Below are 1010253 nucleotides of genomic sequence, written 5' to 3'. Positions count from 1 at the left end.
TGCGGGGAGGCCTTGGACACGTAGTAAGTCTTTAGCGAGTGTTGGTCAATCACTTAGGAGGGGGGCGGGGGGGCCGGGGCTGCAGCCCTTCCACCCTGTTCTCCAGCTACCTGCCAGCTAGACACAAACCCATCGTGAAGTTCAAACACTGGGTTCTGAGTTGGAGAGATGGAGGTGGAGCGGACTTCTTAGAGAAGACAAGGAGCCCTCAGTTAGATTGTCCTAAATTAATGGGGCTTTTGAGCATCGTCACCAGTCCTGGCTCATTCATTTCTACAAAATCCAGCTACCATGCTCTTCCACAAATAGAAGATTTCAGCCATCAAACAGCACGGGCTACAGATACAGTGGTAATATGCACAAATCCGAGTAAGTGTTGATACTCCTGGAATTTGAAGCGAACGCTTATTTAAGAACTGAGCGCCTGCTTTGTACAGACACCAGCTAGGCACAGTATGAAAGGCCGGGAGCATAAACAGGGACGATTCCTAGCCTCAGTGGGTGTCCTGCATAAACCACAGGGTCACAACTAAAGAATGTAATCACAGACTGATAAGTAATGGGGGGGGGGGGGGCTGCTTCTGAAGGAATCCATGGCAAAGGAATCAGGCCCAAACAGGTTGGTGATGGCAGACATCCCTGGGAAAGTAACAAGAGTTGAGATTCTGGAGGAGGAAGAGTTAACTTTAAGTAGGCAAGTGGGCGAGGTACTGCTCCCAGGTAGCCCCATATGCCCCTGGCAGGCCACAAGGCAAAGCTGCCTTGAATAGCAAATCAGAGCTAGAGGTCTGGGTTGACACCAGATACCTGCCTTTCATTCATTCACAAACCAAATGTGGACTCTTGCTCCCTACTTTCAGAGCCTCTTCAAAGATTCCACGTGGGAAAGGGAGAATGGAGTGGTAGCATTTGCTTAGCATCCTCCTCTTTATTACCCAACCATGGAATTGTGACTCAGATCATACAGACAAGGGAGCTAAGAAAGCGCACTCCTGGCTTCCACTCCTCGATCTTCAGTAATGCTCAGAGACACAACGTTTTTCTCCGCAAGTCCTCCTTCAAACACAAAATAGATTGCATTTGTTGTATCTGGGAGGCAGTTCTTCACCACTGTTGTAGGTATTTGTATTTACTAATTCACCCTGCATGGCTTTGTAACTAAACTGAATAGGACACAGAATTCTCTACGGAAAAATAGCCATCTTTCAGAAGAATGATAACAAATAATTTAATCTGGCAAATGCACTCAAGATCTACTTTGGTTCATCATGGCCATGCCTGTACATAATTTCTTTGGGCCCAATTTGAAAGGAGGAGGGAGCTGTTCTCGCAGCTATCTCAACCCTATCAGACCCATCAACCCCTTTTTGAAACTAGTATTTTTAACACTCCCCTTACTGTCTTGAAATGAAATTCATAGACGATATTAATTACCTATGCAAATTGCCCAAGACATCAGTATAATGTCCTAATTATAAATAAAGGAAAATAACTTGTAATTAATTTCATATTAGAAGGCAAAGTAAATAGTAAGATGCTTATACCTGTATGTAGAACCATTGCAAATGAGAGAACTATAAGTGTAGACCAATATAAGTGTGTTATATTCGCAACCCAAATATCAACATGGGCGTTGTCAGACGTGGCATGATTTTGTGAAAGGCTGAACAGTTTTTGGTCAAGTTCCAAACAAAATAAAGAGCAAGGGGGTGGGCTAGAATTATTGACGTGGGTGCATTTACCATAAAGCCTGGATTTAATGTGTTAGTTCATACACTGAAAGTGACTCTGGTGGTTTGTTGAATTGGTTAGCTAAAACTCAGACCCATTGGTGGTCTATATTCAATGAGACTGAGATGCTAAAATGTCCCTGATATAATGTAGAGGAAGAAATCCAAAGGTTCATGGAGCTGGCAATGCTGGAGTGATTTTATGTATAATGTATATACCCAACCCTAAACTATATACCGCTAGCGGCCCAGATGACCATGTCTACACTAAGGCACTGAAAAAGACTTTAGTGAGAGGAACACCAGAAAAGCTCTGTAGTAGCTGAATTTGATCGCAGAATAGGCCTTCATTGAAATTGCTCCCTCATTTCCATGAGAGTGGAATCACGGGATCGCAATGGCAAAGTGACAGCGCTTAACTTTCAGGGACAGAGTGGACAGACACATTTACTGCACCAGGCAGCAGGGGCAACATAGGACTCAAAGGTCTTCACCTATGGGGATGTTTAGTAATGCTCTGGGTGGCCCAAGGAATGCTATAGATGGACAGAGTTCTGAAATATTCCTTGATCTCTATAACAGGTTCACTGCCTGAAACTTGACTTGAGCCATCAAAATTAAAAGTCATCCTTCTCAACCAATTTTCAGACCTCAGTCAGTTCAGAGACCCTTTGGTTGAAAGGGAGGCTGATCCCCTTAAGGATAGAAAACCAAAAGCAATACCAAATCCCTGGAGAGATGTAAAAATTAGTACCAGCATTAAAGATGTGGATGATACTGTCGCTTCTCCCATTCAACTCGCCTGTTTGGCCTATGAATCTGAGAGAATTATTATGAATTGTTGTAAACTTAATCAGATGGTAAAGCCAGTTGCAACCGCAGTTCTATATGTGCCATCTTCACTGCAGCAAATCAACACAATCCTAAGTACCCGGTATACATCTACTGATAGGGCAAGTGCTTTCTATCTTCCAATTTGCGCCAAAAGCTGTTCTCTTCTCTATGGCAAGGCCAACAGTTCACCTTCATAGTCTTTATGGGATGTAAACTCTCCTGCTCTCTGCCATCATCTGGTCTGCAGAGAATTTGATCACTGTATTAAAGACATCAAGGGTCAATCCTGAGAGCCACTGTACTCTAGTGATAATAGCCTATGATTTCAGTAAATCTGCCCAATTTACTATATCACATTTCACTGTGGTTTTATTTACTTGATTTATGCTTTTTAAATTTCCGTAAGTATAAATACACATGAAATGTATATGTATGTCTATATATTCATGAGTGTGTGTATATATGCATATACCTATGTGTATACATATGTGTCTCTGTGTATGTTAACGTGCAAACATGGTGCTGTGATGTCCCACCTGGTTCCCACCCTCAAGACCAAAAAGCCCTTATTCCTCCACAGCTGGGAGCATTGCCTGCTGACAGCTTGAGGTTGAGTCTTCCCCTAGGAATTTCCCTCAGCCAAAAATAACCACCTTGACCAAGGTTACAACCCCTCCCTGGAGATCATACATATGCAATGAGTGCAAGAATACAAAGGCGTTTGGGGTGTTCCTAAAAGCATGCAAATCTCCATCTCAGAAACCAGTTCCTGAGGAACCCCACCCAATATAATCATGTATTTTGACTTTACACTGATATTTTACATAGTTCATCCCCTGTTTGTAAATAAATCAAAACCACCTTCCTGGCCCAGCTGAAAACCTCAGGCAGGGGTATGTAAATGCTTGCTGAATGAGGTGAAATTTTGGATAAGGTTACCTCGCTATCTCAACGTGGAGACTCCTGTTTTGAAACTCCTGTGGTCTTTGACTGAATGGTTAAGCTACAGGGGATCCAAGGGTGTCTTGGGGCTAGCAAGTGATCCTCAACTGTCACATCCTCTAGGCTGAGAGAACATTTCATCAATACAATTTTTATGTTTTTTTAATATATATGTACACTATTTATCTCCACACATACCATACTTCCTGGGCCCTAAAGAGCCATGGAATTTCAGTTTGCACCAATTGTTTAAGAGAACCTAATGGGGAGAAGATGAAATATTTCCACCCTATTAAATGATCCATATTCAACATGTCAACACATTTAAAGCACTTTATAACAATACTTGGTACAAAGATGAGTGTTAACTATTATATCTATTGTATTAAAATATGGAAAGATGCCATCCTAGAAATGAAGAAATAAGGTAAGTTTTTAAAGATATATGTATTATAAAGTTATTTTTGGTGTTGATTTAAAGTTATGTACTTTATTTTTTTGATTTTTTATTTAAATTCAATTTAGTTAACATATAGTGTATTATTAGTTTCAGGGGTAGAATTTAGTGACAAATTTATGCACTGTAAAACAGGAAATGCCTTCTTTGGCTCTTGTCTTTACTATCCTTGACCATCTAACACATATATAACCAATAGCATTCAGTTAAGTAATACTTTTATTTGCCTTTATTCATTTATTATACATATAATTTACTTTTTTTTTTTTAAAGATTTTACTTATTTATTCATGAGACACAGAGAGAGAGGCAGAGACAGAGGCAGAGGGAGAAGCAGGCTCCCTGCAGGGAGCACAGTGGGGGACTCTATCCCAGGACCCCGGGATCACCACCTGAGCCGAAGACAGACGCTCAACCACTGAGCCACCCAGGCATCATAATTTAATCCTTCATAATTTAATGAAGGATAGTCTAAAGAAAGGCAGGGACAAGCGCCCCCCTCCCTGCCCTGCCGTCCTAAGAGGAAAACTACCCTTAAAAAGAAGGAGAACCCCATCCTGTTATTTTAGGTTTTACTCAGTGCCCCAGCTTTAAGTAAGTCTTCCTACTAGGACTGACAACTTGTTTGTGACAGAAAGGAAGGGAATGGCCTGGGGCATCCTACCCCAGATTGGGCGGGGAGGGATGTGGCCAGCTCAACAGCCAGTGGAATATTTAAACAAGGAGCTTGATCTAGTGGCCTGAGGCTGGCCACCATGCTTTAAGGCAGTGGTGGCTGCTGCCCCATTGGTCCCCAAGGCTTGGAAACACCAGCCTGGAAGGAGCCCTCCACCTTGTCCCACGGAAACAACTACCTGATAGGTAGATGAGCACGGGGACAAAAACCTGATTGGGTGACAGGCGCATGGAGGGTTAATCAGATTCAAACAACCTGCCGACAAGTCCACAAAACCCCCTAGACTTAGAAACTCTGGTGGCAACCCTCTCCTGTCCCATCCCTCTTTGGGAGCTTTGTGTTATTGCTCAACAAGCTTCGCTACCCACCACTCTTCATCTGCTCTACCTCTTCATTCTTGGAAGCCATAACCAAGAACCACAAGCACTGAAGGAAAAACCCTACAACATACAGTCTTATAAGCATCAGTCTTCTAAATTTTATTATATTTTATTTTGCATATGTGTTGTTTCCCTCATATTAGAAACTTCTAGTGGATACTAGGCATGCCTTATCCTTCGCTGGTGCCCCCTGTAGTGCTAGCTACTAAGTATAAATTCAATAAATAATTGCAAACTATCTGATCTTAAAAGCATGCAAGTGGAGGGAGTATTAGTTGGGAAGAAAGTAATTCTACTCAATATATGATAATATTTTTTTTTAAATACTTACCCGAAATCCCACTTTCCTACCCAAGGTGTAAAGAATTTTCCAGAAGTAGAACAAGTCAAAAGAGCTAAGTTATTACAATAATTTGGCAATAAAGAATCTAAATTTTTCCTGTGAGGGATTGCTAAAATGAATATTGAATTTGCTGTGGAGGGATCCCTGGGTGGCGCAGCGGTTTAGCGCCTGCCTTTGGCCCAGGGCGCGATCCTGGAGACCCGGGATCGAATCCCACGTCGGACTCCCGGTGCACGGAGCCTGCTTCTCCCTCTGCCTATGTCTCTGCCTCTCTCTCTCTCTCTCTCTCTCTCTCTCTGTGTGACTATCATAAATAAATTTTTAAAAAATATTAAAAAAAAACATTAGAGAGTGAGAAGGTGAGCTTCATATGAGAAGATGAAGGAATGAGGGATAGGGATGAGAAGCTGCTTAGAAAATCCGAAGAGGTGGTCAATGGGAGCTTCATGCTCCACTAAGAGAGGAAAACCCCCAGATGGAGCATTTTAATGTTGTAATGGTGGCCCTTCAACTGCTCCTCTCTCTTCACAGCCAAACTTGTCATCAAAAAAAAGTTGTCTCTTTTTTTTTCTTATCATCTCCAACTCCCCTGAAAACACAGCCACTCTGAGCAACTCCACTCCACTACAAGCTGACAACATTCTGGTTTGGGCCTAAAATGCATTTCGTGTCTTAAGCCAACCATGTTTATCCTGATCTCCAGACCCACCCAACCGCCTACTTCTCATTTAGATGCTTCAAAATCACCTCACACTCAGCATGTCCAGACAGGAAGTAATAATCTTCCCCTGAACTCAGTCCTCCTCCAGTATTCCCCATATCAGTACATGATACCACCATGGACCTAGTTTGGTCTAAGAACAAAAACTGAGGCTTATCCAAGTCTGATCAATTCTGTTTTCATCATCGCTCTTAAATCTATGGCTTTTTCTGATCCCAATTTCCAGGACCTCGTTTCAGACCATTCTCAATGTCTTAACCTGCCTTATTGGAACAGCCTCCTAGCTGGTTTCCCTGGATCCATTCTCCACCGCAGTGGCAGTACAGTCCTTCTAAAATGCCAGGCTGATCAAGTCACTGCCCTTCAGTGGCTTTCCACTGCCTGCAGGCTATTCACAAACATTTTAACATGTTTGGTTTTCAAGATCTCCTTTCTCCCCACCCATCATTCTTCTCCCAGGGAAGCCACTTGGCTTAACTTGGGAAGGCGCCATTCACATCTTGGTCTACGTGACTGGTGACTGCTGGGGTAGTGAAGTATACAACCTGTGAGACTAAACATGGCAGCCTTGCCTCTTTATCATACTTCATACACTGCTAATGGCGCCTTTTCTGATGCATCATATTTCTTCTCACTCTGAGCCTTTGTATACTTTGGTTTCCTGCCTATAATTTCATCCACCCCAGTGGTATCTTCATCTAGCTACTTCTACCCACCCTTGAGATCTCAGTTTAGATATCACTTATCCCATGAAGCCCTCCCTTACTCCACCTCGTAGGTTTAGATGAAGAGCTTCTCTCAAGTTCATGTTTGGTGCCCTCTACTTAACCTCTATTATTGTACTTACCCTTTGATCCTATAATTGCCTGTTTACTTTCCTAACTCCTCCTTTAGACTGTTGTTATAATCACCTTTGTGTCTCCAGTTCATAGTATAGTGTCTGGCACATGGTACATGCAAAGTAAGTACTTTTGAATGAATGCAACTTTGAGTAAATAATTTAACCTAGCTACGTTTTCATTATCACTAGTCAAATAGAGCTAAAGATATGTGGTCTGTCCTCAATAACTTATAGAATGATATGACAAAACATATATAAAATTGCATTGAGAAGTGGAAAAAAATAAATAGATAAGAAAAAGAACAATTGGTATGGCATTATCATAAAGAAAAAGTGACAAGGAATGGGATGATTTTAAAGAAAGTCATGAGAGATATCTTTCTACTCTATCATGTATAAGACCTTCATGCTCGCACTATCGAGCACAGATTCTGTGTCACATCTGTGAGTGAGTAAGTAGAATGTTTTGAAAGATAGAACAAGTTAGAAATGAGAAATGTAGCAATGAACCATGGTTTCAATGCATTAACTGGCCACACAATCTGTGCTCTAAGATATACGTATATTATTTCTTTCTCTGAGCCCTTGGTACAACAATGGTGTACCAAGGGCTCAGGAATTCGCAGGATAAACACAGCTTTTCTTCCTCGAGCATCGATTTCACTTAGTGATTGAGGGAGTTAAATCATTTAACTTGGTAAGTAACTTGAAGCGGTATTTTCACAACTACATCAACAAACAGATATATGATAGTTTGGGCTGTAGCATTTGCATACATTTTGTAAATAAATCTGAGACTTCATTTTGTGCTTGCAGTGGATTGCTCCACACTATCCCCTTCTACGACGCCCATCAAACCTTCATACTCCCAAGCCCTAAGAATGAGTTTATACCCACCTATGCTCTTGGGGTGCCTAGGAAAAGTTTAATAAGTACTGCTTTTAGAAGTTTGATAGGTTTCCACGCTGCTGAAGTGAGATGAAGACAGAAGAAACTTCAGCAAATGTGGCTGGTGTACACTAACATCAGGGGCCAAGTTTATAGCTGAGTATTGATTTGTAGGTCTGTTCTTTGTTTCTAGCTTGCCTACTGCATTGGGAAACAATTTTGTAAAACTGGCCACTAGTCCCCAAAAGAATTAAAAATATTTTAATGTAAAAAAAAATTTAATGCAGAGGAATCAATGCTAACTTATCACTCCACAAGGAAAAATATCTAAATCCATATCCCCTTGATATTTGTCCAGTGGCATCATAATCTTTGCCTACAAAGGTCAGCAGATCAGATATAAGGGCAGAGGAGAGGGAGAAGGGAGCTAACATTTACTGAGCCTCTACTATGTGCCAGGCACAGCTGCAGGTGCTAAACATTCCCTCACCACACCAGGCACAATTAATCCCGCCCTCCTTTGTATGATATCTGTACATTGTACAGGCTCTTACTATGGGACATGACACTTTAAATATTGAGGATGTGTTTGTCTGTCACTCTACTATAAGCTCCTTGAGGGCAGGGCCCATTTCAAATTCATCTTTGTGTCCCAAGCGTTCTTGGTGCCTGGTCACATTATCCACCTCCATTAAATCTTTATTAACTCAACTAAAATGATCTCTTCTAATGATTAGGAAACTGTTAAGAAGCTAATTCCTTCATACTCCAAAAATTCTTTCTCTAAATCATCATGCACAGTTTCATCATCCACTAAAGAAATATACAGCATAGCAATTATGTCAGCTTTTTGTTATCTGTTCAGATCCTGGAATATTTCCAAGTCTCCCTCCTGACCCCCAACCCATGCACCTGCCAGAAAGATAGGATCAGTCCGTATAACATGTATCATATACACTTGTTGATTATCTTTGCAAAGCTCTCTTTTCAATAATATATTAAATATTCTATGAACTATATCTTTAAAATGAATCATTAAGTGTAAATGTCCCCATTTCAGCAACTTCAACAAGTGACAAAAAAACAGAACCAGAGTCACACTGCTCATAGATTAAATATGCATTCTGAATTTCCAAGTCTACAGCCTCAGGGTTGTTTCTCTTCCCTCCCCAAATTCAATGTAATCAAAATATAGAAAATTCTTCTCATCACTTCACTTTAAAACGCATACAAGGTAGGCACTGTATAAACACACACACACACACACACACACAGGCACAGAAGAGGAAAAATAATTAGATACAAGGGCATTCATCAATGCCCTGATTTAGAACTAGTCAAATTTATGAATTCAAAGTTTTAAACTTAATCCAACTTCTCTCAAGTTAAAATTACTTGACATTTATTATATTGTGACTTCCTGTTATTGTAGAAAAGCAGTTTCAAAAATGGTTCAGTTAGCTCTGTGGACAACATCTAACTCCTGCAATTCAAGCTTTGGAACATTTAGTGGTAAATGAATAGAGAACATATGCAATACATTTCTTAAGATGTGCATATTTTCAAACACTTGGGGGAAAAAGTGGTTGGCCAAGTCTATCTGTGGTTTCATTGAATACTTAAAAATTAGTTAATGACATTCAGAGACACAGAGATACAGTTGGGTTTTCCCGTCCAGTCTGAAGAATACATAGCTATCAACCAACAACAATAGAACCCATAGGAAAGTACCCTCAGTTTTTGTAGAAACAGGAAAGAACTAAGATTTGGTGTCTGGAACTATGGTGGTTGGATGCATCATTAAAAGAAAATCAAGAACAAAAGCAAAAGCAAAAGAATCTAAAAATATGCTTACATGTTTACATTTACTATTTCTCTGCTGTGTAATTGCTAATGCATGGCCTATGGTGAAAAAATAGGCTGGCAAATATCCATCGAAGAGCTCACTGGCAAGTCTTTTTTTTCTTTATTTATCTATTTTTTAAGTAACCTCTATACCCAATAGAGGCTTGAACTCACAACCCTGAGACCATGAGCCCCATGTTCTACTGACTGAGTCACCCAAGCACTCCTCACTGGCAAGTCTTTGGGAGACCTGGTGAAAGACTACAACAGCTTATTAATATACAAAAACTTTTATCCCCTACTTCTGCTTCAGACCCTACGTGACTCTGGGAAGTCCCAAGGGTGTCTCACAAGTGTTCAGGAGTATATCAACTCACACTAGGTGTTGCTGTTCTCTCTCAGGGCTTTGCTGGGTCCCCACTAAATCTGCTGAGGTTCTACAATTTTCTGCCAGCCCTATGACTTTGCTAATGTTCTGCTGAAGATCAGAGAGAAAATATCTTGCCCAGGTTTACACTCTCTTCCCATTAACCTCCAATGTGGCAAGTGCCATTGCTTCCTCCTCAGGCCACAATCTGCCAACACCATTCTCTTTTCTATGCAGAAATGCAGATAGCATGGCTCTTTCCAGAAAGTTCACATCTACTGCATAGGTGTGGGGGGAAGAGGGAGTGGAGAAGAAGCAGTGCGCTGGACTTTCACTCCTTCTACCCCCACTTTCATATTTGGTTCTAGGAAACCATTACAGAATTTCCTGTGGTGGAATGTGAATTGACACCACTTAACCAATCTCAGCTCAGATACAGCTGGAAGCATCCATTGCAGTTGTTGCCAAGAGGTTCACTTTAATTTGATAACTTTGTGTGGTTGGACAGAATTGAGTCTCATTGTTGAAGACTATAAAGAAAAGGAAATTAGAAAACATGAAGAAAAATACAAATAAATTGTATTGTATCATTGTAATGATTCCTTAGACTATAATACACAATGGTCAAATAATCAAAAGAAAAGCACATGATCAATAAGTATTCAATAGGGATCCCTGGGTGGTGCAGCGGTTTGGTGCCTGCCTTTGGCCCGGGGCGCGATCCTGGAGACCCGGGATCGAATCCCACGTCGGGCTCCCTGCATGGAGCCTGCTTCTCCCTCTGCCTGTGTCTCTGCCTCTCTGTCTCTCTCTGTGTGACTATCATGAATAAATAAATAAAATCTTTAAAAAAAAAATAAGTATTCAATAGATATAGAAAACACATTTGGTAAATCAGTGCCCAATGATGATTACAAAACAACTCTTAAAGCTAAAAGTGGAAAAGTAGAAGAAAATTTCCTTACAGTCACAAAAAATTGAAAGCAAACTTGTTTATTTAATGGTAAAAGATTAGAAGTATCTTATTTAAAGCCAAGAACAAAGCCAAGAGGCCAGCTATCACTGTTTCTATTCAATATTTTTCAAGAGAAACAAAAGGAAAAAAATAAAATCGTCATTAATAATCGATGATATGGCAGTTTACAGAAACCATCTAAGAGAATTAACATAAAAATCATTAGAACTAATAGGAGAGTTCAGCTATGATGCTGGATATAAAATACACCAAAAAAATCAAAACTATTCCTATAAATTAGGAGTGAGCAATTTTTTTTCTATAAAAAGCCAATAGTAAACATTTTAGATTTTAAAGGTTATGTGGTGTCTATTCTAACTAATCAAATCTGCCATTGTAGTGCAAAAGCAGCCACAGACAGGTCCACAAATGGACACAGCTATGTTCTTCTTTACAAAACAAGGTTATAAGCCGAATTTGACCCACAGGCCATAGCTTACAACTCATGTCAGACACCACTGATGAGGCTAGAAAACATTATTGAAAAAGAAAAAATACCAGGGGTGCCTGGCTGGCTCAGTCAGTAGAGCATGACTCTTGATCTTGGGGTTGTAAGTTTGAGCCTCCTGTTGAGTGTAGAGACTACTTTAAAAAAATAAAATCTTGAGATGCCTGGGTGGCTCAGTAGTTGAGCATCTGCCTTTGGCTCAGGTCATGATCCTGGGGTCCTGGGATGGAGTCCCACATCGGGCTCCCCACAGGGAGCCTGCTTCTCCCTCTGCCTATGTCTCTGCCTCTCTCTCTCTCTGTGCCTCTCATGAATAAATAAATAAAATCTTTTTTAAAAAAAGAATAAAATAAGGACCCCAGAAACAGACACACTCATATGTAGAACATGATATTTGACAGAAGTACCATTGCGGATCAGTGGGGTAGAGATTGAGTATCCAATTAATGGTGCTGGAATAATAATTTATTGTATGGTAAAAACCAAAGTTATATCCTTACCACCATCATACACAAGAATCAATTCCAGGATGATTAAATATCTAAGTAGAAAGTCAAAGCTTTAAGACAAATTAGAGAGCAATATAGAAGAATATCTTTAATACTGGGAGAAAAGGAAAAAATTCTAAAACAAGACACAAAAAGTCCAAAACATAAAGGAAAAAAAATAAAATATTTAACTACATTGAAATAGAAAATATAAGTACATCAAAATATGAATAATATTAAAAGACAAGCTATACTAGTACAGGAATTTACAAAGCATATAACTAAAAAAGGCTTAGTATCCAAAATAAAATAGAAAAATAATCCAATAAAATAGTGTGTATTGGACCCATCAGTGTCTTGAATTCCATTTTGTGAGTTGTAGACTAGTATTCAATAATATAAAATAGAGGAACGCTTGGGTGGCTCAGTGGTTGAGCGTCTACCTTCAACTCAGGACGTGATCCCAGGATCCTGGGATCCCAGGATCCCACATTGGGCTCTCCACAGGGAGCCTGCTTCTCCCTCTCCCTATGTCTCTGCCTCTCACTGTGTCTCTCATGAATAAATAAATAAAATCTTTTTTAAAAATTTTTGTTTCAGTTAATATCTGTATATGTATATATATGCGTGTGAACATAGTGGATCACAATTTAAAATAAAGTTCGTAAAGTAGGTGACAGTTTTAAGCACACTAAAATAGAAAATTAATAATATATATAGGTCGTACAACAGTGTGAATGTGCTTAAAACTACTAAATAGTATGTAAAAGTGGTTTAAATGGTAACAATGGTTTTGTTATGTATGTTTTACAACAATTAAAAATACATATACAAATAGGTAATTCACAAAAGAGGAAATCTTGAATGGCCAATAAACAAAAAAGATGCTTGATCTCACTAGTCAATAGAGAAATCTCAATGAGTCAGTCATCAGATGAACAAATAATTTAAAAGTCTGACAATGCCTCCAAAAGTAGACAAATGTATAAGGAAGATGTGGCATGCACACACACACACACACACACACACACACACTATGGAATATTATGCAGCCAAAAAACAGATGAGATCACACCATTTGAGACAACATAGATGGACCTAGAGGATATTATGCTAAGTGAAATAAGTCAGAATGAGAAAGACAAATGCCATGTAATTCCCCTCATGTAGAATTAATAAAGAAACAAAAAGTAGAATCAGGCCTATAAATACAGAAAACAAACTGATGTTTGCCAGAGGGAATGGAGGTTAAGGGATTGGTAAAATGGGTGAAAGAGAGAGGGAGACTCAGGCTTCCAGTCCTGGAACAAATAAGTCATAAGTATAAAAGGCATAGCATAGGGACTAGAGTCAACAATATTGTATCAGTCATGTATTGACACAGATGTTCACACAGATGTGTGGTGGGTGAACTTAGCATAATATATAAACTTGTCAAATCACTAAGTTGTACACCTGAAAGTAAGGTAACATTGTGTGTCAATTATACTCAAATATAAACAAACAAATAAATAAAGTCTGATAATTCAAATGTTGGTAAGAATGTAAAGCAACAAGAATTGTCCTATCTGCACCTGAGATTATAAACATTTATAATTTGGTAACATTTAGTAAAGTCACCAGCAATTCTACTTCCCCATGTAAGCAAGGAGAAATGCTCATTGCAGTATGTTTATAATAGTGAAAAAAAATGAATACAATCTATATGTTCACCAACAAGAGAATGGATAAACAACAATTAAATACTGTACAACAGTGATAGTGAATGAACTAGTCTCATGCATCAACATGGATAAGTCCCCAAAACACACATTATGCCAACAAACCTGTCAAAGTATACGATAGTATATTTCATTGAAGTTTGAAAAATTCAGAATACTCTGTAGTAGTAGAAATATAAATGTATTCATTAAAATGATAAATATCAATAAAATAAAATAAAATAAAATAAAATAAAATAAAATAAAATAAAATAAAATAAAATGATAAATATCAGGGGAACCTGGGTGGCTCAGTGGGTTAAGTGTCTGACTCTTGATTTCCATTCAGGTTATGATCTCAGGGCCATGAGATCCAGTCAGACTCCATGCTGGGTGTGGAGCTTGCTTAAGATTCTCTCTCCCCTCTCCCTCTGCCCCCTGCCCTCCCCTCTCGCTCCCTCTCTAAAAAACAAACAAAAATAAAAAACAGAATGGTAAATATAAAATTGAGGACAATGACTGCTTTTGGGAAAGGAAAGGAAGGGAGAGAGATGGCGTCATGAAGAGTATACAGAGGCTTGAATTTTATCTCCAAAATTTTATTTACTGAGCTGGGTCTTTGGTACACAGATCACTATTTATTCCTTAGTCTCTTTTTTTTTTTTTTTTGCTTGCATGTTTGAAATATTTCATTAATTAAAAAAGAATTAGTCCACAAGAGATCTTTGACAAGCTAATTCTATGCCCAGCACGGTGCTAGGCAATGAGACATATAATTCCAAGATAATAGAATGCCCAATGACAGGCACTCAATAAACATTGAATTCATTCATGAAATGAATGACTATAAGATAAGACACAGTCAATTCCTAATTGCAGGAACTAGAATAATAGGCATGAACTGAATAGAGAAATGCGCCTGATTCTCACTGGTCACTAGGAGAGCAATTTGGAAAAAGAGGTAGGTTTTGGGAATGGAGATGATGAGCTCAAACTGAGTGCCTGTGGGACATCTGAGCCAGGAAATACATAGATAGAGTTGGATAGGTGGGAGGAGATTCAGATTTGAGATTTATCAGCACATGGTTGATAAGGAAAGCCATGGGAGCAAATGAGAAAATAAAGGGAACAGAAAAAGAATGACAAGAAAGGAGGCCCTGAGGACAACTCACAGTAAGAATGAGAAACAAGCTGGAAAAAGGAGGCTGTCAATATATCAACTTCTTGAAAAAGAATACCAAGGTAAAACATCCTAAATGCTGCCAAAGGACATAAACTTTTTATATGCTTTGACTTTTTTTTTTTTTTTTTTTGGTGCAAAAAGGTGGTTTATTAAAGCACAGGGACAGGACTCATGGGCAGAAAGAGCTGCCTTAACTTTTTGTTATATGTGAATTTTAAACAAATACTAAAATAGAGGGAATGGCAACATGAATTCCCACTTACCCATCACCTGGTTTCAACAATTATCAATTCATGGATACTTTGATTTCTCCCATACCCCCATCCATTATGTCACCTTTATTCTGAAGGAACCCCAGACATCCTATCATTCCATCCACAAACATTTCAGTATGGTTCCCTAAAAGATAATGACTCTTTCTAAACATAATCACAATACCATTATCATAACTTAAAAAAATCAAGTCATTTTTAATGTCATCAAATATTCGGTAGTTGTTATAATTTCCAACCATTTCATAAGGGTCATACATTTATTTTACAGTTTGATTAAAGCTTATGCTTTTAGGTGATAACGTCTTCAAAACTGCAAGTACTCCAACCTCCACCTCCTCATATTTTCTTTTCTTGCTATTTTAAAGTCCAATTGAAATAGGTCAGGACAATAAAGAGGTCACCTCCATATTCCCTGGAGAGCCATTTTGGTGGAAGATGCTTCAATGGGGTGGCCAAGTTCATTCTTGAACTGAAATGAGAACTCAGACTTACTTAGACTGTGATTACACACAGCACCATTTTGCACTAAATCAAAAGCTTTAATATTGTTAGACTATCATGAACAATCCAAAAGTGCTGTAGGATAACTTTTACCACTACAGTTATTTCTTCTGACAAATTAAGAACCAATCATTATCCCATCTTTAAAGAACAGAACAGATTGGCTTTTGAAGTATCCCTTTTATACTGACAGACTTCCTGAGGATTTATGTTTCCTAAATAAAGCAACCACAAGTTGATTTGTCTTTAATGTAGACAGTTGGGCTCAGTAAAAACCATTAACCTAACAATAAACTCAGAATCACTTTGAATTATTTACTAAAACTGTGGATAGCAATCCAGCCCCACATAGTAGTTCTTAGCACATACTTGATAGTCTTGGCTTTTAAGGCAATAACGGAATTTTACTTTTAGTATTTTGTAGCTTTTTAAAAAAAATGCTTAAACATATGTTCATTTTAGCAAGTTTCCAAGAGTACTTAGAAATTCTTACCACACAACTACCATGGAGTGCCTCACTTAATCTGAATTCTGGTTTTCTATATAAGAAGTCAGTATCTTTAAAATTCTTGTTTAGTTTAAAATTGAATTTCTGTGTAATGCATTGGTTTGGTAATAAATTGTAAAATTTTTCTTCTTGTGGCTCTGAGAGTTTTCGATGCTTTTACATATTGAACCCATTTTACCTTCTTATCCATGGCAGCTGCTTTGCATTTGTAATGGTATCTAAACTGAGATGATACAATAGAGTGGTCAGTCTTTGTGCAGAGCCCTGGCAGCTCAGACTTATAAGCAGAAAACATCACCTAGAGACTGGACCTGAAGAATGTGAGCGACCTTGTCAGGACCATACATACACACATGAGACACTGAGAGAAATAACTGAGAGGCCCTGAGGTACGAACCTAAATGGACCCAAGGTCCTATGATGAGGAGATGGGTGTAATAAGCTATCAGTACCCAAAAATCATTGAGGCCTGGACCTTGAATTTACAGGTCCTCTAATGATCAGGACTTCCTCAGTTGCAAGTCCAAGTGACAAGAACCAAACTCATAGGAAATGTATAAAGAACTTATCAGGGGCACCTGGGTGGCTCAGTAGTTGAGCATTTGCCTTCAGCTCAGGTCATGGTCCTGGGGTCCTGGGATGGAGTCCCACACCAGGCTCCCCACGGGGAGCCTGCTTCTCCCTCTGCCTATGTCTCTGCCTCTCTCTCTATGTCTGTCATGAATAAATAAGTAAAATATTAAAAAAAAAAACTTATCAAACTCAAACACCCAAAAACAAATAAACCAGTTAAGAAATGGGCAGAGAAAAAAAAAAATGGGCAGGGGACACCTGGGTGGCTCAGTGGTTGAGCATCTGCCTTTGGCTCAGGTCGTGATCCCAGGGTCCCGGATCAAGTCCCACATCAGGCTCCCTGCCTGTGTCTCTGCCTCTCTCTGTGTCTCTCATGTATAAATAAAATAAAATCTTTAAAAAAATTATAAAATTATAAAAAAGGAAGGAAGGAAGGAAGGAAGGAAGGAAGGAAGGAAGGAAGGAAGGGAGGGAGGGAGGGAGGGAGGGAGGGAGGGAGGGAGGGAGGGAGGGAGGGAGGGAAATTAAGAGGCAGAAGACATGAATAGACATTTTTCCAAGATGGCCAACTGACATGTGAAAAGATGCTCAACATCACTCACTATCAGGGAAGTCCAAATCAAAACTAGGATGAGATATCACCTCACACCAGTCAGAATGGCTAAAATTAACAACACGGAAAACAACAGATGTTGGCGAGGATGTGGAGAAAGGGGAACCATCCTGCACTGTTGGTGGGAATGCAAACTGGTGCAGCCACTCGGGAAAACAGTGTGGAGGTTCCTCAGAAAGTTAAAAACAGAACTACCCTATGATTCACCAGCAATTGCACTACTAGGTATTTACCAAAAGGATACAAAAATACAAATTTAAAGGGGTATATGCACCACAAGGTTTATAGCAGCAGCATCAACAATAGCCAAACTGTGGAAAGAGCCCAAAGGTCCATCAACTGATGAATGGATAAAGAAGATGTGGTTTGTTTGTTTATTTAACAGAATATCACTCAGCCATCAAAAATAATGAAATCTTGCCATTTGCAATGACATGGATGGAGCTAGATGACATGATAGAGCTATCATGCTAAGCAAAATAAGTCAGTCAGAGAAAGACAAATGCCATATGATTTCACTCATATGTAGAATTTAAGAAACAAAACAGATGAACACACGGAAAGGGGGGAAGAGAGAGGGTAACAAATCATAAGAGACTCAGCAATAGAGAACAACTCAGGATTTGGTGGAGTGAGGTGGGCAGAGGATGAAGCTAAATGGATGAAGTGTATTAAGGAGGGCACTTGTTGTGATGAGCACCGGATGTTACATGTAAGTGATGAATCACTAAATTCTACTCCTGAAACTAGTATTATGCTATATGTTAACTAACTAGAATTTAAATAAAAATTTGAATAAAGTTTAAAAAAAAAAAGGAACTAAACTCAAACTGGTGTAAGAAAAACAAAAAAAGGGAAATCATTGGTCACTTGATAGAAAAGTCCAGGAGCTCAAACAATGTCATCAGGCCTGATTTTTTTTCTTTCTCCATTGCTTGGTTGATATTTTCCTGTTTTGATTTCTCCTTAGCTCAACTTTCTACAGGCCCCAGAAGGTCCAGGCTCACATCAACCTGACTCTGGCAATCTCAGCAAAAAAGCATAAATTTCTTTCCACTCAGGTAAAATAAAGGTCCCAGAATTAGAGCTCATTGACTCAAATTGTGTTCCTGCTCATGCACGAACCAATCAATGATGGTTAGAAGAATGGAAGAGCAGCCAAGCCATGAACACAAAGGAACTGAAAGTAAAGTAGAGGCAGCTCCTCCTAGGAAATCAAGACACATCTGCCAGGAAGAGGTGAGAATAAGTGATGAGTAGACAAAACAGCACAGGTGCACAATAGCGATGATGTGTAAAATTTGTGTTGTTTTTAAGCTCTTAACAAGTGTCAGGTAGGATACAGAGTGAGAGTGGAAGACAGTGTCTCCCCAGGGGGAGATGGGCCCAGTGTAACCATGGTTTAAAGGTAGAAGGAGAAATGTAGGGACACTTGGGTGTCTCAGCTGGTTAAGCAGCTGCCTTGGGCCAGGTCACAATCCCAGGGTCCTAGGATCAAGTCCCACATTGGGCTCTCTGGTCAGCAAGGAGTCTGCTTCTCCCTCTCCCTTTGCCTGCCGCTCCCCTGCTTGTGCACCCTCTCTCTCTCTCTCTCTCTCTCTCTGTCAAATAAATAAATAAAATCTTAAAAAAAAAAAAGAAGGAAGAATGTACAGGAGATCAGAGAACTAGAAAAGGTGAGATCTGGAGATAGTAACTAGGCTGCCCAGACATTCTAAGTGGAAAGATTGTCAACCAGATATGGGTTGTATGATACCAAGCTGAAGGAGGCAAAGGCAGATTCAAAAAATATATCAGTTAATGTGCTTTGGTTTCATGTGACAGGAAGCATGAATGATAACATTCTATTATTCCATTAGGCAATTCCAGAGTTGGGTGGTGCAATGACATAATTTTGGGTCTCTGGGATGGCTTTTGTGGGATTCTCCTCCCTTTTTTTTTTTTTTTTCCTCCTCCCTTTCCCCTCAAGGTTGCAAGATGACTGCCACAGCTCCAAACACTGCATCCTCACAATCAGTGTTCAAGGACAGGAAGAAAGTGAAGGCATGGGCTGTCTTCCTGCTTGTCTCTCTTTTATCCAACACACACACACACACACACACACACACACACACACACAAATCTTTTCTAGATACGCAGCAGGTTTCCTTCTGTATTTTAGGGCAAGTTTGAATCTATGTCCAGATTCTAAATTGCAAGGGAGACTGTAAAGTCAAATGATATTTAGCCCTTTTGGTGGGTAGAAGGCTATGCCAACAAGTTGCTGATCAACTAAACAAAAATGAGGGTCAGAGCCCATGGATCAGCTGGGACGCTGCGCAGTATAGGAGGCAGGACTCCATCTAACCAAGAGGTGTTGCCACCACTGTTCTTTACCTCCCTCCATCTTCTGTGGTCCTCACACCCAGGGTCATTCGTGAGAGCAACTGGCTCTGTTGTCCTAAATTATCACGTAATTGCTTATAAGTGATATATATTTTTTCACACACTGAAATACCTAGGAATAGGAATATTTTTATTAAAAATTTGCACGGTGGGGATCCCTGGGTGGCGCAGCGGTTTAGCGCCTGCCTTTGGCCCAGGGTATGATCCTGAAGACCTGGGATCGAGTCCCACGTCGGGCTCCCTGCATGGAGCCTGCTTCTCCCTCTGCCTGTGTCTCTGCCTCTCTCTCTCTCTCTCTCTGTGACTATCATAAATAAATAAAATTTTAAAAAAAATTTGCACGGTATAATTTTTAATGCAAATCCAAGTTGAAGAGCTACATATATTTGCATAATTGCAGAAACATGTTATGTTTTTAGACTTAAAAATGAATACTCTAGATGTCTCCCGAGGCAAGGGAAACAATAGCAAAAATAAACTATTGGGACTCCATCAAAATAAAAACTTCCTCACAGCAAAGGAAACAACCAACAAAACTAAAAGACAACCTCCTGAAACGGGGAAGATATTTACAAATGACAAAGGATTAGAATCCAGGGAAGCCTGGGTGGCTCAGTAGTTGAGTAGAGTCTGCCTTTGGCTCAGGGCATGATCCTGGATATGGGAATCGAGTCCCGCTTTGGGCTCCCTGTGAGGAGCCTGCTTCTCCCTCTGTCTATATCTCCACCTCTCTCTGTGTCTCTCATGAATGAATGAATGAATGAATAAATAAATAAATAAATAAATAAATAAATAAATAAATAAATATCTTTTTTAAAAAAAGAAGGACTATAATCCAAAATATATAAAGAAATTATAGAACTCAACAACAAAAAAATCCTCAAATAATCCAATTTAAAAATGGACAGAGGACATGAACAGACAATTCTCCAAAGAATCCATACATATGGCTGCCAGACACATAAAAAAAAGGTGCTTGACATCACTCACCATCACGGAAATGCAAATCAAAACCACAACAAGGTATCATCTCAGTCCTGTCAGAATGGCTAAAATCAAAAACTAAGGAAACAACAAGTGTTGGCAAGGATGTGAAGAAAAAGGAACTCCTGTGCACCTGTTGGTGGAAATGTAAACTGCTGCAGCCACTGTGGAAAACAGTATGGAGGTTCCTCAAAAAATTAAAAATAGACAGGGCTCCTGGGTAGCACAATTGGTTGAGTGTCTGACTCCTGGTTTCAGCTCAGGGGGTGATCTCAGGGTCATGGGATCAAGCCCTGCACTGGGCTCTGCACTAAACATGGAATCTGCTTGGCACTCTCCCTCTCCCTCTCTCTCTCCCTCGCCCCCTAAAATAAATAAATCTTTTTTAAAAAGTTTTTTTAATTAAAAATAGAGCTACCCTGTTATCCAGTAATCTCATTACTAGGTATTTACTCAAGGAATACCAAACACTAATTTGAAGGAATATATATACCCCTAAGTTTATTGCAGCATTATTTATTATATATATAATTTATTATATTATAATATATAATTTATTATATATTTATTATATATAATGTGTAATTGAATATTATTCAGCCATAAAAAATAATGAAATGTTGCCATTTGCAACAACATGGATGAATCTATAGAGAATATAAGGCTAAGCAAAGTAAGCCAGTCAGAGAAAAATACATACCATATGATTTTACTCGTATGTGGAATTTAAGAAAACAAATGAACGTAGCGGGGGGGAGTAGGGGGGAAGAGAGAGGTAAACCAAGAAACAGACTCTTAACCATGGAGAACAAACTGATGGTTACCGGAGAGGAGGTGGGTGGGGTGATGGGTGAAATAGGTGAACGGGGTTAAGGAGTGCACTTGTCAAGATGAGCACTAAGTAATGTATAGAATCGTTGGATCACTATACTGTGCACCTGAAGCTAATAAAGCCCCAAATGTAGAGGGATCCTGTGTTGGGCACAGATGGCCTGGCCAAGACGCCTGCCATGCTCGGTCATTGGCTGGTTGCTGCAGAGTGGTCTCCACTCAGAGGCTGTGGCAGGTCCTGAGGGCGTTGCTGCTAGAAAGCCAGCTCATGGAGTCCCTCACTGCTGAAAGGTGAGTTCCTTCTCAAAGCAAAGTTCCTTCTCAAGCAGAGTCTCCATGGCTGCTACACTAATGATGTAAGATTCCTATTTTCAAAAGCTATTTCTTAAAAAAAAAAAAAAATTTGTAGACAACTCATAAAGGCAAAAAAGCAGAGCTGCTTTATTTCCTGTTGAATTTAAGAGCTATGAAAGAAAACACAAACTCAAATGCCTAATGCTTTCTGTATCTCCAAAAGAAACAATAAATAGAGTTAAGAACAAGCAACCAAGCTGGGGAAAATATTTGAAATAAATAGGACAGGCAAATTAACAGTCTTTTGTTGGAAAAAATTCACACAAACTTATTTTTTAAGTTGATTAGATCCCAATAAGGATAATAGGTAAAAAGACATAACTAGAAAATTAACAAAAAAAGAAGATATAAAACAGGAGTACCTGGGTGGCTTGGTTGGTTGAGTGTCTGATTCTTCATCTCAGCTCAGGTCTTAATCTCAGGGTTGTGAGTTCAGGCCCTGCATTGGAGTCCACACTGGGTATGGAACCTACTTAAAAAAAAAAAAAAAAGATATAAAACAAATAGAATTGGAATATTTTCCACCTTACAGGTAATTAAAAATAAGCAATTTTAAACAAGATTTTTTTTAATCTAAGAAACAAATAAGGGTTTTAAAAAATTGTATTAGTATTTGTAAGAGTATGATGAGTTATCTTTATACATTTCTGGGGATGGTATAAATTGGTAATAATTTTGGACCTATTCTTTCCCTTAAAAGAATATGTATTGAAAAAATAATTTAGAGTAGAAAAAAAGCACAAAGATGTTATTTTAGTTAAGACTCTTGTGAGAAAAACTCAAGTGTAGTTTAAGCCAAAAGGGGAAATTACATGTTCATATAAACAAACCATCAAGCCATGTAAAGTAGGGTTTAAAACAGGCCTCAGAGTAGACTGGATACAGGAACTCGACAGCATTAAGTTACTCTCTCTCTCTCTCTTTCTCAGCTTCTCTCTCTCAGTTTCTCTCTCTCCTAGTTTCTCTCTCTTAGTCTCTCTCTCTCAGTTTCTCTCTCTCTCTCTGTCACACACACGCAAACACACACACACACACACACACACACACACCCCATACCCCTTGTTCTCCAAGCTCTGAGAGAAAAACAAAATGAGAACAATGGCAATGGTGTACATTAACTGTTAGGTATTGAAAAATGCTCTTTCCCAGCAATAATCAAAGTGTTTAAAAGGAGCGCATGTACAGTCCCTCCACGTGGTGGAGGACAAGGTAAGCACTAACTTTAGGATCACAGCTTTACAGCTTGTGGTTCCAAGAGAATGAGACTGCTCTCTCAGCCTGGGTCACAAGCCCATCACTGCACCCATTCATGGCCAAGTTTCCTTGTTCCAGCTCTCTTTCAGTAACCCCCACCTGTCACAGTCTTATTTTAGATCTTCTTATTCTCTCACCTAGACTGTATTATCTCCTAAAAGGTCTTCCGATTTCCATAACAACCAGCACCCTTCCCCTCACATGCTACACACACCCCATTAATCCATCCTGTACACTGTGACTGATGTTTGCTTTTTTTCCCCCTAAAACCGATTGAGTTCACTCTTTTGCATTAACATTTCACTGGCTCCCTCTTGCTTTCAGAATAAGGTCCATAAGACTGCACAATCGCCTTCCACATCCTTTTCTCCCTCTGCTCTCCTTGACATACACCATCCAGACAGACACACTGCCATTTCCCAGAAATCTCTGCTCTTCAACATGCTCTGTTTTACATGCCAGTGTTGGGGCAACCGGCTCTCAGCAAGTACCGTCTAAGGCCATCTGGTTTCTGTGCCACACTAGAAGCCTTTTGCTTTATGCCTTGCGGCTGCTCTAACCTCACAAGGTAGCACATCCCTGAGACCCTGCCCTTAATTAGACAAGGAGGCCATTAGGCTGAATGGCTCTAATGCCCCGGCAGCTTGGTATGCAAACCAAAATCTAAACTGTATGTAAATGCTCAAGGTTAAGAAATGGAAACCGAAGGACAACCAATCACAAATAGCCAACTAGGCTTTAAGCTTTAGTCAAACAAATATTTCCTTGCTTTGCATCCACATCTTCTATAAACATCTTTCCCATGGTGCCTGGCAACAGAACACCCCTAACAGCTTCTGGTTTGGGGCTGCCTAACTGGAACCAATTTTTGCTCAAATAAACTCTTAAAAGCTTTAATGTGCCTCAGTTTATCTTTTAACACTGCTCAACTGTCAGACGTACACAAGCCAAAAAGCCCAGAACAATGAAAGCCTCTGAGGCCACCCTTGACCATTAGAAGACTGGAGCCAATGAATAAATGCTTTCCCCTTTTTTGTTCCCTAAGAGGACAATTTTTTTAAAAAAAAAGATTGTATTTATTTATTCATGAAAGACCCACAGAGAGAGGCAGAGACACAGGTAGAAGAAGCAGATGCCCTGCAGGGAACCTAATGTGGGACTGGATCCCTGGACCCCGGGATCACAACTGGAGCCCAAAGCAGACTCAACCACTGAGCCACCAGGCGTCCCTCTAAGAGGACAATTTTGAGAAACATTTCATGAAGCTCCTCAGAAGCTTCCAAAGGATTAAAGAGCAGTCACACATATCAGCACCAGCCCCAGTGGCCACATTCTGCCCAATTCTTCCCTGCTTCACTTCCTCTGGAAGCACAATCCCAAATAATCTACCAAAACTCAAATCTTTGCCTCAGGATCCACTTTGGGAGGACCCAGGCTAACACAGTAGGCTACCTCCAGCCAACAACTTCCTGGAAGATCGTAATCAGGATGGAAGCTACAAAGCCTGAGGCAAGAAGAAAGACTATGGGGAGACAACTACCTTGGTCCAATATCAGACCCAAACTCAGAACTGGGGTTCCAACAAGCCCAATCTCAGAGCAGTCTGCCACTCAGAGAAACAGTTTAGCAACCATACTGATGTAAGTAAAATCATTACTATCATGTCTTTCAAAAAGCAACAAGGATACGAAAGTATATTTTTGATACAAAACAAAATCATCTCTCACTGCTATACTTTCTCGGGCCCGAAAGAGGCTGTGGACACCCAACTTTGGTACATTTATTCCTAGTCACCCTATACCTTAGCTAAATACAGAGGTAAGTGCATCTCAAGGTTCCTCGTTCCTCTACAAGGAAAAGAGTAAGGATGAGTGAAGCAAACGGTCTTTAAAGATTGAAGGTAAACCAGGAATTAGCATGGTCCGTGTGCAATCTACCTACCTAGACTTTTGGGTTATGCACTAAATATTTTTTATGTTCATTAAATCACTCAATATATCTCTGTGCCTGAAAAAAAAATTGTCTGGTAATTCAGATAGTCCCAGAATTGCTGGAAGTAGGGACTATCTTATGCTGCAATATTCCCATATTCCCATAACGCTAAATAGGAGGTGGGGTGATTAATAGAAGATGACCTGGCTCACTGCGCTGCCAACACTAGAAGTCAGATTATAATCACGTGCTATCTGGAGAACTCAAATGCAGAGCCATGTGACCATCATGGAGCCATGATCACTGGACACTTCCAGCTCATCTCTAAGGGCTTGACCTTCCATACAAGTGAGATGAGTGTCCAAGGTCAAGGTGTATGCTGTGCAGGGCAGAACTTGCCAGGGTCTACCTCCCTAATTCTTCTTTTCCAAGGCTTGTAAATCTCTTTCTACTTGGCTCTTTCTTTGGATAGATGAATACCGTTAGTCAGGCCTGTCCTATCAAGGGATGGGTGTAGCCGGGAGGGGATGTGGCTCAGACATTGCTTTCCCAAAGGGCCTCAACTGGAGGAGGCTATTCAGACAGCCAAGAAATACTGGGGCTGAAGAAAGACGTCCATTATTATATGCCTTTAAGCTTGAACACCAATACCATTCCACACTGCTTGAGTACACCATGAAGGAATAATTTAATAAATCCTATAATTATCTTGTGAGTAGAAAATTATATTGTATTATGTGTTAAAGTGTTAATTGTCTCAATGTAAACATTTAAAAGAGCATAATGTTTCTAAGTCTGTTTTGCATATCTTTGTTTCTTTTAATGAGTGGGAGTAACTTAGGCCTCTCAAATTCCAAGCAGTTTTGGGTCTGGACATTATGTCTTTCAAGATGGACTTTGAGGCGCTTGGGTGGCTCAGTGGTTGAGACCCTGCCTCCAGTTCAGGGCGTGATCCTGGGGTCCTGGGAACGAGTCCCTCAGCAGGCTCCCTGCATGGAGCCTGCTTCTCCCTCTGCCTATGTCTCTGCCTCTCTCTGTGGGTCTCTCATGAATAAATAAATAAAATCTTTAAAAAAATAAAGATGGACTTTGTAGATCTCTACACTGTTCAGCTATATGTTAACTAATTAGCAAATGAGAGAAATTAAACAATTATTACCTGAGTGCGTACTCTTTGTGAGACGGTGGGCCAAAATGTAAAAGTAAAGGAGTTAGTTCCTGTCCTCAAAAAGTTTACATTCCAGAAAGAGAGATAGACACTAATCATGGAATCACATAATAATGTAAAATTACATTCATGGTAAGTTATCATAGGGGAATTTGATCTTTGGTGGGAATCAGAAAATTATTCATAAAGCAAAGGACAGATACCTGAGAGGAGAATAGAAATAAAGTAGGAAGCCCTTCCTCACTGCCCTCCAAATCCCGCTGCACCCATTGCCGCAACCACGATGCCCAAACGAAAGAAGCAGAATCAGCAGCAGCCGCCGCCACCGCAACAGACTGGAGACGAGGAGGATGGGAGTCCCATCGGACCACCCAGCCTCTGGGCCCTCCCCCCATGGCCAATGGAAAGCCTGGTGATCCCAAGTCAGCCCCAAACTGGAATCCAGCCACATGTCCACCATCAGTAGAATGGATAAACAAGTTGTTGTGTGTGCATGCAACGGGATACTACACTGCAATGAAAATGAACGAACTCCTGCTACAGGCAACCTGGATGAATCTCACAAACACGGTGTTGAGCCAAAGGAGCCAGACAGAAAAGAATGCAGACTCTCTTCACAGAGGTCCTCCAGGATCAAGGGGACCAATGATTCCACCACTGCTGAGCCTCCCACCTCCTCCCAGGGGCAGAGGCCCAATCCGGGGAGGCCTGGGCCCCAGGTGCGGCCCATATGGTCGTGGCTGGTGGGGGGCCAATACTGAACCTCCTTTTCCTGGACCAGGCCATGGGGGTCCTTCCAGAGGAGGCTTTCACAAAGAGCAGAGAAATCCCCGAAGGCTCAAAAGTTGGTCTCTTATCAAAAATACCTGCCCGCCCAACGATGGCCCCCAAGTTATGGAAGACAAACCCAACCGCCCCGTCTGCCGACACTTTGGCAAAAAGCGCTGCTGTTGATATGAGGACCTCTGTGCCTTCTACCACCCAGGGGTCAATGGACCTCCTCTGTGAGACTGTGCCTTCCCATCCAGGCTGGAAGGAGCCCTCTGACCTAGGGGCCATACATTTCCTGTGGCCCTGTGACGGCTACTGTGAGGCTGTTCCACCCACCCCCATCTCTCACCTCCCCCATTTGGGGTCCAGAGTTTTGTTTCATCACTGGTGCCCAGCGTGTGGGCTTTCTTCCAATTCAGCCTCCAGAGACTCGCCTTCAGGACCCCACCTTTGCTCTCTTAAACTGCCTCCTGGATCCTCTTCCCCTTCGCCGATTGACTGCTGAACAGGAAAGCTCTTTGGTGCTGTTTCTTGTGCATCTATGTGTCCACCCAGCCCTCGGCACTGCCCTCGATTCCTAAGAGCCCTGGAGCAGTTTCCTGCCATTCCCTTCTTCTAGCTGCTTGTTTTAAGTCCTTTTTATGTGACAAACCCTACCCCCAAAGTTGCCAGTTGCTCTGTGAAACTCACCAGGTTGACCTGGGGTCAAGTACGGATGACTGGTGCAGAGTTATTCCCTGCAAGGCCACTCTCCCTGCTTTTGGATTTTGTAGATCCTGCGTCAGTAGCATGATCCCCACCACTCGTCTGTGATCACTGTGCTTTGTGAAACTGTGCATCCCCTCGTACGTAGCCTTTCTCAGTGTCCGTGGCATCATTGTGACTTCCCAACACTAGAGTAAGTTTTTCTGCCAAAATGAGTGAGGCTCTTGATGCCCTCTAGACTTTCCACACCTCCCAACATGGGAGAATTGTGAAACTTTCTGCAAGACTGCCTCCCTGGTCTCCCCATTCTCCTGGTGTCGGTTTTTTGGGGTTTGACACAAGCCCATGAGATGTCCTCTAAAGCCTCTTACAGGCTATCCTATCTCCTCTCCAGCCCACTTTAGTTAGAGTACGTCATTGTGAGGCCACCAGCCCTTTCGTCTGAATTCTGTGAATCTCCACCTGGCCTACCCTTGGGTGGAACCTGGACGGTACTGTTGCCCTCATCTAACCTTCTTCCCTACATCCCTGGCACTGGTTGTTTTCTGTGAAAACGGCAGTGAACAGGTTCGGTTTTGCACTGGCCCTGAGGAAATGGGTCAGGAGTTGTGTGGGCAAGAGGGAAGGATGAGAGCTGTTGGAGAACTAAGAATGAATTTTTTTTTCTTTTTAACATTTTTTATATTAGTAATAAATGCAGTGGAAAGAAAGAAAGAAAGAAAGAAAGAAAGAAAGAAAGAAAGAAAGAAAGAAAGAAAGAAAGAAAAAGAGAGAGAGAAAGAAAGAAAGAAAGAAAGAAGAAAGAAAGAAAGAAAGAAAGAAAGAAAGAAAGAAAGAAAGAAAGAAAGAAAGAAAGAAAGAAAGAAAGAAAGAAAGAAAGAAAGAAAGAAAGAAGGAAAAGTGGCAAGGAAGAGGAAGAGCTACCAGGGAAAGGAAGAACATGGTCAAAGGCCCTGGGGTAAGAGTGAGCAGGACAGATTTGAGACGTTGAAAGGTGATCTGAGCCACTGGAACAGAGAGCCAAAGAGAATAGAGTCTAGATGAGGCTCTTTGAGGGATGTTACTTTGAATATCCAGGTTTTTAATAGGGATGAGTCATCTCACTGTTGTCCACACATACCACCTTCAAAGCCTTACCCAGAAAACCACTGCTCCAAATCCTAATCATCTTTCGGAGCTCAACTTGAGCCTGAGCTTTCCAGAATAAATCAAACTAATCACTTGAAAGTCCTGAAGCAGGACTTTATCCCTGCACTTCCGGTTTTGAACATCAGTAAAACTGAGAGGTAATGTAATTGGGGAAAGTATTGTCCAAAGGAAGAGAATTCAAACAATATTAAATAGGTTTACAAAAGCAGGAAATACACCCACACAGGAAATTTTTAAAAAGTTTTTCCAGTTAAGGGGACTTTTCATTCATTCAGAGCAACTGGTTTGAGTCAAGAGGGGAGTTTTCATGTATAAATATTGCAATTCATGCCAAGGGATATGGTATAAAGATGGATCATAAAAAAGCTAAAGTAGAGGATCAACAAAGCCAAAATTTGTCTCTTCAAGAAGACATGTTTTAAAAATAGACAAAACTATGGAAAATTGGTAAAGAAAGAAAGCATAAATTGGCGATATTAGGAATAAGAAGGGAACATTACCATAAATATAAGGATTTTTTTTAAGATTTTTATTTATTTAGAGAGAGACTGAGTGAGAGAGAGAGAGAGAATGAGCATGAAAAGGGGAGGAGCAGAGGGAGAGGGAGAGGGAGAGGCAGACTCCCCAGTGAGCAGGGAGCCTGATGTGGGGCTTGATCCCAGGATTCTGAGATCATGACCTGAGCCCAAGGCAGACGCTCACCCAGCTGAGTCATCCAGGCACCCCTAAATATAAGGATTTTTAAAGATAACACTAAGAACATCTTTCTGGCAATAAACCTGAAAACAGATTAAGTGGATAACTGACTAGGAAAAAATACAATTCTTCAAAATTAATTCGATAAAAAATTAAGTTAGGTAGAGAATATATAACTGGAATTGGGCAGAGAAAGTAGACTTGACCTCAAATAATACAGTGCCAGTGTAGCACAAATGACAGAAAAGGCATTCAAGAATTCCTTTAAGTAGGAACATGGGTCTTCTCCCCCATGCCTATCCGTAGTGTATAGAGAGAAGACTTAGTAACTAGGATTATCAATGACTGAGGCAGACTTTTTTCTCACATTAATATCTTGTTGGCTTGCAAATTTCCAGAAATTTCCACTAATAACATTACCTTTGAGGTCCTCTATTTTAAGCGGGAGTGTGCATTGTCAGTGGCCTAAAGCATTTCGGTGGCATTCTGAAACTTTTTGGTCTGCAGGACATTTCTGAATACCAGTGGCACACTTGAAAAAAGAGTCTCAGACAATACCAGACAAATTGGTAATAACTACAATACAGTTGTATTGTACTACTACTACTCTAGCGTAACAACGTCATGTGACCATCAAAGCAGCCACAGTTTTAAATGTCACCCTTCAGCCCTGTGTTACTATTTGAACAAACCCTTTTACTGCCTAACCAGGCTCTGTTACATATTTTTAAGGCAATGACCTTATGTCACACATCCAAGCAACAGAAGAGCTTTCTCTGGCACTCACTTGTGTTTTTTTTACACCTGTCTCACCCATGGCAAGCTCTATGCCATTATACGTTGTGTCACACAACCCCCTCAGTCCCCTCCAGTTGACAGATGTCAATGTCAATATATATAAATATATGTATAATGAATCCCAGGAAGAATTACCAGCACACATTAGTCAAAGTGTGACAATGCCATCCACCCCTTTTAGGACAATACCTTACACCTTATACAGTAGTTGAGAACTGCCAGGAGCTACTGGCAAGCCAACCTGCAACAGATTTTTGTTTCCCAAAGCATGGCATACACCTTATTGGGGGTCAATGAGATGCCTGTAGACAGAATTTTCCCCATTTTAGTAGTTATAAATTTACCTTTAAAATGTATTAGGAAGAAATGTAACCAGCACCTCACATTTGGATTTTCAGAGATATTAACTCAATAGAAACAGCATAGCAGAAAATGGAAACAGCAGTAGAATGTGAATTTGTTATTAAAGATGCAAACTCTTAGGAGGAATGACGACAGTTACATATTTTTAGCAAAGCAGTAAACCAAGCACAGCCTTTCCAGAACCCAGGAAAGAAAGATCCATACAAGCAGATGACTTTGTGTTACATTTTGCAGAAGGACTGCCCATCACGGCACCCAAAAGCAGGGGAAATTGCCAAATCCTCCTGAATAGTTGAAAGAAACTTCAAAGGAAAGAGATACTGGTGGGACCGACCCCTGATGGCGCAGCACTATCACCTGTCACGGGTCTTTCCTTCTTCCTGGTCCCTAAAGCAATGGTGAGCCTCATGATGCCTAAGATTTAATAAAATTCTCCCAAATTCCAAATGCCACAGGCACACGTGGCCGTGCCGGGAGCTGCCAGTGTGGAGCAGCCTGGGAGGAGGTGATGCCACCAGGAAAGAGAGGCGGTTCGGAAAGGCCTGGCCCCATGCCACTGGCCCTGGTGACAGCAGAGAGCCGACACTGGAGCTGGCTTAAGACTGATGTGGAAGGAGACCTCCAGGCATAACCTAGAGTAGCTGGAGATGGAAGACAACAGCGGGGCCGGGGCGGCTAAGGTTGTGAACCAATAAATAAATCTTTAAAAAAAAGAAAGAAAGAAAGAAAAGAAATAGAATAAAGCTGTAAATCCCAGACCGAGCAGCCCTGCAGCGGCCCTATGCACGCTCACAGGTGTTTCTTGTCCTCAGGGATGATAAGCAGAGGGTTGATAATCCTCACACTGCCCAAAAGAAGGCCCTGGAAGAAGGGCTGCTGGGGTGCCCTGCTAGGCCAGGTATGGCCCCTCTCACACCCCTTGCTCAAGGCAGGGTCCTGGGCCCCAGAGAATAGCACCGGGGAGAAAGGGAGAGACTAAGGGCAACAATATTTACCAATTAGTGTGGAAATATTTTAACATTTAGAAAATCACTGTGGCCACACTGTGTTCACTAATCGAATACACCCCTGCTAAGACCCCTTCTTCCACGTTCTCTCCTTCCCTGTACACCGCAGAGAGACTGCTCCACAGCGTGGAAAGAGCGAGCCAGGCCGTGGGCTCTGCGGGGGCCCGAACCCCTGCTGGATGAGCTTGAGCAAACCATTAACTTCTCGTTTATGTAATGGAGAAAGCACTTGATTCCATGGGGTTCTGAGAGTTAAATAAGATAAGGTGGATATAATGCTTAAGCATGGTGCCCAACACATGGAAAGTTCTCCACAACCTGAAGCTACTGGCATAGTTATCTGTTCCTCATGCTCCAGGAACCAGGCACCTTGCCCGGGCGTTGGTGGGGGACTCACCTTCGCGGGGCCTCATTGAAGACGTGGGCTTTCGGGCTGGACTGCTGATAGCCATTAAACACAATCACGATGAGAACATCTGGTTTCCATTGAAATTCTAGTCCCCGTGTCCTGTGAATCAGTTTAGGGTTTCTTTATTCCCCCTCCAAAACAATCGAAAGCTTTGTACTAAATTTACCATTTCTAAGTGGGCTAAAATATGTTCTTTATTTAAAAACAAATAGGCCCCAGGACAGTATGGGAGAGAGCTATCACGTTGGCAAGCTGCCTTCCCATTAAGTGCATATTACGCAGTCAACTCACCATGCTAAAGCAGTTGAGACGTTTCTCACTGACCTTTCTGGCCCCAATTATCTAATGCTCAGCAGAGCTTTTATGGAAAATATCATCACAATTTATAGCTAATGGGTGAGCTGGGCACTGTCTGTGTCTCTAAAATATCCCTACTCATCCTATATTAATGCTCAGTACTATTTTTTACTATTACACATGCTATGACAGTGAGCATGCTTAAGGTTATGTCTTTGTGCCTTAGTCTAATTATTTCCTTAGACATTCTTAGAAATAGGACGCCTAGGATGAATGGTATACAGATTTTTTTAATTGAGCATATACTGCCTTCCACAAAGTTTTTACCAATCTACACTTTTAGCAATAATATAGGAGAGAATCTTTCCTCGTGCTTTCATCAACATTTAAATCTTGGGGTACCCGTGTGGCTCAGTCAGGTAAGCATCTGCCTTTGGCTCAGGTCATGATCCCAGGGTCCTGGGACCCAGCCTCACATCGGGCTTTCTGCTCAGTGGGAGCCTGCTTCTCCCTCTCCCTCTGCCTTCTGCTTCACCTGGTTGTGATCTCTCTCTCTGTCAAATAAGTTTTTAAAATCTTAAAAAAAACAACAACAAAAACTTAAATCTTTACCAAGCTGGTAGGTGAAAATATCACCTTACTGCTTCAATTTGTATTTCTTCAGTTACTCTCATTAGTTAAGCATCTTTGTGCCTGCTTATTAACCACATGGATTACCTACTCTGAGTCCTTTGCTTATTTTTCAATAGACACTGACATTTTTATTGTTATAAACATTTTTTAAAAGATTCTATTTATTCATGAGAGACATGGAGGGAGAGAGGCAGAGACACAGGCAGAGGGAGAAGCAGGCTCCATGCAGGGAGCCCGACGTGGGACTCGATTCCGGGTCTCCAGGATCACGTCCCGGGCCGAAGGCAGACGCTCAACCTCTGAGCTACCGGGGCATCCCATTCTAAACATGTAAAAATATAAATATAATAAATATAGATAAATATTATTTATATAGATTTAAAAAATGAAGAACTCATATAATCATATAGAGAATTTTAAGGTTTCAGCTATTATAATCTTGCTTGATAGAAATTAGAGTCATTCTTACATTTTAATTTCAAATATTTTGTTTATAGCAAAGAATATATATTTATTGTTTATATATATATAAATATGTGTGTGTGTGTGTGTAAATGCAAGGTAATTTTGTACTGGTCAACAGACCTTGCTGATATTTCTCTCCTTATAATTGATGAGAAGATAAAATTAGTGACTATTATTCCATGGCATGAGATCCTTTTTTTTCTTTTTTCAGGTGAAAAATACATCTTTTTCTTTTTTTATTGGAGTTCAATTTGCCAACATATAGCATAATACCCAGAATGGCATGAGATCCTTCAGTACTTTTACTGGGGGTACATAGTGGCACTCGTCCACCACCTGCTTTTTATCTTGAGTGAGAATGAGCAGGTAAGGCTAGGAGGAGATATATGACAGGGTACACAATAAATACTCAAATATTCATATCTACATACCACACAGCCTTCTTACATAAAAGAATTTTTAAACATTAAATAAGACCTTGTAAATTAAATATTTTACTGCTGAACTATCATTTGGTTTCCAGGTCTACAAAATAGGAAGAAAGAAGAGAGACCACAAAGGAAGCCAAAGAGAAAACAAGGTATTCTTTCTAGGTCACAAAATGTTATAATTAGAAGGAGTTATAAAAATGAATAAAAGGAGGAGCACCTGGGTGGCTCCGGAGACTCTTGATCTCAGGGTTGTTGAGCCCCATATTGGATATAGAGATTACTTAAAAATAAAAAAAAATAAAATTAATGAGGATACCTCATTCAGAATGGAGTCGAGAGGCTAGAAGGGGGAGCTCTCATACCCCACCACTCATCATTTGCAAATCCAACAGGAAGACAAAGATCTTGCACAGGGATACAACCTTACTCTCCTAGCAGGAAGGACAGATTTTCTCCTCCCCCAGCAACAGCCCAGCCAATGAGAGATTGTGACAACTCAGCCAATCAGAGCCACCATACTCCAACTCCCAGTATATTCCAATAGATTTCTTGTTTACAAGGGCCAGCACCCCACCTCCTCCTTTCCTGTATAAAAGAGTGTTTCCCTGTTTTGCTCTGTAGACTTGCTGTGGTGTTGCTGCAGTTTGCTTGTTTGGGGTTGCAAACCTCTGCTACCCTGAATAAATCCATTTTGCTGGTAAAATAACTGGCAGTTTTATTTTTATTTTTTTAAGATTATTTATTTCAGAGAGAGAGAGAGAGAGAGAGAGCAAGTGAGCAGGGGGAGGGGCAGAGGGCGAGAGAAAATCTTAAAGCAGACTTCCTGCAGAGCATAGAGCCCAATCCCACGACCTTGAGATCATGACATAAACCAAAACCAGAAGTTGGCTGCTTAATCACCTGAGCCACCCAGGCTGGCAGTTTTATTTTTAAGGTGAATGAAGTCTTTGGTATCATTCATACCTTTATTTATTTGTATGGAATCTGGATTATGTTGGCTTCCTCTAAAGGTATCGATTTTTTTCTGGCAAGTGGTTACATTACTGCCGATTCTTCTTGGTCAGGTCAGATTTAAATTTTTTAGGTGGTGTTAGGGTTAGATTGTTTTGGTGTTTTTGTCCTGAATCGACTGTGAGTCTTATTCCTATGCGTGGCATTTCTGGGGTCCTCACTGAATCCCTGAGGTTTTCGAAGTCTCTCCACTCCCTGGCTTAGCTAAAGCTTCAGCATCTCCAGGTCCTGCACTGCCTACGTCCAGTCAGTTCTGCTTTCTCCCCCTTCCCCCCCAGAATCCTCTCTCTCCCTCCACCAGGTGCTGTGGAGCCTGTGGAGCCCGGCCAGGGGGACAGCCCATGCTAGCTGAAGGGTCCTAGGAGGATGCTCCTGCAGACCCCAGGGCCCTCTTCTGTGTCCAGCTCCCTCTTCTTCAGTTTTCTGCTGCACAAAGTGGACACTGATCTCTGCCTTCACAACTCGCCAGCATGCCACTCAGCGAGACAGCTAGGCTGCTCAGGCTGCCTGGGCCACACCGTCCAGAACATGCTCTCAGGCAGAAAGCTGGGGTGACTGGGGACTCAGCTTCTGTGTTTCTCTTAGAGATCACAGTCCTGCACGCTCTGAAGTGTAACCCAATGACCGAAAACAGCTGTTTCATGTATTTTATCCAGTTTTATCAATGTTTTTTTGGGGGGAAATAAACCCATTATCTAACACTTTTATTTTCCTGAAGAGGAAGATGAAACCCAGACAAAAAAGAATCACTCTTTTCTTTTTCTTTTTTAAAAAATAAGATGGTAGGTATTGTTTTATAGTACCTTTTTATTTCCCCACTTATACAACATAAGCTGTTCCCCAGGTCATCATATACTCCTCCGTGGCATCATTTTTAATGGCTATGGTATTTTACTGTAGGAATATGCCACAATTTATTTCACCAATCGTGGGAAAGCATTTTTAACAAACAATAGAAATATTACCGATTCTAAATAATAAACTATAAATCATGAAAAAATTCTTTTCAAGAAAATGAGTATTTTGTTGCCTTGATATAAAGACTTAAACTAGGTCCAGCAGTGTTTCCTCGCAGAGGCCACAGGAACTTTGCTTTTATAGCAAATGATCAGTATGTAGAAGATGACTATCTGTGCATAGAAGAAAATCATGAATCCCCCCCGCCCCCAGTTTTGTTTTGCCTTCTCTCAGTCCCTCCACAATCTCATTCATTCCTGCAGCTTGGTTTACCCTTAAAAAATTACCCTAAAAGGGGGCACCTGGGTGACTCAGTTAAGCATCTGACTCTTGGTTTCAGCTCAGGTCACGAGATCCAGCCCTGTGTTGGGCTCCATGCTCAGCACAGAGTCTGCCTGAAATTCTCTTGCTCCCCCTCTGCCCCTCCCTTGCTAGCCTCCCTGCTCTCTCTCTAAAATAAATTTTTAAAAATCTTTTTAAAAAAATTACCCGAGAAGTAACAGCGAATACCCATTTGCTAATATTGGTATTACGTAAGTGCTTTCTTCACCTGGCTGGCCCACCTCTCACGCACACCTGTCCCCTCACCTACCCTCCCAAGTCCTGCACTCCAGCTCCTGTGACCTTCCCAACACCCCCACTTATTCTCTAGATCACTTTGTACATGTTGACCACTTTGCAGGCAAGCCTATCCCCCCAAACCTCACAAGCCTGTCTTTCAAAACTCAGTTCACATATTTCTTCGCCTGAGGCCTTCTGTGGCATCACACGAACCCCCCACCTGCAGGGGAGCCACCCACACCCAACCCTGTTCTGCACCCTATGCAGCCTGTGCTTTCTCTCACCCACGGAATTATAATGTTTCCTTGTCTTTCTCACCTATTTAATTGTAAATACTTCTGGGTACAGGGGTTCTCAGCATCTTGGGCATGCCTCATGTGGAATAAAGAACTCAGTAAATGTTTAGTGAATGAAATGGAAACTGCTCTTTTAAATTTCTCACATCATTTCATTCTTTAGCTACTTACTGCACTGAGTGCAAACACCCCTACCTGGTTTTCTATGTCAATGGGTCCATCCAATAATCATCTTCCCCTCCACTCCCAGCATGCATCCTCCCTCAACTGGACAGTCTGCTTATCATCCCCGATCCCCACACACCTCATTCCCACCTCAGCTGCTCTCCAGCCTGGTTTGTTCTCATAGCCAACATTCAAGGGCAAACTCAAGATCTTCCTCCTACTTCAGGTTTTCCATGATTCTTTAAAATTTGCTTAAAGATCATACAGACTTTCTTTTTCTGATACAGTCTGGTTTCAATTACTTGGTTAGTAATTTTTGTTTTATGTTCTGATACTTTGTATGTAAACCATGCTTTTGCTGTACTCCCTTAGCCCACCTTTTTACTGAGTTTTCCTGACCATTAGCACATTGTTTTCTAATTTCACTCTACTTTGTAAACATACAAGATACAAATAAACATAACTTCTAGTTCACTTATTGCCTCATGGATTTATCAGCTTTTCCCATATGACCTTTGATTACTCCTGGGAGAATGTGTTTTCCTTCTACATTCTGTTCTTCCAATTTATGATCGTGAAATATCTTTCCATTTATTTGTGTCTTTTTTTATTTATTTTATTAATTTCTTACAGTTTTCAGTGTACAGATATTTCACTTCCTTGGTTAAATTTATTCTTAGGTATTTTATTCTTTTTAATGCATCTACATTCTGTTACTGCTCCATGAAAGTTCGAGAACAGTGCTATACATAATCAATAATAAATTATCTGGATTGGTTCTATGTAGTTAAAACCTAAAATAGTCCCAAAATGTTTTAGAAAGCAGTTTATAAAATGTTATAAAATAATAACATTATAAAATGTTATTAAGGAAAAATTATTCCACTCCACCAGGGTTTAAACAGGATTTAAACTCTAAGTCAATGAAGGCCAAAATAATGGGTTTATATTTTATTTCACAATATCAGAGTCTTATGCCAGGAAGAGAACTCCTTAATCCAACACACCCACTCGATAGTTAGATCCCCTCCTGCAGCTCCATCAGGAAGCTTTGCAGCAAAACATCTAGTGACGGGGAGACCCCACTGTCCCAAGGCAGCTCAGTTAGAAAGGGCTTCCTTACGCTGGTACAAAATCTATTTCCCTGCAACGTCCTCTCACCTGTCCTGGTCCTACTCTTTTGTGACAAGTCTAATTCTTCTGCATGGCAGCACTTCTAGTATTTGGGATCAAGGTGGGCTCCCTCATCCTTCCTCTGCCCCATCTTCTCTAGTCTAAATCTCCAAATTCCTCATATGATGGCACTGTTTCTCTTCTTTTGCCATCTTTGTTGTTTTTTTTCCTGAGTATGATCCAACTTGCCCACATTCCTCAAAGGGTGGACTCACAATATGCATGAATAGGCGTTGCAAATTTAGACACTTCCAGAGGTCAGATCCCAACTAAAGGTAAACAGGTGGCAATGGTGCAGTGTAAAGATGGGAGTAGTAGAAGCTAGACTTAAGCTCTGACTTCAGGCTTTCATTATACAAAATTTTAAACCTATGTGTTGGCCAAATAACATGGAGGCCTGTGAGCCAGTGTTGCTCTTCTGAGCCAGCAGTCATCTAAGATAAAGCTCCTCAAGACGAAAGAGGCCACTGACATTACACTACACTAGCTGTTACGTGTGTGTGCATATAATATGTATGTATATGTTATATACATATCTTATATGTAACAGCTATATATTATAATTAAAATTGGTACACTATGCATTCTATAATTTATACATTATATAAATGTTGAATTGTACCCAAGCCCTGTGATTCTGGAAAACAATGAAGGTCAGGAAACCTCCTTCTTTGTGTTCTGGAGAATAATTTAATACAAAGAACCATTTTTCCCCATAGGATTTTGATAAGACTCATGGATGCTCCCTTGTTTACAAGACCAAACACAGACTCTCAAAATTCCCTTTGCCTCCTAAATGATTAACTAAACTGCTCTTCCCAACCACACTTTGGTTCTCTCCTTCCTCCAGGCCCCTGAACTTCTACCCATCTCCACCTGAGTCAGCATACCACCCCTCCTGAGAATGGACTGGCCTCAGGGGAGAACATTTTCTGCTCCACTTCCCACCATATCACTCTTCTATCTCACTTCCCCCACACCTGGCTCTTTGTTTACTCCTGTGTGTAAAACAAAACTCTTTTCATTGGACTCTGGAAGTGGTTGCCAGTGCCAGTCTTACAGTCAGAGCATTCTCCCTATTGCAGCAATGGTCTCCCTCCCCTTACTGCAATTGTCTCTTTTCCCCTCCTTACAATGATCCTTTCCAATAAAGTGTCCCCTTACTAAGTCTGGATTTGTTTTTTTATTTGACCATGTCATGAAAATATATTAGCTATTAATAATATAGTAGTATTATTATTAGATTAGCCTAAGTCCACTTTCATCTTAGTAATAAACATACTATTGAGTCACAGTGATTGTAATTCTAAATCTTTCCCAATATGTTACCAATCAACCTCAGTTCCCCTCTTGGAGCATGTCTTCTTACCAAATGACTTTTTTTCTCTTTGGTGGGATATCTCATTACTTCAGGCTGGTCAAGGCATTTTAGGATCCTGAGTCTGTAATAGTACTGAGTTAAGTGGTTCCCTATCTACTAAATTGGTCAAAGAGCTTCCTATAGCTTCATTCATGTCATCAATAAAACATGTTTATGAAACGGGGCCAAAAATTGAGTCCTAAGGAATGTTTAGAGACCTTTCTCCTGGTCCCTTTTATTAATAGTTAATGTAGAGTTAAAGTCTATGGGGAAATCTAGCTATCACACATTAAATATGAAAAATCATTGGCACCTCCTTAAGGCAGAGGCACTTCATAAATATTTGTTAAATAAATGGTTTAAGAAAGACCATATTTCAATGAAATATTGTTTGACTTGAGAATTTTTATTGTTTTATTCTTATAAATTAAATAAAGTACCAGTGTACTCAGGTGATAAAAATAAATAAGCAAACAACTGCCCAGCTAGCTCTGATCCACTTACTAGTCTTCTGAATAGTTGATAGGTTGAACCAGTTCTTTAAAACTCCTATTCCGGGATCCCTGGGTGGCGCAGCGGTTTGGCGCCTGCCTTTGGCCCAGGGGTGCGATCCTGGAGACCCGGGATCGAATCCCATATCAGGCTCCCGGTGCATGGAGCCTGCTTCTCCCTCTGCCTGTGTCTCTGCCTCTCTCTCTCTCTGTGACTATCATAAGTAAATAAATAAAAATTTAAAAAAAAAACTCCTATTCCTTCATCCAACAAATATTTATTAATATTTATTGTATAGCTACTGAAGCCAGACACCCAGACAACATTCTAGGCACCAAGGATAAAGAAGTTCCTGGAAAAAAAAAAAAAGAAGTTCCTGCCCTTGCTGAGTTCATATTCTAGCAGGGAACACATAATAAACAAGTCAACCAATAAATATAGAATATAATGTCAGCTTCAAACAAAAGCCTTGTAAAAAAATAATAAAGCAGGTTAGAGAGGACAGAGAATGATACTTTACACAGCCAGCAGAGAGGTAGCAAGAGAGGAACCTAAGGAAAACAAGGAAAGTAGAGTGCCACCTATGCCACCTGGAAAAACTCACTGAGAAGGTGACATGTGAGCAAAGACCTGAATAATGGTAGGAGCAAGACACAAAAATAGCTGAGAACAAAGAATCCCAGGCCAAAAGAAAGGCAAGGGCAAAGGCCTGAGATGAAAACATGGTCGGCTTATTTAAGGGACATAAGAGAGGGTCAGTGTGGCCACAGCAGAGTGAGGAGGGATATAGAAAAATGTAAGAGACAGGCAGGGTCCGGGTCACATAGGGCCCAGAAAGCCATTGAAAGGAGGATGACTAGAAGCCCCCAAGGACGGAGAACATAAGCATGACCTAGTCTCCTTTTTGTTTTGAAGAATCGCTTTAGCCGTTGTATAGAAGCTACACTGATTATACTGAGAGGGACAAGAGAAGACATGATTTTTGTTTTCTTTGTACCTTTCTTATATCTCTTTTACAACTCTGGAAAGGACCCTTTTGGAATTTTTAAATATTTTAAGCATCAATGAAATGGATGGGATTAGCCAAGAGTCCAATCAAAGATGTATGAGCTTTTAGAATAGTTGTGCTTCAAAAGTGATTGTGAAGTTCACCCATCCATGAAATGTGAAATGCTTAGATTGAAAATTACTTCCAGCTGTTCATGAAGATATATCATGTACCAGGAAACTAATGTGGTTCTGACAAGCACATGTCAGAACCCTGGAGGCAAACATCTGGGGTTGGTCTTAACAATGCTTTCTTTTTTTTAAGTAAGGTCTATGCCCAGTGTGGGGTTTGAACTCACATCCCTGAGATCAGGAGTCACGTGCTCTACTGACTGAGTCAGCCAGGGCTCCATTAACAACACTTCTTTTAAGAAAGTAGGTGCCAGCGGCCATTTCAAAGAAAACTGTACAGAAACTATAAGGCTCTCAAGACAGAGGTAAAGAAGCAAGGGGAAATAATGTAAAAATCTCTGTATTTAAATATATAATGCTAACTGTAACAATCACACTTGTAAATGTGTGAAATTGGAACTCCATTGTGTGATACAAAGCAAAGAGAGACTGCATCTCTCATGAATAAATAAAGAAAATATTTTTTTAAAAAGAAAGAGTTGGTCTCAGCTGGCCTCCTCTTATCCCCCTTCCTCCTGTCTTCTATTTAGGTATGTTGGTTACTGTTTGATGTAGTGCAACTATAAGGGCAAGGCCTAGAGATTTACCAGATGCTGGCTACTACCTCTAGCTACTAAACCACCATCATCAAACTCCTACTTCAGACTTCTAGATAAGTAAGAAATTGAAACACATGTATTTAAGCTTCTGTAAATGCAGTTTTCTGTTATGTGTGACCAAACAGATTTTTTAAAGATTTTTTTTAAGGTTTTATTTATTTGAGAAAGAGAGAGAGAGAACAAGCACAGAGGAAGAGGGAGAAGCAGACTCCCCATTGAGGAGAGAGCCTGACATAGGCCTTGACCCCAGGACCCTGGAATCATGACCTGAGCTGAAGGCAGATGCTTAACAGACTGAACCACCGAGGTGCCCAGACCAAACAGGTTTTTAATTGAGACACGTGAAATCACCAATATTCTGGGGGAAATAAAACATCCACCCTTATTGCTTAGAATCCAAAATGAATAAAATATATCTGTCCATGTTCACTAATAACTGAAAAATCTCTCGTACTAACTAAATCTCTTCAGAATATCATCAAAGAATATCTGTCCTGGGGGCTCCTGGGTGGCTCAGTCGGTTAAGCATCTGCTTTAGGCTCAGGTCATGATCTTGAGCTCCTGGATAGAGCCCCACATTGGGCTCCCTGCTCAGTGGGGAGTCTGCTTCTCCCTCCCCCTCTGCTTGCCACTCCTCCTGCTTGTGCTCTCTCTCTCTCTCTCTAATAAATAAATAAAATCTTTAAAAGATTAAAAAAAGAGAGAATATCTATCCTGATCTTCCAGGCTTCTCTTAGATTTGTTCTGGCTTAATTTTTTAAAAATGCCTAGTGGGCTCTCTAAAAATAAATCAGTAAATATTTTTTTAAAAAACCAAAGGGGTGCCTGGGTGGCTCAGTCTGTTGAGCATCTGACTCTTGGTTTTTGGCTCAGACCATGATCTCAAGGACGTAAATTCGAGCCCCAGATCAGGTTCCATGTTCAGCATGAAGTCTGCTTAAGATTCTCTCTCCCTCTCCTTCTGCCCCTCCATTTCCAAATATATAAATAAATCTTCTTTTGACAAGATCCCTAGTGGGAAAGGCAGCTAACTATAGGGGGAGTTTGCTGCCAAGCTGAATAGGTAGTGGGTACCGTGTAAAGAGATGGCCAATCCCAAGAATGGTCTTTCATCTGCTCTGACTAGCTTGACAAGTTCAAGTCCTACTCCTTTGACAGCAACTAATCACACACCAGCCCCTCTCTGTGCTTGGGATTCTGAGTCTGATTCTAGATTTATGAAGAAAGAACCTACAAAAACATCCACTTTGATTAGCTCAGAACTACGAGGAAGAGGTGCAGTAGTCTTTTGAATACAAGGCATATGTCACGTATACTCTACTATCACTTGTGCCAAGTGAATAAACATTCGAGAAGGATTCTAGTGGACATATTGTTTATTAGCATTTGATTTTTTTACCTGGTTGATATGGAAGGTAGAAAGGTATACCCTGATTCCAAGACTGCCTTTTCCTCTGTTTTCTTTTTTCTCTTTCTTTTCTTTTCTCTTTTCGTCCTTCCTTCCTTCCTTCCTTTCTTCCTTCCTTCCTTCCTTCCTTCCTTTTTTTTGGTGGCATCTGTAAAGCATTTCACTTTCTAATTGTGGATCACACAGTGTGTTTCATGGCTCATGTTACTGTCTTTCAACTTCCAGTCCCTCCCCCCACTCTTAAATGAGAAATGAAATAAAATGAAAAAGGAGGCCAGTTGGAATTTATTTTCCTCCCTCTGTAGCAGATGTTAAATGCAAACTTTTTAAATGAGAGAATATTTAAAAAGCCTTCTTTTTATCCCAGAGCAACTGCCCTTCATCCTAAGTCCCAGGCTCAGGAGGAAACCTCATTGATCTTTTTATCCAGGGTGCAGACAGAGGACACTAGAGCTCAAAGCTGGCTCATGGAGGGCCTTGGGCAAGACTTTGAATCTCTCTGGGTCTCAGTTTACTCATGGCGGGGGGGGGGGGGGGGGGGGGGGGGGGGGGGGGCGGGGGGGGGCGTTGGATGAAAAAATCTTTGAAGTTATTCCAGCTCCTAGGAGTCAATGAATTGTCTCCAAATTCAATTGTAAAACTACTGACCATTTTTTATGAGAAAAATCACTTTCCCTCTTCTCCCCCAGTTCCTTTTCTCAATAACCAGGGATCATCTCATTAATTTGGTTTTATGAGGGATTTGTGGCTAATCTCAGTCACTTGGGTAAAAGCTCTCTGTTAAAGTAGATGTTTGAGAAGCTGCTTCTTTAATTCAGATACATGGTTTAAATCTGTTTAGAGAGCTTCACATGACAAATACCACTACATCTCTGATCTGCTTCAATCCTTTTGGTGTGAGAGCTATGTATTGTTTATATTTGCCCAAAGCACCTGTATGTTATTAAATTCTACCCCACACTCCCCACATACACCCACATATTTGTATGGTACTTCTAGCCAACTCCACTTTCCAAGCTGAGGTCAAGAGTCTTTTGACTTCCTTCCTGCCTCGCAGCTACACCTGACTCATAAGTATCCTCCTGTTTTCTTCATTCACACTCTGATAAATGCCATTACCTTACAGTCCTCGGACAACAGATCCATATGGATGGGACCTCTTGAGTGTGCCTTTCTAGATATCCTAGCTGGATCCTTCCTGCAATGGTGGGTTCATGAGGAAATGAAAGGTTAAAAAAGGAACTTTCTTTGCTCTTGATCTTTAAAAATTACAATTATAAGTATGCGCACTTTTGCATACGGTCATGGCCACCATAGCAGAAGATAGTAAAAAAAAGAAACAACACAACAACAACAACAACAAAAAACAAGATCCTAGTTTCTGCAGTTTTTCTTTTTTTTTTTTTAAGATTTTATTTATTTATTCATAGAGATGCAGAGAGAGAGAGAGAGAGAGAGGCAGAGACACAGGCAGAGGGAGAAGCAGGCTCCATGCAGAGAGCCCAACGTGGGACTCGATCCAGGGTCTCCAGGATCACGCCCTGGGCTGCAGGCGGCACCAAACCGCTGTGCCACCAGGGCTGCCCTGCAGTTCTTCTTTTTAATCCAGAAAATGCCTGAGTCCAATTCACTTAAGACTTATGTAAATTTTATAACTCTTTTTTACTACAGCATCCTGAGCCTCTGATTCTGCCCAATTTTGTCACATTTCAACAAACGAAATGTGATTTTGCTGTTAAGCTCCCTAAAGAACAGAAACATTGCTCAAGAGAAATACAAGAAGTCAGGGAATGTAGGCTTGGTTCGTATTTCTCATCATCATCACCCAAGAACATCTAGCATATTTTCTTCTTCCTTGTGGGGGAAGTTTAAAGCTTCAAGGCCCAACTCATAGCCACATGGTTTTCATTTCCTGGCCTCCTCTCTCAGCCGCCGCAGTACCCGCAGCACACACAAAGGCCTCATCCTCTATTTGCAGATTCAAGATACCGTCACTTGTACATTTTTCACGGAAGCAAATGAGGCATAAAAAGTCAATATTCTGCATACATATCAGCCCAAATAATAAATAGCTGCCTGCTGGCTCCATTTGTTCCCTTGATTTGTACTAACCTTTACATTTGTTCAGACCTTTAGAGCCTACAAAGCACTTTTACATTCATTAATCTCACAGAGTCCTCACCCTAAACCTCAGAGAGGACACCCATCTCCTCACGTTATAGATGCAAATGGCTACGTGGAGAGGTGTGATGACTGGCCAAGACTGCACAAGTCAGGAGCAGACCTAGGACTCAAACCTCAGCCTCTGACTCTGAGTCCAGCCCTCATTTTTCTCCCCTGCCACCATAAACTGTGCAATGTTCTTCCTTGTTGCATTGGAGACATAGATGAACAGGGCCTGACTGGGCAATGTTAGTGTCCAGGAAAGTTGTCTTGGGAAATGCAGTAGAAGGGGTGCTAAGAACCTAGACTGCAGGCCAAGCAGCCTAGGTGTGAATCTGGACTCTGCCTCATAAGAGCCACGTGACATTGCAACACTCCAGGGACTTCACGTGAGTGGTGTCCTTGGAGGTCTTTGGAGCAGCTAGCCTAGGGGTTGCTTGATTGCCCTGTGATTCAGTGGTCCCATCTGAGGAATGGAAGTCATGATACCTACTGCCAAGGCTGTGGTGGCAACTGGAGAACATAAAACACATAATCCTGGCCCAGTAAATAACACCCCCAAATGTTCTGTGCCTCTGGAAGGCTGTTCCCCTGATCTCTACCTTCTTGAACATGTCTCTACCCACATCCCTTTCTGTGAATGTCCTCTGTGCTCTCCACTAATCCCATGGCTGAGCCCCCCATGGTATCCTGCCAATATTGAAGGCAGCACTAAGCCGGGCACTGTGCTAAGCTCAAACATGCACACCTTCCCTTGACCCCATATTTCAGCATCTCTCCCACACTCCTGCTAAGCCAGGCCCCGCTGATGAGTGAGCAGCATGAGCTGCTGCAGAGGAGTCTGGATAAGGGTTTTCTCATCCCAGTTCTACCATTAACGATCTAGGTGAACAACAGGCCCAGATCATCCCCTCTCTGAGTCTCATCTAACTCATCTGCTAGGAGAGACTTTTTAATACCTGTCCTGTTCCTTAAGAGAATCACTGTCTCTACAAAGAGGATGAATCATATGAAGCTGCTAAGCAAATGAAAAACAAAACAAAGATGAAGTCAGTGTAAGAGGCTCTGAGTGATTATTAGAAGAAATTGGTCAGGCTCTTATTAATTGACAAAAACCTAGTTTTGAAATCTTCCTCTGAAAATTATGGAGAGAACCTAACAGACAGGGATGGGGGACAAAGGTCTAACCATTAACATAATAAAAAGATGGAAAGCCCTGTGTAACAAAGATACTGCACCAATGCTGGAAAGAGGGAGAGAAGAAAACTAGAACTGATTTCTAGACTGAGAGGGAGAAGGACACCAGAGGACTTTAGGATACCTCGCTAATTTCATTTGTACTCCTGATTTCAGGCTGACTGCGTGCCTGTGGGACAAATTTCTGCCAACTAGAAACCAGCTCACCTGCACATCTCTTATCTGTGCAAACCCAACAGGCAACCACATGGAATCTTGCCCCTTTTCTATCCCCTGCTCATCTTCACATCATTTAAAATAATGACATATTGGGGCACCTGGCTGGCTCACTCAATAGAGCATGTGATTCTTGACCTCGGGGTTGTGAGTTTGAGCCCCATGTTGGGCATAGAGATTACTGGAAGGAAGGAAGGAAGGAAGGAAGGAAGGAAGGAAGGAAGGAAGGAAGGCAGGCATGCACATTAACAGAGTCCCTAAAGTTAGACCTGGGATAGTATATGCCTACAGAGATCATGTTTCTGAGTGCAAATTCCTCAACCGTATGTATTTATGGGACAACTAAATGTGATATACAACTCAAGAACTCCCCTGGAGAAGTTGCATATTTATGATCAGGCCAGAGTGTTTGTTCAACTTCACAAATTTGCTGAGCACCTGCCTGCCACATGCCAGGCCATGCATTGGTTACTATACAGAAAGGTGTGAGAGGCATGGGACCAACACCAAAAGAGTCACATAATGGGCAGAGGAGGGACAATTTAGGCTCTGGCTATTTACTGTAGTTATCTCAATTGCTTTCATTATGTTGTGTTTTCTTATTTATGTCTTTTTTTTTTTTATCATCCCCAGGGTGGGGTGAGAGGAGGATTAGCCCCAGCATGTGTTAATACTTTACACATCTTGATAGTCTCCCTAATACCAATTGGAAATATCTCATGTCTTAGCATCATTTTATAAGTCACTGGCAAAAAAAATAGGCACCTTTTTTAAGACTTTATAATTGTGGGGGAAAAGAAGTACATAGGCCACTGCCCCTTGTTCCTGGCATAGAGCTCCTAAAACTCTAGTAATATCCTAAGTGAAAAGAGCACTAGGAATGTCTTTTGCTGTAATATTTGGTCTTTGACCCCAGTTCTTAACAGAGTTCCTATATCCCTTAGCATTTAGTGGGTGATGGGAGCACCTTTTGTTCTAAGGAGGCAATGTTTGTTGGGCTCCTAGATGACGGTTGGTCATCAGAAAGACCAAGTCATGACTAGATGCTTAGAACTTTCAGCCCCATGCCCTATCTTCAGGAAGGGGAGAGGGGTTGGAAAAGGAGTTAACGATGGATCACGATACATGATGAAGCCTCCATAAAAATCCCAAAGATACAGGCCTTGGGGAGCTTCTAGGTTGGTGAACATGTAGAGGTTCTGGGAGAGTAGTGCTCTGGGAGAGGGTATAGAAGCTCTGGGCCCCTTCCCACATTCCTTGTCCCATGCATCTCTTCCACCTGGATGTTCATCTGTATCCTTTATCACATCCTTTTATAATAAACCAGTAGGCAGCCCCGGTGTCACAGCGGTTTAGCACTGCCTGCAGCCCAGGGCGTGATCCTGGAGACCCTGGATCGAGTCCCACGTCAGGTTCTCTGCATGGAGCCTGCTTCTCCCTCTGCCTGTGTCTCTGCCTCTCTCTCTCAGCATCTCTATGAATAAATAAATAAAATCTTTAAAATAATAATAATAATAATAATAATAATAATAATAAAGCATCCAGTAAATGTAAGTAAGCATTTCCCTGAATTCTGCATGCCATTCTAGCAAATTACTGATCCCAAAGAGCGGTTTGTGGGAACCCCAATTTCCAGTCAGTAGGTCAGAATACAGTAACAATCGGGGACTTAAATCTGGCATGTGAAGTGCGTGTGTGTGTGTGGCGGGGGGGTCTTGTGGGACTGAATCCTGAATCTATGGGATCCAAGGAAAAAGAGTGAGTTTTTCCTACCCAGCAAAAAGAGAGGGAGATGGTTATTTGCATTAAGACAATAATAAACCAGGCAGCCCGGGTGGCTTAGCAGTTTAGCGCCACCTTCAGCCCAGGCCTGATCCTGGAGACCCGGGATCGAGTCCCACGTCGGGCTCCCTGCATGGAGCCTGCTTCTGCCTGTGTCTCTGCCTCTCTCTCTCTCTCTCTCTTTCTGTATCTCATGAATAAATAAATAAAATATTTTTAAAAATAAAACAATAATAAACCATTATTCCTTAAAACAAAACAAAACAGTAGGGACTCCTGGGTGGCTCCGCGGTTGAGCATCTGCCTTCGGCTCACAAGATCCAGAATTGAGTACCACGGTCGGGCTCCCTGTGGGAAGTCTGCTTTTCCCTCTGCCTATGTCTCTGCCTCTCTCTCTGTGTCTCTCATGAATAAATAAATTAATTTTTTAAAAAAACAGTAAATTATTTGTAGTGCCTTCAAAGAATATTGAATTAATAAAAGCTAGCCTTTACCTTAAAGTCTTTATTCCACAGTGAGGTTTGTCAGATATCAAGAGCTGGTTTCTGCTGAAAATTAAAGGCCTCATTCCAACTGCAAACCACCAGTTAAAAGCAGCCAACTTTAGTTTTCATGGGCTCTGCTGCCCCCTGTCAGAAGCCTAGAAGATTGTAGGAAATAGAATTTCTTGAACAAAGCTTTTTCACAGAACAGAGATTTCTATGAATTCCTCAATTTCATGATGACATTGGATACTTTCACAGCTTGTCAACTAATACCAAAGAATTATTTGCTTAGAAATGTGCCTGCCTCATGATGTGATGAGCACTGGGTGTCATACTATATGTTGGCAAATTGAATTTAAACTAAAAAGAAATTTAGACTAAAGAAATAAAGGGAGGAAAAAAAGAAGAAGAAAAATATATGCGCCTGCTTGCTTTACTGCTTAGAAGTGCTTGCACGACTGTCTGAGACAATTCAGGAGGGCCGTCACTCACTGAGCCCCTCGGCACACATGCACCAAGCAACACACAGGTCTTGGGCCCCATCCATGGGCTCACGCCTTTCCAAGGCCACTCAGGAAGACACATGAGTGAATGGGCAACTTCAACACAAATGGGGAAGAGGCGAGTGCGTGCCAGGTGCTGGGAGAGCATCATCAATGCAGCGCCTAACCATTGGCTTCCAAAAGAACTAAAAAGAACACATTCCCAAAGACAAAGCAGGAGCCAGCCAAGGGAAGGAGGAAATAAAGGGCTTCACCAGATAACAGCACCTGACTGTGCCAGGGCAGGGAGGCCCAGAAGAGAGCAAGCGGGGAGCAAGAAGCATTCCACTTATATCCACAAAAAGTAAAATATTTTGCTAACTAACCTAGGACACTATCGTAAGATCTGAATGGGGAAAGGGAGTCATTAAATAGTCAATAAAGATTTGCACATCATCAAATCTACTGCTCACAAGACCACAGAAAGAAATTCCAAGGGGATCACCCATGGTATATGAAAACAACCTATGGGAGATTCTTAAAATTTAGTGCTCATTACTTCCCCTCAGTGCTGGGCGTATTGCTTCACCTCATGAAAGCAGTTTTGTCTTTGTCAGAATACACATGCACCAAGGCATTAATCATTTACAGGTTTCCATTATTATCTCATTTCCATAGAGTGCTTCATCTGTCAATAAGTCATATGTTTTCCCTGCGAACAGCCTTTTGGCGAGAGTTTTCCATTCTTTTTTTCTGTCCTTTTAGTTCACTCTCTATCAAACATTAAAAATACATATTTATTTCTATATGCTAAGGTTTTCCATTCTCCTGGTCTCCTGTTGACTTTTTTACTTTATCAGGCCTAAAGGATTTTGGTAAGAACATAACACCTATCAAAAAAAAAAAAAAAAAAAGACATATTTCTCATTAGTCCAGAACAACAGGGTTGAAACTAATTTCAATGGTTAACATAGTTTATTGGGTGTTTTTTAGATTTTATTTATTTATGCATGAGAGATACAGAGAGAGGCAGGGACAGAGGCAGAGGGAGAAGCAGGCTCCCTGTGGAGAGCTGGATATGGGACTTGATCCCCTCCCCTGGGATCACGACCTGAGCCAAATGTAGATGCTCAACTACTGAGTCACCCAGGTGCCCCAAATAGTTAAAAATAGTTTAAAAAATAACACTGAATAGATGCATCAATGGAAAGAGCATCAGCTTGGAGTCAGATCAGCCATGGTTCAAATGATGGCATTGCCACCTAACCTCACCGAGCCTTAATTTTCTCCTCTGTACAACAGCATAATAAATGTCTACCTCATAAGTTTGTTGTGAGGAACAAACAAGCAAGTAGATGCTAACGTGTTTCAGAAATTATAAAGCACTAATCAAATGTAAGGCATGTTGTTAAATTGTTCATTGAATGAATGTAGATTTCATAATTTTTCCTTTTGAACACCAAGGTTCTAATCATGACAACACTCTTTATTTGCCCATACCTCACAGTTTTAGGATCTTGCCAAAATCAGGGATGATTCTCTTCTCTCTGCTATACTCCTGTTAATTAAGTGATTATTGTTAAAACTAGCAAGACATTAATTTCAGCACACAATAAAACAGCATTGCATTCAAACAGGGTTTTCCTTCATGCTCTTTTACTTTTTACCCAAGATAATATCAAGTCATAATCAGCTAGCATCCATCCCTTTTCAGCCCACTTTTTCCCCCCTAGAAATTCCAAATCATTTGAAACCTTGAAGGGAGGGATTGATCCCAGGTATGCTATGGTAAACCTCCAAGGACTGAATTCAGTAACTGCATCAAAGGGACTAGACAGCTTGACCCTCTTTAATAATAGCCTTTTTTTTTTTTTTATGATAGTCACACAGAGAGAGAGAGAGGCAGAGACACAGGCAGAGGGAGAAGCAGGCTCCATGCCGGGAGCCTGACGTGGGATTCGATACCGGGTCTCCAGGATCGCGCCCTGGTCCAAAGGCAGGCGCTAAACCGCTGCGCCACCCAGGGATCCCAATAATAGCCTTTTTTGAACAGAGATAAATGACAACATTAGCATCTAATTACCAACTTCCTTATTAGAGCAAAAAGAGGATTTTTTTTCCTGTAAGAGAAATATTAAAAGTTGGATCCATATATAATTGAGTGGAGACAGAAATATCATTAAAATTTGCAGAGCATTAACAGCTTCTGTTTCCTTACCTTATTATGAAATGCATACTTGATCTTTTGGGGTGACTGGCCAGAGAGCTATAGTGCCACACTCTAAAAACAACACTGACAGCTCATCCATCCCAAATCTTCATGTGGAAAATGTCCAGGAAGCTCCTCAGACTGCAAGTCAAATTAGCCATGCTCTTTGGAAGTTTTGCTAAACCATTTCCTCCTGAAAATTACAGAATATTCTAGATCCTTTTGTGATATTAAAAAAAAATGTTAAGACTTTTTAGGGAAAGAAGCAAACAAGTAAGTAATTTAAAGAACACAAAACCAGCTTCATATCAATTCCTCCCATAATTGGCCCATATCCTGGAGTGGTGGGCTAGTGTGGCAGCAATGACCAACAAAGGGACCACAGTGTCACAGTTGAAGGAGTTGAGAGAAGTGTGTTGGGTGGGGGCTATGATTTAATCAATTGGAGTATCTTCTCTGAACTAATTCTGCTCTGAGAACACTTGCTGGATAAATTCTTTATATAAATCAATGCTTTGGACCAAAGAAATGAACCTAAGGATATTAATCTCCCTTTAAAGACTTCTTCAATAAATACCTGTTGAATAAATGAATGCTGAATTGTTAGTAGTTACTCATTGCCTATAAAGTTTAAAGAATGGCCTTGGAAGATTTCCATAAACTGAAGCCAATGAGATATATCTCATTCATTCGTTTAGTAAAGATGGATTGGGGATCTAGGAAGGAAGGAAGTTTTCTTGATGGAGGAGATTCAGATATGAATAGATATCTGACATACTTGGACATAACTTCTTGGGGCTACATCTGATCTTCCACTATTCATTACCACTGGGCCTACCCACCCACCCACACTTTCTTAGACACAACCCAAGTTTCTGCTACCTTGCCAAAGTTCTTTAACTTTCCTTTGTAGCACCATATGGGCAATTCTAACTCTTCCTCAAAAATTAAGTTCAAGTATAAGTTTGCCTTCTTCCTCAAGCTCGCTCCTAACCACACTCTCTCCTCCTTCTTTGACGTGAAGGAAGCTCTGTCCTCTGAACTCACCAAGAACTTGACTTGCAGCTTTGTTTTGGCATTATCTCCTCTATTACTGTTACCTCAATATTTTCTCCTCTATCTTTCAGGGAAGGACCTTTTCAACTGTACTTACAGCAGCTAGCCTAGTAATCGTTATTGAAATAAATGTCAAATAAACAGATGAACTAATGAAGTCCTTGTGACTTAAGTTGTAGATACTCTGCACAGTTGAGACTACATTTCTCAAATCCCCTTAAAAGTATGATTTCATCAATGCAAAAGCCAAATGGGTCATTTGTTCAAGATTATTCAATGCAATGAAAATGTAAAAATGCCCATAAGAAAATAAAAATGTGTTGGACTGCATATCTCATTAAAGTTTTTGAGGCAGAATCATGCACTGTCTTCAGAGAAATAAAATTTAGAGTGTGCTTCTAACCCAAGTGACACCAGTTCTTTCTAAAGTGATCTGAAGATTTGAACAGCAAATCTGTACTTTCAAGACTTCAACTGCACTCAATCCCCTAATCCTCTCGCTTCTTCGGTTGTGTACCTGCAGATCAATCCAACTGAACACCTTCTCCATCTACAGGGTCTGTGGAACTATGAGAGACTATTCTGCAATCCTATGGGACTATCAGGCCATCTTAAATGGCCCTGAGGAGTTCCTTCTCTTATTCCCTCAAAAGTTGTTTCCAAACTTCTTCTCAAGCCACCTACTAATCTCCATCCCCTCCGATTTCAGCCAGGACAACAGAGCTCTCCACCCTCATGATGATAAAAATAATAAACTATATCAACAGCATTTGCTTAACACTATACTTAGGCACTTTACCTTGGAGGAATGCTCTCAGTTAATCTTCACCAGGAGCACCACTTACTGAAGTAGGCACTATTATCCCCATTCTACCAATGAGGAAACCAAAGCAGACAGAGATCAAACTACTTGATGAAGGTCACAAAATCATCAAGTGTAATACTGAGGTTATGAATTCAGGACTTGGATTTATAACCTGGATAGGACAAACTCTAAAGCCAACTGGTAAACCTATACTATGTTGACTCCCTGTTCTCCTCTTCCCTTGGGACATGGTAAAGGCAGGGAGAGGATTTTTAATAGGCTGTGTGGCTCTGTTCAGTCCACAGTTCTACAACCAGGGTCAACTAGTCTGTAGGAGAGGCGACGTGGGTATACATCTCTGAGCTTTATTAATTGCATTGACCTAACCAGCCTTAGTTCAGGTTGCCATAGCAGAATATGACACCATAGGCTGGGTGACTCAAACATTTACTCCGTACAGCTTTGGAGGTTGAGAAGTCTAAGATCAAAGTGCCAGTAAAACCCAGTGTCCGGTGAAGGTGGGCCTACCTGCTTCCTGGTTTACAGGCGACCATCTTTTCCTGACAAGGCAGAGAGTAGAAAGGGTCAGCTCTCATGTATCTTCTTATAAGGGTACTAACCCCATTTACAGGGGCTCCATCCTCGGACCTAATCACTTCCCAAAGGCTCTGTCTCCCAATACCATCATATGTTAGGAATTAGTTTCAACATAAGTTTTGGGGGATACAAGCATTTAGTCCCTAGCACAGCCTTACTGGAAAAAGGCCATTGGTTTTATACAAAAGCAAAAGAAAAGCTTCCTTCCTTTTTTCCCTTCCTCTTGATTTCCCCCAGGTTTCAGTAAATAAAGTACCATCCTAGGGGTAATTACTTCTTGCCTGTGTCATTGGCCCTCTTACTTCTATACCTCAGTAAGTACTTCCATCCCTCTTATGAGCCATGTGAGTTCCCTTACCACATTGGGAATGGAGTGGTGCCCTAGACGGTCATTTCTCAAACTTGAATACATACATAAATCACCTGAAGATCTTACTAAAACGTAGATCCTCAGGCAGTAGGTCTGGGGCGAAATCCAGCATCTGCATTTCTAAGAAACTCCAAGTGACACCCATGCTGCTGATCTCCAGCCCACAATTTTGAGTAGCAATAGCCTAGATACCTGGCACATCAACAGTTCTTCCTTGGTGATTCTGTTAGCGCTAAGTGATTTTCTTCCCCGTGTAAATGACATTCTGCTCTCGTGATCAAAACTATGCAGAGTACACAGGTGCATATTACATATTGTACATATTACACACAATGGATACCAGTTGTTAAACTTCATCAGGTTTTAAACTTTTTTGAATTTTTTGTACGTTTGATTTTCCCCATTTATGTATACCTGTTCCTGAAGTAGCAGTAAAACCGTTTCTGTATTTACTCTCGGATAGGTCATGGGCAACTTTACATACCTACACCTTACCACACTGGCTTCCTAAGGATTCAGGGAAAGAGGTTTCTCTTCCTGTAAAGAAAATCCATGTGTCCTGACTTCCACTTCTCTACACCTCACAAGAAACTCATTTACCTGCTTTCTCTTGCTCGCCAGCATCGTTTTATATAGTCTCAAATTTCTTCTGCAGTAATACTGATAGAAAACTTTCACAAAAAGTTTTAAAAAGTATGGAGGACAATTTAGCAGAATTTTAATTGCTGAATTTAGGTAGAGGATACACAGTTCATTGTACGATTCTTCCAACTTTTCTCAATATTTGAAAAAATTTTAAAGTTTAGAGTGTAAACATAGGAACAATTAACAATTTTTCCTATTTGTTTCTTCCCCGGACATATTCCAGTATATGACTTCAGATTACAACTCCTCCAGAGCTTCTTATTCACTAACTTGTTACAAACCTCCTTCCAAAAAAATGTATTAGGCCATTTTTAAAAAGTCTGTGTCCAATATGATATGCAAGCATGTCCTTTCATAGTCTTTTTAGATTATAAAATAATAAATTAAGAATTCTGAAACTTTTTCTAGCATGAACCCTAGAAATGTCCCTGACCTACACTCTCTAGTTTACTTACTCCCTCCTGCCTATAAACCTTGACTGCCTTGCAAACCTAAATTCTCCTATCAGATCACCTTAAATTCTATGGCTTCCTATCCTTTTTTTTTTTTTTTTTAAAGGGGGGAATCTGCATGCCCTGGCTGCCCTCTTATTCCTGCCAGATCACATACCTCACCTCCTACAGATAACAACCAAGGGTTGAAACAACTGCATTCCAAGTGGAACAATGAGCCACTGGCACTCTCCCCGTACTACACACGGGACTCCAGCTGGCCCACAAGATTCTGAGGACCAGAGAAATCAGTCAGCATCTTCTATGCTTTCAGCTTGCTTTCCCCAAGACTGATGTGGCACTTTCTCAAGGTAGGTGTTTAAGTATTTGTGAAATAGTATTTCTAGTTACTTCCTAGGCAAATGCTGCCTAAAATGAAATGCTTTTTATTTTATCAGACAGAAGTCCTGCCTAAACAAGTCTCAATGGTTATCAACCTAGGGAAATTTTGCCCTCCAAAGGATATGAGGCACAATCTAGACATTTTGGTCACAACTGGGGTGTGTGCTGCTGGCATCTAGTGGGTTGAAGTCAGGGATGCTGCTCAGCACCCTACAATGCTCACGACATTGTTGCACAACAAAAAGGTTATCTAACCCTAAATATCAATAATGCCAAGGTTGAAGACCCTGTAATAGCTATAGTTTCTACTTCTTTTACCCTATAGGATTTAAGGGGCACTAAGAAACCAAAAAATTAAACAATTAAACCTATATGGCTGCCAGCTGCCTTTTCTAGTTGATTTAAAGTTCTTTGGTTTTTCAGTATTAAATTTGTCTGGAAAACCACCCAAAGAGCTCATTATTTAAATAGCACAACTACAACAATGTAGTACAATAACAATACAGTCAACTAATATTAAAAACTGGTCTAAGACTTTAGATATAATAAGTTTTATTCATCTGGTGGTACTTGATGCTCACAGGGCACCGTACAACAAATTTTAAAAATACAATATGAAAAAATTGAACAGCCAAAGAGATCAATTCCATTAGAGGGCCCACGGAAAAACCAACAAAAGCCCACAGAAAACCCACCCATTGTCACCCCTTAAGAACATTTTCTTCCTGCTTAAGTTTGGCTTTAAGAAACACCAAAAGAAAGTGCGAAAGAAAAAGTCTTTTGAAAGATAGTTAAAACTTCACATAGCGTCTTTCACACGGGTATGTCACAAAATGCTTTCCTGATTCAATAATAAGCATATAAGATTATTCATATGTCTATGAACCTCTATTTGGTCCCATCCTTTAAGGTCATAGCCTTATTTCCCTAACCTGTCTTCAAATTATTTGTTCAGTAAAAGTCATGTAAGGCAGTCTCCTTTGCTCCACATTGCCACTACAAAGCAGATATATTTTCCATAAATAGCCAGGGCCCAAGCAAACTGAAGTTACCCAAGTACTTGAAGGAAAAATACAACTAGTTTTTCCAAGACTGGTTTAAAACTAAATTTTGGCTCTGAAACCTGTTTTCAATTTTCATGATTAGAAATTACTGAAGGTCATTTGACATTACAGGGAACAGCAAGATGTAGTTACATGGGGATTATTACAAAAACTTCAAGAATAAAAAGATGATTTGGGAAATTTTAGTATACATTGACATGTTGTCACAAAGTTTTGTTACACAAGGAACAATAAAGAGTTACAAATTCTGCCTAAAGTTAGCTAATATTAGCTCAGTATTAATTTTGTAAAAGCCAATTACAAAGGTTGTCACGTAAGCCTCCAAAACAGGAAGCCTTAAGTGTTAACAGTTGGAGGAACAAACCTCCTCGTCCCAGTGGAACAATTTTACTTACGCTGGCAGAGTCATCCCATGCTGACCCTGCTGCAGAATCTCATTTCCCATTAGAGTTCACCAAAGTACTTACTGAAGGAGACAAAACTGCTATGAGTAGTAAAAGGACTAAAACGAAGACATTTTTGGTCAGAAAATTAGGAAAAACTGAAAATATATTTAAGGTCATTGCCAAAACATAGTTAAGTACTGCCTTAATGCTTGGTTCCTCTAGAATTAAAGTTTCAATGTATGCTTGACACCTATAGATTTAAGCAAACCCAGACATTTTAGCTGCTGCCATTGTGTAATAACACAGTACATAAGTAATATTTAACTGGATACATCTCCTCTTTTCCATTATACTGCATTTCTTAAGGGCAAGGGGCAGGTCAAAAGCACCTTTGCATCCCCTACACTAAGCACAGTGGCTGGTATACAGTAGGTGTTCAACAAGTATTTACTGAATACATTGTTGAGTAGTGGCTTATGACATGGGAAAGAGCCCAAAGATTGTCTTATTCTATTAGCAATACTTAGGTAGAAAGCAGTTTTAAAGTAGAAACCTTCCCCAGTTTTTAAACACAGATTCAAGAGTTAGAATTTGAATCACTTCTCTTAAACATGTTCATAAAGCATTTTGAGAAATCAAGAGATGAAAGGCGCTATGTAAGTACAAAATAGTATATTATGCAAGACAGATTAGCAAAGGTGCTATATTTTCTATGGTGATGGAACGGTTGTACTAGTTTGAGGTGAATACCCCAAAGCTACTCTTCTTAATGTCATTATCAACAAACAATGGAATTTGACAAAGATGCCATCACTTTATATAGTTTATATTCTGCTAACTACTTTCTATAAACCAGGTAACAAAATAAAATTAAGCCACTTATTCTACACAAACCAATACTTTATCAAAGTTCCGCATTTTACAAGTCATGTTCAAAAAACACACACAAGTTAGCATTTTGTACACAAATGTTTATTTCTCAATTAAACATTCCCTTTAAACACAAGGAATGAATTCTAAATTTTCATAAAGATGAATTAAAAATGAAATCCCTCCAGTATAGTGTGTGTAATCACTGTGTTCTTGGTCACTACTGGCGTTTACTGTTTAACATCAAAAACAAAGACAGGTTATTTAAAAATCATGCTACTGATTTCTAGCTCTTCTTCTATGACCAGTTCTACACTGATCTGCAATGTTTAAAAGTTTACATCACCAAATCGAAGCAAGTTTAAGGTGAAACAGCTGTGCATTAAACACAAAATAAACAATAAAGTTATAAGATATAGTCAAGTTCGTAACGAATATAGGTGTTCTTATCATCATTGTAGATTCTTGGGTAATGTGCTATGAGCGCATCCTGTGAACCAATGTAGATGGAGTTGTAAATTTTCCAATACACGTCTCTGACTTTCCGGGCCGGGTGAAACAAACCCTAAAATAATTAAAAACTATATATTATTTCAATTTTCAATAACATACAGAACCTTAGCACAACCCACAAAAAGCCCACAAAGGTATGATTCCAAACATTTTCCCTTAAGAGAAAAAAAAAAAACAAAACAAAACCCTAAAAAATGTACAAAACTGCCACAAGCAAAGACAAATGTAATCTCTCCTCCCCCTATAACTGTTTTCCTATATGGTACAAAATACTCTACTGATAATTAGGAACAGTGACTTAATTCAACTGAATTTTTTTTTTCCCCCACTGAGTAACCCTTTAAAAATCTTAACCTTACCTGTAAACAATACTGCAACATTCTACAGGGTCCAATAGCAACTCTCAGGCCCTCCAGGGCTCCCATAACTGCCTGAATTACATGGGGAGATGTCTCAAACACATTGGGCCATACATAGTTCAACAAGTGATTCAGTGAATCTTCACAACCAAATCCATAAACCCCAAGTGACATGTGTTGCACCACCGCACTAGCCGTCTGCCTGTGTACAAGATCCCTATAATGGGGTGGGGAAAAAAAGCTCTATGTTAAGATATAGTCTTAGTTTTACAAATATTTGCCTGCCCTAATTAGAAACTAAATTACAAATTCAGCGCAGTCACCTCATACTTCATGTATCCGATATAGAATGCCTTTAGAATGACAGGATTCTAACGAGAACGTTAATGACTCAAACCTCACTGTGGTTCCAAGATAAACCGTATTTCCTAATTAACCTTTGAAAGAAATTTGAGCAAGAGAGCCATGTGCAGCATACATTTTAGTATGCTACTAAAGAGAAAATACATGACTCTTCAATATGAATAACAGTCATATCTCATTTTAAATTCTATAATTTAATAGATTTGAAAGTAATTCAATACTGGTATATAAGAGGTAACTAAAATTAAATCCTTTCCCTTAAAAATTTTAAGTTTCATCCAAAAATGCAATTTGGAGAGAAGGACCAAAAATTTTTTCAAACATACATAGTAAGAATTTTATCATCTACCACGTTGACCGAACTTATGACAGATCACGGAGTTATTTATTCTACAATTACTTAACTGAGTACAAGCATCAGATAACAAGTTTATGGTGGGTATAAGAACAAGTTCACACTCTTTGACTTCAAAGGTAGTAACAATACCTTAAAGGTTTAAGAAAAAAAACACTGAACTTACTAGTATCTTTATTTCTTCTCATTTTCACTATAATAATGCTTCATCTATTAGACCTCATTGCAAAGCAGTATTCCTCATTAATAAATTTCCCAAATATTCTTTTCATTTAGTAATTTTCGATGAGTCGACATCAACTTAGTAGTACACAGAATATAATTTTTAACTTCAGGTCACATACTTCAAAGGCTACACTATGATGTTTGGGCACACCTCACTAAGGAATCAGAACAATTTCCTGATATACTGGGCCCCATGTGGCCAGTTTTTACAGAGAATGATTCTTGTTCTGTGCCTTGGACTTATACCTTGTGGTAACTTGCTGAGTCCTATTAAGTCTCCCTTTTGGAAGGTCATGAATGAGTAACTTTAATCTGTACACAAAAGTAAATGAACTGGCTCTAATTTGAATAGTTTATCTTTCCTGAAAAATAAAGAACCCAAACAGTCATTTCCATTACTACTTGGACCTTGACCTTTCGTACATTCTTAATTACTTTTGTGTTTAAAGCTCTATGTCAGTCTAGACGGTTAGAGGCACCAGGAATCTGACAAACAATTCAAGCAGTAGTACTGCGTCAGTAACCACGGTCTCCACAACTGGGGGCCTAAACTGGGAACAGCGTGGCTATGTTCAGTAGTTCAAAGGACTACTGGAAATCTTTGCTTCGCATCCAATAAATAACACAAAGCTAAAAAGATCAGGTCTCTTTGCCACACCAATAAGCTCATGCTCATCACTTCCTCTAATTTTATTTATATCTGACTTTAATTTTTAAAACAAAAGTTTATCGATTACTGCTTTTCAAAATGTATTTGGTCTAAAGATATGAAAGAATAAGGGTTAAAAAGGGGAGGGGGCACTTGGATGAGAAAATGTGGGGAACCGCAATAACATTTAGATTATTTAAAAAATAATCATACTCAGTTTTCATAAAAATCCAGGCTAGTATTCCCCTTAACTGCACCATAATAAGTAGGTCATATAATAATTATTCCAATAAGTGCTAACATAAAGGAAGAATGAAAACTACTTTCTTGCATTGAATTTGGGTCACTTACCTATCCATTAAAGCATCTTCAAGTAATGGTGTTACAGCATATATGTAGTCCTTTCCCATTTCACCAATATATTCAAACAAGAAGGAAAGTGATTTTAACACTCCATTTTGAACATTCAGCTCAGGAACTCTGTATTCATTCATTAAGGCAGGTAGTACCGTGAAGGGTGAACATGTTTCGGCGACAATAGCTATTGCTACAGTGGTACAAACTCTGTTCTGCCTTTCCTGAACTTTGAGGTTGTTTAAAAGTGTAGCCAATACATCATGAGGGCTGAAAAAAAGCAGTATGTCAGCAAACTGTCAGATTAAGTATCAAATCTTTTTTTGGAAAGAAAAAAAAAAACGCAAAGGAAAAACTGTACATTAAACAATTACTGGGAACTTTGTAATTTTATGATAAAATATAATACTCTAAAGTAATTTGGCACTGGCATTTGTTTCTACTGAAGAACGTCATTTATTTTTTTTAAGATTTTATTTATTTATTCATGAGAGACAGAGAGAGAGAGAGGCAGAGACAGGCAGAGGGAGGAGAAGCAGGCTCCATGCAAGGAGCCTGATGAGGGACTCGATCTCAGGAATCCAGGATCAGGCCCTGAGCCAAAGGCAGACGCTCAACCACTAAGCCACCCAGGCATCCCAATAATTTCATTTAAATTAAAAAATCTTTTGAAAAAAATTTAATGGGTTCATATTTTTTAAATGTGTTTTACTTAAGATTTGAGAGAGAGAGAGAGAGAGAGAGACAGAGAGAGAAAGAGAGCGCACGCACAGATTGGGGGGAGAGGGGGAAACAAGGAGAAGCAGGTTCCCGCTGAGCTCCCAGCTGAGCCAAGAGCCTGATGTGCGGGTCAATTCCAAGACCCTGAGATCATGACCTGAGCCAAAGCAGATGCTTAACCGACTAAGCCACCCAGGCGCCCGTGGATTCAGTCTTTAATGAACTTCCTAATATAAAGAAGCTTAATTAAATGTTTAGACTGAACAATTCTAGAATGGTCAAAACATGGCCAGTAGAGCTAGGCAATATCCAAACTGTGGTCTCTCATGCCCCAACACACAAGATCTACTTTCCTTATCTTCTCTCCCATATACCTTATTACATACGTATACTTCTTCCAGAATTTATTTTACCACAAACTTGGAAAGACACGGGAGCTAAAAAAAAAACATAAAAGCTACTCACTGCAAATGTCTTGAATATATCACTGCTGAAATAATTACTGCTACCAAAAAGAGGGTGAAGGGGTGAGGACTCTAATTAAGCTGACTTTTATTATGTTTTACCGCTTGAAAATATTTTGTCAAAAAAAAAGAAAGAAAAAGAAAATATTTTGTCATTAAGCCCCATGTATACATGGTATCTCATTTTCTAAAATGACTATTTTTTTCTAGTTTGGTTCTGAGGAAGTGGAAGTAAATAACCATAGATTATCTAACAGTTACAATTTCAGTTGTTGGTGGATTCATCTTAGATAAATATTTTTAAAACACAAAGTATTGGGGTGTCTGGGTGGCTCGGTCTGTTAAGTGTCTGCCTTTGGCCCTGGTCATGCTCTCAGGATCCCAGAATCAAGCCCTGCATTGGGCTCATTGCTCACTGGGGAATCTGCTCCCTGCTCCCCCACCCACCCCCGCCCTTCCCCCAACCTCATGCTTGCACTCTCTCAGATAAAATCTGAAAACAAAATAAAACAAACACACACAAAGCATGAACATGAAACTTAAATTATGCTATTTTATTAAGAACTGGCCATAACATTTTTAAAAAATATCCTGAAAAAGACCAACAAAAATTTGGAATGATTCTAAAGATGGTACCATTTTCCTTTCTGAAAATATCTGCGGTGTGATTAAATTAAAATATAAGACTCTCCATCTAGGGGTGCCTGGGTGGCTCAGTCAATTAAGCGTCTGACTCTTGATCTCAGCTCAGGTCATGATCTCAGGGACATGAGATTGAGCCCCAAATTTGCTTAGGACTCTCTCTCCCCCTCTGCCACTCCCCACCATGCTTACTCTCTAAAAATAAATAAATAAATAAATATATATATATATATACTTTTTTTAAAAACCTAAAGCTCTCCTATTTTAATTCAATTTGAAATTTAAGAAAACATCTCAAATATTGAAGGTCATCGGTTAAATGTGCTTTTTCTCAATTGCATTACTCATACCATGCCCTTTAGAGATTACTTAAGAAACAAGTTTTTCAACACAATGGGTTTATTACAAAGTTAAAAACATATGTATAAAAGTAAGTAATACTCACCCAATGGCCTTTGCAATGTAGCCAAATGTGTTGACTGTGGCTCTACGAATAGCTTTTTTGTGAGCTTTTAAGAGCTCCAGAAGTTCAAAGCAAATCCTCATCCATTCTCTTGCAGACACATACTCAGCTCCCCTATTTAAAAAGAAAAAAGTTAATTTGTTCCATAACAAGAAATTTTAGAAGGTAATCTTACAAAAATTCAATTCTCAAAACATGATTACCTACTCAGTTTAAGCATTAAATAAAAAAATGTTACTCTTCAGAAAGGATGGTTTAATCTTAAAACTATATTGCCACCTCTTCATTACCATCTAAATTGAAATTTCACTGAAAATTTCACTGGGTAGTCTTATCATATATACTTCTATTAACAACATTAAAGAAATGTGCAGTGAATAAAAAGTGGCTAACTGTTAAAACCAAAAGCTCACAACCAACCAAACAGCTCATAAAAATGTTTAGGTAATCTACTTACCTGTCAGCAATACGTCCAACAAGATCAATACAATTTTCTTGTACTTTTTCATGCCTGTTCTTTAAGATGGGGGTGAGTCTAGGCAGGAGATCTTTAATTGGTGGGGTCATCTTATGCATACCTATTTAATAGAAGTCAACACACTATCAATAAACTCTTGAACAATACCCTTTGTTCATTTTACCTTTTACTTAGCAATGTAATACACATGACTAGGCATATATATAAACTTACAGCTGCCTATGGAAAGAAAAAGCCCCAGATTCTGACCAGACTCAGTATTGTTTTTAACTTTTTATTAAAACTTCTGATTATGCATAGAAATGAAAGAAATTAGTGAAGTGATTTAAAGAATGATGGGATACTCAACAACAAAAAAAAGTTTTATCTGGTTCTGAAATGTATTTGTACACTCACATTTAAATATGGGGACAGTTTATGTTCCGGCCATACACAACAATATAAGCCAGAGGTAGACATGTAAATTAAAGCAAAATTTTCCAGGAAGGGCCCCCTTACCCTTTAACTGCAAAACAAACAGATCTCCAGTCTCCCTGCAATGCAGGGCATACTTGGATGGTATTTACACCTATGAAGAGAGAAAAAAGGAGGCAGCTGGCAGGGGCTCTTGCTCTAACTAGAATTGCTTGTTCTGATTCTCTCTCCATTGCTTTTCCCATGTTTCCCTGATCAACAATATGGTTTACAACTCCCTGAAAACCAGAGCCCCACAAGTGGCCAAGTAACTGATTTTTGGCAAATCAAGTATAGAAGAAGGGCTAGATTGGGGGTTATGTGTAAATGCAATGGTTCAAAGATCTCCTACATTGCATAAAAACCCCTTACTAAATAAAATGAGAAAAAGTGGCTCTCACAGCCAGCTATTCTGACCTCCTGCTAGGTTATTTTGGCTCCTCTGAACCAAAGAGAAGTTACTTTCCCAACAGTCATGTTCAATTGCAATGAAAGATTAAACACAAGAGACCATTTGTTTGCTTCATCATGATGTCCTTAAATAATAAAATCTTCGCTCTCCATACCCAAGAGCATTTGTAATATACTCCTATCTTTACTTTGGGTTTGAAAACTGAATGGATAAAGAATTAGATATAAAAATGAGACCACAACTTGAAAAATTCACTTTCTCCCTGGTTATGTTACTGGAACATAATAGCCAACAGAAAAACCTGCCATAATCATTTACTAATTCAAGGTTAAATATATATTTTGTCCTAAAACTAAACTAAAACTTCAGCATTGTCTCCTCCCACCCTACCCCCCAAATACATTTCAGGTGAGAAACTATTTTTATTAGGATTCTCTATTCCATTGGACTTCAAAGTTTTTTGAGTTGTAACTATTCCCACTTCTCTTACAGTCCTAAACTTGCCCTCTTTTCTCGTTTTAAAGTACATAAATGAGTTTTAGGAAACAAGACTATTGTGACATCCTGACTTTACTCTAATTTTAAAGTGCTTAAAAAACAAAATCTCAGAAATCACTCAACTCCTAAATATAATTCTATATTTTACTTTCAACAAAAAAGTTTAAAAAACAAAACAAAAAAATTCTTACATGACCAGCAATTTCCATACCTATTACATTTACAATGGCCTTCAGTGCTCCCAGAATGCTGCCCAATACTTCAGGGTACTCTTCACCCAAATATTCATACAAAACAACACCCAAGTGCCCCATCAACTTTTCCTGTAATAATAAAAAAAAAACATGTTAAAATGTTACCATTTACATGAAACTATATGGTGAGGAAATAAGAACCTCATACAAAAGTTTACCTCTTGACAAGTCTTCATGACAACAGCAGTTCGAGAGATCAAGTCAGCTGCCTGTTGCCTGACTTTTGCTGATTTGTTATTTAAACGCCACAAAACTGTACCACAGATCTGAGGCAAGTAAGGTTTGACTCGTTTGCCAAGAGCATTGACCACTGTGCCGAAGCCATTCAACATTACTGAGTCCTAAAAAAAAAAAAAAAAAAAAAAAGGCTGAGTTAAATTTTTAAACTACATTCACTGAGAACTAGATAATTCCGTTTGTGATTGAGTAGTTTAAAAATACTAATATAACAAAATGTAATCTAAAAACTTAAGTAAGCGTATTTCCTCAGACAACTGGAATGAGAACATGAACATTTAAAACATTTTAAATCCAATTACATTTTAGTAATTACTTGCTTGAAAAGTAATGTGTTTTACAAATATGAAAGTCAGCAGCAATTTGCCAAAATAATTAGTATCCTTACCTCTGTAGTCTGTTCTTGGAAAGCATAAAGAATACCATCAATCAGCTGTTCTTCAAGTTTATGATCAATATCTGCTGCTCCCAAGTTGCCCATAATTTTCTCAATTGTCTCCATCACCATTTTTCTGTACTGTTCAGCTTCATCTTTCAGATCATCCACAATTCTGGATATAATTTCTGCCGCACCTACTTTGTTTGCCAACTCCACAGTAGTATCAACTAACTAAAAAGAGAAGGAAAAAAACCCTTTAGATATATTCAGGTCTGCAAAAATGCTGAGAAGAGTTAACTCCGGTTTTAAAACCCTTAAGAGAAAGGTGACCAAAAAACATAAATGTGAGTAGAAGTCAAAGTGATTTAAGGTTAGACTGTAATCATGTATTCCTAGCCAGATTAAGCATTTCATTTAACTGACAAAGACATTAATTCATAGTTGGGTATTTATCCTAGGATGCAAAATCAAAACGAAGTTAAATGGTTGACTAAAATCAATTTCCTTTCACAATCAGGCACATACTATGAGGTAACCAGGAAAAAAATAATACGTTAACATTTATTCACTCTGACTGAAGAATTAGTTGAAAGCATTTTTTAAAAATATTTTTTAGGGACGCCTGGGTGGCTCAGCGGTTGAGCATCTGCCTTTGGCTCGGGACGTGATCCTGGGATCCTGGGGTCCGGGATCCAGTCCTGCATCAGGCACCCTGCATAGAGTCTGCTTCTCCCTCTGCCTGTGTGTGTGTGTCTCTCATGAATAAAGAAATCTTTAAATAAATAAATAAATAAATAAATAAATACATACATACATACATACATACATACATACCCTTTTTAAAAAGTGGGGTCCATGACCAATGTGGGACTTGAACTCACAACTCTGAGATCAAGAGTCACATGCTCTACTCACTGAACCAGCCAGGCACCCCTTGAAAATATTTTTTACAATAAAAGTTTACCTGTCGGTAATTTCTTCTGTCCAAAGCCATTCTGTGTTGCCAGAAGTGTTTAAAAAAAGGAGGAAGAATCTCTGTTTTAATGTAGTTTGCTTCTACACCATCTGTTCCACAACACTGCTTCACCACCTAAAAGGTTAAAAAATAATAGTAAAATTGGCCTTGTAACACACAATAGTTGTTTTAACATTAACATTCTCTTTGAACCATGAAACACACCCAATTTACAGAAACAAATACGGGACAAAAATTTGAAACAATTACCTTCAGCACAATTTTCTTCATTTCTTCATCAGGAGATTGAAATTCTCGAATAAGGATTAACATCACTTCTCTAGTATAGTAGTTGGCATATTCTGCATCCATAAGAGGAATAAGATACCCAATAGCCTTTAAGAAAGCAGCCAAACCCTATTTTAAAATAAAAAATACATATAATTAATAAATTAGATTTAAGTTGCCTTAACTTCAGTGAAGAAAAATCAAAAGAAAAATAAAATCTATTTAGTTAACCAACCTTTCCTCTGTGTTGGCGGATACCCTTCCACAGAGGCTTTAACACAGAATCAAAAGATTCGATACCATATGGAGTTGCTGCTTCAGCCAAGGCAGCAATGGCCAAAGCGCTAATGGTCCGAACTTTCTGTTGCTCATCCACAAGACCTAGAAAACCAAACAAGGGTTGTAACTATTAAGTGATAACATTTCGTAATTTCCACAACCTCATCATTTAATCAAACTGCAGAATCTGTTCACATTAGTCAAAATGAGGCAAAAGCCAGTGTGAATCACAGCCTCTAATTTGGATGTTACAAATCCCATCATAAACTATGTGTTGATGTAGTTGAAGCCCTTCCATTTATCTCTACAAATCAGTAGCCCAAATTTCTGGATACCTGTCTTATAAAAAGATAGACAAAGTTGTATTACAACTTACCATGTTCGATGATTTCAACTAAACTTCTGAGATGTGGCAAGATGGCACAGCCCATAAGAATAGCTATCTGCTGTACAATCTTAATACCAGTGTGTCTCGCTTGCCAGGACTTCTTGCTTTTACACACAGCTTTTAAGAAGGGCAACAATGAAGGAATGCCCAGGGCAGAGGCTACAACAGCAAAAGCTCTAGCTGTCGTGTTACGGACATACTCATCCATGTTATCTATATCAGGTCTCATGGTAGAAATCATAGTAGCCAGACCAGCAGCCTAAAAAGTCAAAAAAAAGAACAGTCATCAGTTGATAACATTAACTCTGAATTCTTTCTTTCTATACCCAAACAATCCCATTGTTGGATATAAAAGTTTCTTCTCTAGAAATATAATGTAATGTAAATACCTTTGCCAAATTAGAAATAATCTCTCGACCTTCCACTCTAGCATAGTAATCTTCATCAATCAACAATGGTTCAATGACCACAAGGATCTGAAAAAGAAAAAGAGCTACATTTTCACATCAATTACTAATGGCATACTCGTAACAAAATTAAATATAGAAAAAAATTACAGGGCATTTATGTTACTTAACACACAAGCATACAAAACATATTTTTACCAGGAAATTTATAATTACCAGGGTACTTTGTTAATCAAGGGACAAATTAAAAATTTTAATGATGCAATCTCAAGATATATAAAAACTGGGGAGAACTATTAATCATATAGGCTAACAGTCAACATTTTAAAAGATAGTAACTGTAATACATCAACCTTCATTTTACAATTCTAAACCATTATTACCACCAGCAAAAAGATGGGTCCTTAACAATAAATGGTATGCTTCAGATACACATCTTTTCTCATCCTAGTGTAATACCAATAAAAAGAAATGAAAGAAAAAATGATTAATATGATCCCATTAAGGTAAAGATGACATAAAGTTCCTTCTACATATACATTTGTATATGTATGATGTATGTTTGTGCAAAGAAAAGGGTCTAAGACGACATGTAAATTTAGTTTTGGTTAACTCAGTGTCTTGCAGGACGGTGAAATTTCCCTTTTTACTGTGAATGCATACATCAGCTATTACTTTTGCAGAATTTTTAAAATTTCACAAATAAGCTGGTTTTAAAAATCCATGAATTCCTTTTATGTTATAAAATATTCAACCAGTAATAACACTATTTGAGGAAAACAACCAACCTTGTGCACATATGGTCGAACTAAGTCATCAAGTTTGTATAATATTCGATCAATAACTTTCACAAGTAAATGACGCTCTTGATCCTCCAGTGTAGGAGACATCAGGAGTGGAAGAATCTGATTAAACAAAGGACCAGCTCCAAATTCACGAGCTTTATCAGTAATCTGACGCAATGCAGCCTGGGGGATAAAAAGAGTAAGAGGTGTTCCTTTAGAATTAAAAGCATTCTGAACAAGCAAATTACTCCATGATTTTCTATGACTTAATTTTTTAGTGTAAGTTTCACAGACATCATACACATAGTAGCATGAGTACATTCCCATCAAATTACTCTGAAGTTTGAACTCCTGTGACTGAAGTTCGATGTTTTCAGTTAATTCATAAAAAGGATAATTTGGTAAAGAATAGAGCCACAGGTTACAATAAAAAACTCCTTAACGTCTGCTAAAGAACTGCCCATCTTCAAATTACATGTATTAATGTAATTCCTCACATAATTCCACTAATTACCTTAGTGTCTTCAGCATGTTTTAAAGGTCCTGAGAACAAAAAGGAGAATCTCATTTTTCAACATCCTTATTAGCATATAATTGATCAAAAAGCTAAATCTCTCATACCACATGCCTTTCTTTCTCTTATACTATGACCTTGATAAAGATGAAGAGGTTAATTTTAAATTTCTAAACATAAAATTATAGTGAACCTAATGATTTAGTGAACTGGTACTTACCTTTCTCATTGGAGGTGTTCCATTCTTAATTTTTAAAAGCAGCTTCATTATTTTTCTCTCTTTTTGCTCTTCTGGACTAAGTGTTGATTCATCAACATCAACCTAATAGTGAAAAGAAAGAAAATGCGAAGGTAGATTAAGATCTTGCGATTTGTAAGTCCTAAATAAAAAGTAGTATTTTAATTCTATTACACTTACCAAAAGCTTATCAAAGTACTGAATATCATCAGGTTTTAAAAATGGGAGATTTCCGGATGGTTGGTCATTAACACTTTTCATAGTTCTATCTTCAGTTTGCATGTGGAAACCGGTCATGCCACCCAAAGGTGTTGGAGTTGCTGTCAGCTTTCGAGCTGGAGTTCTAATAGGAACATAACCAGCTGGAGGAGGAAGTACCTAATACAGGTAAAAGATAGTTTAGGATTGTCTTGACTTTATAAAGTAGTAACATAATGAATAGTACTTGCACTTAAAACATCTTACAGTTTATTAGCTAGAAGCTTTTTGCTTGGAAACAAGAATTAATATTGATCCCATCTTTCTACCTTGTATTTAAAATCTGTATGACACCATTCATATTTCTCATCCGCTAATTAAATATATTAGGAATGTGGGAAAATGAGGATACCTGAGGCAGGCTTATAAAATTCTAATCACTTTCAAACATTAACCCATATAAACATGTTGGTGAGCCAGTATATCATAAACGAAGTAAACTCACAAAATGCAAATAAAGGGTTAATTTTAATAAAATGAAAAACCATTCACATTAATCTCTGCACTTTTATAAAAAGCAAAAAATCGTAATATTTAAGTTGCTTGACAAAAATGAGTTAAATGCATAAAACTAAATGCATAAAAACCAAAAGTAAAATATTTACCAAAGCCCTATAAAATATGACATTTGATTAAACCAAAAACTTCACCTAAGATTCACTTGGACTTTTCTCTCCTATTGATATTAAGGAAATCAATGACTGCAATTGAGAAGACACTCAGTCAACAGTAAGTTGTAGAGTGTCTATACCCACATTTTATGGAGGCTATAAGTTTATAGCAGAAATTCATGCATACTTAAAACATTCTGATATAAACCTAATAAGGAGAAAATCATATATATACAAACTCAAAAAAGCAGCAGACACTGGCAGGCAACATAAGGCTCTGTAAAGGCCATCTAGACGTCATAGGTTCCAGCCCTATGACCACAGGCTACCTTTAGATCAGCAAATGGTTCCTGAGTCCCAGGTAGAAAATTGAAAACCAACTTCAACTTGCTATCATTGAGAGTATTTTCTGTGTTCATTTGCAACCCATGAACTTAAGTATACAAAATCTTGTGAGGCACAAAGTAATGATGATCTAATGTGAGCTTAATCCTGGGACTGTTGATAAACTAAAGCAGCGAGCTATTCCATACCACCAAGGCAGCAGTTCTTAAAGTATGGTCCCAGAAGTCCTTGAAATTTCTCACTTTCCAAAAGTGATAAAAGCTTCATATCATTCATTTTTTTTCATCTCTTACTTTTTGGAACTGAAATATACTTGGAAACAGCTAAAAGAATGGAATAGCTGTAGTAAATTTGGGCAAGGCCAATATGAACTTGACCAAATAACTTTTTCAAAAAACATTTAAATAAAATTCACATCCTAAATATCACCACCCTGATATTCATTATTACCTTATATCCTTCTGGGAACATAGCATCTAATTCTTCATCAGAAAGGGGGCGGTTTCTCTCATCAATTTCTCTTTCCCACCGCCACGCCTGAAGCTGTTCAGGAGTCATACTCATTATGTGACCTACCAAAAGAGGAAATTTCTGTAAAAATCCATAGTGCAAATCTTTATCATTACATAGGTCCTTGGGATATAAAATAGTTAACATCAATTATAATGGCTTTGTATTATAAATGCAAATCAAAGCTTTTTATAATCCATCATTCTTGCTAAAAATTGTTGTTAATAGCACACAGAATACCAGAGAGAAAAAAGAAACCAAAATATTTCTAGGAAAAGAATTCTTTCTAATGGGAGATTTCCTACCTGGAGTAGGGGTAGCCATGTTCATGGCTGGTGTGCCAATTGGTGTCTTTCCAGGGGTCAGAACAGGTGTGCTTCCACCCATCTGACTAGCTGGTGTTTCATCCCAACGTGACTTTCTTTTACTGGCTCCCGGAGTTGGTGTTTCACCAATTGAGTCTCCACCTCGGTCTGTTCGAGGAGTCTCAGCCCATCCGCTTCCATGCCCAGGAGTATCTTAAAAAAAAAAAAAAAAAAAAAGTAAAGAAATATAAAACTTTAACCACGGTCAAAAAAATTACTGCTTATTCTCAAAGAGCTAACGTGTTAAAACTGGTCAAGTTCAAGAACAGGATATTCTTAAAATGGAGACCCATTTAAAGAGTTAACCTTCATTTCATATTTATCCTGGTTTTTTCTTTCTTTCCCGCTGACTACAAAAACGTAGTAACCACTAAGGAATAGGAAAACAGTATTTTTTAACCAGGCATAATCTCACAACCCAGAGAGAGCCACTTCATGTGTCTTGAGCTACTTCTGATTTCTCGGTATAGTCAAGATTATTCTGCATGTACAACTCTAAACTGCTTCTTTCATCCACATGTTAAGCACTCTCTCATATCATTAAAAATTCTTTTTAAAATTTTAATATAACACATGTACTATGAAGTCTTAACTTGTCACAACTAATCTCATAAAGAATTAACAAAAAGTAGCTTTAAATAGTTTACACAAAAAAATAAAGAGATTCAGGCAAATTTATACCAAAAAACAGAGATTACGAGGGGCTAGGAGGAAGAGGAAATGGGGAGTTGTTTAATGGATACAGTTTCTGTTCAGGATGATGAAAAGTTCTAGAAATGATTAGTGGTAATGGTGAATGTACTTAACACTGTGAATGTATTACACCACTGAACTGTACAGTTAAGATGGTTAAAATAGTAAATTTTATGTTTTCAAGAAGGCAAAAGAATTAGGTATATGGTCTCCTTAGTTCTTTATCCCCAAAGTGGCTGATAATTTACCCTTCTACCCAGGACTAGAGCTGTGAACAGATTTCCTCTATAAACATACCACTCATCAAATCAATATTTTACCCCAACACACACGAAGATTCCCCTAGATGTACCTCTTTCTGTTTTGGGGGTCTCATCCCATCTGTTTTTACGAGCACTGGAAGTTGCGCCTCCGTGGCCTGGTGTTGCATGGCCTGGTGTATCCCCACGTCCAGGAGTAGCAGCTCCCGCTGGTGTGTGACTAGGTGTAGGATCCCATATTTTTGAGCCTGGGGTTGCTCCAGGAGTCTCACTTCCCTTTGCACGACCTGGTGTCTCATCCCATCTTAAGGAAGGGGTATGTCCAGGGGTCTTAACAAAGCAAAAAGAACTTTATTTCACATACCCACATAAAAAAACTAGAAAATTTCTAACAAAAAAATTGTAAACAAATGTTTTAGTCTTACTCTATACAAATGAGAGTAAATTACTCTGCTTAAGAGATACCTGCTTTATAGCAAGTATGTTTGGCTAAAAACAATGTAAAGTTTTAAAAAGCCCTAGCTTAAAAAAAAAAATACACACAATGTATTTTTAATGCGAGTCTTGGATACACCACTATTTTTGAGAAAAATCACTAAGCCTTCTCTGTCTAGATCTACAATCAAAAAATTTCAGCTTTATTTTTTTTTTTCAGCTTTAATTATATCAATACTTCCCAAACTGGGCTTAGAGACATCTATCTATGAGTTCTAAGAAACACTATTTTTGTGGTTTTATTCAATTTTGTGTGCATATTTAACTAATGTAAGTATATTTTGGATCACCTGGGAAATTATAGCTAGATACTGCCACATGATTTCAATCCCCGAAATTTGCAATCACATTTGAAATACTATTCTAACTGATGCTGACAAGATTAATGAAGAAAGGATTAGAGGTAGAGTAATCACAGCTTCCATTTTAGTTCAGAGACCAGGAAAATCACCTCAAGGAGTAGGTGATTCAAGGCATTAGATAGCCCATGATAGAAGAACCTGCATAGTGCAAGACACTATACTATCAAAGTAATAGGTGCTTTAGCATAAGCCAAAACAAAATTTGTATTTAAGATGTGTAAGTATTCCATATGTTTTGTAATATACTTTTATATATTTAAAGTTGGATGCTCTATCCAACCTAAGAATTTACACTTGTAGATGTGCATAAATACCATAACAAATTAAGGCTAAAAGTACTTTTCTCCTTTAAAAAAATTCTATGTGTCACTCAGGGTTGAGAAATTGTCCATTAGGTGAGTAAAGCACATAAATCACTCAAAACTTCATTTTTGGCAACTGCTCCTCCTGCTGATTAGGTAGAAAATAAACTCTTTCTACTATCCACTGTAATTCCCATAGTACTGATTAGGATGGAACTGTGTTAAGTGACCAGAATGAAAGAAAACATCATCTGATTCTATACAGTTTTTATAAGACACACAATCAATTCTTGTGTCTAGTTTTCAGGGATCCCTGGGTGGCGCAGCGGTTTGGCGCCTGCCTTTGGCCCAGGGCGCGATCCTGGAGACCCGGGATCGAATCCCACATCAGGCTCCCGGTGCATGGAGCCTGCTTCTCCCTCTGCCTGTGTCTCTGCCACTCTCTCTCTCTCTGTGACTATCATAAATAAATTAAAAAAAAATAAAAAAAAATAAAAAATAAAAAATTGTTTTCATGAGCACGCAATTAAACAGAGAGGTTTCTCTTTCCTGGTTTTTAAAATTAGCATTATTAACTACAGAATTAAATTTAATGATTTTTAAAAATATTTTATTTATTTATTCACAAGAAACACAAGAGAGACAGAGACATTGGCAGAGGGAGAAGCAGCCTTCCTACAAGGACCCTGAGATCACACCCTGAACGAAAGGCAGATGCTCAATCGCTGAGTCACCCAGGTGTCCCAAATTTAGTAATAATTTATATTCTATAGAACCAAATCCTCTCATAGATCAGCAAGCATATGGGAACTCCTCAGGCTCTATCTTAAACTGAAGTCTTCGGAAATTATTAGGTTTACTATAACCCACTTCAGGGTTTGGGAAAATACTGCCATGGTCTGTAAATAAAACTACAGTAGTCTATGCTAGAATACTGACTTAGGAGGTACCTGGCTGGCTCAGTCAAAAGAGCATGCAACTCTTGATCCTGAGGTCATGAGTTTGAGCCCAGTGTAGAGATTACTAAAATAAATAAATACACTTAAAAAAATAGTGATTTAGACTAGAGTGGTAGAGACTGAGGCCATGAAAAGTGGTTAGATCCTGAATATATTTAAAGGTGGGGCCAAGAAAATTTATGGATAAGATTTGGGATAAGAGACTAAGATGGGATAAGAGAATGGATGACACTGCTAGGACTCTTTAAGAATCTGGCTTGAGCCGACAGACATGGGAAAAGACTGGAAGGGGTGAGTGGATAGAGAAAATCAGTTAATTTTATTTTAGAAAAATCTGTTTTGAAATGCCTATTAAACATCCAAGTAAGGGGATCCCTGGGTGGCTCAGTGGTTTGGCACCTGCCTTCACCCCAGAGCGTGATCCTGGAGACCCGGGATCGAGTCCCACATCGGGCTCCCTCCATGGAGCCTGCTTCTCCCTCTGCCTGTGTCTCTGCCTCTCTCTGTGTGTCTCTCATGAATAAATAAATAAAATATTTAAAAAAAAAAAATCCAAGTAAAATTGTCAGGCCTGAGAACAGAAGAGATGTAGGGGACAGACTTCTATATCTGGGAGCAGTCTTATAGAGATGGTATATGAAGACAAGAATGAGATCCTAAGGAGTGCATTTAGATGGAAAAGAAGTCCAGGGATTGAACACTAGAAAACCCCAAAGTTAAAGGAAGCTGAGGAAGATCCAGCAAATAAGACTGAGGAACAAGAGTCAGTGAGGAGAGTTTTAGGAGAATCAGGAGAGACTGAAGTCCAGAACCTAAAAAGGAAATCAAGTAAGGGCAAATGCCACTGATACGTATATATAAAAAATAGGATGTATGATAGGATGATACAGGATATGAGGATTGAGACTTGACCTTTGGATTTACCAAAAGGAGGTCAAGTGACCTTATTAAGAGATGGTTTCGTGGAGTGACAGAAGCAAAAGATTAGATAAGTAGAGACTGCAGGTCTCTACAATTCATGAATTATAATTCATGAATTCTACAATTCATTCAAAGCATTTTGCAGTGAAGAGAAAGAAGTGGAATGGTAGCTAGAAGGGGCTGTGAGGATCAAGGGATGGCTTCCTGCAGTTTTTTGTTTTTTAAAGAGGAAAATGGGTACATTGTGTTTGCTAATAATAACCTTGATACAGAGAAAAAGTTGACATTACACAAGTCTCTGAGGAGAAACAAGGGATGAAAAATAGTATATTAGCAGAAGTTGTTCACCTGTATGGACAAGTCAGAAAGAAACAAGTAAAGGAGAATAAACAGGCATACTGGTAGATTTCATAGTAGGAATACAGATTATTATTTTTATTGTTTCTACTTTGGAAAGGAAAAACAGGAAACAAAGTCACCAACTAAAAAGCTGTTAAGGAGATATTCCTTTGTTTTTGTTTTGTTTTGTTTTTTTCTGGTTTTTTTAGGGGGTATTCATTTAAAATTTTCTCTGGAGGGGGACAGAGAATTAACTGCTTATAGTCTGCTCAAGGTAATGAAAAAGTTTTGAAATTAGTAGAGATAGCTGTACAACATTGTAAAATTAATGTCACTAAATCGTACACTTAAAATGGTTATGGGGCAAATTTTATTACTAATATCACAATATTTTAAAATTTTAATCAAACAAATGAAACAATAAAAACCCCCAAGTATGTTCTCTAGGAAAACAAACTGACCAAGGAAATGTGGTAGCACTGCCCATGTGACACCAGTGGTCAGATACTTAAATTATCCATCTAGAAAATGAAGATCACTATATTGTACTTAATCTCCACAATATGACAATACTGAAGTATCTATTTTAATATTCCAAAAAGGATATTCCTTTATTCCAGGTTATGGACTGAACTGTGTCTTCCCAAAAAAAAAAACTTCTGTTGAAACCCTAACTACCAATGTACCGGTATTTAGATCAGGCCTTTAGTGAGGTAATTAGGTTAAATGAAGTCGAAAGGTTAGGGCCATCCATAAACTGATAGTACTGGTGTCCCCAGAAGAGACACCAGAGCTCACTTGCCCTCTCTAGGCACACACAGAGAAAAGGCCATGTGAGAACACAGCAAGAAGGCAACCTTCTGCAAGCCACAATGAGAACTTTCACCAGACAGCAACTTGATACCGGACTTCAAGCCTTCAAAACTGTGAGAAAAATGTCTATTGGTTGAGCCACCCCGCTCTGTGTTAACTTAGGTCAATAAGAGTAGGCTAATACACTCCATGTTAGAGAGAAAATCTAAAAATCATCATCATCATCATTAAAAATAAAAATAAATATAAAAATAAATAAAAATAAATTACCTCTGCTTGATCCCAACTTGACAGCTTTTTGGGAGTGGCACCAGGAGTCTGATCGGCCGTTTGATCCCAACGCCGTTTTCGTTTTGAGGGAGGTTGGGATGCTGCTGCTCCATTGACAACTTTTAGTTCTCCAGCTTTAGCTTTTTCTGCTAGCTGTTGCCTAATTTCTCTCTAAAAATATTTCAATAAGCACTGAGTACCTCTAAAACCTTTTCAACGTATTTTCATATCATCAGCACAGTCATTTCAATTTAATGTCATTGTCTTCTTCACTCATTCTACTTTCTATGCTACTGGGAGTCTCATTTTTATTTCCTTTTCTGTATTTCTAGTTTTTATACAATGTCTTTCTGCACAAGAGATGAGCAAGTACAGAATTCGTGACACAGAGTACGCTATTTAAAAAGTCAATGAAGTAAAATCTTTAACACTGGAAAACCAAAATGCTTTCATTCAAAAACTCACAAAAAATAGCAATTCAGACTATGTAATAAGAGAAAAATGGCAAAAAGTAGAAACAAAAATTTTTAACTATGCAAGTACTATATATAATGTAGTCATAACGAATGCACATTTAATTTACCCTATGATTTTAAAGTAAAGTTCTATTACCTCACTTATTCCATATAACAAATTATGCATTCATAATAAAGTTATGGAGGCTTACTGTTGAAACTAGCAATCAGTAAAGGCTGGTAGGAGTCTTTCAGAATTCTCCACCCATATCCAAACTGAATCTTATGGGGGAGATTTATAGGTTTTTCAAGGAATGATTTAACTATTTGACTTTTCCCTTAGCCATTTGTTTCAGACGAACACCAACAATGCTCCCCACAGGTATATCCACCATAAGATACAGGTCTGTGTGTGTATGTGTGTACAAACACACACGCGCGCATGCATACACACCCAGATAACCAAAGGGCCAAGGGCTAGAAGATACAGAAATATGAAAAGTTTAATTTGGGAGGAGGCAGAACTTTGGATAAGGTTTCCTTCTCAACTTAATTTTTATTAATACTATAAAAATACTACTTGTGTGTGCAGCAGATAAAAGTCTCTCAATTTGAACTCTCTTTACATTCTTTCACAACCACCGAAATAAAAACCAGGTTCACATACCTCTTCTTTAGTTAAATGCTGTTCTCGCATTACATCCATGTAAGTCCTAGCATTCATTTTAGGATCAGGGGTCTTCCCTCCTGCAGAAAAGAACAGCAACAGGACAAGAGTACAATAAATAAAAGATAATTAGGTTAAACTGATTTAACTGCCCTGCTCTAATATTACGTTATTCCATAATCATTTAATTTATTTTTTGATGAAAAACTTTAATAATTATACATCTTACTTTTTATTGAGTTTGCTGATCAATTTAACCTGTTTGAACACAAACATATCTACAGCAGTTTAAAACAAATATTTTAATGCATATAAAAACAAAATGACAGCACAGTTTAGTCTTCAGAAGTGATGGGTTCCTGGGTTGCTAATCCGGAATACGTACACTTTCGTGCCTTTGTCTCCATCAGCAGTTCTGACTTCAAGCAGCAGAATAGAAGCCTAGAAAATTATCTCTTTACCATTAGTAACACTTTGGAAAGATATTTATATTCAAAACATTACCTGTTGCAAGCTGTTAAAATCCTGACTACAAGTAACTATAACTAGATAAGTTCTCCATACAATGTTCTAAAAACAGTTATAGTTTAGAAAAGCTGACTTTTTAAAAATACACCTACAATCTTACTCTGATGTCATGTTACTAAAAAGGGCTTCATTCTTTTTAAGTTTTGTTGACCCAAAAACATTTTTATTTTCTTAGAAAGTATAAATTACAACTGGAAACATATTACTTGAAATATATTACTTCTACCAGTTCTTATGTTGCACACAGAAGAAAAGTGGTGTACAAAGAGATGTGTTAGTTCTCTTGGTTGAAGTTTCAGTATTTGCTTTCAAACTTCAAAATATCTTAAAGAAGCCCAAACAGTACATAACAAGATTCACAGAGGCACACTACGTTTTAGAAATGTGATAATTAGCTATACAAGTAGTATAGCATCACAATTTAGGAAAAAATAATAAAATTCTAAGACATTTCCTATGCTGAAGATCATGCCCAATTGATAGTGTCATTCTTTCTGACACTAGCTCTGATAAGACTTCCTTTGGAATACTTTTTCACCATAATCTAGAGAGGATGTGTTGAACTGCACCCTTAAGAATGCAGACAGGACTGGCATATAGCAGTACTGCTGTAGGAAAGAAATTAAGGACAGTTAGTATGGGCCTGTGAATTCTGACATACATGTTTAAATCAATTACAATTATGCAAGTAAAAAAGAATATCCCTACTAATTCATGCAGGCTGAAAGTCTAATTTGTAAACCTGCAGCAGAATCTAATTCTAAGAAACAGGCACCTAATTTTGATTTTGAAACTCACCTGAGGAAAGCTTCCATCAGGCTCACTATGCCCCTTGTGCTGACCTGCACACTAAAATTAGCAAAACAGACTCCAACTATTAAAAATATCAAAGTCTTTGTATACATACTTTTGTTTTAACTTTAAGTATGCTTAGAGCAAAGTAGGTGCATTTACTAAACTATATTTAGAGCAATATGGGGGGAGCTCTAATGTGAGAAACAGTTTCTCAAAAGTAACAAGCCCAAAAGTCTAGGATTTGGAATGAAAACTTTCAATAGTTTGAAAGTATTTTGAACAGAAAAACACATTTGTTCAAAGTATAGAAAGCGTACCCAAAACAAAAGTAAAAGAAAAACCTTTAACCCTTTGCGTTTCTATGGCATTGGCTCATTATTTTCTTGTCCTTCTACCTGGAAAGAAAACTTGCATTATAAAGATGAAGAATATGGCATCTGTGACTTCAACCAAATCTATACAAATCTATAATAAGGGGGATTTTAAAAAAGAAAAGCAAATTCATAAGCATGCCAAAAAAAATCAAAGGGCTAAAGACAACTTAAGACAAATAAATTCCTGAAAACTTATAGAAAAGTGGGAAAGAATTACCATCTGCAAAAGGATCAAGACGCTCTGGGGATATTATCATGGTCCGCCTGTGCTTTTTGTATTCATCCTCCCGGTCAGCAATCTTTGGAGGTCGGTGCTCAGCGAATGGATCATACTGAAAAGAGGTATGTCTCATTTAATACCCACCTTATTAAATAACCAAATAGAATATTATATATAAAACCCAGAACCCTCGGCAGCCCAGGTAGCTCAGTGGTTTAGCGCCACCTTCAGCCCAGGGCCTGATGATCCTGGGACCTGGGATGGAGTCCCATATCGGCCTCCCTGCATGGAGCCTGCTTCTCCCTCTGCCTAGGTCTCTGCCTCTCTCTCTGTGTCTCTTATGAATAAATAAACAAAATCTTAAAAAAAAAAAAAAACCCAGAACATTATTAAACATGTAAAACTGTTTAATAAATGCTTACTCATAAAAAAAATCTTGTATCATTTTATGGATGAATGTTAACATGAAAAAAATAAGAAAGAAATGAGACAATAAACATGTCCACATTTCCATAGTTCAATTCTTCATGAAACCATTACCTTGACAAAATAATTATTTCTGTACCTCCCAAATCAACTCTCAAGACATTCTAATAAAGTGATTTCCAAAATATGTGGGCTTCCATAGGAATTGAGATATTCAGTTTTCCTAGCCGAATAAACTTTGGTTTTAATTTTTAAAAAGGGGTGGAAGGAGAGAAGAAAAAGAGTCACCTGTTCTGTTGATTGTGGTATATCATTAAGCAATGCCACAGGGGCATGATATCCTGGCTTCTTCTGACCAAGCAAACTTGTAGATGATGAGTAGTCATCGTCATCCTGCAATGAAATGCACCACAAATAAAATGTCAGAACTTAAAAATTAGAAAGAACAAATAGATTCAACATATCAAAGACTTACTGACAAAAGTGGCGTCCAAACTTTTGTTCATAAAATTTGTAAACAGGTTTTCTTCGACTCAAACTTTAAAAAAAAAAAATTAAATTTAGGGGGCACCTGGGTGGCTTAGCAGTTGACTGCCTCCAGCTCAGGTTGTGATCCCGGGGTCCTGGGATCGAGTCCCACATTAGGCTCCCCACAGGGACCCTGCCTCTCCCTCTGCTCATCTCTCTCTCATAAACAAAATCTTAAAAAAAAAAAAAATTAATTAAGTCAAAAATAAAATCTTTAAAAAATTAATTAAATTTAGCTCTCTTTTCCTTTAAAAGCATTAAACAAGGAATGCTTTCTATAGAAGTTAATTAAAATAAAGTATAGACTAGAGGCACGCCTGGGTGGCTCAGCAGTTGAGCGTCTGCCTTTGGCTCAGGGCGTGTTCCAAGTCCCGGGATGGAGTCCCGCATCAGGTTCCCTGTGGGGACCCTGCTTCTCCCTCTGCCTGTCTCTCTCATGAGTAAATAAATAAAATCTTAAAAAATATATATATAGACTAGAAAAGCCTGAGGATTTTGTTTTCTCACACAAAGCATAGTGACATTTGTTTTTCAAATCTGGAAACTGCAAACAAGCTTATTTAGAACTCTCCAGTTTCCTTGCCTGAAAGATCTTATTTTTAAGTAACCTCTATACCTAATATGGGGCATGAACTCACAATGCCAGGAGTCTCCGGCAGCCAGACAACCCTCCTTGTTTTCTAACTCATGGTGTTTTAAACATGATGTAATGACACCAATAAAATATAATTAATTTTAATACATTTGTTTCCCTAGTAGTATATTTAAACAGAGCAGTGTTATATTGTTACTTTACTACTTTAAGTAGTACAACAATAGGTTAACTACCAAGATCTTAACACCACTTTTATCCAAAAACAAAACCACAATTTCCCCCTTAGCTTCTGGAAATTGTACCTCTGGAACTTTAAAATTTTTCTTAAAAATAAAGTGCCAACTATAAAATAAAGTGTGGCTTGAATTTCATACAAGCCTAAGTTTGATAAAATCTATATACATAAAATATTTGTTATTGAATCACGCAAAAATGAACAGCAACTTCACCAAATTTGGATGTTTGGAACGGTCTGACAAAACAAGCTATGTGGAGTATATAAAAACACTTTGAGGGATGCCCTTCAAAAGAGAGGTGGTCATCCTCCAGAGTCACTGAAAAAGGCCACTGGCAACAGTAACAAGAAACATTCCATTCAGGATCCCTGCGTGGCTCAGCGGTTTGGCGCCAGCCTTCAGCCTAGGGCGTGATCCTGGAGTCCCACGTCGGGCTCCCTGCATGGAGGCTGCTTCTCCCTTTGCCTCTGTGTTTCTCATGAATAAATAAATTTTAAAAATCTTAAAAAAAAAAAAAAAAGAAAGAAAGAAACAATCCATTCATATTAAAATGCCAAGGGAAAAACACACACAGTATCAAACACAAGTCAGAAATCAAAAGCGGTGGGCAGCCTGGGTTGCTCAGCGGTTTAGCGCTGCCTTTGGCCCAGGGCATGATCCTGGAGACCAGGGATCGAGTCCCATGTCAGACTCCCTGCAGAGAGCCTGTGAGCCTCCCTCTGCCTGTGTCTCTCATGAATAAATAAAATCTTTAAAAAAAAAAAAAAAAGAAAAAAAATCAAAAGTGGCAAGGACAGATTTACAATAAAGTCAGACCTCACATGGCTACTCCAGATAGAGCTCAATAGGTAACAATAGGGCTTTATTTTACAATAGTTAATGATTTCCAGGTTCTTTCCTGGATAAACTAGTTTTAACTTAAAGATTCAGAATTCATCACTTCCTGAAGTTTCTGGACCTTAGAGAGGAAGAAGAACACCTTCAACAGCTTTATCCTCCAAAAGAAAGATCTCCCAACCACCCAAATCTTCTCAAATTAAAGAGGATAACTAAAATGGAAAATTCCTTTATACTTTTGTTCATCAAAAAAATGTCTGACTCTTGTATACAGTAACTCACATCTTCAAGTTCAGTTGCAGCAATTGATGTCACGTATCCAGCAAATCGGCTGTCACTTCCACCATAAATTTCCTGGTCATAATAACCTGTAGAATCAAGGCCCACTCCTTGAGCTTCATCAAGAGCTGCCTTCTTGCCTTGAATTTCTCGAATCTGTGCTTCAATATCTGTAAGAAAGTTAATATAGACTTTAATTTTCCAAAGAGACCCAACACAATGCACTTCTCTGGTAGGAATTATCAAACTACACTTCTAAATACGTGAACTTTAAAATGTAATACAAAAGGGTTTAGAACTATATCTAGTACTGATTTTTAATATACTTAATAAAGGAGTGCCTCGGTGGGTTCAGTGGTTGAGTGTTTGCCTTTGGCTCATGTGTGATCCCGGGGTCCTGTGATCAAGTCCTGCATTGGGGTCCCTTGGGGAGCCTACTTCTCCCTCTGCTTGTGTCTCTGCTTCTCTCTCCGTCTCTTATGAATAAATATTTTTTAAAAATACACTTAATACATCTCTACCTCAACAGATAAGGCTTGTATACAGAAGAGATGCTTAGCATTTCATCAACTACAAATTACTCTTAAGAATGGGTTACCAAAGTTTAAATTATTGTTGAATTCCAAACCTTTCCCCAAATGAAAAAAATACTGTCAATGTTGATTAAGGACCAAGAACAAAACTCAAAATCAGTTAAACCAATACCAGAAACAGAAAAACAGTACTATGGAGAGTGGTTCTCGGGCAGCCCCAGTGGCGTGGCGGTTTAGCGCCGCCTGCAGCCCAGAGTGTGATCCTGGAGACCAGGGATCGACGTCAGGCCCCCTGCATGGAGCCTGCTTCTCCCTCTGCCTGTGTCTCTGCCTCTCTCTCTCCCTCTCTCTCTGTCTCTATGAATAAATAAATAAAATCTTAAAAAAAAGGGGGGGGAGAGTGGTTCTCAAATTAGAATGTGCAGGGACACCTGGGTGGCTCAGAGGCTGAGCATCTGCCTTTGGCTCAGGGCATGATCCCATGATCCCAAAATCGAGTCCCACATTAGGTTCCCTGCATGGAGCCTGCTTCTCCCTCTCTCTGGCTGTGTCTCCAACGCCACCCCTCGTGTCTCTCATGAATAAATAAATAAAACCTTAAAAATAAAACAAATAAATAAATAGATTAGTCTTCCAACCTTCCTGATACAGGTACTTTAAATTACAAACTAATGTTTCATTGCTATAACCTGAATATACAGATGTATAAGAAACAAAAGAGTTTCTATAGCTCCTGATTTCTGTGGCCCAACAAATAGATGTTTCAGTTCTTGCCAGCTCCTTATCTTCAACTGAATTAAAAACCTTTGATGAAAAGCTCATTTACTAGTTTGCAAGGACCAAAAGGAAAAAGATTCAAATGACACAACGCAAATGCCCAAACCACACCCTCAGCAAAGGGAGAAAGCTCTACAGTTCAATATGGGTGCAGTTTAAAGCAGAAAATGTATTATGTATCCCAGCTGGACCAGATTTCCCCAATAAGAGTGGGAGCAAGTCTCAGAAGCTCAAAATAACAGAACAAGTTTAAGTGAACTTGAGCAGCTCCAATGTGGAACTCAAAATTCTTATCCTGTATCCAAGGTACCACTATCTCCACAGTTATGTTTTCCAGCATCTCTCCCCTCCAAGCTGTCACAGTAGCCCAGCCAGTCAGGGGTCCCCACCAGGATCAATCACAAACAGAAATATCCTCATGTGAGCTTGTGGTTTATTTTATTCTATTTTTGTTTCTGTTCAAACTATGTTTTTTTAAAAGTTTTAAATACACATTTGCTCCCCTCCCTCACCCCCAGAATTATTTGTCCTGAAATACAGAAGAAACCTCAGTGGTTAGCAAGACTGGTTAAGGGAGGAGTTAAGATTAAGCTATTTTTTTCTTTCTGAACATTTGCATTCCTAAAATGTGTGAGGCCAAAGCAAAACAAAACAAAACCCACCAGATGCATGGATCACTTTTAAGTAAACAGGTTCCTCTACCAGACCACCAATGCTACTGCCATCAGGATCGAGACAAGACACACAAAGGGTAAATCAGGCCAGTTAAATAATCTGCAATCTCCCCTCTACAGAATCAGTGTAGCCTACTAACAACCTACACTGAATCACCAGGGGCCCTTGTTCCAGGCCTCATATACGTTAAGTTGGAACCTCCAACCGAAGAGCCCAGGTTTCTACATCAGTAACAAACACTCCAGGAAACTCATACGTGGCCCTCTCCACTTCTAGCCCTGGCCGACTCTTACCAAAATTTCCAATTTAGGACATGTTACACTTTTTTCTAGCTCATATACAACAACAAATGGGAAAGGAGTGTTGATTTAAAGAAAAAAACAAACCAAAAAAACCCTGCATCTTAACTATACACATTGTGCAGCTTGTTCTCCCTCTCCACACACTAATACATCACAGTTTTTATTTTCCTTTGAAAGGATTTTTCCAGTCCAAGCAGCTAGTCCTTTATTTGGATAATACATTTACTCAGGAACTACTTTCATCTATTGAATCTTACCTGATGATTTTGCGTAAGCATTAGCAACAGAGTTTTCTAATTACAAAAGTACTCAAAATCTCAAATTTAGGTTTGTATAAAGTTTATGCATATCTGACTGGATTCCTATTAAATAAAATTCAGCAAAAAAATTACCTAGGGACTATGCAGCTCTTTGTTGTTAATTCTAAAGGGAGTTCATTACTAAATTTCTACAAGTTGTATAGTTCAATGTTTATGTGCAAACCAGTACTACGTGTGTACCCGATTGAAACTATGGATAAGGGACCCCTGGGTGGCTCAGCGGTTTAGCACCTGCCTTCAGCCCAGGGCATCATCCTGGAGTCCCAGGACTGAGTCCCACTTCGGGCTCTCTGCATGGAGCCTGCTTCTCTCTTTGCTTTTCTCGCTGCTTGTGTCTCTGCTTCTGTGTCTCTAATGAATAAATAACATCTTAAAAAAAAAAAAAAAAAAAAACTATGGATAAAAGTCTAAAAGCTTGTGGGTTTTGTTTATGCACTGTAAACTGCAGCATATTTACACAAACATCAAACTACCCACAAAACTGAGATAACAGCCTCCACAACACTCAGCAGTTACGCAAAGGACAATTAAAAAGTAGAAAACTCAGCAATTATCTAATAAACTATGTGCCAAAACAAAACATAATAAACTCAAATATTAAAAAAAAAACTCAAATATTTATGCAAACAAATGTATTGTTACATTTATAAACAAGGTAACTGTGATATCTTGTTTACAAAATAAATAAAATTTGTGGCACAAATATGGCAAAATATTAAGAACTAGTAAACCTGAGCAATGGATTACATTGGGTTCATTATATTTTTTCCTGTACGTTTCTGAATGATTACACTATTTCATAATTAAAAGGTAACTTTCAATCTGTAGAAGTCATTAAAAGCAATTTTTCCAATTCTATAAACATTTTGCATCTCTGGGAAAGATAAAGTTGTCTCTAACTTCTTATTTCCCTTTTTTTTAAAAAGATCTATCTATCTATCTATCTATCTATCTATCTATCTATCTATCTATCTATTTATTTATGAGACACAGAGAGAGAGAGACAGAAACATATACAGAGGGAGAAGCAGGCTCCCTGCAAGGGAGCCTGACACGGGACTCATCACAGAGATTCCAGGATCACGACCTGAGCCAAAGGCAGATGCTCAACCACTGAGCCACCCAGGCGTCCCTCTATTTAATTTCTTATTTTCAAAGGTATCTCACACAAAATTTTTTTTTTAATTTTTTATTTATTTATGATAGTCACAGAGAGAGAGAGAGAGAGTGAGAGAGGCAGAGACACAGGCAGAAGGAGAAGCAGGCTCCATGCACCGGGAGCCCGACGTGGGATTCGATCCCGGGTCTCCAGGATTGCGCCCTGGGCCAAAGGCGGGCGCCAAACCGCTGCGCCACCCAGGGATCCCAGTATCTCACACAAAATTATAGCTACTGTTACGCAGGTATTCCTGTACTTTCTTAAATATTAACTAAAGACAAGCAAATAGACAATTTCTGACAACAAATGCGTAAGATTTGCTAGCAACAATAGAAAAAAAAATGAGGGAACATACCAAAAAAAAAAAAAAAAAAAAAAGAAATCAAAGGCCCAAATATTAAAGACTTGAGAGGAGAAAGGAGGAAATGTTTATGCTCATCTCTTCCTACTTTAATTATAACCAACATGAATAAATCCTCTGTTCCAGCCTAATCCCTTTCCAGTTCAGACTCCCTGCAGTTGAAACATTCTGATGTGAAGATAAAGAAAAATGGATACTGTCTGCTAGTGACTAGAGGAGAAACTTCCTGGCCACGCATGACTACCAAGAGCTAGCACTCTAATCCATGTGAACCCATAAATTTTCCAGTCTTCCTGACACATGTCAATATTTCTCATAATCAAGTAGTATTCCAGGGTACTACAGCATCCAGGTTGCCTGCAGTTTGTAAAAACTACAAATAAGGCTGCTATAGAACATTCACATAGGTTTTTATGTAAATATTGGATTTAATAGCAGTTGGGTAAATACCTAGTCTTATATAGGTAAATATCTTATATGGATTTTAAAGTAGTATATGTTTAATTTTATAAAAAGCTTACAAAGTCCTTTTGGTGTGTTTATGCAAGTTTGAGAACAGAAGTTGCATTATTCTGTATAAAAGAGGAAGAATCATTTTGAGAGATGAAATGGAAGAAATTAAGTAAAATGAAAAGCTGGGAGCTGGGATAAGTGAGATTAGTAAAATTCAAGCTTAATGGTGTTAAGAATGGGGAGGGGCATCAGGAGACAGATATATCTAATGTGGATTTCTAAATTACCTTATTTTTCTTGGGGTACCTGGGTGGCTCAGTCGGGTAAGCGTCTGCCTTTGGCTCAGGTCATGATCCCAGGGTCCTGGGATGGAGCCCCATGTCTGGTTCCCTGCTCAGCGGGGAGCCTGCTTCTCCCTTTACCCCTCCCCATGCATGCCCTCTTTCAAATAAATAAGTAAAACCTTTTACCAATTAAATAATCTGATTTCCCAGATGAAAGCTTCACTTTTGTTCCCCACCCAACCCTCCCTCATTTTCAGCAAAATCTATGGAGTGGGAGGAAGGAGGCGGAGCATATACAGTAGGACTCTTGGTTACTGATGCGTAAAACTTAAAAACAAAGTAGGGAATTCCTACTTTGAGGAATTCCCTATCTTGAAAGCAAATTTGGAATCTTAAAATTGAAGTTATGGGTTGTCCTTCAAATCCTGAGTTGGCAATCTAGTAGTGATTAAAAAAAAAAGATGTCTTAGACATCAAAGTACTAGTTAAGTATTAGGCCTGTACTTAGGGGCGCCTGTCGGTTAACCCTCCAACTCTTGGTTTCCAGTGGGCTCAAGATCAAGATCATGGCATTGAGTCCCATGTAGGGCACATTCAGCATAGTCTGCTTAAGACTCTCTCTCCCTCTGCTCCCCCGCACTCCCCCTTGCAGCACTAGTGCATGTCAGTGTGTGTGCTTAAAAAAAAAAAAAAAAACACGTCCGGCAGCCCGGGTGGCTCAGAGGTTTAGCGCTGCCTTCGGCCCAGGGTGTGATCCTGGAGAACAAGGATCGAGTCCCACGTCTGGCTCCCTGCATGGAGCCTGCTTCTCCCTCTGCCTGTGTCTCTGCCTCTGTGTCTCTCACGAATTAAAAAAAAAAAGGGGGGGCGGGGGATCCCTGGGTGGCGCAGAGGTTTGGCGCCTGCCTTTGGCCCAGGGCGTGATCCTGGAGACCCGGGATCGAATCCCACGTCGGGCTCCCGGTGCATGGAGCCTGCTTCTCCCTCTGCCTGTGTCTCTGCCCACCCCCCCCCCCCCGCTCTGTTGTGTGACTATCATAAAAAAATTAAAAAAAAAAAAAAAAAAAAAAAAAAGTAGCAGACCAGAGTCTGCAAGAGCCTCACTAAAGGAGAAGCCTTAAAGGCAAACTGTTGAGAATGAGGTTTTTCTTAAATTGGTATTCCTATTTTGAGGTATGAACAGCACAGGGTTACTCAAGCAAAACTATTTCAGATAGGGACCCCTGAGTGGTTCAGTGGTTGAGCGTCTGCCTTTGGTTTAGGTCGTGATCCTGGGACCTTAGGATGGAGTCTCACGTGGAGCTCCCGCGGGGAGCCTATTTCTCCCTCTGCCTATGTCTCTGCGTCTCTCATGAATAAGTAAATAAAAATCTTAAAAAAAAACCACAACTATTTCAGATAGAAATAACTGTAAGAAAAACTGTGAGTACCTTCATTGCCATTAAAATCATAGTGGGAGGGGCAGCTGATGGTGCAAATCCCTTGTTAGATTTCCTTGCCATGGATGGTCCAACTTAACCCTAAAGTATGATTTCAGAACTATGTTCATTCCAAAAGCCAGCAATTTTCTTGGCACTTCCCTTGCCGTGGGAATCCAGACATCTTAATTGTAGCAGTAGTGGTGAGAATCTAAAAATTTAAGACTAACTGATGTATGGATTTTTTTTGGAACCTGATTCAAATGAACTGGAAAAAATTTTTGAATAAACTTTTTATAAAGCAACCAAAAAAATTGATGGGAAGGGTGGAAGGGACCAGAGTACAGATTAAACAAAAGTGAGCCCATGTTTGTGCTAGGTGATGGGTGCAGCATGGGTTCAATTCACTAGTCTATGTTCTTATGTTTGCAGTTTACAATAGAAAGTTAAAGAAAATTTAAGCATGGTTCTCTTAAATTTTGCCCTTTTTTCTCCTTCTTGGTTCTCCTAGCCCCTTGAAATCAAGGCCTAGGGACACCTCAGTGGCTCAGCTGTTGAGCATCTGTCTGCCTTCAGCTCAGGGTGGGATCCTGGAGTCCCCAGATCGAGTCCCACATTGGGCTCCTTGCATGGAGCCTGCGTCTCCCTCTGCCTGTGTCTCTGCCTCTTTCTGTGTCTCTCATGAATAAGTAAACAAAATATTAAAAAAAAAAAAAAAAAAAAGAAGAAGAAGAAGAAGAAACCAAGGCCTATTACCCCATGCAACAGAAAAATAAAAGCTCTCTCTTCTTTGAAATGGAGTCCTCTGCTGGATATAAACAGAATTTTTTTAGCTCTTTTATGTAAGATCTTCAATCTTAAAAGTCTCCATTCTTCTCAATCTCTCATTTCTTTTCCTTCACTGGTTTTATTTTGCTAGTTGATGGTAACATAAAATCTTAATAAATGTTAAGATATAAACATAAATTTCAAAACTAAATTTGCTCCTATGACCTACAGAAAATAAATGCCATTATTCGATTGACGCTTTCTTCTTTTTGGAGGGGATTTCTGATCCTAGGAATGCTTTAAACTATCAGAGAACAAATCCTTTCCTAAAAGACAGATATTAACTAACAGTGTGAATTAGTGAAATCTGGGAGCTAGTCCACTTGGTATCTTAATTCATTCAAAAATGATTTCCATTTCTCATTTTCTTAAAAATTACATTACTTTTATAATCAGAAAAATGGTAATTGTTAAAATTACAAACTTTTGACAAATACATCAAATGTTTTAGTAGGAAGTTGAATGTGACTTCAAAGAATACTGCAGAACTGAGGTCTTTTAAAAGATGGGCAACATGGGCAGCCCTGGTGGCGCAGCGGTTTGGTGCCGCCTGCAGCCCAGGGTGTGATCCTGGAGACCCAGGATCAAGTCCCACATCGGGCTCCCTGCATGGAGCCTGCTTCCCCCTCTCCCTGTGTCTCTGCCTCTCTCTCTCTCTGTGTCTATGAATAAATAAAATCTTTAAAAAAAAAAAAAAAAGATGGGCAACATCTAACCTACTGTTTATAATTTAAACTAAGACCTAAATATCAAACTGAGATAAACCATCACTGGTCACATCTGATGCAACTGTTTAACTGCTCCCCAATTCTGTCTCTACTGGTTTCCCATTTTGTGCCTTCTTTTTTCTATGTCCCAGATATTGCTAAATCCAACTTGCAGCATATTCTCCTCAATGTGTCTTTTTATTCCTCATTTTTAATTTAGATTGTTTTCAATGTTCTAATCACTGTTCATTACATGTTACAGAGGCACAGCCTTCTCATGTTACTCATTGACACCTTAGTCTGGTCCATTTCTGCAAGTAGTGAGCAAGGATTTCCCACATATAACACCTCTAAAAGTCATCCAGAAAATACCAAGTGGGGTTCTGTATCCCAACTTTCATCCTTTTCCTTAAACAGAACTCCAACCAGAAAATTAACTATAGTGGTAAATTATTTTACTGAACACTAAAGGTATCAATTCCTAAGTGATTAATCCCTAATTAGCATTACTTAAATCTAGTATTAAATAATCAGAAAAGAAAAACCTTTTAAAAAATCTTTAAGCGGGGCAGCCTGGGCGGCTCAGCGGTTTAGCGCCGCCTTCAGCCCAGGGCGTGATCCTGGAGACCTGGGACTGAGGCCCACGTCAGGCTCCCTGATGGAACCTGCTTCTCCTTCTGCCTGTGCCTCTGCTTCTCTCTCTCTCATGAATAAATAAAATCTTTAAAAAATAAATCTTTAAACAATTGCTTTCCTTTTTATTTTTACTAACAACATGCACACTGGAAGTCTACAAAACCAAACAGTAAGTATTCTGAACACAGAAAAATAAAAATCTCAGAAAATGAATACCATGACTATTCCCAGACAAAGCAAAATTAAGGGAAATAAACTTTTCAGCTTTGTGATGCTCTCCAAAAATCCATTCAAGAGGCACTGGCAGGGCAGCCCCAGTGGCTCAGCGGTTTAGCGCTGCCTTCGGCCCAGGTTGTGATCAAGTCCCACATGGACTCCCAGCATGGAGCCTGTTTCTCCCTCTGCCTGTGTCTCTGCCTCTCTCTCTGATGAATAAATAAATAAAATCTTAAAAAAAAAAAAAAAAAAAAGGCACTGGCAGAACAAGCCGTTAAATTTAGGGATAATTCATTTTTCCCTTCCCCTTCGCAAGAGAAAAAAAGAGTGTGCTCCTTGTCTGTCAAAGTCAACAACATGTGAACTGCTGAACAGCAAGATTATGCACAGTAGTAACTGTATATTTTGACACAACTAAACATGCCAAAAGGTTCAAAAGATTTTATTGATGTGAACCCGTCCAGTTCTTTTTATTTTATTTTATTTTTTATTTTTTATTTATGATAGTCACAGAGAGAGAGAGAGAGAGAGAGAGGCAGAGACATAGGAAGAGGGAGAAGCAGGCTCCAAGCACCGGGAGCCCGACGTGGGATTCGATCCCGGGTCTCCAGGATCACGCCCTGGACCAAAGGCAGGTGCCAAACCGCTGTGCCACCCAGGGATCCCCTTTTTATCTTTCAATACTGGAAAATGTGACCCACCAGGGTAAAAAACAATCAGGTTGCTTAAAAAAGGATATTAAGGGCTGATCGTAACAGAAATATTAAAAAGGACTATGACAGCATAAAAACAAAAACAAGTTATCAGTTTGGCTCAATGATACTTAACTAATAACCTGTGAAAACAACATATAGGAAGGTACAATTACCTATATCACTTTGAATACAATATTAATTTACAAAATTCAAGTAAAAATTACTGATGCAGCAATTACTCTAAAACTAAATTACAGGGATCCCTGGGGGGCTCAGCGGTAGAGCATCTGCCTTTGGCTCAGGGCATAATCCTGGAGTTACGGGATCAAGTCCCACATCAGGCTCCCTTCAGGGAGCCTGCTTCTCTCTCTGCCTGCGTCTCTGCCTTCTCTGTCTCTCACGAATAACCAAAATCTTTTTTAAAAATACAACAAAGAAAAAAATACAACAAAGAAAACTCCTTACTAGCAATATTACTTAGGATAAAAAGATTATATAATCTTCTTAAAAAAGCAACAAGATGGGGTGCCTGGGTGGCTCAGTCAGTTGAGCGTCAGCCTTCAGCTCAGGTCATAATTTTGGGGTTGAGCCCACATTACAGCTTCCTGTTCAGTGGGGAGTCTGCTTCTCCCTTATCCTCTGCTTCTCCCCGTTTGTGCAGTTTGTGCTCCCTCTGTCTCTTATTCCCTTTCTCAAATAAAATCTTAAAAAAAAAAAAAAAAAAAAGACCATAGCTTAAAAAAACCACACACACACCACATGATGATGGACAACTCTAAAACAAAAATCAAAGAATATACATTTTTAAAGTTACTACAGTGAGGTTCAAACTCAAGCCTAGCTTAAGAATTGCTGCTCTTACTGCCACTCTTCAACACTGCAACTAAAGACTTTCCCAAAATGCAGAAATAACTTGTCACCTGGGAGAAGTAGGTACTTTATTCTGTAGTCACTGGAAAGCCAAGTCAAGCCTAACTTAGAGCTCAAAGCTTTCTTTAATTTGATGCAAACCTTTCTTCCTCTCAGCGCAGAAGGTTCCCAATACATTAACAAGTCCTACTTCCCACCTACCTCAGCCAAACAATGTATCCAAACCTACCCAATCATTCAAAAGTGAGTTTAAGCGGCCCCTTTCTGTGAAACTTTTAATATTTCCAATATAATCTCTCAATAAATGTTAATACTCAGTACTCATTAGGCATTAGGTACTGGGGATACCAAGAAATAGTTCCTGTACACATCAGTCTCAACGTGGATAAGAAAACCTTGGGCAGCCCGGGTGGCTCAGCAGTTTGGCGCCGCCTTCTGCCCAGTGCGTGATCCTGGAGACCCGGGATCGAGTCCCACGTCAGGCTCCCTGCATGGAGCCTGCTTCTCCCTCTGCCTGTGTCTCTGCCTCTCTCTCTATCTCTCATGAATAAATATTTTTTAAAAAACCTTAACACAATAGAATATTCTAGTATAATAAAGAGCTACAGTAGCACCTAGGTAAATAAATAAATAAATAAACCCACCAAGAAATCTGCTCCAGGCTATCAGAGATGACTTATTAAGGGAAAAGAGAAGAGATGCACCATGAACCATTCCAGATCTTTAGGAAAGTATCTCTATGTAAATATTATGCATATTTCCACTAAACATTGATCATCCTTTACCAAAAACTCACAGTGACAGACTGTCTTATACACAGTGCTGTTGTTAACTGAATACTGCTATACTTTCTTTATAGCATCAGTTAATTCATCCTGTAGCAAGATTCCAAATAAAAAAGCAAACTTGGCCAATCAACTTCAATCTTCTATAGACCAAAGCTTTTAATTGAGTCTCAAAAAAGCAGGAAACCTGATCCAAACCTTGATTTCCCTGTCCAAAAGTATCTTTATGATTAAAAATATCAACAAACAAGTGATCAAAGCCACAAACTGCCCCCAATGAACAGCCTACTCCTGAATAAACAAGAGCAACATCTTCAGTTTCTAATTATTTTGCAAAAGGTTACATCCGGATTAGTCTAAAGACAGAAGAGTAAGTGCCTAAACAACCTTCAGGGCTAAAACAGTGTTTAAATCCTAAATACCGGGCAGCCCGGGTGGCTCGGCGGCTTGGTGCCTGCCTTTGGCCCTGGGCGTGATCCTGGGGTTCCGGGATCGAGTCCCGCATCAGGCTCCCTGTGGGGGAGCCTGCCTCTCCCTCTGCCTGTGTCTCTGCCTCTCTTTCTCTGTGTCTCTCATGAATAAATAAATAAAATAAAATATATATCTCATATAAAATAAAAAATATCTTATGAATAAATAAAAAAATATAAAAAATAATAATAAAATAAATAAATAAATCCTAAATACCTACCCCCACAACGAGAAGAGTATTAAAGTCACTGCCCATTAATTAGCATGTCGCAGAGAGCTGGACTTCAGTTCTGGCGGGGAACACAATTATTCCAGGGCATTCACATCCTGGTCCCAACCAACCTTTCCAGATTCGCCTACACTTTCCCTCCCTGCAGCGCCACAGTCCACTACTCAAACACACTTTTCAGGACTCCTTGCCTCGTTACAAGATGTCCTCTCAGGCTCAAATGTCCTCCCCTAATTTAAAACGGATTGATCCGTTTAGGCCAGGGACACGTCACCTCCTCTATGGAAGAGTCCTACCTAGGCAGGAATTAATCACTCCGTTACCCAGAATCCCAGAACATGCGGCCTGTATTTCTATTTAAGCGTTAATTTGCCTCATGAAAGAATGAAAACGTATACACACACACACACCTGTCTCCCCAGGAGCCTGTAAAACTTTGCACGGCCTTACTCTTTGTTACTTCGGACTCACACGGAGCCAGCACCTGGAAACGACCCGTGAAAATACAAATGACTCCTGGAAGCCTCCCGTTCGACGAACGCTTCAGATTCCAGGTCAGAAAAAAAAAAAAAAAAAAAAAATTCCTAAGGAACGCGCCTCCCAATGCCCATGCCTCATCTTCTCTGAAGTGACCCTATTTCCTGTCATTTCTGGAAACTGGATACTCCCTCAAGAACTCCGGCTTATTCTCAGCATTTTCCTAAATTCCGTGTTCTCCGAATTCCACAAAACGATCAGGTACCTCGAAAGCTTTGACCGCTGGGAATAATAACGTGCCTTTCCCTCTTCCACCAATCATCAGTCTCCAAAGGGGGGGGGGGGGAACAAACACCAATATACAAGTGATCACGGGCAGAAAAAACTACCAGATTTTATGTCCAAATCACTTCATACAAAAAAAAAAAAGTATTTTAGATGCCTGATTAGCCGAGACGAAGAGGAACGGGCCTCAAGCAGGCTACGCTCGAGTTGGCGCTGCCGAAAAGCGGCTGCCGTGTTCCCGGGCTCCCCCGACTCCCCCGGGCACGAACTGCGCCCGCCACAGTTCCGTGAGGCGAGGGCGACTCCCGGCTTTCACGCCCGTTTCCCCGATTCGCGGCCCTGGCCTCCCCCCCGGCGAGCCGTCTGAACGAGGCCTTCCGCTCGGAAAAGAGAAGCAACTCTGAAGAAACAGGACCCAAACGCGGAACAAAGCGCCTGCCCGCGGTGGAGGAGTAGGACGCCATTACGTGGGGCAGTGGCCTGCGCCGCTAGCGCCGAGGAGCCGACCAGGGCCCCCACGCGCGGGCGCGGCACCCCACCAACGAAACCACAGGCCGAGGCAAAAACCGAGTAAAATCGAGTCTTGGCAGGCTGGCAGCAGAGAAGACGCGGGAGCACGGGAAGACGCCTTACCTTCGTGGGTCTTGGCGATCTTCGCCATTTTGTCCACTCGAACACACAGACGGAACTGGCGCTCCCCAGCACTTCCGCTCGCCGCCGCTGCCACGGAGAAAAATAGCTGGGGAATGCTCTCTGCGCGTGCGCCAAGCGGGGGCGCGCGCCGCCGCGCGACACGTGACGGAGCAGCCGCCTAGAGGGAACAGAGCGATGCATTGTGGGGGAGGGGGAGGAGCCAGGGCCCGGCGCGGAGGCGGTTTTCGCGGTGGCGGGAGGAGGAGGGCTAAGCGAGTCCTAACGCGGGGGCGGGGGCGGGGGCGACGGCGACTGCTCTGGAGGGAAGTGGGTTGTGCGAGGACCCGCTGATAGTCACTGCGAGAGACGCTGGATTTCAGGCCCGTCCGAAGCCTCAGGCCGTCAGTTCTCGTCCTCCACGTCGAGCGGAGGTGTGTCGGTGCCAGGCGAGAGCTCCTGTGGCGTCTCTCAGCGGCTGCAGTGGGTAGTTGTGGAGACACACACCAGTCACGTCCTTCGCGCTGAAATTCAAGGCCATTTTTCTTTCTTCTTAAAGAATTACTTGCCATTTGGGTAGGAGTTTCGTGCACAACATTATTATTTCCAGACACTGTTGTACCTCACAAACAACCCAGGAAAGTGGGCGAGTTGTTGCTAATCCCATTTAAGAAAGGAGAGGAAAACTAGGGCGGGGGTGTAAATAAAATATGCAAGGTCACACCCTTACTGAATTACCCGGGAGGAACTGTGCCGTCCTTTTTTAAAGCCTTTTAATTTCATAGGTTCTTAGAAAACCACTGGCTGTCAGCATTAACACTGATGGAATGCCTCTCTTTTTTTTTTTAATTTTTATTTATTTATTTATGATAGACACACAGTGAGAAAGAGAGAGAGGCAGAGACACAGGCAGAGGGAGAAGCAGGCTCCATGCAGGGAGCCCGACGTGGGATTCGATCCCGGGTCTCCAGGATCGCGCCCTGGGCCAAAGGCAGGCGCCAAACCGCTGCGCCACCCAGGGATCCCTGGAATGCCTCTCTTAATCCTAAATGTCACTCTTGAATCAGGAATTTTTAAAAGCTCCAAATATGGCTTTTCTTTTTTATTTTTTTTTTTTGCCTACTCCTCAATTACAAAAGCATAATTTTGAACTGCCACACTGGCCTTGGACTTTAGGATTAAAAAAGAACATAACTTTGAGGGGAAGTTGGTACAGGAAGCAGCCTAAGGAAACAGGTAAGGATTAAGGTTAGAGCTATCACCAAAAACGTTTGCCTGGCTGTGTAACAGGATCACAACATGAGTATTTAGTAGAAACTTTAGTAACAAAAATGGGACTTAGTATCAATGAAAAAAATCAATTTGATGAGAGAAAATTTTCAATTTTCAATTGTTTTAATTTAGGTTAAACAATAGTTGAGGGAGGAAAGGGTTAAGAGAACATGTAGATTGTTTTTTTAAAAAAAGATTTTATTCATGAGAGATAGACACAGGCAGAGGGAGAAGTAGGCCCCCTGCAGGGAGTCTGACATGGGACTGGATCCCAGGGACCACAGGGGTCACGACCTGAGCTGAAGGCAGACACTCAACCCCTGAGCCATGCAGGCGTCCCAAGAACATGTAATTTTATGAATTATTGGTAAACTCTAGTTGTTGAATTGGCAGAGTGCCCACAGATATTCCTTACATAGTTTATAACCTACACATAGATTGCACATATTCTTTTATATATATAAAATAGCATGTTTTAAAATAATGAAAAAAGGATGAATGGGAAATAAAGAATTACAGAAGGGTGTTATGATCCATCAATAATCAACAATCTAAAAAAATCCATGTTGACAAAAAGAATCACAAGGACATGGCATTTCTTGGCTCTTATTTAAAAATAGGAAGAAAAAAAAGAAAAAAGAAGAAAGGTAAATTTGTATATACAAGACAATCACTGTCCTGTCAAAATATATGCAAAGGAAATTCACCAAAGTGTTAATAGTGGATGCCTATGACTGGTGAAATTATGAACTTTAAAAATAATTTTTAGTATTTTCCAGATACTTTGCTATAAGCACATTTTTATAATACACAAAAGGAATATATTAAAAGATGGAATGCCTGGCCAGCTCAGTTGAAAGAACATGCGACTCTTAATCTCACAGTGGTAAATTTGAGCCCCACATTGGGTGTACAGATTTCTAGAAATAAACTATATTTAAAAAAAAAAAATGAAAAGCATGTGCAAAGGTGTCACATGTCCTTTTCATTCTAAGATAGAAGCTGCATCTGCTGGCCACTTTGTATTATTACATGCATATTTCTCTAGGTTACTAGGTATTAAGTTAACTTTTGTAAGTTTTTTTTTTTTAATTTATTTATTCAGAGAGAGAGAGAGAGAGAGACCAAGAGGCAGAGACACAGGCAGAGGGAGAAGCAGGCTCCATGCAGGGAGCCCGACACGGGACTCGATTCCGGGTCTCCAGGATCAGACCCCGGGCTGAAGGCGGCGCTAAACCGCTGTGCCACCGGGGGTGCCCTTAAGTTAACTTTTGTAAGGCAAAGGCCCTATGGAATAGTGAGGAAAGAGAAAATTTGCCAAAGGAGATTCCCTTCTTTTAGTCTTCTAAAGACTAATTTATCTTTAATAAAACAATGACTTGGACATTCAGACAGGAAGTAAGTTTTTCAACAAGTACCTTTTACTTTCCACTTTCAATATTAATAAATAATACTCAGATATCATTTAAAATACATTTCCTGCCCTTTTCTGGTGAAACTTTTTGTTTCAAAAATTAGAAAAGGTGATCTGGTCTTTTGTAATCTAGACAATTAACAGTGATGTCATCCAATGTCTTTTTTTTTTTTTTTTTTTTTTTTAATTTACTCACGGAAGACAGAGAGAGAGGCAGGCGCCATGCAGGGAGCCCAACGTGGAACTCCATCCCAGGTCTCCAGGATCATACCCTGGGCTGAAGGCGGCGCTAAACCACTGAGCCACCAGAGCTGCCCTGTCATCCAATTTCTAAGGAAAATCCATTCCTTTTGAAGTAAGCTCTACATCCAATATGGGACTTGAACTCATGACCTTGAGATCAAGAGTTGCATGCCCTACTGACTAAGCCAACCAGGCACCACCATTCTTTTACTTATCAGGGGTACTTGGAGGCTGGCTTTTCTGAGTCTCAAAAAAATATTACAAAGTAGCAAGCATACATAATTTTTCTGGGCAAAAAAGCAAGATATAATAATTTTGCAGAATGTTAAACATATAACTTGTTCAATTTACCTTTGGGAAATGAAACTATAAAGGCCTTAAAGTTCTGTGCTATGGGAAAGCCACTGACAGTTTATCAAGACATCTTTTCTGAGGTAAAAGGAGGACTGTTATGGATAAATGGCCCACAATCTTGATGTGTAATGTTTCCTAGCAGTCTCCGGTATCAAAAGAATATCAGACTCTACCTACCCAAGGCCTAAATCCAAAACTTTCTGTTTCCCTTTCAGTTATGCCTGAAGTTTGAAAAGTAGTCTTATTTTTGAAAATTTAATGCATTACTCAATTAAATAAAAGATAACCTTGAGACGATATTCTAAATAAGTCAGTGTGCCTGTCATGCCTGACTTTTCCTTTTAGCTTCAACTTACCTCACCAAAGTCTCTGCTCAGGGAAACAGAACTGGGTTGTTCTCCTGGAAGAAAGAGGCACCTGGCCAGCCACATAGAACCTGGTTTGGAATACAGGACATTCTACCCTTAAAAATAGAAGTTATTGGCTAAGCCAAAATTCCTTCTCTTGGAAATTTGAACTGGAAGTATGAAAGGAACTTGCTGGTTGCTATTGAAACAGAAAGAATCAAAGGAGAATGTCACTTTAATGACATAAGACAGGAATCACAAATTCCTGCTGCTCAAATCCCCACGGCTACCCTAAATCCAGAACCATCTCCAGCCCCAAACTAATGGCCCATTCTTTAAATAGTACTGCTTTTCTTGAACTAACTTGGATAGATTTCTCTTCCTTCCAGCTATGCCAGGCCTAACTAGAACAGCAGTATATTAACATCTCAGCATGAATTCGTTAACTAGCCTCTTTTTCTAGTTGAAAGTCAACTGAGAGCTCTCCCTGATTCATAATGGTGAAATATCTAGATTCAGAACACATATAAATCAAGTCTGAATAGGTATCCCAGACAACTAAGGGATTGTGACACAGAAAGAAGCATTAGGTGCCTTGAACACTGTGATGTCTTTTAATGTGTCAACTTGGCTAAGCTACAGCCCCTGGTTATTCAATTTTTTTTAAATTTTTATTTATTTATGATAGTCACAGAGAGAGAGAGAGAGAGGCAGAGACACAGGCAGAGGGAGAAGCAGGCTCCATGCACCGGGAGCCCGACGTGGGATTCAATCCCGGGTCTCCAGGATCGCGCCCTGGGCCAAAGGCAGGCGCTAAACCGCTGTGCCACCCAGGGATCCCGCCCCTGGTTATTCAAATACCAACCTAGGTGTTGCTATGAAGGCTTTAATAGATGCGCTGTAAGTCCATAATAATTGACTTTAAGTAAAGGAAATTGTTCTAGATAAGCTGGGTGGATCTAATCCAATCAGTTGAAAAGCTTTTACAGCAGAACTTAGGCTTCCCTGATGCAGAAGAAATTCTACTTGTGGACAGCAACTTCATCTTATGCTGGAGAATTCCAGCCTGCCCTTACTGATGGTCTGTCCTTCAGATTTTGGACTTTCTTAGCCAATGTCCACAATGCATAAACCAATTCCCTGTTAGAAATCTCTTAATATGTATCTCCTACCAATCTGTTTCTCCAGTTAAAACCTGATTGACATAAATACCAAAGGTAAGGATGCCTCTATCAGTCAGCTAAGTGTCTGCCTTTGGCTCAGGTCATGATACCAGGGTTTTGGGACAGAGCCCCATGTCAGACACCCTACACAGTGGGGAGTCTGCTTCTCCCTCTCCCTCTGCTTCTGCCCTCACTTGCTCTCTCTCTGTTTCTCTCAAATGAATAAAAAATATTTTAAAAAATAAATGACAAAGGAAAATCTCACCATTCATTCAAAAAATATTGAGAACCTATTAATACATATTTAATGAATACCTATTGTACACCAGTTTTTAAGTTAGGGAGCACATTGTATACACACTATGTATACATTGTATATGTGCGTTACAATTTACCATGCAGCTGCTACCCAAGAACCTTATTAATTAGCCTTTTGTGTGCTGATTCCAATGTGCCTTGCCTCAATTAGAGCTCTACCAGTCATACTGGAAATAGCCACTGTTTTGAATTTTGTGTTAATTATTCCCTCATAGTTTTTTATACTTTTACTGCCTATGTATGTAATCATCAAGTATGTAGTTTTATTTTGCTTGTTTTTTAAACTTTTATGTAAATAGAATCATCCTAGTTATAGTCCTCTATAACTTGTGTATAGCTATCACTTTTTTTTTTTTTCAAGTATAATTAACGTACAGGGTCATATTAGTTTCAGGTCCACAATACACTGATTCAACAATCTATGCATTACTCAGTGCTCTTCAGGGTAAGTGTACTCTTAATCCCTTTACCCATTTCACCAGTCACCCACTCACCTTCCCTTTGATAACCACCAGTTCTCTGTATTTAAGAGCCTGATTTTTTTGTTCATTTTTTCTTCGTTCATTTGTTTCTTAAATTCCACATGTGAGTGAAATCATGGCATTTGTCTTTTTCTGACTGACTTGTTTCACTTAGCATTATACCTTCTAGATCCATGTTGCTGCAGATGGCAATGTTTAATCCTTTTTATGGCTCAGTAATATTCCATGGTATATATACACCAGATCTTCTTTATCCATTCATCTATTGATAGACACTTGGATTGCTTCCATATTTTGGCTATTGTAAATAATGCTGCAGTGAACATAGGGCTGCATATATTTTTTTTTAGAATTAGTGTTTTCATACTCTTTGGGTAAATACCCAGTAGTAGAATTAGCAGACATTATTTTAGATTCTGGGAATACAATGGTGAACAAGACACTGTCCTCATGGAGCTTAGATTCTTTGAGGGAGAGAAATTAAGAACTATGTGTGTATATAGTTTCAGATACTGTCAAATACTATGAAGAAAAAATATAAAAAACGGAGAGCGGGCAGGATGGAAGGATAGGTGGAACAGAAAAGGTGAGATCTCCAAGGGAATGACATTTCAACAGATACTAAAATGAAATACGGGGGCAGCCTGGGTGGCTCAGCGGTTTAGCGCCTGTCTTTGGCCCAGGACCTGATCCTGGAGACCCAGGATCAAATCCCACGTCGGTCTCCCTGCATGGAGCCTGCTTGTCCCTCTGCCTGTGTCTCTGCCTCTCCCTCCCTCTCTCTCTCTCTCTCTCTCTCTCTGTCTCTCATGAATGGATAAATAAAATCTTAAGTAAATAAATATTTTTTTTAAATGAAGTAAGGGAATGAGGACTGGGGGAAAAGAGTATTTCAGACATAGTAAGTGCATATGTGCCACAGTGGGAATGAGCTTGAGGTCTATATATGTGTCCAGAGTAAAGTAAGGAGTGAGGGAAAACAGCATGAGGCAGGATAGTACCACAGGTACTGGCAGTACTACTACAATGTTGAGTGAATGAATGAATGAATGAATGAATGTTAAATGAAGCTATCTTCCAAACTTTCTTGCTCTGTATTGCCTCTGTTAGCTAATACAAGGGTATCAGCCACATAAGTTTTGCTGTTGGATTCTCCATGGTAGATGTACATAAAAGCAGGAAACATTGTCATTATTGATTCACCTTAGGCTACCTGCTGTCACTAGCTGAACTAAGAAATTGGTAGGAAGTAGAGGAACGGGGTATATGAGGACCAGAGAAACAATATAATTTGTGAAGGATCGCTGAGAATGTTGGGTCAAGACTAGGATTCTTAGGTCAGTGACAGGTGCTCTGTTGTCAGCAGGTACCAGAGTCAACAAGTTGGCAATAATAGTAACAGCTACAGTACAAAGCCAGCAATTTTTGTTGGCACCAGAACCCAAAGAGACTAAGCGTAGTGCTTCCTTCTTAATGATAGGAGATAGAGGATGCAATAATTTGTCCTTTGCTTTGTCCTCCTATCCTGGAGGGGATATCCAGGCATCCCCCAGGCCACTATGCTCCTAAAACAGTGGTTCTCAGCTAGAAATGATTTGGTCTTCTAGGGATTCCCTGAAAGTCTAGAGACATTTTTGGTTGTCACAACTCTATCCTCTGCCTAGAGGTCCTCCTCCCTATTTCCACCCCCATTTTCTCTTCCGTCTTTCACTTGGCTAACTTCTCATCCTGTCAGAATGGCCCAGTGTCACCCTACCCAGGAACCTAACCCTAGGAGTGAGATCTGGATTACATGCTTTGATATTTCTGTGCCATGCTCCTAAAATGCCACAGACTTCTAAGTAATTACTTTGTATTATCATTGTTTCTATGTGTCTGTCTCCCTAAACTGGACTGTAAATACATAGAGCAACTTAAAGGGAGAAATTGCTGGCATCTAGGGGTCAGGGATACTACTCAGCATCCTATGTTGTACAGGAAACTCCCCCAAACTAGAAATTTTCTGGCACAGGATGTCAATAGCGCCACAGTTGAGAAATCCTGCCCTAAAAATACCACTGATGGAGCAGACCTTCTATTTTCTTTGGGTTTACTTTCCACACTCTGGAGAAAATGTCTTTCCGAGGTTTCCCAAGTAATTACCATTTCCTGGTCATCTAGTCTTATTAACAGGATTAACACAGTGCATCAATAATGTTTTGCTGTATGTCCAGATGTCCATATTGCTTAAGATTATATGATAGAATTGGGGCACCTAGGTGGCTCAGTCAGTTAAGCATCTGACTTCAGCTCAGGTCATGATCTCAGGGTCCTGGGATAGAGCCCTACATTGGGCTTCCTGCTCAGTGGAGAGTCTGCTTGTCCGTTTTCCCCTACCTCTGCCCCTCCTCCCTGCTCATGCTCACTCTATTTAAAAAAAAAAAAAAAAAAAAAAAGACTAGGGGCACATGGGTGGCTCAGTTGGTTAAATGTCTGCCTTTGGCTCTGGTCATAATTTCAGGGTCCTGAGATCGAGCCCCACATCAGGTTCCCTGCTCAGTGGGGAGTCTGCTTCTCTCTCTCCCTCTGCTCCTCCACCTTACTTTTGCATGCCCTTGCTTGCTCTCTCTCTCTCTCAATTTTTTTTTTTTTAAAGATTATGGTAGGGGCAGCCTGGGTGGCTCAGCAGTTTAACGCCGCCTTCAGCCCAGCACGTGATCCTGAGGTCCCAGGATCCAGTCCCCCATCGGGCTTCCTGCATGAAGCCTGCTTCTCCCTCTCCCTGTGTCTCTGCCTCTCTCTGTGTGTGTGTCTCTCATGAATAAATAAATAAAATATTTTAAAAATAAAAAAATATATATATTATGGTAGTTATTATGATAGATTATATTGTAGGGGAGTTAACATAATTCAGGGGTAAAACTTAAAATGTGTACCTCTGTCCAGTACAGGAGAATCACACTTTTAAATCCTCCTCATTGTTAGGGATGGAAAACAATCTTTTTTTAAAATATGTATTTATTTGAGGGGCACCTGAGTGGCTCAGCTGGTTGAGCGTTACTGGTATACTATGTACTTGAGGTCATGTTAATTGGTTAATCTGCTCTAGATACCATGTTTGGCACAGCAACTGCAACTGAAGCTACTACTTGGTTGAATGTGATAACTCACCATTGTCCTCTAGGATCTGTGTAGCCTTTGTAAGGACTACAATATGGATCACCATCATTGCATGCTGTAGGTCTTTAAGGCACTAATCTCTGCTATATTACCTAGAATATAATAATATTTTTTATTTACAATCTTGGAAGGCTATGGGGGAGCTATTCAGTAGCCTTCCCCACTATGTTCTTATTCTATAGGCTATGGAACCTATATGGGAGTTTGGCCAACTTCTAAGTATGTTCGTTACAATTATACATTTAAGAATTTGGGAAATGACACTTGGTACTATGAGCCAGATGTGGGCCAGGACTCCATTTATGACCCCATCCACCACCACTCTAATAAGCCACTGTGATACTTTGGGTATCAATGTCCACTTGGACATGTGTTCATGGCCCTCAAAATATTAGATTATTCCACTCTTCCCAATGTATAGTTACCCGAGCAAATGATAGGTGCCTTTGGAGAAGTACTAGGAGATTCATTAACACATACTTTTGTGTTATATCCTTCCTGGGGACCTAGTTTCCCTTTCAAATGGTCTGAAATCAAATCATTCTAAGTTGAAAACTAGCTCAGGTTTGAAAACTAAAGAACCACTTTTTTTTCCCCCAATAGCTGCCTTCAGCCTCCTGAACATCAATCCTTGATTTCTCCTGGTTCTAATAGACTGAACAACACCATTGTATAGCTCATCAATTTCTTTCTTTCTTTTTTTTTTTTTAGCTCATCAATTTCTTTTTTTTTTTTTTTTAAGATTTATTTATTTATGATAGACACAGAGAGAGAGAGGCAGAGACACAGGCAGAGGGAGAAGCAGGCTCCATGCTGGGAGCCCGATGCGGGACTCGATCCCGGGACTCCAGGATCGCACCCTGGGCCAAAGGCAGGCGCCGAACCGCTGAGCCACCCAGGGATCCCCAGCTCATCAATTTCTAAGGAAATCCTACTGTATTAACCATCTATATATCACTCAGATTAGGACTCCCCAGGTAGCCATTCCAGCTCTGTGCTAATTATAATTGTGCTCACCTTGCTTCTGATGGTTCAGCATTACTACTTGGCCTCTGTTTTGGGATCCCATCATTCCCATTGTTACCATAGAGCTCAGCTCTGTAACTTTCTGTTACTATTACCTGAGGCCTTTTAGAGACAGCCACCATAATTAACAGTGCTTTCCCTGGCCATATTGGAGTCGGAGACAAAGGAAAAATCAGTTATATTGATCCTGTATTTAAGATTTTGGTATCTTGTTCATATGGATTTTATGCATTAATTTTGATTTTTTAAAATATATCAAAGATCATATTGGTTACTAAGCTTTTTGGTACCCTCTTAAATTTTGCACCTAAGGCAAGTACCTCATTCACTTCACCCTAGTTTCAGTCCTGTTCGGTGATGTTGGTGCCTCTCTCACATTCCTTATTGCTTTAGGAAACAGTAACCTCTAAGCCTTCCCATGGGACATAATTATCTGCTAAGTTTTTTGGCTTTCACATTGAATTTCTACTCTAGCATAGCCACTTTTTTGACTCTTTTAGTCATCCCCTCTTCTACCATCTTCCACCGTAGTCCTGCCATTCCTGCCACTCAATGTGGGCCTTTACTTTCTCTGAGTTTCTAAGAGCCACCCTAGCAGCGTTAGTACTGCCTTCCCAGATCCTTGTCAGGGTACTTCATATCGTGGAATAGTGCTTTCATAGTGATAAGTCCTTCCTAACCAATGTTGTTCTGCTACCTACCCCTCTCCCCTGATCTAGGACTCTCAGATTTTAGTTCCTTATGCCACTTTTCAATTCCTAATAGTGCCCGGGTCCTTCAGCTCCTTTGAGATGTTCCTTTCCTCCCTTAGCAGATCCAGCATTTTCTTGGCTAGGTGAAGTATGATTTAACCCCAGTTATTGGTCTAGTGTCCAGCAGGGAACATATAGAAAGTTCCTGAGTGGGACACCTGTTGTCTTATAAGTCAAAAGTCTTGTATGTCCTTCAAGCTTTTTAACAAGGACAATTAGGCCACTTCTGTAGGCCTAGAGGATTCAGAGAAATCTAGGATTTCAAGATTCTTGAGTGCACTGACCCAGATGTCCTTGCCCTATTTCTTAGGATTGCAGTCTTTCCCAATCAGGGCCCTTACTTTATCTAAGAGATATGCTAAAGCTGAAAATTCTATCAAGTTTTGGAGATCTGCTACTCTTAATATTAAACCCTAAACTGTTGACTATCAGCTTTTTTTTTAAAGCTTTTATTCATTTATTCGAGACCGAGAGAACACAAGTGGGGAAAAGGGGCAGAGAGAAAGGGAGAAGGAGACTCTGCCAAGCAGAGAGCCTAATGCAGGGCTTGATCCCAGGACCTTGAGATCATGACCCAACCTAGAGGCAGACACCTAACCGACTAAGCCACCCAGTGCCTTTTTTTGCTAATTCCAACCAGTGAGACTCTTTACTGCCAAGAATGCCCTCCAGCTTTTACACTTAACCTTTAATAAGTGATTAGTCACTCTTAACCTTTCAGTGGCGTCCCCCTCTTCCAGCCCCCTTTGGCTCAGGGCATGATCCCGGTTCAAGGATGGAGTCCCACATCAGGCTCACCTTGCCTGTGTCTCTGCGCCTCTCTCTATATCTCTCATGAATAAATAAAATCTTAAAAAAAAAAAAAAACCTGTTTGAGTCTTTGCTTTAAATAATTATTTTGGGTATATCTATACCTAGGAGTTGGATTGCTGAGTAATATGATAATTCTATGTTTAGCTTTTTGAGGAATTGCCAAACTGTTTTCCACAGCAGCTACCCCATTTTACATTCCCATTAGCAATGCATGAGGAATCCAATCCCTCCATATCCTCACCAACACTTATTTTCTGTGCCTACATTTTTCATAACCATCCTAGTAGGTATGAAGTGGTGTTTCATTGTAATTTCGATTTGCATTTCCCTACTGGCTAAGGATGTTAAGCATCTTTTCATATACCTATATTAGCCATTCGTACATCTTTTAGAGAAATGTCTAAGTGTTTGCCTATTTTCTTTCTTCTTCTTTTTTTTTTTTTTTTTTAAGACTTTGCCTAAATCTCTGCAGCCAGTGTGGGGCTCGAACTCAACCTGGAGATCAAGAGTCACATGCTCTATCAACTGAGCCAGCTATATGCCCCTTTTTACCCATTTTTAAATTGAGGTGGGTTTTGTTTGTTCTTGTTAAATTCTAGGATATCTTATATATCCTGAAACTTAATTCCTTCTCAGATACATGATTTGCAAATATCTTCTTTCACTCTCTATGTGAGATAATAGAACAATTGTACATTGGTCTGTGTCTCCAGTTCCTAACACAGATCTCCTGAAATTCTTGTAAATTCCTAAGTGATAAGAGCAGTAGGAATATCTCTTGTTCTAATATTTGTTCTTTGACCCCATCCTGGACACATGGCTCCTAAAACCCTTGAGAACTCCTAAGTGATGAGAACAATATGAGCCTCTTTTGTTCATTGAGGAGACTCTGATGGGCTCCTAGACAGAGAGGCTGGTCACCAGAAAGATCAAGCCATAATTAGAAGCTTGGAATTTTCAGCCCCACTCCCCCAACCTGTCCAAAGAGGGAGAGAGACAGAAATGGAGTTAATAATTGATCATGCCTGTGTCTGTAAACTCCATCAAATCCCAATAGTACAGAGTTCAGGGAGTTTCCCTCCCTGAAACATCCACACTGAGAAGATAACACACCCCAACTCCACAGGAGAGAAGCTCCTGTACTTGGGACACTCCCAGACTTGCTCTATGTATCTCTTTATCTGGCTGTTCATCTGTATCCTTTATCATATCCTTTAAGAAACTGGTAAACCTCAAACTCAAGAGGGTTGTAGAACCTCTGATTTCTAGCCAAATGAGACAGAGTTGTGGGTAACTGGCATCTGAAGTCAGATGGGAACAGTCTTGAGGGACTAAGCCCTTGACCTGTGGGATCTGACACTATCTCCAGGTACAGGTAGTGTTGGAATTGACTTAAATGGTAATAACACCCAGCTGGTATTGCACAGAATTACTTGGTTTAGGAAAAACTTCCACACATTTGGCAAACAGCAGTGAAGTGTTTTGTGTGGGTAGTAAAGGAGACACACACAAGAGTTTCTCTAACTCACTAGGGATTGACTTCTCACTTGATTGACAGTATCCTTTCATGCACAAAATGTTTAATTTTAACGAAGTAAAATTTTTTCTTTTGTTGTTTGTGCACTTGATATCCTATTCAACAAATCATTGACAAGTCCAATGTCATGGGTAATTTAGTTTTGCTTCCAAAAAAGTATGTTACCAATTATTCAGAAGTATCACCCCACCCAGGGGCACCTGGGTAGCTCAGTCAGTTAAGTGTCTGCCTTCGGCTCAGGTCGTGATCCCAGGGTCCTGGGATTGAGTCCCACATCAGGCTCCCCACCCAGCAAGGAGCCTGTTTCTCCCTATCCCTCTGCCCCTGCTCATGTGCTCTCTCTTGCTCACTGTCTCTCTCAAATAAATCTTTTTTAAAAAGTATCCCTCCAAAGATATTAAGTGAAAAGTAAAAATCTTTCCTCACTTGTCTTATTCCTCAAGGGTTGAGTGTTTTATGTATTTATTAATACATATATATATAAACATATTCAGTATACATATTTTCTATTACACCAGAGATTCTTAAAGGGAAGACTATTTAAGAAGGTGGGTGTTGGCAAAAATTACACACTATAATAATTACAAATATTCAAGCATAAAGATGCTAATATGAATAAATAAGCTTCCTGGTAAAATTAGGCTTTAGCAAAAAGGACAAAATATGAAAGGAGGCCTACATAGAATAAATAAATAAATAAATCAGGAGAACCTCTGGGTTAGTAAACATATGGCCACTAGGAAAAGTGGCACACTCAGAGAGTGGAAGCTCTGATTCCCCTTCCCACACAACTTGCCCTATGCATTTCTTGCATCTGGATGTTCCTAAGATAACCTTTTATAATGTACTGGTAATCTAAGGATGTACTGAGTAAAGATGCTGAGGAATTTGCAATATGCCTTGAAGAACTGCAGCAGGGCAATATTACAGCATGACAGCCTTATCTATATATATATATAGTTTATTTATATATCATAAAGGCTGCACTGATGGTTTAAGATAAACAGATCTTGCCCTGAGCACCCTTTAGATTAAGCATCAGATTCCTCTTTTATAGGTTTTCTTGTTTTTTGAAGATGCCTGAAAAAGTAAGAGGATATGAAGATCTGTACTCGAGAAACAAAAGTAAAAATGAAGACATACTCAGCCAGAAATCTGATTTCTCTAAGATTCAGTAATATAGAGATGGACAATCATACAGAACTCAGTAACATGCATTTTAAAAACATTTGAGGATTTAGAAAAATCTGTACATCCCTTGATAGTCATCTACATAGGTAATACTGATAAACATTTTGTATTCAGATGCCAACATTAACTGACTGAAACGTTCATTTATTATTAAGTTCCCTAAAGCTATGCAACTAGTTGTGTTTTGACTCATTTTTTAGTTTGGAATCTATTTTCCCCAACATGATGTTTCTGCAGTCATCTCTTCTTAAATTGAAAACCACCACAATTCTTTACTTTTTTTTTTTTTTTAAGATTTTTTATTTATTCATTTGAGACAGAGAAGATACCATGGGAGAGAACCTGAGAGGGGGAGGGCAGAGGGACAGGGAGAAGCAGGCTTCCCGCTGAACAAGGAGTCTTGTCTTGGGGCTCCCAGGACCCTGGGATCAAGACATGAGCTGAAGGCAGATGCTTAACCATCTGAGCCATCCAGGCGCCCCCAAATAATTTACTTCTTATACATTAAAGTCCTAAATGTGAAACTAAGTAATTAAACAGTAAAACATTCTCTGAATGTAGATCATAATCTCAAGTTTTTATTTTTTCCTCTATGAGTGGAAAATAGACTTCTACATAAGAAAGTTAAAATGTTAATTTTTTAAAGTAAAGACATGGGGGATCCCTGGGTGGCTCAGCAGTTTAGCGCCTGCCTTTGGCCCAGGGTGTGATCCTGGAGTCCCGGGATCGAGTCCCCACATCGGGCTCCCTTCATGGAGCCTGCTTCTCCCTCTGCCTGTGTCTCTGCCTCTCTTTCTCTGTCTCTCATGAATACATACACAAAAATCTTTATAAAAAAATAAAGACATAACAATATCAGAATGCAGCCCAAAGAGTCAATCAAGTTATGTTAATTATTTATTATTATTATATTATTATTTAGTATTTATTATTATAATTATAATTAAATCTAAGATTATCTAATAATTGCAATTTGTTAATTATTTCTGCTTAAAACTGCTAAACAGTTAATCAGAAACGAATCATTTTGTAGCTATATAACTTTTTTGAAGTATGCAACTTTAAAAAAAATACGAATTACCAATTTTAAGTACTGCCAGCTACAATAATTTTGTTTTGACTGATTATTTTTGTTTTTTCTTTTCATATAATTATTTTATTGTGCTTTGGACAGGCCGTTTTCCCACATTTGAGTAAAATGTTTAGCACATTGTAAACTTAATAACTTATAAAAATGAGATTTTGAGTAGGAAAAAGGTAGAAGAATTTTAAAATGGCAAAAATCTAGAAAAATAGTATGAGAGAGGCTAAACTCTCAGTGAGCTGACGCTTATGATGAAATGCTAAGGAAAATACAAAGGCTTTCTGTCTGAAGCAACAATAATAAAAGTTCTGTTACCTGAGGTAGACAGCTCAGTGTAACTGAAGACAAAGTACACTCTCCAACTCATTTGTTTCTTTTCTGTGAAGAAAAATAATCTCAAAAGTAAAAGGAAAAAATATAAAAGGGAAATAGGCTTAATTGAAATGAAGTGAGGTATCAGTAAGAGAGTAACTGATAGCTCTAAGTGACAGCAGTTGTTCTGGCCTAAACCAACTGCATCCGGTTGGCCATGGTTGGCCACATCCCAGTGCAAACAGAACTTGCTAATGTAACCAAAGCACCTTTAAAAGCAATCTCAAGGGAATCTCTGGATGGCCCAGGGCGTGATCTTGGAGTCCTGGATCCTGGAGTCCTGCATCGGGCTCCCTCCATGGAGCCTACTTCTCCCTCTGCTTGTGTCTCTGTGTTTCTCATAAATAAATCTTTAAAAAATAATAATAAAAAGTAATCTCAACAAAATGTACTACTTGTGGAGAACCCAAGAGTTTAAAGATCTGAAACCTATATGCTATACTATATGCTAAACCGACTAAAGAAGTAACATTTCAGGCAGCCCCGGTGGCCCAGCGGTTTGGCGCTGCCTTTCGCCCAGGGTGGGATCCTGGAGACCCGGGATGAAGTCCCATGTCGGGCTCCCTGCAGGGAGCCTGCTTCTCCCTCTGTGTGTGTGTGTCTCTGCCTCTCTCCCTCTCTCTCTCTCTACGTCTCTCATGAATAATAAATTTTAAAAATCTTAAAAAAAAAAAAAAAGAAAGAAAGAACATTTCATACCAAAAAGACAGGAGAATAGAAACCATGTCTCAGATTTTTTGAATGGTAATCCTAATATAAAACATGTTGCCTGCTGTTTTCATATATTATAGAAATACCACAGAAACCCTAGTATTTCAGCTGCTTTATAGTGTTTCAGCTGCTTTATAGTCCAATGCTGGGAGAAAGATACATAGAAATAATTATAATACAAAGTGGTTGGAATAGTTAGATGTATTTGTGGGATTTGGGGACTCTACAGAAATATCAAACCATGCTATCTATAGCTATATATAATTCCTAGGGTGAGGTATTTCTGGATGGGGTGACACTGGATCAGTTAGTTTCATAGGCTGAAGGAGGAATTAGCCAGGTGAAAGGGGGTAAGGGAAATAGGATATGAAGGAGAACCCTCTAGGAAAAGAGGACAGTTTAGGCAACAAACATGATAGCGTCTGTAGAATCTAGAAGCAATTCTGTGACTAGATGCCACAGTGTGTGGCAGAGAGTAGCAAAAGGGGAATTCTAGGATTGGATGAGAAGCTGCTTATAAATTCCAAATGCCCTAAAAATTTCTGAATCTGGAAAGCTGAGAAGAGCCCCTAAACTATATTGTTATGCTTTGTGACCCTTCCTGGGTAGTCAATTATCCTCTTTTCTCTTGGTCACATTTCTGGTTTGAATCACTAGCTCAAATAATGAGTTTTGACTCCCTCTAATTGAGCTGTTTTTAAAAACAGTTCTAATATTTTAGTATTACAAAGTTGCTGTTTCATCTTTCAAGGAGTCATAGAATACAAAGCAGCATTCTAACACAAGGTCACAAGGCAACTGTTCCAGTTGCTGACTGTGTTGCTTTCTAGTTTGTGCAAGTTACTTATTTTTAAACCTGTTTTCTATGTTCTTAGGGAGTGAAGGACTGGATCAAATGGTCTTTGTTGCACCCCCTCAGATGCACCAATATCAACCAATGCTTCCTCCTCAGCTCAATCCCAGCTCTGTGAGGTTTGGGAGTAGGGGATGTGTTACCTTTATGCTTTTCAGGCACTAGTATCAGCTAAACAGTGGACTCCGCTCAGAAATCTGAGTCCCATCATTTTGGGATCCCTCCACTAAGTTTCTAAATTCTGATAACCCCAAGTTCTTCCTTGTTCCCTTCCAGAAGGGCAGCGTGCAGAAAAGTCAGGCCTGCCTGCTATTCTTTAAAGACTTGTTTACAAGGTTGGTCTTTGGCATTTGAAAACCTGTATGTCAGGTAAGTTTTCACCATTCCCAGAACTGATACTTGCTGTTCCTGAACTGTGCAAGCAATATGGTTTACGCTGAACATCAGCTTTCCTTGTGGAGTCTGGAATTTGGAAACATGACAGGTAGAGAAGGCTTATGTGATCAGCCCTCAATAAAGACCCTGAACACTGAGTCTCTAATGGGCTTAGCTAGTTGGCAGCATTTCACACATGTGGTCAGAATTGTCAGAAGAATTAAGCATGTCATGTATGATTCTACTTCACAGGTTAAAGGACCCTTGGAAGTTTCACCCAGTTCCCACATGCTCCTTTTCCCTTTACTCATTTTGCTTTATATCCTTTGCTGTAATAAATTATAGCTTGAGTACAACTATATGTTGAGTCCATGAGTCTTCTCAGCAGACCATCAAACCTCCAGTGGTCCTGGGGACAAGAGGTGGTACCTACTTCTTGGAGTTACCAGTATGCACTTTTTATCACCATGGTTCTGCAATCCTTGTTTAACAATGTCCTTATATTAAATTTGCTGTTTAGGGCAGCCCAGGTGGCTCAGTGGTTTAGTGCCACCTTCAGACCAGGGAGTGATCCTGGAGACCTGGGATCGATTCCCACATCAGGCTCCCTCCGTGGAGCCTTCTTCTCCCTCTGCCTGTGTTCTCTGCCTCTCTGTTTCTGTGTCTCTCATGAATAAATAAAATCTTTAAAAAATAATAAAAAATAAAAAAATAAATTTGCTGTTTAAAATAACTGGTGTAATTTTCCTGACTAGTCCCTGACTGATATAGCCAGTCAGTAAGGGCAGATTGTCTAGTTAATCTTCTGTAGTCCAGCTTCATCAGCAACTAATCTTTTATAACACCATAAGAAATTAGAGCACTAATCTCTTATAACTCAGTTCCTCATTCAGTCAAGGAAGGTGTTCTTTCAACCGAACAATTCATGAAGATAATCCCTGTATGAAATTATTTAGCACACTAGAAATATTATTTTACTGATCAAAAAGGTACCAGTAAGGGATGCCTGGGTGGCTGAGCAGTTGAGTGTCTGCCTTTGGTTCAGGGCGTGATCCTGGGATCCGAGATCAAGTCCCACATCGGGGTCCCTGTGGGGACCCTGCTTCTCCCTCTGCCTATGTCTCTGCCTCCCTCTCTGTGTCTCTCCTGAATGAATGAATGAATGAATGAATAAATAAATAAATAAATCTTTTTTAAAAAGTACCAGTAATGAGATTAATTTTTAAAATCTGCTTTATTTCAGTAAAAAAATATAAGTAATGTTTAGGTAAAGGTTTTTCTCTGTGGTTAAAATTCATCCAATATTCATTTTGACTGGAGGATTGATGATGAATAGTAGCACAATGTCATAGCCATCTCTATTTACCTGAAGCCTTTCTAGTTCTGTTCAGTCTATAGTCTGAAATAAGCAAAAGGTCAAAGTGAGATTCTAAGTGGAAGTCAATAAGGAGGATTTCATTTGGAAAGATTACATGAAAAGTATAAATTAAATATGTCTGGATGTGCATATATATGCACACATATATAATTTTATTATGGAAAATTTCAGATATTCGTGAACATTAAATATTATAAACTCATTTACCTATCATCCCGATCAATACTTATCAACAAATGACCAACTTTGTTTTATCCACTCTATTTCTTCACTCTCGATTGGATTTTTTTTTAAAGATTTATTTATTTATTCATGATAGATCTATAGAGAGAAAGGCAGAGACACAGGAGGAGGGAGAAGCAGGCTCCATGCAGGGAGCCCAACGTGGGACTCGATCCCCGGACTCCAGGATCATGCCCTGGTCCAAAGGCAGGCGCCAAACCGCTGAGCCACCCAGGGATCCCCTCAACTGGATTATTTTAAAGCATATCACAAACGTCATTATTCAGTTGTAACAGCTTCAGTATGAATCTTTACTGAAGTAGAGATTTCACTTGAATTTTGTAGTCTTGTATATGTCTTTTTATATTTAGTTTGTTCAAAACAAAATCCCAAAAATCTCTTAAATCTCTTAAATCTAATCAGTATGGATGGTAGCTACACTTACTATGAACATAGCATAATGTATAAATTTATCCAATCACTGTGCTGTACAGCTGAAACTAACATAACATTGTGTATCAATAATACTGAAAGGAAAAAGAAAATAGGGGCCCTTGGGTGGCTTGGTCTGATAAGCCTCTGAGACTCTTGATTTCTGCTCAGGTCATGATCTCAGGGTTGTGAGCCTGCATGGGGCTCTGCACTGGGCAGGGAGTCTTCTTAAGATTCTCTTTCCCTCTACCCCTCCTCCCTCTTAAAAAAAAAAAAAATCTACCACAGTCCCCTGCCTTCTTTTTCTTCCCTTTTTTTTTTTTCTTTTCTTTTCTTTCTTTTTTTTTTTTTTGAAAGGGAGAGAGAGAGCATCAGCAAGGAGGAGGGGGTGAGGCAGAGCAAATTCTCTCTGGAGAGAGAATCCCAAGCAGGCTCCATGCTCAGCCTGTAGCCCAATGCAGAGCTTGATCCCATGACCATGATCCAAGCCAAAATCAAGAAGTAGACACCCAACTGACTGGGCCTTCCAGGCACCCCATCCTTCCTCCTTCTGTTTTAGACATTTGTTGAAGAAATTGGGTGATTTGTCCTATACAATTTCCCATATAATTTGGCAGATTGCATCTCCTTGGTGTCATTTAACTTGTTCTTCTATCCCCTGTATAAACTGGCTTATCTAAAAGCTTGAGCAGATTCAGAATCAATTATTTTGCAAGAATGTTTAATATGTGGTATTATGTCAAATGTATTTTTAACAGCACAGTTGGTTTGGCCTCCAAGAGACTGCTTCTCACAGATATCTTATGATTTTTTTATTTACTACCAATATTTTTATGTTGATAGACCTTTAACCCCCAATTTATGGAAGCACTGTCACCTACTGAAACTGAACCAGAGTTTATTATCACCTTTAACCTTATAACTTTTATTTCCTTTGCTGAGAAGTCAAATGAGTACCATGTACTGTCATCTATTACAAAGATTTTTTGGGGGGATCCCTGGGTGGCTCAGCGGTTTAGCGCCTGCCTTTGGCCCAGGGCATGATCCTGGAGACCCGGGATCGAGTCCCATGTTGGGCTCCCGGTGCATGGAGCCTGCTTCTCCCTCTGCCTGTGTCTCTGCCTCCCTCTGTGTGTGTGTGTGTGACTATCATAAATTAAAAAAAAAAAATTAAAAAATAAAAAAAAGATTTTTTTATCTGCCTTAAACTTTTTTATTGGGAAATTATATTCAATTAGATGACCTAATTCAGTAAGTATTTTCATATGTCTGGGAAGAGTTGAATGCGAAAATATTTGGCATATTTAATAAATGAAGGCCTTATGTTAAGTATATAAGCACATCATATATTATTGTACTGAAAAATTATGTTGAACAGGCCTAGTTAACAATACCAATAGTTCGGAATAGAACTTAGTAGGAGGTGGCGGTGTAATGCTTATATTTTCGAGACATCAGGTAACAACTGGTTTTTGAGCAGAGAGTGATATTATAAAAATGTGTTTTAAGGAAGACATTACTGGAAATAATTTAAGTCAGGAAGTGCACGGAGTCTACAGCTGAAGGTAATTTAATTAATGGAATTTAATTAAATTCCATTTAATAGAATTAATGGTGCAGCTACAGAACCACCTCAATGAACATATTCTGTATTGTACTGATAAGGACAAAGTTTGTAGCCGGTGATTTCAACTCCATAAAGCATGACTGCAATGAACAAAGAGTAGAAAATAATAAAAAAATATTAAGGCCCTATGTCATTATTTATGTCACCACCACCCCCAAATAATCATACATACACACAGCAGCTGCAATATGTGTGAACATAAATTAGATCAAGTCACTATTCTGACCTCTGAACTTGCAGGAGTTCCCTTCATACTTAGAATAAAATCCAAAGTTGGTACCCTGGCCTCCCACTACCTCTAACCTCATTTCCCAGCATTCTCCTCCTCACTCACTGTGATTTAAGGACCTCGCTCTTCATAAAACAGGGTAAGATGCTTTCTGTTTGGGGCCTTTGCCCTTGGTATTCCACCTGAAGTTGCTTTCCTCCCAAATACTCACATGGTTCCTCACTTCCTTCAGTACCCTCCTCAGAGGCCCGCGAGACCAAACGACCATCCTGTATAGAATAGCACCCTACCTTACCCCTCTCCACCTGATTTATCTTTTTTTTTTTTCTATGACAAGTGCCCAGTATTTGTCGGCTACATTTAGTGAACCATCTCATTCATTCCCTTAAAGCCGCATTCAGTAAGTAGTTCTGCTATCCAGCTTACAGGAAAGGCACAAAGTTAAGCGAGGACCTGGGAACAAACGGAGGAGAAAACAATGTCAGGATCTGATGCCCTGATTCCTGAAACGGGGTAAATTAAAGCAAAGTTGTCTGGCTTGTCCGGACTACGGGAACCCCACACTATGCACGAACACCCATTAGAACGCTGGCCACCCGAGAGCAGGGCGAACAGAAGTGAGTCGGGTCCCCAAGGACACGGCCTTGTCCTCGCAACCACCTCCTGGCGTCAGCACGGCCGGCACCGTGTCAGACAATCATTAAGCAGCCAGACTCCGACGCCAGACCTCGCGGCCAGGAGCGACGGCACTCACCGGTCTGGACAGTTACGCAAGTCACACCCAGAAGCTCGGGCTTCCTCCCACCCCGGGGCTGGGCTCACGCGCCGTGCCTCGCGACCGCCCGCAGCCAGGAGGACCGCGGCCGCGGCGACTCAGGGGAGGAGCCCCAGGCGCGGGGGCGGGGGCGGGGCAGGCCGTCACCGCGAGTCCCAAGTCGGCGCCCCGGGGCGCGCGGCGGCCGGCGGAGAGGGGTGGGTCCGGGCGGCCCCGCGCCCTCTGATTGGCCGGCGGGGTGACGCGAGCGTGTACGGAGGGCCTGACGTCAGTGGGGGCTGACGTCAGCTCCGCGCTTTCGGGGTGGGAGGAGGGGGCGTGTCTGGCGGCCCAAGAGACCCGCCGATTGGCTGGAAGGCGCCGGAGCCGGTCGGCGGGGAGGGCGGCGCCGTCCGCCTGGTCCCGGAGGCGGCCGCCGGCTTCGGCGAAACGATCATGGCAGCTCGGTCCGGTCAGAGGGCGCTAAGAAAGCTAGTTTCGGGATGCCGCCCGACGGCAGCGGCAGCGGCAGCGGCCGGAACCCCGGCTCCGGCGCAGGGGCCTGCGCGGCACGTCAGGTAATAACGGGGGGTGCGGCGACGGGTGGGACCGCGGACTTAGGGGCGGAGCGGCCCGGCCCGGCCGGATGCCTTTCCGCGTCTCTGAAGGGAGAAGGTCCCCGGCGATGGGCGTGGGGGGGCCGCGGCGACAGGTAGGCCGTCCTGGGCCGAGCCACCTCAGCCGCCGCAGCAGCGGCTGATAGAGCAGCTCGGCGACGGGGAGTCGGGGCTCTTCCGGGCTCCCCTACGGCCCGCTGCCGGGCGGGGTCGTCTGTGGGCGGCGCGCAGCCCCCCGAGCTTCCTCCGCGCCCGGCGGCCCGACCTGCTTCCGGCGGGGGCCTGGGACCGCGCCCCGAGCTCGCGCGAGACTAACGTGGCCCCCCGCCCCCACCCCCGTCCCCCGAATGTAACTTAGAGCCGCTGTAACCTTGAACCAGCCCTCGGTTTTCCCGGTTGGTTCCCTTCTGCTGGGCGGAGGCGGAGATAGGAATGATTCCATACTTTTTTTTTTTTTTTTCCCCGCTTAGTTTTTTTTTTTTTCTTCTTACTAATGACTTTGTAATGAATTATGCCCGAAAATTATATAGTGTTTAAAATGTCCTCGGTTGTAAACAGTACGAGAGGAAGGGAAGAAAGCACCAACGTTGGAACTCCAGGAATTTAGATTTAGTGAGGAATTTCTCAAACACCAAACCCCAGCCAACTCTAGGTGCTTTTAGACAAATGTTGGTTGAGATTGAAATAAAATAGTGTCTCATATCGTTTAGTCCTGCTTAAGGAAACAGCCTGAGATTTAAAAAAGAGAAGGAAGGAAGGAGAGAAGAAAGAAAGAGAAAGAAAAAAGAAAGAGAAAGAAAAGAAACCTGAGAAAGTAATTCTAAGCAGCATATAGCCTATCAGGCTTTGGATCTGCTTGTGTTACTCTTGTAAAATGCTGGCTGGCAAATAAAACTGTTACTTTTAGGGGAAAAAAATGTGATTGTTTTAATGATCAAGTTAAGAAAAAATTTAAAAAGATCAAATTAAGGCTTAAATTCCAAGACACACATTTACTGTTTGTAATGATGAAGAGAGAGGGAGTTTATGAGCTCATTTTTAGGCGGAAATGTATTAACATAGGTTAACATAGGTTCTGGCCTTTATTCTAGTGGAGTGTTTGGGATGTAGTATTGGAAGGTTAGTGACAAAAAGCTGTCCTTCATCTGATTCAGTTTTAATTTAATGGTTTAATGATACACATGACTGTATGGCTCCTCACTGCAATTGAAGAAATTACTCTTGATAATGTGTGAAAATGGATGTACTATCCGGGGCTTATAACCATAGTATGGAAATTCATTGGGAAAACTATTAGCTTGCTCTAAACACAGGTGTTTCCTTTATGATTGTAATCAGATTGTGTAAGGTTTTTTGTGGGTTTTTTGGGTCAGGGAGAAGGGGAGTCCTTGGAGCGATGGTACTATATAAACTTGGTACAAAATTCAAAACTGTGTACAGTGAAAAGTAGGCTTCCTAGACCACCAGTTCACCTCTTCAGAGGCAACAGCCTTATCTTTTTAAAATAAAGGTTTATTTCAGAGATGCTGCCTTTTCTGATGCTGATTTATCAGAAAATTAAGTGTGCTTAATCGCTGTCACATAGTTGCTTCCAATAACAGGTAACAAGGTATCTATGCAAAAAGTGGGGGCAATAGGTATAAAAATGTTACAACAAAGTCATCTAAAGAATGTCTTTTTTTTTTTTTTTTTTTTTAAAGATTTATTTATTTATTTATTCAGAGAGAGCGAAAGAGAGGCGGAGACACAGGCAGAGAGAGAAGCAGGCTGTACGCAGGGAGCCTGACGTGGGACTCGATCCGGGGTCTCCAGGATCACACCCCGGGCTGCAGGCGGCGCTAAGCCGCTGCGCCACCGGGGCTGCCCTAAAGAATGTCTTAAAAGGGAAATGTGATTAGGTATTTTGTATACCAGATTTGGTTTTTGTAATCAATACAACCTCAGAACTCAATCCCAGGACCCTGGGATCATGCCCTGAGCTGAAGGCAGACACTCAACCACTGAGCCACCCAGGCGTCCCATAAATCATATTTTTAAAGATTTTTGGGAACACTAACACTTTTAATCTCTCTAGGAGATGAATCTATCTAAAATGGGAACATAGGACAGCCCAGGTGGCTCGCCGCCTTCAACCCAGGGTCTAACCCTGGAGACCTGGGATCAAGTCCCATGTCGGGCTCCCTGCATGGAGCCTGCTTCTCCCTCTGCTTGTGTCTCTGCCTCTCTCTTTGTGTCTCTCATGAATAAATAAATCTTTAAAAATATATATGCTGTTACCATCATTATAAAATCAAATACTACTTGTGATGTCCTAGGAAACCTAGAATTCACAAAACTGTCCTGTTTTACTGTATTTTCTCAATTCATTTTTTTGCAATTTTATTTACAGCTGGATATATAAGAATCCTAGTCTTAAAAGGCACCAATAAGTTCATCCATATAGTTAATATGTTTTATTCGTTTCCATTATATTTTAATTAATAGTTGTGCAGCATTTAGCTTAACCATTTTCATTGACTTCTATTTCATTGCCTCTGGAATAAGCCCATCTAATTTTTATAAAGAGTGTTAATTGTTCAAAAGCTCTTTCTTGTTGTTATGGACCCCAAATTTCTTTCCATCCAATTGGACTTTTGTTTTACATTTTGGTCCATATCCTCAGGTATCCTCTCTATCTTCTGGCTGAATATTCCCAATTTCTTCAACCATTCTTTGTTTAATTTGATTGACACTTCCTCCTCAGGGGAATTGTAGGGAGTTTATGTCCTTAAAGAACCTTTACTTATAAGTAAGTCCTACTTTAAAAGGCAAATGATACATATGATGACATAGGAGCTTTCACCAGACCATCTATTCCCTGTTTTAAAAATAATTTGGGTCCACTAAGGAGTGTGTAACAATTTACCTGCCAAATCAACTAGCCCTGAAAGCGAATGGAGCTAGAATGTCAGGTCCATACCCGGACGTTGGCAGTGTCCTGGGAGAGGCACATGGAAAGGGGGTTTGGGTGCCTCGGTTCTTTCCCAACCTCCACTCCATTTAAAAAATAATAATAAATACTTAAAAAAAAATTGGAGGCACCTGGGTGGCTCAGTTGATTGAGTGGCCAACTCTTAATTTTGGCTCAGGTTCTGCTCTCAGGATCCTGGGATCAAGCACCACCTTGAGCTCTACACTGAGCATGGAGTCTGCTTCAGGAATCTCTCACTCAAAAAAAAAAAAAAAAAAAAGGATTCTCTCACTCCCTCTCCTTCTGCCACTCCAGCACACACACTCTCTCTTTAAAATAAATCTCTTAAAAATACTGTTTGAAATAATAATTTGAAGATTTCATTTAATGAAATAACACTCTTAGAATTCTTCAACAGCTTCGCATTGAGGATAAATTGCTTTTTAAAAAAAAAAAAAAATTTATTGGGACACCTGGGTGGCTCAGTGGTTGATCGCCTGCCTTTGGCTCAGGGCGTGATCATGGAGTCCCGGGTTTGAGTCCCACATCGGGCTCCCTGTATGCAGCCTGCTTCTCCCTCTGCCTCTCTATCTCTCTCTCTGTATCTCTCATGAATAAAAAAGTGGAATCTTTAAAAAATAAAATAATAAAAAATTGTATTTTATTGATCCTTGGACCTGGGATCATGCCCTGAGCCAAAGGCAGATGCTCAACCGCTAAGCCACCTAGGCATCCCAAGGATAAATTCCAAATTACTTTATTCCAGCTGATAATTCCCAGCATGATCCAGCTCCAACCCATCTATCATTATTTCATGGTACTCCCCTGGCTTGCTTTACTGCTGCTACACTTAGTCTTTTTCAGTCTTTGGCTACTGCCAGGCTTTTCCCCTACTACTTGGAATGCCCCCTACTTCTCCTATGTGTACACACACACTTTATGTACATACATACCTGTTTCTCTCTTTACATGGTTAACTTCTTCCATTATGTTTCAGATGAAATATAACCTCAGAGGACTTCCTAGACTGTCCTATCTAAAGGAGCTCTCAATGACATGTTCCCACCATTTCTTTCTTAGCACTTTTTAATCCTCAACTGCATAGTAATCCTCAAAGTTAATTTTTATTTTTGCTATTGTATCTCTAGTGCCTAGCACAGAACAAGAGCTCAATAACTATGTAAACTAATACATGAATAGTAGTATAAAATAGTTATGCAATAATCTCATTAGGGAAAATAAAAGATATTCATTTGAAAAAAAAATATGTATCCAGCATCTATATTTAGAAGTACCCAAGACAGGGAACATTCTAATTTCCTTGACATGTGTTTTTACATATATGCAATTGAAATGGAGTTTGGAAGGTAAAGGAGAACAGAGCAACAGTTCCAACAGGACCATGAGATCTCCAATCTCAAATCTTAGAGTAGATCAAGAATTAAGAAACCTGGGATCCCTGGGAGGCAGCGGTTTAGTGCCTGCCTTTGTCCCAGGACGTGATCCTGGAGTCCCAGAATCGAGTCCCACGTCGGCCTCCCTGCATGGAGCCTGCTTCTCCCTCTGCCTGTGTCTCTGCCTCTCTCTGTCTCTCATGAATAAATAAACAAAATCTTAAAAAAAAAAAAAAAGATTTAAGAAATCTCTGTGGATCTAGCTGGGAAGACAGCCTGGAGAGATGAGTTGGAAGATGGATGATGAGGGGCTCCTGGCTGGCTTATTAGAGCATGTGACTCTTGGTCTCAGGGTTATGAGTTCAAGCCCCACATTGGGTATAGAGTTTACTTAAAAAAAAAAAATAGGTGATCAATATTCTAGCAAATGTACGGGGAGAATATGTTGAAATATGTGACTGTAGACTGAAAGCCAACTTTCTGGGAAAGATACCATTTGTGCCAGAAACTTCTAACACTGAGATACTATTTTTAGTTTTCTTTGTGGTACTCAAGAAAATTATTTTTTTCTGTGTGCTTATGCATGCATGTGTGCACAACTGTGTGTGTGTGTGTGTGTGTGTGTGTGTGTTTTTCAGGAATATTCTAATGTTGTGAAGCCCTCTGAAAGTGTGATAGTTACTGAGATGCCAGTCTGCCTCAGTTGGTGGAGCATGTGACTCTTTATCTTGGGATCATGAGTTCAAGCCCCATGTTGAATGTAGAAATTACTTTAAAAAAAAAAAAGTGTGATAGTATTTTACATTTGTAATTTGTGTTTCCTCTTAATTTTCAGTGCTGCTTTAAATGAGGTAATTTTTGTCTTTTTAGATATTTAGCTTCCTGTGGTATATTGATGACCAGAACTCTTCCACTACATACCTCAATTTTGCCTAAGGAGATATATGCAAGAACTTTCTTCAAAATCGCTGCACCATTAATAAACAAAAGAAAAGAATATTCAGAAAGGAGAATTATAGGGTTTGTATATGATTTCTGCTAAACGTATGTTCACAATTTTCTGTAGAACATCATGACTTTTTTTTTTCTGGATTTTCTTCTTATAGAATAAGCTTTGGTTTTTCTAGATTGGCCTTGCTGTAGCTTTTGCTGTTTTATAAATATTTGTTGAATGAGCATAGTTACATGGTAACTTTATAGGATAGATTTAAGCCTTGACATGTAAAGGAAATAATTGAACTGTGTATTATGACTTGCATTTTTGTACAGTCTGTTTCTATAGAGGCAACATTAGTGGTATGTTGGGCTCAATGTTTATATAGCTGCCTCATGTATAGACATACATAGATAAATAACATGCTAATGTCCTAAGAGGCTCCTACCACCTAGAAAATAGGTTGGCAAAGGACCAGATAGTAAATATGGGAATACCTGGGTGGCTCAGACTCAGTCAGTTGAGTGTCTGCCTTTGGCTCAGGCCATGATTCCAGGGTACTGGGATCCAGCCCTGTGCCAGGCTCCTTGCTCAGGAGGGAGCTGAATGTTCCTCTGCCTGCTGCTCCCCCTGCTTGTGCATGCTCTCGCACTCTCTCTCTCTCCTCTCTCTCTCTCTCTCTCCTCTCTCTCTCAAATAAATACATACAGTGTTTTTAAAATAAATAAATAAAGGACCAGAGAATAAATCTGTTAGGTTTTGTGGACCATACTGTCTCTGTAGCAACTACTCTGTCATTGTAGTTGTAGCCCAAAAGACATATTGCTGTAGATAATATGTAATAAATGGATGGGTGTGGGTTTGTGCTAATAAAACTTTATTTGCAAAACCAGGCAATGGGCCAGGTTTGGCCCCTGATCTAAGAGTATATACAAAAGAGAATGGGGAGACAGCAGTTCTGATAAACCAGAAATACAGCATCTATTCATATGAGAATTTCTACAAGGGGGTCTTAATTCTCAACAAGCCATTAAATATTACATGAATTCTTGTAAAAGTGCATTTCATTTTTTTTCAGTTGGTTTTTCCTTCTGACTTTTCTGTAGTAAAGAACTTTGAGCAGACTCAGCTTTTGTCACTAAAACTACCTTTATTACTGGCTAAGTCACTGTATTGGTTCAGCTGATACTAGCAGTTGTACAGGTAAAACCCCAAAATTTCTTTCTTTCTTTGCATAAGAAAGTTCAAGTGGGTATTCCCCATCCATGGGCAGCAGTTTAGGAACCTAGGCTCCATCTAATTTGTGCCTTTTGTAATTCCTTAATCCTCAGAGTCGCTTAAAAAGATATACCTGATTCTAAACCTTATTGGTCTGGAAGGGATTATTGGCAAGAATAGTCATGTAATCCCAACTAAATGTAAGAAAGGGACTGGGAATAGTAGCCTCCAGTAACAATACCATGTAAAGTGAGCCTGCATTATTGGATAGATAGATGTCTTTGCCAGAGCTGGTATCTGTGAAAAGAAGAAATGGCAACAAAAAGATAGTGAATTGGTCTGCTTTACTTTTGAATCACTATTAGTATCTTCTTTTTACTATGTATCTTTCATTTGACAGGTATTGCTGTGTGTTTTATATTTACTGTTTTATTAATTCTCACAGTAGGGGATCCTTGGGTGGCTCAGCGGTTTAGCGCCTGCCTTTGGCCCAGGGCGCCATCCTGGAGTCCCGGGATCGAGTCCCACGTCAGGCTCCCGGCATGGAGCCTGCTTCTCCCTCCTCCTGTGTCTCTGCCTCTCTCTCTCTCTCTCTCTGTCTCTCTGTCTATGATAAATAAATAAATAAATAAATACATAAATAAATAAATAAATAAATCTTTAATAAATAATTCTAACAATAGCCATGTAAACTAGATGTTGTTATCCTGTTTTATTTTATTTTTAAGATATTTATTTATATGAGAGAGAGCATGACCCAGGGAGAGGAGCAGAGGGAGGGAGAAGCAGATTCCCGCCGAGCAGAGAGCCCCATGCCCGGGCTTGATCCCAGGATCCTGGGATCATGCCCGGAGCCAAAGACAGACAGTTAACCAACTGAGCCACCAACTGATAACCAAATGTTATTCCATTTTAGAGATAGGAAACTGAAGCTTATGGAGATAATGCACATTAAGTGTCAGGATTCCTAAGATTATTTTCCCCACCATATTTATTTATTGTTACTTCCTTAGTCTTTCTTATGCTGAAGTTCTTTTTTTTTTAATTACAAATTGATCTTATCCAGTCATCATCTTTTTTCCCTGTATTTGACATAAACACATAATATTAGCTACTCTTTATTAAGTACTTTACTTAAAGATTTTGTTTATTTGAGGGGGGGTGCATGCCTGCATGAGCAGGGGAGAAGCAGAGGGACAAGCAGACTCTCTGCTGAGTGGGGAGCCCAGTGCAGGGCTCCATCCCAGGACCTTGAGATCATGACCTGAGCTGAAGTCCTATGTTTAACCAACTGAGGGATCCCTGGGTGGCGCAGCGGTTTGGCGCCTGCCTTTGGCCCAGGGCGCGATCCTGGAGACCCGGGATCGAATCCCACGTCGGGCTCCCGGTGCATGGAGCCTGCTTCTCCCTCTGCCTGTGTCTCTGCCTCCCTCTCTCTCTCTCTCTCTCTCTCTCTCTCTCTCTATGTGACTATCATAAATAAAAAAAAAAAAAAAAAAAAAAAAAAAAAAAAAAATTTAAAAAAAATTTAACCAACTGAGCCACGCAGGCACCCCTTTATTAAATGCTTATTAATCACTGTGCACTATGCTAAAACTATTTCACTTAACCCTCAAAAGAACCCTGTGGAAATACTTTTCAGTTACGGATGAAGAAAATAAAACTGAGCTGTTAACCTACACAGGGTCATGTGGCTTTTTATGTTTTAGGGTTGGTATTTGAGCACAGTCCTTTCTGACTACAAAGTCTATCCCCTTGACCCCTATGCTGTACTGCTTGCTTGCTTGCTTGCTTTTTTTTTTTTTTTTTTTTTTTCTTCTGTACTGCTTTCTTAGTTGCTGTAGACTACTTCTAGAACAACCAGCTTTCAGGCTGCAAGGTTTCATACTTCTTCATGGGACTTATTTTAGTATTTATTTTCAAAGTCACTAAAAACTTAGGAGGTAGGGTTTTTTCCCTTTCCTCTGCTGCGGGCCTCATTTCATGATCATAAAGATTAATTTAAATATACGTAAAGACTCATTTTCTCTTACTCCAAAGCTTCCCTTTTGTAATTTAGATTGTGATTGTTTAAATTACTGTATATACATATTTTTCCCTTTTCACATTTTATTGGCGACTGGGAGGAGGTGTCTTCCCTGCCACTAGAGGTGCTCACAGTTTCTTCAGCCACTCCAAGCTTGGGCCCAGGGGGATTCTGGGGGCGGTTGGGTACCTTGACCATGTTCCTGTCATTTGGAAGGTGTACGGGGTAGTTGTAGGGCATGGCCTGGTTGATGCTGACCATGTACTTGTTAAAGGGGGGACAGAGGTATAACTGGGTGGCTCAGCGGTTGAACGACTACCTGAACCAGAGGTGTGATCCTGGGATCTAGGATCGAGTCCTGCAGGGAGCCTGCTTCTCCCTCTCTCTATGCCTCTCTGTATCTCTCATGAATGAATAAATAAGTCTTTAAAAAAGAGCAGGGGAGACAGAATTATAGACCTGCCATGTTGGTCTGTCCATAGTGGTGGTCTAAAATACCATATCATCATTTTGAGATGAATTCTGTTTTAACAGTGTTGAGTCTTTATAAGAATAATACGTATCAAAAAATTAAAAAAAAAAAGAATAATATGTGTCTTTAATACGTATTATCTAATACGCTATCATTATTCACTCTTCTTTAACATGTAGCCGTAGACTGTTGTTTCTGTTTGTTTTCCATTTAGGCTCTGAAGTTTTTTTGTTGAATTTATTTGTAGTGATTTTACATTTCTATGCTACTGTTTTCTATCTGGTTCTTATTAGTATAAGAAAGACATTAATTTTTAAAGTTCTGTGACAGATTATTTTACTGAATTCTGAATTCTCTTCTCAACTGATTGACCTGCCAATTGATAATTTCACCTAATTCTTTTCCACATGTATGCCTCATATTTCATGCTCTGATTTATTTATTTTTTTTAAAAGATTTTATTTATTTATTCATGATAGTCACACACACACAGAGAGAGGCAGAGACACAGGCAGAGGGAGAAGCAGGCTCCAGGCAGGGAGCCCGACATGGGATTCGATCCCGGGTCTCCAGGATCGCGCCCTGGGCCAAAGGCAGGCACCAAACCGCTGCGCCACCCAGGGATCCCTCATGCTCTGATTTAATTACATCGACTGATATTTTCAGAACAATGTTACGTAACAATGACAACTAGCATCTTTGTCTTATTTCTAACTCTAATGTGAATGAATGATTTTGGTATGTGACCATTTATGGAGGGAATTACACAGTTTTTCTTTTTTCTTCTTTTGGCTAATATGGTTGTAATAATATAATTCTTAGTATTAAGCCATCCATGCATCTTTAAAAGAGTTACATTTGATTGTTAATGGCTTTTTTTTATATGTATTTCTGGATTTTATTTGCTGATATTTAGAATTGTTGCCTCAGTAATCACAGGTGATGTTGATCTATAGATTTTATTTTTTCTGTTCTTTGTTCAGGTTTGTAGGGTGTTATGCTGGCTTATAAAAAGAACCAAAGGGGGCAGGTGAATGGGTGACGGGCACTGAGGGGTGCACTTGACGGGATGAGCACTGGGTGTTATTCTGTATGTTGGTAAATTGAACACCAATAAAAAATAAATTTATTAAAAAAAAAACTAAAAAGAAAGAGAACCAAAAGTTTCCTTTTTTTGTGTTCTAGAATAGTATCTTTCTTTTTTAATTACAGAAATATTACATGCTTGTATAAAAACCTAACAATATACTATCTTTACTCCTACTTCTTTTTTCTTTCTTTTTTTTTTTTTTTTTTTAAATTTTTATTTATTTATGATAGTCACAGAGAGAGAGAGAGAGAGGCAGAGACATAGGCAGAGGGAGAAGCAGGCTCCATGCACCGGGAGCCCGATGTGGGATTCGATCCCGGGTCTCCAGAATCGCGCCCTGGGCCAAAGGCAGGCGCCAAACCGCTGCGCCACCCAGGGATCCCCTTTTTTCTTGAATTAAAAATTGTTAATTGTTTAATCTCGGTCCTTCTAGGGCTTTAATTTTTTTTTTTTTTTTTTTTTTTTTAAATTTATGATAGTCTCACAGAGAGAGAGAGAGGCAGAGACACAGGCAGAGGGAGAAGCAGGCTCCATGCACCGGGAGCCCGATGTGGGATTCGATCCCGGGTCTCCAGGATCGCGCCCTGGGCCAAAGGCAGGCGCCAAACCGCTGCGCCACCCAGGGATCCCCCTTCTAGGGCTTTAAAAATAGTTTTTCATTATAGATATTCTGTTAACATGTTTCAGGAAAAATAAACATCAAATGATTAAAAGTGGGAAATACAGTATTATAATTTTTCTTAAATGGGTACTAGAACCATCCATATCCTGTCTGCTTTGTAATATGTTTTTATTTCACATAACAATAGATGATAAATCTCTTTGTTCTAATGTGTATATTTGATCTTTAAAAAAATAAACTTTAGGGCAGCCCGGGTGGCTCAGCGGTTTAGCACCGCCTTTAGCCCAGGACGTGATCCTGGAGTCCCGGGATCAAGTCCCATGTCAGGTTTCCTGCATGGAGCCTGCCTCTCCCTCTGCTTGTGTCTCTGCCTCTCTCACTCTGTGTGTCTTTCACGAATAAATAAATAAAACCCTTTAAAAAATAAAATAAATAAAATAAACTTTAGGGGCACCTGAGTGGCTCAATGCTTGAGCATCTGCCTTTGGCTCAGGTTGTGATCCCGGGATCCTGGGATTGAGTCCCGCATTGGGCTCCCCTCTCCGTGGGGAGCCTACTTCTCTCTCTTCCTGTGTCTCTGCCTCTCTCTCTCTGTTTCTCATGAATAAATAAGTAAAATCTTTAATAAATAAATAAGTAAACTTTAAAAACAAAGAGAGGGTGCCTGGCTAAGTCAGAAGAGCATGCAACTCTTGATCACAGGGTCATGAGTTTGAGCCCTATGTTGGGTGTTGAGATTACTAAAAGTAAATAAGTAGAAATGAACTTTAAAGTATATATTGAAAAAAATATATATAAAGTATATATTGGATCCTAATTCTTTCAAATAACTGGTACAGAGTTCCACAGTATGGATATACCATAATTTATTAATCATTTATTATTAAGCGTTTATTAATGTCTATCAACGGATAAATATTTAAGTTGCTTCTAGTTGTTGTTTTGTTCAAACCCTCAATTTTTAAATGCCACTAATTAAAATTTCAAAAGCCACATCTGTAAGCCAGAGTCAACCTGTGGTATGCCAGATTATGACCTCTGCTTAATACAAATATTTAGCTACCTTTTATTTTTTCGTATTGCTTTGAAGTCCTTCGTTTCGGTGTGTGGGTTAGCATGTATGCCAAATGATTTATTGCTCATGCATACACCCGAAGTTTTGTTCGTATACAATTTAAAGTATACATATGTCATATAACTAGGTGCAGCTAACACTTCTCTCTCTCTATTTTTTTAAAAAGATATTCTATGCAGGAAATGTATGATGTGGTATCAGGAATGGAGGATTACAAACATTTTGTTCCTTGGTGCAAAAAATCAGATGTAATATCAAAGAGAACCGGATACTGCAAAACACGATTAGAAATTGGGTTTCCACCTGTTTTGGAGCGCTATACATCAGTAGTAACCTTGGTGAAACCACATTTGGTAAAGGTAATAGTTTTGGTTTTGTTGTATTTAAGTATTTCCCAAATGTTGATTCTATCAAATGCCAGGTGTTGTTACATGTATTATATTGATCATCTTGACCCTTGTCAGAAGAGGAGCCATTGAATTGAAATGGTACCCAGGTTTAAACACACAAAAAGACAGAATTCCATAGAGTTCTTTTGAATTCCTAGAGTTTGGTGGCCAAAGACTTAAAGCTTAGTTGTCTTTTATGCCCACAGAATATCATTTCTTAGTAATTGGCCAGAGCTAAGTGCCTTTGTCAGCTCCTTGTTAGGCGTTGAAGGAGGTGGCAACTCTTATACCAGAGAGAGTCTATTATCCAGTGAAGCTTAAAGTCTACCCTTGTCTTACTCTCAAACTTGAACTCCACTTAAAAGGCTGTGCTCCACTGGGACTCTACCATGCTGAATGTTTCTACCTGTTTTTCTCATAGTTTTGGAGTTCTTCTGCACTGCCTCTCATCCAGTAGCTAACATTTATCAAGTTCTTTGTAGTGCTTGCTTGAATTAATTCACTTAATCTTCATAACAGCCCTTCCAGATTCAAATGTTACTGTTCTCCATCTTAACAGTTGAGCAAATTAAGGCTTAGAAGAATTAAACAACTTGCCCAAAGTTACAGAGCCAAGACTGGCTGTCTTTCTGACACCAGTGAATATCTCATAAAATGTTTTTCTATTTCCTGACTTCAATCTCTTATAACTTAAATCTTCATATGTTATGCTGCATCTAAGTAAAAGAACTCTTGTGGGGGGGGAAGAAAACTTCAATTTTCTCCTCCTGATTTTTTTTCTTCCCTTTGCTGGCCCTTTTTTTTTTTTTTTTTTTTTTTTTTTAAGTAGACACACCTTCCCTTGCTTCTTAACACATACAAGATTGTCTTCTGCTTTATTATCACTCCCACCCCTTCCCCAACACATACAAAAAAAACTACACTTAATGTTTAGGCAGTACTTTCTATCTTCAGTTTCCATGAATGCACTATACAGCACTTACTGCACAGCCTTGTGTCTGCATATTCCTCACTCCTCCCTGTAGTGACCTTATGTCTCTGCCTAGTAATCCTTCAAATTTGCCTGGTATTTCTTTCCCCCCTTTCCTTATATAATCAGTCCTGCTCTGGCGATTCCTCTGGGCTTTGTACATGCTTTCTCTTACCATTTTATAAGAAAATTTACTTCTTCATCTGGATTTCTGCTTGACAAAGTTGAGCTACTTGAGTGAACGGGAGCGCCTCATTTACATCTTTGTGTATCCTCAGCGCCAGTACTACAATGATGGGAGTCATGAGTCTATGCTTATGAGCGTCTCACTGCTTTGTTCTTGGGTTATTGCAGATCCGGCGATGTTCCTCATAATCTTGGCAGCTTTCAGCACTGCCAACGAGAAAGGAGAAACTATCAGGAAAAAAAAAATCTTCTGGGGCACTTGGGTGGTGCAGTCGGTTGAGCATCCGACTCTTGCTTTTGGCTCAGGTTGTGATCCTCGGGGTCGTGGGATTGAGTCTTACTTGAGGCTGTGCGTTCAGCATGGAGTCGGCTTGGAATTTCTCTCTCTTTCCCTCTGTCCCTCTGTGTGCACACTCTCTCCCCCAAATGAATAAATATTTTTAAAAAATCCTCATAGTAACATCTATTAAATGATCATTGGTATCTCAATTTTATGAGGCTTAGAGAAATTAAGAACCTTATGCAAATTTACATTATACATGTCAGATTCCAAAGCTATTTTTCCATTAAAATAAGCTACCTCGCTAAATGTGCTAATTTATTGAAGATATGTTTCTTTTTTTTTTTTTTAATTTTATGTATTTATTCATCAGAGATGAGAGAGGCAGAGACACAGGCAGAGGGAGAAACAGGCTCCATGCTGGGACCCTGACGTGGGACTCGATCCCAGGTCTCCAGGATCACGCCCTGGGCTGAAGGCGGCGCTAAACCACTGAGCCACCAGGGCTGCCCTTGAAGATATGTTTGAGAGTAACCACACACCTACGTGTGTTCATCCTTCAGTTGTCCCTGGGTTCACGTTTTAGATTTTAATACCTAATACATGCATGTGGCATAGAATACATATCATTATAACCATGGGAGCAGCAGAAACCATGTGACTTTTTCTGCAAATTATAAGTTGCCCCAAAAATGCTTGTGATATGTTAGTAATTCTAGTGCACATAAATCTGTAATGACCAGAAACTCTTGAAGGTTTTCAGCAGATTTAATAAAGGCAATGGTTCAGTGAATATTACTGCCTGGGTCACAGTATAAACATTTTACCTGTCATAGTTTTTATGGTCTGGGTCAGTTCAGTCAGAACAACCAGTCATTGGTCATCCTCATAACACCTCCTATTGTGGTTAGTATCTTTGCTGTTAGTAATGAAACCTTTAGCAATATCTAAAAAAAAAAAAAAAAAAAAAAAAACACACTAAAAATCTGTGGGTCCAGGACACCTGCGTGGCTCAATGGTTGAGCATCTGCCTTTGTCTTAGGGCATGATCCCGGGTCTGATGATTGAGTCCTGCATCGAGCTCCCTGTGAGGAGCCCACTTCTCCCTTTTTTTAAGATTTTATTTATTCATACAGACAGAGAGAGAGAGAGAGGGAGAAGCAGGCTCCATGCAGGGAGCCCGACTAGGGACTCGATCCTGGGTCTCCAGGATCACACCCCAGGCTGTAGGCGGCGCTAAACCGCTGAGCCACCAAGGGCTGCCCCTTGGGCTAGATTATTGATATGAATACAGCACTGTCGCATTTTGTGAAAAAGTAGTTAGAAGAAGTGAGTATATTGCAGTGAGCATTCCCAATAGCTATTTCTCCTTCATTGTTAAATTTCCTATAAGCAAAAATAAAAATAAAAAATTTCCTATAAGCTGCTTTTTTTTTTTTTTTTTTTTTTTTTTTTTTTTTTTTTTTAAGAGAGAATCCCAAGCAGGCTCTATGCTCAGTGCAGAGCCTGACATGGGGCTTGATCTCATGACCCTGAGATCATGACTGAGCTAAAATCAAGAGTCAGATGCTGGGCAGCCGAGGTGGCTCAGCAGTTTAGCGCTGTCTTCGGCCCAGGGTGTGATCCTGGAGACCCGGGATTGAGTCCCACGTTGGGCTCCCTGCATGGAGCCTGCTTCTCCCTCTGCCTGTGTGTGTGTGTGTGTGTGTGTGTGTGTGTGTGTCTCTTTCTGTATCTCTCATGAATAAATTAAAAAGAAAAAAAGTCAGATGCTTAGCTGACTGAGTCACCCAGGCACACCTCCTATAAGCTTCTTACGTGATTGTGAAGAAGAGAGGAATATATTGCCTTAAAGTTGGGTAACTGAAATAAGATTTTGTAATAGATTTTTGAAGCTTTTACAAATTAGATGGTCAGGGCAGCCCCAGGAGCTCAGCGGTTTAGCGCCACCTTCAGCCCAGGGCGTGATCCTGGTGACCCAGGATCAAGTACCATGTCGGGCTCCCTGCATGGAGCCTGCTTCTCCCTCTGCCTGTGTCTCTGCCTCTCTCTCTCTCTCTCTCTCTGTGTGTCTCTCATAAATAAATAAATAAATAAAATCTTTAAAAAAAAATTAGACGGTCATTATTGAACTACATATAAAACTGAACCCTTTGAAAAAAATTTTCACTTTTCTCCAGTAACTTAGCATAATGTGAGTAAAGTTAGCTATTAGCATTTGAAAAAAAAAAGATTTTATTTTTTTTATTTGATAGAGCACAAGCAGGGGGAGCAACAGAGAGAGAAGAGCAGACTCCCTGCTGAGCAGGGAGCCCAATGTGGGACTCAGTCCTCAGACCTGGGATCATGACCTGAGCTGAAGGCAGATGCTTAATCAACTGAGCCACCCAGGCGCCCCATTAGCATTTTGATGACTTATTTTATCATGTCTAAATAAATTTTAAAACATTCATTGATTTCTATTTTAACAATTAAAATATTTTCTTTTATGAGTGTAAAAATAGAGCATGTCTTTGTGTTTTTTTGTTTTTGTTTTTAGAGCATGTCTGTGTAAATGCTTTTTAGTATGAATGCAGTTAATTTTCTTTATAATGATTCTACCTTGTTTTCATCTGATAATTGACTCAAAAGAGTTTAGTTGCAGGAGAAGTGAGGAATAAACTGTAAATATATTTTAAGCTCTTTGGCTTCCAGTTTAAACTATCTGGAGAGATCCAGATACAGTCAGAATTAATCCTGCATTTTGTGTTTAGGGAGGCGATAGCTAGGGAAGAATAAGTACACTCTGGGGGGAAAGAGTTTACTGATAGATGCAAGTCCTTTTTGCTAATCTGTAGTGCATAGGCTCAGGGGAGGGACAGTAGAAACTGTTGAGGGAAAGAAGTTATCAAAGAAAAAGGGTAGGGGCACCTGGCTTCTCTCTCTGCCCTCCCTCCCCCCACCCCTTGCTCGCGAGTGCACTCCCTCTCTCACTCTCTTTCTCAAGAAAAAGAAGAATGGGTAGAGAGGCTTGATGATTTATTGGCCCTGGAATATGCCAAAAGAGCTGAAAACTTAAAGCTTAATTGGGGATGGCGGTGTTGACTTTGAAACAAGGTTCTAAAAGATGGTTTGCTGCTGAGGAAGGTGATAGATACTCTTGAGGTCAGTTGTCTACTAGTATTAAGGCCCAGATAGCGTCTTGGAATGGTAAGTAGAGAAGCTAAACTTCATTCAAAGTCATAACCAGTCCTAACAATCTGCCAGTGACTGTGAATCTGGCCACCATTTTTCACGCTGCAGGAGGCAACTCTTGGTGGGTCCCAACCAGCCTCTTTTTAATAATACCGAAAAAGAAATATCAAGATGCACTGCCATATAACATCACTGAGTATCATGTTTCAGTGTGTACATACACATAGAAAATAAACATGAGCATTGAAGAGATTACAGCTTAGAAATCAATGGATTAGGGACATGGGTCAGGGCCAGACTTTCAGGAAAACTGGAACCGTGAATCCCCTTAGAAATAGAGAATAATGACTAAAGGAAAGACTAAATGTGACTGAGGAGAGAAAAATCTTTGGGTAGGAAAGGAGAATTCTAGAATCATGCTTGGGATCTGTGCCAGATATCTTATAAATATTTTAGCTATATCATAATGATTGGTATAAAATAGGTATTATATTTCTTTTATAGATAAAAGATAATATGATACAGAGAATTAACTTGTTCAGGATTACTTATAAGTGGCAAGACTGGAAATAAACTTCCAGAAAAATCACTGCCTGTTTTGCTGCTGGAGGAGAAATTTCTAAGCACAGCAGTGAAGGGGGGAACTGAAAATATTGGGGATCCCAGGACAAAAGAAAATGACCTATATTTGCAGGTCACTTCCTAGTACCAAGCTGAAAATAAGATCATATTTAACACCTGTGATTTGACCTACAAATATATTTTTAAAAAGCAATCCTCCCTGGAGCATCTGGGTAGTGCAGTTGATTAAGCAGCTAACTCTCATTTTCAGCTCAGGTCATGATCTCAGGGTCATGAGGTCAAGCCCTGTGTAGCTACACTCAGCACAGAATCTGCTTAAGAGACTCTCCCTCTCCCTTTGCTCCTCACTGCCCCCCACCCTAAGCGCGCTCTCTCACTCTCTAAAAAAATTAAATCTTTAAAAATTAAAAAAAAAAAAAATCATCCTCAGTTGTAGATTCTGGACGGTCTAAGTGTATTTTACTGCAGTTATATTTTTTCATTTTGTTCTAGGCATCCTGTACGGATGGGAAGCTTTTCAATCATTTGGAGACTGTTTGGCGTTTTAGTCCTGGTCTTCCTGGCTACCCAAGAACTTGTACCTTGGATTTTTCAGTAAGTCTCATACAGCCCTTGGTTTGGTCCAAGTATCAGGTGAAGCTGGTAAAGAAGGTATAATCCATTGATTAGAACCCAGCTGCTGTAATTAATATTATGTGCATAGTGATTACTAAAAGATGCTTTCAGAAAATCCCAGTTTTCTGAATACTGAATGCCTTTTTTTACACCAACTTTATAAGAAAGAATACTAATGAATCTTTTTTTTTTTTTTCTTGAAAACCTTGAATAGCTATTCCTTCTCTATTTTCTAATTTTTACAGGTCCATAGATTATATGACACATATTATGATTTCAGTAAGAGCTTAATAACTGTTTATTAACCCCAAATGAAATCTACATATTGATTTATGATGCAGAAATAAAGTGCAAAGGGGGAAAATACATTTTTTTAAATTCTTATTTATTTATGATAGTCACACACACAGAGAGAGAGAGAGGCAGAGACATAGGCAGAGGGAGAAGCCGGCTCCATGCAGGGAGCCCGACGTGGGATTCGATCCCGGGTCTCCAGGATCACGCCCTGGGCCAAAGGCAGGTGCCAAACCGCTGCGCCACCCAGGGATCCCGAAAATACATTTTTCAAATCTAGGGTCTGGAAAATATGTTTTTAAAATACAGGGTTTTCTTGTTCACATCACCTTAGCTCTAGAAAACCTAAAGGCACTTAAGGCTTTTTTTGAACAGATAAGACATGAGTTGGTAGCTGTATTTGCAACTCAGGCATTGCATTTCAAGAAATAGTCATAATTTTGATTAAATTACTATGTGCTACTGTTGTCAGCTCTGGAGTTTTGTTTTTGTTTTCCTGAGTTGTCTTCATTAAAACATTAAAAAATTAGTGGACATTAATGGGACAGTTGGGGAAATTTGTTTAAGGTCTGTGTAGGTTTTTTTTTTTTTAAGATTTTATTTATTTATTCATGAGAGAGACAGAGAGAGAGAGAGAGGGGCAGAGACACAGGCAGAGGGAGAAGCAGGCTCCACGCAGGGAGCCCGACAGGGGACTCAATCCCGGGTCTCCAGGATCACACCCTGGACTAAAGGCTGTGCTAAACCACTGAGCCACCCAGGCTGCCCAAGGCCTGTGTAGATTATATATTAGTGTTATTATCTAGTAGCATTAACTCTCTCTTAACTTCCTGGCTTTAATAATTGCACTGTGTGGGCAGTCCCGGTGGCACAGTGGTTTAGAGCCACCTGCAGCCCGGGGTGTGATCCTGGAGACCCGGGATCGAGTCCCACATCAGGCTCCCTGCGTGGAGCCTGCTTCTCCCTCTGCCTGTGACACACGCTCTCTCTCTCTCTCTCTCTCTCTCTCTCTGAATAAATAAACAAAATCTTTAAAAAAAAAATAATAAGTGCACTGTGGTTATATAAGACATTAAAAAGGGGAAATCTGGGTGATGAGTATGAGAGACATCTTTGTACTATTTTTGCAACTTTTTTATAAATTTGAAATTACTTAAATGAAAAATTACCCCCAAAAATGAAAAATTAAAGCAGTTTTAAAATTTAGTGGATATTTGGCCCAAAAATACTGTTTCTCAAACCACCTGCCTTGACTTATGTCTTGAGGAGATACAAATGAAGTTCTAAATCATTGTCGACTTTAAGGTTGTATCACTTACCCCATCTGTTTAGTGGATCAATCTCCTCTTCCTGCTGCTACTTCTCATAGGAATAACTGTCAGAAGGATTAGTTCCCTCTTTTATAGGCGAAGTAGGATAGATCTAAAAGGAGCACATTAAAAAGAAGCCAGAGTCATATGGTATTTATTCAGCTTTTTTGCAGTTTTCTTTAACTTAATAAAAGCAGATTATGTCTTGAAATGAAACTCATTGGCCTTGTTTACTTAAGCTTATTGCCAGTAGTAGTTTTGCTCATTGTGGAAAGTAAATCTCCATCTTCTGAGGAATGTTAAAAAATCTCAGCTAGCTACACCTGTATTACAGCTGTGTGGTAGATACTGGCCAAGCAGGCCATTTCACAATGTGAGTACCACCACCCTAAGTAGAGATTGAGTAAAAGATCTTCCTAAAATAATCAACATTTTCCTACAGATTTCTTTCGAATTTCGCTCCCTTCTACACTCTCAGCTTGCCACACTGTTTTTCGATGAAGTTGTAAAGCAGATGGTAGCTGCCTTTGAAAGAAGAGCATGTAAGCTGTATGGTCCAGAAACAAATATACCTCGGGAATTAATGCTTCATGAAGTTCATCACACGTAAAAGGAAAAAGAACTGGTCACCTACTTGTAACTTTAGTGTATTCACTTTTAGGAAGTGCTTTCATTTGCTTTCAGAAGTCAGAGAGCATTTGTTAAACACAGCTTTGATTATAAACCTGCACCGTTGAGAATTTGCACTTGGAATATGGAACCACATGTATATAGAATTTAATCAAGTGTAATTCAAAGTAATGTATATATTAGCATATTTACAATAATGGGATGTCATTCCTATTGCTAGAATATGGACATCACTCTTAGCAGAAATTGAAACTAAATTTAAACCCTTTAATTATCACCTTATTTGAAAGAGTTTAGTTGAGATGTTCACATAGTATGTATTATATTAACCGTATCACCTTTAAGTTATTAAATTCAGACTATTTATAACTTATTGTCATAGGACTTGCCTCTTGGTTTAGGATATTTGAGTAATCATCAGATATTTAAAGTAAACTTTGACTTAAAAATACTGTTAATGAAGGTTCCCTGGCACTTTCTTATTTTAAATTGTTCTTAATGGGTAATAGGTAATTCAGTGCCATGTGTAGTGACATTAACTCCTAGATAAACAGTGAATATTTTTTTTGGTGAGTGGTCCAGAGCTTTAAGCTACTTACTTCTCTTGTAGTTTGCAGCCCTCTTCCAGATACTCTGACTACTCTTTCAGTAATGCTAATTGTATGTCAAATTTTGACTACAGCAGTGGGCGACGGATGAAGATAAGTTGGTCGATAGGTCTCTAGCACCATACATCCCAATTTTCTATTTATTGTGTGTACTCACTTTCAGTAATGTATTTCAAACTGATATTTTTGTAAACAAATCAATGTCTAAAGGACTGAAGTGGTAACTTAATAAAGTAAATTTGTTTATTTTTTGTACAGTTATTTTGGTTATTGAAATCCTCCTGTATTGTTTCAATGTGTATTTTATATAGACAGTAAAGTTTCACTGTAGCACTTCATGAAACAAATCTGGGCAAAATTCAGTCTTCCTTTAATTAATAGTGATCCTCCCTCTTTTCAATCCATACCCAACAACCCTCTTGCATTACCTTTCCGGTCAGAGTGCTGTTTGTTTCTTCACATCAACAAGAAACCTCAATAATTCGCTCTCTACATAAAAGCACGTTTGCATCAATTTTTCCAATCAATCTGTTTTGAGTGCATGCTGTGTGCCAGTTGCTGGTTATACAGTGGTGAAGGACTCCTACAGTCTGCTCACATCAGGCAAAGGGAGAAGCAGGGTCCCCACAGGGAACCTGACGTGGGATGATCCTAGGACCCCTGGATCATGACCTGAGCCAAAGGCAGACGCTCAACCACTGAGCCACCCAGGCATCCCACAAAAGATTTTTTTAATGGCAGACCTAGGACCCAGATAATTTTTTATCCCCGTATATATTACTTTTCTTTTGATGGATATAAGAACCTGTATTTTACTACTACTCTTATAAATGCTATAAACTTTCAGGTTCAGAATCTAACTTAGTGGTTGGGATCTAACTCACTATTATGAAAGTATGTAGATGGTATTTTGGTGAGGGAGCCCAGAAAAATACAAATATTGCCTTGATCCTAGCCATCCATCTAACCCTTGATGTTCCCTAACTGTGGTCAGAACAGGCAGGATACAATATACCCAGGCATTCTGGCTCCAGTATCTATCCTCTTTGCTTTATCTAGTGCAACACTCTGTAGGCCCTGAGCCTGTGGACCACTGAGCCACCAGGTGCCCTGGCCTCCTATTTTTAATTTACTTTAAAAATGCAGGGGAAATCCTTTAGTGATTTCTTGAGAGAAGTCAAGTGGTAGCTAAATTTTTAGAATCCCTGAGTGTCTGAATATATCACTGTTTTATATACAATACTTGAGTACAGGGACCCCTGGGTGGTTCATTGTCTGCCTTTGGCCCAGGGCGTGATCTGGAGTCCTGGGATCAAGTCCCACATCCGGCTCCCTGCATGGAGCCTGCTTCTCCCTCTGCCTTTGTCTCTGCCTCTCTCTCTCTGTGTCTCTCATGAATAAATAAAATCTTTAAAAACAAAAAACAGTACTTGACCTTAGAACTCTACATTAGTTAATATCCTCCCTCCTCTCATCCCAGTTTGAAGCTCTGATTTCATTGTATCCTGGTGTCACATGCTATTCTTGAAAAACCTTACACCGTTGTTAATCCCAGGGTTTTGTGTAGCGTCCATTTTTTGGTCTCTGGAAGCTTTTATTTTTTTTTTAAGATTTTATTTATTTATTCATGAGGGACACAGAAAGGCAGAGACACAGGCAGAGGGAGAAGCAGGCTCCATGCAGGAAGCCCGATGTAGGACTCGATCCCAGGGCCTGGGATCACGCCCTGAGCTGAAGGCAGCCGCTCAACTGCTGAGCCACCCAGGCATCCCTCTGGAAGCTTTTAAAATCGACTCTTTACCTATCCTGGGTAGTCTGAAATTGCATGCTCCTATGCCCCTTGCCTGGTCCTAATTATGGGCCTTTCTTTTAGACTCAGTTACTTGAACCCTGAGGAATCTCCTCTCCGTATTCTCTGGGTCCATCATTCAGGTATTCCTAACTAGACATTCGACCTCCCTCATATTAAATCTAGTTTTTCCTATTTTCCATGTTTTTGTTCCACCTTTTTTTTTTTTATGGTGAAAAAATTTATATTTAGATTTATAGCTGGCTGGACTCCGTTTAGATGATCCCAATTTTGTTGGCAACATCCAAAGCATCATAGTCAGGAGCCAGTCGAACATACGCTTTCTTCTCTCCATCAGGCCTGATCAAGGTGTTGACCTTGGCCACATCAATGTCATAGAGCTTCTTCACAGCCTGTTTGATCTGGTGCTTATTGGCCTTGACATCCACGATGAACGCAAGTGTGCTGTTGTCTTCTATTTTCTTCATGGCTGACTCAGTAGTTAAGGGGAACTTGATGATGGCAGAGTGATCAAGCTGGTTTCTCCTGGGGGCGCTCTTTCGAGGATATTTGGGCCGCCTTCCGAGACGCAGGGTCTTTGGTCGTCGGAATGTAGGTGACGTGCGGATCCTCTTTTTTTTTGTGACTGTGCACGCCTTTCAGCACCGCTTTCTTAGCTTTCAAAGCCTTTGCTTTGGCTTCGGCTTTGGGAGGGGCAGGGGCTTCCTTCTTCGCCTTCGGCGCCATCTTCGTGAAAGGCCTGTTCCACCTGTTAGATTTCAGTTCTATTTTCCAGGTCCTTTGTCATAGTTTTAATTTCCAATAATGTTTTCTAATTGTTCCTTTTTGTTAGCTTCCTTGGTTTATGGCAGCAGGATCTCATCTTTAAGATACTATGATTTAGGGATGCCTGGGTGGCTTAGTGGTTGAGTGTCTGCCTTTGGCCCAGGGCATGAGATCCCAGAGTCCTGGGATTGAGTCCCGCATCGGGCTCCCTGCAGGGAGCCTGCTTCTCCCTCTCCCTGTGTCCCTACCTTTCTCTCGGTGTCTCTCATGAATGAATAAAATCTCTAAAAAAAGAAGTTTCTCCTAGATCCCTTTTGGTTTTGCTATTCTTCATGTTGAGGCTTGTTTAATGGTGGTTTGTCCATGAATATTTGAAAGCAAGGGACGAGTGTATTGGCTGCGGAATTTCACTGTACAGCGATCGGGTGAGCCACCCTTTTCATCGGAGGGACTCTCAGAATCAGAAGTCTTTGTTTTACTACATGATTCTCTCTAGTCCTAGAGAAATACGGGAGTAGAAATGCTGGCTAGCTACCGGCATTCTGGAAGGTAAGTGATGGATAGAAGATAGAGTTGGGTTCCTAATGTATGGACGTCTCTGGCTACCGCTTTCAAGGGGGTTTACGACTGCCTAGATCCTGGCTTAGGGTTTCATTCCAGCCTGGCTCTTTGGTCTAAGAACGTAAGCTCTTCATACCCAGCTCCCATCGGAGGTTTACCACCTAATAGCTCGGAGACTTTGTATAAGCTACTTAACCTTTCAGCCTATTTACTTCGTGTGGCATAGGTTTAGTAAGGAGTCCCTAATCCAAGGTTCCGGACTTAAACCAAGTATTTAGTTCAGTGTCTAGCACAGAACACTAATTTTTTCCTCTGCTCGTGTCTTTAGGCTGGCCGTGCTCTAATCTTTTAAAGTCCAGGTGTTTTTCATCTCTTACCTTTTCTTATAATCACTTAGCTTGGCCTTTAAGGTAATTAACTATATAAACCCTTTCTCTAACGTTTGATATTGCTTTGCCTTTTGCTACTTCTACAGGCAAAACTATATTCTAGGCATGTCTTGCTTACTTAAAATGCCTTTTATTTAGTCCCCTTTAATCTGTTGTCATTCTGTTTCTAACCTGGGCAAAGCACAGGTAGTTCTAGGTGCAAATTTCAAGTGACTGGCTTTTGATCTGTGATTATTTTTCCTTTTGTCTGAGCTTTGCATACCAAGGGCATTTGCCTTAAACCGTAGCTTATCCCAGTCTCTAAAACGGCAGCCCCAAGGCCAAACTGAGCAGCAGACTAGGTCCTTTGGCACAGGTGAAAGCAAGAATGTAGATGTTAAACATGATCTTGTGCTTTCAGTTTATAATGTAGCAAATCTAGAAAACAAAGTTATGTTTTAAAACTCATTTTGCCCCAAACATGCATTCAGCCAGTTTTAAAAATAAGCCACACACACAAAAAAATTTTAAAAAGCCACATTTCCATCGATCCGGGGTCTCCAGGATCAAGCGCTGGGCTGAAGGCGGCGCTAAACCGCTGAGCCACCCGGGCTGCCCCTGCCTTAAATTCTTAATAAAGGTAAAGATACTGGATCAGGCCAGGCCTATCAAGTAAGGATGCCCTTCCCCACTACTAATGATGCTTGAAAGGCACACCTCTCTCCTTTCCACTTAGTACACTCCTACTACAAACTCTTCCCTTCTCACCTAACAGGAACCCATTTTTTTTCTTATAATCTCTACATGCAGTGTGGGGTTCAAACTCACAAACCCAAGATCAAGTCCCATGCTCTTCCAACTGAGCCAGACAGGTGTTCCAGGAACCCATTTCTTATTATGTGGAGGCTTTGAAGCAGGAATTATAACCTCCATAAGAAGGGACAAATTGCCCCTTTATGACAAGACCTCAACACACAAAATACTGTCCCCACAGGAACTTCCCATTACCTATGTTGTAATATAATCGTCTTTAGCAAAGAGAAACAGGAGACTACTCCAGGTAGAATAATGTTTTACACACTTGTGCCAAACTCTACCCCCCTCCATCCACTGGCTTTCATTTATATTCTAGATCATGGAAAGGCTAACACAATTAACTTTAAACAAATTTTTATTACACAAAGGTTGTCACATAATTGGATATTTTTCTACTTTGTACACAATTATTCTTACTCTCCACAGAAAGGCTGCTTAACTTTTCATCTGGTGATGGCAAACACTAAAATCCTGATTTTAACAGAATAGTAGTAAAAATGCCTCAGTGATTTAAGTTGAAAGCAGTACATTGGTACATGGCTCTTGCACTCAGTTATCAGGAATGTACAAATGTCTTTTTATTCAAAAATACAAAATAAATTATCTGTAGGCATGGACAATGACAGCAGTAAACCATTATATGTTGTCAACTGAAACCAGTAACTGATGGTTATAGCGATTTTCTTAAACATCAGCCAGCCTTTTCTTCAGTCATTTCCTTGAACTGACTTCTCTGAAGTTATGGTTGAGGAACACAGCCTTGAGCTTCCTCTCACAGTTCATTAAGAATGGTAAAGCACTATTCTAGGAATCAGAACATGCCGCCTCCCATACCACCTCCCATTCCACCCATTCCACCCATTCCTGGGTCCTTCTCTTCTTTAGGAATTTCGGTGACTACAACTTCTGCCGTGGTTAACAGAGAGGCCACTCCAGCAGCATCCAATAAAGCAGTTCTTACCACCTAAGAAAGAAGTTTGATAAATATATTACCTTTTTCCTTAGTGAAAAATGAACAAGACTTTTAGAAAATGATCAACTATTTACCTTAGTTGGATCAATGATTCCTTTTTCCACCATATTCACAAAATCTCCAAGCATAGCATCATAACCAACTTCTGAGGAACTCTGCATAATTTTCTCAACTATCAATGATCCTTCAACACCTGCATTCTTAGCAATGGTCATTGCAGGAATTTTGAGTGTTCTCTTAATAATTTCGATACCTAAAGATAAAGTTTAGCAAATTATAGTTTCTTTTTTTCTTTTTTTTAAGATTTTACTTATTCATGAGAGACAAAGGCAGAAACACAGGCAGAGGGAGATGCAGGCCTCCTGCAGGGAGTCCCATGCGCAACTGGATCCCCAGTCGACCTGGATCACACCCTGACCCAAAGGCAGATGCCCAACCGCTGAGCCTCCCCAGGCATCCCCAGTTTCATTCTTTTGTAAAAATTAAAATTCTATTTGTCCACAGGTCAAATCATTCCCCCTGGACATGACTGCATCTTTCATTTATTTTCTAATTATCAGTGCTCTTCTAATGTTATTCTGGAATCTTTGTGGTTTATTGTTCTATTTAATGGGCAACTGCATTCTGAAAGACTAAAATCAGGTTGCAAATCAACTCATGAAAGGCAATTTTACCAATTCTTTGATCTTCATTAGCTGGAGTTATTGAATCCAAGGCTGGAATGCACCGAAGCAGGGCACAACCTCCTCCCAGAACAATGCCTTCTTCAACAGCAGCTCTTGTGGCATTGAGGGCATCTGTAACTCGGTCTTTCTTTTCATTCACTTCAACATCACTTGTCCCACCAACCTAATGATTAAAAGAATTCCAGTTAGTATGGGTTTTGCCCATTCAAGATGCTGACTGGCAAGAGTCACTGAAAAGCACGGAGTTCACTTAAAAACATGTAAAAAAAGGTCGCCTATTTGTTAAAAGTGACTGCATGATTAAAGAGCTAATAGGGTCAGTGCACTGTCTCACATCAGTCCAACACACTATCATTAACAAAACACCTTTTTCCTTAGCAATACCAAGTTCACTTCTGGCTTTAAGGGGAGTATTCCAAAAAAATTTTATATAATATATATCTCCATGACAAAGTTATTTCCCAAAACCTTTTGGTTACACGGCACTATTGGAGAATACCACAGAAACAAAATCATTCTTGGGTTCAGAACCCAAGAAACTCATTTACAACAATGAATCTTACCTTCAACACAGCTACTCCATCTGAGAGTTTTGCCAGACGCTCATTCAGCTTTTCCTTTTCGTATTCACTAGTTGTGATATCTAACTGCTCAATGATTTCTTGAATACGTTTTTCAATTTGAGCCTTGTCACCTTTTCCTTTTAAAAGCATGGCATCATCTTTGGTCACAATGACCTCTCCAACTTTTCCTAAGTCATGAGGCTGAACATCTTCGAGATTTAGAGTCAACCCTTCTTCCCCAAACACCTACAAAAATATTTAAAAATGAACCCGTTGCAGCTTGGTTTTTCATTATACCAAGTTTATCAGTAATACATCAGGTGGGTTTTTTGAGGAGATAAACATCTTAGAATACTGTATTTCTTTGAAATGTGAAATTTCAACACAACGTCTAGTCCAGAGAAGACTTGATCAAGTTTTTCACTGCATTTCCCACTTCTCACTTAATCCTCAATCAGAATTAATTAGCTTTATTTCAGAAAAGTATAAACTCAATTCCCCTGAGGTCACACTTTTGGTGGAACCAGGACTAGACCTTAGACCTAAACAATTAAGTCCTATGTCTTTTCTATTGTATTGAACACAGATTAGTCAAATAATCCTATTCTTGGGCTAGACTCATAGCAAGTTAGAGAAGGGACCTGGGCACATTTAATCAAACCTTTACCTCGAAAACATCCAACAGAAACAAAAATGAATAGTTAATAATAAATGATTGTGAAAAACCTAAAATCTACCTATAAATTTTAGGCCTGGAAGTATGTAACATTCAGTAAACCAACATCACATATATTTTACTTACTGCACCACCAGTAGCAATAGCCATATCTTTAAGCTGGTTCTTTCTATTGTCACCAAAACCTGGAGCTTTGACTGCCACAACCTGAAGACCGACTTTTAGCCTGTTAAGAACAATAAGAATGAGATTTAAAGTTAATTAAAGTTCTTAGTACTAAGATTACTTAGGAAACCACACTTTTTTTAAAAAAGGTTTTATTTATTTGAAAGAGTGATGGGACGCCTGGGTGGCTCGGTGGCTCATGGTGTGATCCCGGGGTCCTGGGATTGAGTCCCACATCAGGCTCCTTGCAAGGAGCCTGCTTCCCCTCTCTGCCTATGTCTCTGCCTCTCTCTCTCATGAATAAATAAATCAAATCTCTTTAAAAAAAGAAAGCGAGCACATGAATGGGGGTGGGGGGGTGAGGCACCCAACATGGGGCTCAATCCCAGGACCCCCGAGGACCGTGATCTGAGCTGAAAGCAGACATATAACTGACTAAGCCTCCCAGGCACCCCTGGAAACCACACTTTACAATTTTTTGCTTCCTACCAACTTTTAGTCAAATTAAGACATGAAAGAGCAACTTTCCATTCATCCATATTTGCCATTACCTTTGTCAAAAATTGTTGACCTTACGGTTAAACTGAACCCAGGAAATAAATGCTAACATAAACAAAAAACTTTTAAGTTAACTACAGTGATAACTATACCCTATTTGTTCTATTTAGTAATGGATCAAGTTACTACTGAAGTTTGAGCAGTGTTTTTAATTCAGTTCCTTTACATATATAAGTGTTGCTGATAAATAGCATTAAGTTCACCTGCGATTTTATCATGTAATGAATATCTGGAATATATAATCAAAGGAATGTCCACTTGAGACCACACTGTGTGAAAAAGGAGTATTTAAACTGTTAAAGACAGAGTTGGTCTATTTTATTAAAGGGCCAAATAAAAATCTGAGGGACAGATAAACATAGTATGCCAAATCAATCAGCCATCCAAAGCTACAGACACCAGTAGATGGCTCAATGAAACTCTGGAGGTCTATTTTTTTTTTTTTATTTATTTTGACTTAAAATCCCACAATCTCATAAAGCTTTTCATAACCCAAAAAGCAAATCCAAGCTAACAAACATTCAAGGATAAGTCAACTCATTCGGAGCTTTTGTGTCAAGGTATGCACTCTCCCATATAACTATTTCATTTGTCCATTTCCATTACAATTGGAAAATTATTACTTCTAGAGCAGCCCAGGGGGCTCAGCGGTTTAGTGCTGCCTTCAGCCCAGGGCGTGATCCTGGAGTCCTGGAGTACCGAGATCAAGTCCCACATCGGGCTCCCTGCATGGAGCCTGCTTCTCCCTCTGCCTGTGTCTCTCCTGAATAAATATAATCTTCAAAAAAAATTATTACTTCTAATATACCTCAATTCTAGGAATAGGAAGAATATGTATTTTAAAAACGTTCTAATATTCTTTCTTAAAATTTAATCTCCACACCCATGTGGGACTCGAACTCACAATCAAATCAAGATCAAGAGTCACATGCTCTTCTGACGGAGACAGCCATGCACCACAGTAAGGCCCTAACACTTTTATAGCAGGAACTACTAGTCGTAAAGTAAAAAATCATATATTATAGTTTAAAAAATTAAGCGAAGAGACTTTATCTTAGATTGAATGTCAAATTCTCTATTTCAGACCATTAATTAAAATTTCCTTTGATGGGATGTCTGGGTGGCTCAGCAGCTGAGCGCCTACCTTCAGCCCAGGGCTGATCCTGTGGTCCCAGGATCGAGTCCCACATCGGGCTCCCTGCATGGAGCCTACTTCTCCCTCTCTCTGTGCCTCATGAATAAATAAATAAACTCTTAAAAAAAAAAAAAAAGTTTTGGGATCCCTGGGTGGCGCAGTGGTTCAGCGCCTGCCTTTGGCTCAGGGCGCAATCCTGGAGACCCGGGATCGAATCCTATGTCGAGCTCCCAGTGCACAGAGCCTGCTTCTCCCTCTGCCTATGTCTCTGCCTCTCTCTCTCTCTCTCTGTGTGACTATCGTAAATTAAAAAAAAAAAAAAAAAACCTTAAAAAAAAAATTTTGAGATTTGCTTTATTCATGAGACACACAGAGGCAGAGACCCTCTCCCTCTCAGCAGAGGGAGAAGCAGGCTCCCTGTGGGGAGCCTGATGCAGGATTTGATCTCAGGACCTCGGGATCACAGTCTGAGCCAAAGACAGTCAACCATTGAGCCACCCTTAAAATTTTAACAGATTATGTAACTAAATACGTTTTGACCTAAAATTGAAAAAAACCAATAGTTATAATTAAAAAATAGGTATCACATTCAAAATTAGGCTGTCTTATGAAAAACTTGCACAAAATATTAAGGACTTTCAAACAGAACTCATTCAAAAAGAACAAACCATTTTAACAGAGCTCACAAAGCATACCTGTATATATGCTAACACAAGTGGTGCAATGTGGGGGTACAAAAAGAGGATTTCAAACACCAATATAAAAAAACTTCCTTTCATCTGGAAATGTAAACCAAATACGAAAGCCTATTACCTATTTAAAACAAGTGTACTCAGAGCTTCTCCATCAACATCTTCAGCAATTATGACCAAGGGCTTACGGTGAGCATTGGCAATTTCAAGAGCAGGTACAATGGACTGGACACTAGAAATCTTCTTTTCACTCAATAGAACATAGGCATCTTGGAATTCACATTTCTGACCTGCAAAAATAAACATTTCAAACCAATTTAAGACATTATAACAATATCCTGAAAATAACTGCAATTTAGTTAAGTGAAAAAACTAGAAACCAAAGTTTTAGTACATCTCAAGTGACTATGTTCATGTTTTCCCCTTCATTTCTCATTTACAATAACTTTTGGGATACCTAAGTTTATCTTTTAGAAGTATGACCTGATTAATGCTTACAGTGTGACCCATGGCAACCTGTATATTTTTTTAAATTTCATTTACTGACTTGTTCTTACCTTTCGACGTATTAATAAAGTATGGAGAAATATAGCCTCGATCAAACTTCATGCCTTCAATAATTTCCAATTCATCATTCAGTGTTTTTCCATCCTATAAAAATCAATTAGCTGTATAAATTTCATTACAGAAACACAAAAAGTTGTAATTATAGACCAGATTAGGAGACCGCACTGATCACAAGGGATCCAGGCGTGTAAGTATGCAAATACCCTAGGGGATCAAACTGCAATTTTGCAAAAATTTCAAAAATGCATTTTTAAATTTTTACATCTAGAAGAATAGTATTATTTAAGTTACAACGGATTCCTCCCTCACAGGGAAGGCTAAAAAATTCACACACAATTCAGGAAATACCCTAGTCTACGTGAATGCTAAAACATGCATAAAGGAATCAAGCATGAAACACATCAATTTTTCTATTTGAAAACTGTTTTGATCAGACAACTCATCTCAAGCTATCATTAAAAACACTTACCTTTACTGTGATGACACCCTTTCTTCCAACCTTTTTCATTGCATCAGAAATGATGTTGCCAATTTCTTTGTCTCCATTCGCAGAAATCGTAGCAACCTAAAACAATCAAGTTACTCTTCCAAGTTACAAAGATAAGGCCAGCATCCTCAGTCAGCTCCCCTCCCTTTTCCTAGTAACTTCAAAACTGATATATTGGGGCAGGGGGAACCTATGGACAAGCAGATGTGTTCTAAGAGATCTAACAATTATTTTTAAACTTACCATTTGGCTACATTATTTTTAAAAGAAATAAAATAAACATATAATTCTTTTTTTTAAAAAAGGGAGAATATCCCCCCTTCTTGGAAAAAGTGGCAATATTCTAACATGACAAAAATTATGCACCTTTTGACAAATGGCTGAAGAACATCTTCCACACAAATGAGTTTTACTCACAGCCATGTAAAATTAAAGTGACCACTAAGACTCTAGTTATGGTCACTGCATTATTTTCAGATGTTTTTTAAGCAGGAAGAAGAAATGCTTTCCATGTCAAGTGACTGGGTGATATCATTATTCTGACACTGGTATAGGATTATGGAATAAAATCACATTTATCATAAAATATGAAAAATCCTTACCTGTGCAATTTCTTCAGGGGTTGTCACGGGTTTAGACTGCTTCTTAAGTTCAGCAATTACAGCATCAACAGCTAACATCACACCTTATTCAAGAATAAATGCCATTACAAAGCTTATTCTCTCAGGGCTCCACACCAAGTAAAAATTTCAATCCGTGTTAAATGTTTTAATGTTAATGGCCTATATAATGCATCTATGCCAGCACTTTTCCTAATTGCATGGAGTTGAATGGCACGCACCAAAACAGGAACGTTAGTAAGTGAAGACTCACAAGCCAAAATTATTTTGAAAACTGGACTAAAGGAAAAATACCAAGAGCATAATTTCAAGAATTTCACCATTCAACTCATTCTATGTAAGCTATTGACAATCCATCATGTTGCATGTTTCCAACAGGGTCACCTAACACTTCCCTCAACTCTATGACAGGGTTATGCCCCTACAGCTTTTAATTATCCAAAATTTTCTCATTTAATATATAATCAAAAAATTTGCTTTAACAGTCAATAGGATCACAACATGGATTTATGAGAACCCAATTTTGTTCAACGAGTAGGATTAGTTCTGGCTCTTCCCTTTATTTTGAGAAATATAACTTAAAGAAAAAATCCAGGGACGCCTGGGTGGCTCAATGGTTGAGCATCTGCCTTCAGCCCAGGGTGTGATCCTGGAGTCCCAGGATCGAGTCCCACATCAGGCTCCCTTGCAGGGAGACTGCTTCTCCCTCTGCCTGTGTCTCTGTCCCTCATGAATAAATAAATCTTAAAAAAAAAAAACCAAAAAACTAGCATAGTACCCATCGCATAAGGCAGGCATCTAATTGCTATTTGCCAAAGGAAAACTCAACTTAAGACTTTTTTTTTGAGAGAGGAGAAACAAGACTTAACTTAAGACACTTCAAAACACTGGCAACAATGAAGAGACTTTCCTACCTCTCCTGATTTCCACAGGATTAGCACCTTTGCTAATCTTCTCGAAGCCTTCCTTGGCAATAGAGCGTGCCAAGACAGTAGCAGTAGTGGTGCCATCCCCAGCCTCTTCGTTTGTGTTATTGGCAACATCTTGAACAAGTTTAGCGCCAATATTTTTATATTTGTCTTTTAAGTCAATTGACTTTGCCACGGTCACACCATCCTTTGTTACTTTGGGACTTCCCCAACTCTGCTCAATAATCACTGTTCTTCCCTATAATTAGAGGAAAAAAAGTGACAGAATCACATACCTGAGTGCATTTAGCTTGAAACACAATGAACAGTTTTTAATTACTTGAAAGCCTCAACACAAGTTGTCGCTTTTATTAAATGTGCAAGAATCTCAAAGGCAAATCCATCAGTGTTCTTAGCTTACTAACAAAATGACTTTTTCTGTTGCCAAATGCATAACCATGCATTGAGGGTTTTATGGAAGATAAAAATCCCAGAGACTAAAATTGTCATCTCATTAAAACATACACACACACAGAAAACCAAACAACCTGGTAGCTCATAATGAAATTTCAGAATATCCTTCACATGATTCATAATTAAGTTTTGTCCAGTGCCTGCTATCTATGAAAATAATAAGAAAAGAGGCTTCAAAATTTAGCTACTAAATAAAATACCAAAAGCAAGGCAAGTACAGTTCACTCTTCCAGGGGCTGATTCAATGTTAAATCTCAAATCATGGTGCAAACAGTATTGGCAGCTTCTGGATCTGAACCAAAGCTGCTACTTGGGAGGCATGCAAATGCCACATTTTATACAATATGTATCAATACTCTGATATTGGATCTGTCAACCTGCAATCAAGCATCACTCCATTTGTGCATCACCTTCAAAGGTCTCCTCAAAACGGGTTACCCTTTCACTCAATACCCTCTTCATATTAAATGAGACAAATCTTCATTACAGTACTTCCACCAATGGTATGAACTGCCAGGGAAAAATCCAAACCTTAAGTAGGCAGGCAAGATTAATTCTACCTCCCATTTTCAAATCCACTTTGAGCTGTGAGTTACCAGTCCATTACATCAGACGTTGTAGGAAAGAGTTTCGCAAATTTTAAAGAAACGGTTTTAAGACCGTTGTTATCTACGTAAAAGAAAAGAGTAAGCAGGGATCCCTGGGTGGCGCAGCGGTTTGGCGCCTGCCTTTGGCCCGGGGCGCGATCCTGGAGACCTGGGATCGAATCCCACATCGGGCTCCCTGCGTGGAGCCTGCTTCTCCCTCTGCCTGTGTCTCTGCCTCTCTGTGTCTCTCTGTGTGACTATCATGAATAAATAAATAAATAAATCTTAAAAAAAAAAAAAAAAAAAAAAAAAAAAAAAGAGTAAGCAGTAATTGGGAACTCTTATGTATTTATTGGAGTTTTTTTTTTTTTTTTTTTTTTAATGTTAAGGACAACTTTATTGCTTCCAGAGGCTTTTATCGTCAGTACGCGGTTCTGATTGCAATACCTTCCTCAGACTGCACGAGGAGCCCAGGATCCATAAGTCATTAGGACAAATACAGGTAGGGCAATTTTCATCAAGAAAATACTAGTAGCTTAGCCTAAATCTAGGTTCCTGAATTTATTACATGTTACAGACCCGAATCAGAGAGCTGTCCCAGTATCTAGATAAGTCCTACCGATTATAAATGAGTGAACAACGGACACGCAAGTACTTACTGCTCAACAGCTCGGTGGGACTCTCTGACATAATTACATTTCTACTCCTGAACTCACGATACTGTCAATTCCAACAAAACAAAAAACACTGATACCTTTGGCCCCATAGTAACGGCTACGGCATCGGCTAGGAGATCTACACCTTGAAGCATTAAGGCTCGGGCATCGGCACCGAATTTTACATCCTTGGCATAGGCCCGAGTGAGATGAGGAGCCAGGGCTCTGGACACTGGCCTGACGTGGCGGAGCACTGCGGGTAATCGAAGCATTTCTGCGGAGGGACGGAAAGCACCAGGTCAGCAGTACTCCCACAGCAGCGGCACCCCGGGTCGCCGCACGGCCTGCCCCCGGGGAACAGCGGGCACCTGCGCCGGCGCCACGTGAGGCCGAGCGCGCGCCACCCCGCCGACGCGCAGAGCACGCCCATCGCCTTCCCCGCGGCCGCGAGAACCGAGTGAACCTTTTACCGCTTCAACAGCGTACAGAGAACGCGCTCCCGAAAACCCAAGTCTGCAGCAAAGGCATGGGCGCTCGAGGGAGGAGGAAAAAAAAAAAAAAAACCCGTTCCTGAAGGTACAAAAATGTGCTCAGTAAGATGCGGCTCCGGGCGACGGCTCCGGGCCTGCCACGCTGGGGGCCCGGCCCACGTGTCTTCCCCTCAGGACGCCCTCCGCAAGGTCACGGTGTGCGCGGGGCCCGCGGCGGCGGCGGCGCTGGCGGCGGCGGCGACCACCCAGCAGCGCGGCGCCCTGCGGGCGGCCCGTGGGGGCGGCGGGGGCGGCAGGGGCGGGCCCGCCGAGCACGCTCCCGACCCCCACCCCGGGGCCAGCCCGCCCGCGGCGCCCTGCCCGGGAGCAGTGCGGGCCGCACGTGACGGCAGCGCCGGACCCCGTGAGGCCTGGCCCGGCGGCGGGGGCTGCGCGCCCCGGGAGCCCCGGCCCTCGCCCGCCCGCCCGCCGCCCTCTCAGACCGCGGGGGGGGGGGCGCTCCGGGGCGCGGGCGCGGGTACCTGCGGGTCGGCGGCGGAGCGTGCGGGCGGCGAGGCAGGCCGGCGGCGGCGACTGAGGGGCAGAGCGCGCGGCGCGCACGGCAAAGAGCCAGTGTCCCCTCCCTCCGCCGCCCTCCCCCCGCCCCGCGGCCCCGCGCGCGCCGGCGCCTCCCAGCCCTGCCCGCCCGCCCGGGCCCGGCAATCGGCACGCGCCCCGCGCCAGCCCCGCCCCTCGCTACCCGCGGCAGGGCCGGGCCGGCGGGCTCAGCCCCCTCCGGCCGGCTTAGGCTAGTTCCCGGGCTGCGCTGGGTTCCAGAACGTTCCGGGAAGCGCGGCGCTCTCTGGGGGGGTCAAGGTTCACGGCGCGTCATTTCCGGGAGAGGGGCGAGGAGGTAGTACTTTCACCTCCGCGGGCGGCCTGGAAAGGCCTAGAAAGAAGTCCCCTTTCCTTCCGCCTGGGCGTCCCCGCGTCAGCGGCCGGCGCGCGGGGCCGGGGGCCAATCGCAGCGCGCGCTGGCGCGGCCACCCTCTCCTGCGGGGAGGGGCGGGGCGCGGGAGCGAGCGCGCATGCGCGCCGGGCGGCCTTTTCCCACGTTCACGTGGCCTGGGGGTCGGACTGCGGGTCTCCTGGCGGCGGCGGCGGCGGCGGCTCCAGAGCGACTGGGACTGCGGCGGCCGGAGGCATGGTGAGGCCCGCGGGGGCTGGCGGCCGGCCCTCCCCGAAGCGCGGGGGCAGCCGTGCGGGGAGGGGAGGGGGCCCCAAGGGGCTCAGCTGCAGGGGCCGCGCGGAGGCCGGGCCCACCGCCCCTCGCCGGCGCCTGGGCCCTGCACGCGGGAGCCCCGCACGCGGGAGCCCGGCTCGCCTGCAGCCCGGGCCGGGGACGGACGCGCGCCTCCCGCGGGGCCTCTGCCCGCGCAGCAGCTGCGGAAGCCCGGCTGCAGGCGCGCGTCTTGATGGCTTTTGCAGAAATGTCCCGGAGAAACCCAAGGAAGGAAAATCTTTGACCTTGAAGTCAACCAAGGTTGCCCTTAAAGCGCGTCCGAGGGCTGAGCACAGCAGCAGCAACCACCCCTAACGGCTGTAGAACGGGAAATTAGACTCATGGGAGCAAAACACTCAAGTGGCGTGTTGTTTTTTTTTTTTTCCTTTAAGCGAATCTGAGCCTTGGCGTTAACTTTGAAAGCCACGCACGTGCTTTTTTGACGAGTAACGCTGAGAATGTAATCGAATAACTACTGCTGTTTCAAATTTGATGTCACATTTCCTCTCTTACAGGCAGGGCAGGCGTTTAGGAAGTTTCTTCCCCTCTTTGACCGGGTTTTAGTCGAAAGGAGTGCAGCTGAAACTGTAACCAAAGGAGGTATCATGCTACCAGAAAAATCTCAAGGGAAAGTGTTGCAAGCAACAGTAGTGGCTGTTGGATCGGGTTCCAAAGGAAAGGTAAGTGGGGCTAACGTTGAACCGTTTTTATGTGGAGTGGAGGGGGAAAAAAAGGAAATCTCGATTATTAAAAGTAGTTAACCATTTGGTGGCCGAGTATGATCGGCCTTTTCTTCAAATTCTAAGTCTTTGATAAACCAAAAAACCGTATTTAAGATGATCCGTGGGTGCTTTTACAAGTTGGGGAAAATTTAAACTCTAGGTTTGACCTCTAACATCGTAATTGCCCTAATCTTTTAACTCTTTTTGGCCTTAGTGGGTGTGCTTATGAAAGGAACAGGTTGGACCTAGCTTTACAGGCATTCTCCAGTTGATTGCTTAGACCTCAGACCTCCCAAGTCGGACACGATACACAAATGCCTTGGGGTCAGATAGATTAATTGTATTGTTCTAGTTGTCTGTAAGAAAGAAAGTTCCAGCAAGGAGGTGTATCCTGGAGTCAGGACCAGGAAGGTTTTGGGGCAGGGGTGCTATGCTGCAGTCTCTTAAATCTATACTTTTTTTTTTTTTTTTTTTTTTTTTTTTTTCATTTATTCGTGAGACAGAGAGAAAGGCAGAGGGAGAAGCAGGCTCCATGCTGGGAGCCCGACATGGGCCTCGATCCTGGGACCCCAGGATCATGCCCTGGGCTGAAGGCGGCACTAAACCCGCTGAGCTACCTGGGCTGCCCAAATCTGTACTTTGATGGAAAGGAAATTGAATCATAAAATAAGTATATGTTCCAAATTCTGGCAATACTTCTTGAATTTTTGTGTATTGGAAGAAGTTAAACATGACCACCACATATGCAGTTTCAAAAACAGATCTTGTGTAGTCTGGAGGTTATGTTAATATTTAACCAAAAAGTTAGCTTACCTTAGCTTTTCCAATAGAATTCTTTAAACTGTACTCTGAAGTTAGGTTTTAGTTTAAGCATCCCTGTATGCCTTGTTTCGAAGTGTAATTATAACAGTGCTGTTCTTGAGCAAAGAACTACAGTAAAAGGATAAAGGTGTCCCTTGGCCACCAAATCCTTTTTTTAGCAGTTGATTTGAGTGAGCATGTTTAATTAAGAAAAGGTGTGAATATTTGGTGAACTAAGTTCTACTAATAAACATCCTTATTTTCTTAAGGGTGGAGAGATTCAACCAGTTAGTGTGAAAGTTGGAGATAAAGTTCTTCTCCCAGAATATGGAGGCACCAAAGTAGTCCTAGATGACAAGGTGTGTAAATTTCATATTTATTTTTTCTTAAAAGTTAAGTATTTGTTACTAATTTTCTTAAGTAATGGTTTTCTCTGTCTGCAGGATTATTTCTTATTTAGAGATGGTGACATTCTCGGAAAGTATGTGGACTGAAATCATTCTTTCTTAAAACGGCATGAAGCGAAGCTGCCCATTCCAGTGAAGTTGTGAAATCTTGCATCATGTAAATAATTTTCATGTCTCTCTTTTATAATAAACTAATGGTATCCAAACTAATGATATCCAGTGTCTCTAAAATTTAGTTTTAGTGTACTGATACAGAAATGAGCAAATAAAAATACATAAATGAGTGGTTAATCTTTATTTGGTGATTTAAGATGGTTTAGGGTTTTCCAGTGTTTTAAGTAACCTGCAGAGAATTCTGGGCAACGGGCTTTCCAATTTTCACATTGTATTTAGCTTTATTTAGTAAATTATTGATGCTGATACAAAGTCATGGACTTCTCTTATTTTTAAAAGTAGAAATATTTTAGGGATGCCTGGGTGGCTCAGTGGTTGGGCGTCTGCCTTTGGTTCAGGGCGTGATCCTGGAGTCCCGGAATCAAGTCCCACGTCGGGCTCCCACATGGAGCCTGCTTCTCCCTCTGCCTGTGTCTCTGCCTCTCTCTGTGTGTCTCTCATGAATAAATAACTGAAATCTTTAAAAACAGATATTTTAGGGGATCCCTGGGTGGCTCAGCGGTTTAGCGCCTGCCTTCTTCGGCCCAGGGCGTGATCCTGGAATCTCAGGATCGAGTCCCGCATCAGGCTCCCCGCATGGAGCCTGCCTCTCCCTCTGCCTGTGTCTCTGCCTTTCTCTCTGTGTCTCTCGTGAATGAATAAATAAAATCTTTTAAAAAACAAAGTAAAATAAAAAACATTTTAACTTCATGTATAACCAGCTTATGTTGAAGTATGGTTTCTCACTTAAGGAATCCAGTGTTAAATGTTTCTTCATAAGTATTGTATTCATAAGAACTTAATGTAAGTTTTCCCATTTTTAGTACTTGGTACTACTACATAACTTACTTTGCAAAAAGTCCATGGAAGGTTTACTAGCCTTGAATGCCTTTCATGTGCCAGGTGTTGCGTGATAGTGACTGCAGCTAATACTTCAGGAGCATTTTCTACTGCCTGGCTACTGTTGTAGGTACTTGGTGTACATCACTCGTCTTGATCTTTCAACAATCCTCTAGGGTAGTTATTCTCATCTTGCCAAGGAGGAAGGTCAGAGACACACATGCACAGGTTGAGTAATAACCAAGCACACACTCAGGAGGTGGCAAAGCCAGGATTTGGACATAAGGCATTCCACCTCCAGGTGCTTCGTCTGTGGCTACTAGGTCATAATTCTAAGGACTCCATGCACATTTCAATCCTGGTTGATTATGGACATCTACATCTAGTTCATAATTTGTTGAACTTAACAAATAGGGAATGGAGTTGGAGCTTGATTTAGCTATAGTAGCTAGGGAGAGAAGATTTGAACCCAAACAGTCCCATACCAGACTTGAAGAATTATGCCCTATATTTGTCTTGTGGAATTGAAACCTAATTGAAATTGTAAGCAGCATAGAATTTAACAGCCTCAACTTTTGGTGTTGTCCTTAAAGTATGTACATATTTATGTAAATCACGTGTTAGTGCCTTATGGTATACTAAGGCTTAATTTTTGTCATCCTCAGTACAAGAATTATGATTAAAAGTTCAATTTATAGAACCCTAATGAGTCATCAGTTTCCTATTGTTCCTGAGGCACAGCTAGATAGTCTTGCTATAAAGAGCTTTTGCTCTTTATAACCTTGTTAAGCAGGATTTCCCTGTTTTACCAATGAGAAAACTGACTCAGAAGAGATCGGAAACTTCAAGGTTCCGTGGCTGGTAGATTGTAGAATTAGGCATATGTTCCCCAATTCTGTTTTTCGAACACCCAAGCAAATGAATTTTGAGATTAAAAGCAATAGTTTATAAACCTTGGTTCATCCTTAGAATTACCTGGTGTTTTTAAAACTTCAGAACTCCATTTTATAATCTCCTAAATTAAAAGGATGGGAGAATTTTTTTTTGTCATATTAGTAGTCCATAATGCTTGTCTAGCAGAATTGCTAAAGAAATAATTTTAGATTATGAGGTCATACTAGAAATTAATAGAGAAAATAATTTTGGCATGAGAAATTTAAGCCAAAAATAAGGGTGCCGAGGGTGTTGAACCACATTTTTTTACAACAGGATGCTGTTTGCCTTTTGGCCAACAAATAAGGTAAAATTCCAACTGGAACTTTAATGATTATACTACCATTTTTGAGCATTTGCCACATTGTTCTAGGCACTTAACAGACCAAAATAACGAAATCACAGGAACTTGGTGAGGCAGTTACTCCTTGCTTTCTAGCTGAACGAATAACTTGCTTAAGGTAACATCACTTTTAAGTCATAGTTTGGGATTGAGCTCAGGTTAGTCTGACTTCAAAGTGTGCTTAAGGGGCTTTTGGGTGGCTCAGTTGGTTAAGCATCCAACTCCTGATTGGGATTCTGGTCATGATCCCAGGGTTGTGAGGGTTCCATACCTGGTGGGGAGTCAGATTATCTCCCTCTGCCCCCCTTACCATGACATCCATATATCTCAATGAATAAATCTTTTTTATTTTTTTCTTTTATGATAGAGAGAGAGGCAGAGACATAGGCAGAGGGAGAAGCAGGATCCATGCACCGGGAGCCCGATGTGGGATTCGATCCCGTGTCTCCAGGATCGCGCCCTGGGCCAAAGGCAGGCCCAATGGGATCCCTCAATGAATAAATCTTAAAAGTGCCTTGGGACGCCTGGGTGGCTTGGCAGTTGAGGGTCTGCCCAAGGCTCAGGGCATGATTCCTTTCTGAGATGGGGTTCCTGCATGGATGGAGCCTGCTGCTCCTGCCTGTGCCTTTCTCTGTGTGTCTCTTGAGTAAATAAAATCTTTAATCTTAAAAACAAAAAAAAAAAAAAAAAAAAAGTGCCTTAAACTTGTACACAAAAAATCTGGGAAATTGAGAATAAAATGATCAGAAAGCTATTGTGTTATATGAGTATTACCTTTAATATTTTTCCTCCTTTTTTTTTTTTTTGTTTTAATATTTTTCCTCCTATTCCAGAAAATGTTGGCTTTACAAAAACTTTAAAAGTTAGGAATTATAAGATTTCATTTTTACTTTACAATAACACAACATGTAAAAAAAAAAAAACAATAACACAACATGTGATTTAAAATCTCTTAACAGGGCAGCCCTGGTGGCGCAGCGGTTTAGCGCTGCCTGCAGCTCACGGCATGATCCTGGAGACCCCGGGATCGAGTCCCATGTCGGGCTCCCTGCATGGAGCCTACTTCTCTCTCTCTCTCTGTCTCACTCTATAAATAAAATCTTAAAAAATAAAATAAAATAAAACCTCTTAACAGATTGTTAAGTGTACAATACAGTTTTGTTATTATAGGCACATTGTTGTACATCACATCTCTAGAACATTTTCATCTTGCTTATCTGGAACATTAGGTCTTGATTAGCAGCTCCCCATTTTCCCCTTTCCTTAGTCCCTGGCATCTACCCTTCTACTCGTGGATTTTATAGCCTTGTTCCCACTAATTATTCTACCACATTGTATTCAATATAAATATAAACTTTTTTTTTTAAGATTTTATTTATTCATGAGAGAGACAAAGCAGGGAGCTCAATGTGGGACTCGATCATCGGACCTCGGAATCACGCCCTGAGCCAAAGACAGACACTGAACACTGAACCACCCAGGTGTCCCTAAATATAAACTTTTATTTATTTAAAAAAATTGTTTTTAAGTATTTTACGGATTTATTCATGAGAGACACACAGGGAAAAGCAGGCTCCATGCAGGGAGCCCGATGTGGGACTCGATGGCGAGACTCCAGGATCACGACCCGGGCCGAAGGCAGGTGCTAAACCACTGAGCCACCCAGGTATCCCCTAAATATAAACTTTTATATTTAAGTTTGAGATCTGACAAGGCAAGTCTTCCCATGCACTTGCCTGGTCATAAACACTTTTAACCTTGATAAAGGCTGCCAGATTGTTCTCCTGAATGATACCAAGTCTTAACGTGTCTCTTCCAGCAAGTTATTTGTTGTTTTTACCGCAACCACACCAAAATGGAGTTTTGAACTTTTGGTTTATTTATGTGAAGAGTATTTACATGGTTTTCTTTTCTTTTCTTTTTTAAGATTTTATTTATTCATGGGAGACACACAGAGAGAGGCAGAGACAGGCAGAGGCGAAAGCAGGCTCCATGCAGGGGGCCTGATGTGGGACTTGATTCCACAACTCCAGGATCACGCCCTGAGCCAAAGGCAGCCGCCCAATCGCTGAGCCACCCAGGCGTTCCTTACGTGGTTTTCTTTACCCTTAAGTAACCTTGTATAGAAAGCCCAATCAAATCTAAGCTCTGATCCTGTGTTGCTTACATACCAGTTACGTGACATGGACAAACTAACTCCTCTCGGTTTAAGAATTAACTAAAAGGAGGACACTAGATGTCCCTTAACATTTTGAGTCAAGCCTGTTATTTTTTTCCTTAAACTTTGATTTTCTTTAAAAATGGGTAAGATTCACTTAGTTAAAAATTGAAAAGGATATATACTATAAAACACATTGAAAAATATCCTTCCATTCCCTATCCCCCAGCCACTGTTTTATACTTAGAAGCAACTAGTGTTACATTTTATATTTTTAGGGGTATCTTAGTATACACTTTGTGTGTGTCTGTGCGTGCGCTCAAGGGCATGTATATATATATATGGATCTTATATTGTGAAATACATATATATTCATTTTTTTCTTTTTTAAAAAAATAACATTCCAGACATGCCATTTGGCACCCTTTTTTCTTTTTGTATTAAATTGCCTTTGGGGGATCCCTGGGTGGCGCAGTGGTTTGGTGCCTGCCTTTGGCCCAGGGCGCGATCCTGGAGACTTGGGATCGAATCCCACTTCGGGCTCCCGGTGCATGGAGCCTGCTTCTCCCTCTGCCTCTCTCTCTCTCTCTCTCTGTGACTATCATGAATAAATAAATAAAATCTTCAAAAAATAAATAAATAAATAAATAAATAAATAAATAAATAAATTGCCTTTGGAATGAATCTATGAAGAATATAAAGAGCTTTTTAAATTTTCATTATAGCTGTGTAATGTTCTATTAGATGAGTGAACCATAATTTAAGCATTTTCCACTGATGAATATTTATAGTCTTTTTTAATATTTATTTATGAGAGACGGAGAGAGAGGCAGAGGCACACAGGCAGAGGGAGAAGCGGGCTCCATGCAGGGAGCTTGACGTGGGACTCTATCCCAGGTCTCCAGGATCAGGCCCTGAGCCAAAGGCAGGCACTAAACCACTGAGCCACCCGGCTGCCCGAATATTTATAGTCTTATGCTATTAGCAACACTTCTTCAGTGAATAGAATTTTTGCATAAATTATTTTTCTCAGGTGAACAAGTATATCTGTAAGAAATTCATAGACACGTCATTGCTTTGACAAAGGTTATGTGGATTTTAGTCATGTGTATATATAACTGGAGGGTATTATGCTGAGTGAAATAACTCAATCGGAGAAGGACAAACATTATATGGTCTCATTCATTTGGGGAATATAAAAAATAGTGAAAGGAAATAAAGGGGAAAGGAGAAAAAATGTGTGGGGAATATCAGAAAGGGAGACAGACTCTTAGGAAGTCTGGGAGTCAGGGACTGGGAAACGAACGAGGAGTGGTGGAAGGGGAGGTGAGCAGGGGGTGGGAGTGACTGGATGACAGGCACTGAGGTGTGCGCTTGACGGGATGAGCACTGGGTATTACTCTATGTTGGCAAATTGAACACCAATAAAAAATACATTTATAAGAAAAAATATATGTGTATATATACACACACACACACATCTCCATGTTACCCTTTATAGAAGTTCTATCAATTAACAGTCCTAACAGCAATGTATGAGACTAATTTCTTCCCAGCCTCAATAATAGAGAATGTTATAAAGGTTTTTAATTTTATGATTTTACTCTTACTATGAGAATTAGCATCTCGTATTGACAGTCACTTCTGGTTCCTTTACTGTTAACTGACTATTCCTATTGACTGTGAATAATCTTTGCCTCTTTCTTTCTACTGGACAAATGGCCTTTTATGATTTGTGTGTTATCTTTATTTATTTATTTTTAAAGATTTAATTTACTTATTCATGAGAGACACACAGAGAGAGGCAGAGACACAGGCAGAGGGAGAAGCAGGCTCCATGCAGGGAGCCTGACATGGGACTTGATACCGGGTCTCCAGGATTACGGATCATGCCCCTGGCCGAAGGTGGTGCTAAACCGCTGAGCCACCGGGCTGCCGGATATCTTTATTAGAGAAATTGGTTCTTTGTGATTAGTTTTTGCCTCCAGTTTATCATTTTGGCTTTGATTCTGTTTATACTTAGAACTTGCAGGAAGTCATTTTGGTATAGCTGAATTAATATTTTCCATTTATGGCTTGTGGGTATTATATCAAACTGAAAAGTCTTCTCCAATACTTAAAAGTTCTTCCATGGTTTCTATAGGTGTTTTTATAGTTGTTGTTGGTTTTTTATTTCAGTCTTGGCTTTACCTGGAGATTTTCCTGTTATAAGACATACAGAATGGATCCATCCCCTTTCCCTCTAAGAGATTAAGTCTAGTTCTTTAAGACATGTTAAATTTTAGCCCAAGTCTTGCAAAATGGTCTTTCAGTAGCATTTAGCCTGGAGACTTGACTTGGAAAAAGATCATTGGGTAGTTATTTGAGTGTCGGTTCAAAAAGGCCTTTGAAGTCATTCATTTTTATTTTGAACATGTGCCAGGCACTGCTTGGAGATACCAGAATGAATAAAGTTGAGGAGGGAGAAATAACTAAATCAAAAGCACGATTTTATTTTATTTATTTTTATTTATTTTTTAAGTAAACTCTAATCTTCAACATGGGGCTCAAACTCAAAACTCCCAAGATCCAGAGCCACATGCTCTACCAAATGAGCCAGTCAGGTTCCCCAGCACAATTTTTGGTAGAGATTAGGGTCATCGAGAAAATCTAGAAAGTGCTGCTAACTTTATGAAAGACAATAGGTGCTCTACTGAAAACAGGAAATGATAGTAGTCTGTTGTGACTGGTCTCTTCTGATCACATTTTCTCTTCCTGAAGGTTCAGGAACCACTGTATTAATTATCTATTGTTACATAACAAATGACCCCAAATGTAGTGCCTTAACAATGAACATCTCACATTGTATCTGTAGGTCAGAAATTTAGGAGCATCTTATTGGGGTGGCTCTGGGTGGTGGTAGTGAGGTCTCTGCCATCATCCAAAGACTTATCTGGGGCTGGAGGTTATACTTCCAAGATGGTTCAGGCACATGCTGGCAAGTTGCTGCTTGATTTTGGTGGGAGCCTCAGTTCCTCACCAGGAACCTTCATAAGGCTACTTGAGTATCGTCACACATGATAGCTTTCTCACCCAGGGCAGGTGAGCTAAGAAAACAAGGCAAAAGCCACAATGTCTTTTTTTTTTTTTTTTTTTTAAGATTTTATTTGAGCAAGAGTGAGCAAAAGAGTGCACAAGTGGGTTGGAGGGACAGAAGGAGAGGGAGAAGCAGGCTCCCCACTCCCCACTGAGCAGGGAGCTGGATGGGGTGCTCAGTGGTGCTCAATCTCAGGACCCCAGGATCATGAACTGAGCTGAAGACACATGCTTAACCAACCAATGTCTTTTATGACCTAACACCAGAAGTCACAACAGAATTTTTATAATATTCTATTATACAGGTCAGCCTAATTTAGTATGAAAGAGAACCACACAGATATGTACATAACAGAGAGGCACCTGGCTGACTCCATCATCAGAAAAGCATGCAATTTTAGACCTCAGGGTCATGAGTTTGAACCCCACATTTGATGTAGAGGTAACTACAAAAATAATTTTTAAAAAATGCACATACCAGGATAATCTTTGGGGGCCATCTTGGCAGCTGGCTACTACAATCACCAATTTGGTCAAATATTCTATCATTATAGAGAGAAAAGTGAAGTGCCATGGGGTTTGGTATCTTACTCATCTATAGTCAAAGTTGTCTAAGTTTGAACTCTATTTTTTTAAAAAGAAATTTTATTTTTTTAGATTTTATTTATTATGAGAGACACATGCAGAGAGAGGCAGAGACACAAGTAGAGGGAGAAGCAGGCTCCAGGCAAGGAGCCCGATGTGGGACTTGACCCAGGGTCTCCAGGATCACGCCCTGGGCAGAAGGCAGGCACTAAACCACTGAGCCACCCAGGAATCCCACAGATATCCTTTTATATATTTCTTTATCCTAAAATGGAGTTGGATGCTTACCCTTTACCTAAACCTTGGCTTAGGACTTAAACCTCAGCTAGAGTTGGGTTTATGCCTCTGTGATCATATAAGGAGAGGTGAATACTGAGCAAGATCAAAGAAGATCTGTGAAGGGGAACAGACAGCAAGTAAGAGATTTAAGACATTTTGCTTTTTTTTTTTTTTTTTTAACTAGGCTCCACACCCAGCATGGATTCCAATACAGGACTTAAACTCATGACCCTGAAATTAAGGCCTGAGCTGAGATCAAGAGTCGGACGCTCAGCTGACTGAGCCACCCAGAGTACCCCAACATTTTGCTTTGTAGTATAATAAGCTAAATATCACCCTTCCCATTCATTTGAAGTTCTTTGAGAAAAGCAGCTTATATGTCTTATTCATATTTCTCAGCATTTACTTGTTGTCCTACACACAATGGGCATTCACTATTGTACTTGGATTTTGACATTCCCCAAAGAGAATTTCATATGGGATAGATATTTTGGAAATTACTTATATTTTAGATTTATAAAACATTTTCTTCTAAAACTTTAATAGAAGACAAGTAATATTTAGTTTAAAAAAAAGATTTTATTTTTAAGTAATCTGTATACCCAATTTGGGGTTTTAACTCATCCCAGGAATATTTACTTTTATACTTGCTATCACCCTCTATGAGGTAGAGAAAAAGAAGTGCACTATTTTCATTACAAATAAAGAAACTTTTATTTGGTAGTTCATTTAAAGTCTTACAGTCAACAGGCAAAAGAATCTAGATTTTCTGAATCCCAACCCAGTCTTTTCCATTTGTCCGTATTACCTTTAAAAAGACTATCCCTTCTTTAACCAAAATATCCAAGTAACCCATTTTATATATAATTGTTACTACTGCTCATGCTCTCTTTCTTCTTCCCTCTCCTCTCTCACCTCCCAAATTAACGCTGGTTAGAAAACTGTTTTTGTTTGGAGGTCATAATCTGCAGAAGGACAGAGGAATTAAAATGTGAAGGTTACAAACTAGAACATTTCAACCCTAAAGAACAAGGTTGTTCCTGTGAACAAGGCCAGAGTTGACATCACAATGCAACTTTATCAGACTTCAGAGATAAATATGCCTATTCTGTTCTTGAATTTATAATTTTTAAAAGATTTTATTTATTTATTCATGAGAAAGGCAGAGATATAGGCAGAGGGAGAAGCTGGCTCCTGGAAGGGAGCTCGATGGGGGACTTGATCCCCAGACCTGGATCATACCCTGAGCCCAAGGCAGACAGATGCTCAACTGCTGAGCCACCCAGGCATCCCTCTGTTCCTGAATTTAATATCTACTTACTAACTTTTTCTCTTGTTCTTTTCAAATGAGGTGAAATCATATAACAAATCTGGATTTAAGAGAACATTAAGATGAGCCCCTTCAATTAGAGGTAACTGATATTTGCAAATCAGGGACATTACCACATAATCTGGGAAATTTTAACTTAATCCTTGGAGTGAGGTAGAGTTGTTCACAGACTTAGAGGCCTACCTAGGACTCTGCTCTTCCCAGACCCACTGCACATCTCCCAGGGAGGCAACATTGGGGTGCCAGTTGTTCTAGGTTCTTACAATATTTAGCAAGAAAATTGGTGATTATCCATCTGTCTCCACAGCTAGACTCTAAGCAATTTATAGATAAAGATTGGGCCTTTTCATACTTGTATCTCAGTGCGGAACACATAGTGGGGGCTTAGTAAATTAAATATCTGTTGAATGAATAAATCTTTTAATATAGTAGGAGGTAGTGATGGAATTAAATTCCTTGCTTTGGAAAAGTTACCACTCTCTACGTCTTCGAGAAAGAAGGAATCTTACTTAAAGGCAGTCCAACTTGTCTAACCCCTTCGAGCAGAGTTCTCAGTCACTGACAATTACTCAGTTTTGCACTCACCCAATTCAACCAGCCTTTCTTTGATTCCTCCCTTCATTTTTGGAGACCGTCTGTGATAGGATTCTCAGCATTCTCAATACACCTTCAGGTGGCTTTGATGGGATATCTGGTGTTTTCCTATGGAAATCACGCTAGGATATGCAGGGTTTGTGTGTGTGTGTGTGTGTGTGTGTGTGTGTGTGTGTGTACATTTTTTTTCCCTTTGAGCTGACATCCCACCATGGCCTCCCCCACCCCAGATCAAAGATTTAACGTTTCTCAACAGGAAGCAAGAAGTCTGCCCAAACCCAAATGATCTCATAATGTCGAGAACACTTAAAACTTGCAACAAAGGAGATTTAGAATCCTGTAAAGATGTACAACTCCCACCCTCCGTTACGGGGGCATTCGTTATCTCCTCCTGCTTCTGACTTGCAAAAGAGACCAGCTAGTTTGGTCTGCCCAGCGCACAGGGGCCCTGTCCGCGCTCCCTCCGCGTTCGCCTCGGGGTTTTTTATCTACACAAGCTTGTCCTTGAAAACGTCCTTGGCTTTGAAGTCAGTGGCTGGCGGAAGCATCGGGCAATCTAAGCCCCAGTGTCTTTATTTTTTTATTAAAAAAATTTTTTGTGTGTGTGTGTGTGTCTTCTTTTATAAAGATTCATTCATTTATTAGAGAGAGACAGAGAGAGAGAGAGAGGCAGAGACAGAGGGAGAAGCAGGCTCCACGCAGGGAGCCGGACGTGGGCCTCGATCCCGGGTCTCCGGGGTCACGCCCCGGGCGGAAGGCGGCGCTAACCCGCTGAGCGCCCCCGGGCTGCCCCAGTCTCTTCCGAGATTGGGTCAGTTTCACGCGGGGTCTGTGGAGCGTTCCCAGGCGGCCGGCCTGTTTCCCACGTCGCCCGTCTCTGCGGATTTGGACACAGGGTGACGCTCCTCCGGGCACCTGCCCGCCAGCGGGTTACCGACCGGGTCACCGTCGCGCAGGCTCGGTCCTCTCCGCGCCCCTCCCTTCAGCCCGAGGACACGCGCCCCGCGAGGCCCCCCCCCCGCGCACGTCGCGGCCGCCAGTCGCCGCTGTTCCTCCTCGCGCGCCCCTCCCTCCGCCGGCGCGTCCTTCCGGGCCTCCTCCGGGTGCTCCCGCCCTGCCCCGCGCGGGCTCCGGCTGATCCGTCAGCGGGCGCCGCTCCTCCCCCCGCGGCCCTGCGCAGGCCGCCTTCCCCTACATCCGGGTACCGACTCGAGCCGCCCAGACTCTGGCACTATGGTCATGGCGGAGGGGACGGCAGTGCTGAGGCGGAACAGGCCGGGCACCAAGGCGCAGGTACCGTGTCTGCGTGTTGCCTGCGGGGGGCCGCTCGGCGGCGAAGCTGGCCGCGGCTGGGAGAAGGGAGGGCCGGCTCGGGAAGCCGGCGGCAGGGGCACCGGTGCCCGGCCTGCTCTTCCGGAGCCGCCGCCGCTGCGTCGGGCTGAGGCGGCGGCGGCGGCGGCGGCCCCGAGGCCTGCGGAGCCCGGGCTGAGGGGCCTGCGGGGGCCTGTCAGAGCGACGGCGTGTGGGCGCCGCGGCGGACGGTGGCCGGAGGGGCGCGGCGGGCCGGGAGACAGCCGCGGCTCTCGTGAGGGTCGAGGCGGCCGCGGCGGGAGGGGCGCAGAGCCCGCCAACCGCCTCCGGCTTCCGGCTCCTGCGGCGTGTGGGGCGCGCCTGCGGGGCGGCGGGGGCCGGGGCGGCAGCGTCCCCTCCGCTCCCCTCGCGGCGGCCGTTCCCTGCCCTGCGGGTTTTCGTCGCCCGGTTGCTCTCGTCAGACGTCGTTCCTTGTGGTTCTGGGAGGCACAGCCCCGGAATTAACTGACCAGGATTTTATCGACTCTCAGTAGGGCGGTATCTGGGGTGAGTCGGTGTTCGCCTAGGGATTGACGCTGGGGGTTTTCAAAAGACGGGATGCCTCACATTCTAAAAAAAAAAAAAGAAAAAAGAAACAGGCGTTCGGGTTTGATGCGGTTAATGCACCCGCTGAAGTGGATTGCGGTTGAATATATGCTCTAAAATCGGAAGAGATGGGCCGAAGTGTAATTTTAAAGAAAAAGTGATGTGTGTGTGTGTGGGGAGGGGGGGGACAGGAAAAAGCCATGGAGCTCTGACCATATCCCGGAGAATAGATTTTAATGTCCTGCATGGAATTTTGGGAAGGGAGTTCTTTCAGAGTGTCCTTCGGGTCCAGACACCTCCCTAGATCCGTGTTACGGGGCCGGAGACCGAAGCCCGGAGAATCGACGGCATTTGCTTCAGGTTACATAGTCTCTGGGTTCTGAGTTCGCTTTCTCTCTCTCTCTCTCTCTTTTTAATAAAGATTTTATTTATTTATTCATACGAGACGCGCAGAGGGAGGAGCAGGCTCCACGCAGGGCGCCCCACCCGGGACTCGATCCGGTGACCCCGGGGTCATGCCCTAGGCCCAAGGCAGGCGCTAAACCGCTGAGCCACCCAGGTGTCCCCCACCTTTTCTATTTAACAAGTTTTTTTAGTACTGGATTTTAGACAACTTAGCTTAAATGTATTATAGAGGCACATTTATCAGTTACTTATGGCTATTTTGTGAACATGTTGCTGGGAATTTATATATTTATGGTTTCTTTTTACCTTTTCCAGACTTTCTTTGTAGAAGCTCTTTTTCTTAGATAACTTTACTTCTTATTTCGTGGAAACATTTTTTTCTTTTAAGTGATCCGCTTTTATGTTTTTATATTCAGAGGTTAACTTATACCTGACATTCTGAGAATTACCATCCATTTTTATTTATTCAGGTCTTAATTTTGAAAAAAATATTTTAAGTCACTATTGTAACACATCTGTTTCCTATGTTATAAGTCACATCTAAGAAACCGTTGCGTTTTTCCACATTGTCCTATATCAAGGTTGTTAAATAAAATGTCACAGGAAAGGTCAGTATTTAAAAAAAAAAAAACCTGCTTAAGCAGCATTCTTTATTATTCCTTGTCTGTCACGCTACTTTCCTTCAGTGAAACAGGTCTATTCTAAATGCTTTATTTAGAACTATAATAGAAAGTGGAGTATCTTCCTACTTTATTTTCTTACTTATTTTTTCTAATAGATTGGGATATAGGCACATAGTTGGTTTTCAATGAGTGTTTATTACCTGAGGTAGATGAGAATGTTCATTAAGCAGATTTGTGGTTTTGTGTTTTAAGTATATGACAATTATGATGAGACAAAACATTTGATTACCAGTTACCAGTTTTGTGGATATTCCTATATGTGTTTTCTAATATTTTTAAATAGAAATATTTTACAAACTAATTTCTTTAAAGGGAAGAATAATCAAAGCATATTGATAGAAACAAGTTTCAGTATAAATTACATAGGAAGAATTTAAAAAACTAGTCTTCAATAATATTTGGATGATATCTAGCGAAAGACATCCTGGAACAATTTCCAGAAAGTTGTTTTTATTTCTTGACAATATTAGAGTTCATTTTCATTGATACAGGGAAACTATAAAAAAGAAAAATATGAAAAGTTTAAGACACTTAAGAAGGTATACCCATCACCTACGTTTGTAACTAAGACATTACTAATATAGATAGATTTATCACATTCTTCTGTCTTCTCACTCCTCCCAACCAATAATGGTGATTATCATTACTTTTCTCCATGCGTTTACTATCTATACATTATATCTATAAGTATGCCTTAGATTTCTTAAACTTTTATTCATGTGGTATCATACACTGACTTCTTCAGTCTTCTCCAGTTTTTGCTTAAGGTGTTTTGGAGACTACCCCATGTTGATTGCAATGTACAAGGTTATAGATCATTGTTTCACTAGTACTGTTTCCCCCCAGTTTCACCTCAGAGACATTTATCAAACATCTACTTTGTGTCAGGCATTGTGCTGCCTGCTAAGGATACATAGGTAGACTTCCCTGAAAAAAATCAGGAAGGTTTGTAATCACTTAGGGGAATGTCTGTGAACTGGACTATCTATAGAGGAATTCAGAAGCAGTGCAAGGTGATCCAGAAAAGTATCCATTGCCCTCAAAACGAGGCTGGATGACTACTTTTTCAAAAAAAAAAAATATTATTTATTTATTTATTTATTTACTTATTTATTTATTTATTCATAGAGACAGAGAGAGAGAGAGAGAGAGAGAGAGAGGCAGAGACACAGGCAGAGGGAGAAGCAGGCACCATGCAGAGAGCCTGACGTGGGACTCATCCAGGGTCTCCAGGATCACGCCCCTGGCTGAAGGCGGCACTAAACTACTGCACCACCAAGGCTGCCCCTGGATGACTACTTTTTGATGGAGCTCATATTTTGATTTAGAAATTTAAAAAATCTTTTGGAATTTGGAATAATAATTTATAATGTCTGTCTAAAATAATACTTATGGAACAATGACTACCCCTTTCCACCACCACCACCACCACAAACTATTCTCTTTTGGTAAACTGAATCAGTGCTTGGAGATTCTGTTTTAGCTTAACTTTTTGAGATATTTAACAACCATGAACACAACAAAATGATAGATTTATCTCCTCAGGTAATACATGAAAAGTTTATAGGAGCCCTGTTTGAGGGATTTGTGGGTTGAAAAAAATGTGACTTGTAGTTCACCTAAGTAAAATCTTGGTGTTTATTTAAAAACATTGAGTAAGTTTCCCTTATTCACTGATAATTGTGTTCTTTACAGTATGAAGAGCTTTCTTCTCTAGTGTAACTTTGGATCTTTATTAAGAATTGTTGTTAATCACAATAATGTTGCTTCTTTGTGACTTTGTGCTTTAACAATGAATTTTTTTTATAGGATTTCTATAATTGGCCTGATGAATCTTTTGATGAAATGGACAGTACACTGGCTGTTCAGCAGGTAATAACAGTAGTTTCTTTTTTTTTTTTTTTTTTTAATTTTTTATTTATTTATGATAGTCACACAGAGAAAGAGAGAGGCAGAGACACAGGCAGAGGGAGAAGCAGGCTCCATGCACCGGGAGCCCGACGTGGGATTCGATCCCGGGTCTCCAGGATCGCACCCTGGGCCAAAGGCAGGCGCCAAACCGCTGCGCCACCCAGGGATCCCCAGTAGTTTCTTTTGTAACTCAATAACCTAAGAATTTAACCTGCCTGGCATAGATATTCCTGTATCTTTAACTCAAGTCAGAATCCATGGAAATAACAGAATGCCTGTTTAAAGCTTTTATCAACCTCCATTTTAAGATAGTATAGTAAACTATAATGAAGTTTAAGTACATTTTGATATCTTTACCAAAATAGGGTACCAAATTTGATTTTAGAATGAATTTAATTCAAAGTTAATTGAATGCTAAATTAGAATAACATAATTAGGAAAAAAGTGTACTTAGTTGGTGACTGAACACTTGAGAACATGTATCTAAATTTACTAAAAGTTACCATTAGTTCTTAATATTTGTGCCTCTCTAATATATTTGAGGGCTAAGATGTCTCCCTTTAGGTTGTTGCCACTGTCAAGTAGCTCCTAAGGCAATGGTTTATCAAGAGGGTGGGCTTCTAATAGCACATTTGGTTTGAAAAGCCCCTGAAGAGATTCTTGAGCATTCTTATTTGAGAATCAAACATTATGTACTCATTGGGTTTTGGTATTTTTTTCAAAAGGTTTTATCTATTTGAGAGAGAGAGGGAGGGCAAGCAAGCACAAGCAGGGTGGAGGGGCAGAGGGAAAAGGAGAAGCAGACTCCCTGTTGAGCAGGAAACCCCCCCCCCCCCCCCTTGGGGCTCTGTCCCAGGACCCTCAGATCATGACCGGAGCTGAAGGCAGATGCTTAACTTGCTGAGTCACCCAGGAGCCCCACTCAATTAGATTTTTTAAAAAATGTAGCAGTTCTTCCAAAAGGAATAAAATTTATAATCTGAGGAAAAATAGTTTCTATAGCTAATTATAAAAAGTTACCTTAAGAGGCATATGGGTGATAGTCCATTAAATGTCTGCCTTGGGCTCAGGTCATGATCCCAGGGCCCTGGGACTGAACCCTGCATCAGGCTCCCTACTCAGTGGGGAGCCTGCTTCTCCCTCTCCTACTCCACCTGCTTGTGTGTGCGCGCTCCTCTCTCTCTCTCTTTCTCTCTCTCTCTGTCAAAAATAAATAAATAAAATTTTGGGATCCTTGGTGGTTCAGTGGTTTAGTGCCTGCCTTTGGTCCAGGGCATGATCCTGGAATCCTGGGATTGAGTCCCACATCAGGCATCCTGCCTGGAGTCTGCTTCTCCCTCTGCCTGTGTCTCTGTATCTCTCATGAATAAATAAAATTAAAAATAAAATAAAATCTTTATAAAAAAGGTTGTTTTGAGGGATTAAAAGGATGACTTAAAATTAGGGTAGACTAGTATGTTGGACTAGGCATTGATTACCATATTTAAAGAAAAAATATGCAAGAAAGAGTGGCTTTTTGGCTTTATCTTGATGGCTAAGATAATAGATGTAGAGAGCTATTTGGATTTATTGTGTTGTTTGGAGACCCTGGGAAATGAAATAGAAATACAGTTGAATTCTTTGAACATAAAAAACAATTCATGATATTAACAAATACCTTTAGAATGGACTCAGTATAATATTTAGATACTTAGCACAGGAAATGGAAGAGCATACATGTATGAATGGCTGTTTGTTCTTTGCCTTTCAAGAATGTATTGTTCAATCAGGAGATATTTATTGGGCAATGAGATAGGCCTTATTGAGGATACAAAAATATAAACCTAGAGCTTTATGCCTGCAAATTGGGAAAAATGTACAGATACTCCTTTTAAACGTAGAGGTTGGGGACGCCTGGTGGTTCAGTGGTTGAGCAGCTGACTTTGGCTCAGGGCGCGGACCCAGAGTCCCTGGATGGAGTCCCACATCGGCCTCCCTGCATGGAGCCTGCGTCTCCCTCTGCCTGTGTCTCTGCTTCTCTGTGTGTGTGTGTCTCTCATGAATAAATAAATAAAATCTTTAAAAAAAAAAAAAAAGTAGAGGTTGTGTGCTGGTACTTTGTTGAATTTATTAGTTCAAACAGTTTTTTTGTGAACTCTTGAGAGTTTTCTACATTATTGAGAGCATGTCCTCTGCAAACAGCTAATTTTACTCTTTCATTTCTAATCTGAATGCCTTTTATTCTATTTCTTACCTAATTCTTTGGCTAGAACTTCCAGTATTACTTTGAACAGAAGTAGCAAGAAGAGGCATCTTAACTTGTTCTTGATCTGAGAGGAAAGCTTTCAGTCTTTCACACTGAATATGAGATGCATTGGGGATTTTTCCTATATGACCTTTGTTGAGTTATTATGTTACTGGTTTCCTTCTATTTCTAGTTTGTTGACTATTTTTATCCTAAAAAGCTGATGAATTTTGTCAAATGCACCAGTTGAGATGAACATGTGGGTTCCCCCTTTCATTTTGTTAATGTGATGTATTGATAATTTTCCCATGTTGAACCATCTTTGCATTCAAGGAAAAAATCCCACTTGATCGTAGTGTATAATGTTTTTAATTTGCTGATGAATTCAACTTGCTAGGATTTTTGTATCAATGTTTGTAAGGAGTATTGGTTTCTAGTTTTCCTCAAGTGTCTTTCTTTGGCTTTGGTATCAGGCAATGCTGGCATCATAGAATGAGTTAGGAAGTATGCCCTCTTCTTTGAGTTTTTGCAAGAGTTTGAGGATTGGTGTCCTTCAGATGTTTGGTAAAATTCACCAGTGGAGCCATTGGGTCCAGGACTTTTCTTTGGTTGCACATTATGAATGTAATTAATGGCACTAAACTGTACACTTAAAAATGGTTAAAATGACTATCCCATTGAATGATTTTGGCACCCTGATAAAAAATTATTTGACTATATGTTTATCTCTAGGTGCTCATTCAATCCCATTGGTCTATATGTCTGTCCTTATACTGATACTGCACTGTTTTGATTACTGGAGATTTGTAGTGAATTTTGAAATTGAGAAGTAGGAGTCCTTCAACTTTGAATTTTATGATTTTCAAGATTAGTTTGGCTACTTGGTACCCCCACAATTCCATATAAATTTGAGAATAGGCTTTTCCATTTATGCAAAAAGACTGTTGGAATTTTGATAGAGAGTGCTAGAATCTATAGATGGTTTTGAGTGGTATTGACGTCTTAATATTGTCTCCCTGCCTGTGACACAAGATGTCTTTTTTGTCTTTTCTAATTACTTTTACCAACACTTTGAATTTTGTAGTTTTCAGTATTTAACCTCCTTAAATTTATTCCTAGGTATTCTATTTTTTCAAATACTGTTGTAGATTTTATCCTTTTTTTTTTTTTTTTTTCTCTTTTTGAGAGAAAGAACATGAGCAGAAGGAGAGGCAGTCCCTTCTGAGTGGGGAGTTAGTCGTAGGGCTTGCTCCCAGGACCCTGAGATCATCACTTGAGCCAAAGTCAAATGCTTAACTGACTGAGCCACCCAGGCATTCCTAGAATTGCTTTTCTTTTTTTTCTTTTAAGATTTTATTTATTCATGAGAGACACACACACATGCAGAGGCAGAGGCAGAGACACAGGCAGAGGGAGAAGGAGGCTTCATGCAGGGAGCCTGATGTGGGAGTTGATCCTAGGACTCTGGGATCACGCCCTGAGTCAAAGGCAGATGCTTAACCGCTGAGCCACCCAGGTATCCCTAGAATTGCTTTCTTAATTTCCTTTTTGGCTTATTCATTGAGGGTGTATAGAAACACAACTGATTTTAAATTTTTTATTCATTTACTTTTAAAAATACTTGATTTATTTATTCATGAGAGACAGAGAGAGAAAGAGAGGCAGAGATAAAGGCCGAAGGAGAAGCAGACTCCCTGCAAGGAGCCTGATGTGGGACTCCATCCCAGATACCAGGATCACACCCTTGGCCAAAGGCAGATGCTCAACTGCTGAGCCACCCAGGCATCCCACAACTGATTTTTTAATATTGATCTTGTATCCTACTACTTTACTAAGTTTCTTTATTAGCTTCATTAGCTTTCCTGTGGATTCTTTGATATTTATATATATAGGATTATGTCATCTGCAAATATAGTCTTTTTTTTTTTTTAAGATTTTATTTAAGAGAGAGTGCACAAGTGGGGGCAGGAGAAGAGCAACAGAGGGAGAAGGAGAAGCAGGCTCCCCGTGGGGAGCCCAATATGGGACTTGATCCTAGCACCCCAGGATCATGCCCTGAGCCACTGAGCCAGCCACCCAAGTGCCCCAATATTTTTGTTTTAGCAGGCATTTGACCTAGTTAGATATAGGCTGCAAGTTCCAAACCGATTGAGGTTCCAGTGTTGGCTCAGTTTTCAAAGCTTTTGTGCTACTCCTTGAATATGTTCTGTGTGTACCAACTCATGGTCAGCCTGGATGGAGGTATATCATTAGCTCAGTTCTCAGTCTGTCATATGCTATTTATGATCAGATTGATGCATGTAGGCATGCAGAGATTAGGGTTGAGCCCAGGAGTTCATAAGCACCTTTATGGGGTCACTTTTCTGAGCTTTACTCTGTCTAATATCTGATACGTTTTGATTCCCTGGGGCTCTCACCTTTCTGGTCCTCCAGCCAGAAACCACCTAGTAGAATTGTGCTACAGTTGTGGGAAGGTGAAGAGAGTAAAAGAAATAAGGTTTGATCCCACCACTATAGAATGGAAAAGTTCTCTTCCTGATAATTTTGTCTCTTGCATTTTTCTGTTGCCAGCTGCTTTTACTGCCACTGGAATGGTCTCAGATATAGACTATGAAAATGGAGAAAAAGCAGAGGGCAAATCCCGGGAGCTTTCTTCCACTCTTTTTCAGTTTTAGGAGTGCTGTTTTCCACTCCTTGAGACAGAACTATGTAATTTTTCCTGTATCTGTCAGCACCAGCAGTGCTCATTTTTGGGTTTTATCCTGCATTGAGTTTAGGCTAGAGGATACCAGAGGGGAGAAGAAACAAAACAAACTCCCTGCCAGTTCAGTGATACTTTGAATTCTGGTGTTTTTTTCCGCTCCTCTTTCTGGTACTTGCTTTTCAGAGGCCTCAAATTGCTGCACTGTGAGTTCTGTCCAGATTTTGTGGTATTGTTCAGTGGGAGAGGAAAGTTGATATGTGTTTACTCCATCTTACACAGAAATGGAAGCAATAAAATGCTTTTCCATGGTAATTTACTCTTCCCAAATGATTTCTAAAAACTGCTTTGGGGGAAAAAAGTTTTATGTAAAATACAATAACAGATCATTGTAATTATTAATAATAATAGCCCACAGGAAAAAATGACTAGAAAAATATATTTGTCTTTTTCATAACAAATGGAAGAAGAATTTCACGTTTTCTTTTTGACTTAAAGATTTTATTCATGAGAGACACAAAAAGAGGCAGAGACACAAAGAAAGACAGACAGAGGGGCAGAGACACTACACTCTATCTGTTTTGAGTGCCTGCTGTGTGCCAGTTGCTGGTTATACAGTGGTGAAGGACTCCTACAGTCTACTCACATCAGGCAGAGAGAGAAGCAGGTTCCACACAGGGAGCCCGATGTGGTACTTGATCCCAGGACCCCAGGATCACGCCCTGAGCTGAAGGCAGACGCTCAACTGCTGTGCCAGCCAGGCGTCCCTTTTTGACTTTGTTTAAAATCTGGTATAGTATATTCCTGTACTGAAGAGACTTGAAAGGCTTGGGAAGTGAGTATATACTGAGAGCATCTGAAATGCTAGTGAGCTTGATCAAGGGGACAGTATCACATAGAAGTGGTTAAGCCTTTGGAAGTTAACTGAGAAAGATTCTTTTCAAGAAATTGTAGTAAGGATTTTAAAGTTCTTATAGGCATAAAGAACATATTTTTTTGTAGATTTGCTTAACAATCACAAAGTTAGTTTTTAAAATAATAGCTGTAGAGTTTACTCAGTTTCAAAAACTATTAGCATTAAAATTCAGAAGCAGAAGTTTTAAGTAGTAATGGTAAATGCTCTTCCGTTTAGCTGAATTATTAAACAACATAATGTTGAAAAGGTACTAAAAAATATTCCAGCTTTTCATGATAGAGTTAAATCTTTTTTTCCTATTTTGTTTGTCTATCTTGTGATGCACATGAAAAAATTAATCCTAGTTTAGATTTACATCACATGATATGTGACAGGATAGAGAAACATGTTACAGTTTGTAAATCCTTCGTTTTCAGATGTTTTAGAGGGTGATAAAAATAATTTTCCAGAATAAACAGAAATTTCTGATATTACTAACTCAGAAACAACGTAAAGAGTTTCCTAAGGTAAAAGTTAAATTCTGTGAACGTTAAGACAGTTAATTTTCTTAGGTCATTTTAATATTTATTTATTTATTTTTAATTTTTATTTATTTATGATAGTCACAGAGAGAGAGAGAGAGAGAGAGAGAGGCAGAGACATAGGCAGAGGGAGAAGCAGGCTCCATGCACCTGGAGCCCGATGTGGGATTCGATCCCGGGTCTCCAGGATCGTGCCCTGGGCCAAAGGCAGGCGCCAAACCGCTGCGCCACCCAGGGATTCCTCTTAGGTCATTTTAAAGGATAGCTGTCTCTATTTGCATAAAAGTATGGAGGATTCACTTCAGAAAACAATGACATTTTTGCTTTCTTTCAAAGTTAAGGATTTTTTCTGTTCTTTTAAATGTTTTATGTAAATCATCATTAATAAAAGAATTCCAGATTCCCTAAAGATGACAGCTTTTAAATCTACTTAAAAAATATAATTATAAGTAAATCCAATTATTAAATATGTGGTTAAAAAATTAATATTGATTATGGACAAATCATATTGCAGAGAATATATTTTTGTGTGCCTAACTAATAAACTTTTTGGGGTCACCAAAGAATACTAAAGAATCAGGGTCTATACTCCATTTTTGGTAAATTTTTTCATTCCTAATCCATGGCTTCAGGTAATTACATATTTTTATCCTTGACTTCAAGTAATATAGTTTAGGAAAAGACAGTAAAAATTTGTTTAAAACCTCATGTACCAGATGCTAATAAAATTTAAAATAAAGCTAAGTCTCCGCATTTTTATCTGAGGGAGACACTTGAAAATAAGTAAGTGGTATTTATTAAATAAGTGCTTGTAAGGGTTCTTTTTTGGGGGGGGGGGATGGAGGGAAGCCTGGGTGGCTCAGCGGTTGAGTATCTGTCTTCGGCATTCTGTCTTCTTGATCCCAGAATCCCAGGGTCGAGTCCCACATTGGGCTCCCTGTGTGGAGCCTACTTCTCCTTCTGCCTGTTTCTGCCTCTCTCTTTCTCTCTCTCTCTCTCTCTCTGTGTGTGTGTCTCTCATGAAGAAATAAATAAAATCTTGTAAGAGTTCTATAGGAGGTATAATGGGAGCAGGAAAAGTAAGAGTGCATAGACAAATTGCTAATTGAGACTATATAGAGATAAATGTAGGAAATCAGAGGGAGTTCTGTGAGTACTAGAATAATAAGGAAAGATTTTGAGTGTGCTGGAGGAGAGGGAACTTGGAAAGGATTGTATGGAATTTGAGGTGGCCAGTGGAAAGGTAAAGAATTTGGTTCTATCTGCTTGAGGAGATAGAGAATCAGTTTCATGCAGAACTTTGGAACTTAGGATGGGGTTAGAAAATCAGGAAGAGTGATTTTTAAATAGGCTATAGGGAGTCATTGAAATCTTTTGAGCAAGCTTTTTTTTTTTTTTAATTTTATTTATTTATGATAGTCACACAGAGAGAGAGAGAGAGAGAGAGAGAGAGAGGCAGAGACACAGGCAGAGGGAGAAGCAGGCTCCATGCACCGGGAGCCCGACGTGGGACTCGATCCCGGGTCTCCAGGATCGCACCCTGGGCCAAAGGCAGGCGCCAAACCGCTGCGCCACCCAGGGATCCTTGAGCAAGCTTTTGACATGAGAGTAATAGTCAAGAAATGTTGACTGAAAAATGGACATAATAGGTAGGTGTAACAAGGCCCTGTAGTTATTTGGTTTCTGTAATCAGGCATTTAAGTGTAATTTAGCCAATTCAAATTTCAGAGTATTTAAATCAGAGATTGAATAAAACATTAGATCTGAAATTTAAAGTTTTATTTTGTTTTTATTTTTTAAAGATTTTATTTATTTGACAGAGAGAGTGTGTATAGGGAGAAGCAGGCTCCCCTGAGCAGAGAGCCCAATGCAGGACTTGATCCCAGAACCCTGGGATCATGATCTAAGTGGAAGGCAGATGCCCAACCGTCCTACTGACTGAGCCACCCAGGCACCCGTACTTTATTTTACATAAATTAAAAGTGAATGTTCATGCCTTTTTTCTCTTAACTTAGTTTTTCCTGCTAGTCATTTTTTAAAAACTTTATTGGCCACCACATATTGTATAAATCAACCATTTAAAATATACATATGTGGTTTTTAATATATTCACAGGGTTATACACCATGACCACAATCTAATTTTAAAACATCTTTTTATTCCCCACCCGAAGGATATCTCATTCACATTAATTAGCTACCTCTCTTCTCCTTTATCTCCTCTTCTTTCTCTAGTCCTAAACAACTACTATTTTTTTTGTCTCTATAGATTTGCCTGTTTTAGATAATTCATATTAATGGAATCCTATATTATATATACCATGGTTGTTTTTATATTGTCTAGATTTTATGTTCTTATGAAAATTACAGTTTACTGTTTTGATCCCACATCCAGGCCTGGTAAGTACCACATCTGCGTTTATGTGGTAGATCTTATCCCAAAGAAGTTGAATTGGAGAAAGCATAGGTAAGGGTTGCCTCCTTTCTTCTGTATTAGTGACAATGATTTTGTACTTGGTTTCCTATTTTGTGTATAACCCAAAAAAGTTGAAACATAACAGCAGTCATGTATTCAAGTGTAATTAACTATGAGAACTTTTTTGTTTATAGTATATTCAGCAAAATATAAGAGCAGATTGTTCCAATATTGACAAAATTCTTGAACCACCTGAAGGCCAAGATGAAGGTGTATGGAAATACGAACATTTAAGGTAAATCTTCATGATACATCAAAATAATTATAGTAGTTCCATTTGTAAAAATAACCTTTAATATTTATGATTGTGATTACGTAATGATTCATAGACTGAAAAATCACATTTTAAAGCTTTTGTGTTTTCATGTTATAAAGTTTTATTTATATATTTTTTAAAGATTGTCTCTATTCATGGGAGACACACAGAGAGAGGCAGAGACACAGGCACGAGGGAGAAGCAGGCTCCTTGCAGGGAGCTGGATGTGAGACTGAATCCCAGGACCCCGGGATTATGCCCCAAGCCAAAGACAAGACAGATGCTCAACCACTGAGCCACTCAGGCGTCCCTTAACTTTGTTATTTACTGATTATTTTCTTCATTTATGGATATAGGCATTATTACCTATTTATACAGCTTTTCATTCATTTGTTTTTTTCTCTCCCTTTCCCTTTTCTCCCCTCCACCTCCCGCTTTCTCCTTCCCTCCCTCCTTTCCTTTCTCTCTCTTAAAAATATAATCTTAAAAAAACAAAATGAAAACCCCTAGATCAAGTTGTCAAGTGATTTGTCCAAGAAACTGGCAGAGTACAAAGAAGCCTTAGCATCCTGATATTGCTGAACTGTTATGACAGGATAGTTTGATAGAGCATTCGAGTGAGTGGATGGATGAGCGTAGGAGGGAGGGCAGACTGAGAAGCCCATCTCTACACCTAATGTGGGCCTTGAACTTAAAACCCAGGATCAAGATTTGTACACTCGGGTAGCCCAGGTGGCTCAGCGGTTTAGTGCTTCCTTCAGCCCAGGGCGTGATCCTGGAGACCCGGGATCGAGTACCATGTCGGGCTACCTACATGGAGCTTGCTTCTCCCTCTGCCTGTGTCTCTGCCTCTCTCTCTCTGTCTCTCATGAATAAATAAATAAAATCTTAAAAAAAAAAAAAGATTTATACGCTCTATGTACTGAGCCAGCCAGGCACCTGTATGTAGTTTTTCTTAACCACAAATGAATTATTTCTGTTTGTCCCCTCAATAAACTTTATTCCTCTGTAGAGGATCACAAGAAGGTCCTAGTCTAGGCTTCATATTTGATGACGCCTCTGTGAATCTCTAGGCTTCCCTGTGGTAAATATTAATTATAATTCTGGGGGGCCTGGGTGGCTCAGTAGGTTAAGCATCTGACTCTTGATTTTTGCTGAAGTCAGGATCTTGGGGTCATAAAATTAAGCACCCCTTCCCCCAGGCTCTGTGCTCAGTGGGTAGTCCCCTGAAGGTTCTCTCTGTCCTGCCCCTCCCCCTGGTTTGTAAGTGTATGTGTGCATGTGTGCACGCTAGCACTCTCAAATCTTAAATCTTTAAAGATTGTAATTCTCAAGTAAGGAGTTTGGGCACTTTTCATGATGCTCTTTGAATGAGGGAATTGATTGGTAAATGACTAGAGTTAACTTTAAAAGCAGCTAGATCCTGGGGTACCCAGGTGGCTCAGTGGTTTAAGTGACTGCCTTTGGCTGGGGTGATGATCCGGGGGTCCTGGGATTGAGTCCCACATCAGACTCCCTGCTAGCAGGAAGCTGGCTTCTCCCTCTGCCCCTCCCTCTTGTTCATCCACTCACTGGCATGCTCTCTCTCTCTCACTTACTATCAAAATAAATATGTAAAAAAAAAAAAAAAAAAAAAACAGCTTAAATCCTGACGTTACTAAGTTGTTTTTTGAATTTACAAACTTCCCACTATAAATGGGAGCGGAGATAAGTTAATAGGTAAATATAAAGAATGTAGCATGAGATACATATTTATCACAGTGTGTTATTTTTGAGTTGATTTTTAAGTAGTAAGTGGAGTAGAAATAGGACTTTCCCTAAATAAATTAGACCACATTTCCTGCTAGACATTGCTAAGACATAATGTCATAACACATTACAGTTCAGCAATATCAGGATGCTGAGACTTCTTTGTACTCTGCCAGTTTCTTGGACAAATCACTTGACAACTTGATCTAGGGGTTTTGTTTTGGTTTTTTGTTTTTTTAAGATTTTATTTTTAAGTAATCTCTGTAACCCAACCTGGGGCTCAAATACACAACTCCCATATTAACAGTTGAGCCAGCCAGTCACCCCTGATTTATTTAAAAAAAAAATTATTTATTTTGAGAGACATAGAGAGAGAGGCAGAGACATAGGCAGAGGGGAAGCAGACTCCCTGTGGGGAGCCCAATGCAGGACTTCATCCGAGGACCCCGGGATCACGACCTGAGCCAAAGGCAGATGCTCAACCACTGAGCCACCCAGGTGCCCCTGATTTAGTTTTTTGAAACCACTTCTCAAAAAAAATAAAACCACTTCTCAATGCATGATAATTGAAAGTATGAATATGTAGATATTTTCTCATTTTTAAAAATAGAGATAGCACTTTAGTGTTTATTCTCTGCCTTACTCTCATCAGCTTTGAAAATGACTTCTTACTTACCTGTTGGGATTAATGATAAAAATAAATGAGGAGGGGATCCCTGGGTGGCTCAGCGGTTTAGCTGCCTGCCTTTGGCCCAGGGCATGATCCTGGAGTCCCAGGATCGAGTCCCGCATAGGGCTCCGTGCATGGCGCCTGCTTCTCCCTCTGCCTGTGTCTCTGCCTCTCTCTCTCTGTGCCTCTCATGAATAAATAAATAAAATCTTAAAAAAAAAAAATAATAATAAATGAGGATTTTTTTTTTCCACTAAAAGCATAATTCCAAACAAGTAAGGGCTGACTTGAGAGTTCACAAAATTTTTTTCTTTTTCTTTGTAAAACTCTATGCCCAATGTGGGGATTGAAATTGAACTCATGACCCTGATATTGAGAGTCACATGCTTTACAGACTGAGCCAGATAGTTACCCCCAAGGGCTGATTTTAGTTATATAGGATCTTTTTTTTTTTTTTTAAGATTTTTATTTATTCATGAGAGAGACAGAGAGAGAGGCAGAGACACAAGCAGAGGGAGAAGCAGGCTCCATGCAGGAAGCCCAACGTGGGTCTTGATCCTGGGTCTCCAGGATCAGGCCCCAGACTGAAGGCAGATGCTCAACTGCTGAGCCACCCAAGCGTCCCTGTTACATAGGATCTTAATATCAGATCTAAAAAAACTCTTTTCCTCCCTATTTAACTTATACTATAAAATATGCAATATACAAAACTTAAAAAAATTTTTTTCCTATTCCTCTGTCCTCATGCTGTTTACTTTTTTTTTTTTTTTAATTTTTTTTCTTAATTTTTATTTATTTATGATAGTCACACAGAGAGAGAGAGAGAGAGGCAGAGACACAGGCAGAGGGAGAAGCAGGCTCCATGCACCGGGAACCCGATGTGGGATTCGATCCCGGGTCTCCGGGATCGCGCCCTGGGCCAAAGGCAGGCGCCAAACCGCTGCGCCACCCAGGGATCCCTGTTTACTTTTTTTTCCCTGAATAATAGCCACTTTTATTTTGGTTTTGTATTTGTTTTATGCATCACATTTTTCTATATATTCTTTTGTGTCTCTATCATAGTGTATACATCTTTATAGTTCACCAAAAAGAGTTTCAAAAGTAGCTTTTTGTTTTTTTACATGTACTTGGTATACGTGGTTTGAGGCTTAATACTTGCTCTCATTGTTTAATATAGTTGATAATATTAAGATGTTAATGGGCCTTATTTCAAGTCTCCCACTAGCCCATATAGAATCTTTGTAATTAGGAAAAGATCCGCCTTCTTTGGAGCGAGTGCAGTCCTATGCCAGGATGCATGATTTAGAGATGATGGTGTAGGCTGGATTTCAGCTCCAGCCTCTCTAGCTGCACAACTATATCTGTTAGCCTTATACTGAGATTAACTTGAAGCTGTTATATTTGCACTATTTGTCACAAACTGTACTCGTAACACTGCCAAATCAGTTAGCTTAATTTTGCTATGGGCTATAAGTGAGTTAAACTAGGTAAGTCACTTACTTTTCACGACATGTCTTTATTACCACTTAGTGGAAAAAAAACTCAAAACTTATAACATGCAGCCTACAGATATGTGGCAATAGAGGGTAATGTGGTAATTCAGAAATAAAGGTGCCCCTAGTCTTTTTTCCTCTCTCTATATATACACGTGTATATGTATGTTTGTGTGTATATATGTAGATACACACATAATTTTTTATATAACTGGAATCTTTTTTTTTTTTTTTCAAAGATTTCATTTATTTATTCATGAGAGAGACAGAGAGAGAGAGAGGCAGAGACACAGGCAGGGAGAGAAGCAGGCTCCATGCAGGGAAGCCTGACATGGGACTCGATCCCAGGTCTCCAGGATCACGCCCTGGGCTGAAGGTGGCACTAAACCACTGAGCCACCCAGGCTGCCCGAATAACTGGAATATTTTTTTTTTAAGATTTTTAAAATTTATTCATGAGAGACACAAATAGAGACAGAGAGAGGCAGAGACATAGGCAGAGGGAGAAGCAGGCTCCATGCAGGGAGCCTGACGTGGGACTTGATCCCGGGTCTCCAGGATCACGCTCTGGGCTGAAGGTGGCACTAAACCGCTGAGCCACCTGGGCTGCTCCAATAACTGGACTCTTATTGTGAATATAGACACATATCCTTTATTTATGTTTTTACCAAACATTTTACTACCTGCAATTGCTGATTATTTGGCATGTCTCAAAAAAAAAATTTTTTTTTTAAAGATTTTATTTATTTATTCATGAGAGAGAGAGACAGAGACACAGGCAGAGGGAGACGCAGGCTTCATGCAGGAAGCCCGATGCAGGACTCGATCCCAGGTCTCCGGGATCATGCCCGGGGCCAAGGCAGACGCTCAACCGCTGAGCCACCCAGGCATCCCTCAAGAAAATTTTTATGTGTATTTTCTGTGAATGTCTTTGTACATATATCTGCATGGAACTCTGATTATTTTATCAGAATAGATTCTTAGAAGAATGACTTAGTAAAAAAATATACATTCCCTAAGGGTCTTAGTAAATATTTCCAGTTACTTCTCAGAAAAATTGTGTGAATTTCCAGTGTATAAGTATGATCAATTCACTGAACTGAATAATGATACTGAACATTATTAGGGTTGTTAGTTTTGGGTTTTGCTTACTAATCTCTATGTCTTTGTAAGAAATGTGCCATGTAAATTTAGATGATATTGAGAATTGTGATGAGAGAGGAAGGATGATACTAATGGGATTCTGTTTTTATAATTAATATTCTAAAAATAATATGGAACATGGATAAGACTTTTCATTTATATATTTGCATTTTTAGGCAATTCTGTCTTGAACTAAATGGACTTGCTGTCAAACTTCAGGTAATATTTTCTTTAAGTTAAAGCTATAATTGGAAGTTGTGATTTTTTTCTGTTTTTGTAACTTAAGGTGTTTACAAAGACTTATCCAATATTTCTTATTATTTTAGAATTTTACATGGTAATGTAGTAACCCAAAGGATAAACTTCTTCATTGTTTTCCATATTAAGAAATATAACTCTTTTCTAACAGAGTGAATGCCATCCAGATACATGCACTCAGATGACAGCAACTGAACAATGGATTTTTCTTTGTGCAGCTCATAAAACTCCAAAAGAGGTACAAAATTATGAAATAGAATGACTAATAAAATCATCATCAACCTAAATCTTTCCAAGAGAGTGGTAGATAAGTTTTTTTAGTATTTAAGTTCACTGTTTATTTTGCCATTTGGTTTAGAGATCTTTGTTGCAAGTTTATTGCCATAGTGCTATTTTAGTTTTTTTTATGATGAGTATCATTTTTGTAACTGGGCAGTATTGGGTTAGAACTCACTTAATGATTCACTGGTTATCACAGAATAGCATCTATCGTATCATGCTGATACCTAATGTATAATGGATGAGATACACATGTTCAGTTATTTGGTTCAGTCATCATTTCTTTTTTTTTTTAGTCATAATTTCTTTTGATAGGAGTAACTGTTGGTGATTACTAGTTGATGCTTAATCTGTTAATGAAATGTTGCTTTTGAGCTTTTTAACTTTATAGGTCAAAACTTTTTACTCTACATTTTATTAATAGTTCTTGCTATTTGAAACCCACCATAATGATTTTCTTCTCCATAATTGGTCCTACATTGAAAAGTTATTCATGTTTTTTCCTCCTTTAGTTTTTGTCGAGGTGAGAGTATAGGAAGTAGCAATTGTTCATGGAACATTTTTAGTTACAAATAATTCCTTATTATCTAATAGGCAGTACATAATTCAGTTTTCCTTAGTTATCTAAAAAATTACAGCTTGTTTGTTTAAATTATGCATTGCATTTCTCTTGATCTGCATTCCCTTTTAATCTGTAGTACTTTTTACTTGACACTTAAACTTACTGAAAATATTTAGGTTAGGACAGTTTGATAGAATTATAGACCTTTAGATGATCATTTTATTGCTGAAAGTCTAAGGCTTGAAGACAGGTGACTTTCCAGTTGAAAAATGAACATCTGATGTTCTTTTATTTGAGAATGTAAATTCTCCAAAATAGAGTGTCTGGTACCTGTCTAAGCAAATAGTACTTATTTGGAAGAATGATTTCATTCAGGGTGTTACTTTTTCTGTGTTAGTTAATGGAAGCAGTGTTAAGATTGTGTATCATTTTACATCTGGGAAAATCCATATAGCAGTTTATTGATAATTTACTGAAATTTGGCTGCATAGTAAGTATCATGAATTATGTGATAATTGCAATTAAGAAACTGAATCAAGAAGTCTAGTTTCATTTTGACAAATAGTATACCTTATTCTCATATGCAGAGTAGAAAAGATACCCAATTTGTGATGTGTTGTGAAATTTATATATACTCTTATTGTCACATCTGCTTTTTTCTTGCTTAATATTAAATGTAAGATAGGATGATCATCAGAATTAGGTCTTGTGAATGAGTCTCAAAATTGCAACATTGTCTGCTGAAGACCAACTCCACTGGATTGTCCATGTGTCAAGGAAGGATGATGGTAAAATTCTCAAGTGATAGTTGTCTGGAAAGAGATTTTTGTAAAAATACAAACAAAAAATCATGAAAGGACATTTTCTGAAGACTTGGAATAATTGTGCAGGCAGGAAGTAATAGCAACTATAGATTAGTAGCTAAGAAAATTGCTCTTATGATTAAAAGAATGGGGAAGATTCTGAAGTGGAAGAGTCAGGGTCTTCCACACCAGTAATGATTTTTACTCAATGTTCTTTTTTTTTTTTTTTTTTTTTTAGAATAACAAAAAATATTTTACTAAAACATAAGATTTACAGAAGTTTCCAGACAAGCCATACAAAAAGGTCACAAGCTTTTTCTTGAAGGAAGGATTCTACACTTGACAGCAAAGTCACAATGTTATTAGTGAGGGCTCTGATGTTTGTTTAATGTTTCCATTTTGGTTCAAACAATCAAGCTTGTCCATCTACAGTGTCTAGACTTGGCTAGAGAGCATATTCTAAAGAACTGGTTAGCTGCTTTTAACCAATGCAATTAGATCACCATACAAAGGGGGAAAGGAGCCCATAAAATTAAAATAAAACTACCTCTCCCCATCAAAAATAATAATAAAGAAAAACACCCACACCTCTGCAGCTAACGCTGACAACTATCTTCATTCACAGTGCTTTATACTTAAACCATGATGGGGGAAATGAATAAAAGCAGAGAGGGGCCACTGCTTTTAAACGTTTCACAACAATCCAGATGGTACTTCTAGCCTCTGTTTATGCTTTACAACAGTGAATCAGGACACGACATAGATTTGCTGATGTGCATTTAATCACTAAAGGACTGAAGATGTCTGGGCTTTTATTCTGTAATGTTTCTTAAGTCTGTGTCCGTTAAATGCAAACAAAAGAAGAAGTCCTGGCAGAACAGGAGAAGTGATCACACTTGATGATCAGATTGATTTTAAATATTATTCATGGCATATAGCCTAGTCCATGCTCTAGCTGTTTCTATGGCTTGGGCTTCGTTGGTCTGCTGCTGCTCCGCTACATCATTTGCTAACAGATCATCTGGATTGGGAGCACTTAACAAAGCCTGGATCGATAGCAGAACTGTGCAGATCTGCAGTGCTGGGGACCACTTATCTTTCAAAATATCTAAACATAATCTTCCCAACTTGTCTACATTAGGATGATAAATTTTGGTCATGAAACGTACTTTAGGGGCTGCCATCGGGTATTCTTTTGAAAGGAATAGTTCAAGTTTAAAAGTTCCTCCCTCAAAGGGGGGGGAATCCATTGCAGAGCCAGCAATGACCACATGAAAATAACGGGTGTTGCTCTCATCTGGTTCTGCTTTAATGCCAGGAACTGGTTCTGCCAGCAAACGCTGGGTTTCCTTGATAGTCCTGCGGGGCAGCCCAGCCATCTTGTCAGGTCCCGAGTTCAGCCTCTGTTCTCGACACTGGCCACTCAGTGTTCTTAAGAACTAAAGAGACTCATTGGGATCCCTGGGTGGCGCAGCGGTTTAGCGCCTGCCTTTGGCCCAGGGCGTGATCCTGGAGACCCGGGATCGAATCCCATATCGGGCTCCCGGTGCATGGAGCCTGCTTCTCCCTCTGCCTATGTCTCTGCCTCTCTCTCTCTGTCTATCATAAATAAATAAAAAATTAAAAAAAAAAAAAACTAAAGAGACTCATTGCAGCAAAGAGTGTTAATTGTACACAGTGATAAGTGACACTTATTGTAAGTGACAGAGGTTGTCACTTGTTATCATCTGGTAGCCCTTTCAGTCATATGCATACTGCAGTAGCATTATACATATATACTTGGCAAAACAATTTATAAAAGCTTATGAACACATTACCATTTTGTAACCTGTATTTTGCCAACTTTTTGCTGTTAAAAATGATACAAAGTAGGAGAGTTAACTGAGAATTAATTGGGGAGAAGTGGAGGGAAGCAGCTAAAACAAGGTAAAACTTTTACCCCCACTCCAAAACATTTTTTTTCAGAAACCAATTGATTTAAAGTTATGCTGATATGGGACATCTGAGTGGCTCAGCGGTTGAACGTCTGCCTTTAACTCAGGACGTGATCCCAGAGTTCCGGGATCAAGTCCCACATTGGGCTCCCTGCATGGAGACTGCTTCTCCCTCTGCTTGTGTGTCTGCCTCTCTCTCTGTGTCTCTCATGAATAAATAAATAAAATCTTTAAAAAAAATAATAAAGTTATGTTGGTGCAACAATAGCCATGAACCACATGTGGCTACGTAGCATTTAATGCTGGTAGTCCAAACTGAGATGTGCTCTAAGTGTAAAATAAAGTACTAATTTTGAAGACTTAGTACAAATTTGGCCCTGAATCAAGGCCAACAGTTTGCTGAAGCTGTTGGTTTCAAGCAGGAGCCTAAAGAAATGTCTTTCTATGGTCTGTTGGCCATTTCAGAACTTTGGAAATGTAATGGTCAATTCATTAGAAAGAAACATCTGTGTCATTAGAGATAGGGGTGGGCTAATATTTACTTGTAGTAGATTAATACTGGGATTCCAAAATATAGAGATCCCTGATAGAACTTGTTCATTGGACATGCAATACTGTTAAATCCAGTTATCACACACACACAAATTACTATGGGTTTCCCACCAAAAAACAATAGGTTCTGAACTGACCTTTCTTTGACAATTATCCTTTGTATGGTTAGAGCCCTAATTTGTATATTTAGACTTTATTCAAATCGGAAACTTACTATTTCCAAAAACAGAATGATTCCATTTCCCACCCTCCCAGTTAGTTTGCCTTTAAACCATCATAGTATCTCTTGATTCTGCTATCAGACTACATTTATTGTCAGGTAATAAGACTTTCTGAGTTGTTAAAAAAAAATAATTCGTATAAAAAGATCATGTCAAATATCTCATTAGGAGATAACTGGATATCTGCATACAAAAAATTGAAGTTAGACGTTTACCTCCCATCTTATACAAAAATTAGCTCAAAATGGATCAAAGACCCAAATAATAACAACTAGACTTAAAATTTAACTCTTAGAAAAAAACGTGTAAATATTCGTGACCTTGGACTAGGCACTGATTTATTAGATAGGATGCCAAAAGCACAAAGAATAGAAGAAAATATAGATCAGGTTTTATCAAAATTAAAAATATTTTTGACTTGGGATCCCTGGGTGGCTCAGCGGTTTGGCGCCTGCCTTTGGCCCAGGGTGCGATCCTGGAGTCCCGGGATCGAGTCCTGCATCAGGCTCCTGGCATGGAGCCTGCGTCTCCCTCTGCCTGTGTCTCTGCCTCTCTCTCTCTCTCTCTCTCTCTCTCTCTCTCTCTCTATCAGGAATAAATAAATAAAACCTTAAAAAAAATTTTTTTGACTCCAAAGACACTGTCAAGAAAGTGAGAAAACAATCTACAGAATGGGAAAAAATATTTTTATAGGGACGCCTGAATGGCTCAGGGTGTGACTCTGGGATACAGGATTGAGTCCCTCATTGGGCTTCCTGTGGGGAGATACACCCATAATGACATACACTTCATCCACTAGAATGATTAAAATACATAAGATAATTAAAAATGTTGGCCAGGATGTCAAGAGAGTAATTACTGTTCATGATACCCAGACATAGAAACAACTAAGTTCAGTAACTGATGGTGAGTAAACAAAATGTAGTATATGCACACAGTGGAATATTATTCAGCTATAAAAGGAATGAAGTCTATGGGATTACAGCATTTTTGTGTATATTAAAAACATTAAAGTCTAAAGCAATTTTGAATAAAAGAAAAAGTAATGAAGTACTCATTCATGCTTCAGTATGGACTGAACATTCTAAGTGACACCAAAGGCCACATACACATACTTTTTTTTTTTGAGAGAGTGCATGAGTGTGGGTGTGCAAGGGTGGGGAAGGGGGAGGGCAGAAAGAGAGGGAGTGAGAATCTTAAAGCAAAATTCACATCCAGCAGAGAGCCCAGTGCGAGCTCAGCCTCACAACAGATCATGACCTGAGCCAAAATCAGGAGCCTGACACTTAACTGACTGAACCACCCAGGCATCCCCGTATTCCATTTTTAGGAAATACCTAGAATAGGCAATCTATGGCAGACAGAAAGATTCTTGCTTCAAGTTAGGGGGAGGAGAGAATGAGAAGTGACTGCTAATTTTTTTCTTTTTTAAGATTATATTATTCATGAGAGAGACAGAGAAGCAGGCTCCATGCAGGGAGCCTGACGTGGGACTTGATCCGTGGTCTCTCCAGGGTCACGCCCTGGGCTCAAGGCAGTACTAAACCGGCTGAGCCACTGGGGCTGCCCAGCTACTGGGTTTCTTTTGGGGGTGATTAAAATGTTCAGGAATGTAGTTGGTGATTTTTGCATAAATTTGTAAATATACTGAGTTGTACATTTTAAGGGACGTGTTATGGTATGTGAATTACATCTTACGTTTTAGATACTACAGAGAAGCTCATTGACAATTTTTATATACATTATATGTTGACATAATTTTGGCTATATAGAATTAAAATATATCGTTAAAATTAATTTCACCTGTTTTTTACTTTTTTAATATGTTGTAACTGAATTTTACAGTCATTCTGATATTGTAAGAGAACTTTTTTCAAACATGCTCAGGTTTTTGGAATAAGACAAGTATATAATAAACAGACCTCACGTAAGAGGTATGACACATGTTTTATATCCTTTCTTTTATAGTGTCCTGCAATAGACTATACTAGACATACACTTGACGGTGCTGCATGTCTTCTGAATAGCAATAAATATTTTCCCAGCAGGTAAATAAAACTTAAGTGTTAAACTTTTTGGATTTAATTAAAGATTGATATTTGTATTGAAACAAACTGGATTGCTATTAATCCATTATATTCTTTGAACTTTTTTTTTTAAGCTGTTGTATATTTAGCTAGTTTAAAATTACTCAAATTTCAAAATTAGGGTTTGTAGTTAAACTAAAAGCAGCAGGACTTGGCTCCCAAAGCTCACAAGCCAGTTTAGTCAAAGGTAGGCACTGCTGCTGTGTGTCATTCTCCAGGGCTCTCATGCGTTAGAGTCCACACTTACTTGGATCTCTGTGATAAAGCTAATCTCCTTTTACACAGCATGGCTGAAGAGCAGAATTTCCTAAGTTGGACTGCTTCTTTTGGGAGGATTCTTTATCTTTGCCTACAGGTTTTTAAGATTTGGGAAGAAGTTTCTATATATAATTGGCAAGATTTGTTGACTGGCCTTTTATCGTATTATCTGGTGGATAGATTTGGAGATTTCCCCCCTCACAATAGCTCCAAAGAGAGATAAAATATGTTTAAAAATATTATTTTTTTGCTTCAGTGTCCTCTATACCTTCTTTTAAAAATATATTATTTTTTTAGTGATCTCTATATCTGACACGGGCTTGAACTCACAAACCCGAGATCAACAGTCACATGCTCCACCAACTGAGCCAGTCACCCCCATTTTTTTTTATTGTTGAATATATTTAGGCATTTATTTTTAAAAAATCAAGTTGTATAGGATAAAACAGTAAATTCCCTTTAGTAGTTTTAATCATCTGTAGTGGACATAGTGTTGTCAATATTAGTTTTAGTAAATTTTGATTTTTTAATTGCATTGAACTTTAACAAAGTTTCAAAACTTGCAATGCTGAATTTCTTAGGCACTGTGATTAGATAGAAAGAGCGCTGGCCCAAGAGTAAAGAACAGGGGTCCTAGCCCCGTTCTTGCCACCTGCTAGCACTGTGACCTTGCAGTGGTCACTTTTTTTTCTCTAGCTGTAAGTTTCTACCTTTGTGAATTGAAGATTAGACTATATTGTTCCTAAGATCTGTCCAGCTCTATGAATCTGATTTCTTTCCTATTTCTAGGGTTAGCATAAAGGAATCATCTGTAGCAAAACTAGGCTCAGTATGCCGTAGGATTTACAGAATATTTTCACATGCTTATTTTCATCATCGGCAAATATTTGATGAATATGAAGTAAGTATATTTCACTAATTATCTGATGTATTCTTATCAGAGTGACAATAATACATGTTGATGTTATGTCTAGTTTTTTTGGTTTTGAGTAGTAAATTAAAATAATTTTTTTTCTTCCTCTCTATAGAATGAAACATTTTTGTGTCACCGGTTTACTAAATTTGTGATGAAATACAATTTGATGTCCAAGGATAACCTGATTGTACCAATTTTAGAAGAGGAAGTTCAGAATTCAGTTTCTGGAGAAAGTGAAGCATGAAGGGAATCATCTAGAAAAAATGTACTGATCACATAATTAACAATGATTATGTACTGTATATATATCATTTTAGACACATCAATCATGTATTCATATTATAGCTTCTTTGTTTAGTATAGGTTTTTGTATGCTGAGTGTTACCTTTTAAAATGGGAAATACTTTTTAAGTTATTCATGAGCTGTATATGCACCAGTGTGGCACTCATGGTTTTTAAATAAGATTAGTATTATCTGTTTATAATGCCTGTTAATAAAAGAATTTACAGTTTGGTAAAATTGCTGCTAAACAATCATTGGATCACAATCCTCATCAAATAAACCCATCTATAAAAAGATGAGTGAGCTTGAGGTTTCACACAAGCCATTTACTAAAGAAATAGTAATGTTTTCCTTTGGTTTTACCCCTTGTTTAGATATTCTAGAAAATTCTGTAGTACATAATTCAGTCTTACTGTTAACTTTTCAAAAATGAGATGAAAATGTTTTAAAATTCCATTCATAGTTTTTGATACACATGATTATGTGTATAATCCAAATATAAATGCAAATGAGGTATTAGTAAGTACTAAAATAATCGTACTGTGCTCCATAAAGTGTATTCTAGACCAGCATACTTCGAAAGGACTTACCTTTCTGCAACAGTGGACTGTTACATGCAAGATGATAATAAGGCATGTAAATGATGTTCCTACTGGAAACCTACCCTGTCCTCCTCTTCTCATTTATCTCCCTACCCAGACTACAGTAGCTGAGAAGCTTTTCACCAGACTATGATTTAGTGTGGCTTATACCTATTTATATTTGCATTAATTGCTTACAGATTATACCTCATATTAGCAATTACATTACACTACAGGAAATACGTATTGGCATAGGCTCTTGCTTATATCTTTTTTTTGCAAAATTGTTCTAATTACTTGGAAAGCACTCTTTAGTTCGATTCTTCCTGTTGGTAGTAGTAATCTTTTCATCTAAGCATCTGAGCAACATTTAAGTAGAGTTGAAAAATATTGTAGTATTTATTTTACATCCCTTCCCCACAAAGTTTATGTTTGAATTATATGCACAAGTGAGGGTTTTTTTTGCAATAATTCACAGGTTCCAAGTGTGTTGAATGATACATTTTTTGGACTTTGTTATTATTCAGCGTCTTAAAGATTCAACTGCAGATTTTACAACCTTATAATCTACTGAATGCAATTTTCAACAAAGCACTGGAGGTCTTATTGCTAAACTGGTTGTAATGAGGCACTAAGATAGGGTAAAAAGAATTATACATGTAGTGAAGAAAATATTTAAATCCATCTCGAACAGAGTTAACAGTTCTCTTTCATTTAAAACGGTTATTTTGAAATGAAGATGAAAATGTATTCATCTTGATTTTTTTTTCCACATTTGAAGAAATAGTTTATACCATCTTATACCACAAGGATGTATAGCAGAAATGTGGGATATGGTAGCAGAGTGTGTGTATATATTTTTGCCTTTCCAAGCCTGCCAGTGTATCTGGCCTTGAATAGTGCTATCCCAGCGGTCAGTCATTACTGTAACCCACAACTATCTTTTTAAGTTTTATGTTCATAGTGAAAGGAATGTTGACTTTGAAATTATGCATTTATATTAATGTCACTATAAACCAATGGGAATAGTAATTTTTACACAAACTTGCTAAATATTGAGAGACTAAACTACTAAGTTAATAAATTATATATAGCAATGTAGCTGTTCTCTGTAGATGGTGTCTCACAATGGATTTCTGTTGCTTGATTATTTTCTTAGTGAACATTTGAACTAAGGCAGTGGCTGGGATTGGTGATCTGGCTAAGTATTTTGAAACACATTCTGAATAATATGACTGGTGTTAACGGGGAAATAAAATATGTTTTTTCTTACTCTTTCCATTTTCCCTGTACTGTGTTTGGAACTGATCATAAAACAAACAAAAAACCAAAAAGAAAAAATCAGTTTGTAGGCTTGCTTTTGTGTTCATACTGACATCTCATTCATAGTCATTACACTATGAAATTGGTTCACTGTCTGAGGAAAGGCCTAAATGAAACAGTTATTCCTTAATACTGTGTACAGAATTTAGAAGATACACATGTATGTACCTAAGTGTTATTTTAAAAAATTAGCCTAGCAAAGGATTGATTTAGATAATCTTCTAAGAGGAGTATAGAAAACTCAGTTTTGTGCAATAAGGAAGTTAGGCTGCACTTTTGATTATCTGACAGATCCAAAAGTTAAAACTATTTCCATAAATTATTTTGATCCTGTAGTCAACTCACTGTTTGACCTATCATTTCTGGAAAAGTAGCTAACTTTTAATATTTTGTTTTTGTTGATATCTTTGTTCTTTTGTGTATCTACATTTTCTAAAGTTGCATTTCTCAGTTAATGAGTTAACGCTTTTTAATATCAAATTAGAAATCCATGATTACATTGTTAGCAAGGACCATGTTACAGTTTTGTTTTTATTCATTAATTTTTAAAAGATTTTATTCATGAGAGACACAGGCAGAGGGAGAAGCAGGCTCCATGCTGGGAACCCGACATGGGACTCGATCCTGGGTCTCCAGGATCTCACACCCTGGGATGAAGACGCCGCTACACCGCAGAGCCACTGGGGCTGCCCGAAAATGTTTATTTTCTTAAATGCCTTCTACAGGGATCCCTGGGTGGCTCAGTGATTCAGCACCTGTCTTCGGCCCAGGGCGTGATCCCAGAATCCCGGGATCAAGTCCCTCATTGGGCTCCCGGCATGGAGGAAAAAAAAAAAAAGTAAGAGCTCTTAGCACAACTGAGGGACTCATTGTGCTGGTATTAGCAAATCCCCAGGAAAAAGATAAAATATATTTAGAGCCAGAAAAGACCCTTAGGAATTAGTGAGTTAAGTCCCTTGTCCTCTCGTGTCACAGATTTAAAAACAACAAAAACCCCTACAACACACTAAGGCTGCAATGCCTGAGTGGCCCAGCGGTTTAATGCCGCCTTTGGCTCAGGGCGTGACCTGGGGTCCCGGGGTCCTGGGATCGAGTCCTGTGTCGGGTTCCCTGCGTGGAGCCTGCTTCTCCCTCTGCCTGTGTCTCTGCCTCTGTGTGTGTGTGTGTGTTTCTCATGAGTAAAATCTTTTAAAAAACCAAAAACAAAACACCAAGGCCACAGAATGAAAAGCTGGTCCAGGATTTCTACAGATAGAGATGGGACGTCCCCCTGCAGATGCGGAGGCCTCCTCTCACAGCTTATATTACTGTCCTATCACCTCTAGTTAAAGGGGTGAGGCCTTGGCAACAACCTTGTTACGATATCCTGTTTGCTCACTCTCATTAATAGGAAGTTTTTTCTAAGCTTTACTTATACTCTGTCCATTTATCAATCCGTTTTCTTTGGTAGTGTGTCTCTGTGTGCTTATTTTGAACATCTGATCATAGTTAAATGTGTTAATACAACAGGATCTAAAACAGTGATGATTTAGGGGAATTAGGAGGAGGGAGTTTTTTGTGTTTTGTTTTTTAAAGATTTGTATTTCTTCATTCATGAGAGACAGAGAGAGGGGCAGAGACACAGGCAGAGGGAGAAGCAGGCGCCTCAAGGGGACCCCAGGACCACGGCCTGAGCTGAAGGCAGCCCCCCTGAGCCACCCAGGCATCTGTCCCAAGAAGAGGGAGCGTTCAAGCATTGCTCGGGGCAAGGGAAATAGTTGGGTGTGTGGCAAAATGAGCTCGATGGTGGTGGTGAGAGCGATTTGGCTGGAATGAATGAGGTTTGCTATTTTTGAATAAAATGTCAATTTTTAGGGCAGGGGTAGAGATCAAGTTTTTGTTTTTATAATGCAATACCAGTTCCAGATGTAGAGCTGTCGCCATGAGAAGAACCCAGCAGGAGAGCACCTCCAAGGGGTCCTTCTGGCGGTCACGGGCCTCCCCACACCCCAGGGCGCCATGGCCTGGCCCCCCACACTCCTCGCTGGCGCCGGCCAAGGCCTTACCAGTGCCCAGAGCTCATTGTACACTTACTCGGAATAAAAGGCCTCACTTAGCTCGCATCAGAACGGAGTAGGAGAAGCAGCCGCAGATTGGCCTGGGAACGAAGTGGTGACGGCGGTGGGAGGCGGGTGGAGGGTGACAGGTCTAGTCCTCTGGACTCCACGTCCTTTCAAACTACGGAGAAGTTCCATCCTGCAAATCCCGAGTGTCTCCTCTCTCCTAGGGCTTGTGACGTCCTGCTTCTATTGCTAAGGACTCAGCCTGGGGCGCCTGGGCGATCAGAAGGTGAAGCATCTCCTTGGCTCAGGTTATGATTTCCCGGTCCTGGGGTCGAGCCCCGTGCCAGGCTCCCTGCTCAGCAGACACCCTGCTGCTCCTCCCTCCCATCGCCGCTTTCTCTCGCTCAAATAAATAAATAATTTTTTTTAACAAAGGACCCATCTGTACCCCCTCATCCCAGTCCTGACACAGCCATTTGCTGCTTCGCATGGTCTGAGATCCTGTGCTGCCTAAGACCTTAAAGTCCCACAATTTTAAGAGTTTTGTAAGTAAGACATTTTGCCCTACACGAGACCAAATATATTAAACTTTAACCCCATTTCACATGAAATGTAACTTCTATATTTAAAAATATAAATTTGAGGGATGCCTGGGTGGCTCAGTGGTTGGGCACCTGCCTTTGGCTCAGGGTGTGGCCCCGGGGTCCTGGGATCGAGTCCTGCATGGGGCTCCCCTCGTGGAGCCTGCTTCTCCCCCTGCCTGTGTCTCTGCCTCTCTCTCTCTCTTTCTCTGCGTCTCTTATGAATAAATAAATCTTAAAAAAAAATAGATATTTGGTCATATATTATTTTGGTATTCTTATAGTTGGTTTTTTTTTATGTTTAACTTGTTTATAGTTTTGTTTTTTATGTTTTTAACTTGGGTCTGTGGTAGTAGCTCTTTACATAAATATGTGGGAAGAAACGAAGAGACATACATAGACGGCAGTTTTATCATAAAGCTGGACATTTTATTTTAAAGATTTTATTTATTCATGAGAGACACAGAGGGAGAGGCAGGCTCCATGCAAGGAGCCCAACATGGGACTCGATCCTGGGACTCCAGAATCACACTCTGGGCCAAAGGCAGGTGCTAAGCCGCTCAGCCACCCAGGGATCCCTAAAGCTGGACATTTTAAAAAACGGACTCAACTAATACTTTTGGAGTGGATTAAAAAATAAAAATTTCAAGAAACACAGTTTCCCAGAAGAACAAATTCAAAAGAATGGTATGTGGTTAAGGAACTAATGTTTTCAGAAAAAACACTGAAACTGAAATGTTAAACCCATTTTTTTCGACTGTGTAGTATAAACATTAAACTATTGCTTCTAGGGATGGCTGGGTGGCTCATGGTTGGGCGTCTGCCTTCAGCTCAAGTCGCAATCCTGGGGTCCTGGGATCGAGTCTCCCATCTGGCTCCCTGCATGGAGCCTGCTTCTCCCTCTGTGTCTCTGCCTCTCTCTGTGTGTCTCTCATGAATAAGTAAATAAAATTCTAAAAAAAAAAAAACCAACAAACCCAACTATGCCTCTAGTCTGGGAAAGAAAAAGGAAATGTAAATAAAATACCCAAACGTGTGTTTCAGTTTTATATTAATTACTGAAATTAAAAGACATACTTGAAGACTGTACTACTTGTATTACAGTGATGTGAATTGTTTTCTCTCTTTTAGAAAATTTAACATGTTGAAAACAATTCATCCCTAAAGATTAGCATGCCCGTTAAATTACATGTATTTATAGTCTTTTGTGTAACCAACAAAAAAAATTCTTACATTAGAAAGCCTGGACTTCAGATTTCCACATGTCTATTTGGGTGGTTTCGGCCAGCCCAAGCCAGGGAGCCAAGTCTACTGGCTCCGGGACAGCAATGATTAACTAGAAGGGCACAGTGAACGCTAAATGGAAACTCGTTGATCCGTTCAAAAATTCTTTCCATGGAGGCAAGTCTTCTAAGTTCCCTTGCTCTTTCATTTAGTAATCCCACTTTTGATGAGAAAATAAGAATAACTTGATTTACACTTCTTATTGGTTTGCTTCATTGATCTTTTATGCCTTAGCACATGCCTTGGAATTTTTTCAGCAACTGAGACACTGTTTTGCAGGGAAAGGACTCAGTAGGTGATGGAAGTGAAAAAAAAAAAATAAAATAAACCACCCAGACTTGTTCTCTGTATTACTAGAGCTGATTTTCTTTTGGAGCTGCTTTCTGGATATAACAACGCAGTGTGGCAGCTGCTGTGTTTGGCTCTCCTCAGTACTGCCCAATGAAATCAATACTACATCCTCGTTTTATAGATAAAATCTTAGAGACATTAAACAACTTGTCCAAATACAGTTGGCAGATAAATAATATCTTGTCTACATCACTTCTCAACTATGTTCCTGGGTGGTGACCTCCTTTTTAATTTGTTCCTATGTTTTTCTCCCCTTTCATAAATAGTAGGTTTCTTTTCATTCCTTTTTCTTTTACTGCTAGGGAATGACCAATCACCAACGTTCTTCTTGAGTTTCCTCCTAATCAGTCAAAAGTATTGAGTGAATTTTCCACTAAGTGTCTTGCCATCTTGGCCGACTCACCATGGTTTGTGAGGGCACTGGAAGGGTTAGACATGAAGGGAACTTTCTGAGTTTGGGTCTCTGTTAACACTGATTTGTAGACAGTTTAGTAGTGGCAAGGAAAGCTGTCATGGGGTACCTGGCTGGCTCAGTCAGTGGAGCCTGAGACTCTTGATTTTGGGGTTGTGAGTTTGAGCCCCATGAAGAATATAGAATTTACTTAAAAAAAAAAAAAAAAGAGGGCAGCCCAGGTAACCCACGATTTAGCGCCGCCTTCAGCCCAGGGCCTGATCCTGGAGACCTGGGATCAAGTTCCACATCAGGCTCCTTGCATGGAGCCTGCTTCTCCTTCTGCCTGTGTCTCTGCCTCTGTGTGTGTGTGTGTGTGTGTGTGTGTCTCTCATGAGTAAATAAATAAAATCTTAAAAAAAAAGAAATTTAACATTGATACAATATTATAATCTAATAAGCTAAGTTATGTTATATAACTTCCTATTTTTTTTTTTAAATTTTATTTATTTATGATAGGCACACAGTGAGAGAGAGAGGCAGAGACATAGGCAGAGGGAGAAGCAGGCTTCATGCACCAGGAGCCTGACATGGGATTCGATCCTGGGTCTCCAGGATCACACCCTGGGCCAAAGGCAGGCGCTAAACCGCTGCGCCACCCAGGGATCCCTATAACTTCCTATTGACACACCAGCCACCACTCCTCTCCATCTAGGATGCAGTGCAGGATCATATATTGCAATTACTTGTCAACAGTTCCTTTTTGTTTGTTTGTTTGTCAACAGTTCCTATTGTCTTTCATGACCTGGACATTTTTAAAACTATGTAGACCAGTTGCTTTTATAGAATGTTTGGGTTCATCTAGCACTTCCTAATGATTTCATGCAGGTTGTGGACTTTTTGCCAAGAGTACCACAGAAATGATATTGTGTCCTCAGCATATATTAGGAATAACAGGATGTTGGTTTGTTCCATTATTGGTGGTGTTAACCTTTGATCATTTGTTTAAGGTCCAATCAAAGTTTGACTTGGCACCACAAATAAACACGTGTGCTGTGTTTGGGGTATCTTGAACCTGATGATCAAGATACCCCAAACACCTACAGTACTCATGTTCTGAGTCAGGGGAGGAAGAAGGTTGAACAAAGGGCATTTTTGCTGAAACATTTGGGTTTGGGGGCAGCAAGAGCCTAAAAAAAAGTTGCAGCTGTGAACTGGACAGCTGGATTCCTGGCAGCGGCACTTGGTGCAACAGGCTTGTCCTCTTGTGCAGGTTTGCACTTTGTCCTGGAAGTTTAGCATTGAGCTTGGTTCTCTAGTCCTGACAACTCTGTAAATTCTCCAATCAGTATTTTTTTTTTTAAGATTTTATTTTTTAATTTGAGAGACACACAGAGTGAGCAGGGAGGAGGAGCAGAGAGATTGAGAGAGAGAGAGAGAGAGAGAGAGAAGCAGACTGACTACCTGCTGAGCAGGGAAACCAACATAGGGCTTGATCCCAGGACCCAGGGATCATGACCTGAGCCGAAGGCAGATGTTTAACTGAGCCCCTCAGTATTTCTTCACTAAGACATAATTTACACGTAGTAAATGTACCTATCTTAAGTATATAGTTCAAGGAGTTTTGACAATTGTGTACACTGTGTTACTTACAAACAAATAAAGATATAGAACATTTCTGTCACCCCAGAAAGTTCCCCTGTGTGTCTTTATAGTTCCTATATATTGAATGTCTGTGTCCCCTCAAAGTTCAAATGCTGAAATCCTTATCACCAGTGTGAAGGTGTTGAGAGGTGGGCCTTTGGTAAGTGATTAAGTTATGAGGGTAGAGTCCTTATGAATGGGCTTTATGCCCATACAAAAGAGAGCCCTGAGATCTCCCTTGCCTTTCTACCATGTGAAGTTATGGCAAGAAGACGGCCATCTGCTGTTGTTCAATATAGTACTGGAAGTCCAAGCCTCAGCAATCAGACAACAAAAAGAAATAAAAGGCATCCAAATAAGCAAAGAAGAAGTCAAACTCTCACTCTTCCTAGGTGACATAATACTCTATGTTGAAAACTGAAAAGACTCTACCCCCAAATTGCTAGAACTCATACAGAATTCAGCAAAGTGGCAGGATATAAAATCAATGCACAGAAGTCAGTTGCATTTTCTACATACTAATAATGAGATAGAAGAAAGAGAAATCAATTACAATTGGTATAAACTGCACCAAATGGTGTAAATTGCACCAAAAGCCAAAGATACCTATGAGAGGTAGAGTCTGTACTCTGAAAACTATAGAACACTCATGAAAGAAACTGAGGAAGACACAAAGAAATAGAAAAACACTCCATGCTCATGGATTGGAAAAATAAATATTGTGAAAATGTCTGTGCTAACTAGAGCAACCTATACATTCAGTGCAATCTCCATTAAAAAAATCATCAACATTGTTCACAGAACTAGGACAAACAATCCTAAAATCTGTATGGAACCAGAAAAGACCTTGAATAGCCAAAGAAATGTTGAAAAAGAAAAACAAAGCTGGAGGCATTACAATTCCAGACTTCAGGCTGTATTACAAAGCTGTGATCATCAAGACAGCATGGTACTGGCACAAAAACAGACACACAGATCAATGGAAAGAATAGAGAACCCAGAAATGGACCCTCAACTCTATGGTCAACTAATCTTTGACAGAGTAGGAAAGACTATCCAATGGAAAAAAGACAGTCTCTTTAACAAATGGTGCTGGGAAAATTGGACAGCTACATGCAGAAGAATGAAACTGGACCACTTTCTTACATCATACACAACAATAAATTCAAAATGGATGAAGACTTAAATGTGAGACAGGAATTCATCAAAATCCTACAGGAGAAGACAAGCAACAGCCTCTTTCACCTTGGCTGCAGCAACTTCTTGCTAGACATGTCTCCAAAGGCAAAGGAAACAAAAGGAAAAATGAACTATTGAGACTTCATCAAGATAAAAAACTTTTGCACAGCAAAGGAAATGGTCAAAAAAACTAAAAGGCAACCTACGGAATGGGAAAAGATATTTGCAAATGTCTTGGATAGTATACAAGATCTATAAAGAAATTATCAAACTCAACACCCACAATTAAAAAATCCAGTCAAGAAATGGGCAGAAAACGTACAAATGGGACATGAACAACAGATACATGAAAAAGTGCTCAACGTCACTCAGTATCAGGAAAATACAAATCAAAACCACGATGAGATACCACCTCGCACCAATCAGGATGACTAAATACCCCAAGAAACAACAGACGTTGGTGAGGATGTGGATAAAGGGGAACCCTCTCACACTGTTGGTGGGAATGCAAACCAAACTGGTGTGGCCACTCTGGAAAACAGTATGGAGCTTTCTCAAAAATTTAAAAATACAACTACCAGGTATTTATACGAAGGATACAAAGATAGTGATTCGAAGGGGCACATACGCCCTGATGTTTATAGCAGCATTGTCCACAATAACCAAAATATGGAAAAAGCCCAGATGTCCATCGACAGAGGAATGAATAAAAAAGATCCCTCTCTCTCTCTCTCTCTCTCTCTCTCACACACACACACACACTGAAATATTATTCAGCCATCAAAAAAGAATGAAATCTTGCAATTTGCAACAACATGGATGGCCCTAGAGGGTATTATGCTAAGCAAAATAAGTCTGCCAGAGAAATCAGATGATTTCATTCATGTGGAATTTAAAAATAAAAGATGAACATAGGGGAAGGGAAGGAAAAAATAAATAAGATGAAACCAGAGAGGAGACAAACCATAAGAGAATCTTAACTATGGGAAACAAACTGAGGGTTGCTGGAGGGGAAGAGGGGGAATGAAGTAATTGGGTGACGAGCATAAACGAGAGCACTGTTGTAAAGAGCACTGGGTGTTATACATAATCAATGAATCACTAAATTCTACCTCTGAAACTAAAAATACACTATATGTTAATAAAATTGAATTTAAATACTTTTTTTTTTTTAAAAAAAGAAGACAATCATCCATCAACAAGGGAGCAGGCATCTTGATCTTGGACTTTGAGCCACCAGAACTGTGAAAAGTAAATTTTTTTTTAAGATTTTATTTATTCATGAAAGATACAGAGAGAGAGGCAGAGACACAGGCAGAGGGAGAAGCAGGCTCCATGCAGGGAGCCCGACGTGGGACTTGATCTCGGGTCTCCAGGATAACGCTCTGGGCCAAAGGCAGGCACCAAACCACTGAGCCACCCAGGGATCCCCGAGAAATAAATTTCTATTGTTTGAACAGAAGTTTTAAATTTTGAAGAAGTCCGATTCTATGTATCTCTTGAAATAAACTCCTTTAATGCTAAACGTGCCAAGGTTAACTGCTGTTGCTTGCAACCAAGAATGCTGGTTGATATAAGCCTACAAAGAATCATCTTGATGCTTATACATACAATGATATTAATGCTCAAAACATTTTTGGAATCATCTCCACAAAAAGTTTATGACCATAGCAGAAACCAGGCTCATTACGTTAGAGTTTTACCTAATTTTCCACCTCAAACACCATCTTAGAACTAAATCATCTGTCAGAACTGGCTCTATAAACTTTAGGTAATTGCACAGATAAATTTCATTCTCAAGGTATGATAAATCACAACAAATATTATTTAAATGGATGTGCTCTAAATTCTGATGGTTTGCATTTAGCTAGCTTTCACAAACCCACCAGTCAATTGATTTAACATGTTCAGTGACAGACACTCTCCATTGTTAGCACCTATTCCATTTGGGTTCTTACTTGATTAGTCTCTCCATACAAGGATGTTTTGGGGCCCTGAGTCATTGCGAGAAGGAAATCTTTTTTAGCCCAGAAAGGAGAGTGGTGAGGAATCAAGGTAGTAAGGAAAGGCTAGAAAATGAGACAGCACCTCAGCTCTTCCAGAATGAAAATGCATCTGGTACAAATATAAAGCAAATATATAAACACTTGCTCCTGATAAATGATTTGGAGATAGTTGTGATTTGGACTGACTATAGCTCTGTCTCCTGCTTTAAGGTGTCTGAAGATTCCTGAAGGCTCATTTATCTTTTTCATTTATTTTATATCAAAGGGAATTGTGCCATTGATAGAGCTGCTCATCAGCTCAGAGGTGATTTTTCTGGGGAGTAGGAATTAAATGTTGCCCATGAAAGATAACAGGGTGACATTCAATCCAAATGGGAAGGAACTAATGGGTGGTCATTGAGACCTGAGACAGAGTCCTGGAGCTACTGCACCAAGGAAAATGGCAAAGCTCTACACTCACATCTATGATCATAATACCTTTTTTTATTATAATTTATTGGTATTAGTAATTCATATGCCAGGGCCCCTAGATTATATAGTGGTATGAAAAGAACTAAATATATAGTTGGCAGAAAATGGTTAGTCACATTTAACTCCTTAGGCACATTGACTCCAAGTATTATTACTTTTTTTTCAAAGAATAGACTCAGAGCTACTTATATACATTTAAAATGCTCTAGAACCACTTGGTTATTATTTATTCATTGTAATACAGATTTGCCACATAACTTAAGGGCAGTTGTTGGAGTAAATGCTTATAAAATAGGTTTTGAGGATATGACTAAGTTTTTGTAAGAAGTTTTTTTTTCAACAAGAAGAAATAACACTTAAAAGCAAATTGTAAAAGAAGGGATGCTTAGCACAAATATTAAAAATTAGGTGATTGACATATTCCTGAGTTTTCCTTTAAATTAGAAATATAAATTCCTATGTCTGTTTTTAGTACTTCAAATCCCCTCTGCATACTGACAGAATGACACAGGGGTCTCTACCCCTCATAGACCCTGGCATCAGAATAACTGACCTGGGAACATTCCCTGTGTTTCATAACTTGTGGCATTTTGTGGCCTCCAGAAGTAATGCTCGTTTCTACCCAAAATTCACCAACCCTTGGATATGGAAGTCAGGTTCATCTGAAAATCAAAACATAAAAACAATTCTGCAAATATTGTTGATAGCTATTTCCGTGGAATAACACTAAGCAAAATATTCTTCAGTTCCTTTATACTTACAAAGGTGATGCTTCTGCCTTGTAGAAGTGGAATAATTCCATGTTGCTCTTACCAACAATTCATGGAGATTGTCCTGGCTTAGTTACACTATATATTTGATCACATGTAATACATTATCTATCACGTGTACAAAACATATTATGATCATTTGTGTCAAAAAAAACGATAGCCCAATAACAAATGACATTTTATTATTCAAATGATATAATATCAACACCAATGCTAATAAAAATAGAGGCTGAATTCATCAATGGCAAAGTCAGTTGTATTTCACTTGAAGATACCCACATTTCGAAGTAAGCCTTTTGTAGATAGATGAAAATCCTCTATTATGTAGAGTTTTAATCTTTACCTATTAAAGGCTGGGCAAGGCAAAGCCATCCCTACTAGCAGAGCAAGAAAAGCAGAGATGGAACCGGTGTGTCTCCATACACTTGGAGCTATGAATACTTTTCTGTCTTGCAGTTTAAGATGAAGAAAATTCTTTTTCTCTACTAAGGTCTTTAAATGTTGAGATTCTGGGTTCTTTTCATATTGAGTTTTACGGGATGCTGCTTTGCTCTATTTCTAGGCTATTAGAAGCAATAACGTTTAAGTTCAAAGAATCAGTATGGGGCTGGTAACATGGTGACCCTTCCCTTAAAAGCAGAGACATACAAAAAGGAAGTTTTTGAAGAATATTTTAACAAATGGGAGCTTGCTTTGTATATACATGTCATCATTAAAGACAAAATTTGGACTGTTATATTCAGGAAACAGGTATTTCATTAATTAGCCCTTTACATGTATGTGAAAGAGAGAGAGGGATTTAGAGAGAGAGAGAGAGATTGCTTTTTACCTTCAGTAAGATTCTGACTTCCTGAGGACTTTCTACTTAGGTGAAATAGCGGTTGATATATTTAGTCTTCTCACCAGGAACTGAAAGAAAAGTAGATCTTGTATATTCATGAGAAACTGAAGTAGATTATTGGTTAATAACCTAAGAGAACACCTGCTTAAACAGATGTTTAGTTGGGAGAAGCGTAAACACGATTCTAAATTTACAGTTCTGCTGGTTATTCTTCTTTGTCTGGGAGGTTGAGCCAAAGTTTATGCAGATAAGAGGAAAGCCTGAGTCTGGAAAAATTCAGAGTATTACAGAAATGCAGGGAAAGCAATACAACGAAGTCAGTTGGCGATTATTTTAATAACTATTTACAGGGTCTTGGGTTGGCTTCACTTCATTGCTCACATACAAGTGACCTGAGTTACTCCGTCCTCCTGGTCAAACTGTCCGTCGTCGAATTCCCGCAGGACGCTGTCCCCGCTGCTGAACCCCGAGAAGCCGCTGTAGGGGCCCGGCCTCCTCTCCTTGGTCCAGCACTCTCTGGAGCGGGCCGGGAGGCGCTCCTCGGGCAGGCTGCTGCTCTCTGCGGGCTGTGATGTGGCCGTGTCCAATCCAATGCTCCTGCTGGAGACTTTGCTCCTGTCCTCCCCTCTGACGTGCCGGCTGGCTTTCCTCTGAAACACACGAGGTTGGCCTTTGTGACCAGGGGTTACGAAGATGGGCCCTGCCTGTGCCCCAGGAGCAGCTCCCTCTGTTGCACAGCCCGCAGAGCTTCCTGGCACAACCTTATCCTCACTGACAGGTGGTTGTGTACCTCTCTGGGCCCTGGAGGATGTCTCTGGGGAGAGAAACCTGTTGGGATCTTACTTTGGGGAACAAAGGGGGGCAGAAATACATTAGAGGTTCCATTTCCTATCTGGTGTTAGTTGGGATCCAGACAGCAGAAAAAGTGCTTCAGCGGCCACCTTACACCCATTTCACATAGGGGCCGGCTATACAGAGGAGTCACAAATAATTCTGACCATATTTATATTGAAAGAATGGGGATCCCTGGGTGGCGCAGCGGTTTGGCGCCTGCCTTTGGCCCAGAGCGCGATCCTGGAGACCCGGGATCGAATCCCACGTCGGGCTCCCGGTGCATGGAGCCTGCTTCTCCCTCTGCCTGTGTCTCTGCCTCTCTCTCTCTCTCTCTCTCTGTGTGACTATTATAAATAAATAAAAAAAACTTATTAAAAAATTAAAAAAAAAAAAGAATGGCTGGAGTGTCCCCCTGGATCACGCAGGCCACCCTCCTTGTCCTGCCACGACCGCCTCTGCCTGACGCAGTAGGAATGCTCAGCAACTGGACCAGCTCACTCTGCAGACTGTCTGATAAACGGTGGATGTTTTCACTGAGAAATATTTACGGAGGGCTCAAAATGTCCTTGGTGCAGTTTAGAGTAAAGATGACATGGTCTTTGCCAAGGTAACAAGTCAAAATAAGGTCTATAAGTCAATAAAAGGAATCCTCGGGGAGAAAACTGTAGCAACTGAACAGGTGGATGTTCGGACTCCTGATGAGATTTCCTTATAAGCATGTTTTTAATACTGGTAACGTGAGATATTAGAATATGATCACATACTTTTAGGTACAAAAATCTGAGCAAGGATAAACAAAAAAAGATAAAGAGAGGGGCACCTGGGTGGCTCAGTGGTTGAGTGTCTGCCTTTGGCTCAGGTCCTGATCCCAGGGTCCTGGGATCCAGTCCCATGTCAGGCTCCCTGCAGGGAGCCTGCTTCTCCCTCTGCCTGTGTCTCTGCCTCTCTCTCTCTGTGTCTCTCATGAATAAATAAATAAAATCTTAAAAAAAAAAAAGCACAATCATTTCCCAACTCACAGAGTGTTTATTTCTTGGAAGTTCATTTATATGTTAGTTAGGAACTAGGATTACATTTTCTTAAATGCAAGAGCTACAATTATAAAAACTTAGGGGAAAAACTGTAGAAGCCAGATGCCCAAGCCAGTCTTATAAAAGCTTGTTAACTCAGGTTTGTTGAAATACAAAATACAAAATACAAAAGTATTTTCTACTGGTTCTCATGGCAAATACACAAAGCAAACAAAAGCCTTAATTAAATTAGACTGAGTATGCTACCATGGAATGTAATCACCATTTATGATATTGTTTGTATAGGAAGAGCAGCCCTCAGCATGTTGCTTAGAAAGGCATGTGTTGGCCGGTCTTTTTCTTGGCTGAGTTACTGGAGTTCTTGGGCAAGTGTAAGGAGACAAGTAGTTTCTGCCTCAACGAGGCTGGGGTGGTGACATTTCCATTGGCCCCTTGGAGTCACCAAATGCAGATGTCAGATCTCAAATCCTTTTCTTTTTTATTCTCATTGTCCAGAAGTATTGAATTTAATACAAGCCGTGGAACCTGACAGGTTTTCTCTTCAGGTATTGGATTTGAGAATGGAACATTCTCTCTGGCACTGGGATTCTGGTCAGTGAGGATATGGCCTTGTGGCTGTAGGAAGGGCTGACAGGTACCATCGGACCGGGCTCCTTTCTCAAGCCTGACTACTGGCTCCCTCTCCCACAGGCATAAAGAGTGCGTTCACTCTTGAATGACCCTTCAATGTTGACTGAGAGAAAAATAGGAAGGCAGAGATGCCTGGGAGCACTTGACTGCCTGGAACTTTCCTTACTCACCAGCAACAGGGCCAAATGTAAATTTTGCAATAAATTCCTTATTGTAGTAATAAGAGATATTTGTAGTTATTTACTTTTAGATAAATATTGATGAGTGAACAGCCACCAAATGTAAATTTCAAATATTAGAAGGTGACACAATAACTAGTAAAAACGATTACAGACTGTAATCTGTAAAAAAGATTTCAGAACAAACACTTTTCTTTTTTTACCATAGGATTTAATAAATACATCTTCAGCAACACTATTGCCTCCCTCCCTCTGCTCTCCACCTGAACTAATAGCTTTTCCAACAGGTCAAACTGCAATGTTCTTCTAACTTAGAGTGCCGGAGTCTGAAGCCAAACCTGTCCTGAGAGATCACCTACCACAACCCCTCATTCTACAGAGGTAGGACCCAGGCCCAGAAGAAAGACAGGATTTGTTCAAGGTCAGGGAGCGGCTGGTCTCAAACTGGATCCCAAGGATCTTGTCTCATTCTTTGCACACTATATTACCCACAGCTGCAAAAATATGAGTAGACTTAAGGTCAAAGATTTGTGTGTTTCCCAAATACAATTTTCCTTCAGTTACAAAAATAATACACGTTCAGTGTAGAAAATCTGGTAAAAACAAAACAGTAAAATGCACCCACAATCCTATCTCACAGAGATACCATTGTTAAAATTTGGTATATTTTATTGTGTTTCCTTCTTTAAATATGTGTGTATTTGCATATGTACACATAGATGTGTACAACTCACTTTTCTACTTAGCACTCTATTTTATTTTATTTTTAAAAGATTATTTATTTATTTATTTATTTATTTATTTATTCATAGAGAGACAGAGAGAAAAGCAGAGACAGGCAGAGGGAGAAGCAGACTCCATGCAGGGAGCCTGACGTGGGACTCGATGCCGGGTCTCCAGGATCATGCCCTAGGCTGCAGGCGGCGCTAAACCGCTGTGCCACCGGGGCTGCCCTGAGCACTCTATTTTAAATATTTCTCTATGTCAATAAGAAGAAAATTTCCAGGATATGTGGCCAGGTTTGTTCCTATAACTCCTCAGTTTTTTCTGATATTTTTACTATAAGATTGGAGAAAATTATGCCAAGATTTGGATGCAGATCTAATGCCATTCTTGATAAAATCTATTAATTTTTGAGAATCATTCTCATTTGCTAAAAATGGGTGACCCATTTCAAATCCCTGAGACTCAGTGACAAGTCAGTTGAATTTAAGATATTCTACCACTCTGGCTTCCATTTTTTCACTGTCAGTGTCTTAAAAATAAAGAGGAAAGAATGAAACCAGAATTACACCAGCAATCCTAAGACATGGTGTTGTCTTGGAAACTATTATGATGGAAAGAGTAAAAGAAGAGCTAAAAAATATGGCTTATAAAGCAATAAAAACATGGAGTGGACATTGAGGATTTCTCTTCCTTGTGTGGCTCTGACCTGGGGAAGGATCAGGAAGTCACTGCAAGCTCAGGTGTAGCTCCAGTACCACTTGGAGGTGTTAGAGGTTTTGAAAAATCTGTGGAAAGACACCATCTCTACTTGCTCACAGAACTTGTTCCTGGGTCATCCCAGCTTGGGGTTGTCAAAATCATTCAAGCAGAAGGAAAAGAGTGTAGAGGGCAACCACCTTTCCAGCCAGCTTTCCTATCCACCTTCTCTGCTGCTGGGTGGGCATGTGACCCAATCAGATCCAATCAGTGTCCTTCCTTGGGATTTTTATATGGACTGTAGAATAAAGAAGCTCTTTCTTTCTTTTTTTTTGGGGGGGGGCAAGGAAAGGGCAGAGGGAGGGAGATCATTTTTCTTTTTAAGATTTTATATTTATTTATTTGAGAGAAAGAGCATGAGCAGGGTGGAGAGGCAGAGGGAGAAGCAGACTCTCTGGTGAGAAGGGAGCCCTACGTGGGACTTGATCCCAGGACCCAGAGATCATGATCTGTGCCTAAGGCAGACACTTAACTGACTGAGCCACCCAGGTGCCCCAAAAGAGAAGAATCTTCAGTAGGCTCCACACCCAGCATGGAGCCTGATGCAGGGCTCAATCTCAGAATCTTGAAATCATGACCTGAGCCCAAATCAAGAGTTGGACGCTTAACTGACTGAGGCACCCAGGCACTCTAAAAAGCTCTTCCGTTTTGATGAGATGGCCACACTCACCTCATTAGAAGCCCTTTGCACATATGCACATTGAAGCTGAAACAGATAAAAGAGAACATCCTGGCAAAGCTGAATCTCTGGTGTCAGTACCTGAGGGTTCTTGTAGCTCTTTTGTGATGTTATAAGCTATGGCAATATCCTTCCTATCTAGAAGTCAATAAATGTCCTTACACACATAGGCTAACCTGAGCAGAGTTTCTGTTTCTTACACCCCCCAGGAGTGTAATACCCCCATAGGTAATAGCATGGGTAACCCAGAACAGAGCTGTTCTTCAGCCTGAACCTTGGCTCTGAGGCAACAGGGACCACTCTTCCTCTTCTGCTCACATTAGGAAAAAGGCCATTTGCTTTGAGTGTAAAGCATTCCCTAGATGAAGAACCTCATTAAATATAAAAGCAAAATGCTTTTATCTTGATTTTTACTTAATGCTCTTTGAGATACTCAACATTCTCTGTTTACACTAGCACCTGATTTATTTTCACAAGGACTTCAATCAAAGATACTATGAGTTAATGAATAAAGTATGACCCTTATGATTTTCAAATAATTTCAAATCAACTTCAAATGATTGAAAAAGTACGAACAAAGTTTAGTAATTGTCTCATTGTAAGGTAAAGAAATTAATGTGTACATTATTATTATTATTTTTTAAAGATTTAATTTATTTAATCATGAGAGACACACAGAGAGGGGTGGGGGGGACAGGTACAGGCAAAGGGAGAAGCAGGCTCCATGCACTGGGATCCCGACGTGGGATTCGATCCCAGGTCTCCAGGATCATGCCCTGGGCTGAAGGCAGTGCTAAACCACTGAGCCACCCGGGCTGCCCCTATTGTGTACATTAAATATTTCGTAGTATTCATATGATTTTATTATAGCTACCTAGGAAAAGATCTAATTTAGAACATTTTTCTGGCTCCTGCTTCTTCTTGGTTTGTGTTAGAGAAATGTTTCAACAGATGTGCTCAAGAAGTCTTTACCACATAAAATCATTCATTTTGAGATATATTTTATTTTATTTTATTTATTTATTTATTTTTTTGAGATATATTTTAAAGATAAGAATATTATTTGGGGACGCCTGAATGGCTTAATGGTTGAGCACCTGCCTTTGGCTCAGGGCATGATCCTGGAGTCCCAGGATCGAGTCCCACATCAGGCTCCTTACATGGAGCCTGTGTCTCTGCCTCTCTCTCTCTATCTCTCTGTGTATGTGTCTCTCATGAATAAATAAATAATCTTTTTTTTTTAAGATTTTATTTATTTATTTATTCATGATAATCACAGAGAGAGAGAGAGAGAGAGAGAGAGAGAGAGAGAGAGGGGGAGGCAGGTAGCGACACAGGCAGAGGGAGAAGCAGGCTCCATGCAGGGAGCCCGACGTGAGATTCGATCCCTGGTCTTCAGGATCGCACCCTGGGCCAAAGGCAGGCGCCAAACCGCTGCGCCACCCAGGGATCCCAATAAATAAATAATCTTTAAAAAAAAGAATATTATTTGGATGTAAGATTGCTCTAAAGAAGAAAAATAAATTAAAATCAGAACCATTAACATTACACTCCTATATCTCCCCAGGGTCTATTCTCTCCATCTTTCTTTCAATAAGAGAACTCCTCCCTGCCAATGCCTTGCAATTTTTGGCTGGCCATAAGCTATTTCACTGTGGCACCAGCAAATGGTTGACCAGATGACATATCCCAGCCTCCCTTGCAGACACCTGTGGCGGCATTAATAAATTCAGATCAATGAGATGTGAGAAGAAATGTGTGACTTAGGGGTCAGTGCTTTAAAAGCATGTCTGGAATTCCTCTTTCCTGCTTCTTGCTGGCTGGACATGGCAACAACTGTGGCATGTTGAGGGTAGCAGAGCTGACCAGTCATGAAGTGAAGCCTTGACCCACCCTAGAGGGCCTGCCCATTTTTAGACTATTACAAGAGAGACCCTTCTGTTGTATTTAAATCATTCCTTATGGGCCTTTTTGGTGTAGCATCTTAGTAATTAATTAGTTACTAATTAATAACTGGTGAAAAAGTTGTTGATGACTAATACTTTTTTAGCTTAATTTCTCCCAACTTTCTAATTAAGAAAAATTTCAAGTAGACAGAAGGTTTAAAGTATAGTACAACAAACACCATATACTCATTACCTAATTCTAAACTTGTTAATGTTTTGCCATATTTCTTATATATATGTTTTTTTGGAACATCAAAAACATCCATACACTACATTCCATTCTTCCATACTAGCTGAAGGTAATTTTTATCTGGAGACAATGGAGGGTCATTAGGAGTTTCTAGATTCTTCTTCAATTTCTCCATAGAGCTAGTAGTGTTTAATCATCTACTATCGAAAGGAAAACATTTCTATTGAAAACAAAAGCAACATTTCATATGACCAGGCACTGTATTAAGCCCTGTACATGTGTTCTAACTGAATCCTCCTCACAACCCTGTGGTAAGTACTCGCATTGTCCATATTTCATAGATAGGGACACGGAGGCTTGGAGAGTGTGTCAGACATGATGTGTGCTTGTACATGTGTGCACACCCAAGCACATACCTGCGTGCACACATACCCCATTCCCAGGGATCTTTTTTTTTTTTTTGGAATATTTTTCATTATGTTTTCTACTCCTAAGAACACCACTAAATGGAAACTACTCTGAGTTTGTGGAAACTAAGTACTCTTAAATGGCCTTTGTTTCTTTTAAATAATTATCAAAGGAAAATGGGGGCTGAAGAATTTAACTGAAATAGAGCCTTATAGGTAATAAAAAAAATTCGATTAGTTTTGAGTCTTCAAAAGTAACAGAAAAAGATCTTGGAAGAAAAAATTGAGAACATTTAATAGATGGAGGTAAAATCCTGGATGGAGTCTCTTATCCTACTGAATGTCACATCCTTGAATTCATTTAGAGGCCTCCCTCCAAAAGAAAGAAAAATAAAAATAGATAAAAGGAACAAGATAGAAAGGACTCTGCTTTATTATCCTGCATAGCCTTCATAGCCTTACTTCATGAGAATTTCATTACCCAAGGACAGTTTTTAATGGAGAACAAAGACATTTAAAAATGTAATCTTTGTGATTTATAGAACAATCTTTTAATTTCTAGATTATTATATACTAAAAGTATATAGTTCGTTGAATTTCCACACCTATTTACAGTTTTGTGTAACCACAATAGGACACAGAACAATTACATTATCCCCCCTAAAACCTGCTATGTGATCCCTCTATCACTTCCCTTCTCCAAAACCCTAATTCCTAGCAACCACAGATCTGTTCTTTACACTACAGTTTTATTTGTTCGAGAATTTCATATAAATGGAATATCTGTAATCTTTTTATTTTTTTATTATTATTTTAAAATTGCAGGATAATTAATGTACAGTGCTATGTTAGTTTTAGGTGTACAAACAGTGATTAAACAAGTGTATACATTACTCAGTGTTCATCATGATAAGTGTGCTCTTAATCCTCTTCACCTATTTTACCCATCCCCCCCACCTCTCCTCTGGTAACCACCAGAACCACCAGTTTGTTCTCTATATTTAGGAGTCTGAGTTCTTTTGTCTCTTTTTTGTTTTGTTCATTTGTTTTGTTTCTTAAATTCCACATATGAGTGAAATCAAACGCTCCATCCATGTTGTTGCTAATGGCAAGACTTCATTCTTTTTTATGGCTGAGTAATATTCCAGTGTGTGTATATGTGTGTGTGTGTGTGTCTGTGTCTGTATACACCACACGTTCTTTACCCATTCATCTATCAATGGACACTTGGGCTGTTTCCATATCTTGGCTATTGTAAATAGTGCTGCAATATACATAGGCTGCATATCTCTTTTCAAATTAGTATCTTCATATTCTTTGGGTAAATGCCCAGAAGAGGAATTACTGGATCATATGCTATTTCTATTTTTAATTTTTTGAGGAGACTCCATAGTTTTCCACAGTGGTTGCACCAATTCCCATTCCCACCAACAGTGCACAAGGATTCTCTTTTCCCCACATCCTTGCCAATACTTGTTATTTTTTATCTTTTTTATATTAGCCATTGTGACTGGTGTGAGGTGATCTCTCATTGTGGCTTTGATTTGCATTTCTCTGATGATGAGTGATGTTGAGCATCTTTTCATGCGTGTGTTGGCCATCTGTATGTCTGTTGCAATATTACACACACTCACAGAAAATTTTTCCTCTACTCTTATCTCAGTACATGAGGCCTACAAATTAAACTACCAAAAGGCAGATTAACAGGAGGAAAGGTTTATTTTGGATGTCCTTGGGGGCTTCACAGAGAAAAAGTGAAAACCCAAAGAGACAGTGAGACCGGGGAGTTCATACATGATTTTAGCAAAGTGACTAGACAAAGGGCTAGTCACTTTGGGCTGCTACGGGCAGCAGATAGTGGAAAGGTACATATGTGGGGAACCTAATGGAAGATAAGGGTTATTTTTAGTAAGGTTTGTATATGTAGACTCAAGTCAATGCTATTTCCAGCAATAAGTCATCTCTGGTGATTAGGAGTCTTCCCTCCCTAGTACAGGAGAGAACAACTTTACAAATGGAAATTTATTTACTTTTTGTTTAAAAGATTTTATATTTTAAGTAAATCTATATACAGAATATGGAGTTTTGAACTCACAACCCCGAGATCAAGAGTCAGGGTGAGTTCAAGATCAAGACTCTAAGGATTGAGCCAGCCAGGCACCCCTGTGTTACCTTTAAAAAGGGAAATTTATGTCCTGCTTTTTACCAGAAAGGGAAAAGATAGAAAGTTACTCCTATGTCTGTGTTCCTTAATTGCCTTCAGTTCAAAAGAATCCTTTGCCAACATGGCAAATTTTGGAGTAAAATATTTTGATCCCATTCAGAACGGTCTCGTGTCACCTGGTTACTGACACATTCATTTCCTTTGTTGTTATAAGTGGTTTAGAGACTATTTCCATATCAAGTCCACGTTTCCTTATCTGTATTCACCATTTAGAATTAGAAGGAGAGTTTAAGGATTAAATGCTTCAGTAGAACATTTAATTAAGGGGCACCATAAACCTCTGCCTTGGCCCAGGTCATGATCTCAGGGTCCTGGGATGGAGCCCCACATCAAGTCCCACATTGGGCTCCCTGCTCAATTCTTCCTCTGCCGCTCTCACTCTCTCTCTCTCTCTCAAATAAACAAATAAAGAAATAATCTTTTAAAAAATATTTAGTTAATAAGCATCAATTTTACTCACTTCTGGTGTTTGAGCAGCTGAATTCCACATAACTGGTCTCTGAAGGAACACGACTTGCTTTGTAGCCAAATTCCCTTCACTGCAAATTAAAACAACAGCTTTAGTATTTTCAAATTATTAATTCTCAATTTCACACTTGGCTAGAATATTCCACATGTATCTTTTGTAATATAATCTTCTGATCCAAAAATAATTATGAAATATTATTCCATATAAATATTGTGGCTGGAAAAACAAGAAAAAAATCCCTAAAAACTGAATATAGTCATTACAAAAGAAAAATTTGTTTAAAACTTGTAATCTCAATGTGCTAATGTAAGTATTTTTATCTTTTTTTGCCTCCTCCTAGTCTTTATACATGTGAATTTCTGCAGTTCTGTAACTACTACATATTTGCATTTCTGTGTTCTATGCCTTTCACTAAATACCCTTTCCTTGTTTTTACACTGATTGTATTCTTAATAGCTGCCATCTCTCAAAGAATTAAGATACTAAAACGTATTAAGCCTTTCCTATATTATTGGAAAATTAGGTTGTTTCCAGTTTTCCACTAAATTTTTTAAAATGTTGCTGTAAAATATATATAGTCTTCCTTATTCTTTTTTTTTTAATTTTTTTAGTCTTCCTTATTCTTATGACTTATTTCCTTGATATAAATTCTCAGGAATAGGATTATTGGGTCAAAAGGGTATGATTTAAGCTTCTTGGTATGCATTGTCAAATTTGCCTTATAAAAAGAAGAGACCAATTTAGGCTGCCACATGTGAGAGATTTTATATACATTTTCAATTGAGAGACTTGAGCCACAGCTAGTTTTATTTTCAGATGCTTCTTTGTAGTCAGCTACTCAGTATTCTCCTTATTTAACTATCATCATGGCAAATTACCCCTTGCCAAAGACTACTTGGGGTTTGTATTTCTCTGAAATGCTTTTCACAGTCTCCATGGATTTATGGGGAGGAGTGTCTGTAGCTAATGTTGCTCAGTTACGACTTTTATTATGCAAAAAACCCAAACAAAACCTCACTATTAGCTGCATTTTATGCTGAGCTCTTTTTCTGGAAAACAAATGCAACATTGAAACTCTGGCCCTAGCAATATATGTCAACTCCACACCGTTTGAAAATCCCAAACTTACTGATACTGTTGAATTTCGAGAAACAGCAAAATTTCCCCCAAAGTGGTAATAAGAGACTGTTTCTTTTTTCTTTTTCTTTTTAAAAGAATGCTTCCAGTCTAATCTCATTCTAGTTTGACCTTATCTTTGCTTAGAAGAAAAGACTTGGATGAAGTATATTTGATCCTTGAACAACGTGGGGGTTAGGGGCATCAACCTCTCTCCCCACTGCAGTAAAAAATCCACATATAGGGGGCGCCTGGCTGGCTCAGTAGGTAAAGGATGGGACTCTTGATCCTGGGGTTGTAAGTTTGAACCTCAGGTTGGGGGTAGAGATGACTTAAAAATAAAATATTTTTAAAAAATTTGCATGTGCTTTTGACTCTTCAAAAACTTAACTACTAATAACCTGCTGTTAACTGGAAGCCTTGCCAAATATATAAACACTTAACTAACACATATTTTCTATGTTATATGTATTATATACTGTCTTCTTACAATAAAGTAAGCTAAAGAGAAAATGTCATGAAAAATATTATAAGGGAGAGATAATACATTTACAGTTTAGTACTATATTTATCAAAATAAATCTGCTTATAAGTGGACCTGTGCAGTTCAAACCCATGTTGTTCGACAGTCAACTGTATATTGTAACTTTTGGGAACAATCATTAGGAGACATGGGTTATGACTTAGGCACACAGAGAAGAGACTAGCAGCATACAGAATAGGCTGTTCTTTGGGAAGTACAGAATATGCTAGGAAAGGCAGTGGCTTTGGAGCCAAAGAATTCCTGGGTTTAAATCCCACCTCTACCGTAATAGCTGATGATACCACCTCATAGCTGGTGACTTTAACAAATTTTTAAATTCTCTGACTTTCATTTCCTGTCAGGGACTTTGTGACGGATAAACATGTTGATGTGTATGAAGACCTCCTCTGTGCCTGCCACTAGAAGGAGTACAACAAGTGTGATTTCCTTCCACCTCTTCTATTCATTTAATGAAAGGTAGGGTGGAGTTAAGTGGGATGGAAATGTCTCAGACCCTAGACTATCTTCTAGAGAGAAAAGTCAAGGGAGAGGGTACCTAAGAATACAGAGGAGGTTTCTGGGTAATGTTCAAAGTGTGTGGTTCAGGTAGAGAATCCCATGAGGGAACCAGACCTAAAAGTATGCAAAGATGAGGAGGGATCAGGGCAGAATTATTCTTCTTGAATACAAAGCAGGAGGATATCAGGATAGGATGGTGAGTAACCTGGAGTGAATTCTTTCCAACCCATTATAGGATGGAGCAAGTCTGAATGCCCTAGAATGTGATGCTTGACCTAGAGCAGGCTTCTTGACCTTTCCTAATAGGGTAAAACAGCAAATGAAGCGATGGCTTCTCAAAGGCTGACTATCTTAGGACAGTCTCTAGAAGCCCAGGTAAGACTGGAAGTTCAGCATCTTCCCATCTCTTGGGGACGTCCTTAGAATAAGCTCCTCAATTTGAAATATGTCTGAGACCACTGTGTCCCTGGTTTTCTTAGGGCCATTCTGATTTTTTTTTTTTTTTACAATATTAAGTTTTATTTTTTTTTATATTTTCTATTTTTTTTAGTTTATTAATATATTTAAGTGATCTCTATACCCAATGTGGGGCTTGAACTCACAACCCTGAGATCAAGAGTTGTATGGGCCACAGTAACTTCTTGCAAGATACATCCATGAAGGCAAAAGAAACAAAAGCAAAAATGAACTATCGGGACTTCATCAAGATAAGAAGCTTTTGCACAGCAAAGGATACAGTCAACAAAACTAAAAGACAACCTACAGAATGGGAGAAGATATTTGCAAATGACATATCAGATAAAGGGCTAGTTTCCAAGATCTATAAAGAACTTATTAAACTCAACACCAAAGAAACAAACAATCCAATCATGAAATGGGCAAAAGACATGAAGAGAAATCTCACAGAGGAAGACATGGACATGGCCAACACGCACATGAGAAAATGCTCTGCATCACTTGCCATCAGGGAAATACAAATCAAAACCACAATGAGATACCACCTCACACCAGTGAGAATGGGGCAAATTAACAAGGCAGGAAACAACAAATGTTGGAGAGGATGCGGAGAAAAGGGAACCCTCTTGCACTGTTGGTGGGAATGTGAACTGGTGCAGCCACTCTGGAAAACTGCGTGGAGGTTCCTCAAAGAGTTAAAAATAGACCTGCCCTACGACCCAGCAATTGCACTGTTGGGGATTTACCCCAAAGATACAGATGCAATGAAACACCGGGACACCTGCACCCCAATGTTTATAGCAGCAATGGCCACAATAGCCAAACTGTGGAAGGAGCCTCGGTGTCCAACGAAAGATGAATGGATAAAGAAGATGTGGTTTATGTATACAATGGAATATTACTCAGCCATTAGAAATGACAAATACCCACCATTTGCTTCAACGTGGATGGAACTGGAGGGTGTTATGCTGAGTGAAGTAAGTCAGTCGGAGAAGGACAAACATTATATGTTCTCATTCATTTGGGGAATATAAATAATAGTGAAAGGGAATATAAGGGAAGGGAGAAGAAATGTGTGGGAAATATCAGAAAGGGAGACAGAACGTAAAGACTGCTAACTCTGGGAAACGAACTAGGGGTGGTGGAAGGGGAGAAGGGCGGGGGGTGGGAGTGAATGGGTGACGGTCACTGGGGATTATTCTGTATGTTAGTAAATTGAACACCAATAAAAAATAAATTAAAAACAAACAAACAAACAAACAAAAAGAGTTGTATGCTTTTCCAACTGAGCTAGGGCCATTCTGACTTAAAACGTGTCCTGCAAAAAAAAAAAAAAAAAGGTGTCCTGCTATTTTCAGAACATCTGTGAGATATGGAAATATTTTTTAAAGACTTTATTTATTTATTCATGAGAGACACACAGAGAGAGATAGGCAGAGACATAGGCAGAGGGAGAAACAGATTCCATGCAAGGAGCCCGACGTGGGACTCGATCCAGAGACTCCAGGATCATGCCCTGAGCCAAAGGCAGATGCTCAACTGCTGAGCCACACAGGCATCCCAATGTGGAACTCTTTTTGCTCTAGAGAATCTAACCATAGTACAATTAAAAGAAAGAGGTCTGAAGTCTTACAGAGGGGGCAGCTATTTGGCAGGGTGAGTGCCTCATAGTCTCCAGTGCTCCTAAGGTAATTCTATTTACTGAGCTGGGATAGAATATTTGCCAGGGTGCCTGGGTGGCTCAGTTGGTTAAGTGTCTGCATTCAGGTAGGGACATGATCCCAGGGTCCTGGGACCAAGTCTTGCATTGCATTGGGCTCCCTGCTCAGCAGGAAGTCTGCTTCTCCCTGTCCCTCTACCCCCCAACCCCACCCCTCTCTCTTACTTTCTCTCTCTCAAATAAATAAATAAAATCTTAAAAAAAAAAAAAAAGAATATTTGCCTTGTAGCACAGATTCTAAAAGGATTTGACGGATGATGTCATTACAAGACCAAATAGTGTTTCAAATGCCCTGGATGCTCAAAGGACAGGGCCTATGTCTTCTATTTCCTACAGCAATTTTCATTCAAAAAGTTAACTGAGTAAATTAGTATTTCACTGAGAGGAATTTAAGATTTTTTTTTTTGAATTTAAGATGATTTTAAGAAATATCTACACCCAACATGAGGCTCGAAACTACAACTTCAAGATCAAGAGTTGCATGCTCCACTGATTGAGCCAGCAAGGCAACCCTCTTAGGAAAGCTCTTTAAGTAGGCAGAGAAGATATTATTTTCCACATTTTAGGGATAAGGAAATTGAGACCCGGAATTTTTAAGAGTTTTGTCTTGGGCCTCCTCTATTTCCCATAATGTACTATCTCTTCAGCAAGTGTAAAATGAACTCACTAAAGCCCTAATTAGAGAGAAGAGTGGCCTAATTTAATTCTATTCTGACTGGAAAACTTTGTAATGAAAGGATAAGCACAGACTATTTTGCAGAAGTTCAGATACTTATGTAAGCATCTCTCAAATGCATCATTTCAGCTTTTAATATTTAGGAGTTGTAGTGGAGAATAATGAAGGAAATAAAGACAAGTGTTCATTTTTCCCCCTGGGCCAAATTAGACTATTTAAACAGACCACAGAGGTCCTGGTGTTTCGCAAATGGAAGAAGAGACAGGAGCAACTTCTTGACCCACAGCATTTAAGTGTCACATTTACAAGATGGATCATTGAAACTTTGCCTTAAAAGATATGCCCCAGGAATTCAGTTAAGAGTGAACAACATTACTTAAAATGAATAAGCACAAAAACAAAATTAAGCAGTTCTATCATGGTTTGATAATATCTTTAGTGATATCTATATATATATTTATTTGTTTTTAAAGATTTTATTTATTCTTGAGAGAGAGAGAGAGAGAGAGGCAGACACACAGGCAGAGGGAGGAGCAGGCTCCATGCAGGGAGCCCGACGTGGGACTCGATCTCGGGTCTCCAGGATCAAGCCCTGGGCTGAAGGTGGTGTTAAACCACTGAGCCACCCAGGTGTCACCTTTAGTGATATTTAAACTTTTAGATTTTTGCAGGAAGTTATGAGGACAACATGAACTTGTGCTTGGTCCAATATTTGCTTATGATTTCAAGTGTCTTTGAAACAGAGCTGGAGCACTTAGAATTTATGGGTGGGTAGGAGGAAGTCCTCCTATATTCTTTAGAATATAAAAACCAAGATCATGGTTAATGGTCCTGTATGAATTGTCATGTCTGTGCAGTTGCTCATGGTTAGTCTCAGAATTCCTACTTGTGTCATTCTCCCACCCAAATGCCCAAGCCACCACTTCTGCCTCTTTCCAGGCGCTCATCTTTTGAAATCCATTTCAAGGGTGACCTCTTTCAAAAAGTCTTCAATGATCCCTTAACTGAAGAATAACACCTCCTTTTTGGGCCTTCCATGGAACCCTCATTAGGAGCTCAGTCCCTCCACCACGTCCTGTTGTTGCTGGTACACGTTTCCCTCCTACAAGGTCTAAGCTCCCTGAGGATCTTGTCTCCCCATCTCTGCATCTTCCATGTTAATTAGCAGAAAGTCCCCTTTCTAAATGGTGCTCAGTAAATATTTGAAGACTCAAAGACTTTATAAAAAAGTGGTAATTTGGTTTCTGTGATAATGTATTGATGTCCAGAACATGCACAAAAAAAAAATCGTAACAAGTGAGCAAAGTCTTGGAGGCGAAAATAAAAGGCTTCTTAGGTGATGTTCATGACATTTAGTATGACTCTTTTAAGATTTAACTATTCCTTCTTCTCCTCAGAAAACTTACCCTTTAGGCACACCAGCTTATAATAACTGTAGCTTAGACAATTTTATGTTAATTGGAGATATTAAAATGTCTCATGTTACACCCAAATTTAAAAATAATTCACTTCTCCCCTTCCCCAGCTGCTTCAGGAAAGAGGAAGATTTTCTTAAACAATATACTAAGAAGGGTAATGATAGATACATTTGCCTATTTTAAAATTAAAAACTTCTGTTAATCAAAAGACATCATAAAAAGAGTAAAAAGACAAGCCACAAAGAATTAGGGAGGATAATTGCAACATATCTAACAAATAAAGGTCTGATATCCAGTATAAATAAAAATTTTCTTATAAATAGAACTTTAATTGTGGGCAAAAGATTTAAATAGATGCTTTACAAAATAAAAATCCAAATGGCCAGTAAACATATGAAAATGTGCTCAATCTCAGTAGTCACTAGGTAAAAAAATTAAAACCACACTGAGATCATACTGTATGCACACTAGGGTGGCAAAATTTAAAAATCTGACAAGATTTTTCTTGGAGCAATGGGAACTTCATATTCTGCAGTTAGGAGTGTAAACTGCAACATTCCACTTGGAAAGAGTTTGGCATTTATCTAATAAAGCTGAAGAAATGCTCTATGACCCCACAATTCCACTTCTAGATCTATACTCTTGAGAAACTCATGCCCATGTGCACTAGGATCCTTGCTCATGTTCAGGACAGTACTGCTCACCACAGTCAACCACTGGAGGCAACCAAGCCACCAGTAAGCAGGATGGATAAATAAATTGCTACATGCAACAGCAAGGGTAAATTTTACAAACAACGCTAAGTAAAAGAAACAACACGTAGTAAAAGATACAACACGTGTATATTAATATACATATATATTAATATACATAGTGTATATTAATATACATTATATATAATATACATATTGTATATTATATACATATATACATATATATTATGTATATATAATATACATAATGTATATTAATATTTACTTACATATATATATAAAATTCCAGGTGTATCCAATTCAAAAACAGACAAAACTAAATTGTATTGTTTAGGTATGCATGCATGAGTGAACAAACACTTAGGCAAAGCAAGGAAGTGATTATCCTAAAAACTGGGATGTTACCTCTGAGTAAAGGGAGTAGGAAATACACGGGGTACTTCTCAGATGCCAGCAACAGACGGACTATTTCTTGTCCAGTGGAAAGTACACAAGTGATTACAATTCCACCCATTTGTGTTTTGTGCACTTCCGACGTATGTGTTGACGACAAATTGTTTTAAGACTATGTGCAATGGTGACATGTGGGAGACTGTAGATTTACACATGATAAAAATGCTCCCTCCCCTTTCACATTTATTATTTGGTAAAAATCAGTCTTGAATTCTTTGGGTTTTGAATTAGAAGAGGTCTTTAGGAATTCATTCACCTGTATTCACTTTTCTTTGAATATATCCTGCACTTTCCTGTTATTTTGTTTTGTTTTGTTTTGCTTAAGATTGCCAGAAAGAGGAAATAATTTATCGTATGCATACTTCAACTTTTCACCTTCTAAGCCTGTGGCAGACAGCACTAATTGATCACTGCATTCTTTTTTGCTAACCCTGGTTCTAGTCTCAGAATCCTTGGTTTTATAGTGTTCCAGGCAGCCACTACCAACAGATCACTGCTGCTATGTGAGACGAAATGGAATAGTAAATAGTTACCTCTATCTGCCGCTGGAGTATTTCCCTCTCTAAAACTGATTTTGGAAGATCTATTCTTTCCTAAAGGTCCCCCTCAGACACCACAGTTTTCACAGACCTGACCTCTTCCCTCAATGAAGTCATCAAGCATATTCACCTGCCTTATGCTCAACTCTTCATTATTGCTTCTTCAAGAAGACTTTTTAGATATTTCTCTCCTAATTCCCCACATCCCCCATTAAATTTTTATAAAAAGATTTTATGTATTTATTAATTTGAGAGAGAGAGAGAGAGAGAGAGAGAGAGAGAGAGAAGGAGCAAGTGGAGGGGCAGAGGGACAGGGAGAAGCAGACTCCTCACTGAGCACAGAGCCAGATGCAAGGGTTCTTTCCCAGGACCCTGAGAACGTGACCTGATCCAAAGTCAGACACTTCACTGAATGAGCCACCAGGTGAGATGTGCCCCCATCCCCACTTTTAAATTTTAGCATGCACCTTTATAGCTATGTACTTTGTCATAAAGTTCCTTGGCCTTATGACTCTGGTTTGTTTCTCAGGGTCATACATTAGTATAAGTGTGTTAAAAACTAAAAAGAGCACTCCCACAATTTAGCTCCTCCCAACCTCTCCACCTGATAAAATATTAAAAATTTAAGTTCAGATGAGGAAGGGATAACTGCAAGTATTCACAATAGACAAATTGACTATTTTTTAAAACATGGCATTATCAAAATGCTGGTCACTGTAAGATTACCATGAGCTTAACTTTGAATTACACCATATTGTTTCTATAGAATTTAAATTAGAAAGGGAAGAGGGACGCCTAGGTGGCTCAGCAGTTGAGGTCTGCCTTGGGCTCAAGGCGTGATCCCGGGGGTTGGGGATCATGTCCCACATGGGGCTCCTTGCAGGAAAGCCTGCTTCTCCCTTTCCCGGTGTCTCTGCATCTCTCTCTCTTTCTGTGTCTCTCATGAATAAATAAATAAGTAAAATCTTAAAAAAATTAGAAAGGGAAGAGAACTGCATTAGCATGGACTAGATATGAAGCCCTAGCCTTTCCCTCCACTGTGTATAAATATGAGGCTCCTGCTTTGGTTGCCACACAAGGGCAGAGAGGAAATCATTGGGGCACTTAGTGTCTCATATGACTACATAGAATTCTAGTGTTTCTGGGCTATGGTGACCACAAGGCTGTGGAGTAGAGGGGGTGGAGCAGGGGATGCAGAGGGAGGGAGCAGGGCCCCTGATATCACAGCAAGAAAACTTTTCTCCTTTTGTTATTCAGATCCTGTTCTTAAGGACTAGATTTTTTTTTTTTTAAGATTTTATTTATTCATTCATGAGAGACAGAGAGAGAGAGAGAGAGAGAGAAGCAGAGACACAGGCAGAGGGAGAAGCAGGCTCCATGCAGGGAGCTGGATGCAGGACTTGATCCCGAGGCTCCAGGACCATGCCCTGGGCCGAAGGCAAGTGCCCAACCGCTGGGCCACTGGGGCTGCCCAAGGACTAGACTTTTTTGATATTCTCAGAACATTATAACTTGATCCATAGTACCCAAAAGCCCCTGCTTTTAAATTCTGTCTTCTGAGACATAAATGAGGGTGTACAGTTTTTTCTATATTGTGTTCTAAATGCTTTCTCTCTCCGTAAGGCTATAATCCAGTCTTTCTGATAGTACATCAGAATCACCTTGGGTTCTTGTTAAAATGCTCCCTCCCCTCATCCTTTTCCTGATTATTCTTCAAGGAGAGGGGAATGACCCTGCTGTTTGAGGTAGCCACACAGAGGGAACTTTGGCTCCTCTTGCATTTTACTCTGGTCATTATTTTAGGGTTAGCAATATTATCTGCTGGTTCAGCTAATTTGATCCTCTACCAGATTTGCCCTGAAGAGTTTAATGTCAATTTTCACCTTGATTTCTTGAAAAGAAAAGGATTGGGTCTATTTGTATAATTACATAGTGATAATGATTAAGAAGGGATGCTGGCAAGTTTTCACAGCGGACAACAATAACCCTGGAATAATGTAGCGCTATCTGATTACCACATTATGATGTTTCCATGGCAATGTCGCTTTAAACATTCGTGGTGTGATATTGCCTAGGATAATGAAGCAACAACCTTAGTGTAAGGACACACTACGAAAATATTTTTATGCAAACCAGTAGCAGGATATATTTGAGTAACGAAAGAAATGAGGGCAAAATGCCTTATGTATAGACCATTCAAGTTATGGTTTAGGTAACAGGAGAGTGGGCAAAAGTTGAAATTGCTTAAGACACTATTGTGTAAGAGACAAAAATATTTAACTGGCAATAGTTCTACATGTTTTCTGACATGGGGGTCCCAAAAAAAAGTTCATGACTCATATTAGTTTTTCTGGATATGAGTATACTTATAAGCTTTTATCTTTAGAGTGTTGTTATTTATATTTGTTCCTTTTATTGGCTCATAATCCTCAGTGCTGATTTAGTGTATAGTAAACTACAGTATTTACATCTTCTAAAATATCCTGATTTAGGACAGGATCACCGTTGCATAATGGGTTTCAACTTCTTGGGGATTTTGGTTCTGCTGAAGGATTAGTTCCCACAGAACAGCTCTAATTTATTAGCCTACTTTCCATAGCCCCTGCATGGGTACTTTGCAGGTATGGTCTCGCTTAATCATCATGATAGTCCAGTAAAGTTGATATTATTGTACCATTTTCCAAATGAGGAAAATGAGACTTAAGGAGGTTAGGTGACCTCTCAAGTTCACAGGGCTAGTTCATGGTAAAGCTATAATTAAAATGAGATCTGTTTAGCTTGCAGCCTAGACTGTTCTAGTTTTAGACTAAAAACTTTCTGGCTCCATCCTCTATCTAGACCAAGATGAACTGTCTGTAGTATTTTTCTTTATATTTAAAGATGACATAGCTGACAGTGAATACTACCTTTGTGTTTACTTAAGCAGCTAAGAAAAGTATGTGACTGTCACAGAGAGCATATTTGGACAAGAATAAGAAGGCAGAAAATTAACAGGTTTCATCAATATTTTTTGTTACCAGATAATAACCATGAAATTTTACGTTCACCTTATGGCATCTACTTTATAGGCACCTGAAAGGACCCAAGTTATAAAACATAAAGGAACAAAATAAACATCAACATTACACAATGTTCCTGGCATATGAAAGAGCAGTAGACATTGTTTGTTCTAGTATGTCATGTTGCGTAAGTGTGATTATTGTTAAAAAGCATTTTTCTACTATCTTCTATCCAGGGTAAATTGCAGATTCTAAATGGTGATGCTTTTTAGATCTCATTATTATGTGAAGGTTCCATCTAACTTTGACAGTCTATATTCTTCATTTTACTGCTCCTGTACAGCCTATACTTGCTTAGGTACATAGGTTTGACCTGCCTCAACCCGAATGTAAGCCTGGTTATGTACTAAATTTAGCTTAATCAGCCTAGGCCCCTTCAGGACAGACACTATATATAGCTTACACATCTTTCTATTAACTGGTTGATTTTTTTACTTTTCAAAATTGTTTTTTTAAATCACAGAATAAATATGTATTCCTTGTAAGAAGTCAAATCACAGAAAATGTATAAAGACAAAGTAGAAATCTCCACTTTCCCTGTTCCCCGCCCACAATCCCAAGAGCTGACCATTCACTAGAATTTGCTGTGTAGCTTTTTAGTCTTCATATGCACCATTCCATTTTTTTAAAAGATTTTATTTATTTATTCATGAGAGACACAGAGAGAGAGACACAGAGAGAGACACAGACACACAGGCAGAGGGAGAAGCAGGCTCCATGAAGGAGCCCGATGCAGGACTCGATCCCAGGTCTACAGGATCACACCCTGGGCTGATGGTAGGCGCCAAACTGCTGAGCCACCCAGGGATCACCTACACCATTCCTTTTGATAGACATTTATATTGTGTCCAATTTTTTGCTATTACAAACTGTTATTTAATGAGCAGTCCTGCAACTAGTCCTTTTGTTAGTTTTAAGTATTCCTAAAGATGAGCCCTCACGATGAGGGTCTGAAAGTGCTGCTCTGACTCCACAGTACCTCAAGGGGTACTAGGGGTAGAGGAAGCTGGGATGGTGGTGAGATAGTGGTGCTACCTCTGTTTCAAAAACAATGTACAGGCAGCCTGGGTGGCTCAGTGGTTTAGCGCTGATCTTCGGCCCAGGTCGTGATCCTGGAGACCCAGGATCGAGTCCCACGTTGGGCTCCCTGCATGGAGCCTGCTTCTCCCTCTGCCTGTGTGTCTGTGTCTCTCTCTGTGTCTCTAATAAATAAATAAAATCTTAAAAAAAAAAAAAAGCAACAGTGTACAGCTACTCCTCATTCCTGCAAGGCTCCTGTTCACTGGGGGCAGCCTATGACCTTATGCAGTTTGACACTCAGGACAAGGTGGTTAAGTGAGGTGTGGCTTCAGGTTCCACCACCCTCCTGCTTCACTTTAGACTTGAGACCTCTTCTTTCCCACCTTTGGGCTCAGTCCCAAAACCAACCAGAAGCAGGAGATGTTGAAGGGGCTCCAGCCCATGTTTTCTGGCTCAGCACCCAGCCCTGTAGGCTAGCTACCTAATCAGTGCCCAATCAGTCATTCGTACCGCTTTAAGAAAAAATTTTGACATTTTTATTTTAAGTTGGCTCCACCCTCAACGTGGGGCTTGAACTCAGGACCCTGAGGTCAGGAGTCACATGCTCTACTGACTGAGCCAGCCAGGTGCTTCAAGAAAAATTTAGACTCATGACAGCAGAATCCCTAAAATGGGAGGGAAGTGATAACTGTATTTTTCATTGGGGAAAAAGGAACAGGAAAGGTTCAGAATTCATAGTACTTTTAGGAAGAGCTAACTGTAATGGGCTAGATGACCCCCTAAGTTATACACCTATGAGAACCATCAAAAAGAGATGAGAAGCCCAAAAACACAAATTATTCTGAGGGAGGGTGAAGAGTGAGATAGATCAATGCTTGGGCATGACTGTGAGGGGTAGAAAGGCAGGGAAGAGGAGTTCCTTTCTCACTACCTCCTGCAAAATTCCTCTAAAGTTAAGGAGCTTCAGGGGCTTGTGAAAATGCAGATTCATGGGTCTCACCCTCAAAGCTTCTGACTGTTCCATTGGGGTGGGCCTCCAGCATTTGTATGAGCATAGGCTCCCCAGCTGGTTTATGCTGCTTGGTCTGAAGACCAAATCTTAAGATCTGCTGTACTGTGACCTGACAGGTATGTCATAGATTTTTTAAAGTTGGGAAATAATGCTTCAGGGAGTTGTCACTCATAATTTGAGAATAGTTACCAATAGATCTCTGAGAAGAAAAGTAGATTAATTGCTTACTTCTAACCCCTCCTTTTAAAGCCTGAGTACCTTTACTCTGTATCAACCTTCGTCCCTCTTCCTGCCTGAAGAAGATGTGGTTTTATTATAAAGTTTGTGGGGAAGTTGGGATACTGGGCAGGAGTGAATTGCTAAACTGAGAAAAGCAGAGAAGGCTGGAGGGTGGGTGAGACGGAGAAAGGAGGCGTTGCCGCCTTTAGCTACACCTGACAATTAACAATGTTAACCTGAGGGTCATTGAGGCTGCTGAAGGGGACGGCCAGGGGGACTGTGCTGTTCTCTGCTGGCAGCCTTGGCCTATGCAGGACTGCCTTGGCACTCAAGCATTTTCTGGAAGCCAAAGAAGGTAGAGGGAACATCTCTGAGTCCAGGGGATAGCAAAGCACTTTATACAGAAGACTTACTTGATTTCTTTCTCTCTCATAAAAAAAGGTACGATTCAATTTTTCCTTCCCAGGAAAGGAAATGGGGAAAGTTAGCAAAAGGAGAAAAGGAAAGGTTGGTGAAGTGATGCCATTTTGGTTCTATGTGGGCACTTCATCTGAGTGGAAATAGCTAACAAGTCTGTGCTCTGGGTGGGGGTGAGAGGGACTCAGCCCCCTCACCGGAGGGGAGGAATGGAGGCAGCAGTGCCTGTGAGTCTGCATCCGGGCCTCCCTGGCCCCCACTGACCAGGGCTGTGCACCATGGGGAGGGTGCGTTTGCACACACAGTGCCGAAGAGGAGGATGAAAGGTCTACAGAGGGGGCAGAACTGTTCTGTTTGCAGATTGATATAGACTCAACCTTCACTTCACGGTCAGTGTTGTGAGTGGCCCTACGCTGGGAGTCAGTCTCCTGTGCCCCTGCATGGCTGGGCCGTGGGAACTTGAGCATGCCCCCAGGAAGGAGAGGTTATAGCTTGTACATCTATAACTTGAGGGGATTAGGGCAGCTGATCTCCAAGGTCCATGAAATCAGATTAGAATTTCAATGAAATGCTTTCTGTAGACATTACATAAGCAATTGTTGAACTGAGTTATCTAACAAAAGAGCTATATTTTAGGATTAAATGAGGGTTTGTAAGGATCTTTTGGCATTACCTGTCATGTCTCAGTATAGGTGTAGGCAACACGCTTGTCAGGAGCCATCCAAACTCAGCCAGAGTGTGCAGCAGAGGGCCGTAATCCGTTTTGATTTCACACCCCTGAGTAAATAAGCATAGGAGCTCATAGCCTTAATGGCAAGGACAACCAGCTACACAGGTGATTACAATAAAGGGTGATGGGTGTGACGGTAAAGGGAGTTCATGCTCCATGAAATACAATTTCACCAGCTGCACTTCCTGGGCTTCATTTTCTGCTACTTGCTGCTTTCTAACCATTGAACCAAGGCAGAAACACTGGGGATCAGAGTAGAGAGAGGTTACTATATGGTTCTCCAGAGTTTGGGCCTTCCTTCTGTCTTGTTCCCTTGGTCTTGTATAGGCATCAGTCTTTAAGGTATGGGGCTTGGAAATCGGCATTTTTAAAAAGCTCCCTTGTGATTTGGATCCAGGTAGTTTACAGACCACAGTAATAGAAACACAGGCCAAGGGATTGGGAAGTGAGGACAAGAGTAGGAAGTGAAGACGGGGGGGAGTGAAAGGTGAATGGGGCTTAGATGCAGAGTCATTTCCCTGCTTTTTACTCATTTGCTCATTTGGAATTGATTTTTACTTGGAGCTTTACCTCTTTCCCCAAATCCTTTCCTTCCCCTCAGTGGGATTTCTGATTTCTTTGAAACCTCTCTCTATGCCCTTATAAGGCCAGAAAGGCAATCATGTTCATGGAAGAGCCTGTCAGTGAGGGCCTCATACACACAACACAATATACCTGAATTCAGTCTGTACACCTCAAGGGCAGTCCATTCGGGGACATCTGAATTCAGAGTGCACAACATCAGCAGCAATGTCATCTCTGATTAGGAAGGACAATGCTGTGTGTACATATTTGGCCTGGCGAGAGAGAGAACACCTTTTGGATATTTTTGCCTTTGAAAGTCAATTCACAAGGTAAAAAAAGAGTCAGTCACACTGGTTGCTTGGAGATAAAATGGTAGTTATTGACTGAGTTTTTTTTCAGTTTCAGCCAGTTGTCATGGCATGTGTAAAGAGAATCTCAGTGCCAGGGAACTTTGCTTAGGATTAGATTAGAAAGTCAAGTCTTTGGGAATCTACTGCTATTTAGATAAAGGTAATTCTTTTGCTATCTTATAACAAAGTTGAACATTGAGTAAAGGAAATCACCCTTTCACAAATCTGAACAAAGTCTGTTTTTGAACTTGTGATGAAATTCTGAATCTTGCACAAACACGTTTGAAGGATGCTGCATGTATTAGGCAATGAAGATCTTTATCATGTAAAACTAAATATAAAATTAAAGCTAAATTGTCAGAAAACTGCAGTTTACCTCAATAACGGTCCATTGTTCTACGACGATGGCATCATTTCCTTTCCTACTGGAACCAGGAACTCCAGAACCTTCTTCTTCATAGATAAAGAATCCTTCCAAAGATTTAGGCAAATGGTCCCCTGTGAGGAAAAGGATACAATTAAGAAAAGATGCAAATACTGAGTATCTCTTAAGATCATTTAAATCCCTAGATAACTGTTTTAGGAAGCTGAAAGAAAAGCACTTGTATTGCCTGAATCAATAACATCCTCCTTCTCTTTGAAGGTTATTATTTTTTTGGGGGGGGGGAGTTCAAGATAGTTTTGCACTTCACTGAATTAAAATCACACTGGAAATATGAAAACTACAATAACAAAAACAAGATAAAATAAAATTGTACAATGAGAAGCAAGTGGATTTCCTAAGCCAAAAAAGCATCGGGAAATGATCTTGACCTTGAAATCAAATTTTGGTTTCTAATCTGTATGTTTATGCATATTAATCACACCATTAAGAGAGAAAACATAAAAAATGTTAATCCTTGAAATTACAGTTGTGATATTAAAACGAATGTGAGGTAAGATTACTTCAAAAAATACAAACACAAAACAATTCTTTACTTCCATGATGCTTTAAAAAAATAATAAAAGAATGGTAACAGGAAAATACTAAACAGAAGTCATTGTCAAAAGAATTCCTGCTGGGAAGGAAGTTTTAAGGGAGGGCCTCTCTGACATTTTCTTGAATAGTTGACAATAACCAGCTGGCGAAAACTAAACTGATTTTATGGACATTCTTTTTTTTTTTTTTTTTTTTTTTATGGACATTCTTTTGTCTCTTATTTTGCAATAGGAGACAATTTTCCCATGGTCGGTCATGTGCTGGTTAAACATTTTGGTTTGTTATACTGCATGGTGTCGTATCAAAGTCTCCGGGCTGGACGGTTATCTAAATTATAACTTATGAAGTTTTCAAGTGACCTCTTAGGTTTAAAGATAAAAAAGACAAACATAATTTCAGTGTAATTCTCAGTTTTTATTTTTATTAACAGGCTATAAACTTTAAAAGAAAATCCTTAATATTATTTCCGTCATTTACAGTTAGGGAACTTACTATAAGAAGCACTTACATTGTTCAGACTGGCTCCCAAAAACCCAGTAAAGTTTAATTAACTAGTTGGAATTAGTTTTCTAATTACAGTATATGTATATATTCTACTCGCTTTAAATGTACTTATCCATTGTCACCCCAAAGTGACCAGGGGAAGTAAATCTTTCTGATTGTAAGTTTAGAGCATCACAAGACTATCTTTAAAACTATGCATGCCCCAAGCCCTTTTTTTAGAATGGGGGTATGAATTTTAGAAATAACTATATACTGTAATAATTATGTAGTTAGTTAAAATCTGCCTCTTATTTACTTTGGCCTTATGTAATGTGAGAACCATCAGTTTTGTGGCTCTGTGTTTTCTTATTCTCGCTATTGGGCCCTAATACTTCTAAATTTCTTTTCTGGGGATCCCTGGGTGGCGCAGCGGTTTAGTGCCTACCTTTGGCCCAGGGCCTGATCCTGGAGACCCGGGATCGAATCCCACATCGGGCTCCCTGCATGGAGCCTGCTTCTCCCTCTGCCTGTGTCTCTACCTCTCTCTCTCTGTGTGACTATCATAAATAAATAAAAATTAAAAAAAAATAAATTTCTTTTCTTAAAAAAGATTTTATTTATTTATTTGAGAGAAAGCATGAGACAGAGAGACCGTGAGCAGGGGGGAGGGGTAGATGGAGAGGGAGGAGCAGACTCTGCTGAGTGGGGAGCCCAATGTGGTACTTGATCCTAGGACCCTGGGATCATGACCTGAGCTGAAGGCAGAGGCTTAACCGACTGAGCCACACAGACACCCCTTTAAATTTCTTTTGGCTTAAAAGAATGAAAGTGTGGTAGGCTCATACAATGCAATACTACACAAGAATAAAAAAGCTGTGTAGCAACGTGGATGAATTTCAGATACTATGTTGAGCAAAAGAAGCCAGACACAAAAGTATATATATACTGTATACTTCAACCTATGTGAAGTTCAATAACAGGCAAAATCATCTATGGTGATGGGTGTCAGAATAATGCTTACTCTGGGTGGGAGGATATCGACTAGGAAGGGTCATGAGGTGATTTTCTGGGATGTTGCAAATGTTTTGTATCATTTTTCCCCCTCTACATTCCTTCCTCCCAGCTTTACTGAGACATAACTAACATATGAAGAGAGTCTATATCTTGAACATTTGTGTTCTATTCAGCTGTACACAAAAGATTAATGCACTTTACTACCTGGACATAAATTTAGGTTCCTCCTTCTCACTTTAGAGCTCCCAGAGCCCTGGCCGACCTGGCTCTTTTTTATTTATTTATTTATTTATTTATTTATTTATTTATTTATTTATTTATTTATTCATTTATTTATTTATTTTTTTTTCTTTTCTTTTTATTTATTTTTATTTTTTATTTATTTTTATATATTTTTTGTGCATATAAAATTGTTCTTTTTTTTTTTTTTAAGATTTATTTATTTATTTGTGATAGACGTAGAGAGAGAGAGAGACAGAGAGAGGCAGAGAGAGAAGCAGGCTCCATGCCGGGAGCCCAATGCAGGACTCTATCCCAGGTACCCAGGATCAGGCCCTGGGCTGAAGACAGGTGCTAAACCACTGAGCCACCCAGGGATCCCCCTAAAATTTTTATTTTCAAATTGAGGCTATTTTAAAAATAACATTTAGGAATTTATACTCACAGGTCATGTTATAGGTAATATCCAAAGAAGATAATCAAAACATATTTTTTGAAGATTTAGTATATGTTTGGTATTAAAACTAATAATAATAATTTTGTTACTAAATCTGCACAAGGTTAGCATTAGCAAGATTAAGATTAGACAGTAGATTTCTGGCTAATGATTATTATAGACAAATATTCAGGAAAATTTCAACAATTACCATCAGTAAAATGGTCCATTGTTGGTCCATGGGCCCATGCCAATCCCCAGAGCCACTGATGAAGGATACTTACACAGGAGAAAGAACTGGTGGCAAGGCAGGGTGGAAGGGAAGGTCTCATGGAGGGTGACTGTTTGGGTGCCTGGTGTGATAAACCTTTCAGGTAATTGAGTGAGGTGATAATCTAAACAATTACTTAACTGTTCCCTAACTGAGTCACTTCTTAACAGTACAAATTCCAGAACTTCTCAGCCAGTATGTCTTGCCCCACAGGTATGCTGAGAGCCTGTCACAGAAGTGCCAAGATATAGGGTGCCCCCTGCAGCTCAGAGAAGCTTTATCCTCTTATACCTGTATGCCTTATAATATTACCATTTTCTATGTGCACATAATATGCAAAAGTTATAAGGCATTGGCCTGACACACTGTTTCTTAATTTTTTTTAGCCAAATACCAATAGCAAATGAAAGTATACCTATTTCTGTATCTTTGAAGGATGGTCTCCAACTACAGTTTGAAGTGATTTGTGGCAAGAATAGGGTTTCTTTAAAGTCTAATGTTAGGGCACCTGGGTGGCTCAGTGGTTGAACCTTTGGCTCAGGTTGTGATCCCGGGGTCTCTGGGATTGAGTCCCCCATCAGGTTCCTCATAGGGAGCCTGCTTCTCCCTCTGCCTATGTCTCTGCCTCTCTCTCTGAATAAATAAAATCTTAAAAAAAAAGGAGGCCTAATGTTATACTTTAAAATCCATGCAAACTTTGCGTTCTTTTCAAATAGATTTTTATTACGTAAAAAAGTACAGTTCTCCATCTCCCCATCTTAAGTAATAGCAAGTGAGATTCTAGGAAGAGGTTTATCTTGTGAACCTTTGTACTCCCTAGAACAAGGCTAAATACCTCCAGGTACTTGGACCCTGGTTTGAGAAGCACAAGCTTAAAGGATTCTCAGAGAATGGTTTACTTGTCTGGACATGTGCTCTGACACATTCATTTCAGCTACATATGACATTGACATTTCTGTAAATGTAAGGAAAGGTAACATTCCGTTTTAGTATATTTTGTCCATTTGTAATTTTTTTTTTTTTGGCATTAAACTGCCTAGAGATGGGCCTTGGACCATGTCTGAGAACTGGAGAGCACATACAGCAACTCTCAGTTGAAGATCATTCATAAACATTCTTTCTTCAAAACAAATCTCAGCCTGTTTATTTTTCTCTATCTCTACAATCCTCTCTCTATGGACCAATGCAATGGCCTCTTAATAGCACCTGCCTTTCCATTCTTGCCCTCTCTCATCCACTTTCCAAAATGAAGCCAAAGAGGTTTTTTGAAAAATGCAAATCAGGTCATAACTCCCTCTTAAATCTTCAATGACTGATTTGGAATAAAAATCCTGGTAGGATGGGGCACCTGGATGGCTCAGTGGTTGAGCATCTGTCTTCAGCTCAGGGCGTGATCCTGGGGTCCTGGGATCAAGTCCCACATCTGGCTCCCCACAGGGAGCCTGCTTCTCCCTCTGCCTGTGTCTCTGCTCTTTTTATGTCTCTCATGAATAAATAAATAAAATCTAAAACAAAACAAAACAAGACCTGGTGGGATGGCAAAAAAAAAAAAAAAAAAAGAAAAGAAAAAAAAAAAGAAAAAAAATCAATCCTGGCAGGATGGCAAATTGGTTAAGACCACACACACCACCTAGGTGCCCTCCTGCCCCAAAATTTTCTAGTTGCATGAGCATGGGTACATTTTAAAATATTTCTGTACTTCAGCTTCCTCATCTGTAAAAGGAAGATCATAATCATACCAACTCATAGGGTTGCTGTGGGGAGTAAATGAGTCATAAATGTAAAGTGCTGAGAACAGTGCTGGTATATAGTAAGTACAAATACATATTAGGTCCTTTTTAAAAAAATATTTTATTTATTTGACAGATATAGACAGTGAGCACAAGCAGGGGGAGTAGCAGGGAGAGGGAGAAACAGGCTCCCCACTGAGCAGAGAGCCCGATGTGGGACCCGATCCTGGGGCCCCAGGATCATGACCTGAGCTGAAGGCTGACACCCAACGGAGTGAGCCACCCAGGTGCCCCTAGCTAGCTCTTGTTGCATTATTTTAAGTCCAGCTGCTGCTTACCTCTTCCACCTTGTCTGGAGTCATTCTCTCTTCCTACCCTGCTCCAGTGACACAGGCCTTTTCCCTTTTCCTCTTCTGGCCCTAGGGTTTTTGAACATCTGGGGGTGTTTCCTTTGCCTAGAATGGTCTACCACTGGCTCCTGAATGCTGGCTTCCCAGTCTCAGTGTGATTGGTGCCTCATCAGGTGGGACCTCCTGCCCCTCCTTACGATATCATGTTGGGTAATGTCACAACACTTCTCTTAATTTTGAAATTAGACATATGTTTCCATACCCATTGCTGCCTGACTGCCTTATGCCACATGGCCAATGTTTTGAGAGTAGGGAAGACGTCCATTTTGCTTATCACTGTAAGCCCAATGCCTGGCACAGGGCCTGGCATATACATATATGTGAAGTGAATTAATACAGTCCTCATTCTGATAGTTTGCCTGCTCGCTGCACACAAGCATTTTTATAGGGGTGAAGAGATCAAAATGAATTTAAGTCTGATAATTCATAAAAAATCAAAATGTAGCCTAAAGATGTGGGTGCACTAAAGGTGGGAAGAGACTATTCTCTGGCAATGATAGGGGCATTTATAGGCTAATAAAGTATTGGGAACTCATGGTGGTGTGTGTGCGTGTGTGTGTTTTATACCAGCTGGCAAAGCTGCTCATCTCGGCCTACTGGACCTCTACACATTCTGGTAAAATAAAGTGTTTTGTCTTTGTTGGCTCAACTGGGGAAACCTGTTGTAGACTCTCCTGGGACCATTTGGAGGTTTTTACCCTACAGTGCAATCCCCTTGTGCATATGCAGTGATTCCAGCAGAGGACCAGTTTGCTGAGGGCCCAGGGATGCTGGAGGAGGTCAGATACAGGAGGCCACTGCAGTGGGAACCCTCAGGCTGCAAGAACAGCAAGAGGACTGCTGGGTGCCTCTCCTGTGGGGCTTTTTTGAAGCGGAACAGGCTTTGAGAGTGCGTGGGAAAGGGCACTGAGGAAGAATTTCACAGACCTTACAACCTCTCCATTGTGACCCCAGCTAAGGAGAAAACTTTTTAAAACGTTTTGTTTTCCCTCTCCCTGTTTCTAGAGGAAGATACTTTATAAAATGAGATTTGTGGGGTAATGTATTTAAATGTCTGTGCAATGTCTGGTTTTGTACTTCTTTTCCTTGTGATAGGCTGACTTCTGACAATATTTTGGAAGAGGATGGAAGCAAGACAAAACAAAATACGCATTGTCCTCCATGTGCTTTAGCTGTCAGGCATCAAATAACCCAGAACAAAGCAACCAATTCAGCCCTGCTTCCTCTGACTTGCTTCTCACAGTGACACAGGCATGGGTCACAATTTCCCCTCTGCAGCTTCCCTGTGTACTTGTAGGGAAGTCCTGAGTGACACACCCAGTTGCCAGACCCCACAGACCGTGGTGGCTCATTAGGGGCTTGGCATGGCCCTCAATGTAAAATGTCTAATGAGACATTCCAGAGCTGCTAAGAGGGAGAGATTCTCCCCTGGGCTCTCTAAATAGCTTCTGAGGCTTTGCGAACAAAAGCCCTACAGAGCCTCTGGCTGGCAACTGCTGGGGCTAATTTTATTTTCACCAGGCAAGGCCCAAGGCAGGGGATGTCTGAAAGAGATTTTGAAAAGAGTATTTTTCGTTTTTCCTTCAGCAGTTAGTCACAAACCAAAATTTGAAATGGCTCCAACTTAGACTTTTTGGAAGGAAGAGAAGGAGAAAGAGAGAGAGAAAGACATGAAACATAAACTGACCCCTAAGTAGGTGATCCATATGGAAAGTACTGTGACTGTACACAGCAAGCCACAGGGAAGAAAACTAACAGCAGAAACTAAACTCTGGCAGTGGGCGAGGCACTGTGGAGTCATTTTGTACGTACTGTATCTTACTAAATGTTCACAGCAGTAAAGTAGGGAATAGTTTTATTTGCCTTTTAGGAAAATGTGGCTCAATAAGTTCCCTAACTTCTCTAGATCACCCAGTTAATAAGTAGAGGACAAAGGATTTAAGACCTGGTTTATCTGATCCTAAAGTCCATGTTCTTCTTATTGGATTTTGCTTTTTCCATAAAAGACCAACTTGGAAGAAGTTTCTAATAACCAAAAATACTAAGGAATATCTATTGAGCACTTGCTATGGGTTGTGTGTTATAGGCCATATTTCTGGGTGTTCCAATGGGCTAGATCTTTATTCTTGGTTTCTAGTTAAAAGAACCTATTGGACCATGATTCTTGGTAATTTTAGATAATTATCCAAAGTCTTTAGTTCTGTTAGTTAAGGTGTCTCTGACTTAATGATAAGCTGATTTTCTTTTTTCAATTTTTAAAAAGTTTTAATTTAAATTCTAGTTAGTTAAAAATAAATAAATAAATAAATAAATAAATAAATAAATAAATAGATTCTAGTTAGTTAAGCATATAGTGTAGTATTGGTTTCAGAAATAGAATTTTAGTGCTTCATCACATAATATATAGCACCCAGTGCTCATCGTAACATGTGCCCTCCTTAATACTGATCACCTATTTTTTTTTTTTAATTTTTATTTATTTATGATAGTCAAACAGAGAGAAAGAGAGAGAGGCAGAGACACAGGCAGAGGGAGAAGCAGGCTCCATGCACCAGGAGCCCGATGTGGGATTCGATCCCGGGTCTCCAGGATCGCGCCCTGGGCCAAAGGCAGGCGCCAAACCGCTGCGCCACCCAGGGATCCCCTGATCACCTATTTAGCCTATTCCCTGCCCACCTTGCCTCCAGCAACCCTTAATTTATTCTCTGTAGTTGAGAGTCTCATGGAGCACCTGGGTGGCTCAGTCAGTTAAGCATCTGCTCAGGTCAGGATCTCAGGATCCTGAGACTGAGCCCCGCATCAGGCTCCTGCTTTTTCCTCTCTCTCTGCCTGGCCTGCCCCACCCCATGCTCTCTCTCTCTAATAAATAGATAAAATCTTTAAAAAAAAAGTCTCTTATGATTTGCCTCCCCCTCTTTGTTCCTCCTTCCCTTATGTTCATCTGTTTTGTTTCTTAAATTCCAAATATGAGTGAAATCATATGGCATTTGTCTTTCTCTGACTCATTTTGCTTAGCATGATAAACTCTGGCTCCAACCACATTGTTGCAAAAGGCAAGATTTCATTCTTTCTGATGGCTGAGTAACAGAATATTATGTATATATATACCCAACAGAATATTATGTATATATATATCACATTTTTATCCATCATCAGTTGATGGACATTTGGGCTCTTTCCATAGTTTGGCTATTGTTGATAATGCTGCTATAAACACAGGGGTCCATGTGTCCCTTCAAACAGTATTTTTGTATCTTTTGGTAAATATTTAGTAGTATAATTGTTGGATCATAGAGTAGTTCTACTTTTAACTTTTTGAGGAACCTCCATACTAAATGATAGTCTGATTTAATGATAATAAGGTATATTGAGGTTTCATTTTATTAGCTTTCTTATTCTTTCCTCTAACCTCATTGAGTTAGTTAATTATCCTGGTTTTCATTGCCTTCATCCTTCCTAATTTACTTTTCAAGTCTCCTAACTATGAATTTTTCTTTTCTTTTAGCACTAATCTCTTTTTAAAAACATTTTCCCTAGAAAGTAATTTTTTGGAAGTTTTGTTTTTGTGATAGACATGAATGATTACATATCCTATTGTAATTAAAAGAGGAAGGCTAAGGGAAGTTGAAAGATAAAGGGGGGGCAGCCCGGGTGGCTCAGCGGTTTAGCGCCACATTCTACCCAGGGCCTGATCCTGCAGTCCCGGGATTGAGTCCCAGGTCAGGCTCCCTGCATGGAGCCTGCTTCTCCCTCTGCCTGGGTCTCTGTCTCTCATGAATAAATAAAATCTTAAAAAAAAAAAAAAAAAAGATAAAGGGGAAGCAGAAATAAATAGAGTCAGTATCAGTTTTTGAACCAAAGATTATCTTTCTTTTATGTGTCTGTAGACATGTGTGTGTGTGTATGTGTATATATAATTTTTTAAAGATTTTATTTATTCATAGAGAGAGAGAGAGAGAGAGAGAGAGAGAGAGGTAGAGACACAGGCAGAGGGAGAAGCATGCTCCAAGCAGGGAGCCGGACACAGGACTCATCCTGGGTCTCTGGGATCACACCCTGGACTGAAGGTGGCGCTAAACCACTGAGCCACCCGGGCTGCCCTATGTTTAAATTTTTATTTACATATTTGACAGAGAGAGAGAGAGAGAGAGAGAGAGAGAGAGCACAAGCAGGAGGAGCTGAATGGGAGAGTAAGAAGCAGGCTCCCCACTGAGCAGGCAGCCAGGTGATGTGGGGCTCTATCTCAGGATCTTCTGGGATCTTCTTGGCCTGAGCCGAAGGCAGATGCTTAACCAACTGAGCCACCCAGGTGCCCCACAAAGATTATTTTTCTATACAAATTTTTAGAGTCAGCTGTAGACTAGAGAACATGGTAGGTAGTGCCTGAAATTGGGATAGTGTATACATTTGAATAGTAACAATCAAATGCCATTATAATCCTCCTAACCAGGCTGTTATAATGCATCTTATTTGGAAAATCCTAGTCAATCACAGTGTTTTGTCTATTCTTGAGAGTTACAGCCCAAATAGCAAACATTATATTATATTTTTACCACACACGACAGTTAAGCTTTTATTTATTTATTTCATTTAGCATCATAATATCTTTATTATGATTCACAGTGATAATCTATGCCCAGCTTCTGGGAGCATCAGATCCTTCAGGAGTGAAGTCTGAGCCATAGGGAGGAGCATGCAGCTCTAGTGACAGAAAGACAGGGCTGGAAGATGTTCCCTTCAGCTTATTGTCAAGTTACATTCTGCAAAAAAGGCCAGAGGAAGGGCACAAAGGACCAGAGGGCATTGGGTCCTCCAGTTAGTTAGTGTTCTCAGAGCTCCCCTCACAAACTTGTGTTTGGCTGGGAGACAGATCATAGGTCATCCCTTAAACGAGGCTAAGCTTGAAGGCCTTTGTTTCACATGGATATGGAAAGGTCTTACTGCTTATACCTTGATGTTCTCACCTATGGTCATGCCAACCCATGCTGTACAAACTGAAATGTAACTGGGCTTCTTAGTCACTGGCCCAGACCAGATGTGCCCTACTGTCCAAAATCTGGGTCATCAGGGCATGTTGCTCAGAGGGAGGTCTTCTTTAGTGCTAGTTGGGTCTAGTGGAAATTCTGTCATCTGTTTTTCTTTCCTTTCAAGGTTGCCAAAAGCAGTGGTAGCAGGAAAGCATGATAGATGTGTCTCTACCTCTCTCTCTCTCTCTCTCTCTCTCTCTCTCTGTCTCTATGAATAAATAAAATCTTTAAAAAATTATACACGCACACATATATACACACACCTACATAAAAGAAAGATAATCTTTGGTTCAAAAACTGATACTCTATTTCTGCTTTAAAACTTTAAATTAAAGCTATATAGCTGTGTAATAATTGGAATCTAATTCCTGGTGAATCTACTGTCCTTTTAGCCACAGACCTTGAGAGGCAAAAACATTTCCACCAACTCTGATAGAGCTCGAATTCTTTAGATATCAATATATCATAATATAAAACTTACCTTTAGATGTTTCCCAGCATACAAAAGAATCAATTAAAGACAAGCCTTGTTTATAATAAAATGTCGTTAACTCCAGCCAATCGGCATCAAGTGTACTAATGATAGATCCTTTTCTTGTTACTTTCATCGACAGGATGCCTTCCTGGTAGGTCCAGCAGGTTGACTCATCATCAAAAACATTGAATACTGTATATAGCTTGTTATCTGGGGATAGGTGTTCAGAAAGAAGAAAAATTATTTATTCATTTATTGAAAGGATTCCTCATTTTTTGTTATTATTCATGTATGTCAAGTAAACAGACAAACATAGAGAATAATAAAATTACCCATCACTCAGCTTTATTAAATGTTAACCTTGTGCCATGTTTCCTTCAGACTTTCTTCCAGGAAATGAGAAATGGATGTAGTTGAAGCTCACTTTATAGTTTTCCCTAATCCAGTTCTCCAGAAATTGCTACTATAATGATTTGGTTTTTATTATTCTTATTCAAGCTTTTACTCTTTTAATACACACTTATATACCCATTAATATATGTTATGTTTTGCAGTTTAAAAAGCAGTATGATATTATATATATACATCTATAAATTGATTTTTAAAAAAGATTTAAAAAAAATAAAAAAGATTTATTTATTTATTTGAGACATAGAGCACAAGTATAGGGGGATAAGAGCAATGGGAGAGGGAGGAGCAGATTCCCTGTTGAGCAGGGATCCTGGCGTGGGGCTCAATCTCAGGAGCCTGAGATCATAACCTGAACTGGAGGGAGATGGTTAATCAACTGAGCCACCCAGGTGCTCTTATAAATTGATCTTTTTATGCTTTAAGTGGGATTAATACAATTAGACTTTATTCATTTAGTTAAACTGCTACATAATATTCCAGTTTAATTATGCTCCTGTTGAAACATTGTTTCCAAAATTTTGTTATTATAAGCATTATTCATGTCTCTTTAGATACACCTGTAGGAATGACTCTAGAATATATACTTAAACATGGAACTGCTGGGTCCTACCTTCTAGTTTTCCATAAGTTGGCAAATTCTTTTTTTTTTTTTAAGATTTTATTTATTTATTCATGAGAGACACAGAAAGAGACAGAGACATAGGCAGAGGGAGAAGCAGGTGGCCCTCAGGGAGCCTAATGTGGGACTTGATACCCAAACTCCAGGATCAGGCTCTGAGCTGAAAGCAGAGCTCAACCACTGAGTCATCCAGGCATCCCAAGTTGACAAATTCTTTTTTTTTTTTTAATATTCATTTATTCATAGAGAAATAGAGAGGCAGAGACACAGGCAGAGGGAGAAGCAGGTCCCATGCAGGGAGCTGGACGTGGGACCCGATCCTGGGACCCGATCCTGGGACCCCAGGACCACGCCCCCGGGCCAAAGGCAGGCACCCAACCACTGAGCCACCTGAGGATCCCCCAAGTTGACAAATTCTTAAGTTGGGGAGTAGTCTGGTGGATCCACCTCCATAGTTGTGTTTAGGAAGTCTAATACCACTTGTATTGCAAAAGTATTTGGGAGTATGTATGTTATGTGCATTTTAAAAAAAGATTTTATTTATTTACTTATTTAGAGACAGCTAAGGCGGGGAGGGGCAGAGGGAGAGGAGAGATAATCTCTGGTAGACTTCATGCTGAGTGTGGAGCCAGATGCAGGGCTCAGTCTCATCACCCTGAGATCATGACCTGAGCTGAAACCAAGAGTTGAATGCTCAAGGAACTGACCCACTCAGGTGCTCGTATGTGCATTTTTCTGGATTGAGTCTCCATGGATTTCACCAGATTCTCCAAGAAGTCTTTTGTGTGTGTCTCCTCCAACTTCACCCCTGCACACAAAGTTAAGAACTATTGCCATACACAAATTATTAAGAAGTACATGATTTAAGCTATTTAGAAAGTGAAGTCTACAGGCACCTGGGTGGCTCAGTTGATTATGCATTTGACTTGATTTCGGCTCAGGTCATGATCTTAGGGTTGTGAGATCAAGCCCTGGGTTGGGCTCTGCACTGGGACTGGAGCTTGCTTAAGATTCTCTCTGCTCTTTTATCCCTCCTCTAAAAAAAAAAAAAACTTTAAAAAAGAAAATGGAATCTAAAGATTGATAATTAAGTAGATAGCATATTGGATTTGGAACTTAAAAGAACTGGGAATAAACACCAGGTCTAATCAAAGTTAGGATGGGAAGCAGCTGGAATTTAAAGGTATCATTGGGTGGAAGATAGCAAATAGGTCTCTGACCATGTTCCAACAACTCTTGTTCCTAAAATGTTTATACTGCAGGGTAACAGTGGGTGGTTGTTAGCTAGGGAGCTGGTGAGAAAGTGGGAGGGTGCTGGTGGTGGTGAGGAGGGGTGAGATGGTGAATTAGAAAATGCTCCTGGTTCGTTGTTAAAAAGATTGTGTTGATCATAGTCGAGTGAGTCTCTGCCATCCTCAGAATGTTGAGCACATCTCACTACAACCTGGAAAGCTGACGTATGTGTGTGCAGCTTCAGCTCTGACATGGATCACAGGATCAGTCCATAGCAGCTAACTTAATACAGAATTTATTTCGTGGCAGGCACAGGACTAAGTGTCTTATCTTTTAGCTACATCTCACAACCCCCTTTCTATGAAGAAATTGAGGCAGTCTGACTCTAGAGCTCTCAATTCTAAGATATGCATCGTTTTTGACTTTCTCTAGTAGTGTTTTTTTTTTTCCTTTTTTCCTCCAGTAGTGCTTTTTAGAGCATGCCTGCAAAGGTAGCAGAAAACTGAGCAGGCCAAAATACGTGAAAAAGTAGTCTCAATTTCTTGGGAAGACTTGCTAGTTGGCAAAGTAGAATAAAACTATAATTTAAAGCTATTTTACGATGCAGGCACTATTGTTATATTAATTGTTTCATCATGATGTACATTTTCATATTCTAATTGATGATCAAAGAAAGCCAATTAACTTCAAAGGCTAAAACCATCCATGAAATGGGAAAGGCCAAAACAAAAATTCTCACACACTGTTTGTAAAAACAAACATAAGTCAGAACAGCTTTCTATATTTATATAATCATTTTCTGTATACACGCACAGCCTCCATTTAACAGGGGAACTGGTGAATGACTAAATGGAAACCAATTTTCAAAACAAAATTTCCTTATGTGGATGGCATTGTATGGCCATGCCAGGGACAATTGTTTGAAAAACTGCCCTACCTTATTTCTGGCTGTAATAATTAAAAAAAAAATCAAGACAAGTTTATATTAGTTTATTTAATCTATAATCTTTAGAAACTTACTTTGCCTCACATTTCTAAAAAATATCAAAAACTTATTTTTGCTAAATTTAAACTAAAGTACTATTTCTACTCATCTTGTCTATTACCTTCTCCCTTTCTGGATTTAGAGTAACTGGGGCCTCCATCTTGGTCCATTTGACACTGTCCACTTTCGTGATGAGGTTCTTCCTCAATTCCACTCTCAGATGATTGCCCACTTAATGTTCCTTCATTCCAACTTTTACAGTTTTCCTCTGAAGGTAGTGTTGATTCTGTATCTCCATCATGGTTGGTTCCATTGCAGAATTTAAGTGGTGGATGAGGCTGTGATATGAATCCAACAAATTTCATTCTTTTCTTAGCAGCTATATTAATCTGAAAAGAGATTGTAGAACAAAATGTAAAATTCATTTACATTGATTAACAATTAACCTGTAGGCTTGTTAAGGCAATCCATAAGAAGTAAATTAACCACTAACTGAAGGCTCATTCATACACGAATTAATAACCTCTAATAAAGCACTACTCCTAAGACTCTTGTCAAACTATTATTGTGACTTCTTTGAACAAAACTGATACACTTCAGAAATTATGAAAACACGAATCATGTGTTTCTTCAAAAGGTAAGTAACTATTTGGGAAGAATTAATAATTCTGTAACATGATTTTTGCATATTTGTTAACAATGGTCTCTCCCACTGAAGCAAAATTAAAAACTATTCCAAGAAATCTCAAAATGACATTACCAAATACATCTTAATTAATAAAGAAGATACATTAATTGTTTTAAGATTTTATTTATTTGGGCAGCCCCGGTGGCTCAGCAGTTTAACGCCACCTTCAGCCCAGGGCCTGATTCTGGAGACCCGGGATCGAGTGCTGCATTGGGCTCCCTGCATGGAGCCTGCTTCTCCCTCTGTCTGTCTCTCCCTCATGAGTAAATAAATAAAATCTTCAAAAAAATATTTTACTTATTTGACAGAGAGAGAGAGAGAGAGAGCGTGAGCACACAAGCACTGGGAGCAGCAGAGGGAGAGGCAGAAGCAGGCTCTGCTGAGATCATGACCTGAGCTAAAGGCAGATGCTTAGCTGATTGAGCCACCCAGGTGCCCCTAAATTAAATGTTTTTTTTTTAAAGATTTTATTTATTTATTCATGAGAGACAGAGAGAGAGAGAGAGAGAGAGAGAGAGAGAGAGGCAGAGACACAGGCAGAGGGAGAAGCAGGCTCCAAGCAGGAAGCCCGATGTGGGACTCGATCCCGGGTCTCCAGGATCACGCGGTGGCCTGAAGGCAGGCACTAAACTGCTGAGCCACCCAGGGATCCCCTAAATTAAATGTTTTAAATGTTACCTGGGAGAGGAAAAAAGACTTATGGTGGAGATTGCAAGTGCAAACACTCATGATGAGAAATGAAATAAATGAAAAGGGCCAGGAACAACTGGGGTACAACCAGAGAGCAATGCCCACTCAAAGGGACAATGGTCACTCAGCTCCAGGCAATGAGGAGAATTCTGAGCAGGAAAGAGGTGTGGGTGTGTGGACCTAGAATAGATGATGACACTGACACTGTATCATTTACTCCTATAAATGAACATATGGAGGTTGTAACAATGCACAAAACCTTAAAAGTAACCACAAATTGTCTTTTATATCAGCAGTCCTGGGAGAGGTGAGGGAGGTGGTAAGGAAGCATGGTACGCTGCATGTGGGAATGGGTAAATTTATTGTCAGTTCTTTCCTAGGCCTAATTAGTTGATTTGGGTGAAAAAAGTGTAGAAGGCTTTTTTCATTACTAGAAAGTTTTATCTGGAAAAGTGTGGTAACAGAGTATTAATGTTTTTTCCATTTTTTAAATTGGAAGATTGATGTTTTGTAAATGTTATTTTTATTTAAAAATCCTAGGGAAAACACTTATAAACCTAATTTTAAAAATAGAGCAAATATTGATATGTTAAAATGACTTAAAATCTAGCTATTTAACAACAAGCTCTTTATGTGAGACAGCTGTTCCAAAATAACATTTGGCATTCATCTATTACTCTTGTTCATACATGGGGCAATGTTCAAATAGTTCATGTGCAATGTTTCCTAAAGTTTTTCTCTTCATGAAATAGCCCCATTATTCTAATTGCTGAAATAACAGAACTTTCCTGTTTAAATAGATCTTTAACTGTGTCCAGGAAGTCAAATGCAAAACAAGGGCTCTGATGGTGATCTATTAAGACTAAATTAGTAGTTACATTTTTATTTTAGAAGAAATTTTTTGGAGTGAATTTATTCCCAGAAAAACAAATTGAAATTTCCTAGAATAGTAGTAGTAAACAGTATGTGTAGCTTGTTTATAAAAATCTAGTGTCAAAGACTATTCCTGAAAACCTTAGTGAATGGTGACTTTATACCTAAAAGGGAAATATCACTAGCAGTTATAACTTGTTATACACAAACTACAGATAATCTGACACAAATGGCCTTTTAAAGCCTGGCAACAATAGAAATAATGAATAAATTTTACAGTTTCTTATTTGAAACGCCTTAGGTTTTTGGCTCTATTCATTTAAATAAAACCTAAAACCTTACAAATATATCAATGTAATTAAGAATAAACTTTCAGGGATGCCTGGGTGGCTCAGTTGGTTAAGCGTCTGCCTTCAGCTCAGGTCATGATCTTTGAGTCATGATTGAGTCCCACATCAGGCTCCTTGCTCAGTGGGAAACCTGCTTCTCCCTCTGCCTGCCTCTCCCCCTGCTTGTGCTCTCTTTTTCTTTCTCTCAGACAAATAAATAAAATCTTAAAGATAACAACAAACTTTCACCTAAAATCCTATAAATTTAGAATACTTATGAATGTAAAATTTTTCTTGATTTTTTAAAAAGATTTAAAAATAGTTCATTAAACTATCTTGACTTCTTCCTTTTTCTTTTTTTAAAGACTTAATTAATTTATTTCTGAGAGAGAAAGCATGAGTGGAGGGGCAGAGGGAGAGGAAGAAGACATCCCATTGAGGCATGAGCCCAATACAGGGCTTGATCCCAGGACCTAAGCCAAAGGCAGACACTCAACCCACTAAGCCACCCAGGCACTCTTCCTTTTTTTTTTTTTTAAAGATAGATAGGTTTATTTATTTATTTAATTTAAGGCAGTGAGAGAAAGCTTGCATGTCAGCAGGAGAGGCAGGAGAGGGAGAAGAAGAGAAGCAGACTCCCCACTGAGCATGGAGCCCTACTTGGGGCTCTATCCCAAGACCCTGATATCATGACCTGAACTGAAATCAAGAGTTGGATGCTTAGCTGACTGAGCCACCCAGGTGCCCCAACTTTTTCTGTTTTCAGTTAATTTCTTGGAATAGATGCTAATAGAAAAAATAAAATGGGATTTATGATTTTTATGACCAGACTGATATTCAGAAACACCATACTAGTTCATTACAATGCCAATTGCAATATATGAATGTTTTCTTTTCTTTTTTTTTTTTTAAGAGTTTTATTTATTTATTCATGAGAGACATAGAGAGAGAGAGAGGCAGAGACATAGGCAGAGCGAGAAGCAGGCTCCATGCAGGGAGCCCGATGTGGGACTCAATCCTGGGACTCCAGGATCATGCCCTGGGCTGAAGGCAGGCCCTCAACCACTGAGTCATCCAGGGATCCTATATGAATATTTTCTTGAAGCTCTTCTAATACCTTTGATTTAATTTCTCAGTTAATATTGGTGAGTTATTTTATTTAAAAAATTATTAGTTAGCTTGAATCTTTTTCCAGTGTCTGTTGTTGGTATTTCCTTTTGTATTTTGCTGTGCATAGAATCTGTCTATCCATTCAAGACTGGACAGTGCTTTCATGCATTTGTATTCATTTACTATATATTCTAAAAGAAACTCCCATAGGACACATTTGTTGGGGATTCCTCCCCCATTCTTATTTTAAGGCTTAATTTTCCTAGGATATGTGTTATATTTATATACTCCAATTTCTCAGCCTATTCATAATTGAGTTCATCCTCAGTTTATCCTTTCATTTTTTTCTGGATTTTTTATAGGTAAAGAAATTACCCCTTTATCGCTTTTGAAATGTGTGGAATCTATTTTCTACAGAACAACTGTCCATTTTCCCAGCAGTACTCACTAAATGATGGTGGTTCCCCCATTTTATTTCATCAGGTTTGTTATCAAACTTCTTATATGTGTGTAAATTTATTTCTGGCATTTCCATTCTGTTTCACTGGCTTATATTTCTGTTTCTAACTGTACAATTTGGTATGTGTGCTTCAATATGTTTTAACCTCTAGTAGAAGTCACTCACCATTTCCCTGTTCTTTTAAAAGTAAGAAAGGAAGTTGATAAAGAAGAAATACTAAATCTTTCTTGATATCACATGAAAAAATGTATACATTTAGTACCTTTTCTATCAGTTCTTTTGCTATGTCATTTGTTTGTGTCTCATAAGTTAGAGGACATTCCTCAATCACAAGCCTTGGGCGTCTCTGTCCACTGGGTACTGCCGAATGCTTTGGGCTGTAACAGAGAATATATTCATGGTTGGAAGTCAGTTGATCATTTTCAGCTAATATGCTCATGTAAAAATGAGAGGGCAACTCAAAAATAAGATCAAGAGAATCCTTTATTTTTCCAAGCCTAATGGTTGACTTCTTAGGTAAAAATACCAGAAAAACACAGTAACTTCTATTAATTTAAATTTTCTTAGTTTAAACCTCTATTAATTTAATTTTTAATTTAATATGGAAGAAAACAAATTCATCAGTTGTTTTAATAAAAATTGTGAGAAATGATTTTAGGTTACTGTTACATCTCGTTTTTGTACAAAAGCACAAGTAAAGGTCCCATTTAAATGCAAATAAATATTGTCCTTTTTCCTTTTTTTCTTTTCTGATCTTTACCCCTTGCTTATTCTTAGCCTTGTCAGAGCACTGCTAAGTCCACTGGAAGTAATGCTAAAAGAGGAAAAATAATTTATACATGGTTTAGAAGATTGGTAATTAGGACATCAGTGTTGTGCCATTAAATGGCATGTTTACTTAGTAATGCTTGAAATACTGGAGGAGGTTCCATCTCATGGTGAAATCTGGGGCCCGTACAAACCCTCTCAGACAATGTGTAAGTTGGCAATCGTTCAGTAGCAAGGCAGTGTTCCTTAAAAGCACAATTGGGATTTTTTTAAGTCCTTTTTTAATTGTTTTTTTTTTTTCAATTTTCTTGTTTTCTCTCTTCTTATTCCATTTTTCTTTCCCTGCTTAGCCCTTTCCTAGTTAAAGTGATCGATTATTAGTCCATTGCTAAAAAGAGAAAACAGTTTTTACCCTGGTCTTTGAGGTGGCTTGATATAGTTTAAGAGATGTATAAAAAAGCATGTGTTAAAGACATTGGTTTGGTTATTTTAATTCTTCATTGGAAAGAAGAATTGGAAAGGGCAATGGTATTTTGAAAACTATCAAACTTACAAGGTAGGCTGGCAAAAGTGGTGGCAGTATTGTTTGGGAAAGCAGCTACTAACAAAAATGAAAAAAAAACCTAAAATGGATGGTTTTTACATCCTATTTATTTTGGAAAAAGCTGATAAGAAGTCTATCTGATTTGTGAAAACTTGGCAGGTAGGTCTTTCTGCTGTAAAAGTTCTAAAAGGGAGAGAGTTTCTGTTGCCACTATTAATAATATAGGGAAAAAAAGGCATTCAGTGAAAGTGGACTTCATTGGTCCAGTCAGTTTTTTTTTTTTTTTTTTTAGCTCAGCGACAGCACCTGTAGCTGATGGCTACTTTCTCATCTGGTGAAGTTTCTAGGTACTTCTTGAATCTATTTTCCTTTTCCTTTGTTTACTGACATCCTCACCTCGAACCCATTTGTCTGCAGGGGCTAAAGTCAATAAGGAGTTTTAAAAGGAGGGAGGTTTAAGTTTCCTTTCTCAATCCAGATTCAACTACCGGAAAATGTGCTCTAAACCAAACCTCCTAATTATCCTTTATTCCCCATCACTACATTCAAACTTCTTTTTCTCTTTTCCCAAGAAAACTATCTCAACAGCTTCCTAGCCTGTTTCCTTGAGTACCAGGCTTACCTTAATTTCAAGCGCAATAGCACTACTCTGTACAGGTAACTTGCAGGTAGGTGTTTTCGCTGCCCCACAGGTTGTATAACAGGATGAATAGCTCCAACAATATATCCTTTAAGATAGTAGTCTTCCACTTTTGTTACTATATCTGGAATTGAATTTATCTTGATGACTTCTGGGTTTGGCGAAGCTGAAATATCAAATACAATGAGAAATTTGCACATTTATGAAATGTTATTTTATAAAATGTTATTTTTTTCTATGTGATTATGCTAATAAACAGGAAGCATATTCGTATGATTTAATCTCAAGGTTACATTAATGTGAATTACATATTTTCTAAATTAATTCCAGAAAAAAGCAGAAGTAACCTCATAAGCTTATAGATATGTAATATTACTGATATGTCTTAAAGTAGAAATGCTTTACATAATTTTTTCAATTAAGGCAGCTCTATATTTAGGATTTCATTTGAGTGACTGTATTCTATTACTAGATACTGAAGACATACATAAGAGAAACAATATTAAGTTGAAGAGCCAATTGTTTTTACAATTCTGAACAGGATAAAATGAATAATTTTTAATATAAAATTCATACAAATATAAAAATTAAAAGTGGGTGTAATGATATGTTATGCAGGAATTGTCCAGTGCTTGTTTCTATCACTTACATATAACACACAGTGCTCATCCCAACAAATGCTTTCCTTAATGTCCATCACCCATTTAGTGTATCCTCTCACCTTCCTCCCCTCCAGCAAACCTCAGTTTGTTCTCTTAACTATAAAGTTTCTTATGGTTTGCCTTCTTCTCTGTTTTTATCTTATTTTATTTTTCCTTTCCTTCCCCTATGTTCATTTGTTTTGTTTCTTAAATTCCACATAAGTGAAATCATATGGTATTTGTCTTTGACTTATTTTGCTTAACATAATACTGATTTCAATACTTACATAAATGATTGATGAAAGGAATAGAAAAAATAAAAGTATCCAGAAAGTCTTTTTTTTTTTTTTTTTTTTTTGGAGAGAGGGAGAAAGAGAAAGAGTGGGGAGAGCGGCAGAAGAGAGAGAGAATCTCAAGCTGGGCATGAAGCCCGACAAGGGGCTCAATCACACAACCCTGAGATTATGACCTGAGTTGAAATCAAGAGTTGAATGCTTAACTCACTGGGCCACGCAGGTGCCCCAGAAGTTCTTTTTTAGTAAGTAAAATTCCTAAATGTAGAGGAACTTTAAATGCAAAATTGATAAGCAGTGGAATTATCCCTTTGAAGCAGGGCAAACCTGTAGAAACTATAGAGCAGTACAATGTGTACAATTTTTAGTAAAAGGAAAAGGGTGTGTTATTTGGGAAAATGTTCTTTTTTGTTTAAGATTTTATTTATTTATTCATGACAGAGAGAGAGAGAGAGGCAGAGACATAGGGAGAGGGAGAAGCAGGTTCCCTATAGGGAGCCTGATGTGGGACTTGATCCCACGACCTCAGGATCATGACCTGAGCCAAAGGCAGATTCTCAACCACTGAGCCACCCAGGTGCCCCTGGGAAAATGTTCTTAATGTTCAAGCAGAATTAATTTAAAAAACAACTTTATTTTCTGTAACAATATTTCTCATTTTCTGGAAAGCAGTCAAGAATTAATATCTAGAAACAGACCAGCAATTTGATTATCTCAAGTAACTAAACATATGAAATTATGGGCAATGCTGCCTGTTGGCTTTCTGTCAGTTTGGTCAGTGGTGTCTAGCAAAGAACTGCTGCTAATTGCCTGAACACAGGAAGGAGGTTAAGAAGCAGACAAAGAAGAAGGGTCAGAGGAAATCCCCACCTCCTCTTACATTAATATCCACGTGATGAAACAGAAATCCACCAACACTGGGTATTCACGCCAACTTCTCAAAAGAAAATAAAACACTCAATAGAATAGTCATATAAACCAAGACAAATCCATTTCCTCAAATTCTTTTTTTTTTTTAAGATTTTATTTATTTATTCACGAGAGACAGAGAGAGAGAGAGAGAGAGAGGCAGAGACACAGGCAGAGGGAGAAGCAGGCTCCTCGCAGGGAGCCCGACGTGGGACTCGATCCAGGGTCTCCAGGATCACGCCCTGGGCCAAAGGCAGGCGCTAAACTGCTGCGCCACCGGGGCTGCCCATTTCCTCAAATTCTGATCATCTTTTGTATTCATACTAATCTACTTACAATATATTTTCTTCATCATTTTTTTTTCTCTTCATCATTTTGTATAGGAACAAAACCAAAGAGAATCATCCTGGACTTTGGAGAAACAGCTGGATTCATTGCAAAACAGCCGCGTTCTGCGTGGTTGTGTGGCAATCACTCCGTGATTCATTTGGTTTTACTTTTTAAGTATTTTAACTACCTACCCTGATTTCCAAACAAAGAAAAGGAAAGACTATAAAACAGAATAAACTGTTGAGACTAAGGAATGAAACATAACCTTATTTTTAGAATTATATACTAATTCCACAAATTTTTTAAAAAATGCAGTCTTTTAGTGGACCTTGTTGCTTATTGTAGAAAGGGGAAATTCTTTAATGTGATACCAAAGAATCTTCATAGTCTGGCCTCTTTCTTGCTTTGGCGGGCCTGCGGTACTGCACTTCCTGAACTTCGCATGCTGTTTCATGCCGCCAGAACTTGATTTCTTTTCCTGCTCCCTGTGCCTGGTTAATCACTTCTTCCTCTGTGCTGTGGATTCTCCTAGTTCCCTTTCAGACTTTATTATAGTTACGTGTTTCTATGTTTGTCTTTGCTGTTAGAGAATTCTAGTCTAACAGGAATCAGGAATAAGGAACCTACCTTATTTCTCTTTCTATGCCCTGCATTTTCCTGGGTTATTATGTTAAGCTGGAAATACTGTTCATAAAGGGAACTATGAGGTGAAATTATTGCATAAAGGAGGGCAAGCCATCAAGGTGAGCTAAAGGAAACCACAAAAGTTAGCTAGTAAATTCGGGAACAAATGGATAGGTTATCTAGGACTTGCTAGAGAGAGACACAACAGGCAAAGAACACACAAGCAGTGTTGTGGAATTGTTACTCTTTTGATTATAAAAGTGAAGGTGGTCAAGAACCTAGTAAGAATCCAACCTGGTAGAGTTAAAAGTCATATTCACTTGAGAAGGCTCTAGCTTCAGGCCCCATTCTATATTCCTCATGTTATTAACACTGCAATGAGAAAACCACATAGAAAATGAGATGAAAAGGAATGAGAGGTGGAGTTACGTTGAGTGTAATTAGCTCCATCTTGAGTGAAATCTGGAGACATTTGGGAGAGGATAATTTCACATATAAAGAATGAGACTGCAGGCTTGGAGACCTTCTCCATCCTGCTGGTCTTGCTTCCCCTTACTGACGTGCTTGGAGTCACTGTTTGGTCCCATGTTGTCTCACCTAGTCTACTCTGGCATCCCTGCTTGGAAGGAAACTCCAGAAACCAAGAACTGAGGATTGGGAAAAGCCCTTTCTCCTGGAGCTGGAGCGCTGGGTTAGAGTGCAGAGCAATTTAGGCAGCCAGTGTTCTCCTTGTTGTCGATGATCTTGCCACCATCCCAGAGTGGAGTGGTGCAGCAGCCAACATCTAAAAGGTACTCAATGAATTCAAAAGGCACTTAAGTTGTTAGTAAATATAGAATATTTGAAAATATTTCAATTATTCTGTAGTTTCGCCAGATGCTCAGCAGTGAGCAATATTAGTGATTAATATTATTTGATTATTTTAGTTCCATACTACCACTATGTTATATGCTTATAATCATCTGTATATAAGGTGGTGATGGTTGCACAACAACGTGTATGTAGTATATGCCACTAACTGTACCCCTAAAAATGGTGAAGATGGTACATTTCATGTTTATTTTACCACAATAAAAAAAATAAAAAAGGTTCTATGTCAAAATAAAAAAGGTTCTATGTCAAAGATAATATATATGTACATATTAAAATTTACTTTCTGCTTCTGAATTTGACTATGTTAGATAATTCATACAAGTAGCATCATATATTGCAGTTGACCCTGGAACAATTTGGGAGTCATGCAGACAAAAACCTGCATATAACTTTTGACTCCCTAAAAAAACTTTTTTTTTTTTAATTTTTATTTATTTATGATAGTCACACAGAGAGAGAGAGGCAGAGACATAGGCAGAGGGAGAAGCAGGCTCCATGCACCAGGAGCCCAACGTGGGATTCGATCCCAGGTCTCCAGGATCGCGCCCTGGGCCAAAGGCAAGCGCCAAACCGCTACGCCACCCAGGGATCCCTCCCTAAAAAAACTTAACTACTAATAGCCTACCATCAACTGGAAGCCATACCAATTACATAGTTGATTAACACATATTTTGACTGTTATGTGTATTGTATACTGTATTCTTACAATAAAATGAGCTACAGAAAATATTTTGAAAAAATCATAGGGAAGAGAAATACATGTACAGTACTATACTATATTTGTAAAAAAAAAAAAATCTGCATATAAGTAGACCTGTGCAGTTCAAACCTGTGTTGTTCTTGGGTCAACTTGTCTTTTTGTGACTCGCTTATTTCATTTAATGTCCTCATGATTCATCCATCTTGTAGCATGTAACAGGATTTCCCCCTTTATTTTTAAAAAAAGATTTTATTCATTTATTCATGGAGACACAGAGAGAGATACAGACATACAGACAGACAGAGACAGAGACAGAGAGAGAGGCAGAGAGACACAGACAGAGGGAGAAGCAGGCTCCATGCAGGGAGCCCAACGTGGGACTTGACCCCAGATCTCCAGGATCACACCCCGGGCCCAAGGCAGTGCTAAACCACTAAGCCACCAGGGATGCCGGATTTCCTTTCTTTTTAAGACTGAATAAGATTCCATTGTATGCATATACCACATTTTGTTTATCCATTCATCCATCAGTGGATATCTGAGTTGATTCTACTTCTTGGCTATTGTGAATACTGCTGCTATGAATGTGGATGTGCTAATATCTCTATAAGATCCTGCTTTAAAAAAAAAGATCCTGCTTTTATATATATTTGGATATACACATACAAGTGCGATTGCTGAATTATATGGTAATTCTATTTTTAATTATTTGAAGAATGGCCATACTGTTTTCTGTAGTGTTTTCATCATTTTACATTCCCATCAACAGTGTACAAGTGTTCCAATTTCTCTACATCCTTGACAACTCTTGTTTTTTGTAGCTTTTTTTAAAAAGTAGCCATCCTAAGTGGGTATGAGGTGATATTTCATTGTGGTTTTGATTTGCATTTCCCTAATGATTAATGATGTTGAACATCATATGCTCATTGGCCATTTGTGTATCATTTTTGGAGAAATGCCTATTCAAGTCCTTTGCCCATTTTTAAATTCGGTTATTTTTATTGTTAAGTTGTAGGAGTTCTTTATATATTCTGGATATATATTTACTCTCAGTTCATAGACTGACTTTCCACTCTTTGATGTACAAAATTTTTTAAAAAAATATTTTATTTATTTATTCATGAGAGACAGAGAGAGAGAGAGAGGGAGAGAGAGAGAGAGACACAGAGACATAGGCAAAGGGAGAAGCAGACTCCATGAAGGGAGCCTGATGTGGGACTCAATCCTGGTACTCTTGAGATCGCACCCTGAGCCGAAGCCAGATGCTCAACCACTGAGCCATCCAGGCATCTCTGATGTACAGAAGTTTTTAAGTTTGATGTAGTCCCATTACCTATTTTTGCTTTTGTTGCCTATGCTTTTCATATCATTGCTGAAAAATCTTTGCCAAATCCAACGTCATGAAGGTTCTCCCCATGTTTTCTTCTAGTTTTATAGCTTTACGTCTTACATTTAGGTTAAAGATTTTTTTTACAGTACAATGGCACTAGTTTATTATTTTTTTAAAGATTTTATTTATTCATGAGAAACACACAGAAAGAGAGAGGCAGAGACACAGGCAGAGCCACCCAGGCATCCCTAGTTTTATTCGTTTAAAAAGGTATGCTATGCCTTCTTCCTCAAAACAATCCCAGAAAAATTAAAAAACTTGATTTTTCTAGGATACCATTCTAAGATGATTATCTTAGCAAAATATATTGTAAAACAAAACTTAAAAATTCGTGAAAGTGTAAGAAATTTAAAGTTTATGAAACTGACAAAAGTGAAACACAAGTATGTAGATTATAGCTGATAATTTAAAAAATACATGTGTGGAAATAAGCATTTCATTTTTATGAAAGCATGTCTTTATAAGTTATAAAATTCAATACAAGAATAAGGCATGTGCCTTGGCTTGGAAATCTCTCCTGGCATTTTAACTACTACTGTTGGCCAGATGATAATTATAGTGGATGTTAAGACAGGTGTGAAGTTGGTTGTTTTTCCATATGGCATGACTAGACAGTGCTTGAAGTTTCAGTCAACAGATCATTCAAGAATCACTCAAACTACAAGTCCTGGTTCCCTTGTTGTTGCCTGAAAACTTGCCATTGATAATCTTTGGCAATATCAAAGAAGCCCCAGTCTTGTACTTGCAGAATGGGAGTAAGGTACTTTAGAGAAAAGCCCAGCACTCTTTTAAGTAATGTGGCATTTCCAATACTCCTGACCGCCCAGAGGAAAAAAATATATGGAAAAAAGGGGACACACAGACTCTGAGTCTGAAAATGATTTTGAAAAATTGGGGCCTGAGTGCAAAGATGTTTTAGGGATTTGTTTATTGCACTTAGTTTTCCTTTCTTAAAGTATGTAGGAGAGAGATAGTAGGAATAATTGATGTTTAAAAATGTCTAAGGACACCTGGGTGGCTCAGAGGTTAAGCGCCGGCCTTTGGCTCAGGGCGTGATCCCAGAGTCCTGGAATTGAGTCCCACATCGGGCTCCCTGCATGGAGCCTGCTTCTCCCTCCGTCTGTGTCTCTGCCTGTCTCTCTCTCTGTGTCTCTCATAAATAAATAAATAAAAATCTTTAAAAAAATGTCTAAAAGGCTTTTACCATTGGTAAAAATTGAATTACTAAGTGAGAAAGTAGTAAGTTATAGTTTAATTCATACATTTTTTTCTCTCTCTTAGTGGTACATAAGTAATGGTGTGTTTTATAGTAAACAATGTTTTGGAGTCAGTGAAAAATGATAATTATATAGCAAAGAAGTAGTTGCAAATACATTGGCTAAGAGAATGAGGATTTGAAGAACTCTTGGTTTGGTGGTATAATGATCGAAAAAGAAATTGAACAGGGATAAATTCTTAGTTCTTTTCATAGTTCAAGATACAGAATGAGAGAAATCTGATTTAATATACATTCATTTGGTGGGGAAAGGAGGAAAGTCTAGAGACTTTAGCTGACCACAGATTAATTATAAGTCAGCAGTTAATCTAATGTGATCATTGTCATCTGAAAGACAAAAGCCTCCATAGAAAGGCAGCTCACTGAATTGTGCTGAACAGACCAACATTGGTATACTTCCTGTTTATTTTCCTTCCCTTACACATTTATCACCATCTAAATAATAACCAGAATATATTATATAGTCACCCAGTTGTACTTTTTTTAAAGATTTATTTATTTAGGGACTCCTGGGTGGCCCAATGGTTGAGCATCTGCCTTCGGCTCAGGGTGTGATCCTGGCGTCCCACATCGGGTTCCCTGCAGGGAGCCTGCTTCTCACTCTGCCTGTGTCTCTGCCTCTCTCTCTCTGTCTTTCATGAATAAATAAATAAATAACATATTTTTAAAAAATTTTATTTATTTATTTGAGAGAGAGAGAGTGAGCTCATGCCTGTGGGCATATGCCCTGAGTAGGTGGTGGGGGGAGGGGAAGAGGGAGAGAATCCTCAAGCAGACTCCCCCCTGAGCCTGGACCCCAAACTGGGACTTGATTCCTTGACCCGTGAGATCATGACCTGGGCCAAAATCAAGAGTTGGAGGCCCAACTGACTGAATCACCCAGGCGTCCCTCATCTTGTTTTCTTATTTAATATCTGCCTCTGTGACCAAAATGAAAGCTCTATGAATGCAGGAAGATATTCATATTTTCTTCACTGCTATTCCTTTATACCTATAACAGTGCCTGCCACATTGATTCTCAGTTAATATTTGTTGAATTAATAAGTGGATTGTGTTCAATTTAAGGGCCCAAGCTGGCATATATTTAAAAAAAAAAGCATTCAGGATAGTGAGTGGTCTGAAGGTCCTTAACGGGTGTTCTGCAACCATGTACTAAATAAAGGAAGAACGGGATACCATCCCGATATATGTGAAGGGCTGTCACACAAAAGAAGTGGCAAGTGTGACACTGAATAGTGAAGGAAACAGGTACATAAAGGAGTATCACCCAAGCCACAGGTGGCAGGGAAGAATAATAGGACTCTGACATGTTCAGTTCTTTAAATATGTGTTAGTAGAGATATATGGCAAGGAGCAAGGACACAATGAGAGTAGCAAGGGAGATAGATGATATTAGAGGAAATAAAATGAATTATAAAACTAGATAAAAATAACTATAAAAACGTTACAGTCTGGGGTCACTTAATGGGCTCTCTACACTTCATTGTCCCAAGTTGATAATGATAATGAACTCATTCCCCCCATTCTCTTGTTTCAGAATGTGGGTTTTGAAGGCAGAGTTATGTAACCTGTTAAAACCAATCACCAAGAAGATAACTATAACAGAATAACACTGGTGCTTAAGGGGGTTCCTGTTTAGGTGGAGAATGTATTTCTAAGGAACACCTTGTTATCTGTAGATGTCAATAGAATAAATCCAGCTTTTCAGGTCAACTCCACATCCTCTTGCACTTTCACTAAAGTTATTGTCTTGAGTCTCAAAGCAAAAGAAATGTTAAATGCACTACACACTCTCACACACACACAGCAGTTTTGGGAAGAATTACAAACTGAGAAATCTAGAAAAGTTGAGTCTCAGACTCAAATGCCCAAAGACACCAGGCTGAGAAAATGAAGAGAGGACCTCTTTTGAAGGAGGCTGTGAGACCTGGCAAAGACTCAGAACCTTATCCGAAAGAGAGCAGCTCTTGGTTAGGGCTGTGATATAAGCATGTGGGCCTGATTGTTATTGGATCTCCTAATTTTTAAGAAGACCTCGAAGTCCAGATTCTTATGTAATATTTGCCAATTTAAAAAAGTGACAGGTAATTCACGTATTTTATATTTATTTATTTATTTATTTATTTTTTAATTCAAGTATTTTAACACTGTACACACCAAGTGAGATCTATCTGAAGGCTGAATATGGCCCATTATCTCCTTGGTTTACAACTTCTGCTTAGGTCACGCCAGGGGCTCTGCTGACCAGAGCCTGTCAGGTTCAGGCCACCTAGGTCATGTAAGTGTTCAGCATCCTAGGACACAGAAAAAGTGATCCAATTCTACCTCATTAGTGGGAAAAGGAGAGGATGGTGATAGAAGGTCTGCGGTGCACACTTTTAACAAATTGTCCTTTTTCTCCGACATTGGGACTTGCTTTAAACATGACATGTTTAAAAAAGTAAACCCAGGAGCAAAAAGAGGAAAAATAAATCCAGGAATTTTTTTGAGAACTTCCCTTCATGTAATTCCCTCAATTCTTACTAATGTTTTAAACTTTGCTGAAAGGAGACTAGAAGCTTGATTCAGCTGAGAGATGTAAGGAAGGGGAGAGCTGTGCACACAGAATGAGGACTTTTCATCAGTACTGACCAGAGTGAGTAATTAGCTCTCCACAACAGGGTTGGTGTTTGAGGCCAAGCCTTTGATTTGATGTCCTTATACTGGGGCAGTAATTATCAGAGGCTCAATTACTTTTTTTTTTTTTTAGGGTTTTATGTTTAAGTAATCTCTACACTCAGCATTCAGGCTTGAACTCACAGCCCTAAGATCAAGAGTCACATGCTCTACTGACTGAGCCAGCCAGGTACCCAGTGGCTCTATTACTTTTTAAACCAGAAATTCAGGGGGAGGTGGTAGTGGTTTTGGCTAGAATCTAAATAAATAGCACAGGCGGTTAGCAGCAGCTGCAAGCAATCTATCTTCCTCCTCTTAGCTCCCTAGCCACCATGAGTCCTTTCTCAGCTCAGCTTTTTGGGAGAAGAAACAAATGGTGCTGCTCACAGCATTATTGGGTGTGGTTGGTACTGTTAAATTGATGCTACATTGTTTGTAAATGCTTTATTATATCTTACCAGATTGTTATAATTTAGTGATGAAAGAAAGTGTTTCGTAATTGCTTTGAAAACTGTACACATGCAAAGTGGATATTTATGGTTAAAACTGAAATACGCTGAAGGTCAAGAAACATCCTATCTTTTATCCTCACAGTTTCTAAAATAAAATGTCAATAGACGTTTTAATGCTCATTTGCTTAAAAGCTTCTCAAAGATCAAATTTTAGAAATAGAAAAATTCATCGTCCAGTATAAAGCTAAGAACTTGCTCAATGCCAAAAGCTCTGCTCTGATGATGTAACTCTATGAAAATTGTCCAAGACATATATATGTTCTTTCCACCAATTTACTTCTGAAGATTGGTACGTGTTTTTGAAATATTTATGAAACATTGTTTCCTCAGATAAACATACAATGCATAAACACTGGCAAGTACATTTACCATATTTTCAAAAGGGAATACTGTCAATCTCCATATTTTTTTTAGCAATTACAGTAAAAAATAGTAAGTAACATATACCAAGTACCTAGTTTATGCCAGGCACTATGCGAAATGCTTTACACACCTAATCTTAATTAATACTTAAAACACTCCATAAGGTAGATATTATCATTATTCTCAGATGAGGGAACTCAGGGAGAGAGAGATTTGGTAACTTGCCCAAGTTGCTAGGAAGTGGTGAGGATGTGATTAAACCAGATCCCACAGCCATACATTTTAGTGCCTACAAGAAAGTAAAACTTCTTTGATGTGGGTCATGTTAAGAATTTGTGAAAATTCAGTCATGGGCTAGGATAAAGCTTTGGACTATAATAAATTGTTAAGCAATTTAATCTATGGATATTAAAAGGAACATTTGGTCTACTCTACTTATCAAAATACTTGAAATTATTTAGCAATATGAACTGCCACATGAGCAATATCCAAATTATGTAATCTTTTATGTTTCCAATGAGAGCTGCCATTTTTGTAGTCACTCATTAATGTTATTTAATTGAAGTAATATAACTAAATTTAAATATGCTAATACTCTATTGAACTACATGGTTTATTATTATAGGCAGATATATAAAAGATCGAATTATGACCACTTCAGAGTCCTGCAGCCTCATGTTTCACTGCTGTCTCCTTCACATGCTATTCTCAATCCATTGTTTTATTTGTGGTCCCTGGACAGACCATGGAATTTTCTCTCATTTCCCCATCTTTCAGCCTTGTTTGTCTTACCTACACTTCCCACTTAATCTTTTAAAATTTTTTGAGTAGGGGTTGAAATGTAACATACAAAAAATATAAACAAAATATACTTAACACTGCCAACACTTCGGTAACCACCATCCATTCAAAAATTAGAACATGGTGGGCACTCCAGAAGCTTCCCATTTTGCTTTTTTCCAATCACAATTCCCTCTCCCCTCTGTACTATCTTGAATTTTATGGCCATCATTTCCTTTCTCTTCTTTTTAGTTTACTAAAAAGAATGCAGCCCAAGAATGCAGCCTTGAACATTATAGTTCAATTTTGCCTATTTTTTGTTTTATATAAATGGAATTATATGGCATAACTTCTGTGTCTGTCTTTTTTTTTAAAGATTTTTATTTTTTAATTGAAATAAAAATTCAATTTAAATAACATACAGTATAACACCCAGCGTTCATCTCATTGTGTTAAAGATTTTTTTATTTTTATTTTTTTCAAGTGATCTCTATACCCAGCGTGGGGCTTAAACTCAACCTTGAGATCAAGAGTCACATGCTCTATGGACTGAGCTAGCCAGGCACCCCCTGTGTCTGTCTTCTTTTACTCAACATTATGCCTGTGATATTTGCCTTGTGTAGCTTGTATAGTTGTTTCTTCATTTTCATTGCAGTTATAATCGAGGTTGGCAAAGGACTGCCTATGGCTTATTTTGTAACGTATGGTATGTTGGTACTACAATGGCAGAGCTGAGTAATTGTGATGAAGATCATGCGTCTTGCAAAGCCTGAAATATTTACTATCTGGCCCCTTACAGAAAGTTTGCTGACTTTTGCAGTATAGTGTTCCATTGTGTAAATATACAACAATTTATTTTTCTGATCTCTTGTTCTTGGATTTCTGTGTTGTTCCTGCTTTTGGGTTATTATAAATAGCACTTTCTGAACATTCTTGTATATGCCTCATGGTACACATGTGTACACATTTACATTGGGTATATCTTCAGCTAACCAGATAATACCAAAGCATTTTTCCCCCCAAAATGGTTGTACCATGGGCACTTGGTTGGCTCAGTCAGTTAAGCGTCTGCCTTTGGCTCAAGTCATGATCCTAGGGTCATAGGACTGAGCCCTGCATCAGGCTCCCTGGGCAGCAGGAGAGACTGCTTTTCCCTCTCCCTCTACTCCTCTCCCTGCTCATGATTTCTCTATTTCTTTGTCTCTCGGATAAATAAATAAAATCTTGGAACGCCTGCGTGGCATTCAGCAGTTGGGTGTCTGCCTTCAGCTCAGGGTGTGATCCTGGAGTCCCGGGATCGAGTCCCACATCGGGCTCCCTGCATGGAGCCTGCTTCTCCTTCTGCCTGTGTCTCTGCCTCTCTCTCTGTGTCTCTCATGAAAAAAAAAAGTAAAATCTTTAAAAAATTAAATAAATAAAATCTTTGAAAACAAAACCCAAAATGGTTGTGCCAGTTTACTAACATGTGGTATTAGTAGTCTTTTAAAATTTTAGCCGTTTTGGATGATTTGTAGTGATATCTCACTGTGGTTTTAACATGCATTTTTCTGGTTACTAATAAGGTTAGTAACAGTTTCATATACCCATTGGCCATTTGGATTAACTATTTTGTGAAGTGCCTGTCCAAATTCCTCGTGCATTTGAGCCCAGAACTGGGGGAGCCGCCCCACAGGCAGTCAGGGTTGTGACCTTACACGCCCTCCCGCTGGGTCAGCTACATGGGTTACAGTAAGAGGTCCGGGGCTGAGGCAGGTGTCCTGGGGGCTACGTGGCATCATTGGCCATTCCTCCCGCTGGAGAGTCCCTGCTTTGAGTGACACCCACTATCCCCTTTCTGGGCCTGTGGAGCCCGTGGGCTGATGCCCAATAAAGGCAGTCGGTGAGGCAAAAAAAAAAAAAAAAAATTGGGTTGTTTGGTTTTTCCTTACAAAAGGAAAGTTGCAGTTGTATTTTCTCTATTCTGGTTACAAACCTTTGTCTAAGTCCCACTCACCCTTTACATCTCAGATGAGATGACCTTTCTTTTAAGGAATCTTTCTGGATCCCACCAATCAGGTAGAAGTGTTCTTTTTTTCTGCCTCTATAACCCTCGTACTTCTAGCATCGCCTGCATCATAGTGTATAATGTACACACTCTAATTGAGTGTTTATCAGTGTCCCTCAGTAGGATGCTCACTAGGGTGCAGGTTCATAAAGAGCAGGGACTAAGCTTTATTTACCTTTGTATCCTAGCTCTTAGCTCAGTAGGTACTTAATAAATATTAGTTCAATGGATGAGTAAATGTCCACCTAGATATAAGAAGTATTAGGTGGAGTAGAAAATATAAGTTACATTGTCAATATAAATGCATGTGTGTTTTCTCTCAACATCAGTGTTCAAGTGGATCAACTGTAAGCCTTAGCAGAGGTTCTCTTCTCTCCCAATTCAGACTGGGATCTTTTTCTTCCACAATAGTCTGGATTTGTGAGGTCTTATTGTTCTAAACCAAATATCTCACCATTTCAAACATAATGAAACTCCTCATGTAGGTTTTACCACCTGGTTGGAATTTTGGCAAGGCACTATGACCTGAATAAATTTAGTCATTTTAGACTGTTTGAGGAAATGCTCATGAACTTATTAGACTCGCATACAGAAAATTGAATTGGACCCACCCTTCTTTTCTCCCTCCCTCCTTCCTTTCCTTCCTTCCTTCATTTCTTCTCCCCTCTTCTATCCTTCCCTCATTTCTGAGCCTTTATTCACTTCTTGTTGATTCTTTCATGCATTCTCTTCAGTGCTGCATCTTCATTCTTCTTAAAACTTCTCTGTCATTTAAAATTACTGATCACTTCTTCCTTTTTGAAACCCTCCCTTTCCTTGGGTTCTTTGATGCTATATAGTCCTGAATGTCTTCATTCTCTGTAATTTTTGTTGAATTGTCCTCAATATGGCTAAATATGCCTGAGAACCGAGCTCGATATGCTTATGCTCTTCCTACATTTCCTCTTTTTAAGACGTTACTTATTTCGATTCCTCCTGGAAATCATCATCTCCAGCCAGGTATCTATAAGAGTCTCTACCAAGCTGTCCATCTCAAATGCAACATGCCTGTGTTGGAACTGCTTTTTCCCGACACACGGACTCTGTTCAGGATGCCTCTCCTACTGTAAGAGGCATCATTATTTCCACTGTTACTCAGACTCAGTTACACACTTACTCAGAAGCAGGAAGTCATCCTGGATTCCTCATTCTTTCTGTCCCTTCATATCCAGCCAGTCACAATCTGGTAAATTATTTCTTCATAATGTCTTATATTTGCCCCTTGCATCCCATCCTACTGCTGCCCCCACATGTATGTCCTCATTGTCGACTTGTAGCCTTGACCACTACAAGAGGCCTTCTAAATAAATGTCCTCACTTCTATCTCTTTCCACTCAGTCTCACATTAATCTTCTAAAAATACTTCTCTGGATCTATTGACTATTCATTCCAAAGCCTTTATGGCTACTTAATTCCCATAGAACCAAGGAATCTTTCCTTAGCCAGGTCACAGCATTTCTTTTTTTTTTTTTCTTTAAATTTTTATTTATTTATGATAGTCTCACGGAGAGAGAGAGAGAGGCAGAGACATAGGCCGAGGGAGAAGCAGGCTCCATGCACCAGGAGCTCGACGTGGGATTCGATCCCGGGTCTCCAGGATCGCGCCCTGGGCCAAAGGCAAGCGCCAAACCGCTGCGCCACCCAGGGATCCCTAGCATTTCATACTCCATTTATTTCCAACCTTATTTTTCCCTTTCTCTAATAAAACCCCCCCTTAGCTCACTGCTCTAGTCATTAGTCCTTGAATATGCCTCAACCTCTTAACCTTTTTTCTGACTGTCTAAGCCCTATTTGTTCTTCAGGGTCAGTTAAAGTCCTAGTTTGAGTTTCAACTGATCCTATTCAAAATTGATTTTTCCTTTTTCTGATACCACTTTATCTTGTACTGTAATTTTTCATCCATTAATTCAACAAAACTTATTGTCCATTGTTCATGTGCCAAGCACTGTGCTAAAAGGTAGATATGATATAGTTTCTGACCTTGAGGAGCTCATGGTCTTGTCTAGTTTGTCTAGTTTGTCTAGTTTGACCATTTAGAATATAAAATACTTGAGGGCAGAAACCATCTAGTTTGTCTAGTTTGTCTAGTTTGACCATTTAGAATATAAAATACTTGAGGGCAGAAACCGTCTTATTTCTTTTTATATTTCCAGTACTTATCAGCCTATCCTCATATGTCATATGTATTGATTGCTGTTAACAGTGGTGATTAAAAAAAAAAACAGTAAGAGTTTATTTTAATAATAAGGAAGCAAGTCAGAGGCCAGCAAAATTTACTTAATATATTTTACATAATTTTACTAGAAATTCAAAGCTACCATCTGTCCTTCTGTTGGTTTTTTTGTATTGTAAAAAACTCTTTTAATCTTAAAGCTGTTTGTGCTTTAAAAATCCTTAAGGCAATTATTATTCAGATTGTTTTCTGGGATTTAAGGATGAAACTAACACATTTGGATCATTTACAGAGTTTAACTATTCGTTAAGAAATTCTGTAACATGCTCCTTATACACTCACACACTCTCATAAATACACATTCATATACAATAATCCAGAAAACTTGTCACAAAGATTGTACCAAAATCTCACTAGTCTCACTTGGTAGACCTGGCGTAAAGCCAGGAGGGATAATAATAGTTAACTTTTATTAAGTGGATTATCTTGTATTATCCTCTTTAATCCTCAAAACAACTCCATTATGTAAGCACCATCAGAACCCTTCTTTTTCAGATGGGGAAACTGAGGTATAGTAACGTTTATAAACCTGCCAGAGTTAGAAAGAGCCTAGATTCAGAATCCAGGAACTTTGATACCAGAGTCTTTTGTGCTTAACGACTATGCTATTATTTCTCCCATGGAGATGTAAATAATGGTTCAAAATCCTCCTGCCCACCCCTCCAAAAAAAGTGTGGGGAAGCAGAGAGGGAGAGAGAGAGAGGAAGAGATACGGAGAGAGAGGGAAAGAGAGAGAAAGAAAAGCGAGTGAGAGAGAGTGAGGGAGAGAGAGGGGGAGAAACAGAGAATGGAACTGAATGGGAAATAAATTGTCCAGGATAATCAGCCATCCTAACATAGGGCACTGGAAATTTCAGAGTCTCCTCCTCTTGCCCCACTGAGACTTTACTCTCTGTCTCATGTCCTCTGTTTGGAAAAAAACGGAGGAAAACAAGGTAAGAGACAGGCTCATCATGAGCACACACAGCTGTCACCAGACCATTTTGTTTCCTGAAAGGTTGCTCACAGTGGCCTCTGAGAAGCAGGAGGTGCCACTATTCTGTACTTACAGCAATCCCAGGACGGAATTGCCAGTGCTCAACAGAAGGCTGGCATGTTTTACCCTACTCCCCCACACCCTCTAAATCATTCCTCTATACACTGGAGTGGCAGGTGGAGGTCAGAGACAACAGAATAAAGAAAGGTGGTCTGGGCAATTGGAGTGATAGAGAATCTTGGCTTCTGAGGCAAAGGCAAAGACAAAACCAAAACATAACAACAAAAATGTGGAATAATTGGACAGAAAGGGGCACCAGGAGACTAGGCGCTTCTACCAAATAGGAACCAGGTGCAACTTTAAAACATGTGCCTGCTTTCTATGCTAACATTTGCAATCTATGCCCATACTTACACTTCATAGCGTGACACTCTATGACCTCCTCCAAACACCTAGAGTGGAGGTATCGATTATACTCCTTTCACAGAGAGAAGTGCTTCTTCTTGCTAACAAAATCAAAATGACTTCTGAAGAAAGCTGTAGATGTTTCTGATTCAAGCATGACTGCATGTATACATATTCATTTGAGATTGTTAACATGGTTAGAAAGAAATTAATGAGAAAAAAATGTCAAGTTATTTTAAGCCCTATGATCCTATGGTGGGTTGTGCAGAAATTCTTAAAGTGCAGATCAAAATGGCTCTGGCCTAAAGTTTATGAGTAGACAAGGTTTCAAGTTTAAGGAAAGTGTGTGTTTGTGTCCTATGGATTACAGAAACTTGTCCTAAAAATAATTGATAAGAACAATCAATGAAGAAAACATAGCACCACATCACAAGTATTTCTCAAGTGATGGTTTTTGAAAAATGATAGAAAAAATTCACATGATTGGTTAGTTCTCTGATTATCACTATTATCTTAATCCACTTTTAACTTTCAGAATTAAAAAGAAAATTAAGAATATTGACATTTTTTCCCCTTTGGTAGCCTTAGCCTTAGATAAAAATAGAAATGTGAATATGTTAAAACTATATGTACAGATTTTATGCATGTCTCTGGAAGGGAGTTTGCTTGCTGGCTAGCTCAATTTTTGACAAAGAAAAATGGGCTGCTCTTGCTTCTAGCACAAAGATGCACTGTTCACAGAACAAACCAAAAAATGGAGAATTTGTGTTTAAGTTGAAAAGAAAATAATATCCAACGTGATAATTCATTTAGTATAAACTTTCTATTAACTGATAAAATGTGTACCTTATTAGAATAAAAAGTGTAACTTTGTAATAAGAACTTAGAATACTAATATCTGGAAGTTCTAACAGCAAGTAAGACATTCTGAATTTTATTTCAGTACCCCATAATTAAAGACATTGTTCTGCTTTTTAAAAACTAGGTTTTATCCATGTAGTTGTATACTCTAAAGTTTCCAAAAGAAGTGAGGCAAAGTATTTGTGAGTTTGAGCTGCCTCTGTTCCTTCCACAGGATTGCCATCTGGGCTTGTTTATTTGTGTTTCCAACTTTCTGGAACAGGGAGTTTCTCTGTTAGGCACGGGGCACCAAGCAAAGGAAGTGTCTTACAGAAGAGTATCTTTTTTTTTTTCTTTTCTTTTTTCTCTATTTTCAAACTTCAAGTTTAACTTGGTCAAAAATATCAAATGACTAGCACAATCACAAAATTTTACATAGTTGGAAACCTCAGAATTATCTTAGCAAATACTCTTCCCCATGATGCAAATCATATACCCTACATGCTACCTTCTTGTGACTTTCAGATCTTTTTCAAGACCCAAACTGTCATTAAGGCTATAGCTATTTGGCTGGGAAATCAAACATATTTGTCTATCCTTTTAAAAATAAAAATGAAAGAAATAATTCCAAGCAGTTTTTCTAATTTTATAAAATACATGAGCCATATTACAAAAAATCAAGCAAGCAAACCGAAAATCTTTCAAAATATAATTAAGAAACAAAGCATTATTGTTAGATTTACACAATCTGATTGTGAAGAATAGTTTAAAAATTCACAAGCAACACTTAAAAAAAACTAATGCATTCTCTTTGAAAGATTTCATTTAGCAAATAAAATAGAAGCAAAAATTACCTTGTAAAGTAAAATCCAGCAATACATATTCGTAAGCAAATTCTGTCTTTGTTTCCACTTGCGGTCTCTTCAGGGTAGAAAATATTTTTCCAGGGCTGCTATCATCAGGGTCTTCTAGCTTTCTAAGTCCGCACCCCATGGCAAAATCTGTAAGGAATTAAATTGCAGGATAGGGGAGGGAGAGCAGCAAATTCTGTTGTTTAAGCTGAAAAAAGAAAGTTACAGACTTAACTGCTTTGATTTTTTCAGCTAAACCATAGGTAGTCAAAAAGAAAACATTTGAGTCCAAAGAAAGGAGCTGAAGACTTTTTCTATCCATTTTTCTGTAAAGTCGTTGAACCCATGATGATTAAGCTACAGCTCTAGGAGGCTGGGCTTGATCTTAGGAGAAACATGCAAGCTGCTACAACTTAGCGGAGAATTTCCATGCCACGTCAATTTACAGCCAGCCCCCTACCAGAGTTCTGTCGCTCCGGGCACCAACAGTGCTTTGTCTGTCCCTGTTGGCTGGATGATAAAAGAGGTGTCCAAAAACGGAAATAAAAGGCAAAAGTGCAACTCGGATGGAATTATCCACAAATAGAGGATATATTCAGGCATAGTGGCATGCAATTCTTTTTCTGTTTTCTCTTTTCCCTCTTTCCTGTGCCCACCCCCTCCTTCCTCTCTGCTATTACCAGAAAAGCAAAAGGAGGGAGGAAGGGAGAGAGAAAGAGAAAGAATGAGAGAGAGAGAAGGAATGAAAAAAAATGGATTCTCAACACGGTTGGAAACAAGAATCATTTCCAGAAAGGAAGTCAGCTTTAGGAGGAAATTGCTCCTGGAGTCTAAAAGGAGAAAAGTAAAGTGTGTGTGTGTGTGTGTGTGTGTGTGTTTTAAACAAACACTTTAGTCTTTAGGTACTACTTTTGAGGATTTCTTTTCACAGGAAGACTCTCTTTGCTGGAAACATCATAGACTAATAAAACCACCAAATAATAAAAAATTCATACTAAAATATTTTAATAAAAAGATTTTATTTATTGCAAAGGAAGACAGTTATATGAATAATTAGTTTCCCCAACATCCTTAAAGTTCAAAGTACTCCACAATTAGAAGGCTTATGAGAGTTAACTATTAACACTTTCACAGGTCCCAAAGTATCCTTAATTAAAAAAAAAGCAACAAAACTGACAATTTGATTCATTCAGTAAATTGCCATTTACCTGAAGTCAAGAACAATTTATAATGGACCAGTTATAATGTGTGTTTACTGCATTTTACCACATAGAGCTCAGGTAGTATGGTGCACTCATCAAAACTGAGTCCTGGAATCAGACTGCCTGGCTTCAAATCCTGCTTCTAGTGCCTACCACAGACGTGATCCTGGGCAAGTTACTTGACCTCTTCAAGTTTCAGTTTCCTCCCCAACAAAATGGAGTTAATAATAGTACTTACTTCATGGGTTTGTTATGAAGCTGAATGAGATAATCTTCTCTCTTATCTTAACACTATGCTTGGCTAATAGCACAAAATAAATTTGTTAATGTGCCTCCATTATAAAACAGGGTTGAGAATAGTAATAGGGAGGAAGTGGTTCTGCTACCACTCCCATTATTTACAAAATAAACCTGATCACATTTCAGATTCTAGGGAACATAAGCCTATAAAGATTTTTCAATCATATTGAAGAGTGCATATGAAAACTCTCAAAAGGGGGGATGGGTTAGTTTGTAGATCTCTATGACCCCTTGTCTCTTCTTCTGCATACTTATCTTTAAATACTATACTTCTTGGGAGTGATTTTATTTATTTATTTATTAAAGATTTATTTATTTATTCATGAGAGACACACAGAGAGAGAGAGAGAGAGAGAGAGGCAGAGACACAGGTGGAGGGAGAAGCAGCCTCCATGCAGGGAGCCCGTCGTGGGACTCAACCTCAGGTCTCCAGGATCACACCCTGGGCTGAAGGTAGCGCTAAACTGCTGAGCCACCCTGGCTGCCTGGGAGTTATTTTAACAGAAGAAAATTCCACAGTCCTTCATTCTCATGGATGAGCATGGTTGATGGTAAGCAATTTCAATTTGGCTAAAAAGACAGCAGATTCTCACCAGTGTGACTCATTTCAGTGCTTTCGTGTCTGTCATTTTTCATGTCCTCTTGTATGGTGGGCTGTGAGCTCCTGGGTAGTGGAAATGGCATATATGAAATTCACTAGTCCCTGTTGCAGTACCTGGAAGATGACTTATTATGTCCTCATTGTATTTACTAAGTACCTGCTTTATTTCAGGCACTGAACTAGACACTGGTTGGGGACACAAGATGACTAAACATGGCTTCTGTCCTAAAAACACCTCATGGTTTAATGGAGAAGACACACTTATAAACAGACAATTTCAATATGATTCCACAGCTGAGGAGATAGAAATATGCATAGGATGCTACAGAAACCCAAGAAGGGGCTTCAACTCAGCTTGGAGGATGAAATCTGAGCTGTCTTGAAGGATGACTATCCATAAAATAGATACAGGTGGGGAGCATGTGCTAGGGAAAGAGAAAAGCTTGAGCAAGGTCACAGTATCATGAACACTATGGCATGAACTTGAAAGAGCATGAAGTAGTTGTAAATTGCTAGAACATAAAATTTGATATTTTCTTTTACTAGGCGGTAAGAGAGGCAAGAGCTAAGTTGCAATGGGTCTTATATACCACACAAAAGGCATTTGGAATTTATTTGTAGGCACAAAGGAGAAGTAAATTATCAAATGGAAAAATCAGAGGAGTAGTTTGAAGTAGGCAAGTAACAACACTTTGTATGTTTGATGAATCACTATTGCTGCTTTGAGGAAAATGGTTTTAATGGGAGCAAGAATGGAGGGAGGCCCGCTCAGCAGAGTATTGCAGTAGTCCATGTAGCTGATGACTTAAGAAAAGAATGAATATGGTACATCATTATGCCCTTAAATATACTTCTTAATCTTTAGTAAAAGGAACTATAAAAAAAGGAACTATAGTTCCTTCATAATTGAACTATCACTTTCATTTTTCCTTCCAAAATCCAACAAAATAAAATTTTATTTGACACATCATTATCACCCAGAGTCCATTGTTTACAACATGGCTCACTCTTGGTGTTGTCCATTCTATGGGTTTTGACAAATATATGACATGTATCCACCATTGCACTACCATACAGAATAGTTTCACTATCCTAAAAATCTGGGCTCCTGCTATCCATCCCACTCTAACTTCCTGTTTAACTCTGATGCATCTGGCAATTGTAATATAAAGGTTAAAATATAGATCGAAGTCAGTTTCTCCTACCCTGATATCCAAATTTCACAACCACATTTGTCTCCATGGATCATTTTTTACCATCATGTTTCCCCTGGCTTGTCATATATTGAGCACTTGTAGTAAATAGGATAAATTTTTGGAATAAATGTTTTCTATCATTGATCATCTTTTCCATATGGAATGACATGTTTGCTGACAATTCTAGATTTCAGGGGCAGCTTTCAGTTCTGTATTGCAAATAGGGTTTCCCCAAGTGCAGGCTCTTATTGGCTGTATTTGATGAAGATATATTATCAATTCTTGTCTGTGTCCTAGTAAGGGCTCACTTAGTCTTTGAATGAATGAATAAACTTTATGAAAACATTCTCCATAACTGGTAGCAAGATATTCTCATAATTACTACTCAAATTTGGATCAACTAAGTTCACTAAAGTCTGAAAGCTTCTAAGAAATAATTATGTATCATCCAATTGTATCATCCAATCATCCAATAATTATGAATCATCCAAAATTATGACTCATCCAATTCCAATTATGTATCATCCAATTCCCTACAAAGTTTTTGCATAATAGTAACTTTTAAATTCAATCTATTTTATGTGACCCTGATCCAAAGAGGTAAATTCAACAATAATTCAAGTACTTTTTATGGAGCAGTGACTACATATGTAGGGCACACGTGGACACAAAGATGAAAAGCCAGTTTATCTTCTCCAGAATTCACAAGCTAGCAGGCCGACGCTGAGTTTTAACTAATGCACTGTTAGTTTCTTAATGCAGTCAAATTTCCTAAGTAACTAATGACATACTGAAATCACTATTTAAAAAAGGCTTTCTTTAATGATTAGAAACGTCACACTAATACATATAGTCACATATATTAAGATTTTATTTTGACTTTTTATTTTGTTCTATAGTCTGTCTTCTCAACATTACATATTTAAAATTTTTTAATGGCTGTATAATCTTGCAATGTCCCACAGTTCATAATATTATTCTTTTAAAAATTTACTGAATATTTTAAAAAAGGATTTTATTTATTTGTGAGAGAGAGTAGGAGCAGGGAGAGGGATGGAAAGAAAGAGAAGGAGACTCCCCACTGAGCTGGGAGGCCCAACCAGCCTGATGGGGGGGGGCTCCATCTAGGACCCTGGGATCATGATCTGAATCAAAGTCAGATGCTTAACTGAGTCACCTAAGTGTTCCTTATTGAATATTCTTAACTATTCTTCTAGATCAGTTTTCAATGTAAGGCAGAGCCCTCTGATTTCAAAGAAGTGCCAGTTTTGGTGAAGAGAGGGGGCTTTGATCATGAGGGGAGACCAAGCAGGCAGGGTTCTGGGTCTACCATATACCACTCTTTTTCAAACAGAGTAGTTTAGCCTTCATCAGTTTCATCAATTTCATATACCCATAAGAAACAATTAAACCCCCATAATTTTCAGAAAAGGATGCCATTTGCATTATCAATAAACTATGTAGTTTCCAGACATAAGTCTATTGAATATAAATAAGCCAGACTTGTATGTATAAAATTATAAAACTATTAAAAAAAATAAAATAAAATAAAATTATAAAACTATTGAACAGCATTAAAGGAGGCAGGTAAATGGAGAGAGATACATGATACATAGTCCTTTTTAGGAATACTTAATATTGTAATTATCTCTCTAGTTAGCCCTTGACACCTGTTGTTGACTATAGATTTAATGCATTGGTGACCTAAGCCCAAACAAGTTTTTTTGTATGGAATCTCTCAAGTTGATTTTAATATTTATGTGGAAGATAAAAAGACCAAGAATGTCTAAGACTTTCTTTTTCTTCCTTTCCCTCTTCCTTTCCTTTTCTTTCTTTCTTTCTCTTTCTTTCTTTCTTTCTTTCTTTCTTTCTTTCTTTCTTTCTTTCTTTCTTTCTTTCTTTCTTCTTTCTTTCTTTCTTTCTTTCTTCTTTCTTTCTTCTTTCTTTCTTTCTTTCTTTTTCTTTCTTTTCTTTCTTTCTTCTTTCTTTCTTTCTTTCTCTCTTTCTCTCTTTCTCTTTTTCTCCTTCCTTCCTTCCTTTCCCTTCTCTTTCTTTCTTTTTCTTTCTTCTTTCTCTTTCTTTCTTTCTTTCTTTCTTTCTTTCTTTCTTTCTTTCTTTCTTTCTTTCTCTTTCTTCCTTCCCTTCCTTTCTTTCTTTCTTTCTTTCTTTCTTTCTTTCTTTCTTTCTCTTTCTTCCTTTCTTTCTTTCCTTCCTTCCTTTTTCTTTCTTTCTTTCTTTCTTTCTTTTTCTTTCTTTCTTTCTTTCTTTCTTTCTTTCTTTCTTTCTTTCTTTCTTTTTCTTTCTTTCTTTCTTTTCTTTCTTTCTTTCTCTCTTTCTCTCTTTCTCTCTTTCTCTCTCTTCTTCCCTTTCTGTATAGAGCATGAGCAGGGGAAGGAGCATAGGGAGAGGGAGAGAGAGAGAATCTCAGCATGGAGCTGGATGCAGGGCTCAATCTCAAGACCCTGAGATCATGACCTGAGTTGAAATCTAGAGTCAGATGCTTTATGACTGAGCCACCCAGCCATCCCTAAGCTACTTCTGAAGAAAAATAAGGAGGAGATATTAAGACTTTATGTTAATATTTATTATAGAGCTGTAGTAATTAAATCTGTTTTAGCAAGGCATAGACAAATTAACCAATATAACAGAATGAAGATCCTAGAAACAGAAGCCTGCATATGTGGAAATTTAATATATGATGGAAGTGGCATGGCAAATCAATGGAGAAATGGAGCTGGGACAGTTGATCATCTATATGGGGATGAAATTGGATCCCCACCTTGTATCATACATAAAAATTTCAATTTTACATGAAGTATTTAAATATCAAAACCAAAAACTTTACGTTTTCATATGAAAATATGGATATTTATTTTGACATCAGAGTACTAAAAGGTATTTCTAAAGCAAAGAGATAATCAGAAAAATAGTCATAATGATTAATCATAAAATGACAATAACAAGACAATTTTTTTTAAAGATTCCATCTATTCATTCAAGAGAGACACACAGAGAGAGGCAGAGACATAGGCAGAGAGAGAAGCAGGCTCCATGCAGGGAGCCCGATGTGGGACTCGATCCCAGGACCCTGGGACTACACCCCGAGCCAAAGGCAGATGCTCAACCACCCAGGCGTCCCTAAGATAAATTTTGATAAATTCTACTCTATTAAAATCAACAACTTCTGCTCATTAAGAAGTTTAATGTGAAGAGACAAGATACAGTTTGGTACATGATACTTGTAAAATATCAACCAATAAAGGAAGAGCATCAAGAATATATAAAAACCTTCTGAAAATAAAGAAAAAGCCACGTCAATAGAAAAACATACACAAAATACAAATAGGTGCTTCACAAAGAAATTTATATAATAAACACACACAGAGATGCTTAACCTCACTTCTAAGTAGATAACTGCAAATTAAGACCACAGTGAGATAACACTGTATTGTAGTAAGATACACATAAAATTTATCATTTTAGCTGTTTTTTAAAAAAATATTTTATTTATTTATTCATGAGAGACACAGAGAGAGAGAGGCAGACACAGTCAAGGGAGAAGCAGGCCCCATGCAGGGAGCCTGACATGGGACTTGATCCCGGGTCTCCAGGATCAGGCCTTGGGCTGAAGGTGGCGCTAAACCCCTGAGCCTCCTGGGCCGCCCCATTCTAGCCATTTTAAAGTATACAATTCAATGGCATTAAGTACTTTCACAATATTGTATAATGGTCATCACTATCTAGTTCCAGATCTCTTTCATCACCCCCCAAACCCCATAACCTTTAAGCATTCAATCTCCATTCCAACTTTCCCCCAGCTCCTGGTATCTACTAATCTCCTTTCTATCTCTATGCATTTGTCTATTCTGGATATTTCATATAAATGGAATCTGCAATATACAGTCTTTTGTGCCTGGTCTCTTTTATTCAGCATAACACTTTAAAGTTTTTTTTTAACATTTTATTTTATTTTTTAAAAGATTTTATTATTTATTTATTTATTTATTTATTTATTTATTTATTTATTTATTTTCATGAAAGACACGGAAAGGGAGAGGCAGAGACACAGGCAGAGGGAGAAGCAGGCTCCGTGCAGGGAGCCTGATGTGGGACTTGATTCCACGATCACACCCTGAGCTGGAAGCAGACTCTCAACCGCTGAGCCATCCAGCTGCCCCCACCCCCCCTTTTTTTTTTTTTAACATTTTAATATTTACCTGTATGATAGCATTTATCAGTAATTCATTCCTTTTTATGGCTGAATAACATTCTATTATACAGATATACCGTATTTGTTTATTCATTCCTCAGATAATTGATGTTTGGGGTATTTCCATTTTTTAGCTATTGTGCATAATGTTTCTATGAACATTAGTGAGATAATATTTTATACTTATTTAACTGGCCAAAAATTAAGAAGTAGCTAATATCAAGTATTGGAAAGACCTCTTCAATGGTATGTTCCTGATGGGGATGTAAATTTGTTTAACCATGTTGGAAAACAACTTAGCATTATCTTGTGAAATTGAACTTTCATATCCTCTATGATCCAGCAATATCATTTCTAGATATATACCTAGAGAAACTTTAGCATGTAAGTACCAGGAGATTTATTTAAGAAAGTTAATAGTAGTACTTTTTTTTTAATTTATATATTTTTTAAAAGATTTTATTTATTTATTCATGATAGAGAGAGAGAGGCAGAGACACAGGCAGAGAGAGATGCAGGCTTCATGAAGGGAGCCCGACGCGGGACTGGATCCCGGGTCTCCAGGACCGCGCCCTGGGCCAAAGGCAGGCGCCAAACCTCTGAGCCACCCAGGGATCCCCAGTAGAACTGGCTTATAAGAGCAAACAACTTGAACCACTCAGATGTCCATCGATAGCCATTTCTTTCAAGGAATCTGCTATAAAGAAAAGAAAAATAATGGAGCAGCAGTGGGTACAGGATAAAAGCTAGCATATTTGTATGCTAAAGAATGGACTCCATGGAAAGGAGGTGGGGGTGTTTGGAGAGTTACCAGAAAACTTCTTAGACTTTTAGCCTGGATTTGTCTATCTGGAGGGTGCTGTACATATCCTCCAGTTTTCAGCTTTACCTATTCTTCACTTTCCCTTCTTAAACTGCTGGGTCAAATAGAGCATATCAATTAAACACTCAAAGACTATTTGCTATACCTATTGTGACTTATATAGAGAATTTGATTGCTCTACTTTCCATATCACCAGAGAAATCAGATCCAACTTACCAAATACTTCCATTCATAGATGATTATTATTCAGTAGTCAGAATGAAGTAACTAGACTTACAGAAGGAAACATGGATGAATCTTAGTAACAAAATGTTGAGTGAAAATGGTTGGTGGAAGATCACATGTAGCAGGATATCCTTTTTTTAAACAATATGTTGCTTAGACATATATGTGATAACACAAATACAAAAAGTACAGAATTTAGGACAATGATGACCTCTAGAAGGTCTGCAAGGAGAAAAGGAGCCCAGGGCAGCCCGGGTGGCTCAGCGGTTTAGCGCCCCCTTCAGCCCAGGGCGTGACCCCGGAGCCTGCTTCTCCCTCTGCCTGTGTCTCTGCCCCTCTCTCTGTGTCTCGTGAATAAATAAATAAAATCTTTAAAAAAGAAAAGGAGCAGGGGATCCCTGGGTGGCGCAGCGGTTTGGCGCCTGCCTTTGGCCCAGGGCGCGATCCTGGAGACCCGGGATCGAATCCCACATCGGGCTCCCGGTGCATGGAGCCTGCTTCTCCCTCTGCCTGTGTCTCTGCGTCTCTCTCTCTCTCTGTGACTATCATAAATAAATAAAAATTAAAAAAAAAAAAGAAATTAAAAAAAAAAAACAAAAAAAGAAAAGGAGCACATAGAGGGAAGTCACTGGTCATCTAGTTCATTGGTTCTCACACTTCTCGCCATCACCTGCAGAGCTCACTAAGACCTGGATCGCCGAGCCCCACCCTCAGCGTAGGTGGGAGCCTGAGGCCTAAGAATGTGCATCTCTAACAAGGTCCCAGGTGCTGCTAATGCTGCTCTCGTGGAATCACAGTTAGGGAACCACTTCTAGTTGTTAGGTCGGGTTGCAGGTTCACAGGTATCGCACTGCATTTTCATTATTAAGCGAACACAGTATTTCAATGAAAAAAAAAAAAAAAAAAGAAAAGGATGGGCGATCATAGACCAAACAGGAGAGTGTTTCCCGAACCTCAGATTAATAGTAATCCAATTCTGGGCTCCGGATGCATCCGCCCCGGCAGAGCCCGGGTTCCATCACTAAAAGCAAACGTGAGAAACCTGCAGGAGAACTGCGAGACCACCTTGGAGTCCTTGGGGCGGTGGGGTCGAAGGTGGGTTCCCCCTCGTCCGTGGCAGCACGCGGCGCTTCCCCTCTCGGGATCTGACTCGACACGGAACACATGCGCCTCCTTCCCCGAGTCACCAAGAACTGTATTCGGAGAGAACAACACCTCCCTTACTGGGCCGGTTCTGGGTCTGCCCTGGAGCGCCGTAGGTGATCACTTTTCCTCGCTCCCCCGCCCCCGGATCCACGGCTCCGACCCCCACGCCGACCGGGCGCCTGCACAGCGTATCCCTGCCTCACCCCTCACGCCAGTCGGCCGACGGGAGAAAACACAGACACAAGTGCCCACCGCAAAGCAGGGCGCAAAGGGCGCTGCGGAAGCCTCGGCGGCGCCCCCTCCCGGAGCCCTCCGGGACGCGCCCGCCCCCGCCCCCGCCCCCGCCCCCGCCCCCGCCCGCGCTCACACGCCGAACGCCCCGCCTCATTGGCTGGCCCGCCGACCGGAAGCGGCCGCGCGCCCCGGCTGCGCATGCGCCCCTCACACGTGCGCCCCCACGCCGCCTCCGCCGCCGCGGCCCCGCCGGCATCATGCTGCGCGTTCGTGCCCTGCGGCTGCTCGGCCGCCGGCGGGCGAGCGGGGTCTCGGTCCCGGGCTCCTGCGGCCCGCGCCACTGCAGCTCGGGCCCTCTCGGTGTGCGCGACGATGCCCCCGGCGCCCGCGCCTTCTTCACGACACCCATTTTCTACGTGAACGCGGCGCCACACATCGGACACCTGTACTCGGCGCTGCTGGCGGACGCCCTGTGCCGCCACCGTCGCCTGCGAGTCCCCAGCGCGGCCGCCACGCGATTCTCCACTGGCACCGACGAGCACGGCTTGAAGATTCAACAGGCAGCGGCCGCCGCGGGCCTGGCCCCCGCCGAGCTTTGCGACCGAGTGTCTGCCCAGTTCCAGCAGCTTTTCCGGGAGGCTGGCGTCTCCTCCACCGACTTCGTCCGCACCACCGAGGCCCGGCACCGGGTCGCCGTGCAGCACTTCTGGGGCTTGCTGGAGGCCCGGGGTCTGCTTTACAAGGGGCTCTATGAGGGCTGGTATTGCGCCTCCGAAGAGTGCTTCCTGCCCGAGGCCAAGGTCACCCGGCAGCCGGGCCCGTCGGGGGATGCGTGTCCTGTGTCTCTGGAGAGTGGGCATCCCGTATCCTGGACCAAGGAAGAAAACTACATTTTCAGGCTTTCCCAGTTCCGAGAGCCGCTTCGGCGGTGGCTGCGGGACGACCCGCAGGCAGTCACTCCCGAGCCGTTTCGTCTCGCAGTTCTCCAGTGGCTGGAGGAGGAGCTGCCGGACCTGTCGGTCTCTCGAAGGAGCAGCCACCTGCACTGGGGCATTCCCGTGCCCGGGGACGATTCGCAGACCATCTACGTGTGGCTGGATGCCCTGGTCAACTACCTTACCGTAATTGGCTACCCGAACGCGGAGTTCAGAGCTTGGTGGCCAGCCACCTCTCATATCATAGGCAAGGACATTCTCAAATTCCATGCTATCTATTGGCCTGCGCTCCTCCTAGGGGCCGGCATGAGCCCACCTCATCGCATCTACGTCCACTCCCACTGGACGGTCTGTGGCCAAAAGATGTCCAAGAGCTTGGGTAACGTGGTGGACCCCAAGACTTGCCTCGATCGCTATACTGTGGATGGCTTCCGATACTTTCTTCTTCGGCAGGGCGTCCCCAACTGGGACTGTGATTACTATGATGAAAAGGTGGTTAAGTTGCTAGATTCAGAGCTGGCAGATGCTCTGGGAGGCCTCCTGAACCGGTGCACTGCCAACAGAATAAATCCTTCCGGGACATACCCGGTTTTCTGCGCCAACTGCTTTCCCCCTGCGCCAGGGGTGGCGGGGCCATCGGCTCGCGCTCAGGCTGAGGACTACGCCTTGGTGAACGCAGTGGCCACCTTGCCCAGGCAGGTAGCCGAGCATTACGATAACTTCCAGATCTATAAGGCTCTGGAGGCCGTGTCCAGCTGTGTCCGGCAAACTAACGGCTTTGTCCAAAGGCACGCACCATGGAAGTTGAGCTGGGAGAGCCCAGTGGATGCCCCCTGGCTGGGTACCGTGCTTCATGTGGCCTTGGAATGTTTACGAGTCTTTGGAACTTTGCTCCAGCCTGTCACCCCAAGCCTAGCTGATAAGCTGCTATCCAGGTTGGGAGTCTCTGCCACAGAGAGGGGCCTTGGAGAGCTCTTTTTCTTGCCTCGATTCTATGGATATCCATGTCCTTTTGAAGGGAGGAGGCTGGGACCTGAAACTGGGCTCTTGTTTCCAAGACTAGACCAGTCCAGGGCCTGGCTAGTAAAAGCCCATCGGACCTAGAAACTTAGTTCTTAATTGGCTTCTGATAAAAAAGCAAATGTGTTTCTTATTTTGCATTTTCAGGAAAGTTATACTAATGTTTTCTAAAGTGTTGCATCATATGAGCACATAAACCATGTCCCTGTGAAAAGAGGTTTGTCACCTTTCGGGTGCCTACCCCCCTACTCTTCAGTTTTCTGTACCTATTAACCACTATCCTTTGCACACCAATGTCTCTAAGATGTCTCCAAGGTAAAGATGGGGAAGAGACAACTTTGCTGATACTATTCCTTCTCCTTGTGCCTCCTTCCAAGCCACAATTAATGTTATTTGCCCAGACTACCTCTTATGGCTTTTCATTGGCCTGGCCTCTGCTGGGCAAGTTAGTGGAGAGTGGGGGTTGGAGGCTCCCCTACCTCAGCTTTTACAGAATAGACCAATTTTGTTATGTATATTGGGTTTCCTATTAAAAAGATTTTTTTTTAATTAAACCTTTAAAAGCCATTGTCCTCAACTAGATGGTTTTTGCCCATGTTCGTATTTTCAGTTCTTAAAACTGTAACTCTGTACTTTGTTAATAGTCTAATAGTTGTGCTTTGTAACATTATATGTCAACCAGTAGATGGCTCTAAAGTCTCAAATAATTACTTGACAATGACATTTCAGAATATTTAGAATAAATTCAGTTTTCTGTTTTCTAATTATGCAGAATTTAAATTTAGAGAAAAATTTTTTATTGTTTTTCTTAAAATAAGGGATAACTGTAGCCACTGCAGTTTCACACAAAGCAATAAAAAGATCAGAATCCTGTTTTTTTCACTACTGAAAAAGGACATTTCCTTTATTAATATTTAGTAGTCTAATAAGTAAACTTACCAAATTTGTTTGGACCATCTGTGATAAATTATAAAGCTCTCGAGGTAGTTGGCATGTTAAAAATTTTAAACTTTAATAACATTAAGTTTACACATACGATTTAAGAAATCTGTAAATAGTTCAGAGTGGTTATATTTTTTTTATTTCTTAGTTATAATTATGTCACCACATACAGAATTTACTTTTTATAATTTCTTTTGGTCAATCAGAATCTATGATACAAGACAGACATTGTGTGAACAGTTATAAATGTTAATACATTTACTTTCAAGTACTTTTTACTTTTTTTTTTGCTTTCTTAAGTTATTAAAGTTTAAAAATTTTTGAGTACCTTATTTAGATCTGTTGAATTTGTTGAAGGTGATGGTGAAGGGAGGAAATGATCAATGCTCCAGGAATCTCAAACTGGATTTAGGGATCTCTCCAAGGCTCCATAAGAGAACATCACAGAGAGATGTTAAGGTATCAATTTATACAATGACTACAACACAGTAAGCCAGCATTATATGTCATAGGTAATTGGATAGGTAGGCCAGAGTTTAAAAGGAGAACTTGCCTTGAAATATCCACTTTAAGCATGGTAGCAAGCAGAGAGGGCTTATTATGAGGTAAACTATTGTGCTGGTAGTTCCCCCAGATTTATTCTAGGTGCTACTATTCAGCTCCGGTTTCTGTTCATTAATCAATGTGGTGAGAGCACAACCACATTGTTGCTTGGAAACACTGCTTGGGAACATTGCTTAGGAAAGAATCCTTGAAAGCATTCTAAAGGGGAAGGACCATTTCAACAAATGTTCCTTCAGACCTTCCTTATTCTTCATAATGGAATCCTGGGCTTTCCACATGACATATTCTAGTTATCTGCTGGGATTAGTAGGGCTGATTACTCAGGTCTAGAAGGGAGAATAGTATCTGCTAGGGCTGGATAGAGCAGAGTGGTGAAAGAGATGAGATGTGTTTACGCAAATGAACAAAAACAGACTTGGAAAACCAGTGGAATGATAATAACCTCTGCCTTTGAAGTGCTCTTATAGCAGTCTTACTGAACTTATCATGAAAGGAGAGACACTCTTCCACTTGAATGTTCTTTCCTATGGTCTAGTGCTGGTCAATACACTGGACCTTGGCTTGCTGGGTGTAATGGAGTTCCTTTGTGCAGACTGTCATTTGTACAGACATTTACCTGGCTACCAGAATATTTATGTTACCCAAGGGCACAAGAAAATAGACGTATCAAAGAGGACAGGGCATAATTAACATAAAAGACCAGATACTTTGAGTGAGGAAGTGTGGATCTGAGTTACTCAGTAGAAGGTGAACCAGTTGGATTCTCTGTTGGAGGCAGGATAGGTAAAGCAAATAACCTTTGGCTACTTAGTTGATATGTTCAATTTGATCCAGCAGTTTAGGAATGGCAAGTGGAGGATAGATGAAACTTAAAACTGGAGTACATGTACTTCTCAGAGAGGACATCTTGTGGATCCTTTGACAGAAAGGTTAAGCGTCTGCCTTTGGCTCAGGTTGTGATCCCAGGGTCCTGGGATCAAGTCCTGCATGGGGTTCCCTGCTCCATGGGGAGCCTGCTTCTCCCTCTGTCTCTACCTCTCTCTCTCTCCCCCTGTCTCTTTAATGAATAAATATTAAAAAAAAAAAAAAGAATAGCTATTGAGAATTTTAGCCATACTTAGACTGTCAAAGTAAGGTGAGACAGAAGTACAGAAGTTCTGTCCTTGGCTATTAATTGAATTTCACCATTTGGTTGATAGCACGGATTACTCACCATAGATTATTTAAAGTCTACAGCTCCTCGCTTAACAGGAAGGTATGAGATGTCAGGATGTTTCAGGAAACCAAGTGCACCATCTACAAGAAGAAAATTATAGCTCCAAGGAAAGGTGAGCCCTGTCTTCAAGTCATGAAGGATTTTTGGATGAAACATCTGCAGAGGACCTGGAAGATTCACTGGGTAAGCCGGAGGGACAGCTCTAGGAATAACTGAAGTGGATGATGCCACCTTTCTTAGTGTACAGTATGGGGAAAATGGTACTGTTCTCCTTATATACCATTCCTAAGGCCATGCCTTGTGCATGTACTCTTCATTAGTTGACATTCACTGGTTTGTGGGATTTAAGATGAAGATGAGCCTTCAAAAATTAGTTTATGATTGACTGTTAAAGATTAGAATTTGTTCTTAGTAGAGTCCATAAAAATATGACCAATTACACATTTTTTCGTGATTAAAATATTTTAAAAAGTGTAATAACTTTTAGTTTAGAAAACAATATAATTTCAGTAATTTGGCTTCCTTTGAACTAGCCTAGAAGAATCTTTTGGTTAAAAATTATAAATACTAAAAATATAAAGTTAATAAGAATGTTATACACTTTGGGTTAAATCACTAAAACAGTACAAATAGAATGTGCTTCTTTTAAGCCAGATAAAAAGAAATGTTAAAACTCAATCCAACATAAGACAGGAAGGAGAAAAAAGGGCAAAGAAAAATGAAAAATATGGTAAAAGAAAACCTATAATAAGACATAGAAATAAGTATAATTACAAATATTTCAGAATTGTAATAAACATAGAATGAACCTTCTGTCAAAAGACAGCAATGTTTATGCTTAGTTTTTTAATGCTTAGTTATATGTACTTAGAAGGTATATACTTAGAAAATGAGACATGAAGAAACAACAGGCATATAAACAAATGAAAAGAAAGCTGGTATTGTAATATTAGTAGACAGTCTATATTGAGGGAAAACCATTACTAAAGATAAAGCGAGACTTAATATAAAAGTAGTAATGCACCAACAGGTTATAACACTTAGGAACTTGTATGATCTAACAACATATTCTCAAAAGGTAAAAGGGTAAAATTGAAAATAACAAGAAATGTTCAAGTCTGCAAAAAAATGAAATCGCCATTCATGAGTTCAGAGAAACCAGGCAATGAGAAAGTAAAAACTTACACTAGATGTTAGTACTTCAGTCTTTACTGTTCACTACCAAGTGTATCATTGATTACTGTTAAGTGTAGAAAAAAATAAAAATCTTATCGCAGGTATGGTTTTATGACTCTAAAACTTTGACTTTTTCCAAATATGCCTCTGTGAAAATAACGTGCTTTTTAAATAGAAATGCCAGCAAATATACCTATTCAGTAAATCTTCTCTTTTTGGATTATTAAAAGGGGAGAATCCCATGATCATTTTGCCAGATTTTTTCATTGTTCAGTAATAAAGGTGAAGGGAGAGAACCAGTGGTTCTATGTTCCTTGATTGTGTTCTCTCATCTTTTCCCATCAACTCTGAAGTATTTTTCTTTTTCTCCTTAGCTGATGAGAAGTTGGGGCACAGAGAGATTAAGTAATTTGGCTAAGGTTATAGCTTGTAAAATAGAAGAGCCTAGACTCAGACTTGTCTTGATGCCAGAGCTGCAGCACTAACACCACAATCAATCTCACTGAGTATACTAAGGGCACTGTATTATGGGGTTAGAGGAAGCAATATAATCAGAACCAAAGATCTGAAGACCTAAAGTGTAAGTAAGAACCCTTAATTGAAATAGAGCAATGAGTGTTTCAAAATGAGGAATTATTCTTGATCGCTAGATTATGAAATAGATGAGTGCCAAAACAGAAATTTAGAAAAAATACACCTTTATCATGAAATATGTTATATTTCTCAGTTGCTTTCAGTAGTTTCCTTTATATCCTAAGCCTACTTATGTGTGCTGGTATAAATTGTTAAAATTTTAATAACTCTATAGTCTCTCTTTCTTTTTCCTTAAGATTACTTTCTTATTTCAGAACACTGTTCCAAATTCTTGAATCCAACAATTCTCCTCTAAAGGGAAGTATACTATCGTAAATTTCTGAATCTAAGTATTTTGAAAATACTATTTTACTAATAATGTAAGTACACATTAATCTCTAAACATGAAAACATATCAATATTCAAAAGTTTTATTTCAATGGACTATTATAGTAACAAAGCCAGAGAATTTTATTAGAGCTCACAAACACTGAAACTTTTTCATTTCATACATACAGTTTTAGTTTTAATACAGATGAACTTACGAAAAGACTCATCTATTTAACAATTTTAAGTTCTATGAATTTACTGAACATTTATTACTATATTCTTACAATGTCTTTCCTAATAAGCCTGCAGAAACCAGATTAAATGCCCTTTGACTCTAGTTATTACCAAAGCAAGTATCACCCCATTAGCTAATGGGCCACCTACTGAATAATTCCTGGTTAGTTATCTCATACACAAGTCAAGGCATGTTCTAATTCCCCCTAATAAGAGATTTTATTAGGAACCGCACAAAATGTCATATTTTACATTTTTAATGAAATGTAGGTATTAGGTTGGACATGGGCTACACCTTGAAGAAATGTGATAAAACCTATGTTTATATAGGTCTCTAAGCTATCATTTAAATTGTATTTTTAAAAATGTATAAAAAAGTATTAAAGTCCTTGCTAACTTGGGAGCCAAGAACACCTCCATCTTTTTTTTTTTTTTTAAATAATTTCTTCAGAATTAGGTTTAAATCCAAGTTACAAAGTCCCAAGTTAGCAAGGCACGATGGGTGCCTTTTTGGTATTTTTTGCATGTAGAATATGACTTGTTAATATAATCACACTGGTGTGTTATAAAAAATATATAGCATTTTTTAGGTTGTCTTTAAAAAATTACTTACTAAAGCAGTTTACAAAGGCTTTCACATTAAGCAAAGAATCTTCAATCCTGAATTTACTGCATTAACTTTTTATATTTAAATTTCTATAAAACTTATTTGCTGGAAACTCCCTACATTTTTAAAAAGTAAACCTTTTATTCCTCAGTTCAGTTTCATTTTATAACTCATCCCTGGAATGTAACTAAATAAAAATCAAGTAACAATGTATAAGAAGCCCATTTTGGTATTTATAGAGAAGACTTTAAGCACAGAAATGAATTATTGATAGTATGTATGGTTCATTGCACGAAAACTGATGGTTAGATTTTCACACCATTTAAAATATGGAAGGAGTATTTTTGCTAAATATAAAGGAAAAAATGTTTATGTTCGTTATGACATTGTCTGACCTAGCTTTAAAAAATAATTATTAGTTGATAATCCTCAAACTAGAAAGATTTTTATTTAAATGTTGCCCACATAAAAATCAGCCTCTAGAAGGTAGTTAATTCATAACATTTTAAGTAAAATATTTTTGGATGTAACTGATGTCATAAAATTAGTTTTCTATCCTAAGGAGAAATATGGGACTTCTTCCCTTTTCCATAATCTATGGAGACCATCTAAAAGTAGAGCTATCCATTCTCGGGCACAAAACCCAATATAAATGTATAACTAACTGTGTATAGCTAAGTGTAAAAATTAGGAAATCAACCTGATCTCAGAAAAGCAAAGGAAAAGTAGCGAAAACTTACTGCCTAACATCGAGTGGTGAGAAGGAGACTACCAAGGTCAACCAAGTTATCAAAACCCATCGTTGGTAAGTCTGTAGAGGTAGCTGTTTTAAATATTCATATGTGAAGGTAGGTTAAGTTTGAGCTCAAGAGTTTTAAATAATTCTCTAAAGATAGACACACAGGGCACAGGCATGAAAATCTAACTGGTAAACATAGGATTGTTGAATTTATTTTCATTTTTCCTTTGTCACAGACATTAGGATGTATGTGTTATTTTAATTGAAAACTGTTCTCACAAACAGTTGTATATAGCCTAAATAAAATAATCCTAAGGTTAACCTTAATGGCCAGCATTTGGATAGTACAGGAACAATTTACTTTATATTAGTATCTTTTAAAAATAATTTGCATAATCGGATACTAATAAAGATTTTAGAAAGTTTATTTTATGTGTTGCTAAAAATATTTAAGTGGATATATTATATAATTTGCTTTGCTTTGATACCAAAGTTAGACATGTTAAAACAAGATCTTAAATATGATTAGCAAGAAACACATTGAAATTATTAAAACCATCTCAAATTATTGATGTATACTTTAAAATTATTATCCTTTAGATGTTTTCTCCAAAACATCAAAGGAAAAAAATGCTTTTTTGGTAATACTTTTTGTGTTGATTAAGCATTTCCTTTATATATTATCATTGGTCATTTCAGAATCTATGAGGCTAAAGATGAGGGTTTAGTCTCCATATCTCTGTCCATTTTGATATCCTAACTTGCAGCAAAAAAAGGACCTTGGTAGTTAAAAGCTAGAACATTTACCTCTTAAAAGCTATTACAGCTGTTTTTGCTATTATTGGTATCTTAAGTTCCCTATAAAATAAGAGCCAAATATCACAATTTAAGCATAACAGGGTTTTGGGGGTTTGTTGCTGTTGTATATTAATGACTTTCATATTATCTCCATTTTTCTGTAATTTATATCTGGAGAGAAAAATAAAATAGTCTCATCTTTATAGAGTCGAATTAATGTACTGTGAAAGTGCATCATGACCTTTTGGTTAAGTGTAAAATTGCCTAAAATAAATTAGCTAAGAAAAACACTTCAAATAGAAATCTTTCTCTGAAGGAAAATGCAGTTACTCTTGGATTCTTGAAACTTACAAAAGTTTTAGAAAAAATAATGCCTTGGTATATACCAAATAAGCCTGAATATCAAATATGGGATTAAAATGAAAATGCCAGACAAGTGGAGTATTAAATAGAATGTTTCATGATACTTTTGCCTACAGCTCTAATTATAGAATACTAGACGTTAACACATAGCATGTTACTTTCATAATAAAGGTAGCAAAATAAAATATTCTCAATAGCTGGAGTGGTCTTAGGATGTGCCAGAATAATTTATATAACTATGTTATTACATTTTATTTCTTTACATAGATATTTTAGCCCAGAAACATTTTGGCAATATACCCAAAAAGAAGATACATCAATGGATAATTCATTATTCTTTATGAGGCAAGATAAAAAAATTGTTATAATTGGGTTATCTTCCTAACGTTATAGAAGGTTTTAATATATAATTCTTACTCTTTTCAACAGAAGTGCAAACTAGCTTTAGGTTTTGTAATAGACACGAAATCAAAATAGTGAGAAAAATAAGACTCTTTTCTAGTATTGTGCAATCAAATTTCAATAAATACTAGATAAAATTACATGTAGTCAGTTTAAATGTTGCTTATTTATCTTACTTTTAATTGTTTTATTATTAATCCAGGCTTGTATATAAGGAATATAATGTTTTACAGAAGAAAGTTGGGACATACATTAAGCAGGCAGCATTTAAAGAAAAGTTGGCATGGCCATTTTTAAATTTTAACCAAGTGTTGCATTTCTTAATCATAAAAAACTTATGTAAGAGCAGCCATAGTGTCTTTGTATTTAAAAGGTGAAATACAATGTTACGGGTTAAGTTCATTGAAAGTTAACGTTTTGAAAGCCTAGAAAGCTCACAAACTAAGACCTGAATGAAAAGATAAAAAGGAAAAACGATATTGTCACAGTGTTAAAGGAAAAAAATATGTATTGAATCTGACATGATATATGCAGTGAATGCTTATACCCCTTGCTGAGATGCTATAAGAACCCTTACACTTTTGGTGTGAATGACAAAAGAGGGTCAGAATAGATATAGAGATCTATTTAAGCACGTTTAAGAACAGTGTCTACTCTGGTCATAGTAACTGGTATAAAATAAACGGTCATAATATGACAATTCCAGATATTATATATATAAATGATCTTTACATGTATTAATATCTGTCAAAATTTCTAATGTAAATCTAGAGTTTGTTTTATAAAAAAGTATTTTATGTAAGTAAAATATATACAAACTTAAATACAGCAGCCAAAATGATGTGGAAGCTAGAATCCCATTATCTCCCCAGCAAGATAGTGTTTTTTAAAATTTGCTATATTACAACAACGGCCTGTTGCTATGTATATTCTGTATATGCCATGGTTATGTCTACAAATAATGAAACATCTGGAATAAATCTGAAAAATCCAAACACCAAAAATGTTTTTAAGTGCTTATTTACATTATCATGTTCATAAGATAGCCAGATAATGACAAAATTTTTCAAACTTTCTCAAGGTATTTGTTGCTTTATTTTATTTTATTTTATTTTATTTTTTTGTATTTGTTGCTTTATAGAGTTATGACCTTTGTTCTCTTTGTTACAAGTTATAAGTCTGTTATTTAAATGTGTGTGAAATTAATAAAGGAAACCATGATTTTTATCCTGCACCTCCAATGTTCTGGCTACTAAGATTTCTTTAATGCCCTTAAGAAAGCTAAATCATCTTACATTAGGCACATCCAAACCCCTCATATTTGTTACCAGACCGCACGTGGGGTCAGTTGTTTTCTATTATTGGATAAAATAGTTATCTAAGACTCTACTTAACAGAATCAGTAGAGGAAGATGGAGTAAGAATTGAATCCTCTGCTCTGAAATCTTTTCTAGGATGAAAGTGGGCTTCGAGAATATCGAGGTTTCAAACCTACAGATGAAGGCTGAGAAAAGCTTCTTCTCACAGAATATAACCTTGGTTCCTATTAAGAGATTTAAAGAAAATTAGGGTTTTAATGCATTTTAAATGGCTCTTATTTTATAATTAAGGGAAAGTTTTAGAAAATATTAACTGGGCCTCTATTCTGAGGAGAGGTGTGCTTTAGGAAATTCCCACTATAAATAGTGGGCTACCTTAAAACCTGTTGTATCCTTGGGCTATAACAAAGACTAACTACAAAGGGTCTGAGAATGGCCATATCTAATGGTATTTCTAAATTATTAGGTTATACTTTGTCATCCCTGAACTTTGGTAAAGATATGTTTCAAAGAGATTTATGTACTTAAAACATCCAATGAATAGACTCTGTGTTCCAACAGATGATTTTTATTTGATCCACTGCTGAGCATAACGATAGAAGATACTGCTTTGCTCAAGGTAGTTAAGAATAGGAAACTTTCAGCTAAGATGTTTTTATAATGAGTAAATGCCTACTTCAGAGCCTCAGAGTTTAGCCAAATTCTTTCGCCTAAAAATCTCTTTTGTTCTATCTGCTTTAAATTGTCTGTGTCTGAATGTTGTGATTTGAGAATGCATTAATCAAGCTTGAGTTTATCTAATAAAGCTGATTAAAACTTTAGAAGTAGTATGAAGGCTAAATCAGTTGCCCAGCCTGAATCTGACTACAGAAATTTAATGCCAGTGTTCAAATACTTCTAAAAACTTAAAAAGCAACTTACATAGTTAGGGGAGATGAACTGAAACTTCTAAGATAAAAGGTAAAATTTCTCTAAAGAGGCATGGTTGATTATATATTGTGCTTTCTGTGACATGGGCACAGATGTCACTCCACTGACCTAGCAAGACTCGGAGCATGTCTCCTAACAATGTAACAACTTGCCAATGCTATAGAATAGGTTAATTATCAGGATTAAGTCATAAAAACAATAGGTGGCGTATCAAACCTAAATGCTTCTAAGGTTAAAAGTGTTTTTAAATTGTGGGGTTACACAGAGAGTTTATTCACATCACTTCAGGATAATTTCGGAGGGTACAAAATAGTCTAACCAGAAAAGAAACATAAGATATAAGTTAAAAATAGTTAACAAAAACAGTGTTTGAGAAAATTCACTCCAGTGACATTAGGCTGTATGTAACCTTAGGCACTGTTAAAACTTTTAAGCTAAGGAGACTTTAGTAGGCAGTTATGATAATTATGCATTTATCTTAGACTCACACATTTTATCAGTATAAATAGTGGCATGAGTTTGGCCTCTGTATTAGGATGTAAAAAAAGAAAACTAGAATAGCCCTTTCTCTAAATAGCAAACAATACATGGAGGGTCTGTACAAAGACTGATAAATGCCTACACTGCAGTTACTAGCAAGAAGAATGGAAAGAAGAAGAAAAGCAGCGAAAGGTTTATTTTTGTTGGTGGGCTTTATGCTTCCAATAATACACGGAAATGTGTGATGTTCTCAAAATATAGAATTGATGACACCACCTCTAGGTATCTGTTGATATCAGAGGGTTTTAAGTTTTCAGAGATAACTTGAAAGGCCCTTCTCATCTTGGATTTCTAAGAATACTGAAGTACACAGCACTTTTAAAGAACATTTCTGATTAACAGTCTAAGAAATTAAATTCTGTTCCCACTGTTTTGGTTAAGGAAATTGTTCATACTTCAGTTACTAGCTAAAAGCATGATTAAACAGTTTCATGTTTATTATAATTTACTTTAGAATTGAAATATTTTCTGATCCTGAGTCCCAGATGCTTAAGGGATTAGAATAGACATTTTGTGTCTAAGATGTAATTTGTATATGATTTTAGTGATTCAACAAAAAGTGGTCCATAACTCTTGGACAAAAATGATCTCCAAAAAGTTTTGTGTTCTTTAAGGATCTTCTCTCAGCTCCTCTACTCTCTAGAAATCACTTGCCTCCCTACTGGTGAAATTTATTAGTAATCAAAAGTCTGGGTTCTGCCACTTAATAGGAATGTCATTTTGGGCAATTATTCTTTCTAAGCCTCACTTCTCTTATAAAAAGTTGCCTGATTATTTCTCATATATATTAAGTGGGCAAAATGAGATAATATGTGTGAAGAGCTTGTAAATTTTAACGTGCTTTAAAAATGAGGTGTTATTTCTTGCTTTGAAATAATACAGTAAGCAAAAATGTGATAATTGAAGCAAGACTTTATAGCAAATTATCGACAGTTAATACAATTTTTATAAGGAATATTATCATGGACTTTAATCATTGAAGACAATGATCAAATCAAAGCTTTTCTTGAGAACTACTTAGTTATTATATAGCAAATTTAGTTACAAGGTTAAATTACCAATGTTTTAAGACTAATACTTTAATATAGTATTCCACAGTTGTACACTTTTTAGTTTTCAAGTTAATATGATTCTGTGATTTCATGTTTATAGCGTAGGGAAATAGGCTTAGACCTAAACACAATTCAATTTATATGTATATCAAAGTTTCAGTGGCTAAACCAGAAATAAAGCTTCAAGGAATAAAGTAATAGAGGAATTCAGGCCTATCCCTTAAAGTTTAATCCCTTAAAGTTTAAACCCTTTCAGACTATACTTTTTGATCCCAATTTAATGTTACATTCATTTTGTAAAATATTAATAGTGTTACCAACATTTCAATTTCCCATGGACAGTGTAGGTTTATGCCTTTATTAGAATTTTATTTTTGAAAAACAGTCTGAATAGAATGATTTTATAGGTCTATTTATATGATGAACTTCTTTATTAGTTAGTAAGTACATATTTCAAATATTATTTTAATTATTTTTAGTGCCCCCTTTCACTCTCAGGTATCCTGATTTAATGATGAATATATCATTCCTGCATATAGTAAAAACCTGGAGCAAAGATTAGAAGATCGAGAACTTTCTGACTTCTACAAAGAGCAGAAGTGAAAGCAGAACTTCGTATGATTGCTAAGATGTCAGAGGACCTTGCGCATAGGTAAACAGCCTTGATTTCTATAAAGGTAATCAAATCAAGTCTGTCTGCTGACCATCAGTGAAGTTAGGAGTGAGATTCAAGAGGAAATAAGTGCTGGAGAACAAGACTCCTTATTCTGATTCCAAATAATCGCATTTCAGAAAAGGTTAGGCTAATATTCATATTGGGAGTTGGCAAATGTCTGAGTATGTATTTATTTCCGAGAAAAAATGTAGTTACATTCTTACACATGACCCTATTCAGACAGACCCTAATTATAAGTTTGTCTTACTATAATAGAATGAGCTGTACTTTATTAACTATAGAGACAAGATTCTTTTGAAACTGCATGACCTGAGATTAAAGCATGTCAGTGAAAACTATATTGTTGGTTACTTTTACCTACAGAGTATGAATATATTTAATTTGAAAGATGTTTAATAAAGACCAAGTAGATGATTTATTTGAAGAAATGATCTTTAGAATGAATTTTAGATATTTTCCCAAATAATTTATCATTTAGAAGAAAATAGGAAAGCTGAATTTTTGTACTGGGTATACGACATTTAAGCAAAGGTGACAGTGATTTAGACAGTAGTTTTCAAGAAGCAAGTGATTAAATAAATGAGTTGTATAGTGTTAGGTTTATATCCTAAATCAGAGAATCTTTAAAGTAAGTTTTTAACTTCAAAAATACCAATCTGTTAAGTGCAATACAGAATGTCTGTATTTCGTAATAATCTAGGGTTGTACCTATGAAATCCTTTGAGGAAACAGGATAGCCTTTTTGAAATCAAGAATAAGACACAGATGTACAAAAAAGACGTGTCCTAGCTAAAATATTCTCTCTAGTTGTATCTTCTCTTTAGCAATTAGACACAGAAGTAACTCTCTGGCTGATTATCATCTTTTAAAATTTCCTTTTATAATAATTATAATATATAAGCAAAAGAAACTGAAGATTAAAAGGATATAACATTTCATGTTAAGCAAAAGCTATCTTGATTTTCTCTTTTTTCATACTTCCAAAATGCTCACTCTGTTATTGGAAATCACTGTGAGAAAAATGGAGCTTTAAGACTACCAATAAGCTCAGAAATGAAAGAAGGAAAAAGCTGTGAAAACCAAGGATGACACTCTCTTAAGCGTGAACTAGCTGCTTTTAAGCTGGATTCCTTAAGTCAAAACCTCTTTCCCCACATTGCCTGATTTTTTTCTTTCAGGTTAGATTATACTGTTAGAAATTCTACCAAATTGGATTGTTTGGTTTAATGGGAATTCTCTTTTATCCTGTTCTTAGGCAAGTTGAAGCAAGGAAAGATCCTTTTTTTCTCTCTTGCTTTTATTTCCAAAATCTGGAACTCAAGTTAGTATTATTAGATTTTGTATTTAGCCCAGTGTAGATCTTTTGTAGGACTATCCTGTGAATTTCAACATCATTAAATATGGTTGGAATGGGGCAAACTCTCCAAAATTAAGTATACTTGATTGTATTTCTTTTCTTTTAGTTTAGAGCCACATTTGAAAATGAAACCAGAGATGACTGCATGATGACTACACAGTAAATACCTTTAAACCCTATCATTTTAAGTCCAAGAAAGTTAACTGAATTGGGTAGATAAGAAAAGAATCAGGGTCTCTAAAAATTTGGAGAAATTCTATTCAAAATAGAAAGTAGAAGTACCTCAGAATGCTAATAGCCAGAATGGGGAAAAAATCAGATGGAGGTCTTTCTCATTGTTAGCACACTTTTGTTATTGTTGTTGTTTTTTAATTGATTCAAACAAGAAGGAAACGGTAGTCAGAAAACAAGTTAGAAAGTAGATATTGAGATGAATAGACAGGGGATTCTTTCCAGATTGAAAGAGGACAACTAGTAGGCTTAAGGGAATTCATGGGACATGAAGAGTAACAGTTTTGATTTTTAGCCTGGAATTTTCCAAAAAGAACTTTTTATAGTACTGAAACCTATTATTGACAAAGATTTAGAGAAAATGCCACATAACTTGCTAATGGTAAGGGGAAGAAAATAAATCTTAAGAACTTTTGAGACATTTATTTTGAAGCTTAGATTTTAGAGCAGAAACTTGGACTCTCCTTATAAAACAAAATAGCAAGAGAAAAAAAAATTACCATCTTCTCAAAAGTGTTACTTTCCCCAAGAAATAAAAATTCTCTTAGGTATATTTTATCCTTTCTACTCCTTGAAGGAAGAAATGAGGAAAATATAAGTCTAATCAAAGGACATTCTTTTTAGAAATTCTCTCTTTAGGTCTGGAGGTATACCGGAATCTTGTAGGTATATCTCAAAGTACCGTGAAGATCTAGAACTCCCAAATTTTCTCTGATGTGGAATAAACACCAATAAATAAGAGGGTTGAAGTGAGGGAAAAAACTCTTAGTAGGGAAGGAAGGGGAGTGATTTAGTTCCTAGTAGATAGAGAGGCAGCTCCTCAAATCCTTGTTTTCCAAAGGAAAGAAGTACATCAAGACATTTATGACTCATCTTTAGAGAAATACTAAATGACATTTACTCATGGGGTACATACCTTGACAGAAGTGCAAAACTGAGGTTAACAAATACTAACTTCATTAAGAAAATTATGTACCAAAATATTAGTAAAAAGTATTGGCTTCTTTTAACTAAGAAATACATATCAAATGTGGAAAACTGACAAATCAGTAGATGGAAAAATTTTTAATTACATGTCTTAAAAATACGTCAGATGTCAACATGGTATTACTAGCTTAAATAAAATTTTTAATGACTTCATGTTCAGTCTGGCTTGGTACTATCTTAGTTGATACTATTTTAAGCAGCATACCTAAAAAGAATGGTAAGACTAGAAAACCCTAATCTAATTTAAAATTGACGTCTGCTATTTTATTTTGCAGATCCTGACAGGTCAGAAAGTAGGTATCAAGATAACCGTATATAGAAAACTGAAGAAGGATTCTATCAAGTGGAAAGGCCAAAAATGACAATGTGTTTTGAATGACACTTGATTTCTGAGACTAATCATGAGAATGCAGGAAATATTAAAAACTTTATGAAATACATAAAGCAAAGAGACAAAAACACATATAGCAGGTCCAACAAATAGCAATAACTGTAGCTAGCTAACCAGAGTGGTACTCAACCTGGAAGGACAGAGCTGATAGTATACCTTTGGGAATTTATGCACAGGAATGAAAACACTGAAGAGAGTTGAAAGAAACAGCACCAATTCTGACGATTATGCCCATCATTTGGAAAATTTTGCTCTTTTCCCCAGAGTCTTTAGAGATTTCAGAATACATTTTAGTCAAAGTATAGATCTAGGGGCCAGCAATTTATTATTTTAACAATAGGACATGTTGAAGCATGATATCAAGTTGGATTGGATGTCCCTGTAAAGTCTTTTCTAGTCTTTTGATTCTATATTTTAATACTATCTAAGTACTACTTCTGGAAAGATATAAAAATTTTTTATGTTTATGACCCCAATTCATTATTTTATTTAAATATAGCATAAATCCATAAAACACTCCCTACACCTAGGAGTTATGTATAAATTTGTTTGAAAATATTGTACTGCCATTATTGGCAGAAATGTATAAAGCAGTTTTAGAAACGAAATCATACCTCTTTTTCCTAAGCTACCTTCTGAAATCAGCTGACGGGAAAGGAAGTTAAGGTCTTAGTTTTCCAAGATCCTTTATCTTTTGACATGCTACCATCTTTCTATCTTGATTGTATTAGAGATTTTGGGAAAACAGATTGCAAAGTTACTACTTTCTGATTGGTACATGTACTATTATATTATCCATTTCACTAACACAGTGAATTTCAGATATCTTCAGATTGGCCTTTCAAAATGGGAACTAGGTAAATAAAAACTTTTCAAATTTATTTATAGACTATATACTACAAAAAAGAAAAAATAAAATCAGCTTTACTTACTTTTTGTAAGAATTTTTACCCTTTCATTATGTTTTTAGAAGTAACATGTAACATGTCTGGTCTGTCAGGCTAGGCCATAAAGAAAGTTGATGACGTTCTCCATATATATAGGTTGACAATAAATTCTTCAGTTTTAATTAGCTTCTCAAAAAAAAGCTAAATTCTAAGAAAATGTATATGTATGAATTATATATATGTAATTGTATATATAATGTGAATATGTATATAGTTTATACATTGCATATATAAATATGTATAGTATATGTGTGTATGCATATAATCTATACAGCTCTGTGGAAGAAACACACTTGGGTATCAATTATTATCAAAATTCCTTATCTAATAATACATCATTAACTTTTATTAACAGTCCAGGATTTGTTTAGCATCATGTTTAACATTTTGAAAATCAAAACAGTAACTTTTTTTGTTCTCAAGGACAGTGCTATTGAAAGATCTCTAACATCAGTGGTTAATAATGTTTACTTACAGAACAAAAACTTGAAATTTCTTTGTGGGACTTATTTATTTATGTTTCTAAAAACTGAGAATAATTAATGTACATGGGATACTTGTATGCTAGTATATAATCATATAGTCCTGCTCTATTCATGAAACCACTTGGATGGCAAACATATTCATTATGGTTTCAAAAAAACCACTCTCTTTGACTCACCAGGAGAATCTTTGGGATCTAAGTCCTCTTATTTCTGCTTTGCTGTTCAACATGTAATACATTTGGGGATGGAAAAGGGGAAAGGAAAGATAGATTTATTAGGGTAATGCCAATATTTATGGATTTTCCTCTTCTTTCCTAAAATTAGGAAGTCAGTAAAAGAACTGCAAATGAATGTACAATGGATTTTAAAATATTATTACAGTAACTTTAGTGATTAAAAACACTTAACCTCTGTTCTGTAACTTTTGAACAGTGGCTTTTCCTTCCCACCTGTTTTCCAATTTTCTAATAAGAATTAGCTTTAGAATCAGAATTTAAAGTTTTCTTTTGTTGTGAGAAATAATTTTGCTTTTTATGAAAATAATTATCTTTTTAAATATTAATAACATCTATAATTGAATATATTGGTAACTATAAGAAGAAAAGTTCAAAAGATTAAAGCATTCAGAGAACACCAAAATACAATGGAGTATCAGTCAGTGTTATGGAATCATGTCAGAGGTGAGCTCTTCTTTTATCAAAATAATTCTAGTAGGTGATCCATCTTATATAAATTTTGATATCAAATGGCTTATAGGAAGGCTGCAGTGTTATCACAAATATGAGAGAAAAAGTTTAATGTAGTCAAATTAATCACATGAAAAAGTAAGAACACTGATCATGTTGAATTGTTTCTAATATTTGGAAAATGTTATAAAAAAAGAAGTATAAACATTACTCAAAGTTTGAAATCCATGGCAGAAGCAGAATTAAATAAGGAGTATCAGTAACAAATAAATAAAAACTTAGACAAAAGCATATTAAATGACAAGAATAATAAGTAGTGGAATTGAATCATTAAGATCAAATGTACTTATCCTAAAACGCATGAAAGTATTAAAATTCTATTAGAAAGGCCTCTTATAAAAAAAAGAAGGCCTCTCATCCCAAATATTAAAATAAATAGCAAATACTATTAAACATTACTTCTAAAGGACTGAAAGGAAAAGAAATAACACAAAGCAGAGAATATGAGACACCTCACTATTACCAATGTGGTTATTATTTATGGAATGGATAAAACATGTAGAAAATGTCACTACAGTTAGATTAACACATAAACAAACCAACATGCCACAACTACCTAAACAGTTTTGTAGAACAGCTGAAAAAGCAAATTTCATCAAATTTAGACAGCTTATAATGGAATAAATAAGTATGGCGAGGTATTAACTAACCCTAAGTGTCACAACGGGCAGCTTCTAGCCGGTTCGTTGGAAGCTGGATCTCGGCCACACAAGGATCATTGGATAAGAAATCAGTTGAGCTGGACTAGAGCTGCCCAATTGTCTTAATAATGAATGCTCCACACTGTCTGTTAAGCAAAGAGAAAGAAAATACAGATCAGGAAGACTGAACAGGAAAGAAAAAGAACAAGTTAGGGTAGATAAATATAGGACATTAATGAACATTTACTCAATATTTGCAGAACATGTACACTAATTAGAGTGTTAAGAAGTGAGACACTAGAGATTAAGGAGGGCTCCAGAACTCAGGAAAGACGTGCTTCCTGCTCTCTGAGAGCTTACAATCTATTTTAGACAACCTCTAATCTAGTGTCACAGTACAATGCTTAGTATATAAAAATAAGGAACAGGTTAACACAGAAACAAGTGAGTTAAAACATTTCTTCTATTTTTGAAAACATTATTAGGTGAGTTTTAAAAACATGCTTTTAAAAGGGAGTGGGTTTGGCAGAAGGCTATTTAGAAAGTTGTTCAAAATCCAAAGGGTACCTTCAACCTGGCAATGGTAGGGAAGCCATATAATAGAGTAATTCCATGTATCTGTGTCATCCTGAGATTTCTTTGTGTGTGTGTTAAGATTTAGTTTGGGTCAAAGAAACACCTGGTTGCTACTATCTTTTTGGCACTTTGAGTGTGGGCCAGCTACTAATTTAGGTAACCAAGCTGTCCCATGACATATTTTTAAATTTTAGATAGGTTCAAAATTTTCCATATTTGTTCCAGTATCTCTAGAGAGCAGTATTGTCTGATAGAACTTGTTGATGCAAAAGTTCTATATCGACACTGTCAAATATGGTAGCCACTAGCCACATGGGGCTATTTAGCACTTAAAATGTGGCTAGTTGCACTTGAGGAACAGAGTTTTAAATTTCATTTAATTTGAATAAATTTAAAATTGAAATTGGCCTTATGTGGCAAGTGGTTACTATATTGGGGACAGCGTGACTCTAAGGGTTCAAGATCATCTCGTTTGTTAAACTCTAAAGACTGGGCTGGTTTTCTCTGGCTTGTTCAATACTGTCCAATACCACTCAGTATTGTTCATTGCTTTATTCTCAATATCCAGAATACTGGCTAGCACATGGAGGTACTCAATAAATATCTGGTAAACGAATCAAATTTTTGGTAATATACAGCTATTCAAGCCTGGTTAGCTACTCACAGCTTATTGGCAATATGCTCTCGTACTCTCAGGAAAAATAAAGTGAAGCCAAACTGTTCTATGTAAGTGGAATTGCTTGAAGACTTCATATGTCTAGAGAGAACAGGAGCAGTCTTGCTTCATTATAGCTCAAAGAAAAGAACTAGAAATAGTTGTATATAAATAATTAAGGTTGATAAATATGGGAATACTGAAGGAAGGATATAATATTTAATGGTAAGGAATTTGGAAAGGATGTGGATAACAGTTGATGAGAGTGATTAAGAAGGAAAAAGTTACTTCAGATTAAAAAAGACTAAATTCAGATTGTATTCATGACTGAAGGATGGAAACTGAGATAGAGAACTCTTGAAGAAATCCATAGTAATCTGGTTAGGATATAATACAGCTTAAAAAGGATTTGGTAATGGAAAGACAAATGATATACTATTTTTATGAAGTTAGTGAGCTGAAAAAGGGACATAAAATAAGTAGACCATGTAGCATCAGAAAAATCATTGGTATTGTTTTGATTTTAGGAACATGAAGAGGTTTGGATTTTGAAAATAAAATGTAAAAAACTGTATTCCTGATTTTGAGTTAGAGGAGGGAGTGACCACTCATTCAGGTTTTTGTTGTTGTTGTTAAATTAGGAAGAGAATCAGAGCACTAAGGTCAGATTTCCTATTAAACACTATTAAAGTGCAGCAGAAAACAGGAAAACTCCCTTATAAAATAATTTACAGGGCAAAGGGAATCATGCCAGGATTAGTAGTTGGTAAAAGAAAAATTATTATACTTTTAAAAGAGATACTGAAAACTCAAACTGAATGTAAGGAAAGAGAATGACATGTGAGAATAAAATTTGAGCATAGGCTGTTGACAGTATTAAATTAAAGAGAATCTAAGAGGACAAGAACTAGGACAAGACCCTTGGAATTTGGCCAAGTCATCAAATCTTGGCAATAAATCTTACATGAGTAGTCTGAATAGATCTCAATACTGAAGGAACAGGGAACCCTGGGTGGCGCAGCGGTTTGGCGCCTGCCTTTGGCCCAGGGCGCGATCCTGGAGACCCGGGATCGAATCCCACGTCGGGCTCCCAGTGCATGGAGCCTGCTTCTCCCTCTGCCTGTGTCTCTGCCTCTCTCTCTCTCTCTCTCTGTGTGACTATCATAAATAAATAAAAATTAAAAAAAAAAAAAAATACTGAAGGAACAATAATTTCATATGGAATGAAAAAGACACCCCTATATTCTTCCTTCTTGCCTTTCCAAAACAGATACATTTAAAATATCATTAGTGAAGTATGTAACATAATGAGCTTGTTATCATATATCCTTAAAGTAGGGGATGATGTTATCCAAAAAAAGTTTAGGAAACAATTGTGTAAGGGATTAAGATTTGATGAGTTCTTATGTTGTGAAAAAGAAGATGCTCATCCAAGTAATCTGTGTGCTTAGGGGAAAGAAAGAAGATTGAGTAAAATGAGAAAAAATGTCCAATTAGAGGAAATTATAGACTCAGAATGCAAGGGAATTAAGTACTCAAACTCCAAATGGAAATACATTAACTAGATATGCAAATACAATGTGCCACACAATGAGATAGCTTTCCCCTCATAAAAGAAGCATACATTGGCTTAGAATACTGTATCATCTAATATCTGTCTTTGCACATTCATTAATAAATATCTCAAATTATCTTTATCCATACTTACTTATCCCCACAACGATTAACTGTTTTGGATGGTAAGAACTTATGCAAGACAAATTTAAATATTAAAGCAGTCCAGAGACCCAGGGTCAAAAACTCATGTTAGGTTAAAAATAGATTAAAAAGAAATAATTAAAAATGGAAACAGCAAAGCATTTGTACTATATTTTACATTATACTTTACAAGAATGCATGGGCTCAGCAATGGGCTAACCCAAAAGTTGTGAAATTATGGCTTCAGGCCAAGTCTGGCCCAACTTTTGTTTCTGTAAATAAAGTTTTACTGGCACACAGTCAACTCATGGTTTATATTTTATCTGTGGTGGTTTTTATGCTACAAGTATCAAATAGTTGAGATAGAGACTGTGTACCCTCAAAGCTAAAAATATTTACTATTGGGCCCTTATATAAAGTTTGTTGACCTGACCCTGATTTAACCTGTTCAGGCTGCAAATAAATTTTCAGGCCAAGAACTTCTGATAATCTATGAAAGAAAACCTTAATAAGATGCCTTAAATTTAAAGAATGTATATACTCCATTTTATGGAAATAAATGATCACCAACCTCAAATAAATTGGATTCACTTTGATTAAATGGAAGTCAAAATCAGACATTACAAGCTTAATAGAAACCTTGAGAGAAACCAAGCTAATGTTTTTGAGACTACAAAGAACAGGATTAACTAGGCACATGTTTAGATATATAAGATTAGGGAGTATCTGGGCACTAGTTCTAGTTACCAAAATGTTTAAGTTAAATCTTTAACTTACTCTATGTTTTACCATCAGAAATTGAGTTTTCTGTCTCTACAAAAGCACCAAAAACTATCCTGTAATATTGAAGTTTGTTTCTAGTATTTTCAAGGCCTTGACTTGTTAACAGAGACTATTAGTGATTTTTAAATAGAAAACTACATTCGTTAGGATACTTGTAGAAAATTGTGTTTATTTAATGTGGTAAACTGTATTTACAATGTCTGGTTGGTATTCCTTGTCAACCTTCTTCCTGTATGCTTATCTAGTTAGAATAGCCTCAACCAGTATAGAAGACTTAAAAGCTCTTACAATTAGGGACATGTGGCTATATGTTAAAAATGAAATAAAGTGACTCTAACACAGAGGCAAACTTTTTGTTTTTTAATTTTTGTTTCTTCTCTCTCTAACATTATAGGTACAAGATAGATTTTCATAAATAGTTGCAAGAAGTTATTGTTTTTGTGTATGTGTGCCATGGACTCCTTTGGCAGTATACAGAGGTATATGGAACCCCATTTCAGAACCATGTTTTTAAATGTAAAATATATAGTATTATAAAGGAAACAAGTTATACTTTAATACATTTTTTCCACAGCCTTTTTAGGGGGGTATCTTTGGACCAGATTAACTTTAAAACTCAATGCAGAATCTTAGTAACTCTTTTCCTTGAACTCAAATCTACAATGTGAATGGTTGGAGGTGATTATTCTATAATACCATTATGAAATCAGTATGTAACTTTTTTGCTACAAAAGTTCATGACAACATATAGACCCCGTATCTTGTACATAGTCACCATTAACATTTCAAGTATAAAAAGTGACATTAATATTCAGTTTGGCTGTCTTAATGCAATATGAACTGCCATTTGTATAGAAAACACAAAACTTCACCAATTATACATTGTAATGAGTAAATATAATATGTAATATGTGTATTATGTATAATACACATTATTTTTTAAAGAAGGTGTAAGTACAAAAAAAAAGAATGTCACAATTATTACAGTATAATTATGGACTAATAGGAAATAATTATTGACAGTATTTCGATGTTTATTTTTATATGGGGCACATCCACAACTGATTATACTACTGAACATAGCAAATCAATAATTAAAGAATAGATTAGAACCTGAGTACCTTAATAATTTTAAAAACCCAGGCTTTATTTTTTAGAACAGCTTTAAGTTCATAGCAAAAATAGGTCAGAGAAGTACAGAGTTACCATACACTCCCTAACCCTCCCCCATACATGGGTAATCTCCTCCATTAGTATCTGGCAGTCAGAATGGTGCATTTGTTACAACTGATGAACCTACACTGATACATCATAATTACCCAAGGTCCATAGTTTACATTAGGATTTTCTCATGGTGTTATACATTCTGTTCTATGGGTTTTGACAAATGTATAATGATGTGTATCCATCTTTATACTACCTAAAAATTCTCTACACTCTATTCACCCCTCTCTTCCTCACCCCCTAGCAACCACTCACTTTTTCACTGTATCCATAGTTTTACCTTTTTCTAAATGTTATATAGTTGAAATCATATAGTACATAGTGTTTTCAGACTGGCTTCTTTCACCTAATAATATGTATTTAAGGTTCCTCCATGTCTTTCATGGCTTTATAGCATATTTCTTTTTATTGCTACATATTATTCCATTGTTTGGATGTACCACAATCTATTTATCCCATTCATTTACCAAAGGACATCTTGGTTGCTTCCAAGTTTTGACAATTATGAATTAAGCTGCTATAAACATGTTTGCAGGTTTTTGCATGCACACTTGTTTTCATCTCATTGGGTGAATGTATGAAAGTGTGGTTAGATTCCATGGTAAGTATATGGTTAGTTTCATAATGAACTTCCATACTGGTTGTACCATTTTGAATTCTACCAGCAATGAATGAGAATTCCCATTGCTCTACATCCCTGTCAGCATTTGGTACTGTCAATGTTCTGGATTTTTGACACTGTAATACGTGTGTAGTGGTATCTTGTTTTAATTTGCAATTCCCAGGATGCCTCCGTGGCTCAGTGGTTGAATGTCTGCCTTTGGCTCAGGTTGTGATCCTGGAGTTCCAGGATCGAGTCCTGCATCAGGTTTTCTGTGGAGAGCCTGCCTCTCCCTCTGCCTGTGTCTCTGCCTCTGTCTCTCATGAATAAATAAAATCTTTATAAAAAAAATTTGCAATTCCCTAATGACATACAATGTTAAGTATCTTTTCATATGCTTATTTGCCATTCGTGTATCTTCTTTGATGAGGTGTCTATTAAGGCCTTAGCCCCATTTTTAAATCAGTTCATTATTGTTCAGTTTTAAGAATTTTCTGTATATTTTGTTTAACATTTATCAGATATATTTTTGTTTTCTCTCAATCTATGGCTTGTCTTTTCATTTTCTTGACACTGTCTTTCACAGAGTTGGAAGTTTTTAATTATAATGAAGCCCGACTTATCAATTATTTCTCTCATAAATCATGCCTTTGGTGTTGTATATGAAAAAGCCATTGGTGGGCTGCCTGGGTGGCTCAGTAGGTTAAGCGTCTGCCTTCAGGTCAGGTCATGATCCCAGAGTCTTGGGATCAAGCCCTGCATGGGGTACCTTGCTCAGTGGGGAGTCTGCTTCTCCCTCTACTTCTGCCCCTCCCCGCTGCTCATGCATGCACATACACTCACTCTTTCTCTCTCTCTCTCAAATGAATAAATACAATCTTTAAAAAGTCATTGTCAAACTCATGGTCATTTAGGTTTTTCCCTATGTTATTTTCTGGGGTTTTACAGTTCTATGTTTTACATTTAGATCTGTGATCACCTTTGAACTAATTTTTGTGAGAAGTGTAACACCTGTGTCTAGATTTACTTTTTTGTATGTGGAAGTCTGGTTGTTCCAGCATAATTTGTTGAAAATATTATCTTTTCTCCATTGTACTGCATTTGATTTTCTGTCAAATATTAGTTGACTACCTATGGGTCTATTTCTGGGCTCTCTATTCTATTACATTGATTTATTTGTCTGTTCTTTTACTAATATAACATTGTCTTACTATAGCTTTATAGTGTCTTGAAGTTGAGTAGTATCAGTTCTTGGACTTTTTTCTTTTCCTTTAATACTGTGTTAGCTATTCTGGATCTTTTGCCTTTCCATATAAACTTTAAAATCTGTTTGTCAATATCCACAAAATAACATGCTGAAATTTTGACTGGGATTGTTTTGAACCTGTAGATAAAGTTGGGAAGAATGGACATCTTGACAATATGGTGTCTTCCTATCCATGTACATGGAATATTTCTCCATTTATTTAGTTCTTTTTTGATTTCATCAGAGTTTTGTAATTTTTGTCATCTAGACCTTGTACATATTTTGTTAGATTTATACCTAAATATTTCATTTTTTTAAATTAATTGCTGGTAAGCAGAAAAGCAGTTGACTTTTGCATATTAACCTTATATCCTGCAGTCTTGTTATAAGTTGCTTTTACTTCCAGGAGTTTTTTTGTCAGTTCTTTTGGATTTTCTACGTAGATGATCATGTCATCTGCAAACAAAGGCAGTTTTATTTTTTCCTTCCCAATCTGTTGTACTTTTGTTTCCTTTTCTTGTCTTTCCGCATTAGCTACAACTTCTAGTACAATGTTGAAATGGAGAGATGCCTTGCCTTGTTCCCCATTAATAATTTTACTACATTTAAAAATGTATAAAAAAAATGAAAATGTAGAAGTGGTACCTTTGAGTCCACTAAATGTTCACACATGAAAAGTTTTTAAAAGATTTATTTTTCACGAGAGACATGGAGAGAGTGGCAGAGACATGGGCAGAGGGAGAAGCAGGCTCCTCACAGGGAGATCCTCATGGGGATCTGAGCCGAAGTCAGATTCTTGGCTGAGCCACCCAGGCATCCCCAATTTTTTTAAATATAACATTACAAGTAACAGTTAAAATTAGGAAAAAATTAGGGGCTCAGGGCATGAGCAGAGCTGAATGTAACCTTGAGGGTGAAATATATTCATAGCACTTCAAATATTTTCAAATGTAATGTTTAATAAATGCTGATAAATTGAACTACTGAGAATGAAGTGTTACTTAAGGCTTGTCATATGGTAGAGTCCACATGACATGTCTATGCAAGGAGCAACTTATTTGATTTATTAATTAACTTATGGCCGGCCCATAATTTGTTTTAATTCTGTCAGATTTGACAGTACATAGTAGTATGAGTCAGAACAGTAATGAATAATTTTAATCCATTATAATTTAAAGTTTTTTATTTTAGGTATAGTTTCAATTTAATCTTCTAATTTGTTAGATTAGAAGGATAAACAAACTGATTTGATTTTGACTCCCTGCTTATTAAAGAAACTTTCTTAAAGAGCATTCAAGAAAGATTAAAAAATATATCAAAAGTCAAGACAGAAAGTGAAAATAAAGGAGTTGAGGTAATCTCCAGGTAGGATAAGCATTATGAAATAATGTAAAATGGTATTTATGAAAAAGTCAAAATTGATAGTATAAAATAGAAAATATAACCTATAAATATTTTTCAGGTAAAAATCATTTTGGCCAATTTTTAAAGTTGAGAGAGAAGGGATTTAAATAAACCTTGGTTAAAATTTCCTGAATGACATAAAAGTCTCTTCCTTAAAGGTTTACAAGATTAAATAGGAGGCCTTTTCCACATTGCAATGAAGAGCTATAGAGTTTAGGTTAAGAACATTTTGCTGCAGAAAGAATGAAGGAAGATACGGAATTTTGCAATTTACAAATACTTTAAATGTCACTAATGTGTTCATTCTAAGTTTTAAAGATAAGCAACAGATACACACTCTGTTGGGTGTTGTATGAAACATCAGTTTCATGAGAGGTGTAACTAAAGTCTGAAGTACTCAAGAAAGAATGGCTAAAAAATTTCAATATATTTTATCTGATTTAGTTGTGTAACTCAAATTGATAGAATCTTAAGTCTGACTAATGGAAAAGTAAGCAAAAATAACTGCTTTAATATACAAAGATATAGAAGACATTTCTAAGTGGGCCACTAATGTACAGCATGGTGACTATAATTAATAATACCGTACTACATATTTGAAAGTTGCTAAGAGAGTTGATCTTAAAAGTTCTCATTATAAGAAAGAAAATTTTAAGTATGTGAGGTTTTGGATGTTAACTAGACTTACTGTGATGATATTTCATAATACATACATATGTTTTACAACTGAAACTAATATGTTATATGTTGATTATATCTCATTGCTATTCCTCTCACATATTACTTATCGTGTTGTTGTTCTCTGATGTTTTGTGGTTTTTGCCTTGAGAAGATTTTCTCCCAAGGGTATCATCAGCTAAAGATGGTTGGTAATATTTAGATGGATGGAAAAAAAAAAAACAGAGGAATGGAGAGTGGTTGTAGCTCATGCTGTGGTTTGAGAAGGGGTGGGGACTGCTATGCCCAGGATATAGATCCCTTAAGGCATCATCATCTAGGCTGTAACAACTCTTTGTTGCCGTTTCAGTAGGCAACCTTGCTGAATGGGGTCAATCTCTCAATACTTCTGCCTTGCACAATGCTCTCCTTTCATACACGTAACTCATCATAGTCAGTGAAAATGGCCAGTATATTTTATTGAATTTATAGAAATTTGTGTCTTAATTATTATCAACTTTTGTAAGTGTTAGAAAACATGTAGCTTTCTCTTTGTAAGGCATGAAATTCCTATGTGTTATTCATTTATAGTGTTTTTAGGTCTTATGCAGATCTGAGTTATGATTATGATATTAAAATCTCATCACAGCTGTGTTTCTTTCTCTTGGTTAATTTTCAGCAGTGTTTATATATATATTTTTAAGTTTTTTATTTTTATTAAGTAATCTCTACACCCCAGATGGGGCTCAAATTCATGACCCTGAGATCAAGAGTTGCACACTCTTTCAAATGAGCCAGCCAGGTGCCCCTACTTTATACTTTTGATGTTACTTTATTACACTGACTTACTCATGTAACTAATGAAATGATTTTTAAAGAGATTTAGAGTGAGTGAGAGCTGGGAGATTGGGCAGAGGGAGAGTGAAAGAGAATCTTGAGCAGACTCCCCACTGAGTGGATAGCCTGACACAGGGCTCAATCTCACAAACCTGAGATCCTGACCTGAGCTGAAATCAAGAGTCATTCAACTGACTGAGCCATCCAGGTGCTCCTATTTTATTTTTTAAAGTTTTATTTAAGTAATCTCTATACCGCCTGGAGGGATCATACTCACAACTCCGAGATCAAGAGTGGCAGCTCCTCCAACTGAGCCAGCCAGGTGCCCCTACTTTATGTGTGTGTGTGTGTGTGTGTGTGTATACACATGTATGTATACATATATACACACACACAAAAAAGATTTTACTTAATTATTCATGAGAGACACACAAAAAGAGAGGAAGAGACACAAGCAGAGGGAGAAGCAGGCTCCACACAGGAAGCCTGATGCGGCACTCGATCCCAGGACTATGGGATCACGCCCCGAGCCTCAACTGCTGAGCCACCCAGGTGTCCCATCCTACTTTATATTTCTGATGTCACATTATTAGACTTACTTATTCATATTATATTTAACCTTTTTTCACAATCAACTGGACTTCTCTGTCTTGTTTAATGCTTTTTACTTTGAAATTTATTTTCTTATTAATATCATCCTGGTTTTTTTTCCCTATGCTGGTCACATTTGCCTGGTATATCTTGGCTGGAAACAATCTGGTGTTCATTGCATTTTTGAAGTTAATTTTTATTTTTATTATAGTATTTATATACCTAGTTTAAAAAATCGAATTGTGGTTAAAGGGTAAGGAAAAGAGGGCTTCAACACAGTCCTCCTCCCCTGCCACTCCACTCCTATTTCACTTTACTTTTTCAGAAATGGTCACATTCATTTGTATGAGTTGTTTCTTCTAGCATTTATTTCTGTATTTCTATCGTTATTAACTCAAAATTTCATTATCTAATGACTTCTTTATGATAGATAAGGACTTGACCTCTTATATTTCTTTTATTTCCTTGCCTATCCTCTTTATATCATAAGCTTTGCTTAAATTTATGTTAATTATTTTAATTATTATGCTTATGTAAATACTGTTCACTAATGAGCCAAGTGGTATATTATAATTATGTTTTCTTTTTTTAAACACTGTTTTGTTTTTTACTAATTGCTTCATGTCCCCTATTCATTCAATTTTCTTCAAATTTATGTTTGTCTCCCCATATCTTTCAGTAGTTCTATAAGATACTTAATACAACTTACTACACAAATAAAAATTACTACTTCTACAAGGAATAATCCTGAATCTTGCTCTAATTCTAGACTGATTGTTTTCTTCATGCCGAAACTTCTTTCTGTTGTTATCCTCAGAATTCCTATAGACTTTTTTTTAAAGATTTTATTTTATTTTTTTAAAGATTTTATTTACTTATTCATGACACACAGACAGGGAGAGAGAGAGGCAGAGACACCAGCAGAGGGAGAAGTAGGCTCCATGCAGGCAGCCCGACGTGGGACTCGATTCCGGGTCTCCAGGATCAGGCCCTGGGCTGACGGCAGTCACTAAACTGCTGAACTACCCGGGCTGCCCAAAGATTTATTTATTCATGAGAGACACAGAGAGAGGCAGAGACATAGGCAGAGGGAGAAGCAGGTGCCATGCAGGAAGCCCAATGTGGGGCTCATTGGACCCCATCCCAGGACCCCAGGATCATAACCTGAGCCAAAGGCAGATGCTCAACCACTGAGCCACCCAGGTGCCCCAGAATTCCTATAGCCTTTGCACTGTATTAGATGCCTGTCTTTTTGTTTTCTGTTTTTTTTTTTTTCCTAGTTTATTCTCTTGTTTTGGTGAAATACATGTTTAGCAGCATCCTGAAAAAGGATGCATGGGAAGTAAATTTTTTGAGACTCTACTGTATGAGACTATATTTTTTCATTTATACTTGTCTATTATAGTATCCTAGATTAAAATTTGCTTTTTTTTCCTTTTTTTAAAAAATATTTTATTTATTTATTCATGAGAGACACAGAGAAAGAGAGAGAGAGAGAGAGAGAGAGAGGCAGAGACAAGGCAGAGGGAGAAGCAGGCTCCATGCAGGGAGCCCAATGTGGGATTCAATCCAGGGACTGCAGGATCATGCTCTAAGCCAGGCATCCCAAGATTAGAATTTTCATTAAATATTTTTAAAGCTTTGCCTCAGTGTTTTCTAGCTTCCAGTGTTGCTGATTCTTTGTATGTGACCTATTTTCTTGTTTTAGGTTTTTTTTTAATCTTTGCTATTCTGAAATTTCACAATAATGTCTGACTGTGAGTCTTTTGTGGCAAATGTGCCAAGTAATTGGTAGGCCTTATCCTTAACTTTCTAGGGGATTTTCTTGTGTTAACCTTTTGCTAATTTCCTCCAAACCATTTTCTTTTTCTGGAATTAATATTTAACTTCTTGAATTAATCTAATTAAAAATTTTTTTGATTAATCTTCTAATTTTATCTTTTTCTCTATTATTATTTACCTCTGTCTTTTTTTGTTCTATTTTCTCAAAAACTTCTGCCTATTATGTTTAACCCTTTCACATTTATTTCAGCTATCACATTAGTGGAAAAACTAGTAGAATTTGACTAATGTATACAGTTGAATTAAGAGGATCATATTAATGCTCATTTCCTGTACCAGTGTCCTCCAGTCAAAGAACAGTAAGTAGGGTGAAAGATACACAGAAACTCTATTATTTTTTTACAAATTTTCTGTAAACCTGAAATTACTTTAAAATACAAAAGTTAAAGAAAGTTAAAGGGACCAATATGAGAAAAAATGAAGTGTTTGCCAGGATGTTTATGCATGGAACACTTCACATTAATTTTCTCTTATCTCTAAGAGGATATTAATTATAGTATCTTTGATATTTTCTTCTGTTCCTGCATTAGATGTTTCTTTCTGTTTGTTATAGTTTCTTATTACGGAAGCTTTCTTCTAATGTGATTCCATGTCCATATTTAAGAGGGAAGCTCTAAAATCCTAATGGGAAGTTCTTTGTGCATGGATAGTTTTGTCAATGAACTTTACTGTTAGGGATTTCAGAAGACCAGCTAGGTTTTTCTTTTGGTAGAAAGCGTGCTTAGGTTAGAATCCTGGATCTGCCACTTATCAATTTACTTTTTATGCTTAAAGTGATCAAGGTTAATATTCCCAGCAATCAGATATACTGGCATCTTGTATCCCTTGAAATGATACACTGAGAAGGGTGCATCACTTATGTGACATTCTTGCCCCAAATGCATTAACTTCTATTTTTTTAAAAAAGATTTTATTCTTTTTAAAGTAATCTCTACACCAAATTTGGGGCTTAAACTTACAACTCTGACATCAAGAGTCGCGTGCTCTACTGACTGAACCAGCTAGGTACCCCTGCATAACTTCTATTTAATCAAGAGAAAATACCAAACTCATATTGATGGATAGTCAACAAAATAATTGACCAGCACTTTTTAAAAGTTTCAGAGTCATGAAAGACAAAGAAAGACTGTAAATTTCATGGATTGGAGGAGAGTAAGGAGAGATCACAAACTAATATAACAGAAAAAGAACTGTTGTAGAAAAACTCATGAAATTGAATAGATTTGTAGTTTAGTTAATATTATCAATGCTAACTTTTGTTTGCTCTATAATTATATAAGTTGTTAAAATGAGGAGAAGGTGGGTGAAGGGATACATAAATTATGTATTATTTTTTGCAACTTTTAAGTCTAAAATTATTTGAAAACAAATTATTGGGAAAAAAGTTTAAAACAAAAAAGACCAGGATATATGAAGAAGGGTAATGGATATTTACCAGAATATTTATACATGGATTGCCTCTCATTAATTTTGCTTGAAGGATGGTGAATCCTTTTTGACTTGTAAATTCAAAACAAATCAAGGGTGTTTTTGTTTTACTATTAAAATTTCTGGGCAGCCCTGGTGGCTTAGCAGTTTGGCGCCGCCTTCAGCCTGGGGTGTGATCCCGGGGACCTGGGATTGGGTCCCACATCGGGCTCCCTCCAGGGAGCCTGCTTCTCCCTCTGCCTGTGTCTCTGCCTCTCTCTCTCTCTGTGTCTCTCATTAATAAATAAAAAAATAAACTTAAAAAAATAAAATTTCTGCTCATTCTTTTTCAGTTTTTTTCTGTATTCTTTTTGAGAATTACTCTATTTTTGGTTGGACTTGTCTCCTCTCTAGTGTAGCATTTTATCTCTTAGCACTTCATCTTTCATGTTTTCTTCTGTATTCTGGAAGAATTTTTAAAAATTGTTTCTAGCTGAGTGAAGTAAGTCAGTCGGAGAAGGACAAACATTATATGTTCTCATTCATTTGGGGAATATAAATAATAGTGAAAGGGAATATAAGGGAAGGGAGAAGAAATGTGTGGGAAATATCAGAAAGGGAGACAGAACGTAAAGACTGCTAACTCTGGGAAACGAACTAGGGGTGGTAAAAGGGGAGGAGGGCGGGGGGTGGGAGTGAATGGGTGACGGGCACTGGGGGTTATTCTGTATGTTAGTAAACTGAACACCAATAAAAAATTAAAAAACATAAAAAAAAGGAAAAAAAATTGTTTCTACATCAAGGATTTGTTTTTATGTAGTAACTACTGGTCCTTTATAGCAAAAACAAATTTAATTTTTTTCATCATATCAACAGTTTCACAGTGTTTTCTTACACTGGCCACCAACCATTTCATCTTTCCTGTTTTTCAGTCTGTAATTACTGGAAATACAGGATGTGTTTTCACAGGTTTAAGTTTCGTCTTAAATACATGTTCTTAATACAAATATCCATATGTATGCTATTTATCCTTGTCTTTGATGTAGTGCCATATGCAAAAATATTTTCATGGGACCTATACAGTGTAACACTTTTCTGTTTAGCTTGTCCTTGAATGGAGATCTGTCCATGACCATTCTGAAAGATTCATTTCATGAGTTCTTGATTCCTCTTACTGTTCTCCATCCCTGTTAGGTTTATAGCAAGAAAGGGGCTTGATACACACAGAACCTATGCAATTTCTAGTGCCTCACTTGGTGAGTTTTTTTGCTCCTGCTGCCAAGTTCCTTATTGAGTAAAATAATTTATTCTGCAAAATCTGAGACTACCTATAGTTTGACTATGTACAGTGCATGAAAATTTATATCCTCCTGTATGCCTAGAGCTCAAAGTACAGACTTCCTGTTTCTGCCCTCTAGAATACAGTGCTTTACAATTGTTGTCCTTTACTCTGAAGAGTTGCAGAATATGTGGGAATTTTAGTTTCTAAATTGCTTTATAAGAAGTGTTAATGATAGTGAAATGAGATGGTTAGGAAGAAGACAGTAGTAGAATGTTTTTGTAAAGATAGTGCCAATTTTTAGTTTAAGTGTATAGGTCAAATCCTTTTTAATTTACTTTTGAATCACAGTGTTTTTCTAAAGGGTAAGATATAATAGGTAAATAGCTGTGTTTTTCATTCAAGTCAAATTGGTGCTTTAATTAGAAGAAATTCCTGGCAAGAAGTTAAATATTATCCTTAATATCAAATATTTTCATGAATAGGCTATTATACATTGGAGTTAAATAAACATTTAACTTAAAGGTTAACTTCAAATTATAATTTCCCCAGTTTCCAGTATCTCAATTAATCCTAAGAACAAATTTAGTAGATACATTAATAGAAAAATGGAAAAACACTATAAAACAGAAATACTATAATTTTCCACTTATACCATTTCTTTTAAAGATTTTATTTATTTATTCATGAGAGACCCAGAGAGAGGCAGAGATAGAAGCAGGTTCCATGCAGGAAGCCCAATGTGGGACTCGATGCTGGGACTCTGGGATCATGCCCTGAGCTAAAGGCAGATGCTCAACAACTGAGCCACCGAGGCATCCCCACTTATACCATTCTTACCTAGGGATTTGATACTGATCTTAAAAGCGTGATAGTTCAAATGTCCAGATCTACAAAGATTTTCCTTTTGTTCCTTCCTGTAGTCTAACTCAATGGGCTTTACTTCGATATTCTGTGATTTGCTTTATTGACTTTTAAACTTAATTCTATATAAGATGTGACTCTACTGAATTAAAAAAAATGATACTCTAACTAATACCATATTTCATCCAGTAGTTTCTTTTTTTTTTTTTTTTCATCCAGTAGTTTCTATATTGGTCAACTTTACAATAGATGTAGCTGATTTAACAGTATAGTAGTATGCCTTACAGCTGATAAATAGTTTGTGACAGTCTTTTACAGCAGTTAGACTTGTGCTCTGAGCTCTGAATAAGGTCTCTATTTTATTGATTAGATTTGATGCTCAAGATAATTTGGACATCTGAAATTGCTACTTTGGAATATATCCAATTAACACCCTTAAAATTATAATCATTAGAGTTTAAAAATGACATATACTTATAAAAACAATATGTTCAAATTATTTTAAGGATTATTTCCACCTTTCAATTTTAACTCACCAAGGTATTTGGTATACCATGGAAAATCTGCATAGGAAAAACAAAGGCTAATATTTCGAATGTCAATATTTTAATATTAGTCTACTTCAATATGTTTTAAGGAAAAGATCATCTCCTGAAGATGTAACAGTTATATATTAAGACTTCTATAATACACATGTACTATAAACAAAAGTAGATAATTTTCCACACAATAAAACTTGGTATATTAAAGCATTTCTATAGGGTTATATAGTTTTAGTAAACTATAGAAGTGGTTTTGGAGTTTCTGTCCCTGAGTGGGGTAGCATTTTCTGTTGAGAGCCATCAAATCATCTAAAAAAATTACTGAGTATAAAATACATAGGGCATTAGATCTTAAAATATAAAAACAGGAAATCTAAAACTTTATGCAATAGCCCCGTGTTCCAGTTTTGACTTTGAAAGTTTACTGAATTTTTTTCTCATCTCTAAAAAAAGAGGACTTGTTTTTTTCCCCTGCTCCTCTCAACATGACATCTCTACATTAAAAATAAAACGCTAGGGATGCCTGGGTGACTCAGTGGTTGAGCGTCTTGCCTTTGGCTCAGGGCGTGATCCTGCAGTCCCGGGATCAAGTCCCACATCGGGCTTCCTGCATGGAGCCTGCTTCTCCCTCTGTCTATGCCTCTGCCTCTCTCTCTCTCTGTGTCTCTCATGAATAAATAAATAAAATCTTTAAAATAAATAAAATGTTAAATTCCACTGATACTGAGACATATATTTTTTCATATTTGAAAACCTCTGAATAGGGATACGTTTACAATTGATGGCAATATTTTTCTTTTATAGTGATAAATAATGGCGTGTCTTATAATCCATGATGTTGCAGATTCAATGAAATCTGATATTACGGTTGTGAGAGACGTGATGGGCTAGTTTAGCACAGTTCATAGCTCTTCAACTCTTCCCTATTCTTCAAATCTTCCCTATTATTTAAATCTTCAACTCTTCCCTATTCTTTAAATCTTAACTCAGCTAGGACTAAAATATTCCCTATGATGTATCCCATAGGATAACCAGGATTATTATAACCCTTCCCTTAATGAGACAGATTAAGTTCCAAATTGAAATAAGTCAGTAATTTTGTTCCCTTTTGGTTTGCAGCATGGTAGAGCAAAGATTTGTGTTAGGACAGAAGGGGCATTTCTCTAGATTTGAAGACAGAGGTTAATGGTTCCAGTTGTAAGCTTATATGCACAAAGAAAGATATCTATTTATACCTCTGTTATGATTGGTATTCAACGTAATGTGTATTTTCTATATGACTAAAGAGTAAGATAGCAATTTCATTGTATAATTTCTGTCATTTCCTACTCATAGATTTAAGAAAATGTAGAAAGTGTTTGTTCTTAACTACAGGAATTAAACTTTACATTAAGAATGTGTAGCATTTGGGTGCAGTGGCGGCAGTCAGTTAAGTGATCTAGGGATCAAGCCCTGCACTGGGCTCCCTGCTCAATGGGGAGCCTGCTCCTCCCTCCCACTTGTGCTCTCTCTCTGATAAATAAAATCTTAGAAAAAAAGGAACATGCAACATTAACATTTTTTGAAAATTTGTCCTATCCTAGTACCACTCCATCCTCTATTGGAATCATTCAAGTACTACAACTGCAATCATTTATATTTATATATTTGATCTATATAATTAGTACTTATTTAATATGGCAAAGCTCTTTCAACTATTCCTAGAGAAGTATATTTGGAGAAAATGTTAACATCAGAGAAAGTTTGTTTTAGAAGATTTTGATACTATAATAATTCTCTATACATAACATTAGGAACACTCTAGGCTGTGATACTAGGTCAAATTATGGTTTTATTTCATGTGTGCAGTACAGTGGTAATAGCAGTGAAGGAATTCAGTGAATAGTGATGGGATGAGGACATATGAGAGAGTGGGGAGGCTCCTTAAAGTAGACTGTCTTGGTATTGAGTTATTGAGTTCCAATACATGGGACGGGTCAGAATAAATATGAGTGTGAAATGGCTCATCTCCCTCATTTTATTATAGAGTATGCCTACTTTCCTTACCAAAGTACGCAGAAGCAAGATTCATATTACCATTGCAATAGTTAATCAATCTGTGGTTTTTACAGATATAGTCCCATTTCCCCCAAGTAATGATGAAGAGCTTCACTATGAAACTAGGTCATAAGGGAATAAGCAGAATTCCCTGCTACAGAGTAGAGAGCTGAAATATATTGAATATATACATGGATCTAATTAGATTCCCACTCTGGCTGCATCTGATTTAAGATGCACAAACACAATTCCCAAACTGGAAGAATAGAACGTTAACTCTTTTCATCTCCCCATAAATGCTAATACGCCATTAACACAACCAAAATCTAAGTATATGAAATATCTAGGCAAATTCAATGAGAACAAAAGTTGAGTAGAGGGTACCAGGGGTTGGTGGGAGAAAAGAATGGGAAGTTATTGCTTAATGGTACAGATTTTCTATTTGGGGCAATGAAAAAGCGTGGAAATATAGTGGTAATGGTTTCACAGCATTGTGGATGTAATTAATTGGGTATACACTTAAAACTGGCAAATTATAAATTACATATATTTTATACTAAATAAAACATTTTGACAATGTGTGGTTTATAACTTATTCAAAACTAATTGTAGAAATTATAGTTAATTTAGAATTGTACATTCTTCACATGAAAGAGTTCACTAATTCTGTTCTTCTGATCACAAATGTGATATATTGAAAATTATTTCTCTTCAGAAAAGAAATTTGAAAAGCTTGAAATATGACTGAAAAAATAATGAAAAATCAAAACAAACTTCTTACTTTAATTGGTTCAGGCTGCATCACAGGTGCAGGCATAGCGATGGCACTTGGAGCATAAACTTGGTGATATGTTGCTTGAACTCCATGATCAGAATAAGGCTGTTAGAAAAAAAGGGAAAAAACTTTCATTTATTAGTTCAAAATATTTATTCAGCTTTGCAATGTACTAGGCATTCTGCTACACAATGGAGGAACACAAATGAAAAACATGTTCCCTATCTTTAATTAATTTACAGACTTATAAGGGACAGTTGAGTGGTCAAAATTACCATTAGTCTTCTGAAACATATATAGAAGAAAAGATTTGAAGAATTAGGAAAAGAAGGTGGAAATAGTATGTGCAAAGACAACAAGAACACACCTCACAGGGCCCCTGGGAGGCTCAGTGGGGTAGGCACCTGACTCTTTTTTTTTTTTAAAGATTTATTTATTTATGATAGACATAGAGAGAAAGAGAGGCAGAGACACAGGAGGAGGGAGAAGCAGGCTCCATGCCGGGAGCCCAACGCGGGACTCGATCCCGGGACTCCAGGATCGCGCCCTGGGCCAAAGGCAGGCGACAAACCACTGAGCCACCAGAGGCAGGCGACAAACCACTGAGCCACCCAGGGATCCCCAGGCACCTGACTCTTGATTTCAGTTCAGGTCATGATCTCAAGATTGTGAGATCAAGCCCCAAGTTGGGCTTTGAGCTCAGTGCGGAGTTTGCTTGTCCCTCTCCCTCTGCTCCTCCTCCCAAACTCATTCTCTCTCTTTCTCTCTCTCTCACTCTCAAGTAAGTAAGTACAATCTTTGGAAAAAAAAAAGAACACATCTCATATCACAAGGCATGCAGGATTATGTTCAAGGGGGAAAATCAGGTTGGCTTCAGAATTCATTATGGCTTACACTTAACACCAGAAAAGAGTAGACTAGAAGTTCTATAAGAAAATAGTTAAGATTTGAATTTGGTTCCCTCAAAATATATGTTAAAGTCTAACCTCTGGTATATCAGAGTGTGACCTGATTTGTAGACATGATATTTACAGAGGTAATCAAGTTAAAGTATGGTCATTATGGTAGAACTTTATTTATTCATGAGAGACACACAGAGAGAGGCAGAGACACAGGCAGAGGGAGAAGCAGGCTCCATGAAGGGAGCCCGATGTGGGACTCAACCCCGGGTTTCCAGGATCACAACCTGGGCTGAAAGCAGCGCTAAACCGCTGAGCCACCTGGGCTGCCCATTATGCCAATCCAGTATGATTGCTATTCTTACAAAATTGAGAAATTTGGACGGCCACAGAGATAGAAAAGATAATGTGATGACAGAGGGAGAAGATGGCCACCTGCAAGCTAAGAAAAGAAGCCTGAAACAGATGCTTCCCTCATTGGTCCAGAACCAATCCTGCCAGCACCTTGATCTTCAACTCTGGTCTCTAGAACTGGAAGACATAAATGTTTGTTGTTTACCTGTATACAGTTAGTGGTACTTTGTTCTGGCAGTATGATGCTGCTATTTTATAGCTAGTGTAACTGTCTTTCAGATGTATAGACAACAATGTTGAACAAACAGGCATGTAAGAACTCAGAGAATATAGCACCTGCAAGCTTTCTTTAACAGAGAGTACTTTGCAGATTCAGTTAAGCAAGTAATGAATGGAGGGTGCGATGAAACAGAGAAATCTTGGCTTTCCAACTGTGGAAATTAATATTCAAGGACAACATCATAATGTTATAAACCTTAGCAATGGGGATCCCTGGGTGGCGCAGCGGTTTGGCGCCTGCCTTTGGCCCAGGGCGCGATCCTGGAGACCCGGGATCGAATCCCACGTCGGGCTCCCGGTGCATGGAGCCTGCTTCTCCCTCTGCCTGTGTCTCTGCCTCTCTCTCTCTCTCTCTCTCTCTCTCTCTGTGACTATCATAAATAAATAAAAATTAAAAAAAAATAAACCTTAGCAATGTAAAAAAATAATATACTTTAATTGGGAGGTGGATGCTAATTTTCTAATTTTTTACAATACTGATTAAAAACATACCTGTACAGATTCTGGCATATAGATGCTAAGGTAAGTAAGGGTTTGGGAGCGTAATTTAAAGACACTAAAGATGACATTTGTAATTTGTAGTTATGAAGTATTTTTTAAAAAGAATTATTTATTTGAAGGAGGGAAGGGCAGAAAGAAACTCCAAAAGACTCCCAACTGTGTGCCAAGCATGACAGCGGCCTGATCCCATGACCTTGAGATCATGACCTAGCTGAAATCAAGAGTTGGATGCTTAACCAACTGAGCCACGCAGGCACTCCATAAAGTATTTTTGATTTACATATTTGAAGGGAGAAGTTTTTAGTATTTTTTTGAATTTTTATATGCTTTTGACAGAATGTTAGTAATAATACAGATTGATAGGCAAAGGAGAAGAAAGAGAAGTTATTTGGTATCTTTTGGTATCTTATTCTTTCAAGGAAATCAAGTCAGAGATTAGCCTAGTATAGTGAACAGTTGGTTTTAGAAATGTTCAGAACTAGGGCACCTGGGTGGGCTCAGTGGTTGAGCATCTGCCTCTGGCTCAGGGCATGATCCTGGGGTCCTGGGATCAAGTCTTGTATCAGGCTTTCGCACGGGGCCTGCTTCTCCCTCTGCCTGTGTCTCTGCCTCTCTCTGTGTGTCTCTCATGAATAAATAAATAAAATCTTTTAAAAAAATGTTCAGAACTACTTAATAAAGAAGTCCAAGATGAAGAATTCTTAAGATACTATAAAAATGGGAAGAAGTGCGAAAAAAAATCAAAGAAAAAGCGTGCAGCTTCCATGAGGATCTTAAATATTCTTAGAAAAAGAAAAAGAAGGGATGACTGGGTGGCTCAGCAGTTGGGCATCTGCCTTCAGCTCAGGGCGTGGTCTGGGGATTGAGTCCCACTTGGGCTCCCTGTGAGGAGCCTGCTTCTCCTTCTATGTCTCTGCCATTCTCTCTCTCTCACTCATGACTAAATAAAATCTTTATTTTTTTTAAATAAAATCTTTAAAAAAAAAGAAAGAAATAAATGTTAAGATGAGATAGTTACAGATAAATTACCTTGAGACTAATACATACCTCTGGAACTGAAGCTTCCATCAGAGACAGTGGAGGAGGGACACATCCACCATCTTGTGCAATTTCCACTGGTTGATAGATAACCTCAGAAGGTTGCAGGTATAAGAATGGAGCAGTAGAGGCAGGAGACTAGAACACAGAACCATATTTCTAATTAAAATATGATTAGTTATTTCAATTAAACCAAATGTGACTTACCCAACAGATGACAAAAAATATTTGTTTCATATTTTGCTGGAAGTTCTTTTCCAGGAATAGCATAGAAGTGTCTTAGCAACAAACAAGGAACTCTTGGTTGTTATAAATCCCAATTGTGTAGATGTAATTAAAGAACTTTGTCACTGGTAAATATTAAAAAGTTCTTAGTGCTTCAGAATTTTTTATAAATTCAGAAAATAGTTACATTAAGATCATTATTACAGGTTATAATAATGTAACGTATAGTATTTGAGTTGTCATAAACATCTATTCTCAGCTTTGTGACTTCACATGGAAGTTGGAAATGTCATTAAATAGTCTTTTTGGTGGTATACTCTTTGTATCAAAAGTTGAGAGATGGGATATTCACTGAGGAGCACAAGTCAATCTGAAGCAAAATCTGAAGTACAACTGGAAAAATGCTACATTTTCCCATAATAGTAAAAAGTAATTTTTCATGTTTATGTAAGTACTCACTTTTTAATAAAATGCTTTCACTTACATGATCTCATGTGATATTCACCAAGATCAGGTAAAGAAATTTACAAAGGTATGGTATTATCACTTCCATTTTACAAATGAGGAAGCTAAGAAATAGAGTGATTAAATGAACTGCTAAAGGTATCACAGTTACTAAATAGAAAAGGAATATCTCAAATCTAGTTCTCCTGACTTTAATATTCATACAGTCATCACAAAAATACAATGAAAAAAAGTTAATATTTACCTGAGGAACACCCCACTGCCACTGTCCTGGTAGATACTGTGCAGGGGCCTAAAATGGAAAACAAAAACAAAAACCCCACCCAAATTATAAACAAGGGTAAAAAGTGGATATCTATATGCAAAAGAGTGAAGCTAGATCCTTAAACCTCAAATTATATACAAAAAGTAACTCAAATTGGGTTAAAGACCTAAAGAGCTAAAACTATAAAACTCTTATAAGAAAGTATGTGTAAATCTTTGTTGGTTTGAATTAGGCAATTAAAAAAATTATGACATGAAAAGCACAAACAACAAAGCAACAAAAGAAAAGAGATTAATTGAACTTGATCAAAATGAAAAGCTTTTGTGCTACAAATACCATCAAAGAAGTGAAAATAAACTCAAAGAATGGGAGAAAACATTTATAAATTATTTATCTGATAAGTAACTTGTATCTACAATACGTAAAGAACTGTTATAACTCAATAATAAAAAGACAAGTAATCCAAATTTAAAAATGGGTAAAGGATATGAATAGATATTTCTCAAGATATATAAAAGAGGCTAATAAGCATACATAAAGATGATCAACATCATTAGCCTCAGCTTATGGAAATCAGTGTGATACCACTTTTATCCACTGTATCCACTAGGCAGCTAATCAAAAAGGTAGATGATAAGTGTTGATAAGGTTGTGGAGAAATTAGAATCCTCATATACTGCTGGAGTGAGTATATAATGGTGCAGCCTTTTCAGAAAACAGTATGACACTTCTTGAAAACTTTAAATATTATAGATACCATATGACTCAGTGATTCTACTCCCAGGTAATAAGGCCTAAAATAAATGAAAACTTATGTCCACATAAAAATTTGTACAGGAATGATCACAGCAGTATTATTTATAACAGACAAAAAGTGGAAACATCCCAAATGTCTGTCATCTGATGAAAATATAAAATGTGTTATGTCCATACAATGGAATGTTATTCAGCTATACAAAGGAATGAAATATGATATATGCCACCATGGATAAATCATGAAAGCATTATGCTAAGTGAAAGAATCCAGTCACAACCACTTATGGTAGATTACATTTATATGAAATGTTCAGAATAAGCAAACCTGCAAAGACAGAAAGTAGACTACTACTTTCTAAAAGAGGAGTGACTACTAATGGGTGAGTTTTTGGTGGGAGGAGGGGTTAATTAAAATATTCTAATATTGGTCAGCCCCAGTGGCTCAGCAGTTTAGCGCGACCTTCAGCCCAGTGTGTGATCCTGGAGACCTGGGATCGAGTCCCATGTCAGGCTCCCTGTGTAAAGCCTGCTTCTCCCTCTTCCTCTCTCTCTTTCTGTGTCTCTCATGAATAAATAAAATCTTAAAAAAAAGTTCTAATATTAATGTAATATGGTTGTAAAACTTTGAATTTAGTAAAAAACACTATTGCACATTTTAAAAAGCTGAATTGAATGCTACATAAATCATGTATAAAAAAGCTATTATTTAAATAAAAGGTCAAATTTTTAAAAACTTATTGTAAGATGACAATATATCAGACTTTTTTTAAAAGGATTTATTTATTTATTTATTTATTTATTTATTTATTTATTTATGAGAGATACAGAAAGAGAGACAGAGACACAGGCAGAGGGAGAAGCAGGTTCCCTGTGGGGAGCCCAATGTGGGACTCAACCTCCCAGGACTCCAGGATCAAGCCCTGAGCCAAAGGCAGATGCTCAACTACTGAGTCAGCCAGGTGTCCCTCAAACTTTTGTTTCTTAAACTAGTTGTATTATTTTAAATAACAAATGCTTTATTCTTTAGTTATTTTCCATTTTTAATAGTCTTTTTTTCATTATAAAGTCAAACAGAAAAAAGTAAGAAGATGCCATGGACTTATCATCTAAACCAAATCCCTGTTAATTTACTGCTTACTATTTAAGTTGTTAATGGATAACATCACTGTATTTTATGACCAAGATAATGTGAAGTCTAACCTTCAAAAAGGCAAGATAATAATCAATCTCTTAATATTATAATAAATATTATAAAATAAAGTGATTTAAATATAGTTTTTAGATAAATGAGATCTCTCCTTAGTAAGTGAGAAATATGGAGATAAATACTAATTAGACCATGCCATTACCTGATTTGACTAATAAAAACTGATAAAGCTATACAACCTTAGAATTTGTAAAAAGAAAGAGCAAGGGAAGATTCTTATCCAAGAGGCAGAATGATGAATATATACCTGAAAAGAAATATGTGAAATGAAATGATTTTTTATATTACAAAATATTATTATATTATAAATTGGTACCAAAATCTTTCCTGAGTAATATCTAGGTAACATACTTCCAATTTAAAAATTTGTGTTAAGCAGAACACCAGAGTCAAAGTATAAAATTAAACTGTATTAAAAACTTTTAAGAATGTATTTGGTATGTCAAGTGAGCTATAGCTGTATGTAATCAATTAATGATTGATGAAGGAGGAGTTGGACTCAATGGGGCAAGGGCAGAAAGCAACTCTATATTCTTTCTCACCCCTTGATACTTTAAAAGCACTGTGTTGAGCTGTTCTTCCTTGTCCCGGGATAAAAAGTAGGACAGATCACTTTTTGGGGTGTGGCAGTTTCCCAATGATGACTCTCTAGATAGGTAGTTTACTGGATTCTTTGGTGATCTCCCTGCTGAGAACTTTTAGCTGCAGTTCTAGTCCTTGATTCTAGAAGTTTACTTTACTCAGGTTCTTTCTTTATTGGGATCACCCTAAAGTTTTTTGAAAAGGGTCTCTTCTGTGAAGTTCACATCTTGCTCTTGGGACACATAAACCTTCGCTTGTTTTGAGTAGAAATTCAGCACATTCTGACTGTAGTCTTCTCGCTAGTCTGCCTCCAGAGACTAGTCCAGTTTCTTCTTTGGAATTTTAAAATAATTAATTTGTTCCCCCTGCCAACCCTCCACCTGTCTCTTTGGAGTTTTTTAGGAGAGGTCAGGTCTAAGAGTACCATCTCACAAATTTCAGGGGACAAACATTAAGCTTTCTTAGTCATTCTCTGATGTATTCTTTACCTGGCTGAGAAGAAGGGCACATACCATAACATTCTACTCTCTTGCAATCTCATCCTCCCCTCATGTGTGCCCAAGGTAGGCAATAAGCTAAGGGTCCCCCAACTGGTTTCACAATATTTGGCTCATCTTATTAAAAAGGTCTGGTATCTAACATTCCATCTTTGGAGCTTCTGCTGAATTTGGAGGCAGCTTAGGGAAAGTGATACCACATATATATTTTAAATATATATCATTAAGTTATTTTCATCTTTAATAAGTGAAGGAAACACTTTAGATAGCTTTATATTTAGCCTGGTAATAAGATTTACAAATTTATTTACAAATAATATAATAATAATAATATATAATATACATTAATATATAATCATATAATAAACTTAAATTCTGTTTAGAGTTTAAATACCACCATCCCCCCAAAACCCAGTCTAATACTCAAAAGAAGTCCAGTAAACTTCATATTCCATGTGGGTCTATTTTAAAAGTTCAAAAAGAAAAAAAGGAAACAAATAAATTATCTTCCACTATTCAGGGGTAGGAGAGAATGTGAATGCTATAGATCAGAGGTTGGCAAACTTCTTCTATAAAGGGCCAGTGTAAATATTTTAAGCTTTGGAGATCATAATATCTTTGTTTCAACTACTGAACCATTGTAGTATAAAAGCAGCGTAGACAGTATGTAGACAGATGTTCTTTATTTATAAAACACCAAAGTGGCCTGGCATTATGGCTCATTTATCCCTAGTCACCCACAAGAATTAATGAAGAATGCTGGTTATCTAAACAGGCTGTCATAATATAAACCCCTAATATATTACTTATTTTAATATAGATTATGTTAAATATAATAGCAAGAAAGTGACATAATGTTAACAATAACATTAAAAAATCAGCCTGTGATTTTTTATGTGTTATCTGTATGTTGCTTTGGGAATTATTTCTAAAAACTTTTTAGATTAAACCTTAGCCAGGGGAACAAAACTGACATTACATTTGATTAAACAGAATCAAACATTCCATCTTCTTGTATGGTATTGTTTAGTTCCCCATAATAAAAGGAAAAAAAAAAAAAACCCACCGCTATCAGGTCTTATCTATCTCTTTTTAATTACCAGAGCATTTGCATGAGAAAGAATACAATGAAATTTACTTGAAAAGACTGATGGTATTAAAGAGAATTTTCATTATAATTTTTTTTTCATTATAATTTCATGTTTACCTGGTAGTGATATGCAGGTTGCTGATAAACTGGCTGAGCTACCATCACAGGAGAACTAGATATAGAACGTGACTAGAAGAGGAAAAAAAAATTGAAAAATTATTTTAGGCCTAGGAAAATTATTTAAAATAGTTTATTATGAAATTTATCTCAAATTGTTACCTAAACTCAGTCGAGTCATGGTCTCTAATTGGAAATATCATTTTTCTATCTCTTAATTGATATTATTACCAATTCCACTTACATGTACTAAAATCATCACAGTATTGTACTTTTTTTTGGTTTCATATCCATGGTAATGCTAAAACAATACCAGAAAAGTTGCTTATAGTCCAAAGATTATGAAAACATAGTTCTAAGAGAATATTTAAGAGATAAGGCAGGTGGACTTAACCTGACACTACCTATTTCCATCATGAGACCAGTAGTAGAAAATGTTTACATAACACAGAACTAAATAATCATATCTGATTTTGCCACTGATTTCTCACTGCTTACAAAAAATTAAATCCTACTCCTTGTTATAATTTAATTAAGGCAAATACATTACTTATTGAAACATTTATCAAATTCCATTTTATTAATTTGACATTTAAATGAGTTAAACACCCAATAAACTCCAAGTGATTTCTCTATGTTTGAAGTACATATGACACTTTATTATTCAGAGTACTAGAGTAAACCCCAAAATAGATTATTTAAAACCAAACCATTAATAAAGCAAGCAAATTGTATTATAGAATAAGTGAAATGAACTTTAATGATAGCTATTAAAATTCAATTTCTAATTTTTAAAAAGATTTTATTTATCTGAGAGAGAGAGTAAGTGAGAGAGAGCATGAGAAGGGGGAGGGGCAAATGGGAGGGAGAAGCAGACTGCCTGCTCAGCAGGACCATCCCAGGACCTTGTGGGGCTTGATCCCAAGACTCTGGGATCATGACCCGAGCAGAAGGCAGATAGATGCTTAACTGACTGAGCCACAGAGGCTCCCCTAAAATTCAATTTCTAACATGGAATCTACTTTACATTATTTTGTTTTAATGTTCACTCCCTCTCCACCCCCTCGAAAAATGAAGTATCATAGTTTTCTGTACAATTTTCAGATTATCAAATGCTAATAAATTTATACCACAGATTAATATTGGAAAATAATAATGTAATTTACTATATTAATTATTTGATTTCTATTAATAGATTAAAGGAGGAAAAAAAATCTCAGCAGAAAAAGATTGGGATGCTAGATGGCTCAGCGGTTGAGCGTCTGCCTTTGGTTCAGGGCCTGATCCTGGAGTCCCGGGATTGAGTCCCGCATCGGGCTCCCTGCATGGAGCCTGCTTCTCCCTCTGCCTGTGTCTCTGCCTCTCTCTCTCATGAAGAAATAAATAAAATTAAAAAAAGATATAGGAAAAGATTTATTAAAATTCAATACCTTTTCATGATAAATTCAATAGTCTTACTGTTAGCAAACAGAATATGAAATAACTTCCTTAATTGATTAGGGGCAGTAATTCTCAATCAGGTGTGACTTTGCCCCCCTAGGGAATATCTGGCAATACTTTAGGTTTTTATAGATATAGGGAGGCTAGGACATGCTAACATCCTACCATGTATGTACAGGGCTGCCTCCAAAAAAACAGTATCATCTGGCTCAAAATGCCAATAGTACTGAGGTTGAGAAACCCTGGTTAAGTCTAAGATTACCTTCCAAAACCTAAAGTGTATGTATGTATAGGTATATATGTGTATATATACATAAAGCTTATGTGAATCAGTGAACTTGTTTCATTTTTCAAGAACAAGATCATGTTATTGTATAAATACTACAGCAGAGACAATGCTAGTGTAATAACTCAATGGGGAAAAATGAGAAAAGAGCAGAAAAAAACAGAACTATACTGAATCATAAAAGATTATCTAGATGAAGGTTACTGATAGAATGTTAACACTTAAAAAAGCATTATTACATACCGGTCACAATCTATTAGGAAGTATGATTAAAAAAAACACCATTCATAAAAGCAACAAAAACCACAGAGTACCTAAGAATAAATCCAATAAAAGACATGCTAAGCTATTTTATGGAGAAAGAAAATTTTATTGACAGGTTGAAATAAAAGACCTAAATAAATGTTTGTGGATGGTAAAATTCAGTATCATACCCAAATTAATCTACATATTTAATGCAATTCTAATAAAAACCCAACAAAAGATTTTCACAGAATTGAACAAGCTGGATTATAAAATTTATATTTATAAAAGTAAAGACTTAAGGATAGATGAAAGACTCCTGAAGAAAAAAGTGACAGGGCTGCCCTATCAGATTTTAGCATTCGTTTAAAGCAACAGGAATTAAAACAGAACTGGCAGGGCAAACAAATACACCAACAGAACAGAATAAAGAGCCCATAAGACACCCTCCCCCCAGTGTGGAATTACACAGAGGATTCATCAAAACAGTGAAAGAGGACGGATTAGTCAATACATGAGCTTCAGATTTAAACTCTAGATGTGAAAAACTGAAACACTACAGTATTTTAAAGATAAAATATATGGGATGCCTGGTGGCTCAGTGGCTGGGCGCCTGCCTTTGGCTCAGGTCATGATCCCGGGATCTGGGATCAAGTTCCGCATCAGGCTCCCTGCCTGTGTCTCTGCCTCTCTCTCTCTCTCTCTCAGGAATAAATAAATCTTTAACAAAATATAGGATATCCTTCTGCCTGTGTCTCTGCCTCTCTCTCTCTCTCTCTCTCTCTCTCTCTGTCTCTCAGGAATAAATAAATAAATCTTTAACAAAATATAGGATATCTATAATAAGGGAGTGGTTTTTTTAAATTTAATTTTTAAATCTTTTTTTGGAAGTGTTTTGTTTTAAAAACAAGAGACCAAGGGACGCCTGAGTGGCTCAGTGGTTGACCGTCTGCCTTCAGCTCAGAGCATGATCCTGGAGTCTGGGGATTGAGCCTGGGATCAAGTCACGCATCCAGCTCCCTGCAGGAAGCCGGCTTCTCCCTCTGCCTATGTCTCTGCCTCTCTCTCTGTGTCTCTCATGAATAAATAAAATCTAAAAAAAAAACAAAAACAAAACAAGAGACCAAAAGATGAAACCATAAAGGGAAAACATTAATACATTTGTTAACATTAGAACAAAGAAAAAGTATATGACAAAAAAATCCTGTAAAGTAACAGACAAGCCACATACCAGAAGAACTCACAAAATTCATAGAATTACTTCAAGAGAAAGACAATTCCAATAAAAAAAGATAAAGGATATGAAAAGGCCCCTCACAGAAGAAAGTGGAATGGTCAATAAATACATGAAATATGTTCAATCTTAACCAATGACTAAAAAATTAAAAAAATACTATTTCATAATAATATTGGTAAAAATTTAAAATTAAAGGGTTGGCAGATTATGGGGAAATTGGAGCTCTCATAAACTGTTAGCTAAAGTGTAAACTGGTATACTTTGGAAAGCCATTTGGAAAATTTAATCAAAGATGTATATATTTTATATGTGAAATTCTACTTCAATGCATATATTGAAGCCCTAGATCAAGATAGGGGAATAGAAAAATTTTCCAGTGGTACATGGGCATGAATAGGTTTAGAAGTATGAATTTTTAGATCCTAAATTTCAACATGTACTTCTACTTGATTTGATCTGTGAATGTATCTGTGTATCATGTATCTGTGTTTTTATTACTCCCCTTTCACAATTGCCCTTCTCCTTCATGATGAAAGGCACATTTATCACTCATTTTGGATCTGTTATAATACTTTATTTGGGAATATAAATGCCAATAGAGCATCAAACAAATAGACAATTCAAGAAGACAATGCCCTTGAGATGTGAGAGAAGCAATGCAAAAAGAGCTTGTATAAGAAATACTAAAGGGGAGGGGTGCCTGGGTGGCTCAGTGGTTGAGTGTCTGCCTTTGGCTCAGGGCATGATCCTGGTCCTGGGATTGAGTCCCGCATCAGGCTCCCTGTTAGGAGCCTGCTTCTCCCTCTGCCTGTGTTTCTGCTTCTCTCTCTGTGTCTCTCTCATGAATAAATAAATAAAATCTTAAAAAAAGAAATATCAAAGGGGAGATGGTCCCTTATTTCACTAACATGATGGTTACAGGAATACATAACTCATTTAACTGAACTTAAATGTAATTAATTAAAATTAAAAGTCAAAATTTTCTAATAGATTCTAATAGAAATGACTTAATAGAAATGAAAACTTTGATTAATTTTATTTGGCTGACTTACTTTTGTTAATAGAGTTCTAGAGCAGACATTTTCCATCCTTTTATTTGAGGTATAACTGACATATAACATTATATTAATTTTAGGTAAACATGCAGAATATATAATATTCCTAAGTTATTTAAAATTATGATAAATTTCAGATATCAACTTAAAAATGAGTATTCATAATTTTTCAGAAAATTTTTAGAGGATATACAAGTAAAAAACTTTGAAGACTACCTTCCTAGATAAATTCTCACATAATACATACAAGATCTGGATTCACTGTAGTCTTGATTACAGAAAAAACTTAAAATGTCCATCAATAGAGGAATATACACTCATATAGAAGAATATTGTAAAATATTAAAATAAGTGAGTTAGATATACTAGGATCAATGTGGTTTAATCTCAAAAACATAATGTTGAATAGAAAAACTAGATTTACATTGTGTTTAAAAATCACCAAAAGTAACGCATTTGTAGTAAAAACATAAAATGATAGGAAAGATATTCTGGCGATTTCTGAGGAGAAAAAGAGGGTAAGAAAATGGGGGCAAGGAGACATTACCTGAATTTCTCACATTTCCCTCTATTAAAAGAACTTAAGTAAACATGGTAAAATGTTAACATTTATTAAATTTAAGTGGCAGCTACATGACTATTATATTATTATTTGTACTTGTCTGTGATTGAAATATTTCAGAAATAAATATTTTTTAAAAACCGACAGAATAGATGGAAACCCTGTTAAGATGAAAATTACTTACAGGCCAAGGTGGTGGGACAGAAGTTACCTCTGGAGTATGAAAATAAGCAACACCATTATGATAAGTGTAAGGATATCCAGTTGAAGTTGTTAGATACATTGTTCCAGCTGCTGGCATTATACTGGAACCTAAAGCAAAGATTAATAATAATTAAAATGCTCAATTTAACTTTTATTTTATTTTTTTAAAATTTTTATTTATTTATGATAGTCACAGAGAGAGAGAGAGAGAGAGAGAGAGAGAGAGAGGCAGAGACACAGGCAGAGGGAGAAGCAGGCTCCATGCACCGGGAGCCCGACGTGGGATTTGATCCTGGGTCTCCAGGATCACACCCTGGGCCAAAGGCAGGTGCCAAACCGCTGCGCCACCCAGGGATCCCTCAATTTAACTTTTAAAAAGGTAATTTCTGAACAGTTAAAAATGTTTATCTTAGCACACCTCTACAGTTACAGTAAAAATTGAATGTAGCAAATTAAAAAATTCTATGTTAAAGTATTTACAAAGTATCTTTTTAAACTCACTTAGAGCTTTTATTAGCTTAAAATGAATTTTAAAAAGTTCAATAAAGAATACTAAAAATTCACCAATTTAGATTTTAATAGCAATGTAATCAAACACCAGGCTTAACAATTTAAATTATCACCAAGATCATTATTTTTACAAATATAAACTATATATAAGGCTAACTGAAGACTATACACAATGTAATGAAGTTCCTAAGATCCTAGTAAGACTTTTTATTTGTAAAAGGCCAAAGATGATGAAGGCAGTGAAGTTGGAAAAGATTACACACTTTCCTGAATACATTTTGGTTCCATCCTACAAATTCTTTGGATCCTACTATCACAAGCATTCATTGATGCTATGACTCTTTTATTCTGTAGCCTCCCTTTGCTACAACTGCCGCTATTGCAAACATGACCACAAATCTTGTGGCTAGTTCTGGGTCCTCATCTCTTCTCTCAGATCAAGTTATATATATATATCCTTTCTTCCCCCCAAATTAAAAAAAAAATTTTTTTGTTAGTGGCACACTTGAAAATTTTATATAAGCCAAATCAAATTAAGTACTTGACCAGCAAGTTTATATAAACCACTGGAACTGGCAATCCTCTTTCCACTATACCAATAATTCTCAAATTTTAACATACACTAGAATCATCTAGATAGTTTATTAGGATACAAATTCCAAGGCCACATTCAGGAAGTCTGGAATAGGACCCGAGGATCTGCATTTTGACAGATTCTAAGTGAACTCTTACTGTCTGCAAACCACACTCTGAGTAGCACTGGCCTACCACTTTAAGCAGCACTACTGCATCTGAGCTTTTATATTTTCACTATATTTCATCTAGTATTGTTACTGCTTATGTTTGTGATTCTTAATTCCATCCTTTTGAGAACGTGATGAAAGCCATGGAGCCTTTTCTCAGAGATATATACATTCAAACAACATTCTGCACACAATTCAGGAGGTTCATAGATTTTCTTCCAAAGATAATCAAGGAACCAGAGGTTTATTTAAATAAATAGATTTTGAGTCAGTACTATTACAAAGCATTGAACTTGGCTGGTGATACAGCCAAAAAGAAAAAAGAAAAAAACTGAACATGCCATGTGGAAGATAGGTTCTGGTGGAGAGAATAGTTATTAGCTAATTACATACAATTTTGATAAATACATTAAGAGAGCAGATTATTACACTGGGTAGTATGTACATTCCCACTGTGTTTAATTTGTGAAGAAATGATGTTTGGAATGAGCTTTAAAAAATGATTGAGGGGCTGAGTCAGTTAAGTGTCTGACTCTTGATCTCAGCTCAACTCCTGATCTCAGGGTTGTGAGTTCAACCTCACATTGGGCTCCACGGAGGGTGTTAGGCTTATTGAAAATAAAAACGATTGGGATGGAAATGTGATGGCAAAGAGCGTTCTAGGTAAAGAAAAATAATACATATCAAGAGTATGGCATACTGTGAACTGAGAGAAGGCTAAAGTATGTGAAGAAAAGGAAAGAGCAGGGGTGCTTGAGTGGCTCAGTCGGTTAACTATCTGCCTTAGGCTCAGGTCATGATCTCTGGGTCCTAGGATCAAACACTTATCAGGCTCCCTGCTCCATGGGCATCCTTCTCTTTGTTCCTCTGCCTGCTGCTCCCCCTGCTTGTGTTCTGTCAGATAAATAAATAAAATCTTAAAAAAAGAAAAAAGAAAAAGGGCAGCTCTGGTGGCCCAGAGGTTTAGTGCCACCTTCAGTCCAGGGCGTGATTCTGGAGACCCGGGATCGAGTCCCACGTCAGGCACCTTGCATGGAGCCTGCTTCTCCCTCTGTCTGTGTCTCTGCCTCTCTCTGTGTCTCTCATGAAAAAAATAAAATCTTAAAAAAAAAAAAGAAAAGGAAAGAACAGCTCAAAATTAGCAGAGAATAACATAAAAATGTACACTTCTGAAAGATCACTCCGGCTGCCTTGATGGGTGAGGGGTTACCAAGAATGGATTCAGAAAGACCAGTTAAGAGGCTCTTCCAAGTAATCAAGGCAAGCAAAATGGGTAGCTAGGATTAGAATGTTGGTAATGGAGATGGAAAAAGTAATAGATTTGAGAAAAAATTGAGATAAAAATTCCCCATATTTTGTTTCTTTTTTTAAAAAAAATATTTATTTATTCATGACAGAGAGAGAGAGAGAGAGAGAGAGAGAGGAGGAGGGAGGAGCAGGCTCCATGCTGGGAGCCCAACACGGAACTCGATCCCGGGACTCCAGGATCGCATCCTGGGCCAAAGGCAGGTGCCAAACCGCTGAGCCACCCAGGGATCCCATTCCCCATATTTTGTAAATCTACTTTTATACCTAATATTTATTTGCAGAAAAGTATAAAGAGCTTTGTAATCAACGTATCCTGGATTTGAAGGCTAACGTTACCATTTGGTTAAGTTATTTAACCCTATACTTCTCAAATTTATTCTTTGTTTGCTTTTACCCAAAGCAACTTGTAGGTTGTAGTATGAACATTACTACTTATATCTACTGCTGGTAAAATAGAACTGTTATTACATGTTACACTTAACCCTTGGAACTAAAAAGAAGTCTTAACCTACTGAGGATACTTCAGCTATCTTCTAAATTAACAAATAACTAAGTCAGAATTAAACTTGACTGTTAACCTCTAAGTCAAAAATAGAACAGTCTAAATGAATATAACTATCAATTTGTTAATATACAATAACCACCTTATGTTTTAAGCATCCCAGTAGACACTAGGACAGTTAGAAATAAGAAAATTTAGTTACTAATTTAATGTATCTCCTTCTGCCAAAGACTATTATAGAATTTGGTAAATATTTAGGTAATAAGCTAACTCTAAAGATGCCTAATATAATAAATAGGAAGAGTGAGAAAAAAAAAGTAGAGTTGAAAGCATTACAGAAGTTTGAAGAAGACACATAACTCTGACAATTCTTAAAGCTTTAGGAATTGTTCCCTCTGATAATTATGACACAACTATTTGGGCTACAGTACCTACCATGCAACTAGGGTTTCTGATTTCGGTTCTATATTTTTACTTTCAGTATTTTACATTTAATCATCTTTGCAATTTTAAATTTATTTTTATTGTAGAAGAGTTTTCCTTTAAAGATGTAACTATATGATATATATATAAACACCATTATTTATGTAAGATTTTCTCTGCCCCCCAAAAATCTAACATATTTATTTGTGGTAAGAAATATTCATTTGATCACCAATTTTGCTAAAATAACTTTATTAAATGAAAGAAGCCTGATATTTTAATGAAGATCTAGAAAAAGTCTAATATTTCAAAAAAGAACCATGCGAAAACATTGAAAAATACATTAGTTATCAATACATACGAGGGATTCCTACTTGTTGCTTTCTTATTGCTGGACCAATGTTCAATTTCTTATCCTTATAATTAAGTTTTTCAGCCTAAAATAAGAAAAAAAATTATCTCAGTATTACTGTTTTATAAAATCAATAATGAAAAACTAGTGAGAAATGATTTTTAAAATTCAGATTATAATAGTTTTTGAAAGCATCTAGGAATATTGGAAAGGGCAAAGTCTTTGGCTATTAAAAGATCTGGATTTGAATCTTGGTTCCAAAGCTCTGACCCTAGTTCTTTAATTGGAATACAGTCAATCCTCTATTCATAGATCCCATATTTGGGAATTCATCTATTCACTAAAATATTTGTAATCCCAAAACCAACACTTGTAGCAATTTAGTGGTTATTGGTGGACATGAGCAGAGAGGTGAGAGGTTGAATTGCCTGACATACATAGTCCCAGGCTGAGGTCAAATAAGGCAATGCTATGCTATGTCTTCGTGTTTCAGCTCTTAAACAAGAGTTTGTTTCATGTTCTGTTTAGTACGTGTTTTTTTTGCGTTTTATATTGGTGTGTTATTTTTGTGTTTTATGTTGATTTTGTTACTTTTTTAAAAACTGGGCTATTTAAAATGGCCCTCAAGTGTAGTGTTGAAGTGCTGTCTAGTGTTTATAAGCACAAGAAGATTGTCATTTGCCTTATGGAGAAGATGTGTTTTAGATGGGCTTCATTCAAGCTCGAGTTATAGCAGTGTTGGCCAGGAGTTCAAAGTTAATAAATCAACAATATATATTTAACAATGTCCTTAAACAGAAAAACACATAAGAAAAGTCATGTACTGATTGGTTGATAAAAATAATGTAACCAGAAACTTGTGGGAACCTAGTCTTGTACTTTTCTAGGAGCAATAGTCCAATATTTGCAATTAAGTGTTCATGGTGACTTTATAGAACATAACTACTAGGAATAATGAGGATCAGCTGCATGTGATTTAATAGTGTACAATTCAAACTCTATTTTTTCCTAAAAAAATTAAATGTAACATTTGTCAAATAAAAAGTTATTACACAGAACTGCAGGCTATAGACTTTTCTATGAATGTTGTTAGTTTATATAAAGTTTTTCAGAGGAGGAAAATAATCTCAGATAATTTCACTCTAGGAATCCATATTTGTAGTGTTTTTAGGAATTCCAAGTACTGTTAACACTTCAGAAAAGATATTCCCAACTTCTTAGTTTAAACAAATAAAGGAAAAAAACATATTACAACTTTACAAACATAATTATGTAATGATTTGGAATTTTTTTTTGTAGATAAAATTTAACCTTTTTTTTTAATCTTTTTTTTTAAAGATTTATTTATTTGTTCATGATAGACAGAGAGAGAGAGAGAGAGAGAGAGATAGGCAGAGACACAGGCAGAGCGAGAAGCAGGCTCCATGCTGGGAGCCTGACATGGAACTCAGTCCCGGGTCTCCAGGATCAGGCCCTGGGCCTAAGGCAAGTCCTAAACCGCTGAGCCACCCAGGGATCCCCCTTTTTTAAAATTTTTTTTTAAAATATTTTTATTTTTTTTTAATTTTTTATTTATTTATGATAGTTACAGAGAGAGAGAGAGGCAGAGACACAGGCAGAGGGAGAAGCAGGCTCCATGCACCGGGAGCCCGACGTGGGACTCGATCCCGGGTCTCCAGGATCGCGCCCTGGGCCAAAGGCAGGCGCCAAACCGCTGCGCCACCCAGGGATCCCCCCCTTTTTTAAAATTTTTAAGTAATCTCTATACCCAGTGTGGAGCTCAAACCTCAAGATCAAGAGTCACACACTCTACCAACTGAGCTAGCCAGGAGCCCCTGTTTAATCCTTTTTTAATTCAATTTTTTGGAGACCAATGTCAATCTTGAGATGCAAATAAGTTAAAATTTTTTTTCTAAGGACACCTGGGTAGCTTATGGTTGAGGGTCTGCCTTTGGCTCAGGGTGTGATCCCAGGATCTGGGGATTGAGTCCTGCATTGGGCTCCCTGCAGGGACTCTGCTTCTCCCTCTGCCTGTGTGTCTCTGCCTTTCTCTCTGTGTCTCTCATGAATAAATAAATAAATAAAATCTTAATCTTTTTTTTTGGTAATCAATCATTGTACTAGAACACTAACAATAAAAAAAAAAAATCCTAAAGGATTAGTTTCAATGTGTCTCTCATGAATAAATAAATAAATAAAATCTTAATCTTTTTTTTTGGTAATCAATCATTGTACTAGAACACTAACAATAAAAAAAAAAATCCTAAAGGATTAGTTTCAAAGAAGTTCCAAAGAATGGAGTTAAATACATTAAGAGATCTTACCTCTTGTAAAATTTTTTGTGCATCTTCTTGTGTTTCAAAAGTGACAAAACCATACCTAAATAAATATATTAATTATTTTCTTAGAACATTACATTAGAGTTATATTAAGATTAAATTTCTTTTTCTTTTAAGGATGGGCCACTGTAGGAATAAGCAGTTTTCTCTGGTGTACTAGCATGCAAAATTTAAGAGAATCATTCAGGGCTTAACACTGTCACCTCCTCTCAGAGACACTAAAATTAAAAAAAAAAAAAAAAAACAACTCAAGATATCTTGAAACAGTTTCAGATCTGAGCTATATACAAGGCAGGAAAACATGAAGGATTCATGTTCTACCTACAAATTAGGATGCAATAAATTTTAGTACAGAGCAATAATCACCTTTAAAAATAATAGAAATTTAGCTTAAATAGGAATGAGAGTAAGAAAAAAACTTAAAAATTTCAACACAATGCAATTTTTTATATTGGTAAATGAATGACAGATATATTATTTATTATTAGCACATATAAACTGATAATGCAATTACTAATATTTCTCAAATATAAATCAATTAAAAATATGTACATACCAGATTTCATATCTACTTCTCGTGTATAATTATTACCTTCAGAGTACAATTCATATGATGTTCAAGATACAAATACACTGTGTATGCAACATCCAAAAAGCCAACATAGACAAAAAGATATGAAAGAAATAAAAAGAATATCCCCCACCCCCCACAGCATAATTTCTACTTAGACGATTTAAGGAAACTATAGTAGTGTTAAATATCTTGACTGCTATTTTGATTTTTAATTATTATATAAAAAGTTTACTTTTTTAACAAAGGAATTTCTTATTTTTTCTATTTGCCCAAACATTAAACAAGGGATAAGGAAATATTTTTACGTAATTTTTTTGGTAGAACACATACACCACCCAGTGGAAAAGGCATAAAATACAGTTTACATGTCAATGTGTTTTTCAATGGTTAAAAAATGGAGATTACCAAAATATTGCAAATTCTATTAACCTAATACAAGAGGTACAATCTCACTTCATCCTATTTGTCAGTCTGAGGAAGTATCTCAATTGTTTAAAAATAAACTTTCTGCAGGATCTCATCTCTTCCAAAGTGCTTATCTGACATACTTAAATGTTGTTTCCCACTAGTATAATTTTCTATCCACCTCACTGATCCTTTCTCTTATGTCTATAAATATGTATGTCCTGCCTCTCTCTCAAAAAATCAAACACAATCCTTCACTGATCTCTACTATCTTACCCATTTTCTTTAACTTTGCTGTCAAACTTCTTAAGTGAGTAGACTATGTATTCTCTGAAATTTGGCTTTTGTATATACCAATCCACTGAAACAGCTCTAAGGTCTTTAGTGACTTGTAGACAAATACTACCAATTTATTCTCAATTTTCATTTGAAACCTAATTAGGTATCTGAACCAAAACCTACAGACATTTTTTGTGTCCATTTTTTTTCAAATAAAGCTCTCTCTAGGCTAAAGCAAGCATACAAATCCAAAAGTATTTGATTTCTTTAGCTTCTGATTCCTTAGCTACCCAATATTACTCAACATTAATAGCTTGCTACCTAACACTGAATGGTCCCTCAGCCCATGCAAGAAAAACTTCCTAACAAATTAAGGATTATTATAGTGTTCCCCTCCTCCTTCAAAATACACACACACACATACGAAATGGGAGATCAAACGTAGGAGGAAAAGAAGAGGGCATGAAATTCTCTTTTGAAAAAATGGAATCAAAGTAAGTTATCGTGCAAAACCTAGTAATCCAATAAAAATACAATTGTTAATTCTATGTACTTTCTATAGTGATACTAACCCTTTGGACACTCCAGCTCTGTCATTTACAATCTTCACTTCTTTTACAGACCCATACTGGGAAAAAAATTTTCTTAAATCATTTTCATTTGTCTAATGGCATAAAAGGAAAACACAAAAAATATTTTTAATTGCTAAAAAATGAAACAAGTCTTATGCTTGTTTTGGAGACAGAAAAGATTATAAGCAATAGTAATGTGAATATAAGAATGCCTCAGCATAAAAACAGTACATAAACCACTAAATTATTAAAATCAATGTAAATATATTGCTTTATGCAGTAACTATGTTGTTAAACTATTACAATAAATAAAAAACTTTTCAGTTGAATTACTTTAGAGCCACAAAGAAAGTCCACTAATATTTAAAGAAATTCTTGTTGGTTAGTTTTTAAAAAATAATTTGAATTGGGCATGGCTGTAACTATAGTAAGGGCATATTGCTATTGGTTCTTATGGCTCAGAGAGCCCATGATTGTGGCAGTGGAACTAGGATGTTCCATATATCCTAGTTGAGGCATATATCAGTCCCTCTATTTTAATCAGCAGTCTCCAGGAAGAGTAAGGTCTAAGGAAAGGAATATATTTCCAAAAGTACTTGAACTAAGTTTGTGATACCAATAAAGTGGTTACACGATTTAAAGGTTTTAAGATAGTTTATGTACTCAATATACATTTCAGCTAAATAATGACGTTATGATATTCAAAATAAAAATCTGAGTCATTATTAAACTATAATGTACAAGATATCTACAAAGATGGTTTTAATTGAAATAGTCTCTCAATAGACTCATATCATCTTTTCCTAGAGTATTCACACTAAATTCATTGCTATTTCATTTTCTAGCACATGTATAATTACTTCATGGGGGACTTTAAATGTCTTTAGAAAAAAAATTTCTTTATATACTCAGAAAAAGACATGCCCAATGGCAGGAGGCTATGCCTCCTGAGTTCCACTGTTCCCTTACTACTTACATCATCAGCTATTAGTTGGTAATGTAAAGCTGCTAAACTGACTGTTGACAAATACTAAGTTAATCTCAGAATAACTAAATACCTCTTATTTCAATAAACTTAAAATGGAATCAATGCCAGAATAAGAATTTCTATTAAATATTTAAAAACAAATTAATTCGGGACACCTGAGTGGCTCAGCGGTTGAGCGCCTGCCTTCGGCTCAGGGCGTGATCCTGGAGTCCCAGGATCAAGTCCTGCATCAGGTTCCCTGCATGGAGCCTGTTTTTCTCTCTGCCTATGTTTCTGCCTCTCTCTCTCTCTGTGCCTCTCATGAATAAATAAAATCTTAAAAAATAAAATAAAAACAAATTAATTCAAACTATTCAGTTTTGTAGCTCTACTTCTTAGTTGAAAAGTAAGGAGACAGAAAGGCAAGATGATTAAGTATTATAAGAAGGATGTACAGTAAGCTTCTAAAAAGTTTTAAAGTTTTAAAAAGTTTGACACAGCTTGTTACTACAGTAAACTATTTCCTTGTTGTCATTTGTTTATGGTTTTGGAAAACATCTAAGTATTAGGGAGGGAACCCTAGCAAATACCTGAAATCTGTCACTGCATTTTTAACAATGGCCTCCAAAGTTCATAATGTAGCTGATAGAATTCAGTAACCTAGAATAACCTAGCCATACAAATGTTTTGATTTAATGAGGATTTATTTTAAAAATATACTGTTTGTAATATAAATTCTGAACAAGAATACTAGAATATTTTCCATAGAAACAAAATCTTTTTTAAAATAAACATTTCATTAGAAATCATTTTTATTTTTAGTGAACCAATCACACACTTAAGAACCATTATTCTGACAAATACAGTGAGTGTAACATTTCTCTTGAACAGAAAAAAAGTAATTTCACCCTAATCTTGGAAGACTGATTACAGACAGGGAAATAGTAATAAATTTTGTACCCTAATGGCAAAAGGATATTTTTAAATTAAAAAAGATAACTATCCCTGTAATTTCCAGTACATAAAATGGAAGCTTGGAAATCCTATAGATCCACTTGGAAGTAAGGATATTCTACTTAAAATAGCCATGCAGGCCTTTCCTCTAAGTGTTTACTTCCACCTCTGAAATGGTGCTGCAAAACATCTAACAACAACAAACTAAGCCTCTCTGAAAGAATGAAATGGCTGATTACATAATTAAAATACATTAATGTTAAGATGCTTTATTCTGATAAGGTTACAGGCCTTTTTTTGGTGACCAAATTCTAAATTAGGTGGCAGAAAGCGATCTGTGAAAGATGGAAGTTAAGGAGATCACTCAGTAGGAACCTGAGTAGAGTAGAGTAGAGCTCAGTACCTCACTGAGTAGAGCTGGGATAAACAAACAGGATTTCATAGGACTAAGTTTTGTGTTGTTTTTTTTTTTAATATTGAGTCTTTTTTGAAAATTATAAACATGATTATTTGATCTGTTGGAATACTATGTAATAAAGTATAATTAATGTGGTATGGTGAAGAATATGAAACTATGAGTCAGAATACTGAAGTTCTAGTCTTCACTGTCACTAATAAGCTAGGAGCCTACAGATATGTCAATGAGCCTCAATTTCCTTGTATGTGAAACTGGACAATTACATATGTTCTATTTAACCTACATTGTTATTGAAAAGATTTTTTATAGTAAGACAATGTGAAACGTACTAATAATTATGCAATTAGTAAATATTTTTGTAGTTGTACAAAGTATTTCTGAGAAATAAAATAACTTCTATTGCAAAAAATACACTACGTTGCATGCATAAATAGGTACCTTAAAGTCAATTCCTCCTACAAAGATGCGATTAGGGATCACTGTTCCATATCTTGGGGCACTTGTTGGGTTATTCAAAGGCACAGGTGACACAGGATTAGGGGATGGAGATAATGAATCTGTTTGCGTCTGATTTGATGTTTGCTGTAAAATAAAATTCTTTTAAATTTTTAGCATTGGGTATAAGTTTTGATGCAGGCTGAAAACATGTATCTCTCAAAAAGATGAGTCACTTAGGCAAAATGTGATATTTTAGACTTTAATTTTATTCTAATATGAAAATTATAGTTAGAACTAATAACCCTTTGGAGCAACAAAAATATGGGAAATATAGAATCTATTCCACTACAGAGAAAATCTTAAATATATTATTTAAATATACTTATGTTAATTGTTTATTAAATATATTATTTAAATAGTATAAATACTAAGGACATTAAACTCAAAAAAGAAGTTTGAGAAAGAGAAAAGCAGACTCAGACAGCTGGGAACTGGCTTGGTTCTGGTGTTGTTAGGAGTTGGCCTGGAACTCACAGTAAGATTGTGGTGTTCTCTTGTTAACAGACTCGAGGCAAAGTTACTCTGTGATTGTGATGGATCACAATAAAAACAAGATCACTCCATGGTCATGGCTGAACCCTGCATTGTCCAAACCACAAGCATGACTAAACACCCCTCTATCCTGGCTGATATATGTTACTACTCCTTCTTTATCAATCACAGGTTTGGCCTCAATCTATTTTTCTTACCTTCTAAATAAGAATTAACAGACCCAATCCTAGAATTACTCCCACTTTCTGACGATATGAATCTCAGAGTAAAGCCCTTCTTCCCTAAATGCTAAGAAGAGCTTAATACAAGCCTAAATCCCATAGTGAGTTCTTTTCTAACACCCTCTTATGGAGAGGCTCCAGGGTATAGCTCTTCCTTGTGGCAACAATTCAATAGACTCAACTTTACTTAACTACAGGTATGCTCCTGGTAGTCTTTGGTCAAGGGCACTGACAAATTAATACATTCTGACATTCAAGTTCACCATTATCTAGCTCTAAAGTCAAAGTTTTAAATGCACTTGTCAATTTGAACTGACTTCGTAAAAAAAGAAATGTATATACCTGTAACTCATAGGTATAAATCTGTATACCAAAGAACTGAGCTCAGTACATATATGTTCACAATTCTAAGTTGGGGGCCTAATTTAGATTTTAATAAATATATATTAACATATAAGCCTTTGTACAATGGCAAGATGGTAGACTCATAACATATATCTGAAAAAAACAAGACTTGAGAATAGAATTTTGAAGAGAAACCAATTAAAGCGCTTGCTAATTACTTTCCTTCTGGGCACACTTAAAAAAGACTTCTGAGACAGTCTAATATACTAAATGAGTGCTTCAAAAAGCTTGAAGTCCATAATTTCAATTCTCTGAGAAACAAATACATGAAAATGAATCTCTAACTTAGATAATGGACTTCTTTTTCATATTTGCTCTCCTCTCTCACTTCATTGGCCAATAAAAAAAAACCCTAATCCCCAAATTAGCCTCTGTAAGATATACAGAGAAACGACTGAGCCAGTAGTGACTACGGGGCTGTACGCTGAACTTTACTGGGCTCTATCCTGCATCTAGTATTAAGGGGGGACAAACAACACATATTCCCTAATAAGGGAGTTCATAAAAACACCTATTAAGCCACAGAAAAGTTATTACATTTAATAATTGCTATGCTGCAGTTTCCAACTAAAGAAACTGGGAATCCAATCTTAACAGCATCCTCTCTAGGCATTTGGAGGTTATTTGTAACTTCAGTCACAAATAGTGACTCTGTGGTGCAGAGAATGGATAATTTGATGCTTACGTTTATTTTTCAAGTGGGATTTGCATTGCTAGATGTAATAGTACAGCTCTAGTAGTTGTACTTGTCCGTTTAGAGAGTGTAGAAATTATGTATTTGCAAAATTAAAAAAATCAGCCTCTATGAAATTTTCCTCTTAAAAACAAAACAAGTTCAACAGATGAACTTGTTTGTCCTCCAATTTGTTTAAATAAAAGTTAATTCCATTATGATAGATGACATGAACAGAAATGAACAGAGTGCTTTATTTCCAATCTTGAGAAACTAGTTCAATGATACCGAGAAAGGAAAAACATCAACTTTTGTTTTTCAACCCATTCACTTCATTTTCCAGTTTCTAAGGCTCCTGCTGTACTGTGGGTTCCAACTGCCTTATTTTTCTCCTTACCACCTATCACTTTCCAATATGCTATATTATTTACTTGTGTTTATACTGTCTATCCCCTTCCACTACAGTCCAACGTTTTACACGGGAAGGGATTTTTTGCCTGCGGTGTTCCCTGCGCATCTGAAGTAGAGCCTTCTTAGCAGGTGTTCAAGAAATATTCGTTGAACACGTGGATAAATGGATGAATCATTTACTCCTGCTCATATCACAACCATTAGGCTTAAGAAAACGATATGAAAACAGCCTAGGACGTGTTTCAAGGTTAGCAGTGACAAGGCTCAAGCAGAAGCAACATCTTAATTCCTTAGAGAAGCTGAGCGATGAAAAGCGCATAGTGAAATAAGTCAATCGGAGAAGGACAAACATTATATGGTCTCATTCATTTGGGGAATATAAAAAATAGTGAAAGGGAATAAAGGGGAAAGGAGAAAGAATGAGTGGGAAATATCAGAAAGTGAGACAGACCATGAGAGACTCCTAACTCTGGGAAACAAACAAGGGGTGATGGAAGGGGAGGTGGGCGTGGAGTGGGGGTGACTGGGTGACGGGCACTGAGGGGGGCACTTGACGGGATGAGCCCTGGGTGTTATTCTGTATGTTGGCAAATTGAGCTCCAATAAAAAACAAATTAAAAAAAAATAAAGAAAGAAAAGCGCTTAGGTAGGTGCTGTTATTTGGTCAGGAATGGGTAGGAAGTCTAGCGAAACTCCCAGCACCAGTTTATTAACAATTTCCTCTCGGGGCGCCCGGGTGGCTCAGGGGTTGAGCGTCTGCCTTTGGCTCAGGTCGTGACACCCTGGGGCCCCGGGATCGAGTCCCCCATCGGGCTTTCCGCAGGGAGCCTGCTTCTCCCTCGGCCTGTGTCTCTCATGAATAATAATAATTAGTAATAATAATAATAATTATTATTATTCCTGTGAGGCGATGTGCCCTCACGGACTTCTTCCCCTGAGGGTGAACCTCGCAGCCCGTCGTCCACTGTGCCGACGAGGACGACAGGAAGAGGGCAGGCTAACCGTCGCGGTCACGGCCTCGGCGCTCCTTCCCCTCCGAGGCCAGCAGGCTGAGGCGCTGGGGCATACGGCCGCGGCGACAACTTCCTCGGGCTCTCTGGGGTCATCGTGGGCTTGGGCACCGACGCGAGGGTCCCCCCCCTCCCCACCAAAGTGCGGGAGGGAAAAGAAGGCCAGCCAGCGAGAAATTTTGCCCCGCAATCCCGCCAGCAGCGGTGGCGGGAACCCTCAACGGCACCGACCCGACGTCGGCCTCGAGCGCCGGCAGCGCCCCCGGCCCGCACGTGGCGCGCGCTGATTGGCTGCCAGCGGGGCGCGGGGCGGGGCTCCGTGGCGCCTGCGCGCGCCAACCCCCCCCCCCCCCCCCCCCCCCCCGCCCCAGCGCCTCGGCTCCTCAGGCCTCGGCCGGCGCCCGCTCCTACCCCGCCGGGCCCTGAGGGTCCCCGGGCCGTCGCGGGCCACGGTGCCCCCCTTCCCCCGGGCCTCTCAGGCCTTCCGGTCCCCACCGGCCCGTCGGGGAGGCGCGGCGTCGGCCGCCCTGACGACCCCTCGCGGTCGGCGGCGGGGCGGAGTCCGGCGGAGCGAGCGTCGAGGACGCCGCGGAGCCCGGTTTCGGCGGGAAAGCTGTTTCTCCGGCGCAGCCCGGCCTGGCGCACCGGCCGCGCCCCCCGCCGCCTCCCGAGGCCCCCGGGCCGCGCGGTCCCGCCTCCCCGACGCCGCGCACGGCCGGCCGGGCCTGCAGGCGGCGTGCGCTCCGGGTGGCCGACGGGGCGTCCGGGCCGCGTTCCTCGTCGACACACCCGCGGGCGCTCGGCCGCGCCGCCCGGCCCCTCGGGAAGGGCGTCCACGCCGCCGCTGCCCCTGCGGCCCGGGGGCGGGGGCGCGGGCGGGGGCGCGGGCCGCCGTACTCACCGCTCCGCGCTCGGTCTCCATCTTCCTCCGCGCGCTTCAAAGCCGCGGCAGAGGCCCGGGGACCCGAAGTTTGAAAGCGTCTTCACACCGAGGAAGCAGCCCCGCGCTTCCCGACGGACGCTCCCCCTGGCGGCGACGGCGGCCGCGGCAGCTGCAGGGGCGCAGGCTCGGACCCGGGGCCTGAACCCGCCACCCGGGGGGGTGGGGAGGGGCAGGCGACGTCGCCGCGGGCGGCGGGGCGGCGGGGCGGCGGGGCGGCGGGGCGGGCGGGCGCCGCAGGCCGGGGAGCGGCGCGGGCGGGCGGCTTCGGCCGCGGCCCGGGGTCGCCGAGCGGGGCCGTCGGGGGGGCGGGCGTGTGGGGTGCGGACGAGGGCTTGGCCCTGCCTTCGGGCGGCCGCGCAGGGCACCATGCGCCGCCCGCCTGGCCGTGCTCTCCGCGGCGGGGCAGAGCGGGCTGTGGCCGGGCGCCTGCGAGAGGCGGACGTGCCCTCGGGCTTTGCTGAGGAGCAGGAGGCCGGCGGGGGGCGGGCGCCCGGAGACGAGGGCGGCTTCCACAGCCCGGCCCCGACCCCTCGGCCCGGCGCGCCGCCCGCGGGGACTCCGCGCTGCACCTGCTGTCGCCGTCAGTCATCGCGGGCGGGCGGGGCGGCGGGCGGCCTGGCGGGGCCCCGGGCGGTGAGCGGTGACGGGGAGAGCGCCCCGGGGAGGACCTGGACGGCCGCGGAGACGCACTGACCTGGCGGACCGCGCGTCCTGGCGGGGGCTGGTCCGCGCCCGAGCCCGCTGCTCGGCCGCCGCCGCGTGGGCAGCGCAGGCCCCGACGCCTCACGGGGTCGCCCTGGCCGCAGTTCCGGGGCTTAGCCGTTCGGACACGTTCTCCTTAAAAAGCAGCAGCAACTGTCGGGACTTCTGTCCTCTCAGAGCACTTGGACGGCGGCTGATTTTACTTCAGAGATGAGGACTTAAGACGATGCAGTGTCTTTTAATCTTCTCAGAGATGAGATCTTTATATCATTTACCAAAAGTAAAAATAGGAAATGTAATTTTTATTTTTCTTTCTTTTTTTGGGGGGGGGAGGGCACGGTTCAGCTAAAGCCCCCTAAAAGTCCTTATACATTTGTACGTGCACTTTAAGCTCACTTCCGGCTTTGGTTTCTGTGAAAACAATACAGACCTAATGAGATCAATACATTCCAGAGCGGAATGGTTTCACCGTTCGGTAACATTAGAACTGAACTTAGAGTGGTTTGTGTTTTGTTGTGGTTTTTTTTTTTTTTTTTTGGTACTAGTAAGGGTGGATTTGAATAGCTATTACCATCTTCTCTTTTGTTCAAGTCTTTTTTGACTGCAAACCTTTATTTTTAAAGACTGTCTTCACCATCGTAGGTGTTCAGCCTGTGACACACAAATTGATCAACCTGATTTAGGGAACATTGACTATATTTCAAGACCCATAATGGTAATTCTCTGTTCAGCTTTTAACTCTTTTAATTGCTTTTTTTTTTTTTTTTAAAGATTTTACTTATTCATGAGAGACACAGAGAGAGTCAGAGACACAGGCAGAGGGAGAAGCAGGCTCCATGCAGGGAGCCCGAAGGGGGACTTGATTCCAAGTCTCCAGGATCAGGCCCTAGACTAAAGGGAGGCGCTAAACCACTGAGCCACCCGGGCTGCCCAACTCTTTTAATTCTTAAAGCAAAAAGCATTTTTGGTTTTAAAACTTGGTTTAAAACACATGAAAGTATACGAGTCAACTTCTAGACATTTGTAGTGTTCCTATTATGTGTAGTACCTAATGCTGTATGTTATGGGAGGTAAAGAAGATGAACAAGATCAAATCCTCATCTTGAGTTTTTTTTTGTTTTCCAACCTAGAAGGGGAGAAAGGACTAATGGCTCAAAATAATTACAGCTAGCTATAATTCGTAAGACACAAGCAGAATAGGTTTAATGATATATGAACTGTGATCAAAGATCTGTAGGAGCACAGAGGACAGCATCGTGGAGTACAACGTCCAGGGCTGGGTAAGGGCACCACCAGGCTGAAATTCTGATCTGGATGGGAAGGTGAGAGGAAAGATATTGAGCCCTTCTCATCTACCCAGGCGCTAGACTAGGCACAGTCTTTTTTAGTCTCCTTAGTTACCATTCTTTCTCTCCGAAAGTCTGAGCCTTAGAGAGGTAAGAGGGACTCGTGTAGTTCCATTGCTAGTAACTGGGAGATGCAGTTTTCAAAACCTTATTCTATTGGGCTCCATTGCCCTGGCATGTGCCTTCTGCCATGTTATTTATACTGTGGTAATAATGACTTACGAGTTTTATTCTAGGGCAGCCCAGGTGGCTCAGCAGGTTAGCGCCGCCCTCTGCCCAGGGCGTGATCCTGGAAACCTGAGATCAAGTCCCACGTTGGGCTCCCTGCATGGAGCCTGCTTCTTCCTCTGCCTGTGTCTCTGCCCCCCCCCCCCCCCCCCGTCTCTCATGAATAAATAAATACAATATTTTTTTTTAAAGAAAAACCATTTGCAAAAAAAAAAGTTTTATTCTAGAGACCTTTGCAAATAGATGACCACTGATGGCTATTGAGTCACGAAGTTAAATAATCAGAGCCAAATTTTAGGAAGATGTCCTCAGACCAGAGAACAGTTTTTAAAAGACAGGAAACAGAAAACTGAATTAGGAGCATACTGCTCTAGTGAAAAATAACAGAGGACCTAAACAGAAGTGGCAGCTGTAAGAATAAAATACTGGGAAAGGGTTAAGGAGAAACCAGAGAACTGAGACTCTTGGACATAGTGATGACGGGGAGGGATTGGCGAGGATGGTTTTAGAAGTCTCAAGTTTCAAATCCTGGAGATGTCATTGACAAAGATAAATATAAAAGTGCAACACATAACAAATTGCAAACCTAATATCCCGTTTGTTTATATTTTGTGCTGGTATCCCAACGTCTCTCATCTTTTTCCTTCACAAGTCTGTTAAGAGCATAGTTCTTGTTTCAGGGATTTACGGAACCCTGCCCTCCTTCTTGCTTGCGTTCCCTTACTGGCAGTTCTTCCATTGCTGCCCCTTGAGTTTTCCAGCCACAGATTCTAACTCCTGATATCTATTTTAGGCAGTCCTTTTCTCAATAATCCTTTGGATGTGTTCTCTAGATAACCATTTGTGGGCCTCCTGTGAACCAGGCTTTACTTTAAGGGAGTGGATATGGCAGTGATTAAGACCTGGTTCTTGCTCTCCAGTAACCTGTGGTCTAGTGCAAGAAGGAGCTAAGTAAATAGAAAGTTTATACGCTCAATGTGCTAAGTGTAGCAGTAGAAGAGTTGCCAGGTGCAGAGACAGCTCGGATCAGGGAGTGACTTGGTAGATAAAGCAACAAGAAAAGACATGTTTAAAAGATGCCTCTGTTCCCATTTTATTTCTCTTGTGTCTATGTCTATTAACGTATTGTATTTTGGAGGATGATCAGATGCTTTCTTTTTCTCTATGATGGTTGGATATTTGAAATAGAAGAGGTGAGGGATTAGACTTTTAAAAATCTGTCTTAAGGAAGCAGAGTCCAGTTTAGATCTCCGTTTCCTTTACAGAATGTAATACATTTAGAGAGGATGTTACAGAGATGGTCTAGACTGGAACCATAACTGATTTATTAGAAAATTCATTATAAAATTGTTTTACTTGGTTATGCTGTTTATTCTGAGCAACTACTTAGATGCAGGAGTATGCAATATAGAACCAACTATGCAGCATAAAGTAGGACCTCAGTAAATGTTTATAGAATAGAGACTAAATGAACAGGCAACTCTCACCCCACCCTTCATTTTATCCCCATCCCTTACCATTTTGCTCTTACTTCTGGAATAAGAATGAAAAACAGTCATCATCAGAGAATCTTTTTCTTGATTCACTCACACAAATATGGTTTAATAATTATACATGTTTTCAGTTGCTTTTCAGGGGAAGACCTTTTGTTTGGAACATCCCACCTGCAAAGTCCTTTGAACATTCTCAGATATTGCCTTAAGAGCAAACAGTAGCACCATATATATACAAAAATAAGATGTGCAGCAAGACTTCAAGAGTGATTGCTTAGAATATATTGTCCACTTGTGGACTCGGTCCTGCAGTGTTTGCCTTGGCTTGCCCCTTTATTTTACCCTTACCTGCTGTTACCTTCAAACTACCAACGGCTGTTTTTGTTTTTTTGTTTTTTAAGATTTATTTGAGAGGGAGAGAGGGGGAGCATGGGCAAGGGGAGGAGCAAACAGAGAAGCAGGCTCCCTGCTGAGCAGGGAGCCCAACACAGGGCTCCATCTCAGGACCAAGGGATCATGACTTGAGCTGAAGGCAGACACTTAACCAGCTAAGCCACCCAGGTACTCACCCCCGACTTTTTAAAGATGTTTTAATTGATGTACTGCTGTTTGTTTTTTTTTTTTTTAGCTTCTTTCCATTCTTACTCATTTTTAGATGTTATCTTTCTGGGAGGAAAACGTTTTCTTTGACCTTCTTAGAGTTCCTGGCTGGGTCTGAAAATTAAACTGGCAAAGAGAGGGATCCCTGGGTGGCGCAGCGGTTTGGCGCCTGCCTTTGGCCCAGGGCGCGATCCTGGAGACCCGGGATCGAATCCCACGTCGGGCTCCCGGTGCATGGAGCCTGCTTCTCCCTCTGCCTATGTCTCTACCTCTCTCTCTCTCTCTCTCTCACTGTGTGCCTATCATGAATTAAAAGAAAATAAAAATAAATAAACTGGCAAAGAGAGAAAAGCATACAAATTTTACTGTATTTTTACATGTACATGAGGACCTTACTAAGGAAATGAAGACCTAAGAACTGACCAGAGCAGGAAGCTTTTATACCTTTTAGACAAAGAAACAATACATTTATGAGTAATTGCTAAGATGAAGGACTTTAAGCTAGAGATAGTAAATGGTAAAGAAGTAACTAGGAAGATAAGGGTTAATTTAACAAAAGGTAAGTTTGCAGATTCCTTTGGTGCCCTGTCTTGGGGCTGGTAAGAGTCTGTATCCAGTAAAAGAATTTATTTCCTGCCTTTAGGCACAAAAGGGGGAACTTTTTCTGTATTCACTGCTTCTTAATTGTCTTCAACTGAAAATCATTAGTATGTCAAAGAGGCATATTTTGGGGTGACATATCCTGGTTTCCTTCAGATGCATGAGGTATTTTTGGGTACTATCATGACACCTTTTAATTCATTTTTCTCCCACCCATAGGCATCTTGGCAATGCTTCATGTTCTTAGTGCCCTCCTATCTATGATGTTTTAAACATCTTTGTGTAAATATTCTTTTAATTGTCACTTGTCCACTCCTCCAGCAACTATGTTGTTTTTGAGTAGTGGGCAATTATTGCCTTGGTACACTCTGATCTTTTGAATCTAAGAAAGGCTGCATGTAGTGTTACATGGATTACTCAATACATAAGGGTGTAGGGCCAAAGGAGCTAGCTGGGATGTAATCCAGCCCTTGCTGCTCCACTCATAGAACCATGTAGCCACAGGCCCCTCCATTCAAAGGGAGTGCTTTTTTTCTAATTCATAGAAAGATGCCGAATGGGCCAGTAGCAGCCCTGCCTAAACATAGCTCCTGTACTGTAAGATGGTGTCAAGAAACCCTGGTTTATATTCATCATGTTTTACTATCATATTCTCAGATATCACTAACTGCTTGACATTTGGAAAAATATTCACCTTGGTGAATTTTGGAAGTGGGTACCTTGGGAAACAGACTCTGAGATTTGCATGCAGAAATTTTGGGGAATCTGAGCTTGGGAAGAGTACCTGAGAAGAGTGAGGGAAGCAAGACTGGGCAGAAGAAATTGAATTGTGATTTTTGCAACAGAGTCTCAAAGTCTAGGATGACCTTCAGAGTTGTCCCTAGAGACCAGGGTCCCTTCCCCCAGCCATACCTGCTCCTTCCCCCATACTTTCTATCCTCATCCACCTATCTATAGACTTTGGGTGCAGGCTGCTCCCAGACAGGAGTCTGGACTTCGGACAAGATGACTCTCTTTGGTTGAGGCCAATTTCTGGAGAGGAACTTAGCTGAGAACAGCCCACACTCCCAGCATCTGGTGAAACAATGGCTTGGTCTTGAAAGGGGAATTGGGCCAACCACAGCATCTACAAAAGTGAGTTCATAACCATCAAATGACTTTTTCTCTACAATAGGATTAATTATTGAATTCAAATTAATTGAATTTAGTTTGCTTTTGATTGAAGGAAAACATGACAAAAACAGAACAACTCCAGGAAAAATTCAAACTTGTTTTTTTTTCTTAAAGAAGGCATCTCAGATTGCAGGAAGGGTGATCTCAGGAGCACAGATCTGGTAACTAAGATTGTGACACTAAAAGTTTAGGTTGCATGTTGTGTTTAATGATTGCAGGCTAGAGAACAACTTTCTTTTTTTCTTTTTTAAAGATTTTATTTATTTATTCATGAGACACACACACGCACAGAGAGAGAGGCAGAGACATAGGCAGAGGGAGAAGCAGGCTCCATGCAGGGAGCCCGATGGGGGAGTTGATCCCAGGTCTCCAGGATCAGGCCCTGGGCTGAAGGCGGTGCTAAACCACTGAGCCACCTGGGCTGCCCAGAAAACAAATTTCTATGAGTTTGCCCTCTTTTGGTGCTATGCTCAAGAAAATATGCATATTGGTCATTATGGAGGAAATATAATTAAAATGCAAAATCTTTTCCCAACTCAGGAAACCTCTCCATGAGGGTAATAAAGACAGAAACCAGTTTCATCATTGAATAAGCATGGACTCTGTGGTGCACGTCACAGGCATTCCACTAAAATATTGCAAAGACAAAGAAAGGAGTCTCACCCACTTATATTGCCAAGTAGACACAACCTGTTACATCACACATAGATTAGTTCATTCTAATCTCACCTGGTGATTGTGGAGTCACCATCTTATTGGCTTTATAGAGAGGAAAAATAAATCTCATATCTTTATAAAAGGAGGTCGTTTTTCAAACTGGAGTAAGGCAAACATCAAAGTTAGGCTCTTCTTACTGAAACCAGGAAATAGGGGAACTATCTCCCTTGACGCTTTCATTTCAAAAAATGATTTTTTCCCCAAAATTTTATTTAAATTGTTAGTTAACATATAGTATAATATTCAGGAGTAGAATTTAGTGGTTCATCACTTACATATAACACCAAGTGCTCATCATAACAAGTGCCCTCCTTAACACCCATCACCCATTTAGCCCATCCCCTGCCCACCTCCCTCCATCAATCCTATTTGTTCACTATCATTAAGAGTCTCTTATGGTTTGCTTCCCCCTCTCTCTCTCTTTTTTTCCCTTCCCATATGTTCATCTGTTTTGTTTCCTAAATTCCACATAGGAGTGAAATCATACGGTATTTGTCTTTCTCTGACTTATTTTGCTTAGCATAATACAGTCTAGCTCCATCCATGTGGTTGCAAATGGCAAGATTTCATTCATTTTTTTAAGGTTTTATTTATTTGACAGAGCAGAGCAGGGGGGAGGGACAGAGAGAGAGGGAGAAGCAGACTCCCCACTAAGCAGCGAACCCAACTTGAGGCTCCATTCCAGGACCCTGGGATCATGACCTGAGTGGGAGACAGAAGCTTAACTGGCTGAGCCACTCAGGCACCCCAGTTTCATTCTTAAGATGGTCAAGTAATATTCCATTCCATTCCAAGTAATATTGGGCACTTGGGCTCTTTCCATAGTTTGTCTATTGTTTTGTTTGTTTTTATTTATTTATTTTAAAGATTTTATTTATTCATGAGAGACAGAGAGAGAGAGAGAGGGAGAGACACAGGCAGAGGAAGATGAAGGCTCCCTGCGGGGAGCCCGACATGGGACTCGATCCTGGGACCCTGGGATCACGCCCTGAGCCCAAGGCAGATGCTCAACCACTGAGCCACCCAGGCGTCCCTGTTTGTTTGTTTTTAAAGTAGGTTCCATACCCAGTGTGGAGCCCAATATGGAGCTTGAACTCATGACCTTGAGATTGAGACCTGAGCTGAGATCAAGAGTTAGACTTAAAAAAATTTTTTTTTAATTTATTTGAGAGAGAGAGTGTGTGCACAAGCACATGAGAACATAGGAGCAAGGAGTGGGCTACAGGGAGGGGGAGAATCTCAAGCCAACTCCAAGCACAGCATGGAGCCTAACCTAGGTCATGATCTCACAACCCTGAGCTGAAATCAATTCTTAGGCACTTAGCCTACTGAACCACCTAGCTGTTCCTGGTTTGGCTGTTGTTGATAATGTTGCTATAAACATCAGAGTGCATGTACCCCTTCAAATCTGTATATTTGTATCCTTTGGGTAAATACCTAGTAGTACAATTGCTGGATTGTAGCTAAGTTCTATTTTTAACTTTTTGAGGAACCTCCATACTGTTTTCCCGAGTGGCTTCACTGGTTTGCATTCCCACCAACAGTGTAAGAGCATTTCCCTTTCACCATATCCTTGTGAACACCTCTTGTCTCCTTGTTAATTTTAGCCATTTTGACAGGTGTGAGGTGGTATGTCATTGTGGTTTTGATTTGTATTTCCCTGATGATGACTGATGTTGAGCCATCTGGATGTCTTATTTAGAAAAATGTCTGTTGATATCTTCTGCCCATTTCTTAACTGGATTATTTGATTTTTTGGGTGTTGGGTTTGATAAGGAAAAAGATAGTTTTTGAAGAGACATTCCTAAGTTGTGAGACTGGCAAGAGACCTACTTAGCCCTAAAGACTTATTTACATTTGAAAAGAACAGAGAAAGAAATTCTGGGGGTGGTCTGTTTAAGGTTGGATCTCCTTGAAGCACTGAAAAATTTGAGAAGCAACCAAAATTCAAAGTTATTATTTAAACATCTGGAGTAGGAAGAGAAGTGGAATAGCCAGAAAGGAAGCCAGGGATGTAAACAAGAGCCATGGCCACATGTGCCAAAAAGCCTAGACCCTATTCAGCTGGTACTGGGAAGCCAATAAAGCTTCATAGTGGGGAGTCAGACTTGTATTTTAGGTAAATCCTTCTAGCTATGATGTGAAGGGAGTATGAATATTAGAACATAATATGGTATCAGATCAGAAGAGATAACCCAGAAGTAGACTGAAATACATGTGAGAATTTAACATATGACAAGAGGGATAATTCAGTTCGGTAAGAAAAGATTAATGAAGAAAATAAAAGCGGCCCACCATCTTATTTTTTAAAAAATTTATATAAATGTATACACATATAAACTAAATTCAAAAATAAAGTATAGAAAGGCCAAATACTTTAATGTTAAAAAAAAGTCTTGCAAGAAAAGGTAGGAGATTACATGTAAAACCTAGAGGTCGGAAAGTATTCCTTTTCTTTTTTTTTTTTTTTTTTTTAAGGATTTTATCTATTTATCTGGCAGAGAGAGGGAGAGAGAGAGTGTGAGTACACAAGCAGCAGAGTGGCAGGCAAAGAGACAGGGAGCAGCAGGCTGATATGGGCTCCATCCCAAGATTCTGGGATCGCCACCTGAGCCAAAGGCAGACGCCCAACCAACTGAGCTACCTAGGCGCCCCTTGGAAAGTAGAATAGATACCATAATGTCCATAAACAATAGTTTGGAAAAAATATTAAGGCTGATGACATAATAAGGATAACATCTATAATGTACTGGTTGGGTTCTCTTGAGAAGCATGTGGAATTAGAGGTGAAAGATTTATTGGAAGTAACACTAATGGAGGGAAAAGGGAGAAGCAGGATTGGGCAGGAGGAGTTCAGATACAGACTTGACAAAAACAGCAGGTGTAAAATATGTCTCCCCACCTCTTCTTTTTTAGTAAATCAAACAAAGACACACACACTTTCTCTACACATGTGCATGAACACACACATGATTGTACACTGAAGCTGAAGAACTGCTTTAACCTGGCAATTTAGGTTGTTAATTTGAGTTACCTTGAAAGGAGTGGGAGGGTTAATGTGGGTGGAGGAGGAAAGAAGTGTTCAAGACAAGTAAAAGAAAAAATTATACCAAAAGAAGCATGCATTGATCACATTTATGGTGTCATTTCTAAACCTAGCAAGAAAGGCAGAATCAGAGCCTTACATAAGCTTATAGGAAAGAAATAAATGAGAAACATATATCACAGAAATAGAAATAACTATACATAGTTTTTGAATATCCAAAAACATTTTTAGCTTTTACTAGTTTAGTAGATGCCAGGAATGTTTATTTGCTATATAAATCAAGTAGTATCTGGCCATATGGACCAACAACATGCTTGTAGAAAGCATAGAGCTTTCAGTAAACTTATGTATCTGTATCTGTTAGGAGAGGCTCGGTTATACTATAGTAACAGATGATCCCCAATCTGAGGGGTTTACCACAGAGGTTGCTTTTTTGCTCATGTTACACATCCATTGTAGATTGACTTGAGCTCTGCCTATGCCATTTTCACTTAGGATCTAGCTTCTATCTGATGACCAATTAATCATGTGGCAGAGGAAAATGAGATCATGGCTAAGCATACACTGGCTCTTGAAGCTTCTGTTCATCTTTCATTGGATAAAGCAAATCACATGACTGACGCTGCTGTCAACCGATTGAGGCATAAACCCTTCCTCAGGGAGGATTAGTAAGCATCCCTTTGAGTATGAAGGTTGTCTTTAAAACAAAGAGTGTTAATGAAATATTTCCATGTGAGTCATACCTAATGGATATCATTAATGACTGGTGAGTAAGGAGAATTAATAAATAAGAGGAGTGCCTGGGTGGCTCAGTCAGTTGAGTGGCTCTTCATTTTGGCTGAGGTCATGGTCTCAGCATCCTGGGATTGAGCCCTGAGTTGGGCTCTGCTCTCAGTGGGGAATCTGCTGGAGGATTCTCCCTTTCCCTCTGCCCCTTCCCCGACTTGCCCACATGCTCACCCTCTCTCTTTCTAAAATGGATAAATCTTTAAAAGGGAGGGAGTCACCTGGGTGGCTCAGTTAAGTGTCTGCCTTCAGCTCAGGTCATGATCCTAGGGTCCTGGGATCACGTCCCAAATGGGGCTCCTTGCTCAGCAGGGAGTCTGCTTCTCCCTCTATCTCTGCCTGCCCCCCCACCATGCTCTCTCTCTCTCTCAAATAAATCTTTAAAAAAAAGATGAGAAGTAAGAAGAGTGCTTGGTTGGCTCAGTTGGAAGAGCATGCCACTCTTGATTTCAGGGTTGTAAATTCAAGCTCTACCTTTGGTGTAGAAATGATGCAAGAAAGAAAGAAAAGAAAAGAAAGAAATTTTAAGATGAGAAGTAAGAGAAAATACTTTTTCTAATGCTATTTTTTCTCATCTACTGAGTGTACAGATAAGAAGTACTCCTTTTGATTTTAGTTTCAATTACAGATCACACATCATTCTTTACATTTTCAGTGAACAACAAAAACCTCTTTATTTTTAAAGATTTTATTATTTATTTATTTATTTATTTATTTATTTATTTATTTATGAGAGAGAAAGAGAGAGAGAAGGGAGGAACACAGGCAGAGGGAGAAGCAGGCTCCATGCAAGGATCCTGATGTGGGACTCAATCCTAGGTCTCCAGGATCACCCCCTGAGCCAAAGGCAGACGCCCAACCGCTGAGCCACCCAGGCATCCCAACAAAAACCTGTTTAATCCATATTTTGAAGATAGGAAAAATTATATGGAAAAGATAAGATTCTATTATATTCACATATTTTATTTTTCTGATGTTTAAAATTATAGCTGTATGTTTATGAGAAATATAACATCTATCAAAAATCAGAAAAACAGCCTTTCCTTTAGGTAGTTCAAAAATAATGATGTTTAGTTTTTTTCCCTAGAGTTTAAGTATAGCTCATAGTTTTTTTCCCTAGAGTTTAAGTATAGCTCATATATATCTTCCAAATAAACTCTATATGCAGTTATCAGTTTAGTTACTAAAATTTCATTTGGTTAGGAAAAAAATTTAAAGAAAGCTCTGTAACCTCTCATTACACTAAATGTAGTATTGTATAATATTTGTTGCTTATTTTCCTACTTCACAGTTTCAGTTAAATTTCAGTTCTTTGCTGCTGCTTAATATTTTAGGTGATTCCTGAAACATGCCTTTCTCCTCTCTAATCTTTCAAAAACAATTGTGACATCATCTGAACAGTTTCACCAGTACATTTTATATAGAGCAGAGAATGGCAAACATCCCAAGTACAGTTCAGCAGCTGTTGTTCCTCTACTATGGGTAAGGGAAGAAGCAGTCATATCCATGGTGACCTATATGAGTCAGTGAGGGTGGGAATGGGGGGATTCTCACAGGGGTTAATGACCAAGGAAATGCTAGAGATCCAGTTTTCACAAGACATTTGGCCTCAAATGGATTTTTTTTAAAGGATTCACTTTTATGGCTTTTCATTTTGTAAAGCTGACAAACTTGCATTGTGCTTAATGAAGGAGCTATGTCCCTGAAAACTTACTGGGAACTAAAAACACCTTGCAGAAGAGACCATACTTTATTCTCATGTTGTACTTTAATTTAGATTATGCATTACAATATTGTGTTTATTTAAATATTACACTCTGCTTCTTCCTCCCAAAAGATTTGAGGTAGAATGCAACACAAGCCTATCAGTAAGGTTAACAAACTAGATATAAGGCAGATACATCACAACCAAAGGGAATGCAGTAGGGAAAGAAATATGACTCATTTTCTTCCATGGGTCCTAAGAGGTTAAAAAAGCATTAATAAGCCTATGTCTTGGTATAAATTGGAGGAAAATTCCTACCACATGCAGATGAATTAGATTATATTTACTTCTGCATTGTAAATGTCAGGCATTGGGAATATGTTTCATTTGATGAGGTTGCTACTATAACTTCATACCTGGAAGAGATCCAAGTTGCCAAATAAAATAGAGAAAGAAGAGAAACAAGTTTTCATGTGGGTCTCACTGGTGCCATTCCAGTGGTAGGTTTCATAAATGCCTCTGTGGTTTTCTGCATTAGTGTGGACCATAATGATGCCATGAACTCCATCTTCCCAATCTATGTCAAAGTCCCTTAATACATAGAAAATAAATCAACACTGACTGCCTGTTTTATTTTATTATTATTATTATTTTTAACACTGCTTATTTTAGGGGTACCTGGGTGGCTCAGTTGGTTGAGTGTCTGCCTTTAGCCCAGGTCATGATCTCAGGTCCTGGGATCAGGCCCCGCATCAGGCTCTCTGCTTAGCAGGGAGTCTGCTGCTTCTTCTCCCTCTGTGATATCTCTTGCTCTCTCTTAAATTAATAAAAACAAAATCTTAGAAAAAACCTGCCTATTTAAAAAAGACATTTGCCTTGCACATACAGACTGTTCTTGAATGATTAGCCTGGGACTCCCAATCCTGTATCTTAGACTTAGAGTCCCAAGGGGGTAGTGTTAATGGACAGACACCCAGGTATCCTGCTCTCCTGCAGGTAGTAGAGGATTTACAACATGGGAAAGAAGCAGAAGTCTTCAGACACTGAAGAACATTGGCTGTAATTAAAGATTTCTTAAATGTATTCTCTTTCAGTACTTTGAAGATTTTTTTGACCTGGAGTTCTAGATCTGTTCTAAACAATTTGTAACTTCTCATTTTATAGGACCACTATCATGGTATGGATTACTTGTACTTTTAAATAAAATTAGTTGACTTTTGTGTTTTACTGAAACTTCCTACTTAATTGCTAACATAAGGGACAAAAGAATACCTTTGAAGAAAAAAAACTTGAATTTTAAGAGGGCATATTTAATTTTGCTTATTTTTTATTGAAGTCATTTTTTTAAAGGTTTTATTTATTCATTCATGAAAGACACACACACACACAGAGAGAGAGAGAGAGAGAGAGAGGCAGAAACACAGGCAGAGGGAGAAGCAGGCTCCATGCAGGGAGCCCGATGTGGGACTCGATCTCGGGACTCCAGGATCACACCCTGGGCCAAAGGCAGGTGCTAAACCACTAAGCCACACAGGGACCCCTCCTGAATTCTTACATATTTATTCTACTCTAATATTTATACCACAAATTATCCTACAAATTGTTTTCCTGAACTAGCAATTGAAATGATTACAATGTGTATTGAGAGTGTTATGACTGAATGTAAGGATATATATGACTCAGTTGAAAACTGCCATACTCATGTTCAATGCATCTTTGAACTTATCAGGAGAACAGGCTTTTAACATCAAAATATTCTTTCTTACACATATGTGAACACAGGGATAAATCCATCAGCTCTACACTCCATCAAGATGACATAGAGGTAATGCGGATGTTAAAAGGAGAGGTGTTTATGCAGAATGTGGTCCTAGATCTGCAGGAGTGGCTCTTCAGAATAGGTGAAGTCTCCAGGACTTCATTGGACTTCCACCATAGGAGAGCCTCATGTGGCAGGAAGAGCACAAACTTTGAAGTCACTGACTGGGATATTCAGTCCTGGTGCCATCACTTCCTTTTGACTCTAACTCTAAGCAAGCTAATTGACCCTTTTGGTCCTTAGTTTCCTTATCTGTAAAGTGGAGAACAGAATACTTCATAGAGGATTATCTGGTATATAGAAAGCAGTTATCAGTTCTCTACCCTAACTCTGATTTTCTGGTAGTGAATGGAAAGTCTTAATATTTTCACAGATTCTTCTTAGGCCCAGGGTTCTAGGGTGACTTCCATGGGCTGGAAGAACTACATTGACATATCTGGCCATTGATTCTGGGCTAGGTATTTTCAGGTTTGCTGGACCTGGTTAGGTTCCCATCAGTTGTCTTTCAGTGTAATTCTCAATTTCAAGTTACTCCAATATATAGGCGTCCTTCTACTTTTGCAGTTGCTTGCTTTGGGTCTGCTCTGATTTCTGCCCTAGGAAAGAATTCTAGAATCCCAGAAGATGAGAAGTCCTATAGTGTAGGCAGTGACAGAGTCACTTAAAAAAAATCAGTTTTAGGGGATCCCTGGGTGGCGCAGCGGTTTAGCGCCTGCCTTTGGCCCAGGGCGCGATCCTGGAGACCCGGGATTGAGTCCCACGTCGGACTCCCGGTGCATGGAGCCTGCTTCTCCCTCCTCCTGTGTCTCTGCCTCTCTCTCATCTCTCTCTGTGTGACTATCATAAAAAAAAAAAATCAGTTTAAAAAAAATTTAGTCAGGGGATTACAAAGGTGAATACTCTGTTCCTAAGTATTTATCGAGCACCTACTTTGTGCCAGGCATGCCTCTGGAAGCTGGAGATAAAGCAATGAACAGGTTTTTGCACATGGAGATTACATTCTCCATTTTAGTGAAGCAGAGATAGGAGGTCAGTATGATAGAATATATAAGTTAAACAATTCCATGGGGAGGATAGTTTATTCATGGGGATAAAATCCTATGAGAAAGCAAAACAATAACATGAATAACATGGTATGGTTGAAGGAGCAACTTGAGATTTGTGGTAGTGACATTTGAACTAGTAATTCATTACTCTTATTCACATCCCTTCCCCTTCTTCCTACTGCAGCTTCCAATTTGTCAGTCAAGTATTGCTGCCTTATTTGGTGAGAGGTTGAGAGGCAAGAATTGGGGTGATATTAATTTAGAAAGGGGGGATTATTAATGGAGGGGTAGGAATGTGCCTATGGCTGCTGACTTAACCAAATCTGGTTAAACCTTTATGTCCTGGGCGTGGGGCCAGAGTAGAATCTGTCCCCAGTTAGGAGCAGATTCAATGGGTGGCTCTTTTTTCTTTTTAACTGCAAATATGAATATCAGGAAAAGCCTACTGAGCTTATGCTAGAAGACAATAGTATGAAAGACTTGTTAGATTAGGACCCAACTATTTTCTCAAAGCAGAATGAATTATATAATAGCCTTTATGAACAGATGCTCACAACAAAGGATTTAGTACGAGGTGTGTGTGTGTGTGTGTGTGTGTGTGAGAGAGAGAGAGAGAGAGAGAGAAGCTAAGACTGTGTGTGTGTGTGTGTGTTTGCCTTCACACGAGGGGGAGAGAAAAGCCTGCCAAGGGACAGAAGAGATAAAAGTTCAACTGGATAGCATCTAGTTGAAACAAAAAATTTTGTGCACTTACATGCTATATTTTTTTGGCAGCTTCTTCCTCTTCTTTTTGCTTCTTCTTTTTTGAAGATCACTTACCTTAAATGTTAGTAAGGTGACACTAATTTTAATACTTTAAAAAATTATCAGAATTGTATATACAAACCTGTAAGATGGGATGTCTTTGTAGATGATATTAACAATATTCTAGAACACGATAATGAGTAAGATAACTGCCATTTACATTTCTTGGAGGACAACCCAAGGATGGAATTTTTATGAGAGTAACAAAGAAAAATGAAGCTCTGAAAGTAAACATATAAAGACAAAAGTAAAATATAGAAATAGTTGAATATTAAAGAAAAAATGATAGCCTACAATAGGTTATATTTGTGAGGATAGCAAGTAAAGATATTTCCTGTACAAGAGGTAAAGATTCCCTGAACTAATGGAAATGAAGGACATGTATGGTTGTTTTAAGTCTGGGGGCCCTTTTACTTTCTTCTGCGAGTAATAAAGGCAGATCACTTGAAAAGGAAACTTTGAGTTTCCCTTCCTGTCTTTTACCTATGAGAGAAGAGAGCATTTATTATTACAGATGCAGTTCTTAGAATCTCACTAGAGGGTGGTGTTGGTTCTAAAACCAGAGGTTGCTAATCTACAGTACATTCATTACAGGGCTGCATTCAATAACAAAAGGTAAACTTGAGCTTTCTGAGTTTTACCTACAGGTAACATCAAGGCCGAAACCCCCCCAAGGGCCTTATCCTTTCTTCCATGCTTGCCACCTCAGAGGAGAGAGATAAAGTAGCTGAGATTACAGGAGGAGTTAGTGGCGGGTTCTAATTTGAGCTCCTGCACTAAGTAGTAGACAAGAAACCAAAGCTTCCCAGGCCTTTCTCTCATTTGTAAATGATGCCCTAGATGCCCTAGATGATCCCTAAATCTTTTTGCGTCTCTGAAATTAAAACAAATTCTGAGTTTAAAAGGCTGAAGATTTCTGATGTTCTTGGCCCAAAGGAGCAGGTATCATCTCAAATTATCAAATTATTACTAATTAAAATATAATTTAATCTTATAAGTAAGGTTTAATATAGATTCGGGTATTAAAAAGCCTTTAAACTCAGTCATCATCCTCTGTCCTCCTAGAGAACCCCAGAGCCATCCTTTTTTTTAATATCTACCTGAGTACGCTGTGATACTGCATTATCCAAAGATCTCCCTCTTCTTGGTTTAGTAACTTGCTGGAATGGAGCAAAATACGTTTACATAGGATTATCTAGAGAAAGGGGGTTGAACCATTATCACATAGGGATGTTTTAGGATAGAAACTAACTTCTCCGCCTCATCCTGTACTTAATCAACTTCCATCATATGTTTGCTCTGCTAGGAGTCACTCTCCAGAGGGATTTATTTTAAGTTGGTTTAGTTGTCTGTTACCCTCGCCTCTTTTATCTGATTCCCTTTCCTTGTTCCGTTCATTCACACTGCAGAGTGAACCGAAGATGGTCATTTTATGAAACCCGACTCGAAATGATTCGACTCCATGGCCCCAGGAAGCCCTGGATTATCTCTACATGGACTTGACCTCAAAGGGTAGGCGCGAGAGCCTGCAAACCCCCGATGGTGCGAAGCTGCGCCCTGTGGCCTCAGACACGTTGACAGTTGGGGCTCGACACCCCGTCCCTCCAAATTGCTTTGCCTGGCCCACGGTTTCCCGCCCCCGCCCCCGGATTTGGGTGCCCCCTCGGGCTCCTCCCGAACAGCCGGACTTCCCCGAGTGCGCACGGAGCGCCGCGCGCGCTCGCCCCTCCGCTCGGTCCACGAGCCGCGCTGGGCCGGCTCCCGCCCGCGGAGCACATCCTTCCCGGCCCCGCGCCCGGGCACACCCCTTGGCGGTGGGGATTGGTCGGGCCGACCCCTCCTCGGCGGCGCCGGGCTCCTAAGAGGCTCAGACGCCTGCCAATCCCCACGGGCTGTCAAAACAAGTCTCCCCCCCCCCCCCCGCCCCGTCACAACAGAGCGGAGCGGAGGCCGCCGCACTTCCTGGGGCCGCGGCTCCCGTCCGCGGGCAGGTGGCGGGGCGCGGGGCGCGGGGCGCGGGGCGCGGGGCGCGGGGGGCCGGCCTCCGAGGCCGCGGGGCCGGGCGCCGGTGCCTTTTGTCTGGCGCAGAGCGGGCGCTCGCCCCGCGCGCCCGCCCCTCCCTCTCCTTTCCGCTGCCGCCCGCCGGCGCTCGCGTCTCCTTCCCGGTTCCCGCCGCCGCGCCCCCGCGCCCCCGCGCCCCCGCGCCCCCGCGGACCGCCGGCCTCCCGGCCCCGAGCGATGCCGCCTCTGCGCAAAGTTGCCGCCGCCGCCGCCGCCGCCGCCGCGGGGCGCTGAGCGGAGTCCGGCAGGGCCGCCTGCGGGCGAGGAGCGCGGGGCGCCCGGGGCTGGACTCCGCGGCGGGGCGTGTGCCGCCCGCCCCGGAGAGCGCGGCCGCCGGCCATGGCCCAGGGCGCGGCGGGCAGGGAGGGTCCCGCGCCGCCCGACGCGGCCGGGGGCGAAGACGACCCCCGAGGGGGCCCGGACGCCGCCTGCGGGGAAGGCGTGGCTGCGGCCGCCGGGGGCCGCTGGAGGGACCGCCGCAGCGGGGTCGCCCTGCCCGGCGCTGCGGGGGCCGCGGCTGACAGCGAGGCGGGCCTCCTGGAGGCGGCGCGCGCGACCCCCCGGCGCAGCAGCATCATCAAGGTGAGTGAGGCCGAGCCGCGGGAGCCGGGCTGCGGGGGCCCACGGCGCGGGGACCGGCGCGGGATGCGCGGGGCCCGGGGGCATCCATCGCCGGCTCCGCAGTGTCCCCCCCGCCCCCCGCTCTCGCCAAACCTTCCTTCCTTCCCCGCCCGGAGGTTCCCAGACCCAGCTCTGGGCCGGGAGAAGCAGAAGTCACTTTTTCTCCCCCGCCCCTGACAGCAGAGGAAAAGTTCCGCTCTGCGTCTTCGCGTTTTGATGGATGCTTTCCCTCATTTTCTCTGAAAGCTTCACTAAGCCGTTGGCGGAAGGAGGAAGGAAGGATTCAGTGTAAATGCTGACCGCGGGGTGATCGTGCCCCGCTCCCCAGAGGAAGGGTAGCTGCCCCCCACCGCCGGGCCCCTCCCCGCAGCGCAGTCAAGGAAATGCACGGTTTACCCGCAGACCCACCCACCCGAACAGCCCCCTCCCCAAGCCAGAATAACCCTCTAGACGCAGAAGGTCCCGAAATCCGGAGAAGTGTGAACTTTCCCGGCAGACAGTTTTCAGGGGACCCTCCGGCCCGGTGAAGAGCGACGGTGGAGGATAGTTTCTGCAGCGCAGAAGGCGCCGGCGGAAAGCAGTCGGTGCCCCAAGCAGCATCCCAGGTCTCTGTGGTTGCCATGCATGCGGGGAGAATGCTTCCCCACCCCTCAACCACCAGACAAGATTTCTCCTCGTCTGCTTGGCGAGAAACTTGTAAGCCTTTTCTTTCCCTTATCTCTTTCTGCCTTCCTTCCACTTGGGGCTTGCTTCCTGTTTGAGATCTCATCTTTGGGGTGCATGACATGTGGTAAGGTATCCTGGAAGTCAGAACTCGCCCACAGGCGTTGGAAAAGGGCCTCTTAACATAAACGAATGTGAGTAATCATGTGCATATGAGATTAAAGTTGACTTGGGTAGTCAGCATGAAACTGTATATATGGGTGTGTGTGTATGTATGCGTGTGTGTATCTAGACAGCCAAAGATGATACTGAAAGATGGGCTTGAAACTACTTACTACTTTCAATTTACTTGGTGTGCCTATACATTCAAGACCCTTCCTTGCTCAAGGTGAAGCTGTGTAACAAGCCTCATAATGCATGTCTCTTTCTCAAGCTCAAACTCCCCTTGGCAGTGTGGGAAGACTGTGCCCACAGTACATCCACCCAGCTCCAAGTATTGTCTAGGCTTTTCCCCAACACTGACACATGGAAGTTTAAAACCAACAGGAAGATTTCTATATAAAAAGAAGAGTGGGTGGTAGTTGCAAATGACTTGTAGTAGTTTTTGTTATTTTGTGCCTTTAGATGATGTGAAAAGGAGTGTGCTATTCTGGGTGTGAATTTGGATAAAAAGGAAATGATCACTTTTTCTTCTTTTAACCCACAGGTCAGAAAGCATATTATTTTGAAACTTAAAAAAACAGCACAATTAAGAAACAATTATATTTTGGACTCTAAGATATTGATACTACCTGAGGTCCTGTGTGCGTGAAAACAAACACAGCAAGATAATTTAAAATATACCATCATAAAAAGCAGTGGGCTCTATACTGTTGTAAAAAATAAAAGTAACAGAGTGTAAGGAATATACAAATTCTTGCAACTAAATTTGCAATTTTTATTTATTTATTATTTTTTAAAGATTTTATTTATTTTTTCATTCATGAGAAACACACACACACACACACACACACAGAGGCAGAGACACAGGCAGAGGGTGAAGCAGGCTCCATGCAGGGAGCCCGATGCAGGATTTGATCCCAGGTCTCCAGGGCAGCGCTAAATGGCTGAGCCACGGGGGGCTGTCCTAAATTTGCAATTTTTAAATTGCATTATGTGCTGGTTTATATTCTCGAAAGGGCCCTTGCTGAGTAATTGTGCCTCTATTGTTTTAAAGTTTATTTTTGTGGCAAAAAAGGAGGCAACAGATTATCAGCTTGATCTCTCCCCATCTGATAGTAAAATAAGCATGTAATAAATGGCCTTTATAATGAAAGGTACTAGAAAATGACCAAATTGTTATTATTTTAAATTAGATTTTATTGAAAAAGTAATATAAGCAAATGATAAAAAAAATGTCGCAAGGGAGCATGAAAGGAAGACTCCCAGCTACTCCACACTCCCACTTACATAGTCCACCCCCATAGCTGTTAACAGTTTCTTAAGTATCCCTCCAGAGATATTCCATGCATATGAAAGCATATATATCTGTATATATATCTATGGTGAGCTATTGATGTTCTTTATTTATTTATGTATTTATTTTTGTTCTTGATTTATATAATAAAATTTTAACTTAAGTTTACAGGCCTCATATTTTCAAATTTGTTCCAAATGTTTTTTGATTCCTAATGGGTTGTTCAAATCATTGTGATATGTCAGCTAATCTTTAGGAATAACCTGGAAGGTCATTGATGGGCATGGGTCCTTAGGGTCTGTTTTTAGAGGCCTTCATTCCCTTCCAGTGAGGAAAGAAGCAGGAGATGGGGTTCTGTTCCACACCACCTCTGACATCAAGGACCTTTCTGTGGACATCTTCAATCTGCTGCCCCATGGTTAGTCTACTCTAGCAAAATAAAAAGGAGAGTCTCTAAAAAGGTGTAGATCATATAAGAAATATGTAGCACCTGTTCTATATTGAAAGAAAAATGCCTTCTTCCGAGTTTGGCCAAAGATTCTTTTTATTTGCATTAAAACATACACAGAAAAGAAAGGCTTTAGTACATTTTATGTTAATCAAACTATTAAATGCTGTTCCAAATAGCCTTAGTATAGTGATAATTCATATTCATGATCATAACTGTGAGCCACTGAAAGATTGTGAAATCATCAAATATTATTTTCAGCTCAATTTAAGGTATTACTTCTATTCTAATTATTTTACTGCTAATTCTCTATTAACTTGAATATTAGACAAATCAGAATAGTCCATTCCTCTATCATGCCAGGAAACATATCTTGTATATTAATAAAAGAAATGTCTTATATATTAATAAAAAGGATGTTTTCAGTAAATTTGCCCTCTCTAATTTGTGAAAACATGATTTTAGTTGAGAAAACAATTTTCTTCTGAGCTAATGAAAACAATAACAATGTTTATCTTTACACATCTTTGTAAGGTCTTCTTTCTACTATAGTTGTGTTTCTTCCCTTATATGCCAGGTCCTAGGTTTTAAAAAATTTAATAGGAGACTTAAACTAGCTTTTCTGGGGATCCCTGGGTGGCTCAGCGGTTTGGTGCCTGCCTTTGGCCCAGGGCGCGATGCTGGAGTCCCGGGATCGAGTCCCACATCGGGCTCTCGGCGTGGAGCCTGCTTCTCCCTCCTGTGTCTCTGCCTCTGTCTCTCTCTCTATGTCTATCATAAATAAATAAATAAATCTTCAAAAAAAATACACTAGGATTTCTTTAATCCATAATTTTTTTCCCTGTGTTTTTCCATGTGATTATTTTTGATAGCGTTGACACTGATAAATGCTGCATATTTTTGGTAAGTGCATTGTTGTATACCACAATATTGCAATAGACTGCATCTTAATTGCTTCTTGATGACTTGTGGTTTAAAATGACAAGTTACTTACATGGAAGACTGATAACATCTAACAATTATGTACTATTCTGCATATGAATATATTTCTGTTTAAGAGATTAGACCATTTTTCTACCTAATATTTGATGTCAACCTTATAGGTTTAAAATATTTAACACTTTAGATTGTAGTTTATGGCTTTTTAACTCTGTAATGTTTTGGAAATTGGAAGCAGTGTAGCTCATTCCATATACTAGATAATGGGAACTGGGGTACAAACATGTTTTCAGAATAGCAGTTGATTTTTCCTCCATTATATGCAACATATTGAAGGGTTCTACTTTTTGCTTTCAATTCTACTTAAGTATGAATTCTCTAGAAGAAATCATCATTTGGGTCTCATGGACATAAGTGTGTGGGATAAAGATGGGAGCTGGGAACGAGGTGCCAATACCTGCACTGAAGCAGCTAAAGTAATCGTTTTGGGGTGTTTTTTTCTGTCATTATTTTATGTCATGGGCAATTCTCAAAACAACACTTTGTCATGTTTGTTATGGGGCTGGTGGAGTGTGTTTCTGAGCCAAAACTTCGAAGATATGTCTTGAGTACCTGTTGACACATGTCAACATGATGATTGTCTTCAGCAGGCAAGATGAATTGTATTCATATTTATCAAGTACCATTTACTATGAGTCAGGCGCTAAACTAGGAGTTTTTATACATTATGTCACTTAATCCTCACAGTAAACCCTCTATAGGATTCATACCCACGTTGCTTAACGCCAGAACTTGTGCTCTTATGCTCTCAGAGGAAGGAAGTCCACAATCCGTGAATACTTTCAATTCACAATCTATGAATACAGTATGAACATTTAAGAGAGTGACGGAAGAGTCTGATTCTTGGGCCCTATGGCTTGGGGGAGAAATTATCCTTTCTTTGCTACCATACTTCCCAACCCAGAACACCTCGAAAAAGATGGCTCCAGGAATGGATGGCAAACCTTTCTGTCTTTGGTCATTTTGTGAGGCCAGCACTGTATTTTAAAAGGCAGAGCAATTTGGCAGATGTCCTATTTGTCATCAATAAATGGAGGCCACATCTGTTGTTTTACGCCAGACCACTTCTCCCATGCCCCTATATATAGTCAGGTTTGTGAGGGAGTGTATTCTCTTTTAGACTGATAGAGAAAGGGAAAAAATACCTGGGGCATAGGAATCTGTAGTATTCTAGGAGAGTGATGAAATGGGGAGTTGGAGCTCTGAAAGTATTTTGTATGACAGTTGTGAAGGGTAACTAAGTATGATTGAAAAATAAAAATTTTAGACACACTTTAAGTTAAATAGGCTTCTGTAAATTGGCTTGGGAATTAATCAACATTGATAGACTTTTTTTTTTTTTTTTTTTTGCCTGTAGAAATATGTGTTAAAAGTTCCAAGTAGCCAAATTATGGAAATGTGTGTTAAAAGTTCTCAAATAACCAAATTATGGATAAATTTTGGAAAAACATCCTGATTGCACAGTGGAGCTGGCCAGCCTTTACAATGAATATGCCCTGGTGCCTTCAGTTGGGGGTGTTCCTAAGGTATGATTCAGCTATATAAATAGCGTTGAACTTCTTAGTTTGATCTGGTTTATTATCCCAGCAACTTCAGTCACAGTGTTTACTTTCTCTGAAATTGCCATAGAAACATGGACACATTTCACTTTAGAAGTGGTTGCCTTTCATTGTGGTGCCTTTCTGATCTGATTTCTTATAATACCTCTTAAGAGCATTAGGAATAAATTTTAGATAAAGAGCTTTGTCCTATTTTGATGAAAGATTTTAGAAGCACCTGCCAGTTAGTGTTTGCTATTGCTATCAGAATTTACACTATTTGTTTTCTTTCTTGGAAAATGTTTTAAGTTTCAAAAAGTGTAAGCTAATGACATAGGCATTGAGAAGTGACGTATACATTGCAATTTAGACTAAATAGTTTTTTTCTCAGCCTTTTTCATTTTATAGTAAAGAAATTAGTAATTAAACTTTGTACTGTAAAATGTCAATTGAACACAATTGCCAGATAACACTTCAGGCACAGCAGGGTGTTATGAAAAAACATTCAGAAAACCCAACCTTACCTTTAGTGCGAATGAACAAATAATCCATTATTGCTTCTAGGTGGTGCTGGAGCAAGTGGTCAGGCAGTGGAACAGGGAGTAGCTCAGTCTGCTCTGCTCCTCCATCACTTTTGTTCAGCTTGAATAACTGTGAACATTAAACATAATTCATTTTCAGGAGCAATGTCCAAACTGAGATATATATATATATATATATCAGTTTCAAGTATTATATATATATATGATTGTACATTAAAACATGCCAACTTAAAATGACTAAACAGGGGATCCTTGAGTGGCTCAGTGGTTTAGTGCCTGCCTTTGGCCCAGGGCGTGATCCTGGATTCCCGGGATCGAGTGCCACGTGGGGATCGGCATGGAGTCTGCTTCTCCCTCTGCCTGTGTCTCTGCCCCTCTCTCTCTCTCCCTCTCCCTCTCTCTCTGTGTCTATCATGAATGAATAAATAAATAAAATCTTTAAAAATAAATAAATAAGATGACTAAACAGCAGTAAGAGGCAGGAGAAACTTTGTGTTTGTCGATGGGGTCTCAGCACCAGTAAATGAACCATTGGTAATTAGATGGGAAAGGAGAAAAATTTGAACTTTCTATCTAAATTGAAAATAGGAAATCAGTAAACCTTATTAATAGTGAAACCCATAAGTTCTATAAAATCTTATATTTTGATAAGTGTTTTTAATAATGTCAAAATGGTTTATTTGTAGTTTTATTGAATCTTATTTATCTCTGTATCCCAGTTCCTATAATAGAGTATAATAGACAAAATTTATTGTGATTATTGAGTATGCTAAAGTGATAATGAAAATTAGCACTAGTCAACTTCTATAACAATAATTTTTTGTCTTATTTTTAGTTGTCACCAACCGTACTGTGTATTTCAGCTAACACTTGATGACAATAAAATCATAGTATGGCAAAATATTGGAATAGTTTCTTGGATTTAAAATCAAATTTGATTTGTCATTTTATTTGTAACATCTTATGTGGGTGGGTTTAAGAGAGATATAATCTAGTTTATTTTCAACCATACCATTTTAACTCACTTCATTAATAATTAATCTAGCATTACTTTGAGAAAAGTGAGATTATACATGGTGAATAGAAAGGAATCATTATATTATCATTAACACTACAGGAAGAAGAAAGGCAGTTTAAATTTGAAGACAGTACAGTCCCTCTAAAGCAAAACAAAACAACCTAAAAATCAAAGTATTTTAGAAAGTATGCTTAGTTTCCAAAGATCTCTTAATTCATATTTGTAAATTTACAAGAGTGTATAGCGATTACAGGCAAGGATGTTGTGTTTTTCCTTAACAATACAACTTTGTATTCGAAGTATTAAAACATCCTTGAAAGATGATATCTGCTTTGTTAATTTCTTTCATACAGACCTGTTCAAGAGCCCTTTAAAGGATGCTGTCTGTATTAAACTAAGCATGGGCAATATGCATAAGTTGGCGAACTTGTATTATTGTGTGGTACAATGCGATGGTTAGAAATGATTGTGAGATTGTACACAGAACACCTTCTCTGTGAGGTGTTCAGGGAGATAAATGCACAAAGAAGGCAAAAGAGACAATACCAAGATTTCAAGGCAGAACTCTAAGACATTGAACCGGATCATCTTGTCGGGGCTTGCCCCTAAGATACAAGTGATTTCAGATAGCCTGTGTGCTGAAAATCCACACCCCACATCCCAGATCTGACAGTCAATGATGAGGTTGGGCTGCTCAGGAGCACAACTCTTAGGGCCAGAGTCAGCAGTGGGAGAATGTGTTCCCTCTGAAGCCTCACTTGAGTCAGGCTGGGTTAGGGTTGCGCTCAGAAATAGGGCATCAGTGTTGGAAGAACAAGTGCAAACTGCACTGTTCTGATCCCCTTCGTGTCAATCCTTGTTGTTGGATTCAGGGCAGAGACAGGACACCACGGTATGTACACTCTGACCTTTCTCTCCTTTGAAAGCTTCACTTCCATAAAACATAGTCTGTCATAGTCCTGGGACTTGGCAGTTTTCTTAATTATCACGACTAATTTTTGGAGGAGGAGGTAAGGGAGGAGGGCATAGGAGTTCGTGCTCCCCCTAGGGGTTGACGGGTAAGATGCAAAGACCTCTTCAGCATTTGGTGAGCTGTTTTGAAATATTTTATTTTTTAAAGATTTTATTTATTTATTCATGAGGAACACACACAGAGAGAGAGGCAGAGATACAGGCAGAGAGAGAGAGAGGGAGAACCAGGCTCCATGCAGGGAGCCCGACGTGCGACTCGATCCTGGGTCTCCAGGATCAGGCCCTGGGCTGAAGGTGGCGCTAAACCGCTGAGCCACTTGGGCTGCCCTTGAAATATTTTGGAATGATCGACTCTATGCTATAATTAACTATTACATATTTAGAAATTTTATTAATAATTAAATATATTTGCTTTTACATTTAATCTAATAGATAAAACATCTTGAAGAGATTTTCCTATAGAGATATTTTCTTTATAATATTAGCAAAAGCTTTTATAACTTCTATTATAGTCTGACATTCTAAGCACTTAATGTGTGTTAAACTTAGTCAAACCTCACAATAACGATGAGAGGGGTGTTTTTTATTATTATCTCCATTTTTATAGATGGAGAGATAAGTGACATGCCCAAGGTCACATAGTTAGCAAATGGCCAAGCTAAGAAATAGACTCAAATAGTCTAGCTCTAAAGGTTGCTTTAATCTTTATGTTATTCATCCTCTTAAATAATACTGATTTAATCCTCAGCCACTGGGGATGGAATGGGAGACATTTTATGCTTACCTTGAAAACTAAGTTTAGCTGGCAAATCTAAAGAAGTGATTCTGAAGATAGTTTTGGGAGGCTCTTAAGGATTATTTGAATCATTTTTTTGAGTACCTTTTTAAACTTCCGTAACCTTTCATGTGAAATACCTTTACTTGACTTTACATTAGTATTGTGCTCCACCTTACCTTGAGAGGAGTGGAATTCCTATTAGCATTTTACTCTTTGACCAGAATTAGCATCTTTATCACGAGACAGAGTTTATGATCCAACTTTGTTATGAATTACACAGGCTAAGGATGGATTGTTACTTAATCACTGCAACTTGATATCATTTATTTTATAGTTTGATAGTTTTGTCTTCTAGCATCAATAAATCAATAAGGAATATTTGAGTTTCTAACTCAAAGAAGTTACAATTTTGTTAAGTGGTAGTGTATATGATGTTGTATGATTGAGATTTCCTTCCAATTACATTTGAAGTAAGTATAGTTCCTCACACATAGGAGAAGCTTGGCAAATATTTGTGGAATTCCATTAAACTGAAAGTCTGTGTAATCATGTAATTTGGGGGAGCGTTTAGAAATTCCAAAGTCAATATGTGGGAAATTCAAATACATGATTATGTCAAGAAATTACTGTGCTTATGGCTGCTTATTGTGTTAAAGGTAATGAGTCTATTTTGCTGTTTAGAGATCTAGTACAATGACCAGATGGTACCCAGAGGTTTGTCCCCATCACTTGGAAACTGGCTAGATATTAAAAGCATAGTCAGCTCTTTTGTTGAAGCACTCATATGTTAGCGTTTATTATTTATCCACAGTTAAATTATTATTCTTAAAGGTTTTATTTATTTATTTATTTATTTATTTATTTATTTATTTGAGAGAGAGAGAGAAAGAGCACAAAGTGGGAGGAAGGAACAGAGGGAGAAGGACAAGCAGACTCCACACTGAATGTGGAGCCCAATGTAGGGCTCAATCCCAAGACCCTAAAATCATGACCTGAGCTGAAATCAAGATTTGGCTGCTTAACAGACTGAGCCACCCAGGTGCCCTGGTGTCTTTTATTGAAAAGACATTGGCCTTTGGCTTTTTCTTTCTCTTTCTTTCTCTTTCTTTTTCAGTTGCAGCATTTGCACTGTAAGATAATTTGTCATGCTCTCTTAAAGTGGATTTTTTTTTTGAAAGAAAAAAATTAGGCTTTCCCCAAACACCTGAAACTTAAAAGAAATATTTTTCCTATACTTTCTCTTGTTCAGTAAGTATAGGATCAAGCTAGTTGTGTGATAAATGCAGTGGAGTGCACATGATGTGTATATGTGTGTACACACTTGTGTTAGATACAGTGAAAGTCCGAAGCTTCAATAGCAGATGACCTTTTGATCCTATAGCTGTCTGTCCTACGTCTGGAGTGATCCAGAGATGTGTGTCACAAAAGTAGCTGCAAGGGCTATGAGAAGTCATACTCAGAAGTGTTAGCAGTTAAGCTTGACCAGACGTTGAGATTTCTGGAGTTTGCCAGAAAAGAGAAAACTAAGGATCAGGGTGTGTTAGAGGGGAATAGAGTCAGATGGACCATATTTATAAATGGACAGGGTAAATGGCTTAAAAAAAATGTCTCTTTACCTGGATCACTCTGCCAGAAGTTGTACATTTGGGAATTCAGGTTTTTTTTGGATTTTGATGCTTTCTGGAGAGCTTTTTAACTAATTAACACCTCATACCTCAACACACCTAACAGTAATTGGTGGGCACAAAGCACGTTGAGCTGAGAGATTCCTGGGAAGGATCTAGGAAGGATTGATCTGGGTTTTTGATCAAAATACTTGGCATTAAGGATAAGTTTTGTCTACTTTGCTGATTTTCTAGCCTCAGCCCCAGGAAAGTCCGAGGAAATTCTTCATTGTTGCACCCTCAGCATGACAGTTTCACCACTACAGAGAAATGGCTTCTGATGAAAAGGCCTAATATAGAAGTTAGTGTAACCAGATAGAAGTAGCGGGGAGTGCTGGAATGAACTATTATAGCTTAAGACAAAAGGTTTGATGTTTTACAGCTTCAGGGGACCACAAACTGTTGTGTTCAGCCATCAGCCCTGTTCTTATAGAGAAGTGGCTTTCACTACTGCCCTTGCCCCAGGATAAATGGGGGGACAACTGAGAGGGAGGAAGTAATCTTAGAGCTGAGTTATGGTTCCTGAAGAGCCTCTTCCTTTCACCTTCCTCATTGTTAGGGGTAAGAGCTCATGACCTTTGCTGAGGCTGAGAAAGGACTGGAGAGAATGTGTAATGGTGGTAGCATCCAACAGTCTCCCTCTCTACCAAGTCTACAAATAAGTTGGGACTGGTGCTCATCTCCTCTCTAGAAGGTACTGAGTCCCTCTTTGGAAGGGACTATCAGAGCCCCTAATGTTGTTCTGGGTGTGAAGAAAGGGGACACTATAGAAGATGGCCAGGCCTCTTGCTGGTGCCCCACCCAAAGAAGCCATTTGGGTAGAGGGACTTTTAACAAAATGCTGGGACAGGGGCTGGGTGAGGGGTAAGAGGAAGAGGTCAGTATCCAAGCCAGACCTCTAATGCCAGGATAATGAATATGCAGGAAAGAAGGAGACTGTGGAGAACAAGGAACTCTGTGGAGAGTCTGCATTTGGATGCCTGCCTCACAGAGAGAGCCAAAGGTCAGTTTAGTATTAACCTGAGGAGCAGAGAAAACCAACCCAGTGAGGCCTGCAACATCCTTCTGGGACTATTTCTGGGAAGACCTGGACCTCTCCTATCCCTCTTCCGCTGAGCTCTAGGAGGGAAGTGCAGAGAGGAAGAGAAATGGAGAAGTGGGTAGAGTAGACCAACCCCCAGGTCCAGTCACTATAACCACCATTCTAGCTTGCCTTGTGGGTAATAGGGTAAGGAAGAGACTTTGAATTGAACATGAAATTGACGTTTTAAAATGAATAGGACTGAGTTTTTAAGAACTTGAAAGAACCCTTCTAATAATTGAGAGAGACTGAAACAATATGGAGTCTGAGTGAGCTATTGGTAATAATCAGAGTATCCAGAGGAAAAGAAGACCCAAGATGGTATAGTTGGGAGAAACCAGTTGTGGGAAAAAGAACTCACATTTAAAGTCTAAGAATTTGAGACTGCTTAATTATCAATGACATCATTATAGAGTTGGAGACCTTAGAGATCATTCTCTAAATTTACCCCTTCATTTACTAAGCATGGCTGTCCACCAACTCCCCCATTTATCCAGGGCACCATTATAGAGAACAGTTTGTGATGCCATGTATACGGAATGGAGGATTCTTTAAAGATTTCATGGTATAGAACGATAACAGGTACTAATATTGTCAAGATCTTACATAACCTTTAATTCTTACCTTTAATTCTTCTGATAGCCTGATAAGACACAGCTATCATTATAATTTTAACCTTAGAGATGAGGAAGCTGAGGCTCTGAGAGGTGTGAAAACTTGTTTTAGGTCTCAAGCTATTAAGGTGGGTGGGAGGACAGATTTTTTTTTGTCCCTATTTTCTTTTATTCAACAAACCTGCAACTCCAATACTCCAAATTTCAAAAAACAAAAACAAAAACAAAAACAAAAACAAAAAACAAAACAAAACAAAACAAAAAACACCAGTGATTTAAGAACATATTGATCTGGTTGGAATGGGGCCAGGCAGAAAACAAAGTTAAGGCGGTTCAACCTTGCATTGATCTGCAATAAAAGCAACCACCATTTATTGAGCTAGGTGCACATACATCATTTCATTTAAGTTGGAATTCAGAGGGATCTAAAAAACAGTAATAAATCAAAGGTGATTGTTTTGGCACACGTCCTAGATTGAGAGTTTGGGGTTCTTACTGATCCAAATGTACATTTTAGAAACCTTAAATATATAGCTGCTGTAAGAAATTACCACAAGCTTAGCGGCTTCAAACAACACCAATTTATTATCGTGTAGTTCTAGAGGTCTGAATTCTGAAATGTGCCTCACTTGGTTAATATTGAGGTATCGTCAGGGCTATGTTCCTTTTTGGAAATTCTTGGGAAAATCTGTTTTCTTGATCTTTGTAGGTGTCTAGAATCTGCCTCCTTTTTTTGGGATCATGGACTCTTTTATCTTCAAAACTAGTGCTGGCTGGTGGAGGCTTTCTCACAGCATCTACCTTAATTTTGATTTTCTACCTGTCCCCATCTAATTCTTGTGCCTCCCTTTTCCACATTAGAGGATCCTTGGGATTATATTAGGCTGGCTAACCCAGATAATCCATGGTAATCTTCCTCTTTTAAAGTTGGTTGATGAGCAACCTTAATTCCATCTGTAGTGTTAATTCCCCTTTGCCATAGAAACAAATGTATTCACAGGTTCTGGAGAATAGAACATGGAAATCTTTGGGGGCCAGGATTCTATCACATTCTAGTTTCATAACTAGGTAATGGCTATAGTGACGATTTTCTCCAATTTCAGATGAATTCTATGATTCCTTAAACAAAATGACAATTTGTTAACAAATATGAATTGTCCATTGTGTTGAGTCCGGATTTTGATAGTTTATTTTATTTTAAAAATATTTTATTTATTTGAGAGAGATAGATCTCACACGTGTGGTCAGGCACACGAGCAGTGGGGAGGGGCAGGGTGAGGAGAAGGAGAAGCAGACTCCCCATTCAGCAGGGAACCAGATGCTCAGGGCTCAATCCCAGGACCCATAAACCCCCAGGGATTATGACCTGAGCCAAAGGCAGATGCTTAACCAACTGAGTCACCCAGGTGCCCCTTGATATCAGTTTTAAAGAAAAACAACTAGTTTACGGATTTTAGGAACATTTCATTTCTAAATGCATCTGTAGTTTTACATGATCTATGTTTTTATGCCTTAATATAGAACTTTAATAGAAAATCAACCTGAAAGAATCCTTAGAGTTTATTTAGTTGAATCTACCTCTTCGCAGATTTGGAAACTGAGACTTAGGTTACATACTTCCTCGAATCATAAAATAAATTGATAGAGAACTGCTTTTTATGATCTTACAAGATTTTTAAAAAAAGAGGATTCACATTTCTGAGTTTATTCTGAATATATCCTTCACAACAGGGGCACCTGGGTGGCTCAGTCTATTAAGCATCTGACTTCAGCTCAGGTTATGATCTCAGGGTCCTGAGACTGAGCTCTGTGTTCAGCTTCCTGCTCAGTGGGAAGTCTACTTGTCCCTCTGCCCCTCCTCCCACTTGGGCTTACTCTCTCTCCCAAATAAATAAATAAAATCTTTAAAAAAATATATTTATGTCCTTCATAACAATTGAAGGACAATTTCCAGGTTCTCACAACATTCTTGCATGTTTGATTTGATTCTGAGTAGAATGTAGCTCTGAAACTCTCTGAGGAAAATAGATACCACTGATCTCTATATTTGGGCAAATGTTCACCTCTACCCTCACTGTTAAAAGTATAAAACTTCCCAAATCATAATTGGTGAAAAAGGGATGATGTTGCAGGCAGAGGAAGATTTTCTTTGGTGAAGATGGGGGTAGTTTTGTTAGGGAATGAGACTATTTAATTTTCCTTTAAGAGGATGTTGATGAGTCCTGGTGGCTAGTTTGTAAAATCAACTATTTATTTTACCTTTTTCAACTTTAGTGAGTTCCACTAGAAGAATTACACTGTGGGCAGCCCGGGTGGCTCAGCGGTTTAGCGCCGACTTCAGCCCAGGGCCTGATCCTGGAGAGACCCGGGATCATGTCCCATGTCGGGCTCCCTGTGTGGAGCCTGCTTCTCCCTCTGCCTGTGTCTCTGTGCCTCTCTCTTTTCTGTGTCTCTCATGAATAAATAAATAAATAATCCTAAAAAAAAAAAAAAAAAAAAAAAGAATCACATTGTAGAAGTTACTTGTAAGACCTATACAAAACACATACTTACCTGAGCCTTGGGTCATTATTTTCTGTAGATTGTCAGTGTAAGTACTGCCCATGTGGTAATGTAAAGTGTTAAAATAAGAATAAAGTTTACAGTCTATTTAGTGCTGCATATATTAAAGTGTAATTTCCATGTAAGCTTACAACATAGAGAACCAATTGCTATCTGGTTTTATGGATAATAAGATCAACTGATGGAATGTTTTCTATTGTATAAAGCCTGTTAAAAGCCAGAAGAGAGAAGGGTACTCTCCTTTGACTTTGGGATCAATTGAGGACATAAAGTGTTTATGTAGTGGATATGGTGGCATTAAACAAGATTTAAAAAGTTGGAATTATAATTTAAGAAATTCCTGGATGTAGATATTAGATATTTACTTACATAAAACAAAAACACTGCACAGGATATTTTTGTTGTTCTGAACTCCTTCAAGAAAAGTCTGGAGGAAACCAAACTGTGGCTTAAGTCCTTTAATAATTATGACTAATATCTTACTATCTTTAAAACATTTTTTTAACAAAGTACAAAACATTGCTCTGAGGCTTCTTATGGACATAAAAGCTTAACTTTGTGTTTATCTGATTATGTCTTAGATCTTTCTGAACTCTAATTCATGGTTTTGATTTTTATTTTTAATTTTTGGAAAACAGTTGGAAATGGTTTGAATATTGTAAAGATCAAGTAGATGATTAAGGTAGATTATTTGTTTTATTCTTATAGGGATCTCGGTGCTATGACCTTCAAGGGACTGTCATTGTAATTTTTTTTCAAGTGTTTTTTTCTTCTATCACTTGGGTCTTTTCCTTCCTAAACTATTCTGTTTCCAGCTTTCAAAAAGTGTACCATTGGTGGTGGTACCCAGCCCTTGAAAGTACTGCTTACTTTAGATGGTTGGCTTGATATACACCAGAATTTAAAAGTTCACTCTAAAAAGCTTTATTAAAGGTAGAATTTAGCTGAGAATATTGTATTGAGAATATTGTACACAGATCTCTGAGCCTTTGAAATTAAGGAGTTCACTCTCCATATTTATAAATAGTTTTTCATTTCATTTCATTTATTTTCGTTTAGGAAGCTCAGTTGCTCTAACAAAGAGATCCAAACATATAGTGGCTTAAACAAGATGGTAGTTTATTTCTCTAACAGGTAACATTCCACCAGTAGGCAGACTATAAATCAGGTAAGCAGCTGTGCTCCATAAAGGAATTTAGGAATCCAGATTCTTTTGTCTTCTTTTTGGGCCATCCCCTTGGCATGTTTGTTTTCTTGTACCTTTGATTAAACTGTCTCACCACCACCATATCCCCCTTCTAGCCCATAGGAAGGAGGAAAACAAAGATGGAGGGCAAGTAGCTTTTCTAAAGGAAGTGATCTGTAAGCTGCACATGTCACTTCTACTCATATCCCATTGACCCATTATTGATATGGCCATAACCAGCTACAAAAGACTGGGAAATGTAGTCTCTACCTAGGTGGCTATGTGTCTCAGCTTAAAGTTTAGGAGATTTTTATTAGTAAAATAAAGAAGTTTTGTTAAGGTTAAAAGAATTAGATATATATATATATATATATGTTATATATATATATATATAAAATAAATATATATATATTTATTTATTCCAGTCGTGGAATATATATGTATATTTTAATGCTTTCTTTTTTTTTCCTTAAAGGTTTTTATTTAATTGTTCATCACACACACACACACACACACACACAGAGGCAGAGACAGGCAGAGGGAGAAGCAGGCTCCCTGTGGGGAACCCAATGCGGGACTTGATACCAGGACCCTGGAATCACGCCCTGAGCTGAAGGCAGATGCTCAACCACTGAACCACCTAGGCATCCCAGTCATGGAATATATTTTTAACTTGGAGAAGGAATCATAGTGTTTTGTAATATGAGGGAGTTCAACATTTCTGTAATATGTTTTTGGATTCACATTGTTCGATTTGGTTAGGGCAACTGCTGAGAACATAACTCATGTGCATAACACCCCATTTCCATACCTGTATGAACCAGTTAACTTCAAAATTGTGTCTCACAGAGGTGGACTGCACTTTTTATTGACTCACAAATGTATACCATATGTGAATCATAGAGAAACTCCAAACAAGAGCAGTACAGTATGTCTTGAAAAACTATGTGCTCCACACTGTGGGAAAGAATCTAATGGAGTATCTTCAGTGAGCCTTTGGAGGTTGTCATGTGCAGTTAACCATAGTAGAGCTGGAACCTCTGTAGATGGGTAGATATTGGCCTCCAGGCAGTAGGGAGCTCCCTCACTCACAGGGGAGCCAATTTCATTTTCAGGTGACTGTCGTTTGAAAATATTCATATGTTGAGCCCAAATAAAATTCCTCTCTGATGCATTTCCTTGTCAGTATGATTTCTATCTCAGTAGCTAGATTAATTTTAATTAATTAATTTTAATTTAATTAATTTAACTAATCTCAGTAGCTAGATTAAGTTTAATCTATCTCAATAGCTAGATTAAGTTTAATTACTTGTGTGACAACTTTTGACATATTTGAAAGGAGTATCCCATACTCCCACCATAATATAATCCCTGACATTTATCGAGTTCTTGACAGGTCTTAGTGTTCTAAGCATTTTACATGTATTAACTGACTTAAGTCTCACTGGGGTTATGAATTAGGGACTGTCTACTCCATTTCACTGATGAGGAATTTGAGGTATAGAAAAGTTAAATAACTTGCCCAGATTAACACAGCAAGTAAGTGATGTACTCTTCTTTATCAGTATTTTAAAACTTTGTTTGTAGACCCCAACGCTGGTTGCTATGCCAGTTGCACTGTGGTCAACTGTATTAGACTGTTTAACCTCCCTTCTTCTGGATGCTGTATTTTTTTTTTTAAGATTTTATTTATTCATAGGGACAGAGAGAGAGAGAGGCAGAGACACAGGCAGAGCAAGAAGCAGGAAGCAGGCATCATACAGAGAGCCTGACGTGGGACCCGATCCAGGGTCTCCAGGATCACGCCCTGGGCTGCAGGCGGCGCTAAACCGCTGCGCCACCGGGGCTGCCCTGGATGCTGTATTTCTATGAATGCAGCCATCAGGATAATTTTCCTTCTAAGGAAAAAAACCCACCCATATTTCATTGATGTAAGTTCAGCAAGTTGTCTTTGTATTCTAGAGGCTTTGCTCCTGAATTTGAGAGGATCTGATGGGTTGACTAAACACAGGCTGGATATGGCAGCTCCATTAAATTTAATATGCTGTGGAAAGCCATTGTAATTTTCTTAAATGGGGGGAAGAGTAATTGGTTAAAAAAAAGTAGTTAAGGAAGATTTCCTTAATAGCTATGTGAAACAATGGAGATGAATTATGGATTAAGAGAGTGGCTAAAAGTTTCCAGAATTAGGTGCTAAGTCCAGGAGGTAATGTAGCACTACCTTTAAAGGGGTAGATTCTAGAATTAGACTACTAGAATTGGAATCCTGATTCTTTGTTTATGAACTATGTGATGTCAGGCAGGTTACCTAATCTCTTTGACCCTCAGCTTTACAACTGTAATAGAACCTACCTTGTAGGGTGGTTGGGCAGATGAAGTGAGAGAATTTATATAGAGTGCTTAGCTAAGTAGTTGGCACATGGTAGATAGTCAACAAATGTTAGTTATCATTTAGAAATGGAAAAGAAAATCTGAGACTAGTATTGAAGTAGGAATTGTCATGAATTTTCAGAGATATAAAGGAATCAGTAAGTAAAAATAATTCCTAAGATTCTGATCATGGAAGTCTTTGAATAGAGTGTTTTTTTTTTTTAACTATATATTTCTTTTTTTTTTTTTTAAGATTTTATTTATTTGAGGGACAGAGAGAGCAAGGCAGGGGGAGTGGCAGAGGGAGAGGGAAATGAGGCTCCTCACTGCGTTGGGAGCCCGACGTGAGGCTCGATCTCAGGACCCTGGGATCACGACCTGAACCAAATGCAGATGCTCAACTGACTGAGCCACCCAGCTGCCCTGAGAGTGGTATTTTTGAGTTATGGAGCAAAACTTGTCTTTAGCTGTTGTATATAATCTAATCTAATTTGGGATGATCTCCTTTCTAAAGTGTTGGGGACTCCAGTGTCTCTGCTCATGGTCTTTGGTGTTGTAGAGATTGGTTGTCATTGATTTTTCTCTGATTTCTTGCAGCATTACAAAGAGAGTGCACAGAAACTTTGATTTTGGTTTATGTAGTTGTTAAAGAAAATAAAGTTTCCCATCCCTACCAAAAAAATTCTGTAAAGCAACCAGCAGTATTTGTAATTGTTATTTTCTTTGCTCCTTCTGATAAACAATTGTGCAGTTTTTGCTAGAGGGTCAGGTTTGTGCAAAGATGGGTTTCAACTTCCACAAATTCTAGAGTGAAAGAATGAGCATTTGTGAGTTTAGCGTAGCTCTGTTTATTTCAGCAAATGATTTTTTAAGTGCCTGCTTCATTTGACACACTGCTGTGTGCTCAGTTTTGATCATTCTCTTAGCTAAAATCTCATCTTAAGAACCGTATATAATAGAGCTTTTTTTTCTTGCTTCAAGTTGATTTAAAATTTAGAAAAAGCCCCCATAACCCCCACCTTGGCACTAACTCAGCCTTAAGGGACACCTAAAACTTAGTAAAGGTATGCATTAGAAATAGCTTCCTATTAATTTAGCTGAACTGGTTTTACCTTATGATTCAACTAAATCTGCTTTATATTGAACAAAAGACCTCTCATGGATAATTACTTCGAGTCTTTTTATTCTCTCGGAATGAGGCACATTTTGGGAAAGTTTGTGAATACGTACAGAATGTGAATGAAAACTTGACTACGTATTAAGAAAATCATGTCTGACTCAGACTCAGCTTTTCTGTTCTGTTTTTCATGTTTGACTGTAAATTCCTTAAAAGCAAGAACTCTTCCAAACTGTTTGGTTTGTGGTCCTTAGAAGGGACCACAAAGGGAGAGAGTATAATGCTTTGTAAAGATGGAGACTTTAAATAAATAATGACCAATCTTTAAATAAATCCTTAAAATTAAGGAAAGGAGTGAACTATAACGTTGGCAGCTATTGCTCAATTTATTATGAGTAATAGTATGGTTAGGGGCAGTGCTGTTTGTTTTTGTTTCTGAAGCCTTTTCAAGCAAGGCTGCTCAGAATCCACAGGACTTTCCCCTCATCTTCTGTCTTAGGTGTTGCCACCTGCCAGGTTCTTATAGGTGAGGTGCAAGTTAGATTAGAAGAGGATATATAACATTTCCTGTCTCTCTCCTTATACTTATTAGATTTAAACCATAGCTTATTTTATAATTATTGTCTTTTTGGTATCATGTTTTTTATTTTTATTGAGATACAACTGACATGTAATATATTAGTTTCAGGTATACAACATAATGATTTGATATTTGGGTATAGTGTGAAATGATCACCACAATAAAGTTTGACTAACATCCAGTTACAATTTTTTTTCTTCTGATGAGAACTTTTAAGTTCTACTTTCTTAGCAACTTTCCAATATACAATACAATGTTATTAACTATAGTCACTATGCTGGAAAGTATATCCCCAGCACTTACTTATTTTATAACTGGAAGTTTGTATCTTTTGACCACCTTTACCCATTTATTTAACCTACCCTCAACACTGTACCTCTGGCAACCAACAATCTGTTTTCTGTATCTCTGACTTTGATATTTTTTAAGATTCCATATATAAGTGAGAGATTTTTCTTTCTCTATCTGACTTGATTTACTTTACATAATGCCCTCAGGGTCTCCATCCATGTTATTAAAAATGACATGGCTTCCTTTTTTAACAATGGCTGAATGAGATATATTTATATTTTATTTATATCTATATATATCTATATATCACTTTTTTTTATCCATTCATCCATTGATGGGCACTTAGGTTGTTTCCATGTCTTACCTGCTGTAAATAATGCTTCAAAAAACATGGAGGTGCATGTATCTCTTTGAGTTAGTGTTTTCATTTCTTTTAGATAAATACCCAGAAATGAATTGCTGGATCCACTGCATCCTTTATTAAGGCATCCTGGGTATTTGGAATTTTGGCTAGAATCCATGTACAAACCAATGAATTCAATCTGGAAGCTTGTGGTAAAAACTAAAGATAATATATTGCTGCTGAATGACCTTGGGCTCAAAGTAGACCTATCAGTAAACTTAATTGAGGAGCCAGTGTTTCTGGAAATTTAAAGGCTGTAAACTCTTTTAGTAGAACATATAAGCACTATTATTTAAGCTTATCAGCTATTACCTTGATTTTGGCAGAAGGAAATCAATTAGAACCTTATTATAAACACTGGGAAATTATAGCATCCTTAGTTTATTCTTATTATTAGTCTCATCTTGCCAACTTTGACAAGAGGGATCACGTTAGATTTTTTTTTCTTGTGTCCTCTATAGCTCCTACTAAGCATTAGGCACAGTCTTGGTTTATTTCTCTCCCAGACTGAATCAAGATCACTTACTCTATTCTATATTCCCGAAAGAATTCTTTACCTGAGTTACACAGTCTACTATTGCTGGATTCACTTTATTTAATAGGAACTTAAATCTTTGGGAGTCAGCTTGGGTGGGGAAGGGGACAGAGACTTGAGAATTTGATCTGGGATCCTGGAATCTCAGCTTTGCTACTTAAAAATTGTGTGTTCATGAGCAAGTTTTAAAACTTTTTCTAAAAAAATAAAAAATAAAAATAAAACTTTTTCTAAGCCTCAGTTTCTTCTTTGTTAAAATGGGAGTTATGAAGTGAAATAAGTCAATCAGAGTAAGACAGTTATGATATGATCTCATTCATATGTAGAGTTTAAGAAACAAAACAGTATCAGAGGGGAAGTGAGGAAAAAATAAAACAAGATGAAATCAGAGAGGGAGACAAACCATAAGAAATTCTTAATCGTAGGAAACAAACAGGGTTGCTGGAAGGGAGAGAGATGGGGATATGGGGTAACTGAATGATGAACATTAAGGAGGGCACGTGATGTAATGAGCACTGGCTGTTATATAAGACTGATGAACGACTGACCTCTACTACCTCTGAAACCAATAATATATTATATGTTAATTAATTGAATTTAAACAAAATTTAAAGAAAAGAAAAAAATGGGAGTTATGACGCCTGTTTTTCAAGTTTGCTATAAGGCCTATAGATGAGGGATGCAAAGTCTATATAGATATATTTAAGATATATTTTAGGCTGTACTTAAAAAAAGGAGGACTTGACAAGACATTTAACTAGCAGCTTCTTTAAGAAAAATATGACCATTGGGTAGTAATGAAAAGTCTATAATTCTTTTTTTTTAAGATTTTATTTGTTTATTCATGAGAGATACAGAGAGAAGCAGAGACATAAGCAGAGGGAGAAGCAGGCTCCCTGCAGAGAGCCCATTGTGGGACTTGATTCCAGGACCCTGGGATCATAACCTGAGCCAAAGGCAGATGCTCAACCACTGAGCCACCCAGGCACCCGAAAAGTCTATAATTCTATAAACTTTACAGCACATTTTATATGCTTTCCTGGCAGCTGTGGTCAGTATTTCTTCTGAGTGTGTTTTCACTCACAATAGCAGTGTGCTAGTGTTCTAAGAAGCAACCCTATGCAATCCGATGGTCTGCCACCATCTCTTGATCAAACCATGTATGACATTTATTCAGTCAAATTATCCTTCTGTTATCATTAGATGCTTTCCCCACAATCATTTAAATTAATGTGTGCGAATATGGGCCATGTCTGACATCTGAGCTCTGACACCTACACCTCATTCTGTGAGTTACAACTAAAATAAAAACGAAAGCAATTCTTTTGGTAATTATATATAAAGAGATTTCTTGGTTGTGACAAATTTTGTCTTTTTTGTTCAAATATTGAAAATTAATTTGATATATAATACTACATATGCCAGGGTGGGGGATGTGGGTCTAGTGTCTCATTATTCAATGTTTTATGTTATTGTATCTTTAAATATATAATTAATATCTCTGCTATGGTGCCAAGGCCACCGATATTTGACTCTTCTAACAGCCTTTTTGGCAATGCCCATCATTTTTTTTCATGCTATGATACATTTGGCAAAGTTACTTTTAATGATTGATTCATTCAACTGTTCATTGATACTTCTGCTATTTGTGATAAGAATATACTTTGTAATGGAAATTCAGAGGTGATGATGGGAGACATGCTTTGTACCCAATTTATTAAAACTAGATCTCATATAGGAAATAAGTGCTTTGAAAGGGGTTTAGATCTGAACTCCAAGCTATGTACTTAAAAATGCTTATTGAACAAATGAATGTATTAGCCCCATATATCAGTTTGCTGGATATTTCCACAATCTCCAGATTTCCCCTTTTCTGTGTTCCGCATATACCCAGGTTCCCTTCTAGCAATCTGGACATGATCTTTGTTTCCTTCTTCTCTCTCCTCTAACATCCAATTTGTTATCATGTTTCTTTGGTTCTACCTCCTGAATGGTTCTCACTGCTACTCCAGTTTCAGCTTCTTCCACACTTGGCTTCACTACAGCATCTTTTTAGCTAGCTTTTTTGCCCCACCCACCTTCTTTTCCCTGATCCATTCATCATAATAGTGGTAGAGTCTCATTTCTAAAAGGCAGATCTCGTTGTATCATATTCCTGCTGAAACTTTTTGTTAACTTCCCACTGCCCTCAGAATAGAGTACAAATTTCTTTATACGGTTCAGGAGGCCAGGTACAATGTGGATCCTGTTAATCTTTCCACTCTATCTCCTACTATGTCCTACCTTTCACATTCTACTCTATGAGATGACGATATATTAGAGACCACAGTGCCCAGCTCATAGCGGCTCAATATACATTAGATATTCTTTGCCTTCTCTGAGAGTGGCACAACTGGGAAAAAAATGATTTTAGGAGCATTAAACCAGGGAGATTGGGAGGGACAGAAGCTCAGAATTGAGAAGAGGGTTTAATCAAATAGGCTAGGTGCTGGCCACTAAATGGATAATGGATACTGTGATAGAGATTAAGAAATTATTAAATCCATTAAACTTTTGAAAAGCATTTTTGGGGTTGATTTTGAAAAATAATTTAGTATAGCATATAAAAAGGACTTTGTTGGATCTTACAATTTATTGTTTCCTGAGATTATAATCTAGTTTAGCAAAGTTGCCAGGTATTCACTCTTCAAGATTTACATTGTTTTCCAGTGTCCCCAAATGGTTACAGTTCTGTTTGTTAAGTGTTTAGTTGGCTACAGAATTTCCTTAAATTGTGATTTTTAGTCAATGGAATATGATGACTCACAGGGAATGTAACTGTTTTCTTAGTTTACTGATCTTTATCTTTATGTGGTCAAAAGTCTATGTTTCTATTAGTCTCACAGATTACCAAATGTGTTTGTGTGTAAGGGAGGAAATAAAGTGTAATTTGGTTAACATTCTGTGTCTAGCATGACAAATATTAATAACATGAGGTTGAATCATGATTTAGAGATAGAGACAAGTTTTTCACTACTGTTATTCTGTAGTACTGCTATACTTTGGATTGAATGTGTCTTAATGATCAAAATTACCTTTGAGTTCAAAACTTAAGACAATTTTCAGTAAAACAACCCATTTTATTTAATATCTTTGAATTTTTAAATTAGATTCAAAGTTTTAATTTTTTGCTAATTCAATATCTTTGACTAAGTAGAATTGTTTATCTAGCAAGAGATTTAAAAATTCTTATGATTAGATGACTGTCATTTAACAATTGAGTATGGATCTTTTTCTTTTTTTGAGTATGGATTTTTGTAAAACATTTAGTAATGGTAATTTGGAAGTTTATAAAAAATCTTTTAAAACTTCTCATAACTTTACAATGTCAGGGCCCTTTGTAAAATTATCTATATAGTGATGTGAAATGCACTTGTATGGACAGAAAATTGATTGCCAAGATCAATTTTATAATTATGTACATAAATCCATAATTGAATATTCCAGTCTTTGCTATTTGGGTAAAAGCTATTATGCTGTTTTAAGAAGTGTATCAAGAGTAGATGGAAATAGAGTGTCTTTAACTGTCCTAAAACAATTCTATAAATGATTACTACTTTCTTTCAAAAGTTAGGAATCCTATTGAATTCATTTCAGTTCTTTACAGTCTGCCAGCTGATTGTATAATTACATGCCATATAGCACAAAGCATGATTTATGAGACTATTTTTTTAGTGTACTTACTAAATAGTAGAATAAAAAATAGAAAGCATAGTATTAGTAGGAATACTATAGGTAGGGTTGTGAGACAAAATTTAGGAGGGTCAGTTAAGTTTGAGTTTCAGGTAAATAACAAATAATTTTTCAGGATAAGCTTGTTCTTTGCAAAAATTACTCATTATTTATCGAAAATTCAAATTTAGTTGGATGTCCTGCATTTTTATTTGTTAAAACTGGCAACTCTAGCTGTAGGTGATTAGGTAAAATATAGGTAATGGTAAAAGAACAGCTTTTCTAATGGAACAGAATTTTTCCTTAAAGTTCCTCCAAAATCAAATAAAGACAATTTGATCACCCAACTGGTAAGTCAATTTAGAGCTGGGATTTGAACCCAGGGACTTAGCAAGAGCCATGCTCTATCGCTGCCTTTCATATAGTACTGTTTATATTAGTGAAATTAAAAATAATTCTGATATTCCACTTCATTTTATCCTTTATTATTTTGAAGTTTAGCATCATTAAGGCCATTAAAATACATATTTTATTTTATATTGAGAAATTAATTTAGTTAATAAATTGAATTATTTTCTTTTCTAAAGTATTTTTGACTTGAGAATTTCCAAGAAACATGTAGATTGTTGCTATTCTAAGTGGTGTTCATTAGTTTAACCAAATGTTTTTGTTTGCTGTATGATTAATAGTGCTTTGCTTTTAATTTTCGTGTTAAGACTGAATTATTGTGTTAAGACTGAATTACTATATTTGCACCAAGCAACTGGGAAGCAGCCATGATTTGGAGCTGCACACTGTTTTGCTTGTTTCTTTAGCTTGGCTGGCCTCTGCCTCTTCTGCTGTAGCCATCAATCATCCAGTTCTCCTTCCATGCTATAGGACATGTTTGTTTTTGTCCCGTGAGTGACAGTGGTTGCCTTTTATGACTTAGTGCTCATTAATAATTAGGTAGGTACCACATATGAGATCTCAGAATAATTCATGATCTACATTCATTCATTTATAAATATAAATGCATAAAATCTAACAGTCATAAAATTTTGAAACTTGAAATTCTTAAATACAGAGATGAAAACATTGCAAGCTGTGTTAGTTAAAAATAAGTTCTTGAGGAGTGCCTGGGTGGCACAGTCAGTTAAGCAACCGATTCTTGCTTTTGGCTTGGATCATGATCTCAGGGTCTTGATATCAAGCCTCAGGTTAGGTTCCGTGCTCAGTATGAAGTCTACCTAAGACTCTCTCTCTCCCTCTGCCCCCACTACCACCTGCTCTCTCTTTCTAAAATAAATAAATAAATCTTTAAAAAATAAGCTCTTGAGAATGATCGAAATGATTTAGTTCTAATTTTCATTTTTTAACTTTTTTCTTTTTGACTGCCAGAGAATCTTTCCTCATAAGGACATTCAACAGGAATGCTGATTTAGGATATTTAAATGTAGAGAAGGAGACACTTTGATTAGTTAATAGAAAAACAAACTAGGAACTGTTAGAAAGATAATAGTGGGCTTTCTTACTAATTAAGTTAACACACTGATACTAGACTACAGCAATAAATGGACTCTTTTTCCAAGTTTTCCTTCTTAGTCTACATTTTATATTTTAAAAACAAACCTTATGAAAGAACTTAACAAATTTTATTTTAATTAATTAATTAATTAATTAATTTGTATATATATATTTTGGAGTTCAATTTGCCAACATATAGTATAACACCCACTGCTCATTACATCAAGTGCCCCCCTCAGTGTCTGAGAACTTAACAGATTTCAACGAGTGGTATAAAAAGCCTCAGTGACAGTGATAACAATATTTGCATTTAAAAATGTTTATCATTATTTTGATCTGCAGCTTCAAATTATTTTTAAATATACCATTATAACAATCATATAATGGAAACATCTGTGATTTTAAAGTTTTTTTGGACTCTGATTTAAAATTATAAAATTCTAGGAAATCAACAAAATGTATATGATGTTGAATGCTACATTTTTTATGGTGATAAGATATACATAACGTTAATTCACCATTTTAGCCATTTTGAAATTCACAGTTCAATAGCATTAAGTGCATTCACATTATTGTGCAACCATCACCACTGTCCATCTTCTGAATTTTCTCATCATTCCAGATGGAAACTCTTCACCCATTAATTGATAACTCCCCATTTCCTTCTGCCTCCAGCCCCTGACCACCACCCTTCTGCTTTCTTTCTTCTTCTTCTTTTTTTCTTTTATATTTTATTTAAATTCAATTTGCCAACAACTCTTCTACCTTCTGTCTCTATGATTTTGTGAAGGTCATTCTTAATAGTGTTAAAAATTGATACCCACTATTAAGAGGAGGTGCATAAGAAGATGGGAAAAATCTGGGACTGGAGTCAAACCCTTTCTGCCATTTTTCCAGTTTGTCATCTGGATCAAATTATCTGACTTCTCTGAGGATCAGCTTCCTCACCTCTAAAATGGAACTAGTGGGGCACCTGGGTGGCTCAGTCAGTTGAGCTTCTGACTCTTGATTTTGGCTCAGGTCATGATCTTGGGGTTCTGGGATTAAAGTCTGCATTGGCCTTCATGCTCAGTGTGGAGTCCACTCCACACTGTCTCCTCTCCCTCTGCTCCTCCTCCCACTTGTGCTCTCTCTCTTAAATAGAAATCTAAAAAAAAAAAAAAAAAAAAAAAGAACTAGTAATTTATTATGCTGTTGAGGGGACAAAGATGAGGTAATGTATGTAAAGCATTTGGCTCATAATAGGCATTTAATAAATAGTATTATCACATATATAGCATGCTCTTAAAATATTAAATTCATTTCATTTACTAGCTTTCTGCAAGAGCTAGTAAAAAATAGTTTAATGTTAGGGTATGATGAATTCAAATCCATCTGGTTTCTATATGTTAGAAATGACTTTTTTTTTTTTTTTTTTTACCTTGGAAAGTAGAAATTGCAGATGATTGCATTTCACAAATTTAGGTCTTATTTTTTATTTTTAAAGATTTTATTTATTTATTTATTTAAAATTTTTTTAAAGATTTATTTATTTATGATAGACATAGAGAGAGAGAGAGAGAGAAAGGCAGAGACACAGGAGGAGGGAGAAGCAGGCTCCATGCCGGGAGCCCGACACGAGACTCGATCCCGGGACTCCAGTATCGCGCCCTGGGCCAAAAGCAAGAGCTAAACCGCTGAGCCATCCAGGGATCCCCAAGATTTTATTTATTTATTCATGAGAGACACAGAGAGAGAGAAGCGCAGAGACACAGGCAGAGGGAGAAGCAGGCTCCATGCAGGGAGCCCGGTGGGACTTGATCCCGGGTCTCTAGGATTAGGCCCTGGGCTGAAGTCTGCGCTAAACCCCTGAGCTACCCAGGTTCCCACGAATTTAAGTTTTAAACAGTGTTTTGATTTATCTATAGAAATAAAATTTTTTATTTATTGCTAGTAGAGAAGTGATTCAGATAAAAATCAGTGGTGGGCATTGACTCTTGGTTTGCATAGTGATTTAACTTAGGAATTTTCACCAGTGTTTTTTTTTTTTTTTTTTTTTAAATCATTCTCTATTTTTCCTATTCAAATTATTCTGTTTGAAAACAGAAAGAAAACAGTCTATGTTCTTTTGTCCTGTTTACTACTTGTCATTTCTTAGAGCATACAGAGGAAATAAGAGGTTTAACTTCAGTTTGCCAAATTTTGTTAGCTCTGGTAAAGATTTATAAAATAGTTCCTTTGTATTGCAGGAATCAAAGAATATGTTAAACTCCCCAAATAATCAAGTTATATATACTAGGCAAATTTTTATATTGTTAAGTTACATATTTAACCATTTTTGATTTGACCATTGACAAGTATTTACTTAACACCTTTAAAAAAAAACCTATTTATTTATTTTAGAGGGGTGAGGAGGGGCAAAGGGAGGGGGAGAGAGAAAATCTCCCTCCTAGGGAGGAACCCTACATGGGGCTTGATCCCACCACCTTGAGACCATGATGCAAACCAAAACCAAGAGTCAATGCCCACCACTGATTTTTATCTGAATCACCACTGAATTACCCAGGCGCCCCTACTTAGCATCTTTTTGTGAAAGAGTTAGGGAGTGGTTTCTTTTAAAAAAATTGATTTTTAAAAAAAATATAAATTCAATTTGCTAACATATAGTATAACAACCAGTGCTTATCATACCACATTCCCTCCTTAGTGCTGATAACCCAGTTACCCCATCCTCCACCCACTTCCTCTTCTGCAACCCTTTGTTTCCCAGAGTCAGTAGTCTCTAATGGTTTGTCTTTCTCACTAATTTTTTCCCCACTCAGTTTCTCCCCCGCCCTTCCTTTATGTTTCCTTTCACTGTTTCTTGTATTCCTCATATGTGGACATTGCTGCTATGAACATTGGAGTGCAGGTGTCCCACCATTTCACTACATCTGTATCTTTGGGGTAAATACCTAGTAGTACAACCCCTGGGTCATAGGTTAGCTCAATTTTTAACTTCTTGAGGAACCTCCATACTGTTTTCCAGAGTGGCTGCACCAGCTTGCATTCCCACCAACAGTGCAAGAGGATTCCCCTTTCTCCACATCTTTGCCAACATTTGTTGTTTCTTGTCTTGTTAATTTTAGCTATTTTCACTGGTGTAAAGTGGTATCATTGTGGTTTTGATTTATATTTCTTGATGACAAGTGATGTGGACCATTTTTTCATATGCTTGTTGGTTATGTGTAGGTCTTCTTTGGAGAAATATTTGTTCATGTCTTCTGCCCATTTATTGACTGAATTATTTGTTTTTTGGGTGTTGACTTTGATAAATTCTTTATAGATCTTGGATGCTAGCTCTTTATCAGATATGTCATTTACAAATATCTTTTCTCATTCTGTAGGTTGCCTTTTAGTTTTGTTGACTATTTCCTTTGCTGTGCGAAAGCTTTTTATCTTGATGAAGTCCTAATAATTCACTTTTGCTTCCCTTGCCTTTAGAGACGTGTCTTGTAAGAAGTTGCTCTGGCTGAGGTCAAAAAGGTTGCTGCTCGTGTTCTCTAGGATTTTGATGGATTCCTGTCTCACATTTAGATTTTTCATGCATTTGAGTTTATCTTTGTGTACGGTTTAAGAGAAAGGTCCAGTTTCATTCTTCTGCATATGGCTGTGCAATTTTAGGGAGTGGTTTCTATGAAAGACTTAAAAAAAGTTTAAATTATGGTCTCTTCCATCAAAGAGTTTACAATCTCCTTGGAAGGGGAGGCTGCCCGTGCATTAAAGTTTAAGGTTGTAGTTCAATAATAAGTTCAGGACCATGAGTTTTGAGAGAAAGATGACAATTTAGGGTGTACTCACGTTGCATCTGCATTGAAGATAGAATATCCTAATTTAAATGAGGCCCTGGGCCTCATGACAGAAGATGGGAGAGGTAGCTACCTAAAGGGTTTATACACATTAATGAAAGAAATGCAACATTGACACAATTTGCAAATCTCACTCCCTAAATAATAAGTGTATTTTAAATCTTCAACAAATTGATCCAGTTTAAGCTTTACTTCTCTCTGTGGTCTCCACTTGCTTTTTTTTTTTTTTTTTTTTTTAAATCACTGGCTTCTTAAAGGTAGAAGAATCTTTGTTTGAAAGGCATCAGGAATATATTAAGATTGCACCCCAAACTCAGCCCACTTCAGGCCACATATCTTCATCACTTCCTCTGGACAGATGGATGCCAAAAATCCAATTTGGCTGCATTAAGGGGGGAATATAAGTATGGGAAATGGAGAGACAGAATTGACTCAGGTGGATGGAAAGGCTTTCAGTAGTGTCCAGGGGATGAACCATTGAATCAACTAAGTGAGTGGAGAATTTCAATACACAAAGTTAGAGGGTGGCATAGTCAGTTAAAATTAGACGGCTGGAAAATTTTAGGGATTTTATTTCAAAAGTTTGTATCATTTAGTCCATATTGAAAATGGAAGAAAACAGGCATCCTATGTATGTATGTATGTATTATTTAATTTTTTTTTCTTTTTTTTTTTAGGTAGACTCTGTACCTAATTTGGGGTTTGAACTCATGACCCTGAAATTGAGAGTTGCATGCATGCTCTACAGATGGAGCCAGCCAGGCACCCTCATCCTAATTAGAATATTGTGCAATTTAGCATCACCAGGGAAGGGAAAGAGTAGCAATATTTCTGTTTGAAATTGAGGGCTTCTTTATCCAATTACATTTTTCAAAGATTGTTATAATCTGTGACTTTTTCAAAGAACAAAATGTCATTAGTAAATTGAATAGCCATGGAATTAGCAATTCTTGTATTCTTAAATTTGTATATGATGCATAAGGTTTCTTTCCTCAGTGGCTTAAACTGGCAGGTTAAGTTAAAGATGAAAACACCTAATATGGAAACTAGTGTTAGAGGAGGCAGCTTATTTCTGAAGAAGCCCACCCCAGGGTCTGTGAATTTTTAAGTTCTATTGTTACTTGCAATGCTGGCCAGCCATGTTTCAGGATTTTAGTTTCCTGTGGCTATCTCAAGAGACAGTTTGATAAACTGCCTTTCGCTTTCCTCACTTAGATGGGAGGGCCTGTGTGATTGGATATTTGAAGAGCTTTTAGCTTCTCAGAAGAAAAGCACTTAAGCAACTAATGAATCATAGGAGTCCTAATGTTTTCATTGTTAATATTTAAATTTTACTTCCTAGAGGCAGGAAAATCTAGATAGTTATATTCTCAGTTTTAGTCTTGGGAAAGGAGGAAGTTGAAATTTTCAGGAATTGAATGACTTTGTAACTTGAGAAGTATTGGATCACAAAGAACATGAACATGTTCTCAGTTTCTTTAAGAAAAAAATTCATGAATTGAAAAACTCTTAAGAAGCCTTCTGTTTATACCAAATACTTCTATACCATTAGAACCTACATCTGGGGACACTGTTCATGGAAATATAAACATGGACATCACAGAATGATTGAAATTTGACTTTAATGGATGAGAAGCAGTGGAGTTTCTATTAGATACCCTTTCCATTTTATAGGGTAGGTTGGAGTTGGTAGCCTAAGAACTGACTTGGTTCTACATGGATATGTCAGTAACATGAGCCAGAATGGGTCACATCCTAGTCCACAGTAAAAACAATGGTTCAGTTGTAATTGACCCAAGAATAGTTTTTTTCTCTGATTCATCTAAAAAGGCCACTTTGAGAATTGTCTTAGGAGCCTACTTTATCTCAGAAATATGACAACTAATAAAATTGTAAAAAGGAACAATTCACTGTTTTAGTTCATATACATTTAAGTAGAAAACTATTCAGTGTTAAAAGTATTGCCTTATATATCGACTCTATTCAATTTGAATCCTTAATGTTGTCAATTTTTATAAAAGATATGTTGAATACCACATTATTTCTTCTTATCAAGACTTCTTCCACAGTCTTTTTCAACACTACACCTAAATACTTAAAAATAAAAAACATTTCTAACACAGATTTTTTATTTATTATCTACCTGTCAGTAGTGTACAGGGTAATTTTATTAAAAACTTTGAAAACAACCATGAGAAATAGTCCAGACTCAGAGTTCATGTCAAACAAATTTACACTCTAAATAATAATTTTAACAAGCTACATTAATATTACATGCAAGAATATAGTGCATTATGGAGTAAAATGTTGTTTAAAGAAACAGGTTTTGTATTTCATATCTTTAGGGAATCCTTTAAGCCAGTTAGACTATTCAGAAAAATTACCCATCTATTATTTTAAAAAAATTGCATTAGTATGTTCCAAAGCTGCATTTATTTTCCTTTTTTTGTTTTAACTTTTGTAAAGTACAGCTAGAAATACCTATTAGAGATGAATCCTAGGAAAATAAATGTAAACAGAAATACAGCCTGAATTTATTTTTGTTCTTTATAAGAACTGTTTAAAGCCTGGCAGCAGAAGACTGTTGTCTATATAAAGCATTATAGTAAAAATGCATGGTTATCTCTAAATACAAAAGACGCTAGTTTTTTTTTTTTTTTTTTTTTTTTGAGAGGGAAAGAAGGGGTAGAGGGAGAAAGAGGGAATCTTAAGTAGGTTCCAGGCCCAGTGTGGAGCCCAACATAGGGCCCAATCTCACTACTCTGAGATCATGACCTGAACAGAAATCAAGAGTCTGACCCTTAACTGACTGAGCCACCAAGGTGCCCCAGGAAAGAATGTATCTTATGAAGGGTAAATGAAGTAGTTAGCTAAGAAAGGAAGGGAAATTTCCTTATTTCACTCTGAAACTTGGCAGCATTTGAAGAACAGAGCTTGAAATTTTGGGATGTTTTAAAGACCGTTTGGTTCACTGTCTTTGGAAACTGTTCTGCAATTTACTATCCACATATCACATCAGTAAGGTACTTCACCTTCAGAGATTTTACAAAACCTCACTGCTTGATTAAAATGCAGATAGCAACATTTTGGTGAGAAAATATTTTCAATTTTGTCAGCTTTGAAGATCTGTCCATATACAGCATAGGTGAGATAAAATGTTTTCTAATCTCAATTTTTATATAGTCTTGTTCATGAACTTCTGTTTGCCAACTGAAGCCCACTCTTTTAAGCTACTTTGCTTTGTGTGTTATGGGAAGACTTAGAGTGGATAAGTAAGAGATAGGCATGGCTCAAGCTTCTCAAACTTGTCTTGATGAAATGGAGAGTCCCACTCTTAGCCATCTTCTAGCAGGATGAAGAAACTTTCCTAAAATGTATGCAAAGTAAGGAAGGATAGGATAGGCCACATGTATATATCTGAGTCCAAAGACCATTTATAGATAGGTAGGTTGGTAGCTAGCTAACTACAAAATGTATAGATCTTTGGATCTATATGGATGGATATAGAGCTAGAGATATATAGATGTATAGATGTAGATATACATATAGATACATAACTCTGTTCAGCTCAAGACAGATGAGTGTTTAGGTGCTGCATATATAGGTTATAAGAGATTAAAAAGCTAGTCAATTTTATGGGTTTGCTTTCAGATTTGAACCATTTAATATTTGCAGAAATTTCATAAGATAAAAAAAATCAAGATATAGGAAAAAATAACATAGGAGCTCTAAATTCCTTCCTTTGAGTATATAATTTTGTCAGGAGAATGACAAATATGAATAAGATGGTATCCCCTAGGCCTCAAGAAGCTGACAAATCCAGTAAAGAAGTCAGGATAATTGGGATAAAAGATAAGATTTTGTGATGCATGAGTGCCTCACAATTTAGAACATAATTGTCTCTGAATTTAATTTGACATTGGTAAGAAAGAAGTAGTGTAAATGTTTAGGGTAAAAAAGAAAAATTGTACAAATGTAGTGGTTGGATGATAAATGTTAGAAGGCAGACCCATATATAGATGATAGACCCTCAAAGATGTTTTATGAGTTTAATATATTGATGATGAAAAATGAACCCTGTTCTTTAGGGAAGGATTTGGGGAATTGTGCAGTTGTACTGCTGGTATAAGACTTGTGGCTTCTTTTCCACATTTTATAACTATGAAGTAGAGGGTTGGGTCATTGAGCAAATGTGTGTTCTTTGGTTTGCATGAATGGTATGTACTTTGAATTCTCAAAATAGAACTCCAGTTTATTTTCTCAGTAGTCCCAATGAGAAAAGCTATATTTCTTAAATATGGTCAGAAAGCACTTGGGGAGGAATGTTTACTGTAGGAACCTGTGATTGTCTGCAGGCACCAGCATAAATATGTTTCCATTCCTGAGCCCAGGGGGATAATCTCATTACTAAGCCTGTGCAACATTCAAGTCAGTTTATTTCCTAATGCTTGTTTTAATATTGTAAAAGCAACAAGTGAACATGAAAAAAAAGTTACATAATATAATAGAGTATATAAGGAATAGTGAGCCCCCAGATCCCCAACATCCTGGAGGCAATCACTGTTACCAGCTTCTAATGGTCTTTCACATAACGGATGTTTTATTTTCAGAGTGAGAATGGTTTTTCTCTTACCTTGGGACAGCATGAAGGTAACTATAGTTCCCCAGCAATGCAGTCAGTAAATGATCTTTAACTTTTCTTTCCAAGGCAACTTTGAAACCTGAGTTTTGAGGAGCAGGATTAAGCACTCTGATCAAAGCAAGAGATACTTGAAGTTTTGTGAAGACACATCTCCACTGATACTGACATTTGGAAGAACTAAACCTAATAGTCATTTTTCTCCTCCCATCAAAACATGGGCATTTAATGGTTTGGTTCTAATTATATTTTTTCATTTTAAAATAAAAATTTTAGACCACATCTCCCTACTCACAAGCCTCTCTCTCCATTGTACTTGTGCTGAAATGACAAGCTGCGTTTAAGACAGTAGAAAGGTTGGCAGTGTCTGTCTTAGAATAAGCTTTCACATGCAGCTTCAAACACCTTTGTGGTTAGGGTTGTATTTTGACAGTTGCTAGGTAGCTTGAATCAGAGAGTGCAGCTGTGCAATTTAGGATGATTTTTCTTATTCCAGCCTCTAAAGAGAGCTAAATGAAATGAAACTATAATCAGACTTCTAAAGTGTTGAGGTTAGCCAAATATTTGGAACCCACATGATAGAATGAAATGGATGAGTTCTACTAAAGCACACACATATATTAAAGTATACCAGGGAATTTAAGTCAGATCAATGTAGGTGGGCTCAGTGTACACAGATGAATTTCTGAACTGTTTCATTGAAAAGAAAACACTAGGTTTGGGAGGTGCAGACCTCTTGGCCCAGGTGAGGGCTTGGCATTCATTCATTAACCACAAAATTCTACATGAACATGCTGTTTATGATGAAGAGTTGCAGAGAGAGACTAAGATTTCTGAAGAGTAGAAGAAAATGTAGAAATCCAACTTACCTGGTAAAATGTGAACAATATAGAATTTGAAACTTAGATATGGATTCCTGGGAAAGAGGTAAAAGAGAGCTTGTTGAAACTTTCCTGTTCTGAGGGTTTTCTTATGTTGGCAAGAAGGAGGCTGAGGTATGTGTGATGTAAAGAGGGACAAGCATTTGTTACAAACTGTAATAAACTGCTGTTGGAGAACAGTGTTCACAAAAGAAACAGAGAAGGAAAATAAACAAAAAATTTGTGGAAAGTTATCCAAGGCAGATCCTGGAGAAGGGCAGATGGAGAAAATAAACCAGAACCCATGGCTATGGAAACAGACAAGGTCAAGACTTGTCAAGGCAAGTGGCACTGTCAAGCCAGCTAGCAGGTGTTGTGTTGCTGTGTGGAAATTGCTTTAGGACTGATTCTTGTGATGGTGTTTGGAAAGCCAGACCCTTTACCTGGAGAAATATAAGGCCATGAAGATAGTAGAAATACTGCTTGCCCTGGAGATAGAGCAGGAAATCAAGAGAAGAAACATTCCCTTCTTTAACTAGAGGGAATGGTCCTTGCAGCCAACCTAAATACTTGCAGATCTGTACGTCTCTGATAGACTTCACAAAGTATCCTTTATGTCATAGGTGCTTGACTAAGTTGATGCTAAAGATTTGGTATTGAGGGAATTGAAGGGTAGGCCAGGCTCTGTTCCCAAGGCCACAGTCCACAGAGTATAACTTTCCTCCCTGCTGCCTTTAATCCCTGGATGATAGTAGCAGGCAAGAGAGTAGCAAATGCAGGGAACAGTAGGTTTGCAGTACTGTTGGCATTCTGGCATTAGCATCGTTTAAAATCTACAAGGAAACAATAATAAAAAATAAAATAGCTCTTCTGAGGGGGAGGGTCTTTCTTAAACTTTGCCTTGAATTTTAAAGGGACATTTACTGATCTCGATCAAGATAATTATGGGATGCCTAGTTGATACAGAGTAATGGAATTTTAAAAATATGTCAGTATGCTTCCCTCCTCCCCCAGTTATAAGAATGATTAATGCTTAATGCATGAGATTTAGAGAAACTTGATAGTCACAAGTGGCATTTTAAAGTAAAATATTCTTTTCTTAAAATATTCCATAGTGGGGGCGGGGAATGGGTTGAGGGGAAGATGCTTCACATTGAGGGGTTCAAGAGGGTTCAAAGAGTAATAAAGGAGATCAGACACATTTTAGGATGTGTAGAACTGGCCTTAAGTTAGGTCCACCAAATGTTGAAATATCTACCAAAGAAAGATCTCTCTGGGGAGGTCATTAAAATGAGAGTTAGATAATCATTTGAGAAGCTGGTTCAAGTTTGCTCACTGCTCCCGAAGTGCCACTGACTGTTTAATAAGCACAGATCCGACATTACCTTCTCATCCAAATTTTCATTGCTTCCATTAAACACAAATGTGCATGAGCATATTGGCCACCAGGAAACCTGGCCCACTTATCAGGTAGTGGCATTCCCTTGGGCAGGTAATTTAACTTTTCTGAGGCTTAGCAGTTTCTTTATTAGCAGTGTGACAGCATAGAATCAGATTTTCTCCAAGGTCCCATTCAGCTCTAAGCCTTTTGTTCTAAGGTATTGATCTCATTCTCTCTCTGTTTCACCCCATCATTTCCCTTGCCTTTAATGTAATTAAACTATTCTCAGTTCACATGGTGAGTCAAGTGCTTTTCTGAACATATGAACTTAAGGAGTGCAGGAATGATTTGAGAAAGTGTAAATCTGGCCTGGAATCTGGAACAGGCAACTGTCAAGTTGTCTTAATGCATATGTGTACGTTTGTGTGACATAGAGAATGCATACAGAAGATGTGAACTGATGAGCCAGCTTACAATTTTTAGTGATATTTGGAATGAGAAAGATTAAGATTGTGTAGTACTTGATGCGAATATGGGTCTTATAAAGAGAATAAACCAGAAAGCCGTACGTACTTCAGAAGAGCTACGTTATTGCTTATACTTTTCTCTCCCATCTGATCCTGAAGAAGATAAATCATACTGTCTATACAACAGCCATACCTAGCCACTCAAGTTCTTTGTCTTCTGTTCCATATGACTATAACTTTTGTTATATGGAGATAGGGTTTCTGGGAACTTCAGACTTTGGGGCGGGGCAGTTCTTAACATAGAAATAAAACAAAAAATTCAGTACATACATTTTTGGTAATGAAGTGGCTTATGAATATCATAGAATAACCAGCCTACAACCTGAAGAGTTTTTTCTACTGGACACTAATGGAAGTATTGTTTAACGAGTTGCAAAGGAAAATAATGTTATGCTTGGCTGCAGGGGTCTTTATTTGAAGACATATATGAAACAATTGGTGTTTATGAGAAAATGTGGTGCCTGAACCACCATGTTTAATGTCGTTGCTCTGGGAAATGTTTTCCATGATCCAAGTAATAACAAGAAAGACTTTTCCAATGATATCTAAAACATGGGTACAACTGAGAGGAGGAAGAGGAGACAAGAATGGAGGAAAGTGGTGCAAAGCAGCAGAGACAGTGGGGGAGAAAACACGGTGGCTTCAGGGGGAGCCACTTTATGTCTTTCACCCCTCACCTCGTGGGCCTGATACAGAAAAAGGCCTCTCAGGGGAAGCCAGAAAAGTAGGAAGGTACACCTTTGGATGAAGTTCAAGGGACCTTTAAATCTACACAAGGTGAAAAAGGAGAACTGGCACTTGGCTCTTTCACCTGACTCCCTTTCCCCAAGTTCTGATGATTACATATTAAGAGAATTTCTGCTCTAATTTGAGGCCATGTGAAAAATCGCTCATGGGCTGGCAGTTGGATTTGCCATTAATAGTGAAAGGTGAATGTAGAACAACTTCCAAATGACTCTTCTCTCATGTGTAAATAAGGATAGTTGGCATTTGATTTTGCTGTGTATTCGAATCTGTAGCAAATGCAGTGAATGAATTCAGTGATGGCTTTGGCCATGTTTTTGATGTACTGCGTGGTGAAAGTTGGAGGTAAGAGAGACATAACTGCATGCAGAATGAGGGCAACAGTGTCATTCAAGGGAGTGTACCTCTCAATTCCTGGCAACCTCTGCTGCATAGCTGCAATGTGGGAAGGTAAGGGAGCAGAGAGGATGACAGGGAGATGGCACCACAGAGTACACAAGCCTACCTTGCTCAACGAACTGACACATCAGTTGGAGACTACATAGTTCTGGCTCTAGATTGTCATGGGATTATATATTGTTTTACCACCTTTCTAACTATTGTCTGTTTATTATACCTTTTGAATAAATCTTCATACATGTAGGGATTAAAAGATATGTGGCCCTTAATATGCTCATTCATCTGCATTGATGGTAGATTAAAAGAGATGAAAGTCTGTAATATGCTTTTTTAAAAAAGATTTGTAATTATTTATTTGAGAGAAAGAGCACTAGAGAGAGAGATAGAGAGCAAGCCCGAGTGGGGGGCAGAGGAAGAGGGAGAAGCAGGCTCCCTGCTCAGATCTCAAGACCCTGACTTGAGCCAAACAGACACTTAACCCACTGAGCCACCCAGGTGTCCCTGTAACTATCCTTTTAAAACAGTTTGCTTTCAGGATTAATGCGTCCCATTGCTTCTTTTCATTTATAAATTTTATCTTTGCATTGACTGATTTTTCTTCAATATTCAGATACATGCAGAGATGTTGTAAGTGTAAGTCACTGATAGTGTTATGATTCTAAGGTAGTGGGATTGTTGGTAGCTTTGGCCCAAACTCTTTAAAAGTCTTTTATTTTGGCCTTGAGGATGAAACTAGTTAGCCTCTCTAGGAAACAGAGCTATGCTTGAGTTCCAGTGCAACCACTAGGAGAAATGCTTTAAAAAAATCCTTTAAAAAAGTTGTGGTAATGGAATATTACTCAGCCATTAGAAATGACAAATACCCACCATTTGCTTCGACGTGGATGGAACTGGAGGGTATTATGCTGAGTGAAATAAGTCAATCGGAGAAGGACAAACATTATATGGTCTCATTCATTTGGGGAATATAAAAAATAGTGAAAGGGAATAAAGGTGAAAGGAGAAAAAATAAGTGGGAAATATCAGAAAGGGAAACAGAACATGAAAGACTCCTAACTCTGGGAAACGAATTAGGGGTGGTGGAAGGGGAGGAGGGCGGGGGGTGGGGGTGACTGGGTGACGGGCACTGAGGTGGGCACTTGACGGGATGAGCACTGGGTTTTATTCTATATGCTGGCAAATTGAACACCAATAAAAAATAAATTTATATAAAAAATAAAAAAGTTGTAAATATGTGTAACAAAATTTGCGATTTTTTTTTTTTTACTATTTTTAATGTATAATTCTATAACATTGAGTGTATTCATATTGTGGCATAACCATTAACACCATCCATCTCTAAAACTTTTTCATCTTCCCTACCTAAACTTCTGTGCCCATTAAACAGTAGCTCCCCATCTCCTCCAGTCACTGGCAACCACCATTCTGTTTTCATTCTTAATGAATTTAACTACTCTACATACTTCATATAAGTAGAATCATAAAATATTTGTCCTTTTGTGACTGGCTCATTTCACTTAGCAAAATGTCTTCAGGGTTCATCCATGTTATAGCATATATCAGAATTTCCTTCTTTCTTAAGGATGAATGAATTCCATTCTAGGTAGGTATCACATTTTGTTTATCCATTCATCTGCTGATGGGCATGGGTTGTTGTTTTCCATCTTTCGGCTATTGTGAACAATGCTGTTGTGGACATGGATTTATCAGTATCTTTTAAGGTCTTTGCTTTCAATTATTTTGCATATCTATACTCAGAAGTGAAATTGCTGGATCATATGGAAATTCCATATCTAATTTTCTTTTTTTTTTTTTTCATTTCTAATTTTCTGAGGCACTGCCTGTCTTTGCTTGGGCTGCTATACAGAATGTTATAGGCTGGGTAGCTTACAAACAATAGAAGTTCATTTCTCACCATTCTAGCAGCTGAGAGTCTGAGATAATGGTGCTAGCTAGTTTGAGATCATGGTTGGACTCTCATGAGAGCCCTCTTCCTAGTTGCAGACACCCATCTTCTTACTGTATTCTCACATGGTGGAAGGGGAGAGAGAGAGAGTTCTCTGGTTCTCTTTTATAAAGGGCCTTGTCCTCATCCATAAGGTCTCTACTTCATTACATAATTGCTTCCCAAAGGCTCACCTCCAAATACCATTGGGGGTGAGGATTTCAACATATGGACTTTGGAGAAACACAAGCATTCAGTTCATGACACAGTCTTACTATTTCCTAAGACCAATTTTAATTTCTCCAAGCCTCACTTTCTCATTCGTAAAATAGGAATAATAATAATGCCTTCTCTGAAGTAGAATAAGAGGATTAGAGACAATGTAGATGAAATTTAAGCATCATTTCTTGCCTCAGGAGACTAGAGCAACAAAACATGTATCTTCTGCCCAAACTTTGCTGTTTCTCACCTGTCTTTGTTCTTGCTGCCCCTCTATGGATACCCTCTCTTGATGACTCCCTCCCACTTACCCATAAGACTAGCTCAGGGACTGCCTTGTCCAGAAAGTTGCCCTGCTTCTCCTGGAGCTATATTGTACGCCCCCTTTCATGCTTTTATACTCTATAATAATGTAAAACTCTACTTACTTTTTTGTGTAAGGATTGTCTCTTCCTTCTTCCATCTCCTGTTTGTAGGTTCATTTAATGCATATGGGAATATTACTATGTGCTCAGTGGTAGGGATCTAGAAGTGATGAACACATATAGAATCTTTCTGCAGGGAGCTCCATCTGGTTTCTCAAGGTGTGGTCTAAAAGACTACCTGCATCAGAATCACTTGGAAATTTGGGTGACCTACTCTGGGCCCTGGTATCTGAAATGTTAACATTTGTCTTGGATGGCTTCTGTGAACATTGGCCTGTAAGCTGGGAGATTGCATTAGTGTAGGCATCGTTAGCTCATTGTTATCTCTGAGCACAAAAAATATTTGTTGCAGAAGTAGGGTATTCTGAACTGAAATGAAGTTGTAGCAACATGGGCTCCTTATGTGTCCTGCAATAGGCATGGCTAACCGCAGTATGGGGTGGGGGTGAACTCTACTTTTTTCCCAGCAATGAAGTATCAAGTCAGTCCAGGAGTTCTAAACAGTTATTGATTTCTTGCTGAGTGGGGCTTCTCTCTGCCTCAGCTTAGTCTCTAGGAGACTTCCTCAAGGAAGGAGATGGGTCATGTTTACCTTAAATTACCTCAGTTTCATGCCAGTTTTTTAAATGCTAATGTTTCTTTAGCTCCCAGGAAAAAAAATCTTTTCAAATTAGCTTTTATTAAGGGTTACAGTGCTTGAAAGGGTGTATTGTGCAAGAGTTTGAAATTAAGTTCTCTGAATGTCATAATTTATGTTAACATTTATATATGCAGAAGTAGTTTATATGCACAGAATATAAAAACTTGTATACTGGGATGACACTTGTATACTAGGACTTGTAGACTATACTTTTTTTGCTGAAGTGTAGAAGAGATAGATTTATTTTTGAACATAAGTGTGAAGGAGAAAAGGTGGGTAGATATGAATTATTTAAGGACCTGAAATTACTAGCAGTCAAGATCTACTTGAGTAAATTATGGAGTGGCTCAATTGGATGGCTTGACACTTCTTTTGGTATTAATAAAATGCTATGCTTTCCTCCTTCTTTGGTTTCTTGGTTTAGAGCTTAAGTTAAATACCATCCCGAAAATTACTTGTGTTTGAGATAAAGACAGAATTTTTGCAGCCAGTCTTCTGGTCATTGTGAAATATTCTTTTGAATAACAGAATTGGTCAGGCACTAGGATAAATATCCCTATGGTAGCCAAGGCCCTCTTTCAGCTAATATCCTGGGAGCAAATAACTTAATAAAGACTCATAACTATTCAGGTCAGTAAACTGATTTCCTCATTTAGTTTAAGGAAAATACGGAAAGAATTTTGATAAACTGAGCATTGGACTAAGAGAATAAGCTCTTTCCTTGCATCAGTGCTTCTGATTGGCGCCTGGCATTAGTTTCCTCTCATCTGAAATGCTTACCCTTTCTTCTCTAACTAAATCTACTCTTCACATTAGCTTTGCCTTCTTTCCCAACGTGGCTTTTTTTTTTTTTTTTTTCAGAGCTGAAGCCACTTAATCTATACATGTCAGTTCTGCCATATTTTAGGTTTTAGTAACGGTCCTGTTCTTAATCAGGGATTTAGTTTGCTTGTTTACAAGAAATCAACCTTCCATTGGCTTTGCTATGATTTTATCTGATTCTGATAATAGACATTTTTCTTATTCTTTGTGATAAAAAAATTCTCTGTTATTGCTTTCCCTCCACCTTATCTGGTAGCCTAGTTATGCTGGGCCTGGATTCCTACTTGTTTTCTCTGGAACTGCCTAGTTGGCTGGTTTTAATTTACCTGCTAACACATCTTGCTAATGCCAAGAGCTTTCGTTACTCAGACCTTATTTAACTCTACTGGTTGCCTACATAGGCTTGGCCACTTGATGTCCTTCATCCAAGGACAAAATATCTTCCTACCTGGGTGAGTCTACTTAGTCTTTGTGTCCTAGCCTTCCTTAATATGGCCCATTCTGGGATCCCTGGGTGGCGCAGCGGTTTGGTACCTGCCTTTGGCCCAGGGCGCGATCCTGGAGACCCGGGATCGAATCCCACGTCAGGCTCCCGGTGCATGGAGCCTGCTTCTCCCTCTGCCTGTGTCTCTGCCTCTCTGTCTCTCTGTAACTATCATAAATAAATAAAAATTAAAAAAAATATATGGCCCATTCTGCTCGTGCTGAGTCCTGATTTGGAGAACCATTCAGTGGTGAAATTATCAACATCTGTGCTTTTGATTACTGGACTGTAAATGTCCTGGTTAACCTCTGTGTCTCAGCCAGTTGTTCAAATGTGCCATTTGAGCCCAATAAAATAATGTCATTTTAGAATGTTCATCAAGGGTATCTGTTTTAGCCTGCCTACCTCTTTTTGACCTAAAATAGAATTCAGCCACATCTGAGCAGGGGTCACCAATAATTATCTCCCATTGCATAAGCCTTACCTTCTAATGTGATTCTGAACTCACCTTTAAAAGCACAGCAGGAAATTTTGATTTGTTTGTTTAGCAGATCATATCGATCCTAGAGAAAATATACATATGCATAGCATTTTGTATATATTAGGAGTTCACGGACCCCTTAGAGGTTAATAGGTGCTGCCCCATAGGGCACAGTAATGCTGTGATGTAACTTTCCCTTACTCTCATGGTGGTCGTATAAACCATGTAAAGGCAATCTATAAATGAGATGAAAATGGATTTTCCTGATTAAAGGCCTCTCTTGGGTGAAAAAAAAATGAGATAAAGTTGAAATAACTTAGAGGAGAATGATGCTAACATTTCTGTAGCATTATGGGTTCTTGGATTTATGCCGTTTGGCTTGTTTTACTACAGTGATAGTTTTATGAATGTTACTTTTTAAGTAACAATCTCTCAAAACAATCTCTCAAAAGCTACATATGCATGGAAGGAATGTGAAAAAATAAGGAAAGCATTTATTGTGAACAGAATGTTATTGTCAAAACATTTTTCATTTATTGTATGTATGCAGTTACAAATTATATAAAAATGAATTTTGGCTAGGAACCAAAGACCATATTTTATTTAAATCATTTGGAATTTTATTAAAATTTAGATCTGAAATATTTTAATTGGAAGTTGAAGAATTACGGCTAGCCCAGTGGTTTATATAATGCATTAGATACGAAAACCTCTTTAAAGGACATTTCACTGATTTGTTACCAAGTTTCTATAACCAACCTATAGATAAAGGTAAAATGAGCTCTTATTTCACCTTTATTTGCAGTATTTGTGACCTAGCATTTATTATCTACATTATTCTGTTCTTTAAACTACTTATTGAAATACATTTTGTTAAGGCTGTTTGAAGTTTTTTTCAAAGTGGTTCAACTTTGAGAAGATTGTATATTTAGAATCCCCATACTTTAAAAATATTTATTGAGGATTGAACACTTTTTAAAAAAGATCACACTGATAAGGATAAAGGAGAAAGTCAGAGTAGATTCATAGAATTTTACAGCTGAGGGGACCAGAAAGGTCACCTGGACCAACTGTTTCAGGTGGAGACTCAGAGATGGCTTGTGGCTAGTTGAAGTCTCTGATTCCACCTTGCATTCTTTGTGCTACACCAGGCTGCCTGGCACTCTCACTCTTCACTTACCACCAGTACAACCTCTGTGGATAACTTCAGCTATTTTCCTCAGAAGCTTCATTTTTCTCCCAAGGTTAAACCTTACACAGAGAGTATGTTCTCTGATACGAATAGGTACATTGAATAAACTACTGCATAACTGGCAATCAGGACTTCTGACCTTGACACCAAGGTGCAAAACAAATGATCAGCTGATTGGATTAGCTTAGTGAGGTTAAAAGCTAGGAATTCTGCACAAACAGCCTATGTAAATGTTAGAGGAGAAGAGATCTGGTTTCCAGGTTGTAGTAATGATTCACCAGTTTCCTAGTGGAGGTCATTTGAAAGGAAGGGGAGCAGTGATGGCTATAGCTGGACAAAGAAAGATTAGAAGTTATTAAAAGCTGGCTTCACTTAGGGCTTATACTACATAGGCAAGTTTAGATATATTCTTGTAGGAACCTAATATAAATAGACCAGGCATGATGAGACCATGCTAGGAAATGAATAAAAAAAGTACAGTGGCAAGGGTTTATACCTGATAGGAGAGCGAGATAGCTGTACTTAATGTTTTTGGCATTATATAATCTTGCCTATGAGGAAGTTGGCATATAGTAAAAGAGATCCTGAAAGAAAGGGAGTTAAAAGTGTCCCTGATTTAGGGCATTCATTCTGCAGTTGATTCATCTAATCAGAGAAGTAGGTAGAAGCCAGGTCCTCCTGCCCCTGCTTCATAGGGCTGTTGAGCATACTTCATGGGATGAGAAATACTTAGATGAGCTCTTTCAGAGAACTTCCATTTCCATGGGGATACACTTGGGGATACTGAAGTAGAAGTGTTTTCAATTGATATAGAACTTGGTGTGGAGTAGACCACAAGGTAAAAATGAAAACATATAGTACAAAGAGCTCATGTTTTGGAAACAGGAATCTGAGCTCAGATCCTGGTTCTTTAGCTCACCATCTGTGGGCCCTAAGACAAGTGACAGCCACTCAGAGTCATAGCTCTTCTTCTGTAAAATGGATTAGTAACCTTAACTATTGAAGTGAATTTCCTATGAAATTACTGAAGCTTAGTTTATGAAGTCACCCGGAAAGAGCACTAGCCATGTGTTCCCTTGCCATATGTTTTTATTAAGCCCCTTTCCATTCTGATTTCTTCCCTATCACACTTCCTCTTGTGTGAGGTGGCATTGAAGTGCCATGGACATTTTTGGATTTAGTGCTACATGTTTATATCCTTTGTATTTATAATTTTGTATTATTTTCTTATTTTTGTATCATGTGTACTATTTTTCTTAAGGAGAACATTCCAAATTGGATAGACTTTATGCCTCACAAAACGTGGGTCTGCTCTGGTTCACATCATAGGATTCATACTAAGATTAAATGAAATAAGCATGTAAAGCACCGTATCAGTTATTTCTTGTTAAAAACAACCCACCTCCCAAATTTAGTGGCTTATAACAACAACAGTTTGCCACAATTCTGTTGCTCAGCACTTTGACTTGGGCTTCAGTTTGGTGGTTCTTCTGCTGGTCTTTCCTGGGCTCAATGCTGTGGTAGCAGTCATTGGTAGCTTGGTAGCGACTGGATGACCTAAGATGGCTTCACTCAAATGTCTGGTGGTTGTCTGGCTGACAGTTGAATTATCTTGTTTCTCCCCTGGGGCCCTGCTAGCTCAGAGGTGTTCACTGGCATAGCATTCCAAGGGAGAAAGAGTCAATGCTGCAAGGTCTACAGCTATTGCAGAGCTCCTTGTGCTGCATTTGGCTTGTGAAAGCAAGTCACAAGGTCATCCAGATTTAAGGGGTGGAGAAATAGACTCTACTTTTTGATAGAAGGAGTGCAAAGAATATGTGGCCATTTTTAATCTACCACAAACTTTGTGCCTCAAATAGAAGGTGTTGATTTATTTAGCTTTCTTTTTTTCTTCTCTTCCAACATCACTTCTTATTTCTGCTAAAGTAAATAAACATGAATTCGAGAGAGGCTTCCAGGGAAGAAGAGAAAAATAAATAAAGCTCCCACCAAAAGGAGAAAAAATGAGTGGGAAATATCAGAAAGGGAGACAGAACATGAGAGACTCCTAACTCTGGGAAACGAACTAGGGATGGTGGAAGGGGAGGAGGGGGTGGGGGTGACTGGGTGACGGACACTGAGGGGGGCACTTGATGGGATGAGCACTGGGTGTTATTCTATATGTTGGTAAATTGAACACCAATAAAAAATAAATTAAAAAAATAAAGCTTCCACCAATGTGTCTGAGATTTAATTTTATATATTCTTTTCCCCCCAGTTTTATTGAGATATAATTGATATGCAGCACAGTTAAGTTTAGAGCAAACAGCATAATGGTTCAACTTACATATATCATCATGAAATGAATACCAATAAGTTTAGTTAATATCCATCATCTCATATGAGATATATATGTGTGTATATTAAAAAAAATATATTTTTCCCCTTGTGATAAGAACTCTTAGAGTTTCTTTTCTTTTAAGATTTTATTTATTTTTTTCAAAGAGAGAGAGAGTGTGTGTGTGAATGGGGGGGAGGGGCAGAGGAGGAGGGAGAGGAAGAAGGAAAGAATCCCAAGCAGACTTAGCACTGAGCACGGAGCGCAGAGCCTGATGCCACATTCAACTTCATGACCCTAAGATCATGTTGGCCAAAACCAACAGCTGGATGCTTAACCAAATGAGCCAACCACATACCCCTAGAATTTATTTTCTTAATAACTTTCCTATGTATCACATAGCAGTGTTAACTATAGTCATCATGTTGCACATTAGATCCCTAGTACTTATTTTTCATATAACTGGAAGTTTGTGCTTTTGACCATCTTCATTCAATTCCTCCTCCCTGTAAATTTGTAATCTGCTATTTAAATTAAATAGAATTTTAATCTATTCATGCCTTTTAAAAAATAAAATGCTTAGAATTTTTATGGTATTTTAATAACATTTATATAGGACATTAAATGTCTTGCCTTTTTTCAGTGTATATAAAAGAATTTTCTAAAGAAAGCTTAGTTTTGTAATGAAAGTGTATTAATAATTGAAAATACAGAAAAAGAGATGTATTCATCAGTTTATTAATAAAAGCTTATGACACTCTTCTAATTTGGTGGAATTGTATACCTGGCATTAAAATAATCCAATAAAGCATGGCACCTGGGTGGCTCAAGTCAGTTAAGTGGCTGAATTTTGATTTTGGCTCAGGTTGTGATCTTATGGTCCTGGGATCAAGTCCCAAGTCGGGCTCCATGCTCAGCAGGAAGTCTGTTTGAGAGTCTCTCTCTCCTTTTTCCTCTACCTCTCCACCCTGCTCTCTCTCCATGTAAAATAAATCAACCAACAGTCAATCTTAAAAAAAGAGCAATCCGGGAAAGCTAAATTCTGGGATTTTCCTCTGTAAAGGATAATTATCTGCTTATCGAGTAATTAAACCAATTGGTCTAATGATAGATGAGTTACATGCTGTGTTAAATGATTAAGCAGCATCTACAACTTTTAAAAGCCTGTTAAATGGTTATGAGAGTCAACCAGGGCCTCCTGATGATGTATGATCATAATAATTATCATCACAACTAAAAACAATAATTTGGAGAATAAGTTTGAAGCACTTGTTCTTTATATAGTTGAAAATAATAAATGTTTCTCTTATGAATACTAACTTGACTTTATGACTAATGAAGAGATAGTAATGAGTGAAAAGAGATACAGAAATGAAAGGAAAAGGAGGTATAATCTATTAGTTGTCTTTAGTTTCTTAAATTGCAAAGGACAGAAAATGAAAAAGGGAAATGGCTTATTCAGGTGAGTCAAGAAGATGTTTAGGTGGAGCTGGGTGCAGGGGACCTCATAGGAAATCAGGACCCAGTTTTTCTCCATGATTTGTGTCTCCTTCATCTGTGTTGGTGTCATTGCAGGCTTGATGTGGGAACAATTTGGCTATAGTAGTTTAAATCCCTGTATCCTTTTAGGTTTAAGTACAGTGGAAAAGAGTGGGTTGTTTAAGAAAAGTCCCTGAGATGAGCTCTGATGAGTTGCGCTGGGTTTGGCATGAGTCACACATCTGTCCATCCCCAGACAAACTTGTATGGCTGGGAGGATGGAATATATTAATTATTTCAGGCCTCTCATGCTTCACATGCTTTGCTTTTGGGACTCATTCCAACAGCACAGACTGAGGCTGAGAAAGAGTAGATCCTAAACAACAACTGGGGGCTGTTGCTAGAACTAAGATGAAACTATGATGGCAAGCCAACCATAGCTAAAATCTATTATAAATGCTATGCACATATTCCCGGCAAATAGTAGAAGCTCCATAATATGTTTTGAATTAGAGATAGCTGTAAGCAAAGGATATTTTAGGTACTTTTTTTGTGTAGTTATTTTGCTTTCATACCTCTGCTAAGTAGATACAGATAAAAATTTGCACTTTTTTCACCAAGCATTTATTATGACTATGTTCCTTCCACCTGGTTATTTAGCAATAATAGTGTTCCTATTTGATGGATAGAAGACACTGTGCATGATAAAGAGGCTTGATACAATTTCTAAAATGCAGTATTGGACAAATTGAGACGAAAATGTTTTCTCCATCAGGAAATTTTATAAACTGTTTAGAAAATACTCAAAATAGATAACTATGTTTATATTATTGGCACAAATAAATTTTTAAAGATTGTGACAGTTTAGTCTGATACCAGATAGATATATGGGATATGTTATCGAATGCCTTTGGGAAGCTTGTCATATGATACAATTTATAGAAGTTTTGGACACAATTTATTAGAATAGTTATTATAATTTATTTTAGCTATTGGTAAAATTCAAGTCAGACATGAATTAGCTTCTGCCAGCTTGGCTTATTTAAAATGTTTAGAACTTTATATCATAAGGTATCATGATTTTGCCTCTTATATTGTCACAGATTAGTGTGTAAATAGGTGATCATATGCTTATCACCTAAGCCAGGAGATTGTTGTGAATGAAAGGAGAAAATTTCACAGGGAGGCCAAGTAAAATCTAGACAAACCAGGGCATATAGTTACCTTATGTATAACCAATATGATTTTTATTAACTATAAACTGAATATTAAATTCTATATTCAGGGCACAGCAAGAGGAAAAGAACTTGTTATGTACAAAGGAACCCCCATAAAACTATCAGCAGATTTTTCAGCAGAAACTTTTTTTACAAAAGATTTTATTTATTTATGATAGACACACACAGAAAGAGAGAGAGAGGCAGAGAAACAAGCAGAGGGAGAAGCAGGCTCCATGCCAGGAGCCGGATGTGGGATTCCAACCTGGGTCTCTAGGATCATGTCCTGGGCAGAAGGCAGGTGCTTAACTGCTGAGCCACCCAGGGATCCCGAAGTATTCAGCAGAAACTTTGTATGGCAGAAAGAAGTGGCATGATATATTCAAAGCGCTGAAAGAAAAAAACAGCCAACCAAGAACACTCTACTTGGCAAGGTTATCATTCAGAAATGAAAGAGGGAGAAAGAGGGGCAGCCCGGGGTGGCTCAGCAATTTAGCTCCGTCTTCAGTCCAGGGCCTGATCTTGGAGATCCGGGATCAAGTCACATGTCAGGCTCCCTGCCTGGAGCCTGTTTCTCTCTCTGCCTCTGTCTCTGCCTCTCTCCCTCTCATGAATAAATAAGTAAAATCTTAAAAAAAAAAAAAGAGGGAGAAAGAGTATTCTAGACAAGCAAAAATTAAGAAAGTTTATTACCACTAAACCGGCCTTACAAAAAATGTTAAAGGGACTTTTTTAAGTTGAAAAGAAAGGGTGGTAATTAGTAACAAGAATACATATGAAAGAATAAATCTCACTGTAAAGGGTTGAAAGACAAAAGTAATAAAAATAACTATAATTACAGTAATTAGTTAAGGGGTGCACAGGATAAAAAGATTTGATACGTGACATTAAAAATATAAAACATGGAGGGGGTGATAATAATGTTGACTTTACAGTGGGATCAAACTTAAGTTGTTATCAACTTAAACTGTTATAGATATAAGCTGTTATATGTAAGCCTCATAGTAACCACAAAGCAAAAACCCATAATAAATACGCAAAAGCTAAAGAGAAAGGAAGATAAGCATAAAGAAAGTTATTAAACTGCAAAGGAAGAAAGCAAGAGAAGACAAAAGGAACACAGAGGAACTACAAAAACAGCCAAAAAATTTTAACAAAATAACAAAAATACATACCCATCAATAATTACTTTAAATGCAAATGGACTAAATTCTCCAATCAAAAGGCATAGTAGCTGAATGTATAAAAAACAAGACCTATCAATATGCTGCCTACAAGAGACTCACTTTATTTTTATTTTATTTTTTTAAAGGTTTTATTTATTTATTCATGAGAGACAGAGAGAGAGAGAGAGAGAGAGGCAGAGACATAGGCAGAGGGAGAAGCAGGCTCTCCATGGTGAGCCCAATGTGGGACTTGATCCTGGGATCATGGATCATGCCCTGAGCTAAAGGCAGGTGCTCAACTGCTGAGCCACCCAGCATCTCAAGAGACTCACTTTAGATGTAAGTACAAACACAGAATGAAAGTGAAGGGATGGAAAAAGATATTCCATGCAAATGTCAACAAAAAGAAAATTGGAGTAGCTATACTTATACCAGACAAGATAGATTTTCAGACAAAGACAATAATAGACAAAGATCATTACATAATGATAAAGTGGTCATTCCAATAAGAAGATATAGCATTTGTAAATATTTGCACACATCATGTATAAAACAAAAGTTAACAGATCTGAAGGGAGAAATAGACAGCAATATACTACTAGGGGACTTTAATATCCCACTTCCATCAATGGATAGATCATCCAGACAGAAGATCAATAAGGAAACATCAGCCTTAAATGATACATTAGACCTGATGGCCTTAGCAGATATTTACAGAATATTACCTCCAAAGCAGCCAAATAAATATTCTTCTCAAGTGCAGCATATAGAACATTTTTCCAAGATAGATCATATGGTAGGCCATAAAACAAACTTTAATAAAATTTAAAAGGATTGAAATCATATCAAATATCTTTTCTGACTACACTGGTATAAAATAGAAATTAATGACATGAAGAAAACTGGAAAATTCACAAATATGTGAAGATTAAACAATGTGCCATGAAACAACCAAAAGATCAAAGAAGAAATCAAAAGGGAAATAAAAACATATCTTGAGAAAATGAAAATGGGAATGTAGTGTACTAAAATTTATGGGGTGAAGGAAAAGCAGTTCTGAGAGGCAAATTCATAGCATCTATGCTTACCTCAAGAAACAAGAAAAGTCTCAAATTAACAAGCTAACTTTACAAGGCACTAGAAAAAGACTAAAAATGCTCAAAGTTAGTAGAAGGAAGGAAATAAAGATTAGAGCAGAGATAAATGAAATAGAGACTAAAAAGACAATAGAAAAGAAAATGAAAGTAAAAGCTTTAAAAAGATAAACAATTATTTTTTGTTTAAAAATTATGTATAAATAAACCTTTAAGTAGACACTCATCAAGAAAAAAAAAGAAGACTCAGATAAAAAAAGTCAAATACAAGAGATGTTACAACTGATACAAAGGATCATGAGATTACCATGAACAATTGTATGCTAACAAATTGGACAACTTAGAAGAAATGGATAAATTCCTAGGAACATACAACCTATGAAGACCAGATCATGATGAAATATCAAATCTGAACAGACCAATTACTAAATAAATTATTAAATAAGCAAACCAATTACTTAATGAGGAGAGTGAACCAGTAATCAAAAACTTTTCAATAAATAGAAGTCCAGGACTAGATTATTTTGCTGGTGAATTCTACCAAATATTCAAAGAGTTAATACCAATTCTTCTCAAACTCTCATAAATATTAGAAAAACAGAGAACTCTTCCAAACTCATTTTTTGAGGCCAGTATTACCCCAATATCAGAACCAGACAACGATGATACAAGAAAAGAATATTATAAGCCAATATCCCTGATGAACATAGATGCAAAAAACCCTCAACAGAATATTAGCAAACTGAATTTGCTTATACATTAAAAGGATCATATACAATTATCAAGTGGGATTTATTCCAGGGACGCAAGGATGGTTCAGCATTTGCAAATTAGTCAATATGATACATCCCATTAACAAAATGAAGGCTAATAATCATATGATCATTTTGATAGACACAAAAAAGCTTTTGTTAAGATCAACACCTATTTATGATAAAAAATTTTCATAAAATTTTCAACAAACTGTGTATATAGGGGATGTACTTCAGTGTAATATAAAGGTTATATATAACAAGACTACTGCTAGCATCATACTCACTGATGAAAAGGCGAAAGCTTTTCCTATATGATCAGGAATAAGACAAAGATGCCCACTCTTCCCACTTTATCCAACATAGTTTTGGAAGTCCTAGCTAGAGCAATTAGGCAAGCAAAAGAAATAAAAGCATTCAAATTGAAAAGGAAAAAGTAAACGTGCCACTACTTGCAGATGATATGATATTGTATGTGGAAAACCCTAAAAACTCCATCAGAAAGCCATCAGAACTAATAAATTCAGTAAAGTTGAAGGTACAAAATTAATACCTCCAAAGTTGGTAGCATTTTTATTAAATAATAATGAACTGTCAGAGAAATTAAGAAAATAATCACATCAAAAAGAGTAAAATACCTAGGAATACATTTAACCAAGGAGGCGAAAGACCTGTATATTGAAAACTACAAGACACCAATGAAAGAAATGGAAGGGGCACTTGGATGGCTCAGTTGGTTAAGCATCTACCTTCAGCTCAGGTATTGATCTTAGGGTTTTGGGATTAAGCCTCTGCTGAGCAGGGAGTCCACCCTCTCCCTCTGCCCCTCCCCACTGCTCATACCCTCTCCTCTCTCTCTCTCAAATAAATAAATAAAATCTTTAAAAAAGAAAAAAAATTGAAGAAGACATAAAAAAATGAAACATTCTGTGTTTATGGATTAGAGGAATAAATATTATCAAAATTCCCATACTACCCTGAGCAATCAAATTCCAATAGTATTTTTCACAGAAATAGAACAAATAGTCCTAGAATTTTTTTGGAACCATAAAAGTTCTTGAATAGTGAAAAGAATCTTGATAAAGAACATCATGCTCAGTGATTTCAAACTATATTACAAAGCTATGGTAGTTAAAATAGTGTGGTATTGGCATAAAAGGATGGTCTCTTCAATAAGTAAAGCTGAGAAACATGCAAAAGAATGAAACTAAATCACTATCTTACACCATACACAAAAATGAACTCAAAATGGATTAAAGACTTGAATGTAAGACCTGAAACCATGAAACTCCTAAAAGAAAACATAGGTGGTATGCTCCTTGACATAAGTCTTGGTGGGCTTTTTGAATCTGATATAAAAAGGAATGCAAAAATAAACAAGCAGGGTTATATCAAACTAAAAAGCTTTAGCACAGCCAAAGAAAGAATCAATGGAATGAGAAGGCAACCTATTGGTTGGGAAAAAATATTTGGAAATGTATATCTAATAAGGGGCTAATAACCAAAATATATAAAGAACTCATACCAAACAATCTGATTAAAAAATTAGCAGAGAATAGACTTTTTCCCAAAGAAAATATGCAGTTGGCCAACAGGTACGTGATAAGGTATTTTGAATCATTAATCACCAGGAAAAATTAAATCAAAACCACAATGAAATATCACCTCATACCTGTTAGAATGGTTAGACAAGAAATAACAAAGTTTGGCAAGGATGTGGAGAAAATTAAACCCATGCAGGTGGGAATGTAAAATTGGTGCATCTTCTTATGGGAAATAGTATGTAGGTTCCTTAAAAAATAAATTTGAACTGCAGTATGATCCAGAAATTCCACTTCTAGTATTTATCTGAAGAAAATGAAAACACTACTTCAAGAAGATATATGCTCATTGTTCATTTTATCTCCCATGTTCACTGCAGCATTATTTCTAAAACTAAGTTATGGAAATAATCTAAGGGTCCATTGATAGATGAGTGGATAAAGACATCAAATCTTGCCATTTGTGATAACATGGATGGACCTTGAGGGCATTATGCTAAGTAAAATAAGTCATACAGAGAAAGATGAATTGATTTATATATATATATACACACATGACTGTCAGAGTTGACAGGTGTTGGTGGGTGGGAGAAATGGGTTAATTTTTATTTTTTTTTAGTTTTTAAAACTTTTTTTAAAAAAGGAAGAAGGGCACTTGATGCAATGAGCACTGGGTTTTATACTACATGTTGGCAAATTGAATTTAAATTAAAAATATTTAAAAAAATAAAAAAATAAAAACTGATAAATTGGACTTCATCAAAATGGATAAATTTGTGCATCAAAAGATACCATTAGGAAAATGAAAAGAGAAGTCATTGGCTTAGAGAAAATATTGGCAAATCACATTTTTTATAAAGGATTTGTATCCATAATATACAGAGAACTAATTAAATGGATCAATTTTATGATCTGTAAATTACATCTTAATAGTTTAAAAATAGTGCACTCAAAATATCCATATGAGAGACAGTGTCAGAGTACTTTTTTATTCCACAAAGCACTCCAATAAGTGAGCTGTTAGTCATGTGACATTTTGGCATGGACTGTTTTTCCTTTAAGAAATATTGATATTTTACACTTACAGATTGTGATAATGTTGGAAGTCCCACTGCTTCTTTCTGCATTTTCTGGCGGAATACTTAGTAAGATGAAGAATTTGTTTTTTGAGTGACAGATTTAGTTCTCCAACTATGTCCCTGGTCACTTACTACATTAACTTGAATTGCACTAGGTAAACGATGAGAGTAATGCCTGATAAACACCTCTTGATAACCTAATTGATGATACCTCAGTAAGGCAGTGGAGGTTGGTAGAACACTGAGAGGTCTGCTACTGCTGTCCCCTTGGCCCTGCCAATATCAATGTTACACAGAAATTGTCTTTCCTACAATCTTGTCTCTCTGGGTGGCATTTGATTTTTGAGTATCTTGGTAATGGCCAAAGAATGAAGACAACAAATCTCATATTAACTTTTTCCTTTTTTTGTTGCTCTATTTCTGTTGTTTCTGTGTTTTTTTTTTTTTTTTTTAAAGAATGGAGTGTCTTTGTTATATATGATCTGTTCTACTATATTAATTGAGTAATATTTAGTAGTGTGAATTCTTATGTCAATAACATTTTTAAAAGCCATAAAAGCATGTTAAAACCTAGCAATTACAGAAACAGTTGGGATCTTCCTTGTGAAAGTACAGCACACATAGTACTTATCTTCTAAGTCAGTTGTGTGCTCTTAACACTAATTGCACCTTGATCTGGGCCGCTTTACATTAAGCCATTTTATTTAAAGTTAGTTGGATCTTGAGCCCACTGCACAGAGACCCTTTAATTCTGTATAATGACTTGCACTTTAGTGCTCAATCAGTGCTAGATTCAAGGTAATAAGCAGTATGCTTTTTTTTTTTTTAATTGAGAATCTAAGGTAGAGCAAGATAAGAGGTTTATTGAAGGGTAGGATTCATAATAAAATCCAAGGTTGCTGTTACCCATCGCAGTGCTCTGCTGGGAGACCTCTTCTAGGCCTGTTGTCTTCAGGGAAACTGGAGAAACTAGCATGGGAGATAGGTCAAACATTTATAAAGGTGAGTTACAGGTAGATTATTTTAAGCGGCATTTCTTAGCACAAGAGAAATTCCAACTAGATTCTGATTTTCCTTTTTAAACTATCAAAAAAAAAAAAAAACCCAAACAAACCCCATCACCAAGACTAGCTTTAAAAAATTAAAAAGCAAACCTAACTTCTTGTGAAACGTTTGACAAGATATATACCTACCCATATCTTTTCTAGCTTTAAACACACACACACACACACACACACACACACACAGACATACACACATTTTACATTTATCTCATGAATCCATATGGAATTTACTTTGTAGTGTAATATGAATTAGTTATATAAATTAACCTTCCTCCAAATAGTTAAATGTTAGCCACATACTATAAGGAAGGATCCATCCTTCTGTACTGATTTGAAAAAGCAAGAGCTATTGTATGTTAATTTTTTATGTGTAGTAAATGTACTACTACTTGTTGCTAGGGTTCCATTGATTTTCCCACCTTTTCTACTATCTAAAAATTGACTATTATCCCAGTTTTGAAAAGGAGGTCTTTTCTTTTGTGGTATGGTTGGTGGGGAGAGTGAGGGTTTTAGGGTGATCAAAGGTTGAACCCCAGTTATTCCCTCTGATGAGTGAGGGAGGTTCCCCATCTGTAAAATGGGAATAATAGTTATCTGTCTACCTTGCAGGATACTTGAAAATCAAGGACGATTTTGTTAAATGCTTAGTATGTAGGTATTATTCTTATACTACTTTTCCTAAGATACTGCTCAGACACCTCCAGGAGATTCCTTTTTGTCTTCTGTTTGGCTTACAAGGATCCATCAGTCTGGCCCTCCTCTATGCCTATGACTCTCCATCGTTTATTTAGCACATTATCTTGCCATGTGGCAGGCATGTGCCAGGCACCATAAGTGACAAAAGAAGGCAAATGAGACCTCTACTTTTGTGGAACTTAGCTTTTAGTAGTGTAGTTGATTTAGCTTAATTAAGAATATTTCCAATTGGGCTGAATACCACAGAGAGACAAAACAGCGTTTTATGCTAGGGGTGGTTGACATCTGAGCTAAGATCTGAATGAAGGGAAGAGGGAGACTTGCCAAGTTCAGGAAAGAGTAGTCCAGGCAGACAAACAGGAGGCACAAAGGACTGAGGCAGGAACAAAAATCAGTCCAGAGGGACTGGAACAGAGGCAGTGATAGGAAAAAGCAAGCAAACAAACAACATAGAGATGGGACTCACAGAAACAGAGGGGCCAGATCATGTAACTTCCCCATCTGTATCCCAGTCCCCTTTCAGAGAATCTCCTGGCAGACCTCTACCCTGTCATGCCCCCTAGAGGCCTTTGCTCATGCTGCTTTCCCTTTTACTGAAATGTTTTCTATTTTGTTTCCAAATTCTATCCATTCTTAAAAGCCTGGCTTAGGTCTCATCTTCTCTCATTTTGAATGAACATAGCCCAGCTGGCCTCTTTTCTCTGAGTTCCTCTTGCTCTTTTGGCTATATTCATAGTTTTTTTTTTTTTTTAAGATTTTATTTATTTATTCATGAGAGACACACAGAGAGAGGCAGGAACACAGGCAGAGGGAGAAGCAGGCTCCATGCAGGGAGCCCGACGTGGGACTTGATCCCGAGTCCCGTCCCCAGTATCACACCCTGGGCTGAAGGCGGCGCTAAACCACTGAGCCACTGGGGCTGCCCTGTATTCATAGTTTTTTATGTGGTTTTCCCCTTCCTCCCTCACCCTCACCCCCACCTGCTAAATTGTGATCTCTCTTAGGGTAGAGAGAGTCATCTAATCCTTCTTTTGTGTTCCTCTGTAAATGTTTGATGAAATATTGGGAATCCATTGGACACATCACTGATATTCTAAATAGAAACAGGATCAGTGAACACTTCTTGAATTTACCCTACTTAAATCTTCAAAAACAATTTTGACAAAAAACCCCTCCAAATATAGATGGAAAGCTCTAATGAGCACATTAAAATAAATGAATCATATCAATGGAACCAAACTTCATGCTTCAAATGATATATTTTAATATTTAAAATATTTATTGTAGATTAACATGAGCAAAATTGAATAGCTAGGCAGAAATTTAGGATAGCTTTTCTTAGATTCAACACTAAAAATATCTTGTACATTTGCGTTGGCTGAAAATGTTCTGAAAAAAGCTTCAGTTTTCATTACTTTTTTAAAAAAAGGATTAGTTCTATTTCCCAGTACTTTCACATTGAATTAATTTGTCACTCATTCTAGTGGACAAATAAACATAGCTAATTTACAGGAGTGTTGTTGTGACAGATGCTGCTGGCCCCTACACTTATCTCTGGGCTCTTTCGCTCTGCTGTGGTGGGCTACCAGCTGTCAGGATCTGCTTCTCTGGGTCTGAGAGTTGCCCTCCCCCCCATCCGGAAGGACAGTTTGTCCATGGTCAGCAGGTTGGTTCTGAGGAATTAATACTCCCTCTTCCTCAGCAGGCCTCATCCTGTAACTCTCCAGGGCTAGCATATAAAATACCCCAGCTCTCTTGCCCTCAAATGAGATAAGCCTGAGACTGTGTTTTGCACCATTTCCCCAGGGAATTCACCTCCAGGCACCCACCATCATAGCTGATTTGAAAGCTCACCCTTTATTGAGTGCCTTTTCTTCCTTTTCTCTCTTCCCACTTCCCTGTCATTGTTCCCTACACCTCCAAATAAATAATTTGCACTTGAACCCTTGTCTTGTGGTCTGCTTCTGGAGAAACTAAACTAAATCACAACATTATACATCACTGTGATCACACTTCCAAGCACCTTCTAGATTAACCCTGTGGAGTGCATGGTTCGTGAGTTCTCAAGTGTTTTACATAAAAGCCATTGTTCTTAAAGCAAAAGAAGGCCTTGAAGGATCAATAGTTCACACTAATGGATTGGAGGAGTTATCTAGTGTGACCCAAGATGCATTAGCAAACACAGGAAATCTGATATTTGGAAGAAGCCTCTGCCCAGACCCTGGAGAGTAAGTCCAGTTAGAGTGATGAACCTTCCTTACACTGTCAACATTGCTTTGGATTTGTCGTGGAGCTAGTAGTCCAGGAAGGAGGATTTTTGCAATGACTTCTTTCACTCTTGTTATTTCCCTCCTTGCCTGACTGATGTTGGCAACAATCTCATCTTATTATTTATTCCTAAATTCTTCTTAGTGCTAAATACATACATAGTGGATACTTGTTGATCAACGGGCTGCTACATGCTGAACACTGTGCCTTCAGGAACTATATCAAATTCTGTTATGTCAGTTACTCTTAGCATCTGTGGTTCTCTTTTGGATGATAAAGCTGCTGGTCTTTGTTGCTATTACATTATAGAACATTGTCAGATATTCCATTTTTTCTTCAAAGAGTCCTGGCAAGATTAGCTTCTAATTATTTTTGAAAACTAGAGATGAAATAGTAGTGAAATAAGTACTACTTCTGACATTTTGTTTCAACTCTCATTAGTTCTAGGCAAAGTCTTTTGAGTGGGAACCTATATATGCTAAGGGAATTTTCCAGCTTTCCATGGCAGCAGCCTGGCCAGCTGGTCCTGACACACCCCAGTCTGCACCTTGCTGTTCTGACCCTGGTTTGCTGGAATGCCTGGGGCAGTAGTTAGGTGAAAACTATCATACTCTCCTCTGCTCTGCTTCGGGATTTCCGGCATGGCTCACCATCCCCAACCAGACATCCTTATCACCAATTCTTTAGAGATGTCACTGTCAGACTGATCTCACAGAAATATTCACTGAGTATTTGAGAATTACTATATGCCGTAAATTGCTTTTCTCAGTTTGGAGTCATACCTCTTTAACTGCTCTTAATCGTCTTAGTGACAACTGGATGAGTGTACTGTATACTTTAAACATGACAATGATTGATCCTATAAGTAAAATACCAAATGACAGTTGAAAAAGGGGCAAGGAATTTTATAATTGAGAAGCCTCTCCACCTCATTACCACTGCATTATTCATTAGAAATGAGTATAGTCTTAGTTATTATAACTCCTTCTGGAAGTTCTGTGAACCTTTTGTGTCCAGTCAAAACTCTATACTCTCATATGCTTATGGATATTGCTTCAAGCTAAACAATGTTCATATATATATATTTCCACTTAAATACGTTGTTAGGCATTACTGGCAAGTAAGCTGATTATGGCAGCATCTGTCTTATCAGCTGTTGCTTATCCAGCAACCTCAACTAGATGGAATGTAGCCAAGGAACAGGTAGGAAGCTGAATTTGTCTTGTGAGATGACCTAAGAGGTATCTTAGGTCTATGGACTCTTAGGTCTATGCAATGCCTATTCTTGTATACTTTATTTGCTAAAAAGCCCTTTGAAGACCTCCATGCAAAGTCTGTTCTTTTGTATTTTTTGTGTTTTTAATTTTAAGATTTTAAGTCTAGTAAACATACAGAATTATATTAGTTTTAGGTATACAATATAGTGATTTGACAATTCTGTAGATTACTCAGTACTCATTAAGATTTGTACTCTTATTTCCTTCCCTTATTCACCCAACCCCCTCACCTATCTCCATTCTAGTAACCATGAGTTTGTTCTCTATAGTTGGTTTGTCTCCTTTTTTCTTTGTTCATTTATTTTGTTTCTTAAATTCTACCTATGAATGAAATCATATGGTGCTTGTCTTTCTCTGACTGACTTATTTCACTTAGCATAATACCCTCTAGATCCACCTGTGTTATGGCAAATGGCAAGCTTTCATTTTTTTAATGGCTAAGTAATATTCTATTGTATGCTTACACCACATATTCCTTTTCCATTCATCTATCGATGGACATTTGGATTGCTTCCATAATTTGGCTGTTGTAAATAATGCTGCAATAAACATAGGGGTGCATGTATCTTTTCAAATTAGTGTTTTCATTTTCTTTGGGCAACTGCCCAGTAGTGGAATTACTGGATCATGGGTTAGTTCCATTTTTAACTTTTTGTGGAACCTCCCTACTGTTTTCCACAGTGGCTGCATCAGTTTACATTCCCACCAACAGTACATAATGGTTCCTTTTTCTCTACAAGCTCACCAACATTTGTTGTTTCTTAGGTTTTTGATTTTAGGTATTCTGACAGGTGTGAGGTAATAGCTCATTGTGGTTTTGATTTGCATTTCCCTGATGATGAGTGATATTGATCATCCTTTCATGTGTCTGTTGGTCTTCAGTATGTCTTCTTTGGAGAAATGTCTGTTTATGTCTTCTGCCCATTTAAAAATTGGATTATTTGTTTTTTGGGTGTTGAGTTGTATAGGTTCTTTATATATTTTGGATACTAACCGTTTATCAGATACATCATTTGCAAATTTCTCCCATTCAGTTGGCTGGCTTTTAGTTTTGTTGATTGTTTCCTTTGCTGTGCAGAAGTTTTTTATTTTGATGTACTAATAGTTTATTTTTGCTTTTGTTTCACTTACCTCAGGAGGTATATCTAGAAAAACGTTGTTATGGCCAATGTTAGAGAAATTGCTGCATGTGCTGTCTTCTAGGATATTTATGGTTTCAGGTCTCACATTTAGATCCTTGATCCATTTCGAGTTTATTTTTGTGTATGCTGTGCAAAAGTCTTATTTTTTATTTTATATATTATTTTAACAGGTGTGGCTTAATTAAAACATTTTCAGGTTAGTAGCAAATGAGAAGAGGGTGAAGAGACTACCAGAGAAAAACACTAAGAAATTATACTTTGTTAATATTTAAACTAGCTTGTTAAATTTAGTGGAAGAAGGCATTTTAGTTGAATGTAATTGTAAAACTGGTAACAATTGTGTTAGAAAGCTTTTAACTGACCATTTATTGCATGCCTGTTAATGTGCCAAGCAATGCCATGCACTCTTTTTTTTTTTTTTTGGGGGGGGGGGATGCAACAAATCAACCCCAGGCCGCAGGCGGCGCTAAACCGCTGCGCCACTGGGGCTGCCCCCGCCATGCACTCTTTACTAATCTTTTCTCTTTGTCTTTGAGATAGACATTATTACCATTTAAAAAAGAAGAAAACTGAGGCTCTTAGGAGTGATATGATTTGCTCAAAGCTAAGGAGTAAGTGACTAAGCCAGAATTAAACCTAGAACTGTCTGATTTAAAATCCTCAATTGCTTCTGTCATACCAGGTTGCTTCCATATGGAACATTTCCCTGCTGTACTTAATGGAATTATTGTTTTAAGAGAAATATACTCCTTAGAGGGACTTAATAGTAACCTCCTGTGAGCCTCCTGAATTTACATCTTGTCTTTTCTGCCCCTGAACGGATATGTAGAAATCTTGATTATTTTGGTTTATATTGGTATAAACAACTTTCCTAGTGTGTGTAGATTTAATTAGCGACTTTAATAATACTGTTTCTGGCCTGAGACCTGATGCTTTTTTGACTCATGGAGGCATATACTTGCTCTTTCAATGTTTGTTGTGGGGGATCCTGTGAAGGAAGGAGCATCCAGAAAAGCATCAGAACCCTTTTCAAGATAATTGGGCCATGGGGGCTGGTTGTATGGTGATTAAAGATAACCGATAGTGATGTAAATGTAATTTCTTTGCTGAGCCATCACTGTCACTGACGCAGAGAGCAAAGTAACGGAGACAGGTGTGACTGATAGAAGTTTTGATGTTACCCTAACGTTTGGTTTTAATCCCTCCCCAGCTCTTAATACTACTGATTTTTATCTGTCATGTGAAAACAGTGGTGACAACCTATAGTACAAGGTATGCTGCAACAGTAAGTTTCATGGTGCGGCTTACATAATTCAGAGATCACATGAAAGAAAACCACATTATTTTCTAGCTCTTATCTGATTTAGTATAAAGATTGGGAACGTACATCTTTTTCATGGTGTTATTTATCAGAAATCATAAGTGGTAGAAACCAAACTTTGTCAAACATGAAAGGTAATAACAATTACTGTGTGGCTGGGAGGCTAAGTGCTATAGAGCTTTTGTTTCGTTTCTCTCTGGAGTTAACTGGTTTTAATACTTCTAGTGAACTTCAGCTACAAATGAGTTTTTTTTTTTTTTTAAAGCTAATTAGAGTTGGTTTTTGCCAGAATTAGAATCAGTAAAGCATGAAGAAAATGAAGAAATTGAAGTAAACCTAAGAGGATGTCTTCCTGTTTCTGGAATCTTTGATCTGCTGTGAATTCTGATGTGGTCACTTACTACCATCAATCCATTTGATTCCAGAGGGATTCCATGCAAGAAGCAGCCAAGCACACACAGGCTCCAAACCTCTATCATGAGCCAGATTGACCTTGTGTTTTGATTTTAGCATAAAAGTGTAGGCTAGAGTTCTATTTCAGTTATTTATCTTGTTTTTCCTTTTTCTGGAGTTACAGCCCCACCTTTGACCTGTTGAATCAGAATCTCTTGGTTTAGTGCCTAGAAATGTCCATATTAAATATAATCCCCAGGTGAGTCTCATGGATGTTTGAGAACTGCTGCATAGGCCTCCTAAGTATGAGAGCACCTCCCAAATATGCGGCACACTTTTAAGCTTCAGAGAATGTTACTCTATTGTTGGGAGGGAGGAATGAGAGAAAAGTGTCAACCTGAAACATGGAGCACTTTGAACTTCTCTATTTTATTTCCAAATAGAATATTTCCAAATATTTAAGCCCAGCTACCTTGGCCTAATTGTGTGTTGTTAAGATTCATATTTTCCTTGTGCTGATAGAGTTCTTTCTCTTCAGGTATGGGATTGAGATGGGGTGGATGGGAGTGATACTTCCTAGAACAGAGATTCCTAAACACTATTAAAAAAAGAAAAAGACCAGCTGCCCCTATGCCCTTCCCCCTTTCGCATTCTGATCATTCTGATTCATTATATCCAGTAACTGATTCAAATGCTTCCCCTTGTTAAGACCTTAGTCTATTTGAGCTGCTATAACAAAGTACCATGCACTAGGTGGCTTATAAACAACAGAAATTTATTTCTCACAGTTTTGGAGGCTCAGAAGCCCAAGATTGAGTTGTTAGCAGATTTTGGGTCTGTTGAGAGCCCTTTTCCTGATTTTCAGATAGCCATCTTCTCTCTGTACCTCACATGGCAGATAGAAAGCAAGAGAGCTCTCTGGGGTCCTTTTTATAAGGTCACTAATCCCATTCCTGAAGGATTCACCTTTATGACTCATATAATCTTAATTACATCTCAAAGGTCCCATCTCCTAACTCCATCATGTTGGTGGGGAGGCTTTTAACATATGAATTTGTGGGGAGCACATTCAGTCCATAGTAGAGCTGTTTTTCTAGAGATTGGAGTGTGTGACCAAGAGTGAACATGTTGTATTTGCATAAAATTCCATGTTTGGGAGCACCAGGGTGGCTCAGTTGATTAAGCATCTGACTCTTGATTTTGGCTCAGGTCATGATCTTAGGGTTCTGGGATCAAGCCCCAAGTGGAGCTCCATGCTCAGGTGGGAATCTGCTTGAGATTCTTCTCCTCTGTCTTCCCTCTCTGGGGCATTCTCTCTCTTCCTCAAATAAATCTTAAAAAAAAAAAAAAATTCCGTGTTTGGGCTTGTGCTGGAGTTGGGAGTACTTTCCTGGATCTACCATAAAACAAAGAGGTTTGGTACTTATCCTCAAGTAGGACTGAGGAGATGCATTCAAACTTCTGGATTCTAATTTAGACTTATTCTGGAGACTTAGTTTGAAGGATGTAAATGGACTTTGGTGCTACAAACTCACTGGCTTAACCCCAAGCAGATCTCATGTTCAAGCTGCGAAAAAAAATTCCTGGCCTTTGCCATAGCCCTGGCTTCAGATGTCTCTTGGACTCATTCTCAGAAAGATGGTAATAAAAAGAGGGGGCAATGTAGCCTCCTGAGGCCAGAGGGAATAGGATAGGGCAGAGGTTCTCCTATGCTTATGGGTACGAGAATCACCTGGGCAGCTTGGTAAAATGGATTCCCAGACACCAACTTTTATCTCCTGAAGGTAGTGTGTTATTTTCCCAGGGCTGCCATAACATACTAACTGCAAACTTGGTGGCTTAAAACAGAAGTTTATTCTTTCACAGTTTTGGAGGCTGAAATCAAGATGTTAGCAGGGTTGGTTCCTTCTGAAGGCTCTGAGAGAATCTGTCCTGTGCCTTTCTCTTAGTTTCTGGTGGCACCTGGCAATCCTTCATGTTCTTTGGCTTGTAGATGCATCACTCCAATCTCTGCCTCTAACTTCACATTCCTTCTCTGTTGTGTGTCTTCTGTGCTTTTCTTCGAAGGACCATAGTCCTTGAATTTACATCCCCCCACTTACCTCAACCCAGGATAGTCTCATTTTGAGATCCTTAAATAATTCTTTCTGCAAAAACCCTTTTCCCAATTAAGGTCACATCATATCTTCTGGGTAGACATATCTTTTGGTAGACATTATTATTCAACCCACTATAGGTAATGTCTAGGAACCTGCATTTAAACAAATCTCTTATTTTTTTTAAGATTTATTTATTCATGAGAGACACAGAGAAGAAGAATCAGAGACAGAGGCAGAGGGAGAAGCAGATTCCCTGTGGGGAACCCAATGTGGGACCTGATCCTGGGACCCCGGGATCATGACCTGAACCGAAGACAGACTCAACCACTGAGCCACCCAGGCATCCCTACACAAATTTCTTAGTGATTCTGACACAGATGGTTTGAAGAGCACATTTTGAGAAACAATGGGGTGGGCATGCCAGTCTCTGGGGTTGCCCACAATGGATTCTTTTGCACCATAAACCCTTGAAAGAGCAAATCGTTTTTATAATTTTCTATGATAGTAGCTGCCAGTTATTATTATTAAAAGATTTTATTTATGTATTTATGTATTTATTTATTTTAGAGATTATGAGCTGGGGGAGGGGCAAAGGGAGAGAGAGAGAGAGAATCTCAAGCAGATTCCCAGCTGATCTCAGAGCCTGACATGGGGCTAGATCTCAGGACCCTGAGATCATGACCTGAGCTGAAACCAAGAGTCAGTTGCTCATCTGAGCCACCCATGTGCCACAGTAGCTGCTGATCATTGAGTACTGTTAATTACTTCAATGTACATGATTTTGTTTAATATTCATAATACCCTGAGAGAGATATTATGGTCTCATTTCAAATGGTTAAGGAACTGGCAGCCATTTACAATAGTAAGTGACAGTGTGAGGATTTGAACCCAGTTTTTTTTTTTTCTGATAGCTAAGCTAGAACACTGAACTACTTTGCTATGCAATTTCTAAACACTATTCATTTTAGGGATAATCCCCCCAGGAAACCTTTGGACTCTTCACACCCTCTGATCCCAAACAGCATAAAACAGAAACAACAAAATCTACAACCTAAATTAAGTTAGGTGATCTCCTTAGTGGCTCCCTCCTCCAGTGCTCTGCAGAAGACTCTGATCAGTCTGGTTGTAACCACTCAGCTGATAAGACAACTGGGACTGCAATGCAGATGTGTGTGATGATGAAATCTGTGCTCTCCCCTCTGTACAACATCACCCACCACCCCACAAAGGCCTGAGAAGCTCTTTAGCCAATCAACCCAGTGACCTTTCTAAGTACTTGCCTTCGATAGGTGACAGGCTGGGACTGATACTTAGCTTCTCTGACTTCTTGTTTGCTCAGCTGTGGTTGCAGATTTATTGCTGTCAGTACTAAATTCCAGTCTGGGTTAAAAAGATTTTGTGAACAACTCTTTGACTAATATTTACAATGCAAGAAGACATAAAATTAAAAAAAAAAAGTCAGTTGACTTGAAATAATTTGTTAGGTTTTTCCACCTGGCCCAATCCAAGAACTTTCTGCTTAGTTCATCTGGTTCTTTGGTGACCTTAGTTTAGTTTAGGTAGCAGATTTCCTGCTCCGTGCAAATAGAGGAAGTTCTTTGAGTTAAATAGAGCAAAATCAGCATAATGCCAATCACCTATCTAATTAATTCCTTTATGCTGAGTCTGGAAGGCATTTGGGATCTCAAATCTCTTTGCCTGACTATTTCCTCCTACCTTCCCCATTTATATTCTCCATCTCAGTCTTTCTCTGTTTTACCTCTTCAAACTGTTCTAGGCATCAATGTCAACCATATGTTTATATCAAACATATGATTGGCGTCCCTTGTTAGAGGAGGTATTGCAGCCTACTGGTTAAGGGCCATGGCACAAATCCAGGTTTGTATTCTAGCTTTACCATTTACTAGCTTGTGACCTTGGGCAGGTGATTGAACCTCTTTAAGCTTTAGGTTTCCCATCTGAGAAATAGGGACAATGATAATGATGGTGATAGTGTTAATACCTACCTCACAGGATGATTGAGAAGATTAGATGAGGTAATCCTTATAGAGTTCTTGGCACATAATAAGCTCTCAAGTGTTAGATACTTTTGTAATGACAAGTATTATAATAATTGTTATTTTGTTGTTGCTTGTGGTCCAAACTCTGCTTTCTCTATTCTGGTTAAAATATATATAAAATGAACTTGAAAAAATATTTCTCATAATAGGAAAGAAGTCAATGACTGTAGGATGATAGACTGGGTACAGTTATTTGGAAATAATGAACAGGCTCTTAATAGGTGGCAGCACAATTCTAGTGGACCTCACATGTGTAAACTCATTTAATTATCATAGTATGGTAAGAAATGTTATTATTACTCCTTTTTCCTAATGAGGAAACAAGCACAGAGAGATCATATAACTTGTTTAAAACTTCTACAATGTACCATGTTACTGTAACTCCATTGGTTCAACAGAATAATAGAGGGGGCACTTCCAAATCAGTCATTTTTGTTATAGAATTGTTCAGTGTGGAGCTATGTTTATTCAATAAAAATTATTCACAACAAAATTATTCAAAAAACTTTTCTGTTAATACACACATGACACACATCACAAACACATGTCCTTTGGGAGTATGGGTAATAAGCTTTGATATCTTAACCTCTAGGTAGGAACCTACAGGCACAGAGTGATCTTTTCTCTCTGGTGGCTGTTGAGGGCACATAACCACCATGGACTCCATGTGCCTGTGGTCAGTGGGCAGTATGGACCCTGTAGTAAAACTGTGTCGTCAAGCTTTGGTGGTCAAGTTCCTAAATTGTGGTGGAGAACTCCCTTGCTTGGAGAGGCTCTTTTGGGCTGTTGCTGCTCACAACCAGGCTATAATTGGCCTCTGCAAAGTAGCAAGCATGTGGGCTCTGCTACCCCCCCACCCATCTGCCTGTGAGGTTTACGCATATGCAAATAATGGAACCCTTATTTGTGGCTATCCCTGGGACTTATGAGTCACAACTCATGCTTCCATATGGTCTACATGTCACACAGCCAGGGGTGGGGATGGGGGAGTAGAGCATTCAGATTCAGGCAGTTTCTCTTCATTACGTCTGCACCTTACCACTGTATCAGACCACCTTCCTTGAAAGGGAAAATCTGAAAAAAGTAAAACAAATTAAAGGCCTGAAATTGGTGTTTCAATCTTTGCTAGATTCTTGGCACATCACAATCAAGGCTTAAGTTGTGATGCAAAACATTCTGGACAAGACTTCCCTAGATTGAAAAAAATAAAAATGTATCTTTGAAGTTCAATGGCTTAGCATTTCTAGCTGTTTACTTATTTATTTCTCGTTGCTCTCCCACCCTAGTTCATTTTCATACTCAATTGTTAACTGATAACACTTTCTTCTTATAGGAAACAATATTTGTATTTTCTAGCATTGACGTGAGTAACACGTTACAGTTAATGGTATCTAGAATGAGGTTCTGTAATCAAAACATAAGCATAATTTCAAAGCAGGCTTTTGAAATTTCACTTAAAATTTTTTTTGACCTCCTCAAAGATGAAAATAAATGGATAAACCATGTATTTGTTGATTTATCCAATCATACTTCATTCAGTGGGGAAAGGAAACTAGGTTTCTGAATATTGCAATTTGAAGACTGAAAAAATAACTTATGAAAATACATCAAAGAAAAAAGTAACATAATAGTTAAAGTTTAGAATTTTTAGGATATATAGTTAATAAAAGAAGAAAATAAAATAATACTCTCTTTACCCAGAGAAAACCATTGTTAACCTTGGTTTTTAAAATGAAATGATTTTTTAAAATTACTATTTATTACAAGAAAATGTATTAACAGAAAATGAGATTATCTGTTTAGGTTAACCATGATAAAATTTTCAAAAGAGGTCTGAGTCCTACAAATCACTAAAACATTTAAGAAAAATCTTATCTGAAATTTTATTTTATTTTATTTTTATTTTAAAAAAGATTTTATTTATTTATTTATTCATGAGAGACACAGAGACACAGGCAGAGGGAGAAGCAGGCTCCATGCAGGGAGCCTGACATGGGACTCCATCCGGGGTCTCCAGGATCAGGCCCTGGACTGAAGGCGGCGCTAAACCGTTGAGCCACTTGGGCTGCCCCTTATCTGAAATTTTAAAAAACAAAAGCAAAGCAAATTAAATATTAAATGTTTCTTACAGACTGTGTTAGACTTAGATTAAGTTAATGATTCAATAATTATATTTTTATGTTATGTAGCATAATTTTGTGTTGGGATAATTTGCATATGATATGCTGAAGTTTCCTATACATTTATAGTACATGGTGTATTTGTGCCTACTTTCTAAGATTTGGAATATAATTTTATTTATTGAAATTTATAACAGTCAAAATGGTAGTCTTTAACAGTAGAATAAATAAATAATGGCTTGTATTATTATATGGAATGTTATGCAGCAATGAGAATAAGTAAACTGTTGCCTTGCAGAACAACATGGATAAATCTCACAAATATAATGTTGTCTGAAAGAAGCCAAATGTACTGTGTGATTATATATATGTAAAGTTCAAAAAAAGGTATAACTAAACTACAGTTGGGATAATCAGGATAGTTAGGAAGTCAAGTATAGTTAGGAAATCAGTATATTTGCTATTTTGGGGGAGGCAGAAGGGGTTTAGTGATTTGGAAAGGCAGAGGGGAACATCAAAATGATTAATTTGTTGACCTAGGTGATGCTCACCTAAGTATATTTACTTTTAAAAATAATTCATTAAATTTCATTTACATTTTGTGTACTTTGCTTATGTATGATATACTTCAATATAAAAATGTAAATAATTATTAAAGAAGTCATATTTATTTTGTGTCTTCTCTTTGCTAGCTATATAACATTTAATCTTCATATCATTTCCTCAGGGAAACTGATCTACTTTATTGTTATTCATTTGTGGTTTCCAAGAATGCTTGGAGTTAAAAAAAAAAAAAAAAAGCAGAGCTGCTATTTGTTTTTTCTCTATTGTGATAAAATTTCCAACTTATTTAAATATTTTCAGATAGTTGATAAATTTTATTAATTCCTTTGCACAGCAGATGTGTGAGATAGGCTGGTATTGCTGTCTCCATTGTTCAGATAAGGAAACTAGACACAGGGAGGATGAATGTTTGGCCAAAGCCTGGAGTTGGAATGCAGTTCTTTTGACATTTCTCTGTGCTGTCTGATTATAGAGCTCTGCTACAGTCATAGATATCTCAGAATTTCAAAAAACCTTGGACTCTCAGGAAAAAAAGATTTCCATGAGCATGTACAAGCACTAACTCTAAAAATAATTTTGCAGATTAAATTTACATTTGTGTTGAAGGATAATGCCTAAGCACACTGCAGGTGTGGGGAAGGTACTGACTGATTCAGCAAACATTTCTGAGCACACGGGGATTGTGCCCACCTTTGAGAGGAACAGACCCAGGGGTATGACCATAATACAATGTGATAAGTGAAATGCACAGGACTTTGGGGACCTAGGAGGAAGGGCCAGTAACCAGCTTCATATGAAGAGTATCTGGGGAGTTTTTTGAAGGAGAGGATGCTTGAATCTAATCTTAAATATATGAAGTTATATTTAAAACTAGCTAGATCAATTAGATTTCCTACATTTCTGCCTTGTGATATTTCCAGTTCTCAATTTTAGGAAACTTTAGATTCTCAGAGTACATACATATTTCTGAATTTGAAACACCAGATTGAATTTTCAAAAATGGCAGCTGGAAGGTAAGCTCCTTGTTAACACTTTATCTCATAGGATCCGGCAACATTAAGACTGTTGTGAAGCTGGTTTTTTAGACTTAATTTTTTAAAGCAGTTTTAGGTTCATAGCACAAGTGAGAGGAAGATACAGAGTTCCCATTTATCCCCTTCCCCAAGACTTGCACAGCCTCCCCTGTGATCAAAATCCCCCACCAGAGTAATATATTTGTTAAAATTGAAGAGTCTATATTGACACATCATAATCATCCAAAGTTCATAGTTAACATTAGGGTTCACTCTTGGTGTTGTATGTTCTATGGGTTTGTACAAATCTGTAATGACATGTATCCATCATTATAGTATCATGTGTTTTCACTGCCCTAAAAATCCTGTGTCCTGTGAGAGGGGCTATTTTTGGTAGGAGTAATTTCTTTAGTTTTATACCATATTTGCTTTATTTGTCAGCAAATCTAAAGTGCTGAGCTGTTAGGTTCAATGTTATTCAGATGTTTTATTTCAGCCAAATTCTAATACCATCAAATCATACATATTAAAATTTAACTGCAAATAAATTCAGTTGAACTGCATAGTGCCTTTATGGTAATAATTTTTAAAAATAAGCTATGCCATGGATTTCATTTATAGGCATTTAAATGAGCTTAAAGTTCCCAGGTGAGGGGAGGGAAATTTGTGTATATAACATATTGCCAAAACAGGCAAGTTTGACATTTTTGTTTTTCAAATCTGATGTCTATATCTTCTTGTTGTTTTTATTAGATTCAGTATTTGATCTCTTGTTTGTAAACTAAGGTCAGACCTAACCAAATCTCAGCAATGAGATTCAGTTACAGAAGGAAAATATAATAGCATCAAAACTTTTATTCAGAAGTATTATTTTGCATTTCCCAATAGACATATTAATATATTGCTAATGTTATTAACTAAGGTGTCTTTCTAAAATATTTTGTAATTGTTGCTAGTGAGATAATAAACAGGTAATTCCTTAAATCCTGTTTCTTTTTTAGTAGAAGTGCCTTAAAAGTTCAGGTGGGAAGCAGGAGGGTATTTGTGATAAAGCAGAAGAGGACTTTTGAGGACTGTGTTTATTCATGGATTTTGAAAGTTGATTATACCATTTAAAAAAGAATGGAAAATATTGCCCCATCTTACATGGTAGATGAGGGAAATATCTTTTGACAGTGATATTCTTACACTTTGTACCTTTCCACATCACTTATATATTTGTAACAATCTACTAATGGAAAAGGAAAAGCACTTATTATTTAATAGATTCCAGGTTGTCTCTTTAATTCCTGAGTCTGCAAATAAAAAAAGTATACATTTAGCAAGTGAATGGTAACCTATTCTTAGCTAATACAATAGCCTAATTTATCTGCTTAGGCCTGACTGGTTTAAAAATGTAATTCTCATACATGAAATATATATAAACAAGAGAAAAATGCATGCAAATACACTGCCTTAATTTCTTAGAGCATATCTTGAAGCAAATGTTCTTGGGAGGCAAATGTAAGTTAAACAGAAATGAAATTATAGTGATTTTACGGTGGAGTTCTTAAATGAGGGCCTTTGGGTGGATTTCGTCAAGGGATCCTTGAATATTTTAAAATTTTGTGCAAAATGTGGAAAATCAAAGCATTTTTTTTAAGGGACAGGGTGAGTCCTCTGGTTTTATCAGGTTCTTTAGTTAAGAACCATTGGTTAAACCAAAGTGAGCACTGTGTGTTTATTAGAAATAGTGGGTAAATAATTGGAAAATATAACAAGCCTGTAAAATATATCCATATATATGGCAACAAAGATGAAAGGTGCTTATATTTCTGGGAATGCAATAAAATGATGCCTATGTTATTAAAATGTTTGCATAGATTACTCTTGGTTGAGATGCGAAATTTTATTTTCCTCTGTGCCATGTTGTCTTGTTCTGTAAACAGTGAGAAATAACATTGTTCATTATCAGAGCTATATGTAAGTTGAAGTTTGAGCTTTTTTTTTTTTTGGTTTATTCTTCTCCTGTTACCACACTTTGCTTGTACCGCATCATGGACTGAATGATGAATAAACCAAGAGTGACCTTTTAGCAGCAAGCATTTTATTTGTTAGTAAGAATGAGCTTATTAGATTTTGAATGTAACCGGTTGCTTCATACCTCTGAGAACAATTTGCAGCTATTAAGTACATTTTGCTTTTTGTTAAGAGCAAAGACAACTGTAATTAAGGTCAGTCTATCTTTTGGGATATAAATGTGTTTTAATGGATTTCCATTTTCTTGGGTACATACAAACACGATATCTTTTAATTTAATGATGGAAGTACTTCAGAAATGATTTGTAATCCTGGATCTATGAAAAAAAAATGTGTATTTATGTGTATAAAATTTGTTGAAAAAATTATGGTAGAAAAGTAGTGTCTCCTTTAGGATCAAATTAAAATCTCCAAAGCATCTTTAATCCTCCCCTGACTAGACTCCCACAGTGATCTCCAAGACTGTGCATTACCAAGTTGGCGGAGGGAGAATCAAGGAAATATTTTACTTCTTTTCTTCTCCATAGTTTCCCTGAGATCTTAAACTGGCAGCCAGCTGGCTGAATCTGCCCACAGACTTGTTTTATTTGGCCCATGCAGTGCTTTTAAAAATTTTTTGCCAACATTTTAATAGGAAGGTTTCACATACTAATCTGCATTTCTGGCTTGTTTTGAGAAATCAGAAGATAAGAGAACAATTGGCTAGAGCTGAAGGGCAGCCAGCCCTCCACCGCCTGGGCCACAGTCTCCTTCTGTAGGTCTTTCAAGAGCCCCCTATTCCATCTGACAATGTACTTGTACAGTTATTTGCCTGCTGTACTGCTGAAAGCATCTGAATTTGAGACTGGTCTTAGGCTGCCTTTGAGATCACCTTAGTTTTCTGATAATAACCACGTTTTAGGTAGCAACTATCTTCTTAATCCTTGAGAGCCTTATTATTTATTGTGTAACCTTGACATCTGGCCATCAAATCTAATAATTTTCAGGTTCAGAGCATTTTTCCTAATTTGGGTATAGGATGGGCAGTTAGTACAGACAAAGAGAACATAAATGCCTAAAATGATTATCTTCCCTAACAAACATCCAATTTCTGTTCTTGTTGTCTACCAAAACCGGTTGGATGCTGTAATTTTAGTGGTGCTGTAACTAAATTGTGCTTGTTGGTTTTGGAATTTCATCGTGAATTTTTTTTCTTTTTGGCATTATGAAAAACAGTTGAATCATTTGAAAGGCATTGAAGCATGTAGATTTCCTAGGACATTATAATTTCTTTATGCTTTAAAGTACAATGAACGGAATCTTGAGGAAAATTTAATAGATTTTTTTTGGTTGTTTCTTTAATTGATGAGGCTGCAAATTTCTAATTTCTAAACTTTCAATTATTTCGGTCAAAATGAAGGGGTAGGCAAATCAGGCACCCTTTCTTTCCAATTCTTCCAAATAACCCTTTGTGGTGAAGACAGAGAAATCTTGCTAGAACTCATATTTAGCTTGTTGGAAGACTAGCCTTTAGCTTGTTATCTAAGGTCTATGCAAACCATTTACAAAATTTAAAAATCCCAGTAAATTCTGAAGTTTAGTTAAGATAAAGGGGTTGAAACATGAAGTGTTTAGTAAGATAATGAATGTAAAGGTAATGAGTATTTAATTTTTAAAAGAAAAATAAAAAACTTTATAAGTGTAGTAACTCAACTCCTTCAAAACAGTTTGGTTTTTATACACTGCTAGACTAACAATGCTGTAGAAGCATAATAGCATAAATACCCAGGATTTGAATGTAAGGTTGGGTAAATGTCTTCTAATGAAAGAAAGAACTATTATTCAACTTTAGGAATAAAAGGTTCACAGAATTATGAATGTCCAAATCAATAACATTTTTTTAGATCTATAAATCACTTTGACAATACTTATATGTGAACAGAAGTGATTTAATGATTATGAAAATAAGTGTCTTGAGTTTTTTCCTTTTTTTTTTTCTTTTGTTTCTCATATGGTCAGCCAAAGGACTTTGAGCAAGCCACTTTAACTTGCTAAATTTCCCTCAATAGTGAAATTTTTGGATATATGGTAGAATGTTCTGAGTACAACTTATATTATTTCTGTGATTTTTTAGACTGACCAGAGGACACATCTATTTTTTTTTAAGATTTTATTTATTTATTCATGAGAGACACAGAGAGAGAGGCAGAGACACAGGCAGAGGGAGAAGCAGGCTCCATGCAGGGAGCCTGACGGGGGACTCGATCCCGGGACTCAAGGATCACGCTGTGGGCCAAAGGCAAGGGCTAAGCCGCTGAGCCACCCAAGCATCCCCGAGGATACATCTATTTTTATACGCAAAGTAAAAACAAGATACCTTAAGAGAGTTGAATTATTTTTACTGCTTTTTCACTCTTTAAACTTTATTATTGTTTTACTTGTCTTCAGATGATCTAATATACAGTCAAAAACAGAAGGAAAACATTGAATTCCTTTCCTAATCTATTAGGGGAAAGCAATCTACTCCAAAAGAACTAGAGATGAGACTGTGTCTGGTTAAGGTTTTATCTAGCACTTCTGGGGTTTAGCATGAAAAACATTTGTATACAGAAGGAAAACGGAACATTTATAATCTTGTTCTGGTTTATCCTGCAAGGACTAAAGGCATAGACTTTATCCTCAGAGAGCTTAAATATCCTTGAAAGTCACCCATATTGCTCCCTTCTGGGAACATCACCTGGGAATATATTCAAAGGCTGGGAATCATGGTCAAAGTCAAACATGTACCAGTGCCTGACAGTTTTTGTATTCCTATAGGTGCCTTATTAGTGCCTGATGATTTACTGGTTGGAGTAGAACCATATCTGGTTTATTTATTTATGCTGGTTTATTTCTTTAAATTATGCACATCTGAAAATGTCTAAAAGTACAGAAGTATACCTTTCAGAGGTAAGTCATTCTGAATCTGGAGCTATAATAGGAAATTTTAGGTTGCTAGAGCACCCTGTGGTTCTCCTTCAGAATTATTGGATTAATGATTCTCTGCCAGTCTGTGAGCTCCCCAAGGGCAAGGACTGTGCTTATCTCTGCAGAACCTCCAACTCCTAACACATTTCTTGGCATATAGAAAATGCTTGCTGTATCTTTTCTGCATGACAAGTGACTGGGCAATCAGCTGCTAGAGATTCTGTTGCTCCAATGTGTAGGTCTTAGCACCCTGTGGGAAACTGTGACTTTAGGAGAGACAGAGGTTAACTCAACAATCATGCAAATAAACATAAAATTCTTGCCTTACTAATCAGATTTGTTCTCTTTTATAAGGGGGGGCAGCCCTCTTGGTTTTGCAAGCAGAGCACAATTTGTGAAATAGCCCACGATTTTCAGCCCTAGGTGGTGTCTCTCTCTTTTTTTTTTTTTTTAGGCATCTAGTTTGGACTAGTTTCATGGCTTTTTGCTGTATACCACTGCATTGCAGCAGTCTGACTAGAAGAAAGAGCAGTGCCTCTTGTGTGTGTGCGTGTGTGTGTGTACAAAACCTAGTTTTCCATATCACTCTGTTACCAACCGTGTGATCTTGGCAAATCACTTAACCTTTAGGCTTCAGAGTCACACCTCTCTGGGGTGTTGTCTTGATTTTAAAATGTCAGGCTTCAGATTCATAACTGCTATGGCCCCTTTAAATTCCAGTTGCCTGCTCAAATGCATGAATTCATGTTTCTATTAGTCTGCATGCTCCTGGAGGCCAGAGGCTGTCTTACACATTTTTTTTTGTGTATGTGTATTTAAATTTTTTTTAATTATAGAGAATTTTTAATACACACGGAAGCAGGCAGATCAGCTTAAGGAACCCCCTAGGATTCATCACCCAGCTCCAATAATTTATCCATAATTTTATGGCCATTCCTGTCCCATCATGCCCCATTCTCTTACTCTCCTGTATTTAGGAGCAAGTCTTAGATATATGTTATTTAATCTGTAAATATTTCATTTTTGTGCGTTTTGTCTTTCAGGCATCTAACACAGAACCTTATACACATTAGACAACAATGATAAAATTTGAATAAATGAATGAGAGGGGCCTGGGAAAGGGGAAGAATTTAGGCTTCCCAACTTACACCCAAAATTCTACATATTTTAAACATTTAATCAAATCTGTTAGCTTTCAGTTTCTCAGAGTAGAGGAGGAGAAGCCAAGGCTCCCAGTTTGGAAATCCTTATGTGGCTAGGATATTAAAGGTTTTTTTTTTTTTTTTACCTATTTCAGGTAATTACCCCTCCCCTCCATGCTCTAAGAAGTCAAGATACATGCTAAAGACCAGCAAACGCCATCCAACTTTACAGGTGCATCCTGAGGAACTGTCTTAGCAGTAGTAGATGATACAGCCTAAAGGCCAGACTGTGATGGTCTAATTCATCAGGGACTTGAAAATTCATAGGAAGGACTTGACCCAGCTACTTCTCTGTATTTTACATTTTCTATTACCTATTTCCCAAGCTTTCTATATCTACTTTATAGCAGCCTCTTCACCCCCTTTCTTTTCATTATTTTCCTAACAATGCTCAAGTCCCTGTGGGAGTTTCAGAGCATTGGATTAGGCACAATACATTTTAGCCAAAGTATGTGTGCTTGCTTTGGATGTATTACTCTCAAATGTGTAGGCAATATAGTTTATATAACACCATGAATAAAACAAAAGAATAAAAAAGTCAAAATGAAAAAATCTCTCTTTAGTATACACTGAAGGACTTGACAAGAATGTTCATAGTAGCATTTATAATACTTAAAACTGCAAATAATTCAAATATCCATTAACAGAATGGATAAATGGAATATTATGTAGTAATGAAAAAGAATAAGCTATGGCTATCTGGAACAATGTGGATGGTTTTTACAGATAGAAAGTTAAGGGAAAGATTATATATTGTGTTGTTCCATTTCTAATCAGGCAAAGTGAATCTGTGGAATCAGAAGTGAGGATAATAGTTAACTTTATAGGAGGATAGATGATGACTGGAAGGTCATGGGGAGGATTCTGAGTACTGGAAATGTCCCGTCACCTGGCCTGGGTGGTGGTCACACAAATATGCTCACTTTGTAAAATTTCATCAAGCTGTCCATTGAAGATCTGTATACTTCATAGTATGTATATTGTACTTCAGTGTAAAAGTAAAAGAAAAAACCTTTTCTTTTGACTACTTCAGGAACACCTAAAGTCTAAGCCAGTCATCTACCTGACCTTATAAGAAACAAGATTTGCCTCACTAATTGATTTCTCTCTTTTATAGAACAAAATTGGTAGATTGAGACTGAGGAAGAAGTGATAGATGCATAATGTTTTTACTGTACAAAAACATTTGTTTCTCTGCTTCACGAGATAATCATCAATAAACTGTGAAACTGTTGTCAAGATGAACTGCTAGTCAGATCTGTTGGTGTTGGGACCTCTGGAGACCCTATTAGTATTATCTTACAAGGGGCATTATTAATGAGTCGTGTAAGAGAAGGTCCTGGCTCAGTATTGGAGTATGGATTAGAATCCAGAATTACCTCAGTATGGTGAGAAAAATTCAGAATGAAGTTCAGCATATATTTAACTGCAAGACAGAGCTTAAATATATGTACCATTCAGATAGCATAAATAAAAGTATTTTATTTTTATTTGTTTATTTTTAAAATAAATTTATTTTTTATTGGTGTTCAATTTGTCAACATACAGAATAACACCCAGTGCTCATCCCATCAAGTGCCCACCTCAGTGCCCGCCACCCAGTAAAAGTAGCATTTTTAATACAATAGAAATAAATCTAGAGCTAAGTGGATCAGGTGAATATCGTTAGAAATACATTGCCTTTAATAAAAGAGTAAAGCTAGCATGATACAATACTGACATCATGTAAATAGTGACACTTTTTATATGTTTATATATCAGACTGAATAGGGCTATATTGGGTTACCATGTGCACAACTGATCCTAGACATGATTGTGCTATTGAAACATTTTACTCTGGTGCTTTCTCTCTCCTTTCTTCAGTAGAGGATGATATAGTGTTAAAATATGAACTTTGAAGTGAGACTGCCTTTGATTTAAATCAGTTCTATCTCAAGTTGTTTGACTTTGGGTAAATAACTTCTTTGACATTTATTTTTCTCATCCTTAAAATGGGGACTCTACCTAACAGGGATTTTAATAGGCATATGATATCTATCTTTATATCATTTAGGATTTTGTTTGGCTGCATGATCAGAAAACTCAAAATAATTTTTTAAAAAGATTTTATTTATTTATTCATGAGAGACATAGAGAGAGAGAGGCAGAGACATAGGCAGAGGGAGAAGCAAGCTCCCCACGGGCAGCCTGATGCGGGACTCCATTCCAGAACTCTGGGATCATGCCCTGAGCTGAAGGCAGACACTAAACTGCTGAGCCACCCAGGTGTCCTAAAACTCAAAATAATTGTAAGCACGCAATAATTTAATTGCACCTACAAGAAGCCCGGAGATGGGTAGTCTAGCACTGGTATGTCCACTCCCTGAAGTCACCAGAAAGTTAAGCTCCATTTAAATTCTTTAATCTGCATTTCTCCATGTGTGAGTTCCATTCTGAGGGTTACCTTATGACTTAGATAGCTACTGGATCTCTAGCCATCTTCCTCATTATAGGCAGCAAGAACGGATGTGGAGCATAGGGCAAAAAAAGGTATAATTTTCAGCTGAGCTATCTTGCAGTTGTCCTAGAAGTCCTATAAATACTTCTACTTATTTCTTATTGGCCAGAATTTAGCTACATAATTTTACTTAGCAGTAGAAAGAGGATGGGAAATGTGGATTTTTGAATGAAATGATATTGGGGTTTTATTGCTTAGGAAGAAGTAAAAAGTGCATTTTGGGTGGTAATTAGGGGTCTCAGCCACAGTGTTCAAATGGAACACCTCTCCCCTGCTCTCCCTATCTTTGTAAATGGTACCACCATCTACCAGATAACTCAGTCTGAGAATCTGGGATTAATTCAACTTATTCCCCATAACCCAATTATCACCAGTTCCTACAGCATTGAAATATATCCTGAAATATGAATTTCTCTCCATCTCCACTATAAAACCCACAATTTAAGTCACCATTATCTCTCATCTAGGTTCTTTCAGTTACTTTCTGACTGGTCTTTTAGTTTCTTGTCTTGATTCTCTGCGGAATATTGTCTGCCCAATAAACAGAATTATTTTTCTCAAAAATAAATGAGATCATATCCTCCTGCATAAAGCCCTCTAGTAGCTTTCCATCCCAATAAAAATGTCACCTTCTTATCTTGTCCTACAAGGCCTTACAGTTTGGCCTCTGCCTCTCTACACTCATTGTCTACCTCTCGTCCCTAGGTTCTCATGCTCCAATCATCAAGGCCACCTCTCTGTCCTTTGAAATGTACCAAGTATGTGCTATCTCAGACTTTTGCCCCAAGACATTCTTCCCCATTTTTGCATGGCCAGTTCCTTCCTACAGTTTGAGTCTCAGCTCAAATATCCCGCCCTCAAATAGGTCTTCACTATTTTAAGTAGCTTTTTCTAGTCCGTGTTGATCATCCTCTGTAACACTACCTAATTATATTTAATTCAGTGCTTGATGTGTACCTCCACCCCGGTCAGCTAACTAGACAAAATATGTGGTCATGTGCTGAATTGACCATGGTGTGGGGAAAGAAGCACTCTCACACACCATCAGTGGAGAGTACTTTGGTTAAAACCTGTTTGAAGTTTTACAGTATCTATTAGAACTAAAAACTATAGCTTCATGAGAGCAAATCAGTTCTGAGGATTAAATCACAAAACATCTGATTCCAGTTTTTATTCTCCTTTCTTCTTCATCCTCTATTTGGGTTCTCCTCTGCTAAGAGGCTAACATATATCCCTTAAAGTCAAATTCCTTAAACTGGTGTATCCTGGTTTTTGGAACAAAGCCTCAGGCCTAACCTAATATATCTCCCTGGAATATTATTTTAGTTAATTAATTAATTAATTAAAGATTTTATTTATTTATTCATGAGAGACACACAGAGAGAGGCAGAGACATAGGCAGATGGAAAAGCAGGCTCCATGCAGGGAGCCCGACGTGGGACATGATCCCAGAACTCCGGGATCACGCCCTGCGCCAAAGACAGACACTCAACCACTGAGCCTGGAATATCAATTTTATTTGAAGGATTATGAGAAAACAATATTTTTTATTAAAAGATAGTACAGACATATTAATAGTTTGAGGGCCTTCCAGGTCTTTGGAGGACTGAGCTCAGGATCTTTGACATTAGCGGCAATTTGGTGGAGAGGTTCAAGAAACACTGCTTTAAGGTTACCTCTTGGGTGGATATTTGTATTTTAATAGATTATTCTTTAATGCATCGTGAAGTGTGTATTGAGGAATTGTGCTTACTGAGTCTAGCAGTAGGTGCTGGGCAATAAAAAGTGTTCCTGAACTGTACATTTATATTTTCCCTTCAGTTGGCAAAATGCTTTAACATACATTATTTTATCTAATTGGATTTTTACCTCAACCAAGTTAAGTATAAGCATGGAAGCTGCCTGTAGTCCACAAATAACCACCAGGCACGCAAAGGATTAGACACTTCAAATAGTATTACATTTTAAAATAACTGAAATGTAAATCTTGCTCCCAAATCAGACTCCTGAATGCTCATTTTCCTTCTCTATAGGGAATGTCTTAGGAATCTTTCTAGAAATATTTTAAGCATTCACACCCATGTCTTAGGGTATGATTTCTTCTCATTCTTTTTTCATATACAAAGGAGAAGTATACAATAGCGTTCTGCCTTTTTTATTTTAAGGAGTAGTGTTTTACATTGGAGTGTAGTGTTCTACTATATGAGGTACACAAAATGTTTAATTACTTTTGATAATTTAATTACTTCTGATATTTGGATTGTCTTCAGTATTTTGCTGCAAGAGCCAATTTCTCAGGAACATCTTTTATGTGATGAATATTTTTTTCCTTTGCCCACATAAATAAAATAAATAATAAATAAATTCCTAGGAGTAGAATTATTGTGTCACAGATCGTATGTTTTTAGTTTTGCTAACTACTGTAAAATGGCCCTTCAGAGAGGTTTTAATCAGTGCATTCCCCACCGATGGTATAGGGGAACAACTTTTTCCCTACACCATGATCATTTTAGCACATGACTAATTTTTAAAGTTTTATTATTGAGAAAGTGAGAAAAAAGTTTAGTTTGCTTGCATTTATTTAATTGACTGAGATTGAGCCTTTTTACTTAAAATATTTCAAAGTTATTTGCTTTGAATTTTTTTGGCAAACTCTCTGGTTATCTTTCTTTCCTACTATCCTAATTTTCTAATGAGTTGTTTTTTTTTTTTTTAAATTTTATAGGCCACAATGTATATTATAGATAGGAAATTAATGCTTTTCTGTCATACAGGTTTTAACTGTGGTGCTTATGAGCAACCATCTACTTTAAATTAGGTGAAAATGTGCTTCATTTGAAACATTACAGATTTATGAACTTGCAGAATGTCACAAAGAGAGCAAGAGATTCAGAAGGAACGGTCAGGAGGTTGAGTCATGAATCTGGTGCTTCCTAGACTTATGACCTTGGACAATTAATGTAAGGGAGTCTCAGTTTTTTCAACTATGGAGTGGGGATGATTATAATACTTAATCATAGAGTCATGAAGATTTGGTCATGCATATGGAAGTGCTCCATAAATATACTAAAAGAATGTTAGCTTTTATTACTGATTTGATAACCAAGCTGTTTTGTACATTGGAATATAATATTTGGGTAAATGGAATTTCTGCCTTCAGTTATTTTTTTTTTTTTTGGAAAACAAAACTAATTATCATTGTATTTCAGATATTTTTCTGCCGTTAGCTCATCTCATGATTCCTGCTGATTTAATAGTGAGGGAGGCTGTTTCTTTCCTCTAGTTATGGGAGTAGGAAAAAATATGGTTTAATAATGCTAATGAGTAATAAAGGATGATACTAATATTGAAAGGTGAAATAGAGTGGTAGAATTGTATCTTCTTTCCTTTTTTAAAATTTTAGTGGAAAAAATCTGCTAAAATGCAGTTCTTTTATTTGTAGCTTTCATATAAAAATACAGTATTTGCAGGTTAGATATGTGTAGAGAGAATATATAGAATTAGAGCTTAAAAAGTTTTGGTCGAGAAAGAACTTAGACATCATCTAGGCCAATGCCTGTTTTTATAGATGAGGAAGTCAGGAATTCTGAGAAGCGAACGAACTAGCTGAGTCATGTGGTCACTGCGGAGCAAAAGGGAAGAACTCATTGTCTCCTTTCTCTTTACTTGGAGGCCCTTTCACTATCTTATGGTATTTTGGACTTATAGGTTACATGTCTGCGTGTTTGGGGTTTATAACAATAGCTGTACTTCTAAACTTGTTAAAAGAGCAGCCATGTTTCTTGAACCTCAGGGGTAGTGAGGTATAGTCATATTTTGCCTTTTTTGGTGAGATCATTTTGAACTAGGTTAAAAACCAAGCTGACTTTAAAAAATTCTTATATTTCAATTTATACTGAATTTTAATATTCTAGCAAGCCCCTGAAGGTTTTTTTTCCTATTTATTTTATGTTTTCAGGTAATCAGGACATTTTAGGAGAACCCAAATAAGAAATGGGTTCAAGTAATTAAGCTATAACAATACATATTTTTCTGTTGATATTATGCAAACAGATGTATATTTAAAGCATTTGAAATTAATGGAAACTGTAATAAAATCCTAGTAATGACTAACAAAATTATTTTTTTTCTTTGCAAATCTTCACTTTGCTTTTGTTTTAGGTTAAATATTGAAATTAATGAAAAAAATACCAGATTGACATGTTCTTCCTATTGTTGGAGGTGTGACTTTAATTTATTTTAGTTATTTTTCTTTAAACCATGTTTATTTCATGTAAGATATTAATTGAAATGAATTTTATTTATAGGTTTTCCTTATAGTAGAGGAGAAAAGGTTGGAGGCATCCCTCTACCCTGCACACCCACCCTTCTTATAGCAGAAGCAATTTGGTGATAGTAGCTGAAAGTCATTGACATCAGCTAGCACATCCAGTTTTGGTATCATGCTAAATAGAATAAAACATAGTATTTAACAAATTCTTCTTGGACAGTGAACATTCTGAAAAGTGAGAAAGAGCCAACAGGGAAGTGAGATGGGGTTGGAAGCTGGTTTTCACAACTGAAAAAATTGACAACAGTTTATGTTGAGACTAATTGATATTGTCAAAATTGTTTCCCCTGGAAGGCACAGTTTTTATTAGGAAAGCGTTATGTAATATTAAATATTTTTCTAAATCCCAGATAATAGGAGGAACATTGGTGAGAGCCAGTTGCTAAGGACTACCCATTTCCTACTTTCTCCTTCTTAGCAACAGCATTGCCAACCGTCGAATCATTGCCAAACTTTGGAAATCCCTGTCCTTGGAAGGTGAATAAGTGAAGCTATCATTTACTATAATAACATTCATTCCACAAGCACTTAAAATGGGAATAGCTTTAAGAAATGTAAAAAAGTTATACATGCTAATTGTAAGAAGTCCAAATCATAGATATAAAGAAGAAAACAATGTCATTCATAATCCCACCACTCAGAGATAACCACTGTTAGCATTTTGGTGTAGATTTTTCCCATCATTTAATACTGATTTTCAGGGATCCCTGGGTGGCGCAGCGGTTTAGCGCCTGTCTTTGGCCCAGGGCGCGATCCTGGAGACCCGGGATCGAATCCCACGTCGGACTCCCGGTGCATGGAGCCTGCTTCTCCCTCTGCCTATGTCTCTGCCTCTCTCTCTCTCTCTCTCTGACTATCATAAATAAATAAAAATTAAAAAAAATACTGATTTTCATAATTTGCCTTTTTTTGCTATATATATCCTGGGTATGCTTCCAATCAATTAGTAATCAGTGTCATCATTTTTAATGAATACATAGCATTCCACTGCATGATTGTACTATAATTAATTTAGGTATTTTCCAAATGATGGAGTCTAAGGTTGTTTCAGTTTTTCTTTTTTCCTAGTATAAATAATGCTGCAGTAAATCAGCAAATATTGAATGCTTACTCTGTCAGACAGCTGGAAGTTGGGGATATGAGGATACATGGTACATGTTTCCTACATTCAGGAACTCAAAGGGGAAACATGTAATTGCAATACTTTGTAAGGTGGGCAATAACACAGGTGTGTATGGGACCAGTGCTGGTACTGAGGATGGAGTGATTCCCTCTTCTTGGATGTATCAGGAGGAGCAATGTAGGATGACAGGAGGGGCAAATGTTTCCCAAGAATCACCTTGGAGAACTGGTGAAGATTGCTCCTTTCCCTATTCCCTAGAGGATGTGATTTGGAAGGTCAAGGGTGCAGCCCCAGGTGGTTCTGTTGCAGGTGGTCTCTTGACACGTTGTGAAATAAGCATAGAACACGTGAAGGGGTTAACATGGAACACGGCGTTGGAAAGGGGTTTGCTGTCAGATAACAGAGGACTTTGGCTATAGAACTAAGGGCTTTAGGCTATTTGTTAGGTGATGTGAAGTCGCTGAAGGTTTTGAGTGTCATTATTAAAACTGTGTTTTAGGTAAACTAATCTGATAGAATATTATGAAAGTGTTTTCCCAGCTTCTTGTGTAGAGGTAATGAATTATTCTTGGTTTCCTGGTTATTTTTATCAATAATAAATCAGAGCTAAATGCTGGCTGGGCAGGGATCAGTGTTTCTCAAACTTTAATGTGTCTAAGATTCACTTGGAATCTTGTTAAAATGTAGATTCCTAATCGGTACGTTAGATGGGGAAGTGCACAGAGATTATGCTTTTCTAACAAGCTCCCAGGTAATCTAACAAGCCATGATCTCTGGGCTATATGTTAGTGTAGAAGATGTGTTCAGGGAGGGTTTTTAGTGCAGTGAGGATTTCCATTTTAGTCTTTACATGTGAGTGTGCCCTATGATTTTAGGACTTCAATAAGTTCACTTTGCAGTCTGTCATGGTAACAGCCCCAACAGTTATATTTCAATTGAACCCCTTTATCAATGCAAGTAACTTCCTGTTTACTCAAGATGTACTACATGAAAGCTTCCGTGTAGAACCAACCAATATGTGTATTTAACCCAATAAATTTTTGAGATAAATATTAAGCTTTTCAAATAACAGGAAAATACTATTGAGCTTTCACAGATCCAGTGGTTTGAAGTTGGTTACTTGTACTGAGTCACAAAGCCTTTGTTGCTTATCTCTCGATATAGTTGTTCCTTCATCAAATTCAACCAACAGATGAACTGAAGAGTAGGATTTAAAAGATCTGTAACTTTAGAATGCCTCTTTTGTTTGCTTGACTATACTTATTCCCTCTGTCATTGGGTTTGAACCCTTTCTGGTATACAGACTCTGTGTTGGCTAGAGAGGTACCATAAATATCTTCTAGGGAAGAGAAATTTAAAAACCTATTAAGTAGTATCTTGTTTAGTGCTCAGTAAACTCAGTGCCATAGTATATTTGCTATAGAATTTGAGGGTAGAGGAGATGGCAACTGCATATATACAAGGATCATACAACTTTTACATTCACATAGCACTTTAGGATTTATTCAGAGTCAAGCCCTTCATTTGATCCCTGTAACAATCATGTGCGATTGGCAGGGCAGGCATTATTATGCCCATTTTACAAATGTGAGAAGATGGAGAGATGAAGTGATCTGCCTAAGGTCAAAAGCAAGCCATGGTCAATGCCTGGTTTAGAGTTCAGTGTATCATCCATCTCAATATGCAAAACACAAACTCAAAGTAGGTTAGATGCTTAAACGCTCTAGGTTAGCTGGGCTTTAGGTGGTTACTTACCACTGACACTTTATCTATTAGAGAAATGTTCAACTTACAGCAATAGAAAGCTTGAGTTATGGTGGCTTAAATAAATAGAGGTTCAATGTTTTCATATAATAAGAAGCCTGGAGATAGGCAGTTATTGGTGCTAGTTCTGCTTTTGAGTGATCCAGACTCTTTCTTTTTGCTCTGCTGTTCTTGTACTCATGGACTTTTGTTCTCATGCTTGTCTCATAGTTGCAAGATGGTTGTTCTAGCTTTGGGCGGAAAGGGGTTGGAGTGTGTGCAGTGGGTGTGGGAGAGTGGATGCTAACTTCATCCATTTCTTTTCAGGAAAGCACAGAGTTGCCCAGAAATTCTACCAGTTGACTTCTATTTAAGTTGACCAGAGAGCTGGCCCATGACCTTGAGTCTTATCAGGGGATAGAGACCTTGAGTTCCCTAAAAGTCAATGTTTAGCTTTGTCCACCTTAAGAGTAGAGACAGATAGGACAGCCCCGGTGGCGGTGGGCGCAGTGGTTTAGTGCCACCTGCAGCCCAGGGTGTGATCCTGGAGACCTGGGATCGAGTCCCAGGTCAGGCTTCCTGCATGGAGCCTTCTTTTCCCTCTGCCTCTCTCTCTCTCTCTCTCTTTCTCTGTGTCTCTCATGAATAAATAAATAAAATCTTAAAAAAAAATAGAGTAGAGACAAAGGAGAAAGTTACTTGGCAATGGTGTTGAGTGAGTTAGCCTACAGTGTCTGTCCCAAGCTTATTGTAATTCCTTTTGGAGCGGAGAACATTGAGTGAACATCCCTATACATTCTTGCCACTGCATGAATTTTGTGATATGTGCTTCTGGGTGGTAGGCAGCTTTTTCCTGATCACCTCCAGAAAAAGTCAAATTTAAATAACATCCACTTCATTTTTGTTGTTGTTGTTGTAATTACATTGAGTGGGGGTATGTGTGGGAGGTTGGGTTGTTTATCTCTGCCTGGTGGTTCTTTGCTTGCATATGTATTTCATGAGATTATGTGAGATAGTTACACATCTACTTTATCATCCTTTGTAAACTTTTGTTTTCTGCATGCTTGTAAATTAATCAAGAATTGGAATTAAAATGTGTTTGCCATTCCTAGGAATGGTTATGTAGGATCAGCAGATCTTGGATTGTGTTGTTTGCCTAGGACCACTTTATGAGGAAGCACCGGCCTGTTGATGAAGCTACCTTAAATTGTAGCAAAGTGATAGCAGTTTACTTTTCCTATGTTTGTGGAGTAGAAGGAGAAGGTTTGGACTAGTGTTATAATTCCAGTCACCTCTGGAACCACACCGTTGTCACTTTTCAAGTGAGGTAACACTGTTCACTCGAAGCTATGAGGATTCGTGGAGTGACACATGTGACTGGCAGCACCACAATACTGAGTTAGAACAGGTGTTTGTTGTCCCCTTTCTCTTTCTAGTTCCTTGTGTTCACTAAAATATCCTGGCTTGTTAAACTTGGAAGCAATTAGAGGCGCCTGGGTGGCTCAGTTGGTTAAGCATCTGAATCTCAATTTCGGCTCAGGTTATGATCTCAGCGTTGTGAGATGGAGCTCAGAGTTAGGTTCTACAATGGGTGTAGAGCCTGCTTAAGATTCTCTCTCTCTCCCTCTGCCCTTCTCCCCCTGCAACTCTCTCCCTTTCTAAAAAAAAAAAAATAAATAAATAAATAAAAAACTTGGAAGCAGTTTATCTATTTCCCTTGATAAAAAGGGTTAGTGTTTGTTTCTTACAGAAAGGGGAAGTAATTTAGAAATTTTGGCCCAGTGGACTTCCCTTCTGATTCAATATGCAGCAATCCTGTCTAATGAAAGAAAGGCAAGTACCCAATTAAGTTATCATAGAGTTATCATGTTGGATAAAGGATACTCTCTAGCCAGGATAAAAGTGTGCCCTCAAAATGGAATCCATGCAGTCTTTCCCTACCCTTTTTTCTTTTTCTTTCTTTCTTCTTTCTTTCTTTCTTTCTTTCTTTCTTTCTTTCTTTCTTTCTTTCTTTCTTTCTTTCTTTCTTCTTTCTTTCTTTCTTTCCTTCTTTCTTTCTTTCTTCTTTCTCTTTCTTTCTTTCTTTCTTTCTTTCTTTCTTTCTTTCTTTCTTTTTCTTTCTTTTCTTTCTTCCTTTCTTCCTTTCTTTCTTTTTTTTTAGATTTTATTTATTAGAGAGAGAATGAGAGAGAGAGAGCGAGAGCACACACACATGTGTGAGGGGTGGGGGGAGGGCCAGAAAGAGAGGGAGGGAGACAAGTAGACTCCCTGATGGGCAGGGAGCCTGACATGGGGCTCTATCCCAGGACCCTGAGATCATGGCCTGAGCTGAAGGCAGACACTTAACTGACTGAGCCACCAAGGCGTGCTGCTACCCTTTATCCCCTTCATTGTACCACATAAGCTAACTTGAGTCAGAGAAAGTAAAAAATGCCATTCTAATATCCTTTAGAAAGGAAACCACTAATTTGAATGTGTGAATCTGAAGGAGGAATAGAGGTAAATCAAAGATCATTTTAATTTTTATTTTTGCTGCATATTATTCATATATATGTAACCAAATTTTCATATTTAGAGATTCATCTAATTCTTGAAGTCAATGAGGGCTACTTTCTGAGGCAGTGGTTTTGCGATATTTATAAAGCAAGTTATAGAACGTAATTAAATGGTGCCATCACTTTGGTTTGCTGGTTTCAGTGAGCATTTTGGAAAATTTCATTATTTTTGAACAGTGTACTTTGAAAACATTTTTTTTTTTACACAACTTCGGTAAACAACCAATAAACACTTCAGTAATAAGTTGGATCATACCATACAAAAGTCATTTGTATTTAGTAGAATCAAAGTGTAAGACTTTGTAGTTTAGTGTCATAGAATGTTCGTGAGAACAACATGTGAAATATGGACAGTGAGTGAGAAGGCATAAAGAAAAATGAAATATGTCAGTGAGCTGTAAGGTGTGGGTAGCTTAAAGCTTGTTGGAACCATAGCCTGCAATTCCTATTCATTTGGTCATCTTTTGGTGATACTGCCAGAAACAACAAGGTATTTTTTTTTTCAATAATTGTTGTTCTTTTTCAAGAATTATATATCACCCTTTGTTTTTTACAGGCCAGAATGCATTTTTGAAATGGCTAGCTGAGATTAGAATGTTAAATTTGAGGAACAGAATAAATCAAAATAGATCTAAAAAAATGGAACCTATGAGTTTGATCTAGTTGTCTAGGCTTCACTGAATGAAGTGAGGCAGCTTATAAATTATACACTGTTGGAGGCATTTGCATTCTGCTCACATTCTGAATTTGAAATTGTTGGCAGTTATTATTTTATCTGGTGTTCAAATACATACTAAAATTAACCCAGTGTGGTATATACTTTAAAACTCTTAATCTGATTAAAAAACCCTTTATTATGGGGCATGTTAGATATATGCGTAAATGAGTAGAATAGTATAAATAAAACGTAAAGAGAACCATGTAGTGAACACTCATGCATTCATCCCCCAGCTTCAACAATTTATAGCCAACTCATGACCTACCTTGTTTCATCTACTCCTTCCATTCCCCGCTTTTCCCAATCCAGATTATTTTGAAGCAAATCATATCATTTCATCCATAAATATTTCAGTATATTTACTGAAATATATTATATATATTATATTTCAATATAATATATAAATTCAGTATATTTCAGTGTAAATATACTATATATTTAAGTATATGGGTGAAATGATATGCTAATTTATACTACAGATAAAGACTATTCTCAATGTTAAACAGTTTAAAATGGGTTTTTCATATGGTAGACGTGTAAAACATGAGAATGACACTTAACATCAAACCTATTAAATTTCACATCCACGTGGTTTTCACGCATCTGTGTCCCAGCTTATTTTCTGCAAACTACCACTTTTGCTGCTTAATGTTTGGTGGTCTTTGTGTAGATATAATTTATTGAAAATGTTAAAACAGCTTTCACTTTTTTCCTTTCATTGGAGACTTTTTTTCCAGATGGAAATTTTTGTCTCTGCTGAATAGTTGATCTTGTTTTATATGGAAATATTATCTCTGAGAATGGTTCCACATGACCTCTGATTACTCTCCAACAGTGTTCTTCTGTCTTGAAACCACCTCCTGTATTTGAGAGCAGATGGAAAGGAGATAAAAACCCCTAAATTTAAGATTTGGGATTTTAAAAAGACATGCTATTTTAACTTGGAAAACTGTATATTGCTTTCAGTATTTTCCGATAAAACTACAAATAAAAGTTGAACATTTTCATAATGACACTTTTAGAGACAGGATTATGACCCTCTTTTTCTTGGTTAATTCTGTTATGTGCAATATATAGTTGTGTTGGATTAGAGGATTTGATTTGACATGGATAGATTTGCAGATTATCATGTGAGGACCTACATTATCATGAAGTTTTATTTTTGTAGAGAAGAGTGGAGGCACTCTTGTGTGTTTGTGTTTCAGGTTGTGGTTTCTGGCATCAAACTGCCCAGAGTTTGAATATCTGCTTCACCAAGTAACAGCCATATGGACTTGCCTCAGTCATATGACTTCTCAAAACCTCAGTTTCCTAATCTGTAATATTGAGATAATAAAAATACCTCCTATATTTTTTGCATATGGGTTGAATGAGATAAAAACAAACTAAAAATATCGTTAATTTTGGCTTAAATTAAATAAAAATATTTATTTGTTAATGCTATAATTACTTGTTGAAAGATCTAAAACATAAAGATGTTAAAACATAAGGATTATTGGTTTCTCTAGATGTCAGGTGAAGGTGCATTATAGGTTTAAAAGTAGTAAGAAGCAGGGATGTCTGGGTAGCTTAGTCGGTTGAGCATCTGACTCTTGATTTTGGCTTGGGTCATGATCTCAGGGTCCTGGGATTGAGCCCCATAGCAGGTTCCCTATTCAGCTTGGGATTTTCTTCTCTCTCTCCCTCTGTCCTTCCCCATCCACCCCCTGCCACTCCCGCCACTCACTCTCTCTCTTTCTAAATAAATAAAATCTTTTTTTAAAACGATGGATAAGGAAGATAGAGTATATTTAAAAAAAGATTATATTTATATGAGAGAGAGAGAGCAAGCACAGAGGGAGAGGGAGAAGCAGGCTCCCCAGTGAGCAGACAGCCCAACATGGGGCTCAATACCAGGACACTGAGATCATGACCTAAGCTGAAGGCAGTGGCTTAACTGACTGAGCCACCCAGGCATTCTTAAATAAAAGCTTAAAAAAAGGTAGTAAGAGGCAAATTTGTTATTCTGAAGTCTGCTAGCTACTGAATATATTATGTGAGAAGTTCTGTATACTTCAGATCTGTGATTTCTTTTGCTCTGATATACTGCATATACAATGTTGCTTTCAGAAACATGTCATGGGAGTTGAAGCTCTTCTTTGTCATCTTAGAAGTGGCCCTGGTTTGCCTTAAATATCATTTAAATTCATTTAAGAAGCTCTTAAACATGTTTATATTTTCGGTTTGTGCCATGTGTTCTTGTAATGAGTTCAACAGGTTGACCATCTGTCTGCAGAACAGCCAGGAACTTCAGCTGAAAAGGTTTCTGTCCACTTTGAGGAGGTACAGCTTAGCTGCAGTGTTCTGGTATTTGCTCCCTTGGGAATAGGGCTTGCTATCCTACTCAGAACCCCCAGCCTTTGATTAAGTAGAATTTCAGTTCTTGGCCAGCTTGTGGGTCCTTGAGACCTTTAGTCTTCGCCATGGGCTATGTTTTACCATGGGCTAGGATACCAGGCCCAAGGGCTTCAATAGATCAGAGAACTGTACAACATGTGGAAACAGGGAAGCGGTACTGAAACAGATAGTGGAGAGATACCTACCTGCTTCATGGAGTTGCCAGATCCCATTCTTGGGTCCTGTGAACTTATAGCTCGTCATTCTCTAAGTATACTTTGTTTTATTTTTGTCAGGTTGGCATTTCACACCCCAGAGATGCTTACTGTGTCATTTGCAAAATTTGAAACATCAGATTACTCAGTCTCTTCTAGTCCATTTATAAAATGTACAGCGAGGCTGGTCTTGGCATCACTCCGAGAACCCTCATGTTTTGCCTTTCTTCCATCTGAGAAGTACCTGTTCACCCCCAACACTGTGCTCTGTTCCTGTTTCATGTTCCTGATAGAACATTTCCCATATATCCATAATTTATTAAAATAAGATTTGTTTCTCTCTGTGTGTGTGTGTGTGTGTGTGTGTGTTTCCTTGTTCTTTGATTCAACCATCCTGGGCTTAAATCTGAGCTCTGGCACTTAAAATTGGTCACATTTACCTCTCTCAGCTTCTGTTTCCTCAACCATAACATAAGTATAATAATAGTACCTACTTCATGAAATTGTATATAGCACACATGGCACTGCAAAGTGTTCAGCACAGTGCCTGCCATCCTTTATGGACTCACAAAAATATTACAAATCTTGTTACAGTCATCATCACACCAACATAGCCTTTTTTTGACCAAAATAATGCACCACATTTCTATCTCCTTTTGGTTTTATTCCTATTTGCTCTTCAATATTTATTGAGTGTTTAATGGACAGCTCCGGGACTGTTTTCTAGGCACTGAGAATAATGTTGAGCAAAACAGAGTCTCCACTAAAGTCAAGCTTTTGCTTCCACTACTTTGGTAAAATTGCATCAACTAACAACTCCAGCAAGCTTCACCCCCCCCCCCCCCCAATCTGCAGGATTCTTTGATCCTGCTTTTATTTGATGTGTTCTAATATATTAAACTGTTAATTATTCCCTTCTTTAAATTCTCTTCCTTTGAATGCTTTAATATCCTATTTTCTTTTGATCCCCTTCTTAACTTTCTGACTCTTCTCTTTGACTTTGGATCTAATTTCTTCACCTTTTTAAAATTATTCCCTAGGTTTCTGTTCCTGATTTATTTTCTTCTCCCTTTCTTTTCTCAGAGATTATAAACTGGTGTCCTGTTTATAAATCCAGTATGCTTTCGTGCTTTTTTGGCCTGAACAGAATTTCAAAACGAACTTTTAAGATGAGTTGTTAACTTTCAAAAATTGAGAGATTTCATATAACAATTTGAGCTTTGAAAAATTTAAATTCATTTGCTTTTGAAGAAAGAACATCTCATTTTCTCCCCAGTAGCTCCTAGTACTATTTACATGTTATGAGACTAACATATTTTTCCTTACACCTGATGTTCTGTAGGCATCACAGACTCAATCTGTTCAAAATTGAACTCATTATATATTTTATTTTTCATGTGTATTATATATATTTCTCCCAGGAATATTCTTCTGGGTTTTTGTGAGGCATGCTTCCCCACTTTACTCTCCATCATGCTACTGAAAATAGCACTTTCTAGTTTCTTACCCTGCTTCATTTTTCTTTATAGCCCCAAACACCTTCTGATATACATATGTCTGTTATCTGTCTCCCCCACTAAAATGTAAGCTCACTGAGAGTAAGAACTGTGTTTTGATCTTCGCTATATTCCTAGCACCTAGGGTAGTGAACGGCATATAGTAAGTAGCTGATAAATATGCACTGTGTGAATAAATCAGTGCAAAAGAGTTTACTGACTTTGCAGAGGAAATGTTTTAGAATGTATTAAGTAGGACATTAATTCTTTTTTTTTTTTAAAGATTTATTTATTTATTTATGATAGACAGAGAGAGAGAGAGAGAGAGAGAGAGTGAGAGAGGCAGAGACACAGGAGGAGGGAGAAGCAGGCTCCATGCCGGGAGCCCGACGTGGGACTCGATCCCGGGATTCCAGGATCGCGCCCTGGGCCAAAGGCAGGCGCTAAACTGCTGAGCCACCCAGGGATCCCCTAGGACATTAATTCTTAATACATTTTAGAATGTATTAAGTTTAAGTGAAATGGAGCTAAAGATCATGATTGCTTTTGTAAGAGGAGTAAAGCAAATATGGATTACCATGAAATAGAATGGACTCTTGGAGGACATGAAGTAAATCTTATTTGGGGAAATTTAGAAAATAATGAGAAAAAGGAATGGGGCAGGCAATTTAGTGTTATTCATTTGAATACATTGTCCAAGAGTATAAATATTCAGAAATATTTTAGTGCTGAAGATGCTATGGCTCTCATTAGTACGTGAAAGAACAAACAGTCCTTGGATCTTGGGATCATTGTCTAACTTAGCTCTGATACGAAATCTCTGAAGAATCTGAGCAAGATAAATTGAGCAATTGGTGTCTCATTTCAGTTTTTAATACTACCTCTTAGTCTCCTGTGCTCTTAATTGGTAAGTTTTTATTTCTCACTCAACTAATATTTATTAGTTGCTCACAAAGTGAAAGGGTTGCCATAGATGACTTTTTTCAAAACCAGAAAATGCTTAATTTTCAACAACCAGTAGAACCTAAGGGCAGGCAAATGCTTGTTTGAAGTGCAAGCGAAAGTTGATTGAAGTGCGGATATCCAGTCCTCACATTCAAAGTTTCCACATCCATAGTGATTTTTCTCTGAAGATTATAAACATTTTTTTTAGCCCTTTATTGCCAACCTCTCTTTTACTCCACTTTGTCAGCTGGGATTGAGAAAAATTCTCTAGAGAAACAGAAAAATTGATTAGGTGTATACACATTCAGATGTGATGTCTTTGGGCATTGAATCTGTGATTGACAGGTAATTTACCCAATAAAGATATGTATTTCTAAAGTGTATACCTTTCATGGTAGGGACTGTAGACAATAGTAATTAAGTTTTTACTAATCAGAATCTCGAAATGGTACATGAGACTTGGCAATCTATATAATCATTATTAGTCAATACCAGTTGAAAGCTCATTGTGCATGAGACATTATAAGGTATACACAGTTGAGTAAGAAATAAGTTTATAATCTAGCAGAATGGATAAAACAAATATACAATTTATTCATACCAAAATAAATGAATAAACTAGAAGTTGATGAGGCACACAAGACAAAGGGGTTCCTACTAGTCAGGATTTAAAAAAGGCAAGAGAGGGATCCTGGGTGGCTCAGCAGTTTAGTGCTGCCTTCAGCCCAGGGTGTGATCCTGGAGACCCAGGATCAAGTCTGAAGTCGGGCTCCCTGCGTGGAGCCTGCTTCTCCCTCTGCCTGTGTCTCCACCTTTCTCTCTCTCTCTGTGTGTCTCATGAACAAATAAATAAAAATCTTTTAGAAAAATAAATAAAAAAGGCAAGAGGGAGGAAGTGATGTTGTACTGGATCTTGAATAAGATTTTCTGATGAATTGATTGGCAAACCATATGAGCAGAGGCACGGAAGTGGGAAATTATGAGCCATGTTAGGCAACAGCAATGATCCAGAAGAGGCAGAAGGGGATGCAGTTGAGAGCCAGGGTGGAATATTTGCCTGTGATAAGAAAGAAGGATACTTCCAGGGTTCCTGGGTGGCTCAGTTGGTTAAGCTCTGCTTTTTGCTTAGGTCATGATCCCAGAGTCCTGGAATTAAGCCCCACATGGGGCTCCTTCATCTTGTGCCCCTCCCCACTGGGCTCATGCCCTCCCTTTCTCTCTCCCCCTCTCAAATAAATAAATAAATAAATAAATAAATAAATAAATAAAATCTTTAAAAAATAAAAGAAAGAAATATACTTCCAATTTAGAGAGAGAAACAAAGACCTACTGGGTCAATCTTAAGAGTCATTTGAGGTAGAGAAGTTAGACCTCATTAGAATAGGGGGTAAGGTCATCTGTTGAGAAGGAGAGGATGGATGTTTTCTTCAGATCCATTTATTCCAAGAACTTTTCTTCAGAGACATGTTTTGAGAGGTTATGGTCTTGTCCAAGGAGACCATTTATATAGGAAACTAGAGACCAGGTTTTATGATTTCCACTCCAAGTATTCTTTCTTGGCAAAGGTCAAAATCCCCCAAAGACCTATATACTGAAAATAATTTTCTAAGTTAAGCATTTCTCATCAAATAAGTAATTTTGATCTGAGAACGTGATAATTCCGGCTATAAAAGAAATCAGATGAACCCTTATAAATATCTCTTTTTAGAGGAAAACAAAGGAGATTTATTGCTTTCAACTGAAAGACCACAACAGAAGCACTGTGTGCTAAATAAGGACAGCCTCTGGCTATGGCTCAGGAGACTACTGGGGTCCACTAAGTAGCCCCATTTTCTTTATTATCACATTGTTTTTGTAGGCCTGGTATCTAATTATCCTGGCACAACTAAGAAAGAAAACTCTATTACTCTTGTGCATCTGTGGACCCTGAAATGGATAGTTTTAAACAATGTCTTCATTTTGATTACTTTTGAGGGTTTTGCATAGTTGGAAATTACAGAGGCAAAATGGTTTGGGATCATTGATGCCACTTCATAATCCAATGATGAGGTGATAACATCAGTAGTTCTTGGGCTTTAGGCAGTGTGGCAAGTTTGGGGTTGACAGATGTCTGTCTTTTCTCTTTCTTTCTTTCTTTCTTTCTTTCTTTCTTTCTTTCTTTCTTTCTTTCTTTCTTTCTTTCTTTCTTTCTTTCTTCCTTCCTTCCTTCCTTCCTTCCTTCCTTCCTTCCTTCCTTCCTTCCTTCCAATTTTTAAAAAGGGTTTTATTTATTTACTCATTTGAGAGAGAGGGTGTGCATGCATCCATGGGGTAGGGAGGGCAGAAGGAGAGGGAAAGAGAATCTCAAGCGTACTCTGTGCTGAGTATAGAGCCCAACGACATGGGGCTTAATCTCACAACCCTGAGATCATGACCTGAGCTGAAATTAAGAGTCAGAGGCCTAACCAATTGAGCTACCCAGGTGCCCTGAAGCTGTCATTTCAAGTGTGAATGCAGCATTGCATCACTGGCAACACAGGAGGCCTTAGAAGAGAAAAAGGAGTTAAGGGTATAGAGGAACAAGTTTCAGTAGACAATATATCCCTCTTCTTTATCTCTAGCAGAGAACAGCTCTCCAATGGCTTTATAATCTAAGGATTATTTGCACAGATATAAAAATGAACTTGCTGGGATGAAGAGCAGAATGGATTTACCATCCTTATCATTTAAAAATGGCAAATGTCAGGTTTCCATGTGCAAGCATGTGTGTGCTAAGAGACGGAAAATCTCCTTCAGATATTCTTTGGGCCAGCAAATGGGGAAAAAATTGGATTAAGTCCGGGGAATGAACCATTCTGATTCTAAGTGAGCAGAGACTCTGCAAGAGGTTGTTTTAGGTTTTGAGATTTCCCAAGTAGGATTTCAGTTATGAGATTTAGTTTCAGAGACAGACCTTAGCATCAAGGGCAGGAGAGTTCTGATTTTGGCATTGTGTTACTACTGATCTAGAGGAAACTATATTTTGCACAGAATTCATGTCTAAAATCTATTGATATAGTTCTTGAGATTTTACAGGATGTGGGGCAGTTGATCTAAACAAACCATTTATGGAAAGTACCCAAAGGAAATTTTGGTTGATTAATGGGCCAATTGATGTTAGCTTGTTTTGATACCATTTTCCCCCCTTAATATTAGTTTTTATTAGTTAGGAGAAGTCATAATAATTCTCTAACTCATGCTTTGGAGTCTTTTCTTAAAGGACCAGGTCACAAATATTTTATGATTTATAGGCCATATGGTGTCTATTCCAACTACTTAATGCTAGCTAGTCTTAATACAAAAGCAACCACAGGCAATATGCAAACAAATGAAATTAGTTATGTTCTTTTTTTTTTTAAAGATTTTATTTATTTATTCATGAGAGACACACAGAAAGAGGGAGAGGCAGAGACAGGGAGAGACAGAAGCAGTCTCCATGCAGGGAGCCCGACATGGGACTCCATCCTGGGACTCCAGGATCATGCCCTGGACCGAAGGCAGGCGCTTAACCACTGAACCACCCAAGTGTCCCTGGACTTAGTTATGTTCTAATAAATCTTTATTTTTCAAAGCAGATGGTGGCCATAGTTTGGTGACTGTTGCTCTAGTCCAAAGACTATTTTACTAAGTCCCAGAAGTATCTGTAAAGGTTACACAATGGCAGAATTGGGGCAGAAATTTAGACATCTTTTTTTCTACTCCATTAAAAAATTGAAAATTGGTTTTAATTTTTAAGTAATTACAAAAGAATATTCACTGGATATATAGAAGGTATGAAGAATAATGACAAAATGAACATCTGTGTTACTATCACAAAGTCATTTTAAAAAGGAGGACATTACCACTTCCTTTGAAGCTCTGTGTGTGCCTCTCCTTCCCTCCCTTTTTTCTCTCTACCCCGGAGGTATTCACTTGCCTGAATTTGGTGTTTTTTTATTCATTTGTTTTTCTTCATGGTTTTATCCATATATTTATATCCTTTTTGTGGTGTTTAAAAGTCATTCTTAGATGGTTTTATTCCATTTCTCTTGTGTTCAGAAGATAGCCAAATCTTGCTTAGTGAATAGCTGCACATTTCTCTTTGGGTTTATTCTTGGTAATATGCTGAGAAGGTCCAGGAAGCCAGAGTAGAGTACCTACATTATTTGATTTTAATTCATTTCATGGCCAAATTTTGGATTTCTTCTGCCACAATGGAGAACGTCACGGGCTGACAGACAAGTGTAGGAGTTTAGTGGCTGTCTACTCCCACCCTCCTTCCTGAGGAAATTGCTGTGGTAAATCAGGGCTGTTTCTAGGAATGGCAGGGTCTATTTAGTCTGACAGTGATTTTATCTTTGAACTAAATGTATATGATAGTACCATAACTTTTCTAAGTTATAGGACACGGAGAAATTTTTTTATGAAAAGTTTTTTGTGGCACATAATGAAAACGGTCAATCTCAAGAATAATATTTGATCAACAATCAAAAACATAACTAGTGCTATTTATACGTATTAGATATGTGAACATTAGCTATTAGAATATGACTTAGATGGATACATTTCCTTGCTTTCTAAGAACCCAAAACTTTTCCAGAATTTAATTTTTTCAGGACATACTTTTGATGACTTTGTATGAAAGCATTTTGTCATCTACTTATACAAATGCTCTTTCTTTCTTTCTTTCTTTCTTTCTTTCTTTCTTTCTTTCTTTCTTTCTTTCTTCTTTCTTTCTTTCTTTCTTGTCTTTCCTTTCTTTCTTTCTTCTCTTATACATCTGTAGATAATTTATCTGGTGCTCTATAGGTTATTCCAAAGGATAGTGAAAAATTTGAGCCAATTCATCCACATATCTTTGTCTGGTCCCTCTGTGAGATGACTGGTTGGTGGGTTATATGACTCTGACCATGGTATGGGATGAAAAGAGCTGGGATTTTGCTGTGAGAGGTTGGTACCATTCTCTAATATCTCTCTCAGTTATCTTAAAATATCTTTTTCAGATTGCCACCCCAGTTGCTACTTCCCTAGACTATCATTTCATATTTCAATTACTCTAATACCTTCCTGTCTGGCATGCTCACTTCTTTATCAATGGTTCTCAGTTCTGGCTGCATATTGGAATCACCTGAGGTTTAAAAAAATAGTAATGCCTCATCCATCCTGCAGTGATTTTGATTTAATTGGTCTGGGGTATGGTCTGGGCAAACTAAAATCATATTACATTAAAAAAATAAAATCATATTACATTTTTAAAAGGTCTCTAGATGAGTCTAATGAGCAGCTAAGGATGAGAGTCATTGCTCTAGTACAAGAGGGTTATCTGTTTTAACCTATCATTTGATGTAAGAGATGTTTGGGTGGGGAAATGGATAGAACTTGGGGAGTGATAACATGTTTAGGATTAGGAAGAGGGATGTGCATAGGACATTGCTTAGGTTTTAAGCTAGTTCAATGGATGAATGATGCTAACATTTACTGATATAGCAAAAATAGGCATGGTTCTTAGGAGAGAAAATGATGATTCAGTTTTGGATTGAGAATTTGAGCAACCCATGAGACATCCATTTGGAGATAAGAAAGAATATCTAAAATGTATGACCTGACCAATATTGGAATAGGGGCTTATTCTTTATTGCTAAATTTATTAAATATTCCCTGCCAGATGTATATCAACATTTGCTCAAATATTTCTAGCAATAGAGAATGAATTGCCAATTCTGTCTTTGAATAGCTAAAATAATTCAGAAATCCTTCCTTATACTGGACCCAAATCTGCCTTGCTACTAACCTCTATCCAGTAATCCTGTCTTTCCTTTGGAGCTATTCATAAAGAGAAAGTCCACTTTCTCTTCCATGCCTCAGAAGAAATTTATTCTCAAATGTTCTTTTCCTTGTGCTCAAGGTTACCAGTTCCTCACTTAATATGCTTGAAATAGCCATACTCTCTAGTAAACCTTCTTACCAAGTCAGCTAAAACATGAATGTTAGTTAAATACCTTAAACTTGATTAGTAAAGGAAATAAACATTTCTCGATCAGTCTTCACCTAGTGGCATTATCATAACTCTTTAAAAAAAAAACCTCAATATATTCTTGCAGCATAGAAGAGGTGATATACTTCTCTGAAATACATGTTTTTCTCTCTTTCTATATTCCATTACATTTAGAAAAATAATTGGATTTAAAGATAGAAAATTTATGTAAAATATGTTATACTTTGTTGAATAAAAGATCACTTTTAACTATCTTAAGAATTTATCTCAGTGTGGAAAAATATTTGACCTCTTTGTTTCAGGAGTGAAGATAGTGGTCATTTAAAAGTCTGTAAAGTTATAGAAAAGCATAGTCACTTAAAAGAAGGCCAAACATGAGTTTTTGCTCTTCCTCTTGTGGAAGATTTAATCTTCAAGGATTAATGTGGCATTCAGTTTCCCACTGCTTCTATTCCAGAAGGTATGCATGCACACATTTGGATAAGTGATCTCCCTTTTCTTCCCTTGGAAACTGTTTTGAGCTTGGAATTTGCTGTTTAGATCATGATTCATACGTCAGGGAAGAATTAGAGAGTCTCCTTTAGGTACTTGGCAGAGCCAGGACATGTTTCCATATATAGCTGAAAAAAACCTTTGTCGCCCATTCTGGCTTGAGAGAATGTTATTAAAAGTTCATTCCTGAGTTCTTTTTTGCCAAGGAATAGCAGTGGACACTGAAAATTTTGTGCCTGGAAGAGTTAAGATTTGCTCCAACACAGAGGCCTGGCTGTGTGTTCTGAGAACCTTCCCTAGGTGTCCTCGGTCACTCTCTTCAAAGCACTTATGTGTGCATCTGTGGGTGGCAGTTGTTGATTCTTTCCTGGCCCACTTCCTACTCATAGCTGCGGGGAAGCCCCATGAGAAGGCTTTACAGAGATGAATCAAGGCAGTGCCTAATCTCCTGAGTCATGGCCAGAGGCTCCTCACTTACTCTCTGAGGATGGGATCTGTTTACCTCAGAGTTGCTTCTCTGAGAGGATATTTGGAATTTTGGATAGTGGCCTGGAATTTTGGAGAGTGGAGTTCTCTAGGGAAAAGTTGTGCTGGTAGTAGTCAGCTTATAAAGTTTATACTGTCTGCCCTTTGATAAGGGTCATATGATGTAGTAAATATTCTTTGGGAAAATGAAAAATCCAGTAGATCTTCAGTCCTGGCTTTGCGCATACTGTGACCTCCAGGCATCAGTATGGGGAAATGAGAAGGGAGCTCTCTTTATACCTTTTCTTCCATAACCACCTACCGTGGTAGGTCCTTTGTAGGTAAGCTTGGTCCTTACGCAAAGTATAGAGCTTTGGTCAAAGTTACTTTGCTTCTTTGGACTTGTTTTCCTCTCTGTAAAAAGGGCTTAACAGAGTCTATTACACAGGGTTTTAGGTGAGGATTACAGGAGATTAGGTGGGTTAATGTATATGAGGTGGTTAGTAAATCTTCTTAGGAAAGCAAGTGTTTTTAGTCAACAGAGTATGAACTTTGGAACCATTCACATTTGGGTTCTATTCTGTTCTGCTCTTCCCTGGCTGCTTGATCTCTAACTAAAGACACCCAAGCACTTACATCCTATAATCCCCACCTTCATGTATGTAAAACTGTATCATACTCAGAGAGCTATTTCAAGATTTAAGTGTACCATCTTGTCCTTCTTACTTGGGCAGCACTTAAAGGACTCTGAACAAATGTCAGCTCCATCTCTTACTCCCTTCTCCAAAGGCCTTTCCCAACTCTTCCCTCTTTCCCCCTATTTCTTGTCTTGCCCTTTCAGTTTTTTGTTTTCAATGATCTTGCTTCATAATTTCTTTTATTCTGTTTCTTACTGCAAGTCTGCCTCTTCTCTAGTTGATGCCAATTACTTGGAAAAGGAATCTTCATCTCTTTGTTTCAGTAGGCCTTAGATATTAAACCACATTTCTTTCTTCCCAGCAACCTGGAAAAAATCCCCTTAAATTCTCTTAAACTTGAATTCCAGCTTAAGCCAGAGTTAATTTTTTTTATTTTTTATTTATTTATTTTTTTTCAGAGTTAATTTCTAAATCTTTTCTATCAAGTCAAATATCCTGCAATAAATCACTAGGGAAGTAAATAGCTTTGTGTTCAATGTAATATGTTTTACATTTGGTATTTACTTGTAAGTCCAGTAACTTTGTGTCTTCATTGTTGGTCTGCAAAATTGTAAGAGAGAAGTTAGAATAAAGACTATCAAGAAATAAAAGCTTTGCATTTTAATGTAAAATTAATGGACATGGTGTTCATTTAAAACAAACTAAGCTTGCACACATTGTAAAATGAATCCTAATCCAGAATGTTGGTGTCTTGGGTACAATGCACCTTATCTGAAAGCTCCAAGAACACATATTTGTGATACTGATTCACTGGTTTTATTAATAATAGTTTAGCAATTTGGAAAAGAGAAACATCTGAGAGAATATAAAAAAAATCAAATTTTTGTCAAGAATGAAAAACAAATCAGATTTTCTTAGGGTAAGTTTTCTTAAACACCCTCAAGCTTAAATACAGTTTAGAACTGCATGGCACAATATATTTTATTTGCCTTTTGTAGATCATTCAGTGCTTGCAGATATCATGAGTATTAGGTAGGTGAAATTTGGGAGTTCCTGATACTGTTTATCATGCTCCTCTTCCTCCTCTTCTTTCTCTTACATTCTGCTTAATTTGTGTGGAATGCAAAATATTCTAAGTCTGGTATCTGAACATTTTTAGAATCTATTATTGATTGGAACAATAATAGTTTTCAGTAAGATGTTGGGCATTTGCTCAATGACCTGTAACACAGCCTGTGCCTTTGTCCCAGGCTCCAGTATCTGCTGCCTCTGAGTCCCTGCCAGAACACACAGAGAAGCATTCCAGACCCCCCTAGAATGCATTCCTTGAATGCATAGCAATCTCTGGAAAGTTATGCTTTTGAAGAAAATGGAGGGAGGTGTTACAACTTCATACATCCTAACTGTTCTAGGGTTATTTCCTACTACCAGAGCCTTCAGGGGCCTCACTGAAAATTAATGTGAATTACACCATTGGACACTGCTACAGGGAATGTTGAAGCTATATTCATTCCCTTGGTATCACATGAAGTGATATTGAAGAAGAAGGTTCTGTCTGTGAACTATCAACTTGGTTTTCTGACTAGACAAGGAATATTAAAATCTTTCTCTCTTTCCCTGAGCCTTCAGATTTCAGTTTGGGAAAGGTCCTTTGACTTTAACAATGTAAGCTTAAATATGCTGAAGTGAAATGTTGGGATCAAAGCTAAAACTGTGTGCTTTGGCATAAAGGATAGAAAGTGAACAGCTTTCCCTACGGTGTGACTTCATGGGTCTTCCTCAATCTTTCCTTCTGGAGTCAAAGGTAGCTGTTGGTTACTAGGCAAAAAATGCCTAGTAACTGGGAAGGCTTTTGTGTATATGTTAATCATATTTGGTGCTCTCATTGCCACTTTGCCAAGTTGGAGTCCCATACCCTAATGTGATTCCTAATTATGTTCTCTATCAGTGATATTCAGCTGTAGAAAAGGCTGCTTCATGGAGCTCTTTTAGCATAAATGCAAGTGAAATAAAAGCGGGAACAAACAGCAACTGGTTTACAAGGCTGTTGCAAACTGACCTAAAACAATTGTTACGGAGGACTACTAGGGTCTTTTTGATAGATAGCAGCTAATAGTTAAGGATAAGCACAAGTTAGCTTCTCCACTATATTCCCTTACCAGGTTACAATGAAAGTAAGACTTAACTAAATCCCATCACACACAGAGACAAGTTTTAGGTAAACATTTATTACACAACTTGTTCAAACTTGTTGATGGAGTTGTGAGTAATCAGGGAAGAAATGCTTTGTCCACACATCGCATGACAGCTTTACTCAAGGTAAAAAAGACAATATTCTAGAGACAGGATTCAGTTAACTCCTTCCTAGAATCTTCCAAACTTATGCCTGGACACAGGATTGTTTACGGATCAGCCTTCAGTGCCACCTTGGAGGGTGAAGATGAAGAGTCTTCTAGGTTCCTATGCCCTTTCCATGCAAGGGTGCAGAGTGTCTCCTATACTTTTTAACCCACCCATTCATATGTCTTGAATGTATTGAATTTTACCAATGACATTTTAAACACTCATTACATTAAATAATAGGCCATTTTTAAAACGTATGAATCCTCATTTCTAACATTTATTATGCTTATTAGTAAAGCCTCTAGTTATGACCAGATGTAAAGAGATTGGAAGATTAAGTGTTAGCTAACCTTTCCAGGAGTGTGAGTCCCTGATTAAGGTAACTGAGACACTTTAGCTTAAGTTAATTTGCACATTCATAATGTTAAAGCATTCAAGAGTAAATTACAACCCTTGTGAAATGGGGTATAAAGAAAAAGGGAAAAGTGAATAAAAGTAAATATCTGATTTATATTTTTGTCCAAATGTATAGTCCTATTTGCTGTTATATTTTTATGTAGACACATGTCTTTAGCACATGAAAGAGATTGATATTGTGAAACAGATTTATTAAATAAGAGCCCTGTATGTCTCAGGGCTGTATTAAGTCACTTAATTCAATAAATATTTATTGAGTACCTACTCTGTGCAGGGGATAGAGATGAAAGGGGCAGTTCTTGCTCTCAGCCCATTTTTACTGGTACAGATAGGGTCAGGATGTAAGGCAATTGCTGCACAATTCCAGAAGGTACCACTTGGTATTTATTTATTTATTTTTAAAGATTTTATTTATTTGAGAGAGAGAGAGACAGGGAGAGCTTGAGTGGGGGGGAAGGGGCAGAGAGAAAGGGACAAGCAGACTACCTGCTGAGCTAATAGTTAGGGGCTACTTGCCTGATGGGGCTTGATTCCAGGGGTTTGTTCCCAGGACCCTGAGATCATGACCTGAGCTGAAGTCAGACACTTAACTGACTGAGTGATCCAGGCACCCCAAGGAGACACCACTTGTTATAAATGAACAATGGACATTGATGTAGTATCTGGGAGGAGCAATACGGTGGCTGAGCAGAGCTTGTTGTTTCTTTCTAAAGTAACCTGGAACATGACTCATCTTGTTGAAAGTAAGAGTTGGATAAAGGAGCATTTGTTTAAAACATTGTCAGGACATGGATCTCATCCCAAGGAGCCAAAATACCATTTAGAGTTCCAGAGATCCTGAATTCTTGTTTTGTCTATACTCCTTAGCTTACAGTTCAGGTAAGAACAATCCCATCTTCTTAATGAGATTGAACTGATTAATAAACTTGGAGCACAGAAGGGGTTTAATCTCCAACTAATTTGGTTTCTTTAAAAAAATCTTTGGGAACAATAATGATTCACGTGATTAAAGCTAATCTTAAGGATCATCCAGTAAAAAAATGTCATGGCAGCTTCAACAATACAATATAAAGTAGTAGGATTTGTATGTACACAAGTCCATTTTACAGAAAGCCAAGAAGTCTGAATCTTACTTCCTGATGGTACTTAAATGGAAAATGTGTTCAGGAGGGATTTTTAAGTGTCAAGTATGAAATAAAGAGGAGAAATAGTCAGAAGATACTCTTTCCAGGAACTCTGTGAATAGAGGGAAGTTTTTACCCAAACTCAAAATTTTACTTTCTATAGAGGGAGATTAAAAAGGAAAAAAAAGTTCCTGTGATGGTAGGATATGAAATGCCCAGGTGAGTGGTGCTGAAGAGTGAAGTAGAAGTAGGTAGAGCATCTTTTTTTTTTTTTTTTTTAATTTATTTATTTATTCATGATAGAGAGAGAGAGGCAGAAACACAGGCAGAGGGAAAAGCAGGCTCCATGCCAGGAGCCTGACGTGGGACTCGATCCCGGGGCTCCAGGATCGGGCCCTGGGCCAAAGGCAGGCGCCAAACCGCTGAGCCACCCAGGGATCCCCAAGCATCTTTCTTCTTAACAGTATGTGCTCCTTATAATAGTGGCTGGCTAATCCTCAGTGAGGATTTCAGACAGCCTAAAATTGATTTCCAGCTCAACAGCATTCACTTCCATGAGGTGCTGACACCCTCCTTGTTTCTGATAAGGGGGTGATTTCCCCTTCAACTCAAAGCTCCACCTCAGATGGCTAGAGGGACTTGATGTTGGGGAGGCTGGGAGATATACAGGAGTCGTTCTTTTGCCAGTGACAGATTTCTGAGGTATCTTAGATGCTGTAATTTTTAGAATTAGCATAAGATTTTTCAGAGGACAATGGAGAAATGGCTAAATTGGTATCAAACAATAGAGCAGTTTTCGTTGCTGTAGCTGAGGAACCTTGTAGGTATAGATCTGTGCTGCTTGTGGTTATATAACTTTATTATAGCATGAATGAGACATAAAATTTCTTTGTTAAGTCACTAGAAGATGACAAGTTCTTAAGTTAGATTGCTTAGGTTTGAATCTTGGCTGCACCTATTTACTAGCTTAATGATCTTAGGGAAGGAGATCCCTGGGTGGCTCAGCGGTTTGGCGCCTGCCTTTGGCCCAGGGCATGATCCTGGAGTCCCGGGACCGAGTCCTGCTTTGGGCTCCCTGCATGGAGCCTGCTTCTCCCTCTGCCTGTGTCTCTGCCTCTCTCTTTCTCTCTATGTCTATCATGAATAAATAGATAAATAAATCTTTAAAAAAAATGATCTTAGGGAAGCCCCTTAACCTCTCTATGTTTAAATATCCTCATGTATAAAATGAGGATAATAATGTCTATGATGTAATATTGTGATATCATTGTGATGATGAATTAATATATGCCATCCTTCGACACAAAGTTAATAACAACTGGGTTCTTGTTTACCCTTTGGTCTTTTTGGTTCTGTAACTCAAAATTTGTTATTGGTCTTGCAAATTATATTTTTAAATGTAATACAGTAAGTACAATGTTGTTGAGAATAGTATAGCTAATCATACAGGGTAGTGTTGTAGAAACAGATGTTCCACTGACTGTCTCAGAATGCTCCCTGGGAGGCTCACTTGTATCATCTTTCCTGCTAGTGCTTTTTATGTTGAGTAGTTTATGGAACATGAAGAAAGTGGATACCACAGGCTAGTATGAGATGCTGCATCGGTGACAGGCAGAGGACAAAGCACCTGAGGAAGATGGAAATTTCTTTCTTGGAATTGGAAATTTTTATTCTTTTTCTAGCTCCTGAAATAGTATCCTTATCTTTCAAAAAACTGTTATTAACCAAATGACTGCTTTACTTGTAACATTTCTGCTAAGTGGAGTAATTGAAGTTAATGAAATGGTTATAAAATAGAACAAGTATACAATAAAATATGATAAAGTATCTAATGTTGTTCACATAGGTTATGCATATTCAAACTATTGTAGTTATTATGGATAGTGTATAGTATAAAAAGATACAGCTGCTATGGTCTTGTGCCCTCTAGAAGGATATATGTATATATCTAAGAGTAAAATGAGTTGGCATATTTTCTATAAATTTCTTGCATCCGTTTTCCAAAAGTGGAGGAATATCCAGCATTATTTGCAAGCCAATTTAATGTTCATTGCAGACCAAAGCTTGTAAGCCCTTCGTATTTTGATTTATGGACAGTTTAATTTTCCAGCTTAATGAAAAAGAATATAGAAATGAAATTGAGGGTGTATTTATGCCTTTAGTATCTAGTGATTATATTTCTTCTGAAAAGTTGGTTTATATTGAATGATAGCAAGTGTCTTAGTCCATTTGGATGGCTAGACGAGAATCCCATAAACGAGGTGGCTTACCAACAACAGTTCTGGAAGCTAGGAGGTCCAAGATTCAAGGTGTCAGCAGATTTGATGTCGGTAAAAGGCAGCTTCCTGCTTCATAGAAAGCTGTCTTCTTGCTGTAACCTCACAAGGCAAAGGGGTCAGGGAGCTCTTTGAAGCCTCTTTCATAAGGGCAGTATCTGAATGATGAGGACTTTGCCCTCAAGACTTAATTACCTCTGAAAGGCACTCCTACAAATATTATCACATTGGGTGTTAGGTTTCAACATATGAATTTTAGAGGGGCACTCAGATTATGTTAGGTATCTATCTTTCGAGTGTTATAATGGCATAGAACCTACGAAATATAAATGTAAGAGGCACATTTAGTAATAGGATTTAGTAATTTCAAAGTTTGGGGGGACAAAAAGCTATTAGATGTGGTAAGAATGCCTTGATCATCAATATTGGCATGCAGAAATGTAGTCATATTTAATTCTTACAGATGTAAGGTTCTACTAAAGGCAATTTAATTAAATAGGTAAAAGTTGAAAATAAAAATATAAGTAAGAAATTTTTAAAAGATTTTATTATTTACTCATGAGAGACACACAGAGATAGGCAGAGACATAGGCAGAGGGAGAAGCAGGCTACTTGCAGGGAGCCTGTGGTGGGCCTAGATCCCAGGACCCTGGGACCATGCCCAAAAGCAGACACTTAACCACTGAGCCACCCAGGCATCTCTAAAATTTTAATAAATAAACAAACAAATATTCCTTTAGCTTATGCTTGGAGAAGCACACCGGTACTTACCAACCATAATCTCCATTTTTGTCACTTAATTTTTATGCATGCTACACTCTTGTTCTCACTTGTGTACTTTTGATCATACTATCTCTCCACATGAAATGCACTTCTTGGAGCTTAAGGTCTAATAGAAATTGTGTATCTGTTCCAAAATATCAGTTGACTTCTCTGGCCCACACTGATCTCAGAATTTGTACAAATGTTGTAGTTGGTATTTTATAGCTTAACAGTTATGCAGTCTTGCATTATTATAGCTATATTTTATGTTTCTGTATTTTTTCCCCTTTGCATTTGGGCTTTGTTATTTAAGGAAAGCACTCAATACAGAATTCTGGACACTGATAGAGATATCAAGTGCAGGGAGATGGATAAATTCTTAATTGCTGGGAATCGAAAACAGTTATATTACAAAGATCTTTTCAGGTGAATCTTCATTGGTATTGACAGTGAAGGGAGCTCTGATATATTTATCTCTGATATATTAACCTTCTAGATTTGAGTTAATTTTGGTCGTGGTAAATTCTAATAACAAGAGTAGCAGCTAAAATGTATGTAGTGCTTACTACATATGTGAAGTATGTTATGTGAAGTATGTTACACACATTACTCCATTTAGTTCTCACAGCAACCCCATGAATGATGCAATTTCAAAGCCACACTGCCAAGCACTATGCTGACCTGACTCTCACCATGGGACAGGTGGCTCAGTTAAACAAACATGTGGGGCAAAAGTAGAAAAATATTATTCATATAGTAAGGATCTAAATGGTTGACTGAAAATTCTGAGCACTTACAGATTAAACATTTAGGGTTTCCACAATAATTGGGGGTGATCTGGAATTGAAAACAGTATAAAGTGAAGGGAATACAAGTTTCTAGCTCTGGTTTTCCTACCAATTTGTTGAATAAATTACAGCAGTAGGCCATCCTGACATGTAGCATAAAACAACTGTTTTTAAGATGGAAAAAGTAGCTTATAAATAAAAAGATTAAGAATGTGTCTTGATTTTTTTCTGATAGACTTTTGTGAATAGTGATATAATTTTTAATAATCTTAATAACTCATAAAAAATGAAATTATGAATGTACTGGCTAGGAAATTATGAACAACGCATGCAGTTTCCCTCACTGAAAACATTTAAACATTTAGGAAAAAGCCTGCAAATATTTAAATGATAAAGTAAAAAGTATAAATTTAAATGATAAAGTAAAAAGTATAATAAAATTTTCAGCATTTGAAGCATTTGTTTATATGCTATAAAAGTATGTTGGGGAAGTTTTAAAAATCAGTGGGATTTGGGATGCCTGCGTGGCTCAATGGTTGAGTGTCTGCCTTTGGCTCAGGGCATGATCTTGGAGTTCCAGGATCGAGTCCCACATTGGGCTCCTGCATGGAGCCTGCTTCTCCCTCTGCCTGTGTCTCTGCCTCTTTCTGTGTGTCTCTCATGAATAAATAAATAAAATCTTTTTAAAAAATCAGTGGGATTAAAAAATCAGTTAGCTTGAATTTTGGGTGGGGTAGCTAAGTTCTAGCCGGTGGATTGCTTAATTAATCATCAGTGTTTAACTTCTGGGAAGAAACTTCTTCCCAAGTGAGTACAGTAGACTCTTGGCTTTCCCAGATTTAAATTTTCAGTTTCCAGTATTTTGGAATGGATCTTAAATTCTGCAATGCATTGATTTATAACTGTCAAATTGTAAATATGACATTGAGAATGCAAGGCTGGTGTGTTTGAGCCTCTCACAGCCAAGGAGAGTCTGTACCCACATTTTTCAAGTGTGTATTTTTTTAAAGGATTTTATTTATTTATTTGAAAGAGAGACACAGAGACAGAGACAGAGAGAGAGAGAATGAGCACAAATGGGGAGAGGGTGCAGAGGGAGAGGGAGAGGCAGGCTCCCCTCTGAGCAGGGAGCCCAATGTGGGGCTTGATCTCAAGACTCTGGGATCAAGACCTAAGTTGAAGGCAGACCCTTAACTGAGTGAACCACCTAGGTGCCACTCAAGTGTGTTTTTTATAGAGGAAATCATATGATCTTTTGGTAACTACAGAAGCCCAAGTATATCCATCACTAATGGTAATGGTCTACTAATTCTACTTAAGTTACATTTTTTTCCATTCACTCACTCCATCATTCATTCTCTCACTTATCTGCTCACAGAGACCTCTTCTGTACTTGCAAAACCTCCTGCCAAACCTTTCCTACACCTTTGCCGTTATTTTCTTCTCATTTTGATACCTCTTCTAATCAATTATCTGATTTTCCTGCTCAGTCTCAAATACTCTTAAGTATAATATTTAAAGTTGTTTCTTTCCTAGCACATCCATCTTCCAAACATGTTCTGAATCAAAGTCAATCTTATTTTGAAAGTCATCTTTCATTGTATTCTAATTGTATTGTCTGCCTGTTATGGCTTTTGGTTTGTCTTTGCTTTCTTTCTCATTTTCATGAATCCTGTTTTCTCTTTCATCTTTATGGATCCTTATTTGCTGCTTTACAATATGTGTGAACTTCCTGTTCACAGCATGTCAGCAAATAACTTGTCAAACTTACATGGGCATTTAGTGATTTTTTTTTTAACCCCTCAGGAGTATATGGAGTAAACAGTATCAGGACATCAGTGCTACAGAGCCCCCAAACAACCCCTGTGGGAGAGGTCAGAGTTGCCCTCAGATCCTGCAATGAAAACTTAGGAATAAGTGGTGGCATCTGAAGAGAGCATCAGAACATATCAAGCATAGGCTGAGCCCACTTCTGGATCTTGCACTGCCATTTTACCTTTCTTAAATGAAATAATGGATTTCTGTATTCTGATCATATTTTCTTCTTTTAGGACCTTCCCATGTTACATTCTTCATCTCTTTGTGCAATGTTTCCCATATGTCAGCCATTCATAATCACATATTTTGTTATAAGCTTCCAGACTCAAATTTTAATTAGCTTGATATCTTAAAATTTTTTCTGAACTAAATATATCTGTATGAAATTTCTCTTTCTAATCATGATCACAAATAAAAAAAACTCATTATCAATTGCCATAAACATAAACAAGATGGAAAGAAAATGTTCTTTTTATATATACTACTATTGGCCTGTGTAATTGCTAAACCTTAGCTTATTCTCTTTTTATTGAAAAGGGAGAGCAGGAAGTGTTCTGGCTATCACTTGCTGCAAAACAAACCACCCCAAATTTGGTGGCTTAAAGTAACATTTTATTACTACCTTTCATGGTTTTGTGGGTTGACTCGGGTCATCTAATTGTTCTCACTTGGTGGTCTTTCATGTGGTTTCCCTCAGCAGCTGGGGGAAGAGTCATCTGAAGGTTTGACTGGGATGGATGTCTTGATGGTTCTCTCATTCAGAGGGCAATAGATGTTGCCTGTTTCCTGAGACGACTTCTGGGATTTACTGCAGCAGATACCCATTGCTTCTTTATGTGGTGTGTCCTTCTCACACATGACAGCTGAGTTCCAAGAGTAAGTGTCCAGAGAGGTCTAGGTGGACATTCTGGGGCTTCTTATGACCTAGCCTTTGAAGTCCTCTAATACCTTAGTCACTTTATCTTGGTTAAGAAGCCACTAAGGCCAGTCTAGATTCAAGAAGAATGGCAAATTATCTTTAATCTACCACAGCTACTGTTAGAGTTGTTTTAAACTGGCACCAAACTGAGATGTTCCCCATGATGTAATCAGAATTGAAAGTGAACCAAAAGGGGAATGGCTTTCTTCCTGTGTAATTCAATGTTATTTAATTCTGACTCCATTTATCACCTAAACTCATCTTGATGTGCCAATGGCAGTGAGCCCTCCCCACTTTCTTCTCTGTGTCTCTTCTCTTTGCATTTCTCATTCTGAGAGTAACCTTCTGCCTTTTGCTAATGCTAGTAATATAAAGAAGAAAGGTAGAAGGCCAAAAGGAGCATTATAATGAAAAAAATTAGCTTTTTCAAGGCAGACATCCAGATATTATGTAAGTCAACTTGGAGAGTGTCTTTACAAAAATTCTGGAGAAACAGCTACAATAATTTCTAGATGTAGAAACTTTTCTGGTTCATTGGAAGGACTGTTTGAGAGGAGGATTCTCAGTAGACAACTTTCTTTGTGGGTCAGACTTCTGACTCAAATGTGTATGTGTGAAATATTAATATTTTTCCCCAGGGGATAGGTGGTATGGTTTTGTTTCTAAGATAAAATGGTTTGAGTACCAACATCTGTGTATTATGGAAATTTTTAAGGTTGTGCAGTTTGTCGGAAATAATAACCCAAACAAACACTTATAATCAGCATTAGTGAAGTTATGGCAAGCTCTTGTGAAAATTGATAAACAAATAAAGTGTAGTTTTTTCTCTTTTAGGAAAAGTACATAAAAGGACCTGTTTTTTGAGAAATACAGAAGCTGTTAAGCTTAAATTTGGAATCAAAGTCATTCATACCGATTGAATATGAGATTGATGGTATGAGATTTTTTTTTTGAATTGGTATATTGCTCTATATATACATCTATGTTATTTGCATATATTTCAGCTAAAAATACACAGATTCAGAACTTTCCTCTCATGTGTCAGTTTTTCCTTTAGCATTGCTCAATAAAGACATTGAATGATATATTAATTCATTTTGAACAAGCAATTTTTTCTAATATACATTATCATTCAGCACAAATGGCCTAACTGTCAAGGTTAAATCTCCTTGGCTCTGAACTCAATGACATTAAGCAAGTAAATGTTGTTTATTTGGTATTAAGCCTTAACTGTATTGAGGTGTTAGGAGCTTCCAGGCAGTTTCTGATACAGAACTTCTCTTGACCCCATTAGATATTTAAAGAAGCAAGATAGATACTAGCTGGTGCTTGAGATATGTTTTAGATAAATATTTGAGATGTTCTGAGTGAAATCCAGGCTAACATTATTGTCACTGTTATAGTTTTTAGCTCTGAAGATATCTGATGGATTATTTTTTGAAAGTTGTTAAGCACTGATAGGGAACTCTCTTTTCCTCTCTTAAATTATACTAGATCCCACAGTTTAAAAAGTATTTATGGGCACAATATGACAAAGTGTAAATTATGGAAATGTTTCTTTGAACTTTCTTTTTTGCATGCATGTTAAAGCACTGATGAGTCACTGTCTCTACTTTTGCTTAACTTCAAGATTAAATTCATTCATAAACATGATATTTATAAAGAGTTGTTAATAGCTTCAGTGTTAAAACAGTAAATGAAATAAAGGATCCACAATTATGTGCACATCCGGGTACAATAACATTAAAAAATATATCTAGAAAAATAGCTGGAGAAAGTATACCAGAATGTCCATAGTCATTGTCTTAATATATTTAGATGTTATCTTTTCCCTTTGGAGATGTTATTTCTTTATGCTTTTTTTAATTTTAACTTTTCTGGAATGAGAACATTTTTGCATGGGCATGTGTCAAATAACTAAATGAGATACTATAATCACTAATGTTTATTATTCAGATTTATTTATTTATTTATTTATTTATTTATTTATTTATTTATGATAGTCACACACAGAGAGAGAGAGAGAGAGAGAGGCAGAGACACAGGCAGAGGGAGAAGCAGGCTCCATGTACTGGGAGCCCGACGTGGGATTTGATCCCGGGTCTCCAGGATCACGCCCCGGGCCAAAGGCAGGCGCCAAACCACTGCACCACCCAGGGATCCCTATTATTCAGCTTTAATATAAGTTTTACAATTAGGTTCATGAATAAACAATTAAAGAAAATGTTTCTAGGTCAGTCATTTTCTGGCTTCATTTGTGCCGTAGTGACAATTATTATACATACTTCTCTCCTTTTAGTTTTATACATTTACATTAGTGGTATTATGAATACTCCAGGGGGAAACAGCTCCACCTTCCAGGTGATGAAGCAGTATGTTCCTCTACTGATAAATGGAGATGCTTCCTCTCTTTCATTCTTGGTTCTGTGGCTATGAAGGCTCCCATTTTTCACTTGGAAATGATGCATCTCTGTTATGAACAGACTAGCAGGAGTGGCCTGGGCCATTTCTGTGACTCCAGTAGCTCACTGGGATCCTCAGCAAAAATTATTTTCTTACTCTTGTCAGCTTTCAGGAGCTTCAGAAGTTTAAGTAGAAGGAATGTGAGTGATTGAAGGATATTTTATAGGAATAGTCAAAGGCTGAGCATTTTATACATTTTGATTCTGTAGTAGAGGACAGGAAAACTATGCATTTGGATTCTGGGCAGATGCAAATTCTCATGAATAACCATGGAAAAGGTAAAAACAGTGGTAGGTAGCTAGCAGAATAAATGATACACAATACTTTTTCCATGTGCTTTTTCAATCTTTGTTTCTCATTCTTCGACTTGTATCATCTCTCATCCTTTCTCTAGTCTATCATATGAGGCTACAGAATAATGGAAAAAAGAGAAAACAATATACCTAATGCCAGTCCATTTACTGAATCAAACTTATTGCCTAAAGTTTTTTGTTTTTTGTTTTTGTTTTTCCCTGTAATAAACGTGTCTCGTTGAGTAAGAAAGAAGAGGAAGTCATTCCCGGGGTGGGGGGGAATCTACATGGAAGAGTGTACACTAGTTTGGCAAAGGACTACTAGTCATAGAACTTTGGGAATAAAGAAAAATTCATTACTACTGCTTTAGGTAAAAGCAGTAAAAGTAACTGAAAGTAACTTGCAATGGAATATGTGCCACTTGGTTTCCTTTAACCAGATCATGCTTTTATAAAGAGAAGACAGTGGCCTTTTAGAGTATAAGACTTACCACATATCCCAAAGCAACATTTTAAAAGAGATGCTTTTGAAAATATCAAAGAGAATCTTCAATTACTACATTGCTTCAAGAAGTCATACAATTTTGGTTGTTAGAAACACTAGTCCAATAGAGTAGAAACACTACTCCAACTTTTCTTCACAAAGTAGAATACATGCAAACTATGTGGCTGAACTAAACCTCAGATGTTTTGCAGTTGAGCTATTTGGTGTGGTATATTGACAGAAAGATTTTTGGATTCTTTTTTATTTAATGACTTTGTATGAAAAATAATGGGGTTAAAATTAAAATGAAATAACTGAGGCTTTTATTTTCCTTCCTAATAGTTTATTGTGTAAAGAGACTCTCTTTTCCTACTATGTTTTCTCCTTTGATACTTTTCATCTCCCTGCAAGCTTAAGAAAGGTGATGTATGTTTATTAATTTGTATCAAACATCTGCTTGTATCAGTGGACAGGCCTGCTGAGCTGTAAAGTAAGGACATTGAAATTTCTGAATTCTGTAATCCAGTAGGTCATTTGCCTCCATAATTTTTAGAAAACCATTTTTCACTATCAGAACATGTCTTGAGGGGCATTTGCTGTTTTATTAATTGCATTTGTAACTCACAGAAATTCTTACATACGGAGAAGGATGGGTAAAGTTCTTCAGAGTTCTCCAAAGCCCTGGAAAGGGCTTATTCAGTTTATTGTACCTTCTGTTATCTCCTTTTCTATAAAGGTAGCCTGCTGAATTGTGTAGAAAGTTACTCTTTATGATATTCATGCTTTATTCTGTATCAAAGCTCTGAGAGAGCAGATGCTGTGGACATCAGGGTTATGAGGGACAGGTTGTCTGGGGTGGCAGGAAGGTAATGAGGGGTTAGGGCTAAGTCACATTCTGTGCTTGCTCTTTTAGATTTCACATGGATAAATTCTGACTGGAATGAAAATAAGTGTGACCTTGACAGGTAAATGAAAGTGGGTGATGTCTCGGAAGGCAGTGTCTATTGCCAACAGCCACGCCTGGGCTCTCTTTGTCCCTCTAAAAGTGTTGAGAACAGGCCTGTGGAAGTAATTTTCATTTATAGTCTTCCCTGTTGCCCCACTCCCTGCAGAGCAGCAGTCTGGAGTAGTTGCTGTAATTCATACTACTCAGAGGATTTTTTTTTTTTTTTTTTTAAAGAAGATAAAGTCATACACTTGGTCTAGAATTACAGGAGACTTAGCTGTTGCTGTGGGCAGCACCTTATAAGGCTGGTCCTTAATGACGTCATCAATTTCTCCACCCAAATTTCACCCATTCTTGTCCCTTTCAGGGCAGAAGCTATCAATACCTTGACACAAATGGTCCTGGTGGAGTTTGTCTTCCTGTTTAGAGATGGCGTTATTGAGTGTGATTTTAGGGGTATTAGAATGGACTTCTTGCCCTCCTCCAACTAACCTACCTACCAACGAACTACAAATCAACTCACCAACCAATCTTTTTACCATGGGACAGAGCCCTTTAATCCCAGGTTTAAAGCCACTGTGAAGTATAAACAACTATGGTAAAATTCTTTCTTGAATGTTTCTATTAGTATAAGGTCAGTTGAATAAGGCAGGGGAAACGGAGATGTTAAAGATGTTCAGGGAAATTACTGAAGCTACAGAGCTGTGGTCACTTTATGTGTATATTCCCAATTTTATTTATGGCAAGACTATTAAATATCCTTCACAGATCAAAACTGGGTTATTTTAGAATAAATTCTCTTGAATGTTGAATGAGTAAGACATGCATGACCAAAGGATCCAAAATATTTCCAAGTTCTTCGTTTAAGCCTTCTGGGAGCTTCCTCATACTTCCTCTGTTTGACCCTTGCTACTCATTCAGGGCCCTTCAATAGTCACTCATTACACAAAGTCACAATCTGATGATATGTGACTAGTTTCAGTGCTGCGGTCCTGTGGAAGGGGATTGTGCTGAGAACTTTAGTATTTTTTTTTAGCTTGTGATGGTTTAGGAATTGCTATTCTGAGACATCTCTCTGCCATACCAGACACAGTTATTCTCCATTTCTAGATACTTTTGGCTTTCTTGATAACTCACTGTTGTGTGTGTGTGTGTGTGTGTGTGTGTGTGTGTGTTGTGTGTGTGCAGAAATGTGTTTTTAATATAGCTGATAATTCAAGAGCTATTCCTTAGTCACCTACTATGAGGAAGACACTATTCCAGGCACTGCCGGGATTCAGAGTGAGAAATAGAGACTGTGGCCTTGAGTTAATATTACAGTGGGGTGAGGAGATGGGGTTTGGGATGAAGAAATAGAAGACAGTATTTTAAGCATTTTTTTGTATTAAAAGAAAGGAAGATCCCATCTACTAGGATGGTTCATGATTTGCTCTGGTCTGTTGGTTTTGTTTTGTTTTTGCTTTCTCCTTCTTTGGTGAGACTTGGGATCAATCTGTAAAAAGTAAAAAATTAATAAAGGGAGTATTTTAAAGTACCTGCTCCTAGGAACAAAGCAAGTATGAGTGGAGAGTTACTGGCTCTTTAAAGGGTTTGCCCTTGACTTAAAAGAGAGCTTTTAAAAAATTCAGTGAATGGGGTGGGCACCATTTCTTAGCTGATTCTTAATTATTCAGGAGCTCATTATCTAGTTAGAAAATTATCAAAGTTGCCCTCTTTTTTTCCTCCTTTTATTTTTGCCTCTCATCTGATCTTCATGTCCCTTTTATATATTAATTCCTCCATTGCTGGTAGGAAGGAGAATAAAAAGATTAATTCCAAACCTTTAGGTAGATTTGTTAGGAAAAAGCTCTGATGTTTGGGCAAAATGAGGGTAATTGGTGAATTGACTATTCTGCTTCATCATCATCATGGATAATGATTGATGGAAACTGATGGAACTGGGCCTGCTGAATGCCTTAAAATCAAGGTGTAGGAGGAAGGTTCTTGACGTTCATAGTTTTCCCTTATTTTATATATTGTCCCACTAGCCTGCATTATATAATGATTTTGTAAAGTCTTTATGGTTTTGTTTTTTGAGTGCAGTATTTAAATTTCAGTCTAAAATAAACTTCCTGGAAGAGTAAGCTGGGTTAAAATGGTTATAGCTGCAAGGATACATGCTGTGAGATGCTTCCAGAAATCTATAAGGCAAGTATCAGAGTATTTTTGGATTTACTGCACCTTAGCCAATTAGCGTTTATGGCAGCTGTCATTTAATGTTAGTGGCCTGTAGTTAAATGATGAATACTTTAAAATGAACTGTTTATTGTTCCTTCTCTTATCTCAAGATAAGTGGTTTGGCTTGCTAGAATCCCTGCTAGGATATAAATGGACAATGGACCGGAAGTGGTCTTTCAAGGGATTCCTTTCCTTAGCTCTTTTAAAAGTAGTGTTAGCCAGGGATAATAAGATAAAATGCTTAATGGATCTCTGAACCCACTTTCAATGAGTTCATGGAAGTTTATAAATGTGCAGCTGGGGAGTCTTCTTTAGAGCCAAGAAGATTACCTTTGACTTTGTGAAGGCAGCACATCCACATCCACAACACCTTTCCCATAACCACAGCAGTCAAGTCAGAAGTTTTTCTCTTTCTTATATTCAAAAGCATGATTAACTAGCTCCTTGTATTGATTGTGGTCACTAAGCACCCTATGATGTTCTCTGCCATTCTGGCATCTAAATATTACAAAGATTGTTTGGATAAAGATATTTTAGAAATAAGCTTTAGACATAGAATTTTGAAAATGCACATAAAATATACACAATTACAATGAGAGATTAAATAGAAATCAATCAATGTTTGATACAAGGATTAAAGAATTTATTAAAAGTCAATTAACTACAAAGAGAAAAGGCTGTAAAATAAAATCAATAGAAAGATCAAAAGAATTATGATTTTTCCTTGTGGAGGAATGGTTGACTTGGCACTCCATAGTGTTCCTTAAGAATTTAAGATGGAATTTGGATGGCTGTACTTGTTTTGCACATTGTACTTGGAATGGGTTGGACAATGATTCCAAGGCAATGATGAATAGAGAGGTTACTTTCAAATTACCTCTGGAATAAACTTGTTAGAATTTCAGACTTATCCCTTCAACTCTGATGTGACAGCTCCATGTTTACGTCTCACAGATATCTCAAATTTTACGTTTGAATTTCTTGATTTTTCTCCTAGAAATATGCATCTCTTCTCATCATCATGAGTAAATAATGCCTCTATCATCTTAAAACCTTGGGAGCCATCTTTGATGACTCCCTCCACATTTAGTGTGCATCATCAGTTCACCTTGATTGCACTTCCAAAGTGTACCTTTAAAAAAAAAAAGTTTTTATTTAAATTCCAGTTAATTAACATACAGTATAATATTGGTTTCAAGTCTACATATAGTGATTCAACATTCCTATACAACATTCGGTGCTTATCACAAGTGCACTCCTTAATCTTCATCAACTATTTAACCCAACACCCCAAAGTGTACCTTTATTCCACCAACTTCCCAATCCCACCTCCAAGCCAACAACTCCTAAGCCTGGACTTCTGTAGTTACCTCTTAATTGATTTTATAATTTCCATGTTTTACTGTTTTTTTTTTAAATTTAATTTTTATTTTTCAAAATGTATAGTTGGTGGGATCTGTTCATGTATGTATCTTTACCAGCAGATGGGCCATCTTCATCTTGGTGTTTCTGGTGTAAATTACTTGAGCTCTGTGCTTTGAAACCAGTTTACAGGGCACCTGGGTGGCTCAATCAGGTAAGCATCTGTCTTCGGCTCAGGTCATGGGATCGAGCCCCACATTAGGCTCCCTACTCAGTGGGAGCCTGCTTCTCCCTCTCCTGCTCCTCCTGCTTGTGCTTCCTCTCTCTCTGTCAAATAAATAAATAAATAAATAAGTAAATAAAAATATATTTTTAGATTTTTTTTATTGGAGTTCAATTTGCCAACAAATAAATAAAATATTAAAAAAAAATAAGTCTTTCACTAAGGAGCTCCTGTCAGGCTGTCCTGGCCTGGGGACCTTGAATCTTTAGTCTCTCAGATCAGCTAGGGTTATAAGCTTAGAGTTGGGAATTTCCTTATAGGGTTTGTCATATGTTGCTTTGTTAAAGGAACCAGGTTATTGAGCTTATCCTGAACATTGCCTTTGGATCACTTCTTCTTTTGGTTCTTACCACCCTATTTGTTCACTGGGTCTTTGTCTTTTTTGCCATACTTTCTGCATCTTTCTTTTTCTTGTTGTCCTTGTTGTTGGGTGACATTGTGAAGCTCAGAGAGCAGTGGCCACACCTGTAGCTTTGCTAAGATGTCAGGCAAAAAGAAAGCTAACTTCCATGTTTTTCTTTCTTCAAACTCTTCTCCACACAATGGTTAGAACTAGATGAGCCACATTACTGTATTGTGGTATTTCCAAAATGGAGTGTGTCAACCAAGGTAAACATTTAATTCTCTCTCAAGTAATAATAAATCTAGGTGAGAGTTTTCAGAGAATGGTCTGTTCTAATATTTTCAAGACATGGTTTCTATTTTGAGCCCCAGATTCCAGTTATATCTTACCAGCAGGTAGGAGGGAGAGGGCTAGCAGAATACAAACCTTATTCTTTTAGGAAGACTGCCTAGGAGCTTGGAGCATTTATGTAACTTCCTGAAGGTCACAGAGCTATTTGATGACAGAGCTGATTGGATCCGAGATTTGTGTAACTCAGAAGCTGTGAGACCACTCTTAGGGGGAAAGAAAACGTATAGCTGTTATACTCCAAATTAACATTAAACCTGTTAAAATTCGTATTTTGAAATAATTATGTAAAGTTTTGAATTATTTAGAGTATGGCACTATTAAGAGTGAAGAGATAAAGAGAAATAAGAATACTTGAAAACTGTATCTGTGGATGATAGGAAATAAGTATATCACCACAATAAGGAAAAAATATTCCCCTTCTGCTAATGATGTTGGAAACAGGTGAGAAAGGGTCTCTCTTGTGGGTGCTCTTAACTGTGTAGAGCAAAGTCCTCAATAAAATTAAGAACTTAATTTTCAATTCAATTTCTCGGCTATTTTCACTGAATATCTTTAGTAGCAAGGTGTTACAAAGTGTAAGTAGCTGGTCTCTCAAGTTAACATCAAGTAGAGAACAGGTGAAGTCAGACTTCATGATACCTAAAGCAATGGCCTCAACCCTAGATGCTGATCCCTGGCTATATCCATGCCTATGAAATCAGAATTCTGGGGGTGGACTCTATATTAGTTCACTAGGACTGCCATCACAAAGCATCACAGTCGAAGTGGTTCACAATTATTTGTTTATTTTTTATGATTTATTCTGTCATGATTCTGGAGGCTAGAAGTCAGAGATCAACGTGTCTGAAGGTTGGTTTCTTCTGAGGCCTCTCTTCTTGGCTTGTAGATGGTAGTCCTTTCCTTCCTGTTCCATCACATGGTCTTCCCTCTGTACCTGTCTGTATCCTAATATCCTCTTCTTCACTTTCTTCTCTATTTTTATAGGGATTTTGGCCTACCTCCATGACTTCATTTTACCTCTTTAAAGAACTCATCTCTAAGTATAGTCACATTCTGAGGTACTAGGTATAGGACTTCAACATATGAATTTTGAAGGGATACAATTCAGCTCAAAACAGGACCAAAGAACCATTGTTTTTAACCCCTATCCCCAGGTGGTTCCAAGGTGCAGCCAAATTTGACAGTGGCCTGTGTAGGATTCTCAAACCTAGCTCCATTAGAATCACCTGGGTAGCTTTAAGAAAGTAAAAAATACCCACACTTAGGCATGACTCTTAGAGGTTTGATTTGATCTGTGTGGGATGCAGTATTGTTAGTTTCTAAAAGCTCCCTGGTAACGTAAATATGAGGCTGGGTTTGAACACCACTGTCCTAATGGTTGTATTTCTTACCTGTGTAAATGAAAGCATATTTCTTACCTTCCTCTAAATTTTTTCTTTGAAAACTCATAAGAAACACAACTCCTTTTTTCTTTTTTTAAGATTTAATTTATGTATTCATGAGAGACACAGAGAGAGAGACAGAGACAGAGACAGAGACAGGCAGAGGGAGAAGCAAGCTCCCTGCAGGGAGCCCCATGCGGGACTTGATCCCGGGACTCTTAGATCAAGAGCCGAGCCAAAGGCAGACACACAACTGCTGAGCCATCTAGGCGGTCCCACAAACTCCTTTTTTTTTTAAATGAAAGATGTGTATTCAACAAAATAGTATTCAGGTCTAAAAAAAGAGCTAAGCACTTCTAAGGTGGTATAGCTTCAAATGTCAAGCATGGGTTTTGCAATATAATTTTGCATTAGACTTATTGTGTTTTTCTGCTTAGTGAAAATAAATCAAAGCAACTTGATTTATTTCATATCACGCAGAAAGCCAATGAAGTTAGGTAACTTACTTAATGATTAAGTTGACTAAGATGTCAAAACTTTTAGTGAGGAATTTTTTTTAATGTAACTTTTTTAGGTCACAGAATTTCCCTTTCAGCAAATGGAAAGTCTATTAAAAATTTTTTTTATTATTGAAGTATAGTTGACATATAATGTTATATTAGTTTCAGGTGTACAACTTAGTGATTTGACAATTCTATATATTGCTCAATGCTTACCACAATAAGTGTAGTCAACAACTGTCACCATATGTTATTAAAATATTATTTATCATATTGCCAATGCTGTATTTTCATCTCCATGACTTATTTATTTTATTAACTGGAAGTTTGTACCTCTTAATCACTTTTACCTATTTCAAGTGAGGAAATTTCTTGATTAAAGAAACGATGTTTTTCAGTTTTCAGAAGGAGGCTGGATTTTCCTCTCCAGATAATATCCAAATCTGGTAGAAATTCATTGATTTAATCAGGCCAATTTCTGTATTTTGAAATGAAGCCACTTATGTAGTATTTTTCATTACATCTTGACAACAACTGGCTGCTTCCCAGAATGCAGTACTGTGGCAGAGATTATTTTATGAAATCATGGATCAGCTGCCTTTGTAACTTGCTATAATTGATTATGTGTACATTTCTTCACTCTCTGGGCTTAAAAAAGAAGGCTGCACTTAGATAGGAAACAGTATTAATGTTTCATTGATAAAAGACCATTTCTATCATGCTCTGTTACACTGTCTTTCCTATTGTGCCTTAATGATATTTTTGGTTTCAGTTTATTTTGAAACTTGTTTTTATATACTATAATTTCTATTTTGACTGAATTACTGAATTAGAAGCAGTATTTAAGATCATAAAAACATCGGTTGAATTATATAAATATACTGTTCCAGGAGAGTGGTTAATTTTTATTTTTCCTTTCTCTCTGTTGATTTTTGACAGATCTGAGGAAATGAGCTTTTAACTAAAACAAAAGAAGCAAGAAAAACCCCTACAATTATTACAAATGTGCAGCACTTAATGACTTTCTAAAATTGTGGAGTACCCACGTCTTGCTGAAACAACAAGAATTCCAGGGGCTGAGATTAAACTAGACCCAAGTATATCAATAAGCATAGATACCTCATTTAAAACACTTAAGAGTGCAGTCCTAGAAATTCACTAGCAAAGCCCCCAAATGGGGGAACCAAATAGTATATTTTTCTCTTACTCAAACTGAGGCCTGACCTGGGACACAGGTGTCCATGCAGAGTGCGGTAGTTCTTTTGTTAATGAAGGGAGCTACTTTTGGTTAAAAACTGATTGAATAAAAAAAAAAAGAGAAATGAGGTTTTGTGTTTCAGTTGTTTTGTTTTGTTTTTTGTTTTCTGTTGTTGTTGTTGTGTTTCAGTTTTAATCATTTTTACCATGGAACTGGGAGATGAGATTTGGTCAGCAGCCTAATGCTGCTGTAATTCTCAGTTGTTGTGTGGATTATTAGCACTCACAGTTCTGTTTTCTCTCTCTCTGCCTTTTGCTGATGGAGGAAATAACAAAACCTCATAGATATGGCACCTGGCAAACATTTGCACTTTGGCTTCACTCGTGCCTTTAATCTTGTTTAATCTGTATCTTGTGGATCACCATCCAGTGGCTTCCAGATTTAACTACTCATAAAGATGTCATAGGAAGCCTTTAAAAATTGATCCTCAATTTCAGCCTAGATCTATTGAATCAGAGTTTCTGAGGATGAGGATGCAGAATCTTTGTTTGGCTCTCCTCCTGGGTGATTGCTGGTGTGGCCAGGTTTTCACTGATCCAGGAATGGTCTCTGGGGGCTTCTACTGGTCTGTTCTTGGAGAATGATCTCAATTCCTTCCACTCTTCTAAGTTTTCAGTCCTAATTTCCTTCTCAGAAGATGACTGGGTTCTTCCTTTCACTCAAAAGTAAGGCCATTCTGAAAATATCCCTCATGTTCCCTTTTGTTTACCTCAGAAACATGTCTCTAGTTATTGTCTTGCTTTGAATTTCACAGGAAAGGGCTCTCTGGTCAAAAAGTAAAAAAGTAAACTCTTGCTTTTCAGCAAGAGTCAAAAAGTAAACTCTTGCTTTTCAGTTTATACATTTTCATCTTTTTTTTTTTTTTAAGATTTTATTTATTTGAGAGAGAGCTTGAGCAGGGGAAGGAAGAGGGGAGAGAAAGGGAGATGTACATTTCATTTCCCTCAGCAGGGAGACCAATTTGGGATTCAATCCCAGGACCCTGAGGTCATGATCTGAGCTAAAGCCAGACATTAACAGACTGAGCCACCCAGGTGCCCCTATCCATTTTCATCTTTAATTTCCCTTCACACCACCATCTAACTTTTTTCTCTTCTCTTCTCTCTCTTCTCTTCTCTTCTTTCTCTTCTCTTCTCTTCTCTTCTCTTCTCTTCTCTTCTCTTCTCTTCTCTTCTCTTCTCTTCTCTTCCCTTCCCTTCCCTTCCCTTCCCTTCCCTTCCCTTCCCTTCCCTTCCCTTCCCTTCCCTTCTCTTCTCTTCTTTCTCTTTTTCCTCGCTTTCTCTCTCTTAATTGCATCATTTCTCTTTGCCTTTGAACAACATAGATTTCCCCTATCTGAAAAATTCTTCCCCCCATGTCCCCTGATACCACTGAGTTTCTCGGTCTTTTCCCCCACCAAAATTCCAGAAAGAATGATGTGTTTCTTCCTTACCACTAAGCTTTTGGGCTCTTGTTTTTACCACTGTAAACCTGCCGCCCCCCTCAGTAATTTCCTCTAATTATGAAATAAATTTTCTTTTCTAGAAGTTAGATTGACATTTCAAAGCAGGAAATAAAAAGTATGAAGAAAACTATAAAGAGAATTTTTTTCCCATCTTCTTTAGAAAATGAAATTGGAAATACAAAAAGGATACATAAATTTTATCTATTATGACATTGATGAGTAAATATGGTTATCCCAATGAAGATTCTGACCTCCCCCAAAAGATAAGTTTGGGAGATAAATCAGTCTTCTTTTTTAATTAAAAAAAAATTTTTTTTAAAGATTTTATTTATTTACTCATGAGAGACACACAGAGAGAGGCAGGGACATAGGCAGAGGGAGAAGCTGGCCTCCTTCAGGGAGCCTGATGCAGGACTCCACCCCAGGACTCCTAGATCAAGAGCCTAGCCAAAGGCAAGATGCTCAACCACTGAGCCACCCAGATGCCCCTAAATCTGTCTTAATTTATCCTTGACATAGTTATCACAAGTACTCTTGTCTAATGATCCATAATTAAGGCTTTGACTATAGTACCTGATGATGAATACTCAGATAGTTTACTACAGGATGTTTTAAATAGATCTCTCCTGATTTGGAAATTTTTTTGTCTTGTTACAGTGCAGGAATCTCATTCTTACTAGAATATCAATAATTACCACAATCTCTGGAGTTGCCCATAATTTATAAACTATTTTATTTTTCTTTATTTTTTAATTATTTAAATTAAGTGTTATGGTGAAAGTATTATATGAAAATGTTTAAGTCAAATATTCTTATAGAGCATATATCAAAAAAAATATTCTTGTTTCTCTTCTCTTACTGCCTTGTTTCACTTACTAGAAGACTGCTTCTATGTTTTTAGCTATTTGTTCTGGCATTTACTTCCTTATTTGAAAATAATATGCCTCTCGATTAATCATTTCTATTAGGCTGTATGAGGATCTTTACTTATTTATACCTACTTCCTCTTTAGGTTCAAAATCCTACCTAAATTGCAGTTATTTCCAAGTGTGCCCTGCTCTGAAATGTAAACACATGTAGTAAACACTACAAAGCTGCACTATATAATTTGGTTTATGTAGTGAAGTAAAAAAACTTTACTTCCTCCGTATATAATTTATTATGTCTAAATGTGTAGTTATATCTTTCCCCAGTATCTTCTTATGACTATGTAAATGTTTTCCACAGTTGAATGATCTGTATGACTGTATTTCTTTTCTCTTTTTTTGTTGTTATTTTTAGCTGGGGTTAATAATTGCCTTATTTTCCCCCCTTTAATGTTCTTGGATGCTATGTCTTCCAATACCCTCTAACAGTTCTGCAAAATATCCCTCAGAAAAGTATTCTATATGGTCAAGCAGCCAGATAATTTGCGAATTTCCTTTTTCTTCTGCTTCTTGGAGCCCTCTGCCTCCTGCTCCAGTGTGCGCTGTGTTCACAGGGCTTGAGGCACAGCTGTCACTCTGGGAATGCCCACTGCCTCTCTTCATGTTTCCTAAATCCATGTCCTCTTCCTTTTTGGTTTATTTTTTGGTTTGGGTAAGGCATAACTTGTAGTGGCTTCTTGAAAAAGTGTGTTTGGGAAATTAATTTTTAGACTTTGCATGTCTAAGTGAACTAGTTCACTGTAAGATGATCAGACGAGTTAGCTAGATCCTTTGTTGAGGGGCCTACTCACCCACAAAGTATCATTATACATAAATCTTTTCTCTTGAGCAGTTTAGTTTCACCAGAGAAGGATCCTCAATCTCTTGACAAGGGGAATGCATCAGGAGGGTGATGTTTGGAGTTAAAGGAATTCTGTGGTCATTTACAGATTTTCACATGTTACACTTTACTTTCAGCATTGTACCTTTCACTTGCCCTCTTTCGTGACTGCTGTGCCATTGTTCCCGTTTACTGGAAAATCAACATCAGATTTCTAGTGGGTGATGAAGGTCAGGACTTGGGAGCTGTTGTGTGCTGGTAAATGTTTAACAACTAGCTCTTTAAAAAAAACAAAACAAAACTCTGATTTGTAGCATTTGCCAGCTTCTCCAAATATTCACACTATAGTTGATTTCAAACTACCAACATGAGGTCACTGCAGAGTTCACTCTTGCAAGCTGGTACAAACCAGCTGCAGGCCACCGGTGATTGAGAGTCTAAAAATCCCTTCGTTTTAGCAACTACTTTCATCTTCCAAAGTACCCAGCATCTCCATTTCGTAAGCATTTCTAGGGGCAAATTGGCTTGCTTTTTGTAGTCATTGGCTTGACTTTTCTCCTCTTTGCTAAAATGTTTCCTCCATCTGCTTTCCATCTTCAAATGTTGGATTATAGTCACTTCTTCATTTCACTAAAGCTGGAGTTTGTGTTTTTGTTCCCTGTCGTCTTTGTGGTTTCAGAATTTTGAGAGCAGAAGGGAGCAAAAATGCCTTACTTTGCCATCATGAAACCAAAAATTCTACTCATTTTTCTAAATAAAAACTAGAGTTACAAAATGACACCTGTTGTTAATATTGTGAATGATTTTGTCTAAATCTTTAAGAATCTAACATATAGTAAAAGATGCTAAGAAGTAATTTTTGACTTTGCTACATAGACCACATTATTCAGTGCAACTCTGTAGGATGTACATTTCAGATCAAGGCATGCTTGGAAATTACAACAATTTGTGGTGGGGATTTGAACTTAAACGATGTGAAGGAATGTGGGTTAGTGGAGATATAGATCAAGTGTTGAGTAACCTTGTGTTGGACCCTCATAGGTCCTTTATCAGATATTGTAGCCAAAGGCAATATTGAATTCTGAGGAAGGTAATTTTGGGGGGAGGTTGGGTGATGGTGGGGACGGGGCATGTCTATTCAATTTTTAGATTGGAAATACAGAATTAGAAACATAGAATGTTCTAATATAAACTGTGTACATCTTTGGGTTGTTAATACCAAAAACATCCTGTTGTTTTTTTCTATTCTGTGATCAATAATGATCTGCAAGACAGGATAACATAGTGGTTAAGGCATAGAATTCTCAGTGCTTCTGTCTCAGAATACGCCTCTGTCAGATGCTTGTCATGGGACTTTGAGCAGATTTCTTCATCTCTTGGTGCCTCATCTTTTTCATCTGTAAAATTAAGATAGGAATAGAAACTCCTCATGGGCTTGTTTGGAGGATCAAGTAAATTAACATATTTAAGGCAAAGTGTGTAAAGCATGGTATGTGTTCAATAAATAGTAGTTATTGTTACTATTGTAATTGGTACTAGTGATAACCAAATTGGCATTGGCTAATACCTATTTAATAGGAAACCCTGTCTTTCATGATTCTTGGGACACAGAGTCTTCAAGCAGTGATAGTGGTGGGAGCAGCAGCAGCAGCAGCATCAGCAGCCCGGACAGGCAGGCGGGCCGGAGAGCAGCTTGAACCACACGGCTGCTGAGTCCGGCCCTCACACCCCTCAGCCTGTTCCCGAGCAGTCTGCACTGTGCCAAGGCCCTTACTTCCACATCAACCAGACCCTGAAGGAGGCCCACTTTCATAGCCTACAGCACCGAGGACGGCCTCCAACATGAAGTGCCGGCAGTTTCTTGCCTTCTGTGAAGGGACAGCGCTGTGCAGATTTGATATTTCAACTTATGATGTTTTAAAAAATTGCACAAAAATATGCCTGTTGGCTTTTCAGTCTATATTTGAAATAACAGGTCAACAGGCAGTTGTTTACTTGTGGTTTTGCTGCACTATTGCAATTTCAAAGGGGCTTTGAAGCAATTTTTTATAGGATTCTTTTGAGGGTGAGTATCGAATCCATGTCAAGGTAATGGTAGGAGGAAATCTCATCTGTGTGTTGAATCCATAGTTTGTCCAGTTCAGATTGATTTCCAAATCTGTCAATTAGAAATTCTACTTTATGTATAAAAAGGCCTTTTAAAAATGCGGATCTTCAATTTTTTTAATTCAATAAACTAGTAAAGAGTAAAAAAATTAATTATTAATTACCTATTAAATTAATTGTTAATTAATTACCTATTAATTACCTATTAAATATACATTAATGTCACATTAAAGTCATAATGCACACACATTAAAAAAATTATTTATTTATTCATGAGAGACACAGAGAGAGGCAGAGACATAGGCAGAGGGAGAAGCAGGCTCCCTGCAAGGAGCCTTATGGGAAACTTGATCCCAGGACCTCGGGATCACAACTCAGGCACACACTCAACCACTGAGCCACTCAGGCTTCTCGTAATGCACACACCTCTTACTGGAATGTGTTATTATGTTATCCATATTTCTTTGTAGCTTCATCACCCTTCCAATAATTTAGTAGAAATTCAGCACCTACTATGTATAATTTTACTCTGCTCAATGCTGAGGTTATAGTTTCCCAAATAAACTTATTCTTTGGATAAAAAATATTAGAAACTTTCCTCATTCTTTAAAAAAAATTCTAATTAAAAAAATTATTTATTTATTTGAGAGACAGAGACAGCAAGTGAGAGCATGAGCAGTGAGGAGGAGAAAAGGGAGAGGGAGAAGCAGGCTCCCCACTGAGCAGGAAACCCAACGTGGGGCTGTATCCCAGGACCCAGAGATCATGACCTGAGCGAAAGGCAGATGCTTAAATCAACTGAGCCACCCAGTTGCCCCAGAACCTTTCCTCATTCTTCACACCAAAATAAACTTGAGATGGATCAAAGAGTTAAACCGAAAAAAAAAAAAAAAAAAATAGAGCCACAGAAGTATGGTATGGGTGAATATTTCACCATGTTTGGCATAGATGAAACTTTTGGATTTATTGACATAAAATCAGAAACATTAACGCAAAAATGGGTACATTTTACTAAATAAAATTTAAGTTGTGACCGAGGGAGGAATCATCAAAACAAAGTCAAGAGTGAAATGCAAACTGGGAAAAATAATGACAGCACATATAATACTCAAGAGTAAATTTAATTACCAATTAACTGGAAAATGGCAAACAGCCTAAAAGACAACTATAAGAACAGGCCATTCACAGAAAAAGATGTTACAAATGTAAAGATCTTCAAAGTTCTTCACTAAAATTTAAAGAAATTTATTTTTATTTTTTAAAAGATTTTATTTATTTATTCATGAGAGACACAGTGAGAAGCAGAGACACAGGCAGAGGGAGAAGCAGGCTCCATGCAGGGAGCCCAATATGGGACTCAATCCCAGGTCTCCAGGATTGCCTCCAGGGCTGAAGGCAGCGCTAACCCTCCGAGCCACCTGGGCTGCCCATAATTTAAAGAAACTTAAATCAAACAAAAGATATTTTTCATTTATTGGAAATGGTGGTGTGGTTAGGGTGGGAGGAGACACACGTAGGAAGAGAAAGCCACCATTTCCAGGTCCTGAGGCAAGGGAGATTATCCTTTGGAGGTGGGATTGTTTTGGTTCAGCCCCCTCCTTGTCTCTGCTTTCAATACACCTTCTTGAATGCTCTTTCCTTGCCGTTTTGTTTCCTTGGAAAAATGTCTTGGCAGGTTACCTGAGACTTAATGAGGCCTTCCAGCTGTGCATTAGTCATACATAGCAATTACTTCACATTCATATGAGCCAAGCATGTTCAACATTTCAAAAACTCCCCTTCTGAAGAGCTAGAGTTAGCTGGCATGTGGCCATTTGGTTTGATTTTGATATTGTTTTCTGAGACCTGCTGCTGTAGATCCCTGTATACATCTTCCTCAGGGGCCCTGATTCTAGAAGAAAACAAATAAAACCCTTAGGGCTTCTGGGGGAGAAAGGGACTAAACTGGTTTGTTTGTAGGTTCAATTATTCAATAAATATTTATTGAGTACTTCCTATGTGTCAGATGCTATTCTAATCATTGGGCATATAAGAGTGAATTTAAGTTTCCATGAAGCTTATTCTGGGTGGGGGGAGGGACAGGCAGTTTAAAAAATTATATAGAAATTTCAGAAGACTGCTGTGAAGAAGGTAAAGTCAAGTAATAAAGAGTAGAACAGTGGAGGTGGTCAGATAAATATATACATATGTATATACATTACATACACACACAATAGTGCTTCTCAAACTTTAGTGCGCATCAGAATCATGTGTAAGACTTATTAAAATATTGAGATTGCTGTGCTCTCTCCCTCAGAGTTTCTGATTTAATAGGGCCCTGATATAGGGCCTGGGAATTTACATTTTTAAAAGTTTTCAGGTGCTGTTGTTGTAGAGACCACACCTTGAAAACCAATGGGGTAGGTTATTAGGTGGTCTCAGAAAGCCACCAAAGAGGTAATTCATATATTTGGGTAGAGACTTAAATGATGAGAAGGAACCAGTGAGATGAAAATAGTCAGTGCTTGGGGAGTGGAGGATGGGAATGAACAGCTTTCCAGATAAAGGAGAGAAACTGTGGTTTGAAGAAAGCAGAGAAGCCAGTGAGGCTACTAATGAATGGAGAGGACAAGGACAAGAGATGAAATCAGAGAGGAAGACACAGGGAAGACCCATGGAGAGCAGAGGTCCTCTACTCTGAAAGCACTCTTAAAAATAACAACAAACCAATGTGGAATCCACCTCCAGAGACTGATTTGATTAATCTGGGTGACACTTAGGTATTTTTAAAAGCTCTTTATGTGTTTCTGATGAGCAGCCAAAACTGAGGATGATGGATATAGGCCTTTTATAACTGTGTAAAGTTAAGATTTTATTTCAAGTGTGATGGGAAGCCATTGAGAAGTAGAGGACACACCTGGGTTTAGTTTCTAGATGCTAGAATGGATTTCATAAGGGGTTAAGAATGAATGAGGAGACGAGTCAGAAAATGTTATAATTGTCCAGGTTAAAAGTGATGTAAGCTTTGTTTAGGCAGTCACGGTGGGCATGGTGAAAAATGGGATTTCGGGTAGAACAGAAGGGACTTGCTGGTGGATTGGATATGAAAGGAGGAGAGTGGGAGTATCAACTATCATTCTAAGGTCACCTTTCAACTTGGTAAAAGATGACACCACCATTAACTGTGAACATTGGGATAGAAACAGCTTTGGGGAGAAATAAAAAAGCTTTTATTTTGGTTTTGTTAACTCAAAGATGGTCTTTAAGAACAATGAAGACCCAGATGTTTTTTAGGGAAAGAAAGTGGGAATGATGCCTTGCCCCTTTGACAGGCCTGTTGTGATAGCTGGCTAGGATAGGATTATTGTTCATGTAGATCTCACATGCTTATCGGAAATGGTAACCTCTCATGAAATGTGTGGCTTTTTAAATGGGTAATCACAATCATGGCAAGAGCTTTTTAGAAAACTTGTGTGCTTGAGCTGGTGGGCCCATGGTAGGCACTCAACTAATTCAAAATATTTTTTTGAATTAATTAATGAATGAGTGAGTGAACTGGGGACTTTTATATATCAAGCCTGTTTATCATTTTGGTGGGTGATGTGTCTTCAGATTACATTATGTAGGGAATATCAAATATCCAGCGGTTAAAAATTATGTCCTAATTAGATTATCATACAATGTTTAACTGGTCAAATAAATCCAAAAGGGCAGAAGGTTTTTGGTGTAAACTGTGTTGAATTCCTTGTGATACCCAAGGCAAAGGGATAGTACGTTGGATCTCCTAAGACCTGTCTGGAATTCTAGTTCCATGTCTCCTTGTCTTTTTGCTTTTTCTCATGAGCCGGTGTCAACTGTGGTTTTAGCAGAATCAGACCAGATATGGAACCTAATTTCACAGAAGGATCTCCTGCTTCTCTGTATGCCAGACTGAGGACAGGTTTCAGGGGCAAGAATTCCTATAAGCCAGCTTGATGCAGTGTGCAATGTGGGATCATACAGGACTTACCTAATATTTCAAAGATGATCAACATTTGCCTTTTCTGATGAATCAAAAGTCAGAATTTATTTCTGAAAAGAAGAGTCAGTTCCCAGAACTAGAGAGATCAGAGAAGAAGCTGAGAATGGTTGCCACACTGTATTCAGATGCCCAAACTTGTGAATGAGCATGTGGAGCCAGTCACTCCCTAGTTTAGGCTGCCCTGTCCCTAAATCATGGGATGGAGAGCTGCCTAAACTCATTTTTCCTTATTAGCTCCATTCAGGGACAAATGATTCTACTTCAGTCTTGTAAAATGTGAGTTAGAAGTTAAATCCATATCTTAATAACTATCATCCAAGTTCTTCTGAAGGGTGGGAAAAACTGTTTGTAAAAATAGCTTGATAATTCACTTAGAGGCACAAAGTGAAATGGGGGAACATTTGGAGGCTAGACCCAAGGTTGCAGGGGAGAAAGGGTAGGTTAACATCCTGCCATAAGGAAGGGAGTTGGTTGTGCTCTTTCCAAGGAGGTAAATGGAGAAAGTAGAGGAGAGAGAAGCTTGCAAGTGCCACAAAGCTAGGTGAAGGGACCTGTGGAAATAGTCTAGTGGTAGGATGGCCAAAAGATAAGAAGAAATGCTCAGTGTTCAATTTGAAATTGTTTGCTTTGCCCTTGTATAAACTCTTTTTATATCTCTCTTTAAATAATTGACAAAGTTGGGATCCCTGGGTGGAGCAGCGGTTTGGCGCCTGCCTTTGGCCCAGGGCGTGATCCTGGAGACCCGGGATCGAATCCCATGTCGGGCTCCCGGTGCATGGAGCCTGCTTCTCCCTCTGCCTGTGTCTCTGCCTCTCTCTCTCTCTCTCTCTCTCTCTCTCTGTGACTATCATAAATAAAAAAAAAATAAATAATTGACAAAGTCTCTCATATACATGGAAGTTTTATGTGAGTGGGGTAATGGATGGGGAATCTCAAGAAAGCATGAGTTTGGCATTGGGTCCAATGGTGGAGGACAGACAAGGCTGGGGAAACAGGAGTTGAACTGACCTTGAGAATGCAAGTTCAGGCCCACCCTTACCCTCTACACACCTAAGGAATCTTCAGAAATTTTGGGCAGGGCTTTGGTGGGAGACTCAAACCCCAGGTGACTCTTGAGTTGTAAAATTTTGGATAGCAAAGATGATTTCTCTTGGAAAATCTAGGGTTCATGCTCTTTTAAAGTGATTCAAGCCCCAGTGCCTCTTCTTCAGCTTGACTAGATGGTTCATTAAACCCATGCTCCTGACTCTTGGGTTTTTTTCACTATCTACTTCTCCAACTGGTATAGTCTCCCTTATCTGATCTCCCTTTGTTTTTGGATCTGGTTCTCCTTTTCTTGCTCTTGTGGTCTTGTGGGAGATCAATTCTTCAGTTCTGTGCCTGGGGAGGGAACTATTGTACCCTGTCCAGCACCTGAACCTGGAAGATCACCCAGGAAGGGAGGTCAGACATGATTAATATTCTGGAAATTGTACACGTGTAGACATTTGTTTTCCAAAGATCATGTATATACCATCATCACATGGATTTAAACAGGTAAGGATTTATGGCTTATCAAGTGATATTAAAAATCATTTCACTTAAAAGAGGAAGAAGACAACAAAAGATTCATTATTAGCCATCGTGTAAACACCAGAACCAGTTCCTTGAAAATATTTTGTGTACTGCAGACATCAAAATCAGCATGTATGTTTTTGGAGGAAATAATTAAAAATGCTAATATGAGATAATTTAAAAATATTAATATTTCTACTGAGTCTATTTTGCTACTTCAGCATTTGCTAAATAAAAGCAGGCAGCATTGTAAGCTAGGAAAGTGGTTTATATGTGGATACTGACCTTTTGACTTTACTCTACCAGTTGCTTAATATTCTCCTATAATGAAATTGTTTCCAGTAATAAAATTGCATTGCAAAAACTTCTTAGGTTATCTGAGGCCAAAATTAGACACCTAGAATAACAAGAAAATAATTCTTGCCTTAAGGGCTGCTTTAGACAAGAGAAGCATGATTGTGAAATCATTGTAAATGCATTTCTTCCTGTAGAATTTGCTACTTTAGGAGGTTCATTGTGTTTCAGCTCAGAGTCTAGAGGTGGGAATGGTAGAAATAGTGAGCTGAGATCAGGGATACAATAGGGTACCTGACTTGATGGCTGTATAATTTATGGCCCATTATTAAATTTAGTAAAGGTTTAGGGGATCCCTGGGTGGCTCAGCGGTTTAGCGCCTGCCTTTGGCCCAGGGCGCGATCTTGGAGTCCTGGGATCGAGTCCCGCGTCCAGCTCCCGGCATGGAGCCTGCTTCTCCCTCTGCCTGTGTCTCTGCCTCTCTCTCTCTCTCTGTGTCTATCATAAATAAATAAATACATCTTAAAAAAATAAATTTAGTAAAGGTTTAGTAACAAAATGAACAAACATATATATTTTCATACCGGCTGATTGTTAAAATAAAAATTGCACATAAATACCTGTAGTAGATCGTCTTTGTTGCTATCCAGCAGTAGTCTCCGTCCTTTTTTGGGAGCGGTGTCTCCTTGCCTTTGGTAATGGCTCAAGCTTCCAGTGGGCACTGCCTCTTTCTTTATATGACTCTCACCAACTCCATCATTTCTCTATTATCACCACAGTTCACACGGTGGACTGGTCAGTGGTGAGCTTCTGACTCAAGCTGGTCCTTTTCCTGAAATTTTCAAATGAATTAGGAAAGAGTTCCTTTGGGCTGAGGAATTTAAAAAGTATGAAACCCGAGAGCTTCTGATAGCCAGGTTGCTTCCCATAGAAGGAAACTAATCTACAGTAAAAGGGTCAGACTGTGGAGAGAAGCCTACTTCTTGCAGTTTGAGTGTTTAGTCCCTTTAATAACATAGGTAGGAACTTTAGTTTGATTCCTGTATATTTTCACTCTGCTTAAGCTGATCTAGGCTTGGTCTCTGTCACTTAGCAAAAAGAATTCTGGTGAACACACAGGCACTGTACACAGGAAAGATGTTTTATTAAAAGCTGGAAGGCTGGCATCAAAGTAACTCTGAGGTTTATAATCCTCTGAATTGGTTGCTTGTTGGGCATGACTGAAGAACATGGACTTAGGTTGGTAGAAGTCCCTTTGATTAAGTGATTGTTTTCTGATAAATATTTAATGGTCCACAAGGCCAGTCAAGAGACATAAAGACTAAGTAGTCTCTTTTGGTTGGTTAGGACAGTTGTCCAAACTCATTTTGTGATGAGTGTTCATGATTAAGTTACTGGGACTGATAGGACACTCTCACTGTGTCCCCTGCCTGAGCAAGGGGTCCTTTCTGAAGCTTGAGTCCAGACAGGCTTGGAGTATACACTTGGGGCTGTTTATTGGCAATATAGTCAAGTAGTGAAGGTTTATGTCCTGTCTTAAACCTTCCCAGCTCTAAGTCCATACTCTCTTGCTGATCAGCCAAAGAATTTGATAAACTACTCTCTACTGAAGTGAAATTTATTGGTAATGGCTTATTTTATTTCCCTTTCCAGTTAGTGCTAAGCTTTTACTTCAGTGAATTTAACGTATGATAGTAAGAGGAGGGGAGAAGACTTTTGTGTGTGTGTGTGTGTGTAAGCAGCACCCAATTAACGGTCGGAGAAAGCATTAAATTGATCATTGCTGAATATTTGCCTAGTGGTGAGCCTCTCATAGAGCATAACCACTCTTGGTAAATAGTATTTTATATCATATATGTATTCTGATAGGATCCTACATTATTGCTTTTATGTGAATTAATCGTATTTCTACATGGTATAGTCATATGTACCATTTGTAGAGAACCACCATGTGCTAGATACTGCTGGTGCTTTTAGACACTTTATCTCATTGATTTCAATCCTCAGAACAGTGTTATTTTATAGGAGAGGAAAACTAAGCACAGAGAAGTTAAGGAGCTTGGCTAAGGTCATACATCTAATGAGAGGGCATAACTCAGAGGACACTCATCAATGTGTTTTTCGTATTGGACTCCTTGCCTGATGAGTTACGGCCTTACCTGCCTTTTTAGGTGGGGAGTGGGTGGTGGTTGCCATGGTAGTCCCAAGGAAGAAGAAGTCCTCTGACAACTTGCATGGATCATGATCTAACCCAGCTGTGGAAGAGTCTTGATATGAAGTAAGAATCACTAACTCCTACACACAGAGTGCAGATTGATCATCTTCTATTTGGATCAGAGGCTAATTCCTTGGGGTTATTGGGAATTATTAGGTGGTACCTTAGGGTGATTGAATTACTGACTGAGAACTTATGGGTCTCTTAATAACTTCTTATGATTCTGATTCCTACAGGTATGTCAGAGATAGTTCATATCTGAAAGTTAGAAATGGACTAGAATTATACTCTAGCTTAATATGTTAAGATGTCAATAATCAGCATACTTCATTTTAGAAGCATCTGGGTTAAATTACTGATATTCTACTAAATTCAATTAGATCTATGAGGATCAAAATCTTTTCTATGTGTTTTATTATATTTTCTAAGTGTTTTTAATAACACTGTGTATATTCCAGAGTTTTACTTTTATTTTTAAAATGCTGTCCTATTTTTGCTAACATCCTAAGTAGACACCAATGCCATAGTAGGATAAACCTGAGTGAATCTTGATTGTTCCACAACCTGGAAATAGTACACAACTCCACGAGGGTACAAAACTGAAGCTATTTTACTGTGTGTGTGCCTGGTCTTTTATTTTTCTGCCTTGTGTCCCAGTACATGCCCTGGAGCTGGTACCCCATCATTTGGGTACATGAGTAGTTAGAACTAAAGGCCTATAAGAAAGCTTTGCTGTACCAGCTGTAGGACCTTGATCCTCATTTTTCTTAACCTTAGAATGAGATGACTGAGAGAAATGATCAGCAGATTTCATTCCAGCTGAAAAGCTGGAATTTTCTAATGCTGGAGAATTAGAGATTTGTTTTCTGGTGTCTGATCACAAAGCCTTTTGGAAGTAGAATAAAACACCACAAATTATGTTATTCACTGTGTTGAGATAGAAATTGAAGACAGGAAGGCCTGCAGAGAGTCTCAACTTAGTTTCTCAGATGGCTTGCCCCACGTTTCCTTCAAAATGATGGGGAAAGATTTTAATCTTTATTGTATTTTTACATGTGTGGTTTCTTTAATGAGCAATCAACATAGTGAGTGTTAAGAACTATGTGGTAATTTACAATTATTCTGTAGCATCATGCAATATATGTGCATCTTGGGAATAAAGGTTTTAGAGAAATTTTTTTGGCTAAAGTATGATTACATTTGGAAAGGAGAAGCTTTATAAGTGATAATAGCTCCAGACTTCTATGAATTTTATGTTTAAGTTCATTTATGGCAGGGACTGTTTTTGGTGTTCTGCAGTGAGCACTGTGCTTGGTCTTTCTATATGGCAATTATGGGAGAACTTCTGACAGGTGATAATGGTGATTTAGTTTAATTTAGAGGCTATAAAAGTATTGAAAGAAATTTTCTCTTTTCCTTCTCAAGCCTACACCCATTACCTTAATTTAAACATTTATCATCACTCTTCTGGATTATTGTAGGAGTCACCTTGCTTTTCTTCTGGTTCTCACCCTTTTCTAAATACTACTTTGTACTGGATAGAGCAAACCAGCTACAATCAGATTAAAGCCTTAAGAGGCTTCCTACTGTCTAGCAAAATAAAACCCAAACACTGTAGCTTAGCAGCTAAGATCCATGATAGTCAGGTGGGATTCCAGCCTTGTCCCCTATAACCCCCCAGCCAGTACTCTCTGTGTCCTAGTGGATTAGACTACTTGCTTCACTTGGTTGTTCTGTTTTTTGGTCCACAGGCATTTGCTTGTGCCTCTTCTTTATATATTGGCGTCCTTCCATCTTATAATTAAGTTAAGCTTCAACTGTCTCAGAAACCCTTAAATCCACTCATTCTTTCTAATTCCACATCCATTAAAGTAATTTTTCTTTCCTTTAACTCAGCTAGAATACTGAAACTTCAACATTATTATTATTCCTTTGTGTTAGTGTTGTTATATGCATATTCTTTATGTTATACCCTTTGACTGGATTCTAACTTTTGGGGACAGAGACCATCTAATGTTTTGTTTTGGTTTCATTTTGTTTTTTCCTTAAATAGTACCTTGCACAGGATTGGTTGGCCTTGGTAACTGCTAGTTGAATGGGCTAATGGAGGAAGAGTCCTGGTAAAATCCCTTCTCTTGCTGCTTCTTTCTTTGATTTAGAAATCTCTCACTAATGTGGAGTTGGTGAGTTTTGTGTGATACTGGGTACCTGTAGATGTGTTAGTCTGCCCTTAGGCCGATAAATTGTAACTACTGTTATTCTCGTCCTGAATCTACTCCTCAGATTGCTGATGTTCTCCTATTTTCAGATCATTGCCTCTACAGAGAATAGCCACTTTACTCTTGGCCTATCTGCCTCTGCTCAACCAGGAGACTCCCTCCTGGAGAGCCCTTCCTCCTGATTTAAGTGCTCAATGGAATAATAACAGTTTTTATACCCAAAGCTTTATTTGGCCCACATCTTATTTTCTTGGACATATTCCCTCTCTTCTAAGTCAAATCCTATAGTAATTGTTGGTTTCCCTTATTTTTATTTTTCACCTTCAACCAATCCCTTAATTGTGCCACATAGGTTCTGCAAAATATTTTCCATGTTTTAAGTTGTCCTAAAGCAAATCCAATCTGTTAAGAGAGGATTTTTGACCTTCTCAAACATAAAGAGACTCAATTTTTTTCAGTTCTAAATGATCAAAAAGACTCCCATGTCTGGCCTTTCTCAATTTTCTCTCATATGGCTTCCCTTTACTTTTATACTAGCTTCTGTATTTGGGTAGGTTCAGTTTATTAGCTGATAACTGCTCTCTGATTAAGAGTTTGATGGGATAAAAGACTAAAATTCAGGTGAATTGAACTTTTTGGGGGGGAGGGGCATGGGGAATCACTTAACTATTGAGTCCGTATTATTTCTAGCTTGCTTTTTAAACTACTGTATGGGGATCCCTGGGTGGCGCAGCGGTTTAGCGCCTGCCTTTGGCCCAGGGCGCGATCCTGGAGACCCGGGATCGAATCCCACGTCGGGCTCCCGGTGCATGGAGCCTGCTTCTCCCTCTGCCTGTGTCTCTGCCTCTCTCTCTCTCTCTGTGACTATCATAAATAAATAAAAATTAAAAAAAAAAAAACTACTGTATGTATATTTTTCTTTAGATATTATCATGAGAATTTGTTAGTGTAAGAATGTTGGATCAAAGCTGTTATGTTAGTGTTAAAATTTAATTCAAGAAATAAGTTATTTTGAAAAAATATAAGGGAAGCTGTTGAGCTACAGGCTGGTGAGCTAAAACATAAATAAAATAAACATCAACCCTTACAGAAATAGAGAAAATATCAGTGGATTGCAGAAAGACCATACTACCTAAGAATATTTCTGTCTTCACACTACATGGTGCACATTTACAGCAGACTCTCTGTTATCTTGTATAGTCAAATGTGGTATTCAGGCTGTTCAAATGTTTTAATCTCCAGAAAGTTACTGTAAATATTATACACAAATCACCAAGTTACAAAGAATTCATGTAAAACAAAATACTTGGCATCTAACCACTTTGATCTTTGCTTTAGAAAGTACTTCAAGATCTTGAAGTGCCACTGTGATCATCACCATAAATATTAATTGACATGATACTGAAATTGTGCCAAAACACCTGTAATGAGAGAGTTTAGTAGTAATAGCTGCCATTTTTTAAATGCTAATTACGTGTAAGTGTTCACAACCTTTCTTTGTTCAATCCTCACATCATCTCTATAACTGGCCCAAGGTCACTCACATAGCTAATAAGTGGTGGGGTTGGGCTTCAAAGCCAGGAAATATGCCTCCAGAATCCGTTTTTAACCACTAATCTGTATTGCCTCTTAATTACTACAGTGTTTTCAAATTTTGGTGTGCATAGGAATAATTTTAGGGAACTTCCAAGATGCAGATTCTTGGGCCCCAATGCAAGAGACCTGGATTCTATAGATCTGGATCTAGGCCCAGGAATCTGCATTCAAGCAAGCATCTACATGATTCTATCTCAGGTTTTTATAATGTATATTAACACAATAAACATATCTGTAATGTCTTACACTCCACCAGGATTATTGCTCTAGTGTACAGTATACTGGAACATATTCTAGATGGAGTTAGAACATTTCTTCCCACCATCTGCCCCCAAACTAGTTATGTGACTTTGGCTAAATCATTCGTGTTAGTCAGGATTATTATGGAGGCTGGTGATTCTAAAATCTGTAGTGTGGACTAGCAGGCTTGGGACCCAGAAGAGCTGATAGTACAGATAAAGTCCAAAAGTAATCTTCTGGAGAATCTTCCAGAACTCTTCTGAAGTCTTCTGGCTCAGAGAGACCAGTCTTTGTTTTTTTCAGGCCCTTAAATTGCAGAAGTCCCATTCACATTATGGAGGGCTTAACCTGCTTTACCTCAAATTCACAGATTTAAATGTTAATCTCATCCTAAAATGCCCTCCAAGTTGACACATAAAATTAACCATCATATTACTCAATTTCTCTGGGTTCCATAGGTAAAATCTCTTTGGTAAAATCATCAGGGAATTGAGACAGGTGATCATAACTATATAAAAGAGGCTCCAAATAGGTGACAAATGGGACACACCCTGACAGCTGATGGCTTTAGTTTGATTCACCCAGAGTTGTCTTAGCCAGTACTTTTTAAAATTTGAATTACCGGGCAGCCTGGGTGGCTCAGCGGTTTAATGCCAACTTCAGCCCAGGGTATGATCCTGGAGACCTGGGATTGAGTCCCATGTTGGGCTCCCTGCATGGAGCCTGCTTCTGTCTCTGCCTCTCTCTCTCTCTCTGTGTGTGTGTGTCTCTCATGAGTAAATAAATAAAATCTTAAACAAAAATTTGAATTACTGGTTAATTTACTGTGTTTTCTTCTTCTTCTTCTTCTTCTTCTTCTTCTTCTTCTTCTTCTTCTTCTTCTTTTTAATCAATGATTTGGCAACATTGCATAGCTACAGTGTAGCTGAGTGGCACATGTCACTTGTAGGGGGGTTTGCTACCTCTGTGTATCTCACTCCCTGTGTCTCACTGAGTCCATGACTTTTCTTTCTGTGAGCTGCTGAGCCCCTAAAGGCATTTGAGTTTTTGACCACTGCCTTCCTAGCTACTAAACATTTGTGGCAGCTCCACCTCCCTGATTAAAAATGACAAAGGGAGAAGTAGGATTTCTGAAACCTATGAAAGCTTATGCCAGGAAGTCACTATTTCGTCAATGTGTGCAGTATGGTTTATCAGCTCTCCTAGGGTTACCTTCTCTGGGCTCCTCAGATCACTTACCTCTTTTGAAATAACAACAGGAACGCTTTTACATTCTAGTACATCTTCTTGGTAGGAGATGATTGAAATTGTGAAGTGGGTTCTTCAGTCATGGAATGGGGTCAACCAGATTAAAAAGATGGAGGAACATTGATGTAAAAAGAGAACCTGCTACTTTTGTATGGAGTTGAAATAGTTCAAGAAGCAGTTTCAAATGTGAGGGTTATCTTTCCTATAGCAAGACTGACTTTATAGGAAAATCGAATGAGCAGTTGTTTAATAGTAAGATTTCAAAGGTAAAATAGCCTTATAGCTTCCCCAGTTGCTCTCTGAATGCTGAAATTCAACCAGGACAAAGCCTTTTATTTCACAATGGGAAAGAAAGCAGAGACCTTTGAGAAGAGTAGTAACACAGGGCCTAAGGAACAGAGCGGTGATATTAGATCCATATTGCAAATACATTTTGATGGGGGACTAGGGAAGAGGTGAAGCCCAGGGGCCGTGTAGGTCTGAAAATAGTTGAGGAAAAAAGAGTAAAGAATTTACTTTACTGACTACTTAGTATGGCTAGCCCAGCCACATATTTTTTTTTCCCAAGTAAACATGCCTATGGTCACTTTTTTTGACAAAATATGTATAAATTGCCTTCAGGACCTTGAAAATTAATTCCATCAGGCATATGGTTTGCAAACATACTCTCCTTTTCTGCGTTTAAAAAAATGTGTTTCAGATATATAGCATTATTATAGTTTCTCTAGAAGTCATCCTTCATAAAAGTAATTCAGGAATGTTAGAATCTTTGTCAGTTTCTTGGCAAACAGTGTTCGATTATATATTCATGCTCTTCCATAGGATGCACCATTTTGGAAGTATTCTGGAATGTTTCCAAATTTTATTTTGGAACATAGCATTTGGTTATCTTTATTAATCCAATCAATAATAGTTTATAATAGTCTTAAATGTGTTAGCTGTAAATCACTGCTATATTCCATTCAGCAAGAGTGTTTTGCTGTTCCGTTTCCCAGAGTATATATTCGAATATTGACTTTTGTGTGCCAGGGTTTTTTTTTTTTTTTCCTCTGATACTTGGATTGCTGTGGATAATTTGTAAGATCATTCAGAGAGAGAATGCCTGGGTTTTAGTGTCTAATGTTAGATTTTCCACTTGGGAGGCATATGCTTGTCTCTAGATTTTCCATTCTTAGAATTTCCTATTACTTTTCCTTTCTATTAATTTTGAACATATTAAGGTCATCATTTACTCTAGCCAGTTGCTTATTTTCCTCTTGAATAGATTTGTAGTTTTCTTATTTTTAAATCCACCTAGTAGTTTATTTCTAACTCCTTTTTCCTTAAGTTATAGGAAGAGAAATATTATACTTAGCAAAAGTTTTATGCTTCCTATGCTGTCTTTTGGAGTAATTTTAGTAAATTACTGACTGTAGCTCTTAGAAGATTGCTTATTATGCCATTCTGTTAGGAACTGTAGTCTTGTTTGGCTCAGAGACAAAATAAGCTTAGGGCTATGGCAATTCTTTCCCTCCAACCAGATAATAGTCTCTATATGAGAGGTGGTTTGTAAATGAAACTTCAGACTTCAGGGGTTTATTTCTGATCTACAAGGATAGGTGAAAATGGTACTTTCTCTTGGCTCAAAGGCTTGGATACTTCCTCCCTTTTCAATTCAGGTAAATGTTGGAAAGTAGGAAAAATATATTGTATTTTGGACAAATAAATAGATGGACTTGGAGGAAAACTGTATTTGTCGAAAGTAGCCATTTTATTATAATTGGAAACATGAATAAGTTGTATTTGAATAACAGAAGTGATTAAACTGTCCTTGGAATTTATATGGCATAGTATCTGGTAAAGTTTCTCTTTATTCTTTTTTTTTTTAAAGATTTTATTTATTTATTAATGAGAGACAGATTGAGGGAAGGGCAGAGACATAGGCAGAGGGAGAAGCAGGCTCCATGCAGGGGCCCAGTGTGGGACTCGATCCCAGAACTCTGGGATCACATCCTGAGCCAAAGGCAGATGCTCAACCACTGAGCCACCCAGCCTTAAGTGTTTCTTTTTAAATGAGGGAAAAATAAACTGTAAAAGACTCCATGCTCTCAGAATAGCTTGCAGATTTTGCTTATAATATCTTTATTTTCCTTCTCGTCCTCCTTCTCCTCTTAAAGATATATAAACATAAAATAAAAAATGGTATGTGTATTGATAGGTAGGGTGTCAGTGGAAAGACCACCTACTGGCCCCACGAGCAGACTGCTGGAGCTCAGGATCTACCGCACGCAGTTTGAGGCATTTAAAGAGAAGTAATATACATACGGTTTTTCTGTGTTAACCACTTGATCAATCACAGGTTGGGTTATCCATGGTGGTTTTCAAATCTCTCGTTAGTTTTTTTTCTTCAACTCAGAGTTCTTCTGAACCGCAGGTCATTGTGTGCTGACTAATGCCATCTGATTTCTTATACCAGGCTAGGTCAGACTGGGGCAGAACCAAACGTGGAAGAGGAGGTTGCTGGTCTAGCGTGGCAACTAGAGGGGCAGAGAGCTGTCGAATCTCAGGGAGGATTGGTCCTTGCAGCCTTGGGAAAACCTGCTTTTCTACCATGTGGGTGACTCTCCCTTTATGTTAGAGGTTTTGTTCATTTTCTGTTCACTCATTGATAACGGTCCTAAGTTTTGAAGTAACTTGGGTATCATTAGATACATACTGACTACTGGAATGCATTCTAAGCTGAGTAGTTAGAACTGAAATAGTCTGCTCAAAGGTAGAATACGGTTTTCCATTTCGTTTGTTAATTAACTTGGGGGGTTTCTTTAGTGATTCTCTGATGATTTGCATACATATTCATTAACTACTTGACAGTTCAAAGTTGGTCAGAAAAGCTATGTCTCCCTCATGATCCTAATGAAAAGGTAAGAAAGCCACAGGAAAAATTATGTCTTCTCGCTTGGCTTATTTTTAATATTAATACAATGTCAGTGCTCTTTAAATGCTGAACTTTGTAATGCATATGTACTCTGAATTATCTTGTTCAATAGAGAGAAGCAGTGGAAAAAAATTATATGTTTCCTCCTGTAGCTCAAAGGCCTGATCCATCAGAGCTGTAAAAATTAGTCATCTTGGGTGACTTTCGGTTCCTCCCTATTCTTGTAAGGCTGACTCTCTTCCATACACTAATATTCTCTAACAGCTTCCCGCTGGCAATGTGTGTCTGGCTAAGTAACTTCTAGTAATGTAGCCATTGTTGAGCTTAATTGTCTTTCACTTATTATTCTAGTGTCATTCTATTACATTAAGATAATTTACAAGTCTACTTTGCCTATGTAGATATTGCTTTAGAGCATTACATTGTGCTCTAGAATTTCAAGGCTCTGAAATTATTTTCTACTTTTTTAAGAGTCCCAAAATCAAGTTGTTTTCTGTTATTTTTAAAAATTTCACAAGTAAATTGAATTAAGTTGGATGGACCTCTGTCTTGGGAGAGCTAAACCTAAGTGGTCACATAAAATTCAGACTATGGAGGCCTCAGGAGGCTAATTTTGAAGTTCCAGCAAGGTGAAAGCGTAGCACAGAATTATCAGAGACCTCCTAATAATGATAATAATGAGAACAGCTGTCGTTTGGGGGGTACTTATTAGGTTTTGGACTCTTTATATATATTATCCTAAGGTAATCAATTGGGAAGGTAGGATACAATTCAAATTCCTTTTCTTTGCATAGAAGAGCTTTCAGCATATCATAGCAACAACTTAGCTTTCTAGTTTTAGTTTCCATTCCTCTGCTATCAATTATCTTATCTGGTCAGAATAGTCTATTTATGGTTTCCTACAAACATACCATGCATTTTTTTGGAAAAAAGTTTTATTCACATCAATTCATATAACCAAGCAATCCACCTATGTACAACTTGGGGCTCCAGGGTGGCTCAGTTGGTTAAGTGTCTGCCTTTGGCTCCAGTCATAATCCCAGATTCCTGGGCTTGAACCCTGCATTGGGCTCCCTTACTTACCAGGGAGTCTGCTTCTCCCTCTCCCTCTCCTCTACTCCTCTTTCTCATAAATAAATAAATAAATAAATAAATAAATAAATAAATAAATAAAATCTTAAAAAAAGTGTATGACTCAATTTTTTTTAGTATATTTATAGAGTTATGTAACCATCAGCACAATTTTAGAATATTCTTGTTACCTCCTCCCAAAAAACCCCATACTCATTAAGCAGTCATTCCCTTTCCCTCCTCTACCTACCCTTCCATAAGCTACTGGTCTACTGTCAGTCTCTATAGCTTTGCTTAGTCCTGTCATTTTTGTTTTTTTTTAAAGATTTATTTATTTATTTATTCATGATAGACACACACACACACACACACACAGAGACAGAGACACAGGCAGAGGGAGGAGCAGGCTCCATGCAGAGAGTCCGCCTCAGGACCTGATCCTGGGACTCCAGGACTGCGCCCTGGGCCAAAGGCAGGCGCCAAACCGCCGAGCCATCCAGGGATTCCCAGTCCGGTCGTTTTGAGTAAATGCAACCATACCATATGTGGTCTTTTGTGATTGACTTCTTTCACTTAACATGATGTTTTCAAAGTTAATCCATGTTGTAGCATGTGCTATAATTCATTTCTTTTTATTGCTAAATAATATTTTATTGTATGAATATACAGTATTTTTAATCCATTTCCATTCATCAGTTGATGAACACATAGTTTGTTTCTACTTTTTAGGTATTATGAATGTGCTACTATGAATATTTATGTTCAGGTTTCTGTGAATACATGTTTTCATTTTTCTTGGGTATATACTTACAAGTATAAATCCTGGGTCATATATGGTAACTCTGTGGTTAACCTTTTGAGAAAGTATGAGACTGTTTTCCACAGTAGCTACACCACTTTACATTCTCACCAGCAGTTCATGAGGGTTATAATTTCTCCATGCTCTTGCCATTATTATTATCTGTTTTTTTTTTATTATATCCATGCTAATGGGTATGAAATGGTATCACATGGTGGTTTTGACTTGTATTTCCCTGGTGTCTAATGATGTTAAGCATCTTTCCATATGCTTATTGATCATTTGTATATCTTCTTTGGAGAAATATATATTCATATCCTTTACCATTCTTCAAAATTGATTTGTGTTTATATTTGTGTTTATATTATTGAGTTATGAGTTCTTTATGTATTCTAAATAAAAGTCCCTAATCACTTATATAAGTTTCAATATTTTCTCTCCTTGTGGGTTGTCATTTCAGTTTCTTAATGATGAAACACAAAGGTTTTTAATTTTTAATGAAATCCATTATGTCTGTTTTTTCTTTTTTTCATGTGCCTCTATTATCATAATTAAAAAGCCATTGTCTAATCCGGGGTCATGAAGATTTACCCCTCTATTTTCTTCTAAGAATGTTATAGTTTTGTCTCTTACAGTTATGTCTTTTATCCATTTTGAACTATTTGTGTGTGTGTGTGTATGTGTGTGTGTTTGTGTAAGGGATGGGGAGGAAGGCAGAAAGGGTCAGAGAGGAGAGAGAATCCTAGGCAGGCTCCACACCCAGCACAGAGCTTGACACAGGGATCCATCTCACAACCCTGAGATTATGACCTAAACCAAAATCAAGAGTTGGATGCTTAACCAACGGAGTCACCTAGGCACCCCACTAATTTTTGTGTATAGAGTGAGTCAGGGGTCTAATGTCATTCTTTTGCATATGGATATCCAGTTTTTCAGCACAGTCTTGCATTTTTGAACTTCTATTTATTCCCATAGTCTCTTCTTTCTTCTTCTTGGCTGTTGAAATCCTTTGAGTCAGCTACCTTTTGCTTCCTATGAGTCCTTTGACCACCTTAATTTAAATTGATTTTTCTCCTTTAAATTGTTATCTTTTCATGGGTATGTACCTTTTCTCTCTGCATAACTAGAGCAAAAAACTATATCTTATACCCTCTGTGACCTACAAAGTATCAACTGATCAGTGTCCCTTAATGCCATTGTCAAAGTCAGTGGAAGACTGGAAGAGTGATGGGCTTTGGTCCTATAGTTTTGACATTCTTAGTTGTTTCATATGTGATTATGTTTGAGTTGCAGGAGATTATCAGAGATGTTATAGCTAATTCATGTTGATATTCTGTAGATTCTTATGACCTTACTGACAATTATGTTAAGTACATTATAAATTCTAGCATCTACTGCATTTTAAGAACAAACAATATTGGCATTTATATAAAGCTTTCAGGATTTGGTAAATAATTGTCCAATATTTGCTTTTGGTGTGAAAGGAATTTGGGAATAAGGTTTCTTTTTCATGACAAATTCTATGTGTTATTATGAATATCTAATATACTTTTACCTTAAATGATTGACAGAATGAGACACAGTTTTTGTAACACTGTAGACTGGTGAATAATATTCTGCCCATTGGTATTATTTTGTTTTTTTCTTTTTTTTTTTTAATAAAGATTTTACTCATTTATTTGAGAGATGCAGAGGTAGGGACAGACATAGTGAGAGAGAACAAGAACGGGAGGAGATGGAGAAGCAGGCTCTCTGTAAAGCAGGGAACCAGATGTGGGGCTCGATCCCAGGACCCTGGGATCATGACCTGAGCCAAAGGCAGACGATTAACCAGCTGAGCCACCCAAGCTCCCCAGTATTGTTTTTTTTTTTCCTGAATTATACATTGGTGACCCTTCCATTTCCAGATTTAATAAAGAAATGTCTGCCATTTGGTTCCTCTATGAGGATGTGGTTTGGGGAATAAGGTGGTATTTCATGAGAAATTCTGTCGGTTGTTTTGCATATCTAATATGCTCCCTTTAGTGATTGATAGAATGGGATGTGTCATGCACATATGGCAAATCAGTATATTTTACAAGGTGTACTTGTCTTTTTCTGAGACTTATAATACTGAACCACCCACCTCTACAGAAACATGAGGACAGGTTTTCTTTTCTTTCAAAGATTTTTTATTTATTTATTCATGAGAGACACAAAGAGAGAGGCAGAGACACAGGCAGAGGGTGAAGCAGGCTCCGTGGAAGGAGCCCAATGTGCGACTCGATCCCGGGACTCCAGGATCATGCCCTGAGCTGAAGGCAAACACTCAACTGCTGAGCCACCCAGGCGTCCAGAGGACAGGTTTTCCATGAGATAGTCTTGGGAAGGTGACATCCACAAGTTGTACGTTCCTTGATACTTTAAAATCCAGGAATCTCACAACTCCATAATATATGAAATACTCCTAGATATAGCTAGCTCCTTTCCAAATGGCCAGGGGAGCCTAGAAGAGCAAAAGAGAAGGTCTCTCAACCAAACAGTCTCTCAATAATGTCACAAGATTTTTTTGCTTAGGAAATTGAAGTTGTCTTTTTGATACTATGGCTTTTCATTGCATTTCTTGTTCTGCTGGAGGTTTCTAGAACATAGTGCAGTGTTAGTAACTGCAGATTACTTCTTTCCTTACTCCTTCTCGAAGATATTAGAATGACTTGGGTGATCTGATGGTTGATTCAGAGACGGTTGTTTTATTATTTCAGATTGAGTGGTTTAAAAAGACAATTTACACAGAATTACCCTCAAAGTGCATGTGTGAGTTTAGTATATGTTGTACTCTGCATTTTTACAGGATGTGTGCAGTGGCAATTTGTACCCTATAATAGAGATGAGGTATCTGGTTTCTCAAGGCTAGCCTCTGAGTTAATTAGATGGGACTGTCTTCCAGATGTGTCAGATAGTTCCAGGCAAATAGTAACTATTTATAGTTGCTTCCCCATTGGTGCCAGAAGTAACTTTGTTTTCCCCTGAGTTCCCTCTGCATTTATCTGTCTCTTGCTGCTCTCATCACCTTCCACCCCCTGTTGTAGCTTAGCTCTAGCTATCTACCTTATCTCCTTGCTTCCTTTTCACATAGTTTGACTCATGATGTTCACTTAATAGATGTGGTAATCAGTGGTGTTGGACAGCAAATATTCCAGCTCTTAGCTTTCTGGGCAGTTGATAGGATTACACTTCCCACCACCTTTGGCTACGTGACTCGCTTTGGCATAGAAGTAATGCATATCACTTTCAGGGGAAAGATTTTTTTTTTTTTTTTTTTTTTTTAGGGGAAAACTTTTAATAGCCAGTGTTCAACTCTACTTTTCCTTCCTCTTAACTGTGATTGTGTGATAGGATGAAATCTGAGTTGCCAAATGACTTCCAAGACCAGAGGCCCCTGAGGACCTGCAAAAAACATGTAGTTTGAGTAATAAATATATTTTTAATGCTTTAAATAGCTGAGATGTTGGGGTTGTTTATACACATCATAACCTAGCTTGTTTTGACAAATGCACCAAACATGTACTTCTAATATGATAGACACCAGCTATCAAACCCTTGAAATAGAGCTTGTCCAGTTAGATGTACCATGTGTATGAGACACATACTGAATTTTGAAGAGACTTAGTATGAAAAAAAAGTATGTAAAATATTCTATTAGTAATTTTAAAATGTGGTTTACATGTTGAAATGATATTTTGGGTATAGTGGGTTAAATAAAGTATATTATTTACATTTATTCCACTTGTTGCCTTTTTAAGAGGTTATACATGTGATTGCATTATCTTTTTGTTGGACAGTGCTGCACTGAACCATAAACTTATTGAAGACAGGAGCTCTTTCTTTCACCCTTGCTCTCCTACGACATTGCACAGTATCTGGGATATGGGATATGTTAAATAAATATAAGGTTAATGAGTGAACTATGTATAGTTCACTCCATTTATATTTAGTTTAACATTAAAAAATAATGCTATCTTCATCATGAAGCTTATTTGTATTTTTCTGTCTAATAATTTCCTCTTTTAGTTCCTTTAGCTAAAGAATAAAAATGCTCAATATTTTTAAACCATCAGAAAATTGAATGCTATGCTTTTGTGTTATGTTTGTGTTAATGTTAATGTTTTAAAATGTTTCACACTGCAAAAATCCTGGGATTATGGCCTAATAAAAATTTGAGCATGGTTAATCCTAATGACCAGCATTTTTTTTTATCATTGTAAAAATAACCAAGTAGTCCTGTTTGTGTAGTCATATTGTGACCTTTATTTATTTGCCAATGTCATCCATTTCTGTTATTTATATAATGGTTTTGCCCTTTGTATGAGGCCTTATGCTACAAATCAAAAGGAAATAGGGAGAAACAGAGACCCTTAGGACCTTCTGCAATATCAAATGTGAATGACTTCTCATATGAGGAAGCAAGGCTTTTAGGTTCTAGATGAATGAGACAGAAAGCAAAATAGGTAGTGAAAGGAGCCCTCAAAATAACATGTCTTGGGATGTCTGAGTGGCTCAATAGGCAATAGTCTGTCTTTAGCTCAGGCCATGATTTCAGTGTCCTGGGATTGAGCCTTGTATCGGGGCTCCCTGCTCAGCAGAGACTCTGCTTCTCCTTCTCCCTCTCTGCCCTTCCTCCCTGCTTATTCTCTCTCACTCTCGCTCTCTCTCTCTCAAATAAATAAGTAAATAAAAATCTTTATAGAAAAAAAGTAACATGACTTCAAAAAAAGAGGGGAGCATAGGGAATATACTCAGTGATATTGTAATAGCATTGTATGGTGACAGATGGTAACTACACTTGCCGTGAGCATAGCATAATTTAGATTTAGGCTTAAACATAGATGTATCAAATCACTATGTTGTATACCTGAAACTAATGTAACATTGTGTGTCAACTATACTTCAACAAACAAACAAACAATCAAAAAATAAGCTGAAACTTTTAGGGGAAAAAAAGTGAGTGGAGGAAGCACAAAGTAACAAATATGCTGGAAAAAATAAGCACTTAATAAATTATAGATCTTGGCATAAGATTGTATGACCCTAGAGGGAATTATGGAAGGACATATACTAGGCTGTTCCATTGGCTAAGGAGGCACAGGGGAAGGAGAGATAGATGCCTCCATCAAAAGACTGTAGAATAAGCAAGGACTTGTCCACAAACCAACTTATAAATAATTTGCACAAAATCCTATGTTATGTGTGCATGCATAAAAAGACATATGATATAGTGGTTACCAAAATATTAGTGATAATTCTCTTTCCAGGTGGTGGTTGAATTTCAGATAATTTTACTTTCTTTGTTGTACATTTGACTTTTTTCCCAAATGGGCATTTTGTATAATCAGTAAATAATCTGATTTAACATTTTCACATATATGACAAAGTTTTAAGGTTAGCACAAAGTTTAAGGATCCAATCAGAAGTTGTCTCTATTATTTGTATTCTATTGAAATGACTGGCTAGTGATTATAAATTAAAAAAAGAAGTGATTAGAAATGTATTAAGTGAATGTATTCATTTTGATTACCAGGGACTCTTTTAAATGCACCTATTAATAAGTGTGGTAGCCTCTTCCATGAGTTAGGCTTCAATTTCCTTCCTAACTGACAAAGTGAAATAGTTGGTTCAGATTATCTTATCTGAAAGTGAACAAATCTTCGGAAAGAAAGAAAATGCTTTTGTCAGATTATAAAGGATTTGGGAATTATGCCATGAGGGCACATGCTGAGTAATGTCAGTTCTTGAGGCAGGGTGCCAAGTTTTGTCAAAGAAAGGCAAATATGGGGTTTGTTTCGCAATATCTGGAAATTTTGGAACTCTAATTTCTTGGAAAATCTTTCCAAGATAAATTTGGTGTGAAGCCATTCTACTTCAAAAAATTACATATAACAAGAGAAAAGTAAAAACAAAGTGCAACAAGATGTTAGATGAGAAAAGGAGGTTTTTCTTCCCCCAAAGAGATTGTGACCTTGTTGAATTCAATTATGCATCTGACAACCTCATAGGAAACATCTTCATAAGGTTAATTTTGCTGAAACTCGTGAGCAAGGACAAAATAAAAAAAAAAAAAAAAAAAAGCCTATCAGTTCACTTTTCTTCATCTTTAAAAGTGTACAAAAGATGAGGTGTTATGTATTTCAATAGCATTCTGAATCTCTAGGTGATCTTGAGCAAGTCATTGAAATTTTCTGGGTCCCCTTTTTCTCATTTGTCTTATATGGAGGATTTGGATTGTAAAACCTACTATGTTTTCTCCTAGGTTTTATTTTTTAAAATATATTGAAACTATTTTTATGATTTTTGACATATTTATATACTATTTGATATATATCAGTAATTTTTTTTTTTTTTTTTTTTTTTTTTTTACATTAAGATCTGGTTCTTCTAAGATGTGAAAAGCATTGTGGGTGAGTTTATAGCATTGCCTAGAACTATGACTTCCCCCAAAGTCTCTTTGAGTTTTCCACAAACTTTGAAAGCCTTTGCTTGGTTGCCACAGGGTCATGGTCATTGACAGGAAAAATCCAACCAATACAAGATGGCTATACAGACTTGGAGACTCAGAAATATTCACTCCATCTCAGGATAAGTATCCCTTGCCCTCAAGTCTTCTTGGACCCACCCTATTGATGGTGACTTTGCCTGTCTTGGGTGGGAAATTTGCTCAGGTTCTTGAAGAAACACAGTCTGGGCCTTTTTATCAGGCAAGTTCCAGCTGCTCTGAGAGGTTCCTAACCAGAATAGTACATGTAGTTGTGTATGGCTTCTATGAAGCCATAGAAGGCAATAAGTGCGTTTTGCTCTAGAACCATTTCTTTCCATTCCTCATCATCAGTTTTAGAGCTGGTAGGAGTCAATCCAGCAGATTTTTGAACTTTTGAATTGAAGATAAATTCCAGGTGACCTTGAGACTTGACTGTCTGCAGTAGGGTATCTTAAGCCTGTCTGATGTGTTTACCATACTCCAATTGAGGAAAAGTTTTGTATGGTTTATTCATTAATTCTACATTATTGAGTGTCTACCAAATGCCATCTTGGTGACACCAAAATGAAAAAACAAAACAGGATAATTCAATAGAGAAAGGCTAGGAGATACTAAATAAGGGACTAATTAAGATTAAGACAGCTTCATTGAGGAGATAGCATTTTTTCCTTGGTGAAAAGAAGGAGCCAGCCATAGAAAGGTCTGCTGTTAGCATATTTCAGGCAGAAGGAGTAGCCTCTGGAAAGGTGGGGATGAGCTTCATATATTCAAAGAACAGAAAGAAGGCCAGTATGGCCAGAGTGCAGCGTGCTGGAGAGAATGATAGGATTAAGATCACAGAGGTGGGCCGGTATGAGGTCAGGTAAGCCTTGTAGGGAAAAGTTTGGATTTCCTTGTAAGAGCATTGCAAGGGTTTAAGCAAGAGAAGGATATCATTTGATTTTTACTTTTCTTGCTTCTTCTGGCTGTTTGGTGAAGAATGGGTGATTGAAATAGTATGGAGGAGGATTAGGGAGTTTGTAATCCAGTGATCCATTTAAGAGATGATGGTGACTCAGACAATTGAAAAGGAGAGAAATGTCATGGCTTTGGGACATATTCTAGGGGAGAGTTCATGGGGCTTGTTAATGGATGCTTATAGGAGAATAAGACAAAGCACAAATCAAGGATGATTCCTGTGTTTTAGGCTTGAATAACTGGGTGGTTGGTGGTTCCGTTTACTGAGGATGAGAAGATCTGGAGAGGGAGTGGTTTGGAAGCATATAAAGTGTTCTGTTTTTGCTGTTAAACTTGAGCTGCCCATTAAATATTGAAAGGGTGATGTCGGAGAGGTTGCTTGGACTCCCATGGAAAAGCCCAGACTGGAGATTTAAATTTGGGAATCATTGGCATTGACTTAGTATGAATTGTGAAAAGCTAGATAAAATTATAAACCAGCCCTGTAATTTATCTTGAGTGTGTGCTACTTTCAGTTAGGAAAAAAAAAATCTTTTATAGAATGATATGATAATTATTACTATTGCTTAGGCTTTTTATAATAGTTGATTATCAGACAATTAGAATAACCACATCACTTTTATCTGATAATTAGAGTTAATTTGCAAGTACTGATAATAGGCTGACTCACTGAATAAACAAAATACAGAGCACAGTTGGTCTCTGTAATCATGTGAGTCAAGTTCCTCTTCATGTCTTTATAGGCTTAGAGTTGCTGAATTCTTGAGAATTCAGAATTTTCATTGGTAAACCAATGGCTTTATTGTTTAATAACATTGTGTACTTCAGGAGAAATGCTTTTGGGGTAATTCTTACCACCCTGCCTCCCCCCCCCCCCCATCTGAACTCTACCCTTGAAAGCTCTTTGTACCTGCAGGCCTAGAGGCTTGCAAGCTAGCTGTGATAATAGAGATGCCTCACTGTATTGAGTGTCCACTAAATGTCTGTCATGACGCCGGGTGTTTTGTGTAGGCTAGCTTGAAATTTTATTAGACGCCCTGAAATGTTGGCTTTTTTTTTTTTTTTTTTTTTTTTTTCTATTTTAGTGGTGAGTAAACAAAAGCTTAAGGTCACATGGCTAGTAAGTGGCAGAGTCGAGATTCACCACTAGGTCTGGTTCCAAACAATTTACAATTTTTATTCTACCAAGTTTTTCAGCTACCAAAATTCCCCTTATTCTCCTAGCGCTGTTTTTCCCTACCAACTCTTTTATATCTTTCTAGCCAACTACCCAGTTAGCTACCACCCACATTTCTCTTTTTAAAAATGGTCACTGGAGATGCACATGCCCACCCTCTGATACTTCTGCTTTCTATCTATAGATTTCAGCGCCTGCCGTACCTGCTTTCTCCTCAACTATGCCCTTTTTCTACACTCTGGAATTCTATGAGTTAAGCAAACTTCACATTCTTTAACCTTTCCCTTCAACATTTCCCTATACTCTTGCCAAAATTGAATCTTGGCCTTATTTTAAGTTCTAAGTTCCTTAGCCAAATTTGTCACTAGCGGTCACTTCTTCCACTTTCTCTGGTTCTCAGATGGAGGAGCAGGGGTCAGCAAATTTCCTGCTTCCCATCATACCCAGACTATTGTTTGCTCATTGTTTCTCAAGAACTTGTGTTTTGAACTGTACTCTATCATTGTATACCACAGTTTTCCTATCTTGTATTCAACTCACACCTCCTGCATGCTTGTCACCCCATTGAGAACCTGTTTTTGCTGACTTCTCTCATTCTTCTAGCATCTGAAGAACCTGATAATTTATCTGCTGTTCTAGTCCCTGTCTCCACAGATCTTTGGCCTCTAGACTTTAAGCAACTTTATGACACTCTTGCTCCTTATAGACACTGCTGCACTTGTCATCTGAAATGATCTTCTCAGATGATATTGGTTATGGTTTTACCTCTTTTCAATCTTCTCTCCTATTGAATCTTGGCTGTATTCTCATTGTAACAGCTCCTTGCCCTCTCTGTTGCCTGGACATGTCACATTGGCCTCACCTGCCTTCCTATCCAAATGGACCTTTTGGCCCACCATTTAAACTTAGGGCTTGCTAGCTTCATGGCCTTCAGTTTCTGGTTCCCATGTCTTATTTTACTGGCTCTGCAAATCTATAATTCTGAGTAGACTCCACCATCTGATTTCGATACTCCTGCTCTCATATAACTGAGCTAAAAAAAAAAAAAAAAAAAAAAAAGTCAAACCCTTATTTTTTTTTTCAGTAAGAAAAATTCATTATAACATTTTAGCACATAGTCAAGAGTCTCATGGTTGGTTAAATCAGTGATTCATAACAACATCGAAGACCTGGGATCTTTCCATTCTCCCCAAACCTGTTGCTCCTATTAGGTTAGCTTCAGTGTAACTGGTTATCTTTATGATTACAGCACAGCTGCTGCAATTTTGAGGGCCAGAGAGAAATAGCACTTAGCAGAAAAATTGGTCTGATTGATCTTGCCACAATTATCAACCTACTATTAGACCTATGGCTCCATTGCAATCTCACTGCTGATTAGTTCCCACATATGTTCCCCGCTGGGACTAGTCTGAGTTTTTTCCAATCCCAATCCAATCAAGCCACACCCATTTTCTTTTTTTTTGCCTCAAAATTTTCTCCCTTATCTGTTCTATTGCCAGTACCATTTGGCCCTTTCCATATCACTTCATTTTACCTACCCCTGATAAGTGACTCTTCCTGAAGCATGGTGCTGAGTATGTTACCTTTTTCAACCCACTCGCAATGAATCCCTCAAATTCAGATTCCTTTGTGTGACATTCAAAGTCCATTACAACCTGACCCTATACTACATTTTCAATCTTAACTTCCATTACTCCTGTTCATGTACCCAATGAGCCAATCAGACTGAAAATTCCTGATTATTCCTTCAATGCTCCCAGTTTTTTCCACCTCTATTTTTGTTCCCTTTTTCTGAAGAATATCCTCTCGACTCTGCAAATGAAATTACCACACACTTAAATGAAATTACTACACACACTACTACACACACTAACTCCAGTGTCCTTACTGTAAAAGCTTTTCTGATTTCTCTCATTCCCAGCAAGAAATTGTAGTCTTTTCTGAATTTTGAAGTTGATTATTTTTGGTCATTATTTTGTATGATTATTTTTACATACTTCCATATTAATTGCCCCGTAGCCCCAGTTTTCAATATTTCTCACTAATATTATTTGAACAATTCTTCAAGTGTTTGGTGTTTGCTTGTTTTAGTTGTTGTTTAGACTTTTTTTCTGGCCTCTGATCCTAGTTTCTGTTATGTGCTTAAAGGACATCCGGCTTTGGGGCCCTCTGGGACTGTACATAATTTTGCCTGGAAAAAGCCCAAAACACTATAATGAAAATTGTTCCCCTGGGTATTTAATTCTATTGATATGAGGTTGTTTGTGTCTTTTCAGTATTTATTGATGATTTTATTTATTTATTTGAGAGAGAGAGAGAGAGAAAGGAGCAGAGGGAGAGGGACAAACAGACTTCATGTTGAGAGTGCAGCCCAACACAGGGCTGCATCCCACGAGTCTAAGATCATGACCCTGAGAAAGCAAGAATCAGATGCTCAACTGACTAAGCACCGAGGTGCCCCTGTTTTTACAGTTTTAATATAATACAGTGTTTTAACTAATATATATATATCAAAAAAGATTTAAACAAGATTAAAACAAGTATTATCAAGTTAACATTGAGGGGCCCAGTTTTTAAAAAACATCACTTAACTGTATTGATCTTGCCTTTAAAATGTCTGTGAAATCAATTTCCTTCTCTCCATTCTCACTGCTGGTGCCTCATTTCTGATGCTCACCACCTCTCTCTGCCACTAGCTTCTTACACTGCTGTCTACAGAAGAGTTGTCTCCAGCCCAAACAAATCTGGTGATGCTGCTTCTCTGCCTATACACATTTTCTGATTCTCTGTTGCTTCTAGAAGTTAGTCCAAATTCACTTGTGAGACTTTAAATTCCCTTTAGATTCCCAATTGCCTTCCTTATGATCTTCTGAGGTCTGAAATACCCTCCTCATTTCTTACCCTTGCCAATTCCCATCGATCACTTAAGGCCAGCTCGAATATCATCTTGTCCGTGAGACTTTTCCTGCCATCCTCAGAGACTCGTTCCTTTTCTGTACCATTTATTCATTTCATTCATCTGTTGAAATCCAGGTGGTGAAAAATGCTGGTATATAACACATGTCTTTATTTTATTGTATTTTTTAAAAAACAATATTTCAAGTTTTTTTTTAAATTCTAGTAACTAACATGTAGTATAATATTAGTTCCCATCGAATTTAGTGATTCCTCACTTATGTATAACACCCAGTCTTTAAATATGGTCTATATGAGGCTGTACAGAGAAAAGTGCAAGAAAATGACAGCATAGAAGGAATGGAGGGGATCAAATTTGAACCCCCCCCCAATGTATTAGAAAGAAATACTTAGTGCCTGATTAGATGTGGTGAAATGCAGAAAGTGGAAGAAGATAGAATAATCCTTAGATTTCTGTCTTGAGTGACGAAGTGGGTATATGAACATCCATAGAGATAGGAAATAAAAGGAAAGAGCAGGCCAGGTGGGTAGTGTGGGTTTAGTTTTGATGTACCTTTAAGGTTTCTGAGTGGACATGTTCAGCACACAATAAAAGATGTGGATTAAGAGCTCAGGTGAAATAAATTTTTGGTTTGGGGAGTTCCAACAAACAGAGGACAGGTGATGGCTGGGCAGGGTCATTTCTGAACTTACCAGGTACTTGCTTTATACCTGTCTTTTGTTTCCATACCTTATTAGAATATAATTATCTTTTGGTATGATTTGGTTCCTTCATAAAGACACAGACTTATTAATCTATCTGATATCCTATCACATTCTTTTGAACATAAAAATTTCATTTAACATGAGAGAATGAATATATGAGTTCATTCAGTTGTGCCTTAATCATGAGTGAGAGAAAAATGTAATCAAGTTATTTAGTAAATAATTTACTGAGCACCTTCTATGTACTGGGCAGTGTCCTAGACACTGGAAATACAGCAGTGAAAATGACAGTGGGGGGACAATAAGAAAGTAAATAAACAAGCCAATAGTTGGTAATAGCTAATACCACAGAGTTTTTATTATGTGTCAGGCCCTGTTCTCAGCATTTATCATGAATTTAAAATGTTAATCCTCACAAAATCCTATAAGGCAGTTGTTAATAAATTCTATGAGGGGAATTAAATAGAATAGTACAGAAGCAAGTAACTCAGGGGTGGTTAGAATGGTCAGAGAAGGCTCTGTGAGGTTACATTTGAGCTGAACTGTGAAGGAGCCAGCCATCAGAAGATCTGGAGGGAGGATATTCTATGCACAGTGCAAGTAAATTAAAAACCTTATTATTTTTTAGTGTTAAAAGAACAAAAACTTTTCTTAAGCATTGAAGTTACATTCACTAACCTTCAAATACACCACATCTCCATCCACCTACAATCAATCAAACCAGGAGTAATTCTTTCTGTACAATGTAAGGTTTGGGTAAATGATCTTCCAAGGTACATTAAATCACCTGCTCAACTCCTGTGGGTGGGAATTGTGGAATTATGTCTTACCTTTCTAAACACTAATGTATCACAAATATGATCAGGAAAATTATAGGAAAACAAATGTAGAGAAATGATTCTGATTTTAAAGTAGACTAAGTTTGGAAACACTTGTTACAAAAACAAAAATCATCGAGGTATGTCTGCTTTACTTGCTCAGATACATTCTTAATGAGAAAGTTATCAAGAACATACTGATAAGCCATCCCTTCTTAAATTTATCTTTTCCCTCAGCTATCTAGGTATTTTTTGCAAAGAAATCATGTTGACACATAACTTTAACTTCTTGTCAACCATTTAGGGCAACTCTGAAGACTAGTTGTTGGAAATATCTTTTATTACCCTTCCTGCTATCAGATAGATTTTTTAAAAGATTTTATTTTTTCGATGGACACCAAGGCTCCTTCCACAGTTTGGCTATTGTGGACTTTGCTGCCATTAACACTGGGGTGCAGGTGTCTCAGTCTTTCACTGCATCTGTATCTTTGGGGTAAATCCCCAACAGTGCAATTGCTGGGTCGTAGGGCAGGTCTATTTTTAACTCTTTGAGGAACCTCCACGCAGTTTTCCAGAGTGGCTGCACCAGTTCACATTCCTACCAACATTACAAGAGGGTTCCCCTTTCTCCACATCCTCTCCAACATTTGTTGTTTCCTGTCTTGTTAATTTTCCCCATTCTCACTGGTATGAGGTGGTATCTCATTGTGGCTTTGATTTGTATTTCCCTGATGGCAAGTGATCCAGAGCGTTTTCTCATGTGCTTGTTGGCCATGTGTTTGTCTTCTTTGGTGAAATTTCTGTTCATGGATAAAGAAGATGTGGTCTATGTATACAAAGGAATATTCCTCAGCCATTAGAAACAATGAATACCCACCATTTGCTTCAACGTGGATAGAAGTGGAGGGTATTATGCTGAGTGAAGTAAGTTAATCAGAGAAGGACAAACATTATATGGTTTCATTCATGTGGAGAATATTAAAAAATAGTGAAAGGGATTAAAGGGGAAAGGAGAGAAAAATGACTGGGAAATATCAGAGAGGGAGACAAACCATGAGAGACTCCTAACTCTGGGAAACGAACAAGGGGTAGTGGAAGGGGAGGTGGGCAGGGGGGATGGGGTGACTGGGTGACGGGCACTGAGGGGAGCACTTGATGGGATGAACACTGGGTGTTATGCTATATGTTGGCAAATCGAACTCCAGTAAAAAATATTTTTAAAATATTTTATTTTTTTATTTTTGAGGTGGGAGGAGGCAGATGGGGAGGGAGACGGGAAGGGGGAGGTGCAAGCAGACTCCCTGCTGAGTGCAGAGTCCAACTTACAGCTTCATCTCAGGAACCTGAGACCATGACCTGAGCTGAAACCAGGATCGGATAATTAACTGACTGAGCCAACCAGGCCCCCCTCAGATAGAGTTTTTGATAAGACCATGATGACTAAAGGCAGACAGGAAGTTCATCAAGGGCCTGAAATGTGTCTGTTCCAGAAAGCAAATTCCACTTTCCAAAATGAATTTATCTATAATAATCAGTAAAATAAATCTATGTGTTAAGACCTCACAAATGAGAGACATGATGAAAATGTGAAAATGTGAAAAAAACTGAGAAGAGATACTCTAATCCAGTTGCCTCAGTTTATGGGGAAAGATCAACTCTTTCCAATATTCCAAAGTCACAGCCTTGAAGTAATGGGATTCTGGATAGCATGTCTTGGTAGGCTTTCAAGTTTACCTAGAATTTTGTATTTATAATCTTATTTAGAGATTTTGATAATTTTAAATAAGAGGCCTTGTAATACAATTATAAATTTTATATTTAATTATATTATTTTGTGTTAAGGAACAATTGTTTAATTTATATGGGCAGTTTGTATTCACTGTGGGTAAGTAAAACTGCATGCTATTCTATTTGGCTTACCAAATTGATAAAACAATTGATTTTTGTCTGAATTTTTATTAAAAGTGATGTGCTTTGATCGGTAGAATTTGCACATATATTAGTCAGTTTGGGCTGCCATAACCAAATGACATAGTCTGGATGACTTAAACAACAAATTTGTTTTCTTACTGTTCTGGAGGCTGGAAATCTAAGGTTAATGTTCTAGCAGGGTTGGTGTCTTGTCAGAGCTCTCTCTTTGGGTTGCAGATGGTTGCCTTCCCTCTGTGCGTTCACATGGTGTTTGGTGTGTGCATGTGGAGAAAGTAAGCAAGTGAGCTTTCTGATGTCTTTTCTTATAAGGACACTGATCATCTGGGATGGGACCCCACCCTTATGGTCTCATTTAATCTTAATTACTTCCTTAAAAGCTCTATCTCCAAATGTAGTTACAGTGGAGTTAAGGCCTCAACATAGTAATTTGGGTGGAAGGGCACAAACTTTCAGTCCATAGCATATATAGAAGTCTAAAACTTCTATGCAAAGTAAAAAGGCGATGAACATTAAGACACTCTGTATATTTCTACTGCCTTTGTGGCTTCCTATTTTCACATTATTTCCACTTCTATTGATGGCCATTTTGCAAATTTAAGTGCATAATGTCAGAGAATAGTTAGGAATTTGCTGAAGGACAATAGGGACAGTGATACTTTTAACTGTCTTTAAACCTCCCCCATGAAAACAACCTAAATTCAAGGGATGAATGAATGAAGAAAATGTAGTATATACATATGATGGAATATTGTTCAGCCTTTAAAGAAAAGGAAATCATGCCATATGTGACAATATGGATGAATCTAGAAGACATTACACTAAATGAAATAAACTAGTCACAAAGGACAAATACCACATGATTTGTAGTTATATGGAATCACAAATATTACATGATTCCATTTATATAAGGTATCTAAAATAGATTTGTAGAAGAAGAGAGTAGAATAGTGGTTGCCAAGGGTTGGGGGGGGGGGAGGTGTAATGGGGAATTGCTCTTCAATGTGTATAAAGTTTCAGTTATACAAAGTAAGTTCTAGAGATCTGTTGTACATTATGCCTGTAGTTAATAATATTATATTATGCACTTAAATTTTTTTTAGGAAGATAGATCCCATGTTAACTGTTCTTACCACAATAATAATAAAAATCTCTTCCCTGTGCTTTTTAGAAATTCAACTTTTTCTAATTTTTAATTTCTTTCTTTTGTCTGTTTCATTGGGTGCTTGGCCAACTCTTGGAATTCTCCTGCAGTTTAGTCCACATTTTATTTCTTGAATTGTATAGGTTTATAAATATAGACACAATCTATAGTTTATAGTCTACCATATATAATTTATAGCTTATAGATCTTTAAAGTTTGAAAACTACTGATCATTATGGGACTCTTACATGTATAAACTTTCATATACCACTTTATATATTAAGTGAACCTTACCATTGTTTTGTTTCCTTTTGTGATATAAATGTGAGGTAGCCTGAGCTGTTGAGAAAGTAGCTGTGATCCAGATGACTGGATACTACAGTATATATACAGGATACTACAAGTGAGGATAGGAGCCTTGCATGCATGACCTTGCTTCCATCCTTACCTACAAGTCAACTGTTTCTCTTAAGAAGAGCCTCAACAATTTTTAAAAAATTTTATTTGAATTCAGTTAATTAACAAATAATGTCTCAAAAACTTGTTGATCCAATCCTTTTAAATATCAGTATTTCTTCATTGGTTGTTTTATTTGTCTAAACTTTAAGGTATGATCTTTCTTTTAGATAAGTGGCTGCTTAATTTTAAGGAGGAAATATAAATAATTGGTTTACAAATTGCCATTGTTTAAAAAAATTTTATTGAGAGAGAGAGAGAAAGCAGGAGCTCACAAGAGGGAGGGTAGGGGAAGGGCAGAGGGAGAGGGAGTGAAAGAATCCCAAGCAGATTTCATGCTGAGCTCAGAGCCCAATGCCAGGCTCAATCTCACAATCCTGAGATCATGACCTGAGATGAAATCAAGATTCAGCCAAATGTGGGGCAACCTAGGTGCCTCAAAAATTAACCATTTTTGATAGAATGAATTTTAGTTCATCATTTAAAATATTTTCCTTCCTCATTACACTGCTGTTCAAATGAGGTAAGGAGGGGCGTGATTATTTGTAATGTTAATCATGTCTTGGGTTTGTAAATTGGCTTGCTGAGGAGTTTTTTGCAAGAGTGAACTTATTTCATTTAAAGTATGATTATATATATAGGTTAAAAGATCCCTGGGTGGCTCAGCGGTTTGGCGCCTGCCTTTGGCCCAGGGCGTGATCCTGGAGTCCCGGAATCGAGTTCCACGTCGGGCTCCCGGCATGGAGCCTGCTTCTCCCTCCTCCTGTGTCTCTGCCTCTCTCTCTCTCTCTCTATGTCTATCATAAATAAATAAATAAATAAATAAATAAATAAATAAATAAATAAATAAATCTTAAAAAAAAAAAAGAAAGAAAAACACCCAAATATATAGGTTAATATATGTTTTCATTTATTTGAAATTTACTTAGCAATATCTGGTTGTTTGAGGTGGAAATAAGCATTTTCTGTGAAAGGCTTATTGGCACGGAACCTGGCATATGAAAGAACAGAATTAATGTTAGTTGTCGTTTTTACTCTTATTATTGCCAGACTCTGTGTTAGGCACTGAAGATAGAAGATAAAAGGCCACCATTTCAATGGGATGGGCCTGTAGGGATGGAGATGGAGTTACCATTGTTCTCTGAAAATAGATTTTTGGCTGTTTTGTAGGTTGGATCCAGAGCCTTCTGGATCCACTTTTAAATAATACACAGATCTGTGAAATTCACAAAGGATTACAGAGGATGAATAAAATGTAATATTTTCACCATGACATAGCATTAAACACCAGCATTCTCTAGTTAAAAAGTTCGACTATGTTTCTCAGGGTTTTGATTTTGTTATCGGTTGCATCTTCCCTGTCCCTTCAAGGGGAACATAACTAAAAGACAACTACCAGTGGTATTTATGTTAAGCTTCATCTAGTTGGTTATCAAAGCACAAATCTTGCTTTGCTGAAGGACTTTTTAGATTTGTTTTTATTAGTGTAGTGATTAAGCAGATCTGTGGAAAATGGGTACTTTCCAATTTCTTGAAAGTCTAAACATGTTTTAATGGTTTGTTTCAACATGTTTTACTTTCTATGTTTCAGTAGCTTAAGGCGTATTGCTGATTAGAAGACAAAGAAACTCTTTCAAATTACTTTATTAATTTTATATTTATCACTTATGGTAATTTATAGTTAGAAAAATTCGTTTTTTTAAAAAAGATTTGAAACTAATTTTTCTTAGCACCTAAAATGGTTATGTTCAGATGTGTTAGGAAACTTTCAACAAAAACTGGCTCTGATTTCCAAGGAAGTTAGGGTACATTACTTCCTTAGAAATCAAAGCCAATAGGTTGGAGTTTACAAATGATGAACTAAAATCGATTGAAAACATTTTCAATATTAAGAAAACATATTTAAAAAATCTATTTAAATAAATTTTACCAGTTCCTCAATAGAAAGTGTATCATGTTCACGCTTTCTTCTTGCTAAATATTTGGATTTTTTAATAATGGGGTTCTTCCCTTTTAATGGTTGTCTCCTGGGTGGTCCATAATACTGACTTTGTTAGATTTACAAAATTGATTTGTATTTCAAACTTAAGTGCAAAAAAAGGCAAAACATGTTTCTAGTGACACTGTTTATAAGAAGAAGGCCCAGTGAAAATACCAGAAAAGTGATTTATCTAGAAAAATTAGAAGTGGTCCTCTTATTACTTCATTGGCTTCTTCCACAAAAGAGTTTGTAAATAAAATTTTATAGGGCTAATTGAAAATAAAATAGTGAATGGAAGCCAGTTTTAGTATTCCTGTTTTATTAAAGCATGGCTCATTTCAGCTAAATTTTTAAAAATACCCATCTTCATTATGAACATTCTTTAATGAAAGTTTAATGAGTATCCATATCTCAGATTAGCTCAGGAATTTTTAGAGGCATTCACATGGGCAGCTGAGTGCTTTGGTGGAAGGGTAAGATAGGGTCAGAGAAACCTAGGATGACATCCTGGCTCTATCACCTACTGGCAACGTAACTTTGAACCAGTTGATTAAACTTGCTACAACTCAGTTTCTTCACTTATAAAATGGAGAGCAAAATAACTGCCTTTTAAGGTTGCTTTGAGAAGAAAGTGAAATCCACTATCTTGCAGTGTTTTGTTAGTTTTACTTGGCATTGTTTTTCATAAAAATAGTTCTTCCAAAGTTTGTTATGGGGGCACCTGGGTGCCTCAGTCAGTTAAGCATCTGCCTTCAGCTCACATCATGATGCCAGGGTCCTGGGATCGAGCCCTGCATCAGGCTCCCTGTTTAGTGGAGAGTCTGCTTCTCCCTCTCTCTCTGTTCCTCCCCACCCCACTCATACTCTGTCTCCCAAATAAAAAAAGTTTAATATTATCCGATATTGGCTATAACTCAAAGAATGAAGAAAATATTCTAAGCCAGTGGTTGGCCAACCATTGTTTTATGCCATTTTGGTAACTATAGTTTCATTGCAGCATAACCACATCCATTCGTTCATCCATTCGTCCATGGCTGCTTTTTCACTAGCAAAGCAATGTAGTCGCAGCAGAGACCCTGTGGCCCATAAAGCCTGCAATCTTTACTTTCTGATCTTTTACAGAAAGTTTGCCAGCCCCGGATCTAAGCTGTTGTCAGGGGATTACTTAATTGATATTATGAAGTGTCATGGTTTGGGCAAGTGGGAGGATCTACTTTAAGTGAGGTGCCATGGGGAGTAGACGATAGTATTACTTGGCTATTCCCAGGGTTAACCAGAGAAGTCTAAGGATTATCTGTGATTAGTGGTGAGATCTCCTGGAACAGTTGGAAATAACAAATCCAAACCCGACCAAAGGGGATTTGGGTGGAACTGAAACTTTTCTCATGATTCAGTTTCAGAGTGGGGAGAACTAGAGACTGATATCAGATCTCACTGTATTGTGTCCTTTATCAGAACATTTCTATGAAAATCGTTCAGAGCTCTGGTTACACAGTTTGGATTCAGTCATTCTCAACAGATCCTTGTGTATCATTCTAAGACATAAATTTCAAGATTGCTGCCAGGTATCTGAGACCCTGAATTGAGTAGATTTTGCCTGGTTATCGGAGTAGATCCTCCAAGTGCTAGCGCGAGCCAAAGTAGGTAAATCTGTTTCTGCTACTTATTACTGAAAGGTTTGAAACCACATTCCACTTAATAATTCTAATAGATTTAACATCAGAACAATTGTTGGCCTCTACTGGAAATTCTGATAAGTATGTTTCATTTTTCACAATAAGTTATACTCAGCTACTCTCAAAATCTGTTTTTTTTCTCCTAAATTGAACTTTGAAAAGTCAGACAATACAATAATCACTCCTGAAAGCTGCCTTAGAGTTTATAAAGTGCTTCCATTTTCACAATCGTACTAAAATAATACCATCACCATTCATGTTAGAAGGACTGGAATGATCCCTCTTTTGCAGATGATGAAAACTTCAAGTCCCAGGGAGTTAAGCCACTTGCCCAAAGCCATACAGCACTGAAGGGTGTAGGAGGGCCTTGGATGTGTCTTCTCACTTCATATTCTGTGTTGGCTCTAGCATGTCACTTTTGTCTCATGTTCCTTCTCAGCCAAGTATTTATTTACCTATTGAAAAACAGGTAAAGTATAAGATCTCATTAGTTTACAAAAGAGACGTCTAGAAAAGAGAACAGAGAGAATTTCATATTAGGAAGAAAAAAAGATCATCGAACCGAATGTTGTGAACAGTTGGCCCATAGGTCCCACTTGGCCTGCAGATGGACTTGGCTTAGCCTCTATCATATTCTCCTATACATGGTTTTATTATAAAAAATATATGGAATTAGCTATTGACTAATATAAATCAGTCCCAATTTCCAGCTTCTTTAGACAAGTTGCACAATGTGGCCATACTGGGTCCACAGTCCTATGTAGCAGTAGGCTGGATTTAAATGCTGAAACACTTGCCCTTTTTGGAGTGGGCATCTGCTTTCTAGTTTCCATCTGTCTCTTACTCCCTCTTGTCTTTCCAGCCATACCCTGCTTCAATCATTTATAGTACTTATGTGGCTCAAGTAGACATTTGAATGTGTGACCACTGGTCTAGACTAGAATATTTAAGTGAATAAGGACATTAAATTTGAAGTAGTAAGGTAATTTACACCAAGATTAGACCTTGTTTTTTTCAGATAGAGCCCTTGGGCTCTCTGGCATCATGCTTTTTAGTAAATTGATAGTGTTTAGTAGAGGGTCTACTATATATTTTAGATTTATGCTGTATGAGCCAGATTTCAAATATTTTATGTGGTTTGTAGCTTTCAGGTCAAAAAACATGGTCATGCAAATTGAATGAATGAAGTTTATTTTCTTAAATTGGAGAAGTTCGTTAGAGGGTGCATTTTTTTAAATTGAAGTATAATTGACATATAGTGTTATATTAGTTTCAGGTATATAACAAATTGGTGTGATATTTGTACACATTGTGAAATAATCACCACAATAAGTCTAGCTACCATCTGTGGAGGATGCATTTAGAATGGATTTGGTAGAGACTGAGTTTCAGTTTTAGAAGGAGTATGTTTTTTCCTTGTGTGTGATGGAAGCATCATCAGGCATGTGATAAATGCCTCCTTTGTGGAAGGCCTCATGCTAGGCAATAGTGTATGTTAAAGAGAAACAGGGAAGAGAGGCAACTGTAGGTAATCATAATTGTGGGTATATGCCGAGAGACTAGAAAGGGAAGTATAGGCTGGGGCAGCCTGACACACTATCACAGGAGGAATCTGCAGAGGCTGAGTGTATGCGGTTTAAAGGAATTGAAGTGAGAGCTATGCAGTGATAAGAAAGGATGTCAGGTATACAAATAGGTTGAGTGAAGCACAATGTTTATCATTTGTTTTTTCTGAAGTGTAATTTCTAGGATGGATTATATAGTTTAAATCAAAAAGGATAAATTATATTTTATTGAACAAAGCTACTAACTGGGGGACTTGCCAAAAATAACTAAAATAAACAAAGAATAGTTGACATTTTTCTTTTGAATGAACCTTTAAAATCCATAAAACAAATGTTAGATGAATACATTTCCAGATAGCTATGATTGCTGTTCTTGTTGTTATTCATTCACTCAATAATTGTTTATGACAACTTGAGATGTGTAGGGAACCATACTAAGTAGTGGGGAATATTCAAAGATGGAATCATTAGTCCTTGCCTTTGGGTTGCTCTCAATCTAGTCAGGAAAAATTTTATATAAGACAAGCCCACAAGAGTCCACGTTTTGGCCATTTAGGGAAAGAGACACCACTTCTCCTGGCTTGACCTGGAAACTTTCTAAGGGATGAGGACTAGGGATTTGAACTAGATCTTGAAGGATGAGAAGGATTTGAGATACCAAAGAAATGGTAGAAGCTGTTTTTTTTTTTTTTTTTTAGGATTTATTTATTTGAAGAGTGAGAGAAAGATGTAGGGAGGGGCAATGGGGCAGAAGGAGAAGAGAATCCTAAGTAGACTCCACACTGAGTGCAGAGCATGAAGCCTGATGTGGGGCTCCATCTCAAGACTCCAAGATCACAACCTGAGCTGAAACCAAGAGTGGGATGCTTAACCGACTGTGCCACCCAGGCACCTTGGTAGAAGCTTCTTTAGAGAGGGATAGTGGCAGAACAGAGGCCTGGTGGCAGAGCACTAGAGGGAGACAAATGTGACAGAAGTAGGTGAACTTCCTGACAGAGTGGAAGAGAGAGGGACAGGTCTTGACTCCCAGGCTAGAAACTTGCCTTTTGAAGATATGGTTTCCATAGTTGATCAAGGGAGCTCAGTGCCAAGATCATGGAATACATTAAACAGTGTTTGGAAAGGAATAGCTCTAGGTAGAGTTTTGTAAAATGCCTTTGTTAATAGTTGCAGTTTACAAGACAATTTGCTCGGGAGAGAATCCAAACCTTCCCAAGGAGAAATAACTCCCCAGACTCTCATTTGGAGTTCACTTGGAGACTCTCCAAGGCATAACATAGGATCTGCAGAGACCAGTGTACTACACCAGGGGCAAGTGTACAGGGGAATGCCTGTCGGGAGCAGATTATAGTTGGAGAATCCTATTTTGCTAAAGACAATACTGAATTTGGAATGTTATTTTATTTTTAGTTTCTGTATATGCCTATGGGAGTCACCTTATATTGGAGTCCTTATAAAGCCTCTCATGTTACAGGGCACTCACTCAATTATCTTATTTGGAACAGCAAAGTACTATTTGGGGAAGATACATTACACTGCAATGACCTCAATCAGTGCTATTTTTATTTGCTCATAGAGGTATGCTGACGTGATGGGTAAAAGAGGAGGCAAGGAAATTTAATACACTTTCTGTTATTATTCCTGGAGGCAAGAGTTTGCAATGGCAGGTGCTGGATGTGATTTTAAATGTGCCTTTTAAAGCCATATAGTAGGTATTTATGTTGTGGACACCACAAATATACACCCTCAGGACAAAAGGAAAACAGCTCCCTAACTTAATATGACTGTGAACTCATGGCTTGTAATAAAATTTCCAGCAGGAGTAGATTCAGAAAATGTTATTTCTCTAGCATTGAGACAGATGTGAAGATGTGCTTTGGAAAACTTTGATGTCTTAAAGTGTGGGTAGAAATGGAGAATCTGGATAAAATTGTTTCATGAACTTTGTAACATTCCAAAATTAACATTTAATTTTATAGGATGTATGTTTTAAAATATGAACAATTAAACTAATCATGTAACCATTAGGCTTGAACAAGTATTAATCATGGAGGGTCATCATAAAGCAAACGAATTTTGTCACTTACTGTTCTTTTCAATTTATTTTGTGCTCCTACTCCTGTTCTTGTTTGAAGTTTAGAGGTAGCCTTGTGACTCTTCCAGTCATTTTGACTTCCCCTGGAAGTTCATGAAACACAATCTCTGTTTAGTAACTAGTATGTCCAATCCAATCCCAGACCTCACATTTTATTGAAGTTAAAGCCCCCCCCTCCACCCGCCCCCGACGCCCTGCAGGGCTACTGCAGACTGTTCACGGTAGTGGGAGATTTGCTGAGAAGCTTCTCTCTTTCCCACTCCATGCTTCTATTTCTTCTCTTCTCCTACTTGCTAACCTTGAAGCACAGTGGGGTATGTAATCAGAGAGAAAAGGTTGGAGCAGGAAAGTACTCATTATCTTCTGTGGGTTCTGGAAATCTCTCCATCACTGGAGATCACTCATCTGTAATTTTCTCACATGGTAAAAGCATTTCTTCAGGCTGGCCGTGCAAGCTGTTTTGGTCATCTGAACTTCTGGCTATACCCCTCTAGTTAGTTCCTTTTGTTGAGGCCCCTCATCTGCTTACAAGTTCGATCATTTTGAAGTATACGGGTCTGTGGCTTTGAATACATTCACTGTGGTGCCAGTAATTACCACCATCTTTCCAGAACTTTTTCATCTTTCCAAGTTGAAACTGTGTACCTGTTAAACACTAACTCCATCTCGCCACAATTGTACTTTCTGTCTCTGTGAATTTGATGATTGTAGATACCTCATACAAGAAGAACCATAATATATTTGGCTTTTTGCAACTGGCTTATTTCAGTTAGCATAACGTCCTCAAGGTTTATTTATGGTGTAGAATATGATAGAATTTTCTTCCTTTTTAAGGCTGAATAATATGTTATATTGTATGTATATACCACATTTTGTTTATCCATTCATCTGTTGATGGACACTTTGGTTGTTTCCTCCTTTTGTCTGTTATGAATAATCCTGCCATGAATATGGGTATAGAAATACCTGTTCAACTCTCTGCTTTCACTTTTTTAAAAAAAGATTTTTAAAATTTATTTTAGAGAGAGAGAGAAGAGAGACTGAGCACAGCAGAGGGAGTAGACTCCCCACTGAGCAGGGAGCCTGACGTGGGGCTCTATCCCAGGACCCTGGAGTCATGACCTGAGCCAAAGGCAGATGGTTAATCGACTGAGCCACCCAGGAGCCCCAGGCTTTCACTTTTCTGAGTATATGTTCATATGTAGAATTGCTGGAAAATGTGGTAATTCTGAGTTTAAGTTTTTGAGGAACTGCCATCCTGTCTTCCACATTTTACATTGTGCACCAGTAATGCACAAGGGGTTCCCAACACTTGTTTTTTTCTGTTTTTACTGTTTTTGTTGTTTGATAATAGCCGTCCTAATGGATGTGAAGTGGTATCACACGGTGGTTTTGTTTTTTGATTTGCAGTTCCATAGTGACTAGTGATGTCAACATCTTTTAATGGCCATTTGTATATCCTCCTTGAAAAAATGTCCTTTGTGTCCTTTGCCCAATTTTGACTTGGGCTGTTTGTGTTTTTGTTGTTGAGCATAAGCATCCTTAGATAGGAATGAAGGTGACCTCATGCTAGCCCCTGGGTGCTGTATCATCAAGATCTGAGAAGGACCTAGACGGCACACTCCAATGGAGGGACCCAGGAATATTTGGTGGGGTGTGGGCGGGTTTATGGCACACCAATAAAGGATGTGAAACACCCCTTGTTAATGATGTAGAGCCATTATTGCCCCTGGGCCTGGGGGACAAAGGGGAGGAGCAATGACAGCCTGGAGAGAGCTGTATCCACAGGAGAGGACTCCCAGCAGGAGTTATGGGCTTCACTTAAGACTGCAGTTAACTTTCAGCCAGTAGGCAGGTAAATGGGGAAATAAATAGCCCATCTTCTCCCTCTTCCCTTGCTCTGATTTCTTGCTGGTACCTTTTATTGACCAACCCTATCTTCTTGAAGCCTGGTTGATGCAGTCCACAGAGGTCAACCCTCAGGGCACAGAGCAGGATGGTTAAAGGTGGAGGCTGGATCTGAATTGGTAAACAAAATATCCGGCATGAGTGTGGAGTTCCCTTTTGGTCCTCAGGACCTTCTCCCTATCTTTGGAATGCGATGACTTCTCAGACTACAACCCCTCCTTTGCTGCCTCCGGCTGCTTCAGCCAACCTCTTGCCCTCCTAATTCTCAGGTGTGTGAGTCGGTTGCTATCCCACCACATCCAGGAAACATATGTTGCTGTAAGTAATTCTATCGAAGCTGTTCATCCTAAACTTGAGGTAAGGGGCAAGTCCTTCCCTGGCCCCTCCCTCTTGTGAGGAGGAAGTGGCTCTCAGCACACCAACAGTTTTCTTCAGATACTCTCCTTTACTTTCTAATCACTTGCCTTTTATTCCCTCCATGTGGGTGTGGAAAAGAGGTAAAAGCCATGAAACTGCAGGTCTTGCACAGTGATCTCATACCTCATTCTGGAATATATTAGCTTCAGATTCTGGAACTGAATTAGTTTCTTTTCTTTTCTTTTCTTTTCTTTTCTTTTCTTTTCTTTTCTTTTCTTTTCTTTCTTTTCTTTTCTTTTCTTTCTCTTCCTTCCTTCCTTCCTTTCTTTCTTTCTCTTTCTTTCTTTCTTTCTTTCTTTCTTCTTTCTTTCTTTCTTTCTTTCTTTCTTTCTTTCTTTCTTTCTTTCTTTCTTTCTTTCTTTCTTTCTCTTTCTTTCTTTCTCTCTTTCTTCTTTTTCCTTAGAGAGAAAGAGAGATAGTGCAAGCAGCAGGGGAGGAACAGAGGGAGAGAGAGAGAGAGAGAGGGAGAGAGAGAATCTCAAGCAGACTCCCCCTGAGCACAGAGCCTGGTGCTGGGCTTGATCTCATCACACAAGATCATGACCTGAGCCAGAATGAAGGGTCAGGGGCTTAACCAACTGAGCCACCCAAGTGCCCCCTACTTAGTTCTATTTTAACATCCATTACAAACATTGTATGCAATATGTATTCCTAAAAGTTTGTATATTTGGGAGGCACCTGGGTGGTGCAGTCAGTTAAAGTGTTTGACTTTTGGTTTCAGCTTGGGTCATGATCTTGCGGTAGTGAGATTGAGCCCCAAGTTGGGTTCCACACTCAGTGAGGAGTCTGCTTGAGATTCTCTCCTTCTCCCTCTGCCCCTACACCCTGTGCTTGCACATAACACTCTCTCTCTTTTTCTCTAAAAATAAATATCTTTTTAAAAAGTTTGTATATTTGGGTAAGTGTAAATGCATTTTCCTCAAGTCCTTTCAGTGGGCAATGAGGAAGACTGCTTTAAATTTGGGCTCACTTTATACTTGGGGATATAGGATATGCTTTCTTTGGAAGCTTTTCTGGTGGAAACACACAGATCAATTAGGATAGCTCATAATTTCCATGAATTTACCCAAGTGTTATTTGGCTTCGAATAGCTAAAACCTAAATTAAGTATATCAAAAAAGATTTCAAATTTAATAAGGTAAACTAAATTAAATTAAAGATAAAGTACCTAAATTAAAGATAAAGTTCATACTACAAATAGTCTTCAGTTCCTAGTAAGTTCGATAAAGAATCTTTCTTGGAGAGGATCCCTGGGTGGCTCAGCGGTTTAGTGCCGCCTTCAGCCCAGGGCATGATCCTGGAGCCCCAGGATCGAGTCCCACATTGGGGTCCCTGGATGAAGCCTGCTTCTCCCTCTGCCTGTGTCTCTGCCTCTCTCTCTTTCTCTGTGTTTCTCATGAATAAATAAATAAAATCTTTTAAAAAAGGAATCTTTCTTGGAATAAATAATTTTTCATCTGATTTGTTTATATTTTTAATTTGTTCTAATTGTGAAGGCCAAATTTTTGAATTTGTTTTAGACTGAGCTTTAAGCCATTTTCTTTTTCCTGTATATATTCACTCAAAGCAGATATATGCCGGGAACTGGTTTCCTCATCCAGGCAGAAAGCTACTGGAGAAGAGTATTTATCATCTGCATTCAGAAACAAGATATTATGCTGCCATTTCTCAAAACATCCTCTTAATACTTGTCCCATAATTTTCAGATTTTAAATGAGTTCAGTAGAACTCTGAAGACTTAACTTGTGACCTCTATTTATGACTTTAATAAATTACAAATACTGAGTTTTGTTTTTCTGGTGCAAATGTGTTGTCACTGTGCTCTGTTTGCACTCATAACTGCAGCCTTCTTAGTCACTGTTTCATGTGCTGTCGTTTTAGGTTCCTGTTCTCTCTTGTGAGCCTTCTAAGAACAGACCCAGTGGTTCCAGGGAGTGCGAGGGGGAGGGGACATAGATGGATAGGTGGAGCATAGGGCATTTTTAGGGCAGTGAAACTATTCTTTATGATACTGTAATGGTGGATATATGATATTATGTATTTGCCAAAATCTGCAGAACTATACAGCACAAAGAGTGAACCCTAATGTGAACTACGGACTTTAGTTAATAATAATGTATAAATATGGGTTTGTGTACCACACCTTGGTAAGTTTACTACACTCATGCTAATAATAGGTGGAGCTATGTGTGGGTAAGGGAGTATATGGGAACTCTACTTGCTGTATATTTTTCAGTAAATCTAAAACTGTTCCCAGAAAAGTCTGTTAATCAAAAAAAATTTGCCTGTGAAGATCAGTTATGTGTGTAGCACTTTTGCAGAATCTCTTTGGTGAGCATACTCTTTTCAGGCTTATATAATACAGTTAAAAGAAAAAAAAGACACTCCTCTCAAAGAGAAATAATCAGTTGAACAAATCAGTAGTTATCAGAATGCAGGCTGAAGTACATCCTGTTTTTCTAACTCCTCCGATTTACTAGTAAAGCAACCCAAATTGAATGGAGGGAGGATGTTGCTTGCTTTTAAGGCTGCATTAATGCTATTAGGGTCTCATTAGAACACTGGAAGAAAGTCTTCAATACATACACCAGATTCTAGCACTGAGAGAAGGAGGGAGAGAGAGAGACAGACAGACAGACAGAGGGAGTGATAGAGAGAGAGGCTGTCTTATTGCTTATTCTATTACCTGCAGGAGACTCAATTGTAAAATACTCTTAGTGTGGCTATTTATGCTCAGTGAATACCAAATACCCGCTCTGTGCCAGGCCATTCCCACTTCCTCTCTTTTTTGGTCTGGATATGGCAGCTGAGTAGTTTCTTGTGGTCTGCCGAGGTCAGCTTCTAATAATTTGAAGAGATAGGTGATGAGTTTCCCTTCTTAGCCTGCAGCTGAGCTGTGTCCTTTGATATGTCACACGCTTCCAGTTCTGAAACAATGTGTGATAGAAATGGTCATTTGTTAATGGAGCTTGTTCTCAGCACTGGATGATCTTCTTGGTTCACACACAAGAGGCCTTTCCTTGACTCTGCACATGCTGACTGTTTCGGATAGACTATTCCAGTAGGCTAGCGACTTGAATCTCTTCAGTTCTATGTGTGAAGGGGCTACCTGGTTTCTTTAATTTAGTCAAGTTGGATTGAATCTGGTTCATTATAAGTTTGAGAAAGCATGCCATTCCTGATCTTCATTTCCCATTTCATGAACCTTCAGAGTGGAGCCATCAGAGAGAAAAAACAAAAACAAAAACAGAACAAAGAAAGCCTTGCATTAGTCTGATGAGGTCGTGCCCCATGCGATCAAATTTCAGGAGCTGCAAGAAGGGTCCCTTTGCTCTCCCCAAAGTACACTGAAGGCTGGTTCCTTTAATTTTTATAATTAATAATGCATTGAGTAACACTAGATCAAGGATGGTTCTTGTGTTAAAATATAAATATTTCATGCGTGTTACTCTTATCAGTCATAGTCTTTATAATGAATGAACTGCTAAAGAGCTCAGATATTGATAAGGCAAATGGAGGAGAAAGTGTGAGGGTTTGGTGGCCTGACTTGGGTGGGAGAGGTGGAGAGTGACACTGAGGGACACAAGAAATGAAAACTGAGGCCAGAGGAGAAACACTGTGGGTTTAGTTTTTCCCTGGGAGTTTTCTCGAGAGGAATTGAGCGGGGTTTGTGCATGTTGTATGGGAAATTGTGTGTGTGTGTGTGTGTGTGTGTGTGTGTGTGGTGTGAGAGAGAGAGAGAGAGAGAGAGAAAGAGAGAGGGAGGTGATATGTCAAGGGTATGGTGGCAAAATTGGGATAGGAACTGGCAGCTTTGTTATGGAATATACTTACGTGAGACTGTTTAGTCACAGTCATACCTGTAGGTGTGAATTTATATAGCTACATGCCTCTTTAATTTGGACCCATGGAAATGTACAGAATTATAATTCCAACTGTACAGAATTCTATAGATTAAAGCATAGGGCATTGCTGCCTTAAAGGGATCCATAACAAAGAAATACCCAGTCTGTTCCTTTCTCAATTTATACCTCAAATACTGAAAGTATAATTTCCAATAACTTTTGACCTGTCATTAAATTGATGACAATTTTATGCTGCAGTAGAAGCTTTTTGTGCATCTATAGTGTTTCTTAAATCACTTATAAGAAAGGTGGTACCAGAGTAGTTAAGGAGTGAGGCTTTGATTTTGTGCCAGTTCAGTACATTATCATTGCAATGCTTTGCACTCCACAGATTCTTGTGAGTGCAGAGATGTCTGCTTGGTTTGGAGTTTTAGAAGAAAAAACTGAGATTCAGTGTAGCATTAAGAATATTCCCTTCTCCCCCAGGCCAGCTTAGTGAACCCCAAGTTGAAAAAGTAATGCTATAATAGCAGTATGTACTTATCAGAAGTACTTTGACATTTAATATCCATTTGTGGGGTCCTGTGTGGTCATGGAGACCTAACATACTGCATTTTGAAGGGATCAAAGAAGTCATATGATTTAAACCCTCACTTTTTGAATGAGGAAACTGATGCCCACAGGTACTAAGTGACTTTTTCAAGGTCACAGTACTGGTGACCTAGAGAACAACCAGCTATCACCTTTTTTTACTTTCAGTTTTTATTTTGGAGATTTTATTTAAAAAAAGGACCATTCAAATTTTCTTTTAAGCCCATATTTATGAGATCTTAATGTTCTAATTTGGTTATTCATTTGATAATATTTATTAATCTTCTATTATGTGCTGGGCACTGAGCTAGGTACAGAATCTATATATAGTGCTAAAAAATATACATGGTTTCTGCATGGTGGCTACAGTTGACTTACGGATATTTACCTTGTTAGAATATAAATCACCTTAGTAAATTATTTACTGATAGCTTACTATATACCAGGCACTAAGTTACCCAAATGTAAAAGCAGGAGCTGAGTGCTATATACATCCTCTTATTAACTCTAAGAGAACTCTAAAATAGAGACTCCTCTAACACTAACCACACGGGGTCAGTGAGATCAGACTGCACAGGCATGATGGGTGGTACAGGAGGCTGAGTCACTTTTGCTCTGCAAAGACCATGAACTGACAGAAGACTGGGGTAGTAATAATTGAGCTACTTAAGCCAATTATTAACTTAGTTAAGCTAATTAACTTTTCAGAGCCTTAAGTTTCCTATAGACCTAGTAAACTTTATTAGTAAAACTTGAGTTTTGAAGGTAGAAGGATGTGGTTTGAGTTCTGGTTTTTCTGTTTATCAGCTGTGTAACCAACTCACAGAGGAATAATAGTTTCCTTATGCTTTCTAAAATTTTATTTTATTTGTTTATTAGAGAGAGAGAGAGCATGCATGAGCAGGAAGAGGGACAAAGGGAGGGTGAGAAGCTGACTCCCCACCTGATGTGGGGCTTGATCCCAGGGCTCTGGGATCATGACCTGAAGAAGGCAGGCACTTAACTGATTGAGCCTCCTGAATGTCCCTCCTAACAGGGTTGTTTAAAAGATAAAAATGATGTAGCCTACATTTAAAGTATGTGATGTTTATTCCTGTGATTGCCATGCAGACAGAGGATGGGAAAGGATACTGCAAACAATGAAACATCAATGTTACACTGCTATTAAGGAGTAGTTTTTGAAGTATATATAGTTATTTTAATATAAATTTTCTTTAAAATTTAACATATGTACAGAAAAATATACACATCCTTAGAGTGCAGTTCAATGAATTTTTACAAAGTAAACATACCCATGTAATCAGAACCCAGATGATAAAATAGGACATCCTAGAAGCCCCTCTGGCACCTTCGTTACCTCAACACGAAAATAATTATCCTGACTTCTAATGCCATAGATTAGTTTTTCCTATTTTTGGAATTTTTTTAAATAAATGGAATCATATAGAATATTCTCTTTCATTTCAGGCTTCTTTTGTTCCCATTGTGTTCGAGAGGTTAATTAATTTTTTTCCATGTAGTTGTAGTTCATGGCTTTAGAGTATTCTGTTTTATGAATTATACCAACCACAATTTATGTATACATTCTTCAGTCGATGGACATGAAAGTTGTTTCTAATCTGGGGCTTTTATGGATAGTGCTGCCTTGGTCATTTTTATACATGTTTTTTGAGAACATATATGTGAATTTTTGTTGCATATATATCTTGGAGTGAAATTGCTGGGTGAATGGGGTTACAGATGTTTGGTTTTAAGGGATACTGACAAATAATTTTCCCAAGTGATTGTACCAATTGACACTTCCACAAATAGAGTATTTTTAATATCAGTAAAATTCTGTTAAATTCATAGTAAGATTTTACAAAAATACAGTTTGACTCATGTGGAACATGGATATATGGTTTTTTCTTCTGTTGACATTTTATGTTCTCAGATTATGTGCAACAGATCCTCACTTCTATTAACTTAGCTTGTGGGGACAGAGTTGTTACTGGAAAGCTCCATATGCACCTGGACTTAGAGGAATCTGAACTCTGTAGCTCTAGAAAGGTTATAGGAATGCTCAATGGCCAGGCTGTGGGATCTTGAATGTTTTGTTCTTTGAGCTTGCTCCTAATGGGCAAATGAATGAATAACAGTGATGTTCCTTAGGGGACCCAGGCATGAGAACCATTCTTGAAACTACCACCCTTTGGAGTTACTTTCTGGAATCCTTTATTGATTCAGTGGGTTTAGTTAAAATGTGGGACATGATAAACAAAAACTTATACTCTTGCTTCTAGCTTTTAGACTCTCTACTCGTGAAGACCCATCTATTTCATCTCATCCACCTTCTAATATTACAGGTAATTTCCCCTGGGCATTTTCTTGGCCCAACTATGCTTAATATTTTTTTAGCTAATGCCCACTCTGTCTAAGTGGTTTACAGAAAAATATATGGCCTATGCAAATAACTTCTTACTTTACACTCTTTATACGTATCTTTGCAAGTATTTCCATAACGGTTTTGAACTGCAGGTGAAGCCATTACAGAAGTGTGTGGTTGGAAAAGGTTGGGCTTCTGATGAGTTCAAGTTGTTAAGACCTCTTTCCACCACAGGCACACAACTGAAGATCTTCATTGGAGAATCCATTAACAGGAACTTGACCTAGTCTGTGGCTTAATTTATATGTGTGATACTTTCCTGAAAGTGAAGTGATTAATATTAGTCAGTGCATACAAAGGACCAGAAAATCTTGTCTAATAAGTTATTAAACTGACCGGGTAATTAAAAATTAGAACTAAAATGTCGTTTAACTGCTGTATTCCTATAAATTAAATTAAACTGTAAGCATTATTTAAGGCAATGTAATATATTTAGCATTCTTTTAAAAAGCAAGTCTGGAAGCTAGGCCTATTTCTATAAATGTTCTGCTCAGTAGCCTTTTGTGGAAACAGTAGATTTTAAACATTTGGTTCATTTAAATTACTCTTCATTTTGCTTTCAAGAAAGATTGAGAAAGTTTACAGGGAAGTTTAGTGGATTAGTCATTCAATTTCTTGATGGATCATTCACATGTACCAATGCCAGAGAACATTTAAGTGATTAAAATGTTCTGAATGAATTTGTCATTTGAGAGTACTCTTTGAATAATGTCTGTATTATATTGAATGTATCCTACTGATATTATTTAGGCTTGTTTCCAATATTTCTCCATAAGAGGCTCTGGCTGACTTATCCAGAGAATATGTCTAAGTCAAGTGCATTATATATTTGGTTAAAGAACCTTTATGGTTCTTGAAAAAATTGCAGAAATTTAATAGTCAGTAGTGTTTTTAAAATCTAGGGTGGTCATGTTTAAATGATAAATTTAAGAATAAGATGATTAATTTTGCAACTTTTCCTGACATCAAAAGTTAGATATTGGAGAGAATAGATTGTTTGAAAAAAAAAAAAAACCCTAATAGTTAAAACCCAAGTATTTAAACATATATAAGTCTCAGTTTCGTATACCAACAACTAAACTTACAGCATTATTTACCAGCATAAGCATCTCCTGCATCTTTTTGTACGGGACTTTTCTTGAGTGAGAGCAGATTTGCCATGTCAGAATGATTATTTGAAATCTAAATTCTCTTTCCAACTTCAGATTCATAGAAAGGTCCAGTTTAGCCAGTGCACATAAAAGTACTTACTGCTCAATTAGCTGCAGAACATGAAACGAAATCATGAGGCCATTAACACGTCTAGAAATAGTCCTTTTCTAGTCTTCATTTCCTAAGATAGCTCAGTGAAAATAAAATATTCAGATAAGATAGGGTAGGGAGGAGAGTTTTAAAATTATTTTCTTTTTAAACTTTCCTTCCTTGCCACCCTCACTTTCACCTCTTTATTTTCCCTTCTCCTCCCTTCACATTCATGATCTTCCTACTGCTAAGTGATGTGAAGGGCACACTTTCCCTGCATATGCAGTGAATGAAAAAGATGAGAACTTACAGCAAACCCACCACCAGATTTCAAAGGTGAAACTGTACTTCTTGTGCAAGGGTTTAATGTGACCTGCAGCAGAAAGTACCCACTCTGTTGGGGAAGTCTTGAGAGAGTGAAGAGGAGTCTTTGTTTATACCCTGGGAGTCCCTCTAGGTGAATATTCAAGAAAGCTCTGTATTTTCTTCATCCATTTTTTTCTTTATTACAGAATATTTATTGACTGCCTAACTTATGTTAGACTCTAAGCTAGGTCCTGGGGTCCTATCTGAAAAATTAAAATGTTGAAGTGGAGGCAAAGGCAGACATTAATTAAAGATTCATACAGATATCAGCATACACAATGTGTTGGAAAGTGTGTGGTGTCGTGAGAGTGTGTAGCAGGTGTGGCAGGTGGTCAGGGAAGTCCAAGACTGGTTAACTGGGCAAAAGAGGCAGAGAAAAAGGCCTCAGGTGCATGCCCTACGGAGGGGAAGTCCAGGCTGGTGGCTGGAAAGTGGACTGTCACACACAGCTATGCCAGAAGATGTGGAGGACTGAGGGCCTGTTTTCAGCTGGGCAGACATTACAGATTTCTGCAACTCAGACTGTTCCTTTTCTATTAAGATGTGAATATCCACATTTTTATAACACAGCCCATGTGTGTATATAAAAGCTGCTTAATAAATACTTATTAAAATAGGGGAGCCGATTAAGGCACTTAGGCCAATAGTTGAAGGATGCTCGACACATTCAGAGATGATTCCTGGCTGTCTAGAACAGAATCTTTTAAACAAAAAAGAAGAGAGAGGCAGTTTAACAGTTTCTCTCTTTCAAAAGAAGTAACATAAAAGGACTGGGGTTGCTAATAGTGGGAGTGAAATGTCTCATGACAGAAAACATGAGAAAATAAAGTTAGTGGTGTTATGATTCAGAAGTAAGTTATCAGCATTATTGTTAACAGTGATAATGACATAGATTTTATGAAGATGAGCAGTTCTTTCTTCCCTTTAAATATCAAGGGGTGTGTGGGTCTGAACGTGTGCAAGTGCATACTTGAGGTCAAATTAAATTTTGGTAAAAGAGGGTAGGGTGGCTGGTTAGTACATGAAATATAAAATACCTATAAATTTGGATTTCAAGTGAGCAAAGAATAATATATATATATCCCAGTCACCCTACAAGATGGGTCTTTTCTTCTAAGAACTATGAGGATAAGTGGTTCATTTCTCCATGTTTTTTTTTTTTTTTTCATTTCTCCATGTTTTAAACCATTGCATATACAATATTTATATTTATGTTTTGTTTTTTTTATATTTATGTTTATTCTAAGTTCATTCCTACCACATATATTTTTAGAATCTTAATTTTCCCAATAGTCTGGAAACTTTGGTGAGGGTGTAATAATATGATGGAAAATCCCTTTCCTAGGAAGCCTGCTGACCTATAGTCCAGATTCTGCTTCCTTGTTCTAGGCTTCTGTTTCTTCAAGAATGAGTATGCAACATTTTGCTGAGTGTGGTGCTCTTTGAAGCATTGAAACTGAGGGCTGCCTTTGCTGCAAAGGCCCCACAGAATGATCATTAATTTGCCTTTTAGAAACTGAATTGTGACCCCAAAGACTCTTATGAGCTTTGAAAGACATCTGTTGCTTCTCAGGAAGATCTTCGGTGAGCAGTGGAAACCCCTATTGCTTTGCAATAGCAAGCAGACAGTTCATGTGTGTAGATACCATGAAAGAGAAATAGATCAATGAAGATAAAGATTAGAAGATAACCTACACAAATGAAAACAGTTGTTGCTTTGGATGGCAAGGTTTTAAAATGTTCCTAAATATTGATGATGATAATGATGACGTTGATAAATGAAAAAAATAGAATCAGATTAAGACATGTAGAAACAGCTATACAGTGCATAACAATCTGTTTTTCTAAAGAGGAGAGTAAAAATTTAAAGCTGGGATGTTGCTATGAGGACTGATGTGTCAGATGAAACACTGTCTCTATAAAAATGTTTTATCAGCCATGATATATTTATACCCCTACAATTTAAAGGCAACACATTATTAGAATTAATAAGTGCCCTAAAATCAGCAATTTTTTTTTTTTTTTTGCTTTAAATGTTAGGACATTTTGATTGAAAATGCTAAACCATCAAAGCCAACAAGTAGTATTAAAGATCAGCTGGGCTCTTTTTATTTTGGTAAGGCTCAGAGAAGGGAAATGATTTGTTTTAAGGTCACCTTGCTGATAAGAACCTGGTATAGAATCCAGATTTCCAGATTAAGCTCTCTAGTTCTCTTCCTCCTTCACTTGGCTATATCAGTTTTGAAGTTTCCACTATGGGCCTCAAATCTGTGTTGTTGAAACTGTCATACAAGGAACCGGTTATTTAGCATATTCTACATATAGCACAGATTATAGTCCAAAGAGATTACATGGTATATTGGTCTCCTGTGACTGTTGTAATGGATTATCCTAGACTTGGTGACTTAAAAAAATAAAAATTTATTTTCCCAAAGCTCTAGAAGCCAGATGTCTGAAGTCAAGGTGTCAGTGGGGCTATAGTCCCTCCAGGTGTTAGGGAGGAGAATCCATTGCTTGCCTCTCCCAGCTTCCGGTGGCTGTTGGCCTTTCTTGACTTGTGGCGTCATCACTTCAAGCTCTGACTGTCTTCACATTGCCTTCTCTGTGTGTGTTTTATCCCCTTCAGCTTCTCTCTTATAAGGATATTTGTGATAGCATTTGGGGCCCAACAAAAATAATCTAGGATGATCTCCTGATCTCAATAACCTTAATCTTTTCATATCTGCAAAAACTACCAAACAAGGTAATATTCACAGGTTCCAGAGGACTGATATCTTTTGGGGGTCACCATTCAGTCAGTCAACTATGCACAGTAAGTAAATAAAAGTCCTTGGAAACTAGAAATTGAACCAAAAAATGTCCTAAATCCCTCTCATTCATCTGTATTCCCTTCTGATAACTTACTGTTTAAGTATGTTACAAAGTGATTTTGGAGGTCAAAACCCATAAAGAATAGCTGGAATTACCAGTCGCAACAGTGACAACTAATATGCATGGATGTAATTCAATACCTGCATTAAAAATACTAAACTTGCAATATTACAGACAAAAAGGAGCTCATTGATAATGAATTTCACTGAAATGGTGCAAAGAAAAGATGTTAATTAAATATCATTATTTCTCAAAGTAAAAGAAACCATCGTATTAGTGGAATGTTAGTCTTCTCTTTTATGAGTCAGTTATACCAATTTCATCAAAAACCTTAAAAAATACGTTTAGCACCTGGATGTACTCAAGATTTGTGTAACTGTTTTCATCAGGTAGTTGTTTAAAGTTCAGATTGCATTCCTCATCCTTCACAACCGTTGATATTTTCTAATTTTTTTATAATTTACACCCTGCCTCCAAGAACCATATAGAGTGGCTTATCATGAAAAATTGATAAATTTTTCCATAAAATTGGAAATAAAATTTCAAACAGTTGTAGAGGAAAAGGGAAATAAATATGCCTCCCCAACCCGGGCTAATACATTCATTAAGAACGAGTGCTAATGCTTATTTCTAAGCTTCCTGGCAGCCAAGACAAAAAGGATCTCCAATAATATAACTTAATACTTGTTATTTGTGTTTACTTTTACTGCTTCTCCCCATCTGAAGCTGAGACTGTTATAGAAATGTTAATGATCACCTCCAGTATTAGTTATTATCTCCAGAGACAAAGTTATGTTTTGATTCATAATCACAATGAACTCTTCCCATTTTTATGTACTGGTTTGAGATTTTATGTAGTTATATTAAAAAAAAAAACCAATATGTGATAGTAAGTGCTATGCCTAAATGACACTGTTATCATCATCCTTTAACTGTGAACATTTTATTAGGATTGGTGCTTTTCCCTTAAGGTCTTTCTTTGTTTCCAGTTGAATCCCATTAATTGACTCAAGTCACCTTTCAAGCACCTGGAGACTCTACTCATATCTACTACCATATTTATAAGTATTACACTGGGGAGTCATTTGCTGTTTTATTCAACCATAGCTTAACCGCAAATCTGTTGACTTTCACTAAGAAAATATGAGAAAGCATTCCATAGGTAGTCTGAACTGCAGGCAAATATGGGCACTGATTAGACAAATTATAAATAAATGAGTAAGGAAGCTGTGAGAATGTGAAGGAAATAAATCATGATTGAATACCCGTAAACTAGCCTATGTAGGCTTCATGTATCATTTTACATAACTGAGCCAAATTAAAACAATGCTTTGTGGAAGCATTAAAATTTTCTCTTTTAAGGCTGAATATCATGAGGATTTGGCTTAATAGAATTACTAATTTTCAGATGAATGGTTCACACCATTGGGTTTGAAAGAAAAGTGCTATTTGTTTCAAAGTAATGGGAGTTCTTAGGGTTTACATATAGTTTATTAGTTAAGAGCTCAGCGCTGGCTTAAGTGTGAGATTGCTTGAGTTCAAATTCGAGTTGCTCAATTTACCATCTGTGTGACCATGGCCAAATTAGTTCTCTAATTATCAGTGTACTCATCTATAAAATGGGAACAGTGATTGGACCACAATATACGGGTTCTGATTAGAATATGTGGTACTCTGTGTGAAACAATGATGAGCACAGTGTCTGGCATATGACAAACTCTCAAAGGTATTAGCTCTTTTTGTTATTTTTGTTGTTGATCTATCTTCATTATTATCATGTGGAAAATTTTGTGATTAGTAAGTGATACTGGATTTTTTTTAGAGAAGGTGTGACAGCATCTGTAGTGAGTATGTAAGCAATTCTTGCGGTTTTCCAAGTGCTTAATTTATTTAAATGAAAGAGTCATGAGTTAGTTCAAATGTACAAGCAGATTAATCTTTGCATATAATTCACTTAATACCAGCTCCTAGATGTGTCAGTTGTCTTAATCTTGATATCTGGAAAGTATATAGAGTGAGGGGCTACCTGTGCAAATTGCTTTTCTTTTTATTTTATCAATTCTGAAAATATAAGTTGATTACAGGAATTTCTTTCCCCCAAAGATTTCTGAACCTCATGCAATTTTGTATAGCTGTAACCCATAAAGTTATCCTTACTGCTTTTTCTGGGATAGTCACTGAGTCATTTTGTTTCAGGGTTTCAGAATTTATCTGCTTTAGCCTTGGCTCTTGCATGTTCAGAGATTCAGAAGAAAACAAAATGAAGGAACTCTCTGATTTCCACCCCACTAGAAGCAGGGAAGCCCCCCTGCCCCCCAGAGTGACAAGATGTCCATCTTGTTTTCCTTTTATTTCATCAAATCTGAAACCTTGGAGAGATTATAGCTCATGTTGGAATCTTACTGATCTTGTGTGCCTCTCTCTCTCTCTCTCTCTCTCTCTCTCTCTATCTTCTTATCTTATCTGTGTCATTTGTTTTAGGTGCACACAGAGGAGTTAAATAGGACAAAAGCAGAGTAAAAAGTGTTTTTGGAAGATATATTTATAAGAGAGGGAAATGGTTACTACTTAGTAAAAGAAAACATATCACGTAACTTAATTTTTCACAAATTCTTGGCAATTTAAATAATCACTTGAAAAATCATAAAGCAGGGATGCCTCTGTGGCTCAGTTGGTAAAGCTTTCAACTCTTAATTTCACCTCAGGTCCAAGATCAAGCCCTGAGTCGGGCTCTATGCTGGGCATGGAGCCTGGTTAAGATTCCCTCTTTCCCTCTCCCTCTGCTCCTTCCCCTCCAATAAATAAATAAAATATTTTTAAAAAATAAAAGAAAAATCAGAAAGCAAAATTTATGTAGCTTAAATCTAGTTACTTTATAGTAAATCTTTTTGGTTATGGTGAACAATCAGTTAACAGCTGTTAAGAAATAACTAATAAGAGATACACAGATTGTGTTTCTTGGTGTGGAAATAATTTACTTATTCAATGAATATTTATTGAGTGGGCTAGGTACTCTTTTAAAGCTATTGTTTTTAAAAAGAAGATTTTATTTATTTGAGAGAGAGAGAGAGAGTACATGAGCATAGGAGAGAGGCAGAGAGGGGGGAAGCAAGCTCCCCTACTCAGCAGGGAGCCTGACATGGGGCCGGATCCCAGGACCCTGGGATCATGACCTGTGTCAGAGGCAGATGCTCAATGGACTGAGCCACCCAGGTGCCCCTAGATACTCTTTTAAACACAGGTAATACAAATGGCAAATAGAACAGTGTGTAGTTCAATGGGGGAAACAGATCGTTCTAAGTTAACAAATAAATAAATATATATGTAATTCTCTCTTTGAAGGGAGACTTATCTTACAACTTTACCTGACATGATCTTTCAAGATTATAATGGATTTTTGTGTTGGAAAACATTTATGTGAAATGTACAAATGAGTCTGACATGTGGATTAAATTCTTTTTTTAACTTTTGAAATTGCTACTATCCTGTATAATATCAAGTAAAATAGTGACACAAATGCCTTGCTCAGTGGGGAAGCAGATGCTGCTGGGGAGGAACAGATGAATAGTTCCAGTTGGTAGCAGCACATTTGAAGTTCTGGTTGATCAATGGAGTCTTTCACTTCTAGGGTCAAGGTGGTAACAGCCAATTAATAGGAGAGCAGGCTGGGAAAAGAATAAAAGATCTGCATGCTAATGTTCCTCGAAAAGCAAACCGGTTTTGTGTGAGAAAATTGTTCTCCTCGGACTTGAAAGCACTAAAAATTTGCTCCCCTTGGAGCTTTCTTGAATACTCCTCCCTTCAAGTCTCACATGGCTATCTCCTTTCTAAGAAAGCCTTTTATAAACTGCAATGCTCTGTGCCACCGTGAACACCAGAGGCAATGGCCTAGTAGAGATGTTTTGGGGTCCTAGGTCATTCTGAATTTAAATTCCAGTTACGATTCTTTTTGGCTGTGTCACTTGAACAAGTTATTTAACCTCCTCCGTCAACAGCTTCCTGGACTCTAAAATAGGGGAGAAGAAAACCTCCCTTCTAGGATTGCGTGAGGAATAACGAGGTGGCCATAGATAAGGTACCCTGTCTGGCACTTAGTTGGTGCTATTTCACTCTCGAGGCTTAACTCCGAAAGCACTTGAGGTTACACAGCTTCGTGTGAGGTTATTTCGTGTTGTTTCATCTGTAGGTTTTATTTTCCCATAATGTGCTGAGAATCTTGAGGGCAGGAAACCTATTTCATGCTTCCTTTCTACCTTCCATTGCATCTTGCAGAGTCCTCAGCATCAAGTCAACACTTGATTGATGTTTATATTGCCACTTCTGGGCTGTCTTTTGAAAAGTTGCTTAAAATTAAGGACCCTAAGGATGCCTGGGTGACTCAGTGGTTGAGTGTCTGCCTTGGGCTTAGGGTGTGAACCAGGGGTCCCAGGATCGAGTCCTGGATCGGGCTCCCCACAGGGAGCCTGCTTCTCCCTCTGCCTATGTCTCTGCCTCCCTCTGCCTAGGTCTCTCTGTGTCTCTCATGAATAAATAAATAAAATCTTTAAAGCCTTGGAGGGCATGGACATGCTACTCTTCCCACTGTGCTTACAGATTTCAGTGGGGGTTGGTGATAGGGTAAAGCCAATGGCACCACCTGACATCAACTCTTAAAATTATGATGGGGAGTAGGAAAAGAAAATGTGCCAGATTGTTGGAGAATCTCTATGTATAGCCAGAATTGCATAACGTATTTTATTATGATTAAAACCACAATGAAGTGTGTAATATCTATTTAGCATGCTCCAAAACACAATGGGAATTCACCTTCATCAAGAACAATAGTTATGGGGCCAAGACCTTGGATTCTGACCAATGTTAAACATCTGCTTCCTCCTGAGACAGTCTGGAACTATCTTGTGATAGTTAGAACTGGGCTTGGGAACAAAGGGCTTGGTTTAGTTCTGTCCAAGGAAACCCAGGTTGGCTGAACATATAGGGCGGCAATGCCCTTGTTCCACTAAATCAGCAGAGACCATATTGTGTCCTAAGATGGAGTTTTTCCAGGCTCTCTAGGCAGCACTGTAGTTATTTACCATAATAAAGGAATCTAAGAAAAACTTCTATATGGTAGACCCTAGATACCTTTTTTAAATAATGATAGGGAGGGGGGGAGATGTTCTCTTTGTATATCTCTTTGTAGCCCTAAGGGTTGCTTGGCCTTATTCTAGCACAACGTAAAGATATGGACAGACCCTTGTAATATGTAGTGATATTGGCTCTAAGGAAATTTTTGTGTCTGGCAATAGGGATAGATAATAGTATTCTTCTCTTTAATGCTTTAGGGAATAACATAGTTGTCCAAAATGCTAAACTTTATTTTGCAAAGTTATAACCCAAAACAGATTTTAAAGTTGATATATATTCCCTGGTCAGACATTCATTCATTCAACAGTAAACATTTATTTAAGTGTACACATATGCTGCTCTAGATTGTGTGGGAGTTTTAAGGATTAATGAGGTTATATTTTTGCCACTTAAGACATTACAATTGGGCAGCCTGGGTGGCTCAGCGGTTTAGCGCTGCCTTCAGTCCAGGGCATGATCCTGGGGATCCAGGATCGAGTCCCACGTCGGGCTCCCTGCATGGAGCCTGCTTCTCCCTCTGCCTCTGTCTCTGCCTCTGTCTCTCTGTCTGTCTCTCATGAATAAATAAAATAAAATAAGACATTACAATTATTATATATACATTATAACTTCATACCTTGAAGCAATTGATGGTTAAGAATTACCACAATGAAGGACACCTGGGTGGCTCAGTCAGGTTAGTGGCTGCCTTTGGCTCAGGTAATGACCTTGGTGTCCTGGAATAAGGCCCCACGTCAGGCTCCCTGCTCTGCATGGGAGCCTGCTTCTCCCTCTCCCTCTGCCCCCTGCCTGCTTGTGCTCTCTCTCTCTCCCTCTGTGTCAAGTAAATAAATAAATAAATAAATAAAATCTTTAAAAGAATAATCACTACAATGAGTGATAAATATGTTTATACTGATATCTCCTTTATAATGATATCTCATGGGACATCATGACAAATTCTGATTAGATGGACTTCTCTAATTCACTTAATTCCATTATTCCTAGAGGCTTTATCATAATTTCCAATGATAGGACCATAAACAACAGGACCACTAAATACAGGTTTTTTTAAAATTTATTTTCTATTCGTGTTCAATTTGCCAACATATAGAATAACACCCAGTGCTCATCCCATCAAGTGCCCCCCACAGTGCCCGTCACCCAGTCACCCCCACCCCCCGCCCACCTCCCTTTCTACCACCCCTTGTTTGTTTCCCAGAGTTAGGAGTCTCTCATGTTCTGTCTCCCTTTCTGATATTTCCCACTCAAAACCTCCCTAATCTTTTTTTTTTTTTAAGATTTTGTTTATTTATTCATGAGAGACCCACAGAAAGAGGCAGAGACATAGGCAGAGGGAGAAGCAGGCTCCATGCAGGGAGCCCGACGTGGGACTCCATCCTGGGTCTCCAGGATCAGGCCCTGGGCTGAAGGCGGCACTAAACTGCTGAGCCACCCGGGCTGCCCTAAATACAGGTTTTGTGGTTCTTTTAATCCTTAGGATATTTTCCACTAGGGTGTATAGTCAAATTTGTCGGTATTTTAAATTCCAATTGATACACAATTAGATTCATTTATTTCAGTGTGTTTTTTATTTCTAAGAATTCCCTTATTTTTTTGCTTTTGACTTAACCTAGTTTTTTACTGATCTAAAACCTGTACATTGTTCTGTAATCAAAATTATAATACCAGGTACATTTAGAGAAATCATTCCTATCCACTCTCTACACTTACTTAAAAAACTTATTTTTAAAATTAATTTTTATTTTATTTTGTTTGTTTAGTTTGTTTCCTTTTGTAAATAAAAGCAAATGTATACACATACATATAAAAATAAAAGGTAAATATATAAATATATATATTCATAAATCCCTTTCCATTGTTACACAAGCATAGAATATTAGACACAGTCTTTTGGTCTTTGCTTTTTTCACCTAACAATAAAATCTTAACATCACTCCATTTCTTTTTACAGTTGCACAGTACCACATTATGTGGTTACCTAATATTTTATTCATTAGGTTGCCTATTGACAGACATATGGCTTGTCATATCAGACTTTAAATAATATTTCCCAAGCAGGAAAGGAAATAGGCTCATCAGCAGATCAGATTGTCTATCTTGTAGATGTATTTCTCATTGCATACAAATACTTAATGTAAGTCAGTTTTTATGTGAGTTGGAATATCATTTTTTTCAGTTTTGGCATAACCCTGAGGAAAACACTGGAGTCTCCCCTAGACTTTTGCACCCAGTGCAACTAGCTACCAAGACACAATGCCCTACAGAGGACTTACTCTGGAAAGTTTGGGAAAATTCTGTATAAATTAAGAACCCAGAAGAAAGTGTCTGGGGTTTGTGATTCTCACTTAGGACTTCTCTTTTCTGAAAATCTGAAAAATGTTAGATTATGAATTTTTAAAATAGTGTATAATAAACTGTTTAGGTGACTTGTTCTGGAGTAATTGACCAAAAGTTTTATTCACATTGAAAATAAAGTTTATCAAATGTATGATGAGGTCATTTGCTGTTTGGTTTTGTTTATAAGGCTAGCATTAGAATTATTATTATTTTTTATTTTTATTATTATTTTTTTAGAGGGAAAGAGAGGAGAAGGGGGCAGGGAGGGACAGAGGCAGGGATAGAGAGAGAAACTTAAGCAGGCTCTCCACCCAGCACAGAGCCAAGACAGGGTAGATGGGGGGAGGGCGGCTAGATCTCATGCCCCTGAGGTCATGACCTAAACTGAAACCAGGGGTCAGTTGCTTAATTGACTGAATCATCTAGGCACCCTAAAGTCTTTTTAAAAACTTTCCCTGGGCAGTTCTGAGATCTTAGTGGAGGTGACCATGTGGGTGGTGGCATGTGTGTTGTTTTCATGGACTCATGCAGTGTTTGCCACAGTGTCCTCTTGGGAACAAATGTATATCTGGGAACAGAGTTCTTTATAGCAAGGTTTCTCTATATTAATAACATATATATATATGTGACTTCTCAAGATGGATATAAAATGCTGCTTTTACAAACTTTTTTCTTTATGGAGAATTTTTTTTTCCTGGATCGCATTTCAGAAAAGTTGAATATAATACTTAAGCTTTTTATAGTTATGAATGATTTAGAGAGTGAGATGGAGGGAGAGACAATCAATTGAACAGGGTAGTTATCATTCCTGTGTTACAGGGGATGAAACAGAGGCTCAAGTGTTAGCAATGTGCCTGTCACAGATGGAAGACACTTCTTTGGATTGCATGTTGGTTCATCACCATATGTAAAGATTTGAAGAAATAAAATATCTGGAAAGAGTTTAGTGATTTTCTTAAAGATGTCAGTTGCTGTGTCTAATGTAAAGTTTTTCTACTCTCACTAGGACTTTTTATTTTAAGACTTTTAAACCTTTGGCTCAGTGGTTTAGCGCCGCCTGCAGCCCAGGGCGTGATCCTGGAGACCTGGGATCGAGTCCCACATCGGACTTCCTGCATGGAGCCTGCTTCTCCCTCTGCCGGTGTCTCTGACCCTCTCTGTGGGTCTCTCATGAACAAATAAATAAAATCTTTAAAAAAGAAAAAAGAGTGAAAAATTTTCCAGGCCATGTATGATTTCAGTGGGAATGGGATTGAGATTGCCACTGGCCTTCCTTTTTCTACATGGGATTTTAGATGAATGTACACACATCAGATGGTAGTTCCTGTGCTTCAGATGCCTTGTAATTAAAACCCTGATAGGAGGACTTACCCTGTTTTCAATTTAGTAGAAAGAAGAAATTATTTTTATCCTTTAAACAGTTTCTTTTTGTCACTCTGAGTATTTTCAATTCCTTATTTGTTTTCCCTCTGACCAGAGTAAAACTAGTTATCCCTCATGTGACACTAGAAGAGAGAAGAGTCATAGTCATTTTCTTACACATAAATGTTCTCTACCTCATATCTCTGTTGACCTTTTTCTGTTTAGGGAGAAGGATCTTAATTGCCTGTTTTTCACCAAGTTCCTTAGTGTTTGATGTGCAGAATTGTTATAAAAGCAAATTTGAAATTTCATGGGATTATTTTCTTTGATTGAAGTAATGGGCTTCTAATGTGGCTTCTACTTGGCCTGTTCATACAAACTGTTTTATCTTGGAATTTCCTTTTGCTTTTTACAGAATATACATTTTAAGTGTATTCTAAGAGAAGAGATTGCAAGCAAATATACAATGATTTTCAAACATTCCAAAATTGGATACCATTAGATTTAGATGAATTGAATAAATAAATGAAAAAACAAATGAATGACAGTTTTTAAAAAGATTTTATTTATCTGAGAGAGAGAGAAAGCATGAGCAGGAGGAGGAGCAGAGGGAGAGGGAGAAGCAGACACTCCGCTGAGCAGGGAGCCTTATATGGGGCTCCAACCCAGGACCCTGAGATGATGACCTGAACCGAAGGCAGACAACCAACTGGGCCTCCCCTGAATGACAGTTTTTAACTTGGTATATTTACAGCATAGCAATGGAGGAATAACTAGCTGTACTTTGTTATTCACACCATGGTCATGAAATTTAGCTGGTGTTGAACTCTCTTAATTGCTGAGACTAAGGCTAAGTCATCTTCCTGAAGACTTTCTCTTGGTCAGAAGGTGATTCTTCCTGTCTGATTTTCTGATGGTTCTCACAACTGAATTATTTCTGGCATGTTCCATTGCTTACTTCATGTCATCGTAAAGGTCCAACACTAAAAAAGTCAGATTGATTTTTGTCTGTCTTTTCAAGTTCAGAAATTGTAATTGTTCTAGAGTATAATTTCAAGATTTTCACAAACACATAACAATTGTTCTACTAGATGGCATCACTAGAAATTATGTTTTTCCTGTAGTGAGGATGAGAATTGCATTCTCTTTGGGACGTAAATTGCTTCGGTGGCAGGCATTTTTGTGTGTTGTTATTATTGTACCTTCGAGGAACAACCAGAGCACCGGGACAAACAATATTTGGGACAAATGATATAGGGATATAGCATGTGGGCCAGTAGCTACACTTGACATTACCAAATGGAGGCTTGACGTCACCAGATGGACCCCTTGGTCTGGTACAGGCTAGTGGAAGCCCTCTGCAGCCCATGCTGGCGTGGCTTCCAGCTTTGTCCCTTTGCCTCACGCTTTTGTTGAGCTAGAGAATGGCAAACACTGCCTGGTGATGGTGCTGTTCTCTCACTCTGTCCTCCAAAGCTTTGGATCCCAGAATTATTAATAACTAAAAGGCTTTCCTCAAACTGGGGGAAGAAAGATAAAAGAAGTTCAGAAGGGAGCAGAGAAGATAGTAACAGTTTTTAGTAGCTTTCCCCTTTTTGTGTGGAATCCATGTGGTTATTGAATGTGTGTACAAATGCAATGTACTAGCAATAATATGATGGTAATAGTAGTAGTTATCACTTTTTGGACGCTTACTATGTGTCTGACACACATAGTAACTGTCTTAATTCATTATTGTAGTTGACTTCTTGAGTGCTCTATGAGATCAGCGCGCTGTTATTCTTACTGCAGCTTAGAGAGTTTAGTGTAGCAATTTAGCCACATTTATAGTTGGTGTGCTGCAAAGGTATTTTTTGAAAAGAAAAGAAAAGCATTTTCTTCTCCATTTTCTCTGCTTTGACCCAGGAGGCATGACGGGTACCTGTACACGAACTAGTGAGTATTGTTATGGAGAACGTAGACTTCCCGTGTTCATAGGGCACATGGGTCTGCCAAAGATTTCCCCGTTTGCTGCATTTTACATTTTGCTCAAAGATTCAAATTAGCAAACTTAAGTAGAATATCATTTCCTTAATAAGGTGCCCTAAAATATATTTGAACAAAAGACTGTATATAATACCTTAGTTGCTTTAGTAATGTAGTGTTAAATATATATTTTCCACTTTTTGTGATTGCATCATTGTTGAATTTTTTTAAAAATATTTTTTTAACAAAATAAATCAATATAGTATTTTGGGATTGGCTCATTTCCTGGGGTGCAGTTATCAGAATCTTTTGCGTAAATGAGTAATTATTTTAAAACAAACTTTTTTAGTATTTTCATTGGTTGTTTTTAAATTATGATGTCTGTTTAGAAATATCAGCAATATTAAAGGAAGGGGAAGTTTTATATTTATCAACTTTAAGGGTTAACCATCCAGCAGCATTTTTCTTTAGCTCTTCTTACACATCACTTTGGGCTTATATTATTGTTATTCATATCTATGTCTTATTTCCCCCCCGCCCCGAACTAGAAGCTCTTTGTATCCCATTTCATGGGCCCTCAATAATATTTGTATCACAAATGACTGAATATTTACTTGTTACTATTAAACTTGGTTCTCTTAATATGTTGAGTGACAATCAGAAACTGATGATAATTATTATATCAAATAATTTGAGAGCACAAATCCTATGGCATTGTTTTATAAGGATGGAACCTATAGATTTCAGTTATCTCTTATTCTTTGGGCATGTACATGAGTCCATAAAATTCAGTTGGAGGTGAAGCTTATTTCTGCATGTGTATTTAGAGAGACAAAATATTGATTCGTCCATGGAAAAAAAGAGAAAAGTTAATGACTAAAATTTCTTTGTGATCTCTATGACAGATTTATCACACATGTCTCCAAAAAACCTAATTATTTTCTAAGAACAAATCTGTGTGCTAACAGACTGTGAAAAACTATCACTTGCTTTTCTTTCCTTTTCTTTTTTTAAACCAAAAGCCAGAAGAAGTCAGCCTTTAAATATTTGGATATTTTTCTCTGAGATACGGCAGTACTAGGCAAACACACTGGCATTAACATTTCTAAAGCAGGCTCAAAATAAATGAGATTTAAAAAAAAAAAAAAAAAGCCAAACTCGACTCCTATGTGAATTGTCATTTTAATTAAAGCTTCTGTGTGTCATCAGTGACAAGAGATTGCCCCAGAAAGATAAAGTAAGACTGTGCCTGCCTTTGGCTTTCTTGATGGCAAGAGGAGTGTGAAAGAAACCAAATAGCCAGATAAATTTGCCATTACATTAAAGAAATAAGTTGCTAAGCATGAGGTGAACCACATTATTAATAGATTAACACCGTTTTCTTTAGATTATTACATTTCCTAATCTAACTTATGGGTGGATTTCTTGGTTTGGGGGTTTAAGCTAGTGTGTGCTAGACTCCTCTAACACAGGCTGTTTTATGGAGATAAAGGAATCTGGAAACAGAAATCACTTTTCTTTTGGCTTTTGATTTGAAATTTTATTTATTCACCTTAGTACAAGGTTGTGAGATCAAATACGAACATACTTGAAAGAACTTTGTAAAATGTAAACTATTACTTGTTATTATCTTAATTATTATATCTGTACAACAAAGTAAAATGCCTGTTTATTTTAACCCCTCCTTCTAACCCACATTGCTCTACTAGGAAATAGGGAATTTTCTTTGGGGAGTCAGTTTAAAAGCTAAGAACTGGGACTTGAGGTTTGCTGCTAAAGAGTCTTAGCCCCAAATTTTACAAAATCAAATAAATACAGGGTGAGTGACATCATTCCTCTCAGCTTTTGGGCTAAGTTGAAAATGTGTTTTATTATAGACTAGGTAAAATTTAACTCTTGTTAGTGGAGAAGAGAAGAATAATTTTAGCAATGAGCAGAGCACCTGGGTGGCTCAGCTGATTAACCATTTGCCTTCAGCTCAGGTCATGATCTCAGGGTCTTGGGATAGAAACCTAGAGTCAGGCTCTGTGCTCAATGGGGAGCCTGCTTCTCCCTCTCCCTCTGTCTCTTCCCCATTCCTCGTGCTTTGTCTCCATCTCTCTCTCTCTCTCTCTCAAATAAATAAATGAAATCTTAAAAAAAAAAAAAGCGTTGAAGACAAACCTATAATCTGAACCTCAGAGATAAAATGTAATCAGAGAGGCACTGAAGACTATTGGGTGCACTTAGCACATAAAAATACCAGGAGCAGCATTAGCATCTTTTGAGGCCTTATCTTAATTAAACCTGAAATGACTTTGGTGGCTGCCAGTTCTCCCCATAAAGGCTCATATCCCCTGCTACAGGGAGAGCCACACTTTCCAAAGAATTGCCCCTTCACCAGAGGGAACCTAGTCAGTGGGGTCTGGCTTCAAGCTTGCTCTGCGTGAGAGCACCATGAAGATGGAGATTCAGAGACAGCAGGTGTTCTTAAGTGAGACACATTGTACGGATACTCTTTTCTCATAGGAGCCACCACAATGTAAACCCTTTGAGGATGGCATCTGAGTTGCTGTATTCCCATCATGCGTTCCCACATTTCTCATATTCACAACCTACATGCGGTTGCATGAATGAGTACTGTTATCCCCACACTGCTAGAACCTAGAACTCTCTATCCAATGTCATCTTGCTTATTTTTGTGCAACACTGGAAATCACTCCTTTCCTCTGTGATACTTTCCTTTTTTTGCTGATTCTCCTTTTACATGGTGTATTGCTACTTCTTTCTGTGTCCTAGTCCCAACTGCCTCATGCTAGCTATTTCCTATGATTCTGTTCCAGCCCTCTTCTCTAGAATCTGTCTATGCATTACATCACCTAGGAGTCCCCCTACTGCCCTGACCCCCCAATAACACTTGTGTGTGTGTGTGTGTGTGTGTGTTGCATACTTCTGTGAAATGTTTGCAAGTTACAGACTTAATGGCCCTTTATACCTCAGTGTATATTTCTAAAACCAGAGACATTATTTTACATAACAATGATCAGAATCAGAAATTAACATTAATAAAACTACTAACTAACCTATAGACTTCATTCAAATTTTGTCAGTTGTCCCACTAATGGCCTTCATACCAAAAGGAAAAAAAAAAAAAACCCCGCAACAAATCTTGTGGTCTAGGAATTCAGTCCAGGATCACAAGTTGTTGTGCTCTCATTTTTTTTGTATTTTTTCTCTTTTAATTTGGAGCAGTTATTCAGTATTTCTTTGTTTTTCATGACCTTGACATTTTTGAAGTGCACAGGCCAGTTATTTTGGGTTTGTCTGATGTTTCCTAATGATTAGATTTAGATTATATATTTTTGGCAGGAATATCACAGAAATGATGTGCTCTTTTTAATGTCTTCTCTCAGGGGCACATGATATCTACTTGTGACATTGTTTGTGGTCACTTAGTTAATGTGGTGTCTGTCATATATCTGTGCTATAGCATTATTCTTTTCCTTTTAAAATTAATAACTAAGTTATGGGGAGATACTTTGAAACTATGAGAATAAATATGTATTATGGATAATGAGGGTCAGGTTTCTTGTTGTTGGAAAAGGGAATTACAAATATGGAAAGGTAGAAGTCTAGAATGAACCCATGTGATGTTGGATTGGATTAGAGGTAATGGTATGAACTCTTGGTTTTATATCTATATAGATATGTCTGTCAATCCATCCATTCATCCATTCATCCTCCTAGATCTATCCTCTGAGAGATAGGGAGGCAATAGTAGCTCAGTAACAATGGGCACAACTAGTACTGTATTTTGTTTTCCAAATACCATTCTTCAATAAAAATGGACCAAAAAAAGAACAAGATAAGCCTAGCACAGCTTGTTTTACCAGAAAGTAAGGAAGTGAGCAAAGAATGATGAAGGCATGTCAAAAGGCCAAAGAGTCAGCTTGAAGGGCTAACTCCCACTGAATGTAAAAATAAATGATAGTAAACAGAGAGAATAAAAAAAAAAAAAAAAAAAAAAAGAATTTATGAGTCCATACCTAAGCAAACAAATAAATGAGAAAGGAAAGTTATTCCTTATAATAGAATTCCAACAAGTAAATGTAGAAGGAATGATTGTGTGAAAAATCACCATTTGTCAGCTACCATAGTAATTCATTGAGATAAGAATCATCAATGGATTCTTCCCACTTTTAATAATGTTAGGTATGCTCTTCCTGACTCCTCCCCACCCATTTAGCCCTCGTATTCAGCATACAATTATATCAAACCTGTTCTTAAGCTGGCCTTCCCTCTGCCTATCCTGCCATGGGCCCGAATATCTAAGACCAAAAATACCCTGCTTTCCCACTATTGATTAATAACTTATCCCATTCTTTAGGCTTTCCAAGAAAACATTTAGCTCTTATTATATCAGTCCATATCAGGATGAGAGCTAGAGAAATTCCCTGAAACATCTTCCCCTGAAAACTAATGCAGGTGCATTTTAAACACGCTATTGGTAAAATCCAGATAGGTAGGAGAGGGCTACCTGTCTGGAAAGCAGCTAAAAGGGAATCTGTTGCGGGCAAATAAAACTTTTTGGGTCTAATCCTATATCATAGGATAGATTGGTAGGCAATTTCTTTGGCCTTGGAGAAAGGTGTTGAGAATTGACCTAAGTTGATGGTCATTCACAGCCTAAGGTTTTTAAAAATTTTGTTTTGTTTTTCTTTTTCCTTTTTTCCCGTTGGTTCATTAATTCAGAAGAGATTTGAGATTATTATTATCTATTCCTGCAAATTTGGCTATCATATATAATAAAAGTAAGTCTCAGACTAAATACTGCTGCAGAGAAACATTTACCAGCAAGCAAGCAAAAAGCAGTCTATATGGCTTGTTTTAGGACTTGTTAGTCATAGTTCCACTACTTTGCATAAAGCTCACTTCATGAAGATAGGGCAAGATTCAGAAGCTGAATTCTGTTACCCTTATCACAACTATTGGGCGACCTCAAATCTTTTTAAACCAACACATGGATATGGGGCCACTTAGAGATCAAGCCTCAGGTCCATCCTCATGGGAGAGAATTTCTCTGGGTCCTTATATTCTGTTCACACTAAAGTAGAGAGTGTCTCTAAAATACTTTTGCTACTCCACTATTCTTAACTATTTGATTTTGTTTATGAGAGTCTGTTTCTAGATTCTAAAAATTAATAAGCCATTAGTTTCACCAAGTAAAATATATTGCTAACATTCATTACACTGATGATCAAAGTCTTAGGTGTTAATATAGACAATAGGAGTAATTATACTGTAATAAAAATATAGATAATAAAAGTTCTTATAATAGTTGCTTCTGGGAGTGTTGCCTTTCTGATTAGATATGGGCTGAATGTGGAATCTTGCTTAGAGCAACCTACTACTGCAGAGTAAAAACTTGAACTAAGTACCATGCACCCAATATCACACTGCTCACGCTGAAATTTTAAAAATAAATTACCCAAGTTGTAATAGAACTGGAGAAGGAGGAGATGGTCTAAGCACCACAGTGTACCTAGGAATCCTAGTCCCAAGAGGTTTCTGATGAAAACAAAGTCCTTAGTCAAATTGATCAAATGTTTTGGGAGAAACCTACATTCTGTAGCATCATCTTGGAAGTGCACATTAGCTGTTCAGAGGTCAATGTCCTGCAATAAAGGAACCTGCTTAGTTCTGTTTGATTCCGCATTTCCCAAACTTAGTTGACCACAGAGTCCTTTTGTTCCCTGCTCCCCTGAAATTAGTTTTCCATAGGACATACTTTAGAAAACACTGCTCTAGAGATTATAGAAGAAACTTTCTTAACCAACATCCACTCAACTGACATGCTCGTTCTAAAATTTGAGATTAGCAGTTTCCTCTCTAACATGCTCTCCCATCACTGGAGTTGTATGCTTACAAAGACTCAATTCATTTTTTTCCCCAAAACCTGTTTATTCCATTTGTACTTGTAATCACAATTACATAACTTAATTAAATATTACATAATCCTGTGACTTGTGAGTGTAAATATAAAGAGTTATTGTTTCTTCAAAAAATAAATCGAATACTTCAGAAAGACACAGTAAAGGGGAATTGCTGAAAGTTGTTAAATTACATGGTAGGAGGGCAACTAGCAAATTTAGGAAAAATAATAAAAAAGGATTTTTTAAGATTGCTTTGCAAGTATCTGTTGAATTACTGATGTGTTTTAAAGACACTGAAATGTATCATTATTCAAGAAATATTAAGTGGAGAACCCGAGTTAGTGGAACCATACTCAAAGCCTAACACTTAAATAAAATATCTAAGGTACATATGTACTGATTTTTATTGTTTCCTGTTTTTAATGAATTGTTTAAGTGACTAATTATAGGTCCTGTAGATGTCAGATAAAAGGGCTGTGTCCCAGAGAGAGAGAGCTGAAGAGGAGACTTCACAAAGAAAGTGTGTATATACTCTGTAGTATGTTTTTAAATGTTTGACACAGGGATCCCTGGGTGGTGCAGCGGTTTGGCGCCTGCCTTTGGCCCAGGGCGCGATCTTGGAGACCCGGGATCGAATTCCACGTTGGGCTCCGGTACATGGAGCCTGCTTCTCCCTCTGCCTATGTCTCTGCCTCTCTCTCTCTCTTTCTCTCTTTCTCTGTGACTATCATAAATAAATAATAAAAAAAAAAATTTAAATAAATAAATAAATAAATGTTTGACACAGATTTTGTTCATGTTTCTCAAGCCAGGCTCAGTTGTCTTTGGAACTTATGCCACTCTTTATCTGCTGTCTTTGTTTTTTGTTTTTGCTTTTGTTTTGGCTTTATTATAAGTCTATGGGATTGCTTAGTATCCATAACACTGTTTATAAATGAGGGTTAAAATTTTAATTTCTCTCTGGGAGTTAGCCATACGTATACACATGTGCATCATTTTGAATTCTGTCCTCTGCTTTTGGTTTTGTGCCTGGGAAAAAATTTTATTTATTCCTAGAATATTTTTCAGTATGATTTTATAGTAAAAGTTCTTGAAAGAATGTGCAGTAAATTACATTTGCTTTCTATCTGGGTTCTCTTAGGCTTGGTCCCATGGCAGCCTATAATTTAAAGTTAGGGTTGTGTTGCTATCTAAGAACTTTTAGAATCTGTACTCATATATGCTATGTAAACAAAACAATTATTCTATTGTGGACCAATTTTTTCTTTTGAAATGCATAATAAAACAATCATTTTTCAGGTTTAATTAGGACTGTGTTTATGTAAAAATCTGTAGTTTATAAAAGCAATGAAGCTAAAATGAAATGGGGAAAAATAAAGAGAATGTTGCCTGACTCTTCTAAAGTACAAAAAGGGAGGGGGATTCAGATGAATTTGGAATTCACTCAATTTTTTAATCTTTTTTTTTCCCCACAAAACACCAGACACAGAGCCATAAAATAGTAATTTGTCAAACTACCTATTAAGCTGGTATTTGAATATGAAAGGAATATTTCTACCCAGTATAATATTGCTTTTTTGAAACATTAAAAGCCCTTATATATTAGGGTGGTAATTGAATGAGTGCTTAAAAAAAAAAAAAACTCTGTGTACTTCATTATGATACATTTCTTGTACATTTTTAAGGTGGTAACCATGTCAGGATGTAGAGGGATCAAATTGAGGTGTAAAGCCATAGATTTTCACCCTGAAGAAGAGTTGTAGTTGGCATGAATGTAATTGTTTTAGATTCAACATGGAAAAATTGTTCTAAACTTTAGTGATCTACATGCTCATATTTTATGCTGAGCAGCATGAATTATTTGCTATCAATGCCTATAGACATTTTAGAAGCCTTGTTGATGTTTTGTTGAAATCTTGTAGTTAGTGATATAATTTTCTATTAAACCTTTTGTGGGATTGATACATAATGACTACTCAGCATTTGTGTATTATTGTAACAATGGAATCTTTTATTTCTCATCTACCTCCATCTACTGTTTTATTTTGTAGGGAGAGATGACTTATATTTTTGTGCTATTGTAATTGAATTCTTGAACCTCCTTCTTGGGGGGTTTTCATGTTTCTGATCCTTTTTGTCATGGTTACCTGATTATTTTTTTGCTTCTTTGGGGTCACAATAGGATCACAATAATACTTTCAGAAACTTGGGGGGCTATTATTATGTTAGGAAGGTAGACATTTTAAATGTTAAATCATATCACTCGTTCAGTAAACATTTATGAGACAAACAACTGGTAAGAACTAGAGATACTAAGATAAATGAAAACATTTTCTGAATGTTTATTTTCTCAATACTCCTTTTTCAATTGTTACTTCCTAGAAGATGTATAGTGAGTACTATATAAAAATAAAATGGAAATAGAGATTGGAGGTTGTTTGCTAGGATGGGCAAACATACCTTTTGATCTACATGAAAAACATAGGCGTGATGTTGAGAATGGAGTTAAGGAAAGAGATTGGACATTGTATCCTAAAGAGTGCTCTAAGAGTAATATTTTCAGTAATATTTCTTTTAGGTGTACTTTAAAAAAATCATTTTTGTAATAGAAGTCGCAAAACATGCTTATGTTCTCAGCATAGAGAGCTAATTAGGAGTATTGGGGAAAATATAAGCAAAACAGGATAGAATTTTTATCGGGTGAGCATTTACTTGTTTGAAAACCTGGCTTTTGGGCTTCATGTTTTGGACAATCAGCATAGTAGTCCTTTTCAGTGATTATTTCACAGGAAGTAGTATTTGCAGCTTTTGCTCTCTTGAGAATGCAACTGTAATACTCTCACATGATGTTGAGAGCAATGAAGGTAGGGAAAGGAAGGCTCTTTTCACCTTTGCTCCAGAGTCTATCACTGGGTCTTCCTTGGCCTAGTAGAGACAGAGGGGAAACAGAGAAGAACCTAGTGCCCAGCAATGATGCAGTGCGTCCAGACTATTCCTGCCTGGTGGTGGGGGGTAGGGGGTGGGAGGTGGAATTTCACTTTCTGGCAAGGACCCAAGGAGATTTGTGAGCCTTCCTATGAATTGCTTTCTTTTCCCAACTTCTGAAAGAATATCTTCATTCAGGCTAAGAGAAATGATGCAAATGTCACACATCTTTCTATTCTGCAGGCTCCACGATGAGTGAAATGTGGTAAAGCTGCTGGTTTTCTAGTTGGAGGGAACATTTTAGGTTATCTGCTCAGTAAACAGGATAAGGAGAGGACAACAAGCAAATTAGAAGGACTATTTAAAAACCTAGTTGGTAGGGAGGTGGGGGATTTGTGTCTCTTGCATAAGTTGTGCCTGATTTGAAATCTTACTACACAACCAAAGCGGCTCTGTGGCTGGCCGCAGTGTTAGGTGGAGATCTTTTAATCCCCACACAGATCAGCATCTCTCTAAAATAAATCACTTGACTTTTTTCTGCCTAACTTTGCAGGGGATGCCTTAGAAGACTAACTCTCAGATTTGAAATGTCTGTGGACAGCTTCTCTCTCTACTTGACAATTTTGAATTTTACTTAGCTGAGCTGGTCTTTTTTAGTTTTCTCAGAGGAAATGGATTATATTTTGCTACTGAAGTGCAAATATAATCATTGTTATTTTTTTGTCTTGTGGAGTATATTTTGACTGAAATAAGTAGATAATGTACTGTTTTCAAAGTGCCAACCATAGTGGTTTTTTTTAACATTAAGTAATTCATGTATTGTTCTTTCTACGCAATTATAATTTTTTTAAGCCACTCAGTAATTTACTAAGTACATACATTTTCAGCACTATGCAAGGAACTGGGGCATACAAAAGAAATCTGAGGCACAATTCATATCGTCAGGTAGGTTATACTATTTGTAGAGAAATGAAACAAAGCCAGAGGAAACAACATTAAATGTTTAACTGTGTAGTACTCTCTATAGGAACCACGTGAAATAAAAAATGAATATAGATGAACAAATGAATGAATTGAAAAAGTGTTCATTCAAGGAAGAAATCACTTCTTCCTTGACGCAATGTAGACTCAATGTGTCATAGAGTAGATGGGATATGAGCAGAACCGCAACTGATGAATAGGATTTGACAGGTAGGGAGAAGTGGAGGAAAAGATGTTCCAGGTAACGAGAGCAAAAGTCAGAAGATGGAGGTGAGCATGGCATGGTATATGTTTGGGGCAATGAGACTGGCTCAGTCTCAGGATGACTAGAGGACAAGATTGTATGTAGGAGGAATAAAAAAAATAGAGTGTCTCCCCTTATTTCTTGATGAACCTGAATTTTATGTCTACCCCCAAGCAATGAAACATGATTGCTCTAATCCACTCAAGACAACTCTATTCCTTACTTTCCCATCCTCCTTTACAGATAGGAAAGCTCTGTGACCTTATTCTGGCCAAGCTGAAGAATGCTGATGGTATTTCTGGAAATGTTTTTGCTCTCTTGGTAAAATGTTGGAACTCTCTTTTCCCCTCTTCCTATACCTGAATGAAGATGCAGAGCCTAGAGTCATGCAGCAACTCTGGGTACTGTGAGGAAGGGGCTAAGATATTGCCTCTGACACTGCTGAACTGCTATAGCCTTACTAACAGTTCTCTACTTCTGGACTTCCTGTTATGTGAGGAAAACCAATGTCTGTTTATATAAAACCCTCTAAGTCATGGGTTTTTAAAATTATTTGCGGTGTTTTACTATTACTTTAAGAAGGTTAATCTGTAATAGTGTGTAAGGTGAATTGGAAGGGGGTAAGAACTGAGGTTGTTATCATAGCACTATGGGTCTTAGGTAGAGAGGTTTTGGATAAGACTCATGGAAAGGGGAGTAGGAAAGAGGCAGACATCTCAGAGAAGAAGCAAAAAGATTCAGCACAGATTCAATGAAGGAGATAAGAAGCCACATAACTTTGAAGTTTCTAAACAGGAAGATAAGTGGGATGGCCATATAGCTTTAGGGATAGGCAAATGATGATAAAGATAAATTCTCTTTTAAGGCATGTTGAGTTTTAGATAATGATGGAACATCCAAGTAGAAGTGTTCTATAACTATTTAGAAATAGAGCATTTGAATTCAGGTGAGTCTGTAGAGTGCCTGTGACCTTGGGCATGGACAGAGACAAAAGCATTAAATGATGCCTCCAATTGTGAGTTGAGAGGAAGAAAAGTTAGCTGTATAAAAATGGAGACAGAGAGAGGAGATAACACAGGGTTAGAAGATTGAACAGGGTGCAGTGTCATCATAGCAAAGGGTACTTAGTGGGCACCAATGAATGCATATTGCAGAGATGAATGAAGTTGCCATCAGTATCCAATGCCCTAGAGAGGTCAAGGAAGATGAGGTCTGAGGAGAGAAGTGAATCTAGTGAAAGTAAGACAACGATTTCGAAGATTTCCTAAAGAGGAGTTTCTAAAGACTTGAGAACCATATATCAACTGCATAGTTCTGCAAAGAATATGGGGAAGGAAGAGACTAGAAGCTGAAGGTGGTAGAAAAAGATCATCTATGAAGGATTTGGGAATTGAGAAGGGCTGGTACTTGCAGGGGTAGAAGCCTTAGCAAAAGATGATTTTAAAAGGAGTGAAAACCAAGAGGGAAGAAGTTAGTGGAAAGGTCCAAACACACAGCAAAGGTAAGGGCCATAGTTGGTACTGGAGAGAGATTTTAGTTTCAGGGAGGTTCACACTCTCTTCTGAAGTTGGAGGCAAGGACAACAAGGGATCTGTGGAAACTAGTAAATGGAAACAAATACACTTGGGTGTATCTGTCTCCACAGGGTTGATGAAGTCAGGTCTTAGGAGCTGGGCTGGTGCAGGAACAAAGTGGTGGGAGGTCCTGGGAGAGGCCAAGTCTGGAGCACCTATTATGAGGACCTGTGTTAAAGAGGCATTCGTGCAAAGATCGATAGGCCTAACCTAAGTGAGATGGCAACAGTCTGGCAAGGGCAAGGCTGCATCATTTTGGGTCTCTGTCTGCCTCAAGCAAGACCATAGCAGAGAACTGGGAGCCCAGGAAGAGGTCCAGCATCCGGTGAGGGAGTAGTGAAGAGGAGGGAATCGAGGGAATCCAGAACGGTGTTTCTGGGGAAGGAGGACAGTGAGAACTCTAGTGTGTCAGGAAGAGGATCTCCAGAGGACAGAGAACAGATCTGAGGGGGAAGTGGCCGAGTAAGGGGGTGGCCTGAGAAGAGTAAATGCAGATCTCAGACTGGGAGCAGGACCTTGAAATGGTGAGACCCAGGCATTGCCTTTTAGTAGTTGGACACTCGTTACACTGGTAACGCCTGTGATTTTTTTACAAGTAGAGATTTAATTCTTCCTCTAATTTTTTTTTTTGAGAAAACGCTTAAGCAAAATTATATGGCATTTATTAAAAAATATACCAGTGTACTACTGACTTAGAAATACAGTTTGTGCTGAGTGTAAGTTAGGCACAAATCTATGGGCTTTATGTCACTTTGGTGAGACTTCCCAAATATGAAAAAAAAGTTATCTATGTTCTAATTCTGGCAATATTTTACCCATCCACATACTCAATGGTACTCCTGCTGGACTCAGCCTTGGATTTCCAACAGTGTTTGTTGAGAAACCTGCCATCCATTCACAGCAGCTTCTACTAATCTCTGTGAAGCACTATTTTGAAATGTCTTAAAAAAAAGAAGTATTCTACTTTAATAAAATGGCAGATGGTGTGTTGCATGATTTCCTAACCGGTGTTACTTCTACACTGTAATTGAACTATATAAAGAACTTTGCTCTCAACTCAGGAGGAATCCTGTGAAACTTGAGTTTTTGTTAACTTATAAAAGGATCACTTCTGTATGTTGGGATTGATTTTCATATATGTGTTTTATAGCATTAGTTTTATTATACAGAAACTGCACATAAATCATAAGAGATCAAAGTGATAGATACAAACTGTGAGGGCTATTGTAGGTCTTTATATTCTTATTTTCTTCTGATTTTTAAAAGTGCAGCATTATCATGGTAGAAAAATTTTAAAATAGAGAAAAGGCAAAAGGAAGTAAAAATTGCTCCAACTTCTGGGAGGTAACCACTATTAGCTTATTTTTCAGGGGTGGGAGGTTGCACCATTCCCCCCCCCCCACCCCCCAGCTCTGAAACTGGGATTGTATGAAACATAATTTTGTTTCCTACTCCAGGAGGCCAATTCACTTCTATTTTAGTTTCATTTTCTGAAAACTCTCAGGTCAGCGAGAAAAGGTGTTAGAAGGAAGTAGCATGCAACAGAAGAGTTAGCAGAAGGCATAATTTCTGTGGGAGATAGAGAGGCTGACTAATTTGTGACCTCCACTAATTTTCTATTCAGAAAAATGTGGTTGCAGTGTGTAAAGTCTTCATTGCCCCTAATCTTTAGAAGATAATGATTTAACCCTATTATGATTCACACTGTATTCTTTTCAGAATTAACTCTAAGTATAGAAAAAAAATCTTAGTTTTCTACTTCAATTATAATTATTTACTTACAGCTCAAAATGGATGAATTAATTCTGGGTGATAAGTCCTTCTTTGTTGTCAGGTTATTTTCCTTTTAATATTATATGTAGCTTTTGTATTATGTTTTCTAATGGAAATCAAATGTTCATTAGAGTGAATCAACTAACTATTCAAGTCAGGTTTGCTTTAATCTTCCAGTGTTTATTTGGTTTTATTTAATATTATAGTTTTATGAGGGTTATAAATCATAGGAATATAGAGAATATGAAACATACTGCATTCTTTTAGACAGAAAGTTAAACTGTAATTTGGATATACTATCCTAATTTTACTACATAGGACATTTTTACTGTTACTTTAACTGTGGAAATATTTGGTGTGTCAGTTCATCTTGCTTTATAGAATTTTCATTTTGAAGTGGACATTGAAAAGGAATAGTTTGCATTAATTTATATTTAATATAAGCACTTGAGAAGTAACCAAAAGTAGGAGAGAAGGGAGATGGAAATGCATTCTGGAGTAATGAAATTATAATTACCAGAAATCTTTGGTCAACCAAAGATTCAAATGTTAATCTTTAATAAATAGACATTAAAAAAAAGACATTTATATAGGAATTGATTTCTTTGGACTCAGATGAAACATAAACACAATTGAAAGATGTTAATTATAGTACATAATCACCTATTTGAGTTTAGCTATTATTATTTCTGTAATAAAAAACCCAGGAATAAGGTGGGATACAAGGGGGCACAAAAATCTTGGACGTGAGCCCTACTAGGGGACAAATGTATCACTTAATTTCCCAGAGATCTTCATCAAGGTGTATATATCTTATCATTTTCAATTTCAATTTAGTGACCAGTCCAAAATTTCTTGTTGGGTTGACTTTGAATTACAGGAGTGACTGGTGGAGTGTTAGTATATCATTTGTCTCTTTTGGTGCTGTCATAGTTTAAGTTTGAGATCAGCAAACTATGGCCTGCAGGCCTAGTCCAGCCTGCCTTTTGTTTTTGTAAATAAAGTTTAATTGGAACACAGCCACACTCATTTGTTTATGTATTATTCATACTGCAATGGCAGAGTTAAGTAGTTTCAACAAAATCTATAAGGACCACAAAGCTGGAAATATTGACTATCTAGTATTTTACTGAAAATGTTTGCCAGCTCCTAGTTTTTTTTTTTTTTTTTTTTTTTTAAGATTTTATTTATTTATTCATGAGAGACACACGGAGAGAGAGGCCGAGACACAGGCAGAGGGAGAAGCAGGCCCCATGCAGGGAGCCCGACATGAGACTCCATCCCAGGGCTCCAGGATCACGCCCTGGGCTGAAGGCGGCGCTAAACCACTGAGCCACTGGGGCTGCCCACCAACTCCTAGTTTAAGTCAAACTTTTCCGTTCTGGTATTCTTCATACCTGATATCATACTATTGTTTACAAGTCAATATGGACTAAATTACCAAGATGCTAAGGAAAATCAGAAAAGAAGCAAAAAGCCTATTGCCTGCCTTGGAGAACTTTTCAGACAAGACACATAAGAAATAACCAGAGAAAAATATGACACTTTATAATCAAGGGCTAAATTGTGTAACAGTAGCAAAAAACCCCCTCCTACATTCTACAGCCTAAATATATGTGCATTGAAAGTCATTTCAATCTGGATCGATCAGAGCCAGAGTTCTCAAAATTATGTGAGCACGCTAATATATGAGGGCATTTTTTGACTTCATGACTTAGAAATGGGAGCACTAACTTTTTGCCACACAGTTATATGGTTGGATGTAGGTTAATCAGAGTTCTAAAAGAGTCTGCAGCTTTTCTAGAAATTGCAGGGTCTGGAAGGATGACGTACGAATCTTCAGTATAGGCTAGGACAGAGGTATTTACTCCAGGATAGTTCTGTGATCAGTGTTGAGAGATGCTCTCACGAGGGGCAGAACATAATGTTTACAAGGATCTAGGTAGAGGGTCACCTGGGTGGCTCAGTGGTTGAGCGTCTGCCTTCAGCTTGGGTCATGATCCTGGGGTCCTGGGATGGAGTCCCCATAAGAGTTCCCCGCAGGGAGCCTGCTTCTCCCTTTGCCTGTGTCTCTGCCTCTCTTTCTCTGTGTGTCTCTCATGAATAAATAAATAAAATCTTTTTTTTTTTAAAAGACATAGGTACAAAGGCTCAGGATCAAAATACAGCAGGTTTGCATCTTCAAGGTTTAAATGGAGCTGAGAGAAATAACCTGACACACAAATAAACCTAAGTTGGGGCACCAGAAGTGATTATAAATTGGTGTGAACTTACATAGTCGCATGAGCAACACAAGATGATATATTTATAATTTGTTTCATTTATTTTTAGTTTTGTACTTTGACTCTCTTGCACTGTAATAAAGTAGGTCCCAGTTTTAAACAGTGAAGCATTTCTGTTCAATACTGAAATGGCTATTACAGGAGGTTAAAGTCAGTGAGAAAGATACCCACTCACCTTGTATAACTCCTCCATGGGAATGTTAGCAGATTGAGAACTTTCTGTGGTAGAACCATTTTGTCACACTATGCCAAATATAAAATGCCATAAAAATAAAAAAGAAAGGAGAGATCAAGCTAGGAAAAATGTGATGGAAAATATTGGGTTGATCTGTTTTGGAGAAAAGTATGAATTTGGTTTGAGAGAGAAATAGGACGATAACTCTGGGATTTGAATGAGCATGGCTTGTGTGGAAGAAGAGCTTGGATGGGGTGAATGGTTTATGCCTTGAGTTAGACTAGTGGAGTAGCAAGAAGGCTGGGAAGAGGTGGGGTGGGTGGTAGATCATACAGGAACTAAGGTGCCATTTTGCTCAGCCCGGTTTCTGTGATTCCACTGTAATATGGGGTTGAGTGTTTAATGCTCAGAAGCATCACTTGAAGTCTAGCAAGAAGGTCAAATGGTGTGAGCAGGTCTATCTGGTTTGGGGATCACTGGGATTGTTTTGTTGGCCCCGGGTTGTAACTGATGGCAAATCACATTCCTACAGAGGAGGAACATCAGTGACTAAACTACGACAGCATAAACTCTCAGGTAGCTCCTGTAGCTCCTGGTCCTCTGCTCTAAACTTTTTCCAGAAGAATATAGAATGTAAATAATAAATAAATAAAATTGCTTCCTGCTTTTATTTCACTGTAGATGTCGTTGGGAATCTCTCCTTTTGAGAGCAATCATAGAGGAAAAGAAAACAAAACAAAGATAGGACCCTTTCCCTCATTTTCTCAAGTGGACTTTGCTGATGAGTGTTGCCTTTTTAATGAGGAGCAAGCTTTTCAAAGTAGTTTAACCATAAATTCTCCTAACGGGGAGGGGTGCTGTCCAGCATCCCAGGGCATGGCGGTGGAGTTGGCTGAGGCTACAGAAGCAGCAGGTGCTTACTGGTCCAGAAATGCCCCGCTCATTAGGCCTGCTGTAAATCACAGCATCTTTCACGCCTTTTGAGTGAAACTTGGCACCTCCAGTTTACTACTCTGTGGTGGTCACACCATCCCTGACTGCAAAAATATTAATAGATGGCACTTTCCACTGAACAATGAAATTGGGCATGCCCGTGTCAGTAATGATGGATTGGGAGCCTGAAAGATTCTGCAGAGAGGAGAGAAAGAGGACGCCAAGGAAGCTGTCTTTTTGTAAGTAAAGATCGGTAAATAGAAAGAGTTGATGGGCTCATCTATCACCCACAGTGTCACTGTATCCTGGAAGAACGTGTATGAAAGCCTGGGTTTCAAGGGCTGGTTAGGGAGGGCAAGGATTGAGGTTTGTGACTTGTAAGTTGGCCTCCCGTCGTGTTAAGTCTGATGTGGAAAAGGTTCTGGCTCCCAATGGCCTGGTTGAGCTGTGGAAATAACTCCCGCTTAATATCCCGGGCCTCTGTCTGCCAATGCTTGTTTGTTTTCCTTCCTTTTTCTTCATGGTTGTTATTGTATGTAGACAATGGTAGATGAGATTTGAGACTTAGGGAAAGAGACCTTATAAAAAAAAAAAAAAGAAAGAAAGAAGAAAGAAAGAAAGAAAGAAAGAAGAAAGAAAGAAAGAAAGAAAGAAAGAAAGAAAGAAAGAAAGAAAGAAAGAAAGAAAAAGTAACTCTTTTGAGGTCCAATAGCATGACTAATACTAAAGACCCTTTCTCCCTCCTGCATCCCTGGGAGGTGGTGGGTTGTGGGGAGTAAATGGCAAAGAAGAACAAGAAAAGGAAAGGAAATGTGTTTTCTATGTGACTGTATAAAATTAAGATCTAATAAAGGTATCATTTTGGGAACCTTTGGAGTGATAAAAAGAAGAGAATAAAACACTTAATAGAACTCTTTCTGTTTAAAGCTGAATTTATATTTATTTATTTAGATAGTTATCTATTTATTTGCCACCTTTATTGGATATGCCTTATTCCTATTATGCCTATGGGCTGTTTTACAAGCAAGGAGAAAAGGGCCACTTAAACTATTGCATTAAAACTGAATTTTAAAAGATTGTTTTGTCTGATGTGTGCCATGAGAAGAAATGTAAGTCTCAAAGCATTCCTTTGATTTCAGTGATGGTATTTAAGACTTATATATGCCTGGGATGCCTGGGTAGCTCAGCGGTTGAGTGTCTGCCTTTGGCCCAGGGCATGATCCTGGAGTCCTGGGATCGAGTCCCACATCGGGCTCCCTGCATGGAGCCTGCTTCTCCCTCTGCCTGTGTCTTTGCCTCTCTCTGTGTGTCTCTCATGAATAAATAAATAAAATTCTTAAAAAAAAAAGACTTACATATACCAAATATTATTCACCTGCCCAGTTTGACTGCTATGAAATGATCTGGAACTAAAAGTTCTTCTCTTTATCTTTTTCCCCTAAAGAGCCTGTCTTCTTAAACCATTTTGCTCTCATTCACCTCTTCTTCCCTAATTCTTCCTTTATTTTCTGTCATATGCTAACAACATCTGGAAACTCTCTCTTAAGAGGTTCCTATGATCCTAGATTATGCAGTTTGTTACCCAGTCAACACCTTTGTGAGCTATTTTTGATTTTCTGAAATTGGTTTTCTTCAAATAGTTCTATATGAAAGCACTACACAATATAATTATTTGAAGGGGGAAGTTTTAACATGGTACAACCACAATGCACAGTGGAAATTAAGCTGAATGAGTGCTATATCTTTCAAGTTCAAATTGCTAGATTTTTCTGGCTTGAACACAAAATGAAATAAAATTGAAGGATCAGGGATGACAAGAAAACTACGAGGAGAACAAAGTCATTGGGAAGGGCACTGAAATATGGATAACAAGAGGAACAGAGTGGTCTTCACATTGATGGAAAGGAAAGGCATTCCATGTATAATATGGAAATCTTATACATACAGCAGATTTTTAAAATATTTTAAGTTTTGCAATAATTTTATTTTTTATTTTATTTTGTTTTTTTTTGCAATAATTGTAGATGAATAGAAAACTTGCAAAGATAGTATAGATAGTTGTATACCCTTTACCCAGCCTTCCCTGATGTTAACATCTTAACATTTGTATTTTTAATGGTTATGATAGACATGAGTCTATGGTTTATTGATGTCATTATTTTCTTATATTATTAGGAAAAAATTAGAAATACTGAATTTTCTACTCAAAACTTCATATTTTTGTTTATGCTTTAAGACTGAATAATAGCTTCTGGGGCTCCTGAGGCTCACGGGGGTGGTCTGTGAGACTTTGGGAGGGAGAATTATCTTTTTCACTCCATGACAAATCTGCCCCAGGCTTTCCACAAGAGTGAAGTGGGTGAGCTTTGTTTTAGGCCCCTCATCCCTCTGTTTTATACCTCTTCCTTTTGTTAATGGTAGAGCTCTTCCTCAGTTCCATAGTTTAACAGAGGCTCTCTGGATCCTTCGAAGGCTCAGCGGTTTAGCGCCTACCTTCCGCCCAGGGCATGATCCTGGGTTCCCGGGATCAAATCCCACATCGGGCTCCCTGCATGGAGCCTGTTTCTCCCTCTGCCTGTGTCTCTGCCTCTCTCTCTCTCTCTCATGAATAAATAAAATCTTTAAGACAAAAAGTTAAAAAAAAAAAAACAGAGGCTCAACATCTCTTCTTTCTCCATTGTCAAAATCTGCGCTTAGGAAGGACTCCCAACTGCATTCATATCAAGACAAATTAACAAAATAAAACAAAACACAATAAAATGTGGTAACAGCTTAAAGAGACTATCCTTCCTCAGGGTTATTTACATCTTAGCAGGAATGCCAAGTTTTATGCCCAAGCTTCCCAAATTTCTGTATGTTGCCATGACATCAAGTACTTGAAAGTTGCTTCTACTGGAACATTTTTTTGGGGAAAATTTCATTTTTATATTAAAATGCACATGAGGGATGCCTGGGTGGCTCAGTGGTTGAGTGTTTGCTTTTGGCTCAGGGGATGATCCCAGAGTACCCCGGATCGAGTCCCACATCAGGCTCCCCACAGGGAGTCCGCTTTTCCCTCTGCCTGTGTCTCTGCCTCTCTGTGTCTCTCATGAATAAATAAATAAAATCTTTAAAAAAATTTTTAAAATGCACATGAAATTATGGTAGAGTATAGTAGACTGCATAATTCATGCAGTTTTTAAAGTAAAATTTGTCTTCAAGTGGGACTCTGGTAGCTTCTAAGAGTGTATAGACCCTAGAGGTAATTCACTCTGCCTTGAATTAACTCTATTGGGTTGAAAAGAAAAATTGAAAAAGCTACTGCCTTATACTAACTGATCTAAACTTTGGAAGGGAAATTTAGCACCAACCAGTACAGGTTCCCCAGACTCTTATAATTCATCTTTCCTTTTGATGAACATTTGAAGAAGATATACACATACTCGGAGTCTGATTAACCCTCTCTTACTGGATATCCTTGAATGTGTATATTTCTGCATTTGATAAACATTTTTAGACAAACAAACAGATGAAAAGTTGGAGTATTATTTTGCAGTATGAGGCCTTTCATGTGTCTCCTGAAATCCCACCCTGGAAGCGCTCACTTATTCCAGGAAAACCAAGCACTACTAATCAATCCCTCTGGGCCTTGGCCTGCAGGGGAGAAGGGATTGGCCAGTGCACAAAATGACTTATGGTGTTGGGGGCCTCTCAGTAAGATGCAGTACCTCACTCTTCATTCCTAGCATGGGGAAGATGGGTACCTTGATATGACGGTTGTAGTGTCTATTTATTATTTAGAAGTAATCAAATAGTGTATCCCATTTTATGGTATGTATGTTATAGCTGAGAACAGCCAGCAAGAGAAGGCAGCAAAAAAAGGATGGGGAAGAAAAAGGAGTTTAGTGTTGGAGAGATCAAGGCTCAAAACTTGGCCATACCTTTGGACCCCAGGTGTGGTGGCACTTATCCTCATTCATTTCTACACTATGGAAAATGAAGAGTATGTCCTCCGCTCATGAGCTGGTGGTCTTGGCCTCTTTGTTATCAGAGTTATTCCTTATTTTCCATTCCTCTACTCTTCATAGCAGAAACTTCGTTCCCTGCAGGCTGATTTCTCAGCTCAGATTCCAGCCAGGGTGAGGCACTGGTGAGAGATGAGGGTGTTGCATCTGTGTTTGCCTCATAGCTCCAGCTTCTGCAGGACAGGCGCATTGTGTTTCTAGCTTCTTCCATGACTTTGGCCCTTGGTGCTGGGAGCACGACTTCCTGCTTTTGTCTTTCCAGCCAGGAGTTTGCTAATTTCTCCCTGGGTTGCCTCCTTGTTCACTCTTGGCTTCTCAGTTCTGGCATTTGTGTATCCAGTTCTTTGTATTAAATTCCCTCTTCGGAAACATTTAATGCTTTCTATTTACCTCATTAGATGGACCCTTACTGATACAGCCAGTTGCAGCAATCTCTGAGCTGAGGGGAGCTTGGGCTGGTTGTGATAGCAATAGAAGGCAAGGAGAGATGTGCCAAAGGGGGAAGGACAAAGCAGTGACCGACTGGTTAAGAGAGGTGAAGTTCAGGAGAAATCAGGCAGTTCAGGTAATGGTGACTGCCACTGATGGAGCTAGGCCGTTGGAGAGGGAGCTCCTTGTGGATCGAAGCTATGGGTTTGGTATAGAGCACATTAGAGAAGAAACTTCATTGTGTCACTGTCTCTGCACTCTGCCTGTCGCCCGTAACGGGGCTGCAGCTGCAGGAGGATTATATGGACTTGTCTTTCTCTTTTGGGAAAGAGTAAAGGGAGAAGTTGAGAGGGAAGAGAGAACTGTTTGTGGCCCAAAAGGGAATGCCCTCTGGCACCTTGCTGAGCCTAGACTGTAGCTCTCCACCATCAGGACTCCAGGCCCACCCCTGTAAGCTTTTCAGGGAGTAGAGCAGGAGGTTGGGTGCTCAGAACCCATTTTCTGCTGGTGGGGCAGCAGTTCTTCCCCAAAGGGACCTGAGATGAGCAGGCTTTTCCTCTTGCCAGTGCAGCATTTGCAAGAGGAGTACTGTGGGAGGAGATAAAAATTGACTTCCAAATGGCCTGCGGAAATCAGGAGACATTTTTGGGACCAGCTTTTAGGTCCAAACGCAACAATCTAAACAACAGATACTTGAGTTGTGATTTCCCTGTGGGTTAAGATAGTTCATAGTGGGGACAGTCAGCATTGCTGCAGCAGGCTGGAATCCACTTCCTCACTGTGCTAGGGCATTATGGAAAAGGATCTCTGAGGAAGAGAACTGAGTTCGCATCTTCACGAACAATGTCTAGATATATTAAGAAATGACCTCAGATAAAAAAAAAACAAACATAAAATCATTCTGGCAAATCAGAAAGAGCACATTACGTGGCATTCATGATGTGTTTTATATGTGCATGGGGAAGAAAAGGGTCTAATAAATGAAGACAAACAGGAAGCCTTTCCCAAACTCTCTTCCCAGATACTTTTCAGTCACGTTGCCCAGGTCGAAGGTTCTGGGAAGAAACAGCTAGTACTCTGACCTGCCTTTTGCAAATATAACGTTTCCTGTTTTGTAGGAACTTGGGGCTGAAAAATGCATAAACCAATTGATTTAAACTCAAACTCACAATAGGCACAAACCTCAAGAACTACTGGTTGAAACTTGTGTGTGTGTGTGTGTGTGTGTGAGAGAGAGAGATAGAGAGAGGGAAAGAGAGACAGAGAGGGGGATAGGGATTCCAGATGTCCTTGGACTATCACATTATATCTAAATTTCAGGTAATCTTCAATTAATTGAATAATTGATTTAATTAAATATTAAATGCATCAGTATTTTATATTTTCCCAAACTAACCTTTTATTGTCTATGGTCTTTTTTTAAATTCTGAGTGAATTCTGGTTTGGCTGAAGAGAACCATTTATGTTATGTCCTTTAGAATATGATGAGGTGAAGCATGGCTCTCCTTGGATTGATGTTCACATTAATAAAGCCTTTTATTCACAACAACTTAACATAAAATTAAAATCAACTGCTGACCTCAGGGAGTAAGAAGATTTTTTTTCTGATAAGGATTGTAGAGCCACCTTTACATTTCTTCCTTTCCTTTTTAATAAATGATGAAAGCTGCGGTGTTGTCCTCAAATCACATTTATTTATAGTGATAAGGATGAAGCTAATCCCTGTTTCATCACTCTGATCAGCAGTCACACAAACACAATGGAACCTGACATGCTGGCAGCCTCTGCTTGTTACAGCTTTCCAACCAACCTCCAAGCTCATGGCTGGAAGTCAAATGGGGTAGGCTGGTTCCAAGTAAGAAAGAAAAATAATTGGCTTTGGAGATAAAAGGATTATTAAAATTTCTGTATGAAATTTCTACCACCTCTGGGTTTCCGATGGAATGGGAGTGATACTAGGATGCTTCGGTTTCAATTTTGAAATTAAAAGCAATCAAAGAAATGGAGAAAATTATTACGGGCAACAACAACTACTTCAATAACGCTTCCTTGTCTTCATGCTGTTTACCCCATTATTAATGACCTACTAATTAAAAAACAAAATAACTAGAAAAAATTTAGTAACAAAGTTTTTCATCAGGTAAGTTTATTGGCTAAACAATTTATTCCTATTCTTACGATATCAAGCTGTTTCCCCACCCAAAGGGGACTGGTGAGTTGTTTTAAATTGCTGTAGACATCAGGGGAAAAGCATAATGCCTTGTTTGAAACATCAGTGAGGACAAAGGCAACTTTTCTGGCCATCTGGTCTTTAGAAACAAACACTCTGCAGTCCAACAGACTCAAGCTGAACTGTTCAATGATCTCTTCTTTGATCTACGCTTGAATGTCAAGTCATCTTTGCCATGTGATCTTGGGCAGGTTGCTTCATCTTGCTAAGCCTCAGTTTCTCCATCTGCAAAACAGGGATAATGAAACTACTGTGAAGACCTATCTCGAGGGAAAAATAAGGAAATGCAAGTGAAGAGCTTCCATAATAGGGAGCCTTGCACATAGTAAGATTCAAACCATAGTAGTTGTTTTTGTTTGTTTTTAAAAATTAATACTATTTGCTTTTGTGACTATTAGCATTTGACAGTCTGCTTATTGTGTTACTAAAGTTTGCCTTTGTAGAGCCATCCCTGCATGATGGTTGAGATCTGACAGATTGGATAGAATTGTGGAAGTGTTGGGGGTTGCTGACTTTCATTTGGGCCCTTGGGTATCACATTGGGCACCTCTCTAGCTTTAGCAGCAATGGCAAAAAATAAATTCCATTTCAATCAATGCTACTCACAATCCTTGATTTGGGCTTTTTGAATAAAAATAGGATTTTATGCTTGAGGATATAACACCCTTAGAGCTGCTGAGTGAGACTGCACCTGGCTTGTGTGGGTGCTGTGGTGAAAATCCTGGGGGGCTTTGCCTTTCATTATATTTTTAATAAAACTTAGCAAGCAGCAGAATTAAACTTGTGAATCATCTTAACAACTACTTTTCTTAATGGAGATGAGCCTCTTTATCTTGTAGTAGTTAATACTTTGTGGTTCTAAGTTAGGATCCTGGATGTGATTGTATTCCTCTCAAATATTATTAAGAACTCATCTTACAATGGAAAGGCTTGTAACAGGAGCAGTCAGGGGAACAAGGCATTCCAGGCTTTTGGTGGCATTGAGTTGAAGGAAGGGATGAGCTGGTTGGGATGTGGGCTAGGATGTGGTCCCTAGTGTGGGTTCAGGTAGAGAGGAAACTGTCCCTTTTTTACTGTGTACTAGAGCTTTGCCTATATTTTTTCTTGTAGTCTTCCCAGTGCTCTTTGAGGCAGGTATTATCATGCCCATTTCATAAGCTCAGAAAGATGATTTGTCCATGATCACATAATGAAAAGCAGTATTAAAAAGGAAAATACCAGTTTTGGTTACACAGCATATTCTGTGAAAACCTATGAAGGTGTATATTTGTAATTTGTGTACTTTTTTGCATATATGCCACATATGTTTCAATAAAAAGTTACTTATTGAAACAAATAGGTTTGCCTGGCTCAAATTCTCTGCTCTTTTCTCTCTATTGTGCTGTTTCCAAAGAAGCATATGATGGATGGAACCCCAAGGAATTTCCTCCATCAGTTACAGCTGGTTGTAGCCAGAAATAGTGCTGGCCTTATTAACTAGAACTGGCCTTGAAAGATTTGGATATTTCCAAGGAAAGATACACTCGGAGGAGGGCAGTTTCCTAAAACTGAGGCTGCATATATGTTAGACTTAGAATGTTGAATGATGCTCTTGAAAATGCACCGAGCTTGTTGTAGAGTCGTTCATAATAGTGAGAAATGAGGGGGAAAAAAGTCCGTGAAATTTCCATCAAACAGGAATTCAATAAATAAATACTATGTGGTCTTAAAAACCGCATATTTTGAATGATGCTTATGGTGTGTGTTGGAGTGAAAAATAGTTATGAAACATTCATATATATTAGGATGGCCTTTTTGTAACTTTTTTGTTCGTGTGTGTGTGTATATATATAAATAAGTGTCTGGAAAGTTGTTTGCTAAAATACCAATAGTATCTCTGCATTTTGTATTATTTGTCAAATTTTACTTTCCTTTTTATATCTTTCTATATTGTTTTTCTACAATTCTATAAACAGAAAATTTGTTTTAATTTTTAATAAAATAATACTTTAAGCAAAGACTGCATCTGAATTAAGCATATCCCTTCTCAAGTTGTCTACTGTGAAGGAGGAAACACTCAGTTTACTATATGAGTTCTGACACATTAAAACAATATTATATTGCCTTATAATCAAACCAGAGAAGAGCATTTCTAGGAGTAAAAAGAGCCATTTTGTAAGATCAAACACATGCAATTACCAGACTGCTCGGCTTGTTTAAGCTTTTAAAAATATAAAAAATAATAAACTATTTTAATTATATTTTATATAAACAGGATGTTTTACCTCCGTCTACCAGAAATTATGAAAAATAGTTGTTTTACCTACTAAATATATGTCTTCTATGGCTCAGTTTTAAAAATTCTCCATTCTCTTTAGATTTTAGTGCAATGGTCAAAACAGGATTGCTTTGTTTTGTTTTATCCCATTTTATTTCATTCTAGTGACTTTCTTCCTTCAATTAGGCCATCTAAAGACAAAATTGAAATCATAAAGATTACATATTCATGCAAAAAAAATAATAGAGTAAGATAGGACTTTCGTTTTTGTCTTTTTCTTAAAAAGTTTCAAGAAACTAGCACAAGAGAACCCTAAGTACATGTCCCTATGACTGTCCTTAAATATATGGAAGATCATTACCTATAAACCCCAACACAAACTGAGATCTGGCCCAGTTCAGATAATTACTACCCTCTGAACAATTAGCAGTCTTGACAACATTCTCTCCTTTTAGATAAATAGGGCCCTCAATCTGGAATATTCTCTCTCACACTTATCTGAATTTATTGATCAGAAACCAACTCAAGCCTTTTGGGCTACAGCAAGCTCTCTCTTTTGAACACATATAACTATGAAAGTGCAACATGACCTTAAAAAATTCTGTTTGCAAATTGATATGTGTGAAAAGACTTAGAATGCGTAAAAAAAAAAGAAAAAACCAAAGGTTTGTATTTAACAAATCTTAGTTACTAAAACGTATCTATGAAGAATTAAGAATTTTTTTTTCTGGAAAATCTAACAGTTTGGTTTCTGTATAGTACCAGTAAAATTGGCTTTCTTTTGGTATTCTTAAAAAAAATTATTATTGAAGTAGAATTGACATACAATTTTATATTAGCTTCAGGTGTACAACATAGTGATTTGACAATCTATGCATTACTCAGTGCTCACCACGATAAGTGTGGTCACCATCTGTCATCATACAATATTATTACAACATTAGTGATTATATTCCCTATGCTGTACTTTTCATCTCCCTGATTTATTTGTTTTAAACTGGAAGTTTATACCTTTTATCTATTTCACTCATTCATTCCTCCACCTACCTCCTTTCTGGCAATCACCAGTTTGTCTTCTGTATTTGAGAGTCTGTTTTGTTTGTTTGTTTGTTTGTTTATTTGTTTTGTTTTTTATATTCCACATACAAGTGAAATCATTTGGTATTTGTTTTTCTCTGCCTGGCTTATTTCACTTAGTGTAATACCCTTTAGGTCCATCCATGTTGCCACGAATGGCAAGATTTCATTCCTTTTTATGGCTGAGTAATATTCCATTATTATATATTATATAATTTATAGTATTCCATTATATACACACATACACAGCACATCTTCTTTATCCATTCATTTATTGATGGACACTTGAGTTGCTTCCATATCTTGGCTATTGTAAATAATGCTGCAATAAACAAGGATGCACGTATCTTTTTGAATTAGTTTTCCTTCAAGTAAATAGTCATGGAATTACTGTATCATATGGTAATTCTATTTCTTAGTTCTTTGAGGAACCTCAATACTGTTTTCTACAATGGCTGTATCAATTTACATTCCCATCAATAGTACATAAGGGTTCCCTTTACTCCACATTCTTGCAACACTTATAATTTCTTGTCTTTTTTTTTCTCTTTAAAAATCTAGCTGTTTAGTTTCTGTGTGGTACCAGTAAAGTTGATTTTTATATTGTATTTTTTACATATCACAAGGTAGGAAAATGTTCTTAGATATGACTGTATGACAGACATCATCTCTTTTGCCTAAACAAGGCATTTTGTTTGGGGAGAAATGAGTATTTTGCTTACCAGAGAAAGAAGAAACCCCAAAGAGTCTATGTATGTAGTTGGAAAAAAGTAGCTTTAACTTTGAGGGAGGAGAAATTTGAGAGAGGCTGGGGAAAGTGGGGTAGGAGCCAATGAAACAGCTGTCAGTTAATGCCTCTACTTCCTCTGCCCGGGACACATACTTAGAATCTTAAGTAAAATCATGAAGTTTATTTATATGTGGATTTCAGAGGAATTTGGGAAAGGTTCTGAATTCTCTGTGTTGCAGAAACTTTCTAGAATAGAGGTAACCCAGGCAAACAGCAGCATAGCAGAATTTATGTTGTAGGAGCTCCAGAAATGCATGCTGTCAGGAGAGCTTTGGGCTGTCAGGGGCTGTAGAAATGAATTCAGGCTGTGCTAAGCCCTATTTCTGAGGGTGTCAGTTTTGCAGAGCTGGGAAAAGGTGTCTGCTCGTGATGTTACAGTCAGGGGCTGTACCCTCCCGATGTATACACGCAGGAGTGATGTGCCACTAACAGCTCACAAATCTCTGATATCCTATTATTTTTTAAAAGAGCACTAATTAACTTTTTTTTTTTTTTACCTCTGTTTCCTTAAAAATGACAAAGATCAAGAGTGCCTGGATGGCTCAGTTGGTTAGGCCTTCAGTTCGGGTTACAATCCGGGGTCCTGGAATCAAGCCCTCAATCGGGCTCCCTGCTCATCTGTCTGTCTGACCCCCCTCTTATGGACTCTCTCTCTCTCTCTCCCTCTCTTTCTCTTCCTTTTTCGTGCATGTGCTCTCTCTCAGATAAATACATAAAATCTTTAAAAAAAAATGGAGAAATCAGAGATTACCATTCCACTTAAAATGCACAGAAGTGGTCTGTCAGTTTATTTCCTGCCATCTTTACAACAGAAAGTGTGTTAACTTTAAGCAACTAGCTAAGTGTAATGGATTCAAGTCCAATATTCAGCAGAAAATTCATTATCTAATTTTGATAACAATGCATGGATGAGTGAGTTGAACTTGTTTCTGTGTAAATCACTACAGATGTTAAATTTAGCATAGACATAGAAACTCCTGAGTCTGGAGGCTGCAGATTATAATGTTCAACACTCCCACTCAAATGAGCTACTTGTTGAGTTGGTCTCAGATGTATTTTCCTGTTGAGCTACAACAGCAGCTGTGGATGAGTCGGACCACCTCAGTCCTAGAGTTCACCATCATGCTGTCAGTTTGTCCAGGAAGATGGATGAACATATATACTTGCTCTTGAAATCTTGATGAAATCCATTCTTTTCTTCCTCTTCACCCCCAGACTTTCCTGTAGAACTTTTTGATTACTCCGTTTCAGATTATGTTTTGAAAATAAATAGGTTGAATTGATTAGAGCTTTCTACCTTTACATTGCCTTTTTTTAAGTTGAATTTATTGTTGTAAAATAAAAATATAAAATAGTCTTTCTCATGTCACCTTCCTTTAAAGTACCATTAGGTAAAATGAACATAAAGAATGTTGATAAGATTGTTTCAGGATTAATGCACCAATATTGATGTAGCAAACATTGAGGTTATTAGCAGAAAGCATTTAGCAACACTACTGGGTATAGAAGACTCAGATGCACTTTTGAAAATATATCATTAGTTTTATGGAATTTTCCATTTAACTTTCTTAGTAAGCTACTTTGGATTTAAATGAGTCACAATTGGAAGTAAGGACTGCAGATTCAACCCAGTAAGTGTAATGAGTAGCACTGGAAATGTCCCATTGTGGATCTCTAGTTCCATCTGAGTGTGGAAAAAAAAAAAAAGATTATGGTTAATTATAATTAGGAATTCAGTGTGTAGCAGTGGATTAGGTATGAAAGGAATGACTGCTGAAACCCACTGATAATGGTGGTGGTGGGGGTACGGTATAAGGAATGTGAAAATTTCACCTGGAATTGATGAGGTACATTTTGTTAATTAGTGACTCTCAATGTGTTTATATCCTATTAGTGAATTTCTGTTATTCCTTGAATACTGGAAAATGGTGGGCTGTGAATAATGTGTCCTAGTAGAATTTATACTACTTACACGTATTAAGGGGATATTACTCATTCACATTCTCTGTAATACCTCCTCCCCCCACAGTGAAGGATGGTGTGGGGGGAGCAAGTCCCAATGAAGAGGGGATGAGTGAAAAGGGACCTAGGGGAAATTGGTGAAACTGGCTTCACTGGCCTCAGGGAGAGTGGGAAATACTGGTTTGGGAACTATCAAATCTTTCCTTTCTTTCAAATGCATTATTAGGTTAATAGATATGTGATTACTTTTCCCACCCCATACATAATCGTGATACAGAGAGAAGGTATTTTACTCTGTCTGCCATGGTAGTGGGTAGAATTTAATAAATGACAGCTCTTTTCTTTATATGAGTACATTTAAGAGCAAAACCCCATTAACCAAAAATCTGAATTATCCGAAACATGGTGAGACCCTGGAGCCTATTGCTCAGGAAATAAAAGTGGAGATTTAAAATAAGCCCTGCACAGCCCTTCACGTTGTTTATTTATAATAAAGTTTGCCTCATTTACAGAAAACTATACTTTTGTGTATGTGAAATGGCAAAGGTTATCCTTTCCGGTAAGTTGTCTGCATTAGGAAAAAAAACAAACAAGTTTTAGCTACACTAGAAGAACTCCAGATTTATGTAAGACTGTTGCCATGGATTCTTTCTTAGAGCAAGAAATCCTTTATAACACAAATAAAAACCCTTTATTAACTTCTCTGCATTTGAATGGATATTGGGCTTTTCTCAAAGTTGCCTGCAATTATATGTAGCTATTAATCTCTGGAACTCTGAAATTGTATTAATTCTCTAGAACTGCTAATCTAAAGTAGTATTTCCTAACATTTTTCAAATGGTGACTCACTATCACCTTTCTTAATTTCTTCTTCTTCCTGAATAGTAGAATTTAAAATGCTGGAAAAAAACATGGTTTCAATATACAGATATTCTTAACATGGAATTATCACATAATTATCTGTAATACTGACTTTTTAAAAATAAGTGTACAGAAGGTCAGTAACCTGATTTGGTGCAGTGTTTTCAGATTTCCCTGACTGGAAGAATCACTTGAGGTGGTGGTTGGATATCATTTGTTAAAAATATATATTCCTGGGACCTACCTCAGTCCTACTGAATCAGATGGGGAGGACCTTGGAATATATTATTCAAATGAATGATCTTAGGAGATTCTTGTGGTCAGGTAAGATTAGGACCAATGGTATTATGTAGTAAAACTTTAGGGTGCATCAGAATCACCTCTGTCTTATTAAAATCCAGATTTCTGGACTCCACCCCTGATTCAGTGGGTCTGGGTTGAAGCCTGAAAAATCTGCATTTTTGGTAAATTCCCTGGTGATGCTGTTACTGCTGGTTCAGGCACCATGCTTTGAGAACCACCGATGCAGTGGAAAGAATGTAGATTTAAGACCAGATACACCTAGGTTCCACTCATATTTGTTAGCTAGGAAGCGTTAGTATAGCTAAGTTAATAACTTTTAGCTTTTTATTCTTCTTTCTCTATTTTCAATTTTTTGCATATACTTAAATAAATTTATATATACACAAGTGTATATATAAATACATACATATAATGCTGGAAGTGTGCTATAAGGTACTCTGGTTAAATATGGAGTGCACATAAAAATAGAGATGAAAGCAGAAAGGAGAGTAAGAGGAGGCTGTAAGTGGGTAAGAAGGAGGGTGAGTAATTGCTGTGTGCCGGAATAACCAGATCCTAGTAAAACAACATAATCTGAATCGAACTCAAGACTACAAAGTGCATCTACTAAAAGTCAAGCTAACTTAGCTTTATGAGATGACAAAGGTCACTTGGCTATATGAGTTTGATAGCATTGATTAATTTGAATGCTTTGTCTGAATCATTAGTGCAGAGATTCTGTAAGATCAGTTACTGAAGAGAAGAAAATAATGTTGAAATGGAGAAACCAATCATCTGAGAGCTGTTTCCCATGTCAGTGGAGGAAAAAATCATTGCAACCTGCTCCCCTTGTACAGAGAACTAATGACATTTGTAAATTTAGCTGTGTTCTAAGAAAGCAGTATAGTCATCACATTCAGAGTGCAAACACCATTTTTAAAATAAGGATATTTAAAAAAAATAAGGATATTTTGTTCCATAGATTTTCATGGAGCTTAAACATTTAAGAAGTATATTTTTTTCTTATGCTATGAGAAATAAAAGTCAATTTGAGTGTTAGAGCCCAAAGTTCATACAGAAGCTATATATGAAGATAGTGTTTTCATGGAATTGAACTCCTGGAGAAGGTGTAAAGAAAAGAGGAGCCAGGAGTCAGATGCTTGGGTTCAAATTTTGCCTCTTCCTCTTAGGCAGGGCCCCAGCACGGTGCTTTGCCCTTGTAAATGCTCAATAAGTTAGCTAATCAATAATCATAGATGCAGCTATGGAATTTCTATAAGTTTTTATCCCACAAATATTTATCAAGTGCTTCCACAGTGCCAGGCCTTGTCCCAGGGACTGAGGACATCTACTCTCAGGGAGCTTTGGGAGACAGGCAATGATCTTGTGAATAAGAAAGTTGCTATAATAATCTTAGAGTCTAAGGATGGAGCAATGAGCAAAACAAATATAAAGTTCCTTTCTTTGCAAATTTCTATTACATTACCTTATGTTTAAGTTTGTTCACATTTTTGGGCTCAGTACAGGCATAGATTTCCTGATTAGAATTTCCTGCTTAACCATCAGACTGAATTCCTTATGATTTAATAGAGGTTATTTGCAGCTTAAGAAAAACTGTTCATTTCTGTCCTCTGCTAGGCATTAATAGTTTTTGTCCATATCACCAGAGCAAGTAACAGTGAACTTCATTTGTTTTACTGTCTGTTTGATGTGGCTGTAATTTAAGGCAGCTACAATTAAAATATTACAACTAGAATTCTAAGACTTATCTTCATTTTATTAGAGATTTTATTTATAATTTAGTAACTTTCAGTTTATCGAGGATAGATTGATTACAAAATCTAGGAAGCTTTTGATTCCTACTAACCTCATCATTTTTCTAGTGTTATGTTTGAAAATTTAAGTGAAATTTGTTTCCTGGGGCCAAAAGGAGTGCTATATTAGTCTTGCTGAAATATGCCAAAATTGTATCCATTGTTAACTGTGACTCATGAATGATTGTACTTCCTTCTATAGTGATGTGGGAGACAAAAGCAGAAGAAAAAAATATTAAATTTCCTTACTCTCTACAGCCAATTGACAAGTTCTTAAAACTGGCAGAGTGACATTCCTCTAGGGACTCAGCTATCTCATGTTGATAGGTTGCTAAGGGCAAGAGGCAATCTTAGCTGGACCCCCAGGACCCTGCAAGTCTACCTTAACATATAAAAATTCCTTTGGAAACCTCTTTTTTCTCTACCCTCCAAGATACATGTTGGCAGTCATCCCCCAAGCGTATGACCCATCGATATATATCTGAAGGATCTCATGACTGAGTTTTTAGTAAACAGTAATAAATGACCTTTTCCTAACAATAGCTAGCCCCCTAGGATTCAGGAAACCTTGTTTCCAAAATACCTGGGAGGATTACATTCTCCCCAGCCCTCTCTCAACTTGAAAAGTATAGAATGGGCCACTCCTTGTGACCCAAGTGCAGCTCTTTCTGCCTGTAGGTCCTGTCCCTGTGCTTTAATAAAACCACCTTTCTGCACCAAAGACGACTCAAGAATGCTTTCTTGGCCCTTGGCTTCAAACCCTAACATCTTTCCTACGTCATATAAGATTGTAGCTAATTTAAAGAAAAAATTGAATAAAAGTCTTTACGTTTTGTAGACAAGAGAGCACCTATTTGCCCTCAGGCATGAGTTGTTGGATCAAATCATTGCAGGAGACTGGTACAGGGAAGATTATGGAGGCAGAATCATTAATGGTCTGGGAAGATTTCTTTCTGGCCCAGGGACCAATACTAGTTTTTCTGTGACACATAGAAGACACTGCTCTGAAGTGTATTCACCCGGTGGATTTTTAGCATGATCACTAACATACTTTAAGTAGATAGATTTACTTGTGGACATGAATATTGAAAACTAACAGAGCCCCGTGGAAGCCCTAAAATCAGAGGGCAAAAGCTGCATAGTGATAACAAGAAAATACAATACTAAAAACATTAAAATTTAATGTAGATATGAAAAAAATTTGATAGAGAACAATTTAGGGTTGCAGTGATACTTGGGCCAACTCAGCATGTAAGTTAGATGCAAAACCAGTATCATAAAAGAAGTACCACATGTAGGAACCTTGAGACCTCTTCACTGTCTTTAGCACTGGTCTGACCACTAATGATTTGTCCAGGTAAGTAAAATACCTGTTCAGAAGGAATCTGCACAGATAATTAAAACTTCAGAAAATAAGATCCATGAGGAAAATGATATCATTTTTGAAATGCAAATAGAAGTCTGAGAGGCAGCAAAGATTTCTTCTTAAATGATGTATATATGCATGCACACGTGTTAGAGTTTCGTAATACAGAACGAGGTTTGGTGGGTGAGGTCCAGAGCCAACAACCAAGAAATAATTCTTGAGACATCTTTGGTGCAAAATGGTGGTTTTATTGAAGTACGGGGACGGGACTCATGGCTAAAAAGAGGGGTTGTGAGAAGTGGCTGATTATATATATACCTGGCAGTTGGGGGAGGTAGGGAGAAGGAGGGTTTTCAAAAGAACTTTCATATGGTCCTCAAAGAGGATCTACAAGATACGGGAGTCTTTGCCTTTGTCAAGTTAAGGTTGTTTCCCCCTCTATCAAGGCATTAACTTTAAGACAGTTGGGAGCTTCCTGGAGGAATGTCACACTTGTCCCACCCCAGAGTGGGGGGCGGGGGAGTTGCAGGATGTCAGCTCTTGTGCTTAGTCCTCAGCTTGCCTTCTGCTCATCACACTTGCATATAGGAAACTTCTTTAGAAAGCGTCTAATTTCAGTTTTAGAAAGAGTCCAACGGTACTCTCAATCCAGGGTTGGTAAGACTAGTCACTTTTCTAGTCCAAATGAATAAGAAAGTCAGAAAGAGCTATTTCAATCTTGATAATGTAATTCTCATGGAATTCTCTCTAATAATTGTTTGATAAATGTCAATTCAACGAAATGACTTTTACATTTAGAATCTCGGTAAAAAAAATACCATTTTTTCAGAGTAGTTTTTTAAAAATCTTTCTCAAATATGTGGCTTGTCAATGACTCATTATTTTGTCACCCTAGTAATATGTTTCCTTTGTCATTCAAAAAAGGTTTTATTGCTTGGCTTTATGCAAGGATGTTGATTGAGCACCTGCAAATGTTTGCTTTATTGGCATTAATGTTTTCACTGACAATGAATTACTGCATCTGTTTGTGTCTGTTAAATAATTTAATAGAATTTATAGAGCCTGTTTTCTGTTGGCTAAACTGTAAGCAAGTATCAGTCTCTGTCTCATCTTGGATACATTTGAAAGAAAGCCATCCTCTTAATTTGTCTTTTGTCTTTTTAGATGTTGATAAGATACTGAGTGATCGTATATCATTTTTGCATTTAAGTTGAATGTCTTTAATTCAGACTTTATTATTTTTTAAAAGATTTTATTTATTTATTCATGAGAGACACAGAGAGAGAGAGGCAGAGACACAGATAGAGAGCAAAGCAGGCTCCTCACAGGGAGCCAATGTGGGACTCAGTCCCCGAACTGGGATCACGCCCTGAGCCAAAGGCAGATGCTCAACCACTGAGCCACCCAGGTGTCCCTAATTCAAACTTTAGACAAGGGGAAGACAGTTACATAGAAAAACTAAGAATAAGGTACAGAGGTTTCTCCCACAAATGCATAGCCTCCCAACACACTGGTATGTTTGTTACAATCTGTGAACCTACATTGACACATCATCACTCAAAGTCCAGAGTTTACATAAGGGTTCACTCTTAGTATTGTACATTCTATGGGTTTAGACATGTGTATAATGACATACATCATTATAGTATCATACAGAGTATTTTCACTTCCCTGAAAAATCTGTGTTCTGTGTTTTCATCCTTTCCTCCACCTCCAACCACTGACAACCACTGATCTTTTTACTGTCTCCATAGTTTTGCCTTTCCTAAAACATCATTATAGTTGAGATCGTATAGCATGTAGCCCCCACAGATTGACTTCTTTCACTTAGTAATATGCATTTTTAAGGTTCCCCCATGTTTTTTCATGGCTTGATCATTTCTTTTTAGTGATGAATAATATTCCATTGTCTGGATGTATCATGGTTTTACTCATCCATTCGTCTGCTGAAGGACATTTTGATTGCCTTCCATCTCTTCTGGGTTATCCTTCTCCCACTCTCCCATTGTCCTTCTCTTCAATTGTTCTCTCTTTCTTTCCCCTTAGTACAATAGCAAAAACAAACAAAAACCCCTTTGATTCCTCTCTCTCTCTCCAGCCATTGTTCTGTCTCTTCATTGCCCTCCTCAATCAGACTCTTATATTCTCCACACATTCATTCTTCAAGCTACTGCTTTGCACTTTCTATATCCACCACTCCACGAATACTGCACTAAGATCATCAATAGCATTCGTAGTATCATATCCATTGGACAGACATCTTCATCGTGTGAGGCTTCTTACTAGCATTCTCTTCAGCTGCCTACCCCTTCCTTCTTGCAATGTTCTGTTCTCATGGCTGTCGTGACAACATACTCTTCTGGTTTCCTCCTGCTGCTTTGGCTTTCATTATCTATCTTCTTCGTAAGCTTTTCTTCTTCTAACCGATCTCAAAATGTACTGTCACAAAGGTCAGTGTTAGATACGTTTCTCTTTTTATTTTGCCTTTATAAGTTATCTCATCTAGTCCTATGGCTTCAGATACCACAGATAACCCAACCGTTCCCAGTGCCCAGATTTATATCTTGAAGCCAGATGTCTATCCCGAGATGTCGTCCCATTTTGCAACTGCATTCTCAACACCTCCAGAGCCACTCACAGATCTGCTCCTTCTCTAGTCTGGTCTACTTCTACAAATGACTCCTCCAGCCTCTCAACTGCTCAAACCAGAGATCTGGGGAGTCATTCTTAGTGGCCCATCTCCCTGTCCCCAGTTCTTCCAAGTCCACTTCCAGTAAGTCTTCAAATAAAACCATTTCTCTTATTCCCACCTTAGGTCAGTATACTCTGGTTTCTTGTGTTTCACCATCTGAGAGAGATGCACCGTAATAGTTCTGTATTCCAAATCCAGCTAGAGATACTTTTTTAAGTAAGATACTTCCAACAGCTAGAGATACTTTTTTAAGTAAGAACTTTCACCTCTCTGACATAAAATCTCTATAGAATACATTCCAGATTTTTTTAGAAATGGCTTTCATAGCCTCACCTGATCTGCCTCCTGCCTGACCCTCTAGCTTGATTTCATTCTTGTCCTTCTGTCATTGGGTTTGCTTCAGAGGCCTGCCGTTAGTACAGTTACTTTAGGATCTTCCTTTGTTTTTCTTCTGTACAGAATGTTCTTCCCACACTATTTGCCTGGCAATTTGCCTAGTTTAAATGTTAGTTCCTCAGGAGACCTAAGGGACCCCGGTCCGAACTAAATTAGCGCCCCCTTACCTAAAATATTTTCTTTCAGTGCATTTCTTACAGTCTTTAATTTCATGTTTGTATGATTGTCCTTTGATATATCTTTCTACTACGAGTGACATCGCAGTATACCTACCTAGGTGAGTGGCTGCCTGCTTACCTAGATGAGTGCCTGGCACAAAATTGTGGCTTTATAAATGTATATTGAAAAGCATTTAAAATATTCCAAAATTATGAAGAATTTTCCACACCATATTCTCTTTTTTTTAGAGGCCTTTCTGCCAAGTAACATAGCACTTTTGGGAAGAAATAACTAGAATAAGTGGCATTCCCCTTTATTCAACATTCAGTGAGGAAAAAATAGCTAGAGTTGTAAAATTTGCATTCCTGACCATGGTGTAGGGTGAGAAGATACTCTGGGAATGAGAAAAATATAGTAGTAAAAGGCAGAGGTAGTGTGAACTTATAGAAGTAAATTCAACCAGGAATAGGAATATCTGGGTTTTGCATCCAGCTCTGCCACTGATTTATATCTTTTTGGAAAGTTATTCAGTCTCTTTGTGTCCTGGATTTTCTCATCTCTAAAATCTTGTGGAGATCTCATGAAAAAAAGAATGTGGACACCCTTTGAAAAGTATAAAGCTTCTTAGAAATGTGAGATGCTCTTACTCTCCTTATTTTGATTTTCATTTATGAACATAAAGTAACTTTACTTGGAGGTTGTTAAAACAATAATGAAACTTAGTCACTGTCATTGATGGGACTAGCTGTTCCTTTCTCTCAATTTATAAAAGTTATTGTGAAAATACCACCTAGGGATGATAACATGAAAGTGAGTGAGTGTAGTGAATTCATTATGGATTTCCTTTGTAATTCTTACCTGATAGCAGTGCTAATTAAATTTAAATATGTTGGGGTGTCAAGTTTCTTTTTCTAAGAGATTAATTACAGATTAGTCTCAAAGCTATTTGTAAATTACCATGCTTTTTTTCATTGTAAAATGTTTAGAAAAAAATGCTGTTTTAGGAAAATGATTATAGATTATAAATGATTTTATTAAGTACTTTATTTCCCTGTCATTCTACCAGTTTTATAATAATAAATGATTTAATGTCCTTTTCCACTGATAATTTAAATGAGAACTAAGAGATGAAACATTATTTTGAAACAAGTTTAATTTAATTGACTCAGCACGGTTTGGAATTTTTGCTGCCTGTGATCCTTTTATGATTAAATACTAAAGAAAAATCTGTAATGTGAATACTTTTATTTCTTCACCATGGGATTCACACTCCCTGGGATAAATCCTTTTCAGAGAACATTAGTAGACATATTAGAAATTTATCCTCTCAGGAGTTGTACCAGTTTCATCAATGAATGGGAATTTGAAGTCCTTTAGTAAGACTAATGGCCTAATATACAATAATGACAACAAAACTCCCACACAATTCAAACTGTCTTTTAAATATCTTTGTGTTTAAACAAATTGATGGCCTAGAGATCAGTATGTGTTAATACAGAGTCCTGCAAATGGTGTGATGTTCATCTTGTTTTTAAAACTGCTGAGATGAGCAAGTCTAACTATTTCAAATTTTACAGGGTTGTGTAAACTCTCAGTGCCAAGAAAACAAGCCACCTGGCAGCTTTTTAAAACAGTGAGCCAATACTTAAGAATATGCACCAGAATTCACTGTTAGAATGTCAACTGAATTTGGCTCAGATTTACATGGGATATGACAGCATTTTTATTCTAGTTACCATTTCTTATTTTCTTATGATTATATTCTCATGCTGCAAATTATATTCTCATGAAGTAATTTCTAGTGGTAATTGAGCAGATTTAGTGTACTTTAATATATTGACAACCATTATATTTCCTGAAAGTGCAAAAATGACTCAGAAAGATACTGTTTTAAGTGACATTTAAGATAGAATATTGAGTTCATTAGTTGAATTTCCTAAGTTCACAAGGTAATGTAGGGAGTTAAGTATAGTTGGTAGAAGATTGTTCTAAGTGGTAAGGATGGACAGACATTACTCTATGCATTGGGATAAGAAATCTCTATTAAAGAAGAGATTTTATAGCTGTGAGTTAGGTTACAAATGAAAGATTTTGTGCACTGGGATATGTTTTCTGAAGATAGGAGAGTGTGTTAAAGAGGACAGAATGTAAAGGTAAATTTGGAGTCACATATCTAGAAAAGAAAATAGAGGGTTAGGCTAAGGCTAGTTATGGAGAATTTTGAAGGCTACACTTTGTACTTGATGAAAATGGTTGAAATTTTTATAATTAGTATGTGTGCTTTGAAGGATTAAAGTTCTTGTAACCTATATGGAATTCCTGCTGAATGTATTTCTTTGAAATGTATTTAAGTCCTAATTTAATACAGCAGATTTGAATCTCATTATTGGTGGAGTGCATTTAATTGAAATCAAATTGATTTAAACAACTAGTCAGGAAATCTCAGTTTAATTTCTTTTCTTTCTCTGGGAACATTCATCTACTTATATCCATTCTCAAAGCTTAGAGGTAGCAAAAGTTTAAGAGGAGACATACTATACGTTCTCATTTAAATTGATTGTTTAAGTAGTTATGAGATTAATTTCATAGATATATTATAAAATTTTATTGTTTTGGACATTCTTTCCACCAAGGCTAGTTAAAGTCAATAGTTCTAAATGTAAGATTCTAAAGTAATTTCCAAATCAAAGGTTTATCAGGATATTTTATTATACTGTATTTATTATACTGTATTTATTATACTGTATTTATTATACTGTATTTTTTTTATTATACTGTATTTGTATTATACTGTAATAGGGATACATTGACCAATCCCAAGAATAGTAAACATTTAAAATGTTATATTTAACTAAAATGACATTGGTATAATATTTTAATAAAAATACTTTAATAAAAATAAAAACACATGCACTTTGAAATTGTAACCATTTTAGTTATACCTCAAATAAGTCTGAAGATAGTTATCAGTAATTATCTCTACAAAGTATAACTTTCTGATAATTAATGAGGTAATTATAAGACTGTTTCTATGGAAATATCTTTAACATGTTTCCTCATAATATATGCTAATATATGTTAATTTCAAATAATTTGAGCAATACAGAGAACACTAATTCCATAATTTTGCTCATTTCCCCCTAGAGATAACTACTACTACCTTTGGAATATATTCTTTCAGATTTGCCATTTATAATTAATGAGATCTCATACTACATGTACTTTTTATAATACCTACTTTTTAAGTACACAACACACACACACACATAGATTTATCATTTTAAGATTTCTAGATCTATATCATCCATTAATAGTACTGCATATAATCCTGTGGCATTAATGTACCATAATTTATTTTGCCAGTCCTTACTGAGGATAGGAATTTATTAGTTTACTTGTAATTTTTTAATATTAGCAACAGAGTGGCATTGAACAGCCTTGTACTTATATCTTTGTTTTTGTACTTATATCATTTGTTCAAATATTTTCTTAAGATAAATTTTTAAAAATAATATTGCTAGATCAAAGTAGATGCATCCTTAACATTTTATTTTATTTTTACTTTTTTTAAGATTTTATTTATTTATTCATGAGAGACATAGAGAGAGAGAGAGAGACAGAGAGAGAGAGAGAGAGAGAGAGAGAGAGGCATAGACAGAAGCAGGCCCATGCAGGGAGCCTGACCTGGGACTTGATCCTGGCTCCAGGATCACGCCCTGGGCTGAAGGCAGCGCTAAACCGCTGAGCCACCTGGGCTACCCCATTCTTAACATTTTAAAACATATTGCCACCTTGCCTTGCAGAAAAATTGTACCAATTTATATTCAATTTAACATTGAAAATTCCCATTTTCCCATTACCTTACATTTTTTAAGCTTTGATATTTTTACAGGAAAAAATAATAATTTTGTTATTTCATAGCATTTTTTGTAAAATGTGTTTGAACCTTTTTTCATATAATTTTGAAGCAGTCATATTTTGTGAATTTATCTTTTCCAAAATTAGTTTGTCAACACTTTATGTAAGTTAAGAAAGATTTAGCAAATATTTTGCATTTTGTGGATTTTTTTTTTATTTGGTTTTAAGTTTTTATGTGATCAGTTTTTATCAGTGCTTTCCTATGTGGTATCTGGCCTTGAATATTTTTTAAGTAGAGATTTTTCTCCACTCCAAAATTATACAAATATATGGTTACATTTTTTTCTAGTACTTACATGTTTTATTTCATCTTTAATCCTTATAAAATTATTTTTTAGTCTGTCATAAAAGGAGAATCTAGGGGTTTTTTTTGTTGTTGTTCAAATGGGTAGTGAATTTTTTCAACATTAATAATTAAATAATACTGTTGCCTTTGTTATTTGAAATGCCACTTCTACCTCTACCTCTTGAAACAATCCCACTGCTTTTTATAACAATTTTTTTGGTATTTATCTGCTAATTAGTGGAATTTACCAATCTTATCTTTCAAGTAAGTATTTTTTATGTTTTCATTTATTTGATCCTTCTTTTTTGACTTTAAATGAAATAAAATTATACATATCTTTGCACATATTTTGTTAAATTTGTTCTTGGCTGTATTGTAATATCTGTTATTAATTCGAGTAGGAGTCCCCTCACCTCTACCCACCCATGCTATTACATTTAGAAGCAGGCTGATGTATGAGACAGCTATTAAGATTTATTCATTTATTTAGAGAGAGAGAGGATGAATGGGATGGGCAAAGGGAGAGAGAGAATCTCAAGCAGACTCTGTGCTGAGTGTGGAGCCTGACTTGGGGCTCAATCTTGCCACCCCAAGATCTTGACCTGACCTGAAACTAAGTGTTGGTGGCTTAACCAACTACACCACCCAAGTGCCCCTAATTTTTTAATATTTACATTTTATTTTGATATCATCACTTTTATTAGTTATGATAATTTTCAGTTGATAATTTTGGATTTTCTAGGTAAATAATTATAATCTCTGCAAATAATAATGTACTTTCACCTCCTTTACAATATTTTACGCTTAATTTCTTATCCTTGTCTTATTGCTTTGACTTAAGTATCCAAAATTATGTTCACATATAGAACAAATGGTAGGTTTTTTATTTTGTTTCTTTTTTGTTTTAATGAGAATGCTTCTAAATTTTTACCAGTTGGTATGATATTTCCTCCAGGATTCTGGAATAAGATTTTGGTCATCTTAAAGAAATTTTCTTCTCTTTTCATTTTATAAAGAATTTTGCTGGGAATTAATGTTGTATTTTATCAATTGCCTTTTGGAGAACTTATAGGTAAATCCTATAGGTAAATCCTATTGGTTTTTCTCTTTTAACCTATTTATTTATTGAAGTACATTGGTGGAGTATCTAATGTTGATCCATTCTTACAATCCTGGAATAAACCTGACTTTTTGAAGGATTTATAGCTCTTTTATTTATTTATTTATTTATTTTTTTATTTTTATTTTTTTTTTAATTTATGATAGTCACAGAGAGAGAGAGAGAGAGGCAGAGACATAGGCAGAGGGAGAAGCAGGCTCTATGCACCAGGAGCCTGACGTGGGATTCGATCCTAGGTCTCCAGGATCGTGCCCCGGGCCAAAGGCAGGCGCTAAACCACTGCGCCACCCAAGGATCCCCCTATAGCTCTTTTAATATATTGCCTTTACTTATATTCTTAACTGAGATGTAACTAAAATTCTCTGTTTTGCAATATTATGCTTTTCAAAGCGATTTAGCATGCTTTATTTCCTTTGATCCTTGAGATAGCTCTATGATTTAGGCTAGGAATTATATTCTTTTGACAAATAAAAACAATAGACATAGAACTTTTGTACAGTGTCACGTAAATAGGTGGGGATGGTGAGAGTAAAATCCATTAGTCCCCAACCCAATGCTTTGGGGAGAAGGAATTTAATTATTTCAGTAATTTCTATCAATAAAATATGGACTCTGAGTTTTATTGTCATAAATAAAAACTATCCTTACACAGTTTTCTTTTACATTTTTCTAAATTAAGATAATCATTTGTCTCATTTCGACCAAGGTTGCCCTCACTAAGTATCAGTGTGGTGGGCGGTTGTAGGATGGTGGGGGTAGCATTCATCCTAAGAGTCTCTGTGTTGAGAATATGCATTCTCTGAGATCTGTCATCTGTTTGTTGCACATGGACAGATGTTGACATTCAGTTAATCAGAGTCATACAATAAGGATTAAAGTGTTAGATGGTTCTATCCTATTGCGGAAGTTATGGATAAAGCTTGAAACCTTTAATCAGATTCATCTTGATGTTCAGGTCAAGTTGGCTGTTTGAGCCAAAGCTTTTATATCTCTAAGGTCATTAATCCTGAAGGACATATTCTATTAGCACTACAAGAGAGAAAAGGCATTAAGGATATGTTTTTACATTGCATTGGGTCAAGAGAATTTCTATTTTATTTGTGGTTCATGGATCTACCTTGTAAAAAGTTTACGGATTTCTTTTAGGTATTTATTACAGAAAAAATATTCAATTGGGAAGTTTAAAGTAATTTAAATGTAAGTTTTAGAATCTATAAAGACAATACAAGTGCAAGAAATGGTCCATTTGTTAATATATACATATATTTATTAAATGGCAGACTAGACTTCTCCAGTCCAGGAAAATTTGATTTAGTTTATAAATGAATTGTTTCTTAAGTTTGAATAGAATTGTAGTTTTATTAAATTGACATTTAATCTCCATGTCCCAAGTCACACAAATTTATAAAATGTTTTAAAAAATAAATTCAGTGTTTTTAAATTTCCTGTAAGATTTTTTTCTTACTGAGAAACGTACATGTATCTATTACTATATAGTACAGTGGCACTGATTCCATTTCTAAGAAATATTTTTAATAGTTATGTTTTACACATACCCTAATTAGAATTTATAGATGATATATATACTCTGAAATCTTGTCCTCACCAAATATTGCACAAAAAACTATGAATTCCTGGAAGTTGGTCGTTTTTAGAATTCTATTTTTGTTAATAAAACTTTAAGCTCTGAAGCAAGGCTGATTATATCTCTTATTTCCATTTAAACTGAAGATAACTCAAAAAAAAGAAACTAAGATAATTCTGATTTTCTTTTTTTTTAGAATTAAGAAATAATTGGCATATAACATTGTATTAGTTTTAGGTGTACAACATAATGATTTGAAATGTGTGTATTTATGAAATGATTACTAGAATAAGTTTACTTAACATCCATCACCACATAGTTACAATTTTTTCTTGTGATGAGAACTTTTAAGATCTATTCATCTAGCAACTTTCAAATTCTGAATGATTTTTTAATTTTTATAAATCTGTTTCTGAAACTATAGTAACACTATGATAAAGTGGTAGAACTCAATAGTATTGAAATATACTTTTCACTTTTAATTATGCTTTATTCAAATTTAGATGATTAAAGGAAATGCCAAAGTGACTAAAAATCAATGTAAATAATACATTGATGTCTAATATTTGATGGTAAATATAAGCATTAAACACTGAAAAGTGAAAAGTCACAATGAAGGACAAACTATTCTGTGAACTGGTTATTTAGCACCAAAAGAAAAATAGAAAATTTTGTCAGGAACATTTTTGAAATGGGCTCTATTTAAGAATGTTCCATTCCTGTTGATATTTTGATTTTTCAGGTAAAGTAGTATAAGTAAATATGCAATATTAGAATGAAAAAATCATGCATGCACAATTATGCATTCAAAATTATGTGTAGATTTGGGTTTTTTTTGTTTTTATATATATATATATTTTTATATGTATAGATTTGAAGGCCTACCTTATTATTTATCAATTTCTGATGGTTACCTTAATAAAGCATCAAGTTTTGTGCTTATACCTATGAAATAATAATTACATTTAATGTCTATAATAATACACTGAAAGTGATGCATTACATACAGGTATTAAAAGAATACATTTACTTATTCTTCGTTACAAGGGCTTAATTTAGGGACCATGCCATACTGTTGTCCATAAAGAGCACCTCCCATGAATCCTGTCACCAGAAACAACAAAGTCTCCCCTGGCATAAGTTCAGCCAGATTCTTAGGCCCTGCTGTGTGGGGAGTCTCGCGAGAAAGCACAGAATCCTATCTCAGTCTTCAGGCCCACTTGGTTCTTGGCACCGATGAATTGTAAATGTATTTTTTTTTGAGTGTGAGGTGGACATCTGTCTTCAGGGGACAGGACTAAAAGCAGCATGTCATTCCTGGGAGGCCACTGAATAATTGTTAAGTAACCTTTATTGGTGTCTACTTCACTTTGTTCATATTGGCACTTCTGAGGCACAGTAATATATTCTCTTGGGATTTATAATAAACAAAATCATGTATTGCATGTGGCAATTGGGGTTCGTTGAAAAAGGTCATGTTTTTGACTAGAAAAATGGGAGTGTTAATGTTCCTTGTAACTGTGTACAAAGTAGTGGATCGTGAAGGTTACAAGCAGAGATCAGTAAGATTTAAGTGAGAAACAAGGCCTTTTCCATGGCAACAGTTGACACTATAAAGGAACATCTATGCTTGTGGACTTGAGGGGAAATAAGAGTTGAGAATAGAAAGTCTGTCAGTCAGTGAGGTTTCACAACAACCAACCTCAGGGTTTGTGCCCTAATGCTGTTAGGGAAAACAGAAATGGCAGCAATCAGTGAAACTATAGGACGAATTGAATGTTGGAGACATGGACATTCTGTCCATGTCCAGATAACCAGCTGTTACCTGTCCGGTTTCCCTGTGGCCAGGTCTCCTCATCTACATGGACTTAATTTCCATACAGGTGAAAAAAATTCTAACAGGTGAAATAGTCTTTGATTTTTATCTGTCACTGTTGATCTGTAATGAACGGTCAATAATTTTTATTGGGTTTTAATGGTTTTGCTTCTTGAGTGAATCACAGAGATGAAGCATATAGAAGAAGGTCAAGCAAAAGTAATTCTTCACCTTTACTGTTGTTGAATACACATCATATCAGTAGGTTTATTTATAAAATAAAATAACATTTTATTTTTTTAAAGATTTTATTTATTTATTCATGAGAGACACAGAGAGAGAGAGGCAGAGACACAGGCAGAGGGAGAAGCAGGCTCCATGCAGGGAGCCTGACGTGGGACTCGATCCCGGGTCTCCAGAATCTCACCCTGGGCCGAAGTGGTGCTAAACCGCTGAGCCCCCCGGGCTGCCCAAATAAATAACATTTTAAATATGTAAATCAGGATATGGTATTCTTTATATTGTGATGCAAAGAGGATATTATGGTGTTATTTATCATTATCAAAAATCTTATCATTTTTTGAATCAATTTCTTCCCAGCTTTTGTTAAAGATTTCAAACCAAAGCCTTGTTATTTTGAGACAAACATTATTGTCTAGAGGAAGACAAAGAAACCTTTGTCTCAAAAATGAGAATGATAGAATGTGACTCAAAATTAGCATTAAGCTAATTTTGCAATTCCAGTTATTTTAGCAGACATTGTAAAATTATTAATCTACTGAAAATCTGGTACTATTGTCATTAATAATTTGCTTTACAGTGTGACTATTAGCAATTACAGTAGTGCCCCCTTATCCTCCAGTGGATGCCGGAAACCACAGCTAGTACTGAACCCTATAGATAACTGCGCTTTTTCCTATACATACATACCTATGATAAAGTTTGGTTTATAAATTAGGCACAGTAAGAGATGAGCAATCACAACTAATAATAAAACAATTGTGACAACATACTGTTATGAAAGCTATGTAAATGTGGTCTCTTAAAATACCTTATTGTACTACTCACCCCTCTTCTTTCTGTGATGATGTGCGGTAATAAAATGTCTATATGATGAGATGAAGTGAGCTGAATGATAGAGGCACTGTGAGGTGGTGTTTGGCTACTATTGACCTTCTGACAAAAGGTCAGAAGGAGGATCATTTACTTCTATATTGTGGTTAACTGAAACTGTGGAAAGTGAAACTGCAGATAAGGCGGGGGATGGGGGTAGGGGGACACCCTACTAGGGAGCATGGCAACAGGATCTTGGTGTCACTAAGCCCACTGATGCCATCTTCTGGGTTCCTGCAGCAAACTTTTACAAGCCACACTTAGATCTTTCTAGCACATCTAGGAATAATGGATGCTCTTCCATCTAGGAAGAGCTGTGTAATTTAAAATTATATTGAGGTTCCATGTGGAAGTTGTATTCGTTTTCTTGTTAAATGGCAATGCTTTTAGTATTATTTTGCCTAAGATCAGCTTTATAGATTTTGAACATTTCAAAGCTTAGTTTGCCTCTTGTCTCCTTTTAATTATCTCAGTAAAGGCTCTAGTGTTAAAGATCTAATTTAACTATATATAATTACTATAGTACTTCTGTTTAATATTGCCCTTGTTGACTCTTTTTCCCCTCCCTGGTCTTGGTTATCAAACATTCTTGATGGTATTTAAAGCTGCTATTTATTTATTTATTTATTTATTTATTTATTTATTTATTTATTGTTTGAGGATTTTACCTAATTATTTAGTAATCTCCATACCCAACGTGGGGCTCAAAACCACAATTGTGAGATCAGAGTTGCATGCTCTACTGACTAAGCCAGCCAGGCACCCCTGTTTTTGTTTATTAAGAAGCGTTGTTGTATGCTTTTCTCTAATTACCAAATTTGATAATTTTTGTCAGTACTTCTGTTTAATATTGCCCTTGTTGACTCTTTTTCCCCTCCCTGGTCTTGGTTATCAAACATTCTTAATGGTATTTAAAGCTGCTATTTATTTATTTATTGTTTGTTTGTTTGTTTGTTTGTTTGAGGATTTTACCTATTTATTTAGTAATCTCCATACCCAACGTGGGGCTCAAAACCACAATTGAGATCAGAGTTGCATGCTCTACTGACTAAGCCAGCCAGGCACCCCTGTTTTTGTTTATTAAGAAGCGTTGTTGTATGCTTTTCTCTAATTACCAAATTTGATAATTTTTGTCAGTGTTCTGCTAACTTTATCATTTATAAAAACTTGTACATTAAAAAAGTGATCGAAAGAAGGCATTTATTCCAGGCAACATTAGTTTTGGGATTAATGATTTTTCTAAGAACCAGCCACTAGGACAATGCCTAGCACATAGTAGTATATGAAATTTCTATAAGCTAATGCCCTATTTTGAAGTAATACACGGGACACGGATATTAAGAGTCATACTTGCAGAAAAGCCTGGATAGAAACCATGCAGCCAAAGAGCTTGAGATAATTTTTATTGAGTCATTTCTTAATGAGTTCTGAATGAATGACTGCAGTGATATTTAGAACAATGGAACCTTCCTCTGGTCTCAAAACAAATCAGTGGTACTGAGAACCTACCCTGAAATGGACTCTCTACACTCTGTGCCCACGTTTGCCTACAGAATATCACTTATTTTTACTTTCAGGTGAGAAGAGTCATATAAGAGAAGATGTCATTTTTTTAAAAATAGAAGATATCACTTTTCAGAATATTTAGATTGTCACTGGCTTCCTATAATTCAACTAGTTTTTATCCCTGCCACAGTGTATACGTATCAGAGTGGGTTTCCTAAAGAAGATAGCTTTAGTTTAGTGTATTTTGTTAAATGAATCACCTTTTATAAATGAAATACATGTTAAATACAGACATAAAACTTAATTTGGCAAGAGATATGTGCCTGCATAAGTTAGCATTGCCTTTAATAGATTCTGTTGAATTATAAGGTGTTGTAGAGAATTAATGTTTTCCTTATGGATAATAAAACAGCTATTCCACTTACCAGCGAGGCATAGGGAGCCACCAGGGAGAGCCAATGGTACAGAGAGCTTGGGTTAGGCCTCAGCCACTTCTCAGCAGTGATATCAGGACCTTTATCCCCACTGTACCACACACATAGTGACTTAAGGTGGGTCACATGATATTAATCATAAGTAAGTCATGTCACCTGTTGGTGACTTTACATTACACAATTTGAGTTTACTGTGCGAAAATAGCTTCGGAAACTTTAATGTAGATTGAATGGTATGATTCTACAGTTGCAACCTTCCCTTACCTGAAACTTGAAGGTAACAGGTAGAATGAGGATACCACCTCCCCAACTTCTTAGAGTTTTGTGTAAAGAGTTAGGCCTTGTATGTGGAGAGTGTGTTTTCTCTAGACTGCCTAATTGCCAAACGTGGATGTAGATTTGGGCATTGGCCCATTGGACGGGATATATTTTATATATATATTAGATAACATGTATATATTAGACCTGATTTCCATTTCTTGAACTATCACCAATACAAGTTAATAAAGCCAGCATTTTTGAGAATAGCCTTCTTCTGGATGATCACTCTTGGCCTCTGCATGCTGTTCTAGTCTCATTTGGAGCCACTCTACCCCCAACTTTTGCTAGAGTCATCCTGGCCTTCTTTCTTATCAAAGAACATTTATACCTGCTCCTCTCCTTCCCTGAAAACCCTTGCTCTCACCCTTGTCACTGTCCTCACCATCTTAAAGGCAACATAGGACATTCTCTCATCAGTTACCAGCAGAGATTTGAATAGCTAAATCCAGTAAGCCATCTTAACATCTTATTTTCCAGCACTCACTCCTTTAATTAAGTCTGTTCTTTGGCTTCTTTGAGAGGTCATGCTCCTGGTTCTCTTATCCCTCAACCTTTATATTTTAAGTCTTCTTCTCTGCCCAGTCTTTTCATCTAGATGTCCCATAGTCATCTAAAATTCCAGGGCAGCCCAGGTGGCTCAGGGGTTTAGAGCTGCCTTCAGCCCAGGGCCTGATCCTGGAGACCCGGGATGGAGTCCCACATCGGGCTCCCTGCATGGAGCCTGCTTCTCCCTCTGCCTGTGTCTCTGCCTCTCTCCCTCTCCCTCTCTCTCTCTCTCTCTCTGTGTCTCTCATGAATAAATAAATAAAGTCTTAAAATAAAATTCCACCTTGGCCCAAAGTAAACTCTGTGTTGCTCCCATTTCACCTCTCCTGGTAGTCCATATCTCAGTAATATTTCTACTCACCTCTCACTCAAACCAAAAACCTAGGAGTCATCCTAGACCCAGTCAAAGGTTTTTTATTTTACCTCCTATTTTTTTTGATATTTCTCACCTCTCTCCATTCCTTTTACTAGTAATCTACTTCAAGCAATCACGGTCTCTTTCTTTAATGAGTCAGCAGTCACCTATAACACCATCCTCAGTGCCATCATCTAGTGCACATCCAGAGTGATCTCTTTAAGATAAAAATTAAACTTTATCAGTTTCTTCAAAACTCTACAATATGCTAGTCCCTAGAATGTAGTAAGCATACGCTTTACTGTTTGTTAAATGAATGAATGAAGACTGGAAACCTGGGGCCTCTCAATATCCAAGGTTGGGGCTCATTTGGATTCTGGATTATATTGTCCACAATCCTTGGAAGGTTTCATGTATCTACCAGATCTTTTTTCTGAATTTTGCTTGGAAGTTCATAAAACTAAAATTAACAGTATAGTGTTAAGAGTTCATAGGTTGTCTATAAGAACAAGATAGAAACCCTGTGGTGAAAATAAGATATATGTGCCTATATTTTTGCTTACCTTTTAATTATAATCTATTAAATTTTATATAAAGACTTTATTAAGAGAGCTCTTCAAAAATAAGTGTTTTACCCTCATACAAAAAGAGAAAAATGAATGTCACTTTAGTGTATCTGTATCTATAGAGCTGGAGTTCTGCATTAGGAAAAAAAGCTTCCTTCTAATTAATTTGACAACTGATGTTTGATTGCTAATCTTTAAGGTTTGTAAATTTGTTCTGTTTTAACAAAGAACCATTTTGAGCTGTTCATTTAAAAACAACCTGCCAAAAAAGGGAAAAGAATATATGATGATATAATTTGATATTTAAACATGCTCATCAGGTGAGAGGTAGCAAAATGTAGATATGTTTCCTTTACTCTTAAATTTGTATTATAATGCTTTAGTTTACTCTATTTTGTGTGGTAAAATTTATATAACATAAAATTTTCTACTTTAACCATTTTAAAATGTGCAGCCCTGTGGCTTTAGGTACACTCACATTATTGTATTGCTTTAGTACACTTTTTTCTAAAATTATTATATTGAAATAATTCAATAGTTCCATTATTAAGACCCAAAAATGGTTGCACTGAATAAGCTAAGTTGCCTCTGCAGCTCATCAATGTGTTACTGAAGAAAAATCATTTAATTTGTTGAGTGTTTGTTAAGGAACTTGCAGTATATCCAGCCTTATTGGGGTCAGAGGACAAATGCCAATGGGAACTTATGGAAACAAGTTTATTAATTTGGCTTATTTGAACCTGTTTTTCTAATTTTAGTTTAATAAAACATATTTAGGGGTCTATAAAGCTTTTACTGCTGTGTAAGAATCTCATTTAATCATGATTGGTATCCTAGTTCTAATACTGGATAAACAGCGATGTTGTTAGAAATTAATGAAAAATTTTAAAAAATAAAAACAACATTTGGCCATTTTCTCCTAGTATTTTGATATTATTTCTAAGACTAAAAATCAATCTTACATCATGAAATTAGATAGAAATTATGATATGAATATATTAGAAACAATGCTCATAAGCATATCAATGTTTTGTATTGCCTTAATAAAAGAATAAACATTTGCCTATTACTTACTTTGCTAGTTTGTGGGACTCTTCTTGATTCTGACAATTAAGTCGTTTAAGAAGACAGTAGATCCCAAATGTAAAGTTTTATCTTACCTTAAATGTTCAGAGACCATATAAACATAATTTGGTTTATTCATTTCATTATTTAGGTTGTTTAAATGTGTTCCCTTCCTGTGAAATGATAATTTGGAAACTTGAACATAGAATGCTAGGCAATAGAAAGGATTGAGTTCAATGCCTGACTAATTCTTGCACCCTGCTGGAAGAGGAGGCTAAACTTTAATTTAGGGGACAGAAGAGTCATAATGTGCTATCCAACAAACAAATTTTGTAAGCTGCTTTCAGAGAAATTTTGAGGGTAATAAGCACTTTAGCCTCTTCCTTTCATCCCAGAGTAAAGAAATTTAGCTTTAAAATAAATGAAAAGTCCTCATATTTTATAATAATCTCCTTATAATAATCACCTTATGACCAGAGGAGTCAATTCAATTATCTAATGAGCCAGAAGATGACAAGAGCCCACTAGAACTAACAACAAACTTTGGTTTTCTTGGAAAGTGCCAAAAGCACCTGTCTTTCCAGTATATGGATAACTGCAGTGGATTTTTTCTCATTCCATCATCACATATTTTTTGTATTTATCAGCAAGAAGATCTATCACCAACACTTCAAATTTTTTCATTTGGGAATATCTCTTGTCTGTTTGCCTGAACAGTCTCCCCCTTTCCACACTAACCTGCCAAGATCTCGAGTGGAGCAGAAATGTGGAGGTGTAGGGTTCGACAAAGAGGCCATGGTTGTGATGAAGCTCAGAAGGAGATTTGGAGTTGCCCATCTTCCCTGTCCACTGAGTACAATTCCCAGCCCCCTCCCCTCTCAACTTCTCAGAGCTAATGTATAGCATGACCACTGGGGGAAAACAAACAAACAAACAAAAAACCAGACTTGGAGAAATATCAGAGTCCTGAAACTTTTCAAGCATATTTTGAATAGAAATAATCCTGGCTCTAGTCAACAGCAGACAAATGAATTATTTTTCATATGTGCTTTGTTCAATTTTTTGCTCATTTGGAGGCTTATAGTAACTTTGGAGTTTGTCCTTCGTGAGATGACAACCTAAGATTATATCTTTTCTGCCTGTTACAAGTTTTAAGGCATTTTGGGATAAGTTTTGTAATCATGTGGAAATTGGGGGTCAAAGCAGGAAATAAGCATTTTGGAGCAGGTCAATTCTTTCCTAGGCTAGATAGAAAACATTTATCTCTTGAAGGCTTATCTTACTAAGAGAGATTGTCTTGATTTAAGGAGATAGTACCATAGAGAAGAGAGGTTTGTAAGAAAAAGCTTTTCTGATAGCAGTACTTTTGTTCTTGTGAACAGTGGCTCAAGCCAAGAGTGAAGTGTTAAGACTGTGAAGGTTGGTATGGTACCATATATAGAGACAAGAACTATATACATGCATTTACAGCAACACTAATTTCCCACTTAAGGTTTGTTAGAAACTATTAGAGGTTTTATGATTCTATTGACAGTAATCCTACTTGGAACATGATCTGCTTTATATAAAAATAATGTTTTGTGAAAGGTCTCATTAGCTTAAAATTTGCCTAGTCAAATGGTAGCTTTAAAAGCTGTGTCACAGTCTAATTTACTATCACAATTCGCAGTTTCCCTCTTTATTTTACTTGGTAGATTAATCCCATCTCAGCAGTGCTATTAGGTGCCTGCCTTTATAGTGTGGGAAAATACACACATACGTCTGAAATTTTTGAGCATGTGGGTTGTGATGAATTTAAATGTGTCCTAATAGTGCAACTGCATATAAACAGCTGCAGATTTATACTTGTTTTTTAACTTAAGGATGAGGAATTTGACTACTATGGGATAATTAAAAATAACAACTCTCTGGTAAAGCAAGAGATAAATTGTTAAATGCCAGGCCATCAAGAAACAATATTCTGTAATCTGTACAGATTTTTTTTTATTCTATATAAATTGAGTAATTTATATCTTTGTCACTTGAAGATCAGATATATTTTTCAGTTAATGAATCATCCCACCAACATCCTATAACTAAAGCAAATTTTGTTTTCTTTTCATGGGCAAGGTTTTAGTCAATTGAATAATAAATCATCTTGCCTTTTCCTGAATCACAGAATAGGGAGGCTCTTCTAGTCAAGATCACAATTAAATAAGGCCTTGGAGGAGAAATTCAGCACCCTGTTTTAAAAGAATGTCAGTGAAGGAGACAACCAGACTACTTTGGTCAAACTTTTCGGTGCTTAAAATAGTAATATCATGTGTCTGTTTTAAAATATTTTCAGTTTATCACTGAAGATTTGTCTTAAATGCTCAGAGGTCAAGAATGAATCAACTTCTTGATAACCCCCCAAATTCTGGTCAGGTCCTACAGTGACTAGGTGTATGAAGAAATGTTCCTCTTCTTTCAAAAAGATTAACCTTATAAGCACTCACAGTATACAAAGAATATTCATGTACACTTTCTTTTGAGTCTCTCAGCAGCACTATTATATATAAGGATTATTGATTCCTGTTTAAAAGCAGAAATTAAGATTCAGAGAGGCTAAATGACTTACCCGAGGTCATATATCTACTGAGTGGAATAATCACAGTTTGAGACTAGTTATTTTTGCATAAGGACAATGATTTTTGCATTCCACACTTTGCTGCCTCTTCAAAATGCTTATAAAATCAAGCACTGTACACATGCATTAAGGTGTTTTTGCAAAATTTGTTCCTGGTAGAATTATCTGAATTGATGATCTGGCTGGGAACATGATTAACTTTAATCTATACTTTCAGAGGAAAGTATAAAAAATATCCAGTTTTAAGTGGCATTGGTCAGATGTTCAGTGTAAATGAATTGGGAGTGGTAAGTAGAGAGGGTAGTCTGGGACTAAGATGACATCTACTAACCTATGAATATAAAGACGAGACTTGTAATTTGGGAAACACAGTATGTGAGAAGGCCTAGATACACCCAAGAAGGAAACAGCCACAAGAAATAATTAACCTGCTTAAGTCACACTAATCTGAACAGAGAAAGTTTAATGCCCTGTCAGAACTGTAGTTTGATGAAGGGCAAAATGGGAGGACACAGGGAGTCTGTGAGACTAGGATCCAACGACACTTCAAGAGAGGGATAAAAGGTAAGGTGGAGGTGTTCTCTGTGAAATTCTATGGCAAAAGACTTGGAAATTTATTTTACATTGGAAAAACTCAAAAGTTAGTGGAACATTCAAATTTCTCTTTGGTTCTATGCTGTGGCTGCTAATAGCATTATACCAAAATGCAGGTTTCAATTCTCATAAGGTTCATCCAAACTGTTTACGTTAGTCTGAAAATTTGCTCTAGTTAGAGTCATTTGTCTGCTGTTAGTTTCCAGTCTGACTTTCAAGATACATTCTTCAAAATACTTTGGGGAAAAAAAAAAGTGACTTTTAGTTAAGTATGTTGTCCTTTTTGATGTAAAGCTTATGAAGGTAAAAATCTTTTATTTGAACTAGTTTTATTTTATTTATTTATTTTTAAAAATATTTTATTTATATATTTGACACAGAGAGAGAATAGTGCTCAAGCAGGGGGAGCAGCAGGCAGAGGGAGAAGGAGAAGCAGGCCACCCCCCGCCCCCTGCCGCATGGACAGGGAGCCCAATGTGGTCTCCATCCCAGGACCATGGGATCATGACCTGAGTGGAAGGCAGATGCTTAACTGACTGAGCCACCCAAGTTCCCCTTGAATTGGTTTTAAGTATAAAACCTAAACTGTTGCTAAGTATAAATGAGGAAAACTTTAAAGAAATCTACCATTTATTCTTTCACATATCTGTAGGGATTTGAGTTAGGTTGTCAAAGTACCAACACATAGAAGTTCTTAGGAAATCTGCTTTAATGAACAAATGAGTGATCTGCAGTTAACTTAATTGTAGATTTTATTTCAAAGAACGCTAGGCATTTGAAAAATAAGTTTATTTTCTGAACCTAATAATACCGATTTTCTCAGCAAGTTTTCTTTTCTGGGATAATGAAAGTATGAATTTTAGGCTAGCCTTCAGGTCCAAATCACCATAATATCTCAATGGAGTCTGAGGATTTCATAAAGTGTTACTGAATTTGTCTATTTTTCTAAGGAATATTGAATAACTATTTTCAAATTATTTTACAGGATCCTTCAAACCAAAAATGTGGTGGAAGAAAGAAAACAGTGTCTTTCAGCAGCATGCCCTCGGAAAAGAAAATTAGCAGTGCGAGTGACTGCATCAGCTTCATGCAAGCTGGCTGTGAACTGAAGAAGGTCCGGCCAAATTCTCGTATTTATAACCGTTTTTTCACTCTGGACACAGACCTCCAAGCTCTTCGCTGGGAACCTTCCAAGAAAGACCTTGAGAAAGCTAAGCTTGACATTTCCGCTATAAAAGAGATCAGACTGGGGAAGAACACAGAAACATTTAGAAACAATGGCCTCGCTGACCAGATTTGTGAGGACTGTGCCTTTTCCATACTCCATGGGGAAAACTATGAGTCTCTGGACCTAGTTGCCAATTCAGCAGACGTAGCAAACATCTGGGTGTCAGGTTTACGGTACCTGGTTTCTCGAAGTAAGCAACCCCTAGACTTTATGGAGGGCAATCAGAACACACCAAGATTCATGTGGTTGAAAACGGTGTTTGAAGCAGCAGATATCGATGGGAATGGGATTATGTTGGAAGACACCTCTGTAGAGTTAATAAAACAGCTCAACCCTACCCTGAAGGAATCCAAGATCAGGTTAAAGTTTAAAGAAATCCAGAAGAGCAAAGAAAAACTAACCACACGAGTGACGGAAGAGGAATTTTGTGAAGCTTTTTGTGAACTCTGCACCAGGCCAGAAGTATATTTCTTACTGGTACAGATATCTAAAAACAAAGAATATTTGGATGCCAACGATCTCATGCTCTTTTTAGAAGCCGAGCAAGGAGTCGCCCATATTACTGAGGATATGTGCTTAGACATTATTCGGAGATACGAACTTTCCGAAGAGGGACGTCAAAAAGGGTTTCTTGCAATTGATGGCTTTACCCAGTATCTGTTGTCACCAGAATGTGACATTTTTGATCCCGAGCAGAAAAAGGTTGCTCAAGATATGACCCAGCCATTATCTCACTACTACATCAATGCATCTCACAACACCTATCTCATAGAAGACCAGTTCAGGGGCCCGGCTGATATTAATGGATATGTTAGAGCTTTGAAAATGGGCTGTCGTAGCATTGAACTTGATGTCAGTGATGGTTCAGACAATGAACCGATCCTTTGTAATCGAAATAATGTGACAACACACCTTTCCTTTCGAAGTGTCATAGAGGTGATAAATAAATTTGCCTTTGTTGCTTCTGAGTACCCACTCATTCTTTGTTTGGGAAATCACTGCTCCCTACCACAGCAGAAGATAATGGTTCAACAGATGAAAAAGGTCTTTGGCGATAAGCTCTATGTAGAGGCGCCTTTGCCATCAGAAACCTACCTCCCATCACCAGAAAAATTGAAAAGAATGATTATTGTGAAAGGAAAGAAATTGCCTTCTGACCCGGATGTTTTAGAAGGAGAAGTAACAGATGAAGATGAAGAAGCGGAAATGTCTCGAAGGCTGTCGGTAGATTACAATGGTGAGCAGAAACAAATCTTGCTGTGTAAGGAGCTCTCTGATTTGGTATCTATCTGCAAGTCTGTTCAGTACAGGGATTTTGAACTGTCTATGAAGAGCCAAAACTATTGGGAAATGTGTTCATTTAGTGAAACAGAGGCCAGCCGAATTGCAAATGAATACCCAGAGGATTTTGTAAATTATAATAAGAGGTTCTTATCAAGGGTCTATCCAAGTGCCATGAGGATCGATTCCAGTAACTTGAATCCACAGGACTTTTGGAATTGTGGCTGTCAGATTGTGGCAATGAATTTTCAGACTCCAGGTCCAATGATGGATCTTCACACAGGCTGGTTTCTTCAAAATGGAGGATGTGGTTATGTTCTACGGCCATCCATCATGCGAGATGAAGTTTCTTACTTCAGTGCAAACACAAAGGGCATTGTACCTGGGGTGTCTCCTCTAGCTCTTCATATCAAGATCATCAGTGGTCAGAATTTTCCAAAGCCCAAGGGAGCTTGTGCCAAAGGAGATGTCATAGATCCCTATGTTTGTATAGAGATACATGGAATTCCAGCAGATTGTTCAGAACAAAGAACTAAAACTGTCCAGCAGAACAGTGATAACCCTATTTTTGATGAAACTTTTGAGTTTCAAGTAAACCTACCTGAGCTGGCCATGATTCGTTTTGTTGTTCTGGATGATGACTACATAGGGGATGAGTTTATAGGACAATATACAATACCATTTGAATGTTTGCAGCCTGGATATCGGCATGTGCCCCTGCGCTCTTTTGTGGGTGACATCATGGAACATGTAACCCTTTTTGTCCATATAGCAATAACTAATCGAAGTGGAGGAGGAAAGGCACAGAAGCGCAGCCTGTCAGTGAGAATGGGGAAGAAAGTTCGAGAATATACCATGCTCAGGAATATCGGCCTTAAGACCATAGATGACATCTTTAAAATAGCAGTTCATCCCTTACGAGAAGCCATAGATATGAGAGAAAATATGCAGGTAGGAAAAATCCCAAGCTCTTCTTTCCTACTTTTACTTCTTACAACCCCTCCCTCACCAATGAATGTTGTGTTTTACTAGTGATCTGACTCCTCAAAAAATTATCAGAAAAGTTGTATAAACCCATCTACCGTTGAATTAAGTGTTGCCTGTGATAAAGCAGATACATTTTATGTATCAAATTGTGAATGAACATTGGGTTAAATTTAGCCTGAACCAAACCAGTTAATATAAATGCTTTATATATCCGTTAAATATCCCTGCCATATAACCAATATGGGGTTATGTATATGAAACAATGTGAAAAAAATAGAATGTAAAACAATACATATGTGCAATATATAAAATATCATATATACAAACAGACAATACTAATTACAAGTATATACGTAAAATCTGTGGATATGAACATGAAAGGGAATTTGAAGTCATATAAACAACTATAATGCCTATTAGGTTATTTTAGTTGTTTAAGTGAATGACAACAATAATAAATTGCTCCCCGCCAGAGGAAACACAACTAACCAACCAATATTCAGCATTTGAACTTGTTGAAAACTATGTCATCTTCTCTAAGAAACGTGGTTTAATTGGAGGAACATGGGTTCCAGCTTAAACTCTATCCCCTTGTGATCTTGAGCAAATTATTTCAGATATCTGATCATCAGTTTTCTCCACATGTGGTAAGAAAAATACTAATACATCACAGAATTGTTATCAGAATTAAATGACAATATATGTAAATTGCCCACTCCTGGCATGTGGAGATTCAACATTAATTTCCTTCCCTTTGTTAATGCTTATATTCAGACAATATCTTTCTTCGATATTATAGAATATAGTTATTCTAGGCTTATGTTACTGAGAAACAATCAAACAACAAATACTAAGTTCCTGCAACGTGCAAAAGAGGTGTTGGTTGGCAGAAGAAGTAGCAGTCTAGGTAAGAGAACAGAACAAGAGAGGAATATTTTTCAATGCAATTTATTTGCTCCTTTAGCTAATATTTTAATAGTAATTTTCACCAAAGGACCACGCTTTCAAGATAGAAAACAAGCTTAAAGAAGTTAAGCGATTTCCCAAATATTGCAGTTAGTAAGTAGGAATATTGGGCTTTAAATCCAGAAGTGCCTGCTACCAAAACTCATGATCATTCATGGTTTTTAGTCATGTGGTACTGAACCTCAAACCCATCATTTGGTGAAGACTATATTTTTACATTTTTTCACAGAGAAATTCCAGAATGGACCTAAAATCAATTTTAAATAGCTAAAGTGGTAGGAAACAGTATGGTACATAAATCATACATTAATACTTAGATTGTAAGCAATTTTTTTTGAAGTGGTTGCTTTGGCCACTATTTTAAAAATAGGCTCCAAATATTAGCATCTTCTATCTAACTTTTTCTGACATATTCAAAACTATTATAAACCCCTGTGTTAGATTACTTATACATCATTTCTGCATCTTACTTTATATATTACAAGTAGATTTTATTTCTCTGTAATTCTTGAAATATATCCTTCACACATATTATGTGTTTAAAATACACAGTAAAAAGAGTTGGTTACGATAAAGTTTTTCCAGGTAATGCTGAAAATTTATATCATCTCAACCTAAAGTTTCTTGGGTTAAGGATTATTTGAACCCTAATCAGTAGAGAAATGAAATACCATCATTGTTGCTAAATTCATTCGACATCTAATAGGTATGGCTCACTGTTAATAAGACATAAAATAGTTATAATTTCTATTTCAAATGAATTTTAAAAGGCTATAACATGGACAAATGTATCTCTACATGAAATTTGCTTTAGTACGTGCATCTGTCAGGTACATTTCTGATGGGATGACAGAGAAATACCATTGCTGGTTAGTCAGATGCAGGGTGGTGAGTAATAGCAGCCTGCTACCTTGAAGGGAAAAGCCGAAAGGAGATGTACTCACTCCAGTGTATAATCACTGACATGTTTTTATAATCATCATGATACAAATTGAATAAGCTATTCACAACCAGCCAATGCTAATTCATATGACTACTCCAGCACTGTGTTTTGAAAAGCACCATGTAGCCGTGGTTCACAATCAGCTTTGCTTTATGGCATATTTGTGGCAGTTGCTAAAAACTGACAAAGTATAATAGTGAATTGGTTCTGTGTGTTATCGTGGTGCACATTACACTTCTGGTTGATTATAATCCAGTTTCCTTCAAATTACATATTATTGGAGGGTGTACCTTTAATGAATATACTTTCGTGTAAATCTAGAAGTGTTGGGGGTGATGTGTCATGTGGTCAGAAGTTTAATTCCATGTTTTCTTCCCCACAGAATGCCATAGTGTCTATTAAGGAACTGTGTGGACTTCCTCCAATTGCCAGTCTGAAGCAGTGCCTGTTGACCCTGTCGTCTCGGCTCATCACCAGTGACAATACCCCTACGGTCTCTCTTGTGATGAAAGACAACTTTCCTTATCTGGAGCCTCTGGGGGCAATTCCAGATGTGCAGAAAAAAATGTTGGCTGCTTATGACCTGGTAGGAAATTGTGACCCTATATTTCTTATCTGTGTGTGTGGGGAAATCATCTGGCGGGGGCTTTTCTGTGGAACTCTAAAGAAAAAATAAGATTGGGAGTGGCAGGCAGAGCCAGCCCACCCAGCTTCCCTTAAGCCCCAGTGAAGACGGCTGAGGCAATGCTTTGAATCCAGAGCCCCACAGATTATAAACAGAAATTCTCTCCATTAGCAAGGAATGAATTATCAAGTCTTTAAAAATATACACAATTATTCATCATCTAAATGACTGTGGCCTGCAACATAACCTATTGTATACCTATAGCAAATGAACATAGGCTTCTCAGTGCTGCCTTATGATGTTTGAGACAAAATATTTCTCTAGAATTTATATTTCTTTTTTTAAGATTTTATTTATTTATATGAAAAGGAGAGAGAGAGAGAGAGAGCATACAAGCAGCAAGCAGAGGGAGAAGGAGAAGCAGACTCCTCACCCAGCAGAGAGCCCAATGTAAGGCTTGATCCCAGTACACTGGGGTCATGACCTGAGCCGAAGGCAGATGCTTAATGGACTGAGCCACCCAGATGCCCCTGAAATTTATATTTTTTAAAATTAATTAATTAATTAATGATAGAGAGAGAGGCAGAGACACAAGAGGAGGGAGAAGCAGGCTCCATACTGGGAGCCCGATGTGGGACTTGATCCCGGGACTCCAGGATCGCGCCCTGTGCCAAAGGCAGATGCTCAACCACTGAGCCACCCAGGGATCCTCTGGAATTTATATTTCTAAGCTAATACCATTAAATGATTTTCTGAATATATAATGTAACTTATGTATTAATTAAATTTAAGAATAATTATATTTTTGCATCTCCTAATTCCATAAAAAATTAAGGAGCAAATGAAAATCTGGAAAAATTTGTAACATAAATACCAGATAAAGTATAACTATCCTTAAAATAGAAAGTGCACCTAAAAATCAGTAAGAAGGGGTGTCTTGGTGGCTCATTTGGTCAAGCAGCCAACTCCTGATTTCAGCTTGGGTCATGATCTCAGGGTCCTGGGGTCAGGCTCCATACTCAGAGTAGAGTCTGCTTCAGAATTCTTCCTCTGTCTCTCTGGTGCACACCTCTCCCCCTTCTCCACCCCCCCCTTGCTCGTTCTCTCTTCTCTCTCAAATAAATAAATCTTTGAAGAAAAAAAAATCATTAAGAAAAATAATATGGGGCAAAAATCCTATATCAATTAGGTTTAAGTATAGCTTCATAAAACAAATGATGTAACACAATCATGGCTTAAAAATACAGTTTTACTCTTCCAAATAAAAATCTGGAGACCAGCTTTCCAGTATAAAACTTCTGTAAAGTTCTTAGGAACCTAGATTCCCTCTAGCTTTCTGCTCTACCATCCCTATAGTGCAATCCTTATCCTCATGGTCCAAATGGCTACTGAAGTTCCCACCATAACACCTGCATTCCAACCATCAAGAATGATGAAGAGGAAAAGAGGGCATATCATCTGCCTTTAAGGACATTTCTCTGAAATAGCAAAGATCATTTTTGCTTATATTTCATCAGCCTAGAGTTAATATACAGCCACACTTAGCTGCAAAAGAGAATGGAAAATATCTTTATTTCAAGGGTGTGTGTGCCCAACTAAAAATGATCTCTTCTGTTACTAAGAAATAGAGAGAGGAGAGTTATTAAGAGGATAACAAATATTCTTTCCTTCAGATGTGAACAGGCAATTCATGTATCTTTTCTCTCCTAAAAATAAACAATGAAAATCTAAAAACATATTTAACCTTAAAATAAGTCTTTAATTAGAGATACTACAGACATGTAGTGAAATATTCCCTCTCTCATTGGCACTAAAAATAATAGTACCTCTAATAGAGAATTTAAGGTAATGTGTACTCTCATCCATCTACTTCTACTATGAAAATAAATTACTATGATTTTAGGGGAGAGAAATTTGGCAATAAAATTTAGAATGTTTATCCCATTTGGTTTATGTATTCCTTTTCTGGGGTTTATTATAAGGCAATAGTGATATACATAAACATTTATGTTTAATAATGTCAGCATAGAACTAGTAGTTAAATAAAATATAGTAAACCAATATTATGGACTCTTTGAAAGCCATTAAAATCATGTATCAGAAGAATATTTAATGGTATGGAAAACTTCTCATAACATATTTTTTGAAAAAGTCCAGTTACAAAAAAATATTTGCTATAGGATTTAAATCATATTTATATGTATATACATACCTAAAATGTTAGAATATTAAAAGTGATTGTTTTTAAATAAGGGGAATGAACTTAATTTTCTTGTGTATGCTTTTCTAATTTTTATTCTCTATTTGCAACACTCTTTACAATGAATCCAACTAATTTTCATAGTTGAATACAGAAATAAATGTTAAGCAAGAAAAAATAATATTTTATTATTTAAAAAAAAAAACTAGAGGAAAGACATAAGGGATAAACATCCTACAATTGAAAAAGAAAAGAAAAAAACATAGGATGCATTCTGCTTCTAAATGATTATACCTCGTATAAACTGTACTCCATGGTTGCTGGGGGAAAAGTTCACCTATTACCTGTATCTCGTTTTTCATGAAATCAATTTTTTCATCATAAAAGTAGGGACTGAAAGCTATTTAGTGAATAGATATAATTGCCACCTAAGAGGTGAAATTAGGGTACTAGTTGCCATAGAGACAGACAGTTGAAATCACTTATTCCTCCAATTCTCTGTGAAGCTAAGAAAGAAAAATTATTCATTGGCAGGGGAGGCTGGTCCCCTGGAGCTAGATTTGGAATAAGCAGAAAAGCACCTGGATTGTATTTGGCCAATTTCCATTTCACATCCCCAAAGGTCTAATGCTGTTTGGTTTTTTCAGTTTTATCTGCTGGAGCTAAATTTGGTCATCAGCCTTTCCTCATTTGTATTTTTAAAATGCAGTTTGTAATTACAGGCATAGCATGGTTTTCCAAAGCTTAAGTAAGAGGCTACAGTAGAAAGCAGAAATACGGGGATCCCTGGGTGGCTCAGAAGTTTAGAGCTACCTTCGGCCCAGGGCGTGATCCTGGAGACCTGGGATTGAGTCCCACATCGGGCTCCCTGCATGGAGCCTGCTTCTCCCTCTGCCTGTGTCTCTGCCTCTCTCTCTCTGTATCTCCCATGAATAAATAAATAATTTTTTTTTTAAAAAGGAAGCAGATATACTTTCAAAGGTATCTTCGTTTGTAGTTCTCTATGGAAATGATTTTTCATTTTGGTAGGGAACTGAGTGTAAATACCCCTGTACCAAATGGCAAACTCTGCAGACCTTGCAAGGGATTGAAAACTCTTTTGACGGCGCTGTTGGGTTATTTCTTTTAGGCAGGGAAGTGGGTAGGAACTTAAACAAGTAATGATGATATTGGCCTTGAATGTAAAAACATCATTTTTACTTTCGAGGATTTGCATTGCGTTGGTTGGCATCTGCAATGTTTTTGATATATCAGTGTTCAATATTTATTTTAAAGAAGACTTCTAAGATATTCTACAGATTGAGTAATGGTATTAAAAACAAAAATTGGATCATGTTACTTTCCTGCTCAAAATCCTGCAGTAGCTTCCTAAAAAATAAAATTGGAACTCCTTACTGTGGTCAATGGGGTCATTTATGATCTGGCCTTGGACACCTGTCTCACTGACCTTTTCCAACCTCTCCTGCCTCTCCCAGCCTCACCCCCCCCTGACTCTCTCTTCTCTTTACTCCCCTGCCCACCAGCCACATGGACTTTCTTCCTTTCTTCAGTTAGATCAAGTTTGTTCCCATCTCTGGAGTATTTTATTTGTGCTTCCCTCTGCCTGGAATGTTCTGTTGCATGAATAGTTGCTTCCTCTTTCTTAATTCTTAGCTCAAATGTCGGGTCCTCAGAGAAGTCTTCCCTAACCACTGTCCCCACCTGTCACTCAATCACATAACCTTGTTTTATTTCCATCATTCTACTTAGCAGTGTTGAAAGATATTTTGCTTGACTTTTTGTTTAATCTCTGTCCTCCTTTCCCCTTCAATTTAAATGTCTACTCCATGAGGGCATAGACCCTGTCTGTCTCGCTTACTACTGTCATCTCTCAGATTTACAACAGTGCTGGCATGTACTATGTTACCAATTAATGTTAGCTGAATAAAAAGCAAATAGAAGCATTTATTGTTGGTGAAAATAGTGTTGTTCCAATGCCATAATTGAGGTGTTACGGTAAATCTTAAAATCTCCTTTGTTTTATTTCTATGAAACCACACTTACCAAACTGTTCCCTGCCTTAAACATACAGTAAAAAAAAAAAAAAAAAAAAAAACCATATAGATTGAGGCAGACCTATGGAGACAGTAAGATGAAGGGGCCAGAGATGGGAGGGGGCAGGGTGGGGTGAGGGAGGGAAGGATGAATAGGTGGCGCACAGAGGATTTTAGCACACTGAAACTATTCTATATGATATTGTATAGTGAATACATGTCATGCATTTGTCAAAGCCCATAAAATGTATAATACAAAGAGTTAGCCCTAATGTAAACTACGGGCTTTTGCTAGTAACACTATATCAATATTGGCTCATCAATTGTAGCAAATGTATCATGTTGAAGAAGGATGTTAATAGGAAAACTGGGCTTAGAGGGTTTATGAGAATTTTTCATACTTTCAGTTCAGTTTTTATGTAAACCCCAAATTCTCATAAAAATAAAGTCTAAAAAAATTTCCTTATGGACTATTAATAATGATAATAAAAAAATACTCGCATGACTAAGGCAGAAAACAAATCCAAGGTGGTGGTGGTCATGGTGATGGTGGTGGTGGTAGTGAAGGGGGCAGGTATCACAAGATGAGCAACTTGTATGTTCAACTCAAATCACTTAAATATTTAGATTTCCCCAAAATGGTAATGAACTGTATAGATGCTATCCTACAGGACACATTGTAACCACTAAAAAAAAAAAATACAGAATATATTTAGAATAAGAAAAGACCTGAAGTCGTTTATGAACCTGATGATAACATTTGGCTTATTTCAGTATCAAATGAAATGAATCAGGCAACTAGTAACCTCCATTTATTGAAAGCCAACCTGAGTGTATCAAACTATACTACTTGTCAACAGGAAATAAAGTGAAAATATTTTAGAAAACATTGACCCTGAGTTCATCTGCACAGATTTTTTTTGCTAAATTTAGCTTTTCCCTAATGACCTGAGATAGTTTTCTTCCTCACCAAACACTGACTAATTTAATATTTGGAAATATTTCCTCTTGAGGGTCTTAAAAATTTAGTCTTAAAAGTCATTCTAGTATTAATGTTGCAATCACAATTCTATTATAAAATCTGTTGATATCGAGAAACCAAACATCAAATATACCATAGTAGTGTGGACTTCTTTCAGAGATTTCAGGATAACCTTCCCCCTATTCCATATTCCATTTAAAACACATGTTTTCTATCTGCTCGATGGTACTTGGGATTTCAAAATTACCATCAATTCCTTTGGGTAAAGACTTAATTTTTTTTAAATGCAAAAAAAAAATCTCCATGAATAATAGCACATTAGATTATCAGTAATTTATAGCTTTGAATGAATTTAACGGATCCTGTCCTACCTGGGATTTTTACCAGGAAGAGGGAAAAGGAAGAGATCTCAATGACAGAGTGTTCCCCAAGTCTGGGTTCGGTGAGGGGGAGGTTGCTCAAAGAATTACAATTTTTCCTGAGAACATACTGTCTGCAATCTCCCTTCATACTTTGAATAGGGATGCAGCTATGTAAATGCCTGCCTGACATTCAGGGCAGCAGAAGCAAAGGTGACTTTCCTGATATCAGCTGCATGTCCCGGCCAGAAGTGGGATGTGACACCTTCTGAAAAGCACTAAAGCACACTGGGAACATTAATCAGTAACTCAGGCAAGTAGAATAAGTCCTAAAAGCTGAAGATGAAATTGATGCCTTCTTCCTGGACTAAAGACACACAGCGGAGGCCTGTTGGCATTAGGCTTGCTGTAATACCATTTTGGTGGCTCTATATGGTCCTTAAGATGGTTTTTCAGAAATTATACCAAGAATTTCATTTAAAACCAGAACACCAATTCTAAATGACCTGTCCCTTTATTGCACTGATTTTTTTCCCACCAGGTCTTTGAAAGCGCAAGCTTCACTTCCCCATTCTGAATTTTCACTTTTTCTAAGGAAGTATCCAGTGAAATAGGCAATGTAGTCATAGAGTCATGGCCCAGTCTTTGAGGGTTGCTAATGCAGTCTACATTTGCAATTCAATATTAGTGAGATCCATTGTTTATTTCCTCATATTTTTTCTCATATGTATCCATTTTCTTTTTCTTCTTCCTTCCTTCCTTCCTTTCTTTCTTTTTCTTTCTTTATTCTTTCTTTCTTTCTTTCTTTCTTTCTTTCTTCTTTCTTTCTTTCTTTCTTTCTTTCTTTCTTTCTTTCTTTCTTTCTTCTTTCTTTCTTCTTTCTCTTTCTTTCTTTCTTTCTTTCTTCTTTCTTTTTCTTTCTTTCTTTCTTTTCTTCTTTCTTTCTTTCTTTCTTTCTTTCTTTCTTCTTTCTTTCTTTCTTTCTTTCTTTTCTTTCTTCTTTTCTTTCTTTCTTTCTTTTCTCCTTCTTTCTAATGTCTTTGCTACTTCCTTTTCTTTTTCCATCCTTTGTTTCCATTCTATAGCACCCAGCATGCCTTCCTAGCCTTAATTTTCCCTCTCCATCAATCCAAGTCCAGACTTTTGTCCTAATTTCTCACAAAATTGACATTAAGATTCATTTATTGAGCTTATAACAGTCAATACATATCATATATAAAGAGCTTTAGTAGATTTTGTGAAGTACAGAGATGAATGAACAGAGGCAGGTATCAGCACACATAGCCACATGTAAAGCATGACAGCTCTTTTACTCAAGACAAACATAAGTAAAATGAGATGGGAACATGTATATTTTTGCTTGTCAAACAACACTTTCTCTTTTAATATATCACTTTGTATATATGTCATTAGGCTTTCAATTAGTCAACTCAACAGATATGTTTTGGACACTTGTTACTGTACAAGGTGCTAGGGGGAAGAAATGGTCTGAATAAAAGTTTCTGTCTTTGAGGAACAAGAAGTCCTGATAGGAAGGCAGGACTTACACCTAAAAAGAGCAGGAACAAAGACATACAATGTGCAGATAGTGGAGCAGAGAATGTTTTATGTCCTCAGCTGAGCAGAGTCTAAGAACCTTGAGTGCTATATGGACTGTCCACAGTATATTACACACCCATTCCCACTTCATGCTCAGCAGAATTTTATTTGCAAGAATTTTTTTTTTTTAATTCTGTCTCTCTAGAATTTTTTTAATTTTCACTCACCTCCTCCTTCTCTAATGAGGCCTCACAAAGGTGGTTCAGAACCTTCTGGCATTTCTGTCTAGTGTCTGCTCCAGCGCACAAGGCAGGTGATTCAATGATCCACGGTCTTGTTACTTTTGGGCAGCTCATTTGCACATTCTCAGGTTATGATAGAACCTTCATAAGCAGTAGCAGATGCACGTGAGAAGTCCCTATTTGCAATAATTTTAAAAGGAAAATACTGTCTAATCTTATATAACTTTTTTCTTTAGATAGCTGAATTTTTACTTTTCAAATGATCTCATCTGTCTACTCTTTCATGCATCATCAATATTTTTGCTTAACATATTTGGGCTTTTTTAGTGTTTTAAATTAATTTGAAAACTTTTCTATAATTAGTGTTTTGAAAGCGTTTTAAATTATGTGAAAACTTTTCTATAATTAGTGTTTTGAATACAACATTCAGGGGTGGAATAGTTACAGGAGATTGCAACTGTAAAAAATAAACACAAAGTGTTCTCTGAAGGTGACTTCTGTGCTGAATTATTTAACATTAACATGAAAGTTAAATCTTTACTATGGTAAGAGCAACAGATTTTCTGGAGATAAAAGAGAAATCAAAACAATCTAGAGAACATGGGTTAAGGGTTATTTAATCTTTTACTAAGTCAGTTGGGGGGTATGCTTTGGAGAGCAGTTGATTATGTTAGCATGACCAGGATACTAGTGAAAAGAACTAATTTCTATCTTTAATCACTCTTGTAATGGAATCAGTACACTGGCAGGTATCAATTAAACCAACCATATTGGGTTGGACTAAACAGATTCTGTCAGTGTTATTACAGATATATTGAAGCTCAGGATAGGAAAAAGTTGTGGTGTGTTTACAGTCTCCCCATGTAGTTTGGCTTATTGAAATCAATTTAAGTTGAAATTAGTAAGTAATAGAAACTCTCTATCACTCTCTCATTGTGTAGTTTGTGTTGAACTTTATACTAGTTTTCATTTCAAAAAGTATGTTGGCTTGTATAGTAGTGGAACACACACAGACACACACAAAACCAGCCTGCTGACAGGTGCCAAAATAGAGCTGGTTATTTATAAACGAGATATCGTACGCTTAGTGCATTGAAATTTCTTCTACTCGTGGGTGTGGCAATGTCTTCTGGTACATTTTTTTGTATGTTGTGGTAATTGTCAGCATCTTGAAGGTTGGCAACATTTCCACTTGGTACCAGAGTCCTAAGAACACTGGACATCAGAAGTGTATCAACAAGCTGGCTGCATCACAGGCTTCTTCTCTGTGAAATATGGTCCATGCATCTTCAAAGTTCACTTTGCATTTCTGAATACTCAGACAAAAATTCTGGAGATGGTTCACCATGGTTAATAACCTGATAATTTTATGTATTAACTAAAGGTTAATCATAGTGGGGTAAAAATGAATATTTCTAATGATTATTCAAGATATAGTTGAGAACTCTATCTTGGAAATAGAGCAACTATAGAAAAGAAAAGGTGAAATGATCCCTTTACGCAGAAAGCAGCTCACTGAAGTAGATCTTACCAGTATCATAGATGTGGAGACAAATGTCCTTTTGCCTGTTCTGTGTGAATTCTCTTGTCCTGTGCCATCATAAATCAAGCATGGAAATATGACTCAGAGATTTTCCTGGGACAGAAAATACTTTGTTGCATACATCAATACATCATCATACATCAGATGCCATGGACTTCCAGTGAGCTTGCAAATGTTCTGACCTTATGTGTGTACCGTTTCACCGAAAACTAACAGTCTCAATAGGATTAATTTTGCTTAAAAGCAAAAGATGCAGATTTATTAGTAGTCCATCTGATTTAAAGTTTTTAAGGATATTAAAAATTAAAGGATATTATGTTCATTCTAGCTGGCAAATATGCATGTAACAGCAATCAGATTTTAAAAGGTATTGAGTTTGGTAAAATTTAGGTCTTATTTTGAATTATCTAGAGAACCAAAAACTAAAACCCAGTGTTTCGCTTGGAAGGAAGGTACGAGTTTGATTATTTTAGTCTTCTTAAAAGGAGAGAATAAAATAGATCTAGAGCAGATTGACATATTCTTAAGTGATAAACTTTCCAAATTAGATAACACCTTCCTGAAAGAACAGTGGATGCCACTGAATACATTTCTTTCTAGGTTTGATAGGAAGAATATCTATGTGGTTGATGCCTTTTGCAAATTAGACAGAAGGAGAAGCAGTCAGGACGAAATGTATTTTTATGATACTTGGCAAATCTTACTTTATTAATGTTTATCACTGATTTATACTTCCAATAGAAATTCTATACTTTAATATAATATTAGTATCACAATGCAACTCGTAGCATAGATCTGTTCCTCAAGAGCCTGGATTCTAGTCTAAACTATTTCACTAACCAGCTCTTTGGTTTTAGGAAAGCTCATTTGGGCCTCAGTTTTTTCTTTTACGAAACGGGGTTTTCTGTGATAGGTGATCCTTATGGTGATTTCTAAATATAAAGTTCTGTGGTTCTAGGAATTTGGATATAATCATGAGAAAATTGGAATCTGTGGAAGGTTTATGAGTCATGTTATGAACAAAAGTTCATCTCTTCAGTACCATTCAATAGTTACATTGACTCAGCAATGATCCTAGGCAACTAAATTCTCTATTGAGAAGAGCTGTAAGGATACTTTATTCACACAGATTGGACACTTTAATCCATCTCTGAGTAAAAGCAGTAACGCTTCAGTAAAATTTTTATTTTAAATAAATGATTTTGATCTTAACTGACAACTTTACATACCCCTGTTCAGGACACACCGAATGCTTAAAGTCATGCTAATCTTTATCTGAGTAAGTCCTCTATTCTTTTAGATTCAAAGTCATGGTATGGAAATAAGATCCATTAGGAGATACTCATGTGACAGAGTTAAAGAAAAGCTCTTTGTATTACTACAACAAGCAAGACAACTGGGAGCTGAGACTGAGACATCAGATATGTAAATCCAGGACACTCCCAGATTCTATCAATCCAGTCAACTTCGCTTTGGCTGGTTTAGTACACTGACTACCCAGCTGGAGGATTATACGAGGATATGCTTCTCACCTTCTCTCCTTGGCTTTTGCGCTTTATATTTCATTCCTGTCAGGATCTGTAGAGAACTAGGAAGGAGATTAAACACAAATCAACCATTTTTCCTTCCTTACATCTTAGATAAGCCTGGGGGAGAGGCTGAAATTGTTGATTTAAACGTGGTTTGGAATTATTGGTGTATTTTGGCCATCCATCTTATTTGTTTTCTCTACAACTGCTAATAATTGAAAGTTGACTGCAGAAAATAGAATAAAATTATTTTTCTAAGTACAGTGGAAGCTGTTACCATAGAGAAGATGATCAAAAGCCCTCATGAGAAAAGTCCAAATGAACAGTGACTTTAAGTTCTGGGAATATTAATGATGAGTATTTCAGAGTAATAGTTATGAATTTTTTTACTAAAGGATTTCAGGTTATCGTCTAAGGAATCTCATAGGGATGCTCTTCTATGCTGAAGGTTAAATCACACTTGACTATCTCTTTACAAAATGATCTATTAGACAAGGGGAAAAACAACTTCTTATTTGTTAACCTATGGGGTTAACAAATAATTACTTGGGAGATTTTGAAGAGAACTTGAACATTGTTGAATGTTTTGGTCCTGAATTTAGTTTACCTTAAATAAGTAGTGAAGTTTTTATTTTTTAAAAAGATTTATTTATTTATTTGAGAGAGAAAGAGAGAGAGACTGAGTGAGTGTGAGCAGGGAGGATGAGAGCAGAAGAGGGAGAGAAAGTCAAGCAGACTACTCACTGAGTACAGAGCTGGATGCAGACTTAATGCCACAACCCTGAGACCATGACCTGAACCAAAACCAAGAGTCAGAGGCTCAACTGACTGAGGCACACAGGTGCCCCCGTAATAAAGTTTAAAAATTCATTAACTTTCTGATATTTGAGTAATGTATTTTCTATAGGTATAATTCTCTTAAAAGCTTTGTGTTTATTTGAAAGGGAACTCAGAACATTAAGATTATAGAAAAATGGAGAAGTCTAGACAAAAGACTAGAGATAAAAATAAAAATAAGAATTCCAAAAGACAGGGATGCCCAGGTGCCTCAGTGGTTGAGCATCTGTCTTTGGCTCAGGGCCTGATCCCAGATTCCCGGATCAAGTCCTGCATCGGGCTCCTTGCGGGGTGTCTGCTTCTCCTCCCTCTGCCTGTGTCTCTGCCCTTCTTTCTGTGTTTCTCATGAATAAATAAATAAAATCTTAAAAAAAAGAAGAGTTCCAAAAGATAATTCTAGGTTTGAGAAGTAATCAATAATAAATAAAATACCATATTGTGTGTATATGTGTGAGTAATCAATATGTAGAAGAAATAAATGTCACACAGTAAAATAGAGAAAAGGTGATTATATAAATAAATGATGAATCTATGAATATAGGTAACTAAGTTCCTGATCTACTGGAATTACAATTTACTGGGGAAATGAAGGGTGAGAGATAACATAAGTAGATAATTAATTGTAATTTGAAATAGAAAATAAGAAATTTTGTAAGTGGATTAAAAACATAGAATATTCTTGAAATTTGGAGGTGAGAGGGAAAGGTAAAGGGAAATCAGGACACCAGTGGAAGAGAGGCACTGATATGAGTTTTGAGGCTGGTAGGATTTTGACCAGGCTTAAGAAGACTTCTCTAATAGAAAGAAGTGTGTAGAAGGAGGAACAAGGTGCTTGGAGAAGCATGATTCACACAAGGTCCTAGGAGAATTGGGAAGCCAGAGAGGGGGAAGCTCCTGGGGGAAATGGGAGGATGTGAATTCTGGGTTAGAAAAATTTTACTTCACATAATAGGCAAAGGAGAAAATGAGAAAGCCAGGAAGTAACTAGTGCTATGCTTTTGGAAGATGATTCTGGAAATGGTATTTAGAAGGAGTAAGGTGGGAAGAACCAGAACCTGCCAGTAGCCGAGCAGGGATTCAAAGCCACCTCTGAGTGCCTCCAAGGATGCTTTGTGAGCACTTGGAGAAAATAGGAGATATTTCATTTTTTGGCAGGAGGAGGCGTTAGAATGGGAGAATTAAATGGAAGAGAACATATTTTTGAAGGTGATGATTGAGCTACAATATAAGTTGAAAGATGGTTCAGAGAGTGTGAAGAAAGGCTTATAAACCAGGAATGTTGTGACAAAAGAAGGAAACAAAGGGTGACTGACAAAATAGGGGGAGCTCACCTTCAGGATGCATGAGGCAAAGAGAATGTTGGAGATTGGAACCTGGAATTCTGGATGAGACAGAGAATGCTGGAAATTACAGTACAGGTATCTGGTAGTCTAAGCATCTCCACCTTATTTGTTCTCCACAAATAGCAAAGGGGTGATTAAAGGAGTAAATGAGGGGTTTAGTGATAAAAGTATGGGTAAGCATTAGACAAGCAACACTGGATGGTGATCACCCCAGGAATAGTAACAGCGGAAATCTGTCATCACTCCCAGGCCCAAAGAGGAAGGTGAGGGAGCTATTCCTGGTGCTCAGTAATATCTGTACCTGGTAGAGATACAGCTCACTTGACAGGAGCTGTGGCCTTGTAAAGAGGAAGCTGTGGAGCCACAGTCCAGCAGGGAGTGAATGGTCAAGGGAATAACTACCCTAAACCTTTTCTCCTCCTGCCTCCTGCCCATGATCCCTTGCTGATGAGTCCTCTTGGCCAGTCCCAACAGAAGTCAGAGGTGAGAGAGCCTGCTTGATGTTGCCCACAGAGACCAACCTCCCCAGCATGGAACATGGCAGAGAGTACATCTGGAGGGGTGAATAGAGAGGATCCAACACAGGCAACTCCTCAGTAAAAATTTGAGAGTGTATTCATTCATAAATGATATAAACTTACTAACATACCAATTTATACACTATAAAACAAATCAAGAATAGAAATTAGCATTGGATTTTAAGTTTTACTTACAGATAATAAAAATAAATCTTTTTGCTCTTCCAATGTAATCGAATACATTGATCTAATCCATTGTCATGGTTTTCCCTTGTCTGTGTTGCTGAGGAAGAAATCATGATGTGAGTAGAATCGAGGAGCTGCTCTGCCATCTTCACATTTTTGCTTGTGCTTGGATAATCTTCATTTTCTTCTCAGGAATCCATATTGGGGAAGTTTAGTTTATTTAGGAGCAGATAATATAAATTACAGGCATATGTAATTTGGAATATTCTGGAAGAAACTAATAAATGAGTAATGCTGTTATCCTTTCTTCCATGCAGAATTCCCTTCTTCCTTGTCTTATCTCACTTACCACATTAGGGACACATGATCTTGACTTGGCAAGGGGCGGGGGGCAGGGTCAATCTGTAAAGCTTAATTTCCATTCTAATTTTACGGATAAATAAACCTGAATAGAAGTCCTCATTATTTCTCCTCACACCTCCAAGGATTATTTTGTGCTCCTTGCCCCAGAGTGCATGTACCTCCCTACTTTGGAAACCCCTATTATAGACTGTTGGAAGTATAAATCTGGAATTTAGGAGAGAAGCCAGGGTTGGGGACACTGGCCTTGAAATGATCTTCATGAGTACAATATTTCATTGCTCTAGGAATGGATGAAATTATTAAGAGGAGTCATAATGGTGAAAGGAAAAAACTGGAGAGATGAGGCCTAGCAGCTCAAACAGGTCCTACATGTATGGATATAAAAAAGGTGAAACAGGTAGTACAGGAGTCAGAGAAAGAGTAAAGCTGAAAATGAAACAGGGTCCCAGAAATCAAAAAGGAAGGCTGACCACAGGTGTCAACTGCTGAGTTGGGAATGAATGAGGACAGAGGATGGACCAGGGTGTAGTTGATGATGAGGCCAAAGTTAAACTTTGAAGGTCTTGATGGAAACTTGCTTGAGTCAAAGCAATGAGTATGGGCTAATTTTTAAAGGGAGGATTAATGGCCAGTAGAATAAGTTGTTATTGTTTGCTTACTTTAAAGTAAGAGGTGTATGGAGAAGGGAAAAAAAAACAAAACAAAACAGGAGAGAGGTAGAGATTTTGGATAAAAAAAAGAAGGGGTCATTAGTAATGGATTTGTGAGGGAAGCAGTGGAAGCAGAAGTGAATGTCTAGGTAGAAGAGCACAGCAAAGACAACACTTTCTTCTCAGATTATTATAAAGAGGGTATGGTGTTTTGAGATGAAGGAAGTATATTCCTTTTTTGCTCAAAAGTGGGGAGACACCTAGTAAAATACTGCAAAGAAAATAGTCTACAAATCAATAGGTAGAGAGTTTTTTTAAATTAAAGAATATATTCTCTACTGACAGCAAAACCAAGAGAAATGAGTGTTAAGATGTCAGTCAAGATATTATCAAAGGAAATCAAAACAAATTATCAAAGGAAATTATCAATCCTATTATTATATTTAGTTTTTCTTAAAAAAGGATAAATCTGAATCTGTTTGAAATAGATTGATTATGGGCATTCCCTCATTTTTTTTTTTTTTTTTTTTTCTGAAAGGCTGGGCCAGGTGACTTTGAAAATGCTATAGTTCAGGCTCAAAAGACTGCATGTCTGTGAAGGCATGCATTCTCTCAGGGAGCTTGGCCAGGCCAGACAAAGTTAGAGGAGTGCTATTTTTTCATGAAAGTAAGTGGGGTTTTAATTCCAGCTCAACAATTAGTTCTATTTTTAAGACAATCTTAACTCTTGTAGGTCTTCATTTCTTTTCTTTTTTTCTTACTTTTCCTTTCTTTCTTTCTTTTTCTTTTTCTTTTTTTTTTCTTTTTTTTTCTTTTTTTTACAAAATTAAGGGAGTGGTCATGATACCTAAGTTTCTTTTGGTCTTATAATTAAATTATTCTAAAAAATCTGTATTACCTATTTTGCTTATGTTAAAGTCACAAAATGTGTCCATTATTTATGAGTATTTCCCTTGCTTGAATTTCATAAAAACATTTTGTCTACTACTTAACTATTGCAATATCTGATAACTTTTGAAAGTATAATAAAACTCAGTTGATGTTACATCCATGGATGCTAAGCTTAGAAAAGACTAGATCGTCCTCATATTAAATCTTTCTCTGCTTGTAAGTTTTATTCACTTGGAAGCTGTAGTAAGTCAGGCTACTGTTAGGCATTTCGTAAGGTGTTATTCACTAACTTTCCACTTCATCTTGGGAGTTGAAAGTGTTAATGCAGTTAAAATGTGTGACCCAGTCTAGACCTTCTTGGATATCTGCTTTTATGGTTTTGGTGGTCAATTTGACCCTCCAAATAACTTACTTTAAACTACCTCTTTAGGCAGAAAATATGAGTAATTCAATTTTGTTTGGTTGAATTAATTATCATATTTCATTCATCCATTTGATTAGACTTCCCTGCTAGACTCTGAACTCCACGGAGATAGAAATGTGTCTGTTTTTGCTCCTTAATGCATCACACTCCTTGTACTTACCACAGTGCTTACACATAGTACCTTCTTAGTAAATATTTATTAAATGAATGAATAATATGATTTTACTTCTATGGAGTTGTTAGGCATTAAAAAATTTGTGATTCAATACTCTTTTCCATTTAAAAATTTGTAACCATAAACCACTTAATATTTTTCAGTGATTGTACAAGACTACAATCTGTTTGATAGCATTTAATTACGAAAAATGTCTTACCCAAGACCTTTATATCCACTTTGGATTCTGCCTTGAACTCCTTTCAGAATATTCAGACAGACAAAACAGAACAGCCAGATGGAATGGGGCAACACTTATTGGGAATAGAAGAGTGGCTGGGAATTCAAGAAGTATTAGTTTGTCTAATGGTTGCTCTTCTTCAGGCACTTCAAGAGAGCCACAATCCCTTGTCATCCTGATTACAACTTCTTTACCAATTATCATCTTCCCTCTTCTTCACATACAGATTTTTCTTTTCTCCAGCTTGCCAGCAGTTGTCTTATTTCCCCTATTTCATTTAGTCTATTAATTATTTCTTGGACACCTTTGTTTTCTACCCAAAGGTAAAGAGCAGAGATCACCATTTCAGTGTTATTGCCTACAATTTCTGTTAAATTGGTGGCTCTGAAATCTGACCCATTCCTCATTCTTGCCAATGGAGCAGGAGCCCTTTTAGAGGGAGAACCAGACCTCCACCAGCTTTGGCCCACCCAAATGCAAGCTTCTAACTTCACTGATGTGTTCAGTTGTCCTTTAGGTCATCACTAGGTGATTCCCTATTCTGATTCTTGTTGCTATTATTCCAGTACCATTTGCCTTGGTATTGCAGTAACTTTTGGAGTGAGGGAGTAGAAAAGAGGTGTTCATAAATGTGATCCGGGACTTAATGAATGTGTATACATTTATTTAACAGTTATTTGGCATTCATGGTGTGCCAAGTGTGTCACATGACTGAAGTAATTATAAGGTAGGTGACTCTAACGTTAGTCTAGCTAGAATGGATGGAGGTTGGGACAGACCCCAGTTATCTTTCCATCTCCTATCTCTTGTGGTTAAGACCATGGCTCCCCATTATTGGTAGCATTAGGTGTATCTCTGTATGCTGTCCTTCCAATGGGCCAGTTTAAGGACTTCTAACAACCACCTTTTTTTATGTTTTGTTTATTTTGTGACAGATGATTCAAGAGAGCCGATTTCTCATAGAAATGGCAGATACAGTCCAGGAAAAGATTGTGCAGTGTCAGAAATCAGGTAATCCCCATGCTTTGCCCCCTTTTCTTTAGAAACTTAATGATAATTTTTGGTAGTTTTTAAAGTTTCTGTTGTTACTCTTAAAATTCAAATATTTTATGCCATAGTTAATACTTTTGAAGTGAATGTAAGTCTTTGTTTAGTACAGAAGAAATTGAGGTGACAATAGGTGGGTTGTATGTATATAGGGGGTAGTGTCTAACAATGTTTAGAGAGGTGAAGGGTTCTGAATCTACTTTTGTAGTTTGCAAGTCTGTCAAAACCTTTTACTATACATTGTCCCTTTAGGACCCCTCATTTTTATAATTCGAGCCATAATCCTATTAATGTCCTAGGCTTTTGCCTCATTTATTAGTCATTATTTTAGATTTGTTCTTTCTTTAAGGATGGGATGGGTCACATAGCTATGACCCATCTTTATATTTATTTATATTACCTTCATCCATGCTCTGTACTTTAATATTTCTTGGATTTATATTCTCCTGGATTCCTATGCACAATGATTATGATGAGGAAGATGACAATAGTGACAATTGCTTTATATATTTGCACATAATATTCTGTGCACACATACTGTTACTTAGTCCTCTTAACGCTGCAAGGTAATCACCATTGTATCCAATTTACAGATGAGCCATCTGAAATTCTGAGAGATTGAGTGAATCACTTGAGATCCCATATCAACACAGGGTAGAGCTGACCTTTGATCCCAAACTAGACTTTAAAAATGGTGCTCTTCACTGACTGGTCCACAGGCTTAAATGTTTCTGTTGACAGAAAGCACAAAAATAATACCACATACTTATATAATGCTCTTCTATGCCAGACACTACTTTAAAAGCTTTATATGTGTTGACTCATTTAATCTTTACCACAGTCCTTTGAGGGGACACACTCTTTTTATCACCATTTCACTAGTAAGGAAACTGGATTGCAGAGTTTCAAGGTCTTGCTCATGCTTATGTAGCTAGTAAGTAGTGGAGCCAGAGTGTAAGCCCAACCCCAAAATCATGCTCTTACCATGTGCTATATTTGTTATACTAACACCAGAAAGGTTAATGTGGCTTTTAGCTGCATTAATAAAAGTAAAGTAACTAGACAAGGAGGGTGGTGGTAAATCCCCACCCTGTGTGGGCTGCTTCAAGCCTAATGTGAGTATGGTGTTCCTGGATGCAGATCCCGACAAGCTCAACTCCAGTAAACTATGCAATGTAGAGGCTTTGCCTGGATGTCATCTTTAAAGGAGAGACATTGTTAGTAAAGCTGAAACATGCTAGAATCTTTAATCTGGAGAAAAGACTCTGGTGGAATTTATCTAATATCTTTCTTCAAATGCTAAAGGGCTGTACAGTGGAAAGAGGATTAGACTAGCTGGTCTGGGTCTAGCTAGCATGAAGGGGTAAAGGTTCCAGGGAGAGAGACTTTGGCTTGATATCACTCATAGCTTTCCAAAGATGTCATAAACTATCCAGAAGAAAGTGTGATTCCTATCTGAGGATGATGACATTTTTTTATAGTATTCAAGATTAAGAAATGGTTCAGCTAAAAATAACTTTAAGGCCATTACCAAATCTGAAGTACTTAGGTGTTTCCAGGAACACATTTATAAAACATCTTTTTATTTTTACCCAACATTTATTGATTAACATTGTTATCCATATGGACTCCAGGGTCTACTGTCAAGTCATATGGATGGTTTATGTGTAAAAGTAAAATAAGTGCATCTATCACATATAGTTACCTGTCACACATTGTCACACATTACACCATTTCACATAAAAACCTGGTAGAGGGATCCCTGGGTGGCGCAGCGGTTTAGTGCCTGCCTTTGGCCCAGGGCGCGATCCTGGAGACCCGGGATCAAATCCCACATCGGGCTCCCGGTGCATGGAGCCTGCTTCTGTCTCTGCCTCTCTCTCTCTCTGTGACTATCATAAATAAAAACAAAAACAAAAACAAAACAAAAACAAAAAAAACCAAAACACCTGGTAGAGGGACACCTGGGTGGCTCAGTGGTTGAGCGTCTGCCTTTGGCTCAGGGTGTGATCCTGGAGTTTGGGATTGAGTCCCACATCGGGCTCCCCATAGGGAGCCTGCTTCTCCCTCTGCCTTTGTCTCTGCCGCTCTCTGTGTCTCTCATGAATAAATAAATAAAATCTTAAAAAAAAAAACAACCCAGGTAGAAGACAAACAAGACACATGTAAGCTATCAGAAGAATTTGGTTCTTAACCTCCTAAAAAGGAGGTTTATGTCTTTATCTATAGCTCCTGGCTGTTTAAAATGTAATTTGATCTAATGAATTGATTATTGTTAGTTTGCCCCTAAGGATAACCATTGGTGGGGATGAATAAGATGTAAGGGAGCATTTGAGTCAGGGATTTCAAAATTATGAGAGAAGGACAGGAATGGGGAATTTTTCATAATAAAATGCCTATTTTTATGAAACTTATACAAAGAATTCTGGTATGTTCTTTTTTAAAAGGGATGGAATTCCATGAGGAACTTCATAATCTAGGGGCAAAAGAAGGCTTGAAAGGAAGAAAACTCAACAAGGCAACTGAGAGCTTTGCTTGGAACATTACAGTACTGAAGGTAAATGAAATTCCCAGGTACCCTCTTTACCTTTATTTTTCTCCTGCTCATCTCTCCAATGTGCAGAGAGGCATCAGTGGTTAAATGCAGTGATTGGAATTTTGAAGTAATATGTGGCCTAATCACCAGGTTCATGCTCTAAGTGATGGGGAGATTGACATACTTTTCACCATAATAGGGCAAATGAGGTTTGTGGTAGAGGCAGAGGACAGGGCGACCTAATTCTACCACCCGGTGTTTTTACTCACATGAATGCTTCTGCTCAAGTCAATATAGCTGTTCTTGTTTGTGAAAAGAATAATGCCAAATGTTGTGGGAAAAGAATCCAGCACAAGTGATTTGGAAGAGCTTTAGACTACAGAATATCTGGAGCCATTTCGGATTATTTTATTTTAAGAGCAGTCTCTAAAAATACATTTATTTTTGCAAGTAGCTTTGGAAGTCAGTTTCTTGAGATTATGATTTGCTCTGCTGAAATTTAATTTTAGGATTTTGAAGTAAAGATGCCACTTTTCATATTTTCTTATGTGAAAGGAACGATGATTTAGGCAGTTGGAGTAATTTATTCCTGACAGTGTGTTGGGAAGAAAACAGCCATAAACAAAATTAATCATTGCTAATGTTTAAAGAGCACCTACTATGTGCCACATACTGTTTTACAATCTTTGTATAAATTAACATTATAAGACAGATAACAATTCAATACTGTTATTATTATATTTTAAGGATTTTATTTATTTGAGCACATGCTCCTGCACATGAGTGAGGGGAAGGACAGAGGGAGAAGGAGAAGCAGACTCCCTGCTGAGCAGGGTAACCCAATACAGGGCTTGATCCCAAGACCCTGGGATGATGACCTGAGCCGAAGGTAGACACTTAATAAACTGAGCCACCCAGGTGCCCCCCCAATACTATTATTATTCTCATTTTATATGTGATAAAACTGAGGCATTAAAAATGTAGGTATAGGGCAGCCCAGGTGGCGCAGCGGTTTAGCACCACCTTTAGCCCAGGGCGTGATCCTGGAGACCCAGGATCGAGTACCACGTCGGGCTCCCTGCATGGAGTCTGTTTCTCCCTCTGTCTGTGTCTCTGCCTCTCTCTTTCTCTCTCTCTCTCTTTCTCTCCCTGTGTGTCTCTCATGAATAAATAAATAAAATCTTAAAAACAAAAACAAAAACAAAAATTGTAGGTATATTACTCAAGACCGCACTACTAGTAAATGATGGAGGTGGGGTTTGAACCCAGGCAGCCTGGCGCCAAAGACATGTATTTAACTTACTCTGTTGAAAAATACGTTTATGTGAAAGTGCTAGGTGAACTGAAAGATATAAATGTTTATTAAAAATTCAGTTCGGAAATATTTGTTAACCTCCCCTATGTACTGGGCTCTGTGCTCTGCATTGAGGATTCACGGAGAACAAAAGAAGTATAGTCCCTGACCTCATGAATTAACAGTCTGGGGGCAAGGAGTGGGGTAGTGGGAAATAGGCATCATTTGCTTAATGAGCAGGGAAGACCTATAGCATTAATGTAAGGTGAGCTTATTTTATAATGTCGGAGTAAACATGGCAGCGTGAATGCTGATACCAAACACTTTCTGGTCAGCGGATACTCATGTGAGTTTGGAATATGCCAATCACTGAGAAAGGTGCTATGGTTACAAATAATAAAAGAGGAATACTTGGGCCTCTAGGACTAGTCTGCAAAGGGAGACAGATCTATAACTAATAATAGCCATCAGTTATTCAGTACTTAATATGTGACAAGCACACATGGCTGCGTAGTTTATATACATTTTCCCTTTCCTCTTTGTGATAACCGACTGACCTTGCAGTGACTCCTGCTGACCCTGGTATGACTCTCTCCATCTCACAGATGAGGAAATTGAGGCTTAGCCAGGTTTAAGTTTCTTGCCATCAGCTAGTAAATGGCAAAGCTGAGATTTTTAACTCATGCCCATGTTTCTACACTATACTGTCCTCTTGCCTCCTATAAAACTCAATCCATGTGACTGAGTCTAGGCAGCCTTGATCAGGGGTGCAGCAGATTCTTTGTGCAGATTGCCAGAGAGCTCTGAGGCTTTAGCCAAGTTATATAATCCCTCTGAGGGTTGACAATAACATTAGTGTGACAATGATATTAATTCCCTGGGTTTGGTGAGAATCAAATGAGGTAATACATACAAAATATCTAAGTCAGAGTGCATAGAACTAGACACTATATATAGACACACGTATACGCTATTACTTTTGCCAGGTGAGGATGACCATTGGAGGAACAAGTTTGTTGTTGTTGTTGTTTCTTATTTTATTTTAAAAAAATTTGAACTTAATTAATTTTTATATTGAGATATAATTTGTTTCTTTATTAACCTGTGACTTAAGCCCATTCAGTGTTTTCTGAGGTTTGTTTCTACGTTTCTTTGATTTAGTGACAGAGGCAGATTGGTAGATGGGGCTGAGCAAATGCTGTACACATCATTCTAAGACAGACTTTTTGAAACATGACCAATATTCTACTATTATAGCTCATGTACTAGCTGCTGGTATTTTAGCTTGAGTGCTAGGAGCTTAAACAAGAATAGTGAATTTTTCCAAAAATTTTAATATTTCCTTTCCCTTATTACATTTTGTGGGCTTGTTAATGAGGTGCTCTTTCCACAATTGCTGAACAAATGAACGTCTTGGATTTTTTTTTCTTTTCTTTCTTGCTTTTTTTTCTTTTTCTTTTTTTTTTTTTTTAGAGAGAGAGAATACAGGGACAGAGGGGGAGGGAGAGAGAATCCCAAGCAGGCTTCATGCCCAGTTCAGAGCCTGCCTCAGATCATGAATGACCTGATCCAGAATCAAGAGTCAGACACTTAACTGACTAAGCCACCATGATGCCCCTGGAATTTTAATTTTTAGCCGAGGGACAGAGGCTGGGCTCCTTTGGAGACTGTGTAGTCTCATGGTGCCTCTCTGAGACCTCCCTTTATATCTTGTATCTTGAATGCGAAGCTCTTAGTTCTCGCTTTATTCTCCAGCCTTCCTGTTCATTTTCCAAGCTCCTAACATCTTTCAGTAAATGCTCATTTTCTTAAGTTTCTTAGATTCAATTGACATTGCTTACAACTGGTTGAATGAGTATAAGCAAACTTGTAATACATAATCACTGCATTAGTAAAATATGGCAGGGCTCACTATAATATTGTACATTGCCAACTGAAAAGGTTTCCTTACATACAATTTATGTAAGTATTCTCCACTATCTAGGGAAGGAGTGGGGATTAATATTGATTAATATTGGTTGAGTGTGTGGGTTCATGTAACTAAACATATTTCATTCCAATGTACTTTCCAACAAGTGAGGGAGAAGCTAGAAAATAATGACAAATGTGCTCCTAAGGAAGTAGATGGGGAGCAAGGAGTGGTGGGAAGGGGCACTAGCTTTAAAGCAAATTGAACTGAGACTAAAATATAAATTCTTTAGTTTGTTTCCTGCAATTCAGTATTACATCGATCTGGTAATAAATGACACGGAAACTATAGAAAAAATTGCAGAGACCAAGATGAATAGCTCTATAATATAATGAATATGAATTAAACTTAGTGTCCAAATTTTCCAAGCCAGAAATGAGGACTTTGGATCCAGCTAGAAGGCTGAAATCAAGATGATCCTGGAAGCTCTCATCCATGGTTTTCTTTTTTTTTTTTTCCTTCCATTCATATTTTAGCACCGTACATGGGTCCATAGGAGGAACTTGCTTAGCAGATCTTTTGCATTTCCCCACACTATAATATGCCAATAGCCAACTATAACATGCTCCTCCTAAACCTTCCTTTCTCTTTCATTGCTGAGAACAAAATCAAACTCCTTAAATAGCCATTGTGTTTATTTGAGGTGGTATGATGATACAAGTCTCAATGACTCAGTTTTCAGTATATTTTCCAGATAATCATTGGACCAAGATAGCTCCTTCTCATCCTACCCTCACACATTAAGGGTTCCTTCCATCTGTCTTTTCTTCATGCTGTCTTTCAGAAATGAGTTTTATTTGGTTACTAACATAATATTAAAATCTTACAATGGGAAATTTGCCTGTTCTTTAAGTCTTCTAGAAAGAGATGCTACAACTTCACTTGCTTAGTTAACCTATTGTAGTAAATTGTTATTAATTTTGGAGGTGTTTCACTCAGAGTTTTGAAGATCTTTTGGAGGGGAGATATGAATTTATACCATATCACTGATAAAACATAATGTGTTATGAAGTGGAATTCATTTACAGCCTTGGATTCCATCCAGAGTGACTTGACTTCTCAAGTATAAAAAGAACCTCATTGTAAGGTGGTTACATCTACAAAACTGAAATTAGAAAGAACCCACGAGTAGCATTTTTAGTGAATTTTCCCAATATATATTTTTCTAACTTGGCCTGTTGGCTATTTTAAAGAATGAAATTCCATTATTTTTACATTTTTTAAAGTTTGACAAAAAAATCAATTTTAGTAGGCTGGAGATGCGTCAAGTAGAGATATATAAAAACTAATATTGAAAAAAGTATAACTAGTAAACATTTTATTGTAAAGGAAAAGTTATGAAGGTAGGTGGTAACTAGAGCTTAAAAAGGAATAAAAAATTAGGACGTGGTTAGCTTCTTATTTATTCATAAATTTCATTGATTACTAGTTGAATGACATGTATGAAATAAGTTATGAATGAATAATTACTTCCTCAATGAGCACTTCTATTAATTGATATGTATTTATACTTTCCCTAGATAGATTTCTAGCTTATAATTTAATGCATTCCAGGTAATGCCATAAAAAAACAGGTTTGTTTGTAGATATGACTAATATTTTTCTGCCTAAATTTTTGGCTTTTTATTACTGTTTAAGCCTTTGCTTCCTCTGCTTTTATCTTGGCAACATTTCCATTTTCCTTGGGAAGAGCAGAGGCTGAAGCTTTTCACTTCTTGAGTACTTATGTTTCTAATGCAGGCAGATTCTCTTATTTAGTCCCTAAATTTCAGGCTCTCACATCCCTGGGGAATCTTGCTGCATAAGGGAAATTAAATGGATGTCAGTGTGGTAATAAACTTTCTACCAGAGCCTGCAAACCCTCTTGAAGTCTTTGCTCATTGTTGAGAGACAGAAGGGAAACAAGATGATGTTTTATTAGAAAAGAATTATGAGGAGAGGCATCCATCTCTGAGAGATTGAATGACAGTAAGAATGGGGTCATCCTCACCTGAATGACCATGGGTATTTTAAATCATTCTTTGTGATTCTGTGTGTGTGTGTGTATCAAATCAAGATCTTCCAGGGCAGCCCGGGTGGCTCAGCGGTTTAGCACTGCCTTCGGCCCAGGGAGAGATCTTGGAAACCCGGGATCAAGTCCCACGTTAGGCTCCCTGCATGGAGCCTGCTTCTCCCTCTGCCTGTGTCTCTGCCTCTCTCTGTCTGTCTTTCATGAATAAATAAATAAAATCTTAAAAAAAAAAAAACCCAGGATCTTCTGGCAGCCATAGTAACTGTGCCCTTGGAGGCTGCTCTGAGGTTGTATAAAGAAGAAACACATTCAGTGTCCTCTATGTTGTCTATTGAAAACTTCTCTAATGGTGTTTCTAGCAGCTGCTGGCTGTTGTAGTAGAAGCTGAAGAAAGGCTAGTTTTTTTCCTGAGGCAACTCTTTCAGAAAAGAATGGCAATTTATGAAGTCTGAAGAAACAGACCCCCAATGACAAGAATGTATTAATCATAAATTATTCTTCGTATTGATATTACTATGAATTGTTAAGAAACATAAAGCAAAGAGATTAAGACTATAGACTCTGAAGCCAGAGTTTCTAGCAGTGTGACCTTGGAAAAATCTCCTTTTGCCTCTATGCTTCTGAGTCAATTGTGATAGATTGTGCTGTGGAGATAAAAAGCAATGACAACATCAGTGGCTTGAAACAATAGCTTATTTCTTGCCTGCACTGTATGTCCATCACAAGACATACACAGTGAGTATCGCTTAGAAATTCAGGCTAATAGAAGCTCTGTCTAATGATACTACAGCCCTAGAGGTAGGGAAACACAAATTGGTTTTAGATATTTCTGCCAAGTAGTGTCATGGGTTCCTTCTATTTACATTTGAGTGGCCAGGGCAAGTCACATGGTCAAAGCTGACTTCAATGGAGTGGGGCAGGTGTATACTTCCTTAAGGAAAGGGAACAGATTTCGGTGACTACAGTGAGGTTCCTAAATTACACCCATCTCATAGGGTTATGTGAGGATTAATTGAGTATTTATAAAGTGATGTCCAGCATATAAAAAGTGCTATATAATTGTGATTTTAATGATTAATAATTAGCATTCACCGCTTACAATAAACAGCTAAGTGATTTTCATACATCTTAAGTAATTTTAAGGGTAACCCTGTAAAGCTGCTGTTACTACACCCATTTTATAGATAAGAGAACTGAGACTGAGACGTTAAATAACATTCTTTTTGGCAGATGGGTATTGAGCGATAGGGCAAGGATCTAAATCCAGAGCCCATGCTGTCAGCCAACTATGCCATACTGTCAGAATATTGATAGCAGTATAATATATTAACTGAGGGCTTTCTCTGTATCAAGCATTATACTAAGTGTTTGTATTTATTATCTTATAGGAGTAAGTGTTCAGATAACATAAGAATTCCAACACCTTGGCAGTGTATTCCTACAGCGCAGAAAGGTACATTGAAAGAATGCAGCTTTGGACCAACTATTCTTGTTCTGGTACATTCACCAAGCAACTCTTCTCAACTTAGCTCCCCTAGTATGATTTCTGGTGGAGATAGAATGGATCGACAGAGTGACATAACTAGTCCTATCTGCTGGGAAGTCACATTTCTCTTTGTAAATGAGTCAGTTAACTTCCTTTTTTACCAATGCGTCTTCTGTGAGCTTGAACAGTGTGAATCAGCTCCCCAGGGCCCGATCACTCTCGAGCCATTGGATGTAATTGAGCCCTTGGACAGATACCATTGAGATTAGGAAAGCAAAACAAAATAACAAAAATACCAAAGCAGAGGGCTCAACCCTGGACCCACCCTGAGAACCCAGCCAACCTCCTCCTGTTTCTCTTGGACAGCTACACTGTTCACTGGCTTTCAGTCTAGATGTTGCCAGCCTCCACAACTTGATGAGGTAGAGGAAGTTTCAGAGCTGTGCCTGCAGCAAGAGCTTTGTAAAGGCCATACTCCTTTTCATATTCCTTCCTCAACCCACTCCTCCACACCCTCAATTCTACCTCTTAGATGCTCAGTCTACCCTTGATCACTTAAGCGGTTAGAGCGAAGTCTTGGAATCTTCTTTCTTTGAATAGTAACAACCTGAGATGATTTAGAAATGAGAGGTTAAGTCCCTATAGGCAAATTCCTCAGGCTTTTACTGAGAAGAAAGGAAACTGACAGGCAAAAATGAAGAGCCTTTAAGTCACCAATCCTGAGAAGTGAACTTTCAAAGGGTTTTAAACAAAACTTAATTCTGAATGAAGAGACTATACACACACAGACACACACACACACAGTTTTTAATTCTGGTAAGTCTAAAGAAAGTATTTTCTAGTAATATGTATAAAGTAACAAAATTTTGGGCTGTGAGCTCCTATCTATTTTATTATAGAATTAACTATCTAAGAGTTTAGACCTATAGGAAGTTGGATATGAGTCTAAAAATCTGCAACTAGTATAATTTTTTAAAAATTAGATTATGTTTTTCACCTAAAGATGAGATCAGATTTTATGATAACTAGAGTCCTTCTAGGTCTTCACATTTTCATCATTATGTTATTTTCAATCTTTTTCTGTGCTTAACTACATTACGTTGCTTAAACTACACTGATCCTTTTGTCACTAAACCTGTCAATAGTGTAATCTTTCTACTTATATACCTTCTGTTTTATGTCTTATTCCACTTCCTTTGTTTTGTTTTTAACCTATGGCAGCACAAAGCCCCAATTACACCAAGTTTCTCTTCTCACTTCATACACTCTCATTGTAATCTTCCCTACTGACATATTTTCCATTCCTGATTGCTCTTTCCAAGTAAGGTGGTCTATACTTACCAACTTTCGAGAATTTTTGTTTTCTGAAGTTTTTAAAATTGTGCTGAAATGCATAGAACTTAAAATCTACCATCTTAACCATTTTTAAGCATACAGTGCAATAGTATTAAATACATTCACAGTGTTGTGCAACCATCACCACCGTCCATGCCCATAACGCTTCTCATTTTGTAAAACTGAAACTTGGGATCTATTAAAAAGTAACGTGGCCCCTAAAAACCACCATTCTACTTTCTGGTTCTATGATTTTTTTCATTACTCTAAGTACCTCATATAAGTGGAATTATGCAGTATTTGTCTTTTTTTTGTGACTGGCTTATTTCACTTAGTACAATGTCCTCAAGTTTCAGATGGGTTGTAATACATGTCAGAAATTCCTTCTTTGATACAGCTGAATAATATTCCATTGTATATAAATACATTTTGGGTGTTTTACATTTACTTATATTTTTCTTTATTCTATTTCTTATTTTAATTCCAGTATAGTTAACGTACAGTATTATATTAGTTTCAGGTGTACAATATAGTAATTCAACTATTCTATTCTATACTCAGTCTCATCAAGAAAGTGTACTCTTTAATCTCCTTTACCTATTTCACCCATTCCTCCACCAACCTCCCCCTAACCCTCCGTCTGTTCTCTATAGGTAAGAGTCTGCTTTTTGAATTGTCTCTTTTTCTTTGTTTTGTTTCTTCCACGTATGAGTGAAATCATGTGGCATTTATCTTTCTCTGACTCATTTTGCTTAGCATTATTCTCTCTAGATCCATTTCATACCGTTGTTAATAAAAAGATTTCATTCTTATTTATGGCTAAATAATATTACAGTGTGTGTGTGTGTAATATCTTCTCTATTTACCTAATGAACAGTTGGGCTGCTTCCATAATTTGGCTATTGTAAATAATGCTGCCATAAACATAGGGATGCATATATATATTTTTCAAATTAGTATTTTCATTTTCTTTGGATAAATGCCCAGGAGCAGAATTACTGGATAATAGGGTACTTTTATTTTTAATTTTTGAGAAAACTCCATACTGTTTTCCACAGTGACTGCATCTGTTTCATTCCCATCAACAGTGCATAAAGGTTCCTTTTCCTCTACATCCTGTCAAGATTTGTTGTTTCCTGTGTTTTTGATTTCAGCTATTCTGACAAGTGTGAGGTAGCATCTCATTGTGGTTTTGATTTGTATTTCCCTTATGATGAGTGATGTTGAGTATCTTTTAATGTGTCTGTTGGCCATTTGTGTCTTCTTTGGAGATTGATTTGCAAATATTGAATCACCCTTGCATCTCAGAAATAAATCCCACTTAATAGTGGTGAATGATTATTTCTAAGGTATTGCTGGATTTAGCTTGCTAATATTTTTCTGAGGATTTTTGTATCTATGTTCATGGGAAATGTTGGCCCATACTTTTCTTTCTTTCTTGTGTTTTTTTTTTTTTTTTTTTTGTAGTGTCTTTACCTGGTTTTGATATCAGGGTAATGCTGGCCTCATAAAATGAATTTGGAAGCTATCCTTCCTCTTCTATTTTTTGGAATAGTTTGAGAAGAATAGATTTTGATTGACTTTAAATGTTTCATAGAATTCACCTGTGAAGCCATCTGGTCCTGGACTTTCGTTAGGAGTTTTTTGATTACTGCTTCAATTTCATTGCTGGTCTGTTCAAATTGTCTATTTCTTCCTGATTCAGTTTTGGGACACTATCTGTTTTTAGGAATTTTTTTCATTTTTTTTCTATGTTGTCCAATTTGTTGGCATATAATTTTCATAATATTCTCTTATAATGCTTTGTATTTCTGTGGTATCAATTGTTATTTCTCCTGTTTCTTTCTGATTTTGTTTGAGTCCTTTCTCTCTTTCTTTCTTTCCTTTTTTGTTGAGTTTGGCTAAATGTTTATCAATTCTGTTGATTTCTTTAAAGAGCCAGTTCCTAGTTTCATCAATCTATTCTATTGTTGTTTTTACTTCTATTTCATTTATTTCTGCTCTAATCTTTATTTTTTTCCTTCCTTTTACTGGTTTTGGGTTTGATTTGTTCTTCTTTTTCTAGATCTTTAAGGTGTAGGATTAAGTTGTTTATTTGAGATATTTCTTGCTTCTTAGGTAGGCCTGTATTGCCATAAGCTTCTCTCTTAGAACCACTTTGTTGCATCCCAAAGATTTTGGACCATAGTGTTTTCATTTTCATTCATATCCATGTATTTTTTTCATTTCCTATTTGATCTTGATTGACCCATTTATTGTTTTACTAAATGTTATTTAACCTATGTATATTTATGCTCTTACAGAGTTTATCATTGTGGATGATTTCTAGTATCATTGTGTGTGATCAGAAAAGATGCATGGTATGACTTCAATCTTTTTGAATTTGTTGAGAACTGTTTTATGACCCTGTATGTGATCTATTCTGTAGAATGTTCCATGTGCACTTGAAAAGAATGTATATTCTGCTGTTTTAGGATGGAATATTCTTAAATATCTACTAGATCTATTTGGTCCAATGGGTCATTCAAAGCCCTTATTTCCTTGTTGATTTTCTGTTTGGATGACCTATCAATTGATATAAGTGAGCAGTTAAAATGCCCTACTATTACTGTATTACTATTGGTTAGTTCCTTTATGTTTGTTGTTAACTGCTTTATGTATTTCGGTGCTCCAATGTTGGGTGCAGAAATATTTATAATTATTATATCTTGTTGTTGGATTATTCCCTTTATGATTATATAGTGTTCATCTTTGTCTTTTGTTACAGTTTTTGTTTTAAAGTCTATTTTGTTCAATATAAGTATTGCTACCCCAGATTTCTTTCATTCCATTTGCATGATAAATGTTTTTCCATCCCCACTTTCAATCTACATGTGTGTAAAGGGGTCTCAAATGGGTCTTGTGTAGGCAACTATAGATGGGTTTTGGCTTTTTACTCATTCCATCACTATATCTCATTTGATTGGAATATTTAGTCCATTTACATTCAGAGTAATTGTTAGTATTTATTGCCATTTTGTTACTTGTTTTAGTAGTTCTTCTCTGTTCCTTTCTTATCTTGGTCTCCTCTCTCACAACTAGTTGCTTTCTTTAATGATATCCATGGATTCTTTTCTTGATTTTTTAAATGTCTATTTGTTTTTTATTTGTGGTTACCATTTGGTTTGTGTATAACATCTTTTGCATATAGCAGTCTATATTAAGTTGATGTTGCTTAAGTTTGAACCCATTCTTTATTCTTCTCTCCATCAGTTTTTATAATATGCTGTCATATTTTACATCCTTTTATTTTATGAGTCCCTTGACTGATTTTTATAGATTTACTTAATTTTATTGCTTTTGTGCTTCTTACTTACTCCTATTTATGGTTTTTCCTTTCCTCTCAAAGAGTCTCCTTGAACAGTTCTTGTAGGTCTGGTTTAGTTTTCATGAATTACTTTGTTTGTCTAGGAAACTATCTCTGCTATATTCTGAATGATAGTCTTACTGGATAGAGTATTATGGACTGCAGGTTGTTTACCTTTAGCACTTTGAATATGTCTTGTAGGTCTGCTTTAGTTTCATGAATTCTTTTAACTTTTGTTTGTCTAGGAAACTATCTCTGCTTCTATTCTGAATGATAGCCTTACTGGATAGAATATTATGGGCTGCAGTTTTTTTTTTTTTTTTTCTTTTAGCACTTGAATATATCATATCACTTCTGGCTTGCAAAATTTCTTTTTTTTTTTTAAGGTTTATTTATTTATTCATGAAAGACACAGAGAGAAGCAGAGACATAGGCAGAGAGAGAAGCAGGATCCTCTCAGGGAGCCTGATGTGGGACTCGATCCCAGATCCCAGGATCATGCCCTGAGCTGAAGACAGACGCTCAACTGCTGAGCCACCCAGGTGCCCTTGGCTTGCAAAATTTCTGCTGCAAAATCAGCTTATAGTCTTATGGGGTTTCCCATCTATGTAATTGTTTTCTTTTCTCTTGCTATTTTGTAAATTCTCTCTTTATCACCACTTTTTGACATTTTAATTACTATATGTCTTGGTGTGGGCCTCCTTGGGTTGATTTTATTGGGGGCTACTGTGCTCTGGATCTGGATTTCTGTTTCCTTTCCCAGATTTGGAGAGTTTTCAGCTATCATTTCTTTAAATAAGTTTTTGCAAACTTTTCTCTCTCTTCTCCTTCTGGGATCCCTGTAATGTGAATGTTATTATGCTTGATGGTATTGCTGAGTTCCCTGAGTCTATTTTCATTTTGTGTTATTTTTTTGTCTCTCATCTTTCCATCTAGATTGCTTTCCATTTCTCTGTCCTCTAGGCCACTAATCTGTTCTTCTGCCTCCTCTTGTCCATTTATTCCATCTAGTGCATTTTAAATTTTAGTTATTGAGTTCTTCATCTCTGAATGGTTCTTTTTTATGTTCTGTCTCTTTGTTGAGGGTCTCACTGAGATCCTCCACTTTTTTTTCAAGTCCAGTGAGTATCTTTATGACATTACTTTAAATTCTCTATCAGGCATATTACTTATCTCCATTTTGCTTAAGTCTCTTGCTATGATTTTGTCCTGTTCTTTCATTTGGGACATATTCCTGTGTCTTCTCATTTTGTCTAATTCTCTCTGTCTGTATGTTTGTGTTAGGAAAGCCAGTTATGTCTCCTGTTCTTGCAAGTAGTAGCCTTATGAAGTCCTTACTTAGTACTCTGCAGTGTCCCCTATTCACCAGAACCTGGCATCTCAGGGCTGTCTTTTATGTGTGTTGTGTGCATCCTGCTATTGTGACTGAGCCACTTTTTTCTTCAGTCTAGTCATCTGCAATTGTCCTCTTTGCCCACTGTGGACAGAGCTTTGTCCTTGTGTTGTCAATGGGCCAGTCTGGGGCTGCTTTGGGCTTAAGCTGCGTCAGGCCAAGCATTAGTGCTTTCCCTGTGTTGTGGCCTTAGAATCTTTTGTTGGTAGGTGGAGCCTGCAGTAAGACCGGATATCTGCCACTAGCCCAGTACTGGAGCTGCAATCTCACTGATGTATGTGGTTATCCTTCTGTCTCCCTGAGGCAGGCATCACATGGAGTGGTACTGGCCCCTGTTGGGGCTGTTTGCACAATGCCAGGCTGTGGCACCGCCTTGGTTGAGTTCAAGCCAAAAGCAAATTTGAGGGAATAAAGCTGCAGAAACACACAGGGGCAAGGTGGCAGTGTTAGTAAGGTTTGTGCTGCTGTTTTGTGGGAGGAGACCTGTAGCAGAAGCCTGAATGGAGGAGGTGTGTCTGCAGGGGAATGCAGGGATGAGGTGTACTATTAGCAAGTTCGATAAGGAGTGTTGGCTCCATGCTGGTTCCCATTACAGGACTGTGTGTGTAGTTTGTGTAGTGAGGGAGGGAAAGGGCTAACTCCTTTGTTCCTAGAGAGATCTCCTAACATCCCTGCCCCTTCCACTACATGTTCTGAGATTAGTAAACAAATCTCCCTCCCATATACCCCAGGCATTGTTCAAAGTGATGCTTCTATGCTATAACTCTGTGAGGCTGTTTATTGTACTGTCTCTTTAAGGTCAGGGACTCAGTTTTCTATTGTCCTCCCAACTCCCTATGATCCTGCTAATTTTTGAAGTTCTAGGTTTTAAGTCCCACTGATTCTTAGAACTCATGAAATTTGGCCTCTCTGACTTTGAAAGGGAAATGTTATAGGTGTCTTCCTGTGTGGGTTCCCCACTGTGGGTCTGTTTCTCTCCCCTACCCATGCCCATGGCTTCCCCCGCCCTCCCCCGTCGATAGACCTAGGGCTCCATGTAGCTCCTGATGACATCTCTGTCCTTCCTGCCCTCTTCTGTGCAGGCTTTTCTCTATATTTAGCTGTGGAGAGTTTGTCCTGCCAGGTCCTGAAAGTCTTCAGGTCTTTTTTTCGGTTATTTACACTGATATGAATAACATCTAGTTGTATCCATGGGAACATGTGAGTTTAGGTTCTTCTTACTCTGCCATTTTCCCTGGAAGTCCTATAAATACCACATTTTCCTCATCCATTTATCTGTTGATGGACACTTGGACTCTTTCATGTTTTAGCTTTTTGTGAGTAATGCTGCTATAAACATGGATGTACAAATATCTCTTTGAGACCCTGATTTCAATTTTTTCAATTCCTTGGGACCTAGAAATGGGGTAATTATTGATAATATGGTAAGTCTGTGTTTAATTTTTTTGAGGAACCATCATACTGTTTTTCACATTGACTGTACTATTTTACATTCCCACCAAAAGTGCACAAGAGTTCAAATTTCTTCTTTCTTTCTTCCTTCCTTCCTTCCTTCCTTCCTTCCTTCCTTCCTTCCTTCCTTCCTTCCTTCCTTCCTTCCTCTTTCCTTTCCTTTCCTTTCCTTTCCTTTCCTTTCCCTTTCTTTCTTTTCTTTCTTTCTTTCTTTCTTTCTTTCTTTCTTTCTTTCTTTCTTTCTCTCTCTCTCTCTCTTTCTTTTTTCTTTTCTTTTCTTTTCTTTTCTTTTCTTTTCTTTTCTTTTCTTTTCTTTTCTTTTCTTTTCTTTTCTTTTCTTTCTTTCTTTCTTTCTTTTCTTTCTCCCTTTCTCCCTTTCTCCCTTTCTTCCTTTCTTATAGTAGCCTCCCCTCCCAATAGGTGTGAGGTGGTATCTCATTGTAGTTTTTTTGGTTTGCATTTTTCTAATGATTAGTGATGCTGAATATTTTTTCATGTGCTTATTGGTTATCTATCTTTGGAAAAATATATATTCAAGTCCTTTGCCCATTTTTGAATTGAATTGTTGCTTTTTTTTTTTTTCATTTTGAATTTTAGACATTCTCTACATATTCAGGACATTAATCCTTTATCACATATATGATTTGCAAATATTTATTTCATTCTATGGGTTGCTTTTTACTTTGAAGATATTATATTTTGATGCACAAAGTTGAAAAATTTTCATGAAATATAATTTGTTTATTTTTTCTTTTGTTGTCTATGTCTTTGGTGTCATATACAAGAAATCATTACCACATGTAATGTGTGAAACTTTGCCCTATGTTTTTTCCTAAAATTTTTACAGTTTAGGTCTTACATTCAGGTATTTTCTATTTTGAGTTAATTTTTTTATATGTTGCTAGGTAAATGTCCAACTTAATTCTTTTGCATGTGGATATCCAGTTTTTCTAACAGCATTTGCAGCAAAAACTATCCTTTTCCCATTGAATGGTCTTGATAACCTTGTCAAAAATCATTGGATCATATATGTGAGGGTTTCTTTCTGGGCCATCTATTCTATTCTATTCTATTCTATTGGTCTATATGTCTGAGTTTATGCCAATACCACACTATTTTGATTATGGTAAATTTGTAGGAAGTATTAAAATTAGGAATGAGGAGTGCCTGCCTATCTCAGTTGAAAGAGTGTGTGATATTTGTTTTGGGTTTGTGAGTTCGAGCTCCACATTGGGTGTAAAAATTACTTAAATAAATAAATAAAAACCTTAAAAAAATAAAATCAGGAAGTATGAATTTTCTAGCTTTGTTTTCCTTTTCAAGATTGTTTTGGCTATTCAGTCTCTTGAGATTCCACATGAATTTTAGGATGGGTTTTTCTATTTCTAGAAAATCATCATTGGGATTTTGATAGGGATTGCTTTGAATATGTAGATTGGTTTTGGTAGTATTGCCATCTTAATAACATTGTCTTCCTTTTAGAAATTTTTGCAAGCAGAATGATCTCTTATCCTTTCTTGGCATTTTGCAAGGCTGCCCTATAGTGAAAATACTAAAAAAATATTATAGAGGGTCTGATAATTGAATTCAGTTTATAATTCAGAGTTCTCCTACTCTGGAAATGTGTGATATATCTATTAAACTCTATAGGTTAAGTTCTCTCTAGTAAAAAGTAAATTGTATAGCAAGCACCGCGTAACTAATTGCCACTTCAAGTTATACGTGTCTGTTCATCTGTCTAGCCAGCTAGCTATGTATCCATCTGGTCAAAAACATACCTAACAACCTAAATAATTTCTTGTATTATTAGGTCAAGTGTGCCTCAAAGCTAATGAAAGGAATGTTGTATATTGACCTAGTCTATATCTTCTTTAGGCTATATTAATTTTTCAAATTTTTGTTTTATTTTTTAATTTATTAAAAATTTTTTTGCCAGTTAAATGGCTCAAAAATAATGTTTGAATATTGGCAAGTAGTTATGATATTTGTCATCCTGAAAATATTTGGTGACTGCACTTGGAAAGGACAAAATCGTGATGATGCTAACATTGGTTTTCTGATTCTAGTGGTAACTGGTTCAGTCTCACTGAACCTAGCAAAACACAGACTCACCTTAATCTCAACCAGATGCCTTATAATGCACACCATTTATCATCGGGAAGAAGGTGACAGGTGAGATAGAATGAATGGATTAGTACTAGAAAAACAACGGTAATCATATGTCAATACCATTTTTATACATAAAAGAAAATATTATTAGGTCCTGTGAAGTGAAAGTATACGTTTAGAAGCTTAGCATCTATTCCTGGGATTTTATAGGCTAAGTTTGATATATTTATACCCAGATTAGATACTTGAAAAGATGTTTCAGACACATTCTAGAGCCTTGTTATTTTTTGGCTTCTTAGAATAATGACCTTCTTATTCCATCTCAAGATGCTGATTTAATTTATTTTGACTTTAACATTTATAGATAAGAAGGTACAAAGCATAAACAAGTCTTCTAATCCATAAATTAGCAAACTGTAATTGTCTGTTTTGTTTCAGTAAAACCACATTCATCCATTCAATAAATAACTATAAGCTCTTACTGGGTACTAGGGTTCATACCTGGGAATATACTAGTGAAAAAAAAAAACATGATCCCTGGTCTCATGGAGCTGACAGACTAGTGAGAGAGGCAATAATAAATGATCACACCCTAAATATTAAATTTTTCACTGTGATAAGTGCCATGGAGAAGTTGCATGGCATTATGAGTATGTGTGATGGGATTTGACCTAACATTAGAGGTTAGGGAGGTCTTCCATGAGGAAGTTATCATTTGAGCAGAAAGTGTCTTTAGCTTTTCATCGATGCCAAAACTCTGCCGTGTATCTTGATCCTTGAGTATGATTGCCAAAACAATCTGAAAATAACAATGAAAATAAAATACATCAAAATGAAGACATGCTGCATCTCCTCAGCTTGGTCTTGAGAGTCCTAAAATGTCTGCCTCACTCATTTAATTACACTCATTAGCATCATAGCTAATTTGTTATTATATCAAATCTGGTCATGAGTCATATTGTCAATTATAAGTGAATTTAATCACCCATCTTCTAAAATAATAATCTGCAGCAACATTCTATGTTTACGTGCGTCCATGAAATTTATTTGACAAATTGTAGTTGCTGAGGATGTTGAAAAGTTGGTTTTTGAGAGTTATCTATAATATAAAGCTGAAAAGATACAGAAGGAGAATTATATAATGTATAATATTAGCTGCATTGGTGTTAGAAAAAAATAGTAAATTTTTTTAAAACAGAGTTTAATTAATGTGTCTATAATAATAAAAAAAAGTCATAAATGTAAAGCATTATTTCAAACAACTCTTGTTCCAAAGTATAGGACAATTCAGATGGAATGTTAATGCTTCTCAGCAATAAGCAGGCTGATTCATGGTGTCCAGATTTCTGCCTTGGGTGGCTGCATCCCAGCTGTGCTGCCCAGGAGTTTAGTAGAGATAAAAGCTAGGCTGTTGACATGATTATGGAAGCACAGACCACTTTACTTTATCTCCAGTGGAACTAAATTTAGTGTCTCTCAGAGGTACATTTTTTTTTTCCAGATGAAAGCTGCATTTTATAATGATTTTGAATAATTCAAAAGTGTCAGGATCCTAATGAATAGATGCATCATAGACCAGAGGACTTGGTTCCAACTTGTGAGGCTTTGGAACATCTTATTTTTCCCAGAGGAAAACTTTCTTTAGAGAAAATTTGTTTCTTTCACAATCTTTGTCTATGGTGAGTTTTAGCTAAGGTGAGTTTGATATAAATGGAAAAGAAATTGATAACCGAAGTGTTTCATTCTAGTTTCTTATAACCCTTCTGGTTTTTCAGACTCAAGCTCTTCTTCTTTTCATGTCACTCTAGGGAGAAGACGGGATACATCTATCTAATTTCCTTAGTCTTATTTCACATCAGAGCAACATGAGCTCACTTCTCTGAATGTATACGCAAGTGTGGTGTGTAAATTGTCATGTAAAAACAAATCCAGATTTAGGTAAAGAGAGATCTTATTTGAAAGGATTATTGCAGTATGAGGAAGGGCACCATTGAAAATACACAGGGCGAATGTTTCTTTCATAAAATCTGTAAGCTTCTCAAAGGTCAGGCAAAGAGGATTTTTTTTTTTTTTGTGCCCTGAAGAAGCAAACAAGGCTATAAAGAACCGAGTATGGGGAGTGAGTGACTGGGTATGTGATCCTAGGAGATTTTTTAAGGGGCTATTTGCCAGCTCAGGCTGGGGGAGGGGTTAAGTTCAAGGGCCTGGAAGAAGTAGAGAAGCCTAACTAAAGTTTGGGTGAATCAGGGAGGCAGGTATTTTGTTCAGATTGGTGAGGGGGTTTAAATAGCTCAGCTAATCATTTCTGAAAGGGAATTGGGAAGGTCTGTGTCTGGCCTTGGGATAGGTAAACAAGGGGGGTACCTATGAATCTTATCTAACTCATAATGGGGAATAGTGGTTATTTGCAGTAAACTACTTCCTGGAACACAAAATGGTGGGGGATTTCTTAATGTCTGTTTTCCAGGAGCACAGGGCTCAGGTTAAGTTTAACATTATCAGTATACATACCTATGTATATAAGTATGCATATAAAAATAATATACGTGTTTATGTATATATACACACATATATACATACCTGTAAATGTAAACATGTAAAGAACAATTTCGATTAAGAATAATGAAATTAGGTATTACTCTTTTAAAGCCACATTGAAAAGGTCACGACGGGTAGTAAGAATATTTCTTTCAGTCCAGAGGTGGTTATCTTCCAATTTAATTAGGCTTCTTTTATTTCAGGGAGATTCAGTATGTTCAAATATACACCATGTATGAGATTACATACTGAAAGTAACAGATGAGCAGGGAGGGAGTGGGTGATGAGGGGAGCCTTTTTTCCCTCATTTCCCATTTCTTGTAAAACAATTTTGTATTGTTAATCACTCCCCATTTATTTATGATACTTTAACCATTGTAATAGATGAAAGCACCTATTCATCAAAGCAGAATAATTAGGAACAGAATTTTCCTTTTAAGGAAAAATTCATGACTTTATGAAAAGATTAGTTATAGATTTTTTTTGAAAAAGAAACTCCTTTGGATTTTTAAAAGTAAGTTTAGATTCATAAAAAAATTACGCAAAACTGTTCAGAAAACTGTTTGAATCAGGCAAGAAGCTTTCATCATTATCAGTATCAGTATAATTATATTAGTACTTTGAAAGAAAGTAACTTCTGGAAGGAAAAGACTATCACAAAACTATGACTTAGAATTGAGTCTTAAACTTCTGCGTTATCAGATGATTTTATGGAAAGTTATAAAATCATTAAGTAGAAGCTGCTTGCTTTCAGGGACAACCAAGACTATAGGTTTCTTTCTCACTGAAGAGAATCCTTGGGTATGTAGCAAGATACACCCCCTCATGATCTGGTTTGTAAATCTGCCAGGACAAAGCTCTAAATGTGTTCTAAAAATAGCCAAACTCTGAGTATTTGTTTAAAAGATACTATTCTCAATGGACTTTTGAGTCAATGGGCTTAGGGATGGAAAGTTCTTAAATTGTTACAATGTATTCCAGAATAAAAAAGATTGCAGTCCAGATATGTCAGAGGTATCCCTTAATCATCTAGAATATTTTAGATTTCCCAGCTGTTACTAAGCAACTGGCATTATGGAACGGTGAGAATAAAACTGGTTTGTGGACCCTGTTGCCTGAGACATATTAATCTCTTGGGCCAAAAAGAAGTTCCTGATCAATTACTAACAACTCTAGTTTCAGAAAGTTGAGCTTTTTTTTTTTTTTCCTAAACATGTATTAAAGGATGTATTTTTCATAAACATTTAAAATGTACTAGATATCCTAAAATTCTGGGCTGGGTTTCAGCACTTAATTGCCTTGGGTCGGAAATGTGGGTCTGTCTCACTGTAATTTTGTTTCTCTAGATTTAGTTGAGCTTCCCCCCCCCCCCTTTTTTTTGTTAGGCAAAAATATAGAGAGAGGAAAGGTTGAATGTTTTAGAGAGTTACTTGTATTCTCTCTTGGTACATTATTACATCAGTAGTTTATTCCTTCACATTGAATGGATGAGTACATTTTGAACATCTGATAGAATAGTCATGTTGACACTTGAGAGCTATAGACAGTTTATTTGCTGGTGAAATCATGGCTGGTTGCACACCACTTCCTCCATTCCCTTACCTTCCAGATGGTTCTTTACACTTATTATACACACTGCAGGAAGTGGTTCCTTTGTTTATTGTGGATTTGGTATCAACCAAGAAGCTAATGTCTAAGGCTGCAAAAAAAAATGAAGTTGGCATGTAAATGCTTGTGTATGAAAAGTGTGTTTTAATAGTAACTATGTCCTAATATTAAATCTGAATAAATGAGACTAAAGATTCTTAACAATGTATATTGTGTATCCTCTGAGTCAGCTCATGGAGTCTTTTCATGTAATCTGAAACCAGAGAGGGAAAAAAGCCAGCAACTTCCTTCCTGTTCCCTTTTATCTATAATACATTTTTGCCTGGAGAGGAAGAATGTCATTGAAAGGAACAATTATATGTATATATAGTGTGTGGTTGTGTGCTGTGTTATAGCATAGCCCTGGTTCTTATATTAAACAATTCACTTATTAACCCTTCTCATTCTAAGTTCTGCAAATAATGCATGAAGATATAATAATAATAACATCGAAGAAGTGATGTCTTCCTCTGAATATTTTGCTATTACAAACTATTTTCAGTTGTTCTTGTGAAAATCATAGAAATGTACAACAATATAATAGTTATAAGCACTGCCAGGGTAGAAATTCCATTTCTGAATTCTGGAAAGTACTGTCTCAGCCTCAAAATTGCAGTTAAATCACTCAGGCTGTATCATTTCTGTCATTATCCTTCGCTTAATAACCACCAACTTACAGATTGTTGGTTTTGTCTCAGAAAGTATAATTTTGTCCTAGAACTTCCTCTCTGGTCAGAAGGAGAGGGAGCAAATAGTGGAGTGATTACCACTGTCCTTATTCTTTAAATAACTGCTCCTGGGAAGGTCATTTCCTTTGGCTCCTTTGTCAAGGATACCCAGAAAGAGTTTTTATAGGAGACCTTGAACTACAGCTGACCTTGATAATTTATCATTTAAGACTTTATGGATTTCATTGAAGTTAAACATCAATACACCAAAATTATCTTACTGGAGCTCATGATTAGACATTTCTACACTAATGCCATTTCTTTTTTGCAATACAAAGTTTAACAATCTGATCCCTTAATTGGCCAGAGTTGCCACATACCACCATGTGAGTTGTGCACTACACAGCTCTGGGTGGGGTTGTGAGGGGGTTTCCTTTGCACCTGTGTGAATGGTGCCCCCTGGATTTGTCATATAAGCTCCATGAAATTGTCAGTTTAAGTATTATTCTATCTCTAGCCTTGTATTTTCCATGAAGTCTTTTGGGAGTGTCATTAGGTATTTATTACTTATATTAATTATAATTATTGTCTACCACAATGATTTTTCTCTGCTAAGGTTTATTCTTAAGTCGTTAGTAATTTCAAAAGGATCCATGTGCAGTGGATCTTGTGGTGTGTCTTCTTGTGAGTCTGTCATTTATTGATATAGTGGAGCATGATAGAGACGCTTAACAATCCAAAGTGTTGTAGACATGAGAGAAGGAAAAGTTCATCTGTAGCTTAGCTAGATTTTAGTTAGATCTTAACTTTGGTTTTAACAGTCAAACTTAGTTGATTCAGTTTATAACTCCAGATGACAGGAACAGAAGACATTGGGAAAATAATACTCCAATCTGCTTTTCAAGTCTAATACAAGCTTCTTGGGAAAGAAAATTTAATTAAGATTTTTTAGTCTTCAGAAAAAGAAAAAAAAGGCTTTGGAAAAAAATTTAAGAGGATTGAAAAATAAATGAATAAAATCTTTTTAGTAGCCCAAGTAGAGTGAGATAAATGTTTTATTGTTTTTCTGTCAGCTATAATATAATTCCAAGCTCTTGGCCTGGATAAGAGGATCCTGTGATGCACCCTTTGCTTAGCTCTGTACCTTCACAACTCACCCTCCCACAGTTCTGTGGTTCCTGGAACACATTGGGCAGTTTTGGGATTCCATGCTTTCACAGATCCTGTTCCTGCTGATTGTAATGTTCTTCCCCTCCTCAGTCACCTAAGTAGCCCCTCCTCATTGCTCAAATCCAACATTTGTCATCTATTACCTTTGTAGGGAAGCTTTTCCTGCTCTTTTCTTTCCATGTGCTCCAACCCCAATTCTCATCAAAACCAGATAATCTCCTTTTTGGTGCTATATCTGTAGCTTTTTAAAAAAATATTTTATTTATTAATTTGAGACAGATTCCAAGAGAAAGAACATGAGCGGGGGGCGGGGGGGGGGTGGGCAGAGGGAGAGAGCGAAGCAGACCCACTGCTGAGCAAGGAGCTCGATGTGGGGCTCAATTCCAGAACCTGAGATCATGACCTGAACTGAAGGTAGAAACCCAACCACCTGAGCCACCAGGATGCCCCAGTATATCTGTACATTTTCATCCTGTGTTCCCAACCCTCACTATGTCATAATGATTTTTTTCCGTGTCTCTTTTCTTCTTATGAGCTTGTACACCTTCTTATGAGATTGTGGGGACTGTACCTTAGCACAGTGCTGAGCTTAAACTAAGAAAACAGGATTACAGGGACACCTGCGTAGCTCAGCGGCTGAGCGTCTGCCTTCAGCTCAGGGTGTGATCCTCCGTCCTGGGATCCACATTGAGGTGCCTGCGAGGAGTCTGCGTCTCCCTCTGCCTGTGTCTCTGCCTCTCTCTCTGTCTCTCATGAGTAAATAAATAAAGTCTTGAAAAAAAAAAATCAACAGGATTACAGAAACTAAGCAATTTGTTCAGTATAGCATAACTCATTAGTTAGAAGTGGAGGGGCGCCTGGGTGCCTTCCTTCCTTCTTCCTTCCTCCTCTGCCTCTGGGGAGTTTCATTCTCCCTGGTCTAAACTTACCCAGGCTCATCTTTTCCTACCAGGGTTTTCTGTCTAAACAGAATATAAGCAGGCACCTATGTGCACTAAACTGGTACATCGGTTTTAGCTTTTCCTCTAAGAAGGCCCGATGCCCAACTTTATTTTTTTCATCCTACTGGTATCCATCTTTTGTCTTCCAGGCAATTAGTACCTATTCTCAGGGATGTTTATAGAGTTGTACAGTTTTCCAGACCCCTGCCTCTGCTCTTTCTAACTACTTTCCTCAGTATACACAGTGTGTGTGCAGTATGTGCATAAGTACACAAATATTCTATTTCTTGTATATAATATTTGGTGGCCCTATGTACATTTTACCAATCTATTTTTTATTGTTACAGTAGAAACAGCACTTGGTATGTGCTCAAGATGTGTTGTTTAATTGAATATTTTGAATATAAGCCTAGAAAAGAATATTAAAAATTGCCCTGGTGCAGTAACTAACACTTTTGTCATTATTGCTTTTAGTTTCTTGTAAGAGGACTGAAAAAGATACTGTGATTCTCTTCAGGTTTCTTGTCTTTCTCCAGCATGGTTCAGATATCATTAACATTCCAAGTCACTGAACTTTAGAACATTTATATGATCTTTTTTTTTAAGATCTGGGTAACTTTCATCCTTGACTTCCTTCCTCCCTTTGTGAATCATCACCATCTTCATCACTGTCACTTTTTACATATTTATCAGGAGCTCATCATATACTTAGCGCTATAAATATATGAAAATGCCTTGAGAGTTCCCTCTCCTCCCTAGAATTCACTTGCCAAACAGGCAAGCCTTCTCCCTTTGGTCTTAGTTACACTTCTGGAAAAATCCTCTCATCTTGAGATCATCATTATTTGTATTCAATAATTTAGAAAATTATTGAAAAACAACTTGTATACACCAAAAAGAGATGGGCATTTTAGGGAAAATGAGAATATTCAAGTGTTTGGCTGATTAGAATTGATAAATTTGATTCTCTTTCAAATATTTTAAATACAGAGTGCACTTTAGCAACAGCAACGGATAGCAATAGCTAACAGATATAAAATGTTTATTCTTTGCTGGACAGTGTTTAAGTGCTTCACACTTATTAAACCATTTAATTGTAATAACAGCCATAGGATATAGGTACTATTAATATTTCTGATTTGTATATCAGAAAACTGATGGACATAAAAGTTAGGTATTAGCTAAACATTAAGAAGGTCAACTAGGTAATGAGTGGTAGAGCCAGAATTGAAATCCGGGCAGTGTGGACCTGGAGTCCTCATCCATAGAATGATGAGACTATCCTACCTGTTACATGGCTATTTCATGTATATTGTATAAAAAAGCTTATTGATAATGGTAAAGCCATACTTTATAATGGTAATTAAAGTCCGAAGCCTACAAATATATAAATGCAGAGGGGGTCTACAGATGGGCATAGAAGTGTTTGTCACTCTTTGTACAATAGGCAAACCATCCCAAAATTTTAAACAGAGGTTTCTAGTGTGGCTGGATGTAGATAGTAGGTTAATTTGAGACACAGATTGGAACTTTGGGAGAGAGGTGACTGTTATGGGCTGGACTGTGTTCACCTAAAACTCTTGTGTTAAAGTCATAACGCCCAGTACTTCAGAATGTGACTGTATTTGGAGATAGTGTCCTTAAAGAGGTAGTTAAATCACAATGAGGTACTTAGTATGGGCCCTAATCCAACATGACTAGGGTCTTTATAAGAAGGGGAGATTAAACAGACACACACACACAAGAAAGATGATGTGAAGACACAGGGAGAAGAAGGCTATCCATAAGCCAGGAAGAGAGGCCCAGAAGAAACCAACCTTGCCCACACCTTGATAACAGACTTCTAGCCTCCGGAATTGTGAGAAGATAAACTTCTGCTATTTAATCTGCTTGATTATTCCTGTGATACTTTGTTATAGCAGCCCTAGCAAACTTGCACAGTGACTGTCTTAGTTTGTGCTACCATAACAAGAATACCATAAAATGAATGGCCTAATCAATGCACGTTTATATCTCGCAGTACTAGGGGCTGGGAAGCCTGAGGGTGTCAGAAGGTCAGGTTTTGGTGACAACCATCTTCCTGATTTCCTCACATGATGGAGAGAGAGTGAGCTTGAGTTCTTTATTCCCTTAAAATAGCACCAATCTCAACCCCTGTGACCTCATTTATACCTAACTACCTCCCAAAGTCTTCACTTCCAAATACCATCACACTGGGGATTGAAGCCTCAACATATCAATTTTGGAGGGACACAAACATTCAGTCTATAGCAGTGACCCAGGATGAAAAGGATTGAAAGCTAAAGTTTGAGGAGTTTCCTAATATAAAATCTGCCAAGGGGAAGAAAGAAATCCAGTTTTCTATTGATTGTTGGCTGAAAAATATAATTTAATTTGAATACATTTTTATGTGAAGTGGGGCATACACGGTCACATGACTTGTTCTTATGTGGGCAGTTAGGATGGTCTCCTTAGTGATGTGGTTAGAAGAATTCTATCAGCCTGCATCTCTTACCAGATATATCCATTATACACCACTGGCTCCTGTCTCCTCTAGAAATACCTGTTGCCACTCCACTTGACCTTGGAATTGCTGTTAGCATCATGACCAGTCCTTTGGTTATTTTCTCCAGAAAATTCTTGTCTTTATAAAAGGGCCTGAGTAAAAGGTAGTGGCAATAGATTGGTTATAAAAGGATGGTTTAGTTTTTGGGCGAATTGGTGTTCCTTGATAGAGTTAAAAAGTTGGACAAGATTTTGCCGGGAGTGGATGTCAGTGGTCCTGAGAAATTCTAGGCTGAGGCAAATGCGTATTCAGTGGCACCTAATTTATTCTTTCATTCAACAAATGCTTTGGATCCCTGCTTCAGGCAAGACCTTGTGCTAAGCTGCTGGGAATATAGCTGGGTACATGATGGACACAGCCATTGCACTCAAGGAGTGAGTGTTCTTATGCGAGATGCAGATGTTAAAAAGTGCAAGCTATAATTAGTTATTAAATTGTAATTGTGGCAAGTGCTATGTCAGGAAAGAGGCTGGAAAGAGTAAAAGATAATTTTACTTAATTCATTACATCGCTGAAGTTTGGCATCATTTGTAGCCTGTGCTGTCCAACATGGAAAAACTAGCTATGGATGTCTATTAAAATAAAAATAACTAAAATTAAATAAAATTATATATTCAGTCCTCCAGGGGCCCTAGTCACATTTCAAGTGCTCATAGCCACGTGTGGCTGGTGATTTCCATATTGGGCAGCAGAGATATAGAGTAGTTTCATCATTGCAGAAATTTTCTTTGGCAAACACTGTCTGGGCTATAGAGGTATACCAGAATTATGAAGTAAAAAAGAGAATTCTTAACTGTTAATTCCTTAGAGACTGGAAGATATATACATCTACCAAAATAGTCCTTTTGTACTTTTGGCTGCAGGCCACAGTACAAATCTCATCTTAGTCTGGCCTTCAAAATGAGGAATGGGACTTCATTTTAAACGATGGGCAGATTTCTTTTCCCCTTCGTATTATGAACATTGAGGTTTTGCATTCTTTGAGTATTCATTTTTGTATTTATGAGCAATTTATCCATAGGAGCTAAGGGGTTTTTATATTTTTATTTTTATTAAAAAAAACCACCCCTGACTATAGAAAATAAACATCCTGTGGCAGAGAGATATGAAGAGCTCTGGAGACTGTTACTTTAAAATAGGACAGCAACACTTGGACTCTCCACAGCTGGGGGAGTTCATCTCAGCGTCAGTACAGTTAGTCTCCGTTTCTCCAAGTACAAGAGAAAAGAGGAAAGAATCCTATGTGGGCAGAGAGGAAGAAAATCAGCTGTGCTGGTTTAATACCCTTGAAGTGGATGTTAGTGGAAGACTTTATTAAAATATGCGACCTGAAGCTGAGGATTAGAACAAATAATATATCATGGTGGGGGATGTGCTTTTGCTGCCACACCTAAAGGTCACCCTTTGAAGGCAGCTGAGCCTGCTGCCAGGATCCATTGATTCCTCTCTAGTACTGAAACGTCTCCTGGCAGGTGTCAGCCTGGCTGCTCCAACGCATAGATATGGAAAGTTACAGAGTGGGGAATTGTGGCCCATGGGATCCTGCTAGTGGATGGTTAGAATGCTTCAGTGTTTGTTCCAAATAGACATTATGTGAATGTTTACTTAAGCAGCATAACAAATATGGCCACATGAAACAAACAAATAGTGACAAACAGATATATTCCTTAGAGAGATAGAGCCTCTCAAGTCTTTAGGGTGACAGTTATAAAATCCTGCCTAGGTGTATACAATTCCTTTAATTTGCCTCTAGTGAGGTTGCTATCTTGTTAAGTAGGTCAGTTCCCTTAACCAGGTGCTTTCATTCTTCTTCTGTTAGTTTTCACTCACCCCTCTGCTCCAGCCATGGCAACCCTCTGCAGTTCTCTCAATATCCATATCTGGTGGTCTTTGCTGCTGTCTGAGGTGATTTTGCTCAGAGGCTAACTGTTTGGATTTTTTTCCCTCCAAGTTTCTCAGAAAACAAGGACATATGGAAAAAAGTGGTGGTAAAATGATCTGCTCCCCCAGCCGTGAGGATTCCCCAAGGAGCTGCATGAAGGGAGCCATCCCTTCCTCCGCCCTTCTCTCATTTCCAACTGAGTCTCAAACTTGAGGGGTTAACATTCATTCTGCACTGTTAGCAAATTAAAAAATGATAGAACTGTTTCCTAAGAAGGTTGGCAAATGAAGGAAGCTGGTTTTTACTGCTGTTAAGGTGAATGCCTGTGTGTGTATGTGTGTGTGTGTATTCTTAGTCCCTTTGTGCACTCATAGTTGTAAAACTGACTTTCACCCTTTCCTCTTTTATTTTTGGTAGATGTTTCAGGCAAAGCAGGATGGGAGAAGGGCTAAAGGAAGTATCTATGGGGTGTACCGATTCAGTGACCCTTCAATCCATATATCTTCCTTACTGTGAATATTCATAAATGGACAGTGGTAACATTTATCCCGTGCTGAATCATGCTAACAACCCCTATCACGTATAGAGGAAAGATCTTTATGTCTTTTAACTACCAACAGATTACTTGAACCCTAGAACTTTAGGCCATATTACATAGAATTGTATATATTTCTACTTTCCAAATAACAAGTATAAAGATACCGCCTTATACATGTAAGAGGCATTGATAGGTTAACCTATTTATTTTTTATTATAGAAAATAACTTTAGAGTTATCATTTTTTCCTCCTTTCACCAAATTGTAAAAGCAAATGGCTAGATTTTTTTTTTTTTTGGCCTTTCAGGAGGCATGATTAGTTCAGATTTCACTAAGATATTTTCCTTCTGTGAAAACCATTCTCTACTATGTGGACATAGTGTTCACTTCTAATTTAAATGCTTAACTTATACAGGTCGGTGATACACTGATGGTTTTTGATGATTTCGTAAGTTTTCAGAATGTCTTTGAGGACACTTTTACATACTTAGCGTGACCGAGGTGCAAATTTACATGGAGGCAGAAGAATTGACCAGACTATTTTGGAAGGTCTCTTCTAACAATTGGAGCACAAGCTTTTTGTGGACAGTCAGGAACTCCCTCCCTAAGCCCGAAACAGGGGAGCCACCTGGTGGGCAATGTGAGAATTCTTCATTTTCTAGATGTAGCCATAAATTCATGCACTATGAAATCTGTGCTTTTTAATTTTTAAATTTACATAGATTTACTTATATGTTTAAATTACCATGCTTTACATTTTTAATGGATGAGTAACTTTCCCACCTCATACCAATAGAAGGGCTCTAAAGTAAGGAGAAAGAGTATTAGGATCCTAGCAAAATCGACTTAGAAGATCAATCCAAGAAGTAGAGGCTTTTAGGAATTCCATTTCATATTTTGTCTTTTTCCTTTCACAATTCATCGCTCAGCATGTGTTTATACATATAAAATGGCTTTTATGAAAGACTTTCAGCTCCCCTCCAGCTACCCTACTTCCTATCTCTCTCTTCGCCTACACAGCCAAACTTCTTAACTAGGTTGTTTACACTTGCTGAATCCACTTCCTTACCTCCCACACAGTCCTTAGCCAACTTTAATCTATCTTTCCTCTGACACTCCATTAAAACATTCTCACCAAGGTCACCAGTCACCTTCTTGTCACGAAATCTTGTGGACAATTTTTAGCTTATTTTCCTTGACCACTTGGGAACATTCTGGATGGCTGGCCACCCCTCCTTCTTGCATCTGCTTCTCCTGGTCTTCCTATTACATCTCTGATGCTTTCTTCCCAGAGGTTTCCACAAGTTTCCTTTCCTCTGTTCAGCTGCTAAATACTGGTGTTTCTTAGGGTTCTAGCCTAGGCTCTCTTCTCACTCCATCCTTTCTCCTTGACTCACAGTGTCCATGCAAATGGTCTTCATTACCCTTACTCTGTTGTCAAATCCCAAATGTGTATCGTTGGTCCATGGGTCTCTCTTTATCTCTAGATAACCTCCATTTGCCACCCCTCCCTTTCTGTTACCCTACAGGCATCACACTGGCGAGGTCTCTTCTCAAGTTGTGTTCATCTCCATGCACATCTGCCACTTGCCTCAGAGACACCACTGGTATCTCTACTTGAGTGAATGAATGGATGGATGAAAGAATGAATGACAATTTGGAGTTATCCATGCGAGCATCCTGGGAGTTATTCTTGATCTTTTTCCTAAACCTCCACCTCTAAGCTATTACCAAATATTGTTGGGTCAACCTCTGAAATATCTCTCTGAGTGATCTCCATTCCCATAGCTTAGTTCTCTTCATTTATCACCTGAGTTAGTGAAAAGTCTTTCCTCTCCCATATACTCTGCCCCCCTCTGCAGTGCAGCAGCTGAGGTGACCTTTCTAAACAGAAGTCTGGCCATGGCCACTCTGTATGCTCAAAGCCCCTCTGAGGTTTCCCATGGTGCCTACTGCAAATTTCCTAACTACTACCCCTGTGGAGCTCTTTGTGATCTCTTTCCTCTCTAGCTTCATCTCTCATTGCCTTCCTCTTCCGTGGGCTCCTTCAGCCATGGGGAAAATTTTTCAGTTCCTCAGTGGCACCAGCTGGACTCTCATGCTGGGCAGTTACAGGAACTGTCCCCTCTGTTTCAAAGGAGTGTCTTTGGAGTGGGAGGGGGTAGGGGGGACACTGTACCTGTGCTTCAGGTGTGAGCTCAGGTACCCAGTTGTCAGGACACCTTTTCTCTAGCCCCTCCATCTCCAGCAGGGTTAGGCATCTGCCATGTGCTTTCCACAGTGCTCTGTTGTTCCTCTATCATAACACTTTCATTGCTTCCTTATCTCCTTCCTGCTAGATGGTCTCTTATTTAAAATAATTAAATGATGAATTTTAACACAGCAATTTTAATCTGATCCCTAATTAATAAATGACAGACTTTCAGTATATAAGGTGAGCTCAAAGAACATTTCCTCCAATCCCCTTCTTTAATAAAAAAGGAAACTGTCACCCACAGGAGTTAGCAGTGATATTTCCAAGGTCACACAGCCAGTTCCTAATTTGTTCATCATTCTTTCCACTGCAGACATCAGCCACATCCCTGTCCTTTTTATCCTTGTGACTGATTCTGGCTTTCTCTGTGAGAAGCTTAGAAAGCTGTAGCTGGGACAAAAGCATGATTTAAACACTATTTTCCCTTGATTATCAACCATTCAAATGGTGTTAAAACTGTAACAGGCCTGGCACTTCTCATTTAAATGTGTTTTTGTTGGTGGTGGTGATGGTGATTTTTTTTTTTTTTTCTTCTTTTTTACCTGAGTTACAGGGAACAGGGACTCATTGAGGCTTTCTCAGGTGAGAAGCATATATGTGACAAGGCAGGAAACATGTCTCCTGAGGAGAGAAGCCACAGAACGGGCAGCCTCACAGAAACTTGGGCTGCAAGACCATTGCAATCCAAGCTTTAGGGGACCGGGATTTTTTCCTCTCTTAGGAGCAAGAATTGTAGATTCTTTTTTCTAGCGTGGTGGCCCTGGAAATGCTCAGCTCTCTCCCTTTCTTGTTTTCCTCTGTGTATTTTCTAGCACCTCTTTCTGACGAAGGCTCTTTGAATGTCCCAGGTCACCTTCTGAGAGCGTTAATCTGATTGCTTTCACTAATTGCCATCATTGCTGCCTGGAGTCAGGCTAGCTCACAGGTCACTGGCCAGCTATTAACTGGCCAGCACTCTTGAGCTATGTGTGAATGCTCCATCCAGCCAGCTGTGGCCAGAGGCAGGCTCTGATAGTAGAGAGTAGGGCCATCCCACCCCAAGGTCACCCTGGGGCTACTTTCTTTAGCAAGGGTCTGTGCGCATGGACAGGATCACACAAGGCTTGTCCTGTATGTCCTACGTGGTATAATTTAAAGTTCATCCAAAAATGTGTGCGGTTTTTTGGTCTGCATATCGAAGGCCTAAAAAATATTGCTACTGAAATATCGGAATTGAATATGAATGCTCTCTCCCACTAGCTTTTGACGTTTGATTTTCACAGTTATCTAGGGAGAAATATGAGGCCTGGATAGGATGAGTATTTAGGGAGGTGTCAGCCTGGCACTCATAAAACTGAATGGGCTGGTGAACGTATGATGAATTTTTCCAGGCGTATATATTTATAAAGTTGATTTAAAAATAAGAATGTAAGAGTGATGGTGTCTGGCATTCTGAAGAAGTGTTTTGACAGGTGTATGTGATGATTTAATGGCGCATTTTCCAGAAGGTGGACAGGGTGATGCTGTGGAAATGTGTGTCTTTCAGGGAAGTGGGATTCACTGCTGTGAACTTGCTGTTGAGTCTCTCCGTGTGCTCTGCCGCTCAGGCTTTTACTCTAACGTCACATGGCTGGATCATTATTTTCAGAGGCGCTAATAATGTGTGAACCTTGATTGGATTCTGGATTTTAAAAAGCTATTAAAGATATTTTGGGACATTTGGGAAACTTTGACATGCACTTCATATCAGATGAAATTGCTGAATGAGTGCTAATTTCGTTCGGGTAATAATAGTGGGTGATTATGTCCTTATTTTCATGATATGCCTACTAAGATATTTAGGGTGAGATATATATATATATATATATATATATATATATATATATATATAATCAATTCAGCCAAAATGACATAGTATGAACAGTTGGTAAATATAGATACTACTATTTCAACTTTTGTGTGGTGTAATTTTAAAAATAAACGACATGTTGGAGCAAAATATGTTGCTAGTAGTTTCGTGTTGTAGATGGCTTGAGTTTGAGATCTGAAACTTGAGGGAGTCTCCGATCAGGGAAAACAAGTCTTGACATTTCCTTGGTGTATTGGTAGTCTGGTGTTTAACCAAACGCGCAGCTGGATATGAGGCAACAACAATGAACACCTCATTACTGACCAAATCTCCAACCAGTCATTGTGGAGGGAGCCAAGCTGGCCACTCCTTGATTTAACTACTAATAAGAAAAAGCCATTTCATCTGATAGCTGCCTTACCTTCATTAATTAAAAAATCACCTGTTGGGCGGAACATGCAGGGCAGTTGTCCCTTTAAGAATTTCTAGTTAATAGCTATTTGGCCACTGCCACGGACACAAGTTAGGACTCATGCCAGTGTAACTGGGTGCCTACAGGGCTGCAGGATGGGTTACCCTGCACACACCACGGAACATTCCTAAAGGGGACAATTTCAGACTATTTAAAAGTGTTATGACTTTGCAGAGAATAAAGATGTCCTTGGTAAAAGACACATCTAAACCAGATGCAGTATGGCCATCAGTGGGCTGCAGGGAATGCCATGCACATAGAAGGCTGTGTGACGGTGCCCCTAGAATTGTGCAGCCCAAGACCAGATGTCACAAAATATCACTTGCTTGATGAAATTCTCCACACCGGGCGGGGGCGGGGGGGGGGGGGTGATTAAGCAGCTAAAGCCACTTTGTGATCAGGTCATTTGGTGGCCTGTTGTTATTACATCTACACTCTTATTCTCACATTTTTGCAGATTTTTTTTTTTTTTGGATAGATGAAGTAGTCAATAGTTTAAGCAACATAATCCATAATTTCTTACAGTGAAACTATGCCAAGCAAATAGAATGCATTTTAAAAGTATTCTTTTAGTACTAGGAACTGTGCCTATAGTCTTTGTCTGCTTTGGGGTCTGAAGCATCCTACATCTTTCAAATTGCCATAAATGATCTTTTTGCAATGGAAAGAGTATGAGCTTGCCAAGTGGAGTGGAGGTTTTCTGTAGAAGCTCCTTCTGTGTTTGGCCCACAGCACTCAAGACATGTGAATTCGGCTTTCAGGGTCATTTATTATCCCATGAAAGTTAATTTGAGATATTGGAACTTTTAAATAGTATTTTTTTTTTTGTGCTGATGACCATCCATTACTGAAATTTCATTTGAAATGCAATTAATTACTTTGTCACCTTGCTAAAGGTTGATACTAATCTGTCCTCTCTTATTAGATTTGTTGACGTAGAAGCAAATGATCACAATAATGGGAAGGAAAGAGCAGAGAGCAGGGCAACCAACAGGCACTGGATTCTTACTGTTTTATTGAATGGTTCTTTTGTCAAAATGACTGCAACAGAATTCTCAGGATACCAGTATCATCACACAAACCTAAATTCATGAAGTCTTCTGCACTTGAGTCATATTTTTAAAGTTTAGCTCAGGGGCTTCTATTATTCAGCTCACTGGTGTTGAAGCAATTTTGTTGACATTTTCTGTAAGTGGATTAGGCTCACAGTCATTTGCCCAAAGCAGACAGATGGCTTCTTAACCAGAGCACCCTTGCAGGAACCTATCTTATGGTATCTTCAGAAATATAATGGGTCTGTCACAAAAGATAATGTTTGTCATTAATTTCTTTTGGTGACAGATGATTTCAGTTCATTTTTACTTTCTCATCTGCCTTAAATAAAATGGCTGTTTAACATTTCTTATTCCAATAGTGAGCAATGAATGCTTTGGTGTTTTACACTGAGCAATATTGTAAACTCTAAATTATGAACAAGAAAACCAGAATTTGCAGGGGAGAGGATGACACATCCTTGGGTCTCCCAAGGAAAATTGCCCCATCAATGGAATTATTACTCTTTTAATTTTAATCATTGTGGGCTTTTTCACAGGTTATCAATCCTAAATTTTATTCTCGGTAACTGTTTATTCCCTCCATTTTATCAACTTGTCTTTTTTTAAGTTTCAAAGATTTTTGTTTCCTCTCATTTTGTAACGTGGAGTACAGTAGACATCTATAACATTGTCATTATTAATAGCATTTACTGAAACTTTAGAATTTTCTGTTTATAGAATAATTTTAGTAGCTAACCATCAGTAGGATTTGCCACATATTATTCTAAAGAATTCACACGTATTATCTCTCTTAATCTTGCAATAAGTCCAGAGATGAGTACGATTTTTGAAGCCATTTTATGGATGAAGAAACTGAGGCACCATGTGACCCTGGTCAAGGTCAAAAGCTGATAAGTGGTGGAGCCCAGGATTTGAATCTAGGTAGTCTGACAGCACTACCTGGAGTGTTGTAGTCACATTATACACGTAGTCACATTGTACACTGACCTACAGAAGAGCAATATGGTTACAATTCAAAGCCTCTGGGCCAAATTGTTATTATATGAACAAAATATGAAATCCTTAGAGTCCTTTGTATTTTTTATGACTTCTAGAATTCTGGCTCTGCTCCCCAGTTTGTGTGTGCTGCCATCTTGGTCGGCCAATATGGGAGGTTTTTAGGAGCTTGTGGATACTGCAAGGAGAATCAGAATCCCAGGGTTCTGTGAACTACAAGTCCTCACATTAATGACATCCTTTAAAATGTTCAGCTGGTGCCTGTAATGAATTCAATTCAATTCTATAATCATCATTTTGGATCTGATCTATTGGGGCTTATGATATCTTTAAAAGGAAAACCAATCATCTTCTCCACGCTTCTCCCCCTCATCAATCTTCTACCATTGCTTTTGTATTTCACTTTTCTGAAAATTGAACTCAGATCAAAATCATTAAATTCTTTTAAACTCTGAACCCACATTTAAGGCAAAAATTGTAAATTAAAGTATCACACAAAGGAGGTATTTATGTATGGGATATTCAGGGGGTTTTATCAAAGGATATAAAAAGGACTTTATTTATTCATGAGAGACACACAGAGAGAGGCAGAGACATAGGGAGAGGGAGAAGCAGGCTCCCCATGGGGAGCCCCATGCGGGACTCAATCCCAGGACTCTGGGGTCACGACGTGAGCGGAAGGCAGTTGCTCAACCACTGAGCCACCCAGGCATCCCTCAAAGGATTTTTTCTTCTTTAAGCCAAATAGAACTTATGCTATTTTTTCTTCTCTCCATTTCTACGATCTATTAGGTGACATGTGCAGCATATTGTGTAATGCAACTAAATGCAAAGAAAAATAACACACTGAAGAAAAAGCAACTGTTGCTCTGGGGAGCAGGCTGTATTAGTTATTTCCTTCATGCTTCTTTCCTGTGTGAGCCTGGGCACTATAGTCACTTAGCTTTCCTTAGTCCATTTCTTCACCTGTAAAGTCGATAAAAATCATGCCTGATTCTCAAATAACTCAAAAATATGAGATAATTGCTAAGAACTCTTGCTTAGCAGAAAAAGACACTGTCACTAAATAATACTTTATGCATATTTTCCACTATCATTTTCTCTTCAGTATAAATTTAAAGGAAACAAAATACATTCTAAGTAGGTAAAATATAAGGACAAATGGGCTGCATTTGGCCCTTTGGTGCTGTGCCACAAAGGCAGTAACCTTCCAGCGCGTTCTCCCATAGTACCTCTATCTGTATCAGTAAGACTGTAGGAGGACTGAGGACTCAAGGCAAGCATCACAAGATCCTTATATCATATTTCACTGATTATAAGATGCCAAAAAAAGATGAAGATGCTTTTCTGTCTTCCAAATTGTTGCTCATTTGTCACTTGGACAGGAGAGCCTTGCCCGACCCCCTAGACTACATGTTCTCACCACATCACATTCCTTTAAGCACATGGCACAACTTGTGGTTAGGCATAGTTTTATTTTTGTGGTTCTTTAAAATTTATGCTTGTATCCCTAACTAGACCTCGGTTCTATGTGGGTTCAATGTGGGCATCTGTGCTCACCATCTTACCTGGAGTCCAGCCCTGTAGTTCTTAACGAGGGCAGTACTGCCCTCTAGAGGGCACTTTGGAAGATTGTGGAGGTGATGGAAGAATTCTCTAGGGACAGTTAGTGGAAACAGCCAGGAATGCTGGATTTTTTTTATTATTTTTGACAAGTCATGGCATCCCACAGTGGCCTGAGGAGTAGAAGCTGATATTATAAATTACACAAAAAAATCTTTTGAGATACCTTTGAAGACTTGGCAGCTTCGGTGGGGTGTGTGGATATTCATTTCCTCACTTGTGGGATTATCTATCACACTTTTTTCTCCATGGTGAGAATCTGTACTTGTCTTGGCATGTTATCCCTATCTTAATTAAGGTTATTTCCTTTCTTCTTTTATTATATGCAAATAAGTGTGGCCTGTTGCCATTATTTGTTTTCATATTAGTGTCTATCTGGTACAACTGCATTGTCATTTTTCTGTCTTCTTTGTGTGTGTGGAATGGCATCTGATCTCTTTATTTCTCTTTTGAATTTAAGCGAATTCATATTAAGTACAGGCCACTGCCTACTTCATTGTGGTTTCTTGTGTGACTGCCTGGGCATTCACATGTTGCAAAATACATGTTATTTTGTTTTAGATTACCATTCCTTTATTTCTCTTTAACAGTATAGTTAGGATACTGTATTTACTTAATTTTTAATATATATAATCAGCTTATATTATTTTTGACTTTTATTTACGGATCCTAAAGGGAGCCTTACAAAATATTTTTTTAAAGGGCCTCAGTTTTTTTTTTTTTTTTTTTTTTTTTTTTAAAGGGCCTCAGTTTTGATAGGGTTGAGAACCACAGGTCAAGACAAAGTCTGGTATATGGAATCCGTTGAGTAAATATTTGCTTGATGAATAGATAGATGAGTAAAGCAAAAATGAAGACCTAAATTCTCATGATAACTAAAGGAAACCACCACTGTTCCTAAACCAAAGAAGGATGTAGGTATGTCTTGGTTCATACATATATACCTCAGAACAATATATAACAGGGACAACAAATGGGATTTGGAAATATTAAATTCTATACTTATTTATTTATTTATTTTTAAAGATTTTATTTATTTATTCATGAGAGATACAGAGAGAGAGAGAGGCAGAGACATAGGCAGAGGGAGAGGCAGGCTGCCTGTGGGGATCCCCATGTGGGACTCCCAGGGTCCTGAGATCATGACCTGAGGCAAAGGCAGACGCTCAACCACTGAGCCACCCAGATGTCCCAAATTCTATACATTTTTAAAAAAGATTTTATTTTTAAGTAATCTCTATACCCAACGTGGGGCTCAAACTTACAACCCTGAGATTAAGAGTTGCATGCTCCATGGACTGAGCCAGTCAGGTGCCCCAATACTTCTTTTTAAGCTCTGGTCAAGAAGTGTATCTCGCTGTAATAGGTTTTATTAATTAATGCGATCTTACCCATCACTAATGGTATCTGTTGTCAGCACTGTTGTTACTGGATTGTTATTAATATTATTATTATTTTTCAGCTTTATTGAGATATAATTAATATATAACATTGTGTAAGTTTAAGGAATATATATATATATAAAGGTATATATATGTGTGTATATATATATTTCTTTACCATAGAAAGTTAGTTAACACATTCATCACTTCATAAGATTGCCTTCTTTTTTGCAGTGAGAATGTTTAAGATCTACTTTCTTAGCACCTTCCAAGTGTACAATACAGTATTATTAACTATAGTCACCATGCTGTACATTAAATTTCCAGAACTTACTCATCTTGTAATTGAAAGTTTGTACCTTTTGACCAGCTTCACCCATTTTCCCTTTCCCTTGCCCCTGGCAACCATTAAACTATGGTTGTTTCTATGAATTCTGTCTTTTTGGATTACACGTAAAATAGATCATCTAGTATTTGTCTTTCTCTGACTTATTTCATTTAGTATAATGCCCTTTAAATGCATCCATGTTGTTGAAAATGGCAAGATTACCTTCTTTCTCAAGGCTGAATAATATTGCATTATATATATAATATATAATATTCATGAGAATATTATATATATAATGCATCTTTTAAAATGTTATTGGATGCTACACATATTATATAGGTATATGTTAAAGATGTATGTATATATATTAAAGAAGATGGCTAGATATATGTATACATATATATTTATCTATTCATTTGTTTGATGGACACTTAAATTGTTTCCCTGTCTTGGCTATTATAAATAATGCTGTAATGTACATGGTGACGTGAATATATCTTCAAGATCCTGATTTCAGGGGATCCCTGGGTGGTGCAGCGGTTTAGCGCCTGCCTTTGGCCCAGGGCGCGATCCTGGAGACCCGGGATCGAGTCCCACGTCGGGCTCCCAGTGCATGGAGCCTGCTTCTCCCTCTGCCTGTGTCTCTGCCTCTCTCTCTCTCTCTCTCTGTGTGTGTGTATGTGTGACTATCATAAATAAATTTAAAAAAAATTTTAAAAAAAGGAAAAAAAAAGATCCTGATTTCATTGCCTTTGGATATATACCTGGGAGTGGAATTGTTGGATTGTATAGTAGTTCTATTTTTAATATTTTTGAGGAATCTCCATACTGTTTTACCCAATGGCTGCACCAATTTACATTTCCAGCAATAACAAAGGTGCCCTTTTCTCTACATCTTTGCCAGTGCTGGTTATCGCTTGTCTTTTTAATAATAGTCATTCTGACAGCTGTAAGGTGGTTTTGATTTGCATTTCCCTGATGATTAAGGATGTTGAGCACTTTTTCATGTACCCATTGGCCATTTGTATGCCTTGTTTGGAAAAATATTTATTTAGGCCTTTTGCCCATTTTTAATTGTATTTGTTATTTTTTGTCATTGAGCTGTTAAATATTTTGAGTTGTTATATATACATGTATATATATTAAGTCGCTTATGTATTTTGGATATCAACCTCTTATTAGATGGCTTGCAAATATTTTCTCTCATTCAGTAGATTGCCTTTCATCTTGTTGATGGTTTCTCTTGCTGTGAAGAAGCTTTTTAGTTTGATATAGTCCCATTTATTTATTTTGGCTCTAGTTTATGCTTTTGATGCTATACTATCTCAATTACTGTAGTTTTGTAGTATATTTTAAAATCAGGAAGTGTGATGCCTCCAGCTTTGTTCTTCTTTTTCATGATTACTTTGGCTATTTTCAGTCTTTTGTGGTTACATACGAATTTGAGAATTGTATTTTACTTTCTGTGAAAAACGCGAGTAGAATTTTGATAGCGATTGCATTGAATCTATAGATGACGTTGGGTAGCATGCATATTATAATATTAATTCTTCTGATCCATAAACATGAGATATCTTTCCATTCATTTGTGTCTTCTTCAATTTCTTTTATCAGTATCTTGTAGCTTTCAGTATGTAGATCTTTCACCTTCTTGGTTAAATTTAAGTATTTTATTGTTTTTGATGTTATTGTAAATTGGATTGTTTTCTTTATTTCTTTTTCTGATCATTTATTGTAACTGATAAACACAACTGATTTTTGTATGTTGATTTTGTATCCTGCAACTTTACCCAATCCATTTATTAGTTCTAACAGTTATTTGGTGTAGTCTTTAGGGCTTTCCATATATAAGATTAGGTCATCTGTAATTAGAGACAGTTTTACTATTCTCTTTCTGATTTAGATACTCTTTCTTTCTCTCTCTTTATTTATCTCCCTTCCTTCCTTCCTTCCTTCCTTCCTTCCTTCCTTCTTCCTTCTTTCCTTCTTAACTGCTCTGGCTAGGATTTACAGTACTATGGTGAATAAAAATAGTGGGAATGGGCATCCTATCTTGTTCCTCATCTTATAAGAAAAGCTTTCAACCTTTCACCATTGACTGTGATGTTACTTGTGGTCTTGTCATATGTGGCCTGAATTATGTTGAGGTATGTTCCTTCTATACTGTTTGTTGAGTTTTTATCATGAAAGGATGTTGAATTTTGTCAAATGACTTTATGCATCTACTGAGATGATCATGATTTTTATCTTCATTCTATTACTATGATGTAATTATAATTATTAGTGAGTAGTATTTAAATAATGTTAAACTACTTCACTTGTATATATACTAAACAACACAAAGATGGTTTCTTCCATATTAAAAACTATTTTTTAAAAAACATGGTCAATGCAAAGGCTTTCTGCTTAAGACACAGTTAGTTACCATTTTGAAGTGAAATAAGGTTCTGTATTCCTTCAACATTCACGTTAGTCAGGATTTCCTGATGAGAAAGCTATTGCAACAATGCAGGATGTTATTTGAAAAAGGAATGTAGAAAAAGATTTTATTTGAAAGGTCTTAAAACATAAGTTCTCAAATTTAACTTTCAAATGTAATTTTCAGTATGTTGAATTTCAACAGATTATACCTTCAAATTTTTTGTAGCCTTTTGTATAGTTGCGCTTATTAAACATGTAATTCTGTTTTATTTTGCAATGTTATCTTCTCTTTGGTATTAAATTATTCTCAAAATTTCTTGGAAATATCTTCTACATTTCATGAACTAGTCTCACTTCAGAATTAGATTCTCGGGTATTAAAAAGACTTATTCCAAAAAAAAAAAAAAAAGACTTATTCCTGTTCTGTTTCCATAGTCTTTAGAAACATTTGATTAATTGGAGTCTATAACCAATACTAAAATTAATCAGTCACAAAACTAATTTAAAAACCTGAACTTTATATAAGATTATAAACTGTAATGGGTCAGGTGAACATGTCCAATGTAGTCCCCTTTCTGTTCCTTTAAGAATGAAATAATTTGATTGCATTATGTAATAAAGATTTGAAAACAGTGTCAACTTGTTTTGAGTTCAGAGTTTTAGGCAAAGAGTAACATAAAAGCTCAATTAAGCCAATGTTCTTAGATCAGAACTGTCTACAATTATTCATCCATATTTCTTGAGAACTCAGAGTTAAATCCAACTTTTTAACTGGTGAGTAGAATGTGGTTGGAATATTTGGTTGCCAAGGTATTGAAAAATAATAAATCTGTTGATAATTAAATGGAATGGAAACTTCTATTTTGATGCAATTAAGGTATTTTGTCTATAATCTAATAGAGACACTTTTGTGCCCTATAACTCTTGTTCCCATCTTGTTTACCTTCCCTACATAGCTAGGCTTTTGTTCTGGAGAGCAAGAATTCTAGGCCATCTTTGCAGAGCTTTACCCAATTATTCTAGAAATGTCACATCAAGAGAAATAATATCTGCCATGACTTCACCACCAAGTTTTTGATCTGCTATTTTAATTTCTCAAATAAAGAACATTGTAGTAGTTATTTCCACTTCTTTAGAGCAGAACATTTAACCTCTTCAGATAATACTGATATTCCCAAAAAGCATGGTTTTTGAACTAGTAAGATGGTAGTAGAGCACGACCCACCACGACATGGTTTTGTCCAACAAATGGTATCTGGAACAAATAAAGAGCTGCTAATTCCACCACGCTGTCTGTGGCTGACTTTTACTGCAGTATTGTTCATAGCTATTGACATTAGCTGTAGGTGTGGACTCTTACATGAAAGTATATCAGGAGAATCAATCTGCCATTGAATATGTGCTGAAAAATACATTCGAGTCTGCCTGGAGACAGAGCTACATTTGTTTATGTGTATAGGTCTGTATATGTGAGGGTATATCCATTCCCAGAGTCTCAGTTAGCTTCTTTAAATATTTGTGGTGTGCCCTGAACAACCCACGCATTTCCTTCACACGTGACAAGGACACCAGTCATGACACTAGTCCTGCTCTTTTATGCACTAATAATACAAGGGATAGTGCAGTTCATGGGAAAAATGGGTGTGAGGGAGTCGTGGATGTCTTTTGTAAGTGACTCTGCCAGATTGTAGTCAAAATTACCTTTGAACAATGATGGACAGGGAGGGAGCTGCTTTTCTTAGTAGAGGAATTATAAAAATCTTGAATGTCTTTTGATAGATTGTTCAATAAGTTTTCAATAAATGTTAGCTTCTGTGTAGGTTGTGATAGTATTTTATTGTCAGCAATAAAGTTAGTAATAAAACTTGTGATATATTGTACAGCAACCCCATTTACAGTCTAAATTGCATCAGATATTTCTTGATTTCTAGATAATGTATTTTAATTGCAATCTAATGCAGTTGCAAGGATTTGATTATGACTACTTAATCTCTCTTTTTAAAAAATTCATTAATCATCACTGATTTTTAGATTCAAAATATCTATAGTGACCTCTCTGGTTTTCTGTGATGTCAAGAGTTACTCTTTAAATGTGCTGGGATTTCCATGGATTCTTAATTTTGGAAGCCAAATTGTGGTGACTGAGTTGGTGGCCATTGGCCTTGAGACTTTTGATAGTCCTGTTGTCCCATCAGCGTCAGTCTGCCTGAAATGCCCTCTATTACATTTGCTTTTCTTTGGGTTAAAGCAGTCCTCATTTTTTTTTTTTTTCTGAAGCATCCCTAACATCAGTGGAGAGAAATTACAAATTGCCATGAGATTGCTAGAATATCGAAACGTTGGCAGCAGCTTGACATTTCTTACAAGTCAAGTGTCAATGATCACATCGTACATTAATTTTACATTCTAGGCCATAACAATCCCACAGATATTTTAATATCCAAGAAGTGTTTCAATTTATATAATACCAACTAAAATTCTCTTCTCTTCTTCTCTTCCAAGACCTCTATTTGAGGAGAATTTTTGAGCATATTCTTTAGAAATGCCTGTTAGAATTCTCCTTAAATACACACTATACACTAATCCCTTTAAAATGATTAGCTAATCTGAATACCTGATACGTCTTGTAGGAAATGATATATAGGACAAAGATGTTTGACAGAGGAGATACCATATAAGCTGGCTTGTTAGGAGTTTGAGAAGGAATATAGCAGAGAAGAGAGAGGGGTGCTCGTTGGCCAGGGGAAGTTGCTGCACATAAAATGGGAGAAAGCACTAGAAAGGAGTACCAGCATGGGGGTCATTAACAATAAACTTCACTCTTTTGCCTACTGTGAGTCTTTCCTGGTTCTTATATCCTAATAGGGAGGACTCAAGGAGTGGGTTCCTTGAGCCACAGAACAGAAAGATGACCTTTTATTCTTGCCTCTTTAAAAAACAGAAAACAAAATTTTCACATAGGTGCTTCGATATAAAATGTAAAAACTCAAAGGTAAAATTAGTCTTTCATCTGTTTTCTTCTATTAGCTAACAATTGAGTTTCTCTTTCAATTTCTTTTCTGCCTGTACCATTCAGCCAGGACGTGTTGTCTCCTGGCTATCAGGAGATGATATAGTTGTGTTTTTGTGCTCTGGCACAAACTGTTTTCTCCAATTGGCCATTGTTTTCTGGAGAGACTGACTTCTGTGTACCAGAACTGGTGCAGTCTGGCATTTGGGCCTGGATGCCACCTCTCAGAACTGACGAGATGACATTTTGGCTGATTAATTAGATATGTTTCATAACCCGCTGCAGGGAAAGGGATATGAGAGCATTACATATTAGTGGCATCAAGCTTGATATTTTTGCATGTTTCGCTCTTGCAGTTAGGGAAGATGCCAACTTTGCTTCTGTTCCAATTTTAAAATGCTTAAGGAAACCTTCAAAACTAAAAGGAAAGCAATCTCTTAAAAGTAACACTGAAAATGAGTGTAGATATGATCTTTTTATTAATGCAGTTTGGTTTTTAAAGGAATCTTTCAATTTGTACAGTAGCAATATACCTATCTCTGTCAAACAGACTCTTGCAGCTGCATTTAAAACAGATTAGTACAGTTTATATGTTAACCTATGTACAGTGCCAAGATACTCATTGTAATAGACTGTGATACCTGCTTTTTGCATCATCTTATAGCAGAGTTTATTTGTGATTATTTAAATTACACACAACTCTTCAACATATTTTCTTTAATCTTTAAAACTGTGAGGAAGGCAGAAGGTTATTTTCATGTTTACAGAATAGCAAATGGCCCAGGGAGAAATTGCTGGAGCAAAGAACAAAACTAAGATAGTCTGACTTGGGTCCCTGCCAGCGTGTCCTTGGTGTACCTGGTCTTCCTAACTCTAGATACCACCTCTGAGTTCTCTCAAACTGTGCCACGTGAGCAATGATTATCTTTATATCTGTGTTGTTTTCATGGGTAACAATGAATGGGAGGCTTTAATGTGCTTTGTAGAGAGCGCACGATTTTCCTGGAAGAGATGCCATATCATGTGGTATTTAAGACTACAGACTCTGGAGCCAACTGTTGGACTTTTCTTAAACCCCAGCTCTACCACTCTGCAGCTGCATGACTCTGGGAAAGGTGACCGCCCTGGACCTTAGCTCTTTTTTTTTAAATTTTAATCAGTAAATCGAGAATAGGAAAAGTGCCTGTATCTTCATTGGGTTGCTGTGACAGTTGAATGAATGAATATATGTAAAGCACAAAAAAAAAAAAGACTCCCTGGGCAGAGTAAGCACTTTATGTGTACTATCATTATTAAAGCATTGCATTTTTACAGAGTGAATGTGACTTTGTTTTTCAGTGTCCAGAGGGGACTCATTACGTCTGCACTGTTCAGAACTGACTCCCCAAATTCTGCTGGCATAGTGAATATTTTTCCCTTGAAAGATCCATCTCTATCTGACAGAGTGTTCATTTCTTAGTCTTTAGTCTTAGTCTAAATTATAAACATGGTGTAGGAAGTAGAGCAGTGAATCGAAGTAGAGCATTGGGACTTTAGTCCCAGCTGAGTCATTTACCAGCTGTGACCTTGGGTCAGTCGCTAAACGTCATCAGGCTCTGCCTCTTTTCTCCTCGAGAGAAGGCTAGACGATAAAACTTCCAAATCTACTTATAAAATCCCTTTTCTGTGATTGAGGTGATGGGGGTAAGTATACTTTAACGAAATGTTAGGCAAACCCATCCTGATGCATCCCGCTTAGTTAAAGCCTATTATCAGAGGATTTAGCTGTTATTACGTAGGTAGGATTGGCAAGTACATGAGTAGGTTTTGAGGAATGAAATATTCTAAGGCATTTTTTTTTCCTAAGGCATTTTTTTAACACAAATTTCCTCAGAGGCAAAACCATTTATCAAATTAAATAGTGTATCATGGAGCACATTGGATAAAATAGGTGACTTATCCTTTTGCTGAGTCTCTGCTTTGTGGAGGAACTCTCCAGCAATCAGTGTAAACCCCACATCCTGCACATTGTCCTCTGCAGTTTGGGGTTCCTTTACCACTGCAGTGAGAATGGAGAAGGGAGAGAAGAAGGACTCTCTCCTCTTCTGTCTGTGCTAGGGAGGAACAGGTTCTGGTTGCCCCACACTTGGTCCTTTGGGCCCCAGGGCTGGTATCAGCTTATATACTTCACCATTTTTTTAAAAAAAAATATTTTATTTACTTATTGGAGAGAGAGAGAGACAGAGAGAATGAGAATGGAGGAGGGGCAGAGGGAGAAAAAGAGAGAGAAATAGACTTCCTGCTGAGTAGGGAGCCTGACCCAGGGCTCCATCCCAGGACCCTGGGATCATGACCTGAGCCAAAGGCAGATGCTTAACCAACTGAACCACCCAGGCACTACATACTTGATCATTATTAATGAAGAACTAAAATAAGGAATAAAAATAAGGAGAAAAAAATCTTCCTCAAGCACTGATGTTACTGACAGCTGATGATTTCCTGTGATCCTCATATGCTTTTTGTTTTGATTGAGCCTCTAGAGCCTCTTTTTCTCCATCAGCCAGATGGGAACATTGTCTTTAGGGTGATGGAAAAGACAGAAGGAATGTGGGTAATAATAGTTTATTAAAAGGCAGATTGCAAGGGTAACCCAGTATATAAAACCCCAGCTTACCAAGCATAACAGTGTGTGATTTACTTTACAGAAGATGTTTTACTTTTTAAGTTCCTGTACACTGAGTGGCTGATTTAATTTTCAGTTCTTTGAAGGACTTCTCCTTCTTCCTTCTTCTTCTCTTCTTTCCTCGTTTTCTCCCAAGCCTGGGAATGCTGGGCCTGGGTGGAACAGGAGTCGCAGCAGTGTGCAAAGTCTCAGACCAAGGTGAGGGAAGAGTGCACCATCCTGGGGAATGCAGAGAAGGGCCCCCTGAGGTTGTTTCTTACTACAGGAATCTCAAGAGGCTACCGGCAGCCACAGAGCTGATGGGGAAGGCTCAGGTTGAGGTCCTTGGCTTAAAGAGCAAAGACCCTGGACAGTGCTACTAAAGAACTTGGGGATAATCCTTGAAAAAGTGAGCTCTGAAGGTCTGGGTCCATTTTCTTACTGAGCAGCAGCACTTAATATATAGAGTGATGTCACTCAGGATATGCCTGGTCCATAACTTTCTTCTTTGGTGTATATTTCTACTGTTTGTAGGGCCAAGGAGATCTGTTGAAGAACGCCAAGAATGAAGCTGTAGAAAACATGAAGCAGATCCAGCTGGCATGCTTGTCTTGTGGACTTAGTAAAGCACCCAGCAGTGGTGCAGAAGCCAAGAGCAAACGCAGCCTGGAAGCCATAGAGGAGAAGGAGAGTGGCGAGGAGAACGGGAAGCTGTGACCCTGAGCAGTACTGAGATGCTCACCCATCCTTCCCTTTGAGGACTCTGGTTTTTCTTTCTGGTTTTCTTTCTTTAAGCTTTTTAGAAGTTCACAAAAAGATGCCCTCTATAAGGTGTTGGACATAGAGAGATATTTTCACAATGTCAGTATTTTAATGTAGTTAATTTATCTAAGTTAAAACCTTTAGTAGCAGTGTTTAAAATTCTGAGATGTATGTACATACCCATGTATGGTTGTGGGTGGGAGTGTGTGTGTATGTGTGTGTGTGAGAAGACAAAGAAAGAAGAAGGAAAGAAACAAAGAAAGAAAAAAGAAAGAAAGCAAGAGTGACAGTGAGAGAGAGAAACATTGAGAAAGATTGTGATCCTATGAAAATCTATTCTATGTTGCATTATTCATTTAGTAAGTTATTACTTTATCATTTTGGGGCAAATTTGTTAATCTGAAATTCTAAGGAGCACTTACTATAACCGGTTGCTGTGTTTAATTTTACTTCCCTACCTTTGTCATTTAATTTAGAGAGCTTAACATAGGTTATTATCAAAGGAAGCCAAATTTACCAATGCATAGATGTTTTGATAGATTAAATGTAGATTAGAAAAATTCCTAAGAATCACAGTAGAAATAAAAGTGACTAAAAGGTAAACAAGTGATCAGAATTTCTGAGATCAGCAAAATCATTTCTTCAGTTGAAAACTCTTTAAACTATTTATTAAATAAAATAACTTTTTAGAAAGTTGTTTTCTAGTTGTTTAATAAACATATATGATTTCAATGGAAAAGCTGATCATAAATGAGTTTATACCCACCCATGTGGAACTTTGAAACACAGTGAGAGCTCTGTTGTAATTAGGATTTTGATGTGACATTACTTTCAGTCATTCTTCCAAACTGGGAGCCTAGCATTCATTTTTTAAATGCACATGAGCAGTTAGGAGGCTTGTCTTTGATTAAATATAATTTATTGTACTAAATTTGAATTTAAAGACATCATTCAAACAATGCCACATTATCAGGCTGAGCTGATACAAATTCTGTGGATCAGATGACATGTTTGTGATGATTTAAGAACTAACTGATTACAAATAAGATATGGTTTTAATACATGAACAAAAACATACACACAAAAGAAGCAAACTTAATTAGGGTACATTTATAATTGCATCTAGATAATTTTTACCCTAATATCTTCATAAAGTACTTGAGTGTAATATGTTTGTTACCTCCAGAAGAACTAAATGTTCTATGGTTATGAAAATATATTTATTTAAAACATTGCTTTTATTTTGAAAAGCTTCTTAATTAATTTGATTAACAAATACGCTAGTTTTGGGGGAACCTAGGGAAGTAATTGTTGACATTTTGCAAATATAAGCATCTTCTATAGCTACCGTGTTATTTCTGACTTCTTAACACTATTATGTTCATGTTGCACATTACTGAAAGTAAAGATATGAAACAACACTTTTATTGTTTTCTTTTATTGTCACTTCATTGAAAAGACAAAAAAATAATGAAAATAATGAAATATAATGATATCATATTAAAAATGTCTCAAAGGGTATGGTATTTCCATGGACCAAATATGATGAAATATCTCCTTGGGTTTCAAACGGGGAATTTGGGGAGACACATGAGCTCATTGTAAGACAGGTTTCCAATGGTGCTATGATCACCTAAAAAAACTTCTTTACCCTCCATTAGACTTAACCTACACAGTAAAAGGAATAGTGGGGGATCCCTGGGTGGCACAGCAGTTTGGCGCCTGCCTTTGGCCCAGGGCGTGATCCTGGAGACCCGGGATCGAATCCCACATCAGGCTCCCGGTGCATGGAGCCTGCTTCTCCCTCTGCCTGTGTCTCTGCCTCTCTCTCTCTCTCTGTGACTATCATAAAAAAAAAAAAAAAAAAAAAAAAATTAAAAAAAAATTAAAAAAAAAAAAAGGAATAGTGGAATGCAGGTATCTAACCTCCTTATGATAAAAAGGAGATGATAGAGACCCACTTTACGTGAGCCAATTGGTTGGTTTTACCTGTGGACCTCTTCACCTCCCTGAATTTTATTTAGAGAAGTCTGTGCCATTACTGGTGGTACGGAGAGGGGGGAAGAGAAGGTAAAGTGTGAAAGCTCTAAAAGAATATTATTAATTTCTTTACTTGAGACTCAAAGCCAATTCTTAAAAGTGTCTTCCCTAGTTCATTCCGTTTGTTCTGGAGCTCCACTCACATTTAGGAACTTGCCCAAATGTTCTTGAACTGGTTTTGTTTTTAGCTTAAATAAATTAAATTTGGGAAAAAAAAAAAGTATGCTTGAGAGTGATATGGGTTCCACATCATCTAACGCTACTTCTGACAAGGTTGTCTGCTATTCTCTACTCCACTGCATTGAGTTTGATTGATACCCAGTGAGTGAGGGGTGGAGCAGGGTGCAGCTTTAGATTTTGAGAATGGTCTTGCCTCTGGATAGAATAATAAAAACATATAAAACTTTTTACATTATTACGTCCTACCAGTGTCTGTCTTCTTTCCAGCCTTGTAGTGCAGTAGAAAAATCCTCTGTCTGTCCACTTAGCTTTTGACAATGCTAGGAAGATAATGGTAGATATTAACTCCATTTTTGTTTATCAATGTTTATATTACCAGGGAGATTTGAAGCATGGATGGTATATACTATCACTGACAGAGCCACCGATATAGTAAATGGAAGAATCAACTTTGGATTCTCATTTGTCTGATTCTACGTGCGAAGAGTATTTGTTCAGTGGTTTTGGTTTTTAATTTAATTTTCAAAATTTTAGGGATCCCTGGGTGGCGCAGCGGTTTGGCGCCTGCCTTTGGCCCCGGGCGCGATCCTGGAGACCCGGGATCGAATCCCACATCAGGCTCCCGGTGCATGGAGCCTGCTTCTCCCTCTGCCTGTTGTGTCTCTGCCTCTCTCTCTCTCTCTCTGTATGACTATCATAAATAAATTAAAAAATGTTAAAAAAAATTTTTCAAAATTTTAAACTAACCACAAATGAAAAGAACTTTATTGTATTATTTGATAATAAAATACTAATGATCAATATAAACATGTAAAAAACAGAGATGTAAAAAAAATCACCCACTATTAACATTTAGATTTATACCTCTTCAGACACTTCAGAGTTTATGCACATATCTAAATATGCTTTGATTTTTTTTTAAGATTTTATTTATTTATTCGTGAGAGACACAGAGAGAGAGAGAGAGAGAAGCAGAGACACAGGCAGAGGGAGAAGTAGGCTCCCTTCAGGGAACCTGATGTAGGACTCCTTCCGGGAACCCGGGATCACGCCCTGAACTGAAGGCAGATGCTCAACTACCGAGCCACCCAGGCATTCCAATATGCTTTGATTTTTAAGAAAATTGAGGTGACATTATATAAAGTGTTTCTGTAATAATCATTTTACACAATAAAGACAATACATCATGAATCTCTGTCAGTAAGTAAATATGTACATTGGAGTTCTTAGCCTTTTAATTGAATCTAGTCTAGTAATAATGTATTTTATTTGGCCACTAAATCTTTAAAAAAAAATTTAAATAGTAGACAGCTTTTAAAAATCAGGAAATTTGAGATAAAGATCTAATTTTCTCCTTCTTCTAAAGGAGTAAATATTCTGATGATACTAGACACACTTCCACACCACCCCACTTCTTACTTGTCATTAATTAATTGGAGCCGCCTTCTCCAAGAGGGTCATGTGTTGGCCAGGTTGCCAAAGAGCTTCTTCAGTCATTTGTGTTACACTCTGCCTCTGTAAATGTCTTAGGTGTTGATTCTTGATCCAGATTTTTGTTAGTGTCTTATTATGTGGATTATCATAACATATTTAACCAATCCTCTATTTTCTCTCCTAATTTCTTGTCATATAGGCATTGCAGTGATGAAAATCCAATTTTCCAAAGTGGCTCAATTTTTTTCTTTAGGATAAATTTCTATAAGTAGAATGGTTAGGTCAAAGGATACATAGACTTTTTAGAGATTTTGAGGTATATTGCCAATAGTCTCCAAAAAAAATGTATGCAATTTAAATTTCCACCAGGAGTTTATGAGAATACTCAAATCTTGGCTGATACTAAATTTAATTATTGTTACTTAGATCTTTGCCAATCTGCAAGATTAAAAACTTTTTTCCTTGTATCTACTGTCTAGGGAGAGTGAACATATTAGTATGTTCATTGACTATGGATAATGTCATATAGATAGTTATGAGTTTTCTGATCATTTTTGAGTGGGGTGGCAACTTTTAATCCTTTTATTATTATTTTCAAGAGGTATTTACTTAGTAGGAATCTTAACTCTGTGTTTTTCATATTTGTTACTAATGTCTTTTGATATATAGATCCCTAATTTACTCTGTTATGATTTTTTTTCTTTATGATTAGTGTTAAGACATCTTTGTCTTCCTATGCTCATGAAAATATTCTCCTATATTACCTGTTAGTAGCTTTCTTGGTTTACATTTTACATTTAAATCTACAATCCTCCTAGACTTGATTTTTGTGTATAGTGTAAGGTAAAGGTCATTTGTTCTCAGCATGGATAATCAGTTGGCCCAGCTTATTTACTATAGACTGTCCTCTGTCCACAATTCTGTAATGCTACCGTTCTAAAAAATGAAGCACTCTTGTATGTTTGCATCCTATTTCTGGAATCTTTGTTTGGTTCCATTGGTCTGTGTCTGTCCTGGCAACATTACTGCACTGTTTAATTATGATAGCTTTGTAATGTTTTGGTGTCAGAGAGAATAGGCCTCCTTACTTTTCTTCTTCTTCAGCATTTCCTCCATTATTTTTGGTTCTTTGCATTTCCATATATCAATTCCTGTTGGATATCTTCTGGAATTTTTATTGGTAGTACATTGAATGGGTATATTATTCTGGGTGGTTTGAACATATTCACATTATTGAATACTCCAATCCATCTGTGAGATATATTACTCCATTTACTCAGGACTTATTTAATTTGTCTTAATATAGTCTTATAGGTTTCTTTATAAAGGTCTTGCACATCCTTCAGTAGATTTATTCCTAGATATGTGATATTTTCCACGCTATTAGAAATAGTATCAGTTTAAAATTTAAATTTCCAAATTGTGGTATGTAGAAACTATATTAGATTGGTTTCTAATGATCATGTATCAAGTGAACTTGCTAAACTACTTATTGATTTTAATTATCTATTTATTATTTTGGATTTTATAGGTACATAATCATGTCATCTGCAAATAATGACAGTTTTGCCTTTTTCTCCTTGACAGTTTTGCCTTTTTCTCCTGATCCTTATGCATTTTACTTATGTGTTTTATCTGTTTTTCTTGATTTGTAGAACTGGTTAAAATCTCCAGTATAATATTCAATAGAAGTGATGTTAGTAAACATCCTTTCTCATTCCCAATCTCAGAGGAGTTTTGCAGTATTTCATCATTATTTATGATGTTTACTCTAGATTTTGGTAGATTCCATTGGGGAATTTAAAATTTTTTAAATATAATTTTTGCCATTTATATGTAGATAAAACTATAAAACCTTTGGAAGAAAATATAGGAGAAAATTTTGTGATCCTGGGTTAAGACTATGAATTTTAGATATGACACCAAAAACATGAGTAACAAAGGAAGAAATAAGATTGAGCTTCATCAAAATTAAAAACTTTTGTACTTCAAATGACACCATCAAGAATGTGAAAAGACAATTAATAGAATGAGTTTACAACTTGTATGTCTAATAAAGGACTGCCATCCAGGATACATAAAGAATCACTACAACATCATAAAAAGACAACCCAGTTTTAAAAATAGACAAAAGATCTGAATAGACATTTCTTCAGAAAAGCTATACAGATGGGCAATAAGCACATGGAAAGATGCTCAACATCATTGATCATCACAATGAGATACCACTTCTCATCCACCAGGATAGCTATAATAAAAAGATGACAGATAGTAACAAGTGCTAGTGAGGATGTAGAGAAAATAGAACCATCATACCCTATTAGTAGAAATGTTAAATGGTTCAGCTGCTTTGGAAAAGAGCCTGGCACTTCATCAAAAGATTAAACATAGAGTTACTATGTGACCAGCAGTTCTACTTCTAGGCATATACCCAAGAAAAATGAAAATATATGTCCACAATTGGTCATAGCAGCATTATTCAGAATAGCCAAAAAGTGGAAACAATTCAAGTGTCCATCAACTGATGAAAGGATAAAAAAGATAGTGTATCCATAAAATGGGTTATTCAACAATAAAAAGGAATGTAGTACTGATATGTTACAACATGAATGCATCTTGAAAACATTATGCTAAGTTAAGGAAGCCAGGCACAGAGGCTACATATGGTATAATTTCATTTGTATGAAATGCCCATAATAGGAAAATTTGTGAAGATGAAAAATACTAGTTGTTGTCAGAGGCTGGGAGGAGGTAGGATGGGGAATGACTGCTGATGGGTATGTGGTTTCTTTTTGGGGTGATGAAATGTTCTGGAGGTAGATACTGATGATGGTTGCACAGCTTTGTGAATGTACTAAAAAATACTGTGTAGTTAAAAACGGTGAACTTTATGCTGTGTAAAGTATCAGTGAAAGAGTTACTTAAAAAAAAGAAGCCTAGAAAAGAGAGTTTACATAATGAGCTGAGCACCAGTGAACAGTGAAATAACTCCAAGAAATCTAACACATATGAAATTGGAGCACGGGGGTGGGGGGTGGGCAGAAAAAATATTTGAAGAAATAATGTCTGAGAAAATTCTTACTTCTAGTGAAAATTATAAGCCACAGATCTAAGAACCTTAAAAAAATCCCAAGGACCAGAAACATGAAGTAAACAACCAAGACATACTATAATAAAATTATTCAAAAGTAGTGATACTAAGAAAATCTTAAAAGTAGACAGTGAAATAAGGCATGTATGTATAGTACATAGAAAATTAGAAAGAGCAGCATTGTTTAGCATAAACCATGTAAGTGACATGACAATGGAGCAACTTTATATACTAAAAGAGAAGCAAAAACTTAATTCCAGAATTCTATGCCTAGGGAAATTGCCATTAAAAAATAAATGTGATATAAAGAATCTCAAAAGATGAAAGAATTCATCACCAGCACACTTGCAGTACAAGAAATGTTAAAGGAAGTTACAACTTTGTTAAGTGATTATTTATTAAGTAGACTCCCAAGGTGTTGCATCCCTCCACAGAAGGCCACAAGGGAATCTAAGTAGAGAAGTCTATTACTTACAAGTGTTGGAAAATGTATGTGGCATCCCCTTAATAAGGGACCATGAGGAGGTCAAGGCAGGGTGCAGGCGGGAGGAAAGAGGGAGACCCAGTGTCCATGTCTTTATTTTCGGTATCAGGTAGCGAGCTTTGTGGTTCTTGGGCTAAGGCTGGATTGGCCAATTCAAAAGAGGGGTTTTGGTAAGCTTTGTGGGGGGTTTTATCTACAGGGCACACAAAAGAAGGCTCTGGAAGGTGAAGAGACTGTTTATCATGAGGGTGGTTTGGGGGAATTATATCAGGAACATGTATTTACTTAGAACTCTGTGGGCTGCTCTCTGGAGCATGCATTCAAGGAAGGGGCTAGTGACAGTTCAAGGCCCCCACAGGCCTCCTGGCCACACAAAGTGTATGCTGAAGCAGCACTATTATGGCGTGGTTTGACTAAACTTTCAATAGAATTTCTCCAGACTGGAGGAAATGACACCAGATGAAAATATGGATCTACACAAAGGAATAAAGAACCCTGGCAATAGGAACTACAGAGGTAAATAGATCAAAAAGTGTATTACTTAAATCTCAAAAAGAAAAATGACTATCTAAATGAAAAATAGCAAGGTAATATGAAATTTGTAAAAGATATAAAAGGAAAATGTATGATGAGATTAACAGCACATTGATAGAGAGAAAGGCTCCAGTACTGTGAAATAGTATGATACCACTTGAAGGCAGATTGTGATAGTGTACTCTAAACTGTAAATCAACTACTCAGACAAGAAAGCAAAGAGCAATAACTAGTAAGCCAACCGAGGAGCTAAAATTGAATCAGAAGAATATTTTTTAAAAGATTTATTTATTTATTTATTCGTGATAGACATAGAGAGAGAAAGAGAGGCAGAGACACAGGAGGAGGGAGAAGCAGGCTCCATGCCAGGAGCCTGATGTGGGACTCAATCCCGGGACTCCAGGATCGCCCTGGGCCAAAGGCGGGCGTTAAACCACTGAGCCACCCAGGGATCCCAGAAGAATATGGGAATTTGGAATTAATTTGGGAATTAATTAATTAAGAATATGGGATTAATCTGGGAATTAATCCCAAAGCAGGCAGAAATAGAAAAGGAAAAAAAAAAAGAAAGAAAGAAGAGATGGAGAAAAAAAAAGAAGAAAGAAGAGATGGAGAAATAAACAACAACTAGCGACATGATTCTCTTAAAGGCTAACCATGTCAGTAATCACATTAAATGTAATTATATAAATAAAATTGTCAGATTGGATAAAATAAGACTAAGCTGTATGCTGTCTATAAGAAACACACCTCAAATAGAAGGACACAAGCAGGTTAAAAGTAAATAGATGGGAAAGATATATCATGCTAAACATGAATCAAAAGAAAACTGGAATGGCTATATTAATATCAGATGAAGTAGATTTCAGAGCAAAGAATGATACCAGGGAAACAGAGAGCCATTTCATAGTGATTAAGGAGTCACTTCATCAAGAAGATGCAACAATTCTAAATGTTTATGTACCCAAAATCAGTCCTTCAAAATATGTGAGAGAAAAGTGATAGAATTGCCAGAAGAAATGCACAATCATATGATTTTAGGCAGATTTTTCAATATACTTTCCTTAATAATTGATAGATCAAATAGAAAATAAATATGGAATTAGAAGATTTAAATAATATCATCAACTACCTTGACATAATTGACATACGACACTGCAATCAACAATGGCAGCATACATGCTTATTTCAAGTGTACAGGAATGTCTACCAAGGGGACCATTTTCTGGGTCATAAAACAAGTCTCAATAAATTTAAAAGGATTAGCATTATACAAAGTGTGTTCCCTGACTACAAAGGAGTAACATTAGCAATCAATAATGGAAAGACCTTTGGAAAATCTCCCAATATTTGAAAACTAAATGAAGCACTTTTAAATAATTCATTAGTCAAAAAAGAAATAAAAAAGGAACTCAGAAGGTATTTTGAACATAAGTGACAAATCATCAAACTTCATGGAACAACACTAGAGCCATTCTTGGGAGATTTATAGCAGTTAATATCTGCACTAGAAAAGAAGGGAATATGAAAAGTTTAGGCCTGTGAATTCTACAACTTCCTTGGAAGACACAAACTGCCAAATCTCAAAATAATTAGAACAAGTAAAAGAGGTTAGACAAAAAGTACTGCATATCCATATTATTGGATACTGCATATCCAATAATATAAATGTTTGGAAGTGCAAACTAATGAATCGTGACTGATCAGTGGTCACCTGGGGACAGTGGGGGTGTGGGGGCTCAAAGTGGCACAAGGACACTTTCAGGGAAGATGTATATGTTCATTATCTTGGCTGTGGTGACGGTTTCACAGGTTATACATAAAACAAAATCTAATTAAATTGTATGCTTTAAATAATAGAGCTTGTTGTATGACATTATACCTCAATAAAGCAAATATCTCTAAATTAATAATAATTTTGAGGCAGCTATACTTATTTTCATTTACAAGTTAATTTTACCACTGCCTGTATGTTTGCTTTTTTTTTTTTTTTCCTTGATGTTCAGGACTTTGTATATTTTCAGATAATCAATTTTATTTTAATTTGGGAAATAGTGAGTTCGCAGAGTTAGGTGCCTTTTTAGCTTATAAATGCTTTATTTTTTTTGCATTTTCCAGCATGTGTTGTGTGTGCATATGTGTGTTTAGGAACATATTTGCTTTTGTCACTGCTTTAGTCTCTTTAGGAACAGCATTTGGCCTTATCATCGTCAGATCTTTTCTTCTTCTTTTCTCTAATCATGATACTTTTCTGCACTTTTCTGCGAATCCTGGGAGGGCTTTTTGTGACTTTCCTTTACAAAAAAAAATTCCATATTGTATATTGTCGATACTGCTGCTTAATATTTGATCACATTTTTCATTTCAAAGCATTTCTTTTTTATCTTATCCAGCTCTTTATTTAAATTCCTGCTTGGCTTTCAGACAGCTTTCCCCCTATGATCTATCTTCTGATCCCATCTTTTTTTTTAAAGATTTGATTTATTTATTCATGAGAGAGACAGAGAGGGAGGTAGAGACATAGGCAGAGGGAGAAGCAGGCTCCATGCAGGGAGCCTGACGTGGGACTGGATCTCAGGACCCGGGATCACACCTTGAGTCAAAGGCAGATGCTCAACCACTGAGCCACCCAGGCGTCCCTGATCCCATCTTTAATAGTTAGCACTTGCCCTATGTTCTATGTGCCACATACTGTGCTAAGAGCTGACATGCGTCAGCTCATTTAGTTCTCAAAACTGTCTTAGAGATCGATATTATTTCCAGTAGAAGGGAAACCAGGGCTGAGAGACTGTTCAGTTATCCATTGCTGCATAACCAACTGCCCCCAAACCTCCCCATTTAGAGAATGGAGCCCATTCATTTTGTGTCCCCATCTGCAATTTAGGTAGGGCTTAAATGGGGGGTACCCATCTCTGTCCTACTCGGTGTCAATTGGGATGATTTGAAGGCCAGGGGCTGGAATCATTTGAATACCTGTTCTCACCCAGGGCCAGGAGTTGGTGCTGGCTGAGACCTCAGCTGGAAGACTTACAAAGAGCCTCTGCACGTGGTCTGGGCTTTCTCACAGGGTGGGTGTCCCTTGAGAGAGCCAGCCAGGACAAAGCCATATCACCTTTTATGACCTAGCTTTGTAAGTCACGCAGCACCATTTCTACCACATATACAGTCATATTGATTTACTTTTCTGATTACTCTTGCCATATTTTAGTCAAACTTTTCTTTCTTTTAAAAGAAATGACATGACCTTATTCTTCGCGTTTAGGTTGGGTGTTACTAAAATGCTTACTTAAAATTCAAGTGAAGAACTAAATTTATTGTCTTAACCTGAAGGACCTAATGTTACTTATTTAGTGATCTGGTTATCTTAGAGTAAAGGACTTGAGACTAAGTCAAATCTCAAGTGCTCCTAATGAGAACACAACTTATGGTAATAAAAATGAATGGTTTGACATGGTTTATGGATTTCACTCCTAAGTGGTACAGTGCTTTGTTTTGCAACAGTATTATGTTTTTGTGAGAGGCTTTATAATCCTCATTTGGCGTTTGGGGAAACCCAGACATATTTCTTCGTCTATGGGACCCTAGGAGTTCTACTTACTGGCTCTTGATTTGGTGACTTTTCATTCCTCTACAGCTATTTAGCAGTACCTTGTCAATAAGATAAAGTAACTGGAATAGAAACTCATCCAAAATATGTGTAGTTCATAGTCAATTTCAGCTTAAAGCCAAGGAAGCTCCAAGGATGCAATGGAGGGGATTACTTTTCTTTTCTTTTTTTTTTTTTTTGCATATTTTCACTATGGTGAACAGGTTATTGGCAGCCTGGTGGCATGAGGCATAAGTGGACTTTCAGGCTCTAAATCCTTTCTAAACTCCTTTAATTTCCCCAGGCCATAATCTGAGTGTATATTTGGATATGTTGGAATATATATGAATATATATTAATGTATGTATTTTGTTTGGAGATTGGCAGATTTGATGCTGGCATGTTGACATTTGGTGTTTGCAGTTGTCTATTTACAGATATGCCATACAAATATTGTCATCTCTTCCATAGTCTCTTTACAAAATATAATGTATAAATGCTTCGATGTTAGGGTCACGAAAACATACTAACAACTCCTGGCACAATGCTTAATAGTCCTTTTTATCTGTCTGTTACTTATGCAGCCACGGACTTCAGCATTTCTTAACAAGGAATTCATAATTACTTGTTGGGTAAAACAAACCATTGACGTAGGAAAGAATAACAGTAGCTTTTATAAGAATATTGTACAGCACTTCTTATCTCTAAGGAAAGCAATGTGACACAGCTGGATGGAAAAGAATGCTGTTCAAATAAAATCTCAAGGGCACTGTAACTGTTCAGTGGCTAGAAATTTTGCTCAGTAGCTAATATTAATGTCCTATATTCTTAAAGTTCCCTTTATCTGTTTCACTTAGATGTAGTGGCTGCTAGTCAGCACATATGGTATAAATAATTGGAAAGGCCAGATTTTAGGTTTTCTGTACAGTGTTCTTCATCAGTGTACCCATATCCAAAACCCCATGGGTTCTGGTTTATCTTTATAAAACCCAGTACTGCCAGAAGAGTGTAGAAATCCTACCACTTTGGTGAGAAAGCCTGAATAATACATTGGGTTTGCAATATTCTAGCCTCCTTGTCATCATATGTGGGGCAAGTTGCAGGGCACAGTACCTGTGAGGACCTTTATTCCTTCCGGTGGAGCAACGGGGGGACACAGGGGAAAAGGTCTCTCTCTCTCTGCACAGTCTTCCCGCTGCTTTCCCACCACCCCCTGGAATGGATGTTTTCCTGTGTTTCCATGATCTGTTCATCGATTCCCTCCTGAGCTCAGATTTTCAATTAGCCTCTCATGTAAGAGAAATACTAAGCTTTTTGGAAAATTTTTAAAAATCTCACTCACGGGCATCACACAAAAATAAATCATCTAATACTCTGGGCTTGCTCCTCCACCAAGTCAAATCCACTTTTCCCCTTGTACTATTTTCATTTGATTTGGCTCTTTCACCATTCATATTTCTAACTGGTTAATTCTTCTATTTTGCAGAGAAGCCGTGTCTTGGAGCCCGCTCCATGGGCCAGACAGCAGACCACCCTTCATTGTGAAACAAAGGGCTTTCACACATTGAAACTGTGCATTTTAGCAGTTGCCAGGTTAGGAGGATTTGCTTTTCCTTTTTTTATTTTTAGTTGAAATATCACAATGGATTTCTTTACTATCAACTAATTTCTCTTTCCTAGCAATTCAATTTAGTCACGAGGAGGAATTCGACGTGACAATTTAAGGAATTATAAGTCTACTCTTTAAAAAATCAAATTGTAAAAGAATATGCCTTTTAAATCAGTTTCTATGTTTGTTCATTTGTTAACGGTGTAGATTTTACCCTAATTTTTAAGTAGAGAACATTTTGACACCTGTGCGATTTCAAATAAATTTCTGAGTAAAGAAAATCTTGTTCATTAATTCTTTCTTGAACAGTTTCTAAATAATCGTGAAAATATATATTACAGAGATAGAATAACACTTTATGGATTATGAGCTCATTTTTCAGTCAGTGACAAATAGATTAGGTTCTTTCCTCAAGGTATGTGCAAGGAATTATAAAATGGCAATGCATCTCTGCTGTAATGTACAGAATAATGCTTCATTTCCTTCTATAGGTATAAACAAGCCTGCAGTTATTTTCTGCCTTGATGACTAGGAGAGGTTTAGAGTCAAATTATCACATAAGAAAGTTTTGATTTCTCAACTCCCACCCCCTCTTATCACCTGTTCTTTCTTCATTCTTTTGGCTCATTCTGGACGGCATCGCTGCCTCCCCAGCGTGTTGCCCCAAATCCCAGAGAGCCATCGCCATTCCATGCTTTCCCCCACACCCTTCTATCCAGTCTATCACCAACTCCTCTCACCAGCTCCATCCAAAAATCTGAATCTTCCTGCTTCCTTTTACCTCTATCACCTACCATCCACCATTGCCTTGCCAGGATTATTGAAATAGCTCCCAACTAGACACTTTAGTCTCTTTTTCTCTGCAGTAGTCAGAATTCATGAAAAAAAAAATACACGTATGTGTATGCCTGCATGTGTGCATGTGTATACATGCATTTGTGTCTACATATATATGACATACATATATGATATACAGATTATTATATATATAATTGATTTAATTGTGCTTCGTGTCTGTTTAAAACCCTCAAACAGATTCTGATTGTGCTTTGAATCCAAACTCACAGGCGTGACCCTCATGATCTGTAAGGTCTGACCCTGCCTCCCCACTGGCTCTGATGGACTGTGTCCCTGTTTGTGCCCCCTCCAAAGTCATGTGTTGAAGCCCTGATGCCCAGTGCGATAGTACGAGGAGGTGAGTCCTTGGGAGCTAAGTAGGCTCAGATGAGATCATGAGGGTAGAGCCCCCATGACAGGACTGTGTTTTTATTTATTTGTTTATATTTTATTTTATTCTTTTTAGGACTGTTTTTTTTAGAAGAGAAAGAGACTAGAGCTCACTCTTCTCCACCATGTGAAAACACAGCAGGAAGACACCTGCAGACTAGGAAGAGGGTCCTCACTAGGAACCAAACTGGCTGGAACCTTGATTGTGGACTTCCCAGCCTCCAGACCTGGGACAAGTAATTGCCCATGGTCTAAGCCACCCATTATATGGCATTTGTTCTAGTAGCCTGAGCTAAGACCCTGCCTTATCTCCTGCCCACTCCTCTGCCAGTATATTTCTACGTCCAATTCACAAAGCTTATTGCACTGGATTTTTCTTCCAGTGGCTGGTTAGTGTTTTTCATGTTATTTTGGACTCAAATGTCACCTTCTCTGACCACACAATCTGAAGTAGTGTCCCCAAATATTCTCTGGCTCATCACTGTTTATATACATGCATATGAATATATATTTTTTTTATTTGAGAGAGAAGAGAGTGCATGCAAGTGAGGGGGAGGGGCAGAGTGAGAGGGAGGGAGAGAATCTTAAGCAGGCTCCATACTCAGTGTGGCACTGATGCTCTGATGCAGGGCTCCATCTCATGACTCTCAGATTGTGACCTGAGCAGAAATCAGGAGTCGGACACTTACCCCACTGAGCCACCCATGTGTCCCACTATTTATACTTTTTGAGCATTGTGTTTATTTGCTGATTTCTTTGTTATTATCAGCCTTCTCTAAGGAAAACATAAACACTGTAGGACATGGACCTTACCTGTCTTACCGCTATATGCCTGGCTTCTAGCACAATGTCTGGCACATAGAAAAGAGCTTATAAATATCTGTTTCATGAAGGTTATAAGGCAACTGGTACGACATAATAAATTAATTAACAGAAATTGCATAGGAAAGATCATGTATACTTTGCTTCAGGAAAATCTTTGAATGCTTCTAAAGGATTCATACTGGAATTCTTTTATCTTCCCCGAGATCTTCTTTAAGGCCCAATAATTCTGCATTTTAAAACTAAACTTCTCAAACCCTCTTCTGTTTCTGTATAGCCTATCTCTGTGAAGAGAAGACTGATCTTTTATGACCCGAGTTCAATACAGTAGGCTGTTCCTTCTATAATAAGAGTAGATGGTGTTTTTCATGTTTATTTAATCAAAATAATATAATCTCCTTTCTCTTGTTTTTGGACTTGGTACATTGGAATAATGTGAACATTAGTGAATGTTAGGAAGCTAATTTACTTTAATTGGCTGTAAGAGTTAGCTCTGGGCTTCCAGATAACTTGGGCAAAAAGTGTGACAGAGTGAATACGAAAGCTTTCGTGTAAAGCAGAGAAAGGTAATTCATTAGTAGAAAAAAATTCACGGCTCTGAACCAAACAAAAATCTGATTCAATACTATTTTGAATATCTATTATGTATTAGGTACATTTATTGAGTTCATTATTGAACACCTATATTGTCCTACTGGGCACCGCATTTCACTGATCTCAGGCACCATAAATTGTAAGACGCACCACTATTCTATGTACTGCTTAGAAATAAACAAAATCCTGTCAATTTGACAATTGTATAACATCAATTAAAAGGCACATTCTGAATAAAAAAAGGTAAAAATTATGGGTAAAGCTATTCTCGGAGAGTTTATAGTCAAAAAGGGAAAACAGAGATAAATAAGGTAATAAATAGTTTGATAAAGCAACAATAAAAATATATGCAAAGAACTTTTTCTTCCTGGTGGTTCACTTCTCTTCCCTGGAATCTGCTTCTAAAGAAACTACCTACACACAAGTCCTGTCTCAGTCACTGATTTGCAGGGAACCCAGAATAAGCTAGTTGGTATCAGGATTAGGTCTACAGAGTGGACCTTCACGATGTTATTCTAGAACAATCAGTACTAGCCAAATAGCAACAAGTATCTATTGCTGGTGGTAAGTGGAGGATTCCTCACGATAACCTGCGGCATGCTGAAGGATCATAGTAAAAAAGAGTCATTTGCTGTAGATTAGGATGGGATACAGATGGGAAGTGAAGTAGTTGTTAGTAAAATAGTTAGCACCTGAATGGTATGGGGTATTGGCAAATGGATTATGGCACTGGCTGGGGAAATCTTCAAGAACAAAAACAACAGGCTCAGTTTAGCCATTGTCTACTCAGAGTGAACCATAACAGTCAAAGGTCCTTCACAGAAGCACTTAAAGAGATTTTCTGCTCATGAGACCACAGAGAAGACTGAGTTGAAAATCACGCCTCCACAGGAGGGCGGAGACTGAATGAGCAGGTGGGCCAGGTTTCCTATACAAACATGAGGGCCCTGATAAGGACCACTTGGCATGGGACCAGATGGGTGGATGGGTTCAAAGAAACTTGAAACTCCAGATCCTTCTGAACTCTGGGCCAGCAGCCGTAGCTTCTTCCTCTTGGTATAGGGTGGAAGAAAGCTGCCCTCCCTTTCCAGGAGTCTGTTCAATGACCTGACCCGAGGACGATGCCTTGAAAGAAGACACTTGCCACCCTTCTCAGAGCCGCCCTTGCCTGGCCTTGTTCCTCTAGCCCAGTAAGTAAAGGAAGGCCTCTCTGTAGCTCAAGGGGGGAAGTGAGTTCTCCGGGAGACCATAGTTTACACACATTAGATCCAGCACAGCTAGGAGGTATAGTTCTATCTATACATATTTATTTATCTAATTTTTAAAAGATCTTTTTTATTGATTTGAGAGGGAGAGACGGAAAGCATGAGTAGGAGGGAGGAGCTGAGGGACAACAGACTCCCTGGTGAGCCTGGAGATGAATGTAAACTCCATCCCAGGGCCCAGAGATCATGACCTGAGCCAAAGTCAGATGCTTAACTGACTAAGCCACTCGGGCACCCCTCCAGCCATACTTATTTAAATAAATCCGAAACCATGTCATATTCTTTATAGCAAAGTATTTAATATCTGCATTCTAAGTAGAGGCTTATAGAATAATAATATATCAGGTTGACCATAAGAGCTTTTGTCATCTTTACAGGTCAAAAATGGTTGAAGATTGGGAGTTTGGGCTGTTTCTACATGATATCTGGAAAGGATGAGCTTTCCTAAGAAGTGCAGGCTGGTGACGGGGTAGGGGGAGTTGGCCAGCGATAGCCCAGTCTTACAAACAAGGCTATCCTTTGATGTTCTCTTGCACAGCCACCATGGGCTATGGAGCAGGCTTTCCTCTTGACCTAGGAACATGGTTTCATGGTAAAGAATAGAGACAAGACGAGTCACAATGGCTTTGGTTTCTATTGCAGCAGGACCAGTCAGCTAAGTCCTTGGGAGCTTATTTGAAGTCCAAATTAGGACAAAATGCGCATGCAGGTCGGCAATGATGTCACTACTCTGGGACTTATAGGTACTATGATCATGTGAACCACAAAGTTTAATGCTACTTCTCTGTGGCATAGTGACGTGCAAATGAGAGGTCTCCTGGCATCTTTTTTTTTATAAATTTATTTTTATTGGTGTTCAATTTGCCAACATATAGAATAACACCCAGTGCTCATCCCGTCAAATGCCCACCTCAGTGCCCGTCACCCAGTCACCCCCACCCCCCGCCCACCTCCCCTTCCACCACCCCTAGTTCGTTTCCCAGAGTTAGGAGTCTCTCATGTTCTGTCTCCTTTTCTGATATTTCCCACACATTTTTTCTCCTTTCCCCTTTATTCCCTTTACTATTTTTTATATTCCCCAAATGAATGGGTCTCCTGGCATCTTGAGAGTTCTTGTTACCTGCTGCCTTATACTTCAGGATTTAATGGTATTAAAATTTAGGTGATCTGTTGTTTTCTCTCATTTTGCTTTTCTGCAGTTTGTGTACCAGCTAAAACTAACACTAACTTCTGAGCCACATAATGGAGTACTGCTGTATTCTTTACATCTTGAGTTTTCCCTTACCCAGAGTTTTACCAGGTAAATCTATGAAAATGAGGTTGGTGTCTAAAAGGCTTGCTTTCCACTTAGCTCCTGTGGCCCTGGGAAACGTCATAGAATTTCTGTACTCATTTCCATGGCAACAGGCAACTCTATCACCAAGGACACTACTAGCTTTTTTCTTTAAGAAGGTTTGCTCTATATTTGAGATTGAAAGCCATCTTCTTTATTAATATTTATTTTTGGATGCATTGTGCTGCAGTATGACTACTGAGATGACTTTGTTGCATATACTTGAGATGGGAAGGCAAACAATGCCTCTTCACTAAGGAAGTATTTGTGATTGGAGGTTTTTGTATAGTGAGGCAGAAGAGACACAAAAGGAAGGGAGAAAGAAAATAAGTTAAACTGTAAATGGAATGGAATAACTGTAAATGGAATACACAAACCTACACACATATGCTCACACACACATCAACAACATGGACATCGTAGTATAATAAAGAACTACTCTGCATATGTAAGCTTCGAAATGGAAGGGTTTATTTTCAGCCATCTTGACTGTAAAATTCGTGTTGGAGATGAAAACCATCATCGGTGGTGTCTTTTTCACTGAGTGCCTGTGCTATAAGGGATAATGGCAAGGGTCACTGGGGCATGACTTCTTCTGTGGATCCCCATTATTTTATCACATTTTCTATGAGTGACACGAGGGAAGCAAATTAGTGGAGACATCACTAGATATAATCCATTAAAAGATTCTATTCCTTAGCTTGTGAAATGGAAACAAATATGAAAGGTGCACAGAAGAGAGCCTTAAAAAATAATCGATGCCTCTCCCACCCCCAGAGGCTAGTTTAGCATAAAACTCACCTGTAAAAAGATTTCTACATGATTTCAATGTGCGACCAAGACTGACTAAGCTAATCACCTTAGAGGTCATTAGCATTTTATTTGATAAAGAATTGTTTCATTTCAGAACAGTGGCATAATGTGAAGGGCAGGTTTGGGCCTGTTTAGGTTGACTGTCTTTCATATATTAGTGTCCCAAGGAGGCTGTAACAAAATACTACAAATTGGGTGGCTTAAGACAACAGAAATTTATTCTCTTGTAGTTCTGGAGGCTGGAACTTTGAAATCAAGGCTTCTAACAATCTCTGGCATTCTTGGCTTGTAGCTGCATCACTTTACCTCTATACTTATGTGGCACCAGTCACTGGGTTTAGGGCCCACCATAAATCTGGGATGATTTCGCCTCACAATTCTTAACAAATTATATCTGTGAAGACCCTATTGCCAAATAAGCTCACATTCTGAGGTTATGGGTAGCCATGAATACTGGGAGACGTTATTCAATCGTTATACTCAGCAACTGACACCTGGAGGCACTAGTCCTTCTTAGTGAGAAAAACGGTGCCCATATGTGTTGGGAGAAGATTGGCACAGAACGGTAGGAGCAGGTGGGAACAGGTGTCCAAGAGGCAGGTTTTCTGGGAGCCCTGACAAAACACAGGCAGGTCCTGAGGAAGGTTTCTAGGAGAACTTCTGGGGGATTCTAAGTAAGAAACAGGAGTTATGGAAATCCTTTTTGTCTCTCAAGACAATTAGTCATTTATGTGTAATAGTATAGGAAGGCTTGTCTTTCTGTTTGTTCAAGTTGGTTCAGTAGGAGTTCACTGGATATTTGTTTTTTTGTAGGCATAATGTCTACACGCTTTGGGTGCATTGATAAAAAGCTGTGGGCTTACTGGTTGTAGGAGTTGACCACCTGGAGTGTGAAGTAAGTTTGTCTCCTGCCAGAGGAGCTACAAAGGCTTATGGGGATACCAGTTGTCAGTTAATGACAAGGGTTTTAAGCAGAAAAGAAATAATAAACAAAGGAAATGGGCAAAGGTTTTGACTAGGCAAAGAGAACCACCCCAAGGGTTTGAGCTTAACAGTTGCAGGAGTTTCCTTCTCCAAAGGACGGACCACATGGAGACATGATAGCCCTTGTTCCCCCAGAATATAAGAACAACTCACAGGTGTTGGTAGGTGGGAAGAAATCAGTTACTGTCCCCAGGAAGAAGAGCTGTTCCTGGGGACGAGTTTTTGCTGGAAGGTAATGGAGGCGGAGAAGGTGAAATTGCCGGGGTTGTTTGGAAGCACAGAGTCATCCACAGGGTTGATAGTATAGAGACAAACTCAACAAGGCATAACTTCACAATTGGCAACTAAGGTTAGATAACTAACTGAAGCAATGTTTCAGGGGGCTTTCCATTGATGGTCTGGTAAACCTCAGATATAGATCAATTGTGTCTGGGTCTAATGCTCTAAAAATTTGCTTTTAAAGTTTCAGAAAGAAAAAAAAATAGCTCAATGCAACTTCTTTTAGAGAAGTTATTCTTTTATATGGTTATCTAGAAATTAAGCAAATATAGATTGCTTTTATGTACCTGTGACTTTCTCATTAATTTCAAGTCACTCACAGTTAAGAAAATACCCTAATCTATCTATATGTACCATGGTTCCAGGTATTTCTCTCCACCTTCCTATCGCTTTATATCTTTGTGCTTGGACGACGCCTTACAGCCTTTGCTGAGCCTATTCACCTGTACATGTATTCCTATTTGCCTATAATGGCCTCCTTGTTAGAGAGGAGACTAAACCAAATGAAATAGCTTAAGATAATGGCGTTAGGTCACATTGTACAGGCTTTTCCATTAATGTTATTTAATTACCATATCAGGTTTCAGAGTTGGTAGTGATTATATTTTCTTCCTAATTAAAATAAGCTCAGGAAAGTATAGTGAAAGGATCTGGCCCAATTTATTTTGGAAATTTTCTGTTGAATAACCTCAAAAGACTTTCTAACTGTTGGATATGCAAGGTGGGGGCACTTTGAAGGTTGACTATAACTGGTGGGGGTACTTTCTTTGTACCCTAGTCTGTTGCAATGTCCATAGAGGTCAGGATGTTTCTCCAGGCTCCTCAGCTTGTGGATACAAATGGAGACCACTATAAGTAAAACAGCCCATATCTTTCTGCCTCCTGTCCTATCGGTTGACATAGGATCTGTAGTCCCACTTTGGAAACCTCACTCAGTTATTTCTGGGAGCCTCAGGGAGCTTCATACATGTTCACACACCCTATTTTCATATAGTCTCCCATTCTGACTGTTCTTCAAGAATTTGTTCTTGGGGAGTACCATGTGACCCAGTTATTGGAATGATAATACTGTCACAATAGTGCATACAGTGGTTCTATTAATTTGGTATGGATTTCCTTCTGGAGCAAAACTTAGTTTGAGTGGTATGGCTATAGAAGTTCAGATTTCTTCATCCAAAAGTATTTTGGCTGGTTTAAGACGTGTTCTATGCTGTAAGGTGCTACATGTCTGTATGAATTCCCTAAACCCAGTAATTCATTCAATATATGATATTTTCATATCTGAAATGCAATTAAAAGAAAAACTTATTTGCCTTCTTTAATTTAAAACAAAGAGAATAAACTCAACCTTTAGATGGTGGTATCTGAAGCCAGGTTGAATTTTATATCTGGAGGAAAGGAGCTAAAAATCCAGCTGTTGATTTTTGTGACAGTATTTCTTAGTTATCCTCTTGAAATTCAGTTAATAACTTTCTGTTATGCTACTAAAGGGATTTCTGGAACTGTGATGTCACATTGTAAAATTTCTTGTTTCAAAGTCCTTTTATTTATATTTGATCTTTATTAGGTCCCCCTGGAATAGAACCATGGTATTAGCCTCCTTTTGTATATGAAGACCCAGATGTGCAGGAATGCACTTGAACATCCAACATCATGAAGCTTGCATGAGGTGAAATCAGATTTTGTATCCAGATCTTCTGGTTCCAAATCTGACACTTTTCCTTAGGTGGCCTTTAGTGGGTGGGAACAAGCGTCCTTTTTCCTTTGTACTCAATATTTGGGCATTCTTTCTATGGGGATAGCAAGATTTGGTTGCTATTGATAGGCTGGCACACAAAGGAGGACACACGGCAATCTTGGTCTCCGTTCAGGGCTCTCTGACGAAGGAAAGAAACTGAGACATATGAGCAGATGCTCAACATCACTCATCATCAGGGAAATGCGAATCAAAATTACAATGCAGTACTACCTTCTACCAGTCAGAATGACTAAAATAAAGAAAAACCACAGGAAACATAAAGGGTTGGTGATGTGGGAGGAAAAAAACCCTCTCCTACACTGTTGGTGGGAATGAAAACTGGTACAGCCACTGGGAAAAGCAGTGTGGAGGTTCCTCAGAAAGTTAAAAATAGAACTACCTACAATCCAATGATTTACACTACTAGGCCCCCCCAAAATGCAAAAACAATTCAAAGGGATACATGCACCCCTAGGTATTATTTACAATAGCCAAGATATAGAAGAAGCCCAAGTGTCCATTGATTGATAAATGAATATGTAGTGTAATATATATACAGTGGAGTATTATTCAGCCATAAAAAATAGAATCTTGCCATTTACAACAAGGATGGAACTAGAGGGTATAATGCCAAGTGAAATAAGTCAGCCAGAGAAAGACAAATGCCATATAATTTCACTCATATATGAATTTAAGAAACAGATGAGCAAAGGAGAAAAAAAGAAAAAGACAAACCAAGAAACACTCTTCATTATAGAGAACGGACTGATGTTTACCAGAGGGGAGGTGTGTGTGTGGGGGGGGGGCATGGGTGAAATAGGTGATGGGGGTAATGGAGTGCACCTGTTGTGATGAGCACCTGGTGTTGTATAGAAGTGTTGAATCACTATATTGTACACCTGAAGATAATATTACACTATAGGTTAACGACAGAAAACCCCTAACTTTGAGAGCCTACCATGTACCGAACATCAAACAGTTCTCCACAGCTGCCCTATGAAGTAGATCTTCTCACTGTTACAGATTCAAACAGGGTTAAGTAACTTGTCCAAGTCAGAACTGAGATCCAGCATTTCTTGTTCTTTCCATTATATCACAGTTGCCTCGTCTATGTGTTTAGAGAGAATTGGACAATAAAGGGATAAAGGAAACAAGTCATGGGGAAAAAAAATACTGTCCTCAGGACGAGAGTAGATAGTAGGGTCTTAATGTGTGTATGAACCTTATAAATCGTGAGGCTGGCCTGATTCCTCGGTGGAGGGGGCACTCCTGCACTATGTGACTTAAGAATCCCTGACAGATTCCTAAACGGTCTTAAAAATGTTTCCCCCACAAACATCCTGGGGACTGTCCTGGAATCCTTTTTCAAATCCATATGCTTCTGGAAGGATAATTTACAGTAGGGTTAATTTGCTTCACAGAGATTAGGAAAGGGACGCTGTGGCTCTCTGCCATGCACTCTCCAAGGTGGTCAAGGATAAAAACCACACAGCCGGTGTGTTGGAAAACAGTTGGTGTGTGGGAGCCGACCAGAGGTAGACTAGGTGAAGAGTGGGCCCAACAGAGGAAGAGGGGCGTTAGCTGCTGGGGCCCCAAGGCCCTGTGTGAGGCTGTGAAAGACATGAACAACTGAGAGAAGCGGTACCAGAGGCCTAGTTTTGCTTATTTTACCATTTATTCTAGTGCGAGTCCTATTTAGACTTGTCCCTGACTTAATTTCCATGGAAATTCTAGAAGTGTTCCTTCATCATTAAAAGCAATGCATTTTATTGTCATAGACCAGAATTTCAAACATTCTGTGAATTCTGATTATTTCTCCACTCGATAAACAGGATCACTCAGCAGCAAAACATTATCACTTGATTAATAAAAGCCTACTCCTGACAGTTCACTTTTGAGAAATACCAACTCATAATTACTTGTTTCTTTTCTTGATTCAGTAGCATACTAACATTTTGCTATTGATATTTGGCAGACTCTTGCTACCGCCACAACTGTTCCCTGAAATTCTCCTATTGTTAATCACACTCCTGCTGCTCCTGCAGACACTCATTTTAAGCTCACAGCACCATAAATAGGATTCTCAGCCCCTGCTGGCTGCCTCATTATCTTCTTCCAGTTTTTTTTTTTTTTTTTACTGCGTTGCACCTACAACTGGTCGAGCATACACATAATTAATGTGTAGTTCGCTGCTTTCTCAGTCTGAATACAATATGCAGTTTCCTCCTAATAGGTATGTGGTTTTACTTTTTAATTTTTAGCTAGCTCTTAAACCTGCCACCCACCATCCTCTTGTACAAGGTGACAAAGCTTGGAAACCTTGGCCAGTGTGTGGAAAAACAAGAGAACTTAGTGACATTGATCTGTCTGTAATTCTAGGACCCAATTTCTTTTCCCAAGTCTGGAGTTTCCTGCCTAGCCAAAGGGCAGAAGAGACTACATTTATATTTTGCATCCTGATTTTAAAAATAATTTTAAAAATTAGATATATAACTATATTAAGCCATACCCACTCTAAGAGGATCAGCTGTGGACAGGACGGCAGCATGCAGTCATCAGCTCATGCAGGGTTAGCTGCAGTTGTAGAGAGTGTCAGCCGCTGTCACACCCTTTCCTGATCACACAGCAGCTAATGAGTGAGCCCGGCAGAAGCACAAATCGCCAACCATCTGGACTTGACTCGAGACGTCTCTGGGGAAAGGACACTCCAGAGCACTCCTCCAAGTCTGCCTCTGTCACATTTGATCCACCTCCCTGCACCCCCCCAACATACCCAGTCTTGTCTCTTCCCCCTTGCCTTTCACAGGTGTTATCTCAGCACCTGCTACAACCCATGATGGACACTATTTTAAATAAGTCTACGCTCTTCTGGTTCCTCGAAGTTTCAGAAGGAGAGGTGCCCAGGTGTCTCTTTGACTTCTGAGAAGCTCTACCCAGGCCAGGTTGGGGCAGCCAGGGTGGATGGGGCAGCTGACCCCAGATGAGGGCAAACACTGTAGGCCCGTTCACAGGGAGGCCTGTGGCTCTGCTCCGACTTCTGCTAGAGGAGTGCTGTGAAGAGGCAGCTTTTGTCTTCCTCGGGAGACCTACCCTCCAGGTTAGAGCCTTGGAGATGAAAGGACTGCAGGCTGTTTATAGCCTGAGATCAGTTGTTGGGGCTTTGCATGCTGTACCTCCTGGTCTCCACAGGGAAGCTAGAGCAGTGGTTAAGTATGGGTGTTGTACTAAGGTGGGTCTGGGCTCTTAATAGCTTTATGGAGATATAATTGGCATACAACAAACTACACATTTAAAGTGTTTGACCAGATAGATACCCACCCATGAAATAATTGTTTCAGCATAATTATTTTGAAATCCATTGATGTCGTTGCCTGTGCCAGTCATGCATTCCTTTGTACTGCAGAGTAAAATTTTATTGTGTGGATTTACCATAGTTTGTTTATCCATTCACACTGACAGACATTTGAGTTTCCAGGTTTTTGTTTGTTTGTTTTTTCAAGTATAAATAAAGCTGCTATGAACATTTGCGTGCAGGTTTTTGTGTTGCATTTGTGTTGGTTTCTCCAGGAAGAGATCAGCAAACTTTATCTATAAGAGGACAGATAATTTAGGCCTTTCTGGACGTTTAATCTCTGTTGCAATTCCTCATTTCTGCCATTGAAGTATGAGAAAAGCCATTATTTACATGAATGAATGGCTGCATTCCAATAAAGCTTTATTTACAAAAACACAGAACTCTTGCTGTAGGCTAAATACGTAAAAGTGAGACTGATGGATCATATGGAAAGTGTATGTTTAACTTTTAAAAATCTGCCAAACTCTTTTCAAGAAAGGCTCATTTATTTTTGCAATCTCACTAGGAACATACAAGAGTTCTGGTTGTTCCTAATCTTCAGTGTTTAAAATTGGGTAGTGTGAGTCCTCCAACTTTGTTGCTTATCAAGATGACTTTGGCTGTGACAATGGCTTTGTCTTCCAACATGCATTTTAGAATTGGTTTGCCTGCATCTGAAAAAAAAACTTCGGGGATTTTGGTTGGAATTACATTTAATACATCAATCAGCTTGGGAAGATTTGACATCTTAACTATGTTGACTCTCACAATCTATGAAGATGTGTTTCATATTTATTTAGGTTATCGTTGATTTATTTCAGTGGCATTTTAATAGTTTCCCACATATGCTACACATAATTTGTTAGATTTATACTTAAGTGTTTCATTTTTTTGGAGCTAATGTAAGTAAAACATTTTTTTGAATTTTCCATTTCATTGCTAATGTATAGAAGTATGATTTTTTTTTTTTTTTGTATATTGATTTTGTATCCTGTGACCTTGATGCGCTTGTTCTAGGAGCTTTGTTGTACCTTCCTAGGGATTGTCTGTGCCATAACAATTATGTTAACCACAAATAGGGATTTCTTTTTCATGCCTTATTGCATTGCCTAGGTTGCCCAGTATGATGCTGGAAAGGAGTAGCTAACAGACATGTGTGCCTTGTTCCTCTTCTTAGAAAGCACTGAGGGTTTGAGCATTAAGAGTTATGTTGGCTGTAGGTTTCTTTGGTAGATGACTTTTGTTAGATTAAGGAAGTTCCTTTTTATTCCTAGTTTGTGGAATTTTTTGTTGTTTTAATCATGAATGCATGTTGGATTTTTCAAATGCATTTTCTGAATCAACTGGTATTTTTTTTTTTTTAAGATCTTATTTATGACAGAAAGAGAGTGTGTGTGTGTAACCAAGCACACAAGCAGGAGGAGGTGCAAAGGGAGAGGGAGAAGGAGGCTCCCGCTAAGCAGAGAGCCTGATATGGGGCTCCATCCCAGGACACTGGGATCATGACCTGAGCCAAAGGCAGATATCTAACTGACTGAGCCACCCAGGCACCCCTCAATTTGTATCATCATGTGATTTTTCTTTTTATTCAGTTAGTACAATGGCTTACATTAATTTTTGTGATGTTGAACCAACCATGCATTTCTGAGATACACCCCTCAGTTGTGACGTATTATTCTTTCTACATATTGCTGGATTTAATTAGCTAGTATTTTATTGAGGATTTTGGCATCTATGTTCATGAGGCAGAATGACTTATAGTTGTCTTTTTTTTGTACTATCTTCATCTAGTTTGGCAATGCTGCCTCAGAATATGAATTATTTTCTTGAAGAAATTGCATAGCATTGGTGTTATTCACCTTCATTTTTGAAAGATATTTTCACTGGGTAAAGAATTCCAGGTCTTTCTCCACACCCTTTATTCTATTAGTACTTTGGAAACATTGCTTTACTGTTTTCTAACTTATATTGTTTCCCACAAGAAATATACTATGACTCTCTTTGTTTCTCCTTACATATCTTTTAAATTATGTGTGCTTTTAATATTTTTATTTACCACTGGTTCTGAGAATTTGATTATGATGTGCCTTGTTAAATTTTCTTCATGTTTCTTTTCCTCTTTTCCTTTTCTTTTTTTCTTTTTTTCTTTTCTTTTTTTTTTTTTTTTTCACAACCCAGAGGTCATGAGCTGAGCCGAAATCAAGAATTGGATGCTTTACCTAAAGGCTAACCACCCAAACACCCCTTTTCATCTTTCTTTTGCTTGAAATTTGTTGAGCTTCTTGATCTGTCGAGTTATAGTTTTCATGAAATGTGGAAAAAATTTGATCATTATGTTTTAAAATATTTTCTGTGTCTTTCTGCCCTTTTAGAATACTAATTATCCATATATCTAGCTCCTTGAAGTTGCCCCACAGTTCATGGATGCTCTGCTCATTTTTGGGGGGTCTTTTTTTTATTGATTTTATTTTTTTATTTATGATAGTCACACAGAGAGAGAGAGAGAGGCAGAGACACAGGCAGAGGGAGAAGCAGGCTCCATGCACCGGGAGCCCAACGTGGGATCCGACCCCGGGTCTCCAGGATCACGCCCTGGGCCAAAGGCAGGCGCTAAACCGCTGTGCCACCCAGGGATCCCTGGGGTCTTTTTTTTTCTCTCAGTATTTCATTTTGGGTAGTTTATATTGCTATATCTCCCTGTTCAGTAATTTTTGCCTTATGGTGACTAACCTGATGTTAATGCCATCAGTGTGTTTTTCATCTCAGACACCTCTTAAATATTCAGATTCAGTCATCTTTACATCTTCCATGTCTTAACATGTTTAACCTTTCTTCTAATTTACTGGATATATAGAATACAATTCTAATAATAGTTATGGTACAGTAACAATAATAAAATAATACAATGCTATTGTTTTACTGTCCTTATCTGCTATTTATCATCCATATAATGTATGAGCTCGTTTTGGTTTTTCTTCCTATGGTTGTAGTTTTTTGGTGCTTTATATGCTTGGCAATTTTTTATTGGATGCCAGATACTGCGTATTATCTTAGTGGGTGCCAGACACTTTGTATTCCTTTAAATATTATGCAATATTTATTCTGCAATATTTTGCAATGCAGTTGCTTAAAAACCCTTTGATGTTTTGTGCCTTGCTTTTAAGCTTTGTTAGAGCATTTAGTCAGGGATTATATTTTCCCTGCTACTTTAGGCAAGAAACTTAGTTCTCTAAGAAATGCTCCATGAATTATGAGGTTTTCTACTTTGTCTGTTGGGAGCAGACACTGTTCTTGATTCTGTGTGATCTCTGGACACTGTTCCCACCAATCATTTGTATATCTGCCACTCCCCACGCCCCTCATCTGACCCTTGCCAGATTTAGGTAGTTCCCTCAAATGCATGTGCTCGTTAGTCATCAACTAAACAGTTGTGGGATTCCTCTGCAAATTCTGGGGTTCTCTCTCTGTGTGGCTATCACCTGTCTAGTACTCTGTCCTATAAACATAAGCAATATGGGGTCCTCATAGATTAATTCTATATCCTTAACTCAAGGAGATCACTGTGTTTTGCTTGGACTTTTCCTCCCATCATAGTCTGGAAATTTTTCCAAGGAGTAAAGTTAGATATTTATATGGCCCATGTCTTTTATTTCCTGTGTCCCAGAGGTCATTATTCTTTGTTGCCTGATGTGTAATGTAATGGGAGGATTTGTTTCATGTATTTTATTTATTTTTTATAGTTGTTTCATGCATGAAAATAAATTTAATCTGTTATTTCATACTGGCCAGAAGTTCAAGTTGGAGATGAGGAAATAGATGAATAGAGCCTGCAACTTTGCTCAACTAGCAAGTCTTGAATCCTTCCATACCCTTAGATGTGGAATTGAAAGGACTTGTGGAAATAGCCTCTGGCCCATATTCTATGGGAACACATGTCTAGTTGAGTTTGGCAAGTGCCAGCCCTCCTGCAGTTTATAACTTTCCCACTTGGCCTTTTGCCGTAGCTGTGATGTTGACTTTTATCTCTGTGGCATGGCTGCCGGGCTATATTCCTATTCAGGGGTGACATAGGTACATGCTGTTGCTGACAGCCCTGTAAGGTGAGTAGATTCTTACTTTGAGTAGATTTCATTTTTATTAGGATGTAAGGCTCTACCTTCTACTTTGGGTTAATATTTTCATAATTTCCACATAGAGTAGATCATGGATGCTCTGACTCTATAACAATATGTCTCCAAAAATGCAGCAATAAATCTTGCAAAAAACTGGTTTACACCATAAAGAGGCATAATTTAAAGTAGAAAATATGGTGGTACTCTCTCTGGTCTATGAGGGAGGTACCCTGGACCTTGTCCCCTTAAATGAACACAAGTGACCACGTTTCCCTCCTTCTCTGGGTACCAACCTCAGGTCCTTCGGTAATAGACACTGGCTGTTTTGTGGCCCAGGATGACCGTAAGTGTCCTGGAACATGTCTTTAATTGCTCTTTCAGGATTGCACAGGGTGCCCATTAGCTAAAGAGCAATGTTGTAATTGTGACAAATTTACACAAGAACTCTAGGAAAAAGGTGGAGGGATGGAGGAAACAAGAACAGCAGGGTGCTCTGCTATGGCTGTCATAACAAAGTATCAGACTAAATACAGTGGATTAAACAATAGAAATATATTTTCTCATGGCTGTAGAGGCTAGGAATCCAATACCAAAGTGCTGGGAGGTTTGGTTTCTCCCGAGGCCTCTCTCCTTGGTTTGCAGGTGGCCATCCGTTCTGTATGTCCTTACGTGGCTTTTGTCTACGTGAGGGTAGCCCTGGTCTCTGCTGTGTCCTGATCTCTTCTTCCTATAAGGACACCTTTAGATTGGGTTAGGGCTCACCTTAACGACCTTAATTTAACTTAACTGCCTCTTTGAAGGCCGAGTCTCAAACATAGTCACTGAGGTTTAGGAGGTTAGGGCTTCAACATGTGAATTTGGGGGAGATGCAGTTCAGTCCTTAGTAAACAAGAGTGTTGATCTTTGTGATTCCATCTGATGGGTACACGGAAGTTCATTACATATTTCTACTTTTGCATTACGTTTGAAAATTTTCATAGTGAAGAATTAAAATACTAAGAAAGTTAAAGGGACTTGAGCTTACCTGGGGAAGAATTGTGCCCAAACAAGTATTTCTTTGTGTATTCATGAAAACATTGCTTTCCTACTTATTGTCCTTTTGTGACACGGTTGACACATACGTGCACACACACACACACACACACACACACACACGTTGTAACCTTGAGCATCCTGAATTCTTGGAGCACAGTCCCTTCTATCCTCTTCCAGGACAATATCTCAACTACTATAAGGCTCTCCTAGACAACATAATAAAAATGGTAATTAGCAATTGTATAGGGTTTTGAAAAGGGATTGCACACGTTTCTCACATACTTCCCATTTGAGCCCCTGAGAGGCAGGCAGTATGAGTGATTTTATCCCCTAAGTAGGGATGAGGAAAGGAGTGTCTGGGTCAGTGTCTTGCAGTGCCCGGCCAGGCATCCACTCTTCTGGTGCCAGCCGCAATGGCTTCCCATGGGGCTGTTGCCTTTGAGAGAGACCAAGGAGTTAGAACTTCATGTTACTTTGCTCTCTATTGCAAGAAACTGTGGTTGAATGATGATACCTCTGGAAATGGCCCTTTTAAAACTGCTTCCAGGTTTTGTTAAATGTTACTACTTCAAATTGGCATGTTAATCTATCAATATCAAAACCGACTTTCATGTTTAGCTGATTGTGTTTAATACCTGAAGTGCTGAACCTTAAGATGGTTTTACCCTTTTGGAAAGACTGAATTTATGACATGGACACACAGGACAATTTTATGCTGTGTAGTATATTTTGCTTTTTAATGCAACAGGCCCTTTAAGTATCACCTTTTTTAGGAATACTGCTTTTTCAGGTCTATTAATTATCTTGATATGAACTGAAATACTGTTCATTTCAAGAGAAGGCTAGGCTATAAATTAGGAAAATCTTCTCTGTGAACTTTTTACCTTCATTTCTTTCCTCTTATATATCCTTTCATCATTTTCGTTAGGAAACAATTTATATGTACTGCAAGAATTCAGAATGATTTTTTTCCCCATGGACTAGAATACCAAATTCTGCTTTCTCAGACAACATGTGCAATATCTCTCAAATAACATGAGAACTATTAGAAAAAGAAAAGCTGTTTTTCTCCTTCCTGTGGACTCTTTTCACTTCTCATCACCCATCCCAGGAAGGAGAGACCAACCTTGAGGGGGCTCCTAGAGCCTGAGCCCCTCTGGTGCTTGTCCCCACCTTGACTTCATTTGCTGGTTGGAATAAATAGTCTAAGGGTTGGGGCGCCTGGCTAGTTCAGTCAGTAGGGCATACAACTATTGATATTGAGGTTGTAAGTTTGAGCCCCACATAGGGTATAGAGATTTCTTAAAAATAAAATATTTTAAAACCAAAACAAGCTAGTTTAAGGGTTTCTGTATCATTGAGATGGATTAGCCTGGATTTCTCTAGAGAAAGATGAGTTTGATGGTTAGCGTGGAGAGACCCAAGATACAGAAAGTCACTCTCAGAGAATAGGGAGAAAATGTGGCCTGAGGATTCCAAGTGGTAGCACTATGCCCAACTTGCATGCAGGGGTCTCGTAAGGGATGGCTGGACAATGGCTGTGGCCCTGGATGCTACACGTTGAGGGCAGCAGTGAGGGTCACTGTGGCCAAGCCTGCTGTTGAAGAGAGAGCTGTGGGAGGCAGTGCCTCCGTGTGCTCAGATTGCAGGACTTGAGGGATAACAATAGGCCAGGCACAACACAGCAGTGTTGGGTAACAGAGGGAATGACAGCAATGATGACAACCACCATAAACTACCAAGTCCCAGTTCTGTTATGTCCTATTCATTCACTTATTTATTGTCCTCTGCTTAGTTTCTTATTATTTGTGGTGTGTGTAATAAATGGTTCAATGACTTTTTCTGGGGACTATTAAATCTCCCAGATTCTTTTTAAAAATGTTATTTATTCATGAGAAACACACAGAGAGAAGCAGAGGGAGAAGCAGGCTCCTGCAGGGAGCCTAATGTTGGACTCGATCCCAGGACCCCAGGATCATGACCTGAGCCAAAGGCAGACCTTCAGATGTTGGGCCACACAGGTGCCGCTCTCCCAGATTCTTAAATGATGCCAAATCATCCCTGGTTCCAATTTCTTGCCATCCTCTGCTTCCTGTTTGTGTCTCAAACTTTGGCAGCATCCTCCTTTTATTCCCCCCAGAAGACACCTGTGTACAAAGAAATTTATTCATAGCTTCTAGATCTTTGTATCATTTGGAATGCTTTTGGCTGTGTTCTCTTTATCTGTTGCTGCTTAACAAAAAGCCCTGGAAAAGTTAGTGTTTTAAAATTTATTATCTCTCAAGGTTCCGGTTGATGGGATTCAGCCGAGTGGTTCTTGTTTAAGATCTTTCATGTGGTTACAGCGAGATGACCACTTTGGCTGGAGTCATCTGAAGCTTGATGGCTAAGCAATAGGAAACTAATATAAGAAAGAAGACAAGTAATTATAATGCAAAGTAGAAAAAGTTATGTAACAATTTTAGAGCACTTTACATGTAGTTCAAAGGCCTTTCCCTGTTATCTCATGCACTAATACATTGACTACATCCCGAGTTTTAACTAGACAACCATACAAGTGTACATGGTGGCTAGATTAAGAAAGACATTTATGGGAGAGACTATTATTGAAGGAAGAATGTGATTTCTATGATTGTAAAAGATAGAAGGAAGGACTCTCCATTCTGAGGGAACAGCATAGACAAAAATTCCAGACCATGAGTGTAGGGTAAGAGGAAATTAGTCTAGGAACTAGAATAAGGGATACCCAGAAGACTGTAAGAAGGAAATAGTTTATGAAATAGAAGAAATTTTATAAGACTTAATCATTGGAGAAAGACATAAACCTATTTATTCACAGTTTAGAAGTCTTGGCTACGTATGGCTTGTTCAGAGCAAAACACTTGTCTGCGAACCTTGTCTTCATACCTGTGCCTTTGATCATATTACTGAGTTGGGAAATCTACTTGTTATTCAAAATGGCAACAACTACTCCTGGCTGGAAAGAGTTGCTTTCTCTCAGTTCATCAGGAACAGCTTCTTGTTATTAGAGATCTAGAATTAGATACTAAGCCCAGTATATGAGGTGAAAATCATGAAATGTCAAATAACCTTTGAAAATCCCTTGGGAAAATACCATGGTGGGGATCAACATACCATCTCTTACAGGCTCAACAACGTGGTTCTATAACTGAGAACCAGGTCAAGTGTCTGTGTTTAGACGACTTACTGTACCAAAAAATAAAAACAAAACAAACTCTGCATGTTTGAATAGAATAGCTCAGCAAGATGTTCATATCATGGGAGGCACGTGGGCACAAAGTGGCCAAGGGAACAATGGATTCACAGTCCCACTTGGGGAAGGTCAGTAGGTGGAAAGCTACGTAGCTATTTCTCATTCTTGTTCTCTTGCTCTCATTCCCTCTAACATCATACTTGCCCCTTGTGGAGCAGAAATAAGTGGATATTGAGCATGTAGACGATTAGTCACCTACTGGTGGCAGGGACCGTCTTTCCCTTTTGGAGAGCCTGGGCTGAATAGCTGGAGGAGAAACTTGGAAGACTCCTCATGTCCCCACATCTTGAGTCTGGCAAGCAGCCAGCTTCCCTTCCTTTCTGCCCTGCTCTGATTCCTTTTCAGAGTCAACGGTGAGTGGCAGACTGAAGGTAACTCTAGTCCCCAAATGGGCCAGCTGCCAAGTGGCCACTAGAGACCCAAACACTGCTTCCTAGTTGACAAGCACTTACTGAACTCTTTGTGGCAGGGACACTGGAAAACAGGACTGAGTTACAAACCACGTCTCAACCAGAAACCAAGAGTTTAACCCCTGTCCTCATTCTTTGCACCTTATGACACACATAAAAAGTTATGTCTGCCTCATGTGCTTGTAGTGTGCTGTGTGGTAGCTCCCGGTAGATTGCTTTCATATAAAGCTATCAGCAAACTACGAATTCTTGAGGTAAGGAGACTTCAGAAGGAAGAAGTCTGCATCCTTCAGATGCAGAAGGATCATGACAAAAATATTTGGAAAGCACAGTTTCGAATGTTATATAAAGTTGGGGCCACACGAGGAGTAAGTGGTGGCATGAAGAGTGGCAGTGGTGGCATGAGGAGTGGTGGCAGCTGCACGAGGAGCCTCCACCCCGTTGGGCCTGCCTGCCCCCCTCCATCTCTTGCCTGCGGCTGCTGGGGTCAGCATGTGCTGCTCCCACCACAGGTCGGGGCCAGGCTGCACACAGCTCCCCAGAGCCACCCAGGGGAGGCGTGGGACAGTCCCAGTGCGGGTGGAGTGGGGTGCGCTCTGCTCTCTAAGTGGCAGGGATTGTGGGGACCCTGGCCCATGCAGGCCCACCGCAGTCATGCTCTGCATTGTCTGTCCTGGGGCCTTGCATGCTGGGACCCCATCCCCCGCAGTTCTCTACTCATAGCCTGACTTGGTGCATCGCTGCAGGCGCCCCCAAGTCCCTGGTGTCCAGCCTCATTGACTCACGTGCTACCCCCTGCATCACCATGTGCCGGAGCAATTGGAGGGTGGCAAGGCTGCACCGTCACCCTAGCATCCAGGTGCCCAGGTGGAGTGGCAGGAGGTTAGGTCAAATCCTCCCTTTCCTGACGACCTTGCGGTGTCATGGGCCCTGGTTGGTCAGCAGCCTAGATAAGTACCTATAGTGCTTACTATTTAGTTTAACCCCATACAGATCCTATGGGGTAGGTACTATTATACCCATTTTATTTATGGGAAAACCAAGGCACTGAGAAGGCAAGAGCCTTATCCAGAGTAACACAGCCATTAGTTACTAGTGGAGGCAGAATTTGACACGGGAAGGTCATCCGTAGGATTCTGGAATAGATTTTAAATCCATCATGTAATCATTTATTAGGGTAATGTTAGTCTCAGAAAATGGGTTTGGAAGTGTTCCCTCCTCTTCAATTTTTTGGAATAGTTTTAGAAGGACAAAGATTATATCTTATTTCAATGTTTGGTGGAATTTACCCGTGAAACCATCTGCTCTTGGACTTTTGTTTGTTGGGTGGTTTGGGTTACAGATTCAATCTCCTTACTAGAAATTGATCTATTCGTATTTGCTATTTCTTCATGATTTGGTCTTGGAAAATAGTGTGTTTCCATGAATTTATCCATTTCATCTAGGTTATCCAATTTGTTGTAGCTTTGTTGTAGATTCCAATCAAGATCAATCACTGTCCCTTCCAAAGCAATCAAGCGACCATCCCTTAAAGGATGGTGTCATACTGGGGACTTAGTGTAAGGTTCTGTTGATGGCAACTGGCCACTTAACTGATGCAGCCTCGGAGCCTGTGCCATTGGGCACCTCAGTGCTGCCACAAGGGTACCTGAGAGAAGTAGTCAAAACAGTTGGGATGGATGCAATACACAGGCCCTAGAAACACTGATTTGGTAAGCTCATTGGGCTTACTTGTGAACTTAGCTCCTACTCTGTGGGCCAACGAAAGGTGCTCTTTACTGTGAAGGAGTTGTTCTAGTGTGTGCCGTACCCCTGGGCCCCTAGAAACGTGCGCTAGTTTGGTAAGCTCTTAAATCTTCACTGAGTTCATCTTTTATTCTGAGGATTGTGCATGTTTTACTGACATCTGGGACACTTGCCATTTTGGCTCAGTTTGGTTGACTAATGTGAGTTCATGGACCTATCTAGGCAGACAGGATACCTTTGAACTATGTTTTGACTCATGTTATGGTCCACTGTAGAGTCCATACAATGTACACTTGAACATGCATTTTATAATTATTAGGCTTAATGTTGTATAAATATATTGTTATATGATTGGATGTTCCATTCTGTATCACTATATATCACTATATCTTTTATATCTATATATCACCATTGATATTTTTTCTAGGTTCTCTATTCATTACTGAACAGAGTATTAATATTTCCATTTATAAGTGTGCATTGAATCTGCCATGTTTTTTAAAATGTATCTTGGGCAGCCCCAGCGGCGCAGCGGTTTAGTGCTGCCTGCAGCCCAGGGTGTGATCCTGGAGACCCGGGATCAAGTCCCACGTCGGGCTCCCTGCATGGAGCCTGCTTTTCACTCTGCCTGTGTCGCTGCCCCTCTCTCTCTCTGTGTCTCTCATGAATAAATAAAATATTAAAAAAAATTATCTTATATTTCTATAATTAGATTCATAGCCATTTAGGATATATATATATATCTATATATACACATATACATGTATATATGAATTTTATATATATATATATAAATTAACCATTTTATGATTCTGATAGATTTCCTATTTGTGCTATACTCTTTAAGTCAACTTTGATATTTAGGTAACATCATGTTTCTTATGCTTAGTGTTTGCTTATTATGCAGCTCCTTTTACATTCCACGTAGCTCTGTCTTTGTATAACAGGCAGACTCTTGAGACCTCCAAGTGGTTGGGTCGTACCTGTTTATCCATCTGACAATCTCTGCCTTTTACACAGAATGTTTAGTCCCCTTACTTTTAATGTCACTATTTATAGAGTTGGGTTTGATTCACCTATTTGCAATGTGTTCTTAGTGGTACTATGTGGTTTTGGTTTTCTCTTTCTCCTTTCCCTAACTTCTTTGGAGTCAATTATGTTTTATTATTCTGTCTTCATAGACTTTTTAGTTGCATCTCCTTATATTACTTTTTAGTAGTTTTCCTGGGGATGATCATGGGCACATTAACTTATTAAGTTTGCTTAGATTTAGCATTGTATGATTCCAAGTAAAATGTTAGCACAATAGTGAAATTCCATTTATCCTCTATCCCTGGTGGTATTGTTTTTGTAAATTTTACATCTGTTTATGAAATAGACCCTAAAATATAATGTTATACAAATGTTAGAATGTTTTAAAAATCATTTAAATTTGTCCTCATTCTAAAAAACGTGCAATCATGAATACCTTGTGGCACGTCCATTACCTATTTACCTGGTTTCATCCTCACATTTTCTTCAAAAATCCCACCTACGACCCTGTAAATTTTAGGGAAGGAGAAACATTGAGAATTCATGCCATCCTCAGCCTCCAGGCTGAGTATTGTCCTAATTGTCTTAAAGCACCCTGTGACCCATCTCAATGGTGGGCTTTGGTGTTTGTTGTCTTTACGGATTGTTTACCTTTAGTTTTTTTAGTCTCATGGTAGGGCTGATGAAACCAGCTCCTGTCTCTTTCTCCTGTCTGCCTCTCACCTTCACCTCTACCCTCTTCCCCACTGCAGGGTTTCAGTCCTTGGCTATCTTTGCTACTTTGCAGGACCAGTGACCCTAGTGGTGGGTACACACTCTTGGGGGATTGAGCATGGGAAGATTAATGTGTGTGTGAGTGGGAAGATATTAGGAGGCAAAGCTTCTGCCTTCAAGATAAAGAATCCTTTATCTTTCATTTCTTTCCATGACAGTTGGGACATTGCACTACAGTGTTGCAAGCCAAGACTACTTCCAGGTTTTCTTCTGCCTTTCTTGTAGTGCCTGCTTTCAGAAGTGAGGGAATGATTGAGATTCTCCTTCAGTCATTCATGTCTGTTTCCATTGATGCTACAGTCTGAGCAATAAATAACTCTTGGCTTTTCTCTCTGTCAGCTTTCCCAATATCCTCTGCCTTTTAGCACATCTACAGTTGCCTCTGGTCCAAGTTACTAGAAAGAGAATTCCTCAGCATTCTAGGTTCCCCTCAGAACTTATTCTTATTTTAAAATCACACGCCCGATGCTGCTGCTATAGTTGAGTGTATCATACTTTCTTATTTGGATTATTGTAGTAGCTTTTTATGTGGCCTTCCTCTCATTAGCCTTAATTTTCTCTGCACCAAGCCATCAGCCTAATTTGGCTTTCAGAAAGGGAAATCTGATCAAATCATACCCCTGCTTGAAATTCCTCATCAACTTTCTCCGTTTGTAAGATAAAGGCTTCCCCCATGTAAATCTCTATTCAAATGCCCTATCACCAAGGCTTTTCCTTACTACCCTAGCTCAGATAGCACCTATTCCTCACTTTGTGTCTCCTTATCCTGGCTTATTTTCCTTCTTGTCATTATATGCCACCTTATATAAGTTTATCGTCAGCTTCCACTAGAATGTGAACTTCATTAAATGTTTCTGTCTCTATTTACTGCTACGTGTCGGCTTGTAGCAGGTGTTCAATAAATAGTTGTTGATTGTTAAATGTAGAGTGAAAATAAGATAAAAATATTTTTCACAATCCATTTGACACATCAAAATTCTCTAGCCCTGCTCTCTATCAACATCCCTCCACCTCCCTCCCCATACTTGCTATCTTCTGCATGGAGAATATGCCATGCCCTTTTGGATATCTACAGCATGGGGCAGATTTTTCTTTTTTCCTGGGCTTGTCTTCTTCAGCATCTCCAATCAAACAGATTTGGAATCCCTTCCCATCATTCAAGATGAAGTCCAAACATAACCTCATCTCTAAACACCTTCCTCAGCCTGCTCCACAGCCCCCAGATAAGCACCCTCACTTCTCCCACCAGCCCAGAATACATCTTCTTCTAATACTCTTTCCTCTCTCATCCTTTGGCATTTGGAGCAGAGTTCTCTTTTGACACGAAACATGCAGTTACCTGTTTATTGGGAAGGCAGCAGAGAGTTCTGGTTATGAGTATGGAATCTAGACTTGCATTGCTAAGGTTTAAATGATGGATTCAAGATTTACTGTGACTTCAGTCTTGTTGCTTAGTTTCTAAGTGTGTTAATCTATTAAAATGAGGGGCATCCTGGGTGGCTCAGTGGTTTAGCACCACCTTCGGCCCAGGGTGTGATCCTGGGGACCCGGGATCAAGTCTCACGTTGGGCTCCCCGCATGGAGCCTGCTTGTCCCTCTGCCTCGTCTGTGCCTCTTTCTCTCTCTGTGTTTCTCATGAATAAATAAATAAAAATCTTTTTTAAAAAATCTATTAAAATGAGAAGAGTAATAGTAGCTATATAGACAGAAGGGTATGGTACATAGTAGGCACTCAATTAATGCTATCATTGATGATGATGGTGTTATTCTCCATGACTGTGAGTACATTGTGAGCAAAAAAAAAATTTTCTGGTGTTTAGCTATGCCTCTATCTTCAAGGAAACTCATCAGTATTCTTTATTTCTCTCTTTTACTTTATTCTCCTCTCCCTCCTCTCCTTTCCCCCCTTTCTTTTTAGCACAGACTATTATTTAGTATCTATTATGATCAGCCACCATGTTAGATACTACCCACATATATATAAAAGGAATTCTATTATAGTGTAAAAGGTATGTTGATAGAGGTAGAAACGAAGTTTGGTGCTTCGGGAATTGTCTGTGGATGAACTACTGCATGAGCTAAGTCTTGAAGCACAACTAGAATATAGACTGAAATCATTTAGAAAGTGATAACTACATTATTTTGTAATAACTATTTAAAGGGCATACTTATCATGAGGGAGCAAAAATACCATAGGCAAATAAAATTTCATTTTTAATATCTTGGGTCTCTAAAGAAATCTAATATTATTATAACTTAAGTCCCACTAATTCTGAGGTATTGGAATTTTTTTGGAATTTATTTTTGACTCTACTTATGACTAACTTCAGACAAACTTTTTAGCAGCCAAGGATGAACTGGAACTTCTGGTTCTTGTTCTTCCCTCCTTTTCTTTGTCCTTGTACCCATTCTTATTCCCCAGTCTAGCCCTCAACTTATTTTATCCAAGTAGTTTTGTCATCTTTAGAAAATATATTCTGTAGTCTCTTAATTAAAATCTTTAATAATTCATTTTTATTTCTCACATCCTTACCAAGTACACATAATTTTTAAACCTACTCTGGATTGTTCCATAAGAAGAATAACTTCCATAAAAAGATAACTCAATATCTTTTGTGTATGTGATAGAAAAAGCACAGAGAGTAATGTCTCTGCCTCTTATTTGTAGTCTGATATGTTGACGTCTCTGAACATTGATTTCCTTATTTGAAAATTTGAGCTATGCACACTTAACCTCACAGAATTTGTTTATTAGAAAAGTAAATCTACTCAGAAACATGAAGTGCTTAGCACAGGTACCTGACTCAGAAGGCAAGCAATTCATGAAGGCTTAAACTCTCAGGGACTATGTAGAACTTAACATTATGCCTCAGAATGGTGGTGATAGCTCTTTATTCTTCTTATAGAATAGATGACTTAGTTTTATTAACTCTTTCTAATCTAGCCTCATTCCAACCTTCCTTCTTCCCAACTTGCTTTAATAATAATGTCAGAAACTTTTACGCAGGCCTAGAGGGGAGGAGGAAAGCATGTTCATAAAAGCCCAAAGGGTCTTTCAGTAAAGGATGGGCCCTAATTGTGTTGTTCTCTCACCTATGATGTTACTTAACTGCTATTTTTGAAGAACAGGCATCATATCTTATTTGAATTCCTCATTACCTTCACCTCATTTTTGCAGCGGGACATAGAATAGTAACTACAGTGCCTGGCCACACATAATGTTTTAGGTCCCTGTGGCAGTAGGAATGTACTGATAGGGTATCTCATGAATATAGTATCACTTTAGCCTTTTCATTGGCGGGAATGCTGCATGTGGGGAAATCAAAACTGGAAGGAGGGCAAAGCAATGCTGCTCGAGTCTGTCTCTTTCTATTTCTTCCTTACTTGTTTACTAGTTAGATTTTAGGGAGAGAGAGAATAAGGAGGAAACAAACGGAAAGGTGCTAGGAGACAGGTTGTTCTAGAAGCATTTCTACAGATATGAAAAGGAGGGAATGAGTAAAATGAAATAAAGCTGCCAAGAGAGCTGAGGTATTTGTCCCATCTCCAGTCCCAGAGTCGTCACACCCTAGGACACATAGCAAAGGAAGGAAACTTGCCCTTCCATGACCAGATCTCCCTGGTGTAGATAGCCAAAATATTTCAGTGTATTATTCCCTCTTAATTCACTGCTAGAATCACAGGTTCTTAATAATTCACTCTAAGTAGGTGTAGAATGTCAATGATATTATACTGATGCAGTGAATTTAGCAGGGCTATAGATGAAGGAAATTTGCAGAAGTAATTACCAAAGTTGGATCACAAAGCTCCTATCATTACTGTAAAAATTGTGGCTGGGCAACCAATGCCAAGGAGATAACCTTGTGTTGTCTGTTGTATACATAAGCGGGTCTGGACTAACAGTGTCTTCAGGTGTTTAGGTATTAGTAAGAATTCTTTTGGAAAGAGCAAAATGTACTCTCAGTTCTGTAGCACAAAGAACAAACATGTAGAGCCAAATAATTGAGATCTATTTTCTCAAAATTTTCATTGCTGAGGTGGAGCCTACTGGCCACCAAACTGTCTTTTTGACTTGAGCACATGGTTGGACCACATTTCTCAGACTTTCTTACAGTTAGGTGTACCCATGTGACTAAGGTGTAATAACGGAATGTGACTGGGAGTAAATGGTCACTTCACCTAGAACTCAAGGCAGTGGGCAATACTCCTCTAGGTGTTCTTTGTCCCTTCTCTATGTTCCCCTCTTCTCTGTGATGGTCAGTTCTGTGGGTCAACTGGGCTAAACTATCATCCATACTTATTCAATACAACACAAATCTAGGTGTTGCTGTAAAGGTATTTTGTAGATGTGATTAATATCTGAGTTGACTTTAAAGAGACTATCGTCAAGATGGGATCCAATCAGTTGAAAGGCTTTAAGAGCAGAATTGATATTGTCCTGAGGAAGAAGAAATTCTATCTGGGAACTGAAGCTTCAATTTCTGCCTGAGAATATCCAGCCTGCCCTTCCAGGGAGCCTGCTCTATGGATTTTGAACTTGCCAAGCCATAATCACATAAGCCAATCCCTTGCAATAAATCTCTTAATATGTATTTATTCACTTGGTTCTATTTTTTTCTGTTGGAATCCTGACTGATACATCCTGTATATTCTTTTCTCCCATATGTTTCCTTCTCTTTCATGTTCTCTTCTTTTCCCACTGGCTTGAACCCATGGTGATCCAATTTTGACCATGTGATAGTGACACTATCCCCAAGAGTAGAGAAGATAAGTATGAGCAGAAGGATTTGGGATCTTGAGTGTCCACATGGAGAACCGCCCTAACAATCTGGACAACCCACATCAGGACTGTTATACGAGGGAAATAAATGTTTTTGTTCCTTAAGCCATTCTCTTTACAAGTCTCCTTCTTATATCTACCTACCTTTTATCCTAACTACTTGATTACTATTTCAAAAGTACTGTTGTTTTGGGGGCTCTTATTTATGCATATTAATGTGACTGAGAACTTGGATATCAGTCTTTATTTAGGATATTCACGTAGATATTGTCTATGGTCAAACTTAGTCTGTCAGACATTCAACAAATATTGAGTGCTAACGTACACCAAATGGTCTGGAAATACAGCAGCATAAAAATTAGATGGTGGCAGTGCCATCACTGAGCTCACTAGTAGAAGACAGTAATGGAAGTGCAGAGTCTATAATTTGTTCAAGGAACAGAAAGATGCTTGGTATGGTAGAGAATGGAGTATGACACAGGATGGGCTTAGAGAGAGATGCAAGAAACAGATAATATATGGCCTCTTAAGCCATGTTAAGGAATTTGGGTTTTATCCTCAGAATATTGAAAGAGTAATGGCTATATTTGCATTTTTCAAAGATCAGTCTGGTTGTATTGTGGAGAATGAAGAAAAGCAAGAATACAAGTAAGAAAAGCAATTAAGAGACTGTGGTAGTAATCTAGCCTGGAGTGGTGGCAGCTGGCATAGAGAAAAATTGGTTTGATTCCAGAGATCACTTGATGATTGGCTCTGCTCAATACAGGATAGAATGGACTCAACATTGGCAGAGTTCCCTTTGAACTGAATTTTTAATCCCTTTTAATTAAGTGGATGAGATAGTCACAGAGAGATCAGAGCTGGAGGAGAAGTTTAGGAGGCGAGGGGGAGGGAAAGAAGATGATTAGCTTGCTTTGTATCTGATTGGGTTTGACAAAGCTACAGAACCAGTTAGGTGCGTGTGTCTGTATTAAGGTAAATAATATTAGCTGTTGACACAGGCAACCCCTTAGTAGTTTAAGCAAAAGAAAGTTTATTTCTCTCTCACTTAAAAGTACAATGTGAATTGCAGTGGTGGAACGAAATCTGCTCTGTAAAATAATTTAGACTTTTCATCTAGGACTTTCTTCCAGATGCCTGACATTCTTTCATTCACCTGACAGAATAAGTATTGCATGTGGGCGGGTGTGGGGGGCGGGGGAGCTTATAGGCTAGCCCTACAAGTGGAAAATATCACTTCCTCTCATTCTTGCTGCCTAGAACCTACCACATAATCGGTTTGAACTGTAAATGTGGTTAAAAATTACATCCTAGCTCACTGTTCATAAAGAACAGGAGAATATAGATATTGTTGAACATCTGTAGTCTCTAGCAAGGTTTCTGAATTTCAGAAAGATGGGGTGGAAGATACACAGTCATTTAGCTAAAATTTAGCATTTAAAATAATGGATGCAGAAGAGATTGCCAATGTAAAATATGTGGAATGGGCAGAGGGATAAAATGTTGAAAAATATTAACCTAGAAAACAAAGAGAACGCATATGAGAAACTGAAAAGGAAAGCTAGAGAGGTTGGAGTGTAGTATTATGAAATCTAAGTGTAAAAGAGCATTTCTAAAAAAACAAAACAAAAAAAACCCTCTATTTCGCACCTGTAAAAAATACATATATAAATTTCTAGGAGGAAATGGTCATCAGTGTCAAAGGATTTTCTAAAGTATAAGGTATGGATTAAGGAGCATAATCAACCCCTTGGCAAGAGGTGTTAGGAGTGGAAACTATATTTCAGTAGGTAGCAGAATGGTTGGGAGATTATAAGGCAGAAGCAGTGAAGACAGATTAGTGAGCTCTTTCTAGAGATAAAAGCAGTGAACACATAGAAAATACTTTCAAAAAACTGTGAGATGGTGACTTACGATAAAAAAAATACATATTTATTTTTTGTCTTTGTTCCTGGCATAGAACTCCTAAATTTGGATTTTAGGAATTGGGAATTGGAATTTCCCATGTGATGTGACAAATGAAGGTGTCTTTTGTTAGGTTAATGAGGCGACTTTTGAACTATACCTAGGATGGGTGCTGGTTGCCAGGAGAACCTACCACAGTGATTGAAGGGTTGGAAATTTCACCCTACTCCCATCCTTCTCTCAGTTCTATGAGCTGTTTCTGTGAATTAATTGAGCCCAAGGAGGGGGATCATTGACTTCCAATCTACAGCAAGTTGGTCAGAAGCACGGGTGACAGCCTGGACTTGTGATTGGCATCTGAAGTATTGAGAGGCAGTTTTATGGGATTGAGCCCTTAACCTGTGGGATCTAATGATATCAATAGGTAGATAGTATCAGAATTGAATTGAGAACTGCTTGGTGTGGGGGCAAAACCTGAATGTTGTCATGGTGGCCAGCATCCTAATACCAGTTATAATGGTATTAAATAGTAATAGATCTAACAGAATTTATTCAGTCCTCTATTTTTATTCTCCATTTACGGTGTTTTATATGTATCTAGAGAGCTTTGATTTATAGAAAGGTACACAATTTAAGCTGGCTCATTCAGAACCAAATCTGTAAATTTTGTGGAATTCCTGGAAAAGAGTGGCTCTTTTTTTTTTTTAAGAGGATAACAGAGGCTGTCGGATATAAGCTTGGAACTCCATGTCATGAGTGGAAGACTTGCCTTGGCACAAGGTTAATACAGAAGAAGCAGAGCTGAGAGACAGAGAGAATATAAGACTTGTTAACTGAAACCTGGTATTTGAGGTCCTGGATCCATCCAACAAATCTACTCTTGAGTTGTTCAGTTATATAGGTCAATACTTTCTATTTTATTCCCCCTTAAACTAATTTGAATCGAACTTATGCCACTTGGAATCAAAAGATCTTCATTTATAAATGCCTCAATAAGATTTGGTGGATATAAATCAAGGACAAAGGTGGAAGGGAATGTTTTCCTTTCTGAAAAGAATTACAACTTGTCTGTTAGAGAGCTTGCTTTGTGTATTGCCAGTGTAGGTTGATTTAAAGGAACAACAACAAAAATCACCTTTCACCTTCAAATTACCACTGTACTAGCCTATTTTGGATATGTGATATTCTATGATTAGGAATTTATTACTGTTATTATTTTAAGGTTGTACTTTCCAAATGTATTTTATATTTTTATTTCATTTCACTATTGTATTTTGTTAGGTTAAATCATTACTTTTGGTTTCCATTTTATCCATTCTGTTGTTTGTTTATTTATTTATTTTTGTTTATATTTTAACAGATGAAGTGTCTTGAGATGAACCTGCATAGGACTCTAGTGTGTAAAACAAATGAGAAGAGAGGTACTTTGGTGCCTGAGAGAATTAGAAGGCCTAAAACACCTCTATCTACACCTGGAGCTCCATAAGATATAGTTTGAAAAATACTGATTAAGGCTCTGAGATTTTTTAGTTTGCTTCCCTTCCTATCTTCCCTTCTCTTCCCTTTGTCTGAATCAGATAAACATGTTTTTAAAATCCATAGATTTTTAAAGATAGGTTTGAAATAAAGAGGAATAGATTAGAACTAAAAATAAGTTTGAAATCAATGAGAAAATTACTTATTATTACTACCTTCCCCAGAAGCCATTCTGGGTCTTATTTAGGCACGCACACTCCTGGTCCTACTCCCTGATGAAGAAACCACTCTGAATGTTCTTAGTTATTGCTGTTCTTAGCTATTACTTCTTCATTTTTAAATGAAATGCTTAAATTGCCACTTCTTTTGGTGGTTAATTCTAGATACCATTTGTGGAATTCTAGTAGACAAGAATTTAGCTTTTATGTAAGTGTAACTTCTAGTTTTTTTATGTATCATCACAATGTAGTTACAGCACAATTAATTATTCATTAGCCAGTATTTATTTGAATTATTTTGGCTATTTAATATTAGTCCCTGCTAGTCAGATACTGAACTGTTATGTTTTTCATAACTCTTTGCTTTTCCTGGACTTAACTGCTTCAACTTTTTTCATTTGCTTAGTTTTCAAAACATACCTATTACTAGTTAGCCCCCCAATTTAAGTAGATCTGTTAGCTCCTGTCAACACAAATTTCCAAATGGTCAATTAAAATAAAAGCTTTCATTTCTCTCTCTCTCCCACTCTCCTGCCACCTGCTTTCTCCCTCCAGAGCCCTCCTCTCTTCTCTTCCATTCTATAGTGGATGCTCTTAGGGCTTGTTGCATAGTTATCTTGGGATTTCCTTCATCATCATTTAGAATGATCTCTTCTGATTAACTGTGTTTAATTCTTTTATATACTGGATGTCATATTTTTCCTCTTCCATATTCATTTGATTTGCTGCACAGCTTCCTGGGAGTTCCTCTGTAAGAAGTGCATTGAAACTAATTTACAGAAGTTTTTGCATGTCTGAGGATATTTTTATTTTGTTATTGATAATTTGGCTAAGTATAGAATCTTAAGTTTAAAATAATTTCCCCTCAGGCTTTTGGCATTGTTTCCTTGTCTTCTAGCTTCTAGAGTTGGTAATTAAAAGTTTGAATAGACTTGCTCTTTCCTTGGGGAAATATTTAGAATCTTCTTTCTGTGTAGGTCATTTTCTCAGAGGAGAATTCTCCAATCCCTCCTGCCCGCTAGAACTCTCCAAGTAGAATAACTGAAAGACCTAACGTGTATAAAGGAGTGGGTCTCTTACTCAGATTCCCCTCACAATCCTCTCGATTTCCACACTTTGTATATCCATCTTTCATGGTTTTTGGTTACATGACTTAAGAGCAAAATCTCCTGGTGAGTGAGGAATGAGATCTGGAGTTTCAGTAACTCCATATATACTGACTTTCAACTAGTCCCTCTGGTTAGGGTCAAGTCTCTTCTCCCACCCCTTTCCTGGTACTCGAAGTCCTTAGCTTTTCAGGGGTGTGGACTGGGGGATCAGTTTGCCTCTTAGTATTCCCCTCTACTAAACTGGTTAGATACGTTGTGTTAATTTGGTCATCCCTCCATTTGTTTACTATCTTTTAAACCCCACTGTCATCTCTAGTTCATTGTTACTTTCTCCCTTATTTTGTGGATTGGTCCACTTTGAATGTTTTATTCTGCTATTCGATGGAATTTTGGAAAGAAAAGAGATAAATCTACCATGTTTACTTGAAATGGTATCATCTCTTGGAATTTTGAATCCCTCTGCAAAGGGTAGCATATTTTGGCCATGTTTGTCTGCAAGCACCATGGTCCAATCATAACTTATTTAAGCAAATACTACTATTGCTAGTAATAGGAAGATTTATTAGAAAGTTTCAGGATTCTAGCAGGAAATAGAATTCATCCAGATGGCTCAAATGAAAGGAATGCTTAGAGAGGTATGGGAAGAGTTAAAGAAATAAGCAAGGGATGGTGAAATAACCAGATACAAGTGACAGTGGGAAACTAGTATCACCTCTAGGGCTAAAGGCAGAAGGGAGAAAATAGTGTTACTAGAACCTGCTGAGAGTTGAAATCTTCTTCTTTTTTTTTTTTTTTTTTTTTTTTAGAGTTGAAATCTTAAGGGAGGGATTGCCTAGTAGGAATTATAGTTGGGGAGGCGTGTGGCTACTAGCAGAAGGCACCAAATCATAGAGAGTAGGGAAGAAATACTCTGGCTTCTCTTCTCTCTACCCTTTGATGACCTGCAAGTGCCTCCGCTGGCCAACTCCAGTGGATGCCAGACACCAAGACAACCAGAGTGACGCACTGTGTCTTGGTAAGTTCCTGGAGCCAGGGTCAGGTAAGAGAAGGCAGGGAAGATGTGAGGAAAGTGGAGTAAGTCTAGTACCAAAGGACAATAGAGTACTTTATAGAATCAATGAAAGCTGCCATATTTCATGAAGAGTGGGAACCCAGCCAATTTCAGGAAATTTAGAGCTTCATTGAACTTTATTGCTCATGTTTTATGTTGATATTATTCAGTTCCTAATAACCTTAGTCTCCATATCCTTTTAGTTCAAATTCAGGCAAAGATTCTTATTGGCCATGAGCCAGCCAGTCTAGTCTCTTTCTTGTCAAGTGTCACCTATGATCTAATTGTGCCAAGAGCTTTTATATCTTATACTATGGATATATGGCAGTAGTAGTCCAGTCCCTTGGGTAAGAAGGCAGTTTAGAGAGAAGACCATAGCTGGAAAGGCATCCCAAAAGGTATTAGCTACTCAATTATAGGAATTATTATTCTATATTACATGAAGTCATTACATGCCATAAGAGTTCTCTTCTTTGAACAGAGGGGAAGATGGTTAATTTTAGGCCCTGCAACTAAAAGTCAGGAATAAAATAAAGTACGAATGTATGTGTGGAAGTGGTGACAATATCATCGTCTAATTCTCAACCAGGGTTATTGTTAAGGGCATGTAAGCAGTACACAGGGCACACCTTCAGGCACCACCCTTCTGCTGTAATGTGAGTAGTTCTCTCCTGGAAATCTGCAAAGTGGCAACCTTGCTCTCAACTTTGCTTATGGAATTATTCTATAAAATTACTTGCTTGGCATTTAATAAGTTTTGTGCTACAAGGCTGGAGCCATCGTGGAACCAAGTTTTATCTCTCTCCATGTCTACAACCCACAGAAAGCGGTGAAGCCAAATGGAGCCTGAGGTAGCTTGATAGGGGGAATGTGCATAAAGCAACACCAAAGGCAGCAGAACATCTATGAGAGGTTTCAAGGGCCAGCTATCTGGGAAAAACAATACTACCGAAATGCTAATTGGGAACTTTCCTGTGGTAGATGAAGCGCTAATATACTCCTAGCTATTGGCTACATACTACCTGGGTGAAAGAGAGAAAATCCGTAAGAGATTATGTGGTGACTGATCAATTTAGTCAAATTATGTGGGAAAGTCTGTTTGGCTTGTCAGACTCTAAGAGTGATAATAGGATTTTAAAAATACTGTAGAGCAAAAAAACAAAAAACCACACACACAAAAAAGAACAAAAAACAAAACAACAACAACAACAAAATCCAGCCCAAAAGTGTCAGCATCACTTGGGAACTTAAACGTGCAAATTCCTGGGGCACCTGCATGGCTCGGTTGGTTAAGCCTCAGACCCTTGATTTTGGCTCAGGTCCTGGTCTCAGGGTGGTGGGACCAGCCCCCATGTGGAGCCCCCTGGTTGGGCACCCCCGGTGGAGCCCCGCGTCTGGTCCCCGTCCAGGACAGTCTGGAGATTCTGTGCCTCCGCTTCTCCTCCTACTTGCTCGCATGCACGCACACACACACACGCACACTCTTTCAAATAATTCTTTTGAAAAGTGCAAATTCCTGGCTGGTGAGAGTTTGAGAATCACACTGCATCAGAATCGCTGACAGATTTGTTAAAACCCAGCTTGTTGCCTGTCTCTGCACCCCCTTTCCCCTTGCTGATTTTAGCAGGTCTGGATTGGGGCTCAGGAATACACTATGATTGGAGAGAAGTTTTTTTAAAAAAATAGTTTCCTATTTTTTCCTAAGGTTGGTAAATATATTAGGAAAAGGTTTTTGGACTAGTGAAACAGCATGTGTTTCATATAACCCTTAGGAGGACACTTCGTAGACAGTCGGACTGTCTACATCAAAATAAAAAGATTCTAAATTTGGCAGGATTTCTCCTTTCTAATATTATTTGCTTTGGGATAGTGAAGTCTTAAGAAATATTTTATAAAGTATTAACCCAGAAATGATTTCAAGAATCCTTAGAGTTTGTTTCAGATTTAGAAGAAAAACCAAATAAGACCCTGTGTATTACACATGTAAATAGCATTCTAATTAACTGCATTTGAGGAGTGATTTCTAATGAGCATAAAATAAACAACCAAGTTCATATTTCAGTGTCATTTGAGAATCTTCTGTCAGTATCCTAGAAAAACAGGAAGGAAAAGAGAAAATATAGGGCACCTGGGTGGCTCAGTGGTTGAGCATCTGCCTCCAGCTCAGGGCGTGATCCTGGGGTCCTGAGATCGAGTCCTGCATTGGGATCCCCACCGGGAGCCTGCTTCTCCCTCTGCCTACATCTCTGCCTCTTTCTTTGTGTCTCTCATGAATAAATAAATAAAATCTTTAAAAAAGAGAGAAAATGCTTGATCTATCTTATGAAATTGTTTCTCCATTCTTTCATGTTTTAAAGCTGTTCACAGGCTCAGCAATTGCTATTTATATGCATTAGAGGACTGTGTACATACTAACCCAGATGCATCAAGTCAGTGTAATGACTTTGGAAAAACATCAATTAGTCCGTTAGGACATTGGGTATTACCACAGCATCCATTACTAGATGTCTCTAATATCACAGTAGATACAAGATTTATGTTTAGTGGTCATTGAGAACAGCTATGACACACATTTTCCCCTCTTTCATAATTTAATTACTGTCACCACATATTATCATCAGCCATTACCACAGATTCCAGAGTATGGAAAGTCATTGGAGCTAGAGCAGAGGAGCCAAGTAAAACACCTGCAAGGGATTTCAAAAGTGATTACAGTTTGGTTGCTATATTTTGAGTGAGAAATGCAGATGATGAAGCAAAGAAGCATCTGTTCTTTTTCCTTCTGGCTCCGTGCAGTACCGTGCCGTGCATTTGCCTTGTGACTTCAATCAGCCCCCCTCCTGTGGAGCATGCCGTACTTCATACATATGGTCACTCAACAAATACTTATGACTTATAAATATTTACTAAAGAAAGTATGATCAGTGTCTGTTAGCAACAGTTTTTGGAGCAGATGCTGTTTTCGGAACGTGGCAGTCATCACATGGATGACAAGAACATAACATTGCTATGTTAACACCTGACAATTGTGATTCTTCTCCAGTTCTTTTTTTTTTTAATTATTTATTTATTTATTCATGAGAGACACACACACACACAGAGGCAGAGACACAGGCAGAGGGAGAAGCAGGCTCCATGCAGGGAGCCTGATGTGGGACTCGATCCTGGGCCTCCAGGATCACATCCCGGGCCAAAGGCGGCACCAAACTGCTGAGCCACCAGGGCTGCCCTCTTCTCCAGTTCTTAAGGAGATTTCACGTATAATATTTTATGTCACCCTAGCCCCAGTCCTGGGATTAGGACAGAAAGCAATGATCTCCTTAGTAAAATAATATAAACCAGTGACTTGACCAAGGTCTCAGCACTACTGAGTAGTGTTGTGGGCACTACAGGTTTTTATTCTCAAATTCAGCATTTAAGATTTAAAACAAATTATAGAAGCAATGCTGTTAGGATTCTATGTTATCATTTTTTTTTTCTTTCTAGAATTGAGTTTTCCCTTTTCAGTTTGGCAAATAAGGACAGAATATTTTCCCCCAAGTGCTCTCCAAACCCACCACATTAATAGAGGTGAGAGAAGCCTAGCCCAAAGTCTAGGCCTGCTACAGGTGTTGGGGCCCCTGGGCAGCAGGTGCGTTGCTCAGGGGCTCACTGCAGCCATCCTGGGGGGCCTTCCCACCTCCAGCTTCTTGGTTCTCTTCACTAGTCCCTGCTTCTCTAGTCCTGGTGAATGGAATGTGTTGTTGCTATAAAATAATGTGCTCTCTTTGTAAAGCTAGCTTTAAATGCTGCTCCCTCCTTGCATAGATGTCGAATATTGCTGTTTGTCTGGAAAGGGACTGCCGAAAATGCCTGTAGGAATAGGAACACAGCATAGATCCCATAGAGCCGTATGGCTGTTGGTTTTGCTGGAGAGGAATCTGAGAAGCTTCTTGAAGATTCCTGAAATTCCACTGTTAGTTTTACATAAGCTAAAGTAAAACTAGACAAACAAAATGTATTCAATTTTAGCTTGGACTGTGTAAAATAAAACAGAATAAACAGACATGATTCAAGGTTTTCCTTGAGGTGCCTGCAAGTCTTGCACAAAGTCTATTGGTGTAAATAAAGTCATATTTGTGCCTCGTGCTGTAGATAGGTTATATTTCTAAACATTTTGTATATATAGCTCAAAGGAGATAGTGTGTGTTTATTTTTTAAGAAGCTTTATTTTTAACACCACTTTACTGACCGTGAAATGTGTTAGACGCTAAAGTTGTATTTTAAGCAAAAGAAGGGGAGGGGGAAGCCAAAAAAACCTTGCCCCAAACTGTTTATTCCACGATGGAAATGTAGATCGCTCTTTGTAGCTCCTGACAAGCTATATCCAAGGCATTCTTCTCAAGGTGGACAATGATGTGGCGTTTTTGATGATGACAAGGAATAGAAATTTTTCTATTTAGTTTAAGTGTAAGTGGATTTATTACAGGTTAATAAACAGTTGGTAGAATTGCTAAGAAGGTTAAAAACTGAGCCTCAAAGAATTGTTTTAATGGTGCAAAGGCCAACAAGAAACTACAGAGCTATAGAGCTGCTGGTGCCAAAAATCAAGGTTCCCCACCACGACCAGGAGGCCGGTGGGGTCAGGAAGGTCTGGCCGCAGAAACAGGCATCTTTAGGACACTGTGGGCAGGACCAGGGGAAGCAGCAGAGTCCCAAGCTCTGGCTCCCTGCTGCCATGCAAATGTCATGAAAGTACTAGATCCAGAGTACTAGCTGCAAGGGGGCCTGGGAATGTGATTTCTTTTCTTTCTTGATTCCTTTCTTCGTTTTTCTTTCTTTCTTGATTTCTAGCATAAAAAGGATATACATCCACTACATGTTACCTATCTGCTCCCTTAGTATGGGCACTGAGATTGCTTGCTTTCTTCAACTATGTTAACTGCAATGAAACTTATTTTGTATTATGAGATGTGATATCTTCTCTGGGATCTATCCCTAGAGGTGGGATCACATGGTTCTAGTATGTGTGCACACTGTCTTTAAACAGAGTGCTGCCAGAGTATTACTGCCAGAATAGTTTCGTCTAGCAAAAGTTTAATGTATAAATAACTACATTATACATGCTATCAAATATGAATAGTTTTTACTTTCAAGGAAGAACCTCATATATAAGGGCAAACGAGATCTTTATTTAAGTATGTCTGAAATAGCATAATAGAAGATAAATTGGTAGGAACACTTTGGTGGTGAAATTCTATTTGCTTTCATAAAAATGGGCTGTAGCGTGGGGCAGTAGAGCACCACAGGCCCTGGATTAGACGAAACTTAGATCCTACGTGTAGGATGCTGGGCAAACTCCTTCACTCTCTATGAGCCTCCTGTCTTTGATCATCCCCCAAATGGTGGCCACAATAATAAGGACATTGTTGAAGAATTGGAGTTAATGGATAAGAAGCAATCAGGACAATGCCTGGCACATAGTCCTCGTGCAGGAAATGTTAATTATTATTCCGAAGAACACCTATGGATTCATCCCTATGGCAGCTCATATATATCGCCCACGTGAATGAATTTTGTGGCAGAGGCCTAGATCGGAGACTACCAATAACTAAGTTCCCTCAGGCTAGGCCCTAGGCAGTGCTGGAGGAGTTATAGAGTGAAAGATTTCCCTTGTTGCTCCTTTTTTCATTTGTTTAAAGATTTATTTTAGAGAAAGGGGATGAGTGGGCGGAGGGGCAAATGGAGAGGAGAGGATCCTCAAGCAGATTCCCCACTGAGCATGGAGCCCCACATGGTCTTGATCTCCTATCTCTGAGGTCCTGACCTGAGCCCAAAACAAGAGTCGGATGCTTACCCAACTGGGCTGCCCAGTCGGTGGCTTTGATCCCCCTTTTGCTCCTTTGAGAGCCTCAGAACGTAAAGGAGATAGAGCACACATGCATTTTAGTTTTTTTAGCTTTGTGGATGGCCATGGAGAAGCACCCAGAGAAGGGAGCAGGGTGCAGGAGCGCCACTGGATAGCTTCCTCTCGGGGTTAAGTGGGCCTGCCTTTACCCACCCACACCAAACTGCATTTCCTTTCAACATAGCTTACCACATCGTACTGTAATCTATGTTCTGATTTTAGGAACGACTAAATAGATTTGCTCAATCACTTGGCCGTGCCCATGCTTGAATTTCAGCTGGCATTTATTTGTTGCATGATTTCTATATCAGTTCAGGTACAGTCAGCAGGTAGAGACCTGACCGACTACTTGAACAGAGCGCAGAGTCTCTAGTCTAGGGACTTGTTAAGTAGGTATGAAGGTGCAAACTGTGTAGGTGACCAGGCACGAAGAGAATGCTGACGCATCTCCGAGGGAGCCACTGCAGGAAGCAGCCACCAGGCTTCCGAAGCCCGAGCTGGGGTCCCCAGGTTGCAATGACTGAAGGGGCGAGCAGAGGTGTGACTCAGGTGGCTGGAAGATTGGTGCTCAGCCATCGCTGGTGCTGGTGTCCCTGAGGAGGGGTGATGAGGCTGGCCCTGTGGGGGTTGGAAGCACCACCAGCTGTCTGGGGCTGCTGGGTCCACGCTGGAAGGAACTGCTTGGCCAGGCGAACAGTGTTGCTGGGGTGACCCTGGGACTGCAAGTGTACCAAAGTCCTAAGGGTCAGGACCGAGCAAGTTCTTACCCCCTTCTCCAGTCCATCACGCTCCATCTAGTGGGCCCCCCCCCCCCGCCCCATTGACAGAGCCTAATGGAGTTCATGGGCAAAGCAGAAAGTGGATTTACAGTCACAGTCCCATTTGCCTGAAACAGGGTAAAAGGGTGGGTTTGGAGCTGAATGGCAACAGCATAATACCGGACATATTCCTTAAAACACTTTGTGTTACATTTAAAAACACTAGGATCCATGTCCATATGCCCATATACAGATAAATGGTTTACAAAGTGTGGCTTGCACCTTCAGTGGAGTATTGCTCTGTGGGAAAAGAAGATAGAGCTCCTGCCAGGAGCTACTACATGGGTGACTCTTGGGGACATTATGCTGAGTGAAATGAGCCAGTCACAGAAGGGCAAACACTATATGATTCCACGTATGTGAAGTATCTAAAGGAGTCAAACACACAGAAACAAAGAATGGCGATTGCCAGGGATTGGGGGGGAAGGGAGAAATTGGGAACATTTGTTTAACGGAAATAGAGTTTGCTTTGCAGACATGACAAAGCTCTAGAGCTCCGTTGCACAACAATGTGAGTAAACTTAATACTACTGGACTGTACACTTAAAAGTGATGATTCAGATGGTAAATTTTATGTGGTTTTTACCACAATTAAAATTTTTTAAAAAATATTTGAGGATGATTAAGAAATCAGATCCATTAAAAACTGGCTATTTCGAAGACATTTTAGGTCTCTTCACAAATTTCTTAGCGTGATTTTGACGTTTTTCCACATTACTTTGTGGAGAATCCTTGATCCTTATCCCATATTGCAATGGGATGATCTTTGATCTCTTCATTGTTACTTAAAGAATAATCAGAACACAGATGATAAAAGCAAGCAACTACTTATGAAATATGATTGCAAAATAAGACCATCATCTTGCAAAAAGACTCTGCTCTACAGCTGCTTTTAAGATCCTATATCAATAGAATGGTCCAAAGTAAAACAAATTGTTTAGGAAACCAGCAAAAACATTTTAGTTAGGTTTATAGGACACAGTGAAATTTCTTTTTTGAAATCCTGTGTAGTGGAGCCAGGTTTATGCTGTTCCATGGTCCATTCTCTGTTAAATTGCCTGCTGGAGCCAATCTTTGCCATGCTGCCTCATAAACTTTTACAGTAAATATTCCATTATTGGACACTGGGGTGGAGAGTGATGGAAGGGAATGTAATTGTTTTAGCTCCAAATTTACCCTTGTTCGAATTTGTCTTTGACATCCAGCACAAGAGCAGCCTGTAAGTCATGAAGGCGTTCACCTCTCTCGAGGCTGGATTGCATTTAAACCATTCCAGACAGATGAGGGAAATGCCCCTTAGGAGAAGGGAAAAGCAATCCCACAACCCCTCTTAGTAACTCATCCCCTGTTTGACAAATCTTGCCACTGGGGTCTTTGTAGTTAGCTTGAGTCTCATCTGCTGCAATAACCGCCCCCTCCCCAACTTTGGTTACATCATTAATGGAGATTGGAACCAGCTGGCCTCCTTGTTCTGTGTAAGGGGCTTTTATAGATGCAAAAGTGATTATGCAGTTTCTCTTAAGCTACTTTGCTGAACAATGCTGTCTTCTAATTTTGCCCCATAAATTTTATTTTTCACATCTCTCAGTGATCTTTCTGATGCACCTCCAAATCTTTTGCAGCTTACCATACTGTTCTAAAATTGTGGAATTCCGGTTTTCAGGGAACTCTAATACTTTTCTAAGCATTTTTGAGATTAATGGAAGGATTATTCATTCCTATACAATATTCACTTTAAAAAATAAATATCATTGTTGAATCACTTCCTAAATCTTTGTGGTTTTCCTGACAGAAAGGAAAAACATCACTTTCACCACTTGCTGCAAAGCTATTAGCCCTCATCAGGTCAAGTGGAAAATCAGCTTCTCTTTGAGAGATTTTTAATCTATATGGAAAATAAGACAGATTATAAAAAATAGAGAAATATGTATTAGTGTAAATGAGGATCAACCAGGGTGAGTGTGTGAGAGGCTTCCCTCATATCACAAAGATATTTTGCTATTATTTTCTTAAAATAGAATGAACACAAAATTGAAAACACCTAAAATCACACCATTTTGAGGTATCAGGACTTAACACAGTAGTGACCATCTTTCTGTGCTTTTCTTTATATTTTCACATGTTTACGATTTATCTTAAATGCAATCATGTTATTTTTCTTTGCATTTTTAAAAGCATTTTTTCTGTATTCATTCTTATCTTCAAATGCTCTCCTTCCACCCTCCAAATAATTAATGTCTTATTCCTCTAGTCCTTTTTCATTGACATGTAATCACATTTGAGTAATTATTTAAAGGCTAGTAATTGTTTTAGAAAAAACTGCATAGTCTTTTATATACCTTGCTTTCCTCACTAAACAAATCTTTATAGAAATTTCTACCAGGCAACACATATAAATTTAACTCATTTATTTCCTTGGCTGCATAATAGTATAGTACTCAATTCAACCCCTCCCTCATGAGTGTAATATTCTTTAGTTGCTATATCAGGTTAGATCTACCGAATGTGGTTCCATAGCATTAGTATATCAGAACAGGATAAGAGAAGGCATTAAATGAAAGTAGATTATACTCTTACACAGAAATCTAGAGAAAGAATTACAAAGAAAAAAGCAGAAGGAAGAAATTATTAAGGATAGAAACAGAAACTAGTGAATTAGAATATAAAATAAAAAGAAGTCCAAAAGTGGTTCTTTGAGAAAAAAATCAGCGAAATTGATAAACCATTGGCCAGACTAACAAAGAAATTATAGAGGAAACTTGAATACGTAGAATTGGAAGTCACAGGATAGAGGTTCAGAAAAAGAAAGCTTTAAAAATTATAAAGGACTGCTTTGAACAATTTTCTGCAAATAAATAAAATACATAATTTTCTGGTGTAATACAATTTTCCAGTAGATGTGGAATACGTAAATAGAACAGCTAACAGAGATGAAATAGAAAAATCAAAGAGCACTCCATGAAAAAGCCCAGACGGCTTAACATGGGAATTTACTAAAACTTTAAAGATCAGTTTATCCTGATAGTATTTAAACGATTCCAGAGCATGGTTTAAAAACAAATCTTCCAAATTCTTTCTATAAAGTAGATTGGTCCCAAAACCCAACAAACTTTTGTATACTTGAAATTAATGTAACATTGTATATCAATAGACAGAATTTGCACCAAAAATAAAAATGGTCAGTCTTATTATGATGATCAAATTAAAATATTCTAAATAAACTATTAATTTATTAGTCCATTAATAAAACGGTATGACCAAATGAAGTTGTTTTCCTGCAATGTAAAAGCTCCGCATTAGAAAATCAACTTATTTCATCATCATTTTACTAGAAATAAGAAGAAAAATCATATCCATTCCAAAGGAAAATTTGACAAAATTCAACCATAGTTCAATAAAAGAGAAAATGGTAGATACCTTTCAAACGAGGTAAGACACCCCCACCTAAAGCTAGTTTTACTCGATGGGCAAGCATGAAAGGATTTACTGCTAAAATGACAAGCAAGGCAAACCTATCCACGCTATGTTGAAGGTGGTAGACAATGAATTTGGACATGACAAAGTAATTAGAGGTATAAGAAATAAAATTATCTCTATTTGCAGATGACATGATTGCATATCTGGATAGCCCAAAAGAATAAATGGGAAAGCTACTATAAGTGAAAGAACTTAATGAAGTAGCAATTTATGATATTATCATATAAAAATTAAACTAAAATCAGTTCTACAGGAGAATATATATTAATGTTCAACAACATTTTGCTAGTGCCACTCTGGATTCTAGAAGACCTCATTTTCCAGAAGAGTTTTCAGGAAGTGCTGATGGGAATAATATTCATTCTGTTATTACATGCTCACAAAAGATTTTCTGTGGGCTTTATACTTCAAGGTCAGTTTGGATATAAATTACATGGCTCACTTTTTCTCTTTTTTAAAGATTTATTTATTTTAGAGAGAAAGACAGTGTGTATGTGAGTGGGGGGAGGAGGAGAGGGAGAGAGAAAACAACTCAAGCAGACTCCCTGCTGAGCGCAGAGGGCTTGACTCTATGACTCTGAGATCATGACCTAATGGCTCACATTTTCTTGAGCAATTTTGATATTTTACTCAGTTTTCTCCTGGCATAAACTATTGCTATTGTAAACTATAATGTCAAACTGATTTTCTCTTCCCTTCTAAGTGACTTGGTCTGTTTGTCTAAACACCCTCCCTTTTCTTTTTCAGATGTTCACTAGTTTTACTAGACAATGTTTTGATATCAACTGCCTGGTTTAATCTTTTTCAGGTATGCAAAATGCCCTCTAATTATGTAGATTCAATTTTTCTTCTATTTCAGGAAACTTTCATTTAATTGCAGATCTCTTGGTGACTCTTGTTGTGTATATGCTGAAGTTTCCTTGCCTTTCCTCTATGCCCCTTTCTGTCAAATATTTTAAAAAATTTTTTTTCTCCTTTTCCCTTTTTCTTTTTTTTAAGGATTTATTTATTTATTTGAGAGAGAAAACATGCATGCACGAGCACAAGCTGGGGAAGGGGCAGAGTCAGGGAAAGAATACACAAGCAGACTCCGGGCTGAATGAGGAGCTCTACTGCGGGGCTTGATCCCAGGACCCTGAGATTACGACCGGACCTGAAGTTAAGAGTTGGCCTCTTAACCGACTGAGCCACCCAGGCAGTCTTTCTTTGTGGTTCTTAAAATTTTCTTCTTCTACTCTATGTTTTATATGCCATTATTATTTGCGCTTGTGTATGTCTTAATTTCTGACACGTTTCATTACTAGTAGTTCTCATTTTTCTTTTATCACTTCTCTTTTGCCCAAGCATATCATTTTTAAGATTTGAAAAACTGATTATGATTATGATGCTGTTCTTTTATAGCTTCTATAATTGTCTTAAATTCTTTTAATGCTTTAGAATGTCATAAATATATTTATATTTGTGTATTTCTGAATGCCTTTATTGTTACAGTATTATTCTGCTCTTACATCACTTTCTGCATATAGTAACTTTATAAGAAATTGAATTGCCTTTTTTTTTTTTTTTGCTAGCATTTAAATGAGATATAGTTTCTTGAGTTTCTCAGGAAGGAAGGACAAGAAGTCAGTATAGTTTGCCTAGAGAGTTCAGGGCTCTCTTTTGTTTTTATCATGAAACATTTAAAATACGACAACCTTGTACTTCCTGAGAACTGTTGCCTTTCCCCCTTTCTTCCCTCTGGCACCTCTGCTCTTGCTATATCTACTATTGGTGTCCCGCTGCTGTTATAACCCACTCATTGTTCTGGATGGCCCGTGGACAGAGCCAATCCACGCTCTTGGTGGGGTTATAGGTTCTCCTAAGATTCAAATGCGACTCTCATTTAAACCTTGATTTGAGCAGTCAGTCCTCTAGTTCTCTTCTAGAAGGTCTCTTGTTCAGTGCTATCTTCCTCTCCATAAATTGGCTGCTGACACTCAGTTCTCTTCTCAGTGCTTGCCAATCCCATGGTCCTGGGGTGAGGGGGCAGATGGAGACCAGTTGGGTTTTGAGTGGCATGGGTAGCTTTCTTAGTTCCTCTACCTGTTTATACCTGTCCTCATTGCTCTGGGAAATCCAGGTGCTTCTCTTGATGCATTGCCCTCTCTCCAGTATCTGTGTTTTAACTCTGGTTAGGATCAGGAATAGAACTGCCTGTATCTGATTCTTTCTCTGTATTCTGAAATCTTTTTTTCCTGTGTGTAAAAACTGTATTTTGCATTTTTTTTTTCTACTCGGCTCCAGCTTCTCAAAATTTGTGCTCAACACCTTTTTGGTCTTTTAAAAGATCTGCTTCTTACAACAGATCTGGTTTTTCTATTTTAACTTACCCCTCCTAGCAAGATCGCTCCTGCTAGGCATTTGATAATATTTAAAATTAGACTATCTGAATTTTTTCCCCATGCTGCTTCTCTCTCCCCTCAAGAGCAGCACATATGAAAAACTGTCATTGTGTTTGCCTAAGTGCTTGGGGAGAGGATAATGAATATAAAAAAGTGTGTCATGGAGGTTGTCCCACATCTGATCTGGGACAGAGCTTCTGTGTGATGTAGTTCACAGAAAGAAAAAAATAACATTCCTGATAAAATGGTTAAGCCATATCCTGAGGAATTTTAATGGGATTGAAACTTATTCTGGAAACCCAGTCACCTACATACCCAGCTGATAGCTGTTAAGAATTTAATAAGCTTTACCAACCATTATTTTCTTTCTGATTTGAGCCAACCAATGATAATGTAACCCTCTGCTTTTCAGCCAGAGGCAATTTTGCCTCCTAGGGAACAGTTGGCAATGTCTGAGAACATTTTTCGTTGTCACAGCCAGGTGAGGTGAGTGGGGGTTGCTACTAGCATCTAGCGTGTAGAGCCCAGGATACTGCCAAATATCCTGTAATGCACAGGACAGCCCCCCAAATGAAGAATAGCCAGCCCAAAATGTCTGTAGTGTTAAAGCTTGAGAAACATTGATCTAGCCATTTTCTTTTCCAATAAATTCCTTAGTGAATCTTTGAGTTAGTCTGTTCTAGGACTTTCCTCTAGAAACAAGACTGAGTAAAATTTTTATATATTCTCATGACTCATTTGCTTAAAGACTTTTGTGTGATTTTTTAAATAAGGGAGGACAAACCTCAGTTAATTCCTAAAAATGTCATTCCACTATAATGGGTATCAGGCAGCTGAGACGTGATCTGGGGTTCATGGGTGCATAATTCCCAGACCAGGCAGGAAACCTCAGTCTTTTTCTTTAAACAGGGGTCAGAGCTGATAATAAACTGGCACAGACTCCATTTGCTGTGCAGATGTTGACTGTTGAGACCAAGCCCAGGAGTATGTTCAAGGAGATAGAGTACTATCTCCTCTAATTCTCAAGTTCCTAATTCAGCTTGGCCCACAGCCCACTGACTTGCCTCCTGGTTGCCTGGGTGCTTGAATTTATTTTTTGTTCTCTAGCACTTATTTTCAACAGCACCTCTCCATTGCCTGTCTCTCCTGTCACCAAGGAGACACTGCTCTGTGGACATTGCCTTTCTTTCTGAAGAAAGAAATGAGCTTGTAGAAAGGAGCCTTCTATGCCTCTTCCACTACCAGGAAAGTCAAAGAGGAAGATCAGTTTGTGATATAGGGAGTAGGGGAGTGGGAAAACCCAAGTACATGCTCATCTTGCCTGTGGGGGATGCAGAGAGCACACAAGATGTCTTGTGTGGAAAAGGGCAGCCGTCTGAGATTTGCCAAATACCTAGGAGAGGAGTGAATGTACCAGATCTTCATTTTTGCAAGGCAGATGGAGGTATTGGTAATAACATCCGGGTTCAAAAGAGGAAGAAGGCAAAGAGAAAAAGAAAACTCTACAGTTGTTAGAGATTTTATAGGATCTTTTTGGTCTATATTTTCATGTGAAAGAGAAAATGTTTTTTAATGACAGTTCACCTAGCAGAGACACTGTGTCTAAAGAAAACCAATATAGTTTTCTTTCTAGAATTAAAAAAAAAGAGAGAGGAAGAAAATAAGAGCCAAATATTCATGTATTCAAGGGTATGTAATGTTGATATGGAAGCTGGGGAGAAACATATTTTAACAAGAAAATCCTTTCCTTTAAAACAATGGCTTAAATGTACTTGAGGAAAAGTGAGGACATTAAAAAAAAGTATGAAATTCTGAAAATACACATTCCACTAGACATCTTCTTCCACATAATTCTCAACTGAAAAATTAGACATTGCTAGGTATTCACAATTAGTACTTTGTGCTGTTGGCTCACATCTTGTAGTTTTATTTTTTTAGTAATAACAGACTACTGATTTTCTTCCAAGGACTTTCAAACCAGTAAGTGCATAAATTCCAGCCAAAACTGCCTGTAATCATCTAAAAATTCTCCTTTGTCCCAGCCAGCGGGCTCCCCTTCAATTTGCCTCTGATGCCTCTGCTCACTTCTCAACACACTTCCCTTCACTTTTTTTTTTTTTTAGAATAAAAATCTTGGTATTCTTTCTGACACAATAATTCAATAATTTGGGCTACATTCATAAGTCTTAGTTATCTTTAGGGTTTTTCTAAAAAATTATTAGACCCAACCCAAACTTCCAAGTCACCTGTGAAGGTGTTATCATGAATGACACAGCAGCATCATGGATTTGAAGGAGCGCATGTTCCTATTGTGTTTCTTAAGGTGGGAGGTGTTTCTGTAACAGAGAAACTAGGATATCTGACTCCATTCATGCAAAAAATGGCAGCCACATGAGCCAAATGAAAGCAAGGCCATTACCCCCCTAAAATGCAGTCTGGTACCTGGCACTGAGGTCAACAAGAGAGTGTAGCATCTGCTCTCAGAAGACTTGCATCTAATGGTAACACCCGGGTATTGTAACAGTGTGAAATGTATTTGAAAGAGGAAATCGAGGGCTTTAAATGACTTATGAGGGAACTGGGACTCTTTTGAGAGAAGAGAGCTCTAAGCTGAACACCAAAGTGACCACCCTTCTCAGTTTGTCCATCATGAAAATGAAGAAAGTAATGTAGTGAAGGGCCATTGTGTACAGCGGGACTTGGGCTAAGACCAAGATTTATCTGTGTAGTGTGTATGTGTGTGTGCCTAAATTGTAATATGGACATGTAACTAAAAATTAACAAAACTAAAATAAGGGCAAAACCCCTGTGGAGAAGTGGGTAAACGGTTTACTCTTCTTGAACCCCACTCTCTTCCTGTGTGGAAGAAAAAGTCTTACACTGCTGCCCCCCAGCAGGCCAAGTACACCTGGCTTCCTTTAGTCCACCTTTTGAGTAGGAATTATTGTTAAACAAAACAGCCATTTTAAGGTGTCTAAAGTTAACAACTAGAAAATTCCTATTAGTCTTTGTTTTGAAGAGAGGCAGAGAACCCAGGATATTCACTTCACACTTGGTTTGTGTGTGTGTAAATTAAATTATAATTTCAGCATAGTTAACCTACAGTGTTATATTAGTTTCAGGTGTACAATATAGTAATTTATCAATTCTATACATTACTCAGTGCTCATCTTGATACTCTTAATCCTTTACACCTATTACACTCATCCCCCTACCCAACTCCCCTCTGGTAGCCATTAGTTCTTTGTACTTAAAAATCTGTGGGTTTTTTTGTGTCTTTTTTTCTTTATTTGTTTTCTTTCTTAAATTACACATGAGTGAAATCTCATATTTGCTATTTGTCTTTCTCTGACTTCCTTAATTTAGCATTATACTCTTTAGATGCATCAATGTTGTTGTAAATGACAAGATTTCATTCTTTAAAATTGTGGCGGAGTAATATTCCATTATAAATATATATACACACCACTTCTTTTTATCCAATCATTTATCCACAGACACTTGGGTTGCTTCCGTGTCTTGGCTATCGTAAATAATCCGGCCTATATTGTAAATATAAGTGTGCATACATCTTTTCAAAGTGTTTTCATTTTCTTTGGGTAAATACCCAGTAGTGGAACTACTGGAGCATATGATAATTCTATTTTTAATTTTTTGAGGAAACTTCATACCGTTTTCCACAGTGGCTAATACTTTGCATTCCTACCAACAGTGTGTGATTGATCCTTTTCCTCCATATCTTTGCCAACACTTGTTGATTCTTGTGTTTTGATTCTAACTATTCTGATAAATGTGAGGTAGTATCTCACTGTAGTTTTGATTTGCACTTCCCTGATGATGAATTATGTTGAGCATCTTTTCCTGCGTCTGTTGGCAATATATGTGTTGTCTTTGAAGAAATGTCTGTTTGTGTCTTCTGCCTATTTTTTAACTGGCTGATTTGGGGGTTTTGGGGGTTGAGTTGTATAAGTTCTTCATATATTTTATGAATAGTAATCTTCATCAGATATGTCATTTGCAAATATGTTCTCCCATTTAGTAGGTTGCCCTGTAATTTGGTTTATTGTTTCCTTTGCTGTGCAGAAGCGTCTTATTTTGATGTAGTCCCACTGGTTTATTTTTGCTTTTGTTTCTCTTGCCTCAGGAGACCTATCTAGAAAAATGTTGTTATAGCCAATGTCAGAGAAATTATTGCATGTTCTTTCTTCCAGGATTTTTATGATTTTAGATCTTACATTTAGGTCTTTAATCCATTTTGAGTCTATATTTGTGTATGGTGAAAGAAAGTGAGCCAGTTTCATTGTTTTGCATGTCATTGTCCAGTTTTTCTTACACCATTTGGTGAAGAGACTTTTTCTCATTGTAAATTGACTCCTTTGTTGAAGATTAATTGCATATATACTTATGGGTTTATTTCTAGGCTCTCTGTTCTATTGATCTGTATCTTTTTTTGTGCCATTCTTTTTTAGTAACTATAGTTTTATAATACAACTTGAAGTCTAGGATTATGATATCTATAGTTTTGCCCTTTTTCAAGATTGGTTTGGCTATTCTGGGTCTTTTGTGGTTCCATACAAATTTTAGGATTATGTGTTTTAGTTCTGTATTTTGACAGGGATTGAATTAAATCTGAAGATTGCTTTGGGAAGTATGGACGTTTTATCAATATTTGTTCTTATAATTCATGAGCATGGAATATCTATTTGGGTCATCTTCACTTATTCCTTCATCAGTGTTTTACAGTTTTCAGAGTAGAGGTCTTTCAGCTCCTTGGTGAAGTTAATTCTTAGGTATTTAATTCTTTTGGTACAATTGTAAATAGGATTGTTTTCTTAATTTCTCTTTATTCTTTTCTTAAAGGTTTATTTATTTATTTATTTTAGAAAGAGACTGTGTGTGTGTTGGTGGGGAGGGGCAGAGAGAGAGTGAGATATAAGCAGACTCCCCATTGGGCACAAAGCTCTGTGTAAGGGGTCGATCCCAGGACCCTGAGATCATGACCTGAGCAAAAACCAAGAGTTGGACACTTAACTGACTGAGCCACCCAGGCACCCCAATTTCTCTTTCTGGTACTTCATTATTAGTTTATAGAAATGCAACAGATTTCCATGTATTGACTTTGTATCCTATAACATTACCAAATTCTATCAGTCCTAGTAGTTTCTTTTTGACGGAGTCTTTAGGGTTTTCTGTATATAGTATCATATCATTTGCAAATAGTGGAAGTTTTCCTTCTTCCTTACCAATTTGGATGCCTTTTATTTCTTTTTCTTGTCTAATTGCTGTGGCTAGGACGTCTCGTACTATATTGAGTAAAAGTGGAGATCCTTGTTTTGTTCCTGATCTTAGGGGAAAAGCTCCATTTTTCACCTTTGAGTATGATGTTACCTATGGGTTTTTCACATACGGCCTTAATTATGTTCAGTTATGTTTTCTCTAAACCTACTATAATGAGGGTTTTTTTTTTTTTATCATGAGTGGATGTTGTACTTTGTCAAATGCTTTTTCTACATTCATTGAAATGATCGTATGGTTTTATCCTTTCTCTCATTGATGTATCATGTTGATTGATTTGAAATATTGAACCATCTTTGCATCCCAGAAATAAATCATACTTGATTGTTGAGAATGATTATTTTTAAGGTCTTGCTGGATTCAGCTTGCTAAATTTTGCTGAGTATACAAATATTTTTGTATCTATGTTAATCTATTTTTTAAAATATTTTATTTATTTATGAGAGACACACAGAGAGAGAGGCAGAGACACAGGCAGAGGAAGAAGCAGGCTCCCTGTGAGGAGTCTGTTGTGGAACTTGATCCCAGGACCCAGGGATCATGACCTGAGCCAAAGGCAGATGCTCAACCACTGAGCCACCCAGATATCCCTCATCTATTGATAGATATGTATTTATTGCCATTTTGTTACTTGTTTTGTAGTTGTTTTTCTGGTTTTTCTCTGATCTTTTTTCTCATGTTCTCTTTCATGGTTTGTTGGCTTTCTTTAGTGATATATTCCTTTCTCTTTATTCCTTGCATTTCTATTACTGGTTTTTGATCTGTGCTTACCATTTGGTTTTTATATAACACCTTTTGTATATAGCAGTCAATATTAAGTTGATGATTGCTTTAATGGGAACCCTTTCTTTATTCTTTCCCCTCCCCATTTTAGGATATGGTATCATATTTCACATCTTTTTATTTGTGAATCACTTGATAGATTTTCACAGATATATTTATTTTTACTACTTTTGTGCTTCTAACTTTTTATACTTACTTATAGTCTCTCCACTTAAAGAGTTCCTTTTAATAATTTTTGTAGGGCTGGTTTAGTGATCATGAAGTCCTTTAGTTTTTGTCTGAGAAATTCTGTATCTGCCCTTCTATTCTGAATGATAGTCTTATTGGATAGAATATTGTTGGCTGCAGATTTTTCCCACTTAGCACTTTGAATATATCATGCCATTTTCTTCTGACTTGCAAAACTTCTCCTGAAAAATCCACTGATAGCCTTACAGGGTTTTCCTTGTATATAACAGTCTTCTGCTTCTTTAAAACAAATTTGTTTTATCACTATTTTTTGCCATTTTAACTATTGTATGTCTTGTCATGGTCCTCCTTGGGTTGATTTTGTTGGAGGAGACCTGTGCCTCCTGAACCTAGATTTGTGTTTCCTTCCCCAGATTGAGGAATTTTTCAGGAATTACTCCTTCAATAAATTTTTGGTCCCCTTTTCTCTCTCTTCTTCTGAGATCCCTATAATACCAATGTTATTATGCTTGATGGGGTCACTGAGTTCTCTAAGTCTCTTCTCATTTTGTATAATTCCTTTTTCTCTCATTTGCTCAACTTCATTACTTTCCATTATTCTGTTTTCTAGGTCATTAATTAGTTCCTCTGCTTCCTCTGCCATTCCATCAAGTGTATTTTTAATTTCATCAATTTTATTCTTCATCACTAGGTTTTTTTTTTTTTTTTTTTTTTAGATTTTATTTATTCATGAGAGACAGAGAGAGAGGCAGAGACACAGGCAGAGGGAGAAGCAGGCTCCATTCAGGGAGCCTGATGTGGGACTCAATCCCGGGTCTCCAGGATCACACCTTGGGCTGAAGGCAGCGCTAAACTGCTGAGCCACCCCAGCTGCCCACAAGTTATTTTTTATCTCTTTGTAATGGTCTCACTGATGTCCTCCACTCTTTTCCCAAGTCCACTGAGTATCTTACGATCATTACTTTAAAATTCTCTATTTGGCATGTTACTTATGTCTGTTTCACTTAGGTCTTTTGCTGTGGTTTTGTTCTCTTCCTTTATTTGGGAAATATTCCTCTCTCTCTCCACTTTGTTTATCTCTCTGTTTCTTTGTGTTAGGAAAGTCAGCTATGTTGACTGCTCTTGAATGTAATGGCTTTATGAAGAAGAGGTCCTGTAGTGCCCTGCAGTTCAGTGTCCCTTATCTCCCAGGACCTGGTGCTTCAGGGCTTCAGGGAGTGTCTCCTATTTGTGTTGCCTGTGCCCTGCTATTGAGTCCTGGACACTTTCTCTTTTTTCCAATCCAGTTGTCTTCAGTGGTTCTCTTTGCCTGTTGTGGGCAGTGTTTGGTCCCCAGCCAGGTGAAGCACATTTTGAAATCCTTCAAATGGTCTGCTTGGGAAATAAAGATTGTGTTGCCAGAATGGGGATCCTATAAAACAACATGAGATGAAGTGTTGGTGGGGCTTGTGCTGGTCTTCTGGGGGAGGGACTTGTGGCGCCAGAACTGAGGTAAGTGTGATTGGGAAGGGTGGATCTGCTGAAGTGCTGGGCCAGCACTTGCTTAACTTAAGCAAGTTAAGTAGTGAATGTTTGCACTGTGCTGGTTCCCGCAGGTGGCTGTGTGTTTATGCTGGGGGATGGGGAAGGAAAATGGTGCCCACCAGCTCCTTTGTTCCTGGAGGGGTCTCCCCATGATCCCTGTTTCTTTGGGTCATGCTCTGAGATGAGTAAGTAACTCTCCCTTCCATCTGCCCTAGACATTTTTCAAACTGTTGCTTCCATGCTGTATCTCTGCTGGCTTTTTGACATGAGGTCTCTTTAAGAGTGAGAACTCCACTTCTTAACACCATCTCAGCTCTCCCAGAGCAGAACCCACCAATTTAAAAAAAATTCAATTCTTTAATTCCCACTGGTTGTAAGAACTCATGAGATTTGGCCCCTCTTGTTTTCAAATCCAGATATTATGGGGATTCATCTTTTCTATATAGTCCCCCCAGTGTCATAGTCCATTTTTCTTCCTTCTCTGCACCGTTGGCTCTCTCTCCACTGTGAATGCCCATGGTCTGTTTCACTTCCAAACTGTATCTTCCCCCTTACTTCTTTGGTGCACTCTCTTCTCTATCTTTAGTTGTGGGATCTGTTCTGGCAGTCTTTTCTGGGTCACCTGTTCTGGCAGTCTTTTCACATCACCTATGCTGATGTGAGGGTTACTAGTTGTATCTGTGGGATGAGATGAACATATGGTCTTTCTACTTTCCACCTTTCTACCTCCTCCCATCCATCTAGTGTATGTTTTATTTTAGTTATTAAGTTATTCATCTCTGATTGATTCTTTTATGTCTTCCCTTTGTTGAGGGTCTCACTGAGGTTCTACACTCTTTTCTCAAGTCCAGTGAGTATCTTTATAACCTTTACTTTAAATTCTCTATCAGAAAAAATAAATAAATAAATAAATAAATAAATAAATAAATAAATAAATAAATAAATTCTCTATCAGGCATATTACTTATCTCCATTTTGTTTAGTTCTCTTGCTATGATTTTGTCCTATTCCTTTATTTGGGACATGTTTCTCTGTTTCTTCATTTTGTCTGTCTGTTTCTATATGTTAGGAATGTTTGCTATGTCTTCCACAGCAGTGGAAGTGTCCCCTGTTCCCTAGAACCTGGTGCTTCCGGAATGTCTCTTGTGTGTGTTGCATGCACCCTACTGTTGTGGCTGAGCTGCTTTTGCCTTCAGTCCTGTTGTCTGCAATGGCTTTCTTTTTACCTGTTGTGGGGAGCATTGGGTCTCTGTGTTGTTGGTGGGCTAGTCTTGGGTTCGAGTTGAGTTAGACTAGGCATTTGCCTGAGATGTAGTAGCATTAAACTGGAGGGAGTTTTTCCTGTGTTGTGCCCTAAGAAACTTTTGTTGGTGGGTGCAGCCTGCAGTCAGACCATGAGTCTACCCCCAACCCACTGGTAGGGCCTTAGTCGGACTGGTGTGTGTGTGATTATCTTCCCCTCTCCCCACTGTAGGAGTTACTTTAGGGTAGTGCTGGCCCCTTTCAAAGCTGCTTGCACTCTGCCAGACTGATGGCACCACTTTGGATCAGCTCCAGATGGGACCAAGACATGCCAGTTTGGAGGGGGCAGACCTGCAGAAGTACACAGGGCAGGGTGAGTGGTGTTGGCAATTTAGGTGGAGTGTTGTTATTTGATGAGTTCCCACAGTGTCTATGTGTCTAGGCTGATGGTGGGGGTGGAGAGAAATGGCAATTTCCAGCAAATTTTTTTCCTGGAGAAGGCTCTCAAAGATCCTTGACCCTCTAGCACATGCTCTGAGATTAGTGAACACATTCTCCTCTTGTATACCCCGGGCATTTTTTCAAAGTACTGCTCCTTTGCTGTATCTCCATGGGGTTGTTTTTTGTGCTGTCTTTTTAAGAGCAGAGACTCAGTTTCCTCTCACCCTCTCTGCTCTCCCAGACCTGAGCCTGCTGATTTTGAGTTCCAGGTATTAAACTCCATTGATTATAAGAACTTGTGAAATTCACCTCCACTGGTTTTCAAAGCTAAATGTTATGGAGATTTATCTTCCCCCTGCAGGCTCTCCATGTCTGGGATGCCTGGGGTATCTCTTTCCCCTCTCCATGCTCATGGCATCCTTCCTTCCTATAGATAGTCCTACAGGTCCATTTGGTTCCCCAGTATATTTCTGCCCTTCCTGCCCTCTTTACTGTGGCCCCTTTTCTAAGTCTAGCTGTGGAGAGTCTGGTCTGCCAGTCTTGGGGTTGTTTTCTGGGTTCTTTACACTGATGTGGGTGTTATCTAGTATCTGTGGCGCAAGGTAAGCTTAGGACCCTCCTGCTGTGCCATTTCTTCCAGAAGCCTTCCATATATATAAATATTAAGAAGCACTTTCAGAAATAATTCCTGGTTCTCTCTGGATTGTGATATTCAACTCTGGCCTCAGTTAACAAGTAGGTAGGACTGTGGATGCTCCAGGTCTACGTGAGACCGATTCAGACACAATTTCCAGGCATGAGGCTCTCGTATCGGTTATTAAACACACTCATCCGGTAATTTTAATGGCAGCAAAGATTGATGTACATGGTACCAGGGAGTTGGATTCCAGGAAAATTTACTTTAAGTTCATTTAGTTTCTTAGCCTCTCAAGAGGCATTTGGGAGTGTGTTTTGGGTTTTAGTAGTTTTTTATGTCTCCTGGACAGGCAAACAGGTGGCTGGCATCTGCAGGTGGTAGGCAGGGCTATGCAATTATAAAAATGCTGGGAGTGGCAAAAGCTCCCATAAAGAGTCTACCAGTATCTTTCCTGTCTTCCCTTCTGCCTCTAGTATCATGGGGGTCCTCATGGGCATTTGGAAGCTTGGACATGCTGTGTAACCCCTCATCTCTGTTCTGCTGTGCAATATGGTGTCTTCTTTTAGTACATTAAAGGAACCTTTGTCTACCAGCATCTTTCTGTCACTTGCTTACTGCCAACCTCATAATAATCCTGCAAGTCTACTCTCACAGATAAAGTATTTTAACCATTAGAACTGTGGTAGAATGAGATTTTCTCCCCTTTAATGACTCTTTTACTTCTCTTTCTTACCCCTGGAGGACATGGGAGCCTGCTAAGAGTAAGAAGTCAGTTGTTAACACAATATATTTATGTTTTATGAGAATTAAACTATTTAAACTATAAATTATTTATGAGAGGGAGCTAATAATAGCAAAAAGACTTGTTTATCCTTATAAATATTCTACTCTGAAGAATCTGACTTTATTTCGTATGATGGATTACACATACATGCCTTCCAGACAACATGGGCATAAGTAACAATATTGAAGGTTTTTATGAAAGCAATAGTGATTTGTTGGCTAAATATTTGAAATAATTATTTCCATTTTTAACACATAATTCTTAAAAATAACTTTTAGTCTCAGAATAACTTCCATGGTACATATTTATTGAAAGAAAATCAGAAAATACAATTAAGTAGGAAAAAATGAAACAATTATAATCTAGAAAAAAATGGCCTGCTAGAAGCATCTTTATAAAGGAACATTTGCACACGTAATTATTGACAAGTTCTTTGTACCAGGCCTCAACTAATTTCTTTCTTTATATAAAGGATGGGATGACCACTGTAGACAGTACTCCCTGTTTTCCCCCATTACCACATCATCTGGCTATCATTGGGGTTTAGCAAATGAGAAGCCCTTCATGAGTTTGGAGGCAGGAAGAAAGGGGAAGCTGGGGTTTTTATCTCCCTCTCTGTGCCTTGAAGCAACAGCTCCTCCAGTTTCCGTGTGACAGGGCTGTTAATGTCCTAGTTTCTATCAACTGACATTGGCCTTTGGGCTGTACTATCACCACTTTTCCCTTTGTCCTTCTAGTATAGGGTCTGGATAGTGGCTTCCTGCTCTTGCTAATCTGTCATCTCATCGTCCTGTGATTTCTCAGCTCTTTCATCTCCTGCATATCCAGTTCTCTGATTTAAATCCCCACCATTTTACACGCTAGTGTGGTTCTTGTGCACCTGGCTGGATGCTGATGGATGCAGGCTGATAGTAATATAAAAAGAAAATTTACATTCATCTAGGAGGTATCAGAATTGAATGCTGTATTTCATCACAACTGGTTCTGTTTGAAGTTGATTAAAGCCTATGACTTTTGACCCTTACTGGAACTAATTGAAGACACTGATCAGTGAGCTGTGGTGCTTATTGTTGCCAACTCTTTACAGGCAGCAGAGTTGTTCCATCCTATCCAGAGAACTAATTTTCAATGCTAAATTAGTATATGTATTGTGAAAACTTATTATTTTTTTTTTTTTTTTAGCATTTAAAACACCTCACTCTCCTCAATCAGCACACTGCTCAGTGATTTCTTTACTACTTTAGGATCCCTCACATGGTTAAGATTATAGACACAACTTGGTTTTTTATTTTTTTCTTTTTAAGCTCTGTAATCTTTGTTTTATTGTTTGACACTAAAATACTCTATTACAAGATACTTTTTCCTCTGCACAATATTTTATGACTTGTCAAATGTATTTGTAATGTTTCAATGCCATAATTTCTGCAACATTGGTAAACATTGAGTTTGTTTCCACATTTTTTGCTTGCTGTGATTAACACCTTAACAGTTAAATATCTGAAACTATTTTCAATTATTCAAGTTGGAAACTTTTTGAGCAACTCTTCACTAAAGGCTTCAAATGACTTCTCAGTTGAGATGCAAGCTACAGAGAAAGCCACACACAGCAGAGAATAACAGGGAGTCAGAGTCACAATGTCAACTCTGAAATCTCATCTTCGACACTTCTACTCATGCAAGTCAAGACTGTCTTACTTATAAAGACAGGTTGAATGAAGTTTTCTGTTATTTCTTGCTCAAAGCATCCTAATTTGTAGAGTAAATTAGCAAAATAAGTACTAGAGTAAGTGTTATGAATTCTAATGTTTAAAAATAAGAGAAAGAAAACAAGAAAAACCTAAGTGACTATGTCTGCCAATTTTCAACAGTTTTCTGACACACACAAAAAAACCTAGAGACACACTGATTCAGAATAGATATATCTATTTTTAAGAAGAGTGGTTCCAGCATAGATGTTTGTTGATATTTTTATTTATGTTGACAAATAAGATGGAAGTGAAATAGCTTTGATGTATTTTAGAGCTTCATTGGTTCATCAAAGAGATAAGAGACTTTTTGCTGACTTGGGTTATAGTTGTAGAATACTGCAAGGATATTTCCTCAATTTGTGTGTGTGTGTGTGTGTGTGTGTGTGTTCTTTACAATGTGATGGCTACAGTGCATTATATGCCTTTAAATTTGATATATGTTAACATTTCATCTATCATGTTAAATCCAGATCTCAGGTTAGCAAACCACAGCCTTTGGGCTCCATTTCACTCTTCCTGTTTTTGTAAAAAAGCTTTATAGAAACATAGCTGTGTCACTGATTTACTTATTGTGTGTGGCTGCTTTCTCACTACCACAGTTGTGTTGAATAGTTGTGACAGAGATCATGGGCTGCAAAGCCTAAAATACCTACTATCTGACCTTTTACAGAAAATATTTGCCAAATCTTGGTCTGGACGGTCAACAAAAGAATAAATCAAACCCTGATTTACCTAGTAGGACAGCTGAAGTCAATAGCCACATCTCCCGTCTCCTGGTTGGTGTACTTCCATTGTCCCATACCAGCAGCCTCTGCCTCTCCCTGACATGTTGTCCCTTCTTATGCTGATCAGCTGACACTGGTCAAATATGGGAATTTGGAGAAAGAAGGGGAAACATTTTTCAACTCCAAGTTAGTCTGTTTAAAAGGCATTTGCTTTAATAGCTAGTCCAGTGTTCCAAGTGCTGATTTTACTATTTTATCTCTGATTTCATACTTTTATAAATAAAATATTTCTTATTCATATCTCTTTACTGCTTTCTGAATAAATAATTACAAACTTTTTAGTTGGCTGTGAGCCATGCTACAGCATGGCCCAACAAGACTTGCAAAGATTTAGGATTTAAACAAGAATGTTATTGTGAAGCTATACGTAATCAGAGATCTTTGGGCTATTGAAGCCACAGGTAGTTTGCTGCCACTGGAGAGGCCAATGACTGAGACTTGGCTTTAGTAATCCCAGCATGTCTCATCTGCATAGAATTACCAGCGATGCTTGTTAAAATGTAGATTTTACACATAAAATGTAAATTTACACAGGCTCACTGAATCAGAACTTGTGGGACATGAGGCCTGTAAACTTCTAGCAAGTATGTTTGATCAAATATTAAGAAATTATTGTGACCTTCCATGAGACATTGAACTGTCTTTGGACTTCATTTGTAAAATGAAGGGCTTGGGTTCTATGATTTTATGCAATATGTTAAGATTGGTTGTTCTCTTGTAGTGCAGGAGACTCTAATGTGAAGGAGGCAAGAGTGATAATTATGCCTTTAACTCTGTTGTTTGTTGGGATCCCTGGGTGGCGCAGCGGTTTAGCGCCTGCCTTTGGCCCAGGGCGCGATCCTGGAGACCCGGGATCGAATCCCATATCGGGCTCCTGGTGCATGGAGTCTGCTTCTCTCTCTGCCTATGTCTCCGCCTCTCTCTCTCTCTGTGTGACTATCATAAATAAATAAAAATTAAAAAAAAACTCTGTTGTTTGTTTAAAAATACATGCACACAGGGCACCTGGGTGGCACAGTCAGGTAAGAGGCTGACTCTTGATTTCAGCTCAGGTCATGATCTTAGGGTCCTTGGATCGAGCCCCTGTGTCGGGCTCCATACTTAGTACAGAATCTGCTTCAGGATTCTCTCTCTCCCCTCTGTTTGCTCACTCTCTTCCTCTTGCTCATGAAGAAATAAATCTTTTTTTTTTTTTAAATACCCATATCCCTTTGTGCTGTAAGCATTCAAACAGAGGCATTTCTCTTGCCATGTATTTTTGGCAATGGAAAGCATTTGTGGCGGGCTACTATTTATACCCAGCCTATTGGGCATCAAATGGAACATCCAGACATGTTCTGGAAAATAAGATCTTCCCTGCACCTGGTGCATTAGCTGAGGGAACAGTGGGAAGGCCTCATGGGGTTCTATAAAGATGGAGTGTGCTGACAGGTGCTTCAGATGTTGTGCTCAAGGTTGTCACAGTGAACCCTGCAGGTGGCCTGCTTTAACTGCACCAGGGGAAGATCCTTACAAAAGATTTCTGCTGCCAATGATGAGTCAGATTGGTGGCATGGGAAATAACACAGAGACTCTCACCTTGTGTTTACTGACCAATTTCTACTCTTTTTTCCCCCCTATGGGAACTTCACAAGTTTCTCGGTGGCCAAAAGTTTGGTGGTTTCTATAAATACTTCAAGGTCAGAGAGAGTAGAAAGGTATCCACAAATTAATGTCATGGTAGCTGAGAAGCAAAAGTTGAACTACATAATGACATTATGTTCCTGTTGTAATATTTCCAAATAGATTAAATTGCCTCTTAATGTCTTTGTAGTACAATGTGGGTCATCTTGTCAAGTCATCTTTTATAGAACATTTAATTTATATGTTTCACTTTTTGCTGCTTAGGCCTGTACAACCTCCTCTTCTATCCCGGCTGTTTTCCTGGATATTTTAGCAGGAACACCTTAACTCAGATATGACAAAACTTCTGTCTGCCTGCCAATGGAAAATCAGTTGCCACAAGGAAGACATGTGGTAGAGGAAAGCAGGAAAGAACTTGGACTCCTAGATTGCTCTTAAATTACTGCCAGCTTGCACTCAAACTTTTCCAGACACAGACTATGGAAAAGACTTGGTGTGTGTTCTTGCCGATGAGCATTTCACAACATAGTCTCCGCGTACCACGCCTGCATCCATGCAGATTGAAGCAAAGTCTGGTGGCCAATGGTTAATAGGCCACCACCTACCTCTCCTCCGGTCACATGAATACTTCTCTGTGCTCTCTTCATTAAGATTCAGAGAATTCAAGATGAAGATAGAATGAATCCTGAGACCCTAAAAAGGAAAAAACTTCCAGATAGAAAAAAACTTCCTAAAGTAGTGTTAAAATTAGGAGCAGTTTCTAAATCATAATCTCTAAAACAAACTAGGTACATTAGTTTGCTAGGGCTGCCATAACAAAATACCACAGACTAAATGGCTTAGCAACAGGAATTTTCCTCACAGTTGTGGAACCTGTGAGGTCCACAACTGAGGTGTCAGGTTTGGAGTTTCCTGCAGCCTCTCTCCTCAACTTGCAGATGAATGCTTGCCTACTCACTGTGTCCTTACATGGTCTTTTCTCTGTGCATAGTGCATCCGTGGTCTTCTCTTTTGGGGTGTTCAAATTTCCTCCTCTTATAAGGACACCCTTTAGATGGAATTAAAGCCCAGTCTATCTGCCTTACATTAACTTAATCACTTCTGTAAAGGCACAATCTCCAAATATAGTCACATTTAGAGGTAGTGGAGGTTAGGGCTCCAACAAATAAATTTTGGGGGACACAATTTAGCTCATTACACCAACTCAGATTAATAGAAATTCATGAAAAGGTTTAGCACAGAAAAATTTTAATTTTCTAATAATACCTGATTTTTTTTTTTTAGCTTTGCTAATAAGCCAAATCTGCAAGATTAGAAAAATAAGCTTGTTATGAAAAAAAAATTTTTTTTACCCTGGTCCCATGGGGCTGCATTTGTTGACAGATGTCACCTTTACCCCTTTGGTTCAATGAGTTTCCTTTTTACAGCTTTCCTAGAATAATTGGAAGTGATGCCCTTGCATCCAGTAAATGTTCTTTTGTCTCACCTCAGCTGTCCTTTCCTGTGGTTACACCTTAACACCACATTCATGGTGTGACTTCATCCACATCATGAAAGAACACTGCTGAAATCTTTTTTTTTTTTTTATTTTTATTTATGATAGTCACAGAGAGAGAGAGGCGCAGAGACACAGGCAGAGGGAGAAGCAGGCTCCATGCACCGGGAGCCCGATGTGGGATTCGATCCCGGGTCTCCAGGATCGCGCCCTGGGCCAAAGGCAGGCGCCAAACCGCTGCGCCACCCAGGGATCCCTTTACTCCTTGCATTCACTAGTCAATTGTAGGCATCCCTTTCAGCAGTTCTTTGACCTCATGAGGCCTTTAGCCCATTGACCTTATCTCATTAACAATCTTCCCTCTCCCGGGTCTTCTCTTCCTTTCCCATCCAACTTAAGATTCTAAGATCCATCACTACAATTACCTTCTTTCCCTTTCTCCCTCCAGGGTTGATAGGGTATAGTCCTGGTGAAACCAAGTCCTACAGCTTCCCCCCTAGCAGCTGTAGAAAAGTACAATTTTTTTCGATTGCTCTCACGTCAGAGTCCTAGCGTGTGATTGAATAATCCTCCTCACCTAAGATGCTCATGTCTCAAAGCAGATTCACAGAAGGTGATGTGATGACCAAGGCAGAAGCCGAGTAGGAGGTGTGACAATGGAAACAGAGGTCAGAGAGAGAGAGAGAGATTTGATGCTACACTACTGGCTTTGAAGGTGGGGGAAGGGAATCATGATCAAAGAATGTAGGCAGCCTCTAGAAGCCGAAAAATGCAAGGAAATAGATTTTCTCCTATAGCTTCCAGAAGGAGTGTGGCCTTGGTGATACCTTGATTTTAGCCCAGTGAACTCCATTTCAGAGTTCTGACTTCTAGCATTTAAGATAATAAATTTGTGTTGTCCTAAGCTACCAAGTAATTGGTAATTTGTTAAAGCAGCAATAAGAAACCAATATAAACCTCAAATGGCCCCTGAACACTGTGTCACATTTGTACCTCCCAGTGTGCTTGCTTTCCTATTCTCCAAAATAGGAGCTCTTTCTACCCTAGCAGCTAACATTGCCTTGTATTTCATTGAGAGCCTGACTCCTATTATGATCAATATATGTATTTACTTGCTCAACTACTTATATAAAATCAATATCCCAACTACATTGCTACCTCCTTGATCCTGTCACATCTTTGGCCTCTGGCCATGCCGATATCTTCAAGGAAAAGAGAACGAAGAGAAAGAGAAAAATCAACATCCTATTTTCCAATGTTAGCTGACTCTCTGTGCTATGACGTATCTGTAGTTTGTAAACTGAAGCTTCTTTATATTTATACCCAAAGAACTACTCCTGCTTTAATATTTAAAACTTGTTTTTTTTTTAAAAAAAATAAAATTATAGCCCAAATAACTGGTGGTTTTGTGTAAAGGAATTCCTTCCCAAACAAAGACATTACAAAAAATGTGGATATAACCTCTTCTCTCCCTTTGGGCCCCCACAGATGTGTTACCATGTCTAGTGTTACCAATATTGTAAGAACAAATCATATCCAAAGTCCCCCTTCTGCAGAGATGTCCCTGATGCCAAGAGCTACATCTTTAACCTGAGATGGAAGAAGGCAGAAGTGAATGATTGCCCACACCATGGCCATGTGGTGTCAGGTGAATATCAGCAGCTCTCTTTTGAAGCCCTGGAGGCTTCCTTTGTCTGTGTCAACAAGTACACGGTGAAAAGTTATGGTAAATATGGCTTTCACATCCAAGTTCGGCTCCACCCCTTCTACGTCATCCATATCAAGATGTTGTGCTGGAACTGATGGGCTACAAAGAGGTATGTGAGGTGCCTTCAGAAAGCCCTATGGTACAGTGGCCAGCATCCATATTGACCAAGTCATTATGTCCATCCATATTAAGCTGCAGAACAAGGAATATGTAGTTGAGGCCCTATACAGGACCAAGTTCAAGTTCCCTGGTCACTAGAAAATGACATCACTGAGAAGTAAGCCTTTACTAAGTATAATGTTGATGAATTTGAAGACAGGGTAGCTGAAAAGTGACTCATCCCAAATACATCCCTAATCATGGCCTCCTAGACAAATGGCAGGTGCTGGACTCATGAGAACCTTAACACTACCCCCTGCTTATTCATGCCTACTGATAAATCCTATTTCTTATAAAAAAAAAATAGGTATAACCAAAGACCAATCAGTGACTTGAACTTTTTACCATAATGATAAGCATAAGCCAATACTATACCTATGCTTGTTACCTTAATTCTGGGTTTTATGATTACTTTTAATCATAACTTAAAAAATGTATTATGAATTTTTATGCATAGAGAGTATATAAATGCATGTATGTAGTTTTAAAAGGAGTAGATCAACACACATGTACATATATGTGTGTGTGTATATCTCTATCTCTATACATATCTGTTTATTGTATATGTATATTGAGAGAGAAACTTCCAAGATCCCTGTGTTTCTTCCTCATGGCAACCTTACTTTTGTCCAAGTTAATCACAGTCCTGAAATTTGGGTTAATGTTTTCCTTGCTTTTCTTTATAGTTTTACTACTTGTACAAAATGTGACCATACATCTAGTTTATCCGAGACAATCTTAGTTTGAGAATGTTGTCCCTGAGTAATTATTAACGATATTTCTTTTTACTCTCAAACACCCTATTTTGGATGATCTAAGTTGTATATGGACACAGACTTTATGTATAGATTGCTATTCAGTGGGTTACTTATTTTTGAAGCTGAGTGGCAAAGTGAAAATCTAATTTTATAAGAAAAATACCTTGTTGCCATAGTTAGATGAAGGCTCCCAGAGAGCCTTGAGGTCATAATTGGGCTTCAGTGTGTATGGAATTTCATAAGGGGATCTTTTGGAGAAGTTGATGACAAAGTAGTGAATAACTTTTGAGGAACACATGGCTCACCATTATTTAGGCATTTAATGAGTATAATGTGTGTCAGGTTAATTACACTTTTAGATCCTCTTTTAAAATTATTTTAAATATTTATTAAAGAATGATATGTATACCATAAAGTACATGTATCTTAAGTATATACCTGAGGAATTTTAATAACATATTTCTGTAACCAAAACCTAGATCAAGATATGGAGCACATCTAGCCCCAGAAGAGTCCCTCAATGCTTCTTCCCACTCAAAGATGACTACTATTCTCATGTTTATCAGCAGTGATTGTTTTCATCGGTTTTTGAAATTCATATAAGTAAAATTGATACTCCTTTGTCTAGCTACTTTTGCTCATTGGTTATGTCTGTAAGATTCATTTATTAGATATCAGTTCTAATATCTCTTTCTTGCTATGCAGTATTCTATTGTATGATTACACCACAATTTTTTAATCTATTCTACTGTTGATGGACTTTCTAGCATTTCCCAGTTTACGCTTATAAATGATATAAATGAGTACCAATTTCAGTATATCACCAGCAATATACAAGAATTCCAGTTATTCTGTGTCTTCGTTTTATTTTGTATTGTTAGTCTTTTAATTTCAACCATTCTTATAAATTTTTCAACAGTGATATCTGAAAAGCCCCATGAATTATAAAATGCCTAAGGGAATTAGTTACAATAAAATGCATTCCTCAAATGTCACTAGTCATATTAGCAATTTTTTAAAAAAATTACAATTTCAGAAATTTTGATCAAAATTTTAATGAGATTTATAAAGATATTCACTATAAAGGAAGAATGAGTTGGCTGAGTTTGAACTGTAACTTACTCTTTTTTATTTTATTTTTATTTTTTTTTAACTTACTCTTTTTTTGTAAGATTATGTTAATCTATGGGTGGAGTTATATACCTTATACCCTCAAGGTTCATGTCTTGAAGCTCTAATCTCCATGTAACAGTATTTGAAGCTAGAACCTTTTGAAGATATTTAGGCTTAGATAGATCATGAGGGCAGAGCCTTTATGATATGATTAGTTCCCTGGGTTTGTTTTCTTTATAAAGGTTTTATTTATTTAAGAGAGAGTGCTTATGTGATGGAGAAGAGAGCATGGGCAGAGGGAGAAGCAGACTCCCTGTGGGTCAGGCAGCTGACTCAGGATTTGATCCTAGGACCCTGGGACCACGACCTGAGCTGAAGGCAGATGCTTAACTGACTAAGCCACCAAGGTGCCCCAGTTTAGTGTTCTTATAAGAAGAGACACCAGAGGGCTTGCTCTCCCTCCCTCTATGTCATGTGAGAACACAGTGAGCAGACAGTCAGGAACAGGGCTCTCCTCTGTAACTGAATCTGCTGGTGCCTTGATCTTGGACTTCCCAGCCTCCAGAACTCTAAGAAATGTGTTTTTTAAGGCACTCAATTTGTAGTATTTTGTTATAGCAGTCCAAACTAATACTTTAAAAACTGATATTCTGGCTCAGTCAGTTATGTGTCTGCCTTTGGCTCGGATCCTGATCCCAGGATCCTGGGATTGAGTCTTGCATCTGGCTCCCTGCTTGGTGGGAGCCTGCTTCTCCCTCTCCCTCTGCCTGTGACTCATCCTGTTTGTGCTCTCTGTCAAATAAATAAATAAAATATTCTTAAAACCCCCACACATGGAAAACCTGAATACTCTACACACATGACTTCATATAAGATTTCGCATAGAGAAATATGTTTAGAATTTTTTCTCATCTATCAGGTGTAATTATTTCCAAATGACCTATCATTAACAGGAATGTAAAGAAGCACTTCTTTTTCCAATTTCTTGATTATGCTGAATTCTACTTGGCCATAGACAAAAAGGTGACTCCATAGTATTTAAATGTGGGCCAAGAGAAGATAATATGTGTGGATCTGTGACAGATCCTTAGGCCAAGGAGTCCATCTCAGGGAGAGAAATGTAAATGATAGTTGACTGTGGAAAAATAAATACTAATGATTTTAGAAAAGAAAAAAGTTGGAGAAAAATTGGGAGACAATCAGTTTCATGATTGTCTTGCAGAAAACTCATTTAGCAAAATCTTGAGAGTGAATTCAAGAGAGCTCACAATGGCTGTGAGCCCAATGAAAAGATACTATTTCTGTGGGATCAGATTAAACTCGTTCCTATTTCAGTGCAAATTCCTAAATGGGAAACTAAGAGGATTTCTATTTGAGGCATCGAGTACTGGCAATGCAAACTGAACTAATCTCAAGAGGAATAACTATAGAAAATAATTCTGAAAAATAATTTATTTCCTTGCTGAAAAGATGTGCTGAAAGAGAGAACCCGCCTTTGATTAGGGATAGAAATGGAAAATGTAGAGAAGGGTGCAGGAGATAATTATATTGTTTAAGTCAAGACCACTGTAATTAACATAGCACACCATAGTAACATAGTCTACCATATGCCAAGTGTTGTGCAATGTAATAGAGTATATGTGTTTAGAATCATTAAATGATTAATTCAGGTGCTTAGAAGTACTTGAGCATGTGTACCTCATTCCCTGGGAGACCTGCATTCATCCTCAAAGTCGGACATACCTGGGCCCATTTGTAATACTTGTGAGGGTACTGATCGGGCATTGATTGACATGAGCGGTCAAGTTGCTGAGGTTAGCATTGATTGTCTCTCAAGGGTACTGCTTCATATGTTTATTCAAATAAGCAAAACATAGGTAAAGTGTCCTAGATGTGAGCATTGACTACTCACATCCCCTCTGTACGAATAGTAGTCATGAATGAGCAGGGGATTTTTACATTGATGGATTATCAAAAAGCACATTATTAGCAAGTAGCTGGTATTAGAAACTGTTAGGGTAAGGACCCCCAATTATTCCATTATAGGCTTTTATACCTATAATTCATTAGTTACCTATTCAAAGAATTCATTGAGCCAATCCTCACTGAGCCCCTCCTGGTTACTGTGTTGAGGGTCAAGGATACAGAGATCCATGAGAAGTGTTGTTTCTGGAGGAGATCAGAGTCTAATGGTAGCATCCATGCAGCAGATAATTATTGTCTAATGTGGTAAGTTCTTACACAAAATAAAAGTGGAAGTGGAACTGCGGAGGAGGAAGTGACCAATTTACCCAGGATATCAGAAAAGAATTTATATAGGAAGGGATATTTTGGTCTTAAAAGATGAAGAATCTGATTATGTTAGTGGAGCCACTGAGTTAAAAAGACCACAGCATGTCCAACGAATTTTCTGGCATGGAGTCAAGGAGTAGGAGATGAGTTGATCTGAAAACAATGGTCAAAGATGATGGGACTGAGGCTGGGCACATTCAGATGCACAGGTGAACATGGTGCTTGATTCTTTTTTTTTTTTTAAAGCATCTTTGTTAAAGATGAGCAGAGTCTGTACTCAGAGTTCTCAAATAATGAACATTTTTTTTTGAAGTGCATTAGCCTAATCGACTGTTAGGAGTTAACTAAAATTTGTTGTGAATTTTAGAAAACGGTTATAGTTAGTCCCCTTTTCCACCTCTTGATTCTTACCTCCTAGATACAAAATTTAGGGAAAGGATAAATTATGTTATTGGCATGCTTCTAGACTCAGGCAGAGTTACATTCACATTTTAATTCAAAATAGGAGAAAGCGTACTTTTAAATCTGATACTTGCTTACATTAAAGTTTAATAAGTATATATCAATTCCCATTGATGTATAAATATATTCTAAACAAGTTCAGGGCTATAGCACAATTTTTAGTCTGGAATAAAAGACAGATACACGTGTTTCAAGTCTAAAATAAAAAGAGCAATGATGGAAACATAAAGGCAACCATTAGGCCATGATGTATAAATAATCTAAGGTGGGTTGTTATTGGCCATGAGTTGGCTGGCAATTATTCTCTCATTTTTTGTTTATCTGAGAATGTCTTAAAATTTCTCCTTCCTTTTGAAGAATAGTTGTGAAGGTGGACAGGTCTTTTTCTTTCAGCACTTTGAATGTCACCTCATTTCTTTCTGGCCTCAATGGCTTTTGACCAGAAGTCAGCTCTTAATCTCGTTGAGCATCTTTGTATATAAGGAAGGAATCACTTTTCTCTTGCTACTTTCAGGATTCTCTTTGTTTTTTGGGGAGTTTGAGTATAATGTGCATAGGATATCTTTTTTTTTCAAGATTTTATTTATTCATGAGAGAGAGGGAGTGAGAGAGAGAGAGAGGGAGGGAGAGGCAGAGACACAGGCAGAGGGAGAAGCAGGCTCCATGCAGGGAGCCCGACGTGGGACTCGATCCCAGGACTCCAGAATCATGCACTGGGCTGAAGGCAGGCACTAAACCTCTGAGCCACCCAGGGATTCCCCCCACCCCCTTTTTAAAAATTTTTATTTTTTTACTTTTTTATTTTTTTGGATATCTTTTAATTTAATTCTACTTGGGTTTGTTAAGCATCTTAGATGTGGATATTGATAGTGTTCATCAAATTTGGGCACTTTTGGACTATTATTTCTCCAAGTATTCTCCTTTTCTCCTTCTGGGCTCTCATTATACAGACATTGATATATTTGATAATGACCCATAGATCTCTGAAGCTCTATTTATTTTTCTTTATCCTTTTTCATTTCTGTCCATCAGGTTGAATAATCTTATTTAACCTGACTTAAAATTTTCAGATTCTTTCTTCTGTCACTTCAAATGTGCTGTTGAGGCTCTCTACCGAATTTTTCATTTTAGCTATCACCCTTTCAACCCCAGAATTTTTACTTGATTTTTCCTTATTCTTTATTCTCTATTTGATAAAATATTGTTCTCATACTTTCCTTTCGTATTTTAAACACGGTTTCCTTTAGTTTTTAAAAAAATATTTATAATAGGAGATTTAAAGTGTTTGTCTAGTAAGCCCAATGCCCGAATCTTATCAGGGACAGCTTTTATTGACTTGGTTTTCCTGTATGTGGGCTATAATTTCCTGAAGTGTGTGTGTGTGTGTGTGTGTGAGTTTATGTGTGTTAATGCCTGTTTTATAAATTTTTTTTTTGTGGAAAATGGAGCACTTAATATAACGTGACCCTAAAAATCAGATTGTCACCCTTTCCTTTTGTTATACTGTTTGCTTGTTTAGTTACTTTCTTAGGTTAATTCTGTGGTCTGTATTCTTGGTCATTTGCAGCCACTGAAATCTCTGGTTGATTTTCTTAGTGGTCAGCTAAGGAGGAGACAGAGATTTAAGTTCCTTGAGACAGAAAGTCAGCCTTTGCTGAGGAACTCTGAATGTGCATTGGGGCATAAAGTCAGTACTTCAGTAGGCAGTTTACAACTCTGTCCTAACCTTTACTTCCTGCTTATGAATAGCCTCAAAGTATGTCAGATTGAAAGATTAGGGTCTTCTCAAGCCTTTCCTGGGCATGCACATAGCTCCTGAGTGTGGATATGACCTTCTAGAATCCCAGAAATATATAGAAGTTTTCCAGAGCTTGCTGTGGATATTTCATTCCCTAATTTTTCCTTACAAGTCTTGTGGTCATCTTCTTGTTCTTCCAAACTGGACATGCTGCCTGGGAAGCTGTGATGTTTTATCAAGTACCTTAGGGATAGAGCCTCTCTCATAGGCCAAACAAGACCAGCCTTGAAGATGAAGCTTTTCCGTGTGCTTCCAGATAAGTCAAATCATGACAGTTTTCTGGGGATGAGGCTATTGAGGAGGTTCAAGTACGGTCTCCTCCTGCCAGTGGCTGCTAGGCTGTTGGTGCTTACAGCTGTTGTAAATACCAACAACCAACAGCCTAGGCTATGGTTTCTCAAGGGTATCATAGAGCTGGCAAGAGGCAGACAGGATTAATGCAAGTTAAAGTGCCACAAAACCCACAGTTCATTCTGAGATTCAGCCATTTTTCTTGAATAAAACTCCTTGGATTGTTGCAAGTCTTTAGTTAATTTCCAGAGTTCTGAATAAGTTTTGATAATTTTTGCCAGTGTTCTCATTGTGTTTAGAGAATAGCAGATTTTCAGGAGGTTCTTACTCTACCATTCTGGAAGTCATCCATCAGGCTGTAACCTTTAACTAGGTTTTACTATGTTTGGATATAATCAAAAGGCAGTTTAGACAGACAAAAACATGTACAAATGCTAACTGGGTGGGATGACTTTCAGATTACATAGATCCAGACTTCTTCTACTAGGAAGTCTTACCAGGACTCACAAGCTTAGCTTTAGTATAAATATGGTTTTTCCCCAGCCTGTTTCCACGTAGTTGGTAATGGCTTGATTCCTATTACCAGGAAAACAACAGAATTTATCTTTTACTTATAGGTTTATTACAAATAGCCAAGAGGCAAGGAATGGGTAAGAAATTTTTGCCCCCACCAAAGTCCAAGAGTTTCCTCTCTTGCTTCTGGAACTACTTTTTCTCAAGTGATTGATAGTGGGAAATCCACTGCCTTCAAGGAAATGCCCAACCATACTTGCAGGAATATGATTGTGGCCTCATACTCTGGCCTCAATAAGTTAATTATCTCAGAACATAATGCTCTGAAATTGGTGTATCACTCAAAGTCTGGGTTGTCTCATATGAAATAGCACAAGGATAACATTAATAGCCTGTTCCTGCTTGAGAGTCATCAGGTTCTGTCCAGTTTCTTTTGCGTCCTTTTTCCAAGTTGACTTGAAGAAGCCTCTTCCCAGGTTTCTTGGTTTTACCTCCTCATCTCGTCTAAGAGTTTCTGCCCAAACAAGAATACAACTTCCTCACATAAACCAAGGGCAATTTTTAGGCAGACTGCACACTAAATTTCAAAGGAAAACATTTTTCTCAGCTCCTTTGGCTGCCCAACAAAACAACAGTATCTGCAGAGACCCCATCCAGCTTATAGCAGAAATCCAACTGCTAGTTGCTCGTTCATTAATGCCAGCATAAGGGTTTATGGGGCTTCAGACTTGTCCCCCAAAGAGAGTGGATTCATTTTGTTCTTTATTTGTATGGGTAAGTGTGGTCATTCAGTTGTAAGAACAAAGAAATTAGCACGTCTCAGAAGAGAATAAGTTACTATATCTTGTAAGATGAAATATTTTTGTAGATTTTAAATGTCAGTTTTCAGTTTCTTTACATCTTCTATCCATAAGAATTTTAAAGTTCTTAAGGATCTGGTTTTTAAAAGAAATTTTTTTCTTTTTGCAAATGCGCTATTTTCGAAAAGTTAATCTAAACACACACAAACACAAGAAGCAGGGTAACCCTTGGTTGAAAATAAAATACTGAGGAATTTGTGTTGCCTCAAATCACAAAGACAACTATTTGTAAAACTGTGATTTAGTGGGGGGAAAAAAAGAAACCACCATCTCTCTTGCTTCTATTTGGAGGGAATTTAGTTTCCCTATGATTATAAATTCTAGGTTGAGTGTTTGATATTGTAAAGACTTAAATACCTGACAGATGGAGACAGAAGTATGAACTATTGCAATACAAGTTGGAGTCTTGGTATCCAGGCAACAGTCCTATAAGGTTCCCTTTAAAAAGAACAGAGAGAACATGGTGTTGAACTTAGTAGGAGATGTTGTAACAATGCATTTGTGTCTAGTTGAGGCCTGTCTGCTTGTGAGCAAACAGGTGATGGCTCCTTTTGTAGTAATAAGCAGAGTTGCCAGCAAATATTGGACACGGCACTGTCTGGCATGACTCCATCTCCCCCCTGCCCTCAAGATTTAAGCTTTGAGACTTCTTGTCCTGAATGGTTAGAGAGGGGATCCCTGGGTGGCGCAGCGGTTTGGCGCCTGCCTTTGGCCCAGGGCGCGATCCTAGAGACCTGGGATCGAATCCCACATCGGGCTCCTGGTGCATGGAGCCTGCTTCTCCCTCTACCTCTCTCTCTCTCTCTCTCTCTCTCTGTGACTATCATAAAAAATTAAAAAAAAAAAAGATATATTTAAAAAAAAAAAAAAAGAAAAATGAATGGTTAGAGAGAAGCTCCAGCTCCAACAAAAGCATTAAGTAAAGACACAAAAAAACCTAATTTTAGAATTGAGAGGGACCACTTACATTTTGCTTTACTCTATAACCTACTTCATGTAAACAGAATGGAAAATTTTGTTCTGATTCTATCAAAAGTGATGAAGGGCTTTGATTCTGGACTCATCTTTACAATTTCTATTGATCCAGCTATTATTTCTGGGATCATCACTAAAATTAATTATAGAATGCTAGTGTTCTCAATCACAAAATGGAAATTAATATTTGATATGTATGCATTTGAAGATCAAGTAAATAAAACTGATAAGCAGGTCTTATAGAAAATAATCTTTGTCTTCTGTGGTTCTTCAGTTGTCTGAGTTAAGGAAATAAAATACATAGATCACAAATACATAACATTTCTGACTGTAATTGTCATAGAGATGAAGCCAGGGTAAATACTTGATAAAAATCTGTTGAATGAGTAAGTGGAATAAATATCAAATCCCTGCCTTTTCTAACTGTATTTGTAATGCACATAGGATTCAGATATGTCTTTCCTAAAAGAAATAATCACAAAGTACCCTCAAACTATGATTCAGAAAAACCCTTGTTTTTGTAATGAACCCCGAGAGTTGGCTATCCTCCTTATTGTTCTTGTGAGAAGTCTCTGGCAAATCAATCTCTCCAGGATTTTTTTTTTTTTTTAAGAATTTACTTTCAGAGCAATATACTTGATTTTCTATGACCAACAGCACTAGAAATCTTGTGAAGAATGCAACGTGGAGTAAACTTGGGGCAGTTAATTTTCTCTAGCTTATTTGTCCTCTACAGATATATAGGATACACGTGTCAGGGGTAATACTTGTGGTGGCTGTTGGCAAAAGGGTGTTGAATTACTCCTGCCAGTGAAAACAAGCTGTTACTTTATTTTCTGAGCAATGAGAGCCTCTGGTGCTGAGCACAGCTTTTGTTAAGTCATGAACAGTCAGGGGCAGTATATAAGGAATTACAAAGAACAGAGAAATTTTTTTTAAAGATTTATTTATTTTTTATTTTAGAGAGAGAGGTGGGGGGAGGTGCAGAGGGAAAGGGAAAGAGAGAATCTTAAGCAGACTCTCCCACTGAGCGCAGAGCCCAATGTGGGACTCGATCTCATGACCCTGAGATCATGACCTGAGCCGAAATCAAGAGTCAGATGCTTAACCGACTGAGCCATCCAGATGCCCCAAGAATAAAGAAATTATTTGTGAATGCAGTAAGTAGTCTTCAGAGAATGTTTCACCATCTTACTAAGAATTAGTGGTAAGAGGATATTGAAATTCTGACAAATTCTGTATTGAATTTTTTGCCATCTCATATTATCTTTTTCTAGAGACAAAAGGATTAATTAGAATAAATGTATGTTAAGGGTTGAAAAGAAAAACTATTATGTTATTCTCTAGGGTCAATCAACTGTAGGCTTCTTAATGATCTTTCCATTTCTACCACCCTGACCTTCCAGCTCTTGCACTTTGATGATCTTTCCTGCTTATGGAGACTTTCATATGATTTTATTACCCTTTCTGCCTCTCTTCATCTAGTGTACTGCTATTCTTCAGATTTTTCAGGAAAGCCTCTCTTTTTTTTTTAAGTTGCCTAAATGATCTTATAAGACCATTTCCTCTTATCATAGTTTAACTTATATTTGTGAAATATCATTAATACTTTCCATAAGACTTCATGTTCCAAGAGGGGCAGGGAGGATGTCTGTTTTGACCTCACATTGTATCTCCAACCTAGTACTTGAAATGAGTCCTTTACAAAGTCAGAGAGGGAAATGATTAATTCTGCCTGGAGCCAGCAAGAGATGAAATAACCATGAAGCATAACATAGATAGCATATTAGTTTAGCTTGGTAGATTATGATATGCCGGATAAGGAAGGCATTGCAATTGTGGGAGCCACATAAGTAAAAGGATAGAAAAAAGCAAGTACATGGTATATTCAGAAGTCAGAACATGGCTATAGAGGAGGGAATGAGTAGAGATGAGGTTATAGGGGAAGATTGGGACCAGACTGTTTAGAGCCTTGGGCTTTTAAGGAATTTGGATATTTTCTAGGCAGTGAGGAGCCATTTGAAGACTATTAAGCAGTAGAATAACACAATCCCATCTGTGTTTCTGATATCACTCTGGCAGCAGTGTGGAAGGCAGTGGAACTAAAAATAGGCTTATAAGTAATGTGCTCATTGCTTTTCCCCTATTTGCACAGTAACCCAATTTTTAGCCTTGACATACATCCTGTTTGCACAGGAAAATCCCTATGCCTGAAGAAGTATCGCCTTATACCATCTTGAGGAGAGTTTTGTCATAAATCAAAAGGGCAATGTGGCCATTAGGCACTATATTGTGTCTTATGCTGATGTGTTTAATAATGAAGGCATTTAACAAAAATAATTAATACATGGAACTGTAAAATTCAGGCATTGTTCAGACATTTTCAGAAACTGACATTTAAGAAATGGTGCAGAGAAATAGCCGAGGGAATCACTTCTATCCATCTTCTAACAAAAATCCAGGTCAGCAGGAGAAGTTAACCAATTCTAAGAAAGTGATCAGCATTACCCACATGTAACAAATTGTAGAAACCCATAATATAACTTGATATCACCAGGCGTCTTGAAAAATGTCAACATTTAGATGTTAGGGACATAGTAATATATACGCAGAACTATTACGTGCCAGATGCTGTTCTAACTTGATTAGCCCATGTAATCTTTACAACTTCATGGGATGCTGTTACCAGCTCTATTTTACATGGGGAAAAAAGGAGAGTCAGCAAGGGTAAGTAACTTGTACAGGGTTTCCTAGGTAGTGAGTGGTGGAGATGGATTCAGGCTAGGGAGTCCCACTCCTTGCCGCTGTGCTCCCCACTTCCTACTCATCATGCAGAGCTGTGCTCAGCTTTGGAAAAGACCCTCTCTCCTCTTTATGGTCATACCGTTACTCACTCTTTACTCTTTTCAACCAAAGAGAAGGCATCAATTTATATCAGTTCCATCTTAGACTGTCTTTCACATAAAATCACACGGAGTTTTGCCTGGTATGATTTTGATGGTGATCACTTAAGAAAATATTGGTTCAGGCTGGTCCTGACTCAGGAGGTAAGAAGTATTGGAAATGCAGTCTGTTAGAGAGCTGAGTCACAGGGTTGTAGAGTCCCACAACTCCAACACAGAACCCTAATTGTTTTACCTCTGGTGTATTGTTTTAGAGTTGATTACATCACTTTTTAAAAATTATTTTTTTGGAGGAAGTACACAATTAAGTGACTTTTTCCTAGTACTCTGTTCCTCAAGTTTATGATGTTAAACATACAAGTAACTACATTTCCTTGCTCTTTGCTTTCTCCCATCTTGCAAAAACTCTATAGTAACAGATGTCAGCTAGATTTTATGCAGTTTTCTTTGTTGGTCTTATATTTGAAAACATTTTAATAAAAATCCTGATGACTCTTGTGACTTTGACACAGTAATGTTCAGGGTTATTGTAATAAATGAAAATCATTTGGAATCCTAAGTGGCATGAGTTATTTTGGTAGCACCCATATAAGTTCAAGAATGAGAATATTTGAAACAGTTAAATATTATTAACAATAATTTTAAAACTCATGTGATATGATGATAGCCTCTTGGTTATACTAGCCTCCTAATTTTAGACATGCCTTCATTGACTAAAAGGAATAAATGTAGTCTAAGGAAACAATGAGAGCTATGAAGTATAGTGTATTTTTAAGTTATAGAATTCTAGGACATCAGGGACAATGTAGTTCAACTCTCTACCCCTCCTTGACCTCTGTCCTCCTCCACACACAAACACCCCACCTGCGGTCCCATGTAGAGCTGCTCCAGGCTTTGTAAACTCAAATGCCTATAGAGATCAGACCATAATGTGTATGAATAAACCAAGCCCAGAGATCCCCCTCTCTCTTTCTTAAAACCAGTAGTACTGTCCTCTATCTTCTATTTTGCTGCTTTAAAAACAAAGATTTTATTTATTTATTCATGCAAGACATAGAGAGGCAGAGACGTAGGCAGAGGGAGAAGCAGGCTCCCTACAGGGATCCGGATGGGGAACTGGATCCCAGGACTCCGGCATCACTCCCTGAGCCAAAAGCAGATGCTCAGCCACTGAGCCACCCAGGCGCCCCTATTTTTCTACTTTTGATAGAGATGTGGGTACAGGGGAAAGGTTCTCTACTGTGAGGAAAACCACTGTGCAATTAAGGCCATAAAAGGCAGTTGACACTTTGCCTTTAGTTAAGGATCACGGACCTCCATGCTGGAACATTGGGCTCCACGCTGCCCTCTGCTGGCCCTCTTCCTTAGTCAAATCTACTTTTTATGTATTTCATTTTTAATACCAAACTCTTTGTCAGTTTTGAGTAGCAAGTAATAGAAAATATAATTAAACTGACTTAAATAACAAAGTACTTACATGGTTTACAAAACCAAGTGTTACATTTTGGAGGTTGATAGAGCTTGAGTGAGACTTGATCATGGCTCTATCACCATGTCTCTATTTTGTTTGGCTCTATCCTCCTTCACCTCCACTACATTCTCTTGCTAGTAGTGAAATGGTCACAGCAGCTTTAAGTATCACATAGGTACATCCTACTCTTCAGGATAAGAGGAGCCCTCAGCTGTCGAAGAGAAATACTGCACGTTCTGCTGGGATCAGTCATTGTGGCCAGAATGATCAGGTTACACTTATGCCCCTTTGGGTCCATCTCTGAAGCTAGGGCTCAGGCCAATCATACCAATCTATGGCTGGTGTTTAACTGGGAAAGAGTAAACATTTGTGGAAGAGCTCTAGGCTTCAAGATTTTCTCAGGTCACAGTGCCAGAGAGAAGAGAAACAAGTCAACAGTTGACTCTACTGCAGATTTGATCTTGTCCTTGAGCCAACTACAGTTTGGAAGATCAAGATTGGCAGGACTTGTGTCACTTACTCTTGTGGCTAACTATCAGAAAAGGCTCTGTAATTGATACTTCTTTCCATATCACATGGATCAGAGAGGGACATTTTCACAGTGAGAAGAAGACAGCTAGTGGGTAAAGACATAGTCTACCATGTATTCCAGTTTTCTGCCCTTTGTTTGACAAATTTCTGATGTCTCCCAGATATATTATATCCCCAAGCATTGATTTTAAGACTCATAATGTGCACTAGTGTGTTTTTAAAACACTGTGAGAACAACACATGGACTTTATGTCTAAGTATATCTGGCAATTAATACTGTTTGGATATATTATATACTACAGGCTTGCTGAGTACAATCCATGAATCATTCTGTAGTGTATATCTTCCGCAACATATGTCCTGATTTTAGTTCTTAGCACAATGTTTCATCCCACCCTTCTTTCCCTCCACAGCATATAAACAAAGAACTTACCAGAGAATCAAGAGACAGAACTGGCCTCTCATTTTATTCTCTTAAGAATTTTTCTTTGCCCAGAATGAAAGGTGACTACCATTCAGGTTCTGGCCATTGGTTCATATTAATTCATTCCTAGAGATCTTTACTGAGGGGATTTGTGATTTTTGTAAAGCTCTCCCAGGTAATCTTGATAATTAGCTATTTTTGGAAACCTCTGAAAAAGGATGCACTGTGTTCTCTTCACCAAAATATTTAGAGCCCAGTGCATAGATGATATAGTGTTAGCTTCTTTGGTCTGAGAAGTCAAGGAGTCTTTTATGGAAGACACTTAGAAAAAATCCCTTTTGATGGAGGCCTGTGTGGTTTTTTTTTTTGTTGTTGTTGTTGTTTGTTTTTTGTTTTTTTTTTTTAGCATCATTATGTAACCATTTTTGCTTCTAATAGAAATGGGTGCCATTGACTGACTAGAGAGCTGGTCTATCCTTCTCTGGCCACAGATTAGACCTGTGTCAAGGAGGAACAGATGTGACTTTGGCAGAATTCCTACAGAACCTTCCTCCTTGTTTAGGATACTCATTTGCTTTTTTTTGCTTCTAAAGAAGCCTGTTCCACCTCTCTATGCCCAAGCTGATGTAACTGAATGATAGGCTGTCATAATGGGGTCATAGTTTCTTTTTCATGAAAAGTAATAAAAAGAGGTGAGAACAACTCCCATCTCCTTACATGGAATATTGCCCAGGAAGGTTTGTATTCATGTAGGCTCAGCTACGAGTTGTAGGCAGTTCTTTTGCCCTATGTTCCCCCAAATTAATTGATAAGTGCTAAAGTTCAAGATTCTGGGTAGAGTCAGTCTACATCAATACTGTCCAACAGAGATATAATGCAGTCAGCCAGAGATAATCAACAGAGATATAATGTCAGCCACAGTAATTTTAAATGTTCTTTTTTTTTTTTAAAGATTTTATTTATTTATTCATGAGAGAGACACAGAGAGGTAGAGACACAGGCAGAGGGAGAAGCAGGCTCCATGCAGGGAACCTGACATGGGACTCGATCCGGGGTCCCCGGGATCAAACCCTAGGCTGAAGGCGGTGCTAAACCACTAAACCACTGAGCCACCCGAGCTGCCCAATTTTAAATTTTCTAATAACATTAAAAAAAAAAAAAAAACATGGCATTGGATTAGATAGGGATTAAAGGGAAAGTGTAATCTTTTGATCTTTTTCATGATTACTTGCAATTTTTGCTTTACTCTGATGAAATAAAGAAAAAAATATACAGAAAAGGTCTGGTATGGAGAAAGGAGGCAAATCTTAGTCTGGTAGATGCTAAGACAGAGCTCTGGTACCCCCTGGTACCACAGACAGAAGGGAAAAACTGCTGAGGGGAACAGACTGTATTTTGTTTCTATAGCTTGCAGTGAAGGCTGCTGTAGGGTGATTCACTAGTGAATTGGAAGTATAGTGGGAAGAAATAAGTTACACAGATCTGAAAGTTAAGATCCACAAATATTTGTTGTATAAAACTGAGCTGTAGGAGATTAAATAATATTTGGAATATTGTATATTTGTATTATTAGGGCATGGTCAGATAAAAATATTTGTTTTCAACTCAAAGTGACATTAAAGATTATTTTTTACGGATCTAAGTGTACACACACACAAGGCGAAGCAGCATTCCTGCACAGTTAAGCGTAACAGTAACAATCTCTTTAGTATGATCTTATACCTGTCATACTTTCTTGGGTGCTAAATTGAATGTGTAGGTTTGTATGGATTAGTATATTCAACAAAAGTTTGCATTTAGTTTGAATTCAACCTCAATTAAAAATGAAGTATTGGGCACAATACTAATTCAAACATCTAGAAATTGCAATAAACTTCATTTAGGCACTATTGGCTATATTTCTCTGTCATTGAAAGTGAACATTACACAGTGTACCTCTACTTCGATGAAAGGAGATTTGGCAAAAAATATTAGGTATCTCTTAAATTAAAAATCTCCAAAAAATATCTTCCTGTTCAGGGGAAATATGAAAATGGATTAGGTTCAAAATGTTTTGGTAAAGGTAGTACAGGAAAAAAGGAAATCAAATGCTAAGACTTAGTATGATTAATTTTCTCACACCTCTTTTGGTTGCTGTCTTATAGGATTGCGTACTCCAGGGGATTGGGAGAAATAATAAAGGTAAGGAAATGGTATATCATTACTTTGGATTTTTACAAATGTGTTCAATGATTAGCATGCTAGCTGATGTGAAGACATTTTTCTTTAAATAAATGCACATATGGTACTAAATACCATCTTCTTTTGATAGATATAATTCATCTGCTCAGTTAGTAAACAGGTGCAGACACTTGGAGGTACCATTCCATTTCTGCTCTTTTCTTCTTCAACGCCTACACTTGCTGTGACTGAGGTATCAAAGGTAGATGCTCCTTTCTTATTTCCCATCCCGAACTCTGGTGTATGTATGTATATAATACACAGCATTTGCTTTCATTATGTGGAAATATTTCACTTATTCTTCTCATTCAGAATATTTACTGAGCACCCACTATGGATCAGGAACCAGCTAGGTGCTAGAAGATACAAAGATGAATAAGATAAATCCTACCCTTGAGAAGCTCATAATCTAGTTGAGGGCAAAACAAAGACAAGTTATAATTACAATGTGAGGTGAAAGTGTAATAACAAAGGACTTTGGAAATATTTCATCCTGGTCAGCACCAACCATGTTCCCTATTTAGAATACTTTTAAGGTGATAGCATCGTGTTTCTTCAGTACTCCATTCTAAAACCCCATTGTGCGTTAACTTATATGAGGTTGACAATTGAAAGAAGGAAGTGGATATTATGAGAATTTGTACCCATTTGTGAAGAGGAGTAAATTGGAGGCATCAGGCATCACATAATGAAGCAGGTTTAAAAGGGGTGATGGTACAGACAGCTCTGGCAGCCAAGTGGTGCTTTTGATTTATTTGGATAGAATTTATTTATTTTTTTTTATCAGTTTTATGTTCACAGAAATATTGAGCAGAACATACTAAGATTTCCCATATACTCCCTGCCTCTTCTATGATACATGGCTTCCAGAGTGGTGCATTTGCTATAATTGATGAACTAACATTCACAAACCATTATCACCCCCAAGTTCATAATTTACATTAGGGTTTGCTCTTGGTGCTGTCCATCAAGTGGTGTTTTAAAGGAGCTTAAAATTCAGGAGGATGATCAAGTGGTGTGCTGAGCAGAGAAGCAGGGAGGCATCTGTTTCACAACATTAACTAAGACTGGTTATGACTTAGTTATTTTACTTTGTTTTCCTCTAGCATGCTCCTCCAACATAAAGAGAAGCTTAATAGAATCAGGAAACAGGTTTTTTAGAGAGCAGTGAGTTCAGTGGCTGCATGCTCATTAATATTCATGGTCAGTACAATGATGAATATGGCATACTTGGAGTCTTGTAGGTTGACTAAGACCAAGTGGAGCCAGGGTACAGCTCATTACTCTGAAAATTGATAATTAAAGGAAAAGAATTAAGTATTCATGTTGGCTTTCTGGTATAAACTATTTTTAGGGTAATCAAATGGTATTGGTGGATGAGGGAAAGGTAAATTGGGGGCATCAGGCATCACATAATTTGCATTTAGTTTGAATTCATCTAATTCAAGAATTAGAATTTCAGCTAATAAATGCAGAAAGAATAATAGAATTGGAAAAAAAAACTACCATTTTGCAATCTCTAATGAAATAACTGATGCAGGTAACAGTCATCAACAGTTGCAAGAAGCTATTAGATAAAATGTTGATGGGAAATATTGAATGCTCTGATCAATTCTAGCATCCCTAAAAGTGAAAACACCAGGTAATAATTTGCTCCTGATATGATGTAGGGGAAAATACATGGCACCAGTTGTGGGGTATACATGTCAAAAATTCAAACCTGACACTACCTAATGTTAGGTTATTGAATTAGGAATCTAAACTTTCAACTCATAGAAGATACAGAGGATAAACCCACTAAGCAACATCTGGTGAAGGCCATTAGCCAAAATCAGAGTGTGGGATCTTTTCTATGTTAACTGACCCAGTTTCAAGTTTTAAATAGACTTTTCCCAGTGATGAACATTTTGAGTAAAATTGACTTTAGGAAAGCTGACTACACTCCAAAAGGTGTGTATTCGAGAAATTGTTAACAGTGCTACATCATGGTAAATTCCAAGTTTTATAAGTGGAAATTAGTAAATTGCAGAGTCTCAACTTGTAGGCAGATTCATCTGCTGACAGAGGGTCTGCTCACAAACTGGCTGTTGGATTTCTGGCTTCAGGTCAGAAGTCAGTGTTGGGACAAGGAAGAAACTTGATGCCTGTCCTGCATGCATTGGTTATTCTGTTCTTTGATCAGATGAGTCTCTTATCAATTTATTAGCCTAATATTTCTGGTGAAATTTCAGCCAGTAAAATAAAGTGAACTGCTTAAAAATAACAAAGTTAAATATTCAAACTTCACATATGATCTTGATACTAAAAACTCATGGTCCAATGGAGTTTATTAATTAGGATATGTTTCAGCTATAGTGATTGAGGAATAATAGTAGTTTAAACAAAGTAAGGTCTTTCAGAAATAAGAGGTCTGGAGTTAGGAAACTCAGGGCTGGTATAGCAGCTCCTGATCAACAACATCCTGGTCTCCTTCTTTATGTCTCACATTGGCTTGAAACCTTGGGAGATCCTGGATGAAATTCACAACTGGCCTCCGTACATGGAAGGTGAGGAGAGACTCAGGAAAAGGCGGACCGTTCCAGGTTGGTAGGTGGCAGTTCTAATGAGCAAGGGAACTTATATATGGGGCTTGTCTTGGGCCACTGCAAGATGAATAGATCTTTGCACTTGCCTGCCCGAATCTTAAACGTTAACTCAGAGGCCTTAATGGATTCAATAATGATTAGAAGAGTGTAAATCTGTTGTGTGTATTATTTTAAATGCTTTTGGGAAACACTACTGGCCCTTGTTAGTGTATATAGTTTTATATGTGTATTACATCCATTTTGATGACTTCATGGTCCCTTATTTTGCTATAAGCTCTTGTGTGATTTACTGATGAATGTGTTGAGTCCCCATTAACTTCACTATTGTTCCTTTCTCATCCTGTCTCCATGGATGGCCTATTAGACCGGAACAATAACATTTATAAGTCAGAGGTTGTTTAGTAGCTGAGTAGCACTGTCATACTTTCTTGTCTAGGAAATCATAATTGAGGTCAGCAAACTGCTAGTGGTCTGGTTTGCAGCTTGATTTATTTTGCATCCCTTTATGTCACAGGTCAATTCTCTCAGGAAAGTGTATACATGGAGGGGGGTTGAGGGGAGTGTCTGTAGACTTCCAATCTTTGAAAGCTCATAGGTAGAGGTCTCCTTAGCTTTATTCTGCAAAACTCCATTTATGATTGAGATTGCTCAGGATTTTAAATTATCCAAGAAGGCTTCTATGAGAACAAATTTCTAGGGAAAAGAACTATACAGAGTTGTCCTGCCCCCAAGTGCCACATATTGCAGTGATATATTTTGTGAAGTTTGATTTATTATGTTAAAATATGAGTTATTCTCTTGAGCCAAACTTTAAAAAAAATCATTATTTATGCATTAAGGCTTTATTTGAAAGAACTGATGGACTCTATAGACATGTGCAACGAAGCACCATCTATATACATCATGTTGTAGTGAGCAAAGCACTGGCTTTCTGGTGTGAGGACCAGAGAGACTAAGTCTGCCCCCTTCTGGACTTTGTGACTCTGAGCGACTATAATTTCTTTGAGCCTCAGATTGCTCCTTACCAGATTCTTTGTTGATGGCCAGGTATTAACTATGTGCCAATTGCTGTCTTAAGTACTGAGAGATGACTATGCACAAGATAAAGGCAGTTATGGCCTTTATAAAAGTTGATGCTGGGGTTGCAAATCCCATTGCTGTCACAGGTCAGGGAACATAGATGCCTGAATAGGAGAGAAGTAAAAGGATGAAGGAGTGATGAGGACTGTGTGGCTGAATTGAGGCTGCAGCTCATCAGAAGGTATTTAGTAGATACCCCTACTATATGGGTTGATTTTAGCAGTCTGTTTTATAGCTCTACACTGACTGTGGTGAAATACAGTAGTTAGGGTAGTCACAGGTACCTTCCCTGCTTGGATGCTTTAAACTAGTCCTTAAGAGCAGGGCAATGGAGGCCACTGTGTTTGGATCCCTACTTTGCCATCTGTCCAGCTGTGGTCACTTGCTCAATTAGATGACTTTGGGCAAGTCACCCTTCTCAATGTATCTGTTTTCTCCTCTTCAGCATGAGAAAAATAATAGATTTAGTGGCCTTGCAGTTGAGTTAATATACGTAAAACAGAACAATACCCACCACATAATATACAGTCAATAAATATTAGGTATTATTATGAAACTGCATAGGAAAAGGACTTCTTAAGAAAGCTTTAAAAGGTAAGTTGTTACAGTTAGAAACAATATGGATAAAACACTGGCTGTTCCAGAGTGCCTGCTTTGTGGCTATCCCATCTCAAGTTAAATGGGAATAGCTAGACATAAGGGGCTGATAAAGATTACCGAAACGTTTCTACATTTTTATGTATATATAAACATCTTATTGGTCCTGTTTCTCTGGAGAACCCTCATACAAATACTTTGGTTGGCAAGATGATGACCCCCCAAAATGACCACATACCTATCTCCAGAACACATTACATTACATGGCAAAGGAGAATTAAGGTTGCAGATAGAATTCCATTTGTTGGTTAGCTGGCCTTCAGATAGAAAGTAGTGAAACTGTGATAAGAACTATATATTTGGTCTTTGTCCCAGTTTCTGGCACAAGGCTTAAAACTCTTGGAATTTCCTATGTGATAAGAATGATAAAAAGTGTCTTGATATTCATCACAAACCCCTTTCAGCCACACCTAAGTTTATGTTAATGAGTGACTTTTGGAATGCACCTGAGGGTGGAGGCTGGTTGCTAGGGGAAAAAACCGGTGATCAGAGATCTGGGACTTTCAGTCCTGCCCACTGACCCCCAGGGATGGGAGAGGGACTAAAGGTTGAATCACTTGCCCTTGGCCAATGATTTCATCAATCATCCCTGAGTAATGAAGTGTCCGTAAAACCGGAAAAAGGGCAGTGTTTTGGGGAACTTCCAGGTTGGTGAACATATATATAGAGAAACTGGAAGAGTGGTGCACTGAGAGAGGCCATGGATGCTCCACATCGCTTCCCACATACTTTGCACCATGCATCTCCACTCTCTGGCAGTTTCCAAGTTAAATCTTTTTAGAATAAGTGGTCATCTAGTAAGTATAATGTTTCTCTGAGTATTGCGAGTCACTCTAGCAAATTAATGGAACCCGAGGAAGGGGTCATCATGATGTAGAAAAATGTTGGGGTTCAGAGCTGATGGCCAGGAAAGAGTTCTTGAGACATCTTTGGTGCAAAAAGGTGGTTTTATTAAAGCCATGGACAGGATCCACAGGCAGAAAGAGCTGCACTGGGGTTGTGACAAGTGACTGATTATATTCTTTCAAGTTGGAAAGGGTTAGGAAGAGCACAAGCCTCCAAGGTATTTTGGAAACAAGGTTTCCAGGATCCTGATGGGGTTAGCTATTGGAAAAGGTCATTTATTACTGTATAGTAAAAACTCAGTCATGAGACCCTTCAGAGGTGTATCAGTGGGCCGTATGCTGAGAGGATGATTGCTAACATGTATCTTGCGGGGTAGAGATAAGGAAAGTTTCCTTAGAAAGGAATTTCTATATGTTAAAGAAGACTTATAGGCTCCTGGGGGTAAGGATAATTTTGTCAAATGTCCTTAGCAAAGTGTTAACATGAGGCAGCTGAATTCTTAGAGGAATGTCACTCTGCCTGTTTCGAGGACTTGTCAATAGGCTGTAAGTAGAAGGGACATTTAATTTTTCTTTTGCCTTTGTTTCCCACATCAATTTGAGGCTCTGATTTATAGCCAGTTGGTCAGAAGCACAGTGACAAATTGAACTTGAGATTGGCATCTGAAGGTCAGGGGTAGGGAAAGGCAGTCTTGTGTGTGACTGAGCCCTTAACTTGTGGGATCTGCTGTTATCTCCAGGTAGATAGTATCAGCACTGAGATGAATTGTAGGACAACCACTGGTGTCAAGAGAATTTCTTGGTAGTGCAGAAACACACACACATGCATTGGAATTGGTGTCAGAATGGGAGGAGCTTAATTTGGATTATCGAGATGGGTCCAATAAAATCACAAGGGTCCTTGAAAGTAGAAGAAACAAGAAAGTCCAGAGTCAGGGGGAGATGTGACTAGAGATACAAACCAGGCAGTGACTTGAGTCATAAGGACTGGAGGGCAGGCATGGTTGGCTCTCACATCCCTCCCTCTCCTCATCATCCCCATGCTTCTTGTCTGGTTGGGAGAGGGAAAAAGATGGGCAGAGACAGATGTGTTTGCTTGATGACTAGTTGGCCTCTCCTCTGATACTGACTGCCCATTGAATGTATCTGTGGGTAAGTAGCATCTACAGGTGTGTCTAAACCTGTGGTTCTTGGGCATGACCCATGGGAAATCTTGGTTGGGGTCTCTCTGGCCTCTTCTTCCCTACTCTCTAAACCCTACCCTGTTTTATATACTCCATGACTTCTTGCCATTGGGTGTTACTGAACCAGCAGTGAGACAGCTTAGTTGAGTAGTAGCAAGACTGTTTCTTCTGGACCACTTACCTCCAGAAGACTAGTGGATTCTTGTTTCCCACAAAATGTGCCCCATTGGCAGTTTCAACAGCATTAGTGGTTCCAAGCTTCAGTGACTAGACAGCCTTCAGACAAAAGAAGAGACTGTCATTAGTACTTGGGTGTGAAGGCACCCCCATTCTTTGAGAGTTATTTTCTTGGGCCTCTCTTAGCTTTGGAGATAATTTCCTTTACTTCCCTCAGAGTTAATGTAAGAAAGGGGTAGTCTTCCCACATTAAATTCCTCCAAAATACAACCTTTCCCTTTTCTCAGTTTTATTACTTGGTTGTGCTAATTGTGGTGTTAATGGGCAGTAATGGCAATTTCTGGCAGCCTAGAGGGAAGCTGAAAGAATAATGGGCAGTCCTTTGAGTCTCTAATCTCTCGGAATGTGAGGTAGTTAGTTCTTTGGAATCTTACAATTTCATGAAAATTGGGGAGAACAATCTCACTAGGCATTTGACACTATCCATGACCATAAAGTTAGAGAGGCAAGATGAGGTCAGCCCCCTTTGGGCCTCAGTTCAGTTGAGGGAGGTGACAGGGAAGGTGGGGCTTTGTCTTAAGAGCAATGAAAAATCACTGCAGGGTTTTAAACAAAGGAGTGATACAGCTAAGTGATAAAATTGGCTTTAAAACTGTTTCCCTCTTCCTTTACTTCTCCTTACTTCATTCAATTTTAGTATCCCGTCCCTTTGTGTCCTCTTGCCTCAAGAGTTTGGGTGGGGATGGAAGGTGGGCAGAGGAGAAGCCACTTAATTATGAGACGTATTTCTAGTTTGTAGAGTGAAGCTCACAGAAGAAACAATACTTGTCGTTGAGTAGGGAGTGGAGTGTGGGAGCCTAAGGGTATCAAGGTAGGAGTAGTAGATCCCAGTCTTGGAAGGACCTGTAGTTAGAGGGTTCTGAAAGTAGCAGGACCTTACCTGTATTTCTGATTCTGCTGGGAGTTGATACTGTGGACCTGTATTGATGATGAGTAGATGGGAGATATTCCAGGAGAGGCTAGCTATGCATAGGGGCGCCCAGCCTGGTCCCAGGGCACAGGAACTGTACTTCCACAGACTCTGAGGGACAAGAAGTCTCAGACACTGGGCATTTCAGCAGTGAGCCTTGTTAGCTGAAGACCAAAGAAGCTTCAGTCCTGCAAGGTCTTCTCATGATCCAAAGAAGGGGGGGGGGGGGCACATTCATGACTGAGACTGAATTTCTTCACAGTATGTCTGACTGTGGGCTCAGAATGAAATGTAAGCTGATTTAAAGAAACATGATATTTCCTGTCTATTTGAATTTATAGTTACACATTCATATGGGCGGTGGCCAGATATGCATTTTAAAAAAGAGAATTTTGTCTGTAATGTGGATTGGAGAAGAGCAAGGTGAGATAAGGGAATCCATCCCAAGCAGTAATCCCATTCTGGCCAAAGTCTATTGATGTTTTCTAGTTTTATTATACATTCAGCATTGAGACAGATTATGCACTTGTCAAATATTTTCAGCTCTGTGTTCTATATTCTGATAACGTTTGTATTTGGGCCTGCCCTAGGCTATAACTTTAAAGACTTACTAACAAAATAATTTTGTGTGAAGTGAACCTTGTTACATTGACGATGTCATCTTCTATTTTGTGGTTTAAAATGTGAAGAAAATAGTTTCAATATATTGAGGAAATTAGATAAAGAATTATTGAAAGTAGGCTCTTTCATCAGTCAAGAATGGCTTGGGGGTGGCAAAAGGACGGATGTTGCACTAGCACTGAGGATTCCAAACTGATTGCCAAAACCCACTGAGGACAGATTTGGGGCAGAGGCAGGTGGAAAGGGGTTGGTGCTCCTGGAGTCGTAAGAAATGTTAGGGGAACAATAATACTATCTATGAAAACCATCAGAGTATGGTTTGTATCTGATAAGCTAAGCGCGAGAACAGATCTTGGGGCAGCCAATGGTGGAACGGGTGAATGTATCATTTAGGATCCCTTCTACTACCAAAATAGAAAAACCCACCAAACATGGCTTTAAAAAAAGAGCATTTAAAGTGTCTCACATAACCAGAAGGCTGGAGGCAGGAAGCTCAGAGGAACTGTTTCATCCACTCAGTGGAATCAACATGGCCTGGGCTTCTTCTGTTCTTTCTTCCTGCCAGCTCCAGCTGGACACACTTTTCATCTTTAGGCATGTTGTCTCCTGGTTGTGGGGTGATCTCAGGTCAGGAAAGTAGCAGATTTGTGCAATTTTTCTTTTTTTTTATTTTTTTTATTTCTAGTACTTAGTACAGTATGTATACATAGCTCTAGCACAAAGTAGCCACTCAATAAATACTGCTTGAGTAAGTGATTATTAATTTGCTTCTAAAGAGAAAGTTGAAGGGTGTCATCATGTGCTGGTTTTGTAATTGATGTTGTTTCAGAACTTTACAACTAGCTAGTAACCACATCTGATCACCACTGAGGATACTGAGGTAGAGACAGGTAAAAAGGTTTACCCCGAATAATGTAGGTAGTTTGCGGTTGGGGACTCAGCCAGGGTGGGGCAGACCACAGCATCTAAACTGTCCCCCTATCTAAAAGTCCTGCTCAGAGTGTGAACAGACTTTCTCTGTGGAGGCAGGGTGGTCTGGCTTTTCTCTAGTCTCCTTCCAAACTTTTGTTATGGCAGGAACTCTGAGCTTCATTTCCTCTAAGGCTCAGACTTTAAGTTTCAAAACACTGGATCTTTCAAATCACAAGTCTTGGCTGGCAAGATCATTGCTTCTCTGTTCCAAGGAAGGAAGGCAACAATGAAATATGGGAGGCGGGGAGCCACCACCATGAGATCTGCACGGTTTAGCCAGCTAACTTGGATTTTCTAGACTTTATCTCATAATAGACTAAATGCATACTAGACTCTATAATCAAATAAATGAAGAGATGAATACATCAACAAATCATTGAATCAGTCAAAATCCAGAAGAAGGGTTGAAAATCTGGCTGACAGCTGTCCTGTGTTACTCTGAGAGTGCTGTGTCGTCCGATGAGGTAGTCTGAACAGTGACAGCACTGCTGACGCTGAGTAAAGCTTTGCATTACATGGCCTTGAGTTCTGTTTAGAAGCACAATTCCCAGGGGAGAGAAAGGGGCCAAATCTGTTTCCAGGGCAAACATTTGGCTAATATAACCCCTAGGAAATCAGCAATCCTCCCCTCCACAGCCTGAAGAGTGTTTCAGAGTGGTTGTGAAGAAAGAACAAAACCCAAGCTACTGTGAATTTTCTTACGAGCCTGTGTTGCAGCTGCTAACCAAGCAGTGAGAAACGAGTCATTTGAGGCCATCCTACCCTATTTGCTTTTGTCTTTAACAGAGTTCTGACTTGCTTACTGTTGAGTGTCTGTTTTAGTTTCTCTTACGTGTTTCTGAAGCATTCAGAAGTGAAATGGGAAAGTAATGGAATGAGTCTGCAGATGATAAAAAAATTGGGAAGGAATTACGCATTGTTCAGGAGATGTTCTTAAAATGCAATTCAATCTTGATAAATGAAAGACATGGCCTGAAATCATTAAAAATAATTAATAAAGTAGCCCACCCAGGGAGAAGTGAAAATACAGCATTCAATTGGGCAAAATGTAGTTTCTATAATATCGCCAAGTAGGCTCTTGAAGATCCACTATTAAGGACTGATCAGGAATCATGGGAGTAGGTTACAATGACAGTAAATATATTACTTTATATCAATAGAAGTATCGTGGATAAAATTACTCTAGCAAGAACATTTTACCATACGTGAGACCATTGAGTGGCTGCTGTAATTGAAACAGTAATAGTAGACTTGGAAAATACTCCCCACAAAGCTCATACTGGTGGACTGAGTTTTCTCTGATGCCCAGAAAGAGAGGTTGGAGGCAATATCAGAATTGAAGAGGACACGGCCTCTCTGCTGTCTATAGAAAATGCCTTGAACTGCCTTGTTTGTAAAGACAGAATACTTCTCTTTAGCTTCTGCTGTGGTCTTTGCCACAGTTTCCCTTCTTCTGCTTCAACCATTATATTGGAGGCGGCTGTGGGATCCGTAGATCAGCCTCCTCCATATGCCCACCTTGGCCACTGGACCTCAGGTACACAGACCTAGATTAAACATGAATATGAGTCATGACATACGCCCAACATAGATCTATTCATAGCTTTTTAAAGTATCTAGTTATTTTTTTTCACAAAGTAGTAAACATTTATAAACCCACCACTTGAAATACGAGCTGGGAGGCTGTGACAATCCTCGTCTTCACCCCAGGTTTCACTCCATCTTTCCATCACTCTGCCTCCTTGACCCAGGATGACCATCATCCAATATACCATGTTCATCATTTTTCCTTTTCCCCCTATTTTGCACAATTTTATTTCATCGGTTTAGAATCCTCAAAAATACATTTTTAATTTTATAAGAGTATCATAATAGATGTAACTTTTGGGACTTACTTTGCACTTTTATTGTCAAGACGACACATATTGTTCTGTGTTGAGGTACTTCGTTCATTTTTACTGCTGTGGGATAGTCCATTTGTGATTGTATCATACTATATTCATCTTTTCTCCTGTGGATGGATATTTGGGTTATTTCCAGATTATTCCTACTATGAACAATACTACTATGAACACTCTAGTAGATCTATTCTATCAGAAGGAAGAATTTCTCCTGGTTTATGCTCATTGTTACTCAAACAAGCTCTAGTGCTTCTTACGCTAAAATCACCGATTCCTACCCTTACCTCACATTCTCTTGCAACTGCTGGCAAATCTGTGTTCTCCTTTCCAGCCAAGACGCTTTTAAGGGTTGTGTATACACTGTCTACTTCTTCAATGTGTACTTACTCTTCAACTCCATCTCTTTTGACTTCTGCACCCAAACTACTTTTGCTGAGGTCATCAATGATTTTCATGTTACCAGATCCAGTGGACATTTCCCTGCAGTCTAATTAGAGCTATGATTAGCTATATATATATGACCCAGTTGAGCATTCCCTCCTTATTAAAATTCTTTCTCCTTTTGGCTTCCATGTCACCCCAGTCTCTTGGATTTCTTCTTTCTGTCTGTATTTTGGTTCTTTTTCCTCCATTTACTACTTAAAGATATATATTAGGATCAGTTTCAGGTTTCTTTCTCTTCTCACTCTATTATTTCCCACGGGTGGCCCCATTTATGTCTACTGTTGCTGCAAAATTCTTTTTTTTTTAAATTGTTTAAATTGAAGTATAGTTGATACACAGTGTTACATTAGTTTCAAATGTATACCATACTGATTTGACAAGTTTATATGTTATGCTCTGCTCAGCACAAGTGTAGCTACCATCTGTCACTATACAACCTATTACAATATCATTGACTATATTCCCTGTGCTGTGCCTTTTATTCCCCTTATTCATTCCATATGGATGGAAGCCTATACCTCCCACTCCCCTTACCCATGTTGCTCGTCTCTCCAACCCCCTCCTCTCTAGCATCCTCAGCAGAATTTTTAATTTATCCCCTTTTAGTCTCGAAAGTGTCTTAGTTTGGATGATGAGTTATATATTTCTCCCTACCTAGATACCTACAGCTCCCAGTTCATCCATGACGTCTTATTTATCAAACCTTCTACTAATCATCTTTCTTTGGATATTGTACAGGCACTTCAAACGTAACATGTCTAGGGGTGACTGGGTGGCTTAGTCCGTTAAGTAGCTGACTCTTGATTTCAGCTCAGGTCATGGTCTCAGGGTCCTGTGTTGGGCTCCCCACTCAGCAGGGAGTCTGCTTGGGATTCTCTTTCTCCCTCTCCCTATGCTCCTCACCTTTGGCTCTTGCATTCTTTCTCTAAAATAAATAAATAAATAAATAAATCTTTAAAAAAAATATCTAAAGCTGTTTTTTTTTTTTCTTCCAAAGCTCATTTTTCCCTAGTGTTCAACTCAGAAAATGGCATCTCCACCCACTTAATTGCTCAAACTCTAAACCTAGAGACTTTATTATTTTTGTTTTATTTTATAATTCCCTATTCCTCAAACCATCTGTCTCTAAGACTTATCAACTTTAACTCCATTCTTGTAGTCAAAACTGCTGTCCTATGTTGCCTAGGGGGGCTACAAAGAGATCTTAAAAGGCATCTAGCTTCCATACTTGTCCAGCTCTCTTACTGTCATCCATTCTCTTACCTACCCTGATATTTTTAAAACATAAATCGGATCATGTCACTGCCTGCTTCAAACCTTTCAATGACTTGTCATTGCAGTCAGAAGAAAAGCACACTGCTTTCTCTGGCTTCCAAAGCCTGGCATGCTCTGTCTTATAACTGCAGGTTGAGTCTCAGCCTGGGTCATTCTCCTCATCCACTCTGGCCACACCATCCCCAGGCCTTAATGTATGGAAAGCCTTCCCTCTCACTTCTACTCCTAACCTGCCTCATGCTTATTCACTCCTTAGGTCTCAGCTTAAGTATCACTTATACTGGAATGAGGTGTCATTGTGTACGTGTGTGTGTGATTTTGAAAATGATTTTTTTTTCAATTCTGAAGTAATGTTTTTAAATTAGAAAATACAGGTAAGCAAAAAAAAATCATAATCACTCAAAAATAAACATAGTTAACATTTTGGTATGTATTTTTCTAGACCTTTTCTCTATCTGCATAGTATAGATACTGGTTGTTTACATGGCCCCAAGTCCTATAATTGGGGGGAACCATTCTATCCTATACATTTAACATGTAATTCACACCAGGCCTGCTCCTTTATATTGGAAAACTTTTTATCTTTGTCAGTTTCTCTAGGGATTCTTGGGTTGGGCAAACAGTTCTTTTGGTCACATCTTCAATTTCCTGCTTCCACTGCTGTCTCTATCTCCTTAGTGTCTAGTTTATTCTGTAGACTCAGATATGGGACACAGCCCCTTATCCTTGATTCTATGCTTCTTCTTTCCAGGGCAGGGCAGGGACAGGCTAGAAAATGCTACAGAAAAGCACATGCTTAACACATTTCCATTTTTGGAAAGCCTTTACTTCATCCTGAAGATGTCTTCTATCTGAGAGTATAAGCCATCTGCTGGTTTGCTGGGCTGGGGGAGTCTCTGTCTTTCAACTAATGCCTCTCTTCACCCAGTCCTCCACCTGTGACAGTCCTGTGAATTTCCTAGAGCGAGCAGGTTAATTTTCTGTCTGTTTTAATGGTTCTTTCCAGATCCTTTTCTGGAGAGTCTCAGTTTCCAAACTGACCTACTAAGATATCTTTCCTAAACAACAGGAATTTTAAGCTGGAGAGGAACCATGCCACACATCTGGTGGGCAAAAACAGCTCTGACCAGTTATGATTTTAAATAGCAGGTTTTTTTTAATCTTCTTGGCAGGCAAAGCTTTTTTCCCCCCCCAAATAGGGAACCATGCAATATATATTGGTTAGAAATCTTCTTTCTTCACTTAACAGTGGATGGTGAGTATCTTCTGTGTCAAAATAAGGACATGGTGTAGACAGCAAAGCAGAGCAGTTAATAAACCGTGGTGGGCAGGATGCCCTGAAAGATTGTTAAAAATGCAGATTCTCAAGCTCTATGTGGACCCAAATGCATTCATATCTGTGTTTTGATCCCTGTGGCATTCACGTACACACAAAAGCTTGAGGAACATTGGAGCATAACATGTATATGGCTTTCATGAAAGCAAAATAGTAATTCTTATTTTTTCTTCATTGGAAAACCTATAAAAGACAATTATGAACATTTATAGGGCTATTTAATTTGTGCTTTGACATGGCTAGCCTCACTTATTAAAGGTGACATCAATGCCAAAATGCAAAGTGCTTTCTTAAACTGTGATGTCTCCATCAGCTGGCCTTTGCCTATGCTAAAGTGAACTGTAGAGTAAAATGTAAAATAACAATTTACTGGCTTTAAAACTAATATAAAATTATCTCTTACCTTGTCTTCTAAATTAGACAGTTTATAAAGCAATTTTCAAATATGTATATATATTTAAAACTAAACTACCTTTTGCTTTTGATTCATTGAGAACACAGTTCCTTAAGTAGGAACTCTTTGAAGATGAACTACTAGTATGTAGTGTACTTATTGGGTCAGGTCAGTAGAATTGAAAGCTATGATATGGTTTAATTTGGAAACCCAAGTAAATAAAAGAAAAAAAAAATTCCACTCCTGGTTCTCATGTTACAAAGTTTATAATGAAGTAAACCGTTTTTCCTTGAAAAAAAAATGTTACCTTTACAACATTACTTCTAGTTTCTCATTTTAGACCTCTTGAAAGCTATTAATTTAACAAGCATACTATTTGCTATGTAGGAGTAGCCGTGTGAAAATCTGTTTCTGAAACCCCCTCTACTGAAAAGTCATGTAGTACATTTTTCTGTGCAGATTTGAAAAGCTTCAATTTCCCAGCTGGCAAAAGCATTAAGTGTGTGTATGCTTCCAATTAGAAGCAAGATTTTCCCCATGCATCGTCCAAGGTTACGCAGTGGTCCACAGAGGATTTGTGGGACCTTTTTTGTCTTTGTCTTCTTGTTTTCTGCTGCTGTTATGTGGACAGTTTGCAGAACTTTGGCTGCTGAGCAAGATGTAAAAATTTCTGAACATTGATTCATTAGGAAGTAGCAATTCAATCCGAACAAATAGCATGCCACATTTACAGTTTGTTTCCTTGGAAATAACTTTCAGGAAGTCAGAGAGTTAAAAACCAGAAGGGCATTGTTTCACAAATGGAAGCTATTTGTTCATGTGCTGGTGGGAATTGTTTTCTAATGTTCCTTCTAGAGAAGACAGAATTAAATAATACATTCTGAAAATTTTCACCAAGTAATACAGTTCCAAGTTTTCACAAGTTGTAAAGGGAGGAGAGAAAAGGCAAAGGAAAGATAAAAAGTGTTCTTAAGTCAAGGCTTCATTTAGAACAAAGACATCACTCCTTAAAAAGGTCATGAGGATAGGAAAAGGATATTCAGATACTGCTTGTAGGTATCAAAAATTAGCATTTTTGCACTTTGGCCTCAGTCTGTCAAACATTCTTTTTTTTTTTTTTGTATATTTTTTTATTGGAGTTTGATTTGCCAATGTATAATATAATACCCAGTGCTCATCTTGTCAAGTGTCTCCTTCAGTGCCCATCACCCAGTCACCCCGTCACCCCTGCCCACCCCTTCCGCTACCCCTTGTTCGTTTCCCAGAGTTAGGATACTCTCCTGTTCTGTCTCCCTCTCTGATATTTCCCAGTTTCTCTCCTTTCCCCTTGAATCCCTTTCACTATTTTTTATATTCCCCAAATGAATGAAACCATATAATGGCCAAACATGCTCTTGAAAAAAAATCCTTCTATAGATTTTTGTTTTGATATGTCACATATCACTTTGAAATGCAAACCTGAGTGTAGGTGTGGTAGCTGCTTTCATATCTTCCAAGATGTCCATAACTGTTCCTGTTGCAGAAATGAACGGAACTTAACGTGAAATTTAAAAAGAAATGTATCTGGGGTGCCTGAATGGATCAGTCATTTAAGCATCTGACTCTTGGTTTTGACTCTTGATTTTGATCATGATCTTAGGGTTGTGAGATTGAGCCCTGTGTTAGGATCTGTGCTGGGTGTAGAACCTGCTTAAGATTCTTTCTTTCTCTCATTCTACCCCTCCCTTTTCTTCTCTCTTAAAAAAAAAAAAAAAAGAGTAAAAAGAAATATATCTGGAAATAGATTAGAATATTTCCAGATGTTCTGTATAGAGAAAAGACCTTTTGTACAAATAATATTTTAAGTGATCATAATCTCTTTTCTCCCATATATGTATGTTACGTAGGTTGAATAAGTCTATCCACTTATGTTGTAAGACATTTATTGGATAAAATTCAGAGACCAGTTAATATTAGTATTTACTGAAATAAAAAGAACTCAGTCTTCATGATTATTTCCAATATCCATTATGTAAAAGCTTATAATTGATAGGGCCTGCAGGAACACAACAAGGATGTCCTTTCTCACCACTGTTGTTCAACATAGTACTGGAATTTCTAGCCTTAGCAATCAGACAATGAAAAGAAATAAAAGACATCTAAATCAGCAAGGAAGAAGTCAAACTTTTGCTCTTCACAGACAACATGATACTCTGTCGAAAACCTGAAAGATTCCACCAAAAAAAAAAAAAATGCTTAAATTGGTACATGAATTCAGCAAAGTCACAGGATGTAAAATCAAAGTATAGAAATGCAAGAGATAGAAAGTATAGAAATCTCTTGCATTTCTTTTTTTTTTTAAGATTTTATTTATTCATGAGAGACACACACACACACACAGAGGGGTGGGGGGCAGAGACACAGGCAAAGGGAGAAGCAGGCTTCATGCAGGGAGCCCAACGTGGGACTCGATCCCGGGTCTCCAGGATCACGCCCTGGGCGGAAGGCAGCGCCAAACCGCTGAATCACCCAGGCTGCCCCATTTCTGTACATTAATAATTAATCAACAGAAGGAGAATTCAAGGAATTGATTCCACTTACAATAGCACCAAAAATCATAAGATATCTAGCAATAAACCTAACCAAAGAGGTAAAAGATCTGTACACTGAAAACTGTAGAATCATGAAAGAAATTGAAGAAGACACAAAGGCATGGAAAAACATTCCATGCTCTTGGATTTGGAAGAACAAATATTGTGAAAATGTCTATACTACCTAAAGCAGTCTGCACATTCAATGCAATCCTGATTAAACTACCACCAACATTTTTCACAGAGCTAGAAATAACAGTCCTAAATTTTGTATGGAACCACAAAACACCCCAGATAGCCAAGGTGATGTTGAAGAAGAAAAGCAAAGTGGGAGGCATCACAATTCTGGACTTTAAGCTGCATTACAAAGCTATAATCATCAAGACAGTATGGTACTGGCACAAACACAGACATGTAGATCAATGGAACAGAATAGAGAACCCAGAAATGGACCCACAACTGTATGGCCAACTAATCTTCCACAAAGCAGGAAAGAATAGCCAATGGGAAGAAAAGACATCTCTTCAACAAATGGTTTTGGAAAACTGAACAGTGACATGCAGAAGATTGAAACTGGACCGCTTTCTTACACCATACACAAAAATAAATTCAAAATGGATGAAAGACCTAAATGTAAGATAGGAATCCATGAAAATCCTAAAGGAGAAAGCAGGTAGCAACCTCTTTGACATCAGCTGTAGCAACTTCTTACTAGACATGTCTCTGGAGGCAAGGGAAACAAAAGCAAAAATGAACCATTGGGGCCTCATCAAGATAAAAAAGCTTCTGCACAGTGAAGGAAACAATCAACAAAACTGAAGAGCAGCCAATGGAATGGGATAAGACAATTACAAATGACATATTGGATAAAGAGTTAGTATCCTAAATCTATAAAGATCTTATGAAATTCAACATCCAAAACCTCATAATTCAGTTAAGAAGCGGGCTGAAGATATGAATAGACATTTTTCCATAGAAGACATCCAGATGATTAACAGACACATGAAAAGATGCTCAACATCAGTCATTATCAGGGAAATACAAATCAAAACCAGGATGAGATACCACCTCACCCTTGTCAAAATGGCTAAGATTTACTCAGGACATAAGAGATGTTGGTGAGGATGCAGAGAAAGGGGAACTGTCTTACTTTTGGTGGGAATGTAAGCTGGTGTAGCCACTCTGGAAAACAGTATGGAGGTTCTTCAAAAAGTTAAAAGTAGAGCTACCTTACAACCCAACAATTGCACTACTAGGCATTTATCCAAAGGATACAAAAACACTGATTCAGAGCAGCACATGGACCCCAGTGTTTACAGCAGCATTATCAACAATAGCCAAATTACAGAAAGATCCCTGATGTCCATTCACTGATGAATGAATAAAGAAGTGGCATATATCTGTGATGGAATGTTACTCAGTGATCAAAAAAAGACTGAAATCTTGTCATTTGCAACGACATGGACAGAACTAGAGTGTATTATGCTAAGCATAATGTCAGAAAAAGAGAAACATATCATTTCACTCATATGTGGAACTTAAAAAACAAAACAGATGAACATAGGGGAAGGTAAGGACAAATAAAATAATATGAAAATGGAGAGGGAGGAAAACCATAAGAGACTTTTAAATATAGAGGACAAACTAAGGGTTGCTGGAGGGGAGGTGGATGGGAGGAGGAGCCTAAATGGGTGATGGGTATTAAGGAAGGCACTTATTAGGATGAGCACTAGGTGTTTATAGGTAAGTGATGAATCACTAAATTCTACTCCCCAAACTAATACTACACTATATGTTAACTAACTTGAATTTAAATTAAAAAAATATATATTTCCAGACTAAATATCAGGCTACTTGCAAACAACATAATGCTAGAAGCAAGAAGAAAATTAACTAATTATCTTCAAAATTCAGGGGAAAATAATTTAAAACTCAGAATTCTATACCCAGCTAAATGTAAGAATAAAATCACATCCTGCAGACATGTGATTTCTTGGAATGTTAAACACTGAAAAAAAAAATTCCCTTTTGAAAATAATGCTAACCAATGTGTTATAGCAAGAGGAAAAAATCCAAGAAATGAAATCCCAGAAGCAATGATTAGCCAAAAACCAATGAAATTTATTAAATCTAGGAAAAAATGATAAAAAAGTATTGATGTGGCCTGTATTTTAATCCAATGACTTTGTGATTTTAAAGTATCATTTACATCAAAACAGCTGGAAATCTGAGCTAACAGTACAGGTGGACTGAGATGAAGATTTTTCCCCACTTTTTCGAGTGTGGTGCTGTGTTCCTTCTCTGCATAGAGTGTGCAGGCATGCATCCACATCCACAGCACTGAGGAGCAGTAGCTCAAAAAAAGTTAAATTGACTCAAAGTGGAACTGCTTGGACTAGAAATGCAAGTATCCTCACTCAATATACTTGTGGCTGTAGGAAACACTCGTTTCATACTATTGTTACAAAATCAGTTACTAAGATGGCGTCACCAGTGGGAAGGCTGACTTGCCCTCTCTAGCCCAAGCTGCCACTGTCTTTCACCTCAGCTGCCGCTACGGTCTTCAGTTGGCCTTTCCAGTTCCATTATAGTCCCACTTGAGTTCATTTTTCAGCAACAGTGATATGTATTTTTTAAGATTTCTAGCATTTTTAAAAATTATAAAATACACATGACCAAAAACTCACCAAACTCATTTTAACCCTTTTCAAGTATATTAATTGAGTGGCATTGAGTACATTCACATTGTCGTGCAATCATCACCACCATCTAACTCCAGAGTTTTTCATGGTCATAAACTGAAGCTCTGTACCCATTAAACACCAATTTCCTTTTCTTCCTGCCTTCCAGTCCTTGGTAATCACTATTCTATTCACTGTCTCTGAATTTGGCCACTCTCGATCCCTCTTAGAAGCAGACTTTTGTGTCTGGTTTATTTCATTTAGCATAAAGTCTTCAAGTGTCATCTGTGTTGTAGCACATGGAATTACCATCCTTTTTAAGGCTGAATACTATTCCATTGTATGTGTATACCACAGGTTAGCCATTCATCGGTTGATGGACATATGGGTTGTTTCCACTTTTTAGCTCTTGTGAATAGTGCTGCTGTGAACATTGGTGCACAAAGAGCTATTTGAGTCCCTGTTTTCAATTATTTTGACTGTATACCCAGAAGTAGAATTGCTGGGTCATATGATAATTCTGTTTTTAGGTTTTGAGGAAGCACTGTTTTCCACAGCAGCTGCTCTAGCACTGCACAAGGGTTCCAATTTCTCCACGTCCTTGCCAACATGTGTTATTTTGTTATTTTTTTTAAAAGAATGATAATCCTAATAGGTATGCAAGTGATATTTTTAAAATAAAAAATAAATAACATCACTTCCTGCTTTAAGCTCCATGGTTTTTCATGAGTCTTTATAACAGCCATCAGGCCTGAATACATCTGGCCCCTGCTTATTTTTTCTAACCTCATTCTGTGGCTCCTCCTTGCCTTCTAGGACACTGTAAAGCCTTCCATCTGTGAGGACTTTTCTGTTTGTTCTTCCCTCTACCATGACTTCCCTACTCCCTTGCCTTGCATGGATGGCTGTTTATATTATTCTTTGGGTCCTGTATCTGCAAGGGTCCCTAGCACCCTTTGTGAGGAGAACCCCAGCACCTTGCTCTTTTCCTTTGTAGCACACGTCAGCACTGTAATGATTTCACCCCTTTGCGTGTTTCCTGCCTGCTTTTAGCAGTGGGATATAAGCTCCACAGGGTATAAGCAGTGGCTAGTTTTACGGTTGCTTCCTCAGAGCCTGGTAGGCTCCTGTGAAATGCTCAACAGGGAGTTGATAATTAAATCACAGCAAGGTCATGGAAGTTCCTCATATATTTGTAACTTTTCCCCTCTACTGATGAAACATATGTTCAGTTTCCCTGATTTGTCAAAATAAAATCTTTCAGAGGTAAATTTATTATCTAAAATCTTTTAAAATTTTTATTATACATGTGTTTAATATTAACTTAATTACATAGTTTAATATTTATATTACTGGACTCAAAGCTGCTAAACAGATTATAGCCAGATTGACTGCTTTCTAATAGCCAGTAATTAAAATCACTTTTATTTAAAAAAAAAATCAAGTTGATACATTTAAAAGGTAACAAAACTCAAATACCACTTAATTTAAGCACTTTTGCCTCATGAACAACAAAAAATAAGTATCTGTAACTTTTATCTGAAATCTGCATGTTTTGTTCCAGTTCTCTCCAGTAAATATGAACATACCAAATAATTTGCCAAATAGATTTTAGAAGTAATTTGAAGGGTACATGGGAGGGAAATTGAGAATTTAATCTCTACTCATTTTAATTCCACATTGCTCATTTTGAGCAGGACATTAAAAGCACCAATATCAATTATAGAGTTTGTAAATGAAAAAAGGAAATGAATTGTCTGGGATTTATCGAACAAAAATGTCTTCTATATGGACGATTTTAGAACTCTCTCTTTACACATTTACAGTCTAGTATCTGGATGTGGGTTTCCTTTATTCATTCTGCTTGGCATTTAATGGGTCTTTTGATCTAAAAAGTTCTCCCTTCTCACCTTCACTGAATCTGTTCTCAGCTTTTATGACTTCTTTTGACAATCTAACATCTGTTGTTTTACCCCTTTTTTTTTTCCTCAGAATTTCTTATCTCCTTTTTTTCCCTCCTGTTTTTTTGTTTGTTTGTTTGTTTTTGTTTTTTTTTCTGTTATATGTTCTGGGAGATATTACTATCATTTCTAAATCAGTGGTCCTCAAATTTGTGTGTATCAGAAACACCTGGGACACTTATTAAAAAATAAATCAATAAATTCCATCCCTAGAGTTTAGATTCAATAGTTTTGGTGTGGGGGCCGAAATGGCATTTCTAACAAATTCCCAGGTAACTCTGATGCTACTGGTATGGGGACCACAATTTGAGAGATGTCTTATATATCCTTGCTATTCCATATGAGGATCAGCATGGCACTTCTGACGCTGCTGGGTGATAAAGCTACTCGTCTTTGGCCCACACTTCGAATAGCAAGGATCTGGAATAGTGGTTCTCAACTTATGAATGTTGGCCCAGGAGCATCAGAATCCCTTCGGAATTTGTTAGAAATGCAATTTCTCACTCCCCATCTTCTGCCTGCCAAATCAGAGTCTGCTTTTCAACAAAATCCCCAGGTGATCATGATGCCAATTATGCAGCCCACCCTTTAAATTTATTTCAGATGAAATTTTAATTTTATACACTCTTTTTAAATCCTCAATTATTCATTTTTATGATAGTCTAATCTTGTTTACAGATGCAGTATCATCTCAAAATATTCTGAGGCTACTAACGTGTTCCTCCCAGGTTTTCTTTTTGTTTGTTAATCATGCTGCTTTTATTTGTCAGCTCTCCTGTGGTATCAAGTGAGCCTATGAATCTTAATGGTTTATAAAACAATCTTAATTGTTTATATTGTATGTTGCTGTTTCAACTCCTGCTCCTACACGTCTTTATCCCAGGAGGCAGAAGGAGGGGACTTAATATGGGCCATGCCTTTTTTTTTTTTTTTTTTTTTGAGTGGAGAAGGAAAGGAGCAAGAGGGCTGTTGGAAACCTACATGGGCTCTTAGAAGTTTTGCTTGAATGTGGGCTGCATTCCATCTGCTCTCATGCTATCGCCAAAGCAGTTGTAAGGATAAATAGGTTGTCATTAGAATGGAAAGTATGCTTGTCCCAAAGGAGGCATGTTACAGACTGAATGTTCTGTCCCCTTACCAAATTCACATGTTGAATTCTAATCTCATTGTGATACCATGAGAGTGGGGCCTTTGGAGTAATAGGTCATGAGGATGGAGCCCTTGTTAATGGGATTATAAGGCAATGAAAGGACCAGATTTCTCGCTCTGCCATGTGAGGTCACAAGGAGGAGAGGGCAGTCTGTAGACTAGAAGAGGACCATCACCAGAACTTGACCATGCTGGTCCCTCGATCTCAGACTTCCAGCCTCCAGAACTGTGGGAAATAAATTTCTGTTGTTTAAAAGCCATTCCAGGGATCCCTGGGTGGCGCAGCGGTTCAGCGCCTGCCTTTGGCCCAGGGCGCGATCCTGGAGACCCGGGATCGAATCCCACGTTGGGCTCCCGGTGCATGGAGCCTGCTTCTCCCTCTGCCTATGTCTCTGCCTCTCTCTCTCTCTCTGTGTGACTATCATAAATTAAAAAAAAAAAAAAATTAAAAAAAAAAAGCCATTCCATGTGTGGTACTTCGTTACAGCAGCCTGAACTAAGACAAGGTACTACAACTCACGGGTCAAATGAAGAGAGTTATATGATCCTGTTGCAAGAAGGGATAGTAAATAATGTCAAGCAAGAATACAATTTACCATTGTCCTTCTCTTTTATGATATTGGTTTTCTTCAAAGATCTAGTCTTATATATATATATATATATATATATATATATATATATATATGAGATTTATGAGATAAATATATATATATATATTTATCTCATATAATGTATTGAAGCAAAGGTATTTGTGTATATATGTCATTCATAATATGGCATGAAATATATTAGGTATGCACACGCATTATTTAAATCAATGCACGTGTGCATATGTATAAATCCATGTTGGTTTGTATAGGCAGTTGGCACAGGTTTCCTCTGGGGTTGCAAAGATCTGTTTTCCTTCTAGACTTCTCCCTTGAATGGGAAGGATGGTACTTGTCTCTGTGAAAGTAGGTGCCATGTTCTGATCAGCAGACTTCCCTGTACACTGCCTGGCTATGAGGCAGGCAGATATCACTTGCTGACAACTCCGGTAGTGACATATGCTTATTATTTCCAGAGGGCATTTCTCACTGAATTAGGAGGAAGTATAAGGAAGGCAAAGTAGGAAAATAACTCTCTTCTTCCTGTAGCTGGGAGAACTGAGAGAAGTTGGAATTGTTAAAACCTAGAAGCTTCAAGGAGGAACCCCACAGAGCTGAAATGTAGAGATCTGAGGAGGAGAAATGCTTGCTGGTAGGGTTTGCAAGTTCTTCAGGTTCCTTGGGAACCTCTCCCCATGGTATTTCCTGCCATGTTCTAGAGGGCTGACCCCTGTCTGAAATTTATTCCCATACATTGCTTTAGAGTTCTAGTGCAAATGTATATGTGTACAAAACATTATGTTGTTTAGTTCTCTTGTTTTTAACTAATAGTTAAAAGAATAATATTTTCTTAAAGTTGTGTATTGTTAGCTTTTCTCTTAGGTGAATGATGCATTTTGAATTAATTGCTTTAACATTTGTGTGACGTGAGAACAGAGGCTCATTTTTTCCCCACACACACACTGGGCCTGGGCAGAGTCAACACAAACACACAAGACTGGACAGCAGTCGACAATCACAGAAGAGAGGTGTTCCTTGCTGGATGGCACTGGGGGGGCAGCGAACCCCTGATTGGCCTCACATGGCTCCTGATACTGATGGACAGTGTGCATCCAGGAATGGGCTTTAAGTTTTTTTCATATTTTCTTTTTCACAAGTACTTTTGTTTGTTGGTTTGTGTTGTTAATTTTATGTGTCCGCTTGGCTGGGCCACAGTACCCAAATGTTTGGTCAAACATTATTCTAGACGTTTCTGTGAATATACTCTTTAGGTGAGATGAACATTTATGTTCGTAGACTTTGAGTAAAGCAAATTGCTTCATTCAGATTTTACTTTGAATAAAGCAGTTCCATAATGTGGAATCAGCTGAAGACTGTAGGACAAAAAAAGATCTTCCTCAGGAATGAGGGAGTTCTACTAATAGACTGTCTTAGGATTTGAGCTCCAGTATCAACTCTTCCCTGAGTCTCCAGCTTGCCAGCCTACCCCACAATTTTGGACTTGCTAGCTTCCACGATCACATGAGCCAATTCCTTAAAATGTCTGTCTACTTACCTGTCTACCAACCTACCTACTTATCCATCTATCCATCCATCCATCCTATTGGTTCTGTAAACCTCCTATAGGTTCTGTTTCTCTAGAAAGCCCCAACTAATGCATGGTCTTTTTATCAGAGTTTTGGAAATAGGAAAATTTAATCTGCAAGGATGTCTCAGAGTCTCTCAGCCTGCACTTAGACTCATGGATTGAGCTTTTGTGTTTGGTTCTACAGTAGATGGTTGTATCTAACTATCACAGAGGGGATGATGGGACACTATTTGTGGGTACTTGGTCCAGGGCTCTGTGATTGAGGAGGAAGGCAGGAAGGGGAGCAAGGAGCCAATCAGCAGTCTTTGCCAAGGATGGAAAATGGCAGGGCTTCTCATCATTCAATTCTTTGCCTGAAATAGGTCCAAACAATAGATGAACTTATATTTGTGAGACCAAGCCTCTTCAAGATTTAGTGTATGTCTTAATCCACTTAGGCTGCTATAACAGAATATTATAGACTGGGTAGCTTATAAGCAACAGAATTTAATTTCTCACAGTTCTGGAGGCTGGGAAGCCAAAGATCAAGGTGTCAGAATGGTGGGGTTCTGGTGAGAGCCCACCTCTTCTATAGACAACTATCTTTTCACTGTGACCTCACTTGATGGGAGGAGGAAGGAATCTCTCTGGGGTGCCTAATCTTCACTCATGAGAGCTCCACCCTCAAGATCCAAGCACTTTCCAAAGGCCCCATTTCCAAATCCTATAACCCTGGGGATTAGATTTCAACATACGAATTTTAGGGGACACAGGCATTCATTTTCTAGTGGTGTGTTTCTATAGTGGGCCAGGCCCCAGAGAGCACATGTGGCCACTAGCTAGGGTAGTTTTGGCTACTTGGAGTTTTCTCTGTTCTCTATCCCAACCTTTCCATCTTCTTATTCCTTTCTCTCCATGGACACACACTGCATTAATAGGCATCAGTGGGCAGTGGCTTTATTTCCCTGCTCTGAGTAAGAAGGCAGGCCCTGAGATACAGGAGTCCCTGGCAGGGAGGCATATTGTCATGCTGAGCTCTGCTGCCCTGGGCTGCAGGAGAATGAAAGACATGTCTTCTCATATTCCGGAAGTATTCTCTACTTATCTACTTATCTACTTAGATGCCAGGCATCAGTATTTATGACATGAGGCTTAACCAAGTCCTGGAACTTAGTAAAAGATTGATGGGATATGTACTGTCCATGCTCTAAGGCCTTAGCAAGGGAATTCTAACCAGAAAATGCACAGCACTTACTATATATTGCAGAAGACTAATGCTGAGCCACTGTATTCTGTATAATGAGTGGACGAAACAGGAGAGTAGAGACCATTATCTTGGTGGCTTAACGTTATTAGCATTTGATGATTATTTAAAGTCCTAAATCATGACTTTTCAAGGGCTCTCCAGAGTTGGAAAGCAAAAGCAATAAACTCTAGGACATTTTGCATAGCTGAGAAGGAAGTAATTAAAGCACATTATCAGGTAAATATTTACTTTTTGATGTTGCAGAGTTGGAAGCCACATTACTCAAGAATGCTAACCCAATGAAGCCTCCCTTTAGAGCTAATGTCGAGACAGGGAGACACTTTTGTCCAGATCTACTTTCAGACCTGCAAGGCTGTCTTCTGTTAATAAAGCCAATTCTGAATTTTAACGGAAGGGGCAGATTTCATTTGAATGTGTGGCATAAGGTAACTTTATAAGTCACTTGATTTACAAATGGTAGTTTCAACCCATTAGAATTTTATATATTTTATAAAATATCCTTCACTTAACTCCTTTCCTTTCTAAGGGTGCCATTAAAGATGACGTATTACCATTTAAACGGTTTAACCAGAGGCCAACTTGATATCACAGTTGTATAAAGATATAAAATAATATTTTGGCATATTATAAAACTTAGCAAGTAATGAAAATAAACTTGCCTTTAATGATATTCAGAAACAGACTTATTCTGAGGAGAAAAATCTTGTGCATTCTTCATTTTCTATAAATTCACAAGTCATTGCAAGAAGAGAATGATTAACCCTCTCCTCTTCTCTTATTATTTTTAAATAAACCATGCTCCAGCTAAGTGGAGGCTGTGGGTGAGACATTTTACCTGCCCCGATTAGGATAAAGTTTTAAAAATCCCAAGAGTAGCCAAGGAGGTCTCCCATCCATCCCAGAAACATTTAGGATGAGGAGACAGGCTCTGTCTGAATGAGACGTGGCAGGGTGGGGGTGAGGGGTACTGCACTGAATTGAGAGGATTCATCAAAGGACACATACAGCGTCTTTCTTTTTTTCAAAGATAAAATGACTCCATAGACTGAGATTATGAAGATGCTATCTCACTGCACTGTTAGAAATACCACTGAACTCTGGAAACCTAGAATCAAGACCAGACCAAAGAGATAATGGCATTAAGACAGAAATTCGTTTTTCCTTCTATGTCCCCTCCTCCCTGTTCTCTTCTTCTTCATTCTTTTTTTTTTCTTCCTCTCCTTTCTGTCTCCTCTAACGGTTTGCAGCCACATTTAAAAGTAAAAAGAAATATTAATTTCAATAAAAATATCACTTAATGTGATCTACTGCAAATATTATATTGTAGGATGTGATCAATATAAAAATTAATGAGCTATTTTGTATTCATTAGTTTCTGGTTGTGTGGGTTTTTTGGGCTTTTTTTGGTACTGTGTTTTGAAATTGGTGTATATTTTGCACTCATAGGACATCTCACTTGAAGCTGGGCCATGTTTCAAGTGCTCAGGGGCCATGTGGGTTCCTGGCCACCGAACGGGACAGCGCAGATCTGAGGCAATGAGAGAGCGGTCAATACCACATGAGGCAGCATGTGGTTGACGGTAGTTTGGGGAGATGTATTTCTGACGCTGCGAAAATAAATGTTGTGAAATGCTGGCTTATGAGTGCCTTGATCTGCACTGCACAGAAGATCTTTAATGACCTCAGCTCTGCATGGCAATGAAATATCAAACAGAATTTCCTTTCTGAGAGCCCTTGAATGAATTTGCCAGGCTGAGCCTTCCTAAATTGTGCTAAAGGCCGTGAGTAGCACGGGGCAGCAGGACTCCCCGCGTGGCTTGGCAACGTGGAGAATACATACTGTCCGTTCTAGTTAGCATGACGGAGTGAGACGGATCTCAAGGCCTGGGAGGGACATGCAATGTAGTAGCAAAAATTGGCTCAAGAAACCTAAAAGGCATAAAACAGCATAAAGGCAGTGATGGGGTAAAGTTAAGAAAAAAAATACCAAAGCATCTCTGTGAGGGACTATCTCAGGGAAGGTGTACATGGAACCAAGCTGTAGATGGCAAGTGAAGTTTTGGGTTGATTTTGCTCTTTAATTAAATGTGGCTAATCTGGGGCTGAGAAGACATCTGCCTTTCCCTTCTTAGCCTCTCTTAAATTTAAAGCATTCAAGATGCCTTTTGGGTTTCCTGGGGCTGCAGAGATTAGAACACGGGGCTCGTAGTGGAGTGGAGGAGTGACCAGTCCATCTGCTTCTACTATACATCCCCCCATCTCTCCCCTGTGGGGCAGCCAGCATGAATTTATGGACATAAATCTGATTAATTCATTCGAAAGCAACCAAGCAGGAATGGTCAAAAGAAGCAGTACTGGACTTGGGATTCTCAGCCCTGCAGAGGACTCTGTGGGGACACTACGGGGTGGATCTCAGTCAGGGCCCCCTGCCACATCCCACACCCCCTCCTGCTTATCGGCCACCTCTGGCCAGTCACTTCCCCACACACCCCGTACTTAGTCCTGCTGCAGGACCTTTGCACTTGCTAGTGGCGTGGACCTAGGAGCTTGGGTGAGCTATAGGTTCCCGGGCAACCTCTCTATATGTACCTGTTCCCTCACACCGGCCTCCTAGAGCTGAGGTGAAGGGTAAATAAATCAATGTATGTGAGCACTTAAAAAAAGTACCTTGCATTGACAGGTGAAAAAAAATGTAGGTCTCTTACAAACTCACTTAGCAGCAAATGTGATCTGAATGGACGGGAGACCATTGGTGTTTATCCGTCCTGCTTAGTGTGATAAATAAGTGTTTTCGGTGGAAATACTGATAAAATGATGAGGTGCTGCCCACACCCCGCTGAGAATTCAAACACAATATGGTGTTTGCGCTGGATTCTATTCCGAAAGCCTAAAAACTCTATTCTTGGAACATTTCTTTCCCCAATAGTTTTGCATAGGGGATTGTGCGCGTGTATTGTTCCTGTTTAAGACCCAGCTTCTCTCTCTCTCTCTCTCTCTCTCTCTCTCTCTCTCTCTCTCTCTCCTCTGTCTATCTCAGCTCTGACTGCCCTACCTAGGCAGCCCCTCTTCCGACGTACCTTCTGTTCTAGGACCCTGTTGACCGGTCCTCATAGAACTTACTATCTGCAATCATCTTACTGCTCTGTGGCTTTAATGACCATTTATGTCCTGACAAGTCCAAAAATTATAGCTCTAGTGACTTCTCCCCTGAACAGATTGTATTTAAGCGACCACCTGACTGTCCCCACGTCTGCCCTGCTCGTCTTGCACACTCTCCCACTACAATGACGGCCTCTGCATCCTTTCGGCTGTTTCGGCCAGATCTTTGGAGCGTCCTGTCTTCTCTCCTGCTCCCACGCTCCACACCTGTGCCCCCAGCAAATCCCACCGGCCCTGCCTTCAAGGCCTGTCTGAGCTCTGCCCACTTCTGCAATCCCTAGTCCCACGTGTCCTCCCGGCCTGTTGCCTGGACTCCTGCCATGGCCTCATGCCTCTCCTTCCATCTACGATCAGTCCATCCTCCCATGGCCCTTGGGTCCTGCCCAGCAGGCTTCCCTCCCAGCCTCCTCCATTCTTGGGCTTTGGCTCCTTCTTCCCGCTGACCTCCCTGCTCTTGCCCCCAGACCTTGGTGCTGTTCTGTCTACAATGCTTTGCCCCAGATCTGCTCCCTGTTGTTTTCGAGCACTTGTTCAAGTGTTCAGACCCTTGGAGGATCTTGCCTGACTGCAAATCTCCTTGGCCCTCACATTCCCAGGCCCCTTACAGCTTATTCTAACATATTCATAATTCCTAGGTAATTCTGACACTTAGCCCTTTGGAGATAGTCTTTAAGACCCCGTTGGCGCACCTTCCAGTATCCACCAAGCCCTGGTTTTCTGCTCAGTGGTACTGATGACCCGCTAGGAAGACCCCCTGGCACCACCACATTCTGGCGCACAGAGGGGGGAGGGGGCTCAGTCTTGCCTGAGAACAGACTCATGGTGCTCTGCTACCATCTCGGCAGGACAGCAAGGTACTGTCACTGAGTGGGGCAGGTGAGCTTCCGAAGGGAGCTGCTCCCGGTCCCTCATGCCCTGCTTAGACATGCCCTGAGGGAGCCTTGTGTCACATCTCACACCAGTGTGCCTCTGGCATTTGAGCCGCTGCTGAGGACTGAGAGTTTGTGGGACATTGTGCAGCACTCCTGCAGGTACCAGCTTCCTTGGCTTCCTTGGCTGGCCCGGAGGCTGCGAGCTGCAGGGGGGCAGGTGGGGAATGCTCACATGCTGCAGAGCCCCCCCGCCCCACCCTCACCCCCCCACCCCCGGCTTCTGTCTTGGGTCTTTCTTTTCTAGTGGCCACCTGGAGGGGCTGGAATGCACAACCTGTAAGAGGTTCGATGGTTCATGAGCCAAACTCCATGTAATATGTCACAAGATCCCGTGGTTAAATTTTTCTCCCTTCCTGTCCTGGTTATCTATTGCTGAGTAATATGCAATCTTAATGGTTCAAAATAATAACAGTCATTTATTTTTCCCTTGAATTCGTAATTTGGCCAGAGATTGTTGGGAACGACCTGTCTCTGCTCCCCTGGGCCTGGAGGATCCGCTGTTAGGATTGGTTGCTCACATGGCTGGCCAGGTGGTGCCGGCTCTCGGCTGGGAGGCCCAGTTCCTCTCCACGTGGGACTCTCCACGGGATGGCCTGAGGTTCCACAGCCCAGCCAGGCGTCCAGGAGCAAGCATTCCAAGAGCCAGGAGGTGGAAGTTGCCCATCACTTAAGCGCTGGGCCTAGAAACTTGTTCTTGTAACTTCTGCTACGTTCTCTTGGTCAAAGAGTCCCAGACCCATCCAGATTCATGAGAAGGGATGTAGATTCCAGCTCACAGTGGAGGAATGTCAGAGAAGTTGTGGCTATTTTTGGTCTGCCATAGTTTTTTCTTTGATGAGTCGTTCCGAGGCAGTAAATCATAAGGCTTTGCATGAGACCAATGAATGGGCGGTGCTTTTTGTGAAGCTACAGCCAGCTGGTGAAGCATCCCCTTGAATCTCGTCTCCTTCTCTGCCTGCCTCATCTTCTCTCCTTCCCCCTGAGGTGTGTCTCACTCTCAGGGACAGTGTCAGTCATAAGCTTTTGCTTCGGGTTCTGTTCCGAGTTGGATGGGACCCAGTATAAGTCACGTACTTTATACTTTACTTTTTAACCCTATTTCTTGTTTATCTCCCTTGCTAGCGTATAAGCTGCTTCGAGCAGAGTGTGTGTGCATGTATGTTCTTGTCGGGTTGTATTCTTAGAATGTTGGGCAGTGTCTGGCTCATTGAAGATACTCAATAAATAGTAGTTGAACAAATGAATGTTTATCTAAATGTTCTCTGTCTCTCCCACCAGCACGTAATCTGCACAAGGGCGAGGACACTGCCATCTGTCTCAACGCTGTTTCCCCAGCTCCAAAAAGAGGCAATGGCACATATTAACTTTCAATAAATATTTTTAAATGAATACATGAACAAAGCCAGGAGAAAGCACTACCTAGACTGTTCTTGAGGGAAGCATAGTCATAAACCAGGGCATGTATGCAGAAATCACCAGAAAAGCCCAGGATACTTCAGAAGGATCCTTCCGGGATCATCACACTTGGAAGAGGATGGTTCCTTTGGAACTTTCATGGGATCTCTGGGATGTTATTACACAAACATTTCAAAACCGGATTTTAATGGTCTTTAGAAAAGAAGAGCAAAGATCTAGCCCCTGTGGTCCATGACCCCATGACCCCTCAAGTGCAGTGGCCTATTGGGGCTGGACATCTCTCCCCCATGCCCTGGGCATGCCTGTATATCTTCCTGGAACGTGTATTCCTAAGAGTATTACCTTGATCTTACCCACCCTGTTTTAGTTGTTTTGAGTTGCCCCTTGGTGAGTTTTGTATGAAGGTTTGTTTCTTTCCTTTTCCATCCACTTTAATCAAAGTCAACTTTTTCTTTAAAAGGGAGGGCTTATATGTCAGATAGAGTTAAGTCTTTGTGATATGTATCAGTCAGGGCATGGGTAGAAAACGGGGATCCTCCAACTGAGATCCTTCAAAGAGAGTTTAGATACCAGGGGGGGTTTACAGAATTTCCGTACGCGGGGAGCTTCGCAAGCCCAACAGCTGGAGCTGGTGGTCTGTTCTCCCCTGACAACTGAGGTGCCTTAGGCAAAAGTGCCGATAAAGGCCCGCGTGTCACAGATCACAATATTTCAGTTATAACTCAAGAGAACATGCGGTTGGGTAAAATCTGCTCTGTCTTCCTACCTCAATGAATAGGGTACTCAGGTAATGCCCCAGAAGGTGGAGTCTGCCTGTAGAGTTCTTGTCCTCTTCTGAGTCACCGACCATAGTGCCAGAACATGCGGTGAGGGACAGCCAGCCAGGGCCTCCTTCCCCCCTTTGGCCTTCCTCCAGCTCTGTGCCCGCAGCAAACACCTTTGCCAGCTCACGTACACCCCCCCTCCCTGGCCCATGCACAGGGGCTCTGTTCACAGTTGCACAAACAGTTGTCTTTTAGCCACTCTTAGGTCTAGGGGTGGGCACAGACTCAGAGCCCCCCCACCCACCCCGAGACACAGGTGAGGCTACGACCCGCACAGACCCAGGAAGCTGGCTCGGCTTTCTGGGGGTGGGGGATTCCAGGGTCTGAGTGTAAGCACATTCTACAAGTGGGACCTCAGTGCATCAGGGCCTCCGGTGCCTGAGTCCACCAGTAACGGCAGAGCTGCACCAACTCTGGGTGTGGAGGGAGGAGGAGGCTCTGTAGACTGTGCTGCCCTTGAGCAGAAATGACCTTTCTGGAGACACAGGCCAATGCAGATAACCGTGCAGGAAGGGAGCAGAGGGACCTCTCCTCCTGCTGATGGCAGAGGTCCACTGGCTACCCCCCAGCTAGACTGTGGAGGGCTTGGGAGTCACGGTGATGGAGTTTCCCCAGACCAGGGAGCAGCCTGGGAAGTGCACAGAGTCAGTCTGGAGGGGGAGACACAGGTGCCAGGCACAGGTTGCACTGGCCAACAACGCAGACCAAGATCTCTGACCTTGGAAGAAGGAAGAAGGTCGCAGTGCCCATGGCCTGACACTGACTGGGCCTCAGGGAAAGTCCCGAGGGGAGTCTGGGATCTGTTTTACCCTTTGATCTTCATGCTTTTCAAGAGTTGAGCCCTTTGAAGCCCCAGGGAGGTGGGGAGAGGAACCCAGGGGGTTAGCTACCGCATCAGAGGACCACGCATCAGGCATCAGAGGACGTGCTCTCTTGGTTCAGCCTTTGAAACAGTCGCTTGTAAGGTATTGGCCACATCACTTCATTTTATTTGTAAGAACACGTGTGGCTGCTTAGCACAGGTAATCATTCCTCCCACCTGATGCTTCTGTGCAACTGCTTCATGCGAGGCGCTGCGCCAAGTGCAGTCACAGCCTGTGCCCCGTGTGTGTGTGTGTGTGTGGGGGGGGCAGGTGGTTTCCAAGTGGGAGACTCAGCCTGCAGGCTCAGGGCTCTGAGCTTTCATCTCTTGGCATCTCTCCCCTTTCCCTCTTTCCTCCCCCCTCCATCTTCTCACTTCCTGGGGCAGTAAGCAAAAGTCAGATGGACTCAGAAGGAAGGGGAACTGCTCTGTGTGAGAGGCAGCAGGGAGAGAATGGAAGGGAGATGGGAAAACGGGGGGTGGGGGGGCATGTGAGGCCCTTGGCAATGTTGTACCCAGTGGAGCGGATGGAGCTCCAGGGGAAGGGGAGGCGACAGACCGGGAAGCAGGGAGCAGAGAGCAAGTAGAGAGGTAAACAAAGGACTGGCTCATCTCCTCCTCCGCATTCGGGTTTTGAGTACCTTTTCCTTGTCCATTCAGGCCCCGTTTAAATGACTGAGCTCCTGCTCTGTGTGTTGAGGTCTCTGATGGGCACTGATGCTTGCAGTGCCTCCCCCCCTCCCCAAGTATTCCTGGGGTCTCTGCAGGATAATTTTCTGTAGGCTGCTTGAAACAAGCCTTCTTTCTTCAGGCCTAAGGCGAGGAGAGGGAGGCACTTACCCTGGGCACCAAAACACTCAGTAACCAAGACAAATAATATTTTTAATGTGGTAATCTTAAAAAAAAAAAAAAATCAAAATTGATGCCCCCGAATCCACGATGAGTAAAACCTTAAGAATTCAAACAAAGGGGAAAAAAATCAATGTCCAACGGTTGCAACAAAAGAACAGCTCTGTTCCCCTCCATAATGAAGCTCCTCTGGTTCCTGATAATTAGAGACCCAGGAAGAGGGGTGGGGAGAGGCCGCCAGGGCAGCTGCAACTGCGGGAGGTGCAGGCCTTACAGAGCAGCTGGGCTGAGCCCGGGATGCGCTCGGGTGGACTCTGGGGCAGGGTCGTGCTGCCATCTCGTGGCCGCATGTGATAGACGCCGCCCTGCGCTGAGCATCTCTTGGGTGTGGATCATCGTTCAACCTGGAAAGGGCAAAAAGATAGACGAATATCAAAGATCATTGACAAATGTCAAAACCTCTCCGGATCAACAAGCCTCTGGAGTTGTATTTAAGTTCAACCTATTGTGTGGCGTCTGTTTTTTTCCCCCTTTTGTTAAATTAAAAATTGAACTCCTAAGTTTAAGAAGGGTGCAGGGTGCTGGGTGTGGATGATGGAGCAGCAGAGCAGAGGACTGGTCCCCGGAGAGAGCTCTTCTGGAGTCTGAGTAGGAGAGGATTCGTCTACTGTCCCATTTTATTAAAAACAAACGCAAACAACAGAGAAGTCTGGGGAGAGTTGTAGAGAGCGAGCCGTTTGCCGAAAGTAACCTGACTGGTTGGCAGGAGAGTTGGACCTAGAATTCATTTGGGTGCACTTACCGTGGGATGCTGGTTCCCGTGCACCTTAGAGAAAACTTGTCCCTACACTGCCGAGACAGACATCATAAAGCTCTTCCTCTAAGGTCTTTGTGGGAGGACTCATTGGAGCATATTTCAAAAATGGGTGAGGGAAGGGAGTCAGCTGCATTTCTGCCAGTAGTTAACTTCAGCTTGACTTAAATCAGTCGGTTCTGCTAAGAAACATACCCCAAGGGTACCCCAAAGTTAAGATGATCTAAAATTTATGATTCGTGTTTGCGATTTATTTAACCAACCTTTGAAAAAGAGAAGCGATAACTTACCCCCTGTCCTTGAGCCAATGGCTGTGTCATTTCCCCCCCAACTCCCCCACCCTGCCTTTTTTTTTTTTTTTTTTTGTAACTGAGCTGCTCCCCATTTCAAGCCTCAAACAGACCTTGGCTTCAGGGAATTACCACTAGTCCCTCCTCCTCCTAATCTCTTGAAAATGACTTCATTTTTCTGGATGTAGGGCATTAAGTGTTCCCCAACAGCACTTCTTTTTTAGTGGTTCTTGTTTAAGATAAAATGATAAACTCTGATAAAGCAAAAGAAAAAAAAAGGCTGATTAAGGATTTAGTTGCATACACATTTAATATGTAACATATTCAATTTTTATCATGAAGATTTTCAAACATGCACAAATATAGAGCCTGTAGTGAACCCCAAATATCTATCAGCCAGTTTACCAACGTTAGCATCACTCACTTAGCAAGATCCTGCTGTGTTTACTCCCTCTTCCTTCTTCCAATTTTATTTTTGAGGGATTTAAACAGATCTCAGACATTCCACTCTTAATACGTTATTAGGAATTCCTCAAAAATATGAACTTTTTCGTACCACAGTGCCATTGCAACACCTAAGACAATTAACAATAATTCCTGAGTAGCATCCAAAATTCAGTCCATAGTTGAATTTCCTCAAAGGACTCAGAAGTATGTTTTCTGTTGCTTTGTTCAAGTCTTGATTCAAACAAGGCCCAATCATTACAATCGATTGTTATGTGTCTTTCTAAAAGAAGATTTATTTGAGAAAGAGCGAGAATGAGCGGGGGAGGGGCAGAGGGACAAGCAGACTCCTTACGGAGTGGGGAGCCTGCCACAGGGCTCTATCCTAGGACCCTGATCGTGACCTGAGCTGAAATCAGAGACTTAACTGACTGAGCCACCCAGGCATCCCACCATTGTTATGTGTTTTAAGTCTTTTTTAGTATGGACAGTCCTCTCCCCTACCCCCTGCCATGAGCTATGAAAACCAAGTCAGGTGTCCTGAAGAATGTTCTCCACTCCGCATTTCTGTTTGGCCCCTTGTGGCACCATACGGCTCCTTCCATTCTGCATCATAATTCCTGTGAATGCGTGTTAGCTCTAGAGGATTGATTATATTCAGGTTCTATTTTTTCCCCTTTCCCTCCATTTTTGCAAGAATACCATAGGTGGGCTGTGTCCATCACGCAGCAGACATCAGGAGGCTCAGAATGTCTGGGTATTTCAGTGATGGTGTGCATAGGCATTTTCCCAAAATTGTACTTAAAGAAATATTTCAAACAGAATTCTGAAAGAATAATACAACCCAGACACTTTTCATCTGGTTTCATACGTGGTGACATCAGCTGTTAAATTGTTGCCTTATTTGCTTTATCTCTTCTCTCTTCTTCCCTGAGTGACTTCATCATCTCCAACAAATCTAACAGTGATGCAGCAATATTATCCTGTATATAGTCTACTTTACAGTTTCTCCAATTATTTCCATGGTATTTTTTGTAGCTTTTTTTCTAATTTAGCATCCAGTCAAGGCTCATGTTTGCATTTAGCTCTCTTGTGTCCTCAGTCTCCCTCACCATGTCCCTTGCCTTTTGTTTTCAGAGCGTTGCCATTTTTGAGGTGCCCAGGCCAATAAGGTTCTATCATCTTATAGAATTCCATTTGATGAAACTCGGGTTTTGCAAGAACAATCGCATGGGTGACGTTGCATCCTTCCCGTTGCCTCAGATCTGAAGGCACAAAGTGTCTGCGCTATTACTAATGAGGCCAAGGTTAACCTCCTGATTAGGTTTGTTAGCCAGCGTTGTCTAGAGAAACAGAACCAATGGCAGGCATATACATATATATGTATAATATATATCATACAAATATGTATGAATATTTCACATTTATAAGTTCATATATAATTTTATGTGTTTATATAAATAAACACACAAAAAGGAATAGGCTCAAGCAGTTGTAATAGGCTCAAGCAGGAGACCCAGGACTGCCAGTGGTATAGTTCCAGTGCAAGTTCGAAGGCCCGAGCCAGGAGAGTTGACGATAGAGGTTACAATCCAAAAACCAGCAGGAGTGAGACCCAAGATGAGACCATTTTTCAGTTCTGATCTGAATTGCGGGAATAGCCCAGTGTCCCAGCTCAACGGTCAGGTTGACAGAGCCCCTCCCTACTTGAGGGAAGGTCGTCAGCCTTTTCTGTTCTGGGCAGGCCTTCGTTGGAAGAGGACAATTTGCTTTGGTTAGTCTACCAATTCAGATATTAATCTCATCCAAAAACACTTTTGTAGACACACCCAAAATAATGTTTGACCAAGTATCCGGGCACCCTGTAGCCCAGTCAAGTTAACATAAAGCTAACCACCACAAGGTGTTTACCCTGTACAGATGCCTTTCCCTCGTGGGAATGGATGAGGATTCCATGTGGTGATACTCTGTGACTGAATATCCTTCCCACAAGGTTTCACCTAATGGATTTCGAGACTGCTAAAAGGTGGTGTAGAGTGCTTGGGATGATTGAAGAGATTGAGGTAACTTCCTTGAATGTCAAGAATTTCCTGCACAATTTGGTTTAAGGTTAAGGTTCAGATTAGAACATAAGGGTCAGAGATGTATGTGAATCCGAGAGGAAGCAACAGTGTAAGGCCAGGCGAGGGCAGGCACAGGGCAGTCCTGACCGGCCACGGGCACTCATGTAAACCTAGTCAGGAAAAATCGGGGGGAATTTCCCAGTTTACCCACTGGACTCTCCCCAAAGGCAAGGAACCTTGGTGAAGAAGGTAGGACGGGGTGGTAACCCTGTCAGAAAGAATCTGGGGTGGTGTATGCAGCTCTTCTTACCTTAGGGAACTTTGGGAGCATTCCAGGAGAAAAGACTATCTCACTCTGTTGCATGATGACATCTTATAAGGCCTGCTTCTGGACTTCCCATATCGGACATCCCATGCATGGAGCTGGTGGACAGGGCAGATACTAAGGCAGGGAGGTGGGGCCAGGAACCACCCCCTGACCTTGTTGTAATCACTCATTGGCACTTTTATGGAGCACCAACCCTGCAACCGTGCCTGGGGGGTAGGAAGCACCAGCCGTGTGACCTTGCAGCAGGAGTCTCTTCTTTTACAAAAGAACCTTCCTTCCATGATTCCTCTTCTCATCTGAAGCTTTGTTGTTTTACTGTTGTTATAAGTCACCGTGTAGGATGTTTATCCCACCAATGTCACTTAGCACATCACTTTAGGGCCTTCCAAATGCTTATTTTATCTTTGGAGTTTTATTTATCCTTTTCCCCCCTTACTTACCCCAACTCCATCACTATGGCTTCTAAAATACCTTATGCTTTCCAGCATTTTATACATTTAAAAAGGAATTTCCTTCTTCTTTTATCTTATCCTCATAATAACAAGGAGATAATGTTGCCAATTTATTTTCTGTAAACAGAGGCAAAGGTAAGTAACTCCTTAAAAATTCCAGGGCAAGGACCCACGTTTCCAAAGCATTGGCCTAAGTGGGAGGGACTCTGGGACAGACAACCAAGGCCACAGCTGTGTGGAGGGAACATACACACAGGAAACCAACTTTCCTATGTCATCTATTTATCATGCTAAAAAGTCTTGATTTAGGAAGTTTTGGAAATAGAATCAATGGGAATGTGAATCCCAGGCTAATTTGCTCATAAACTCTGATGTACAAGAAGGTCACGCTAATTTACATAAGACTTTACCTTGAAGAAAGGAATTAAATTTATCAAAATAAGCTATAATTAATATCATGCAAGAAGAAATTGCAACTCTATCTTTGTTTTCGAATGAACAAAAAATGGATAGATTCTTCTCCATCAGAAAGCCCATCAGAGGGCTCTTGTAGTGTGGAAGGGTATACAAAGTCACTTTGTGTAGTAATTTAAAAATTTTACCTACGCAAACATCAAACTACTAGCATCATAAAAAGTAAACAATTATATAAAATGTTCACCTACTACTTAGAAAATACATTTTAAAAATAAAATGTCCTCAACAATTGATTAATAATGGTATGCTTAATCTAAACAGATAATTAAAATCACAACTTTAACAGATCAGATTATTTTTAAAAGATTGATAACCATTAAAAATAGACCAGATCCAAAGGAGGTTAAGCACTAACCATTCACATGATTGAACCAACCATTGTCCTGACATGGTTCCCTGACCTAGATTCATTAGAAGTGGCTCTTTATTAGTATTTTATGATAATCTGTGGATTATCTAAAGGAGCTGAGGAGGTCATTCTGCTTCCTGAGCCCTCCTCTTTGGACCATTGTTCTCTTTTATCACCTTGGGGCGGTGCTTCTGTTGGTAAATTGTGTGACTGTCAGAGGTGGTTAAGAGTGGGTCTCCAGTACGCTGATCAGCACTTCCTGTTCTGAGTCGAGTGTCTTTTATTTCTGTTTTAGCTCATTCCTAGTTATTTTTTCCATTCTTCTTTCCTACTCATCCAGAACATACATTCTATGTTACGCACACACAAACACACACATGAGCACACATATATTTATAAACTAATGGAAGAGCAAACAGCATGCTTGTATATATACAAGTGTATACACCTGTGTACAATGATATACATGGAGGAATATATGCACATACACATTGCACACTTCATGAAATTAATAAATCCTGTTTTTATCCTTTTGTATTACAACTTCCTTTTTGCACTTAAAGATTTTTCTTATCTGATCATTTGATCAAATAAGACCTTATTATTTGATCTATTTGATCAAATAGTTCTTATTTGAGAATTTGATAAAATATTTCTTGTTTGGATGTTTCTTGTGATGATTTTGAATTTTGTAGATCAAATCATGATAATCATAATATCATTAGCAATTTTTATAGATCAAATCAGTATAATCATAATACCTAGAGCAATTTTTATTGTTTAATTCTAATTTAGTATTATAATTATTTCATATTTGAATTACTACAAGTTTCCACTGAGTACCTCTTAAGTGGGATCTTTTTATCTTTGATCCCTGTCCCTATTATTTATGGCATTATCCTTGTTTTCTGATACCCACAGGACGATCCTGACACATTCTTTGTGTTTCCCTTTAGTCTATCAACTGACTTTTTTTCCTTCCTTCTTTTTTTTTTCTCCCTTCCTTCCTTTATCCGTCTCAGCCACCTACTGTGGTCATACATTGGCTCCCCCCCCACCCCCATTACCCCTGTCACCTTAGACACTCCCACTTTGCTGGCTGTCCGTCCAGCACCTTCCACAGCAGAAAGTGAATAGCTTTGTCTGCAATTCATGCAATTCATGTGGATCTCCATGGTGGGCTTCCACCGACTCCATGAAGACTTGCATCTTTTGCATAACTTGCATTTCCCTTTGCAATCAATTTGCAGTATTTTAGCACTGTATTGTTTACCATTTATAAAAGCAGACTATGTAGGGAAAAACTCATGGATAAAGACTTGACCTTATATGCTGGATAGACACAGCCAGGAGGGCTGTTGGAATGAGGACTTTTTTTTTTTTTTTTAAGATTTATTTATTTATTCATGAGAGACACAGAAAGAGAGAGACAGAGACATAGGCAGAGGGAGAAGCAGGCTCCTCACAGGGAGCCTGATGTGGGACTTGATCCCAGATCCTGGGATCATGCCCTTAGCTGAAGACGCTCACCCACTGAGCCACCCAGGTGTCACAGAATGAGGACATTCTTATTTGTGGTCAGATTATTAATGAATATTTAATGTTTTGATGACTTTTGCTTTTCTAAGCAATATGGCAACTTCAGGAAATCACATAATTAATGCTTGGTTAACAAAGATCTATTATGTTAAATAAATTTGGTAGACTACCTTCCAAGATGTCCAACCTCACCTACTATTCAAAATATAAAATTAATAATCAACCTGCTTAGCCATCTGGGAGTGTTGAGCTGCATCCTGTGGTCTCTCTCCAACCCTGGAGATTGCCCACATTGTGAGCTTGGGTGGCCCACAAACTTCTTTGGCTTCTCTGTCCAGACCTTGGCTCTTCCTGTTTGTGCTCACTCTTTATTGAGAAGCTAACTTTCTACCTCTCCATGTCTTGAAGATGTGGCCCACTGAGTAAAATGACAGCAATAGGGGCTATGGGATTCTTTTTGCATCCTGGTATTGGGACAGAATTGATGACAGTCATTACACAGAGAATCTTAGTTATTTGCCTCCAAAAGGCAAGTTCCCATGAGAATAGGTGTTGGCTACGGGTCACATTAGTTAACAAAAAGGCCAGTAGACAGGAATTTTTTGCTTTCACCTTCAGAAGTTCTGGTGGCTCTTAGTGTAAGGATGCCTCCCTTGGTAGTACACTTTAGACTTTGATAATTTGAAGAATTCGGGGCCACATCCCAGTTCTGGAGTTCCTAGAGAGAGAACACATTCCCTCCTCGGAAAGTACGTGTTTTTCTTTAACTCACAGTAAAGTGGTCCCTGGGGATTTCCTTGCCAACCATCTCCAAACTCTGTATCCCATTGGTTTAGTCCTAATTGTTACTTATTTAAGATATAGGAAAATATAATCCTTATGTACCATATTCCATAAATTTAACTAATAAAAATGTTGTTTCATAAGACCCTTTTGAAGTCCAAGAAAACTTTGGAATAATTTTTATGAGACTTTAAAAATCTTTCTTCTTAGAGACAGGAAGTTCCATTTTGCCAAGAATAAATGAACTCAAATAGCAAAGGGATTGGCTTGATGTGAGATGCCAAACCCACAGTGTTTCAGTGGCTCCCTCCCGGGGCCGAGTGGAGTTTCCAGGCCTGAGAGTTCCGCACTGGTGTCTAAAGTTTCAGGCGAACATGTTAGTACTTATAAGTCATTATTTTAGTATGCCAGTTGTTCTTAATGTAAAAAGTTTGGTTTCTTTTTTGAACCAATTTGATTCCACAGGCAAGAGAGAGATTATTGATTTTACAAATCATCCCTTTATTAGAGTTCATTAAAGTTACGTAGAAAAATGTTGAATTTAATTTCCTTTTTGGTATTTTCTTGAATATTCTTACTTTCTTCCTTTATATTAATTTAAGATAATTTAATTTTTTTCAAAACCGGATTCCGAAACATGTTCTAGGAGTGTGTCTTAAAAGAAAAATTTTAATAAACAATGTAATTTATGTTGACAACCATAAAAAAAAAACCATGGAAACTTCAAAGAAAACATCATATTATATCATCTTAGGGTTCATCATCATTTCCAAAGGAGTCTTTCTCTCTTTCTTTCTTTCTTTCTTTCTTTCTTTCTTTCTTTCTTTCTTTCTTTCTCTCTCTCTCTCTCTCTCTCTCTCTCTCTTTCTTTCTTTCTTTCTTTCTTTCTTTCTTTCTTTCTTTTTTAAGATTTTATTTATTTATTTGAGAGAGAGAGAGAGCACAGGATAGACAGGGCAGGAGAGTGGGAGCCAGGGGAGGGGCAGAGGGAGAGGGAGAAGCTCAGCAGGGAGCCCAGAGCAGGACACCAGATCATGACCTGAGCCCAAGGCAGATGCTTAGCCCACTGAGCTGTCCAGGCACCCCCCCAAAGTAGTTTTTCTAAGATGAATATAAAAATCAATAGCAAATTCTTTTACCATTTTAAAACGAGTTACTGGTTAGGAAAAAGCACACTCCTTTTCTCCACTTGTTGTCACTTCATTTCCTATCAGCACAAATTTCTCCAGGTCTATTTGCTTCTTCTGTCTTTGCCTGCTAGTCTTGAGCTGCCGGCGTTCATTCTGCCTCAGTCTTGCTCATTATTATTCTGCTGCTGTCGTTATTAACCTCATGCTCATCATCCTCTTCTCATCAACCTTCTCACTTCATTCATACTGCCCTGCCCTCTTGTACCTTGTCCACATTTCTGCATTCCTCATCTCTTTTCAGCCCGACGCACTCCATGGGGCCCTTGTCCCAGCCAGCCAGTTACCAGATGACTAGCTCCAGGCTTCCTGACTTCCCTGCAAAGGAAGATTCAAAAATCTTTCCTTTGGCTCCAGCCAGAGGAGTGCAGAAACCTTCCTCATCCCCAAAACGTCTCGCCCTAGGTCAGTAAGTCAGGGCAGCAGCTTGGGCTCGCATCCCAGGCATGAAGTCCACTTCTAAGTGGTGGTTGCTCAGGGAGGGCACACCGTGAGCCAGGCAGGGAGGCCAGGTGCTTTGGAGGCAGGTGAGTAAAAAGGGGGCTGATTGCTATAGTAAGGGGCCGTCATGAATGCCACTGCAAAGGGTTTGGAGTGAGGGCCTCCCCGAGGGAGCACGTTGCACTGGTGGACAAGAGATGCGGAGCAGACAAGGGGAGAAGACCACCCCAAGAAGGAGCCCCGTACATGAACGTGTGGAGTGGACGACAACAGGATGTGGTTGAGGAAATACAAGTGGTCCTGTGCCCAAAGAATGCCAGTGGCGAAGGGCAAAGGGGAGGCCCATGACGGCCACCTGCGGGTCGGAAGCAGCAGCGATGTGACTGATGCTGTTCCTCTGCAGAGGGGGTGTTTGGATTGGCAGGGAGGCTGCAGAGAGAGGGGGACGGGAACCAGGCTGCCAGGGAGACGGAACGTCAGGCAAGGGGCTTGGAGACTAAAGAGGAAGAGTGAAGAGAGAGAGGACGGGCAAGTTTGCGTGTAATGACAGGTGAAGGAGCCACATTAACTTTGTAGCTGGCAGTGAGGAGCGGGAGTGCAAGTGCCGCTGAATCAGATGATCCCAGGCCACAGTTTTATCCAGGCCCGGAGATGGATACTACCCCTTATTTCTTGTCTAACTCCTACCTCCTTGGGACAGTAGGTCTTGTCGCCTTGCCAAGGGCATTTTAGGGCTGGTTCTCTCAGAATTACGTGCATAAGAACATATGCACATATATAGAGCATATACTATATATAACACATATATGTGTATATATGAAAACACTGCATACCTCCATGCAAGTGTATGTGTAAAATACATATGCCTGTGCGTATTAGTTAGGGTTTTCCAGGGAAACAGAATCAATAGGATGTGTAAATATGTGTAAAAGAGATTTGTTTTAATGAATTGGCTTATGTGATTATGGAGCCCAACAAGTCCAAAACCTGCAAGGTGGGCTGGCAGGCTGGAGTTCCAAGAGAGCCAGTGTTACAGTTCGAGGCTGAAGATTGTTTGCTGCAGAATTCACATAATTCATTTGCTGGAGGAGGCCTGTCTTTCCGTTCTTTTCAGGCCTTCAACTGATTAGATGTGGCCCATACACATTTTGGAAGCTAATCTGCTTGACTCAAAGTCTAGTGATTTAAATGTAAATCACGTCTAAAGAATATCTTCACAGCAACATCTAGTCTGGTCTTTGACCAAAGACCTGGACACCAGAGCCTAGCCAACTTGACACATGAAAGTCACCGTTATAGATTACCTGCTGCACTTTTTTCTGTGTTCCCCATAAAAGGGGGAGTTCTAGTGCTTCATATAATTGCAAGATTTTACATATCTGTGTTTGGCTCCTATTATTGTCCTAAAACTTGTCAAATGAAGGTATTTTTTTAGTGCCGCACAGTTCAAAATTTGCTTTCATGCATATTGTTTGATCTTCTCTACCATCTTGAGGGACAGAGATTTAGCCCACTTTACAGGGGAGGAATCCGGGGTTCAGAGCCATGTTTCAACTTGCCTCAGGGGTTAGGGACACAGCACACTTAGCCAGGACTTTGGGTTCTCCTGCTAGGACCCTCTCGACACCACCACCTCCACCCCACCCCGATGATTTATCTAGACCCTAAGACACAGTTCCTGGCCTCAGGGAACTTGTGGTCCTGCTCAAACATACATGTGCGCAAATATAATCCGACTTTAATTTTAATAAGGGCAAGAACAAAGTTTTCTGAGACTCCAAAGATGGAGAAATTCTTTCCATCAATGGGGAAGGCTCTCTGAGTGATGCAGAGTTGAAGAATTCAACTCTTTTGGGTTTCAGGGCTCCTTAGGGCACCTCCAATTCTCTGCATTGCTCATTTGCATTATTACTTGTTTATCCAGATGGTGAAAAATCTAATGATTAAAATACTCAGCCAAAACTCCTATCTGGGCGGAAGGGATGGAGGAAAGAAAGGGAGGGAAGATGGAGGGAAACAGTTATTCAATGAAATCTTTACACGTTTCTTTTAATCATTGAAAAGACAATTTTAAAAAATAATGGAGGCATACCGTGAAGATACGATCTATATTACAGTATTTGACTTACAAGGAGTAGGGAGCCTTTTGTGTGTGTGCCTGTGTGTGTGCATGGATGTGTGTATGTGCCTGTGTGTGCCTGTATGTGTGTGTGCACATGGCTACGTGTGCCTGTGTGTGCATGGATGTATGTGCGTGTGTGCCTGTATGTGTGTGTGCGCATGGCTACGTGTGCCTGTGTGTGCATGGCCTGTGTGCCTCGGTGTGCAGGGATCTGTGTGCCTGTGTGTGCATGGATGTGTGTGCCTGGGTGTGCTTGGATGCGTGTGCACCAAGCACATGCGTGTGTGCGTGCCTCACGAGGGTGAAGAAGTGACCTAGGGCTGTTTGTGCTGGTGAGTTGTTCTCCAGAATCGGGACCAGAACTTCCTACGTCTGTCTCGATAATTTTGCGCTCGCCTCTGACCTCAGACTTCCTCTCAAGGCCTGCAAAACTATAGCCGTGTTCCCGAGAATGAGGACATTAGCGCAGTTGCTTCCAGGCCTGTATTAAATATCTCAACTGCACGGATTAATCCATCGTGTCTTCTTACTTGTACCCTTTCTTATTTGCTGTATCGTTAGCAACTCTTAACTTGTTCTCCCCATTTCACTGGCAAGGATACTGAGGTTCAGAGAAACGACCAGATCTGACCAAGGTCCCCGGCTCGTGTGGCAGTTTGATCAAAACTCTTGTTTCTGTTTGTATATCAGATGGTCTCACGCAGCCTCATAGCTGCTGTTGCTGGTATCAGCTTCAAATTGCTTCTCTTTGTTCTCAACGGTTGCCGGTGTCTTTTAGGACTTACAGGGTATTTGCATCTTCCAGAAGCTTCTGAAATAGCCCTTGTTAGTTTGCCCGTCCTCTTGCCTTTGGAGTTAAGTTTCACTTGGGGAATTTAATGATGCCTATAGGAGGACGAAGCTCATGCCCTAGATGAACATGGTTCCATGTCTGAGTACAGTGTCAATATAAATTGGGTGGTTAGATTTTGATGTGTGCTGTTTGATTTTAGTAATGAGAAATAAGGATAGGCTCATATGGTATGTAATATAGGTGCCAATTCATATTTTATGGTATCTACACAAAACAAGGAACTAACCAAGGTGGATGCCCATTAGATTTGAATTGGGGAAATTAACTTTAATGTGCAACGTGACCTTTTGTACCGTAATCACCAACAGATTAAACCAGCCTGCATGAGGTCATGTTTTGGCAATTTGCTTGTATTTATTCATCTTTTTGATGGGGATGGTAACCGCGACATTAACAATTGGCATCTTAAACAAAACTGTACAGATATAGTCATTACAGATAACATGCCTTATGGCTTAAATCACGAAAATATTTTGTGTAATATTTCTCAGGGAAAGCTGAGTAAAAGTAATCATTTTTAGAGGGTTCTTGGAGAAACAAAATCGGAGTTAGAGGTCACATTTTGAAGGATCAACGAAGCGGTATGCATGCCTGCTGACTACAAAAGCAGGCCAAAAACCCTTGGTCTCTAATAACCTACAGTGGAGACAGCTCGGATACGCAGGGAGTCACACGGCTACAGAAAGGTTTATCTAAAACTTGAAATTTCATAACCGTCTGTTGTAGCCGCTCAGTATTTTCATGACTGATAACAACTCATGTGGCAAAGGGGAGCTTGATTTCTGTTGGCTGTTCTCTGGCAATTTTTGGTGATTGGGAGAGATGCTGGGGGTGGTGGGGGGGGGCTTGCTCAGGTTCCAGGAGCAAACCTGTCCCAAGTGAACACGAGAGGGCGCCAGGCCTCTACGCCAGGCAGCAGCTGATGGAGATTTAATGGACCAAATAAACTCTGGCACTTAAAAATGAAGCCATGTTTATTTTATTCTGGGTAATATATTATGCACCTGCTTGTTTTATTTTTTAGACTGATTCGTGTCAAATGACTTTCCAGAAATATGACACATGTGCCGGATCCAGGCAAACTAATCTTTCAACGCGCAAGTAGTAGTAGTATTTTGTACAAATCATATTCTGTGTTATAATGAAGTTTTACTTTATTGTACTCACTCTAGAGCAAATTAAGAGAATGTAACAAGTTGTCACATACTTTTTTCAAACATTTTTTTCTTTCTCTGTAACTCATTAAGAAATAGTTTTTGGCCATGGGCTATTTACTACACACACACACACACACACACACACACACATTCAGTTTCCTTTGTTAGAGGCAAAGAGTAGTGTTCATCTTGGTCTGAGGGATTCGGGGGCTAATTTAGGGCTGAGATTTCTGGAAGGAAGAGGACACGGAATGGAACCTGAAAGAACTGGAGTTTGTTATGGGCGTGGAAGAGAACGAAAGCATTTTTGCCAGGGAGATGTTTGGCTTGTGTTATAATCTAGCCAGGGGCTGCCACACCAAAATGCCACAGACTGGGCAGTCTAAACAACAAAAATGTATTATCTCATCGTTTTGGAGGCCAGAAGTCCTAGGTCAAGCTGTGGGCACGGTGGGTTTCCCCTGGGGCCTCCGGCCTTGGCTCGCAGGTGTGCCCTTCTCTCTGTGTCCCCACATGGCCTTTCCTTGTGTGCACACAACCCTGGGGTCCCCTTGTGTGTCCACATTTCCTCTTCTAAGGAGGATGTCAGTCTGACTGGCTTCAAGGCCACCTAACGGCCTCGTTTTAACCTCACCACCTCTTTAAAGACCCTGTCTCCCAAGACAGTCACATCCTGATGTCCTGGGGGCGAGGGCTTCAACCTATACATTTGGGGAGGACACAGTTCAGCCCATAACGACTTGGTTTCTTATTTGTGTTAGTTTAATATGGAGAAGAGGGTAATGGTCTTCTTCTGTTGGGGTGTCCACTGACCGGCTTTAGGAGAGACCACCGTGGAGCCCTACACACACACGAGATGCCTAATACACATTTGTTGAATGAGTGAATTTCTGCCTTGAAAGGCTACACATTTTACTCTGCTCAGGCTTGTCTGAAATCTTCAACTGCCTGACAGGTAGCAATTAACTGCTGAAAGAAAGGCATAAATACTTCCTTTTAAACATTGACATTATGTCCATCTGGTGAAAGAAAAGGATGGAGGCAAATAAAGAGAGTTCAGGAAATGCTAAAATTTCTTTGAAATAATTTCATGGAAAATTAACAAGCTGATTATTGTGAAAACAGATTCCAATTCACACATAATGGCCAATCATCTAGCTTTCCTGGCCTTTGATGAAACCCTTCCTACCCAGCGCGATCTGCTTTTTACCCTTCCATAATGCTCACGGAGGGCCTCTTAGGTTAATTTGCCTTTCAGACTTTGCGGGCTTAAAGATAATACACTTAACTCAATTATACCCAGGCGTCTGGTTCACGGTGCAGTTGCTTCTGCCCCGGCAGTGCCCCCCGACATTCCTGCTGCTGTGCCCACCCCTACCTTCAGGTGCAATAACTCAGTTCTTTGCAACTGGGCAACTTGCACGGGCTGCCCAAAACTCAGGCAGGGGCAGAAATCAGGGACTGTCTTTCCAGGAGGTGCTTTGCTATTCTGATTCAAATTCGAATTTCTAGCCCCAGGGACCCAGACAGAAGGAGGGCTCCTGGGTGAACCAGGCTGGCTTCCCAGGGCAACTTCTGGGGACTCTCCAGGTGGGGGCCTTTTCTCTAGGATCCCCGTGCAGCAGGCAGGTTGGGTTCGTGCAGGCTGATGGGGCCGCCTGGGGCACAAGGGTCACCACTTGCAATAACATTCCCTTCCTCGCAGCTCATTTCTGTTTCTCCAAACAGTTGATGGATTGTCTGTCAATTTTCCTAAATCTCACGTTCTTTGAGCAGAGGCTGTGGGCTCGAACCAGAAGGTGTGTAGCTGCCTTTGGGTTTGCAACCAACACCTCATCCTTCCAAGGCCCTTTCGCGTTGCACTAACCTTTAAGACGAGACTGCTTCTTGCACTCGTCTCTTGAACTTCCCCTTTCCAGGCTACTGGGATGAAGCTCTCGATACTTTTCTTTTACAAAAGCCTTTAAAAGAATCCTTTATGCTGGCAGGGAATTAACTCATGAATAAATGGATAATAATAGAGGCTGACATTTTTGGAGCGCTGTTTGGCAGGCGCTGAGCCGAGGGGTTTGCTCGAGCTCTCCTCCTCGGCGAGGATTGGGAAGTGCCAGTGTTGCCCTCGGAGCCGGCGAGGGAAGCGCTTGGAGGGAGGGTCGGTGGAAACCACGGGCCAGTGTTTGTTACTTTCACTGGACAGAGCTGTGTTGGCACCCGAGGGTGCGGGGAGGGCCGCAGCGGGCCCCCGGGGGTGCGGGACCCACTTCAGGGGCTCCCACGGCCTGGGACACACGGGAAGCACCTGCGGATCAGGGACACGCACTAATGCCTGTGGGACCCCAGTGGGTTGTGCAAGTGGCTAGCCAGCACGCAGCCGGACGTCCCCCCCAGGTGACCCCCTGGTGACCCCCCAGGTGACTCCCAGGTGACTTCCCAGGTGACTCCCCAGGTGACCCCCAGTGGCTCCCCAGGTGACTCCCCAGGTGACCCCCAGTGGCTCCCCAGGTGGCTCCCCAGGTGACCCCTCAGGTGGCTCCCCAGGTGACCATAATGCGCAACCCAAGTCCTGGATTGTTTGGGGAGCAGAGCTGGCCCACGTTGGCTGTGGAGCAGGAGGCCCTCCAGGACGTGTCCCGGCTGAGCGCTGGCACCCACGGGATCTTGCATTACTCCTTGGCCATTGAAGTCACATTTGTCCCCTGCATCTTGGTCTGGATTCCCAGAGCCTCCTGAACACGTGGTGCCCGGGGGCCTTTTCTCCCAGCACAGGGTTGCATAGAGCCTCAGCCTGGGTTTCCAAGGGGGGGTGCCTTCCCTCCCCTCCCTGTGCTCCCTCCTCCCAGGCACCCACCCCGCTTCCCCGGGTGAGCTCCTGTTCTCCACTCCCACTTGCTTCTTTTTGCCCACTTAGATTTTCTCATCATTTACTACTTCTCATCTGTCGCTCATCTATCTCCCTGATTAAAATTTGACAAGCTCAGTACTTAAAAAAAAAAAAAAAAAAAAACCAAAAAAAAAAAAAACATTTTTTTTTTTTTTCTGTGTAAGAAAAGCTCAAGTGTCTTTTGTGTAACTCATTTGGTTGGGAAATTTGCATGTGCTCTGGCCTCCTGTCCCTGAAACAGCCTTGCATTCACTTGTGCCATTTCCTGGGCTCCTCTGCCCAGCCGGGCACCCACTGATTTGTCAGCCAGTGTCTGTCTGCTGAGCCCTGAGTCCGAAGCCCTGCCATTCCTCTCTCCGGGGTAGTTTTTAAAATCATTATGAGGATACAGAATTTTCCTTGCCTGTTACCATTACTCCATTTGGTGTTTAGCTCTACTGAACATATTGAAAGGTTGAAAGAGACATTGCTATTTTGGCTATTTATCTATTGCCGAATGTACATGCAAAGATGTAGCTTTGCTTCCAACGTTCATCAACAGCAGCTAGCATTTTGTGGCTATGGAGATTTTTAAAGCAATTAGAGCTGTTCACGTACATTTTACCGATTGTTAAATTTTACTAATTCGGACGGCGTTGGGAAAAGTACAACAGCGGTTGAAATGAGGAGCCGTGAAAAGATTGTGAGGAATAAAGCAACACTAGAAAAGGAGAGTGAGAATTAAAACACGAAATGAATTTCACATAAATGTCACCTACAGTCCCGGGGAGATCAAATAAAACCGATTGGCAAAGACACAGAGAGAGCTATGTACAGAGAAGCAGTTCTGAGGATAAAGTGAGGAGTTAGGCCTAGGTGAAGGTAAAATATCAGAAATCAAAGATAAGGGGAAAGTGGGAAAAGGGAATGAAAATAATTCGGCTGCTAGAGAGAATCAAAGTGTTTTCTACTGGCCCAGGTATATTTATTACACAATCAAAAGGAAAGAGGTCTTAAGTCGTCCCAGTACTTGTTACAGAGGCACAGCAGTACACTTACCGATGTAAAATCGTGTGTAAAACACGTACATACATAATCACTAAAAATAGGTAATAAGAGAAACAAAAATCTGCAATACATATAACTAAAAGTAATCTCCATTTACTATGATCTCTTAGGAGGTCAATAAACATTTCTCAAGTGAGCAAATGATAAGAGGAAATAATTCATTAAATGAATACAACAACCCACTTCGAGCAGCGCTTGGCTGCGTAGGAAAACCTAGCTGAAGATGATCCATTATCCGAATAACCAACTTTCAACAGTTTGCCCCAAGTAGAGCACAGGAATCACTGTATTCGCGGGGCCAGGAGATGGCACTATTGTCAACGTTTGCAGGGAAAAGAGCCACCTAGGTCTGGGGAACGGATCAGGAACAAAATGTGTCAGGCTGGTTTCTGTATGGCTCTGCCGGCAGCATGTACTTCGGGGAAGATTATGTGTAGGTTTTTGTTCTCCGGCTTTTCTGTAAAGGACAACAAAATATTCCAACGTAATTTGAAACGAGGAAGGTGCAACAGGGTAGATGTTGGAGATCCATATGCGCACCACTGCCCTTATTCTCTCTTGGTTAGGTTTTAGTTCATTTTCTCCAAAAAGGGCAAAATCTATTTCTAGCTGATTAAGATGACAGATGAATTGTATTACATTTTTAGGTATCAAGTATAGAAATGCTTGCGTTGCCTTTGTTGTAGGATGTAAACACCCCTCCGCTCTGGTTGTATATGACCACGTCTTCCATCTGTGGTGGCTTCCCTGACTCCGGTGGGGTAGATCATCATCGTGCTGGGAACAAAAAAGCTGTGTGAGAACAGACACTTTGATCTCATTTAGAGTAAATCTGAAACGAAGCCTGCCTCACTGTTGAATTTCCCTCGCATTAACACGTTTCTTGGTTTTGTTCTTTCCAAAATTGAGAAAAATTATGTAAGTATCAAGCGAGTTAGAATTGAGGAGTAATTGCAGTGCCTCGGAGGGCAAAGGGAGTGGAACTCTCACACTCAGCCTTTCCTTTCACTTAAGTGTGTGTGTGTGTGTGCGTGTGTGTTGGGAACATAGTGAGGAGGAAAAATGGGGTGAGGTTAAGGTCAGGAGACTAGGGAGTAGAAAGATGTTCTGGCTTTGGCTATTTGAATTTCACATGCCAAAGACTGAATTTAAGCACATTCTATATGGCACTTTGAAGCCACACTCTTAGAAGTCACGTAACACTTGAAAAAGAACGTATTGGAAAGTAACTTTAAAAATTAACCAATAATTAAAGAATGAGGATAGATCCTGCCATGGAATGGCCTTTTTTTTTTTTTTTTTTTTTTTTTTTTTTATAAACTGCATTTGGTATCCTACTAAATAATCAATCCAGGTAAACTTCATACATTTATTCACACAGGTGGGTACATTTCATTGCAATCCATATGACTCCGACTTCTACAAAATAAAAACATGACATTTTGGTTAATAATTATTTCAGCAACATTTCCCAAGCATCTTTTATATCATAAACAACGTGGATCCTGATTCAGCTCTTCTGGATTCCATAATAACAGATGGATTGCGAGACTGTTTACTGCTGCTTCCCACAAACTTCCTCTTTGTAAACTACTATATTATTTATGAATCAGAAAAGTTTCAGAGAAGCCTCCTATCTGATTACTGCTTACTGATGAACTTGCATCAGAGAAACTTTTAGTCCAATTATACCAGTTTGTTATAAAGAACTGTTATTATTACAAAGTCTGAATTTGTTAACTGGTTACTATGCCTGTTTCTCTGTGCCATTGACTCATAAAGACCTTGTCAGACAGATTGTTTTAACTCTATCCGCAGGAAACAGGGAATAGTGAACGTTCGGCCCTGAAAAATTAAACTAATAATAAAAACTATTTCTAAGTAGCATACTACCCCAGACACCGAGATAGATTTACCAGGTACTGTAGAAAAGACTGCAAATAATTTTGGCTTTGAATCGGTTTATCTTCCTCTGCATGGAAAACCGTATCTAGTTTTCTGCAATGACCCAGGAACAGACATTTTATAGCCGGTTAAGGATATTTCTGGTCACCGGCCTTGACACTTAGAATTGTTGGTTTGCGTGTCAGGCAGGAGTAAGTGTGCAAAAGAATGAAACTGAAATGGACTTCTTTAAAGTTTATCTGAGCCATCCTGGTTTTACAATTTACTTTATCAACGGAAGCAATCTTCCGTGTGCCTGTGAAGTGGGCAGAAAGACATCCACACTCACAGGATTTTAATTAGGTGTAAGAGAGAACAAGACAAAACCAAACCAAACCAAAGCAAGAATCCCCGTTAAAATCAAGCCCCGTAAATAACCCTAATCTTGCCTTAAAATTTCCACCCTCTGTGCTACCTAACGAAATGCAACATGATTATGATTAATTCATCATGACCTTGATAAGAAACATATTTACAGGGAAGTGTTGTCAGTTACGATGGTTCTCAGGCTGAACCTGAGCTAGTTTGTGTGACGAGTGTGTGTATGCGTGTGACAGGGCCAGTTATGTCATCATCCTATCAGAAATATAATTGTCAATATGCCGATTGTGATCCGAGCGGGTTCTCACCCTGCCCCTCGACGCTGTCCTCACTGGGGACTTTCTTTGCCTTCCTGGGAACCTAATGCTGAGACAGAGCAGCTGCACGATCCCTAGATGCCAAACTCAACCAGGAAGGAGCCTGTGACAGATGCTTCTGCATTTTATGCAAATAGCAACTTCATGGATCGGTTTTCCCTTCCTCTGTGGAATATAAGCATCTGGAAAATAGAATTCCAAGAGCCTTAGCACATTAACAAATGAACAGAAATGACCAAACAAAACAGGTAACAGGACTGAACGGGAATGTGAAAGGAGTTTGCTCATTAAAGCCCTAAGTTTTATTGTAGTATTTCAATACTACAAAAAACATATACCTCTGTCACTTCCTATTACTTTTCTTTCCATAAATCTGTTGTTAGTGAAAAGTATATATTTTGTGTGTATCTGTCTCCCCGCCACTGTACTGCAGTTTTAAAGTATCACACAGGTCTGTAGCCACAGTGAAGAAATCCACACATTGGCTGAAGATGTGTTTAAAACAAATCAAAACAAAGGCAAAAACAAAACCAGAACATTCTTTCCCAGAAAAAAAGTTTTTTTTCCCCCCTAAGTAGAAATAAGTTTCAAAGCCTAAGGGTTTAGAAATATTTGCAGTTAAATAAGTACTATTTTTTTTTATATTACTGTGCCACTTAAAAATATCCTTATAAAAATATCAGCTTTATGATTAAGGATGTAACAAAATTCATGTCTATTCTGACATTCAGCTTTAGCTTTCAAATAGAGATTACTACTATTCTAGAACATAAATAATTTTGTAGTATCATACACTTGCTTTAATAAAGCTTTCACATTATACCTAATTTTATGTAAATGTTATTCAGATTTCAATCCAAGAGTTTTGTAGGGGAGGTTAAAGGGTGTTTATCTTGATTTGTTAAAACGCACCATTAAAATTAAGCAGTGACAAATATTATGACTTCTTAAATTGTCCTAAATGGTTGTATTTGTTTATTAGACTTGTGTTTATACAAAATATTTTAACTCTTTAAATATAACCTACTTTGACGAATTGTTCATACAGGACCTGTAATCAGGAAATGGGTTTGGTAATCTTATAAATTCAACGATCAGTTTGATTTCTTAGTAAACCCTTCTTTATGAGTATTGTTTAATGTGATAAAATGGTATATATCACGTTTAGAAAAAAATAATGAAAATGGAAATAAATAAAAAAGAAAGCTTAGATTATTTTATTTTCTAAACACTAGGCTTTTTTTAGGGTTATAAAGATTAGTGCTTAGCATGTATCTCTTGAATATACAGTTTTAACGTTTGGGGAACATATTTATTCAGAATAATTATAATAAAAATAACTGCAAATTGGTAGAGAATATTAGTTCATTTAAGAGTACTTCTGAAAATGATAAGGAAGAAAAGAAAGTGATCAGAATTATCTCTCCATAAGAATACGACTATTATACTCCTACATGTTACTTATTAAAAGTAATCAGCAAGGATAGTAGCTAGATAAGACATGGTTCTGAATGTAACCTTAACCAAAAATTCAAATAGCATTTCAGAATCAGGAATTAATAGAATAAACTTAATTTTAGTTTCTCATAAATGCAGCTGCATTTTCCTATTTAATTACAGGTTTTCAACAGTAGTAATTTTTCCTTGACCTGCTCAATCTCAAAAGTCAGAAAATTGCTTCTTTTTAAAAACTGACAATGGCACGGTATGTTTCCAAAGAAAAAAGACCAATTACAGAAAACCATTAGTTTAAACATGTTTAAATAGTCAGGAAGAAGTTCTAATAGAAAACTTGTTTGAATAGAAGGGAAAGTTAGGAATTACTTTTGTCGCATGGCATAATGTGAATGTGAAGATACTATATTATTTTCTTTTTTCTAAAAGTAAAATAAAAATGTGCTGTATATTTATAAAAAACCCAAGGCATTCAAGATGAGTTGTTTCTTGCTCTTTGGTAAATAGAATTCTTTACCATTGTAAATTCATGGATTTTTTTTTTCATCTGCAGCCTGGGTAGTAGACAACAGAAAAGGTATTTTAAAAGGGAAAAGTTTAGCTTGGTAAGAGTCATGGAATAGGATAGCGAGAAAAATAAAGAGCAGAGCCTTAGCTTTTGAAAAGATAATAAGATCGAAGCTCAGAATTTGCTGGCAAATACAGATGGAAAACATATTTTCTTACCCAAATTGTTAAATTGTAGTGCAGAGTGTAAATATTCAGTTTTTCTCTAGATGAGAAATATTCATGATTTAATAAACTAGACTTCTCAAATAAGGAGATGGAATTTTTTGTTTATTCGATACAGAGACTTCATTTAATATGTTTTATCATACTATTGAGGCTTCTTTTGTGGCCAGGGAAGAATTTGTGGGTGAAGGCTCCGGGTCTGACAGATTACAGAAAGAAACATTTAATAGTCAGTGGATAATTATTCACTGTTCAAATTTCTTACTTTTATCATGTTCATAATTTTTTTTTGTATGTATGCATGGAGATTTCCTTTGACTCTTTAAATGGAATTAAGAGCAAATTACATACAAATTAGTTAAATCTGTTAAAAAGAATATTTTCTCTAAAGCTTAGTTATTAATTTTCTTTTCATCACTGGTGGTGCCAATGCAAATTATGTCTCCACAGCCAAGACATGGTTTCAATGCACAGGTTAATTAAAAGGGCCAGGTTATAGAATCTGAACCATTGGTGCCACCAGGATCCGTTGAGAATAGTACATCTAGTCAGAGAGTTAAGGGAAGCTTTTAATAAAAAAAAATCAGGGCTGTCAAGACATTCTGTGCTTTTAGATCTGCTAATTTTGATAGAGTTGATATGAGTAGAATGACCCAAGACCCCTTTCCAAGTGCATTTCTGCCAAAATCCCAGGTTGCCTGTGAACTCAGAGGCTCATGTTACTGTAAACTTTATGTGGCAATACCATTGACATTTAGTTTTATTTTTTCCCCTAGAGTTTCAGATGGATGTGTTATATTTTTTAATTTACTTAGTAAAATATTTTTTTACAATCTACCATTGCTTATGAGCAAGGTCCAATAAGGAATGGCACTCAAATGCTCAACAGATTCTTCAGAGGCTGTGAATTAACCAAAGCTTATAGCTCAAAAAAAAGAGGCTGCTTCACACTGGAGAAGAATTGAGATTTAGTTAGATGGGTCAATGGTGAAAGGTAATCACAACATTCATTCCTGGGATAAAAACTCATGTAAAAAGAAGTCTTTGGAAAGAAGAAACAATGAAAATCTAAATAGCAGAATAAATAAACATTTACACCCAAATTCTTGTAAATTATCAATCCAAAAGAGGCTGATGTGTGGGTGACTATAAATATTCTTACCGGTGGATGACAATATATCGTATTGTCCTCATGAACAGTTGGGCCATAAAACAAATGCATAATAATTTCAGATGCTTTTTCTTTTTGGTGTCAGGAATTTCATAAGGAAGTCCTCACAAAGTGTAGTCAGCACAGATGCAATGTGGTAAATATTTACTTTGTAATTTATTAAGAAGAGATATAATAAAGTTACAGGTGAAAATAAGCCATGGGTCTAATAGAGTAATGGAACCTATTTTCAGAGTCCTATGAGTTAGTTCTAGGTCTGACCAAGCTCTCTATGTCTTAGCTTCCTCAGATATAGAATGAAGATTTGGGGTTAGGTGATTTCTTGGGTCTGAACAGGCTTTATAATTTTATAACTTTTGAAATTATAATGAAAATACCATTTGATTGTTCTTTTTATTTAAAAAATGCTGCTCATATTTTTTGGTTGATTGATACTATACTACCTTATTTTGTTATATGCCCAGCTTTGTAAAATAAGTTAGAAAATGTATTTGACATGCACAAATGAAAGAATTGATTAAAGGTCATGCAGAGAGTAAAGAATAAAATGAATAGTAAAATGGCTGCTGGGAGCAATGGAATTGCTGGAAGGAAATGTGTAAGTATTACCACAGAAGCAGATAAATGCTGAGAAGCCTTCTCTCACTGAACAACAGAGGTTCTAAAGTAGGTAAAATATTTTTCTCTTCCCCACTACCAAAAGAGGACCAAAGCACAAGAAGAAAAGAGAGAAAAGTGAGAGAGTGGGGAACATGAACTATCTATCTTTCCATGGAAGATTTACTGCAGGTATCCTATCTAGGATCAAGGGAGTTTTCATCGCTTGAATACTGTATTTTGTATCCACTAAAAATATATATGTACATTATTAAATTGGTGAGGCAATGAGTTTGAAAATAACTTTTTTTCCATGAAAAAATTTAAATGGCTCAAAATGAGTTTGAAAAAATGTGCACACCACTTGTTAGGTCAGGGAAATGGCAGATACATGGAGTGGCTAAGTGAAAATGTAAGAAGGAAGTTACGTGGTAAGGAAAGTAAAAGGTGAGCAGGGCAAAGGGCTGTGTGATAGAAATTACTTGATGAACCACTTTCACTCTTAGCAGTAACTTTAACCCTCTTTGCCATTAGTCTTTTTTAACATTAAAAAAAAAAAATCAGCCACAGCCACTAAATGAAAGGTTTTTCAATCTCATAGTTGTGATCCTGTCTCGGAGTCACCAGCTCCTTAGGAAAATCCCAATTGACTTCTATACCCAGCACTTTAGACTCTTAAGACCCGTGGTATTACCTCATTGGCCACCAGTGTCTGGCCGGCAGCTAGACATGAATAGACCCTTACCACTAGCATGTGTTACTATCTTCATTTGCCAGAAAACTTTGGTTGTCAACCAAGCATTGAGGTAGTTTATTTTACCTAAAATCTAGCTGTGATAGAATTGGCTTAAACCTTTTCCACAGGGGAGGATTTCTTACAAGGCAGTGAGCTTGTACTAAAATCCTCAGTGTCCAGTGTTTGCTGACTCACCATTGAAAGATTCTCCATTGAATCAATTCTTGATTCAGATGTCTGATAAAGATGCCATGCATGGGTGATACCCAAAAATTGAATCAGGAAGGCAGGAAGGACCTAACCAGTAAGGAAGGTGGCCTTGTACTGTGCACATGTCTGGGTTCCTGGACTGTGCAATGGGCTTCAACAGCATGGACTAGTAGTCATTGTCAATATACATTCCTACTAGAATGCTAACTTGAAAATTAAATATAGGACCTGGAAAAATCCTTTATTTTTAGGTGGAAATACTATATTGTTATAGTATTACTATTATTATTTAGGTTAGTGTTTCTCTTGATGTATTAGACTCACAGATAGTTGTTATGAGTGTTTAAAAACAAAATTCAACTGAGTACATTTTAAAGACCTTATTGGCTTTGTTCAGCAATTCATGAATCGAGCAGCAACCAATCTGGCAGATAGAAAGGACCTCTGAAGAGCTTTACAAGGCAAGAGATTTTATAGGCAGAAGCCGGAAGCTGGAACAAGGGTGTTGTATTAGGCAAAAAAGCTCCGGGTTATTGCAAGTTGCAAGGTGACTTTCTTTAGAGGGGATGGCAAGGGGTTTATCAGGCAGGTGACCTAAATAATGCTAATCAGGCGATTCTTGTCTGATTTGATAAGAGTGCATTTCCAGGAGAGCCGAAACTGTGTGGTGATGTGGGGCTTAGCATAAGTGACTCCACTTTGGGCCTGTTGTCTTGTCTTTAATATAAGAAAAGATAAGAATTTGGAGTTAATTTCTGAGTCATGTAGAAATATTTCAAAATGTAGTTCTTATGTCGTTTTTTGTATTTGCTTGAACTTTATGATGGTTACAAAAAATTAGGAGCAGTGCCTTTGTTTCCCTCTCTCTTTTTCTGCAGCTCTTCTAGTCCCTTCCTGGTTCCCAAGTCACTGGCTCATTACCATCCATGTGTAATGGGTTTGCTGATTGGCTGTATGCATCTGGGAGGTTGGTGTTCAATTTTTTTCACTTTTACAGGTTAATTCTCTCTCCTTAGTTGTCTAAACTTTCTTTAGTTTCAGGTTCAGACTATATTTTATTCTATTGAATATTTTAAAAGGAGTCACAGCAATTAGATTAACTTTATGAAAGGCAAGAAAAAAATATTATTTGGGGGTGCTAAAAGTTTTGCAAATGAGATCGTAATTTTCCACATGTTTAAATTACAATTTAAAAGAGTCTTTAGATGCATTTCAAATAATTTTTTTCAGGTTGAAAAGTGTCTGAATATTAAGCTTTTGTTTTTTTCTCTCGCTCTACATCCCTACTCCTCGATTAATGACCCATAAACTAAACCAACACTTAAATCCAAAAGCACAGAACCCTTGTCTCATACAGTGGTTCCTTGGAACCAAATAGTTTAGTTTTTACCATAGGAAATTTTATAAAATTTAATACTTTAACCTCATGACATAGTAGCTTTATTCAGTTTTTGACACATTTTATATTAATTTTTTTTTGTTAAAGGCTCCTTATGAGAAGAATAATTTTGTTCTTTTACATTATCCAAATGCTTATATAATCATAATTTGGATGTGAAAAATGTAGTTTTTTTTTTCTTTGAAACTTTGTAATAATTTATAGTGGGTTCAAAAACTAACCTATTCTCATATGTCAAATTAACTATAGAAATGTGGCTTTTGGAATTGGATACTGTGAATCCTTTTCAACTAGTAAATTTGTCATTACAAGAATAATAAAATGGTTTTAATAACATGAGCTAGTTCCTGTTTTCTTTACTTGGTAAAGCTTCTGCTTTGGATTCAGGTTGCTTTGCTTATGACTGAGATGATCTTTAATGTCACTGAGCTGAACTTTTAACAAATCCATAAAACCTTGTTAAAAATAGCAACAAACTTTGCAAAATTCAATGGGCATCCTGTGGTATTCATGTACATTTTTCTACATTTAAAAGTAGGACATAGTCACTATTGCTGGTTTTATTCCTGTTTATCATATAATTTCCTTTCATAGATAGAAAAAGCATGGGGAAATTTAGAATAGGACTTTGGGGAGGAGGCAGTAGAGTCTGTAGAACTGGGTTTTGGATATAGGATTATGTGAAGATTGGTATTCTCATTTTAGTATTTCTTCATGGATTTAACTTTTTATTAAATTTCACACATCCATTATTTTCTGTGGCAGTAAACACTGGTAGGCAAGGGAAAAAATGGTCCTGGAAATAAAATCCTAAGTGCAGTTGCCTTGTACCTAAGTGATAAACTAATCTAGAAAAAGAAAAGTGGCCCAGAGACCTCTTTGTGTGAAGTATCTCAACATATTGCTGTCTGTTATATTGTACCGAACACATGCACTTCTGTTTAGTAATATTTTGGGGAGCTGAGATTTAGGGCAGAAAAGGCTGGAGCATGTTAGCAACTAATTCTAAAATTTTATGGGGTTATTTATTTATTGATAGTGTGATGAACATGCATTATTTGTAATAACATTTTTAGTTTAACATTCCTTTTTTTATTTAACTCTGATTTTTAGACCTTCGAGTTTTTCTTTGCTTTAGCTTGGGAAAACCAAATAAGTGCAAGTTTCCTCCAAGACACCTCATGAAAACATTTTTTTTTTTTTAAATAAAATCAAGAGTGAAACGAGTCTATATTTATTTGGAAGATCATCTGACTACTGCTAAATGGAGTATCTCAATCTGAAAGTGAAATCTGTTTCACTGCTAAAAATTGCCAAGAGTTTTTTGACTGAGATTTGGGAATCTGCAGAAAATGTAAAAGTTTTTTTTTCTACAATAATCTGTTCAGTGAACAAGCTGTGAAAAATAGTTCTGTATTTTGTCCATGTGATGCAGCAGACGGTAAATTTCCATTTTAAAGAACGATATGAGTAGCTTCTGGCACGCATCTCTATTGCCTTACTCGAAGCCACTTACACTGAGTTACAACAATGCAGTTTATTACTTCTTTAAAGCAAAAAATCAGAGGGGATCTTATATTCTCTTCTTTTTCTTTCTTTCTTTTTCATTTTCTTTTTTTAACCCACAGCTCAGCTCTATTCCTTTCTCTGAGATCAGTGATGTGAGGGCATGTGGAGGCCTTATCAAATGTGCCTTAAATATCACAATTGTATCAAGAAGATACAGTTTCCCTGCATTTAAAGCTTTGCATTTGAAGAGCTTTAGAATTAATTTACTGTTTTTTTTTCTACACATACTCTTTTGAGGTAGTTGGTCCCATAATTAGTATTTATTGTGAACCATTAAGGGATCTATTTTTTAAAAATGTATCATTGTGATTTTCATATAAGCACACAATGAACATGTGTGTTTAAAGATTTTATTTATTCCTTAATTAATGAGAGTAGCAGTAAGATGCTATAACCTGCTCAAAGGAGAATTCAGATTTGCATTCACACACATGTTAGGCAGATAAAGAACACTGATACAAATTGACAAACATGCAAAACTGGTCAGCATTTACAGGGCAATAATCAATTGCATTCTAGAGGTCTTACCATTTCTATTTCTGTGGGCCAGAATAATTTGCATTATTCTTAATGTTCTACAACTTACAGAGATGAAAAGTAGCTCAAAAACAATGAAAGGAAGAGAACCTGGAACTATATGCTAAACAGGACATTTACAGATCTTTTGATTTATTTCAAAACCTTACCCAATTTTTACTTACAGTTTCCATTAAAAAGTACTTTGGACATTTTCCACTCAAATTAATTAATATTGTTTCCTGGGTCACGTCTACTTTTAGATACAATACTTACCTAGAACAGTGTTGGTGACACATAGTAGGTGTTTCATTCATATTTGTTGAATGGATAAAATTTTACTTGCCTTTTCCATTGAACATTTTTCAAATAATTCACTAGTATAAGTGAGTATGGTCTTTTGTTCTCAAATCTCAAGGATGTCGGAAGGATTCTGAAAGTTGGGGTAGCCTTCAAGGCTTTGGTACATACCTTTCTTTTGCCTTTGATCACTTTACAGTCAATGATGTATCTTCTGAGAGAGCATGAGGTAGATCAAAGGAAACCAGGATTCAACTGATACTGGATTCTCAGTCCCCCATGCCAGGGATGTGAGCTCCAGGTGATAAAATCAACATCCAACTGACTGTAGGATGAGTGGCCTCAGAGGGCAAAGAAAGCCTACCTTTCTGAGGAACCTAGTGTATCATGCTGGCTTCTGATTATTGCAGATCGGATGATCATCACTAATTGGATTTTGACAATAATAGGTTGTCCTTCGAATTTACTTTCGTTATGCCTCAATTTATTTCAACCAGGTGATAACCAGGGGAGTTTAACTTCAGATTTCTCAGGTGATCTTCAATGTCATACAATCTTTTTCTTCCTCACTTGTCTGATGCCTGAAGTTCTGCCATTGTTGCTCCATGCCTTGAACATAGAAGTTGGATTGATTTCACTGATGTGCGCATCTGTTTTCTTGGGAGAGATAAAGTCCTTAACATTTTTAGTATTTCACACTTCACTGGGAAGGAAAAATTAGTGATTGGGTTGTGTTTTCTGTCCTATTATGATTTTGATGGGGGAAATAAGAGAGTAAGACAGCAGACACCCAACATGGGTGACTTGTCAGAGTGAGGCAAAGTCAGGAATAAGCGCAGAACAAGGTAGCGCTCAATGTCTTCAACAAATCCATGTACCAATCCTCTTCCCGCTGATGTCTCCAGTATATGGTTTGCAAAAATATTCTAGCGTCCGCAGGAGCATTACAGAAGTGGAGGGCATTCACTTCGCCATGGAAAGCGGTTTTTCCCAACAGTGGCTATTTTCAATCTTTTTTGAGCCACTGGATTTATTTGCTACCTATTAAAAAATGTGTGATCTAGCCCTTCACATATCATACTGTACTTATCCCCAGTCTACCACACATCTGAATACTCTTACAGTTTACAAAGCAGTTTCATATGTTATCTTTTTTGACCTTTCCAATAATCTGGTGGCCCTTGGTTTTGAAAGATGATCTTTAACTCAAAAAATGTTTTTCCTCCACTCAAGGCAGGGTTTTCTGTGTGAAAGAGATGACCCCAATGTAATCATCTGTAGGAGAGCTGGAAGTTGATGGCCACTAATGGCTTTTGTTGTGGTAGTCTATATCCTGCGTGAAGATAACAAGACAGAAGACTCTGGAGCCACAGCCTGATTCATCTGCCATTTATAGGTGTGGTTTAGTCTTTCCTTCCCCCCCACCCAGGCCTTGCTGTCACCGCTGAGAAAATTAGTTCTATAAACACTTCCAGGCTTGACTCACTGTCACTTTGCACTTTGTCATCCAGTATTTTCAGATACTATAAAATTTGAATGAGGAAATCCTGGAACCTAGGTTATCCATTATTTTCATTTAGCTCTTTATTAAAGTGAGAGGAACGTTGGAATGAGAGTTAGACTTTGAAAAATAAGCATGGATGATCTGGTAATTCCCACTGTGAATAGCTGGTATTACTTCAGACAAGTGACTTAATTATCTGGAATGAAAAGAATACTATTTTCTGTTTAGGGTACAGGGGTAGGTGAGTATTAGGGACAGTGAAATATCCTTAGTTAAAATAAAAGATGTTATTTAAATGCAAGGCATTAAAAAAACAAATGCAAGGCATTATGACTATGACCAAGAATATAGGGCATAAGTTATATTACCATTAAATTTGCTTTTAAACTCTTGACCCTGAAAAACAGAAACAAAAACTCTTGAGCCTGAAGGGCCAAAGAAGTCTGCCCTGATATATGCCATTCTGCATGTGACAGACAGATGTCCACCTCAAAAATAACTCTGGAGGAATTTTCATTAAATGAATGAATAAATTTCCTTCAGTGATACTTAACTGGCTTTATTCTTTCTAGATCAGTAGTCAGTTTTTAAAAGTTTGGGTGGTTCAGGCTGTGGAAAGAAATATTCAGGTGTATCCTTATATAGCAGTTGAATTCAAATTCTTTTTTTTTTTTTAATTTATTTATTTATTTATTTATGATAGTCACAGAGAGAGAGAGAGAGAGAGAGAGAGGCAGAGACACAGGCAGAGGGAGAAGCAGGCTCCATGCACCGGGAGCCTGATGTGGGATTCGATCCCGGGTCTCCAGGATCGCGCCCTGGGCCAAAGGCAGGCGCCAAACCGCTGCGCCACCCAGGGATCCCTGAATTCAAATTCTTTTTTTTTTTTTTCCTGAATTCAAATTCTTAAACATTGATCAAAATTTGGGAAATCCTTAACCTTAATGTATTTCAAAACATCTTTGATTTTGCCTTCTTTCCTTACAATAAACACAGTGCTTGTCTTATCTATATTGATTCTAACATTTGCCAATTTTTGGCTCCCCAGAATCTTTACTATTTCTTTAAGCACTTTCCCCTCCTTACACTAGGAGAATAGTATAAGTAGTCCTGAGGTGACGTTGAGTTTTCATCCAAGGGACTGAATTCTGTTTTTCCTCCTTCCTAGTTCTGCCAGGGGGTGAATGACTGTCAATTTTGGCTAATTAGACACCCACTTTGGGAACATCAAGTCTTGAGGAAATGACAAGGTCTGGGGCATGATTAGAGACCTTCATACCAGCAGCAGAGGCAAACAAGGCTGCTGGAATGGTGGTGGTATTCTGACCAGCAATTCCAGACCTGAGCTGGGTGCTGTGATTTCGGCTTGCTTTTTCTTGGTCCTTTGGAGGATCCTCGGATCCTGCCCTATAGCCAACCTTCCAGTTTCTTGTTCATTTTGTGAGGTCCACAACATCTTGCCGTAGATTGTTTTTTGCTGAAATAGTTACATTTGGTTTCTGTTGCTTGCATCCAAAAATCCAGATTGAAAGAGTACATTTGTGCTTCTGAGAAATAGCAAGTTGATATAGGAAAAATACTTCATCTCTACTTGGTTCCAAGTAACCATTTAAATATTGGCCACTTTTATCATTACTTTTCTGGCACTGCTGTATGATATAGTAACTATTTGTTTAGTTTATCAGTCTCAAAGATTGGAATGCAAGCACTTTGTCCTAGTTGATTTTGCATCTATCTTAGTAATTGGTGTATAGTTGGTATTCAATAAACAGTTATTGATTGGACTGAAAAAATGAGCTAAAATTTTCTTAAACACATAACAGACAATTATTATGTTTGATTAAATTCATTGTTCATTTGATTCATTGAACCCTACTATGTCTAAGTTACTGTGAGAAATATGAAGATGACTAAGTCATGCCCTTTGCCCTGTTACCTTTAATAAGTTTGTAATTTTACAATGAAGAAAGGGTTGATAAGAAACATATTTAGATCCATTCACTTTTTTTTTTTCATGGCTTCGATGTTATACTCTTGCACAATAAATTTGAATCCTGCCTTTAAGACTGGCCTCTCTCAACTGTGGGTGTAATTTAATGCTAAATATGCTAAAATTGATTACAAAGTCAAAATGTACATATTCTGTGATGTTGTCTGGTGGTTTGGATTAGAGTTGACCTATTACCTCCATAACCAGGGATAATTGAAGTTTTACTATATTTAATTAACATTCTGATTTTAATTGATTCCATTGAAAGTAGAAACTGTTTTGTGTTTTGTACTAGAAGCTTATTTTATCCAATAAATAACTATGCACAGTATGGTCATTCATAAAATATTGATAAATAAATAAATCTGGAAATTGAGCTGAGTGCCAGAAAAAATTATTTAAGCCTACACGTACAGAGGCCATATCAGAACACCCAGGAGGAATTGTAGCCGTGGTTCTACACTCTAGTATATTATAGGAATCAACAATTAGGATGAGGGTGGACAACATCCTATGGATCTCTATTCTGAAGGGTCTGACTTTATAGTGACTTACCAGAGGGAGGGGATTGGAACTCTAACCCTCATCTCAGTATTCTTAGAGCTGGGTTTTTTCCAAGTATCACTCCTCAGAGTGTGGAATGTGCATGAGTGAGTGTTCTGGTCTGTCAACTGTTGTCTGCCTAAGACAAGAAGCTTGCTCCAGAATGTAAATTGTCTTTACCAAATACACTGGTAAGTTCAATGAACATCTTGGAATTTTTGGTAGCAAGATTTTATTGATGAAGAAAACTGTTCATCCATTTATGGTCTGACCTGAGTTACTCATTTCATTGTAGACTGAAAACAAACACTTTATATTTTAACCACTTTGAGTAGTACTGGTTGATATGGTATCACTTGGCTTGCTTGTGAAGATGTGGTTTTGGTACCGCACAGAACATCTATTGAAGGAGGCATTTGAGAGGGAGAGTCACTAGGAAACTTCATTTTTAATAAGCTCTGAAAGTCATCCTTCTGCACATTTAAATAAATAAATAGCAAAGTCTTGTTCAGAGCATTGTCAAGACATGGGGCAAAGTCTATTTGTTAAAAATTTTCCAAAAAGGTGAAATTATATTATTTTGCACATTTTCATGAAAATAAGATATGTGGCCAGTCTCTCCAAAGTAAACACATCTTCATTAATCCAAACAAAACTCTTACTAATTAACCTAGGGAAAAAAAGTGTAAAAGTCTAAAGAAGATTCTTATAAAATCTTATTTGAGTTGGATGAGGAACTTTCTATAACCTTGACATAATCAGGGATAAGCTTTTAATAGAAAAAATGAAACCAAATCTCAATGTATTCTTTCTGATATTTGAACTGTCTTGGCTCCTGAGGATGGATAAATATCTGATTAATGTTGGGTCACGTGAATTTTGAAGGTCCTCATGTTTTGGGATAGTGTGAAGACAGATCTGTGATTTGAGAGTCTTGGGTAAAGCTCCTCAGAGCCTTGGAAGGTAGCTAGACTATCTAAATTGATACTCCATTTTTGGCCATGTGCAAAGGAGGAGATAAAGCCTTTCCGACATGAAAACAGGTAACTTTTCTTTTGTCATGAAGGATATCGAGTGCAGATCAAAAGGGAAGATGTTGAATAGATTGGGCTGAAGCAGGGTTTCTTGAGACAATTGATATAGGAAGTTGGAACTATTATTATTTTTTTTAAAGATTTATTTATTTATTTGAGAGAGAGCTTGAGAGAGAGGGGGGAGAGAGAGACAGACAGACAGAGAGAGAGAGACCAGTAGTGGGAAGGGCAAAGGAAGAGGGACAGACTCTTAAGCAGACTCCACACTGAGCGTGGAGCGCCGCATGGGGCTCCATCTCATGACGCTGAGATTACAACCTGAGTCTGACGCTTTACTGTGCCACCCAGGCACCCCAGTTATTGTTTTAATAATTCAAGCTATTTCTTCAATAGAGACTGATTTAATGATTTTCGTCAATATTCCTAGTGTTCATCAACGTCTGATTCTCCTCTCCTCCCTGGCATGTGGAAAACTACAAGTCCTAGGCTCCTTGCAATCAGGGGTGACCTGTGACTAGTTCTGGCCGATGGGCTATGAGTGTAAGTGATGTCACCTCCAGGCTGAGGCCTGGAAGTGTAGGTATGAAGTCTCCAGCGAAATTCTTCGCCTTAGCAATTCCTAGAACCTCCTAATGAGAAGACAGAGCCACAAAATTGAAGTAGCCCAGATTCCCCAAGTAACTGCCTTCCATGCTGCCTGAACTCAGAACAGACTTTGCATAAACGCGTAATACGCCTTGGTAGTGCTGAGCCCCTGAGATTGTGGGGCTATTTGTTACCATAGTATAGCCTAACTTAGCCTTCTAGTAAAAGAATTGAATACTGCCTTGGATAGCTCAATCTTTAGGTTCCAGAATTATGAAGAGTATGAAAGGTCTGGTTCAGTCAGAAGAGAGAAACTTTTCCTTCATATTCTTTTATTAGTTTGTTCAACTGCTTGACAAAATATCAGTGTAGATTGTATGTCAAGCCCTGAGCTGTGCTGAAGGAAGCGTAAGATTGTGATTCGTAGCATGTGCTCTAGAAGCACTGCCTGAGTTTGAATCCTGGTTCTGCTCTGTTGTGATTATTGTCAAGTCTTTATTGTCAAGTCTTCCCATGGTTAAGTTTTTTATCTCTTCACTTATAAAATAGCAATTATAATAGCATCTAAGTAATGAGTTTTGTGAAGATAAAAGGAGGTAACACATGTAAAGCACTTGGCATTGTGCCCCGCTGAGTAAATGATCAAAAACATTAGCTATTAGTCGGTAGCGTCCCTATCTTCCAGCAGCTCTTACTCCAACTGAGAATATCACAACCTAATAGTAAAAACCATTTACATTAATAATTTCTGTATTATCTTCTTCTCAGTGCCATAACAGATTACCACGTGCTTAGCTCTTAAAAGTACGCAAATTGATTATCTCGCAGTTCTCTGGGGCAGCAGTCTGGGTTGACGTGTGGCTGGTCTATCTGCTCACAGCTTCACAAGGCTGAAAACAAGATGTTGACCAGCTAGCTGACTCTTATTGGAAGCTCTGGGAAGAATCTGCTTCCAAGCTCATTCAGGTGTTGGCTGATCCAGTTCCTTGCGGTTTTAAGACTCAAGCTCTCACTTCCTTGCTGGCTGTCCCCTGGGGTCTTCCTTCTGCTCCTAGGGAGCTTTCTCTTCCTCTGCAGTGTGGGCCCCACTTCCCAGAGCCACTAACAGTGAGTCAAATGGTTCTCCTGCTTGGAATCTCGTGGACTTCTACCCTTCTATCTCATCGTTCTTCTGCTTCCAGCTGGAAAAACGTTTCTGCTTTTAAGGGCTCATGTGATTAGATTGGGTTCCCTTAGGGAAGGTAGGATAATTCCCCTACTTTAAGGTTTTTAACCGTCTATATCGCAAAGTCCCCTTTGCTGGGGAATGTAATGTTCACAGGTTCCAGGGGTTAGAGCGTGGACATCTCTGGGAGATCATTATTAGAGGCCTCCCTCAGGCCCCCTCATCCACAATCTACTCTTTATTGAATCTTAATCATTATTCTACTACATATTGAGTGATTTCTGTGTGTGAGATTAAAACTCTAAAACTTTCAGGCAGCCCAGGTGGCTCAGCAGTTTAGCACCGCCTTCCGCCCAGGGTGTGATCCTGGAGACCTGGGATCGAGTCCCAGGTTGGGCTCCCAGAGTAGGGCCTGCTTCTTCCTCTGCCTGTATCTCTGCCTCTCTCTCTCTCTTTCTTATGAATAAATAAAATCTAAAAAAAAAAAAAAAAAAAAAAGGAAAACAAAAAAATACCTCTAAAACTTTCTAATTCCCCACAACCCTGCAAGCAAGTTATTCATAATAATAATTATTATTATTTCCACTTTAATGGTAAGGGACCGTTGCTTTGAAAGATTACCAAACCTTGGTAATCAAAGGCACTTGAAGGTGCCCAAGTTACAGATTTATATAGTACCTATGTGGTAGAGGAGGGATTCCAAGTCAGATTTGTCTGACTGCTCCCCTTAGAACGTCTACAGCCCTACACACTCATCCTGGCCACCGGGGCCCTCTTCTCATCCCTGCTTAGTCCATTATGCAAAACCAAAGAGTTCTTGGACTGGCAGTGGTCCAATAACTAAAATTATACTCCACCCTCTAAAGCTATCTAAATGTTCCTATGTGTTCATAGTCACAAACTTATCTTGCCAGTCTCTGGTACTTTGGGTCAACGTCAGGAAGAAAGATGGGATGGTGCCAGTGGTCAGGGGATAGACACTGTTCATATTACAATAATGATAATAATGGCTGATACTTCCAGAGAACCAATTATGTACTGGGCATTGCGCCAAGCATATCACAGGGAGCCTTAGCACTCATTTAATTCTCAAAACAAGTTTACGAGGTCGGTGCTATCATCATCTCCATTTTACAAAGCATGAAACTGAAGTCCAGAAGCACACAGAGAGTTTATGTAACTTACTTAAGGTCACACAACTAGAAAGTGGCAAAGTTAGGATTTGAACCCAAGGCCTAGAGCTCTCTTACACTTGAATATTGGCCTAGAAAGAGGGGTAGGCTTCAGGTTCCTATGCTTTAGGTTGTCCCATAGCTATCTATGATTCCTTCTCCCCCTTCTGCCCTCCAGTGAAATTGATAATAAGAGGGTCTGTAGGCAGGACTGGGGCTGAGGCTGTGGGCCAAGGTCAGGAAGATGATGAACTGGAGCAGATGTGGTGGCCTTGCTGCTGAATTAGAGTATGACCCTTGACCTGCCAGCTTCCCTCCCCAGCATGGGAGTGCATGAGTCCCTGTAATGGGACAGCTTGGGCTGCTATTAATATACCAGAGAATCAAGAAGAGAGGCCCTCTCCTGTACTACTCTGACACCACATTCAGCAACCATTTCAGATAGTTACCCTTCTCCAACCCCAGAACTCTTCATCTGTGTGGATGGTTTTTATGTCATTATAAACAACACTTCTCTTCCTTGCCAGATTGTTGTGCCGAGCAGCTGCTTTTCCTGACCTTTATTCCTTTCCCTTTCAAAAGTGGTAACATGGGAAAGCATATTCCCAAGACTCTGCACTTTTATTTATTTTTTGGTTCTGATTTAGGCTCCTTTCACAATATCTTGAAAACATAGTCTTACATATGTGACTGTTTTAAAATGCTTTTGAGGAAAGTTGTTAAAAAGTGATAAAGAGGGGTGTGTGTGTGTGTCTGTATGGTTGCAACGTGAAAAGCTCTCAGCCATGAATTTAAAGAACAAAAAAGGAAATTAAGTGTGTTTTCGAAATTATTATACTCTAGAGAAAAAGGATGTATAGGTATTTTAGAAAGACTTTCATATCTTCTTGAGCTTTTTCAAATGTGTTACAAACGACATTCCACGACTTAGAAGGATATGTTATGAAGACAATGACAAATTTGGTCACAATGACAGAAAAGACTTGCTTTCTTTGTACCATAGACAAAATCTGTAGTGGCGATATTTGAGCTGAACCGAGAATTTCTTGTGATTTTGTGCAGTAATACATGAAGAACTCAGGAGAAGTGCAGACAACTTTACATCCTTTTGTGGTCTAACATTCCCTTTAAAATAGGTTTTAACTTAGTTAACATTGAAAAACAATGATAATGAATTGTATTTAATTGACAACGAACTGTATTCTTAGTTATTGGGCTAGAAATACACATATGCTGTAATTATCTTCACTTGCTTTTTTGTTAAGAGCTACAGGTATTGGGATCCCTGGGTGGCGCAGCGATTTAGTGCCTGTCTTTGGCCCAGGGCGCGATCCTGGAGACCCGGGATCGAATCCCACGTCGGGCTCCCGGTGCATGGAGCCTGCTTCTCCCTCTGCCTGTGTCTCTGCCTCTCTCTCTCTCTGTGTGTGACTATCATAAATAAATAAAAATTAAAAAAAAAAGAGCTACAGGTATCTTGCAAGATACATTTTATAAGACTCAGTTTTGCTACCTTTAATCCAAACTGCAGTAATTTTATTCTAAAAGTTTGCCGTGGCTAGATCTAAGATACTACTTAATTTAACATCATATAGAAAAATACGAACTTCAAATTGATAGAAGATGATCTCCAAGGTTTTATTCATTTTCGTTAATGTAAAAGGAAATTCTGTGATCTAAGAACGTTTCCTGAGCTCCTGCCAATTAAAAAGCACCGAGAAAAGTCATCTGAAATATAAATTGAAACTTAACACTCAACATCTCGAGGCTGCAATTTGGAAAACTTTGAGGACCCTGTTGTGAGGTGAAGTCGATTCCACCTCTTGACAGCAAGGGAAATGTGTCACACAGGTTTTCAAGTTGTAAGATATGTTCTGGTTCCATTCTAAAATTAAAAAGCTGTCAACTTATTTTGGAAACTGACTCATATCTAGTTTCAAATTCTCCTTTGTTTAATAATTTTAAACTGTGATGCAGATGCTACTTTTTCTTCTCTGACTTTTATGAGGGATTATTAAGATCAACAAGGGCTGGCCTAATAATTGCACAAAATTGTAAATTCCTTGAAAGAAGCCAATTTGGGATTCTTTAATAGACTTTTGGGTTTTGATAAGTATTTGTTCAGTCTTGTTGAGTTCTTTGTGAAATGGAAAGTTTCAGTTAGCTGTTTATACGACTGCAGGCTGAAAATGCTGTTGTAGTTTTCAGCAAGGATAACATTGTTCTTGAACCTAGCAACCTTACCGTTTGGACTTGAAAGAGATTCCAAAACTATTTAGAAACTATTTTGAGGCAAAATCCTTCCATTTCAATTGCTTTGTATTTTTAGATCTCTAGTTTAAATACAGCACTAGGTGCTTAATAGTTATGGACTTAATATTTCCTTAAAGACCAAGGGTTGATAGAAATACTGTAACAGAAAACAAGATCTTTCACTCATCCTCTCAATAAATAATTCTCCTGTAAAACATTGCCTGAGTCCTGGAGATGCAGCAATGAGCAGAACTGTCTTTGCTGTCCTGGGGTTTATGGGCAATGAAAATAAACCTCCTTCCTTTGAGGGGAACACGTTTCATTGAGTCTAATGGCTCTAATTTTGAAAATAAAATCTTTGTGTAAGATAAACTCTATCTGATTTCAAGCCATGGTATATTATTAAGATGCCAAATACTGACTGGTAATAGACACGTACTAGTATTTATTTTATTCACTTTAATGGAGTTTTTTTTTTTAAATTAACAGATGATTATAAAACATTATGCATGTGCTTACTGGCATGTCATATCTGAGATTAGCTCTCTTCTGCTGCAATCTTTTTAGCCTAAGATTTCCCTGAATAACAAACAAAATCGAAGCCATAGGTATTACCTTTAGGAGGTGGTGAGATATTCTTAAATTCTTCCTCTTGGGTTTCTCCTAGTGTTTTTTACTTGGTTATGTAAACTCTATGTGGGAAGGACTCCTGCTCTGATGAATCTTGGTAGTTATTAGCATAATCCTTAGTACGCCAGATAAAATTATATAACAATAAGTTGCATTTGTATTACTGGGTGCTTTGCATTGTGTTAAGCATTTTACATGCAGTGTTGCATTTAATTATTACAACCCTGAGGTAGTTACTCTCACATTTTACAGATAAGAAAACTGAGCTCACAGAGGTATCTTCACCAAGATCACAAAGTTAGAAAAAATGGGAGAAAGACTTGTCCTACAGAGATGATTCTCACCCAAATATTTGTTGGGGAGAAAACCTTATTTTTTAGCTCTGGAACTTCTGAGATGCAAGATTACCAATAGGGCACATAAAATAAATAAATAAATGTCTCTAAGATGCAAAAAAAAAAATACAGCTGTGGCCTTCTTTCTTGTTAAAGGAGCAAGACTTAGGAAAGGCTCATCTTATTCACCTGTAGAACCTACTAATGTCAGCATTTCTAAAAAGGCATCTTAGGGTTGTTGTCTTTCTCTCCCCTTATGACAGCTCCAACAGATCAAGCAAGGTTAAAATGCAACTCTCTAGACTGTGAAATCAGCAATTTCTTTACTAGGAAACAAATACAATAATAATAGCTAACTTTGTATAAATTTATTTTATTAGGCTAACCAACATAGTCGCCTAGAATAGTCATAACAACAAAGGGAGTGCCAGCATTTTTTTCTTGACTCCTCTCTACCTCTCTAAGCTTTTAAGTAACGTGAGAGAGTGGGTAGTTCTGTGTGTAAAACACGAGCATTTAGGTCCTTGTGCTGTAAAAGCAGAGAGTTGGCTAGGATTTCTCCATAAGAATTTTACAATAGTATGAGAATATAACGAACCTTGAAAAGAGTGTCTCCTCCTGATTTCAATAAGCTGTATTTGTGAGAAGCATAATAATGTCTTCATTTGCTGGAAAGATATGTTCAAATATAATGCCATAATGAGTTGCGAATTTGGTTATGAAGATAGAAAAGTTTATTATAGCGGTGTCATGCCTTGATAATATGGCTCTGTCTCTAGACACTTTTATTACCTGCATCTGTGACCAAACTATTGGACAAAAGGAAATTATTAGAAGTTTCAGTGTGATGTGTGAGTTAGTGTCTCCTCATGGATTTGTGGGGTTGTGTGTGTGTAAGGCAGTAAAGGAGCCCCAGGTCCTTAAAGATGGCTTTTTTACAGCTCTGCTGTCCTAACCAAGTCCCTTGAGAAGGAGCAAAGCAAAGAGGATGCTGATCTGATCTAAAGACCAGTTTGACGGCTAACAGAAAAACCTACTAACTCATGTTGAAAGTGCCAAGGGCTGTGATTTTAAAATGCAGTTAGACATGGGGATTTAAGAAGCTCTGTGACCAAAGAGCTTTACAAATGCCAGGTATGGGTGCTGGTCAATACTCTCAAAATGTCAGTGTGCTTTTCTTAATAGAGACTGGAGTTGCATTTGATGAAGAATCAGTCTGGAGGCAGGAGAGAGGAGGCAGCATTTTGATCAGGAGCACTTTTCATATAGAAGCAGAGAGAACTGAGATGAAATAATTATTAATACCGCCCCAAACCGAGGGGGTCAGATTATTTTTGCACACAAGCCCAGGATGCCTCCCATGCCCCACACTGACATTCTCAGGCTGGTGGTGCCATTCACTCCCTTGGAGTGAAGCCTGAGCTTTGAGGACAGAACAGAACTGCAGCTTCTTTTCTTGCTTGAGACCTAACTTCAGGACATATTAATATCAGAGGCTGTTTAAACAGAGCAATAAAACGGCAATGCACGGCTTTAACTAAGCCCAGCTTGCAGGCTAATTTTAAGGCAGCCCGGTTGGAGGAAGCCCATGCATTAATTTACCCTAATAGCAAAAGGCGGGGAGGAGAGGGGGAAAGAGGTTGAAAGGAATTGTTTAAAAAAAAAAAAAAAAGAAACCAAAGAACTCATGCTCAATTTCTTTCTATCTTTTTTTAAAGGTGTTTAACACTTGTACAATTTGGTCAAATTATGGGCAGGACAGCAAGAGAAGCTAGTCAGCTTTAAAAGACAGAGAGCCTGTGAGACAGGACATGATTACTTTGCTGAATCCCCACTTTTTTTCTTTTCCAAGAGAGACAAAGGGAAATACTTAAGAACCAATAGTGACAGCAACGAAGCCATCATTGAGTTGCAGGATACCTTTGTCTCTCGGGGGCACGCAGCAATTTTTACACGTCTACCACTGAGTGTCAAACCTTTCCTTTTCTTCTTCTTTCCATTCTGGATGGCCAAACTGATTATCTAAAATAGAAAATTAGCACACAATGGGTTTACTCTGCGATACCCCTTATGCAACTAATGGCAAAGCTTGTTAATTGGTTGTAAATGCCAGCAGGTTGCCAGGATAATACTTCAGAAATAAGCGGGTATTCTGATAATTACAGCAATCTTCATCTATAAAAGCTTAAGTAGATGAAGTAGTGGCTGGCTTAAAACCAAGATTTATCCCGCTGCACTCACATTAAAAGAAAAAATAAGATGAAAACAATAATGTAACAAAACAATTATATAGCAGGAAGCTTTGTAGGTTTTAGAGATTGTCAAAACTCAGAAAGTAAAACAGTGCTGTAATAACCAGTTATGGAAAAATAGGCCATTTACATTTGTGTATAATTAAATAGTAGGCTATGCAATTTCACTTTTTAAAGTAAACTGCCTTTTCCTTTTTTTATAGGGCAACGTAGCCATAATTGCTGCATTAAAGCTTTAATGAAAGAAAAAAGCAGCAGATCAAGATGACATGTAACGTCTACATTTGTACCGTGGCGTTCAGCTTGTTTAGTAATGGGAAGCTACTGAGGAGATTAAAATTGCAGAATTCTTCATAGTTTGTTCTAAAATTGCTATAGGAAGATCATTCAGGTTCTAAAATACACACAATTTATTTTTTCTACCTTCAATCTGCAAGAATTTAATGGCTTTCGGAACTAGGAGGTAGTCGGAGATAGGCTTTATATTAGGGAGAGAACTCCTTCGGATCATAAAAATTATCAGAAGTGAGTGGATCAGAATTTAAACCTTACGCGCCTTCCTTAGTGCATTATTGTCCCAAATATTATGTCATAGTTGGGGTTTAACTTAGTAGAATATAAGGAGCTTTCTTGTTCAAAATAGCAACAGGTTGGCTTATAATATTATTCCTTGATATTTCGCAGTTTCTTTATCCCCCCACCCCCAACACCAAGACCTGGTGCAAAAGGCAGCTAACTCATGTAAGGAGGTAATGCTCTGGGAAACCATTAATTGGCATGTGGGGCCATATAGTTAAAAAAAATAGCAATAACTCTCAGCTCCTCTCTCATATTTTGAAATATTCCTCGGATGTTGTGCTCCCTATAGGTTGGCTTTGTTTTCTGTAAATTATCCCTGGCAAACAACATAGGCAGACACTAAAAACATTCATTATATGTTATAGCACCAAGAAGGCTGAAGACGTGCTAAGGACACATGGGACAGGAGCGCTAGGAGAAAAATACCAGGGACGTTGGTGCCAATGGCTACAGCAACAAAAAGTGGCCTTCAGAGGTTGTCCTTTTTTTTAATTTGTATAAGATCGACATGACTTTATTTTTCCTTCTGTAAAAGAAGAATGCAGAAGCAACTCTTTGTTAAAGAGAACCCAAGGAATGGATACTATAAAGGCCTAGAATTTTGGCATTTTGGGTTCTCACTTGAAGAAAGGGATTCTTCAAGTGAGAATCCAGAATCCTCCAGAGTTTTGTTTTGGTGTTTGTTTCTTACCGGGTTGATGAAATGCATCTTCATCTATCTGCAGTTCTTCTGGGATGGACAGTTTTAGAAACAGAGCCTTCTGGAGTGGCTGACTTCCACACGGAGGTCGGAATGTGGTCTCGGCATGGGGGCCGCGGCCGCCAGTTGCACAGCTCTGCAGGGCCAGAGGCGCCAGGCGGGATAGGCCTGATGCCAGCCCAGAGGGGGCACCTCTGCAGCAGCTCTCTGGGCCAGGGCTACCTGAAGTGAGAGGGGAATAAGGGGCAAGGAACAAGAAGGGCTTTTGAATGTGTGTGGAAAGTGATACAGGGGCCCATTTGGCCAGCTGGTGCCCTACTTAGAGGTTCATATGTTCCCCACCCTCAGCCACCCTCTACCTACTGCCCTCAGAGGAGGTGGCCCCAAGGGGCTCGTACCATATCAGTACTGTTTCAGGTCTCCAGGAGGCGGCCTGTTGTCACAGCCCTTGGGATGGGGCCAAGAAGGCATTGGTTTTAGGTGACTGGCTTCAGGTGTTTTTTAATCGACCTCTTCCAGTGTGATGTGAAGGAGCAGAGATAACATCGGAGGGAGGCCTTCCTTCCAACGAGCTGGAAACTACATCTTTAGTGTGGGTAGGTAGGGGTCAAAAGGGAGGCTTTTAGGGAAGAGAAACTAAACAACACACACACTATTCAGTATAAGAAATATGGGAGTGGGGTGTAATCTAGGATTGTTTTCCTTTGACTCTCAGAAACCTTACACACAGCTTTCCTCATTGTGTACCACAAACCTTGAGAGGTGTGCAAAGGACATCGCAAAATGAATCATGTCCGGAGCGAGAAAAACTTCCTGAAAAGTAACAAAAAAAAAAAAAAAAAAAAACCAAACAAAAACAAATGAAAGTTAAGGCCAAAGGTACACGCTGTTTTTGCCAACGTGTGACTTGGAGAAATCTCTCATCTAACATAGTTTTGCTTTTTCCGAAAGAAGACACTAGTTCTAAGTCTGTTTCGTGCTTGGCTTAAATTCTTTATTATTCTTAATGCTATGACATAATTTTCCATATGTTAGTGAAATACTCACAGTGACTTTCCTGAAGGACAGATAAAAATGAACAAGTCAAGGAATTTGGCATTTTGTAGATCTGTCTTTCGCATTTAGGATGAATATTATCTTTTTCTCTGATGCTTGAACTCTTTAACTCGTCCTTGGAGGTCCTGCCTTTAAAATCCTTGTGACTTGTTCAGTTTATTGTGTAGTGCACATAATCTGATCACTTTACATTTTAAGTCCTGCGTGCCACCAGCTTATTTTTTCCTTGTCACTTATGCTTTAGTGAAGTATACACTGCACAGAGTGAGCATTTAAGAAATATTTGTGAATGAATTATTTTTACCTGGAGAGTAGGTTGTTTATCCTTTTAATGATGAACACACTACATCGATGAGCATTCTTGAAGAAGTATCTCCAGGTAAGTTTGAGGGCGCAGTACTTACAGGGCAAAGTTCTTTGATGAGAATTTTCTCCTAGGAGAGGAACATACTTTCTGTACATACAAAGAGCATAGTATGCCATCCTGATGGCACTCCTGCATGAATCGTGTGTTCGTCCTAACAGTGAACATTTTCACTGTTTGTGTGTCAGTTGTCACTAATCAGTTATGCATCTGATGTGCAGATCCATCAGGGAATAGAATTTAAGTCATTTTGGCTTTAGCGCATATGATATGCTTGTACAGGAGTTTACCCAAGCCCCTCCTGATACATTTTCAGAAGGGGACGTGCATATGTTACGGTACCTCTACAGCAGCAGGGACTGAACTAGCTGACAAGTGACAGGAGGTTTTTTCCCCTCTTTGGTATTTCATGAAAGTGTGCACAAATCATAACAAGTTGCCTCTCTTTCATAAGACAGGGAACATTTCCCTTAAAGCGCACATGGCTATATGGTGTGTTTGTGTACATGAAAATTCATGCTGCTATCAATTTTAATTTTGCCATTTTTGTTGTTTTTTAAATTACAGGTTTGAGGTTTTTGAAGAGGCATAAATAATTGCTTTCAATTTCACATCGACTGATTTTTTTTTTTTTTACTCTACCAAATTCTTAGTGAGAAAGTAAAGTTCTTTACCGTTGTGAGAAACTACAATGTACAGGTGACCCATTTCCTGGGGGCTATTGTTTTCTGTATTTGTCAAGAACACTTGATAAATAGTAAACACTTACTGTATGCTGGGAAGTCTTATGCTAGATGATGAGTAGCAGGTCATGGTTCACAACATCTGTCTACATTCTGACCCATGCTTTGAAGCAAGATTAACAGTGACAACAACACTAGACATGTGAGCCCTGGCTGCACAATTTCTTAACTGGGTACTAAGCTCTGGGTGGTGTAAGGAATCCTGTGATGACTGTTACAGGTGTGTCCTCAACCAAATACAGTTAAGAGGTGGGGGGAGGGGGGGTTGGTGGAGTGGTGAGGGAGACTGCTTCAGCGTCAGCAAGGTCTGGGTTCAGCTCCAGCCTTCAGCACTTATAAACTGGCTTTCCCTAGGTCTCAGGATCCTCATCTCTCAAACAGAGGTGCTATGGTGGGGGATCAATGTGAAAATCATTTACCCTTCACTTGACACACAATGGATGCTTAACACATTTTGCTCCTTTGAAGTCCCCTTTTCCTTGTGATCTCAGAATAGTGACAGACCCGATATAATTTTTTCTAGGTAAGCTCCAATCTAGCTGTGCTTGTTGTTTTGTTTTATTTCAAGGTAAACTAAGATCCTTAGTGAATAGGTTCCTGGACCCACAGAAACGGACTGTCTGGCTGTGACATCTATGATAAGTGCCAGTAAAATGATCTATTCCAAATTGCTAGTACATGTATACATATATATGTGGTTTTCTTTTTTCTTTTCTTTTTTTTTCTTTTGATCAGTGAATGTATTCTTTTAAATTACTCAATCTTTCTATAATTATCTGAGACAGTGAGATGAACCCAAAGCACTTGAATGGTGGCTTTCAACTGCCGCGGATGTTCCCTTAAATGGAGAGACACTCATTTAATCCCAGGGAATTCAAGGGACAGAAAGAGGGGAGGCCCTGAGCCCATTAATGATCCACTAATAATCTCAGGGCTCTGAGGTTAGAGGTTGTGTTATTCTTCCTAAAGAAAACCCTATTTGTACCTGTGTCCTAACCACATAGTATGTTATGATTTTCTGTCGTGAAGACAATGACAGCAGCGTTACCAACCCACCAAAGGTACTTGTTTAGACTTTACTGTCTGTGCTGTCAAATCTCCCGTGGGGGCTGACCCCTGTCACTGTTTCCTCTTTTCCCCTTCATACCTGCTCTGTTGCTCACCTCACTCTTCTCGGGGAGGATGAGGAGTGTGAATCCGAGCTTTTGAGATCTTGAGGAAGCATCTTCCTTTTTCTTTACATATGAAGTGGCTTCTTTTTCTGTTTATATCTTCATGTGAACATTCTGGATGGTAAGAATGACAGATTATTGGCTCAGTCACAATTTGCCTTACACATACCCTCACTGCCAATTTTATTAAAAAAAAAAAAAAAGATGTCTTCCTTTATGGAAGAAATAAGCTTATCTTGGTTGTGGTTTAAAAAAAATCACCCAAAAAAACTGTTCCATGAACCAAAATCTTCCATAAAAAGCAAATACACCTGATTTCTATTGTAAGCCCCGGACACCAGGGCCTTAGTTAACCTGTTTCCTGCCCTCCCCTCTCATGTTGTAATCGTGATTTCAGGATGGTCTCTAACCTAATGAGAGAGTGCTCTTTTGTGGCAAAATAATGATACTGATGATGGTAATAATAATAATATCATCTTACAAGGGTGCTTTCCTTCCATCTTCCAGCCTGAGCAGCGAGCCCGTAACAATGTTAGACAGGGAGATGATACCGCACACTCAGTGTGGCCAGGCATTATTTCATCCTCAACAGGCTTAATTAACATAAACTTGTCCAACCTTCTTTTTGCAATGACTCTGAATGAGGACGATGAATAATTTGCCAAGACCCCAGAGGAGAAGACAGTGGGAAAATGAAGAATTTTAATTCAGGTGGTTTGGTCTCATTCTTGTGCTGATTTAATGAAACTCTATTGGGAAGCTTCTTTAAACCACAAAATACAATTGAAAAAAAGAAGAGATGTTAATTAAATTTCTATATTATTTAAGCAGTTTTATGGAGAACACCAAATAACTAGTTTATTCATGATTAGGAGTAATGGGGGATGGGGTGAATAATAATCAGTTATTTCGTGGTGTGTCTGTCTTCTTCAGAGGTTAACCTGATTCAGATAGAAAGATGATGTTAACATTCTGTAGAAGATTTTAGATTCCCGGGGGTGGCTTTTACTTTATGACCCTAATGTGCACCTAATGTGACTTTTATCATTGCATCAGTGTGTTGTCCCTTAACAGACGGCGGTGTTTAAGTTAACAGCCGTGATTCTGCTCGACGGTATGACTTAGGGTCTTATTCTAGTTCTCTTGAATCTAAGCAGAACTTTGATCTAAAATTTTCATTCTCAAAGTTTTAAAGACATCTTTATTTTCTAAAGAGACAGTCATCTTATAAATGATGATGAAGAGGAGAAGAGATTTAAAAAATATCATTTGGTTTGTATTGCATTAAGGGAAGCACATTTGAGATACAGTGTTTGTAGAGTTTGTTTTCATACAGCTTTAGGCCTCACTTCGTTAGGTACTTTAGGAACAGAGTAAGAGGATATGTACGATGAGAGAGGCGTTGAGCTTTAGATGGCAGTTGTTGTACGTACATTGTAGATTACTGTACTCTTCATCCTGGATATGCCCTGAGAAGTTAATATACTGCTATCACTCATACAAATAATGTTAGAACTATTATACCACTGGATATTTATATGGCTGACTTATAAAATGAGATGGGATATTTTGGAGTACGCACTATGCGATATTATCGTGGGCTGACTGATGCATTAGAAGGATAGACAAAAGATCTGTAAAAACATACTTTTCCGCTCAAGGCTATAAAGCATGCTAAGTGTGGAGTAGTTGGGTCTAGCTAGTGGTGTGTTTCTTTAAGGCCCTAAATCCTTTAAGAGGTTTGAGAGTGATGATGTCATTAATTAATAACTGACTGCATGCTAATCAATAAAATAGGTACACACTGTAATGGCTTATAAGCATGATGGCTTTTTAATGGCTTATGTATAAATGTTAATTGATTTAAAACAGAGGGAAATTTCTGTCTATTGGGTCAATAGTTTATGGATTCTGACTACCTTTTAGTTTGAGATTGCTAATGAATGTTCCTTCCGCACCCCTCCTCCCCTACCCACCTAGTTCTTCTATGTTTTTTAATCAGGAATGCCTGTAAACAAGATACATCAGACCAATTATTGGGACTGAATCCAATAATGCTTGTAAAGCCCCAAAGGCTTCTATAAGATGCCTCACTAGGGCTTCACAATATATATCCTACAACATGGAATATATGTGACTCTGTGGAGAGTGCTGTGTTCACTTCTTTCCTAATATATTTTACATAAAACATGTATGTCATATAAATATGAAACCCTTGATATACGGTCAAGGATTTTGTATTTGAATTTTTCGATATTCAGTGTAAGTGTTGAGAGAAATATCGTAAGTGACCTAAAAGATAGGGCTGTGGTATTTATTCTAATATCTAAATTAAGAATCAAATAGGATGGATTTAACATCAGAAACAAGAATTGGCAGATAGAATTTTACCTAGGAGACTCCCATTGGCAAGCACGGTAGTTGCTCAACACAAACAGATGAAGACCTAGGAATTGGTTGTCGTAATACAGCTTTGTGCTTAATAGGCAAGGGTGTGTGTGGTTAATTCTTTATCATTCCAGACAGCAGTTATCGCTTTGTCTCCCCCTTCAAGTGCCGTGTGAGCACTTTTTCCCCTGTTTTATTGCTTCATTCTTGGAGGTCTGTTTGGAATAGTGCCAGTTATCTTTTTTTCATTTAGGCAAAGTTTACATCAAAATGCTGATTTTATATACGGGGAAAACTGGTGGCTTTTGAATAGTATCCCTGTCACCTTTTACATGAATGTGTACAAAGTTTAAAAAGGCAAATGGTATTAGAATGAGTATTGTGAGAGACAGCAGTCCTCTGTCCCATAAATTCTGGCTTCCTATGGTTCTCACTCCTCAGAGGAGCACTGTCAACTCTTCTAGCTGACTTTTCTTTTTTCCTGGAGTTTATTTCCATATTTAACACAACTTCTATTACAGAATTTTTATTTTTCAGTTTTGAATATTATCTACTAATTTCTTTGCATAGAAGATAGAAATTTGGCACCTTTATACCCTCCCCTCCCTAACAATACTCTTGTTGCAACCTTCTTGGACAGTTTCTGTGTTTACATTTTTCTCTGTATTATTAATCTATATCCAAATTTTCATAAGTAAAAATCTCCTCTTACTATGTTCAAACACCTCAGATAATCTGCCCTAAAACAGTAGGGAGAATGAGACAAGGAGTCCCTTTTCATAGGTGGCTCTGTGTGTGTGTGTGTGTGTGTGTGTGTGTGTGTGTGTAGTTGGGATAGGGCACTAAACAGAAGAAGAGGGCTAGTAAAGGGGATTAAGGAGGAATGGTCAAAGATGTGGGAGGAAAATCTGGAGAAAATGGAAGACAAAGGAAAGAATGTCAAGGAGGAGTGGGTAAACAAATGTCAAAAGCCACAGAGAAATAACCACAGGAAGACAAAAAGGCATTTAGTGGTTGGTGCCAGAGTCTAGGGATCCAAAGCCTCAATGCAATGGGTAATAACTTTGTATTATTGTCTTGAGGAGCTTGATTCTGAAGAAAAGGAGAAAGAAGGCAGTTAAAAATAGCTAGATGTGGATAAAAAATTAGGTTTTTTTTTTTGTTTATTTGCTTTTTAAATATTTTATTCATTGATTCATGAGAGACACAGAGGCATAGGCAGAGGAAGAAGTAGGCTCCCTGCGAGGAGCCTGATGCAGGGCTCAATCTCAGAACCCCAGGATCACAACCTGAGCCAAAGGCAGAGGCTCAACCACTGACTCATCCAGGTGCCCTTGTTTGTTTTTGAGATGGGAAAGACTTTAGCATGTTTTCAGGTGACAGTGTAAATTGAAAATCTGTAGGTGACCAGGAATCTCTTCCAATCATCTCTTCAATTGTATTATAATTCAGTGGTAACATTTTCCTATATATTGTACTTCATAATGTTTAATGAGCTGTTCAAAGAGTTATCTGACTTTATCTATACATAAACATTGGAAACTGGCAGTTTACAAGAGGAAATGTCCACTTTATAGATTGGAGCCCAGACCTAAACATGCCCCCTACTCCTAGCCCAGAGCCCTGGCCACCATTTTGCAGATGCCCTTTGAATTTTCCTTTGCCTCTTGGTTGATCTTTGTCATGAAGAATCTCCTCTATTCTTGCTTTTTTTTTTTTTTTTTTTTTTTTGGCCAGGCGTATGTGTCCATCTGCCTGCTGCTATCATTTCCTTCAAATCCACAGCTCTATCATGTGTTGACTAACTTCATCACACCATGAAGCTGCTGTTACTATTCAAATCGTACACAGATCCAGACATTTTGCAATGAAAAGAGATTCCCTCCAGTCTAGTAACCTATTTTGAGGACATATTTTTGTATGACTGTCACTAGAAACACCATTATCTTAAACAACATGTGGACTTAGAGCCATACATCAGGATTGATAGCAAAACCATTGTATGTAATTGGAGTTTAACTTGGATACTGATGGTCTTTTGGTGCCAAACTCAACCTGCAGATCTCACCAGGAATATATGTGCTTCTCTTTTGACTTGTTTTTATGACTTTGGTCAACCAGAGTTCCAAAGGCTGGTTGATTAAATGGGCAGCAAAAGCATGTGATGATTTTCAGTTCTACATTATCATTGAAAATATTTGGCGATGAATAGGTTTTCTGGGTGCAGGAACCTCAATAATTCACTTATTCAGTCAATCTATAAAAATTTCTTCAGAGTCTACTATTTTCCAAGAACTATGCCAGACCTATCCTTGCTTTTAAGGGGGAGGGTGGTCTCGGTTTTATAAGAGAGACAGAGAAATCAGCATCATATGAGACTATCATATGCTAAGGGAAAGATGTCTCACTGTGAATGTTGGGTTACAGGATTGCTTTGGAATTCATTTTGGTGGAGTATCAGTTAAAAAAAATGCTTTCTGGAGACAGTGGCATGAGTGAGAAGAATGAGCTTAGAGGATGAGTAGGAAGAGTGAGAGTGACAGAGAAGGAAAAGAAGACTGCCAAGCAGGGGAAAAATATGTATGTGCAAGGACTTAGAGGCATGAGCAAGCAATAGAAGGCCTGGCACGTTATAGGAAGAGCAAGCCTGTCATAAGTCTGGAGTTCAGGGTGCACATGGATAGGCTTGTGAGTGGTAATGCTGGGGAGGTAAAAGCATGATCCAGATTCTTGAAGGCCTTGGTTCTAAGGAAGTTGGATTTTTAGGAGAATTTTGGAAATTCACAGAGGAGTTCTGAGCAGAAGAGTCATGTAATGCAATCACTCTTTTAGTTATACCAACGTTGAATCAGAAGAAGTGTGACTGGGGTCATGAGACCAGAAAGCCAGGTGACACATTCTGTCCTGAGCTAAGATTATGAATGTAGATAAATAGGAGGGAAGATGAGAGAGACAATAAGATAGAATTACTTGAGCTTCATCATCAGTTTGGTGTAACATGAAGGAGAAGCCTTGTGAATGGTCATGCTGCCTTCTCAGTGATTCCTATTGTGAATTCCTAGAGCTGATGGGGCTAGGACGTGCTTTGTGGTGTCCTGAATAGTTGATTTATACATATGGAAGAATTCAAGAATTTCTGAAGACAGTGCCCAGCTAAAATTTTTAAAATACAGTTTATAAAAAATACCCACATACAAGTGTTAATTTATGGCACCTTTAGTACTGCTGAGTACCTAGATTAAAAAATCTTAGGCCTCCATTTATATTTTATGACTCATGATTAACCATATACAAATGCCACTGCAATTCTGAAATGAAAATACTCTGGATTCTCAAGGACACTTCTCCTCATGTTACAGAAAAGTGGGTACAGTTAATATTAACTGTCAGGCATTCCCTTTCTTTTTTCCAGGTATTATATTTGATCGTAGAAATTTGAAAGTTTTCATAAGTTATGAAATGTGAATACTTCAAACTCAACCAGAAAGCCAAGGAACTTTACTTTTTTTGACATTAGCCTATTGACTCTGGCATCCAGAGAACTGAACTAAACAGTTATATTTGTCTTTGCATCTTTGAGAGTAGAATGGCTTTTACATTTTTTAAAGGGAAAATGTTTACCTTTGTGTTTGCAAACTTCATAAACGTTCACTGCAAACATTAGAGAATCAAAAGAGAAAAAATAAAAAAATAAAAAGTGCCATATGGTCTACCATAATTTCATCCCTAAAAACAATGGTCAAAGTTTATGGTGTATCCTCCAGAAATACATGCACATATTTTTTGATGCTATCATATTACAGTTTTTGTAATCTACCTTTCTCAGTCACCGATATCGTGAGAATATGTTTCCATGTAAATATGTAAGTAGCTCTCCTTTGTATTGTTTTATAGATGCATAATTTCATTTTCTTAGTTTTTTTCCCTAAATTTTCATCTAACTGTGTTGCTACGAATATCCCAATACATATTTATTAGTTTTTCCATTCTTTCATTTGAATAAATTCCTGAAGTAGAACTATTGTGTCAAAGGTTACCTATATTTTAAATTTTGGTAAATATTTTCAAGTTAACACTTCAAGGCGATTGAGTACTTTTCTCCACATACTGTTACCCACCTTGATGTAATTAACTTTTGATTTTTTTTTTTCTTTAGGAAGTAGGAAAACAAAACTTACAACTGCTTGAACTCAGATATCTTTTCTCATTAATGGTGTGGCTTATCTGATGTTAATCATTCTTTTACATATTCCCTTTTACAAATTACTTGCTAAAGTTCTTTGCTAAATTTTCTCTCATGTTCCCATTTGTTTATTGACTATGAAAAGCTCTTCATATGTTTAAGTCAAACTTTCTCTTACAACTTATGATTTGGAGATTTGCTAAGAGAGGCTCCCCTTCCCTCAAGATTATAAGTAGAAGAATAAGTTTTATTAAAACCAAAAAAAACTAGGGATAAAAGATCAAGTGAAAAATTAAAAAATAATTATTGAGTTTATTAACAGAAAACATAGGCTACTGGAAAAGACTGTGGCATGGTCTCTAATAAAAGGAGAAATTTGTTTAATTTTACAATAAAATGGAAATAAAGACTAGGATACAGATCATATGAGGGTGGGACAATCTATCTTGTTCACTGCTGTGTCCTCCCAGTAGCAACAACTGGAACACAGAAATTGCTTAATCATATTTTTGGAAATAATGAAAGAATGCATGCATCGAAGCTTGCATGAATGAATATATGAGAACTTGAATTAGGAAATACCTAAACATCAGTATTATTTCTACAAGCATCATTACAACATCAACTTCCACTATCACTGGGAAACTGGTAATTTAAGTTTGAAAATCCATTTGTTTATTGAGACATTTTTTTCTTCACCTAAGATCCCAGATTTTACTAATGTTTGTTAGGACATTAAATTTGTGTCCTTTATAAACTATAGTGTTAGTTTTTGAGTAATATAACAGTAAGGAGGATAAGAGGATTAAAAAAGAATCAACACCACATTACAGAATCAAGTTAAAGCTGGGCTGACATAAGAACATTCATTATTTTGTGCTTTCCCCTTGAATGAATGACAAAATAAATTTTGGAATCTTTTTCCTTTGGGATTCTTGAGCAAATCCCAAGGTCTGACAAAAATGTAAAGTATACTGGGAAAAGTATTAAGCAGTAATCTAAAGAATTAACCTCCATTAAAAAAAAAAGGCAAGAGAATGACACTGTTTTCATTATAACCAATTGTTTGATCATTTTAAGGTTGGGTTGGTATATATATACTAATGCCTAAATTCTGAGTTCCAGTTTATGGAATAATACAATAACCTTCCCTCTTTTGTAATTGAGATACTTTCTTGGATGATTAAAAATAGATTCTTATAAGTTGTGTTCTCTAGCATTTTTTTCCCTGAAAGAATAATTCTTTTTTATTAGTGTAATAGCTAATTTTAATTCTATGTCACACAAACCCCTTTAACTTTATATGGTATTTTATATAGTAATGTTTATTTCCTATACAAACTCTCTAGAATGTTTTATCTGTTTTATATCCCATTGAATTCTCCCTGAAACTGCACTAGTTTACAATAATTTTATTACTTTATTAATTAAACGTTTTCCAACAAGCTAGCTATGGCATTTCTTATCATCAAGGGTTCCATTAGTTTTTAATGGTGTGAGACAAAATTACCATTTACCCACATGCAATTTAAGAAGCATCATTAACACAGGAAAAGCACCAGGTGGGATTTCTAATAGTTACTGTTTCTCATTTTTGTTTTTATTTAAAAGGAATAACTGGTTTTGAGATTTTTTTTTTTTTTGCTGCTATATTGCCAAATCTTCACTTGGATTTTATGATCGAGATAATTTAAAATAATGTTCTTCTATCTCCTTAGGCACTATTCAACAGTATTTCACTTATGTGCACACAGCTCCAGTCTAGCACTATTCCTAAACAGTCGGGTGACTGTTGTCGGTGCAGACAACAGAACAAAGAAAGTCCTGCATGGACTCAGGCAGAGGGTGCAGCTGAGGAGGGTGTGGGCAGTGCCAGAGGAGTGGCCACAGAACTGCCTCTGCTATCAGGGGAGCAGGAGCATTGGGACTGAAAAGATCCAGGGGTCCAGAAAACCAGAAGAAATCCTAGGACTCTTGTAAGGTGGACGCTCATTATCTTTCCTGAACTCTTGAGAAGAGGTTACATGTCATTTGATAGATAATGCTTGCCCTCTTGGAGGTGGAAAGTACCCATTGCTATAAAATAAATGTAAGAGAACCAATCAGGATTACTCAGGCAATGAAGTTTGTAGCAACATAGATAGTCTCAGAAGACTGAGAAAATACAGCTATCCTGCAATTCAGTGTATTATAAAACATACAGAACATGTTACAGAACCCCTATTACCTATAAACCCTAACCAGAAGTATACATTTATTTGAGTCTTTGGCAAAATACTTGTCAGCTATAGACAAAAGGAAAAACAAAAACCAGATATACCAAAAGAGGTGTTATGAAGCCAGTTTGGGCAATCATTTCAGATTTTGCTTTGATCAGATGGTTACTGTTCTAGGATATAAAGGAATTAGAATAGGAGAGGAAAATCACAGTTTCACAAAGTCAGGGGTTCAGGCAAGATCTAAACTCTTTGACACAAAATAAACAAAATTCAGTGAAATTGACCAGTATTCCAAGATATTTTTCATCAAAGAGTGGAATGTATTCAGGAATAATGTACTTGTTTGACCCAGGAAAGACAAATTAAAACATCTTTAATCATCTCCTAAAAAATGTTTTATAAATCTTAACTGAATATTCTGTTGATAAATGAGAAGTGTTGTCTCACTCCCTAGTCTGTATGTCCTCTCTTTTGAGTGTTTTGAAAATGAATAGATGCACGTTAGTACGTTATAGGGGTGTGCAGTCTATTTATAGAGCAGTTGGCTCCAGGGGATTTTTATATGAAAGTATTAAATGTAATTCAATTTGATAAATATTTATTAATTGCTTATTATAGTTTTATCATCTGACATATACTGTGTCTTGGTGAGCACACTACATTACAGGACAAATTTTTGTTTCATTGCAAAGAGAATTGCTGTAATAGAGGCGTATTAAGAAAAAAATGTAGCGAGGAAAAAATATGAATGAAGTCTTCTAAATGTGGAAGTTTTGACACCTAAGAAGAAATAGTTTACTTCCTAAGATTAACATATTTTATGTCAAGCCAATTCTATACTTCCTGCTTCTATCAATCGGCATTTTTAATTAATTGCCCAGTAAATACATATCTGGATACAGAAAATACTTAGGCTCATTTATAGCAGTATTGTATGGGTGGCTATTTTTTTTTTCCTTTGTCTGCACAATGATTATGTGCTAGATGGATCTCCTGTTAGTATATATCAATTCAATATTTGTGTTGCCTACAAAAGAGAAAAATCAACAAAGTTATTGATGAGCTTCTGTGTTGCATTTACTCGTCTAGAGTAGTATTCCTGTATTTTGAACCTGACCGAAATCAGTTATTAAATTTTAAGCAAGTCACTCTATCACTTTGAATGAGAGATGCCATTTGGATGGATTGCTTTTAGCATTGGTATATAGGAAGACTCCAAAAATTCTTCTCTGGAACAATTAAATTATCACATAATTTACTGGGTAGGTTGTATTTTATTTGAGATGACACTCACTAACACTAGATTTCTAGGGATCTAGTAAAACATTTTTTGGTGCTGCTGGATTCCTATCATTTGCTCTATTTTCCTTCAGTGTGCTTTTATTGTGCTTGAAGCTGACAGAAAATTGCTATAGCCAATCACCAAAAAGTGCTTATTTTTTTATGATGTTTTATTTTCATTGCTCAACATTAACATAATGAAACTTTAGATTTTTCTATTAAAACAATGCAGTACATGTGAAGTGTCATGATGAATGACAATTTCTTGTGATATACATTTTGGCGCTTGTAAAATAAAGATTGACATTAGAGCTTCCTGGATTGGATACTCTCCAATTTTATTTAGAGGCTATATAAAAAGCAAACACATCTCTCTCTCTCACACACACACACACCCACACACACACACACGCGCGCAATATTCCTAACCAGAAGAAAAGTAATAGAAATTATTTATTGGAGCATTGCTATTTCTATAAATATTATTATTCAGCATCTACTAATGTGACAGAGAATTTTGTTGAAAGTAGTGAGCCACTGAGAAAATTTCTTAATTTTCTTTCATCTGAATAGCATAAAATTAGTGAACTTAAAAAAGAAACAAAACATTTCTTGAGTGTACCTTTAATGAGCTTTGACTGCTTTTGTTTTGAATCATTTTTAGTAAAATGGCACAGAAATTAAGATACATACAATGGCAATAGTAGACATGTAATGAAAGTCTGGAATTAAAATCCAGCATGTGTGGAACACATACTGCAACCAATCAGTGGTATATACCAAAGGTCCAATTCTCAGGGAATTGGGCGAGGAGAGTTGGGTCAGAGGGGTGCTTCAACTTTGTTGTTGTGTATTGTGCACTCTCTAAAGCTGGGCACATTCTAGAGGAGAAAAATGACAGAAGTGGTTTAGCCACAGAGGGTTTTGGCATCAGACACCTTCAATTTCATGTCTTGTCTCCAAGTGATCTTGGGGAAGTCACTTCATCTCTCTCAGACCTGGTAACGTTTTCTCAACTGAAAAAAGGAAAACAGGGTTGGATGGTTTTAAGATGCAGATAGGATGAAGCAGTAAAAGCTCCGACCACAATGCTTGGCACCCAGGGCTAATCAATAAATCGTTACCATCCTACCTATCATATTTGTATTGCTTCTACTTGTAGCAAAGCCACAGTGACCCATTAGGTGGCTAGATTTGTGACACATATTTCTTTATTGAATTTAATTGAATAGCCAGGATTTTGGTAATGAAAAGTACTATTCTTAGGAATAATAGCTGACATTTATGAGCATTTACTATGTGCCTAGCATACTGCTAAGCATGTATGTCTTGTATGTGTGTGCATGTGCACACATACAGATACCCACACCGAGTCTCATTTCATTCTCTCCAAATATCTACAACTTTATCACCATGTTAAAGAGGAGGAAATGGAGGCCAGGGAACATCAGTCTCTAGTCTAGCATCTCTCCCTTATTAAGTGATGGCAGTGGGCGGTACACTTAGGTAGTCCTAGGGCTCACATCTTTAACAGTAGGAAGAAAGCGATAGACTGAGTCTTAAATGAACACGAATAATTCCCTTCAATGATGAGTCACAAGAAATGTAGAATACTGAGAGAGAGGAAATAACAACAGAAAACAAAACAGAGAAATTGGTGCTTTAGAAAGTAAAATCCTTTTTAGAGGTGAATGAACCGGAGATATTCTCACCATTTAAAAAATACATTTGCAAAGGATGTGATTTAGATTTGTTGAAATTCTTCTCTTTGGGGTTCAGTTATCTCAGTTGGAAGTGAGCTTATTGAAACAAATGAACTCTAAGGTTCTTTCTCTGGTTCTAACTTACATTTTTTTCTTCGTGAGTTCTAATCAGCTATGAATAACATTTCCTGCTTCTGCATGTGTCACTCAGAGGGGGTCCCATCTAATGTCTGGTCACCTCTCATTACATTTCAGAGCTGTAAGTTGACAACCGACTCCACTGCCTGTCACTTTGCTCTCATGTCACGGGGGCTTTGCTGGGGGTACAGAGGGAAAGAAACTGGGCAGTATGATGGCCAAGGGGCTCCCTTATTAGCAGTGGAAGCAAGTATCGACAATGTCGGCATAACTCTCTCATACACAAACACTTCCGTGACTATCCCACAGAGAAATCCATGTATGAAAACAGAATTTAGTCACATTTAATATTTTAGCCAGCAACCTGACTTTTGTCCTTAAAATTTTGTGTTTTGTGCTGCCAGGGAATGAAGGGTGGGTGGGCTAAAACAGGGCCTTTTAGCCTTATCTGAATGGTTAAGTAAAGTGTCTGTCCAGAAGAAGTATGGTCATCAAAATCTTGTCCATTGAAGCAGTCTATTATTTCAGCCTTAACAGCGTTCTCAAAAAAAGAGACCTTCTGGTGTGCCTATCCTAGTGGTGCAATATGGGATGGAGACATAGCAACGGACTGTGTGCATGGAGCTTGAAGAGAGGAGCAAGAGGTACTGGTGAGGTGAATGAGTCATCTGACAGGTAGGCGATGTGGCCGGGTCGACCAAGGATCAGACAACTGGGGTTCTTAGGCTGACTGCAGCCCTCAGTAGCTTTGTACCACACGGTAGCCCAATTCGGTCACAAAGAGTGAGATGATGTCATGGAAGCACTTTGGAAGCAATAAATCACAGATGTGAAGTAGTTCGGTGACTGACTTCATTGTGAGAGGGCTTGGTTGAAGGCTGTCTGCCACAATGACAGCAGCATTGCCATAATAAAATCTGCAAAAAAGCAGGATAAGTATTCCCAGAGCCCCATGGACATAAATAAGAAAGTACGTTGGCAGTGTGTGCTGGAATTTAAGTGCTGGAGAGGTTATATGGTATTAAAGAGGAAAGTTAGCAATGGAGTCAGCCATGGTCGATTTCTGTCATCTACTCAGTTATCTTAACATTTTCATAGTTTGGAACTGTGAAGAATGGACTGGTTAATATAACTTTGGAAAATTAGAAACTTAGAAGACACAATTCACCAGGAAGTGTTGGACATTTTAAATACCTGAAATTTTAGACACATGCTTAAAACCGTGTACTTATCCAAGTTGCCATAAATATTGCTTTATGGTAGAAATAACCCCAGGAAATTCTGGTGTCTTCTTTGTTTCTTGAATGACAGTCTTAAGTAATCAAAGTCAGGCACATATATTAGCTCATCTTAGTGGTGAACATTACTGGCCAAGTACCTTAAGATATAATTAATCAAAGTGCCAGAGTAACTTGATAGCAGGGTTTTTCATCCTCACCACTGTCAATATTTTGGGACCCATAATTCTTTGTTGTGGGTCACTGTCCTGTACCTTGGGGGGTGTTTGTTAAGCATCCTTGGCCTCTACTCACTACCTGCCGGTAGCACCTTTCAGTTGTGATGACCAAAATGTCCCTTGATGTTGCCAAATACCCCTGGGGAACAAAACTGTCTTCATTTGAGAGCCACTGCTCTGCAGTGACTTGAGAGCCTTCAGCTTTCATGACTCAGAATTCCCAAAATTCCAGGATAGTAAAAGTAGTTAGATATATATTATAGAGAATAAGTCCATATATATTTAAATGTTGTGTTTCTAACATATCCCTCATGCTAACTCTCTCTTTTGGCTTTGTTATAAAGATGCATAGTTCTCTTCATGGCCAGACAGTGTGCTTGTGAGGGCAGGGACCGGATTGTATTTCTAAGGATCTGTATCTGTTTCTCTTCTAGCTCTGCAGTCTCTTGAATTTTCATCCACCTTCTGTGTTTCATTATTACACCTCCTCAGGTGACTCTCAAAGTAGATAGAAATATAGGTGTACTTGCTTGTTCCTCCAGGCCTTTGAAATGGATATTATTTCCATTTAGTTCATCTGTGCCTCCCGTGTCTTACAAAAAAATTTTTTTTCATACTAACTCATTGTCTTCTAGGTACCCACGCACATCTTTGGGTTAACTCTATCATCGTTCCCTCTTTGCTTCCTCTGACAATCAATTAAAACAGGTTGTATTACTTCTAAATCTACAGTCTTCCAATTCTTCTTTTCAACCAACAATCTCTCTAAAGTACCCCCTAGCTTTTAGCTGGACAATTGTCGCTATCTTCTAACTGCCCTTCTTGCCTTTAGGCTTTCTTCCACATGTATATTTTACAGAGTTAGACTGGTATCTCTGAAACACACCCCTTCCAACAAATCCTTTAGCCCTCTAACGACTAGCGACTGACCCTGATTTACTTCTTCAACCCTATTTCTTATAACTGGAGCTAAAGATAATCTCTCCTTAACCTATACTTCTTTAGCACTTTATCTATTAATTTTTTTAATTCTGTCATTGTCTCTAAACCATTTTTTCTTTTGTATTTTGGATAATTTTGATTTATATTTGAGGAAGAAACATAAACCCCCTTTAAAGTCTGAATATATATTTGGGAATTGGAGAATCTACTTCTACTTAAGTACTTTAAAGTTACTTTAAAGATTATTTTAGAGAACTACAATATGCAGATGGTTATAAAATACTCTATATAGAATTCATGCATCCCTGATGTTGATACTGTTTATTTTTCTTCTTGGAATTTAGCACAGAGCAGGCCTTCTTTACCTCCTCATCTTATGGTGGGACATGAATATGCAAATATAGTTTCTATATTAAAAAATTGTACATGAAACTTAATCTGCATTTCACTTCAATGGGTATTAAAAATACTTGCTTAGGAGAGGCTGACTCTACAAAGTTCAAATATGGAGGTAACATAGATAATTAGAGAGAGCCATGATTGTCTAGTGGCACTTACTGCCTGACCGCCATTGGTCTATTTATTGGAGGGGCGTGAACACATATTGAACTTGCTGTTTGTCATCAAGAATGCTAACGCAGTTACGTGGGAGAAGGCCTTGGCTTGAGCCCAGGTTGGTAGTAAATATAGGCCATTACTAGTTGATGTCTGTTTGATGGTCTGTGTGAAATGAGTCAGTGGTCTCAGTCCAGTTATTAGAAGACAGGTGTCTACATCTCAAAACATCATGACAATTGGCACTAATTAGCACCCCTATTAGGAGTCTCAGCAGAGAACAGAGGAATAAGTCAGGGGAGAGGAGAGATTATTGTTTGTTCTGCTCTTCAAGAGTTTCCTTTCCAACAACAAATGATGAGAAATCCCCCCACTTCAGATAAAGAAGTCTTTGGAGATATAAGCAGAAAATAATGCTACTAGAAGAAGAATATTTTCAGAAGAGCTAGACATTTCCAATATTGAAAGAAAGGTTAATTATTTGTCCATCATCATTCTCTTACCTTCCTTTCTACTCTCAAATCCCTTTGTGTTTTAGAACTGGACTTTTGGTCTCTTTTCTCTTCTGTATCCCGGGGAACCTGTTCTGAGATGAAAGAACATCTGGTTGGGTATCTACTCTATTCATTCATCAGCTCATCTGCAGACCTCTTTGTGCTCCTGGTTTCCTCACTGGATTTACGATAACTTCGTTCTCATGTGCATAAAATTGCTGGGCGTATGGGTTCAATGGCTACCCGTTGATGTATTTTCCCCTATCACATACTTAACTCCGTTGTATTGGAATACAAGTCTCTTACACTCTGCTGTTCTGTCTTCCCCACTGTTCTGAGCTCCTTGAGATCTGGGCCCTTGCTTGATTCCTTTTAGCATCCTTGCACTTGGTACCCTGCGGGGCACATATTAGGTACTCAGGAAGGAAATACAAGAAAGAAACAATGAGCGAATGAATGAATGCATTCTCAGCCTGTTGGAGACATATATTGACATGTAGGAGTGAAGTGAGTAGTAGTATGAAAGAAACAGATTTTAAGAGACAGAGTGGTAGGAATTTGTAATTCTATTCTATTTGGTGCCTTTGAAATTCTCACACTCGCATTTTGAATGGTTGCTTAGTGTTCCAATCCATGCAAACCATCTTACACAATTGCTTTGTAATCGGTATAATTTAGCTTTGTAACTGAGAGCCTGCTCCAGTGTGTGTTTATAGAGGGAAATTTCTGTGTTCTCTGTTAGAGTTTATAGTCTCACCACTGCTAAATCCAGTGTTCTTCATTTCATGTGAATTAATAATTTAATGCCTATGATTTTTGACTATCCTAACCATTGAAATTGCATACGACAAAAGGGAGAATTTCATAAATATGAAAAATCATGACTATATTTTGGTACCCCAAATAAATATATTAGAACTGTTTTACTCAGATATATTAGAATTGAGTAAATGTTCCCAAGCGTTTTGCTTTTTTCAAAATATAATCATCGCAAAAAAATGTTTAAAGTACTATTTTTAAATCATAAACCTAAAAATAACTGTCAAAATGTCTAAAAAAGAGAGCTTAATTTGATTCTTATTTTGATTATTCACTTGAATAAATTACTGATGTTTTAAATAGGACTATTAAATGTAGCAAATGGTGAATATAAATTAGTATATGTTGACAAAAATATGTAATAAAGTACATAGACTGAATAAAATTTTAAAATTCTAGAATTATTTGTTAAGATTTTTGACTAGTAAAATGCTTTCTCCTCTGCATGTAAATTTTGACTAGGGTAGTTTCTTTCAGAATTTTATGAGAAAAAATGTCTGTCACCTGAATGTTGATTAGAAACAACTTCAGAAATATGACAATTTTCATATTGTCATTTGCAGCGATGTTATTTTCCTTAGTTCAACATTATACTTGTTTATCTTGAACATTAGACTATCGAGTACACAGATAGCAAATCTACAAATCCTCTGAGTCTCAGAACCAGATAAGTCTTGTATTAGTTGTCAGGACTACACCAGAGCAGAGTATTTATCAAAGGAAAGGGGAAATCCAGATATACAGGTTTGTGACATAGGACCATATACATTTGAAACCAGGGCAAATCAGTTCAGATGTTGCAATCTTTAATAGCAGAACAAGAAACACAGATGGACCATTGCCCTCATTCATTCTTTAATTTTACAGGTACTTTAGAATATCTTCGATTACAAGCCAAATGGTATATCTTGTAAGGCAAAATTCTACCAAGATTATAGCTTGTGCAGAGTTCATGTGCATATTAGTGCTGCATTAGATAATTCAGATTAGTTTCAAGCAGCAGAAGTTTCTGCTAAGCACTTAGTAAAATATATTGTCAGTAAAGCATACGGTAGTGCAGATCCACATAGAATTTCTATTCACAATAATCAATTTGTCAGCTGATCAATAGGATTCATGATCTAAAGTATCCCAATATGTTATGCTTTCGTGCCTTTGCTATCATCAGTAAAAATCTCATTGGATTTGTTTCCTTGATGCTCGTTGCAACAGTCTCTAGAAAGCAGAGCTCACAGAATGGTTTTAAATTCCATCCCTTAATTCAGTTTATGGGGCCTCACCTTCAAAGTTTTTGCATCCCCTTAAGACATATTTGTGCTCGCCTTTCTTTTTGATGAAGTTGTAATTAGTCCTGGGGAGCAGTTGCTTCTAATTAACTAGGAGGAAGAAATCACAACTGAAGTTTTATAACAAATCATTAGATATTCTGATATCAGACCAATATATGATGAATTCTGTGATATGAATCTGTTATGTATTTTAAAAATAATCCTGCTGATTCTTGTTTGTGATCATTATACTTTTGTTTTTAGTGGCAATTTTTGAGAAGACAAATATCTTGATTTTGAGTTGCCCAGGGCGATAGAATTTCTACCATGCACATACATAGCATTTTGCTGTAACTCATTTATTTCATGCAAACAATAAGATGCAAAATACCCATTCTAACACTAGTTTGCATTTAATAGTCACATTAATTTATTTTTAGCTAAGGTACTTTTAAAATGAAGGACACCAAAGTACTCTTTTAAAAAGATGAGGAAGGTGGCTGTTTTAATGAAACAAGTATCTGATTTCATCTCACAGCTGATGACCTCATCCTATACTTTTGAAGAGTAATGGTGTCTGCCCCTGTCACTTAACTTAAACAAAAGTATTATAGTTACAAAAGTTTGGGATCCCAACACTTAGAATTAAAATATTTATTTATTTTTGCATATGATTCTCTTCCTGTAGGACTACTAGTTCATTGTAGATACAGTAAATATGCCACATAGTAAAAATAGGCTATAATTTATCTTTGATAATCATAAACTTTATGGGAAGAAGAAAAATGAAACCTGTCTCTTAGTATGAAATAGCTTTTTATAAGATACTACAAGATATATGGAAATGGTCTCTGTAGGTTAGTAGTCTTCTTTCATGGTTAAAATACACACATATACAAACAGATGTAAACTATATTTTTGATATACAGCTCATGTTTGGGTCTAAAAGGTGGCCCCCTCAGGGTGTGATTTAATCAGAATCCTAAAAAAAAATCTGCTAAAGTTAGGGAGGGAAGCTAATGTTTCCTTGACCTTGGACTTCATTTCTGACTTTTACAGTACAAAAAGTTAGCATTATGTAATGAAATCATATTAGTAAATTGCATCAATAGGTACGTATTTCTCATGTTCAGGCTCCAAGTACAACTTGAACAATCTTTGGGTGAGGAGAATGGATGATCGCTGTACCATTTATAGAACACTGTAAGCTAGGTTAAACATCTTTGCTATATGGGAACCAGATTAAAAAGTTTTTTGAGGGCCTTTATTAAGCGTGTGTTTTGTGTCTGGGGAAGGGGATGAACTGGAGTAGAGGGAGTTGTTAGTCAACTATTTCTGCAACATGCTTATATGATAAAAAATGTATGTGGAAGATTACCCTGTTTTTTTTTTTTTTTTTTTTTGTCAGATAGAGTCTCCCTTCACACGCAGCAAAAAAGTTTGCTTGGTGTCTAATCAAGCAACACTGCTTCTTCAGATTTGAAGGAGAACTCAGAAAGTTAGTGTTTTTTTTTTATTCTTCTTCATTTAAGTATTATTTTTTAATTGCAGCGTATTAAACATAAAATCTGGTACAATCTTTAAAAATAAATAGGACCTAACTATAAATGGGCCCTGTTGTGTTTTTATCTTTGACAAGCAAGTAATTGCTTCTCAAATTTATCAGTTTGTTTATGCAAAAACCATTTACCAAGCCTAGCTCAAAAGCATCAATTTCATCATTATCATCTTATTAATTTAGCCAAGCTATAACACAGCTGATTATTCCTGAGTAATATCCTCTGCAGCACATCATGTGTGGCAAAACCATCTGTACAGTACCTATTTAATAAATAAACCCTCGGCTAAATGTCTCTGTTTATTGAGAACTAATGTTTATAGAAAATATAATGGAACTCAATAAATAACTCAGCTTCATCAACCTGCATATGAATCAGTGCGAAGAACGCTGACATCATCACCTTTCAAGTACCAGAGAAAGCAAAATTACCCAAAAGAGCTATAGAGTCAATATTAAGGCATTAAAACTGCAATGAAGGCATATTAATGCTTAAAACTTCATTGTTGGCAGTGGAATTGGCACAATGGACATATTTTATAACTCTAGGAATACTTAGGCTTTATGGCTGCTTCTTTGTTGACTGCCTTGCACTTAATGTAGTTTTCCACTTTAAATAAAAAAAACCCTCAAGATCTTTAAAAAAAAAAAACAAGAAAATTGCTGATTCTAAGCATTCATTTTTAAAATAATGCAAACTGCTGATTCCAATTGTTCAGATTTAAGGAAAAAAAAAAAGCTAACTCCTTTAACTCCATGCTTCCTGATTTCATATTAGTAGCAACTAGATATTTTGAGGCAGAGGTTTGTTTAAAAAGTCACCATTTTTTTTTAAAGAGATTATTCTGAGCGATAGCATTAGTACTGACGATGTGAGAAGGATTAGATCATTTTGCAAAGAAAAGCCAAGTTTGGATGTTTTGGGCCATTGTTATTAATGATATAAATAATAATAATATGAATATGCATGCCACAAATTTAAGGGAGTACAATTGTTTAACATATTCATATTGACTTTCATCACTGGGATATTAACAATATTTAGGTTAATAAGTTGAAGTTTTATGCTAGTACAAATCTCATGGAGCAAAGTGGATTGCTTTAAAATAGATCAGGAAAATGGGTTCATTTCTTATAACTTGTTTTAAAAGTCTGTCCGTACTTTGCTTTCCAGAAATAAAGTTTCATTGCAAAGAGAAAACAAAAGAAGGTTGTCTTTATTCACATACAAGGAATGACCTTTGCTGATCTTTGAATGCAACTCTACTTTTGAGCATCCGTAATGTCTACTTTCATGTTGAAGCCTCCTTGTCATTTAGCTTAAAAGCCCACAGGACTTCAGGTTTTCACCAAGGCTCAACCCTGATATAATTTAAAAGTGAGGGAGGGATGCCTGGGTGGCTCAGTGGTTAAGCATCTGCCTTCAGCTCAGGGTGTGATCCTTAAGTCCTGGGATCGAGTCCCACGTCCCGCTCCCTGCATGGAGCCTGCTTCTCTCTCTGCCTGTGTCTCTGCCTCTCATTCTCTCTCTCTCTCTCTCTCTGTGTGTCTCATGAATCAATAAATAAATATTTTAAAAAATTTAAAATTGAGGCACCGACCTGTTGCCGGGGGCGTGTTGGCTCATTCTGCAGGCCTCCGTTCTACTTGTGCTCATGCAGCCCTGAGACCCACCCGCATACCCTTTTCCAGGGGAAGACCTGTGAGTTCGCACTTTGCAGAGGTTTCCTCAAGGTTATGAGATCTTTAGAAGTTCCAATGGTAAGGGGCGCAGAGTTGCTGATATATTTTTCAACTGCCAATGTAAAAGCAGAGTGTTTTTTTGCTTTGTTTTGCTGTTGTTGTTCAAAACAGTTATTGATGAGTCTCACCAGAGAAGGAGGCCAAAGTGCGCTACCTCAGGAAGGGGTAAGATCCCTTCTATAATCTGCAGACGTCAGTTTTCCTTCCTAGATGCGGGTTCTATTATTCTAGATGTACAATTTTCTCTCTCTCTTAGTGTTTCAGTTTATGCAGCGGGCTCTGTGGTTTGCACAGAGACTACCCATTCCCCAGACCTAGGAGGGTTTGGGGGGTAATCCTAACAGAATCACGGTACCTCCTAAATTAGGCAAATGCCTCAAACAAAATGAATACCACATCAAAAGGACAGAAAGATAGTGAAATGGTGCCAGTAATTGCCTTGTGGGGCAACTCGGCTTAAACAACTTAAAGCTTGCAAACACTGCACCCACACTACCCAGAAGAATACTTTTGTTCCAGGGTTTAAATTGCAAGCTAGGGAGCCAACAAATCTAAAACCCTTCTGTCTGGGTGCCAGAGCACGCAGTGTGCCTCTGACATATGCCTATAAGTAAACCTGCATCTGGCACATCAGCAGTTTTGAATGGCATGGGTTAGTGACCAAAGTCAACTTCCCACGTAGTCCGTCACGACCAGGCCCAGATCAGCAAAAAGGCTGTTGGATCGACTAATTATATCTACTTTAAGATGACCTGTGGTTTAAAGCAGCAAAAATAGAGGCATGCTAGCAAATAAGCTGCATACCATCAAATGGTGATCACCCAGAGGGCTCCTGAGATCAAGCAAAGTAAATTTTTATCTATTTGTTCTGAGTTTGCTTCAGTGTCTAGCCCTCCATTGTGTAATCCATAAAGTCGCTTTCATTCCATTTTAAGAAATCAATTTTAGATATTTCTGATGAGTGGTGATGTCAGGCCTTACCATTTTGAGGCAAGAAATCAAAATACCAATTCCAGTCATCCACCACGCAGTGGGTAACAATGAGGCCGTGCATAAGAGAGAGGGAGAGTGGGCCTCCCATCAACGTGAGAAGTTTGGATATTTTTGCATGCCGTGATATTTTGAATGCCGTGGCCTGACACAGCTCTTAACCAAATAGTCTTGATCTAGTCCTTAGGACTCATTTTTTAAAAAGGAGCAGTGATTTAGCTTCTATCTGCTAAGAACCAATATCAAGGACCACTGAGCATGACAGACCACAATTCAAGGTTATAATGCCCAAGCCACAGATGCAAGGACAAACCTTTCCCATAGGCAAGGCGTACTCTCAGAGAAATCCAGAAATCGGTCAATCTGATGCATATCCTGTGAAAATTCTTGGCTTGGCAGGGAAGAACAATTAGGAAAGAGGTAGCACGTTTTTAGCTTTCTTTCATCTTTACAAGGGATAGAAGGATTTACAGTTCCAAAGACAATATCGCAATAAATACCGATAAGGAGATGGTAGTTTCAGTTGGATTATTTTGCCGCAGTAAAATATATTTATTTGTTTGTTCAGCCAGTCATGCAGTAGGATTTATCAGGTGCCTATTTTGTGTGAGGCATTGGGATATGTTAGCATAAGTTTCATAGAACACACAGTCTCGTGGAGAATTGAAAAGTTATAGAAATAAATGCAAAATTCAACCATGAGAAGGACTAGATAGGACAGATGTAAAATGGAGGTGGGGGCAACATTTCAAACAAAAGAAATAACCCCCTAAAATACTGCAGTGGTAAAGGAATCCATGGTGCTTGCAGAGAACTGAGAGAGTAGTGTGGGAAGACAGTAGCGAGCAAGGGACATCTGGTGAAAGATGAACCCAGAGAACTTGGTAAGATCTGGTCTTTAGGGCAATGTTATGGTCCATCCATATCATCCATGATTCATTGTTTGGAGGATTCATTACAGAGCCCCACGACAGAAAATATTTGCCATCAATTGCTGTTATTATTCATTCCTTCAACTGAGATTTCATTAAAGAAATCTTGCCACGCAAGGAATAGGCCCGGGAAGCCTCGTGGTGATCCACATGAATGTGGTCTCTGCACTCATGGAACTTGCAGCCTATCAGGAAGGACGAATGATAAATAAATACAGGTGCACCAAATGTTATAAAAGAGGAAGCACAGGGTTTATGACCAGGGAGCCTTTTCTGGAGGACGCTTCCCTGAGAAATGATTTAAGTTGATGTAACGAGGAAAACTGGAGTTAAGAATCCTAAGTTATCCACTAGAGACCATGAGGAAGAAAGTGGCAGGGGGTGAGGTTAAAGGCAAAGGGGATGTGGGGCTTGAAGCCTCAGCGACTTTGTAGCTGACAGTGACAACCGGTATGTTTTTGCTCGACCCCTAACAAGGTGGTCACCTTTTTACATTTTTCCTCTGTAGGAATACATGTGTTTTGTGGAATGAGGACTTCTTTGTGAAATAGCTCATCTTAACACATGCAGCATAGCCTGGGTCATCTCCCACCCCATGCCCAGCTGCTGTGCAAGGGCCACAGTTGCCTTTCACCACAGTTCTGTGATGGATAAGGACCCAAAGACCCTTGACGGGCCATCTTTTGTCCTTGGGCCCCAATTGAAGCAGTGGGATTCTGCATCTGGGGTCAAGGTTAGTTAAGCTGTGGTATAATAGGGCCAATGACCTACCTCTTTTTTTTTCTCCTTTGTTCTTATATTTTCTCTTTTTGGGAAACTCACATGGAAATATGTAAACCCTCTTTTTCCCATTAAACTCCTAGGGAAGGAAGGAGAGGAGGGGATTGGAAATCCTGGGCTGAAGCAGACAGATGGTGGAGTGAGCTGAAGTGGGGCTCACTGTAGTTTATAGACTTCCTAAAGTTTCCAGTTCTCTGCATCATTCTGACAAAGACTAAATTGCTCAGCAGCACTCTGTAATCTCTCCCTTTCCTGGATTGCAGCTCTGTTTCATACTGGGGATCAGACCAAAACAATAGCTATAGGACGAGGTATTGGAATGAGTGAGAATCAATCCAACCCTACAGAATCTTGCACACTTTATGTATGACATGGCTTAGACACCACTGGATACAATATAGAAGTTTGCCTTATATTCCACATCATCCTTCTAAAGGAAATGATTCTGTATTTCACACGTGGACATGTTTATGGCCTAAATGTCAGACTGTCCTAGACCTATGTCTTAATATGTTACATCTATTGTTTCAGCTTGTACTGGTTATATAGAAAGAATCATTATATTAAAGCATAAATTAAATTAATTGTGGCCCAGGAAATAAAAACTCTCGAAACAATAGTGTTAAGAAAAAAAAAAAACACAGTTTGTACAACTTCTTCTACGTTCAGTGAAACTTTCCTAAAAGCCACTTACTATTTTTAAAAGTTTTTAGTTTCACACGACTGTTCATACTGCTGAGCTAAGCAAAACTGATGTCACTTTTTCTTGCAGAAAGGAGAAAATAAGATTTATAAAATATATTCATAAAATTTACAACATAGTTTAGTCAAAAGAGTCATTTCTTACTTAATGCATTTTAAATTATTTGTGTTTATTTTAACCTCTTTCCTATAAATCTGTAGTTACTCTGGCAAGCCAAATTATAAGCATCCTGGTGGCTACTGCTCATTAGGTGGGGAGACAGGTTTGATTAGAGGGGGTGGCTTGGGTGAGCAGGGCCATTCCTTATACAGTGATGGTCTTCACACAGCGTGGTGATGAAAAGCTTGTTGGAACCCTACGAGTCCATCACTTAATTGACACCGTTTGGCGTCATTTTTTCCTCTTCATTTGCTGGTAGAGTTTTTCCTGATGCTAAAGGTTGATTTCTCCTGCTGTACTCGAATTTGCAGACAAAGAGCTCTATCAGGTACACTTCATCACCAATCTGAGTTAGAATAGGATAATTGTTTAAAGATTTTACACAGTCATGACAATCCATATGAAGAAGGTAAAATTCACTTAGTGTCCCTGTGACTTAGCAGTCAGATGAAGGAAAGAGAGCTCCTGAAGTCTTGGATTGTTACTGTTTTTTAATAGCTTTGGAGTAATTTTTATTTCTTTGTCTTTCAAGTATAATAAAAGATCAAGGATGTATCTATTTGTAGGATAAATTTCACTTTTTAAACAAAGTTTTTGTTTGTTTCCTTTGGAATGGGGCTAAGGCTAGATGATATGGCTACAGTACCAGGACAGTTCGATTTTTTAAAAAAAGTCGTTTAGAGTAAGATAATCCCCTCGTTGGTCAGAATGTCCTCAGTGTGATAGAGTAGATGCTAACCATAGCCAACTAATATAAGTGATGTAACTTTAAATCTTTTGGTCATCTGCTGTCATATAGAATAGTATTTAACTACAGACCAACCATGCGTGTATCTGAAAATTATGTGAAAACTCTTACTGACTAAAGGGAAGTTTACAGTAGAATCAGAAAGCCATTGATGAAATTATAAAGCTTATTTCATTAAGTCATTCATTTTTAATAAGCGAATGCTTTGAAGTATTACTATGCTTATGTTAAAAGAATCTTCAGGTTAATGTTAAAATGTTCACCAGGTCACTGATTTTCAACCCTATGCCCTTTTTTGATAATATGTATTTTGTGATGGTTAATTTAATCATCAAGTGGAGACCACAGATAATACCTACCTATACACATCATTTACAAAAATCTGCAATGCCATAATTATAATACTTATGAAATAAAAAATATGTAATAAAATAATATGTAAATGTAAAAGTCCGTAAATGAAAAACATGTAATAAAATAATATGTCAATGTAAAAGTCCGTAGATGTTCTGATACCACTATGCTCATTAACAAAAACACCCATCAAAATGTCTAAATTGCCCTCTCGGTATTGAGGTCATCCCTCCTGATATCCACTCCAGGAATCATGGAGTTCCCAGATATCTGGGGATATACCTGTTTTATTTTTCGCTCTGTGTCCAGTTCTAGACATGGTATTTGGCATGGACTTAGTGCTCAATATTCATACAGTGGATGTTGAATGAGCAAAAGAAGAAGAAAACAAAACAAAACAAATCCAAACCTCTTCCTTCAGGAATTTCTCATCTAGTTGGGATGGCAGTTCACTTCAGTGATACATAACGCAAAGCACTGGCTCCCCATGCATTCCAAGAACTGGGTTCATGGTGTGTGCTGCAGGAATTTAAGAAAGAGGGGACACATCCTTTGCAGGCAGAAGCTAAGGACCACTGTGGCTCTCAGACATTAGGGCAGTGGTGCAGTTTTACGCATTTAAACCAGTGTCTGCTCAGTGTAGGTGCTGGGCCAGGTGAAGAGGGAGGACGGGTTAGTAAGGCCCTGTGCTCCCAGAGCTTCCTTTCTAGAGCATTTTCAACTTCTGTGTCAGAAGCCCTGGAGGAATGGTTAAATGCATATTTCCAGGCCCAACCTCGGGTACTCCAATCTGCATTTAACCAAGTGTCAGAGATTAATTCTAACGTAATTCATGAGTCTCACTTTAAGGAACAACAGTTACGGGTGGACAAAGAACCCAATGTGTTCCTGCTGAGGATTTTCAGCATATGAAAAAGGAATGGCAACCCTTGGGGGAATTTTGAGAATCATCTTGAAAGGGACCTTCCCATAGTCATTTCATAAATAAATGAATGTAAAAGATGAGGAGTATATTTTTATGACGTCATTATAAGATTAATGCTGTTTATAAAATACCATCGTTTTAACATTCTTGTGATAGTAAAAATAGTCTTGATTAGAGGTGTTGCACTTACATGTTTTCTTTTGCTGGTATAAGAAATGGAAATGTATTGAGGATGGAAATATATTGAAGAGAAAAATAGTTCTGTTTAGCAAGATAATTTTTTTTTTTTTGAGGGCGAGACCTTTAAATATTTAAAATCAGGTTTTGTTTTTTGTTTCCTGCTCCTTGCCATCATTATAAAGGCTATTTTGACTTAAATGGTGAAACGAAGTATTATGTAATAAAGCAAGTTAGTTATTTCTTTCATTAGCAACTTTAAAAGTTGTCTTCTTAACACCATGATATACTAAAATTATTTCTAGGAATCTTTTTTTATTGTCTTAAATTTCTTTTTAAGAAACACTTTAAGGATTAACCAAAAGTGTTTACAATTTTTCTCATTAGGTTAATACTTTATTTTCATTACCTTGAAGTTTTTAACTGTAATTAAAATCATAATGCGTCTCATGACACATGCCCTTCTAATAGTATACAGCTGATAAAATTTTAAATATGGAGTAGCTGCCCTGTTTACAAACAGAAAAGCTTAATTCTTAAGATAGCAAAGACTTAACATAGGTTTTTTTGACTTTATATATTTGAATCCAGTTTTTTTTTTAATCCAGTTTTTAAAAAGATAATGGGTGGAAGCAGAATAAAAGAGTTTTCAAGTTTTATTATAATATACCATGGAGTTCCAAGTAGAGGGGAAACAGTGACTCTGATAAAGACCTGCAGTTGTAGATAATTCATTGCCTGTTCCTTTAGGCACTAGACCCCCACCCTGACAGAAGCTCCCTGCCTAAACTTCATCCTCCTGAAAATGAAATCAGTCCACCACACACAATCCTAATTTTGAATCAGAGATCATCTGCCTTTTTTTTTTTAAATAATTGATTTTTTATGTAATTGATATATTTAAATCAATCACAAATTCACACATTAGAGAAAGCAATCAACTGATAGCTCCATCAATAGTTCTGTGTGACACGTAAACAATTGAGTTTATTAATTTTCTGAACTGAATTTTTTCTTTTTCAGCTGGTTTTAGTGAAAGGAACACTCAGCTTATTTTTTTTTTATGAGAGAATTTATAGGGCCCTGAGGATTATAGCTTTCCTTCTTTGAAAACTAGTGATTCTCTTAGCACATTGAAAGTAAGCAGGATGAAAAAACACAATGTTCAGTTTATTGTTTTAAGCTTACAAATGATAGGAAGGTTGCCTTTGTATGTTTTGCGATAGTCCCATGAGGTATGAAATTAAATAAATTGCATTAATTAAGATCAACTTACAATGGAGGACTAGGTGCATCATTTTTTTTTTCCAAAAACTTTTCCAAAGGTAATCTGTATGGGGAGAATTCTTTTACTGAGATGTATTTATTTTGTAGGTATAAATTCAATTGGGTAAAGAATATTCTGAACAATTTGTAATTTTCAGTTGGATTTCCTTATTTTATTTGTGAGTGCTGAAAATCCATAGAACAAAATTTGATTCAATTTCCATTTAGACCCTTCCAAGGAGATTCAGTTATGGAAGTGAGCAAAAAAATCGCATCGTGAGAGGGCCTTCCTCTTTCTCATGTACTCTCAGAGTGTGGACATTTCAAAAAATGACCCAGCACGTGTTCCATTCAAATAGAGAAATGATTTTTAACATCAACACATGTAGATTTCCATAGGCTTTTTAATGCTCACATGATGAGTAAATATTCAAGAAGTTAGGTACAATTACACACAGATAGGCACACGCACAGGACTGAACCAGAGCAGTTGACAGTGGTGTATGGGACTGACCCAAACTGAACTGATAATCAAGTGGAAATGTGTGAAGAGTATGCATTCGTGAGATCAACCACAGTTACACGAGATATGATAATATGACACAGGCAGAAGTCCTCCTGCCTTGTGTTGCACTGAAAGTCCAAGAAAGTTTGGCAAGTAGAGCCTCAAGTCCTGTCCAGAGAATCCAAAATCATCACCCATGGAGCTTAATTCTGAATTTCCGGCCCAGACAAAACTCCGATTAAATTCAATGAGTGTTTCTCATTTTAGAAAGCTGTGCATGTGCATGCCATGTTCTTTTCTTAGATAAAAACATACCCACAGCTCCTTCCATACAAAATGAAACCAAACACATTTAGAACACATGTAAGCCATTTCTCTATGGGAAAGGCCATTTGTGGTTAACACAGAAAGTATTTATGGTTTCACTGTTAATTGTGGTTTCTTTGTATTAGCCAAAAAAGGTAGCATTTTTCATGGTAGGAATAGTATGAAAGCAATAGCCTTTCTAAAAAATGTTCGAATTTTCTGGGGCATGAGGAAGTGACTGAATTTATGATATCTTCTAAATACCAAGCGTGTATATACAACCTACAGTTATGTTTTCAATCTGAATAAAAGTTTATTTAAAATGGTCTTAATTGCTCTTTGGAATTGGTACATTTCCACAAGTTGAATCTGTATAATCAACATTATATAATATTTAAGGCTCGGGTACATTTTAGTTTCTTATTTATAATTGTTATCCAGGGACATTAAAATTTCATTCTGGATCAGTGCTATTTCTGGAGATTGTTAATTTCAATTTCTTTTGGAAATTGTTAATTTTACAAATGTTATTTTGTAAATGTTAATTTATTTAATCAGTCAGTGGGATTTATTCCTTCTTTCCTTCCTTCTTTCTTTTTACCCCTCCTTTTTTTTAATTAAAAACTGAAGAATCATTGCAGTGTTGAAATATTTTAATTATTTCATATTGCAAATATATCATTTTAGTTTTAAACTGCATTTTGGCAAGGATTCTATATGTGGATGAATGGATTCAAAAGAATAATTAAATACGAAAGCAGATTAATTTGAATGTACATTTGTGGGGCTACATACTGAAATTTTTTAGCAAGCACTTCCACAAGTGTTTTAACATCTGAATGCATCACATATATATTATTATAGGGTGGAAAGAGACAATTGTGATCGTTAGGTCAGTCACCAGAGTACTTAGGTAGATTTACATATCAAGCAGTTTTTCTTTAGGTATTGGAAGCTTTTATTACATATACAAAATAATATATTTTATAAATTTCATCATTATATAATTTTATTGATAATTTTAGAGGAAGCAAAGATATATGGATATTAGATTGAATTTTATTAAATTCCTAAGAAAAAACAAGTATTGCCTCTTTCTGAGAGTGAGAAACATTCTTTATGAAAACGCTTAAAGTATAATTTATCAATTTAATTACATACACTTATGTATATCTCATGAATATATGTGAAACCGAGTCTAAATGAACATTTTACGATGTTAAATGCAGTTTTCCAAAGATCTGTATTTATTCAAAGATCATGTAAATGGCCATTAACTTCAATAAATATTGCTGTGTCCTTTGCTAAGCATTTGTATAATTCTGGGATTTAATTTAATAGTGACAAACATCAAATTCACTGGTACACTTAGACTGCACCTACGTTAGTATTCGAAACATTTCCATTAAAAAATTTCAGAGGTTTTTGGTATATATTTTGTCTTTCCTTTTTCTTATAAATGGAAATTTAAACTGGAATATATTATTCTATATGAAATTTATTAACCTTGATTTGTTGATGTACCATAAAACTTTATGCACCTCAAATAATATTTTAATATATTTTATACAGTGTATAATAATTGAATATTAGTGTAACATATTTGACATGAGTTTTTTAAATTTGTACAGCAGTTTAAAACATATTGATAACCATGAGATATGTCTTTCATGTCTCCTTGTGATTTTTATTTGAAAATCACTCACATTCGAAGACCGACTGTACAGAGAATAAACACTTTTCTGTGACATCTTTACGAAAAGGAATAAACCTCAGACCAGAACTTCCTTTTCACAAATGTTCCATCTTCTTCTTATGCTACTGACATCAAATGATTTCTGATCCCAGATACAACTGTCTTTTGCACAGCAAAACGTAATGTTTCTTTTCACTATTATTTTCATGTATATTCAAATACTGATGTAAAAGAACCAGAGAATAATAAATCAGTCTTTACGAAGAGGTAACATTTTCTCTAGGTGTAGGCAATAGGTAGTGACAGTCGGATTCATGCAAAAGTTTTTCATTCCTTGCTGTTCACAAATATGTAAAAATAGGCATTCCTAGTGTCCGCGTATTCCTTAGGCTTTAAAGTCACATTTTGTCAGCCGAGCTTTCTTACCTTCCCTCACTGACGCCTGAGAATCCGCAGACTCTGCGGCTCTGCTCCTGCCTTGTCATCTGCTGGCGTGGCGCATGTCAGTCTGTAGGGGGCACTCCTCAGCTACCGCAGACTTGATCTTGTGCTCAGTCCTTTTTTGTGGCTCTGAGACATATTTAATATTCATTATTTTATCAAGGCATTTAGGCTAAAAAGACTTCATAGCTCATCCTTAAAGCACGTATATCCATAATTGAGTAAAAAAAGAAATCCCACAGAGGTATCAAGGTGGGCATTTGGGTTCCTGGGGATGTGAATAAAATTTTAGAAGGCTGCCTCGTAGCTGGGTAAATAAGTACTTTTCAGAGCTCTCCTCTTGTTATTCTTTTCTTCTTGGAGCTCAGGGTAGATTTTTATAATACCCAGATTTTTATGACTATACCTCAAGTCTCGTCTCTTTGCCTTAAGGACTCCCAGGGAGCAGGGTGTGGAATGATCATGATTTATGTTTGGGAAGAGGAACCACAGAGTTTTTACATAGAATTATGTGCCCTACACTGAAGCTTATAAACAGCTTATCTTTAATGGGAGTGAAATATTGAATTGAAGATTGTGTGTGGCCTCTTCTCCACTGCCTTCCCTCCACTTTCACTTCCCTGACTTGCCTGGCGTCCCAAGCACACTACTTGTGTGGCAATCCTAAGATCCCTTTCCGTACATAATGACATGGGCCTCTCATGTGCCTCTACCTTCCTGGTTCACTGCAGCAGCTGGTGCAGCTGCTTTGTTTTTTTTTTAATTTTTTAATTTTTTTTTTATTTTTATTTTTTATGGCTTTCCATACTCACCTCTCCACGGGACCGGTAGCATTTACTAGTCTGGTGTGTTGGGGACTTCCTTTCCGTCCACATCCAAGCTCTGTCTTGCCTCTGGGCCTCTGCTGCCCTCCCTGGCTCCCTGCTAGGGGGAATGCAGCTCCCTTGAGGACCCCACTCTCCTGGCTGCTGTCTGGGACCGGCCCCTTCCCTTGGGACGGAGACCCCCTCACTTCACCAGGCTCTGGCTGCTATCCCAGCAGTGGCCTCCTCTCCCTCCTTGTCATCAGACTCTTCTTCTCTGTGTTGTAATTTCTCCTACTTTGAAAAGAATCCCTCTCTTCACCCCCACTTTTCCAATCTGCGGTCTCTCCTTTCTCAGTTTTCTTTTAGAGCAGAACCCCTCGGAGAGTTGTCCTTGTTGGATATCCCTGGCTCCTGCCCTCCTGTTGTCCCTTCCCCCTACTTGCTCCACTGACTCTCTCTTCTGCAGTCACCTCCGAGTTGCTACACCCAATGATCAGTCCTTGAGGCAACATTTTCCCCCCACCAGGGATCACTCCCAACTCCCTAAAATATTTCTTTCATGGAGCTTCTAGAAGCTAGACTGTCTCTTGTCCTCTGAACCCCCCAGTAGCTCCTTTCCTATTCCTCTGATAGTCGTGTGTTATCTCCTTGAACTCTGAGGGGCTGTCCTCAGGCCCCTCTTCTTTATTTATATTCTCTCTCTCTCTCTCTGCTTATTGCATCTTCTCTCAGGAATGTCATCTATACTCTGAAAAATCTTACATTTACTTTTAGTCAGGACCACTCCCCTGAACTCTGACATGTATATTCAACTGGTTTCTCTCCCGCGTGTTGCTACTTGGATGTCTAGTAGACTTCTGAAACTGATCTCCATTCTACCCATCCCCACCCCAAACCAACCAAACAACCAACCAACCAACCAACCAACCAACCAACCCACTTCATCACAGTCTTCCCGTCTTAGAAAAGAGAGTTTTCTCAGTATAAAACCCCAGGCTATATGACAGTCCAAGCCATTGTCATCATTCCCTGCCTCTGTCCTCTCCAGTACACACCTGCATCAATCAATATAGCTGTAGTTCAATGTCAGCTCATTTCAGTTCTTTCTTCAGAACCAACTGGTGGCTCCCCATCTCAAACTAAAAGCCACAGACCTCTGGATGGCCCAGCAGTTACTGGGTCTGGCCCCTGAGACACCTCCTGGCCTCATCCTCTCCTCTCCTCCCGAGCTCGCTTCATGTCAGCCACACACACAGCCTTGCAGTTGCTTAATCCTTCTATGTCTTCAGAGGCTCTTCAGTTGTGATTTTCTCTGTCTGGAGTGCTCTTCTCCCAGGGGGCTTTATGACTCACTCCTTTATGACCCTAAGATCTTTCCCCTAACATCACTTTCACAGTGAGGAGGACTTCCCTGCCCACCTTATTTAAAATAGGCCACCGTCCCTACCCTACTGGACACCGCATTCTCTATTCCTACTTTCTGCCTTTATTATTTGCACTTATTATTTGCACTTATTATTTGCACTATAGCACTCCTCTTTTAATCATTTGCCTACCAGAGATTCGCTTACTGGTCATTGTTTTCTCCCATCGGTATGTGCCTTCCAGGGGCAGGTGTTTTCTTTTTTCTTTCTTTTCTTTTTTTAAAGATTTTTTTTATTTACTCATGAGAGACACACAGAGAGAGGCAGAGACAAAGACAGAGGGAGAAGCAGGCTCCCTGTGGGGGCCCAATGTGGGACTCGATCCCAGGACCCCAGGATCATGCCCTGAGCCAAAGGCAGACGCCCAACCGCTGAGCCACCCAGGTGCCCTCAAGGGCAGGTGTTTTCAAAGTATATCTTCTGTGGCATCCCACTGCCTAGAAAGATATTTGATACGTGATAGACTCTCAGGAAAATGTGCTGAATGAATGAACCCATTTTAGTATATACCACCTGTGGAAGGATCAACATCCAAATTTGGGATCCAACCAGGATTTGAATTATAGTCTGTCTCTTCTGTTTTAAAACTTGCTTTCTGATTCAAAAGAACTTTTCAAAGTGATGTCACTTTATTTTGCGTTGGTATCTTTGGTTATTCTCTTCAATTAACTTTGAACATCTTTTCATTTTTACCTTTAAGAAATATCTGATGCAATAATGCATTAGACTTTAGGACTTTTTTTTGTCCTTTGGAAGAGGCTTTTTTTAGGGGGCTTTGTAATTGGGCTTAGGAAAGTCATATCCATGAAGATGGACTTTCCTGCTGTTAGTAACATGAAAAAGCACTCCTGATTTGGACAAAGTTTATTGAGCAGAAATATTTATGCAAAAGGCTTCTTTTTTCTACAGAATTTTGGGGAATTTGGTGAAGTAATTGATTACAAGCCCTTATCTTTCCTTTCCTGTTCTCCTTGCCTGCCCTTCATACCCCAATGACCTCAAGATTATGGTGACCACATGGGATCACATTTCTCCTACAAGAGGTGACATGTTTAATTCTGTGCATCAAATTATATGACCACATGGTGCAACTTTACCTGCATAAGTGCAGAAGGAGCTATGCAGAAGGAAATCAGCATTCATTTAGGTCAGAGATTATGCTAGACCTTTTTCATATTTCAGTTTATGTAATCCTTAACACAACCCATTATACAGATTGAAACTTGGAAAGATTGGATAACTTGCCCAAAACCTCAGATCTAGGATATTAGGGTCCTGGGATTCAGAGATTTGTCTGTTCCTCAACCTTATATTCCTTTCAGTGTATTATGCTGCCCTCTGTATTATCAGCTTGATATAATTTACTATAAACTCTGAAATGCTTTTTAGGCAGTTTTCAGAAAGTATTACGTGTGTGTATTAAATTTTGACACTCAACAAGTGGACATAGCTATGCAAGATAATAATAACTGCCATTTATTGCACCAGGTCTTTTTTTTTTTAAGATTATTTATTTGAGAGGGAGAGAAAGAAAGTGTATGTGGAAGAAAGAGTGGAGGAGGAGCAGAAGGCTAGAATCTAAAGCAGAAAGCAGCCTCCCTGCTGAAGATGGAGCCTGTTGCAGGACAATGTTATGACCCCGAGGTGATGATCTGAGCCGAAATCAAGAGTCTGACCCTTAACTGAGTTTCCCCAGGTGTCCCCACACCAGGTCTTTTTCTTTTTCTTTTTCTTTTTTTAATTTTTATTTATTTATGATAGTCACACAGAGAGAGAGAGAGAGAGAGAGAGAGAGGCAGAGACATAGGCAGAGGGAGAAGCAGGCTCCATGCACTGGGAGCCCGACGTGGGATTCGATCCCGAGTCTCCAGGATCACGCCCTGGGCCAAAGGCAGGCGCTAAACTGCTGCGCCACCCAGGGATCCCACCAGGTCTTTTTCTAATCTTTTGTTAAACATTATTTTTAATGTTTACAACAATCTAATAAAAACATTCTTCTTCACCAGAAAAAAAAATTCTCTAGCAACCATGTTGAGAAAAAGTGGCATAAATAGGGGACCCTTGGCTGGGGGGTGGGTGGAACATGGCACTCTTGATCTCAGGGTTTGTGAGTTCCAGCCCCACGCTGCATAGAGAGATTACTTAAAAATTTTAAAAGAATCTTTAAAAAGTGGCATAAATAAAATGAGTTTGGTAAGATGTAAAGTAAAACATACTTGAGACATAGTGTATCCAAAATACAGTTGTTTCAACATGTAATCAATATTCAATAAATATTGGGATGTGTGACATTCTTCAAAAAATGTTTACAAAATCTGAAAATGATGTATTGTCATCATCATCATTTTACAGAGAAGGAAACTGAGGCTCATCGAAGTAATTTTCCTGATTTTCAAGATGCTGATGCCTGCTTGGGCTGTTACCTAGAACAACACTGGATCCGATTTTTAAATTTTTTATTCCTTTACCTTATTCAAGTATCTACTCAAATATCACCTTATCAGGAAGGCCCTCTCTAAGTTACCTAGACAGTGTTACCTCTATATAATGTCCCCTGGCCTGCTTAATTTTCTTATAACATGTATTATCACCTATGTATTATATATTTCCTGATTTGTTGTCTGCCCTTCCCAGCCAAAATACAAGCTCTGTGAGTTGAGGAACGTCATTTCTGTATCCACCATCATTCTGTTAAATATCACTCCCACTGATATGAATAAGTGTGGAGCTGAAAGTGTAGGTGAAATTTTGATTAATATGAGTGAATTGAATAAAGAGGATAAAGGAAACTTTGAATACAAGAGAATACAAGAGAGAGGACTAGAACAGAATAGGATGGTCAGATTAGGAGCATTGAAGAAATGTGAGGGTTTTAGATTCTCCTGAAAATGGACCTTGTGAACACAGAAAGGAAGATTGCCCTTTCACGTAAGGTGACTATGGGACTTATAGAAGAAAGTACTGTATGTTTGTGTCAGAGAAGATTATTAAAATTCTCAGCATCTGTTGTTTGGAGCAATAAGGTTTCAAAGTCGATGGGAATTCAGAATCTGAGACATAACTTTGAAATAAAGAGAAAGAGACTATTTTGGGGATAACTACAGGAAGAAGTTTTTGGTTGGAGAGTTCATCTGAAGATATGCAAGTTACTAAGTAATTGAAGGTACCTATAATAATTCATACACAAAGGAAAAGAAAATGAGAAAAAAAGAAAATCTGCAGAGGAAATTAGGGCACAGAGACACAAAGAAACTTGCTTAGGGTCACAGGGCTTCTGAATGGCAACTGAGTCAGAGTAAGAAACTCTGGCTGGTGGTTGCTCAGGACCCACACTCATGCCCATTAGGGTACCTGATCTTTTCTGACAACATTCTCTTGACACTGAGCTTTTAACTTTTCTTTTTTTTTTTTTTTGCCTACTGTGGCTTGCCACTAACATTGCTCAGCTACGGTGAAGCAACCGTTAAGTGACTGGCAGCACAAAGGAGCTTTCCTGACTTGGCTCTCTAGGAAAGAGAGTCATCAAGAATTCTTTGAATGATTAAGTGATCACTATTGCTTGATAACTTGGCAGTGGAAAATCAGAGACCTTGGCAGGGACAACTTCCGAGAAAAAAAAAAAAAGAGTTTTAATCCTTATTAATGAGATTTAAAAAGAGCTGAGAGAAAGGAAATGTATGTAGCGTGGGGAAGTTTTAAATCCGGATCTTCTTTTGATAGGGGAAGGTGCAGTGGGGGCTCTGTGTGTCATCTCGAGTCGCTGAGGATCCTGAATGCACTGAATATGTTAGGGATAAGTGAAAGAAATATAGCATTGGAAAATTATTGCAAGAGAAGAAAATAATTAAGAAATGAAGTTTCCCAAAAGATGTAGAGACTATATTTCAGATGACAGAGGAATAAAAGTTAAGGGGAAGATGTATAATTAATCATGGTTAATCACCCATCCATCCATCCAGCCACCCATCCATCCAGCCATCCAGCCATCTAATCACATCCTACATATCTGAGAATTAAACAGTGATGGCAAAGGAAACAATAAATTGATCAGGAATGGCACATAGGCATCCTGTGAATCATTGATTTTAACAGAATCAAAAAGACATTTTATTGGAAATAAACTTTTCAATGTTATTTATAATTAAATATAAATGGTTGCTATCCAGATCTGAACACTTTCTTTATTGAGAATTATGCTATCAAACATGTGGCCCTTTCTATTTCTCATGCTCTGTATTAACAACATACACTGGCTGTGAGAACTGACACACACACGGATATGTGTGATTTTTAGGGGGGAAATCGATGACCCAGTGATTAGAAATACCTGCTTATTTATGACTGATGATAATGCAGCCACTGCTCCTTGCATTTATAAGTTGTATATATGGTAGGGACGATGTTGGAAACTTGTCCATAAACAGGTAGCTCTCTTTCCATGAGCCCTCCCTAGTTGTGGAGAATCATTTAGAAACATGTAAAGTCAACTGTGAAATTAGCACACTGTGAAACGCATGTAATAGTGATGCTAAAATCAAAGTTACCTCTGCCTGGCGCCACGAGCAACTGTATCGGCAGAGCTTTGTACGTCTTACAGAGCCAGCATGTGGTATTAAGTATTTGTTGAAAGCTGGACTCAGAAAATGAAGAGCTCTTTTCCCATCTAAGAACAAGTGTTCATGCATTCTGTGCCTTTCAGATTCATTTAGGAAAATATACTTTATGTGCCTTTATGTTACTATTCTCGGCTCTGCCTTTCTGCCTTATTATACCATTTCCTTTTGCCCATATATACCATTCTTTGCCTGCTACATGACAGATGTGCTTTTTGGCTCCTCCTCCTTCATGACACTGTAGAATTATGCCACATTTCTTAGGTTGAGCTTGAATTTATCTTTAGAGAGTTGTTTCTTCTTGCCCTGACTGCAGTTTTTTCAGTAGAGCATGTATGGCTTGGCAAGTGTTGGGGAGTGTCCAAGAAGTGGCTCCCTGCACTGTAGCGAGCATCCATCGTGTTCGAAGGGGCACACCAGAGCCCCGGGCTTCTGTCTTCTTGATCTTCATTCTAGTTCCATTAATTGTTTTATGAAGGGAGAGTATTTTCTGCTCCTCCCCACTCTAGCTACCAAGGGCTGCAGACTGTTTTTGTTTTCTGGGTTTTAGAGAACAATTATAAAAGTATGCGATATGTGACTTATGGTACATTCTGACTCCAACATGATAGTTTTTTTGTTTTGTTTTGCTGCCATTTAGGAAACGTGTTAACTCCTTTCTGCTTGCTCTTCCTTTGAAGCCCCATTATGTGAAAGATCTCCAATGTGAAATGAATCTGGGTTTTGTTGGATGTCAGGCCCATAAGAGATGAGAAGAAAATCTCCTGAAGTAGATAGCTTATCTCTTTTGATCATTACATTGGGATTTACATGGGAGAAGGAGGCAGATACAAAAGAATGCCCAGAGTAATATGGGTCAGGAAAGAGAGGAAAGAAGTTGTCCTCCGTAGGAGACAGGTAAGCATTTGCTGTATACCATGGGTCCAACCTGGACCTTTGGCACTTTTCCAAAAAGGAATAGCAGTGGTTATTAAGGCCAGTAGCTGGCTTCAGAAAGGGCATCTCATCTGGTCTCCATCTAGGAACACTGCAATGAATGAGATTCGAAGGCTCCCAGCTATGCACATTTTGGGAGGTTGGAGAAGCAACTTTAGAAATGCAGAGCACTCTGGAAATAAAACTACCATTCATCCCAAACACGGAGAGGTGCTAGTCTGACAGAGCCTGTATCTTCCAGTGATATCCAGACTGTGTGCTGAGGACGGGTTTGCCATGGTTAAAATCAGTATTCCAAGACTTGTTTGTTTAAAATGGAAAAAAGACTGGTGGTTGGAAACCTCATTTTTCTTTGTTACTGTTTTTGAAACATCAGGACATCAGCTTGTCTCTTGGGACTGTGCCCAGGAGGTCTAATTTTGCTGAAGGATCCAGTCAAGCCTTTGGAGTTAGTTTAGTATTCTAAATTAGTTATATTTTGATTTTACTTGGATTTGTGGAAAAACTAAAAAAGTCAACATCTAAGAGAGGCAATTCCAGGTTCTTCCTACCTCCCATGAAATTGTATTTTGGTTGTTATGTTGAACACACAAAAGTAAAAAATATCCCTCTGAAAATGTTCATGCAGCACGAGCAGTTCCTCTCTGAGAACTCATATTCCCTTGGATGAATGGCATAATTTCATTCCTAAAAGCATAATAGGGATTCCCTTTTCCCGTTCAGTGATTATAATGTTGGAATAAATCCTTGCCCCTGTTGATTCCCTAAGGTGTGCCTACCTGGAATGAATACACTATGGGTGATTTTACATCACCAGCGGAATGAAAGGGAATGGGAGTGGGGGAGGGGGAAGCAGAATTAGAAATTCAAACTACAACCCAAATCAGTGAAAGCCGAAAATGTTGAATCAGAGGGTGAAGAGATTGTCTAGACCTGGAAATAGTCAGAGCCAAAGTAGAGAAGTGGGTCAAAATCAAAATGGCCTTGTACATGAACTGGAAGCGCAAATGGAGTGTTTAAAACGGGCAGTGAACATAAGTATATATTTACCAGATAGATGACCATGGAACTTTGCCTTACCTTCTCATCTGTCTGACTAAGGGCCTTAGTCTGTAAGACTAAGGGCCAATGACTTCTGGCTATGAAGGGAGGACACTGGGGGCTCAAGGCCATGCAGCCGATAGATAGACACTGTTTTCCAAGAGGTGGGAAAGAGGGGCTTCTGGAATGCCCTAGAGGTTTGATTTTGGAAAAGATGCCTGTGCTGTGAATCCTTGTACTTTCTGTAAATTACATCAGCATTCCTTGGTCCACACCATTCGGAAACATGTATTGCAAATTTAATTTGGTTAATTCACAAGTCTATTTTTTACCTGTTCAATTTAATACCGTTCAAATTTGCCAATAAATGATATGCCAGTTTCCTGCCAGACTACTCAAGGCAAAATGTGAATCATCAGTGGCTAAATGGCTTTTCTTGACATTGAATAAATGACCAACTTCCTATTTAATAATGATGCATGTATATAACTGACCTTAATAGGAAAATAAGATCTTTCTACACTTTATCTAACTCAAGTCTTCACATAATTCTGCTTCATTGTGGATTTTTGTGTGTGTTAGTATAGCTGACTTTATAAGTAAATAATATGTATAACTTGACATAAACACAGCTAGATTCGCATGTAAATAGCCAAGGCTCTACAGAATGACACAAAATTTTTTTTTTGACACAAAATTTTTGACTTGCTATTTTATTTCATGTTCATTGACTCTCTGTATCCAAAATTAAGAATTTTCAAGCATATTTTGTCTGAGCTTCCTATCAGCTTTTAGAGGTAGGTACTATTATTCCCATTTTCCAGTAGAAGAAACAGATTCTAAGAGGTTAAAACACTTCCTGTAAAACTCGGATTCACACTAAGTCTGTTTACTCCAAAGCCCATATTCATTTCTATTGTCTCATATTGTTATTTTCGTTACTGTGTTATTCTCCTCGATCACCAACATAGATCACTTTGTTTTACTATGATAGCTTGTAGATCTTGAATGTAGGTATGAAATTTATTGCCATAATACACTCATTATAATTGCTGCCCTCTATTGCTAATACCAGGGACGGAATCCAGTGGGGAACCTTTGAATGTAAAATTTACATGCCAGATTCATTATCTTCCAGGGAAATTTTCAGTATGTATGGGTATGTGTTGCATATTAGGAATATACGCCTTAGAATACCTAAACTTCTGAATTCTTTGATAACCACATCAAAGGTAATTCTTGAGGTTGAGAAAGACAAAAATATTCTTTAGAAAAACAAAAGGAAATTAGCAAAAATTAGTCCAAACACAAATACCGCAAGAAAAACTGTATAACTGTATGCCCATAAGTATATGTTAATAAATTTAGCAACAAAAATATACAGTGCTCCATGATGTGACTCATTAAAAATGAATTTAAGTAGATGGTGGCGGAGTATGAACAGCATGCACAATGGTTACAGTGAATGTGCAAGTGTAGCCTTTCTTTTAGACCAAGTATTAGGGAAGAAAATTGCATACTTGATGTCTGGCGGTTTCTAGAATGCTGTTTTTGTTTACGGGTTGGGCAAATGCCCGTGGTTTCAACAAAATAAGAATAGAAATCATACATTATTGTGAAGTTATTTTAAAACAACAGATGCAAGGCAGGTCATGGAATGTTTCTGTGACTATTGGGCAGGGAAAGGGAACCAGATCCTAGGAAATTCTTGAAGGATCGAGGATGTAATTTTTGTTTGGATATTCCCAGAATTAATATGGTGAATGCCTCCCCTGATTCATGTGATGCAGAAATATCAGAGTATTGGAATGTTTGACCTGAATGGGTAGTGGCAAACTGAGTAAGTTTTTCCCAGGTGTAAGCGGAGGGTGTTTGTATTTTATACATATTTGGAATGATGCTGAAATCTATACATCGCTTTTTTATCTTTTCAACTTTTTGTCCTCCGTGCTACCTCATCGAATCTCTGTATGGCATTGTAATTTTATAGAAGTAGCTCCTTAACTCATGTTAACTTTGCCTGTTTAAGACCTTCTGAGTATCTGGTACTGTGGCACAGTTCATCATCATAGGTGCGGGCCTAAAGTAGTCGTGGCCTGTGGAAAGAGATGAGTCACAAAAAATCCTTTCCCAAAGCATGTTCCTTTGATTCCCACCCCATCGTATACATTTGAAAGGACTACTTTATGGGAGAATTTATGGGACTTAGATAGATAAGAGTGGTTCACAAAGTGAAGGCCTCGGCCTTCCAGGAGTAGTGTTAGGTTAGCTCATCTTTATTTTATGGGCCAAACAAGGGGTTACTGACCTGGATGTTTTCTTCAGAAGCTATTGCCTAAGTGTTGAAATCATTTCTTCAATAATCCATCTACTGTAATTGTTGCCTTCCAGGGGAGATGCTCGATGGTTAAAATATAACATGAAATTTTTATCTTTTGAAAGAATTTCCAAATACCTGTGGTTATTGCAGTCTCCTTTCCTTTATGACCCAATTTCTGAACCATTGTTTTATCTTTCTCAACCCCACCCCAAAATCCAACATTTAAAATTTTTATTGGTTTGACCGCTCACTGAGACCCCTTAACTGTTCTCTGCATTTCCTGGCTGGGTCATCCAACATTTTTCCCCCCCTTCTCATACCTGTTTGTGTTTTCTTGACTTATCTGGGGTCAAGATACAAAGAGCAGTATTGTGCTACACCCTGGTTCAGGCCAAGCTAGGGTGTTCATGCCTTAATCATTTCAGTCCATTTTCTTTTTTCTTTTAAAAAATATTTTATTTACCTATTTGAGAGAGAGAGAGAGAGAGAGAGAGAGAACATGCTTGAGCATGAGTAGGGAGAAGGGCAGAGGGAGAAGAAGCAGGCTCCCTCCTGAGCAGGGAGCCCAATTCAGGGGCTCCATCACAGGACCCCAGGATCATGACCTGAGCCAAAGGCAGATGCTTAACTGATTGAGCCACCCAGGTGCTCCCATTCAAGTTGTTTTTCAAAGCTGCCAGCATGATTGTGCTAAAACATTAATGTGATTAAACCGCTACTGTTATTGAAGTTCTTTAGGATAGTCTCACAATGAAAACTTGAGATATGGTCTATTGCTCTGGGCTTATCTCAAGTGGTATGAAGAATTTTTCTTGACCATGCTGAGTTACCACTGCCACCAAAGCTACCTTCCCTGTGCCACAGGGATCTGGGTTGGCTTAAGCAATCTCCATCATGGTTAGCAGAGAACTCTTGTTCATGTGGGGTTACCCTCAGTGACAGGTGCCCACAAGGGGCTTGACTGGGTCCTGATATGCTCCTAAATGTATGGAGTTCTTTACTTGATGACAGAATTGTTTCCTTTCCAAGGTCACCTATCAAATTTGCTGCATCTGGATGGGTTCTAGTACCAGCCATAGTGGGCCTGCGGTCATTCTTCCCCTCTAACAGTGACACTTGTTGGTAGGATCTAGTCACCCTTCCAGACATTTGCCCGTGTGATACATTCTTTCTCAAGGACAGTATTATCCCTGCTCAGTATTTTTGCTTCCCTTCAGGTTGTCAGATAAGTATAAACCCCCTGCTGTAAATGTGGTTCAACTTGTTTTACATACTCAGAATATCCCCAGCCACCATGGAAATTAGTGAATGCCAAACAGGATACTTGGGAAAAAGTGGCACCTCTCATATCGCACAATATGTTATGTTAAAATTACCTATTGTCCATGAAATTATTGTGAAAGCCAATGTCATGAAGCTTTTCTTTCCTTTTTGTCTAGGAATTTTACAGTGTCAGGCCTCATGTTCAAGTCTAATCCTCTTTGAGTTGATTTCCGTGTGTGTGTGTGTGTGTGTGTGTGTGTGTGTGTGTGTATGGTGTAAGATAAGGGTCCGGTTTCATCATTTTGCATGTGGATACCCAGTTTCTCCAACTCCATTTCCTGAAGAGACTATCCTTTATCTACTATATATTTTTGGTGCCCTTGTTGGAGATTAGCTGAGTGAATTTATGTGCGGATTTATTTCTGGGCTCTCTATTTTGTCCCAGCGATCTATACATTTATCTTTATGCCATTACTAAACCATTTTAATTACTGTAACTTTGTAATATGTTTTGAAATCAGGAAGTGTGATGTCTCCAGATATACCAAAAACATGGGTAACAAAAGCAAAAATAGACAGATGTGACTACGTCAAGCAGGTAACTTATGCACAGCAAGGAAACAATCAAGTAGGTCAAAAGGCAGCCTACAGAATGGGAGAAAGTGTTTGCAATTATATTTCGTAAGGGGTTAATTTCTAAATATACAAGGAACCCTTATAACTCAATAGCAAAAATAACTCAGTGGAAAAAATTGGGCTAAGGACTCAAATATACATTTCTCCAAAGAACACATATAAATGGTCAAGAGGTATATAAAAATATTATCAATGTCACCAATCATCAAAGAAATGCAAATCAAAACTATAAGGAACTATCACTTCATACTTTTTAGGACAGCTATTATTAAAAATTAAAAAGAAAGTAAGTGTTGGTGAGGATGTGGGGGAATTAAAACCCATGTACATTGTTTGAAATGAAAAATAGAGGGGTACCTGGGTGGCTTAGTCAGTTGAGCACCCAGCTCTTGATTTTAGCTCTGGTCATGATCTCAGGGTTGTGAGATTAAGCCCCGTATCAGACTTTGCACTCAGCGGAGAGTCTGCTTGAGATTCTCTATCTCCCTCTCCACCTCCTTAAATAAATAAATAAATCTTAAAAAAAAAAAAAAGAAATGTAAAATGGTGTAGCTCCTAAGGTAAATAGTATGAAGGCTCCTTAAAAAATTAAAAGTAGAAATACAATATGATTCAATAATCCAACTTTTGGGTATTCATAAAAAAAATTGAAATCAGAAGAAATACTAGCACTTTCATGTTTATTATGCACTATTCATGAAAGCCAAGATGTGAAAACAACCCAAATGTCCATAAAAAGATGAATGGATAAAGGAAATATGGTATATACATTCAATGGTATACTAGCTAAACACACACACACACACAAACAAACAAAAGGGAACCTTGCAATACGTGACAACATGGATGAATCCTGAGGACCTTATGCTAAGTATAGATAAGTCAGTCACAGAAAGACAAATACTGTATGATTTTACTTACCTAAAACAGTCAAACCAATAGAAGCAGAGTAGAATGCTGGTTGCCAGGGCCTGGTGGAAAGGGAAACAATGATTAATATCAGAGGGTACACAATTTTAGTTGTGCAAGATGGTAAGTTCTATAGATCTGCTGTACAACATTGTGCCTATAGTTAATAATGTTGTATTGTACACCTAAATTGTTCTTAAGAAGGGAGATCTCATGTTAAGTGTTCTTACTACAACCAAGTAGGAAAAAAATGTCCATTGTTTTTCTTCTTCACAAAGCTATAAGCTCTTTGAGGGCAGGAATTGTGTCAGATTTGTTTTTGTATTCCTGAGGTATAGCACAGTCCATGGAGCAATGACAATTGTGTTTGGATGGTAAGGAACATAGAGGCATTGAGTTGCATCATGTGTTAAAGACCGAAGCTCTCAAAGGGGAGGAATCAGGGTAGAGGAGAGTTCTTTGTGGCTCTGGGAATGATTCTTCTTTTTTTTTTTTTTAAGATTTTATTTATTTATTCATGAGACACACACACAGAGAGAGAGAGAGAGAGAGAGATTGACAGAGAGAGACACAGGCAGAGGGAGAAGCAGGCTCCATGCAGGGAGCCCAATGTGGGACTCGATCCCGGGTCTCCAGGATCATGCTCTGGTCTGAAGGCGGCTCTTAACTGCAGAGCTACCCGGGTTGCCCCCTGGGAATGATTCTTGAAGTGCTAGATTGTTTTTCAGGACAAAGTGAAGAAATAACTTCATTGCACAGACTCATTCTCAGGGGTCAGAGTATACCTAAAAGTTTAGTATTTTTGTTCCCACTTTTTGTACTGGACCTGTTCAGAGGCAAGAAACATTATAGTCTTGGTAACAGTGTTTGTCTAAGTAACAGCTATCTATCAGTCTTCATTGTCTTGGCCATATTATGATAAGAAAATGGGCATGACTGACTTTACCTAATCTCCATCAGCTGACAGATCTATGTTTATGTGTATTTGATCATGAGAGGTTCTGGCAGTGAATGTAGAGTAATCATATTTTTTAAAAAGTATTAGTTATGTTAGAGATGAGTAAATGGGAAACAACACATATGTACCCTAGGTCTTTTGTCTTCATGTAAGAATTCATTTATCAATACTCTTGGCAAAAATAAAGGTACAGAACACTAAAAGTCAGTTGACAGAACTATAAATAATGCCATAGTTACAAATAAATGCTAAAACAAGTTTACATTTTTAAACATGTAGGTCAGGTTACATATGGAAAAGAATAAACAAATAGATTTCATTGCTTCATTGGCTGTAATTATTTCCAGTCAATTAGCTTATAAATTCCAGATTCTTTGCTTGTTTCACAGCATAATATGATGTGAATAAATACCTGTTTTTCAGAAAGAAAACAGTGCACTGTGGGTATTGGCCTAAAGATATAAGAATCTCTCTATAATTTGTCTGTGTGCTGTTTTTTTGCTAGCCATATAATTTTGCCTTGATAAATAACACATGATACAGTTGGCCTTGCTGGCTGACCACCTCCAAAGAAAATGCTTCAAAGACTCTCTATAATATTTGCATATGAGTTGGGTCAGTGACCACAGGACAATGGCCACTCCAAAGCAAATAAACAAGCAGAAGGTCAGTGATGGTCATAGTCAATAGACAACAGATAAGTCAATCTACAGATGAAAGAAAGTGGAGATGAGGCCCATTCAGCTCTAAAATAAATGCTTCAGAAGGGACAGTGTTTCACCTATGGAGCTTTCCTTTTTTTTTATCACCAGAAATAATTTTCTTTTATTTAAGATTTAAAGATACATTTAAAAGCATCATATAAAAATAAAGAACAAAGAATTAGCTCTACAGTCAAATCCTTGTTTTCCCAATCTTCCAAATTCTCTTTGGTTTTGACACTATCCTCTCTGTGCCTCAGTTTCCTCATCTTCAGAAATGGGATAATACCTAAAGATAAAATCAGATCATGTAGGTGAAAGTACCTAGCACTATGGCTGGCATGTCTGCTAATGTTAGTTTTCTTGCTTCCATCCACTCATTCACGAATCTATCCATAAAACATATCCTCACTGCCTGACAATTTGTGCCAGGTCTTGCCTTTGGTCCTGAGATTCCAAACCACATGACTCCATGGGAAGACAGTTTCTATCAGATCTCCTAATTCTTATTGTTGTAAACAAGCTAATGTGTGCGGCATCCCAAACATGATCACAAACTCCTGCCTCCTAGATCCTTGCATATGGCAACTGTTCCATTTCTATGGTCCTCCTCATTCTTTGACTTCTACTAACTTATTGAAAACTCTTTCCTAAGTTCTCTTCTTCTATGGGGATGTTTTAGGCTTATTCCACCTATTTTAACCACTGTGGTCATTTTGATAACTTCCTAGAACTTTTTACATAGTTGTTGTAACTCTAATTAGCAATGCATGTCCATGGGGAATCCCTGGGTGGTGCAGCAGTTTAGTGCCTGCCTTCGGCCCAGGATGTGATCCAGGAGTCCCTGGATCGAGTCCCACATCAGGCTCCCTGCGTGGAGCCTGCTTCTCCCTCTGCCTGTGTCTCTGCCTCTCTCTCTCTCTCTGTGTCTCTCATGAATAAATAAATAAAATCTTTAAAAAAAAAAAGCAATGCATGTCCAATATGTTTCTGTCCATTGGAAGTATTTTTGATATTACATGGTATGCGCTGATAGAGAATAGATCTCCTTCAGATTCCCATATCCTAATAGATGCTTTCAAACAAATGGGTATTTGAAAGTGCTGGCTGGTCATTTATTTCTCTTTTATACTTGATCTTTATTTTCGTCATAATAGGGAATGGATCCTTTTTCATAGTATTTATTTATTTTAATTTTTTAAAAAAAGATTTATTTAGTTGAGAGAGGGAGAGCAGAGGGAGGGGCAAGGGGAGGGAGTCTCAACAGACTCCCCACTAAGCAAGGAGCCAAATATAGCCAGGTGTGGGCCCAATCTCATGACCACAAGATCATGACCTGAGCTGAAATCAAAAGTAGGACGCTTAACTGACTGAGTCATCCAGGCACCCTTCCTTTTCACACTCTTAATTTGGAGTAGTTTTTGTGCTTTTACCTTACTGCTTGGAATATCCACCTCTATTCATTAACATACATTGCCTAGTGCTATCCAATTTTTATCTGAAACTGCTGACTTGAATTTAGCTTTCATTGCTGAGTCTTCAGCAGCCTTTGGTATTGTTGATAGTTGTGATATGATAAATGGCCTGAAAGCAGTAGCTAATTTTTTCCCATCTGAAATGTTTAATGATAAATTTTAATTTAAAATGAAGGCACAGAATGGTCTATTTATGAAGAAAATGTCAACCTCTCAACCTGTAGTTTCATATGCTGAGAATGTGTGGCATGAGATACAACTTGTAGTAGCCAATCAAAAGGTCTAGAAGAAAAATAATAATTTAAGAAAATAAAATCTATACACCATGACATTTTAAGATTTATTACTTAAAAGCAGTAAGCATTCTTTTGCATTATCTATGTTAAAGTATATGGTCAGGGTAGTTTTTTTTTTTTTTTTTAGATTTTTATTTATTTATTCATGAGAGACACAGAGAAAGAGGCAGAAACATAGGCAGAGGGATAAGCAGGATCCCTGTAGGGATCCTGATGTGGGACTCTATCCGAGGACCTCAGGATCATGACCTGAGCTGAAGGCAGATGCTTAACCACTGAGCCACCCAGGCATCCCTGGTCTGGGTAGTTTATTAAATAAGAAAAAAGCCCTCACATAATTATACTATCACATTCAATAATCTACTAGAGAACTTATTTACAAGCTGACACTTCCTATATAATCTCCAAGATATTTAAAGGAAGATCCAATGATCAACCACGAGTGCTAAAAGTTTGCTGTTTTAAACATGTGATATGATGGAAACCACTAAAAATCTGATGGCTTCAACAGAAGAAATGTGGGTTTCCTAAAGCTTAAGGGCTCATAAAAGGGAGCTGAAGGAGGAAAAATAAGGAGAGCTTATGTAAATTCATGGAGTTGGTCAACAGAAGCACAAAGTGGCCATAAATACAGTGATGTAGCAAACATAAGGCTAGACTGTCTTTGGAAACACACAGCCATTAAAAGGCAGAATTTGCCTTTTAAGCAAATGTGACAAGAGGCAAAACAAACAAGGAACTGGGAACCCATTGAATAGAGCTTTCTGAAACATTCAGGTACTTGAATTATTCTCTAAGGAAACCCATGAAAAATTTGAAGGCAGAAACTTGGAAGTAGGAAGGAAGGAAAGGGAATCAACTTATTTTTAGCAGTAAATGAGTAGTTAACATGTCACCTAAATCTTTGCTTTTGGTATTTATACATATCTAGGTGATTGATCTAAGGAAATACCAGATTTAATCTAATATTATACCAATGGAACATCATACTATCTGGCAATATCATTTTAAAAACACATATAGTGAATTACATCAGGCTACATTCCGTATCATCTGAAACTCTGTTCCATAAAATTAATTTGATTTTTTTCACACTAGTCAGAATTCATAGCAACAACAATATGTGTTTTCCTTTTATTATTATGAACTTTTTGGTAGGAGGCTTCACATTTGTTTGACTTTGAAAGGATGCATAAGCAAGATACTTAATAGCCAGACTTTGTTTTGTTCCCTTAAGTTTCTTATGTCTTGAGAATTGGTTGATTTAAGACCTGATGTTGGTCCATGAGAGTGAATGCTGCCTTGTTAATAGCTGGGGCATGATTTACCTTCTGACCCTTTGTCTCCCCTAGAGCCCAACAAGCCTCAGCTTCCTAGATTTTTGTGATTCAAACCAGACTCCTTGGGTATGAACATTTTGACTCAGAAAATTACTTAATTAACACAAAAGTGCTGGTCAAATTGACCAATGCTGCCTCCCTAAATATTTTTAACATATTGAATTCATCTTATTCTTGTTTGTAGCAGTTTGAGATTGGGGTAAATACAGTTATCCATTCTTCATTTCCATGCTATTGCTTAAGCAAAACCCTTTGGCACCATCTTTCATTTCTTCTTCTTAACCTTCTGAAGGTTAAGGTCATGTGTAAGGTTCCCTTGGCGAGGGTTTCTTGTATTCTCTCCTCCTGGTTACTTTTTCTGTTATTAAGGGCTGAACTTTACCCATATAGCTTCTCTATGATTCCTCTCTTCCTGGTTTCTTCTTCTATGACTTCATTACCCTTCTGTCTTTCCCACTGCTGCTTGATTGGCAAGCTCACTCCTTTTGATCAATTCACTCTTCTATATATCTGCATTTCACCAAGATTAGGTGGTACCATGGTGAAAAAGATGCACCTGATGCTCTCAAGGAGTTTATAATCTTACAAGGAAGAATGAAAAATAGGTAGAGAATTGTATATGTGCACAGTGTCACAGTTGTAAATAGGGGTAGGAACATATATGTGTGGATGCAAGAATAAGCACAAAGCATTGCTGGGTATGAGAAAATGGACAGAGTTAATCAGATTTCTCCCCTCAGGAGTGCAAACCAAGTATACTGAATTAGCCATTTAGCAGTATGCACTTAATCACGAAGATCATGAAGAAAGATAAGAATTCAGGATAGTCATGAGGTAGCAGAGAATATAAGAAAACAAAGGACACCAGTCAGTACATGGAGAAAATTAGAACAGGCACCATAGACCTTGAATTAGAGCACCACAGGAGACCATGCTGCTCCTTCTGAGAGATGTAATTGCTGGAAGGGCTGTGGAGACATTCCATGAATGGGAAAGGAGACACTTAGTAGTCATGCATCTTGGAATTGTGATTTTTCAAAGTATATTGATTCAGTGTTTCAGAGAGTGAGGTAGGAGATAATAGAGCACAGCAGTTGCCAGCATCGTGTTGAGAGCGACAGGGCTATGTTGTATGACCTTTGGCAAACTGACCATTCTGATATTCATGTTCTCTTCCATAACCTGGAGGAATTAGTAATAATTAACTTTGTGGTTATTTTAAGATTAGATGAGATAATCCATGTAGAGTACTTAGCATAGTTCCTTATGCATCATAAATTCTGAGGAATTTTATCTATTACTATTTTACTCTGCCCCAGTATACAAAAATGCATCTAAATTGGTATTTTTCAAACCATGGGTTGCTGTCATAAGTGCATAATATAATAAAGGAATAATATAGTAAATTTAGTGAAGAGCAACCAGTAAATTGAAGAAAGAAATGAAATAGAGTATATACAAAGCATTTTCTATAGTAAAGGTATTATTTGCAAAAACTTTTTTCAGCTACCCCCCCACACACATATGTTTGTACAGGCTCATGCTCATAAAGATTTGGAGACCACTGCACTGTATGAATGCCAGATGGATAATAGATTAGATCATGGTATATACAATTAACTGGTTTGCCAACTCTAACTCTGAAAAGGGGACACCAATCTATTCATTAGTGAAATCAAGGCCATGTGCAGGGTTGCTGCAGATTTTGGTGTTTGCATGTGTCTATGAATGTAAATAAAAATTGCTCTTAGCTTTGCAGCTCCCAGGGTAAGGGTTTTGGGGTCTCAAAAGTTGTACCTCTTCCAGTCTTAGAGAATTTCAATATTTCTGCTGGGATTTCTACTGTTCTGACTCTCTTCAATATCCTTTGGATAAAGAATGGTAAATGTATTGCAAAGCATCTAGTTTTGCTCATTGCATAATCTGTGCTGTAACAATACAGAGGACCTTAGTACTGCAGCCCTAACCTTCTAAACCATGCACGGTACCACTGATTCTTTAGGGTGAAATATAAATAAGTAATTCAGACAAAAGATGATCTGAGTACTCATCACGGAAAAATAGTTGAGAAAAACGCTCTAGTTGGACAACATATAAATAAAACTGAGACCCTGAGGACAGATGAGAGGAAATGTGTGAACTGGGCAGAATATATGCTTTAACTTAGAGAGTACCTGAGAATGTAGATCACGAAGAATGTATCGTGAAGGATAGGTGACATTTCTTGGGTAAATATGATAATGCTACAAGCTTAATTATGGTCGGGAATCATCCTCACAAAACAGTAGGAAAACCTGGGAGTGAAGGGGTCAATAAAAGTGCTGTCAATATCTCATGGTGTTGAGTTGGAGATGTAGGGGAGCATCCTGATTGTTGGAAGAAAGGTGACGGGCATTAAGGAGGGCACACAGTGTGATTAGCCCTGGGGGTTATATGCAACTAATAAATCATCGAACATTACATCTGAAACTAAGCATGTACTTTATGTTGGCTAATTGAATTTAAATTAAAAAAAAAAACACCTTTGCTGGAGAGAGAAAGTTGGTTGTCATTAGCATGTTGATGGTAATTGAAGCAATGTAAGCGGCTCTACTTTCCCAGGTAGAGCACCCCTAGTCTTCTGTTTTCTCCTTACTCCTCACTAGCAGTTCTTTGGATCTCTTTTGTTCTCTCTTTTTTTTTCTCTTTTGTTCTCTAACTATATTCATGGTCTAGATTTCACCTTATCTCATCACATTGGAAAACATGTAGCTAATGAAAACTGGAATTTATGTATACAGCTTTGACCAGATTCTTAGCACTCCCTTCCCCAATCTACGCCACCCACAGACTTCCCTAACACAATTTCTAGTAACTATCATTCTGGTTGCTCAAGCCAAAAATCTTGGAGTCATTCTGGGATGTCTTCAATTACAACCCATCTGCAATTGAATGTAAACCTAGATGATCCATCTTCCCAATTTGTACAAAATCCAAGCACTTGTCATTGATCCATACACTCCTATTACTTCTATAAACTAACTGGCTCCTGTTTTGTGTCCTTTCCCTTATTCTAACGCAGAGTAATCTGACCCCCTCATCTTATTGAAAAATAATTAATATACATCACTGTGTAAGTTTATACAGCATGATGGTTTGATTTACATATATTGTCAAATGATTACCACAATAGGTTCAGCTAACATTCATCATCTCAAATATATATATATATATATATGAAATATATATCTTCTCAAATATATATATATGAAATAGAAAAGGAAAAAAAAGAAAAAGTATCTCCTTGCCATGAGAACTTTTTGCATTTACTCTCTTCACGACTTTCCTATATATCATACAGCAATGTTAGCCATAGTCATCATGTTGTACATTATATTCCTAAAGTACTTATTTATCTTATCATTGAGAGTTTGTACCTTTGACCACTTTTGTCCAATTTCCCCTCCACCCCTCTTCACCATCTTTGGTAAATACAAGGCTGATCTCTTTTTCTATGGGTTTGGTTTTTCTTTTTATATATATATATTTTAGATATAAGTGAGATCAGATCATAGAGTATTTGCCTTTCTCTGCCTGAATTATTTCATTTAGCATAATGCCTCTAAGTTTTATCCATGGTGTTATAAATGGTAGGATTTCATAATTTTTTGTGGCTGAATAATGTTCCATTTTATATATGTACACTTACAACTTCTTATCCATTCATCCATTGATGAATGCTTAGGTTGTTTTCATGTCTTGGCTATTATAAATAATGTTGCTATGAACATGGATGTACAGATATATCTTTTTGAGTTAGTATTTTTGTTTCCTTTGGATATATTCCCAGATATAGAATTGCTGGATAATTTGCTGGTTCTATTTTTAATTTTTTGAGGATCTTCCATATTGTTTTCCATAGTAGCTGCATCAATTTACAATACCACCAAAAATGCACAAGAGTTCTCCTTTTTCCACATCCATGACAGCATTTGTTAGCTCTTGTTGTTTTCTAATAGCCATTCTAATAGGCCTGAGGTAATATATCATTCTGGTCATTGTGGTTTTAATTTGCATTTCCCTAATGACTAGTGGTGCTGAGTATCTTTACAAATATCTTTGGGGAAATCTATTCTGGTCCTTTGCCCATTTTTAAATTGAGTTATTATTATTATTATTACTATTATTATTTTGCTATTGAGTTGTAGGAGTTCTTTGTATATTTTGGATATTAACACTTTATAAGATATATGGTTTGAATTTTTTCCCCCATCTAGTAGGTTTTTCTTTTCACTTATTGATGGTCTCTTTTACTATGCAGAAGCTTTTTAGTTTGAGGTAGTCCCACTTGTTAATTTTTTATTGTGTTGCCTGTGCTTTCTGCCTGGTGTCATATCCGAGAAATTATTACCATGGGTCATGCCAAGGAGATTTATTCTTATGTTTTCTTTTAGGAGTTTCATAGTTTCAGGTCTTTTTTTTTAATTTTTTTTTATTTTTTTATTTTTTTAGTTTCAGGTCTTACATTTAAAGTTTTCAATCCATTTTGAGTTGATTTTTGTGAGTGGTATAGATATGGGTCCAGTTTCATTCCTTTACATGATAATATCCAATTATCCCAGCACCATTTGTTGAAGAGGCTGTCTTCTCCATTGAGTATTCTTGGCTCCTTTGTCAAATATTAGTTGACCAAATATGCATATATGGTTTATTTCTGGCCTCTTGATTCTATTTTATTGGTTTATGTGTCTGTTTTTTTATGCCAGTGTGATACTGTTTTGATGACTGTAGCTTTATAGTATAGCTTGAAATCAGGAAGAATAATCCTTTTAAAATTTAATTTAGATTATTTAACTTCACATGAAACCCTCCAATGGTATTCATAGCAACAAGAGAAGAAGTTAAATTTTTTACAGTGGCTATGCCACCCTATATACTATGCGCCTTTTAACCTATTGAAATGTATCTCCTATCACTCTGTCCTTGCTCCCCAAAGCCACCCTTTCTGGAAATATCTTCCTGCAGATATTTTGATGTCTTTGAATATTCCTTCATCTCCTTCAGGTCTTTTCACAAATGTCACCCTCTTGGTGTTTGACTTTGACAACATAACTTAAAATTCCATCTTCCTCTTTTGCGTCGTTTTTCTTTATCAGAGTTATTACTACATATCCTACTATGCCTTTTGATTTTTTTTTTTTTTTTTTTGGTCTGTGTTCTCCCACTAGAATGTAAGCACCAGGGATTTTTTAAAAAGAGATTTTTAATTTGTTCATTTGAGAGACAGCAAGTGAGAGCATGAGCAGGTGGGAGGATCAGAGGCAGAGGGAGAAGCAAACTCCTCGCTGAGCCGGATGCCCCACGTAGGGCTCAATCCCAGGACCCCAGGATCATGACCTAAGCCAAAGGCAGATACTTAACTGTCTGAGCCACCCAGGTACTCCAACTCTGAGGATTTTTTGTTGGTGGTGGTTTTATTCCTTACTGGATCCTTAGTGTTTAGAATAAAGCAGTGCCTGACATTTAGAAGGGACTTACTAAATAATTTTCTTTTTTCATAAACTATTTTATTTATTTATTTAAGAGAGTACAGAGCAAATTAGAGAGAGAGGGAGAGAGCACAAGCATGGGGCAAGGGCAGAAGGGGAGGGAGAGGCAGGGTTCCCCCTGAGTGGGGAGCCTGCTGTGGGGCTCCATCCCAGGACCCTGGGATCATTCCTTCAGCTGAAAGCATCTGCATAACTGACTGAACCATTCAGGCGCCCTTGGCGATGTCTTTTAAAAATAAAAATATACATACATAACCTCCAGATAATCATTCCCACTTTTGAAAATTTATTCCAAAAAAAAAAAAAGAAAATTTATTCCATAGGAGTAAAGGACCCAATATGTAAGGATATATGTACAAGGATAATTAGTTTATAGCAGTGTTTGAGGCCTCAGGAAAAAAATAACTGCCTCTTATCCCTCTACTGGAAATAAAATCCATGCCTGTCACTACAAAGGTTTACAATAAGATATTTTTTACAATATTTTTACAATAAGATATTATATAGTCATTAAAAAGAATCAATGTGTGTGGATGCCTAGGTGGTACAGTCAGTTAAGCATCTGACTCTTGGTTTCATCTCAGGGTTGTGAGATCAAGCCCCATATTGGACTCTGCGCTCAGCATGGAGTCTGCTTGAGTCTCTCTCTCTTACTCTCCCTTTGCCCCTCTGTCCTTCTAAAATAAATAAATAATTCTTTAAAAAAAAAGAATGTGATATATGTCATTTAAGTTGGAGAAATCTTCACCATCTACTGTTATGTGGAGGTAAAAAGATTTAAAACACCTGTCTAATATATACACATATCTTTGCAAGCAATGAAATGAACAGCAAGACTTGTAAGAAGGGTTTGGACTGGGTTAGTATTAACTCCCACGGTGGGGTGTGCTGTCATTTTGGAGGGGTGGGAGAGAAAAGAAAAACTTTAAACTACATTTAGACAAGGTGTTCACAATGGAATATGATGCCATGTATGTAAAGTTATAGTCATGACTGGGCTCAGATATATGAATTGAAGCTTGAAATGGGGTTTTCCAAAATGTTAATGGTGACCAACTCACTAATGAGGTGAAGTTTCAGATTTTTACCTTGTTACACTTTTGTTTGCTTTTTAAAAATAATTTTGTATTTTATAGAATCAAAAGTTGTTTTATCAATGTAAAATTAAAAAATAGAGAATAGGAAGTAAAGTAGTTGAGACAAATTGTGTAGATGATGATGATAAGGATTGAGATGGTTGGCTATAAAAAGAAACAGAAGCCACGTGGATGCTGGAGGTGAATACAGGCAAGTGAAAGCTTGGTTACAATGCTAGTTACCAGTGTGAACTTGAATGTGGACGGGATCCAGAACAAATGCTGAGGCTCTGGACTTCAGCAAGAGGAAAGTCACATCATCAATTATAAGAGGCCTGGAGGGATACTGAGAGAGGGGGAGGAAGACAAGACGGCAAATTGAAAACGCAGGAAGATTTGGGGTTGGAAAGATGGGAAATTCCCAGCTGAGGGTTTCTATTTTCTCATGAAGTTTGAGGAGTCTGGAACTTGTTGGTTTTGGCCTAAAATGAAATTTGATGGGAGAGCATAAATAGTCATAGGGGAGAGATGGAGAGTGAGCTTACTGGAGAAATACAGAATTGACTGGTAAAGCAGGCCCCTGTGTACTGTATGTGTCCTCTGTTTCCTGGTCAGCTGCCTTTATGTTCTGGAACAAAAGGTATCAGGATCTGCTCCAAGTGGTGGGCAGAGTGAATCTATGTTGGATCTGAGCTAAAACAAGAATTCCTCTGTTGTGCAGAAATGTGGATGCCACAGCACTTTCTATAGAATACTGTTTAGCACCAACCCGCCATTATATGTGCTGCTGCAGAAGTGCCCAGAACATAGAAGCAAAACATGGCGGCGGTGGCTGCTGCTGCTGCTGCTTCTTCTTCTTCTTCTTCCTTTTTGCTTATCAAAAATCACATGAGACAATTAGACAAAGAAGGTGGTGTGTGAGCCTGATTTCAGACTGGAACCTCAGGCTGTGCAATCATGGGGAAGTTGTTCAGAGTTTTGGAATTCTCCTTTGTTTTCTCTTAAGGCAGTTAAATTGTATCAGAGTTTCCCCTTCTAACTTTGACATTCTACTAGCTGTGAACACTGTACTTGATGGATTTTCCATGGCTGACGGCTTCTCTAAGGTGTTAGCTTAAATGTCACCTCATCAGTAACTGCCCTGGTTGAGTCAATGTCCCACCACCCCCAAGTATTCTCTGTCTTTGACTCCTATTCATTTCCCCCATAGCGTTTATTATGATATGTGATTCGTATTTGTGTCTTGATTTTTGGCCATTTATCAAAAGGCAGAGACTATATCTTTTAATTTACCAGTATGTGCCAGTGACCAGCACAGTGCTTGACACAATAAATGGCTTAATAGTTGGATATAGATGCAACAGACAGCCAGAGAAGCAAGAGGCCTGTGGAGTAGTCATAAAAGGATTCATGAGCTTGTCTTTGAAGGGTGAGTGGGATGAGGTGAAAGAGAAGACAGAAGGTATTTCACGTGCAGGAGAACATTGGCTGTGATGCAAAGGATACGGACATTGTGTGGGGGACGATGAGGAGGTCTGCTAGAAAGAACTGTGAGCTTTTGACAGAGCAGTAGGCTTTAAGATTGACTTTAAGTGAAAGGAACTTGGGCACTGTTATTTTCTTAAGGTGAAAGTAGCAGGGCTCAAGAGCACAGGCCAGACAGCCTGCTGTGGTAAAGTAAGTCTTGTACATAAAGACAGGGATGGGATGAAACTAGTTTGGGTTTGCAATGCTGAGGATCCCTGGAACATAAACTTAATCTGGAGTTTTTCCCCAGAAATTTCAAATCTACCTCTTAGAATTCTAAAAAAACACGACATCTTCACCTTTAAGCAGTCTTAAAACCTCGGATAGGTTGTCTGTGCTAATTGGTTATCTGACTGGTATCACGTTTTTCAGGTTGTGAGCATCTTACGATTGTTCCCCACCATCCCATGGACTCCAGTGAGCAACTCCCTGTAGCACGGTTCTGACTGTGGGAGTCTGGAGCCTTTTAGTCTTGTCTTTACCTAGGAGTCTCTTCTTCCCCGTCCTCTTATTTAAGAGCAGATATTTAAACATTGTTATCAATCAATGTGTAATTTTGAGGCTTTCGCAGGTGTTGCTGTGATTATTCAGAAGATGGGTTTTATGTGGCCTGGAATAGAAGGCAGAGGCTGCTTCCCTGCCCTGTGAATGTTCCTTTGGTCCTGCTGGCTATTCCCAACACCTGACTCGGTATCTTTGTTTATACAGACTTCTAATCCAAACCAGGGCACTTGCAGGAGATAAAGGGGCTACTGTTAATAAATAAGCCGGGAGAGTAGGTGTTAACTGACACTTCCCTGGGAAATCTGGGGCATATAGTCACCTTCATGGTATTGTACCTTTTCCACCTATTATATTGGAATCCTACCCATTGTATTGGTTCCTTATTGCTGCCATCATACATTGCCACAAATTCAGTGGCTTAAAATAACACAGATTTATTCTGTTCAGGAGGTCAGAAATTTGAAATAAGTCTTACAGGGCTAAATTCAAGATGGCAGCAGAGTTTGCTTTTTCTGGAGACTCGGGGGAGAATCTGTTTCCTTGCTTTTTTCATCTTTCAGATGCTACCTGTGTTCTATGGTTCATGGTATTGCATCATAGTGCCTTTACCTCCCCCTTCCTCTACTATCACTTTTGCCTTGTTTCTCCTTTGACCTTCTTGCCTCCCTCTTACGATGACCTATGTGATTACATTTAGGATCAATCTAGGATAAGCTGTCTATCTCATGAGCCTTAATTTAATCACACTTGCAGAATCCCTTTTCCCATATAAGATAACATTCACAGGTTTTATAGATTTGGAGGCCAGTATCTAGACTTCTATTCTCATTCCTTTAAGGAAACTAAGATGGATTCCATTTTGCAAATGACCTTTCCCAAAGCTGATTTCCAGTAGCATCCACCCATTTTCTTTTTAGGGAACTATGGCTTGTTTTGCTGCATTATGGTTAACTTTGGCTCTGCTTTATTCCCCCAGGAAGCACAATGTAAAATACAGGGGTGAATTTGATATGGATCCCATCCTCCGGAGTTTTATGTCAGATGCAGAGAATTGCTAGAGGTTTACCAAATATTTATGTCCTGTAATCTCTCTCAGGGAAGAGAAGCTAAATTTTCAGCTGGCCATCTTTTATGGCTTTCCATTGTTGTCAGAATAAAGTCCAAAGTCTTTATGTTGACCTACAGGATCCTGCATGATCTGATTTCACACGTTCTCTGGTCTCACTTTGTACCACTTCCTATCTTCTATACTCAATGCTTGAGTACTGAGGATTTTTTGTATCTTCACAGATGGTTTCAAGAATAAGTTCTCTTTCTGTCCCCTGCTTCCTTATGGACATGTGTGTAAGTGCATGTATGAAAACACATACTCTCTCTCTCTTGCCACCTGAATATCTCTTCTTCAATCTTGAGGCCTTATTCGAAGGCATTCACTAATAGAAACCTTTCCTGACCCTCCAATTAGTTTGGTACACTTGTTATACACTGCCACTGCAGCTTACACACTTGCTTAACGTCTGTTTGAATAATTGCAATTATTTAATTTGTCATCACTTATTTGTCCATCTTCCCTCACTTCCCCACTGAACTGAACACTTATCTAGGGGACTTTTCTGGTTCATTCACCATGAACCCTAGCACAATGCTCAACATATGAAAGAGTATACTCAGTGTTTACTCATGGATGTTGTATGAAGGGAATCCTCATTTTGGTGATATTTATCTCAATATCTGCTTACTCACTTGACTTCAAGAGAAATTTGTATTTTTTTAAAGATCCTAGAAAAATCCTGTATTTTCAAGACACCGGGAAGCTTTTGCTATGCATGTTGACAAAGAACCTAATGCATCTGATATTCTTTTTTGTTATACCTCTGATTCTAAGGAGGAGGTAGTACTGATACAGGTCCAGGGCAGGAGCAGTTTAAAGAAAAACTATGGTCTAGGCTCATGGTAGGAGATAAGAGAATCAGACTTTGCATCTTTGTTGTATGTCCTTTGATGATTCTCAACCACATAAATTTAGAAAGACTTAGATATGAATTCATGAAGGGATGTAATTAGTCTCTTTGAACCTTCTGGGAAGGGCTGTTCACACGGGTGAACAGGGTGAACGGTGTTCACAGGGTGTGTAACAGGCTCATCCTTTTCCTCTAATATGTATATTTCCAAGGGACACCAGGTTTTTTCTCCCCCATAATTATTTACCTTGTTCTGCTACTACCAGTTTTTCTTTTGTCTCTTCACACAGTACCATACTCAAAGTGTTTCCTGTTTTATTACACAAATTTTATTCTCTTTCAGTGTTAAATATGTGTGCTTTTGCTATAGTTGCCAAAACCAGGAGTGTGCTAGTATCATATCTCTCTTTCTAGTAGATAGTTCTTTAAATGTAGGAAACTATTCATTTTCAGCTTCTCAGAGACTCTAACAAGGGTCTATTCTGCTTTCTGAACCTTTCTGGGTTGTAACAATGTGCGCCATATGGCCTCAACAAACACTTCTTTGCAATGCCTAATTTTTTTGCAGCCAGCTTTCCCTCTTGAATGTATGTACTCGATGTGATTTTGCATATGCTTCTTTTATATAATGATCCAGATTCTTTGCTCTTCTGTTACATTCTTTCACCATTGCTTCAAGGTCTTTAGCTTAAGCAAAAGATGACAGTGTCATCTACATATTTGAGGTGTCTCTGGTCCTTGAGTTCTTTTCTTTATCTGTAGAAACCTTGAAAGTTTTCTCAAGGCAGGAGGTGAAGAGCCTTAGTGAGACACCACCTATTAATTCTACACTACAAGCTGACCTTTACACCCAATTTTCGAGTTAAATGTGACTCTACTGTTCGTGAGGATCTGTTTGGGCCACTTACCATGTGGGTCTTCTATTGCTTCCCTTGCAGGGCTTCCAACAAAGCATCAGTTTCCATTAAGTCAAAATTCTTTTCAAGTCCCACAAAAGCCATACAAAATGACTTGTTTATTGCCTATTGTTGAGCCCACTCTGCAGTTTGAAAGCAAATAAAAAATAATGCCCACTCTAACTACCCATACATACATGCTGGGTTACATCAGCTGTTACACGGTGTTGATTGTCTATAAAAAAGGTGTAGCTCTGATTGAACTTCTGGGCCACAGATAATATTAATCAAATGATCAATTAAGCAGCAGTTGTGAATGAATAAATGTCGACTAAGGAAATGGCCACACTTTCAAATTGATTGGGCCAATGCTGTCACCCGATGCAATGTGCAAGCATGACAAAACAGAAAATAATAGATATGTAAACAACAAGAACACTGTACATACCTACAAAACTTAGATGCCACTCATATCCAGACAGGCTGCATACACAACCTCATACGTCTAAGTTCGGAGCTTCTATTGGGGCCAGAGGATATGCTCAGAGTTGCCTTTGCCATTACTTTCATTCCCCCTGTCTCTCCCTCCCTTCTTACCTATCTCTCTCTTTTCCTTCTTCTCAGTGCTTTCCTGTCATCTTGGTAAGGGTCATTTATGAAAGAGGATTCTATGATGAAAATCTCTGTGGGGGTGGTTCAAAGTGTAATATTGTAGGAAGAGGCTCAAGTTCTGTGGAAGGGTGTCTTAATTGTTCTTTATGGCTACGAAACAAATAATTCTATAATAGCAGCTTAACACAGCCAATATTTATTATCTCAGTTTCTGTGTCGTGATGTGGTAGCTGATTTCCCCCATTGCAAGTGCCTCGGGACAGCGTGAGAGAGAGAATGCAAAATGGAAACCATAGTCTTTATAACCTCATATCACATGTGACACCCTTTCAGTTCTGCTGTAATGAGTCATTCAGCCCTTACTACATTCAAGGATAGAGCTGCACAAGGTCACAAATATCAGGAAGTGGGGGTTATTTGGGTCATTTTAGAGGTTACTGACCACAAGGATCAAACATTTCTTTTGCCTCCCCACTCCTCCTTTCCCTTAAAATGGAATCTAAAGAAAAAATTGAATAAACAAAAAACAGAATCAGACCCATAAATGCAGAGAACAAACTGAGGGTTGCCAAAGGGGAGGGAGTGGAGGGCAGGCGAAATGGGCAAAGGGGAGAGGGAAATACTGGCTTACAGTTCTGGAATGAGTAAGTCACGGGAACAAAAGGCACAGCATAAGGAATACAGTCAATGATATTATAATAGCAATGTATTAGGACAGATGGTAGCTACCTTGGTAAGCACAGCACAATGTATAAGCTTGTTGAACCACTGTGCTATACGCCTGAAACTAATATTGTGTGTCAACTCTACTAAAAAAATAAATAAAATGGAATTTAAATAATAATTCATATATTTTCTGCAGTTAAATGTGGAGGCTTCAATTCTTTCAATTTTAGTGCGTTTGCAAATACAGTGATTTTCGCAGGGGAATGACTTTTTATTCCTAATTCCTACCCTGCTTCATCTCTTTTTATTGAAATCCTACTCATCCACCAAATTGGCCTATCTGATATATTTCTGTTATTTATTTGCCAACATATTCCTGGTGTCTAGCATAGTGTCTTGTGATCAACTGATAGTAAATATTTGCTCAATGAGTGAAATATGCCACCTCCATCAAGAACCATCACCAGTGACCTCTTCCAGTCATGAGTTCTCCTTCTCATCAACGTCCTTGCATTTTGAGAAGGAGTATATGGTTAAACACACAGGCTCTGGAGAATAGAATTCCTGTATCACATCCTAATTCTGCACCTTACAGTCCTTGGGGGAGGTTATTGAACCTCTCTGTGCCTTAGTTTCCTTACCTGAAAATGGTGAAAGCATTGCTGTCAGAGTTCAATTGGATAACCCATGTGAAACTTAGAAGAGTATTTTCACATAGCTGACACACTGATGATTTACTTGGTTATTTCTCATTACTTAATTATTCTCATTATACCTCTCATGGGAAGTCTTGTGTTATTGCTGTTCACATACTTATTTTTATTCCAACAAGTAGAATATGTCAGAACAACTACAGTGAGATCACTCACCCATCTCCTTCTTCTACACTATGATTTCCTTAAAACTGAGACCTTGTTTGATTTGTCTTGGCATTTCTGGGTAGGACTGACATACAATTACTTTTTAACATGTATTTCTTGGACTTCAGACCAAATAGGAGCAAGAATAGTCATTTATCTTTGTGTGTATATGTGTGTGTGTGTGTGTGTGTGTGTGTGAGAGAGAGAGTGAGAGACAAAGTGACACAGAGAGAGAGAAATTATTAAGACTCTACTAGTACAGTGCCTTTTGTAAAGATGCTCAAAAAACCATTTTAAGTGATTTGAATTAAGGAGCAAGTTGTCCCTAACCTCCTTACCTTTTCTTCCTGTAGTCATAGTGGTGTAACAGAGCAAATCCAGACCTTTTGCCATATAAAGCTTTTTAGGCCGAGGTGGGACATGCCTAAGTAAATGAAAGTGACTCATCCTGTATATCTTTGGTTTCAATTCCTTATTTGTCTTGTGGCATTACCTATTTCCTTTAATCTCAGGGCATTCCTTATTTCCCTTAACCTCAGAGACATATCGATAATGATTATTTTTTTTTTACTTTTTTTTTGTTGACCCCAAAGATATAAAATTCTTTTTAAGGGTAGATGATAATGGCTGAATATTAGTGAACATGGTAATAAACCATGGAGATCCTGCTCCCAGCAGATACAAAGGTGACAATGTACCATATATTAATATTTTCTGTGACCTTTTTTCTCCTAATCCATTTTTTTCAAGCAAAAATTATGCCACACTTCCACTTGGAGAATGAGAGCCTCAAGGGGCTAGTACATGATGTTGAGCTTGATTATGCATAAGTTAAAAATTTAGGGAATTCAAAGATATAACTAAGAGAAAAGCAAAAAATATCCAATTATTTATCTTCAGTGTTTTAAAGTAAAAAGGGAAAATGGCAGCTAAATAATTAAGCTCTTCATTTTACTGTAGGTATACAAGCCAAGGAACCAGGTTAGATGTTGTTTAGAAATTGTTAAAAGGTTAAATTCATTAAAACATTACATAGGCTGGTATTCTTTTAGCAAGGAGTTCCAATGAAAATTCAAACAAGGGATGCACCTAGGTGTACAAGGAAACATGGGACCAAGTTTTAAAATAACTTATTTTTACTAAAATGTAAAGTATAAATTTCTCATTTGGAGTCGATCTCTACCAGCTGTCTTTTGAGTATTTGCGATTATAGCATAAAGAAAGCTAAAAATGAATAAAGTAGCATGATTCATTTTCTATAAGTTATTGCAAAGATTATAGGCTTCCATTTGAGGTTTGTGTTAGGAACACATTTTACTTTTACCATTGTGAACATGTGCGGACCTACAATGAAAATTTTGAAAAATGCTGGTGATAAGTGAAGGTGGAAAGTAATGGCCCAATGACGCCTTACATTTTAGCAACAGGAAAACCATGTTCTCCTCTGTCCTAATTTGTACGAAAAGCACACCCAAGTTCTCTCACGAGTGTCATTCCAAGGCTATGTCAGGTCAGTGTCCTCAGGATCATTGTAGAGTGTCCGGATACCCTTGAACCTATTGACATGAGTTTGAATTCCAAAGAAACTGAAGAAAGAAGGATGCTGAAAGCAATACAAAGAAATATGGGTGTAAAAGATTAATGCTCAGTGACACAAAAAAAGTAATGGAACGTTAAGAGAAAGAAAAGAAAAAAATAAATGAAGCATCTGGAGTCTGGTCCTAAGCTACCACGTCAAATGAAGAAAGTGTGTTTACAACCTTCAACTCATCCGTTCAAAGAAAAGCTCCTCCTTCCTTCAGCCTAAGGTTTCATTGTGGTACCACAATATGCCTTTCCTTTCAGAATGGTCTCACAGGGAGCCAGGCAGTGTCAGGTGAGAAATTATGGAAAGGGATCCATTTATTCCACAATATGAGCACTTCAGGGAAATTACAATATTTGTCCTTTGAAGGGTTGTTTTAGAAATGATGTTTAGAGGGGAGATTTTTGCCTATGACAAGATTGAGGAAGGCCTTTCTTTACCTTTCTGGAAATTGAGCCTGGGCAACGGAAGACTTCCCTGTTCCAAAGCTCTGTTGAGAAATAATACAGTATTGGGTTTCAGAATAATGAAATATTTTGCATTCTTAAAAGGTAATAAGGTAATTCTAAGGAGGTTTCTAATTGTTGTTTCAGTGAAGTAGAACATTAGACTCAAGAATAAAACACTTCCTTTTTATCGGTAGTCATTGATTTTAAATAGTTTAATTGAATCACTATTGATATACTCCAGTGTTATTTATTGGACTATTCTAAATGGAATAACGCATTAAATATAACCGAAATTGTATTTAAAAATATAATATGGACTCTTGCTTCACTGTGTATCCTTTTTTAACCTCAGTTTAATATTTGAATATAATAAACCAGCATTTAGATTGTACTAAGTACACACAATCAGAAAGGACCATTTTTTTCTTTGTTTAGAGAGAGCATATGTGTGAGTGGGTAGGGGGTGGGGTGGGTGGAGCCTGACTGGGAGCTGGATCCCATGACCTTGAGATCATAACCTGACCCAAAATGATTGACTGAGTCATCCAGGATCCCTGAGAAAGGATCACATTTTTTAAGAGAAATCGTTTTTATTTAAATTCTTAGACCTATACTGGAAATGTTAAGAAACATAAAAGATGTCATGAGTTGCTAATTGGCAGTCTAATTAATAGGGACTTTCTTGTAGGCTGATGGTAAATTCTGAGCACTGGTGTTTTTGTTTGCTTATATTTGGCTTTTGGTGAAAATCTGGAACCAAGATGATGCAGAAACATCAGTTCTTTTTCAGAGCCCTCATTTAACATTGTGGAGATGGCAGATTTTCCTTGAATGTTCTTTGGGTTTATAGAATTTCACGTATCAGATATGGATCAAATGATGTGAGAAGGAGCGATTTGCACTAAGACTTCATCCCAACCAGCCCAGAGGGGTTGATGATGTGCTGCGTTGCCCACGAGGAGGCTGGTAAGATGAACACCTGACGCTGCGCTCTCAGAAGTCTGGGGCTGCCCACAGCTGTTCCTTTTAGTCTTTCCTGGCTCCTAGGTGCCATCGCAATGAGGGGCTCTGATTGTGTTTTGATCTGAATCTCCATTTGGCCTTCAAGATACAGGAAGTTCCAAGTTATTGGTTGAAGTTGGGCATCACAAGGTCTTCTGTCGCAATGGGGAGGATAGTGAGGAGCTGAGAAACAGCATGAATCTTGAAGCCATCGGTTTGGATCATTAGCTATAAATTGCTTAAACGCTTTGAGCCTGAGTGTTTTCACCTATAAAGTGGGAAATTGGGATAATATGCATCTCATAAATCTGCACAGGGGAGTAAATAAGGTGACGGATGAAAAAATACCTAGTCCAGGGCCTAGTTGATTGTAGGAACTCAATATCATTTATTCTCCTTCTCCTCTGTTGTGACCTGAGAGCCAGTTTAACTTACTGTGGGCCCTTAGTTGATCTCATGAGCCTTTATGCTTTTCTCCCCAGGGAGCAGTGGAGCAAGTGTTCTAAATGCTTCGTAAATTGGGATTAACTAACACTAATCCCAAGACAAAATCTGGGAGCTACTCATAGGATTAATTTCAGTTAGTTTGAAGGCTTGAGAACCAGGAGCTCTGGGAGCTAGGAAAGATTGATGTTTTAGTTCAACAGTCAGGCAGAGAGAAAGTTAGAGATAGAGATAGATGATAGATAGATAGATAGATAGATAGATAGATAGATAGATAGATAGATAGATGATAGAAAATTAGTGCAAACTTCCCAGGTCTTTTTGTTCTATTCAGGCCCTCGATGGACTGGATGAAGTCCACACAGCCTGGGGAGGACCATCTACTATACTCAGTTCACCAATTCAAATGTTACTCTCTTCTGGAAACATCCTCCTGACACACACCCACAATTAATGTTGAGTCACTTATCTGGGCATCCCATGGCCCAAGTAAGTTGAATAAAATTAATCATCATAGCCTCCAAGGGAAAATGTTGTATCAACTTAACATTATCATCAGCAGAGTATGAGAGTGTCTAGTTTCCTAAAATTCTCACTGACACAGGATATTCTAAATTAAAAAAAATGTGGTGACAAGTGAGGCCGATGTAATTTTATTAGGCAAAAAAATGACAACACGTCACCAAGGCTATTATGTATGAAAGATAATGGTTTCTCTGTTTTCTGAATTCACTATTAGTTTGGAGAAGTTGTTTAATTTTGCTATTATATTTGATATTTTGCATTCTATTATAGATCTAGATTTCTAGGAGAAATTTGATATTTTTTCCTCTAGATATTTTCTCTCCCTTGACTTTCCTTGCTAAAAGCAAATATTAATATTTTCTTGTGATTAGTGTGTCTATTTAACCCCGAGTGCCTAGCCATGATCTAGTTCCTCAGGGGTCCTGTACAGTTGGGTTCTTATGAAATGAAGTTTTTACTTTTCATATTTCAGCTTCATTCTCTGAATATTCAAATACATTTGTCAACTGCTTTCAGAGAAGAGGCTGTGAAAGGATGATGATAAATCTGGAAATATAATTCTGATTTTCTTAAATATAAAATTGTGATACAAAGAGCAATGGTCCAGTGGTTCCAAATCTAGACTGTGTCAGAGTCACCAAGGAGATGAAAAAATACTCAAGCCTTGGTGCCGCGCCAGATCAGCTGAGAATGTAGAGTAGGTCTGAGATGTTATTTCTGCAAAACTCAGGTGATCTGATGGGCAACCAGGATTGAAAAACAAGCTAAGGTAACCCATGAGGGTTCAAATCCCACCCCTGCCCCAGCTCAGCTGTGGTATCTCAGTCAAATCACCTAAAATGCCTGGGCCTTCAGAGGAGTGAGATCAGGGTACAGGGCTCCTGAGATCTGAGCTCTGCACTGGTTCTGGAGTCAGCCAAGCCTTCCAGGATGTACGACTGTCCACAGCCCAAGGGTATCAGGAAGAAATGTTAACATCGCAGGTACATGTCAATGTATTTGATAGAGCATATTTGTGTGGTTTATATACAGAGTATATCATTTGAAATTAAAATAGAGGAAGTTTTAAGTGATTTCACTTCAGGGTCCTTGCTAAAGGCCGGGTAACGCTGCCAGTTCTTCTGTGAGAATTACAGATTAGCAAAGTGAGAATTGTAGCAGTTTGGCTGTAAAGATATTAAAAAGTCTAGTAAGTTTAAGTTATTTTCACTCCAGGAAAACTATAATCATTTGAAAGATCGAAGAACAAGAGTGAGATTTAAAAAAAGATTACATGTTCACAAATCACTGTGTTGCTGGTAAGGAAGGCATTGATGACTGTGTACCTGCATTTCATTGTTCGAACGGGCTAATACCTTTCTTTATGTTTAGCACAAATGCAGCATCTACTGAGAATGCTTTAAACCTGCAAGGTTTTAAACATTTTGCTTGATATTTTTGGTGGTGGTGGTGGTGTAAGGAAATCATCTCATTTCATACCAAGAATGATTTTCTTTATTGAGATGTCAACAGAGTGACATAAATGTTAAGGGGTCACTGCGTACCTTCTCCATCAAGTTCTCAAGATGTGAGCTAATACAATGTGCTTGATTAATCCTTTGCATAGAAATTCTAGAACTGGGAGTTTGCTGACCAAACAACTCCAAAGAAACACATTCTAGCATTCAAAGTGGAGCTTAAAAAAGGGAAAAACTAGCCGACGGCGAAAGTGTTTGTGGATCTGAATTTGTAAGTGTTGATGTGAGTTGATGTAAATTTCCATGGCCTTATTACTTAATTTTATACATGTGCGTCATTATTAACTTTTTATGCCACAACTGTTCCTGTGTTGAGCGTAGACCAAGGCAAGAGGTGGGGATCCCAGAAGTGGCAGGCGCACGTTTCTTGGTCCAACCCTTCAAGGGACACTAGTGAGGAAGGTAGCATAAAAGATGGAAGAACCCAGGTTTCTCATGAAATTTAAATTGTATAAATTCATAAACGAAAGTTACTGCTTTTCTCTCCTCTGTTCTACCGGTATATTTTCTAAACTAGGGCAAGTAAGCTAAAATTCATAATTTATAAACAATCTGTGGAAAAATTAGTGAATTATTCACAACACTTTTGAAAAATGTGTTTGTATCTTATACAAGAATTAGTTACTCTGTTAATCACAGTGGTGCCACAAATATGCTGGAAATTAGGACTTGCAAAAGTGAGTTTGGAAAAAAAAAAAAAAAGAGTCCTGTAACTCAATCTGAAATTGGAAAACCAAACTGATCCTGAATGGTCTATTTAAACAAGTGCCAATTATTGAATAATTCTCAGACCCAAACAGAAAGTTATTGCATATGGAAAGATTTTTTTTCCCTTGGAGTGCTTTATTCCAGATGCCCTTTTAAATTGTTTTTAATTCTCTGTGGGCAGTAGATAACTAAACCTACAAAATGGAGTAATGGCAAGGAGGAAGCAATCACGTTGGCCACTTCTAGTTAAGAGTCATGGAAAAGGCATCTGTTATATATGAATTGCAGACTATAAGGACTTTGACAGTCCATAGAGCAGACCTAATTTATTAAACTAAGTTTCTAATATAAACAGTAATTTGTTTCAGGCACTGACACTGCAGGTCTGGATTATGTGAACCAAATATAAAGAACTATATTTCTCTTTTGGAAAGCGTGTGCCTTTCGAGCACTGAAAGAAAATAATCTAATATGTCATAATAGTAAATATGATGAACATGGCCCACCTTCCTGAGCATGGGCTGATTCACACTCTCTCCTTTTTAAATTTTCCAGAAGTTATTTTAAAAGTACTGAGGTATGGTTTATAAACTTCAAAGCACACCTGTGAGTTCTATTCCAAATAGACGAGAACGTGGTGAGATTCCTTAAGCGAGTTTCAATCTTTTGTGCATTTTAATCCTGAGGTATGGTTTAAATTGGTGAAAACGTTCTCACCTACAAAATCAACTGATTAGAAAAATAGGAAGGTTCTCTTTACACTGTTGTTATTTTGCAGACAATGTTTGATAGAAAAGAGATTCTGAAATTTACATATTAAATAGCCTGGACATTTGGGGGAAAAAAAAAAACTATGGACAAAGCACAGCTTTATTTTCAGACTTTTGAAAGTGTTTCAATTAGGTTAAATAAGATGTGGCTTGATTCTTAAATGGCTGTGCTCTTTGTTTGTGAAAGCATTCACCTATTCTCACATGTACTCAGTGCCCCTTATTAAGTTATTTATAGGCTGCCAATTCCTACCTAAAGCAAGGAGGGATCCGCTTGCTCTCCTCTTGTTCTAAAGGGCAGCATGTTAGCTAGGCTGCAAGTAACAAACTCATCTTAAAATGTGGCTAACACATAAAGGGTATTTTATTATCTTACAAAACAGGAAGTAAAGTGGATGGCACTTCCATGACTGGTAAATTCAGTGATTTCCTTCTTGTGTCTCAATGTTGCCAAATACATGACAGGGTCTCTGTCATGTGTCCCAATGTAAGAGAGGAATATCATTCCTTGCAATTTTAAATGAGAGATTCCCATTTGACTCATTGGTCAGTGGTTGGGTCATGTAGCCACACCCACGTGGGCCTTGGCCAGGAGAATGGAATTACCCTGATGTGCTTAAACTAATTGGCATCCCACCCCCCTACTATGAAGGATAAGGCTGTCTGATACCTAAAGAAAATCAAGGTCCATTTAACAAGAATGAGGGAAATTGCCATTAGGTAGGTAGCCAGCAGTGTCCGCCAAAGGTAGGAGTGAGAAATATGATCGATTGGTAACACCTGAACGATAGATGGTAGGCATTAAAGGAAAATCGGCATAATATCATTTTATTACCTGCATACATCTGGGAAGAAGTGTTTTAGTATTTTTCCATGACGAATTTTATGTAACATAAACAAAAATCTTTGTAGCATAATACACTTAACAGTAAAGTAAAATTCCAGGGGGTACAGTGTGAAATACTGAGCCTGAAACACTTAGATCATTCTGGTTGAATCAACTATGCTAGTCAGTCACTAATAGGGTTAGTTTTCTCAAGCCATTTTGGTTTATGTGTCCCTGCGTTGACAAATTATTGACTGAATACAACCTGCCATTAGGTTTGTTTTCATGTTTCAGAGAATTTTTCTCCTACTTAACCACTCACTTGTCATAAATAGCTGAGTTATAGGGAAAATGAGAGTGGAGGAGGAAAGGGGTGATACAAAATGGTACAGAGAGAACCAATTGTTGGACACCATAAGTCTTTCAGGCTTCCTTTATTTTACCACCTTGACTGGTAGACATTTTTGTTCTTGCTTGTAATAAATTGATTTCAATTATTTTATCTTTTAAAACTTTAGACTCTTTAAGACATAGCTACTGCACCTTAGGGTTTTGAAGTAATAGCTTAACAAGATAGTCTTCTCAGTCAATATATGTTGAAGTCCTACTGGAACGGAAAGGAACTGTACTAATCCAAGGTGTTCCTGTCTGTGGCAGACGTTATGTGCTCCTAATCTTTGAAAATATTTTGAAAGAGTAAGAGAGATCCAAAAAGAAAAAAAAAACTGCTTTAATCAGAAACATACTAATTTAGGACCTATCTTCAAAAAGAGAGATAATATCTGGGGAATAACTGCAACTGTTTTTTTTTTCCCCAAATCTGTAGTCCTTCTGCTATAGAACAATCTCACCTGGCTGCTGATCTGATGCCGCCTACGATTGTGCTGTGTCCATGGGGTATGGTGTACAAAGATGGAGACAGAAAAACATGCAAACAAACAAGAATAAACCTAGACTTATTTTACAGCTGCACAGGGCTTTGGCTTTAGATGTACATGTTTACATATGCAGGGAATTACTTGGGGAAGGCACATTAGTTATACATAGCTTTATAGTTCTTAAGACTGCTTTTTAAAACATTATTTTTTAAATTTTAATTAGGTTCATCAGGGTTATTACTGCTTTTTAAAAAAAATTATAATAACTTATTTTTTTCTTTAGAGTATAACTTTTAAAATTGTCTTTGGATTGAAAGACTTTGGCATAATAGCATTAATATATCAAAGTCAATCTGGGTTTTTAAATCAGCCAGGAGCTCACATTAAAATAAGATCATGTAAAATACCACTTTGCTCACTTGCCTCTCCCTCTCTGTGTGTCCACTGTTCCAGTCCTATAGTCTTCTGCGGAAAAAGAAGTGAAAATTGTTCAATAAACATTTTAGGTGGGAGTCCAGATACCTGAATTCTTGTTCTGGCATTCTCCTGACTTGACTTCCATTCATGCTTTATTTGGGATAATATCATGTCTGTTTGACTGATGCACATTGTTCACCATTTTGGACAAGGGTGCTTCCATTTCCTCATTAGTAGCAATAAAACTCCATAATTCTTAGAAGTTTAGATTCCTGTGTATGGACTAATGAACTTTGTTTTGCATGTTATGCCTAGAGTCACTCAGGAGAATTTTTAACACTTCAAGGGAAGGACTTCAATTACAGAGTGGTTCTTACTGCGAGGTAGTTACATAGCTGTTAAATCCATGGAATGAAGGACACCTGTCATGAGTATAATTTGCTAATTAGAAGATTAATTCATTTCAAATACAGATTTTTTAAAACCAAGAAATTGCAGACATACAATCACACCTGCAAAAAAAAAATTTTGAATTCGAAAATTTTCTGTGCATGTGTTTAGCAGTAAATTTGGTTAAAAATAAATTCTATAAATTCACTATGGCTTTCTTATATTAGAATGCTTTTATTTGAGTTTCTCTTTGCGTCAGTGTTATTTCTGGCTTTAGTGTAAAACTTTAAAAGGAATTTTAAAAGTCTGGAGCTGCATTGTTTGCTTCCTCTGAGAAAAGTAAAAGCAAAATGAGCTGATTTTTTTTTTTAAATGGTTATACAAATTGTCTTTTTAAAGTTAAATAAGCCTTTAGCATGTACAAACTTCTGGAAAGTAAGCTTGGTATTTAAAAGAGTTTCTATTTCTTAATTTTAAGACCTTTTCTTTTAAACGAAATAAAAAGTAGAACATAGGTGTATTTTTAAGCCTGTATGATTCTTTTATTTTTTTCACTAAATCTCATAAAATCAGAAATCATTATTGCCAGTAGTTGCTGCTTTAGAACATAGACTCCAGAGAACGCAATACTTTTCATTTATGACCGTGTTTTAATTTTAATTATCAGCTTTTTGATAGGGCACAGGAAGCAGGTATAAATTATAGTGAGGTAGATTATTGATCAGTTATATTTAAAGGCTTTGGAGTCAGTCACATACTCTAGAACAAATCATTATTCCAAATGGTCTCTTTATCTAGCACTGAGGGGATTAAACTTGATTTATCAAATTTTGAAAACAACTTTGCAATGTTTGTCTTCAGTAAAATTCAGACACTTCCCCCTCCCCCCCAGTTTTGGTTCCATTCATGCTTTAGTTGGGATAATTGTTGTATTTCTAATTTGTTCTGACTGTAAACTATGTGTTGATCCTTAAATCTTAAATCTATTGTCTATCTTGTAAAAATTACCTCAGTAGCTTTATTTTTTCTTACCAAAAGCTATCTTCTATCAATTGAGAAAGCATCTAAATATCAAAATGTGGAAGCTGATGTGATGCCCAAAGTGTGGTGGAGTTGCTATCAAGCAGATAGTCACACTAGAAGTCTAAGGGGGTAGAAAATAGCATTATTAGCTTGAGGCTAATGGTTCTGCTTTACAACCTTGTTGATGGAATACTGAGTTCGGTCTGTTTTCTCCTCACATGATCTTTAGGGTCAACAGCCAGGGATGCTGAGTAGTTGGTCTGGGTCCCAGAGAGAGGGTCTGGTAAAAGTAGGCCATTGTTTCTTATTGCATTTCCTGACCAACTCTTAACTATTTGTGCTTGCCCATTCTGTGGACCTCAGACCCCAATGGATAATTTCTGACTCATTCTTATAATGAATCACTCCCTTACCCTAGGGATTATATTTTCTACTACCCCAGAGGATATAGTGGGTAAATGGTTGTTATCGTGGAGAAAGTCAGGTAGGTTACTGGTAAGACTTCCTTCTTTTGAGTAAGGTCAAATATAGGAAGCTGATTATCTTTCTAGGTTTTAATAATAATTCCAAGAGATATAGTTTATAAAATAACATTAAGTCAAGGGGAATTAGTTACCAGCATAGTAAGAATGAAGGAAATGTGCTAGGATCTGAATGTGTAACCCCAAATTCATATAGTGGTATTAGGAGGTGGGACCCATGGGAGGTAACTAGTTCATGAGTCCAGAGCCCTCATAATTGGAATGAGAGTCCTAGTAAATGGGACCCCAGAAAGCTAGCTTTACCCTTGCACAATGTGAGGACTCAGCACAAAGATAAGGTCCATGAACCAGGAAGTGGACCTTCACTGGCATTTGCCTATGCCATAATCTTGGACTTTCCAGTCTCAAGAACTATAGAAATAAATGTTGTTTGCTTATAAGACATCCAGTGTGTGATATTTTTGTTATAGTAGACTGAATGGACTAAGACCTATGGTCATTTCTCTGGTAAACTACTTGGGCTCCAATCTTTCCTTATGTGTTTATATTGTACAAATAGTGCTATTTTTGTAAACTTTGAGAGCACCTATGGGGAAATTATTTTTTAGAAAGAAGAGTGGAATAGAAATATGACCTCACAAAAGTGATGACCTTGAACAGAATTCTTTTCTATCTGGAATGACTGGAAGGCTGCTAGATGCCTGCTGTTGTTGCTCCAAAGCTGGGAAGAGAGCCTTAATGTTCTCCACTGGTTAAAATCCAGGAAGAAGCAAGGAGTTATGATGTAGACAGATCCTAACACCTCCTCCTCAACATTGAATTTTTTGGATCTGTGCCCAAGATCCTGCAAATTAATAGTGATTGAATAGTCTCCACACATTTGGACTTCTGCATCCCTTAGGCTCCCAGCATTGATGTATCCAGTACATCTATAGTTCAGGATTTGTAAACTCTAATGCCGTTACAGGCCCAGATAGTTAATCTAAACAAGTCAACTGTGTTGGGTGCAAGCTATGGCCACGTGGGGAATACAAGCTCTTTCTCAGTGGGTCCTGGTGACAGCTTTTTGTTACCAAGTAGGAATGGAGGGTTTTTTTTTTTTTTTTTAAGATTTTATTTATTCATTCCCGAGAGAAAGAAGCAGAGACACAGGCAGAGGGAGAAGCAGGCTCCTTGAAGGGAGCCTGATGCAGCACTCGATCCCAGGACCTCGGGATCACACTCTGAGCTGCAGGGAGATGCTCAACCACTGAGCATCCAGGTATCCCAGGAATGGAGTTTTTAAGAGAAACTAGAAGTTTAAATTTCCATGGAAAAGATGGACTTTTTAATGTGAAATCTAACAATTTTTAAATGTTGGCAACTGAATAAAACTTAGAAAAAAGAAAGAAATAACCCATCTACCAGTCAGGTTGCAGCAGTGAATTTGATACCTCAGCTCTAGGTATAGTTGGGTGGTTTGTAACGCCAGCAATGCTAGGAACCAATACTATCTTCCTAGATGGAGAAGTATAATCACACATAGGCATATTCACTAAGGCAACTTTTGTGCTTAAGGACACACAGGGGGACAGTTTTTATGTCCATAAAAAGGGAGAATTTGATAATTTTTTGATAATTTTTCTTAGTTTTTTAAATATATAGAGTCAATATTAGTTTTTGGTTATTCCAGTATATACTTTTATGTGTTGAAATACCAATGTTTTTGTTAGAGTAACATCATTTTTTTGGCATTAGAAATCTGAACTCTGAAACATTTACATACCAAGACATTCCTAGAATGAAAGTTTATAATAGAATAAAGCTTAGAAAGTATTTTTTCTGTACTTCCATAACCTGCATAAGGAGAAAGAAATATAACAGAAAAATGTCTTTTGCAACAAGAGTATATACAATCACACTCTATGTAAAGACTTTCCAAACCAGCAGAGTATGTGACCAGATTAAAATTATACAAGTAACTGTACATCGGAATCTCTACGTACTATGACAAAAACCAGTAACTATAAAGTGAGGCTGGAAATGCTTTTTCTTGAAACTAAATTATATTATCAATAAAATGTCTATAGTATTAGTACAAATATTTTGATATTAAATAGTGACTTAGAGTACTGCCATTTGCTCTATGGTACAACCAATATATGTACTGACAAATTGTGGCTAATTTATAAATGGGTACGAGTGAGGTTTCCTTATTTTTTTTCTTGTAAATTTTTGTAACTTCTACGATATTCCTCCTTAAATGAGCTCAAAACTTTCACATAAATGACCTATTCAAGATCACTACTTGGCTTTCCTCAATTTTGCATGACATTTTTGCAAATTGGACTTCTCTTGGCACATTTTCCCATGATCTGCTACCTGAATAACTGAGATACATCTAACGTGTATTTTTTTGTATGAACTTTCAATCTGCAGCAGTCCATTTTCTTTTTGTGATTCACACAAAATTAATTGTGCTATTTTTTCAACACTCTTCGTAGCTATTTTAGGTTATGAAAACGATACATGATACCAAATAGTTCTAATTTTCTTTGTAAAAGTGAAATGTATACAATGAAGTATACTACAAAAAAACTAATAATTATCAGGGAGAGAATGCAGTTTCATTTGTGAGGGGAGGGGGGGAGAAAAGGCTGAATCTTGGAAGACCTAGCTTCCAGATTTTCTAACTGCCACTCAGGTGTTCAGCTGAGCTGCTCTATGCTACAACCTTTGTCTTCGAACTACAGGGCTCACAGCAGCTTTTGCCCAACCTCAGGGATGTGTGTTAGCACTTGCTGAAAGGGGACAGGATGTTTGATATTTCTGAATAGATTCTAGTGGTTATGAGTGTTCCGTTATACTTCTATGGAGGGTACTAAATTTTGTAATTTATGCACCTGCAATATATTGGTTATTTTGCTTAAACAATATTGTTTACAGCTGAAATAGAAAACTGAGGTCAGAATAAACAGGTCTTGTTAAGTAGAATATATACAGTGACTACCACTGTGCTGTTTTTTTAAGTGTGAAAATCTCAAAGGGTTGCCTTGAGATTTTTCAGAGCAAAACATGATACTGAGCAAAAACTAGCAAACTGTAAGAAATGTAATCTATCAGTGCATGAAAATTACATTAAATTTAATAGAAGTGTTTCAATAGAGACCACCTAAATCAGGCTAAACTATCAATTATCATTAAACATTTTATATATGCAAATGAATGCATCCGAGAGGAGTTTAAAATCAGCATGGCCAATAAGAAAACAGTCAACAGATATATTATTTGACCTTTACAGTGATATTGTAGGAGTAAACTTTTTCATAATAGTTTAATTAAACTGCCTTCTTTGATCCAAGATCCTCAGTGACCTTCAGATGATCATTTATCATTATTGGGCAGTAGGAAAGTACTAGGCCATCTATAGCTTACAGAGAGGTTATATCTAGTGGGAGTAAATCTATTTCATTTGTGATATAATGAACATTGGGTCTATGTAACAGATACTTGAACCACCCCAGCACCCCCATGTAGTCGTTTATCTGGTTAAGCATCCAACTCTTGCTTTTGGCTCAGGTCATGATCTCAGGGTTGTGAGATCCAGCTCCAAGTCAGGCTCTGTGCTCAGCAGTGAGTCTGCTGGAAGTTCCCTCCCCCCGCCCCTCCCCCTTGCGTGCTCACACATGTGCACACTCTCAAATCTTTAAAAAAACAAAAACAAAAACTACCGCATGTTGGTGGCAGTAGTCTCAAAGGAAAGGTGGGTGCCTATACTATAAAATGCAAAAAATGGTGGCTATTTTTACAAATAAGATCTTTTTATTTCCTGAAATCAGAAAAATGGTCTCCATGAAAAGAACCACTTTTTGAAAATAAAAATTACTAGATATGTGTGTCCCATCTATCCTTGAGCTGCTATTGGGTGGAGGGAGGAATTTTGAGATCTGGAATAAAAAATAATATTCTTCTTGGCTCAGCCAAATGGCCAGCATGTGACCTAGGACATGGGGAAAGGCAGTGAGGATCGCAAGAGACATACGCAGAGCATGGCAGGTTATGTTGTGGCTCTTAAAGATCAAAGGTGGTATCTCCAGGTAAGTCAGGCCTGGAGGCAGCAACGCATCCCACTTGTGTGTGAGCATGGAGTTAAGGGAAAATAAAACTTTCCTCCCTTGTTGGCTGCAGAGTCTGCTCAGAAAGGATTTACCTGATACAGGAAGTGTGGACATTTTATTTTGTCACACTTAAAATAAGGCTTGAACTTACAAATCTCTGAGGTCTCTTTAAGTTCAAAAACTTCAAAGTTGTCTTTTCCATTAAACTAGGCTTCAGTTATTTCCTGGAGTTGGGCCTTTCTACCTGGAGCAAACACCAAACACCACCATGCAACCTTTCTTCCTCCATCATTTGTGGAGAGGCACTGATTTCTCTTGAATGTCTGTTTCTCTGTACCCTCAGTGTGGTTCTCTTTTCTTTTGCCTGTGAAATGCTCTTATCTCATTGGCTTGTGTATGTTTTAACTACTTGATCCTTCACATGTTTCTTCTGGGTTGGTCTGCTTGTAGTCCCAGGAACAAATATTTCATTTAAAATATATCTGGTTAAAATTATTTTTGTGAAAACTTGGAATGTATAAACTCAAAAAGTATAAATATAAAATGGATATTTTCTATTGTGAAGAGGAGATGCATGGCTGTATGGAAAGGTTAAAAGTGAATTAGAGTATTTTAAAAATTATATATTGTAGAGGAGATTTTATGAGAGTCTTTGCAAAAGTTGAAAAGGTTGTGTGTTCCTTTTCATTACAAGGGTACAACCTGTGGATACCTGGGTGGCTCAGTGGTTGAGCTTCCGCCTTTGGCTCAGGTCATGATCCCGGGGTCCTGGGATCAAGTCTTAAATCGGGCTCCTCCTAGGGAACCTGCTTCTCCCTCTGCTGTGTCTCTGCCTCTCTCTCTGTGTCCCTCATGAATAAATAAAATCTTAAAGAGGCTACAACCTTATATTATGTTTAGTTTTTTTTTTTAAATTCCAGTCACTATACAGTATTATGTTAGTTTCGGGGGTACGATACAATGATTTGACAATTCCATACATCACCCAGCGCTCATCAGAGCAAGTGCCCTCCTTAATCCACATCCCCTATTTCACCCATCTCCCAACCACCTCCCTGCTGGTAACCAACCATCAGTTTGTTCTCCTAAAGAGTCTGTTTCTTGGTTTTCCTCTCTTTTTTTCCCTTTGCTTGTTTTCTTAAATTCCATATATGATTAAAATAATATTTGTCTAATTTATTTTGCTTAGTATTCTCTAATTCCATCCATGTTGTTGAAAATGGGAGGATTTCACTCTTATGGCTGAATAATAATCCATTGAATGTATATACATCACTACTTCTTATTCATCTATTGATGGACACTTGGACTGCTTCCATAATTTGGCTATTGTTGATAACGCTGCTATAAACATAGATAGCCGTGCATCCCTTCAAATTAGTGTTTTGGTTGTTTTTTGTTTTGTTTTTTTGTTTTGTAAATAGTAGTGCATTGGTGAATTGTAGGGTAGTTCTATTTTTAACTTCCTTGGGGGAACCATACTGTATTCCACAGTGGTTAATTCCAAACTGTTTGCATTCCCACCATCACTGCAAGAGGGTTCTCCTTTCTCCACATCCTCGCCAACACTTGTTTCTTATGTGGTTGATATTAGCCATTCTGGCAGGTGTGAGATGCTGTCTCATTGTAGCTTTGATTTACATTTCCCTGATGATAAGGGATGATGAACATCTTTTCATGTGTCTGCTGGCCATCTGTATGTCTTTGGAGAAATGTCTCTTCATATCTTCTGCCTATTTTTAAATTGGATTATTAGTTATTTGGCTGTTAAGCTTGATACATTCTTCACATATTTTGGATACTAACCTTTTGTTGGATATGTCCTATGCAAGTATTTTCTCCCATTCCATAGGTTGCCTTTTAGTTTAATTGATTGTTTCCTTTACTGTACAGAAGCTTTTTATTTTGATGAAGTGCCAATACATTTTTGCTTTTTTTTTAATTTTTTTTTAAAATTGTATTTATTTATTCATGAGAAACACAGAGAGAGAGAGAGGCAGGGACACAGGCAGAGGGAGAAGCAGGCTCCATGCAGGGATCCCGATGTGGGACTTGATCCCGAGGCTCCAGGATCACACCCTGGGCTGCAGGCAGTGCTAAACCACTGCACCACTGGGGCTGCCCACATTTTTGCTTTTGTTTCCCTTGCTTCAGGAGTTTTACCTAGAATTTCGTAAAACCATTTGTTAAAGGAACATTCTTTTTTCCCATTGGATATTCTTTCCTCCTTTGTCAAAGATTAATTGACCAATAATTATGGGTTTGTTCCTGGGTTTTCTATTCTGCTTCATTGAACTATGTGTTTATTTTTGTGCCAGTACCATACTGTTTTGATCACTACAGCTTTGTAATAAATAGAATTTGAAGTCCAGATTTGTGATGCCTCCAGCTTTGCTTTGCTTTTTCGAAATTGCTTTGGCTGTTCAGGGTCTTGAGTGGTTCCATAGACATTTTAGAATTGTTTGTTCTAGTTCTGTAAAAATTGCTGTTGGTATCTTGATGGGGATTGCATTAAATGTGTAGATTGCTTTGGGTAATATAGATATTTTAACAATAGCTGTTTTTCCAATCCAAGAGCATGAAATGTCATTGAATTTTTTTGTGTTGTCTTTAATTGCTTTTTAATTTTTTTAATTTATTTTATAGTTTTCAGAGTGCAGGTCTTCTACCTCTTAGGTTAGGTTTATTCCTTAAGTATCTTATTATTTTTAGTGCAATTATAAATGGCATTGTCTTCTTTATTTTTCTTTCTGCTACTTCATTACTCATGTATAGAAATGCAACAGATTTCTGTACGTTGATTTTGTATCCTGCAACCTTACTGAATTCCTGTGTCAGTTCTAGCAGTTTTATGGTGGAATCTTTTGGGTTTTCTATATATAGTATCTTTTCATCTGCAGATAGGAAAAGTTTCACTTCTTCCTTACTGATTTGGATGTTTTGTATTTCTCTGTGTTGTCTGACTGCTGTGTCTAGACTTCCAGTACTGTGTTGAGTAAAGCTGGTGAGAGGGAGCATCCTTGTCTTCCTTATTGGAGAAAAGCTCTGTTTTTCCCCTTGAAGGTTGTTAGCTGTGGGTTTTTCATATATGGCATTTATTATGTTAAGGTATGTTCCCTCTAGAGCCACTTTGTTGAAGGTTTTTTTTTTTTTTTTTTTTTTTTTTTTTTTACCATGAATAGATGTACTTTGTCGAATGCTTTTCCTGCACCTATTGAAATGACCATATGGTTCTTATCCTTTATTGATGTGATGTATCACGTTGATCGATATGGGAGTATTGAACCACCCTTGTAACCCACGAATGAATCCCACTTGATCATGGTAAAGGAGTTTTTCAACATCCTGTTGGATTTGGTTTGCTAGTATTTTGTTGAGAATTTTTGCGTCTATGTTTATCAGAGATATTGTCCTGTAATTTTTTTAATGATGTCTTTATCTGGTTATGGTATCAAGGTAATGCTTGCCTCATAGAATGAATTTGGTATTTTTCTTTCCTTTGATATTTTTTGGAATAGTTTGAAAAGAGTAGGTATTATCTCTTTTTTAATGTTTGGTAGAAATCCTCCGTGAAGCCATCCAGTCCCGGACTTTTGTTTGTCAGGAGTTTGATTGTTGATTCAATTTCTTTGCTGGTTATGGGTCTGTTTAGATTTTCTATTTCTTCCTGTTTCAATTTTAGTAGGTTATATGTTTCTAGGAATTCACCTATTTCTTCTAGGTTGTCCAGTTTGGTGGCATGTAGTTTTTTATAATATTCTCTTAATTGTATTTCTGTGGTGGTGTTCCTTCTCATCTCTCATTTGTGGCTTTGAGTCCCTTCTCTTTTTTTCTTAAGTTTTACCAGTAGTTTATCAATTTTATTGATACTCCCCTCACCCCCCCCCCCCCCCCCACCAAAAGGACCAGCTCCTGGTTTCATTGATCTGTTCTATTGTTCTTTTAATTTCTGTATAATTTATTTCTGCTCTAGTCTTTATTATTTCCTTTCTTCTGCTGATTTTAGGGTCTTTGTTGTTATCTAGCTCCTTTAAGTATAAGATTAGGTTATTTATTTGAGGTTTTTCTTGCTTCCTGAGGTAGGCCTGTATTGCTATAAACATTCCTCTTAGAACTGCTTTTATTGAGTCCCAAAGGTTTTGGACCTTTGTGTTTTCATTTTTGGTTTATCTCTATGTATTTTTTAAATTTCCTCTTTGATTTCTTCCTTGACCCATTCATTGTTCAGTAACTTATTATTTAATCTCCCTGTATTTGTGGTCTTCCCAGATTTTTTCTTTTGGTTGACTTCTAGTTGTATAGTGTGATGGTCAGAAAACATCCATAATATGACTTTGATCTTGAATTTGTAAGACTTGTTTTGTGGGCTAATATGTGATATATTCTGGAGAGTGTTTAGTGTGCGCTGGAATGTGTATTCTGTTATAGGATGGAATGTTCTGAATATCTGTTAAATCACCTATTTCAGTGTGTCATTCAAAGCCATTCTTTCCTTGTTGACTTTTCTGTTGAGATAATCTGTCCATTGATGTAAAGGGGGTATTAAAATCCCATATTAGTTTAATATCAATTAAATCTTTTATGTTTGTTGTTAACTCTCTCCTATATTTGGGTGCTCCCATTTTGGGGTCATAAATATTAAAATTGTGATATCTTGCCATTGGATTGTTTCCTTTATTAAGATAGAGTGTTCTCCCCCCCCCCCCCCCCCCCGTTACAGTCTTTGTTCTTGTCTATTTTGTCCAATATAAGTATCACTACCCTGGCTTTCTTTTGATATCCATTTGCATGATAGTTATTTTTCCAAACCCTCATTTAGACCTAAAGATACCTGTAGATTTAAAATAAGTCTCTTGGAGGCAGTATGTAGATGGGTGTTCCTGTTTAATCCATTCTGTCACCCTATGGCTTTGATGGAGCATTTAGTTCATTTACATTCAAAGTAATTATTGATATATTCTTATTGTAATTTTATTATTTCTGAAGATTTTCTCTGATTCTTGTTTTTCATGGTTTGCTGATTTTCTTTAGTGATGTATTTGGATTTCTTTTTATTCTTTGCATACTTATTAGTGGCTTTTGATGGTTACCATTAGGTTTATATATAATCTCTTCTTCATATAGTTGTTTAAGTTTAAACCTATTTCTTTACTCCACCCCTCCCTATGTTTTAGGTATGGGTTGTCATTTTTTACCTCCTTTTATTTTGTGAGTTCCTTGACTGATTTTTTTATAGGAATGTGCATTTTACTGCTTTTGTGTTTCTTACCTTCATACTGTCACTTTTGGTCTGTCTTTTCCACTCAGAGTGGAATATTTAATTCCTTTAATGTTTCCTGCAGGACTGGTTTAGTGGCCTTGAACTCCTTTAGTTTTCGTTTGTCTGAGAAACATTCTCTCTATTCTGAATGATGGATTCGCTGGATAGAGTATTCTTGGCTGCAAATTTCCTAGCTTTATGGGATTTCCCTTGTACATGTCCTCTTTTGTCTTGCTGCTTATAGTATTCTTTTCTTTATTACTACATTTTGCCAATTTAATTATAATAGGTCTTGGTGTGGATCTGCTTTTGTTGATTTTGTTGGGGGTCCTTTGTGCCATGGATCTATATATCTGTTTTCTTCCCAGGTTAGGAAAGTCTGCAGCTATTATTTCTTCAAATACATTTTCTGCTCCTTTTTCTTTCTCTCCTCCTTCTGGGACTCCTATAATATGAACATTATTACGTTTGGAGGAGTCTCTGAATTCCCTAAGTCAATTCTCATTTTGCATAATTCTTTTTTTTTCTCTCTGTTGTTCACTTTGATTATGTTCCATTATTCTGTCTTCTAGGTCATTAGTTTGTTCCTCTGCTTCTTCCACACTGTTGTTCATTGCATTGAGAGTATTTCTAATCTTGTTTACTGCATTGATTATCTCTGATTGGTTCTTTTTTCATCTCTGTATTGATGGTTTTGCTGATATTTTCTATTCTTTTCTCTAGTCCAGTGAGTGTCCTTATGACCATTATGCTTTAAATAGTTCATCAGGCATGTTACTTGTGTCGATTTTGCTTAGATTTCTTGCCATGGTTTTATCCAGTTCTTTCATTTGGAACAAATTTCTGTGTTCTCATTTTGTCTAAGTCTCTGTGCCTGTTGCTCTGTGTTAGGAAAGTCAGCTATATGTCTTATCATTGAGAGTTATGGCCTTATGAAGAAGAGGTTCTGTGGTGCCCTGCCATGCAGTGTCCCTTGTTCTCCAGGGCCTGGTGCTTCCAAGAGTGTCTCCAATGTGTGCTCTGTGGGCTCTGCTGTTTTGCCCTGTCCACTTTATTCTTTAAGCGAGTCATCTGCAGAGCCTCTCTTTGCCTGTTGTGGGTAGTGTTTGGTCCCTGGCCTGAATGTGGTACATTTTAACTAGATGTGATCTGGTGTGCTTGTGAAATGAGACCCATCACCACTACCTCCAAAACTAAGGCTCTGTGAAATTCCTGCATTGGGAGAGGAGGTGTGGGCAGGGGGTTGGACATCAGGAAGAGGAGGCCTGCTGTGCTGGGTCTGAGGCAAGCAGAGTGCAGTGGGGTGAGGCTTAGTGTAAGCAAGTTAGGTAACTAGTTTAGGTGCTATGCTGGCTCCTGCAGGTGGCTCTGTGTTTATGCTGAGGGGCGGGGGAGGGAAATGGCATTTGTCTGTTCTTTTGTTCCTGGAAGAGTCTTCCCATGAATGCTGTCTCTCTGGAGTATGCTCTGAAATGAGCAGATTTCACTGTGTGCCCCAGGTGCTCTTTAGATCACTTTTATAAATAAATGATTAATTTGTACATTTAAGGGGTATACAAGTAGGCATGCAGGAAACTACTCATTTTGAGTTGCTTAAATGGTTATTTTAGAAACTTTAGCAATGAAAAAATAGACTCTTCTAAATTGCTGATGACAAAGTGTTAAAGAGATCACTTAAGATTTCCTTTTCTCCATTTGCAATTTGGTGTCCTACACAAACCTGAGGTCGAGGGCAGCTGGAAGGGACTCTTGGATGCAGCAGCTGGAAGCATGGGATACTGAAGGGAACTAAAGCGTGATATAGAAGGCCCAAATTTTGGATCCATCTCTTATTTATTTGCCTTTTGATCTGGACTTCCCTGATCTTTGGTTTCTTGTTTCACAAAAAAAAGGAGTATTAATCCCCACTCTGCCTATATCACTACACTGCTATCACATTAAAATGAGATGCCGTATGTGAAAGTTGTCTGAAAACTTGTGAAATACTATGTAGATGCAAAGACTTGTGATGAAAGAATAATACATTTGTGTTTGTTTTTCCAGGCATTTTGGTATCTCCATTTAGAAAAGTTAATTTATAGGTAAAAAGGTATTGAGCTTGGTGATCTCTGGTTTCTAGTTGTGTTCTGCTTATCTAACAAGAGCTGAGCCTGGCGAATATAAGCCTCAAGGTTATTATAAACTAGGGGTAGCTAGACTTGGGGACACGGCACAAGGGAGTCCCTACAAAGTGGAATGGGGAAAAATGCCATCTTTTCCCTCCTTAAGGGAATGTGGGAAGAAGAGAGGAAGGTCAGGTAGGATAAGAAAATTCTATGATGAAATCCTCATTGCACCTGTCTTGAAACTAAATTTTGAGTAAGGGGAAAAAGCTGTAGAACCATTTAGAAAGACCTGGGGAAATCGGACAATACCAGAGCTAATGGTTCAGTTTCTCAAGCACTCTTCTCTGTGCCATGTGCAATGTGACTTAGACAATTAGAACAGCTCTTGCGTAGGGAGGAGTAGGACTAAGGGTGTTCAAGCTTCTTATCCTGTGTGTGGTCTGTACGGGATTGAAATATATTTGTGTGATGCCCTAGTGACGTTAGGCAAGGGCAGTGATGAGGGGTCAGGAAGAGGCAATGGCAGGACCAGCAGTTAACAGCTGTGGATGCCTTTATGTTGAGAGGCCAAAGAGTACTGGTACATCACCAAGTATTCAAGGATGTCAAGGCCTTCAGCATAGACACAGGAGGGGAGGAAACACCTCAGTGGGCAGTAGCCTTGGCTCTTCCTTGGCCATTGCCATGAGATCACATGACAGCTTTCTTTTGATACGAGGGCAGCAGAAGGTGAAAGAAAACATATAAATCTTTACTCACCCAAAATGATCATCTGAAGCAGGTAACTTAAATTGGAAAAGATGGGGAGACCCAATGAATGGGCAAGTTTTGTATCTTCACTACCACTTCCTCATCTTCCCTGTATCTAACAGAGTGGAGGCTTGAGAAGATAATAAAACTGTAACAGAAAAAAGAATTAGTTTGAGAAAATGTTACCCTTCTACATAAGTATATTTTTATTGACTATATTTCCAATGCTATACTTTTCATCTCTGTGACTTATAACTGGACATTTGTACCTCTTATCCCCTTTATCTGTTTCAATCATACACCTTTCCTCTGGCAACCACTACTTCTCGGTGTTTAAGAGTCTTGTTTGTTCATTTGTTTCATTTTTCAGATTTCACATATAAGTGAAATCCTATGGTATTTGTCTTTCTCTGATTTGTTTCATTTAACATAATATCCTGTAGATTCATACATGTTGAATATAGCAAGATCTCATTCTTTTTTTTTTTTTTATGGTTGAGTAATAGTCTATATACACACCACACCACATCTTTATTCATTTGTTGATCGATGCTTGGGTTGCTTCCATATCTTGGCTATTATAAATAATGCTGCAAAAAACATAGGGTGCATATATCTTTTTGAATTAGTGTTTGCTTTCTTTGGGCAAATACCCAGTAGTGGAATTAATGGATCATACAATGTTTCTATTTTTATTTTTTTGAGTAAATTTCATCCCGTTTTCCACAGTGGTTGCACCATTTTACCTTCCTACCAACACGGTATGGGTATTTCCTTTTTTCCACAACCTCCCCAACACTTGTTATTTCTTATCCTTTGCTATCAGCCATTCTGACTGCTGTGAGGTGATACCTCGTTATGGTTCTGATTTGCATTTCCCTGATGATGAATGATCTTGAACATCTTTTCATGAGTCTGTTGGCCATCTGTATGTCTTCTTTGGGAAAATGTCTGTTCAGGTCCTCTGCCCTTATTTTAATTGGTTTGTTTGTTTCTTCTACCTACATATGTTTCTTTCACATACCATTTATTGAAGTGTTATCTTGTCAGATGTTAGTCTTTTTTTCTCACAGTTGTTCACACTTTATTTTGTCATTCATAGTTATTTAATTTTATTTTAAAAAGACAATTTTAAGAGTATTTTCTAGGCTCATAATAAAATTGAGAGGAAGATGCAGAGATTCTTTTACACTCTCCACCTCCGTACATGCTCCACCTCCTCCACTATCAACATCACTCACTAGAACTTTTTTTAGACCAAGAATGAACCTAAGTTGGAGCATTATAATCACCTAAAGTAGTTACCTTAGGTTTTCAGTGTCTGTATTACACATTTTGTGAGTTTGGACAAATGCATAATAACACATGTCCATCAGACATATTCTACACAGTATTTTCACTGCCCTTCATATCTTCTCTGTTCTTATTCTTCTCCTTTCTCTCCAGTGATGGCAACTGCTGATCTTATTGTCTACATAGTTTTGTTTTTTCTAGAATGTCTTTTAGTCAGAACCATATGGAATCCATAGTAAAATATTTTAAGTAAATGTTTATCTAGTCTTTATTATTTACTAGGTACTATTCTAAGCACTTTATAAATGCTAATTCATTTAACTTTCACAGTAGCCAATAAGTGCTACTATTGTGCTCATTTTGGGGCAAGAAAACTAAGAAGTGAGTTTGGTAAAAATGTTGTGGAGCTAGCATTCCAAAACCAAAAAATGAAGGACAGGAGAGCCCCGTCCCGGAGACGCAGGAGCTGCACGACCTTCCCGGGGGAAAGGGGCTCCTGGGGAGTTGGAGCAGGACCAGGAGGGCGAGGAGGCCCTCGGGCTCCCGGGGACAGTAACAGAGCAACTGCGCGCCCAGGAGAGTGCGCCGAGCTCCCTAAGGGCTGCAGCGCGCACGGCGGGACCCGGCGGGACCCGGAGCAGCTGAAGGGGCTCGGGGGCGGCTCCGCGGAGGGGGCTGCGCGGCCCCGGGAGCAGCTCGGAGGGGCTCGGGCAGAAGAAGAGGCTCCGTGCGGAGGGGGCTGCGCGGTTCCAGGAGCAGCTCGGAGGGGCTCGGGCGGCAGCTCCGCGGAGGGGGTTGCGCGGCCCGGGAGCGCGAATCCACCAGCGCAGGCTCCGGAGCACAGGGCGCCGGGACACAGCCCAGGATCCGGTCTCCCCCGGGACAGGCAGAGGCCGGGAGGGCCCAGGACAGCAAGGACGCTCCTGCCCCAGCTGAGCAGAGCAGCGGCCCCGCCCGGAGCCTCCAGGCCCTGCAGACGGAGTTCCTGCCAGAGCTGAATCCAGGTTTCCAGAGCTGCCCCGCCACTGGGGCTGTTCCTCCTGCGGCCTCACGGGGTAAACAACCCCCACTGAGCCCTGCACCAGGCAGGGGCACAGCAGCTCCCCCAACTGCTAACACCTGAAAATCAGCACAACAGGCCCCTCCCCCAGAACACCAGCTAGACGGACAACTTCCAGGAGAAGCCAAGGGACTTAAAGTACACAGAATCAGAAGATACTCCCCGGTGGTTCTTTTTTTGTTTGTTTGTTTTTGTTTTTGTTTTTGTTTTGTTTTGCTTTTTGATTTGTTTCCTTCCCCCACCCCCTTTTTTTCTCCTTTCTTTTTCTTTCCCTTTTTCTTCTTCTTTTTTTTTTTTCTCTTTCGTTTTTTTTTCTTTTTCTTCCCTTTTTTTTTCTCTTTCTCTTTTCTTTCCTTCTTTCTCTCCTCTCTTTTTCTCTTTTTCCCAATACAACTTGCTTTTGGCCACTCTGCACTGAGCAAAATGACTAGAAGGAAAACCTCACCTCAAAAGAAAGAATCAGAAACAGTCCTCTCTCCCACAGAGTTACAAAATCTGGATTACAATTCAATGTCAGAAAGCCAATTCAGAAGCACTATTATACAGCTACTGGTGGCTCTAGAAAAAAGTATAAAGGACTCAAGAGACTTCATGACTGCAGAATTTAGAGCTAATCAGGCAGAAATTAAAAACCAATTGAATGAGATGCAATCCAAACTAGAAGTCCTAACGACGAGGGTTAACGAGGTGGAAGAACGAGTGAGTGACCTAGAAGACAAGTTGACAGCAAAGAGGGAAACTGAGGAAAAAAGAGACAAACAATTAAAAGACCATGAAGATAGATTAAGGGAAATAAACGACAGCCTGAGGAAGAAAAACCTACGTTTAATTGGGGTTCCCGAGGGCGCCGAAAGGGACAGAGGGCCAGAATATGTATTTGAACAAATTCTAGCTGAAAACTTTCCTAATCTGGGAAGGGAAACAGGCATTCAGATCCAGGAAATAGAGAGATCCCCCCCTAAAATCAATAAAAACCGTTCAACACCTCGACATTTAATAGTGAAGCTTGCAAATTCCAAAGATAAGGAGAAGATCCTTAAAGCAGCAAGAGACAAGAAATCCCTGACTTTTATGGGGAGGAGTATTAGGGTAACAGCAGACCTCTCCACAGAGACCTGGCAGGCCAGAAAGGGCTGGCAGGATATATTCAGGGTCCTAAATGAAAAGAACATGCAACCAAGAATACTTTATCCAGCAAGGCTCTCATTCAAAATGGAAGGAGAGATAAAGAGCTTCCAAGACAGGCAGCAACTAAAAGAATATGTGACCTCCAAACCAGCTCTGCAAGAAATTTTAAGGGGGCCTCTTAAAATTCCCCTTTAAGAAGAAGTTCAGTGGAACAGTCCACAAAAACAAAGACTGAATAGATATCATGATGACACTAAACTCATATCTCTCAATAGTAACTCTGAATGTGAACGGGCTTAATGACCCCATCAAAAGGCGCAGGGTTTCAGACTGGATAAAAAAGCAGGACCCATCTATTTGCTGTCTACAAGAGACTCATTTTAGACAGAAGGACACCTACAGCCTGAAAATAAAAGGTTGGAGAACCATTTACCATTCGAATGGTCCTCAAAAGAAAGCAGGGGTAGCCATCCTTATATCAGATAAACTAAAATTTACCCCAAAGACTGTAGTGAGAGATGAAGAGGGACACTATATCATACTTAAAGGATCTATTCAACAAGAGGATTTAACAATCCTCAATATATATGCTCCAAATGTGGGAGCTGCCAAATATATAAATCAATTATTAACCAAAGTGAAGAAATACTTAGATAATAATACACTTATACTTGGTGACTTCAATCTAGCTCTTTCTATACTCGATAGGTCTTCTAAGCAAAACATCTCCAAAGAAACGAGAGCTTTAAATGATACACTGGACCAGATGGATTTCACAGATATCTACAGAACTTTACATCCAAACTCAACTGAATACACATTCTTCTCAAGCGCACATGGAACTTTCTCCAGAATAGACCACATAGTGGGTCACAAATCGGGTCTGAACCGATACCAAAAGATTGGGATTGTCCCCTGCATATTCTCGGACCATAATGCCTTGAAATTAGAACTAAATCACAACAAGAAGTTTGGAAGGACCTCAAACACATGGAGGTTAAGGACCATCCTGCTAAAAGATAAAAGGGTCAACCAGGAAATTAAGGAAGAATTAAAAAGATTCATGGAAACTAATGAGAATGAAGATACAACCGTTCAAAATCTTTGGGATGCAGCAAAAGCAGTCCTAAGGGGGAAATACATCGCAATACAAGCATCCATTCAAAAACTGGAAAGAACTCAAATACAAAAGCTAACCTTACACATAAAGGAGCTAGAGAAAAAACAGCAAATAGATCCTACACCCAAGAGAAGAAGGGAGCTACTAAAGATTCGAGCAGAACTCAACGAAATCGAGACCAGAAGAACTGTGGAACAGATCAACAGAACCAGGAGTTGGTTCTTTGAAAGAATTAATAAGATAGATAAACCATTAGCCAGCCTTATTAAAAAGAAGAGAGAGAAGACTCAAATTAATAAAATCATGAATGAGAAAGGAGAGATCACTACCAACACCAAGGAAATACAAACGATTTTAAAAACCTATTATGAACAGCTATACGCCAATAAATTAGGCAATCTAGAAGAAATGGACGCATTCCTGGAAAGCCACAAACTACCAAAACTGGAACAGGAAGAAATAGAAAACCTGAACAGGCCAATAACCAGGGAGGAAATTGAAGCAGTCATCAAAAACCTCCCAAGACACAAGAGTCCAGGGCCAGATGGCTTCCCAGGAGAATTTTATCAAACGTTTAAAGAAGAAATCATACCTATTCTCCTAAAGCTGTTTGGAAAGATAGAAAGAGATGGAGTACTTCCAAATTCGTTCTATGAAGCCAGCATCACCTTAATTCCAAAGCCAGACAAAGACCCCGCCAAAAAGGAGAATTACAGACCAATATCCCTGATGAACATGGATGCAAAAATTCTCAACAAGATACTGGCCAATAGGATCCAACAGTACATTAAGAAAATTATTCACCATGACCAAGTAGGATTTATCCCTGGGACACAAGGCTGGTTCAACACCCGTAAAACAATCAATGTGATTCATCATATCAGCAAGAGAAAAACCAAGAACCATATGATCCTCTCATTGGATGCAGAGAAAGCATTTGACAAAATACAGCATCCATTCCTGATCAAAACTCTTCAGAGTGTAGGGATAGAGGGAACATTCCTCGACATCTTAAAAGCCATCTATGAAAAGCCCACAGCAAATATCATTCTCAATGGGGAAGCACTGGGAGCCTTTCCCCTAAGATCAGGAACAAGACAGGGATGTCCACTCTCACCACTGCTATTCAACATAGTACTGGAAGTCCTAGCCTCAGCAATCAGACAACAAAAAGACATTAAAGGCATTCAAATTGGCAAAGAAGAAGTCAAACTCTCCCTCTTCGCCGATGACATGATACTCTACATAGAAAACCCAAAAGTCTCCACCCCAAGATTGCTAGAACTCATACAGCAATTCGGTAGCGTGGCAGGATACAAAATCAATGCCCAGAAGTCAGTGGCATTTCTATACACTAACAATGAGACTGAAGAAAGAGAAATTAAGGAGTCAATCCCATTTACAATTGCACCCAAAAGCATAAGATACCTAGGAATAAACCTCACCAAAGATGTAAAGGATCTATACCCTCAAAACTATAGAACACTTCTGAAAGAAATTGAGGAAGACACAAAGAGATGGAAAAATATTCCATGCTCATGGATTGGCAGAATTAATATTGTGAAAATGTCAATGTTACCCAGGGCAATATACACGTTTAATGCAATCCCTATCAAAATACCATGGACTTTCTTCAGAGAGTTAGAACAAATTATTTTAAGATTTGTGTGGAATCAGAAAAGACCCCGAATAGCCAGGGGAATTTTAAAAAAGAAAACCATATCTGGGGGCATCACAATGCCAGATTTCAGGTTGTACTACAAAGCTGTGGTCATCAAGACAGTGTGGTACTGGCACAAAAACAGACACATAGATCAGTGGAACAGAGTAGAGAATCCAGAAGTGGACCCTGAACTTTATGGGCAACTAATATTCGATAAAGGAGGAAAGACTATCCATTGGAAGAAAGACAGTCTCTTCAATAAATGGTGCTGGGAAAATTGGACATCCACATGCAGAAGAATGAAACTAGACCACTCTCTTTCACCAGACACAAAGATAAACTCAAAATGGATGAAAGATCTAAATGTGAGACAAGATTCCATCAAAATCCTAGAGAAGAACACAGGCAACACCCTTTTTGAACTCGGCCATAGTAACTTCTTGCAAGACACATCCACGAAGGCAAAAGAAACAAAAGCAAAAATGAACTATTGGGACTTCATCAAGATAAGAAGCTTTTGCACAGCAAAGGATACAGTCAACAAAACTCAAAGACAACCTACAGAATGGGAGAAGATATTTGCAAATGACATATCAGATAAAGGGCTAGTTTCCAAGATCTATAAAGAACTTATTAAACTCAACACCAAAGAAACAAACAATCCAATCATGAAATGGGCAAAAGACATGAACAGAAATCTCACAGAAGAAGACATAGACATGGCCAACATACACATGAGAAAATGCTCTGCATCACTTGCCATCAGGGAAATACAAATCAAAACCACAATGAGATACCACCTCACACCAGTGAGAATGGGAAAAATTAACAAGGCAGGAAACAACAAATGTTGGAGAGGATGTGGAGAAAAGGGAACCCTCTTACACTGTTGGTGGGAATGTGAACTGGTGCAGCCACTGTGGAAAACTGTGTGGAGGTTCCTCAAACAGTTAAAAATATACCTGCCCTACGACCCAGCAATTGCACTGTTGGGGATTTACCCCAAAGATACAAATGCAATGAAACGCCGGGACACCTGCACCCCGATGTTTCTAGCAGCAATGGCCACGATAGCCAAACTGTGGAAGGAGCCTCGGTGTCCAACGAAAGATGAATGGATAAAGAAGATGTGGTTTATGTATACAATGGAATATTACTCAGCTATTAGAAATGACAAATACCCACCATTTGCTTCAACGTGGATGGAACTGGAGGGTATTATGCTGAGTGAAGTAAGTCAGTCGGAGAAGGACAAACATTATATGTTCTCATTCATTTGGGGAATATAAATAATAGTGAAAGGGAAAATAAGGGAAGGGAGAAGAAATGTGTGGGAAATATCAGAAAGGGAGACAGAACATAAAGACTGCTAACTCTGGGAAACGAACTAGGGGTGGTAGAAGGGGAGGAGGGCGGGGGGTGGGAGTGAATGGGTGACGGGCACTGGGTGTTATTCTGTATGTTAGTAAATTGAACACCAATAAAAAAAAAAAAAAAAAAAAAAAAAAAAAAAAAAAAACAAAACCAAAAAATGTGGCCTCTGAATGCACATTTGCAGCCCTCTACCATGTGCCTTTCAGCCTTCATGTTGACTCAGTCTCTTTGAGCTTCTTTAATCTCTTTAAGACTCTAAGATAAAAAAAAACAAAAACCTCTAAGATAGATTAACATTAGTACAGGACAATTTTAATTTGTACACACTGCGGAATTACTGAATCTTTATGTGGTCTCCAACTCACAGGTAAGGAGTGTTTGAGGAGCTCAGGTAATATATATTATTTTCCCCAAAGGGCCAGATGTTAATTAGTAGGTGGTTGCCATAAAATTCACCAATTAGAAGCCATTTATGACATTCTAATAAAAAAACACATGAAGTATATATGTGACTTTTAAGCAGTTGTAAGTTTTTATTTGGTGATTTTTACCAAGGTTTTGTTTTGATTTTCATTGTTTACCTAGAAGCTCCCAGGAGACACATGAAATGTATTTTTTATGTTTCATAAAATTAATATGGAATGGCAACAGAAGGCTATTTCTTAGGGGTAAGAAACTTTCTTGTGAAGAAAGACACATGCTGAAAAAACACAAAGTGGAAAGTTCTCATATTACTGTAACTCTGATGATTTACCAATAGGAATCTCAGGGAACTTGTAAACACAATTATTTTTATCATGCTGTATGCAAAATAAGATCCAACTACAAAGGAGTTGATGATGTTTTTAAGAAGCAAAACTGTAAATTTGGTGCGTGTTTGCTTAGCCTGAGAAGAGCAAGATTTTGCTTACAAATGTAAAAATTTAGGGGCTATTTGACAGCCACATAACTCTTCACACTGGCTTTTACCAGAATTCTGAATTGTCTGTGTAGGGAGAAATCCCACTCTGTAAGCCCTATTTCATTCTGCTGTGAGGAATTGTGGTTTACTGTTTCCTCATCAGGTTGTGTGGACAAATGAAGCATACAGACCACTGAGGCAGTCAAATCTTGAAGAGACATTTCTTTCTCTATAATGCTGATATCCTATATGCAGCCTCTGTGATAATAATACAGCCATCTAAAAAAGGGAGCACATGAGATGCCTGGGTGGCTCAGCGGTTGAGCACCTGCCTTCCACCCAAGGTGTGATCCTGGAGTGCCCGGATCGAGTCCCATGTCAGGCTCCCTGTAGGGGAGCCTGCTTCTCTCTCTGCCTGTGTCTCTGCCTCTTTCTCTGTGTCTCTCATGAATAAATAAATAATTTTTTTAAAAGAAGTATAATATCTGAAATCACTTGTGGTCAAATTATGTGTGGGTATATACTTTTTAAAAAATATGATAAAGATAATAAAATTGTACTGGCCTAAAATACTTATTACTAAATTTAATTAAAAGTAAATTGCTATGAAACATGGTATTTATTATAGTATTATTAAACAGTAATTTCTTACTGTTTTTTTAGCTTCTGTTAATAAAAAGTTATTTACTGATTGCTAATCCCTAATGATAATTAAACCGTAGACTAATAGTAGGTAGATAGGCTTGAGAATGTAATTTTTCCCTTTAACTAGGGCTCCCAAGTATCAAAATAGAAGTTAAGTAGTTCTTTAACAAAGGTTAAATAATCCACTTTAAACTGGAGCTAAAGTGACAAAATATGGCATGATACTTTCTTTTCAGATATATAATTATAGCAGAAAGACCCAGTGGTTCTAATAAGATCAGGACTATTGGTGGTTAAAAACCTTCCTTTTGCAAAAGGGAGAGCTATCCTCATAAATGACTAACAGGTGGGTTGTCTTTGGTTTAAGCAAATCTAAGACAGATGACCTAGTGGACAGAGAGTTGCACTTCACTGAGGATATCGTAGGATGATATCATTGCTGGACTTTGTGTCCCTTCTGAGTGAGGACAAAACTGAGGCTCTATAAACTGATGAACAAAATCCCTGTCAGAATGACCATGGTGCCCACCTCCCAGCAGGGCCTTACAGACCAGCGCTTACATGCACATCACTTGGAAGGATATGCTATTAAAAATGGAATCTGCTCTTTGAAGCCAATTCCTTCCTTCCGCCCCTTTAATTTTCTAAAGCATTGAAAGGTTATAATATTTGATTCAACTGAGAATTTAGAGTATGATTTTCATACACAAATCAGTATGTAGGATCTGTAGGAACTCTGATGAGTAGCAGGCACTGGTCTCATCTTTGATTAGGTCAGGAGGGAAATAAGTAACTGATAATACTAGGCATGCCTTTCCCTCCTTTTTTCCCTCCCTCCCTCCTTCCCTCCTTTGTTCCTTCACAGCTGTTTCCTGAGCCTATGATCTGCTTGGAAGCATTCCAGTGGCTGGAGATTCAGCTATTTAACAAGATCATGTCCCTTGTTTGGAGTTCATGCCTTTATGGGGCCAAGAGCATGGACCTTGATAAAGACAAAGAACTGGGATGAGTCAAGAGGCAGGGAGCATGGGGATGGCTGGGAGGAGCAGGGACTTAGTGCATGGAGGAGTGTTTGAGTTAAACCAAGGGAATGGGGGACCACTTTGTCAAATGATGGGGGAACGAGGTATAATAATCCTGGAAAGATAGGTTGGGAATGTGTTGCTAAATTCCAGACTGAAGAATTGAGTAGGGAGTAAGCACCCACTGGAGAATTTTGGACAGAGTCCTAGAATAAAAACACTTCAGGAAGGTTATTATGGTGATAGTTATGAAAATAGGTTGAAGCGAGGAAATCGAGGACAGGGAGGCCACGTAAAAGATGATACTGGAGATGATTGGTCATCAGTTCTAACCTTGTGGAAACAAAGGGAACCCAAATAGAGATAAAAAGCTATCGTCTATGGCATGTTGTGAGGTCTTGAAAATTTTAAAAACTACTTCTTGATGCCCATATTATGGGTAGTATTATTGTCCATCCTATATTAAATCAAATATTGTACATTTTTCACTATAACCTGTTCTGACTGGGCAGATATCTGTAGCGCTCCCAGATGCTGCTCTTCATCACATTGTTGCCTACAGAATCATTCTCATTCATTCTCATGAACAAATAAAACATTTTTCTTTGCAGAGTTTGTGCTGAAGCTTTGCTCTATGTTTTGGAAAAAGATTACACATGAAGGTTTCTACTATTTAAAGACCTAATCTACCCTTATTATAAATTACTCACCATTTTGTACTTTGTTCCTATCTACTTTGCAATGGAAACTGTGGCCATTAGCTCATTCCTGTGGCACAAGGGAAAATAAGCTCTTAGAAGTAGAGAGCTTTTCCTGTGGAAGGTGATAGGTTAGCAAGGCTGATGGGGTGGATAAGTAGGAAGGGCCCAAGAACACCAGTCATCCCGGTGCTCTGACCCTAGTGCTCTGATCCCACTGCTCCAGAGGCATTTCCCAGTTTCCTAGAGAGACAGTGGTTGTAAGAACAATCACCTGTCTTACAGGGGTGGTGCTTGTTATGGTTTTTTTTTTTTTTTTCCTCGTCTATCCTGTCTTTCATTCTGTTATTCTTTCTTCCCTCCTGCCTGCATTTTCTTCCTCCATCCCTCCTTTCCTTGCCTCTTTCCCCATATCCCTTCCTCCCTTCTTTACTACACAACTGTATTATAACCATCTTGAACATGAACATAAATACTCTGGTCTAAATAGAACAATAGACCAATTTAATGAAGCTCAGGTAACAGCAGTGTACTCATTGCTCCTCTCTCTGCTTTCTTTTGGTTTGCTTTTCTTAAAAGTACGGATTTGTAGAGATTTCTATGATGTATTTCAATAGGTAAACTATGAGCTGTTTTATTTAATCTTATAGTTGGGCCACAGACATCTGTTGATCATGGACCTACTTCAGGAGAAAGACTTAGAGCAGAAGCATTCAATACATGTGTTTTTGTTACATTACTATCACATATGTTTTTTAATTCATTATTTTATTTTTATTTTTACTTTTTTATTGGAGTTCAATTTGCCAACATATAGCATAACACCCAGTGCTCATCCCATCAAGTGCTCCCCTCCGTGCCCGTCACCGTCACCCCCACCCTCCGCCCTACATATGTTGTTATATTACTTTAATTAATACATATTTTAATAGCATACCTAATATTTTAATACTATAACAAAATGTAAAATAAAAATTCAAATTTAAAATAATATTGTATAAAATAGGGTACTACTTACATGAGGCAACATCACAAGGCCAACTATACCCATAAGGTGAGGTTCATTATCCACAATAGTGGATAAAAATCTATATTTCAAATACTCTTTTTGAAGAGGGCAAAAATTGGGCCGTACATCATCTCAGAAGTTGCTTTTCCCCAACATGTGGCTGGCAAGCTCATCACAGGAAGAAGAGAAATGGCAGCACTGTCTTTCTCCTGCTGTTTGTCTCTACTTGCTTTGTGTTAAGAGGCAGAGGGACAGAGAATCTTAAGAAGGCCCCACACCCAGCATTGGGCTCCATCTCACAACCCTGAGATCATGACCTGAGCCGAAATCAAGAGTTGTATGCTTAACTGACTGAGCCACATAGGCCCCCTTTGTAATAATCTTTTAAGCCATTGTTCTTTTTGTGAGAAATAGTTTAGTTAAAATTTGATAATAAAATATGTAAATCCACTGTATTGAGCACTCAAGCACTGTAGTCCACTGGAGTCTGCTGAGAGCTCACAAATGAGTGTGTGTTCCTCTGCCACCCACTCTGATTCTTCCAAATGTTGTGAATACTATGTGGCACATGTTACCCACCAAAAGAGACCAAACAAGGGCACTAGTGTCAACCTAAATGTGAATATTAAAAAACTTTATTTCCTTTTCATTTTATATAAATAGTAAACACGAACATTAGAAGTTCTAATTATTTTCTTGTGCCGTGTGGTTTGTCTTGCTCAGCTTGGAAGACTTCTGCTGGGGAAAACCAGCAAAACTGCCTTTGACCTACCTTGCACATAGTTCTGCTACACACACACACACACGCCAACTCATTGGTACTAAGTGTATTTCATACACTGGTAGACACGTCCTAGATGACTTAGTCTCCCAGGATTCTATTCCATTTTATAATATCAGATTAGTTTTCTAGATTTAATTTATAGAACACCCCCCCACACCCACACACACCGTTTTGTTGTTGTTGTTGTTGTTGTTGTTGCTGGTGGTGTTCCAATTAACGGTCTATAATAGGTTGTATTCAACTTCTACATTCCGGAAGCTGCCTTTTTCATGTTGATTAATTTCCTGAATATCTTTAAACTAGGTTAAAGTTGATATGTTATGAGTTAGCATATTTTAATTTCTTTCCAAATGAAAGAATTTTGATTTGTATCTATGAAAACAAATTGGGTAAAGTATAGGGATTCTGGTCTCAGAGGCTCATAAAAATAGATCAACCAAACAAATATGTACAACTTTGATTCATCATTGTTTATGTAACAAATGTGGGTGTAATAGAAACATTTATAGATTCAGATTTCACATGTTGTTCAACCTTGTAATCATAAGAGGAACAAATTTGGAATGGAAATATTGCATTGACCTGGGTTTTTAGAAGGACATGAACCTGATCTCTAAACAGGAGTTCATCCATCTCAGACATTAAATTTCTGAACTTAGGTATTGCTATCAAGAATGAAGAAGTTCATTTGCTTGAACATATTATCAAGGATTTGAAAGAAAAACTCTTGAAATCGAAGTGGGTAGATGGATTGAACATTTAGTCTCTAGAATATGCAGTGTAACTTTTGGTGAAAAGCAATAACTTAAATTTTAGAGTTCTTAAGTCTGTAATTTCTTGTGTAACTGAAAAAAAATTATTTATCATTGACTTATTTTCCCACTTCCAAAGTAAACATGATCACTCTCACATTTACGGGAGAAAATCCCATATTCTTATTATTTGATTGTTGTTTTGGAACTTAGGAAGAGTATCTGTTTATACAGATAGGCAGCTGTCTCCAGAAAAAAATAAGTACATCTGCAAAAATCAGGTGAGAAATGGTTTTATCAAATATTTGATTTCATATGCAATACAGATTTAAGATTTTTGAACAAAAATATTTTATATAAAATTAAAGAATCACAACTAAATACCCTACATTCAGTATTTAGCTACAATATTAAAGTAGTTTTTAAAGTTTTTAGACTAAAACATCACAACCTCTTGATTACTCTGCTTTATTTCTAAAGGTGTTTTATACTAGCTTCCCATCCATTAGGCAAAGATTATTGAATGATCTGTTACAAAGAATGAACATTTCTAATAGCTTTTCCTTAAATTAACATGACAGCTTCTACAGTGCAATGTTGTTAATCTTTCCTAAAAGCTAATGTTTCTGGTCGGTTGTTTACTAATAAATCAGAGAAAACATTTCTTGTCATTTTAACTTAGTGTTTGTGGAGACAGAAGATACTATAGGAAAAGAAATGATCATTTGCTTAAAAAAAAAAAAAAAAAAAAAGACAGGCACTGCCAAAAGTACTATTATCTGAAGATTAAATTAGAAGAAATTCGTAAACTATAAAGTAGCCAATATACAGGTGGTTTTTGTCTTTGCATTTATTGCTTGGGTGATCTGCTTGCTTCCTTGTTGCTTTCTTGAAAGTCAACCAGAATAGAATACTACTTGGCAGTTTTGCAATTTTGTGTTTAGTGTCTCTCTAATCACATTTCAGGCTCTTATGTCCATTGCCTCTGGAGACTTGTTTATTTAAAATTTTGGTACAGGCCTATCTTCAGTTTCCTGAAGGTTTCTTTGCTCTCAGTTATGGAAAAAAAAAAAAAAGTTATTCTGCTTGGGTTGATAATTTGGTATTGCGAGACTACTAGAAAGTAAGATAATATGTGCCCTTAGGTTCATGACCGTTTATTTCTGTATTCCCTCTCAGTGCTTTGTGACACTAGATGGTGAACAAACATTGAGTGAGTGAATGAAGGGAAGAAAAAAAATAGGCAATTTGGGAGGGTTGAATTATGAAATGTCACCAAATAGCTAGACTCTGGTTTTATCTTTGGCAACAACACCTGAGTTCTTGATTGTGGGTGATGACAGCACTAAAGATACAGTAGCTTCATCATATCAGCTGAATTTTGTGCCAAGTTTTGCCTTGGTTTTAGTACTTGGGCTATTTTTTACTCAACACACAAAAAAACACAGAAATCTGAAAGGCTAGTTAAAACAGGAAAACTTGTCCAGAAGGCCATATGTAGTTGTGTTTCTCCTGAAAAATGGAGTTGATCTTTGAATCAGGCTTATAGAGTTATTAGTTGAGAAAGTTTTTGGCCTGCTAATTGCATAATAAGCTGGTGCCTTCCCAAGTTATTAAGTTTTTAGAATCATTTGCAAAACTGCATTTATTTGGTTTCATGAAATGTTAATGTTAGTTATGAACTATTCAAAACCTCCAGGAATTTTAACATCTTTCTGGTGTTCAAGAACCAAAAAGATTTAAAAGTAAACATATTGAGTGGAATGAAATATCCCAAATTAAATATTTCCATCACTTCAAGGTATGTTGTCAACAGCATTAATTAATTTATTTTTTATTTTTTTCCCTCCTTTGTGGCATCTTTATTTTCCTATCTGGTACACGAACAAAGTGAACGTGGTCAGAAAAATCAGCTGCACTGAAACAGTTCAGCCAATGGTAAAACAGAGGGTACGTGGATGTGGATGGGCAGGGGTAGCAATTCCAGACCAGCTTCCCCCAAAGGGCTTGTGCTCCAAGCCCGCAAGCAGAGGGGGTGCTCTGGGAAAGGCTGGTGAGGAGAGACCAGAAGGACCAGTCGCAACAGGCACTGCGGCGGGCAGGAGTTTCCTGGCTTCTGGCCTCACGCTCCCGCTGGATGGAGTTGATTAGCCCCTTGGTGGAGGAGTGGTGACAGGTGACTGGGCCACTGCCATCAAGCTCGGGCTCAGTGTGCTGGTCCAGCTGCTTTCCCAGCTCCACCCCCCACTGGTCAGAGCTGTTGATGTTCCAGGTGACCCCTGGAATGAAGATCTTCTGCTGGCACATGGCAGTCAAGGCTCCCGGAACGCAGGGCGTGAGCTTGGGGAACCCAGTAGAGTTGGCTGGGTGATGTCCTTCAAAGGCCTTGCGTGGTGGCAACAGCTTCTCAAGGCCCTCCGCACTCCTTCCCGCGGCCTGCAGCTCCTTCTGGGCCGCCTCTGTCGGCTTCCCCTTCCCCAGGGCCTCGGTTTGGGCCAAAAAGCTGGCCAGTTGGATCTTGGGGTGCAGACCCTTCTTGTCGGGGGCTGGGTCTGGACTGGGATGAGGAAGTCACGGGGTGTCCCTGGGTGCGTTGGTGGGAGAGCTGATGGAGGGCGTGCTGCCCCCTGGTCGCTGGCGCCCCCCACACCGTGGGCCCCCCCACACCGTGGGCCCGACTGGCGGACGGTCCCCCCCCCTCCCCCCGCCCCGTGGCGAAGGCGGCCTGGCGCTGCGGGCACTGGTCACCGGGCAGCACGGCCTGCGAGTCCACGCCCCCAAAGCGGGGGGCCTAGCGGGGGCGCGGCGGGGCCAGCGGGCCGGGTCGGCGGCTGACCGCGGGGAGCAGTGCCCCCTCCACCCCCCGGGGCCGGGGCTCGAGCACGGAGCACACGGAGGTGCAGCCCCGGGGCCTCGCGTCGGCGGACGGGGCGCGTGCGGGGCAGCGGCAGCTCCTCCGCGTCTCGGGGCGCCGAGACCCCCTCTTCCCTCCCCCCACCCCCTACCCCCATCCCCGGGGCTCGAGCACGCGGAGGTGCAACCCCGGGGCCTCGCGTCGGCGGACGGGGCGCGTGCAGGGCAGCGGCAGCTCCTCCGCGTCTTGGGGCGCCGAGACCTCGACTTCCCTCCCCCACCCCCCACCCCCGGGGCTCGAGCACGCGGAGGTGCAGCCCCGGGACCTCGCGTCGGCGGACGGGGCGCGTGCAGGGCAGCGGCAGCTCCTCCGCGTGTCAGGCGCCGAAGGGCCCGGAGGCGGGGACCCCGAGGACTCGGGGCGGCCTGGGTTTGGAGACGTGGGTCCTGCGGGGGCTGGAGACGAGGCGGACGCGGGCTCGAGGGCCTGACGCCCCCGGGGCAGAGCCGGCCTCGCCCGGGCCCCCTGGTGGCGCCGACACCCGGACCCTCCCTGCGGACCCCTGGCGTCGGGCCCCTGCCGCGCACGCACCTGCCCCCCCCCCCCCCCCCCCCCCGCACCTCCTCCGCTGGCCTCGTGCCCTGGGCTCGGCCGGGCCGCACCTGCAGCGCCGCGAGGGCCCCGGGGCTCCCCGACGCCCCCGAAGGAGCCCACGGCCCGTGTGCGGCCCCGGGGAAGGCGGCGCCCCTGGACGAGGCCGAGGGCCCGGCCCTGACTTACGACCTGTCTTTCGACACGATTAGGTCATTGACAAAATTTGATGGTAAGAATAGGAATTTTTGTATCTTTTTTTTTAAAGAGGAACTGTATAAACTAGTTTAAGAAATAACACTTGTAGTTGATCCAAGTTTATCAGTAAGAAAGTCAAAACAACTAGAAACATTTGAGAGGTTTTATTTTTTTAATCTTGTTTTATTTTTTTATTTTTTTTAATTTCACTTACGTGAGAGAGAGCACACAAGCCGGGGGAGAGGCAGGCGGCCTTCCCGCGGCTCCATCCCCGGGCCCAGAGATCCTGACCTGACCTGACCTGAGCCCAAGGCAGCTGCTCAACTGACTGAGCCACTCACACACCCAGAGTCAACAGGTCTTGAAAATAGGCTTGAAAATGTCTTGCTTTCAGCTCCAAGGCTTTAGGTGATCCGGCTCAGCTAGCAGGTTTAGGTCTTGTCCCCCCCATTCCCTGGCTCGGGAACCTATAATGTACAACCTTGGGATGAGGTACGGTTAGGTTAAATGGTAAAGTCGCTTTGTGGAACCCAAAAGATCCATTCCCTCTGTCAATGAAGTGATATTTTCCCCTTCCTTTCGAAGCCTCTAGTCCGATTCAAGGTTTTGAGGGTTAGGGAGGAGAGTTTGTTAGGAGCGCTGGGATGTCATGCTACAAAAATGCTGCAGCTGGCAAGAGGAGGGACAGCGGGAACACAGAGTTGCTGGTAGTTAGTGGTAGGAAGAAACCAGTTTGAACATGATCTGGGGATCTGCTAGCAGGATCACTGTAGGTCAAATAACTCGGTTTTGTATCACCAGAAGGAAAGCATCTCAAGGCAGAGTCCTTGCATTTTTCTCCATTACTTGATCCTCTCTCTCCTTTTGTGATTTCTGCTGATGCTACCTACTGCCCCACTCCCTTCTTGCTGAGACTAGAGACTTCACAATTGTTCTGGTCTCTAACTTGCTACCTTATCAACATAGCCATGCTAAGATCTGAAGATTTCATATGGCACCCCCATTATTTCCTTTCCTTCACACACTCTTTCCTGCTAGTGCTTCCCTATACCCCAAAAATTGAACCTCTCTGATGCTGCCAGACTGATCTCCTAAGGCTCAGACCTCATTGATACACCACCCTTGATGACAGAACGAGGAATAGCTTGGTCTGAGTTCTGTTTTTAAAAACATATTTATTTTAGGGAGAGAGGAGGCCCTTGCACAAAGACTCACAGGGACAGAGCGGGGAGGAGGGAGGGCAGCGAGGGAAGGGGGGGACTCATGCTGAGCTGGGAGCCCCAGGCAAGGTTTCATCTTAGGACCTTGAGCTAAAACCATGCGTCAGAGACTTTTTTTTTTTTTTTAACGATTTTATTTATTTATTCATGAGATACAGAGAGAGGCTGAGACATAGGCAGAGGGAGAAGCAGCCTCCCTACAGGGAGCCCGATGCTCAATCCCAGGATCACGACCTGAGCCAAGGGTAGACACTCAACTGCTGAGCCACCCAGGCATCCTAATGAGTCAGAGACTTAAGAGTGCACCAGCCAGCTACCCATGGTCCAAGTTCTAGTTAACTTGACATTCAAGGCCCTCCGTGGTTGATCAAAATACTGATCTTATTTGTTTCCCATTTCTTTTTCATGCTGCTTTCGACCATTAAGTTGGAATGCTCACCCTGTCCAAACAATCCTAATACTCTCATTTCATTTGGGGAATTTCTTCAGCCTTACTCTTTGTCATCTGCTATGTGTTCGAAACGCTTTACATTCTTCAGGGTCTATTTCAAATGTCATTTCTTCTGTGGTGCTAATCTGAGCCTGTTAGCTTAAATAAGTGATCTTTTCCTTTCTTTTAAATGTCCATGACACAGTTCTTACAGCATTTATCAGCTTATTTTTTTTTTTTTAAATAATCCAGGCATTTTTTTCACAAATGTGTCTCAAACAATACTATTTTTCAGTGCATGGCAAGTAAATAAACGAATGGATGGTATTTCCATGGATGAATTTCCTTGTGAGATCATTGTTGAATCACAGACAAAATGGGATTTTTTTGCTTAAATTTTCATGACTTCCAAGGCCATAGTAACATCAATCAATAGAAAAGGACTTTCATAAATACTACAGAGTAACAGGGAAATCACCTGGAACAACTGAATGTCATGGCTTGCTCATCTCAGTTTCAAAGGTCCTCCTAAGCCTGAGTAACTAAAAATTATTAGTGATGATTTTCATGTTTTATTACCACCGACTCACTACATTTAAAACATTGATCTTTTATGTTAGATTTGTCTCAGTTTAGATTTTCTATTTTGGATATTTTCATTGTGATTTTTGTCCAAATGTTCTTTCTTGCCAAAGTGGGCCATAAAGCATTTTGGGTTTTGTTTATGAAAAGTTTTATTCTAAATATGATTTCAAGAGAGATAGAAGAGGAAATGGCACTTCAGGCTGACAAAATAGTTGGTAAAAGTAGACAAGGTGAAAAATACTAGGGTCTTTTGGAAATTAAAGTTTTGTTTGCTTGCCACACATAAAGTGGGGCAAAAATATGGGAATTCAAGATCAGGACATTGAGAATCTCACCTTAACAAGCCTAGACCTATAGGTGCCCTAGACCCTTAGAAAGTACCTTCTGGAAAATGAATTAAGAAAATCTGCATTTTCATGTATTCACCTGGAGTGGGTATGCGGGGTGGACGGGACCGTCTATAGACTATGCGAAAAACCGGAGATGAGAAAACTGGATAAAAGTCTGCTGTGATAGACTAGGTAAGGGGTCCTAAACCGGATAATCAGGGGCTGGGTTTTTTAAGTCGGAGCAGAGGAAGACTGAGAGGGTGTGTGGTCCTCAGAGTAGGCGCACGTCTGATATTTCCAGCGTGGGTGATAGTAGGGGGATAGCTCATACTTAAAATAGAGCAGGATTGGAAGTTGGGGAACTACAAGGACGAATTCAGCTTCTGGCCCATCGAATCTGAAATGTTATGGACCTTCCTACATAGAGAATTAAAAATTCAGATAGGGAATTCAAAAATTGAGGGGCATAAGTGTATATTTAAGTCCTAGCCTAGATCTGATCACTGAAACCCAACAGAAAGAGAAAAGCAGCCATTGGTTGGGGGTGCCGGGAAGGGGGCAGCCAGCCAGAGGATTTATGGCAAAAAAGAAAAGGATGTAAATATCCTGTAAAAATAGGTGAAAGGAAATGGCTGGGAGGAACAATCAAGACCGAGATGAAGCAGTGTCCATGGAAGGGTGGGGAATGTGTGAGGGGCCCACTGCAGCTCACCTACTCAGGGAATTTAAGCCCAGAGAGCAGCAAAGTCAAAGCAGTACTGGGACTGAAAAAAGCAAAAACCATTGGATTTTGCAGGGATGAGGACAAAGTCAGAAAACACATGAAGGGTTGCCTTTGCTCCGTGTGGTGCAGAGCCAGGCTGCAAGGTGAACGGCAGTGCGTCAGGAGGCACTTACGCCTCGCTTTGGCCTGTGAATGATTCCTCATCAAGTAGTCAACCTGTTTTCATGTATTTGAAAATTGTTCGAGATGTCTCCTTCAGCTGTGTTCTATCTTTATTTTTGGGACAAAAATGAGCCCTCCCCCCACTCTTTTTTTTTTTTTTTTTCCTAACCTCATAAAACCTAGCCTTGAAAACTTTTAACAGTTTTTGGTGGCTCTTTAAAGTATTGTCTCAAAGCCTCCATATCTCCTGTTACGTGTGAGCCCATTTTACATTAAAGAGCACCTGATTAGCTAAAGAATATTATTATGAGGGTATTTTTCCTTGACCTGTGACTGTTGTAAAATTCTAGTGTGGTATTTGCCTTAAAGCCTGAAGCACTATATGCCAGGCTCACATTTGGTGTTCTACTAACTTCTCTGCCTCCCCCCACCCCCATCTTTGCTCCCATTATAATCCCTTTCACAGGTTCTCTGAGTTGTACATCAAGCATGGAAAATTGTTTGCGATGGATCCTGAAAATGAGTTCAGTCTTAATCAACTTAATAGCTGTTTTTAATGTGGCATAGTATTACCTAAATGTGTACCTATAAAACCATCCAATTTAGAGATGGATTAGTCATCGAACTGGTCAAGTTAATAAAAACACAATTATGGCTAACTTGGTTGCTGCTGCTTATTCAGACCTTCCATATATGGGCTTATGAATCATAAAAGAAAAAGCCAAATAAGCTTGAATTCCAACTCTTTTTACTCAGCCATTTAGAACAGCTTAGTTTTTCCTGGTGTGTGTGTGTGTGTGTGTGTGTGTGTGTGTGTGTGTGTTTATTTATGTGAGCATAGGTATGAATTCTGCTACCAATGCTCTGGGGTTCTAGAGCACTTTTTTTTTTTTTGTACATTCTCTCATTATTTTCATTCCATATCTAGAAGCGTATTTATTTTCTAAGATTTTATTTATTTAAGCATGAGCGGTGTGGGGGGCCAGAGGGAGAGGGAGAAGCAGACTCCCCACTGAGCAGGGAGCCCAATGCAGGGCTTGATCCCAGACCCTGAGATCATGGACTGAGGCGAGGCAGGCACTTAACCTAATAAGCCCCCCAGGCGCCCCTAGAACTGTATTTACTTCTGTGTATGTCATCTCACCTCCTTCATGATGAACTCCCTCAGAAGCAAGGTCAGTGTCTCATCTTCTCTGTGGTCTCTGTAGCTCTCAGCCTTATGCTTTGCTCCAGAAACATACTTAATAAATTGTTAAAAGAATGAATCCAAATGACATCATAACAGGGTAGAGGTACTATCCCTCTCCTGTATGTCTGATTGAGATCTATTACGTCTTTGAGGCAGACGAAGCTTCTGAGGTGTCTTTTTTACCTTTTGTCTTGCATGTTCTATGTGACCTTGCCCAGGGTAGGTGCAATTATTCATGAAGCCCAAAGTAACCACCACATGTGAGGCACTGTGCTAGGCATTGGGATGTACAAAATTAAAAGACGTGATCACTCCTGAGTCAGTGAAAGAAGAGGGGCCTACATGTTTCCTTGCGATGTTTGGGTCTAAAGGAAGCTCAAGATTCATGGGACGTGTAGTGTAGGTACAGTTTAAAAATATCAAGATGTGAGGGATCTTGAAAGCCAGCTTAAGTATAGATCTAATCCTAGAGACGAAAATACTTAATTTATTCCTTATTTTTCTTAACATTGCATATGTGCTAATTCCCATTATAACATCTTTGCACATAAAGGTTATAGTAGACACTAGGATGTGTGGTTACCTCAATATTAATTCTTTCTTTGCTTCTTAGCATCAGATTCTGACTTTGAGCTGGACACATAGCCATCTGAAAAAAGTCTGTTTCCCACCACCTGCATTAAGTGATGTCCACGTGACCAGGTTCTGACCAATAAGATACCATATAAGTGGAGGTAATTTATGAGGCTTCTAGGAAGGTTGATTCAAGGGAGCTGTCTGAGCTGAGAGTGCTCAGTCTTTGACCCTTTTATCTCTCTTTTTTATTCTGACTTGAATACTTATGTGATGGCTGGAGTTTCAGCAACCATATTGGACCATAAGGTGATCTTGATAGTATAATTGAAAGCAGAAAGATAGGAGTCGGGGTTCCTGATAAAGCATTATTAGGCTGCTAGTTTTCAGACTTCTTATGTGAAAGAGAAAGTAACTTCTATTGATATAAACTTCACTGATTTTAGACTTTTCTGTGGACTTACCCCAATCTAGTTCTCATTAGTACAAGGGCCATTTAAAACATTTTGTATCCATAACCTTTGGAACATAGGAAAATATTATAGACATAACTTATCCTTTTAGGCATGCTTTAATTTCTTGACAGATAAAGCTAGCTGAGTGAGGATGTTATCACCCCAAGATTTTGACTAAGGTTATAGAAAAAGTACTTCCAATAAAATGTAATTTACTAGTTTTTGAACGTAAGCAATATCTTGTGAGGGAGGGCAATTATATGCAGTCAAGAATGGTCCTTATTTTGAATCCTTTTCCTGCTGTGTGACTATGGACAAGTCATCCTCTCATCTGTGGGAAGGGGGTTGCATCTACTACCCGGCTGGTTGTAAATATTAAGTGATTAAATGAGGTAACAGAAGAAGGAACATATGTTCTTATTTTCCCCCTTTCATTTCTCTAAGAATAAGAAATTGGAAAATTATAATAAAAAAAAAAAAAGCCAGGCTGATGAAGAGAATCAGAAGAGCATTTCTCTTAGGCACCGCTACTGAGATCTCTCTTGGTGCTGGTGTTGTATTTATTGCTGAAAGTTGGAGTTTTGAACCCTCAGATGACCTTACTTGCGTTAGGCCAATATACATACTTCCATGTGTGCTGTAGGACAAGTTGATTTCGAAAATTTTTACTAAATAGATATGCTTTAGTTATGATGGCCTACAGGAACTGATCGTTTTCCTTTTTACCTTTTGTGTAGAATTCCGCATGATTCTATGTCAGCACTGTTAAGATCCTTCCTAATGTCCTGTCATTTATGCTGATTACCAAGCTGTTTTCTTAACCAGCTCCCTCATCTGATTCCATATGGAATTGTAAATAGCATAGTTGTTTTATTGGCATTAGCTTTTAAGTAATATAGGTTATGCTCTTGTGAAGTTTTAATTTTTATCTTACATTATCCCAGTTTTTTGATTTTTTAATTCAAACATAAACAATGTCTTATTAGACTTATTTCCAGAAATGTTCAGAAGTATGCATTTTTTAAGGTCTTAAATTCATATGGCTGTCAATATATAACAGGTGGCAGTAGAGAAAACAGCTATCCTAAATTTATTATTTTCATCGTATATTTAATATTTGGAAATTAATTTTTATATCAAAGGAAAATAGAACAGAGTCTGGTACAGATCAGAAAAATAAAGGATGATATGAATAATTCACATATGGGTTTTAGAAGAGATCTTCATTAATCATTAGCAACTGTTATAAATATTTTAGATTTTTATTAAAAATCTGATGCCAAACATTTTATAATTTGCATGTTGAGGAGTGAGATAGTGGTGCTTGGGAAGGATTTTATAAAATTCAGAGTCAGCTGGAATTTCAGAACTGAACTTATAAACTCAAGTTTTGTTCACTTGGTTAATAATTGAAAGGACCCCATAAATAAGTAAGCATAAACACCATTTCTGAAAACTTTTATTTTTATTCTAAATATGCTGTAAGCTTTGTGCAAAATAGAGCTTAATAGAGTCTGATTTTTTCTTTAAAAAGTAGAAAAACTTCTACTTTACAATTTTGTTTAAAATTGTTTTTTCAGTCATTACACTTTTTTTGTATTTTTTTAATTGGAATTCGATTTGCCAACATATAGTAGAACACCCAGTGCTCCTTCCATCAAGTGCCCCCCCCCCAATTTTATTTAGAAACTGATTATACAGTGATAATAAAGACAGTGTTTGGATAAAATGAAATTTCAATATGACTTGCTCAGCTCTTTGTGATTGCTGGCTTCTACTCCCTTTCCCTGACCTCCCTTCCATCTGTGCCCATTCATCATGTGGTCCTGTTTGCCCCAATCACTTGGGCTTTTTCTTTCCTCTGCTTTGGTTTCTGGGCTCAAAAATGAACTTCTCCCACCATCCGCCCTTTCCCTGGTTAAATCCTGCTCTTCCTCAGGGTCATCAGAGAGGCTGTTTGCTCTGCAAGACTTGTGGAGCCCCACGCTAGGTCAGGAGTCCTGCCTGTGTTCCCAGAGCGTCCTGGGCTGCCCTATTGCAGCTACTACATTGCCATTGTCTCTCGAGACCCACCTCCAGGCTGGTCCTCCCTGAGGAGAGGACGCTGCTGCTGCTAGGTGTCTTAGCTACCCTGGGACACCTGCATGTACCAGGATGCTGGCACAGGGCAGGCAATCGATGAATACAAAGAATGCACGCACGTGGAGCATACGGATGAAATGTATATAAGCACCTAGAATGCTGGCTCTGACCACCTTTGTTCCCTGTTCTTGAACTGGATTTCTGTATGGCCAATTTGATTGTCACCACCTCCAAGAATAAACACAGGCTATTGCTTGATTTCTGTAGTCACCATCTTGGAGCCAGTTGTGAAGATGACTATGACGGTCAGAAGGACATCCGCCTAATGCTACACGTTGGCCATTGCGTGTGGAGAGATTAAAAATAAAGATATGTTGGAATATATATATATAATTTATCAAGTTTGGGAGGGAACACTAATATCTACATTATAAATATGAATTCGAGTGGGTTTTAGTGAATGGACATTTTAAAGGAAAGATTTAAATAGAGGAAATTGGCAGCAGATTTTGAGTAAAAATTTAATTTAAAAAAGTCTTATCTCAGCATTACCTTTATTTTCTGTATCAGATTTTCAGATGTTTAATTGCACTTAAAGTAAGGGTAAATGCAGGAGACTAAACATACCACAAAGAAATTGCTAGACATTCTTTTCAAAGTCTGCAGTGGCTTTTCTCTCCTTTCTATATTTATCCTTCAACAGTAATAATAAAATAAGTTAGAGGAATTGAACCATGTAATCACTCCTCCATGGCCTCATTTAAGCAACCCTGTCATCTAGGCCTGTCTCCGGCCCAGAAGCAGGCTGGGCACATCTTCAGGCTGCCAGGCCACCAGGTGGGACACTGAGGTGGCAAGGCCACCAGGGGTGACAATCAAATCCAACACGGAAAAATCTGCGGCTGGGAGCCCACACATATCCTCAGGTCTTAATGCTTTTTTTTTTTTTTTTTTGAGTCTGGAGATAAGAATTCACCTCCTTGGTTGTGGTTTTATTTCCCTCTCTCTGCACTCCTCTCCTCTAGCTCTGCCTGTGTGTCTCCTTTGCATCCCTGCCAGTCTCGGCTTCTTCCCCCCACCCCTGATCCATACTGCGTCCTTGCTTCCTAGCGAGGGACACGTCATTACTGCCTTAAAGACAGGATGAACAACCCGCATCCCTTGGCTCTTGATGACACAGCCCACAGTCTGGGTTTTCAGCAAAAAAAGGAGTAAACCTATTCAAACAGACAAATAATTACACCGATCACTTTCTTTGGCTCGCCTGCTCTTGTGCATTTTGCTCCAAGGAGCTGCCCCCTGGGTTGGGAGAGCCTGGGGCCAGACCAGCTGCTGTCAGGCAGAGGGAGCCTGGCTTGGGGACAGGGTATGCAGGGCTTGGGAAGCAGGCAAGGTGAGGAGCCAGACCTAGCTCAGAGGGAGGTGGGGTGGGGGTGGGGTGCCTGGCTCACACCAGTCCTTGCATCTGGGGCACTGGGTGGAGAGAATGGTTCCCCATAGCTCTGTCAGAGCTCAAGGCTGGAAAGCCATGGGGCGTGTTTACTTCCCCTCCTCTCTCCTACCATGCCGTCCCGCACCCAGTGGCAGCTTCTCCTGCTCCAGTGCACCTGGAAATCTCAAGGGCATCTCTTCATGGGGCTGATACCTTGTTCCCTCTCTGGTATAACAAAGGTGGTGCCAACCAATGGCCCTGCCCCAGATTCCTCAAACCAGGGCTGTTTGGTCTCATTTATCATTGCATGCGGTGGTTATGTTTTAGTTATGTAGATTCTGACATTTTAGCTGAAAACGGAGAGTGGTGGTGGAGGGAGAGACAGAGAGGAGAGGGTGGGAGGGAGAGGGAAGGAGGGAGAGGAAAAGGCAGGAGGAGAGAGATCTTAATGTCAGAGAAATAACAAGTGGAGAACACGTTTTATATTTCCTCATTAAAAGTGAGTGCATGTAAGTATGTATATAATCCTTTCAAAAGCAGTTCTTAAACATTTCAATTCTTCTTGCAGCTTCCTTTTTTCCCCTTGAAGCATGAAATTCATTTATTCCATTGATAAAGAGCTAGCATACGATTTGAACAGAGAGCTGTTGAGAAAAGAACGGCATATTTGTCAAAGAGGGCATATACAGTTGGGAAAATGAGAGTGGCACAAGTTTTGCTTGGTGGCATTAAATTCTCTCTTTCGTCAGTGAGTCTACTTCTGAGCCTGATTCTAATATTCTCATCAGAGAGAATGAGCTGTTCCTCTTGTTCAGTAGAAGAACCACTAGTTACCCCCAAATATTAATGTCATGGCTGCCCTGACATAGTTGTCGTTCTGCATGATGCTCTAAAGGCCTTTTTCTCTTTTCTTCTCAAGGATCTGTTATAGAAAGCTCCTCGCTGCCAGTGTGCTGGGTCCTTCTGCTTCCTTTTGGCTTCTTGGGGATACAAGTGCTACTGTTTCGAATTCTTTGGATTGGGGTCCGAACATGGTTGGGACATGAGTTTGTCCATGATAGAAGAAAGAGATCTTTGTTCCCATTGAAAACTTCACCAGGTGGGATAAAGTTGACAAATTCTGAGATCCTCTTCCATTTCGGTGGATCAGCCCCTGGAAACGGAGATGTGTTAGAGACCTAGACTCTCCACTAGGACTATTCCTCAATGGACAGTCTCTATGGTGCATATAGTATAAAAGCGTCGCCAAGCCCACTGCTGACTATAATCATAAGCCTAGGAGGAGCGTGGCCATGCGCAGCAAATTCAAATATACACTACACATTATAGATAGGATTCTATTTAAAAAAAAAAACAAAAAAAAAAAAACCTCAGACTGAGCTAAGTAAATCAAAATGGAAAGACAGTATATTTTGAGTAATAAAATATAGAACGATGTGCTGCCATACAAGGGCATCCAGGGATGTGACTCATAACTGCCATTATTCTGTCTGTAACCAAAAGCAGCAGCTGCTCTGACAACTGACATAGGGACAGGAATGTTCTAGAATTTCTCTGGATTCTTACCGAAGAGATAGAATCAAGGACATCTTTCTTCTCTGAGAGACTTCACCATGCCTCATATCCCTCACTATCTCAGTCACCACTCTCCAATCCCGGCTCTGCCATCACTCCAGGTCCATCTCTGAACACACCACATTCATCTGGAAAATCTCCAGGCTTGTACAAACCCACTCCTTTGATTTCTCTGTGCCTGAATCTGAGCAGCAAAATGATGAGGGGAAAAAAAAAAATTCACACTACTGGTACAAGTTTTACTCTTAACTCATGATCAAGAACACATAGACCTTCAGCATTTTTCCCAACCCTAGTCTCTTCCCCACATCCCAAGAGGACTTTTATACTTTTTCTCTTTCCTTAACTTTCCCTACTTCCACATGGTCAGATGTTTACCTAGCTCCATTCTCTTTATGAAAAGGGGGAAAAAAAGCCTAATTTATTAGAGTATTCCATCCTCCTAACAGTAAATTTACAAATCTTACAGCTGCATCTACCTTCTCTTTTTTGCTGTTAAGATGGAGGAAGTATACCTCTACCTTTCAAGGGCAGATACTTCGTTCCACTTGTCCTGGAGGACATGCCCCCCCCCCTTTCCTTTTGAAATATTTCCTTAAGTTATTTCTGTATCTCTCTCACATCTACCATTTCCCCCTCTATAGCGAATTATTTATTTCTACTAGTGTTCAAACACATGTTCTAGGATTTGTCTTCCTGAAAGATGCCCCACCCAAATCCCACTGAAGCCATCAAAGATTTTCTTTGGCGCTCACACTCCGTGTAGCTACTATCTCATTTCTTGAGCATAAGCTTCTCAGAGATTCTGTACCAGCTGTCTCCCTCCCTCTGCCCCATTACTTTTTCAGTTGAACACGGTTTATGCCTCTACCAACTCAACTGAAAACAGATCTTGTCAAGGTCACAGTAACTTTCGTGTTGTCAAGTATCTTCATCTTACTTAACCTTTCAGCAGCATTCAACAGAGTTGACTACTCTTCCCCTATTGAAACCTTTCTTCGTTTCACCAACACGGCAATCTGTGGGTCTTTGTCTCATTTCCTTGATATTTTCTTTTCATTTCCTTGGTCAACTGGTGAGTAAATGTTTGGAGCTCCACTGGGTTTGCTTGTCTGCTCTCTTTACATCCTTTTAGGCTGCTCATTCCTTTCATGAGTTTAAATATCAGCCATATGCCCACACCTCCTAAATTTCTGTTTTCAGTCCAGATTCTCCTTAACTCCAGACTCCTATATCCTCCCCACATCCACGTGGATACTTCACAGACATCTCAAACTATATATACTCCTGATCTTAACCCAGCCACCCGCTCCAAAATGTCTTCCTCCATTTTCCTCATTTGAGCTTGATTTTTGCTTTAACTTCACTTTCACCTCTAAGCCATTAGTAAGCGCCATTGATTTTCCTTTCAAACTATATTCTTGAATCCCTCTGCTTCTATCTACATCTCCGCCGCTACCCTGCTAGCCCAAACATGATTACCTCTCACCTGAACACCTGCACAGCAAAAAGCAGCCAACTTTCCCTTTTGCTTTTTCTACTCTATTTTGTACACGTCAGTCAGAGTGACCTTCTAAAAATGACAATTAGATGTTGTCGCTTTACCATTTAAAACCCTTTAATATTTTCCTATTCCTCTGAAATAAAATCCAGACTCCTTATGGCCAGTGATACCGTACATGATCTGCCTACCTCCAGGGTTTCATCTTAGTATGCTCTTCTCCTTGGACACTAGATTTTACCTACTTTGACTTCTAGAGCCCGTGAATAATCACAGGCTTAGCCCCCTACATGGACTGACTGATCTTTTCCTACTCTTTCATTACTGACCCCAAAACCTCAGAATTGACTTGTTCAGGTGTTGGTTTAAATGTCAACCCCCCAGAGAAATCTTCCCTGACACATTATTTAATAACAATCCACCCTTCTTAACCTTGAACGCATCGTCCTGGTTTTTTGTTTCCTTTTTGGGAATTACAACTTATGCTTATTCTGTTTTTCATTTATGTATTGAAGTAATCATCTCCCCCACTAAATTGTAAGTTCCTTGAGGTCAGACAACCGTGTCTGTCTTGCTTACTGATGAGCTTCTAGTGCTTAGTGCAGTTCCTGGTAGATAGCAGTTGATGAATGACGTCTACACCAAATTTATCTTGAAATAAGTGAGTTTTTTGCCCTTACATTTCCTTTTTTTAAAAAAAAAATTATTCATGAGAAACATAGAGAGGCAGAGACACAGGTAGAGGGAAAAGCAGGCTCCCCACAGGGAGCCCAATGCAGGACTCAATCCCAGGATCCTAGGATCATGACCTGAGCTAAAGGCAGACATTCAACCACTGAGCCACCCAGCACCCCTCCTTACATTTCCTTTATCTACTGTATTATACCATATTCGATAAAATTTTTCTCTTTTCTAAAAACATATACTCAAAAGAGATTCCATATATTTTTCTTTGGATAATAGTAATCCTCGGTTACACATGCATATATAATAATACCATATAGAATGATGTGGTACTGTCTATTTTAAACTCTCAAAACTAATAATAGTGAAAAAGCAGATGTAGGGATACTGGGTCATTAAAATAATTTTACACATAGACTCGAGCTTGGTTTCTTGACTTGATGTATTCAAGTTTCTGATCCAAGACTTCTGGCTAACTGCTTGACATAGTGATCCTCATTTAGTAAATGATGTGCCAACAGTCAGAAAAAAATGTAAAGCTCCATAATTAAAGTTTGATGAGGTATTTTTATTGATAATTATAAAAGTGAAAAACAAAAACCAGAGTCGTGGGGGAAAAGAAGCACAGAGAGAGTAAGAATAGTAATCAAATAATTCTACTTTTTATCTGACACTTACCCAAAACTCACTGTATTCCAGAAAGGTTTCTGGCCCCTGAGACTGTAAAGCTGTATGTGATATGGCCTTTGATTTCATAGTAGTGGGGAGACATGTCTATCAACAGGTACACATAAAACAATTTGAAAGTGCCATAGGAAAGTATTGTATAAAGTGCTTTGATACTTAAAGAATACAGTTACTAACTGCCTGGAGAGGGCCAGCAAAATCTCCACAGATGAGGCTTTGGACTGCTATTTAAAAAGCAGTAGAGGTAGGCCAGGTAGAGGAGGTGAAAAAGAAAGAGGAGGGGAGGGCATTCTCAGGAGAGAGGCATGAAGATGAGAAATGTATGGCACGTTATAAGAATGATCATCAGGGTTGGAGCAGAGGATATAGGGGACGTAGTGACAAGGAATGGTATACATGCTCTAGCTGCATTGATGTTTCTGTAAAAAAAAAAAAAAAAAAAAAAAAGTTGAAGCCTTTAGTTCTATCAGTAACTGAGAAGGCTGCAAGGCTGAAGACTTCATTCTACGCATTACATTTTAGGTTAATATCATGATTTAGAAGTTCATAGTCTCGATAATGTTATTATAAAACTGTTTAAGTAATCAGACTGAACATTTCCTGCCACTTTTCTTTAAGAACAGAGGTCATTAAGTCCATTCAAACATGGTGGTCTTTTATCTATAAATTTCTGCATCTTTAGATGATTTAGGGCCTAAATTTTAGGCTATCAATTTCAGGATCATTTAAAGATTAAATTGAAAAAGTTTGGCTCATTAGAGCTCCTGCCATGACTTGTCTTTTACATATGTAGAGTGGGTGGTCATCTGTGTTATATGATGGGAGGATTCCAGGAATGCCTTCTCGCTCAAAATTTTTTTTGCAACCCATATGAGTCATAGTGATAGACATGACGCATTAGAAATTCCTCAGGGTTAAAATATTGTCTCCAAAACCCAGCTTCTTTATCTTTTCCTTTTTTATTTTTAAGGTGCAAATGGTTTTCTAACTGTCACATTCCAAGGACATTCTTAAATTGTCATCTTACTTGACTTCTGCCAAATTTGGGGCTGAGTACATGTTTTTCTTGAGCTTTTTTCAGTTTTTGTGTTCTCTAATTAGTCTTTGGGTTCTCTAACCCTTCAAACTCATGCTTAGAAGATATAAGCCAGGGCTTAGAAAATAGATTTTATTTAATCCCACTCATTTTAGTGTGTTGCCTCCCTGCAGCCTTCTATTGTGTCCCCAAGAAACAGGTTGTTCTGTTTACCTTTTCCCAGGGTGTCAGCATTTTCCGCTCTGCCTGGGTGCAAGAGGGCTTTCCACCAGGCTGACTAGGATGGTGAACGGGGATCGGAGTTTCAAGTTCTCCATCTCCCAAGTTTCAACCAATCCTTTTGTTTTTGTTTGCAGAACTTCTGTTTCCAGAAGTACTTGGCTGCTCTTCTTCATGGCCTTTCCAGGTTCTAATAATGCAGGTCTATTTTTCCCCTCACTGGGATCCCTTCCTTTGACACTTAAATCCTTTTCAGCTTTGTTAAGTTAGCCACCATTTGAACTTCTTTCATAATATAGTTGTCATCTGCTATCATTGCCTCTTCCATTCTTTTGATCTTCTGGAATCATAGCAGTTTTATGACTTTTGGTAGGGTTTGGAGAAGGAACGAGGATAAATGTCTGGGTTTTGGGTGCCACGTTCAATTGGAGATCTTCAGGATTATTATTTTATGGTACAAATACCCTATTTACTGTTTAACACTCTCCATGGCCTTGCCTACATGCAGACTAAAATCTGAATTCCTACTGGTTGTTTTTCAAAGTATTTCATGCTCTGACTCTTATCAGTCTGTCTTCCAAGAATGTTCTTTTCCTCCATCAATTCTAGTCCTTTTATAAGAATCGGTTCAGGTGTAACTGTGTCCTAGTGTTTCCTGGTTGAATAGTACAGACAAGGAGGAGACCCACAGTGAATAAGCTTACGACACACATTGTGGAATAAGGAAAGGCTTTGGAAACCTCTTGATATATGAAATACAAAATATATACAGAAGAGGATTTCAGTAGAGAAGTGAAGCTTGGGTGCTCATCAGAACCCCAGAGTGGTTCAAGGGTCAGATATAGCAGACAAGATATAGGGGACAAGAGAAACAACTGGCATGAAACGGAGGCCTTTATTAAAAGCCTGTCAGCCTACAAGCCTATATAAGTTCAGTCCTCACCCTTCCCTTCCCATCCCTTCTCTTCTCTTTCATTCTTCTCTCCTGCCTCTTCTGTCCCCACTTTCTTCCTCCAGCTAACCCCTGCCTCTCTACTCCTCTTTCTTAAACTCCTCTTCTCCCACTCTCCTTATAACCAACTAAATTATTGGCCTTAAATATTTACTCTTCTGTCATAGTATCATATATCACTTTGGTCTAGGTCTACTGGTGGGTGTAATACAGTTCTTCATCCCTTGAATTTGGACTTCGCAATGTGACTTGCTTTGACCATTGACATGTTAGGATACAACATGAGAAGCCTGACCTGTGCTTTTGCAGTTGGGCTTACTTTCCTGTTCTTCTGACATAGCCATAAGAATAACATTCTCTGAATACACATTGACTTCCCATTCTGGCTGCCAGAATGAGACATGTAGAGCAGAACCATTGAAGTCAACCCATAGGTCTGTTCTCCAAGCAAGCTGCTCAGTCACCAGCAGACACAAGCTGAAGAAGAACATTCTCTTGCTAAATACCACTAAGTTGTTGGATCTTTCATGCAGAAAAAAAAAGGGGGGCTAATACAGAAACTGATACCAAGAAATAGGCTACTCCCATAAAAACCTTGAAATACATGGCACTGGCTTTTGGTCAAGATGATGGGATGGTAGGGAAATTTTCACACAGGTTTTGAAAAAATAGAAACCCATGTTTCATAGTGGTAATTTGATAAAACTGTTGCCTGTGGTATGAAAACAATGCATGAAATAAACCTGCAAAGTCGGGTGAGGAGACTTTAGAGGGAATGCTGAAAGTAGGCATTGGCTGTTGCCAGTTGAATTTGATAAAATAGGAGAAAGAATGAATGCTTGGGAAAGGACTGGCCAGTTTACATGCAGACTTCAGAGGGGATATAAATAACCCAGAAATTTCAGGTTTAAAACATAAAACTGTTTCTTATCAGATCAATTATAACACAATTGAGCATTGTAACACAATCTGAGGTTAAAGACTAAACCCAGGGTACTATCAGAAAGACATAGCTAGTAGGACATAACCAAACCAAGAGTGTGGCTGAAACACCCTTTGTTAAGATATTCAAAAAGATTAGGGTGATTTCCAGTAGATCTGTCATAGGACAAGAAGAGGTCCTAGAAAGTTCAAGGGAATGATCTTACAAATGTCTGATTCATCCCAAGTGCCCATACAAAGACCATATGACTCTGAAAAATCATGGGTGTAGCTTCTGATACATGGAGTTGACAAGAATCAAATAAAAAAAAAAAAACTCACAAAGATTTTAACAAAGACGTTCTAGCAAAATTGCTAGCAGTTTGGAAGATAAGACAACTGGCTATTAGAGATATAAAAAGACCTTGGGGCCTCCAACTTTATCCAGGCAGGAATAGATATATTTAATGTCACAGATTTCTCCCTAAGTACTGCTTTCACTGCTCCCCACTACTTTTGATATATTTTCACTTAGTTTAAAATATTTTATAATTTTCATCTCTTATTGCCCTATGAGTTATATAAAAATACGTTACTTAGTTTCCAAATTGTTGAGGATTTTCTAGATATCTTCTGTTACTGTTTTTTTTTTCTTTAATACCCATTGTGATTAGAGGACATACTTTGTATGACTTTAATAATTTAAATTTACTGAGGCTTTTTTTATGCTCATAATATGGCCTACCTTGATAAATGTTTCACATACACTTGATAAGAAATGTATCAGTTAGGTCAAGTTGGTAATTGTGTTCCGTCTTTCATATCCAAATAATAATTTTCTATCTACATGTTCTTTTAGTTATTGAGAAAGGAGTTTTAAGATCTATGACTATAATTGTGGCTTTGTCTATTTATTGTATTTTCAGTTCTATATTTTTTTCTCCAAATATTTGGAAGCTCTGATTTTAGGTGCATGATTATTATGTTTCTTTGATTAAGTGAATTCTTTATCTTTATAACTTGACCTTATTTATCGCTAATATTCTTTACTCAGAAATATATTTATTTCTGATTATGTTAGACACTCCAGTCTTTTGATTAGTGTTCATTTAGTACATTTTTACTTATCTTTTTATTTTTAACCCCTGTGTTTTTATATTGAAAGTATATGTATTGTAGGCAGTGTGTGTTTGGTTCTGCTTTTAATTTACTCCCGTTTGTTTCTGATAACGTTGAAATATAACATTAAAATAATCTAAAGTGTACAACATAATGTTTGGTAATTGCATATATTGTGAAATGGTTGCCCCGATGTTTAGTTAACATCTATCATGTCTCATGGTTAAAATTTTTTTTCTTGTGATGAGAACTTTGAAGATCTATTCTTTTAGCAGCTTTCAAATATACAATACAATATCATTAGTTACAGTCACCAGGCTGGATAGTACATCCCCAAGAGTTACCTATATTATAACTGGAAGTTTATACCTTTTGACAACATTGACCAATTTCCCCACCTCTGGCACCCATCAATCTGTTCTACTTCCATGAGGTTTTGTTTTTTTGTTTTTTCTATGCCACATATATGTGCTCATACAGTCTGTGAGTGTGTAGAGAGGGTGTGTGTGTGTGTGTGTGTGTGTGTGTGTGTGTTTAAAATAGGCTGGAGAAGCAATGTGGTATAACTAAAAACAATAGCCTTTGGAAATGGACTTCTGAGTTGAGTTGTGCTTTTACTTCTCACACAGTATTACTATTATTACTAGCTATGAATTTACTAGCCTTGGCTAGTTTACATCATTGCTCTCTGCCTTATTTACTGTCAAATAAGAATATTAAAATAAAAATTAAATGATCTTTATCATAATGTTTTTATGTTTAGTTTAATTTAGAAATATTTTATATATTACATGTAGAGTACTTAGAAAATTTCCAGGCACATAGTATGTTCTCCATATATTTACTTACTGTTATTATGGAAAGCAAGCTACTTACATTGCCAGTCATCCTGTATAATAATATTGGAGGACATAAAATTTCTGAAAAGCATAGTCTCAAGAGAAAAGTAAATTATCAAATATATATGTCAAATTTCTTTTTCAAAAATAGGTGCTTCTACAACAGAACAAAATATTTCCAAGGATATTCTTGGTGGCATTTTTTTTTTTTTGGTATTTTATGCTAAAGATTTTATAATCAGAATTAAATTGAGCACATACATACACACAAACAAACTTAAATGTCTTGTCTTAAGGTGCCTTGCTTTGCTCCTTAATCCATGCTAATTCCCATAATATCAATTAGGAAATTTTGTTCTAATGGCTTGTTTATATTTCTGTCTCTACCATTAGACTCTAAGTTTCTTGAATGTAGGAACCAAGTTTTCTTTAATGTTACATCCTCCATGTCTGACCTGCAACAGATCTGTTAGATATTAGAATCACCCTTAATGTAAAACTCAAAGCCGCTGTAGCAGGGACTTTCCATCAGTCATGGAGGGAATAGTGCCTGTGTTATTTCAAAGGCATGTTCTATATAAATCATAATTTATATATGGGAAATCGGAAAGATATCAATCAGGGTGAAGTTTAACAAGTCAACTTTGGTGTTAGTGATAGACTGCTGTGTCTTCAGTGGGGTATGGGCTAGGCCACAGAGGTTACAGAATTTGTGGTTTGGGAGGTGCAGTGTGTATGTGTGCATGCATTCATGGTGTTTACATTAAGGTAAAGGAGCCCTGGCTTTGAAGAGTACTGCTCTTGGATATGCCTTTGGAGTGAGAATTTCTAGTTGAGAAAAGGCAAACTTGAACCTCATGGGTTCTTTGGGTTTCTCACCCAGAGTCATCTCTGAACTGGTCTCAAGAGGTACGCTGCTCCTCGCAAGCAGGTTATGGCCCAGACAGAGTCAAAATCTGTTCCCTTGGAGACAGGCACCTCATGACTCCCAGGTGGTTTTATTTAAATACTTAAAAGGTACAAAAAAGTCTACTTGAAGAGTATATGGAACATATAAATTGCTTACAAAGTAGTTTTCTTAGCCTTTTACAGCTAACTGCCTCAAATTCACTGCCACCTGAGATTTTTGGGAATGGAACAAAGCCTACCAGAGAACTCCATTTATTCTGTGTCCCATCCTTATCCTATATTCTGTTCTTAGGATTCAAGCTGTATGTCCCAGGCTCTTCCTCTGGCCTGAGACTGTGTTCTCTCAAACAACTGACACCATGAGAGGCCTTACGCTTAGGTGAGCCCTGTGTCTTAGGGCTTACTGTGGACTTACTTTGGCACAAGTTCAATAGTAGAATCAAGGTACTGAGTGCAGAGTTTCAAGGCAGGAATTGAGCAAACAATAACAGAATAATTGCCCCCTGTAACATGCATTGTGATTCTATAAAGGAGAGTGACTATATTCTTTTATTCACGATCTGAATATTTGTGATCCCAAGAGAATATTTTTAAAGACTGATTTGAGTGGGGGAGGGGCAGAGGAAGAGAATCTTCAAGGAGACTCCCCGCTGAATGTGGAGCCAGATGTGGGGCTCAATCCCACAACCCATCAGACCGTGATTTAAGCTGAAAACAAGTCAGATGCTTAACCAACTGAGACTCCCAGGTGCCCCCCACCTCCACCACAAGAAGATATTTTTGAGGTACTAGCTAATGTGCTTTTGTTCTTGGTATTTCTTTCTTAACCCTGCCCAGAAAAAAAAAAAAAAATATCTTGATTGCCTCTGAATGCAGAGAGAGAAGAGGAAGTAAGTTTTTACTTTAGTTTTAAAACCTCAGGGACTACTGAGCCAAAGTAAAAGTTGAATATGGTACCAGGTGGAGTCTATTTCTGCCTACCCAGGCAGGGCCTGGGGAAGAAATGGGACACCACATCCTTTGTACCTAGAATGACACCAAAGCAGAAGGGGGCATACATGACCTACCTCGTCACTGGGGGGTTGTACCACTTCTCAGAGTTTCCTGTAACACAGTGTGTAATTTCTAGGCTCAGGAGCAGTGAAAGTGCTGCTTCCAGAATGGGAAGGACATTGCCTAGAGCTCAAGGCTAGCACGTTCATAGGTGAGGGAGCACAGGATGGGCACAGGCCTCGTGGGTGAAGATGAAAAGCCCTAAATAATTTTGGGCTCTCTGCCTTTGAATCATTTAACATTCCACACTTGTTTCTTTTTGTGATCATATCTTATTGGCACAAAAAGAAGCTATAACTTAAAGGTGAACAAAATTTCCTTTCTAATTGGCAATACACATCTGATACAAAGGGCAACGTGAGAAACAAAGGTAAATGGGCAGGTAAAATTTATTGGAAACATTTTTTTTTTCACTCACAAATAGTAGTTCTACAATTAGCCCAACACACAAATGCAACATGGTTCTATTAACCAAAATGTATGTTTCAAAATATCTAGGAATATTATATAATCATCATGTAATTGAAACCATCACCCTCTTCTTTTGGATATTCTTTCCATTGTCACCCCATGTTTTCTGATTCAAAAAAGATAAGATATTGAGGTATTTCAAATCTTTAGACTTCTTTTCCTCTGATAAACTGATTTATATTTAGCTTGTTCTTACATAAGTTGTTACTGTGATCCAGCGCCACATAAAATTCACAGTAACAAAATACAGATGTGTCACTTTGATGAAATCTATAACTAATCTCAACATAATATGAAAGTTCCAAATATAGTTACAGAAATAGATAATAGTATGGGTACTATGAATAATCAGTGTTTTTATGGTGAAAACGATATCAGCATTTTCATAATGAGTCCCTATTTCAAAAATTATAACCTGACCAAATGATTTTATACTAAGATTAATGTGGTTTTTGAGCTTTCCATCAGGGCAATTCTTTTTCAAAGTGATTTTTTTTCCCAGACAGATTTGACATTTGTTAGTATTAGACAAGTACAGAAGGAAGACCAGTTTCTTCCTTGCACCATGGCTTTAGATGTCCTATTTGTCACCGAAGCATGCTTGCATACAAAGAGAAGCAACAAGAGGCTCTCTGCCTCCTTGGATCTATCTATGTCATGGGCTGTCTTCTGGGGGAAACAACTTACCAATTACTAAACTTTTGATTGGGCTCCCCAAACAGCATATTTCCTTTGTTGCTAAACCCCTCTTCTTAGGTGGACTTTCTAGAGTGTCTTCCTACTTTTCTATTTCAAACCCATGCATTCTCAGAGTCTTTTTCCCCACTTAGATCCTCTCAAGTAAATATATCATCTGCCTAAAACTGGAAGGGCCTTTCTATCGACATTCTTGTTTTAATAGATATTTTTTTTTACCTTATTCTTGCATTTGAAGACAGGGGCTAATTTCCCCACCTTTAAATTTCTAGTGACATATTTTAGCACCTTATATCCTCATCTACACACAGATTTAGGCCTCAGGAATGGAGGCAACTTTTTCTTCCTCTCCTTTTCCTACTGCTCTTCCTCATCCTCTTCTTCTAGAGTATCAAATGATTTTACTACAAAACTTAAGCCATTTATTTATCATTTACTTTTCTAAAAAGACACAATCATGAGAATAAAATAAACACACCCAAGACTCACTAGGCCTTGCAGGATAGGAAGCAGCCTTGGACAGAAAGCCTACAAATACTTTTCCTTATACCTAATGTCTGTGCTTTCTCATGCTTTTTGGAATTTTTTGCTAGCTCTTACAGGGAAAAGGAAACTGAAGCCCTAAGATTCACGGAGAAGAGGGGTCACAATACTTGAAACAATTCATCACAACCATTATTATTGTTGTTTCTATTGTTTTGTATTTGTTCATTTTGCTTCCATGTCCTAGGTGTTCTAGCACTTGCTTCAGGTCGTTGCCATGGCACTTGGTCATTTACAGAACTCTTTGCCACAGGACCTATTTGAAGAAAGTGTCTATCTGACCTAATTCCATGCCTTCCCATTGTTCTACTTCATCTGTAAACCAGAGTGCTAATGTAAAACAAGGCCCTTTGTCTCTGATCTAATCCAAGGAACTGCTTGGACTCTCCATTGGCTGTGCTCGAATGATTGCCACCTGAGACTCAGCTTGAGCTCACTGCTCTCACATATACCTGACCACAGAAGGTATCTGTAGTATCCACTCTGGGTCTCCTTCTCTCCCTTAGGGGGGACTGGACAGGGACAGAGACCAGGACTACTTCTCCTTTGTATGCCCAGAACTAAGGACATAACAACTGCTCATCAAATATTTCCTGCATGAGTGAGATAATCCACTAATTGATGAATTGAAACTTGTTTGTCCATTCTGCTAGTAATTAGAAGGTAGTAAGAATAAGGTAGTGTCTCTTTGGCCATTGCGCAGAATAAATGGAAATTAAATACATGATTCTATCTGTATTAGCTCCATTCACCAACCAAATGAACTCACCATGTGCAGACTGTTCTGCAGAAGGTGTTAATTCACAATGATTCAAATTAACATTAATATTTGCAGACATTGCCTTTCATTTATCTTAGCTCATTTACTTTATCATAAAATAAAGTTCAGTTAAATATTACTATATGCAGAAAAAATTTTAGATGCTTATGTATTAAAGCAAGCCTTATATGGCATTAATCTTCATTACTGAGGTGACATTTGATAATTCCCTTAGGGATATACCACTTCAGTTACGAGATTCCCCAAGGGAAAAGAAGAATGCGTTGAGATAGAAGCATCTTGCGTGTTACCTAAATAAAGGATTTCTTTTGATAAATTTGAGGGTGGAGCCCAGGCAAAATAAGAAATGTATATGTGGTAGATTGACTCAATTGCCCCATTTTTTTGTATCTCCCTACAGCCATGTCCTTTGACCCTCCCACACTGATATCAGACTTGACCTCGTAACTTTCTTTGGCCACTTAAAGAAAATTTGCCCAAGAAGAGACTTGAAAGTGCTGGTGCATTCCACTTATTCACTTGGACTCTTGTCACTGTCAGAGGAACACCCGCACTAGCCAACTGGAGGAATGGGAGAGGGTGGGAAAGATGACAGGTGTCCTAGCTGAGGCCTCTCGGTCCATCCAGCAGTTGACTGGGCATAGGTGTGATCATTTGAACCCAACCCTGATCAGCTGAACTGTTCTACAGAGTGATAATTTCATGAGAAATAATTAGTGGTGGTTTGAAGCCACTAACTCTAAGAATTGTTTGTTACATAGTTATCGTGGCAATAGGTAATTGATTCGGTGGCTGCTTTTCCTACAAGACTATGTGAAGTGTCCGATTCATTAAAGACTACATAATTTTGATTTCAAAGGTTGCAGTGATTTCAAGTAGAGAGGAGACATACAGATAAAGAGTTGAACTGGAAATTAAATTAGTTTTCAGAAGGAATAAAAAGATGGAGAAAATGAGATATATGTCACAGTTGATATGTTGTCTTAGTAAAACACAGGCTCTAGAGGCAAAATGTGTGGGCTGGAATTTTGGTTTCAATAGCTTAATAGCTGTGTGACCTTGGTCAAATGACTTAATCTCTCTCTGTTTTCTTCATCTGTAAAACTGGAATGCCTACTGATGGTTGATGATGATTAAAATTATTTGAGATACATGCGAAGTCCTTAAAACAGTTTTGACACACAATAAGCAGCTATTATATAACAGGTGAGGTATAAAATAGAGTAATATAAAGTTATTACTATGTGGCAGGTGTTAAGATGCCATCTAGGATTTCAAATAGGAGACTTTTTTTTTTTAAGCCATTGTCAATTGCTTGTTTCTTTTCGGGATATATTTAAAGACCTGTGTCAGCTGCAAAATTGTTAAACAGTAGAGGAGAGTAGGTGGGGTATAGGAAACGACAAACCCAAATTCAAATTATGTGATGATAGGCAAGTCATGGAGCCTTCCTGGAATTCAACTTATTTATTAGTAAATGTGGGTGTGGTTGAGCAAGATGATCTCTGAACTGTGCACCTTGAACATTCATTTACCTCTAAGCCTGTAATAGTCCAGTATGAAAAAATAAACTGATATCATGTCAAAACCTTGAACCAGAGATTTTCTTAATGCACTAATAGTTTTAAATGGTAAGAAATAGCAGCAGTGATAACCTTTCAAGCAATACTCTACTGTTATATACGAAGACAACATAATAGGTATTGGTCATGTTTCTTGAGGACCTACCAGGTACGGTGGTAGATGCTAAGGACTAGCCAACAAAAGCACATTTCCATAAAGTACTTCAGGCTTAATGGGAACACAGGACTATGAAACCATGAGTCAGATCAATAAGAACATCAGGGAGATTAAAAAAAATATCTCTACTATAAAAAACCAAACCAAACCCAAAAGTTCTTCTATCTTGTCCTTTATAAAAGGTTGGTCTTGTTGACTGATAAGAAATAAAGTTCAGATTTCTTGTGTTTATAACCACATAGCCACTGAATATAGACTCCCACCCCACCACGATTCTTGTTTTATCATTTTTTTCATAAGAGTATAAAAAATGGAAAATCTTATCCCTAAACAAAAACCGCTTATCACTCAACTCTAATTAAGATTGAAGTGGTGCTTATTACTAAGTTACTATCTCAGCTCCACAGCCAGCCTTCTGTGCTCAGCTTGATGATGCTGGGGGCCAGGCCTCTGCACCTCACATTTCAGCCTGGTCACAGGCCCCCTGGATGACTTGGCCAATAGAGGGTGCTAGGGGAAAATTAGGGAGCCTGCGAAGCGAGAGCAGGGACTTCTGCCTCCTTCCTGTTGGTTCCTGGTGAGCTTCCTGTGGGCTTCCTATCAGTCCCTGGCTGCTGTGATAGATGCTTTAGTAGCATCTAAATCCAGTTTGCAGTTGTCAACACTGAGAGGACCAGCTTCCTGGTGTCCCGAGGTAGAGTCACCAGCCCCAGCTGAGCAGCAACCCCTTAGGGGAGTCTGGGTTTCCTTCACCCTCCCTGTGCCCTTCCTCTGAGATTCTGTTGTAATAATCTGACCTTTTGTTTTTTATCCCCTGGTCCCTGGGCTGCTAGCTGTTTCCTGCATTGCTGTTTTTGAGATGCTTTAGAGTCCTGCTTTTACTCTTTCACTTACCTACTTAAGAATTTTATTCCTAGTTAGCAATTCTTTACATTAAATTATCTCCACACAAAAGCTGGTGTGGTTTCGGTCTCCTGGCTGGAAGAAACTGGAGGCAAAATAAGGATCCTAACTATATATATTTTAAAGGCTTCTCATTGAAATGCAACTTATTTCTAGTAAGCGTGTCTTAGGTTGGGCTGCTATGACAAAATACTTTAAGGCAGGTGGCTTACGAACAACACAAGTTTATTTCTCGCAGTTCACAGCCTGGGAAGTTTAAGATCACGGTGCTGGTAGATGCAGTGCCTGGCGAGAACCTGCTTTCTGGTTCGTGGACAGCCGTTTGCTTGCTTGCTTGGTCCTTACCTGGCAGAAGGGATGTGCAGGCTGTCTTCTATGAGGATGCTTAAATGAGTGGGGTCTCTTTTATAAGGTCACAAATCCTATTGATGAGGAATCTACCCTCATGATCAGTTACTTTACCCCCTTCCAGGTACCACTGCACTGAGAATTAGGTTTTAATATATAATTTTTTTTTGGGGGGGGGATACAAACATTTGTGCTCTAGTGGCGTATGAATCGTTAAAGGTTGATGAAGTGTGAGTGTATGTGTATCTCCTACATAATCACCATTGGGTCAGGATATAGAATATTTTTTGCACCCAGAAGCTTACTTGTGTCCTTTTCCAGTCAATACCCGCAAAGGTAATTACCACTGAAATTTATATTACATTATTACTATGAATATTGCTTCTTCCCTGTTTTTTCTCCTTTTCCTTATGGGATGGGATAAATAAAGGTTGAGTTTATGTCCCACGTATTATTTATGCTATGCTTCTAAAAAGTCCCACCCCGCTGGGTCCTTATTTTGGATATTTTCTATTTACCTGTCTTTAAGTTTGCTCAACCAGTCTTCTGTTGTACCTAGTCTGATGTTAAACTCATCTAACAAGCCCGGAATTTCAGATATTGTATCATTCAGTTCTAGAATTTCCATCTCATTGTTTTGAGGTTCAGTGTTAAAATTCTTCCTGTTTTCATCTATTTTGTATGTGATTTTAATTTTTTAAACATATTGAGCATAGTTATGTAAAAGTTCCCCCTTATCTGATACTTGATTCGAAATATCTGTGGATCTGTCTTGATTTCTGTTTCAATTGAGATTATGTACACTTTTGAAACTGTGTATATTGTGTTTAGTCACCATTTAAAATATCTTCCAGGAGATTATCCTGTGATTTAATGTTGAAATGAAAACTTACTGTATATTTAGCAAGGTACAGAAACTGGGGTAAAATGATCATCTTTTTTTTTTTTTCCTCCAAAGAACCAGCTTTTGATTATACTGAATTTTTCCTCCTATTTTTCTGTTTTTGCTTTCATTGATTTAGGCTTTTACCTTTGTTTCTTTATTTCTTGGTTTGAATTTAATCTGTTCTTTTTCTAGTTTCTTAAAATAGATACTGATTCGTAACCTTTCTTTTCTTCCAATCTAAGCACTTTGTCCTACAACTTTCCTCCTAAAATGCTTTAAGTATACCCAGGAGTTTTTTTTGTTAAATTTTTATTTTAATTCAGTTTAAAATATTTTAGAATTGCCTTTGACATCTCATTTTTTTAACAGGATGATTATTTAAAAGTGTGTAGTTTAATCCCTAAATGGGAATTTTCCGACATTTTTTCTCTTAATGATTCCTAATTCCATTTTGATCCAAGAATATACTCTGCATGATTTCTATTATTTTACATTTGTTAAAGTTTGTTTTATGACTCAGGGTATGGTTTATCCTACTCATTGTTTCATGTATCCTTGAATGTGTATTTTGATGTGGAGTGTCATAATTGTTAATCAAATTTAGTGGCTTATAGTGTTCAAATCATCTGTATAATTGATTCTCCTGTTCAACCAGTTAGAGAGGGTTGTTGAAGTCCCACTCTAATTGTGGATTTGCCTGCCTTTTTTTAGTTCAATTTTTACTTCATAGATTTTGAAACTCTATTGTTAGTTATGTACTCATTTAGGATTCTTAATGTCTTCTTGGAGAATTGACCACTTGGTCATTATGTAATTTGTCCTTCTGTATCCCTAATAATAGTTCTTGTTCTGAAGTTCAATTTATTTGATGCAAATATAGCTATTCCAGCTTTCATTGGATAAGCATTTGTATAACAAGTATGTATTCTTTTACATTTAAACTATCTGTGTGTTTATAGTTAAAATGAGTTTCTTGACAGTATATTATTGGATTTTGCACTTTTCTTTAATCTCTGTATTTAAACTTGTAGTTTAGACCATTCACATTTAATCTGATTATTGATATAATTAAAGCAAACCAATTGTCTTGCTAACTATATTCTTTTTTTCCCTTATTCTTTCCTTTTCTTTTCCAATGTTTTCTTACCTTTTCTGGTTTAATTGAGCATTTTTATGACTTAATTTTATCTTTTCTATTGACTTACTATTTATATCTCTTTAAAACACTGGTGGTTGCCTTAGAGTCTACAATATACACATTTAATTGATCAAAGTCTATCTTCATGTAATACTACACTACTTCATGTAGAGTATAATAACTTTATATAGTGTGTTTTCACTTTTTCCGTCCTGTTCTTTGTGCTATTTTTGTCATACATTTTAACTGTGCACTTGCTATAAACATAAAATAAATCGCAAGGTACCATATTCTTTCTCTGTAGGAAAAAATCCTTTTGTATTTCTTACAGAGTACTACTTTTGGTGCTGAGTTTCCTCAGTACTTATCTACCTGAGAGAATCTTTACTTCTGTTTGGAAACCTATTTTGTTTGGTATTCAATTCTGGGTTAAAAGTTTTTTTTAAACATTTAAAAATGCCACTAATTGTCTTCTATTTTGTATGATTTCTAGTGAGATTACTTTTTTACTATAATATTTTATTTTACTCTGATTGCCTTCTGGGATTTTCTCTTGGTCTTTTGTTTTCAACATTATGAATATATTTATGTAGTTTATACTTCTCTTATTGGTGTTCTCTGAGGCTCTTCAATCTGTGATTTGCTATTGGCCATTAACATTGGAAAATTCTTGGCCATTATATACTCAAATACTTTTGACCTGTTTTTTTTTTTTTTTTTCTCTTTCCCTCTCTACTTTTTCTGGGATTCAAATTATATGTATGTTAGAGAAATTGACATATATCAATATGTTCTACAGCTTTTGGATGCTATGGGTTTTGTTTGGTTTGGGTTTTGTTTTCTGTTTTTTACTTTTCTACTCTTTTTTGTTTTGGTTTGGGCAATTTCTATGGGTCTATCTTCAAATTATCTTCATGTCCACTGATCCTTTTGTTAGCTGTGTCAGGTCTAATGAGCCATGGTAAAGACATTCTTTTTGTTGTTGTTGTTTTAAATTTTCAGCATTTATAGTTGATTCTTTCTCACGGTTTCTATCTCTCCCCTGAATTTACCCACTGATCTTGCATGCTGTCTACCTCTTCCATTAGAGACTTTAGCATATTCAACACAGTTATTTTGACGGTTTCTATCTCTCCCCTGAATTTACCCACTGATCTTGCATGCTGTCTACCTCTTCCATTAGAGACTTTAGCATATTCAACACAGTTATTTTGAATTTCCTCTCTGAAAATTTCACCATCTGTGTCATATCTGAGTCTGGTTTTAATGATTATTTTTTTCTCCCTAAGGAGTGTGTTGTTTTTTTTGCCCTTTTATATGTCTTGCAATTTCTGTTATTGAAAGTTGGGCATCTTGTGTAGTTCTTATGCCTGAAAATCAGCATGTCTTTCCTTCTGCTAAACCTATAATGTAGGGATTTGAATTAATGTAGTTAGAAGTTGGGCCTAGTTTTAAGTTTGTTGTTGTGGTGGTTACTCTTCGGGCACCACCAACTTTAAATTCTTAGAATGATTCCCTGTGTTAGGTTGGTTTGTCCGAGGGTTTTTTCCTCAGCAAATGCTCCTATATTAACTTTAGATCTTCCTCTGTGCTGTGTCTCACAATGTTTCTTTCCTTGCTCTTCTTTTTCCCTATCCCTCACTCAGCCATATTCTGAGTTTACTTGTTACTTGGTGCTTGTTAGCTTATCAGTAGGGAGTGGTAGTGGGCATTCTCTCTTGTTCTCATTAAGCCTTACTCCTAGACCACCATGGTGTCATGTCCCTAGCTCCTGGAGTGTGGACTCCTCACTGATGCTCCTCCTCAGATTATCGTTCTGGGTCCTGCATGCAATCCTCCACTCTCAGGGTAGGATTTCTTTTGTTGCCATCTCCTTCCCAAGATACGAGTGGTTTTCACCAGTGTGTCATCGGGGTGATGGTGTTTTTGTTTCGTTTTTTCCCCTTGCTTCCATAGTTTAAAGGGGGAAACTTTACTCCATATGGATAGTGGGGAGGACAGGATTCTTACAAAAAAGCTTTGATCCACAATAGAAGGATACAGGTAGGGTCCTGTGTCAGCTCTTGCATGGTTGATCTGTACCATAATTAACACTTTCTTAAAACTTCTTTCAGTCTTTTTTGTGATTGTCCTTTGTTCATGGAAAGAAATAAAAGAGAATGTGAAATCCTTCAATTTTCTCATCTCCCAGGACTTCACACTTTCTCCAGATTATACTTGGCCTTCACCAATTTTTCAAACAACCTAAGAGACCCCTTTTTGCTGCTGTTCAATTGTATCTGTTCTAGCTAAGCTATTGCTTATGTCTTAACACTCCCTGCAGGCACCCTGCCTTTTCTTAGATTTTGGGTTAATTGGTTGCCCTTCAATCTTAGCTTTCAGTAGTTTCAAGAAAACTCATGCCTTTTTTCTTTTAAATCTCTTATAAGCATAAATAACACTCTTTCTTTCCAACTCTGCACAGTGCTGGTTGGAAAATAAGTTTGGTATTAATAACGTATTGTAGAAATGATCAGAATTTTATATTTTCTTTTAAATTAACAGCCAAGGGTTTTATGGACATAAAAAGAAAGATATCTACAAGTAGATAAAGATGTGTTATGTTTTGTTCCTGAAATACTTGCAAAGAGATTATTCTCACACTCTAAGCACTGTAACTGAAGGTAGGATAGATTGCCAAATTCTTTGGAATGGATGAAATCATTTCAAAGCAATGAAAGGCTGATGTTATCAATTCACATGTTGCACAGGATTATCTTGAAGGCATCATGTCATGGTTTAAATAGCAGCGTTTTTTTTCTTCCTCAGAGGTTATAAAATAAATGTATGCCTTATAACTGATAGCATTTTCTGTATTCTGAGCAGCAGAGTGGGGCTTTGTGCAGGTAGAGTGGCAGGTGACTTTCAGATTAAGCACTGAGATTTAAGTGCCTACAAAATTAAAAAAAAATCTATTTAAGACTGTCACATTCAATCTTTTTCGTTTGTGATTGCCTTAAAATAATTTCATTTATGAGGTTATCAGCTGTTGTATTGAAAACTGGGTAAAAGTTTTCTGGTGGCTTGGAAATGAGGGGAAAGTAGATTAAAAGTCCACACAAAGGCGAGTATTTTTGATGTTTAAGAAGTGCATGTGCCATGGGTGACGTGGGATAGAAAGGAAGGAAAAGGCTGAAAGAGAAACAACAGGCCTGGTGCATAAAGACAGAGAAGCATCAGTAATGCACCATCTTCTCATTATGACCTGGATCATTCATTCTCTTCACATCGAAGAATAAAGTACCTGTGAATTTATGATACTGATCTCTTTACTACATATCCAAAGGAAATCTAACTCTTCCTTTGACAACCATACCACATATACCTGGGGAAGAGAGTGGGTGCAGGATTCTTAAACAGGGTATTCAATCTGCTTTGCCAAGGAGATATCATATTGTGGAATTCTGTATGTTGACTTCCTGAAGTAAACTGGCTCCTGGTTAGAGGGAACACTTATCTCTCTTAAAAAAAACAAAAACAAAAACAAAAAAAAAAAACAAAAAACAAAAAACAAAAAAAACTTCAGCATTTCACCAAATCTTTGTAGTTCTTGACATGTAAAAAAAAAAAAAAAATACAAATCTTTTCAAGAACCCATAATGATTTTCAAGGCAAAAAATGAAGTAAAATTAAGAGTTGTGTAAAGCTGAGGCTCAATCCTTCTAGAAACACTAGATATCTTTGCTTTGTATTAGGAAGTTATTTTTCATCCTTGATTATAAAAGCAAAATGTAAAGTTGTACATGTCATATGTTAGGGAATAAAGTAGAGTTGGGACCAGATTAATATTTGGTTTCCTTTATTCCTCCGTTATATCATTCATAAAAATTCCAAGTAAAGAGATATGCCACATGCTAGTGTATTTTTTGTAATGTATTTCTTTGGTAGTATTTTAAATAACAGGGAGTACCAAAAAACTGATCATTATGGAGGGATTTAACCTCAGCTAGCTATTTTATAACCAATGCTTTATTCCAGCTCTATAATTAACATCTAAAATTAACATTTTCAACATGACTTTAAACATTAGAGAATCTAAGTAGATATAAATACTTAAAGTACTATTGCTTTGCACTTTTTAGGCCTTTCAAAACGGAACTAAAGGCAGTCTCTCTCCACATGAAATATGGCACGGTACATGCTTTGGAACTGTTTTATAGTTTTAAATATTTTTTATGCAATTGGGTATAACTATTTCCATATGTTTATAAAGAGTAAAAGGAGGTAACAGCAGAGATGCTGAAATGTTCTATGTCCCTTTTCATTACTAGCCACATAAGAGCACCAGCCCCTTCTTATCTCTAGTCTATTGGTAAATAGAATTTATTCACTTTCCTTAATAGTAACCTGAAGATGCTGTTTAATGCACCATAAACAAATCTTATGAATTTTTTACATGATTAAAATGGTCATAACTATCCAATGTTTCTTGCTGATTGAATCTGCCACTTCTGTTTACTAGGAAAATAAATAACACATGTTTGCTCTCTTTCTAAAAGGTTCCTATTTATTCTGTGGTCATTTCCCACTTACAATATTTCCAGCTTAATTTCATAAAACAGCTTTTATAAGACTTGGGGGAAAAAATAGCCCTTATTGTACATTGTCTTCAAGTATTTTGCCTCTGAGCTCTGGAGTTTTTTTTTGTTGTTGTTGTTTTGGTTTTTTGTTTGTTTTTTTTTTTTTTTTTTTTTTTTTTTTTGAAGTAACATCCAACTATCCAGTTTTTCTTTACTTTTCCTACCTTCATTCCTTCCTCTTTCTTGCCCTCCCTTCCTTTCTTCCTTCCTTCTACTCTCTTTCCTTCCCTCCCGCCCGCCTTTTTTTGAGGGCTGTATTAGAGCTGGAATTTAAAAAGTGAAACAGCTGCATGCCTTACATGTGCATGCAGGACCAGCGTAATACAGCTGTTTGAGAATTCCCCCCAACTGCCATCCATATTATCAATGCTGGTGCTGAATTTATAGTTGAAAGCAACAAGGTTTACAGGGCATTTATCTGTCAGAGGGTTCATTAAGATGAACAAGCGTGCGGAGAAAACTGTCTATCAAGAAAACTCCCATTGTTATAATTTCTTAAGAATAGATGCCATAAGTAATGCTATTTATGTCTCCCCTTTGAAAATTGAAGGCCTGTATGAAGTTCAATGAGCATGGCTAAATCACATCTTGAGAGATAAATTCCTAGTATGTCATGGACTCCATGTTATAGCCTTGATACTCATTCAAATTGAGAGTCAAGGCCTTGTTTGTATACCACCACATTTGTGTTAAAATATGAAGAAGCCTCTTGGGTCCATGTTTCAGGGCATGTCTTAAATTGCAACTCCCCTGAGGGAGAAAGCTTTCCTGTTGTTTCTGTTGATTATGACCTCAAACCTGCATATGATGTGACATGTATTGCATTGTATTATAATTATGTGTGGGTTTGTCTTCTTTCCTTTCCTGCTACCCTTACACAGACATCTCTCTTAGTAATAGTTTTCTAGTCTAGAGCCAGGGCTAAGGGGATATATTTTTTATCCATGGAGTTGAATAGCTGGTCCAAGTGTTTTCTGCCCCCAGCTTCTGATAATGTATTGATATTGGGAAAGTTAAGTTTTGGTGTAAAGAATATATGTAACTATATACGATCAGTATATTTTATAATAGCCTGTTAAAAGACATCAGTTATATTATAAACTTAGTTTGACGTATTATGTGAATTTCATAAAGACGTTGAACTCTAGAACTAGAACTTTAAGTTCAAGCCACTCCTGTTCGAGAAGAACACTGAGATTCAGAATTGAAAGACACATAAAGAACTTTGTTTCATTTTCAGTTAGGAAAATTGTAAGACAACCCAAGAATCTTCTGATTGAATCACTAATGGTTCTTCTCTTGCTTAGAAATTTTCTCTGTTAACCTTGGTGAAATAGGAATTGTGTCATCAGCACCATGCTGCATTTATTGTTGAGCAGTATGCCAATGATTTGAGCATATTTCTAAGACTTTAAAATTTAGTAAATGGTACTATTATTTTTATTCCCACCATACTTGTTGTAGGTGATTTCCAGGTTATTTGCACAGAATTTTAGCTGATTTCACTTCTGTTCAACAAGCTTGATGCATCTTCATGGTGCTGGTTTGACAGGGGATAAGCACCTTTGAGGAAACTCTCTGGTAAGAAGTAGAGTTCAGAATAACCCAGGGAGGGTGCCTGTGTGGCTCAGTTAAGCATTTGCCTTTGGCTCAGGTCATGATCCCAGGTTCCTGGGATTAAGCCCCATGTTGGACTCTCTGCTCAGAGGGGAATTTGCTTCTTGCTCTTCCTCTCCTCCTGCCTCTCTCCCCCCACTTATATTCTCTCTCTCTCTCTCTCTCTCTCTCTCTCTCTGTTTCAAATAAATAAAATAAAAAGTCTAAAACAAACAAACAAAAAAACAGAATTACCCGTCTTCATAGACAGGGAGCCAGACTCAGTTATCAGTATCTGCCATATAAGGAATGCCTCCAGGTGTGGACCAAATGGACCTGGAACATTTTACCACTTTCATCATGGGGCTCAAAGTTGTAAATTAGGCTTGCTGTGAGTGAGATTCCCCAATTGCAAAACTGAGAACAAGTTTACATAATAATTTTTCACCCTTTGTTGTAGAAATTATTTCAGTTTTCAGCTGGGTATATAGTTGTCCCCCCCCCCCCCCCCCGAGAAAGCAGATAACTATATGAGAATCCAACAGAGAAGTATATTATAGGAGCTGGTGTATGGTAGCCATATTGATCATGTCAAGTACCCTGATGAATGCTGCATGTCTTACATTTGACTTTTGTAATAATCTTATGAGATGGATATTATTTATATATGAGGTACCTGAGGCTCAGTCATCTAATTTAGTAAATTATGGCACTAAACTTCAAATTCAGGTTTGTTTTATTTAAAACCACACACTCTTCATTAGGTGAAACTGAATTCATCCTATATAGAGTTGTAGATCTCTCATTATTTGGAAATCTAAACTTGATTCAAATTTATTTGTGTGAATAAAGAGACTGAGTTAGCCTTATTTGTAAGCGGAGTTGGCATATTATATTCCATAATCAACATAATGTGTAGCGACTGCCTTTTGCGTTTCCAGATGTAGAAAAGAGGGTTATGTGAATTACATGAACTTGAGTTACTTAATAATTAGCAACTCTCATTCTGTGTAAAATCCATGGAGTTTACATCAAAAAATAGGAAGAAAGGTGTTTTTAAAAAAAATTTTTAGGACCTTAAAAAAAAAGAGTTTGTGGGAGAAACCAAGATTTTTATGTAAGCAGAGTATAAAGTGGGCTCTAAAGGGAGAGATGTCCTA

The 1010253-nt window shown here is 38.3% G+C and overlaps 12 protein-coding genes, 11 long non-coding RNA genes, 1 other non-coding gene and 2 pseudogenes across 53 annotated transcripts; 11 read left to right on the top strand and 15 right to left on the bottom strand.

The window, feature by feature from the left end:
* Positions 1-14918: 14918 nt before the first annotated feature.
* On the bottom strand, positions 14919-27737 carry LOC144305682 (uncharacterized). The gene is made up of 3 exons (XR_013372688.1): positions 27357-27737; positions 22245-22351; positions 14919-15602 (listed from the first exon to the last, which is right to left on the bottom strand). It is a non-coding gene; the product is annotated as an uncharacterized LOC144305682 (long non-coding RNA).
* On the top strand, positions 26520-27190 carry LOC144306064 (proline-rich protein 3-like). Its single transcript, XM_077885337.1, has 2 exons — positions 26520-26601; positions 26847-27190. Exons 1-2 carry the CDS (start codon positions 26520-26522, stop codon positions 27188-27190), a joined length of 426 nt encoding a protein of 141 aa, XP_077741463.1.
* A 28799-nt stretch (positions 27738-56536) lies between the features above and the next one.
* Positions 56537-96710, bottom strand: SF3B1 (splicing factor 3b subunit 1). Of its 4 annotated transcripts, XM_077885557.1 has the most exons (25): positions 96551-96709; positions 83440-83606; positions 81250-81354; positions 80533-80647; positions 78619-78698; positions 77497-77667; positions 73128-73365; positions 72023-72235; positions 71658-71779; positions 70174-70371; positions 69976-70077; positions 69245-69424; positions 68439-68525; positions 68038-68308; positions 67618-67763; positions 67365-67511; positions 67104-67229; positions 66149-66370; positions 65682-65864; positions 65481-65592; positions 63886-64006; positions 63411-63542; positions 61137-61409; positions 59194-59410; positions 56537-58886 (listed from the first exon to the last, which is right to left on the bottom strand). In XM_077885557.1, the coding sequence occupies exons 1-25, from the start codon at positions 96576-96578 to the stop codon at positions 58728-58730; spliced, it is 3915 nt and encodes a 1304-aa protein (XP_077741683.1). In that variant the 5' UTR covers positions 96579-96709; the 3' UTR covers positions 56537-58727. The 4 variants fall into 4 exon arrangements, 2 of the variants coding, with proteins under 2 accessions (XP_077741683.1, XP_077741684.1); XM_077885558.1 differs by lacking the exons at positions 56537-58886; positions 59194-59410; positions 61137-61409 and adding an exon at positions 62254-62296 and having other exon boundaries at positions 96551-96710; XR_013373190.1 differs by lacking the exons at positions 56537-58886; positions 59194-59410; positions 61137-61409 and adding an exon at positions 64405-64474 and having other exon boundaries at positions 63514-63542; positions 96551-96710.
* A 31-nt stretch (positions 96711-96741) lies between these two features.
* LOC144306173 (uncharacterized) lies at positions 96742-100139 on the top strand. The gene is made up of 3 exons (XR_013373192.1): positions 96742-97083; positions 97421-97783; positions 99435-100139. It is a non-coding gene; the product is annotated as an uncharacterized LOC144306173 (long non-coding RNA).
* LOC144306176 (uncharacterized) lies at positions 97606-102358 on the bottom strand. The gene is made up of 2 exons (XR_013373196.1): positions 100542-102358; positions 97606-100266 (listed from the first exon to the last, which is right to left on the bottom strand). It is a non-coding gene; the product is annotated as an uncharacterized LOC144306176 (long non-coding RNA).
* Positions 102359-107291: 4933 nt separating this feature from the next.
* Positions 107292-118879, bottom strand: LOC144306175 (uncharacterized). The gene is made up of 3 exons (XR_013373195.1): positions 118656-118879; positions 112018-112080; positions 107292-110507 (listed from the first exon to the last, which is right to left on the bottom strand). It is a non-coding gene; the product is annotated as an uncharacterized LOC144306175 (long non-coding RNA).
* LOC144306174 (uncharacterized) lies at positions 115229-118649 on the bottom strand. 2 transcript variants are annotated; one of them, XR_013373193.1, is made up of 2 exons: positions 118113-118649; positions 115229-115412 (listed from the first exon to the last, which is right to left on the bottom strand). It is a non-coding gene; the product is annotated as an uncharacterized LOC144306174 (long non-coding RNA). The 2 variants fall into 2 exon arrangements; XR_013373194.1 differs by lacking the exon at positions 115229-115412 and adding an exon at positions 116587-117752.
* Positions 118880-118995: 116 nt separating the features above from the next.
* On the top strand, positions 118996-140337 carry COQ10B (coenzyme Q10B). 3 transcript variants are annotated; one of them, XM_077885562.1, is made up of 5 exons: positions 119008-119233; positions 124487-124636; positions 131220-131412; positions 137127-137228; positions 139296-140337. In XM_077885562.1, exons 1-5 carry the CDS (start codon positions 119112-119114, stop codon positions 139461-139463), a joined length of 735 nt encoding a protein of 244 aa, XP_077741688.1. In that variant the 5' UTR covers positions 119008-119111; the 3' UTR covers positions 139464-140337. The 3 variants fall into 3 exon arrangements, with proteins under 3 accessions (XP_077741687.1, XP_077741688.1, XP_077741685.1); XM_077885559.1 differs by lacking the exon at positions 119008-119233 and adding an exon at positions 119258-119367; XM_077885561.1 differs by lacking the exon at positions 124487-124636 and having other exon boundaries at positions 118996-119233.
* A 4411-nt stretch (positions 140338-144748) lies between these two features.
* On the bottom strand, positions 144749-155527 carry HSPD1 (heat shock protein family D (Hsp60) member 1). Of its 2 annotated transcripts, none has more exons than XM_077885655.1 (12): positions 155389-155527; positions 154257-154432; positions 152448-152700; positions 151516-151598; positions 150896-150991; positions 150417-150510; positions 149981-150149; positions 147436-147535; positions 146634-146879; positions 146059-146233; positions 145459-145637; positions 144749-145375 (listed from the first exon to the last, which is right to left on the bottom strand). In XM_077885655.1, exons 2-12 carry the CDS (start codon positions 154428-154430, stop codon positions 145223-145225), a joined length of 1722 nt encoding a protein of 573 aa, XP_077741781.1. In that variant the 5' UTR covers positions 154431-154432; positions 155389-155527; the 3' UTR covers positions 144749-145222. The 2 variants fall into 2 exon arrangements, with proteins under 2 accessions (XP_077741781.1, XP_077741778.1); XM_077885652.1 differs by lacking the exon at positions 155389-155527 and adding an exon at positions 155171-155332.
* Positions 155528-155707: 180 nt separating this feature from the next.
* HSPE1 (heat shock protein family E (Hsp10) member 1) lies at positions 155708-158131 on the top strand. The gene is made up of 4 exons (XM_077885667.1): positions 155708-155835; positions 156426-156590; positions 157703-157792; positions 157877-158131. The coding sequence occupies exons 1-4, from the start codon at positions 155833-155835 to the stop codon at positions 157925-157927; spliced, it is 309 nt and encodes a 102-aa protein (XP_077741793.1). The 5' UTR covers positions 155708-155832; the 3' UTR covers positions 157928-158131.
* A 10691-nt stretch (positions 158132-168822) lies between these two features.
* MOB4 (MOB family member 4, phocein) lies at positions 168823-197178 on the top strand. 4 transcript variants are annotated; one of them, XM_077885663.1, is made up of 8 exons: positions 168823-168941; positions 172924-172986; positions 181997-182097; positions 187349-187391; positions 187582-187668; positions 193750-193829; positions 194916-195027; positions 195155-197178. In XM_077885663.1, the coding sequence occupies exons 2-8, from the start codon at positions 172960-172962 to the stop codon at positions 195284-195286; spliced, it is 582 nt and encodes a 193-aa protein (XP_077741789.1). In that variant the 5' UTR covers positions 168823-168941; positions 172924-172959; the 3' UTR covers positions 195287-197178. The 4 variants fall into 4 exon arrangements, with proteins under 4 accessions (XP_077741789.1, XP_077741787.1, XP_077741786.1 ...); XM_077885660.1 differs by lacking the exon at positions 168823-168941 and adding an exon at positions 169255-169423; XM_077885662.1 differs by lacking the exon at positions 168823-168941 and adding an exon at positions 169807-169987.
* On the bottom strand, positions 187501-190669 carry LOC144306223 (ubiquitin-conjugating enzyme E2 N pseudogene; annotated as a pseudogene).
* Positions 191380-191516, top strand: LOC144306308 (small nucleolar RNA SNORA2/SNORA34 family). The gene has a single exon (XR_013373377.1). It is a non-coding gene; the product is annotated as a small nucleolar RNA SNORA2/SNORA34 family (small nucleolar RNA).
* A 10935-nt stretch (positions 197179-208113) lies between the features above and the next one.
* On the bottom strand, positions 208114-273634 carry RFTN2 (raftlin family member 2). Its single transcript, XM_077885656.1, has 9 exons — positions 273496-273634; positions 254741-254924; positions 253069-253183; positions 248778-249045; positions 245415-245618; positions 234741-234862; positions 233394-233497; positions 218852-218930; positions 208114-209439 (listed from the first exon to the last, which is right to left on the bottom strand). The coding sequence occupies exons 1-9, from the start codon at positions 273632-273634 to the stop codon at positions 209167-209169; spliced, it is 1488 nt and encodes a 495-aa protein (XP_077741782.1). The 3' UTR covers positions 208114-209166.
* Positions 273635-282940: 9306 nt separating this feature from the next.
* On the bottom strand, positions 282941-283495 carry LOC144305846 (uncharacterized). The gene is made up of 2 exons (XR_013372867.1): positions 283399-283495; positions 282941-283242 (listed from the first exon to the last, which is right to left on the bottom strand). It is a non-coding gene; the product is annotated as an uncharacterized LOC144305846 (long non-coding RNA).
* A 158-nt stretch (positions 283496-283653) lies between these two features.
* MARS2 (methionyl-tRNA synthetase 2, mitochondrial) lies at positions 283654-303431 on the top strand. 4 transcript variants are annotated; one of them, XM_077885650.1, is made up of 4 exons: positions 283654-288289; positions 297709-297821; positions 299309-299361; positions 300696-303431. In XM_077885650.1, the coding sequence occupies exon 1, from the start codon at positions 283687-283689 to the stop codon at positions 285466-285468; it is 1782 nt and encodes a 593-aa protein (XP_077741776.1). In that variant the 5' UTR covers positions 283654-283686; the 3' UTR covers positions 285469-288289; positions 297709-297821; positions 299309-299361; positions 300696-303431. The 4 variants fall into 4 exon arrangements, with proteins under 4 accessions (XP_077741776.1, XP_077741777.1, XP_077741775.1 ...); XM_077885651.1 differs by having other exon boundaries at positions 297709-297966; XM_077885649.1 differs by having other exon boundaries at positions 297668-297821.
* Positions 290271-351056, bottom strand: BOLL (boule RNA binding protein). Of its 6 annotated transcripts, none has more exons than XR_013373241.1 (13): positions 350908-351055; positions 346735-346878; positions 343958-344049; positions 342113-342167; positions 339798-339873; positions 335931-336058; positions 330924-330995; positions 326654-326701; positions 325729-325857; positions 322655-322753; positions 303640-303776; positions 302420-302461; positions 290271-294871 (listed from the first exon to the last, which is right to left on the bottom strand). XR_013373241.1 is itself a non-coding variant. In XM_077885657.1 (12 exons), the coding sequence occupies exons 1-11, from the start codon at positions 350926-350928 to the stop codon at positions 304874-304876; spliced, it is 954 nt and encodes a 317-aa protein (XP_077741783.1). In that variant the 5' UTR covers positions 350929-351056; the 3' UTR covers positions 302251-303776; positions 304871-304873. The 6 variants fall into 6 exon arrangements, 3 of the variants coding, with proteins under 3 accessions (XP_077741783.1, XP_077741785.1, XP_077741784.1); XR_013373240.1 differs by lacking the exon at positions 290271-294871 and adding an exon at positions 304871-304963 and having other exon boundaries at positions 302251-302461; positions 350908-351056; XR_013373242.1 differs by lacking the exon at positions 302420-302461.
* Positions 351057-351277: 221 nt separating this feature from the next.
* LOC144306224 (uncharacterized) lies at positions 351278-404471 on the top strand. 3 transcript variants are annotated; one of them, XM_077885664.1, is made up of 10 exons: positions 351278-351946; positions 352275-352366; positions 354850-355279; positions 356876-357052; positions 361350-364522; positions 368424-368526; positions 369943-371256; positions 372144-372233; positions 374620-374788; positions 404266-404471. In XM_077885664.1, exon 1 carries the CDS (start codon positions 351316-351318, stop codon positions 351640-351642), a length of 327 nt encoding a protein of 108 aa, XP_077741790.1. In that variant the 5' UTR covers positions 351278-351315; the 3' UTR covers positions 351643-351946; positions 352275-352366; positions 354850-355279; positions 356876-357052; positions 361350-364522; positions 368424-368526; positions 369943-371256; positions 372144-372233; positions 374620-374788; positions 404266-404471. The 3 variants fall into 3 exon arrangements, with proteins under 3 accessions (XP_077741790.1, XP_077741791.1, XP_077741792.1); XM_077885665.1 differs by lacking the exons at positions 369943-371256; positions 372144-372233; positions 374620-374788; XM_077885666.1 differs by lacking the exons at positions 356876-357052; positions 361350-364522; positions 368424-368526; ... (2 more) ...; positions 374620-374788; positions 404266-404471 and adding an exon at positions 355374-355760.
* Positions 369400-696028, top strand: PLCL1 (phospholipase C like 1 (inactive)). 2 transcript variants are annotated; one of them, XM_077885646.1, is made up of 6 exons: positions 369400-369657; positions 622830-625304; positions 627632-627835; positions 644844-644919; positions 647403-647512; positions 694380-696028. In XM_077885646.1, exons 1-6 carry the CDS (start codon positions 369415-369417, stop codon positions 694560-694562), a joined length of 3291 nt encoding a protein of 1096 aa, XP_077741772.1. In that variant the 5' UTR covers positions 369400-369414; the 3' UTR covers positions 694563-696028. The 2 variants fall into 2 exon arrangements, with proteins under 2 accessions (XP_077741772.1, XP_077741773.1); XM_077885647.1 differs by lacking the exon at positions 369400-369657 and adding an exon at positions 621714-621814.
* On the bottom strand, positions 497101-516402 carry LOC144305768 (uncharacterized). Its single transcript, XR_013372830.1, has 3 exons — positions 516025-516402; positions 506823-507034; positions 497101-499645 (listed from the first exon to the last, which is right to left on the bottom strand). It is a non-coding gene; the product is annotated as an uncharacterized LOC144305768 (long non-coding RNA).
* Positions 590255-640496, bottom strand: LOC144306227 (uncharacterized). 2 transcript variants are annotated; one of them, XR_013373248.1, is made up of 5 exons: positions 640470-640496; positions 638305-638360; positions 636761-636865; positions 592658-592803; positions 590255-590580 (listed from the first exon to the last, which is right to left on the bottom strand). It is a non-coding gene; the product is annotated as an uncharacterized LOC144306227 (long non-coding RNA). The 2 variants fall into 2 exon arrangements; XR_013373247.1 differs by having other exon boundaries at positions 636761-636819; positions 640470-640494.
* A 15724-nt stretch (positions 696029-711752) lies between the features above and the next one.
* LOC144306093 (uncharacterized) lies at positions 711753-712859 on the bottom strand. 2 transcript variants are annotated; one of them, XR_013373124.1, is made up of 2 exons: positions 712759-712859; positions 711753-712046 (listed from the first exon to the last, which is right to left on the bottom strand). It is a non-coding gene; the product is annotated as an uncharacterized LOC144306093 (long non-coding RNA). The 2 variants fall into 2 exon arrangements; XR_013373125.1 differs by having other exon boundaries at positions 712594-712832.
* A 17513-nt stretch (positions 712860-730372) lies between these two features.
* On the top strand, positions 730373-818286 carry LOC144306209 (uncharacterized). Its single transcript, XM_077885626.1, has 4 exons — positions 730373-730497; positions 790388-790424; positions 816930-817111; positions 818133-818286. The coding sequence occupies exons 1-4, from the start codon at positions 730465-730467 to the stop codon at positions 818262-818264; spliced, it is 384 nt and encodes a 127-aa protein (XP_077741752.1). The 5' UTR covers positions 730373-730464; the 3' UTR covers positions 818265-818286.
* Positions 772568-774090, top strand: LOC144305791 (large ribosomal subunit protein uL16-like; annotated as a pseudogene).
* A 23560-nt stretch (positions 818287-841846) lies between the features above and the next one.
* On the bottom strand, positions 841847-904162 carry LOC144306212 (uncharacterized). 7 transcript variants are annotated; one of them, XR_013373223.1, is made up of 9 exons: positions 903890-904162; positions 902014-902157; positions 871291-871413; positions 869325-869454; positions 868363-868549; positions 867956-868186; positions 844529-844719; positions 843323-843374; positions 841847-842747 (listed from the first exon to the last, which is right to left on the bottom strand). It is a non-coding gene; the product is annotated as an uncharacterized LOC144306212 (long non-coding RNA). The 7 variants fall into 7 exon arrangements; XR_013373224.1 differs by lacking the exons at positions 841847-842747; positions 843323-843374; positions 844529-844719 and adding exons at positions 865083-865101; positions 866354-866455; XR_013373227.1 differs by lacking the exons at positions 841847-842747; positions 843323-843374; positions 844529-844719 and adding an exon at positions 902841-902949 and having other exon boundaries at positions 867749-868186.
* Positions 904163-982086: 77924 nt separating this feature from the next.
* Positions 982087-1001452, bottom strand: LOC144305897 (uncharacterized). Its single transcript, XR_013372911.1, has 3 exons — positions 1001373-1001452; positions 985444-985636; positions 982087-985030 (listed from the first exon to the last, which is right to left on the bottom strand). It is a non-coding gene; the product is annotated as an uncharacterized LOC144305897 (long non-coding RNA).
* Positions 1001453-1010253: the final 8801 nt, after the last annotated feature.

The sequence above is a fragment of the Canis aureus genome, chromosome 36 (assembly GCF_053574225.1).
Source record: "Canis aureus isolate CA01 chromosome 36, VMU_Caureus_v.1.0, whole genome shotgun sequence".
NCBI classification, from domain to species: Eukaryota; Metazoa; Chordata; class Mammalia; order Carnivora; family Canidae; genus Canis; species Canis aureus.
Note: the sequence above shows the minus strand (reverse complement) of the source record. Positions and strands in the feature narration are given on the sequence as shown.

Excerpts from the sequence above, each read along its gene's own strand:
- LOC144306064 (XM_077885337.1), top strand. The coding sequence starts at position 26,520 with ATGCCCAAACGAAAGAAGCAGAATCAGCAGCAGCCGCCGCCACCGCAA. Across the intron at positions 26,602-26,846 it reads GGAGGATGGGAGTCCCATCG|CTCTTCACAGAGGTCCTCCA; the intron begins GACCACCCAGCC and ends AGAATGCAGACT.
- LOC144306224 (XM_077885665.1), top strand. The coding sequence starts at position 351,316 with ATGCGCCGCCCGCCTGGCCGTGCTCTCCGCGGCGGGGCAGAGCGGGCT.
- LOC144306209 (XM_077885626.1), top strand. The coding sequence starts at position 730,465 with ATGCAATACACAGGCCCTAGAAACACTGATTTG. Across the intron at positions 730,498-790,387 it reads GCCCTAGAAACACTGATTTG|GATTGCGTACTCCAGGGGAT; the intron begins GTAAGCTCATTG and ends GCTGTCTTATAG. Across the intron at positions 817,112-818,132 it reads ATTTGAATGTGTGGCATAAG|GACATCTCACTTGAAGCTGG; the intron begins GTAACTTTATAA and ends TTGCACTCATAG.
- HSPD1 (XM_077885655.1), bottom strand. The coding sequence starts at position 154,430 with ATGCTTCGATTACCCGCAGTGCTCCGCCACGTCAGGCCAGTGTCCAGA. Across the intron at positions 147,536-149,980 it reads AGTACACTTGTTTTAAATAG|GCTAAAAGTCGGTCTTCAGG; the intron begins GTAATAGGCTTT and ends TGTTCTTAACAG. Across the intron at positions 145,376-145,458 it reads GAATCATTGATCCAACTAAG|GTGGTAAGAACTGCTTTATT; the intron begins GTAAATAGTTGA and ends CTTCTTTCTTAG.
- MOB4 (XM_077885660.1), top strand. The coding sequence starts at position 169,364 with ATGGTCATGGCGGAGGGGACGGCAGTGCTGAGGCGGAACAGGCCGGGC. Across the intron at positions 172,987-181,996 it reads GTACACTGGCTGTTCAGCAG|TATATTCAGCAAAATATAAG; the intron begins GTAATAACAGTA and ends TTTTGTTTATAG. Across the intron at positions 182,098-187,348 it reads TGGAAATACGAACATTTAAG|GCAATTCTGTCTTGAACTAA; the intron begins GTAAATCTTCAT and ends TTGCATTTTTAG.
- PLCL1 (XM_077885646.1), top strand. The coding sequence starts at position 369,415 with ATGGCCCAGGGCGCGGCGGGCAGGGAGGGTCCCGCGCCGCCCGACGCG. Across the intron at positions 625,305-627,631 it reads ATATGAGAGAAAATATGCAG|AATGCCATAGTGTCTATTAA; the intron begins GTAGGAAAAATC and ends TCTTCCCCACAG. Across the intron at positions 647,513-694,379 it reads GGAACATTACAGTACTGAAG|GGCCAAGGAGATCTGTTGAA; the intron begins GTAAATGAAATT and ends TACTGTTTGTAG.
- BOLL (XM_077885657.1), bottom strand. The coding sequence starts at position 350,928 with ATGGAGACCGAGCGCGGAGCG. Across the intron at positions 344,050-346,734 it reads TAGGAGGAATTGACTTTAAG|ACAAATGAAAATGATTTAAG; the intron begins GTACCTATTTAT and ends TTATGCCATTAG. Across the intron at positions 339,874-342,112 it reads CACAAAAAATTTTACAAGAG|GCTGAAAAACTTAATTATAA; the intron begins GTAAGATCTCTT and ends TTCTTATTTTAG.
- MARS2 (XM_077885650.1), top strand. The coding sequence starts at position 283,687 with ATGCTGCGCGTTCGTGCCCTGCGGCTGCTCGGCCGCCGGCGGGCGAGC.
- HSPE1 (XM_077885667.1), top strand. Across the intron at positions 156,591-157,702 it reads GATCGGGTTCCAAAGGAAAG|GGTGGAGAGATTCAACCAGT; the intron begins GTAAGTGGGGCT and ends TATTTTCTTAAG. Across the intron at positions 157,793-157,876 it reads AAGTAGTCCTAGATGACAAG|GATTATTTCTTATTTAGAGA; the intron begins GTGTGTAAATTT and ends CTCTGTCTGCAG.
- RFTN2 (XM_077885656.1), bottom strand. The coding sequence starts at position 273,634 with ATGGGGTGCGGACTTAGAAAGCTAGAAGACCCTGATGATAGCAGCCCT. Across the intron at positions 245,619-248,777 it reads TAAATCCAGAAAGGGAGAAG|ATAACAAGCTATATACAGTA; the intron begins GTAATAGACAAG and ends ACCTATCCCCAG. Across the intron at positions 234,863-245,414 it reads ATGCTGGGAAACATCTAAAG|GGGACCATTTGCCTAAATCT; the intron begins GTAAGTTTTATA and ends TTTTCCTCACAG.
- COQ10B (XM_077885562.1), top strand. The coding sequence starts at position 119,112 with ATGGCAGCTCGGTCCGGTCAGAGGGCGCTAAGAAAGCTAGTTTCGGGA. Across the intron at positions 119,234-124,486 it reads GGGCCTGCGCGGCACGTCAG|ATATTTAGCTTCCTGTGGTA; the intron begins GTAATAACGGGG and ends TTGTCTTTTTAG. Across the intron at positions 124,637-131,219 it reads TCAGAAAGGAGAATTATAGG|ATATTCTATGCAGGAAATGT; the intron begins GTTTGTATATGA and ends TTTTTTAAAAAG.
- SF3B1 (XM_077885557.1), bottom strand. The coding sequence starts at position 96,578 with ATGGCGAAGATCGCCAAGACCCACGAAG. Across the intron at positions 83,607-96,550 it reads GATCGCCAAGACCCACGAAG|ATATTGAAGCACAGATTCGA; the intron begins GTAAGGCGTCTT and ends ACTTTCTTACAG. Across the intron at positions 71,780-72,022 it reads CATGGCTACCCCTACTCCAG|GTCACATAATGAGTATGACT; the intron begins GTAGGAAATCTC and ends CTCTTTTGGTAG.